A 1,119,702-nucleotide genomic window follows, 5' to 3' on the forward strand; every position below is an offset into this window, starting at 1 on the left:
TGTAGTCTGAAAAAGCTACATACTGTATGATTCCAATTACAGAACATTCTGGAATTAGGAGATAATAAACAGATCAGCGCTTGCCAAGGGTTTGGGAGTTGGGTAAATAGGGGAAACACAGGAGAATTTTTAGGGCAGTAAAACTATTCTGTATGATACTGTAAGGTGGATGTATGATATTATGCATTGGTCAAAACCTGTAGACTTTACAGCACAAAAAATGAAAGTTAATGCATGCCAATTTTTTTAAAAACCTCATTTAAGACATTGAGGGATCCCAAGATGGAAAGCAAGATGGTGACAAAGTAATTTGCTATTTCAAATGTATGAAACCACCTCATTGAGGGGGTGGGAGGAAAAGGTGCTGACCTAAGTAACTCCGGAAATGAGTGGAATTATAAGACCAAAGTCAAGAGAACTGTGCATAAACCATATATTTGTGTTAATAAAGTAGTTTCCCATGGAGGAAGGGCTCACAATCTGATACTATTATACATGTATACTGCAATTGAACAATTAAGAAACTGGATGGCAGATACTGGGAGCTAGGCTTCTCACTATTGGGAGTGGGAATTTCCAGATAACTAGGAGGAAAAGTTTCAAATGACCCATACATTAATGAATTAGAGTTGGAAATATAAGTATGAACTCATGTTTAGCTTAATACAGATGCAGACAGTGACATAGAGAAATATTTATATGCATGTGTAATACCCTAGTTAGTATAAACATGCACTTACTTGCTTCATCAGCTGACAGGGCCTAGAAACAATGACATCCTGGTAGAAATGAGCATACCTGGTAGCCATACCTTGGTTTCTCATACCATTCTCCAATTACAAAAAAAGAAAAGTTTCCATGGAGAATTCCTGCCTCTAGGACTCATGCAGGAGATATACAAGATGAACCTGGAGGTCTGGAGCATCTAGGAGTGCCAAAATATAAGGAAATCTTCAGAAAATACAAAAACATAAAACCTAGATTGATAGGGATATGTCAAAGAATCCATTGAAAGAGCTCCCAATGGCCGAAGCTCAAATACTTTCAGCAATAAAATAAAGCAATATTGGATTATAATCCAAAGTATAAAAGAAATATCCATGTGCTCATAATATAAATAAATGATTGAATAAATAAATAAATGAATATGGGAGGTGAATCAAATCTCCCATACAGAAGAATTAGAAATATTTTATGTAAATATTCTGCCCCCAAGGAAAGGGAGCATAACTCCTCATTCTTTATGTGTGGGGTGTACAAACTAAAAATAAGAAGAGAAAATATAGTGGAGAATCCCGACAAACCCCTCTTTTGCAAGGTGATCAAGGTCAACATCAACAGTGATAAATCATTTTGACAGCATGTACCCTTGACATGATACAATGAAAATGGCACTTTGTCTCTGAAGTCTTTTTCTTAAAAATCTATAATCTCAGTCTAACCACAAAATAGACAGACAAATCCCAAGAAAGGCACAGTCTGCAAAATACCCAATTAGTACTGCTTAAAATTGGCCAGTTCCTCAAAAACAAGGAAGATCTGAGAAACTGTCACAGCCAAGAGGAACCTTAGGAGATGTGACAACTATAGGTAATGTGGCATGCTAAATGGGACGCTAGAACAGAAGGAGGACTTTAGGCAAAAACTAATATGAATAAAGTATGAACTTTAACGATAACGCATCATTCATTAATTATTCATTAATTATAACAAATGTATCATACTAACGTAAGGTATTAATATAAGGGAAACTCTTATCTTTTCAATTTTTCTGTAAATCTAAAACTGTTCCAACAATAAAGTATATTATAAAACAAGATTTATAGTTTTATATGTAATGCACTAAGAATTCATTAAAAAAAGTGAAACAAAATTTTTAAAAATCTATGCATATGTATATCTAAATATATATGTATCCACATAAGAATATATTTATATATATGTTATTTCCAAAATATGAATCACAATGAGCTTTATGAATAAATTTCAGCAAAATTAAGTCATCAAAAAATGTTAATTAAAACAAAAGTAAGACTATTCATTGATTATCAAATCAAACAAAAACAGAGAGCTCACAATTCTCCTCTAACAGGAAAATAAACTGAAACAATTTTTTTGGAGAACAGTCTCCAATATATCCAGAGCTCATCATTCAGTCTTGTGCCATTGGACCCAGAGAGTCGGATTCTAGTAATTCAGTTTAAGGATCCATATGAATTTATTTCGGTCTAAAGACTTGGCACTAAATTCGCTCATTGGTTGCTTTAAAATGGCAAAAAATAAAATGACCTAAATGTTCCAATAATGAGAAATGGTTAAAAAGCTATAGCTACACAACTGAACATAGCTACACAATGAAATATTATTCCAGAATTAAATATAACATTTAGAAGCATGTTAATGACTTCAAAAGTTGGCTAAATTAAAATGTTTTTAAATATTAAAAAACATATTTATAGTATGATCTCAATTTTATAAATTCAAATAAACATATGTAGTTGACAGCCTCCAAGACAGCTCTTGGAGAGATCCCGCCTCCTAGTTTTCAAGGAGTGCCCTCCCACATTGATCGTACAACCATTTGCATATGACAGAATTATGGTGCCTGACTTCCAAGGCGAGGTCATAAAGACATCCTGTCTTGGTCTCTTATATTGCTTGCTCAGGGAGAAGCTCAGCAAGAAACACATAATGTGTATAGATAGATGATGATGATGATGATGGATAGCAGATGAAAATATAATTTCTCTTTATTTCTAAGAAAAATAGATCTGTATTCTAAAGTTTCCTTTAACTTCTGAAGGAGGTAATGGTGTACGCATGTGTGTCCTGAGATAGAACTCTGCTCCATATAGGAAACAGTAAACTCTCATAAAGAGTCCTACTAGATTCAGTAGGGCAGCCTGGGTCAAAACTGAGACAGCTACCATAGGCACAACTGAACAGGAACTGGAGTGGGAACTTGGTCCATCCAGAGTCATTCTCATGGGCAGTGATTGTTTATGTCCAGTTCTTCTTTGTATGTTTGGGGCTCCACTGGAAGTGAAAATATGCCCATCTTACAGATGGAAAAATCTGAGCCAAGCAACTAATAATTACAACTGTTTACTGTTATTTTATTTAGATGTATGTGTGTGTGTGTTTGAGCTCTGTGAAAATCTGATCTTCGTCTTATTTCAAGAGCCTTGTAGAATGTTTAGGCACATTACATGTTGAATATTTAACTGTTGATCTTTGGATTTTTTCAACAAATATTTCTTGAGCCTCTACTTATATCATAATATAAGATATTATGATAGACTGGGGATATAACAGTAAGTAAGACAGAGACCTAATGGAGCACGGACTCTTAGTGACTGAATTGTGCCCTGCCCCCTGATGCCTAATGTGACTGTGTTTGGAGATAGGAGCTTTAAAGAGGTAATTACAGTTAAATGAGATTATAAGAGTGATGACCTACTGCAATCTGACTGGTGTCATTATAGGAAGAGGAAGAGACAGCAAGGATGCACGTGCACAGAGGCAAAGGCCACCAGAGGACAAAATAAGAAGGTGGCCACCTGCAAGTCAAGCAGAGAGCTAGCCATAGAGAGAAGCCTTGGGAAAAACTAACCTTACCAGCACCTTAATCTTGGATTTCCAGCCTTCAGAATTGTGAGAAAATAGGTTTCTTTTGTTTAAGCCACCCAGTCAGTGGTATCTTGTTTTGATAGCCAACTAATACATAGACCATGATGGAGAGGTTGGTAAGGAGGAGAGAGAGCAGGCTGTGTGAAAGATTTGGTTATTTTTCCCAGCATCATGAGAAATGGTAGAAGACTCTAAGAAGAAAGGTGGCATGACACTTTTTGTATTTTAGAAAAATTACTGTGAAAGATGAGCTTGTAGGTGAGCAAAAAGGAATGGGGGAGACCAGTTAAGTCATTTAGGCATAGAGAATCATCATTTTATGGGAAGCAGAGATGAAGAATTTGGGGTTACTTTTTGCTGATAAATGGTGAACAACAGACAAAACATTATTAAGTATTTATTCTTCTAAAAAAATAGGGCATAATGCAGGCTCAGTACAAATAATTTTGAATAATCTTTAGATTTAGAATATTAATTTTGAGATAGAGTAAGGATTTTAATGATGAAAACTCCAATAATGACATATTTATTATACCTAACTAAAGAGAAAAGAATAATAGGTTTCGGAAGGATGTTGAAACAAAAACATCTTCTTGATTAAATTGCTTTATAACTTAACGGTTTATATTACAGCTACAATTAACAAATAGTTTTAAGTAAATGTAAGTTACTTATGTTTTTAATATACAGTTTTTTTCCAAAGTTAAATATACATAACATACAAATATATGAAATAATAATATATAAAATGAGTTAATAAAAAAAAAACTTACCACAATTGGCCCATAGTAAGTTCTCAGTGAATGTTTGTGGTTGGTTTTATATATATTTTTTATATATCTGTTTTACCTTAAATATTCTTTATTTGGTACCTGGATTTCTTCTTAAACTTGACAGCTGTAATGGTGTTCCAGGTCAGAAGATAATTTGGAGAAATCACTAATGATCTAGAAGAAAAATGTTTTTGAAATAAATACATTTGTGAGGTAGAATCATGATAAATATAAATAGCAATTATTTGAGAAATATAATAAATATTAATCCAGCATCACTTCCATGCTGCTGCCCCCATCTGCGGTGAAAATTGTGTGTAACATTAGAAAATCAGTCATAATGAAATAAAGTTGGTTTCAGTCTCCAAAAGCCATGTAATCCTGCACCAAAAAATAACACACTCATTATATATGAGTAATCCAGATAAATGAGTCATTTGGGAATGCCAAAATTTGATTCTGAACAGTGATATGGCCAACAGAAAAAGCATTTGGAAAAAATGAGCTAATCAGACTATGAGAAATTTTGCTATTGTCTGGACATAATCCTTCTCTCCTTTCTCAGAGGAGTCAGGACTAAATATCATTAAGAGTTCCTGAAAGCATCTGGATTTGCTTTTTGGGTAATGGAAAATTAGATCATCCATAAATGATCATCGATAAATCTTACCTTATAAATTCAATTAAAACTGACAGATAAGTGGAAGTGTAGCCCCAAGATTATAATTACAGAAATAGAGCATAATTTTATTTGTGCTAACACCTGATCATTTACACGCCTTATGCAGAAATTGTGGGGAGTGGGCAAACATCTTTTAAACTGCGGACTTTTCTCAATTACGAAACTATTTGTATGAGTTTCATTAAAATGTTCTTTAACGCCAGTCTCTTAAATACCTTCCATTACTAATAAAATGTATGCATGCACATGCATTCTCATGTGCATGCCAGGAAAGACTATGGGCCAGGATAAAAGGAAAGCATTTACTTCCCTATCAAAATTACATATCTAGAGAAATTCAAATTATTTTAATCTTATAAATCCAATTTTGACTCTTTGTCCATTACTCATAATCTATCAATGTGTACAAATGCCCATCTCATAATCCAAATAAATTTCTCCCTTAAACTTCAAGAAAAAAAATAATTGAGCTTACATGTCACCTATGTTGAATGATGTATTCTTCTTAACAGTAACATTAGAATAATAATAATAAAACAGAAATGAATTGTCTGGAGAGTTCACATCCGGTCATCCCATCCAGAGGAAGTGAGAGATGGAGAGTAAGCATTGAGCCCACAAGAAGGAGTGAGATAACCTGTGACCAGTTAGCATCAATCAACACTATTCAATCAGTAAACACACATAGTCCATCAGATTACTCTGGAGATTTGTTTGTTGTCTTTCACCACTTAATGCTAAAACTTGATAGAAAATGAAGTCTCCTGTCCTCTATTTCAGTTTTCACTCCAGTTATAACAATCATTTAAATTAAAAATACTGATTTAAGAGGCCAGCCGGGTGGCACAGCGGTTAAGTGGGCACATTCCACTTCGGTGGCCCGGTGTTCAGATCCTGGGTGAGGACATGGCACTACTTGGCAAGCCATGCTATGGTAGGCATCCCACATATAGGGTAGAGGAGGATGGGCACGGATGTTAGCTCAGGGCCAGTCTTAGTCAGCAAAAAGAGGAGGATTGCTGGCAGATGTTAGCTCAGGGCTAATCTTCCTCAGGAAAAAAAAAAAATTGATTAAAAATTAGCTACAAACATAACAAATTTGACTTTTCCTTCACTTCTAACCATGAGGTCTTCCCACTATACATAGCCATCTTCACATTTACTTATATTGCCACAAAGCTTTTCTGATTGACACAGATAATCAGCAATAGTGACAGAAACACAAAAGTATAGAATAGAAACATACTCCTTTCAGTGGAATCCTATAAACACAGCCTGGGTGTCTTGAAATATTTACTGGCTCAAAGAAGTTCTCGAATTAAGAAGTTCATTATATGCTAAAGTTTTCTTCCTTAAATGTTTCTGTTTCCCTTGTAGACATCACTTACATTATATTCTACAGCAGTAATGAACAAGTCCAGTTCAAGCAAGATTCTGAGATAGAAGAGATGAAAACCTATGTTGAGCTTACTAGAAAAATAAATTTATAATAAAAAAATTAATGGAGTTGTCCATTAGAAAAGATGGATTAGATGTACTTTTTCCCATTCTCTCCACTAAGTACACTAAAAACACTGATATTATATATGAAACAAACATAAGATGACTCTGAAAGGTGAGGAAAAGAAAGCAGACTGGCTAGGAACCTGAGGACCTGAGGAATGACGTGGCTGTGTGTTCCCAGGGCTTTTGTTTTGCCTCATGTATTATGCCAGACGTGGTGCTAGAGAAGCTGGCAACTCAGCCTAGCAAGAAAGAAAGCTTTTAGACCTTATTTGCTCTAGTCCTGCCATATTCCACTAAACAAACTGCAGCCCCATCCTACCTTCACCAGCAAAGGCCCATGGAGGAGACTAGACTTCTACGCTCATCAGGCAGCAACAAAACCTCCTAAATCTCCTTCCCTGCTGGGAGTGGGATTAAAAAGGTTAAGATGAGCAGCCAGGATTTTCATCCTCATCAGGCAGTAATGAAACGTCCCTCTCTATCCCTGCTGTGGTGGTACCAGAGGCGGCCTAGTAGAGAGTCAGAAATTTCCTTACCACTCATAAGCTAGGAGGCCAGCCCTCCCACTATGCTGTCAGTGGAGGCCATGTGAGGAGCAGTAACAAGGTATTGCTCCCCTCCCAGCCAGCACAGTATCAGTGGAAGCCTAGTGAGGAAGCTTAATTTCCACACAAGCCCACCAAGAACATGAAGCCCTTCCTCCCTGGATGGGAACCTAGACTTCTACTCTGATCTGGCACTGAAGAGGCGGTACCCTCTTTCCCCAGGGTAAAGGTATCAGAGGAAGACTACTAAAACAGATGATTTAAGTAATTTCCAGAGTCTTATAATACCCAAATATTCAATTTCCAGTCAAATCAGCCTCATAATACCCAAGTATTCAATTTTCAGTCAAAAATCATTCATCATGCCATGAACCAGAAAAGTTTCAACTTGAATGAGAAAAATAAATCATCAGATGTCAACTCTAAGATGACACTGATGTTAGAATTATCTGACAAGGATTTTAAAACAGCTATCATAAAAATATTCCAACGAACAATGAAGAACATGTTGGAAACAAATGAAAAAATAAAAATGTCTCAACAAAGAAACAGAGTCTCAGCAAAGTAAAAGAGTCCCAGCAAATAAAGAGAAGATATAAAGAATAACTAAAATAAAATCTTAGAACAGGAAAATAATCAAAACTAAAAACTCAATGAATGAGCTCAACAGAAGAATAGAGAAGATAAAATAATCAGTAAACTTAAAGATAAAACAGAAATTATCTAGTTCGAACAACAGAGACAAAAGAGACTGGGGGGAAGAAACAGATGCTCAGGGACTTGTGGGACTATAACAAAAGATCTAACATTTATGCCATTGGAGTCTCAGAAATAAAGAATAAAAAGGGTAGGACTGAAGAAATGTTTAGAGATATTATTACTGAACCAACCCCGGTGGCCTGGTGGTTAAGTTTGGCAAGCCCTGCTTTGGTGGCCCGGGTTTGGTTCCCAGGTATGGACCTACACCACTGGTCTGCCAAAGGCCATGCTGTGGTGGTGGCTCACACACAAAAAGAGGAAGATTGGCAACAGATGTTAGCTCAAGGCCAATCTTCCTCACCAAAAAACAAAGAGAGAAAGAAAGAATTACTGAAAATGTCCCAATTTTGGCATAAGACATAAACCTACAAATTCAAGAGGCTGAGCAAACCCCAAACAGGTTGAACCTAAAGAAATTAATAGCAAACAAATCACAATAAAACTTTTGAAAAATAAAAATAGAAAAAATATATATGTTTTTTAAAATGGCACATGAGAAATAACACTTTACCTATAGGAGAAATGCAACTTGAATGAAAGCAGATGTCTCATGAGAAACCATGGAGTGCAGAAAAACGTGGCACATTTTTCAAGTGCTAAAGGTAAAGAACTGTCAACCGAGAATTTCATACTCAGCAAAAATATACTTCAGAAATACACAGAAAGTCAAGGCATTCTCAAATGAAGGAAAACTAAAAGGATTTACTGCCATCAGGAAAGAACAAAAAACAAGTGAAAGAGCAAATATATGGGTAAATACAATAAATTTTCCTTCTCATCTTGAATTTTCTAAATTATTTTGATGGTTGAAGCAAAACTTATAGTCTGATGTTTTTTTCAAGGTGGGTAGAAGAAGTAATTAAGGCAATTATACTATAAATGAGGATGTTAATAGATTTAAAAGGAGGTAAGATTTCTACACTTAGCTGGTAATAGTAAGATGTCAACACTAGTAGACTGTGACAATCTGGTATATAAATAGTGCAATACCTAGAAAAACCACTAAAAATTCTATACAAAGAAACACACTGAAAAATACTATAATAAATCAAAATGCAATTCTAAAAAGTGTCAACCCACTGGAAGGCATAAAAAAGAAAATAGAAACAAAAAACAAAAGGAACAAAAGGAAAACAAAATGATAAAACAGCAGAATTTATCCTCATGTATAAATAAGTAAATTACAGTCATGTCGCTTAATGATGGGGATACTTTCTGAAAATGTGTTGTTAGGTGATTTTTTCATTGTGTGAACATCATAGAGTGTACTTACACAAACCTAGATGGTACAGCCTACTACACACCTAAGCTGTACGGTACTAATCTTACGGGACCACCATTGTATATGCGGTCTGTTGTTTTCTGAATGTTGTTATGTGGCACATGATTGTAAATGGAAATAGTCTAAATACATCAAATAAACAATGTAGACTGATAAAGTGGAATAAAAAAATGACCCAGTTATATACTGTCTATGAGAAACTTACTTCTAGTGTAATAATACAGTAGGTTGAAAGTAAAAGAATAGAGAAAGATATACAATGCAAACATGAATCAAAAACAGATGGAGTTCCATTTACATCAAATAAAGTAGATTTCAAAGAAAAGAAATTTACCAGAGCCAGAGAGGCAGAAGGAAAAGAAATTACATGACATAAATTCATGCAAAAAAGCATTCAACAAATTCAATACCTATTTGTGATCCAACCTTTCAGAAAATGAGGAACACAAGAAAACTTCCTCAACTTTATAAAGAATATTTACAAAAAAAAATCCTACAGAAAATATCATGGTAAATGGTGAAAGAATAAATGTTTTCATCCAAAGATTGGGAACAAGGCAAGGATATCCACACTCATCACTGCTATTCAACATAGTACCGAAGTCCTAGCCATCAAAATAAGGCTAAAAAATAAACAAAAAAAAAGAAAAGAAGAGATATACAGATTGGATAGGAAGAAACAAAACTGAAAATTCTCCCTATTTGTAGATGAAATAATGGTCTATGTAGAAAATCTCAAGAAATAGGAAAAATAAAATTCTTAGAATAAATGAGTTCACTCACAGATTACAAGGTCAAAATACAAAAATCAACTGAATTTCTACATATTCGCGATAAATATGTGGAAACAAATGAAATACACGATGCCATAGTTGTTCAAAATAAAACCGAAATGCTTAAGTATAAATCTAACAAAACTATACAATGTCATAAGAAATTAAAGAAGTTCTAAGGAAATGGAGAGAAATGCCATGTTCATGTACTGGAAGTCTTAATATAGTAAAGAAGTTAATTCTCCCTAAATTGTTATATTGTTTTAACAAAATTCCTATCAAAATCCTAGAAATATTTATTGTAGATATATACTCAACTATTCCAAAATGTATATAAAAAGGCAAAAGAACCAGAATAGCTAAAACAATTTTGATAAAGAAGAATAAAGTAGGAGGAACCACTCTGCCTCCTTTGAAGACTTACACAACAATAATAATCAAGAGAGGTGGAGGAGTAGACACACAGGTCAACTAAACAGAATACAAAACCCAGAAACAGCACCACACAATTTCTGACAAAAGTGCAAAAGGAATTCAATGCAGGAAGCATATAGCCCCTTAACAAACAGTGTTGGAATAACTGAATATCCATAAGTAAAATTTAAAAAAATATACAATAACTTTGATCTAAACCTCACACTTTGTATAAAAATTGACCCAAAATGAATCATAGATTTAGATGGAAAACTAAAACTTTTAGAACAAACCATAGTAGAACATCTTCAGGATCTAGTGTTTGGTGAGAGTTCTTAGATATGACACCAAAAGCAGGATCCATAAAATAAAAGAAAAATGATAAACTAAACTTCAATAAAATTAAAAACTTTTGGTTGATGAAAAACTTCATTAAGAGGATGAAAAGAAAAGTATAGCCTGGAAAAAATATTTGCAAACTACATATCTGAAAAAGGACTCATATCTAGAATATATTAAAAAGTCTTTCAAACTCAAGAGTAAGAAAACAAACAATTCAATTAGAAAACGGGCAGAAGACATGAACTGACATTCACTGAAGGGTATATATGGGCGGCAAATAAACACATGAAAAGATATCCATCATTAGTCATTAAGAAAATGCAAGTTAAAATCACAATGAATGAAATATGAAAAGAAAATCACAATGAATAAAATACTTGCATGAAATATCACTACAAACTATTCAAAGAGCCAAAATAACCAGCAACTATCCGAAACGCTGTTGAGGATGTGGAGAAACTGGGTCTCACAGACACTGCTGTTGCAATGTAAATTGGTACAGCCACTCTGCAGTAAATTTGGAAGTTTCTATTTAGAAAATTAAACAGACATTTACCACATAACTCCACAATCACATTTCTGGGTAATTATTCCAGAGAAATGAAAGTAAATCTGCACAAAAACCTGGACGTGATTGGGGCTCGTCTGGTGGTTCAGCAGTTAAGTTTGCGCACTCCACTTCGGCGGCCTGGGGTTCGCTGGTTCGGATCCTGGGCACAGACCTACATACCACTCATCAAGCCATACTGTGGCAGGCATCCCACATATGAAATAGAGGAAGATGGGCACAGATGTTAGTTCAGAGCTAATTTTCCTCAGCAAAAAGAGGAGGATTGGCACCAGATATTAGGTCAGGGCTAATCTTCCTCAAAAAAAAACACAAAACCTAGACATGACTGCCCATGGCAGCTTTATTTGTAAAGCCTCACAGTGGCAACAACTGAAATGTCCTAACAAAGGTGAATGGTTAAACTGTGGTACATCCATTCCATGGATTATGCATCAATAAAAGGAAGAAACTATTGATACGAGAAGCAACGTGGATCCAACTCAAGGGCATTATGCTGAGTGAATAAAAGATGTCTTTAAAAGGTCATATGCTCTATGATTCCATTTATAGAACATTCTCAAAATAACAAGATAGTAACAATGCAGAACAAATTAGTGGTGGTTCAAATCCTAGAGGTGAGCAAGAAAGTGATGTCAATAAGATAATGAGGCCAACTGAAAGATATGGCTGATCTTAGTAAACTTGATGGGCAAGAGGATCCTATTTTTGAAAACACAGTCTTTCTGCACAGTGCTTGAGGACTGCACTCAGTTCACAGGATTTGGTTGGCTATTTGTTCAAAGTATGGATTCTTCCAAACTATGATCTGGCCCAGTCCAAAGTTAGTTTATCTGGTATTATAGTTTTGATACAGTTTCAAACAGTAAAGATTTTAAAGATTTGCAATTAAAACAAATACAAACGTTATCCACAACAACAAAACAAAATAAAGTTTCTCTCCTACATCCTTGATCTAATATGATTTAAGGGGAAAAAAAGCCTTCTCAATTTCATGTATTTGATTCTAAGCACAAAGAGAATTTATAGTTTAACACTAACCTGAAATTTTGTCAGTTTCAAAGTGTTGGGGTGAGAAGAAATGGAGTATGGGACAGGTAAGGGTTGGTATCTTAATCAACCTTCTTACTTTAAGCTGAGACTCATCTCAGGAAGGAAGGACGACCCACCAGCACACCAGTGAACTGAAAGTAAACCAGTGTGATGATTACTTTTGTGCATCAACTTAACTGAGCCACAGGACCCAGATATTTGGTCAAACACCACTATGGATGTTTCTGTGAAGGTATTCTTTAGATAAGATTAACATTTAAATCAGTGGACTTTGAGTAAAGCACAATACCCTCCATAATATGGGTGGTCCCATTTATCAGTTGAAAGACCTTAAGAGAAAACAGACTGAAGTCCCCTGAGGAAGAGGGAATTACACCTCCAGACTGTCTTCAGACACAAGCTGTAACATCAGATCTCCTGGGGCCTCCAGCCTGCCTACCTACCCTGCAGATTTTACACTGGCCAGTTTCACAAAGCCTAAGCCAATTCCTTCAAATAAATCTCTCTCTCTCTGGTCCCCACAAACTTGCAGCCCAGCTTTTTAGAATCCGGGGGAAGTTTCCAGCACTGATGTCCAAGAATGTTCAGACCATCATTGTCTGTAATAGACAAGTAATGTAAAACATAAATGTCTGTCAACAGTATAATGGATAAATATATGTGTACATTTATACAATTTATACAATTCTTATGGAATGTTACCTAGATACAAAAACGGACAACTGCAGAACAGCACAGAGGAAACTTAAAATATGATATTCAGCAACATGATCTAGATACAAAAAAGTATATACCATATAATTACATATTGTCTGATTGATATGGCTTTGAAAGAATACATAGAGAAAAGCAAGTCATTGTTTCAGAGAGATGCAATACTAAGTGGTAAAATGTAAAAAATTAATAAACAATAAAAAATTTCTAAATAAAGGATATGATGACCATGAAATAACTTTATTGGTTGGTTTTACTTTCACCATTTTTATGTTTTTCTCTGCAAAACGCAGTGGTAAAAATATAAGGAAAATGAGGAAATGACCATGAAATAATTACAGTGGCCACTTTTAGGGAAGAAAATTGGAGTTGTGATTAAGAAAGGGCTATGACGGGTACCTGGGGTGCCGGCAATTTTCTACATTTTAATCTAGGTATACTCAAATGGTTGTCAACTTTGAAAGAATGCAAAACTATAAAACTCCTAGAAGGTAACATAGGAGAAAACCTAGATGACCTTGGGCATGATGAGGCCTTTTTAGAAACAACGCAAAAGACATAATCCATGAGAGAAATAACTGACAAGGGGGACTTCATCAAAATTAAAAACTTCTTCTCTGTGAAAGACAATGTCAAGAGAATGAGAAGACAAACCACAGACTTGGAGAAAATATCTGTAAAAGACGCATCTGATAAATGACTGTTACCCAAAATATACAAAGACTTCTTAAAACTCAACAATCAGAAAAACAACCTGATTAAAAAATGAGCCAAAGACCTTAACGGACATCTCATCAAAGAAGATGTACAGATGGCAAGCAAGCATAAGAAAAGCTGCTCCATCATATGTCATCAGGAAAACACAAATTAAAGCAACAATGAGATACCACTACATTCCTATTAGAATGGCCAAAACTTGGAAACAACCAAGAAGTCCCCTAGTAAGTGAATACATGAATGCACTGTGGCACATCCAGACAATGGAATATAATTCAGAGCTAAAAAGAAATGAGCTATCAGGCCATAAAAAGACATGGAGAAACCTTAAATGCGTATTACTAAGTGAAAGAAATCAGTCTGAAAAGGTTACATACTGTGTCGGTCCAACTATATGACATTCTGGAAAAGGCAAAACTATGGAGACAAGAAAAAGATTAGGGGTTGCCAGGGGAGAAACGAATAGGCAGATAGGCAGAGAACAGAGGATTTTTAGGGCATTGACAATGCTCTGTGTGATATTATAATGATGGTTATGTGTCAATACACATTTGTATAAACCCATAAAACATACAACATCAGCAGTGAACCCTAAGGTAAACTATGGACTTTTGATGATTACAATGTGTCAGTGTAGGTTCATCCTTGTGAAAAAACAAAACGCCATTCTGGCGAGTGATGTTGATAATGGGGCATGCTATGCATGTGTTGGAGCAGAATGTACAAGGCAGCCTTTATACCTTTCTCTCAATTTTGTTGTAAACCTAAAACTACTCTAAAAAAAATAAAGCCTTTAAAAATATGTATACAAGATAAAGATCTCTGCAATCAGAATCAGAAATTTTTAGGAAATAAAATGAAATAAAATACTAATTTGAGTGTGTAACATTTTACATTCTTGATAGTCCAATAGAAAATATTAAATTTGACATTTGTAAATGTATGCACTTGAGGTTCCTAAAGTCCTTTTAGAAGTAGGTGACGAAAAATCTTAAATGAGTAATGATAGAGGTGTTTATTAGTTTTGCCAGAAACCATCGAATAAATAATGATATGTATTCATTATCTTACAAATGAAAAGAATAAAAATTTCAATACTTTAAACATAATTTCCACCCACATCTATCCTGAGACTTCTCTTTCTGGTTTAAGTACTTAAGGGAAATGTTCAGGGCCATTCTGTGGGGATGGTTTGAACAGCTTTGCAAGTAGCACAGGCATCATTACCCCACCCCCACTGCCCTTCTTACCTCTTTGCTTACCATCAAAGCTGGTATTTATTAGATAAGGTAATAAAATGGTAAATGACTGAATATATGATTTTTACATAGAGTGATTCAACAGGAAAATTACTTTGTTTTTCCTCTCCTTTCTTCAACAGCCACATCCTGAGCACAGCCTCTGCAGCTGTCACTATATAAAGAACACAAAGATTTAAGTTAGTTCTTGCCCAAAAGAAGCACACCATCTACTTACACTTTTTTAAAAAAAAAAAACACACAAAATGACAATTTCTTTTAAAAATGGGAACTATCCATTCAACTCTGACTTAAGTAAAAGAGCTCCCACAGAGAAATCACAGAAAGACATTTATGGTCAGCCATTAAATTACTTACATCCTTGCTAACCTGGACCACTCACTCACCTGGCTGGGAAATGGAGATGGAATTATGACAAGGAGGAGCTACTTTTGCAGGTACAGAATTCAAACAAAATATTTTTGTTTTGACTACAAATCTGCTTTATTATTTTATTTGAAAAGCAAAAGATGGTATATATTCTCAGAAATGTAACCTATTATGGAATGGTTCTCAACCTGGGGTGTTCCCCCTCCTTCCATCCACTCAGCATTTAGCAATGTCTGGAGAAAGTTTGGTTATCATAACTACTGGCATCTACTGGTGCTACTGGCATCTAGTGAATTTAGGCCTGGGATGGATGACTCAACATTTTCCAAAGCACAGGGCAGCCTCCACAACAAAGAATTACCTGGCCCAAAATGTTGAAAGTGCCTAGGTTGAGAAACCTTTCTATAAAGGAAGATTTTCCTGTCCTCATCAAATTTGCTGAGTTTTGTAGTTCTCACCCTAACCTGCAAACCATCACTATAGGTCAGGTTAAGTTGGCAAGGTGCTCCAAGCTTAAGCCAGCTTAATTCATATAGAGAATCAATTATGGCCGAAGTTAGAGAGCATTTACCCATAAGTTCTATTTGTAAGGGCTCCATGACCAACTCCTTCAGGAATTACAAAGTACTCTCATTAGCTCTTTCCATTATGCCCCGGGAGTGGTCTTGCCTAAAATTTCTCATGCTTAGACAATAATAGCATGAAAGCAGTATTCGTGTTTACGCACTATCAGAAAAAAATGTGAATTCATATTCTAATTTTTTCCATAATAACAATCTCATTTCCACTGCCAAATAAAAAATCAAGCTTATAAAACTAAGGAAGCTTAAGAATCTTCCTTATAACTTTACCCTTCCAACACCCCTTAGGTCACAGGGCATGAAAAACACGTGTGTGAGCCAATCTAGAGTGTGGCATACTCAGTTATCATAATCAGGATCCAACTTTCTCCTTCCAAACTACCTCCATACTGGTTATCCCATTTATTCAACCATTAGAAGTTGAGCTTTGAAAACAAAGGTCCTTGATTCAAAAGGAAGCAGTAATTCATTCCAATGTCAGTTCCTAAAAACTCGGACCAAAGGAGCATCCTGCAACACCCACTCCAACCCTCAACATGTGAAAAAAGTTCAAATAATGCTGCTACCTATTCTGGATACTCAAAAAAAAAAAAAAAAATCCACTAAGGAATTACGTGCAGTCTGAGCTGGGATGCTTTTCTTTCTTTCATTTTGTTGTTTTTGTTTTCCCTCAGAAGGAGCCAAGACTGCCAGAATTTAAGTCTCTGCTTGGAAGAAATCTAGGACCTCAAAGGCAAATCCCGGAAACCCTATAAAATCCTCTCAGATACATGCCCTTAGAAAGGTTGAGGGGGAAAAAAGTCATAAAAGCTTTTAAAATCATTTTCCTCCCTAGTCAGAAACAGCAAAAGTACCCATAGTTATAGAAGCTGCCCCACTCAGTATTCTCACACTCGCTTTAAATGATAGTGATGTACATACAAATAATCTCATAGTGCATGCATCGGTTTAGTTATATGCTTCCTTCCGATGAGTTTCGTGAGTTAAGTGCTTTGTGATCAGTGAACGGAAGTTAAGATAAAAACTGGAAATAAGGAAAATAAACTCTTTGCCTTTAAACAGCAATGGTTCCAGTTTCCTTTTACAAGCCTGAAGGGTTGATGCACATATTAAAACTGCTGCATAGCTCCATCCCAGGTCACAGAAATTCCCCCTACTTCTTCTCCCCTCCTCACTGAAGATGTCAGATCTCTGGGAAACAGCAGTTACAAAAGAATGCTTTCCATAGCTTGTCCTAGAAAACCCGGACACCCCATCTCTGCATAAAACAGCACTAAACGGAGTTCCAATGCCAGAAGCTGTGCCTTCTCCTTCTCTTCAATGGGATCTAGATCATTTCTAGAGAAAATAATAAAGACCGCATAGTTTTGCCCATGTGTACGACATGTCGATTCTTCTAATCCCCCGTTTGCCCTAGATAATTTTAAGCTTTATCCATCCGTGTACCACGCGAGAAAGAAAAAACGCAGTTAACTAGACGACAGTGTTATCTAGGTATCTGGCATCAATATTAGCAAAAGTCTGTCATTTGACAATTATTTCCCTAGCATACCAGACGGTAAAGAAAATGTTTTCATTCATCCGCAAATGACTAACATTTTATTGATGTTTCCAAATGCGGTTGAATACGATCACACTCTCAATTTCCTAGCCCGGTTTGAGAGTTAAGCTTGAATACTAACAACATCAGTCACTCCTGCTGCAAACGTTTCGGTTAATTGGCGAACCTTGGAGGGTCCGTTCAGCAGGGAGGTGACGCTGGTTAGGGGCTTTTCGATCAGTCAGTCTGGGTGGTCACAGGTGATGGGAACCCTTCCCTTTCGCCATATATCCTCCTGCACGGCGATAAAAATCACTCTGAGCACCGCTACCGCCAAGCAAAACGACTCCCTGCCTGCCTCGTAAAGAGCTTAGTCTGGGGAGGCAGCCGGATGCTGACCCCTGCAGAGATTATTGCTTCTGTGCGCTTTGCCAAAGGATCCTGCTGGCATTATGGAAAACCAGTTAGGGTTGTGCGAGGTTTTGCTTTATTTCCTCCAAGGGAAGAAGGACTGGGGTCAGGCGAGGAAAATCTTCAAAAGACTGCTTAAGGAGGATAGGGGTGGAGGGCTGGAAGAACGGGGTGGGGGGGGGGGGTGCGTTGTGAGCGTATTTTTTTAATTACTTGTTTCTTTCCTTCACTTCCCCGCTCTGCTTCCCAAACTCCTCGCTGAAGGAGATTGATTGGCGTAACTGTTATTGACTCCAGCTTTGGTTCTCGCATTGATCTGCAAATGGCCCGGAAAAGCTAAAGGATGTTGAATCTGGAAATGAGTTCAAGAAGGGAAGAAGCGGAAAAGAGGAGCGGGCGGGCCGCCCCTGGCCCCGCACCCTATTCTGCCGTGGGCCAGGACAGCGGCGCGCAGCTGCGGGGCGGGCGGCTCAGGGGCTGCGGCGTGGGAAGGGGCGGGGGGAGCCGCTTTCACCGCCGAGGAGGAAGCCTGTCCAACCTGGTTTGGAGGCTGTTAAAAAAAAAAAATAGAACCCCGTGACTCGTTAAACCTGATAACTTTGCCCTGCCTAGATTCGGATGTGCTGATCATTCTGCCTGATAGGCTCAAACGGGTTAAACTGCCTCTTACATAACAGGACTGCCCGGCTCTACACAATTAAAACCCTTGATTGCAGTATCTTTCCGACTCTGCATCCCGGCACGACCCAGCCCGTCCCTCCCAGGGCGCCTGCGTGCCGCGCGCGCACAGCCCCGCGCGCACCACTCGCACGTGCGCGCGCATACTACACACCCTCAAAACACACGTCCGCACACACTCCACTTTGACCATACCTCACACATACACGATTTAGTGTCAACACACACGGGGGCGTGGGGGCTCCAATCCATACTGGCTGACCCAATAGACACGCCAGCTGCTGTACCGCCAGGCCTTGCATGCACCATCACGTCCCCTCCAGAAGCAGTCCCCCGCCACCGTCCCTACCTATTTCCGAAAAGAGGTAAAGAGTGAACTAGTTGGCCGCTTGTCAACTGTAGCGCGGCCGCCCAGGCGAGATTGGAAAAAAATATAAACAACAAAACCTCACAGTCCCCGCGTCATGATGGCGCCGACCACAACTTGGGGGACTTTAAAGTTACGGTGCCTCAAGAGGTAAAAGGCACCGGAGAGGGAAGGCAAAACGTCCCTCTGCTCTCTTTTCCTCACCCCGACACAGAGACTTTTCTAGCAAAGCATCACTCTAGTGCATATGACAGGAAGGGAAGCTTTCTGTCTACGCTGCATCTCTGTTCCCCTCAGTTTGCATAATTGTGATATACCTCCTCCGGTTTTTGTGGGGTTTTTTTTCCGTTTTCTTTCTTTTTTTTCCCCCTTCATTCTCCCCCTCCCCCCCGCTGCATCCCCAGTCCCCGGGAGGGGTTGCTAAGGAAACGGCCGCTTGGCAACGCGCGCGAGCTCGGGGGCCGCCGGCCGCCACTGCGCCCCGCGCCGCCGCTGCGATTGCAGCCGCCGCCGCCGCCCGCCTCCTCCCGCACTCGCCGGCGCGCTCGCCGCCTCGCTAGATGGTGTGCGAGCCGCCGAGAATTAGACACACTCCGGACTCGGCCAAAAGCAGCCGAGAGGAGGTGTAGTGTGGTGCCAGGGGGTGGGAGGGGAGGGAGGGAGGGAAAGCGAAGAGGAGGAGGAGGGGAGGCAAAAAAGAGAGAAACAACACCAACAACTACAGGGGGAAAAACAGAAAGAAAAGAAACCCACCCACCCACCAAAAAAAAAAAAAAAAAAAAAAAGAGAGAGAGAGAGAGAAAGAAAAAAAAATTCTGTGGCGCGCCGCCTGGTTCCCGGGAAGATTCGCCAGCACCAGGGGGTGGGGGAGTGCGAGCTGAAAGCTGCTGGAGAGTGAGCAGCCCTAGCAGGGATGGACATGATGCTGTTGGTGCAGGGTGCTTGTTGCTCGAACCAGTGGCTGGCGGCGGTGCTCCTCAGCCTGTGCTGCCTGCTACCCTCCTGCCTCCCGGCTGGACAGAGTGTGGACTTCCCCTGGGCGGCCGTGGACAACATGATGGTCAGAAAAGGGGACACGGCGGTGCTTAGGTAGGAAGAACGGCGTGCTTTTCGTACTTGTCTCAGTCTATCTTTCTGTCTCTTTCCACCCTTCTTGACTCTTTTTAAACCCAGTAATAATGCTGGTGGTGATCACCATCAAAACATCTCAAGAAATGCAGGTACTGGTTGTGCCCGGAGCCCTGGCCCCTGCACGCTGGGGCAGGTAGCAAGCTGGACTCGTGATGCTAAAGCACTTTGCTGGAACGCCAGGAGCCCGGGAATGAGTGAAGCGTGAGGTTTAGGAGGGGCAGGTGCCACTTTGAAACTCAGTTCACTGGGTCTCTGTTTTACTGTCATGGGATACTCTTGGAGAGTCTGACAAGTTTATCAGGTTTGTTTCTATTTTACGCGAGCCTCAGCCACTTTTTCAAACTGCTGGCTGCCTGCTCCCATTTGTTTTCCCTCTCACTTGGACACATAGCTCAGTTTCTCCCTCCTCAGCTTTCTTTCCTCTTACCGCCTTCTCCCTTCTCTCTTTTCTCCCTCCTCTTTATCTTTTCCCATTTCCCCACTTCCTTCTTATGCTCCTTTCCCTCTATTGCCTTTTTTCATCCTTTTTCTGTTTGCTCTCGCTTCTTGTCTCTTTTCTCCTTTTTTATCTCCACCACTCTAATTACTGATCCTCTGATTAAACCCCATTGCCTCCACTCTCCACCTTTTCCCGTTCTGTTCCTCATTAATGCCCCTGTTCTGCGATGTTGTCTTCCCTTGTTTGACTCACGTTTCCCATCCCTCTCTCCAAATCCTTTCCATCGCTGTCACTCACACATGCCTGTTCCCTCTAACCCCTTCCAGTACCATATTCTCACTCTCACAAATCTCTTCTTAAACACATTCCCTCACATACTCTCAATTTCACATGCTCACACACACTGACACTTCCGTGCTCTAACAACCACTTTCGTATTCAGGATCTCTTTGCTGTTTAAAAGGCACATACTCCTTCACTGTTCCACACTGTGTCACTCACATATGTGTACACACCATCTCTCTCTCCGCTTTCTCTATCCCCTCTTCCTTCCCTCCTTCCACTTCAGTTTTACTTCTTTTTTCTCACTCTCCCTTCTTCCCTTCTTTTCCCTAAGCTTGAGCATTGAAATGTTTTGGAGATCCATAGTCTGATTTTTCCCCTAAGCCACACTGCAGAGTGAGCTCTTGGAAACGTTTTCTCTCCTGTGAAAATGTAAATTGATGATCAGCAGTGTTTACTTCTAAACAAGGCTAAATGCCCTTATTCCTTCATTTCCCATCGCCCTCCCTTCTCCCCCTAACACCCCACCTGACATACACCTCAAATCTCCTTAAAGATCTTCTTTCTTTCTTTCTCTCCACTGGGTGGTAGTTGCCTTATATGTGTTTGAATTGCACAAAATCAGTATACATGGTATGTGTAAGGTGAAAGAGAGTGGGATATGTTTCTGTTTGAATCATGCAACATATTTTAAATTTAATGATCTGCGATCTGGGTGTGGTACCTGATTTACACCTTCTGAGACAAGCTTATGAGTCCAAGTTGGCATGGAATACTGTTGTAGCTTCTAATATACACTAATAGCATGCTTTTATAATATATGTTGTTATCTTTGCCATAAACACAGAATGCCACTGGATGTATACAAAAGTAACAATTTGTTGTAACTTAGTAAAATAGCTTTTCATTGCTGGTAAAAGCAATGAACTCTGGGTCACACAGAGGATATAAACTCATATGTATGTTCTTTAGATTAAGTTTGTTTTGGGAGTTTGAGCAATGGTGAGGAGGAAACATTATTTTCAGGAGCTGCAAACACACATCAGGGGAGCTGCAATCTATACGTTTATAGCAGCATATTGCTTATTTGTAATGAGCATTAACATTTGTCTTTTGATGATGTATCTTGGCATTTTGTTTCCAATGAGCAATCTAATAAATACTGTGGCTAATTTAAAGAGCTGGACCCACATTTTGCTTCTAGGAGAGCTGTGTTTGGTTAACTCATTGCTTGCAATAGTGAAGCTCCTCTCACTAGAGAGGACAGTATCTTTCCAGTGTTGTTGGTTTGGCGCAGTTCTTGTTTACTTGTGTGCACTGTACCTCATCCATTTATATGCTATATCCTGAGTTGTGTAATATTTTAGAGAACTTTTGACTTTTAAACTTCTTAAAAAGAATAGAATCTCTGTCTCTTCCGAATGATGTTTCTAACGAATTGCAGTGGTTTTTTCTTCTTTTGTTAACAGAATCATTTTGGTCAAATGAAACAGAAATCTGATGTGCATTACTTTTTACCCAAAGTAATTTGCTTATGGTACTTCTAGAATTCTCTAGGGAGTATCCCATTTTTTACCTTTTTGCATTGTCCATAGGTTTTAAACTATTTTAACATAGGCATTTTCAAGAAATGCTCTCTGTGTTAAGAAAACAAAAATAAAAAAAAAAAAAAAACCATTAAATGGTGACAGTGATTTTTCTTGACTGTTTTTCTGCACCTGGTATTTGCACTGCTCATAGACCAATAGAAACTAAGGACTGACTGAGTGTTAGTCAAGTGACATGTTTTCCATCAAAAGTAATGTCACAGAGTTATATTTTATGTTTTTCCCTTGGATACTTAGAATCATATTTCATGTTATTCTCTAATTCATTAGAAAACAAAACAAAACAAAACCTACTCTCAAACATACACCCCCCCCCGTCAGAGTACAGAAACCTAGTGCTCAAGAAAGTGCTTTACTGAATTACATGATATCATTTATTAAGCTTTACACAGTATACTATGTTTTTAATGTAACCCATCCCTCAAAGTGGCTCTAATAGAAAGCAAATAGTGGCATAACAGTTATCAAATAACTTTAAGTGCTAAAGGCCTGAAAGTGCGAACATGTCAGTCAGTGACTCTGTTGCTGCTGGTTACATTAATGAAACAGAAGTGTAAAGGTCAAATGATACATTTCTATCTCCTAAATGCTAGAATGTCTGTTTTAGAGAAATGAATCAAGAAAAACAAAACTTTCCCTATGTGGTGTTATAATTACAAAAGGGAAATTCGTTCGGTAATCTGCTAACTATATCTATTATTTTGTAAATCATCTTCTCTGTTTAGCTTAGAGGACTTACAGTGAAATTCTATTTAATAATTTTAACATTCTTATCATTTTAACTTTGCCTTTTAAAGTGAGTGAAGCAATATATTAAACGTCAAAATGTCCCTCACTTCTAATAATGTTATTCACTGATAAATCTCTGAAGGATTTACTTAAGCTATTTGGACCTTCTGAATAAGTAATTAGTGATGCGTCTATATGAAATAGTGATGTTTGGTACCTCCTTTACTTAAACTTTGGATTTACATAAATGCATGGATGTCTAGAGTACATGGTAAGTTGCTATAAACACAAGTTAACTTTTTCATTAGCTTATTAAAGATCGACTTTGATTGGTACAATGTTTAATACGTATTAGTTTCATACATAAAATTTTTATGTTTGATACATAGAATACCTATGTCTAACAAAACTTGCTAATTTGTATATGGAGAAATCAACTTTTTCTCTAGTCTTCAAATTTCATTTTGTAGGACATGGAAGATAGGAGTTAATGTTTCATGAGGTGACACAGCGAAGAACAGGAGATGCTAGAACCACGTGGGTCACGCTTCAGAACCCAGTGTTTCTAGACCTGGAGAATCAAGCAGAGCATAACTCTGCTCTGGATCCATACATAAGTTTTAGATGACTTTTATTAACGTAGTTTTGAAGTTACTTTAATGTGAATCTATTGCTTTATTTTCACCTTATTATCGAAACAGTTATGTTAACGTCCAGTATGTTTAGTATTCTTCATAAACAATACAAGGAGCATCCTCACTTATATCCTCCCAAAGCCTGAACATCTTTTAAAACACGTCATTTTCAAGCTAATTCTTTCAATCTGTTTCTACTTTAACTCTTCTGTGTGAATTTTGTACATTTTAAACTGTCTTCCTGATACGAATCCAAAATATCCTATTCTCTGCTTGTCCTGCTTTAATCAAAGAAAGGAAGAAAGATTCTTTTCTTAAATGTGATATCTTCTTTTACCTTAGAAAAGATGAACACAACTCTGTCGTTTTAATGCAATAAATTTGAATGAAAGTTATATGAAATCTTAATATGATATTGTAATAAAGAGGAGAACTTTTGCTTAAAGTGGAGAACATAGGGTACATTTCCACAGAAGATACTTCCACGGGAAGCCACAAAACTTCTACAAGTAGATTTATAAATGGCTATGACAAGTATTTATTACTTCTCAGCATTTTTGTCCAGTACATTTGCCTTTTGATTAGACTACCTTAATTAGCTTTGGTTGGAAATGCATGCTATTGGAAACAAAAAAGGAAATGATTTATGTATGGGAATGAAGAATTACCAATAGCAGTAGAAATCAATCACACTGTACTTTTGGAATTTCAGTGGAGAGTCTCACATTGTCTGTTGAGTCATTCCTACACACTGATACATCACATATTCCAAATATACTGTTTAATTAAATAAGGCATTTTCAATTTAGAACATTAAGGCATTATTTAAAAACCTATATGCTTATTAAATACTTTTAACATTCCGAGTTTTTTTCCTTCTTGAAAAGAGAAGGGACACTAGATTGTCATACTGAGTCAATTTGGAAAAACGTGTTCCAGAATATGGAATAAAATGCTACACTGTGAGCTGTAATGATTGGCAGAGCTGTTCTATTAGCCTTCATCCTTCTGCTGCAGGATGCTACTGGAGATAGAGAGTGGAGCCGGTCCCGCAGGCTGCATTTCCCATTCAGCCATGTCAGCTGTCATCAGGCTATGGTTGCTCAATGGAAGGTTTGGGGAGAATGGAGGACATGATGAGTAAGAGTGTTTCTCCCTTCCTTCATGGATTTGGGCAATATCCAGAGTGTTTCCATCTCCCACTGGAACCTCTTTCTTCCATCTTCCACGTAACTGGCTCTCGGGCTTCTGTTTACTGCTTCATCCATTTGTTCTTCCATCCCAGGAGCAATAGCGAGCTTCCTGCTGTTCTAACTTCTGGGTTTTCTTACCATCACCTATTCAGCTTCTCAACTTTTCTATACCCTTTGTAATCAATTCCCTGCATTAAATTCCATCTGTCTTAAATATCCAGAATGGTTTAAGTTTTGCTGGTAGAACCCTGATTGATACATAGTGAAAAGCAGTAGTTTCAGTAAGTTTAATTACATTTGATTGAATGACTACATTGCCCATGGCACTATAAATGTTGCTTACTAGCATTGGAGACAATAGTTGTTAAGATGACTCGCATAAAAGTTCAACCATTAATAACATTGGGGCACATTATAAGAAGAAAGATGGACATTTGGGCTTTTTTTTAATACCTGGATTATGGTGAGAATAATAAGGCAAATGTATCAATATTTAATTAAGTATACAATTCAACAAATAATTTCAGTAGAAAAATATATAATAAACTATATTGCTGTGGATAGGAAAATTGATGGATGTGTATTGGGAAGATTCAATCAATAATACTGTATCATTTTTTTTTTTTGGCTGCACAGAAGAGAAGTCGGGCTAAACTCTGCCTGTGGATATGTGATCAAAATGCTGAGGTCATTCCTAAAGAGTTGCCTATTGAAATCGATAGGAATTAAGCGCCTTTCTTTTATGAAGCTTAATACCTGAGGAGCTAATCAAAGTTTTCAGTTTCTTGTGAAGTATTTGAAGTACATGACCATAACAGTGCCCATGGTTCAAGAATTTGTCCACTGTAGAAATTAGTCTTTCAAGCCATTTGAATCTTTTGATTAGAAATCAGATCACTTTTCTACCATATCCTGTTCAAAATGGCATACATTAAGACATTGTAGACATCACAGAACTTATGTAGGAGAGCTAAGGGAAGCTTCATTAGTGGGTATTGCTTCTTTATTACTCTCCTTCTTAGCTGAGTGTTAGGCAGTGTGGTGACCTTTCCCCTTCAAAGTACTTTCTGAAAGTCGCTTATGAAGGTATGTGGCTCCAGTGTAAACAGCAGGCACCATAATTTAGTCTTACTTTTGGTACATTTCGCCACACTTTTGAAGATGTTAATTTAAAATCATCATTAATGAATTGACTCTCTCTCAAGGATGCTTAAGAGAGGATTTCTGAATGGGGAGGGAAGTTGGACTTATTGATCTCCCATTCCATCCTTTTCAAGGTTTTGCTGATCCATTATAGATTGTCATTGACACTTTCTATGTAAAAGAGACAATAAAATTTATTGTTCCGTTTTTCCCCAGGAGCATCATATTACCTATCTTTGGCTTTTGCAAAGGAAATTTTAAATTGGATCACGTGCTCTTTTATAAGGTATTTTGTGTGTTTCAAATTCATCGTGGAAACAGGAACTTCCCATACTACTAGAGAGTAAAAGCTAGGATTTTTCTACATGGTCATAACCATTATCAAATTGTATTTTAATTAGTCTACTACATCTCCAAATATGGTATAATTTACAAGATACTGAAGAAATTAATAAGTTTTTTGATGTTTTCTTAAAACGCACTTTCTGTTCTTGGCTGTATAAATTTTGATTGGCAAAACATCTGGGTACCTGTTGTTCATCTCTCCCTAGGGCCTTAACACAGAACCTGGCATATATCAGGCTAAGATGCACTTTTTTTTCCTTCATTTTTTTTGGTGAGGAAGATTGGTCCTTAGCTAAAATCTGCTGCCAATCTTTCTCTTTTTGCTTGAGGAAGATTGTTGCTGAGCTAACATCTGTGCCAGTCTTCCTCTATTTTGTATGTGGGACACTGCCACAGTGTGGTTTGATGAGCGGTGTGTAGGTCTACACTCAGGATCCAATCCTGTGAACCCTGGGCCACGAAAGCGGAGCCTGCAAACTTAACCACTGCGCCACTGGGCTGGCCACCTCACTATTTTTCAAATTAATGAACCTGTGGAAAGACAAGTGAAGGAATAAATGTATTTGTTCTTTAGTTTATTAATTGTTTCACATTTCAGTAATTGTGATATATTTAATACTGTGTTGGATCTGCATACTTATAGTGATTAAGTACTTTTAATTGAATCCTTCTCTCAATAGTCTCTGCCTTAAGTAATTCATGCAGAAGTCCTAGTGGGTTAAGACACATACATTGGAATCATTCAGTGTCTTTAAACTGCAGGACACAACCCACTAGTGGTTCTTGAAGAAAATGTACCAGATACAAAAGATATTTTTTAAATAAAATGTACTAAAATAGAGTAGAAGGCAGTATACATAGTATCATTTGGTTCAACTTTTATTTCCTGTGTGTGTTTGTGTGTGCCAAGATGTTAGATGTATTTATTACTATGGGTTTCAGCAGAAAATGTTTGAAATGCAATGGTACAGTTGTAAGATTTTGAGATGTAGTTATAATTTTAGGAAGATCTAGGATTTTAAATTATATAGGAAGGCTTTTGCTCTTTGCAATTATAATCAGCAGATAATAGGAACAGTACGAAATAGCAAAATGTCTATTGTGACCTCCTAACATTTTTTTTGTTTCTACCTCAGTTCATGGAGCCTCCTCTTCCTTTCTCCTAAGGTTTAAATTAAATAAAATCAATAAAGATACAGAGGTAGAGAGAATTGGCTATTTGCTTTGGAAGAATAACTCTCAATTGTGAAAAGTAGCTGCATACCCCAAACCAGAGTAGAACTTTTGTATCATTCCAACCATCTCCCAGAGGTAGGTCAACAGTGCTGTATAAACCACAGGGTATTGATACTAGCTGATAGAATTTTAATGTGGCCATGTGGCTTTGATTTATAATGTTGAGAAGGTTATCTATTAGCATAGTGGTTTCTAAGCCATATCAAGTTCTGAATCTTGACAGAGGACCTTTCATGCTCTTAAGCATCCAGCTGGCATGGGAATTGGTCTTTTAATCACTTTCTCTAGGAAAAGGGGGATATAAGAAAGGAGGAATTTGGCAGTGTTGCCAACTTTAAGTGTTGCTCTTTTGAACAGAAGCCAATGCATTATACTTTCCAGATAGCTGGTAATTTGTTCAATTTAAGAAAGATGTTATAACCCTTTTCAGTCCAGAACTAAATTGTTCTTTACTGAATTTCATTAAGTCATTTGGACACAGGTCCAGTGCCCATGCTCATGCTACGAAATAGGGTTTCTTTAAAGCTATAGCTACTGTCGTAAAGTATTGAAAGGTTTTGGATGATCTAAAGGGCCGTGGGAAAAATGTGTTCTGTTGTCTTCAGAAACACCTTTCCTCTCATGCAACTGAATTAAATTTAGAGATATTAAATGAATTTAAGAGATACTGCAAATCTAAGAGCTGTAATCAGACAGCAAGAGAGTATTGTTTGTAGATTTCCTCCAATAACATTACATACTGTTGTATGGGGATATTAAGTGAATAAATCAAAGGGATCATGAAGTTTTCCTAATCTTATAGATACAATATTTCTTATAGGAGAACATATGTAAATATATTTGATTTGTAAGTAACCTGTTTTCAAATTAATATCTTGTAATTCATCAGCTGAATAGAAAATGGCATCTCTACTGCTTGACATATTGCTTGGCATGTTATTTGTGCTCAAAACCTGAATGTTGAGTAGAGGAATTGAAGAAGAGAGAAAGGAAGGGAGGGAGGAAAGTATGTTATGCTGTATGAGTGACTTCTGATCAAACTACCTAAGATTTTACATCACTGGGATGACAAAATTAAACCCACAAATTGCACTGTATCGCAGAATTACAGTAAGAAGGAATAAATTTAACTTCAATTCATTCATTCATTTTAATAATCCTGAACCTACATCCTTCCCATGATGAAGTGATGTACATTGTACAAAATGAAGTGCTAAAATCATGTTTTACCCTGACGGACATATTTCTCTTCCAAGTTGCTAGTGCATTTATGTTTATTTTAAAATATAGATAGCAGCTCTGTACCTTGGTCTATGATAGGGTCAGGGGCTAATGTTTTGGAAAAGGAAATTATATATAAATCTTTGAATAATTGCTTGCTTGTCTTCTTGACCATATATCATTGATCATTTCTTTTGCTCGTACATCATTAATATGAAATAATACATATGAAGAGTTACTTTTGTTTACCCACGGAGTTTATCTTCTATTGTAATTGTTTAGTTGCATTGAAACCCATTGTGCTTTGAAGTGTCCAGGGTGGGAGTGATGAGAGTTTGAGTTCTTGCTTCTCTATTTACTGGCTTTGTGACCTTGAACAAATGTGCTATCCTCCCTTAGTACCTCCCTAACAGAGCTGCATGGATTATGTGAGATAATGCATGTAAAATGCTAACACAGTACCTACCACATAGTAAACACTAAATTTGTATTAGCTAATAATATATGCTGCTTTTCTTCTCCTAATCTCAATCTGAAATTTGTTGGCACTATTTACTTACTAACATAGGTATGTTTTTCTCTGTTTAAATTACTATTCAGTTATTTGTGAACCCACAGTACAGTATTCATTGAACATATATTTTTGTTGTGAGTTTGTTAAAATACCATTTGTTAAGTAGAGCCCTGGGGTGTCAGATGGTGAGCTGCGGTTCAACAAAAGACCACAAGGGAAGTTGAAATAGAGAAGTTTATTGCTCAGGTCCTGGAGGAAGTACATGGCATGCCTCCAGGAGCCACCCAGGGAGGTCAAGGCAGGATGCAGGCAGAGAGAGTGTCAGGACCTGGGGCACATACCTTTATTAGGATCCGTAGGTGGAGTGCTTTGGGGTTCCCTGGGTAAGACCGACTGGTCGATTCAAACCAAAAAGAGTGGGGTTTTGATAAACTCCATGGCCATCTTATCTAAGGAATGCACAAGGGGCATTGTTGTTTTTGTTGAGCCCAATTTGTTGTTGTTGTTGGGCCCAGGAAGCAAGTGAAATGACTGCAAATCTAGAAGATGAAATACATCAAAAGAAGTTTTAGCTATGAGAGTGCAGACCCAGGGCTCTCAATAGCAGTGGAATCACGAATTTTGTGCTCAACAGACTGATGGTGACTTGATTCACATACTAGAAATAAGAGATCACTGTATCTGGGTGGTCACGTGAAACATCGAGGACAGAAGAAGAAATAAAAAGAGACAGAAGAGAAGAAATAAGAGGGATTAGAAAGTACAATGTGATGGCAGTGGAGGAGTTAGAGGGGGAAGATTAACATTTGTGACAGAATTTAGAAGGGAAGAAGTGATAACTGGTGACAACATTGGAATAGTCAATAAGAGGGCTAGAATTAAAAAAAAGTAGCCAACTGTGTGTTCTAGGTGGGGTAGCAAATAGTTGTTCAGGATTTGATATGCGCTTGTGGTTCCTTAGGGCATCTGTATGTCATGCTGCAGGCAGTACAGTTGAGAAGCAGTCTGTAGAGGCAGGAACTACCCTCTACTTTGCCATTTTATGCATTGACAGTATACTCCGTAGAAGCTCAGAAAATATGAATGCTTGCTGTGATTCTGTATATTTACCAAAGGCACAGCAGAATGATTTAAGTTTATAATCATGACAGAGCCATCAATATATATCATGATTCAACTAACACTCACCGAGTACCTACTCTATATGACATACTTTCACAACAATATGCAATCAGGTATTGCTTTCCCAGTTTTACAGCCAAGTATATTGAGGCTTGGAAAGGTAGGATAACCTGCCCCAGGTAGGACAGGTAGTGGCTGAGCCAGAGTTCAAATCTAGGTCCTTTTATCCAAGCCCAGTGACTTTTCTACTATCTTGTGTCTCTCACTAAGGAAAGATCATAGCAATTGATAAGCTTATAGCTTATTCAGTTATTAAACATTTATTAAGCACCAGCTGCATTTTAGCTACTGCTAAGTTGACAATGATAAAAAAGTCAAAAAGGTGTGTTATATATTTGAGGAAAAATATGAAATTAGAAAATAGTGAATTCTTAAAACTATAAATATTCCGAAAAGAAAAAACTCTCATCCAAAAATGGTTTCATCCCTAATGATTACAAGCTACTGATAACACAAGAGAAAAAAAAAGGGAACAGTGTTTGAACATCATTTATAGTTAGGCGTTATACATCGGCTACCTCATTGAATCCTCATAGCAACCTACAATTTTTCTACTTTCTAAGTGGAGAAACAAACTCATAGAAGATGAATAACTTTCCAAACTTTAATACGGCTAGTAAATGGCATAACTAGGACTTGATCCTGGGCCTGTGTGTCTCCAAAGCCAATGCTCATATTTTTAAAGCCACGATATTTCCTGGAGCTTTTGTGTACTGTGGTCCTTAACGGAAAGGAAAAGCAGTGGATGCTTGCTGTAGTACTCCAAGTCCTCAACTTAATCATTTGAATGCTACTTCAAGGATAACTCTAAACAGCTGAATTAAATCGATTTACAGCCTTCCTTTGAAAAGGGTGAGGCAGCCTAGAGGGTTGAGCACCATTATTTCCCAAGATAGACGGGAAGATCAAAAAAAATTCAGGGACCTAAAAAAAATACTTTTTTTTCCAATTTTGTTAAATATATCAGTAATATGTTATAGAGTCTTATGTTTAATTACAATCAAAGAATAAAATGGAACGTGTTTGAGTTAGACCAGTTGCCTTTCTTTGCTAGGTGGTAGAAGGCGTATATATAGTTCATAGCCTAATTGAATGAACATTTGTTTTTATCCCATGGTATGCAATTTAAGAATCTTCTTTAAAATATTTTACATATGCACTTTCTACAGATTTTATGTGTGCATCCAAGAGGAGAGTAAATTCCCTGATGACTTGTTCTTTGGCTATCCAAAGCTTTCCCAATATAAATTCTTATTTTTGTCTCATATCGTTCAAAAACGTTTTCAACCTTCTCTAGCCCAGTTCTAACTCTTCCTTCTCTGAATTCTGAATTGCTGCACCTTTCCTTTTCATAATGTTTACTCTAGAAATTTTACCTTACGGTATGTTGTTACCTATTTTGACTCTGCAAAGGAACGTAACAGCCAGTGTCCTATGTAACATTCACTTCTGTTATTGCAAATCCTTCACGGGACTTTGCATGAAGCTTGCACATGGCTATTTGTATAGACTATATTTACTAAATTCTAGGATACTTGAATTGATTTTTCTTTTTTTTTTCTTCTTTCAGCAATTTGTTTTGTATTTTGTCTACTCATCGTGTAGTGTTTCCACGGGGCATATGGACTTTCAGACATTTATTCACCATTTTTCAGCATATAGTATTGAGTGCCTGCCATATGCTAGATGCTTTCTATGAGTTTCAGGTACAGTGGTGATAAGGGATAAGGTCTCTTCTGTTGAATTTGCATTCTAGTTCAACCTGCATCCTTAATAGTGTCGTGTAGTGTAAAGAACGTATGTTTGACTTTTTAATTCACCCATTATTAGCTTTCTGGTCACAGGCAAGTTATTTGGCTCCTCTGAGACTCAGTTTTCTTGCCTGTAAAATAGAAATACTGATGGCTATTCCTATACTTATTGTGAATCCTAGTAATAAAGTATGTGAGTGTGCCCAAAGCAGTGTTCAGCACATGGTTGGTGCTCTGTGTCAGTGTCTTTTCTCTCTCCCTTCCTTTAATATAGCTGTAACTTATGGTCAGGACTAGCTAGTGAAAGGAATTGTCACATGTTATATTGTGCTTCCTGTATTCTGTTTGTTCCCTGATAACTTCTGAGGCTCACCTATTTTTAATTTAAGGCAGCTTTCTGATACTTTGAAAAGTAGAGGTAATCTGAACATGTGATGCCTGTCTCATTCATCTTGTGTCTACTTCTTGGACTCATTTTTCCTTCATACGAGATGCTTTGCTTTCATACTGTCCTCTCTTTAATACTTTTGTACGTGGGTTTTCCCCTAAATTTATTGTCAGTTTTTGACATATTCCGAATGTCCATGAAGAGTATATTTATTACTCACACTTTCTTCTGTTGACATCAAAACCTTCTGATCATTATGTGTTTCTTCTAAAATGCTACACTTTTCTCAGTATATTGCATTATTGTTTTCCTTGGTTGGAATGGTAATGTATGTAAGGAACACTTCATAATTACCATCTGATCCTCTGTTTGACCAGCAAAGCAAACAATATTTGAAATTCTTCTGCAAATAATTCTTCATTGAAATAGTGCTTCCATGCTTTTGCCTCTTAATTTTCTGAACTATTCTGAGTCTCCTTCCTCCAACAGAATAGATGACACTTCTCTCTAATCTCAAAAATTGATGAGCTTATTTTCTGACTTCAGGGACTTATTTCATTAATTATTCTTTATTTCAAGTAGGATTTCTTACAGTCGCCCCCTCTTTTGTGGGACTTTCTTCTCCACATCAATTGATTTTCCAAAATGGCTTTTCAGTAAATACCAACTTCTATTCTTTTTCTAGACTTAGCCTCAATGCAAATTTTTTAATAGAACTTTCATTATTTTGCTCAGAATTGAAAAATTGAAAGCAAAATTTAAACACATGGAGATATATATATATCTCCTCAAATTTATATATCCAAATATATACATAGCTGTATGTTTTTGAATTTACTTGCTTCATGACTTTGTGAGCCTGAACAATTACCTTGCATTAATGCTGGATTTAACAAAATGTATTTGGTGAACATAAGCAATTCCTTCCTTGTATTTTAGTTATTTATATACATGTTTTATAAAATACCTCTACCCCACTACTGTAAAGGACTTGTGGAGACAGAATTGTTACCATAATTGCCTCTGTATCCCTTGAAGCCTTGAACAGGCTTGGTGAGTAGAAAAATATTTGGGGACACGAGTAAATGAATCTACAAAAACTAGTTTCTCTCAATAGAGTCCTTTCTATGCTCAGTTTGAGAGTGTATCTACATATGAGACACATGCATTTTTAATTTGTTTATTATAATTTGCAATTATTAACATTTTTACACAAATCCCATTGGAGTACATTTTCAGGTGAATCAGTATCCATATCTCCATTTCTTCGTATTTATTTTAGTGTTCTATGAACCACTCACCAGACATTTTGTGAGGCAGGAGGACATGGCTGCCCTGCCATACTCCCAGAAAATGTTAATATTAATAACATTGTGAAGATCCGATCATGTGGATGGGAAATGTTCTCACCAAACATCATCTGAGGAATTAAGCAATGTGGTTGATTTTTTTTAATGTAACAATACATAAAAATACGATATTGGAGATATTTGATTAAATAAAATTATTTGAATTCTAGACTGAATGGTGCTGTAGTGTTTTTTTCTCCATAATTTTTTGGAGTAGAAGATCATAAAATAGGATATCACAAGTGGGGAGGAAGAATTAAGTTCCAGTCGGATAGGACCAGTCAGATACATTTCAGAGTGGGAGAATTGTGATGAATATTGTGTTATGACAATGATGATAATACCTATGATTTCTGTTGCCTAGTAAGAAAATAATTTTTAAATTCATAAATTTAGGAAGGCAGCTCATTGAAGTTTTTCCAAATATCTTAGAAGTTCCTAACAGGTATCCTTAATATTACACACCTTAGGGTTTTAAGAAACAGAGTCTTTAGTTTGATTTTAATAGTAAAGAACTTTTAGTTTCCAATACCTGCAGTATATATTCCAGACATTCAACGGGATGTTCAATAAATAGTTTATGGATTGATTGTTTTGCATTTCCTTGTACTACTCTTAACCACTGAGTTGTTATTCCTTAGTAAATTTGAAACACACTTTAGGATCAAAATTCATTCTTAATTGTTAAATGAAATCATGGGATTTGCATCTTGGTCATTTTGAAAATACTTAGAGAAAACTCAAAAAAGGAGATTTGATATACTGGAGAATTAAACCAAAATATTTAAGCTGATTGACTTTATTACCACAAAACTAATTAAAAATAAGGCTAACAAAAACTATCTTCTTAAAGAAAGAGTCAACTTATTATCTATTTTCAATGATTTTCATTTCTGTTAGTAGATAGGTTGGTGGTCAAATAGCCATCATCAGTCATGCATAATTATAACAAAAAGATTTTCCAAGAGTTTAGAGTTAGTATAGCTTCCAGAAAAATTCTGACATAGAAAGTATAAATTGGTACTAATTGTGTAGTTTTACAACTTTTGATTAAGAAGAAAATGTTAAATTATGTACAGTTATTGAACTATTTTATGAATAAATGGCAACTAAATAAATACATAAAATTCACTTGGCACAGTAATTTGCATAATGATTATAAATTTATTAGATTAACATAAATAATCTTAAAGCAGGCATATATAAAATGTCTTGATAATAGCTTTCCATCTATATAAAAATTAGACCAGTACATTTTTCCAAATTTTTCTTTATGTTCAAGAAGGGAATTTTTTAAGAAGAAATAAAATATCGGCATTTTAAATGAAAATTACTTCATTACCCATAAAGTCTATACATTATTAAACCTTTTATGCATGTCAGTAGGGGCTATATTTTCTGTCATTAAAAATAATTGATCCATTTAAATATTATTTAAAAAACTAAACTAGGTTGAAAAAATGTAAATATTACTATAAAACTATTTGATCTCCATATTTATTATTTTACTTTGAATAATAAACAATGAAAACGTTACAGAAATAATGCGTTTCAAAGAACAAAAATGATATAATAGTTAAAAATGTATTTTGTAATTTTTAATTTTTTTGTATATTTAAAAGCCTCCAATATGAAGTCTCTAGCTATTTAATAATAGCTTTAAATAATACTATTAAAGTGGAAATCAAGATATCATTGTAAATGTCTTACAAATTTTGAATTAAAATTTAAACATTTCCTTCATACTTGTAAAATAATAATTGGATCTTGAAGTGTTTTATTGTTTATATGTTATCTTAGTTAAATATCACAACACCTTAAGAGAGAAGTGTTGAAATTTCAGTTTTACAAATGAATAAATATAAACTTAGATGTTTAAAGACTTCTTGGTTATGAATAAGAAGTATATCTTGTAATTATTAAAGCTTGGGAAGGAACTCAGTCTGAGTTCTTGTTCAGCGTACTTTTCTTCATATTACTGATAACATAAACAAAGTGCTCAAGCTTACAGATTTTATTTTATTTTCACAGGGCTCTAGAACGTTTGATTTCATTCTGGCCTCCATATTGGACTATTTGTCAAAGCCTCTGATTTCTAGGGGCCACTGTTTCCTATTGTGTGCTCCATTCCCCATCACACTCTCCCCATTTCCACTGAATAAATGTGTGTTGAGTAAATAATGTAAATATCTAAGAAGGAATGAAATTGCATGAGGAGAAAAATTAAGGAAAGAATAATGAAGTGAAAATTACTTAATCCTTTCCTTATTACACTATTGCCATTCTCTTTTGTCATTGTCATTTGTTTTTTCTCTTTTGCTTGGATGCCTTCTTTCCTTCACTCTCAACCTTAAAAGAAGAAAGTAGCAGGAGAGGCTGAACATCTATTAATGCTTAGTTCTTTAGCCAGTTGCACAATGGAGAAACTATGTTACCATCTCACTTAACCTGAGGGATAGGAGGTCAGAGGGAGATAATTCTTTGCAGAAAGAAGTGCCTACATAGCAGCAGTTCAAGGGAGGAAGAACGAAGTTGTAAAGGAAAGACAACTTTAAATTCTACAGACTCTGTTTTGCTTTGACTAGATAGATACATGACTTTTTAAAAATTTTTCATTAGGGTTTTTTTTTAATAAGCATATATTTAACTTTGACAACAGATTTTCCTTTCCTTTTTGGTTAAAAAAAAAACTGTTTAAACATAAAAAACATGGAGCATTCCTTTTGGAGAAATAAACATCCAATTAGGAGAGTAATTTCCAACAATAAAAGAATAGCCACTTTAATCACTCTTGGTCAACATTTCCCCAAATGGTGTTATGGGGAAAGTTAATTTATACAATGTTAATACAAAAGAAGCTCTTCTATAGCAGACGTATATTTGATCAGTACTCTTTATCTCCTCTAAAAAATTCTAACTGGTGCCCACATTGTGCAATAAACTTCTCTTTAATATGTACATGAACATTTTCTCCTGTCAGTTGAATTCTGAGATTAGCAGAGTCAGTTAAAATTCAAGTGTGATGGAAAGGAATTTTGTTTCTACAAAAACAAGGTTGAATGCTTTGAAAATACTCGATAAAGGCAATCATTAAAAATAATTGCTATGCAGTCGTCCCCCCTTATCCACAGTTCACTCTCCATGGTTTCAGTTACCCGCGGTCAACTGCTGTTTGAACATATTCAATGGAAAGTCCAGAAACAAACAATTCATGAGTTTTAAATTGCATGCCATTCTGAGTAGCATGATGAAATTTCCCGCCGTCCAGCTCCGTCCCGCTAGGGATGTGAATCATCCCTTGTCTGGCGGATCCACGCTGTATACACTACCTGCCCGTTAGTCACTCAGTAGCCATCCTAGTGATCACACCATGTCCCTTATCGCAGTGCATGTGTTCAAGGAACACTTGTTTTACTTAATAATGGCCCCAAGGCACAGGAGTGGTGATGCTAGCAATTCAGGTATGCCAAAGAGAAGCCATAAAATGCTTCCTTTAAGTGAAAAGGTGAAGTTCTCAACTTAATAAGGAGAGAAAAAACAATCCTATGCCAAGTTTGCTAAGATCTATGGTAACTTTTACTACAGTATATTATTATAATTGTCCTATTTTATTATTGGTTATTGTTGCCAATCTCTTACTGTGCCTAATTTATACATTAAACTTTATCATAGATTGGTATGTATATGAAAAAACAGTATATATAGGGTTCAGTAGTATCCATAGTTTCAAGCATCCACTGGGGGTCTTGGAACATTGCCCCTGAGGATAAAGAGGGACTACTGTATTGTTTGTCTAGATGTAGGTGGAGTAACTGTAAAATATTTTCAGGAAAACAATTAAAATCTGGATGCATTCCATACTCAGAATGCTTCACAAATTTGTTTAAATTCTCATTCCACTTCCAAGAAGCAGACTCGGAATATCTGATAATCTTAAATGGAGTATTATGTGGTAAAAGAAAGGCAGCGAAGAACTTTAGTCAGTAGTCATATTTGCTAACAAAAGAATTGGCTTAGTCTTTTAAGACTGGTATATGAATATACATTTTTTAAGTGAAAAGATAGTTAGGCTATGCACATAAATTACTTTTTGATTAACTGACCAATATGATCTTCATCTTATTTTATTAGGCATTCCTGAAGAATATGCTGTGGGGAAAAAGTTTAGAAAGCTAATGTCTTCAAATAAAGTACCCCTAACTATTTAATAAGCATATACCTTTACTCCACATTCATGGAGAGGAATCAAAATGAAATTTTTAAATTGATAGTTATAAAGGATAGAAGAAACTATATATTTCTCGCTCTTTGAAGGGAGGTGATAATCTTGGTTTACACATTAATATAACTACTGTTCCTTAAGCACTTAGTATATGAGGGCTTTATTTAGGTTCTTGGGATCTATTAGGACAAAAAAACAATCCTCTGTCCTCAAGGAGTTTATAATTTGTCAGGTAAACCAGTCAAGATAGGAAAACAAAACAATTAGAGAATTCTCCTGGAATGTTCCACCTGGATGTCACTTTGAGGCTACAAAAAAAAGTAAATGTTATTTGAGCTTTCACTTCAGAAGAGCTTTCCATTCTCCCAGGACTTAGAGGTCCATGGCCTCATCTCCTAATCGACCTTCACCACCTTGCCTTTCTACACCCCTATTGTTTTCACGTATAGTATTACACTTGATTTTCTAACTTTCTGGGAGGAAGTGAAATGGTATTCTAACGTCTTTCTTGTCATTCATGTCTCAGCTTAAAAGGCACCTCCTCAAGAGCTGGCTCTGCTACCCAATCCAGGGCAGAGCCCCATTCAACCATGGCTGGCTTGGGATGTGACATTCCCATTTTCCGCCTTGTGTTCTTTCAAATTGCTGTGTTGACTGTCTTTCTCTCACTACGCTGGTGTAGGAGTGGGGACCTTGCATGCTTTCTGCCAAGCTGCATCTGCAGGGCCAAAGTGGCGCCTGACTCACTGTTGGTCCTCAATAAGGTTTTGTTGACACAAAAAGTCAGTTTTAGAAATGAGATTTTTTTTAAATTGCAGGGGTTCTCAACATTTAACAGGACAATGTTAAATATTCATTTTACCAAATTTGTAGTTTTACCAAAAATATTTTTTCTTGGGATTTTTTTCTGACAAATTTGTCTTCCAATTAGTATTCTGCAGAACATAGTTTGAGAAACATATATATATATATTAGAAAGTTTGCATGTTAAACTTTATTTTAAAAAGTGATCGAATTGAGAATACTTTTAACGCATCATACTAGGTGCCAAAATCACAATACTTCTCTCCAGTTTGCCTATGAACTTAAATGACAATAAATATAAATATGTAAAATGGTAGTGAAGAAAGCTGTGTGTTTCTATAGCCGTCTATTTAGGCTCATATTAGTTGAGAATACTCCTTGTTTACTTTTGACGTTACTGTAAAACATGATTTTCCTCCCTTGAATAAAAATGTTTAAATGATATTTTCATAACATACTTATTTGTGATCCTTCCAAAATACATTTCACTGTATCAAACAGACAAAAGCCATAATCTTATAGCTATATCAGTTATTCTGTAACTGTAAGTTGTAGCATAACTTACACTCGTTCTGAATCTTTCAGAAAGATTACGTCTACATGGTCCAATATTTTATGTTTAAGCTGGTGCTTAAAAGTTATTATTTTTAAATACACAAGAATTGTTTTAATTATATTTTGCTTCTAGACTGTTTCTAGAATTCTTTCACTTATCAGAAAGGAGTGTAGTTATCCAATCTGCATACAAATGTCAGCTTTTAAGATTGCTGGCTCCCTTATTGTATGTTGAAATACTGAATCAAATGTGAAGTTGCATTGAATTCCAACTGGAATTCATCTAAAATATTATTTTCTGGTTTGAGCAACTATTTAGGAAAAGTACATTTCATGCACAGTGCATTTCACTGGGGCATGTTAGTTTGAGGACCTCTCAAAGGCATGGTTTTGTTATTTATAAATTGGGAATGAATCTGTACTTCACAGAGTTGCTGTGCGGGTCAAAAGAGGAAATTTACATAAAGCCCGTAGTGCAGTGCAGGTTACGGAGTAACCGATTGACAGGTTTTTGTTATTGTTACTGTTATTATTATTGTTTCAACTTTATGTTATAGCTAATTATTTCAGAAAATCATTTTAAAGTGAAAAAAAAGAAATCTATAAACACAAATCTCATATGGTAAAAAATCAGAAGAATTTCTACTGAGAAATGAGGAATGAGAACAATAAAAGAGATGAGCAGTCACCAAAGATAAACTTTGCCTGAATTGCAATTTTGCTGAAGACAGAACTACACCTTAGAAAAATAGTTTTATTTGTACCTCATTATTGTCAAAGAACATTTATTAGACTTGCGTATGTTCATGCTCTTGTAAGGGTCCATTAAATAGACACAATACTTACCCTTTAGAAGGATATAATGAGATATGTTCCCTCTCTGTATAAACTGTCTTTCTTTAATAGGTTTGATATGTTAGAAACCTGCACTGCATTGCTGTGGAATATAATAAAACAGTAGAAAAATTCTCCTCTCATTACAGATAAGATAAAACTCTCCTTCTACTTTGGCTTGATTTGGCATAGTTATAAAACCATTTATTTGGTCTTGTCGTAGTTCAGATTACATGATGCAAAACAGGAACACAAAAACACTTTTAAAATCTATGACAATAAAGGGCTTGGAAGTCAGCAGAAAAATATCATATTTTACTTTGAGGTATACTTTTTAAACAATTTCCATAATTTACTCTTCCTTATGATCCTCAAAAAGGCTCAATGTGGGGAGACTTGTAAAAGAGGTAAAATAACCAAGGTCATGTAGCTATTTAGTAAACAATTTAAAAGATATCCTGGCTCCTAATCTATTGTCCTCATGAAACTAAAACAGCAGTAGGTGAATTTTAGTGCACAAAAATACGTTATTGCTTTTAATTTTAAAATATTAGATTACTTTCCAATTATAAGCTATTTTCTCAGTACTTATTATCCTTTTTAATATTTTTTCCTAAGGAAGATTAGCTCTGAGCTAACATCTGTTGCCAATCTTCCTCTTTTTTTGCTTGAGGAAGACTGGCCCTGAGCTAACATCTATGCCAGTCTGCCTCTATTTTATATGTGGGTCGCTGCCACAGCATGGCTGATGAATGGTGTAGGTCTGCGCCCAGAATCTGAACCCATGAACCTGGGTTGCCAAAAGGTAGCATGCCAAACTTAACAACTAAGCCACCGGACTGGCCTTTCTTTTTTAATTTTTTAAGGTGGAGTTCCCAAATAACTAAGAGTCTACTTTCTTTATATTTGTATCATGTTTGTTACAAATTTATATCACATATAATCATTTAGTCATAATACTCTATAGGCTTCAGAGTAATAGCTAATTTTATTTCATAAATGTCTATACTTTATTTATGTATAATTAATCTTCTTTCTTTTAGGGCCATACTTTCTCTTAATAATTTTAATGAAACCAAAGGCCCTGAGAGTAGGGTGTTCGTGAATTTTCAAACACACACATGTGGCCATCGTATAGCTCTGAAAGCCCATTCCAGATTTTCTGTGACTTGGCACTATTGATATTTTGGCTGGGCTAATTCTTTGTTGTGGGTGATGTCCTGTGTGTTGACAATGTTAAGCAATATCCTTGGGCTCTGTCCGCTTGATACTAGTAGCACCCAATCCCCTGAATTATGATAATAAAAATGCTGTCCACGTATTGTCAAATGTCCCCTGGTAGGCAAAATCACCCTTGGTTGAGAACCACTGAATCATAGACCAATGACCCTTGATTCATGGCCCCCAGGTTAAGAAAACCTGCATTAATGGAAATTTGGGAGGGGTTGGGAATATCAGGGAATATCTGTTTGTGGCCCATTGCCATCCTTAACTCAGGATTCTTCAAGCTTATTATCTCATCTTTACCATAAAACAATGACAAAAAAAGAAACTCACTCTAAATTAGAGAATTTTAAGTGTGTTTTGTCTGCAAAAGGAGTTTGGTGATTATATCTGGGGAAATGATTCTTAAATATTTAACTTTTGGATTTTCGTTCTTTATCAATTTAAGATATCTAGTCTACACAAGCTTTGATTCCAAGGGAAGAATGATCAGGCAACTGCAGTAGCCTCAGATTACAGTTAACATCTCTGGACTGGGAATGTAAAATAGCGCCCAAGCAGGTGTGCACCTCCAAACCAGTGGGTAAGAAAGATACTTCAGTAGAGCAAGAAAGAGATACTTCTTCAGCGGAGTAAGAAAGAAATACTTCGATAGAGTAAGAAAGAGATAGATACTTCAGTAGAGCAAGAAAGAGATACTTCTTCAGCGGAGTAAGAAAGAAATACTTCGATAGAGTAAGAAAGAGATACTTCTTCAGTAGAGCAAGAAAGAGATACTTCTTCAGCGGAGTAAGAAAGAAATACTTCGATAGAGTAAGAAAGAGATACTTCAGTAGATATTTTGTAGAGGTGGATATTAAGTTGCCTTCCCCTTTTCACTCCTCAACTCGTGCCTGTTAGAAAAATTACTACTTAAAAAAAAATCTGAGGGGCCAGCCTGGTGGCATAGGCATTAAGTTTGAGCACTCCACTTAGGAGGCCCGGGGTTCAGCAGTTGGGATCCCGGATGTGGACCAACACACTGCTTATCAAGCCATGCTGTGGCAGGCGTCCCACATATAAAATAGAGGAATATGGGCATGGATGTTAGCTCAGGGCTAATCTTCCTCAAAAGTAAGTAAATAAATAAAAATTTGTGAAAGTTTGAGGATATAAATAAATCTCAAAATTTATGGAGGAGGGACACATGAGGCATAGGCGACGTAGATCAATGTGGTGTTACGTATGCATGTTCAGATCAACTTTTCTATAAAAACAATAATAGGAATAGCAGTTACCCTTCATTAAGTGCTTACTATTTGTCAGGAACTGTGTGAATCAATTTACACATATATATATGTTTCAATTCCATACTTAACCCAACCTTGTAAGGTAGGAAACGTTATTGTGAGCTATTCTTGTCTGTTTGGCTAAAGAAAATAGCAGATGAAGGAGTTAAACCAAAGATCTCACTTTGGGTTTAAATCAGGGTTCGACTTACTCTAGAACATCTTTGGTTCACTACTCCATTATACGGATTTTATATGCACGTTCCATTTTTGATTTATCTTTTAATATAGATTCAAATTTTGTAGTTAAGCTGTATTATTTCTCTAATTAGGTAAACAAAATTTGATTAAAAACAGTAAATAAAACTAAAAACATGGTTTATGTACAAAATATATATTCTAGTTTTTACATAATTTTTAGCTCATTAATTTTTCTCCTTCTGTGAACTGTAATAATGAAATAAATTTTAGGAAACAAGTTATATTTGGTATATATAAAGTAATGAAGTTACATGGTTAGAGTAATTATAATTCATAATTCAATTTTAATTTCAAATGTGTATTTTCTACCTCCTCATCAATTTAAACTAGATAAACTAGATAAACAAGCAAAAAGCACATTCTTATTCTCTTTTGTTGAGAGTTGGGTAGAGGGAAAGGATCTGGCCAGCTGGTGCAGAGTTAAAATTTACAGTAAATGGCAGTGAAAACAGACTTGTTTGGAATCTCCAGCTGGATGAGCATTGTGTCAACACTTTTGTGATATTTCTTGATAATATCATGTTAGTCTGAAGAGCACTTAGCAGATACTAATTATCATCTGGTGCACACTCTTCAGTTGAAAAGGTGAAAATCTATTCAGTATGTGCAATGCATGTTCAATTGTTAATCTAAACTGCAAGCTACTAAGACTTAATATTTTGGTGATAGTTTAGGTGTAAACAAAACAGATGTTGTGCATTGTCCTGTAAAATATATGTTTCCCAGTGACTGTATTCCAATTCCTCTTATTTTTTGTTAATGTGTGGGTCATAGTTTAGCTCTGTTTAAGGAAGTTCATGTTATTTTATGATTACCATATAAAACCCAACATACAAACTTCTAGATTGCTCTACAGCATAACTTTAAGCTATTATTTATTTTGGAGAAAAATAGTAAATATTCACTACATTTTCATGAAAGTTTAATGTTTTGAAATTAATGTGTATTTTTGATAAAGAACAGGAGACATTCTTAAATGAGCAAATTTGAAGTACCAAACATGAGACAGAGTACATTAACACCCAGAGTAAATTAAGGTGGTATCCTGATTTTTTTATTGTATTCAGGACATCTATTCATTCATTCATTCATTCATTCATTCATTCATTCAATAAGTATCTATTCAGCACCTAATATGTGCCGGTTGTTTATTGTTTCATTTTTCTGAAAACAAAATAATTGCTTTTCATGAATTTGACATGAATTACCATTCATGCTATCTATTATTTTATTCAAATCATTTGTAAGTAAAATCAATTACTTCAACAGTAAATGAAATTCTATTAATAATTTTGTGCATGTTAGATTAGTACACAAGGGGAGCGTTTAATTTACCTGTACTTTCTAGTCAAAAATGGATCCAGTCACAGGTTTATTTTTCATAAGCCCTCAACTTCATTTCAGGGCATACTAATTGTGACGACCTGTAAGTAGAATTGCCAGACTGACATAGTGAAAGATTGCCTGAGCATTTGAGAAAATAGAAAATCTAATGTAGATGATGAGACAAAAAACACAAAAATATATAAATGTGTAGATAGAAATATATGCATTTTAACTACATCTATAGATGTAGAGTTGGACATATAAATAGAGTTGGATATATATATGTCTTCTAAGAGGATATCTGAAGAAATAGGAATGGCAGTAAAGTTTCTGGGAATATTCACTAGAAATAAAATGAAAGAGAGACATTTTTAAAGAAAGAATGAATATAGTTTAATGGGAAGAAAAAGACAAAGCACTTTAAGTAAAATCTATCAACATTTTACTGGCTATCAAAATATGTTGAACCATGTGTTGAATAAAACGCATTTTCTTGATGTATATGTGAAGTGGGAGCCAAGGTATCATTTTTGAAAACACAAAAGCTTCAAAACTTTAACCTGATGGCTTGAAAGGCAGCAGTGTTACTCTTCATTCATTCCATCCAAGCTGCAAGCATGCTTTGAGCGCTTCCTAAATGCATCCAGTTCTACTAGGTGTTGAGGGAAAGTTATAAAGATGTTGTTCACTAGATGAATATTTGATTGTAGCAGTAAGAAACACACCCAAGAGTTACCAGTGTACTACACATGCATTATAAGGGCGGCACGTGATCCTTAAATCCGGAAAAGCGGGAGTGCGCGTGATATAGAAACAAAGGAGTGAAGAGAGATTTGAGTTGGACCTTGGGGTATGCATAGAATTTGGGCTAGGAGAGATTATAGGATAGTCTTGGTTCTGTTGGAAAATATCATCCAGCTCTGCCTTGGGAGATTCATTCCTTTGGCCTTGGGAAAATCATTTGTAACCATTTCAGGTTTCAATTTTAATCTGTAAAATGGTGGAGTTTAAAAAATTGTCGTTCAAGGCTTTCGTGTTGAATTAATCTTGCATTTCAGCTTCAGCTACTGTCTCTTGGCTGATTACTTTTTCTTCCAACAGCATATCTCAAACAAGTCCCGATCTCCTGAAATTTCCATTTTAACATCGTGGATTCAGTACACATTCATTATGCTTGGTATTTAGTCTATTGACGGTATCCTGATATCCAAATAATATTTCCATTGATTCCAATTAAAGACATATATATTGGATTACTTTTTTTCCTGTACCGTATTTCTTTTATCTACTCAATTAGGAATGACTTTGAAATCTGTTACAGATACCTCCTTTTGCTTTCTAGTGGTAACACAATGTTCTAGTATTTATCTCTTTTGTATGAACGCTTACTTATTCCTGTATGAACACTTCCTATATAACGCTTATTCCTAACTTATTTTTCTGTGTCTTTATGCTCTCTTCTGCAATTTAATGGAAAATACTCATAAGTGGCTATGTCCCAAGATATGGCAGAAAGAATGAAGTGAAGATGAGTGTTGATTTATTATTTAATCCTTCTTCAGGCTTATTGTCACTCTATAAAAGTATTCTAATTCTGTGACTTGATCTGAAATTCACCGTTAGACTTCTCTGCCTAAACTTCTGGGCATCTGGCCTGATGAGATGAAAGGATTTCCTAGAGAGTGCCCAAAGCATGCTAGCGTGAACTTTTCAATTCTTCAAGTATTTTCAAAAGAGATAGAATGAAAATGGAACTATTAGATTCTTTGTTGACAATGAGAAAGAGATGATGGATCAGGCAGTGGAGAATTATAGCCCAATAACTTCAACAAAAATCACTATCCAACAAATTCAGTGTAAATTCTGAATCCACATTATCAGATAATTTGAAAATCTCCACGTTTTGGGGCCTATAAGAGCCAATGCACCAAACTCTGTGAAACCTCTCCAGTGTTTATCCTTGTCAAACTATTGCTTCAGGTGAAAAAGGTGCTTTAATTAAGACAACAAACAAGCACAGCAGCAACAACAGAACAACCTGCAAATGTATACCTGACTTAGGTAGACATCACCAAGTCATTGTTCCTTAGCAATTTAATTACATTCTAAACTTAGAAAATTTCACTTTGCCTTAAATGTGACCATTTATTATCAGAGGTCTGAACTGGGTGGGGTGAGGTTATATCATATAGTATTAGATCTATAAATCTATATAGTGTATAGTATACATCATGTACTCCTTTCAGGGAGCTATATCTATAGATCCCCAAATGAGCATTCATGCTGATTAATTTGGACTGTCCAAAGAAACACTGTATTAAAACTGCCATCTGTCTCTCTCTCTCTCACGCACACACACATGCACACACACGTGAATACACAGGCTCACACTCCTCACCCTCTCTGCAAACATCTTTAAAGTTAAACTAATATATAAACTTTAGAGTCCACTCTGTATAGAAATTGTAAAGTAACAGAACTTAATTATGGAAGAAGAAAAGTCAACAAGTGTGTTGCACACATGGACTAGAACAGCTAAGTGAGACTTGAGTTGATCAAATCCACGTTATGGTGCCAGGGCTTGAGACAGTCATGTTTGAAATGTTCTTTAAATCCCTAAGAAGAAATTGACATAAGACCACAGTGATGGTAGGATTCCTGAATAAATTTACCGACTTCCCTAGACAAACCCCTAAGAGGTTAGATTGCACACATTTTTATGTAAAAATTCACAATAGTCCTCCAGGAAGATTCAAATGAGATGTGATTAATGAGAAAATGTTCTTTTATACTTTGTCACTTATTTGTAGCCAAAATACCGTGATATCCACAAAATAGGAAACAATGTGCTGAATTTTTTCTAAATAAAACTCTCTTCTCTGATCAATCATCTTTTTGAGGAAGTAATTTACTAATTTTGGCTAGACTGTCTCCTTTTTGTCTCCTAAAATTGTTTTGAAGAAATACTGAAAGAAAAATGTTTCATTATAAAGATATAATTAAATCATTTAAACAAAATACTGTGTATTTTTGTTTGTCCTTTATTTTTGTGTTGTTTTTGAATATATATATTTTTCTGAAGTAAATATTTTGTGATTATTAATAAATTGCTAATATAATCTTTATGACAAATATAATTCATAGAATAAGATTTACATAATGCATAAAGCTTCTTTTGTTTAAAATGATCCTATGCTTCAAAAATCAATGTAAAACTGATTAAAAAAAGATGTAGTGGTTAGCAATACATAATACGCCTCTTTTAAGATATAGTATAACCTAGCAAGATATAATATCATCCTAGGCTGCTCTTTCTTATACCCATTCACAAGAGAATTTCTAGTAAATAGGAGTCGATTTTAATGTCCCTTCACTCTTTCCACACATTTTGTATTTTGCCAAAGGATCCTCACATAGGCATAAGAAGTCCTCTGGTGAATTCAGCTGGGGTTCCTTGCAAGAAACGAATTCATGAGCTCATAAATCTTTCAGTCCCTTCAATTTCTCTGGAGAGTTGTGGATAGCATGCTGGGTAGCAGTACATGGAGCAGATCGTCTTGAAAAATAATGCCATCCCCATAATGGGGAGGTTGCTCTTTCCCAGTGGGGGTGAACTGTTTAGGCTATTAGATGTGGCCCTATCACAAATTGCTGCTGGTGGGGAAAATCGCATTCTTCTTGGTTTCCATATTGCTTTGAATGTATTTCCGTGGCTGAGACTTTAATTATGTCAAAAAGAGCACATGTAATCACTATAAAGGTTCTGATAAAAATGGACAAAAGAAAGGAATTTCACAGTTAAATGTATCATTCTCTTATTAAAGCTGTCTAACGTATGAAGATACTACAAGATTCCAAGATTATTAAAGAATATTTTATGCTAGGTATGCTGTGTCTTTAGACACAATGGCAAACAAGAAAGTAGAGAGTCTTCATTGTCTTGTTTTGCATGTTTCTTTTAGATTTTATGATTTATTATATGAAAGTAGGGATTTGTATTTCATTGTCCCTCATTAAACAAAATAGCAGCTTCATTTCCCAACAGTCATTTTTTTCTAACAAGTTGTTATTTCTGTTTTGTGTGAATGTCACAACATGCATGTATATGTTCAGGCTTAAAAATAATTTTCTTCTTACTAATTAGAGATAAAAGTAATTAGTTACAATTTAAGGTTAGTATATTATTCAGAGTTCTCCAGAGAATTAGAATCAATAGGATGTATGTGTATATCCTATGTGTGTGTATCTATATATCTATCTGTCTATCTATCTGTCTGTCTGTCATCTATCTATCTATCCATCTATACATCTATCTCTCTGTACAGATAGAGAATGAGAGAGAGAGAGGCATTGACAGATTGATTTACCTTAAAGAATTGTCATATGGGACTGTGAGGGTGACAAGTCAGAAATTTGTAGTGCAGGCCAGGAGGTTGGAGACTCAGGCAGGGTTTCTATGTTGCAGTCTTGAGGAAAATTCTTTCTTCTTTGGGAAAGCTCAGTCTTTTTCTTAATGCCTTCAACTGATTGAATGAGGCCCACCCACATCATGGAGGGTAATCTGCTTTACTCAAAGTCTACTGATTTAAATGTTAACTGTACCTGAAAAGTGCCTTCATATCAACATCTAGACTGATGTTTGATCGAACAACTGAGTACCATAGCCTAGCCAAATTGACACATAAAATTAACCAATACAGGTAGTAAAAGGCAAGTTTATGTTATCTGTGATATCAATAGATATCACTCAAATATTGAATGGAAGATTTGGGGGTATTTGCAACAAAAAGCAATCAGATATCAGAGTAAATCTGACTTCTTTCTAGGCAACGTGGAGTATTCCTTTTTCTTCACCTATTCTCCTTTGCCTGGAACTACATTTCTTCTCCTTTCACTTTCTCCCTATTTAAACTCAATCCATTTTAAACTTCAGTATGAATGTTAAGGTTAATTTAATATTCCATGCCCACACTCATCTCTCTTTACCTGAAACCCTGTGAGACCTATACTCTCTGCTACCCAGTTTGGGCCTTAATTGTTCTCCAATTGTTTCATGTATCTATCTTGTATTTCATATGATATTAAGAAAAATCCTTTGGGTCAGGCGCTCGCCTTCGTATTTCCCGTATAGGCCCCAAAACCACTCGCTCATAGTAGGTTTATAATTAGCTATTAGCAAATATGTGTGAAGTTAGTGAGTCCATGTCATATTTTTACCTAGCTATTAAGGATAGTGGGACCAATCATGAGAATATATATCACATTGAATTTGAACATGTAAAAATAAATCATAGGCTAGCAATCAAGGCTAACTTTCTACAAAATATGGTAACAAAGTATAGAATAAAATAATGTATTTTTCATCTTCTCTACCCCTGTAGAATTGGGTTTACATAATACCAAATAAAATTTCCTTGTGTTTTCTCCATTCTAACTGGTAGGGTATAGTTGTTTCCAGATAAAAATGACAACTCTCTTCTAGCCTCTAGAACTGTCAGAAAATAAATTTCACCCAATCTGTGGTGCTTTGTTATGGCGACCCCAGCACAGTAACATAAGGGTCAACAATATACAGATTATTGTAGTATAGGCTAATGTAAAAAGTTCACTGAAATTTCCAATTTTTAAAACTTTTTATTATACGTATTTTCAAATATACAAAGACACGAACAATAATATGGTGAATCTCCATATGCTTATTACTCAGCTTCAATAATTATCAGCATTTTGCCAATCTCATGTGCCTTAATCACATAGATTTTTCCCTTTGTGAAGTATCTTGAAGTAAATCCTAGACATCATATTAGGTCACTCCTAAATAGCTTTAGGAAAATACCACTATCACACCAAGAAATGTTAACAATAATTCTTTAATATCTTCCAGTAACCATTGAAAATACTGAGCTATCTTAAAATCACCAAAAAGTATGACAACCACCTATCACGGGATTCCTGATGTGGGAAAAACAAGCAGTATTCAGCCTCAAATGTGAAAAATCTTGCCAAAAATCTTGAGCCTAAACATTTTCACACCTCTATAATTGCAATTTTATGGAAAACATAGGGGATAAAGAAAAAAATTTCAACAAAACCGTTATGATGCAATCAGCCAAAGCAGGAAATTCCACAGGACAAATGGTCTGTTTCTTCAGTGATGGAATGTCATGGAAAGGGGCGAACAGAGGTAACTTGGATACGTTAAAAGAAAATTAATAGACATTACCAAACAATGCAATCTGTAAGCTTGCATGGATCTTGATTCAAACAAAACACGTGTATACATGTATTTTAAGGTAATTGAGGAAATTTGAATATGGACTATTATTTGACTTTTAAAAAGTCTAATTTTTTCTTATTATTTTTATTTGTCATTAAGATTTAGTATTACATTCTACAGAAAGTTTTTACATTTTACATATTTCTAAAAATTGGTACATTTGGATATTAATCTTAATTAATCAAGACTGAACACCAACAACATTCTAATCAGAAGTTTCAGTTTTTAGTGTTCCAATATTTTTATTGGAACACAGTATATAAAAGTATGACTTCTTATCAAAATAATTATCTGTTATATATAGTCAATATAGTATGGCATATTATTCAAAAATGTTAAAAGGTCTCTGTTTAACAATCTATAAAAGTAATATGTTAACAGAAAAATCCATGTGAATATATATTACATAGAAATTGGTTTGTGGCTCTTTTTCCCCTATATGTTTATTTTTATGACAAAAATTTAGCTTAATTCTTCTAAGCAGAAAATTAAGAACAACTTCCTGTGAGATGATTTTCCATGTTTATCTTTTGAATATATAACCAAAAGTAATATTACAACACATTAAGGGAATGATTATATATTTGATAAGTATGTGTGTTTAAAATATAATTCTAGTTCTTCTACTATCAAAGTCACTATCTACTCTATGAATTTTTCATTACCCTGTGCGTTTAAATCCTAAACCAACCACTCATTCATTCATTCAACAGATACTTATATATTATCCATAGAAATTTTAACAATAAGTTATCAGGAATATTTTTAGAAAAGTCCATTAAATGTTTTACAAATGCGTAGATACCTTAAAATAACAATTGCTTAAAGTTGCTAAAATTTCTTATTGCTGTAGAAACATCCTCATGTCCTTTCCTTAGGAAGATGAAAATTCCTGAGCTACTTATCAGGAATTTATATTTATTCAGTTTTTTTTTTAGTATAGCTTCAGGAATTATATAAGCTCTCCAGTTATAGCAAGCTCTTCGATGGTTGTTTACAATACTTGGTTCCATTCAAGAAGCATTTAAGTTGTAGACCAACACTCTATATAGCCTTCAATGTGCATTATTAAGATTACATTAATTATATTGCTTAGTTTTCTTCTCACAAAACATTCTGTGTATTTTTTTATGTATTTGTCACATTTTAAATTGTACGTTTGTTTGTGTAAATATTTACTTAATGCCAGTCTCACTCATTAGACTTCAGTAGGGCAAGGACTATGTTGGTTTGGTGAAAATATAGACTCAACACCTAGTTTTGGAAGAATTAACATAGTTAAAATGTCCATACTTCCTAAAGCAATCTATAGATTCAACACAATCCCTATCAAAGTTCTAACAACATTTTTCACAGAAATAGAATGAAGAATCCTAAAATTTATATGGAACAACAAGAGACCCTGAATAGCCAAAGGATTCCTGAGAAAAAAAGAACAAAGCTGGAGGTATTACACTCCCTGATTTCAAAATATAGTACAAAGCCATAGTAACCAAAACAGCATGGTAAAGGCACAAAAACAGACATACAGATCAATGGAATAGAATTGAGACCCCAGAAATAAACCCACACATTTAGGGACAGCTAATATTCGACAAGGGAGCCAAGAGCATAAGATGGAGAAAGGAGAGTCTCTTCAATAAATGATGCTGGGAAAACTGGACAGCCACATGCAAAAGAATGAAAGTAGACCATTGCCTTACACCATGCACAAAAATCAACTCAAGATGGATTAAAGACTTGAGTGTAAGACCCGAAACCATGAAACTTCTAGAAGAAAACATAGGCAGTGCACTCTTTGACATCAGTCTTAGCAGCATATTTTCAGGTACCATGTCTGACCAGGCAAGGGAAACAAAAGAAAAAAATGAACAAATTGGATTACATTAAACTAAAATCTTCTGCATAGCAAAGGAAACCATCAACAAAATGAAAAGACAACCTAATAATTGGGAGAAGATATTTGCAAACCATAAATCAGATAAGGGGTTAATATCCAAAATATACAACCAACTCATACATCTCAACAACAAAAAAAAAACCAACAACCCAATTAAAAAATGGGCAAAAGATCTGAACAGACATTTCTCTAAAAAAGTTATCTGGATGGCCAACAGGCATATGAAAGGATGCTCAACATCATTAGCTATCAGGGAAATGCAAATCAAAACTACGATGAGATATCACCTCACTCCGGTCAGAATGGCTATCATTAACAAGACAGGAAACAAGTGTTGGAGAAGATGTGGAGAGAAGGGAACCCTTATACACTGCCTGTGGAAGTGCAAACTGGTGCAGCCACTGTGGAAAGCAGTATGGAGTATCCTTAGAAAATTAAGAATAGATCTACCATATGATCCAGCTATCCCACTGCTGGGTATTTACCCAAAGAACTTGAAAACACAAATGCATAAAGATACATTCACTCCTATGTTCATTGCAGCATTATTCACAATAGCCAAGACTTGGAAGCAACCCAGGTACCCATCAAGGGACGCATGGATAAAGAAGACGTGGTATATATACACAATGGAATACTACTCAGCCATAAGAAATGATGAAATCCAGCCATTTGTGACAACATGGATGGACCTTGAGAGTTTTATGCTAAGTGAAATAAGTCAGAGGGAGAAAGTCAAATACTGTATGATCTCACTCATATGTAGAAGATAAAAAGGACAAACAAACACATAGCAATGGAGATTGGATTGGTGGTTACCATAGAGGAAGGGAGGAAGGGGGAGGGCAAAAGGGGGAATTAGGCTCACATGTGAGGGGATGGACTATAATTAGTTGTGGGGTGGTGAACATGATGTAATCTACACAGAATTCAAAATATATTACAATGTATATCTGAAAGCTATATGATGTTATAATCCAATGTTACTGCAATAAAAAAAGAAAACAAAAAAGAAAATTCCTGAGCTACTTGTCAGGAATTTATATTTATTCAGTTTTTGTTTTTTTTAGTACAGATTCAGGAATTATATAAGCTCTCCAGTTATAGCAAGCTCTTGGATCGTTATGTACAATACTTGGTTCCATTCATGAAGCACTGAAGTTGTAGACCAGTACTCTATAAAGCCTTCAATGTTCATTATTAATATTATCATGGGGCTGGCCCTGTGGCCGAGTGGTTAAGTTCGCGCGCTCCGCTGCAAGCGGCCCAGTGTTTCGTTGGTTCGAATCCTGGGCGTGGACATGGCACTGCTCGTCAGACCACGCTGAGGCAGCGTCCCACATGCCACAACTAGAAGGACCCACAATGAAGAATATACAACTATGTACTGGGGGGCTTTGGGGAGAAAAAGGAAAAAATAAAATCTTTAAAAAAAATTATCATTAATTATATTGCTTAGTTTTCTTCTCACAAGACCTTCTATGTATTTTTTTTACATATTTATCACATTTTAAATTGTGCATTTGTTTGTGTGAATATTTACATAATGCCAGTGTCACTCATTAGACTTCTGTAGGGCAAGGACTATGTTGGTTTGGTTCCAAATATACACTCAACACCAAGCCCGGGTCTAGCACATTGTAAGCTTTCAATTAAATCTATTTCATTAAATTTATGAATGGATTATGCACGTTTTCTAGATTTGGAGAGCACAGACACGAGGAATAAATTAATTTAATGACATTCACAGAACTAGAAAGTGGAAGAGATTGGATTTCTCTATGTTTGGCTTGAAGCTTGTCATCTTTTATACCATATCTTCCTGACTTTTTTCAATCCTTAGCCAAAGATTTTACTAAAAAATAAATACATGGGATAATAAACTTTACCGTTCATCATAGGGCAAATGATTCTGAAGATAGGTCTTATTTTAGAGGAGCTGTAAATGACCTATGCTTGTTAGTTAAATAGAATAGCAAAGAAAAGCATTTACTGCTATTTTTGTATAGACTGTATGCTGTATGCTTTCAGCAAGTGTCTACATTTGCTTAAGATCTCTGTTATCTGCTTCCTAACTGCTCTTCTTGCCGCTGCTCCCCTCCCCTGGCCTTCCAACAATCTTTTGTCAACACAGCAGCAAAATATTGAACAACCCCTTTAAATGGTGAAGTCGGAAAATGTCAAACCTCTGCTCAAAATCTCCTACTTACTTTCCATCTCATCAGATGTAAAATCTAAAGACTTTAAAATGGCTGACAAGACCCTGTATAATCTGAAGGCCCACATCTCCTGCTGCGCTGCATCTTTTTTTTTTTTTTGCCATCCCAGGTGATCGTGCTCCTGCTTCAGGATCTTTGCACATGTTGCTTGAGTCTTGAAAGAAACATTGTTCCCCTAGTCATCCACATGGCTTGCTTTCTTACTTCTTTCTGATTTCTAATCAAGAGTCACCTTACCAATTAGGCTTTTATGACCAGTGCTTATCGCCACAAGACATACTTTGTTTTTCTACATTTACTTGTTTACTTTGGATGTAGGATATAAGCTCATGAGGGGAGGATTTTCTTTGATTTGTTTGCTGCTGTATCCCTGGCAGTTAAAAAAAGCATCTGATACAAGGTGTACAGTAAATGTTTGTTGAACGAATGAATGGATATTTGAGAGAAAGTTTAATAGGTGTGCTCTCTATTCATTCCTCTAGGTACTGCAAACTGTATTCCGCATAGTAAATTAGCACATCAGAACACAGAGCATTTGGGGCATTTAAGCTTAATTACCTATAGACATAGTTACATTCACTAAAACTCAGTTTGATGCATAACTTTTACACCAAATAAGGTGTTATTATTTAAATTAAGGAAATTTAAATTAATAAATATGTTATAATTTATAAATTTAAATTATATATTCACATATAATTTTTATATTCATATAATTTTTATATAATTAAATCATATTTATTTAAAATATAAATATCTATTATAAAATGTAGAATTTATAAGTATACTTATATTATAAATAAATACCTATATAAATTAAATAAGGAAATTTAGAAACATCTAAATTTCCACCCTGGCACAGTTGCTTACTGTTTGAAAATGAGCATGTTACCTAAATATGCTAACTCTCATTTCTCAAAAATAAAATGATAAAACTATTCTCAATACCCTCTCTTATTCAGTTATTCAACAAATCGTATTTATTAAGATACTACTACATGGCCAGGTACTAAAGTACTATCTTACAGAATTGTTTTGTAGAATGGTATGTAAAGTACTTGGTCCAGAATAGGATCTCAATAATGAAAAATTATTTGCATTTGCAATGAATCAAAGAAAACATAGGCTGTAATGTAACGCTCAAGTCTGGCTGTCTTTTTCATAGCAAGGGTTTAGTGACATCCACTGCGTCTTTCTCACCTGAGGCAGAGGGGATGTCGAGTGGTGATTAAGGGGATGTCTGGAGGGGGAATATTCAATTTGGTGCTGCCTCTTGCACCCACTGGCTGAGGAATTTGGGGCAAGTGCTTTATTTTATTTATTGTTTTTAACTCCTCTGTCTTCATTTTATTTGTTTGTAGAGGGAATGGAGAAAACAGCACCTGTGTCATTTCATGCCATGAGGATTGAGTGAATCAATATAGCTAAAGCACTTAGAATAGAGCCCAACTGATAAAGGAATTCTTTGCTAGCTGTTATCTGCCCTATATTTTATTGAATTTAATTTCTACTCTTACACAATCTTTCAAGTCTTTTGAAAGTAGATGGTATATAAATAAGATAAAAAATAAAGTTTGAAATAGTTCAGTTAGTGATATTTGGTGAACTTCTCATCAAATGCTTAATCCTTTTGATCCCTTCAATGTGAGTTTTGCTAATATGTGCAATGAAAATATTTCCCTTTTTTCTCTTATTACTAATGAATCTTTATTGAGTGGAGAATTGTCATACCACTGTTGTGTTCTGTATTAATCCAAATTGACAGCGAATGTAGAGTGGACAGCGGGCCCTTTTAATTTCATTTTTTTGTTCAACACATATTTATTGATCATTTACTTTTTTAATTTGGGTTACAAAATAAGTAATACAAAATAAATAACGTTAATAATAATGACACAGAGTCTTTTGGAAACCTACTCCTATATGATAAAGGCAAATACAAATGGATGTGAAAAATTCTAAACTGCAAAACGATCAACATATTTCTCAAGGAAGTCAGGCAAAGCTTCATGGAGAAGCTCAACACTTGAGCTAATCTGTAAATAAGTAAGACTTCTTCAGGCAGGTTAAAGGAAAAGGAATTTTAAGATAGGAATGCAAAGCATGGAGACATAAAACAATGCATGATTTGGGGTGAATTAAAATTACTACATTATTGCTAGGGTATAATGTGTGGAGGAGGCATGGCAAGAGGCAAGGCTCTAGAACTAGACAAGGACATGATCATAATGGGATTTTTTAAGACTCAAAATAGTTTGGATTTTAGTTTGTTGGCTGTAAAGTGTTTCAAGCAGCAGAATTATCTAATCAGGATTATATTTTAGAAAAGTAATAGATGGAAAGAGAGAGCAAAAGACTGGAAGTAAAATTACCAGTTTAGGTTATTGCAAACAGACAATGGACAGATAAAATGAGTTTGATTTTATTGAATGGAATAAAGCACTTTCTATGATAAGATAACTGTAATTCATCTCATTGTAAAAATGGAATTTAAATATTTCAAGGGAGCAAGCACTTATGACAAATACTGTAAGAATACTAGTAGAGTAGTAACTAATTAATATTTTGCTTTCTTGTTTTAAAACATTAATTTCCATAACCTATTAATTTACCCCCATTTAGGAGTTAGTTTTCTTAATAACATACAGGTTTTAGTGAATAATTTTTTGAAACTTAAGTTGAGAGTGTCAGGTTACAAAACTTGAGTTTTGGAAACATATATTAGAAGTCTAGAGTTTAGAATTGCTTTTAGATTAATGGAATATTTACTTAGCAATATTGTTAAGATGAAATGTTAATATTCTATTTCATCACTGTATAATCAGAGAATTTTATGCCACGTTAAAATCTTTCTGTCATCCAAATGTATTTCTCCTATATTTAAAATTAATGTTTGAATCTTCTAAATGAACCGGAAAGAACATGTTTTTTCTTATAGCCAATAATATACTTCTAAATTGTTTTGAAATAATATAATTTCATACTTGATGCTTATTTTAGTATTTACAAAATCTGTCTGAATTATTAAAATATAAATTGATGCCATATTACATTAAAATACGCTGCCGTCTTTTAGGAATTATTAAAGGTGCCACGACTGTGCCATTGACTCGGAAACTGAGTAGAACTTGTGATGTGGAAGAATCTCCTTTCCTGATGGAGCTCAGACTGCTCCAATAGAAATAGCATTGTAAGCCTTTCGACCTGTACATTTCTGTAATAAATTTTAGGGTTTTTACTGAATAAATTATTTAAAATCTGTTCTAATCACCTTTCAACCAACTAGGAAGCTTTATTGGGCTAGATGACCCAGCATGGAAATTCTGACAGCATACAGTTGATCCTTGTTATTTGTGAATTCTTGATTTGTGAATTCACTATAATTTATTTGTAACCCCAAAATCAACACTCAGGGCACTTCACGGTCATTTGTTGACAAGCACAGGGCAGGAAAAAATTTGAGTTGACCAATACACATCTTCCCATGTGAAGTCAAACTAGGTGATGCTCTTTCTTCTTGCTTCAGCTCTCATACTGTAAACAGGTGTCCTTTTTGCAGTCTATTTAGGGCCATGTTTTGCACATTTTTTGCCTTTCGTTCATGATTTCACTGTTTAAAATGGCCCCCAGCCATGGTGCTGAAGTGCTTTCTAGTGTTTCTCAGTACAAAGGGCTGTGCTGTGTCTTGTGGAGAAATGTACATGTGTTTGGTAAGTTTTATTCAGGCATGAGTTATAGTCCTGTTGGCTATGAGTTCAATGAGTTAATGAGCCTTAACTCATGTTAAGGCTGTGAGTTTCAGTGCCTTAAAATGTTAAACGATCTTTAAACAGAAGCACACAATTAGGTTATATATTGATCTGGTCATGAAAAGATTGTGACCAGAGGCTCCCAGGAACCTAAGCTTATATTTTCCCTAGGAGCAACAGTTCAGTATTTGCTGATTCAGTGATTCCAGCAGTTTAATAGAACATAACTACCGGACATTATGAGAATTGACTGTATGTACAATTTCTAGCTGGTAACATTGGCAACGTGAGATAGAAGATGCATAAACAGTATTTTGCTTTCTTTCATATATATTAAGCAATGTTGAAAAGTGTGTATGAATTCATGCTTTGGGGTAGAAAATTCCTGAATCATGTCATGCTATGTAAAATAGATAGAACAGGTTTACAAAATCTAACAGATCTAAAATTTCTTAATCTCCTGGATAGTCAAAACAAGATAGGTTGTGTCAGAGAGAGAAAGTTCTAAAAGTTGTACATTTCAAACTTAATAACAGAAAAGCTAAGGCATTTGTAGCAGCCTAGACACAGTAATCTACCCTTACATCCTGGATATATGTTTTGAATATGAACAGATAAGGAATTGACATATATATGGAAAAAAATTCTCTACCACATATTGTTACCAAAACAAAGCAAGGAAAAACAAAGCAAAACAAGAATACTGAATAAAATAAATTATTAGTGAGACATAGAATTAACTTGGGATCAGGGCCTAAATATGGTGTACTGGAAAATCAGATTAAGGTGCTATATTTAGATAAATCTGAAAGGATAAATCTAGCTCTCTCTATAAATCTCCTATTAACCTAAAACAAAGAGAATTTAATTTCCAATTCAAATTTAAATTAAAAACCTTGATCAAGTATATCCTAATAGCACAATGGTATTTATCCAGAATTCACATCATACAGAAATTGATATAGTTATTTTTAGAAATATTTTCAAGTGGCATAAAACAGCACTATTAGTAACGTAATATTTGAGATTCTTAATGCATATAATTAGGTAATGAGAGTTAATCATTATAGTAGATATAAATCAGTAAAAGTTACGTACATGACAGATTTTATTTTTCTACACTGTTATAAGTGTAGTCAAATTGTGTTTTTTGTTTTTGTATTATTTATAGGAAAAGTAATTTTGTTTACTTTAGAAATGTACCTAGTATCAAGAGTACTTGAACAGTAACACAGAAATGTAACTATGACAGACTCTGCCCCAAAGTCCAGTATGAAAACAGATAAATAAACCATTCTTAAAATTCTAGATTATTTACTCTTCAATCCCCAGAACACCCATAAAGATAAATTTTATTTTTCCTCCACTAAATTAAAGCTTATTCATTTGCCTATCTCAGAAACTTATCTCTCTACAGAATCAAAGTGACTCTTTTTTTTTTTTAATTTTTGAAGAAGATTAGCCCTGAGCTAACATCCATGCCCATCCTCCTCTACTTTATATGTGAGACACCTACCACAGCATGGCATGCCAACCGATGCCATGTCCGCATCCGGGATCCGAACCGGCGAACCCCAGGCCACCAAAGCCCAACATGCGAACTTAACCACTGCGCCACCAGGCCGGCCCCCTGAAGTGACTCTTTTAACTTTAGGGTTTGTAAGGACATATGCAGTGATTTTAATTGAGGCAAGAAGTGTACCTTTATGGTGTACAAATAATTTCATATGACTTGGATGACCTATCTTGATTAATATAACTGAATCATTCAGTATCATTCTAAATATTATGAGAGTCATACTTAAAGAAATATAGAACATGTTATTGAGAACTATTTTAAGATATATAAGTAATGAAAAAGTAAGGGCAAATTTTATTTAATTATTATTCGTGTTTACTCTATCCTTAATTTATAGCTCAATCCATTTATCTGTTATAATTGCCTGATTAATATAATTTACTTTTAGTAATCATATTACATGATGGCTTTCAAATACAATATTAATATAAAGCAATCTTTTGTCTTTCTAGAAATATATTATCTTACTTTATGGAAGCATAACATTGTACCCTGGGAACTTAATAACACTGTGCTATAAGAATATTTACATATCAGTTCTTTAATTGCCTCCAGGCAGAGTCAGTGCCCTTTCTCTGTGGCTATAACTCCTTGCAGTTGTGTAGGGCAGACGCAGGAGTGAGACAGTGTGAATCTCAGCTTTATCAGCTACTAATTTAGTAACCTGGGGCAATACAGTTAACCTATCTATGCTTTGACTTCTCTCATCGCACAAATGGAAATAAAGTATTTCATAGCTTTGTAGTGGGGATTAAATTAAAGAATACGTTGAATCTATTAAGACAGTCTGTCATATAAGTGCCTCATAGGTGTTAGCAATTATTGTTACTGTAAGTATATTTTGTATATAATATCGTGAGTAAATTATTAGCTCACAGTAGCAGAGATTAGTAAACCTATCAGAGGTTTGATAAAGAGCTGTTGAATAAATAAATGAAGGCTCTTACTTATTATAAGAACCTAAAATCAGTCAAGAGATACTTTTTGAGTGACTGTGTGTCACTGAGCCCTGGAGGTATTGCAGAGAACAGGACAGATATGATCTCTGCTATCATGGTACTTCAAATCTAATAGTGAAAATAAAATACACACATATATGTATATGTTTACATATAAAATCTATTATAATTGCGGTATATAACTATTATTCAATGCATTGTAGTTTAAATTCTTCTTGTCACAGATCAAATTTTTAGTATCTCAACTCATTATACTGCAACTAGAAACATGTAGAAACTGCTTGTTTTAAAGGAATAATATTCAAGACGATAATTAATTTGTAATTCACTTTGAATGATAAATATGACATATCAAGAATAATAATTTATCTGGTATCAAGTATATTCTATGATGATGACACCGTGATAAGTTCACCATTATTTTATTTATCATCACCTTGATACTAGTGGTTTACACTATAAACCACGTCATTGCCCCTCCCATCCTTCTTCAACTTTTGGAAGAAATAAAAATAATAATAATAAAAATAAGAACAAGTCCTAATGTTAGGAGTTCCCTGCAGATACAAATGTTTCCTTCTTTACATAATAACTAATGTGTGTTGAATGCTTAAAATATGTCAAGTACTGTTCTAAGGGTTTTCCAGTTGTCATATCATCTTATTAAAGCCTCGCAATGTCTCTCTCAAGTAGGTATTATTATTAAACACATTAACAGAGAGAGAAATTGAGATAAAATGAAGCTAAGTACTGTGTCCTCATTCATGATCTGGTGACAGAGATAGAACTCAAGTCTAGCTCCAGAATTTGCATTCTTACCAACCCCCTGGTGTGTTGTCTCTATTATGAAGTTTTATTTTGGATAATCTGGAAAGAGAGCAATGTTAGGATCCACTAAGTTTGGAGTTAACTCCCCTTTGATGTCTTTTTCATTATTTTATTTAAAGACCTAAAAAAAGTGGAAAAGTAAAATATGAAAATACATGTTTCTAACTGTAAAATATGGTAAAAAGCTATTTCACAGATTTTTGAAGAATATGCATTAGATAGATTTATCATGTAGGTTTAGGGTTTATTATACTGGTTAGTCTTTAGTTTATTCAGTAGCTCTATACAAGTATTAATTAATGTAAAATCTGAAGTCATATTAGATCTGTGCTGTCATTTTCTTTTTATTTTATGATAGGAGTGATTTTTAATTTGGGTGATTTCTGGGTAAAGTAACAGCTCAAGAAAGAAGTAGTTCAAGGATTTAAAGTATCTGCAACATATAACATCCCTCTTCCTCATGTGGTCGTGCAGTGTTACACAGCTTCAGAATCTTAACACCTGTAGACAGTCTATCTATGGTCGGAGTTAGTGTGTAAGGACAGTATTTGTGGGCTCTGTTCCACACATTTTTAGAACATGAGCAATTGTTCCACATTCTCAGAGTACAAGAGAAAAAAAAATATATATCTCTTCTAAAGTTCTCATGTAGAATTAATTAATTAACTCTGATTAGCCTCCTTATAACTCTGGTAGAGAGGGAAAATCAGGTATCTGGAGCATTCTGGGTTCTGGCCCTATCTGAATATTTGTTATTTGAATTTAAGTAATTCACTTAATCTCTGGGACTCAGTTTTTTTCCCTCTGTTAAAACAAACAAACAAGGGAAGTCCTCATTTTTAAGGTTATATTTGCCGGAGTGCAGCTCCAGCTGGTAGGGTTCCTGAGGGATGAAAGGCCTCGGCGAAAAGAGAAGTTACGGTGAGACTGGAAGTGAGGTTTCCAAGTCTGATTTATTCAAAGCATTCAAGCACTTATATAGGGTCCAGGTCATGTGTTTATGATTTCATGGAATTGTCTCAGTATATAATTTTGGCAAACAAAATGGGTATATAAGCATATCTTGTTATAATATTAGCACAGTATGTCTGTGAGAAGTAAGCAACCTTTATTAAATATAGATATTGACCTTTTTTATATGTCTATTAGGCGTCTAGATGTTTAAGACTGATTGCAAAACGGGGTGTAACGTCTAGATTCAGTTCCTCATGGGTCGAATGGCCCTAAGCCTCTATCTTTATTCCTGTAATAATGAAAGCAGTATTGTAAAGTGTAAGGGGATTGAAAGCCACACAGGCACAGTGCTTGGGGTTTCTCTTTTACCATTAACTATATTGTAGGGTTCCCAATCCTCATCATAATCCCAGTTCCCCTGTGTTAATATATTATGATATTTTTCTGCAACTTTATCAGGATCGTGAGTTGCCTTAGGAAGGGGTAGTTTTTGCATGCCTCTGCCCCTGGGTGGGTGCCACCATTTACCTCCTGTCCTAACAGGCCTAGGATAATATCTACCTCCTAGAAGGACCTGAGGAGGGAATGTTCTCTTTTGAGGCTGATTATTAGAAGGCTTCTTCTTTGAGGGTTGTCTAAATGTCTTTACTGCCTCTCCACGAGGGGGTCAGAACGTTTTTTCCCTTCAGGCTGTTGTTCCCCGAACCCTCCCTAGAAGGCCAGGTTACACCAGCTTCTTTCCCCTGCATAGAGAGATTTTCCCCAAGATATCCCCATGTACAGAAAAAGAACAGCAAGAGCAATACTGCTAAGATTAGTAGCATGAGTAGGATCAGGAGCGGCCGACCGCCATCTTCCGAGGGTCCACCGTGCGTTCCCTCATCTCTCTCCCGGACCGTGTCTTTGGGTAGAGGCTTAGAGGACTGGTGGGCGGCTCTGGGCATATATTCATGGTGATTCTGTAAGTATAGCAAGAAATATGATCTAAGTTTCTAATCAAAATGCCATGTTATGGAAATTTTCTTGTATTAAGAAAGCAAATGTTTTTGTAAAACTATCGTGGTTCCATTTCCATTTCAATTCTTTCGATGCAGCATTTATGTGGACTATAAGGGAAGGAGTCAGACAGTTCTCATTAGATTATTTTTTAAGTTTCACTGAACACAAAAGTCTCTTCTAATCTCTTTTTGGTATCTCTTCTATACAAAATGATGGAAGGCTCTAGGGCAATTTTTAGGTAAATTTTATTCCAAACTTTGATATTTCCTCCTTTAAATATACTTTTGTTATTGTATCTGAGAAAGTTTACAATTTTTATTTAGTGAAAATTATATAGCTTCATTTTAGATTGCCTTTTCCGATTTTATTTTCAGAATTGTCTTTAGCTACTCAAAACAATGGAAATTTATGTGAACAACAAAATTGAGTAGCATAAAAAGAAAGTGATCAATAAATCACTTTGTTGAAATACTTAAAAGGTTGTTTATCTCTAAATTTTTTTGTAAATTCAAACAGAACGAATAAATAAATTACAAATAAAATAAGAACAACAGTTAATTGTTTCCAGGATGAATTTTAGGAAAGAATTTTGGCTGAAAATAAATTATTTGATGATTGAGTATTGACTATTGTGTCCTATTTTCCTGAGTGCAGAGAGTTGACTGCTTTCATTTGCAGTTTGGATACTAGGGTACTTAGTTGGGTACTTAGGAATAAAACATTGTTGATGTTGGAAAAGGAACAAAGATTAGGAGCATATTCTCCTCATATCAGATTTAAGTTTCCTGCCAGAGAGTGATTGGTTGATATTGCCCTCTTTCAGGTTGTTATTTCCCTTCTTTCTTAGTTGAGATATGGGTTGAGATTCTCTATTTCAAATTGAGATTCCTCAATTTCAATATGGGGTAATTCTTGTTGGAAAGGCCATTTCCTAGATCTAAAAGTCCACATAAAGTGAGGTTTCTGTCAACGGTTTGGAAGACTTCCTAACATGGGAAGTGAGGCTGATGAACCTGAAGGAGAATGGAGTGTAGAGCTTTTCAGAAAAGTATCTTACTACAAAGTATCTTTGTTTTTGTAACTGAATCTCATCTCTAGGCTCCATGATATGAGGTACACTGAATAGTTCTGTCCCACAGGTTTTCTCTCATCCAATTTCGGTACTTTAAATTTCTCTCTAGTCAGTCTTCGCATTTTCTAACTTTTCGGAAGACAAGTACCTTGCATGACTGTGCCTGCATGTGCCTCTTTATGATTAAGTATGTGATTATTCGAAATGAAATCCAATAGGATTGCATCATCAAAGGAATGAGGACTGGGGGATACAAGGGTCTCTACATGAGTCCATCTCCAGTGCCAGATGGAAGGTGACATCAATGCCTCAGGAGGGCCGTACTGACATTCCTGAGTCAAATACTACTCAACTTTTGTTATGGTTCCTGAAGCCTTGTGTTCCTCTAGAGACTGTTTTATATATATATATATATAATTCAATCAGCCAAACACATAACAGATAATAAACAAATATTTACCAAATCTCTTTGTTATGAATATTTAGCATGGTTTGTAGAGTACACAGTAAAATTTAAGGAGGGGGAGGCCTATGAAACTCTGTATGTATTTAAATGATCATTTATTCAATTATATTTTAATTATTTGCTTGCAGTTTGTCGTTCCTACAGGAGGCTGAGTTTCTTAAGGACAGGGACCATAGCTATTCATCTTAGTGTTAACATTTACCGCAGTGCCATGGAAATGGCTGTTCTTTGAAGAAAGAGGGAAGAGGAAGATGCGAGGCATTCCTCATAGTGTCCTTACTGAATGAGTCACATGCGAAAGGTACGGATTTGATGTTTGTCAGAGAAATTCATGGAAATTAACCAGTTACAGATTACAAAACATTTAAATTGCAAATAAAAAATAATTTTAGATAGTAATAGAAGAAATGAAATGTGGTCTTCAAGGTGGAAGAGAGAGAAGGAAGGAAGGAAAACAATTTTTGAGCATCTTCTGTGCTCCAGTACAGGTTCTGTACTGGAACTTTACTAAATTATCTCATTTCATGCTCACAGCAGCCCCACATAAGGAAGTTAGTAACTCCTTTGCATGTAAATATTATTTGTAGGTAACTTACCCAAGGCCATGTGACTAGTGCATGTCAAAACCAAAATGAGAACGCAGGTCGTTAGGCCTTCCAAATTTCTCTACACCACCCAGCCTCTCTAATCAAGACAGATTAGAACTCTGGAAAGAATGGGTCTAACGTAAGAAAATTACAGACATTTCATTTTCACGCTTTTAATAATTGGAAACTGAGTACCAATGCCTTTCATTGTATAATATTCTGGAATGTGTGCAAATGCAATGTTTTTAGTCTGATATTTAATTGGTATTGATTTTAGATGTATTATTCTCTGGTTTTAAAATCCCCATCAGTTCCACGTAGAGATCAGGGTAATCTATATACACACCTTCCCATGTAATAGAGTAGTTTCACTACTTAGAGAAAGCATGAATCCCTTAGTAATCTATGAAATCACATTTGCTTTAAATGATTTGTAATTCTGGAATTTAACTTTATTTTCCATATGCTGTATCTTAAACTTGCAACTGTCCTTCATTCCTCTCAATCCTCTTTTACAGCATAGAGAGCACCTATTCAGAGAAATAGCCCATAATCAATAATTAATATTGAAATGAGAAAATCATAATTTACATGTATGATTGAACACACAAAAGAGACCCAATTATTGATTATTTCCAATGATGGATTAGATATTAGTATAGATATTCTAAAATTGTATTTAATTCAAAGTCTTCACTTTTGATTTTCTAATCTCCATGATCTCACTTTAAGAGATTGACCTTCATAAATATATTTTGTTTAAGATTATTCCCAGTTCTTGACTGTTTCAAATGTCATGTCTCATAATCTTAATCATGTTACTTGGTGCTCCAGACCTAGAGTGGCTTCCTATTATCAATGAAATTAGTATTAGACTCCTCAAAACTCACTTTGTTCACCTCTCCCATTATTTATTAAGTCTGTTCTATTCTCATTAAGTAATTCTCTTTACTATACAAAACACTGTACTTTGTGCCTCCACGTCTCACTGGCTTTTTGCTCCTTCTTCCCTAAAATAATAGTACTATTTTGCACATGCTTTGTATTTCATGTTTTACAAAATGCTTTTACAAGTATGAGTGTATTTCATACTTCTTTGCTACCCTCCAATTCATCCTTCAGACACCAACCTTCACAGAAAGCACCATGTGTTGATATACCCAAGTACATCTGACGCTGTCCCATTGCAGCACCTTGGCTCACAATATTCTGCTGAAATATACAGTGATACCTTTCTCACTCCATCCTTTCATCATGCTCTTCATGTTCAACATTCTTCTAGGCCAAGAGGAAACATGACCTCCTGTGCAAAAGTTTTCCTATAAGGGCAGCTGTAATGGATTGCTACTGCCTCCTCAAGACTATCTTAGCTTTTACACTTTGCTTTTAACAGGAACTGCACCTTGATGGAGATATATTCACATATATGTAACATCTCTTTGTATATTTTGAATTCCTTGAGGATAGAAGCTGTATTAACATTTCTCTGTATTTCGGTATATCTACATCCTTCGGTATACAGTCAGATTATAAATCTTTGTTAAAATTTGGTGAAAACAAACTCATAACAGAGATATCTTTATCCTGTAATTATCTGGATTGAGAAATGAAAACTTAGCTACATAGCCAGCTGGCTGTTTTTCAAGCCTTTACTGTGTTCACCTTTTAATTCACTTTGTTATCCTGCCTTTTCAATGTCTCATGTCCGTCTGTTGTTTTCTTTAGAGGGAAGAAAAAGAGACTCTGAGGAGGTTAGATAGTTTCACACTTGTGTGGTAACAGGATGAAATTCGTGGAAATATAAGGATGGGTAACGACCTCTATTGTTTTATGCGTCTGTTTTCCTTCGCTTCTCTCCTGCCCAGCTCCACAGAATGGAGTGTGTTTTCCTCATCCTTCCAGAGATACAAAAAACACTTGATAAAAGTAAAAAAATAGGGCCCTATAATACAATTGAAACTATTTTCTATTACTTTAAGAGAAAAAGTATTACTTAAAAATCTATCAGAGCACACAGTGTTATAGGCTTGTTTTTCAAGGCCGGACTATAACACCGTTATGGCCATGGTAATGGTTGGTAACACAGCTCATTTAACTACCTAAGGAGATTTTTTGGTCTCACCTTCTCTCTAAGGAAGCCAAATGTCCTTACCTGAATGGATTAAAATGTAGCATAAACATGGTTTATGTGCTTGGCTGTGCATTAGAATTACCTTGAAAGCTTGTTAAAATATAGACTCTAAGGCTGCTCTACTAGAGCCTGATTCAGTAGCTGTGAATATGTCCTGTTTGTAGTTTTAAAAATACCCATCCCCCAGGCCAGCCCTCATGGTCTAGTGGTTCAGTTTGGCGTGCTCCCCTATGGCAGCCTGGGTGCGGTTCCCAGGCATGGACCTACACCACTTGTCTGTCAGTGGTCAAGCTGTGGTGGTAGCTCACATACGAAAAAGAAGATTGGCAGCAAATATTAGTTTAGGGTGAATCTTCCTCAGGAAAAAAAAAAAAAACAATCATCACTCATGTGATCCAGACGCAAGCAGCTCATGAGCCAGTATTTAGTAGATTCCCTCTGCATCTGTGTCAGTGAGATTGTGTATTGGTGGATTATCTGAGGACCTCACTAAATTGATGCCGTAAATCAAGACCAAAATTTTACTTCCTTTACAGAGCTCTACCCTATTTATTCCTTCATTCCTTCTATTTCCCATTCTTCCTAAAAATAAAATTAATTAATAAGGACCACTTATGTTCAGAAGATTATCTGATTAGTGCAACATGGCTCCTGCTCTCTAGTTGTTCACAGTATAGATAGAGAACCACATAAATTAACAAGCAGAATTATTACAATGTCATATGTTCTGGAATAGGTATGTACACAGTTATTTGGGAAGAAGCATGATAAAGCAATAAATTCTGTCAAGGTGGACAAGATCTCACATAGCATCAATAATTATAATAAGAATAACAGTAATAGGGGCTGGCCCTGTGCCATAGTGATTAAGTTCGGCGAGTTCCACTTCATTGGCTCAAGTTCAGATGCCAGGTGTGGAACTGGGGCACCACTCATCGATGTCCATGCTGTGGTGGTGACCCACATACAAAATAGAGGAAGATTGGCACAGATGTTAGCTCAGGGCAATCTTCCTCAAGCAAAAAGAGGAAAATTGGCAACAGACATTAGTTCAGAGTGAATCTTCCTCAGCAAAAAAAAAAAAAAAAGAAGAAGAAACACTCACATAGTACTTACTATAGTTATAAATCCTTTTTATACATTACCTCATCTAATCTTTAGAACAATCCTGAGATAGATACTACCATTATCCCCATGTTAAATGTCAGGAAAGTGATGCAAAATGAGGTCATGTACTTGTCCCAGATCTCAGTTTTGAATGATGGAGCAAGGACTCATATCCAGACATTCTTGATTTAGAACTTGTGTTCTTACTCAAAAGAATTTATGAAGGAGGCAACATTTTGGCAGATAGTAAAGGATAGCAAAAATCATTTCACCAAAAGAAAGAAAAGAAAGATGGAAAGGCAAATGTGAAGAGAAGCTTATGGAAGTTGTTAGCAGGGCAGTCTTCCAGAGGTCGTCTGAAGGAGTGGATATGAAATGGGTTAACTATAGTGAGAAGCTATCACTTTCTTCTCTCTCCCTGTTCTCCTTGCTTGCTCCTCAGCCAACAAGCTTCATGCGTTCATTCATCATGAACTTGCTGTGGTCTTCTGGGCAGGGCATGAATCACTGATATGGACCTTCCTGGACACTTTTGGAATTCTTCCATGACCTTTAGAGATCGCAATGAAAACTTTTAGAAATACTAATGATTGTTGGCAAAATGCACATCTTTTGGGAATAGCTTAATAAGGTATATTTGTGAATGACTCAATGTTGACTTAAAAGGCTATAATGAATCTTAGATGCAGGTCATAGTTCCAGGATCAGGATTATTTCACATAATTCACTATTTGGGAGGCTAAATCAAGAGTATGCTTATTGAGTTATGAATGAGAGGAAGTTGAACATGGTTGATAGGATCTTGGATACTATAGGTTAGAATTCAAATTAACTTTGACAAATTAGAGAGATATTCTGCTTTATAGGAGATGAAGAGGACCAATTCAGAGTGTACTTTGGGCACAAGATAGATAAAAAGATGGCAAGTGACTAGCTAAGAGTAATATTTTAGAAAGAAAACGGAGATTCAAGGACTAGCTAAAGCCCATTATTGCTTTGTTTGTATTAATTCAGGAGAAGTCTAGATTTTTCTTTGTAATGAAGAACCACATAATTTCATTTACTTATTTGATAACTTGTGAAATGCATTTGAAAACTATCTGGGATTACCTCATATCAGCAAATCAGTTTCCAGCAATAAAACTATAAAAATAACTTCATAGGTGCCATTCATAAAAATCAGCACTACGTTTTTTTAAAAAGTTGGCATTTGATAAAAATAATTTTTAAATCAATTATCATATCATTACTCCAAAGAGAATTATGAGGGAGATAGTTAACTCCTTTCTTAAAAGGCAGATTTTAACTTTTAGTGTGAACTGTGGACTGCTTGCTTTGCCAGAATTAGTTTGGCAAATGATTCATGTGATATTTCCAGCAGTGAAATCTGAAAAGTACCCTACCCAATGTGGTTGCTTAAACAGCTAAATCCTCTGCAATCAGAGAACTCCTACTGGCCTAGTGATTATCTGTGTGAGATATTCTAGTGCACTGAGCAACTGTGTAAAGATCATGTGGATGGATTGTTCATTTTACTAACTTCTTAAAGGGATTGAGTGGAAAAATTACACAGTGCACTGTTCTTTGTACAAAATCTGCTTTTTGATAAAGGCAGAATGTCTTAGAAAGATGTGGAATTTAGAAATGTAATTTTCATTACATGTTGGAACAGATTTTCTTATTTGGGAAAACGTATTTGAAGTCTGAGGGTGAATCTAATTCTCTAAACAAATTTTAATTTACAGACATTTTAGAATACATTAGAAAGTGTGATCATTAGGTTTCTTTAAAAATCAACTTTAAAAAAATGAGTAAAAGGATATATTGATTAGCATGAATATAATGCTAAAGGATTTAACAATTAGTTGAAGTATATCTTCTAGATTGTAATTTTGCTTTTTCCAGACTTGAACACTGCTTTTGCAATAAAGACTAAAATTTCTCAATTGATAAATGTTATCTTTGTGGAAATATAAATCATTTACTTTAGAAAAATATGAAATTTAATATGTACTTCTGGCCCTTTAAACAAATTAGATGGTAGAATTCACTCTTGAGAACTAAAATGTCATTTACAATAAAATATTGTTTTATATATGTACATATCTCTCTGTGTGCGTGTGTAATTACCTGACTATAAACTAAAAATATCAATAAGACCTAATACTCTAGATTCTCAGATCAACTTGTTTAAGCATTACAGCAGCAAAACGGAATGATGCTGTTTATGTGAAGACTTTATGGGCTTTTCTACAAGTGGAGTGGGCAAAATAAGCGTTTTCAAAAATAGAAAATTGATGATTTAATCACCCACACGTATAGAAATGCAAACCCCCATTTTTTTATTCCGTTAGGAATTTAATTTAATGCCTGCCTTGTGCTTGGGAAGAGGGAGAGGTGGAGCAGGGTAGATTAAAGTGGAATACTACTCAGGCTCTTCTTTGAATTTTTTTTTTCCTTTTGAATTCTGGTAGTGGGGACATATTAACAATATGGTGACAACAGTGTAGTCAGCAAAGTGTATCTTTGTGATAATTCCCTTTCTCTGTTTTTCCATCACCCTATTTATGACATCCATTTTAAGATGCTACATTGTAAGGAAGAAAATTTTATTAAAATGCCACAAGATTAGACTATTTGAGTTTCATTTTCTCAAAGAAATACAGCTGAATGAAGACATGAGCACTTTACCATTCGAAAGGCTCCGATCGCTGTTTGGTGCACAGGTGTCTCCAGACTTCTTCTTTGGGAACTTCAAGATGTCTGTGCTGCTCAGCATACTCTACATCATACGAATAGTTACTGATGGAAGGTCAGCTGGGGCTTTCCTAATAATATCAGCCTGTATTTAAAGCTCTTTGTATGTGCCAGGCATTATTCTAAGAGCATTGCATCTATTAATTCATTTAATGCCTACAACTTTATTAGTCAGGTACTTTATAATCGCTATCATTACAATGAGGAAAGTGAGGCGCAGAGAGGTTAAGTAACTTGGCCAAGGACGCAAAATAGTAGGAGAAGCAAATATTCTAACTTAGGCCTTCTGGCTCCATTGTCTGGAATCTTATTCACTTGTGCTCTGGATAACACTGGGTAAAATTACAGGTCCACATCCTATGAAATTCAAACCTTTCTCCAATACTTTGTGAATTCGTTGTAATTTTTTTTTTTTTGTAATACTTACTTCTGCTTATTTGCAAATATGCAATCACTTATTGTTCTATACCAACCAGTGTCTCTTACTTGATTTTCACCAGGGAAAACCCCCTGTTCATAACAAAGGCTTTGTTACGGTAAAGAAATGGTCTAAACTTAGCTTACTTAGCAAAGCCGAACAGGTCAAATGTAACGTAAACATTGACGTTCTCAGAATTTTCTTTTTTCAGTTCCTTCACTCCAAGACAATGTCCAGCACCTGTTCACCTGCACAGTCTGCAGCTTGGTAATATCATCCTGGTTTTCTCGGTCCTTCCCTCTTGGGAACAAAATGATTCTTACTGTCTCATGCAAAGCAGTCTCTTCCCAACCTTTTCCTTCGTGGCCTCTGTTGGTGCCTTACCTCAGAGTGCACCTGTTACCTCAGTCCATCAAACTTTAAGGTATTTCCTCAGGCAAACACTTCACACCCTTAGAGGTCGCTGGGAATAGCAGTCAGGATTAATGGCAGTTTTAAACAACTTTCTCTACCACTTATTAGGTGCTCATTATCTAGGAGGCACAGTGTTTTATAACATTGCTTCTCATTCCTCTATCTTTCCCATAAGGTAGGCTTTTATCATTCTCATTTTAGAGATGAGGAAACGAAGTTCTAAGGAAATAATTCACTTTCCAAGGTTTCAAAACCATTGTGTGCAATGCCGCACGTGCTAAAGTTCAGATTCCAAAGTCCAGACTCATCTCAATGGTGTCTTCTCATTTAGGTCATGAATATTCTTAAATGCATAATTTAACTGTAGTGTTTTGTGATTAAATGCTTGCATGCATAGAAGTTCCATTTTCCTCTGGAGGAGATCAGTCTCGTAGCTATTCTGTGAAAATGGAATGGATGGCCATTTTGCCTACTCTAATATACCAATCATTGAGTCCTCGTAGCTCTTAGTACCATTTTTAAAGTTACATAAGTCTGACAGAAAGGATGCATTGTTTTGTTTTCTTTCTTCAGAGCCCTGAAATACAAAAGTAATATACATGAAAAAGATAATTTAGTTTATGAATCACTTTCTTTTCTGAATTTCAAAGGATGTTATGACTGAGAATACCATCATTTTATCAAGAAGTAAATAACTTTTGAAGAATATATTGTGAACATACTGCTAAATATTTATTTTTAAGCTATATGTAAGTGATGGAGTTGCTTATGACCAAAGGTCAAATCAGTCTCCTGATGTAACTTTAGAATTTCTGAACGTACGAATTTATGTCTGGAGTCAAATGTAAACCCTCCCTAGATCATTAGGACTTGAAGGTTATAACATTTGCCATTGGGAAGATAATTATTCTCTAGATATTCAGTAAAGTCTATGCCCTGTGACACTGATGATTCAGAAAGCAGGTATGCTGTCTATGAAGTATTGGCTTTGAACACAAACAGGGCACATGTGTCATTTGTAAAATGTAACTTTTTGATGCTTAGGTTTCAGATTGATCTCTCATTTTTATAGGTATTTATTCCAGATATTCTTATTTTTTGAATATTTATGATAGTAAAATAATATTTTGTAATATATCTATAACTTTCTCTTTCCAACAATAAAGTTCCTGTTGAATAATTTAAAAATCCATAGTTTGTAATTATATTTTAGTGGTATATAACATAAATACTGATTTCCATGGAAGTTTACCTCCTGCTTAAGCCAGTAGATATTTTGAAGATTTGTTATTCTTTCACTTCCAGTCAAATTATGGCTATTTAGATTACAATGCATTTAATCCATAAAATGATTTCTTTCTGAACTTCACGTTCTTAGGTCTTTTATTCTACAATATACTTTTGCTTGCTAATTTACTTTCTCAAAATATATGTTTATGTCATAATGTAACTCATAAATCCTTAAAAACATGTTCTTTTTCAAAATAATCAAACACCAGTCATCTTTAATCAAAAGCAGGAGTGATCTGGATTAAATTTCTACTAATTATTGTGAAGAGTATTTGTCCTGCCTGAGAATTGATTTCTTCTGTCTGTCATATGATAACTAACTATATGAGGCTATTTTAGGAATGAAGTTTGGAAAAAGAAATAAAAAATACTAGTCAAGATAGACTATCCAGAGCTAGCCCTGATGGCTTAGTGGTTAAAGTTCAGCGCACCCCACCTTGGTGGCCTGGGTTCATTTCCTGGTCATGGAACCACACCAATAGTCTGTCAGTAGCCATGGTGTGGCAGTGGCTCACATAGAAGGACTCGAAGGACTTACCACTGGAATATACAACTATGTACTGGGGCTTGGGGAGGAGGAAAAAAAATAAAAAGAGAAGATTGGCAACACATGTTAGCTCAGGGCAAATATTTCCCAACAACAAAAAAAAAAAAACAAGACTACCCATTAAAATTTATATAAAGCCCCTTAGAGAAAAAATAATTGCTAGATGCCCATTAATGATGTTGAATATATGCCTAATACATAAATTTATAAATGACAAACATTTAGAAATAGTTCTAGTTTCTTAATTATATAGTTTCCTTATTTTTTAGCCCTCTGCTAACTACTTCTGTTCAAAGAAGTAATCTGCATGACACAGGGTGTGAATGCTAGGAGAATTTTGGTAAAGAAGTTTTTCTGTGAAGTCAATATCTTGTAGAATAAGAAGTAATTGTAAATATATTAGAAGTCAATTTTTGTTTTTAAGAAATATAAATTCTAACAAGATACTTTTCAAATGTAGTAGTAGTGCAAATCATATATTTAAATAAAATAATTTGCTTTACATTTTAGATGTGACAATCATAAACTAACTTTATTATAAAAGATACACCATAAACTTATGAGAAATGAGGGACAGTGTGATATGGGTAATAGTTTACAGTCACTTCAATCAGATAGTCCTGCCTTCAAATAAAGTTCTGTTGTTTACACATGAGGGGATGTTTCAGCAAGTTACTTCTCTGGTCCTCAGTTCATTCATCTGTAAATAATAATAGGCACTTCTGTAAGCTTACTGTGAGAATTATATGAGGAAGTATATATCATATAGTCCAGAAAACTACTGCTTGGCAGTTATAATAATATCGAATCAATAATTCTAACATTCATAATTTTTCAAGATATTTTAAGATTGTTTTGATAAAAGTCCAATTATTTTAAAAATTACTCTTATGAACACTTTCTAAAATATATTACCAACATGTTTTCTTAGTAAGCAGAATATGTTGAAATGTTTAAAAATTTTCTTGACATAGAATTATTACCAAGAATATTATTGATTCTTCTTCTTTTTGCTTACAAGCAAGAGCATAATAAGAGAATTCTTAAAAAGAATAAATAATGCCCTTATTGTTTAAACTATAAGCAGTAGCTTTCTTGACTATATGATAGAGAGTCTGGTCTTAAGGCTTCAGCTAACATCACCAGTGCGTATGTAAAAGCATGGACATTCACTTATTCGATACACATCTGTTAGATTTCTGCTGTCTGATGGAGAAACAAAGGGCAGTAAGCTTTGTAATCAGGTCTTCCCTTGATGTTCAGATATGTTCTTTCACTCTCTTATTCAAGACTATTAGGAAAACCCAAAATAAATTCAAATGCATAGCTTTTAAAGCCATTGGAAAAATTATAGCCTATAACATAAATCATGTGTTAACTAAATGAATAATTATAATAACCATTCATGTTTTTACATATTGCTGTTTACTTAACTAATCTTAGATATATTATCTTAAACCTAGAAACAAACTGTCTTTAGACCAGACCAGATGAAAATAAATTATCAAGTATATTTGGAATGTGCTTTTGAGTTATTGTTTCTATGTCTCTCTCTGTCTCTTTGTCTCTCTCTGTTTTAAGTATTAGAGGTAGCATCATTTTGTGGTTAAAAGTATGGGCACTGTGAAAAGAAACATCTTTTAATTCAGATTGTAATATACTACCTATATAGCCTTGGACGAGTTGCAAGTTATTTAATTGTGTAAGCTTGGGTATATTCATACCTTGAATAATAATAGTAATAATAGGACCTACTTCATGGGGAGGTTATAAGAATTACATAAAATATTACATGTAAAGAGCACATAATTCAGTATATTTGCATTTCTGTATCACCTGCATGGAACTCTTGTAGATACTCAAGTCACTTCCCCACAGAGAATGTTCCTAACCCCATTTTAAATAGCATCCTCCAGTCTTCCACTTCCCTTCATTACATCTCAAATAAACTGACCACACATTAGGAGAAAAGGTCAATGAATCTGACAGTTTTCCTAACCAATTTTCCTTACAACATTGTTCCTACTGACATAGTTCTCAAGATAAATGTTATTAAACAGGAACCTCCTTTTCAAAACTTAGAAAATGTTGAATGTATATGTTAATGAAAGCCTGAATTCTTGGGAGACAGAAACTTCAGTAGTTAATTTGGTATAGTTAAGCATGCAGTAGTCTTCTAATCTTTGTCAAAAATATTTTTAATTAAAGCAATTGTCATGCAGCCGTAATGTTGTCATTTATCAGCATAATGGATTTAAACTGAAGGCCACTCTTACTGTGAGAATGAACTGATTAACCGGAGGGTCTGCATTGTAATAATTAGGCAGAAAAGTGCAGTGGTGCAAATCAGTATCTTGGTGCTGAGACTCTCCTTGGGGAATCTAAACCGTAACAAAGCTGTCAAGCTGCTGGGAGGTGGGGCTGTCCCTGATGTGTGTTGCTAATTTATTCTCTGATACTTTTAACTTATATCTTGAGTACATCAGAAATGAAGAAAAGACATTTCACTTAATAAACTGTTTTGAGCTTTAATTGGTAAACTCATCACGACATTTTTTTGAGGGATGGGAGGAGTATCAGAATTATTGTAATGTTATCTTTTTTTGACAGTTGTTAGCAAATAGGCATCACTTGCTATTTAGTTTTATAATTTGTATGCAAGTAATTCTATTTCAAAGTTTTGCATTTTTTTTTAAAGATTTTATTTTTTCCTTTTTCTCCCCAAAGCCCCCCAGTACATAGTTGTGTATTCTTCGTTGTGGGTTCTTCTAGTTGTGGCATGTGGGACGCTGCCTCAGCGTGGTCTGATGAGCAGTGCCATGTTCGCGCCCAGGATTCGAACTGACGAAACACTGGGCCGCCTGCAGTGGAGCGCGTGAACTTAACCACTCGGCCACGGGGCCAGCCCCTCAAAGTTTTGCATTTTTAAGGGAAGACAATATAAAGAATACATGACCTTTATTTGACTAATGGAATTACAGTTATTCTTATGGCCACCTATACTGCATGTTTTAGAAATACATTATATAGAAGATAAATAGCTGTCACTCATAGGTTTTTAGGTTGTCAAGTTTAATGACTTATTAAGATTTTCAAAACTCTCTTTCCAACATTATATTTTAAGTTTTAAGAAAAAACAGGATGACTTGTCTTTGTTCCATGAACTCTGGAAAGCCAGCAGAGGGTGATGCAAATGACTGGGGGCTGGAATTATCTGTCCACTGTCCAGTACAGTAGCCACTATTTATATTTAAATTTACATCAATTAAAATTAAATCTAATTAATAATTCAGTTCTTCAGTCACACTAGCCATACTTTAAATGCTCAATAGCCACATGTAGCTAGTGCCTACTCCATCGGACAATGCGTATATCGAACAATTTCCATCATCACAGAATGTTCTCTAGGACAGTACTAATCCACAGGTATCTTCACTCATATGTCTAATACTTGGCCTGAGATGACTCAAAGGTCGGGAACAGCTGAGATTGTTGACTAAAGTGCGAGATGCAGCATTTCCATTTGGGGTTCTCAGAGCATGGCAGCGGAGTTCTGAGAGAGAGGGCTTCTCAAATGAATGCAGTTGAACTAGGCTGAAGCTCCATAGCCATTTAGGACTTAACTTTAAAAGTCACATGGGTCATCACATCTTAACTGGGCAAATAACAAGCCCAACCAGACTCAGGTTTAGGGATATAGACCCTACCTCTAAATGAGAGGAATGTTGAAGATTCTGAGGCCATGATATAGAACCACTGAGACTAAAACTTTGTTTCACAAATGGTGCTTTGGAAAACCAGGTATTCATAGACATGATGGAAAAGGGCTTAGTGACCTAATAAAGAAGACTTCATTTAAACAAAAGTTAAGGATTTTTATGGTTGTTAGTGTGCTAATGTTGAAGGTCAATTTCCAAGGTGGCATTGTATGCCATATTTACCAAGTGTATTTTATCAAGGCAGATTTTTAAAAATTTATTATTATTTTTTTAATTGCAGTAACATTGGATTATAACAATATATAGCTTTCAGATGTACATCATAATATATTTTGAATTCTGTGTAGATTACATCATGTTCACCACCCAAAAGCTAATTATAGTCCATCCCCTCACATGTGAGCCCAATCACCTCTTTTGCCCTCCCACCTTCCCCCTTCCCCTATGGTAACTACCGATCCAATCTCCATTGCTATGTGTTTGGTTGTTGTCATTTTTAGAGATCATATGGTATTTGACTTTCTCCCTCTGACTTATTTCACTCAGCATAATACCCTTAAGGACCATCCATGTTGTCACAAATGACTGGATTTCATCATTTCTTATGGCTGAGCAGTATTCCATTATGTATAAATACCACATCTTCTTTATCCATGCGTCCCTTGATGGGCACCTAGGTTGCTTCCAAGTCAACAACAAGAAAACTAACAACCCAAATAAAAAATGGGCAAACGATCTGAACAGACATTTCTTCAAAGAAGATATACGGATGGCCAAGAGGCATATGAAAAGATGCTCAACATCATTAGCTATCAGGGAAATGCAAATCAAAACTGCAGTGAGGTATCACCTCACTCTGGTCAGAATGGCTATAATTAACAGGACAGGAAACAACAAGCGTTGGAGAAGGTGTGGAGAGAAGGGAACCTTCCTACACTGCTGGTGGGAGTGCAAACTGGTGCAGCCACTATGGAAACGAGTATGGAGTATCCTCAGAAAATTAATAGATCTACCATACGATCCATCTATCCCACTGCTGGGTATTTATCCAGACAACTTGAAAATGCAAAGGCATAAAGATACCTGCACCCTTATGTTAACTGCAGCATTATATACAATAGCCAAGACTTGGAAGCAACCTAGGTGCCCATCAAATGATGAATGGATCAAGGCATATTTTATTAAATTGATACCTATTCACATCTGGTGATGTTAAAGTTCCACAGAAGGAAAATTTGGAAAGTGCTGGACTGAGTTTTCTTCAATTTTTAAAATCCTGTGATTCAATTATATTGCCCTTGTTTCCTGAAAAAGCCTGTCTTTCCATAAACTTTTCTGTTATTTGAATTCTACTTGATTTAACTGGGTAGAGGAGTGAATTTCTTCTTCTCTTAAAAACGTTATTTTTGCCAAAAGTAAGATTTATTTTATTCATTTTTCTGAGATTTAATATGGAATTAGAGGTAACTGTAGAGAGTTGTTACATGTTTTAAAATAATGTGTTTATTAGCAAAATCAAACTGTAGGCAGTTAAAATGACTATTAATAGTAATATGGGAATAGTACTCAATATAAAGTAAATAACTCAGTGTATATAACATTATTGTTGTATATGAAGAATTAATGTAAAACCTTGTATAATATGGCAACTATAATAAATATCAATTTTAACTAACACTTTAAGAACATAGAAAAATGTTAAAACCATGCCCATACTTGTTAAGTGTCTATGGCAAGAAGTCCAAGCTGGGCCTCCTCTATTTGTCTGGAGATGATTTTTTGTAAGGATTTCATGGCCTTGGCAACAGCTGTTGTTCATTCAATTAAAAAGTTGTCAAATACCTACTGAAAAACACAGTTCTGAGTGCCATCCTCAAAGACATCACGATGTAAGCAAACAGGTACTTGGGCAATTTCAATCCAGCATGATGAATGCTGTGTTAGAGGTAAGCTGGGGCGCTATGGGAGCCTGAGGAAGGAGGGCCTCATGGGTGGAGAAGATGAGGTTTCACTGAAGAGAGTGTGCCATGCCCAGTCCTGATGTTTGTTCTTACGTGCATTTGGGAATTTAGATGATCGTTATAATTGGATTCTCTCTCTGTGATGACAGGGACAGTTTCTTGATGTGGTAGATTTGTGGAAGTTTATGGAACTCCAAGTTACTTTGTAATTATGTTTTATAAAGAAATAATTGTCTCTTTGAAAATAAACATTAATAATATAAGATAAAAACATATTTTAAAGAATTTTTCCCTAAACAAAGTATGCCATTATATGAGCAATATTTTCTTCTGAATTGACCACATTTATTGGTGTTTAGCATATTTCATTTTCAGTATTCCCTTTCCCCCTGTAATATAATAGAGCTGGATGCTTCCTCATAGGAAGGTGATTTAATAGTTGATACTAACCAGAGATGTGATTATAAGTAGAAGTATTTCTTTTGTGAATTATGTGCATTAGTGTCTTCCAAATACCTAGTATGAAACAGTCTGTTAAGCCTTTTTATAAACTACATAATTTATCACTGTGTCAGATCCATGTGTATTTTTTGGTTGGAAAGAACAAAAACAAAAACAACAACAAAAATGATTTTCTACGCATATGGAAAGACTGAGTCAGTTTTGCAAACATTTTACAAAAATCAACAGGACTAAAATATATCTGGCTCCATAAATACTGAATTTATCTTCATTCCTTCTTGTGAATTACACCTTGCTTCCACAGTATGCCCACCCTGTCTTCTGCTCCCCCATGAAATTACCAGAAAATAATATGAACATTTGACTGCAATTAATAGCTTTAGAATTTTTATATGTCATTGACTTCTTCAACAGTGTAATCAGAAAGATGCAAGATTATTCCTCCTCATCAGATTTCTTCTTGTTCCCATGCCTTTGCTTATGCCTGTTCACTTCAAATGCCCTCCCACCCTTCCATCTAGCCAGCACTTCATTACCTTCTGATTGCTTACCTCCTTACCTCAGTTGGCTTGTTTTACACAGTCTTCTCTGAGTGTTAGGGTACTTAGTCCCTGCCATCTACCTGACACATAGTTTCTCTTTTAAAGATTCTTTCTTTTGTGCTTTTTATGGCAACTTTGTAAGTCTTATTCACGTTAAAATGTTGTAAGTTTCAGGAAGTGGAGGTCTTTTATATTTCTTTTTATCTAGCTCATGGCCAGTTCTGTTTGTTCATCTTATATTCATTAAGTTTTGTTGTATGAATGGAAGGATTTTAAAATTCTTATTTGATCTTTCCTAATTTCATATTTGTCACCTTCCACACAGTGTCCACGTGGATACTGACTATTTTGATTATCACCTCCTTATTTTTTTTTCCCACCTCCTTAGATAGAAAAGTTTATAAACAATTAATTGCTCAGGATGTAAGTGATAATTAAGGGTGAATGTTAAGTAGTGATCTGGATTATAAGAATTTCTTTGGAAAGAGAACATTTGTGCTTTTAGAGACTAATCTTGGCTTCGATTGCTGTTGGGTTTTTCATAAATTTGGTGTCCAGCTGCCCACCACCAAGCTTGGCTTCTTGAGATAATTTCCAGCCAAATTTTTTAATTTGGTCCTGTCCATTTCAGGCACCTAACCTATGAGCCATCTGCCACCATGGATATAAGAATTACTGAGAAAAATTATTTCAAAGCACAACATGATAGAAAGGCGAATATGCCTTTTGCAGAATTGTTTGGGCAAAAAATGATTATTAATAAAATTAAAAAATAGTTTTTGCAAAAAAAAAGGACTCTCTTTATAGCCATGCTGCAAAAGTCCAACATGAGCTTATTGTTTGTAGTATACAATTTTTTCAGAAAATTGTCTATTCTAAACGTTAGCTTGAAGTTTCATTATACTCTGAATTTCATTACATACAAGATAAAATAAAATCACTTTCATTAAAAAAAATACTTAGGACACTAAAGAAATTCTGTTTGTGTGGGCTATGTCTATCTGTATTTACCATATTAGAAATTAAAATTGATAAATTTAAAAATACTTATCAATTTATTTATAAATAAAAAACAAACCCATTACGTGTTAATATAAATAACATTATAAAATACACATATGTGTATCTTTAAGTGAGTTAAGTGACTTTGTCTTATATTTTTCCTATGCCTCTTTAATGTTTTCCTTAATAGAAGACAGCTAGGTTATCATTCTGATTCTGCACTCAGTCTGTGACAATATGATATTTGGTTGAGAACAGAAAGAAAATCTAGCTTACCAAATGTAAAGTTGAAAGAGGATGAGTGTGTTAATAGCCTTTTCAGAAAATTGTAATGTTCTTCTTTTATATTACACCAAAACTTGACAAGTGGTGTTTTTAAAATAGTTAATTGTAATGTGGAATCTCAAACCATATCAGTGAACATTTTGTGCTCTGTTACATTAAAATCCATTGGTTTATCCTGCACTTTGAATACATCTTTAACTGTACTTGAATTTGTAAGCTCAGGCATTGGTCAACTAGAAAAATATTTGTTCACTGAGTTATGTACTTATTCCACAATTACAATAAACAATATTAGAAAAAGAATCACATTTGTTAATGTCACCACCAATATCATCTAAAAAGTGCTATGTGAATTGGAAAGCTCTCAAGCTCATGATGGCAGAATCAAGACGTTAGAAATTGTAATTTTTGCTGGTTTGCAACGTTGCAGCAAAAACTGTCGTGAAGGACAGCGCGTTATTTCCAAGTGAATATGTGCCAAAAACCTGACTCTGTATAACTGATTTTGTCCATCAGTTATTCCTTTAAGTAGAAATGGTGTGACATGAAAAATATGACTAATTCAGCTTGTATCTCAAATAATCACCCAAGTGCTTTTTTTGAGACAACCACTGTGATTTGAAATGCAGCACAAGCACGTTATGGGCATATTCCATTTCATCCTCTAGAATATTAAAAATGTGTTTACTCAAGGTTTTCGTTTCTTTTCAGCCCAGTGGCACACACTGTGTCACTGAGCTGATTATTGCTAAAGTTCCAGGTGTTTTACCCACTGCTACTTTTGCTACATCGTTGCAAATGTCAAGATAATAAAAAAAAGCAAACAATGTCTCATAATTTTTATGAAAATTGTTTCTACTTACGGAATAAATGAGACTTAGGGACTCCCAGGTGTCTGTGGACCACAATTTGAGAGCTGCTACACTAAAGAATAAAAAGGAAAGTTTCCTGTTACTGTAAGTTTAGGAATGTTTTCTAAAGTCTAGTTCATTTCTCCATGTTCTTTCTAAACTTGATTATATAAGAGTGAATAATGGACCTAAAAGATCAAATGCACTTTAGTAAGTATTATGTTTCTGGGGTTTGACAGTACAAGGAAATGTCCTGAAATTATAATTGTAATAATTATAGCTACCATTTACTGAATACTTAGTGTGTGTCTGACACATAGATCTAGGTGCTATAAACTACATTGATTCCTTACAATTATCTATGAAGTTAGTACTACCATTATCCTTTTTTTACAGATAAGAGAACTAAGGCAGAGAGATTAAGAAATTTGCCTTTAACTCCAGAGTCCATGATTTCAATATTTACTTAGAAAATTAATAGAAACAAGAAGAGGAGCTAAATAAGAAGAAAAAGATTTCTAAATCTCCCTTAGTATTGAAGAAGTCTATCTCCACAAACATGCCTGTGAATAGAAGTGCCCAGTTACTCCAAAGTGACTACATCTATTTTTCACTGGATTGTGTCTTCGCAAGATAAATGCAAAGATAAACTGTTCAAAACCTTTAGAGATGACTGTGAATAATTGTGTTGTAGGGAGGAGGAGACAAGCAACTTACACTGTTTTTTGATTTTTGCTGGTGGATATTTTTAACTTATGAATCACTCATTGTTTTTAAAATTCTGGCGATGTACTTATCAAAGTAAGACAGAACTTGACTGCTTAATTTTGCATTTTGTTATCATACATATCAAATTATTTTCCAGTGGCATTGAATATAAAATAGCCAGCGCTTTGTTAGAATCTGTAAACAATTAAAATAGCCTAACTAAAGAAACCCTTTAAATCATTGCATGATTATCAAAAGAAAATAGTGATGCATTTCTATTTGAAATAAAGTTGCCTCAGGAGGCTGGTATAGACTATAATTAAAATGTTTTCTCCTTACTGAATTAAGCCATGTTTTTATAGGTGATGCTCTTTAACTAATTATAGTTTCCTTTATTGAAATATACTTATCATTTACAAAAAACCAATTCTTTTCTTTCTAAAGAAGCCTTATTAGAAATTCTATTCTAGATATTCAAGTCCTTCTACACAACAATTATATGGGAAGAAAAAATATCTGCAGATTTCTGTGGAGAGCTGAAAATACATAACTATAGTTCATTTTTTTTTAATATTGGCGCCTGAGCTAACAACTGTTGCCAATCTTCTTTATTTGTTTTAGTTCATTATTTTGAGTGAATAAATGTAATATAAAATGAAACAAAATCTCATTTCTATTCAGAGAGTTGATAACAAAATCTTCTCACTGTGTAACAAACATGTTGACATAAAACTAGCGGTATACTTGCTCTGGTTTATCTGTACTTAGACAGTTAAAATTACATAAACTAATATTTGAAATTTATGTCAGTGTTTCATAGTTTAAAAAATATCTAGCTAGCTAGGTAGCTATCTCCTTTCCATTCTATTACTGCTAGAAACTACGTTATTTAATGTAGTATATATGCCCAGGTAACACATAAGGTCTCTATTTTACAGATGAAGAACACAGGTGTCCACTTTTTCCCATATCATGCAGAATTATTCTTAGAATCACGTGGAATGATCTCCAGTTACTGATACTTCCCTGTCGTTTGGCTGTATTACTGAATCTTCACATTGGATTCAACAGTATCATTAACAGAATGATCGAAATGTATTTTTATAAGGAGGACTGTTTGCTCAGTTTGCTCTCTTAAATACATTAAATCAGTAGAATAAAGATTTGTCTAAAACAGATGCACAGTCAAATTATTGATTAAAAACTATGTAGCTGTATTTTCCAATGAATGAGATGTTATTTAATCCCAGGGATTTTAATTGATAATCGTTCAATAAATATTTTTCAAGAAATAACTAAAACCGGACACTGAGCAGGATGGAATATCAAACCTATTATATCTCAACATTTTCCTAACAACCAACTTTCCTGAACAAAGTATAAGATTAATATTTTGTTGAACTTGGACTCTACATATTTGTAATATTTGTAAAATGCTTGTAAAATTACTGTACACACTATCGATTTAATATAAATTAATTCTTAATAGGAATAATTTATCAATAATTTGGTTTTATGAAAATGTGTTTACTATTTCTGATTGTTTTATCCACAAAGGCTCTTCTAAATCTTACCTCACTGGCTTCCCTAATTTTTTTCATTTTTTCTGTCTCAAAAAATGACTTCAATTTTTATTTTAATTCGATGATCAAAGATCTCCCTGTGAGAGCATATCCAGTGCCCCAACCTCTTTCCTGTGTGTTCTAGCTCTGTCCTAGCCACTTTCTTCTGTTTTCTGGGATTGTGCTCTGTGAGTCTATACTTCATTCCATTTCTTTTCTTATCTAGTATTTGCTGCTTGAAACCATCAGTTTCCTTATTTACTTTACTACAAACATGCTCAAGGAGTCCATATGTTGGCTTTTAGTTTCATTGAACTCAGTTTTGCCTTTCCCTCTTCTCAAACTTACAGTCTCCTCTCTGTCACAGCTAGTTATCTCAGGAGATTATTTTCCATCCATTGCCTTCTTCATATTTTGGTTCTAAACATCTTCTAATAGCAAATGTCCATGGACCAGACACTAGGAACAACTAATTCTTCCTACCCTAATATATGTCTCTAATATCTACACTTTTGAAAACTAACTCTTCTTTTTAAAAAATATCTCCATATGTCCTTTGTTAGTCTTTATGGTACATTTTTCAGGGTCTCCTATTTTTCATCTCATACCAATCTTCTTTGTTTTTTTAGTTATCATTGTCATTTATTTTTTGGTTTTGGTGGATATTGTTCTGTTCCCTCCCTATTATAAAGCTAGATATGTCCCCAGGTCCTATCCTTAGCCTTCTTTTGGCCTCTCAGCAATTTTAGCCACTTAAAGTTCACTTTTATAAAGAAGTTCAGCAAATCTCCATTTCTAGCCATAATTTTTCTGGGATACAAATGCTCAATTCCAAGTCGGTGGTGTCCTATCATCTTAAATGTGAGTGCCCAAAGCAGCCATTGCTACATCCTTGTTCAATCCCACATTATTTTCTCCTATATGTTATATGACATATCTTCCCTTTCTGGCTTATAGGCACAGTATAAGAGTTATTTAAAGAAATGGATAAAGTTATAAGAAGCATCATGTGTATAAGGAAAGATGATATTTGGGGCTTTAATCATGCTGGCAATGCTATCAGGTTAGATGTCCACAGATGATTAAAAATAATGTTTAACATTTGCTATTAGTCAGAAAGAGGTCTTGAATTCTTTATGAAAATATTTAATTGCTTACTAATGACAAGGATTTATACTAAAGCTAATATAAAACATTCTTAAAATTTCTTGTGAGAAAATGAATGCTGGTGCAAATTTTGTATAACCCCTAGTAGTGGTATGTACAGCCTTAACACTGGCATAACATTTAAATACTTTCTCTAATGAATTTCATAGACACATTCATTCAGAAAGATATACAGTTATATACTTTTTGAATTCTTTATCTTGGTTTATACCTCCTGGTTAAAATAAAAAGGGAACTATTTGTATGTTATTTTTGTTAATAGTTGCTATTATTGTTATTTATATGTTGTTTTTAAAAGCATTTAGTGTCTTAAAAATCTTTTTGTTATTTTTCCCATATAGTTTCCATTTTTGGAATAATGAACATAAATACAGTGTACATTAGTGTAAATATATTGTGGGTTTTATGGTTTTACTTTTTAGCTATTAATTTTCAACTTTACATTACATTTACATTATAGCTCATTACATTATTATAACTCTTTACATTATAACTTCCATGTCCATTTTCACACCTGATCCAAGATATACCTCCTTAAGTACTTTGAAATGGGTGAAGATACTGCACATAATCAGGAAAGAGGGCTGAGATGACATAGCCTGAGCTCTTCAAGCAATTAAAAGAGAGAGAAACTCAAAAGCAATTTCTTTTAAGTTCTTTACACTGACAACAAAATAAAGATGTCACTTTAAAACATTAACTGTAGTATTATTCCTTCATGAGTGAAAATGAAAATGATGTTTGATGTCATAAAATGTAACAGGACTGGTTTCCCCTCTTCTCTTTTAATGATTGTCTCCACTACGAGCACCCAGCCTCTTTGGTCTCTAATTCATTCCTCATCCGCATCTACTAAAAAAATCAACCTGTAGAGTGAGAACAAGGGAAAATGTCAAGGTTGGTTCATTGGAAGATTTTGTCATTAAAAATGGTCAAGATTATAAATGTAGAAAGATAACAAGTCATGTAAGTAGCAGCATCAAATTGTGAGGCACTTTCAAACCCCATACAACTAGTATCACTGGGACCTGTGCACAGTGAACTGTAGGAAACTGGGATTTCTTGAGCATTTAGTGTTGTGATTGGTTCAGGTAGTTTCATAAATGTTGCGGTTATTCGTGTTTTCTTCTTATAGTATGCCACATTTTTCAGAAATAGGTTTGTGCCAAGACTCAAATATAATCATCTGGTAATAATGTGTATTTGATGCTTTTTAAAAATAGCATTTCCCATACTCACTCACAAACTTGCCTGACCTTCCTCCTCCACAAAATTACTCATGCCATCTGTGCTCACATTGTGTTTAATCATACTTCTAGTATAACATTTATCACATCACATTATATTAGAGTTAGTTGTATATCTCTTTGTCTTTTCCATCAAACCATGTGCCCATGAGAGTAGAGATATTTTATTCATTGCTGTATCCCCGGCATCTGGCATCATGTCTAAAACACACTAAATATTCAATAGGAAGTATCTGCATTGTTTTGAAAAACAATCAAGTAAATTAATGGAAGTATGTTTTAATTAACAAAAATCCCCTGTTACGTTTCAATCCTGACTATGAAGAAGCTTAAATAGTTAAAAATGCAGCAAAGGATTGTAAATGTAAAAAATATTAGAACACTAACAAGGTTCAAATTCTAATTCCAGTTTAATAGAAATATAGCTAGGCTTGAATATGCAGTTTTAGCATTTGCCTGGTTCAGTGTTATCTTCAAGGTGATCTCTAAATAGATGAAGGCCAGGGAGGCAGTCCCTCACTCTTCTAGCTCTTTGAGTCTTGCTATGAGTGTCAACCCAGTGTGGTTTTCCCAAACCTGGAAATTCAAGTAGGTAGTGACCCTAGAGTGAGGAGACATTCTGATGTCAGTGTGTGGCTTGAATGAGAATGGAGAAGCAATAGAAAGTCAAAGAATCGGGTCACTGCAAGTTGAGCTTTGCTAATTTAATTCAAAATCACTTTAAAATTACATATTAGCAATGCAATTTGGGGAGTTTTTTCCCAAAGAAAATTATGTTTTTGTTTTCTTCTTAATTGTGACCTTGTGACGGGAAAATCCTACATTCTCAGTATAATAGAGTTTTCATACTCCAAGTACTTAGCTTTGACTATCAACAATGCAGTTTCATATTTATTCTTTGTTTTATATTGTATTCCACGAGGGCATATAATTTTATTTTTAAGCATTGTTAAATGTCCCTACAGATCTGACAACGTGATTTAAATTTGCCATGACAAGTTGTAGAAGGGAGGCTGGAAATATTTTTAGTGTTTCTCACAAATCAGAATTAGGGGCTATAACCTATTAACATATTTAATTACATAGCATTTTATTCTAATTTTGAAATTAAACATGAGTCTTAATTATTCTGTATAATGACTTTGAAGTAGAAGTGAGAATCAGTGTGTGTATATATATATATATATTTATATATATAAATCATATAGCTCCTTGACACTGCATTGATTATTTTTATACAGAGCTTTTGTTTTTGTCCTTGTAACCCAAACTAGAACAATACTGGAAAGAAGTCAGCATGTAATTAGTTTGGATATATGAAAAACAGATTGCATTGTTTCCCATGCTGTGAACTGTGAGTGATCCACAGTGCTGAAAAAGATAGCAAGCATCAGCAGTTTTTCTCCGTTAAATCTCAACATTCTTGACTTTTCACACATCACTGCTGGGGGAAGTGAAAAACGCAGAGGTTCTACAGATAGGATGACTATTGACTCAAATGGCTGGATCGGTTGGCATTTATTGGCTTATGGCTTGCCTCTCTAAAGATTATTTTATTCTTAAAATCAGTTTTGGCTTTGTTTGGAGCTTGCATGCTGGAGAGAAAAAAGGGAAACTGGTGAGGAATGGTGGAAATGATGAATTTTTTTTCTCGTTAAATGGGGAGTTTAGAAGACCTAAAGACCTTTATAAGGAAGCTAGTGGATGGTATTTGTGATTATAGTCAAGAAAAACATTATGTACTCATTTACAAAATTCAAGTTATCATTGTCTAGCTTTAATTTATGCAGTTTTAGCTTTCTAGCATTTTCTCTGAGCTAACATCTGTGACAATCTTCCTTTATTTTGTAAGTGGGATGCCACCACTGCATGGCTTCACAAGCAGTGATAGGTCCATGCCCAGGATCTGAACCTGTGAACCCTAGCCCCCGAGTGGAGTGTGCAAACTTAACTACTATGCCACCAGCTGGCCACTTTAGTTCTTATCTTGACGTTTCACTGAATGGATCTTTGGTAGGATCTGGCCAGAGTCATATAAAGGTTGGAGGATTTGGTGATTATACCATTCCAATTTTAATCTACCGTACTTTTCTATTAAAATTAGATATTTCATGGGCCGGCCTAGTGGCGCAGTAGTTATGTCCGCACATTCTACTTCGGTGGCCCGGGGTTTGCTGGTTCAGATCCTGGCTGCAGACATGGCACCACTTGGCAAGCTGAGGTGTGGTAGGCATCCTACACATAAAGTAGAGGAAGATGGGCAGGAATGTTAGCTCAGGGCCACTGTTCCTCAGCAAAAAAAGAGGAGGATTGGCAGCAGATGTTAGCTCAGGGCTAATCTTCCTCAAAAAAAAATTAGATATTTCATTGAGATGAATCTAATCAACATTTAAGCATAAAATAACTATTTAATACATACATATGCCCTGCATTTCATTGATTCTAAGACGCTTCTTCCACCTCTCCCACATTTTAACATCTTTGAAATCATGACACATCTTAAAATCCATGGAACTTACACTTGTGGTCAGTCAGGCAGTAGTTATGACACAGTTGTCCTTGCACATGCAGGTACAAACTTCGAGCTATTTGTATTTTTCTCACTTTTCTTGAGTTATGTGCATTGTTAAGAGTACAAGGGTAGAGTTTAGTTGCCATTTGAAATATCCTCAACTATTGTGCTAAAATGTGATATTTAAGTGAAATTTTTGAGGATTACATTCTCAGAAGACATAAAAAAAGAAAAAAGTCATAAATTTCATACTAGTGGAACAAATTTTCAATATCAGAGGAATTAATATACTTTCTTTCAAACCTATAAGCAAGTACTTTATAAGACACAACAAAGGAAGATACAATTAATTGGAGATCTATTGTTTGTTACTGAAATATCTATAATGTAATTGTCTGTCATTTCCACACAATGTGAATGAAGGCAGTAGACATTGGCAACCCTTTGGACTAAATTACAAAGTATGTAGAGCTGGTATTAACCATTTATATGTCAAATATAACTATCATCAAGTCATTTTCTAATAGTACATAGGGAGAAATTTTACCACTGGTAGTATATAAAGGAATAATGCATCTGACAATTAAAGGCAACTTAGAATTGATAGAATATGTAAGTACTCAAATAAGATGTACTCTTTCTGAATTGATTATTGAAAAGTTAGGTTGAAAGATTATTGTAACTTCAAGTAGTACTCACTGAATCTTACCATGGAGTCAAAATACTTAGCTACCTTTAACTTTCAAATGTTCGGGGTGATTTTTAATTTTGTACTTTATATTACATTCCTGATTAAGTATAAGGCAGCAATGTCGTTCATCAGCAATTTCTCTAAATTTGTCAAATATATTTTCCCCACTGGTGTGATCTAATTAACCTTTTCTAGTTGTTCTTCTAGACAAAGATAGCATAAAGTAAAAAAGATAAAAGAAAAAAACAGAAAACAATAAACCAGAAAACACAGTATCTTTAAGGACAATCAAATTGAGTATTCACTTCTGTATCAGGAGCAGGTTTGGCTACACAAGTAATAGGAAACACTAAATAACAGTTGTTAAACAGGACAGAAGATGATTTGTGTCACACATTAATTTCCGGAGGTGGGGAGCCCAGGCCTTGTGTGATACTCCTGACGATCACAGAACCAGCTTCTTGCCTCTATGGGCAGAGTGTGTATCTTCTCTGCCCCAGGAGTCACCTCATGGCTTAAGGTCTCTCCAGTTCCCATATCACATGTCATTCGAGCCGACAGTAAAGAGGACAAGAAAGGAGAAATTCAACACTCTTCTGATTTGCCAGACACGTCACACTTTCTTTTTCCTCTACTTCTAATCCTTAGGCCAGAACTTAGTCATATGTGTGCCCCTAGCTATGAAGGAGACTGAGAAATGTGGTCTTTACTGGGGGCAGCTATCTAAAAAGTGAAGGTACTTCTTCAACTAAAGAAGGACAGAACTGGTTGGGGAAATGCCAGCGGCCCCTGCCTCATCCTCCCAGCTATCATAGGACATCTTTTGGCAACCAGGAGAGCAATAGCACATTGTACTCTCCAAAGAGAGAAGACTTTTTGTCTTATTTTTCTTAAAATGTTTGAGATAAGTATAATACTAATTTGCCCCCAGGGCTTAGTTATTCCTTACATGTCTTAATGTTCATTTCATCTAATAAATATTTACTGGTTATGAACTTTGTGCCTGGTACTTAAGGTACCACTTTTTTTAACACTTCCAGGATTATCATCCAAATTGAATATAATCTGAATGATCCTTATGGCATTGTGCAATGCAGTGGCCCTGGCACTTTAAAACACAAAAAATAAATCTAAATACTGAACTGAATTTTACCTGGTTTCATCAAAATCTGCTTTTGATGTGAGTAATCTAAACTGACTCTTAATCTGTAGCTATGGAAAAGTCTTATTTTGTTTTTAGATCATAGACTCTTACCAAATTTAGATGTGTCTTAATCTACTTTGGAGCAATATATTTTAATTGACACCTTTGCTGTAGTCTTTTATTCTTAGATCTATAGGTTGGAAATCCAAATGCTTTTCCATGTTGGAATACTGTGTAGAAGACAATTTTTCTTACAGGTGAAAGTAGAGAAAGTTTCAGCATTTAGAAGTTTGCATTGCCAATTGTTGGACTGTGGGCTGAGTCTGTGCTAGTGAATGAAGTGGTGGGTTTATAACTATATATTGTTTTTTGTTTTTTTCTTTTCAAGTGTGCTTTTTTTTTGGTGAGGAAGATTGGCCCTGAGCTAAAACCTGTTGTCAATCTACCTCTTTTTTTTTTTTTTTAGCCCCCAGAGCCCCAGTATATAGTTGTATACCCTAGTTGTAGGTCATTCTAGTTCTTCTATGTGGGACTCCTGTCACAGCATGGCTTGATGAGCTGTGCTAGATCCACACCCAGGATCAGAACCGGTGAACCCTGGCCACTGAAGCAGAGTGCATAGGCTTAACCACCTGGCCACAGGGTTGGCCCCTATAACTATATGCTGTTAATCAGTGTATGAATAATTGCTTTTAAAAAGCTCATTTTAAAATATTTAATCTTCAGTCTACAAAAATCTGCTTCTCTCTAAGATATGGCTGAGTTAACTAATTGATTAAAACAGTTATTATTGCAAAGTTCAGGATGTAAAATATACTATTTTGAAGTCTAAATGCAAAATGGTGAAAGCAGTACTTCTGCTGATTATGTTTTATTTCAACCATGTCACTTTGCAAAATAAGACTGAGTAAATTGTGTTATATGCAATTTTCTAGTATTGTTTGTGAAATACTGAAGAATAAGGTTTTCTAATCTTTGGTTGGTATATTATCACTATAATGACTACAATTAATTCAAGCATTTATTTCCTTTAGCTTGCAATCGTATCATTTTGAGAGAAGGAACAATAAAATATTGACTGTTGATGGAATCTAAATGACCTATCTAATATGGCTCTTTGTGCTTTCCTCAATTTCCTATGAGACGGGTGACATTACTAAAATTTTCAGGTAATTTTAACTACATAGTCTAAGCAATGTCTTGTAATATTCTACTGAGACGTAAATTTGATGCTAAGTTCTCTGATTGTCTCAAATATATGTTAAGTTGTCTCAAATCTACTTTCAGCTGTTACATGGAACACAGGAAAATGAGAAAAATGTTATTAAAATTTAATTTTAATCTCAATTATTAAAATGACTTCTTGTGTGACTATGTCTTATTATCTCAATTTTCCAGAAATCCTTTTATTCTGGTTATGTGTATGTCATTTTCTTTCCCTCAGTGATTATATTTCTAAGTACAAAATTGCATTTTCCCTGTAATTTTCACAGAAGTGCATATTTTAGTCTGTATCTCAGCATGTATTAAGACAAAAAATAAATAACTGTTAAAGTTCAAACGTAGAACAAATATAGCATTATTAAAATTTCCTGTGGGGGTCAGCCCCATGGCATAGTGGTTAAGTTTAGCCTGCTGTCCTCCAGCAGCCTGACTTCGCAGGTTTGGATCCCGGGCATGGACCTACACCACTTGTCAGACATGCTGTGGTAGCAACTCATATATAAAGTGGAGGAAGATTGGCACAGATGTTAGCTCAGGGCTAATCTTCCTCAGCAAAAAAAAAAAAAGAAGAAGATGAAAAGAATTTTCTGTGGTTCTCTTAACCCCTCTTCAGAATGCTTCCTTCATTGGTGTAACACAAGTTTTTTAGATTGCCTATTGCTCCTGGTAATACCCAACTTAAATCATTTGGTGTAAGGGAAAAGCAGGGAGTGGATAAACCTGAGGGAGGGGAAAGCAATGGTTTACTGAAACCTAGTGTTGGAAATACCTTTGGGCGATGCCTACATAACTGCTCTCAGTTTTCCACAAACTTAAATTACTGCCATCACAACAACAACACTAAGAAAAATTGCACTTGATGTTGATTTTTAGGATGCAGTATATAACCTTGTAATTTAATGCTCACATGAGATATTCAATACTTTCAATGTGTAGAGTTGAAAAATGCCAGTCATTGCTAATTCTATTTGTATTTCCTGGAATTTCACATTGAGATATGGTCCCTGGATATTATGATACAGAGTAATAGAGCTGGGTAGACATTAAGCTTCCCTCACCCCACCAAAAAAAACTCCTCTGAGTCTATCTTGTATAGGGTTTTTCAGAAACATAACAATCAAATATTTTGGGTGTTTTTCATGTGTCTGTAAAAATCTGTTTTTATCTCCAAGATTTAAATCTTGGTTTCCCTTTGTCAGGATGCTACTTTTTAAACTAACATATTATATTACATAATAAGAGAAAAAAATCTGACTTACTACATCTTAAAGGAATAATTTTAACTAAAATTAATGTGGATTTTTAAAAGAAATTTATCTTTAGCAACTAAAAATGTAGAAACAGTTTAGGCCTATCACCTTCTATAAGAAAGTAATTTATTGGAACTGGATACTAGAAATTAGAAATGAGTCGCTAGCGTCACAATTGGTAAAATTTGATATTCCTAGGAAATAATATTGAATAAACAACACTAACAGCAGTAACTCTTCATCTTTAAAGTGCTATACTGACGTACTAAAGTATTTTGGGGTGGTTGTCTAACGTCATAATAATGAGCCTTCTTCAATTGGGCCATTAGTCTGTTATTTCAATGGTTAAGCTTGGATATTGAATGCAGTGTTATCTGACTATCTTTGATAAATCTCTGTGCTTTATTGTCATGATGGGCCGTGATATGATTGACAGATGCCAACAGGTAGATTTATGAGAGAAATCCCTTCAAGATCCAACAGACCGTGCAGGCGTCACTGTGCCTATGTTCTATGCCTGTAGATGACGCAGCAGGCGTTTTCCCATTTGGGACCCATCTGCATGGCCTTCCAGGACATGGAAAGGAGCAGGGGCCATTGAAAACATCTGCTAAAACATGAAAATGAAATTAGGAACTTTAAGTAGCTTATTTTGCCATTCACAGGACATGTAGTCATGAAACTAGAATCTTCAGAAAAACAGAAGCAAGAGAAGTTTAAAAACTCCTGTGTGAAAGGCAAAATGAGCTTCCCCAAATCCTGACCAGATCTTCACTTCATCAGATGCTGTCATGATTCCAGCATCCTCTCCTGTGCGGAAGAAAACGGTCCTTCCCATGAGGTTGAGGAGACTCATGGTCAACTTCCCTGTTTATTATCTCCTGAAGGCCAAAGGCGTCAGCTGCTTGCAGGCTAGTTCTGAGTCGGATAATTGCTTTTCATGTTTCCGAGAGAAGCCACTAGGGAATCTTGGCATCTTCGCTGAACATGTGTGCTCGGAACTCGACTCTAACAGGGTTACGTCCTCATAGTATCCCTACATTGGAGACTCTAAGTTAGAGCCTCAATCTTTATTTAGAACAGCATGCTACCACTAAGAACAAAACTTCTCATTTGGTTTGTCCTGTGGCTTAGTACTTTATACAAAATAAGCTTACAAAAATATTAGCTTCCTTCCCTTTATTATTCTGAAGAGATACATAGAAAGGGCAAGGCTTGTACCTGTGCACCATTTATCTATGTCTAATAAAGAAACAGGTCCCTGTTTTCATGTATACAAAGAAGTCGTAAGAGAGGAAAACTTTTGGACAAATATTAATGCCATTTATTTTGTTCAAATAATTCCTTCTGTGAATCGAAGAGATGAATTGAATTTCCTGGTGATTTTAATGGATCTACCAGTTCTGCCCTCTTTTCAAATTTTCATAATAATATTAAAATGTTTGCTTTATGTGTTATTTTCTTTATCTTGTATAGGAATGACGCTCATTGAGCTAAATAATGAAATAATACCTTAAACCAGTATCATTAATGCATTTGATATCATGACTAGATTTTGTGTTCCCTAAGTATGCTTTTATAGTATGATGGTAAACCATTGGGGCTGATGTATGTGACTAAGTCCCAAAGAATTAAAATGATGTATGCTAGATACGTTTTCTGGGTTATAATTTGACCTGGGATATTTCTGTACATGGTCAAAAATGAACTATTTTAGCACACTATACATATAATTTCCTATAATAAAAGAATACCACATAATCTAAGAATAAAGGAATATGCCGCATGAAAAAAATTCATATCCCTGATACGGAGTTAGAAAGAGAAGTAAATGATATTTCTGGCCTTAAAATGTATTTTTACTTTTTAAGGATCCTGAGTGTACCATTCTTTGCTGCCAATAATCTCAGCAATATGAGTGCTTGGAAGGAGGATGGAATAATGTAGTTCCTAAATTTTCCATTTTGAGTCACCAAGATAGCAATACTAAAGAGCTATTACGGCTTGTATGCCTGTTTTACTGACACCTTATGTTGCATTATGTTTGTATTGATTATCAGATTTTTTTAGGTACTGAAACTTTCTTGATTATACTGTATGAAAGTATTGCAAAGGTAGACAAAGAAAAGCTGGTTTGGTTTAGATTTTCAATTATAAAGCATCTTAATATCCATGTTACCCTGGTGACACAGACAAAATAAAAGCTATACGCATTCAGTTATCAGAGAAATCAGACAAAAACTAATGTTTCGGTTGTCTTACAAAGGTACCTGCTCCTTTTTTCTGAGACAGAGGAAGGTTAAGTATATACTTAAAGCTCAAAGTTAGAGAATGATTCTGTTACCAGTGCTATAACTTTAGAAAAGGCATTTGTCTCCGTCCTCATAGAGTTCAAAGCCATAGCCTAGAAATGAATGTTCTTTTCCATAAAAAGACGTGTTAAATGTTAGTGGTGTACTGAATAGGAAATAGACAAGAGAGACATAATCAGGTCATCAATAACCTTTTACATGGGAAAAAAAAATTATAAAAAGCAGGATCTCAAGCTGAGGGGAAACTATCCTACCATCCAAAGCTAGAGTCCCCGGACATTTATAAAAGAATCTGGACAGGATAAACCCTATAATCCATAAACTAGAACTTCGTAAGTCAAAGTAACATCCCCTAAAACTCCACCATTCTAATCTGGAAATACCCAATTTGATTTAATAGTGGTAATAGGTGGAATATTTGAAGCTTAATTAGTATTTTAGCTACATAAGTGAAATATTATTCTTCTTACTGAATCATTGCTAAGAATATGTCTCATAAAGACATATGCACATGCCTTCCTAGACTGTAATTTACATTTTTAATATTTGTAATTTGCAATTAACACTATCATTTGCCTTCTATTTGGGAAAGTATACTGAATCAGTACTCTTAAAGTTTTAACAAAAAAATGCCATATTTTGCAATGTTCTTCCTAGAGTATATTATACTGTGATGTATTTTACTTTCTGCCAAAACTGCTCTCTTTCACAGCAGAAGATAAATTGTTCTTTATCTCTGAGCAGTGCCTTTTCGCTCTAGCCAGTGGGATTCAATACCACTGATTCTTTTTACAATCTTGGTTTAGGAAATTAAAGAAACTCGAGTAGTGCTGCTGCAATCCATTCACGGCTAATACATCTTGTCTCGCATGACTGAGGACAAGTGCCCTCCAGATTAAATTCTGCTGCTCAGCACCCTGCATTTTCATAAAATATAGTCCTTACGTAGCTCCATGAATATCCCAAGCATGTGGTTTAATTTAAAACAACATGCTTGAATCACCCATTTAAATAAAATGTTTGTAATGGTCCACAACTATTTTATAAATGCACCTTCTTGAAAGACAACAAGCAAATGCTATAATTTCAAGTGAGGTAAAACACTATCTATGCTCAATGATAAGCAGAAAGATCTTCAGGGAGGCTTACCTGAGTTCCCTTAGGGATGAGGCATTTGTTTCTGAATGTTGATCTCTGAGAGAGGAAAGTGGCACTGCCAGCTGGTGCTGCGAGTCATTGTAAGGGCTGGAGCAGCCCCCCAGCTTCCTGGTTCCCCATGGCCAAAGCAGACGAGGTAGAGTCGATATGAATGGCCTGGAAAAAGTTGCCCTTTCCTGAAATTCTGCATGCTGCCCCATTTTCAATCACAGTTTAAAGGTGGTCTATGGTATGCATTTTGATAAAACTTATTCATAAAATGATAATATTTGTGTGAGTTCAGTAAGGGTAAATAATGGAAAAATGGATTTGAGAATGTATAAAAACAGTCCCCAGTAGGGAGTTATTTATTGTGATTTTTGCACTTACTATATGGATGGTTTTTATTCTAAGAAGCGTATCCTAAAGTCTAAGGAAGCATTTTGAACTTTTATGTGCTTATTAAAACAAACCAATTGAAATAAGCATCTGATTCTACAAGTTTCTCTTCTGTGTGTTGTTTTCTGATCCCAACCTACTCCATCAGATGATGCTTCATAATGATAAAAAATTAACTTTACTTAAGGAACTGTTCTTGGAATTTTTGACCACATAAAAACAATGACAGGATCAAAATGAACCTAAAATTTTAAGGAGAAAGAATCAGTCCACAGTCTGGTGATATGTGTGCATGTGTCCTAATATTCACTAAATCATTGGAGGGACACTGTGATCTCTATTAGGAGAATGTTAGTGGAATATTATGCACACAGGAGCCTGTCTGTGTTTCGGGGTTTTCAGGGAATCACATCAAATGATCTGTAGGCACTGGGATTCATAGTTCCTGAGTTGTCATGTAAACCTTTACTCCAACCAGAGAAACCCTTTACTAGCATGGAAACAAATTATAAAATTAATTGAGCCACTGTTTACACATAGTTGAGAGTATCAAAAGCCAGCAAAATGACAAAAAATCAGTAGCAGGATCTATGTAACATAAAAACTAAATAGTAAATGCAGAATAATTTAATGGGTTGAAGTGCTTTAATAATTGTCTATCATATGTGTTGTCATATATCAGTATTTTAAATGAATTTTTATAAAAATATCAAAAATTATAAAATAGGTATAGTCCACCTAATGGGAGTGGCAGGTAATTTGTTTCCAAAGAATATTTTAGTGACTCTGCCTGTTTTCATCATTCATCAGTATTAACTATTCAGTTACATTGGCAGACACATACTTTCTGGCTTCTATAAAAGGTTTAACCAAAATGTCAATTTTCTAGACATAGCATTTGATTGATATGTTAGAGTAACATGATAGAAAACAAGGTTAAATTGAAATGCATGTTTAGAACACAATTTTTTGTTGACAAGAAGTAAAAATGTGTGATTATCGATCTGCATTGTGGATTAACAAAATGATTATTCCAATTTCGAGGGAATAAAAAAATAAATATATGAATAAATATTCAGATATCTGAAACCATGTTTCTATTTAAGTTGCTCAGATGAAGGTAATTTGTTAGTAATTATCAGTAAGTTTTTTCATGTGTTTAGCATTTATCAAGTCATTTCATGTAAATTATATTCTAGACTCTCACAAAACCTTTATATAGTTATTACATTAATTGTTTTCTATGTAAGTAAACACAGAGACACTCACACATACACATAGCTGAGGATTACAGGGGTTATATTAATTTTCTCAAGAAAATATACAAGATATTTGGTATAATTGCAACATATATCCATTTATTGTTACTCTACCTTTCAGTGATTTAGACTTAATATAGCTATATTTGACCAATGGAATTCAAATTTCCCATTTATGTGTAATTTACATTGGCTAATGTGCCAAAATTTTTCTTTACTAATAACATATTTAAATATTTTTTATTATATTGAGGTAAAAATTTTGAGGCAATGACTTCCTAATGCTATGAATTAAAGATGTAAATGATGATTGGGAAAAGAAAAGAGAAAAAGGAGAGAAGAAATGAAAAGACGTGCATTGTACATTTCATCACCTGACACCAAAGACCAAGGAGCAGTCTTGAGATAAGACAGACCTGCCTTGGAGTCCTCTGTCTATCTCTTAACAACTATGTGTTCTTCAGTGAATGACTTGAGAAATACAGCCTTATATCATGAACAACATAATGCCAGTTTTTTTTATTATATGCCTCTCATTATTATATTTATCTGTTCTGTAAGAAGAAAATGTGTAAAACATGGAAATAAATATCAAGTGATATAACCTCTAACTCCTTATGCAGGTTATAACTTATGGTTTCACTAATCCAATCATTGAATAAACACCATTTCTCTAGCACCTGCTTTGGACCTCCATAAACCCAGTCACTCAGGATGTAGAGATGAATAAAATGCGTCCAAGCATTTATGTGCTCATTTTCAAGAGTGAAAGGCATATATACAGTGAAAGAAGTACAAGATGATACTATTTTGGGAGTTCAGAACAGAGGTACATATCACAGCATGAGGAAGTCAAGAAGACATCTTTAAAAATGTGATCCCTAGTGGGGCCAGCCCAGTGTCATACTGGTTAAGTTTGTGGACTCTGCTTTGGTGGTGTGGGGTTCACAGGTTCGTATCCTGGGCACAGACCTACACACTGATCATCAGGCCATGCTGTGGTGGCATCCCACATACAAAATAGAGGAAGATTGGCACAGATATTAGTTCAGGGACGATCTTCCTCAAGCAAAAATGGGGAAGATTAGCAACAGATGTTAGCTCAGGGCCAATCTTCCTCGTCAAATAAAATTTTAAAAAATTAAAATAAATAAATAAATAATTTTTAAAAAGACATTTAAAAATTCTGATCCCTGAGGCTAGCCTGGTAGTGTAGTGGTTAAGTTTGCATGCTCTGCTTCGGCAGCCTGAGGTTCGTCGGTTCGGATACTCGGGTGTGGACCTACACACTGCTCATGGAGCCATGCTGTGGTGTCATCTCACATATAAAATAGAGGGAGATTGGCATAGATGTTAGCTCAGTGACAATCTTCCTCAAACATAAAGGGGATGATTGGCCACAGATATTAGCTCAGGGCCAATTTTCCTCACCAAAAAAAAAAAAAAAAAAAAATCTGATCCCTGAGCCAGACCTGATGATCTGATGATGGTTAAAAAGTTCAGCAGTGTCACCAATTCTGCAGCTCGGGTTCTCTTCTCAGTTGCAGAAGCACACCACTGGTCTGTCAGTTGCCATGCTGTGGCAGTGGCTCACATAGAAGAACTAGAAAGACCTACAACTAGATATGCCACCATGCACTGGGGCTTTGGGGATGGAAAAAGAAAAAAGAGGAACATTGCCAACAGATGTTAGCTCAGGGCGAATCTTTCCCACCAAAAAAAGTATGAACATTAAAAAAAAAAACAACAAAAAATCTCTGATCCCTGAGCTTAGCTTTAAAAGATAAATTGGGATTTTCCAGACGCTGGAGGAAAAAATATGAGATTAGTATGAGTAAACATAAGGAGGTGAGAAATAGTCTGAAATTTCAAGCACTTCAGTTGTATTTTAAAGTAAATGAAGTGTAAAAGAAAAGTAAGGGAAGAATTGCTATACTGTACTGCACTTGGGAGAGAACACTCCAAGAATGAGTACAGCTCAAAAACATATATTTAAAGGGAAGATACAATAATAGATTTTTATAATATAACAAAATGTACAATTTATCATTTGAATAGAGATGCTGTTTTCCTGGAGCTAAGAAATAAGATAGTGGGCATCAAGCTGGCTCTTGGAAAACTATTCAAAGTGAATTTGCAAGTGTGTTACATTTATAAAGTGTCACATTTTCATGTTAGACCATGATGGAAAGACTCAGTGCCTAGTGAACTTGTGTCTGTGGAGCTAAGAGCAGATATTGAAGAAAGAGTGCGTTAATAATTAATTCCTTTCTTGTGTTGTTTTTAACTACTGTCCAGAGCTGGCACTAAACTATTCAAAATTGAAGTGGCAATTGTGACTTAAAGATCTGACTATTGTTTAAATAAAGTCAAAATAATCATTTAATTCTGATCAGAATAGTAGAAATGTAGAGCTCAGAAAATTGTTTGTAAATCCAAATTTAGTCTCACTATGAAGCAGAATGGTGATAGCTAAGTTTAATAAGCCAACAGTTGTTTCTTGAGATTTTTGTGTATCATGTGCAAATAATGTACAAATTGCAAGCATTTCCTAGGATGAGTAATAATAATTGTATAGGGCTCTTGTTTAAGCAGGAGACTACAAACACTTTCTCAGATATTCAAAAGAAATCAATTCCATTGACTGTAAATAAAAATCACTGAAAAAACTAATTTTTAGAAGGATAGGTACCAAAAGGAAGAATATGATTCATTTTACACCAATTAACAAGCTATTGCCAAGAATTAAACAATGCCAATTTCAAAAGGGAAGAACCTGGAGGGAACTAAAGTATTAAATATAATGAATGTGAAGATTGAAAAGGAGATGTGTCATCTGTGGTCACATTGAAAGAGAAATTTATGTCCATAGTAACTGAGAAAAATCCCAACCTTCTTGATCTCTGTAAGATCATAATTTACTGATAAACTAAAACTTTTGAAAGGTTCATCTTTCTAAAACAGTTTGGCTTTGAAACTTAATTTTGCCATTTTCAAGCACAGAGTTAGAGAATGGCTGGTGTGAGTTCCTTCATATTCATCTTGTGAGAGTAAAGAGATCAGCATTTAACATTAATCCAACATTCCTTTGGCTTAAGGAACCAAAACTATTCTAAGACTTAGAATGATGTGAGATTCTTGATAGCGTTAAACTCTTCCTTATGCATTGATTAAATTTCCCAGAGTGGAGTGGTCAGAAGAAGCATTCCATGAAGCATGTATGTAAGTAAGAAAGTGTATCCCAGTAATTAAAACCTAGTGTTGCAGCCAGACATGCCTGAATTTGAACAGTGGCCCTACCACCATTCAATTTCTCTAAGTCTCCATTATCTATTCTTCAGAATAAGAGTTAAAAATCGTACCTAACCTCACAGGTAGTGAAGATTGAATAAGATTATGCATGGAAAGCTCTTAGCACTCTACCTCGCCTATGGTTCAGTAAATGTTAGTTGCTATATTATTATTCCTTCAAAATATACTAACTTTCGATTGTGTTAAATGGCATGTTTAAAAAAATAATATTTGTAAAAGTTTTTGTTTTGTTTTTCCTGTTTCAATAAAGAATAAAAAGTAGAAGCAGCTCAAAATCTTACAGCTTGAACCCAGGAAAATATAGCAAAACCTATACCAGTTTGTATTCTCAGTTGTAGGCTCTTGTGTGTAGCATTCAAGAAGGTCCTGAGGCCACATCTTTGGTTTAATTGATCAAATCAAGTAAGCTGAGAATTAAGATTCAATAAATAAACATTGAATACTTGACATTTTGAATAAGGTGCTAAGAAAGCTCCTGCATTATTTTGATAAGTATTTTCTAGAAAAAGTCTAATACGAATGAAACATAAATAAGTGTCCCTTTGGTGACAAAAACTACAGAGCTTGCTGGTAAGCTTTTGAAGGTTAAGAAACTTTAGTATTAAAGGCTTAACTCTATAGAGGGGAGAAATCTCAACTAGTAAATTGCTAAAGGTGAGAATAAATCCCAAATAAAGAGAGCCCTCCTCCAGCTACAGAGCAAAGCCCTGGGAACCAGAACCCCGCCTCTCTGCTGAAAGGAGAAATTATTTTCAGTGCATTGAGATTGGCCGTCTGACATGACAGCATCCTAAGTCCAGAGTATTAGGCCACAATAGTGGTTGCCTTTGAAGCAGCAGAAGAAAAGAAAATTGACCCAGATTTTTTTTTTTCCCCTCTATTGAAGAGGAAAGTTGGCAAGCACTTGACTTGCAAGAAAGAAGGAAAAAGAAAACAATATGGGTATCACTTCCCTCTAGTGGTGAGTGAAGGTCCCACAAAGCTCACCAAGGAGTAGGCTGTCAGAAGACTGATGACAGTCTTTTGCAGAACATTTTATGGTTTCAGAGTTCTTCTAAATGTTTTATCCCATTGAATTCTCAAAGAACCCTGTAAAGTTTCATCATTCCTGCTTTAAAGATGAGGAGGCACATTCTTAAGACAGAATAGGATGCAGTTCCAAGCGTAATACATGGAGAGGTGGAAAGCCTCACACTAAGAACAGATTTTATCACTCATTAGCTTTTTGAGTTTCCTCAGCTTATGTAAATGCAGTGAAATAGTCTTGGCAGTGTCTAAGGCCCATTACAATGAAAAAATCACCTCAGCTTGTCTCAGTTCTGTGTCTAGTTACAGGAGCTAAACTGAGACTTTGGCATTACAGGGTGTCATCTGGCCCTGTCCTCTTTTTCCCTGAATGGCTTAGGATATACGTTACCTTAGTCAGGACTTAAGGCAGTACCCAAGATGCAAGACTCTTAAGGATACCAGCTCTCCAGTGAATGCCATTTAGATTGAGTAGGGAGGAGAACAGAATGGGTGGAGAGCAGACCATGGATATCAGGAATGACCTGTTCTCTTGAGAAGCACTTAATAAATAAATTTCTATGAATAGAGAAAAACTTGTAGTAGAATTTGATTATAGTTCACTCTCTGAAAATCATGTAGGAAGTTACAAAAAATGGCGTGTTAAACTTTAGCTAGTTTGGGACACCTCAGGAGATGGCAGAATGATCTAAAGTTTGTTAAACGAAATGTTCTAAGTCAGATGTGGAGAAGAGCGGCTTCGACACAGAGATGTTTTCTCACTGAGTGGAGACAGATCTCTCCTCTTTACTAAGATAGATTGCTGGGTTGACAAATTACAGAATGAGTAATAACCATTTCTGATAATGTTGAAGGCTGCAACGAGCACCTAGTAAATAAATAAATTTCTAAATTTAAAACCTCATTATATATGATCTTCTGTAATTCACGTTAAATCAGATCTAAAGAATGAAAATATATACTACAACAATAGAGCATTTATTTTGCTCCTATTTGGGTGAATACAGTGTGTGTGTAGCTAAGTTGAGCAGTGATACAAAGGTTTTAGGAATTATCTCAGTTACTTTAGATGCCGGAGGACTTGTCATAAATGTAGGTCTTCAACAATTCTACATTTATTATACAGCTGACAATAAAAATTAAGAAACATCCAAATAGTAATTTAAGAATAATTCTCACCAGACACTGCTTTTCATCTAGATTTTGACCTAATAAAATATTAGGTTGGGTTTTAATTTTCCTTTTTCATCTGGTCTAGCCCCTCATGTTGGTGACCTCAAGTCAGAAATACAATGTTAATGGTATCAAGCCCTATTTAATGCATGGAAACATCTCGATGAATTCCATTTCCGTTTGTGCAGTTTTTCTCCGACTTATCACCATTCTACAGCTCTCCTGGGAACAGGCAGCGCTTATTGTTTCTCAGTTCTCGGCCCTGCGTGAGTAATTGCTAAGTTTATGAAGTCAGTCACAAGAGGTAAATTCATATTTGACTGATTGCTTTGGAGAGTTCAGCTCTTGAATTTTACTATATATTGTTGAACCTTTATGCAGTCTTCTCTGTACTCATAGTTCTTTAAGGCAAAGGGAAATATAACTGGAAGACTTCAGAATGTAATTGCGCTTATCTGAACACTATTCAAATTATGGTCTTTTCCTTTAACAATTAGGTAGGTATTAAGATTTATTTAATCAGTGAAAAACTAATAATAACAATATTCGTAATAATTAAAGGATAGAAGAGAAGAGTGAGAGAGAAGAAAAATAAAGGAAGAGAAGCTTCCATTAAAAGCCACCATGTGCCAGGCAGCATGCCAGTTGCTTTATACTCAGTGTCTCTAATCCTTACATTAACAACATGAAAAAGTGGTCTTGTTATCCTCACTTTAAAAATAAGATATCTGAGGTTCAGAGAGGTTAAACCGACTTGCCAAAAACATAATAATAGCTTCTGTTCAGAATATCCCATATGGTATAACTGAGCTAAGCAGGTTTTCCTGTTATTTCATTTAATTCTCAGATTAACTCTATGAGGTAGGCATTGTTTTTATCCACCTGTACAAGTGAAGAAACCACCACATAGAGAAGTTAAATAATTGCTCGAATTGACAAAGTAGAACTACTGAGTAGGAGTTCAGAGCTGAGACTTGAACTCAGTAACCAGTAGTAGGACCAGGTGGTTCGTAAAGATCAACCGAACATTTTAATGTACTTGCTGAAGTTTGCTTGGTAAAACTTTATAATATTATGATCTAAATAATGAGTGAATTTTGTACAATTAACACGTGGCTTTAGCTATGCTTAAATCACAAGAGAACATCAGAAACTCTAGCCAGGAAAGCCAATGCTCCTAATTCAGTTCTCTTGTCTAGTTCATCTTCTGTCTAATTCTGTCCTCTCCTTCTATCATTTCTAGTGCATTGCATGGGGCTCGCTCACTCTCTCTTTGCTTACTCGGGTCCCAACAATTGTTCTTTTTCTCACCTGTGGTTTCCTTTCTACAGCTATAATTCCTCATACTCTTTCAGTTCATAGAGCTTATTCTTTCTTGAGCTCTTTTTTTCCTGTGCTTTTTCCTCACTTTTCTTGCACACTGTCTCTTTGATTTTACCAGCTTTCTCCCTAGCTCTCTTATTTGGTATCTCTTTTGCTAAATGTCTTTCCACTGCCTCCTTGCAGATACCTTCTGTGTGCTGTGGTCTAATCACTCTCTATGTTGCCTGTGGTGTTACTGTTGCTGTTTCTGACCACCTAAGCACAGAGATGAATCTCTGTACTGAACTCACTCTCTTACAGCTTCTTTCATTCTTCCTTATGGGTGTGAAACTCTAACTTTCCCTCAGAGCTCCTTCCAACAGCAGCACAAATCCTCCCTCTCCACGAAGCCTGGGGTTCTCTTCTCAACCAGCTCTGCAGAGCAAAGGAATTCTTATCTGTTAAGACAACTAAGATGAAAGTTTAAAAAAGTAAATCAATAAAAGTTTGCCACTGCAAATGGCTTATATGTGGCTTTTCATTACAGTTCAATGAAAAGTTAAAGTTGTTGGGTAGCCCTTTAACATGTCATGTACGTTCACACAGCTCTGTCCATGTTCCTGCCAATCCTTCTCTTTGGAATGCTCTCTTCCAGTCTCCTTCCCCAGCACTATATTCCATTTAGGAAGATACTATTCCTACTTGAAGGCCAATCTCAAATGTCAGCTCATTTGTGAACCTTTGTAGATTATCCACTGGCAGAAGAAAGAACATTTCCTCAATTCTTATGCACCTTGTAGCCCTTGGATTATAGGACTTAGAAAACGTAGAAAATGTACTGAAGGTAATACAGGTCACTGACAACAATACTAAATTTTGAGCTCCATAAGTTAAGGCACTTCTTCCTACTCATACACATATTCTCAGCACCTGGTATTAGACGGACACAGTCGGTGATCAACAGATGTTTGAATTATTCATTTATAGTGTCTCAGTTTTGGTTCTCTGAGAAGGAGCCCCCAACCCAGGAGTGGATGTGCAATACCATAGAGGAAACACTTGAGAAGGATAAAGGGCTTGGGAAGAAGTAGATAGACAGAGCCTGCAGATACTGACACAGGCCTGACACCTGCAGAAGGGGAGATGGAAGGAAGAAAGATGGAGGCAGAGCCTCAGAATGTAGCACAGTTCTGAGACAGTCTTGGCCTGATGGGTGTGCAGTTCCTGAGCCAAGGTCAGAGATCCCCAACAGTAAGAAATGGCCTAGCTCTGATACCCCTGTGCTTGGTCGTTGACTAGAAGAAGCTTGAGAAAGCTTGGCTTTGGCCTAAATGCCATGGTGGATCTGAAGGTGCACAGTTGGGAATTGTCAATCAACTATGTTTCCTGACGTAGAATCTCTTACAGGGAGGTATGATGGGCCCACCCTCTCCACCCTTGCAGTGCTTTAGTAAGAATATTTCCCTTTTCAATCTCATTGACACTAAATTAGGGGGCAGGAGACCTAGATTTTGGTCTTGCTGTTAGTATTTAGTTGCATGACTCCTGCAGGTCACTATACCCTTGTATGCCTAAGTTTTCTTCTGTATAATATTATATGAAAATGTTTTGTTTCCATTTTAAGGGAAATATAAAGTATCACAGACTGTACTATTCTTCCAGGCCACAAAGCAAGCCTCCTATTGTTTCTTTTTCTTTTATTAACTATATGTATGTTAACTATATATTATTAACTCTCTCTATAAAATTTAGATATATATATTTATAAAATAACTGCATAATTGTTATTCTCAAAGTCTTTCCAATTCAAACCTCACAGAGCCAGATAGGAATTTTAAGGAGTATGTGGTACATTTGGACATTTGGGTATAGATTCTTTCTTGAAAATTGCTTCATTAGGAGTGTGTTCTTCACTGGAACACTCAAAATGGATATGGAAATTATAATCTTATCTTTTGATTGAAAAGTAGAATGAAATACCTAGCCCTTTATACTAAATTAATTTACAAGATTTCATCAATTTGCCCATAAAAGTTATTGAACTTTCCTTGTAAACACTATTCTTAGTATTCTGGAAGGACAAGTGCAAATAGGTAAATAATGTATTATTATTTATTGAGCACGTACTATGTACTAGACCCTGTTGTGAGCATTTCCCATGTGCTCATGGACTTCTCTTAACTATCCTGTAATGGCTAGTTTTTGCCACAAAAATGCAGTGGAAAAAATAACTGCAGAATCTGAGTGGCATTCAAGAATAAGTGTATAATTAGGCCACAAATCTCCAGAACAGTGTTTAATTTGTGACTGAGGAGTCAGTTGATGTGTGCTGAACTGTCATTCTGGTTTCAGTTGGCTGGTTCACAGAACTGTGGCTGTCTAGAGGATGCCTCTGATTCACGTGTCTTTCATCCTACCTCTGGGATGAGTGGAGTGGCCTGGGCATGATCTTTTCTCAGTTATGTCAGAAGTGCAAATGGGTAAATAAAAACACTGAAGGCATTTTAAGTCTAGGGCTCAAAAGTAGCACACTGTCAACCTCATTTTATTGGTCAATACAAGCCCAAAGTGGTCAAGACACAGGGAAGTAAGCGGTGTCCACAGTGGGAGTGTGCTGCAAAGTTACACAGCAGAGTGTGTGACTAGAAAGGGGATGAATTATTGAGACCAATATAAGACTTATGCTAAGAGGCAAGGAATTTTCTCATTCCCATTTTATAGATGAGGAAATTGAGGCACAAAAAAAGTTAAAAACCTTCCCCAACTTTCAGGAAACTTAAATCTGGTTGAAGAGTAAGACAAAGGCATAACTTTAACATAAACAGAACATGCCAGTAGTATAGTATTTAAGAAAAAATAGAATTTGCAGTAACTGTTATTGCAGCATAGAAAAATAGTATTGTGGAATGTGACACTGAAGCAGACTGTGAAACGTGGCTAGAATTTGAATAATCAGAGAACAGGAAAGATAACATTTGAGATAAGTAGAAAATGGGAGACAGGCAGGCGTTATACCCATAGGTTTGTGGGCCAGTGAGTACGTCAGAGCCAACGTAATGTTCAAAATAAGAGAGAGGATATTTAGTTATAGAAACCAGGATCAGTGCTTAATCTGGCCTCTTGGGAAGAATTGTGACTGTGCCTACTGTTGAGAAACCAGCTTGATGATGATTATTTTACATAAGCATAATATTAAGAAGCCCAAACTTAGATGCTGTGAGAATTGAAAGAACTATTGTGGGACATATTGGGAATGAAGAGTAAATAGACTTGCTAACTTATTCCATCCTGGGGAAAATGCCTGGAAATAACTGAATTTAACCGCAAGGTTTTGAGCCTGAGCATAATGAAAAAAATGCACCAAAACAGGAATATTAAACAGGGGGTCTGGTCTGTGGAGAGAATGATGCTGACTTTGGTTATGGATATGTTGAGTTTTTGATAATGATAGGGTAATGTAAAAATAGAATTTTCTGGCAGAGAATTAGAAATTGGGAGCTGGAGTTCATAAAGAGAGAAGGGTGGGAAATTTGGGCCTCATTTACCATGAGGCAAAAGTTAAAGCTATAGATAAATATTGGAGTGTTGGTGTCTGGGGAAGTGCTTCGAGGCTCAGGAACTAAGCCTTGAGGGAAACCTGCATTTGGAAGAATGAGAAAGATGCAAAGAATGACACTAAAGGGAGCAAGAGTATGGCCACCAAGCCCCCAGGAGCGGGATGGTAGAGGGAACAGAAACTAAGAGCAGATAAAATTTTTAAATATGTAATTGCTTCAAATATTACAAACGCATCTATGGGAAATTTATTAGGTTTGACTTTGTGAGGATATTGTTGACCTAAAAGGGTGCTGTTTCCCATAAATTCTAGATGTTTGATTTGAAAGAAAAGAATGAGTGGCTGGAGAGGATATAAAGGAAAGTAAAATAGACCATTCAAAAGTCTAGAAATGAAGAAGGACAGCACAGTGGCTAGCAATCTGGAGAGTAGGGTCAGTAGTTTGTCCCAAGAGGAGGAAAAGACGTGAATCTTTGAGGATAGTTTTACAAGCAGTATTTGAGCTTTTGCCCTGCTTTTATACCTCCTTGAAATAACTTTTATAGTCAAGAGAAAATCAACAGTCGCGTATGTCAAAAATATCCAATCTTGTTCATTATTAGCTTCTGCAAAAGAAAAGTTACTTTCAAACAATATATATCATCCTAGTGCTAACAGAGAATAGATTTTTTTTTTTCCTGAGGGAGATTTATCCTTAGCTAACATCCATGCCAATCTTCATCTGTTTTTTACCATGTGGTCCACCAGTGCAACATGACCAATAACAGAGCGGTCTAGGTCCGCGCCCAGGGAAGAGACCCAGGCCACTGACGCAGAGTGCTGAACTTAACCACTAGGCCACGGCCCAGCCCAAGAATGGATTTTTAATTTTAGTTAGATTATATTTTACGTCATGTATTGGTTATCCTGTCAAAAACTTTAAATATACTACAGAGAGTAGTAGGTCACAATGTAAATATTATGAAAATGTAGTAAGTCAGGACTATTTAAACTATATGTAAAATGACCAGAAAAAAATTCATGTAAACATCCTGCAATCCCTATTAGTTTCCCTTTCTATTGTTCTTTACATAATTAAATCAATAAATATTGTCAAGTCCTGTGATGGGTGCTGGAAATAAAACTGTGTAAGAACTGTCACTTTCCCATAATTATTATATATGTAAAATACATGTTTTATATGCACATGAACACATATACAAATAGATATACAAATGATATATTACTTTGTTTAATCAATGGTGCCCATAATTTGTCACTTAACTATTTCATTGAAAACACACTTAAAATGAATATTTTGGAAGTAGATCCGTACTTGCAGAAGATGTGCCCTTTCAGTCCGCTTCATGTGCACTTTTTCATTTCATTCTTGATATATTTTAAGCAGTGAGGCAGTCATTTCAAATACTAAATGCTCTCAACTCTGATCACGGATCATCCTTAATGTGCAGACTTTATGTTTTTTAACTTTTGAGCTAATGCAGTTGAGGGGATAATAATAACAATAATAATAATAAAATACAATGCTAGAACCTTTCAGAAATTCTATATCCGATGCATTTTGCCACCATTCTTTCATCTGCTTCATCAGGTGGCTGAGTAAATCCTATGCAGAGTCTCCATATATCATGTACCTGACAGGATAATAAAAAAGGTAACCAATGCATCTAATAAGCAGATAATTTTTAGAGCAAGGGATTCTCCTAATACAGGAGAAAAAGAAGTGTTACAACGTTGCTAGATACAATCTAAGCAAGAAGAGCTGTAGACGTCTCGAGCCCCTGTGAGTCCTTGGTGTCCTGACTCAAGCCTGCTTGTTCATGCGAGCTGTCAAGCAGAATGGGTAGAGGGCAGGGGAAGTGCTGTGACAGGGTGCCCCTGAGACGAGAACTAATTCGGATTCTGCAAGCCAACGCATGTGTGAGGTTCAGAGAAGCGGACCAGCCAAAGGAATACCCTATCTCTAGGGACTGACTGTAAAAGTCACAAAACACAATTGGCTATTTATTGATCAGAAATTCAATATCTCTGATTTTTTTAATAAAATTAACTGTTGAGGATAAAAGAATAGAGAAAAGAGTGGTCATTATTTTAAATTACCTTGACGAAAAGTTCCTTTGAATTTAAATCCCCTCCCACTAAAAAAATGAACCCAAATGAAATAGAAAATAGAAAATATTTGTCACTATCCATATTATTTTCATCTATCTTTTTTATTGAATAGAACAACAGTCAAAAAGATGTAATGAGATATATATCCAAGATTTGACTGGAGATGAGACCATTAGAAATTAGGTCTAATTTCTAAAAAATGAGGAAGAAGAAAAAAAGATGAATTGATTACTGTAGAAATTTCTTCTGAAAAAATTAACCTTTCACAGGGGCTAGCCTGGTGGCGCAGTGGTTAAGTTCGCATGTTCCGCTTTGGCGGCCTGGGGTTCACTGGTTCAGATCCCGGGTGTGGACATGGCACCGCTTGTCAAGCCATGCTGTGGGAGGCATCCCACATATAAAGAAGAGGAAGATGGGCACGGATGTTAGCTCAGGGCCAGTCTTCCTCAGCAGAAACAGGAGGATTGGCAGCAGATGTTAGCTCAGGGCTAATCTTCCTCAAAAAAAAAAAAAAAAAATTAACCTCTCACAATCATATTTTAAGAAATGCATGTATGATAGTTCCATGGAAGCTACTAATACTATATTAAATTACACTGAAATGAGTTAGTCCTCAGAATGTGTGAATATGTTGGTTTATGTGGCAAAAAGGAGTTACAATATCAGGTGGAGTTAAGATTGCTAAACAGTTAATTTTGCAAAGTGGAGATTATCCTGGATTATCCCGGTGAACCCAATAAATCCCAAGGATCCTTAAAGGTGGAAGAGGGAGGTGGAAGAGTGAAGTGGGAGAGAGAAACTGAAAGACGGCACCATGGAAGGACTCAGCCCAAAATTGCTGGCTTTGAAGATGGAGGAAGCAGTCATGATCCAAGGACTATGGGGGCCTCTAGAAGCTGGAAAAGATCCCCCCTGGAGCCTCCAGAAGGGATGCATTCCTGCTGACACCCTGATTTTAGCCCAGGGAGACCGTTTCAGACCCTGGACCTCCAGAACTGGAATAACAATTTGTGCTGTTTTAAGCCACTAATTTTGCGGTAAATTTTTATAGCATCAGTAGGAAAGGAATATATGCTTAGCATGACAAGGAAAGAATATAACATGTTTTCTGAAAATTGAATTTTTATGATAATTTTATTTTCTTATTTTGATTTTTATGATGACAAACTGATTTTCAAGTCCCGTGTGTAGAGTGGAAGCCTATTGGAGAAGATTGTGTTTGATGCTGGGGCTTTTATTTATGGAGAAGGCAGTCGTATCTTCATTATGATTAATACAATATTTATCTTTGGAGATGAAATTAAAGTTGTATATAATTGGATATGAAGTTGTTTAAAGTGTCCTTAAAAGTTCCACGTTGGGGGGCTGGCCCCATGGCCGAGTGGTTAAGTTCGCGCGCTCCGCTGCAGGCGGCCCAGTGTTTCGTTGGTTCGAATCCTGGGCGCGGACATGGCACTGCTCATCAGACCACGCTGAGGCAGCGTCCCACATACCACAACTAGAAGAACCCACAACAAAGAATATACAACTATGTACCAGGCGGCTTTGGGGAGAAAAAGGAAATAATAAAATCTTAAAAAAAAAAAAAAAAGTTCCACGTTGGTGGGCTAGTGCTGTTCCTTGTTTCCTTAAAAAATAGTGCATTTTGGCAAATGGAAGTAGATACAATAAGGGTATTTGGTTATAATAACAAAACTTTTGCAATGCTTGGTAGAAAAAGAACTAGCATAGGTATTTCATGTACCTTCCTAATGTGGATCTAATGTGGGAGAAATCCTATTATAATTACTTTATTGAAAAAAGAATCATATTGGTTCAATAGAAAAAAGCAAAGGACCAAATCATAACGTTCTATAATCCTGGTTACTCCTCCACTCTGCCACCCACTGCTGCTGATCATTTAACAATATCAAAATGCTTTGTTTCAACCCGCCAGTTTTTCCCTTTAGTTTCCTGCTAAGAAGACAACTTTACTTTAAAATTATTGGCCTAATGAATATGGTCTCCAGTCACCTTTTTAGGAAAGTCATTTGACATTATGAGAGTTTAACTATAGGAAATAGTGGATTCACAAACAGATCCACTCTTTAGTGACCTGATAGAACATATTCAGTTGTTGAAAGAACTGTTTGATGTTTTAATACACATGTATCATAATTTTGATATTTTCACATAAAACTTCACGAAAACAATATTCCTCTAACAGTTCTTGGACATATATTGATTTTTCTCTTTATTAGTTGAGTGCTGAAGTCAATGCCAGAAAGAGCAAAAGGATACTTTTGTGTGTTCTTATACCCGGGAACCACTGTAGATTTTTGATTTCAATATATACACCCAGATTTAGAGAAATATGGCATTCTAATATCTTTGGTCTGAGATTCTTGTAACTGAAGTAATATTTGTAGCAACTATTAGATTCTGTTTCTTGAATGGGCACTTATTCTTTTAATTTTTGATTCTTCCATGTGAAATTAGCTTGGCAAAAACTCTCCACGTGTCTCTGGCAGGAAGAGGGGAAAGCAGTAGTTTTGAAATACATCCAGGGCATCTGTTCTTCTTAACACGGCCTTCCCTCGGTGGAAACTATTTTACCAGAGTCTAACTTGTGGGGTTTTCCCAGAGCCTGACTCAATTCCAGTCCCCTATAGCCTTCCTGTCTCATCTAAGGGGGGTGGGGCTGGGGAGTGGGAAGTACTGGTTAAGGTGACAGCCCAGGGGACAGGCTCACTAGAAGACTGAGACGTAATCATAGGAACATGGAGTGCGTCCTCTTTACCACACTTGACCACCACATCGCTAGGGCCCCTGTATAAGAACAGGTGAGTAGAACTGAAAGAACTGCTTATCTCGGATCTTGTTCAAGAAGAAGTCTCTAGGGAAACCCAAAGACAACAGGGACTACAGACACAAGGACACCAGAGGAAATGTTAGCCTCCTGGACCAACAGGTGCAGCAGACAGGAAATATGGCAAATTAGCAAACTTGGGTGTGTAAGTGTAAAATAATTGTAAACAAGTGTAAAATTTTTCCATTGCTCACTGAAATAAAACATATAGCTTGCGAGGACTCACATTTAAAAGATTAAGTAGTTTTTTAGGCTTAACTACAGCCTGAAAGATTCTGAGTTTCAAGAATGATAAAATATACATTTATCTGCTCATTGCACTTTCATTTTGAACACCTACCAGGGTCCAGACACTGGCATGACTGTGGAGACCACAGAGCCCAATCCCCTGTCTTTGAGGGGCTTGCATTCTAGCTGGAGGAGACAGACAACAGATAAATAAATGAGTAAAACATATAGTGTGTTAGATGGTGATAATAGATAAATCGGGAAAAAAATAAGAGTGAGTTTGCAATTTCAAATAAGATGGCCAACAAAGGTAAAGGTGATATTTAAGGACAGGAATATAGATTCATGTCAAGTAAAATGTAACAAACATGTAGATGAAACATTCATTCCTTAATTCAAAACTATTTGAATTCGTAGGACGTGTGAGACTGAGTAATTAGGAGGAGCACAGAACTACCTAAGGCAGGGGAAAGATTTCTAAACCCTGGAGGGCTTATAATTTATCCAGACACATACTTAGAATTTTGCAGTAGAGGTTTTAAAAGAGGTACAATTAAAGGAATTTTGTATGTGTCTAAATAAAATAATTTATATTATATAGAGTATTGGGAAATGTAGATTTGAATTCTCTGGTTAACTATAAACTCCTAAAACCAGTATTAATGGTCCCACACTTTTATTATTTTTCAATATGGTGGTCTTGAGAAATACCTCATATTCATCTTCTACGGAAGAGGAATGTCAAGTCTTTCGTTTGTCTTTCTACTCACCTCTAATTTGTCAGTGAACCTTTAACTGACATTTATTAAAGTTCACTAAATTTGGAAAAGATTCTCAAGGATTAGGAAGTGACAGACATAATTCTGTGTTAAAAACAATGGGTTAGAAGAAAAGCCTCATTAGTATAGATCCACTTAATGGAGAGTTTGGCATAAATTCTGGATCTCATAAAACCCCTTGCAGAACAAAAAAGTGCTATTTGTATATGGATAACCATTGGAGAGTTTATATTTCATTAACCTGTTGAGTCCTGTAAAAGGTCAGAAGCAGAAATAATATTAAAAACCATAAAGAAGAATTCAGTAGAGACAATATACTTAATTCCTAAGTTATAAGATTACATGTGAAGTCCAGGCCCGAGGCAAAATATCTTAGAATAAATAATTAACTTAAAATTTGGATTTAAAATGCTATATAGCAGTATAGCCATTCTAAAATTAATATATAAAATAACAAATTTTTATTAAGGACATTTGAAGCTTTTTTAAAGTCCAGTAGGGCAATATTTAATACAATGCCCTGAAAGTTGTACCTTGCTGGTTTTCAGAAAAAAAATTGTCTAAAGGTGATTCAAAAATATGAATATGATTTTTTAAAGGTCTGGTTTACACTTTACACTTTCCTGATATAGACGTTATAAGGATTTTGTTCAACCACACCTAATATATTTTCTTCATAACTGTTGAATATGTATGGATATCTTACTCTTTGCAACTTCCTACTAATTATTCTGATTTTTTATTCTGGGGACTCAGTTTAATATATTTTTCTTATGATAGATTTCTTTCTTAATTCAAAAACCATTGTCTTGTCCTCTTCTCTCGTATTTGCATCTCCTGTTAGTCTCAGTTTTGCCCTAATTATTTCAGCTTCTACGCACTTGGTAGTTTCCAAACCTTCACCGAATTTGTACTTACTTTCCCTCCCTCCCAGCTGCTGTAGACTGAGGTCACTCCCACGGCGGCGGCCTAGGAGAACAGAGTGCTTTCCTCCTTTGGCCTGAAAAGATAACCCCACTAATTCTACCTAAGTCAATGTTAATTGTTTTTTGGCAGCCACACTGTTCAGGTCCAAAAAAAGAGAAAATATCTTCATTTTCTACCCTTCAAAACTGATTTTGTATGTATACTTTATGTGTGTTTAGATAGAGAAGAGGGAAAGAGAAAGAAGGCAAGGAAGAAAACAAGAGGTTGACTTTTCTTTCACTTCAGGAGTTTCTCTCCAAGACTTAGTGTAAACACCTTCTAAATAATGGGCTTGAGTTTCTATTACTGGTAAAAAGTTATTACAAAATTTGTAAAAACTTCATTTGTAAACTTGGAACAATTAATATAATAAATATGAATTTATATAAACCAATCAATATACAGTGACATTAGTTGAAGGAAAGCAATTGATTCAAAAGTGAAAATAAAACTAATCCTTAATATTTCATAAAAGGATATTAAGTGGAACTCTTTCAAGGTTTATTTAAATTTCATTTTATAGAGAAAGCTCAATTTAAAGAAACTGTCTTTGGCAAAAGAAAGTTTTTGTTGCACATATGCAAGAAACCTCAAATTAGAGGGCAGTTTTACAGTGACAAGAAGAAGCACTAGAAAGAAAAATATCATTTAACTTCTCCCCTTTTGCTTTTGATAAATTAATTTAGTCATTTTAATTTGTAAAAATTCTCATATATTGTACACCACTATGTATGTTGCATTTAACAATTCATTTTACGTGGTTCACTAAAAAAATTGTTTACTTTACAAAATACAGTAATATTGTGTGAAATTATTCAATTCTCATTTATTTACTCACAACTCAATAATTTTTAAATTATGTTTCCTGAATTCTTGTTTTTTGTTTTGAGTTCTCTGTGTTATAAATAGCAAAGAGTAATTTTTTAAAAATTGCACTTCATTCTGGGAGGTTTTCATCACCCTTTCTACTCTTGAGAGTGAAGCCGAAGGAAATCATAGTCAAAGATTAGAAGGAGCTAGCGCTTTTGTGAATTACCTGAAAGGTAATTCAGGTGTTGTTTGTGATACAGGTAATGTGGTGGAACATTGTAGTTTAGCCAGACAGAGTTCCTTTCTTATTTTAGGAATAGCATCTTCTTATTTTAAAGAATTTCTTCCCACCTCAACCTGACAATTTGTCTGAGGGTTCGGGCTCTGATTTTATAAAAGCTCATCTCTGCGCCCCCAGAGATTGGGCAAGATGTTAGCTTCTCACTCAGGGTAGGTCAGTTATAGCTCTTGAGCATTTCTGGGCATAAAGATTAATTCAGAAGACTGTCATTTGGATCTGGGATTTTATCTTTTTAACCTGACGCTTGGCAGTAAAAGTCCTTTTCCTTTTTAGGGATAAAATTAAAGATGTAAGCCCAAAGCTCTCCTGGCTTCAGATTTGGGGAGAAATCTCTATTTTGAGATTTCTTGTTTAAGAGAAGAAGGCACACAGAGAAAAGGAGAGAAACTAGAGGAAATAGTGCCTGGTCTCTAATTCAGTCAACTCTACCTACACCATTGCCCTTCCTAATTATATAAACTCTTTTTGTCTAAAGTAGTTTGACACGAATTTCTGACACTGGAAATCAAAAAAGTACTTAATAAGGCAGTTAACCAAACAAAGATATCACTTATTCATTCATACCTGATCAAAAGCCAATGTGACAGCTGGAAGGGGAGATAGACGTTTGAAAATTACCATAGTCCTCCTTTCCATCTTGCTACGTGTCTCCCCAACTAGCAGCACCTAAAGCTGGAGAACAGTGGAGAAGACACTTCCCAAATGGAGGGAGATATTTTATTCAACAGCCACAGTGTCATCGCCAGCTTTATAAATATTTAGATACTGAGGATGGACGTCATGCCTTGCTACAAAATCTGTTTCAAGCTTTCAAGAAGCCAAACTTGGTAAAGAAGAAACGTTGCTTAAGAGAATGAAAGGGTAGAAGAAAGAAGAGTTGACTAGAGGAGAGTATGGAATGAAAGAAAACAGAATAGGAAAAGCTTCTTGTCCTGATGCAGGTGCAGAGAGAGAGCACCTAAAGGGAATGTGCACTGCTTCTTCCTCTGCAGAAGTCCCTGGGTGTGATATTGGGTTAATGACCAGGAAACCTGCTGTCATAGCTTCAGTAGAATCATTGGGAATCATTGGTTCTAAAACTGCTGATGGCAGTCTGTGTACTTCCTCGCTTTCTCACTTGCCTTTATGAACTTATATTTTATTAATTAGTATTAACATATTTATTTAATATGTTGTTTTGACCCACTGCTGGCCTCTACCTAAACAATATATCTTCTGTATATCAAAATGTGTTTCACTCCAAAACTATTTTCTGAACATGAGTGACCTTTCTAATTAAAATTTCTAACACTGTGTTCCATATAACAGTTGGCAACAATTGTTGATGCTTTGCTCTTCCCCTTTCGGTGTTTTCATTTGTTAATGGTAATTTTTCAGCACTGTTCTGATAAATCATAATTGTTTAATATAATACCAATAATGGTAAATCTAATATCATGAACTATGTCAAAGCTTGTACCATGTGCTCCAACAAACCTACGGATGAGGAAATGATCATGTTAGTTAACTTAAAAGAAAATTAGTGACTTAGATTTTAAAGGATGTTTGTAAGAGCAGAGAGAAAACATTTGATTTACTTTTAATTGGGAAGTTATTCACTCTGATACTTAGCATATACGAATGACATTTTCAAACTTTGCTTTTCCCTATCGGAATTTCCAGTGTTATACTCATTAGTTTAACCACTGCATTAAAAACTCCAAGAGCTGCCCAGTGGTATAGTGGCTAAGTTTGCATACTCCGTTTCAGTGGCCCGGATTCACGGGTTGGGATCCCAGGCACAGACCTACACACCAACCTCATATAAAGTAGAGGAAGGTTGTCACAGATGTTCACTCAGGGCCAATCTTCCTCACCAAAAAAAAAAAAAATCCCAAATAGATGTCCTTCTTTTGGTAACCCCTACTTTGATTTTCTTTCTATAATGATAAAAGAAGTAGGGAAACAAAGGGAGGATATAGCAAAACAAAAGCAGAGGGCTGTGAATGTAAATGTTCCACACATTGGTGGTGTAGAAAATTATAAGCCTTAGGTGCTCTACAGACAAAATGTAAATTCTAAAAGCAATGAAAATATTTAAGTAGCACAAATTTCATGAGATTTTCTGTTGGACCTTGAAGTATTTGCATGAGTAAAATGATAGATACTTGGAAGCTGAAAAAGGATGGGATCTCATTTGACCTGGGAACACAAAGTACAAAGTGAAATACTGGGGACATATCAGAGCTGGTCTCAGATGCTTGTGAGACAGCGCTTGAGACAGGTGGATCCTAAGAGTGAAGACAGCAGGTGGAGACAATAAGTAGGGATGATAAACAGGTAGCAATACCTGGCCTTACACCACTCAAGGATATTCCTGCTTCTGTTACTGAAAAACCAGTTTTCGAGTCAACGAATTATATTCTGAATGTAAGCTACATTCTTTTAGAGATACATTAAGTCCTTTAAATGGTCATTGAGGATCTCAGGATAGCCGTTCAACACAAGGTAATCTGTAGCTTGAAGGAAATAACGAGCTCCATGCAAGGCTCAAGAGACGCTTATTTCAGTGGCCTGCACACTTGCAGACCCTGGTGGAAGCCTGCCATCACATCCACCCTTGTGGTTCTGATTTTCACGTAATGGCTTTATTTTCACGTAAAATGAAAAACACTTGTCTGAAGATTCATGTAAGTTAGAATTACTTTATTCTCCTTGTATGCTGGGGGTGTCTACTCCTGTGATATCTCTGGATGTCAAGCATAAACCTGTACTTACAAGAAAATGTTCACTGTCTGTGGTGCTATTTTGTTTTTGCAATCGTTTATTTTTCGTTTCCTAGTAGAAAATATGACCTATGATGCAATAATCGAATAACACACTATATTTCCACTTCCTTAAGAATTGAAAAAAATATATGTGCATATTTAACTCAGGCAATATAGTGTATCATTTGCCTTGACATTGTTTAAGAGAAGGACAAAATTTGTGTTTAGAAGTTTTGACTTGGCGTTTATAAAGTGGCTCCTTCTGATAATTTAATAAATCAGATAAAGTGATCTAAGTCTGCTTCGAGTCTAGCTTAGCAACTAAATTGTTCTAAAACAACATTCTCATGTCTCCCTTTGGTTTACATGGTCTTCAAACTTCTAGCTTGACTATTTTCAGTAGCTAATCCTTTCCAATCATATTTATGGGTTTATGGAGTAGGGCATTGTAGAAAGAAAGTAAGTAAAACAATAATAAGCATACAATAGTAGCAGGGTGCTTTTAAAGTATATAGTTATTAACAAAGGCTTTAGCGCTACTGCTTAACTTCATGTCACAGGTTAGCAGTATAGGCTCTGAGGGCGAACGTAGAATCTGGGCTTCCTCACTTACCAAAAAGATGACTTGAGGCAGGTTTTATGTGCTGAGTTTACTTATATGCAAAGCAGGAACAATAATAGTGTCTGTTACAAGGTTTAAGTGACAATGTAATGATTACTCAATATGTGTAATCATCCTCATATACTTATTGTAAAAGAAATATAATCCAGAAAACTAAATAGTGTGCTTAAATTCAGGATGGCATTGTGATAGAATACTGATGAATAAAGAGCATTGCAACGTTTTCAGTGAATCTCACAATATTGTTCTAATCCTTTTCCCAAGAAAAACTGGTTTTATAAAATTTTATTATGTGATTTTATTTCATGAATGCAAACTAGACAAGAGATTATACAAATCTGTATTTTCTAAACACTGGCATTCCTGGAAAATTGTCTAAGACATAGATAGCATTCCTATCTTACCAGAAACCTATATATCTCTCAAGAAATACAGAATTTTCACTAATGATATTCTAATTAAGTGTGATATACTTAGTTGTACATTATCGCAATTGCTTTTTAATGTTACCTTCAGGAGAGCAGTAACATTTCTGTCTTAAACTGCTGTATTCCCAAGGCTCAGCCCTTGCTTATTACGTTATGGATACAGATTTATAAGTATTTGTTATTGAATGAAGTATCACTTAAATTCTTCTAGCCTTTACAGCCTGTATGAGGTCACAAAGGAGGTCATGATGGCTCTTAGTGCCCAAATGATTACTATTCAGGGCTCCATTGGTCTGACTGCTTCAACTTGTCCCCTCGTGATTTCTGTAGTGTCTCAGGCTTTATTTCATGTGTTTCTAAGAACACATTTCTCATGTTGTTCTACTCTGGCCTCTCATTTTCTTAGCCAAACTGCTGTGTTTGCTGTCTACGTCACAAAAGCTGCCATTGCTTTGCTGGGCACAGCAGTTTTCATTGATGACTGTCACTCCAGACTTGGGGCAGTGGGGCAATGCCTTTCCTTTGTTTCTGTGTTATTTCCTTGTGCACTCAATTAATATATGGTTTAAGTGAATTAAATTATGTGAAGCTCGTTGTGGTTATCATCTTTTCCATAATTTCTGACAGCACACCTAAGCCTAAACTATAGCTTCTAACAGTAGTTGAATGAATACCTAAGGAGAAAGCAGGAAAAGTAGAGAACACAGAGAGGGGTAAGGCCCAGCTGGAATCAAGGCCTGGGTTTCACAACAGCTATAGTGTTGACATTTTAGATGGGATATTCTCTTAATACGTGGCTGCCCTGTGAATTGTAGGATCTTTAGCAGCATCCCTGGACTAGATGTCAGCAGCACCCTTCCAGATCATGGCAATCAAAAATGTCTCCAGACATGGCCAAATGCCCCCTGGGGGCAACCCCCCCGCCCCCCCCCCCATGAGATCTCCTAGTCTAGGGGAAGTTTACTTCCAATCCTAGAAATACTCCAAGCCGTCACATACCTGAGAATCCAGACGCAAACGTCCACAAGCCAGTCTAAGGGCCACCTGATACCTTCTTTTCTGCCCCAGGAGCAGTCTCTTTCCAAAGTATGAATCCTTGTGCTCTCCAAGCCATTCAAAATCCGACCCGGATTATGGAGAAGAAACTCTCAGGGCAGCAGGTCCCATTGGCAGCAATTCTTTCCACTTAAGCTCTGCAGTTCCTGAAACAACTGCTCAAAGTAACAACTTACAGCTCAGTAAACATGTCAGAAAAGTAGCCACCGAATTGACGTTGCTAAACGCAGCCATTCTCTGTTCCTTTCACAGAATTCAATCTGCCATGAAACATGCATAGATTCTTGCTACGAAGCTACTTAAATAATAGTTTCAACTTGCTGTTTTTGCTTGTTTGTTTTTCCCTAAGAACCAAAGGACTGATAACAAAAGTAAAGATCCGAGTCATAGCCTTAGTAGGCAGAACTGCTTGCACATTTTTATATGGTATTCTCCTACTTTCATAGTCTTAGGTTCTGGCCTCAAAAGGAATGCTTTGTTACATAAAATGACTTTTTACCATTACAAGAAAGCACCATTTATATGTCTTTCTAATGATCTTTCTAGAAAAACAACACAAATACAATCTCCTTTGTTAGTATTTTCAGTGACATTAGAGTGTCATGATAAAATCTATGTATATATTGTTGGAAATTGGGCTTAAGTTCCAAATTTGGATTTTAATGCTTGGACTATTTGATGTATTTCTGCTATTTCTCTAATATTTCTGCTATTGAAAGACTTTTTTATTTAAAAGTATTTTCATAGAGAGTCATATAAACAATAAAATCCCTGAAATGTAATATCCTCTTTAAAGTTGTAATTCTTATAATTGCATATTGGATTTGTAGGAGGAAGAAAAACTAATGAAACCATTGAGATATTTCCTGAGTTTTAAAGTTTAATTTGTTTTCCCACCTGGGCACTTTAGGGAATTTAAAAGTATTTTGATATAATATTCCACTGAGGAAAGTCATCGCCAAAAGGTCTGTTCTTTTTAGCGCTAATATTGTTCATGCATCAACACCTGCTTCTTCCGAGATGGTAGCAGCTGTTTGAGTTGGAAAAAGGAATGAAACCTTGATGGTTTCACACTCAGTACTACTGTGTAATGAGCTAAGCCAGTTTCTGAAAATCCAACTTATCTTTTGGAGGAAAGTGAGACATTGCTTGTGGAAACTTCGGTTATTCATTCAAAAATGAATAGTTATGAAAAATATGAAGACAAGTTTTCAAAAATATATATTTGATGAACAAATTGTATAAAATCTACTTAATTTAATTATGGTTACACATTCTTTTAGTGTCAGAGAGGCAGAAAATACTTTTGGAAGTTATAATGCACCTTAATTTTAGGTTGGTTGATAATATGGATAGTTCCTGAGTTCATTTTTATTCAAAAGCTAAATTAATTCAAATATATAAAATGTAAAGCCTAAAATGTTCTTCCATTCATAAGATTTGTGCATTTGCCTGTGTCTATCTTACAGTATCTCGTTTAAATATGAATAATCTTGTCCTACCCTAAATATTTAAAAGTTCTTAGAAAAATAACCACAGCATCTAATATCAAACTATATTCAAATAAAATGTATGGCATCAGACACAAAGAAAACTGAAATACATAATGCTTAGGCAAAGCTCTACATTCTTCCATGTACTTTAAATTCCTTGAGATCAAATCATTTGCTTTGTGGAGAATAGGTTTGTGACACTCCTTGCAGTATTTAATGTCTGAAGTCAGCCAGCAAGTGTCTTTTTTCCTGAAGTCCTGCAATACTTTATACTTGGAGCTGTCCTTGAAGCCCACGGGGAGGTTTTGTGTCGTGCAGAATTCAGTGACCCGTTTGCTTTACCATGTGAACCCAATATTGCACCTGTGCTCTGCAGCACCGTTTTACCTCTGAGCGATATTCAAGGTGTTGTGTTTAATCAACCAAGACCTATATGGTTTGGCCTATCGTTTTCTTAGAGATAAGAGTTTCTTCTCTCTTATGAAGGATAGAAGTTACAGAAAAGTAATGAGACTATTGAAGACTCTTCCTAATCTTAAATACTCTGGTCCTCTGCCAGAAATAGAAATTTACAGCTGAGAATATAACCTAAGTGGATTTTTAAACCAAAGTATCAAATTGGGGTAGCAGTAGACGTTGACAAGCACAGAAGAAAATGCTCATGTTTAACCTTTAGTAGACATTTAGGATCGATTATACTAATTTCACATTATCTGGGTGAAGTAGTCACCACCTGCAGCCTTAGCACTTGTATCATTCAGCCTCATAAGCACCTTACACCTCTGTTTGATTTCATTTCAGGTTCAGTTTAATATGTTAAATTAGATCCTCTTAGGTCTCATCTTTATCAACTCAATTCTTAGACAATTCATGCCACAGAGTATATACAATAAAAAAAAAAAAGTAGCAATATCTTCATTTCAATTCTGGTCATCATATTTTTAGACTCAACCAAAGAAATGACCTTGGGAAACTTGATCATCTCATATATACTGTACATCATAAGTTTTTATTATTCATTTTCACGATATGTCAGTTTATTGCACAAATGGTCTTCCAATCTGGAATGTGGTGACCTAGAAAAAGGGCTTCATTTTCATTTCTATAGAGACAGCTCTCTTCCAATTCTATCCAATTTAAAATAGCATCCAAAATTTTAGAAGAAAATGCATCAGGCAGGGGCAGAGAAGAAGGAAAGGGGGAACAGAAGATGGCAGGGATCACTGAGTGTGTTGTACATAAGCTGGTGGGGCTAGCTGGGCCACTGGGCCACATAAAGAGGACAAAACTATCCCCAGGAACCAACCCCTTTGACTGCATAAGTAGCAGAGTGGGCCCTGCTGCCTGGGCCTGCCCAGAGGGTAGCTGGGCAAGAACTGCACCAGGACCTGAGACCTACACTAAAAGAAGAGTTCGTGCAGAACATCCTGTTTCCTGTCCTACATCTCTAATAGACTTTACATCATTCCACTATTACAGAATATTATATTCATAGAATGTTTATTCAGGATGTCTTTTGACCCTGAGCCAACCGTTCAAAGACTTTAAGTGTCCATCTTTCACAGATGACAGCATACACATTCTCTCACGTGGCAAAGACAGCCTGGCCCTAGTATAGAGCTTTACAAATGTACTATGGGAGGAACATTCCAGAATTCCTAATTCCTTCAATGGCTAATCTCCACATGCTTTTTCCTGGATGTATCTGCACTTTAGCTTTGGGGAGCCCTCTATCTTCCAGGACTTCCATGGATCATATGGTGAAAATGCTCAAGCAAACAACGCCAGATGTTTGTTCTGGCAATGGCTACTTTCTGTCCTTTTAGACAGGGTGTCATGTGTGTGGCTTTGTTCTTTAGTAGGTATGTGGCAGTGAGAACTTTGTCTATGAAGTTGGCTTCTGTTCTTGGCCTGCACAACGAATGGAAAAGTCTTGAAAGGGAATCAAATAGCACGTATGTCAGTGTTGACGAATGCGGTCCTCACAGTTAGTCTCCCACAGGGAGGTGGTGCTGCCTTGGAGCCATAGCAAGCAGTGGCTGCGATTATGACCCCGCTATGTCTCTGTTCTCCATGTCTTCATTATGGTAGCCCAGCTGACAGGCTCACATCAGATGGAATGTTTAACCTAACCTTGCTCAAATGTAACGCAGACCGACTTTGCATTAAGAACAGTGCTTTTATAATTATACCCCAGCTGGGAGCGTAAAGAGCACCGTGTTTAAAACTTGCCTACGTATCTGTCTGTATGTATACACGAGACTGGCAACACGCAGAGTCTGGACCTCGCTGTCATAAAGCTTAAGTGATCAAAATGCTGGAATTAGAGAATGAGTTAATATGTACATTAAATATCTTTATCCTGATCTTTATCACTGATGTAAATAAAAATATCTTTATATTTTGGAAGTTTGAGGCATTTCTATTAATCTCAAATACAACATAAACAAAAGAAAATGTGAGCTCTGCTTTATCTGGAGTAGAACAAGTAATCTGAAAGGGTAGAAATTTTACATCAAATACGATGCAGATGATCTCTTTGTTATAAAATTTTACAAAAGCAGACAGCAATACAAAACAAAATTTTTATGTTCAGAATAAAAAACATTTGTCATTGTGCTTATTCATTTGTGTGAAGCTTTATCCTCTTCCGTTTATTCTAGTCTATTAATGCTGCTGACTGGTTTATATTGGATAGAATTTATGAAATGAAAGCAGGACGATCCCAGAAAGACTGTATTACCTTGGTTAAAAAAATAAAACTACAGCACTTATGGCAGTGACAAAAAAAGGCTATAGAAATATAACTTTTGTATTTATTGAATAAATAGTTCATATGTATAGAATCTGCCATAGACACAGTACAATTCTATCAAGAAAAGTCAATCTCTCACTGTGGAAAAAGATTTTGCCTAATAGCAAAGCCATTTGAAAGGTAAAACAATTTATTTGCAAGAAATGAGATGATGGTTTTTCCCACTGCTTGCAAAAATGTGGTTTTTGTTCTTGTTCAAGACCTATGTTGAGTAATTCTTTTGAAACCTTGAGAAAAGGTGCTAGATAGTCCCATTGACTTCCAAACCCCAAAATAGTGCTAAGTGCTGAAGAACGATTTTTATATTAATTGGAGATTTACAATAGGATCTGAATATTGTTCAGAATATAACATATAAAGCATAAAAAATGATTGAAACACGTAGAATTAGAATACATAACATCTGTGAACATTTCTAAAATCTTTTAGTCCTATATTAATACATACATGTATACTATAGTACCTTTCTCCCAGAAGATTCATGTTAACTTCTTACAGGAGTAGCAGATCTTTTCAAAGTGTTATCATTCAGATAATTTTCTTCTATGTGAAACTCCTCTCTAAACAGGACCACCCTTCTGCCTAGAATTAGGGAGCACCCTGCAAAGGCTTTTTGTTTCTTTTGCTTTACTTTGATTTGCTTGATTTCTCTTGGCTTGATTTGGCTGTCTTGCTTTGGTTTAGGGAGGGGGTAAAAATGAGCACTAATAAAATAATCATCATTATAAGATCCATCGAGGCAAAGACTGTGTATGTGTTGATGACAGCTGGCACTGCAGGTTGTCACAGAGCAGGTATTTGAAATATATTTATAAATGGTGTTAGTTTCTGGGTTTCTATTAGAAGTTTTTTGTGGGGGTCGGGGTGCTATGAACTTTTATAGTGTCCAAGGGGTATTAACATGACTGAGAATAGATGGAAGACCTAAAATGTGAAACGGACAAGTGTCAAGTGTCTACCTCCTAATTTTGCTGCAGCCTCCCTGTTTTTTGCATAAATCAAATGTGACGCTTAACTTAGACCTGCTTCCTCACTTTTTCTCCATCTTTCCTGTCAATTTGATGTTTGATGTTTCGTGTTAATAGCTAACTACTATTGAATATTTCCTATGTGTCAGGCAGCAGTGTTACATTACCTTCATTATCTCCACAGTGTCTGTGAAGTACATATTATCCTCATTTTGCAGATAAATAAACTGAGACTTAGATTAGATAAAGAATTTGTCCAAGTGCCATGCTCTCAATTCTACACATCATTCTGCCTGTAAAGAGCTTGAAAGCCTAAACCGGCTCTACAGATATTGGAATAGATTATTCCTGGCTTAGCGAATATATTTAAAAATATTTTATATAGTAGGACAATGAAGATAAATGTTTTATTTTCAATTATCTTAGTAGGTGAAAATAGCCAAATCCCTTCTGAATCACAATGTAGTTAATATATCATTTTCGAAGAATTTGAAGTATGATAAAACGACTAGCTATAAAGAGATACCATCCTTGCTAAAATGTTAATTATTTCAAAATGGAAATCTGATTGTTCTTAGGATAATTGACTAGGCCACTAGGTTACGTGATTTGGCTGCTCATGACATTTCTTCCCTTAAATTGTGATTTGGAAATATTATGAAGGATGGGCTTCTTTCACTGAAGTTGATAGTTAATTTTTCAGTGTCCTTTAACTGCTAACATTTGAAGTGAGCGTTTTTATTACTAAAGAGAGATGCTCTTGGAACCACTACTGGGATAAGAGTCAAAGTGGTTTTAGCGATGATGAAAAGGTTAGAACAATTAGAAAGTGCTCATGGCATAATTGAGATGCATGAATTCCTGGTACAGTGTGGAACTTTTAAATGATTGAAGAAAAGTAGAATTAAAGTAGTAAAAGAACAACTAATTTTAAATCACAAAGGTCACTTAGGGATTGTTATTTTCTACTAGATGCTTTCTTTTCTAGGGGACAAATTGCAGAATTATTCCTTCATATTTATCACTGTGGATATTATGTTTTGTGTTTATTATTATATTAAAACAATATAGTTATTCATAGCCATTCCTCTAATAATAGTCTCATCTTTCATCTTTCTGACATGCATTCTAAAGGATAATTTATTAATGTATTAATGTGCCCAGTGACCTGTGGACTCTAATAACCGCCAAAACAGCAGGACTCAGATTTGCCCTGTGAGTCATGTGTAAAATATAGTAACCTAAAGTTATGAACGATCTTAGGATGTGACTCTGAGTTGTCATTATATAGTTCTATAGAAACAGTCATATTTTGAGTGAAGTAAAGTTTTTCATGGAGTTTACAATCTCTAACATTCTGTCCATGTTTGAACCAGCTCAAAAATATTTCAGATTTGGTGAGTTTCTACTTGAGTTGCGCGTTCCCTGAATCTTTCCCAGTAGGAGGATTTTTGTTATGCTTCTACTCTGGAAAAGTAGCCCCATTGTGACCTAAAGGAAACAGAGCTTTCTGAGTTACCTTGATGACAGAAATGAATTCTGTAAGAGGCTCTGGGAAGACTGGCTTCAACAACGAGTCAATCATGGACTGGAGGTCAGAAAAACTTATTTGGGTCCTGATTTGGGTGTCAGTGAATTTGGGTGAAACGCATTCCTGCTTTCTCAGGGACTTGACCTCATCCCTGAAAATGTTCCCTTCTGTCTTAAATCTTTCCCTCTTTATTGCTTCATACTCATTAGCATAAATATATGGTCACTTTTTGCCAAAAATCATAAACAAGAAAATTTCTCCCCCCAATCTTCTCTCAGCCCAGATCTATGTCAACTACTAGATTACTTCTGTCCCCACATCTGGAAAGCTACTTAACTTTTCCAGATCACCTATTGGCATCATTGATCTGCTTTATTGCGTCTTTGTTGCCAGCTTCATTAATTTTTTTCTTCATAGCTTCACTTTTCCCATCCTTCTAGGTTCGTCAGGCAGCTACTACTATTTTTTTTCTCACTTTTTCAGTTGGATAGTGTCTTATTTTTGTCTGCCTTTATTATTTACTAATATTTTTATTTAAATCTATGGATGCCCCATTAAGTACTGTTTTCACTGCATCCTCAACATTTGATGTGTAGTATTTTTATCATTCAATTCTAAGTATTTCAAAAATCCCATTATGATCTATTCTTTGATTATATGTTGTTTATATGTATTTTAACTTCCAAATGTATAGCTTTAAATTCTTTTGTGATTTATTTTTTAAAAATTTAATTGAATCAGTATTGCAAAACATAATTCTTTGCCATTTCTTTAGGTCAGTTCTGTGCTTAAGTCCTAATATATGGACATTTTTGTAATTGTCTTGTATACCCTTGAGAAGGCATGAGATTCTCCATATGTTCCATATGTGTCCATCAAACCTATGTTATTAATTGTATTCTTTAAATGTTCTGTATCTTTACTTTTTTTTTTCAATATGACCTATCCATATTGAGAGAAACACATTGATGTCTCCTACTTTGGTAATTAATATATAAATTTTCTTCTGTTTCTATCAATTTTTGTGTATAAAATTTTGGCTATTTCTTTAGCTGTGTGCATCTTTGGGATTATATCTTCTGAATGAATTGATCCTTTTATCATTATATAATGACATTCTTGTGATGTAGTAACATTCATAAAATTTTTATGATTTGCCTGATTTTTGTCTTTTTAAAGAAATCAACTCTTTTTTGGTGGTCATAGAAATATTTTCTCTGTTTTCTGAGATGGTGGCAATATTGTTTATTTTTCTTTTATGATTGTTATACCTCCCATTTGTTTCTCTTGTCTTATTGCATTGAGTGAAACTTCAAGTACACTTTGGATGGTAATAACGATATTAAGTGTCCTTACTCTTTTAAAGTGTTTATCATTAACTACAAAGTGGTTTTAATATTCTACCAAAGAATATCATGAATATGTGGGTATGTAAGTGCATGTGTGTGTATATACAGTTTTATGTATTATTCTCATTTCCTATTTATCTGTCCAACAATTTACTGAGCTATAAATTCCTTCAGGAGAAGTCTTTTTTTTTAACCTTTATATCTCCATTGGCTAGCATAATGCCTAATATATGGTACATATTAAATAAGTATTTATTAAGTAAAAAAAATGAGTAAATCGATAAATATATCCTGTTGGAAGCAAGTGTTTATGTACTAAAACAACAAATAATGAGAGAAGAACCATGGTGCAAACCTTTGATCATTATTTTTGGGGTTTTTTGGTTTGTTTTTATTTTAGCAAATTATTTTTCTAGATTTGTTAAAATTAATATTTTACAAGAGAGATGTTTGTCTGATAGTTAGCTGGTGTTTATTGTTTTCTTTTTTTAATTTCTTTTTTAAAAATAATACTTGCTAAAGAGTCAGAGGAGGTATTGATAGACCAAGAAATAAACCAAGCAACAAAAAGGCAAGTGAGTCAGGAAGATGCTGATTATGTAAGTTTTGTGTTGTTATGTGTTTATTATTCAGGTTGTAGAGTGGCAGTGCAAAAATTATGTGAATAATTAAAATTACCATTTGGCTTTATACACTTTTTAGAATCTCATTTTATAGTATAGATATTAACATGAATGTGCATATTTTAAAAACCTGAAAATCCTCTTCAAATCTTAACTTCTTGCAACTTTCTGATCAATTATGGCTGCAGTAGTCCAGGCTTTTAGACAGACTCTAATCAACTATATTAGAAGCATTCATTTTACAATGTGACTACTACAAATACCACCAGAAACATCTCTATTCTAAAATATAAGATTTGAAATAGTCATAGTGAAATTTGATATATTGTCTTTGACATTTGCTAAGGTGCCAGGTAAATCCATTTAGTTTTGTTTTGTTTGGAAATCAAATAATTATTAGAAATATTATCCTCTTCAAATTTTTTTCACCTCACTTTTGCATTGGTTGTATTTACTCATTGTAGGAGCAAAAATTCCTATCACAGTCCGTTAAACTTCAAACCCTTAAAAAGAAATCTCATCCAGGTTTCTTCCTTTATTATAAGTTCTCTTTTAAAAGAAGCAATGAGTTGCTTTTCTTCTCAAGTCAATGCGTGTCATTTACAAATTCATAGTACCTTTGTAGCTTGAAAGGCTTGTGCTTCGTGACAGGTGTCAAGACTTTTGGTGTTTCAAATTAATGTTAAAGATAAGTGAATGGTAGAGGAAATGTGCAAAAACTTCTCTGAGACACTCAGCTTTGCAAGTTTAATATCCATGAAAATGAATTGCCACTAGGCAAATTATGAGGGATTCAGAGAAATGATAATGTGAAGAGAACAACACAAAGATAAGTGTGACAGGCTTTTCAAGTGTAAATCTGAAGTTCAGGTTATAAACTGATCTTACAGTTATTTTATAAAGATATTAGTACTTGGTAGATTTAAAATACCAACCTTGTAGGTAGGGTTAATTGATTTGTGTTTCACTTTTTCTGAACCAAATTATATCTAAAAATGTATTATTTCTCAATGTCAATTTTAAATTAAGTATATAAATAGCATATGATATAGAACTCGTGAAGATTTAAGATCTTCCTTTATTTGCTTTAGAAAATTTCATAAATCCTTTAGGAAATATTGTATCAGTGAAGATTCTTTTTTGTGAACTCATATGTGTCTAAATGTGCACTTTTGAAACAAAGTTTTTATTTCCTAGATATGAGTTATGCATTATACATACAAACACAAAACACACACCCACACACACACATTTCTGTTTCTAATAGTAAGAGAGATTAGCTAAGTCACCCATAACCAAAATGCATTAATTAGAAGTACAGGTCAACCATGAGAGTGTAATAAGTCCCTGTGGATTTGAAAGAAATTGCGCACCATCATATAGTAGGAAACTTCAAAATTTCACCATAGATTCTACTTATAAGTGTAGTCTGAATTGTGGGAATGCACACAATTCACATGTGCCATGTGTACTTATACTACCTACCCACTAGTGTTAAAATGGCAAATTAAAATTACAGCTTTACAGATGTAGTATTTCTGTTGACACAGCAAAAGAACTTGGTCTGTCACAAATTAAAATATAGTTTTGTGAAGACATATCACCCCACTCCGCACCACCGCAACCAACAGAAAAAAGAAACGATGGAATCACACAGCATCTAAAAAAGAATAGAAACTCTGAGACTTCTAAACAATAGTGTCCTTCAACTTTAAACAAAAGATGAAAGTAATTTAATTCCAGAATGATAAGACAAGTCATAGCAGATGAATTTCTTTATATTTGAGTAGAAAATAAAATTAAGTATGAAAAGTGGGTGGAATGAGTAAAAAGGCGGCCTAATTGGAGTGACAATCACCCAGCAAAAAAAATTCTTTAAAAGAAGAAATAGAGTGATATTTTAACAGTGTTGTTTTAGGATAATTTTGAGTAAGGAAGATAATGAAGGTGGAAAAGAAAGATTAGAGTGGGATCGCACAGAAAAACACAAAGTCAAGGCAAAATTATCCTAGGATTTTGACGTCTTGTGAGATGTGTCTTTTACCACCAAAGGCCCACTTACCTATGGAGAGGCAAAAAAAGCAATTTTCATTACCCTAGCCCATCAAAACCTAACACCAAAACAACCCACTTCCTAGAGCAGGCAAAAACTACATATATTTTAGAAAAGTGCAATGCATGCATGCTCACCTGTCGACTTAAAATTTGCACATGGCTGCTTCAGTGCCCCGAACAAAACTCTGTTTCACATCGCCTTGCGAACTATTTTCTGCTCTCACGTTTAGTGATCATACCTAATAAAAATGCCATTCAACAACTTAATTCTCTTGAAAGAGCTCTCAAAGATTAATGTACCTGCAATAAAAATAAAACTACATGGGCATACCTTAACGAAGTGAGAGGAACACACACAATATAAAGTTTAAGTAGTGGACTCTGAAGATGCCTTTTTTTGAGTGTGCCTTTCTACTTACTATTGAGAATACTTGAGATGTATTAGTATTATCTTATCTCAGATATTTAAAGAGGTTCTTAGGATAAGTTATTTCTCAGGAATTTTTTTCCTTCCTTTGAGGACCATGTAGTCAATTTTTTACTCACTCTTTAGAAAACCCCACATTCACTATTGTGAATTCCAACGTCTTCCATATAGTTCTTTGTTAAAGCTGACAACTGCATGACTCTGATGTGCTTTTATCAAGAGTTCGTTTTGTAGGTGCATAGGTAATATATACAGATTATAGAAGCACAACACAAACCTGGGGGTGGAGCTTCATATCTAGATTTGAATGAAGGACCAAGATGAAGTCTTCCTTTGTAATTTTCTAAGAGAAATTATAAGCAAATCAGTAAAAAATGACATCAGTTCTGAGGAGTGTGTGGGAGCAGTCAGACAAGCAAGAAGATATTTCAAAAGACAGATTCCTTCCTTCTGAAGTGTAGAAATCAACAGGCGCCTGTTCAACGATCTTCCCATCTCTGAAATTTGGATATTCTTGTTAGAGGGATGAGAAGTTGTCTGGGGAAAAGTGTTCAAATCCATGCAGTTTTGTTATGAATGGTGGACTATTGAGGAGTACCAGCTGTGGTAGACTCTAAAATATTTTTACTTTGTTTGTTTCACATGTGAAATATGTGGATGTCTGATTATAAAAGTGTCTGCTCCATGCGCATATACATTCTGTGTCCAGAATTTCCAATTCATATCCTGTAGCAATTACAGTTTATGTGCCTAAATATGGTTCATTGCTTATCCGTTTTTAGCAGTTTCTCCTGGCTTTGTGATTATATTCGTAAGAAATACCTCAAGTGCAAATAGTATTGAAAAATATAAGATAATATTAAATGATTGTCTTTTCACTCGCCATTGTGACCCCAGATGTATCTTCATAGCCTAATACATGCTTGACTATTCAATAATGTATGTTTAAGAAAAATGAATGAATGCTTGAATGAGATATAATTTGGAGTGCATACAAGTCATATAAGGTTTACGTAACTTAGAGTGAGCAGAAAGATCCTGTTTGTTTGGAATATTCACCTCAGAATTCGTTATGCACTTCTTTTTCAGAATCCTGTTCACTTAAAGAGATATTTTCCTTTTAAAGAAAAATGCTACTCCAAAACCTCCAATCCTTTTCCCTCAAAAGTGGAGCTGATGCAACAGGGAAAATGGCATTGAGAAAGACCCAAGTCATTCTGACAAGTACTTCCCCAAGAGAAAACACTGAATTGATGAATATGTGCATTTAAAACCATTTCCTTTGTTGTCAGTACATTTTCTTGGAATAAAACCAGAGTGGCCTCAATTTACAATATAATGAGATACTAAACAATGGTTTAGTATCTGAAGTCTTGTGTACCATTGTAAACAATGATTTAGTACCAATGTCTAGTGTACCTAGAACAAGATTTTTCTATTGCTTTTCATAATTATTGAAAATTTACTCACTATTGGGTATAAAATGGCTGATTTAAAGGACATTCTTTTGTGAATCAGAAAAAGTGAATATTTAATCATGAGATGCAAATGCTACAAAAAGAAGTTAATCAGAAAAACAATAAACGAATATGTTTTTTGCAAATTATAGACATTTAGAAATCCAAAATTATTTGAATATTCCATGAATCTGTGGTCTTGTCAAGTTTAGCCACATTGACTTCTTGTTTCCACTCCTGATGTTTTCTCCAGTGTGAAGGCACGTGTATCAATTTATGTATCTCTGTCTTCTCCTCACCCTCTCACTCACTCTCCCTTAGGGGGAGCATGACTGCCTTGATTGGTGCCATGTAAAAGGAGTAGGTGGGAGTAAATGGCCCAGACTTTCCGGGGAAAATATTTGAAAATATGTTGCAAAGCTAAAGTAATCAAAACAGTATTGTACTGGCATAAATAAATAGGTTGTATACATCTGCCATGTTCTGGGGTTCAGATTTAGTAAGCATAATTGCTGGCATATGCAAGCCAGGTTCTCCATTATCAGATTAAAAATATTTTTATGTACACCTGCATGGTTCTTTGCCTTGTTTTTCAAGTTGTTTAGAACTGAAACAGTAAAGAGAGAATAATTATTGGGCCCTTCACCTGCAACAAAATTTTTTCTGCCAAAACTTAAAAATCATTTTTTTTATTGGGTAAGAACACTTAACATGAGTTTTACCCTCTAACAAATGTTTTAATGTACAAGACAGTATTATTAACTATAGGCATTATGTTGTACAGCAGACCTTGTAGAACTTACTAGTTTTGCATAATTGACACATTATTCCCAATGAACAACAACTTCCCATTTTCCCTTTCCCTCAGCCCCTGGCAACCACCATTCTACTCTCTGCTTCTGTGAATTCGATTATTTTAGGTATCTCATATAAGTGAAATCATGCAGTATTTGTTCTTCTGTGATTGGCTTATTTCACTTAGCATAATGTCCTCCAAATTCATCCATGTTGTCACATATGGCAGATTTTCCTTCTTTCCTAAGTCTGAATAGTATTCCATTTCTTTATCCATACTTCCATTGAAGGACGCTTTTGTTGTTTCCATGTCTAAGCTATTGTGAATAACGCTGTAGTGAACATGGGAGTGCGGATATCGCTTCAAGATCTTGATTTCATTTCTTTTGGATATATACCCAGAAGCGGAATCGCTGGATCCTATGGTAGCTATAATTTTAATTTTTGAGGAACCTCCACACTATTTTTTTCATAGTATCTGCACCATTTAACATTCCCAACAGCAGTGTACAAAGGTTTTAATTTTCTCTACCAGTCCATGTTACTTTAGTTTTTTTGATAAGCCTTTTGACCATTTGTATGTCTTTTAGAGAAATGTCTATTCAGTCCTTTACCCATTTTTTAACTGGATTTTCTTTTGTGGGGGATGGGAATTGAATTGAAGAAGTTTCTTATTTATTTTGGATATTAACCCCTTATCAGATAGAGGGTTTTCAAATATTTTCTGTCATTCTACAGGTTGCCTTTTCATTGTGTTTACAGTTTCCTTTGCTTTGCAGAAGATTTTTAGTTTGGTATAGGTCCACTTGCCTATTTTTCTTTTGTTTCCTGTGCTTTTGGTGTCATATCCAAGAAACCATTGCCAAGACCAATGCTAATACAGAATTTTGCCTTTGTTTTAGTAGTTTTACAGTTTCAGATCAGTTACATTTATATCTTTAATCCATTTTGAGTTGATATTTGTATATGGTATAAAATAAGGGTCCAATTTCATTGTTTTGCCTGTGGATATCCAGTTTTCCCAGCACCATTTGTTGAACAGACTGTCTAATCATTGTGTGTTCTTGGCTCCCTTATTGAAGATCAGTTAACTGTATATTCATGGGTTTATTGCTGGACTTTCTTCCGTCCCATTAGTCTATATGTCTGTCTTTATGCCAGTACAATACTGTTGTGATTACTTTAGCTTTGTAATGTATTTTCAAATCAGGAACTGTGATGCCTCCAGCTTTGCTTTGCTTTCTCAAGATTGCTGTGGCTATTTTGTGTCTTTTGTGGTTACATATGGATTTGGGGATTGGTTTTTATATTTCTGTGAAAAATGCCATTGGGATTTTGATAGGGATCGCAGTGAGTTTGTAGATCCCTTTGGGTGTTATAGACATTTTAACAACATTAAGTCTTCTGATCCATGAACACAAATGTCTTTCTATACATTCTTGTCTTTGTTAATTTCTGTCATCAATATTTTGCAGTTTTCATTGTACAAGTCTTTCACCTCAAGTTTATTCCTAATATTTTATTGTTTTTGATGCTATTGTAGATAGGATCGTGTTCTTAATTTTCTTTTGGATATTTTGTTGTAGTGTATAGAAATGCAATTGATTTTTGTATGTTGATTTTGTGTCCTGCAACTTTACTGAATTCACTTATTAGCTCTAAGTTTTGTGTGTGTGTGTGTGTGTGTGGTTCTTACCTGTTTTCTACATACATGATCATTTCATCTGCAAAAAAAGATAACTTTATTTTTTCCTTTCCAATTTGGATGTTTTTAATTTTTTTCTTCTTTTGCTTAATTGCTCTTAGGACTTCCTTTACTATGATGAATATTAGTGGAGAGAATAGGCATCCTTGTCTTTTTCCTGATCTTAGAGGAAAAGCTTTCAGTTTTACACTAAGTATGATGTTGTGTGTGGCCTTTATTATGTTGAAGTACACTCCTTCCATACATAGTTTGTTGAGAGTTTTTAATCATGAAGGATGTTGAGTTTTGATTTTGTCAAATGCTTTTTCTACATCTATTGAAATGATCATGTTATTTTTGTTCTTCATTGTGTTAACGTGGTGTATCATATTAATTGATTTTTGTATGTTGAACCATACTTGCATCCCAGTGATAAATTTCACTTGATCATGATGTAGTGCTTCTTTAATATGCTGTTGAATTTGTTTTGCTAGTATTTTATTGAGGATTTTTACATGTCTTCATCAGGGATTTGGGCCTATGTTTTTTTCATTTCTTGTGCTGTCTTTATCTGTCTTTGGTATCAGGGTAATGCTAGCCTCATCAAATGAATTACGTTCTCTCCTGTCCAGTTTTTTGGAAGAGTTTGAGGATTAGCATTCATTCTTCTTTAGATATTTACTAGAGTTCACCAGTGAAACCATCTGATGCTAGCCTTCCTTATTGGGAGGTAAGAGTGATTTTTTAAAAAGAGGAAGAAGAAAACTGTTTTTACAAAATTTTAATCATAACACTATTGCCCACAAATTTTAGCAAATTGCCTTTGATGGGATTTGTACAGATTTTCATCAAACTTTTACAAAACTTCCTTCTTGGTTTTCAAGGAAAAATGCACACAACTATGAATATCTAGCTACACAACTAGATGAATGCTCATCACTGGATTGATATAGTTAAATGAAGTTTACCTTTATATGACTTCCTGGTTTTACATATCACCAAGCCACCACTAGCCCTTTATCATAAAGAATATCTACATAACAACCTATATTCTCATTGTGTGGTTGTCTGGCAGAGCTGATGAAAAGTCTTGCGAAGCATATTCTTTAAATGCTGATGAATGTCTTCTGTGTTCCAGGCACTTGATAAGCTTTCTATACTCATCTACTGAATTAGTGAATGAATAAACTGAACACACTTGTAAAACTATGAGGTTTTTATGGACACTTAGATGTGAGATGAAAATAAATGCATCTCATTAACAGTTTGAAAAACCTCAAAGTGGTGACAACAGAAGTTGCTGTAGTTGTTTGTTTTGTGTTTTCACTTTTGTTTCAGAGTTATCAAATACTGTTATCTTCTATCTCGATGTTTATGTATTCCTAAATTTAAGTGTGAGGGAAGTTTAGTTAGGCTAAAATCTACATGTCACTAAAAAGTTTCAAAAAGTCAAAAGAGTGTATTAAAGTTTACAGTAATGTTGATCCATAATTAGCTTTATATTTTTCTGTTAATTGTTTTCAACTATATGAAGTTTATCGCTTGCCAATTAAAGATAATAGCTCCATAAGTGGTACTCTATATTTTAGCCATTTTGGATATAATTTATCTTATTTTGTGTGTAGTGGGATTAAGTATTTATTCATTTGGCTAGACATAAATCCTGCATAATAATAATTTAATCCTTACTATAATGTTATAAGATAGACACTATTATAATCCCCATTGTACACAAGAGAAATGGAAGCACATAAAAGATTAATAAGTTGCCACACATTACACAACAATAACTTTTGTACCTGGGCTATGAATCCATGCAATGTGGCTCTGGAGTTTGTGATCATAACAGATTGGTATACTCCCTCTCTGAAAAGCTTTTTGTAAATAAATGGTCATGGTCATGGTCATTGGTGAGTGATAATTCCCATCATTTTACTTCCTAACCAATTTGTGGTCCTTTTTGCCATTCTTCAATAGATAATGAAGTATTTGTTTCCAAGAAATGAGAAGCATTTTAATGTTTCATCACTCATGTTCTACAGATTGTTATTTGTGTTTTTACTACTTTATACTATCTCATTCACGAGTGCCCCGTGTGTTTGTCTCTGTGCTATGCATCGAGCAGAACCAGAAGGTTGCCTGAGTTTGATTACCTGAAGAGTAAGGAAGGGCTAAGAGTAAGGGCTAGCTTATTAAAGGCTAAACAAAGTTAAAACAAAACAAAGTGTCATATGTGGAGTCTGATTCCCTGTGGTGCAGGAATAGCAAAATTCGTGAAATTTGTCTTAACGTGGTGGCCTTCATTCTGCTTCTCTATCAATCATTAAACAAATATTTATGGAGCACCCACTCTTCAGTCACTCTACTAAGTGTGGAAATAAAATAGCACAACAAAAGATAGGTGTATCTCCAACCTTCATTGAATCTAACCCACCAGCCATCTCCATGACCTGTCACCCATTCATTCTGGGTTCACTGGTGCTCTGTCTGACATCCCCTGGATACTATTCCTGCTTGCTCTCCACGCAAACACAGTTGCCACACAAACACACACACACACACACACACAAATACACAGGCACATTCAGAGATTATGAACCACTCTACATATCCCATCATGATAGGGCAAAATTTACCTTCTTCAGGAAAAATATAAACTTATCAGATAACATAATTAATTTAAATGTGCTAGTGAAAAGTATTCTAATAGGAGATCTTGGATACTCTCCTTTTTCTAGGTACCAAACGTTTTAATTAAAGGAATGTGGTTTCACATAAAGATGATTGGACCAGGAACCAAAAAAGGAAGTTTAAGCCTGACTTAGTATTTGAGTCACTAATACTGTTAGGATTAAATGAGTCTGTGTATGTAAGGATGGCAGCTTCTCTGGAAGGTAATAGGTATTCAACAAATTGGTTCTTTTATTTAAATGAGACAAAATATATGAAAGTATTTGTAAACCATAAAGTGGTATGTATTCTTTCTTTCTCTCTCTCATATTTGTCTCTCTCTCTCTCTCTCTCTATCAGATTACTGTGATTAGTAATTGGCTTGTCTTGTTGCCTAACTAAAGTGGCTCTGGTAGTGGTAAAATCTGTCACTTATGATGAATTGTCAACATTATAGCAGATTGTGGACCAAACATTTTGGTAGCATGAACTTCATTGGGTCCTAACATTATATTCAATAGAAGAAAATTGGGTTACTTATGTTGAAGATCAATCTTACATTTTTTGTATCTATGTATCTCTATTTCCATGTGTCTCTGATAATCATTCAGAATTACCTTTTGCTTAGTAGGAAATAAAAAAAAATCACTCTCTGACAGAGTGGAACTTCCCTAACGAAGCATTAAATTATAAAATCTAAGTACCAATTTCCTCCTTGGTCGGGAGCATGAAGTTGGAGTCTGGTGAAGTAGAATGAATGATGAACTATGGGTTCCCTCCAGTTTCTGCTATTTGATTCTCTGATACAGTTCCTCTGTTAAAGGGATAGTTACACTCTATCAGTTTATTTATGATGATTGCATGGGTACAGTGTTCATGCCGTTACTTCATTCCTTTTCTTTATTAGCTTCTGACTTTTTTATTATCATGCTTTCCCTTTTTGCTATAAATTAATTATTACCTTGATAGAACTGGGTAAAACTTCTATTAACTGTCATTATTTGACTAGCAGTTATGGAGATTTACTTTTGCTAAAACCCTACCATACTAGACAGCCATAAACTAAGGGACATAGTGCATTAAAGAAAAACCCTTCTCCTTTGTGGCAATTCAGCCCAGAGAAATGTGTATGTTTACAGGTTTATAAAGAAACTTTAGACTGTTTATAAAGGGCCTGTAGATTTTTGTCAATGAGATGTAGCTACCAGGATTTAAACAGAGTTCCACCAATCCACTCCTAGAGAAATGCGTTGCTTTAATTATGCTGTCATCCTTTGACCCATATTATTGTTATGGATTGGCTAAAATACAGTTTAACAAAAGGTCCCAAAAAATTTAGTGATGATCCTATGGATCACAGAGTATTTCCACAAGAGAGTAATTTATTCAAATTTTAGAAACTAGTGTCCAAATTAGTTCAGGTTAACACATACCATAAGGGTGAATAGATAATTCTATAATTTGTGATTTTTAAATAATTTTACTCTAATTCCCTGATGTAAATCATATCATGTCAATACCAGAAAATCTGGATAAAGTGTATCATTTATTTTTCATAATTCCTTGGAAATGGCATACACAGAAATTTGGTTATTTCACAAAGTGTTTTTACATCTCTGTGGCTTGGTCTATGTGTTTCCAATTGCATCTTTGGTTTGATGGTCTGTGTTTCTATAATACTGACTACTAGGTGGCACCCTGAATCTATCATAGGCATTATCTATGGATTACACCATGAGTCTCTTTCTCTGGCATGCCTTCTCCTTACTCTTTTCTAACATACCATTCTTAGTATAATATGCTCCCAAGTGCTTTGTGCATTGTTCTGGTTAGGACTTACTACATTACATGCTGTACATATAATGCTGGTGTATGTAATGGTAGAGTCTACAACTTTACTCTTTATATCCATATTACCTGCAAATGATCTGGCATATACTAGGCCTTCAATATAACTTTGTTGAAAAAAATGAACAACTTTAACTGCCTTTCAAATCTAAGTCCCCCTTAGAAAGTCACACTGAAAGAATGAATAAGTGAAAAATTTCTTCCTTATCTAACGATATTAGTTATTAACAATATGTCATGTCCAGGGGCCAGCCCTGTAGCATGGTGGTTAAGTCTGGCATGCTCCACTTCAGCTGCCAGGGTTCGTGGGTTCAGATCCTGGGCATGGACCTATACCACTCCTCAAGCCATGCTGTGTATGTGGCAACCCACATACAGAGTAGAGGAAGATTGGCACAGATGTTAGCTCAGGGAGAATCTTCTTCACCAAGAAAAAATACTATATCATATCCAATGTATGATGCCAAAAAATTAGTTGATTGTTATTCTGTATCACATTGCATTCATAGAATTGTTTAACTATATTATTTCTTTACTAAAATTTAACAGAATATATTTTAGTTTACACAAAAGGAAAATTTTTAGTTTAAGTTGAAAACTGTCTAAGGAAAAGCAGTTTTTATATTGCTCATATTATAAAACTAAATTTCCCATATTAAATGTATATGTATTATAGACTCTCTTTAAAAATGTGTTATTGAAAATATAAGTGTGTCTTTGGAATCAAGGGTAGGTTTCTGCCCCAAAACTTAGTTTTGCCCAAGTCCAATTCATTTCTAGTATTATCTTCCTTTTGAACGCATTCCCTTTACTACTGATCACAGGTGAATTTCCTGAAAGAAAAAGTAACATTTCCAATCAGCTAAGACTTAAACAAGAAAAAACATTATTTTTAAGCAAAAATGTACCTTTTGTAATTAAAATATAGGAAATCTTCCAGCAGATGGAAGAGTTCTAGTTTCTCAGTAAAGACAATAAAGGGATTGCTCAATGACTCCCTCTTCTGTTTTTGTTCTTTCTCAATGCACAGCCATCGTAAGTCATTTGAAGCTCAGAATACAGCCCAGAAAAGAAGTCAAGGGGCCGGCCTGGTGGCGCAGCAGTTAAGTGTGCACATTCCCTTTCAGCATCCTGGGGTTCACCGGTTCGGATCCCAGGTGCAGACATGGCACCGCTTGGCAAGCCATGCTGTGGCAGGCATCCCATATATAAAGTAGAGGAAGATGGGCATGGGTGTTAGCTCAGGGCCAGTCTTCCTCAGCAAAAAGAGGAGGATTGGCAGAAGTTAGCTCAGAGCTAATCTTCCTCAAAACAAACAAACAAAAAACAAAACAAACAAACAAAAAAAGAAATCAAGGCTGGGAAATTGATAGGGTGACACGTGGATTCAAAAATTAAATCCTGCCTCCACAACCAGTTTCTCTACATGGAACAGTTATTCAGAACTACAGTCTCTCTCTCAGAATGATCTGACCATTTTATCTTGGATGATGGTATATAATTTAATAATGTGATTCTTCTAGAGACTAACAAGCAACAGTGAAGTGGTAGACTTAGCTCTTGGCTGGACTCCAAGTGTCAGGGAAGTAGAAGATCAACTCTTGCTGCCAGCACCAAACGTCCAAAACAGGTTAGTGATAATTTTAGGTCCAAACCTAACTGTATGGAAAACAGAGAAGAAATAATATAATTAGATTGCTTGTATATAATAAACATAGGGTCTAAGGAAATAGATACACCTGTTTTATAACTTGTGCTAGGACCACTTTTGCACCTTTTGTAATGTTTAAGCTCTACTGCCTCAGATTAAAACATTTTTATGATAATAAAATAAATGAAAAATGAAGAAACGCATAAAGAATAACTTAACACTCTACCCACCAAATAGATTTCACAACTGCTAACACTTTGCAATATTTACCCAAATCCTTTGCTTTTAATGGAATAAAATAATACAGCAAGAAAATTATAAAGAATAAAATATTATAGATAAAACTAGGAACCTACAGTCCATCTAATGTCTTTTTCTCCTAAACTAATTTCATAAGCAGCCTGAAGTTGAAGTGTATCTGTGCCTTCTAAGTTTTTATGTTGTATATAATAACTATTTAAATGTATGTAAAAATACGTAAATTATGCCATACAGTATCTGTATTTTGGCCATTTGCTTTTTTTTCACTTACCTGCCATTTTGGCAAATCATGCTCTAATTCATTCATGTTATCTGCTTCATAGTGTTGTATGAGTATATCTTCCAGGCTCTTTTTTGTTTTTTAAAGAAATCTTTTATGCTCTTTCTGTTGTTATGCACTCAGTCTAATGAATTGTTATCCTTCTTCCTTCTCCCACAATATCATTTTTAAATTGTGCATATTCTGGCATCACACTGGCTATTCTTGGATTTTTAGCAAGTATTCTTGACTTGACAATACACAAAAGTGGTCAGTAGCTCTATCCTTCACCCAAAACATTCCAGAGATATCAGAATGCTTGAACACCCATCAGCCCCACATGAAATCCCTGCCCTTATTCTGCATCGTTTTATTTTTTATTTTTTGCAGGGAAACATTCACCCTGAGCTAACATCTGTTGCCTATCTTCCTCTTTTGATTTTCCTTCCCAATGCCGCAATACCATAGTTGTATATCCTAGTTGTAATTCATTCTAAATCTTCCATGAGAGCTGCCGACACAGCATGGCAACTGACAGACCGGTGGTGCGGTTCCACAACCAAGAAGCAAACCCAGGCCACGGAAGTGGTGAGAGTGCTGAACTTTTTAACCCCTAGGCCATCAGGGCTGGCTCTTCCACATTGCTTTAATTCTTCCTTCTTTTAACCCACCATTGGAAATTATTGCTGTGGTAATTTTTATAGGTAATGCATATTGAGATTTACCAAAATGTATCGATTTCTTTGCTTAGTTGGTTTTTCCATCCCACTCTCTCCTCCTGAAGTACGTTTATTCCTTCCTTTTTCCATCCTTTACGGTACATTCAACAAAAATAGATGAAGAACACTCTATTTTGTCAGAAAAATCTCCTCATTTTGCCCGGATTCTTGAATGATATTTCAGCTGGATCTAAAATTCAAGAGTCACAGGTGCATTTTTAAGTACTTTGCAAATGTTATTGTATTACATTATCTATTAATGTTGTTGATTAAAAGTCACCTATTAATCATATTGCTGTTCCTCTGTATGTATTCTAACTTTTCTCTCTCTATGTTTTTGATGTTCTGCTACTTTTAGGCTAGGTATTTTCTAAGCATAAGTTTTTCCAATCTAGATTTTGATTGGCTATCCTTCTTCAATCTGAAGATTTAAACTTTAACTCTAGAAGATTCTCCTCCATTAGCGTTTCAATCCTGCCTTCTCTTATTTTAACCATTCTCACATTCTGGAATATATAATATACATGAATTGAAACCTCTCATCCTGTCCTTTATACTTCTTAACCCTCCCTTCTTTTGTTGCTCTTTCTTTACATCTATTTGCTGTAACATGAGTGATCTCAGATAATTTCCAGTTTGCTAATCTTCTAGATTACTAATATTGATGTGCTGGTCAGTCTTTTCATTCAGTGTTATTAGAGTGAATATATTTTTCATTTCTATCTTTTTTCTTTTTCAGTGCTTCCTGATCTTTTGGTGTATTTTTTTATTTTGTTTATTAACATGTTGATGTCTTCTTTATCTTATTTGATCATTTTAAACATGACTCCCATCAGATCGCTCTGTTGTTTTAGATTCAAGGTGCAAATTCAAATTCTTTTATTTGCCGTGTCTATTATCTCTTCCTCATGCTAATTTATTTCCTCATCTGACTGCTAATTTTAGATTGTAAGTGCATTTGACCAGACTGTTTTGTTTCCGTTTGATTATTTGTGCCTTTGTGAGGACCACACACCATGGATTTTTGAAATATATTTCAGAGACATTTACAGTGTAATTTTCCTCCCATAGAGCCTAAATTGAAGAAAACTTCATAGACCCTTCCCTGGACAAATGGGAGGGGCTTTCCTTGTTGCTTTTCTTCATGAATGGAATATGCTCTAACCCTGCCACCTTAAGGCAAATGTTTCTGTTCTAGCTCCACATCTTCTGCCAACTGAAGTCCTTCTCTCCCATGCCCATGTGCTAATTACCACCCCAGTGGTCCATTCTGAGAGTCTACATACAGATGCAGTAGTCCCTCAGCCTCTGCAAGTTAAGCACAATTTGAAAAATTGGTCTCTAAATTCTGTTTCTTGCATCAGGTGATTCTCTTTTTTATGTCTAATTTTTGGAATTTCTAAAACATGCGTATTTCTAAGTTGTTTTATAAAATGTGTAATTCAACATTTCTCTATTTTCGTAGCATGAAAGGCCTCCCTATCAGCTAAGGCTGCGTTGTTGTCAGATGTGCTTCATTACATACTTACGTCTTAGAATCATGTCCATGTCACTGACTAAAATTCTCGTTACTGTGGCAAGGGACATGGTGCAGGTGTCATCTTGAGCCTTAAGAATTGTTTCTGTCACACTTTATGTGTGCATAAGTATTTGTGTTTGTGTGTAGGTTTAGGATGGTAAGTTTTGAGTATTCTTTTTTCCAATATATACAATACATATTTAAACAAATTTTAAATTTAGGTCACTTGTTTGATCAATTATTAATGTAAAACTCTATGACCAGAAATAAGCTCTTAGAAAAATTCCCCAAATACTCATACTAAAATAATGACTTAGAAAATAAGGGTAAGGGTGGAATCATACTTCTATTTTCTCTTCTTTCATGTTATGTTTTATTACATATTGGGAATAATCCGAATGGCTTTGTGTAATACTTACGTATTGGAAATAATCCAAATGGCTTTGTGTAATACTTACAATAAAGAGGTTTTAGAGATTGAATAAATGTTTCAGCTTTGCTTTCAGCTATTAACCAAACTTGGCAATCATTTATTCTTTTTTTTTTCGTTTTGAGAATTTTGTTTTATTGAAGCATACTCACTTACAAAAACTACTCATTTTGAATATATACAATTTGACATATTTGGGTAATACATACAAATGAAACCATCACCACAATCAAGATAGTAAGCATATCCATCACCCCCAAAAGGGTCCTCATGCCCCCTGTTAATCTCTGCCTCTCCGTCCTCCCTACCCCTCCCACCTGGACCCTAACCAAACACTGATCCGCTTTCTGTTTATAGAATAGTTTGCATCTTCTGGAATATTACATAAATGATATCTTACAGAATGTGCTTTAATATGTATAGGGATATTCAGTTTCTCTGTTTGCAAGTGAATGTTGGTAGTTTGTATCTTTAAAAATATTTGTTATTAAATTTGTTGAATTTGTCGGCATAAAGCTGTTCTTAATATTCTCTTCTTATACATTGAATATGTGTAGAATCTGTAGTAGTGTTACCATGTTCATTCCTGATAATGATAAATTATTTATTTAATTTTTTCCTGCTCTATGTGACTAGAGGTTTATCAATGTGATTATTTTTCTTACATAACCAGCTTTTGGTTTATATGTTGTTTTTCTCTTTTCTAGTTCATCAATTTCCAGTCTGATCTGTATCATTTCCTTTCTTCTGACTACTTTGGGTTTAATGTTCTCCTCCTCTCCTTTTTTCAGGTTCTTTAGTTTAGGGGAAGACTGAAGTCACTGGATTGAGGCCTCTTTTTATTTCTGATATAGGCCTGTAGTGCTATAAAATTCCCCTAAATCTGCTTGCCAACATTCCACAAATTTCTAATTTCCTCTTGATTTCTTTTTTGACTCATGAGTTATTTAGAAGTATTACCTAGGTTGCAACATTTGGGAAATTTCCAGATAACTTTCTCCTACTGAATTATAGTTTGATTTCATCATGGAAAGAGAACATACTTTATATGACTTGAATTTTAAAAATCTATTGAGATATTTTTGTGACCCCTAATATGGCCTATCTTGATCAATGTTTCATGTGCACTTGAAAAGAATGTGTATTATGCTTCTGTTTGCTAGAGTATTCTATAATTGTAAAATTATGTCAACCTGATTGAGAATGTTGTTAAAGTGTTTCATATCCTTAATGATATTTTGTCTACTTATTCTATTATTATTGAGAGATAGCTATTCAAATTCTCCAACTATAATTGTGCATTTGTCTGTTTATCCTTGCAGTTTAGCAGGTTTAGCTTCATGTATTTTGAACCTCTGTTATTAGGTGAAAATAGTTTAGGATTGTTATGTCCTCCTATTAATTGACTGCTTTCTCATTAAGAAATCACCTTCTTTATCTAGGTACATTCTCTGCTCTGAAGTAAGCGTTTTTCTGTTATTAATATAATCACTCCAACTTTCTTTTGATTAGTGTTGTCTAGAATACGTTGCCCATCCTTCTAGTTTTAACCTATGTCTTTATAGTTTGAGTGTATTCTTTCTCACAACATAGAATTGGGCCTTGGTTTCTTATCCAATTTGACTATCTCTGCTTTTTAACAGGGTTTTTAGAACACTTGCTATTGTTGTGATAATTGACATATAGGCACACCTCAGAGATATTGTATTTGGTTCCAGACCACCACAATAAAACAAATATCACAATAAAGCAAGCCACACACACTGTTTGGTTTCCTAGTGCATATAAAAATTCTGTTTCCACTATACTGTAGTCTATTAAGTATGCAATAGCACTACGTCTAAAAACATGGACATACCTATCTGAAAAATACTTTATTGCTGAAAAATACTAACCGTCATCTGAGCATTCGGTGGGTTGTAGTCTTTCTGCTGGTGGAGGGTCTTGTAAAAAAATACCAGTAGCTGTGAGCACAATAAAACATGATCTTGCTTTGCATTTTTCATTTTTCCTATTTGTTCTTTATTCCCCTTTTACTGTTTTTTTTTTTTTTGGCTTTCTTTGGATTAATGGATTCTTTTTTATTGTTCCATTTTGTTTCTTTCATTGACTTATTGGTTATAGCTCATCTTTCCGTTGTTTTAGGATTTGTGATATACAATTTTAACCTGTCACAACTTTAAAGAGGTGTTATATCTCTTAATGTATACTATAAGAACCTTATGATAGTATGCTTCCATTTGTCTTCCCTGGCTCATGTGCTATTTTTGTCTTACATTTTGCTTATACATATGTTATAAATGTCATGATACATTTATTATTTTTGTTTAAGGAAACAATTATTTTAAAGGACAAATAATAAAAGAATCATATATTTTCCCACCATGTTACCCTTTCTTGTCCTCTTCATTACTTTGTATAGATCCATATTTTCATCTGATATCGTATTCTTCATGCTTGAAGTGCTATTTTTTCCCAACATATCTTGGAGTTTAATTCTGCTGTTAGTGAATTCTTTCAGCTCCTCTGTATCTGAAAAACTCTTATTTTTTTCTTTATTTTTTAAAGATATTTTGAATGCGTATAGAATTCTTGGTTGATTTTTTTCCCCATTGCTGTGAAGATCTTGCTTCACTGTCTTCTGTCTTGCATAGTTTTGGTAAGAACTGTGCTGTCATGTACAACACATCTTTTCCTCTGTATGCAATGTGTCATTTTTCTCAGGCTTCTTTTAAAATTTTTCTTTATCACTAGTTTCAAGCAATTTGTTGGTGATGTGCCTTAGTGAAGTTTTCTTCATGTTTCTTGTGCTTGCGTTTCATTGATTTTCTTGGATCTATGGGTTTATAGTTTTATAATATTTGGAAATTTTTCTTCCATCATTTCTTCAAATAGTTTTTTCTTCCTCCCATTCCTCTGTTTTGAAGATTCCACTTACAGTTATATTAGGGAACTTGAAGTTCTTCCCAAGCTCCCTTATCCTTTTTTATTACTGTAAATTCTTTCTTTGTGTGTTTCATTTCAGATAATTTCTATTGCCATGTCTTTAAATATTGATCTTTTCTTCTGCAAAGCCTAGTCTACTGATAATCCCATTTAGAGTATTTTTCACGTCAGATATTATAGTATAATACTTTTCTATCCTTTACTTAACTTACTGAACATGTGAAATATAGTTATAATAACTCAGTGAGCTTGTCTGGTAATTCTAAACTGTGTTATTCTGGGTAAGTTTCGATTGATATAATTTTTCTTCATTATGGTTCTTATTTCCCATTTTTGCATGACAGGTGTTCTTTGATTGGATGCCAACACTGTGAATTTTATGTTATTGTTTGCTTGATATTTTTAATCTTATAAATATCCTTGTGCTTTGTTCTTGGAGGCACTTTTATTACTTGGAAAGGATTTTATCATTAGGGTCTTACTTTTAAAGTCTGTTAGGCAAACAAGAGCAATGTTCAATTGCACGCAAATTATTCCCCACCACTAAGTCACAACTCTTCTGGGTGTTCAACCAAATGCCTGTGAATTATGAGATTTCACGTCTGGCTAGTGAAAACAGTCATTCTTCCGTGTGAGTTATATGCATGCCAAGTACTGCTCCCTTTAATTTTTTCAGATGGCTCTTTCCTCTGCTTTGGGTGGTTTCCTCAAATGTCTATACTGATCAGTATATTGCTGAATACTTAAGGAGGACCCTCTAAAAATATGCGGGTGTCTTTCTCTGTGAAATTCTCTCCTCTCTGGTACTGTCTTGCAAACTCTAACTGCCTTAGAAACCCCAGTCTCATAGCTGTGTCTCCTCAACTCAGGGAATTTGCAGAGCTCTGCCTCGGTTTACCCTCCCTGAGCCACAGCTGGAAACTCTGTAAGGCAGGAAGCTGATGCAATGGAGTCCACTCCTTTGTTTGCCAGGGGCCTACATCTCATCTTAAAGACAGTTCTTTATTATATCCTGTCTGGTTATTTGCTTGTTGCATAAATCCAATCTCTTTTACTCCATCTTGATCAAAAATGTAAATCCTCATTTATTGCTTTGAAATATAATAAAAACTAGGATAAATGTTGCCTTAGTCCTAAAATCTCCTTGCATATAAAGTGTTAACATTGTAATGTATAGATTCTGACGATATCCTTCAGCCATTTCCTCCAAAAAGAATCGTAATTGTTATGGTTTTCAGTAACACTTAAATAAAACTTCAATGAAGAAAAATAGGTGATGAATTAAAAAAGAATTTAAAAACAATTTGTAAATTTTCATGGTAATAATCATTTAGTACATATAGTGCTATAATACTATTTTAGTTTTTCTAGATGACAGTTGATGAATTTCTTTTAACAAAGAAAGCAGTTTTACAAAATATATGGTCTTTTTATCAAGGCAAAAGATTACAATATTATTTCTACAAAATTTGGAAATATGTAAACATTAATTTAAAAAAAAGAATTATTGCAATATTGATAAGAAATTTATTTTCATAACTTATTTTTCTCTAATGGGTTAAATATACTATGAGTGAAGTATAATATATAGTTAATGCCCTTTTTTAATATTAACTATGAAGGTCAAAGCAGAAAACATTCTTTGTTCTGCTACTTATGTGCTAATGAATCTCTCTTAAATATTTTAAGCTTTTGCCTAAAAATCTTTGTATCATATTTCTTTGCCTTTTAAAAAATTTACTTTTTAAAAAAAATTTTTCTTTTTGGGCTGGCCCCGTGGCTGAGTGGTTAAGTTCACGTCCTCTGCTTCTGTGGCCCAAGGTTTCGCTGGTTCGGATCCTGGGTGCAGACTAAACTGCTGAGCCATGCTGCGACGGCATCTCACATAACAGACCTAGACGGACCTGCAATTAGAATATACAACTATTTACTGGGAGTCTTTGGGGAGAAGAAGAACAAAAATATTGGCAACAGAAGTTAGCTCAGGGCCAAAGTAATTTGTTTTTTTCTTGGGTAATATTGGTTTATAATATTACATAAATTTCAGGTATACATCAATGTATTTTGATTTCCATGTAGACTACGTCACGTTCACCACCCAAAGACTAATTACCATCCATCACCACACACATGTGCCTTGTCACCCCTTAACACTGAGTTTGGTTACAAGCATGAGTGAAATTTTAATCATAATGTTATTTTTCTTAGGAACAAAGTACTCCTGAGTATCGAAATATACATAATTTATCTGGAGCAACTTTGAGAACATAGATCTCAGTGGAAGAGAAGCCCAGCAGCTGATACACACTAAAATGTTTTTTTTTACATGTAAATCATTTTATATCTGTAGTCTGTTTCTGGTAGGATACCTACATAGCAAACTGATAGCTGGTTTCATTTGGGAGGGGGGATTTTACCTTGTAAATGTGTTATTTTGACAATAACTTTTTAAAAAGTAAATTTTAAGGGAACAAGGAATGTATTGATCCACAGGATGAAGTTAGTAACTGCTAGCGTCTAGGTGGTCATTTTAAAAAACATTGAGGTCACATTGGTTTATAATACTATGTAGATTTTTGTGTGCATTGTTATAATTCAAGTTCTGTATATACTACATCATGTTCACCACCAAAAATCTTGTTTCCATCGGTCACTGTACAAAACCCATTTTACTTGCTTTGCCCTTCTGCCACCACCTCCTCCCTGTGGTAGCCACCAATCTGTTCTCCATATCTATGTGTCTGTTTTATCTTCAACATATGAGTGAGATCATATGATATTTATCTTTCTCTATTGACTTATTTCACTTAGCATAATACTCTCAAGGTACACTCATGTTGTTGCAAATAGCAGGATTTCATCTTTTTTATGGCTGAATACTATTCCACTGTGTATGTCTATCACATCTTTTTTATCCATTCATCCATCCATGGGCACTTAGGTTGTTTCCATGTCTTGGCTATTGTGAATAATGCTGAAATGCACGTGGGGTGCATATATCTTTTTAAATTAGCGTGCTCATGCTCTTTGAATAAATATGCAGAAGTGGAATAGCTGGATCATATAGTTGTTCTATTCTTAATTTTTTGAGGAGACTCCATACCATTTTGCATCATGGCTGCATCAATTTACATTCCCAACAGCAGTGTACAAGAGTTCCCTTTTCTCCACATCCTCTTGAAACTTATTTCTTGTCTTTTTAATTACAGCCATTCTGACAGGAATGAGGTGACATTTCACTGTGATTTTGATTTCCTTTTCCCTAAAAATTAGTGATGTTGAACACCTTTTCATATGCCTGTTGGCCATCTGTATATCTTCTTTGTAAAAATGTCTGTTCAGATCTTTTGCCCATTTTTATTTTTTTGGTAGGAAGATTGGCCCTGAGCTAATATCTGTTGTCAACCTTCCTCTTTTTGCTTGAGGAAGATTAGCCCTGAGCTAACATCTATGCCAGTCTGCCTCTATTTTATGTGGGATACCACCACAGTGTGGCTCCACAAGCAATGCTAGGTCGGCACCTGGGATCGAAACCTGTGAACCCCAGGCTACCAAAGCAGAGTGCAGGAACTGAACCGCTATGCCACTGAGCTGGCTCACCTTTGCCCATTTTTTAATCAGTTTAGTTTTTTTTTGTTGTTGAGTTATATGAGTTCTTTATATATTTTGTATATTAACCTTTATTGGTTGTATTGTGAATATCTTCTCACCTTCAGTAGGTTATCTTTTCATTTTGTTGATGGTTTCCTTTCCCATGCAGAAGGTTTTTAGTTTGATGGAGTCCCATTTGTTTATTTTTGCTTTTGTTTCTCATGCCTGAGGAGACATATTCCAAAAAGATACTGCTAAGACTGATGTCAAAGAACATACTGCCTATATTTTCTTCTAGGAGTTTTATGGTTTCAGGTCTTACATGTAAGTCTTTAATCTATTTTGAGTTAATTTTTGTGTATGGTGTATGATAGTGGTCAAGTTTTATTCTTTTGCATTGTCTTCTTTAGATGAATGGTAGAATTTATCAGAGAAGCTGTCTGGTCCTGGACGTTTGCTTTTGGGAGCTTGTTAATTACTGGTTCAATCTCCTTATTAGTGATTGTTTATTCAGATTCTCTATTTCTTCTTGATTCAGTTTTGGAAGGTTGTGTGGTTCTAAGAATTTATCCATTTCTTCTAGATTATCCAGTTTGTTGCTGTATAGCTTTTCATAGTAGTTTCTTATAATCCTTTATATTTCTGTGGTATGTGTTGTAACTTTATGATTTTATTTGAGCCTTCTCTCTTTTTTTCTTAGCTGGTCTAATTAAGATTTGGAAATTTTGTTTATCTTTTCAAAGAACCAGCTCTGAGTTTCACTGATTGTTTCTATTGTCTTTTTAGTCTCTGTTCCATTTATTTCTGCTCTGATTCTTATTATTTCCTTTCTTCTACTGACTTTAGGCCTTGTTTGTTCTTATTTTTCTGGTTCATTGAGGTGTAATGTTTTATTGTTTATTTGATATTTTTCTTGTTTGTGGATGAAAGTCTGTATTGCTATAAACTTCCCTCTTAGTACCACTGTTGTTGCATCCGTATATTTTGGTATGTTTTATTTTCATTGTCTTTTGTTTCCAGGTATTTTTTAATGTCTCTTTTGATTTATTCATTGATCCAGTAGTTGTTCAGTAGGATGTTGTTTAGTCTCCACATATTTGTGACTTTTCCAGCTTTTTTATTGTAGTAGATTTCTAGTTTTATACTGTTGTAGCTGGAAAAGATGCTTGATATGATTTCAATCTCCTTCGAGATGTTGAGACTTGTTTTGTTTCACAACATATAATCTATCCTTGAGAATGTCCCATGTGCACTTGAGAAGAAAGAGTATTCTCTTGCTTTGGGGTAGAATGTTCTATATATATCGATTAATCTATCTGGTCTAATGTTTCATTTAAGGTCTATGTTTTCCTGTTGACTTTCTGTCTAGATGATCTATTCATTGTTGTAAGTGGAGTATTAAAGTCCCCTACTGTTATTCTGTTGCTGTCAATTTTTCCCTTTAGGTCTACTAATAATTGCTTTATATATTTTGTTGGTCCTATATTAGGTGTGTAAATATTTATGTTTTATGTCTTGATGGATTCTCCCTTTTATCATTATATAATGTCCATCTTTTTCTTTTGTCTTTTTTGACTTGAAGACTATTTTGTCTGACTTATGTATGTCTACGCTCACTTTCTTTTGGATGCCATTTTCTTGGAGTATTATCTTCCTTCCCTTCACTTTGAGCCTATGTTTGTCTTTAGAATTGAAATGCATCTCCTGTAGGCAGCATATTGTTGGGTCTTGTTTTTTAATCTATCCTAGCATGCTGTATTTTTTGATTTGTGAATTCTATCCATTTATACTTAGGGTGATTATTGATATGTAAGGACTCACTACTGCCATTTTATCTTTTGTTCTCTGGTTGCTCTATATTTCCATTTTTTTCTGTTTTTTTTTTTTGTGTTTCTGACTGCCATTTCAGTTTGCTGGTATTCTATGATGTTTTATTCAGTTTCCTTTTTTTTATTGTTGCATATCTCTCCTCTGAATTTAGGTTTGTGGTTACTATGAGGTTTTGATAAAAGGTCTCATAGATGAGATAGTCCTTTTTCTACTGATAGCATCTTATCTTTATTTGCCTGTATGGGTTCTGTTTTTTTCTCTTCTCCTTTTATGTTTTTGTTGTCACAAATGACCGTTTTTATATTGTGAGTTTGCTACCAAATTTTATTGGTTATAGTTATTTTTAATACTTCCTCTCCCTTTATTTTATACTTAAGTGTTTACCCACCTATTTTGATATAGAGCTGCAATTTTCTGATTCTGTCTATCTATCACCTTTCTCAAAACTTTGTGTACCTTTGCCTTTTCATTTCTGGTAGATGAGCTCCTATCAACATATCTTGTAAGGCAAATCGAGTGGCAATGAACTGCTATTGCTTTTGTTTGTCTGTGAAAACCTTTATTTCTCCTCCATATATGAAAGATATCTTTGCTGGATATAGTATTCCTAGCTAACAGTTTTTATCTTTCAGTATTTTGAATATATCATTGTGTTTTCTTCTAGCCTGTAGAGTTTCCATGGAGAAATCTGCTGATACCTTAATGGGGGTTCCCTTGTAGGTTATTGTTTTTCCCTCCTGGCTATCTTTAATATTCTTTCTTTGTCTTTGACTTTTGACAGTGTTAGGATCATGAGTCTTGGAGGTCTCTTTGTGTTGAGATAATTGGATGTTCTAGTAACTTAATGGATTTGTATATCCAGTTCTTTTCCCAAGTTTGGGAAATTCTCAGCTATTATTTCTTTAAATAAGCTCTGTGCTCCTTTCTCTCTCTCTTCTCCTTCTGAGATACCCATTATGCTTATGTCTCCCTTTCTAATGGAGCTGGATATTTCTCATAGAATTTATACATTTTAAAAAAATCTTTGAACAGAAGTATTGCTTCTCTACATTAATTTTATTCTTGAGCTTGTTAAACTGCCTTTTTGAGTTTTCTTGTAGCTCATTGAATTTTTTCATGACAGCTACTTTGATTTTTTTATCAGTTAAATCACAGTCGTCCATGACTTTATGTTTGGATTCTGGAGAACTGTTATTTTCTTTTTGTGATGCCATCTTACCATACCTTTCTGTGGTGCTTGATGAGTTATTCCTCTACTGGTGCATTTGTTATAGCCAATGCTTTTCTTATTTGGGTATAGCTTTATTTGCTTTCATTCTAGCCATTCAGCTAATTGGTGATTTGAATCCTTTCTTTTGTTTTTCATTAGGCATAGCACCAGATTTTGGTTTCTCTCACCTGAGCTGCCTCTGGCTATATTTGAGGCTTGGCACTTTCCAAGTTTCACCACCTCTATTAAGGGTGTCAAAAGTATCCTTGTTGTCATTGCTTCTGCTTCCAGGGGTCACTGATGTCTTACTGTTACCAGTGCCACTGTGGTCACTGGCTTTGCTACCAGGGGCACAGGATGGGAGTGTCCCCACCACATCCAGGATCATATGGCTAAGGACCTCTGCCATTGTGGTGGCAGGGAGAGGAAGTTGTGGAGGGAGCAGATTCATGAGACACCACTTTTACTATTGCTTGATTCCTTGTGGCCACAGGCCCAACTGTGGTTAGGAGGCCTGAGTCATGGGCGTGCCTCCACTACCAGGCTCTTCAGGGCTGAGGGAAGCTGACTTGGCCACGGTTGCTGGGGGCCAGGATCATGGACACTGCCTTCACTGTTACATTGTTTTACCTCCTCTGTGTGCTCTATTCCACCCGCCTTTGTATTTACTGATGTGTAGATCTCCCTGGCATCTTGATGTGTTGGGAAAAGTAGCCTTTGTGTAGTTGTGAATGTTTTACTCCTTGTAGATTGAATGGGAGAGGCAAAGGGGGCATCTCACACTACAATGATGATGACGTCCTAAAATGGTTATTTTTTAAGGAACCTCTATACTGTTTTCTATAGTAGCTGTAGTAATTTACATTCCCACCAACAATGCACAAGGGTTCTCTTTTCTCTGCATCCTCACCAACGCTTGTTAGCTCTTGGCTTTTGATGATAGTCATTCTAACAGATGTGAGGTGATATCTCATTGTGGTTTTGATTAGCATTTCCCTGATGACTAGTGATGTCAAGTACCTTTTAATGTACCTGTTGGCCATTTGTATGTCTTCCGGGTATGTAGCCAAAGAAATGAAAACAAGATCTCAAAGAGATAGCTGCACTCCCCTGTTCATGTAGCTTTATTCACAATTGCCAAGGTATGGAAACTGAGTGTCCTTCAGCAGATGAATGGGTAAAGTTGTGGGATATAGATATAGATATTAGTATAGTAATAGAGACAGAGATAGAGATAGAAGTATGTGGGAATTTTATTCATCCATGAAAAAAAAGAAGGATATCCTGTCATTTGTGATAACGTGGATCGACATTGAGGGCATTATGCTAAGTGAAATAAGTCAGACCAAGAAAGATAAATACTGCGTGATCTCACTTACACGTGGAATCCAAAAACATTGAACTCATAGAAAACTAACAGAGGAATGGTGATTACCAGGTCCTGAGAGGTGGGGAAAATGGGGAGATGTTGGTCAAAGGTTACAAACTTCCATTATAAATAATATGAATACATTCTGGGAATCTAATGTGCAGCATGATGATTATAGTTAATGATAGTGTATTAGAAACTTGAAATTTGCTAAGATAGTACATCTTAAATGTTCTCACTACAAAAATGAAAATGAATCAGTAATTATGTGACATGATAGTGATAGAGGTGTTAGCTAACACTATGGTAGTAATCATTTTGCAATTAAGTATATCAAATCAACACTTTGTACACGTTAAACTTAAACAATGTTATATGTCAATTATAGCTCAGTAATGCTGGACAAAAATGGTATTGCACAATACAGTACAAAAATGCCTACATTGTTTCCTTCTTTTTGCTTACCTCCGTAAAAGAAGAATTTTTATAGAAAACAAACATTTCTCATCGCATTATTATCTTCCCTATTAAATGGACAATTTAACATCAAAAAGTACATTTTTCACATATGAAATAAATTTCATATTTTCAATGCATACCAAAAGATTTTGCTTCTAAGCAGTAATTTAGACTGTAGGAGCTCTGTATTTAAACCGAATAAAATTTATGGAGAATTTTTTCCTACTCATCCACAAGAGTCCCAAACCAGGTAATTTAAAGGTAGGGATTGGTTAGTAACTCTGATTATGAGTCTTTTTTCATAAATACATACAGTTATGATGAAATAATCATTGGCATTTAAACGAATGGTAATTCTGTATTGTTAAGGCCTTATTAAAAAAAGAATGCTTGTAATTTTTCAGGAAAAATGTCTAAGAGAAAATTAGCTGGACAGATCTCTTTTATTTTAATAAATTATCAAAAACAGCTTGAAGAGTACTTCATGACTATTTAATGAGAAAAAAATTAGCTCAGGTCCAGTCTTGACTACTTTGTACTTCATTAGGAGGCCTTCATAATTCTCTGGACCTTGCACTATGCACTATAGATTCTGTTTTCGACTGTAAGGTAATCATCCTTTAATTTTATATTCACTGTAATTACTTGTATAGAAGGTAATAGTTGTCTTTTGGAGCATAATATCTTATTTTTGTTCTTGATTATTATAAAATCAGTTGAGAGTAGGAGATTCCTCCTGTGCTCACTGATTGCAGTTAGAAGTTGCGCTATGTTAGGGGCCGGCCCGGTGGCACAGCGATTAAGTTCGCACGTTCCGCTTCTCAGCGGCCCAGGGTTCTCCAGTTCGGATCCCGGGTGCGGACATGGCACCGCTTGGCGCGCCATGCTGTGGTAGGCGTCCCATATATAAAAAGTAGAGGAAGATGGGCACAGATGTTAGCTCAGGGCCAGGCTTCCTCAGCGAAAAAGAGGAGGACTGGCAGTAGTTAGCTCAGGCATAATCTTCCTCAAAAAATAAATAAATAAATAAATAAGAGAAAAAAAAGAGAAGTTGTGCTACGATAACAGTACAGTGTATGGATAGTGGTATCATATCAATAAAAGAAGTGGCATTCCAAAAAATTACAACATCTTCACCTTCAAATTCTCTGTCCAAACCACAGTTATTCTCTGAATGGTTTGCAGCCTTAGTTGCAGCAATTCCATATAGATTCTACTCTTAACGTTCTTACTTCAAGGGATTTTTTCCCAAGGCTCAGGCTCCTATCTTGTTATAAGACATTCTTGTCTCCTCCTTTTTTATGGCCTCAAGTTTCCTCTCTTCTAAACAGGGCCACTTTTTGACATTCCAGGCAAAATGAACTATGAAATGAAATTCAGCTCTCTATAAAAAGAGTAAATAAATATGAATTTCTAACCCATAATTACTTTATCAAGGTATTGAAGAGATCTCATTAGTGCATTATTCCACTTATGTCCAATTCCTATTCATGGATACTGGGATAAAATAAATCTAAATTTCACTCAATCTATTATACAGTGGTTTTGCTAATATAGATATAAGCAGCGTAAAAAGTATATGTGATATCTTCCTATGTTTATCACCTAAATCCATTAATATTGTAAGATTGTCTTAAAAACAACCAAGTTATTAGATGTGATTTTCTGTTTTATTTAAACAGTTTTCTCCAGGAAAGATAGACCACTAAAAAATTCTCATGGTCTCTCTTCCTGACTTTATAAAAATAAGTTGTACTATTTCTACAATTCCTCTTAGTTTTCAGGTTACCCCAAAATGTGTAAGTACTTTGTTTAAGAATAAAATATTCATTAGAATATTATGCCTTGAGCCATCTTTGTTTTGAAACCCATAAACTCATCCAGTTGGAATTTATTTCTTTTTTATCTTAATTTTTACATATTTATTTTGTATTTTACCTTAATATACGTCTGCGTGTCTTGCTCCTCAATTATACTATAAGATCCCAAGGAGAGGCTTTTCTTTGTCTCCTTGATTTATTTCTATAACATCAGAGTACCTGGAACAACATAAGTATATATTTGTTGGATGTGAATTATCAGATATATTAAAAGGTAAGTGTATGCAATAGATGATTCCTATATGTTAAAGTATACAAAGTTAATCTTATCAAGAAGCTTGATCAAAATTAGGGGAAAAAGATTTTAATAAGTTAATCAGGAGACTACGGAGACAGAATGTGTAATGTAAAAGTGTTTGCTAGTTAGATGGAGGTAAACGTTGCTTAGCAAATAGAGCAATAGAAATTTTGTCTTTTAAGAATTAGATCCTCGGGCCGGCCCCTTGGCCGAGTGGTTAAGTTCGCTCGCTCTGCTGCGGTGGCCCAGGGTTTCACTGGTTTGGATCCTGGGCGCAGATATGGCACCACTCATCAGGCCATGTTGAGGCGGCATCCCACATGCCACAACTAGAATGACCTGCAACTAAGATATACAACTATGTTCCGGGGGGATTTGGGGCAATAAAGCAGAAAAACGAAAAAAAGATTGGCAACAGTTGTTACCTCAGGTGCCAATCTTAAAAATTAGATCCTCATAGACAGATGTTTCACTATTAAACAATTTCCATATCTGTTTCTTTGTCTTTCTTTCCTTTCTTCTAATCCACATCCATCCATCCATTCATCCAGTCAGTCAGCCAGCAAATATTTATTAAGAATGTACTCGTTGTTAGGAACTATTTTATGTGCTAGAGACGGAGCTCAGATAAATATTCCTGCCCATATGGAGCTTATATTCTATTGAGGATATAAGGCAGGGATTTAGGGGTAGTTAGCCATCACTGAGAAGGTCAGAATGGCTGGAATAAGCAAAAGGTTAATAGGAGATGAGGTCTCAGAGGGAATGGGGATGAGGGAGCACAATCTTTCCACCATTGTAAAGAGGTGGCTTTGACTCAAAATGAGATGGGAAGTATCGGAGAGTTTGAGCAGAGGGCTTACAACATCTGAGTTACTTTTGAACAGGATCATCCTGGTGGCTGGACTGAGAAGAGGCTCTCGGGGTACAACTATCAAAGCAGGTACCAAATTTTAGGAAACCCTTGTCGTAATCCAGTGTAGAGGTAACAGTGAATTGGTCCAGGGTATTAGCAGTTCAGTCAGTGAAAGGGATCATATTCTGAATATATTTTGAAGGCAGAGGTAGCAATATTTTCTGATAAATTGCTTATGGAGTGTGAGAGCAAAAGGAGAAGTGAAGAATGACTCTAAGCTTTTTCTAGCAACTTTCGGTGGAATAGAAATGTCCTTAACTGAGAGACTGGTCAATACTATTTACTTCCATTCCTTTTCATTCATTCTCTTAGACCTTGCAGTTCGATTCTATGCCAAACACTAAAAATAAATTGGACCTCCAAACGTCTTTCTGCTTGCCTACCCTGCAGCATTTTATTACTTTGATCTGTTAGGAAACCCTTTTTTACCCTTAACTTCCAGATCACTTGTTATTATCCTTGTTTGGCCTAAAGGCTTTGCTGTACATTTCTTTCTCACTCCCTGTTTGTGATTCTGCTTCCGCTGAGTTTGGTATACAAAAAGTAATTGACAAAGCTATGTAACTATTAACAAATAAGGATATTGTAACTTAAATATTAACTGGATGTGGTTTATTTTATTTTTCCCTAGGAAGTATATTGTCATTAGTATGATTAAATATATAAAAGTAAATATATTTTGGTCAAGTGATGAAATTATATATTAGTCAAGCAATATAAATGTGCCTTCAGAAATTCTTAGCCTTATTCAAGAAATTTCACAATAGCATTTAAGAGGATTGAGCATACTGCAATAGAATAGAGCAGATTAATAGAAAATGTTTATCACTTTTTGTAAAATAATTTTATTTAAACATATAGAATTTCTGAAATGATTTCAGATTTATCATGAATAGTCACCTTTATATGACTGCCATATGTATTCATATCTCTGAAAATCTTATTTCACACAACTTATAAATATTGTCTATTATTGTTTCAAATTCAAATTATTACTTTAGTTATGTCTATCTTGTGGCACCTCTGTTTATTATACTTCACACTCAGGGGGCAGCAACTCATTTTTAAGATGTACAAGTTTCATGATTTATTGCTACACTTTGATACTTTCTCAATTGTTCAAACGTTCCACACTTATTCTTTGTGAATATGTGTTGCTCTTAAGGGGGTTGAACGCCTTTGCAAACCCTTAATGTAATGCTTTATCATGATCCGATGTGATTATATTGTGTAATGCAATCTTAGCTTATATTTTTACACTCCTTGAGCTTTTAACAACCTATATCCTATAGCAAATGAGAAATATTTCATGCTTTACGCAGTGTGATTATGAAAAGGAAGATAAGATTTTTATCCAGAAAATTTTAAGGTCAGATTAAATACTTCTTTAAGATTCTGCTGTGTGTGTGTAAGATGGCTATTTTTTAAAGGGAATTATTTATACTCATTTGACTGAGAGAAATGTATATTCTCATACCATTTGCTTTCTACCTAAAATACCTTTCTAATGAATGTTTATTATCTATTTTTGTTTTTGTCCTTCAACCAGAGATAACAATAATTCCTTTGACTTTCTCTTTTAAACTTTGGAAAGGATGATATAGAATTATAAATATATTTATATATAAAGATAGTTCCTTTATTTTTACTTTTGGAAGTAGAAACATTGGGAGTCAATTATTCCCTGATTGTGTTGAACTATATGTCTTTCAGAGGCTGTTTTATCAAAGACCTGGGTACACTAATGACAATCAAATGCTACTTGTTAATCGGTTTATTTTACATATGAAATACATGCATGCAAGGTGTCAAGATTTATTGAGAATTACTTAAGAAATTAGACTATTATACCACCTTCAGAATCTTTTAATTTTCAGTACTTCATTATACAAAATATATTTTTTAAGAAAATTTCTAGTGGTGGTAATATTATAAAACAAATTGCAATTTTTACATTTTTTAAGTGACATTCTTCATAGATTATGGCTGTCAATAGTCACAAAGATGGTGTTATTACCTGTTGGGGCCAATTCTCCATGGGGTTTCTACATGTCTTGTGACAGCTTTTGTCCTTGACTCTCTTTTAAGGATGTTTCTGAAGCAAACAGACTTACAGGAGAGAAATAGTGTCTCCCTCCAGGGCAAAAGACAAATTTGTTTGAGTTCAGTAAACCAAGATAAACTCTCCCTCTGGGGAAAATGTTGGGCAGGTTTGCTGGAAGCTGTTTTATAAGATTAGGCATTCAAGGATCCTCCACTGTGAAATAAACCCACTTCCCAGCATCCCCCTGGACCATTCAGCATCACCCCCGTGGTTCTTGGGGTGGAAGGGAACTGAGGAGAATATGAAGCTCATGAAGTGAGTAATAAAGTTCTTTGTCTCTGACCTAAGAGTCTGGTGTCTGTTGCCAGCCTTTATGAAAGTGTGGCATGCTGAAATATTAGTTTTCCAGTAGGATAAAATCTAGACGCTTGACTGTTCTTGACATGACCATCATTGCACAGAAGAAATAACATTCTCAGGGAGAGTAAAAAACTAGCCCAAGGCCCTAGAAACCATTACTGACAGAGATAGAACTTGAACTCTGGTTCTAGGCTTGTGTCATAATATGATGCTTCTTCTCGAGAGTGGGCTTTCAGCCCACGATGTTAAGTTTGTGATCTCCTAGGAAGTGACTGAAGCTGAACATAGCCAGGCCTCTTTCTAGCAGCTCATTTTAGTAGTGAAGACTTAATCAGGCGCAAATAAAATAATCTGTATTTATTAAGATTCAGTTACATCTTCAATAGAGCTAACATAATAGGAATATCTTTTAAAAAAATTATTGTAATTATTGTTTCAGATTTTTGTAGCTTTAGTTTTAAAATCATATTTTGATTTTAAAAAGCCTGTTCCCGGAATTTGCAAAGATCAAGGAATAATATTGAAATAGTAATAAAAAACTCATTTCACCACTGCTTTTTTCTCACAAAATGCTTCCCCTCTCTCTTTCTGTGGTACACACAGATGCACACACATACATACACTCACACTCACACACACGGTTGCATTTTCTGAAGGCTTTTAGGAGAGAATCATGTCACATAGTAGACTATCCCTAGTACTTCTACTAGTTTTTGTTAAGGATTTAGTATTCTTACCATCAAAAACTAGAATTATTTCATTGTTGGGAAAGCTGTTTTTGAGAAGCACCAGTATGCAATATAAATTATAGATCAAGAGTCTGGAAACTGAGCTCTCTTCTCACCTGTGTCACTAGCTGTATGACCATTATCATATCCCTTAACTTTGTTGCTTCTTACTTTGTTGTGCTGGGGAAAAATCGATGATTACTTTCAATAATTTTAAAGGACCTGTCCAATTCTAACAGTTGAAGCTTCCTTATTCTGTGTGAGAACTATAAAAACTTTCAAAAGTAACATAGATCTAATTATCATAATACATTACTTCATACATACTTTGAATACAAGAAACATTAGCTGTTATATTTTGTCTGTTTAATGCATTGTCTGTGCTCTACATATATTCATAATAGTAATAATATTTCATTGCTATTTTCATAAAATATAATGAAACTCCATTATATTTTAATACTGAAATTTCATAGTAATCTGATTTATAAATAACCTAATAGATAATAGGCATATGTAATTCAGTGTATAGTTTATGGGCTGAATTTAAATGTTTCAATTTGGCTACATTTTATATCATCCTGTGTAGCTCAGTACATCTCTTGGCATACTATAGTGATGATAGTACTATGAAAATTGTGTTTTTCTTGCTATTATTGCTATTCTAGAGGCTGTGAATAAATTTTAACATGAAAATTTATTTAATCTTAAAAACGTGAAGGTAAGTGAAATACTCGTGCCCCTGCTTATGTGTCCATGTAGCCTTTATTTGGGGCATTCAGTTGTTCATTGTAAGGATGAAGAGTTTTTATATTTCTTGCACAAGAATATTTCTCTTTTTTTTGGTAGATAGATATGATGTGAAATTTGAGATGTGATCACAGGAGTTCGTTTAGCAATACCATTTTTATACAGGTGTCGCTCCTTTCAGCCTATTGGTTTATGTACTGAGGTTGTTACTGAGTGGCATGTTATTGAGTGACAAGTAAGAATTAAGTTAGAGTAACTTCTGACTTTCATACAAACCTTAAGTATTTTATCAGCATTAGTGAATATTTTTGTTAAGGAAAAAATTAGTACTCATTCTAAAATTTAATTTGTATGTTATCCAGTGAAGAAATTATAGTCCCTTAACCATTTAGGTGACTTTGTATTTTTGAATTAAATTATTTATACCAATATTTTTATCAGTGAAAATACTAGCTCAAAATTAATTCCATGTCAAACCTCATACATTTATTAGTAATTCTTTTGTAAAATCCAATCTAATTCTACTAATGAAAAGTATTCAGTGCCAAGAATGAACCAACCCCTATAATTTCTATCATTAGCATACATAAGTGCTGTTATTAATATAACATAATAGGGACAGTAGAATGAGCTTTCTGGTAAACTTGTATATCTGTTCAGGCAACCAGATTCATTTTAGTTACATTAATGCTAAATCTGTGAGCCATTTGGTATTTACTTTCCCCTTAAAAGTACCTATGGATCTGAGTTTCCAGGTAATTTTTGTTTATCTGCCGTCTTGCTCAAGTTTTATTGTTTTGCTGTTTTGTTTTATTTTGCTTTTTGTATGTTTTTCTACCCCAATCTTCATGCTTAGGTTTTGCTCTGGGCCACTCTTTTTTTCAGTTCTCTTTAACTGTACTCCAGGGATTTTCCCAGAATTCTTTGGGGTCAAGCAGGGAAGTTAGGATGGCCATAATGGCAAGAGGAGGCAACCTAGAGAACTTATCTTAAACTTGCAGTTTGCAGAGAAGGCACACTGTCTTTACCTAATATAAGTTTATTTAGGACTGGGAAGGGTCATGGAGATTATGGGGGAGCTAAAATCTCCTTGGTGATGCCTCAGAAATACTCTTATTTTCTTACTTTCTTGCTGCTAATCATCAATAAACCTCAAGGCAAGAGATTTGTGAGCCAGCAGCTTCAGAGGTTGAAGGGAGAAATATGTTTGCGTTCTCTTTCCAATTCCTGAAACATTACATCTCAGATTATATAAATTATATAAATGACAAATTTCTAGTTTCAACAAAGATGATTTATACATAGCTTTAAAAGAACATCTATTTCTTAAAGTAGCTGAAGCAGTACCAGTCCTCCCAAGGCCGAATCATCCCCCTGGGCCAATGTTTGTCTTTCACTGCTGTGATTTTACATGTACCCGTAATACCAGATAAATCCATCTTCCCCTTCTGCTTTAATAGGTGTTCAAATGCTCACAACCTTAAATCCACTCATTATAATAAAGAATCTTTTGAATTCCATCTTTTAAATCCATAACATAAAAGAAGATATTGGCTCCTCCATTTGGATAATGATTTGTTCATATTTAAGACTAATTTATTAGGCTGAGAATACAAATGGATATTGTTTCTCTGCCCACATCATGTTCCTCTGCAGGACTTTTTCTATTGCTTGACAGCTGTGGGAAGCTCTTTGTATTTCCTAAGTTTTACTTTTCTTCATAAACTCTTAGGAACTTAATGTATTGTCTAGTGTCAAACTCTTCATCCATGCCCAAAACTTTTGCCTTTATCTCCACGTGAGTAACCATCTATAGTTAGAATTCATCATCATTATGATCCCAGAGCATTTTTAAAGCACTTTATATTATGAGATATTAAGCAAAAAGTATTTCTGGGCCTGCTCACATGCTTCTGGGGGAATTGTGCCATCCTACTTGTTATATGCATGTACGTGAATTATACTAACATAATGTCAGCATTACATAATATAAATTTAAAATATTGTAGGGATGATTTTATTCGTGAATATATTTTTGGCTTATATGGCCAAAATCAGCTTATAAAATAAATCATTTTTTCACTATAGCTGGAGATGCATAGAAATGAATAGTCAAAGAGAGAAGCGATTAAAACAGAAGATCTTAGGGTCTAAGATTCCAATTAAAGAGATTGTATTTTTCTTTGGTAATATTTAACAGAACTTTATTTTAGGCTTGGAGATAACAAAAGTTCAACATAGATTATTTTATAATAAGGACAGACCCAGATTCTGTGAGGGAGTGAAAATTATATTATTTCGAGGCTCTCTTTGAAAAATCGTACACAAATATTTTACTTAGCAACTTAAAAAACATACCAACATCTATACAAATTGCTACGTCTCCCTCTGGGACCTCTGAAGGGGCCTGGCAAAGTGAGGAACCTTGACGATTAAGCTTCATTAGTTTCATGTTGAATCTGATACTGAACCTCTTAATCTCAAATTCATGCACTCAATGTGCAGTAGGATAAACACTGAGACATTGGTGCTTGGAGATGGAGAAAGGTTTATTTGATTTGGGCCAAACAGGAAGGTGGGAACGTGGGTTTGCTCAAATCCGCCTTAATAAGGGCAGAAAACAGGGGGTTTTATAGAGCTAAGGGGCTTGGCAGGAGGAGCTTTGGAGAAACAAAGGGGTCATTCCAGATAAGCCCCTGGGCAATCTGACTTCTGGGCAGCAACAGCAGCTGGGAGCCTGCCATTAGGTGATCACAACCTCCCCAGAGGCATTCTCTTTCTTCTGCAAAACAAACTCACAAATCCTGGAAACCCCTGAGTTACCCCTCAAGTTAAACAAGAAAACAGCAACTTGACAAGATTCATCTATGTCTGTGTCAACAAGGTGGAAAGGCAATCATGTTCTTATTGAATGTCTACAGTAACCCTCAGGTACTCAGCTTCAGATCCACCCCTGCTTCTAACTGCTTCCTGAAGTTTCCAGACCCGAACTTTGATTACTCGCATGGCTCCATGGAGAGCTTCTTATCAATTTAAGGACCTTTGAATGGAGATTGAGTAGTGCTCCCAAATAAACTTCTGACATGAAGCTTATTTCGTGTTATGTACAACAGCTAAGAAATCTTTTAAAAGCATATTCTAGAAGGTATTACATGTTTGCAAAGTATGTCTCACATTCTTTAGATGTATTCAGAATATGTTGTAGAACTACAAGTTGCCGAGTTGTTTTATTTTGTATTTTGAAAATAACGTGCTTCAGTGTAGTCACAGTTCAACACTATGACGGGACCTCACTGAGTTCTGGTAAGGTGCTTGGAATTGCAGAAAAGAACTGCACTCCAACAGTTAAGGGCTGGTGACATCTGCTACTGTAAATATTTTCTGATATTTATAACAATATTTTAAATTATAATGTCCTCCAAAAATTGCTTCAATGGCAGTGAACCACTCTACCCAGCATAGTTTCACTGCGTTTCGTGCCATGCTAATATTTTCTCTAATTAAAGAGCTCATTGCGTAAGCTCTAAGAACTGCCGTTAAATCATAGATAAATATGATCCATATATATAATATATATGATTTGTAAATATGTGCATACATAGTGATATATATCCACATATATGGGTATATACTTTTATACATATCTGTGTGTGTATATATATATATTTTCTTCATAAATATGCTGAAGGTCATAAATTTGTGTATGTTTGTGTATGTGAAAAATAATACAGTTACTAAATGGATCGGGAATAAAGTTCATAAGTTTTCTGTCAAGTATGAAACTGCACGTTTGTACATGTTCTTGCAAAGGCCATTTCTTTATAAATAGTGTCCTGGGGGATTATTAACACTAGATGAAGCTTCCTGTTTATTCACTTGCTCTGGGATTTCCCATTTGCCAACATTACAAATGCACTGTATTATAAATGAGAACAGCTTGTTGAGAGCTGTGGTTTAATGTTTTCTGGAAATAGATGAAGACAACATGTTCTGATATATTTGTAGCAAAATCTAGTTTGGAGCTTATTGAGTATAGGGAGTTTTTTTGTTTTTTGGGTTTTTTTGAACAAGTGTAGGAAATATGTTCTTGTGGTCGTATTATTGATAATTACAAACTGTTCATAAAGAAAGTACTTATGCATGCTTTAAAGTAAGCCTTTTAGGAAAATAATTGGTATTCAATCTGGTATGCAGGTAAACAATATTCACATAAAAATATCAGAAGCTTGTTTGCATACGAACCTTAAAAATCCTCTGCATTGACCCACAGAAGGAAGCTAAAGTAGTAATAAGTTTTGAAGGATCATGGATCAGTTGGTAAACTCTCCTTATTCCTATTTATCTATCTTAATGGATTTTGAACAAATATCTAGATGGTAATAATTTTCTGGAAAAAAGGGGAGGAGAAAATAAAATCCACCCTACTTTACCTGCCAAGGTATTGTGCTTTCTGTACCCTTACATTTTTGCCTTTCACAATTCTAATCTAGACTTTTACTTCTTAAGAGAGATTTACTAGCATCTTTAAGGAAAACTTGAGGTATAACTTTAGTCTCTGTTGACCAAGGGAAAATCGCTACAAATTAAACAGCAGATATTTTGGGGGCAATTAGAATTGCAGTTCAGAAGACACAGATTTGGGTAGAAATCCAAAATGTGTTCCAATTACAGAAGAGGGGCTGAGTATTTTTATGGGAAACAGGGAGGATGAAGTGAGTTGTTTTAAAGAAGAGGCCATTGGTGCCAGATGAGGTAAGGCTAGTTGTGTACTTATAGATTGGCTTGAGATTCAGTCATTAGGCAAAAGGCTAGACTCGTACTTCATTGATTGGTTAACGATTTGGTCATCAGTTAAGTCCAGTTTTATCAGTCCTTACAAATAGGGTATTCTTGTCCTTACTGACTTCTTAGCATGTTGGCGGTTTGGTCCAGTTTGGAAGCTAAAGAGAAGACATGCAAGGCAATTCCTCTGAAATGACTGCTTGAACTCTACTTTAATATGGCTCCACTCATGTCTTCTTTCACAATCTCCATCTTCTTGTAGATAGATAATCCAGATGCTTAGACATGATATATTTATTATAGTTTTTGTGCATATCTCAAGTAGAAGCTTGAATATGCTGCAGCATGCTTACTTGTAGTATTGCCTTCTTAAAATTTGGGCTCAGAGTTCTATGCAATCTTTTTTTTTTTTTTTTTAGTTTTCAGCAATTAAAAAAATAGCAGGGTAAACTTTGGCATTTGATGTTTAATAAAATTGACTTTTACTTTTTGGTGTGTGGGGGTGTAGGTGTGGGTGTGGTGTGAGTGAGTGTGTGTGTGTGTCTGTGTGTTTGTGTAGGGAAGGAAGACATTTCCTCTACCTACTGTGGGTTCTTCTGGCCGGAGAACGAATTAAATTCACATGAGACAGAATAGCAGGAGAAAATTAAACAAAGCTTTATAACATGTATACACGGGAGAAGCTAAGGCAAGCTGAGCAACTCACCAAAATGGCTGAAGCCCCCACCTAAAATACCATATTCAGCTAAAGACAAAGGAGGATGTTGGGGTTGGGGGGAGTCAGTTACAGGAGGTTACCAGACAAGCAAAGTAAACAAATGCAGATTTAAGTCGTTGCCTTTGGCATTGATTAAGAGTTTCTCGAGATAAGGTCATCCCCCCTTCTTCCTGGTACAGAGAAGGAGACATCTTTACAGATGGAGATTTCCCTTACAATGTAAATATCTCCTAACAAAGGGCAAGCAAGTTCCACTCCTCAGAGCCTCCTTGCTGTCTGCAGTTTATTAAAAATAACCAGCCCCAAATAATTCTCATGCCAAAGAGACGTATCTTGGGGTGGCCAATGCCAGTCCCCCATATTTGCAAATGTCAATGTGAGAGATGTATCACAATGCAATAGTAAAATTTTGGATAAGTCAGCACAAGCCTAAATTTATGAAGTTTTAAATGGAACAAAGAGTTGATTTATCATAAATTATAGCAGCATATAATGAAAGTTGTTTATATAAAAAGTACATAACAGAAATGTAAGAAAATGACTAGCTGCACTGTGAAAGACAAATTACTGCTGTGTACACTCCAAAATTTAAAGTTAAAATGCAATCTTGGTATGTATAAGTTGTGGAAAAATTTGTTCTATCCTTCTCCAGTGAATTATGTTTCATCAAGTGTAGTTACCTCTATGACTGCTCATTTTTTAAAACAAAATTTTATGACAACATTGTGTGTTAAAGTGAACTATAAAAATGTTTTAAATCATATGGCTTCAGATTGATGCATGGTTCACTGCAAATTGCAAAGGATAAGGAAAAATGGAATGAATTCTTAATAGGCCTTAATTTCATCCTTTAAACATAGGGCTTGTTAAATGAGCATCTTAAGAAATGTTAAATTATGCACAGATATATAAAACATTAATAGGGTATTTGTATTGGGTGACTAATTTCATCCTTAATTTTTTGAGTTTATTTACAGGATACCTGGTACTACTCCTGTTTCTTATCTTTTCAGTGATATGCTTGAATGACTTACACGTTTTTTCCTAAAAGATTCAGCTTCATTAGCAAATCATTCTTTTTATCCATAAAATATATTTTATGGACTGACTTCTTTTTTTTGCAGTGCAGTAAAAATACTTTTTAGATACAAATAAAACATGTTTAACCCTCCTTTTCAAATACTCTTCTTACCATAATATATGCACAATATTTTCTCTTTTTTTTTTTGAAGTTAGCATCTTTTAAATTGTGTCTAAAATAGATATAATGAGATAGGAAAGTATATAAATCTGAAGTTTACAGCTCACTGGCTTTTTACGCATAAATACCTCTAAGGAACCACCATCTAGATCAAGATATGAAACATTTCCATCTCAGAAAGTTCTCTTTTGCCTCTTCACCACTCACCCAGGGGTGATCACTCTTGTGACTTCTATCAACATCAATTCATTTTGCCTGTTCTTGAATTTAGTATCAATGAAATCAAACAGTTTTATGTCTTCCTTTGCTCAACATAGTATCTGTGGGATTCATCCATGTTGTTGTGTGTATCAGTATTTTATTCTTTCTTAATTATTTTTTGTATTCCATTATAAGAACAAACAATAGATTAGTACTCCATTCTCCTAAAGATGGACATTGTAGTTGTTTGTAGTTTTTGACTATAATGAATAAAGCTACTGTGAACATTCTTGTAATGTCCTTCATTAGGCATGTATATTCATTTGTCTTGGCCACTTACTTAAAGTAGAATTGCTGAGTCATGGAGTAGGTGTTTGTGGAGCTTTCATAGATACTGCCTAATAGTTTTCCAAAGTTATACTTCCACCAGCAAGTGTATGAGAATTCCAGTTGCTCCCCATACTTCCCAATATAGATATTTTCAGTCTTTTCAATTCAAGACTTCTGGTGGAGGTTTAATAGTATCTTGTGATTTCTATTTGAATTTCCCTGATAAAATGCTGACCATATTTTCATGTGCTTTTTCCCCATTTGGATAGTCTCTTTTGTGTGATACTTGGGCAAGCCTTTTGACAATTCTTTAATTTTGTTTTTGTTTTATTTGATTTGTATGAATTCTTTATACATTCTAGATATGACCTGTTAGCTAGCTAGCCAGCGAGCTAGCTAACTAATGAAAATATTATCCTAGTCTGTGACTTGCTTCTTCACTCTCCTGTTGATATTTTTAACAAACAAAAGTTCTTAATTTCAATGAAGTCCAGTTATGCTTTTATTCTTTTATGGTTATTGTCTTTTTTACCCTGTTTAAGAAATATTTGCCTACTCCAAGGTCATGAAGATATTCTCTTATGTTTTATTCTAGAAGTTTTTTTAAAGTTGATTTAAACTTTTGTGATGGTCACAATATTTTCAAAGTCTCATATTTCTCTAAGGGTCACCAAGCTAGAATCTGTGTGTTTGTTCTCTATACTACTCTGGAAGTACATTAGCTGTGAGATAGCCTAGAAGCCTATTTGATTAAAAATATGTATAACCCAATAGGTTCTCATCTTGTTAGGTTATGCCTAAGATTTCATATTCATTTGAATCATTCTTATTAATTACTCTTTTATTAATTTATTAGTCATTCTTATTAATTACTCATGATTTACTTTAAACTCACCATAGGATCCCGTTGAGTGAAGCTGTTCTCCTCCAGGATGTCCAACCATTTTAGAAGATGACCAAACTGAGACATTTGTCTGCAAATTCACAATGAAAAACCTTCTTTGAAGATATTCCAGGGTTTCTCAACTTAAGCTCTAATGACATTTTGGGCTGGATACCCAAAATGTCGATGTTGTTGACGGGGGCTGTGCTGGACATCGTAGGCTATTTAGCAGTGTACAAGTCCTCTACCCATTACATCACAAAGACCAGTTCCCTGCCTGTTGTGACAAGCGAAATGCCTCTAGACATTGTCAAATGCCCCCTATGCGGGGTCAGGGAGGGTAAAATCATCCCCCATTGAGAATCACCAAGATATTTTGATATTCACAATCCAAATACTGCCTCTTGACCTATTTATCCCAATATGATAACCTGAGCAGTTTTTTGATTCACACAAACAACATGGTTTTCTTCTACCGCAGGATGTTTTTTTTTATCCTCATTGTCCCCCCAACACACACTTTTTTAAAATACTAAGGCATTCAAGTCTTACAGTCTTTCCAAATATTTTACATTGCAGGAGAAGGGGTGGCTTCATCACTTTTTAAAGGACAATCTTAGAAGATATCCATAAATTTTAATCCAAATAATTTTACCAATATCTTTGTCATTTTTGCCTATTTAACAAATAATGAATATTATATTTATGATTTTCATTTCACAGTGCCTAGGATTTACAGAGCATTACATTTAGTTGTTATTTTCCTATTTCCCTTTGTTCTGCGTTCATTCCACTGTGAAGATCCCAAGATATAACCTCTGAGCTAAAACTTTTCACTATGATCTAGAAAAATTTAAGATCCTTTTTGTACATTTTGTAGGCTCGAATTTTGTGAATTTTGCTTAAGAAATAAAATGTGCTATAATATATACTAATATACTATAAATATACTAATAATATACTAAATACGAAATATATGGTAAAATATACTAATAAATATATGTTTTTCTGTCAAAGTTCAACTAAGATAACAGAAGCCACTGCAGTCATTTTTAAACAGAAAGGGATTCAGTTTAGGAAACTGGGAGCTTAGAGTTGCTGGAAGGACTGGAGAATCAGGCTCGAGGCTGGGCCTCCATTGGTTACTGCCAGGCAGCACTACAGAACTGCTGCTTTACCACAATTAGAAAGTAAGGAAATCAGGATACAGCTTTCCTGACTGCCTGCCCTAGGAACACATCACTCTAGCCACTGCCAGAATTACTGTCACCTGAGCCACAAAGTACCTACTCTATCCTCACCATCAGATGGTTACAGTGTGGCCCACCGCCTCTCTTTCCACTTCCTAATTCAGATTGGCAGGACCTAAGTCACTCCTGGAGTCTTAGCTACAAGGGAGTATGGGGAAGATTGTTTTCAACTCTACATCCTCTCCGGTACAAAATGGTGCAAAAAGGAGATTAGCAGAAAGACTGAGGAAACTGATCTGGATCCGCTACAGTTTGTAAGTGACGGAGTCAGGGTTTGACCACAGATAACGTGATTCCAGGGCAAGTGTTTTATAGCTCAACTTATGAAGGAGATTTAAAAGCTTATGTTCTATTCTCCTTAATTAATTCCATATACTCTTAAGCACAAGCCTCTGAGTTTAGTGTTGTAGGGACACAAGTCTTGGCCACACATAGGAATAAGTCTGTGCCCTCAAAATTGTATGTAGCATTGAGAATTAGGAGGGAAGTGTTTGTTGCCTGAAGAGAGCCCTCAGCAGTGTTCCATGGCTGCCTTCCGTCCCATCTTCAGCGAAGCCATGCAGGTGACTTTCCAGAATGCGTGGCTGCAGTGTTTGGATAGTTCTCTGTAGTCACAGAATTTCTTTGCCATACTTTATGCCGCTTCTGTTACATAACATTTGGCTGCAGTTTCTAGAGCAGGTGGCACTTGAGAATCAAAAATACCTTGAGGCAAGTGAACATCCCTCTGCTTACAGTCTGGCCTATATAAAGAATGTTAAACTAGCAGGTGTCCACCCCCAGACGCATTCTGCCCACAGACCAAAAAGAGATATTTGTTTTCCATTGGGGAATATATTTCAGGCTTTGAGTGTTGGGTAAGAGAGGAAAGTTCCTGAAATATTAGCGCTGTAAGGAACATAACGTGTGCAAGTGGACAGGTTGTCCCACATTCCACTCTCGTGCTACGGAGGCGGCATCTGTCCACGCACCATGGGATTTTCTTTTTTTCCTGCTTCCAGGGAGCATGGTTAGAAATCTCTTCATAGATGTTTTCTTTGTACCTAGAATGCTGGCAGATTAAAGCACAGAAATCAGTGTGAGTGTTGCTAAATTCTGGTTTATGTAAAGCCATATTCTCTAACTGGTAATTTGCTGCTGTTTTCAGAGTGTTTCTAATATGAATAATAGAATAACAAAAGTACCCTCTAAGTCTTTTTTTCTTTTTTTAAAGATCACCAAGGACAAAAACTAGCCATGCATAAACATTTCTAGGTCTAATAAAAGTAACCAATTAGACACAACTTTAAAAACCATACACAGAATCTTCCAGGAATGTGCATTATAGCATGTGAAAGGAATGGGACTTCATTTTACCACTGTATTTTAGTATTTGTTAGTAAAACTCATCAAGTAGAGATAAAGCTAAGAAGATAAAGGGAAGAAATAGATTAAACTCAACATGGTTTGCAATACGATCACTTGTTTTGGAGTCAGAGTTCACACAAAACTACATAAGCTTCCACTTGAGCTTCTGACCAGCAGTAATAAGATCAGATAAAACCCATTCTCAGTGGTATTCCCCACTAAGCTGTGAGTGAACTATTGTAGTGTGTCACTTACTAAAACATTTCAATTAATATTCTTATCAAGATCAGTGAAAAAGTTTTATTAAAAATTCCTATGGATGTGGACATTAGAGGATATTTTAGTGTTAGCAAATTGTCTTTAAAGAAAATAGTGGAAGTAAGTCACTATTATAAACAGTTTTACAGACTAACCGTTTGAAGATTTAAATGTTAATCTCTATATAATTTAAGTGTTTTTAAGTGTTAAGCTGTTATTTGAAAGTCAGTGTAAATATTCTAGTTAGAGCAAATTAATTAAAATACTTTTTATGGTTAATACACATCATTAGCAAATAAGTGTATGTGTGTATGCATATGCAAGCATGTGTGTGCATGTGTGGCAGAAGGGTACCAGTCATGTTGGTATATATTATTTTCATGAGGCAAGGATTAAATTAACTGTAATTAAAACCACTTCTGGCTATTTTCATGCAACAAATATTTATTGATTATCTTCTGTATGTATAACAATGTACTACTGATTATCTAGCTAAATCATTAAGGTTGCCTATGACTTTAAGGAAATCCAAATTGCTAAATCTGAGGTTGTAAATTGGATGTTATTATCCACAATTCAAAGGGATCTATGCTTTGCAGAGCAATTCTTTTAAAATGCCATCTCTAATGCATTTGCTGCTTTACGGATCGTAGTTACTTTTCAAAGAGATTTGATGGATAGATAGATAAATCTTAATAAAATTTATGGCTTTACTTTCTTCTAAATATCTTTTAATATGTATGGAGTTAAAAAATCAGAAAGTACAGAATGTTATTGTATAAAAAAATAACAGTCTTATACCAACACCCCTCTCCATTGCACTCCCCAGGGTGGGCCTTTTACTGTATCTGTTTTGAAAATGGAAATCTCTGTTACCCTTCTACTGAGGCTCCAACCTGAGAACCATATTATCATGCTGTCCAGGATTGTTTTCATGCTGGCTTCGTATGTTCCTTCTGTTTCAAAAAGGCCGATCAACTTTTGCTTCAGTTTAAAATTAGGCTACACATAAAAGAACGTCTAAAATTTAAATGTAACCTAGATATTCTTAAGTGAAGTCCTACTACTAATTGAACCCTAATTGCTGTCTTGATTTCATGGTCTATATCTGTGTTATCAGAACTCCTTTGCCACCCATCCCACCATCAGGGTGGCACCACAGAAGAGGCAATAGGTAGTACCTACACCCTCAACACTCATACTCCAAATTGGAAGTTTCCTTGCCTTTAGTGGGTTCCCCGTACTTGATTTTATGTAGTCAGTGTGTTGTCACCTGGAGTACTTCCTGCATATGGCAGCAGTGTTACCATCCCTGGCTCACTCATTAAATGCCTCGAGCCTTCTCCAGCTAAGTTAGTCAAAACCACCACCCTTCCCTACTTCCCAAAAACATACTTTCCAGGTGTTGCTCCCATTTGAGACCCCTCTGGTTAGCCTCCTTTGTCAGCTGCAATCTGCTCGTGTCTGCTCTGTACAGAAGCCACTGCTGGTACCAGAGTTTCTGGCACAAGTAATATCCCTTGAGTCCCAAGTGCTAGGGTCCCTCTGTTTTTGACAAGGTTACAGCCCCACAACGTGGAGGCCAGGCTGAAACTGAGCAAAACTTTCTGTATAGTTGGAGGAATAGAAGAGAGCTATGACATGAATAAACTTAAAACTAGCTATTAGAGATCAGTATGAAACCTAATACCAGCCACATTTTCTTGGGTCTATTCAGGATAGCTCCCTGCCTAACTTCTGATCCATGATCTACGGTGGGAATTACCATTCTTTTCAGGGAAATGTTCATCCCACCCCAGAACAGGGTGACATTATTCTACATGCTCAATAGAAAAATCCCATAAAAATATAAAAGGCCAAAATCAGTGCATTGTTTACAGTTTCTCAAGAACTTCCATTCCTGAGCATGTTCTTTGCCTTTTGCTGACGTGACAAAAAGGGTCACTCCAGGAAGTTTAACAAAGCGAAAATCTGAACCAAAGATGTGCTCAAGTTCCTATCTTTTACAAAACAAAAAACAGCTCCCAGAGTTGGAAAGCCAGCTTTCTCAGGATTCAACTGATCTCATTTTGATAACACAAACAATAGTGACATATATGACACTACATCTTCTTACAAGACTCAACTTGGTCAAAAACTCAAACTTTTCACGAGTACATTAACTTCTTTTTACTAATAAACTGCAAGTTCAGTGAGCTAAAAATGTGACTCTCCTTTGATCAGTTTGCTGCAATGGAATGTGTGCTTCTGTACCTGGGATGATGGGAACTAGAATAAATAGCATAAAGGATGTTTTCAAAACTTTCTTGTTTTCTCTCTTTAGAAACAAAAAACAGGATCTTCTAGAATGTTTTCTCATAACTTAAAATATTACAAGGAAGTGAAAAGCTTCCTTCCAAAGAAGAATCTATTTTTGTTTATGTAACTATTTCAAGTTCTGATTTTGATGTTGAGTGTATTAGGGTTGTCCAGAGAAACAGAATAAATAGGGGATATATAGATACCGATAGAGATATAAATGTCTCCTGTATCTATATCTTCTGGCCTGATTGGGGGTGGGGAGAGAAGGAGGATGCAGTTTGGAAGCTTGAAGCGCTGTTGGGAAGGGTGAAACTTTCTGAGGCCTGGGGTCAGCTTCATTCCGTGCTTGCCTATTTGTGTGTTCAGTTTGGCTCTGGGCGTGGGTCTCCGAGGGAGATAGACTTGCTGTCTTGGGAGGCATGGAGCTCTATCTTGCTTGGACTAAATTACTCTTTTCTATTCCTATACTGTATTGAAGTGATGCAGACTGGGCTGTGTTGCAAATAAATCATATTTGTTGTTTAAAAAAAAGAGAGAGATTTATTTTAAGGAATTGGCTCACATGATTGTGAAGGCTTGGCAAGTCACAAATCTGCAGAGAAGAGTTGCAGCCTGAGTCCAAAGGCAGTTTGCTGCCAGAGTTCCTTCTTGTCTTTGTTCTATTAAGGCCTTCAACTGATTGGATGAAGCCTACCCACATGATGGAGGGTGATCTGCTTTATTCAAAGTCTGCTGATTTAAATATTAATCTCATCTAAAAAAAAAAACCGTCACAGAAAATTCTAGAATAATGTTTAACCAACTATCTCAATACTGTAGACCAGCCAAATTGACACATTAAAATTAACCATCACATTTGGTAAATTGATGAATTCTGAAACCTTCAAGTATATAATTGCAACTCACATTGTTTTATGATTAGTAGATGATAACGTGACGTTACACAAATGTTTTTACATAGAAAAATAGAGGATATGGCTCAATGGGCTATATAGTAAAAGAATAAGCATAATACAACAGCAGTAGTCCCCTGATGGATAAAGCAGTCTGTGTGGTTCTGTCACAAACAGGAATTAAATTCAGTTTTAAGTAGTATTGTGCCAGGTCATACTGACTGAGAAACTGGCAGCCTGATGGTATTTGAGGAAAATTAAAGCCATCTAACTTTGAGAGGACAAATTCTATAGAAAATCTGGGATTAAAGAAAGAAAGCTCACAGTCTGAATCTGCTTAGAAAGAGTAATTTGAAATACTGCACTAAAGTAGGTACAGTTACTCAGCTTTACTCATCCTTCACCACACTTTCCCCTGCTTTTACCTAATTTTCTATTTATTCTCTATTTTCCTTTTCTATGATATTACTTCTTATAGTCTTTCTTTTCTAAACGCACATGCACACACACACAGACACACATTTTTCCTATAAAAGTCTATTTCCACTCGCAACTCCACTCAACAAGGACAACAGCTATAAATCTAACTTGACCAACTCAGACGTGCAACAAATAAGCTTTGTTTTCCTTCTCCCCTTTTTCGAATTTCTGATTTTGAGTTGCTGTTCGCTTGGGTTGGCTGTAAGCCCAGTTTTCCTTCTGGCTTTCCCAAACTCCAAAGCTGAGTCACAGTTTCGGAGTCTCAGGTAGCACCACGACTTAGGACATTGGTCCACACAGTAGCCAAACATTTGCTAGTAATGATAAGTCCATAATCCTGGTCAGTGTGAAACCCTTGAGTCTTATGGCTCTCTTTGCCACTCTGTGCCAAGTTGGCTCTCCTGACTCTGTGCCTCCCAGGGGTCCAGTCTTCCTAGATGTGTCATATAGCAAGGCTGAGTAGGCAATACTGACTTCCCAGGTTACTGAAGAAAAAATACATTAAAGTCACTAAGTGATGTAGATCAGAGACTCAGAGTCATCGCATCAGATGGCTTCTTGCAAAAAGAAGGAAATATTAAAGAAAATGTTCATGGGTGGCTATGGAGGTGATGCTAAAAAAAGGAACTTGAGGAGAAGGAAAAGTTAAAAAGCAGCACGAGGAAAAGTAGAGAGAGAGAGAACATATGGAGAAACCCCAAATTTTATGCCAAAAACCTGTTTAAGAGGGGAGCCAAGAGGATTACACTTTGCCAAGGGTGGTAGTAACTGAGGGAGGTGGGAAAAAATGGTGATTTTCTATGGAGACATCATTGAAGTCTTAAAAAAAGAAACTAGGGGTACAGCTATATCATGCATACTGACTTGAAGTATTCCCAAAAGCTGAGATCCAAAACTTTTACATCTTTCCAGTAAACTACCCCTAGTTGGAGGACTTTTTTGGCCCGAGAACAGAAGCAGCAGGAGAGTGTAGGAGAAAAGGCAGAGGTCCCAGGTGGTGTAATCAGTAGCAAATTGAGAATGAGATATTTTTTCACAGTTGGGACTTTGCATGTGCCATTTCTTGCTCCTGGAAAGATGGAGTAGATCCGTTTTCTTTGGTAACTGACAGACTGCTCTCTATCTTCTCTTCCCTGGCCCTCCAGCATAGGAAAATTCTTTTCTTTTTTTTTTCCATGTTTTTCATCACTCAACATGTCACTTCATCTATGTATGTCAGTTCATGTATATGAATCATTCCTATTGAATTACTAACTAAGCAGATCTCAAAGCTTTTACTAATCACCTCTACCCAGATATAGATCAGATCTTACAAAACCAATGTTTTCTGGATGCAATTCTGTCTACAGCTACACTTTGCTCATTTAAATGACAAAATTAGACATTGCTCAAAAAAAGGGCCAAATTGGATTCCCACCAGTATAACTGAGGTGGCGCAGCCCTTGTTATTCCATATTCATGTATAGATGGTGCTGTTGCTACTGTCTTTTATATTTACACCTTTTTTCCATTCCTTTTACTACCACCTTAGTTCAGGTTTTAAATTATTGAATGAATAGTCTTTTTTTTTTAAATAGATTACAATAGTTTCTTTTTCCCCAGCTTTATTGAGATATTATTGGCATATAATATATGTAAGTTTAATTGTACAATGTAATGATTTGATACATGTATATATTGCTAAATGATTACCACAGTAAGGTAAGTTAACATCTCCATCCCCTCACATAATTACTGGGTTTTTGTGAATGTGTGTGATGATCACGTTTAAGATCCTTCTTGACAACTTTAAAGTATATAATATGTTAGTGTTAATTACAGTCACCATGCTGTACATTAATTATGAATGTATAGAACTTATTAATCTTGTAGCTAGATATTTGGGGGAAATTATTTTCTAGTCTGGAAAAATTGTCTCCCTTAATATTTGTGACCAAGACCCATGTCCCTTTGAATCAATGGGCATAGACTTGGCTGTTTGCTTCAATACAGGAAGGAAGAAACCAAATAATTATTAATGCATCGTAATATTAGCCAAGCCACACAAATAATATGTCAACTCAGAATCAAGTGATGATTAGAAAACTTAGGGGGACTTTAGAAGAAAAAACTAGGATATTAGAAAATAAAACATGAACACAGTGAATATATTATGGAAAAATGGTGAATTATGGAAAAGATAATGATGGTATAAGCTATAATGAAGATATACTCAAGATAGGACTTTGATTATCACTTTGCATTTTCAGATCATTATATGAGAAAAAATAAGCCAAAGAGGTAGATAAAAAGAAGAAAATAATAAGACTCAGGGCCATCGTATTCTAAACATAAATAAAAATTGTGAAAAGTTATGTCTATTTTGCTTATGCTCGAGTTGGAGAATGAAAATGGAGAAATGAAATAGACTGCCTTGTGTTATGGATAGACCATGGAATGTGGAACAGACAGAAATGAATTTAAAATTTCATTGTGTTTTTGCTTAGCCACTCTGTGGTCCTCTTCATCTTAACAACTCTGAATTCCATTTTCTTGTCTGTAAAATAATCCCTCTTCACAGAGTTACTGTGCAGATTTAATGATCATCACCAAAGTGAAAACAACCTAGCACATGGTAGTTGCTCAGGGAAAATCAGTTATCTTCTTGTTACTTATCTCTTGTAAGAAGTACAAGGATGTATGTATGTGCATATTCCTGCCGCCAACATTTCAAGAAATTGGACAATAGTCCTTACCATTGTATGCAATTCTTCTTTGCATGACTCTCAGAAGCTCCTTTGCAAAATCAGTAATTATCTTGCTCATATCAATAAGGGGTTTTTATGGAACAAAAGGTTTCCATGACTGCAAACTATGAGAACTTCCATAAATTTGATTACAAAAGAAAATGAGTTTTTTATATTTATCATTACTCATTTGTCATGAGTGTTCTTTATCTCAGTCGCCATTAAACTCTAATATCTTTGCCCACCCATGTTGTATCTTACTTACTTTTTCGTACTATACTATGTCTAATGCTGGGCCTAATACTTATTAAGATTTGAAACAAATTCACTTAATAACAGTATTTTATGCATGTTGATGTAATTATATTAATGAATCATTTTGTCTCATGATATTAAGTTCATATTCTGCTATGCTTTGAGAAGGGAGGAAAGAAATTAAGCCAAATGGTTAATTTCTATAAAACCTAGTATGAGAAGCTGAAATAAATCTAATAATTATAGTTATAATAGCTAATATTCTTTAGCTCCAGCTACATACCAGACAATGTGCTACCTGCTTTTCCATGAGTTACCCAACTTAATCCTCACAATAACTCAATGAGACAGACGCTAATGTTACCCACATTGTACAGATGAGAAAAGTAAAGCTTAGAAAAGGCAAGTAACCAGCCCAAGGTCATGCAACTCATGTTCAGTATCCCTGGAGCCTGGGAAGTCTGCATGTTGCTCTAGACAGTTATTGAATTTGTGTAACTACCGTTGACTTCTACTCGATAAGTCAAAACTAAATCCAGAAAACCAAATAATGGATGCAATCAGATAGAGTAACTAATTCAAACATTGCGTTTCTATTAGTTTCGTATACCCAAATATAATGCCTATATTTTTACTGGCTATATCTTCATTATGAAAATAGATTTCTATCTCTAAATAATAAATTATTGGAATTATATGTATTAAAAAATCGTGGATCTAATATGTGCACTATAAAAATGCTCAGAAACAAAATTGCTCAGGAAAAGTGCAAAAAGGGTGGAAAGCTGTGAAAACCAGGTATGCAGTGTTCTTTACATTTGGCAAGGTTGTCCTATTTCTAAGCATGTTTATTCATAGAGTAAACAGTACTCTTAAGTTTCTAAATTAATAGAAATCTTCTTTAAAGTAATTAAGAGTTGATTATATAGCTTTTGATTGGAGAAAAAAGCTATTTCTGGTTTACAGTATTTTTAAATTGTGCATAAACTGATTCTGAAAAAATAATTCAGCATCAAAATGTGGCTAATGATGGAAAATGATTTCCTCCCATAGAGAGCAGTTAATTACCATGGCTACCATAATAAATAAAAAGTTAAATCCAAGAAAGATTTTTTCTTACTTTTTCATCCCCCTAGTATTTTGTTTGTACTTTGGATCTATCAGTTTATCAAGTGCGTTCGCTTTAGTGACTGCACATCTGTAATTAAAAGAATTGTTCCCAAATGTCACAAGGAGGCATGTAGACCCTCTCACCACAGAAAGCAGGTTCTTGTGAGTTGTATGTAATTTTTAGACACATGGATCTTAAAATTGCTGGTGGAAATTACGTGTGTAAAATACTTGCTTTTTATCCTCATACCAAACTGAAAATTAATCTAGTGTTTTCAAGTTGCATTCTCATGTTTCCCCAGTCAGGGAATGGACAAGTTTTAAAAGCATTCATTTTCTTGGTTTCTCTCCAAAGCCCCCTGGTGCATGGTTGTATATCCTGGTTGTAGGTTTTTCTAGTTTTTCTGTGTGAGCCTCCACCACAGACAGGAACTGACAGATGGGTGGTGTGGTTCCACGATAGGGAAATAAACCTGGGTGGCCCTAATGGTGAGAGCACTGAACTTTAATTGCTAGACCATCAGGGTTGGCTCCAGAAGTATTCATTAAAATCTTTGAATTCCTATCAGTATAAGTAATGGAAATTCCTATTATGGATCACTAAACAATAACATTAATGTTTTCATCCTGTTATCCATAAGCTTAATGGGACAAAAAGGGATTTTCTAATTATATTTTAAGGATTTCTAATGATATAAGCAGACTTTTACATACAGGTGTAAATAGTCCAAATTTTCCCCATTGTCCTATTGTCTCATTTTCTTGTTTTAAAAATGTGACAATAAATATGTTCTTTCTCAACACAAATTTGGGGTGGATTGTTTAAGCTAGTTAGGAGCTGACTGCTGAAGACAGTGAGTTTTAATTTTCTCCTAGTGGGCCCTGACCTTAGGAAGAAATTAAGGACAATTCTCAAGTTTCTGCCTTCATACTAAGAACAATGAAATTTCGGAAGCAAATAGAGAGATGAAGAAATAATACACATTTATAGTTTTGGAAGATAAAAAGGATCTACAAGAGAAGCAGTGATGATAATATTTCTCAGAAAGATGCTATAGAATCAACTGAAGGTTAATAAGTTTCTGTCACCACCTTTCAAAAAAATTTTTCATTAACAATGCTCGTCTCTGTAGGTGTTAAAAGAAAAAGAATAGGGTATGAATCCATTGTACTTATCATGTGTTGAAAATTAGAAGTATTTTTATTTAGGACTATTCCTTTTTTTCCTCTGAACCATTAACCTCAATCTTCCTTGGAATAAAAGGAAAGATTCAGATAAAATGGAGTGAAATAATAACATAGATTGCAAATGTTTTTCTTTATCTTCTTGGAATTGTTTTTTAATATTTAACACAATTTTAAATATTTAATATCATTACTGCTTTTCTGTAAGCTTGTTTTTCTAGGCTTACTGCTGTGATATTAAGGAATTTGTCAAGACAATCAGGTATTAAATTATTTTGTACTTAGTTTAGTTGAAAAGGTGCTTATGTGAAAAGGAGATTAAAGTAATAGAATGCCACCTGTTTTCTAGACATGATAATCTTGTCTGATGATGTCACTTGCTTACCTGCAAAGTTACTGGAGAACCAGTAACCAGGAGAAGACGACTTTAATCTTAGAATCTGTTAAGTATAATTGTGTTTTAAGTGGGAGGGAAAAAAAGAATGAGAAAAAAGCTGGAACGGCTGCTTAACTATGGCATGCTTTGGATTAACATTATTGCCCAGCAAAGCAGGCCAGATAATGTTATAGAAAAGAACAACTCGCTGAGAATTTGGAAGCTTGGTTCATGGTCTCAGTTTTACCACTGTCCACCTCTGGGGCCCGGACTTTGCTCAGAGTTCCTAAGGAGGTTGCAATATTCTAAAGTCTATTCTAGCTCCTATCCTCTGTAGTAGTTCTTTCCCTGGCAAACAACTCTTGATATATTCTTGAATTGTATAAAGCATTTTCCTAAATTATCATCTATTTCTTCTTATAAACAAGCCTTATATCATTTCAATGATATGGAATACTTCCTTTAATAAAATTTTAGATGTAGAAATGAATCATATTGAGTTGTTTTGATATGTCCTCATACTCTAGTCTTAGGTGATAAACTATAAATAGTGTATTAGTTATCTAGTTCCGGAATGGTTCATCCTGTTGCATATATGTCATATTTCCCACTAATAATATAGTTTTTAAAGTACGCAAATGACTGTGAGACAAAATATGAAAAATAACCACTAGAAGGAAAGTCTCACTGAAGATGCCTCTAATGAACTTAGGAGAGAATGTTAACAGGTCATGATATTTAAAGAATCGTATAAATAAAGAATGCACACAAAGATTAGTTGCAAACTGAGAAAATCTTTCTGAAGCTCCTTGTCTCACGTATCTGATCTTATGAGTGTATGAGCGCTTGAGAGGGAAATACATGATAACTCTTAAAATATTGCTTGTAATTACCCATTCAGTTGTTTCACCTACCCTCTAAGATGTCCTAGCAATTGGTTGGCTGTAAATTTCATGTTTTTCCTCAAAATCTTGGTCTTTCCTGAAAATTGTTCTCTTTTTTATAAATTCCTGCTGCACTTAAAAAAAAAAATTTACACTTATGGTATTAGTCATATTTAGCAGACTGAACCACAGATTTCAGGAAAGAGATGAAATAAGGTAAGGGCTCATCCCAATATGGTCTTCTAGCTTTGAAGAAAAATGATGTGTGTAGAATGACACAGACTTATTAGATGCTCCAAATATATATTTATATGTGTGTATGTGATGAAGAGTCTATTGATATAATTATGTATTTAAATAAAGAAAGGAAAATAGCCTTAGAGAAGAATGACAAGCTTTAGAAATCCTATGAATAGGAAAACATTTTTTAAGTCCAAAGTACAATGGATATGACTTCTTTTTGCCTAAATAATGCTAAATTTAGCTTTTCTTTGAAATGAGCCTAGAAACCCAGCCAAAGGAAACGTATCAAACTTGGGTTTAAGTAGGTAAAAGTGTTTAGCATATTTTAAAATTTAATGTAAAAAGTTTCTGAAAAAAATACATTTATGCATCTATCATACTTTTCCCAAGCTATTTTTTTCATATTATTCAATACATTTTTTTTTTTCCAAAGTAAGACCTTGTTCTCTAGCAGTTAGATATGCTGAAATATAAGTAGGACTTGTGAAATTTCTGGAATAGATCATTCTATTTATAAGTATGGTTTCACAAATCTTTAGTGTGGTAATTTTGTGTAATGAAACTTATAATATTCTTAATATAAATTAATTTCCTTCCTATGTTATTATTGCAAAGCTGTTCTGCAATAAGTTGACTCATTGTAACCTACTTTTTAAAGATATATGATTATTTCCCACCTTAATGATATTTCATTCAAATCCTTGTATATAGATTTAATAAGAAATTTTATCTGAAAAAATGGTTTCTTGAAGAAGCTGTATAAATCAAGCTTGAGCCTTTTATAATTCAATTTTTCTTGGTTATTACAAAGCAGTTGATTATCTCTTACTGATACCATGACAGGAAACAGGAAAATTCCATATATCTAAATCTGTACTTATATCTGTATTTTAATGACACTTTTGATTTTGATAGAGAGGGAACACTGAAAATACTGAATCCTAATGATACTTTATTCACAATTGTGTCTAAAGATTTATCCAAAATTTAGAATCTCAAAGTAGTAAATTAATCTCTAAACTACCGTTACTGTGGGTCATTCAATTCCTCTTTGTCAAAAAGTTTGATGAGTTTCTTATTCTAAATGCATTGCTGTCTCCCTTAGTCATATTTTTATTTTAGTTTTCCATTCAAGGCAATGGGAAGAAATTTATAACCTGTCATTTTAGAGGTTATATCCAATCATCCTAGAAATCAAAACCTTATTATTCAAGTCCACTTTTTTCTCTCCTGGCTTCCCCATTTCATAGTTGAGATTGAGAACTGATAAGTGAAATTTTATATGAGTGCCTTAAACTAACATAGTTAGCAATATCTGCTGACCTTTTCCTACACAATGAGGCATGCCTATGAACAGAGCACTCTGGGGAAGCGGGCAGTGAAATTTTCACATTGCCTGTTCCTGTGTCACTGCGTCTTCAGCTTGACTGTAAGCGCTCCAGTGCATCTCGGCTTTTCGTGCTACAGAATAGGGTAGCAGGAAAAGTTAACTGTGAAATTTCAAATCTACCACCGAGACCAAAACCCCATTCCTTTTGTCTAGTAACTTTTTGATGTTGTTTACAACTAATGATCTTTTTGACTCTATGCTCATGTTACCTTTCCTAAATGTTCTTTAACTTTGCCAATATTATGTTTTTACAGCTTAAACTCAATGTATTGGTTAGTATTTATCTTTACATTTCTTTACATTTTCTTCAACTGAATGTGGTAACTTTAGAAAAGTTATCTAATTTTATCTTCCTCCTCAAAAGAAATTAAGTTTAGAACCTACTTTTTTGAGGGTAAAATCATATTTATCCTAGTTATATGCAGGTTTTCACTGTCATCTGGTATCTCTTATGAATCTTCCATTTTGTTTTCCATTAAACGTTTCCAAAAATATTCTTCTCTCAGAAAACAGAACACTGCCCTTTATTCCCAGGTGTGAAAGCAACTTTCTCTACTAGCATAGACCTGTATATTCTCCCTGGAAGAAACCAAATCCAAAAGAGAGGCATACAGATGTGGTTTATAGAAAGAAGGAGGAAGGGAAAAAGAAAGGAAGGGAAGAAGGGAGGGAGGGAGGAAGGAAAGGACCCAAATGCCAATTCTTGGAGTATAGTCACAAGTGTCAAAGTCCTTAGTACTCTACTAAAACACAAATATGCTGTAACTTAAAATCAAATGTATTACTCTTTTTTGAAGATTGCTGATCTTTTTTTTTTTTTTAATTAACTCACAATTTCATTCTTATAGCACCATTCCCTATTGACTTATAATCATCTGCTAGATCTGGAAAGGGTAAACTACTTAAAAAGTATTGTCCTAAGAGTTTCTATTTCATTATCACTTCTCTCCACACCCAGCTTCCCTGCTAAGGTCAGATAAAGGTTCTCAAGGGGTGGCAGAGAGAGTGGGAGAAAGAGGAAGAATATAAACCTGCAAAAGAGAAAGAGACTGACCACTCTCTCGTGTCCCGCTGCAGAAGTTGCAGCCTGAAGCAGTTCTGAGTCAAGGGAGGGGGTGACCTAACACTCAATCAAGTCTAGAGCCTTGATTAACATTTTGGACTTGACGCCATGAATTGCCATGGTGACCCAGTGACTGCCTTTTATTTACGAATGAGCAGAAAAGTCAGGAAGCATGCTGGATATTTCATCCACAAGTTGGGGAAGATTTTCCTCATAAATAAAGCATAAAGGAATTGGTGGAAAACCAAACATAAGAGTTGTATTTTGGGGCTGGCCCAGTGGTGCAGCAGTTAAGTTTGCACGTTCCTCTTTGGTGGCCTGGGGTTTGCTGGTTCCCATCCCAGGTGCTGTCGTGGCACCATTTGGCAAGCCATGCTGTGTTGGGTATCCCACATATAAAGTAGAGGAAGATGGGCACGGAGTTAGCTCAGGGCCAGTCTTCCTCAGCAAAAAAAGGAGGATTGGCAGGGAATGTTAGCTCAGGGGTAATCTTCATCAAAAAAAAAAAAAAGAGTTGTATTTTGATTACATAGTGAATTGTTTTATAATTGTCATTAAAGGTGCTCTGTCAGCATACCATATTAGGAAAGGAGGGCTGGGCCCAAGGAGAAATGAAGGCTGTACATTTTAAAATTTTCTTGCTTCACTATCTTTACTCAAATCGACTTAATGGGGTATAGTGAAAAATGAGAAACAAGCTTATGGAGTTTTAATGCCTTAGTGGCCAAGTGTCCATGATCAGTGGAGCTGTTTGAACAACCTCATTTCACTTTGTAGCAAATACAGAAGATATGCTATGATGTTTACATTTAAAGAAAAGTCCTTTAATAGGAAAACAAAATACAGATAAAAATCAAAACAAAATTGCCAGCAATGGTGAGCATGACACAAGAGGAACAAGAAAGGGTTAAGGGGTTGCTTAGTTATGTACCCTTTTTTCACTATTTATTCACTTTGTTTTGATTGAAAGCAATTGCCATTCAGCAAATATAGCAAAATTTTCTTTCAAAAATTATTTCATAGAGTAGATCTGCTGCTAAAGTGGCACGCCTCTTAAATATTTCCGTTATTTATTGAAATGTGGATTCATTTAACTTTGTGTATTATTGCTTTGGCAATAAAATGAGCAATAATTAGGTAAAATTACTGTGTAAGTAAATATAAATATATTCATAATATTAGAATATAGATGCAAAAATATATGTGTGTGCGTACATATGGATATATATTAGGACATAATATTTTATTTCTTTGTTACATAATGAGATGTGACACTTCAGTTTGCTTTGGTAAGGATTCAGCTAGCAAAAACCACGCTTTAAAAGCTTTTCAGTTACAGCCTCATTAGCAGAAAGTCATATAGCTACCATGTTTACAGACCTAGCTGTTTTTAGTATCTTCCAAATGTGAGTAGTTCATTGAACTTAAATGCTATTTTCTCCCAGTTTATAGGTGCAAGGTCAACGTTATAGCATAGGATATTGCCTACAGCTGAGTTTCTTGTAAAATAGCAAGACTGCAATATTTATGCAAATTGGTACTTTTTCCAATTTAGCATTTTAATTTTGAAGGTCACACTCATAAAGACCATGGAAGCTTCTTAACATAAGGCTTCTGAATTTTTTAGAGCTTAATTGAATCATCTAGACAGGGGGGAGATTGAAATACCATCTATGTCATCTAACTCATCATATTACTTACACAAAATTTTTTCATCCTACTAATAAAACTTTTTATAAGTATGTTCTTTTCCTGAATTAGCTGTATGGTTCTTTGTAAGGTGCATTTCATTCAAAGTTGTTGAGTAACCTGTGTGTCTTCGTTTTCTCTGGAGTAACTCATTTCTCCTGACTGTTGTCCTCCAGTTATCAAGTGCTGCCTATTAGAGTTGCAGAATCAACACAGCAATTTAGGTGTGAGCCTTAGGATTAGAAAAGAGGTGGAAGAATGGATGGACGGATGGATAGATGGCTACTGAAACATACGTAAATATCTAACCTGTATTTGTATTTAAAATAGCAATATAATGTTGTTAAACCTCAACAAATCAATTATGCAAAAACAATGAAAAACAACTGTAAAAATTGTGGCCATTTGTATTTTGACGTCGAGCATTTATTTTAATGGCTCCCTATATCAGAAGTGCCTTTGACTTCCTTACGTACTATGGCCACAGTCAGCAGTGCCATTTCTTTGCTGTGTTTGAAGCGAGCATTTTGCTGTTTCCAGAACAATTTGAAACGAAGCTTTCAATGATGTAGTTCATCATTCTGGATTAAGCATATTTCTTTCTCTTTGAGCCTTGTTTAATAGTCTATGTTTCCCACTCTTATTAGTTGCTGAAAATGAAAAATTGTGCTCAAAATTGTCCTGAAATCCTGGTGAATTCGGTCTGCCTAAGCTTCTTTTATTTCATTAAAATCTTCACCCTAAAGTAGGAGTAGGGATTTGTTAACTTGGATTTTTAGAGGGCCAGACTTGTTTGGATACATTTATTACGTTCAAAATTTATCACCTAGCAATTATTTAAAAAGAATTTCTTTACTTTCTTCATGTTAAGTATTTTATGGTAAATGTTGAGAGAACTTTTGCATCTGGGTAGCTCTTTTCCTGCTGGAGAATTCTTGAGTATATATGTTTATTATGCAACAAGTTTTCATTTTGATGAATCTTAGATTTTTGTTTTGTTTATTGTTGTTTTGTTGAAACTCAACTACAAAGATGCCTTCTACTGATTTTTGTTCTTTAGGATGTTTTATAGGAGAGGAGAGAGAAAGTCAGGGTCAAGTGCATAAATCATGCTTAAGCATTGTGATGGAATGAGTTGTATCCAAAGCAAATTCCTATGTTGAAACCCGGACCCCCATGTGATGGTGTTTGGAGATGCGACCTTTGGGAGACAATTAGGGCAGGATGAGGTCATGAAAGTGGGGCCCTGGTCAGATGACGTTAGTGGTCTTATAAAAGAGGCAGGGACAATGGAGCCCTCTCTACAGGCACACAGAGGAAAGGCCATATAAGGGCACACTGAGGAAGTGGCCGTGTGCAAGCCAGAAAGAGAGCCCTCACCAGAAATAAATTTTCTGGCACCTTGATCATGCACATCTAGTCTCTAGAACTGTGAGCAAATAAAATTCTGATGTTTGAGCCACCAAATCTGTAGTATTTTGTTGTGGCAGCCCAAGCAGTCTAATAAACATGTACAGTATTAATATAACTGCAAAAACTTGGTGTTTAAGTCTTAGCTCATTTTGTCCTCGGTAGACGTAGTTCCATATCATATGAAACACAAACCAAATCATTCTCAATAATAAACAGGTAATTTAGAACTGCTTATATGTGTAAATGATAGAAGCCAGGCCATAACTACTTCCACAACTAGAGCTTCTCAATAAATTGTACTTACAATTAATGTGGTTTCAGTAAATCAAGTTAACTATATACTAAAATGACGGGATTCTAGAAGAGCACCAAAACTTTGAACTCTGCAAAACACTGAATAAATATGTGGTTAACCAGATCTTATGCTGGCTCTTTTTTATGAGTGGAGATATAATGAGGTAATGGTTTGGGGTGATTGCAATAATAAAAATAGAGGGAGTAGTGAAATCAGATAAAATCAATTTTGAGTAAAAACAAGGGCATCCATGAATGTAATTTTCTCTGCAGGGACTAGTATAGAAAGTTTATGTTATATTTCTAAAACTTTCCTTGTGGATGTTTTAAAATGAAGTATTGATTTGGTTTCTAGTTACACTCTTGGGCTGTTGGTAATAACTACAGTTCCAAGTTTGTCTTTTTATTCCTCAGACATACAGAATCAATCAAACAGAACATATAATTGTATTTTAAAGAGTTATTTTAGTTCTTAGAAGAAAATCAAATTATTTATTTTTGGTGCTATAGTATTTAAAGTCAGTCTTCTGTGTTGGCTATGCCAAGATCACCATTTCTGCCTTATTTATATTTTCCTGGTCATGCAGCATTAAATATAGCGACATTTGCTGCTTAAGATCCAATTCAATTGAATGTTATACCTACGGAAAGATATTTGAATTTTTATTTACTTAAAGTTATGTCAACTAAAAGTATTTTATATACTGTTTGCAGAAGACAAAATCAATTTGTATATATCATATTTTAAAGCAACATGTAAGTTTTAGTTTATCACCTGTAAAACAGTTTACATGCTAGTTACTACATCAGCAAGAATTCAATCGGTGAGAAAATCAAACTGAATGAAAGATCAAATCACTGTGCAAAATGAGTAAAGTCTTAGACCTGTAAGAAGTTTTCACAGGGTTCACTTATCAGGCCCAGTGTGAAAGGTGAGTCATTTGTTATATACCGCTAAGGAAGAAAATTCATGAGTGTAAAAGAGTTTTATTCATTTGACAATGTTTGTATAAGTCAAGCTAGGAAATCAACAGGCCAAAGGCTACAGATATGTTAATTTCTTTCCTTGAAACAATTTCCCTTTTTCCATTATACAAAAAAATCACCATCTCAGAATTTTTATGATTCCTATGTAGTGAACATGACAGGCTCTTTTTAGCATCTCACTAATATTTAAGAAATAAAATACAATAGAATCTACAATGAATTTATGCTAGATTAGTAAAGCAATTATTATTTGAAATAAAGTCATCTTCACTTTTAGGCATAACCAAGGAATTTTAATATTTGTCAGAGTGAGAAATAACAAGGAACAGAAAAATGTTATGAAAGTTCATTGTTCAAAATAGCCCTAAATGCCTGAAAATTATCCTATGAAACTTTAAAACATAAAATTTAAAATAAAGTTAGACATCCTCTAACAATTGTGACTTTTCTAGTTCAGAATAAACTCTAATAAAAATAACATATAAATAAAGATAACATTATTGAAATAAATTTTAAGAATTCAAAAAACTTGTAAGATTTGAAATTCCAAATCTTACGTTACAGCTAATTTCAAAATGAAGTTCTTTAGTAAGTTTAATTAAAGTCAGAGATTTTTTGTTTTACTTAGTTTTATTTTTTATTTTGTTTTGTTGTGTGCTTTTAAGAAAAAAGGCCATTTCACCTACAGGAGCTGAATTTTAACACAGATGTAAACATTGGAGTATATTCTACAGCCCTAAAGAAAGTTTACGTGTTTGGTTGCCAGAGAAAAAATAACTGAGTTGTCTTATGACTTGAAATTTTTTTGTTATAGTGAGCCACAATCAGAATAAAACTTCTGATATAACTCTGTTTACTTGTAATTTACAAATTATTATTAGATATTATTTATCATAGATTTCCCAAAAGCTACTGGAAAAACTCGCTGATCAAGCAAAGCTAATGCAATTAGATTTAGTTTAGTAAGGGAGAATGGCACTTTCATAGAGTCTTAGTAAATACTTCAAATAGGAAAATCAGAAAGACTATTTAGAAGTTTTAGTGTCTGGACTGTATGATTGTAAGGTAGGTTTTGCAAAGTGAATAATTGGTTGGGATTGAGCAGCATTATGACATTAACAGCTTTGCAGAAATAGTAAGGATCTTGAAGTAATTCTTGAGGAGCAGTCTGTTTTATCTCTAAGCAATAAGTATTTCTAGAGCCAGCACCTAAACTGGCTTCAGTATTTAGCAGAGGGACAGAACAGTAGGCATGTTGTTTAATTGTGGGGCCAGGATAGTATGACCGTTTCTAGTAGGATTTCCCTACAGGCGCAGGGAATTGTGTTGTTTCAGTTCTCCCTCCCTCTTTCTGGTCATTCTTCAGCCTAAATTGGACAATAAGCCATTATGGTCTGGGGACATGATGAGTCTGGTCTACATAGTTTGATTTGTCATGGTCATAGATAGATTTTCTGAGGGTAGATGTTCCACATTCTTGTTCTTGTCAAAAAATCAATGATTCAACCATTTTTAAGGACAGTGGCCGTGCATCAGAATTTAAAATCTAGAGGTCACATTTGACTCTACAACAAAGACGAATACTGAGAGAAGAATTATAATCAGAGTTTTTAAGCCAGGAGCCAAAATTACCCCAAATTAAACCATGAAAACAGACAGATCCTGTTTCCAATGCAAAGAGCACAGAGAAGGAGGTATGAGGCCACTGGCCAAACTACCTACACTCTTCATTCCTTTGATCATGTTCAAGACCATCTTAACTATGTTAGAGTTTTCTCTGTAAGCATCTCAGTATGTCTTTCATCCCGTAAGAACAAGTCAACTCATGAGGTCAATATTACACGTAACATAGCTTGTTCAATTTCAGGAACCTCTCAGGCAAGTCATTCTTTGGTCTTCGTGAAATTGTCTGATTTCCCCTCTATTCTCTGAGGTAAACTTATAAAATTCTTCCCACTTTCTAGGTTTTTTATAAAGCATGAAATGGGAAGGCTTGGGGTCAGAAGAAAACAGTCCAAAATTCTCCTTCAGTGGTTAAAAATTTGAACTCAAATCAAAGCCCGGTGACCTCCTTTTTCTATTAAACCATTTAAAATCTCTTTGTCTAAAAACAAAATTGATGAGTTAAACTGGACCCTGGGTGATGCTATTGAAGCATCAGAGGCCTGTGCCATCGAGAAAAATAATGAGGCAAGGCAGAGAAGCCTGGTGGTCTTCCTTTGACAATCTACAATATCAAATAATCTAGATAGCTTGGTAATGATAGTTAACACACATACTTTTTGTGAGTGTCAGATGTGTAGCTGTTTTTCATATATTATTCAGTTGATCCTCAGAACAACCCTAAAAGATAAGTGCTGTTACAACCCCCATCTTATGAGACAGAGTAAAGTTAAATAATTCCAAATACCTGTTAGCTCATAGGTAGTGGTTGTGGTGATGGCTTTCAAACCTGGCCTCAGGAGGCTTTCCTTTTAACCATTACAGAATATTACCTCTTGGGTAATGGATGTGTTAATTAAATCAATTATGGGAATCCTTTCACAATGTATATATGTATCGAATCATCATATTGTACACTTTAAATTTACTATAATTTTATTTGTCAATTATACCTCAATAAAGCTGAAAAGTAAAATAAAATACCCCCTCTCAAAAGTCAGTAGGACTTTAAGCGACAAGAAAACTTAAAACTAAACAGCATGTGCAAGACTTTATAAAATTTTATTTTGCCTGAAAATTTAAAATAAAAAGTCTTAGGGGCTGGCCCCGTGGCTGAGTGGTTAAGTTTGCATGCTCTGCTTCTGTGACCTGGGATTTCGACATTCAGATCCTGGGCATGGACATGGTACCACTCATCAGGCCATGCTGAGGGAGTGTCCCACATAGCACAACAGAAGGACCTACAGCTAGAATGTACAACTATGTACTGGGGGGCTTTGGGGAGAAGAAGAAGAAGAAGAAGGTGAAGGAGAAGAAGAAGATTGGCGAACAGATGTTAGCTCAGGTGCCAATCTTAAAAAAAAATCTAGGGCCGGCTCCGTGGCCGAGTGGTTAAGTTCGTGCACTCTGCTGTGGCGGCCCAGGGTTCGCATCCTGGGCCCGGACATGGCACTGCTTGTCAGGCCACACTGAGGCAGCGTCCCACATCCCACAGCTACAAGGACCTGCAACTAAGATATACAACTGTGTACAGGGGGGTATGGGGAGATAAAAGCAGAAAAAAAAATCTTAAATATTTACCTAGTATTAAGGACTTCTGGGGGTTAGGTTCATGCACTCCACTTTGGTGGCCAGGAGTTTGCCAGTTTGGATCTAGTCCATATAAAAAACTATATCTTGATATGGAATTTTATATTAGGTTACATTTGTTTCGACTTCATTTAATGTGAAAGTAAAACAAAGTTGCACAAAACTTGACAACTAACTTTTAAATGAGTCAAACCAAATTTCACTGAATTGTCAGATTAATTCAAATAACTTATTCATATAGATAGATTCTATATTTGATGGCTTTTTTTGGTGAAATAATCCTTTCCTTTATTATTTTATCTGCTTACGTTTTTGGTTACTCAAGCTCTGGGGTCTCCATAAACCAAAGAATGGAACAAATGAAGCGTTTTCTTTTTTTTTTTTCTTTTTTTTTTTATTGAGTTAATGATAGGTTACAATCTTGTGAAATTTCAGTTGTACATTAATGTTTGTCAGTCATGTTGTAGGTGCACCACTTCACCCTTTGTGCCCACCCCCCACCCCACCTTTCCCCTGGTATCCACTAAACTGTTCTTAGTCCATAATTTTAAATTCCTCATATGAGTGGAGTTATACACAGGTTATCCTTCTCTCGCTGGCTTATTTCACTTAACATAATTCCCTCAAGGTCCATCCATGTTATTGCAAATGGAATGATTTTGTTCTGTTTTACAGCTGAGTAGTATTCCATTGTATATATGTACCACATCTTCTTTATCCATTCGTCTGTTGCTGGGCACTTAGGTTGCTTCCATGTCTTGGCTATTGTAAATAATGCTGCAATGAACATTGGGGTGCATAGGACTTTTGGAATTGCTGACTTCAAGCTCTTTGGATAAATACCCAGTAGTGGGATGGCTGGATCATATGGTAGTTCCATTTTTAATTTTTTGAGGAATCTCCATACTGTTTTCCATAGTGGCTGCACCAGTTTGCATTCCCACCAGCAGTGTATGAGGGTTCCTTTTTCTCCACAACCTCTCCAACATTTGTTACTATTAGTTTTAGATATTTTTGTCATTCTAATGGGTGTAAGGTGACATCTTAGTGTAGTTTTGATTTGCATTTCCCTGATGATCAGCGATGATGAGCATCTTTTCATGTGCCTATTGGCCATCAGTATATCTTCTTTGGAGAAATGTCTGTTCATGTCTCCAGCCCATTTTTTGATTGGGTTGTTTGATGTTTTGTTGTTGAGTTGTGAGAGTTCTTTATATATTGTGGATATTAAGCCTTTGTCAGATATATGACTTGCAAGTATTTTTTCCCAGTTAGTGGGTTGCTTTTTGTTTCAATCCTGTTTTATTTGAAGCATTTGCTTTTTTAAGAGTATTTAAAATAAAATGAAGTTCAGGTTCACCTTGAAACATCAAACATCATTTCTAATTATTTAGTGTTTTTTTCAACCTTAATTGGAAAATTGATCATATAAGACTTACATCTGAAGTGATCCACAGAGAAAAGAAAGGTCCTGCAATCCGGGTTTGAGGCCTTGCACAAGTCTTAGCAAGATGCTTAGTCAGACTTTAAGAATCCTGTACTTTGGATCAGAGCTTACAGAAAAGGAAATTTCTAATCCATTCTTTTGGTTATGAAAAATAAACAAGGGAGTAGGGGAAGCGGAGATAAGAGTGGAAGGGAGAATTGAGAAGAAAATTCTTTCATGGCTAGCTTGGAGAGAAAGGACAGCGGTGGTGTTTTCATGACAAATGAACCCTAATAGGCATTCCTAACCTGAGATTGGCCTGGGGGAAGGCTTCCTATCAAAATGGCAGAGCTTTTGGAGTTTGTAGATTCCAAAATTTTACAACCTGTTAAATACTTGTATGAGAAAGAATTGAAATAATAATTACATAAAATATCTACCAGTTTCTTTTCAATTTCTAATTAAAAAAAAAAGCAACATAGTATAAGATCCTGGGAAGGAGAGGCCTTGACTTTGCGAAGCGTAATCAGTATGCTGAACTTGGCATTCACTAAAGAACAGAACTTGGTCTAAACAGGGATTTTTATTACAAGGGGTAAGTAGGTGGTACAGGATTCATTAAGTAATATAAAGCATTCAAGGGACATTGACCATGCCAGTCAATCAGCAGAAGTTCCCACGTCTTCACTTGATTCCTGCAGTAAAAGATTTACACTCTTACAAGTAGTATAATTTTGCCTGAAAAAATGCCAAACAGGAAATTGTTGATAAGGTAAGGAAAATAGGACTGTATTCTTTTAGGCAGCAGAGAATAGATTTTCTTTTAAGTTTTCAGAGTAATATTCAAGTTTGAGTGCAAAATAAGCATATGAATTATTATTGAACTATTTGAAATGTAGCATTTTAATCCAATGTCACCATTAATCTATGTATGCATCCTAACATATGAATTGTAATGGAGATTTATATAGATAATGTAAAAAGCCAAGCTTAAAAAATTTCATCTTCATGTTTAGGTAATACAATTTCATTACTTTTAAGGTGTATGTTTTAGCGTTCAGGCATCTCCACAGGTAAATAATTTCTTTTGTATATTGTTGTGGTTGGGGGAATATTGTAATTTGCTACATTAAAAAGGAAACTCAACAGATGAAGTTATATGACATTCATACATAACCTTTAGGGAGCTGTGATGTCCTAGCTATTACCTTTGTGAATTATGATATTTTAAGGCATATAAATCCAATGTTTTGCTTATTTCATCAATCTACTTATTACTTTTGGTCCACTCTGTATGATTATAAATGTTTATATTTCCTGCTGACATTGATATCTTTCCTAACATTAGCTTTCTTTAAACGTTGGTATCTTTCAAAGTTGCTATTGATGAGACAGTGATTCCTATGTAGATGTCACTATTGAATAATTGGACTGTATGGTTTGTTCAGTTCCCTTAATTTTTAAATGTGTAGGCATTCTCAGAAGAAAAAAAATAACTCCAAATTCTTTTTAGAAGAAGCCCATTGTGATTTTTAACAATATAAAAATACTGAGAACATTAACTTGGATAAAGTGAATTTGAATATTTATTAAGCCATTCATGGAAACAAAATTGTGGTGGAAAAAACCTAGATGAGAGATATAGAATTCCGTGAGTATTAGGAAGACTAGTTCCTGGGGTTAATTATTCAGGGCAATAGCTTGAACTCAACTAGTAAGTATGTGTGTTATTGTGTGAAGGCTGAAGGGGAACCTTCTTCAGTTTTCATAGGACAAGAAGAAAAAGAAGGAAAGAGAAGCCCAGATAGTCATCCGTGACACAGATGCTAAAATAAGCAGGTGATGAAGTCCGTGGAGTGGGTGTGAGGCGCTTAACTAACACTGGATGGTTAAATGCTCACAGGGCAAGTATTCTGGAAGGCAGGGGAGGATCCAGCTAGGAGGAAGCATTGAGTGGGTTCCAGAGGGTCTCGTTTCCTTTCCTAGACTGCTGAGTTATCTGTGTCACACAGAGTAGCTCCAAGATTGGGTGCTAATACTAAATTAATATATTTGTGTTTTTAGGGATCCGTGGGTTACTAAAAGTTATTTTCAGAAGCAATTGTTTTAATGGGGAAAATGGCATTAGAAAACAGCCAATGCCTCTCAGAGTCTCAGCGGCAAACTATATTTTTCTGGAGGAATTTCAGAAATGAAGGTATTCTGTAGCTATAAATACAGAACAGGACAATTTAAATATTACTGAGAAAAATCCAGCCTTTGATTAGATTTGGCTTTTGCTCAAGTGTAGTGGCCTTTCCTAACTTCTCAGCACTGCAGCAGCATTATATTAGCCCATCTTTTCTTAAAATTCATGTCACCAATAAACAAAGAACTAACTACCCGACAACATAATTGTGATACCAGTCTAATAAATTTTGCCTGGGCTTTCACTTGTTGTGATGAGGGTCACAACATATTTTCATAATGAAAATGGAGCTCCAGAATTAATCAGTCCAGTTACTGCCAATTCCCATTATGAAAACTTACAGTGTGTGTAAAGCGTCTGTGCTCATTACATGTTTCATTGAGATAGAATGAGCAGGGACCTCAGTTCTGACTTAGCTCAGGGCCTTTGCACAAGTTATTTCCTCACCTGGCATACTCATTCCACTCTTTTCCTGGCTAATACCTATTAATCCCTGAAATCTTAGACTTTTTCTTCACAATTTCCACCAAACATAAAATAGTTCTCTCCCGTTACTTTCTCTTATAATGCTACTCTTTGATATTTGCCTTCATAACTTTTTCCATAGTTTGTAACTATGGATTTGTTTGTAAGCTTATTTTCTAAGTCAGCTTCCCCTAGTTTTAAGCACCAATAGAGTATCAGACTGACACATACCATTTTAAATTATATGAGGCCATGTCTGATCTTTTAAAGTGAGAAGTGACACTGTTACTTATTAAATAGTAAGAAAAAGGGAAGGTATAAGTCAAAATTTTTACCTAGATGCCTTATTATTACTGACTTTTTTTTTGAGTAAGAATAGCCCTGAGCTAACATCTGCCACCAATCCTCCTCTTTTTGCTGAAGAGGACTGGCCCTGAGCTAACATCTCTGCCCATCTTCCTCTACTTTATATGTAGGACACCTGCCACAGCATGGCTTGACGAGCAATGTGCAGGTCCGCACCCGGGATCCAAACTGCTGAACCCCAAGCCACAGAAGGGAAATGTGCAAACTTAACCACTGTGCCAAAGGGCTGGCACCTATTACTGGCTTTTTAAGCACCAAAATTCTACAAAATTTTTGATATTGTTCAATTCCTTAAAAAAGACATATTACTTGCCTCTCTGGTTTCCTTTCTGTTTTGAAGCTAGATGTTCATCTTCCCAGAAATGCTAGAATGTGTGCTGGTTGAGCAACAGCATGCTAATTATCTAACCTTTTCTATTGCAAAGAGCTCATTAAGAAATCAGAACATTAAATTGAGAATATTTACTGACAAGATTTATAAATTTGATCTAACCAAGCTATGGTTTAGTAAAATGCTTATTTATAAGTAATGGCCTAAATGAGCCTCACTATTTTATAAATACCTTTCTAGGTAGAAAAGCACATTACCAATACAAGGCAGTGTTAGAACGTTCTCATATCTCATTAGGCTTTGATATGTAAATATAGCTTGCATTTGGAATAATAAATCCCTGACATCACAAATACATAATGGCAACAGAATAATCTTGCCTTTACACATTTGTAAACTACTGATGAGTGTTAATATGACTTGCAAATATTTCCTTCCCCAAATCTGTGAAGAGTCAGAAGCCAATTACAAAAGTTTACTAAGAGAAGAACATATATAATGTGAAATTGTTACACTTAAATCCCCAAAATGTTTTACTTTCTGCTTTAACATTTGAGTCTTTCCATTTTTAAGGAATTTTTGTAGTAGGTACAAGGCTTTGAAAATACCCAAAGTAAAATTAAAGGCTCACTAGAAATGATAAGAATTTGAGGAAATTGTACATTGTAGTACAACACAGAGGAAGAGCTCAACTCTAATGTGCTCATTATGGACTGGAAATGAGAAAAAAGCATAATTGCATTTCACTTGTCGATTATGTCCTCTTTGCTGGATAAATTAAAATTATATGGCAACATAGTTTTTTATGCATGTTTCTTTCAGAAAAAACCTTAACATATAATACATGGATATATTTCTGGTTCAGCTAGAAATCTACCCCAAGTGCACCTCTGCCTCACAGTGTGTTGTTAACAGGAAGTGGAACACGTTGATTCAGAAAGCCTTTTCATTGGTTGGAAAAGAGAGAACATGCGCTAGACTGAAATTTGCTGGTAGTCTCTGCCAAGGATCCTAAAATAGTTCTTTTTTGTGCCACGCTATGTGCAGGATGCTCTCCAACCGCCTGAGGAGGGTATTTCAAGCTAGTCTCTATCTTTCCTCTCTTTTTCCTAACACTTGCAGACATACTACCTGTATCCTAGTTGTACTGAACTTGTATCACCCAAAACATAGAACCCTCCCCACATCCGCCACTCACTTGGACTGATTCAAAGTTCACCTTCTTCTTCCTCGGTGCTATGGACTGAATGTTTGTGTCCTCCGCACATTCCTATATGGAAGCCCTAATCCCCAGTGTGACTGTATTTGAAGAAGGGGCTTAAAAGGATGTAATTAAGGTTAAATGAGGTCGTGAGGGTGTGGCCCTGATCTGATAAGATTACTGTCCTTATAAGGAGAGACACAGGACAGGTCTCTCTACCCTCTGGCACACAAAGAAGAGGTCCTGGGAGCACACGGCCAGATGGCAGCCACCTGCAAGCCAAGAGAAGAGGCCTCAAAATGAAACCTATCTTTCTGGCACAGTGATCTTGGACTTCCCAGCCTCTAGAACTGGGAGAAAATAAATTCCTGTTGTATAGGCCACACGGTCTATGGTATTTTCTTATGGCAGCCCCTGCAGACTAATATAATCGGTCTGTTATTCTTTAGGACTAAAATAGTTAAACTTCCTCAGTAAACCTCTGGAGTTCTTCCACCCAAGCAAAGTCAGTGCCTCTCCGCTCTGTACTCCCATGAGACTTGCGTACAGCTGTAATGTGAAAATACATTGTCTATTATTGTAGTTATTTATTCATTCCATATTTCCTATGGGATTGTTATGTCCTTGAATATATCAAGCTCAGAGTCTTGCACAAATGAAGGATGGAAAAAAGGAAGGAAAGAAGGAGGGAGGGAATGAGCAAGGGAGGAAAAGAAGGAAGGAAAGAAAAGGAAAAAGAAGAGAGGGAAGGAGGAAAGGAGGGATGGAGAAAGGAAAAAGGAAGGCAGAGTCTGGTAAATAGGAAGTCTATAATATCATCATCATCATCACTATAATCATAGATGTATAATGTGCATGGTGTTGGATGTCTTAATACATCTGAGAGAATATAATTTTAAACCTGTAAGGGTAGCATATTCTCTTACTGATGCAGCCAGTAGCTTTGTTCTCATTCCCAGTGAAATTATTCTGTATTTCTAAAAGAATGGCAAAAAACAATTGAAACCATCTTATGTAATTTGGGGGGAGGAGGATTGTCCAGTAAATTTTAAATATTTTAATGTGTCAGAAGCAGGTGGTGATACACGTTTTTCCAGTAAGCTCCACAGTTGGGAATTACATCTTCGTGGATGCTGAAAGCTATTAATTATCTCCAGAGAATCTTTAAAGTTTTTTCAGGGATCCTATGGCATTTCACGGAATCTCAGCTTGACAGCATCTTGGAGATTAGCTGAGTCCCTTATTTTTCAGATGTGAAAGCTGGGGTTGAGGGGTTACACGATTTACCCCAAACCCCACAGCTCTCTGGTTTACCCAGGGAGCCAGCAAGCAGGCAAGTGTTCTGATTCCCTGTGAGTCGGCCTATTGCCCGCTGAAAATGGGCTCATTTTAATTTTCGTGAATCTAAAGTTATCATTAGGCAAGCTTAGCAAACGTGTTCAGTGAGCAAACTTGCTTCCTGTTAAAAAAAAATTATCCAAATTATCAGGTAGATGATCCTGGAGTTATTTTAATTAAAGGCAATGGAGAAAAAAATTAGGCACTTAGATAGGTTTCTTGGACTCATAAAATTAAAGAGCCTCTTCTGTCAATATGTAGGTTAGAGGTAATTCCTGTAAATGTGAATGTAAATTAACTGTGTAAATTCCCATGCATATTAATTACAAAATAAACCCTCACTACATTATCCTTTATCTTCATGGTAGAAGCTCTTATTTTATAAGGAAAAAAAAAGAATTCTTCTATGAACCGAAGTTGGAATATTTTAGATCTCTTTCTCTTTTGATCCTCTCTGGCTGCAGACACCCAGATATGTAATTACTCTTTGATAAACTTTCTGCCTTAGATTATTCCATTAATATAATGATTATAGCCTAGAGGATTCTAAGTGGCAAAACCTGGGGGAGTGACTAAATCCTTAGGGACTCCTGCTTCTGCACACATTTAAAGAAAGAAATACACAACTGTCTTCTTAATAGGAAAATGCGGGTCAGTTATTTGGAGCAGTCAGGAATGATTTTACATTTTTATCCAATTTTTGATAGAGGTTAAAATCTAATGGTAAACTGTTGGTCATCTGGAAAATCCCTAACTTCCGACTTTAATTTCCAATTTGACCACTTACATGATTAAAAGGCTCATAAAATATAATAGTAATCATTTTTCTATTTAAGAAGTTAGGAGAATCTCCAACCACAAATCCCTGAAGTTAGATATGATTCAGGATTTCTTATCTCAACTAAATTGTAAGTTAATCACTAGACTAATTAGTTACATATATTTAATAGTCCATAATTTAATCTTCTGTCTTCAGGGCAACGAATTATTTAAAGTTCCCCAAGTGGACATAGGCTATAACTAATGAGATGGAATTAAAGAAAAGAGAAAAGACTATCAGAAAAAAAAAGGTTCATGTAGAAGTTATTGGTATTAGCATTGATGAGGACAGGTATAAGCACTGAGAGTATGTAATTTGAGCTAGGACTCAAAATAGTGTTTCATAAGGAAAAATCTTTATTATTCTAATTTAAAAGTCATTTTTTTCTGTAGGATTTGCTACTTCAAATGCAGTATTTATGTTCCTTTATATGAATTAATTTCTTGAAAGCATGCTTGAAAATGACACCCATTTTGTAGTGATAGGTAACTTCTTGGTCTAAATACCAAAAGCTATCAGTTAGTATTTGCTTATAACGTGTCAGACTGTTCTAAGTATTTTGAATATATTAACTCATTTAATCTACCAACCGTTAAAAGATAGGCACTACTCCTATCCCCGTTTTACAGATGGGGCCCAGAAAGATTTACTAACGTGCTCAAACTTGCGTTGTTATAAGTGGGGGCTGGTGGTTCCAGTCTGACTCCAGAGTCGGCCGTCTTCACTTCCATACCCTGTCTAGACAAAGGGTCATGGAACAGCAGCAGGGGCATCTTTGAGGGGCTTGTTAGAAATGCAGAATCTAGGCCCCACTCCAGGTCCAATGATTCAATGTTTGCATTTTAAAAGTTTCTGGGCGATTTGATAAAGTTTGATGAGAGCCATGCCTCTTTAAAACACTTTTAGAACTGTATTGTGTATTGTTTTATATTCTTAACTGATAATTGTATATTTCAGTTTTTTAAAAGAACTCAAAAGCTCCTTGAGCTCAGCATGTTCAAAACTGGATATAAATTCAAAGCTAAGATTTAGGGTGTTGAACCAAGAATTTATTATTCTAGTATATTTAATGTTACTTTTTTAATGAGTGTAATGGTGCTAACACATTTGACCACCTGTTTAGGGCAGATCTGGGTCCACCTAGGTCACTTCTTGCTTGCTGATGGACCACAGATTACCTAAACTTTGTTAACTAGCCTATAAAGTTTTAGATGAAGCAGGCCAAATATATCTGAAATATACCGTGTAAGCATCTACCTTCTTCATCGTTCATAATGCCAGCTCACTGATAGCCTGTCAATAATTCTTCTTTTCTTTTTTTTTGAGGAAGATTAGCCCTGAGCTAACATCTGTGCCCATCTTCCTCTACTTTATATGTGGGACGCCTACCACAGCATGGCTTGCCAAGCGGTGCCATGTCCGCACCCGGGATCCGAACCAGCGAACCCCCAGCTACGGAAGGGGAATGTGTGCACTTAACCGCTGCGCCACCGCCAGCCCCTAAGTCAACAATTCTTTAAATTTAGTATTTATTAGAATCACATGGAGGTCTTGTTGAACCACAGGTTGTTGCTTTTCTCCCCCCAGGTTTCTGATTTCAGTAGTTCCGGGGAGAGACCTGGTAGTTTGCATTTCTAACAATTTCACAGGTGATGCTTTTACTACTGGTCTAGTCAACACAGGAAAAAGTCACTTTCCTGTTCTCCGATTTCATCTATGTTGATTACCAACGGTATTTCCCAAATTAATTTAATTAGCCATTAAGGAACGCTCCAGGCTACACTAATCTCATTCTACACCAAACAACTCTAAGTGTAGAAAGTCAATGAAATGATTCTTCCAAACTGGATGGACTCATAACCTGCCTGGTGAAAACTTCTCAGGAACTTGAGGAACACCTAGTATTTTGGACATACATATTTACTCTTTTTCTTCAGTCAGTTATTCTGTTTAGTCTGCCATCGAGGGCATCTCTTCCATGTTAAGTAAAAATGTTCTACTGGGGTTGTATTGGTTGTTTCTGCCAATGTGGTTCTGATGGGTAATTGCCATTCTATTATTAAATGTTTTGAGTACAACCCCTGCATCATGCATCTGACTTTTGTTATACTGAGTTTAAGCCAAAATATTCTAAATATTTGTAGAGTCATAGAATTTTAAGACCCTTAGAATTTGTCTATCCTGACTGTTCATTTTAAAGGTGAATAAAGTTTAGGGATTCTTACCAACAACCACACAGCTTGTCGTATTATTGAAATATAGGGAAATAACTACAACCCAGATTTCCTAGACCCTAACCATGTGTTTTTTATCACACTATAATTTACTATGCTGAATGACAACTTGTTTGTACTGCCATAAAAAAGTTTTTTTAACTATCCTTAGTTTAAAAGTTATTAAATATGCAGAGAAATAAGTTGCAATGTTATTATAGAGGGATGATTGATAAAAATTAGAAGAAAAAGTAAATATAGCAAATAAAAATATTTTCATAATAAATCTAACATCATCTTACGCAAAAAATAGCTCACATCACTTTAAATAGGCCTGTCAGCAAATTCAAGATTCAAGAAATTATCATATTGCTCTGAACAACCCTAATTATATAGGAAACCAAGCAGTCTAAAATTATAGTGCTACTTGCTCAGGAAAAAATTTTCGGAGCTCAAGTAGTGATGGCAATAAGTCTGACAGGTTATCTGAATTTGTGTGATAAACAAAATGTCTGTTCATGTTATCTCTCTCATTTTAATCTTTTAAAGTACCTTAGGATACTTAGCAAAAATTTCTGGAAAACAAAGTGATAGTAAACAACAAACATTGTAAGAATCAAACGCGATGCCACTTATGCCCTTACAAATCCAGGAGAGGTTAGTGTAATACAGTCTGTTTTGTGTTCATGCTGAGAAATCTTATCATCAGCCTCTGGAGAGAGCACCTTAATTAATAGTTTTGGCAATAATTGCTCATGATTCAGTGACATAACTTGTAACAGGTCATTCAAATATTTTCATTTCAATATCAAAATGACAATAAATGGCATAAAGATGAGAATTGCACACTATTTTTGTAGGTGACTTATAAGAAATGTCTCCTGTTTCTCTTGTAAGTGTTCAGTGTTGGAAGTACAGGCCTTGATCTAAATTCTTATCTGTGGGAATATAATTTGTTGGGAAATATAAAATTTTAAGGAGAAATATTAATATTTGTAATTTCTTTTAGTTCCTGACTATATTATTTGTAAAATGTTCAGTGGCGTTACACAATAGGGAATATGGAAAAGCAACGAATGATATAGCTCAGAGGGGTAATTGGTTAAGAAAACAAAGAAATATGCAGTACATTTCTGATCAGACAACAGCCAGTCAGGATAATACAAGAAAATTGTTTAAAACTTTTTCAGAACAAACTACAAGGTAAGCAGTCTTTTAATAATTGGTTATGATAACAAGTATTCTAGCATACACCTAAACCAAAGTTAATACTCGAGAAAATTGTTTAAAACATTTTCAAGGCTGAAACTACAAAAAATGCAGACTTTTTCTGCAAGACTAAACCTTCCGTGATGCATTATAACAAATTCTAATCTTTTTATCCATCTTTGTATGCGTAAACCTACATATGTCTATATGTGTGTATACTCATAATTATGCGTTGCATTTATTTCATCTGGTGAAATGTATCATCTTTATTAAAGCAATGCAGCTGATACAAAACAATCCAATGTAATTTCTGGTTCTTTTTACTTCTTCGATCAACCATCTGCAAGCTGCCTAAAACCAGCTTTATCTATGAAAACTTGAACTCTGAAAATCTGTTAAAGCCACAAGTATCTCACTTTTTCATTTTGTCTGTGAATCTGTCTGACGATTCCACAAAAGTTCTTGAGCTAAAAGCATTTGTATTGCTTTCACTAAATTTGATGCCCACTTTATATTTGTTTCCTGTCATTCTAAATGTAGCTACATTTTCACTTTATAATCTTAGTAATATGTGAATTTTTAACATATTTTAGCTCAAACATGATTTTTTTTCTTTTTCTGTTCAAATGATCCAATATGAGTTTCTTTCAAGATGTGCTTAATTAATTGGTCATTAATTTAGAGAGTGTTGTTAAATCCTATTATTCTTTCAAAAGTATTATTAGACCCACATTAAACATTTTTATAAACATTTCATTCGTTTACTCAACACATCATTATTAAGCAAATATTATGTTCCAGGCAGTAATATAGACACTGGGATATAGTTATGAATAAACTGGTCAAATATCCTGGCCCTCATAGAACTCCTTTTCCAGTATATGAATACAGACAAAAAAATATAAGTAAAATGTGGTATTTTGGTTAATGATAATTACAATTGGAAATGATGAAGAAAAGAGCACTGGGGGTTATGAGGAACAGTTTACAATTTTAGACTGAATGTCCAGAGAAAGGCTCAACACTAAGATAGGATTTAAGTAAAGCCCTGAGGAGGGAGCCACCTTGGTCTGTAGAAGTGTGAATAGCATGTGAAGCTGTGACGAGGGCAGGTGATGGACTCATCGGCTTAAGTCATCAAGAGCCATCCTTAGAGCTGGATGCAGAAGTCAGTTCTTTCTACACTCCATGGCTGAAAACGAGAATGGGTGAACTTCTCAAAAGGAAGTAAAAGTAACGCTGAAAAGTCTACATACTGTATGATTCCAAGTGTGTTACTTTCCGGAAAAGGCAAAACGATGGAGATGTTAAAAAGATCTGTATTTGCCTGGGATTAGAGGGAAGGAGAGATGAATAGGCAGAACACAGAGGATTTTTAAGACAGTGAATCTATTCTGTATGATACTAAATGGTAGATACATGTCACTATACACTTGTCAAAAGCCTTAGAATGCACAACACCAGCAGTGAACCCCAATGTAAACTATGGACGTTTGGTGATCATGATGTGTCAATGTAGGTTCATCAGTTATCACTAGTGGGGGGTATTTTATTGGGGAAGCTATGCAGATGTGAGGGCAAAGGATATGTGGAGAAACTGTACTTTTCACTCAGTTTTGCTGTAAACCTAAAATTGCTCTAAAAAATGAAGTCCATTTTTTTAAAATATCAAATTATGGAAAGAACCTCTCTTCCCCCAAATTTATGCTAGTGAGAAGGGAGGGGGCATTTGCTGAGAGAAAATTGACGTGTCCCCTATTACTAAAATAAAATCAGATAATATATTTTTTTATCCAATATGATTCTAATAGTTCCTTTTGTATATCTAATATTTGAATTTATGTTTAAAGACAAATATAGACTCTATCACTTTCTAAAGCTTTCTTCTTTGATTAGAAACTCATACGAAGTATTTTAACTATAAATAGATATCTTTGGGAGAGTTAACATAGTTAATTTGTTTCTGTAAAACAGAAATATTGATTCAAGATTTTAAAATCATGGGAAAGAGATATTTTAATTAATTTTAATTCACTAGTTAAACAGAAATTCAGAGCATACTTTGTGTTTTAGATAAATTGATTGCTGTAGTGAAGCCACTTATACCAATAGTAAGACATACAGTCCATGATCCCATATTCCAATATTGAGGTATATATTTAAATCTTTAGATTGTAGTTTGATTTTAGGTGCCATTTCTATTGGCTTTGAGTGAAGGAAATTAAGCTTGAAATAGGTGCAAAAATTGATTATGAAATACTTAATTAGGCAATATTTTATATGGCAATGTAGCAACATAGCGCTCAATAAGATTAAAGTCTTCCTTGGTATGATCCATTAGTTTTTAGTTTTGTTTTTGTTGTTATTTTGTAAGCATAAGATTTTGTCAATTACAATATCAGTGTAGTCTTTCAGTGAATAACTCAGGGTGGGAGTATTGCTGAGAAAACAAAATACCCGCCTCTGTGTTGTGGTAGAAATACCAGCATAACAGATTGAAAGTTTCCTTTTTAACAGTTTTTCCTTTTGTGTGTCCTCAGATAATACAATGTTTCCTATCTCTAGGATGGAATTGTGGTTGAAGAGAATAACTGATATCTTTAGATAGAATGTGGATTCTTATATGGACACAAGAAATAATAGGTAACTTCTTGTACATGAGTTAATATATTCATAAAAATGACAGTTGAATTACAATAGCATTATTATCCCTTCTCATTTTAATGTCATTCTTTATTGTCATCTTCTTAAGCGTCATCAACTAGTTACCGAACAGTGTGCTTGATAATAGCTGTCAATTTCCAAGGGGAAGCCTGTTAAGGATCTCTTTCCTTTCCTCTTCTCTGCTCCCTCTCTCTCCATTCCTATTCTGGCCCTTGCTGCTTAAAAGAACTCTTGTCCTGGAAGAATTGAGAAGGCATGTGGAATCTCATTCTCTAACTTTTAGTTGGAAAATGGGGCTCACATATTTTATTTCCATGATCACAGGATGGAGAGCCTGGATATAGATCTAGGCAAAATTGTGAAATAAACCAAACTGGTGTTTAATACTGTCTTTCACCATTTACACTACTGTACCTCTTGCTAAAATCTCCCAATTCTAAACTTCTCTGAGTCTGTTTTAAGCTAGAGAAAATAAGTTGATACACACATTCACACTAAGGTTCAGAGACATGTGATAAAGTCTCTTGAAGAAGTGCTTGTCATTGCTAGTGCCATGTCAGGGAGAGCAGATGATTAACATGTGGTAATGAACTGAAGCAGAAGGCAGTAGACCAGAATCAGGAGAACTGCTTCTAGGTCCAGATTCTGTCTAACTCTGTTAACTAAGGCAAAGCACTGAGACTCCTTGGCCTCAGTTTCCTCACCTGTAACACACTCGTTCATTTACTCAATCATTCAATTAATATTCACCTCCATGTGCCTGGCAACACACTGTACTTGGGATACAATGGTGAGCAAAAATACCTACATTACTTACTCTCATGATGCTCATAGTCAAGTAGAGAGAAGCAGAGATTAATCAGGTAACTTTGCAGATATATAAATTTAAAATGTGGTAAGTGCAATGAAGAGAAATTACAGGGAGCTGTAACTAAAAGTTTGGTGCAGTTGGGATTATACAACTTCTGAGGAGTATTTCAGATTTAAAATTTTATAGGTGAATAATTGTAGAATCCTGGATTCAGGGGAGAGAGATTTGAATGGTGGATGGAGGTGCGGAAACTTTATTGAGCACCTTATTCCATTTTAAAGGCAACCTTATTTTCTGCCTTCAGGTGGGGCGAAGGCTTGAGGAAGGCATGTTGTAGCAATTCTTCTATAGTGGTATTTGATTTCTCCAGAATGTTCTGAGCTCAGGACTTATGATTAACTGCCTTCCTTTTAAGATTTCCAGATCTCTCCTAAATTGAGCCGAAGTCCTGCCTATGTTTTTTTAAACAATACACCTCCAAGTATCTGAATAGCTAGAACCTATGTACAGTGTATTTTTTCATCTATACTATGTTACAACCTCTTGAAACTACTAATTGTTTCTTCGAATCTGCTCTTTCATGGCTCTGTCCTTTTTGGTTTAGGGAGTCCCTTAGTCTGAAAAACTACCAGTCCCAATCACAGATCCATTTATCCATTCATTCATTTCAGGCATAGTGCTGCGTGCTAGAGCCCAGATCATCTCCTAAAACTTCCAGGAAGCTTTCCTTGATTCCTCCAGGGAAATTTGATTACAAATACCATGTATTGAGTGTTTTCTATCTAGGAGCCTCCATGTTAAGCATTCTTCATTCTTTGATTTCATTGAAACCTTGCGACAACCCTATCAGGTGGTTCCTCTTATTATCAGGCTTATTTCACAAATGAGGAAATGCAGCCTATAGTTGGCACATGGCCAGACTAGAATACAACTCCAGGTGTATAATTCCAGAATCTCAACTCTTGTCACACTGTCCTTCTTCATTTTCATAACACTTGATTCATTATCTCAATGTAGTGCTTACTGCTTAACTTATTATACTTTTTAAAAATTTAAATATCCAGCCTCCATATTTAAATATGAAATCCTTGTCAGCAGGCTACATATTAAATGTGTTTTTTATTATCCACAGTACCTAAGAGAATGTGTTTTATGAATGCATAAATTAATGAATCTTGTGTGTTAACCAAGAATCTGAAAAAAGTGTTTTAACAATGCAATAATTTTTGAAAACATAATTCTAGAATGAGTCTTTATCTCAATAAGAAACTATTTGGATGTTTGTACATAAATGATTAATACGTTCAAAATGGTGAAAGTTTATAAAGCTAAAAGCTTCCTTTCAAAGTGTCATGATATTAAGTACTTTATTTAAATTTCACAAACACCTGATGTTAATCCCCAGAAGAGGGGCCAGCCCCGTGGCCGAGTGGTTAAGTCCGCACCCTCAGCTGCGCTGGCCCAGGGTTTCGCTGGTTTGGATCCTGGGCGTGGACATGGCACGACTGATCAGGCCGCGTTGAGGTGACGTCCCATATGCCACAACTAGAAGGACCTGCAACTAAGGTATACAACTATGTACCAGGGGAGATTGGGGGAGATAAGCAAAAAAAAAAAAACGATTGGCCACAGTTGTTAGCTCAGGTGCCCATCTTTAAAAAAAAAAAAGGCTTAAAAAAAAAAAAACCCTAGAAGAATATCAGTGGGATGTTTTAATAACATGAAATCTCAGTTGTAAAGACCAACAGTAATAGCACCAACACATGAATAATATAGAGTTTACACACTTGTCAAAAACGATCTCTTAATGATAGACTGCTAAATAAACTAGAGGAAGGGTTATTGACTCGAAAAAGCTAACCAATGGTTCTTCATCTGGTGAAAGGAACCATAGTAGTTTTTGGGAGATATTTCTTCAAATAGACAAATATAGTGTTGTATCCTTTTAAGACGTCTAAGAGGTGAAATGGAATTCAAAACCTAAGTTTCTCTTTCAGTGATCTCCAGTTTTTTTAATAGATCAAAGTTACAGATAGATAGAGATAAATGTATAAATATAGAGCTAATTAAAATGAATAAAACAATTACATTTTGAAACTATCAAAGATCTCTGTTTTAATACATGGATATGTACTTTAATATTCAAAAGCAGTGTTTGTAATTCCCTTTTATGTAGATGGAAGATTGTAGAGGTATATTTAGGTCTTTATTTTGTTCGTTAATTGCTCTGAATTCAAAAGTAAGTTGATAGGCCCAAATTTTGATTATTTTGAAATAATTCACACATGGCTCATCTTACCTATATTTATATTAACTTAATACTGAATATGAAATACATGTAAACATATATTTATTACAATAACTAGCATTATTTTAGTTATCAGGTTCTTAGGAAAAAATGTGGACTTCTCTGTAGTGAATTCTTTCTTTGCTGTTGTACTAAGGTTGTTAAATAGGACTGATTTATTCTTAAATCTGATACTACTTTTTATTTTAAAAGTTTGGGAGCAAAATTACTACCAGCTAGCTTAATATTTTCCTATGGGCTTTCAATAACTGGGACAATGACTTAATTGGCATATTTCTGTTTCCACTGGTGTACTAATTAGGTGAGATTTACTGTAAATTAGAACTGATGTGATGTTATAGAGTTGTTTATGAAAGTAAAAAAAGTAAAATCTGATGATCAAGCAGCTATATGTCACTCAAAAATCACTTATGAGGTATATTCTTAAATGGAGTAAGGAGTATTAGGAATACTGAAATTACTAGGACAGTTTAACTTGAATTTATCTTAGTCATATACATGTGAATATTACATAGGACAGTTATTTTGGGGATTTATATATATGTCTTGTTAAAGGTTTATGGTGATATGTATGACACATATCTTAAATATGCTCATATATTTGTGATCTAAATAATTAACATCATGAACTCATTCCAATTTTATATGCATTGCCATAATCTTATTTGTAATTTGAACTAATGTTATATTCAGAAATGAGTTGTATTTTAAAAGGGAAATAAAAGTAAAATTAATATTATTGTATAAATATATTTGACAATAAAATAACGTATACATAGAAATATATCCTTTTTAATTTATAGTGTCAGATGGGGAATATTAACATTTAAATAAGTACAGATTCTTTCTACTGATATCAGTGGAATTTGTGAACACATATTCAAAGGCAAAACTAGATCCGTAGACTCTCCAGGCTTTGAGGTTATGGTTTTTCTGTGTGTGTGTATGTTGGTGTGCATGTCCTTTCCAAAGAAGCATGTATGAGCTTTAATGAGATTTGTAGTTCAACGGTAAAAGGTTGAAAGGTATCAGTGGTGTTCAGATTCCTTTCAGTCATTTTTATGGCCTTATAGTAAAGTGAACTCACCGACATGTTACAATGCTATGGCTACTTTTTCTGGTTTTGATGCTTGCATACCAATAAACTACAATTGACATCTCTGCTGTGTCTGCTTTGGCTGTGACTGGATAACTCTTTGGGTTAAATTAGGGAGTAATAAATTAGTACTCATAGTTCATCATGGATGAAAAGACAGGCTGTCAATGGAGGAGGATGTCAGAATATACTCTTCTGAACCAAAACATTGTTAGTTCCAAGCTAATAAACAAGGAATGTGCATCTTTTCAGCGGGGCAGTTATTAGTTGTTCCATATTTCCACTGTGTTCTGATTATTTGTAGTTATTTACTACACTGTAATAAAGTCTGTAGAAAATGTCTTAAATCAATAGATGATATATACTAACTTCTAGGGACTGTCTACTGTTCACTTCTAACAATTTTACTTTCAATTCTTTGAGCTTGTTTTGAAAAAGAACAGTTCTAAAAATAGTTATTCAATAAGTGAGATTTACCCTGAGGTGACAAGAGTTTGAGTTTGTTTAAACTTTTTTAGTAGAAGTTTTATGTGGGGAAAAAGAGAGTTTCAGTGACGTGGTTCAGTTAACGTTAGATCTGGCTGCAAGTGATAAAACTCCCCCCAAAACAGTGACTCATTCTATCTTGTTTCACCGTCCTCAACACAGGGCTGGCATCTCAGTGTCCAATGCGGCTGCTCCAGTTGCAGACATCACATTCACGTCACGTTAACAGAGAGGAGAAAAAAGATAGGAGGGAAGCACACACTTCCTTTTATTCATAATTTCTGGAAGTTGAATACTAGTTCTGTTTACCTCTCGTTGGCCAGACTTTGTTGTATGATTTCATTTAATTGTAAGGGATCCTGGGAAATGTGGATTATATTTCAAAGATAAAAATCAGAAGTTCTTTTACTATAGAAAAGGGAGAGGGGGCCAGCCTGGTGTTGCAGTGGTTAACTTCACATGTTCCGCTCCAGCAGCCCAGGGTTCACCAGTTCAGATCCCAGGTGAGGACCTACACACTGCTTGTCAAGCTATGCTGTGGCAGGTGTCCCACATATAAGGTAGGGGAAGATGGACATGGACGTTAACTCAGGGCCAGTCTTCCTCAGCAAAAAGAGGAGGATTGGCAGCATATGTTAGCTGAGGGCTATTCTTCCTTAAAAAAAAAAAAGAAAAGGGGAAGAATGAATACTGGAGGGAAACCATCATTTTCTTCCTCAGGGTATCATCACTAGTGTCCAATGAAAAACAAATTGGGACTTAGTTAAGAAGAGACTTTATTCAAACACTATTGCAAGAAGGGTGAAAGGGACTATTGCAAAGTGGGGTGGGGACTGTTGCAAAATGCTTCAACCATGAGATCGACAAGCATCTCAGGTTAGTAGAAAAGGGCTTTTCTTTAATGGCAAGGAGTCAACAAAGCTGGAAAGGACCAGGCATGGGGAAGAAAGATGGGTGAGAATGAGGGGATAGGACAGTAGATCAGAGAATGTTTTACCCTGAGGTCAGCCTGTTCTCTGTAGTTTTTCGTTGGCTTGTTTGAGGCCAAAGTCCAGGCCAAAGTCCAACAGTCTGGAGGAATGTTTGGTTGGTAAACATTTTGTTCTGATTGATCAGTGGGCACAAAACAGTTCAGCTAATCATTTAACAGTCAAAGAATGAGAATTTGAAGCCTATCTGGCCTTGCCATAGGTAAACAAGGGGAGCATCCTTAAGGCTTATCTAAGTCATATGGGGAAGGATGTTTCTTTGCAGTCAGCCTTTTTATGGAACACAAAAGGGTGGGGGGATTTCTTTAACCTTCCTTGTTTACCAAGATCAGAAGGCATGGGTAAACATCAACATTGTCACTGGAATAAGAGTAAAGATAGCTCTAATTTCTAAGTTTACTGAGTTAGAATAGGATGGACTTTACAGCGACAATGCAGAGCCAATGATGATACTAGTTAAGCACATCCTACTGAAGCCATTGGTTCAGTCAGTGCTTGTGGGGCGCATGTTGTGGATCATCGCCTGAAGGGGGAAGAGTTGTTACTCACAAGGCAAGAGGCTGATCCTCAGACAAGGAAACTAAATCTTCAAAGGCAGAACTTGGGCATGAGTGGGAACTGTTTTCTCGCTTTTTGACTCATTCTTTTGAGTCTGGACATTCAGTTTAGAATTTAACCTTCAGCAGAGTTTAAAGATGGTCTCTGACTACGAAGGCAGGTGGAAGTTGAGGCCAAGCACGCTTGAATGAGCTTATTTTGAAACTAAATTACCCAGTGGCATATTGCTTTCTCTGTGTATTCCTTTTTTATTAGTTATAAACCTAGTAAAGCTGTTGAAGTGTATAAACCATTTCTGAAATTTAAGCTTTCACTGGTATAATAAAGAGGCTACCATGGTGGCAATGGCAGTAATTTGGAAAGAATTTGGGCCATGACGTGCAGCTGCTCTTCCAAACCGAAAGATACTTCTGCTTTGTCATTATTGTCGATGTGATGGGTTATGGGTGAAGAGTTAGCGGCCTCTCTTAAGAATGATATTTTATTCATGGTGCCTTAGCCAAAACATACTGATAGAGTATATGAAAGGGCCCATTAGATATTTTTTTTAATGAATTGAAAAGTGAAGCAAAAACCTAAGGTGAATGGAGTTCAAAATTACTGACATGGTCTAGGTTGAAAGACATGATTTAGTGTGAGTCAAAGTAGGCTTAATAACTCCTTACCTCCTTGGAACATTTTTCAGGGATTTAGACGGAGGGGGAAAGACTAAGAGATGAAATCATCCATTCTCAGAAGCTTTAATAAACAAGATATACTTAATCAAAAAATGTGTACCAATGGCTGTTGGCCAGCAACTAACTTCCTCTGTCTTCATAATCCAAAGGGGCAGGGGCCTGCCTTCCAAGCGTGTAATCCCACTCCTCTTGCATAGCTACCTTCTTTTCTCATACAGCGTGACCTGGTAGGATAACCTTGTGCATTTTTTAACCCAGATCCTGGAATAAGCCATTTATCCAAGGAACCCTAGTTCATTTTAGTAGGGAATTGAGTTTAGAGACTACAACTGGATACTAGGAGTAGCTTTCATCTTATTACTTATTTTATCCTAGTTCATTTTACGTATTCACAAATGAATGATTCGTATATTTTCCTTATACAAATTGCTTTTCTTTTGAATTATGTCACCATTTCAACAAACAAAAGGGTAGCCATAATATGGCAGACATGTAACTCAAGATTTAACAGATGTTAATATTTGTCTTATTTGCTTTATATCCTATAGATAAATATATGTACAAAAATAATTATTCTGGAAGTTGATGTGAATCGTATATAATAAACTATGTGTGGGTGTGTTTTATATTTAAAATGTAGACAAATGGCATAATGAGGTGTGCATATTTTCTCAACTTGCTTTTTTAGTCACATACTATTTTTTCTCTTTTTTTTGGTGAGAAAGATTGGCCCCAAGCTAACATCTGTTGCCACTCTTCCATTTTTTGCTTCAGGAAGATTGTCGCTAAGCTAACATCTGTGCCAATCTTCCTCCATTTTATGTGGGATGTCACCACAGCGTGGCTTGTGGCTTGACAAGAGGTGCCAGGTCCATGCCCAGGATCTGAACCCATGAACCCCAGGCTGCCCAAGTGGAGCATGTGAACATAACCATTATGCCACTGGGCCAGCCCCTAAAAATACTATTTTTGAGATTTGCTCATGTTAATATGAAGATGTGGTTTGATTGCTGTATAGTAGTACATTGAGTGAATAAAAAGCAGATTTTCTATTCTCCTATTGAAGACTGTTAGGGTTGTACATTTTTGCCCTTATTTATTTACAATACTGCAATGAAACATTTTATCCTTTGTCATTTTGTACTCTTGTACAATATTTTCTCCAAGGAAGATATCTACAGGTGGAATTGCTTCCTTGGTAGATGTGTACATGTTTAATGTTACTGAGTAATAATGAATTTCCTCTCCAAACTGGGTGTACAAACCTACACTCTTATCAGTATCAGTATTTCCATTACTTTGTGTCCTTATTTTTATTTGGAATTATAAGATATCAATATCCGTGGAGTAATAACCTTTTTATTTATATTTTCCTGATTACCAGTAAAATTTTGCAGTTTTTCAGGAGTCTGTCTGGGTTTCTTCATCATGTTCATATTATTTGACAGTTGTAGGGCTATTCAGGTTTTCTTTTGCATCATGTCTATTTTGATAACTTATTTTTCCTAGAATATTGTCTAATTCATCTATATTTTCAGATTTATTTGCATAAATTAGTTATAACTGTTGTTTATGATTTTAAATATGGGTATTGTTTTATGTATTTATGTTCTGCCTTTCAGTGCACAGTATTTGGCCTTCTCTATTTTCTTTTTTTCCAGCTTTATTGAGATATAATTGATATATGACATTGTGCAAGTTTAAGATGTACAATGTGATGATTTGATACACATTTATATTGTGAAATCATTACCACAATAAGATGATTTAACACCTCCATCGCTTCAAATAATTACTTTTTTCCTGTGGTAAGAACATAAGATCTACTCTCTTAGCAGCTTTCAAGTATAATACATTATTGTTAACCATAGTCACCATGCTGGATATTAGATGCTCAGAACATATTCATCTTCTAACCGGAAGTTTGTACTCTTGGACAAACATCTCCCCATTTTCCTCATCCCAGCCACTGGGAACCACCATTCTACTCTGTTTCTCTGAGTTTGGCTTATTTTAGGTTCCACATACAAGTAGGATCATCTAGTATTTGTCTTTCTCTATCTGACTTATTTTGCTTAGCAGAATGCCCTCAAGGTCCATACATGTTCTCACAAATGACAGAATTTCCTCCTTATTATGGCTGAATAATATTCCATTGTGTATATACACCACTTTTTCTTTATTTATTCATCCATCAGTGGACATTGAAGTTGTTTGCATGTCTTGGCAATTGTAAATAATGCTGCAGTGAACATGGGGGTAAAGATATCTCTTTGAGATAGTGATTTTATTTCCTTCAGCTATATACCCAGAAATGGAATTGCTGGACTGTATGGTAATTCTATTTTTAACTGCTTGAGGAACCTCTGTATTGTTTTCCATAGTAGCTGGAAAACATCCTCACTCACAGTGCATAAGGGTTTCCTTTGCTCCATGTCCCTGTCAACAATTATCTCTTGTCTTTTTGGTAATAGTCATTCTAACAAGTGTGAGGCAATATCTCATTCTGGTTTGGATTTGCATTTCCCTGATGGTTGGTGATGTTGAGCATCTTTTCGTGGCTCTGTTGACTATCTGTAAGTCCTCTTTGTAAAAATATCTATTCAAGTCCTCTTCCTACTTTATTACTTTCGAGTGGTATGAGTTCTCTATATATTTTGGATATTTACCCCATGTGTGATATGTGGTTTGCAAATATTTTCTCCCATTCCATAGGTTGCCACTTCATTTTGTTGATCCGTTTTTGGATGTGCAGTGGCTTTTTCTTTGATGTAGTCTCACTTGTTGATTTTTGCTTTGTTGCTTGAGCTTTTGGAATTGTGTCCAACAAAATTATTGGCAAGACTGATGTCAAGGAGCTTTTCCCCTATGTTTTCTTCTAGGAGTTTTATGGTTTCAAGTTGGCCTTCTCTATTTTCTTGATCAGTCTTACAAAAATTTATCAATGTTATCAGTCTTTATAAACAAACAGTTTCTGATTTTCTTTTACTTACATTGTTTATTTCCATTTTTAAACTATGTATTATTATCTCCATTAAAAGATGCAGACCTTGGAGTTCAGAGAGTTTGAGATTTGCCACACACACACAAAAACTAACCAATCAACAAACAAAACCCCAGGAAAAATGTTAAATCCTAACTGAAACCTAAGTACTCTGACTCCAATGTTAGCTCTGTAACCTCTTTACCACTAATCAGGAACTGAAAGCCTTGTTCATAGAGTTTACAGAAACATACTTTACACATAGAAGAGAAATTCTATACAGAACATACCCAGGCACATTTCCACTTTTCAGTGTGTTGACAAATGGACTTCCTAAGGATCAACCAAAATATATTTTTCCATAGCAGCAGGCATAACTTTAGCTTCTGTTGAAAGGACCTGGGTAGTCATCTGTAGCATTCATTCATCCAGATGGTCAGCACCATAAAAATTTGGATGAAAATTAGGATATGCAGATGAGCTGGAGATGCTTCACAGCTTGACACTGCTGAAAGGATTTCTTCTTTAATGTGCCTGAAAGCTCAGTTTTTATTTTGAAACAGAGAAGCTACTGTTTACATATTAATTGTTTTAATTCCAGCATATAATCTTTTTTTCCCCAGTATGTAATCTTAATAATCACATTGTGTAATGTTTAGAGGACAATCTTTTTAAGCTTTTTTGTAACTCAGAATTTAGAATACAAGTAGTGTGCCTCACCAGACAGACTTGCCTATTTTCTTAACACTATAGGAAGCTTGCTTTTCAACATAATAGAGGAATATTAGAGAGGAAAATAGCGAAGAAGCAAATTTTGAAGAATTCGTGAAAACTGTGCTACTTATTTGCTACCTAGATAATGTTTCAAGTTTAAGTACAATATGATGGGTTTCTCATTTGTAAAAATAAAATATTTGCTAAGCTTCTCTATATCTATTTGGTAGTTTGAGATATTGTAATGTTTCCAAAAATATCTGAAATTGTTTAAAAGTAATTTATAGAAAAAATGTTAACTTATTTTGTTCCATGGTTCAAATGTCATATCTATTTGGGATAAAATTAATTAAAGTTGCAATATTGTCTATATTTATGTCCTTAAAGTTGAATTTAGACATGTCAGGTAAGATATATTCTATATATACTAAGTCTGAAAACAATTCCCACCTATTTAAATTAGAAACAGAAGAAAAAAAAACTTGTTTTAAAGCATAAGAGCATGAATTCCGAACAAAATATATATAGTAAGGCCAAGAAATGGAGAATGCATTATTTCTTGATTTTTACAATGTGAGAATGATTTTATTTTTGGAAAATGCCATCCTGTGACAAAGGCTTATTTGAAAATATAGAATGAAGTAAAAATAAATGAAATCTATGCTTATTCACAATATCAAATTGGTGTTATAGGAGTTCACCAAACCATACTAAATAGCAAAAGTCAATCGTAGACTTCCCTTTTATGACAAAAAGCTGGTGCTCTTTCAATGCCATAATGGAGAGAGACAAGAGAAGTTTCCTTTTCACTGTCAAGACCCACTGGTAAGAAGGGTAGAGAATGCCTTCCAGAACCTGGAACAGCAGTGGATAGAAAGATATTTTTTTTTTCCCTTCCCAACAACATATGGGATACATTTGCACTTAAAAATGATGGTAAAGAATAATATTAATAGTAACATAGTTAAACTATATAAATTTATCTAGATCACCTGGAAATCTAGCAAGTATTTTATAGCAATTCTTATATGGAAAACTATACCTTGAGTCACAATCAAATGACCAACAAACTTTAGAGGTATAAGCTTAGTCATTCATAAATTTGTCAGAACCATTCAATCTATTATTTTCGCTCTTATGACTTTTGGAGCTAATCTCATATTTCATCAAGTCTAAGATGTCCTCTATTGTAAGACATATTATTTTATGTATCCTATGAAAGAAAAAAATGTAATTAAATGACCTTTTATTAATTCTAAGTTCAATCCTAATTTTGGAGGTGATAAAATGTAAAAAGCACATCTTAGAATTGAAGAAATAGGATATCATCTTAATAAGCTACCTGCTGGGTTTAATCTTCTGTATTTCAGCCTCAAAACTTTTATACTTGTACATTCCATCATCAAATATTTTTGACATTCTGTGATATTACTCGGTCTCTTTTGTGGTTCAGTATCGGCTAAAATCCTACAGATATTACATGGTTTTCCATTATGCTTTTTCATGTTACTTCTTATTTTGTAAAATGAAAAAATGTTTGTGTTTCATTTTATTGCAGCAGCTCTTTAATGAATCTTAAGGATATCTCTTTGGGAATTGTAACTTAAGAAAGCTTAAGTTTTTCCATCCATTTTTCAAAAAACTTTACCCACGAACCAGTTTATTTTATAGTAGTTTAAGAATGTATGTATGTCACGTTGAACAGGAAGTAATTATACTTTTTGGTTAAAGACTTTGTAGGGGTGGAAAAAATTTTCCTTTACCCTTGTAGGTTTTTCTGGCTAGTCTAAGAATTAAATTGCATGAGACAGAATAACAGGAGAAAATCAACCAAAGTTTAAAGCATGTATACATGGGAGAAATGTAGGAAAACTGAGTAACTCACTAAAATGGCTGAAGCTGCTGCCATAAATACCATCTTCAGCTAAAGACAAAAGATGATGTTGGGTGTAGTGGTGTGAGACTTTGAAGGGTAGGAAGGCAAGTCACATGGAGATGGAAAAGCAAGTGTTTGGTAAACAAATGTTTTTCATGCCATGCAGAGACAATGGGACATGGAGAGGACTTGGGTCAAATAGGCCTTGCAGAGTTCCTCCCTGTCTATCACACCTTGTTCATATTATAGTTATATAGTTATAACTATATTATAGTTATCTATGGTGATAGCTCCTTCCTGGAACAGGCTTTCTATCTTAAATTCTTTTAGGCAGTTAGAGAGAAGGTCAAAGTTTCTTCCTCAGTCTTTTCTTCTTAAAAATAATTAAGCCAGGGGCTGGCCCTGTGGCCAAGTGGTTAAGTTCCCGCACTCTGCTTTGGTGGCCCAGGGTTTCACTGGTTCGGATCCTGGGCGTGGACATGGCACTGGTCATCAAGCCATGCTGAGGCGGCATCCCACATGCCACAACTAGAAGGACCCACAACTAAAAATGCACAACTATGTACCAGGGGACTTGGGGGAGAAAAAAGAAATAAAATCTTAAAAATAAATAAATAAAAAGAATCAAGCCACAGAGACACATTTTGAGGTGGCAAATTCTGCTCCCCTACAACTTAAATGTCACTTTAAATTGGTGTATCAAATTGTGTACTGCTTGTAGTAATTATAATTATAAAATTCTTATAATATTGCTAAGCTTTTTAGCTATAGACTTCTCCTTGTCTCACTTTAATACTTTAAGATAGATAGATAGATACATAGATAGTGGGAGAAACAGGCACAGCATGAGAGCAAATCAAAATTTAGTTACTGTGGTTGATGTACCACCCAGATCATTTTTAGGGATGGAAGTTACTCCCCTAATTCCTGAGAATGCTGTTCAATGGTGACCCATTGAATAAAACTGCCTTGTTCAACGTCAGACATCCTTCTGTGGAAGTCTGCACCCAATGATTGATCATCACAGGGCATATAAATGCCTGGTACCCTGGACCGAAATGGGAATAACTATGAAAGCCTATCACATCTCCAGAGCTCTGGATGGGGTTGGCTGAGGTCTTCCTTGGACTCTGTCACTACGCAGTGCTCCCTCTGCCCAGTCCTGCCTCCCACCCTTAGGTATTTAATCCCAGGAGCATTTCCAAATAAATGTCTTGCTTTCAAATTCCCTCTTAGAAGGTTGCTCCTTGGGAAACCTAGGCTGAACAGCAAGATGATCTAAAATTTATGAATGAAGTATGTAAACATTTCTCTTCATCCAAGGGTACAAAACTCAAGGTCGGCATATTTTGTGATTATTGTCTGTATGTGGAGGAAGAATCCAAGCATATTTCTATACCAATTATTTAGCAATATTTGAATGAGACTGCGTGGCAGGTGGTGCTATTGGCAATGTAGAGGGAATTCTCTTTCTATGAAGTAGGGGACAGGGAGTGCTGAGAATTGAGCTCAGATCCGTGCGTGTGAGAACTATATGGATAAAGGACTCTGAAGTGAAAAACACCAAGACTGTCAGCCTTTGTTTCAGCCAGAGAGTCCAAACCCAGTGCCTTCAGAGGCTAGATCAAACCCATATTTCTTCCTCGGTTTTTATTCTGAGGGAAGGATTACAGGCAAAGGAATTTGGTTTTATTTCTCTTGCACTTTGTTTGTGAAATTTTTCTTCTCTCAAAGGATTGATGCAAGTCTGTGTGCAAATAAACTTTATTTTAAGGACTGTATCCTGGCATGAGAAACTGTTTCCTACGTAATCTTCTATGTTTCACTCACTATTCTAGGTATTGGAAATTCAGTGATGATTAAGACAGTTCCTGTCTTCAAAGCCTTCAAACATCTGGGGGTGGAGACAATTTATTCTACTTACAATACCATGTGTTAAAGGTATATTTGAGGGATGTATGAGAAACAAAACACAGTGTGATTACAAAAGATATGATAAACAGACTGGCATGCTGGGGTTTTCTGTAACTAAGGGGATTATATTAGAGTTGGAATTTAGGGAAGAAATAGGAATATGCTGTGTATGGAAGGAAGAAAGTCTATTTCAATGCTAAGTAACTTCTAGTAACTGAGGTTACTAGAAGCCGAATACATTCATATGAATGAGTTTGCTCTAAATGTGCTTGGAAGGGACTGACAAGAATATAAGACAAGCTGAGGAGTTTGGACTTTATTCTAAAAGCCACAGGAGCCATCAAAAGTTTTGCAAGCAGGAGAGCATGATGTTCAAATTTGTTTTTTTTTTTTTAATTTTTTTAATTTATTTTTTACTTTTTAATTTTTTTTAATTTTTATTTTTTTCGAATGTACATCATATTTCAAATTCTGGATACATTACATCATGCTCACCACCCGAACACTAATTATAGTGCATCCCCTCACATGTGACCCTAATCACCCCTTTTGTCCTCCCCCTCCCCCTTGACCCAATGGTAACCACCAGTCCAATCTCCAATGCTATGTATTTTTTTTTTTGTCGTTTTATCTTCTACTTATGAGTGAGATCATATGGTATTTGACTTTCTCCCTCTGACTTATTTCACTCAGCATAATACCCTCAAGGTCCATCCATGTTGTCACAGATGGCTGGATTTCGTCCTTTCTTATGGCTGAGTAGTAGTCCATCATGTATAAATACCACATCTTCGTTATCCATTTGTCCCTTGATGGGCACCTAGGTTGCTTCCAAGTCTTGGCTATTGTGTATAATGCCACAATGAACATAGCGGTGCAAGTATCTTTATGCCGTTATGTTTTCAAGTGCTTTGGATAAATACCCAGTAGTGGAATGGCTGGATCATATGGTAGATCTATCCTTAATTTTCTGAGGATACTCCAAACTGCTTTCCATAGTGGCTGCACCAGTTTGCACTGCCACCAGCAGTGAACAAGGGTTCCCTTCTCTCCACACCCTCTCCAACATTTGTTGTTTCCTGTCTTGTTAATTATAGCAATTCTGACCCAAATGAGGTGATGCCTCATTGTAGTTTTGATTTCATTTCCCTGATAGCTAATGATGTTGAGCATCCTTCCATATGCCTGTCGGCCATCCAGATAACTTCTTTAGAGAAATGTCTGTTCAGATCTTTTGCCCATTTTTTAATTGGGTTGTTGGTTTTTTGTTGTTGAGATGTATGAGTTCGTTGTATATTTTGGATATTAACCCCTTATCTGATATATGGTTTGCAAATATCTTCTCCCAATTATTAGGTTGTCTTTTCATTTTGTTGATGGTTTCCTTTGCTATGCAGAAGATTTTAGTTTAATGTAATCCAATTTGTTCATTTTTTCTTTTGTTTCCCTTGCCTGGTCAGACATGGTACCTGAAAATATGCTGCTAAGACTGATGTCAAAGAGTGTACTGCCTATGTTTTCTTCTAGAAGTCTCATGGTTTCGGGTCTTACATTGAAGTCTCTAACCCATTTTGAGTTAATTTTTGTGCATGGTGTAAGGGAATGGTCTACTTTCATTCTTTTACATGTGGCTGTCCAGTTTTCCCAACACCATTTATTGAAGAGACTCTCCTTTCTCCATCGTATGGTCTTGGCTCCCTTGTCGAATATTAGCTGTCCATAAACATGTGGGTTTACTTCTGGGCTCTCAATTTTGTTCCATTGATCTGTGTTTCTGTTTTTGTGCCAGTACCATGCTGTTTTGGTTACTATGGCTTTGTAGTATAATTTGAAATTGGGGAGTGTGATACCTCCAGCTTTGTTCTTTTTTCTCAGGAATCCTTTGGCTATTCAGGCTCTTTGGTGATCCATATAAATTTTAGGATTCTTTGTTCTATTTCTGTAAAAAATGTTCTTGGAACTTTGACAGGGATTGCATTGAATCTGTAGATTGCTTTAGGAAGTATGGACATTTTAACAATGTTAATTCTTCCAATCCAAGAGCATGGAATATCTTTCCATTTCTTTGTGTCTTCTTCGATTTCTTTCAACAATGTTTTATAGTTTTTGGTGTACAGATCTTTCACCTCTTTCGTTAAGGTTATTCCTAGGTATTTTATTCTTTTTGTTGCAATGTAAATGGGATTGTATTCTTAATTTCTCTTTCTGCTACTTCGTTGTTAGTGTATAGAAATGCAACGGATTTTTGTACATTGATTTTGTATGCCGCAACTTGACTGTATTCCTTTATTATTTCTAAAAGTTTTTTAGTGGACTCTTTAGGGTTTTCTAGATATAAAATCATGTCGTCTGCAAAGAGTGACAGTTTCACTTCTTCTTTTCCAATGTGGATCCCTTTTATTTCTTTTTCTTGCCTGATTGCTCTGGCTAGGACTTCCAATACTATGTTAAATAAGAGTGGTGACAGTGGGCATCCTTGTCTGGTTCCTGTTCTTAGAGGGATAGTTTTCAGTTTTTCTCCATTGAGAATGATATTTGCTGTGGGTTTGTCATATATGGCCTTTATTATGTTGAGGTGTTTTCCTTCTATACCCATTTTATTTAGAGTTTTTATCATAAATGGATGCTGTATCTTGTCAAATGCTTTCTCTGCATCTATTGAGATGATCATGTGATTTTTATTCTTCATCAAATTTGTTTAAGAAAGCTCATAGCACAGTGGAAGATTGAGAGGCTAAGACTCGAGAGCGAAGACATTGATGTCAGGGAGTCTGTTTAAAACACTGGTTGTAGGACCAGCCCCAGTAGCCTAGTGGTTAAGTCCAGCATGCTCCACTTCAGTGGGCTGGGTTTGGCTCCCAGGTGCACACCTGCACCACTGGTCTGTCAATGGCTGGCTGTGACAGTGGCTCACATACAAAAAGAGGAAGATTGGCCACAGGTGTTAGCTCAAGGTGAATCTTCCTCAGCAAAAAAACAAAAAACGAAAGCACTGCTTGTAGAGAGAAGATTAGGGTTTCTAACTAGGTAAACGATTGTGGACATAGGAAAAGACCATTTTGAAATATATTTCAGTTATAGATTGAAAAGGAATAGGAGACTAATTGGACATAGTGCAAAAGTGGGAGGAGAGAGAGAAGGATCAAGAATGGCACTAAGGTTTTGTCTTGAGTTGATGAGGAAGAAGAATGCTTTATCAGGGATCATCACAGCAGCAGGTGCACACCAGCTTCAACACAGATGATGAGAAGGAGACCAAAAAGAACAGCTAATGCAGGTTTTTTTGCCTGGCCTACATTGATTTACAGCCTTAGATTATTGACATCTAAAATGTGATTGTTGAAAAAAATGGACATATGTACTGAGTTCATTTGGATCAGTTGTTTGCAGTAGTATTGCCGTAAATTAGTATGTTTTGGGGTGGAACACATATACAATGTCGTGTGCATTTATTTTTGGCTGAGAAATTTTGGAAGAAAAGTTTTAGCGTCACAAGAGAGTATCATTTCTCTTTTATTTGAAGAACTTTGAAATTCTGGGTTCTCTTCTTCTAGTTGTTAACAAAAACAACGTTCTACTTACTCTTGTGGGCTACATGAATGAAATGGAAAACAGTGGTTGGGTTTTGAGGTTATGGTTCTTAGAAATTTCAGTGATGGACAAGTTTATGTAAAATGAAAAGACGCATTTTACAAGGCAGAGATGGCATAAACTTTTACATTGAATATGTCTGTTATAAACAAATATAACTTACTTTTTGACAGATCTTCATTTTTAAATATGCTGCTGTCTTTAATATGAAATTAACTAGACTTTTCTTTAATGTCCTTACTAGATCGCAAATAACAAGGTTAAGCAATCAAAGTCCAGTTGCATGGGTTTGCATGATGTGTTCTGGCTTGTCCTTGCCTTTATGGTGGGGTCAGGGACTCCCAGTCTTCACATCTGTGGCATTAGTCTAGGCTTTCATGTCATACTACCATAGAACTTAATATAAAATACCTCATTTTAGGATTTTAATCTAAATATTTAGATGTTGATTTTAGAATCCAATACACTTTTATTACTTCATAAATACAGTTCTTTATTTTTTATCATATCCCAAACTTCTGCTACATGAAGCAATAAAATTGAAACATGGGAAATTGCAGTATTAAACAGGAAAACTTTCTTGGCTAAGTCTCTACTGATATCTAATATTGACACAACTTCAAATGAGAATCCTGTGACTCTTTTGGGAGAAGAGAACCAGGACAAGAAACATAGCCATTAGGAGAGAAATTTCAATTTTGCAAGTGCAAGAAAGAAGCATTAAGCTATAATTGAAAAAAAAGCTATTGGAGACCTCTAGAAAGCTTGAAGCCAATTTAATTAATGCACCTAATCTACTTTCTTTTGTATACTATAAAAATAAAATCAGTAATCTGAAAGTCAGCTTTCCAAAGTTTATGGAATTTTGCAATATATATATATTTAAAAGCTAAATAAATTTCTATTTTCATGGAATTAAATTAATCTTAAAATTACACCTCTAAGATGAGGCCCACTGTTAATTATCCTGGGTTATAGATTATGATATAAATAATCACATCACTAACAAGAGTCATACATGGCCATATGAAGAATTACTATAACCAATTTCGAGAGAACCAAAAAATAAAGACAAATATTTGAAATTATCTTTTGGTTTTGGAATCCCTTAAATAAAGAAAATTGCAGTGTTAAAACTGCCAAGTAACATATCACGCAAATCTGAAAAGACTAGATTATTGGCATGCCGCAAGTATTCTTTCGTGTATGATCAGTGGAGAATTCAAAAGTCCTTTCTAGAGCAGTTTCAGTGTTAACACAACACGATATAGAGTATTAAACAATAATCAGTGAACCTCTAATTATATTTTGTGAAGTTACTAAAAAGAGATGATCTTCCCTTAGAGTGCTAGTTTTCCTGCGCAGTATGGTGCCAGAGAAAAACATCAATAAGCATCTCACAGCTTAATGCCAAGCTTATGCATAAGATGCAAAGGAACAATACTTTGGTACATTCCAATTGGAAATTGTCCATCAAATATTTTATATTGAATACAACCTTCAATAACAATAGGTATTATACCCTGTTGAACTAAATTTAAAAATAGATACCAGCTTTTTATTCCCATGTCTTTAGTAGGATAAATCTGTTCAACATCTGTTAATTCAAATGATGTATTTTAAGAACAGGGTTTTTTTCTGAGAATGTCATATCTATTCAAATCCACAAACCTGATATTATTATGCATCGCTGACTAAGTTTCTTGTTAGAGTGGACAACAAAACTGACAAGCTAGAGCACAGATTAGGAAAGTCACTCAGTGTAAAACTACAGTTCAAGCAGAATTTGGAGGAAGTAAATTGTCTGCAAATTATAGTACCTTATCTTCAAAGTTTTAGAAATTGAATAAGTTGTACTTCCTAAAATTGGAGTAGACATCTAGTCAATGTTTTTCTACAGTAAGAAATAGTGATAGTGTTAAAATATGCATTTTATCTTCTGTTTGGTGCTTGAGGTATGACAAGATGAATCTCATCTTTACATAAAATCAAGATGCATTTCGCACTGTGAACTTTTTGCAAACCAGTTTGAGCAGAACCCTCATTAAGAGTAATGGAAATTGAACATATACAGACACTGTTACACCACAACAAAATTTAAATCTCTAATGTACAGGATATTACCAAGCATGAAAGATTCATGAGTTGAGTTGGGATCTTAAAATTAAAAGGTATATAATTTGGTTTACAAATCAAATCTGTCTTTCCCATGTTTGCAGAACTTGCTATTTTGTCACCAAATGTTGCTTCAACTAGAAAGATAGTTCTTTACTGCTTTACCCAGGTGCAATACATCTAGCCTGAAATAAATCAAAGGTAAATGAATGCGTGTGTGATCTTAGCGGGAATGTATGGCACAAATTGGAATGGGTGCTAGGAGGGCTTAAAATGTATCCTCTCCTTCTCTGGAAATGTTTCACTAGCATTCTGTCTAACTTTTAAAGTCCTTTCCCAGACCTTCTCTGCTGCACCTAACTGTTCTTTAGCTACTAAATTTATGCTAGGGGTTGGTCAACATCTTAGCTAGGGCTGTCATAACAAAATACCACAGGCTGCGTGGCTTAACAGAAATTTATTTTCTCATAGTTCTGGCAGCTAGAAGTCCAAGATCAAAGAGCCAACAGGGTTGGTTTCTCCTGAGGCCTCTCCTCAGTTTGCAGACAATGTCTTCTCACTGTGTCCTCACACAGCCTTTCTTTTGTGCATGTGTGTCCCTGGTGTCTCTCTCTCTTCTTATACGGCCACCAGTCCTGTTGGATTAGGGCCCCACATTTTTAAGTCTTCATATGTGTAAAATTGGTATAAATAATGCTTTAAAAGCAATTCACAAAGTATTACAAAAAATTTCTGGCAAATAGTAAATGCCGTATAAGTATTAGCTATTTTTATTATGGAGGATATTTTCCTATATATTCTGATATTTAAAGGAATGCTTTGATTGTTATTGAAAGTGAAGAAGATTTAAAAATATTGTTTTTAATTGCAAGTAAGCACAGTGTATGGACTCTGGCATCAGGCTGCCTCGGTTTGTATCCTGGCTTTATCACTTCCTAGCATGATGTCCTCTGTGAAGTCACTTAACCTCTCTAAGCCTAATTTTGCTTATGGGAAAAATGACAATTAAAAATAGCACTTCATGAGGGTGTTGTGAGCATTAAATGCAGTAAAGTAGATAAACGCTTAGAGCATTGCTTGGCACAAAATAAGTATTATTACTTATAATTTTTCATGTACATAAATATTAATATAAAGATAAACACTCCTTAATTTAGTTGTTTACTAAATGTGTGCCTCATACTTTGTTTTGTTTCTTAATTCAGTCAAACCTGAGCAATAGCCAAATTCTTCCCAACTGCCATTACTGCAATTCAAGTTTTTCCTTCCACTTTTGGGGGCAGTTCTGAGCAGGCAGATAGAGAAGATGCTCAGCTCCCAATGCTGTCTCTCAGATCGGTTTTGTTTGTCTCTTTGATAATGAGCAATGCCAGTGTTTCATGTCTAAATCTGTGGGAAAGAACTCGTTAAGTAGCTACTGTCTTCTAATCAAACCAACCCAAGTCACTCCACTTAGAGCCATTCACTAAGTGATGGGTGCAGTACAGGAAGGATCTCCAACAAAATATACAATTTTAAGGAGCAACTGGCTGATGTAATGGCTGGCTTATTAGAATCTTTACAACTGGGTCCCTTCTTTGATCCAGGAGTTAGACATCTTGTAACTTATTCTTAGAAAGTAATGGGACAAGTGTGCAAAATGAAAGCATGAAGCTATCCTGAAAAAAAGTGAAAAAGTAGTTTACAGCCTTGTATGATTACGCTTATTTGTATGCTTGCTTTCACTGTGTATGTGTATGAAAAATATACATGTGTGTGTGTATATATATATATATATATAATCACACCTATATATACCAAAGTAACAATGGTTGTCTCGGGATGTTTGGAATTTGTTTTCTTCAGGATGTTTGATATTTGATCTACAGTTATGTATTCAATCTTAATAATAAGAATAATAATATAAAACAGGACTTGGAGTTAGTGGTAATTTACAGTTCAGACACTACCAGTAAATGTCATGACCCTAGACCAAGTGATATACACTTTATGTTTCTTAGTTCCCTCATTCATTGATAGGAGACAAGAGAACAGGCCTTCTCTAGCTCATACAGTTGCAGTGGGAATAATACAAGATGAAAAATACAAAAATGCTTTGCAAAGTTGAAAGAACAATTTGAATGTCAGGGATTAGGGTTCATGGCAATAATGAAAATAATAATGATGATTCTCATCCCAGATGATTAAGGGATGCAGTGTACATTTTGCTTTTTCTGTAGAACATATTCTTTGGGAACACAGATCCCATTAAAAGCCCATTCTGGGCAGAAATTTAAACTAAATGCATCATAAATTGACACGAATGACTGTATTTGGACACCACTGATAGAAGAATGGGGCCAGCGTAATGGAATCCGTGGTGCTCAGGGCCGCTGTGCTCTGGTTTGATCCCAGCTGGCTGAACCACGGGAGCTTTTGCACAGACACTATCAACATATTGCTTGTTCAGTCGGAGTTTATCTTGCTTCAGTTATTGGGGCACGGACAAAGCCATGGAGGGAGAGGAGCCTCAGCCCCTCTACATGCCTGGAGAGAGGATTAGAGGGTTTCTTTTCTTTCGAAAACTGTGTCTGCTTTCGGTGTTTGGAAAGCTTATTTTTAATAACTGAAGAGAAAAAGGCGAAGTGAAAATGTTCTTTCTGAGAGACTGGAAATGCAATACGATTTGTGATGAAGGCTTCTTCTGCAAAATAAATGACACAGACTTAATTACCCATCACTTCTCTGCATCCGACTTAAAGCCTTGTTCTCTTGGCTAACACGATTTTGAGGAAAATACATGGAAGAAGGAAGCAATTTCTTCTTTTTTTACCATATATATATATATATATATATATATATATATATATATATAGTACAGACCTTATATATAGTACAGACCTGAAATTGGCGACCCCAAGATATGTCTCTTTGGCATCAGGATTATTTGAGGCTGATTGCTTTTGATAAACTGGGACAGGGAAGGAGGCTCTGAGGAATGGAACTTGCCCTTCCTTAGGACACATTTACATTTGTAAGGTAAATCTCTATCTGTAAAAGCTGCCTCCCTCTCTGTACCAGGAAGAAGAAAGGAGATGACCTTCTCTCTAGAAACTCTTAATCAATACCAAAGGCAAGGACTTAAAATCTGCATTTTATTGTGCCTGTTTCTGGTAACCTCCTGTAGCTGACTTCCCTCCCCCTCCCAACTTTGGCATTTCTTTAAGGATTAAGCATCTTTCCTTAGGCTAGGAACTGATTGCTGAGCTCACCTGTGACCACCCGGCTCGAGACAATAGACTTGCCTCCTGCTACGCCCTCTGAGACAGCAGACCACTACCTGCTGTGCCAACAGGGCAATCTTGTGACTATTGCGGGAGGGACATTTCAATCATATGTGAAACACCCTGTCTGGGGGTATATAACCACTCTGTGCACCCCACTTCTTCAGTGCCCTTTCTTCCTTCGGGAAGAAAGGCCCCAGGCCATGGTTCCTCATAGAGCTTTATTTAATTTTCTCTTGCTATTCTGTCTCATGTGAATTTAATTCGTTCTCTGGCCAAATGAACCCCCATTTGGGAAGAGGGAATGTCTTCCTCCCCTACAATATATATATATATATTGCTCTAATATAGGAAAATTTGTGAAATGCACCTCTCAAATTGTTCTTTAAACTGAAATTGAGTTTGTAAAGCCATCCTATCATTGGACATTATTTTACAGGATGGTAGTTGTTAAAAACTACATTAAACCTAACACATGTCAGACTGCATCTTAGAGTGAGATTGTGTGAGTATAAGTCTTAGGAGGAGCATGTAGCTAGTGTAGTCAATGCTGAAATCTTGGCTTTGTAGCTGGTTACTGCATTGAGGGCTAAAAGGCATGATTCAGATTGTGCGCATATGTACAAGGTGGGTTACTCTCTGGATGCTGCTTTTAGGATGGCATGTGAGATGGTTGTATGAGCTGCTGAAGTATTTAATCTACATATTTAAGTCTACATAGTTAGACTTACAATAGAAAACACACCCTAGATTCATAGTGTACTGGAAATAAAAGTGATTTTAGAGGATTTAAGACTCAGGTTCAGATTCTGCTTCTGTCATTTACCAGATATGGCCTAGGACAAGTCAATTAAATTATGTGAATCCCTGAGTCCCTGTCTTACCCTGTAGGGAATTTTAGAGGATTTGACAATATATGTATATATATATATATATATATATATATATATATATATATGTGAAAGACAGTACTTATTAGCTCATGGGATAATAGATTATCAGATTACCGAAGGAGAATTTTTAGTTTCAAAACTTATAAATTTATCATATACAATGATTTTTGCTGATCTAGGGTCATGAATGATTTGGAACTGAACAGAGCTTATTTGTTTCAAAATAAATATTGTATCCTGCTCTGTTACAGATTTCAAAAATAAATGCATCTTTAAAAGTACAGTATATAGAAAGAACTTCCTTCTTTGCCTTTCTTCCCACTTTTTAGTACCATTGATTAATAGTGTTCTACTTAGTTTGTATACTAATGTATATCCTTCTGAATAGAAAAAGAAGGATGGAGTTGGAGATAGATTCTCTCTGCAAGTGGCTACCCATTTTTTAATGAGTTAATAAGACTTTGTGGGCAGGCCCTGGTTTCCTGTTCCATGCAAGCTATCTTGGGAAAACACACTTGCTTGACATTAGACAGGCAGAGACCATCAGGGTCAGCTCACTTGACCAGTTAGCTCCTGCCCCAGGTGTTGGAGAAGCAGTTAGTCTGCATTTACTTTAGATCAGAAAACTGCTTGCCAGCAAGAGGCTTCTGAGACACCTGCAGAGCCCTCCTCTGGCCTGGGAGCGACAGACAACAAGAAGCTACATATGTCTGTCGGGAGTTCATCAGGCTAGTCAGCAGGCAAAATATGTGTATCCCCAAAGTCCTTTATAACCACTTTATTTCATGCTCTATTTATATTTATTGCACTCATTCTTCATCTTCATACTATTTTAGAAGCTAGGCATTTAAAGATGAATAAGGAGAGTCTTTTTCCTCTCAGAAGAGAGAGAGACATAAATGCAGGTAGTACAAGATATAGCACCTAATAAATACTACCAGTATTGAATGTGGTCAGTGCTGTCATAGAAATACACAGTAAATATCACAGAATGCGGAGTGATTAATTCTGTTGTGAAGGTTCTGGAAGGCTTCAAAGAATGGGCGATACCAGAGCTGGGCTTGACAATTGAATAAAGAGGATTGGAAAATGGGAAATATTCTGTAGAGAGAGGAAACAAAATAAGCAAAGGCTGAGGGAAAGCTAAATTTGTAGTCCTTGGGAATACCCTTATATGCAGACAGTGAGTAAGTTTTATTTAGAGTTGTAGGTCAAGAAGATAAAGTTGGGACCCATTTGGGAAGGATGGTGAATGATGTACTAAGTAGCTTGGACTTTATTTCTGAAGCAATGATTTGCTAGCTATTTGGAAACTGTCATTAGGGGAAAGCAAGGATAAAACCACATCACAAAAAATTCTCTCCTAGAGAAATGTGGGAATAGCCTAGAGTTAGGGATTAGGCTGGAAGGAGACTTTGGTTTTAGGTCTCATGTGGGGACTATATAGGAGTCAAGGTTTAGATCTTCGTAATCTGTATATTCATAGCTTCAGATATTTGATAATTATGAAATAAATCATAGTTTAATGAGTCAAAATCATTTGTTTTAATTTAAGCTAATTAGCAGGCAGGGAGTCCATTATAAGACTCATGAAATGATCTGAGATAGGAACATAATAGGATAGGCATTGCTCTCAATTCAGTGGCAAAGGGTGCGGCTCCTGCTTCATAGAATGTGATTTTATTGACTGAAGAACATTAATTTAAGACTTTCCATGTGGCAAGAAAAGTTACATCAATAATAGAATTAATTTTAGATAAGTTACTTCAATGAGGCTGAAATTTCTGTACTAACCTTTTACGAAAATCGTTTTTAAAAGTTATTCTCCTTTCCTTCTTTTTAGGTGTATATTGGTGAGTGGGTGAAACCCTGCTCATTCAACCATGTGTTCAGTCTTCATCTAATAAGTCTTTATGGATTATCTTTGTGTGTTAGATACCAGGCTAAGTGTGGGATATTGAATTAGACACAAGCTTTGTCTATGGGCATCTCACTGTTAAGTCGCTGAAAAGAAATGTTGCTATTCATCAGAAGATATTATAATGGTTCTATGTTTCTAAATGCTATGTGTGGTATTTCTGGACAACTCCCCATTAAATGTCTAACGTAAATCCATTTTAAATGTGATTTGGGGACACAGTTTCTCCATTACATTTTGAAGAAATACTTGCACACTCCTGATAATGAAACAAGTGACACTGTACTAGGTCATCAGTACAATGAGAGGTTAATCAGATTATCATGTTGCTATATTTAGATAATTCTGGACCATAGAAAACAATTTGTACCTCTGTAGTTCAATGTGGAAATGGAGGACGTTGATTTTCTTTTTCTTTTATTTCTTTATTCTTTTTTTTTTTTACATAAATCCTTCCTACAAGATAGAACTAGAGTTTCTAATCTCTATCATTATCAAACATTCATTAGGGGTAAGGAAGTAGCTTTGTCATAGATTCTAGCCCAAAGTGAGGAAATCCACAAGTGACCATTTATTTCCCATTTTGAGACAGAGTATATTTACTCCATGAAAACCTTTGCTCTGCAGAAAATATAGTTTGGGAGTAGGTGAGCATTTGAGAATGTGTTATGGAAAACGTTAAAAAGTTGCAACGGTTCTGTTGCTGAAAAAAAAAATCATTCTACCTTTAGAGAACTATTTATCCATAAAGTGAATCAATTTTTTAAATCCAGTGTTGTCAGAATGGCCCTGCTTAATTGACAGGAGTCTGGAGTTTGCACAATGGAACATAATGGATGACACTAATGTATCCATCTTAGTTAATGACGTGGAAACTTTTGGAATTTGAATAATGTTTATTGTTGATGTCCATCTTCTGCCAAGTGCTGCTCCAATTGAATGTCACAGAATTTTATTTATCCTCTATTTTAAAAGAGTGTTCTGTAATCCAGGAGCTTATCGTATTAACTCCTCCTCTAAACAAGGGCAGAGATGCAAATAAAGAGGTTATTAAAATCGGCTGTAAAAGACATAGATCTTTCATTAAAAGTTTCTAGACAAGCAGAAACACATAAGCTTAACTCAAGGAGATTAACATGGTTAGGTTAGAGGCTAATTGTGCTTTGCATCTGAAATGTAATAAAAGTTTGTCCCCTTCGGGGGGAAATACAGCTAAGGTTCATCAATTTTTACCATCTTTAATTCAGCAAACCCTGGAAAACTAATTCAGAGCAATAGTATGGCTAGTTAAGATGATAAATCTCTAATTAAACAAAGAGCTATCTTCTTAAATGGATAATCTGTATCTAGATCTCAATGTGTCTCAGCATATTTAACTGTCTATGTATGGGTGAAAAATCAAAGTAGGTTCGTAACTTTCAAGGTAGAGAGCCTGAGTTATTTTGGAAATGCTATTGACATGATTGTAAATTATTAATATCGTAATTTCCTAAAAGCAATTTTTGTCACTTCATGAATATGAACTTTATGAAAATTTTATTATAATTTTTCCAGCCAATTACTTTGTCAGAGGACTGCAAGATGGATTCTTTAAAGCCAGAATTTCCGTCTAAATCATGTTGAAATCTGAAATGCTTTGGGCAATGTCATGGAAGGGACACTGGTCTCATGTGGGAAACAAAGATTACAGGTTAAGCAAGAATATTTTCTTTGTTTCCCAAATGTGATTTTTGCTGTTTGTTTTATGTTTTTAAAATAGCCGTTGGTAAAACTGTGATTTAAGATTTAATATGCGTGCATATAAATATGTTAGAAGTACTTGATTTCTTAATTGTTAAAACATGTTTGTTGAATGAATATTCATGGATAGTTCAATCTGCCATAGACTAAAGCTGAAAAGTCAGCCTAATATATGAGCAAACCAACCAAAAGGAAGGAAATTACTCTGTTTCACATGACTTGTACATATTATCATTCAAACTACCTGTTAAAATCTGTGTATTATTGCAAACAAAAAACTATTGGCAAGGTTGTCCATGTGCTTATAATTGTATGTTGGATAACTAAAGTCAATATTGCTAAAAAAATAAACAAATTTAAACTGTGAACAATTATTACTTATAAGCTGGAAAGAGTAAATCAGATTTCATTTGAAAGAATGTCTGGATCTGATAAGTAACAACTTGACCTGTTGTGGCGAAGAACCTTTTACTCCCTTCCCCCCCCTCAAAGAATGAACGGTCCTTGATTCCACAGAGAAGGGGTCTAAAAATAGACGGAGGGTCTGCAATGTCAGTAGTGATTAGACCATTTATAGTGGACTTGCGGTGTAGACAGAATTTAGTGACTTTACATGCACATAATGCTTCCCCCAGGCTTAAAACTGGAAAATTAAGAAGCCTAATAAGGCCCTGATTGTAACTAGATACTGGCCTTCATGCAGCTGGTTTGTTGACACCTTGTCACCTTAAATTCATTAGAAGTTTGAAGTAAGAGAAAGGCAACAAGAAAAATGGAGAAAAAAAAAGATCAATGTGTTGCAGTAGGTCTGGGGACCGATCTGAAAGACAAGCTTCTTGTATTTCCAATGTGCCTTTTTCATTTTGTGATGTTGTGAAAGCAAGGTCTTCATTAGATACCTCTGGTGTTTACAATACCCACAATAGAAATAAAAAGGAAATGAGATGTTCCATCTTTAATATTACACAAACAATCATTTTAGAGTGTGGAGGTTAATTCCTCCCACAAAAGTGCATGAAAGGAATTAAAGGAAACAATTTGAACATTTTAATTCTTTTCATGCATTTCAAGGAGGAGAATTAGGCACCAAAACACAGAACAATTATATGTGTAATTTAAAATACATATTGATTTTTTCCAAAGCAATAGATAGGCAGTGGCACTAAAGTGCAGAGCTTACCTTGCATAAATGAGACATTTGCCTGCCTAATAACACAAAACTAAAAGGACAGCTGTAGCTGACGCCTAGCTCACCAAGACAACACTGGTGTGATAAGATGAATCCTAGCCATTGTTATTTAAAAGGAACACATGAAACAAACTAGACATAGGCAAAACTCCTGAATAAATGTTCCTTCTAACTCCCTACTATATTACAAAATTTACTGCTGTGTTTATTTAGAGACCACTTAGAAATTTGGGAATTTAGAGAATTCCCAGAAACCTTTGACAGAATCAACAGCCCTGAACTCTTCAACTTGCTGTTAACCAGATAGCTTGCCAGATATCATAGAATCTAATCAGAACATGCTTTGAGTTCTAATGTTAGAGATTATAAAGGAAGTCTTTCTCTTGGTACTCTTTGCCAAGTTTCTCTACTTTTGGCACTTTCCAATGCAAAAAGTTTGTGAGCTCCATTTGTGATGTTCCCTTCATTTCTTTCCAAATTACCAGACTGAGTCATATTATAAGCAAGGATTCATCTTGTATCTGGCATAGTGAAGTTGCGTCTGAAGGGAATGCCCAGATCCTGAACCCCAAAGGCATATGTACTGTGTGAAACTTCAGTGTGTGTCCTCTTAGGTTAATTGTGTTCAGATGTGTCCAATTAAGTCAAGAAATGTCAGGAAAAGAAATGTAGGAGAAAATCAGTGTGTGTACAGGCTATGGAGTGAATTATGTCTCCGAGAAGTCATATATTAAAGCTCCAAACCCCAGATACCCAATGTGACTGTATTGGGAGAGAGGACCTTTAGGAAGTAGTTGAAGTTAAATTAGGTCATAAGGGCCGGGCCCTAATCCCATAGAGTGCGTGGGCCTTTATAAGAAGAGGAAGAGATACCAGAGTGTTCTCTCTGCCCCATGAGATCACAGGAAGAAGGCAGCCAGCCATCTGTGACCCAAGGAGAGAGCCCTCACTGGACACTGATCCTGCTGGCACCTTGATCTTAGATTTCCAGTCTCTAGAACAGTGAGAAAATAAATTTTTGTTATTTAAGCCACCAAGTCTATTTTTTCGTATTTTCTTGGGAAGACCAAGCTGACTAATACAGTGTATGTTGGGCAGGGGGTAGTTCCTACTCCAGAGTCGTGCAAAACTGATGAAGATCCCTCATACTCTTGAGGTCTAGCAGGCTTTCAACCATACCTAGTGGCTAGGGAGGGAAGAGTGGAAAATCTGTCTTTTATCTTCTGCAAAATTATAAGCTAAGTGAATTGTGAAACTGTTCCTTACTTGAAACCATGACCTAAGAAAACTGTGAAGCTGTGATAGATAAAAGCATTTGAATGTTTCTGGAGAACCCAGCTACATGGACTAGTACAGAGAGTGTTATCCATTACAATCTAAGGTGTAGAAAACTAAGTAAATGCTTTAAAAAATTGAACTTGAATTTAATTTTATCCCAATAATGCACAATATGAATTTTGTAGCCAAGAATTGAACAAGGAATTCCTTCTTGCTAATGTTTAGACTGTAGTAAGGGGGCTGGCCCGGTGGCGCAGTGGTTAAGTGCACATATTCCGCTTCAGCAGCCCGGGGTTCGCTGGTTCGGATCCCAGGTGCAGACATGGCACAGTTTGGCAAGCCATGCTGTGGTAGGCATCCCACATATAAAGTGGAAGAAGATGGGCACGGATGTTAGCTCATGGCCAGGCTTCCTCAGCAAATAGAGGTGCATTGGCAGATGTTAGCTCAGGGCTAATCTTCCTCAGAAAAAAGAAGAGTGTAGTAAGAAACTTTTGTAATTTATTATTTTATCCATCTATTCATCCTTCATCCAATAAATAATAGCATTATAGAATAGTACCAGGCATTTAGAGAACTAATAATGGACTGCTAGCACTTTCAGGAACTCTCAGGAGTGGAGGTGGGGGTGAGGGTGGTAGAGGGGAGGGTGATGGCTTTAAAAAAGAGTGAAAACTGCTGAGGTAGAAACTATGTATCAATGGCTCTGGGAGCACAAAGCAGAGAGGACCTGGGTCAGCCTCAGTGCAGGCAGCCTTGACAAAGAATGTAACTGCATGACCAATAGTTAACATCATGGAAGGAACCATGTGTAATTTACTGTGTAATTTACCTGTGTGGAATCAGAAAAACAAAAGCAGAGTAAATAGAAATTTGTGACTAGTTGGACATATTATTGGAAAGTGAGAAAATACGCTTGAAAAACTCTTCAAAACAAAAGTTAACTTTTGCGTCCTTTTAGTTCTTACTCGATACCCTGTTATGTGTAATGAAAAGGAACTAATTCAATAAAAATGAATTACTGGCTACTGTTCTACATTTTAAATGTAATCAAAGGACATAGATCAGTGAAAATAATATTATTAATCGGCATAAGGAGACATTTATTTCTTAAAATAGTAACTTAGTGAGAATATAATGATATTCTTATCACTTTGATGAGCTTCTAAAATAAATTGCTATAATTCCAGCAAGAACTTCACTTACTAGATAGATTATTCTAATTTCAATTTCCACCACAGAATCTGGAAGGACTCTGACAGTGTTAACTCTGGGAGGTTTTGAAGAAGAAGCTGTTCTCTTATATTCTTATCCAGGCCCAGCCAAGAATCTGCCTTTGATCCTCTCTGTAGTCATTAACAAAGTAACCCTCCTTGAACTGCCAGAAAAGAAAATTCAATAAATGAATAAATGAATAGTAAATAAATTTCTCATTCTATTTTGGGCATGTGCAAAATTAAGGTCTCTCTCTTCATTCAACCTCTCCCCTGAACCAAGTAAGACCCACACAAAGAGAAAAAGAAAGATTTGATTAACTCCTTAAGAGTAGTAGATTATTAACTAAAATCAGAACATCAAAAAGTATTATTGACTCATTATACATAATTACTCTTTTGGGAACTGAGAGGGATTCAAACACACATAATACATACTCAGATCTCTCAAAGAGCTTACTGACTTACCAATGTGGTAAGAATAATAAATAAGAAATAAATAAATAAATTGAGAAGAAAAAGTACACATTCAAATCATAAAATCATAGAATTAATGCCAGAATTTTAGTAATGATGAAAGTGGAAGCCAGAAAGATTGAGCAGCTTACTTAAGATAACACAGCTAATCAGTTTCAGAATTAGTATTAGAAGCCAAATTTCTAGGTACGTATTCTCCATTTTTTGTTTTCTTATGCTTTATATTTCCAAAGGGATAAATAAGTGGGTTGTACAGATAACATGTATAATATTAATTTTATTTTACAAAAATTTTTTGACCAAATTATATTCTATTTTCCCAAAACATAACTGAATGATATTCATTTTTCCAAATTGTTGTATTTTTGCTATAAGGATTTAATATATTCAGGAATAGCGTAACACCCTCTTTTCAAATAAAATTGTCAATAGTGTTTGGTGTCTCTGAATGTTGAAATCAAGGCTAATATATGTATCTGCATATTCAGGCATATTTCATTTTCCACCATTTTGTTAGTGAAGTTAAAAAAATTACACGTTTATCTCCAGAAAATCAAGGAAAAGAGCACATTTAAACAGCAGAGAATTTTTGAACTGGTCAGATCAATAAGCCTTGAGAATCACAGTGGAGAAGATAGAGACAACAGTGAAAGAAGGTAGTTATTTGCTTGTACAGGGTAAAGACTTTCATTCTATTGCGTTAATTGAAACTAACTATAAATGCCTTATTCCAAAGGCCTGGTCTATGTCACTGAGACAAAGATAATGTAAACTTCATCCTTAATGTAAACCTTTAACCTTTGTTAAATATTCTTATAATATTAGTGAACTTGAACTGATATTCATAATGAATAGTAGAGATAAAAATTTGCAGTATTTGGTATCAGCAATGAAAAAATATGTACACAGTTTACCATACACAAATTACATTTTTTTAAAGAAGAAAAACATGTGGTCCACATGTCACCTATGGAATGTGTAATCTTGCTAATTACTTAATATTTGGAAAAATGCTTTGAAGATGAGAAGTGCCGTATGTGTTAATATTATTATTTGAGTACTATAAGCTCCATAAATTGAATGCATTTGCAAATGAAATACCATTTCTTTGATCTTTAGGGATAATTAGTGGTTTCTGCCCTCTTCTAAACCTGTAAATCATAACTTCTCAAAATTTATATTAGAATTCTAACCTACTAATATAGAGTGAGATCTCTTTTTTAAAAAATATGGATATTAGGGAGAAAATTTTCATTTTATGTACAGGTAAGGAAAAAATGACGTATTCAAAGGTGGTGTTTTAATTGTATTGATAGCATAGATGGAAAGTCAAATATTGGGTGAAATCCCACAGAAATTAGTAGAGAGATACCATGTGCTTATGGTGAATACTAGTTTGACACGGCAAAGATTGGAAGACTAACTTTGCAAAATGAATCTATCAGCAAAACAATTAAATAGATATTTATTGCTAAATAGGGTACCGAGATATTTGTAGATATAATTCTATGTGTTTGGGGACAATTTTGAAAAATACAATTTATTTTCAAAAATCAGTTGTTTGAAATGATACACCTTAGCTTGTAGAACTGAGCCAGGCAGGTTGAATAATAAACTATGCCAAAGAATCTGTGGTCTGAGACTGAAAGTTCAGAAAAGGGTTCCAAAAAGACAGAAAAAAAAAAAAAAAAAAAAAAAGAGAGAAAGAAAGAGAGAGAAAGAACACAAACGGTTGGAAAGCCCTGTGTTGTAGCTGTAGATGGGAATATTCAGATTCAAGTGCTTCAGTCATTTGCTCAGCGACAGAGAACTTCCTAAGGGGCTTCCTTGCACCCTGAAGGGCTTCCGGTTTAATATGCAAAAGCTCTGATGATTTACTTTGCACTAGGTTAGCAAAGACATTTTCTTCACAATTTTATTTTTGCCACATGCTCTATTTTCTATGTAGGAGATATTTTGCTGTAATTTTCTCTAGCTAATGTACCTATTATTTTAAAATTATTCCCCAGAGCTAATTAACTTCAGCAAGATTAGATCTTATCATCTTACCTTATGGCTTTATACACTTCTGGCTGCTGAAACAATGCTTTCTGTCAGAAGAGATGGTTTTATTCTGAATATTTAGAGTATTAAATTAAGTTCAACAAATATTTAGTTGAGGTTCTAATATGCATAAGGTATCAACAATCTTAAACAAAATTAAAATTAAAAAAGTTCATGTAATTTGAGCAATAATTGAAATCTTCTGATACTGAAATTCTGTTGTAATACAAAACATGAAACTAGTGTATGATTAGATAGATAAGTCTCTAAAGGGCAAAAGGGGATTGAAAACAAGTGCAGTGTCTAAATAATTCAACATTTCTCATTTTTCCTTAAGTTATATGAGTAATTTAGCTAATTACAGATAGAATTTGGCTGGAGATATGTGGCCTTTGAGTTTAATGTTAATTACTGTAGTTCTTGGCTATTAATTTTAAAGGATGGATCAAGTGAATTGTATCTAGAACCAAGTGCAACTTATGTGATGTGAAAAATTAAAAGGTGGTTTAAAAAAATTTTCATGCTATGTAGACTTTTTATTTAATTGGCAAGAGTTTAATTACTATTTTTCCTATGTATAGGCTTCTGTTTCTAGTTTAGATATTGTTAAAGTATATTTTTTGTAAATTAAAGATGACGGTTTACTTCGTGTTATGTAAAAAAAACGATAACCTATCACATAGAACTTCTTCAGTATGACTGGCCTTACCCAGTTACCAGGTCAATTTCCTTTACTAACAATGAAGAAGTTGGAAATATCTTCCCACATAAAATCATTTGTCCTGCAAACATAGGCTCCCAGAAAAAAAAAAAAAAAATCAGAACAAAAGAAAGAATGTTGCATTTATTCACTCATGAAACATTTTGTGAGCACCTATCATTTGCAAGGCCATGTTAATTAATATGTGTACTGAATACAAACATGAGTATATACTTCCTGTCCTGAATAGCATCACAATCTAGTGACGTGGAAAAAGAAAACCACAATAAAATCTGATCAGCACAAAATAAGAACGGAATGTAGTGGGACTAGAGAGGGTGCCAATGCTGACTCGACTTAGGAAAGTCAAAGCAAGCTCTGCCTAAGAGGTGAGATTCGGGGGTCTTAATTCCTGTGGTCACCAAATCCATTGAGAATTGGATGAAATTGATGGAGGGCCCTCGCTGGAAAAATGCAGATATAACATAAATGCAAAATTGTTCATAAAATTTATGCAGGACATTAGGATGTATCTTATTCATCTACCAAGTTAAACTGTTCACAAAATGTCTGTTTTTATGCAAAAGTTAATGGCCCAATTCTATAAACAGGAAAAAGAGCAAGAAATCAAGCTCATGCAAATAAAAAATAAACTTTACCTCTGTTCAAAATGACTTTCCTTGATAAGGCAGCTACTTGAATAGGAGTTTGAATTTGTGTTTTGTTTTTTTTTTCATGAAACATGGTTACGGGCACATCATCTTTGACATCAATTGAAGTTGTCCTCCTTTTGACTGGAAATGCTGCAAACCCTGCCAGTGATGCCAAAAAGAATCAGGGTTCGTATAGTTAGCTCTGTCCATGAGGGGTTAGCTATTTTCTATAATACCAGAGTTCCCCAAGATTCTTCATTTGAGTCCATGTGAACAAGCTGTTGGGGTCAGAGTTGACCAGACTGCTTCTCTAATATTTTTTAAGTCAATATCATAATTATTCAGTCTGTGCTTCATTTTAAAGCCATTTCAGCAGAACCAGTAATCAAGAGTTCTGTTCTGATTCCAGACGCCTGAAGATATTTTCTGGAAGAATTTGGTAAGGTTTTGTCACTGTCAACTCAACCCCGAAGAAGCGCTTTTTATAACATTTGGAAGTTCATGTAGTTGTCCACCTCCAAATTTCTGTCCCCAGTGAGGAAGTTGAACATAATAACTTATACTTTATTGTTACTATCAAGAACAGTGTCACAGGGCCCTACATGAAAATGTTTATTCACTCTTATGGCCAGAAATATCCCCTAAGTGAGTCAAGACACCAGAAAGCTCTGTAAAATTGTTCTGATGATGGACTTTCTTTCTCTCGAAATTTTTACTCGAAGTTCAAGCAAGGCTCTGGAACATGTTCTCTGGAAAGTTGGCAAACTTCTATGTAGTAGAGATGAACTTCGTATTCTCTTTCCATCTTCTTGACATGTTTCTTCAAAAAGCGGTGATTCAAGACCTTGGCTCTGATGAAGTTGACAACTTTTAGGACAGTAGACAAAAATTCTCTCAGGATTGCTGGCAGTGTTTTTCTTGCCAGCATATGCCAACTTACAAAGCCGTGAGTCACAGTCTTGCATGGTGCTCCCTTCTTCACCAAGGCAGCAAAGCCAGGATGTTGCCAAGCCTCACAGGTGCTCCGTCTGTGCTCCCAGTTACCAAGCCTTTTCTTCCAAGTTAAGTTTTCTTTGGCAAAGGAACTTGTCACGCTTCTGAGAATGTCAGTGACCCTTGTAATTCTCAAGGGGGGCCTAGCATAGGGAATCTTCTCAATACTATAAAAATAATACATCATAATAAAGATGCCAACAATTTTGTGGATACAGTCACTGGCAATATTCTATTTTTCTTCAAACCACAAATGAGCTAGATTCTTTCCAGGGTTCATAGCATCATCATGGTCAGTCCAAAAGAAGTGTTTCTTATTTTGCTTGGGAATATAATGCTTAAAACAGAGATTTTTATTTTGAAAAAATTCAGATTAAGTACAAATGCATCCCTTTCATATGAAGTTGCCTTCTCCCGACAGGAATTTTGGTTGTACTGTGTATTTTCATGATGGACAAATGCTTCATCAAAATTTTTGGCCTCAGACTTCCTTTCATTATAATCTTGCTGTACATTAACCTCTAATTATGTTCTATGAAATTTGATAATGAATGAGTAGGTATTAGCCATTCAGAGAGAGGTTGGGCTTAAAATGCATCGGGAATGTCACATGCAAAGGCAAAAAGTAGAAAGTGCCTGTGAGATTTTAAGGATAGTGGGTAGTTTAATGGGGTGGAAGCTTAGCTTATTTGGGGAACAAAGAGAGACGAATTCCAGAATATGAGCCTTAAGGGTCAATGGACAAGCTCCTAAAGTCCATGAACCAAAAAAAAAAAAAAAAAGATTTCTTCTATTTCCTTCTTTGAACTAGGAAAAGTAGTTTTATGTCAAATGAAGATGAGCTATGGTTTCACTCTGAACAAATTTAGAATACCATATACTGTTATTATTTAAGATCATATCTGAAGGCTTAATTAAACTGAAGGGTCTAATTCCATGATGCTCACTCAGATGGCTGGCAAGTTGGTGCTGGCTCTTGGAAGGAGACTTCAGTTCTCTGTGAGCCTCTTCATGCTGCTCCTGCAGTGTCCTCTTGACACTAGCTTCCCCCAGGGTAAGCAATTCGAGAGATCACAAGATAGAAGCTGGAATGTCTTTTATGAGTTAGCCTCAGAAGTTACATGGAGTCCTTTTCCCAATAGCTGTTGGTAACACAGTCAACTTTATTCATTGAGGGAAGGACCCATACAAGGGCCTGAATCCCAGGAGGCAGATTGTTGAGAGCTCTTTTGGAGGCTGACTGCTACATCCAATAATAAACAATCGCTGTCATCATACAAGTGAAACGTCTGCACTAGTCATCCATGGATAAGAATAGAAAGTCATTCCTTTTTCCACATCAGCTAGAATTGAAGTGGTCAAAACATTTGTGAGAGTAATCCAGTTCTTTAAGGGATTGGAGTAAGTCAATCTACAGAGCCAGCAACTTATTTTCAGTGAAATTTGCACAGTCAGGCCAAAAATAATTATTCATCCCTTTATTTGAAATTGTATGGACAACACAATTTTATGACAATTGTTCCCAACTTGAGATTTAAAATCAATTTAATAAAGCTTATTATTTATTTTTATTGTAGAAACACCTTTCAATATCAGTAAGTGCATTATATATATCAAGTAATTCATTTATAAAGCATTTATTTTATTAAAGATTTTAATTTATTTTCACAGAATAATTTTAATGCTAATCAGTATAATTTAATTTTATATACTATATATTAGATTTAAAAACTTTATGATTTTCTTAAGTTTTTTGACCTTTCCCTTTTCAGGATAGAAAAATACTACTTTGTCCAGAAAAGCAGTGCACTTTAACAGAATCAAATATTGTAATGTAACTGAAATTTGTTTTTATCCCATATTAGCAGCCATTTTTTTCCACAACAATGCAACAATACTCAACTATCTATAAATCAACAAAAAGTCTTCCTACCAGATGTAGTAGCAAAAAATATAAGTACTTTTGTCTACATTAGCCAGAGGCTGATGTATATATTGCCTTAGCCATTTAAACTTACTGTTGTAAAAGGTTCAACCATTCTGTGGTTATCTTAATTTATGGAGTGCAGTAAAATGTAATGCAACAACAATTCAGTTTTTATTAATGACCTGCAACATGCTAAGAATTGGAATACGAAGATGACGAAGAAATGGTTCTTACCCGCACAAAGTTCACCTTTTAATCAGAGAAATTGACATATTCTGCCTACTCCCAGGTTAAGGCTGTGTGTATTAGCCACCTGCACAGTGAGGGTGGGAACACACAGGAATGAGCTTAAGGATAAATGCTCTGTGCTGTGGTGCTCTGCATCCAAATAAAATGTGTTTGCAAACAACTTTCTGTTCTACAATTTACATGGTTAATTTGTTTTGTTATAAACCGTGGAAAAATTCAGTTTCTGATCAGTAAGCCATGCCCCCACCTGTGGTCATGTAAATATACTTTTTCACTTACTGTTTCCTCAGCCTTGAATAAACTGACTCAGATGATTCCTAAGGCTGGTTCACTTTCATCTCTCATTCACAGTTTAAATATCACTTTCTTAGGCTAAATCTTAATGATCACGCTATCTAAAGTGGACCCCCAAATTATTTTCTATTTCGTTATCCTATATACTTCCTTAATGAAATTGCATAATCTATAATTCTCTTGCTTCTTTGTGATGACTTTACTGGTTCGATCATTAGAGTGGAAAATCAGCCTATGTGATTTTAGGCGGGTGTTATAGGGATGATGGTGGGAGAATCCCTACTCTAGGATGTTCTGTTTTGTTTCTTTAAAGTTGTTCAATTGTTTGATTTACTTTTTCAGAATATCTCAAATATATGGTAAAGGCAGAACAGAACTAGCCTTCTGAATAGCTTGCACTTTGAAAGTGTCTGAGGATTAACCACTGCAGTTTGGGGGAAAAGACTAAAAAGAGGATCTTAATTTAAGTAATATTATTCCTTATTAGGTCCCTAGAGAATTTTTTACTCCCTAGTGGAATCAAGACTTGATCCTCCTTGAGCCCCTTTCCACCCCATTCATCAATCGTTTGATGGTTGCCCTCTCCACAAAAGTTGCTGTGTAAATATGTATTAAGAAAGATGGAACTTGAAGGAGCTTATTCATTTAAAGGGGTTGACAAACCACATGCAGATCCACTCAAAATACAAGTTAAAAAGTGAGTCAAGCAAGCAGAAGGGATAGAGGCCTTTTTCTGCCTCTAATGACATGCTCTTAAGCAATTCATTTAATAGAGACATTAGTTTTCTGATGTGCACAAAAAAAAAAAAAAAAGAGAGAGACAGTCGTAGGTGAAATGGCCTCCAAGGTTGCTTCAGCTCTAACCCTCTGTGTTATAATGTGAGTAATAACAAAGAAAAGACCTATCGGAATTCAGTGCTGTTCATATCACTTCTGGCTGTATAATAAGAGGATAATAAGAAAAACTGCTACAAGAAAAAAATTTTGTGTCTGAGTGGAGTTCTCAAGGATGAATAGGATGGCTGGATTTTGAACACTTTGAGAAGGAAGTGGAAGATGAGAGATAGGGAAAGACATTGCAGGTAGATGGAAGTGCCCAGATAGGAAAAGCAGAAGAGAGTCAAAGGAATAATAAGTAGTTGGTCCATTTTTGCTGCCTCATATATTACATATAAGTTTAGATTCTGGAGAGCCTTGAGTGCCTGGCTGAACAGATTTTATTTTCTGTGCAAATGAAGAGTGTTTATATATTTGGTGCTATATTCTTCTATACAGAATATTTCATCTGCCCGAAGGGAGAAATAAAGTCTTAATGACCACCAATGCATAATAAAGATTAAAAGTATCTAGTGTCACTTGATAAATCAAATGCTTATTAGGGTGTTAATGGTAACCCTTGTTAATAAACATAAATTTCTCAAGTTGAAAAATTTTACTTCTGTGTGTTCCGTGTCTTTAATAAATAAGAACGGAATGATTGCTTATAATAAGAATACTCCTTGTGAATTTAAAATAAGTGCTGATCAAACTCAGCCTTTCAAAAAGAATTCTAAAATCTATTTTGCATCATATATTATTGTGAAAGACTGGAAAGCTTTTTTTTGGAGTTCTAGAAGATTACTGATAATTTATGAAATTCATATTTACTGGTATCTGAATGATACAAGATATCAGGCTATCATATTAATAGTTTTATATTAAAATGTGCATATTCCTTTAATTATTTCTCAATATATGTTATTTAAAAATCATGGATTGGGTACAATTTTAGGAAGTAGGATCATCTAGCATAATTACTCATTAGAAGCTAATGACCTTTCTTTAGATTTTAACTCTATTTCTGCTCCACGTTCTTATTTACTTACATACGAGGTTACAAGAGATAATCAGAAATAAATATTGAAATTGTGCTCTAGGGATTTGACTTTGGATAGCTTATTAATATTAAATCTCTTCCTTCTTCTGTATGTTTGAAATGTTTGCTGAAATGGTTGAGTAGATATTTAAAAGGCTAAGAACAGATTGCTGATATGGAAAAAAAAGAGAAAACAGCAAAAACTAATCTTTAAAACGAACTTGGGCAGAGGCCAGGAATACGAGAATGCTCAATTTAAAGTAATCTGAGCTTTTTTGATGGTAAATGTTGGAGGTGGTTAATCTTTTCTTACAATCTGTGTACCATTCTGCCTGTTTGAAAATGAAGCTATGAGAAGGAGACGGATGCATCCCAAGTAGTCTGTAATATAGCTTTCCAATATTTTTGCCTGCAAAATTTTTCTTTGTTTCTTATTGCACACCTTCTGACCATTTTATTAGGATTCATTTATTATACATTGAGTTTCTTTCTGGAGAATGTCCTTATTTTGAATGAATATTTCCTTTCTCTAATGTCTAGCATATTTGAACTGTTTTTATTCTGGTAAAATAAAGAATACTACATATAGAACTCTGTAAAAGTCCTATGAAAGTACTTTTCTTCACCATTGCAAACAGGTTTATATCTTATCCTCCTTTGACTTTTTTTTGTTTAATGGTCAAAAATTTTAAACAACTAAAGATGATTTCATTTGCTGCTGATGAAATTGAATCGTTGACCTGCTTTAATCTATTCTAAAATAGATGCCCATTGCTGCAGGCCATTTATCTAGCTATAATCTAGAAGCTATAATTTCTTTATCATTTTGAAGAATTGCAGTGACCTACGCTCAGTGTTATTGAATTGAATAGAATAATCATCTCTTTCTGATTTTATTTATTTATTTATTTTTTGAGGAAGACTGGCCCTGAGCTAACAACTGTGCTCATCTTCCTCTATTTTATATATGGAATGCCTGTCACAATGTGGCTTCACAAGCGTTTGTAGAGCCACGCCTGGGATCCAAACCAGTGAACCCCGGGCCACTAAAGGGGAGCACATGAACTTAATTGCTCTGCCACCAGACCAGCCCCCTTTCTGAAGTCAATTTATTGTTCCTTATATATTTTTCCTCAAGAAAAACATCTCAAAATTATAAACTTATGCACTCACTTTTCTCAATTCTTTCTTTGTTCTCTTGGCTTTATTCCTCTTGATGCATCTTCACAATATTTAATTTTCATCATTTCCTCCTTTGTCAAATTCACTTTCCTAGAGTTTCCATATTTAGTGTCTCTTAAACTCGACACTTAATTCAGTTATAGCACATTTATTTTCCTTAAGGCTAAGGCTAGTAGTTATTTGTGTAGGAATGAACTTTGTGGTTGAATGACTTGTTTGACAATCAGAAATACAGGTTTTTTTCATTATCTTCCTCTTTTAAGACACTTTGAATCTTTCTGTCTCCATTTGCCTTTTAGATCATTATATTTTCCATTGATACTTTTCTTTCTTCTCAAGTATCTTAGTTAAGATTTGAGCAGGTTTTATTTATTTACCAAAGGAATTCATGACACCTGATGAAGTCATATTTCCTCCCAGTCCTGGAAAATATACCTGGACTCATGTTGTCATTTTAAGATATTCTTTCAGAACCTTTGTAGATCAGTCCATACAAAATTATATAAATTTTCTTATAATCTCTCCTACACTATTCTCTTCAAGATCTTCCATTTTTTATATTGAATTGGATCTGTTGCTGATAATCGAGAACCATGAAATGTGAACTATTTGGATGTCCTACAGGCAGACACAAGGATAGATGCTGACCTATCTAACTTGTTTGTTTCTAGTGTTCAATAGATTATCTGATGTAAACCTAAAGATTTTCTCATTTAATACTCTATCTTTCTGCTACTAGGATGCACTTTCAAATGGTTGTTAATATATTTTGCTTTCAAACCACTAGAGAGATTTTGAAGAACATTCCTGCGCCAATTATGAAAAGAATAAGAGATTCCAATCTAGCAGAATTCTAATGCAGTTATTTTATGCTGAACAAGGTCAGAATTGTGTTGAGAAGGTAAAAAAAACCTCAAATAGCCTGTAATTGCAAACACGTAACAGTATGGTTCTTAGCAATGCCTACACAATTTTGCTGGCTTTTTGCTACAGAATATAGTTTGTTTTAGGGAATTCTGCATTCAATTTAACTTTTACTTTTTTTACTTGAGTTAAACTGATCTTTGATTTTAAAATTATTTGTGAAAAATGTATAAGGGGGAACCAGCCCCATGGCAGAGTGGTTAAGTCTGCGCATTCCACTTCGGCAGCCCAGGGTTTTGCGGGTTCGGATCTTGGGTGCGGACCTAGCACAGCTCATCAAGCCGTGGTGAGGTGGCATCCCACATAGCACAACTAGAAGGACCCACAACTAGAATATGCAACTATCACTGGGGGGATTTGGGGAGAAGAAAGAAGAAAAAACAAGATTTTCAACAGATGTTAGCTCTGGTGCCAATCTTTAAAAAAAAAAAAGAAAAAATGTATAAGAGAACTTTGTACTTTTACTTCAGTTTTATCCTCCAACATTTATATTTATATTCATATGTGGGATGTAACCCAGAGTTAGTTTATGTATCAGTCAGGGCCCAGTCGCGAAGACAAAAAGCCATGCTAGTTATTTCAAACAGAGAAAACGTGATAAAAGAAATGATTTACGTAAGTATTGGAAAGGCTGGAAGAGGAAAAGGGAGAGTGTGAGATAATCCAGAGATTAGTAATTCCAGGAAGAAAACGTTGTGAAGAGAGCTCAAGAGTGAATTCAGGGCAGCTGTGCTCACCTGCGGACCAGAGGAGGAGGCTTCATGACCTCAACCGGATGAGGGAAGGTCGTGGACCAGAGAGCTGCGGCCCGTCCTTAGGGCTATGTGCCCTGCTAGGTCCCCCCACAAAGAGCAGTGAACGCAGATTCATGTGTGTGTGACTAGGTACGCTTTGAAAAAGTGAAACTACCGAGTGCAGCACAAAACAGTTTGACCCCCATCCCTGTCCCTCCCACTTGTTTGAAACTGCTGCAGGGAGTGGGGGCTGGGTGACACTGGGATGGATCTTTTGAAGTTTCAGAAGGGTCTAATGTAGTGAAAATGTCCTGGTCACATGTAGTCATATCATGTGTACTTTAGGAGCTAATGTGTCTACTACTTCTAGGAAAGTGTAATAGGCAAAATTCCAAATTTTCTTCCCAGTGTTTTGAACTTGTAGTCTGTTGTGGGAAGGAGGATGTAAGGGTTGGCAGGTGACTTTAATTTCTCCATTTTCTGGTCTAGTGCTTATGTGATTTTGGAACTTTCCAGGTTTGATTGGGAGAGGATGGATTGAGAGAGATAAGAAGCAAATAAGTTAGTCTTTGACTTGTGCTATTCTGATCTGATATCAGTTTTTACTGCGTTTGGCTGATCTTCAAAACTAATACTTTCTTGAACGTTTTCCTTGGACATATCTGCACTGGGACCGTCCAACTACGCTTCCTTTTATGCAGGAGATGCAGTCTCTGGCCAAGTTCTTTGGAATTTGCCCCTCATGCTGTAGTTTCTGTAGGTTCACCATGACCCAAGAAGCAGCTTCCTAAAATGGAATGCCTCCAAGTCATCCCAGACTGGCTTGGCTTTCTCTCCATCCTCGGGTCTACAAATGGCCTAAGGGAAATACTCATCCTCCTTTGCTCTGACAGCCCCAGGAAGTGTCAGAAATTCCTTACATCACTGCCTCCCCTCCTCACTCCCCACCCCGCCCCTCACTGTTTGAGGAACCTGGTAGGCCTAATATCTTCCCATTGTGTCTGAGGCTCAAAGACCAGCACATTAGGAGTGTTGGAGATCCCTTTACCTGACATGAGGGAAAGAGATGTACCCCACAAACCTGCAAGCATTTCACCAAAAAAAATTTCCTCTGTCAGTCTCTTCAATGTCAATTATGTTATGCCCTCAAGTGGGAATTGGCCTGGGGTCACAAAACCAGTATTTGACTACTCCCTTGGGAGCAATGACCTGTAGCTGACTTAGCATCTCACTTGGGAACATTGCAGTGCCTTCCTATCCATTGTTTAGTCCTCAGTCTTTGAACATACAAATAATTCAAGAAGGAACACACCTCATTTCAATGGAATATGCAACTTCAGGAGACAAAGAAAGAACAAAAGAAGAAAAGAGAAGATATGTGTTAGAAATAATGTACAAAAAAGAAAGTATAAAATGCTGAATATTTGTAATCAAGACAACAAAGTACTACAGGTATATATTAACTAGTCATTAAACTCATGAAGGGGAAATCTAAATCCTTTAAAACATGCTGGAAGAATACCTCTGGGGACGGAAAAGGGAAATAGAGGACCAATGATTGGGACAATAAGATTGGGATTCAATCTATTACAAACAAGTGTAAAAAAGAATTGATGGCCAAAGCTAAACTGATATGCATAGAGTATATTTTTAATTATTTCATGAATAATTTAACTTTTTAGGTTAAATAAGTACTACTTTGTCCGTAGGGAAATTGATATTCTCAGGCAAATGCCTCTTTTGTAACAAATTTTACTTAGAACTCTAAAGTGGCGTTGGCTATTTGAAACATACTGACGTATGGATGAACCTAAACAGAAACCAGATTATTAGATTGACGGCCAGGGAGGGATAGGCTGCTTTGATTGGGGCTACCTTAACTCGTGTTTTTAGTGAAGAAAGGAATGTTGAAGATTATGAAAATGATGTCTTGGAAAGAGTTGCAAGATGTCATTTGAGTTGGATTTAATATTTAACCAAATTTAAAGTGCTGTTTTTCACGACTTCAATTTGAGTTTTCTTTTATATTCCTCATAATCTGCATGGACTTAGTCACATATTTCATTACAAGAATCTTGTAATAGTCATTAGATCTTCCTTCTTTCTTGCATGCATATGCAAACACACACACGCACACACACACTCTCAATTTCTTTCCTTTCAATAAGGTTCAGAGTTGATGGACTCGTTCTCTGAATTTTTGTCAGTGCTCTTACTGCACTTGCCAATTCGACTGCTGAAGGGTAGCAGGCTGACAAGTTCATCATAATCAGCGTCTGTTCCATTTCCATTTTGTACTCAAGGTCTATTGTTGCCAATTCATTCGAGAAGGTGTTTTTATTGAAGTGGTGCTTAAGCGCTGGCTTCTGTGCTCTGTGAACGCAGGGTGCGTAGGGGATGATTCTGTAGAATGGTTCATTCTGTGCGATTCCAGGTCACTGGGATGCTCTTGTCTGTCACAGACTCATCTGAGGATTTTCTTCCTTCTAATGTAACAAGTGTTTATCTGGCTTTTAGTATCCTCTAGCACTTTGTGAGCCACTATGTGGGCTTCAGGGAAAGACTTTGACAAAGGCTTTGCCATCAAGGAGTTCCAAATATATTTTGGGCTTGACGTTATAGTTTGTAATAGAGAATCTATAGATAACAAATAGTTAAGTGTAAAAATATGTGGTATAACTAGTTAATTTTTTGGGAAATGAAATTATTGAAGGTTTTGTATATGTCTTAGTATCTTATTTCTTTTCAGTGGCATATGTGTCTAGCAGTTATATTTCACAGCAGTGTATATTGAATACTACTTTCTTCCTTTACCTTGGGATATATAGGAAATACATTTCTGAGTTAAATGCCTGCAATAGGACTTTTATCTTATTGGAAACTCTTCTTAAATATATTGCCAGAATTACCAGTGATTATCAGTGTAAGTAAAAACTGAGTCAGTCTTTAGTCTCCTCTGATCATAAAAGAATTCCATATTTCTGTGAATCTCAAGATCTCCTCTCTACATTCTTGACATGCTGTTGGTGTTTGCATTTAATACAAGAAGATAGTCCTTGAGTATTTATTCCTTAATATCATATTCATTCCTCTTATCAAGTTGCTGAGAGTTTCTCTATTATGCTTTATATCCTTCAGGGATTCTGCATCGTAGAAAATCCAAAATCTTCTTTGTCCTCTTGATCACAATATTGAGCTGATATTCAAGAACACAAAGGATTTCGTTGTTTTTTTTTTTTTTTTCTCTTCACCACTCAGAGGGTTCTTACTGTTAAGTGCAAAATAGATTAATGTTGGAAAATTAGAAGCCTGAGGAAATGTAATTCTTTATTTTACAGGTTTAACAAGAGCTTACCTCTGAAATATCTCATATTTCCTCTTGCTTACTTTTTCATTGTTGCTAGCATGATCTCATGTCTGGACATCAATAATAGCCACTCCACATCTGTTAATCCATCCTTTGTTTTACTTATTTAGTGTTCTCTTTGAAAGGAAGAAATGTCCTTGTTACTTCCTTGATCTGAAACCTCAGTAGCACCTCCATATCTAAAGGAAAGAAATTATCCTCTTTAGCATCCTTCAACATCAGACAATCACTGTTATCATCTACTGTTGTCTTAACATGTCCTTGACTATAGTCATCTTGCATAATTTACTGTTTTCTGAACTTTTCACAATCTATTTCACTTCCATGCCTTGACTCATTCTGCTCTGTTTGTCTGGAACGGTCATTTCCTATATTGTTACCTGAGAAGGTCTTAATAATTTTTAAAGTCTAGGTCAGATTCTACTGCATTCATTCTTTGGAAAATTTAACTTTAATGTACCCACAATTTATTTTGTTCGTACTTATATTACAGAATTTGTCATAATCTGACTCATGTGACTGTTCGTTGTGAGTGTTCTCCTTTTCCTCTACTCTGCAGTGGAATCCTCAGTGACCTGTATGTCCTATTCTTCAAGAGCCTGGCAGTGTCTTGTATTCAGTGTTACATTGGAATCTCTTTATGTTATTACATTTTGACTAATGGATCATCCATAAAAACATTTTTCCTGTATTTTTCTAATGTTGTTTCTTGGAACACAAAGATCTTTGCATATTTTAGTTCAGTTATCATCAGTGCTCACTGATGAAGTGACTAAAAAGATTACAAGCTTTTTGAAGACAGAGATGATCTCTGATGTTTGTACCCCAATGTTTTTGAGGAAAAATTATTTGTAGATGGAGGTATTATATGAGATATTTTTTAAAAATATGCCTGAGCTTGTACATTTAGTGGCAGAACACAATATCTTGGCTGTCTCCTGACTTAATGAATAGTTCCCTTGACCTTGAACACTACTTTTTATTGAAGCATCATGGTTTAGTGGAAGGAATATAAACTTCCCATGAGAATAGACCAGGCTCCAATGTCAGCTTGAGCATGTTAATCTATAATTTATTATTTAAGTACATGTTATCATATTATAATATATATAATGTTTTGCAACCTGTTTTTTAATCTTGACACTACATCATGGATATGTATCCTGCCCGTGTGTGTAGAACTAGTTCATCCTTATTTACCACTGCAGAGCATTCAATAGTATGGATGTAACAGGCTTAGAGATTTTTCGCAGGAAGAAGCCACTGTAGCATAGTGGTTAACAGCTTTGGTTAGATTCATACTTTAGACTTCTTAAACCTTCCTACAGTACTTACTACTCATATCACACCTTTGCTAAGAGGTCTGACGTGTGAGGACATAGTATTTAGAAAATGGCTAAGAATCACTAAGTGCTAGGAAATACACTTAGCAAAAGAAACCTTAGGTCTTTAATAATAAGGGAATACCACCAGTAGGTGGCAGCAACTTTGAGTGGTAATCATAAACACCAAAAATGGTGCTTTGTTAATTATAGATGGTTCAGGGAGCAAATAAAAATAAATGACCTGGCAAATATTCCATCCTGGAAGTATACTTATTAATAGATTTGTGTTACATTGTTATATATTGCATAGTATTACATAAAAATAAAATCATATCTGTGCTGCATGTGATGAAAATACGTTCAGGTGTTTGCAATGGTCCAAATTGAATCGGTCTTGTAGAAAGATGTTCTTGAAATAGTTTATGGCTTGATTCTAAATATAAAGTTATTTAATTCCATTGTTTCCTCTCTGAATGTTTATAATAAAGGAAGCAAAAAATGATGAAGAATGATAACCTAGACAGCTGTAGTTTAAGTTTGAAAAGCTGAATGCCCTCCAAAGAATTGCTACAACATGGTTGGCTAACAAAGGGTGAAAGGAACTCTGGTTCTGAGGTCTAACTGTCTAGGTTTACATTCTGGCTCTATCAGTCATTAGATGTGACTTGAGTGAATGCATGTTTTCTCATTTGTGAAGTGGGAACAACAATAATATCAACCTCGCCTTGGAAGGATTCAAAGAGATCATTATAAAAGAAATTGTTAGTAGTGCCAGGAATACAGTAAGTGCTTAATAAAATGTAGCAGTTATCTTTTCTAATATAGTCTCAAACTATATTTTCCCTCTATTAAATATCTATCTCTATATCCCTCTATCTTGTTAAAATCTGTTGTACTGGAGTCAGTCTTACTATTTGTTTCCTGGATTTTATGTTTAGAACATCAGAGGTGATAGAAAAAAACCCCAACTATATATTTAAAGTAAAGATTTAGATACAAATTCATTTGCAACAGATATAAATGCTGAAGTGGAGCACCCTGTCACAGGCAAGAGCACAAAGTCCCAGCCCCACCGTCACTCTTGTTCCATCAAACAGTTCTAAGGTGTGTCTGAGAAAGTAGTGATTTTCCTGGTAAGTAAAAAACATGAGGTTTACATAGTCCATTTTAAAAAGCTCTTATTTTACTGTGTAGGGGAGGAAGACATTTCCTCTACCCTCTCTGGGTTCTTCTGGTCAGAGAACAAATTAAATTCACATGAGACAGAATAACAGGAGAAAATTAAACACAGCTTTATAACATGTATACATGGGAGAGGCTCAGGCAAACTGAGCAACTCGCCAAAATGCCTGAAGTCACCACCTTAAATATCATCCGCAGCTAAATACAAAGGAGGATGTTGGGGGTGGAGGGGGAGTTGATCATGGGAGATTACCACACAAGTACAGTAAACAAGATGCAGATTTATGATAAAGAGTTTCTAGAGATAAGGTCATCCCCCCTTCTTCCTGGTACAGAGAGGGAGACACCTGTACAGACAGAGATTTCCCTTACAATGTAAATGTTTCATAACAAAGGGTAAGTAAACTCGGCTTTTCAGAGTTGCTTTCCTGTCTGCAGTTTATTAAAAGTAACCAGCCCCAAACAATCCTCACGCCAAAGAGACATATCTTGGGGTGGCCAATTCCAGGCCCCCACAAATGTGTTTGCTGCTACTTTGGTGCTACACACTTTAAATTAATATACAGTTACTTATGCCCTGCCTTTTTAAAAAACAAGAAAGGAATTAACTGTGTTAGTTGTTTGTGGTTATTTGGCCTATTTACAGTATCCTTAGTTTTCATCTTCCTATAACCAGCTTTAAAGCTGAGAGAAACAGTTTAGAAATATATTTCTTTCGTTTTGAACATCCTAATATAATAGTGTAATGAAACATAATTTTAAATAAATATAAATATTTCATATTCCTTCTGTGTAACTTAATATTGCTTTTTGTTATGACTCCGTAGATCTGCATATTTTTTGCTGCCATAGCCTAGGAGGATGCAGATCTGTATAAACATGTGTGACATTCAGAAATGTTAAATGCTTATTGGGAATGCTTCACATTTTTCTGTAGAGGTTTTACATTTCAAGACTAAATTCGTTTCTATATAAATCAATAATTTATATAGAATATCCAAGTCATCAGTCTAGAGAGATTGGTGTAAACAGTTCTCTTCTAAGAGCTTTACAGCAGGGCTCACTAAAATGTACTTATACTAAATCCAAGTGCTGTTTTAGAAATTGTGAATTTTTGACACGGTATTTGAAAGAATCAAACAGTTATTGTCTCTGGGAGAACAACTTTTGAATCACGTACCTTAAAAACTTCCAAGTATGATGCAATTCCTTACATTTAAAGTTCTTCCTAAATCTGTATCTGCGATTTGTGCAGTTACGTGGGAAAACAGTGAGTGGGGCTGTGGGAGGAACTCTTCTGAGAGATGAGAGAAATCAGAAAATGTGCTAGTTCTATGGCTCACGAGCCACGCGAGCTTTCACAAATTATTTTCACTTTCTGGTCTCTCTTTTCTCATACGGAAAACAGAGGTTCTAAAGGACCTCAGCACATATAGTTTTGTGGAGATTTAATGAAATAACGAAGTGCTGTCACAGGATCTGGCTCAGAGCCCTTATCGATTCATGATTCATGCTAGTGGTTTTTGTTTTTGTAGGCTGCTTCAACCCTTTAAATATTTTCTTTCTGAGCACCCTTTCCCAACGGTGCCACTCATTCCGCTGGCCCTCCTCATCCATGCTCACTTCCAAGTCATGGTGTGTAGACATAAAGTCTAAAAAAGAGGCTTTTGAGTCTGAACTCTGTGACTTATTAGCTAATTAAAAAAAAAAAAAAAAACCTTCAAGCTTCCTGAGCCCTACCTATATCTCTAGACAAGGGGAAATGACACTAAATCCAGCGAGATCCTGAGGGAGATGCAAGTCTCAATCCTGGTAATGTTGTGAAAGTCATTTGTAAACTATAGTCCACTGTTGTACGATTTCGTACTGCTGTTCCACCGTCAGGTTCAGAAGAGGCAAATGCCTGTCCAGATCTATTAATATCTGCTTGAGTCAAGGCGGGAGTGAGTCGTGATTGTCCACTGAATTCCAGTTCCTTATGAACAAGAAGTATTTCTTACCTGCTCTGTCTTTTTGACATTCTATTTAATATAGTGTCACAAAATAAGGTTTCGTGGGTGAGAAGGAAGTGGAATACATTTACCAAAAGAGAAAAACTGAGTTATGTAGAGGTGGTGATTTTCCTAAAGCGGACCACCGAGTTAATTAGCTAGTGGCAAGCTGGGAAGTAAATACTCAAAACACTCTTCCCTTTCCTTTCCTGCTCATCTAAAAGGAGATACAATTTACACTCCACAGTAGGTGAGCACACCTGCATGCACAATAGAACCCCTTCTGGTGTTTTCTAAGGGCTAAAGAAAAAAATACCACAAGGAAGTAACACACCTGTGTGCTTTTGGCTAGGACTGCTAAATATCGTAACTGGCCAAATGTTTTCAAATAAGAGTATTCCGAAGCTAATTTTACATAAAAAACAAAAAGAAATGTCATTTCATTCTGCATGTGTTCAAGGGTGCCTCTGCTCCATGGCTGCTGTGTTATTTTCATTAGAAGAAAGGATACAAGAAAGTAATATTGCTCTGTCGATGAAAATAATCCATAACCAATCTATAAATGAAAATTTGGGAGAGTTTATTCTGAGCTGAAATGTGAGGACCGAGGCCAGGGGCCTTTCTTCCCAAAGGAAGAAAGGGCACCAAAGAAGTGAGGTATACAGAGTGGTTATATACCTCCAAAGAGGATGCTTTACATATGATTGAAATGTCCCTCCCACAATAGTCGCAAGATTGCCCTGTCGGCACAGCGCTTGATGGACACAGCAGGTAGTGGGTCTGCTATCTCGGCAGGTGCAACAGGAAGCAAGTCTGTGGAAAGATGCTTAATCCTTAAGGAAATGCCATCATTGGGAGGGGGAGGGAAGTTGCACCTTTATCTCAAGGGCCTTTGTTCTTGACATAGGGAATGTCTAAAGCAGATATACAATGCATGTTCAACGGCCATGGTCAGGCCCTTTTGGAAAGACAAGATCAGGCCGAATTAGGTTTACACCAAATGGCTTCCTCATATACTCAAATATATCATATTGCTTGCCATTTCTATTTGTCAGCTCAGGTTTGTCTGCCTCCCTGAAATCATGCAATAATTGAGATTTTCATTCTTTAACAAAAGGAGAGAATTTTGTTGCTTTTTCTGTTTAAAGTAAAAGTATGGAAATTAAGCAATAAATCACGGCAGGCCAATGTTTCTGGGTGATTATAGCACACCTCAGGAGGTACTTTGAAGCATGAGACCGAGTGGCTTTGTCCTCTTCAGGGACGTGTAATAATCCCCCAGAAAAGCACTGCCTGGAGTGTTGTATTCATATTATGAAATAGAATTTATACATAAAAAGGAAATCATGTCGATCTCTGCTTTTACTACACATTATACACATGGCAAAACATGAACAGAGTGTAAAAATGCAGGTTTTGAAAAGCTGTTTTGTTCATAAACCCAGTGAGATGTCTCCTACTGTTGATGTCTCAAAAATTTGGTGTGTTTCTTAAAATTGATTAAATGATTAAAACTAGACAATTGATCATAAGATAATTGCCTATGGTAATGTGGTTAAAATTTGATGTGTATGAATTTACTTGAAAGTGAAATAGTGTGAAAGGTGATGATTAATGTCTCATACTTTAAGAAACAACATCATTTATGGAAATACATGGTATGAGAATAAAATCCTAACCTGTAAAAGCCTCTCTTTTTGACAGTGCTTTAAAAGATCTTTCCATTATTGCAGGGTAATAGCTTGACTGTAATGTCTGCTGTTAAAGGAGCAAGTGCCTGTACAAATATTAATCTTACATTATTACTGCTAAATATTCCACTGATTTGAATATTAAAATGGCCCAAAGGCTCTTCAATAAAACATGTGATTGCTGAAATAGTGCAGTCCCTTTTATCATGCCAGGCATATTCCATACATATATTAACAGATTTCATAGTTGCTTAAGTTAAGTAAATATATTAATTTATAATAGTGGAAAAGCCTGAAGTTTAATTTTGTGCCTTTAGAAATGCTCTTCCCATTATATTTGAACTTATCGAGTACATTGCAATAAAATTTTGATTCCAGGAGTAAAGGTTTAACTCTCGAAACTTTGTAGTATATTTTTATTTCTAGAAATGCTGATATAGTATTTAAGAATACCTTTTTGAATAATAATAGCTAACACTCATATAGGAATTATTAGATGCTGGGCTCTGTTCTAAATACTAAAGAGTTATTAGAACTTCTAATCCTTATAACAAAACTGTAAGGCAGAATCAGTCATTATTCCATTTTATAAATGAGGGAATTGAGTCTGAGAGTGTTTAAGTAAACCGCCCAAACTACACAGCTAGGAAGGGATTAAGCCAAGATTCTCATCAATGTGGTCAGATTTCATAGTCTGTCCTCTTATTTGCTAAAAATGTGTTTAATGAAGATGAATGCTAAATAAGCAAGATGATTTTTAAAAACAAAATATACAAATGTGGAATATTACTGTATGAATAATAACATTTTGTGAAAGCATTTTGTGTCTGTGAAATGCCTCTCCATTTTGAGTGTGAATAAACTGAAGGAAGTGGTGAAAGTCATCTGTGAACTTTAATCCTGGAGTCCTATTTTAGAACATGTTCCTTGTAGTCTAGAAATGACTCATTAATGCTGAGTGGAGTGTGGAAAAGCTGAAGAAGTTACGTGAAATCGTTTATGCCTAGCTTTCCCTCTGCCAGTGCAAGATTAGAGAGACTTAAGCAAAGACAGATCAAGCATAATTTCAAAGCTGGCAAATGTTCCTCCCAGCTTCCCACTCCAGTCCTTGTTCTGTGCACTGAATTCTCCTAGGTTCCTGCTCCCTCTGTTCCCAAGCTTCTAGACTTCTCCATTTGCATCTCAGCTATTTAAAATTCTTATGACAGCTCACTCAAAATTAGCCTAACCCACAGAATCTAGATGTTAGGGGTTTTGGAGTTATTAAACCCAGCCATCTTAAAATACGTGAATCAGTTATAAGAACAACTACGAGAAATAAGTAGTCTTCAGCGTGCAGGATGCTTCTTGTTACTGTAGACAAACAAGTGTTTTGAAGTCAGACAAACCTGAGTTTATTTTCCAGCTCTGCTACTTTGGGGTAAGTTATTTCATCAGTCCAAGTCTGTTATCTTATCTGTAAAATTGGAGAAAATAATATTTACCTCATTGGGCGATGGGGATTGATTTTTTTTTTTTTTAATGCACATAAAGGGCTCACCACCTGGTAGATACTCCATAAACCATGCTCCCCTTCCTCTTTTTGAATAGTCCCAGTGGTGGAGAACATATGACGTTATGAGGCAGCTCATTCTGCAGAATGCCCTCGTATAAGGCTCAGCTCTCCTCCCTTCAGACCGTGTCTGCCGTTTCCTGGTTCACTTCTGGATCCTGCAGGACCTCTGACTCTTGTAACCTGGTTAATTCCCAGAACCTGTCAGGACCTCAGTGTTCTCTGAAAATGGAAGGATTTCATGTGCTGTTTTTCAGCATGAACCCATCTATAAAATTTGGCAGTCCTTTGTTATGCTCTCAGATTTAAGTCTTTCCCGTTTTGCTACTCAGTAACTTTGAAGCTGATGACAATGTGAAAATGTTTTCCTTCCCCATAAACTTGACATTTTGGGGGGTTTATTTTAAGGAAGTAATTCTGATGATAATGTTTAAGCCAGGGAATGCATTTCATTTTCAAGCAAAGTCTTAAGCCGAATTTCAATAGCCAGTACAATTACAAGGGGGCATAGTTCCTGAAAAAATAGGGTTGAATATAGAGGACATCCTTGCCCTCCTGGAGTCAGATTTATCCTACTGCCACCTCTTCCCCATCACCAGTGTCTCTTGAAGTAGCTCCTTGGAGACTGAATGTCATGAAACATAATTTTAAAGCCACTCCTTTTAGTCAAGTGTCGGTTCTGGTGGGTCTTTCCATCACTGTGGCGAGCTGATGTAATCTTCCTGTGCTGCTGGGGCTTAAAAGGAGGAAAGGTCTAATTTCCAAGCAGCCTTAGGCTGCTGCTTTTTCCTCACTCTTACTCCTCAAAAGACCAGTTATCCCAGTAGTTAATAGGAAAGCCTTTTATGAAAGTCCAACTTCATATAAATAGAGAAAATGCAACATGTAATAGAAAAATTTAAGACTCCATTTTTAAGACACAGGGCACAAAATGTGATTAGGAGTGCTCCGTGAAGAGGATTTTCCCTTCAGTTGGTTTTCTTCCCATGTCTATGTTCAATGTCTTCTTTCCCAGGAAAGTGTAGAACATTCAGCCAATATTTTTGTATGATTCTTGTGAACGTTAAAATATCTCTGTCATCCTTTCCAAGGGTGGGGGACATTAACCCCAATGACTTGGAAATTTTAATGACTCTAAGTACATTTGCTTTAGTTAATGTTCCCATGTGGTTTCGATTGTATGTGGTATACTTTTTTCGTTTTCTGCTTTCATAAAATGCTTTTTAGTGTTTATCAATATGATGATTATATTTGAGAAGAGACCTGTTGCTTTATCTTGCTTATATATTTCATAGGATTGCTGTGTTACTCCATGAGTAAATATAACCACATATCATCTACTAGTATCATTTTAAAATGATAAAATCATATATCTTCTAATGAGACTCTTATACACCAGGTATTAGTGTGCAGTATTCTGTCTTAAATATGCCTTGCCGTCGACTATTGTCTATATGTGTTAAACATTAAATAGATGACAGCACCTCAGTAATGTCTCTAGCTGTGACCTTCCATGTCAGAATTTTACAATCCAGATTTTTACTTGTGCCAAGTGAACACTAGGGAAAGCTGATTTGAAGTATTTTGCAGCTGTACAAGGACTGGCTTTATGTTTTTTACTACCTGTTTGCAAAGCTGTAAGCATTTCTCCACATTTTAGCTCCTTTTTAGCATTTCTGAACTCAGAATTCTCAGAAGGGAGAAAGAAATCAGTAACAATTTTTACAGCAGGTTTATATTTTTCAGTATGACTATAATTATATTTTGTTTACATACTTTTTAACCATAAACCTACTTCAATTTCCAAATTAGGGAATAAAGACTGAATAGTGTTACTATATTTTGACTTTCTGACTTATTTATCTTTTAGATATTATTATTCCCTTGATTAGATCATACATAAACATAATTTTCTGCATCTTATTGAGGATATCTTGAAATACACTTTCATCCTTAGAAGTATTCCATACTATTCAAATATTTCTTTCTTTCCATTTTGTTGCATATAACTTTTGAAATGCAGAATATAAAGTTTGATTTTTTTTTTAAGTTGGCCATTGTTTTCTATTTAAAAGCCCATAGTTTTCAATGAAATATGCTTACATTCTATAGGAGACACCATTACTTGTCAATAAACACATCACAATGACTCTGTTACAGGCACGCAATACTTGATAGACTGTTAATGATCCATTCTGTGAGTGCCACAGACTTAATGATCCAGAGCTGCCCACTCCACAGCCATTCCAGCTACTAACTAGTCAGCCCCCTTGCTTGCTTTTTCTCATATCTTGATCAGCATACAAAACAATACTGAAGTTGCCTCTGCCCCTTCCCTTTTCTTCTTTCTATATTTAAATAAATGTCTTTCTCATTTTATTCTTTCCCCTTTACACTAGTGTATTTTTTATATGTTCAAATTATATTTGTAGACTCTAAGAATCAATCTTTGCATATCAATCTGAATAATTGGTTGACCTGATATCTTCTTTAACCAGTTATTTAATTCAATTTTATTTGTCGTTGAATATTTTAGAGATATTCATACTATTTAATATTCTTAAATTTTCATATTTTTGGTTTGCTCAATTCTTTTGCACCTTTCATCTTATTTCATTCATTTATTAAATATTTTATTGAGCATCAGGCCCTAATCTAGGAATATAAGAGGTCATTCTTGCCTTCCAATAGCTCATGGTTTAATAAAGGAAATAAACATTTAAACTCTTGCAATTTTAGAACTGGTGTAATATATGTGTAGGATACACTGGGAATATAAAGCAGAAAGCGATAGTTTATCTGGAGAAGGTCAGAATAATTGACAAAGGCAGAACTATTTGAGCAGGCTCTTGAAGGTTGAGTAGGCATATTTCTGATTTAAAGGGATGGGAGAAGGCATTCTAGGTAAACATATCAGTGTTTACAAAGACAGTGACATGAAATAACTTAATGAATCAACCTAGTGTCATGTGCTCCTGAAACTGCAATTTGTGGGTGACGTGGTCAGAGAGGTGGTAGGTACCAGGAGATAGGGGGTTGTTTGATCTTTATCCTATAGGCAGAGATGAATAATTGCCATATGTTTCATTCATTTATCAGATTTCTTATCAATAACATATATTTTCATGTGGATTCTATTTATGCCTATGTAAAAATAGATATTTTTCTGTGAAAGCCGTTGACTAAGGGATTATAAATAACATTCATGCTTTTTAAAAACAATTCCAATATAATGTGAAAGACATTAGGACAAGGATGACACAGAGTTAGGAGATGAAGGCTTGGATTACTGCTATACTATAACAAGGAAGAAAGAGTTTGAGGGCTATTTAGCTGTGGATTAAATAGGATTCAGTGACTGGATATGTAAGGAGAGGAAGCCTCCAAGATAACTGGTTTGGATAGTTGAGTGGATCTGTGGAGCCAATTATTAGGATAGAAATTTCAGGAGGAAGAATCAACTGGAGATAGAGCAGGGAAGGAAATGTTGAATATATTGGAGGGAGAGTCTTATGAGTGTGAAGTGTTGATCGAAAACCCAGGTGGAAAAATCTAGAACAATGCTTCTCAAAGTTTAATATACATACAGATCACCAAGGGATCTTCTTCATGCACAGCTTCTGATTCAGTAAGTCTGGGGTGGGGCCTGAGATTCTGCAATTCTGACAAGCTCCTGGGAGATTGCCATGCTGTCTGTCCATGGACCACACTTTGCAGAGCAAGGATCTAAGAGATAGTTGGGTTTTATACTCAACAAAGAAGTATGAGCTGGAGATATAAATTCACAAGTTCTCAGTTCCAGGTGGCATCTGAAGCCAGACTAGTGATTATTTATAAAGCTTACCCATAAAAACTTCTTTCCTATAAAACCAAAATTTGAGAGGTTAATAAAAAGCTGCAAATTATGCTATTCCTGACAGATTTAAGATTTTTTTTATAAAGTATAGTTTTTTCATCAAATTCTGCCTTTTACTCCTTTATCCTGTTAACCAGAGAAGCTCCAATTTGCAATTTTTTTAGGAGAAAACTTGGGTGTATTTTATGTGAAATCTCTTGAACTAATCGATTGACCATTGGAATCAGTAAAGGCCAACCCCTTTTTAAGTGAGAGAGATCTCATTCTTTTACCAATCAGATGAAACCTTTCTTAAAATATGATAAGAACAAATTGGCATGTGAGGAAACCCAAACATTCAGACTAACAGTACTTGAATCGAGGAAGTACGTATATAAATTGAAAAGAAAAGTAAGGCTGGTCCCTGTGGAGCAAGAACATTTGAGAAGTGAGCAGAGAAAGAGAAGCCAGCTAAGGAATTGGAGGATTGCTGAACAAGAAATAAAGCCAGGAATTCATCGTTATTGCAGTAAAAAGAAAACAGGGCTTCAGGGAGGAATTGGTCAACAATATTATGAGCCACAGTCAATAAAAGTAAGATGGGTTCCAGACAATATTCATTGTGCTTAGAATTTTTGCAATTATGCCATTGGTGGCCATTTCCAGGCAATTTCAGTGGAGGGAGAGGGTCAGAAGAAGCCAGATAGCTGTGGCTTGAAGATTGGATTGGGAGGTAAGAATTAGAAAGAATGAAAGGAAGTAGTTTTTTGTTTGTTTAAGGAATTTCAATGTAAACAGTCCAAAAGAGAGAGGAATAGTTCATAAAATCTCATTTTTAAAGTTATATTTTAATTTCATTATTCAGTTTTACTGACAACTAGTTTTTACTCCTTTTGGTATGAGAGACTCCAATACCTTAGGAAAAGGAATAGATTGGATGTAGAGACAAAGGTTTTAGTTTCAGTCTGTCATTAATAATCTGTTTAATAGAACTGAAAAATGACTGTTGAAGTCGACTAGTCCAAATGGTATATTCCCATCTCTTCCTCATCTTTCAGGTTTTCATAGTAAGTCAGTTGAAATGAGAACTGCTTCATGGGTGGAACAGAGATAGTAATTTACTTTATCCAGTGAACTGTCTGCTTTAATTATGTCACTTCCAGAAAATGGGGCTCCCATCTCCAGAACTGCAGCTTAGTTTTTGGCAGAAAGTAGAATGAAAGACAAAAATTACATTGCCTCTGATTAGCGATGTATTTAAATGCTGCTAAATGAAAATCAGAATTCAATACATGATTCCAGGTGGATCACATAAATTAAAAGTATTGTTCATTCTCTCACTTTAACCTGGAGCTTGTTTGTCTTCTTCAGTTACTTTTTGTATCTTGGTGTTACTGACTGGTTGTGATCGACTGTGAATTTGAAGAGTTTGGATGGTATTTTGTTAATTTTGGATTCCCAGGGATTAACACAGTGCCTGGAAACTTGAAAGATGTTTTCTAGATACTTATTGAATCAATCAATCGATTATTTTATTACTTAATAAGGGCTTAAAAACCATGATAGAGTAGTAAGTTAGTTAAAATAGCCATTTTTGTGAATAAGTTTTGTGGGGCCAACAGGCAGTTTGGAAACACCTAGTCAAAGTTATGAGATAATTTTAGTTCTATAAAATAAAGTTCTGTATCTGTATAGGCCTTCTTATTTTTAAAATGTTATAAATACATAGAATTTGAGAAATTTTTAGCCTGTTTTATGTGGGGTCAATGTGAAGGTTATACTATATGAGGTATAAAAAGTTAGCAATATCTTTTTTGAGTTATATTTTTGTGTCTAGACTGAAAAGTGTTCCTTAAAAGTTTAGTATAGTTTCTTGATTTTGGACCATAATTCATTTGTAGAAAAATGAAATTGGATTGTTTCAGTATAACTCCCAAGTGGCAAATCATTTCAAGAGCTCTATGAATAGGTGCATTTGCACAATCTGATTGGCTACCCTAAAGGCAGAAGCAATTATATTATGCTAATGTGCATATTATGCTCAGAAATCTGAATTTACCATTCTAATACATCAGGGTATGTTGTCTTTTTAAAGAGGTAAGCTCATAGCTGTCAAGTTTTGTGTAAAGAGAGGTTTTAAAGATTAGAAATTGTCAGGTTTAGGAAGCTTGAAGCATTCTTACATTTCATGATAATGATTGAATCTTTCCTTTGACAGTCAATACAGAGCTGAAAATAGTGATAGCCTTGATTAAGCATAACATGGCTGTAGAAACATTCTGGAAAAGGCTTTTTGCATCTTTATGTGAAGTTCACAACAACCTGAGGGAAATTATTTGGGAATTTGCTCATTAAGAGCTTGGCAGAAAAGCATTTTGTTTGCATTGCCTAATAAAATGGACCAGTGGGTACATATTTTTTCCGAGTTTATGGTCTAAAATTTTGTGGTGCTTTTGTGACACCATTCACCAAGGATTTTTATTTATTTTATTTTATAGCTCATCAGAAGGTTTAACAGGAAGAATTTCCTTTAAAACTGAGTAAACAAAAGTAATGCTGCATCTCTTGCTTCAACCGAGAAACATGAAAAGATATATACTATGTATGTACTACAGACTTTTCAGTTTTTATTTTTGATGGAGAGAAAAAATAAGTGATTCAGTGGTAAAAAAGACTTCAGTACATTTTTCTCAAATACTTTCTGGTATGTTCTTCAGTAATAAGTCCTGTAGCCAGATGGCTGTATATGAGAAATGACCTGTGTAAGTCAAACATTTTAATCTAAATTTTACCAAATGTGATTCTGTGGATTAAAGAGGATTAGTAACTTTTATGTTAGAGCTGGGTTATAAATGGCGATTTTCTTTGGAAATTGATAGTTTATATAGTGCTTTTTAAGGTTATTGTTATATGATGAAGGTAAGAGATTTGCCCCCTAGTTCTAAGCAACCCGTTGAGTTCACTGTCTTTGTCTATGACTATGATTATTCTTTTGTGTAAATAATATAATGTATCAAGAAAGGAGAGCATGGTATAATTTGATAGGAGAATATAATAAAATATAATGACATTTGCTAGTCCCTAATACTCCTACTTTGTTATTTTGTTAGTTCATTAAACGGTTTTCTCTTTCACTTTAATGTTTATTGATCCCCAGTGAATATGGAAGGCTTTACATAGCTCAACTCTTTAATTTGTTATTTCAGTAATTATTGTTCTTGTGTTATTTGTTAAGATTTTTTTATTAAAATGTTTTAAACATGGAATGTAAACTAGCAGGGAAGCATTATATTAACTTTAAAAATCCCTTGCTTTAATTTACAAGATATTTTCTAATCTCATTATGGGGGATTTAGCAGAATAACTCTCATTTACACAAAAACAGGCCAATTGGCCTCTCTATGTAGAGGAATTTGCATCTGCATTTTAAAGCACTAAGCCTTTTTAATATCCTCTTGATAAGGCAGCTTTTAGATTCATCCAGTAAATAGGTGTAGGGAGACAATGTAAACACTTATTTAGGTGGTTAGAGACACATAAGTAATTAAAATGAGGTAATTTTATTTGTGTAAAGGGTTTGGGCTTAGTTTGAATCAGGCAAGTGTCAAGGGCTCTGCTCAGGGTTCCAACACCACCGCAATAACAATAACCGCTCGATAACCTTTGCTTGGGCAAAGATGTGCAAAGGAGTTAGGAGTCATGTCAGCCTTTTCAAAATCTTCTGCCACAAAAATGACAATAATGATGATGCTGAAATGCAATGAATTGAGGAAATGAAATACTCCTTGATGAAAGGAGGTGGATATTTACAGATTTTAGTCTTACTTCTTCAGGTGTTTTTAGTACTGCAGGGCATGTCATTGTGCTGAAATGCAATGATTTGTGGAAATAAAATAATATTTAATGAAAGGAGTAGGATATGTAGAGATTCTATTCTTACTGCTTTGAGTGTTTGCATTGTTTTATATTGTGAGGCTTTGGCAACTTTCCAAAAAATACAGTAAAACTAAAAGACCTTAAAAATTGTCATTGCTTCTTAGGAACTTTTCAAATTCAATGGATTTGCTATCTTTGCTTTATTCAAGATATTTTGAAACATTAATTTTTAAATGTTATCTTGTCAAATTTGTTCTTAGATAGCTTATATTGTTACTGTTGTTGTATAAGGTATCTTATTAAAATTAAATGTTCTAAATATTTGCTACTACTACATAAAAATGCAGTTGTTTTCTGTTATGTTGATTTTATATGCAGCAACCTTGTCAAGCAATTATTGAATTTAATTATGAATTTGTCTATTCTTTTGGTACATCCTTGCAGATAACTGTATCATGTGAATAATGACAATTGGGCTGCTTCTTTAACAAGCCATACCTCTTATTTGTTTTTCTTGTCATATTGTACTGGCTAAAATATTTGTTAGATTTTAGAAAGAAATGATAGTTGCAAGCATTGCGTCAAGTTCCAAAGGAAATTCGTCTTGTTTTTCACTATTGACAATATTTATTGTAGTCTTTACTATATGTCCTTTACAAATTTGTTTTTTTGTATATATTCTTTTTCAGTTTTCTAAGCTTTTTTATAAATAGATATGAATTTTGTTGAATGTATATTTGGCATCCATCGAGATAATCATACACTTTTTCTTCTTTAATCCATTATTGAAGTAATCAAATCCTTAAATAAACAAAACATAATGTGGTCAAGTAGCATGATTCTTTTTATAAACTGCTAGATTCAGTTTGCTTTAGAATGTTTAGATTTGTATTTCTTAATGAGATTTGTTTATAATTCTATTCATAATTTCTTTGTCTGATTTTGGTATCCAAGTTATAATTATCTCGACAAATGAGTACAGAGCCTTCCCTTCATTTCTATTTTTTTCCTCATTTCTATTCTCTTCTATAACAGATAACATTGGATTATCAGTTCTTTAAATAACTGGTAGAATTTTCCTCCATAGAGCCTGATGGTCTTTAGGACATGATTTTTTACTAATGATTCCATTTCTTTAATATCTAGGTGAATATTATCAAAGTTCCACTATTTCTGAGAAAATGTTTTGAGTAAATTTTTGTGGAATTTTTAGCATTTTGCTTAGGTTCTTAAATGTACTGGAATATTGTCATTTCAATCTATCACATCTATAATTATGTTCGCTGTTTCATTTGCCACATGGTTTTTATGACTTCTCCCTTTTCTTTATTAACTTTGCTAAATATTTGTTAATTTTATTAATTTTCTTGAATTAACATTTAATTCTTTCCAATATTATGATCCTGGTATATTAAACTTTCTAATACAGTAATTTCTGCTCTTCTTAAAATTAGTTTTTTTAATTTCCTTTGAATTTGTTCTCTTATTCTTTTTCAGGCTGACAAATTTAGATGCTTAGCGCATTTATTTTCAGGCTTCTGTTAAAATATAATAATTTAAATCTCTATCTATTTTCCTCTAAGCGCTGTGTGTATGTATTCCTCAAGCTTGGTAACACAGGAGATACAGTTGTTGGTATTGTACAGTTTTCGTTTTTTTAATATGATTTTTTCTTTCACCCCAGAATCTCTTGGAAGTGTATAAATTTCCAAGCAAATGAGGTTTGTAAAAATGATTTTTTTCTCTTTGATTTCAAACTTTATTATAGTCAGAGTGTAGACTTTGTGAAATTGGTTGAGGTTTTTTAGTATGTGTTTAATTTTTGTAAATGTTTCAGTGGTTCTTGGAAAAACATGTTTCTTCAACTGCTGGGAGCACAGTTCATTCATGACCATTATGTCAGTCTCATTAATTAACTTGTTCACATCTTCTGTACTGTCCTAATTTTTTCTTTAAGTCTGCATGATCTAACAAATAGTAAAAGAACTGTGTTAACAACTGCCACTATGATTTGTCATTTTATTCTAGTAACTGTGTCAGTTTTTGTTTAAATATTTTGAAGCTGTCTTATAAGTCCGTCTAAAATTAAGCATTTTGTGTCTTTTTGCTGAATTGAACCTTGTATCAATTTGTAGTGACTCTCATTATTTCTGCTGATTTTTTTCTTGTTGGTTCGTTTTACTACTTTATTTCATGATTTACTTGGACATTAGCATATCATGTTTCTTTTGTTTAGAATTTGCCTGACGTATCCTTTTTGTCCTTTGACTTTTAACTTCTAATGTACTCATGTTTTAGGCATTTTTCTTGTTAATAGCATAAAATTGGGCTGTTGTTTTCTTTTATGTCCTCTAACACGTCGGTCTATATTATACGGCACAAACTCGCAAGTGTCGCTACTGTACCTTAGTATACTCTGGCAGGAGAGTTTTTCCTGGTTTACTTACCAAGAGTGTTGCTTTTCAGGAGTCTGGTCTTCTGGGAACTAATTCTTGCAACCTCCTGCCTTTTCTGGGCCCTACGTTTTGGCTATGGCCTTCAAGAGTGGCTTGAATATCCCAAGTGGTCTACTTAAGATGAAGAGAGTTTTTAGGATTTACTTGTCTTTCTTTAGGCATTCTTGTAATTTTGGCCCCTGAGGGTTTCCTTCTCTGAATTTTCTGCCAACGAAACCATGCATCTAATATTTTTAGGTGATCAGTACTGGGACTATTTTCCTCAAAATCTATTATCCTTTATTGCCAGAAACAAAAGGGGAATTTTTAAAAAATAATTAAACTATGTAGACTCAAAAACTTAGACTCCAAAGGAATCTTTAGAAGTGACCTAGCCAACTTTTTATTTATTCAGTCCCTCAGTTTCCTCATCTGAAATCCAAGAATTCTAATGCTTGCTTTGCAGCGTTAGTTCTTTTATTATGACTGGAATATGTGAACCCTCTGGCTAATCAAGAGTCACGAATTCAATAAGCGGTAATTAATATTACTAGTCATGAAGATTTATGTTAAAAACAGTATTTAAGTGAGGAATGCCTTGGAAAGGAACTGGAGGTGATGAAACACAAACTGCTAATGACACTAGGAATGAATTTAGGTTAAAATGTATGGCTTCGGGGCTGGCCCGGTGGTGCAGCGGTGAAGTGCGCCCATTCTGCTTTGGTGGCCCTGGGTTTGCCGGTTTGGATCCTGGGTGCAGACACGGCACCGCTTGGCAAGCCACGCTGTGGTAGGCATCCCACATATAAAGTAGAGGAAGATGGGCATGGGTGTTAGCTCTGGGCCAGTCTTCCTCAGCAAAACAGGAAGATTGGTGGCAGATGTTAGCTCAGGGCTAATCTTCCTCAAAAAAAAAAAAGTACGGCTTCAAATTTACGGTGATGCATGGGACAAAACGAGGAAATGTGATATTGTATGGCAAATTAGGCACAGTAATAAAGCTCAATTATTATTCAGCTTTTATCAAAAAAGAAGTGGCAACTTGAAAATTGAGACAAAACCAATTTAAAAATGCCTTTACCATCTCAAAGCTTCTACTCAGTTGAAATTTATTCACTGATCTGATGAAGATTTCATGTGTGTTTTTGATGGTACTTTCATTTTGCTAGCTCTTCATAGCTTTTATTACTCTTAAAGAGTTTTCAGGCTCATACTGAGGGAACCAGGATAATGAACATGTGCATTATAATACAATATTGTCTTCTATTTTCTTTTTTCTGTCACTATTTTCTAGTGTGCAAGAAGAAAAAGCTCTTTAGACTTGAGCGTTTTATACCTGTTGTGGGTGCTTATGCAAATATGCTTGTGTACTGTGTCCATATGACTGTATAAACATGTGAAAGAGAAAGAGAACTCTCAAGAGCTTACTTTACCAAGATTTGTCTTCTTTATCTTTTCAGTTAGATGGAAATACATAAGAAAGAAACTCCAAGAGTTATGAGCACAGCACTGCTGTTCACCTCATCGCTTGAGCTAGAAACTCTGGAATCATCCTTGACTTCTCCCCCTTTCCCTCACATCATGTCCAATCCATGAAGAAATATTCTCTTTTCTGACATCAGAATACATATTGACTCATTTTTCATGATGTTCAGGGCCACCGTACCCCGCAAGGCCACCATCATCTCTTCCATTTCCTGGCCGTGTCTTGCTGCTTCCGTTCTTAAACTTCTCCAGCATATTCTCTCTCTGCAGAGCGGCCTGAAGGATGTCTTTGAAACTTTTGCCAGATTATGTTATTCTTTACTAAGATTCCTCCAGTGTCCTCGCATCACACTTAAACGAAAGCACAAAACCCTTGCAGTGGCCCCTAAATATTCTCTCAAAAAAATTTACCATGCTTTTCTTTGCTTTATTCCAGCCAGGCTGGCCTTCTTGCAGTTCCTGAAATGTACCCCTCTAGATACGCACACGGCTCTGTAGCTGCCTCTGCCAGCTTCTTTTCCGTTGGCCTGTATTAGTTTGCTTCATAGCACTTATCATTACCTGACATTATATTTTGTGTCTTTTTTTTTTTTAATTGTCAATGTTCTTTAGCCTAGCTGCATATCTGAATCATATCATATATGAATCTCCTGGTTGGATGGGTGAGAGGAGATATCCTAGGCATTAGTAACTTATAAAAACTCTACAGCCAGGGTTGAGAACCACTGTATATTTGTTTTGTTTTCTTCTCCTCTTCATAGACTATAAGCTCAGCAGAGGCAAGGGCATTATCTATTTTGATCACTGCTCTATTCCTAGTCCTCAGAATAGTACCTGGCACATAGTAAACTTTCAGTAAATATTTATTCATAATTTAAAAAATTCCTTAGTTAGTCTTTTGCATCTAGAACATGCAGATAAAAATGCACTATTGGCTCTATGGAATTCAGTAATACCCTCATCCCTTCATCAGTTCATTCACTCCTTTAAGAAATGCTTATTTGGTGCATTTAATGAACCAGATAATATTCTAGTCTCTCAGAAATCAAGAGTGAAATTAATAAATATCTCTGCCCATGTGGAGCTTCAGTTCTCATCTGTGGTACATTCTGTAGATAATTGTAGTTTTAGCAATAAGAAAAATCTAAGACTTTTATTTATTTATTGATTTACTTACTTACTTTTTGAGGAAGATTAGCCCTGAGCTAACATCTGCCACCAATCCTCCTGTTTTTGCTGAGGAAGCCTGGCCCTGGGCTAACATCCATGCCCATCTTCCTCTACTTTGTATGTAGAATGCCTACCACAGCATGGCTTGCCAAGCGGTGCCATGCCAACACTGGGGGTCCGAACCGGCGAACCCCGGCCTGCTGAGGTGGAACGTGCACACTTAACCTCTGCGCCACCCGGCCAGCCCCAAATCTAAGCCTTTTAAAAGAATTTTTTATTATTCAGTGTTCTATCTTGAAAAAAGCCACTTAACCTCTTTAGGACTAGTCATAAAATTATTTTAAAGAATCCTTCTCCTTTAATTCAATGTAATTGGAACTGCTATTTTTGTGCTACTGTTTAAAACAACTTCCCAAAGTAATTTCAGAAGATTCTTTCTTTCTTAAACTATGACTAATTAAAAGAAAACCAATTTTCTGCAAAAGAAAATAATTGGATTGTAACAGATTTACAAGGCCCACTACATCTGTCTTAAGATAAGCTCATAGTCTACAGAATAAAGCCAGCCGGAGTGATAACTCTGGGATATCCTGAATGGCAAAAGTGTTGGAATCATTTAAAAGTTCATTTGAGTTTGCACAATCTAATAATTAATTTATTTTTTCATCCATCTATTCAATAAACATCCTCATGTGCTGAGAAGCACTAGGTGTTATTCCACGTCGTAAGGTTATAATACATTTCTTAAGAAGCTCATTCTATCATACTAATTTTTTCAAGAAATAATAGCAAATATCATGTCAAAGGCAACATAAACAAGTAATGCACATTGTAAGGAAGCACATAGTATTGAACTTTGCCCCTGCCCTTAATAAGCTCACAAAATCTCTCCCTGTTTTGATGTCCTATAGCAGTCAGTTTATTATGTCAACTAACAGTCTGCTTTTATTCTGTTTATCTGCTCATGTTACCCATTCCTTTCACCCCGTTGGCTTATACAGATGTGTATTTTATATATATTACACTTACTTATGTATGTATTCACATTGCATGGCATACCACATTCACTTGATACATACATTTTATCAAATTACATAGAATAAATTAAAATGACCATAAGAGTTATAGTCATAAAAATCAACAATAAAGTCTGATAAATCCAGATGTATATCACGCTCAAAGTCTTCCACAAAAGCTAAACAATTTCAAATAAATAACTGTGCTCAGGTATAAGACAAAAAGAGCCAGAGGTTGGAATTAACAGGATACAAAACCAGAATCTCTAGAAAGATCAAAATGTTTGTAAGCATTGTAGTGACAGCATATTAAACACAATTTGGTGAACCATGTGCCTTGCCTCTGAGATAAGGGCAGAGCAGTGGTTTTTAGAGTGAACCTAAACACCTGAGCTCTTGGAATGCGGGCTTTTATAAATTGCTGTACATCTTCTTGAGGCTTACAGGTTAGTATTTTCCCTGTGCATGAAAGCAAGATCTCAACATTTAACAGGAAAGCATCTTGGGTTCAATCCTGTTACCTTCGTCACGGAAGGATTTGGGAGAAATTCCAGGAACGTTAAAAATTTGCAGCTTATTGCCTATCCTTTCAAATCTTGGATGGCTTTCTGTTCCTTTTTATTTCGGGAGGCAGATGAGTGTAGGAGACAGAGTGTGGGCTCCAGAGGCATAGAAACCGGAATTTCAAAACTGGTTCTGTCACTCACACTTGTACCACTTTGGAAGAATTAACTGGTCTACTCTTCAGTTTCTCTCTCTGTAAAGTAGGAACACCATTTATATCTCACAGGTCTTTTTGAATGAATACATTGGACATTCTTTGTCCAATGGTAGAAAATGTTAAGGATGGTAGACAAATGTTAATTTCTTCTTCCATCTCTCTTTCTTGGACATTATATCAATTACTCAGAGTTTAACTTCCTGTTCTTCTCATTTGGGTCAGCCTAGGTTATTGTTCCTTTAAGATTATATTCAAACCTATGGGTGATACAACAAGCAATTTATTTAATAAATAAGGGCATTGAAACACAAGAAAAGTAACATGATTTCAGAGTGAAGGGCAATTTCTTAAACTGAGAAAATTTAGCTTTATATAAAAGTCACTGCACTATTCTTGCTCTTCTCATTTCTCTTTGGACCAAACAAAAAGTCAGCCTAGATTTGTATTCATCTTTAGAACTGACTAGATAACTTGCAGCTCTGTTTTTACTCTGATATTCTTTGAGATTATTTTGGTCATGGACACCAGAGTAACTAGCAAATTATGTAAAAGATATTAAAGGTCATTTTATCCATGGTAAAAATCTACAGGGGAAGCTTGTAAATGACTTAGGTTAACTGCTTATCTTCGCAACAACTTTAGCTTGTAGGCGGATAATCAAGCCCATAGGACAATATAATGTGCATTTTTTGTGACTGCAAAATGTTAATACATTAATGTTTGTTTTAGAGGAAGAACTGCCTCAATAAATACTTTAAATTAAAAAAAATACAAAGCAAAACTGAATACCAATTTGATTTATGCTCATAAAAGCATACAGCACTGATAAGGCCTTTCATTCGGTGTATTTCTTCTGTGTTTATATGAGGAATTCTGGGAGCTTTTTTCTTCTAAAATATTGAATTTTATTTTCTTAAAATTCTGTTTTATAGTTTAACTCATATTAGCGTACTTCTCTAACATATGTTTCCTGGGTGTTAACAATAATTCAAACAAATAGGGTGTTAGCTCTAGCATGATGTGGAACACAGTCTTATGTACTTGAATTTCTGGAAATAGATCCTTAGAAAACAACAATGTGGAGAATATCCTGCAATGTAATTTTGATGACAAATGCCTGAACTTTTGTTGTATTACTTTACAAAAGAATACCTTCATTTAACATATTTCAGAGACCTCTTAACTGTCACATTTCTGCTCACACTAAAAGCTATGAATAATTGTTACGAAGAAGCCTGTTTTTGTTGTAATGGATAAATAAGTAGTATGTATTTATGGCTTGAAAGAAACATCATAGTTAAATGAAGAACTACCTTTAAAAACCCAATATCCACGTTGGTTTAATGAGAATATATTATGTTAATATTGTATTTATAAGCTGGAAATAATTATTTGAACACATTATTTAACTTAATCTTGGTATATAGATATAAGATTATTAATATATCTAGTGAAAATTCGCTATTTTAAAGGTTTTGTAAATATTTAAATAACCTTACATATTATGCTATGTACAGGAATATATATGTTAACTAATTTAACTTAGAAAAGCATTAAATAACCTGAATTTTAAAGTGAGGTTAGTAGTAACAATAATAATGATGTAATGGGAGATGTTACATTGAGTATCTCAGAAAACATTTTTTAAGAGAGTTGAGAGACAGAAATTCTCTGTAAGGAAAGTGGTGTTACATAATACCTAAGTGTATAGCTTGTGGAATTCAACAGTCTTAGGCTCAATCCTTGTTCTGTCACTTACCACTTGGGACTTCAAGCCAGTTCCTCATATAAGCCTTGGGTTCCTTGTATCAGAAGAGGTATCATAACCCATAAATAGTAGGATTAGTAACCAAGATAATGTTTGTACTGCAAAATTCTTGGCAAAGAGCAAGCAGTCAATAAATAATAGTATTATGATAATAATGTTAATAAGTATCACTTTAAAATAAAGGAAGTTATATGGTTAAAGAAATTTTGGAAATGCTGCATACAAAAAAGATGAACAGCCTTTTTTTTCAGCATTCCTCAGAGCTTTCAGGATGCTAACGTGCCTTGTGGCTCTCTTAAAATTCTACAGTTCCCAAGTTTAATTAACTATGGAGCTGCTTTTTTTTTTTTTTTACAGAGCATCTCCTGGGACTAGTGTTCTTCTCACACACTTTCTTAAATGATTTTGTAAGTAAATATCTACCTATTAATTGTAATTCATGTAAAATTAATATAGCGTAGGTTTTCAACTGCTTGAGTTAAAAAAAGGTAAAATAATAAATGTCACACGTCAGAATAGTGAATGTTTAAAAAACTGTTTTCATGAGCATGACAGTCTCATTACCAGAATTTTAGGAATAAAATTTTCAACTGCACCAAAATTAGTCTTTCCATTCTAGACGTGCCTAAATCACCAGAATATAATATTCAATTAATACCGTCTATAATTAATAAATGTTATATATCAACAAAGGTGATCTATTTATTTATACTTAATTTATGTTACCAAAAGTATAGCATTATAGTACTTGAGATTATTTACTGTCACAATTCTCTTTAGATCTCAAGAGTTTCCATTTTTGTAGAAAAAGAATTATAAAAACTAAGAAGCAGTGATATGACTATTATCTTGCCCTCCAAAAAACGTCATAGATAACTTATATAGTTGATTATAAAACCAGGCTGTTCAAAAGGATCATTAATTATGTATAAACTTGAAATTTAAGCCTTAGAATCTCAAATAATGTCTTTACCTTGTGTTGTATTTGTTCTAATTGGTCTGCCTGTCGTCTACAGTTTGGAAAATACACCTTCCACCTTGCACCAGAGGGATACACTTTATCAAAAAGCTGATTTCCCGTTGCTTTCAGGATAACTCCCAGCTCCTGGACACAGCACAAGACTCTGCCCTGCCTTGCACCTGCCTGGCTCTCCATCCCCATCACTGAAACTCTTGCCGTCCACTTCATCACTTTATGGTCACCCGTCGCTTAGATTTTATAGGTCCCTGCACACTTTACGTTATTTTCTTTCTTTGCCTCTGGGCCTTTGTGTATATTGTTCTTATTGGCAGCTAACTACAGCTCGTTGTTTAAGATTCCACATAGACGCTGCCAGTTCTAGAAGCCTTCTCTAACCCCTGAGTCAAAAACTGGATTTAATACCTTTCAACTCTGTTCCCATTTCACACTATTACTTCTATTATTTGCAGTGACCATGCTGTATTTTAATAAACTGTTTGCGTGCCTTTTTGTTCCTAAGAGTGTCAGCTTTTTGAGAGAAATATTGTGGCTTATTAATTCTTAGTATCTCATTGGGATCTCGCTCAGCCTATGGTTGTTATTTGTTATTGACCTCACTGAGTATTAGGAAATATTTCCATTAGGTGGATTAACCTTACAAATTTGTGAACCCTCCAAGTTTTCCATGTCGTATCTGAGAGTGTTTCATCTACTAAACCAGTATTCCTATGTGAAGGCTGTCTTATAGCGTTGAAAGATCGTCCTTTCAAACCCTGAACTTCCTTTTCCCAAAGATATCGGCTCACCCACTGATTTTTCTGAATTATTCTAATACCAACTGCATCTTATTCAGGCACTTGCTGGTAATGAACTTCTCAGACATGCTGAGCCCAGTAATATCCTTTGAATTCCTATGTTCTCTCTCAGCCCCCTTTCTGGGAGAGTCTCAGAGTGTTCATCAGCCCCCACGGTGCCCAAATTGATCTTCATTGACATGACCAAAATCATGCAGAGGGTACTATATTAGATAATTAAAAAAACCAAGAACTTCAAAGCAATGTTAGTTTTAAATACGTACTTCATTTTTCTCCTGCTACTTTTTTCTTTAGCCTAAATCAATCACTCTCATGGCATCACCATTCCATTTTGCACTGTCGATTGCAGGGAAATGCTATTTCTAGGGACTCTTGGAGAATAAGAGGCCTCGGGAGGAAGATGAAGGCTGGGGCACATAGTGTCCTAAGTTGCCATGTGTATCTATTTTAAATTACCTTTAACAGTCTACCTCTGGTCATAATGATCTCCTGCGCTCCAACAAACCACTCCTATCTACCCAGTCCTCTCCCAGGCTCCTGTCAGTAAATAAATGCTCACATTCTCCTACGCTTGTGCCAACGTGACCCCTCAGAGTTGTAGCCACAGTCAAGTTTCCTTTGAGTTCCACATAATTCTGCTTCTAGAAAATAAATTCTTCCTTTCACTGTCCTGATGTGGGTGGGAGGGTGGGGAAATGAGAAAAAAAAAGAAAAAGGAATATAAATAGCCAGGGGAGAATATTGCAATGCTTTAGTTGAGCCTGGCAGGTATGTAGAGTTGTACACTGCACATAAGGCGAAAATTTCATTTTTATCCACTTTCATCACATTTTCTTTAGTGAACAGAAGGAGGAAAAAGAGAGTATGACTTTGTACTAATTAGAAAAACAAAGATAAAAATGGACGTTTTGAGATTGGATGTTTTATGGGCACCATTTGTTCTTCCGTTTTCTTCTGTTTTTATCCAGCACTGACTGACTTCTTTTGACTTCTTCCCCTACCTGGATCCTCACCTCATTTTATCAGCTGTCTTTAGCTGCTTCTGACCTATCTCACAAGCATGGGACGTGGCAAGCACAGGTGTCAGCAGCTCTTCACAGCTGGCAGAGCTGTGCTTTCACTTGATTTTCCCCCATTAAAAAGAGAAAAAAAACAAACACCTGTTTTGACTCATCTCCCTTCCTTTGCTCCAATTGCAAATTAAACTGACAAGCTGGCTGGACAGTGGCAGAGGGGGCTTAGTTTTCAGTCAAATTATTTTTGTCTCTTTTTTGCCAGTGCATTCTCTTCCTGTCACTTCCTCCATCTATGTTTTTGACAGCTGGAATTATTTTTATTGCACATTTCAGGCTCTGCTTTTAATAGCTAGAATTTTTTTTTTCACTTCCCAGATTTAACTACCCTAGAATGACTGATCCTTGGATGGAGCTATGTTCCCAAAGTTACAAATATTTACCCTGGATTTCATTAATTCTCTGAGAACATAAATGTCTATGCTATGGCAATACTACCAGGTGTTGAGACCAAAGATAATGACTAACCCATAGCACCTGTTATTGAATAGCTCAGCTTGTAACTGCTGGTTAGATACAAAACAAACGGATATGTAGAGATGGAGGGAGACCAACCTGGAAGTCCTGAACGGATGTCCCCTTCGGTTGCATGTGAACCGTCGTAGACTAGTCCCTGCCCTAAGCGTTAGGATGCCACTTGTATGTTTGTAGATGGTAGGAAGATCTTTGACGACTACTTTGTCCAAAGAATATTTTTATCTTGAGATTGTGCTTTTTATAAACAAAAGAAACCTTCTGCATTTAAAAGTAGAATGATTAAAAAAAGACGGAAGAAAAACTTAAGTTGGGGTGAACTATGCTAATTTTGGATCTAAATGAAATCCAATTTAGGGTATTATATAAGGATCCATATGCTAACCTTTACAAAGATGGGGAGAACTTAGAAGAGGAACTGGCTCTGAAATGTAGAGGGAAATGGGATGGCTTTGGGAATCTCCAGGCCAGTTTCTGTAGTTGACAAGAAAGGAACCTCCTTATGTTTGAACTCTGATTGTTTCTGTTATGGAAGATAAAGAGAAGGATTCAGGTACGAATGTCTGCTACATAATGATATCATCACATAAAAATTTTGACAAAAATATCAGTACTTCATATTACAGTTCCGTGAAGTTGTTATTATTAACACTACTCTCTTTTTTTCTTTCTTTCTTTTTTTTTTTATATGAGAAATGGTTCAGATCGGTTTTGTAGGGGAGGAAGACATTTCCTCTTCCCAAATGGGGGTTCGTCTGGCCGGAGAACGAATTAAATTCACATGAGACAGAATAGCAAGAGAAAATTAAACAAAGCTTTATGAGGAACCATGGCCCGGGGCCTTTCTTCCCGAAGGAAGAAAGGGCACTGAAGAAGTGGGGTGCACAGAGTGGTTATATACCCCCAAACAGGGTGTTTCACATATGATTGAAATGTCCCTCCCACAATAGTCACAAGATTGCCCTGTTGGCACATTGCTTGATGGACACAGCAGGCAGTGGTCTGCTATCTCAGAGGGCGTAGCAGGAGATAAGTCGATTGTCTGAAGCTGGTCGGTCACAGGTGAGCGCAGCAATCAGTTCCTAGCCTAAGGAAAGATGCTTAATCCTTAAAGAAATGCCAAAGTTGGGAGGGGGAGGGAAGTCAGTTACAGGAGGTTACCAGACTAGCACAATAAAATGCAGATTTAAGTCCTTGCCTTTGGTATTGATTAAGAGTTTTTAGAGAGAAGGTCATCTCCTTTCTTCTTCCTGGTACAGAGAGGGAGGCAGCTTTTACAGATATTTACCTTACAAATGTAAATGTGTCCTAACAAAGGGCAAGTTCCATTCCTCAGAGCCTCCTTGCCTGTCCCAGTTTATCAAAAGCAATCAGCCTCAAATAATCCTGATGCCAAACAGACATATCTTGGGGTGGCCAATTCCAGGTCCCCACAGTTTCATAGTTCCAGGCACTGGTGTTTGCTAGGGCCAGGTTTTAATGTAGATATGTTTGACTTTTACTCTTTTCACTAAAGTAATTTCTGAAGAGGTTTTCCAAAATATCAATGGTATAACCCAGGAGTGTGCGCTTAACAGACATTATAGGCAAATCTGATGAAGGTGGCGTAAAGATGAAATGCTACACTTACGAGTTCTGACTTATCTTTTGTATCCTCACCACTTATCATTCTGGACAAGGCATATTAAGCACTGCCTTAATCACGGGACTGTGTGAAGTGCTGTACAAAGAGAATTATGTAGGCCAAGGCTCAGCTTTCAGTGCGTTTACTATGAGATGGGTATGGAAATTGAGAATAATATTTGAAACTTATTAGCATTTACTGTGTGTCAGGCCCTATAGTAAGTGCGTTACGTAGACTCTCTCTCAAATCCTAAAACAATGCAATGAGGTAGGTACCATTTCTATTCCCATTTACAGATGAGAAGTTTGAGCTTGGTACAGCAAACCAACTTGCCCTGTACCCTAGATTTGTGTATAACTCCAAATGTAGACTAGGAAAATGTAATGATGCATACTAATAGACGACAAATAGACAAAATGCGTGCATTTCATTAGAGTAAAGAAATGTTTCTTTGTAACAATGGAAAGAGAGGCTCCACAGGAGTAGATGTCTAGATTGGGGCTCCTGGAAGGACATTTCTAACCTTTCTTTGATGATCTATTTATTAACTATGTGGCATTGGGCACATGATGTCGACTAAACTCAATTTCTTATTCTGTAAAAACGTGGATAATAATCACTGGCACCAATAAAAAGCATCAATGAACTTGTATATCCACACCATCATTTCCTCATCTTTCCAAAAGTAATGTTTGCATTTTTTAAGAAAAATTGCAGAGAAAAAAAATCCCCAAATAGCTATTCAAGCAATAAGTAAAATTAAGACACACAGACTTACTTTTTAAAACTTCAGAATTTCATTATATCTCTTCTAATTCTTCATCATTGTCCAGAACCAGTCCCTCTGTCCTCATATTCCTCATTATTACTAAGCCATAAGATGGTTCATTTGACATATTTTCTTTGAGAAACAATGAAAATAAAAGAGTCAGGCCTTGGGCAAAGTATTAATGTACTTAATGAAGAAATAGCTAAAATTATTAATTAATGATATAAAATGATCTTTATCCTCAGAGTATAGTTTGTAGAATTAAATTAGGTTTTCTTTAAGCTTCCACACTTAGAACATGTAGGTTTTGAACTGAAGAAAATGATAGTAAATGTTGTTTTTTAACTAGTTCACTTTCATATAGGAAGCTGTAGTTTTGGCTCTCTACTCTTCTTTTATCTACTGGCTGCAAGACTTGATTTCTTATATGCATTTTTTCAGCTGGTGATGATAAGATGATCAGTAACTTAGCATAGCAGTCTCAGGAAAAGGTCACAGCTGGTGGAGAGAAGTGACCTTCTTTGGGAGCACCCTGGCTTCCTCTTCTGCCAATCAACTGAGCTCACAGTGAGCTTGACCCAGAAAATTGGTCAGGTTAAATAGGAAAGGAGAACATTTCTTCTTTTTTCTTTTTAATTTTGTTTTTCCTTTTGACTTAGAAGTAGAAAAAGAGTTTTAAAAGGATTTAATGCCTGAATTCGCTCTGGGACACTAATTTCAAAAAAAGAACTCCAAACTGGGAGAAACATATGAGAAGTTATGAAAGAAATGATCAGTCTTATAAATGAGCCCAAAGACATTCACCATCACCAGTGAATTCTGACCAGCATTTGTTTTTCTAGGGTAAACTCAAGTAGCTAAATGACACCTCTCCTTTTTCTTTCAGTTGCTGGTGTTAATGTTTAGTCTCCTTTCTCATGAAAGGAAGCAATTATTTATTTTTAAATGGAGATTTTTGACCCTTAGAAGGAAAAGCATTAGACCTCACTAACAGTAAAGAGATATATGGAGAAATATAGGCTTATTAAAACATGCAAAAACAAACAAAATAATTTGCACCATTAACTTTGACCTTGATCTCTCACTTTAGACTCTCATCAAAAAGCGGTTAACAACGTACTTGTCCCCACTGTGCTCTGTAAGGAAGGTAAGGATGCTTCAGAGACTGTTGGGCACTGAGTCAAAGGCCTTGTGAAAGGCAGTCTAACCTTGTCTTTGCAAGCCACCTTATTTTTACATGGTTTTTACCGCAGTAAGTCATGACAGTACTTTAGAAACGGAGATTCACCTCCACCTTATTTGAGTTGCTAGTACTATTTTTAGTGGGACTTTTTTGAAACATTTTTCTTGTGATTTAATTGTCATGTTCTCCCTCATCACATTATGCAGTTAGGTACTTTGCTAATTACTGGGTGCTTAATGTCAAAACGCATAATGTGCCTGAATGGAGCCCTCTCTTTTCTCTCCAGCACCCTCAGCAGCATTACGTGGTATGCGGACCAGGAGACGGTGTGAGCAGGACAGTTAGCTTGGTGGCTGTGGTACTTATAGAGAAAAATAATTATTCTGATAGAACATATATTACATTTTGTGGTGGAGAATTATGATTATAGGCGTTTAAAATGCATGGAATGTTTCTACTATACCTACGTGGTCTGGAAGGCCTTTTCTACACAAGGCTTGTTTCCTCTCAGAACTCCAAATGTACCATGTCCTTTTAACACATTCTTGGGGGCTGACAGAGCTGGAGATGCTTTCATAGGCTAATGTCAGTGGACACACAGAAGTGCCAAAGTGCATTAGGAAAATGGAAATCTATTCTGCTTCACGGTTGAATTTACCCTTCTCTAGAGACTGAATTTATTTGCATATTTTATTTCAAATATATGTGAGTTACACTGAAGAAGGTTTGAAATTAAATAAATGCCATGATTAAATGACAGACATGCAATGGCCAACTTGATAGCCTATCATAAATTTTCCTGTTCATAGGAATTTAAGCCTCTGTTGTTTTTTGGTAAAAAAGGTATCTGTCCTGTAAAAGCGAGTGAAATTTTATTGAAAAATGTTGGCCACTGAAAGCTATATTTGAAAACTACTATTTGTATTACTAATACATGAAGAGAATTAAAAGACATGTTGAATCAAAATATAGGTAATTGCATAGCTGATTTTGCTAAGTCGTTTCTTTTTCTAAATATTCTTTCCTGAATCTGTGTGTGATTGTCTGCTGCTGAATATTTTGAAATACTGAAGTCACTGGAAACATTTTACAGATGATCAGCTTACTGTTTAAACAAAAGAAATATGGAAGCTGGATTTATTAAAAACAAACACGTATTTATTATGACCATATATTTATTATAACTCAACTAAAACTCTTTAAAGCAATTCAGATCCAAGTTTTTAAAACAATATTTTATAAATTTCAAATAAATATAAATCTAGATATGTTTAATTATAAAATGTGGAATGCTGAATTAAAAGAATCAGAGTATGTCATCAGTTAGGATTTGTATTTATGGCTTAGAGTCATGCATATATTGTGATGATTCACTTCTTGATCTTGTTTATATACATTTTATATGTAAGTATATATATATAGAATGACTTGGGCAAAGGGAAAAGAAAAGGGAAGAATAAAATGTGGCTTAAAGCAGTTATTGGTTATGGGGTGTTCAATTACCCCTATTGCTACGGACTGAATGTTTGTGTCCCCCCTACAATTTATACATTGAAACCCTAATCCATAATGTGATGGTATTTGAAGATGGGACCTTTGGAAGATAATTAGGTCATGAGAGTGGAGCCCTTGTGATGAGATTAGTGCCCTTATGAGTTGAGAAAGGAGAGCTTGCCGCCTCTTTTTCTCCACCATGTGAGAACATAGCAAGATATCCATTTTGTGTGCAAACCAGGAAGCGAGCTCTCACCAGAACCGGACTGTGCTGGTCCCCTAATCTCAGACTTCCCAATCTCCAGAACTGTGCGAAGTGCACTTCTGTTGGGTAAGCCACCCAGTCTATGGTATTTGTTATAACAACTGACTAAGACACTTATTTTCTCTGCACTTCTTTCCTTCTCACGTAATGAGACGTGCTGATTACATAAACTAGAAGAAATGGAGGAAAGTGTACCTTTATTTTTCTACCCATTAATCTCTCAGTCATTTATCTATTCATTAATCTCTCCCTTACTCCGTGAAAAATGGCTCATGTAAATGAGCTATAAATCTGTGGTACTACCTTGACTATACAATGCTATAACAAAAATAAGTAAATTATATGCTTCGCAACAATTCTGAATTGGAATAAAACATTATAGTTCTGTTCATTCCAATCTTTCAGGTTTTGCCTGCATTGAATTGGTTCTGGAAAAAAGAATACAGTGTATATTCCTTCAACCTGATGTTTCTATGTAAAATTTTATATCATTTTTCATACCATGCTTATTTACGTAAGCCCAACAAAATAAGGATGTCTATCAGTATAACCAAGTTCAGTTAATATGACCTAAAAACAGTATTTAATCCTATATTTCAGTAGCTTCATGACTTTTCCATGGCCTTTTTCTTTTCCAAGTTCCCCATTTTTCTACCTGAGTCATGTTATCCAAATATTAGCTTTTTATTTTTTTAATGTCTTTACTTGTGCAATGCCGTCCTTCTCCTCTTTCTTATGTTTTTCTTTTCCACCAATATTTCCTCTTTGTTTATTTAACTTTCTAATTAAATTCTGCCAAGATCCCTTTCGAGTGACATTGCGTGTTTGCTGGCAGCTGCATTTTGCAGTGCTGCTTCAGCTTGAGTTTAGGTACAAAAATGTTGATATTTACAAAGCATCCAGCAAAAGTCAGTATTGTACCAGGCAGAGCAGAACAGCAGCTAAATTGTAAAACCTAACCTGCAGACCCAAAACTCGGGTAGGCTTTAAAGCCTTCAAGGCCAAAAGGAAACCTTAAGCATTTGAATAAGTCTTTTAGGTTATTCCTGAATCAGAGAAATTTCTAAGGAAGCAAATATCTGAACATAGAATTGAATTTCTTTCTAGCTTTTTAGAAAATCTCTGTTTTTAGTTGTAATTTGCGAACCTTGAAAGTGTCCATTTGAATGTTGTCTAGTTTTAAGTGCTACTTTCAATCCACTTTATAGGTTAATAACAGGTATAACCTCTCAAAATGTTTTTATTCTTGCACTATTTAAATTGTAGCCCATTAGCAGCAATTATTTTTAGTAAGCTTAGCAACATGGAGCATTTTACATTTGATGTGTCCTTTGCATTGATTTAAGGAAACCAGGAGAGCTCTATGGTCAACTCTTTGGTGCAATTTGTAAAGAATAATTAATGAATTGCTGAACTGCATTTTTTAAAGTATTGATTTACATTTAAGAGTAGACAATCCATATGACGTTATTGATTAGCAATATGAATACTAAATTTTTTATCTCATTTCCTCATGTTATATGGTTGCATTATTCCAACACTCTTCCACCCGTTTCTTTAAACTCCTGTTGAACATTTAGTCTATAGACTATACAATGAAATTCTACCAAACAATTATGTGCTCTCTTTATTGTTCTCTAAATGATTATACCTATCACTTTGCTGGACCGTAGGCTCCTGGAAGCTGCAGATTCTATCACATTGCTGATGCAGACAAGGCATTGAGTAGCTCCTGTTAGTTAGTTAATATTAGAGTCGTCATTTTATTTTCCCAGGTAACACTGTTGAATTGTGCTTTACTCGTTCTCTGTAGTCTGAGAACTATTAGGAATTCAATGAAGGGAACTAAACAAAAATATGTAATTGGAAGAAGAGCAATAGTTACACATTGCTATACTTTAAAAATTTTTATTTTACATTTTTCTAATTTTATAACAAATTTTCTACACCCTTATGTGAAACTTTATTTAAAATAATAACAGTAATAGTAAAATAATAGTGACTCCATTACCAGGCTCCCAATTTGTTTTCTCTTCCTATTGTGTCATAGTACAATTTAAAGGCAGGAAAGAAATGAGTTTAAGTCCAGGCCCAAATTAATTTTCCTCCTTAGTAGTTTAAGAATTTTCACATCTGATCAAAGAACTGCTTGTATTAAACTTTGAAAAGCAGTGGCAAAGATAAAAACACCAGAAGACCAGAATTTGATTCATACCCCAAATTTAAAAAAGAATAAAAAGAAAAATTTGATTTAAGAAAAGTACAAATTTAGGTCGCCCCCTAGGAAGACTCTAGAATGAATTATCAAGTCAATTTTTTGGAGGGAGGGGCACGCAGGAAAAAATCTATGTCCATAGATTGTGTACCACAAGAGGATAGTTTCCTTGGAATGAGAATGTAAGTGAATCAAGAGTGTACACATTGTAGAATGGCCCCTGTGGAGATGCATTCCTGGTATATTTTGTTGGCAATTACTCTTCTGTTCTCTTCAACCGTCTGAAGTTCTGACCCACTACTAGGGTAGTTTGTTCTAGCTACTCTCCATAGGATTGCATGCAATATTTATAATCTCTGTCTTAGTTTCAAAGACTTGATTAATGCCTAGTTGCCTATCTATCATTAATTTGGTTTCCTTCCATCTTTCTTGGATAGTGTCCAATGTTATTGCTTATATTTTAATATTCTACATTTTTTTCTTTGTGCCAAGTCCAGAACATTTACTTGCCACGATCTTGTGATTATAGATCAAATTTGATGCTGAAATGAGTGCTTCTCAATATTAATGTGCACACAAATCACCTGGTGAACTTGCTGAAATTCAGATTCTGATTCAATGGATATGGTGTAAAGCTTGAGATTCTGCATTTAAAATAAGGTCCCAGATGATAAACATTTTGAGGAGTTAGACCTAAAAATATAAAATAAATGGCAAAAATGATGCAATAAAATAAACAACGAGTGCTGCAAAGCACCCTCACCGTGGGATAACTTTGTAAATTGCTCATTGGTTCATCATTAAACACTATTTAAAAAGAAGGAGGATTTTGTGACATAAGAGTCTAGAAAAAATTTAATAAGCTTCATTTAAGAACATGGCACATGATGAAAATAAATGTATTTATTTTGATATAAGAAGGTAAACATTGAAACAAAAAATTTTTAAAAGGTATTAAATTCACAAAACATATTTAAAATTAATGTAAGTAAATCTTCAGATTAGATTTTTTTGTCAAGAGTGTAGCATTTATACTTCTGAAGTTATTAAAACTTAAACTGCATCAAGATTTTCTTTTGGACATTTTCCTCCAACTCTATTTCCTCATCTGTAAAATGCAGACAGTATTATTATGAGTATAAAAGGTGATTATATGAGTAATATGCTCAGCACATATTAAAAGTGTTTAATAAATAGTATTCATTTTAATTATACCCATAATTATTACCTGTATCCAAAGTTCAGAATTAAGAAGAAATTAAAGAAAGCTTATAAAAAATGATCATACATGATAACTTTTCTAGAACAGTCATCAGCATGATATTCCAGTTTTCAGAATAACCTAGAGATTTTAACGTGTATACTTTGAAGTGATGTTTGAGTATATACTTAGAACCTTGATCATGTTGTCTAGCCTTCCTGAGCCTTGGTTTTAGCATCAGTCTCCTAGTGCTATTATGAGAACTAAACAAGATAATGTATGTTTAGCTCACAATAAGGTGACCGACACAAAATAGAGACTCCATTATGAATGCTAGTTTTGTATCCCAAGTCTCTTCAGAGAAAACAGGCCAGCTAGAACAAGGGAAATATAAAAGCAAGTTAATTGGTGACAAAGTAAGCAAACTAAACCTAGCTAAGGCTCGGTTTTAAGGCTGTTGCCTTAAAAGCTCAAGAGGAGTCATTAATAGCCTGTAAACAAAATGAAAGGTATGTATTTTCAGTGACTAAAAGTGACTGCAGGGAATGCCAAGTCTCAGAGATGCAAGGGAAAAACAAAGTTGTCTTGATCAAAATGCAAATATACTGGAATCTTGGGAATGGGAGAGTTTATCTTAGAACTTTTCAGAAGACAGAATCAACAAACCCAAATGAAAACAGATGCTTGTAAATAGATGAGAAACTTCAGTTCTGAAGTCAAGACCCATCTGTCATACTCCTTCCTTATTCTGGTATATTTAACTTTCTTAAAATATTCTGGTGTTATGTCATCTTCCTAGACAGGAAAAAAAATAATGGGGGGAAAAAACCAGTAATGTTTCCATTAGCTTGAAAAATAATCTCAAGGCTGACTGCGGGAACTAATAGTGGACATTATTAAACATGAAAAGGTTGAGTGAAAGAGGTGGGTTATGAAATCCTATTTAAAATTGAGCTTTTTTAAAATAGAATATTTTCCTAAGTAATGATACCTCATTGGAGCCTGGAGTGAGCCTTCTTATATTCCTTTTCAGTCCTGTAATTTTGTGATGTCAAAATAATTGGGACTCAGAAAGTCCATTTTAGAAATTTATATCTGGCAGTGAAGCAATACTGCAAACCAGTGTAAAGCTGGGCATTTGTGTGTTTTGTAGATGATGAAATAGAAGGCAACTCATTCAATCACATATTCTACCATTTAGGAAAACCATTTTATCATTTAATATGTGCCAGATGGTGTGGTAAGATACATGTTTCACAGAGCTTTTGACCTAATAGAAGAGAAAGTCGTGTACCTGAATAACTATAATTCCGAGTTGTATGTGTGTTATACATAAATTATCTATAATATATATACACGCAAACTTGGAGTTATAATAGATACATAAACATGTATGTTTTTACATTAGTTTGTATATTTATATTTTAAATATATAGTATATTTTTAAATATGTATTTATACATTTTGTATATATATACACACACACAAGTCTATGGAAGTGTAGTAAGTGAAAATGTTGTAGAGGATGTGATCTTCCTTTAAGCGCTATCTTGAGGTATGAGTAGGAATCTGTATAGAGATTCAGAGAAGAAGTGAGGGGCAGAAAGGTCACTGTAGAGAGAAGAAAAAAACATGAGTCTTAAAAGTGCGTAAAATATCTTTTATTTGGCTTTAGTGTACTGTGTGTGAAATAAACAATAGCATTATAAGTCTGGAATGGTAGATTAGACTTCTACTATAAAAGGTTCTGAAATCTATTCCAGTGATTTTTGGATTTTACTTTGGGAGCAGGAAGAAGCTCTGTGAATTTTCTAAGCAGTAGAGAGCTGTGATCATGTCTGTGTGTTAGAAAAGTGACTATGAAAATAATGGGAAGAGGTAGGATTGAAGTATTTAGACAGTTATTTCAATAGGCCAGGTTAGGAATGTAGGAGCCTGTACTGGGATAGTAACAGTAGGAATGGGAAATTGAGAACTCAGCCACTGAAGAGCTCATGAATTTTCATGGCGATCCTTTCCCTTTTTAAAAACTGACACTTGTTGCTCACAAGAATTTGCAAATTGACACAGGAAACCATGAAGTTACTATGCTGGCTCCAGCTTGTTTTGCCCCTTATATGCTGTAATGACACACTATATAAGTGGGGGCTTTACTTAAATGATACAATGAGAATAAATTGTAAAGAAATAATTTCAGAATGTTCTTTGAAATTGAATTTTTATGAACGGCCTACTATACAGGTATAAGATAAAATCATTTGCATGGAAACAGCCTCCTACCTAGAAGATGGGGAGTAAGATAAAATTAATGAATAAAAGTACACCTCAGTTATTGAATTGTATGCCAAGAATCATGGAAATTACTTTATATGCATTATTTAGTTTAATCTTCGAAAACCATTTATGGGAAAGGTATTAAGATTAGCCCCATTTAAAAGATAAATTCACAGGAATTTAAAGAATTTAAGTAAATTGCAAGCAAAGGTTGTTGATTTAAAAGACCTAGTATTCATCCCTTATTTAGAGACCCTTAGCCTTCTTATTCACAGCTGCAACTCCTGGAAATTTTCTTCTTGGTTAGGGAAAATTAAGAACTCATTTCAAAATTGTTAATTTTCACTGGCAAAAGATAAATCTGTTAAGAAATGTTAATGCAAAACCTAAAAAGGTTAATTATACCTGGTATGACTATAGGTAGGAGGTGTACAGTGTCAAACCTCATGTAAAATTTTGAAATTTCTTACTGGCAAAATGTTGGAGATTATTTAGATAAAATACCTAATTTAATAGATGAGAAACATACTTAGCTCGTTGAATATTACCAATTAAATAGAGAAATAAGTAGCTTATGCAAGTAGAAGGAAAATGTAAGAGACATAAATATAAATTATTAATATATAGGTTCTGGTGCCATGTTATTTTTAAGAAATACATTCAATGAACATTTATTGGATTCTTAATGTATGTGAGGTACTATAATGAATTCTTAGAGAGAAACAAGAATTATGTGGTTTTTGTCTTCAAGAAGTTCGCAGGAGAGAACATGGGACCTAAACCAAAGATCTATACTGTAAGATAGAAAATGATAAGCACTATTTAAGAAGTAAAAACAGTGTTTTAGAGGTAGTAGATGGGGAAAGGACATTTGAATTTAAATGTTGGATAAGATTTGTCCTTGGACACTTGAGGGAAAGGATATTGCCCTTGAATAATGTTTAAATGACCTTAAACAAATGTTTACAGTTTGGAATGCAGAAAGTGCTTGATTGTGCCAATAATTTAGGAAGAACAATGGGGAGGTAGTAGTGGGATTTAGAGTTGGAAAGGCAAATTGAAGTGAGATCATGCAGAGCTTGGAATAACATCTGAAGGAGTTTGGATTCTTTTCATAAATATTTTGGCTGCATGGATCCATAGGTCTTTGAACTTGGAGTCAACCTGATTGATGGTTCAGAATGATTAATCTGTCAGTAGGTAGAAGATTCATAATATGGGAGAAGATTTTAGAGATAAAAAAAGATCATTGGAAGAATTTTACTTTAGGCGTGAAGTGATGAGATCCTGAAATACAAGAGACAATGGAAAAATAAAACAATAAAATTTGTTATCTGATTGGTTTGTGGAATGGAAATCAGGATGACTTCAAAGTTTTGAGACTGGGTGACTAGGATAATTTTTTTGGTATTTAGAGACCTAGAGAGAACCAAAGAATGTTAGTGGTAAAATGAGAACATCAATTTTAGCCATGTCAAATTTTAGATAACGGCAGTTTATTCAACAGGTAGTTTGAAGTGTAAAACTGAAGCTGAAAATAGCAATGAGGGCTGGATATTTAGTTTTTAGAGACATCAAATAGAGGTGATATTAAGGCTATACAATCGTATTGTCTAGAAACAGATTGAAAAAAAGAAATGGCACACACTTTCCTTTGGTGCGTTATAGTAAGGAGGTGGATGAAGGGAGCAAAGAGGAGGAAGTTTTGAAAATAATAGTATTACAGAAATAAAAAAGAGTCATGTTTAAAAGAGGATCAGGGGAAACAAACCTTGGGAAGTCAATTCGGAAATCATTAGTAACTTTAGAAAGCATTTTACTCAGAATGTAAGGGTCAAAGGTCAGAAGTGAGAGGTGCGTATGACAATGAAAGTGAGGTCTTTGAAAGCAAAGATCATCTTATTTATTGTTATGTCTCCTGATTAGTGTTATGTCTCTGATTAGCCTCCATAGTGCCTGGCACTTGGTAGGAATGAAAGATGAAAGATTTCCCAGAGGCGGGAATTGATGGAAGAAGGCAAGAAGAAATGGGATCAAGGTCATATGTTGAGAAAGTATCCTTGGAGGTGAGGATAGTTCCCCTGAAAGGAAAGTTGAGTAAAAAAATCAGAAATATTTTTGAGATGGTTAGAAAGACAAATTGTGAGAGTATCACCTTAATGAGTTTGATCTTTTCTATGGCATAGAAAGAGAAGCCGTTTATTAAGAAATGGTGGAATTGATTAAGTTCTTGGGAGTTTTAGAAAAGGTTTGAAACATGACTATTAGTAAACAATAGGCACAAATGTATAAGCAGAAGAAGTAGTGAGGGTCTCTTTGTGGTAAGATAGCATAATTCTAACTTGTCTCAATACAAATAATTATGTGACTTCTTACGGCTGTATTTGGCTGCAAGTAGGTGAAAGTACATATATGTAATTATTACATAAAGAGATATAAAGTATATTTTGTTTTATAAGATGTGAACAAATTGACTTGATTTTTAAATACACCTATATTTTTATAATGTTGTCATTGTTACTGCATATTTATTATATGCCCAAAGGTAGAGAATATTTGCAAGGGACTATAAAGAAAATAGTTCTTTCTCCAGGAAATTTATGATATGGTATATATTATTATTTTTTCTATCATGTTAATTGTTATCCCTAACTCTTTTTGTAATTGTAGAGTTAACAGATGTAAATACATAGATATTCCAATTCTGAAGGAAATTCATTATCTAGAATAGTGCCGAATTATTCAACACCTTCAACAAAGCTAGCTCTAGGAAGGACAAAGGAGATCTTTTTAGAATTTCATGAATAGCATTAAAAACAGAAGTTCCATTAATTTCATTTGGAAAATTGTTCTAGAATATCATATTTGAGTTGTAATTGGTGACTGATGAAGTGATCAAAGAAAGAAAATGTTGATTGCCTGTGGCATTAAAAAATGAGTTTAAGTTTCTTGACATAATTATGCACACATAGAAAGCACTGGTTATATCTTTTCAGCATTTCCTTGAGAATGTTTGAGGCCTGAGTGATTAAGTAGGACAGAGGAAAGGAATCAAGATACATTTGGCTTGATAGTGATGCACTCTAAATAGACTAGTCCCAGTTGGTCCTTAAGTCTGGTAAAGATGACAATGGGCAAAAATTAAAAATATAAGAATGTCCACCATTTTTCAGATTCATGTTTGTTTAGCTTGTTAATATTTCTCTGATATATTTCCCTATCTCCTGATTTTTTCCAAATTTCTTTCTCTGACATGTGTAGAACAGCAGTGTTATTCATGGTATAATCAAAAGGCATAGGATTGTGTCTCCACATATCCTCCTTCTTAGGCTATTCCTTAGGGGTACTGTACTAAGGGTTTAAACCATCAGTTTCCCCACTAATGGAGTTGAACTGGAGGACACAAAAGAGGTTATCCAATTCAAGCTTCTATTATCTATGCTGGCTCACCCTTTCCAACCAAGGATGGATGCCAGCTCTTAAATCTGATCTGGTCATGACTCAGCTCCTTCTGTTGAAGGTTTTCTCTGCAAAAAGGTATTCCTGGGATTTGTTGCTTATACATTGAGCTCATGAATTAGGTTTGACCTTAGGTAGTCTTGTTTTAGAACATGATAACTATTTTCGAAGGATTCCTTAAGCAGGAAAGCTGTTTCTTCTTGTAATTTGGGGGATTTAAGGACTCCCCCATGCTTATACTCCTGGCATACTAATGCCTGGCAGAAAGGGTTAGATTAAGGGTCAGCTACCAGTGCTACTATGGAATTCAAGGTAAGCGTGAAAGAATTCAGGCATGAGGCCTCTGTCTCTGGAGGACTTTGACACTGTCATAACAGGAAATTCGCAGAGCAATATCATGATTCTAAGTACTGAGCATTGAAATAAGCACTTAGTCTAAGTTTGTATGATGTGGGGACTTTATTCATTAACTCCTTTTTCTTCCCTCCAAGTGTTCTAGGTGGAAGTCATGTGGGAAACAGTGGCCCCCAAACTTTTATAATAATAGCAATAATAATAATAATCTTTTACTCCTTGACTCCTGGGCTCTGAACAAGTGAGAGAATAGTGAATTTTAATGAATAAGATATGAAGGCATTTAGGTTTTTGTTATGAATTTTATATATCATATTTAATGTCTTATGGCTATTAGGCCCATGATTCTGAAGAAATGGATGCTGTCTCATATATTTGATCTTTCTACATTAGCAAATTGAAAGTTGCAATATTGGGAGGTAACTGACAATACTCTAAATGGTGGGCTCATTCATTCATATGTTCAACGTTCCTCTTACAGCAGAATTGTGCTGGATGTTCTCTCAGCTTTTGGGGATATAAAGGCATGCTCCCTACTACTTTATAGACTTTTTCATATTGTAGGTTGTAGGAAGAAGGGAGAAGTTATGGATAGCCCTAGAGACCAGATTGGACATGCTCGGATAGAAAAGAAGGACTTCCTAAGAGATGTTTGGATTTAGAAAATTCTTCAAGTATCTTTGGGCAGCTCTCTCCCATAATTAATGGTAGTTAAGATCATGGCATTGGTGTTAGCGAGTTTAAATCCCAGATCTGCACTTGTTAACTGTACGACATGGAGGAGACTCCTTATTCGCTCTTATCTCAGTTTATTTATCTGTATAATGGATATAATAACAATGCCTGCTTCATGTAGCACAGCTACGAAGATAAGTGAAATAATACATTTAACACATTTTGTGGCACAGGGTAAGCACTGAACATATGGCTGTTATCATTATCGTTATTTCTTAAATGGTCTCAACTTCCATTTTCTTATAAGCAGAGATAATATCCATACTTATCTTAATAAAACAGTCCATTTTTATATAACACTTGGCTTTTCAGAGATTTGAGCCTTACAAGTTACATTATTTTTAGAAGTAAATTCTGTCAGGTAAATAGATGAGGCATTATTTTCTCGAGGTTAGTCATGTGTAGCGTGAGGCACAGAGAGGATTAATGGCCTACCTGCATTGCCAGTCAGTGTCTGAGTCCAGCCAGAATTTGGCCTTTTTAACTTCCCTCTCTGTTCTTTGCTCATTACATTATGCTCACTTGCTTAAAAGAATTATTTTGCTGCCTGAGAAGTTCTCTTAGACATTCTATGACAGTTGTTAGGGGCTATATCATATTCTGATAATTTAGAACTTGACTTAGGCCCATGGCTAGGGCATGGGGACTGTGACTCCTCAGTTGAGAAGAGGAAGAACTGCCAAGGTCAGCCACACCACATCCGGCCGTGAAGTAACCTGCTGAGCAATTTTCCTCCAAGAATACAGCAGGTAAGAAAACTGCTCTAGGAAAGCTTTAGCAGTGGAAGCTGGCCCTCCTTAATTTGCTTTCAAATCTGCAGTCAGTATGTTTTGCTCATTTGGTCTAACTTATGGTAATGTGACAGGAAAACCCCATTTACCACTTCCCGAATCATTCTTATTTTATGTGGAACATATCTCTACAGGTTAATTATTTCAAAGTAATTTGAACTTTACTTTGGTTGTAGTTATTACTCAAAAAACAAACAAACATAAAAACTAAGTTTCCTAGTTGTAATTCAGATTTCATTCCCAGCTGCAGTTTAACTGATGTGTCGTGGAGTAAATTTTAACCCAATCATCCTTGTGAACTTCCCTATACAGAGGTCACTACCCACATGTGACCACTGTTCTGCTATTCCAAATTGAAATGTGATATAACTAGAAAATTCACACCACACTTTGAAGACTTAGTATGAAAAAGTTTGTATAATATCTCATTAATGATTTTAGGTTGATTACATGATAAAATAATATTTTTGATATATTGAGCTAAATACAATTTATTATTAAAATTAATTTCGCTTGTCTCTTTTTACTCACTTTTAAAGCTAGCTACTAGAAAATTTTAAATTGCATATGTGGCTCACATTTTATTCCTATTGGACAGTGCTGTTCCAGGCGTCTAATTATAGATACCTTAAAGAATACCATCCATGCATTAGTGATTCCTTCATATATTTAAGAAGTTTTTAGTGGTACAAGATTTGGAGTCTTGTAGTAGTTTGTATTTAAAGCCTAATTTTTTTCCTTTTTATATTTATTTTTATATATTCCTGGAAATCACCAGGAATTCAATTTCTATAGTAAAAAGAAATAAATATATATACATATATAAATTCTAAGTAATAATACTCATGATATTAGTACCATTCTTCAAAAATGACAGTGTTATCTACATTATAATAGATTGACTATAATGTTATATATTTAATAATGCCATACACTCATTTGTCTATTCACAGACATTCCCTGAAGACCTATAATATGTTATATTTGGGAAATAAGGTTAGGTGATACTTGGTTCTTGCTCTCAAATAACTGACAGTCTAGTAGAATAAATAGGCAAATAGCAGTGAGAGTGTAAAGCCATGCGTTTTGACAGAAGTAAACATAAGTTGTTGTGAGAATGCAGAGAGTGGGAAAGTCTTCCCGGAGGAGTTTGAGCTGAGTGTTAGAAGCTCTGTGGACCAATTAATCTTCATCAGATGAAGAAGAAGTAAGAGCATTCCAGCAGCAGCATTAGCACAGGTACACAGGTGTGAAAGGTGGTCTATTTAGGAAATAAATGTGTTCTCTATGGCTTAAACAAAGGATGTGCTTGTTGTTGGAGGGAGAGAGTGCAGCTGAAAGGGAAGAAAGTAGTGGTAAGAGCTGAGAATGGGACAGATGATGCCAAAATATGTGATCCTAAAAATAGGAGATCTATTATATAATATTAAGGAGTATTAGAGAAGGGAAATTTGCAACTTCTGAGCTGACTGTGACAGAAGACTAGAAGATATATTTCAAGGAGAGAAGAATGGAGGTGAGGAAGTCAATTAGGGGGTCATTGCAGTAGTCTAGGCAAGAATTTATGACCACCTCAGCTAGGGAATTTCTATTCTGTAAGAGGTAAGGCAGGGAATAAGTAAAATATAGACATCTAGGATAGCACTCAGGTTTCTGTCTTAGATTTAGGATATCATTTTCAAAGACAGGGAATACAAGGAAAAAGCAGAATTAGCACAGGGGAAAATTGTTCACTTTTGAACTTGTTGAATTTGAGGTATTTGTGAACATATAGTCATTAATTTTAGATGGATAGATAGGTAGGTAGATAGATAGTTAGATAGATAGATAGATAAACAGACCTGGAGATATAGATTGAGGAGTTATTATTTAAGAAATGGTTTCATTAATTTGTGCGTTGAACTGTCTCAGAAACAAAATGCAGAATGGCAGGAACAGACTAGTTAAGTCTTTTGATGAAAATTGGGGGATATTAGAGATGTATCCAGAGAAATTTTATATTATACATTTTTCAAAATTATTAATACAATCTATGTCTTTGGTAGGCCAGGACTGTTCTAAAAGACAGCTGTTTTATAATTTCGCTAAATTATCATCATTTTACCAGTGATAAATGATGGGAACCCACACTATTACTCAAAATTATGTAAATAAAATACAGAAGACATATTTTTCTTGACATACCTTTTGTGACTATGACCCACAGTTTTCCCAGAATACCATAATTGATATGAATATCAGATATTAAGATGTCCTTTAAAGCTGACAGGAAAGAGAGGGTGGAATCGTGGAAAGATATCAAAATATATAACCCTCAATTATAATTATCACTTACAAAACTCTGAATAAAAATAGTGTAAAAGAGCAGTGTTTTTGTTTACCAAACTATTGAGATGTTTCTAGAAACTTGAAGTGTCCTGGGGAATCAGGTAGCTGTGGCAGATGGAATTCAACTTCTCGATGGAAACTCAACAACTTCTGTAAATCTGACCTGCTCTTTGTAGATACAACTATTAAAACTATGATGTTGCAACCATTTGGATTCTGTGGGGAAAGTAGCCCTGGAGATGCTGAAGACAATTTTCTACTGCCCTTCAATAGTTAATAACGGAAGTGCTTTGTGCACAAAGAAAAGGAAAACCTTTCATAGTAAAATGACATAATGACTCCATATCAAATGATGCATCCTTGTCGTGCATAGTCCTAGTTAGCTTATTTCATTTTAAGGCATATATCAGAGATCAAAAAGGTTCGAGAAAACTGCCAGGATAGTTAGAAGTACATTAGGATTTACATATGATGAGTGACTGGAAAACAACAATTGCAATGGTATATAAATGAGAAAATCTAGACAGGGAGTTTTGGTTGAGAGAGTCACAAATGGAAAAGCTATGATAGAAAATGATTCCAATCTCTTCCTTATTCTTCTTTATATTTTATAAAAGAAAAAAAGAGGCTTTGGGTTGTTAAATTTGTTAGAAATATACTGACCAATGCAATTTAATAGAAATAATTAGTAGTGGTTTGAGTAATGTCCTTACTGGTACAATTTATTGTCAGCTATAGGCTTTATCTTCCCCAAATTTACGGAACAAGCATGCTGTGAGGATTTTACTTTTAATGGACTTGGGTCATTTTTAAAGATGGATTAAAATCATTAATAACATTTGCAGTTATGTAAGCTCATGCCATAAAATGCCATTACTCATTTGTTCTACTTAGGCAACGCAAATGCAGTTGCTGGATTGATCAGTTCTGCAGCTGGATCACTTCCTGGCTCATTAATTTTTATCATATATTGAGTATTCTGACCTGGTACATCAGCTTTTGAAATAGCCACTTGTCTTTTTTCCCTGGGCAAATAGCTACTGGATGCATTTTTAAAATGTTGATCTAATTTATTTTGTTCTCATTGAACATCTGTGGGAGAGGAAAGCTAGTAAACATGTGTTTAGGTTTACATCTACTTTGGGACTCATATCACCTCTGTGTACTCTCCTGCAGGAGCAGCTTAGGCAAATTGGTTTAGATGGCAGAAGAGGTCTTCAGCATTTCCCATCTTTTCATTCTACTTTCCTTTCTCTTTTGGCACCCTCACCAGGCATTTAGTTTTTGCTCTTCCTGCCTCTTGGTACTCCCAGAGAAACAAAGTAATTTGGATGCTTGAGATGAAAAAACTTGGTAATAATATTCTTTTGCCTTCTTGGTCGTATGTATCTCCTCAAATCTTCCCCAGGGCACAGAAAGCCTTTTTCCACTCAGCATCATAAAGCCCAATGCCTTGACATTATGAATCCACATCCCACGTGTTGAATCCCTCCTCCATGAGAGTCACAGGACAAAGGATAACAATTCTGTGTATTCTGGGAACTTCAACTCCCTTACCATTTTCTTCTGCTATTCCAGTCACTTCTATCCCATTTCCCTTCCCAACTCCAATATTCTATTTCTGTCTCTGAAATTAATTCACAGCAGACTATCATTAATTCCTTGATATATGTTACAAGACTCTGAAATAGTCAAAAGAGGACCTCTAAAGAGGGCAGTGCTTAACACAACTGTGATTTCAGGAATCATTGATAATCTGGGAGCAAGACATGGATTTGTGGATTTTCCTTGCTTTCAGCTTTTTATCCTCTGTGATTTCTCTAGCCATGTGATTCTTTATAATAGACTTTCTCTGTGTGTGTACTATTTTGAAATCCATACATATATTCAACTCAATACTCTGTTCCCCCCTTCGATTTAACATCCTCACCTTTTTACCTCCTTTCGTTGTATATTTTCCTAACCTGAAAATTTATAATTCTGTTTCTCCTCTTATTTTCTTTCCTCTTACTCTTCTTACCATCCCCATGACACCTTATTTTTCCTGCCTCCTTTATTCTATGTCTCTGACTTCTGTCCTTTGTGTGTTTGGAGGGAGTACTCATCTCCCTTAGGGTTTTTAGTGACCAAAAAGACACTGATGAGTGGCACGTCTGGCATGATGTGTCAGTCGTATCCATATGATCAGGGCAGTGGCCACCAGAGTCAGAGGCCCCTTCTCTACATGCTCATCCGTAGCCCTCGGTGGCCTTAGGGAACAAGAAACAATATCTTCCTTCATTAGAGACTTTCAGGTACAGAAGCATTTCAAATGATGTTTAAAACAGCCCCAAAGCATCCTTTATGAAGGGCCACTCTTTCAAATTCCATATGGCAAAACTGATTATTTTATATACATCCATGTCCTTTCAGTGAGTTAATTGTATAGGAAAGTAACTAAGAAGAGACTCAGAAAATAAATGGCTTTGATAAAGCAAATTTTATTAAAAAATCCCCTGATTTCTTCAATTCATCATAATATCCCAGAGTTTTTCCCCAGGCAATGAATGGATGTAATTTTCCCATTTGTGACTCAAATGGGGGTGTTTATTTTCCTACAGCTCAATGGTAGCTGAATGCTGCGGGGAAGGTGCTTCTGTGGTATCTGCTCCAATGTGCTCTATCCCCGTGCAGTCAAATAAATTGGATCATTGAACACCACTAGGTAACAATCGTGTTCCAGCAATAGTGAGTGAGAGGGTCAATGCTCTGCATTCTCTTTCTGCCCCTTTCTTTCTTTGCTCAGCAGTGTACTATTTGGTCGACGTTATTTAGTCTTATTTCTGCACTGTCTCCCCCTTCGCCTACCCTTTCCATAGAGCATTACCATGTGAGTGGTTTGTATTTCTCCCTAGTAGCTGTTGCTTCCCACTCTCTCTCCTGCTTGTCTCTTTATCTCTTTTTTGTATGCCAGACATGAAGCTGACACCAGGCCTTGATTGAAACCCTCGAGTAGCTCTTTCACCACTTGCTATTCCTACATCTTGTTTCTTTTATCCAGCTTCAGTAAATGAAGGTTATAGAACATGCAAGATTAAGCAGGTCTGGGAGAGAACTGGACATTAACTCTTTAGGTATTGTAGTGTGGCTGATGAGGCCAGCCTGTTGAAAATAGCTAGTTACTTTCTAAACATCTTGATTCCAGAGGCAGTAAAGAAATGCCGCTTCCTGGATGCCTTCTGCTCACAAGACACTCAAATTATGCTTTTAAAGCACTCAACCCTTGAGTTAAATGTTTCTGCCTCAAAATGTAAATATCAAGGCAGACATTGCAATTCTTGACTTTTGTAGATCATTGTAATGATCTCTAGTTTCTGCAATTCCCTGCTGCAAAGTTATTATTCCTTTTCTGCTCTCAAGAACTTTGCACTGGGGAAAAGTCAATGGACAGAAGAACTCTGAGTAATCTCTGACAGGGGAATTACTAGAAAGCAGCACTTCAAAGACACTGGTGAAAGTAGGCTTTGAAAATCTGCAAATCTGACACAGTCCAATGAAGCCATTTATAGCAGGTCAGGGTGTCAAGGGAGAGTCTGTCACGTAAGTGGCCCACGGAGATCAGACTATTAGAAATGATTTTGAAACCTCAGTCTTCCTCCTGGACTATCTTTAGTCCATTGATTTACATCATGGAGCCTCAATGCCTGTATCTGGAATTTGGAATCCCTTCATGGAATATGTTCTTGGAGGAGAGCATAAAAGAGGGTGAGAGGTGTGACGACTGAGTGGGAAAAGCTGGAAAGATGCAAAAGGGGATAGAGAAGAAGCACAGGAAGAAGTCTAGTCCATAGGGCCAGGCCAGATGTGGCAGGACATCTTAGTGTTGCCAAGTTGTGGGAAAGAAAACTTTTAAACATTCAGTCAGCTAAGACAAATGTTTCTTTTAAAGTCTCATAATGCACTATTGTGTGGAACATATCTGGTAGATTAATGACCAGCTGTGGTGAAGGCCTGGAGCCCAATTTTAAGCTAGTGATAAATATCTTGGATTTAGAAGTTTAAATGTTTTTAGTAGCCATGTTTTATGAAATGATAAAAACAATTATTCTATCATGTATAGAATTCTCACACACTGAAACCAAATTTAATTAGCTCTGTCTTTCCAGATGAGATTAGAGAACAAATAAATATAAATATATATGAACATTGTCAGTTTTATGTGTGCTAAAGATTTTGCCTTCCTTTCCCTTTTATAGTATTTTCTTATGCATTTTCTCAGCTAATGTATTTCAAGTGCTCTCTTTTCCAATTTCCTTCTCATGAGCAAAGTTATCCTCGTTTCAAACATGAGAAATCCTGATGGTTGGAGAAAATTATTTCATCGAATATAACACACTTCCAAGTATGATGAAGCAATGCAAGTTGTCTACCAATTAGAGAGTGAAAAAACAAGTCTATCAAATACTCTAATTTTCTACATAGTCTGGGATTCACTGATGTAAAATAAATGGAAGTCCTAATGGATTCAAAGAGATAAAGTACTTTTGCTTTTTTTCTATGTTTTACTCTATGGTTTCCGTTTCTAGAAACAATAAAACTGTATATAGGTGTTATTTGATATATTTGTCCATACATTTTCAAAGCAATTACATGAAAACTCTAGGACATGAATATGCTCTTCCCATTTCCTCTAGAAACTGCGTAAAGTACATCTTACAGCCATGTGGACTCGAGTATCAGGCTGCCCACCTTCAAATCTCAATTCCAAGATTTATCTGTGCTATAACCCTGGGCAAGCAACTTAACCTCTCTCTACCCGCCAGTTTCCTCAGGTACAACAATGCTATGAAGATTAAATGAGCTATTGCGCATGAGTGCTCACCACAGTGCTTTGAATATCTTTATTATACAGAATTGCAGGGGATTATTTTCATGACTTGAAAGGTACAATGAAGAGAGAGGGTTCGAGGGAAATCCAGCCCATCTTCTCGTTGTCACATGTTTACAGTATTCTGGACATTTTAATATTTGTGATACTTCCCGAATCATTATGATTCATGCTGCTTTTTATTTATGATTATGATTTTGCCTGTGGCGGATAAATTCTTTTTTATATAATATAAAAGAGGAATCTGAAACTCACAGAGATTAATACAGTATGATGCAGAGGTTCGGAACCCAGATCCTGGAGACAGACTCCTGGTTCAAATTCTGGCATTACATTGCCACTTACAAGCTGGATGATCTTGGGTGATTAACCTCTTTGTGCCTCCAGTTCCTCATCTGTAAAATGGGGATAATAATAGTTCTTATCACTTGTGGTTGCTGTAATGATTAATTTAGTTATATGTAAAAGGCTTATAAAAATTCTTGGTTCATAGTAAGTACTCTATATGACTTAGCTATTATTTTTATATCATTTTTGTTATTATTAAAAGGATGCTCATGTTTACACAGCTAGAAAGCAGTAAAGACAAACCTAACATCCTGGCCTTGTGATTGAAAATATTTATGTTGCTATTAGAATATCAGAATTTCTCTGAAAAATAGTAATAGGACATTTACCAGGCTCTTGCTAAATTCCAGAAATTCTTATATGCACTTTACATGGATTCTTTCAATTATTCCACACCACAACTATTGAGGTAAGACTTATTCTTATGCGAGTTTTATAGATGATCCAACTGAGTCTAAGAGAGGTTAAATTATTTGCCCAAGGCTACCAGAATTCCTACAAAAATGGTCTAACTCCAGAGGCTGCATAACATTATGCAAATTTTAATTTTATAATTTCTCTATGCAGTTTCCAAATTTCCCATAATGGAAATATGTTCATTTTACAAGTGGATAAAAGCAGATGTTAAAAGTTACTTCAGCAGAATAACTGTTGAGGAGTACAATCCTGTCAAGCAGTAGAACCCTGAGGGAATTGTACACAATAGGTGATGGCTAAGTCCCAGAATCAGCAGAAATGAGGATCGTGTGGCCGTGGGTGGGCAGGAGGCAGTGAAGAGGAAAGAAGAGGAGAGGAGGAAGAGAACCACAAGTGGTCAGGAGATAACTGGAATGCAAACATTAACTTCTCAAAGTTTTGCTCAGGGCTGGGTTTCTATCACAGAATGCTTCAGAGACATATTTGGTCATAGTTGGATTAGTGAAAGCATTAGCACTCCTTGGACACTGTGGTTCCATGACTCACAGACAAATTTCATGAATCTTTTAAGTAACCATCATTTTAACAAGAAGAGTGATTATTTTCAGTCAAAAAATATGTTGAGCATAGTTTAAAGTTGTGGATAGAAAAGTCAGAATAGTCAATTATGAAAACTGGTGAGAGCACAGTTTACTGCAATATGCCTCATCGGTAGAAATGCTTCCTATCGGGATCAACTGGCTCCATACTTGTGAACATATTGGCACCACTTGCACGTGTTTGTATCCCTTTGTCCAGCTCCATTTGTGAGACTCCCAGTCATTTGTTCTTTATAGGCCTTTCTGTCTGAGGCTCTGCTTGTCCACAACGCTGTCTGAACTTCTGAAAGTTTAGCAAGAGCAGCTGGATCGGAGTAGAGTGTATTTAATTTGAGCCTATTTGCTGCAAGTAAAACTGACTCAAGTCAAGCCCCTGTGGAGGGTGCAGAAATTTTTGGAAGGTGATGAATTATGCTCTGTTCTTCTAATACAAGAAGTACCCCTCCATTACATGGTCCAAAAGAGTAAACTCTGTCAGTTAAAAAAAATCCCATTTTATTTGTCTTTGTCAGTAGACTAAAAAGTAACTCGTTAATCTGATTTTTTTTTTCCCTTGGGAAAAGAAATGTGTTTTCCATTATTTCATTTTCCAGATATCATTGTGTAGAATTATTTATATTTTCATCAATGTGTACAAGTGAAATTGCTATGTTTGACTTATTCATTAAGTTTTATAATCATTAAAAGTTTTAATAATTGGAAGTTTAACTTTGAATCAATATTTTTTCCAACCTTTTGCAGATATTGCCTACAATAGGCAAAATACTGTCAATTGCAAAGTGATTTAAAGATTAACAAATGATTGTGATTCATGCTGTTTTCTCTATGACTAAACTATTAAATATAGTTTTAAAAGACTAGGTGTTATTTTCAACTTATCAAATCTAGCTTGAATGTTGCAGGGGTTTTGCTTTATGTAAAGGATTCGTAAGAACTACAATGATGCAAAGTCACGCGGACACCAAAGAGAGTCCTGGAGGAAAAATGTTCCCAGTGAACTGTGCATGTGTGAAGTAGAATGCACTTATCTTTCCATCTATGCCAATATAAGAAAGCTCACCATTTTCTTGATCTTGAGTGTTTAGCCCTTCAAGGATTTTTCCCCTTAAAATTACACTTTTGTGAATTATACTTCATTTGTACTTGTTGATATCCTTCTTAATTAATCTTTGTAGCAGTCACTCTCTAATTGAACTCAGTTCAATTAGATAATTTTGCTTTGTTTGCTCCTCTATGTGAGTATCTGAATCCACTTGGAGTATTAAATGTATCCAAACACTGAGCAGCCTGCTTCAAGTTAATTAGTCAACATTTATTGATCCCCTGCTGCATGCACTGCAATGAAATAAGCACTGTGGAATTATTTGAAGGAGATAGATGCAATTGCTAACTTTACAAAACTGGGAAAGCAACTAGAAAGCGAGACTCAGACATTTTGACATCAATCTTTCTTTTGTGAAGAGAGAGTGGAACTAAAATTAAAGGAGCTGGGACTCTGGGTGGGCTGTGCTGAGCCATTAAGATGCCGAGTTTCTGTGCTATGCCAAGTAACAGTTAGGGTAAAGGAATCTTACCCCTTTGAGCCAGGAGTAGGTGAGCATTAATGAGAGATGTTTTTGTGATATGATGACAGTTGTTTGGAAGAAAAAAGAGTCATGCAAAATGTACATGGATTTAACATTGAACTTGGATGTTTAAAGTTTCAAAATAAGCCCATAATTTGTAGGTGGGCTTTACTTTGAGTTAGTAAAGCCTGAAGAAAGAGAGATTTCATCTTTGAAAATTAGGTTTTTTTCACTATTATATATTTTTTTACTCACAAATCTTGAAACTCTCATTTCTTGAATAAATTGAAAGAACTAGATAGCAGCGATGTTAACAAATTACTTGTTTACAGGACATTGCTCATTAGCTGCAAAAAACCCAGAAGGCGTTAAATGTTATTGTTAGCTCCACAGTGTATCCAATGCTAATGTATGTGATTTATTATTTCCAATGAGACTGAATGGTTCTAATGTAGGTATGTATTTAAAATCCTTAACCAGTTCACATTGTGAACCCAAACTGCAGAGCAAGTTTCGGCTTTTTCACCGTGATGTATGAAGCCTCTAACCTCTCTAACCCTCCCATATCTCAGTAGACGATCTCACTTTCTGCCAAGTGGGAATGCTGGAGTCATCACACGTAAACCATATTCTTGCTATAGTGCTGAATTCTTTAGACACTAAGATTCAAAACCTTGGATCCATAGTGACATTTCCCTCTTACTTATATTACACCTCCCACTAAACCTTATGGAGCCTATCACGTAATGTCTTCCATAATCTTTCTTTGTTGTTCTTCCCTGGTCTGTCATGATACTTTCATAAGTACCTTTTCAACAGTCTCATTTCCACCACCTACTCGCTTTCCATCAGCTGTACGCATGTCAAATGCTTCTTCACGTACCAAGCTCTGTTCCTGATGTTCAAGTTCTTCAAGCTCTGGAACTAAACCTTCTATTCTGCACGTTTCGTACAAATGAACTAATCTTCCTCGGAAGAAGACTTAGGCTTTCTGCTAGCATTGCTTAAGACCTTCTTGCATCCTCCACTGGGCATTTCATCCTCTGCTTTAATTAAGTAATGAGCCTAACCAAAGCTTTCCTCATGCAACAAACCCTCTGTATTATCTTCTTTCTCTAGATTCTCAAAAATGTTACCCGTTTCTTAGAGTAACTTTCAATGTCTGCCTAGAATTATAGCTTCCCATGTAATTTTTCTAGCTCTACTATTAGGTTCTAAATTCTTTATGGTAGGGGATGATGGCAATTGTTTTGCCCAGTAGCTCTTGGGGTGCAATGGTGAATATGACAAAATCTCTCACAGACAAAATACTAGGCATTTGCTGTGTAAATGGTGAGAGAGGTGAGCATACTGTTGTTATGGAAGCACAGAAGAGGGACATATAACTCAACCCAGTCTGAGAAAGCTTCTAGGAATGGATCACTCATAGATAGACTGGAGTATAAAGAATGAAAAAGAGAAAGCCAGATCGAGGAGGATGGGAAGAGCATTTTAGACAGAGGGATAACATGGGAACACAGGAGCTTCGAGGCATGATGTTTGGGTAGAGACTGGTTTTAACAGAGCTAAGTATATAGGATGGGAAGTGGCAAACAAGCCAGAAAGTTTGAGCCTTGGGTTTATAATATGTGATCATAATATTGCATATTTGTGATATTGTGTTTGAGCCTTGGATGATATCGTTTGATATGCTAAGGAGCTTGGACCTCAATTTGTAGATGAAAAGAAGCTACTGAAAGGTTTAAGGTGCGAATTGGTTATGATAAAGGGGCTTTTAAAGCAGATGCATGTTTATATCCCATCTTTGGCACATGCTGTGTGCTAGTGGGGGTGGAGTTAGGGGCTGTTCCTCATATAAAAGGTGTAGAATAATATTTGACATTGTTAAAAGAGTTAAATGAGGTAATATAGATATAACATCCTGCAGAATATCACTTAAATATTGTTTTTTCCTTCTATTGCTTAGAATAAATTGTAGCACATGGAAAATTTTTAATCTTTGTTGCATGAACCACAATGCTGTGCATAAGAGAAAGGGTCCTCTGTTGACACTGTGTTGCCAATTAATAATGGCTTATATTTGAATTTTTCTCAGTTGTGTTTTTAGATTGAAGCTTCATTTTTGTCAAAGTAATGCATATTTGTAGTTTAAAAACCAAAAGGTAATACAGGCCTTCCTACTACTATGTTGGCTTCTCAGAAGCAATCGCTTGTAACTCTTGTACTGTTCCTTCCTGCACATATTTCCATTTTCTAAATAATATGTCTGTCCATGATTTCAGGATTTTTAAGCGTGAGGCACTTCTAATGAGTTACAAATAGGGATGGTGAAATTTTAGCTCTCTTTCCCCCTCTCCACTTGTATGTATTTCCCATTTCTTTCCCCATCTCCTTCTTGTTGTTGTATCACATTTTGAGGTTCAATGAATAATCATTGACCACGCAATAGCATAACTATAAAGATTGTTTACACCTGAACTATATAGTGTACCATGATTACTTTTTCTTTCATTTATAGCTTTTTCAAAACACTGTTTAATAAATGTCCTTTTTATCTACTTGCATGTTTTTTATATACCTTTATTAAAATTGTCTGAAGATTTCTACCAACATTTTAGCTGTTCTGTTTATTTTTATTATGAACTTATATTGTCTTTATTCAGTAACTCTTTGTTATCCTTTGTTCTCCCTGGCTGCAGTATCCTCTTTCACTTCTCTGAAGCCATTAACAATGTGATTTTTTTTTTTCTTTTTTCTTTCCTAAATGTTTTTCTGCTTCTTGCATCTACTTCTTTTCTTGGTTGTTCCTTTCTTTTAAGTTTATTTGTTTTTCTCAAATGCTTGATGATCCTTTCTGTTTAATCATGTTAAGAAAGAGACTTTAGAGAACTGAGAGGTGGAGCTGTGTGCAGGACTAGCTGGCTTCACTGTAGAAGGGTTAAGTGTATATAATCCAATCATTTTTGGGAACCCCCAAATGTCAGTATCTCTTGGTCATGTCTATGGGACATGAGCCAAAGTTTTCTCCAGAGAAGAAGAAGAAAGCTTCCTCTCTCTTTCCTGGGGAAGGATGAGAGCCTGTCTGCCAGCTGTTTTAGTTTGATGCCCAGTGTAAGGAGCTGTGTATTTCTTTGTTTAAAGGTAAACTTCCATCCAGTTTTTCTCTCTGTTTTCACTATGATATCTTAATCGCTGTTGGGCATGATGTCTCTGACTGAGTGTCTGGTCTAATTCCCCTGGTGGCATGAAGTGGAGCGGAAAAATGTCTAAGTTACACCAAATTTGAACCAATTATCTTTTTCTCAGCTCTACCCCTCACTCGCACTTTTTAAATGAGCTGGTGCTTCCAATATTTCTAACCCTTGTAAGGTTCTGTGGCTCAGATTGGCTTGCTTCTTTCTTGTCAGAACCTCAGAAGAAACTCAGTTTTCAGCCTTCTCTATTTTACTAAGTACTTAACCAGTCATCCATCAGCTTTCCATCATCTAAAGGTTTCTTCTCGTCTACTGTCATGTCTATTCCTATTTTCATTGTCCTTGTGGGTTATTTTTTATCGTTATTTGAATGTGATTGTGAGAGTAGTTGAGGATGTCGGCACATTCAATCCAGAACTTTAACCCCACATTTGAAAACTTCAGAATGTTTTTATGTTGATCATCTGATTTGATTCTCACAACATCTGGAATGTTTCACAGTTGGAGTAGGTATTATCTCTGTTTTATAAGTTGGGGAAACAGCTTCTTAAGTTGGGTTTGGTAGTTGTTATGTGGCAATTTTAGGACCATAGTTTGGTTTTATCTTTATAGTACCTCACAAAGTCCAGGGTGGGAAACAAGGGCACATTCTTGGAACCTCAGAAATACATTTAGGAAGCGGAGAAATAAACTTTAGCATCATGGCACGAAGAAAAGTTCTCTTAAATATCGAGAGCAGTCCACGTTATTTAATTTTTACGTTTAACTCTTGCATATTTACAGAGCACAAAACACTCCAGTTTTAGACCAAGTGGCTGTTGTTGCTAAATCTCATTTATTTTTCAGGCAGCACGTAGTTGATGGGGTTTTAGTGCGACCTGCATCTCTCTCACCATTATGAAGAAGCCCTTGATTATGAAACAAAAGGCTCCTATCTTCTTAAGTGATAGAGTTCATATAAAAGGCTCTAAGGAGATCTTATCCTCTCTTAAGCACACCTTTGAAAATGTAGGGTTGGCAATTTGTGAGATGCTAATCACCAGTAAGTTTAGTATAGGCAGCTGACCTGGACTGTGTCATCAGTCAGTCATTCCTCAAACCTGCCCCATCTTACTAGAAACAACAGCAATAGCAGGCGCTGCCTGCAAAGAAATTTATTCTGTTACATAGAGAAATTAGATATTGAACTGTACCTTTTAAGGATGCTACTGTCTTTTTTCTTCCACTTTTTTTTTTGCTTTTCTCTTTGTTCTCTTCCTTGGGATTCCTTTTTTTGACTTCTATCTTGCCATTATTTTCCCTAATTTTTTGTCCATTATGATTTTTAGAAAGGATAATATTCTTGTAAAATTTTTAATAATGGTAAGACAGTAGAAGTATGCAATGTGATGTGTGCCCTGAATTTTTTATATATTACATAAAATAGAGGTAGCTAAAAAAATTTAAGGTTTTCTAGATTCAGGTCTTATGGAGTTTTTAAAGTGGTCAGCTAGAAAATCAGTTTTGAGGTACTCTCTTTGATCATTTTGAAGGTGCTTAGATTCCCTTCGGGCAGGAATGCATCTCAACAATAGCAAATGACATCTTTAATATTTCACAATCTTTAGAATCTAGGAACAAACAGGCACTTTCTAGTTTTGTCCTTTATACTGCATAGTACCTACCATTCTATAATCATTATATAAATTTTCAAATTTAACTTGCCTCTAAAATTATCTCCAAATAGATGAAATAAATAGACAATAAGGCACAAAGCTGTCTGAATTAAATGTCTCACTATTTTTAAATGATTTATGTGAGTTCTGCAAGTAAATCTACTGAAGAATATACTGAAAATATTTTGGGTTTTTTCCCTGTTGACATTTCACTCAAGACATATCTGTTGCTTTTAAAGGCAGTAAGATAAAAGTGTTCGGAAAGAAAGATTTCTGCTCAAAAAGCCCTGGTGGAAAGACAAAAGCAAGTTGTAAACATAAATTTGCACAATAAAATTTTTTTTTGTTTTACTTACAAATTCAGAAAGCATTTTATTTTAAAATTAACTTTTTAAAAAACTGTACTAAATCCCAAATACTGAGAGAGAATTGTCTACAGTTGAGATCCCTCAAAATAATTCCACCTGCTCTTATAGCCACCAGCCAGTCTCCCTCAATCAGATTCACTTATCAGGTGTTAAAAATAAATGGAATGGAAACTCTGGCTGGATTCAATGTATTCCAAGTATGCATATTCACAGAAAATCTTCCAGTAAATCATAAAATAAAACAGTAGCACTGAAATTTCAGAGTACTGTCAAAGACACACATGCCTCATTACTCTTTTATCTCTTGGTTCATGTACATATTACATAAGCTGGCGGGATCCACATTGCATCAATGATTTACATTTGGATGGAATCTCATAACTGGGTTTCAAGGTTATGAGGTGATGATGTGAGTTCTGAAAGTGAATAAAAAACAAAACCAACACATGAAAATATAAACTTCCCTTTTGGGAGTTTTAGATTAATTTCATTTTTGTGCTTATGCATGAGTCTTATATGTAAGCTGTTCTATTTTCATTATGAGTAAATGTGATTATGTAGGCCAATACTGGAATGCCAATGGGGACTCAGTTTGTTAAGAAGATATTTATTGAGAACCTGTTGTATGCCAAGCATTATGCTGGAGGATGACCACACAACATAGTCAAAGGCTTTGCAGTTGGGAGAAGTTGGAAATAAGTAGGTTTCTCTTTCTAAATATTAGGTGATTAAAGTAATTGATATTCTCTTCCCAAAATGATCGGTGAATTTAGCTACATGGTAAAATAAATCTAATAATTAAAAGTTTTGAACTGGAGGGGATCGTGGAGATTATCTATTCCAACTAAAGCCTTTATTTTATAGAGAAGAAACTGAGACACACAAAAGTTAGGGGACTTGCCTGCAGTAACCCGACTAATAGGGGTCTGCAGTTAGGACTCAGGCCAGTGCAATGAAGAAGATAGTGGGTTCAGGGTCAGACATATTTTCTTCTGCACAGAATATGTTTTGAGGAAGATTACGGACACTTATTTAAGATTAGTGTTTGATTCCATTGTATAGATCTAGGAGCTCCAAAGAAAGTAGTGTCAGACGTCACTTTAAAATACTACCAATTTCCAAATTTTGCATGAAAAATGGGACAAAAGAGCAACTGATAGAAGTCACAGAGATTCAGGTCAATTCCATAATGCTGCTCCTATTCCACAGTATCACATCCTTCTTATTGTAGTTATCTGTACATCTTTAAGTTGCAATATTTTAGTATTCAATTTTTAAGGTCCTAAGACATAGCCTCAGTATATTGGATGGACTTTCAGAGGACTGTGAAGAATGGGAGCGTAAATATAAGAAAGCAAAATAAATGAGAAGAAATGTACCAGAAAGAAATGACCACTATCAATGCCCCCACAGCTCCCGAAGAATAAGCTTACATTGCTTTTCTACTTTTGAAATTATGATGACTACATTCTCCCTTGCTGTGGGAATACATTTGAAATCGTTTTTCTTAGGAAAAGTCTGAATTCCTCTTTGACATTTGTAATGCTTGTTCAATAAGTGATTCAGGATGGATATAGTAAAAAATAACTTTCTGGAATTGAGTTTTTCCACTAGACTCCTATTAGCATGAAGTTGTTTCCGTGAGTGCCAAACTGAACATTTATGTACATGAATGAAAGAAACCTTGGCACAAAGGAGAAGCATTTATTCTCAGTCTTGTGTTATTCTTGGTCTAGTTAAAACTTCCAATAATTTCAGTGGGAACCTGAATAAAAGATGGTAGAACATCCAGATGAAGGTATACACCTTTTAATAGATTGCCCGTGTTATTCTGTCACATTTATGGAATAAGCAGAAGATGCTAATCTCTAATGTTGGTTAAATGAATTCAGATGTAGACATTTGCAGAATAATTGTTACATCATCAAATATAAAAGAGGCATTTTAAAATGACACAAATTGTTAATTATAGAAGGTTCAGAAATACTTTGCTCTTAAATAATTCTTAAATATTCCTAGCAGATCAGAACATATGACTATTATTTTAATTATTTTAATGATTATTTCATTACTGCTTAATTTACAACTAATATGTTGTATGTTTATTTATAATTTTATATATCATAAATTTTTGAAATATTTTATATTGAATAATTCTACTATTAAAACAGTTTAATTTAATTATCCATAAAAAATTCAAAGAAAGAAACCCCAAAATTAATAATATTGTTTAAAACCTGTAAAGAAATTCATTTATTATCTTCAAAGTGTAGAAGCATGATTATTATTTCATTCATTTTATTTACCCAGATAAGAATATGAGTTATTAACCAGGGTCTAATCTAATTTGGCTAAAATATTCAAATAGGACAATATCAAGTTGCCTTTAATGTCAAAACATATAGAGAACGATTTTCTAGAGAGAATCAGCATGTCGGAATCAACAGCTGTGAATATCCTGAGATGATGTGGTTAACGTCTATGGGACATATTCTTTAGACTGAATTACTGTGACAGTGGTATGGGTATCTGCAGTGACAAGATAAAGAGATCCAGGTGAGTAGAGATGATGGTTTTGCTAAGTAATCTGCTTCCTGACCGTGTAAAAAACTAAATTTCTCTGGTAAATTTCCTTTGTACAATGAATGAATCAAATGGAAATATAGCATGAATATGAGAATGGTCTCCCAGGGTGCTCAAAAAAAGAAGGAAAGAAATAAATGAAGAAGCAAAGAAATGAGGGAAGGGAGGAAAGAAGAAGGGAAGGAGGGAATGAAGGAGAAAAAAGGAAAAGAGAAAAGAAAAGGAAAAGAAGAAAAGAGAGAAGAAGAAATCAACCTGTTGACAGTGCACGCCCATGAAGCCGTAGGCCCAGCATCACCACTGCAGCCAGGCAGGCTCTTCACGGCACCCTTGAGTTTCTAATATCCTGTTCTTATGCTGTGTGCATATTCTTGCAAATAAAGGTGAAAAATTTTCATTCATATTTTAGCATAAATTTGGCATCTGTGTTTATCATCTGCTGTGATGTTTATTTTGCTGAGTAATGGGGAAAAAAGATAATGATCAATCATTCGTTTGTTTTTCCCAAGTAATTTTCAAACATTGCTTAAAGATAAATGCTTTAAATGAGATCCTTTGTCCTTCCCGTTGTGCATGGTAGATTAAAAATCTCAATATTTCTGGATTAAAATTAAAATATGTTTTAGTTTCCAAATGTGGTAGCTTAAAACAACAGAAATTTATTTTCTTGCAGCTTGGACGCCAAAGGTCCAAAATCAAGGTGCAGTGGGGCTGTTTCTTTCCAAGGCTGTAAGGGATATTCTGTCACTTGCCTCTCCCAGCTGTTAGTGGCTCCAGATATTCCTTGGCTTGTAGAAGCATCACTCCAATCTCTGCCTCCATTGTTACTTGCCTCTTCCTCTTCTGTCTGTCAAATCTCCCCTGTGTGTCTCTTATACTGATGCTCATCATTGGATTCACAGCCCATCTGGATAATACAGGATGATCTCTTTATCACAAAGTCTCTAACTTAATTATATCTGCAAAGAACTTTTTCTGAATAAGGTAACATTACCAGGTTCCAGGAATTATAATACAAACACGTTTTGGCGGAGCCAGATTTTGTTTGGAATATTTAAAAATGTTTCCTTTTGTGTGCAGTCCAATGAGATGTAATCAGCATCACCCTAGGAGGCAGTAGAGCAAAGGTGCTAAAAAGAGCAATTTCAGAGCCAGATGGACCTGGGTTTGAATTACGGCATTCATCACTTAGTGGCTACGTGGCATTAGGTAAATAATTTCAACAGTGGAAAAAAGATACAAAGTATGCTATTCCAGGCACCAAGACAGTAGTCTGAAGGCTTCAAATATGGTGAAAACACCCATAGGGTACATGATGATGTTCTAAGGGCCATGCAGGCACATATACTTTCAAGCAATTTTTTCGTCTTAAAGTTTCATAAGTATGCTTTCCTAAAAGTGACCTGCCTGAGGGTGGGCTTGTATTTGAGCTAGTTCCAGTTCCTATTTCATGGAATTATAGTGAAAATTAAATAAGATAATATCAAGTTCTTGGTAGCATGTCTACACACTGAAAGAGATCAGTAAAATATGCTTATAGCAATATTATAGTGCTTAAAACATGTTGTTATTAGTATTTCTATTGACCCATTCAAAGTAGCTTAGTACGTAATTTTGAGTATATGCTGCTGGTACGACATAAATACTTGTATTCTCTCACATTTATTTTTGTAATTAGAAAATTATCAGTGTTTGTTAATCAGACATTTAAAACTCTGGGATCATCAACCCAATCAATTGGGAAGTGCAGGTAGAATACAGATTTCTACCTCTTGAAATGCTGGATGTTGTCAAAGCTCTATTTGTTAGGTGTTAAATAAATATTAAATGATTTGTTTTATAGATTTTATAAATTTATGGAGTACCTACTATTGAAGATACTGTTAAAACTGGAAGATACAAAGATCGGTGAGACATAGTCCCTGCTCTCAAAGAGCTCATAAAAGATAAGATGCGTTAATATAGAAAATAAAGCAAGATGTGGTTAGTGCCACGGAAGTATTACAGACAAAATCACAAAGAAAACTCTTTTTAACTAGTTTATAGAAATGAAAATCTTTAAAAATCAATTGAAGTACTATAGCATTTTTTGGCTTTTACAAGTTATTTTTATTATTTTAAGATTTTATTTTCTTTGAGCAGGTATAAATTCACAGCAAAACAGAATATGGTACAGAGATGTCCCATATGCTCCTTGCCCCAGACATGCACGGCCCTCCTATTATCAACATCTCTCACCAGAGTGATAATATTTGTTACAACTGATGAATTGGCCCATCATTATCACCCAAAGTCCATAGTTTACGTTAGGGTTCACTCTTGGTGTTGTACATTCCATGGGTTTGTACAAATATATAATGTCATACATCTATCATTATGGTATCATACAGAGTATTTTCAGTGCCCTAAAAATGCTCTGTGCTCCACCTATTTGTCATCTGTATATCTTCTTTGATGAGGTATCTGTTAAGGTCTCTGGCCCATTTTTTAATGAGGTGGTTTGTTTTCTTATTGTTGAATTTTAAGAGTTCTTTGTATATTTTGCATAACAATCATTTATCTGATGTATCTTTTGCAAATATTCTCTCCCAGTCTGTGGATTGTGTTCTCATTCTCTTGACATTGTCTTTTCACGGAGCAGAAGTTTTTAATTTTAATGAAGACCAGCTTATCAATTATTTCTTTTATAAATCATGCCTTTGGTATTGTATCTAAGAAGTCGTTGCTATACCCAAGGTCATCTAGGTTTTCTTCTGTGTTATCTTCTAAGAGTTTTGTAGTTTTGCATTTTACATTTAGGCCTATAATCCATTTTGAGTTAATTTTTGTGAAAAGTGTAAGGTCTGTGTTTAGACTTTTTTTTCTTTTTTGCCTGTGAATGTCCAGTTTTTCCAGCACAATTTGTTGAACAGACTATCTTTTCTCCATTGTATTACCTTTGCTCCTTTGTCAAAGATCAATTAACTATATTTATGTGGGTGTATTTCTATCTATTCTTTCACCAATACCATACTGTCTTGATTCCTGTAGCTTTCTAGGAAGTCCTGAAGTCAGGTAGCGTCAGTGCTCCAATTTTGTTCTTCAATATTGCATTAGCTACTCTGAGTCTTTTGCCTCTCCATATAAAATTTATAATCAATTTGTTGATACATACAAAATAACTTGAGATTTTGATTGAGATTGCATTGAATCTGTAGATCAAATTGGGAAGAACTGACATTTTGAAAATATTGAGTCTCTCTATGCATGAATATAGAACATCTCTCCCATTTATTTGAGTTTAATTATTTAATTTCTCTCCTCAGAGTTTTGTTTACTTTTCCTGATATAGAATGTAGAGATATATTTTTAGATTTACGCACATGTATTTCACTTTTTGCCCTGTTTATATCAATGGTATTGTTTTTTTAACTTCAAATTTCACTTGTTCTACTTAGACAATCATGACGTCTATGAACAAAGACAGCTTTATTTCTTTTTTTCCAGTCTATATATCTTCAATTTCTTTTTCTTGCCTTATTGCGTTAGCTAGGACTTACAGTACAATGTTGAAAAGCAGTGGTGAAAGAGGACAGCCTGCCTTGTTCCTGGTTGTAATGGGAAACCTTTAAGTTTCTCACTATTAAGTATGATGTTAGCTATAGGTGTTTATAGTTTTTCTTTAGTTGAGGAAGTTCCTTTCTATTCCTATTTTAAGAGTTTTTATCATGAATGTGTGTTGGATTTTGTCAAATGCTTTTTCTGTATTTATTGATATGATCATATGATTTTTCTTTTCTTAGCTTGTTGCTGTGATGGATTACATTAATTGATTTTTGAATGTTGGACCATCCTTGCATACCTGGGATAAATCCCACTTGGTCATAGTGTGTTAATTCTTTTTATACATTGTTATATTTAATTTACTGACATTTTGTTGAGGATTTTTCATCTATGTTCATGAGTGATACTGTTGTATAGCTTTCTTTTCTTGTAATGTCTTTGTCTGATTTTGGTATTAGGTTAATGCTGGCTTCAGTATGAGTTAGGAAGTATTCCCTCTACTTCTATAATTTGAAAGAGATTGTAGAGAATGGGTGTAATTTCTTCCTTAAGTGTTTGGTAAAATTCGCCAGTAAATCCATCTAGGTCTGATGATTTCTGTTTTGGAAAATTATTAATTATTGATTCATTTACTTTAATAGATATGGGCCTCTTGTGATTGTATATTTCTTCTTTTGTACATTTGACAGATTAGGTCTTTCAAGCAATTGGTTCATTTCATCTAGGTTATCAAGTGTATGGACATAGAATTGTTCATAGAGTTCTTTTAATTGGTATCTTTAGTGATGGAACTTCTTTCGTATCTGATGTTAGTAATTTGTTTCCTTTCTCTTTTTTCTAGTCAGACTGGCTAGATGCTTATGAATTTTATTAGTCTTTCCAAAGAACCAGCTTTTGGTTTTATTGATTTTTCCCTGTTGATTTCCTGTTTTCAATTTCATTGATTTCTGCTCTAATTCTTACTATTTTGTTTCTTCTGCTTACTTTGTATTTAATTTATCCTTCTTTTTCTAGTTTCATAAGGTGGAAACTTACATTACTGATTTTGGATCTTTCTTCTTTTCTGATACATTTCTTTTTTTCCAATTCAATGCTATATGTCTCTCTAAGCACTGCTTTCACGGCATCCCACAGATTTTGATAAGTTGTGTTTTCATTTTCATTTAGATCAAAATATTTTAAAATTTCTCTTGAGATTTCTTTAACTCATATATTATTTAGAAATGTGTTATTTAATCTCCAGGTATTTTGGGATTTTCCAGTTTTTTTTATTTCTATTGATTATTGACACCATTGTGCTCAGTATGATTTCTATTCTTTTAAATTTGTTGTGGTGTATTTTATGGCCCAGATCATGGTCATTTTGGTGAATGTTCCACATGAGGTTGTGAAGAATGTGCATTCTACTTTTGTTGGATGAAGTAGTCTATAGATGTCAGTTATATCCAGTCGATTGATGGTGCTATTGAGTTCAACTATGTCCTTAATGATTTTCTGCCTGTAAGAGTCTCTTCATTTCTGAGAGAGGAGCGTTGAAGTCTCCAACTATGATAGTGGATTCATCTATTTTTCGTTTCAGTTCTATCGGTTTTTGGCTTCATGTAGTTTGTTGCTCTGTTTTTAGGTGCATATACATTGAGTCATTATGTCTTCTTGGAGAACTGACCCCTTTATCGTTATGTAATGCCCCTCTTTATCCCTGATAATGTTTCTTACTTTGAAGTCTGCTCGGTTTTTTTTCCCCCTCTGGCGTCTTTTGGGATTTTTTCTTTATCTTTGATTTTCTATAGTTTGAAAATGATATCCCAAGGTGTATTTATTTTTGGCATTATCTTACCCAGTGTTCTCTGAACTTCTTGAATCTATGGATTAGTGTCTGACATTGATTTGGGGAAATTTTCAGTCATTATTGTTTCAAATATTTCTTCTGTTTCTCTCTCTTTTTCTTCTCCTTTTGGTATTTTTATTATGAATGCGTTGCACCTTTGTTGTTGTCTCACAGTTACTTAGATATTCTGTTCTGTTTTTATAATTTTTTGTTCTCTTTGCTTTTTAGTTTGGAGACTTCTATTGATATATCTTCAAGCTCAGACATTCTTTCCTCAGCCATGTCCAGTCTACTAATAAGCCCATCAAAGACATTCTTCCTTTCTGTCACAGTGTTTTTTGTTGATTTTTTAATCTTGGGCATTTCTTTTTGATTCTTTCTTAGGATTTCAGTCTCTCTGCTTACATTGCCCATGTGTTCTTGCATGTTGTCTATTTTATCCATTAGTGCTCTGAGCATATTAACTATTGTTGTTATAGTCCCTGTCTGATAATTCGAACATCTCTACCATATCTGGATCTGATGCTTGCCCTGTCTCTTTAAATTGTATTTTTTGCCTTTTGATATTCCTCATAATTTTTTCTTGGTAGCCAGACATGATGTACTGGATAAAAGGAACTGCTCCAAATAGACATTAGTAATATGTTGCTGCAGTATGGGAGGGGGAGGTGAGGAAGTGTTCTATAGTCCTATGATTAGGTTTCAGTATTTTATTGAGCCTGTGTCTCTGGACTGTGAACTTCACAAGTGCTTTTCAGTGCCTCCCTGCCCCAGCTCCCCACCTCCAGTTGGGTGGGACAGAATATCTAGAACGGCCAGGGTTTGAGTATCTATCTTCTCTCACATAGAAGGTGAGAGTGGTCTGGAATTGAGTATTTCCCTTCTCCTTTGTTGAAACCTAGCACTAGTGGAGTTTGCTGTTTCCCTTCCCCTAGGTCAGTTAGGCTCTAATGAAACTCGCAGGTTAGACTCTGGTTAAATAATTTCTCCTGAGGGCAGACCTTGTTAAGAAGAGCAAACTGCTCTGGTATATTTTAAAATGATTCCTTTTTCTCTCCCCCTACTGGAAACACAAAGCTTTTTTCCTCCAGTATTGACTGTGAGAATTTTCTTGGGCTCCTGAAGATAAAGCTCACAAAAGTGTGGGAGCTTCCCTACGACTGGATACTCCTGAAATTTTTAACTCTCAGACTTGTCCACGTTGAGCCTCTGGCAAGTTGTTCATTACAGTTCAGGTCTTCCCACCTTGGCAGTGGTTTCTGTTTGTGGGTTTCTGCTGGTCAGCTGTGACTCCCGGGATTTGCCTGTCTGTCTCTCTAATCTTTGGGGCAGTGCTTTGCCCTGTATCCTCCTCTCTCTTCCAAATCGATGAAGTGTTAATTTTTCAGTCTGTCCAGCTTTCTACTGATTGTTATGATGAAGTGGCGACTTCTAAGTTCCTTACATGCAGAATAGGAGACCAGAAGTTCCACTATAACACTTTTTATATTTTTGAACAAGAGAGTATAAAATTAACCCAAAGAAAATATGCTTTAATTTTATTTTAATTAAAAGTAAGGATTGCAAAAAGTACTTTGGAAAATATATTAAAAATGTGATAGCTTTTGTACCAACAGTTGATTTCTTGAAAAGAAGTTTTAAAGTTAAATTTAAGAAATAAAAGATTTCTCAGCATAAGCTATTTTTTGCTTTGGCACATACCTAGTTATTTTTGTCGAAATAATAACCAAACTTATTCAGAGAAATATAGTAGAGAGGGAGTATAAGAAACAACATAAGGACTATAGGGCAAAAGTAGGCAAATAAGACTAACTAAAATGGTAACTTTGTGCATTTCCTCATTTTTTTTAATTTGAGAGAAAATGATATGATGTATATTTTAAAAACTTACACTCTCCTATATTTTTAATATGCATTTATTTATTTACTCACCTCTACAAGAGAATCTTATAATAACTCTTAAGAAGAGACTTTAAGGGAAACAACATTATTTAGTCTGAAAATTTAAAAATGCGTTTGTCATATTTCCATTTTCCAATCAAAAGGCAACAATAAAATAAAGTATACAATGTATCTTAACGTGAAAAATCAAATTTTGGAAGAAATATTACTACTGAAATCATCTATACTCAATTCTACCTCAAATTATCTTTGAGTTCTTCTGTATCAAAATATATAGAAATTTCATAGTGTCCCAAGCATAAATATGGACTAGTTGAATATGTAGTATCTATGGGGCAGGGAATAAAATTGTAGCTGTTTTGAAGAATTTTGAAATTTCCCCTAGAGAGACAAATACTAATACTACCAGCCAGTGGAGAGTGACTTTTTTCACACATCAGAAAAGCAGGTCAATAAAATTTAAGATGTAAAAGGAGAGAAAAAATATAGCTGAAGTTAGGTATATCCAAGTTCTTCCTAAAGTGATTTAAAATGAATTTAATCTGACACAAGTGTTTTCGAAGAAAGGCCTTGTAAGCAGAAAGTTTTATTTTGTTCTGCTTCTGCTGTTCACTCACCTTCCTCTCTCTCTCTCTCTCTCTCTAACCTCTCTCTCTATATATGGGGCGGATGGTGAAGAATCTGTCTTTAGATATGTTACCTTGTAGATATAGGTGTTCCAGCATGGTATCTATTTATATACCTGCCATTTCTAATTTGAAAAGCTTTGTAATACACCAGTAATAAATGCATTCATAGCCACATCTTCTCTAATCATTCCAGTGCCTGCATTGCTATTTGGCACTCATTAGCTGAAACTGCCATTCACCTATAATTTATGACTAGCATACAATTATGTGTTATCACTACTCCAAGTGATTACTACACTGCATTTTTTTCAGATAATGGTATGCAACACTTGATGATAAATTGTACTGCAGTGGATAGTTCTCTTCTGTCATTTACTCTATTATTTTCCTTAAAATAATCTCAAGAGAATTATATTGAAATGTGAGTACCTTCTTAAAGTAAGAATATTGGGTCAATGCTGTTCCTACACGAAGAGAGGAAAACTGTATTCAGGGAAGGAAGCAGACAATGTTAACAAATGCGTTTGGAAATATTCTTATAAAGATGAAATAAGCAACTTTAAGGACAGAGTTAGAATTTTTCCTTACAAATACATGCCCATATTTTGATTAAAGACTGACAAATTCCTTCAGTAATTTGACAATAAAAGTAAATATTTTAATATTAAAAATCATGGAGTGTGGCATGCATAATTGAAAAAAAATTACAAAGTAATTAGCAGTTTGGATGTGATGCTTTACAAATCAAAATATTGAGTCTTTTAAATGTTTTCATTTTATTATCTACCTAGTATTTTCACAATCCTTATGAGAACTACATTAATTATTTACACTGCATCAAGAAAATTACTGCTTTACGTATTTCCTAGGAATAATCTCATATAATTCACATAGCAACCCTATAAATTAGATATTAGTATCTCAATTTTAGAAAGAAGGGAGTAAGACACAGAAAAGTTGTGTGTCTCGGTTGCATTTGTCTCCTAAGCTGCTATGACAAAGTCCCACAAACTGAGTTTCTTGAAAAAGCCAGAAATTTATTATTCTATCAGAATTATGGAGGCTAGAAGTCTGAAATCTAATTGGCCAAGCTACGCGTGAAGGCTCTAGGAGAGAATCCTTTCCTGACTCTTCCAGCCTCTGGTGGCCCCAGGCATTCCTGAGCGTGTGGCAGCATCACTCCAATCTGGTCTTCCTCCTGTACCAGTGTGTCTTTCTTCTGTGTTCTTTCCACTTCTTATAAGGAGACCAGTTATTGGATTTAGGGGCCTACCCCCCAAGTCCAGGAGGATTTCTTCTCAAGATCCATAACTCATTACATCTGCAAAGACTCTATTTTGAGATAAGGCCATTCTGAGGTTCTCAGTGGAATTGAATTTGGGGAGACTATTCACCCCGCTATAGCGGTGAAGCTGGAGGCTCTATCCTAACACAGACATACTCCAGAGTCTGTTCCTTTAAATGTGTGTGATTGTACCAGGAGCTGTGCTCAGTACATGTTTCATTTAATAACCATTCCAATCCTCTGGATAGATGTTCTCTATCTTTTACACATAAGAATGACCAAGGTCATGTGTCACAGAGCAGCATCATTTAAATTTAGAGTGATTTTTCTAAAACAGAAAATTACCCTGCTTAAAAATGTGTTTATGCATTCCTATTGTCTTTAGAATAAAAACCAAATTCCTTGAAGTAATTTTTAGGGTCCACCAGGATCTGGTCCCTGCCTTCTTCCACAGATCATGTCTACCTCTCCCCTCCAGATACTCATTATGCCTCACCCATCCTGGCCTCGGAGCTTTCTCCCCCATTGTTCCTTCTGCCTACAACATTTCTGCCACCCTTTTGCTTCTGCCTACTCTTCTGGTCTCACTTTGCCACTTCTGTTGCTCTCCCTTCTAACAACCTAAAGTGGCTTTGGTAAATCTGCTATGGACTCCCATAACAATCTAAGCAGTATCTACCCAGCCCATTGTACCTTGCTCTGATGGCTTGTTTAATGGTCTATGAGTTTGTGTGAGCAAGCCCCACAGCTGTATATTCTCAGCTGTGTCTTCAATCCTAAGTATAGTGGCTGACACTCAAATGTACGTTGAAAGAATAAATGAATGCAATTTATGAAAAATTTATGGCAGAATATCTTTATGCATGGGATAAAGCAGAGGCAGAAAACTGCCTAGCAATTCATGACTCAGTGTCTTCATCTTGTTCCAAAAAGGCTTATTCTGACTTTTCAGTGCACTATTCCTGAAGAAGGAAAGACATCTGGGCTTCCAGCGAGCAGTTGACTATCAAACAATGTATGTGTAGTCTCATTTACTCCTGCTCTTTCTTCGTGAGTTTAAAACTTCCTAATCATCCTCTAAGAATTCAGATGGAATACATACATTTCTTATTCTACGTGCACCCACTTCAGTGGCAAGTGTTGAAATACAGAGAGAAAAACATGGAGGCAAATATGAGATTTTCATGGTAGGGCAATCATGACTGAAAAGGTGATTGAGTTAGTTGCTTGTTCACAGCCCTACCTACTTTCCAGAGTTGCACAGAACCTAAACCCAAGCATATGCTTCCTCCAGAGCTCACCGAAGTCACATGATGAGAAAGGCAGGGCAATATAATCTAATGGGGTTTCAGTTGAAGAATCTCAGCTGTTAGGACATGAAGGTGTACATATAACACCTGCAGTATTAGACGCATGATGTGTCTGCTACAGTCACTCAGCATGGTAGCTCTCATTTAGAATTCATGCAAGACATTTTACCAGGAAGCCACCTTCCCCTATGGCAGAGTGCATCATTTTGAAACATCATGATATATGCAGTTCAGAAAGTGGTTTTCCATGAGAAAAACTTTACCATCCACAAACAGTGCCCCTGATCAGTTTATTTCTTGCCCCCCCAAAAAAATACCATTGTGTAGAGTAGTTATAGATCTACTGTGCAACTGTATGCATAATGCAACATAGATAGATTAGGTTAGGAAATAACAGATCAGATTTATAGAGGGGCCCACTACTTTTGTGAAAGAATACCTTTAGAATATTGTCTCCATTTAGCAGTTTACATTGTAAAACATTTTCTACACAGAATTTGGCAAATCTTTCTTCCTAATAGCATCCTTAAGCATAGTAAGGATTGTTCTCCCTCTAATGAAAATTGGGAATTCATGAACTGAATGTCAGTTCCATAAGATTTTTATGTGTTCTGCTTACTCATGTATCCCTAGTATCTAAAACCAGTCCATAATGAGGACTCAATAGATATTTAAATAAAGGCACATATAGAAGAGAAATGTAGTATGGGTTTAACTCTTTCACTGACCAGAACAAACCTAATACCCCAAGGTCCTTTTTTTAATTCTTCATTTTTCATATCAACTTCAGAATCTATTGTTCACCATCTAAACCCATCATTATGTGTATCATTGAGGTATCATGTCTCAACATTGGTTGAGGATTGAGTCCGTTCAGAAGTTTTTGCTGCGGTGTAGGACTGAAATGGAAAGTCTAAGTGACTCTTACCTGTTCTACCCTTTCCAGTGCAACTTGTACATTTTCTTATAATTATACAAATTTAATTTCTAAAGGGAAAGTTGATGAAATTTCAGAGTTTTTAGAGAGAGCAGATAGTTGAAGTGATTTGTTAACAGGCTGAAGAGTGAAAGTGATATCCTTTAAAGCATATTTGTTTGAAACATGACAGCCTGAGAAATTCGCTTGGCTTCCTCAATGCTGTTCTCGATAGTTAGAGCGAGGTGTAGTCTGGCTATTTTTCAAGTCTTCTCTGCGACTAATCACCATACATTACTAAAAATGGTTTCCCACTTCAACACATGAATCTATGAGTAAAAAACAAAATTACAGTGTAATATGGAGAAGATTGCATATAAGCATTGGGCATAAGCCTATGCAACTACTTCTCTTCCAGTTGTGTGGCTTTTAGGAAAATAATATAATGTACCATGAAATATTTGCTTCATCCCCTAAGAAGAAATGTCATACCTGTGGATTATTTGCATTTAAATTAAAAGATGTAAATGAAGGAGAAATAATAGCTAGTACTATCCCCTGGATGCATTCATTTATTTTTATTTTATTTTTTGTCTCTTTTGGAATTTACCAAGTCAGAGTTGTAGATTATGTGGAGATACTCTTCATTTATTATATGTGTAATGATTATGGCAGATGAATTTGAGCTTTGAGCTAAAACTCTAAATATAAAAATTATAATAAAGGATGTTCTCCAGTTATTCAAATTGTCCATGTTCTTAAAAGATTTCCAACTAAAGTAGGATCATATTTCTTTAAAATCCAGGCTTAAAATTTCTCCTTCCCCACAAAGGCCTTTAGTGATACAAAATTTATATTCACCATTGTCTGGGAGTACCTAGGAAGAAAAATGATTGGTGCCTTTGGATGATGGTTGGATTGAATTGCCCTATTTTCTTTCCCTGCCTGCTTACTATGAGTAGGAACACCCAGCACGGACTTTTCCCACCGTCATAATCCATTTATTACAGAGTTGTGGCATTTATTTGAATTTTGCAAGTATAATATCAGTTCTCCATTCATTATTTTTTCATAAGTGCATCTTAGTGTAATAATCCTCTGCTCTCTGCTCTCATGTTTTTGTCAGAACCTATTACATCAGTGAAGAAATCTTTGTTTCCTTCTTAGCCTTGAACATACTCAGATCTCATTCTGGTTCTCTAAGACTGAAACAAATGCAGCTAATTATTCTTTGACCTGTATTAACAACCCAGCTGGTGGAGCCCAGATTTAGCCTACTGAATATAAAATTATAAGAGAATTGACTTGGACCCTTCTTCCAAGTTGGAGCATGTTAAATATTATGGAGAATTTTTAAAGCTGCTTATTTTCTTGTCCTTTTGGCATGATCACCCACTTTTCTATGGTCTCAAACCGTATGTTGTGTTTTAACTCCTTTAGTATCTGTTTATCTGCCACAGAGCAGAAAATCAGAGGGGAGAAGTTACCATCTGCATTGGCTGTCATCACCTGCAGGAGTTTTTGACTTGCCTGCTGATGTGACCGAGGTGTGGTTGATTTTCAGCATACTACAAGGGATGCCTTTGTGTAACTGAAAGCTCGTGCGTGAGTTCTCGAATGCACTTTAACTCTTTAAGAGGCCATTTGATTCTTTTATATAACAATTAGAAGTTTATTATTTGCAAAAACCCTTGGAAAATCAAGTATAAGACATACTTTAAAACCTGCTTTTGAGAAACTTTGCAGAGAGTGACCATCAGTAGGTATAGGAAAAGGAGAACATAGCTCAAAAATGTATGGGCAACATAGGCAACCGTCAGCTGGGTTTGGTTGAAGAAATTCCAAACCAAAGGGCTTATGCCACATTTTTGCCATGGCATATGAGATTTCAATAGTTCAGACATTTTTTGATCCATGCACACATGAAAAGAAAATTGTTGCTTTGGACAAAGGACGTGTGTTAATTAGTTAATATTTAAATCTTAATGTGAAGGACTTTGTCAGATAATGTGTCTTTTGACGAGGGAGCTGTGCTGTAATGAAATGAGAGGTATCTGCATTTGATGAAGTGCTAAGAATCATGAAGTGCACTTATTTTTAAACTAAGAAAAAACAGAGGTATATTTTAAAATATTGTCTGTTATATTATTCCTGGAATCTACTAATAGCAAATATTAGCTGCATGAATGAGTAGAATTATTGATCTTTTAATGGCACAGTTATTAGTAATCTACATTAATGTTCTGCACATGGTTATTGAATTAATGAATGAATCAACAGATGCAATAATGTAATTGTTCCTAGATTGGCCATTTTTATTAAGTGGCATACTACACAAGCCCAGAAAAACATTGGTGCCTTATAACCTCTTACTCTCTAAATGTCCTAAATGAATACTAGGATTTCTTTCCTTTTTCTTTTTTGTTACCATGATCAAATGAAGCTGATGTCTAAAGGGGAAGAGAAAGATTAACCTCCTAAAATATTTTCCAGGTGATTTAGATCTGAGTTCAATGTTCATTCCTAAATGTAGCTTTCTAAGTGCTAATTCATTATATTGGATCCTATTAGGAAGGTCAATATTTTCTTAATCAAAAATGAACCATTCTGCTCTAACACAGGAAATGATGTGTAGAGTCCCAAATTACAAGAGAGAATGAGTAGATGGGCAACCTAGGTTTTCTGTAGACTTTTTCCCTGAATAAATAAAGCATATCACCCTGATCCTCACCAAACTTCCATTCAAAGCAGAGATCCTAGTTCTAGGATATATAATTAGTCAGAAAGAGCCTAAGGGAAATCAGACAACCCTTTAGAAGTTAAGAAAGAGACTCTCAAGCATGTTTCCAAAGAATATTTTTCACACCAAAATGTCTCTCCAAAAGGCAAATATTAGGGGTTGGGCAGTTCTGCAATTAAATTAGTTTTGGAAACCCTGCAATACTTTAGCCCCTATGGAAGATTTAGAATGTGTATTAACAGGGGCACTACCTTACACAAATCCAGCAATATCATTCATGTCATAGATTCTGAAGAATTGTGTAAGTGGACACATGTGGAGGGTAACTTTGTCTAAATCTAAGGTAGTATTTATAATGCGTTCAGCTGCAAGAAACAGAAAACCTCAGTAAGGTTGGTTAAATTATACAGGCATGCACTGTCTTACTTACACTGGCAGACACGTGGATCAATGATGTCATACCTATGCTTTGGTTCAGAATTTCTGTAATTCCTTTGGTCCTAGCTTTCTGTTTTCAAGGAAGCCACCACTGCTTCCAGCACCAAATCTCATGTCTTCGTATGGAAAATTTTAAAAGCGCAAAGGCAGTGATGACACAGTGGTCATAGTGGCACAATAACAAGGATATTGGGGAATCACTCTCTGTGTGACCCTTGACCATTTTATCAGGGAAGGAAAATATTTCCCAGAACTCCTCCACTGGGTCCCAGTCTGGTTTCACTGGCCAGAACTTGGGTAGTAACCCACTGCTAAACTAGTACCCAGCAGAAGGGATAGAACTACTATGTTTGATTTGGACCAATTATTGTTCACCATTTAGGACTATTGGATAAACAACTAACAGCATCCACTGCATCCAGTGTTTCCTCAAGTTGAACATGGAACCCTCTTTCAAAAACCCCTAACCACTAAACACTATTTTGGAGAATATTTTCTTGTGATTATATGTAAATACAATAGGTAAATATTCTTTCTTCCTTTGTACAAATACAAAACAGTCTTTCAGTGATGTAGCTATCTATTACTGTGTAACAAACCACCCCAAACATGGTGACATAAAATAGCCACCATTTCATGTTGCCCACAGATTCTGTGGATCGTGAGTTCAGGCAGGCACAGTGGGGTTGGCTTACGTCTGCTCAGATGTGTCTGTGGCTTCAGCTGGGAAGAACTGAATGTCTACGGGTTGGCTTGAATGACTAGAATCTGGAATTATCTGGAAGCCTCTTTACTCCTATGTCTGGTGCCTCTTTCGGTAGGAATCAAGGGCTGCACACAGCTAGGACTATTGACCGGGTCATCTATACATGGCCTTTCCCTGGTAACTGGGTTCCAAGAATAAAAAGTCCCAACAGGAATAATCTGCAAATTAAACATTACAAAAGAACAAAGTAGAATCCATACAGCTTTCCTTGATCTAGTCTCAGATTTCTTGTCTCATTATTTTCACCACATTCTGTTGGTTAGAAGCTGGTCACTCAGTGTAGCCAGGATTTAAGAGAAGGGAACTTAGACTCCACTGTTTGATCAAGGAGTGTCAAGGTCTCAATGCAGAAGAGTACATGGGGTGCAAGATATTATTGTTGCCATCTTCGGAAAATACGACCTGCCATATTTACTAAGATGAAAGTGAAGAGAATCGAGGTGGAATTGGTAATGGCACTATGTTTGTTCTTATTTAAATTTTTCAGGTGTAACTTTTGTACAACTTGAACTTTCAATTTGAGTTATATTTTGAGCAGGAAGGAAGGGAATACCACCCCTCATCATGTTGATGCTCAGAATCTGGATGTCGAATAGAGTCTCACGTATGTAAACCCGTAGTTCCTGAACGTCATGGCTGCATAAATCACCAGAGATTTATGATAGATTGTATTGTGGATCTCAATTCATATTTAATGCATCACAAATTCTGGTGATAAATTTCTACAGGAAATGTTTGTGTAACAAATCTAGTATGGTCCAAAAAAAGATGAAGTGATTGCTAAATATGCCTAATCAATAGTATTGTCTTTGGGAACTTTTAAGAAAAAAAATGTATATAGAAATCTTTTGACCCAGTCACAGAACTCTAATTATGTTGGTTTGCAGTGCAGCCTCTCTGTCTCGTTCTCTCTCTCTGTCTCTCTCTCTATATATTCAATATAAATATTCAGAAAACTATATAAAATATTTCACCAACAAAGGGATGATGGGAGTGTTAACTAACATAACGTTTGAAAAGACAATTTGGCAAAATTGAAGATGAACATAGTCTTTGACCCAGCAATTCCACTTCTATGAATTTGTACTTTAGCTTTACCTACATTGTTAACATTCAAAGTCTATTCACTGCAGCACTGAATTGGCAGAACATATACTGGAAGATAACTAACCAATCTCCACCTGAAAGACAGGAAGTTACCAGTGCTCTGCTTCTCTGTGTAAAAGAGAATGACTCCTGATGGCCTCTCAGAGCTGGTAGGCTGCTTTCTCTTTAGCACACCTTCAGTGGGATTAATGAATCCATCCAGGGCCTCTCCCATATATAGTTTGCAGATGAATCTTCAAGCACTTAAGAGAAGGAGAAGTATCTACATGTATGCATTATAGAAAGATATCTTAGACATAACATAAAGGCAAGCAAGCTATTTTTAGTATATTAGCTATAAGTTGTTATTTATGTTAACAAAAAAATTTAAACAGATATAGATATAGAAAAATATTCTTGATTATATAATTTCTGGAAAGACATGCGAGAAATAGTTAGCCATTCCTTAGGGGAGTGATAATGGGGTTTTAGAGTAAGAAATGACTATTTCTCTATGATTTTTTTTTAAAAATAATGGGCATTCATTGTTTTGAAAACAAATGGATAGTATGTTTTTATTGGTGTTGCTTAAAGTGTTGCAAAGGTGATTTTGATGTTCATCCGAGGTTGAGAATAACTGTCATTAACGTGACTCATTTTTTTAGGTGAGTATAAGAAGACAAGGTATACTTACAGAAAAATACTTGGAAAATTTAGAAGGAATAGGGTAGAAGTCCAAGATTTTTTAACAGTGTATTCTTTGAGGGAAATCAATGGGAGACATTTTTTATTCTCCTAAATTAGCATTTGTAAATGCAATAATGAGATATGCTTTAACATATCATTATCTAAGAGATAGGTGCATCTTAATTTCTAAAGGATTTTTAAGTGTATTGAATAGAGCCAACCAGGGCAGATTTTCATTATAAAGTGATATCATTATACCAATGATTGCAGGCTAATTCCCCACTTATGTAATCTGACCACTGACCACGCTAGATCAGGAGGATTTAATTTCCTTTGTAAATGTTCACTCCTGCTCATTTTACTTGAGAGCAAATAAAATGGTAGTTTAATAAGGGAAGAAATCATTTTTAAAGGGAGAATATGTAAAAACAAATGCTGTGGATTTTTGTCACAATAATTATACACTTTCCTTTACCAGCATCCTCTGACATATCTGTGTAAAACCAAAAAGAAATCGTGTTTTCTGATTTGTTTCAATAACCTTTTAAATGATACTCACGATTGTATCGACCTTAATGTTGACAAGAGCACTTCGGACTGTTTTCTTCAGGAAATAGGTTGTAATAATAGATCCTTTTCCTTCTGTCTTAGCTGACATTTTAGCATTCATCACTTTTTAAGACTGTATTGGATTCTTTTTTTTCATGAAAGCATTGCTTTATGCTTGCCAACAGTTGAGTCTGTCTGTCATTTTTCCTCATTCCCAAGAATTTCTTAAGAAAAATAGGAATATGAATATTAATAAAAAGAGCATATTTAGATATTGCTCCCAAACTTAAGAATATCTCATTAATTCTTATGAAAACTGATGTCAGAGTTATTATCCTAATTTTACAAGTGAAAAAAATAGGAGCTCAGATAAGTTATGTTACTTTCCCAACTCATATAACTGGTAAGTGGCAAAATGGGATTCCAACTTAGGTCTGTTTGACTCCAAATCTCTGCTCTTATCCACGTTTTACTTATAAGGATAATATTTTTGCAAAATTCTTTACAGTTCGCCAAGTATTTTCATACACATAATCTCATTTAGTTATAAAACAGCTCCAAAGTTTGTTATTCACACTGCAATTTTCAGAGGTATGAAATGAAGGATTGAGAAATGAAGTGAGCTGTCCAAGATGACAAAATTAATAAGTGACAGACCTTTAATTTGAACTCCGGCTTCTTGATTCCCATGACTCTTTCCATTGTGTTTCACAGGTCTTAACGATTTTTACACTCATTACATCACCTAATTTAATCCTTACAGTCAACTGTGTGGTTGGTGATTCGTAATCTTGATTTTACAGCTGAGAAAAGCTGATGTTCTGGGAGGTTAAGTGACCATAAATGGTAAATGGCAGCGCCAGGGGCTGGATCTCATATCTACTGACTCCAAATTCACTTCTCAGAAGAATGGCTCTTATTTAAGCCTTATCATCTTGGCATTTTACACAGCGAACAAAATTAGTGTCATCTATAAATGTAGAATTTCACTTTGTAGCTCTGCTTTCAAGCCAGGGACAAATAATTTTCAATAGACCGTGTATCAGAGGTGACTCAGCATTCCACCTCAAAAGACAGGAAGAGGAAATGCTTGACTTGTAATCAGACACAAACTTTAGGGATGAAAGTACTAAATAATGAGCACTTACTGGATTTGAGTATAGCCTTCTGCTCACCCATAGTTGAAGTTCAGTTTAAATTGGTTGACTTCACAAGAATCTTAGACCATTTCGGCTGCTATAACAAAAATAGCCTAACGGGGTTACTTATAAAAAACAGAAATATGTTTCTATTACACAATACTGGAGGCTGAGAAGTCCAAGACGAAGGCACTGGCAGATTTGGGGTCTGATGAGGAACCACTTTGTGGTTCATAGACAACTGTCTTTTTGCTGTATCCTCACTTGGCAGAAGGGGTGAAGGAGCTTTCTGGGGCCTCTTTTATAAGGGCACTAATCCCACCTCCCAAATCCCCCAGCATCTAATACCATCACATTGGGGATTAGGTTTCAACATAGGAATTTTGGGGAGATGTGAACATTCAGTCTATAGCAATAAGTGAGTGATGCTTCTCAGTGAGCCAGGGAAAACCTTAAGTAATATGAGAGTATGGTAAAATCCAGTCCCATGTGTGTTTGACAAAAGTCTGCTATATGGGCATTATCGTAATTTGTATATGGAAAAGTTAGGAGTTATCAAATTGTACAGCCTTGGAGTTACTATTATACTAAATTATACTTGAGGAAAATAAGCATAATTTTATTTTGTATTCTGGCATTTAAGGAATTTTATCTCAGTGGGAATACTTTTGCATTTCTACAAAACATATAGTTCATTTTAATAAATGATAATTTTATAAGAGCTATTTCCAGACTGAGCTAAATTTACAGCTATGACCTAGGCAATAAAATTAACCAAAATTAGATTTCTGCTTATTTCTAAGTTTGGGAAAAGCAGGCCTTAATGATGGAACAAATGTTTAGCCCTGCGGATTAACGCTGAGCCTCCTAATGAGCCACTGTGTTCGTGGGGATGCTGGACAGAGTGTAGGGAGAATACGAGAAATGAAAGCCTAATGGCAGTACAATAACGAATTTGAGAGGCTGCTCTGGCCGTTAAAAATTCAACTATAATAAGAAATAGGGAAACTTACATTTTCATTTTATGCTATAGTAATTGTCTAGACGGTATAAAGCCCTTATAAAATTATAAGTAGTTGCTTTTTATCAGATTGAAATTTTTGTGGCAATAAACCTTTTTTTAAAGGACCTACTTTAACAAATGCCTTCTTGTAACTTTGGTTATAGAAAATAAAACAAAGTACAAAGAAACAAGCAACATTATTTATGATAAGGCAATTAGATGAACAGTTTTATTCAAAACCGTATTCAAAAAAAGCTTCATAGGGCAAGCCCAATGTCTTTTACATAGGAGGGGTCAGTAACTGTCACTGAGTTAATTTATTTAAAAGAGATTTCTTCAACATTTATGTAAACACAAAAGATATTCTATAGATTATGTTTGAAAATGTTTTAAGATTGGTTTTGTTCATCTAAGTTGGTACCACACACAAATGCTAATACCATCTGTGGACACCTTTCAGAGTGAATACGTACTTGCCTTAGTGCCTACTCATGAAAGTTCTCAATTTGAGAGTTGGGGGGTAGAGAAATGTCTATGTCGATTTACATTGTTATCATTTCTATGAAGTACAATTTTTGGCACAGCTGGTATAAAAAATATATAATGTAGTATAACCTGGACGGAATTTTCATCTCTTGATGACGCCCTGTTTGGGAGTTCTTCTTATTTATTTACCAAAATTTCTTGTGGAAAAAGATATTTGCGTAAGTTTAAAGGTTTTCAATTCATAAGTGTCAGTCAAAAATAATAAGTGTTAGATTCCTTAATAGACTTTTACCCTGAAAATAATTAAAATAAGGATCAGATATGAAGGAATAGATACGTGCTTTAGAAACACTGCGGCAACTTGAAAGATATTATTGGCAATTAAACTACTAGGAAACATATATCTTAAGAAGAGGATGACAAAATTAAATATTCACTTAAGTTTACTAAGACCCAAAATAGATCAGACACCAGAGACACAGAAAACTATATCTAGTATGCCCATATATGAATATTTTATTTAAAATACTTTACTGCGCATGTTTATAAAAGAACTTACCTAGCAGATTTCTCCAACCAGTAGGGAACATTGTCAAAGAATGAGATATGTTTGGAAGGGGAGATATTTAAAAAGTTTAGATTGGTAGAAGTTTGTAATTTATTTTGGTGTGTACCAGGAAAAAAAAGAAAGTATTGTTTCACTGGGTGGAGAGAGCTACCAGTTTGCAAAAGAGTGAAAATGGGAAGAGCTATAGAATATGGAAGAATGATTAGTTCAGACTTAAACAAATTTAGTATGAGATGTGTATGCTTGGCTCCAAAGTCTGGAATTCAGGGGAGAGATCTTGGCTAGTTATGTAGATTGGAGAATCATTGTGTTATAAAAGTGGTAATGGAAGCATAAAAGTGAATTAGATTACCCAAAGGCGGGAGTACCAGTTGTCATTTGTTTTTTGCATGGACATAATGAGGTTTTAATGGTACAAACAAAAAATATTTAGATAATATTAATAAAGGATTAATTTAATCTGTCTGGGATGAGTTAAGGAAGAATTCATATAGATGACAACATTAAGACCGAGAGGCTTGATCTTAAAACATCAATTACATTTTGTAGCTGCAGAGTGGGTCTAAAGGGAGAGAGAGATTACATGAGTTGGCACCCCTGAAATTTTTGAAACTGAGTAAATACTCTATTCATCAAAATTTTGAAAATTAGGAGTCAGTATTACTCAGGGTCAGTCTTGGAAGTAGTATGGTTTTCTGGACTATGAGAAAGTGTCTTCTTAGTCCTTTCTTTATTTCCTTCATTTCATAGCTCTTATCTGGATTCTTTTATGGAAAGACAAAAGTTTCATTTTCCAGTTACAAGTTAGGCTTAAACATGCAAATGTCTGATTAAGTTAATATACTGATGTGGATAAATACACATTTTGAAATCTATTCCTTCCTACTTTGGAAAGGGGTTAGAAAATGGGAAGACGTGGGTGCTAAGGGAAAGGATGTCCCTAAGAAGGGAAATGTGGAAGAAAGGGATAGCTAGAGGCATTAATTTCATCTCAAATTTTGTCGTGAAAACGCTAGAGCTATGCTCAGGAGATGTGGGCAAATAGAACATTTTTAAAAATGTCCTTCATGACCTACACTAATTGCACAAACTGTAGTGAGAACTCTATTCATATGGGATGATAAGAAAGGAGAGCTTCAAAGAGGAAATTTATAATGGACATTAAAGGATGGATGAGGTCCTACAATGTGGTAAATACAATGAGGACATTGCAGACAAATTTATCATTAATGGCTCAGTGTAATAAAATTATCTGTGAAAGAGAAAAGGAACCAATGCTCATTACACACTGGTTATATTTGAAGGTTGTAGGAGAAATGTCTGGAAAGTAGATCGAAGTCATTTTATAAAATATCTTTTATTCCAGGATAATGACTTTGGACTTGATTCTGTGGGTTATAAAGAATTATTTGATAGTGTTGCATAGTCAAACCAGAAAATTGCGTAATCCAAGTAGAACTTGAGAACAATTAATCAAATAGAAGTGAGTAGAGTGGTGGTAAGGTCATTCTATACGTTCTCTGATGGTGGGGAGCTTTGTCTCGTCCACTGAGTCTCCCCTTGCACTTGGTGGAGTCAGTTACAATATATTTTTCACATTTATTGATTTGCCAGCAATAAGTTTTCATTCATATGGACATTTGGCCTGTGTTGAACAATTTTACAATACCAGTGAAATGGATACATATGTTGAATTGGTTCCTAAACCCAATTGATGCTTTAGTGTGATTATTATTTAGGAGTGATTATTGAGAAATATTTTGGTCACATGCAAAGATAATATTTTACAAAGAACTTAATTAGTATATACTTTATTCCTCTCAATTGCAGAAGCATAAGCATTCCCTTGTTATACATCTTCAACAATTTTATACTTACTGATCATGAGTCACTATATTGGTTTGTATTTATCCATAAAAATACCAATAATATATCTATTTGGTTCACTTCATTTTTATAGAGAGTGAACTAATTCTCTGCCTGGAATTGGTTTGATGTAACTTCAGTGGTTATGAAACTGGATTTTGGAGCTTCAGAGTATCCCGGCGGAGCAAATACTTGATGATATCATGCTTACCCTTGAATTTAATCATAGCGCCATGGCTATTGGCATTTAGTTTTCTGCTCTAGAGACTAAATCTCAAAATGAGCCAGAGTGGACAAAGGGAAGCTTGTTGAAGAATGCACTAGGATGGAGGTACGGTTATCATCCTTTTTCTCTCTGTAGACCACTAATTCTGCAAGATTAATCCTGGACACCATGTTCAGAAACAAATCAGTTTGGGAATACCTATGTATTCTCTCTCTTTCTTGGAAAGTCTTCTTGGACATTAATACACTAAATGCTCTGAGAAGTCCTGGACTAACCTGATTATTTGAATTCATTTATTTGCACATGGAACTACATTTGGGAGAGATGCCCATTAACATCCCAAGGAAGTAGTTGCATGGAACCCACTTTGGAAAATACTGGTCTTCCTTCAGAGATAAAGCAACCTAGATCCACAGAGACTAAATCCTGATTAACAGTTGGTAGCACAACAAAAACTAGAGTCCAGGTCTCCAGATTCTGTCTTCAAGCCCTTTATACTAGGTTGTGTTTCTAAGAACCCCGCATGCTCCACACTTAGAATTTAGACCAAATGTGCTTACAAGACCATTAAAATTCAGAGAAGGTATAATGGGAATATTTCCTGCTGATATGACGGACATATGTTGACAGAAAATCTCAGAAATGTTGTATGGCTTTTAAAATATCAGTGTTGAAAACATTGATTTTCATTTCTCACTTTGACTTTAATAATAAATTTTTACTAATCAAATCTCAGGTTACTTATTTCTTGTTATCTTTATCCTGCTTGGAAAGAGTTCTCCCTCCCCCAGACTACATGCAGCTTTAGCAATAAATATACTTAAAAGAGCAAATTGAGAGGTGAGAATTTAGTTTTGTAAGGTGATGCTACTTCACCATTATTTCTTTGGGTTGATGTTTTTTTTTAATCCCCTTTAATAAACTCAGATATGATAGATTTGTAATTTATGTTATTAATTATGCTGAAAGATGATTTATTCTATTAATAATTTATTCAACCTATAATTTTTGAGCACTTGGGAGACGTGAGACGCTGTGCTGGGCTTCGTGACTATATTGGCAGCAAGAAAATCCTTGTACTCGAGGAGTTGGTAATCAAGTTTTCATATTGAAGCTGTGTTTAATGTTGAAATAAATCAGAAAAAATATATCAATTTGTTGGAGTATCATTTGGTGGCCCAAACTACTCAATATTAGCTCTGCTATCTTAAAATATTTACTTATGTTCTTGAGATATACATAGTTTACTGGTAAACTCAAATGAAAAGAAATTGAATTCATCCATTTTAATGCTGCCTTCAGCACATCTTCGTTTTCAAAACAGAGCAAATGTTCTGTGTAGACAATGTGTGAACATAAGCCTCCACACAAAGCATGATTTGTTTCTAAGCCCTTTCTTTCCTTGGCAACAGCGTAATTAACTGAACCAGCCTGAAGGTTCTGTGGAGACTAAATTTCATGGTCTCAGCCACAAAAGTACAGAAATGACTGACATCAAAGATTGTAGATCATGATCCATACCACTGCTAACCTACAGCTGAGGTTTGGATATTTTGACCAACACTACTCCAATAGTTCCCAATGTTAAACTCTTTTGGGAAAAGTGAATGCAAAAGTACAAACAATGAAACTGATAAAAGTTCTTCATTTAGTATTAAAGCAAAGACTGATCTGAAACAAGTCACAAAAGGATGATACTGGTTCACTGGGGAGATTGAAGACCTGAACTCCATTCATGGTCCCTGGAGACCAATAAGTGAGCAAACAATTTGAAGCTTACATGGGCCATCGATGTTTAAGTGAAGAGACGCATTCCACTATTTCTTCCTGTGTTCTGCATACAGGCCTGCTTGAGCTTTAGTGGTCAAGCCTGCCTTCGAGGAATTTGCACTCTGTCGTGTCAGGGGATCCCAGAGCCCTTAGTTCACTGCCATCTATATCTGTAGGCTAGGAAGGGAACAATATTAATATTCAAGATTATCCAAAAATAATAGAATTACTTTCTGTACAATATTATTTGCCTTCTTGTTCTTTTACTAACTGTGTCATTTGGCCCACACAAGATGTGACTGTGACCTACCAAAAAATATTGTTTATTTCCTGGACTCAGTTAGACAATTCTCTGTAACATACTAAGACAAAAATGGTTACTCAGTGGCATGTGGGTAAAGGGAAGGGTACCTTAGAAAATTGGAGTTTTGTAATAGTCTAGAAAGTATGATACAAAGGGCCAGGAATTTGTATTCAGTGGGACCTTGAGTTCAAATCTGAGCTCTAACTATTTCTAGTTTTTAGCTTTAGACTATTCATTTCCTTGAGACTCATCTTCTTCTTCTGTAAACTATAGCAACAGCAGCAACTTTATAAAGTGCTTTTGCATATTTGATTGTTGTTTAGCATGTCATTAGTGATGAAATGATGGTAATCATTATTTGATCATTTACTGTGTGTGGTTGACAGCTTCAAGACTGCAATACTTTTTATTAGGGTTGATTGTATTGTTGCACTTTGTATTTTCATCAATGAGCTTATATATATTTTTGGTTTTAGTATCTTGATTCTTCCAATTTCCTTTTTGGAAGTCAGAAAAGCATAGGTCGTTGAAAATGATAATGATTATTCCAACACTTCCCTTGTCCTTAATTTTGTGTTTACTAGTTCTTAAGTTACTCTCTCTGTGAATTATCCCCGTAATTGTTTAGGTCAGCAAGATTTTTTTAAGAGTCTTCCATTTTCTTTAGGCTTATATCCAACCAACTCTAAAATATCCTCATTCAATTTTTCAAAGTCTGAATTTATGAACTGTGGTACATGGACACTCAGGAAGATAGAGAAGTTGGATTCATGATAATCAGTGTATAGTAAATCAATTTATGTGAAAGCCCTTTTCTTTAGAGAAAGTAATTTCTCCCTTCCTTGGTTTGTCTTTGCTCTCCAAATATACTCAGGATGGTTGGCTATAAAGTAGCCATTTTTTTTTCTGCTTTATCTCCCCAAACCCCCACTGTACACAGTTGTATATCTTAGTTGCAGCTCCTTCTAGTTGTGGGATGTGGGACGCCACCTCAATGTGGCCTCACGAGCGGTGCCATGTCCGCGCCCAGGATCCGAACCCTGGCGGCCGCAGCAGAGCACCTGAACTTAACCACTCGGCCATGGAGCCAGCCCCAAAAGTAGCCATTTTTGATATCAACAAGAAACAGGAACATACATGTTTGAGAAGTAAAAATACCCCTCCACTCACACTCATTAAAAATATAATGATGAGAATGAAATAAGCGACCTAAGTTTTATTCTTTTCTAAGGTCCTAAGTGAGTAATAAATGGTGTCAGATACTGGTCCTGTATCCATACATTTAAAATTATCCAAATAAGTTAAATGAGATGGAAATAAAGGATCTGGTAATTATATTGAGGACAGAGATATTGATTAGATGCTGAAGAAACTTTAGTATGAAAATGTTAGTTGGCTGAAGACAGACTTTGAATAAAATTTTTAAAATAAAATAGTTGGCAATTAAATGATGCTTGCCAACTCAACAATGACCAAATAGGGAGTTCATGATTTATAGTTTCAAAGGCTGCAGGCCAGGGTGCTCAAGATTATCTAACTGATCAGTTTTATCTCTAATTAAAGCCTGCTGTATATAAGTAGTAAGCTAAAGGAAGAATGCTTAGAGACATTAAAATGCAGTGAGATTGAAAAGGTGGAAGAATGGGAAAGCTAATAAAAGTTTCAATTTTACATGAATCTATCCTTATAATAAGAGTACGATTGATCCACTGATGAAAGTAGTTTTCTTTTGATCCTCTTTCTCCCCAATAAAGCCTCTTAAAAGGCTTACATCCTTACATCATCACAACTCTACTGAAACTGCTCTCAGTAATGTCACTGAGAAATAATCTTCTAGTCAATGACATGTTTTCAGGCCCTCTTTGACTTCTCTACAGTGTTAAACACTTAAGAACACCCCTTCTTTTAAAGCTTTTTCTTGACTTTCGTGTTCAAATATGTTTTTTCCTACTATTTTCAATACCAAAATATGTAGGATCTCCAGGTTTCTGTCCTTGAAACTCCTCTGTATTCATACTTTCCCATAGCATGACCATTCTTATGTCTATCATGAATAATTTCCAAATATGTCTCATTCCTAATGACTGTATTTATAATGACTTTTTGCCCCTCTCCTCTCACTGATGCCACCAGTGCCTCACATGCAATAGGTTAAAAGAGAGTAATTATTATCTCTGCCCTCAAACCAAGTCCTCTTTCTAATTTCTGTAGATTTATGTAGTTCTGGTATTTTTCCAGATAGCTCAGTTCAAACAACTAGAAGGAATGCCTTCTGGTCACTCTTGTTTTGTAGTAGACCCCTCATCTCTTTCAAGACTAACAATTCCACCTTGACAATGACCCTCCCATCTATCTTCTCCTTTGAATATTCACTGTTGACAAGCCAGTCTAGTCTGTCATGACTTCTGGTTAAGACAGTAGCTGCTAACTGAATATTCTGCTTGTTTTAAGAATCCTCACTTCAACTCAGACTACACAGGAGGACTTATGCTTTCCCCTTTTCATCCTCTCTTTGGACTTCTTATCTACCTACATTATAGTACCTATCATAGTATATCTTTATGATCTTTATACCCCATGTCTCCTTACTCTTTTGGGAATTCCTGGAATTTCTGGGACTGCATATTTCCAACTCAGTATCCCTAGCCAATAGGACAGTGATGAAAATAAATAGGGAGCTTGATAACTTCTTGATGAAAATAATAATTGAATGAATGAATGAAAGAATGAAGTGAATATTTAAAGTACTACTGCTTTCTGATTCTCCTATCTTGGGAAAATTATTAATAGCTCTGGACCCTCTATTTTTTCAATCTATGAAAGGGATAATATATATTTCAGTGGGTTATCATGAAAATTACATCACATAGTATATATGAAATCACTTAGCTTACCATCCAGTTCATAAAGTATGCTCAAAAAAGCCCACCTCCCAAATTTTTTAAGAATATCCTTTATCTATTCTAAAATATATTTACGGCCTACTGAGACTGCTCCAGAGTCCACAGGTTGGCATCTGAAATCATCCGTCATTCACTTCCAGATGAGTTTTACAACGTTACTCCCAACTTCTGTCATACACTCCTCTTCAATCCAATCAGATTGCATTCTACCCTACAATCTCACCCCCTGTTTTGTTCCTCTTTACCTGAGCCTCTCTTGTTCTCTCCTGCTGGGAACTGTTCTGTTGACAGCTCTTATTCAACTCCCTTTCACACTCTCTAAATGCTTCCTGTCAATAAGAGCCATCTCCCATCCCTATTTCTCTAGGTAATTTTCCTAGTTCTTCTAATGCAGTGGGATATCATCTCTACCTTGAAGTTCTGTGAATCATTGTATCTCTTATGGCCCTTCTATCTTGTCTGTCATGGTGTAAATATTTTGCATATCCTCCATTCTTGATTGTGAGCTTATTGAAAGCAAGGATATATTTTTTATTTGTGTTTTAATTTTCTAGTATACTTGCATAGTTAGAACTCAAACCAAAATTGGTTGAGGGAATTGAAATGGGAATTGATTCAGATTGTATCTCAAAATAACAGTCTTGAATTCATTTTGAAGTATGGTTATTTCTCAATAAGATTAGACAGGTACATCTCAATTTCACCGTATTTTCTGGGTTTAGATACAAAGAGGAGTTTAATTAGTGGTACTACTGGTGACTTGCCTGCTATAATTGCCTGCCCATTAATACGTGATTGGGATGTCCAACTCATTTCACAAGGATCACTGAGCATCTGTTAGGTAATGATGACTTTCAGCCATTACTAAAGATGAAAGACAAATGTTTCTCATTATTTGTAAGACAATTTGGGGTTTGGCAAAATCAAAAGTATACTTTGCCAAAAATGGTTTCCTTTAATTATTGGACCAGTGTGTATTCCAAGGAAATTTAATTCATTCACTTACTTATAACTCAATAGCATGCCACTTTAAAATCTATTAGTTCTTCGTAAAATCCCATATTTATTTTATAACCCATCTTTTTCTTTTGTATTAAGTACACGAAAAATAAGATAAGCCTTTAAAGAATTGTACAGTGTTGATATGAAATCCTGAAAACATACATATGATAAATGCTTTAGAGAAAACAAAGCTTCTTTGAAGGGCTCATAATTAGAGAGCCCAGTTAGAGAGAAAGAAAAAGATGCGTGCGTGTATATAGTGTGACATCCATGAAGTCCTTTTGAATCAGAAGTGAATCATGAATTAAAGAGCTCAGGAGACAAGCAAGCCAGGAAACAACAGCCCTGTGTGTTTAGTATTGATTGCAAAGACAATGGTGAAATATTGGTAACAGAATAAAAGCTGAGGAAAGTGTGGCTGTATTTCTAACACGGTTTTCACAAGGCAATTTGTGCTTAACTAACTCGGTGGGCTGGTTGAAAATAATGCATTGTGAAAGATAAGAAAAGTGGATATAGAACACTTCGATTTTCATAAAAGATTTTGACAGCTTCACGTGAGAGATTAATGGCTAAGGTAGAGAATTGTAAATGGTAAGGAGTTCCTTACATAAGAAACTAGTTCAAGAATGGAACAACATCTTTGAGGATGAAAATATTTCAAGTAAAAAAAAATTTCAAATGTAATAACCCTTAAAACTTTAAGAGGCACTATATTTTATATTTCTAATTTCAAAAAGCACTCAATTTCCATTCTTCCTATTTTACTTCTCTAATTTATTATTACCATACATCTATTATGTTTAATTATGTTTTCCAAATATGTATTATTTTGACTACATATTATGCTAAAAGCAATTGGTAGTGTGTTCAGCAAGAAAATGAGATAGATTTAAGGACAGTGAATGACAAATTTATGTTTTGCTGAGAAATGAAAGATTGATTGTCTCAAAGTAGGAACTCTGAACTAAATGACATAAATAGTAATAATATTTAACCAAGAACGTGTATGTAGATCACCAAAAAAAATTTTAAAAGTCTATCCTTGTATTTGTAAAGATAGCAATTAAAAATATCATTTTGTTCCAATCAAATTAAAACCAGATGAATAAGGTTTTCCCATGTTTAAATATTTGTTCATTTATCAAGTAAGTTTTCTTCGACTCCTCCTCACCCACTCTTTATCTAGGCCCTGAGTTTTTCCAGAAATTTAGGAAAGGAAATACCACCATATGAGTGGCTTCCATTTGTCTTTCTGGGACAAATATTTTCAGTGTATCAAAGCTAGAATTTTGCATCACTAAGTTATTTGTAATGTGAACAATTAGGTACAAGTGGTCACACCCATTGTTCCAAATGATGTATTCCATCTTGAACCATAGAGCAAATCCAGGGATTTGTGTGCGCTTCAGTTTAGGATAACCAGGAGCAGACGATTAAAGTACAGTGGGAGTGAGGTGAATGTCACTGCTACCTCTTGTACCAACCCTGCCCTGACCTGTTCCCACCCCAGCCTTGTTTCCAGAAGCTTGTGATTTCTTCACTTTCATGCATCATTCACACAGTATTTTATTTAGAGTTCACATGGTATTCAAAATACACACATGCACACATACATATAATTTGCATGTGTTTCTGGGCATTACAATGAATAAGTGAACCAGGGCCCTTTATAGTTTAGATGTGTTGATAGATTATTAAATGAGTGATTTTACAGTGCAGAGTAATAAAGCAAGATAGTTAATGTGCTGGGGGCAATGCAAGCTTTAGGAGAGGTTTGTTAAAGCCGTCTGGGGCATGGAATAGAGATGCTGGGGAGAGCATCTCAAAGAAACGACATCTAAGGTTAGCTGCTTAGGTATTGTCACCTCGGACATTTCAGTTAATGCTCACAAAATAGCCCTTTCAAGTACGTATTACAGTTCCCATTTTAAAGAATCAAATGGAAAGATGAGAAAAATGAAGTAGTTTCCAAATTCCGAAGGCTAGTTAAGTGTCAGGAAGAATCGTGATTCAACCCCCTGTTGTTCGGGATTCAGGGTAAAATTATCCTTGGAGAAGCCATATCATTTCCCAGATTCCAGTTCTCTTATTTCTAGAGAACATTATGGTGATGATTTTCTTCTTTGCTCTTCAAGTTTACTTGTTAAAGTGATTTAAGGAAGTAATGACTAATATCACAGAATCCTGACCTTGAGAGATGATTCAGTCATAGTGATAGAAAATATGCAGCAATCTAGTCAAGAGAGGTCCAGCCAGAAATCCATGGCAGAAATTTCAGCTTTTCGTAAGTCACAGTGGAATTTTACATCCCTTGGAGGCATTTACTTTCTTGCGCCAACCAGGTGCTGAGATATGACAGGTCCAGCTGTCCACTAGACATTACTGCTGGATGGATCCTCTAGCAAGAGAAGCATTGATATTTGGGGATGTTCTGGCACATTCTGTAGGAAAGAGTTAGAGAAAATTAATATAAAACATGTTGGTTACATATTCAAATTTTATCATCCTTTACTATTCTTATAATATAAATGTTCATTTTTCACTTGTCCATTTTTGCATCAAATATCTTTTCTCTGTCTCTGTCTCAAGCACACATCTATCTCTTGAAGCAGCAAAGATTTAACAATAACAAAAGAGTTGATCGTAGAGAAAAGATAAGTATATTTCACGTCTCAAGAGGAAAAGAAACCCAAAAGACTACCAACACATATATTTAAAAATAGTTATTTAAAATATATGCGTATTGGCTTAAAATTTTCAAGTGTATTTAAATATTGAGTAAACAAAAAAAGAATAGTCAAGCTCATGGGATTTAGCAAAATTAAGACATTATTATTTTAAGAGACAGGATAAATATTTTTAATTTCCTCATACATGGAGAATTATAATACAGCCTGCCTCACTCAAGTTTTGTTTTGTTTTTAACAGATTTCCATTACTTTTAAACATAGGCCTAACACAGAAGGAAGTGAAAAGGCTTTTTAAAGCAACTATATTCAAAAAGTCCATTTCTTTATCAAGAATGTCTTTGAGGACTACAGTCAATCCATAAACCAATACTCCAATAATTCTCACACAAATTCAGATTTCTGTTTTCCCTACCCTTAGGTAGATAGAAGCTGAAGGTTAAAAGGGAGAAAAATTAGAGGCACAGATGCTGATAGCTTTAAATAAAGAGTTAACTAAACAGTAGAAAAAGATAAAAATGTGGCATTCTAGGTATCGAAAAGTTTTAAAGCACAGTTAAAATACCCTTTGGGTATATAATGATTTTCTGATGCCGGAGCAGGACCAGATAGTTTTCTAAAACTTTCTTGTCCTTAAGTTTTTGTGTGTGTTCTTTCCTAAAAGTGACCTGCCTGAGAGTAGGTCTGTGGGGGGATTGGTTCCAGATCCTGCCTCCCGCTTTCACAGTCATCTTTCACCAAATCTCTTGAACATCCTATCATGGAGCACAGCCAAAGTGTAAAACCTTCAGGTAACAAAACAAAGAGACCATTTAAAATATTGAGGTCGGTGTGGAGACAATGACTAATTCTAGAGTCCGGTAAATCCTTTTGCAATTTAGGCAGTTTCCAATTTGCTTTCAACAGATGTACAGGAAGATAGAATAGAGTTACAACCTGATAGAGCATTAGGAATGATTTTTGATGATAACTCACTGTAATTATATCACTCTGATGGAGTTAAAGATTTGAATGCATTGCTGTAACAGGACTCCTTCCATTCCCATAGTCTTATTAAGAAAACAAATTTTCACAGAATTGATTCTAGACCTTGTTTCAGGAAAGCAAATAGTATGCTCATTTGAGCAAGAAAGTTTGTCCAAGAATCTAGGTACAACCACCTCATTGTTAACTACATAAAGTAAAAATAATATATATTTAATAAATATTTATCAAAATGTGTGATGGATATAATTTGATCCATTGTACACTATTAATAGTTGTAAAAATAACTTTATCCAGAATAATTTTTATGCTTAGATTCTTATCATCACAAGATTTTTTATAGCTAATTTATATATTTAATTATAGTGCAATGAAGATAGAATATCAATAAAAGACTTCAAAAACTAAAAACAATTAGATTAGGATCAAATCGTATGGTAGAAGTAAAGTGAAAGTATGAGTTTGAGGAGAAAAAGAAACAATGTAGCATTTCTTTTAAAGTAGAGCCCATTCATTTTTTTAAATGGATGGTAGTGAATATCAAATTGCTGTATTATTTAGATGTCCTGGGACACATTTAAAAGTGAGAATTAACAGGTTTATTTTAAAATAACCATATTTATGGTAATCAGAAATCATAATTTTTGCAAAGTCCATAGTTTATGAAAAAAATTTTAGGTGGCAGTTTTTAAAAGTATGAGTTTACATCGTGTAGAAAATCATTTTATGGACCATAACAGCAAAAAGAAGACAATTGGTAGCCTTTTACTTCATCTTGCCGAGCTTGGGAAGATCATTGTGTTCATGCAATCTCCAAGTAGAGATTCATAACCATGTCCCAGAGTTATGAGGACAGTTATGAAACCTTATAATAATGATAAAATATTGGCATTTATATTTTGCTTTATAGCTTGATAAATTTGTCTCCCATGTACAGCCTCACATGATCCTATGCCAAAATAGGAGTTACTTAGTACAGGTGATGCCATCTTCAGTTTGTGAAGAAATAAATAAAGCTTTAATGGAGATTGAGTTACTTGTCCATAGCAATTAGTAGTAAACCATGGAGTTAGTTTCTAAACAAAAGTTTTGAGTCTCAATGTAACTTTTTAAAAAATATAACACTGAAACTCTCTTTCTCTACATATTCTGCTTATAAGATGGAGAAATACAAGAAAAAAAGTGCTTTTCTAGAAGTTCAAGGAGGATAAAATAAAAGTTCTTTAAGGTATAATATTCATTTTTCTGCAAAATTATATCTTGTGAACCAACCCTGTGCTATGACAATAAAGATAAATCAAATTTTGCTGTATAAGCCAGACTCTAAAAATGCCTCTTTTTCCCTCTTTCAATTACATTTTATTAGTACAGGGTTTTTTGTTGGTGGTGGTGATGATAGTTTGTTTTGTTTAAAACACAAAGTTAACCATAGGTAGGTGGGTTAATAATAGTTACCCTTAATTACATACCTATTGTGTACCTGGTTCCATGCTGAGCATGTTAAACAAACTAATTCTCATAATAATATTATCAGATCAGTAATTTTACTAATCCCATTTTACAGGTAAGAAAACTAAGGTAAATTAACTTGCCCCAGCTTTCACAGCTAGTATATCAGAAAACTGACATTGGAACTCCGATATCAACTGTAATGAATCACAACATCATGCTGCCTCTCAAGGGCAAATAATTTGTCCATGAGATCTAGCAGAGACTTAAATTTGAGATTATTCTTAGCTTTTAACATTTTTTGGGAAAATATACTCAGTTTAAATTTGTTTGCAGGAGTAGATGGAAAAAAGCTACATTAATTTTTTTCTCCTCTGTGGTACATTCCCTAATCTATATTTTAAGGTATAGCTCATACTGAAAGACGGTTTAGTCAATTTTCTCAAGAGAGGACAGATAAATATGGATTAATGACTACTTCAGTTAATGATTGTAAGGCTGGCTGTAATTAATTGTGCTATGTAGTCATTGTTTACTCATACAGTAAAATTTGTGCTCAGAATACTCTATATTAGAAAAAAATGCAAGATGAAAAATCCATCAGTGACCCGCAGAAAGTTTAAAGATCAGCATGAGCAGAGAGAGAGTAAGAGAGTGCGAGAAAGTAATTCTTTTTGGTTTTTAAGTGTCTGTATTCACGGAGGCTGTAAAGAAACACATACTTAATTAGTTTGACAAAACAGATGAGTTTAGAACTTTTCTGTATATCTATTTGTTATGTTTCTTACTTTATCATCTGTATTTATATGCAAATAGAATACTTTCTAAATGGCTTAAATATGAAGATGCTTGCTGGAAGGGCGTAGAGATATGATATTGTGTTTGGTACAGAATTCCATGTTGCTTTTTCCCTTCTTTTGAGAATGTGTCTGTAACTGGCTCTATTCCAAAGACGATACAAGAGTGAGGCTTGCCTGGAGCTTAGAGCTTTATCTCAGCCACTTCTCTGGGCCTGCTTGCGTTCTCCCTCTCTGATACTGCTATTTTAAACATCTCCTGCATGCATTTTGAATGTAGTGTTCATTCCCTTTATAGCTCCTAAGGTGAAAGTTCAACTTTTCTAGGAAGCAGCTGCCAGGGAGACAGCATTGCAGAGAGAATTCTCCCCACAGCGGTTCAGAGCACCTGCCAGTTAACAGGAATCTTGAAGCCCTTCCAGATCCGAATATCTCACATTCAAGTCCACTTGGGAGAAAGCAAGCTGGTTTAGTTGAATTCAAAAACTAAAAAGTAGAAATGACAAAGACATTTCCAATTTGATTCCTGATTAAAGCCATTTGAGAAAAGCGAATCCTAAACTAGCTTCTCAAATATGTGACACCTCTTTCTTTTTACATTCTCTGCCTCAGTCATAAATCCTGCATTCAGGCAGGTACCATTCTTAATGTGGGCATACTAAGACCTACCTACCTCTTGAAATGGTTTTGTGAGTATTAAATGAGATCATATTTTAAAGTATTTTCTATTCCTCTTAATTCATAGTTACCATTCAGCAAATGGAACTTATTGTTATCAGGACAAGACAATGATAATTAGACTTTAGTAATGGTCGAAAATGGAGTTATTTTGCTTTAAGACTTTTCTTTAGTCATAATGTACAGGCTCTCTTTCACTCTATCCATGCCTATTTAAATTAATAAATATTAATTTATATGTTGAGCGATTTATAAATAATGTATTGAAGAACGCTAAATGTAAAAATTCCTCGGTATTGCCCCTTCTAAACACAGATGTATATGCTTACATGGAAGCTTGCCTTAAATGAGTCAATGGAAAGAATAAGGTAAAGCAATTTGTGGTATTATAGAAAAGCATGGTTTAATTATAAGTTGAAATAAACGATTTTAATGTTTGGGAATTAGTGATTAATCCTGTTAAAAAACAAAATTCAGCTGAGTAAATTTGAAGATCTAATTGACTTTATTTAATGATTCATGAGTTGGGCAGCATCCCATCTTAGAAGGGAGAAAGGAGCTCCAAGGAGCTCTACAAAATGGAAGACTTTTATAGGCAGAAAGTGGGCAAGAAAGTTATTCTAGCAAAGAGTGGATTGTCCAAGGCAAGGTCACCTTCCTTTGGGGGAAGGTGGGGCTCTGTCAGCCAAATTACTTCAGTAGTACTGATGGGTGATTACCGATTGAGTGGAAAGGGTCACATTCTGGGAGAGGCTGAAATTACAATTAGGTTTAGTCTTGGTTTGTTGGTATGGGGCTTAGCACAAGTGACTCCATTATGGGCCTATTGTTTCCTTTTTCAAAAATCTAAAACAAAATTTTAATGATTTCCTGGGCATTGACAAAGTGTTGTATTATAAATATAGTTTTTGAATACAAACTTAAAGAGTTTAAATTCTGCATTAAAGTAAGACTAAAAAGTATGAATTTATGCTGTCACTTGATCATGTTAGTGTTTCCATCTTTCAGGAATTAGTATAGTTTGTATAAAAAACCAGGAAAAACTGAAAAAGCTTTCTTGTTTTTTCTCTGATTTACAATGTTAAAAATATTTAAGTTGTTTGAGAATTTGGTCTTATAATTAGATAGTGGCTGATAACTTTCAGTCTCTTATCCAAGATATTTTTAATATAGTTTTATTATTGCAAAGAAGTGCTAGAATAAAATATGTAGGAAATAGATTTCTTTTTTTCACAAAATAAGAAATAAGGGTTTTTTGGAATTTTTTTTTTTTTTTTTTACTACTACATAAGAAGTAACTACATTTTGCCCAATATGGCATAATTGCCATTCTAAAAATAAACGTTTGTGTGTCATTAATATTACTTAGTTATGCCTGAAGGTTTAATACAATTATATTATAATAAAGTTATTTCCATACGTTACAAATTTCAATAAGCAAGTAATCTATAAGTTACTTAACATGTCTGTACCTCCATTTCTTCTCTATAAAATGGGCGTAACAACAGTTCTTGACAGTATCTGTCTCAAAGGGCTGTTGTGAGGACTGAATGAGAAATATGTCGTAATGTGCTTAGAACAGTATCTGGCAGATAATAATCTTAGATTATTATTATTATCTATGCAACAGTATTGAACTATTAACTGCAGAAGAGCATTTTCACTTAGATATCTCTTTAAAAATGTAATTTTCCTCATCTATAAGGGTGAATACGTCACTGAATAGCTGATGCTCTTTGGACAAATTGCTGACTTTGAGGATGTCCCTGGACAAAGTCTTGCACCCTTGACACTTGCCAAAATTGAAATGTAATAAGAATCATTTATGCCCTACAGTAGTTTCCACCATAGTAGCAGTCAAAGATAACTTAAAATATTAAATCAATCATAATATTATATATATACTGATATTATTATCTAGGGAATATTATATGTATTATATAATCATATCTATATATACATATACATATATGCATGCATATCTGTCTATAGCTTTGCACCGCTTAACGACATTCTGGTCAATGACAGACCACATATACAACAGTGGTCTCATAAGATTAGTACCACATAGCCTAGGTGTGTAGTAGGCTATAACATCTGGATGAGTGTAAGTACACTCTATGATGTTTGCACAACGAAAAATTCACCTACATCACATTTCTCATAATGTATCTCCATTGTCAAGGGACGCATGACCGTGTTTCTCTATCAATCTCCGTATCTATATCTATAATATTGTCTTGGGAGTAACTGCCATTAGGAAGAGCATGCCTTAAAAAAAAAGGTGAGTGCCTGGGGGGATAGAATTTGTTCTGTTCCATTTAATCTCTGTTTTATTTCCCTTACCTCATTTTAGCCTGGAATCCAGGATATCAAAGCTCTCTTTGTATGCAGAATTAGCATGGAGATTGTATGGGGTTCTGAATTTTTTATTTTTTTCTGTCTGCTTTTGAAAGTTCTCCTGTCAAATTTAGAACTTTGTGATACAATGAAAAGACAGCTATAAAAGTAGCTGGCCAGTTCCTTCATAGGAATATCATTTTCACATGGCTTAGCTTTGAATCCAAGGGAAATTGTACTTTTCTTCTTTTATTAATTAGTACCTTTAATAGGAGCTTTCATTAATCAACATGTCTTGAGAAAAGCTGGTCTCTTTCCACAAAGCTGAATAAATCCTGCTGTGTGGGGTATTGGTAATGGTGCTAAGGCTTATGTTTTTGGAGCGTGTTACAGGGAATTAGAGATATAAAAGGAAAAAGAAATCATTCCTCGGCAGCCACAGGCTTTTTTCTTAAATAGAGCTTTAAAAAAATAATAAATAAACTAAAAATGCTAATTTCCACTAAACTCTCTGATGTCCACCCTTCAGATTTAATCACCACAGGAGAGAGTATCACAGACAGAGTCTGTTAGAATTATTCCAACATCAGTTTGATCAACTAGCAGCTCACCAAGTGGGACTTTATACCCTCAAATAAGGACCTGCCTAATGTGGAGTACGTCATTTATAAAGGAGCTTCTTCAAAGAGTTCAGAAGCGGCAAGGCCATTCTTATTAGAAAAGCATTAACTTTCTTAAGCCTGGGTTTATATAATTAACAACAGTGAAACCAAATGAAATATTCAAGCTATTTTCTATACGTTTTCCAACAACCAGATGTTTAGAACTATGTATACAAAACATCCAGATGATTGACTGAAAATTTAAGTATTTGTCGTCGTATTTGGTACCGTGTTAGCACAGCTTATGCTGAGGAGTATATTTTCGGAACTGCTTCACTCATCTCCCTATAAAGTAGGTAGCCTAGCAGATTTTTTAAGCAGGAAAAAAAAAAAAAAAACCAAAAAGCAAAAAAAACACCTTTCATACTCAGTTAAAGGATATATTCGTTATTGAACATTTTTATTCAGATTATTTCATTGTCTGTAGTTCAAAGGGATCCTGTTAAAATGTTCCATTTTGAATTCCAGAGAGGAACAAAGATCTGAGTTTGTGGTCCAAGAACTGTCGTTTCATCCAGCCCTCACTGATGATCTGACCACCCTCACTTTGCCAGCCTCTCCTCACGCACTAGCTCTCCATCTTAAACGGGAGACCACCCAGTGCTGCTGCCGTCTGACTCTAAGAATGCATGGCAGACGCTATCACTGTGGTCAATGGCGCAGGCAGACTAGCTTTGCTCAAGATACAATCTCCCAGTACCTTTGTTTCTTCCTCAATAAAATGAAGATAATACTATCTGGCTCATAAGGTTATGTGAGGATTAAATAGGATAATGAATGTAAAGTGACCTGCACATACTAAGCAGAATATTTAATGGATTAAATTGGTTCCTGCAGTATAGAGTCAAATGCTGTAGTTCGTTCTTTTTTTTTCTTTTTTTTTTTTTGAGGAAGATTATCCCCGAGCTAACTGCTGCCAATCCTCCTCTTTTTTTCTGAGGAAGACTGGCCCTAAGCTAACATCCGTACCCATCTTCCTCTACTTTATATGCGGGACACCTACCAAGCATGGCTTGCCAAGCAGTGCCATGTCTGTACCCAGGATCCGAACTGGTGAACCCTGGGCCGCCGAAGCAGAACGTTCGCACTTAACCGCTGTGCCACCGGCCGGCCCTCCTGTAGTTCTTTCTTATTTCAAGTAGTTGTGAGCCCAGCTCACCTCTGCCCCACATCTCCCACTTGATTCTGCTCACTGAGCTCCGTTCCCCATCTGCAGACTCGAGTTCCTTAGCTCATCCTCTGTAGCAGACATCAGTTGTTGTTTGTGCCTCAGATATTTGCATTTCATTATGTGTTACCATAAGTCAATGTGGGCGTGACTTTGCTTTCCCAACTAGGTTGCACTGTGGGAATTTTGATATACTTTACCATATTGTTCCATCTTCTAAAATTGTATTAATTTTTGCCTTCATTCATCCACTCAACAAATATTTATATTTATTGTCCATTATGTGTAGGCCCTTGGAATATACAGAAGGGACCAAATAGACAAAGTCCATGGATCTTGCCTTTAGCAGAGATAGACTGAAAATAATGAGTCAAGTAAACAGATAGTATGTCCATTGGGAGTGTTGGGAACATTGGTGTTCTTTTCCGTGAAGACCCTCAGGAAGATAGGGAACAAGTTATGCAGAACTCTACAGGAAGAGAGTTCAAGGTGGAAGAACCAGCAAATGCAGACTTCCTGGGGCAAGAGCATGCATGACTTGCAAGCACATCTAGGGGACCACAGGCTCACCAGAGTAAACTGGGCAAGACTGGTAGCTGGTTAGGTCAGAAAAGCATCAAGGGACCAGATTACATAGGACTTTGGTCACTATTAGGATTAGAGTTTTTCTTATGAGTGAAATAGGGAGGTTTGGAGTTGTGATGATATGCTTTAAACTGTAAAAATGTCATTCTGTTTATTGTGGGGAGAATGGACCTGGCTACAGGGGTCAAGGGCAGAAGCCGGAGACTCTCGGGCAATTTCAGTAATCCAATTATAATAACAATTTAATTACTAGTTTTTCACCTCCTGTTCTGCATGATGGCTATTCATGAATATACTTTATCATCCTTGCTAAATTATAAATTCTGTATGGGGCCGGATTCCAACAGATTTATATTTTGGAGTTCTTAAACCAAGAAAAAAGTTTTTAGTGCCCAAAGAGTGCAAAACTGAATTGTCACTGCTTTCCACCCTTCTTCCACTCCTCTTCCCACTCTGCCATACTATGGATACCTTCCTTCCTTCCAGAATTCCTTCCTAATGCAACATACCCATGTCAGGCAGTATCTGTTCGTCTTGTAAAGGAAAAAAGTAGGGAGGATGTGAAGAACAAAGGGGAGGGAGCGAGGAGGAAGACACAGCCCTTATTCTTAAGGAATCATATGTGTGTGTTTGGCCCGTTTCATGTATTTTATATCATCATCTCATGGTTGACCTTAAAACTACATATACTCTATGTAAGTATCTTGCAATTTTATAAAATAGGAAGCCATGCCTGGGCCTTGCTATTCTCAATTTGTAAAATTTCAGATAAGGCAATTTGAATTAAGTTCTAACTCAGTAGTATAATTTGAGAATAATTCTACAGAAATCGAAGAAAGTAATATAAAATTCTTTTTTTTTTCCCTGATTCTCATTCAAGGGTCTTCCTGATGTATGTCTTGAAAAGCTTTGGCTTGGGACCAACAACAACTATGAAATATAGTTGTATGAGCCAAGGAGACATAAAGGGCCCCTTTTTTCATTTTTCACAATGAAGAAGTTAAATTCTGTTCTTCTATGATGGCCCCTGACATCCCAGAACAGAGGGATAGTGCTTATGCTAAGACTAGGGGTTATAACTTAGATCAGGTATGAAAGCTCTAGTATCTAAGGGCTGGTTAATCTCCGTGCTCTTCCTGATATTTCCCCCTTGTCCCCCACCCCCCGGAATACAGGTAGAGCTGTTGCTGCCTCTAGGGAAAAGGAAATGCCAGGCAGAGTGTTCTAAATCAGACTTTCATGGTAAAATATCCATTAATAATTAATTTTCTGCTTCCTTTAGAATAGGACGGGTTAAGCGGTTGGTCACATTCAGTAAATAAGAAATTACTTGCAGTAATTTCTGCAACATTCTAATCATCTTCCCATTTCTGAAACTTATTTTAAAAGTCTTTGATCTGCATTATGGTGGAAAGGACATTGAATGTAGAAATATAGGACTTGATTATGAATTCAACTTTCCCACCCACTAATAATGTGGCTTGGGCAAGTCATTTAACCTAAACATTCCGTTTATTTTCTAGTGATGAACTGGGCAGAGCAATCCATACCCCACAGGGTTGTTATGAGCACCAGATAGGATAACATGTGAAGGCTACGAATGCAGAGGTCACACAATAAACACTTGATGAATCCAGATACTAAATGCAAACATTGGAATTATCACAGTCCTAGTAGGGGTAGTTCAGTGTTCTACCCTATACCAGTGCAAATGTGATCCTGTGAAATGGGAAATATGTCCCCTCTATCTTCTTTCTGCATATTATTAAGAATGACAATGTACTCTAATTGTTTAATTATGTCATTAAATTGGGTTTATTTTCTTCATTAAATACATAAAGAAAAGCTTTTCAATTAACAATGACCTTTATGACTTCTACTAGTTTGAATTCTGTAGATGGTGAAGCTGACTGCAAATTAGATTCTACAATGTACCTTCTTCCTTATTTTTTCACCCACTTAGTTTCATACAGTTGGCAGCAGCCTACCCTGTTGCATTCAACTTGCAATTTTGTAGCAATCTCAAACCCTGTGTTCAATCCCCCAAGGTGTTCTGCAGAAGTGCTGTCAAACGATTTCGATGTGTGTGTATTTTTATTCTGTAGCTGTGCTTTGTACTCATTTAAGAGAACCAGTCTTTAATTTGTATCGGAACGTTTTCAAGATGAAACAGCGAATTCCAGGCCTCAGCAAAATCACTGACGTATGACCACAGTTTGCTTCTGTTCTAAATTTTGAGGTGCCTGACTTCTATTAGATACAAAGCTGTATTTTTGAATCTTGTTACACGACTTTGAATAACTGGCTTCAAATTTGGCCTCAAAATCTACTAATTGTCATCATGCTTGCTTTCATCCTCTGGCTCTAGTTCACCTTCCGGTTTTCACCTCTCATCTGTCCTCCCCTATAGCTCAGGCTTCTTTCACTTTCTTGAACTGGCAGGCTCTCTCACCTCTCCCTGGTGTGGCCCACATCTAACACCTCTGTCTAGAATGCCCCGTGTCTTCCACTCTTCACCTCTTTATCTCAGGCATTTCTTATTCCAGAAAGCCTTTCTTCCTTTCCTGAGTCAAGTAACCATCTTTTGTCTCTCATGTACCTTGTGTCTGATTGAAGAAAAATATTCTTCTTTCTGTATAGTGTTAATTGGTTTGCTTGACTGTCTTCCTTACTAAACTAAAAGTTTTGGAGAGCAAGGACAGTACCTTTTTGAATCCATGAATAGTAGATGCTCCGTAAGTGTTTTTGGATAAATGAACGCTTCCTGGAAAAACTATTAGTCAGTTTATTGAAAAGACAGCAAGAATTCGCTACTAAAAGTATTATATTAGCCTTGCTACATTTAATTGCAATAGCAATATTATCAGTAAAATGTGTTTATAGTTTCAGTGTACAAGCTTACCACTCTGCAAATGCAGGTAATTTAAAAAATAACATGTATATGGTACTATTTTATGCTTTCTTCATCTGCTCCATTGTATTCAGAATTGGACTGAGTTAAACCAGGATAACTCATAGACTTTTTTTATTTCTTATAATCTCAAAGAAAGAAATGTGTTTTAATGTTGAAAACCGTTATTTGAACTAATTTAACCTCATTTAAATTTACTTGTCATCCAGATAAAATGAAAAAGAGTTTTGACTGGCTTCGAATTAAAGCGCACACACACACACACACACACACACACACACACACAACAAAACAAAATTGTGTGAAGGTGTAGTTTCACATTTGCATTGGGAATGGAAGATGTCCCAGTGTGTTTGTGTCTCCTGCATTTGCGTCTGATGTTTGCATTTGATGCGGTGCTATAATTCAGCATACGGAAATACACTCAGAACCAAGATCACGTTGTCTCCCATTTTCACTTTTATTAATAGTGTTCTGTCTCTGGTAATTTGTAGGTGTTATTTGGAAGATGGAGCTTCAAAGGGTGCCTGGCTGAACCGGTCAAGTATTATTTTTGCGGGAGGTGATAAGTGGTCAGTGGATCCTCGAGTTTCAATTTCAACATTGAATAAAAGGGACTACAGCCTCCAGATACAGAATGTAGACGTGACAGATGATGGCCCATACACGTGTTCTGTTCAGACTCAACATACACCAAGAACAATGCAGGTGCATCTAACTGTGCAAGGTATGCATTTCCATCACCGCTATATCGTGAAGGACTATGCTTAGAAATGTTCGATATTCAGATATCAGAATGACTCAGAATTAACTGCCAATGCTGAGAGACATACTGTCATTTTCTTCAGGGATTTACGTTCCTAGATTCCATTAAGTGTAATGGCTATTATAGGCATACAAATTCCCACTTACCAAGATCAAAAATTATCCATTAACAGCACATTATGATTTTTTGTATATGATTCACTTTCTATCTTCCTTTGAGTCACCGCTTCAATAAATCTTTGAGAACCCATGATTGATACATTAAAATAAATCTTTAATAACCCATGATGGATATATTAAAATATTAGAACTTTTTGGAGTATGGATAGTAACTAAAAGTAATCCTCCAGCCTTCTAACACTCTGCCTCAATCCAACTTCTGTTTACTTTGATGCAAGTCACTATGAAAAAAAAGCAGTTTTCTGGAATTACTTGATTTAAATATAGAGTAATTGAAAAAATATGGTACACGATGCTTTATGCTTTGATTTATTTTCATTAGATCATAAATCATGCTAGCCAATTTATAATCTCCAAATGCAAAAAGCATCATCAAATTATTTTATTTGTATTGCACACTAAACTGTGAGAGCATATTTATCCCCAATACAAATGCTTTTCAAGAAAAATGCAATTATAAGGCTGGTAGAATGGAAAATGTGTATTTTTGCCCTTTTATTCACATTATTTTCTTGTGCTTTATAGATTGATCATGTGTTGGTTGCATAGAAATATTATGCTGCGTAACTCGAAATGACATTGCAGTGTTTTGAAGTAAAATTAATAACGAATTATATGATAACGTAGTGCCAGTGAATGCATGTTTTATTCCTAACAGGAAAGCGGAGAGAGCAAGTTAATTGTATTATCTCTGAGTTTACCCTTCAAAAAATCAACATTAAGCATTAATTTAGGCACATTGTTGCATCTGGAAAAGATTGTTAATCTATAACTTTATTAAGTGAGTTTCATTTCCTTACATAAAGGTAAACCTGAATTCAAACACAGCTTCAATTACTAGTAAATATTCTAACTTTGTGATAAAGATTAAACTTATCAACTAAACAACTTTAAGGAGGAAAGTGTGAATTGAAGAATAGGTCAGTGAATTTCCTCAATGGTTTTTATTGTAGATCATTGCAGACTGTGGTGATGTTCCTTATTTAAAAGCATAAGAGAATATAATAAAGTTTTCACTGAAGTCCATCTTTATTAAGAGATTATCCAGAGATTCCAGAGGGCAGGATTTTGTACAGCTTCGAAAACTAACGTGAGATTACCAAGTAAAAAACACATTTCTTCTGTTATCCAAGCCTAATTCTGCTGTCTTGTTTAGTTTTGTGGACCTTGACTTGAGTTTCTAGCTCAAAGACGACAAAAGATTTTTATCACGTGAGAAGACGTATACTTAGATAATAATATATTTGTCACTTGCTATGTAGACACTTTGCTTCTTGTAGGTTTATATGATATATTTCTGAACACTAAATATATCCCTCTTTCTTTTGCTCTGTTCTCTCTTGTTCCACGGTAGGAACAAGATTTTTAAACCAGATTATGGCTATATAAGCCTTGCCCAAGCATATGTTTAATTTCCATAGGATTTCTTTATAACTTTATGTTACATAGATTGTTTAATACTGCACAAACTTTAAAAACTGTTATGTGCTATACTGTGGCACTCTCTTTGCTGACCATTTGATGATGGTGAATTTTTGAACATCATTTTAGGAATGCACTTATTGAATGTTTTATCACTATAATATTTAGTTTCTCTAGAAAAATAAAATTCTTGTCACTGTTTTGAAAGTATGTCATTGGGTCAAATTAAAAGCTAGTAATTTTATAATATTTATGAACATAATTACTTATTGAAGTTGATTGACATGTGGGCAGTTTTCCAATTACATTAATAAAGTTCGGGTAATACATTAATAGGCTTGTCAGTCAACTCAAGAACTAAATAAATGTCATAAAAAGTCAACCCCACTTAAGTTACATTTCCTCTCAGTGAAAGAAAATAAACTGATGCACACATCTCTTCAGTCTTCATATTTATTGGGTTGTCCGATGCTCAGGTCTGTCTAGATAGTTTTGAACTGTATGTTCCTTGCCTAAAAATTTGTCAAGCCTTAATTCACCAGGATAAAGAAACTGAGCAACTGAGAGAAGACTATTAATCACTGATGTCAAACACACATTGGCTGGTAAAAATAAAGATCATCTTTAATTTTTACAACTGTGTACTCAAGGGAACTATTAACAACCGTCATTTTAGAAAGGGTAAAATAAAAGGGATATCTTGCCAACACAGATAATTTGCCTGGGGAATTTGTTGGTGCTACTGATTTCTTAGAGCTATTAATATCAATGGACGGAACAATGGGGGAGAAAAAAAACCACTGGAGTAGGACTTGGAAAACCTGGATTCCAATCCTGAATTTTCCCATGTGAATTGAGTAATTAGCAATCCTCTCTAAACTCTAGTTTTCTCATTTGAAAGAGGAGCACTCACACCAGAAGATCTTAAGATCCATATCAGTTAAAAACAAAAAGACGGGGGCTGGCCTGGTGGTGTAGTGGTTACATTTGTATGCTCTGCTTTGGCAACCTGGGGTTCATGGGTTAGGATCCTGGGTGTGGACCTACACACTGCTTGTCAAGCCAGGCTGTGGTGGCATCCCTCATAAAAAAATAGAGGAAGATTGGCATGTATATTAGCTCAGGGCCACTTCCTCACAAAAAAAAACAAACAAACTGTGATTATTTGCTTTTTATTTGAAAGGGAAAAATGTTATTTAAGTTAAAAGTGAAAAATATTCTATTATACTTGTAGAACACTTGTATTGAGCACCATGCAAACTAACTTTCACACACCAGTACCTTCTAATGTTTACTCTGTAAGTGTATTTTATGTATCTGTGTGTTTTTGTCTCACCACCTGAGCTGAATAATGGATGTACTCATGGAATTTGAAGAATGTGGTGAATTGGAGTTTGCTTCAAGGGCATAGAAATTGGCTAGTAGACTCAATAAGAAAACAATTTCATTACCTGTATATAATATAGCACTGACAAATCAAGTACCTAATTAATTGTTCGGTATTTCAAGTCACACTGTGCAGCGTTTACGAAGAGCAATCTTCCTTGTTCGAGAGTATATAAATCTACAGGGCTAGAGGACTTGTCATGGAGACAGAGACCCCTATTACAATGCTTTGATGATAGGAATTACAAAATGTAAATGCTGTCCGAATATATGACAGGGATGTCTTCTACTTTGAGCCCATGTCTAAAATCCAGGTTGTGTACAGAACAAAATAGGCGTTCTTAGATATTGTATACTAAGTACAGATGCATTCAACAGCCCCAGCCAATACCTTGACTGCAGCCTTGTGAGACTGTGAACAGAGGACCCGGCTAAGATGTGTCTGGACAGAAACTGAAGTAATAAATGTATGTTGTTTTAAGCCACACACACACACTCAGTATATGAAGTGTTTATCGCTCAACTTGTGTCCTTTTCAGGGAGATTTATTCTGGGTTTTCTCTAGGCAGAGTAGAAGGAACTTATACATAACTCTGTGACCAGAATAACTTTCCCGGGGTATTCTGATTCCCTCAGGGTATCTGGCTTACCTAGAATATTTGTGATAGATGGAGTGGCACACTTCCCTTTTCAGGGATGGGCTTATTTTTCTAGCTGCTGGGAGTGTTGTCAGCAGATAGCGTTTAATGACCAGCCTTTTCAGGGATGGCCTCAGCTGTGGACAGCCACCTTGCCCAAGTCAAACTTTGCCTCCAGCAACCAACAGCTAATGGCTGACTGAGGCAGCGATGAGTGAAGCCCCTCCCTGTCAGCCCAAAGCAGGAGAATTCCGATGGGCCATTCTGGCTCCAGAGCAGCCAAGGCTGTTGACCAGCATGCACTCTCTCTCAATTCCTGCTCTGTTCAATCCTATCTCCTTTCTCTTCTTTCTCCAAGGATTTATCACAAGGGCATTCCCTAATAGATATCCTGCACTGTAAACTCTATTTTGTTTCAGTGTCTGCTTCTCAAAGATCCTAAACAACAACAATGTTAAACTTTTGCCTCTGGCTTAGTCATTGTTTTGAGAAAGCCTTTGCAAAGTGGAAAGACAGCACATTCAAACACTATTTATTATTAACATTCTGAATTATACTGGAAGAGATTTAAATACTTATAAAGAAGTGTTAGTACACCATGATAAATTGGAGAAATTGGTGGCAAAAGATAAGGATAGTAGAGTAAGATGCAGTCAGAGATGAGGTTAGATGGCAAAATTTGTCATGATTTCTATATACTTTTAGAGTTTGGTAAAAACAATTTAGTTCTAAGATTTCTAGCAGCCAATACCCAGAGGGAAACAGGATCAGTTATTCATTTCATGGTCCATAAGGTTAAAAGTTATGTTTCTTAGTACCCTGGTCCTGTTATTCAGAATGGAGAAGCATTTCTACTGTGAGTCATCTCAGAGCATCACTGCGAGCTTTCAGGAACATCTCAGTGGTAACTGTATGGTACTCACAGCACTCATTCATAGGCTTGTTCCATATAACACCTCTCAATATAACCTAAAGTGCAGGAAAGTAAAAAAATTAAAAATCTAGAAATAAATTCAACAAGATGTCAGTTCAATAACAGAGAGATAACTTTTGATTATTGCCGTAATCTATAAGCAAATTTTAGGACCTATCCTTTCTGAGTCAAACCTCCACAAATATTATTTCTCTCAGTGGGTCTTTGAATAGGAATTCAGGGACAGATATTTCAAATTTATACTTACCAATTAGTATCTGGAGAGCAATTATTGCATGTGTGTACAAGTATAGAGCTGTATATTTTAAAGACCAGCTCATCTTAATCTAATGATAACATCCTTTTTATGAATATTATATCCTTGACAAGATACATATTGGAAGAAAAAGATACCACGCTTCTGCCCAAGTTGAGGTGATGGGTAGTAACACAGCTTCACAGGATATGGGCCTGCCTTCCACAAAAGACCCAAAGGGGGAAAAAGCTATAATGGTTAAAAAAGCATGTGAAAATACCACACACGTTAGAAAATTTAAGTCATTGTTCTCCAACAGTAAATATTTCAAAATTTTCAACAAGCTACAAAATGAAACCAAAGAAAAGTCATCAGCATTAGGAAAAGTTTTACAGAGCCCATAGACGTCAAAATAGTCATTGCCTAAACACTGTGATGGCTCAGGACAAGGCTCTAAGACTGGCTGTCACTCTGTTTTATTCAAGCTCTATTTATACCTGTGGGGGAGATTAAGATATACATGAGAATCCAATTTGGGACGGGCTCTCAAACACAAAGGAATGATAAAGACCTAAAACATTCACCCTTAATATTTTTAGCACGGAAACAAAAAATAAACCACCTGAAATAAAAATTGTTCCTTAACATAGTGATGTTTCATATCCACCCAAAGAAACTTTAGCTTGAAGGAATGTAACTTCATTGTATACTTAAAAGATAAAATTGTTATAAAATGTATTCTTTTAAAAATTTTCATGATTTTTTATTGAGATATAATTGACATATCACATATTCGTTTCGGGTGTACAAAGTCATTTGATATTTGTATATGTTGTAAAATGATCACCACAGTCTAGTTCATACCCATCACCATACATAGTCACAAATTTCTTTTCTTGTGAGGAGAATTTTTAAGATCTGCTCTCTTAGCAACTTCCAAATATGCACTGCAGTATTATTAACTGTAGTCACCGTGCTGTACATGACATCCTCAGGACTTGTAACTGTACATTTGTACTTTTTAACTCCCTTCACCCATTTCACCCACCTCCCATCCCCCTGCCTCTGGCAGCTACCAATCCATTCTCTGTATCCATGAGCTCATTGTTCATTTGGGTTTTTTTAGGGAAAAATTAGGGAGACTGTCTCTCAAAACTGGCCTTTTGAGAGGCATGATCCGTATCTTTGTTGCATTAACTAGATAACAGATAAATTTCAAAGATCACCTTATATGTGATGATAAATATATATTATCTGTTTTAAGAAAACATTCATTTATTCTCTAAAATTTAGGTTATAAATGATGTCAAATAATTAAGGTAAAAGTTACATGGATAGGGGTGTAGATACTCATTCTCATTCCTTCTGCAGGATATTCCTACTTATTTTATCATAGATCATTCTTTGCTTACCCCAATTCAGATTATGATGAGGGCCAGTAGGAGCGAAAATATACTGAGCTCACACATACTAATCAATACCTGAATACTGATACTGATCACTGGGCTGAAAACCAATTACATTGAATAAGTGATGTAAATAAGGTTGTATTAGTCCTTACAGATTTTCCCTACCGTAAAGTAGTGGTAACAACGGAACTATACATAAAAACATCCTATTTTTGTATTCCATTGGTGTGAAATGTCCAGATTTGGAATTTTTGAAGAAAAGAATTTATGGGCATTTTGGAGTATATGTCCCATTAGTTAATAGGGCAGTCATTGTAATTCCCAGGTGCTTTATTCAATGCAAAACATTTAATCTGTTGAAATAGATGAGATAGCATTATTATTTTTATTTCTTTTTAAGATTTTATTTTTCCTTTTTCTCCCCAAAGCCCCCTGGTACATAGTTGTGTATTTTTAGTTGTGGGTCCTTCTAGTTGTGGCATGTGGGACGCTGCCTCAGCGTGGCTTGATGAGTGGTGCCCTGTCCATGCCCAGGATTCGAACCGTCGAAACCTTGGGCCACCGAAGCAGAGCTCACGAACTTAACCACTTGGCCACCGGACTGGCCCCGAGGTAGCATTATCGAGGTCCGGAAAGATAATGATCTGGTATCTGAACAGTTTAGAACAATTATGCCTGATTTTTGAAACTTGGAAAAAATAAGTCCTTCCAGTGTCATTTGTGATCTAGACTTCAGCAAAATTATGTCTCAAATGTGCCTTCACGGACAAGTTCACTCATGTGGACTTATATGGGATAGGCTTTTTTAGGCAGTGAAATATTGCATAATAGTTTTTAAAATGAATGCATTTTTCAGGTGGACATTTTCAGTTTTCCTTCCAGACATTCCAGTCTGGCTAGAATTGCTGTGGTTATGTGGTGGTGTGTAGCAGGCCAGCTTCTAGGAATCTGGTACCTCACTTTCCCCTGTGAATGTATTGACATTGATTAGGCTATTGGTTTGGTTACTAGGGTCCATAAGAAATAGGTTTAATTGAAATAATTTTTAGTGAAATTCCCCTTTGAATATTGGCACTTCTTCCAGAATAGACATTTTTCTTCTTTCTAAATATTTTTTCTTTCTTTTTTTTCTTTTATAGTCTTTAGAAAAGGTTATTGGCCATTATTTTTCTGTGATAGGAACAAAAGAAGTAGCAGAAAGAGAAGGTAGATTTCAGTGAATAGTGTTTTTCTTCGAAAAAGATTCTCTAGATAAGTGTAGTCATCATATTTTCCTAACCAAAAATCAGTACATGAAGTGTTATATATTGTCTAATACAAATCTTATATTAGAACAGTACTGTACATCAAAACTGTGCAAAAATCCACAGTGTACTGCTTACTATACACAGAAGGAATGAATAAATTGATGGCATTTTCTTACAAACTTTCAATATGCTGTCATCTTGAGCAAGAAAGAGATGAGAAAGAGAAAAGAAATAATATTGATAGATATTGCACACTGATAGCCTCCATCTGAGTCACCTCTTTTCCTATAGAAAGAAGTTTCATGAAAACTGCTGAGCATTGTGAGTTTGTATCAGCAAGAGTAACAATATTGGAATTTAAATAAGCATCTTTGCTAACTGGTGAATTGTGCCAGCAAGGAAGATTCTACTTAAGTACCTCTGATCTACTCATGAGTTGGATAATTTTTTGAAGGGCAGCAGAGGGGGGCAATGAAATCACAGTGGTATAGTTTGTGGTCAGTGTTGTTGAGGAGAGCAGTTCTGACCTACTTTGTCCTTCTTTTCTAATTTTAAATTTTGAATCTTGTTGGCAAGTATTAAATAAAAGGGTATTTGAGAATGGGATGTATAAGAAGTGGAACAATATTTATTCTTCATTTGAGACTGAATAAAACAGTATTTCTGGTTTTGGTAACACAGTTGAAAATGCACTTTGAAAATATTTTAAACTAATCAAATCTTTAAGCAAGATTTGCTGCCCTTTAAAAGTCCCTTCAGGGGCTGATCCCTTGGCTGAGTGGTAAAGTTCACATGCTTTGATTTGGCAGCCTGGAGTCACAGGTTCAGATCCCAGGCATGGACCTATATGTCACTCATCAAGCCATGCTGTGGCAGTGTCCCATATACAAAATACAGGAAGACTGGTACAGATGTTAGCTCAGAGACAGTCTCCCTTAAGCAAAAAGAGGAAAATTGGCAATGGTTGTTAGTTCAGGGCGAATCTTCCTCACCAAAAAAAAAAGTCCTTTCAATGATTAATGGTTATTTATTCTAGTTTTTGAAACACAGTTTGATAAGTATCTCAAGGCTCAGACTAACCACATTTTTTATTTTCTTGATAGTAATTCTGAGTTTTGTTTTATGTGTTGCATTTCAGAATAGTTATATTTTTGCCTATCTTGGAGTATCTTTATATTTCCTAAAAAACAAAGAAAATAACTATGTAAGTAATATGTGTCAAATCCCAATGCAATGTACACTATCAGTATGAAAATCTCTCTATAAATAAAAGATTACCAAGCTTTAGCTGGTCCACTTATTTTGAGAAATCCTGCAAATAAATCTAAGTCTGGTGAAATAATTTATCTTCTCCTTGAAAGTCATTGCAATAAGATTTGATCTATGAAACAATTTTACTGTTTTCTTCCCCAAATTATGTGTACAGTTAAGAAATTACGACCAAGGCAATTAGGATTTTGCTGTTTTCATTAACTAAATTCTAGATGGCATACCCTATTTAACCTTTATGTAGGACAAAGATAAAATTTAGCAGAGGAGAAAATTTGAAGCTACTAATGATATTGTTCATCTTATGATTTGTAACAGAACAATAAGAATTAATTACGCCAAGAGAAAAATGGGCACAATTAAGGCTGGTGACAAAGTTGAATTTGCAGAATCAGAGAGTGATTCTGTGTCTTGCCATCTCTCTGCTCCATACCACTTCACTGCCCATCCCTCCAGCATCTTCTGGTTAGTGATCTAGAGAGAGCAGTAGAGGAAAGGTGGATCATGTACCTGCACTAAGCTGTCAGAGTTTGTAACCCACATTAGTAGGTTTGTGTCTAGACCAGTGGTTCTTAAATATTTTATGGTAATGAACCCATTTGAAAATCTGATGAAACCTGTAGACCTGGTCTCTAGAAAAATATACTCTTAACATTTTACAAACTTCTTTATGTCACCAGAATGCTAAACTGTGTGTGGACTCCAAATAAGAACCTCAGTGAGCTCCTTGAAGGTGAGGACTGAGTCTTAATCCTTTTTGACTCCCAAACAGTGCCTGCAAACATTGGGGACTCAATAGAGATTTGTTGGTTGTGTATATGTGACTACTTCTTTCTCCCTGGCTTCATGCCAATCACTTTGCTTAAGCTGTGACTGAATGTATTGATGCTATCTTTAGGGCATAACACCAGGAATTCTGACATAACAGGAAAAATTTTAAATTAAAAGGATTAGTTAGGCATTCATGACTTAGGTTGCTTATTTTCATTCCAGGTCATAGTATTTTTATCCTCTGCTAATCCCCATGTTTTCACAAATGCAGAATAGTGATTGCATGTTGTAGTGAAAAAATAATAAATGGGATACCAGCATTTTACAAAATATATATATATTTTCCTCCTAGCAATGTTATTTTGAAGAAAAAAAAATATACTTTATATGGGGCAGAGTTAGCTACAAAGATTATAGCCAAGGGTTCCTAATGTCAAACCCAAGTAAGAGGTTAACATTTTAAAAGGACTAAGAGTGACACAATGAGAATTTCCTCTCAGGTATTTCACGTGTTCTTTCAGGTTTTTATTTGAACAAGTTGGTGGATGGACATGTTTTAAAATGACAGGTTGACGACTTGAGAAGAAACAGATTTCAGAGCTATTCATCAATGCAGAGTTAGGCAAGACATGTTTTCCCTCTGCTTATGACCTTTTCATTTAAGGGTAGTCCATTTTGAAAGGATATGTAGGATTAATTCAGTTTAATTCAAAAAATACTTGTGTAGTCCCACTTTAATTCAATACCTGCTCAGTGCAAATAACTTGGCTAAAAGTTGCATGTGCATTCCTACCTGTGGTAAGCAGAATAATGGTCCCCAAAGATGACCACATCCTAGTCTCCAGAACCTGTGAATATATGAGGCTACATGGCAAAGGGGAATTAAGATTGCAAATCACTTGACCTTAAAATAGGGGCAGTATCTTGGATTATCCAGGTAGACCCAATGAAATCACAAGGATCCTTACAGGTGGAAGAGGAAGGCAGAAGAAGAGAATCAGAAGGAGATATGACTGTGGAAGTAGGTCATGGTGATATGGTGAAAGAATGATGCAACCTGCCATTGCTGGCTTGAAAGATAGAGGAAGGGCTGGGGCTGGCCCAGTGGCGTAGTGGTTAAGTTTGCATGTTTGGATTCCAGGCATGGACCTACACACCGCTCATCAAGCCACACTGTGGCTGCATCCCATATACAAAGTAGAGGAAGAGTGGTACAGATGTTAGCTCAGGGGCCATCTTCCTCACAAAAAAAAAAAAAAAAAGAGGAAGAGGATCAAGAGCCAATGAATATGGGTAGCCTCTAGAAGCTGGAAAAGGTAATAAAATGGATTCTCTACTACAAACTCCAGAAGGGAACACAGCCTTGGCAACACTTCAGTTTTCACTGAGAGACTATCTTGGACATCTAACTTCCAGAACTCTAAGATACATTTGTGTTGTTTTAAGCCACTAAGTTTGTAGTAGTTTATGGTAGCAAATAGAAAACTAACACAACATACACACACACATGTGCACACACGCACGTGCACTCAAAAATAAAGATACCTTCATATAAACCTAGAACAGGGTTTCTCAACCTTGGCACTATTGACATTTTGGATCATATAATTATTGTGTATCTGTATGCAGGGGGAGAGAGGATAAGGGAAGAAATATCCTATATATTGTAGGACGTTTAGAAGCATCTCAGGCTGCTATTGATTGAATGTTTGTGTCCCCTCAAATACATATCTTGAAACCTAATGCCCAATGTGATGGTATTAAGAGGTGGGCCCTTTGGGAGTTTCTTGGAGTGGAGCCCTCAGGATTGGGATTAGTGCTCTTAGAAAAGAGACCCACAGAGATCCCTCCCCCTTCCACCATATGGGATTGTAACAGTGACAAAATGGCCACCTAGGAAGTGAGTTTTCACCAGACACCCGATCTGCCCGTGCCATCATCTCGGCCTTCACACCCTCCAGAACCATGAGAAATAAACATTTGTTGTTTACAAATCACCCCATTTGTGATATTTTATGATAGCAGCCCAAATGGACTTAAAACTCTGCACTCCGCACAGTTGACACCAGGAGCGTTTGCTGGTTGTGACACCCCAAAATACCTCTGGATATTGCCAAATGTCTGCTGGGGTAAAAATCACCCCAGGTTGAAAACCACTGAACTAGTAGAAAAAGATGGACATGTGCTGTAATTTTCCTGTGAATGGCAGATTGTGACAAGCTCCATGAAAGTGTGGATCTCGTCTATCTTACTGCCCTATCCTTAGTGAATAGAAAAGGGTCTAGCATGTAATTGGGGCTAAAATAAATATTTAATAAATGATGGAATGAATTAGTGAAGTCCCTTAGGAGTACATGCTAGCCAATGACCAGATAAAATTCTTCTGAATTTTCTTTTCTCATTCAATAATGATTTGGGCTATTCCTCCCTTTGAAACTGGTTAAGACCAGTGTTCTCCTAAGTAGTTTCATGTGGCATAGGCATTGGGTTGTCCTCAGGTGACATCCAGCTCTGATGTTTATAAAGCATATGAACTTCGTTAAGTGTCTCCATATCTTTAAGACTCATTTTCATTCTCTGAGAAGTAGAAAATGATACCCAACTCTTTGGATTGCTGTGAAAATTTAAAAACCAATTAAGTGTATGAGAAATGTCTCCAGGTGTCTGATTCACAGCAGATATTCAATAGGTTTTACCATCCTTCTTTTTCCAGTGAACTAATAATGCACAGATAAATCCTTTCCTCTTCCTCTCTTTGAATTAGGATATAATTGAGAATGCTCTCATCAATTCCAAGTGATTTTTATTTAAGAATATAAATAACAAAGTTAATCTGTAAAATATTAACAAAATTAATTACTCTTCCTTCTTGTGGAGAAATTCCATTTGAAAAGATGTAATAAATCTAAACCAATGTTAAGGTTTTCAGCTACAATAATTGGAAAGAATTCTACATTTTTGGAAACTAATGACTAACCAAAATTAAGGAAAAGATACGGCGGCAGTCGTTTTTGCCTATTTGATCTCAGAGCCGTTCTCTGTACCTCTTTTGTTATGCTATGTGTCATGGAGTTGGCTGACTCCCACGAATGTGTTCCCAGACTGCCATGTTTTCTGGTTGGTGACAGGATTCACCCAGTGGGAGAAACTGGCAAGAGATGAGGGACCGGAGGAAGAGAGAAGTCAGGCTGTTTTCCCCTCTTGCATGGCCACACGCAGTGTCTCCTGCAAGGCTTTTCTCCTCCTTGGCTCCAGCTTCTGCTGGACGCCCATTCTCGCATTGGCACAGTGCACACTGGGTTGTCCCATGCTGTGTGTCTAGGTCCTCATCAACAGTGCTGACCTCTGGTAATGACACCTGCTTGTAGGGCTATTAGTGTCTGCTTGTTATGGATCTCTGAATTCCCTTACTTGCACATGCTTTGGCTTCTTAGCCCTTCATCGACTGTGTGAACAATCCCCTGTATTAAACCCCATTCTTTTGAGATACTTAGATTGGTTTCTATTTTCCTGACTGGATCCTGGCTGATAAAGATCTTTTTCTTAAAATTTCTAATGTTTTCTACTTGTAAATACTCTCAGGGGTATGTTTTAAGCTTTATATCTTCTATATAGGTAACCATTTTGTATAATGATAGTGACCTCTTTACATTCTGGGAAAATAATATATCTCATTCATGACTATAAACAGTAAATTTAAAAACAAATTTCAAAATTAATTACACATATATTGGCATCTCAGATTTACTAGACTAATTATCAGAAAGTAAGATAAATTAGAGAGAAAAGATAAAAGTATGCATAATTATTAAATGCTGGCATTTATGTGAGCCTTGGGCTTCTCTTTATTAGCTTTTTGGGTGCAATTATCATTAACATTTCAGTTGCATCTTTAATGAATATTAGAGCTACGAATACACACTGGCATGAGTGGAAACGGCAGTCTTTCATTATCCACACAGACTGCAACTTTAAGAAAAATAACTTAAAGAGAAGCTGTAGAGCTGCAGGGGTATATTTACCCTGGGAGCTTGGAGCTGTCCAGCAGTATTCTGGGCCTTGATTTTTACAGCTGCACCTGTGCCTTGTGGGGAAAGTAATGAAAAGCAATTTGGGACTTTTCTCCAGTAAACCAGTTACTGACATTGGACAGTAACTCTAGTGCAACCTAGGCATTTTCTTTAAGCAGTTGCTTTGTGTTCGGCTTTGTTCTAGGTGTTAGGAAAACGAAGGTCTACAAATAAGATTTAGCTTTTCCCTTCGAGGAACTTACAAACCAGTGGAGCAGTACTGACAGGAGGCAAATGAGTGCGCTAAAGTTAGATAGGGGCTAGGACAGATGTCCACACAGGGTACCTATGAAGGAAGCAGTCCTCTTTTTATGGAGGCTCGTAGCCAACTTTGAAGTAGTTGGTAGCTTGGAGAGGGGCCTAAGGTTTGACTACAAGGCAGGGAGTGATGGTTAGCTGTAGGAAAGTGCTTGGAAGGAACTGTTAGTGTGCATGATAAAGCATTCAGAGCTGAATGAGAAGCTACTTAAGACCCAGCAAGAGCTGAAGAAGCAGGTAGAAGTATGATCCCACATTGTCTTGTTCCATAAAGTGGAATGAGAGTTGGGGGAGCGGCGGTTTGGGAACAGGACCAGCTCTTCAGATGGGAGGAATGGCTCCTTTAGAACATCACTGTAAGACATCCTTTAGAAGTGGTGCTGACAAAGAAACGCTCAAACATGTCACTCCTGAGAGATCAAGATGCTTTTGGAGGTTGTTTGAGCGTGTGAGAAGCAATGGGACTCTTGGAGAGCAGATGTAGGAGGCTGTAATTGCTGGGTTCGACTGCTGACTGGAGTCACTCACTGCTGAAAGGAGCAGCTGCCGAGAGTTTAAGCAGGGAGTCCTGGGGAGCCACGGCTGGGAGCTTCCTCAGATTAAGAAGCTGCTACGGGAAGCGGCAGTTATGTGTGTCATTGTATGGAAACTTTAGAGTTATCCATCCAGTGCCACCATCTTCGCAGCTGGCACTTAAGTACCTCTGATCTACTCGTGAGTTGGAGAATTTTTTGAAGAGTGCAAGAGAGGGACAATAAAATCCAGGAGTTGTGTAGTTTGTGGTCAGTATTGTTGAGGAGCAGTTCTGTCCTACTTTGTCCTTGTCCTCAAGTTTTAAACATGTTGGCAAGTATTAAACAAAGGACATCTGAGAATGGGATGTATTAGGAACAGAACAATATCTATCATTCATTTTGAGCCTGAGTCAAACAGCATTTCTTTTTTTTGGTAAAACCCAGTTCAGTTGGAAGTGGTTGAAACACAGTCTTACATATATGAAGAAATGCTGAAAGATTGACAAAATTGACTTGAGATTTTTAAATAACAAGTTGCTTCAAACTTTGACCCAGGCTTCTTTGGCTGATGTGGAGCAACTTTTTGTTGTTTATTGAGGAACATTTTTACCCTAAAGAATATCTCTTATACTGGTCCAAACAAGGTGACGTGACTTTAAATTGAGGAATGCTTTAACCATAAAACCCATGAGTATAGGTAAAATTTATACCTTTTAATATTTTTCCCCTGGGAAGAGTGACAATCATTTTTACCCTGTTCTCAAAGTTCCTGACACTAATATAGGTTAAGACATTTGCATTAAGACACCAGAAAAGAAGTTCAACCTATGGAGAACTTGGTAACCTCTGGAAAAATTTTATCCACAAAAGGCACTTTTGTTTAACTGATGAATTTATATGATCATCCTCTTGGACGCTATCTAGCATTACTCTGAAGCTGTCCTCTTGAAATGTGTGGAATGATATACCTTGGTGCGTTAGTGACTGAATTTATATCCTTTTGGACCAGCATAGGCTCAGTTAAAAGGGAGAAATAGAAGCAGAATAACAGACTTTTTATTTTTGATTTGGGTGGAACAAAATTACAGTGTAAGAATGTGAGAAAGAAAATCCAGTTGGAAAACTATTGTGATGGTCCATACTTTGATGAGGCTCTGAAGACCAGTGTGGATATCGTGGAAATGGAAGGAAGACTGCGGAGGTAGAGATATTTAACTTGTGAATGTGAACACTTGAATTTTTAAATTATAATATATCTAGTAATACTTCTGTTTTGTTTAAACCTTATAATGTTGCTGATTTCTTCAAAATCACTTCTCTGAGAAAAATTCCATGTGGATTAAGCCACAAGGGAGTCCGTTAACCTGGCTTAATAGATACTTCATTGCCATGGGTTTTAATCGACAAACTTGACCTTCAGTCTTCGCCTGTTATGCAATCTGTTCTGAGCAAACAATGAAATGAAGTGAATCAGGCTTTGAGTATATTAGTGAATTGGGGTTTGAGTGACCAAGAATGAAATGTCAGAATAACAACACAAAAGAGAAGATTCAATTTTTAAGATTCGGCATACTCAAATTTTTTCTTTCTAGGTGCAGCATGCCATATTCTCTTTTAAAAGGAGCTTTTTTAATAGAAAAGCTATGTGTGTTTTTTCAAAGGAACATAAATTTACCCTTGAAGTTCCTGACCTTCTAAAGACTCCTGGAAATAGTCACTTTAAGTCTGCTCTGGACAAATAAAAATTGCTCTCAAAGGTATTTATTTAGCTAATGAAGATGCCTTGCAGAGCATTTGAACAATTATTTGAAGGCAGAAAACAGTCCATAGCTCATCCATCTCTTGTGGAGAGTTGTCGGCTTGCATACCTTGGAGTGTTTTTTCCCGTCTCCAAAGGAGACGCTGCCCCACTTTCTGAGACTTGGCATGTGGCTGAGATTACTGCGAGGCTTTTGAGCTTGCAGTTCACACGGCCCACTTGTCTTTGACAGTATGATATGTTCCTCTTTTAACTTCGCAGTACACAGCAGTGAGGTCTCCCTTTAAAGGCAGCCTAACTCAATCTGTGCTTTCTGAAGTGTGGTTTGTTATCCACTTTGGCTGCTGCCAAAATATGATATGACTTACTTTTTGTATTTGCATGTAGTTAGAAAATTGGTGTGGCCTTATCAAGATCGAAAGGAGGAAATGTATGAATCCTCGGACCCTTTGAATTCACAGGAACTTCTTGGAACATACTTAAGGCTTAAAATATGGAGTTAATCAAACAGGAGGAGCTATATACTTCAGAAGCAAAATTATCTCCTGTTTAGTTCCTTCGAGATGGGTGAAGGCGTCAGACTTCCGTTTCGTCACCACTGGAAAGAATAGGAGTTATTCGTTATACTTACTATTAAAATGTGATATTACTGTTCAAAGGTAACTAAATATCCCAGTTTGATTTAATGTGCTCCATAACTTTTCAGTTCTCTCCTTGTCCAACTGCGGTCCTTAACATTCCATATGATGATCATAAAGTGACAGTTATGAGTAGCCATAGGCTCCAAGCGCTGTGAAGTGCCCTCTGCCAAACGTGGCCTCTATCCTCTCTGACTACTACATAAAACCAAGAACACTGACACGGCGAGAGGTATAGAGGGCATATGCATACACATGAAATACCAAGAAGAAAATGTGACACCAGCCTCTACCTTTCTCTGTTTCCCGGACTCCTGTGGTCAATCAAATAATCAAAAATTGCCTGTCACAGACAGCTCCATGGAACCCATTAGCTTGAGCTCAGAGTGAAAACATTGCATATGGCTGAATAAAACACTAGGCTTGTCATTTGGCTTACGGCCCTGCGTCACTTAACGATGGAGATCTGTTCTGAGAAATGCGTTGTTGGGCGATTTCATCATTGTGCAAACATCATAGAGTGTCGCCACACAAACCTAGGTGGTATAGCCTACTACGCACCTAGGCTGTGTGGTACCAATCTTACGGGACCACCATCATATATGTGGTCCGTCGTTGACCTAAATTTCATTATGCAGTGCATGACTGTAGTCTAATGACTAGAATACTGTATCTTTGGGATTGGAAAGTCTCTGGGTTTTGGTATTTTGGCCTGATGATTCTACGTGTATTCTTTACATTTTCAGTGTTTCATGATGAATGGGTACTTTTTAAGGATCTCAATGCCACCTGGCACTTCACCACCCAATTGGCTGTTGCTTACCATCCTGACAGTTAGCAAGGAAGAATGTAAGGCACTTTGTTTCTAATCAGACTCATTATCTTTTCACTTTGTACTTCATTTGATTTTTAAAATTACAAAATTAATAGAGACGGGCACATCAAATGAATAGACTTTTATGTGGGTGGTTAGTGTTTGAAGCACTCTCTCTAAGGCAGCAGTGCAGGTGGAATGGCAAGCAGTCCCCTCACAGCCTGCTCCCGCAAGGCAGCAGTCCTTCCGCCTCCCTCTTCTGTCTTTGCCCGCCCCTACCCTACGGGAACACTGAACATTCTGCTGCCCCCTTAAAGAATCCTCGTGTTTCACACCTTGGCATTTTCTTCTTTCTTGAACCCTCTTCCTTCCCTCCAAGTGGAATTAATCAGCTCTTCTTTCAGTCCTTTTTGACCTTTTTCTGTCTTCAATCATAGTCCATCATTGGTTAATATATCTGTGTTTCTGGCTAAAATGTAAACCACATGAGGACAGGCATATGTTTTATTTATAATTCTCAATAAATATTTCTATATTGAATTAATCATGCTGCCATAACTGATATGAATCAACTACTAGAACCATGCTTTGTGGAGAAAATGACTTCTCTAGAATTTTGATGCCATTACAGGGGCTTATGCAGTGGAAAGAGGTAAAATGTTGCACTAAGAATGCCCTGAATGTGGGTCTTGGCTCTGCCACTTAGTAGCTGTGTGAACTCAGCATTGAGATACTGAACTCCTAGAATTACTTTAAGAATTAAAATACGAAATGTGTTAGGGCCAGTCCAGTGGCATAGTGATTAAGTTTGCATGCTCTGCTTCAGTGGCCCGGGGTTCACAGGCCTGGATTCCTGGCATAGATCTATGCACACTGCTCATCAAGCCATGCTGTGGTGGCATCAAGCATATCAAATGAAAGAAGATTGTCACAGATGTTAGCTTACTGACAATCTCCCTCAAGCAAAAAGAGGAAGATTGGTGACAAATGTCAGCTCAGAGCCAATCTTCATCACCCCCCCCCCAAAAAAAATGACATGTTAAGTACTGGACACAAAGTCAGTACTCAGTAAAGCACACTATTACTATTTGTAATGAAAGGCTTTTAAGAGATTTTTATATGTGTTTATAGTCAGTTGAAAAGGTCAGTGGTTTACTTCAACTCCTCAATTTCTCCTCTTCTTTGTCCCTCTACCTACTTATTTGATAGGTGTGTCAAATAGCATTATTATAAATATTAGCTGCCTGTTTCTGTAAGTTTCTACTTCTCTATTTCTTTCTTTTGGAGGGGGGATGACAGCACAACATAGAAAAATACATATGCCAAGGCATTTTTCAACTTTGTCATGACAAAAAGGCTTCTTGTCAAAGCTAAATGTGTTAAAATGCCACCCAGCCACTTTGTTTATTAGAAATAATGAGATTTTTGGCAACCTTTTTATTTTAGACCAATCATCTCCCAGCCTGACAAACAAAGCAATTTAAAAAAACTAGATTTCATTGTGTGGCCTCTAAATTTCATCACGACAGACTAATTACAGACCACATTGTTGGGAAAACTTTTGGTGTCAACTAAAGGAAGAAAAAAAGACTTAATAGCAACCGAAAAGACTTTTATATACAAAATGGTAGTCATTACCAATAGTTAAAATAAGAACACAAGAGCAAATAAATCCACCAGTTAAAATAGGTAATAATAGGCACTGATTTCATAGTAAAATGATGGCAGCATGGGTCTTTATGTGGAACTACTCAAAAAGGAAAGCAAAATTGTTTCCTTACTTTTTGATATTATGACATAAATAAGAAATAAAGAGAAAGACAGTGATAGTAAAAGAGGGGGTGGGGGGCTACATTGACTGAGGTCATTCCCAGCTCCTACCTCCCATCAGGAGGCCATGCAAAGAAAGAACTGTATCTTTCCACAGGACCGAACACTGTAGTGCTGTAGGGCTTGGATGCTTGTGTAAAGCCATGGGAAGAATAAGCTAACACCCATATATTTCTATAGGAAAGCCTGAGGGGGCCTACGTGTCATTGTAAACTGGAGTGGCGGCACCAAGTGATAGCACCAAACTTAAAATCATATGAGAGGTGGAATGAGCAGCTGAATGGTAATTGAGCATGTGGTTTGCATTGCCTGGACCTGGACCATATCAACAGCAGTTGTCCCACTGTCCCGACAAGTTAATAGTGGAGAAAGGGGCACAAAACCGCAGTACGGTGTTGTACGAGCACATGTTTACTTAGTAGATAAAGATTCTGCACCTCTATAGTTCATTTTTCATGAATTTCCAAAAGTTCTGACTCAAGGGGAAAATCTGTGTGCCTGTTTCTATTTGCTTGGTTTAGTTTCTTTTTTTGGTTAAGCTGTCAGATTTTCTTATAAATATTATTTTTCAGTTCTCATGTCTTCTGAGAGGTAGCCTAAAGAGATGTTATGACTTTGTTGGCATACTCTGGAAATCCACGAGCAAGTGGTATTTCCGGTTAATTTATCCGTTCATAGCAACAAGGTTGTGCCTCATTTACCTCTTCTATGAAATACAGGTGGAAGAAAATATGAAGAGAAGAAAAAACAAAAAGGATAAGGTTGATCGTGCATTAATGTAACAAATCACCTAAATGTTGATTGTTGAAGTAAAGGATGCATGAAGTCTGTCTATTGCAAGACTAGCCCCGGGGTCCTGTGTTCATGCGTGCCCTGCCAGTGTCTTCTTAGAGACACAGATATGGTGTGGGTTGGTGCAGAAAGAGTTAATTCTCACTCAAGTTTGGTGTCTCAGAATCATATCCTAGGTTGACCATGAGCTCTGGCCTCAAGGGCCAGAAATATCTCACAATCTTCTCATATTGTCGAAATTAGAATGTCTTTGTTTTAAATCTAGCATTTGTTATGCTAATGGGAAAGGATGTTGGTATTGTGATCAACTCTTCACAGAGAAGCTTATCCCACTGAGTGATTAGAGACATGCTGGGAAAAATATTGTTTGTCTTATATACACCAAGGGGTATACTTAGTTATCAGTGTTTTGTGGGGTTTTTCTTTTCTTCAGAAGAAACACTTTGTGTTAGTAGAGTTTGCAACCATGTGTTAATGACTAAAATAATGAAATTCAGGAATGGCAGCTCTATTATTTTTTCCTTTGTGTGTGTATGCCATCCATTTCTTTGTTACAGAAGATTAGAAAGTGCTGAACAACTAGAAAGAAAATAATTAGAAATAAAATCAGGGTAAAATGAATAGAAAAAAATTCTAATCAGTTGATAGAGCCATGTCATTTGGCATTGGGTCTTCTTTCAGTTTTCACATATTGTCTCATCCTTCAAAATCTAATCTCTAAGACTGAAGAAATCCAAAAATAAAAACAACATGGAAATATCACACAAAAAATATATGAGTTTAGAAGTGAAATCATGCAGGCTTCTTTTCTTGTCTATTCTAAACAAGAGTGGAAAATGTAATGTAGAAAAGGAGTGCTTCTAAATTTTAGTAAATATATACAGCTAGAAGTAGATGAATTTAGGGTCTAGCATTTTCCTTTAAACCCATTGAGACTGAGAAAGATTTCCTGCAGAGAATTGCACTGAAGCACATGTAGCAGACAATTATAATTAGTGCTAAACCTATAGCAGAGAAAAGAGAAAATTTTTTTAAAGAGTGAAATTGGGAATTATTACAAAGTATATGAAAATATTCAATCTAGTAGTAAATTTATATATGTGTATATGTGTAAATATACACACACGCACACATCCTCATATATAAAAATCACAGTCTGTTTATTAATAAAGACATTGGAGGGTGTATTGGAGAAGTATGGTAGAATACAGCATTTCTTAAAGTTTGTTCTTTGGAATAATAGTTGCAAAAAATGATCTACAATAAAAGGTCTCATATAAGTTTAAAAACTGTGAATGCTATACTCCCCTCTAAAACATACACATAGTAAAGTTACATAGGATTCTCTAAGAGCAGTTTTTTATCATAGAATCTGTGATAGTCAGAATAGTGGCTGCCGGAGATGACCAGTTCTTAATCCGTGGAACCTGTGAATATATTATCTTAGGTGGCAAAAGGGAATTAAGGTTGCTTATCAGCTGAGTTTAAAATATAGAGATTATCCTGGATTGTGTAGGTAGGCCCAATGTGATCACTAGGCTCTATAAGTGGAAGAGAAAGACAGAAAGACAGAAAAAGAGGCCAGAATGATGTGATGTGAGAAGGACATTGAAATCTGCCTGTTTATTTGGGGAAACATTAATATAGTAGAAAGGGACTAAAGAGACAAAGATCCTAATTCCAAATTTGCTACTAAATGCCCATATAACCTTGGCTACCTAATCTTGCATTTCTTGGCCTTAATTTCTTCAGGTAGCCATGTCCCAGGATCAGCCCCTGCTGTCTTGAGGCTTAGAGCCCATTCCTTAGCTTTCTTCGCGCCTAGGGCTAAAAGTATTTTGCATCCATCATCTTATTTGCATCATTTGGAACAATGCCCTGAGGACCAATGACTGGGTACCATTATTCTCATTTTACAAATATGAAATTTGACGTGCAGGGAAGTTGAGTTTCTGGCTGCAGATCAAAGAGATAGTGAGTAGCAGAGCTAGGTCTTAGACAGGTGTCACCTGCCTCCTGACCAGAGCTCTTTGCGCTGTCCTCCATTTAGTCAGAGGTTAATAAACATGGCAATACAGAATTCTTACAGAATGCTTTATTTTCTGTACCAATCTAGTCACTGATAAGATTAATATATTCCCAGTCAATATATTCTTTAATCAAATACATTGAAGAAATGTCAAGATTAATATATTCCCAGTCAATATATTCTTTAATCAAATACATTGAAGAAATGTCATTGGCTAGCATGATATTGTCTTTGTAAAATGTTTGATATATTTACATCAGGAGAACGATTTCAATAAAAGAAACACAGTACAACCATATTTCTCTTACTTGGGTGGTGCTAATGCTTGGATATATTTTTCCAAGCACTACTGGAAACTTTGGATAAAAGCCAAGAGTCTAGACTAGCCTTAGACATGGTCACTTAACCTATTCTAGAAGCTGAGGATTTTGCCAGAAAAACTGAATGTAACTTGGAATGTAATTTTACTTATTAGTTGACTGGAATAGTAGGCAGAGCTGTAAAACGGAAATAGAATGGATTTTCGAGTCAAATTACCTGGACTTCAATTCCTGCTTTACCACGATTAGCATCGTTACCTTCAGTGAACAATTTCAAGTTAAATAATCAGTGTCACTTTAATCATCTGGAAAATGAGGATAATCAGGCCTGTCTTAGAGGGTTCTCGCCACCTAATAGGTATCCAAGTATTTCCTGTCATTACCCACACACCTCTAACACTGTTTTGGACTAAGAGCCTTTCCAAAGTATTTTGGGACTTAAATGTTCACACTTCGTTTGTGGGTGTTCCTTCGCCTCTTGTCCACTGGATTCTAAGTGTCTTAAAGCTTGGGATGATGTCTTATTTAAAGTTTATCATCAGCATCAAGCATGTGGTCTGGCCTCCAATAGACGCTTGTTAAATATTTGTTGAATGATTGAGAATCTTCACTGAATATTACTTGACTGACATAATGCCTGACTTTGTAGAGTTACTTTCAAAAATCAGTCATATGGGAAAAAACTTTTTTAAAAAAACAAGATGCACTGTCCTCATCAATCTGTCGATTTTAGTTTTAATTTCTTCCTTTCTTTCTGTAAGCGTCTAGTCAGATGATAGATGTGATTGAAACTGTAGCATGTTTAAGTAAATCTCTATACTATTTATGGAGTCTATGCATAACTACAATTGGTGACTTTGATTAAACATGTTTAATATATCTGATGTAATATTTGCTGTCTTTTTGTAGTTAATAAATCTTTCAAACACCTCCTCAATATTAATATATTGATTCAGTATTCATAATGTTTGTGAAGCCTAATTTATTTTCCAAATCTGGTCAAGAAAGACTTACGTTTGGAACCAACAAGATAAATCTTACACAGATTTGTGTAAAGTGGAACAAAATAAATATTCAGAAGACTTCTAAAATCACATGAAAAGCCCTTTCCAGTTAAAACTGACAATTCATTACTCTTTTAAATTGTGGGTACTTGAGTGGGATGTCAGTTTTGCTTATAAAATTAACTCACCAGTGCCAGCCACTGTTATCATCTTGTCCTAGCTCAGAACAAAAAGAGGCAGACAGAGGAATTTCTCTTGAATTTAGAAGTGGTTTGGTGAGATTAATCAAACAATAACAAAGCAATCATGCTCAACAAAGACAAAGAACATAAAAAGGGTATGTTTTATTTCGGGATATATCCTCAAAGAAGTATAAAATTGAATTTTCAGAATTGTGTCCAGTTTCTCTACACTCTTTTATTCCAGTCCTATTTTGCCTGATTTGTGGAATACTTTATGAGAGGAAAACCTCCAGCCATTTCAACGGACTCCTGCCCGTATGCCTAGCTCCACGGCAGCATGAAGCAATGCCATCTCAAAGATGTGCTCTCCGTAAATTGACCATTGCTACTTTCATCTTTAGGATTGTGCCCACGAGCACTGCAGCAAAGACTTAATTGTTTTGAAAGCCTCACAAGCAATCCAAAGGACATTCTCCACGTATCTCAGCAGCAAGAGTCCATAAACTTCAATTAATACTATTGGGAGTTCCATGGCTAAAACTTGAGTGTTTTCAAATGATTTTCCCTTTGCCAAAGTGTTAAACTGTACACTATTTTAAAAATATGTATGTATTTAAGAGATAAAGGAAGATAAGTTAGCTCATTTTCTTAGAATTGAGAAAAGAAAGGAAATAGTCACAAAATTTTTTAGTGTCTACTTTGGTAGCAAAAAATAGCACATGAATTACTTTGCAATAAGAGAGGTAATGATTTAGATGCTGCTCTGAGGGATTAATAACTGTGAGAATTGATTATATAGATTTAAAATGACAGATGTTATATATGGAAGAGGTTTTAGAAATCAACTATCTCAATTTATAGATAAGGCACTAAGCCCACTGGAGTTGAATGATTTTGGTAGCTCAGAGACAGTAAAAGAATAGGTCAAATAGACCTAAGTTTAAAATCTGTTTCTTGGGCCGGCCCCATGGCCAAGTGGTTAAGTTTGCACGCTCTGCTTCGGTGGCCCAGGGTTTCACCGGTTCAGATCCTGGGTGTGGACATGGCACCACTCATCAGGCCATATTGAGGTGGCGTCCCATATGCCACAACTAGAAGGACCCACAACTAAAAATGCAACTCTCTACTGGAGGAATTTGGAGAGAAAAAAAAAAAAAAAAGAAAAGAAAAAAGACAAACAATGAAATCTGTTTCTTTCCCTTTTTTTGGAGGACCCCTCAGAACCTCCTTTCTTTAACCTTTGTAGGTAAGTTATCTACCTTCTAAGGATGTTCTATGGGTATTGAAGTCTTTAAGACACTTAAGCATATGGCTGGGTTCCTGTGACACATAAGTGTTCAACTCATGTTGGTTCCTCTGCCTTTCTGCTCTTCTCTTTGTCTGGAGTTCTTTCAACTATAGCACATTTGCTAGAATTGGTTCAGTGTTTGGATTAAACATTGTCATAATTCAGACTTGTAATTGTGGCTAAATTGGAAATGTTTGCATCAAACTAGGATGAAAGCTGTGCTGGAGAAGATTCAAAGGCATGTTGTATAGAAGAGACCCAGTGACTATCTCATATGGACTTAACTGGTGTCTTTTTCAAATTCTTCTTCTGATAATTTTCCATTTGTTCCAAAGCAATTATTTGATATTTCTAACAATGGTTAATTCAATGTTTTGGCCAATTGTATTACCACATTAAATTGGAGTCAATAAATGCCATATAGTTTCTAGATAACTACAATGGAGATATAGTAATGTAAACGGACACCAGACCTGGAAATTACTTTTAAATCTTTATGAAAGTGCTCTTTTTGGGCCATATGTTTAATCTGCATTAAATTTGAAGTGGTCTATTCTCTTATAAATGTTGATCATCACTTTTAGTTTAAACTTTTTCGAATAAAGTCAAGTACAGATAGAGAGTAAAAGGAATGACTATGACAGAGCCAAAACAAAATGATTGATCTATAATGTCTTTCCCTAGAGCCAACTGGAGTTAACCAGTAGGCTGGTGCCAGTAGCAATTAAAGCAAGAAAATTCCAGAGGTGAAAATAAAGAGTCAGTTTGCTTGCAGAAACAGGCAATTGTGTCAGGATTGGCTTATAGAAACTCTAGTTTAAACGTCTTCCCAGCCACCTTTAAAAGACAGACATGCCTTCTCTTCTTAAGAAGAGACTGCTAGTCTTACCAAGTCCTATATTGGACGAGATATAGAGATAGATTTGAATGGCAGTGTTCAAAAGTTTAAGGAACATTGCTTCTACATTAAGTTTATATTACTTTATCAGACTTTGTGTCTCTACCATGGCGATGGTATTATCTTTCATTTAAGTATGATATTGTTGTGTAGTATCATAAAGCAAACTTGATTATTTTTTGGAGATCATACCATGAATATCAAACGATTCTGTCCAGTTATGTAGAATTGGCACATAACAGTTATTAATCATGCTGTTTTATAATTTATAATAAAGCTTCTCATTAATAATATAAATTAATTTTAGTAAGTAGGATCTATTTGAAGTCCTGCCCAAGACCCCTCTTTTTCCCTTACTGTGATGCTGATAGATGCAGTTGCTCTCCTTAGCAATGGCAGCACAACTGCTTTTGTTCCCTGAGGCACTACTTCATACTGGATTTCATTTTGGCTAGATAAAAGATAGACTAAAGGATTTTAGTGTGACACATAGCAGAGTGATGACATGGAGTCATCACAAGCTCTTCTACCATGGAAATAGGGAAGCAAAGTAATGAAGCAATTGTCATTAATTGAACTACTAAGACTGATACAAAGTATGAGACCAGAAGTCTGTTTCTGCACACTAACATTAAGGTCAGTAAACAATAGCATGCGTACTGTATATCTTCCTGATTAATGGAAAGTAAAATAATTATAATTGTATATATATATATATAATATCCCTGAAAGAAAGAAAGAAACTATATAATGGAAATGTATTTGGACACATACCAAAATCCATAGATGATCACTTTTGTCACATGATTAAATACATCACCTTAGTCATGGAACTTCCAGGACATCTCTAGATGAAAGATTGAGGTCACAATGGTGCTCTTTGACTGATTTAAAGCTAACAATATCTGACATATTAAATATCTTAGTTGAAATGCTATCATTATATAAAAATCTTTTGTCAAGTTTGGTTAATATTTTATAGAGTGAAGTGCATAGAAATAGCATTGAAAATAAAATTCCTGCTTTAATTTTGCTGGAGAGCAGAAGAATATTAAGCTGAATAAAATATATTTCTTATCCAGTAAACATACTAAAGATATGAGCTGACATGAAAAACGTGGCTGGATATCATCACAGTGGTATCAAAAGTCAGCAGCGCTTGTACTTGTGTCCAGAGGTGAATGTGGGCTTGCGAATAGTACCGTGAAGGCTTGACTTAGTTTTCTGATCTTTCAACTATGGTGTCTGGAGGCTTACACATTTTGGATCACATTTCTTCATTTTTATTTGATCTAAAAATCCCTATGCTTAACAGAACTAAATTTCATAGATAGATACAAACTAAAAATGGGAAATTAATAAAAGAGGATTCATCATAGCGTTTTAATAATTTGTTAGTATATCCTAGCCTCAAATAATTTTCCCTGTTCCAATAACATAGCTAATAAGTTATTATCACAAGAACACATGAAAATATAATCTACAAATGAAGCTCACCCAGAAAAAGTAATAACTTTCTATAATTTTATATATGTTTGAAAGTATATTTTAGAATTAGCAATAACATCTTATGGCCATATTGTCTTATATACCGAAGAAATTTATTTCTTAAAATAATTTACAAATTGTGTATTCTCTAGTAGAGCAGTTAGTGAATATTTTAAAAATTATCACAACGTGATGATGACCTTACCAATGTTGGGTTAGAGCATGAAAAGGAAAAATGTGTTCAGTTCTGAAGTGACAGATTTATCTTTGAGGCAAAAATAACAGGTTGTAACGTGTTTAGGTCAAATGTGAATTGAAAAATTGGGTAGATCCTGGATGGCACTAAATTTCTGAGCATAAATTCAACAGGATGTGACCAAGCAAATCATCCCATAGAGCATAGCTGCTTCAAATGCAGTAGCTATAATAGGTTTTAATTCTTCATAAGAATGAATGATTTTGAGTATCTTGTGAATTAGAATCAACCAAAATATATTAAGGAGTAATCCATACGAGGAAGTTCTTCAACTGCTGTTAATTTCTAGCTTTTTTTGGGGGGGGGGCATTAAAAATGCATAAACTGACAAATGTCCTTGTATTAAACAGCCTTAATGAATGCATATCTTTGAATTCTTCAGAAAGCGTCAAATTTAAAAGCACACCAATCACACACTGCACTCGTATTTTATCATCTAGTAAATAAGTCCTGGGACAACGGGCTCTGGGGCTATGATATCCAGTCTCGTCATTACCCTCGGATCCTTAAACTTCTGCGAACCTCTAGGCCTGCCTCTTTCAATTTCTAAGTCTGTGAAATAGGAGTAAGGCCTTTCCCTCCTTACTTTCCCTGGACATGCAATTAATAATATAAATATTTATGATTTTTGAAGAAAAATAAACATTGTGTTCATTATATTTTGTGATATTATGGTTAAAAATCAAATATAAGATGTTTATATCTCATTTCCAGTAAGAGGGTCTTTGAAAAGACACTTGTCCAGTACTACAATGTCCCAGAGTGGTTAGGAGGCCACTCCAGCCCCAGGGTCCCATCTTGATGGATCTTTCATCTTCTGTAAGCCAGTTGCCGACACTATAAACCAATGAAATTGATTGTTTATTCAACAGTAGTGAATTAGTTTGTACCATATGTAGTGTAGGGATTCAGCAGTGTACAAGATAGCCCCCAGAGGCTGCTCTCAGGGAGCTTACATTCTAGTGAAGGGAGATGCATAGTAAATAAGAAATGTGTCAAGTAGTAATAATAGTATCAAAATATCAGAAGTAGTTAATAATGGTACCCACTCTTATTATCAGTAGCAGTAGCAGTAGAAGCAGTAGTAGTAGCAATGATAGGCTGTTAAGGAAATAAATAAGAAGGTTATTCCTTATTTTTGGGTCATTTTGTTTCTACTCACTATGTCTCAAATTTGAACCTCATTTTCAAACTTCATTGTGCATTGATAAAATGCTTTGGATAATTCCGTATTGCTCCTCCCTTGATACCTCAGTAAATGCAGATCACAAAACCAAGATCACTGTCATCATCGGATGATTTTAGTCTGGAAATAATGAGCTTTAAAGTCATATAGATCCATGTTCAAATCATTACTTACATATTATATGAAGATTAAATAGGAACAATTTTAAACACGTTAACACTGCTTAGCTATGATGATGGTGATGGTGATTATTTTCTCTCTCTATTCTCTATTTTCTGCCTAACCACGATGATAGCCTAGTAGCAAATCTTGTTTCTCTGTTTCAGAGTCTCTTCCCTTCAGTCTATCTTTCCCAGTACAATCAAATCAATATGAATTAAAACGTTTACATTTTGTGTGGAAAAATTCTGTACCTTTTGAGAGGTGAGTTGAGCAAATCAATGTGCTTTCCTTCTCTAGCTTCTGTAATTGTGGTTACAGCTTAAATCTTATGTTTCCTCTTAAAAGTTATTAAAACATGCAAACATTCTTTTCCCACGTTAATTGGAGCCCTGCCCTCATTTTCCAGTACATACTTGGCTACCCTGCAAGTTAAATAACTCTAATTATTAAGATTCCAAACATTACATGTATCAGTGAAGGCAATTAAGATGATTTGAATAGTATTAAATGAAAACGAACTATTTCTGTTTCAAAAACTAAATAAATATGCTCAGGGATTTTTACATTGTTAAATTGCCTCAGAAATAATTGGACAATTCAATATAATAAAGGGAATGCAATAAATAATTTTAATTCATAGCAATAAGTAATGTGCTTATTTGCATGACTGGGATAAAGAATGCATTGTGCAAATACTAAACAGAGACTAATAGGGGAAAGCATACATTATTGTACTTCTAAACCTCTAATTCGTAAGTTATGACACTTTGCTGTGATTCAGTTTGGCCTAACTCTACTGTAGCATCCCTTATAAGAGTTCTCAATCCCCTCCCATTTACCATGTGAGGGAATCCCCATATATCAGATCAAGGAAACTGCATAGGACTTTCCTTAAGCAGGATTTCACACTCAATGGCATACTGTATTGTTTGATTGGAAGTAGAGAAATGGAAAACTACATAAGCAGTCATTGCCTCGACGAGGGTATTTTGGTTGTATATAACTCCCACGTTTTCCTTCACTAAGCATGTTTTCTCTGTAGCCCTTTGGGAAGACCTCAAGTACTCCAAGAGCTATGCTATCAGAAAGACATAAGGAGAGCTGCAGGGCCGGGGGAGAATTAGCACCCATGAGAGGGGCCCCTGACCCATGGCACTGATAGTTTGGACACTTCCTGAAGGAAAACAGTAGTTCTTATTTAATGAGGTTTGGATGAGACTAAAAAGCAAATACGGAAAATTTCAGACAAACCTGCTATGAGAAGAAATGAAATGGTTTCCAGTCAGAATAGAGCAGTTCCTAACTATGAATAATATGACCTTGGATTAAAGACAGCCCAACACTAATCAAAAATTTTTCTACAGAAGAAGTGATTTCACATTTAATTAGAATAATAAATATTGGTTTTAATTTGGGTAAATGAGGCTATGTGCAGATCCTGTAATGGTGAAATGCAATTGTGTAACTTTTTAACCATTTCAAAGACGGAGATCTTAGTTAATTTTTGCCCTCAGCAGTTTCTTCCTTTCCATTGTGACAATACTCCAGCTCAAGGAATCTCTCAGCCTCAAATTTCTACCTTCTTTTTCCAACCTTCTTGCCCTGGTCTAGCACCCAAGAATCACTGTCTACTATTTGTCGATCTTGTCTGCAAGCCAGCCCCTGTAAATGGCCTTATTTGCGCTATCTTCCTATTCAGTCTGTCTTGGATCATCCTCCATAAGCTGAAATTCCGAGGTCAGTACTGATTCAGCATCGAACCCTCCCCCTTCCCAGGGTCTCAGTCTAAGGTCTACAGTCTGAACTCTTACATGGCTATGTAGTCAGTTCAGAAAGCAGTGACAAATAGCTTGGTTCAACTGGTCAGCAGACATCAATGCAGGAGACAAAGTTTCGATTTCTCAGTTTTCTGAAGGAGGTTACAAAAATGACTTCTTCCACCTGGAATTTTACCTTTCAGACATCATTTCCATGGTAGTGTTAGGCATATGTATGTAAAAGATTGATTTTTTTTTCACCCAAGCAGAACTTTTGGATCTCATATAGCAAGAAATCTGTTAAACTTTCAAAAGTTTATTTAAACGTTAAATGAAACAAACTGCAAAGCAGTTTTCTCATTTAAAAAAAATGTTGATTTTGATGTCTGTAAACATTTTATAAGATAAATCCTTCTTAAATGGAGAGGGTAAAAATACATTAAGGAGAGAAAGTGAAAATACACAGCCATACCACTGAGAAAGAACACGTTAGTGTCCCTGATGACTGATATTATAAACACCAGCCAGACTCACTTCAGAATGCCATTGAGTGCCTTTAGCCCGATTTGAGAAGAAAGATAAATTATGTACTGTTTACAGACTCTCAGTCATTCCTAGTTAATGAGCCTTCTTCCAGTATTAGCCATGGCGCACTAGTAACTGTGACATTTGAGGACTTAAAATTTATCAGTTCCTGCCACGCGATGTACCCCTAAGTCAGAACCTTATGTTGACCGTCTAGAGGAGCCAAAACTATTATCTTAAATTTTCCAAATTGTAAGTGATTTTCTTCCTCTGGGTTCACGAACATGCTGTGTTTCATCCTTCTTTAAAATTCAGTATAGAGCAAAATTGTTAGATGAATATACATTTAAACCTATAATTCTAGATTAGAATTCCTCAAATTTTTTGCAGGGATCTAATATTGTAGAGATTGACCAAATTTGGGGTAAAAAATTTAAAATCCCTAAAGTTTTTATGAACTTTTTAAGACTTTTATTGTAGAATTACTTTGGTTTTTATACCATTATCAAGTTTTCGCACTAAGCAGTAAATCTCTGTTTTAAAGTATGAGTTAATACCTTTAAGATTGTGGGGCTCATGCTCTTCTCTTCCTTTTGTATATATATCAAGTGTAAACTTACAAGCTTTGTTTGTTTCCAGCCCTGACGAACACCTCTCAAACTAGGGTTATAAATATGGAAAGGATTTTAGATATTTCAGTCTAGTATTTCAGACTTCTCGTTTTGGAGGTGAAAAAGGTTACAACAAACAACTGAGGGATCTATCAAGGACAAGTAACTGGCTAGTTACGCAGCTGGGATCTGAGAGCTATCCTTTTTATTTTAACCCATGTCAAACATTGCCTTCTTGTCCTGGTTTATCTGATTTTTGTGTTATATTGAGTTTAGTCCTTAGTAGCACTCAGGTTGGGATGTGGGGGGAATCTGATGTTCTTGTGTTTACGCTTGTTTTCTTAAATGGAAAATAGGGGCAATACTTGGAGTTATAGAATGTATGTAGTGACATCTATACTTTAAATCTGAACAGAGAATACTCAGCAATTCTTTTATCAACTGAGAGATTAAAAAAGTGAATCAGTCCAGTATGGATCAGTGCAAATTACACTTGTAACATGGCATCAGAACACAGTTCTTAAAGACAAAGCATTTGGAGTCAGTTTGACCAACTCTGAATCCCAGTTTACTAGACTATGATCTTTGGCTAGTTACTTAATCTCTCCATGTTTCAATTTTCTTGTTTCTGAAATGGAGGTAATAATCCAAATTGATGATACAGAAATAAACCCTTATATTTATGATCAATTAATTTTTGACAAGAATGGCAAGATAATTCAGTAGAGAAACAATAGCCTTTCCAACAAACGGTCCTGGAACAAATGGATATCCACATGTAAAAGAAAGAAGTTGGATCCCTACCTCGGGTTATATAGAAAAAAAATTAACTCAAAATGGATTAAAAACTTGAAAGTAAGAGCTACAACTATGAAACTCCTACAAGAAAACAAAGGAGTAAGTCTTTAGGACCTTAGGTTAGGGAATGGTTTCTTAGATATGGCAACAAAAAAGCATCAAAGGAAAAAAATAGATAAATGGGACTTAATCAAAACTTAAAATATTTATGTTTCAGAGTCCCATCAAGAAAGTGAAACAATCACAGAATGAGAGAAAATATTTGCAAATTATGTATCAGATAAAACACTAGTATCTAAAACATATAAAGAAATCTTACAACTCAACAATAAAATGACAACCTAATTAGAAAATGGTGAAAGAATTTGAATAGATTTTTCTCCAAAGAAAATATGCAAATAGTCAATAAACACATAAAAATGTATTTAACATCATTCATCAATAGGAAAATGCAAATCAAAACCACAATATGATAGCACTTCGCACACACTAGGATGGCTATAACAAAAATGATGAACAATAACAAATATTGGCAAGGGTATGGAGAAATTGGAACCCTCATCCATTGCTGGTGGGAATGTAAAATGGTGTTGTGAAATGCTGTCATAAAAAACAGTGTGGTGGCCATACCTCAAAAATTAAACGGAGTTACCATATGACCCAGCAATTCTACTCCTAGAAATATATCCAATAGAACCGAAAACTTGTCCACATAAAAACTTGTACGTCAATGTTCTTAACAACATTATTGATAATGGCCAAAAGGTGAAAACAACCCAAATTTCCATTAGCTGATAAAATAGATAAATATGATAGATGCATACAATGGAATATTATTTGGCCACAAAAAGGAATAATCTAGTGACATGCTACAATATGGTTGAATCTTGAAATGTTATACCAAGTGAAAGAAGCCAGATACCAAAGACCACATAATTTATGATTTTGTGTATAGGAAATGTTTAGAATAGGCTGATCCATTAATTTGGAAAATAAATTAGTGGTTGCCAGGGGCTGGAAGAATTAGGGACTGGGAAGTAAATGCTAATGAGTATGTCATTTCTTTCTGGGGTGATGAAAATATGTTAAGAGTTGCAAAATTTTGTGAATATACAAAAACATCACTGAATTGTACACACAAAACAATGACTTTTGTGGTATTTAGATATATCTCAATAAAAAGGAAAAATAATAATCTACCTAAAAGAGTTGTTGAGGGAGTAAAATGAGATAATATATGAAAAGAGAAGTGTAGCTGCCCCTGAAACAGGAAGGGTTAATAATCACTGGAAAAAGCTTGCCAACAAACTGTGACCCAGAGGTGAGAAGGCCAGTTAGCCAATGACGGGTAAGACCCCCTGGGGGGGCAACCTAAGCCAGGCGGCGGCCGCCCGGGGGCACAGATGGAGAAACGATATCGATATCGGGAGCAAGAGGGACCGTTGCCTAAGAGACCTTGCCTGCTCTGAGATAAAAATATGGGAGCACAGCAACAACATGATAATATCAAAACAGAGGCCAAGGGAGGGCTCCTTGAGAAATCACTAAGAATTCTTGGCATTCGCTAATTACTTCATCCAGAACACCTGTGTATGTTTAACATCTGTAAGCTATGTATATATTGAAACACTGGTTATAATAAACTCAGAGTGGCCATCAGCCATCTCCGCATCTATCCTGATGTGTACATTGGATTGCGACACCGACAAGAAGCACCATACTTAGTAAATACTAAGCACTCATTAAGGTTAGATGATAGCGATGATGGCAGTAAAGACAAAAACTTGGACCAATTGAGGCACATAAGAAGGAAATGCATTAGGACCTAAACTAAAACTTATATCTATTACCCTCATCACTCCTACCCAAGGGCTTCCAAGATGTCCTACTGTGGGGACAATGGTAGTTAACACTAGAATCATGCTGTGGGTATGCCTGAAGACTATTTATAGACATTTCTTAATATATTTTAGTAAATCGTGTATGATCTCTTTCCTAATGTTTGTTATTTCTTTTTCTTTCTTTCTCTTCCTTCCTTCTTTTCTTTCTTTCTTTCTTGCTTGCTTGCTTGCTTTTCCTTTCTTTCTTTTTAAATAAAACTCATTAAAGGACTTCAGGTTTTATTAAGGAAAGATATTTGTCTTTGATAATTTAGCTAACTTTAGTAATCAGGATCCTCTAGTCCTGATTGAATGTTAAGCAGTATCCCAATAGTTACTTAATCCATTTGGTCTTATTTTCCTTATCTGGAAACTGGAGATAGTAACCCATACATCTAAGTGTTCTTTTAAGGGAAGTGAAATCATGCATTGAAAGCATTTAGTGTGGTGCTTGCTGCTTGGTAACTGCTCAATAAATGGAAATATTGTGCTTATTAATGGTTATCAATTCTAGAAGCATGTTTCAGAGAGTCTCTATTCTTGTTTGAATGTAGCTCCTCTTATTCATGAACTATTAAGGATGTGTTGTTTTGAAACTAATTGTAGGACTCAAGAAAATATCAAAAGATCTTGTGTTCTGAACTTCCTCTATTCCAAATTAGTTTCTTTTTCTTTTCAGAGATAGGTCAGAATTAAAAACAATGGAGTACTTTGGCTAACTTCTACTCTGGGAGAGTGGTAAAATGTAGAATAAATTATGGGACCATCAGGCTGTTGAGACCTGTGCTTGTTATTCTAAAGGCATGTAGGCAAACGTATGCCCTTTCAAAAGTTAGAGCGCCCTGGCTTTTTTTGGTACTGCCTAGAGTGGCCAGATTGCAGCAACAAAGGACATGTGAACAGGATTCCAGGTCAGTGAGCAGTTTGTAGAAATTCCACATGGAGAAGTTTTGTTTCCACCTGACTTTCCAAGAGAATGTATATTTCCTATCCTTAGGTAACAAAGAAAACGTGTAGAATGCAATATTGGGAAGCAAGAACCACAGGAGTAAGACAAACAAATGAACAAAAAAACTGTAATTAGGAAAAGAAAACCTGCTACAAGGGAAAGGACTAGATATTTGCTCCTTACGTTATGAGTGGGATGAAGAGTAAGGAAAAAGATTTGAACTGTAAAACGTTGTTAAGCTTTTAGACAAATAAGTCAATAATTTGCACCCCAAATGGCATCTTGTTCTTATCCCTGGTCAACATGGAATAACTTAGTGACAAGAGTAGTTGACACAGGCCCTCCTCTCTGCTCCTGTCCTCACCTGTTAGCACCTCTCTCTTCCCTGTTTCAGAAAACTAGTCAATGCAATAAATGTAGAAATAGAAATGTAATAAATACCTCTCAAATAATTTTCTATGTGATTTATGTTCACTGAAGGTATTTCTCTCTGTTTAAGGCAAGTTGGGGGATGGGTGAGTAATATAGCATGTGTAGTGTGCCTCCTACCACCTAGATTACCATTTCAGAAGCTAACTAATGCTTAAAAGGGAGGGTGAGTCTTCCACCCAACATGTCACTTACCTGATTAGATGTGAAGAGCTAAGGATTAACTTGTCTGTCCTGCCCTCAGTTCCAGCTTCCATCTCTCCCTTCCTTCCTTCGTTTGTTCCATAAGCCTTGAGGAAGCGCATACTCTGCAGAGGCCATTGTTGTATTATCTGAGGCCACAAAGACAAATAATCTAATACTCCAGGAGTGACCGGTCTCATGGAGTACCTGGTTTATTAACAAGAAAGAAAAATGCAATGTAAACTTTAGGTCTTACTGTTGTTAGATTATTGCTGCTAAAGTAAACAGTAAGATTTTCGTTTACTGTTCTTACTAGGGCATAACTCATAATCGCAATTCTCAAGGGAGAACATGTTTAGCAGGTTTTGAGTTCAGGAAACTTCCCTGACTAGTCTAAACCCTTTTGTTACAGTTTTCAACACCTTTTGTTCCTTTGTGTATAATTAGCAACTCCTTTGAAAGCTTGCAAACATTGGAGTTCAGGCTTGTCATAAGGACTATTAATGGCTGATAGTCTTTTCCCAGAAGTGCATAAGTGAAAAAGCTGTCGTCTTTTGATATAGAAACTTCACTGCAAGATTTAATTAACATTTTAAGTATAAATCTTTTCAACTAAGTCTTCTGCCTTCTTATTAAAAGCATTTCTATATCTTACTCATTTTACAGTATAAAGGGTATTTTTATGAAAAATATACCATAAATTTTCATGCTGAATGTAAAACTCATTTATTTTGTTATGAAAAATATCCAGGTAAACCCAGAACAGATAAAAATTTAAAAAGAAACATGCAGGATTTTACCAGATATTTGGATAAATCATAATAATGCTAATGTGTATAATCAAGGAAAAATAATTCCCTACAATACTGAGTACTTGCCTATTCTCTAGTGTTTCTGTGAATATTAAAAAATCATGTTCAGCATGATTAATTAATGGCTTGTGAACCATTTTCTAGGAAGTTTGGGATTTTATTGCCTATTTCAGCTTTTATATGTAAACTTCGTGTGTTTTTTATTCATCCAGATCCTCTTAACTATAGTCGCCTTGCTAGTTTTGAGTTTTACTACAGAAGTTTGAAAAAAAGAGCTAATGTGAAAAATTTTCCTTGTAATACAAAATCTAAGAAAAATCTAAACCAGTAGAAATCCTGCAAGAAACATTGATATGTGAGTCAGGTCTTCTGGGAGCATTGCAAGCTGGCATTCTGCCCACTTATGCAGGGTTTCTTAATTTGTTCTACTATAAAATAATGTGAGTGTTCTCCCCAGCCATAAGTACCTCACTGGTTTGAAATGCAGGAAATGTAATTAGACTTGAAGCTGAAAAGGAAGGTACCTTGGAGAGTCCTGGCTCTTATTAGCTTTAGAGCCAGGGACAAACAGATGCCACAGACTATTTGAGGACTGTTTCCTGGATGATGCTAATTGTTTACTGTGCTCATTATTCTGTGACATCCTTAGAATCACCCAGGTGGGGAGTTGTTAGATGAAAATTGCCAGTATCTGTGCTAAGACAAACTCACCCTTCCACAGTTTAACTCCATTTTCGCCAAGGCAGAGGGATTCAAAAGCCATTCTGAGGTTTATGAACAGAATAAAGAAAGCACTTGACACTGGTCTTAGCTTATAAAAGTGGGACCCTCGGTAAATTGTTTCACATTCTTTCACATTCCTGTTCAAATATATAGAGAAAAATGTTTACAGGAAGAAATAAGATCAAGGACAAACCCAGCCTTTTCCACACAAATTTATACCAACAACCAGGCAACTGCTTTGATTTATTGGATATAATTGCCTATTGACAGGTCTTCCAGTCTCATTCTGAACAAGCGTGAAATACACTTTTAAATTTAACTTTTCTTTGGTGTCCTTGCTTCATGGAAGTGGTGAGTGTCATCCGGTTTTCAATTTGCCACATGCCAAGTAAAGGTTTTTGCATATCATGGATGTAGAACAAGAAATTCAGTTTTCAAATTCTGTGATTTTAATCATTTGTTGATTTTTGTTGATTCATTTATCAAATCATCAAAGACAAAAGAAATGTTTTGTAAACTAAAGGATCAATGCACCGATATTTGAATGAGTCGTACATGCAGTGATCAGTTACAGTGTGAATTTAGACTGTGGGTGAGTTTGTATGTGGGATGTGGTCCAGTTACAATGAATAACAGATGACTTGCCGAAGAATGGAAATTCTTCGAACAATTTTTATACCCCTCTCCCAAGAAATGAGGCAAAATGTCACTTCTGAGCAAAAAGAAAGAGCTAACATCATAACAGCAAGATATAAGCTACTCACAACCCAAGGTGGAGGAAACAATAGGCAATTAAAGACAGTGTTAGGAAATATATTGAGTAAGGAGGGAAGGAATAGAGTTACTTTCAGTAGACTTTAAGAAGCACATGGAGAATTGGAGCCCCTTGATTTCATTGATTTGAGTAAAGCACAAAGACAGAATGGCATTATGGTTAAGGATACAAAAGAGTCATAACATCAAAGAGAGTAAAGAAAATAATTTTAATTAGGCTGTGGTTAACTCTTTTGTTTACTCTTTTCAGAAACTTTATCTTATTTAAGTCTGTTGTTTCTAAGAATAATAGCAATCAATTTGTGTTGTGTGTAATTGTCAAGTTGAGTCAATTTTAACTTTAGGAAAAATATCTTCTTTGTTTCACTGAAAACTATATTTCCGTGTAATTACCTGTAATTATCACTATGCTAGACAAACTGTATCTCTTCTGGGGAGTTTATCAACTGGTCAATTTCCTGTGTTGAATTATCTGTTTGTGATACAACTTCTAGCCGAACAAAAAGCTCAGTCCTTTGATTCTTCTATTTATTTTAACAAAAATTCCAAAATCAGCCAACATGACAGCACATCAACCAACAGTAGAAGTTTAATGTATGTAAAGATTATATAGTAAATCAGGTATTTCAATCTAGGGGAAGTCATCGAAGTCCTTTTATTATTGCATATAATGTATATCATCATAAAATCAAAGTGGCAGTTTTATGTTCTGAATGGAATATAATTGAGGAAATCTACTTCTGTAATGAATAAATCCTACAGTAGTGGTTGATGAGGTGAGTTAAGATGTGTGATTTACATTTGTTGAAGTAATGCTTTTTACACAGAAGAAACCAAGGCCCAGAAAGACTGACATTCCGAGCCCAAACAGCAATATGTTGAAATTATACTTTTTGAGTTCACGTCTATTGAGTTGAGTTAAACAGAAGTAAATATTGTGGCATTTAACAAATGGTTACAAAACATCCATTCAAGTACATGCCACATGCTAAATATTTTACATAAATTCTCTGAATCTTTACAACCCTGCAAAATGGGTGATATGGCTCTCGAATAGGATAACAGAGCTTCAGAAGGCAAAGGAAATTATCCGTAATCATATAGTTAGTAAATAGTAGCAAAAAGCAGTCATGTAACCTCCTCCACATCTAGATTGAGAACCACTGAAACTGAATCCTTGGGAAGAGCTCAACATACTTTTTTTTTGAGAAAGATGATTTTTTAGTATGTGGAGCTGATAACCTGTTTTCACGAGTACTGGGGGGTGAGAAAATGGGTACTAAAGATAGGTCCCTTGTAAGCCTTATTAAATTTCAGTGTCTGTTTAATTTTTAAGGAACTAAAAATTTTACACATTGTGTTTGCAGGAAAGTCGGCCATGAAAGATTCAGTGTTCTTATGGGAAACATTCTCTTCCTTAAATGAAAAAATAAATTCTCTGTTAACTGTCTTGAAAGGGCTTCTAATTGAGGAAGTCCGTTCTTCCCACAAAGCACGTGAGCAGTTCCCATTAATAATAAAGCCCTTAGGAGAAAACCAATTCCCTCGGATGCTATAAAATGCCCAAATAGGATGAAATCTTCTGCCAGGGTTTATACTGACTCTGAGTTTTGATATAAGCAACTCACTGTGCCTTCCACAGGACTTACGAAAATTTTATCAGCAGTTATATGACTTAGTGAACTAAACGGAAAGAAGCAAATGGGAAAGTCAACAGATTTAAATTGCACCCTCTAACTACAAAGCAGAGTTTGCCTCTGTTTATTTAGATGACGGTCCATCTTGGTGGCGTGCTTTAGGATCCAAGATCCTACGAAAGTGAGATAACAGCTCTCTTGAGTTCCACAGGAAGGCAACATGTTTGGAAGAGAATCTTCCCAAGCTGTGTGAATATGAAAACATCTGTCAGTTACAGATTAATTTTCTGCACAGATTTTCTACCTTTGGAAACATCTGCAGCTGAAATGTATTTCTCTAAAATGTAGATTACAGAGGTCAACTAGTTTATCAGCCATTCTAAGAACTGGCTGCGTTCTCTAGTACACAGATATAGCTGAAATAGCAAGATTAAGTACATACCCTTAAAACCACAGGCAAAAAGCAGTTGGGAGAAGGGGCAAGACTTTCAGAAAGAACATATACATTAGTACTAAAATAATTCAGTTGGGAACTCACCTGCGGTCTGCCACATTGTTTCAATAGAGGAAAGTCACAACGTTTATACCAATCTTCTTTCCCGCATACACTTTTATAGCAAAAATTTACTCTTCAAATTTAATAGTTGATAATCAAATGAAAATAAATTAAACAAACAAATGCACCTTGCAGAGTCTTTGTTTAAAATGATTTATTTTTTAAATGCACACGCACAATAACAAGTTAGGAAAATGTAAATCTCGAAATCTGTGTAAAGGCCTAATTGAAGTGAACCTTGCCAAACAATTAACACTTACGATTTACTTTAGACTAAGATTTAAGAGCCTTTAGAGAACTTGCCTGCGTGCACCAGAAGGGTTGGTGACATCAAGGCCCGTAAGGAAGAAATTATCAATAATGTTCTTATTAAAAGTTGATTTTGCTGTGGAACCGATAGTCCCTCTACTAATCATCCACCTTCTTATCTCCTCATTTTTTTTATTCCTGTCTACATCAGATCCTTTTGTCCCAAACAAAAGCCTCTCATAAAACATCTGCATAATTGGGGATCCTGTTATCTATATAATTTTTAATAGAGAAATTTCTTTGAAGCTTGAAACATGCTAAACTGTAGGAAGGATGCTAATTGAACAGATCTCTCTTGATAATCCTTTATAGGTAAAATGTTTGAGTGAAATACCAAGGAAAGGTGAGAGCATAAAATAAATTTCTTATATAGAAGGACGCCACCCATCTTTCCCTATTCTGAATATTTGCCATTGTTGTTATATTTACTGGATATGTTGGCTGTCATTCTCACAGAACTCCAAGAAGTTTAATTTCAAGCTGGAAATCTAATCTAAATATTCATCAATATTAATAATTAAATAAATATTAATCCCCTCCACTATTTATTCTTTATTGTGGCAAGAAAAAGTGAGGTCTTAAGGAAAATGCTAGCAGCCATAAGCATAGAGCCTTTGTCCAAAGCTCTTAACCTTTTGTGAGGTGATGGCTTTTATGGGTAGGAAGAAGAAAAATATTTATCACACAGCCAGAATTGAAGGCAGTAGGTTATCTTGGTAGGAAGCTGCAAAATAATATTTTGCCAGCGGGTAAAAGAGTACTTTGAAAAGCTTCATTGAAACTATAAGGTTTTCTGTGTGTATCAAAGTGCCTGGAGCTTGTTTCAAAGGAGTTAAAAAAATGTTTGCAAGAAGAAAATTCATCTAGAACCAAAGGTTGTCTTAAATTTGAAGAGAGAACAACAGATGAAAAAAATCAACAAAGAATCTTTGTTCTGCCAACACTAGTTTGCATATATTCTTAAAGGATTAATTTGGGTAAGTAATTGGGACCATCATCATTTTTATCTCTAGAAATATACTTTTGAATGAATTAAAGTGATAATTTTATTAACCCTAGGAAGGTGATACAAAATGCACTTCAAAATGCAGCTGTTCTTTGAAATATGAAGAGGAAGTATATTTTATTAGGAAAGAAGATATCAATAAATAGATGAAAGATTGAGATAATCTGTATATAAAGTTGTTATTTTTTTTTTTATTGTGAAAACATATCCTAAAGTTTTCCACTTTGATACCTGGGGGTGTTTTGAAATATAAGACCTTAAATTTCTCTCCATTATGAAATCCTAATGTTTAACGTTTAAATGATATACTTCTAAAAATATTACTGGAAAGGAAATGGATTTTATATTATTAGTTCTCTTGGTAATCTTGAAATATTTCAAGACAAGGGATACTAGAGTTAACATATTTGGCTGCTAGAAAAGTTATATCTTCCTAAAGAACTTGTATGAAATCTTCAATTTCTGAAGCAAGTGCTGGAAACAACTTCACACTGAGGTGTACATTAGTCTATTTAATGTTTCTAAATTGGACCATCAGGAAAGAAAAGAGAATTTTATTCCTTTTATACTTGGTCTCTAAATAAAAGATTTTCAATTAGAAAAAATTCTGGTTTTATTCAATATTCCATCTGAAGATAGTGGGGAAATTATATAGCCCCAAGAAATGTTGGGAATGCCATGTTAAAAACTTGGCATTTCCAAGATTTTTGTGAAATCCTTTAGTAAAGACTGAGAAGTTATGTTAAGATATTTTCGTAGAGAAAAAAGTTCTTTATAACTTTTGATAAACTAGAACTCTTTTCGTGTTTAGAGATATTAATAAACTCTCGAGCAAGGGGGTTTGCTGTGTAATTATCATGGTGCAGTTGATAATAGTGTCAGCATAAGGGTCATCCATGTTTCCTTAAATGTCCCCTCTGGTTGATTGGCCTCACTAAAAATAGCTGGGCTGAGCTTACTTGGTGCTAAGCCTTGTCTTCTTGAAGGCACCTTTAGTCGAAAAATTTTCTTTTCTTAGATACTCAACTCCCTAAAGGCTGCCAACCTATTTCCTTTCAGTCGTCTTTTTATCCTGATGAATGTGGGTGGAGAGGGGTGTCTTTCATCCTCAATTTGGTCAACAGCCTCAATTTCAAAGCAATAAGAAAAAATAGATACCTCTCACCACTCATCATCCTTTACACATTTTTGTAACTTATTTGATGGCTAATAGATAGGATGTGCATATGTTATACTTGTTGGTGTTTTGAAGCTTTCAGTATTGTGTTCTAAATCTCATACATTGCTATCTGGTAACAGAGATAATTATTTCATTACCCAGATATATCTCTTATTAGAGGAATTCACTGATAGATATGATGATCTATTTTCCTTTTATTGTCCTCACACTAATATGTTTAAGAACAAGGTGACATATGGTCAAGCAACAAATATTTTAAATACTCATTGACTTCTTCAAGTTATTAACCCCTTGAATTGGTTCTTGGTGGTGATAACTGCAGTTAATTTTGTATCCTCTAAGATACTGTGCATTTCATGATTATTATCAGTAATATCTCATCATTTATAATGGTGACTAAGTGAATTCATTTACTTAAAACTGTATATTTTCATAATGGAAAATACTTTACTAAAGTAAAATGGTATAACTTGATTTTATAGTTACAAACATTGCTGTAGAGCAGAAACTTTCATAGTTGTCCCTGGACCAGCAGTATCAACATTACTGAGGACTTGTTAAACATGTAAATTTTCGGGCTCCACCCTAGACTATGAGTAAGAAGCTCAGGGTGGCCCCAGAAATTTGTTTTAACAAGCCCTCCAGGTGATACTAATTTATGCCAATGCCTAAGAACCACTGCTGAGAAGGATAATGAAAGCACTTTATCCAGAGATGGATAATCTTCACTAAACAACTTTATAAGAGAAGCAAATTTAAATTTATATGTTCCAATAATTTTTTAAAAGTTAAAGAATATATTGATTACTGCAGTTGGCCATAAGTGAATTGAGATTATTTATTGATTTAAAAATCACTCAGCTATTTCTTTACCCTCCACCCACCAAACAAGAATAAATAGTAAGAGGAGGCTTTTTCTAGTGTTTGAAATTAGTATCAGGAGAGGATGATTTTGGAGTCGTTCCTAATATGAGTTGGGTAGACCAAAACACAGTGAACAGTGAATTATTATCCTGACATCACTACATGAAGTCTAAATGAAGTTCAGGCCGTGACAGGCCATAGTATAATTGTGTTAGTCCTAAAGTTACGATATAAAACTTCAAAGACCACCTCCATCCAGGACTAAGGAGTCAGTCCTTGAGAGAGGGCAGCTCAACAGAATGTTCCCATTGGATATGGACTATCTGCAGTGGCAAAAAATCCCCCAAATAATTTTTTTCTTCGTATGTAACTAATGTGTATTATTGTAAAAAGTGTAAATATGAAACTAAAACCACAGACAATTCCACTCTTTTGTCTAGTCTACTTTCTGCATCATTAACAGTGAATTGTGTGCCCCCCAAAAAATAGGTTGTAGCCCTAATCCCCAGGAACTTCAGAATGTGACTATAGCTGGAGATAGGGTCTTTAAAGAGGTAATTAAGGTTACATGAGGTCTTGAGGATGGACCCTACTCCCATATGATTGGTGTCCTTAGAAGAGGAGATAATTAGGACAGAGGACAGAGGAGAGATCATGTGCGGGCAGAGACAGAAGATGACTGTCTATAAGCCAAGAAGAGAGGCCTCAAAAGAAACCAAACCTGCCCACACCTCCATCTCCAAATTCTCCCTCCAGAAGTGTGAGGAAGTTAATTTCTATTGTGTAAGCCACCTAGCTTATGGTCCTTGATTGTGGCAGCCCTATCAAACGAATACACTCACTACTGATTATTGTAGTTACTCCTTCTAAGCCCGTATTTGGCTATTTCTGGTCCCCTGCTGGATTTTTCTCCAGCTGGAGCTGCCTCTCTTGCTTACTCTCAGACCTTTTTTGTGTTTGTTTGTCTTTTCTGTCATGCTCCCATTGTTTTGAAAGCTTTCTGATTCTTTTATCACTTGCCACCCTCACACTCTACCCCTTAACCTGCACAGTCATTGTTGCTAGAGTTTCATATGATATTTCCCTCTGTACTATTATTGCTGTAGTTCATCATCTCTTCTCTGAACTATTCCAAGAATCTTCGTATAGGGTGCACTTTCTCTAAGTCTCTTCTCATTCCAGCCTGGCCTCCAAAATGCAGTAGCATGTCTGTTCCAAAGCAAAAGTCTGATTTATCTCATCCAATCACTCATCCTTCCTATTTTAGACTTTGTTTACTTAGGTTTAAAAGCAGTGCTTTGTCCTCTATTGATTACATGATAAGCTCCAAATGACCTAATATGGAACTACCACCTATAAACAGCTTCATTTTTTTCCATTTCCTTTGCATACTACTTATGCTCAGGCAATTCAAATCTGTGAGCTTTCCCCTCCAACTGGAATACACACCTCATTCCTATTGTCTTTCCAGGTAATTTTCAGACACATTAGGATCCTCAGTTGCTAGCTGTGAATGAATGAATTATTATCTCTACAAAGTATCAATACAAAACTATACAGAAATGCCCCTAAGGTCTAATTCAAGCCCCACTTCCTTCTAAGATCTTCCTTAACCAGTGTTGCCTCTGTTCCATCTTCTGAAATACTTTAATCTTTATCATTCACTTAACAGTGGATAGTGAACTGATCTATGTTCCTCATATTGTTTGTTTAGACCCATAGAATTATTGTAGCATAGAACTGTACTGGACTTGTACAAAGAAAAACTCGTATTATATATAAGAACTGCTTGTTTTGTTAGGGTCAGTATGTTAAAGAAAATGCTTAAGAATGTCCCCCAAAAGAAGCCAGAGCTTCTTGATATCTTCATTAACTTAAAAAATTGAGAGCCATAGATAGTACCACCTTCAGGGGAGAAGTAGAGTATGGAAGCCAAGTTGAGGAGAGATGAAGACTAAATAAGAAAAATACCTGCTTTGACAGTATAACTATCTTTACTTGGTGGGCAACTTTTGGGTCAAGACAAGTTTGTGAAGATAATAGAGACCAGTTTAATTCCATTGAATCTTTCTGTCTTTTTGTTGTGCTTTTGAAGAGGAAGAGATCTAGGGATAAGATATAAGGTTGTTTTCCAGGGAAGGGTCCTAATTAGCCAGGGTTTGGGTAGGTCCTTCATTAAAGTCTTGGTTCTTAGTGTTTCCACTAATTTAACTGTATTCTCTGAAATACAGATGCTTCCAAGTCTCTAGGGTCTAAAACTAGGACTGAAACGTGCAACTGTTCGGATTGTTTACTGCACGGGGATGCCTGGCTGAAAGAGCAAGACAGGGGCTTAAATGCAGCCCACATCTGCTCACCAAGCTGTAATCTCTAGCACTGGGCTGTGCCTTTTCTACTTCATATGAAGACTTTTTACTGATCTGCAGGAGCACTATTGAAATCAGTTAACGTTATCAACTGCCACTGCTATTATCGACAGCATGAATTGGTTAAGTTCCAAAGACTCAGAATAACCACAAATATGCTTTTACAGAGAGATGCAGGATTATTCTGTAACCAAGTTATGAGTTTTACTTTAAGAAGATTTTTTGTTAGACAGAGACCTGCTTTCCAGCACAATTAAAACAAATAAACAGTAGAGAGGAGGATGACAAATCAGGTTTAGGATTTATTTTTCTCAAAACTCATTATAAAATGGTATCTACTCAATTGCAATTTTTAAGGCATACCAATATATTCATATTTGTCTTTGTGACTTAATAAAGTCATATTTTATATAGAAAAGAAAAATTTCCGGTGGAAACCAAAACATTTCCTTGGCAATCAATATCTACAGAATGTTTACTTGCGATGTTATGATACCGAATGAAAACCTGAGTTTTCTGGTGTCAGCCATCTTTTAATTGAAGACACTTGGACCTCTAGGAAGCAAACACACTTAAGAAGTGAGTCTGGCAGCTTCTACCCATTTCAGTGAAAGTGAATTCACTTCCTTTCAATATTTTTCAGAGCAGGCTAATTGTAATATTAAGTTGGTATATTTAAAAGGCAGGGAGTAACAATGAAGAAGAGACACCATAAGGTAGAAGAATCAGACAATGTTGGCTTGAAAGTATGAGAAGGGCCACCAGGGATGTGGTTAACAAAGATGGAGACTCACAAACCTGGCTACACAAGTGGAGAAAATGAGACACTGGCGGTTGTAGAGCATAAAAATAATAAGCTCCATAACCACTGTGCACTGAAACATAAGGATAAATTGTCATTTTCTTTCCTACCTTGTACATCATTCCTAAATACAATGTTCAATTCCTCTGGTTTCCTCCATTAGAATAATGTATTTTCATAGAGTGCTTTGAGATCCTTAGATGAAAAGTACTAAGTGAAAATTAATGTCATCTAAAAGCTATCTTAATGACTTCATAAGGAATAGTGGAATGGCTTCCAATTTAGTACTAAATAGGTGTAAATCATTTCACGTGAAGAACAGAGTGAATTAATTCCAGAAGAATAGTTCAGCGTGCACCAAATCTATTAGGATACTTGAACACAGCTGCAACTCAGAGGATAAACTAGATCAGAATACTGTTTGCAGAAAATAGCAAATCGAAGCACTCTTTGAGGCAATTAACAAAATCAGAGCATCCTTTGAAGCAAATAAGCATGAAAAATGCCTTTCCTACTCTGATTTTTGCAATTGCCTAATTTTGCTACTGTCTTGAGTATCTTGGATTATGTTCAAAGCCCAACACAACAGAGTTTCTGTCATACAGATGAGATTTTGTTTTGATGTGAACTATTCAACCACAACTAAATGCACATTTTCAACCATAGCAGTGATGAATATGAACTATTACAGGAACACCCTCTATAGCTTGGCTCACTGGTGGCATTACCCACCATATTCTACTTATGTGTTTCCATTGATTGGGGGCGAGGTCCTGAGAAGACTGATAGGAAAACTAGAAAAGCTATTAACAAAAACAGCAATAAAGTATGATAATATTTGCATATGTATATGTGGATTATTTGGAGTATACACAGTGTCTTTGTATACGTTATCTTAATTGTATATAACCACCTGATGAATTAGCAAAGTGGAGGTCATATTTCTGTATTTTAAAGAGAAGGGAACAATAATTCATATGCATTTATTAAATGGTGCAGAGTCATGTAGTGAGACAGTTGTTCATCAGAGACTTAATCCAATGTTTTTATTCCAAAACCTTTCTACCATCCTATGCCACAATAAAATTTCTCCTTTTGAAAATTTTATAGTTATTTTTTCATGTAAGCAGATATTTTAGGTATTCTACACTACAAAACATACCTTAAAGATAATCTTTTGTCATGGTCTTTATGTATTTAATATCTTTATTTCTGTATTTATTTTTTTTCAAATCTGAAACTCAAATTACTTTGCAAACATAAGTGTTATTCTGTAGAAGTAGGTAATGAATTCTTGCTTTAAAACCAAACATACAAAAACCTCAAAACACCTGATTTCTATAGTGATTTCTCATCTATATCTTTAGGAATGCTTAAGAACTGAGAGGCATAGGAAGATAAAGTATGTCTGAATCAGAAAATGCAGGTCATTTTGTCTTTGAGTGAGAAACATTGGTGAAGCCTAAGGGGAGCACAGCTTCCATTAATCTCATAAAGCATTTTCAGGAGGACAAATGAAGAAATGAAGTAGAAAAAGAGAGAGAACAGTGTCACCATGTGGACAAATAAGAGTGAGTGCTTGTCATAGTGCTGCTTTATTATACCATCAAAATCTTAGACGCCATTAATTTTTGCCTAAATTTGTTCCAGGTTAAACACAAACTGCTCTTCTCAGCAGTGTGGCCAGGAGTGTGTTACTGACATTTGAACTGGATACAGCCTATATAAATCTGTCAGAATGGGCTAAATAAATTGCACTGCAATATTAAACCGCCTCTAATTTTCAGTGCCTTAACATAACCAAGTTTTATTTTTATTCGCGTTCTATGTCTGTCATGGTAAATAGAGGAGCTTTGCTTATCATGGTCATTGAGAGATACAGGAAAGCAGAGCAGCTGCCATTTTGAATGTTACACTGTGCTGGGGGGAAAAGAGAAAATGCTTGAGAGGGTCTCCAAGCAAACAGCAAGTGACATACATCATTTCTGCCCATAACGCTTCCCTCTGTTCATTATACTTCCTGGGCCCCTTGTACTGGCTTGTCACAAAAATATTTGGTGAACAGCACTAATGTCTATAACACAACAATACTAGTTTACTTGTTAGAATCATCCATAGAAATGTGTCTTGGAGAACCATAGAGCATGAAAAGACAAGTAATCAATTCAGCAGAATGTATCAAAACCATCTCACTAAATTACAGTCTACCACTTAAATGTACTTAGAAGGGAAAATCATTGTCTTTCTACTTGTCACACCTCTTCAAGGCAAGTTTTAAGTAATATTTAAATAGAATTATCAGAAGATTAATTCAGAAACTCTTTAACAGTTGAATATACTATACTTTTTCACTAGTCTTATGACATCTCCTCTGTTTGCCTTCATTTATTTTTATTTCCACTGTATTATTTGATTGGCCAGAGTAGTAAACCTTATAGATTGTATAGAGTAAAAGTCCAAGGTTGGTGCTGCAGAAACTGTTTGATCCCAGGCAAGCAATATTAAGAGAGTCTGCTGTGACTAACACTTCACACGATTCTTCTCGGAAAGGATAAATTGATATTTCTCTTATTCTCAAGTAGAAATAGATCATTTGAGCTCAAGTTATTGGAAATCTCAACTCATGAAAATGAAACCTAATAGAAAAAAGAACCCTCTGTAGGTAGTATATAAAATATTTCTTGTAAAATGAATAAAAGAAACATACATCTGAATCTGAAAAATGTTATTTTGTTGGGAGTAAAGAAGGTAATGTAATCGAAAGCCTTCATTACTGATTTCAAGGTTTCAAAGTCTGCTAGGTTCTTATTTGTCTAGTACAAATCAGCTAACTTGTCATGCTTTGGCATGCAAGTGTAAAGCATGCTGTTTCATGACTGACAATACCTGTGCAGGTGTGTAGGGTGTGTGCAAGTGACAGGGCTGCTTAACAGGCATTTTGGGCTTGGAATGAACACCAAGCAACCATAACAGGAAAGACACCACGTGAAAAGTTGTGTGTTCCTAAGTCAATCATTTTTATTTTGACTTTTCTCATGATAGTTAAAATGGTGCCAGTGGAGGTGCCCTGACAAGGAAAAATCATCTCAAAACGTTGTAGTCCACACACAAAGTCTACCAGAAATACTGTTCTACCAATTTAGAGTCTACAGAACTACTAGAAGTTTAGAGATCTAAGATTTAGGTAAGACCTTCCAAAATGACTGGGTCACTCACTTCTGAGACCCTTCCTAGGGCTATGTCTTTTCATGTCTCAGCATAATATGTCACCTACATTCGTAAGCCTACATAAGTGGCGCTTTACAAGATATACGCCGCACTCCCAAGCCACTGGAACATTGATGATAAATAGTAGAGTACTTGATATTCTTGACACACGATAGAGAAAAATCTCTAAGAGAACTTCTGTGCAACTCTTCCACTTAATGCAGTCCTGCAATAGAGTTTAACTTCTGTTAGACTTGCTTCTCATTGCTCTCTTATCCCCAGGTGTTCATATGAAAGCTGAGATTCTTACAAACAAAATATTCTGGCTTCAGGGTGAATTTTCAAAACCCTGCTTGGGTGAGACACACACAAAATCTGTTAGTTTATTGCATTTTGGGTTCACGTTGCCTCTGCAGTGTTTTGAACATTCACTCCTTCAGGTTAGCACATTCATTAAAAAACGTCTCATGAGTGTGATATGAACTCACATTTGAGCACACAGATTTGAATGAATAAAAAGGCACTTACAGAGCCAGATAATAGTCACATTCATAGGTCTGTGATTTTTCAACCTAGCTCTAGGCCAACATAATTTCACACAATGTAACACAATGCATAGTAAAATTATTACCTAATCTTTAAGACAGTAAAATACCAAATTGTGGAATTGAAAATATGAAGCAGCTATAATTAATTGCTCCTCCTCCCCCCCACAAAGTTTTAATCATAATGAAAATAAGGTATGAATTTAATTTAGGCCAGTTTTTGTTTTTTAATATCTTCAACCAATTTCTGAATTTTAAGATTTTTCTTTGACCACTGGTAGCTTTTTCAAGCTAATGTCTGCTCTTTCACCAAAGTCCAGGGAAGAAACTGTTGAACGTTCCTTTAACTATTAATTACATGCCACTCTAATATAATTATGCATGAACTATAATCTTTAAAAATTGTAACCTTTTGCAGCAGATCTTTGCCAATATTACATTCCTATAGTCTGAAGATGTTTAAAGCAAGTGTGTGTTTGCAGCACTAATACATTGAGAATGCTCAATTTATGACAAATGAGTCACAAAACTATCCAAACAGGTTTGGGGAACCCATTAATATATGTTAAGGTTACTGGTTACGTATCACAGATTGTTGGAAAAATGCTAATATTTCCTACATTGTTAAAAGGAAGAGAGGAAAAAGTGATCAAAATAATTATTCTTTAGAGCAATTATATTCTTATGACCTGAATATATATTCCATACGTTTTTTTATCATGTTTTAATCTTTATATACACAAATATTGTCTGGAAAATTTCTAACCTATACTCTGTTTAGCCAACATTTTAGCTACCATACTACTCTATTAGCTGAAAATAACAATCCTTATATAGCGTTTCAAGATTGTCTAGCAATCAGTATCCATCACATTAAATAAATGTGAGACTAATTGCATTTCCCTTATGGGAAATTCCCTTATCTATCTGTCTTCTAGAATTTTGGTAAAGTAATCACTTTTACCTGCTACATTTTTCAGTAAGATTTATTTTAAACCATGGAGTTATGTTTTAGAATTTTTTTCTCTGTTTCACAATTATTCATTTCTTTTCCTCATAATAGTATAGATTTAATTTATGGACTCACTAGATTTGTCTATACTCCTCAGTTTCTCTCTATATAATCAGGTTTTTGAGGACTTGTATCAATTGACTGAAGTAACTAGTTTACTTAATTTTATCTAGAATTGCTTCCTCTCACCTATTCACTCATTCAGCAAATATTTACTTAACTATTTTAATCCAGGAGCTCTACTTGGAACTGAATATTCATCTATAAATAACATGTAGAAGGATCCTGCCTTCGTAGAAAGTAAAAACTGGTGAAGGATGCAGAGAAGCAAGTAAGCGTTCTGGTGAGGTGTAGGGAAAGAGGGGTGATCAGAGTGCTCTGCAGGGCTCCCGACTAGGGCTCTGGAAGTGAGGCAATACTCCTGTGAGCAACTGACGTCTGTGCTAAAACATGAAGGCTGAAGAGGAGTGAGCCAGACAAAAGGGCTGCCTTCCAGTGTGTGTGTGTGTGTATGTGTGTGTGAGAGAGAGAGAGAGAGGAGAGCAGGTGTATGTATGTTAGAGTAGGGGGAGAGAGAAAGAAGAGAACAAAGTGAAGGCAGGAGTGGGAGGAAGGAGGAGAAGTGTGTTTCAGAAATAGGGCGTAGCTTTCAAAGAACTAGAAGGGGTTTGCTATGGCTAAGATAATATTGGAAAGTACCTAGAACATTGCTTGGCAACAAAAGTGGATTTTCCATGAAGCTCATGACCGTTAAGCTTCAGGGACCCTTTTTTATACAGCAGCTTCTGAGGCCCTGAGAGGGAGTGTAGCAATGTGTTTATATATATAAAGCTTAACTGGCCAAGATAAGGTATTTTACTTCAATTCATTAAGACCACTGTGTCTTTCTACACTTCTCCTTGTGTCAGGAGACAGTGGAGTGGCCACCACAAAGGAAACTGAGTTGTGGAGTCATTTGGTTGAGATATAGTGGAATATTTTTATGATTCACAATTGCTTCTGTGTTTATTAGTTATTTTTAGTTATTCCCATGAAAATATCTTCCAGGAATACACTTAGTAAGTAATGAGGAGGAGTAGATCAAAAAAATACATTGGAAAAAGATTTAAATTTCTTGCTGATTAAAGGTGAAATAATGACATTGACAAAGATAATATGAAACTTATATGTACCACTAATAAGAGGACATTAATCACAGATTGTGTAATGATGTCCTCAATTCAAAGAGCAAAGACCTGATATTAAACAGATTGTATCTGATAGGAAATGGATAGAGCTTTTTCCAAATTTGATAGCTATCCTAAAATATTTTCATTGGAAAACCAATAATGAATTTGTTTGCTGAAATGTATTTTTCTAGTAATAATAAATAAAATGTATTTTTCTAATAATAATAAAATAAAATCTGAACAGTTTCTTGGGAAAAATTAGAAATAATCTTTCTCTTCTCTCTGTGGAAAATGATATTACAAAGAAATTGTCATGTAAAAGGCAAAAAGTATCTAGTTACTTTGTAGAAAAATGTATTATGGGGGTAAGTCAGACTGTTTTAACTAATAAAAATATTATGATTTTTCTGGATTTTGGATGTTTTGGATATTTGTGAAATTTTAAAAATTTGTAATTCATTTTTGTCTGAATTTTGTTCTTCTGATTTTGTATTTTTTTTCTTACAGAGGGGCCCTAAACCTATATAAAGCCCCTCAAAATCCTGGCTCTTTCTTGCCTGGTGAACAATTGTACTCAAAAAAGGGTAACTCCTGCTATTAAAGAACAGGTGAATTCACCACATCCATCAGTTTTTATCCTCAGTGACTTAGCCTCAATGTTCCCTCTTCACTGAATTTCTGTGATATTTGTCTTTGGTGTCACTAATTTTGGCACTTACCTCTACCAATTTCTCATGTACAACTATTGTGGCCCACATGCACTTTGCACTTGGTAAATTATTTATTGACAATGATAAAATCGTAAACGTAAATCTGGATTCTTCAGATCAAGCAAAATTCTTCTTATAACTCAAAAATTTGCTTTCGTCACCACAGCTTCCTAATCATATGTTTCTCTTTGCTTAAAATTCTATTTCAGATTGAACTTCACCATCATTTCCTTTCCAAGGAAATCTAAGCACTTTAATTATTTCCAAATTCTCTTCTCATCCCTGCTCCATATTTCTGGTTATTTGGTTCTTATTAATCTTTTTCAGTACTGCTATAATTGTATCTTTGTCCTTGACCCCAAGTATCGTATGGTATTATAGAAACCAGTGTTGTCATTCCATTTTAGTGTCTATACAGAACTCTGACAATTGAATTATTTACTTTAATTTGACTTTATGATAATATTTCATTACTAGGGCCTAGTCTTTGTTTCAGAACTTCATGCTCCTTGTCATTATCCAATAGACCAGCTCTAATTAATTTAGAATTTTACAACTTAAAGTTGACCCTTATTTGGATTTTTGAAACCATATCTTCTCAGTAAAGGGTAAATTTTTTTATTTTTTTAATTTTTAAAGAGAGATGGAGCCTCCAACTGCAATGTTTCTTCAAATCAATCTGTGTTCTTTCCTTTATTTGCTTGGTTGTAAAATAATGAATTGACACTAAAATGTGGAGACTTGCAAAAAAATTAACAAATGTTGCTTTTTTTTTTTTTTTTGAGGAAGGTTAGCCCTGAGCTAACTACTGCCAATCCTCCTCTTTTTGCTGAGGAAGACTGGCCCTGAGCTAACATCCATGCCCATCTTCCTCTACTTTATTCGTGGGACGCCTACCACAGCATGGCTTTTTGTCAACCAGTGCCATGTCCACACCAGGGATCCAAACCAGGGAACCCTGGGCCACCAAGAAGCAGAACATGAGAACTTAACCACTGTGCCACCAGGCTTGCCTCCAAATGTTGCTCTTTTGATATTACTTGGTGTATATATGTGAAGGGACTGTACACTTTTAAAGTTGGGAGAAGACTTCAATGTCCACACTCAATAAAATAATCCTTTCTGTTTTTAGCTCTTGTGGCAGTTTTCCATTCATGGCTAGTCTGTTTCCATGGATAGAAAGTTACAGTATCCATTTCCTACTATATGCTGTTCTGATCATGAGAGTCTTAATTAGTATATCTCTCCTCTGAAACACCAAGGGAGAAGGCTTACCCCTCATTTTATTTCACCAAATTTCAAATACTTTAAGTAGCTATGAAGTACCTCTTTAGTATCTCTTTCTCTAATTTAAACAACTGCTATTCCTTCATCATTTTTTATATGATATAATAGGTAAACAATTTAGGTTAATTCCATCCAGTCCAGTAGATTTAAATCCCCTTGAGGATGGGGATAATGTACCTCTCTTTTCAGTTTCTTCCCTTTCCAAAGCACAATCATACTGATATTTATCATTTGCATGACCTCATGCATCACAAATAACTTTCATTCACATGGTCTCGCTTAAACATAACAATAAAAAGGAAGTAGGTATATTCCCATTTTTCAGAGATGGAAACTGCAGTTCAGAAAGGTTGAGTGGTTTACCAAATCCGTAATTCTAGGGCTAGAACCTTGACTTAGCTTCTGATACTGCATCCAGAAAGCAACCCATATACTATCTCTCCTCACCACACTTATTTATAAAATATGCAATAGTTGTTAAAATATGCTAGATTTTCTCTCATAAATATTGTTTGCTGACCATAAAATTAGCCAGAAGCTAAACATAAGCAGCCCTGTTCTATCAGAATGCATCTATAAACTTCCAGTAGTGTTGAGGAGAGTTACTAGACAATGCAGAATATTTAAAGAGTCAAAATACTGGAGGAAAATTTTGATGAAACAGTTTAATATCCCAATCATTTTAATTAAAATGTGCAAAACTTGGTAGGGTCAGATATTTGTGTCATTACTTAAAGTACAGCTGACATTATTCACAATGGCTTTGGCCTTTTATTACTTTTTGAAGATTGAAATATTAAAAGAATTAGATGGTTGGGAAAGTGTCTGCTCTTCGTTATTATTTGATTAGCTTATTCTTACTGACATTATAATGGATGAATATGATATGTTGTGGAACATCATGTCAAAAACAGTTCCAACACTGCCTCTGAAGCCAAAACTCCTTTTTCTAGTAATTGCTAATAGTCTAGTTAGGAGATGTTTTACTATTCTTCTTGTGTTTTTTTTAATTATTCAGAGATTTTTAAATTATTCAATAGACTCTTTTGGGCCCAAGAGAGACTACCATTGGCATTTAACTTGCTGCTTTTCTCTCCTCATCATCTTTCCTTTAAGTAAGGGGAAAGGCTCCTGTTTGCAGCCGGTTTTGTGTGTGCTCATATGACAGAAAATGCAGGTATTTCAAACCTGGGTTAAGAAAATTGTGGTATATTTTCAATGTTGGCAATTTAAAAATAACAGTTTCAACACAAAAGAAGAAACAATAGACTCTAATAGTACTACTCATAAGACCTATTTGAGAAATTGTGTCTGTCTTTATTCAGCAGGGTAAACAGAAACCACTCAAGATATTTTTAACCCTAAGAGATTTTTGAACAGAGGATTAGGCACTTATACAGTTGTTGGAGACACTCTTTATCAAGGGTCCAGTTATGACTCCAGATCTCATCTCCCAGGGGACTATCTTTAAAAATAAGGAAGATGGGAATCAGAAAGCTACTGGAAAGTTCTGACCATTGTATCCCTTCTAATGCTTCCCATTTTTTTTTATTCACCATGTTATTGGTTGTTAAAGTAATGCAAACATCCAAATCAGATCAGACCTTGAACTTCTCTCATTGAAAAACCTACCAGAAGCTAGCTTCTCAAAAAAGTGGTCCACTGAACTATTCTCAGTATATTGCTTTTCTTATATGAAATGGCCTATGCAGTCCTCCTGGTCTCAATGTGTCCCTAAATCAGAAGCCCTACAGGACGCTGTTTTTTGTTTCTCATATGATATTTAACCTGGTATATAAAGCCATGTGCACCTAGAGCACTATATAAATAATAAATAATAATATTTATGTCCTTCAGGGGAAGACTGAAAACTTTTCTACTTTAATTGAGTCCTTCTGTTTGTGCTTTTGATGTTTTATTTATTGTGCGCCTTGTTGGAGAGATTTCTCTGTTTATTGTTGTGGTTCCTGTTCTATTTTAGCCCTGGAAATAGCTCCTATCTTCTGTTGCCCTTTTCTTTGAAATTTTGTTTAATTTCTGTCAGATGAAGGTGTTTGGAGACTGGAGGGCACTTGTGTCAATAAATTAAGGATATAAAGAATGCCATCTGCCACTTTTGCACCTACTATACAACATTCATCAATGTATCAGGAAAAATTACTTTAGTCACAATTGCCTCACAGAGAAATTTATTTTCTTGTTTTTCTCTGATGACCTTCTAATTTTTAGGTGTAATTAAATTGCAGTGAAAACCAGTAAATTTATCCACATGTTATTCTTAAGTTTAGAGTCTAGCCTCTGCTACAGCATTCAGGCCATAGTACCACAGCCCTGGGGAGAAGGTGGGGAACGGGACAAAACCTCCCTTTCAGGGTGCACCCATGACCAAGGACGACATGCTTGTGTCCTCCAATGGGGATAAGCTGCAGTCTCAATAATTGCAAATCGCTGAGCATGAATAATGCCAAGAGGTGATACCATGGAACCTGTGGACCCAGGTGGCCTTTTGCTACCCTAGCCTCCTGGCCACCATGTGAGTGATCCATCAGTGCCTGTGCCAACCATAAATGAGGGGGAAACCAGGGAGAGAATATAATTGAGTGTCATACGAACACACTTCCTTAGCAGAGACTTGTAAGTTAGTATCTGAGCTCTATTGTGTGACTGTGGGCATTTTACTTACTTTGCCGAGGTTCGGTTTTCTCATCTATAAAAACATGAAAAAAAAATAGCACCTTAAAATGTTTTGGGGGAGGTTGACTAAGATGACATATATAAAGTGATTAGCACATGGTAAATGTTAAGAAATGGTATTTTAATGTCCTGTTAATAACGGACAATCTTCCTGTTCATTATGTGTAATCATCACTTGGGTGGGTGCCAGACCAGTCAAAGTTATACTCCCTGAGGGGACTCTGGAAGACTTGTACTTTCTGTTCCTGATTGAGGAGGAACCGTCTGCTTTGGGAACTTAATAACCATGTGTAGAAACTCTAATTGGGTGGGAAAAAAAGTATAGCCAGTATTCTCGCGTTCAATCAGCTATATATTCAAATACAGTTTTTGAGGCCATATTATGTGCTCAGCATTGTGCTGGCTACTGAGTCTCTAAAGAAGAATAAAGCATGCCCCTCCTTTGAGAAGCAGACAGATATGTCAATAGATTGGTTTCAGTGCAATGTAATCTAAAATGTAAGGCCAAGTACACAGAATAGAATGGAAAGCCACCGACCCTTTAATAGAAGTACAGAGCCGAGGAACCCACAGGCAATGCCAAGATTTACCTCAGGAAGCAGGGTGAGATATGTTTGTAAAATCACTTGGCCAGAATAGTTTTGGGTAGGAGACATCTAGAAAAAGAGTTGGGGGAGGAGAAGAACTTACCTCAGGCTAATTTTTTTAAATGGGTAAATAATGGCATACTAGAAATGAGAATAGAAGGGGCACTTAAGCTTTGTAATATAGAATTAGGAGTGTGAGGTATAAAGTCAGCACAACTAGGTTTAAATCCCTCTTTTGCCCTTTCTTAACTGTGTCCTTAATCTCTTTCTGTTCAAATTTCCTTATCTAATAAATTTGGCAGGGGCATTATGAAGATTAAAAAAAATTGTTTTTTTTAATGATTAGCAGAAGACCTGCATATAATAGGCATTCAAAAAAAGCTGATTGTTTTTCATATTGAAAAAAATTAAGCCAATAATATGAACAACACATAATTTAGGAAAAAAACCCATAGAAATGGAAAAAAAACCTTTCTCTAAAAGATTAAGGTACGTTCTGCCTTCCGTCTTAAATAACTAAATTATTTCTTCAGATTGTCACCTGTGTGTGTAAAACCAACCTAATGTCCTAAAAGAGCTGGTATGATTTTTATAAATGACATATTGGCAGAGTCTGTTTTGTCTAAATACATCGTTTCTCTTTTTGGGGAGTGAAATCGGGTTCATTCAGTTCAACTCTATTGAGTCAGACCTCTTAAATAGTTAAAAAGAAAAATGGAAACAGTGATAATTACTTACTAACTTGAATTAATGTGACTGCATTATGCCCCTAATAACTGCAGTTTACTCATGTCTCCTCTGTAATAATCCAAAATTAATTTCATTTTCTGCTTGCAAATAATCAGTTTATTTATAAAGGTTAGCCATCTTTCTTAGCAAAGTTATTCCTTTCTCATTACTTAGTTGATTGTGCTAATGAAGCCAGGCTGGAGATACAGACAGATCTATTTCCCCTGCTCCTGTTGGTGTTGAATTAGCAGCATCAGAAGGGACTAGGTCTGCAGACGACAGGACAGGACTTGGGGCCTGGAAATCTGATTCCAGTCTCAGCCTTTTGCAATGAGTGTAGACATGTCAGTGTCTCTCGACACCTCCAGTGGAGGGGACCAGAGCTGCCCCTAGGGAAAAAGTACAAAAGCATCCAAACTCTCCCAGGGAGCTGTATTGTCCATCCCCTCAGACAGTAATCATAGTGTATAGTGCTTATTGTATGCCAGGCACTCTTATAAGTGTTCTACACTTAATCCTCACAATGACTCTAGGAAGTAGGTACTATCATTATCCTCATTTTATAGGTGGAGAAACTGAGTCACAAAGAGATTAAGGAACTTGACCAAGATCATGGCTATTAGGTACTGAAGCTGTGATTCAAAGCCAGGCTGCTGGCTCCAGAGTCTGTGATCTGAAACACTGACTTACATGGCTTCTCAAAATACAGATCTCACAGGGGCTGGCCTTGTGGCCGAATGGTTAAGTTCATGCGCTCCGCTGCAGGCGGCCTAGTGTTTTGTTGGTTCGAATCCTGGGCGCGGACATGGCACTGCTCATCAAACCACGCTGAGGCAGCATCCCACATGCCACAACTAGAAGGACCCACAACGAAGAATATACAACTGTGTACTGGGGGGCTTTGGGGAGAAAAAAGGAAAAATTAAAATCCTTAAAAAAAAAAAATACAGATCTCACACAACATTCTACAGTTTACAGGAAATCCTCTGTTTCCCTATTGTAAAAGGAAAAGAATCCATCGGTGAAAGAGAGTAACTTCTTAGCTTTTAGCAGTTAACACACTAGTAATTTTCCTCTCTATGGTCTCTTTTCACTTTTGGTTTCATTGGATGCCCAATTATATTATTTTAATTTGATTATGCAGATAAACTATTCTATAAATGTAATCTCCAAGTTTTTCATGCCCATATGTTTCTCATTCCCAATCACGGAAATGCTTTATGACTTGGGAGATTGTTTATCCTTTCTGGGGCTTGGTTTCTTCATCTGTACATGAAAGATAGAGGTTTAATTTAAATATCTAAAGACTTTTCAACTCTAAAATGTTATCCTTCTGTAGTTTCCTAAGCACAGGATTGAAGCTTCATATTGTTCTGCTTTTGGTACTTATCTATCCCAGCAAATCAAGTTGTTTTGCACATAGTAAATTCTAAAAAAGTCTTACTGTCTCTCATTATATTTCATGATAATTTAAATTCTAATAGTGATTTTTAAAAACTATTTTAATTAGACATGGGTTAAAGTTACTGTAATATAGCTGCACGGTGAATTTGAATTATAATTTCTTGAGACATAAAGTGGTCTAAAAATGACCTGCCACTGTGCTTGGACAATATCAGCTGACCCACGAGGTCTACTGGGCAAAGATTGTGAATAGGCTGCTGAGGAAAGCACTGTAAAGAGACAGTAATAAGAAGAATGGTTGTGCTGTGCAATGATCCCTTGTGCCTCCTAAGAGACTCGTGAAGTCATGTTCTCAGAAGTCAGTGCTAGAAGGAAAGAAAGCAAGAGTATACCACCCTCCACAAACTCCCCTTTCCTGGATAGTTCATGAGTGCATAGAATTTCTATCACTCTCCCCCAGCAACACATGAACACCGTCAGGCATCACTTAATGATCGGACATACATATACCATAGGGCCATGAACTTCTTGGTGCACCCATAAGGACAACAGGGTCATGTATGACCTGGATTGGCAGATTTTGGAAGGAAATGTTCAGGCATATTGCAAGAATTTGCAGAGCAGTAGGGATCTGGAAACAGACTGTTGGCAGCTCTTCCTCGTTTATTAATCATTGTGAGTATGGCAGATGGTCGTGGGGTTATTTTCCAAGAGAAGTGGGAGCCGGGGTATGGAGAGGGAGATCCTCCTCTTCCACTGTCCTCATTTAAGAAAGTGAACTATTGCCTTGATATTTAAGTGGATAAATGAAAAGCTTTTATTGAATAATTAATTTATTGTCACTTATGTTCCAGGGACTATTCTAGGCAGTGGTGATATGGCAGTGAACTAAACCCCAGCCCTCATGGAGTTTACATCCAAAGTGTGGCAAGAAAAAGAAGATAGATAAAATAAGTGAAATATATAATAAGTTAGATGAAGAATCAGCAAATTAGGGCCTGTGAGCTAAATCTGCCCTAACTCCTGTTTTTGTAAATAAAGTTTTATTAGAATACAGTCATGATCTTTCATTTACCTTTTGTCAATGCCTGCATTTGTGCTACAATATCATGTAGAGTCATTGCAATGAAGACTATATGGCCTGCATCTGTCCTTTTACAGAAAATGTCTACTGACCCCTAAATTAGATGCTAGTAAGCAGTATTGGTAGAAATAACTGGAAATGAATCCAGGAGGAGGAAGAACAGGGTAGTTTTTAGCTAGCATGGTCAGAGGACAAGTCACTGAGAAGGTAACATTCGTGTAAAGCACTGCAGAGATGAGTGAGCAAGGCATGCAGCTTTTAAGGAAAGAGCATAGGCAGAGAGAACAGCAAGTGCACAGGCTCTGAGACAGGAGAGTGCTTGGAAGTTCTAGAAACAGCAGAGAGGCCAATGTTGCTGGAGCAGGATGAGTAAGGGAGAGAGGGCTGGGAGATGGGTAATGGGACAGAAGGTGTCAACTAATTATATAGGGCCTTGTAGGCCATCGTAAGTCCTTTCGCCTGTATTCTGAATGAGTTGGGAAGCCTCTGGAGGGTTTTGACCAAGTGGCATGTGACTTACAGTTTCACAAGATTTTCTCTGGCTGCTGAGTTGAGAGCACAATGATGGAAAACGAGGCCAGAGCAGGGAGAACTTCTGATAGGAAGGAACTAAGCATGAGAAGGAGGTGGCTTGGAAAAGAGGAGTGGAGGCGGTAAAAAAATACAATGATAGCGGTAGAGACCTGATGCCCAATTAAATTCCACTTTTATTTAGTTTAAGTCAATAAAATGATGCCATTTTGAAGTGGAATAAAATATTATTTCTTACTTTCATGCAAGTATATTTGCGTTATATAACTTTTGCTCCATATTTTCTGCTGGGCTCGTCATAAGGTGTTTACTAATTAGGACTTTAAAGTGTTTTTGTTTATTTGTTTTCCATAAGGAGGCTGTGACTTGAATATCCCATTGTGAACATGCAGGCAGTCTGAAAAAGGGGAGAATTATAAGCTTAGTTCTTTTATGTTCTCTTTCCTTTCCTTTTCTTCAATTATCACTGAGAAATTCGGCAATTTAAAATAGGACTCTCCATCGCTAACATGAATTAGTGAGGTTCCACTATAATAATTTCCCATTAAAATCCATGAAGTTCAGGTTTGACATGATGAGTTCAGAGAAGGCTACACAAATGCACTGCTCTGCAGGCAGTCTGTTTCATGTAATGTAAAAGCCATCGTGGCTTTTAAAACTTACCTGCAAGAAGAGCTGGAAGCTGCAGTCTGAGCAATAGAGGCCTGAGTTTTAGAAAGGAATATTAAAAAAGAAGAATAAAAATCAGAAGATCATATTCCATTGTGAGCTCTGGATAAGTGTGTGAGAAGGACGTCTCAATAGTGGCTCTCTAGGCTGTTGACCTGAAGGATCAACTAGTCAAAAATGTGTTTGTGCTGCTGCAGAGTGACCACTGATGATCTCCACTTCAGCAGAACACTGGGGAAAAGATGTTTAGCAGAATGGAAATTAGGAGAGAAGAAAGGGAAAGGCAAATTATAGCACTTGGTGTTACAGAGTTGAAGGGAAAAGTGAAGCCTGCCAAATTCAATGCCCTAGAGAATATTCTGGGGGAAAAGAAGTCCTGCAAGATTCTTTAGCTTCTCAAAGAAGGAAAGAAGAAAGACTTTCTGCAGCAAACCTTTAAAAAAAATCGTCCCATCAATTAGATTCTCTAGAAATTACAGGGCAGCATAGAATTTATAGAATATTTGAAATGGAGGGAAAATATATATTTTGTTGAAACCATGCTTGATAGAGTTAATTTATCATAGGCAAGAGAGAAATAAGAGCACCGTACATTTCTACAGAGCTTTATAATTCAGAAAGCATTTTCATATACATTCTCTCACAAAAACATGGAGAATTGTGGTTCAGAATATGGTTCAGGTGAGAAAACTATGGCTCAGGAAAATTAAATGACAAAGAGTCCTGGAACCAGGATCACAACCCAGTTCTTTTGAGTTCTGACATGGGACATTTTTCAAGACCCATGTTCTCTTTCACATAAATAGACTCTATATTGTATTCAAATACAATATTGGGCTCTCACAGAGACCCAGAAATTGGAGGCAATCACTAACCACCACCACTTGGACTACACTTTCCTCTTGAAACCTTTCTTTCCCTTCCCTTGTCTAAGCCAAGAACTGTTAAGTGCACTTCCTTTCTGTTTCCATAATGTGAGGTGTGTTAGACTGAGTTCCTCAAAACAAGGAACTAAATCTGGCTAATCACTGTATCTGGCACACTGTAGAGGATGCACGTTTGTTAAATGTGTGAATAAATGGATAAATAAACTGATGGTACCACAGTTCTATCTGGGATCATGTGCTTCCTCATGGGAGAACCTCCTTTCATGAAGTTTTCCCTCATGATCCCTCAATACTGTATGGCTGGCTCTTTATGAACTTGTGTATCTTCATGTATATTTCACCTGGTGGGACACTTAATTGGGTAGGTAACTGTCTTCACTAGACCAAGTGCTCCTTGAAAATAGGCACTATTTCTCACTCATTATTTTGACTTCAGTATTTTGAAGTATATCTGCCTTTTGTGCCCCATCCATACTCAGCCCGAGGGCTTGTAGCGGTGGGACTAAGAAGTAGAGTGTGTGTAGCAAATGTAGCATCCAAGACACAGAACTGTAAAAAGCCGTCTTTGGGGGCAGGTAGAGGGTCATGTGGTATGGCTGGAGACTAGAGTGAAATGATATTTGCTTACTGGAATCATGGTCCATAATTATATCTTTAAGAATGAAATTTCTGACATGAGGCACTTGGAATATGTTTCTGTAAATTCAGCCATTTCCTAATAGAATTAATTTCACCTTATTACCAACCCAATCATCTTTTAAAACAATGATCTTTTTTTCTGGATAGCATAGATATTGCCTGTGTCCTCTAAAATGCTTTGCATACCTTAAAGGAAAGTATAATGAAAATTTAAGAGAGCATTATTAATTTTAAGACTCTGTTAAAAATGTATAATTCAAAGCTGTGGTTACTATGCCATAGGATGACTAAGCATAATCAAAATAATAAGCTAATTGTTCTTAATTTATCTGCCTCAATATTAAACATTCTTTTCAATTAATTTTCAAGATCTTCCAAATGTCAATACACGTATCTTCTAAAGGACTTTTTATATTTCTTTTGGAGGTTAAATGGCTATGGCAGCTTCCTCCTGAGTTGGGTAGGCTATTTCCACTTCATAAATCAACTGCTTTTCTCCTAGGACCCAAGGAAACTCCAGATTCATTTATTCCATTTTGAAAGAAAGAATATATATTATTAAGGGTCTTCCAAGTAACCTCACTAGTGGGAAAACAAAAAAATGAAGTTTTTTTCAAGCTCCATCAGGGAAAACTAGAGATTATACAAACATTATTTGTCAGCAAATACATATCGATTGACTAAAAGTTGTTTTGCCTTCTAATTGCCACATTTCCTTACAAGGAACTTGGCAGGTCAGGGATTTGGGTTTATTGGAAGAAAATGAAACGGGTTGCAGAATGACCTGACAGACTGCATATGGAGAAATATACAACAGAGTTACATTTTTAGAAAGGGACTTTGGGCAATGAAAGTGATTTATAGAACCTCTACATGCCTAAACTTGATATTCACTGGGGAGTATTTAATGATAAGAAGTGTGGAAGAGCTTAAATTCAAGCATCAAAACTCGTAGGTCAAGAAAAGGGTAAACCTAAAGACATATATATCTGACCTTGTGCGGTTGTAATACCCCACAATTGCTTGGCTCTTGGTTTCAAGGGACATTGGCTGCTACAACTCTTGTTTTGACACCTGAGATTATAATTCTCATTACCTCCTCACTGACCAATTGATTTATAGTATTGAGATGAATCTATTTCCATTGAGATGAGTCTATGTCAATCTCTTCTAAATATCAGGTGCTGGTATTAAATGTTGGGAGGGGTACAGAAAATATACTTTTATTCATTCATTCATTTCTTCAACATGCATTTATTGAGAACCTACCATGTTCTAGGCACTGTACTAGATTCTGGGAATACAGAGGTTAAATAATTTGGACCTGACCTATGAGAGCTCAAAGTTAGAGGAAGTGATTCTAGAGCTCACAAGGGAAGTAGTTTCTAGTTAGTATACTAAATGTAGAAATAAAAGTATATAAAAGTACCCAATAAATGTTGAAAGAAGGGATTGAGGAAAGTTTCAAAGAGGATGTATGGTCTGAGATAGGTTTTAATGGTTGAATAGGAGTTTTTCAGGTTGACAGGAATAGGGCAAAGCAGAATGAACAAAATATGTAAAGGTGAAGAGATAAAATATTAAATTAAGTTTCCAGAGCAAGCATTCTCAGTAAAAATCAAATCCTTAGCAGACCAGAATATGGAATCAACATCGGCTGGAAATCATTCTGCCCCTTGCACTGAGGGCTGAAAAGCACGAGTCTCGTCTTAAGGTTAGTAGTTCATTTTGCATATTTTATAACTGCTCCATTTTGCTGAGAACTAAAGTATTGGTATTAAAATAGATATTCAGCAATGCTAACAACCAAAATGGCTACTGCTTCATAAGTGTAATCCTTTCCCAAAGACAGCACAGACGACTTTTGCTACTTTTTATAAAAAGATTTTAGTTTGTGATAATAGAAAACTCCTTTCTTCCTCCTTCTGCTTTCTTCCTTTGTCTCCTTTCGTTCTTTGTCTCTTGACCCTTTTCTGGATCTGGCTGTTGTGAACAGAAAGCCTGTAAATTCACAGGCACAGGGGAACGAACCAAAGAAAATCAAGATTTGTCCAGTTAGCCCTCAATTTCCTCTAGTGGGAGCTCTTCATTTCTGCCTCATGTCAGCTACTCTGAATGAATCAAATCCCTAGTGTGTTACATAGCTCATGGAATTCTCAAGACAAAGCTACAGTTTGGTGGAATTTAACTTCATTATACACGATCCCATTGTCTCTATGAAAATTTTAACACAAACGTGTATCTTTTAATGAACTTCTAAACATAGCTTGGAATTCTTATAATTATCATTCAGCAAAGTCACATTAAATTCCTATGTATCATCACTTCACATGGAATAATTAAGAAGAGCACAATTGTTTCTGAGAATTCATTGTTCTATAGATTTGAAAATAGCAAATTATCTTTTAATTCTACAAAAATTATGAGTAAGATCTGTGAAAATATCCCAGCATTCTGAAGATTGATGAAAACTTATACATTTTTCCTATAATTTAATTCAATAAACATTTACTGAGGCCATACACTTTGCCAAACTCTGAGATTGCACAAGTACATGTAATTCCATCCTTGCCCTGAAAGTTCCCAGACTATTGTCATTGATTACGATCTGCAGATATTTCTGAAGGTCAGCATTGATTTTTACCATGACTTGTTGTAAGTGGAAATTTCCTTAAATTTAAATATCCAAATTCAGCAGTATGCCCTAAATTGAAATCTCTGTTATTTCTAATCATATTCTGGTTCACCCCATTTCTATCAAGTGCACCAGCCATCCTTTAGGAATATTCATCATTTTTTTCCTCCTTTTTTCCCAATCAGTTATCAAACTTCTCTTTGTTATATGATTGGAATAACTTTCTCACCAACTCTTTTCTGGTCATTTCTGCATTAACTTTACACCTTTTCGCCTCTCATCTAGACTCTGAAAATCTTCTGTTTACACCGATCTTATCCTTCCCATAAACAAACTGCAGAGATATAATACTGCTGAAAATACCTGTACAAACAACCCTCTGTTAAAATACAATCAGTAGTGGCCCATTGTCAATAAAAGTCACAAACTCAAATGTCTAAAAGGGCCAGGTAGGTAACAAAATGGGTGAAGTGAGTAGAATGAGTACAGTAGGGAGTGGTAGAGACTCTGGCATGCATGGGCTCCAGTTAAGAGACAGAAAGAGCTTAGTTCTAGTTGATTGTTTTTCTATTGGAAAGCAAGGTTATTTCTGAAAGTGTTTCCAAGAAAAAAATGTATAAAATTTCCTAAATTTTTAAGACACTGTGTGTCTCACAGAAACTATATCTATATGTGTATCTGTGGTTCTGGTACACACCTCTTACCGGATAGGGAAGGCAGGCTGCTGGCCTGTGAACTCTGGTGTATAGCGTTAGATCAGTTCATGTCTCCCAGACTGCAAGGCCCTGCCAAGCCTAGCCCAGTGTCTCTTTCTAATGTCATCTCTTGTTATTTTCTGATCTTGATATTCTATGTTTTATGGGTACTAAGGCTGGTATTCACTCCCTACGACAACTTAATGAAGTAGGGATTATTATACTCATTTAAAAGATGAAAAAGTTATGTTACAGAGAGGTTGAAAAGTTCAGCGGTAGCTACAGAGTTAGTAATTGGTAGTTTTATGGTTCAAATACAGCCTTATCTGATTCCAAAACCTATGCCTTTTACACTGGGCTCCACTGTTCCCCAGACACATGCATAATAAGGATCCTTACGCGTCCTGCGAGGAACCTCTGAGGAAGAAACTAATTTTACCCTCATTTTACAAGTGAGGGAAGTGAGTTACGTGACTCGTCTAACGTCACAAAACTGTGAATAGGTAGAGCCAGAATGTGAACCCACACGATTCAAATCCAGAGTCTCCTTTCATATTCAACGTTATACTATGTTAAATAAATAGAAAAATGAATGAGCAGCTAAGTAAAGAAAGCTTATTTTAAAAGCCAACTCAAATGCACCTTTTCCTATAATGATTTCCTTGTTCCTCTTCACCAGAAGTAATCTTTTCCTCCACTGAGCTCCCATATTACTTACCTGTATTTCTCTCATCTGCCTTGTGTTAAAATGTGCATACAGATCTCACCTCTTTTCCTAAACAAGGTCAACAAGTTGTGACCATTCACTGCCCCTTGCTCACAGCTGGAGCTTTATAAAATTGTGTTGAATGAAATTAGAAATGCACAAACTAAGGGGTTTTATCCATATTCCAAAATAAAAAGCCTGCTATGTCTAAATGTAGTAAAATTAATAATTAAAAATAAAATGCTGTTTAAAAACAAAATTTATCTATATTTCTCAGCATACCTCTTGCTGGCGATGCTTAAAAATCTCAGTTCAGTAAAAGGCATCAAAACTGTTTATTAAGTTATTTAGAAAATATAGAATGTATTTGTAAAATATTAAGAGAAAAAAATTCATTTGGTCAGGAAATAAATCAGGGCTTAAGTGTGGGCGGTAGTGTCAACAAGCAAACCAATTCCCCTGGTAACACATTGCATAAAAACATTTTGTTCAAACCAGGGTGTCCTGCTGTGTCGTGTAGTTTCCTGCCAAAATGTTCCTTTGCTGTCATGTAGATAGCCAAAGCTATCTGTTAGGAAAACTCCCTTCTCTACTCAAATAGACCAGTCAGCACTTTCAAAGGCCCACAGGAAACAGACGCTCATCTTGAAACCATCAGGGACGGTCAGGATAAATACAGGTGGCCTGATATCATGTAGTCTGAAAGACTACCCTCACCTGAACTCTGAATCAGAAGTGACTTTATCCTTAGCACTGGAGAAAATAGCCCCCAGTGCTCTAGGACAGGGCTTATTTTCAAGTGTACTTTGCTGAGGAAATTTCCTAAGAGCAGGGTTGGGATCTTTATAGATAACTACGGCACTCTGAGATAGTAAACTAGATTACATTCTCCAGATGCCCTATAGTTTAATTAGAGCATCCAAACATGTGACATGATGCCAAATTTTTCCCACTTTACTGCTCTCTTTGCCATGTTAGCATGAAAAGAAAAATGCACTGTAAAATCAAAAGCATAAGTATTTAGAAATAATTCCCCATCATTCTGCTCCAAAATAAATATGATAAATAAATAACACGTAAATACTAATATACACAGATTCACTTAGCAGGACTTCTGGCAGAGAACATTCCTAATGGGGTTATGTATGAATTTAGTTTGCACTGCAGTCAAGAAATTCTTAGTAACAGTCCAGTCAATCTCAACACCCCAGAGGGGACATAATGAGGGCTTCTTCCCCACTATAGTAAAATGTCCTGAACTTTGGTGTTGCTGATTTGGAATCTAAGCAGACTGGGGTCAAAGAGTCCGGCCTGAGGGGTGAGGAGTTTTGCCTGGCAGTACTGGTGAAGAGAAGTAGCAATATGGAAGAAGCAAGGGGAATTCATTTTTGAGAGTAGGGTCAGTTGAAGGAGAAAACTTCAAATGAGGTGTTTGAAGGTATGTGGTGAAGAAAAGAGTGGACAGCTAGGAAGTGATGTGTGGAGAATTGTTCCTCAGGATTGTGGAATGCAATGACCCTCAAAGGTGAGAGGCAGGAAAGAAGGTAGAAAGCAGCCAGTGACTAACTTTAGCCTATGCTCACTTTCCTTGTCCCGGAAAATGTCAGCAATCTTTTAACTTCCATAGCTTGTGTGTGTGTGTGTGTGTGTGTGTGTGTGTGTTTGAAGCTCTGAAGAGGAAGGGAGATAACCATGTACAAATTGTTAAGACCTCTAATTATTTTAGGGAGATGTGACTGATAGTCACTCCTTGGTACTCGCTGTTAGAAAAGCAATCTGATTTAAGCACTTCACTATGAGGAGAATTTTGATTAGCTGAGAGGGAACACCTGCCTTTCATTCACCCAACTTCCAAGGGCAGCCCTAGAGCAGAGAAGAGGGAAACAATGTTTCTGGCCTCAGATCCAGAGCAGAGAGCATAAGAGCACAGGCCCAGGGATCAGACCACGTGATTTGAATCTGGCTCTGCTGTCCCTTTGCTGTGTGAATTGTGTCAACTTTATCTCTTTCTGCCCCAGTGTCCTCATTGGTTTAAAAATTGGGATCATAATATTACCTATTTACAGGATTGTTGTGAAAATTGAGTTGAATATTAAATGTTTAGAGCATGACACAGAGGAAGTGCTCAATAGATATCGTTATTCATTCTTAGTTAGTTTTGGGATTATTACTTAGTTTTAGTGGTACCCGTGAAGAAAGTGAGCGGTCTTGTTTGCCCTGGGTTAGAGAACAAAGTCTCCATGGAGTCCATTAGGTGGGCTTTTTTTCATCTTTTACTTTCTCCTACTCTTCGTTCCGGTTTTCTAAGTATAATAATTTTCATTTTAACTACTTACTAAGCTGATTATTATTTCTGCCTGTTTATTTGTGCACAGTGTGATTTTTCTATACCATGAAATCTGTTTTGTGCAGACATAAAAACCCGTAATTCATTAGCCAAACATTAAGACAAAAAGTCAGCTACTTTCTCCAACCGTACTGTTATGTAGACATTAACATAGGAAATGTGCTTTAACTGCATCCTCTGCAATTAATGATGCAAGTCATGATGTAAGTCATTATTTATTAAGAATAATTTTCACAAAATTTACTGATTTCACTGATTGATTTAAAAAAGAATAAAGAGCCACTGTGTGTTATTCCTAACTTTAATAGAAACCTCTATTTAGCTTGTCCTCAGATTGACATGAGTCAACATTAGTTTAAAACTAGTAAAAGTTTAAGTAAACTTTTTAATAGACATTTCCAAAACCTCAAAAACTGAAAAATCATTTCTGCCTGCAAATGTGAACTCCTGAGGAAAAGCACTTTCTTGGGTATCTTAGAGATCTCCATCTCTGGCAGGCCTGCCTCTTCAAAGGTGTCCATCAGGATGTCCACTTGTTCAAGGCAGTCTCTGTCCATGGCTTGGCCAAGGCCAGACGCTATCTGTTAGTGTTCTGACCTTCCTCATTGCTTTCATCTTCCAAGTCTTTGCTGCTTTCTCCTGAGGCTCACCATGAGCTGTCGGAAAGATCTGATGAGGACCTTTTTATTTCTTCTCAGGCCTGAAGCATAAGCTCCTGATTTGCACGCATTCCTGCTAGTCTAAACTTAATGTTAAGGCAGAATAACTCAGAGTGGCTTAGAGATGTGCGACAGGATCAAGGACAGCCCCCAGGGTTAACACTGATTACAAGATCATATTTTCCTAAAAATAATTCCTCTCTTTTTAGCTGCTTCTTCAAAACCTGCAAGATTATCCATAAGGATTGGATAATTAAGAACGATTTTGAAATGCCTTATTGTTGCAAAATAAGTGTGTCCTTTTCTTTTTATTAACCGTAAGTAACGCTGACTTTAATTCAGTAATACAATCCTCTCCTTTGGGAAACATTAACTGTGGAAGGATCAGGAGGCCCTTATTTGCACACTGTGGTGTGACTCAATCCCAATTGTTCATGAGCAGAGGCCCACTTCATAAAATTCTTCCTTTCGCTCCTTTCCCCATTGAGGCTTCATGTCTTCATTAAGCGATGGTTTTACCATAGCTCTCATTAGTTTGATTAATGGTATACCTCTAATAGAGGCCACCACCTGACATTTGGGAAAAAAATACATGGCAGGTAATTTTTAAAAATACAGAACCTGTCCCCTTAACCTAGTTTCATTCCCTCCGGTAAAGGTGGCAATTGGATGTGACACTTATCAATGGGAGCGGTCTGACATCCTCTCTTTCCCTCCTTCCCCAGTTCAATTAAAAGAGTGATAGCTTGGTTTTCTAGAGAAACTGAACAAATGTAGGGAGTGAGCTGTTGAATATCTGCAGCACAGTAAGTGCAAGCTATGACTCTACAACTTTTAAACTTTACATTTCCTGTCAATTAGATGCATTAAGGTTTCACTACAATATTGAATTAATGGAGTGATTCTGTTCCTAATAGATAACGCATCTCAGTGCCTTGCTTGTCTTTCCAATTAGAAAAACAATGAGGTGTAAAAATAGGCCAATTTCAAACTTTTCAAATGCTGAACTAAACTTCACATTCGAAAGTCTTTGCTCAGAGTTGGCTTTGGGTCTCACTAATGAGCCCACTTTCTTCTCTTTTGATCTTTAGAATTATTTCAGTTGTTTCTCTGGTCCTGGTGGTTCTCCACTGTCTCTTGTAGTAAAAGGATTTGACTTTAGTTTCAGAATCTATTTGTTCTGAGAAAAAGAGGTTTTAACACTAGGAACAGATAGGGTGTACAAAACTGGCCTTTGACAAACTCTCACCTAGTAGGCTTGTCTCAGTCTGTGTGTGACTACTAAAATCACCCCTTTGCTTCCAGTTCAGTGCACAGGAGTCAATGCCCGCAATTTCTATTCTCGTATGGCCTAATGGACAAGGAACTGATTTTAAATTTCCCCAAACAAATGGCAAGTTCTTTTGTTGTTTTTATTGGTTTGTTCTTCCATTTAATGCTCTATTCCCATATCTAAGTCTATTTCTCTCCAAAGAATAGAGAGCCCATATTTCTCAGCCATTGTACAAGCCCTTCCCCGCCCACATACCACAAACATGATGTCGCTTCAGCCTGGAATCGGATGACAGCAGCTGTCCTTGGGCATAGATGTCCTCTTTAATCAAAGTGAGTTCCCTAATGGGCACTATAATGACATTCATTTGCCATTTGAATGTACCTGATGTGACACCTGAGGCAATGCCATGATTACTTTCTCTTAAAAATGTAAAATAATTTTTACAAAATCAAAAACGCAGAAATATTGCCTAAAGAATAAGTTCACTTTAAAAAATAGCAATATTATCATGAACTGGGAAAAGTGCTATAATCTTCTACCTCACAAATGATAATAGGTCATTTCATATTCAACTTGGTAACAAAATTCTGTATTTGAGAATAAGAGATCTATTGGTTACAAAAAATTAGTTTACAGGTTCTATAGAGTTTCCTGAGTTAAGATATAGGATAATGACGGTAATTTAATGATAACATTGCTAGGTGCATTATAGAAATCAGATGTTTTACTCTCTTGAATTTTAAAGGTATTTAATAACGGCAGCAATTGTTCTACACTAGTAGTAATATTTAAAACTAGATTAATATTTTCAAGGTTTCTTTTTACATGAAATCTCTAATACTACTGTAACTAAAATGAATGCTGGAAAGTATTTCATAAGAAGTTGAAAGGCACATTTAACAGTGTGTATGGGAATGTCCCTCCACTGTATATTAGTAGAGTATTTATTAGTTATAATGGAAAATATTTTCTTAAATTTTAGAGGAATTTCTTAATAGTTTCTTATTTTGTCAAGATCACAGACCTGAGGGTGGAAGAATCTTCAGAACATACACAATTTATCTTCGGCCTCGTGGAAAGAGACATTGAAAGATAGATGCTGTTCATGATGAGGTTGTGTCTTGTCCAAGCATGATGAATCTACAAATTAAGCTCAATAGATAGTGTCTTTTCCCTTCAAAAGAATCACCAGGGAAGACACTCTCATAACCTTCCCTTTTACTCTGTTCCACTGTCTAACAAGCCATAACAGCCAGACTTCTAGCTCCCAAAGTGTGACAGAGCCAGATCATCAAGCAGCATAAAAAGAAAATAAAAGGACGGAATATTGTGATCAATGGCAACTTCCCAGGCGATTTTGGAACTAACAAATGCCTATTACCAATCATCTAATAGGCAGTGACAGCGAGTTGCAAAGCAAAGTGAGCACAGTTTTGATTTAGACCTGAAATGAAATGCTGACTCTGCTGTTAAGTGGCTGTGTGTGATCTCCAAAGCTACTGCTCTCAGAGCTTCGGCTTCCTCATCCCAAAATGGGGAGAATAGCACCTGCTTTGAAGGAATTTGTGAGAGTTCTAAACAAAATCGTTCTGGTATATCATAACACACAATGATTAGTAGCTGTTATCTCTAGTTTTTGACTAATTGACCAGACGGAAAGCACTGAAGCAGGTGATCTGTGGAGTGGATGGGAATGTGTATAAGACACCATTCTTGCCCCGTAAGGAGGATAAAAGCAAGAATTGGACCCTACAGTGTTCTGTGTGAGCAGCATTGCATACATTCTTCTCATATTGGCCCTGAGGTGGAGGTATGGCTATTCCTATTCTGCAGATGAGGAACCTGAGGATTTGCGAGGTTACCTAACCTGCCAGCATCGTGACCCCAGAAAGGGTACTCATAACCACCACATTATACTGGGTCACATGATAGTGTATTGTCTCCAGTGGCATAGATATGTACAAACATGTCTGTAAAAGAGAGTAAATGAGGGGATCATTGTTGCTAGACACAGAGAAGTGCTTCTCTGGTTCAGTCTTTCAAATATGGAATTTTCACACCATGGTGTGCAGTGAGCTAGTAAACGAAATCTAATTTTTGGTCATACCCTTTAAAGAGCTAATCCTTGAATACTGGGATTATAGAAAGTAACCATACCCCTCTTCCCATAGGGGATCCCGTTTCTTCTGAAAATAGAGTTTAAATTAGTATTTGCAGTTTGCATTTTCGTACAGAAACTGAAGAGACATTTATATTTTATGTAATCTTTTTTACCAAGGATTTCTCATGTCACCCTTGTTTCCTCTACTGAGTAGGTCAGGGTTCTCCAGAGAAACAGAACTAACAGGATGTGTATACATAGAAAGAGATTTCTTTTAAGGAATTGGCTCATGCGATTATGGAGGCTGGAAAATCCCAAATCTGCTGGAGACTCAGGGAAAAATTTTTGCTGCAGTTCAAGTCAAAGGCCATCTACCAGCAGAATTCCCTCTTGCTGAGGGAGGTCAGTCATTTGTTCTATTCAGGCCTTCAACTGATTGGATGTGGCCCATCCATATTATGGGGCACAGAGGGCAATCTGCTTTACTCAAAGTCCATCATTTAAATGCTAATCTAATCCCAAAACACCCCCATAAAAACATCCAAAACAATGTTTGACCAAAGATCTGGGCACCATGGTCCAATCAAGCTGACACATAAAATTAACATTCACAGAGGTTTTGTTGTGACGCAGACCTATCGCTAGCATTCCAAATGTCCCAATGTGGTCATTCAACCACTGGAGTTTTGTAAGTAATGATTACTGTGAGAATCATAACCTTTATGTAGTAGAGTGAGGTCTACATTTTTAAAGTAAATATTAAACTAGACATGCCAGATCATTTATTTTTCAGTCTAATAGTGGAGAAAAAGAATACTTAAAGCTTTTGTTTTCATATCTGAAATACCACAGAAACATACTAATATCATTGAAAAGGGACTCAGTCTCTTGACTGGATCCCAATAGCAGAGTGAATCTACTTATTAGAACTCTTTTTACTATTTTTCTTTAAATCTGGAGATCAAATAAAGAATTACTTTGGAACACAGAAAAATACTGATTTTTAGCATAATGTAATGATGTGGTAATTCTGAACATTTTAGAGTATTTGTGGTAGCAAAATTCTAAACGTGTTTGCAGCAGTTGAACTATATTTTACTCACTGTGCATCACTCTAGAGTTGTTGATGTATGCTAGTTCTTGATTCACTGAAATCAGGTGTGAGAGAGAAACTTAGACTGAGCCCACTTCTCTAGTCCTTCATAATGCAAGGCTTCCAGGAATTATATTACAGAAAAAGAGAAATCTGCTCTGGAGATAATGCGTATAATCACATTTGCTAAAAATGGAAAAGCCTTATTACATTCTTGTTTGGTATCTATTTTACATCATCACCTGCAGCTATGCTCTGTCACCATTATTCTCATACTAGTAAGAAGAAATCGCCACTAAGAACCTCAAAATCGAGGACTTATTTTGTAAAGCTGTAATTATGTAACTCGAGTTTCAGCATCTCCTTCAAAGAATAACAATGCGAAGGCTCTAAGACTATTACAAAAGAAGCACTTTGAAGAATCCTTTATGAAGATATTTTCTCCAAAAACATACTTGAATCTTTGCAGAAACTAGGGTAAAGGTTTTGTTATGGAGACTAGTTTAAATGTCCTGGTTAAAATCAAATCCTCTGGAGTGTTTGCAAATGATGTACCCGGTTCTACTAATGAAGAAGCAGCCTATTTTATCACAATCAAAATTATATCTGTCTATCTAAGCTTTATCTCTATGTCTGTCTTGATTTTGTCTTCCATGGTTTCAATTTTTATTCCTTCTTTAGAAAAATTTCGTTCCTGTGAAGAGTTTGTAGAAAATTGTCATAACAAATCTGATGTTTTCTTCATCCAGCTGTACTTCTATTTCAAATCTTCCTCTCCAAGGATTCTTCCTGGGACCCTTTGCTCCTGCTGTTGGATAGATGTCTGAGGGTCATAAAGGTTCCATTCCAGCACAAATTAGCCATAACATTTCAACTTTCCCAGTGTGGTCAGCCAGCCACTGGAAGTTTTTAGGTGATGTTACTGTGAGGATTTCATATTCATTTCTATTTTAAAAACAGCTTGCATTTTAATCTCAAAGCCCATTACAGAATACCGAATCAACTTTGTATTAACTATTGGAAATATCTCTTTATTGAAACCAATTTTTAATTTTACTTCAACTTTTATTGGATCTATTTTTTAATCAAATACTGGCGTTTGCATTTCAAGATTAAATCTCATTTGATTAATTTCAGGCCACTTTTTTCTAGACTTTTTGTACTATTATACCGTCTCTCATTGCTTGATATCCTTTCGCATCTGAGAATTTAATTAATGTCATTAACAACCAACTGCAGATCATTTATGAAGATGTTTAACAGAATAAAGTTCAAGCCTACTCTGAATGATAACAAAACACTTCACACTCACTGCTGAAAACTCAAAACGTGCCTTTCTATTTCCCATTTTGCTCATCAGTAAGCTAGATACAACCTTCTTTTGTGACCTCAATACTTCCCAATGGGATTCTCAGTATCCAAACATATCAGCGATTTTTGCTTTCATCAAAAGTAGGAGTTCTTCACTTGCCGTGAATAATGATTTTCCCCTACTGGTTTTGTATATATGCATAGTTGTATTTTTCTTTAGCAAAGCTTTGTTCATAGAGTTATAACTAATTCCTGAAAGAGAACATAGCTCCCAAAGTATATAAAACCATGTGCTTTCTTACATAGCTATATTTAAAACATAATTTATGCTGTGTTTTACCTGTGTGGTAGAACACAACTATTTACCCCTTGGTGTCTAACCTCTGGGTTATTTGTATCATCTAAATTCATTTTCTTATAAAGTGAAAGCATATATTTATGATTTCCCAGATAACTTATTCGAAATATTGTTTTAAATACATACTATTTTGAGTGAAAAAAGAAAAACTAGATTGCAGAAACTGGAAAAATAAGATCATATGTTTTCATAAATATATTCCAGATAATGTGTACGAATGGGATATTATCTAGGCATTATAAAACTTTTAGAAAAATAAATCCTGTCAGTCTTATCGAGTGGTCTTTTCTAACACTAATGTATTTAGAACATCAAGGAGAATCCAAACTCATCTTACTTTTAAAATGTGCTTCCTATTGATTTATCCAGAAGAGAAATGAGGGACCTGGATTATATATTTTAGCGTATTTCTAATTAGATGAGTGCCCAATCGTGAGTGATTAACCATAACTCTATATCTATTTCATGGAGCTTGCTTTACTGTTTTAAATGGATGTTAATTAAGGCTGTGACAATGCGGGGGAGAGGGGGACGGGAATTGCAGTTGTATATTCAGGAATATTAAAAGAACATTCATCTAGAAAGCAATAAGTTATCTTCTCTTTATTTAATATAGGGTAAGCAGAGTGCTGTGTTCAATAGGGGCTCATTATTAAAAGAGAGATACAGAGACTGTGGAGAGTGTTAACAAAGAGGACAACAGACATGAATGAATGTTCTACAAAAGATAAAGAATGAATGTATTTCAAGTGAAAAAAAAAACCTGACGGGAAATGTAATGTCAAGCTTCAAGTATTTTTACAATAAGAGCATAAGGTCTGGAATGAGAGAAACCTGTATTTGAATTCAGGTTCAACTCTTAAGGGCTGGCAAACTTGGAATCTCTCCTATATGTAAAAGTGGGATAATACCTACTTTGCTAGACTATTGTCGGGAGCAAGTTGGTATTATTTCTATTTTTATCAGATACTCCTCATAAGCAATTCCAAAGCAGTGTCACAGAGGCCTTTTGGAACTACTAGTCAGAGAGTTGCTTGTGCGTAGGTTAGTATTGGTGGAGAATGGAAAACTAGGGGAAAAGGCTGCCAGGTCACAGAAGACACTAAATTAGTCAGCTCCTTATTTAACACACATACACGGATGAGTTTGGCAGAATTCAAGTTTTGCTGACTACATTGAAATACAACTTTTGTTCTTCCTCTCCTTTCTTTCTTAGAAATGTCGCTAAACACAGCTATGGGCCTCCGCGGGGGGTTGAATCGTCAGATCCTATTTCGCCACATTTCTTTTCTCAGATGTGTGGTGGAGGATCATAATGTATGACAGAGAAAGAATCAGGCGTTGCTTGTATTTTTTTTCTTGGTTTTGGTTTAACTACAGCACAGAGTACTATATATTAAAATGTTTATTAACGTATATTTAAAAAGTTGACAAAATATAAGTGCAATATTTTCTTAGATTAGAGTAAGCTTTTACAAATAAAAATTTTCTTTTCTTTCTTTTTCAAAAATTTGATATCTGTAGTTCTAATTTTTTCTTAGATAGTCTTGATATACACCAGAAGAAATATGTTTCATCAGCTTGCATTTTTTTTCCAAACACGCCTGTGTGAAGAGTATTGACTCTAAATAATTTTGGTTACTGTTGTATTTCACTATTCTTGAGGAAGATCAATTTCACAAAGTTCCTTATGTTATCAGTGCAGATAAATATAACTGCTATGTAATTGTGTATAGTTAATCCTTTCTATGGCTTCACAGGGTAGAATTTTATAAGAAAATTGAAATAGAAAATGGAACTTTGTGAACAATAAGACCTAACAAAATAACTTATGGTACAAGATGAAGAAAAATAAGCTTTCATTACATGCCCAGAGTTTCCTTCAAAATAGCATATGTAGATTTAACATTCCCAGATTTTTCTATTTGGGTTTGACTCAAGTCAATAATGTGTGATAAATAGGCAGATATTAGGAGGCAGGGGCATTTTGAGAAAATGAGTCAGCCTAGTCAGCCATTCAACACTAGCTTTGCCTTCTTGTTTGTTAATTATCTGAAACACCAGACTCATGATTTTACACCTCATTGAAATAAATACATTAATTAAATGTAATACACACACACACAACACACACACACCAGGCTCACTATATACCAGGCATTGACATATAGTTATATAAAATCGTACTTAAACTTCTCAGTAACTCACTATCTCCATTTTAGAGATAAGAAAACTGAAGCATAAAGAGATTAAGTAGCACAAGGTCACATAGTTATAAATTGGCAGTCGTGATACAAAACAAAGTTGTCTAACTCTGGAATCTGTTGTTTTACCATTAGGCCATTATGCCTCTCTGGGCTTCAGAGTGAATTGGAACATTCAGAAACTGGAGGATTAGAGAAAATTACAGAGCCATCCCTTCTGGGCGTAGGTTTTCCTATGATTAATTCTTGAGGTGGTTAGGATGGGGGACTGACAGAGGGGATAACCAGAGTGGATTCCTTAATCCACCATCCTCTTTTGTTAGAATCATGAAATTGCACACATAAAAGGAATGAGGGGAGAGTGAAAGAAAACAGCTGACTGGGAAGCGTAGGTTGCAGGTTAATAATAACAATAATTGCCACTTCTTAAATGCATGTGTGCAGGTACCGTGGTAACAATATTTTAGGTTTTGGTAGATTGCAGATGTGGCAGCAGTTCTCTACTGATCCTAATGTCTTTGCTCCTTGGCAATGTGATTTTGCGGTTCTTCCCAGTAAGAGATAGAGTCTGTTCTCACAACACTTGAATCTTGGCTGCCCTTGTGACTTTGACCAATAGAATGTGGCAGAGGCAACATTTTGCCAGTTCTGAATTTTGGTTGTAGGAGGACTGAGGGTACTTATTTGTTCTCTGTCTTGAACCTCTGCCATACCGTGAGGAAAGGTTGGTGGACATGCGTGGCTCACTTAGCCTGCTGGCCCTTGCTGGCAGCTAGCCAACTACCAGCCAAAGACCACGAGAAAGCCTCGCTGAACCCAGCCAAGCCTGACCCAGATCAACAGATCCGATTTCTCTCTCCTTGTTTCCAATCCAAATCTTTAAACCATGAATCAAGACAAGTTTTATGAAGCAAATTCCAATATCTGTGGAGGTGGTTTCACATTCCAACACAAGCCAGTTTATTTGGTTAACATTATAAGAAGATAGGCCAAAATCCAAGACTGAAGCAAAACATTTATTTATTCAACAAGCATTTATTAAGTGCCTGCCATATGCTGGGCCCTGTGCTTGGCCCTATTCGACAGTTAATTTAAAAAGAATCTATGATTTCAGAAACAACTCTAAGCTGAATAATTCAGGCAGAACAAGGCAAGTTATTCCTCAGGATGCAGCCTAATTGGGAAGGTCCTAGTTTAAATGCTGTCCTTATACTGCTGTGAGCTTGCTATGGATCTGAAGGGAGACGCGCATAGAGTTCTAAAACAATTTGTCAAAATAATTAAGCATGTTAAGAATAGGACTTGGAACCAAATTTCTTTAACCCACTCTATAGAGAACACAGTATAAATTTGGTGCAACTGATTTATAAGACCAGGTAGAGTACAGCCATATATATGCCCCAGTCAAATACTGAAAGATGGACCCAGCTTTATATATTGCCAGGGATGGAATTGGGAGTCACACCGAGTACCAGCCTGCTAGAGCCATCAGCTCAAAATGGCATTGCCCACTTGTTTTGTATGCAGCTCTGCTTTCTTCTTTATTGCCCCTAGCTCATGAAAACACTGATTTCTTCCAGAGAGCTTCTCTCAGTAGAGAATTCTAGGCTTCACCAACCATGGGGAAATAAATTTCCTCTTCTCTCACGGTGTATAATTTTCTCTTTCTGACTCTTGAGAAGGAACCGTTGATAGGAGTTCATGGAATTTGCCTTTAGAAAACAATAGGTCCTGACTCAGAATTTTACAAGGACTATTTTATTTTCCTATTACATAGGAAAGTCCCAACACCTTGTCACAGCCAGATACAAGGAGTACTTTTCTCAAGTTAAAAAAATCTTTCTGGGGCCGGCTCATTGGCGCAGTGATTAAGTTCGCACATTCCGCTTCGGTGGCCCGGGATTCGCCGGTTGGGATCCCGGGTGGGGACATGGCACTGCTTGGCAAGCCATGCTGTGGCAGGAGTCCCACATATAAGGTAGAGGAAGATGAGCATGGATGTTAGCTCAGGGCCAGTCTTCCTCAGCAAAAAGAGGAGGATTGGCAGCAGTTAGCACAGGGCTAATCTTCCTCAAAAAAAAAAAATGTTTCTATGAGATTTGACTTACATTTATATTATTGTAAATAAATACATAATAAACAATGAGAATTCTATTTTCTAGTGATCTCAAAAATAATAGCATATGTGAGTAAAAAAGATAATTTCTCCTTTTGATGAAAGTAATGAAAATGCGTTCCCACTGTATCATGTCTCTGGATCTGTTTTTCATGAGCCTCAGAGCCTAAGGAATGGCTGTTTTTTTTCCACTTTGAGTTCATAAATATATAAATCATAAATATATAGATGCTTAGTTATTTAATAACTCTGTATATTCTTAATGTGCTGTTTGTAGTGAAGACCACTCAGTCAAAGCCAACCGTTTAAGTAGAGCAGAGAAGGAAACAAATTCCAGATACCGTGGGCTTCCCTGATTGAAATTCTCCATGTATCGTTGCAATGTGCTTCACACCTGGGTTTCAGAAGAGGCCATCCCGTTTTGCCTAAGTGGACATTGGCTTTCTGACTTAGTAAAGCTCTTCTTTCTCCACTCTGCTCACATGGTGCGTAGTGTTAAAGAGTTAGACCTAATCCCCACTGACTTGTTGTTAACCCCTTTATCCTCAGTCCAGTTCAACAAATCTTTATTGAAAGCCTACCAAGTATTGTTATTTGATGTTTTATTATGGTTTATAGGTGACCTGGATGAAACTTCACAAGGAGAATGTGATGTCTATTTGCAGTTCTAAATTGTATAGACATCAGAGCTGACCCTCACACTGTGGGCCTTTAATTTGGTTTGACACATGAGGTCACATCAGCCAGTGCCTTAGAGGACTTCTTTTTGTAAAGTTGATCATTTACCCCTATACTCTCAAGCAAGAAAAATCTAGAGCAACTTTCCTTTCAGCTTTGTATCTCTGATGAAGAGCTTTCAGATACATGGCACAAGTGGTATGTCACTTTGATCGTCTGGTTGTCAGTTCGTAGTGCTACGTTGATTCTGTCACTAGTATCACCATTCTTCCAGCCTATATTTTACTCTTTCCTCTCATTCAAACCTAGTACTCAATCTGTCATTGCATCTTGTCATTTCCTCCTTTGAACTGTCTTTTAGCTTCTGCCCTCCTCTCTTTTCCCATTGCCACCACACTAATCTAGGCTTGTGATTATTGCAAAGGTGCTCAGTTGATTTTTCTCACTTTAGTCTCTACCATCTCTGATCCACCTTGCATATTTATACCAATCCAATGTTCCTAAAGCCTTTCTTTCCTTCTGTTAGTCCCGGTTCAGTAACCTAGAGTTATTCCCTCTTACCATTTTATAAAACACACTTGAACTGGTGCATCTTACTCCCTTCAAACCAGGGCTCCGACTTGTCCCAGCACATCCCACGGACACCACACTTATAAACATGCTCATTCCTGCCTCATTGCTTTTTTAATGTTTTCTTCCAATCCAGAATTTCCTTGGGATACCCTCTCTTACAGAAATCCTATTAATGTCCTCAGGGACCAACACAAGTCTGTTTCTCCCAGCATCTTCTCCAACAGCTTCAGCCCACACTCACATCCTCTGTGCTTCCTTAGCACCCATTAATCCTCTATTATAGCACATATCACAATATGCACACTCACACGATTATGTCTCACACTAAATAATGAGCCCTCTGATGACAGAAAACAATCTTTCTTGTTCAATCTTGTAATGCCATGTGCTCAGAAGTGTTTAGCTCATAGTAGGTTCTCAATGAAAATTTGTCAAAGCATTTAGTAATTTCTCCTTCTCTAAATCCTTAACTCTAAGCAGAATAAAAGTTTAGCGATACATCTGGTAGCTAAAGATGAGGAATGCAGTGACTAACATGCATGGACCACAGGATGAAGGAGCTTTCACGAACCCACACAATCTGTTTTATTTGTAACTGTTTTCTTCCCAAAAGCAGAAACCATATCTTGTTAGCCCTTTGATCCTTTGATAATATCTAGTACAGTACCCATAACTAAGAACCTGGTGTTTTGAATATTTAGGCTTCTAGAGCACAGGATTCCCAGGGTCTGTCACAGCAAAGACTGAGTGAGCTAAAGCACTGTCCTAAAATCCCTACTGATTTTCTGTTTACATCTTTATGTAGTACCTGTGAAATCAAAGACGGCTACTGTATGCTTTATTTTCATTAGTCCATGTAATAGATTCATGCTTAAGGCTACTTTGAAAAATGCGCAGTCAGTCTTTGGAAATGCTTCCTAACTTAACAGGTTAAAATATCTCCAGAAGTCCTAGATCCAGGTAATGTTGATGGTATATATTTTTTCCCTGCAACTATGGTGTCATCTTCTTAAAGGCAGAAAATTTACTTATGTAATTGTTTCCCATGGCATGTGGTATTCTGCACAGAGTAAATACTAAGTGAATATTTGCTGAGTGAATGACTGAATTATAACAACCAAGGACTAAACTTTGTAGTGGCTCAGAGAGAGAAATACCAATACGGAATAAAGTAAAGAAGTATCCCAATGGAATGGAATTTCAAACCTTCCCATATGATGTTCCCTGTCCCCCTTTGTATTTTGTTGAACACAGCCACTCCCATTAGTTTACATGTTGTCTGTGGCTGTTTTATTGCCACAACAAGTAGAATGGAATAGTTGCAACAGAAACTTTATGGCCTAAAAAGCCAAACATATTTGTTATTAGGCCATTTACAGAAAAAGTTTTTCAACTCTTGGCCCAGAGCAATGCCTGACACCCAATAGATATTCAGTAAATGTCTGTTATAGGAATGAATGAAATAAGAAATACATGAATCAGGAATAAAACTCAGATAACACTTCACCATGTTTTCAAAGGTCCTTTGTATGTCTTGAAATGCTTAGAGATCCTGAAATAGCTGCCCAGTCATATTCCTTGATCTATAGGTACCCATAGTCTTGTGGAGAGCATTTGAATTGAGCCCACAGTTAAGGTTGATTTGTATAAACCTTTTTTGACTGGCTGATGTACTTAAAGAAGGCTAGACAGAGGAAAAGAGAAATGAGGTTTCTGAAAGAAAATCACCGTTGAGTAAAGAATTCTGGTAATGCTGGGCTACAAGTGGAAGTACTTGGGGAAAGTAGTTATGCTGGGCGATAAAAGGCTGTGCCTGACATTTCCCTGGCCCCACTATCTTGGGAAGGATTGTGTTACAATATCGAGAATAGAACTAGACATTTCACTGTGGACTCCAAAACTAAACTGTGAGATCCCTTTTCTTAGAAAGACCATGTTAAATGGAGCAGAGGTTTTCCCTGCTAGGTAGAGAGGGAGGAAATCTTTGTGTCTTAGTTCAGTCTGCTATAACAGAAATTTATAGACTAGGTGGCTTGTAAACAAAAGAAATTTATTTCTCACAGTTCTGGAGGCTGGAAGTTTGAGATCAGGATGCCAGCATGGTCAGATTCTGGTGAGAGCTCTCTTCCTGGTTTGTAGATGACCATCTTTCTTGTTGTATTCTCACATGGCAAGACCAGAGGGGGAGAGAGAGGAAGAAATCTCTCTCCTGCCTCTTTCAATAAAGGCACTAATCCCATTCATGAGTGCTGCACTCTCATGACTTAATTATCTCCCAAAGGCCCCATCACATAATCCACCACATTGGGGGTTAGGATTTCAACATATGAATTTTGGGGGAACACAAAGATTTGGGCCATAACACTTTGGTTGTTACTATTTTGGTGGAGATGAGCACCTAATTATGGGTCGGACCACAGAGGTCAAGAGAACAAAAGGGTATTTGGAACCTTAGAATCCAGAGCTGAGGTATTGCAGAGCTGTAGGTGGCAGCTCTGATTACATATCAGAACCCCCTGCCAGAAATAATTGGAGTGTGGTATCTCTGAAAAAGACTAGCTGTCTGCCTCATCAAGTTGATAGGAGCTTATTGCATTGAGATTTGGAGTATTGCTGGAAATGTAACAGTCTTACTTACTGGTTGGTGATGCCAGAGATATGCTGGATCCAATATCTGTTCAACCTCCGAAGAAATGAAGATTTCAGTTTAATTTTTCATAGAAAAGAAACTGAAGGGAACTTATGATATGACAAAAAACATTTAGGGACTTAATTCTAATTGATTTCAGTTTAATTCAACATAATAGCCAAATCCAGACAAACTCCTATATCCTGCAAACTCAGAAATCATTTCTTTCTTTTTAAATCATGAACTGCATTGAAGCCTTGTTTCCAACTTAATTTGGATTCAGTTTTCAGATAATAGCAATAGACCGTGAGATGAGAAAGGAGGGCTGAACTTTCCTTATATTATACAATTTCCACATGTGATTGTGTTTCTCTCCTCCCTCTCTCTGAATGGAACATGCTCTGAAACACATACACAGGTTCTGGACTCTCGGGCCTCAGCCTCCTCTCATCGCTTAACCATCAGTAGTATTCATCGTGCGCTGATTGGGAGGAAAACATAAGCCAAACCTTTTTTCCTTGAAGGAGCGTAGCTCACACTGCAGGCAATAAATAATGACACCGAATCTGAACAAACAGCAGCTCCTGTGGAGTTCAGGACAGCAGGTGTACTTTGCTAGAAAGTTAGAAACTCAAGAATTGGGTCTCTGATGGCGATAGGCATAGGTTACTGGGAAATACGAAGCAATGTGGACTTGTATCCCACAGACATGACCAACATACTCATTAGAAGAGTGAAAAGGCAGAATGGAATTGTGGGCAGCTGTGTGGATTGTATAGGCGAACATTTGAAAAAAAAATGAAAGAAGGAAAAGGAAAGAAAACCAATCTTTTGTACTGGGAGAAAAAGAAAAGGTCAAAATCCCATGTAACAGCAATAGGATGTGTTTCTGAGCTGTTCCCTTGGGGGCCCAAAATACAACTGCTCTTTTCTCTTTATTATTTCCCTTGTCTTTGGTTTCTATTCCTACCCCTGCTTTCCATATGAAGGGGTGAAAAACAGAACTAATTCAGGACTGAACGTCTTTAAAAATATTTATTGAATACTAGCAATAAGTCGAGAATTGAATTAAACCCATTGGAGATATGCACACAAAAACAATCTTGCTCTGAAGTTCACAATCTTTTTGGAGAGGAAGAGAGGTAAAGAATTATACAGAATACTAACTGGTTAGTGATTCCATTGCAATTAGCACAAAATATTTGATCCCTATCTTTATTTTAGTACTTATTACACGGTATTATAATGGTATAATTCCATAATTTGAAAACCTCTCTGGGTTTCAAAGCAATTACTGCCCTTTTTCTGATTCTGAGATTTTAGATATGTTAGAAAGGGATTATGGAATTCTTATAGAAACAGAAGCTGTCAGAATTGGAGTATTTATTTGCTGAACTTTTGACTTGACCTTACATTTGGTTCCACAGTTTTCTTTTCTATTTTACTTATAGTTGCCATGGAATTTGGTTTTTTGTCTGGGTCAATTTAGATAAAGAGAAAATCTTGAAGATGTTATACCGTTGTTTTTTTTTTAAGGAGGTTTATGTCTTAGTATAGTTGCCTGACAATTCTGATCCAAGAAGGGAGCATAGTTTTGGGAAAACAAAAATGTAAGAGTTCCGTGTTGCTCTTTTTTGTCTTCAGGTAGTTAATTCTGGAAACAAATGTTGTAGAGAATAGTTCTATGTTGTCATTTGTTTGTTTTTAATTCCTGTATTTTCTGGATGATACATTGAGAATAGTAATAAAATATATATATATGAGACTGACAAAAAGGATTCAGCGAGTCCTGGTGCTGGTCATCTTCTGTCTCCATTGGCATTTACCATGAAAACACTGAGTCACAAACTGCAGGGAAAGGTCTATGGCTTCAAACACTGAAGAAGGATTATCTATAGTCTTTTAGCCTCTTTGGTGATTGAATAGATTGCATGACAAAATAACGGCTGGTAAGAGATGTAGACCCTTCACTTTACTTGGAAAATGGAAGGCTAGTCATTCTTGTGAGAAATTCTAGCAGCCTATCAGACTTTACCCATCAAAGATAAAGTTGAGATTGTTTCTCCTCTCAGTAGTAAAAAGCTTTATGTATTTCTCTAGGAAAAAATTTTACTTTTCCTCTCTGCTCCATTTTTTGATAATTAGGAAACAAAAATAAAGTTTTCTTTATTTTTCTATATAATTATTGGATATTTCCAGAGCAGTCATACCAAGCTGGATTTCATCGTTAGTCTCATGTTTTCAGAAACCACTGTGAAAGGAGAAAAGCCAAGAGTGGAAACTGCGCTGAGCAAAAGCGTAAGCTCACCCTCTTAGTAGAAGTTATCTGTTTTTACCTTTTTTCACTACAGGATTGTTGACTATCATTATTAATAAAATGTTATTTATAGACAAATCTCCATTTAATTTAAAGGATGTTCTTTTTACCTTTGTCCTCATCCTTAGGTCTCACTAATGTGTTAAAAAATATTCTATAAAGTGAGTCATTTTAGTTTGTTATGGTAGAAGTTTAGTTATATGGGTAACTAGCTAACCTTGCCCTCGTCAACAAGCAGAACATTTTATAACCCAAAAATAATTTTCCTTTTTGGGCTGCATACTTTTAATACAAATGAATAACAGACAACTCTCTTGTGAAGTTGAAACTAAGACATTACAAACACACTCCTTTTCACAGAATAAAGGGGAAAAGTCTTTCCTCCTTACTTCCATAGGCTCACATAGAATCTTAAAGGAATGAAAGTCTATTTATACCTTTTTAAAAAAATGAACCTTCTATTGATTGCGAATTATTCAGATAAAGGAAGGAAGATCCATTTAAATAGGAAACTACAGCTGACTTGAAAAACAAAACAAAACAAAGCAAAATAAACAAACAAAAAGCCAGAAGCAGAAGAATCTCAAATGTGTGAAACAGACGTTTTCAATAAAAAGGAGAGAGTAGATTTAGTGAATAGAGTGGTTAGTAAGTAGAATCATGGTTGTTGCAGTGGAAGAGGAAACTTTATGCTGATTATTAAAAATATCATCATGGGAGTCTGGAATGGAGATATACAGATACATAGATGAAAAAATAGAGAAAGAAAGAGTATGCTTGATTGCATATTTTCATTTAATGTGTGAAGGGAAGGGAAAAGAGAGGTGAGAATCCAGAAACAGGACCAAACAGCTTTAGATCGGAACTTCAGATGGAAACAGACACCTATATTGCCTTTTTATGATTTAATAAACAGATTAGCAGTATTAAAAGACCTGTCAGATACCTGGAGCATAATCCAGTGGCTCATTTGTGAATCAGAATAGTATTTCTAGACGTTATGCCAGATCGTCTGAATTAAAATGTACATAAGTGAGATTAAAGCATGTGTTGATTTTACAAGCTACAAAAGTGAGTTATAAAATACCAAGGGAAAACAAAGAAAGAAACCATAAATTAGACTGTTTTCTGAAGGGGATTTAAACCATGTCTAAGTTTTATGTGGTTTACATATGAAAAGAGGCTCAGTCTCATTAGTCATCTAGGAAATGCAAATTAAAACAATAATGAGATACTATTTTTTACCCACTAGAATGACTGGAATAAAAAAGATTGATAATACCAAGTGTTGACGAAAATGTGGAGCAATTAGAACTTCTGGTGAAAGTATAAAATGGTCCCACCATTTTGGAAAAATATTTGGCAGTTTCTTATAAAATTAAACCCACGTCTATCCTATGACGTGGAAATTCCACACCTAGATATGGAGCCAAGAGAAATGAAAACATATGTCCACAAAAGACTTGTACAAGAAAGGCCACAGAAACCTAACTCATAAAAGTCAAAAGTTGAAAGTAAGTGAAATATTTGTAAACAGGAGAATGGATAAACAAATTGTTGTATATTCACGTATTGAAGTACTGCTCAGCAATAATAAAGAACAAATGAACGATACATGCAGCATGGACAAATCTTACAGACATTATAGTGAGTAAAAGAAGCTGGATAATTCTATTTATATGAACGACAAAAATAGACAAAACTAATCTATGGTAACAGAAGCCAGAAAGTGATTGCTTCTTCTGTGTGTGGCCAGGTCCAGGGATAGACTGGAAAGGGGCGTGATAGAATTTGCTCTGGCGATGGAAATATTCTATATCTTGTTTAGGATGATGGTTACACAGAAGTATACAGATGTCAAAATGCATTGCTTCGAACACTTAAGATCTTTACATATAAATCATACTTCAGTTAAAAAACATTTATGACAACCAAAAGGACCTACAACTGGAATATACAACTGTGTCCTGGGGGGTTTTGGGAAGAAGAGGAAGAAAAAAAAATGAAGAATGAACATTGGCAACAGATGTTAGCTCAGGTGCCAATCTTAAAAAAAAAAAATTACGTAGTTTCTATTATTATCCTCTTCCTCCATTTACAGAAAAAAACCCTGAGGCTCAGGGGCGATAGGTAAGATTATGTGGCTCCTGAGTTCAGGACTTACATCAGAATCCAAGTCTCCTTATTTCGAGTCTCATGCTTTATCAATTCTCTGATAGCTCACATAGAATCATAAGTTTCTCCTTCACAATATATCTATGTAAGTACAAAAAAATTAAAAACACCAAACAGACTGCAGCATCTTTTTTAATAATAAAAATGTTAAGATGAGAAAATTGCGAAGGCCAAAGCATCAAAATAAACTAGTTTTGGTGCTTGCCTGAACAGATCCCCGCCACTAACTCTGAAACTCACTTTGTACAGATGATACTAGCCTCAATGTCCAAGAGAAGCCAATTGTTTTTATCTGAGTAACACAATCTATGCTTCTGGAAACCACCAGGAAAGATGACTTGTCACCTTTCTCCGGATTACATTTTATGTTAAAGGAGTTCCTCCCACACTGGTGAATGTAATGAATAGAGTGCATTCCATTTCATCAAATCACTTCTGTAGGCATTCACAAAAGATCAGCTTCTGTGCACTTCAGTCAGATGCGCAGTTATGAAAGTGCCATAAAACCTGTGTGATCACCACCTGCATGTAAAAAATGCCAGCAATAACTTACCAAAATATTTCCAGTGAAAATATGACTTTGACCCAGATGGCAAAATAGGCTGCGTTGGCCGTAAATCTGCAGGCAGTAAATGGGCAGGTGGTAAATCTGCTATCATTGCTAGTGTTTTCTCAACACTTTATCTGTACAGCCTTTTCCTAAGGAAATAAAAATTCTGGAAATATGGAAGAAGAAGCAAAATACTGACTGGCAACCCTGGTGTGAGGCTTAAGTTTCTTGAAATTTAGGAAACCTGTCCTTAGATTATAGACTCAGGTCTGAGATACTGGGAAGTTGAAAAAACTGTGCAGAGAATGGAAGGTAAAATATATAAAAGGTCTCAAGTTCATTTCCTCTAAGTTTGGGCAGCAAGTCTCACCCTGGAAATGCAAAGGTTGTTTTCTTCTTTACGTAGAAAAGGAAATAACCCCCAAACATTTAAATTTTATTGACCTCCCAACTTCTATTTCCTATCACAATGACTTCTACCCAGAATGATAGAAAGGATACAAGCAGGTTACCATGGATATGGTGGAATAAACCATAATCAATTTAGGAATAATTCGTCATCATCTTGTTTAGATTTGGGGGCAAGATTGTACCCTATTGAATGGGAATTTGGTTTTCTTCAGAAAAGAATGGCTGTACTCACTATCCATCATCATGTAAAGAAGTATTTAATCCTGGAGTAAGAATGACGCAAAAATCTGGACTCTGGAGGGAAGTATCTCCATTACTATTTAGAGCTGGGATATTTGAGCCTGAATCTGAGGCACCTGTTCCAGTGGTCAGGGGGAGCTGTTGTGTCTACATGATGATGATCTTTGATTCAGTGCATATTCTGGGTCCTGGAAGATGGAACTCTCTCCTTTCAGAACAGTGCCTGCAACTTGGCACTTCAGCAGGCTATTCTAACACATGATAAGGTCAGCAGTCTGGGCGAAGTCTGTGATACATCCAGTGGATCCAGTGGTCATGGATCCACTCATGCGCCTTCTTTACTGTAAAGAGGGGAACCCTGGTCATTGGGATTACATGCCAGTTGCTCAAACATACTGTGAATCTTTGATATTGGGGCTGGCTAAGGTCCTAATGTCAGGAAAAGTAAACCTATATGGGGAATGGATGCCTATTCCTATGAGAACAAACCACTGATCTTTCCAGGATGCACAGGAAACAACATACTCAACTTGCCATTACATGGCCAGTATCCTCAAAAATGGTGCCGTATCTAGGGCTTAGCATTGGTCTCTGTTGTGGACAGTTGGATACTTGTTAGCAATAGCAGCTGGATCAGCCTTGATAAGTGGGAGCTGATGCTATTGGACCCATGTGTAATAGTTCATATTTGCCATCATGACCACTTTGTTTATGTGTCCATTGTGCCAGCATTTATGTGGCCAATGACATGTGAGTCATTTTATCTTCTTGGTTGGTTAGTGCCTCTTCCATTGTGGATGTTCTCTAGCGATATATGTCTTCTCACTTTGTGCCTGCTTCCATAGGTCCATCTATGTGCCTCTGCCTCATTATTCCTTGTCTATAATATTCCAATCATGGCCCATCTCTTAACCACTTTTCAGGACACTTCTGTTTCTATACAAAGTAGATGACCAGTTGCACCACCTGAAGCCTTCACTTGGTGAGAGAAGTTTTCCTCACTACTGTCTGTAAGGGTACCCTAAGTACCCTAAGTCTGTAGTGCAGCCAGTGTATATTTTTGACTCACATACAAAGACAACTCTATTGTAAACTGAACTGGGACTATTTCCCCCTTTACCAATTGGTCATACCTCATCTCTGTGTTGCCTAGATGTGGGCTGAGGATGGGGTGCTGTTAAAATAGTGCTGGGCACCAAGAGGTTCTGACTATCTCCTCATGCATCTTGCTTGTGTCTTCTTGTCCTGTGCATGCTCCATCCCAAATGAACCACCTTTATCTTATGATGATCACAGGGAGGGGTCCAGCCACAATCCCTAGGATTTGGTAGAGCTGAAAGGACCAAGCTCATGATCAGGTAATTTCTGACAATGATCACATGGTATCCCATGATCAAGTGCTCTGTATCTACCAAAACCAGTAGCACACCAAGAGATGTTTCTTAAAAGGCATATAGTTATCCCACTGCAAATGGAATTCCTTCAGAACTCTAGGGGCTGTGCATTATAATTCTCCCCTTGGAGATTGCCACAATTTCCATGTAATATCCTTTCTCACCACGGATAGCTCCAATACCATAGGGTGTACCAGATTGTAGGACCCAAGTTGTGGGGCTGTTGCACCTTAACCTGGACCTGCTGCAAAGCCCTTTTCTGCTCTGGGCTTCACTCAAATTTGTGTTAACCAATACATTTCTAGATAGGGAATGTTATGGATATGTTCCACTTTAGAACCAGAAAAGACCCACTAACTAGGACATTGTGCTTCCTTCTTGGTGTTGCACAGTGCAAGATACAATAATTTGCCTTTGACTTAGAAAGCTTCAAATTGTTTTGGACCCTTCATCTTCACAGGTTTTATCTCTCATCCTCTGGAATGTATGTGTTCTACCAAGGCTTCCAGAATGCCCCCTACCTCTTGCTCATTCGGCATGATCAATATAACATCATCAATGTAATGGATGGATGTGAAGTACTATGGGTTGTCCAGATGGTCCAGATCTCTTCAGATGATATTATGACAGAGGGTGGAAGAATTAACATAGCTCCGGGGCAAAACTGTAAATTAATATTGTTGTTAAATCCATGTGAATGTGAATTCTTTCTGATTGTCTTTTTTGATTGAGATAGAAAAGAATATGTGTTCCAGAATAATGGCTTCATACCAAGTTCCTGAGGCCATATTAATCTGCTCTAGTGAATATACCACATCTGGCATGGCAGCTGCAAAGGGACTGTTACTGGGTTAAGCTTGCAGTTATCTTCCAAGGATCATCTTGTTTCTAGGGTTCAGACTAGTGAATTAAATAGTGATGTTATGAGAACAAATACTCCTGCATCCTGTAGACCCATAAAGGCAGCACTAATCTCCACTGCTCTCACTCTCAGGATTCAACAATGTTTTTTATTTCCTATTGACTAGTGGGTGGAGGGGACAGGTTCAGGGGCTTTCACTTGGCCTTACCCAGTTTTATAGCTATGATTCAAGTGGTCAAAGATCCAATCGAAGTGTTTTACCAATATCTAAGTGTTTTTCTTGATTATACATTCAAGGACAATAGAAATTAGTGGATATACTATTAGCGAATATATATATGACTCCATTTATTCACTTATTGTATGACCCTTTTATGACCTCAGTCTACTAGGAAATCATGGTGATGGTCTCTGGATCTCAATGTCAACTCAGACTCTGTGTCCAACAGTCATCAAAATATCTGGATATTTGCTTTCCCCAAATAAATGGTCATGGTATTTTTGAGGAACCACAGGAGGAATCATTACCATGTATACTTAGCATACAATTGTGAGGTCCTTCCACCTGGAGATCCTTCAGTGAATGGGACTTCTGTCTGGAAACTGGCTCAGGTCTGGAAACTCAGCAAGGGATCATGAATTTTTATTGATATGGCTGCCATCATTCTCCTGTCCATCTAACCTTGAGCTCTTTTGCTGATACAAGCTGAGTAGCATGCCTATTGGCAGCCTGTCTATTTTGCCCCTAAGGATGCCATGTTGCATTAACATGTCCATAACCATCTGTGGTTCAGGCTTCCTTGGCTGTCACTCTGATGTTTCATTCATTACAGAAAAATTGCAACCCCCGTGGATTCTGGTAGTTAAGCACTACCACTTAGTCTCTGTTTTTGGGGTCCTACTATCTGCACTGATATCAGTGGGCAAAGATTTGTAACACTCTCCTCCTTCCAGTCCTGTCTAGAGAACTACCACTGAACTTTTACTGATGCTGGTGCCATCCCTTTAGCACATTCCTCATGGCCTTAGTAAATGGTATGTCCTCTGGCCTTCAAATGTAGCATTATCATCTACTGGGTCTTCCAACTGTACACTGAATATCCATTCCAGCATTTCCCTGAACCTTCTCTCCCCTTCCACCACAGCCTGCCGTAGCAATTGTGGCATTTCAACTTTGCTCAGTGTGCGCCATCACTCTTTCCGTGTTTCTAGGAGTTGTCCTAGTAGGGAGTTCACAACATTTTCTGGGGAATATTCTTGCTTGTTAAATCCTGTACCTTGGGAGGACACACCCAGGTCAATAAACCCTTCCCTATCCAATATCATATTGCAGCCCCATTGAATAACTACCCTCGGAATCCAATCTCACATGCAATTACCCAATCCCAGTTACTACGTCTTGGCTGGGTCTGGCAGCACCTTTGGGGTATAGACCACCTCATTCCACCTGGGTTATGCTGTGACTTTATCATAGTTTTAGGCCTCATGCCGGGAGAAGAGAGGTTAGGAGGGCAGGGCCTGAGGTGGGTACACATTGTCTTGGATGGGAGAGGACTTTGCAGTCTTCCAACAGGGCCGGCAGCAGGTGCAGCCCTCAGTAGGGTGGGTAGGCCATATATCAGGCTCATAAAACTCAGAGAGTCTAGGGAGGTGCAATATTTATGGACATGTACCCAGATGTCTCTATCCTCACTTTAGCCTTAGTGTTTAAACTTCCTTTGTGTTTGTACAATCTGACTATTAAATCCAGAACTGGGCCCTCAGCTTTCTCCAACCTCTCACTAAGAGCTAGCTTCTTTGTATAGAACCAAAGAGGCCCACTGGCTTTTATATCCAGCTTTTAACTGACTGTTACTCAATCTCAGCTGTTTTTTTTTTCCTATAGGGCAGTACTGTACAATAGAAATGTAATGCGAGCCCCATATATACTTTCAAATATTTCAAGTAGTCACATTTTAAAAAGTAAAACCAAAATAAACATGAAATTATGATATATTTTATGTAATATAATATATCCAAAATATTATCATTTCAACAAGTAACGAGCATAAAAATTAATGAGATGTTTTTCATTTAGTTTGATAGTGACTTTTTATAATCTGATGTGGTTTTTATACATACAGTTTCGAGTATCCAGATTACAAGGGCACAATGACCACACTGGCTAGTACTGGCTAGTGTCTACTGTATGGGGCAGTCTGGCTATAGAGCACCTTTGGTGTTTAGCAATAGCCGGCTAATCTTATTCTTCTTATATTGATTATTTTCTCCACACATTGCAATAACATCAGTGACATCAGCTGCTAATATATGCCCTTCTATCAATATCCTCATGTTCTACCAAATTACCAAGGGTGAAAGTTTCAGTTGGATAGCCACTTTGTCCCAGGTGCCATCTGTGTCCCCCCAACTAGTGATGGATTGTCATTGCCTGCAAGGTGACATGTGATCCAGCTCCCGAGACCAAACCCCATCTGACAGCCTGTCTTCTCAGATCACTCCTGGTACTGACTGTCACAGGTTGGATTCTCTGGAAGCAGATCCTGAGTTGGGGCATAAGATGTTTGTTAGGGAGCAATATCTATGAAAGGAAGGAGGAAGGAAGCAGGACTTGGCAGAGGAAGATGTCAGACTGCTATGAATGCCAAACAAAGCATTGGCCAACTTGGTGTGGAAGTTCTAGAGCTAAAATGGCCACCAGAATCGTCCCATGTTGGCAGAATGGCTGGGACTTTATATTCCTACCTTGCTCTGTCATTGAATGTCAGCTGCTTGGAACAGGCATGTCTCTGCAGCTGATGCCAACCATGAAGAAGTTGACAGCTGGAGGCAGTCAGTCTGCTCACCACCTACCCCCGCATCTACTGCCTCGTGGCAGCTGCACAGCAAGTCCTTTCTCTAAGAAGAATGGGACAGCACACTCCCTGTCTACACAGAGGCCATTCATTGGTAACTTTCAGATGTAGAGTCTCTGCTAGAGTGGTGGAGGAAAAAACCTAATTGGAGTGAGTTAAGGAGAGAATGGAACTATAGGAAACCTGGAAAGTTGTGTTACTATGAAGGCAAATAAAGGAATGAAAGATAGATGGAGAGAGTCAAGACAGTATTTGTCATTTTTTAATAGGAAAGGATGACTGTGTAGAAAATAAGAAAGGATACTGTTTGAGGCAAGCTTTTGAGAAGACATAATAGATGTAATATAGGCACAATTGGAAGGGCTGGCCTTTGATGGAGTCAGGAATATTTTATTCATGGTAATAGTCAAGAAGGCAGATTGTGAGGATCCAGATGCAGATTAATTGATAGATTTGGGGGTGAGAAGGGGAGAGATTTCCTATTTAAGTATAGAAAAAGTTTTCCACTAAGGGAGTGAAATTGGGGGAGGGGGAGCGGCAAATGGAAAGGGAAGGGACTCATGCAGGAGATCTGAGGCAAGAGAAGGTGAAACGGCTGAGTGTGGGAGGCCCAGCACACTAAGGAAGTATTTGGATTTCAACATTATTAAATTCCCGTGTGAGTTTTGTGGTCATGAATTTGTATTTAGATGAGACAGCAAGTAGCTAGGCAAATACCTAGATTTTATTGGGTTTTCTGAGTTTCCTACATAAGTGTGATAAAGGATAATTGGTGTGAGGGAATTAAGAGTGTCTGAAAGGAATTGATCTTATTGATGCACTTTGAAATTCAATTTGAGTAAAAAGCAAATTAAGGACATAAGAAGGGTGTTCACTCGTAGTGGAAGAGCAGCAAAATTCCAAGAAAGAGTAATAGGTTAAGCCTTTTACCACCTCCAACTGTGGTCCAGTTCATCAGCGATCCTGGCTGCCCTAGATGGAAAGAGAAACTGACAGGTAGGAAAGAGGAGGGGCAGAGTATTGATAACAGATTTCGCTAACAGTACATTGGCTGGAGAACTGTTTCCTTTGTTTGTGTGAGGAACAGAGACACTGATTGGAATCCTCAGATTTACATATCTGCGGGCAATGTGGTGTAGCAAAAAAGAACATTGGATATTGAAGCAAAAGGCCCGGACTTGAACCCTGGCTCCATTATTTTCACTCATTCATTCATTCATACGTTTATTCAACAAATATTAATTCAGCAACTACGAAGTGCCAGGCATTTTCCAAAGGCTGAGAAACAACAATAAACACATTGAAAAGTTCTCCTTCACAGGCTTACATTCTAGTGGCAAAGTAGAGAAGGGAGAAAGACTATACTCATTGTAAGTACTATAAAGAAAATAAAATGAAGTAGTGAGATGGTCACTGACTTGGGCTGAGGTGGGTAGCTACTATGGAATGAGGTGGTCAGGGAAGGCCTTTCCAAGAAGGTGACATTAGTGCTCAGATCTGAATGACAAGAAGGAACCACTTAGACAAAAGAAGTATTCCAGTCAGAGGGAAAGCAGCAGCCTCTGTCATCTGAGATAAGGAACTTGAATTTTCTGAACTTTAATTCCTTCATTAATAAATAGTGATAATATTCCCTCAGAAGTTGCTATAAAAATAAATAATGTATGGCAGTGTGCCTAGAAGAATGTAAGTAATCACTAAAATGGGATTTGCCTTCAGTATTTTTTCAGAGATGGTACAGTTCTCTGGAGGATTTAAGGGGTAAATACGATCTACCTTCTGTGCTGACTCCTTCACAGGAACTTTCCTATGTAAGTGTTTCACAGGCCTACAGACCAATGTCTCGCTGTTGTACCTGTTGTTACAAACTACCACAAGGTCATGGAAGTTTTTCCTGATATTTAGGCAGAGGAATGTCCCTTTTCTAGAAAAGCAAATTTGAGAAGTACATACCTTAATAGACAAGGGTTAACAAATTTAGCAGTTTTGTACAGTATTGCTATTTTGGTAAACTCATTAAAAAGCTTTTAATGCATTTCAATACTGTATTTTTTGATATGGTTTTAATTCTGTTCCAGTTCCATCCATGGTAGTGATTAGATTACCTGACTGGAAAATTGCAAAATTAACTATAAGGTGAGTGGTTCAAATGTGTACTAGAGATCGTGGAGGGGAAGCACACCATGCTGTTAATTCCATTCTCTGTGTGGAAGAAAACTATGATTTAAAAAATATCATTACAGTATCATTGGACGTGATTTTTTTTAATTTAAAATAACTAAGAGAATCGCCATTAGATCCTAGAACACAGAGGAAAGCCCGGCCTCAGTGTGGGAGCCTTCTTCCTTCCCCAAAAGCTTCTCCCCTGCCTGCCATTGCCAGTTATGTCAGAGTTTTATAATTATTAATAGTGTAGATTCCTAGCTTGAATAAAAGAAAATGTATTATTTCCTCTAATGTAAAGTGGCTCATGGCTCATAATCAACTTCATTTGGATCAACCATCACAGTTCACTGACAATAAAATCCTTTGGAAAATCTTTCCATAGACAATACCATTTGTCTGAGATGCTTTTAGTTTCCTTCCCTACAAAACCATGCTTTGCTTTCTTTTTTATTTTTCCTTTTCTTGTTCAAAGCAATTTTTCCTAAACTATAAATGTTTTAGGATCATAAGGGCGTAAAACACTTTGAGAAGTCACACGTTATAATTTTTGTAACCCAAGCCACACTGGAGTCCCTTTAGTGTGTTGAGCATCTATACACACATACACACACACACACACTCTCATGCACACACAACTGTTCAGTATCAAATTGGACATATTGGCTTCCTGTTTGTAGAAAGTCATATGCCATATATAACAATGATGATACTATAAACTCAGAGAATAATTGATAGAGAAATTTTTATTTATTTGTTCATTATTGCTAAGAATATCTTTCATAAAGAGAATAATTTTTAGATTTTGATGTTTAATTAGTAATTTTTGATCATCTGGATTCATTACATTGCAAGGGCTTGGAGGGACTACTTCATTTATCTTCATGACCCCGATGCCTAGGACAGAGCCTGAGAAATAGATGATGCACCAGAAATATTTTTTGAATGAATGAATGAATGATTATGGCAACTTACTTTACTATAGTTGCACCATGTGGGTGGCACTTAAATAATTCTTTGAAAAGTGAGATAAATGAGATAGCTAGCTGAATTTCCAGGGCAGTAAATTTCTAGAGAGGAGGCCAAGGCCTATTATATCTGTTTACTTAATTGCCTTGTGTAATGATGATGGGAGAAGTGTGATGGTACAGGTTAATCAAAATTTCTGAAAAGTCTGACTTTCCACAAGGGCCCACAGGCTTCTGCAACACCAATAAGATGGAAGCAAACAATGAATGGAAGCATAGCCATTTTTCTTTCCCGAGTAGCCATCACTTATCTTGTCAGCCCCCCTGCTGCTGTTGCTTTCGCACACATGGAGATGTATGTTTAATAAGCAATAGGTGGAGATCTTTAAAGGGATGCTCTTCAATCACAATGCTGTTAAGAATCTAATCATGTAAATAGCAAAAACCACATACACGTACTCTTATTGGGTTTTGCTAGCCAGTGACGAATTGCCAGGTATAGAAAACAAGCTACAGATAGATGGGTATTGTTCCTGTCATTTTTATTTGCTTTGAGCCAGTTTGGTGTGCATTGATTTAAAAGCTTTAGATAATTTATTCCCCAGGGGGAAAAATCACACATCCTTTTTGGGTGTCTACCACTCTGAGAAATCTCTCATTTTCCTATATTCTTCTCTTTTTCTGAAATAACAGTATGTAAAAAGGAGTTGGGGGAAGTAATTATGCAAAAGAGCCTATTCATTTCCACTTTAATGCTTTTAGAAAGTAAGGACTGGTATTACCTGGGATTCAGAGCAGATGAAGTGCATTCTCTTGTTTATACAAAAATCGTGCAGCTACAATAAAAAGCATTATAAAAGTCTTCATGCAAATGTGTGGAGTGTGCCTGCAGGCCCCAACCAGTTGTGACTGACAGGCTCCCTAACCTCTCTTCTCCAGCTTCATTTTCTCACCTGTGAAGTGGGGAAAATATTTACCTGGCGTGATGATTATGGGAAGTAAATAATATATTTAAATCCCCTAATTGGCGCCCTATAGTAGGCACTAAAAAATACGTGTTTTCGTCTCCACCTTCTGTAGCTGATGATACTGATGACTGGAGGACTAGAGCAGTCTTCAAAACAGAACCTGAAAAGTCTGTAGTAACTAATGAAGAATTTAACATAGGTAATGAATTTCAAAAAGTTTGAAAAATCTTGGCACATGTATTTCTTCTTCTCTGGTTGGATTCAAGTCCTCATTTTAGATAATTTCAGAGTGCTTCTCCCTCTTCTGAGTTTTAACCTTATGGGGTGGTCTTCATGGGGGCGGTGCTATATTTACTTTTCCTGGTAAAAAGTTGTATGTTGTCATTTTCAGTTTTGCACATTACGGACCAAGAGCTTTTGTTATGGTCATCTACCTCAGATATTTTCTGTTTGGTATAGACAGATGATGTTTTAAAAATCTTTTAAAGAATAACATATATGTGTAAGATATTTTCGGGTCGAGTGTAACACATTATGGTATATGGCCAATCTCATCTCATTATATTTTTATGTTTATGAAAATGGAAAGAAAAAAAGAACCTCCTCTGAAATCTCAGGGCTCCCTGGTAGCACCCACTGTTTTCCTCTTAGAGCTTCTATAGTGTGAAGGTTACTCGGGTGGGAAGTAGGAGTACATCTTATCAAGAGAAAGTGCTTACCTGATTTATCCCCTCTAAATTTCAGAATTGTATTTCCAATAATCAGTTGGATCTCCTTGGTTGAAATGTTGATTTAGGAAATTTTGAAATGGTCTGTTACCTTAGACTTTGTAAGAAAAAGCATAAACTGAGCCTAAATCTGTATCATAGAATAAGAATCACACAAAGAATTGCATGCAGTTAAGCATGGAAGATTTCTATTAACTTCAGTTCCTCTTCACAATGAATTGATTAAATTATTATATTTTTGGAGTAGTTTAACTGTCTTTTTTCTGTTTTTCTACATTGTTACTTCTGTTTATATCCACTACTGGTCAGTCTATTTTCAGGATGTTTTCTTGTTATTCTTATTTATTTGTTTGACATATTTTATTAACTATTACAGAAAATCTTTCAATCCCTCTGTCCACAAATATTCAAAGTTTGCATTTTTAAATCGAAGGTCTTCATTAGCCGTATTTTGGTGCCAAATTACACAAAATTCAATGTTATATGCTTTTATGCTTCTAGTAACTCTTCAAAATGTCCCATAGAGTATTTATTTCAAAAATAGATGGATCTATCTTAAATTTGTGTGGTACACTAGCATTATAGAATGATGATTAAGAGCAAGGATTTTAGTGCCAAAAGATCTCACTCTGAGCCCAGGTCTGACACCTGCTTGTCTCATAACTTTTTGGGTTGCTTAACTACCCAATAGTTAATCTATTAAATAGAGATAGTAAGAATATCACTTATAGGGCCATTGTGAGGATTAAGTGAGATAATGTATATAAATTGTTTACCACAGTTCTGGGAAAATAATAAATTCTCCATAAATCTGAACTATTATTTATATTATACAATTCCCAAAGCCAGTTTATGGCTCTAACACAAGGAAGCCATAGCTGATTGGAGAAAAATGCCTGCTGGACTTATTTTTTTATGGGAGGGGAAAGGAGGATATATCCAAAAGGATTTTGGGTTATGATTATTTCTTACATTGCATACATCTACACCCTCATCTGACCCTTCCTATGTTACAGTATTAACAATCTTTATTACCATAAGGCTTTACTGTTTGACCATCTTAAGGCCCAAATCATGGAGATTCCAACCTTGGTATGAAAGAGAGAACTTTAAGATAATTTTTTAATTCAAATGGTGCCTAACTTCAGAAATCAGATTTGTGAACATTTTATAAGGTGTTTTCTTAAAAATCTCAATATTGTCTTTACTGTACCTTTTCGGCAAGGCTGAAACAACAACCGATTGAAAGGATGAGGCCAGGGAACTAACACTGTCTAAATGGGGACAGCGAAGATGTCGTTTATTGTGACATGGTTTTCCTTAACATATCTTATAATTATCTATTATCCATCCCCAAGTTGAGATTCTTGAATTAGCTCTTCTTTAATTTTAGAAATTGTAATGGAAATTTCTTGGTAAATGGGTGGCAGACACTTTGCACACAAAGTTACTGAAACAAAAAGGTAATAGGCGAATTCTGATATCATTTTGAGATTGTTTTCAATCATTTTTATTTTGATAATGAGAGCTTGAGAGGTTTGCAAAAGCAAATTTTTTATAGTCATTATTTTTTCATTAACCACTTAATTTCTGTTTGCCTTTCCAGTGTCGATTACTGAGAACATGAATAAAAATTTGTCATTTAAATAAACCAGGTGCACAAGGATTTCAATTCTCCTCCTATTATACATTACAGCAGGCAAGTAGTTAAGAGTTTTACAAAAAAAAAACCATGAGAAATTGTAAATATTGTTTGCAAACTATAATGAGCTTGCAATGAAATCCCTAGTTAAACACAACATTCCAATTATCTCTAAAATTGTGCTGCTGTGTTATTATCATTGAAGGTGATATTCAAAAAGTATAAAGCCATCTCTGTGATTCCACACATGAACGTAAATTGGATGGTGTCTACATGTGAATATGTACTTTATTTACACTGTTGTGTGAGGCCAGCCACTGGACAATGGCCAGCAGATGTCTTCAAAATGCGTTACATCTGTTCTTACTAATTAATTCACCTTGCAACATGCACAGTGGTTGGGAAGATTGGCAGCAAGGCATGTGATTGCTGTTTATTATCAAGTTTATAACATATGAATAAACAAACATAATCTAAAATAAGTGTCATAATCTTAGTAATCATTTCTAAATATTACATAGAAATGTTCACATAACTATCAGAGATGATGGAAATGGTAGGGTTGTGATTTTATGTTCCCGATTCCTCTCCCTGATATCATCAAGCGTTTACTCTTTCAACTTAAGACTGATGTTTGATTTATTGTTTTATTTTAATTCTCTTTCATACTTAAAAGAAATTCTTTTATCATAAAATTTAATATTTTATATTTATAGGCACTAGGAATTCAAAGACAAAGGTAGTTCCTCTCTGACTATCAGAGAAGGAAATCTAAAGACATTTCAATTAATTTAATAGAGGTTTATTAAACATCTACTATGTGACAGAATCTGTTCTAGGTACTGAGGATTCAACAGAGACAATGACTAATAAAAATCTCTGCTACCATGGAACTTTGGTTTTAGTAGAAGGTGACAACAAGCAAAGTGCATCAGTAATTCATATAGTATGTGAGAAGGTACAAGTTCTATAGAGGAAGTTTTATCAGGGACCGTGGAAAGGAAAGACTTGTAAATAGAGTGATCAGGGAAAAAAGATTTGACAAAGTGACATTTGACCAGACTTAAAAGAGGTACAGGAGAAAATTATGCATATATCTGAAGGAAATGTCCAGATATATGAAGTTGCAAGTTATAGTCTCTGAGGCAAAGGAATGCAAGGAGCTAGTGGGGCTGGAGCAGAGTGGAAAAGAGTAACATATGATATTGGAAGTGTCATAGGATGAGGAGAAGTCCACTGTAAGCCATTGGAAGGTCTTTTCCTTTTTCACTGAGTGCGATGGTCTTCCAGGGCTACCGTAACTAAATACTACTGATTGATGACTTAAACAGCACACATTTGTTTTCTCACAGTCTTGGAGGCTAGAAATCCAAGGTCAAGGTGTCCTTAGGGTTGGTTTCTGGTGAGACCTCTCTTTCTGACTTGCCCACAGCCGCTGTCTTGCTGTGTCCTCACACGGCCTTTCTTCTGTGTCCACAAAGAGAAGGAGAGAGAGAGACCTCTGGTGTCTCTTCCTCTTCTTATAAGGACACCAGTCCTATCAGTTTACAGCCCTGCCCTTATGACCCTATTTAACCTTAATTACCTCCTTAAAGGCCCTGTCTCCAAATATAGTCACATTGGGGGTTAGGGCTTCAACGTATGAATTTTGTGGGGACACAGTTCAGTCCATAACATTCTACCCTCTGTCTTTCCCCCAAATTCATGTCCTTCTCACATGCAGAATACATTTACCCCATCCCAACAGCTCAAAAGCATCAATTCCAGGTCCCAAATCTCATCTAAATATCACCTAAATCAGGTTTGGGTGAGACTCTAATATGGTTCATCCTGAGGCAAAATTAGTCTCCAGCTATGGATTTGTAAAACCAGACAAATATTCTGTTTGCAAAATACAGTGGTGAAACAGGCATAGGCATTTCCATTCCAAACGGAAGAAATTGGAAAGAAGAAAAGGGTGACAGGTCCCAAGCAAGTCCAAAAGTTAGCAAGGCAAATTCCATTAGGTCTGAAGGCTTGAGAATAATGCTTTCTGGCTGTATGCTTTGCCCCTGGGCCCCCAGGGGTTGCATTTTCACCCCCATAGACCTAGGCTTCCGCCCTGGCCCCTTGTCACTTTGAGATGGCCCCACTCATGTGGACCTTTGCAGAGTCAGCCTGACCCACTAAAACCCAGGAGGTGGCCGGCTGATTAAATCCATGGGTAATCTCCTTATGGAGTGATTATCCAGCCACATCCTTCTTGTTCTTTCCAAAACAGACTTTCTCATTTTTTGCAATATAGTAGGCTGAGAATTTTCCAAATCTTTAAGTTCTTTAAGTTTTGCTTAACAATTCTTTCTTCAGTTCCCCTCTCTCATCTTGATTTTACTGTAAGTAGTAAGGAAAACCTAGCTGTACCTTCAACACTGGCTTAGAAACTTCCTTAGCTAAATATCTAAGTTCATAGCTTGTAAGTTCTACTTTCCACAAAACAATAAATCACAATTCAGCCATATTCTTTGCCACTTTATAACAAGGCTAGCCTTTCCTCCAGTTTCCAATAACATGTTCCTCATTTCCATCTGAGATCTTACCAGAAGCACTTTTAATGTTGATATTTCTACTACCATCTGTTCATGATGACATATGCATCCTCTGAAGTGATAGGGCCTTTCGGTATAGCTCTCCTTTTTTCTGTCTGAGCTCTTAGCAGAATCACCTTTAGCATCTATATTTTGACCAACAACACAATTTGGTCCACAACAGATGGAAAACTATTGGAATGCTTTGAGCAGAATAGTAATGTGATCTGACTTATTATATTAGGATTACTGTGGCTTGAATGTTGAGAATTGATCGCAGGGGACAGGAATGGCAACAGGAAGAGCAGTGAGGAGGCTCTGAACACAAAGTCAAAAAGAGTTGCTGTTATTGGATGTAGAATGTTAAAAAAGGAGAATCTAAGGGGAGCTTAAAGGATTTGGGTTTGAGCAAATTGGAAGCAACAGTTATCGTTAATTGAGATAAGGAGGGCTGACAGCTTAGAACATTTGAGTGGGAGTAACAAGAGTTCTTGTTTGAGGTATATGTTAGGCACCTAGGTGGAGATGCTAAGCAGGCAATTGTATATTTGTGCCTACAATTCAGCAGAAAGACCTGGGAGAGATCTGTGTCTGTAATTCAGGGGAGAGTTGTCTGCTTTTGACATGGTATTTAAAATCATGAAATTTGATGGGATTACTAAAGGAATAATGTAGGGAAAGAAGAGGCCCTAAGATCCATCCTGAGATGCTCTAACATCAGGAGGCCAGGGAGATAAGAAGGGCCAGCAGAGCTGTCTGGGATGAAAGGCCAATGAGGGAAAAACCAGGAGAGTGTGATATCCTGGAAGCAAAGTGAGGAAGTATTTCATGCAGAATAAAATGAGCAACTATGTCAAATGTTGGCAAATAGATCAAGTAAAAGGAGGACTGAGAGCTGGCCACAGGATTAAGCAACACATGTTATCGTGAAGTAATGAGAGAGAAGGTAATGCAGAGGAGCATTGGTGCCGGAAGTGTAATTAAAGCGAAAGCAAGAGACAGGATGTTAAGACAATTGGGACCACAAGTATAGACACTATTTTGAGTTTTATTGTAAAAATGATGCACTATTTGGAGAAGGAAGAGGGCTCAAGACATTTTGTATTGTCATTTTCCTATTTCATTTTTTTAAAGATTGCAGAAATTACAACACATGTTATAGAAATGACCTAATAAAGGGGAAACACTGGACTATGTAGGAGACAGCAGGAGAGTTAATGTAATGAATCCCTTGAGTCGTTGAAGGCAACGGGCTTAGTGAGGGCTGGGCCTGCACAGGAACAGAGGGACATCTCTGTTAACAAGGAAGAAGGCAGAGCAGATGGGCACAGAGGATTGCATGTGGAAAGAAAGCAAATGATTTGGATTGAAAGTGGAATATGAGGATGTGAGTGGTTTGTTATGGGCATAAAGAACGGGGATGGGGAGAGAAGCAAAGTAGGATTTTTGAGCACCTACAATATATCAGACTTTCTGCCAATGATTAAGAACGCAGATCAATACAAGATCTTTTTCCCCACCATCAGGAGACCCACAGTCTAATAAGGCAGACAATTGAGGATATAGGTTCACTAACGCAGAGTACTAAGTGTCTTAATATAGTAGCTGCAGCTTCTTACATAAAGTGTGCCTACATCCCTGCTGTGAATGCACTCATGGGCACAGTCACAAGTCAAAAGGGACTTTAAGGGCAGGGTACCAACTCTCTTCCCCACCTCTATGAGCTGCGAGAGTTTCTCTATACAGTGTGCATCTCTTCTCTTCAGGGTTTGTCTTATAAATCTCTAATGTTTCTCTTTTCTGGCTTTATAGCCTTGGAGACAAAAACTAGGCTTAAGTCAGATCAGCTCAGTTTGAATCCTAGATTCCCAGTTAACAGCAAAGTGATCTGAGCAAGTGAATGAACTTGCCTCAGTCTCCCCAACAGCAAAATGGAAATCATAATGTCTCACATAAATGTTGTGGAGATGGAATTCTTTAATATGTAGAAGTGCTGAGAAGAGTGCCTGGCACACAATGAACGCGCAATCAATATTAGTTGTTATATATCCTCTTCTTTTATTGCATGTTATTTTATTTCATATTTTCCATACAGTGTCTTAGCTTTATTGTTGCCTTTCTTTTTCATGATCTTTTTCTTACTCTTTAGTAGGAGTTTATTTCTTTATATTTTCCCTGTGCATCTTTCCTTTCTCATTTACGATGATTCCTCACCATGAGCTTTCTCTGTAAGACCATGTCTGGGTTTTTTCCGGTTGCTGTGTATCTTTGGGCTAAATGTGGGCACTCTGCTTCACTGAGTCTGGTTCTACCCTCTGAATGGGCTGCAGTCAGTGGCAATATCAAAAAGTCAGTCCTAGCTTCAGGGGGCCGGCTTCTCCGCAGCTCTGGCTCCCACCAGCTGTGCTCTGTTGGCTTTATCTGAAGAGAGAGCACCCAGGTGTGGAAGGGTGTGACTGTTTGGCACTTTGTGTCCTTTAACGTTGACCATCGATTGGCCGATGTTAAAGACACATATCCCTTTTTTTAGGATGAGCAATGATACCTAATGAAAAAAGCATAGAGATTTTATACTTGAGCATGTTATACAACTAGATACTACAGCAATTCAGGTTAAGCAAAAACAATCCTATTTATTCATTCTAAAGATGTTTCATAAAGACAATCAGCACAAATAGAAAATGTTTGGCAAAGTTTCTCCTGAAGGCTGCCTAATCATAGAAGACGAGGAGCCAGTGCCCAGAGAGTGTTATTAGAAGGAAATAAAGATAACAAAGTAAATTAAGAGAAACGTATACATTATTCAGAATCATTTGAAATTTCAAAAACAAAAACCAACAGAATAACCAGAACATGATTGCTGAAGCTATTCAATGCAAGAGTATTTAACGCTAATTCTATAACGCTAACATTTATCAAGTATATAATTCATGCCAGGAGTGTTCTATTTCTGTATATCTATTATCTCATATATTCTTACCAAAAAAAAAGTTCCCACTATTGTGTAGATTCTATACTTATCCCAATTTTACCAGAAGATACCAAGGATCATAAAATTTAAGTCATTTGTTCAATGTCAAATACACAGTAATCAACAGAGTTTCAAGGCAGCCTACCTCCAGAGTAGATGGCCTTAAACTGTATGTGGGACATTTTTAACATGAGTCTTAGTACCGTGTTCACTGGCTTAGATCTTTATGTAGCAGGCAGCATGTTTTATTGTACCAAACACTGGATGTGACCCAGTCTTGCCACTTACTGTCTATGTGTTCTCAGATTTTAATAATTAATAATTATTCTCAAATGTTGATAATTAGGTTAGTAATTCCTAATTCATAACATGACTGTAAGAAATAAAGGAAGTAATGGATGTGAAGTGCCTAGCACAGTGTTTCCTGCATACTAAGTACTCAAGAAATATTTTCTTCTCTGCTTTAATATTTCCATCTGTCTTTCTGCAAATAATGCTAGCTTGTCTGAGGTCCCTTCTTCTCTTTAATGATACAAAACCTTTCTTCCACCAACTGACAAATATTTAATGAACCCCAATTATATAAGTGCCTTTTGTAAAGATTACTAACCCATGGTCCCTATACTTCGGACCCCAATAGTCTATCTCAGGCTCCTATATAAAACCTATGGCTTTTAGAAAGTTCCCTAGCATTCCAGGCAAAGAGCTCCTCATCTCTTCCAGAACTTAATTGATATCCCATTATTGGGTGCTGAGCAATTTGCTTCCTCTCTTTGTGGTATCTTTTTGTACTTGCATGGCCCCTGGCTCGCAAGGAGATGGTAGGGGGTGACGTCTGCCTTGTGTAAATGAGCACAAGGCCTTGTATACGATGATATTTACCAACTTTCTGACGGATAAAATTAGCGAAGTATTTTTCTACTCTGAAATTCATTTTCTTCCAACTAATGTGCCATTCTTCATTGTATTAAAACAAGCAACTTGGTGACTGTGTTGAAACAAGCAACATCCACATTGTTTGAACCTCTCTTCTGGCTTTTAATCTCACTTCATTTTCTAGATTATTTAAACATGACGAAAAGTCACAATATCAACATTGTTTTTGGATGGATTGAAAAAGAGCAATAACTATAGCTATCATTCCAACCAAAATCAAGGAGAAAAAAATGTAGTTGGTGATAATGCTGTACGTTGACAGAGCATCTTCTTCTCAATAGCACCTTGCACACTTCCCGAGGAGATGTGGAAATATAGGACTCCTGCAGCCTTGACTGAAACGTGGCCTAGGCTCTCAATGCCTCCTGAGACGGGGGGTGGAGAGCACATACAGAGGGCATCCACACACTTGGAAGGAAAATTGTGAATGTGTGTGGTGGCCAGGGCAGCAGATTTGGTGGGAATTCAGGCCAGCCGAACGTTTAGCAGTTAGAGTTTAGAGCCATGTTAATATGCAGTCAGGAGAGAGCAAGGTTAGTATCAAGGTTGCTGCAAAAGCGAGATTTTTGTGACCAAAAATTGGTTTATCTGACACCTATGTGTGCACACAGAAATGCACCATTTCTCCAGGGCTGACTGAAGCTTTTGAAATGATCCCCAAAGGCTATTGTGGTCTAAATTACGGCTGCTCTTTCTTTCACAGTACCTGTATACCATCGAACAGGACGCTGCTCCCCTCCTGATGGATGTGAACTTCCAGTTTCCAAATAGTTTTGTGAAAGTGTATCTTTTTCATGCCCCCTTTGCCTCAATCCATTGACCTGATGCTTGGTGACAGACACCGTAGAATGTACTGGAAATGAAGCCAATAAAATATTAATGTTTTTTCCTTGATTTTGTATGAAATTTTTTTCTTATATTTCTTTTGTTTAATTATTTGTTTTTAGGAAGATTAATTTGAAGATATCCTGAAAGATAGGAAATGCATGAAGGAGAAAGGAATTATTAGAGAGAAGATTGTGTTTATAAGGCTGGAAAATGATGAATGCTTTTGGTTCAGTTTAATGGATTTCATTATTATTAGTAATAACAGTTAATATTTGAGATTTTTGTCTCACTTTCTCTTAAAGCGATTTGTATTAGTGACAGCCAATATCTATGTGGCATTCACTTTATAAAGCTCTTCCTTCATTCAAGCATCACGTCTCATTTACAGGTTCGCAACAACCTCAAGAAATAGGGACTCTTTTAACCTAGATTTTGTTTAAATTTTTAATTTTTTTTGAAATTTGAAAAATACAGATAACTTAAAATAATATCGACATCAATGTACCAATGCAGGATTTTAACCATTTATAATATTGATTTACTTCACCTACAAAAATGGAAATAATATATTAAAAAAAGCTAAATATTTACTCCTTCTGTTCCCTCCAATGATTCCTAGCTGTAACTACTCTAAGTCAGTGCATATCCTTCCTATACATGTTTTTTTGTTTTATTATGTATGTGTAAGCATAATAATTTGAAGAATATTTTAATATATTTTCAGGATTTTCATAAATGGTATCACACTTTCATAGTGCACAATTTTCCCAATTGATGGTTTTTTTCATAAAACGTGTTATTTTTGGAATTTTATAAAATCGATAAATATAATTTTTATATTAAGACTATTTTTAAGAGCAGTTTTAGGTCACAGCAAAATTGAAGGGAATGTACAGATTTTCCATATGCTCCCTGCCCCCACACGTGCACAGCCTGCTCCATTATCAACATCCCCCATCAAGGTGACACATTTGTTACAATGAATGAACCTACATTCACATATCATAATCACCCAAAGTCCATAGTTTACATTACAGTACACTCTTAGTGTTGTACATTCTGTTGGTTTGGAAAAATGTATAATGACACATATCCATCATAATTTACAGAGTATTTTCACTGCCGTAAAAATCCTCTGTGCTCTGTTCATCCCTCTTCCCACTCACTTAACCGCTGGCAACCATTTGTCCTTTTATTGTCTCCATATTTTTGCCTTTTCCAGAATGTCACGTAGGTGGAATCATACTATATGTAGCCTTTTCAGATTGCCTTCTTTCACTCAATAATATGCATTTAAGGTTTTAAGGTTCCTCCATGTCTTTTCATGGCTTAATAGCTCATTCCTTTTTAGCACTGAAGAATATTCCATCATCTGTAAGTACCACAGTTTATTGATCCATTCACCTACCAAAGAATAGCTTGGTTACTTCCACGTTTTGGCAATTATGAATAAAGATCTATAAACATTTGGGTGCAGGTTTTTGTGTGGACGTAAGTTTTTACTCCTTTCCGTAAATACCAGCGAGCACAATTCCTGGACCATGTGGTAAGTAAGAGTATGTTTAGCTTTGTAAAAAAGCACCAAACTGCCTTCCAGAGTGGCTGTACCATTTTGTGTTTCCACCAGCAATGGTTGAGTGTTCCTGTTGCTCCACATCCTCAGCAGCATTTGATGTTGTCAGGATTCCAGATTTTGGCCATTCTAATAGGTGTGTAGTGGTATTTCATTGTTGTTTTAATTTGCATTTCCTGGATGACATATGATGTGGAACAGCTTTTCATATGCTTATTTGCCATCTGTATACTTCTTTCGTGAGGTGTCTATAAGGTCTTTGGCCTATTTTTCATTGTTTTCTTTTCTTATTGTTGAGTTTTGAGTTGTTTATCAAATGTGTCTTTTGCAAATATTTCCTACCAGTCTGTGGCTTGTATTCTGATTCTTGACATTGTCTTTCACAGAGCAGTAGTTTTTAATTTGAATGAACTCCAGCTTATCAATCATTTCTTTCATGGATCATGCCTTTGGTGTTGTGTCTAAAAAGTCATTGCCATGCCCAAGGTCATCTAGATTTTCTCCTATGTTATCTTCTAGGAGTTTTATAGTTTTGTATTTTGCATTTAAGTCTGTGATGCATTTTGAGTTAATTTTTGTGAAGGGTGCAAGGCCTGTGTCTAGATTCACATTTTTCCACATGAATGTCCAGTTGTTCCAGCACCGTTTGTGGAAAGACTGTCTTTGCTCCACTTTATTGCTTTTGCTCCTTTGTCAAAGTTCAGTTGACTATATTTATGTGGATGTATTTCTGGGCTCTCTATTCTGTTCCATTGACCTATTTGCCTATTTTTTTTTTTACCACTGATCATCTTTTTGCACTCATCATTTTATTTTTTGGAATAGTCAATATTGATAAACCCAAATAAAGCATTTTGTCTGCAGTTCAGGATTTTATTGTATAACCTAACAGTTTATAAATGCATGGACATTTAGGATTTGTCCAGATTTTGCTTTTTCAAACGATATAATCTTTGATAAACTTCTTGTGCATATGTGAAATTTTCTCTAGCACAGAGGTTCTCAATTACAGATGCATGATGAAATCATCTGGGAAGGTTTTGAATATTCTACAGAGATGGCAATTCAGTTTGTCTGGAGTAGGACCCATGCATTGGAATATTTTAAGAACATCCCAGGTGATCCTAATGTGCATCCAATTTTGAGGACCACTAATCTTGTCTAGGGCAGTGCTTCTCAAACTTTGATGTGCATATAAATTACCTAGAGATCTTGTTAAATTGCACATTTTTCTATGGTAGATCTGGGTGCACCTGATATTCTGCATTTGTAACAAGCTCCCAGGTGATGGAGGACCACACTTTAAAGTAACAAGGCTTGAGGATATGTAAATACTTGGGAATGAACTGGTGGAGCTATATGTGCAACTTCAGTTGTATTAGCTGTTTTCAAATTGTTTGCAGATTTATATTGCCTTCATCATTGTATGATATTTCATTTTCTGAAATCCTCCTTACCTTGGTATTATCTACTTTTTAAAGTTTTGCCAGTATTATGGATTTGAAATAGTGTTCTTTTAATTTAAATTTTCCTATTAATGACATTTTACTTTTTGTCAAACAATTGGCCATAAAAGTTTTCTCTTTTATGAATTTCTTATTCATAGCCCCTATCCATTTTTACTAGCCTGTTCTTTTGTTTTGAACTTATTGACTTGTGGAAATTCTTTACATATTAAGGATACTAATCTTTGTTTACATTCATTATAAATATCTCCTACAAATCTGCAGCTTCACTTAAATTTGCTTATGGTGTGTCACCCATGCACAAGTATACATGTTTTTATGTTTTAATACAGTCATGCTTATTGATCTTTTTCATTATGGCATGTGTTTTCTGTCTTACCCCTGTCCAACATCAATATCATAAAGTTATCTTATATTTTTTAAACACTTAAATATTTCACTCAATATTTAGTCTTTTAATGTATGTCTAGCTTATTTCTGTACATCATTGTGAGGTCAGAATCCACTTTTATATTTTTCTAAGGTAGCCCTTTGTCCTAGCACAACTGATTGAATTGTATGTTCTTCCCTGATTTGTAAGATTCCACCTTCAAAACCTCTGTGTGTGTATTCTGTGTATTTTGTGTGATTTGTGTGTATCACTTTTATTCTGGTCTGTGTTTTTAACCACCAGAGTTTTATAATTTGTCTTGACAGTCTGCTAGGAAAATTTCCTCTCTTTATTTTTCTTAATCAAAGTTGTCTTGACTGCTATTTGTCTTTTACCCTTAAACATTAATACTAGGTTAATCTTGTTGAACTCTGTGAATAAAAATGGAAGTTTTAATGTAATTTTATCAAATGTGTAGATTTATTCTCAGCAGAATTAACATCTTTTTGTGATCTTGCTTAATTCTCATCAATTTCAATAGTATTTAATTTCTCTTGAATATTCCACAAAGATAATTCTGTAATGTATGACCAATGACTTGTTTGGACCTTTTTTCTAATACTTATGCTTCTAACTTGTTTCCTAATCTTGTTGAACTGGTTAGGAACTCCAGTACAAAGTAAAATAGAAGAAATAAAAGTGAGCTTTCTTATCTTGTTTCAGTTTTAATGGACAAGCGTCTAACACTTCACAATTAAAAATAATGATCATTGTGAAGTTTTGGTAGATTCTTTTAGCCACATTGTGAAAGAAATTTTCTATCCCAGGTTTGTAAGATTTTCCTTATTAATTATAGTATTTTTTTCTTATGTAATGCTTTGTCCATTGACGTGATCATATATAGGTACATATATTTCTTTTTCAGTCTGTTTCAGGGTAGTATTAAGTTAATAAATGTTTGAATAATATCTTCAGTCGTGGAATAAGGAATGATTTTCTTATATATATTTCTAGATTCACTTGATGCGTTCAATATTATGATTAAACATTTTCTGTGTTCATAAGTGAAATTATTTTTCTTGTACAGGCCTTGTCCATATTTAATATCATATTATAGCTTTTTCATAAAATGAATTGGTGATGTTTTCTTTTTATTTTCAGGATAGATTTATAGGTAACAATTATTTCTTTACATTTTGTTTCTTTAATCTTCTTTCGAGTGGGTTATAAAACAGAGATTAGTTTCTTAAATATTGGTAGGCCTTGTCTATAAAACTGTTTGGATATATTATTTATTTTTTGTTAACAAGACATCCAAATCAGCTGTTCATTATAGACAGGCTACATTCTCTAGGAAAGCGTTCTCTATCTTATATTTCTGTCATCTTAAATATGTGATTTCTGATTTCTAAGCCCATGGGCATAGCTGTATGGGTAGAAGTAACTTGTAGGATCATCCATGGGAAGTTTTTGTGAGCCAAGCCTGGAACTAGCATACATCACTTCTGCTCACATTCCATTGTTGAAAATTCAATCATGTGTAACTGCAAGGGATTCTGAGCAACAGAATCTAGTCATGTGCCAAGAGGAGGAAATGAGTTTGGTGAATGATTAGCAGCCCTGTTACATTCAGAAAGGAACAGATTATGTTTCTCTACTACAAAAGTTTACTTTTTCTCTTAAAATTCTTTTTAGTTCTTTTTTGTTAAAAGGAACTATTCAGTAGGAAGCACACAACTCAGTTTCTTAGGGTACCATTTGAGTGTTACAGCTCTCAGCCTGACAGAAAGTTTGATATTACAGTCATAGCATATTTCTGTTGACTCCTTACCAAAAGCACAATGTTATATACATAATAAATCTTCTCATCAGCTGATGACTCTCCTGTCATTTGGTACATGTTTTCTTCAATAAAATAACTGACTAGCAAAAATTAACCATAGTCACTGCTGTTTTTGCAATATGTTCGAAAGGCGTGGTCATCCCATCTCTGGAGATTTAAAGCAACTCAGAGATAAATGTGGATAAAAAGAGAAACTGGGGCAGAAAGTGTGTGGGTTTAGTTGTTTTGTGAAAGAGGAGGAGAAGGGTTCTTATGATCCTCATCAACTGAGAAACGTTTCCATCTGTTTATACTAACACATTGATCTGGATGCATACACTGTGACTACTATAATGCACACAAACTCACAAAAATTTGCTTGGGTATATAAACAACTTTATATAATATTCATATTATGTTGGGGAAGACAAATATAAAATTACCAGTCGAGTTTTCAGATAGCAGAGTAACGTCTCTTTTTTCTCCGCAAAGATATTAATCAAATATTGTTTCCATTTCAAGAATTCAACAAGAACTTATTTGGGTCTATTATGTTTTAAGCACTCAGAGGGAAAATAGTCAACAACCATTTATGCAGGCCTTTAATGTGTTCATATGTTTTACTCGAATTTGCTTCCTCATATATACGTAAATGGTACAGTAAAGAGTCAAAGAACACAACAGTTGAAAAATCCTAAGAGTATATTTGACCTGAGCACCCATTAAGTGTAGTCATCCCTTCTCTAATCCTACTGCTCTTCCATATTCTCTGAGAATCTTTGATAATAAGGAGCTTATAGTCTCATAAAATAGTCTCTTGCACTGTGAAGACACTTCTCACTTAGGATACTTCATTATAATGACCTGAAATCCACCATTATTCTGTCTACTAGAACAACCTAGAATCAATCCACAAGTCAATCCAAAAATTTTCTTTCTTTACATTGCTTATCTTTATTTCTTATCTTTTTTTTTGAGTTTATTTTTCCTTTTTCTCCTGAAAGCCCCCTGGTACATAGTTGTGTATTTTTAGTTGTGGGTCCTTCTAGTTGTGGCATGTGCGATGCTGCATCAGCATGGCTTGATGAGCAGTGCCATGTCCGCGCACAGGATTCGAACCAGTGAAAACCCTGGCCGTTAAAGCAGAGCGCACGAGCTTAACCACTCGGCCACGGGGCAGCCCATATTTCTTATCTTTATCTAGACATCTGTAGCTCCTTCAGCTGTGTCTCCACATAGTATTGTGTCCAGGCAGTTTACTATTCTGACTGACTTCTAATTGTAAAATAACATATCAGTGTTTTACTCTTAAATTGTAGTGACAATAACTGAACACATGACCCCCGATGTGGTTTTATCAATAAACGTGTCTCCAAGACCTTTATCCAAATTGTTTAAAATTGAGGAAAAGAAAGGGCCAAACACAGACTTCTATGGCATTCTTCCAACATTCACCCTTCATGCTGACTGGAATCCACCACCAACACTGGCTGTAGTGGCTTCACCAGACGGGATTCTTCCTGGTTGCGTGAACTCTTGTCCACACTTCTCCATTTTACTGCTTAAAATATCATTAACAACTGTCAAATGACTCCTGAAATCTATATACACTCAATACGTTCAGAGAATTTTCTTTATCTACTAAGCTGGTTAACCTACCCAAAAGGTAAATTTGGTTATTTTGTCGTGGCTAAGGCTTACCCTTCATTTCTCTCAACCTTCAAACTAAAAATTCAGATATACTTCCTACCCTTCTAATATAGCAGTTGCTGAGAAAAAAGAATAAAGAATTATGATAGTTAGGTATAGGCAAAAATATAGAATAAAAGAGTTAACGTTTTTGCATAGATTATTTGAGTTTTCCAACTCAAAGTTTTCAAACTTTGAGAAAGAGGAGATGATTTGACTTATTTTTGGAGGATTTGCCAAGTGATGAGACTGGAGCATTCGAAACATGAAAGTTCAGCAGGTAGGAGAGGTGGTTACAGAACACGTGTGCCCAAGGGAATGTACTTTTTAGTTTAACCTGTATTTTTAAGTTCTTAAAAATATGGCATGATATTATCTGGAAAACCAAAATAAAAGTACATGAAACTTTTCAACAGGGATATGAAAATATGCCACACTCCTAGTACATTGGAGAAACTAAAATAAACCAATGTTTCTTACTTAATAGCCCAGGGAGTGGTTTATTCATAATGTGTTTTAATTCAAAAAGGAGAAGTGGTAAAATATTTTCACTCCTCAGAAGGTAGTAATCAATTTGAGGGAGAATGATTTTTTAATGAATGTGTTAAAAGCTAACTCTCCAAATAAGGAACATTTAGAACTGATGAAAAGACTCTAGTTCAACACTTTCTGAGTACTTACTATGTACTAAATATGATCCTGTAACGTAAGCAGGGATCAATATAAAATAGTTCCTGCATTCATATGAGTTCTCTGGAAATATGTATGGGAAAAAAAAAGAAATTTGTTCATGGCTTGAAAGTGAATAGAGGGAATAATTTTAGCTGTGACCAGCCAAATAGTTAAATCAGCTATTGCAACCACAATGATAAATATGGGGTCTACAAATAGCTGCTGATGTTTCCCAACTCTGTGCCTCCATACGTGTCTCACTCTACTTGGAATGCACTTCTCTTTTGAGATAGTTACAGCATATTATTCCACAAATTATCTTGGTATCTCCATCACCATCCTTCCATCTCCATCTGGATTGGGTGATTTCCCTTTAGATTTACATAATATTTTATATATATATGTCTCTCATATAAATTTATATAATTATATTTTAAACTTACTTCAATGTTTGTTTCCTCCCATAATGTATAAGCTACTGGAAAGCAGCAATTCTATTTTATTGAATTTTAAATCACTGGTAGCTAACATAGTCCCTGGTGCATAGCAAGCGATAAATAAATATCTTCTAACAAAATGAATAATATATAAATCTGTATAGAGAGACCTTTTGAGGTTATCCTTCCCCTAATTACACTTGTCCCTTTACTATCATTTTCTGGCATTAAGAAAGGCACATAATGATGTTACAAGATACAAATACACACATCTCCAAAATAATATACATAACTATATAACAAATATACATATATGTATATTTCACACTTATATGCATATATATTATGTATGTACATGTGTATATGTAATATATATAGTTAAATGGTTATATAGTTTCTATATTGTACTCAAAAATAATAAATGATTGTGTCACCAAATTTCAGTATTTTTATATAGATGTTCTATATCATTTTAGAATGAGTTATAAGGAATTAGCTATGAATACTTTCCCTACTAATGAAAATGCTCATTAGAATAAACCGCACTACAAGACAATTTATAATATTTAATTTGCTTGATGGAAATCGATGAGTTAAAGAGATAAACCTCTTATTCAAAGCCACGAGAATTATGAATATCTGAATTTCCAGAGGTTTGTGATTCATATTTAAATGTATGTCCCAGAAGCTAGCCCCAGTATAAAACAGTTTCTGGCAAGAGACTGACTTTTTTTCCAATGAATAATTTAAAATGCAACTTTTTCCATGTGAATTGTCTTATGTCTTGGCAGTGGCATAGTATTTCAATAATTTATACAATTTTGAATATAATATAGTTAATGCCATGAAAGCAATTTCTTTGATATTGAATTATAAAAGAATGCACTTAGGCCACTGTGACTAATGATCTAGGGGCCAGCAACATGGCAAATTACCTTTTAACTGAATTTTAGAGAGATTTGTGCATGTAACCGTAGGACTGTACTGAGAGCTCCTGGGATACAGTTGCATGAAAACACTGGGTTGTTACATTTAAAAAATGTAAATAAAGCATTCTCTGTGAGAAAAATAGATAAAGAAACATGATGATAAAAAATATGTAAATGATGAGTATTTTAGGGAGAGCAAAATATTAATGTGAATCATGTTTTATTATTTAAATTCCTGAATAAAATCTGTTCTTCGTCTATTTCTTAAGGCAGAACTCTAGTCACTGGCGACCTAATCATGGTCATTCCATGACAGGTGAGCAACCACACAATGTGCAGCTTTTATAAGAAACCGAGCAATATAATGTGAAAATGGATTCCTTGAGTCTTCCAAGGCTATTGAACAGGCTGAGGGCTTCCCAGGATGTAGGGCAGAGATGGCGAGATTATGGCTCCATTACACAATCCAGAGTACACAGGGTTATAGCTTATGGTGAGGATTTTGTACACACATAAATCTATGGGAACTCTTTGCTTTCATAGACCATGTAGATTTCTACATAATGACAATCTTCCAGCACAGGATGATCACGTGTCTTCTTCAGTAAGTGGCAAATTTTTCTAATTCCCTTAATGGCGTCATTTCTGTTGGTGCCAGGATAAGTCCACAAATATTTTTATGCATTTTTATGGTACCAAAAAATGGAAAAAGTCATGGCAAACATCTGGCAAATCTGGACTTCCGTTTTCTAAATGGAAATTATCAGTGATAGCCGCCCTCTTTTTTTTTTAATTTTTTTTTTTTTGAGGAAGATTGGCTCTGAGCTAACTGCTGCCAGTCCTCCTCTTTTTGCTGAGGAAGACTGGCTCTGAGCTAACAACCATGCCCATCTTCCTCCTCTTTATACGTGGGACACATGCCACAGCATGGCTTGCCAAGCAGTGCCATGTCCCCACCCGCGATCTGAAGCGGTGACCCCCGGGGCTGTTGAAGCAGAACATGCGCACTTAACCACTGCCCACCGGGCCAGCCCCACCGTCCCTCTTTAGACTGGTCCTCTCCACCAGGCCCGATCACTCCCCATGTATACATACCTGCATTACTCATATGTTACTTATGCATTGTTTTAGGTATCTTAGTTTTTCACACAAGTAATCAGGTCTTTGATCCTCATGGGATGTTTTCTCATATACCTTTGGAGTCTCTCTTTTGTTCCATTGTCTGTCTTGATACCAATGCCACACTGTCTGGATGCCAAAGCTACACTTGTAGCTTTATAACTGTAAGTGTTGCAGTCAGTTAGTGTAAGTCCTCCACATTTCATGATTCTTTTCCAAACCCCGCTCAAACCTGGTGATTTTAAACAACTGCAATTATGTATTTTACTTAAAATACTATAATTTGAACATAACACTTGGAGTCTGACTGGGGTGGCTAGAACAGTTAGGGCCTAGAAGTGTTGGGGTGCTTGCTAGGCTCTCTTGTGCTCCTGTTATCTCAGAACTTCTCCATGTGGGGTCCCCATGTGATGTCTCCAGGTGTACTCTCCAGCATGGGGCCTCCAGGGGGGTCAGACTAATGACACAGCAACTCAGACCTCCAAGACTGAGTGTTCCAGGGATCAGGGCAGAAGACAAATGGCATTTCATGATCCAGTCTTGGAAGCCATATGGCATTACTTCTTTCCCAGCTCTACGATTTGAAACAGCTAGGTGCCTGCTCAAATTCAACTGAGGTGAGGGGAGTATGAGGACCTCTTTGTGATGGAAGAAGTGTTAAAGAATTTGGGGCCATGTTATAAAACTGCCACATAAGCCAACTAACAAAAAAGTAGGTGAGTAGGTGAAAGAAGAAATTGGGGACCAGATATGGAGAACTCTGCCTCATGACAGCCCCCACCCCTGCCAACCAAAAAACGTCATTAAGCTCACAGTCCATTACACATAACAAATGTCCAAAAAATACCAACCTTGCTTTAAGTATCCTTTTGTTAGACGTGTTTCCAAAGTGAAAAACAAGAGAACCACAATGCTCTATTTTGAATCCTTCTCCAAATACCTTCTAGCTCAGAGGACATATGTCTCAAAGAAGGAGACCCTCTTTGTGTTCAGCCAAGGCTTAAGCACAGTTCCCTGATGAGCTTGTTGGACCGCATGGAAGTCTCTGGAATCTATGTAAAAATACATGCATAAAAAGACTGCCATGACACGCATGAAACTATTAATAGTGATTCTCTTTGAATGGTAGTATTATATTAAGTTGAATCACATGAAATTGCCGATAGCCATTTGTTTTTAACCTAACAAAGGGCAATTTTAGATGTTTCAACCTAATAGATGACTTTGAGTTTTTCTTCCTCATTCTTTATCTATTTCTCCACATTCTTTTCAATATGTGTGTAGTGCCTTCACAATTAGGAAAATAAATGCTATATACAAAGAACAAAGAAACCCGAGTACTTCAGAGAAGGCATTATTTTTCTGACTGCCCCAAAATGACACATCTTCTCTGCAAGTACAAAAAACAGCATAGCAGCCTTTGATAAAAAAATCTGCTAAAATACATTTATAGAAAGCTGAGCCTAACAAGGAAAATTCATATTGAACCAGAACAGGCTTACCTCATGAAATCAGGAGCCAGGTGTTACATTACAACTCTATGAGTCCAAGGGTAGACATTGGGCTCTCTCGTGTTTTAAAAAACACTAAAGCAAGCTTTTAGCTATGGGAAATGTTTGCAAAGAAGGCAGCTGGGTTCTAGCATGTCACAGCTGGGCTATTTCCTCTTGTTTATGTGGAGAATAGTTCACTGCCAAGGGTGAGGCAAGACAAGTGCAGCCGGGCCATTCCCGAGGGCATTTGCTGGCACGTTTTCAAACAGAACAGTGGAGCTGGCCGCCAGGTTTATGGGAAACATGACTATACTGAAAGAAGGTACCTGCTTTCCTTAAGACAAATTCCTGGAAGGGGAATCATTGGCACACTGGGCTGGAATTTTTTGAAGTTCTTAAAGTATACTGCCAAATGGTTTCCAGGAGAAAGCTCATTGTTAATTCTTAATAAAATGTTACCATGACTGCAGGTTTTGAAGGTAGAGAGTTTGCTCCTAAGACTTCTGCCTCGCTGGGTATGGACACTTACGTTTCTGTGCTCTAAGGTATTTCAGTTGTGGTGTGCTTCCTGTGTGTTTTGTAACTATTTTCTGCTAGGCAGAAGGGTGAATTCAGCAGGCATCGTCGATTCCCTGTGATACACAACGCTGCTCTAAGTGCGCTCCAGCTTCCTGCTGTTGCTGCTGCTGCCTAAGGGGGTAGCTGCTATTATGGTCCTGATTTTAAGCAGTGTTTTATATCTTTGAACCATCCAAGTAAGTGAAGCTGCAGCTCGCCTGAGTTACAGCAGGGATTTGCACTCTGGGGTGTAAACACTCATGTGTAGAGGCCAGCTATTGATCCTGTAGCCAAAAGGAAGCAAAAATGAAAATCCTTGTAGTCCAAAATATTGAAACTCTTGTGTAACAATGTTGTATTTTTGCCTTCAAAATGTTTATATAGCAGGTGAGAAAGTTGCCTTCAATCACAAATTTTTAAATCATTAAATAAACGTTAAGCTACCAAAACCTATCATCTCTAAATCAGTAGCTTTTATTCTTTTATCTCATTTAATCCTCATGTATACTAAGCCTTGTTAATATAACCTCTATACATATGGTTTTGTATGTGTATTTATATGTATTTCTTTCACCATGGAAAACCTGTGTAGCAAAAACCAGTGCCTTCCTTCAATGGGAAAACCTGTCGTAAAATTTAGAGATTACTTGCTTTCTCTCATCCCACTGATGCATAATACATGTATTAGGTAGTTCAGGTAAGATGGAGAGAAGGGGAAGAGAGAGGGAAGCTATTTCCACTTTGGTTTTTTCCATAACTCCATCCTGTAACGTTTGTCCCTCTCAGATGGTCACTTTCTTCTCTCCATTGCTGATTGTGTTGCTCATAGCCATGCAGAACCAATTCTGGGCTTTCCCCAGGGAAAATAACACGGAGGGAAAAAGCTGCCCCTGACACCTTCCTCCCTCCAGTGTGGAGCCCTCTCCATGGAGCCCTCTCGACCCAGCACGCTGCTCTCAGGAAGGATGGAAGTGAATGCAAGCTCTGAAGGCACCATCTCTTGTAGGGATAGCAGCATTTAATGTTACGCTCTTGAAGGCAAATCAGGGCTCTGAGGATCTGAAGGAGGGTCTAATTACAGTGGAGATCTTAAGGAAATAGGAGAGAGAGGTTTATGAAGAGGTTTAGGAGAGAGAGGTTTATGAAGAGGTTTTTTTCTGGTGTCCTGTAAGTTAGTGTCTCCCAAATCTGTAGATTTTGGAGCTCACTCTGTACCTATTGGTGTAGGATCTGTTAAGTCAGCTTTCCCCCAACCCCAGGATTGTGAAAACTCCTCGGATTATGTTGAGGATTAGTTGGGTGAAGGGAACTGCTGTTTTTAGCCATCAAATTCCACTCAAATCCTGTCTGTTTCATAAAGCCTTATCGAACATCAGTATCCTCTCTGATTCTGACTCCATAGGCAGAGTTAGATTTACTACTCTGCGTTCCCAAGACAGCTTGTAGCACACTATCCTCTTTGTAGGATTTATGACTCCATATTACAATTAATAGTGTTAGGTCTTTCAAGTCTTTAGACATGGACTCCTTAAGATTAGTCTCCCTAATCAAGTTGGTACTCAATAAATGTTTGTTGAATGAATAGATGGATAGGTGGATGGATGGATTAAAACAGATCAATGCCTGTTTTTCCCTTTTATATAGCTGACCTGGGAAGGACACGGTAGATTAAGAAAAACTTGGACATAGGTTTTCCAAGAAAAGAAACACACTAAGTTAAGCAACATGATTCAAACTGTGAACTGAAGTCTGAAAGATACATTTTTTTCTCAAACATATTCTTTGCACCCAAAAGTAATTCTGGAATATTCCATGAGTAGGTAATTCGTCAATTTGGCAAGTTTGCATTTATAAGTCACACGAGTATCTTTTCCTGCTATCGCCATCTGAGTGATGTGATGAGGGGAGAAGCCAGAGAAAGCTCTGAAATGTCATAAACTACAAACTCATTTACAGTCTATGAGCTGGAGAAAACAACATTGCTAGTAGGTGCAGGCCAGGAAAACTTCAAGCACCCACAAGCAAACCAATTTAGGAAAAAAAAAAAAAAAAGAAAGAATTTTTTCTCTCCATTTGAGCACAGCACCTTTTCCAGGAGGTTTGTTATATAACGGAGATCTGCTTTCCCTTTCTGCGGGCTGGCCAAGGCTGAGAAGAGAGCTGCCAGCCCAGGGAAAGGAAGGCTGTTCTGATACTGCCAGCCATTACCAGAAATGGGAGTGCAGAAAAAGCCAGTTCTCCCAAGATTTATAGTTATGTCTAGCTTGTTGACTCAAGCAGTTTGGAAAATCTTCAGAGACATAGTTTATTCGACCTAACTCAGACTCCAGGTCTGTGGAAAGAAAAGAAAAAGCAGAAATGATATGTACATGCTCTTAGAGTCAAATCCTTTTGACCCTCAATTTACATACTTCTCAAGTAAGATGCTCTAACCAGCACATCAAGTACTGCCTAAGATAGGACAGCCCATTCTATTAAAAATAAATTTTTATGATTATTGTCCAATTATTTCTCTGGGTTAACATGGCTAAAACTATAGTAGGCAATGCAGTAGGAAAATAACCATGCTTTTAAATGAGTTAAAAGGAATATCGAATGCCCAAACTCAGAGAATTCTTGAAAAAAGTCACTGGGACCCTTGGCACCAAAATTACATTTTCACCATTATATCATTCTTGCAGTGGTATGAAATTCTATGGGAAATATTCATTAAGAAGTCAAAGAAATATTAGCTCAGCACATAAAAGAACAATAAACAAATAATTGTTGAATATCCCGAATGTGTCAGCCTTCTTCTAGGTGCTGATGACAAGCTGTGGAACAAAGTAAACAAGGTCCCCACTCGAGGCCTTTACTTGTGTTCTGTGAAGAGGAGACAGACAGTAAACAAGTAAAGAAATAAATACCAATGACAACAGCAGACTGTAAGGAATACCATGACCAAGAAACCACAAGAAGAGGAAGAATGATGGGGACACACGGTTGTGGGTGCAAATGCTTATTTCAACGACACGTGTGTAGAAAAAATCTGTCTTGCTTTAAGATGATCAGTCATCAGTAACACAACGCTTTAAGATGAAATTTTAAGCTTTTAACGTTAACTGAGAAATTCGATGTCCGTGTTTCTTCTTTGTGATAGGTTTTTGGGGTGGAGGAAGTCACTTTGGAGAGGTGAGTCAAGCAGTACACCAAAGAGATGGAATCACTTTTGTTTTTATTTCTTGTTTGGCCTAGTGAACATGCTTGGGGAACAAGTCTAGTGATTGTGTGGGTAATTCAAATAGATATATTAAAACCTTTAAGCATTTTTAGTAATGAGCGTATAGCTTCAGAGAATTAATAGGAAGACACACAGTGTACTTGCCTAGAAAACACTGCTGTGATTTTTACACCCTGACTAAGGAAGCAGGTGGTCTTTGTACCCAGAATATTGCGGGTCCTAGCAGCCTAAAAAATGCCTCCAAATGGATTTGTATGTGCTGTGGTCTTTCAGGTACACTTACAACTTAAGAACTTGATGGGGCATTTAATTGATTCCAATGAGCCAATGCACTTTCCAGATTCAAATCGTCCATGTCTTGTTTTTACAGTTAAGATAACCGTCAAATACATCCTCTAAAGATTTTCAGTATTATGTGTGACCCGACCTCACATCTCATACAACTTAATATAGGTGTGAACTCCATTCCATTTATTGTTTCTGAAAATCATCTGCACAGACTTTTAATAGGATAAAACGCTGTGCTCATATGATTCCTGTGACATACAGATTAGTCACCCTTAGGTTGACTTCTCAAATTTTTAATGGTTGTGTTCCAGACTACCAGATGAATTCTTGGAAGAAATTTAAGTTAACTCTGTGAAGGTTGCTCATTAAACAAACAAAAACTTATTTATACAGATCAGAAAATACGTACAAGTGAAAAAAAAAAAACAAAATACAAGGCCACACACAAACTTAATTGTACAACATAATGCTAATGGTGAGGAATAATCCAAAATGGTTAGCTGTGTGGAAATCATTAGTATTTGGTTTGAATATGTATTCTAAGATTTTCCTTACTGATGCTGCTCCACACCCTACCTGAGGACACTGATAGACAATGCAAATGAGGGAAGGCAGTTGGGGCAGGTCAGATGGCATAATTTTTGATGAAGATGAAATCAACAAGTGATTTAAATTACCTTTAGGGAATCTAAATCTATAGATACATCTAAATGTGCATCATCCCTCACCATGACATCAACTGATTAGGAGTTGAGGACAAGGTACTAAGTAGTAATTAAATTTGAGGCTCATGAATAATAAGAGGTAAAGCAGGTTATTAATTTGAGGGTCCAAGAGTGATTTCTTTAAATGTATACGAGAATTTTTGAAAACATTTGACTCCAACACAACCTTTAAATCCACTTTCAATCTCTGTTGTTTGGAAAGCTACCAGAGTTCTTCAGCCTTTTTAATTGGTGATACACAGCAGTAAATTAGGCACACAGTTGAAAAGTCTCATATATCCCCAATTAGGGTCCCAATAGGAGAGAGAGATTCTGTGATTTAATATGAAGTCTAGAACTTCTACCTTTCATTGTTTTTATTTATGGTGTCATGATGATGATAGTGATAATAATGTTATAATAATTATTTCCTATGAATTAAACAAATTTACACTTAGAGGAATGACTTATTTCTGTATTACTCTGCTCTAGGTCATAAAAACTTAAAAAATGTGCACAAGAATTCAACATACTCGTTAAAATCCATAGTTTTAATGACTTAAAAATTATTGAATTGATTGAACACATTTGCTCTTTTTTAAACAAATTATTTTTAAGTTAAATTTCTAAATGAAAAGGGTTTGAGGGAGTTTGAAATAAGGTATGTAGAAAAGGAACACACATCTAGGATAGTAAGTTAAGTTATTCAAACTCTCCTCATTTTTCTGTTTTTCTCTGCAAGTGCATAGATATTGGGCATACCATAAGACATGCTGCTGTGTCATTCAGAAAGCTCAATAGAGTCCTTCCCACCTGTGTGCGTGCGTCATTATACACAAACTGTAACCCAAGGACAGCCAACAGAACTGGATGGTCTTAAGGTTCTTGAGACATCACCATTCTTTCCTGCTCCTGGCAACTCAAGTGGAAGCCTCCTTTCTCTCTTCCTTTTTCCCTTAGCTTGATGCTTCCTGGAATCATTCCAAACCCTTTCCCAGTACCATACCTTATTCTGGAGGCAGAGCTGACTATACCTCCATTTCCATGGCCCTACATTGAGGTTATTAATGGTTTTTTTTTTCTCTTACAAATGGTACCACGTTGAATAACTTTGCGCAGAAACTATCCTACGTTGTTCACTTTAAAAGAAAACAAAATTAATATCTGCTGATTTGAACCCAGAAGGCATACCTATTAGACATGTGTTACTCATGTAAAATGGGAATGGAAAATATTTGTCTTCTCTTAGTTACTTACCTATCTGCCTCTCTCTTTTTTTTTTAAAGATTTTATTTGATTTGATTTTATTATTTTTTTTCCTTTTTCTCCCCAAAGCCCTCCAGTACATAGTTGTATATTCTTCATTGTGGGTCCTTCTAGTTATGGCATGTGAGACGCTGCCTCAGCATGGTCTGATGAGCAGTGCCATGTCCGCGCCCAGGATTCGAACCAACGAAACACTGGGCCACCTGCAGCAGAGTGAGCGAACTTAACCACTCAGCCACAGGGCCAGCCCCTCTGCCTCTCTCTTTTAATTTTAACTTCCTTGAGGGCAAGGATTGTGCTTTGAAATTTTTGCATTTCCTATGAGTCCAGAATTATTCCTTCCATAATCCTCAGTAAAGTTTGAAGTCTTAAACTGAATATGCAATGCCTTTGAATATTCACCAAAGCAACACCTGTTTTTGCCTCCACAAGCTACAGTGCATGTGGCAGATTTCGTTGGCCCTCTCCACACACAGCATCTGCTGCCAACAGGTGATGCATTCTGGGGAGAAGAGCCTTGCCATAGGGATTTTCTCTTACTAACATCCTTTTTCCAGATGTTTCTTCCCTGTAGCATATCCTGAATTATGAGGCCCCAGGAGGCGATTGCAATCACTGAGATGACATGTCACACCAGGAATTCAACACTCATTCCCCACCATACAATTTCCCATGGTTAAATGTCAAATCTAAGTTTATTGCTAAGGGACTTGGTTGATTCTCTGTGAATTCAAATATTGTGCTTAATATTATTTTACCACTCATGTTTACCACTTTAAATATATATAGATGCATAAAGATGAAACTAAACTATATTAAGATCAGATGGAATTGACAAAATAATTTAATTTAGAGGATAGAATGCATGGTCTTATGGCACTCCATCATTTCTCTTAGATATACACACCCAGTCCAATGTTGAATCAGTTATATATTTGAAATATATTAATAAACCAGCCAGACTAGACTGATCTCTGTGCACTGTCTTCTATATAAAAGAAGAGAGCACTATATAAGTTTTTTTTAATAGTAAGCTTTGGTTTAAACATATCTGTGTATGTGTATATGTATATACATGCATACACGTGTATATATATATATATATTTCATCGTTTCCTATGTCAAACCTACGCCTACATCCACAGACCCAAATGCTATTTTTATTTAATGTTGTGAGTTTATTTTTATTAACTCTCCTATTCACCAGTAAGTCATGCATATTTTTCTCTACTTTCCTCCTAGGGTATTTTAATGTCTTTATTTCTGTTCTGTTTCAGTTAAGCTAAAAAAAGAATCTTCTGTTTGGAATGGTTTATTTTTTCTTATTTGCCTGAGAAGAGCTCGCTGAAGAGTTTAATGATAATATGTTTTAAATGCCAATTAAAGTATGTCATTTAGAAACAGTTACAATGGTATATCACTTAGGAATAAGCCTTTTCCTCAGTCATAGCAACAGTTACATATAATTGAATACTTTATATTTGTAATCAAATCATCCTAGATTTTCTTGTAGCAGAGTTTTGGTTCCATTAAAAAATCAAAGATGATATTCGAAGTATGGATAATTTAATTTATCCTTATGACAGATTTTAGTTACTGTTCTTTTAAATAACTGTGAAAACATATCTCTTGCATAAAGAAACCCTAAGAATGGAACAATTAAAAGAATTCCAGTCAAAACGCATATTTTTCTAATAATTATCAAGGTGTCTAATTGCCATTTATTTAGTTTTGACCAGGAACTTCAACATACTATAATTTTTATATAGTAAACCAAAACTTGTGGCACAGGCCAGTCATATACCATACGGAAATGATGCTCCCAGAGCTATTTTAAGGCATGGTAAAGAGCAGTACTGAAATTAGATTCAGACACTATACACGTGTTTTAAAACATCTAATAAGAATAGCTAACAATAATGCCAGGTGCTTTTCTAAGTCCTTTGACAAATAATCAGTTATGTAATCCTCACAGCAGCTCTATGGGGTTTGTGCTATTCCTGTCTCCAGCTTTCGGGTGAAGACACTGAGGCTGAGAGAGAGAAAGTAACTTGCCCCAGACAACACAGCTAACCAGTGGAGAACACAGGGTTCATATCCATGCTGTTAAGGATTGAATGAGACCATTTGGTCTTTGAGAGAATATGGACATTTTCATCCTCGAAGTTAATTTACGGATTTTCCTATCCAGCATTCCCAAAGTGTATTCCATGATCACTAATTTTATCAAATGCTCTGTGACAAAAGCTCCTACAGTCTAATACACCAGAAAAAAACCACAATACAATTATTTTCCTTTTCATTCTTGGAGATTTATAGTCTAAAAAGCCATAAAAAACGTTCTAAGAAATCCCAAAGTGAAGAGATCTCTTTCAACCAGTGGTTTCCAGTCATCATTAACAGGAAAACTCATATTGAACACACCTTTCACAGCCCTTAGAATTTGTGGTCCTTAGAACATAAATATTGAGAAAGTCCAGCCCTGCTATTTGGCAGGAAGAAAATTGAGGCCCCGAATGTCTTTGTGACCCTGAAATCTTACATCCCAATTCTGTGTATGTTTTACCTCACTCAGCGATTAGATCAGCATGTAGGCATGGCTCCTCTGCTATTTTAAGTTTCTTCAGATTTCCATTTTTATTTAATCATTTCAACAGGAGAACCATCATTATAGTGAGGATACATGGGTGAAACAGACAGATGGCTATATCCTAGTTTACTTAAGGCAAAGTAGTCACAATAAAAATCCAAGCAATATTCAAACTATTTGTTATCAAATAGTCCATTTATCCTGAAATAGTTAATGGCTGAAAATTATAGAAAATAAAAACAATCAACAAAGAGAAAACTCCAGGAGAGTCCTGAGGATCTGGAGAATCTATTTTTTAGATGATGACCATAGGCCATAATTACATTTCACCACCACGGCTTTATTGCATGGTATCATGGAGTTTAACAGAATTTTATATATTTCTTTCTGACCACTGCACGTTTTGCCATTTCAGTTCCTCCGAAGATATATGACATCTCAAGTGATATGACCATCAATGAAGGAACCAATGTCACCCTCACTTGTTTGGCCACTGGGAAACCAGAGCCTTCCATTTCTTGGCGGCACATCTCCCCATCAGGTAAAGCAGAAATACATCTGTGTTGTTTGTGCTGTTCAATATTCTCCTGTAACCTCATCTGTTCAGAACTGAAGACTCAACTTATGTTTGTACATCTTTTTCATGAGGTAGGCAGGATGCATATTGTTACACTTATTCTTTACGTCTAAAGGCATTGTGCTTCACAAAAGTTAAATGAACATTTTCTGTCAGAGCCCAGAATAGAACCTATGTCTCTTGATTCCTAGTCAAGGTTATTTTCACTTTAGTATCCTGGATAATCACAAATCAACAGACAAAAGGCTCCAGTGGAAATATCGCAAGAGAAATATCTTCATTTAAATGTGTAAGGCTGTTCTTCAATTGGCATTCACATGTTAATAGGCCAGCATGAGCTGCTAAGGTAATCAGGGAGAATGAAATTATACAAATTATGAGGTTGCTGGGTCTAATTTCAAAGTGCAGTTCAGAATCAAGGGTTTGGCAGTGAGAATTAAATTTTAACTGATGAAGGATCTAAAAACCCAAGAGTTCCAGTAACTTGTACAAGATCACATAGGTGAAATTAAGGAATATGACATGTTTATGGATTTCTGGTGCTTTTGCTACAGTGCACATCCTCCTAAAGAGATTAAGTCACCTTTAGGAAGTTGGGGATAATCATTATCAAAACAGATTTTCACAGGCACATTTTTAACAGAATCATCAATTTGTGTAAATTTTAAATATTTGAACTACATAGTTTTGGGTATACCATGGAAGTAAGAGAGGTGCTTTTAATGACTAGAACCCCCCCAACCACTTCAGATGAATTAAATTTGATGTGATTTGTTTTGTATTTTTGGTGGAAATGGCACCAAGAAGGCTAGAGGGATGAAATTGCTTTTAAAGAAATCAGAAGGCACATTTTATGTAGGCGTAGAAAGAGTACAACTGGAACATCTATTTTATCCGCTAATGCTTTCTTTCATATCCCTTATCCTTAAATGTCTTTCAGTTTCCTCATTTATGCAGTGAGTCTAATGAGACTTACTCACATTATATGCTTAGTATTACTATTAATGTGAGAAAAAATCAATATAACAGCAGTATACACTTATATAATATGCATTATGGCCCCTATAATATTTCTGAAGCATGAGGGTGCTCTTGACTGCCAGCACTTCACTCTCTGGAGCAGCTACGGAATCATAAAACTGGTGTGTGAGCACTGAATCCATGGAAGGCTCTGCATGGGGTGTAGGAGAGGCAAAGTGGACTAGGAGTTAGTACACACATGGTCCTCTCAACTTCCCTCTTCAGCAGCCCAGCCAATGCTCGTGCAAATCTCTTAGCCTCAGTCACCTTCAGCTAGTTTCCTACTTTCCGAAAATCGAATGATTGAAAAACCCCTGGCTATTGTGAGTCTCAAAAAAGTTAATAGACATAAATATGCTTTAATAAGTATAGGTGATATGCAAATATAAGCTGAGTCTTAATCATCTTTCCAGGGATTTAAATCTGATATGGCAATATAATTTTTGTAAGAATGAAGCACATAATCTCCATCTTCTTATAATTTAAGATTAATATTTTGGACTTACCTCTCCTGCTTTGCAATGCTTGTTATTATGCATATTCTTCTTTTTTAAGTGCTTGGGTACATTTCAGTTTAATTAAATAGCACGAATGTTGGTTAGTGAAGTTATTAGGATAAGGATAATGGATAACATCATGAAGCTGAAAGAAGACAGATTGAGTTTATAAGTTAAACTGTGCATAGATTTGTTTTTCTGATCCTACCATACAGAGCAAATGAATAAAATTAGCATAAATATTAACTATTATCCAGTGAATAGCTAGACATGGCTGATATTTTTATAAATGCTTCCAATAATTTCAAATTATAATTTGTTAATGATCTATATTCAAATGCACAGCACTGTGGAGTTTCTGCTTTGTGTCACATGTCTGGTAATTCTATTACCGTCCTTCAGCTTATATATTTATGCTTTTAAACATATGTTTAAAAGCAAAATTATAAACTTCATTGATCCGTCTATATTTTACCTAAGAAATATCAATATTGTGCATATTCTTCTCTTTTCTTTTGCTATATCAGGAAAGAAAATGTGTCTCAAAACAGCAATCATTGTGTGAACAATGTTTAATGTTACAAACAGATATAGATATACTTCCTGTCAGTATTAGAAGCAATGGCTAGTTTTTGTACATATGTGATTTGTTTAGAATTTTTTACCGGTACCTTTGGTAATCTTGCTGACTCATTCATGATCTATTCAAGTTTTAAACATCGATAAAAAATGGCTGGTCATAGGATGATAGCTCCACAGAGCTTCTCCCTAATCTACAGAAAAATTAGGTTGAATTCAACCACATCGCAAACATCACCTGAGTCTGTTGGAGTTGACTTTCCACTTGTGTACTCAGTGTACTTTCCCTGAAAACATCTTTCTTGAGAAATTTCTGGGTATATGAGTTTCCTTAAAGTTCACTCGTACTAATGATTTCTTTCTGTATTTTTCATTCTGTATTTGGGAATTATTTTCAAACTGATGTTAAAAACTGTTACAGGAATAATACAAAGAACATCCCATATCCTTTACTCAGTTTCATTCATCATTTTTCATGTTAGTTTCAACATTTGCTGTGTATAGAGCATATAAAAATATATATATATATGTTTTTTTCACTGAATCATTTGAGGACAACTTGCATACATCATGCCCTTTTCTCCCTAGTTATTTCAGTGGACATTTCTAAAGAAAAAGGACATTCTCTTATATAAGCACAGTGCAGTTTTCAACTTTTGTACATTTAACATTATATCATACTTTTATCACATTACTGTACATATTCCAATTGTGTGAACTGGTCTGATAGTGTTTTTTTTAGAATTCTTTTCCCTCTAGTAGAGAAGCCAAGCATTGTATTTGGTTGTCATATCACTTTAGTCCTCTTTAGTCTGGAGACTAATTCCGTAGTCTTCCTTTGTCATTATTGAACATTGACATTTTTCAACAATGAACATACCTCTTTTTTTAAAGTAGAGTATTTTTTCATTAGGGGTTTAACTCATGTTTTCTTAGAATTAGATTCCAGTGATGCCCATGTGGGACTAAACAAGTGAAGTTGTAGCTTTCCCAGGAAATGATACCCAGAGGCACAGGGTATCCATCTGTCCCTCATTTGATGTTAATTTTAATTACCCAATCCAGTTATCTGATTTCTGCCTTGTATAGTTCATTTTCCTTCCTTATGCACCAATAAGCAGTAGGAAGAGATTTCAAGACCGTAATATGCAAATACCTGCTACTCAAACTTACCCTTAGATTTGGCATGATCACTGATACTATTGTGAACCAATCTTTACTCTGATTACAAAATGCTGATTTTTCTATCTTCAGCAATCCTTCTCCTTTTACCAGTTAGCACTTGGCATTCTACCATAAACAAGAACTTCACTTTCCCCTATTTGTTATTTATTTATTTGTTTGTTTATCTGTATATTTATTATGGCAGAAAGACTCATGGGTTTCCAACTTTTTATAATTGTTTATAATTCATTACTGTCTTTAATTATTTTGATGCTCACATTGTTCCTGATTTGGTGAGTGGGGGTTACTTCATTCTGACTCCTGTGTTCTTATGATATGCCCCTACCATTTTTTTTTTTTTAGCACTTTCATACTTTCTGGCCTGACAAAATATGCAAGACTTATCTTGTGTCATTCCTGTCCCATCTCTGGAGTCAACCATTTTACTTTACTTCAAATGATTAGATGTTGTACACTTGGAGTTAAAACCATTACTGGCTTAAAATATATAACTCTGTTGATCTGCCTTATAGTAAAATTGTCAGAGACTCAGAGATCTAGGGTGCTTCCTATGATATTTTCTCAAGCACTGCACCTTAAATAACTTCAGTGCAAGGGATGGATCATATTTCGTTTGGTTTTGTCTAACAAGCCTAGAACAGGGCCTGGAGCCTGGTGCGTCTACAAATGGGGCTTATAGAATTAATAGTAAAATATATTTATATCAAGGAAAATATAAAGAGGCAATTGTTTTATCACTAGAGATTTAAATAGGTTTATACATCTTAATTTACAGGAGATCTTACTGCTTTAACTAGACTGGTTCCTTATCTACTTAGAAAATTTTCAAGATTTTCTCAAAGTTCCTGATATAAGGTGTATGATTCCCTTCTTTCCTACCAGTAATTTCTTAGGCATCAGACTGTGCCAGTATAGCACAGTGATCAAGATCGTGAACTTTGATGTCAGTCAGAACTGGGTTTGAGACCCAGCTCTTTCTCGTACAAACTATAAGATCTTAGACAAAATTAACTCCTTTAAACTTCAAATACAAATGGCAATAATAATTGTACCCAATTCACAGAACTGCTATAAGGATTAAACGGAATAGTATAGAGCATTGATCAGAGTTCATTACTTGTGGTAAATACTCTATATTATTAGTCATTAATTTACTACTGAAATTGTGTTTGAATTTTTGACCGAGTAAAATCTTCAACCCTGTTTCTGAAGTTGAAGGGTTTATTTCCAGCTCTTGAATGCAGTTCACATAGCTGCTCTCAAATAAGGATCTCACAAAGCTAAAACTCGCTTAAAACTTCTAGAGAACATTAAGTTTACGCAAGGCATCTGATTTTGAATATAAAGATGAAATTCTTAATCACACATCATTGTATTGATAAATCTAGATCCAGTCAGAAAAAAAACACAGGAAAAGTTAAAAGGTAAATTTTAAAACGATAGATTACAGATAACAAATATGGAGACATTTTGAACACTTCTGTCAAATTTCCACTTATTATTCATTGCTGTTTATCTGAAGCTCTGTTGCCTAGTTCATTCCTATTCTTTGATATCTGGAATCTCCGGGGAATTCTACTCTGCTGGTGTTTATTAGCTGACAGATTTTTTTTTGACTCTGAAGCTAAAATATGAGCATAAACACAAGGTTGTATGTCTCAGATTCTTTTTTGGTCTAATTTCCATATGCTTAGTGCCTTTTGACAGGGTATTCTCACCCCAATTATCCATAGGAGTCAAGACCATATTGCCTAACACAAGATAAAGACTGTTCAGTTAAGTAGCCTTTGTCCTGTTATGTTCTTGGATTGCCTCCATCCCTTCCCATTTGTCAGGTCCTCATTCCATTAAATGTCTTCTTTCTCCCTACATCTTTAATCTCTTCCTCTCTGTTGAATCCATCCAGCCCACATTTAGACAGTCTCAGGTCGCTCTTTTCTGAAATCAGTCCCTTGGCGCTGATCACTTTTGTTTAATCAACAACATTGAGCACTTATAACGGAGACCACAAGCAAGTGGCCTGAGATATAGGAATAGAACCAGAAAGCCAGATTTCAAGAAACCAAAAGATGAAAAATTTTCCTGGAGCAGTGAGTGGTGGACAATGTCAATCAGGTCAGATAAGTTAAGACCCGAATAATTACCTTTGGGTTAGGTAGTTTGGTGATCACTGTGGCAGTTCAGCGGCATAATGGACCAGAAACCCAATTGTGGAGGATTAAAGAGCAAATAAGAAGTAAAGAACTTACATGTGGAGGCAAAATGCAACTTCCAGTTAGTCATGGTGGACATTTGGTTTCTCTACTTTTATATGTGTTATTTCTTCTATTGAGTATCCTTTGTCCCTTTATACGATTGGGAAACTCCTACTCATCCTTCAACTTTTTATGAAGCTATTGCTGAGCATCCTAGGAAAAATTGGGTGCTTCTTCTTCCACAGTCGCATAGTATCTTCTTTCATGCTACGATGGTAAAGTTAGGTAGTTGTAATAGAAACCATATGGCCCACAAAACCAAAACTATATACTATCTGATCTTTGCAGAAAAAGTTTGCTGACCGCTACATTAGATATTTTAAAAGTGATTTGAGTTCTAAATTTTATTTCCCAGTTTTAAGACATACAGATGTAGCACATTAAAGTTAATTTTTTTTTTTTTTTTACAGATTGGCACCTGAGCTAACAACTTGCCAATCTTTTGTTTTTCCCTCCCCAAATCCCCCCCAGTAGGCAGTTGTATACTTTTAGTTGAGGGTCCTTCTCATTGTGGCATGTGGGACACTGCCTCAACATGGCCTGATGAGCAGTGCCATGTCCGCGCCCAGGATCCGAACCAGCAAAACCCTGGGCCGCCAAAGCGGAGTGCGCGAACTTAACCACTCGGCCACGGGGCGAGCCCTGACATTAAAGTTTTTATAATCTTTCAAGAGAATTAAATACAGTCTTAAGACAGAAAATGATAATTACTAATTATCATAAAAAATAGAAGGCTGTAAAAAATGAAAATTAGTATCTAAAAACCATGTACACTGCTGAGTACTGTTTAAAATAATTCTGAGAAGAGTTCAAGTCATCACAGGAACAAACTAGAAAGTAGGAACAAACTACTAGAAACTTTCTGTTAGTGCTCTTGATTTCATTGTCATTCCCCTTTTGTGAAACAAAGTCTTCTTTGAAATGTTTGAGTGCTGGGCCAACACATGGGGTGATGTGATGAAGAGGCTCTGTGTGTACTTCTTGCAAGCTGGCAGCCTGTCGCCCAAACACTATAAATCTTTAAGTCTTTTTTCAGGTTCGTAATCCTGACACTGTGCTTTGCTTCTTAATGCCAGGAAGAAAAATTCAGTAAAACCAGCAATTTATGCTGATGACGCTTCAACAATAACAGATTTTCAGATTACAAACTATGGTTCTAGTTCCACTGTAGAGCTGTATTCTATGTGGAGCTTTTATGAATTTCCATAAGGGCTTTACATAATGGATAATTATATAAAGAATGAATCTACATAATGATGGCAAGTTAAACTTCTACCATAAGATTGCACACCAATAATTTATAGATGTAGTTAAAATTGCCTTTTTGTTCTCAGTGTTTTCCTTATAATTTTAACTTTCATTTGTCTGTTTCTGAAGTCTCTCTACTTCTATCCAGTTGGTGGTGGAGTATGCAGAATTGTGTCTATTCCGAACTCTTAATGCCTATTATTTGAAAATAAAAAACAAGACAGTTTTCACTATTTTAAGGCACATATAAGGCTAAGCAGTGGGCCTGATGATATGATGAATCAATATAAAAAATAATTCACTATTCTCAGAGGAAAGTCCTTACCCATATAGAACAGAAAACAGGAATCCATCAAGCATTTCAAAGCATTTCATATAAGATTGCTTTTTTATTTTTTTTCCCCCTATGGAACTTCATTTTCCCAGAGAACTGGGCATTAGAAAAAAAAAAAAAAACACACACACACAACACTCTAGGTTATGTCTCCCCTTAGTGGACTGAATTTGGGGATAACGGTTGGCATTATACTGTTTATACTTTAGGAATTAGATTTTTCTAGAGCCTTTTGCCTGAGCAATTTCAATGTCACAATACGTGTATTAGGGAAAGGTATTACATAAATGGTTATGTCTAAACAAGTTAGGGGCTTATTTAAAGGTTAGCATCTTAGAAAATGCAGCTTTTACTTTGGTTGTAAATTCCATGCTAATTCAAGCTGAAATGGGACTCCGTTAGTAAAATTTGTATTCATAATATTGAAATGGATCCTATAAGGATCCAGAAAGAGCACCAGTAGGTACTGTGAAAGTTTAAATGAGCCCAATAATGCTTACATTAAGTATTATTTATTGGGCATTTAGTATGTCCCAGGCACTGTTCTAACATGTGTTAGGTGAGCGTATGTTAACTACTTTACATGTGAAGTATTATGACTTCTTGTACCACATTCCTGAAGAAAAGACCATACTTTTCATGTGAACCCAGGCTGTACTGATTATTTGAACCCTGGCAGTCAATGAGGATACAATTTTCCTGTAAACGTAAGATCATATCCATCAAGGCTACATTTTTGCAGAAACAAGGCCTACTAGAATTTTAGTGCTGTTCCTAGATTATTACTAATATATATAAGTAAGAAAAAGAAAATATGTTAATAATGATTTCTTTTGAAATGAAGACTCAAAGTGTTCTTGACAGTTATAGACAAGAGCATATGGTTGGCTTGCGCTAAATTATTTTTAGAGAAGTTATGACCTCTAGTATAAAAGAACACTATATCTATTTTTCCTTACTCAAAATGAGTATATTGTTACTGAATTTTAATTATACTCCAGCTTGTTTTAAAGTTATACTTTTCTTGATTAACTTGACTATAATTAGGAATAATCATCACTAATGAAAAATTGGAATGATTTTGATGCTCTTGGATTACAGATCAGTAAAACTATGGTAAATACTTTTAATTTCTCTCACTTTTTGTGTGCTGTTTCTTTAAGATCCATGATTCAGGCAAATATAGCTACATAGTAAGTACTCAATAAATATTTGTTAAATGACACAATATTTTAGAATACTATAAAGTCTTTACGTGATTAACAAATTTATATTAACTGATTAGTGTTTTAAAAATTAATATGCCTAATCATAATTACTTTCATTTATAACCTTTGTAAATAGATCATTCCCCAAAGAGAAAAGCTAATAACATTTTTATATGTAGTTATCAAACTCCTATTAACCAAGGCAATATAGCATAGTGCTTAAAAGGACATGGGCAGTACTGGTACCACTTGGTTTCAAATTCATACTCTGCCATTCACCACATGCGTTAACTTGGGCAAATTTCTTAAGCTCTCTGTGCCTCAGTTTCTTCATATGCAAAATGAGCTGATAATAGTAATTTCACAAGGCTGCAGTATGAAGGAGATATTACAAGTTAAAAGTTTAAAGAATACCCAGGCAAAACTGAGTTCCAGATTCTTAGCTGTTATTATTAAAATTGTTCTTATGGTTTATCTTTACATGAAAGTTGCTTGAAGGCAGATAATAAAAGATGGTGATGATAAGTACCTTGTTCTTATGTGGTAAAAAATCAGATAAATGCAATGTAGTGATTACATCACTAAACTAGTGAGATATTATTTCGTATTTAGTCGTTTCTACATAGAAAACAGAAGAGGGATTGTTTAGTGATTATTTATGGATTGTTACTACCAGAAAGACTCCTAGAAACAAAAGTTTGAATTATTTATTGGGATTCTAGTAAATGGTGGATGATGAGGGGAAGACAAAAAGCAATGTTTTGGAGGAGGGACACATTTGTTTTCTTTAGTTCCCTTCTGTGCTGTAGGAAAAAAAAGTCTGTAAAAATAAGGAACAAAAGAAAAGAGTCTTCACATAGCTACATATTCCTGAGGGGCTGCCCTCTCTGAGATTTCTGTGTGATTCCCAACCTGAGCAGCGCCAGGTAAGGGGTACAAAGGATACTGTGACCAGGAGACCATGAATAATGGTGCCCTGTTTTTCTCTTTATTATGGCTATTATTATCATCATCTATAAATTCTCTAATCCTAGTTTACTGTGCAACTCAATTTCAGCCTGTTAAAGATTCCAAAAATTTTATGGATATCTTCTGTCAGAAGGCAGTACTGACACCCTCTATGAAAACATTACAAAGGGGATTCTGTCTTCAGAGAAGAGGATCAACACTCATGAAAGTTCTCCTAGTATAATGCATAAGGAAAATGTCTTATGAAATGTCAAGAAACTAATTTTTCCAGGCTGACAAAAGAGGCAAAATGCAACATTTACTGCATGTAAACTTTGTATGTAAACTTTGCTTGAGAGATTGAAACTTAAAAAAACTACATTTATTGTGTATTTTTTGTCTAGCTAAGGTTATGTTTAATTGTAATCTTCAGAAGTTTATAGAGTATATTCTTGCATAAATTTACAAATTAATAATAAGCCATATTAAAGTCTTGAAAACTTGTCTTCAGAGTGTACAGATTATGGAGTTCATTAAAATAGCTTTTTTTATTTAGGAGTTTTTTTTCACCGTCCTTGTTAGCCAGATTTTTTTTAATGTTTCCTTTTGCATTAGGTTTGAATTTGATCCAGTAGCAGCTGCATTGTTTCTGGCCAGTGCTGAAGCTCTGAAGATGTATTATACTCATGCATCATCATAGCATTGTCATTCTGACGATATATTAGTGTAATACATCTTCAGAGCCCTCAAATGAGAAGCTGTCTGGAAGGAATGGGGCGAGGAGCAAATTCAATTCAATTACAGGACAAAAGAACCAGCTGAAGAGAAGGAGAGCACTCTCAGAGCAAGACTCTCGGTGGAGTTGATTACCACCGGGGATTTCATGGGAGTGTATTCCATTTTTCCTTTTGTGACATGACAAGGAATAATTATGGATTTTCAACACACATCTGTAAAGATAAAATGGCTTCTCAACCCTGTGTTTGAATTAGTAGAGGCCTGATGGTTTTTGGGGAGGCATTTAATTGATTTTTGGAAAAAGCATATAAGCATTGCTATTCATTTAATATATAAACCTAAAGTTTACAGTTAGCTTGCAGATTGGTTTATTAAAATGTGATAAGTGTAAAGGAATGTTTATCTTTCAAATAAAGTCTTAGTTGGCAAGCTTTAAATTTCACACGTAAGTAAAGACAGACAGTAGCAGACTGAAAATGATCAGCAGGCAACAAATGGGAAACTAACAACTCTTTCAGGCCATCTCCTGATCATTTCCACTAGATTGGACTGTCTGGAGTGATCAATAAATCTTATTGCTAGGGTAAATTTTTCTTGGATGTCTCTCATGTGTTAAAAAAGCAGGAAGAATCTTAATTTCATCATAGTAGAAATGCATTTTAAAGCATTTGGGTTTAAAGCATTCAATCTGTCTTACATGTTTGCAAAAATAGTTTGCTTAAGTAAAAACTCCCTAACTCATTAGGTAATGGTTATATTGTGAATATTTCTTTTATATCTATTTCCTTCAAAAATCATCTATCAAACACTTTTGTGTCAAATGGTTTGCTAAACATTGAGTATACAGATGTAAGAGGAAAAAATACAACTACTACCTTCAAGGAGTTTACAGTCTTGTTGGGAGAGGTGTGGGTGAAGAGGGAAACAATGACACAAAGACTATGAATACAGCAATAGGGCATCTCTGAGAGGTTACCTTCTAGAATGAGCCTTGGAGTCGAAGGAAGTGAGGCTGCTGTGTGAAGCAGTGCTGTCCCTTCTAAGTGGAGAGCACAGCACTTGTAAATGCTCGAAGGCAGGAAAGAAGATGGTGTGTTCTAAAGCTGAAGTCAGTGGGCCTGGAACAAGCTGAGAAAAGAGCAAGAGTGGCTTAAGGTGAGGTTGGAGAAGATTAGCTAAGGGTGGTCAAATCAATTTGGGATTGTAGGCCATGGTGAGAGTAGACATTTTTTTCCTTAATGCAAAAGGAAGCCTTGGGGAGTCTTTGAACACAGGGGCGACATAATTTAATTTTAACATATAGAAGTTTGTGGTGCTATGTAAAGAATGAATAGCAGGAAGCCTGAAGCAAAAGCAGGGAAGCAGTTTAGGAAACCACTGTAGTAGATGAGGTGAGAGATGATGTTGACTTCAACAAGGGTGATGGCAGTGGGTATGAAGAGAAGTGAGTGAATCCCATATTACACAGGTAAAACCAAAGACTGAGAGATGGGAGATGGGGAATTCCTCGTAGCTTTCTGGCTTCATTAATTTGGAGGATTGGCATGTCATTAACTGAGATGAGGCAACCCAGGAGAGAAGTATATTTTGAAGAAAAGTCAAGATTTCTACTTTGGCCATGTTAAGTTATGAGGAATATTAGACATCCAAATGGAAAAATGTCGGTGAATAACTGGATATAGGAGGCTTGATCTCAAGGAAGAGGCCAGGACAAGAAATAAGACTTAGAGTCATGAGTTTAAGTCTGTCCTAAAAAGGCAAAACAGACAGACAGAAGAAGTTTCCATGACCACTGGCTGAAGATTTGGAAGACAAGAGAGAAAAAGAGACTTAGAAAGAGTTGCTAGTGTGACAGATGAAGACTTAGGAGAGGAGAGCTCAGAGCGGTTGTTTAACGAGAAAGAGATCTAATGAATTGAAATGCAGTAAGAGGTAGAATAAGATACATACAGAAAAGTACCTATTGGGTTTGGTAATATGGAAGTCATTTTTGACCTTGATAAAAGCCATTTCAGTGACTGCGGGAGCCGAAGCCAGACTGGGTGGGTTAAATAGGGAATGCAAGTCGGGAGTGGTGAACAAGTGGAGAAAACTTGTCTCTTTCAAGAAATTTTGTGGTGACAGGAGAAAAGAAATGGGATGTTTGCTGGACCATTGTGTCAGTTTCAAGAGAGGGATGCTTCTTTAAGAGAAGGAGAATAATATAACAAACCCAATGTACTATCACCTAGCTTCAACAATTATCAATCCATGGCTAATTTTGTTTGTCTATGCTGCCTCCTCCAACTCAAAGGAGGAATTTTTTTTAATTTCACAAATATGTTTATGTTAAAAGGACCAGGAGCAACAGTAATTTCAGAACATTTAAACTCCAATCAATCATAAAACAAAACAGAACTAGTAGCAATTGTAAAAATGATCTCCTCTTCTTTTTTAGGTTTTGTTCTTAAACTCACGATGTAGAGGCTTCTGTTTGGCCAATACAGAGTGCATAAGGAGCTGAAAACTCTCAGCAGTACACTATGTGCTGCTCACAGCTCCCTTTCCTCAGCTCTGTCATTGTAACATTCCTGTCACTTATGAGGAACGCAGAGTTCCTCAGTTCCAGCTTTTTCAGGAAAGCTTCCGTTCTCCTCTTTTTGATAACATACTCTGTCTCTTAGTTCTGTTCCATTGCTTAGCCCTGAAATTCTGTGTGCTTTATGCCCAATTCATCACCCCAGGCATCTGCTGCCCTGACTGGCACCAGCCTGGAAATGTCACCTGGCAATTTATTACTCAGAGGAATCACCATCCTTTTCCTTTCCTTGTGGTCTGTAACAGGAGGCGCCGTCTTCAAAAAAGTCAGCCTTTCTCTTTCCAGGTGTTCTCTTGCTCTGCAGCCATCACGTATTGCCAGCTGCTCCTAGCACCATTCTGAAATATTACAAAGCATATGTTGGATCCACAGAGTTAAATCAGGAGGAGGGAAGAAAGCGATTTGATGTAGTTTCCAGATAGTCTGGGAAAAAAATGCTTCTATCTACACACTTGTTGAATCTGATTTCTACTATGTATGCTAGCTCACTCTGAATAAGAAAAATAATCAAATACAACTTGAGCCTATAATCCAAAAAAGAAACTTTTTTATATGGTATGCTTGATGCATTTGTGAGATTCTTAAATTTGTGTTGGATCTCTCAAATGTTGCTTCTGTGCTACGCTGAGTTCATGCACACTCTAAGACTGTAACCAAAAAGGGTTAAGGTGGAATTAAAATTCTGACTTAGGTGTTTGGTAATGGAATTGGATCTCCACCTTTGCTTGGCTTCAGTATGTAAATTTAGCCTCTCTTGGATTTCTTCCTACAGATGGGGGGGTAATCAGATGTAAGGGGGTTGAATAGGATATGATTTCTCCAAACCCCACTTAAGCAAAGAGGGACACATGTTGAGCTTGTTAAGGCCTTGACATAATCATCTTTAATCATGATGTCTAGACTAAACATCAAACATGCTTAGATTAAGATATGCAATTCAGATTGTCTTTCAACATCAGTTTTCTTATACACTACCTTTCAATTTCATTATTTTTAAATTATTATTTCATTTATATTTCTAAGACATTCACAAATTTGAAATCTACCCATGAAAGGTGATATGGACATACTAAATATTTAGCTTCAACCCATCCTCAGAATACAAAGAAGGATGTGTGTATAGGTAGATAGATAGATAGATAGATAGATAGATAGATAGATAGATAGATGGATAGATAGATAGATAGATAGATAGATATTCACTAGAAAGTCAGAGGAGAAATCTTGTATTTGTATCAGTGATTTCGTGTCGTCAATGATGGAAAGGGCAGCATGTAGCTCTGTCATTGCTAATAGAGGTGTGTATTATCATTCTAGAAGTAATCAGACATGAGCAAAAGACTTCTGAGATTTAGCAAGCCCACTGACCATGACGCACTTTTGAGGATTTGTGTGGGAGTAGACAGCACCATCTTTTATCTCTACTTGGGTATAACATGCACAAGAGCTGAATCGGCTTTTGTCCTGATCTTCCTTGTGCTTGCATTATGGTAGGTACCTAAAAATATTTTTGAATGAGTATCTTCCTCATGACTTTGGGTAATGATTTGATCTCTTCTTCCATTACTGCTGGCAACAATAATGATATCAACAATATCTTTTCGTGAGCACTTATTACCTGCCAGGCAATTTATATTTATTTTCTTAATTAAATCTCAAAAAAGTCCCTATATTTTTGGTGGTGGTGTTTGCATTTTTGATCTAAAGAACTAGGATTCAGCATTTATTAATTTTTGCAAGGACTTGTACGTTTTAGTCAGAATTCACATTCAATTTTGATAGGACCCCAAAGCCCAAGCTAGTAATCAGCACTAAAAGGAGGATATAGGATGTGAAGTACTAGCTAATTCAGGTGCTAGTAGTAGAATGAGAATTTCTGGCTTATGGTCTTACTATTATGGAATGATGTTCATCTGAAAATGGCCAAGATTTGCTGCAACAATTTTCAACAATTAGAGCTATTGTAAAATAAAATAGAGACCCTATTAGGTAGCAAACTCTCTATTACTGGAATAGTAATAAAGACTGCATAATATCTTATCAGGAAGGCTCCCTAAGTGAACTCTGCACTTATGAAAGTGAGAGAGAATGCACCAATGATGGATATCATAGTATTTTATTTATAGACCAGTGTGTTAGAGTTCTCCAGAGAAACAAAACCAATAGGAAACATATATATATATATGTATATATATAAATTATATGTATAATCAACTGTCCATTTTTACATAGCACTGTATTTTATTCTAAATGTAGGTCCTGTTTTTTTTTCATATTAACATATCTTTTTTATGAAATGAAACTGAGACCAAGTGGCAGAATTTGGTTTAATATACTATATATCACATATACATTAAATTATAAAATTTTGATTAATGTGTATATGGATACATCTTTAATGAAACAATGATAATACCAAATGGCAAAATTTTATCTAGTGTGTATATATATGATATGTAGTATATATACATCATATATATACATTAAAATTATAAAATTTTGTTCAGTGTATATATGTATGTATTATATATGTATATGTTATGTATATTATGTATGTAATATGTATATCATGTGCATATATATGTACATGTATATTCTGTATATATGTATATAAGTATGTATATATTATATATGTATATATTATACATATACGCATACACTTTAAACAAAATTTTACCACTGGCATCACCATTATTTCATTAAAAAATACATTAATGCTAATGCATTACATTAAAATAATGCATAATGCATATACATTAAAATTACAAATTTTTAGTGTATATATGTGTATATTATATATATTATGTATATATTATGTATATTATGTGTGTATATTATGTATATATTATCTATGTATAATATGTATATTATGTATATATATGTGCATACATATGTGTATATATGTATGTATAGATTATATATGTATATATTATATATATACATATACACATGCACATTAAACAAAATTTTGCCATTGGTATCACCATTATTTCATTAAGAAAAGATACAGTAATGCAAAAAACGAAGATAGGACATACATTTTGAATAGAAGACAGTCCTAAGTAAAGATAGATAGTTGATTATCTTAACATTAAATAGCTTTCTTTGTCTGTGTGCCTATCATCTAGTCAGTAAAACCAAAAGTGTGTATTTCCTGTAGATGAGGAGTGAATGGACTGCAAGCTGTGGGACAAGTTCCTTCTGTCGCCTGTTTTCATAAGTTGTATTGGAACCCAGCCACACGCATTTACTTACGTGTTGTCTATGGGTGCTTTCGTGCTGCAGCAGCAGGGTTAAGCAGCTGCAACAGAGAACCTTTGGTCTGTACATTTGAACATATTTACTCTCTGGCCCTTTACAGAAAAAGTTTCCTGACTCCTGCTGTAGCTCATCAAAGGGTCCCCTCTCCTGCTTTTAGTACATGCCTCCCTCTCAGTATTACACTGAATATGGACTGCACCTGCATCTTTAGAAGACCACTATTTCATTTCGTGGTTAGTAATTCCTAAGTATTACATAATTCCAATAGAGGACTTTTTTCTCCATTTTTTCTTCAACTAATTCTTCAAATGTATCCATTTTGTCTTTATTTTGCCAAGTTTCAGTTAACCAATGAACTAGATGACCACTAAATTGCCTTCAAATTCTTAGAGTTTAAAATTTCACATTCTGCTGTTGACATTTTCACACGACTTCCTTCGTATCTATGCCAAGAATTCTTTTTATTACAGAATTCGGAAGGGATACATCCTTGACTGCATTGTTCTGTTGATAGAGAAAATGTGTCTCTCAACTTCTCTCCAGGAAGAATGCTGTTCTGAGCCAATTTATGTGGCCACTGTTGAGCGAGGGAGGTTTTCTTTCTTGGAAAAGGAGCTGGGAGCTGGCACAATTGCCCAGGAGGCCTGTGGGCCGTCATTGAGTGACAGCCATAGAAGCAGCTGTAGGCTGAATCGCTCCCGCATGGTAAGATAAAAGTCACTGTTTGATCAACATCCAATGGGTAGAGGAAGCACAGAAACAAACAGTGGGGGAAAAAAGTTGTCAAGTAAAATCAATAAGGGCTCTGTCTGGGATTTGGGAAGTCAAACAACGGGAAGATGTGTGATTTAATAGGATTGATCTTCAGAGACATCCTCAGCAGAGCCTCTTAGGCCCTTAACGGGGATTCGTTGTGTTAAATGTTGATCATTCTCTCTGTTCCAGGAGTCAAATACATTTCTTGATATGTTCAAATTATACTGCAATCTAAACTGTAATAAGCACCATCTCTACACTTTAGAGGTGACATAAGTGAATTGTGTAAGTAAATTTGAAATGGCAGATTAAAATAACAGATCTTGGGATGCTCATTACTGACCTTAGCTAAGGGTTCATCTCTTACTGAAGAGGAGATAAAACCTGAAATGGCTGAATCTCTTGATCACATTGGACATTAGTCTGTGTTGGAGGATGCAGGCTAAACGAGAAAACAAAACCAACAAAACAAAAGATGACAGATCTACACCAAACATTTTACTATATTCTCATTGGATAGAATATATTTTTTAAAGCAAAATAGCATGGTTAATGAAAAGAGAAAAAGTCATTAGTTTAATTAAGCCTGCCTCCTTACTATGGAATCTTGGGCAAGCCCCTTGACTTCTTATGAATGCAACTTTCTCATCCCTAAAATGAAGATATAAGAGAATTTCTAAGGTATTTCCTGCTCCAAAGTCCTTTAATTCTGTGAATCTAGTTAGAAGCAAAGTGCCATAGATGGGGTGTACAACATTCTGTCTCGTTACATTGTCCTAAAGTGCACCTACATGAAATTCACCTACATGTGCACACACATACAGAGTCATGATCTGACTATTTAAAAAAAAACTTTGAGGGACAATCAAACCAAAGCTTCTTAACAAAATATGAAAGACAAAACAATTAAGTAATAGACATATTGCCTAGGAAAAGAAAAGCAGCTCAGTAAAAAACTGAACTGAGCTTATTAACACACAGGGCAAAAAGATAACTAAATGGCTTATGGAAAGCAGAGCATTTCTTCAGAAGAGATTGATTTCTTTGTGAGCTTTGAGAGGAGTTTTTATATCTGTAGTATCTATAAATATGGGACACTAAGCAGTCAATAGGACTCTGATGACTATTTCTATATTAATCCTTGGTGACCATTAAAGGCAAGCAACTCTTTGGGAAGGAGAAAGCGCTTTAGTCCAAGTGTGTTACTTTACAGTGGTTAACTTAATAAAGAGATACAGCATTGAAATGCTGGAGGGGAAAATGGTCAACCCAACCAGTTGTCTGTCTAAGTTTTGACCGGAAACTTAAAAGTGAGGTTGGAGCTACCTGATCAGAGTCTATGAAATGGAACTAGAGCTGAGGCAGAAAGTTTCTTCCCAAGAAGAGACAGAGTTAACTCAGCAGGATGGAGAGGTCAACCCAGTCCAGTGACAGGAAATAAGAATTCAAATTTGAGGCCCCAGGTAGCAGTCAAAGGTAGAGTGTCAGAGACAAGAGATTGAAAATATGAATAGCCATCCTTTCCTTAGTATTTACATCGTGGCAGATGCTATGCTAAGTGCTTTAGGTATGCTACATTGTATATTCTTGTAACCAAGAAGATGTGCTATTATTATCATGTCTATTTTACTCACAAAGAAACTGAGGTTTAGATAGGTTAAATGAAAAATACTAAATTGAGACACTGTTGCTACATAGCCTGCCTGTCTAAATTACGAGTATTTTACACTGAGATAATACTGCATTTAATGTTTTGTTCAAGATAAAATTAGCCAAATGGTGATTCAGTGAATAATTGTGCTATCTCAATAAAGCAGTGAGGGAGAAGTTTCCTTAATTAAATATCCCCCTCCAGATCGCATCAGAATGTTTTATTTCAGATGCTATTATTATAAATAAGTTTTTTGTTACTTTCAGATCATATAAGTGCCCTATTTTGATAGCATATAGTGAAAGCATCCTTCTTATTTTAAATTAACAAACTCTCGTTAGTTTCCAGAAGGACAATACTATTATGACCTTGTCATTATATTTATGGTGAGCCCTTTTACTAGTTTGCCTCCGTTATGCTTGTGCAATCTTTTGATTCTCTTTTCTTCACATAATTTTCTTTGATCAGTCTCTAAATGTTTTTTTCACCTCTTGTGTGAATCATAAGAAGCATATTAGAGTCCTTTATAGAACTCAGTCCCTCCATGTATCAGAGCTTCAGAGACACTCTCCATTTTTCATACCGAAGTTAAATTGTATTTGTTTCCTTTGTTTTAAATTATGCCATCATGTAAGAACCAAATAGTGCCTGGGTATTTTTGTCTGAAAATGATAATAATAAAATTTTATGAAGGCAGAAAATGCATTTCATTGGGATTAGGCAACTAAAAACTAATAAACCAACTCAAATAAATAAACATGCAAAATCAAAGGGCATAGCTTTTGAACTTTTCATCTATTTTCTTCAGGTTACAGTTATCATAAGTCATTGACAGGGTCTCAATATATCATCATAGTTCTTTTATCTGGAGACTGACATTTGTTTAAAACATACCAAAAGATAGCCGTCTATCTTTTAATTAAAAGAACGAGAGTGAAGATATGTACATTTCCTCAATGAGTTAATGCTGGCCTACTTGTATTTTTCATGAGGAATGAGCCTTACATTTACCCATAGGGAACTACATTGTAAACCAACATAATCAGTTATCAAGAAACTTGTAACACTGACATTGGAGAAAAGGACTCTCCTTAAAAGGCTAATTATTCACCGTCATGTGTTCTGTGACGTGAGGTAGGGAAAATGGAACGAGCACTGGACTGGGAGTCACAAGAATTGTTTTGCCTCAGCCCTCTGCTATTGTGCCTGTGCCGTTGAGCAAGATGTTTAACCTCTTTGGAATTTCATCTTTTTGTATCAGAGCGGGGAAAGTTACATTCGTCCAACTGGATTATTTTGATGAAAAGATGAAATAATCAACATGAGAACATTTCCAAAATCAGAAGTCTTGGATGAACATAAGTAAGATATTGGCAGACCTGCTGTGTCCTATAAAATTAGATTCTCAAGGAACTGAATGCTAGGAAGTAGTTTTAATTTCTCCCAACTCTATTTTTCCCCTCAAACTTTGTAATCTAGGTTTCTCTAATAAAACTTAAATGTAAAAATCCAGAATGATGGGTGGGTATGGGTAGGATAGAATTAAAGGTAATATTGTAAAAATAAAAAAATCAACCCATCCCACATCTTCTGTTAAATGGTTTCTATTATTATATAAAATGATGGAAGAAATTTTCCCCAGGCCACTGTTTTTACTCAGAAGTGACAGTAAATGATTTGACCATTTATTTTTTATGTTTTAATATTGATTCTATGCACTATGCTGAGCTGGATTTAATGGAAGAAGGTTGACTGACTGATCTGCCTATCTAAGATATCTGATCCCTTCTGGTAAATATCTAGAGAGGATATACTTCACCTTTTTTTTTTTTAATGAGATTTATATGCCCAACTTCAGAATAGCTCGCGTCAAGTGTGTCTATTTGTCACTAAGTCAATTGCTCTTTTATGTGATAAAAAGCTGATGCATTTTACTACTCACTAGAGGAAATAGTCTTAAGGAAGATAGCCTCCCCACTACACTCAATTTAATTGTCATTTGAAAGCCAGCAATGCAATGGAATCATTTACACGAGCTATATCCTTTATTTTCGGAAGAGGGTTGGAAACTTCAGTGACCCATAGAATCAGATAAGCTTTTCACGTAATTGAGACAACCAATATTCCATTTTTAATGGCTAAGACTCAGGCAGACTGAAAATCCTTTTAGAGAAGGAATCTACCATGCAATTCAAAAAGGAATGGAACTGCAGAAAACATCCAGGAAGTTGGTTCTGGAGAATTTAGAAACGTTTAAATATATAAGTATATGTAAACATGTATTTCAGGTACGGTGATGTTGTGTGCGTACTGTGACAGAAGCGGCGGAACAGAGATCATACACTGAGGAAAACTGACTTAACTGTGAACGTGGAAGTTAACTTCCACAGAGTTAAAAGGAAAAGCTTTTTCTCCTGTGGTAGTCACTTCAGGATTTAGATAATGAGCAGTTGAAGATAACTGATACTTCTTTGCAAAAAAAGAAGAATTATAGCATATTTAACAGCTTTCAGGTCTAACCAGAGAATCTGAGAGAAGAGTACTTCAGATCTACTGAAACAGCCTGTCCAAGTGTGTGAGCCTCTGTCAGAAATCCCACTACTTCCTCCGGGTAACCTTTAACTCTTTGCTCTTGCAGTCCTAAATGGGGTTAGTCACTTTATGTCTTTATTAACTAAATATTTACATAGATCCTGCCTCAAGGTACTAGGCTAAATTATGGGCAAAAATGTGACAAACAGCAGATTATGTGCAGGCAGCAGTGTGCTTGCTGTGTTTCCATTTCCCTTCCTTCAAATTTCAACCTCTGTAAACCAAGGTAATATTATTTTAACTGAACTCTTGTCTTTCCTCATAGACATCATTTTCTCTTTATTACAAGTTTTGAGTCCTAGAAGCTAGCCTTCTTGTTCATTTTTTGACCCTTTTATTCAGCTTAAATTTTTTCATATCGTCCCATCCCTAGCTTCTTCATTAATTCTCTCCTCCATCCCTACCTTGTCTCTAAAATCATTCAACCCTTGAAATTAAGGACCCTGTATCTTCTTTATAATTGGGGTTTGAATAGATCACAATATCTTGCAAGTAATCTGTCAGCAATATTTACTTTCAAATGGCTGGAGTGGGGCTCACAGATCAATTAGAAAACCAAAATATCTTGAAAGTAGTTTTATTTCTTTCTAAAGCTGCTCTTGATATTAAGTTTTTAATGGAATACGTTGGCCCTATAAAATGTCTTCCTAGAATTCTAAATAAATCTATTTCTTACTCTTAGGAAGTAATTTAGACTTTTTTTCTGGCAAATTGCTGGTACATACTTTCTTTTTTTAAGAAGCTAATTTCACATGCATTATCTAATTGAATATTCTCTTGATTATTTAAAGTTTGGAATATTTAAAATTTAATTCACATTTACTTCAATTCCATTTTGACTGTTTTTAATTTTATTATTTAATTTTGAGATCTCCAGTGTACAGCATGAAGATAATACCGTTCTTCAGTGGCCCGCACACTATCCTGGGTCCACACACAGCTGCTTTTCTTTTACTTTTGTTTTTCATCCTTTCCTTCTCCTGCCTTGCCCCACCCACTCTAATGTGTTTACTGTAGATTCACAAATGTGAATGTATTTTTATAATGCGTATAGAATTATTTGAGGGGTTTAAATTTATATAAATGCCAGGACTTAAAGGTTTCCGTTCCCCAATGTCTTTGCCAAAACTTAGTGTTATACAACTTTGCGATTTTTGTCAATGTTATAGGTACAAGGTGGTATCTCATTTTTTAAAAATTTGAATTTGTCTGGTTACCCGTGAATTTAAGCACCTATTCATACATAGTATTAATTATTCAGATTTCCCATTTTGAAAATTTTCTTTTAATACATTGACTATGTCTCTGCTTTTAATTTTAGTCATTTTAATTGATGATTTAATGATATTCTTTGTTTATTATCATTAATTTCTTGTTTGTCTTAGACATTTTAAATAATTTCTCCCAATCTGTTAATTTTGTTTAAACTTTCTTTTGTTGAAAATCTCTTGTTTGTCTTAAACATTTAAAATAATCCTCATAGTCTGTCCTTACAATTTTGCTTAAATTTTCTGTGGTTGAGCAAAAGTTCTTAATTTTGATGTGTCTGAACCATTAAATTCTTACTTTACCGCTTTTCTTTTTTTATTATTCTTAAATCACAATATCTTCTGCTAATTTTCTTCTATTACCTTCATATTTTTGTATGTCATATTTAAGTATTTAACTCATCAAGATCCTTGCATATAGCATGAGGTGAGGAATCCAAGGATAATTTTCTCCATATGGTGACCCAGCTTTCCCGATATCATATAACAAACAAGCTATTCTTTCTCTACTCATCTCTGAGGTGCTATCTTCTTCCAAGTGAATGGTTCTCTTCCTTTAGTATAATTGTCTGCCCCTGCACTTTTGCTACACTTTTTATTAAAATGGCTTTATAGCATAGCTTAACTGTGGTAGGACAATTACTCCCTATGCTTTTTTCCAAATTGACTTAGCTTCTTTTGTACTTTTTATCTTTCATGTAAATATATGTAAAAGTTTTTATAAGTTCCTCATTGAAACAACAAAAAGCTCACAGGAATTTATGGATTAAATAGGGAACATTGGCATGTTTTCAATATCAAGTCTTCTATCTGCTAACATGATATATTTCTTCTTTTATAACAATCTTAATTTATCATCTCTAATGAAATGTTAAAATTTTTAAGGTAGTTATTATAGAAATACAAATACTGATAAGCATATATATTTGATAATGGGAGCGTGTGATATTTCTCGTGTGATTCCTTATATTTTATCAATGAAATTACACAGCAAAATCATCAGCTAAGCGTAAGGATAAGAAATAGATATTGAAGATGGAACGAAAAAATGAAGGAACTAGAAAAAATTTTATCTTGGTTGTAGAGGAGAGGTTTTTGGCTTTGTTCTGTTTTATTTTGTGAATGAGAGCTGTTTTCAAATATCAAAACGGTGTTATATGGGTAAGACTTTCAGTTGTTTACGTGTGATCCTGGAGGGTAGACCAAGGGCCATCTATCTTCTGGAAGTTACAGGAAGATACATTTTTACTTCTATGTGAAAAAGAACATTATCTGTTAGAGCTATAAAAATAAAACAAGTTTTCATTGAGATAGTGAGATCAGAAATGTTCCAAGAGGGCCTCTCACTTGTTTGGAATATCGAGATATACTAGCGTGGCAATTCTTGCACAGGTTAGAGGTTGGACTAAAAGTCCTTAAAACTCCTAGTCAACTTAGAAATATGGTTCTAATCTAGTAATGAAGTATTTTCTTTCAGAAATCAGAATAATAATTTTGCACTATCTCTGTTTGCCATGCAATTTCTGTTGTTTTGCCAACAGTGGTGATATGGTAGATAAAGCCAGCTGTTTGTGTGTGTGTGTGTGTGTGTGTGTGTGTGAGGAAGATTGGCCCTGACCTAACATCTGTTGCCAGTCTTCCTCTATTTTGTATGTGGGATGCTGCCACAGCATGACTTGATGAGTATAGGTCCACACCTGGGATCCCAAACCATGAACCCTGAGCTGCCTAAGTGGAGTGCACAAAATTAACCACTATGCCACCAGGCCAGCCCCTAGCATCAGCTTTTTGTATGATCAAATAAAATCATTTAAAAATAACTTGCATCATCTGTCAGCATTAATTCCTCAATTAAATGTTTTAATGAAAAAGAGAAGAAAGGACAGATTGAATAAAGGAAATTTCTTTAACTTAATCCTTACTTCTTTTTGAAAAAAGTCAAATATGCCCTCATTTTCTAGTAAAACTTTGTCATGGACAGGCAACAGGCATTTTGTTGGTTGGATCTAGAACATCCTGTTGGAGATGTGTGGATTGGGGTTTTTTATGAATATCTTCCAGTGAAGTGATTTAGAACAGGCTCATTGTCTTAGTTCACTCAAATTGCTACAGCAAAAATACCGCAGACTGGGTTGCTTAAACAACAAACATTTATTTCTCACAGTGTAGAAGTCCAAGATCAAGGTGCTGGCATGTTCTGTATTTGGTGAGAGCCAGCTTCTTGGTTCATAAACTTCTTGCTATGTCCTCACGTGGCAGGAAGAGAGTAAAACAGCTCTCTGGGGTCACTTTTTTTTTCTTTCTTTAAAGAATTTATTTTTTCAGAGTAGTATTACTTTCACAACAAAATTGAGAGGATGATACAGAGATTTCCCACATCCTGCCTGCCCCTATATGTGCATAGCCTCCCCCATTATCAATATCACTCACCAGAGTGGTACATTTGTTACCAAGGATGAACCTACGTTGACACATCATAATCCCCCAAACCCCATAGTTTGCCTTAGGGTTCACTCTTGGTGGTGTACATTCTACGGGTTTGGACAAATGTATGATGACGTATAGGTGTCATTCTAACACCATACAGAGTATTTTAAATGTCATAAAAGTCCTCTGTATTCTGCCAATTCATTCCTCCACCTTCCTTGCAACCTGGCAATCACTGATTTATTTTTTTTTCTTGTCTATAGTTTTTCCTTTAGCTGCATTTCTTGCAGTTAAAATCACATATAAAGTATGTAGCCTTTTCAGACTGGCTTCTTTTACTTAGTAATATGTATTTAAGGTTTCTCCATGTCCTCTTAAGGCTTGATAGCTCATTTCTTTTTAGCACTGAATAACATTCCATTGTGTGGGCGTAGCACAGTTTATTTATCCCTACTGAAAGACATCTTGGTTGCTTGCAAGTTTTGGCAATTATGAATGAAGGCGCTAAACATCTTTGTGCAGGTTTTTGTGTGGACATAAATTTTCAACTCCTTTGGGTAAATACCAAGGGGCACAATTGCTGAATCATATGTAAGAGTATATTTAGTTTTGTAAAAAAACACCAAACCGTCTTCCAAAGTGGCTGTACCATTTTGCATTCCTACTGGCAATGTATGACAGTTCCTGTTGCTCCACACCCTGGCTAGCATTTGGTGTTGTCAGTGTTCCAGATTTTGGCCATTCTGTTAGGTGTGTAGAGGTATTGCATGGTTGCTGTAATTTGTATTTCCTTGCTGACTTAGAATGTGAAGCAGCTTTTCCTATGCTTGTTTGCCTTCTGTATATCTTCTTTGGTGAGGCATCTGTTTAGGTGTTTGGCCCATTTTTTTAAATCAGATTGTTTTCTTATTGTTGAATTCTTGTATATTTGCATAATAATATATTTTGGATATAATTGTATATTTTGGACAACAGTCCTTTATCAGATGTGTCTTTTGCAAATATTTTCTGCCAGTCTGAGGCTTGTCTTCTGTTTCTCCTGACATTGTCTTTCAGAGAGCAGAAGTTTTTAATTTTGATGAAGTCCAGTTTATCAATTATTTGTTTCATAGTTCATGTTTTTGATGTTGTATGGGGTTCCTTTTATAAGGGCACAAACCCCATTTACGAGAGCTCCACCCTTATCACCTAATCACCTTCCAAAGGCCCCACTTCCAAACACCATCACATTGGGGATTCAGCTTCAACATGTGAATTCGTAAGGGACACAAACATTCAGTCCACAGCAGTCAGCAAACCCCATCCAGCTCACTGGCCAAATCCAACCTGCTGACTCCTTTTGTAAATAAAGTTCCATTGGAACGTAGCCACACCCATCATTTACATATTGGTTATGCTGCTTTCATGCTACAACAACACAGTTGAGTGGTTGCAACAGAGACAGTATGTCCCATGAAACTAAAAATAATTACTATCTGTCTCTTTATAGAAAAAGTTTTCTGATCTCTGTTTTAAAGAAAAGGAGATGAAAGATGAGCACTAATTAAAACTGCATGGCATGGCTATGGTTATATGGTGTTTGAGGTTGAGATGCGTTTTAAACCTATTATCATTATTGCTAATATTTATGGAGCACTTACTATGTACTACATTTACCAAACACTTTATATCCTATCTCAATTATCATAAACATTCTGTTATCATCCTTCCTTTACAGAGGGAAAGTGAAGGCTGAAGAGCAGAGTTAGACTTGGAACCTGAGCTTTATAATTATAAAGTCCATGCTTTTATTCTTTAGATTACAATCTAAGGCTTAAAATAATAACAATCAGGTCCAAATGTCATCTGCCCAGGCTTGGTTGACCGCTTTGGCCCCGCAGCTATGAAACTGCATCAGCACCGCTTTTTTGATAATTAATCCTAAGGTCATCTAAGCCATCAGTGGAAGAGGACTGCAGAATTAACCAGCGAGGAGGCCTAAAGGATTGCAAGACAGATCATATTTCTGACCCTTGGCAGCAAAGAGAGTTATTTTTTATGCAATTTTCAGTGTAGAGGTGGTGCTTGAATGAAGAGGAGCTGGGAGTAGAGTCTACTGCTTCAATTATCTGACTAAGGGAGGACAATTAAGTTCACAAGACCTAAGTGGCAATTAGCTAAAGAAACGCAAGCACTGAGTCTCAGCTTCAGGGCAGAAAGATGCTCAGAGAGGCAGCAGAGGTCTGCAGCTGCAGGCTCCTCTTCAACCACACCAGCACTGAGACCCTGAGAAAGATCTCAGCCATTGAAGATGATGTTGCAGGTGATTAGGGCCTGAGGAGGGAGCCTGAGAGAGCAATGCCATTTAAAGGGAATCTATAAATAAGGCTCCATTTTGAACATGGATTCGGTTATTTTTAATAATACCGCACTGAAAGACATTTTTCATATTCAACATACTAAGCATTTGTTAAAATTAAAATTCTTTATTATCACAGAGGCTGATCTGGTTATAAAAATTTTAGTTGAAATTGTTCTTAGGCTGAAGAAGTCAGTGACAGCTGAATTCAAAACTACCCAAATCAAAATCTTACTGACAAAACCAGGTAACTGCAATTGCCCCAATTACATGTACTGTCTGAACCTCTGTCGAAGTTCTTTTACGTGTATGTTCAACTATATCTTACTCTCCTCGAGAAAGATAGTTCTGCATTACATTTTATTTTATGAGAAAGATTAGCACTGAACTAACATCCGTGCTCATCTTCCTCTACTTTATATGGGGGATGCCTGCTACAGCATGATTTGATTAGTGGTGCATAGGTCCATGCCCGGGATCCGAACCCATGAACCCTGGGCCACCAAAGCAGAACGTGCAAACTTAATCGCTACACCACCAGGCTGATGCCTATTCTGCATTACATATTTCTGATCCTCTGTAGTTCCTACCTTAAGAAGTAATGCATATGGTGGGTACTTGGCAAATATTTACAGGACAGTGAAATGGACATTTGGGAAAATGAGTGAAATTTCCCAGGAAGAAGAACCTGGAAGAACTAGGGCATCAGTTATCTACTTTTGAAATAGAAAGGAAGGGGAGGTAGGGTTGTATGAGGAAGCAGCTATCTTATGACTTCAAAATGGATTGATCAATACTGGCAAAAACTGATGAACACAAATGTGATATTCTCTGTCGTCGCTATTATTTTTACAATGCTCATAGAGGCACAGAGCACTAGAGTATTAGAAAGATTTTAAGATGTTTTCTGAGCCCTCACTTCAGTGCAACTTTATACCGTGTTCTGCACCTTCAGTTGTTGAACCTCCAGCCCAAAAGGGACCCACATGGACAATTAACAGTTCAACCCAAGATCCTTGGTGTCCTCTCCTTAGAGCAGGAATGAATGTGCTGAAATTTAGTATAAAATGAAATCAAGTGGTTGAGTGCCTAGCTGGAACACAGTAAATGGAAGAAGTCATTAGGCCAGATTCTCTTTGTGAGTAATTTAGTTTCCATTTTCTGAAGGTAATTCAGGTACTTGTGGAAACCTTTACAGAATGTCTCTTTCAGTAGACTGAGTCATGCAGAAGTAAAGCTGTAGCCTTACAAAATAATTCCTGAAATAAATTTTCCCTTATCAATTCTGAAATGCCCAATGGCCTAGCCTGACTATACTATTATTATTTAAAACATCCCCATCCCTTGATTATGAAGGCAATGCAAGAAAATGCCCCATCTTCCACAAGGAACCAAAAATGTGGTCTCCTGAGATTTGCCAGGGATAATGTGAAATGATATATCTTATAAATTAAATTTTCACTAAATCTAAGTCACAGTTGCTCAAGCATTTATTTTATTTTCCTGTGTACAGTAGACAAGTCCTCCATTATTGCCTTAGAAAGCATCTTTGTGGCACAAATAAGCTCGTTTTGTTTCCTTAGGTCTCAACCTTGTTCCTAGGATGGGTTACTCATGAGTGAAATTAAGCCTCATATTTTTTAGGTGGACTAGGTATTTAATTTTATTACTTTTATATATTCCTGTCTTAAATCATACTTACATTAATCTCTGAATCTGAAATTCATATATATGGCACAGAGCAGCAAACCTAAAGAATAATACAAATATTTCTATAGCAATAATGAAGTAATTCATTCACAATTTATTGAGAATTATCTGTATTTCATGCTCTACTAGAGGCTCAAATAGTGAAGAATGGTGGAAAAATTGAACAAACCATGTTGACTGCCTTCAAAAGTTTACAATGTATTAGGAAGATAAGGATCTAAATAGCTATATTATAGAAGTGAATGATGTAAATTCCTTAAGAGCAATAATGAATAAAATTCTAGGGAAGGCACAGATGAAATAGACCGTATCTAGATGGGACAGATTTAATTCTGACATCATATAGTATTTGAACTTGTTAATAATCTTGCAATAGTAGAGATCATGGGAGAGGAGAGAACATCTGGAGTGGAGTGTCATGACGTGGTAATATACAAGGAGTGTTTGGGGAACAGCATGAGAGTGGTTAGGAGAAATAATAGGGATCTTAGATGTTTTATTTGATAAAAATTGAAAGCTATTAAATATTTTCGAGCAACAAAATAACATAAGTTGAGCCACCTTTATAAAGAAGTAATCTATAGGGATATGGGAGCAGGAAGATGAAAATCTATTGACTCCATGAAGACAGCGATTTTTATCCTTTTGGTTCACTCCTGTACTCCTATGACCTAGATCTTAATATGTGCTCAATAAAACCTTTATTGAATGAATAAATCAATTTCCTGATTTTGTGAAGGTCATGAAAGAAAAGTAAACTTTTATGTGATACACTCCTAGAATTCATTGGAACAAAGGTGTAATTACACAGAGGTAGAATATGAGGGAAATGTCCAGTTTTTTTAAAGGAGTAAGAATAGGTTAAGAGGGATTTTGGGTTTTTTTGTTTTGATCTGTTTGTTTTTTGTTAAGTTTTCCTTGAGCTTTCTTTAGTCTCTAATAATAAGTAGAGAGGTAATAATTTGAATTAAATAAGGAAAGTAGGGACGTCATATCATATAATTCTGTGTATTACCAGTAACTGAAAAAAGACCCTGAGTTTCATAAAAGGCTTTTCATAGAGGACAAATGAAGTCCGCAGTTTTATAGCATTCCACTTCAGGGGAAATAGATGAGATCATTGTAACCCAGAAAGGAGAAGGGAGAGAGATGATAAAACTTCACTACTCAGCCTAGCCTGCTTCCTCCATAGCTGTGCAGATGGGTGGGAAAGTCGTCTGATGTCAGCAGCAAGCATTGACTCTGGGCAGAGGCACAGTTGCCTGAAAGGATGGCAACCTCTGCCAGCCTTGTGGGCTGCAAATTTGAGCTGAGAGATCCCAAAAATGGGTTAAGAAGGAGGAGGAGATATTACCTATGGAGGAAGACTCAGTTGTTGGATCTGAATTTTACCTTCTTGGAAAACAGCACTGTTAGAAAATTAGCTGGGGCCTGCCCGGTGGCATAGTGGTTATGTTCCCATGCTCCGCTTTGGTGACCCAGGGTTCACAGGTTTGGATCCCGGGTGGATCCATGCTGTGGCGCCATCCTATATACAAAGTAGAGGAAGATTGACACAGATGTTAGCTCAGGGACCATCTCCCTCAAAAAAAAGAAAAAAAATTAGCTATCTCTTTTTTTTGGTCTTTCTTTGCCTGAAGGAAGAAAAAGTAAAAAAGGATAAAATGTGTTGTACTCTCCATTTTGTTTGTCATGTTTCTGCTCAAAAATTCTTAAAACTAATGGCAAGATAAGTGACCAACTTGCACAGCAAGAGGGTTCTCCTATCCACTTTATTACCTTCTGCTTTTCTTTCTTTGTTGCTGTAACAATAACATTTCTACACTTTTCATCTCCATTTTGAGGGATAGAACAAACTGGGCCTTTAGCCAACATTAACATTCCTCTGCAAGGCAAAAGGTTATTTTCTTACCTCCACCCCAGATGTGATTAAATGTGAAATATGTAGAAAAATCAAGACCAGAATTCTCAATACTAGAACTATTGAAAGGCTAGTGGAATTAAAGGTCAAGTTTTAACAGACATTTTGGGATATAATATGATTGAGCCTGTTTCAGTTCCCTTCTCATAGGTTGAAAAATCAAAAGGATTTACTTTAAAATTCAGGTTACATCTCTACTTTTGCTTGGAGTTTATTATAGCTGAAAGACTATTTTTTTTCTTTTTCACATAAAAGATTTTTGCTTAAAACATGCATGAATGGTTTCTGATTTCTTCTCATCCAGATATTAGAGAACAGTTTTAGGAAGCACCCAACTTTACTGCGCTGCATTCTCAAGCGTTCCTTCCTGTCTCCTCCCACGGAGCCCATCCACAATGTGCCTTCATGGTGGTAAATATCACTTGGCATTTTTAGTTTGGTTGGAATAGAATTGCAGAATTTTGCTTTTCCTAATTGTGAAAGAAGCAGATAGTTATCCACATTTTTTCTCCTTTTGCATATCTAAAAATGCATTTGATTCTTCAGCAAATATTTAGCTCTCCTATTATTCTACCTTCCAGAAGGCATTAACCCAAAGGACTGGGGACAGTGAAGGCTCTTGGTTGTACGGTAATCTCTTTGGAAACTTTGGTCTGGAAGGACTTTCCTGATTCCATTCAAACTATGTCCTAGAGCCTTTCTGACCTGAGCAACTCCGAGAGACTTAGACAGGAAATGTACCTTCTCTAGGTACTGTGCTCTGTGCCAATAACAAAGCCATTTACCAGTTACTAATTATTGCAAGCCGTTGTGTTTTCTCCATGTGGCTGCTCATCCTTAGAAAGAAAAAGTGCATTTTGAGTGGTATTTAATAGAAAACTGTAAAATAGATACTTAAAACCAAATGCATTGCTTACATTTTCATAATCTCAGAATGCATGCATATAAAAGAAGAGAAAATGGTTTTGTAAAGAGATGTGTGTGTATATATTTGACAAGGTCTTTAAATGGCAAAACCCTCATCTTGCTTTTGACATTAAGTTCTTCAAAAATATTTTCAACAAATGTATAAGAAACGGAAAGAATCTAATTGTAATACATAATATTACATATCATAACAGAAAATAACTAATGAGAATTTTTTAAATATAATTTGAAAAGTTAGGAGGTAGTATTTTGTTTTTTAAAAATAAGACAGACATTTTATCTAATTAGTTAATCAAGCTTTGGTCAACGTATCTGATAATTTGAGCTTTTTGCATTGAGAATGATGAAAATATTGAAACAATAACAATCTGGGAGATCATGAAGCATGTTGTCAGGAAGTCTATGGATATTCTCTTTCTTTGAATATTAATTGATCATTTCAATAGAAAGTAAAAACTTTAAACCTCGAGGCAGGAGTATAAAGTAGATAACTTTCTCAGCCCTTCCTAGCCCTTTGATTCATATGTAACAATTTAAAAATAATTTTTCTCAAATGCCCTGGAGCACACAATATTATTATAGTATGAATCATCTTCAGTTGTTGCCCTCTAGTACCTGTCATCATAAAAATAGCACAGGTAAAAATTAATGAAACCAAGAGCTGGTTCTTAGAAAAGATAAACAAAATTGACAAACCCTTAGCTAGACTCATCAAGAAAACAAAGAGAGAAGGCTCAAATAAATAAAATCAGAAATGAAAGAGGAGAGATTACAATGGACACCTCAGAAATACAAAAGATAATAAGAGAATACTATGAAAAGCTATATGCCAACAAATTGGATAATCTAGAAGAAATGGATAAATCTTAGAAGCATACAACCTTCCAAAACTGGACCAAGAAGATGTAGAAAATTTGAATAGACCGATCACCAGTAAGGAGATCGAAACAGCAATTAAAAACCTCCCAAAAAATAAAAGTCCAGGACCAGATGGCTTCCCTGGTGAATTCTACCAAACATTCAAAGAAGACCTAATACCTATCCTTCTCAAACTCTTCCAAAAAATTGAAGAGGAGGGGAGGCTTCCTAACTCATTCTACGAAGCAAACATTATCCTGATACCAAAACCAGACAAGGACAACACAAAAAAAGAAAATTACAGGCCAATATCACTGATGAGCATCGATGCAAAAATCCTCAACAAAATACTAGCAAATCGAATACAACAATACATTAAAAAGATCATACGTCATGATCGAGTGGGTTTCATTCCGGGGATGCAGGGATGGTTCAACATCCGCAAATCTATCAACATGATACACCACATTAACAAAATGAAGAATAAAAATCACATGATCATCTCAATAGATGCAGAGAAAGCATTTGACAAGATACAGGATCGATTTATGATAAAAATTCTAAATAAAATGGGTATAGAAGGAAAATACCTCAACATAATAAAGGCCATATATGACATACCCATAGCAAATAGCATTCTCAATGGAGAAAAACTGAAAGCTATCCCTCTAAGAACAGGAACCAGACAAGGATGCCCACTGTCACCACTCTTATTTAACATAGTATTGGAGGTCCTAGCCAGAGCAATCAGGCAATAAAAATAAATAAAAGGGATCCGCATTGGAAAAGAAGAAGTGAAACTGTCACTCTTTGCAGACGACATGATTTCATGTCTAGAAAACCCTAAAGAGTCCACTAAAAACTTTTAGAAATAATAAAGGAATACAGTCTAGTTGCGGGATACAAAATCAATGTACAAAAATCAGTTGCATTTCTATGCACTAACAACAAAGTAGCAGAAAGAGAAATTAAGAATACAATCCCATTTACAATTGCAACAAAAAGAATAAAATACCTAGGAATAAACTTAACAAAAGAGGTGAAAGATCTGTACACCGAAAACTATAAAACATTGTTGAAAGAAATCGAAGAAGACAAAGAAATGGAAAGATATTCCGTGCTCTTGGATTGGAAGAATTAGCATTGTTAAAATGTCCATACTTCCTAAAGCAATCTATAGATTCAACGCAATCCCTATCAAAGTTCCAACAACATTTTTTACAGAAATAGAACAAAGAATCCTAAAATTTATATGGAACAACAGAAGACCCCAAATAGCCAAAGGATTCCTGAGAAGAAAGAACAAAGCTGGAGGTATCACACTCCCCGATTTCAAATTATACTACAAAGCCATAGTAACCAAAACAACATGGTACTGGCACAAAAACAGACACACAGATCAATGGAACAAAATTGAGAGCCCAGAAGTAAACCCACATGTTTATGGACAGCTAATATTCGACAAGGGAGCCAAGAGCATATGATGGAGAAAGGAGAGTCTCTTCAATAAATGGTGTTGGAAAAACTGGACAGCCAAATGCAAAAGAATGAAAGTAGACCATTCCCTTACACCATGCACAAAAATTAACTCAAAATGGGTTAGAGACTTGAATGTAAGACCTGAAACCATGAGACTTCTAGAAGAAAACATAGGCAGTACGCTCTATGACATTGGTCTGAGCAGCATATTTTCAAGTCCCATGTCTAACCAGGCAAGGGAAACTAAAGAAAAAATGAATAAATGGGACTACATCAAACTAAAAAGTTTCTGCACAGCAAAGGAAACCATCAACAAAATGAAAAGACAACCTAACAATTGGGAGAAGATATTTGCAAACCACATATCAGATAAGGGGTTAATATCCAAAATATACAAAGAACTCATACAGCTCAACAACAAAAAAACCAACAATCCAATTAGAAAATGGGCAAAAGATCTGAACAGAGATTTCTCCAAAGAAGATATACAGATGGCCAACAGGCATATGAAAAGATGCTCAACATCATTAGCTATCAGGGAAATGCAAATCAAAACTACAATGAAGTATCACCTCACTCTGGTCAGAATGGCTATAATTAAGAAGACAGGAAACAACAAATGTTGGAGAGGGTGTGGAGAGAAGGGAACCCTTGTTCACTGCTGGTGGCAGTGCAAACTGGTGCAGCCACTATGGAAAGCAGTTTGGAGTATCCTCAGAAAATTAGGGATAGATCTACCATATGATCCAGCTATTCCACTGCTGGGTATTTATCCAAAGAACCTGAAAACACAAAGGCATAAAGACACTTGCACCCCTATGTTCATTGCAGCATTATACACAATAGCCAAGACTTGGAAGCAACCTAGGTGCCCATCAAGGGACGAATGGATAAAGAAGATGTGGTATTTATACACGATGGACTACTACTCAGCCATAAGAAATGACAAAATCCGGCCATTTGTGACAACATGGATGGACCTTGAGGGTATTATGCTGAGTGAAATAAGTCAGAGGGAGAAAGTCAAATACCATGTGATCTCACTCAGAAGATAAAAACGAACAAAAAAAAGAAACAACAAAACACATAGCATTGGAAATTGGACTGGTGGTTACCATTGGGGAAGGGGGGAGCGGGGAGGGCAAAAGGGGTGATTAGGGTCACATGTGCGGGGATGCACTATAATTAGTGTTCGGGTGGTGAACATGATGTAATGTATCCAGAATTTGAAATATGATGTACATCTGAAAAAAATAAAAATTAAAAGAAAATAGCACAGGTAACAGCATATCTGAAATACTGTACAAAAATATATTTCATGTATTGCACATATGTAATTATGTATATGTATAATTAATTTTATATTTTAACATTATATATATTGAATTATATATATACCAGTTTTGTATAAAATATATATAAATATTCATTTTGGCTCTTCTTATCATGGTTGTTAGAACCTTGTTTATTATTTCATTCCAGCATCTGTGATGCTACTCTGCTCCTACATGTTTGTGTACAAATCATGTAATCACTCCACCTCATTTACCATTTTAAGAGGTAACATCTTCCTTTACATTCAGCAATCCAATTCAGCAACTGTTCATTAAATATCAGATTTCTTGGTTCACCCTGTCATTTTGGAAGTACTTTGGAAATTATAGTGATGTTTTGGGCTCTCAACAGCTTACAGTTAGTGATGGGTTAAAAATTGATATATAGCTAAGAATAGCCATAAATAAGAAAGAGATTCAAACAAAGTGTGGAGTACTGATAAAATGTAACTTGGAGCTCTTAGAAGCCTCTTTAAAGGAGGTTGCATCTGAAGTGTGTGTTGAAAGATGAATACTAAATCTGGCAGCATTATAATGGATGAATCAGAGAATCAAGAAATGGGAAAACTCCCGCTGGGTTAGAGGTGCTGATGGAGCATCCACGGGAAAATGTCAAGGTAACTGGTAACTGAACATCAAGAAATAGGGCACATCTGGTGAAGAAAATTTCGAAGTTAGCAAGATACAACTGAAGGAGGAAAAAAAAGATTCCCAGATAGAAAGTATGTAGGTGGAACTTAAAGATGCTCAGGGTAGAGGCTTATGGGAATGACTGTAATGAAGTGACAAGCAGAGGGAAGAACCCCTTAAGGGACCGAAGAGGAGCAGGCTTCCTGGAAGAGGAGAAGAAGGCACTTAAGTTTCTCAAAGAGAGTGAAGGCAAGACTATGCATGGGCTCAATGCATTTAAAACTAAGAGGTCACTGGTGAATCTCGTGAAAGCTGTTTCAGTGGTGCACCAGTGCGAAGAGTCAGATGACAGAGGTTTAAGGACAGACGTTCAAGGAGGACTGAGGGAGACTAGGCTTCAATGAAATGTGGCAGAAAGAGAAGGACAAAGATGGGATGGTAGATTAAGTTAGAAGCATAATTCAGGGAACGTTTATTCTTCCTTTGGGGAAATCAAACTAAAACGAAGGACCCAGGCAGAGGAGAGATTGACATAGAAGAGAGGGAATAATTAATGGAGAAAAGTGGCTTGTAATAATCAAAATAATTATTAATATTTATTGAGCTATTCCTATATGCGGGCAGTATTCAAAGCACTTTATGAAAAATAAGTCAGTACATCTTTCCAATAAATCTGTGAGGTAGGTACTGTATACATTTTACACATAGGGACACTGAAGCTTGTTAAGAGTGGTTAAATAAGTTGCCCAAAGTCACCCTGCTAGGAAAACATAGAGATATAACTTGAACTGAGGCCATCTGGATTCAGAGCCCTGGCTCCATAAATAAGCCATTCTGCCTCTCTTACTTCTTCAGCTAGTAATTGCCCGTCCTGTCCTTTTTGTGAAGTACAAAGTTTTGAACCTGAGAGGAAAGTCAAATGCTTCTTTCTCCCTGTTTATTCTGCGCTCTCTCCCGTCCTTAGGGCTCTAGGTAATGTCTGGAATGTGTTAGTCCCACTTTTCCCGTACTGCAATAAGTGAATCAGTGGCTCTGCATACTATGAGAAAGCCTAGGATCTTTTATGAAATTCTCACAAAAGTATAAAAATTAACCAGATTGTCTGCACATTAATAGTGTTGAAAGATTTCATGCTTTCTAATTTAGAAAGTTTCTACATAGTAATTGGAAATGAATGAATAAATCGTCCATGGTAGGGAGAGGAAGCAAATGACACATCAAGTTTCTGGTTTGTAAGAGACTGACGTGGACATGTTCTATCCTTTGGAACTGACACTATACATACAGTTAGAGAAGACATCTAATTCTTGCCATTTTACTTTCCTATATTATTATATTACTACTGTTTTGTACTCTGCTATTTTAATAAATGAGCTCTGAATAATTTGTCAGTATTTACCCTAGCTTTTCCTAGGTCCTGCAGTCACACTCTCCTTACCCTAGCTTCTCCACTCTCCTACTAACTTCTCTTCTTTTTGCTTTATTGAAAAGTTCTTAGAGCCTTGATCTCTTCAACCAAAAGTGTGATATGAAGCTGAAATATAAGAAATGCATCAGATCTACTTTACTAACTTCCGCTCAATCTGGGCAAGTGATGTTTACAATTTTAACAAACTGGAAGCATGGTGATGACTAAGAGAATATTTGGAACAGGGTAGACTGCAGTTAGAAAATCGACTAAAATTTCTAAGAAAGTCTTCTTTTTCATTTGGCTAAAATCTATAATTCAAGTTCACTGGAGGAACGTGGCCTCCCAGACACTAAAAGGCACTTCTGCCCATTGTTCCCACAAACGCAATCTGAGCAATGTCCCCCGTCAGAACCCTCACTGATTCTTATCATTTTCTACAAAGACAATATTTTTTCTTCCAAAGAGCACCAGATATATCAGATATTTGAGCATTAAAATGTAGATACACTTGGCTTTTAAATCTCAGTTTAATCTCTGAAGCTAATCAGCATACTGTGCAGCTTTCCCAAAGTATTTTCTGTGGAAAAATAATCCCAGAAGATTATCTGTAGGAAAGAAAAACACGAATTGTCTTGTCACCAAAGTGACTTGAGAATAGCTGAACATACCTGTCTTGGAGATTCATAAAGCATGTTAGTGTAGTAAAGGCTCGAGGAAGTCCAGGAATATGGAAATATATTTCTTCTGTTTAATCTGGTATTTGCCAAGCTTATTTGAAAATGGGAAAACATTTTCTCCATAATCTTATCAAAAGAACTTCCTAGAAAATGGGTTTTTATTGATGGTGGTTGTTTTGTGGTCTCCTGCGCAGCCCCAAAAACACATTTCATGCATTGCTACCATCTCTGATTGTCTCTGGTGTTTCTGTTACAATAAGGATAGAGAGACAATTCAGCATTCTTCAGTATTATATATTAATCATATAAATTCATATTTTTAGTAATATAAAATTGACAAATCTTTGGAAAGTGTCAGAAAAGTAAACTTGCCTTCTTCTAACGGCACTGTGTCCTCAAAGAGTTTTGAGGCTAACTAGCAGGAGATGCTGCATTTTACCAATGCCTGTGCAAATGCCTTTAAAAAGGGCTGCGAAATGCGATATTGTGGATCGATACCCAAATTTTTACATTTTGATGGAAGAATATTGTGTTACATTTTCCCCTGCATGCCCTTCCAAAATTACCAAGTATTAGGCTCAAGACAAAACAATATCTGTAATATAGAAGAACAACATATTAATTAAGGAAGCACTTTTATCATGCTTTATATTTCCAGTGTATGATGTGGAAGATGGCAAAAAACAAAAAAGGCACTCAATAATATATGTCAAATGTGTCACTAATGAATTAAAGGTCGTAATTGATAAGTATAAAATTTAACTCATTGACTGAGCCTAGGTCCCTGCTATAAAATCAAGATATCTTCAATTCATGCCTGCTTGTGAAATGTAAATGCTTTATCATTCATTGCTGATAAGTGCCAATGTCTCATAAACACTGGAGGCTTCAATTTAAATCAGTTGGTTTCTTCGCAAAAAAAGTGTAAATAGAAGCCTAATGAGTGATCATGCCTGTTGATTCTCCTCTTTTTCTTCCCTTTGTTCATTTGTGAATGGGAGTAGATATCAAGTTTTCATAGATGCACTACTCCAAAACACCAAACCGTCTTAATGAAATCCTGACAGCTTTATACCAGTTTCATGTACTGGTTATGTGCTAGGAAAGCACTGGCCTTCAGGAGATGCTGTATATGAAAACAATATGTCAGTCTCATCTCTTCTCGTGCAGAAGAATTGAACAGTAACATCATTTTAGGCAAGTCCAGTTTTGCCTGCTGCATTGGTGGGGAGCCGAGAAAGAAGGAATGTGCTTTTTAAATGAAATGTGTACAAAGGAAAAAGGAGTTCTTACCTCTGTAGTCTATACAGAAGAAATTGTCCTTTTCCACTTGTGTTATTGCCTTTATCAAAGGAATTACCTCTAACTAGCAATACTTCTGCTAACTTTTTAAAAATATATACCTCAGTGCATTCTCTCTGCTTTTTAAAAAAGAATCGCCCATGTTTCTTGGAAAGTACGATCTGAGATATCAGAGTGAGTACTCCTCACCCAAGCCATGCTCACAGAGATGAATTCCGCCATCGCGTAATCATGCAGGGATGGCACTGGGCGTAGTGCTACTCTGAGCAGAGGGGGCTCCTCGAAGGGCAGTGCTCAGAAGTGAGTTCTCTGTATTGTACAGAATATGGAGTATCTTGGTTTAAAAAATGAGGAGAGGGGCTGTGGAATATATACCACATAAAATACATCATATACAATTTACCTTCCTGACTTACATTGTCCTGTTAGTAAGAAGGATCTCCTTGATTCTGTCTTCATGAAATTGCTGAGATCACTAAGCCGTGTAAGAACAAAATCCCACAGCTTTCTTTTCTGGCTTTCTGAGCCTCAATGCTTATTAGGAGAAAAAAAAATAAAAACCCTAATAATGATAAAATTAAACCATTTTTTCCTTGCTATTGATCTTTCATTTTCTTTTCCATGATCATTTCTTTATAAAGGCAAATACACAGAGAGAAAGAGAGAGAGGGATGGGTATTTCTCTACTCCAGCAGCAGGTTTGCCTGTGAGATCTGTTGGTAGCGACGGATCAGGAAGACTCTTAGGTTTAAATACCAAACAATTCGGCTATTAAAGCTAAATTAAAACAGATGTTTGTGAATATTGGAAAGAACTTTTTATTTACATTTTGTGACTTTTCGTGATAATTATAGGTGTTAATGGTCTATTTGATAAAATTTTGGAAAATGTGGCAGTGAATTTAAAATGCTTTTCAAAATGTGTTTGCAGAGTTTGGAAAGTCAGATCAACTTTCCAGACAAGATTTATATATATGCAAGGAAATGATAGAATAGTGGGATGTGGCATCACATTCGACTTGAAAACTGCCTTTCTCAAACATTGGTTCAAGCAAGAAGGACTATAAGTTTTACCAAAACAATTGTTTGTTTGTTTGTTTATCATGGTCATCATTACTATCATCTCAGCATGAATTGCACGTTAGACCTGTAGACCTATTTCTACACCGTCCGAATCTTATCTCTTTTTCCAAATCATTTCCTGGTTCCTCACTGTTGCTGTTATCAACTCTCTGTGTGATGGGAGTGAAAAATAAGCCCTTCGGCAGCTCCCTCTGATGCTCTGATTGTCATCATCTTCTCTCTGGACTAAATAATATTTATTCCTAGAAACCTGTACATGTACTAGTTATTTTTCCAATCAATTACTCTGGGTTGTCTGTATCTCCTTATTGTAAAAACTATTTTTTAGGCTGCCTCGTATACCCATTGGCATTAGAGTTTGTATCTGTCACCAAATTCATCTTCCTGATCCCCATTCCAATTACCAGATTTAACAGAGATTTTCCCATTTTGAAATTACTTTGGTTGACTTTTATTCGATTTTATTTCAAAGTTAGTTTTGGCTCTTTCTCATAAGGATTGTCTCCCAATCAAAGAAAAAACGTTTAATTAATTCTTTTCTCATTAAAACTATTCAGCCATATCTCTTAACGAGTTTTGTTAAGTTACTAATGTAAATCTCTCAGACTTATCGTGTAAAATACAACCATAATTAATTGAACCTGTATTTATTAGGAGCCTGCCAAGTGCCAGAACTTAGGACAGAGGAGTGAACAACACTGACAAAAGCTTCTGTCTTTGTAGAGTTTTCATTTCAGTAAGGAAGACGGAAAGTAAATACTGAAAAATGAATCACCTGGTGTGTACTAGAAGTTGAATTAGATTAGACAGAAAAAAATAAAGCCTAGTAAAGTGGATAGGGAATGCCAGAGCAGGAAGGAAGATGTTGCAATTTAAATACGGTTGTCAGGGTAGCCTCACTGAGAAGGTGACATTTGAACAAAGATGTGAAGGCAGAAAGGGAGTCATCCCCACAGCCATTGGTGGAAAAAGCATGTTCGGCAGAGGCAGCAGCCAGTGCAAAGTCCCTGGGGCAGGAGAGTCTCATGTATGGAGAGAGGTGAGGAGGCCGGTGTGGCTGGAGCAGAGGGAACAAAGGAGAGAGATGAGGAAATGGAATCTGAGAGAGTACAGAGCAGGCCTGGTCACAAAATTCTTTGAGGCCATTGTGAAGATTTCACATTTTTTCTTTTATCAGGTTCTTCTGTCAGATTTGGGCAGTGGTTCTCCACTGACTATCACACCAAAACCGCAGAAAATGCCTGGCTCCCAGCAACTCAGTCCTTCTTCTCCTGTCGGATTTCTCTCGGGGTAGAACATCATTGTGAGAAGAATAACTTGATTTTGCTGCTCATTGCTTTTCTTAGCTCCCACATCTTTCAATGCATGGAAGTGAGAAAGAGAAGAAGGGAAGTAGTGAAGAAATGAAGGAAACTTACATGAAGGAGCATGCACTTGGTATAGCTCTGGCTGTTTACTCAGGTGTATTTTATATAATTTAATCTTCAAAACTCTAAGGGGCAATCATTATGGTTTTCATTTTTACAGAGAAATAGAATGGAGTTCAGAGAGGTTAAGTAAGTTGCTTAAAATCACACAGCCAGTAAAGCCTACTCTAAAATCCAGGGGAGAAAGCAGCAGTGTAATTTCTGGTGAAAGAGATTTTTACGAGAATATCAATAAAAGATATGTTAAGAACCTGTAAGAAAAGCTAGAAAGTCAGAGTATAGAACGGCTCTGATGAGTTAGGTCTGTGGTCTCCATCTTGCTCACATCCAAGTTTCAGTTCTATCCTGAGAGGGGAGTCAATAAGAAACAGAAACCTCACCAGTAGTTTTCTCAGGAGCAAGGTCAATCCTGCTTCCCGCCTCCTGGTTTTTCTCACTCAGTCTGCCAGGGCCCTGATCTGTGTTTTATCCCTCCATGTCCCCAGATTTCTACGTGAGTCTCTTAATTCCAAAATCTGGTGGTATATTTGTTGAATTGAATTGAAATGAACCAACATTCCACCCTCCCCTGGCTCCTTCGCTCCTTGGCTCCTTGCCTATATTGCAAATCACTTCAGTCAGTGCCCTCCTTTCTCACTAGACACTTATGGTCATCGTCTTCCTGCTCAGATTAGGAGCGGTTCCTACGCTCTTTGGGAATCAAACCACGAACCTGCATGCTGACTTGGCTGCATGGTTTCATCCACCTCTCCTCGTATGGAATAGCTCCGGGTTATGACGTCCTCCTTAGCTACGGTGTACTCTTTCTGTCGTCTACTTCCAGGCTGTGCAATTGCTTCCTGACAGGGCCTCACACCCCACCAGCTGTTCTCAGGACATTTCTCACTCTTCTTTAGCATAAACACAGCAACCTTCTGTTCAAGCAGACATAGGACTGTTTCTTACCACGTGTGGAATAAGATCATTCTGGCCTCTGAACCTTCTTCCTTTGCCATTAACTGGAAATGCCTTCCATGAGTGGAACTCATTTTCTTAGACTGTGCAAGTCTTTGTTTTCCCTCACAGCCTTCACTGAGGGCTCCACTCAGAGAGTTTTCTCTATTTTATGAATTTCTATTACTTGTGATGCTTCCATCACAGCACAAAAAAATGAATCTTCTCTCATATATTAATGCTTTTTTTCTATGCTTTTGCGTCTTCTGAATCAGATTGCAACTTCCTTGAGAACTAGATGAGTGATATCTACTTCTCTGGAATGTTTTTCTACATTGCCTAATGATATATTAGGGCCCTGGTAAACTTTCGAGTGTGACTACTAGGAAAATTCTTTATCAAAGTGCTAGCCATCCCCCTCACCATTTTCATGGATATTTTGGCATATCTTGAATTTATTTTATTGATACTTTTTCAAAATGCTTATTATTTATTTACCTCCCTGTATGGCATATTAAACTTACACACACTTAGAAGTTACCTTAAAATTTTAACAGCAAAACAAAGATAAGTCATGAGAAATGGAAGAACATCTAGATAAGAAACTGGAAAGAAGTGGGTAGGAATATTGAGGAACAAATGACAAAGTTTCACCATAGTGAACGGAAAATAAAATCTAGCTTCAGCTCACAAATGGTGCCTAGTTGGAGCTATTGATGATTGTGGGACAGAAGTGAATAAGACGGCAGAAAGTTCAGCATCGTGCTGATGGCGTAGCCCTCAGTCAGGTGCTGACCACAGTAAAGGTATTACATTTTCTGAACCTAAGATGACAGGCTATGCACTAGAAGCTTGGGTGACATGCAGTAAGACATGTCACAGAAGTCTATCTAAGCCATGAATAGTAGATATTCGTCACACTTTGGGGCCCAGCATTTCTTCTTTCTCCTCTGGTAACAGAAGTCAGCGTTTCTAGAGAGGAACCGTTGTGGGTGGTTGTGATCTGCTGGCTTCGCAGCGCCTTGTCCAGAATAAGCATGGAATGGAAGCTTCCACAGTCCTATTCCTCGTTCCCTTCACTACACTGATGCTCCAGAGATGGATATGCGACCTCATCATGGCTTATTAGAGCTTTTGAGAACAAATTGATTGGATGCTGGAAAGAAAGTTCTCGATCTTTCTGAGACTAAGGGAATTAAGGACACTATAAACCTGAACACATGGAGGCTATCTTTACTATCACATAGAGAAACCTGCCTGAGAGTAAAAACAACATAAAAGAAAGCATTGCCAATAAATGGAGAACTTGTGAATTCTAGTGACAAATGTCTGGGTTCCTGCTGCTAGTCTTTGACTTTGGCCTCTTCAATTACCTAAAACGGTAAATTTTCTTTTCTGTTTAACTAGTTTAAACTGAATTTCTGTCACTTTGAGAGAAAAGAATCATGGCTGATGTGGTTATCATGTGATACCCTGCAGAGCAAAATAGCATTGTATTTGTGGGATGAGCAGAGCAAAATCAGAAACAATCGCTCGTAATTTCTCCTTCTCCTACTCACTCCAAAACTAGTTGGCGATAAAAATCCATTTTTATTTACTTGCAAAAAGTATAAAGAACCACACAGAGGCTGGGTTTCACAGACAAAGAAGATTCCAGCTAATACTTGACAGTAACAACTGTACTTCAATAAGGATCATGTAAGTGCCCTCCAAGTTTTCTCATTACTGACTCCCACGACTCAACAATGGCAGTGATTTGTCATTCAACAACCTTTCCAAGCATCAGGACTGAGAAGCTATCTGATCAGTTCTTCAGCACATGTCCACTTGCTGAAGATAGCATATTTGATAATGGGGTTTTTTTTTTCAACCGGACTGGTGACAGACTCAGGAGCAAATGCCACTTATATAGAAGTAGAGAGATGCCAAGCAGATAAAGTCAATTCTTCCATCACTGAAGAGCAGCGGTGATCCTGACCTCATTTGGCATAGGATATTATCCTATTCAAGCTTCAAAATAAATACTAGAAACTGTGCCGTAATCCAAGATGGAATAAGAAGTATATCAAAGAAGAAAAAGGGAGAAAAGAATGGCAAGTTTAGACCATTCACATTATCTCAAAGAGCATAATAACAGTAGTAACAAAAGTCCAGCCTACAGAGATTTCCTGAGTGGACTCTGGAAATAAATTCTCTAGAGATACTGAGAAAGCTAACATTGTGTTTTGAACAATCTGCTTGTTCTTTTAACTTGAAGATACAGATACTGAAAATAGAAAATGATTCACCTTAAGGTTCAGCATATTCCCTTCACTTGTGGTACAACTGCAAGCTCATAACGGAAGATTGAGTAGAATACTAAAAGGGCACGGAATTAACTGATGATAATGTAGTTATCCCATTTCCTTCACCTTCATCAACATGGAAGAAATTTAAATCCCAAGGTTATACTCAAAGAATTATCAAGGTGAGAAGTCTATAACAATAAAACTTCCCATAAAATAGAAATGGGTGGAATGACTGATGGGGAGAGGGTCATGGAGAGAAAATACCATGTGCATAAAGGACCTAGTATAGGTCCTTACATGCCTAGAAGATCAAGTACGAGTCGGACACATATTAAATTTTGGTTTTTACTATTTATTGAGATCTTTCTGTGGGCTAGATCGTTTGAAAACATCTTGACTTCCATTTCCAGCCAAGGAGTAATAGAGACCAGGTTTCCTCTCCTGATGACACACCAACAAATGGACAAAATATATGAAACAACAATTTGGAAAATACTGGACATTAAGCAGTGAAGAATGATGATTCCTCAGAGACAGAAAATAAAGAAGGAAAGCCCTCCATGCGCCCCAGCTTACTGCTTTGAAAGAGTCCCCAGGCTGTGTTATAGGGAGGTGAAACCCAAGCAGAGCCTGGTCAACTCACTGAGGTGAGAAGATGAAGCTGAGCATCTGAGGAGAGTGAGATGGTTAGACTCCATAGGACAGAGTACCAGCAAGTAGAAAGCTGGAAATGGAGGGAGCGAGGAAAGGAGGAGAGGGAGAGGGGGAGAGAGAGAGAAACAGTGGACTCTGGAGATCGGCAGAGTCTTCCCTTGAGGATTAGATGCACACTTAACACATGCATGTGAAGAAAGGGCAGCCTGTGGTAGAATTACCTGGAAGAATTAAGGGTCACAGTGCCTGGAGTAGTGAGGAATAATTAGCCCTAAACTGAGCACTGTCCTCATCTCACCTAAAAAAAGCTTAAAAACAAGACTAGAAAATATCAAACTGTTTACGAGTAACTTAAATGCATCCAAGAAGAAGGCTCAAGATATTTATAGGAATACAAAAGTATTCAACAATCAATCAGGTAAAATTAACAGTGTATGCTATCCAATGAAAAATTACCAGACATGCAAATAAGTAGGAAAATATGGCCCATAATGAGGAGATAAATCAATTAACCAAAACTGATCCAGAACTGACACAGATGTTAGAATTAACAGATACGGCATTAAAACAATTTTCATACCTGTATTCCATATGTATGAAAAGTTGAGTAGAGACACAGAATATCTATCTATCTATCTATGTATCTTTCTATGTATCTATCTATCTATCTAACTGACTATATTTTCAGAAGACCCTAAATGAAACTTCTAAATATGAAAACTACAATGTATGATGTGAAAAATTCGCTGGATGCAATTAAAGGTAAATTCGATTTCACAAGAAAATATCAATAAACTTTAGTATAGAGCCATAGAAATTATCCAAAATGAAACAGAGAAAGGAGAATTTTTTAAATGAATATAGGGTCAGTGAGCTGGGGACTTCAATCAGCCTAATCTTTCTGTACCTGAAGTCCCCAAAGGAGGGAAGAGAAGGGGAAGTTTTAAAAGACTGAGCATCTAATGATGGAAAATTTTCCAAATTTGGTAAAAACTATAAACCCTGTGAGAAGTTTTCTTTTTCCACCTGACACAAGTAAGTGATGTCTTGTCCAACACCACTTCTCCAAGTCTCTGACCGGATTCCAACACTTCAGTTCAATTCTGACACTATCTATCTGAAGTTAGTATCAGAACCCACAAGTTAGGGGGGCCCTGTCCCACAAGACTGCCCCCTCCACTCCAGAAGCCAATCACAACTCTGAGACCACTAATACTTCTGTATGACGGGCTCTAAATTGGGGCTTCCTATGACCTCCTCTTCAGATTCAATAATTTTCTAAAATATCTTACAAAACTCAGGAAGGAAATTTACTTATGTTTACTGGTTTATTATAGAGGATACAAATGAACAGCCAGATGAAGAGGTGCATAGGGCAAGGTCTAGCAGGGTCCTGAGCACAGGAGCTTCTGTCCCCATGGATTTGGAGGTGCACTACTTCCCCTGGCACGTGAATGCATTCACTAACCCAGAAGCTCTCTAAAGCCATCATTTAGGAGTTTTTATGGAAGTTTTGTTACATAGGCATGATTTGATTAAATTGTTGGCCTTTGGTGATTAACTCGATCTCCAGCCCCGCTTCCCTCTCCAGAGGTTGGGAGATGGTGCTGAAAGTTTCAAGCTTCTAATCAATTTTTGGACTTTCTGATCACCAGCTCCCATCTTGAAGAAATCTAGGGGCCCACCAAGAGTCACTTCATTAGAACAAAAGATGCTCCTATCACCCATATCACTGAGGAAATTCCAAGGGTTTTTGGAGCTCCATGCCCAGAACTGGGAACAAAGATCAAGTATCTTTCTATGATGCTACACCTGGAGACCAAAGATGTTTAATGCAATCCAAGCCCAGCAAAGATGAAAAAAACCACTACATGAAAGCAGATCGTATACAAATTGCTAAAAGCCAGTGAAAACAGAAAAGTCTTAATAGCAGTCAGAGAAAAAAATACAGTATAAGAACAAAAATAAGGACATTAGATTTTTTGTCAGAAACTATGCGAGCAATAGTATGATTCTATTTAGTTAAAATACTAGGAAACACAAGCTAATATATGATGATGGGAGAAGCAGTGGTTTCCTGGATGTGGGAGTTGGGGGGTGTGGGGAGCAGGAGGGAAGGACTACAAAGGTAGATGAGGCAACTGTTGAGGGTGATGGATATGTTCATTATCTTGATTGCCCTGATGGTTTAGTGGGAGTATTCATATGTTAAAACTTATAAGATTGTATTTAAATATGTGCAGTTTATTGCATGACAGTTATATCTGAATAAAGCTGTTAAAAATAAAAACAAGAGACTGGCCCTGTGGTGTAGTGGCTAAGTCTACCACACTCCACTTTGGTGGCCAGGGTTCATGGGTTCAGATCCTGGGCGTGGACCTATACAACTCATTGAGCCATGCTGTGGTGGCAACCCACATACAAAATAGAGGAAGATTGGCACAGATATTAGCTCAGAGCTAATCTTCCTCAAGCAAAAAGAGGAAGATTGGCAATAGATGTTAGCTCAGAGCAAATCTTGGTCACCAAAAAAATAAAAATAAAACCAAAATATGCATTAAATGACCAAAATTTCTTTGTGTATTCCATACAACACCATGCAAAATATATGGTTCTTGTATTTTATAGATAATTAAATAAGCCAGCTATGTTAAAAATGTTTTCCCAAGGCTACTTAAATTTAAAAAGAATACACATCTATCAAACTTTAATGTTCATGTATTCTCATTGTTCCTTGTTATACAGACAAGCTGAGCAAATTCTAAAAGATCATTTTGACTGTAGGAAACAAAAATTATGGACATCATATTGTCATATGAAACATTATACTCAGTGAAAAGTTGGCTCCTAATGATAAAGATCATATTTTATTTCTTAAATCCCTTAATGCAGCTTAATTTTATTCAGCAAACAAATGAATTAATAAAATAAATGTATAAATAAATTAGTTAATGACATTTATGGTTTATTATATTTATGAAAATAGGACAGTTTATTGTATGTCTGAGGATGAAAGAGAGGAGGTGGCCTGTGCACAAGGAAAGAGTACGGGAAGAAATCAGACATGTCAAATGCATGCATGCCACTCATGCATCCTGAGGGGGAGCTTGCGTTTGCAGCGTCATCTCACTGTATTTACAGTTATCGCCTTCTAACTGGTCTTCCATCTTCTGTTTATGCCTTGTCAACTCATTCTCCAGAGATAAGCCAGAGTGATTGTTTTAAAACATAAGCCAGGTAATATCATTTCATTGATAAAAACCCTCCAAGGGCATCTCCTTATACTTAGAATAAAATAAAAACTTACCTGGCAGAAAACCATGTGTGAACTGACTTCTAGTCTCCACTCTTATCTCACTTCCTCTCCCCTTCTTGGCCTTTCTGTTTCTCAAACCTTCCGTACTTGTTCCTGCCTTGGAGTTGTTTCCTTTGCTTGCATCATTCTCTACCAATTCTTTACATGGATGGCTCCTCCATCACGTTAAGGTCTCAGCTTAAATGGCCTTTTGTGCCTATCAAACCCCACTCATCCAGTGACAAAGCAGTGACTCTTTATCATATCACTTTACTTCAGTGGTTCTCAACTGGGGACAATGTGACCCCCCCCAAGGGACAGTTGGAAATGTGTGGGAAAGATTTTGAGATGGAGATGACCGCTGCTGGTGTCTAGTGGGTAGAGAGGCCAAGGGGGCTCTAAACATCCCACAGTGGACAGGGCAGCCCCCTCCCACACAAAGAATGATATGGGCCACAATATTAGCAGGGCCAAATTTCAGAAAACTTCCTCGATTTTAACTCCCTGCCCATCTTATATAATTATCTGATATTGTTTCCTGTGTTTACCTTTTTCTTTCATCTTCTCTACCTTGATAGACTGGAAGTCCAGTGGGAACAGAGACCTAAGGTGTGTTGATCACCCTTATATTTCCAATTCTTAAAGTAATGACTGGCACAGGATGTTTCGTCAATAAGTATTTACTGAATAACTGAATGCCACCACATTTTCCTTTAAAAGCATTATATAGGACTTGAGTATTTCTACAATGACCTCCATCATCAGCTGGAGACATGTTTTCCCCAGAGTATAACTTGAGACCAAAGGACAGGGAAATCAACTTTCTACACGTTTTGAAAAAGAAAAGTGGCATAAATAGCAGAAATCTTCAGGGAAGGAAAGCTGCCAAGCACACAAGATTTACTCAAGATTTTTGAGTAAAATTTTCGTAGCTTGTGAAATAAATCTACTTCCCTAAATCTCTGGCAGGGTCAATGATTTGTGTTTAAACGTGCAAACTCTTTGCATCTCTGATTTTTCCTCTGTCGTGCTATAAATAAATTAACACTTTTATCTAATCTCACTTGCTTCCACCTGTTATATTTGAAAAGATATTGCTCTGCCAGCTGATGTTTACTCTGAGAAATGACTATTGACCTCATTGGTCCAAGGAAAGGTAATAGTTTTAACAGTTGATTTCCTGCAGGGAAAGAATCCAGAGGAAGCAAAGATTGTGAATAATGGTGCTCACTTTTAGGCAGATTCTGAGAAAACGAGGAGTTTTGAAGTCATGAAAGCATCTATCTCTAATAGCCCTCATAAAAATAGCTGATTATACCTGACTCTACTTTATTTTGTCCCATAACTCCTTCTCTCCCTGGTAGCTACTTTGTTCTGACAGATTAATCAAAGGCAAAAATCATGGCTGTGGAAATGAGGTCAGGAAATTTGCTCAGGCTCACAGAGTGTCAGAACCAGGACTTGACTTTAGGCCTTTTACGGGAAGTAGAGACCAATAGGTTTGTATGTTTTACTGCTTTGTTAAGTGTTTACATTTTAAGCAAGAGTTTCTAGGAAAAAAAATGCCTTCAACTAAAAGAATACTTAATAATGATGGAATTTTAGGCATAAGGCAAAAGCCGGAAGTGGATGTAGTTTACAGCTGGCAAAGCTTTTGTACCCATTTTATCGCGTCACCCATGCATGTGAACAGACCATTTGTACCCTGCTCTCTGATTTAGCTGCACAGACAAAAGCACTTAGGGCTTCAAAGGAGTTTCTTTTCCCTCCGGTTGCATAGAGATAGTCTTGACAAAGTCAATGGGTTTTACCACTTTTATTGAACCAATGTATTCCTATCACCAACTAATATATTCCTCTATACACTGTGATTATATTGTACAATAGAAATACTTCCTTTATTTGTCTAAAAAAATTTAATTGCCCTTGGATATCTATCATCTCTGCATTCGTTTTTTTTCTTCAATATAGTTGTCATTTCCTTCTTATTTCCTCTTATAATCATATAGTAATATCTAATAATCAAAAGGAGAATGTAATCCATTGTCCACCTTTATCACAACTACCTTGTCAGTTTAGCTTTCTTTTCTTAGTGAATAGGCAGTATAGAGATATAGCCATCAGGTTGAGCACATGCCCCTTTATGGGTTCGTGAAATTATATGTTGTAAAACTAGAAATTTTTGAATCCTAAGTACTCTAAAGTTTCTGCCTTTCTCACTTTGGTCTTGACATTTAGAAGACAGTAAGGTCTATGTAGTCTGTCCAGAAACTTTAGAAAGATCCAGTAATGCAACGGTGATAGAAGGTTTCCCCATCACTGCAAGCATGAGGTCCCCAGAAGATGATGATAACAATTGCTTTGCATCCATTGTTAGATAGTAGTTCCAGATCCACCAAGAAGAGGGCACAGTCTATTGAGGAGGTAGCAGATGCAGTGATGGTCAAGGTGCAAAGGCCAGGTGATTCATTACTTTGTATATTCATTCCTGTTTCATTCTCTGGTTCTTTTATTCAATTACCTTCCATTCTTTAACTTAGCAAATGTAGCAAACATTTTCTATGTATTAATAAGCCAGAACTTTTGAGTTCCCTGTTTCTAAGTTACTGGCTGTAGGAAGAGTAGGGAGTTAAGAACAGAACCTCCTCATTAAGCCTCATATATCATCACATTGGTTCATGTTCAAGAAGGGCTAACTAACCAAAATGGTCCTTTTGCAGAAACCAAAGGCTTAAGGTTTTTGGGGCAAAACCATGATGGATTTTAGAACTCTTTCCCCAGAGAGTGGCATAATTTTATTTCCTCAAACTCTTTTCCATGACACTTTGTAACTCAAATTCTTAGTTTATCCATTTCCCCAGGACAAGCTTCAAATATGAAGTAAGCAGTACTTTTTTGCTTATAACAGAAAATCTTATGGATTTTTTCCTTTAGATTTGGGCGAAGTTCTGTAAGAGGGATCAAGGGATTGGTACAAACAAGGAGACTTCTAAGCATACAAAAGGGATGCCTGGTTTACTGGGAAGAGGATGGAGTGTAAGAATAGAGACAGAGGAGAATATAAAGGGGGCAGAGATGGAATAGTGACATGACAACTGCTTTGATTTCTTTTAAACATGTTGCAAGAGTTTTTTCAAGAAGTCTGAATGCATAAAAAAATGACAGGCTCTCATATACATCCTGTGATACTTTACATGCTATTTGAGGATAAATAATAGAAACAAATATTTGGAATTTGTAAAAAGTAAAACAGAACAAGTCAACTGATAATAAAAGGCAGTATATCAAATTTTGAGCATTTTAAATATAAGTAATGCATCCTCACAGACAAGATTTGCCTTTACTGCCTTCTATGGCATCTGTATTAGTTTGCTAGTGCTGCCATAACAAAGTACCTCAGGCCAGTGGCTTAGACAACAGTAATGTATATCCTCACAGTTCAAGAAGCTAAAAGTCCAAGATCAAGATGTTGACAAAGTTGGTTTCTTCTAAGGGCCCTGAGGGAAGAATTTGTTCCAAGCCTCTCTGTTTGGCTTGTAGATGGCCATCTTTTCCTTGTGTCTTCACATCGTCTTCCCTCTGTGCATATGTGTGTCTAAATTTCCTCTTTTTATCCGGACACCAGTCCTTGGATGAGGGCCCACTCTAATGACCTCGTTTTAACTTAATTATCTCTTTAAAGACCCTATCTGCAGATGTGATCACATTCTGAAGCACTGGGGGTTAGGATGTCAATATATGACTTTTTGGGTTTATGCAATTCAGCCCATAATAATCAGCATTGTTAGTCAAAAGCATTTATTGAAGCATTATATTTCTTTCTGGAACAAAGTTCTATTAGACGTTAAGTGTAGCTTAAAAAAATAACTGTAGATTAAGTCCTTGACCTTGATGAAAATTATGAAAAATGTACAGACACACAGGAGAGTTCTGGCACATGAGTAGCGTTAGCTTACAGAGCTACATAAGCACTGGGCTGTTTTATATGACAGAGAATAAGAGAGTGTCCATGACTGGAGTTTACTCAACAAAAGTAATACTAGGAACAAAATAATTCCTATTTTCAGCTGCGGAAATGAGGAACGAATAAGCTGAGAGATATAAAGCCGTACAGTGAGTTACAGGCATAGTGGAAGCATGAACAGTATTTCCTGATACCCAGTTGAACCTTCTGTAACTGCAACTATTGTCACTTGGAGAAGATGGTTTTATTAGACTACAGCATATGTAGACTAGTGCATTCAGATAAGTTACAGTACTTGCAAATGGAACGTTAACAGAGGTTTCACATGGTGCAGACCAAGAACATATGGCTCCATTCAGAGAGACAGTAAATACATTGCTGGTAATGGACTCAACCTGGTCAGATCAGAACCTAGCTGCAAACAACCATATAAACAGTGACAGCCGGTTCCTTTGCAGGCATTTATTTTCATAATCTATCCCTCTGGACGAAGGTCTGCATGTTAGGGGTGGGGGTGGGAGGAGGTGGAGAGGGAATTCTTCCCCAGCATACTGTACGATATATCATCTCGCTTTTCTCTTGTTTTGCAATTTAAATTTTGAAAGGAAAAACAATGACTTACCTCCCCATTGAAAATTGAATCAGTTATTCTCCGGGGAAAATGAGTCTCAAACCATCAAATGTAGAGAGGCCAGAAAAACGGTCACAAAATCCAAAATGTGTGAAGGCAGTTAGAAAGGATCTGTTAGCAGCACTGAGTGACTGAGATCGCCACCTGATAGGACTAGGCATAGGTGTTGTTTCCTCCCCTTTAAACCATCAGACAGCTTCTCTGGCTCTGTCGGCTTTGCTTAGCAAAACCAAATTACGTTGTGAGATCTGACAACACAATTCTTACCTCTTAAATACAGATACTGTCGGCACTGAACAGCACATCTTAATTTCAATTTTATTTTTATTAATGCATTTTTATCAATAAAAATTTGTTTTAATTTTATTGGGATTTTGCACAGGGCTTTATACATGTTCTTGCATTTGATTCTCCTAGTAGCCCTATGAAGTACATATTATTTTCTTTCTTCATATGAGAAAACTGATCCCAAGAGAGGTTAAAAGTGTTGCCCCACGTCACATGAAACCCAGCGTGTCTGCTCTGAGGCCCACATTCTTTATTATTTCTTTCTTTATAATTGTTGTAAAATCTCTCCTTTTTTTTGGCAAGGGCATCCATCTGAACACATTTTGAGTTAACTGTTGATATCTGTGTACTTTCTGAAGATGCTAAATGACCTTTAGAAGCGTCTCTGTGATTAGTCACTTGAATGTTACTTGATGATCTCAAGGCAATGTCATCACTATCATAGCATTCTTACTAGGCACCATGCTTCTTTGCTTTCTATCTGCTCTGCAAATATTTCTGTTTGTAAACAAAGTAAAATTCCAAGATCCAATGGTAATATCCAATACGAAGTCATCTAATCTATTTATTTTAACATAGTTCTCCATTATATGTAATATCGCTATTTTCCAAATATCTTTGGCTTTATATTCTTATTTATGATGTCTTGATATATCCACACATTACTTAATGAACCGCAAAACACCACTAGGTGTAGAGACGTCAAAAGTATATTTTCCTTTATCTTGGCTTTACATTTCCTAATTTCCTAATGGCCTAGGAAAAAAAGGAAAACAACCAGTTTATAAGAGTGTGGATCATAATATGAAAGCAAATTAGAATGCCAGAAGTAGAGCTTTTCCAAGTACTAAAGTGCATAAAGAATTCCTTCCATGGGTCTTCAGTAAGTGGCTGTTGTTAGTGCTGTTGAGTTGATTCTGACTCCTAGCTGCCCCGTTTATAGCAGAGGGGAACATGCCTGGTCTTTTAGTGCCATCCTCTCACCTTCCAGTGCTCTATCAGGCAATGTTCCACTGCTGTTCCTAGAGTTTTTGTGGCCAGTATTTTGAGAAGTGCGTGGCCAGGTCCTTCTTCCTAGTCTGTCTTAGTCTGGAAGCTCCACTGAAACCTGTGAACCATGGGTGACCCTGGTGGTATTTGAAATACTGGTGGAATGGCTTTCAGCATCACAGCAATGCACAGCCCCCACAATATGACAATTGATGGGTGGGGTGACTCCCTGACTGTGGTGGTGAGAGTGCTGAATCCTAACCAGCAGACCACCAGGGCTTGCTGAGTAAGTGGACACATTGATTACAGCAGTAGGGCGTCAATCATTTTTCTGATAAAAATATAATAGGAAGTTTTGTATGGCCTTTCTTAGAATGTCCCTCATTGAAGACTGGTATGATAACACCAAAGCAAAATTCGGTAAAGGAAATTTTAATAAGAACCAAAATAAAGTAGTGAAGAGGTACAGTTTTCTAATATACTGGCATATCTGAAAGGAGAAATTTAAAATGACTTACAAAATGAATAAATTTCCTTCATGTAATCCTTTATGAGTACTATTTCTTTACGTGAACTTATGATAATAATTAAATATCAGAGAAGTCAAAGTCTGATCACTGGCCAGACTCTGGAGTACAGAGTATATTATTCACAGAGGGCTCTGGGTCACAAAGCTAATATAATAGGGTGCTGAAATGGAACATTCAGCTGAAATCCTAAGGCAATAGATAACAAAGTGAGTTGTAATTCATATCACCTCTATGGAACTTCTAAAACATGATTAACTAAGAACCAATTAGAATACTCCTAAAACTCTCTCTTTGGATTGAAACTATAAAGAAGAATCAATCAGAAATACTAGAGATTAAAGACACAATGGAAGAGATAAAACAAAATACAGATTCCCTGAATGCTCATGTGGACACCATAGAGGAGCGAATCAACATAATCGAAGATAGACATGTTGAAATGCTCCAGACAGAGGAGAGAGAACTGAGACTAAAAAGAAATGAAGAAAGTCTCTGAGAAATATCTGACTCAATGAGGAAATGCAACATAAGAATTATAGGTATTTCAGAAGGTGAAGAGAAGGAGAATGGAGCAGAAAGCAACGCTCAAAGAAATAAGAGCAGAGAACTTCCCAAATTTAGGGAATGAGAGGGAAACGTGTGGAGGAAGCTTTCAGATCTCCTAGATTTGTCAATGTAAAAAGACCTACTGCAAGGCATATAGTAGTAAAACTGGTAAAAAATGAATGACAAAGAAAGAATACTCAGGGCAGCAAGGCAGAAGAAAATAACCTACAAAGGAACCCCTATCAGACTTTCAGCAGATTTCTCTGCAGAAACCTTACAAGCTGGAAGAGAATGGAAAGACATATTCAAAACTTTAAAAGATAAAAATCTTCAGCCAAGAATACTCTATCCAGCAAAAATATCCTTCAGATATGAGGGAGAAATTAAATCTTTTCCAAACAAAAGCTAAGGGACTTCATTACCATGAGACCCCCCCCCCACAAGAAATCCTCAAGAAGGCGCTCATACCTGGACAAAGAAGAAAAGGGAGAAAGGGGTCACAAAACACAGAGTAAGGAGATAAATAGGTAGACAGAATCAGAATAGGATAGCAAATATTCAATTATAGCATTAGGCTAAAGGGAAGGAAAACAGCAAAAACAAAGACAATCTTGTCACTTTAACCACAAACTCACAACACAAGTTAGAGTAAGATATGAGAATAATAACTTAGGAGGGGAGGAGGAAAGGGATTGAATCAGTTTAGACTAAGGAAATAAGAGGCCAGCAGAAAATCAACTATGTTATGCACGAGATTCTAAAACTCTCTTTCGTTGTATGACTAAGAAGGTTGGGAAAGAGGAATTTTGGTGTGAGTTCTTGGGAGAGTGCTGTGCTACACACTGCCCCTCGTCACCAATGTTTGGTATTGTAAGTCTTTTTGAATTTGGCCATTTTAGTGCATATATAATAGTATATCAATATAGTTTTGTCTTTAAATTTACATAAAGTGAAAAAATCACTCTTTGTAGTGTACAATTCTATGGGTATTGACAAATGCATCATTGTGTATCCACCACCACAGTCAGGATACAGGACAGTTTCACCTCTCTAAGAAATTCCCTCATGCTGCCTTTCTGTAGTTAGTTAATGTCCCCTCCCCCAACACCTGGCAAAAACTGATCTATTCTTCACCTCTATAGTTTTGCTACTTTGACAATGTCATATAAATGAAATACAATATGTAGCCTTTTGAGTCTAGTTTCTTTTATTTAGTGAAATGTAGTTGAGATTCATCAGTATTGTATATAAAATGAATAATTTTAATGGCAAGTGGTATTGCGTTATATGGATGAACCACAATTTGCTTACTCATTCGCTAGTTAAAGGACATTTAGGTTGTTTCCAGTTTTTAGCAATTGTCAGTAAAGCTAATATAAACATTTGTATTAAACATAAGTTTCTATTTCTCAAGGAGTGAGAATGCTAGGTAGCATGGTAAATGCATGTCTAATTTTATAAGAAACTAATAAGCTGTTTTCCAAAGTGACTGAATAATTTCACATTCCCACCAGAATCAGAGAAGAACTCTAGTTGCTCTGCTTCCTACCAGCACTAATCAGTGATTTTGTTTTTGTTTATAATTTTAACCATTCTAATGCATATACAGTGGAATCTTGTTTTGGTTTTGCTTTTCCTAACTCTTAATTACTAATTGTGTTCATTGTGCTTTGATGTGCCTATTTACCATCTGAGTATTTTCTTTAATAAACTATCTATTTAGATTTTTTGCCCATTTCTTTATTGAGTTGTGTTTTTACTGAGTTTTGAGACTTCCTTATATATTCTAGACACAAGTCCTTTGTCCAATATGTGATTTACAAAAGTTTTCTCCTATTGTGTGGCTTGCCTTTTATTTAATTAATGGTGTCTTGCAAAGCCAAAGCTTTGTTTGATTTTGATGAAATCAAATTTATCAGCATCTTCTTGTATGGTTTGTACTTCTGGTGTCATATCTAAGAATTCTTAGCCAAAGTCAAGGTCACAAAGATTTTCTCTTTTGTTTTCTTCTAGAATATTTATAATTTTATGATTCACCTTAGGTCAATGATCACTGTTCAATTAATTTATGTATAAGATGTGATATATGAGGCAGAGTGGATAACCTTGCCTTTAGCCTCATCTTAGGGGGAAAGCATTTAGCTTTACATCATTAAATATGAGGTCAGATGGAGGGTTTTCATCAAAGCTTTTTCAGGTTGAGAAAGTTTCCTTCAATTCTGTTTTCTGAAACTTTAAAAAAAAATCTTGAATGAATGTTTGATTTTTTTCAGTTGTATAACCAGACTTTCAATCTTGGAATAAACCACACTTGGTCATAGTGTATTATCACTTTTAAATATTGCTGGGTTTATTTACTAAAAATTTGTTAAAAGATTTTTGAGTCTATCTTCACAGGGGGTATGTTTTTTCTTTTGATGTCTTTAGTTTTGATATTAAGGTAATATTATCTTCATAAAGTGAATTGGGGAGTTTTCCTCCTCCATCTTCAGAAAGAATTTGTGCAGGTTTGATATTATTTCTTCCTTAAAAGTGTAATAAATATGATCCTGGAGATTTCTGTGTGGGTAATTTTTTAATTATAAATTCAATTTCTTATAATTGAATATATATTAAATATTCAGGTTTTCTATTTCTTCTAAATAAGTTTGTAGATTTGTGTCTTTTAAGGAATTCATGCATTTAATCTAAATTCTTGAGTTAAATGTTAGCTGGTTTTACTTATTATTTGCTGATTAGCCATTCAGTTTTTCTTATGACTTTAGTAATTTCTTCTCTTTCACTTCCGACATTAGTAATTTGTGTTACCATTCTTTTTACTCTTTATCAGTCTGGCTAAGTTCTAGCCATCTTTTAAAAGACTAGCTTTTGGTTTCATTGATTCTCTCCATTGATTGTCCACTTTTAATTTTACTAATTTCCACACATTATGATTTCCATAATTTTATTTGCCTTAGGTTTTATTTGTTTCTCTTTTCTATCTTCTTAAGATGAAGTCTAAAGCATTGATTTAGACCTTTATTCTTTTTCTGGTGGTGTTCCATCATTTTCTGGCTTGTATAGTTTCAGACAAGAAGTCTAAGGAATTCTTATTTCTGTTTCTTTGTATGTAATCTGTATTTTGCCTCTGGCTACTTTTTAGATTTTCTCTTTCTCACTGGTTTTCAGCATTTTGATTACAATGTGCTTTTGAGTGATTTTATTTGTGGTTATCCTGCTCGGAGATTCTAACTTCTTGGATTTGCCATTTTATTGTATGCATCAAATTTGGAAAATAATTAGCCTTAATTTCTTCAAATATTTTTTGCTATACCCTTTATGGGACCCTAGTATCCATATATCAGAAAATTTTATATTGTTCTATATATCACCAAGACTCTGTTTAATTGTTTGTTTGTTATTTGTATTTCTCCCTCTGCTTTAGTTTGCATAGATGTTAAATGAGCTTGCTATGCCTTCAAGCTTCATCTTATTTTTTGTTTTAGTATCTAACCTGCTGTTAATTTCATCCAATTAATATTTCATTTGAGATATTTTGTATTCCTATGTCAAGAATTTTTGTTGGACTAGGGCTATTTTTTTCTATTTTGTATACTTCTCTTCATTGTATTCATGTTTTTGGTTAAATATTTAAGCGTAATTATAATAGGTTGCTATTTTAAAATCTTTGCCTGAGAATTCCATTATCTCTATCATTTCTAGGTCTCTTTCTGATGACTGACTTTTCTCTTAGTTATTCTTTACAATTTTCCTGCTTCTTTAAATATACAGTAATTTTTTTATTGGATACTGGAAATTGTGTTATATTGCTGAAAATCTGGATTTTGTTTTGTTGCTTTAGAAAGTGTGGAGCTTTTTTCTTACAGCAGATGTGTTACTTACAGATCATTTTGTCCAATTGAACCCTGTTTTTAAGCATTAAAGAACAGGTCTCAGAGTGTTTACTCCAGCTCTTTTTCAGCCTATGACTAAGATGTAAGCCTGCTAGAGTCTTTGCTGAATGCTCTGATGATTACGAAGGACTCCCCATTCTTGATAGTTGGAGATCAAATGTCTCCTCACCTTGTTTGAGGTCTAGGAATTGTTCAGCCTGCAAACTCTCCAGTGGTTCTTCCGCCAACTTTTGAGATTTCTCCCTGTGCATGCACAGCCTAGTCTTCAGTTAAGATAAGGAAACACATGCTGATTTCTGTAGCTCTTTGTCTGTGTGGGTTCCTTCTCTTTAGAGCTCTGCACCACTACTCCTAGCCCCCTTGACCTGCCAGAATTCCAATCTCTCTATGCTTAATTCAGTAATGACACTGGGCTCTGGTTTACACCTCCCTGATCATGGGATTTGAAAACTGCCTCCAGATAGAAAGTCATGGAGATCAATGGTGGGGATCACCTGGTTTGCTCCAGGGATCCTGGTTATGTGTTGCCTATTGTCCAATAGCTGAAAAGAGCTGTTTCATATATTTTGTTCTTTTCCATAGCAGTTTATGACAAGAAGGTATGTATGGTCTTTGTTCCTAAATATAACTGGGAGCAGAATTCCAAAGTTATCTTTTTAAAAATATAATATTTTAAAATATTCAAATTTGTCATACTCTTATTTACAACACTCCAATCATTCCTTAAGTTAAAATCCAAATTCCTTGGAAAGCTAACAGACTTTCTAGGCTCTGACTTCTGCTGAAAACTCCAGCCTCACCTCTACCCATTCTCGCTAAATTAATGCTCTCACCTAACCAAACTTTTAGGAATTTTCCTTGAAATGATGGTAGCACAATTATGACAGCATAGCATCCTATATTTACCCCAAATATAGTACTTATCACATTTTATTGAAATTGTTGATTGTACTTTTTTTCCCAGGTAAATTGTAAGTTCTTTGAAAGAACAGTCTTGTTCACTAGTCAGTGATCTTGCATAATATCCATTGAATGCATGAATGGAAAGAAAGAAGGCAGACAGGAAGGAAAGAAACGGTTGGTTGTGAGCTGATTTAAGAACTTTCCTTCAGTGTTGTCTGGTGGACTATGATAAATACGTAACAAAATAATTAAAACCTGGAGCTTTTTATTTACTGGGTTGCTTTTGTTTGCTTCTGAAATCTGCCACAATCATTTCAGTAGATGACTTCCATAATTTCATCTGCCCAAACACCCTCTTCTTCACTGTTCCTTCAAACCTCACTATTTCTGGCTCTCACTCCTTCTGTGCTCTAACGAAACTTCCCAGTATCACATTACCTATTAGATTTGTGGTACATTCTCATGAAAATATTTTGCTTCCAAAGTAATGTTGTAATTAAATTTGTCTTTCTGACCTTCACTCATATTTTTCAGAGGTATTAATGAACTCAGCAACTTTATAAATTAGACCACACATTTTTCTTTTTCTGCTGTCTCTGAAAGTTATAGACAAATTACAATTTGTATGTCAAAGTAGAGCTGCAAAGACTAATGAAGAGCTGTGGTATACAGAAAAATGGCCCCCAAAGCTATCCGTGCCCCAAATCCTGGAATCTATGACTATGTTCCCTTACGTGGTAAAGATACTTTGCAGATGTGACCAAGGTTAAGGACTAGAGATGAGGAGATTATCTCAGATTAGGTAAGTCAACTCAATTTAATCAGACAAGTCCATAAAACTAGAAGAGGAGGACAAAAGAGTGGTTCAGAGAGATGAGACTGGAGAAGAGGGAGTAGAGACTCAAAGTAGGAGAGAGACTTGACTCACCATTTGCTGCCTTGCAAGATGGAGGAAGAGGTCCAGGAGCCGAGGAATGAGGGTGGTCTCTCGAAGCTGGGAATGGCCGTCCACCAAAGAAGTAAGGATGTTAGTATTATAATAGCAGGAAATTTAATTCTCCCAACAGCCTGATTGAGCGAATAATCAAGTCTCTGGAAAGGAATCTCACATTGCCAACATGTCGATTTTAGTCCAGTGAGACCCTATATTAGTTTTATATTGTTTCCGTAACAAATTACCACAAAGTTAGTGGCTTAAAGCAGCACAAATTTATTATCTTACACTTCTGTAGGTCAGAAATCTGGTACTGGTCTCACCAGATTCAAAGCAAAGTTTTGATCTACTGAGTTTCTTTTTTTATGCTCTAGAGGAGACTCAACTTCTTGTTGTCAGCCGAGGACCATTTCTAGTTTCTAGAGGCCACAGTTTTCCTTGGGTGGTGCCTCCACCATCTCCATAGTCAGCAGTGATGATTTATCACATCTCTCTGGCGTTCTCTTCTAACTTTTCTCTTCTACTTTTAGGGACTCAGCAGATTACATTGGGCCCTCCAATAGAATCTCCTTATCTCAAGGTACTTAACATTAATCCCATCTGCAAAGTCCCTTTTGCCATGTAAGCTAAGAGAGGCACAGACTCCTGTGACTAGGACATGGATATCTTTGAGGGACCCATTATTCCAGTTACCATAGACCAGTGCTGGACTTCTGACCTCCAGAACTGAAAGGTAATAAATTTGTATGGTTATAACCAATAAGTTTGTAGTAATCTGTTATGGCAACCATAAAAATCTAACACAAAAACAAATAACATTTTGATTAACATCTATAGAGGACTTTATAGTTCTAAGAGCAAGGATTACATACATATGACCTAATTTAGTTCTTACAGTGAAGAAGCATTTTTATTATCACCATTTATAAATGAGTGAACTAATGCAGCATTTCAATGGTATGTAGATCAGGCATGTAGGTTTTGGAATTAGTTCTGAGTTTCATATCTGTCACTGTGTCCATTGGCAAGATATTTAACCTCTTTAACCATTAGAGTCTTATTCTATATAATGGAATCTACCTCATACATTTACCTAAGTTAACTGAGGAATTCATAATAAAAGTAGTTAGCATGGTACTTTACACATAATAAGGAATCAACAAAAAATAAATATTATGTTTATGTGTGGTGACATGGTGAATAATGAATAAGATTAATCTTCCTTCTCTAATGAAATGGAAAATTTTCTGGACTTTCTATTATGTTATCTTTCTTTAATTGTATAGTCAAAGAATATGTATAGAGGCCATACTAAACACAGAATAAAATGTATCCTTTTATATCACAGAAATTAAAGTATAAAAGGAAAGATAAATATTTTAAAAATTACTGATAATTAAATAAGTAATATCAAGCTTGTATATGCCACATAACATTAGTGCAGGATTTTCTTGTTAGTTTTGTTTTTTGGAAGTATGTAACATGAAGTTACTGTGCAGAGCAGTGAAAACTCAGTAAGTGTTTCTCTGAGGGGATATTGTTTAGGCAGAGATCTGAAGGATGAAAAGAAGTTCCCTGGGTGAATTGAAGGATAGTGTTTTGGGCAGCAGTAAGATCAGCTATATGAGGAGAAAGAGGCGTAAGGACCTTCTGTCAGCCTACAATTCCCATCAGAAACTCAAAGCTGAAAACCATCTTTGAATGCCATTTTTAGACCAGTGACTTTTCAAGGATAGTTTATATATATATATATATATATATATATATATATATATATATATATGTATATATTTAAGCAAGGATAGAAATTAATCAAGAAGGTTGAATTGTCCTTGGGAATTCAGGCAGAGAGGAAGCGACTCCAACATGAGATCGACCTTCAGTTTCCTCTGCAGATCTACAAGGCAGATGCATTTACTGATCTCCTACAGGGACATGAGAACTGAACTGGTCATTGCTGTTAATGCCTCATGAGTGACTTCCTTATTTTCATTTCTGGTTCCAATTGAATATCATGTTAAGACAAAGGCACCGATTCTTGAATATAGTAACCTCTCACCATGAAAACAGTATTTATCTACACCAACCTCCCTGGCAAGCCTAAACCTGTGCATCATAATACCGACTAATAAGGTTTTCTTTTTTTCTAATCCTGTGATGTATCGCACAGTGTTCTAAGCACTTTACTTGCATTAACCTGCATAATCCTCACAACACTCATAGGAGTCAGGTTCTGTTATTATCCTCATACATCACAGATGAGTAAACTGAAGGTTAGATACCTTGTATAAGATCACATAGCTGGTGAATGGGAGAGCTAGGATTTGAAGCCAGGCAGGCAAGTTTTAGACCCCACGTGCCTAATCACTCCCTATGGTGTAGTGCACAGAAGAGATACTTGCATGATACCAAATATGCTGGTGGATAGCAAGCTGACAGGAAATAATTACAATCATAAAATGTAAATGAAGCATTCCAAGGATATTTTAAAAGTTCAGTTGCAAAGTACCATTTAGTAGTAAACGGCTATGAGACTCTAACAAAATATATTCCCTCGGAGCAGCCTTGAAAAGTGAGATGACTGTTTTTGGGCAAGTGTTCGGGAATTAAAATTATCCTGCAAAGCAGTATGAAATCATTGGCATATCATCTGAGTACGTGCATTCCAAGATCAGTAACTGAGACAGGAGTCCCCTAGAAGAGCTTTGAGAATTACTTAGGAGGTAAAATTGACAGGAAACAGTGACTGATGGATGTATAGACTGAGATAAAATGTACTGTCAAAGTTGATACCAAGGTTTCTGACTTGAGCAACTGGGTGATGATTGAAGTGCTCACTGAGACTTAGAACACAGGAGGAGTTCCAGATATGGTTGGAAAGGTAAGTTTGCTTTTAGTGTGTTGACTTTGAGATGTCTGTGAGGCATACAAGTGGAGATGGCCAGTTGAATACGTGTGTCTAAGACTCAAGATATAGATATGGGCTAAATAGATCCATCAGGGACTTGTCAATATAAAGATAGTAATGAATTGCAAATGAATGAACGAGATCCCCTGAAGGAGTGTGCTCAACGAAAGAAACAGGAGTAATAGGACAGAAACAATATTTGAGGAATGTGAAGATGTGAAAAGTTTTGAAAAAGTGAAAAAAAAATGGCCAGAGAGGTGAGAGGAAAACTAGTGAAGTATAACGGCCTAGAAATCAGGGGAAGAGAGATTTATTTTGTCAGATATATTTCGGAAACATAGTACTTTGTAGAAATCTAATGCTGTGGCTAACAATTTCTCTATGGAATATAAAGTATGTTCATGGCCTTACCAAACCATAAAGCCAAATCTAGATATTGTTTAGTGGCCAATATAGAGCTCTTTCTGTCCAGTTCTTATCAGAAATCAATATGAGAGAGAGATTATAAAGCATAGCTGCACACTGTTTTCCAGATTTCTCTTTGAAGATGTGATAATAGTGTTATCATTGAAAACTTGTGGAATTTCTTCAGCTCTCTATTTTTTGAGAAGTCCATCTATACCTGGAAGAGATTATGCACAAAGGAAAAACTATTGTATAGATTATAGATAGTACTTACCTTTTTTTCTTCAAAATTGTATTTAAAGTTTTTGTTAGTCTTTATAATCTTGAAAAGAATCTTTGATAACTGTACAGAGGCTGTTCTCACCAGTGCCATCACCTGTCACTTCAGGATGTCAGCAGGATGACACCTCTTTTTAAAGTTCTTTCTCTTCCTCACAACTCTGAAAGAGAAGTGGCAACTTCTTCGAATATAAGTGTTTACTTTAGTTTAGATTCTCTGTGCTCTATCCTTACAGGGCTTTATTAATACATTAATCAATGTATGTATTTATTTGTTCAGTTAACATTTACCAAGTGTATGATGTTTCAGGAATTGTGCTTGAGCTAAAGACACAGAGAAGAACAAAACAGGAACCGTCGCTGCACTCATGGAGAATGGCAAAATCTGTGACAAGAAAAGAGCTGCCATATCACAATGTGTTTCTGTCTCACCAACACTTATAATTGATACCCTGAGAGATAAAAGCATTGCACAATGTTTTTATAACTTATCTAGATTTAGAATGAGTACCTTAGGATAGTACATATCCCCCATAAATATTGTAGTCTTGGCTTTGGTAATAGTCCCCATCCACGCCTTAGCTCCCGACATCCCTTCAGCCTTGGTCTTTCTCCTCTACTTTTGGGACTAAGTTGAGTTACATTGCATGAACTGAATTGTCCTCTGCATTTTAATGTACTATATCCACATTCTCTCTCCTTGTTAGAAGAGTAATGGGAATAGAGGGAAAGCCAGACAAGTGTCTAAAGACAGGATTGGTTTCTTTGGGTTCAAAACTAAAGTAAAGAATTACTATATAAAGCGCAAAAAAGTCCAAAGAGGCAACTGAGCAAATTACAGACAACTAGTGAACTCCAGGGTTTAAATCCTTGGCAAAGCAACCAGAAGTTTCAAATCTGGAATTCAAGTCTAGTAAGATCAGTCTGAGAACAGAGCAAGGATTAGTTCAGGATGGAAACCGAACTATTTGTGTAAGAACAAGAGAATACTCAGAGCTCGCCTTTTGCACTAGCTGATGTATGGTGAATGGAATATATAACAGGCTGACTTAAAGTACCAGGAATCCGGTAGGGAAATTAAGATGTTGACCATGCATTTATGCTTTGTTTTTCCTCAGTGTCTTTATGTTAGTGTTATATTACTGATAGCTAGTGTTGGCAATGTCATCCATTCACTGCCTCTGTAGCTACTGATTTATGCAATGCATACATATTTACCAGTAATTCTGATAGTTGTAAATAAGGACATTGTTCTGTGGTGGGGTTGAAGAGGAATCCCTCAATACGGTTATGTAGGTTGTGCAGTGAAACATTCAATAGATGTGAATGATGCTCTCTCTAGTTGAGTGATGTCCTGGTCCTGATGTTGGTGACATTTTGTCATACGGCTTCTTGTAGTTGCTCTGAATTTTTCAGAGTCTTCCATTTAGCTATTTAGGAGAGAAAAAAAAATACTAGCTTCTTCTTTAAGAAACCTATTGCTTCCCTCTTTTCATTATTCACTTTGTTTCCTGGTATGCATACAAATTAATGTGTTTCTTTCTATCCTCCGTACTTTAAAAGACTGTTCATAGTTTTGTAATGTTTAAATAGCAAAAACGATAACACTTATACTCATACACACTATATTTAATGGTTTATTTAAGAAGTAGACAATAGTTGATTATTCAAACAGGTTATAATGTATGCTTGTTATCAAAAGAAAGCATTTTGGGGGATATAATTTCTTAAAATTATGTCAGAACACAAAAATAGGAATAGTCAAAAATATTTTAATATAGTTAGATCCTAACAAATTTGTTTTTACAAAGTTGTACAATAGTATACCTTTTCACTTGTAATTGGCTTCACTTTGTACAGCCCAACTAGGATATTTAATTCTGATATGATGTATCAATTCTCCTCATATTTAATTTCCATTTAATATTGCCTTTAATTTATAATTCAAGTTTTACTTTAAAAATTCTTGGATGTGAATAAAGATTTTGTCTTCCCTATCTTTTTTTTTTTTCAGGGAGAGATTTGCCCTGAGCTAACATCTGTTGCCAATCTCAATCTTTTTTTTTTTCCCCTCCCTGAAGCCCCGTTACATGGTTGTATTTCCTACTTGTAAGTTATTCTAGTTCTTCTATGTGGGATGCCACCACAGCATGGCTACTGACAGATGGGTGGTGTGATTCTGCGACCAGGAAGTGAACCGTGGCCACCTAAGCAGTGAGCGCTGAACTTTAACCTCCAGGCCATGAGGGCTGGCTCCTCTGTATTTTTCAATAGTTTTCACAGACACGTTTACCTGGATTATCTTTATTGTAAGGGTGAAATTAAGAGCAAAAGAAGGGAACAATGGAAAATCAGTATTATATTTGTGTATTAGAATCAAAGCAGGCCACAAGTTTGAGCTAAGAAAATGATTGTAAAATCAGATTTTAAGAATATGGACTTTGAAGACAACTGTTGCTTTTGTCAGCTTATCTCTGTATACCTGAAATAGCATATCAGCCAACCACCATGTTGGAAGTATAGCTCTCTCCTGTCTACGATGTGTGATCAGCCAAATAAATGGAGAGGTGACTTAATCATATTCTAAACATTCCAGGTTTCCATTAACAAAGTTACAGTTACCTGGAGGGCAGATAGTGTGGCAATTGATATAGACTCAGAGAATCTACAGAAAAAAAAATTGTTTTAATTGAGATGGATTTAGATTTGGAGCACCACAACTAAATTTCATTTTGTTTTATTCAGATAAAATTGAATCTTCTTACTAGATTTCTAACATCTGCATTACAATAGTTTTGGCAACACAGTAAGATGAAAGCAGCAAATAAGACTGGTTTTTGAAAACACATCATTTAATGGAATTGTTTCATTTTCCAATTCTCTTTGGTATGCATTGAAATGTGATTTTTCAAGGCCTGTGCAATGAAGGAGAAGGGTCCCCCTCTTGAAATTCTCATAGGTCCATTCTTCCTTTGCCATATCTCTGATAGTCAATATCCTTCCTGCCCAATGATTCTCTGCTTTCAAATAAATAAAAATTCTATTATTTCAGAAAGTAGTCCCTTTTCCCAAATCTCATTCATTTAGAGACATTCTTTCATCTGTGATTTTCCTTACATTTTTAATCTACTGTTATTTTTAGTCAAATAGAATGTTTTCCTTGGAATATTAACAATTAAAGATAATTTAGTTTGTTTTTATGACCACTTAACTCTTAGTTTGAGTCATAAAGTTTTTTTCTGAGGTTTATTGGGTAGGTTATATATTGTGTATAATGTATCTCTCTTGGAAACATTAATAACTTTGGAAACTGAAATACAGCAATGGTTTAATATATCTTTACGCTCTTCTCAAGCCATCTGACTTGAAACCTTGAGAACAAGTATGAGATTTCCCCAAAAGAAAAGTAACATTTAGTTAGGTTAAGTGTCAAATTGCTAGCTTACGCTGTATAAAAGTCAATATGTACCAAGTCATAATAGTGAATTTCATCTACAGTGCTAGGAGGTTGTTGAACTCAATTACAGAAATGTGCAGAGCTCTATTTGATGTGTGACGAGGTTAGGAGACCACAATCAATTAAAAAGAACACATGTATATCCTGTTCTGGGGAAACTGTTGTTATAGTATCCTTGTTCAGTTTCTGCTTTTTTCTCTGACTTTTCCTCTGAACAGAAGAGAACAAAGGGTTTAATAATTCCCCAGTTTCATGTGGAATTGTTTTGTCTGCAATATCTAATAGGAAGACGTGAGATTGTTGTTTTACTTGAATGAAGCCTCAGGCAGCTACAATTAAACATGCTATAACTTTTATTCTTGTAGCAAAACCGTTTGAAAATGGACAATATTTGGACATTTATGGAATTACAAGGGACCAGGCTGGAGAATATGAATGCAGTGCGGAAAATGATGTGTCATTCCCAGACGTGAAAAAAGTCAAAATTGTCGTAAACTGTAAGTCCCGTCACCTTTTATCAACGTAACTTCAGAGAAAAGAGAAAACATCTGAAAAATTCTGTCTGAAATTTGTGTGGCTGTTTTTTAAGCGGTGGTTTATTGATAAAGACCACCTACTGACAACGAAAATGTGTATATGTTAGAATAGTGTTCAACTGTTTTATGTAACATCAGTTGTCCCAAGTAATCCCACGGAAATTCAGTATGATGTACAGATGGAAATGTTTCCAATAGCATCCTACTCCCTGGCATTCTAAGCTATGGTATCCTTATCTCAAAAGCACTGTAGACACATGATGTTTTCTTCATTCTCATGGGTTTCACCTGGAGTGTATTCCCACTAAATTTAAGTGTGAAGTTCCCAGTCAAACCTGATGGAAATGAAGTGTGCTATTCTGCACTCATAGATGAGATCAGTTGCTGTGATGCTCCTTTTACTTGGTCATTTAACCATATTTAATTTGGAAAATATTGAGAAAATGAAGAAATAATTTTCCCTGAGCGTCGTTATTAAAAAGTTAGTATATTAAGAGAACTGCAGAACCATTAATGACATTATGTTACACCCTTTCTCTAAATGCATCCCAAACACTGATGTAAGATATGTTTTCATTAACATCCTATTTTACATCTTGTGATCTCAATAGCAATGACTGCAGTAGTCTGTACTTTTCAAAAATATCCCTTAGTCTTTCAAAAATTTTCACATTGTTTATCTTATCCAAATAAAATACTTTTGGGATAATAATATTTTACCAAAAGTGTTTATAAGCTACAGCTTCTAATTTTTTTGGTTCCATTTATACATCTTTGTATATATGGCCATTGTTAATAATGCATATGTAGTATTATCCCATAGATCAGAAGAAATTGTTCCAAACAGATCCCCAAATGCTAAAACTAAGCAGTTTTCTCACATTACTATGAATCTTTCAGTTTCACGGCCAAAAAAAAAATAACTATCAGAACACTCCTGGCAGTTGAGGGTCTGCCAGGGCAAGTCGCTGCCGTCCACTAACATTTATCAGTGACTAATTTATACATCTGGGGTTGAACTATCTATGAGACTGAGCAGATGTGCAGAGTACCAGATCAGGAGGCAGTTTCTGGAGCAGAGTTTCTCATATAGTGTTTTGGATATAAACTTCAGCAGATTCACCCACGAAGCTTATTGAAAATGGGAGATTTCTGTGCTGCACGTCAGCCCTATTGAATCAAAATCCTTGAGGTATATGGCCTAGAAATATGCATTTTTGGTAAGTTTTCATTGATTCTCAGGACTCCTGATGCAGATGGTTCTGCTCATCCTTTGGAACTCTCTGAAATAAGCAAGTAAAAATTCCTGCTCATTTCATCATGAACCATCCGTATCTCAACATGAGTCTCCTGATTTTATTGTTGAGGGGCTTGGTAAGGGAGATGAAAAATCGGACAACTAAACAAGTGATTTTTTTAGCAGTGAGCACTAAGAAATGAAAAGGCAGTCAAACTGTCAATGAGCAAGGTGCCCAGCCTGGCAATGCTGCCCACTCTCAAACCCCAGACCCAGCAGCCCTAAGATGATGTCTCTGATGGGGTAGGCTTGAAAACTCAGCTGCTGTATGGATTCTCAGGAGCTCATACTCCACGTATAATCCACCCTTCCCTTTGTATTCACACACTCTTTTTTATCCTTTTTATCCCTCTGCCTTTAGTTCATTGTCATATTATTCAATCAGGTTCTATTTTTTCCTGGACAAGTGGGAGGGACCTTAGACTGAGAAAGGCCAAATAGGGAGGAAGCAACTTGGAGAGAAACTGAATTGGAAGAAAATTTAGATGACCAACCAAATGAGTCATCATCCGCAGGATCTGGATGGAGAAGAGAATCCATATATAAAGCAGAAAGACAGAAACTAGAGAAACAAGACGTCAAGAACTGTGAAGGATCTGCCACTTTCATGGATGCTGGCAGAAGACAGAGACAAAGGGCAGTATATTAGTCATAGCAAGAGCAGTAGCCAGAGTATTGTCATTTTCCTGCATCAGTTCCCCAAGCCCCAATTACTGCAGGGTGATACGAGGAGGGCTAAGTGACATCTACACACACAGTGCATTTATGTCATAACTGAGGCTCCCTGAGCTTAAGAAACTCAATTTTTTTAATAATGGCAGCAAGCAAACTTGCCCTTGGCTGCAAGGGGAGAAATTATCTTTATTATTCTGGACTGTAAACAAACTTGCCCTTTGCTCCATAGGGAGAACCACTTCTTCTGTCTTCCAAGACTGTTCGCTATACAAACATTTTTCAAAAAGATGGTGAGAAACAAAAGCTGTCAGTGCCTCTGCTCGCAAAGATATGCAGAAACACAACAGACCCATGGAGAACTGTCTTCCAACACAGGATGGGAGCAGGGAAGTTTGAAGCACAGCTTAGAGACATCCCATCAGCTGAGAAGGGGGCTTCAGGGCCTTTTGTAGGGTGTCAGACATCTAAGAATAAGTAGGAAGGAAGACTTTGTTACTAACTTTAACTTAAGAAGGGAAATAGGAAGGAAAAAGGGGAAAGTAAAAAAAAAAAATGGAGGTACTTTTAAAATCATAACACAGACTATCTTTTTTGAGAACTAATTTCAAAGTACAGTCATAAGTGAAAATATTGGTTTCAACACAATATTAACATAGCTCACATTTAAAAGATGGACCTAGGAGGATTTTTGCAGTTATTTTAAAAAATGATTTTGTTTTCTACTCCTCCCCAAATTATACCTTTGATATTTTCTATTTTCTTAAATGTTCTGTGAAGAATTACGTTTAATACTGATTGAAGAATCACATTCACGTCTTTTGAATCAGTATTTTATGTAAAAGATGAGTTTTGCTCAGACTTCTGGTCAAGACGTAAATTCTGCCTTAGGCCGGAATAGTTATGTCACACATATACCAGTGAAATCTAAGCTGTTTAGATATGTGAGTGTGAGTATGTGTGTATATGTTCCTGGTTATGAGGAAGTGTGGAAAGTGTTAATTTTGTGAATTTGGCCCTTTAAAACTCAAAAATTGAGCACTCTCTATAGATTTTACTGGGCTGATTTCCCAAAGGAAATTAGCCAAAGCTTACTGAACAAACTTTAGTTTGTCAAATCCCCAAATTGAGTACAATGGTCCATGTCATTGGCATGGAACCGCACATCCCCTGAGGACCAGAAGATTCCCTGAAGATAGAATCGTGCCAGGTTCAAGGCGGCCTTTCTTTTCATTGTTATTAATCAATAGTGATGGTGCATATAGAATTGCAGTAACTTTATGAGTTATAATTTCAAGAGAAACTGTCCCATTTCCCAAATGGGGTTCAAGATGAAATGTGATAAATTTTCATAAGCTCTGGTAGATTCAGTTATACAGTAAGTCAACTTGAGGAGACTTAGGTTCCCCATCAGTTAGAAATGTTTAATGTTTTAATATTCATCTACCACATCACCATATTCACTATATAAATATATATATATGTATAAAATACATACCATACATAACATCATATTTGACACATGCTTTGTACTTACAGCACTTTGTTGTGGATTTCTATTCAATTTTATTCATCAGCAGTTTAGTGAAATGATTGGTATAATTGACTTATTTTATATAGTTTGGGCTAGTTGGTTGAATAAATCAGTTTATTTGAGTTATTTACAGGAAGTTTTGCTACAGGTAGGAAGAAATTTGTAGGCTAGTTAGATTCTATGCGAGGGCTTCTTTCTTAGTAGGGAGATTTTGTAGGTGATTATTCTTGTCTTTATCTGTACTTACTTTTATTATTTTATATATATATATAAATTTCTTTATATAAGTATACACACATACCTACCCTCATATATAAATATATATATATTTCTTGTCAAATTGAAAAACAAACTAAAATAATTAAAAGGAATCATGACAGTTATCATAACCAAAACTTGAGAAATTAATACACATACATAAACGTAACAAGAGAGAAAAAAATTTGAGGCCAGTTGATTAGGTAAGCCAGAGGGAGCCAGTGGATTAGAGTTGGACAGATTCTCTGTTTTTTTTGCATTTGTATTCCATCCATAGAAGTGGCCTAGAGGATACCAGTCTCATAATTTTTATAGTTAATTAGAAAATGGAAGAATGAATGAGTTCCAGACAGCCCATGGGTTCAACTGAATTGAGAAAAACAGGAACCCATGAAGGTCTCATTAGGAAAGGAGAAACCAGAGTCTAGAAAATCAGCAAAGTTGACTCACTGAAAGAAAAATCTAGAATTTGGAAAATTTAGAAAGTATCATAGGCTAAGCAAGTAATGTAGATGTCTATAGGGAGGTAGAACCCAGAATCAGCTGAGCCTGCAAGACCTAGCCCTTCAAAATGAACCCTGCCAGTAAAAGGCAGGGGGTTCTCAGAGCTGATGACAGAGGCTGTCTGCTCTCCACCGATTTATATGTATTCTTCCAGTGAGGAGTAACTGTTTTGGAAACGTAGGCCTTATAGTCAGATATAACTTATTTGAACTGCTGTTGTGTAATTTACTGGGCTTTGAGACCTTGGGGAACCACTTTACCTCTCTGAGTCCAATTCTGTAAATTTAGGGCAATAATGCATAATTTTCAGGATTTCGGTAAGGATTAAATGAGATGATACATATAGCATCTATGATAGTGCCTGGCTCACTGTAGGTAACTGAAAAAAATCTCTCTCTCCCAGGACAATAAGTAAATGGTATGTTGACTAATGTACTTCCAATACCATATTTTTAACCAATTATTTCAGGTGGATTCAATACAGATAACCTGACATTTATATAGTGCTTCAAGCCAGAGATTGGAAGCACTAATTCTATTTATTTTAAAGATAAGAAAATTGAGGTTCAAAGAGATTAAAACAATTAATAGTGTTCTTGATTTTCAAGAACAAAACAGACGTGAATAAAGGAAGTTATGAATTAACCAGATAAAATATAGAGTCAACTAGATTAAGGTAAAAAAATGTGTAGACATTATTTCCATTTTCAGTCATGACAGTCAGATTGATTGATTTATATATTTTGCACACAAAATTTCCAGTAAAATAGAATTGAGTAATTCTTCCTGTAGTCAAACAGTAAAGATGTTTTTGGATGCACCATGAACTAAGTTTTTATCCAATAAATCATAAGCATATATTTGTGCGTTATTTTGCATCTGATACATATTCATTTATGCAAATATGTACTTTATCTTCCAAAATAACTAGCTCCAAACGTGCGGAATAGAATGTACCAATTAGTATAACTTAGTACAATTGTATCAAAGCCTGGAATGAGGAGCCACTGGGGAGAGGGAGGAGGGGAAGGATTCCAGGGAAATGACCAGTTTTCTTAGGTTATTCATAAAGTTTTCTCCAAAACCTTGAGCGAGGTAGGCAGACATTTCAGACTTAATACAAGAAGAAATTGCAGATGACATGTATGTAGCACCTTAAATAAGGAGAAAATCCTAGTATTCAGAGGTGGAATGGAGCAAAGATACTATCATGGAACCAGAAGATAAATGAGTGTTAATGTGAATTCATAATTATCACCTTAGCTTTTATTTCTGGCTCCATTTTATGCCTCTACCTTTCTTTTCCATTTACCTCATCTTTCACAACTGCTTATAATTTAGGCTACTCTCCTTTATTTTGTATTTCCTTATAAGATAATTAACACTTATTTGGAACAAGGCATAAACAACACATATTGTCTTCTAAATAAAGTACTTTTTTGTATGCCATGTCTAGAGTAATAATGAAGCACTTCAGTAAATCTACAGTGATATGTATTTACCTCTTTACTTACTGCTTACCATGAGACTATCAAGGTCTTGGGGCCTGGAATACTGTCTTCAAGAATTTCACCATCTAGGAAACGAAAAAGACAAAGAAACACACAGTTATAGTACAGTGTGGCAAGTGCTTTGATAAACCAATCATAAGGTGCTATGAGGCACCAAACACAGCCTTGGGGTATTATGGAAGGCTTCTAAGAGACCTTGACCCTGAGGATATCTGAAGGACAAAAGTGAATTTGACAGATTTTTTTTTGAAAAAAGGAAAGAGCGGTCTCTCAAACAGAAGCATCAGCCTTTGCTTAGTCCCATAGGAGTCGGGGGACAAGGCACTGCTTGATCTGTCCAGCTGCAGTCAGCTGGAGGAGACCAGAAAGGGAAACAGGAAGGAGGGTGGGTAAACGGAGGAAGGTGGGGCCAGAGTCTAAGGGAGATCATGAATTTTCATAGGCAGACATGAATCTAGCATTTCACAATCAAAGAAGAATAACTTTGAGATGATAGAACTATTCAGAGATACGTCTGAATATTAAAGAAATGTATTTAAATATTTTTATTTCCTATATCCATGGAGTACACGTTGGAGATTTCTGTTTTGTCAAGGCAAGGGCAAAGGAAAGGATTAAAATGATCATATTGGGAACAACAACTCCAGCTAAAAGAGTTATGAGGAACTAAGAAATTTGAAGGAAAATCCCAACAGCTATTGAACATTGAATATTAGAAACATATAGATAATCACCCAGAAAACATTTCTAAGTAAAACATTTCCCTTCAATACAACAGCAAAGAATCTAAGAATTAAATGTTTTCATTTCACCTTGGGACTTTCATAGTATAAAAAGTTCAGATTTAATTCTATGGTTTATGTAATACCTCAGTTGAAGTAGAACTGTGTTATTAAACAAGCAGTTAAGGAATACATGATTTCTTCTATTGAGGGAGTCATACTCGGTCCTTTGTTTTAAAGCTTAGCATACACTTCAATTAATAACTAGTGTGCCAAGACTATTTCTACTCAACGTCTGCTGCCCAATTTAACTTAAATGTATTCTCCCACACTTTTATCTAGGTTTTGGGAGGAGTTTTGGTGTTAACGGTCTACGAGTGGTCCTTTATCCTTTTGTTCATGGAAAATCAGAATGCATCTGTAGTCACCAAATGTACATATATTTATTCCTCTTTTTTTCTGAAAGTGAAAGATGAAAAAATTTCCTTGCTTTCATACATGAGCAATCCTTTTTGCTAGATGAGAGTCTGTTTATTTTGTTGTGTTTATAGTTCTTTCTAGGTTGACATTTATCATTTCAGAAAAAAAGATAGAAAGTAATAGGTATAATAGAGTTTGACCATCAGCTAGCAGTAAGAAAGCAATTTCTAACAGGGTGGAAATGCTCTAGGTTGAAAATGATTCCATGCCAAACGGAAGAAAAGTGGCGGTCAGGAAACAAAGAACAAATAAATCTGTCCCCCACTTGTCTGTGTGCTTCTCTGCTGGTGTTCTCTGGATTCATGCTCGTAAGAGGCTGAAGGATCAAATGCTGAAAACTGCAGGCTGACTTCCTCTGAACATATTCCTCAAACTGATCTTGAAAGTTCAAACCTTTCGCAAACATGCATATTCAATGTCCAACTTTATCAGCATATTCACAGTAAGCAGGTATACCAAGAAAAATAATTTGTGGATTTGAATTATTTTTAACTGAACACTTAAGAGCCATTCATAGAATGGGAGCAACACTGAATTAACCTTCTTGGGTCTTTTCCATATCATCATGATTAAACTTCAAAGGAATTGTCAGTATTTTTATCTATGCTATTGCACATATATGTGTGTTTTGTATACATGCATGTGTGGGTGTGTGTGTGAAAGAAGTGAATGTGGAGCAATTAGGGGAAAACTGCAATAGAAATACTATAAATAAAGGCAGGATGTAGAAGAGTTGTGGGAGATAAGTTTGGAACAAAAGGGACCCAATGTGGGGAAGCTTCTTTTGTACTTTCGAACTTACTTCGCCTGTCCTCGCTCGCGCCTTCCTTTATCTTTGTATTCATTCTTTCATTCTCTCTTTCTTGCTCATCATCATTAGTACATTACTACTCTTTTCTCATCATCTTTTTTGTTGTTTCCTCCCTTCCCCTTCCTCTTATTTCTACACACATGTGTAAATACTAAACCAATTTTTGAAAGACATATAATGAGAGTTAACAATGAATTTTATTGTTAACTTGGAAAATTTTTGAATAGACAGATTCCTTGTTAACTGTAACCACTCCCCATATATAGAGTTATTAAGTCTATATTATGTTTACTAATAAATGGTAAATTTTTTTGAAAATTTACTAGGTGATTATAGTAAACATGCATATTTGGAGATTACAAGATAATGAGTGTGATAGAGAAAAGCAGAAGATGTGTATTCTATTTTTAATTCAGCTACTGAACTAATTAGACAACTTTGGACAAAGAACTTAAACTTCTAGGTATTAATTCCTCCATTCATAAAATAAGGGAATCATCTCCGTGGACCGCCTAATTCTGAGATTCTGATGTGTTTCTCTGATCCATGTATCTAAGATTTTTAGGGACTGCAAGGATTCAACTCCCAGCAGGCAGGAAGCAAAGGTTTAAAGCAACTGTCTGGTTTCAGTGTCAAATGATTCTAGATAATCTCACTCTTTTGCCTTGTGAATTCTTTGAGAAGTTTTTAAGGATGATAATTTTGTTCTCTCATGGATTGTTGACAAATTTGAGTAAAGTTTTTTGTTTTTTCTTTAAAAGTATAACTTCATGGAAAGAATAAGTACAACAATGGAGCAATAAGTTTCAGAGAATTTGAAAGTAGGGATGCTGTCTATGCAGTGGAGTGTGACAGAGGGTAACAAAACAGGATTTGGAATCAGATAAACATGATGTCTAACCCAAACTCAGTCACTTATTAACTATGGAGTATTGGGGAAGAAAGCCTCTCAGGGGCTCGGTTTCCTTACTTAAAAAACTGGAGCTAACTATACCCACCATGAAGATTTCTTCTGAGGATTAAGTGTCACATTATACGTACAACGGAGTGACTAGCACAAGGCAAACGACTGTCCATACCATATGTATGCGCACACAGCATTCACCACGTGACCCTGTTTGTTTATATGCCATCTTCCTCTGTAGTCTGTGAGCTCTTTGAAGAGGGAGGCCCCTCTGCCTCCCCTTCGTGCTTCAGGCCATGTGCACCATGGTCATGAGGACAGGCTGTGGAGCTGGTCACCCTGGCTTTGTATCTGGCTTTGCTGTTTACCACTATGTGAACTTGGTCAAATTATTGAGCTTTGTGTGTGTCAGTTTCTTCAACTACTCAGTGCGGGGTATGAGAATTAACTCAGTTAACACATAAAAAGGCTTAGTGTGCATTATTATTACTCCAAATACCTAGCACAGTGTATGGTAATAAATGTCTACTGGTTGAATAAATAAATAAATGTAAAATAAGTGCTCTTGGAATTTGACAGTTGGTGATGATTGTAAAATCACCCAAATTCCTTCTTCTTATGAAAGTTTGCATTCAGGTTCAGATAGCTTTGGAAATTAGATCATAGAGTTCACAGAAGTACTCGGAATGGAATCCTGAAATCTTGATTCTAGGTCTGAGGCTATTTCATTATACCAGCCTGCCTCTGTGTAAATCAAAAATAGAATTTAATTATTTTCCGTAAACTGTGTAAACTCCAGAGACTTTTAGGAAGATAGTGTGGTCTGAAGGGTAAGGAGACAGGATCACTGTGTGTAATGAGGGGAAGATTTGAGTAACCAGAATATGCACAGGTGCTAGCTGTCAGAATGGCTGACACTGAAATTAAGTGAAGAATCAAGAAAATTAGAATTCGCAGTGAATAGATAAAACAACCACGATAAATAATCCTTGGGAATGATGCTCACTCAAAATAGGTTTGTTCACATGTTGTCTGAAATAAGAGCTTTTGTTTAAGAGGGAACATATGAAGTCTCAGCATCATGTGGCCGCTGCTACTCAGTAAACTTAACAGCAGTGCAAAAAACCAAACAAATAAAAACAAAACCAAAGACCAAAAAATGCCTGCTGGGCTGGGGGCATTGAACAGTTATGGTTTTCATAGATACAATGAATGATGGTAAGATACTATTTAGAATGCTCTGTGTGTGTTCTGTGTTTAAGATTTACTACTCTGCTCTTATTGCCATGAGGTCATAGTTCATTCAGTTTGTCATATCTTATGGCCACTCCCCAGTTGTTTCAGAGTTCGAGTTAGGAATTTGGATAAAATTTCCAAGATTTAAATAATATAATGAGATGCATTAGCTTACTGCATATTAAATTTTTTTCTGCAATAAATCATACTTTGACCTAGTCTAAGCAAATCAGTGTTCTGTAGCCTAGCACAGATGTTGAGAGTGTTCCCGCATTTAGTGCCACCAGCTAGAGTACATTTACATGACAGGATGGAGGAGGTGTGTCAGTAATTTGCTGAAGTTCACACATGCTACATTTGCTAATGCTGTCTCACACTTGTGAGCGTATTCATTTGGCAGACCCTTCTGTTTTTCTCTGGGGACGTCAAAAGGACTTTGAAGCTCAGTGCAATTCACGTGCAGATCCAGTCTTTGCTAAAGCCTCTTGTGAGCTGTCCCGCACAGCCCAACAGGCAATAGATGAATCTGATAATGTGTGAATTCTTTAGGAGTCAAGTTGTATAACTCCGACGGAGTCCAGAATCCTGATAGAATTTTCTAGATAATTCAATGTGGTAGAGATTCAAGTTGTTTCTCAAAATCTATCTTTATCTCTTTCTTGCCCCCACTGCTGGGACTACAGTTTCTAGCCCGTTTAGGGGTTAGTTTTGGCCCTGTGACTGAGTTCCAGTGAATGAAAGGTGAGCAGAAATGACGTCGGCCACTTCCAGGCTTGGCCTATAAAAACTTCCCATGCACACTTCTAGTTTGTTTCCCTTCTGGCTAACTGGGTTAGTAATCTCCAGGGTGACCTTGAAAGCTAAATGTTGAAGAGAACAAAGCTACCATTATCTGGAGCCCTGAGTGATTGTACCGTGAATAATCCTACCCCCCAACCTAATCTCACTCCTAACCTTTCACTGATCTGGAACATAATAGACTAGTAGGTTAGCGAGAACTAACCTTGTTTTTCATTGACTCATTGCATGTTCATATCTGTTTGCTACCATCGCTTAGCCTCTCCTGACTAATACAATATGGCTCAAATCCTCTGTGTAGAGTAAAAATTTTTATCTCGTATCTTTCTTTAAAAATCTAGTCCAGAAGCAATGATGAAAATTTCCTGAGAAGAATAAGGAGATAATGGATCTCTCTTTCCTCCAAGGTGAAGAATAGCCTACTGGATTTATATTTGCAAATTTTGTCAACCATGGTGAAAAAAACTAATCTATGAATATCATGCCTTTGAGGTTCCATATGATTTTGCTCAAAAATCAAATTGGATTCAAAATTGCATCTGGTCATCAACCTCTGACATAAACTTTCCTGACAAAATATGACTTGAAGACAGAAAAAGGAACAGTGATTGCAAAACCTCCAAAACCTACAACTGACCCAAAGCCAGTATTCGGAAGAAATTTCCACAAAGTGAAAGGCTAAGGGAGTTAGAATACAACAAAAACACAATGTTATACCTACCTTAGCCTCATGGAAGAAACAGCCTTGCCTTCCTGAAAGAAAATGGAGAACTTTATTTCTCTCTCTGAGCTTCTGTTTATTGGCTCAGAAACTTCCAGACTGTACCAAAGACAAAGCTGCACAATCTCCCCTCTGTTTGCAGCTTTTGAAGGCAGTCAAAGAATTATTCCCTTCCTTTCACTCTGCCCTCCTTTATCCACTGGTCCATTGTGTTTCATGGGGTATTTTTTCACAATTTAAAACTTCATATATGGGAAGAAAAATATCAGAAGAGTACTGGAACAAGACCGTGTTGGGGATTGTAGCTTTCCATTGGTTCCAAGCATTAGAGAGTCAGGGCCGAGCAGTAGGAGAGCAACTCAAGTGGAGCCTGTCAATTGTATGAATACATTCTGCTAGACACGGGAAAGGGGAGATGACTGCGACCATGAACATGCTCTGCCCTTTGGCCTCAGAAATGCATCCAGGCAGCAATCAGGAGACAGTGAGTGGGGTATTTACAAACTACATACCTATGTGCTGAGAAGCATCAGGTCAAATCAGAACTCCACACAGTAAGAGATAAAGGAGTAGAGGGATCTAAGCAAACATGAAAAATATACACTAGAACAAGAAAAAAAGAGCACCTTTAAAGAAAACTTGAAGATGAATATATTATTTAAAGATTAGCTATGACAAAAGGGAGGAAATGTTAGAAAACTTTTTAAATATACTTAATATGAAACAAAAAGACATTTCCTCCACCAAAGTGATATTGCAAAACCATGAAGAGAGAATAGGCTGAGATAAAGGGACAGAAGGAAAAACAATGAGGTGCATTATAAAGATGAGCAGTTGTGACTCAAAGAAAGCTGGTGACCTGTTACTTCCTTCCATCAACCATACTGGATGTGTAGAAAAGCCTCTCCCAGTATAAAAACTCCTAAAATTGCTAGAAGCTACATAGAACATGAAAGTATGTCTGTTACAGCATGGCTAAGCTTGTGGCAATATAAGAAAAACAAATTGGAAGCTTAAAACTACCAAAAACTGCTATTCCTTTGGGCAAGGGGCCCTGATCAGCTATTCCCTGGAAGTGTGGAATCTGGTTTTAACTTGACAGTCTTGGGAGGCTGTAGACAAAAGCTGGGCCCCTTTTGGTATGGGATTTCACATTATTGACACTCCCTTGTCATAAAGATGGGGCAAGGAAAGGGTGACACACTCAGGGGTGAAACACAACACAAACAAAAGCTCATCCTGCTATGCCTATCCCCATCTTGCTGCAGGGTGATGGGGCAAGGGAGGAGGTTAAAGGAAAGAAAACTATTCTCTGAGATTCTCGATCACAAGTTCACTTATATAGATTCGGGGCTGGATTAACACTCCCTGTAGAGAAACACCAGGGAGAAAATTTAAAGTGGTTCCAGGGTGACTGGCTGCTTGGATGCCTGGCAGAAGTAAAAACAGTATTCTCTGTAGAAAACATTTTCAACACAGGCCTCAAGAATTTTCCATAAGTGGTGTTCAAGAAACACGTGTTCTGAATCAAAAATATAGTGCACAAAAGAGAAGGCAAGCCACCAGCGGAAAAACAAACAAACTGCAAAATAGTATAGAAATATTGGAAATAGCCTGAATGAATATGAACAACATGTTAATCTGTTTAAAGAAATAAAAAAGGAGCTACAGTATGATGAAAGAATATGATACTATCCTAATTGATCAAATAATTTGTGTGTGTGTGTGTGTGTGTGTGAGGAAGACGGTCCCTGAGCTAACATCTGTGCCAGTCTTCCTCTACTTCGTGTATGGGATGCCATCACAGCATGGCTTGATGAGCAATGTATAGGTCCATGCCTGGGATCCGAACCTGTGAACCGCCAAAGTGGAGCATGCAAACTTAACCACTAGGCCACCAGGCTGGCCCTGATGATCAAACAAGTTTTTTAGAAATCTCTTACCAAGCTAGAAATACAGTTGGTCCTCCTTATCTGCAAGCTCTGCATCTGCAGATTCCACCAACCATGGATCAAAAGGCCTATGATGGTTGTGTCTGTACTGAACATGTACAGACTTTTCTTCCTGTCATTATTCCCTAATCAAGGCAGTATGTCAACTACTAACATAGGATTTACATATTAAGTATTAGAAATAGTCTAGAGATTATTTAAAGTATACAGGAGAATGTGTGTAGGTTGTATGCAAGCACTATGTTGCTTTATATAAGGGACTTGAACATCCACAGATTTTAGCCTCTGCATGGGTCTTGGAACCGATCCCCTGTGGAAACCAAGGGACGACTGTATATTTAGCTGACAAAGGGGATCTATAAAAAGATACAGCAAATGCCATACACGTGGATGAAAAGTAAATACATTTCCTTTAAAATCAGCTAAGACAAAGATGATCTCTTTCATTACTTTTCCTAACCAGGCCAGGACAATAAAACCAGGAAAAATTAGAGATAAATGTATTTGAAAAGCACAATTAAAACTGCCATTATTCCAAGATGATGTGATTGCCTATATATGAAATCCAGAAGGATTGACAGATAAATTAATAGAATAAATAAGATTTTATTATGATTAACAGCTATAAAACCAATATATCAAATTAAATTATATTACTATAAACCACCAGAAAGAGCAAGTCCAATCAAGAAAAATAATATTACTTAGACTATCAACAAAACATAAACATATTGAGGATAAATCTAACAAAATGTGCATATAAAGTTATTTAAATACAGTAAAGAAGATCTAATTAAATGGAGACATATAACATACTCAGTGATATTTTAGAAATGTTTTTACCCTCAAAACAAAATATAGATTCATTAGAATTCAAATTCAAATTCAGTTTTTTGTGAAACATAACAAACTAATTCTAAAATTTATATTGATAATATAAGAAATTTCTAACAAAAAAAATCAGATGGGCAATATACCCTACCAGATATAAAAGTGTGTTATCACTCTACGGCAATTAAAAATGTGATATCAGTGCAATAGACAACTATATGACTAGAGCACAACAGAGAGCTCCCAAATAGATCCATGCATATGCAGAATTCTAATATATGAAAAGAAGATATTGCAGATCAGTAGGGAAAAAATAAACCATTAAAACAAATGGTTTGGGAGCAATTAGTTTTCATAAATAGAAAACAAAAGGAAATGAAACTCTACCTCACAACATAAGCAAAATCATTTACAGATAAACTGAGAATGTAATTGTGAAAGGCAAGTATTAAAAACTTCTAAAAGACAACATAGGAGACCATCTTTCTGACCCTTTGGAAGGGAAACTTTCCTTAAATTAACTAAATAAGAAAATTAGAACTATGAAAACAGTGACATATATTATACCACATTAAAATTAACAACTTCTTTTATGAAAGAGAGCAAAAAGAAAAGCCACAAATTGGGAAAGGTATTGAAATACATAAAGCCAACAAAGATTAAATATACAGAAAATATAAAGAACATCAATTGAAAGGGATCATGAAATCTCATAATATATGAAAAAAATACATGTTAGAAATTTCACAGCAGAGAAAGTCTAATAGATCATGAACACAGGAAAAGATGTCTAATCCCATTTGTTATTAAGGAAATAGAAATTAAAACATAATCACTGTCTTTCACATGAACAGATTAACAACTTAAATGTCTTAAAATATCATATTTTTATGGGAATGTAGTACAAAAAGAACCCTCACATACTGTTGAGGACAATGCAAATTGAAACAATTACTTAGAAAAGCAATTTTATATCACCTAATAAAGTTGAACATGTGCATACCCTACACCCTGGCAATTTCTCTCTGATATATTCCCTGTGTATGTATGCACAGGCACCAGGGACATGCACAAGAATATTCACGAAGACATTCCAAATGTTCGTCAACACTAAATTGGGTATATGATAGACTTTTCTAGAGAAACTGAAATTAATATATAATATCTACATGAATCAGTCTGGATGAATCTCAAAAACATAATATAAGCTAAAGAAAAAGTATACAGAAAAATAAATGTAACATGAGATTGTTGATATAAGTTCAAAAATAAGCCAAACAAAACAATATATTATTTAGTGATGACTGAATAAGGGATAAAACTAAGAAGGAATGCTTCCAAAATATAGATGAAAATGACAAAGAAATGGAAACTCTGCAAGAGAAGATGAATGATTTGGAGAATCATGAACTCATATTTAACTTAACAGTTATGAGTGTTTCTAGAAAGAAACAAGAACAGCTAAAGAAGCAATATTCAAAGAAATAATTGAAGAAAACTTTTAAGAACTTAAAAAAGTCCTGGGGCCAGCCCCCTGGCCGAGCAGTTAAGTTCAAGCATTCTGCTTTGGCGGTCCAGGTTTTCACCAGTCTGGATCCTGGGCATGGACATGGCACCACTCATCAGGCCATGCTGAGGCGGCATCCCACATGTCACAACTAGAAGGACCCACAGCTAGAATATACAACTATGTAGTGGGGGGCTTTGGGGAGAAGAAGAAAAAAAAAAAAGATTGGCAACAGATGTTAGCTCAGGTGCCAATCTTTAAAAAGAAAAAAGAACTTAAAAAAGTCCTGAGTATACATGTCAGTATAGCTCACATACCTAGATATATCCTGTTAAATTTTTTTCAATCATATATATAACTGAAATATAAAATAGTTCAGTCTTTAAAAAAATTGTTCCTATAAAGAAGGTAAAGGAAAATCACACTTTCCTCAGATTTCTCCTCTACTGTACAAAATAACAACTGGTAATAGAAACATGCTCATAGAATTTAGAGAAACATATATTGTGATGTAAGAACCAACCATTAATGTGTGATAACAACAGGAAAGTATTATTGCTATGCAATATCTCAGCAAATATACTTTTCACAGGCCTGCCTAGCCTACAACTGATAGATTAACATTAGCAGCTTAATAATGGAATTACAATAAGATCAAAGTACTGACAATAGTCCTTAGACACCAGCTAAGTTCAGATGTAATTCCAAATAACTGATGTAAACAAGACTTCATAAAATCCTTCAAAAACATTTTACATTCAAGTCTACATATTACAAAATATAGGAATTGAATACAAAAAGCCTAAGTCAGAATATGTTCTTTAAACAAGAATTGACAGAGACATTGAGGAGAATGGAGAGTGGAGAGCAGAGTGGTTAGAGAGGCAGGAGGAAACACACAGGGAGGCAATGAAAACATGCTAAATGTTATCTTTCATTTGTTAGAGAAAATGGCATCATTTAATTGTTGAATAGTAATAATCCAAGAAACATGTTAAGTAATATTGTTAAGTGCTAAAAGTAAACACCAGTAAAATTACATTCAGGAAACATGAATGCAAATCTTTTCAGCATGGAGCAAAATGGGAAGGGAACTCCATGAAGCATAAAAATTTGAACTTACACACAAAAAGGAGAAAAGCAAATGAAAGCATTAGTTATAATAACTACTGTGGTTAATTGTCCTATTGAAAGAAAAATAACATTGGGTTTGTATTTTAAAGCAGAAGTGTTTATTGTATGTTAATATAGTAAACATGATATATTGCTTACATAAGGCAAATCTAAAGCAAAATAATGTAAAAAAAATTTAATTTAAAGAATAGATAAAGATTTGTTAAAGCAATTCAATGAAAAGAGGAGTAAAGATAATTTTAAAATATTAATTTTGAAGGAGCACAGTATGTAGCTTTCCTCATGAGTTTGGAACCAACTATGAGACTGATTCAAGAGGTTGACAAATGGAAAGCCTAGCCCTATCACCTACAGCACAGACAAGAATCCATGCATGAGTCCTTTAGACCATGGCTAATTCCTTCTTGCAACTGGACATTCAGATAACTCGCTCTTCTTCCATGAGAATGGAAAGACAAGCCAAGAGTATTATTGGAGCAAAAAACCCTCCACATAGAATTATGAAGCCAGAGAAATGGAAGTTCCTCCTTTAACAATCCATACTAGTAAAGAATATTTATAGGTCAAGTAATATGTAATACACACATTAGCATATTTATGTATGTGCGTATACAAATATGTATGTGTGTGTATGTGAGCATATGTATATATGTATGTATATACATATCTATATCAAGTGTTCTTAGAAAAAAGACATAGGAAATATTTACAACTTTACAAATACTTGGAGAAAGTTTTATTTAAAAGCACTCATTCTTTGCCAGATCAAGTAGAAATAAATAAGAAAATAAAGAATTTTAAAAGTAATGTTAGTGACATTGAATTGATACATATATTCAATTTTGCACCCTCAAAGAACAAACTATATTTTGGGACAGTCACAGAGTTTTTATAAATAATGTTTATCTAGCAGGCCACAAAAAAGTCTCAATAAATCCCCCAAAGCAGAAATTGTATGAGTCATATTTTCTGATCCAACTTTAATAACAAATGTTTCAAATCTTCAAAACCTAAGTGATTATCAATTATCAATGCTTTAGAGTGTGGCCATTCTGGAAATTGGTGGGGAAAGAGAGGTACTGAATTAAATTTTCCAAAAAATTTAAAAAAGAAAACAACAAATGTTTAAATCCCCAGACTACAATGACAAGATCCCAAACCTCTGAAAATTAAAAAAAAAAAAAAAAAAAAAACGAATCTTAACTTTTTTGGTGCCTATAGAAGAAATAGCAGGAGCAAGTATACTACATAGCAAAACAGTCCAGATTCAAAGGAAACTATACTCAGCAGAAACTTTGTAAGTTTAATAGCTTTTTATTTGGAAAAAAGGGAAGAGTGCTGGCAAATTAAGTAAATATTCATCCTGAGAAGTTAAAAAACAAACCCTGAGGGAGATTTTCCCTGTTAGAAGTATGACTGGTTCTACCTCTCAGCAACCCTCTGGACTGAAACAACTAGAATGCTGGATAAAAATTCCAAAGTATGTTTTAAAATGCATCACTGTAACTGAAGGAAAACAAAAATAAATGGTGAGCCCTAAAATTAATTTAGATGAGGACCACTAGGAAATAAGAAAGTATAAAGCTGTCTTTTTCCCTCAGAGTGTCTGCTAAACTGCTGAGACTTTGAATATCCCTTTTGATGACTATACAAGATTCACAGAGCAGAAGATAAAGGCCAGGGCCCATTAAAACTGTAGGAGACCCCTCCTGCATAAAGCTAAGATGCCCACAGGGCTAGCTCTGTGATATAAGCATGAGTGAGAAATACACTTCATCTCTCAAAAGGAGACACAAAGTTTCTTTCCTGTCACAAACCTAGGCCTAATCTCAGGGAGGAAAATTCCCTGAGAATCTTGTTTAAAATTTAAAAACTTCCTTAAAATATGAAAATTCTTGTTTATATCAGTTGTTTGGAATTATAGCTGAACTTAGCTGATGTCAAAGGACTATTGTCAGTACTTTAACTCACCCACAAATAATTTTGCAGCCATGTGTCAATTTTATTTAAAGGAATGTGGTTCATTGAATTTACTCTGGTCTAAAACAGGTGAAATCCACAGGAAACTGGCAAAAAACAAAAGCAAAACACAGAAACAAAAATCTTCTTTGGAGAAGTGCAACTTCATTCTAGGCCTCAAAAAATCTCTATATGTAAAGTGCCAAGTAAAATGAAAATCTCAGAGGCAAAAATCAAATAAGGGTTTACAATGAAACAATGAGACTTGAATAAGAATCAGCAAAAACAACAGACAAGAATAATAAACTTGCAAAAGCTTCAGATACAGGATTTCAGAAATATAATTTTAAAGAAATAAGAGTCAAGCTTGAATATGAGTAAAGAATAAGCAATTCTTAATAATAATCTCATAGAACGTCCAGATATGAAAATTAGAATAATTATGATTAAAAACTCTACAACCAGAAAAATGGATTGGATATAGCTGAAGAGAGAATTAGTGAATTGGAATAAAGATTTGAAAAAATTATATAGAAAGCTATTCAGAGAAACCAAGAGATAGAATTTAAGGTGATATGAAGAATAAAGTGTAAATGTCTAAAATATATAAAATATAACTCCATAAGGACAAGTTACAGAGAATGGGGAGATGGGCAATAGCAATATTCAAAGAACAAAACAAAACAAAACCAAGGCTCAGAATTCTTTCAGAAGTATTGAAAATCATAAGGTAATTTTAATAAATTTAAGAAAAATTCAACATATATTTGTCATATAAACTTTATGAAGAGAAGGGGACTCAGTTAACCTGATGAGAGGCATGTACAAAATGTCTACGTCAAACATCTTACTTAATACTGAAAAATTATATGCTTTCTCTTTTAGATCAGGAAAAAGACTTGACCATCAGCACTGATATTCAACATTTCAGTAGAGATTCTTACCATTGCAGTACCAAAAGACAAAGAAATAAAAATGTGAGAACATAAGAGGAACAAAAAAAACTCTACCAAATTCCTTTTATTTGTCGATGATAGCATGTTCCATATCATAAAGCCAAAAGAATCTATATGAAAATTATTAAAATTAATAAGAGAATTTAGCAGTGATGCCAAATAATCCATCAGCAATCAGAAACTGTAATTGTTTTAAAAAGTTCACTCATAATTGCAAATATTTGTAAAATTATATCTAAGAGAAAATTTGTAAGCCTATTATGGAAAAAATTGCAAAACTTATTGAAAGGAATTTAAGAGACTTTAAATGAATAGAGAAGTATGTTGTATTTTTTGGATCTGAAGTCTCAAAATTATAAATGTAGTGAACATGTTAATTATCCCCAAGTTGATATATAAATTAATACAAATCCAATTGAGTTCCCAACAGATATTTTTATCAAAGTTGACAAACTAATTCTGAAACTGACATGGAGGAACAAGAAGCCAAGAAGACTCAAGACAGTCCTAAAAAAAATTGGAGTGCAACATCATTATAATTTAGACAGCATGATGTTGATGGAAGGAAAGATAAATAGAGTGCTAAGTGGAATAAAGAGATCAGAAACAAAGTAATGGGCAAAAGTTACAGCTGAAATTCAAATCCAGGTCCATTTGATTTTCGAGGCTCCTCCATGTAACTTCCATAGTAATCTTTACAAAATACTTCTACTGTCACTGTCCTGCTTAAAAATTTTCTGTGACTTCCCATTCCTTCAGGACTACGTGTCAATCCCTTGACATAGCTCACTAGCCTTTTCTTGATCTGACCTCTGCTCGATATCCTTCCAGACTCCCCTTTCTTATTCTTCTTAATATGGTATCCAACCAGACACAGATACCCACAGTTTCCTGAATTCGCCATGATTTCTTAACTCTTGGAGACTTTCCTTTTCTGGTCTCCCCGTAATGGGCTAATTTCTACTCTTCCCTCAACATTGTGCCTGGCCCCAACAAATAACTGTTGAATAACTAAGACAAAAATAGCACATCCTTGGCAACCTGTTCGCAGTGGAAAGAAATTTGCACACATGGATGTTATATACAAATGTGATTGAATTCTTTGATGTGATCATTACTAGACTTGCTCTGGGAGGACCTGACGAGTAGTTTGTAAGGGGATACTGTTAAATTTATTGATGGTCAGTCACTCAGAATGTGTACAGAGTTAAGCATTTAAGATAAATTTTGAATAAACACTTCATTAATTTCTGCATTATACCCATTTTGTTGTAGAATAAATCAAATTCTTACCATGCCATGTAATTGACTGATGAAATAGATGCCAAGCTTCAATGTAATATAGTAAAGAGAAGGCTTTTAATATGAATATTCATTTTACCATATATCATAGCTGCTACATGTTTCAAATACACATACAAAAAGTATCTGATTTAAACTACTTTTATTTCCTTTGACTGCTTCCAACTAGACATAACCAACCAGTTCCCTACCTTTCCTTGTAGTATAAATACAACAACAGATACATCTTTCATTACTACTTGTTTACATAAATTGCTTTGGGGGTGTGTGCATTCTTTGCCTTTTATTACTGTGATTCACAGATCTATCACTGTGTATCTGCAGGTGTTCTGTGAGAAAGAGAATAGAATCTGAGGCTCTGTTCATATCAGGACACAAGTTTTGAGGCCAATTTTCAAGTTGACTTAAAATAGATAAGTTATAATCTAATTTCCTGTTACCAGTAAATCTTATTAGCATTTTTCCATTACATTTCATAAGGCAAAGGCTGATTTATGCTTGATAATCTTGATTCTTCCTTCACATCTTGAGTCTCAGATTAACAAGATTTTAACGTTGTAGGAAGACTCCAGCCCCACGAACTTCCCTATTTGTAAATTACGTTTAAGGACATGACTGAGGACCAGAATCAGTGTGGTCATGCTGAGACAGTGAAGAATGAGACACATGCTCCGTGAAACAGGCTTTTATTTTAATTTATGTTAAATTGTCAAATCCAAAATTAATGAATAGCAAACATGCAAATGTTTCTATTTGTGCTTATCTTTTTAAATTCTATTAAGGGTTTGCTCTTTTGTGGCTATAAAATAAATATGATAACTTCACACCAGAACCCAACGTTCACTCAATGAGAGTACAGCAGACATCATATAAAATCAGCCATGCAACTAAAATTAAAGTTCAATATCATTAATTTAATTATAGTACATAATCATTTGACAGTGCTACGGATTAGATTTAAAGGATGATATTGTAATTGATTGTTAATCATTAAAAAGCATGCAATAAAGATAATGTTGCCTGGGTGGTGGTGAGTTACAATTTTATCCTATCCGGAGACCAGATTGTGGGAACAAATGGCTCCTGTCACCATCAATGAATCACTGAGGTTGGAAATTGAAACAGAGGGCTGCCCTGAGAACATGGGGGCCAAATAATGACCACTGTTATAGAGAGTTAACAATGTACCAGCCCATAGCTGAACACTCTACATACGTTATCTCATTTAATCTTTACAACCAACTAAGGGAGTAAATATCATTGCTTCCATTTTGCAGGTAAAGGAAATGAAGTTCAGTGAGTTTAAGTAGCCCACACATGGCCATACACTGCGTAATGGTCGGCCTGATCTGTCTGATCGGAAAGTGCAAGCTGTGAACTGCTCCTTGCACTCTCTCCAGTGGAAATCTGCGAAGTCAGCTACCTGCAATCTTAATGTGCTTTGTGCTTGCCAGTCATGATGTTCATAATTTAGAGTCTAACAGCTGTTTCCTCCTTCCCCCAGAATTCTTTCAAGTCTCTTCTCCCTTCCTTTCCTCCATGATTTATAAGGGGGACTTAGTAAAATTGTTTTACTTTATCATCTATTTTATTGGATAGCTATGTCTTACACAAAAAGAACAGTAAGAATGGTCCTGTAATGCACCTTTGGCTTACATTGAACAGACAGAGTGGTTAGCAGGGCTGTGGGGACCACTGGCTGCGAGATTTCTACCCAGCAAAGCACCCAACAAGGATTGAAGAAAGTGCTGGTAGAGAAGGAAGTCACTCATATGATGCTCCGTGAGGTCAGTCATAGTTCTGTTATTGTTTTCGCTTGTCGTGCAGCTATCATTTCGTTTGTGTGGCTGCTGTATTTGCATTGATCGTAGCTCCTTGGAGCTTGGGGCCTAGAGAAGATATGATTTGGGAACACAAGAGAATTTTTTTCTTACCAGCAGCTAATAGTCTTTAGTTGAGAGACAAAATTTAGAAGACATTGACCTCCCTTCCTTTCATCACGAAAGCACAAAAATTTTGAGGCATAGTGGAAGAAAGTCATTCTTAACAGTAACTTCCAGGATAATCATGGTCCTCAATTTACAGCATGTTCCCCCAAAAATGTCTTTAGTGGCTTGGAACACTTTTCTAATAAAATAAGAAAACAATGGGGCTGGCCTGGTGGCGCAGTGGTTAAGTCCGCACGTTCTGCTTCTTGGCAACCCGGAGTTCACCGGTTCGGATCCCGGGTGTGGACATGGCACTGCTTGTCAAGCCATGCTGTGGTAGGCATCCCACATATAAAGTAGAGGAAGATGGGCACGGATGTTAGCTCGGGGCCAGTCTTCCTCAGCAAAAAGAAGAGGATTGGCAGTCGTTAGCTCAGGGCTAATATTCCTAAAAATAAAAAAAGAAAACAAAACAAAACAAGATTAATTAAAATTTAGACCTGACAAAACATTTTCGTATACATTTTCTCATTTTAACTCTCAGGACCATTCTATGTTGGAAGTAAAATTTTTCCTCTTTTACAGATAGAATATCTGACTTCTGTAAAGTTTAGTAACATGCTGAAAGTGAAGCCACTGTTTAGTGTCAGTACTGAGACTGAAATGTTATCTTTTTGTACAGGAACCTGTGCTCCTTGTACTGCATACCGTCTGCACGTTTGGTTCCCAGCTAGACCACAGAACCTGATTTATTGCATCTGAACTAAATGCCTGGCAGTAAACCTTAGTTCTCACTATTCCTTTGGAAACTACAATCCACATTCAAACTCATAACCCTAGATGCCAAGAACAGTTCTTTCTGCACCCTCTAAAACAAAATGCCTTCCTCTCTCTCCTTGCTGGCCCAGTAGTGAATGGGAAATTCTTCTCTCTATTCTGCTCCCATGGAATGGCTCAGGATGCCATGGATGTTTCTGTGCAAGGACTCCTGGTACTTGTCCATTCCAGGAGTCTCATATGCAGAGCAGGTGGTAGGTCTAGAGTCAGACCAGACGTGGGTTAAAAGACACCTAACTCTGTACCTAAAGAGGTATTTAGCTGAGCTCAATTTTCCTGTTTGTTAACTTGGAGTACTAATATCTACCTTGAATATTTCCTCTGAGAATTCTATTTTATATATTAAAAATATCTGGTATATATTCAGTTTTTCAACTGATACTTAGAATGTTTTAAGCACTGCCCATGTCACTAAGGATACAAAAAAAACAGGTCTCAAGGTACTTACGTTTTCTTGGGTGAAAACACACAATGAACAAATACATAGTATGTCGGGTGGTGATTAGTGCTATGAAGAAAAAAAGTAAAGGTTAAAAAGAAAGTGACATAGAGAAATTCTATGTAACATGGTCAGAGAAGGCCTTCTGGTAAGGTTACATTTGAGTTTCATTGAAGAATGTAATTGAAAGAACCGTGTGTATGTCTGCTTCAGTCAAGGCAATCTTATCCATACAATGTTAGTCTTCAATAGGTAGTTATTATAATAACATGTACCCTCAAACTCCTTGATAAGGCTAGCCTGAACATCACACATTTTAAATTACAGTACTAAGTAGAGTATACGAGTGTGTGCGTGCCTTCCTTGTAAAAGCCTCCAGAATCTATTGATCAATTGGGTCAATGGGATTATGGAAAGATTTCACTGCATAGAAGCATTAGATATATAATACAAGGTAAAATATAAACAGTTTAGGAAGTAAAATACTTGCTATCTTTATAAGTAAGGAGGAGTTGAGTAGAGTAGCTGAAAAAGTGCCTTCAATTAAATGCAATAAATGCATGAGGAGGGCCCACATATCCTGGTTTGAGATTCACCACATATCCAGTTTGTTGATCTGATGTTCGTTTTGCACTTTTCAAGATCTTTCAGCAGGTGAAAAATTCAATGATGTGTTTAGTTAATTATTTTGACCTATTTAAAACGGTAGTTAGTGTTGATTTTTTGTGGATGCTTCCATTTAGGTGGAAAGAAGTTAGACTTCTAGATAATTCCTGGAAATGTTTTTTATTAACAACATGGGAAGGTTGAGTATGTCTAGATTTCCCATTTGTCTTTAAAATAGTAGAAACGAATGATGCTATACCTTACAAACATGTGCTTTTTGAGAAATAAATACATTTTCCAAAGCTTCTTTTTTTAGTGTTAAGAGAAAAAATATTGAGAGATTATTTTTTCACATTAACTACCACCAATGGCATTCTTATAATAAAATAATACTAATACTAATACTTTATTGTATAAATTCAAAATGGAAATGCATAAAAGTGGGTTCCTGACACTTAGCAGCCTCCTTAAATTTCTCTATTAAAGGTTTGCATGTCTGTGCGTTCCATAAAGACTGAATTCCATAAAACTGTGCCTAGAGAGGGCCGGCCCGTGGCCAAGTGATTAAGTTCACGCTCCGCTTCGGCAGCCCAGGGTTTCACTGGTTTGGATCCTGGGCATGGACATGGCACCGCTCGTCAGGCCATGCTGAGGTGGCATCCCACATGCCACAACTAGAAGTTCCCACAGCCAAAATATACAACTATGCACTGGTGGGGTTTGGGGAGAAAAAGCAGGGGGGAAAAAAAGATTGGCAACAGTTGTTAGCTTAGGCGCCAAACTTTAAAAAAAAAAAAAAAAAAAAACTGCGCCAAGAGCATAGGAGGTGCTTGACAAATCTATATTGAATGGACAAAGAGAACATTTTTAATGGCAATAAATGCATGTGGACATCAGCTTTGTACAGTTGCTATAAGCGTTGATTTGGTTATTCCACGTATTGTCAGAAGTCAAGAGAAACATACCCATTAGCATCCTAAACAGACCAGTTGGGGCTAAAAACGCAATGAGGCTTTCTACATTTTCATATACTTCATCTGTAATATTTAAAGGAAATAATGTTCCCTCTTAAGAAAAACAATGTTTCCAATTTTTAGGGGACTGATATTCATGAATATACCATGCTAGACGCTATAACACTCTATTAGAGCAATGTGTTTTTATAGCTGTCTTTCATATTAGATTGTAAGCTCCATAAAAGCAGGAACCATGTTGTATTTGTCGCAGTATCTTCAGTACCTGACACAACAAAGGCTCTAAGCACATTTCTGCTGAATGTTAAAGTGTAGACAAAGGATAATACTTTTGGGCTCTCTTGTCTACACCTCAATGCCTGGTTAACTTTTTACAAGGATGTTTATCAATATGATGATAGGCTGACATCCTGGACCTAGTATATGGATACATTTACTACGTGCCATTTGTTGGCTTCAATTCCCATAGTATCCTCCCATGCAGCTAATTGTGGTGTGATGAGTTCTAAAAAATTCCAATTTAGCGTTATCTCATGCTAGTTCATTAATGATCTTTAGTTTTATTATTTTATAATTTATTGATACCAACTATTTTTTTCTGGAGTGACCAACAACTAAGATATACAACTATGCACTGGGGCTTTGGGGAGAAAAAAATAAAGAGGGAGATTGACAACAGATGTTAGCTCAGGCCAATGTTCCTCACCAAAAATGCATAAGTAATAATAATAATAATAAGCGTCTGTGAAAGCACTTGCCACTGCATGCTATTTTGGAAGCTGCTTTTTGGAAACACTGAACACTCTATCCCTCTCTTGGGTAATCACAGAGCACCATCCTAATGAAAGGTGGTGAGAGATTATGAAGGACAGAACACTGGTTGACTCTACTGACATCAATATTTTCCTTTCATTTATTTATTGATTTAACAAACATTTATTAAGCACCTACAATATACCATTATGCAAGGATCTGGATACATAGTGGTGAACAATATTAATATGCTCTCTTTCTTAATAGAATTTACAATCTAGCAAGGAATAGATATCCTTTGGAATACATTTTTTAAAATGTTACCTGAGGGTATCTTTTATCTTTCTCTAGAAGTTACAAAGATGTCGCTTGCTTTAGTTTTTAATGAATATAATAATTTTCTCTAATTTCATTTTGTCTCCACCTGAAGCATTCTTAATTTAATCAAGCAAATAATAATATTATGACTATGGTTTATTACCTTAAATGTTCCCAGCAGCAAGATATTAACTTTAGAAATCAGTATTTTTTAATGCTTAGATGTACTTAGCCATTCATAGCAGATACTTGGCATGCTGCATATCATTAATATAACTTTTAGTAAAAGAATTCATGGAATGGTGCAAATAAATAGAGAACCGAAACAAAATGTGCCTTAGAAATGAGTAAGAAGAATAACAACAAATCTAGTGAGAGTAGTTAGATAAAGTGGAGTTTGGAAAGTATGGTTAATAGAGTAGTATCAGGAACCTGTGTTCTCCAAACTAAGAATGCAGTCAAAGAAGAATTGGATGGAATAGAGAACAATGAGAAAGACCCCGGCCATGGTAATTATCAGACCATAACTAATGAGACACTGTAATGGAAGCTGAGACTGGGTGAAGGATAAAGGATGGAAGACCAAGATAGAGTTGAGTTTGTATTGAACTTGGCAAGATGGCAGCTTATAAACAATACCCTAGAAATCATTGCTTGAGAACAATATCCTACAATGTTTTTTTCCCCTTCTAAAGTAATTTTCTCTTATTAGTTTTCTCTCTTCCTTGTTTAAATCTTTGTCTTTCAAACTCTATCATTTACAATCCCTTTCTGTCAAATTTCCCCTTCTTTCAAAGCATTATTATACCTGTAACCCAAGTTTGCCCTGTTCCTCCATTTTTGCCTCTCAGAGATGACCTTTATTTACTATGGGGCAATTTGTAGGTTGCTCTTTACACTATTCCCCTCATAGGTCTTCTCCAGGGTCTCCAGGTGTGTAGGCCTCTCTGCTATTGCCAGGATTCATATAAACTACACTAAAGACACGTCTGGAACCACCTCAAAAGCTCTGGAACTACCTCAAAAATGAAGTGAAATTGTTCTCATCTTGCTCCATCATACTGTCCAATCAACCTCAATCAGACCAAGAAACCTAATAATGATGAATATATAAAGTTATTTCACTGCAAAGTTAAAGGAACAAAATGTAAAGAGAATAAGGATTGATATTTAGCATATTAAAAGTTCAGCTTGTTGGAGTTCTGCTTCCAACTAAGATGAAATACTTTGAGGTAGATTCGTGCTTAAAATGAAACAGAAGAAAAATTAGAAAAATACCAAACAATTATTTAAAGGCATCAAAGAGCTGCTGAGGCAAACATTTGTGAAGCAGGAAATTTGTGAGTTAACACTCTGCAGCCTTTTTTATTCTGGGAATTTGCTGATTTAAAGTTCAGGGCAGGAGACTGAGAACCTAGGGTTTTTTTCTTGAGCAGAAGGATAATGCTGTTAACCAGAAAAACCAGAAGAATTTGTGGAAATCTCACAGAGCTCAGAAGGCAAAATGGAGACTTAAGGGCTCAAGATCCAGATGATAAAACACAGGTAAAGAATTAAGCCTGATACACAGCCAGTTTCCCTCAAATATACTCCACATCTTAAGATAAACAAGACAGGAATTTAAGAACTAAATGGTAACCCTCAAAAAAACAAAGTAGAGTTTCCACCAATCTTTCTATCTGAGGAGAAAAGATTTACTATTCCAGAACTACCAAGGGAAGGGATCTGGTAAACAATCAGACTCTCATTTGGAACTCAGAGAAGTCTATTCCCTTGAGTGAAGGCCAACAAGAGATAGATGAGATTTTGAAAATCTCAACCTAGGCCTAGTTGAGATCAGTTACATTTGATTAAACCAATCAGTTCCCCACTCTGTTTCTCTAGAAGAAAGGTGAAGTTTTTCTGGAGGAATGTAGCATGAACTAGAACCTCTATAATTTTTAACACATAATGTAAGGCATTCAGTTAAAAAGATAGCATGCCAGAGACAGGGACAAATGACAAAACCCAAGAGGTTAAAAAGAGATAAGAGATACACACACACAGACATAACCCAGAAACTGGAGTAATAGACAATGACTTTAAGGTAATTATGGTAAATAGTTTCAAGGAAACAGGTGAAATGACAGAGAATCTCATCAGTTCATTGAACTCTATAGAAAACAATTAAGTGTAAATTCTAAAACTAAAAAATATGATAACTGAAATTAAGAAATCAACAGATGTGTTTAGCAGCATGCCAAACACAGCAGAAGAGAGAATTAGTGAAGTGGAAGACAAGTCAACAGCAAATATCCAAAGTAAAGCCCAAAGAGAAAAACAAGGCAGAAAGTACAGAGAAGAATATGAGTCATAGTAGACACTGTACCAGATGTATATGGATAATTGGAGTTTCAAGAGAAGAAGAGAGAGATAATGGACTAGAAGAAATATTCAAAGAAATATTTTCTCTAATGGCTAATATTTTTCCAAAATTGATGGAAGACATGAAGTGAAAATTTTTAAAATGTATGAGCCCCAAGAAAGAAAATACAAAGAAGTCTATGGTAAGCCATCATAGGCAAACTTTTGAAAACCAAAGACAATGAGAAATGTCTTGAAAGTAGCCAGAAAAAAAGACAATATCTTCAAAAGAGCATCAGTAAGGCTAACAGTTAATTTTTTGATTAAAAACAAAGAAAGCAAAGAGATCATGGACAAATAACTTTGCTGAAAGCAAATAACACCAAGCTATAATTGTATACCCCCAAAAAAGGTTATTTAAAAATAAAGGCCAATAATAACCTTTTCAGATAAACCAAAGATGAGATAATTCATCTCTGGCAAATGAGCACTAAAAGAAAACCTAAAAAACATTCTTCAGACAGAAAAAAATAATCACAGATGGTAATACAGAAATATAGAAAGGAAGGAACAGCAACTGAAAAAGTAAAGATACAGTACGTACAAACGAATATTGACTGTACAAAACATTAATAATGTCTTAGAATATTAAAAAACATATGTACAATTAAAATGTATGATGGCAACAACACAAAAGATGAGAGGGGAGTAATTAAGCTAGTTTTCTCAAGTCCTAGGATTATAGGTAAAATGGTAAAAGTAATAATTTAAATTAGACTGCAATAACTCAAGCCTGCATGATTTAATATCTTGAAAAACCACCAAAAGGATAGTAAAATATTCTAAACTAAAAACCTGAGAGAGGAAGAGTAAAATTTTAAGATGGTAGATATGTATATTTCATTAATCACATTAAAAGTAAATGGAATATACACTCATTAAAAGGCTAGAGTTGTTCAGGCACAACTTAAATATAAAGATGCAACACTGAATAGAAAAAGCTAGAAAGAGATATACCATGAAATATGAACCAACAGAAAGTTGGTGTAATTTTACTGATATCAGACAAATTAGATTTTAATGTGCTTTATTAGAGGAAAAGAGGGACATTTCATGATGTTAAAGAAGTGTACTACTAGGGATATTTCAAAATTCTAAATCTGTGTGCACTCAATAACAGCATCAAAATATACAGAGAAATATTGATATAATTAAGAAGAAATACAGGCAAATTCACAATCATATGAGAGACTTTAACAAACCTCTCTCAATAAATAAGTGGCAGAACAACAAACCCCCAGTCGGTAATGATGTAGTAGATGAGAACAACACAGTCAACATATATGACCTAAAGTGTCTCACACAACGCAGTCTGCTCTCAGGAACATTCCTTCCATTCCTAGCCTGGTTCTTCATCCTTGTATTCTCACTTATAATCATGGGGATCCCTCTCTGCAAGACTCTGACCCTTCCTTAAGAAAACACCAACTCTTCTAAACAAAGCATTCTCATTTTCTTTTTCCTGAGGAAGATTCATGATGAACTAACATCTGTTGCTAATCTTCCTCTTTTTGCTTGAGGAAGATTTACCCTGAGTTAACATCTATTCCAGTCTTCCTCTATTTTGTATGTTGGTTGCTGCCACAGCATGGCCACTGATGAGTGCTCTAGGTCCATGCCTGGGAACGGAACCCTGACTGCCGAAGTGGAGCATGCTGAGCTGAACAACTAGGCCAAGGGGCTGGCCCCAAGGGATTCTAATTTTTGTTCCTTCCTAAGTCTCCAGAAAATACCAGGTGTCATCCAGTTGACTCTGTTGTTTTCAGGCCCTACATAAAGGATGGATGCTAAGCCCCCAAAAAAGTGAATGTAAGTCCTGTCAGTCAAGTTCTATCTTCCCATGAGTGAGAACCATGGAACTGCTATTTCTAGTACTAATGACATCATTAATGATATTTATCTCTCAAAGACAAGTATTCTGTCAGTTAAAAAAAGATAGTTATCCAGGAATGAGCCCTAGCTCTAACTTTTAGTAATCCTGCAGCCTCACTATTGTGCTAAAAATCACTAGACTCTTTCCTCCTCTATCAACCTTGCAGTTACAAAAAATGACATGCTAGTTCTCAATGACCTCATCCACTGCTACCCTGGGAATGGCACAGCCTTTAATTACCCAGGTCTTCCTCTAATGAAAGAGAGTAAAAGGAGATTCAGTTTCCTCTGGTCAAATAAGGATGAATTCTTCTCCCTCGAGAAAGAGGAGTAAGGGTAACGGGTAATTTACTGGCTGAATGGACCTCTATGTGATGCTCTGAGAGCTGTTCAAACATGTCCAGATGACACTCAGAAAAGATATTCCTATCAAGAAGAAATATCGGGCTAAGCCCAACTAAAATAATGATTTTAACTTTTAGTGCCTATCATGTATTTAAAAAAAAGAAGAAGGAAAAAAGTAAAAAAGTTTGAATATTTCAGAAGAAAAAGGGGGATAAACCAACGGATTAAATATAATTCGTTGCAACTTTCATATAGATTAATGAAATCTATAATAATAATGGCAAAAATTTATATAGTGCCTAAACTATGCCAAGCATTGTTTTAGCACTGAACAATTAATTCTTTGCAACCTATTATGATGTTTATTTTACAGGTACGAAAACTGTCACCAGGAGAGGTTAAATAGCATGGCTAGAGTCATGAAGTAGTGGGTATAAAGAGGAATTTGAACCCAAACAGGCTTGTGGGAGGCTGTACCCTTAATCATTTTGCTACACTAAATTCAAAAGTAAAGGCTGAGTTTTACGAAAATCTTCATCAAAAAATGCACTGTTGAGACACCTTATTCTAGCTTCCTCTTTGCTTGCAACAAAATTATGAAGTAAAACAAGATTTTCTTTAAGATCTTCCCAGTAATTCTTCTGTGCTGTATTTCTTCTCATTTGGAGAGCCCTGTCCACCAGACACCAAGGCATAGAATTGGAAACAGAACCCAGATCTCTTGACCTTATCCAGGCCTCTGTCCACAGTGTCACCAGATCACAACACTGCTTTTTCCATCTGGCACCATATTTCTGGAATTATTATTCACAGTCTCACTTGTGTGTATTCACAGACTTTGGTTTTATTGCACGGTTACACAGAAGAGCTTAATTCTTTACCGGGTTGTTAGACGCTCGCTTTGACTGTCACTGTGGCAGTTTGTATTGAATTATTTAAAACATTCTGAATTTGCTTTTCAGTTGACTTACAACAGTCGCATTGAAAACTAAACCTCTGTAATTCTAACCTTAAACTTACCAAGAAATAAATTATTTGGTTTTGGCATTTGATAAGATTCTATATACTCAATATATGGTTCCCACCTTTTCTGTTAGGGAACACAGTCTTGGTGAAGTGTATTGCCTTCTCCATACAGCCTGCTCTGGTTTCTTTCACCTTGTGGACTTGGATTTATGACTAGACATAATTATTAATATTCTCCTATAGAAAGGTACACTATGATAATATTAGAAATGTTAATACTTGACAAAATATTTGTTAATGGCTACAGACAGATACCTTCAGAATACTGGGAATTGGTTTGTTAAATATGAGGTCATGAGACATTTTTCTGTAGGCTCTTATAGTTGGGAAATAATAGAAGGGCATCAGGAGCAAAATAAATCTTGGATTGGAGTATGGTTTACAATGCTTAAATGCTTCAATACTTAAAAAAATGGTCCAGAATTACACTTTAAAGAAAGATGAAATGCAGAAGTTATTCAGCCTTGTCTGCAGAACTTTTTCTCATATGTTAAATCTTTGAAGTAATAACAAGAACTATACTTTGGCATAAATTTACAGAACAAAAGGAGAGGGAGCTTTTACTGAGTAGGTATATTGCTAGATGGAGGATTTGTAGTAAATCCCAACATAATTGCAGTTTGGGCTTGAAATGTTTCACCATGGATGTGATACTTATGCCTGTGAAAGGCTTGAATGGCATTTCCAAAGATAAAGACTGCCTATTCTATGCCCCAATCGAAATAAAGGGTCTGCAGTAACAGATCCAGAGTGGATGTAGGTATGTTTCATTTTTAATGCTGATTGAGTGCCTACGCTTTGACTTCTAAAAGAACTGACTATATTCTATTTGCATGGTGGGTCTTTTTTTCACACTTTGAAATCAAAGGTAGACAAATAAAACCTCCTCAAAGGCTTTCTTAGCATGTGGTTTTCATAAAGGAATTATTTATGGTTTGAGGCTTATGCTTTTAATGCAAAAGAGTATTGTCAGGAGTGGGCTTGAAAATCCTAAACAAGTTTTCAAAACAGGAAAATGGTATAAAAGATAAGACCATTCATTGTTTGGAGGAAGCTTGTGAATAATGTACTTGAGTGATTGAGATTTAGACAGTCCAGTTCTCTGAAGCGTTTAGGTTTATTTGTGCCTTCACAGTGAGGAGCAGCGTTAGTGGTCGGGGTGCATGGAGAGTAAGATGAAATGAGACTGATGACAAACTGTTAACTTCTTGAAGGCAGGGGCTTTCTCTAGTCTACCGTTGTAGCCCAAAGGCCCAGCACAGAATTGGCCAAACAAACATATTTACTATTTAAAAGAATGAATGAGCCCTGTGTTAGAGGTGGGACTCTGTCTTGTAAGCACGAGAGAACCCATAGAGGTTCAAAAAACAAAAAATGAAATGCATACTTTACAAGAGGAAAGCGAGGGTGTTAAGATGTCTGGAACACATATTCTATAAGGTACAAGTGAAATAACTGGGAATATTTTGCTCAGAAAAACAAAGATTTAGGAAACTATTATAGTCAATCTCCGATACATGAAGTTCTGCTCCATGAGAAAAAGGAAGAAATATCTGTGCAGTTTCAAAGAAAAGAATCAGAACCAATGGAGCAGAGTTTAGTGAACAACGGAGTTTAAGGGAAAATATGTTTTTAAATTAGAGCTGTCAAACGTTGGGACAGACTGTGTCCTGCCGATGGGTGGAACCTCACTGCAAGTATTCAGGCAAAGTCACAGTTCCTGAAAGGCAAGAGCCATGTTGTATCTCTTGCATCTATGACCACAGCCCTGACATGGTAAGATTCAACATACGGTTGTAGAATGAATATAGCAAGGGCTGAATAGAAATCTCTCAGGGGTATCGTAGCCTGGCTCAGTTCCTCCTGCTTAACCTACACATCTGTTTGTTTGCAGAAGTCCCTCTAGCTCCCTATGATTTAAAGCCAACAGGAAGTACATTGAACTTAAGAAGTGAACTAAAATAATATGTATTTTTGTTGCAGACAGCCGAGATGGATGACAATTGTGTGTAAAGGAAACTATAGTTTTAGAAAAGTTAGTTTTATTATTACAGAATATTGTACTTTTGCTTCCTAAGTATCCCTCATTTGTCACATGAAAGTTAGCCTATTTTAAAGTGTTTAATATATTTCCATGAATGATTTAACTTTGCAAATAGCTTTGGTAAATATTTGATATGCTGTTATTAAATTTTTCTTTTGCTGACCTAACCTTTGACAGTTACTTTACTTTGGCCTGATCTTTTTGGATTTATGTCATTTCCACATTTGGATAGTCATTCCAAAGAAAGATTTGAGAGAAAATGTATGTTTATACCTTCTTATTAAAGGTTATCTATCCTAGAAACTTACATTTTTCTAGATAAAGTAAGTCCAAATGGCAGGTTACTATTCTGCTGCAATAATAGGATCAACTTAAACAGATCAAGCGAAAGAGAGTGTCAGAAACACAAAGAGATGTTTTGTACAATATACCTCACCTTGTCAGGGAGATATGATCTTTTTCTTCCCCCTAAGAGGCCAAATAACACAAGGCAAGGTTTTGATTGATAGTGAGAAAAAGAAAATTGACGAACTCTCACAAGGTTTCATTTTAGATTACGTTCAAAAGCAAATTTAGTTGATTTAATATTATTTATTTTAGTACAAAATAACAGACTTAATACATACATCTACCTCCCTTCTAAAAAAAATCATGATAGTCTTGGTGGGGAAAGGAGGCAGCGGCAAACTGAAAATTATGAAATAATCTTAGAAGATAAAATATTAGACAAAATGAGATTGAAGGAGAAAACAACAAAATAGCAAATACAAGTATGGGGGCCATCTTTTCCAAGTGCAGAAACAGCAAGTGCCAATTTCAGAATTTGAGTCTGAGATCACAGACCACTGGCAGTCACCGAGGTAATTAACGCGAGAACTGCTTCCACGGCAGCTGCGATAGTGGGACTCCGTTCTTTCAATCCTACTTGCTTTCACTCGGCATTTAAACAAAACCCAAGTATTGTAGTCTAAGAAGAGAATTTGCTGCATAGAGTGAACTTACGATGTAGGTGTGGGAGTCTAAGAAAGATGAGGCGTAGTTTTTGAAAATGTTAGATGTTAACAGAAGACATGGAGAGACCAAGTTAGAAAAAAAGAGGTCAATGTACTAAGAGGGAACTGTCCTAGAATTCTCTATTGCTGAACTAAAATGGACTCCTATTTTGACATTCAAGGGTCTCAGCATGTGTGACAGCTTCACCCTCATGCATCCTTCAATGGAAGTGGCCAGTCAGTGTACCCACTTGTGTCAACCTCATAATTATTTCTCAAGAGAGGTAGTTACCTTTTCAACACAGAAGTCTGAGAGAGAAACAGACACACTTTCAGTGAAAACCTGACTGCTACCCAGGCAAATAAACCTAGTCCTTTAATAATACGCATATACAACTAAGAAGCAATACTTTTGATCCTAGAATTCCATACAAGACAAAGTACCAATCATGTGTGAAAGTAAAATAGAGACATTTGTAAATAGCAAAGACACAGAGTTCAACTCAATTTCTCAATGATGTACTGCAGTGAAATTTGAAAAGGCTACAAGAAAGAAGATGACATGAGATAAATTTAAAAGTAACAACTGAGTGAACCGGCAGAAGCAAGGAAAATGCAAAAATAACTAAATGGGATTCTGGTACACTTTGACATTTTGGAATTTCTTCTAGGAGTGAGGATTTAATGACATAGCAAAACACAATCTCTTTTTTTGGTGAGAAAGATTGACACTGAGCTAACATCTGTTGCCAGTCCTCTTTCTGCTTGAGGAAGATTGTAGCTGAGCTAACATCTGTGCCAATCTTCCTTTATGTTCTATGTGGGACGCTGCCACAGTATGGCTTGATGAATGGTGTATAGGTCCATGCCCAGGATCCGAAGCTACAATCCATGGGCTGTAGAAGTGGAGCATGTGAACTGGGATGACCCCTACAGTCTATGTTTGTAATTAAGACTATGTATTCATAAAATTGCAATGATTAATTTTTTAGAGTTTAAATTACTAAGCTCAGCATATAGGCAAAGAAAACAATTATAGATACAAACCTTGACCATATGAAATGATAACATAAGAATTAAGATGTAGACAAATGAGAAGAAAGAAGGGTTAATTCCTAATCTGTTCATCTTTTATGCCCAGTATTGAATATATGTAATTTAAATATAATCAATGAAATAATGTACTATTTTAAATTATACAAGTAAAAACTACAAAACTATAGTTACTTTAAAGTAAAAACTCTAAAAACGGGAAATCAAAACTGCTACAAGTAATTAATTCCAGATAGTAGGTAGATACTACTGGATAACAATACTTTGATTTTTTTTTAGATATTTCTATATAGATGAAAATTTTGGCATGTGCAATTACTACCTTAATAAAATGAGCTAGTTTTAATTATATTTTTATAAAGCAAACTGTGAGAACTTGAGGAATTTCAGCTGAATATAATTTTTATAGAAGTTTTTAGATGTATATTTCCTTTTATACTTTATAATATAGTAGGTATATATTCTTATGCATATTTTCTGGGGTTATAAAGATATTCATATTTGTGTTGTAATTTATTGTATGCAAAGTACTGATGCACGTAGTAACTTTACAATATATCTGTTATTCATACTCTAATTTTCAGATGAAAAAACTGAGACTCAAACTTAAATATCTTGTTAGTGAGTGGTATAAACAAGATTTAGCCTAGAAATCTAGGGCATGGTAATACCTAAACATCTCTCAATTTTGCTGCTTTACAATAAAAGGAAGGAGCTATACTTGATAGTTGCTTTTCAATTCCATGACCCACACCGGATCAGCTCAAAATTCCATTAGATGCTATTGGATTTGAGAATGATAATGAAAACATCTAGGCTATATCAGTACCTTAGAATGACACTGACACTGTGTTAATTACATTTGATTATTTAATTCTTTCCCAATCACTATGAGAAAAGGTACTTGTATTAGTCCCATTTACTGATGAGGAAAACTGAGGCTTAGAGTGGATAAATAACTTGTTTGGGGTCTCATACTTCATCAATGGCAGAACTTATATTTAAACCACACATTCTTTCAGACTCCGAAATCTGTTCACTTACGCACTAGACTATACTGCTTCCCATATAAAATTTATTGACCATTTATTATGTGCCAGGCATGCTGCTAACAGCTCTATGTATATTGTTTTATTCAATCTTTAAAACAACTCTAAGAAGTAGGTAGCACCATTATCCCTGTTCTACAAAGAAAGGTTAATAATTGTCCCAATGTCACGCAGTTGGTTAGTGGCAGAGTTCGATTTTAAACCCACTCTTTGATTCCTGAGCCTAAAATTTTAATCTCCATGCTACATTTCTTTTAAGACATTAGCCTAAAGCCATAGAGCTAGTAAGAAGCAGGATAGAGAGAGAGATATTTTTAGTTCTGTTAATATAAGCAAGATGGTGGGATGGAAAGGAAGGACATAGCACTTATCAGATAGATTAGTTTTCTAATTCTCATTTTTTCACATACTGGCTGTCTGACTTTGAACATTTACTTCTTTTTTCTGAATTCAGTTCTCTTCTGAAATGGGCATCATAATAATTATATGGCAGAACTGTCATGAGGATTAGAGACTATATACATAATATATGTGACATATGGTAGATGGCCAATAAATGGTAACAATTCCTATTATATTTTCACTTATCCATCCTTTGGATAAATATCTCTGCAGGAATTAATTCGGTGTTTTAAACTTTGCACTAGCCATAGAATACTCATCATTTACATTATATGATAGAAATTTAAAGCAGAATTAATTGGTCCATAGTTTGGTGATCCAGCTCCTATAACGTGCATTATAAAAGACCACATCAAAAAGCCAAAGATGTTTAAAATTAATAATCTTTTCTATATGTGTAGAATTCTGTAGCTATGGTTTCTGATTTGTTTTTCACAATCCGGGCCGCTGCTAGCCTATATGGCAACTTTGAACTAGAAGAAAGCACCTTCTCTGAGCTGTTGCAGCCCTGAGGGTATAAGGTTGGTAAGCAGAGGGAAACTTTGGAAAGAAAAACACCCTCTCTCCTCCTGATAGAGGGAGCCCAACTCAAGGACTTGCAATTTGGCTGTTGAAGAACAGATTGGGTTTTAAGCCCATGTGTTCTCTTGTGTGGTGCCTTCGTGCAACACACAAACCACCCAACTCTTTGTGGTTGCAAATAACACTCAATAATACTCAAATAACACTGAGGCGTAAAAGTCTTCTTTGGTTGTTTATAAACTGAACTCAGAGAGGTTAAGTACTTGAATAGGGTCAAATGGCTAGTAAGTAAGAAAGCTGAACATCAGTAAAAGTGCAAGTCCAGTGATCTTTCCATGATGTCACTACCTTCAATTCATCAGATTGTGTCAAACCTGCAACAGAAAATCGAAGATTTAATAGCCTGCATAGTTGTAATACAAAAATAATCATTTAACCCTTTAAATCGCTCCTTATTAAGTGAGACTTCTTACTTCACATTTTGGTTTTGCTGAACAATGAGTTTGAGTAATAATTTTGTAGCCTACAATAATATTTTCACATTAACTATCAAGTGTCAAACCTCTCAAAGTCGAATATGTACAGAATCCTGTAGTTATTCTCTAAAGATTTTAGCTTTTAAAATTCTTTTAAAATGGCTAAAACAAATGTAAATGTATATTTTTGTAGGAACTTTGATTAATTTTATATTTTCTAATTGTTTATTACTTTATTATTATTTACTATTTGAAATTATTAAATAGACCTACATATGATTAGAATGCTCATCTTAAAAATGTTCTGCCCAGAAAAAAGAGATCATATGTAGGAAATGGAGGGGCAGTAACCCCCATTTTCCATAGTAGACAGTTTAGTGGCTCTTGAACATATGGCCCATATTAAGAGGTTGAGAAGTCTGGAACATTTACAGAGGCATTGGCACAGTCTTGAAAATGCAGGTTTCTGAATTCTTTGATGCAGGAAAAAAAAAGAAACAAACTTATTTCTTCCCCCATCAGATGATAATTATTGCCAAATTAATGAATAAATTATAAAGCAAGTAGGCATCAGAAAGTAGTTCATTTAATTAAGAATTTATTTATATATTCATTTTTTTCCCTAAAACTCAAAACCCTTAAGGTGTGTGAATCTCTATGCATCAAGCACTGTGCTAAATATTGTGGATCCAATGATAAATGAACAACTCCTGCCCCCAAAGAGCTCACTCTCTAATATAAAGTAAAACACATGAAAAGAACTTTCAGTACAATAGGAGTGTGCATATGATATTATAGATGCCTTGAGCAAGAAGCGATTCTGCTTTGGATGGGGCTGTGCAGGGACCATGGAAGGAAATGACATTTGAATTGTCACTGAATAGGTTAGACATTTGGTAGAGAAAGGAAGAACGTCTAGCCACGGGACTTTGGACCATTCACTGAACCCGTTTCAGTTACACGAGTACAAGCATCTATGGTTTTCAGCTACGCTTTTGTAGTTATTAATTTAGTTCTAAATCTAACTTCAGATTTTGAAAACAGCATTTCTTTTATCTATTGTGAAAGCACTTGTTAAGCATTCCAAATAGTTGCTTGTAACAAACTTCCTCTTCATTATCTATTACCAAACGAGGCAAGCCACCAGTGACATCAAACCATCAAAGTTGGCGTATGTAAAGTCCACACACAGTGTCTCCAGCCTGCTCTTTGTAAGCTTATTTTCTTACTTGTTGGCATCTGCTCCCTTCTCCTGCCAGACCCTAATGTTGCCTCCTTTTTCGTCTTTTCCATTATTAAAATCCTCTTTCCTGAAAGATCTTGTTTTAAAATTAGTTTCTTCATGTTGGACCTTTCTCGTGAGAACAAAATTGAGTGCTTCTTTCTAAATATAGTAACAAAACTTTGGGCATCTTTTATGACTTGTGATTTGGTTTTATAGTAACATAAAGCAATAGGTAAATCAATGTACATATTAATATTACTTATCAGTGTGACGTTTACAGCTAATATAGTATTTGATTCACCAAAGAACAGAGGTTCGGCAGAGAATTTTATTTTATTCTTGATCTTAGATTTTTTTCCAACATTTAATGCAGTTTTTGTAAAGGTCGAGGTGGAATCCCTTTGAACCATTGTTAGAGCCCTTTTCCAGAGATGGTTCCTGTGAAGAAACATGAGGTTTTGTTTGCCTTTTAAAGAATTCACTAGTTCTTTATACTATTGTGGTTCACTGTCTGAGTGTAAAGCTATTTCAAGACATTCTTTGTGGACTGCTGTTCAGATCTCCTTTATCAAACTGCAATGGCCCATGGGGTTTCTTGCTCAATACACTTGCATCTTTCTATATTCCATGTGACAAATCCTAGCTATTACTTTTGAAGTGAACAGTATTATTAGATGTCTATGTTGCAATATTATGATCTTGGGGCCAATTTGGGGACCCCCATTTCATGTGTTAATAAATGAATTAGAGACACGTTGCAATTATTTGAAAAGTGCAGGTCAAAATCTTCCCCAAGAACCTAACCAGGTATATCTAGATGATTAAGACTTAAATTATTAATAGAGATAAACCTCCAAATTCTCTCCTTTATGAGGAGAGATTGCCTTATGTCAGGGCTATAGAAGCTAATTAATAAAAGCTTTCATAATTTCAGTGATAGGCAAAGCCTAAGAGATATCTAGGCCGACCTCTCCTTTTATAGATAAACCAACGCTCAGAGAGATTAAGAGTTTCTCTCCCGTGGCAGAAGGGGCCGAGGCGCCAACAGAACTGTGTTGCCTTCTAATGGGAAATTTTGCCTTTTCACTACATCATGGGAGCTTGATGATAATGACTTCATTTTTATGTCAATGCATTACATGTCTAAAACAGGCAATGCAGCTGATTGTGGAAGCGGGTCATGGGGATCGACTTTGGGGTCAATCGGGCCTGAGTAAGAAGTCACTTCTGGTTCTTAAATACCCTTGATTCACCTTCTTCACTTATAAATTGAGGTAAATTCCATGGGGTTGTGTGCAGGGTTAAGTGAGATATTATATATAGTGCTTCCAGCTTAAAATTTGGCATAGAATATGTACTTCAAAAAGATAATAATGTTAATATGCCTAATAATAACAGTACTTAATGATACTAAGCCAAAGCTTACTAGGGTAGCTACTCGGAAGACCTTGGCATAAGATTTAAGTCACAGTGCTTTGTAATAGACTATTATGGTTGCTTTTACTTTTCCTTTGTGATACTTTTCACAACTCTAATTAAACAAGCATTTGTGCAATAATTTTATCAGTGTCTTCTATATCTATAGAAGGACAAGGACACGTCTGTCTTGTTTACCATTCTCCTCCTCAAGTAATTAGCACAGAAGCCTGACAAACAGACATTACACATGGGTATCACTATCCTGTTTTTTCAAATTCTGAATTGGCAGAGGAAGAATGGCATGGGGCAGGATGACGGAGGGAAGTGAGTCTTCAGAAGTCCATGCTCTGGATGATAACTGCAAAGCTGTGCCCAAGGCATGTAGAGGAGAGGAATTTGAATCGGTTTTTGTAGAACTTTCCCAAGGACCTGAAAAAGCAAGAATCAATACTTCATCAGATACCCCATCCTTTTGGGCTGCAATACTGCTTTGTGATACAGCTATTCTGCTTATGTGTGCAAGATGTATCTTCTATGTTGGCACAAATTAACGCTGGGAGACTCCCAACACTGAAGAATCATTCACTATAGAAGAAAGGTAGTCCACATATTCAATAAAGGTGGATGTAAATATATTTGTGCAAATGTTTCTATGCAACTTTCATTCAAGGAATCTATTCTTTTTAAGTCTATCCTAAGGCTTTAGGCTACAGATGGTGTCCTTTCCATAGGCATCCGTGCCTATCTAGTACATTTGGTCTGATCACTTCTTTACTTCTGCTACACAGGGCCCTAAAATGCACCTTCCCAGTATATGCTATCATTTCTTTAGCTTGAGATAGTTCTTATAAGGACAAACTCCTTAATGGTTCAGAACATCACTACAATTTCTTTCAAACCTCCCACCTCAGCAATTAGTTCTGGACTCTGCCAAAATGAAGATACTTAATAAATGCTTCTTGAACAAATGAAGACAAGAACACACAATAAATTATCCTCTGAATGGAATTAAAAGTGTGCAGTTTTGACTCTATAAGCTGGCTTTTAATTTGACATAGCCCAAAACAGGACTGAATATTCAATTGACACACGTGCAAATTCAAGTGTATATAGATTATCTGTGATGAGTGATTTTACCGCAACTTCAATGCTGAAACTCACATTATAAAATGTGCTGCATTTCTCTATCATCATTTATCTAGGGATTTTTTTTTGTTGTTAGCAGGAAAATACTTAGTATGCCATCATTGAACTCATGTGTTAGAAAAATCTCCTTCCAAATTTATGTATTCATTGAAAACCAGCACCCTATAATGTCAAACTTTATTTATGCTTAAATATATCCACTTGCAGTAAAAGTATCACTTGTCATTTCTGTCAAAATGAGTTCAGAAATTATCTATCACTTGACCTATTTGATAGTAACCTGCAATCAATCTTGCATCCTGTATCATAGCTGGCACTGCCTTTCCACACCCCACTGAATATGTTTGGAGTGTAAAATCACTTTCAAAAACAGAAAATGGACAAAGGAATGGAGTTAATTATAAATGAAGTCAAAATCATATTTATTATTTATTTATTCTATTTTTCAGTAAACTTTTTTTAGGGACTTTATTTTTAGAGCTGTTTTAGGTTACAACATAATTGAAAGGAAGGTACAAAAGATTTCTCATATATCCCCTGCCCCAACACATGCATAGCATCACCTATTATCAACATCACTCAACAAAATAGTACATTTTTTACCAAGGATGAATTTACATTGACACATCATAATCACCCAAACTCCATAGTGTACCTTAGGGCTCTCTCTTGGTGTTGTTGGGTTTGGACAAAAGTATAAGGGCAGATAACCATCATTATAATATCATACAAAATATTTTCACTTCCCTAAAAATCCTCTGTGCTCTGCCTATTCATCTCTATCCCCACATTCCCATCCTTGGAAACCACTGACCATTTTATTGTATATAGTTTTGCCTTTTCCAGAATGACACAGTTGGAATCATACTGTATGTAGCTTTTTCGTTGACATCTTTCACTTAGTAATACACATTTAAGTTTCCTCCATGTCTTTTTATAGCTTGATAGTTCATTTGTTTTTAGCACTGGATAATATTCCATTGTCTGGATGAGCACAGTTTATGTATCCATTCACCTCTTGAAGGACATCTTGGTTGCCTCCAAGTATTGGCAATTATGAATAAAGCTGCCATAAACATCCATGTGCAGGTTTTTGTATGGACATAAGTTTTCAGTTCCTTGGGGTAAATACCAAGGAAGATGATTACTGGATTTTGTGGTAAGAATATCTTTAGTTTTGTGAGAAACCACCAAACTGTCTTCCAAAGCGGCTCTATGATTATGCATTCCCACCAGTAATGTATGAGAGAGTTCCTGTTGCTCCATATTCTCACCAGCATTTGATGTTGTCAGTATTCTGGATTTTGGCCATTCTAATAGGAGTGTAGTGCTATGCATTTCTCTCATGACATGTGATGTGGAGCATCTTTTCCTATGCTTATTTGCTATCTGTGTATCTTTTTTGATGAGGTGTCTGTTAAGGTCTTTGGCTCATTTTTTAATCTTATTTGTTTCATTATTGTCGAACTTTAAGAGTTCATTGTGTTTGGAGAACAGTCCTGTACCAGATACATCTTTTGCAGATATTTTCTCCCAGTTTGTGGCTTGTCTTCTCACTCTCTTGACATTGTCTTTCACAGGGTTGAAATGTTTGCTTTTAGTGAAGTCCAGCTTATCAATTTTTTCCTGCATGGATTGTGTCTTTGGCATTATATCTAAAAGTACATCACCATATTCAAGGTTGTCTAGGTTTTCTCCTATGTTATCTTCTAAGAGTTTTATGGTTTTGCATTTTACGTTTAGGTCTATGATCCATTCTGAATTAGTTCTTGTGAAGGGTGTAAGATCTGTGTCTTTTTTTGGCATGCGGATGTCCAGTTGTTCCAATACCATTTGTTGAAAAGACATTTCCATTTGTTCCATTGTATTGCCTTTGCTCCTTTGTCAAAGATCTGTTGACTATATTTATGGGGTCTATTTCTGGGCTATCTTATCTGTTCCATTGATCCATTTGTTCATTCTTTCACCAATGACACGCTGTCTTCATTACTCATTTTATACTAAGGCCTGAAGTCAGGTAGGGTTAGTCCTCCAACTTTGCTCTTTTCCTTTAATATTGTCTTGGACTATTCTGAGTCTTTTGCCTTGCTACATAAACTTTAGAATCATTTTGTCAATATCCATAAAATAATTTGCTGGGATTTTGATTGGGATTGCGTTGACTCCATAAGCTGAGTTGGGAAGAACTGCCATCTTGACAATATTCTTTCTTCCTGTCTATGAATATGGAATCTTTCTCCATATATTTAGTTCTTTGGTTTTGTTTATCAGAGTTTTGTAGTTTTTCTCACGTAAATATTATATATATTACATTAGATTTATACCTAAGTATTTCATTTTGGGAGGTGCTAATGTAAATAGTGTTGTGTTTTTAATTTCAAATTCCATTTGTTTATTGCTGGTATATAGGAAAGCAATTCACTTTTCTGTATTAACTTTGTATCTGACAACCTTGCTGTAATCACTTATTAGTTCCTAGTTATTAGTTATTAGGAGGTTTTTTAATGGATTCTTTTGGATTTTCTATGTATATAATCAGTATCTGTGAATAAAGACAGTTTTATGTCCTTCTTTCCAATATATATCCTTTTTATTTCCTTTTCTTGCCTTATTGCATTAGCAAAGACTTCCAGTATGATGTGGGAAGGAATGTTGTGAGAGAACATCCTTGCCTTGTACCAGATCTTACTGGGAAAGCTTTGTGTTTCTCACCATTAAGTATGATGTTAGTTATAGGATTCTTATAGCTAACCTTTATCAAGTTAAGAAAGTTCTCCTCTATTCCTAATTTATGGAGAGCTTTTATCATGAATGCATGTCAGATATTGTTAAAAACTTTTTTATTCATCTCTTGATATGATCATATTTTTTTTTCTTTTTTAGTCTGTTGATGTCATGAGTTACATTGATTGGTTTTTGAATATTGAACCAGCCTTGCATACCTGGGAAAAATCCCACTTGGTCATGGTGTATAATTCTTTTTACACATTTTTAGACTCAATTTGCTAATATTTTGCTGAGGATTTTTGCATCAATGTGCATGATAGATATTAGTCTATTATGTTTTTTTCTTATAGTATCTTAGTTTGGGTTTTGGTATTACGGCTATGTAGAATGAGTTAGGAAGTATCCCCTCTGCTTCTCTTCTCTGAAAGAGATTAGAGAGAGTTGGTAGAATTTTTTCCTTAAATGTTTGGTGGAATTCACCAATGAACCCATCTGGACCTCTGCTTTCTGTTTTAGAAGGTGATTAAGTATTATTTCAATTGATTTAATAAATATAGGTATACTCAGATTATCTAATTCTGTTTGTGTGAGTTTTGTCAAATATTATCTTTCAAGGAATTGGTCCATTTCATCTAGGTTATCAAATTTATAGGCATAGAGTTGCTCATAGTATTCCTTTATTATTCTTTTAATTTCCTTGGAATCTGTAGTGATATCCCTCCTTCATTTGTGATATTAGTAATTTATATCTTCTCTCTTTTGTCTTAGTTAGCCTGGCTAGAGGCTTATTGATCTTTTCAAAGAACCAGTTTTTGGTTTCATTGATTTTCTCTATTGATTTCCTGTTTTTAATGTCATTGAGTTCTGCTCTAATTCTTATTATTTATTTTCTTCTGCTTACTTTGGATTCAAATTGCTCTTCTTTGTGTAGTTTCCTAAGGCAGAAACTTAGATTTTTGATTTTAGATCTGTATTCTTTTCTAATATATGCATTCAATGGTGTCCATTTTCTAAGCACTGCTTTTGTTGCCTCCCACAGATTTTGACAAGTTGTGTTTTCGTTTTCATATAGTTTAAAATATTTTAACATTTCTCTTAAGATTTCTGCTTTGACCAATGTGTTATTTAGCAGTATGCTGCTTAATCTCCATGTATTTGGGGATTTTTCAGTTATCTTTCTGTTATTAATTTCTAGTTTAATTCTATTGTGACATGAGAGCAGACATTGTATTTCTACTCTTTTATATTTGTTAAGGTGTATTTTATGGCCCACATGTGGTCTATCTTGCTGAATGTTCCATGTGGAGTTTTTAACTCTCAGAGTTGTCCAAACTAAGCCTCCAGTAATTCATCAATTACAGTTCAGGTTTTCCTACCTAGGCACTGGTTGCCTGAGTGGCTTCTGCTCATGAGTCTCTGTTCCTGTCAGCTGATTCTATGTATTTGCCTGTCTCTCTCTCCACTCTTGGGGGCAGTGGTTTGCCCTGTGTCCTTCTCTCTCTTAGGATCCAAGAAGAGTATTTTATTTTTCATCTTGTTCAGCTTTTTACTAACTTTTAGGACTGAGTGACAACTTCCAAGCTGCTATACACATGGGACTGGAAACACGAAGTCCTAGACTTTATTTTTAGAGCCAGTGTTAAGTTTAGAGAAAAATTGTGCAGAAAATATAGAAAGCCCTATATATCTCCTCTACCTTTCCCACCACTAGTTTCCTCTATTATTAGCATCTGGCACTAGTGTGGTATATTTGTCATAGTTGATGAACCAATATTGTTGATACATTAATATTAACTACATCTATAGTTTGCACTGGGGTTACTCTTGATGTTGTACATTCTATGGGTTTTGACAAATGCATAATGTCATCTATCTACCACTACAGTATAAGACAGAATAGTTTCCCTGCCCTGTGCTCCGCCTGTTTATCCTTCCCTCCTCCCCAAATCCCTGGCAACTTCTGATCTTTTTATTGTTCCGTAGTTTTGCCTTGTCCACAATGTCTTATAGTTGAAATTATACCATATGTAGTCTTTTCAGACTGACTTCTGTCACCTAGCAATGTGCTCTTAAGTTTCCTTCACGTCACGATGTCTTGATGCAGGATCTCATTTAAGTGCTAAATAGTACACATCCATATTTACATAATGATTGCTATTCAGTAATAAAGGGAGTTATCTGAGGTGTCATGCAGTAGAAAGAGTAAGACTTTGGAGCCTTACAGCCATGGGTTTTTAAAAGTGGCTTTACCATGTTCTTTTTTTAAAGATTTTATTTTTCCTTTTTCTCCCAAAACCCCCTGGTACATAGTTGTGTATTTTCAGTTGTGGATCCTCCTAATTGTGGCATGTGGGATGCCGCCTCAGCATGGCTTGATGAGCGGTGCCATGTCTGTGCCCAGGATTCGAATTGGTGAAACCCTGGGCCGCAAAGCGCAAAGCAGAGTACACGAACTTAACCACTCGGCCACAGGACTGGCCCCTGGCTTTGCCATGTTTTAGCTCTGAGCTGAGGCAATTTACTAAAGATCTCAGAGCTGCAGTTTGCCATCTCTCAAATGAAAATATTAATATCTACCTTGAAATGGTCGTAAGAAATAACATGTAAAGCCATAGCATAACATCCGGTCATGCTGGCAGCAACAGAGGCAGCAGCTGTGATGGTCATGGAATTAGTTGTAACATGCTTGGCATACAAGGAGATTGTCTTTCTAGCGATTCATGTTTAGCTTTAATAAATATCCCTTATTTCATAAATACAGATAGACTAGTACATTAATGACTAGCAATCAGATAAGGCTATATAGTCAACTGACAAAAATACAATAAATGAAAAATAAAAGGCTTCGACCTAATATAAAGAAATAGGCAAGCAAATAAAGAGTGAATGAGGTGGGAAGAGAGGCCCCATTTGATACATCTACTTGATAGGAATTTCTGAAATGGAAAGCTTTTCAAGTTAGAATGTAATTTTTCAGTCTTAGGAAAGGAAATTTGTTTTACATGAATATTAGGCTCCTCTGAGATATTTTAAAGTTACTTCATATTTACTAAGTGTATGACTATAGTATGTCTTCATAAACACTCCAAAGAATGTTTTAGTTAAATCAAAGACTATAGATTAGAAGGAGAATCAAGAATCACACAGTCATAGACTGTGTTTGCAGTCACCATTGCTACTGCTTATTCCTTCAGCCTTTTATTAAGATTATAATAAATTATGAGCCTGAAAATATTTGAGATTTTTAAAACAGAAAAATGGAAGAAAGCACATTATTTTTAACACTGATATTGGTTATACTTTGCATTGGAAGTACCTAAAACAGAGCCTTGAATTCCAAGACCTGACATCAATGAATCTACTTTGGGGTGGTGGGATCAATGAATCAATAAATTCCTACTTCTTCCAAGATCGTTTAAAATATTGAGTTCAAAGAGAAGAAGATGATTTACCAAAGATAAGACCATGAGATAGAACCCATGATGAGTTAGAACAGGAGCTAGCACGCTTTCTGCAAAAGGCCAAATACTAAATATGTTCAGCTTTGTGGGTCCTAAAGTCTCTACTGCAGCTACTCAACCCTGATATTATAATGTGTAAGCAGCCACAGACAACATGCTAACAGATGGGTATGCCATGTTTCAATGAAATTAGTCAGATGGCTGGATTTGACCGTAGTTTGCTGACTTCTGAGTTAGAAAATGAGAAAAAGAGTTGAATTAACCTGAAAACATTTTATTCAGATTACAAACTAAAATGACTATTCAAACTATTTTTTTACAAGGACTGACAGATTGTGTAGAGGATGATCCGGTTTCATATTATGACGCAGTGCAAATAGTGAATGATTATATGTGTGAGGAGAAATACAGTTTTTTAAAGAAGTATTTTTTGAGCATTTGGTAGAAATAAGACGCTGCTTTTTGTGGGGCAATAGAAGAATGCAGGTTTTGGAACTGGCATTGGGCATATCTTGATATTTAACCTTAACTGTCCTTTATGGGTTACATGATCTTGAGTATGTAACTTAACTATTGGGAGCTTTAGTTTCCATATTCGTTTATAGATAAATCCTACATCATAAAATTATTATGTACTATAAGCAAAAGAGCTTGTATAAAGTACTTAATATACTTCCTGGAATGCAGTACATGCACAAAAGGAATTTATAGGTAATTATTTATTGTTGAGTAACTTCAACATAGAAAGTTGAAAAAAGGTAATAGTATCTTATATAAGATTGTGAGGATTAAATAAGATATATGAAAAACAAATATTTAGCCCAGTGCTTGCACCTAGTAAGTGTTCAATTGATATTAGCTGCTGTTATTATTATTATTAAATACAGTAATGTATAAGATATGTACATTCATAAGTGAGTTCCAAATGTGCAAGGTAGAATGTGATACATGCTATGACAAAGATACAGAAGTCACATCTGACTGGGGGAATCAGAAAAGGATTCAAAGAGAAATGACATTTGAACCGTCTGGGTAGAATGAATTCCATTTCAATTAGAGGAGCTGAAAGATATTAAAGACAAATCAAAGGATGAGAGCAAAGAAGAGAAGCAGGAATTTGATCGGCATGTGCAGTGAGCAGTAACTTAATATGATACTGTTTATAGAATCTGCACATTTCTTATTCAGACCTCAAAGCAATCCTGTGTGCTGGACATTATTACACGTACTTTGTAGAAAAGCAATCTAGATTCAAAAGGTTTAATAACTTTCCTAAGGTTATACAAGGATACACTCATCCTGGAATTGAACTGAGATCATTTTTTCCCCCTGAAGTCAGTGTTATTACCATTCTGCTACACAAACTCTCTAACAGCAAGTGGAGCGAAGTGGACGCTTAATCCCCCGTATGTAGGTCAATCGTCACTCTTTGATACTGTAAATATTTTTATTCTCCCATTTCATTCATTAATGAAAGATAGTTATATCCTTGTTTTTCACTTTCTTATTCATTCAAAAAATATTTTGGAATGCCTACCATGTGCCAGGCACTATTCTAAGAGATGGCATACATCAGTAAAGAAAATAGATAAAGGTATTTACCACATAGTTGTGGGCTTTTGTTTGTTTACTTTTTGCAAATTATTTTTAAGATTGAGGTGAGAATATATTACATAACACAGTTAACATTTCCCTCAGAGAAAAGCATAGAGAGTCGTTTGTTATCTAATTGTCATTTTATTCTCCTAAATAAAGGGATTAAAAAGCTGATGCCTCCAAGTCATTGGAGATCAAAATGAGATCTCCATATGGTTGATATTAACTGATATTTACTTTAAAATTTACTTTATCTTTTCACACTAAAAGTCACGACTCTGTTTTAATGAACATGGTGATGACATTGTATTCATTTTAACCAAAATTTAGAAAAATAAAACTAAAAGAATAAATCTCTATTGGTAGAAAGTTTTCTTGAAATATTCCAGGCCACAAAGAAAAGAAAAGAAAAGAAGTACTCTCATAAGCAAGCAGCAGAGGGAAAGCTTATAGGACCTTTTTTCAGTAAAAGCAATAAAAATACGGGATTTGTTTATAAGAAGACAGACACAAGTCTACATTTCAAAATTTGTTATTTCTGCACTTATATTTGCACAGGTTCAAAATGCTCTTTAACATGTGAAACTTGTGCTTACTAGTTTTAAGGCGGAGAGAGAAAGAGGCAGCTTGCATGGAACAGCTGGATCTAATTAGAACCCAAAGTTCTGACTCCACTTGATCTGATTTCCCCGTCAGGATGGAGTCATTACACCATAAATAGTGTAAGCTCGAACTTCCAGTTCAAACCAGAAGGAACCGGCAATCACAGCTCCTCTTATGCAGGGGTCACTGACGTTTCTGTTTAACATCACAGCATTTCCATATGGACTGACTCAGTCACTTAGAACTTTTCCACTAATAAATGAATAAGGGAGTCATGAGGTTTTTTCTGCCATACATCTATTCATTTATTTCTACTTGGAGGCACTTAAAAATCTGAAGTGTCAGCTTAGTAATAAAATACTCTCTATTATCACCAACTCCTCATTGTAAACTATCATGCGTACATATTTTTTTCATGTTTCTTATACGAGAATATAACACCCCTTATGTTTTCTCTCTTTATTTGTAAATTGAGTACTTAATGGACTTATAGACTAAACAAGTATTTGTAATATAAAAGAGATCATCCTTTCCCAATCACATCATTTTAGAAATGTGGAGACTGAAAGTCAAAAAAAAAAGTTGAGTGACTGACTTCTCACATATAGGAGACGTAAAGTAAAGCCACAGGCTTCTGAGTTCCCAACAAGCATTCATCTCAGAATTTGAACTGACAAGAAACCCTTCCAGGGAAAATATAACTTGTCTCCACGTTTATAGTCTGGCTGCTTCTTCTTATGTAATACAAGTTTATCATAGGTTTTACAAATCAGAGAATAAAGAGAAAAAAGAATATTCATCCCAAAACAATCCCTGGTAAAATTTTGGATTTTATGTTTCTATACATTTTGTGCATACAAGTTTGCATCCTTTCCATTTTAATACATTTTATCCTGTTCCAAGGCAAGTAATAAATCTTTACGAACATGCTTTTTAATGGCCAAGTGGTATTTTACATAGGTGTGCCACATTTAAAACAGCATTTTATTTGACAGATTGTTCCAATTTGCTTATGTGATAATACTTTGGTGAGAATCGCCGTGCATTGCTCTTTTGTAGATCTCTGTTTCTGTCCTCAGGATAAAATTCTTGAATTGGAATTCTTGGGTCATAAGATATGCGTTTTGAGCCTTCTGATATGAGTTGCCAAATTATCCTTCTGTAAAGCTTTACTAGTCTATAGTTATACTCTCAGAATAGAAAAGTTTCTGTTTTCTGCGCACACAGCTAACACTGACTTCATCATTTCCTAATGATTTCATGTTTGATAGGTAAAACATAACACCTGATTTTAATTTACACTGATGAAAAGTGAAAGTGGACACTTTTCACACGCTTCTTGCACATTTCTACATGTGTCTAAATAACTACAGAGACTGGTAAAATTCAGAAACTGTGGACAGGGAAAGGAATAATCCATTTCAGCTGAGAGGATGAGAGAACGCATTTACCTCGAGTCTAGAGTCATTGGAAAACCATTTGAGTTGTGGAATTGAATGGAAAAAATACAATGAAAAAGTGAAAAGACGATTTAGGTATCACTGAGGAAAAGTAAAGGTGAAAAGTGAACATGACAGAGATACCTAATGAACAAGTCAGAGAAAGACAAGTCAAAATTTCTGTATCCAGTCTCTGTGAGTAATCGACAGGAAGAGTTGTGGTCAGGGCATCATTAAAGGCTCACGGAAAAACAAACTGAAGGAAAGAGAAATAGTCTAGCAATCTCTGTGATGGAGTCATGGCTCTTCAGAGTTGGAAGGGACCTCTGGACATGTTCTAGCTCAACCATGTAGTTTCCAGATGAGGAAGGTGAGCAGTTAAGTGCTTTGCTTAGGGTCTCATCTTCTTAGAAGAGCCAGAAATAGAATTCAGGCCTCATAATTCCCAGCTGAATGCTCTCTGCACAATTTTATAGAACTAAAACATCTTCAAGCAAACAGATGTGATGTTATGTTTGTCCTTTGAATGAATCATTTAGCTTCTCTCATCTTTAGTTTTCTCATCTTTAAAATGAGAAGACAGGGCCAAATAAACATGAACATTCTTTGGTTTTATCAGAATTATTGGATTTCATCTGCTTATAGCTGACACTCAAGTTCTTTGCTTCCTGGGCCATGTTAATCTTAAAAAAAGAAAATTTGTGTTTCCCTGCATATACACTTTTAGAGAGCTGAACTGCTTTCTTCTTCCCTGTGGTCAGGTAATTCAGAGCCTGCTTTGGTTTTTCTTTTAAACTGAATTTTTCGAACAAAATTGTTTCTTGGCCAAGATGATTTATAAGGTATTTTAGCCCCAAAAGCATTGTTTTAAGAAAGTTATAAACAACTGTGCATGGGGACAGTGCCAGTCAACTACCTAGTTTTATGACTCGAGAAAAACTAGTAGGATATATTAAGTATTATTTTTCATTGGAATTGAAGGAGTCCTCCATTGCTTTCCCTCATATATTTTTACCTTCTTTCCTTACTGCCTATGCTTTTATGGGTAACATTTGAAGTAGCCATGATGTAACAATTTGATTTTTGTGGAAACATATCTGTGGCCCAGCCACATGCACAGTGTGCTAAGTGTAGACACTGTCACAAGCCTGGTTGTTGGACATTTGTAGGTGTGAAGCGACTGCTGTCGATCAATGCATGGTGCTAATAAGGCTGAGATCATACAATCAATTCCTGTCCTCCGGTTCTCTTTCACCCCAAGCTGCAAGTAGTAATATTAGTTGTAAAGGTGAATAAAAGAGAAAGCATAGAGGACTCAGTGTAAATCTATCACTACCACAGGGGAACTAAAAAATGAACAGACGCTCACACATGGCTCATTGAGTGGTCATTGGAGCTTGTCAGGAGCCAAGGGGAAGAAAAAAGGAAAATAGCCTACAGGTGGTTCATGTTCTAGCACAGAACCAAAGTAATTATTTGTGATTTCAAATATTTATTGTGAACAAATGACTATTTCTTCACCAATAATGATATGAATAAGAATGTGGGAAGGGCTTATGGCTTTCCTTCCATAGCAGGGCGAGGCCAGTGCAAATTCTGTGAATTCAGTGGAATTTTGGCTGATCAAATTTCCGAAAGTAGTTTGTAAGGCTAGGTTAATAAATGGACCCCTAGATTAGAAAAGAATGGTTACTGCACACAAGCATTTAGAAACCCTACTAAGTGAATCAGGGAACTGTGTTGGTTTCCAAAGACAGAAAATGATGGGAAAAGAACCTTTCCTATGGCTTAGACTGGGACTCGATAGAACATGTAAAGAATGACTGGGCTTGAATCCAAGAGTCCTGAACAAATTTGGTACAATATAGAGAATTCTGTTGGGTTTACTTTTATAGGACAAAGAAGCTTATTCCTTTGGTGCATCTTCTTAAATAAAGCTAATATTACGTAGCTATAGCCAACACATTCTAAATATGAAGATTATTTTTCCTTAAAGCAGAATACCATATCCATAGGTAACTACTTCCTTCCTATATTCACTCATAATATGAATTTGTAATAATTAGTGAAATGTTAACGTATGGAGGGAAAATATTTTAAGTATTCAATAGTATACTATGGAATACTATTTCAGTCATATACAGGTTGATCTCTTTTGGTCTCATTCGCAACCTTTCAATATTTCTGTCAGAAAGTCCCTGAAGATCCTTCTCAGTAATTCAGCAGAACAACAGATCAGTTTTCTCTCTGAAACTTAGATATTACCTCTGGTCAAGGGTAAACAGACTCAGTTAAGCCTTACTTTGAAATAATATATGCATTTCTAAGCGTAAAGAGAGAAGCCATTTTTCAATTGCATAGTACTGGTTAATTATACTCTCATTCCACAGATTGCCTTGCTTTCTGGTACACATTCTAACTTTAGAAAGCCAGGATGAACTGTGTGTTAGGTCTGACCTGCGATCAATCTTTCTATTAATTGTCATGTTCTATGCTCTCAGGAAGAAAGAAATCAGTTAATTTGCAGATATTTCTGACAGATTTTCCTAAGTATGAGGGTTCAGGTCAGTTATATTACAGTTAAATTCCTAGGATGTGCTCCTTTTCCAAAAGAGAGATGCCAATTCGAGGTGACCTACCAATTCAGATCCACTACCCCTTAGGAGAACACAGAAAAGAAAATGAAATGCTGATTAAAAGATTAGTTTACATCATTTATTTATTAGTTATATATATAAATATTTATATATATGAAGATATATATGTAAGTACACACACACACACACACACACACACACACATTGTTGGAAATGACAAAGAATCTATCATAGTTTGCAAAGACCAAAATATCATAATGGTAAACTTTCACATTTGGGGGCAAAGTGCCAATACTATTTCCACTTCTGTAAGGTGAGAGGAGCAGCGGAGGAAGAGGATAACATTCTGAGAAGTCACTTTTCTTTCCTCAGAATGTTACAATCCAAAAATACCTGCCTAGAGTCCATGACCTATGCAGGGCAAGGCGGCCAACTAGTGATTAAATATGGAACTCCCCAATCATTACTCAACTTCTCACCAACCCACTGTGTGTCTGCTGATTAACCCTGATTGAAATTTAATACCCATTTTTCCTATTCTACCTAATCTGTCAAAGAACTGCAGACAACGTGGAGATAAATGTTAGCCTCTTACTTCTGGTATATTCTTCAAACGTCCAGAATCTTCAGGCTTAGTCATTTCCTTTAAAAGAGATTAAATCTTACCATGGGCTTCAAAAATGGTTCTACTGAATATTTAAAAAGCATAAAAAGTCCTAAGGTAATGATTTATTTCACTCATTTGTTACTTCATTATAAAAATAATTATTGAGAGACTACTACTGCTTGCTGCATGGGAATGAGAAAAACCACCTAATTCAGGAATATGTGGTATTCCTAAAACTGTGTTATATAAATAAAACTTATATGTGCTAAATAGTGCTGTTATTAAGTGCTCATATTTCTTTCCTCATTCAAGGATTAAACTTTTTGAGGAGACGCTGCTGTCCTGAATATTTAGTATACTGAGTTGTTATGCTCAAAATATATCACAAAGTTTGATTTACCTAATGTTCAACAAATGTGTATTCCATGCATACTATGTGCAAAGCACTCTAAAAGTGCTTGCATTTTTCAAAAGTCAGAAAATGCGTGGTTGCTCTAAAAATAACTCCAAACTGGAACATAATCTAAGATTTCTGCTAGAATTGAAAAACAAGAAACTGAAAGGGCCTGATGCAAACCTGACTTATTACATGGGTTGGTTCCTGATTTGGGATTGGGGGGGGGGGTGCATAAGAAAATGGCTTAATATAGCTTGTCAAGGTAGCAAAACTACGTAAAATGTAGAGTTGTATAAATGGTATGAGACCAGCTGGTAGGAAAAGCCAGTAGGAAAATGACTAAAGAGGGAAATTGTGTGAGGGGGAAAATAGTTCTTCCTAGCAGACTTCAGAGTCCTTCATTTATAATATATGAGCAGATGCTGGTCTGGGGAAGTTATAAGAATAAGTCCCTGAGTAAGGATCACTCTGGGCCTGGAAGTAACGCAGGAGACATCTGGTCCCATTGAAGATCCTTTTAATGTCAAGAATAGTGATGGTTACCTTTCAGAGATGTTGTACTAGGTTTGATGGTAAGCACTTTGATACCTCTCCTGCTTAATCCTCACCACAATGGATATCACTTTCATTTAAAAGATGTAGAAATTGAAGTATGTGTTTTAAGTACCTTTCCCAAGATCTCGCACCTGTTATATTCATTCAACAAGCATTTATTGCGTACTTGTCACATGCCAGACACTGTTTTAGAGTCTTGCGATGCATGAGTAGATAAAACAGAACTTGGCTTCGTGGAGCTTTCACTTTTAAAAAGAGACAGATGATAAACAAGTGGCATTAAAAACAAAACAACAAAAAAAGTGAATTGTATATTAGAATGTGATAGCACTATGGGAAACAGAAAAAAAGTAGAGAAAGCAAAGAGAGATTGGGGTTGGGAGTTGTATTTTTAATGGAGTTCTCCATGTAGGCCTTATTGAGAAAGTGACATTTGAGCAGGGACATGAAGGAAAAGAGGAAGGTGGCCATGTGGCTCTCTAGGGAAGAGCATTCAGCCCCAGGGAGAAGCTGAGCCTGAAGGTGAGACCAATGTGGCTGGAGAGGAATGAAATCAGACAACGAACAGAAGAGGCAGAGAGTTACAACGGTCAGACTATCAGACCAACAGGCTTTTGGCTTTTGCTCCCAGTGGAAAGTGGGGCTCCCTCAGGCTGTTAGGGTCTCTGCCACTGTCTGCCCTACGGAAGGAGCCCTAAACTGGGCAAGAAAAGAATGTTCCATTCCTTTGTGTTCCTTCCCTGTGGCAGTTTAATGTTTTTCCACAGGAAACATGTCGTATTTTCTGTAAGTAATAAAACCTGCCATCAATTGTTTATTGTTCATTTAAACTTGATTTAGTTTTTGCAAAATCCATGAGGAAAGCTAATTAATGACTTCTATTGACTGTTTATGATTCCAAATCATATCACTTACCAGTCTTGAAGGCATTCTGCTTACCACTAAATGAGTCTGGATTGTTTCTGAGGTCCTATTGGATTTAAGAAAGTTACAATATTTCTGAGCCAGAATTTGAAGAAGCCTGGAGTTTACAAATTGTAGCAGACCCCCCACATGCATATACATTTGTGTTTGGATCACGATTGGAGTAGAGACAATTTTAAGAATAACAATGTCTTCCTCTCTCTTCCCTAGAGGCTGATTCTCTATCTACCCTTCTTCCTAAGAGTGGGTCTTAGGAACTTACAGAGGCAACCTAACACACTGATGTATTGCTTTCAGATAAGCTTGGCCCAGCACAAGTGAAAAGTCAATGAAATATGTATTCAATGCAACCTTTGCTGCTTGACTTTGCAATATATTTCCAAATTTAACCACCATTTTTTCCAATGGTCCACTTTTTTTGTGGCCTAAGATACTTCTACAATCACTATATCATCACCATTCTCACTAAAAAGACATGTTGCCTGAAACATAAGGTCTCTTCCACCCAAAAGGTTGCATTAATGTACTTTGGCAATTGTATTCTGCAGACTTGTTGACAATCCTAACATCATGGGAAGAACTGGGGAAACTTCCGGTCAATCAGGGGAGGGCAGGCAAAAATATCTGGGAGTCCATGTGGTTTCATATCACCTTATGTCACACAAAGAAGAGGTTGCCTTCTTCATCAGCTGACCTGTTTGCCCAAAACAGGATAGCAATTTTCTCCATTTGAAGGAGTTGGCAACACCACATTCGTGATTTTGCTCCTTTATCTGGTCTCTTTTACTTCCCTTCTTTATTTTTAACTTTCCTTATTTATTCCTGAATATATTTAGTCCTGCCTGAAAGTCCCAGTGATACACGCAAGCCCAGCCCTAGATAAAACAGTGACTATCTTCCTGGGACTCGTGCAGCTACGGGTTCTCAGAAAAAGTAGCAAAAGAGATGAGGGTGAGACACATTCAACTTTTATAGAACAGATATTTATAAATTGCCTCCTGTAAGCTATAATAAACATTTATAGATTTCCTACTGCATACTAAATACTGAAGCAAGAACAGTGCACTTTATTAATTCCAATGAATCTAGTGAATGAATGAATGAATGAACAAATAAACAAAACAACAAACCCTGCTACCTTATTTGACTTGTGATCTCATTACCATGGTAAAAATATTTCACTTTTACACAACTGACTCTTTCTTATTCTTTCTCTTTCCCTCCCTCCTCCTGTTTTTTTCTCCATCCCTCTTTTTTTCTCTCTCCCTTCTTTCTTTCTCCACATATACCAAATTACACTTCGCTGACCCTCTTTTTTTTTCATCATGATAAGCTTTATAATTTATCTTTATTCTGTGGTTTAAGCATTTCAACATTAGTTCAAACACTTTTATTTTCTGGCCATGTTGCCCCTCATTATTAGCAGCATCTGCACCATGAACAGCTGGGCTCGCCAGTGGTGAAGGGCACAGCCCTGCCAGCCCACCCCAATCAATGTCCGAGTGTAGCTGCGGCTGCCCTTGGACCTGCAGGCATGCTGGTTTTTCTGATCCTGTCTCTCATTCATATAGAGGCCAGAAACTCTGCCAAATTGTGTGATGATGACAAATGGGAGCTTGGATAAAGCTCTCAGGTAAATGCATTAACTCACCATACTTCCTAAGGCCCCAAGAATTTGGGTCATTCTAAGAAAGAGCATAGGGAACACAAATGAGTGAACCTCACAGAGAAATCCAAATGAGTGAATCTGGTGCTTCCGGTACCAGCAAGATGTCATCCTTTCACTTTTCAAGTACCCCTAGAATGTCTGAACTATTCTTATCCCCACATGTCTACTCAGGCAGAGGCCCCGCGCTGCTGAAACAGAAGCTTTTCAGCATTGCAGTACCTTGTCAAGTCTGTGCTAGGGAGCATACCCCAAACCTGCCTGCATTATACATGACTGGTTCTGCTCACTGATGTCATCCCCATTCTGCTCACGGTACTTCTATCACAAATTCAAATCTGAGATGGGATTTGCTCCCATCCCTGACAGTCATCCTGCGACAGTCCCAAGATTTAAGAAGTAGACTGAGGGTGCTTCTCCCAAAGGTTCTGTTTTCACATTGGCCTCATTTGGTTACAAGTGAAATTCCTATGACAGAAAGACTAATTTAAACAATGCACCGAAAACCTACCCCTCCATCACCATCATGCTTCCACGTGCACTTTTGTTAGCATGTGTTTTTCTGTAAGCAAAATGTTTTTATACACTAATAGACCTGCTTTATAAGAACTTCATTCTTTTTTAATGTAGTTCATAGAGCTGTAGCTTCTCAACCTTTCATGAGTATTCAGCAACCATCTCATTTTTCATGAGATACATATGTATATCAGCTATAACACACTGTCACTGAACACTGGTTTTCAATCAAGTAGGCTGTCAGTAAAGCTGATTCACTAACAAGAAAGCTGTCAAGCTATGACAGCTGCTGTCTTTGCTACCCAAACAATCTGTTCTGTGCTAATGGTGACTCGTACCCTCCCATTTATTATACAGCTGTAATGAGCAGTGTCCTCAGAAACACAATCTGGGTTAGTGGATTTACATACTTTGTTGTGTGGGTTCTGCAAAATCAACACCAGCAGAATTAGCAGCTGGTTTGCTACAAAGATTCTGGAAGAGTTGCTTTGTTTCAGAAGTTTTGGTTAATTGTCCAATGGTGAGGAGTCGTCCACTATCCATCCCCGAAGCATCTGTCGAGTTTATACTATGTGTTTGGCACTCGTAAGTATTGGGAACACAAAAGGAAATAGGAATAATGTCCTTCTTCACCCATTCATTTTAATCTGTTAGAGTGCATAGGCATTGTGTTCCAGACAGAAGCTCTCAATTTTTAGTAAATAATAAATGACTTCTTAATTTTCCAATCTGAGGTTGAATATTTAAGCTCCTATATATTCAGCCCTTGAAATAATTTCCTTTAGTCCAATACTAAATTATTAATGAAGAACTTTATTTTTCAAGTAATTGTCACCTTGGGAGATTTAGGTTGGTGGGAATATTTCATTCCAAAAACTTAAAATTTGCTACCTGCTTATCATGCTCTATCACTTTTGTTAAGAGAGGAACTTGCTGTCATAAGAGGAGCCAGGCTATTCCATTCGTATTTCCCTGCCGGAATCACTAGGGGCGCTAGAGAAGGGTGTGAAGGGGAATAATTCACTTTGACACTGAGACATTGCCTCTGCAAAGTATCTTTGGAAGCCAAGAGCACCATTTCAGTTTCAAGGGAGCTCCATGTTCCAGGCAGATTAGAGACCTGCACTCCATGAGTCTCTACACAGCCAAGTTTTGCATATCACACAGCTTTCTCCACAGCAAGCTTTCCTCTCTCCTTGTGCTAGCAATGTGGCCACTAATCAACCAAGAGAGAATCCCAAGTTGAATTGTGTTTAACATAATCTGTTCTTGTCCAAGGTAACACATACTGGAAACTGGACTGGACAGCACTTCATTCATTTTATAAACATTATTTACTCTTAGAGAATAATAATAGAGGCCATATAGCAGGCCCATAATTATGGTAATAAAAATATGACTTTTGAGGACAGGTAACACACAAGCCTGGAGCTGACTATTCCAGAAAAGAAACAGAGTAGTTCTGCCTCGATGCATGGATGTTTGTTTGCAGAAAGAGTAGCAGTCGTCCTTAGGGCTGAGATGAGAAAATGTGTGCTAAGAAGAGTGACCTGATTTTTCTCCCTGGATAGTCCTGATTGGTTTCGTGTTCTCCCCTCCCTTCCTCCACCCCTCTCCTAATACATCATGAAGACATTGTAGACAAAATGTGCATCTCCATTCATGATGCCTCTGGTACTCAGGTGCGTTAATGACACCTTGTTGGGCCCACCTCACATTGCTTGGCAGGTCACAAATGCCTGGAGCTCAAACACAAGTGAGTAATGTTTACTGACTCTGATTTCTCCCTCACCAGAAGTGCAGTATTTATTCTGAGAAAAGGTTGTAACATAATAGTGTTCAAGGACTATGCCTCACCTTCCAACTCCCTATACACACACACACACACACACATTTTTCCACCATCCTGCCAGACCATCATACACACGAACCCACATACCACCCGAAACACAGAGACTGAGAAAATATTGACAAAATGTCTTCAGCAAGAGTAGCAACAAAATAAATAGGAGCACGAAACTTTGTGATGAAACGGGGCTTTGTTGAGCCAGTCTTTGTAGTGGCACATTGCAGAATCGTGAAAATGCTCAGTAATTGCAACTCTTTTTTTTTCTGCTGATGAAAATCGTAAAGCATAAACTCACCTAGTTGACAAAACCTGTGATTGGGCCTGAGGAACTTGCTTTGTGCCCTGCTTTTTCCCCTGCACATATATTCATCCTCAAATATGCAGAAGCATTCTATGCAAAGATGGTCTATTTTTCTGTTTACTCACACAGTACTCTGAGCACCAGCACCTGTGGCAGAGGAAAAGAATGTGCAATCCCTTTGACACAGTGGTGCCTGAACATGAGAGGCTTCAGCTCTCATGTGAGGGTGTGAATTTGGGGTATAAACATATTCTCACTCATTGTATCTTTGTTTTATTCCTTCCCCTTGTAGCAAGTGAAATGAATATGAGTATAGCGATTAAAAGCTACAAGTCATTTTTTCCCTCAGTATTTAGACACTATGGTATTATCCACTGAAAGATTCTGAATATGGGAACAAAGGAATTCTTAAAGGATCCAGAAAGTACTAACAGCTAGCATTATGCCACATATGGATACATCATGGGAAATGCCACAACATATTAATAATGGCCCTCTCTGAGTATACAACGGGTTATTCCATGAGAAGGGTTACCATCCATAACATAGTAGTGGGTCAGTGTGATCTCAGACACCTGACCTCTCTTCACCTCAGTTGTGAAATGGAAATCATCATAGTACTTAGAGAATTGTGATGAGAGTTAAATGAGTTGGCACATTCAAGTGCTTAGAATAGTTCTGGCATAGAATAAGTGCTCAATCCATGCTAGCTTTTCTCATGTACTTTGTCTTTCATTGGGATGGTATATAATTGGCTAAATTTTAATTTTCTGTAGTGATAGGTGCTGGGTCCTCTGTTTAATTTTGAAGATGAGAAAATGGCTATGTTCCTGTCACTGTGTACCTCACATCCTACTTGGAGAATCAAACATCAAACAGAAATTATTATTTTTGAGTTCCTTTCTTGAGCCAGATACTTGCTAAATGCTTTATTTTCATAATATAATTTTTACAACAACTCTACAATGAAGGTGCTATTCCCATTTTACCAGTGAGTAAACGGACCTATAGAGGTCAGAGAACTTGCTCAAAGACTCACACAGAATTTAAATCTCTTCCGAAGCCACGCCGTGCTGCCATGCTAACAGGTGTCAACTGATCTGCAAGATGAGAACACAGTGGAGGGAGGGATTATGTCTTTCTGGAAGGATTTACCTGGGCTTCAAAGGAGAGGTGGTATCCTAGTTGAGATGAAAAGAATATTCTCTCATGATGAAATTAACTGAGCAGAGATCGCCATGTCCACACTGCTTATGGAATTATCTGTGTCTATCTGCAAAATGAGAATATCTGAGTGAGGTGGGACTGGATTTGAATCTAATTTGTCTGCTAAGTAAATTTAGGCAGGTTGCTTAATAGCTCTAACTTCAGCATCTTCATCTGTAAGATAAAAATAAAATAGCACCAGACGCATATGGTTCTTAAATAAGATAATACATTTAAGGAACTTTGCTGTTCCTGATGCAGGGTATGTGCTTAATTTAGATTAATTATCATTCTTGGCATTTGTCTAGGGACTTGATGAGCGAGAAGAAATTGGATTCATGATGCCCGGGGACAGGAGCACGGTTAGGTGACCTCTGTAAAGTCTCTACCAACTCATAGTACTCAGATGATGATTCTTTGTCTTTCTCTTCCCCCTTCATCCTCTTCCTCTTCTTTCTTTTCTTCTTCTCTTAATCCCCTTCTCCTCCTAGAGAAACATATACTTAGTAAACACTAATTAACCGCAGTGACATCACTAAGAGTGCTTCCCTATTCTACCTTCATTATGATTATAATTACGAAGCATATAAAAAGTTTTATATAGATTTTTATATAATTTGTAGGGGCAGGAATGTTTAGACTTTTCTTCTATTATTGCCTCCTTGCTATCTATGAATATCAGATTTCATAATATCAAATTACATACCTAGGGATAAGTATCACCTAAAACTCATCTTAATTAAACTAAGGACTCCTTTAATTTTATATCAGGATATTTTACTTTTGTGTGATCATATATAATTGAACATATAATCAAAAAAATAATATGGAAAAAGCCTAACTCTTTGAAAAGAGGGGAATTTCTTTCATTCATCTGTAAATGCCATAAGGTTTTGAATCATATAAGTTACTTAATGAATATTTGTTTCTTAAAACCTGGAGCTTGACACTATGTAATGTCCTGGTATATATTTGGTTTTTTGGACATATGTATATGAAAGGAAGGCATATCAGAGCAGTTCAAATCAATGGTATGTGTTGAGATTCATATACCATATTACTAGAATCCCATAATTCTGGGAAATGTTGTTAAACCTGATTTTTTCCTGTCTGTCATAAAAAGGGAGACAGAACAAATTTCTGTTGCTACTCTTCATACCATACATCCCATATGATAAATGTCTCCTTCTTCACCCTACTCCTATGCCCCACATAAATACTTGTGGGGATCTGCATTCACATTTCCCGCAGCCCTTTCCCTGGGCAGCTATAGAAACAGGACGCTGGGTCTATGGTAAAGATTCCTCGAAAGAGCTCCAAGTACATCTATAAATACTATCTAGCTTGTCGCTGAATGCAACACATATGTTTTATGGTTGTTACTAAAGTCTCTATTAAATAACATCCAGTTCGGAAAATGGGCATTTTTATAAATTTTTTAAAAATAGCAAATATGATATCCAGCTCAAAATAGTACAGGCATTCTATAAAATCAAATACAAATATACCATGAATGTCTAGAAAATATTATTTAATGATGTCTCCTAGAAAACATTAGAATCTGATAGAATCTTATGGAATCTTCTCTCAAAATGGAGAAGCTTGCTTTTTGATGGCAATCATTCAAGGCTATTTCCTGTCAATTCATCATTCTATGATAAACCTTGCCCTGGTAGAAATTCTAATCTTTCGTAGTTTTACTCATCACATGGAAGTCTATTTACCTTTGGCTTTCAAAAAAAATATTTCCACTATTTTGATAATAAAAATAAGAACTAAAAGACATAAAAATTAAATGGTTTAATAAAGACTAGGAAGGTATGAAATATACATAGAAGAACTTCCAGATTGTTAATTTCCCTCAAACCAATTAGAAATAGAAATTATTTTTTTCACGTCTCTTGAATTTTTTTATTCCTTTATTATTTACATTCTCTTTTGAAAAGACTAACAAAATTCTTTCTCAGAACTTATGGTAATATATTTCTAAACAAAATATTTAGTTATTTCTGGGTCTACCACAACACTACCACTCTAAGCATTTCTATTCAGAAAATACTTGAGGTATGAAAAATTCATCTATAGTTGTATAATATAGATCATTATATGTACATGATGAAGATTAGGAGCACTTTTAAGATACTGATTAGTTCTATCTTTGATTTAGTTTGTCTTTGAGTTTTTACTTTTTTCTTTTTTTTTAAACATTCTCTGCTTTTATACGATGTTATTTCTCCCAGGACAGGAACCTAAAATATTATTAGTAATCAAGATACCACAGGAGTAGCGTGACTTAGACGATATGAAGGATTTTTAAAGTGCATAGTAACAAACTAGAGACACCAGTTTTTTAAAAGCTCTCTCTCAATCTCGCATGCCTACCTATGACATCAGTTAACACCTTTGCACAGGTGGCTCAAGCATTTGTAACCCATGCCAGCATTTTCTTCTGGGCCCTAGACCTTTCTACTCTTCTTTTTATCTGATATTGATTCTTGGATGTCTCAAGAGCATCTCAAATTCAGTATGCTCCCAAACTGAACTTAGGATTCCCGACGCCCTTCTATCATCAACTGCTTAATTTTTCTTCACTGTCCGTGATAATCCATCCAATTGCACTAGCCAAAAACCCAGGAATAATTTTTCACATTCCCATCTTCCAATCTCCTCATATGCAATCTATAACCAACCCTACGCATTTTGCCTCTTAACTAAGTCTCCCAAATCCTTTCTCATCTTGCATCTCCATCACTGTAACTCTACCTCTGTACCTCGACCTTGATGGCTGCGATATGTTCCTGACTGTTCCTCCCTGTGCTCTCTGGCCCTCCTCCAATATTAAACCCACCCTGCAGCCACAGTGATAGCTTGTTTTATTTGGGGTTTTTTTGGGGGGAGGGAACGGGGATTATTTGTTTCGTTTGGAGCCAGTAATTACTCATGCATAGCTCCTCCTGTTGATACCCTGTTTAAGAGCAGTGGAAACCACATATCTTTTTCTCCTCTGTATCACTGTCTTCAGGTTTTTAATATGCCATGTTCCCCTTAATATCTATCTGGACTGGCTAGTAAGATTTCCACTGTTTTGCTGAGACTCTCTCCCTCTTCCACCATGTAATTAGTCTGAATTCCTTTTTTCTGTTTTCATGCATTCCTTCCTCCTCAATTATGACAGAAACAAGTGTTTTGTATCCCTCCATTTCTTCCTTAACTTCCTGAGCAGACCTGATTCCTTGCTTCTGCCCAGGCCTTTCATAGACTGCCTTTCTATTGTTTGAATCTGCGGGAATATTATTGAGTTGTTTGTCTACCTCCATCCAAGGAGATGCACTATTCTCCTTATAAAAAAGGCTCTCATTTCTTTCTATTTATTAATAAAACCTAAGACTCTTCTATGAATAAAGCCACAATTTGGATCTCAGCAATCAAAAGCCACTTCCAGAACCTATGTAATTAAGAAGCCTGGATCCAACTTGAGACCACAATAGTGGGGAACGACTCTTAAGAGCCCATAGACAAGGCTTGTGTTTCCAAGGTTAGCCCCTTAAGAGTGTCCTATTTCAGTCTTGAGATAAATTCAAAACATAAAAGAGGAACAGAATTTGTGGCAGCCAAACTAGCAGTTTCTACCAGTTTGAGAATTCAGGATCTTTGCAGTTAAAACGATCTGGCCTTCCTTCCTGCAGACCTGGCTGAAAAATACAATAGAAGTATGGAAGATTCCCGTCTCATCTACATTACCAGGCTACATGTGCCAGCAGAGTTCAAAGTTAAGCTCCAGCAGCCTACACCTTAAAGCTTAGCTGGTGCCTGCCAAGGCCCCCCAGTGCCTCCTGTGTTTGCCGTAGTTGGCTTGGCTTATTGTTCTAGCATTTTGCTGAGGCCACCCACTGGGCCCACCTGCTCTTTGTTTAAGGTCAGTCATGGCTCGCCTGCTTGTTCAGGCCACTTCTGTTAATATTGATTCTGTTTCTATATATTATTTCTGCTCACCTGTATCATAAAAATCATTCTCCCAGGACAAAGATCCTGGAAAAAGACCCACAAGCTAGTGTGAAAAGCCCGTATGGCCCACACTGAAGACCTACAGCTGCGTTCCTGGTCAGAGCAGTTGGAAGACAGCCACGCAACTATAAAAATTACCCAGAGAGTACCTGTAACTCCAAGTCCAAAACAACCTGGCCCCTCCAAAAACCTCCATCTCTGAATGCTTGTTTTACCCCTTAAATCTCTCTCCTTGTCTATTCCTCAAGGTTTCTGTCCCAGTGCACCAGATTGTACCACTCACGAAAAGTGAACTTATCTTCCAGTTAAAGACACAACTGGAAAACCACAGGCCTCCCCACATGGGCTGTCTGCTTTTGCAAAACTCCTCTAAGGAGTCAGTAAGCAGAATGCTTGTGTCCTGCTGAGAGCTAGCGACCCCAGAGTAAAGGGAGGGAAGTGGTCAATCTATAAATGACCATTCCTCTTCTACACTTACAAATATCCGCCATTCTTTCTTTTTGGGTGAGAGTGAGCAAGTGGGTAGAGAGAAGCCAAATATATTAAAGTAAAATCCCTCCTATGTCCTTGACTTTCCATGAGAACGAACATTTCTCCCAGCTCCTACATTCAGTTAATCCTCTCCCCCAGGACTTTCCATTCCTGTTGAAATTTCCTTAGTTCAGCTCTTGACCTCTGAACTGAACTGAGCCAATTTTCACACTTTTAGACTCAAACTCCTCCAGTCCACCCTACCCACAATATAATTACACAAGATTCAACTTTGTACCACAGAAAAATTACCAACAGTACAAATCATGGGCCTTTGAAATCTCTCAGTGTTAAGTTAAGAAGTATAAACATTAGATCTACGACTGCCAGAAGACTATAATTATGGAAGAGATGACAAAGAATTCCTGTGGCGTCCACTGATGGCCTGGAGCTCCAGGTGCAGCAAAGGGACAGACTGTTTAGTTATGAAAGTGGTAAAATTGAGCATCTTAGATCAAATTTATGGATGACAAAGAAATAGGTAAAAACACAGGAAACATGTTTATTTACTCTAGTATGGCTGTGCATTAAATTACCACAATAATATACAATTTGATAGAAACTCAACTTCAAAGTAATTTAAGTTTTTTGAATTAAATCTTGTTCGAGATACTTTAAAGACTTATGCAGTTATGTTTATTTCTTAATAAAATACCTTATTAATGAATTCATGAAATTAAATAAATATTCAGAGAATCTTCCCATGACAACACTTAATGGATTGATAGGCAGTTTCACTTATCACTTCATTATTTTCCCCTCATGCATAGACACAGTCTATGAAACAAAAAATAATCTTAAAAAAGCTTTCCCATAAGTCAGCCAACTGTACAGTAGGAAAACTATAATTCATTCATCTATTCACTCATATGACAAAGATTTATTATGTGCAAGGCTTAGTTCTAGCTGCTAAGGCCATAACACAGTAACTGACATGCAGTAAATACTCAGTAAATGTTTGTTATTTACAGAAAAAAGATGATAACTAAGGAATAAACTCTACCTTAGAGACTAAAATGTACAAAGTAGCTAACAACATTATTACTAATAGTGATGCTATAGTAATAATATGTTATATTACTATACAGCTGTATATGTTTTATATATAAATGTTTAATATAATTTGCATAAAATAATAAAATGGTTACACATAATGGCTTTATTATTAATAATACTGCTATCATAGAAATTCAACAATATTAATATCATATATAAATAAGTATCATACTAGTGTATAGATAATTCTTTTCATAAGAGTAAGGCAAAAGGTGAGCTAGGAATTCAAGTACATAGTAAACAAATGCAGTGGTATGGGAGATTATTATATCTATATCCACAGTGGTCAAGTGATGGCAAGTTAGTAGCTTTTAACAAAAAGTGTATGCAAATATCTACATAATGTTTATGTATATATACACACATATATGGGTATATAATACAGATATGCATACACAGTTATGCATGTACACATACACACACCACATTCATCAATGGATGAATTACACTGGAAGATTTGGGGAGGATGAATGTTAGCTATTTACATTGCTCTGCCAAATAACCAATCACTTTGAATCAGGGTGGCTGTAGTATTTTGTGATAGCACCTCACCCATTTTCAAACGTTCATTATATGCCAGGCCTTCCTTGTACTCATTCATTATATACAACCTCTCATTGAATTGCTAAAATAAGTCTTTGAGGTCGATTATATCATCCTTGTATCATAGAGATGGGAATTAAAGTCTTAAAATGTCACCATCCTTGCCCAGCATTCCACAACTAGTAACTGCTCATGAACTAAGATCTTAATTGAATCCTTAATGCAAAACTCTTAACTGCTACACTATATAGATGTCTATATTTAGGAATTTTTCAGATAAAAACTTCCTTTCAAATTTTTGTTTGATCTTTATCTTTCATATCATCCTTTTTTCACCGAAGGTAAATATTACCTGGGTCAGGGATAAGATTATGTGGAGTCCAAAAATGTAGATCTCAAATAAAGTTATGGTTTCATTCATATTCAAATTCTGGTTATTTTTATTCCTCTCTAAGTGAATGTGAATTTTTACAAGAAAATCTTATTACCATCCTAATTATCAATTAACCTGTAATGATTGCCCACTTGATACAGAGCCCTGTACTAAATTTCAAAGATGGAAAATGAATCTGGAGCTATTTGTATTTTTTTAATATGAACCATTTGGCAAAGAAGTAGCATCTAATACTTGTAGAATTGCATTATGCCAAATGGGAAGAGGAATTCTTGTTGATAGAAGCCAATTACTCTTAATGTTTATAAAATGTGAGAATTAGTTTTTAAAAATTGCACAGTTTTGTGTTTAGGATGTGAAAAGCTGAGATCTCAGAAAACCACTTAGCTTTACCTACCCTAGCAGAGAGCTTCTAATCGTCTGACATTGGACTCCCTGTTGAAATGTATAACAAGCCTATAGTCTTTTAAATAAGAGAAGTTAATAATATTTACTTTAATATTTTGAAGTGAGCTTATCTAGTAAATAATAAGCTAAAGAAAGTAAAAATAAAATTTGATGAAAATTGGCGAAAAGTGAAAAAGTGGGCACTGCTTCTTGACATTTACAATTAATTCCACACAAATATTTGTTTAATCAGACAATGTGGTTAATCACCAAGGTGAAAGTGAAAGTTACCACAGTGAATGCTGGTGTAAAAGTTAATAAATTCAGTTCATAATCATTATGCACATGCTAGTTATAATAATTTACTGTCCATACCAAATCTTTATAAGCATTGTAATTAAATATAAAATGCACATTAGAATTATAATGAGTAATTAGGGCAACATAACTAATATGCATGAAAGTCCCAAAGCTCATTAAAATGTTAAAAGACAAAACCTGTTCTACCTAGTGTTTTTGCATATTTTCTATAGCTAAATGAGTGCCAGTAGAGTCTGTGCCTTGTTTTGCCATTTTTGGTTTTTATGAATTATGCATTTAAAATGCCCTGAAAACATTTGGTTCAGTTACCAAATACAGGCTTCTTTCCACTTTGGAAGAAACAGAGCTGATCCACAGAGACACAATCACACACACACTCACGTTAAAACAGTTTATTTGATGCTATCAGTAGGCCGCCTCGTAGGATTACTTCAGTAAGAAGAACATAAAAGCAAAATGGACCATTATTTCATGGGGCACACAGTGGAATACACTGGGAAGAGCTTGAAGATAATAGACCCAATGAGGAGCATTATCTTGACCCGTCTACACTTTTTTTTACTATAGTCATACTTATGTCCTACTATGAATTTCCATTTTAAAAAACAATGAACTCAAATTCTGGCAGAAAACCTATAGTGAGCACTTAACCAAAATGCTAACAGAAGCAGAACATATTGCTTCTAACATTGTTCTGGAACTGTTAATCCTGCATCTTTTATAAACAAACACATAAACTGCTCCTAATATGCCCAGTATACACAGATCAACTTTCTAGTTATAATCATATCTTGCAATTTATACACAAAGTGAATAAATTATTTGGACTCAAAAATGTTTCAGATTCAACTAAATACAAAGATTTCTAGTCAAAATAAATACTCATTTTCTTAACAAGCATATCCATTTATTGGATCAAAATGCAGCCCTATATGTCTAGAATGTATAACTTTTTCAGAGAAATTTTTAGCTTTAGATTAAATTTTAGGTGAAATATGCCCACAAATTATGCTATTTCCATATTCTTAGCAAAATTTCTTTATTAAAAAAATTCTTTAAGAAATGTACATTATTAGGAAATGGCATTGATATCAATATTTGCCCATATAATACAAATGTATTTAAATGTCATTTATGTATTACATGAATGTAATAAACCCATCAACAATGAATCAAACTCACTGGAATTTAACTATATTAAATTGAAAAAGCCTGGGTAAATTATAGCAAGATCATAGAATTATAGTATTCTATAGAGATCATTCATTCATTCACCACATTCATTTATTCAACAAACATGTTTAAAGTGTTTACTATGTTCTTCATACTGGACTAGGCCTTAGAGAAACACAGAAGATTATGACACATCATTGGCCTGTTCCCAATTTCACTAGAGCCCTAGGCTTCTCTAAGTCAAGAATCATTTTAATCTATCCTTGACCACTAGTACTGAGTAAATAAATGAATAAGGGAACAGACAATATCTCAGAATCAATATTGAGTCAGTAGATGGCACATGAACATGGAAAAATATCTCCCAGTTTTCAAATGCATCTTAATCGTGGTAGCTGAAGAAGTGGGGAGGCTTGCTATGATGAGTCCTCATTGGTCTTTCCTGGGTGCTCTAATAACACCTTCCCGACATGCCAGCTTTCCACTGTGCTTGGTTTACATAGCACTTGCTATCCTTTTGGATTTTATGGCAGCTCTCTTCTCTATGGTATATCTTCAGTCAGATATTTCTTGCAGTAGATTACCCTGAAATCCACAGTTCATTTCAGACACTCCATTTCTTTGGAAAGAAGATAAAACAAACTTTCCTTTTCAAGGTTGACCCATAGAGCTCTCTTCGGCTTTGGTATAGAAGAGACTTTGAGCCTGAATGACTTTGGAAAATTCTACCCATAAGTGATGGGCTGGATAACGCCTTGGCAATATGGACTCCCATCTCCCTCCAAATGTAGGTGGAATATTTCCCAGCCCCACTGATGACAGGCTTGACCATGTGACTGCTTTGACTAACAGGCATGGCAGATATGACAGAAAGTAGACAATGAGTAGATATAGATGTTGACTGTCATATGTCACTAAGATCTGGTCGTTATTTGTTATACACTGCTTGAATTTTTTCTAGAACTCTGCTGCCTGAGTATATAGCATTTTAATGCCAAGTTATTTACATACACATTGTATATATGTATAAAAATGTAATGCTAAAGTTAACCATTTAGAGGTTACCAGAGGGGAAGTGGGTAGGGGTGGGCGAAAGGGGTGAAGGGGCACATGTGTATGGTGACGGATAAAAACTAGACTATTGGGGGTGAGCACAATGCCATCTATACAGAAACATATATAATATTGTACACCTGAAATTATACAATCTTATAAACCAATATGATCTCCATAAAATAATTTTTAAAAAAACAGAAACAGAATAAAGTTTACAAATGAGAAGGAAGCATTGTGACATGGTTTAATTCATAGTGGTTGTATTAGTTTCCATAACAAAGTACCACAAACGGGGAGGCTTAACCCCACAGAAGTTTATTCTCTCACGGGTCTGGAGGCCAGAAGTCAGAAATCAAGGTGTGGGCAGGGCCACGCTCCCTCTGAAATCTCTGGGAGTGGGTCTTTCCTTGCCTCTCCCGGCTTCTTGTACACCCAGGCGTTCCCTGGCTCGTATGAGCATAACTCCCATCTCTGCCTCTTCCCTCTTCACGTGGCTCCACTCTGTGTGTCTGTGCGTCTTTCTTTGGTGTTCTCTTTGTGTGTCTCTCTGTCTTCATAGGAGGACTCCAGCCATATTGGATTAGGGGTCCACTCTACTCTAGTATGCCCTTATCTTAACTAATTACGTCTGCAGTGACCCTGTTGGCACAAGTAACCAATAATCATTCTATAGTAGAGAGTTTTATTCAAGTCACACTGAAGACTATGGCCCAGGAGTGCAAAGTGTTCTGAAGGAGAGTGGTTTTCAGCACAGCTATAAAATAAATAAATAAATAAATAAATAAATAAAATAAAGTTAACCATTTAATTTCAAATAGTTTGTTCCAAATCATATTTAAGTACTCTAAAGAATATGTTAAACTTATTTACATATACAAATAAGTATATTTATATGGTATATAATAAAAGTATAAAAATTTATTTTTATTGTATATCAATTATTTATTATATATATACATCTATATTCATTTACGTAGAAAAGGATGAAAAAACGTAAGGTATTATTATATAACAAAACTTACCAAAAACACAAAGGTGCTATATTTGCAGACATTACATTATTCATTTTACAGGCACACAGTATCAGGGATTTTAATCATACAGGTTATAATGCTACAGAAATTTTCTACTCAGCAATCGAGAATGACACTATGACATCTTCCTTGGCCTACATCAAAATGTGTCACATTTCTGCAACACACAGAATTGAATGGTTGTCTAGTCTTTATTCATTCCACAACAATAATACAGCCTTCTATTCCTTACTGACTGCCCGCTGTGTTCCAAGCCCTGGTCTAGAGACTTGGGATACATCACTGAACAAAGCAAGACTGTTTCCTCATGGATTGTACTTTGCAATGGAGGAAAAGAGACAACCAGGAAATAAAGAAGTAAACATACACTATGTCAGATGGAGATCAGTGGTACAGAGATCAATGGGAAGGTTTAGAAGGAAGAGGTTGCAGGGTAAGGGCGTAGGATTATTATCTCATATAGGGGTCAGGGAAGACCTCTTCAATTAGGTGGAATTGGAGCAGGGATTGGAAGGAAAGGAGGATGCATGCAAGACATGAAGATATCTGGGGGATGAGTGTTCCAGACTGAGGAAGTACCAAGTAAAAAGGACCTGAAGTAAGGAGACTCTTGTATATGTTCCATGAATATCAAGGAGTCCAGTGTGGCCAGAGCAGATTGGACAAGAGAGAGTGGACAGCAATGTGGTCAGAGAGAGAAAGAGCAGAAGAGTCAGATCATTTCGGGGCTCTGGACCCCGGTAATGAATGTGATTTGTATTCTGAATGAAGGGAAAGCCAGGGCGTGGCTGTGTGTAGTGGGGATGGAGGATTTGACTTGTTTGATCAGAAACACCATGGCTGCTATACCGGGAATGGCCTATAGAGGGAGCAGAACCAGGGGGACCAGTTAGGAGATGTAACATTCCAAGAAGGAGTTAGTGGCTTGCAGGAGTATAGTTATGGGATGGTGAGGAGCGACAAGATGCATTTTAAAGGCAGAGCCTGCAAGATTGTAGGGTCTCTCAAGACTCGGAAATGTTTTGTAATGACATTGATGATCTGGTAACAGGAACTTCATCAAATGCACAGATAAGCTTTGCAGGATGAGAGCAGTCAGTAGAGAAGAATCTAGTAATTTTGACTTACAGGGCACTAAATAAGATTGAGATTGTAAGGAGGGTATCAGATGCATTTTGGGCATGTATATATTTTTATTTCTGAGCAGAGAGGAAAGAGCCTAAACATTTTTTTTTCCTAATAACTTATTCATGTGCTGCTGTTGCTGACACAGAATTTCTTATTTGTCAGTCAGACTTTTCCTTTCTTGACACACCCTTCAGTTGTCAAATTACTTTTGCTGTTAGGCAGAGTTTTCTCATACTACATTTTATTTAATCATTTTAGGAAGGATGACATTTTTTTTCCTTGTCAAACATTCTTAGTCTCACATAAACCCATACTACTGTTTCTTTAAATTATAGTTTTTCTACCACCCCTCCTCCCACATCTTCTGACTTAAGATACATTATTTGTAGATAAACCATCTCTTCTACTTTATGTCTTGTTCTTCTGCTCTTAGTTACTACTTACTGTGTTTGCTCTGTTTTAGCTTTCTTTCTTCATAAATAGAAGTGTCCAAAACAATGTTTTTCAAATGGGAAGAATTATCTCTCAATTCTACAACTAGTATCACTCCCTATTGTGTTGTTTTTCTCCTTGTTCATGAGTTCATGGCAAGTCTACAGATAAAGCACATCTGTTTCACAGTCATGACCTCTGTTGCTTTACTCTTTGAAACATGCAGAAACACTAAAATAGTACAACCTCTAGGATGCAGATCTGGACAGACAGCTAATTGCCACCTTAAAATAAATGGAGAGGTAGAAGTGATTTAGTTTAAAGTTCATTTTCTTACTGAGGAATCTGTGCCTATAGTTTTGGAAAACGTCATTCACTTAATATATTTCCTATAGTCTTGCTAGACTTCTAACATTCTCCCTCATGCATTTGAGGGTAGTGGACAGGGAGAAATTAGTAGTTTACAATTGTATTTCTATAATATAAATCTTATTTTTTCTACAATTTCCCTTTATTTCTAGCTATTCAGAGGCTCTTTCTTTTCTCTTCCTCCAAGACAATGTGTTTGGAAAGTAATTCTTCAGAATATATTAGCAATATGAATTATTCATTTTTCAGAATTAAACAATTTTAATAACTGAATTTTAATCAACTTTTTAAATGTGCTATTTTAAGATTATTGAAGGCCAGGGAAACAAGAAGAAAAAATAAACCATTCAGTCAACTAAGAAAACTGATCCCGTGATTATTCTGCAGAGGGCAGAAGTCACCCCAGCCAAGGCTCTCCAGTGCCTTCAGATTGAGCAGTAGGTCCTTGGAGGAAGCTGGCCCTGAGGCCAGAGAGAAACATGATCTGGTGAGAAATTGGCCTAAGGAAAGATTCCACCAATGCTATCCCCATCTATTACCAAGTACATCTTTATTGCTATCATTTTCTACATTGACTGACTGCAAAAATCTTAAATATATATAAATGTCTAGTTTATTTACATTCTGAGAGATCCATATTAATCTTTGAAAACGTACCTTGACTTAAAACATAACGATAAACTTAATAGAAGCTTAAACAACATCTGACAACTAGAAAACTTTCCCCATGAGAAAAAATTCCCAAGAATATTTTCATATTTTATAGGTAATCTAAAGAAAGCATCTGAACTCTTCTAATCTTTACTTTTTAGGGGTTCACTAAAAGTTAATTTTTATATCAGAAAATTTATGATAGCTTTAATATAAAAAGAATGCATTCAAATGTTTAAGGATTCAGAAGGTTTGTGCTGATGAGCAACTTTTGCTACAAGATCGTACGTGCTGAGAATAGAGATGCCTTTGGAGAATCTCAACTTCACAGTCTTGGAAACTTGTCCAATGTATCCAAATCAATCACATACAGCTATAATTTCAGCATGACTGACAACAGAGAAGAGATCAAATCATGAATAAAATCTAAAGAAAGAAAGTTTGGTGAACAGCGAGGAAAACAGTGAACCATTTAATTCCTATTGATACAGCTGGTGGCCCAATAAATCTCAGACATATTTTACAGGGGATGCATCACTGGAGTGAGCATTGCTGACTATAAGGGGACAGCTACTTCAAGATGTAATTTCACTAGTGCTGACCTTTGCCAGAAGCACGATATGAATGAATTCTGCCTAAGCACCAGCAAACTCCTCCTTATGTTACCCTTTCTCTCCTTACTGGTCTTTTATGTACTTCTCTATGAGTCACAGCTAACCCAATTGCTCATCCTTTAACAGTCTCTAACCGATACACACTCATAATCAACACAGTATCAGATAATTCACACCACAATATAAATGACTAATGGAAGCTTGAGCATATTTAACTCCCTTGAAAGGGTTAAATGCTGTAATAGCACTAAAGTAGAGTTTAGGAAAAGAATCTCTCATGTTGTAGTTTTAAACAATGCACAGATTTTTATTTACAGGTTAGGCGGCCAATGCAAGAGTCTTCACCAGTCCCTCTAAAATCAGACTTAATATGCAGTTGTATATCTTAGCTCTGAACTTTTTTACAAAATATTTTGCTTTTTGTGCACCTGTACAAACACGAGGAAATCACAGATTAATACACTGCTGTTTTGGATATTGAATGTTTAATAAAACAATTAATGCAAAGTTGACATGTGAAATTCTACTTATCATTATTTCTTGTGAAAGAGAAAATGATCTCATCATATCATCATATGCTTAACTGAATCAATACATTGATCTTGTGTATGCCCTAATATGTAACGCACCTCCACAATTGCATCTTTCTAAGAAGGACACCTTTGTGTTCCCTACACTTTTGATGTTCTATCACACTGTTGAACCCAATCCTTTTACTTCTTGGTCAACAATAAACAAGATGAGGTCTACCACAAGTGCCTTTCAGAGAAAATTTCCTTGGTTAACTACACTAAAAAGAGCAGGATATGGCTAGAATTCAGGGAGAGTAAAAAGTGATATGCTAGTCCAGCTTTTAACTAAAGCAATCACATGCTTACAGTACCAAGACAATGACTTTAAAAAAACCAGTTTCCTTTTCTATCAATATCTTATCATGATTTCCTGCTCTTAAAGAGAACATAGCTGTGATGCCCTATTCACTTGTAATAATTCCTGTTTAATAGTAGCTAATGTTTTTATTGACTGCTAACTCAGTGCAAAGCACCAGGGTAAGCACTCTCCACGAAGTGTTTTATGTTGTCTCTGCAGCGATCCCGTGAAGTAGCCATTATTCATTTTACAGATGAGAAAACTGGGATTTAGAAGGGTTGAGTAACTCAGTGAATGTTAGAACTACTTTTTTTTTTACTGTAAAACAGAGGCTTTTTACTACAATATTTCACCACTGTGCAAATGTTCAAGGTTTTGGGGAAGCTGGAGGTACAGTACAAACTAGATTATTTTCATCCCCTGTGAACACTGACCAAAGGCATAATACAATGTGAAAGTCCTTTATGTCATGCAGATTATGCTTCAACTATATTTTGGTAGTCTAATTTTTTTAGAAGTCTGACTAGTTAAATTCTTTTTAAAAAAATTTTCTCTTAGCAATAATATGGAGTTCTTAGCTTTCTTTAAGATCAAATTAGTCCATAAGGCAAGGGCATATTTGCTTCATGGAAAGGGTTTATTGACCATGAGATCCATTTCTGTGAGATCTATGACAACCTTAGAAAGATTGTCATTATTTCCCACCCTGAGTTGCAACCCATCTTCAAGGAAGAAATTTTTCAACTATCATCATCCTCATCCGTAACAATAGTGTATTGAGCACATGCTATAAGATGTGTTCTCTGGTAGGTACTGGAGACCTTAAGATCTTTTCAAAGACTATCCATTTGGCCAAGGCTATGCTAGCGTATCTCACAAGTTCTAAACTCAAGACCAAGGTCAACATGCTTATTTATCACAGTGTTTTCCTATATAGCTTCTGTAGGGTGGATTTCTTCATGATTTATTTCTCTTTACTATTCCTCACTCTTCTTTATGGTGGTAATTATTTAACATGCCACCTTTATCATTGGCCATCATTTTGAGGGGACGGGCTGGTGGTCAAATTCCTTTTCCATTGGAGTTCTAAAGTTTTATTTCGACTATCTCAATTCACTAAGGCTATTAAAGTAATTCTTGGATTCAATCATTTTTTTGAGAAGACTTTGTGCAAAACCACAGCTCCCACTGAGGATGGCAAAAGAGCAAGAAGGTCTTTGTGGCTATTGTCATGTAACTAAGAAAACTTGAATTTTGATCAGGTTTGTTGGGTGCCAAGTGCAGAGGTTCTGTTGCTTGCACCTGCAGAGCCTGGAGTTTTGGATGAAGAACCTTTAATTATCTTCATCCTGAAATGACTGGCTAAACAATGAAAGGAAATAATCCCACAGAGTAAATGAAGAGGGAGGACTCCTCTTTCATGAACATCTAATCACACAGGTGTTAAATACCCCTTTTTGACCCTTTCTCTGCTGGCTTTTCCCAACATCTGTGCTTTGCTGTCACCCACATCTGTCTAATAACACTCCTTTGAAATTGAGGTTTTTCTCTGTGCAATTGCTTTAGCTTCCAGCCATATACAATCTTACACAAGGGCAGTATGGCCAAATTTCACTAGGGCACACAAATCAGTCTATTCCAAAGGCTGTCATATGCATGGATCTGAGGAGCCCAGGTAATCACCTTCTCTGCTACTTTGGTGTAACTGAGTAAAGTTACATCTGAGCAGAACAAAAAACTATCTCCATGGACAGAAAAACAGTTCCAGAAACACAAACACATGTAGATGCACACATTTATACTCCGACTTCCTTTAAAAACAGCTTACACTGCTGGGCCAAGGCCAAAATGCACAGAGCAATGGAGTGTGATGTTAAAAGAAATAAATAGGCTCTGGGAGCAATCACACAGGTTCTGCCATATGATCATCTTTTCAAGGAAGGGCCCAATATGGTTTCTTAAAACGTGGAACATGTTAGTGGAAAATGAGTGTTTTGTATAACTTAGCCAAGTACACTTACAATTCACTGTTATAGCTCCAGTTGGAGATTTAATTAGTCATAATTATTGTGAGGTATATATTTCTAGCAAATAAGTGACCATATCCTTATGATGCAAACAATTAAAGCGTTCTCTTCACATAAAATTCATGAGTACATCATAGCTCATGAGCACATACAAGCCTGTTGAACCAGAGATGACTGTTGACCTGGAAAGTCATGGATCACATAACATAAGATGTAGACTAGACCGTAGACATCTGCTAGTCCAACTGCCCAACATAACCAGAATATGTCCCAAGAAATATTAGGCACACGAGAACTCCAATATAAAACCTTCTGCACTTCTGTGGTCTCATAAGTTTGGAAAACCTCAGTACTACGAGCGATTCATAAGGCATACATTGACAGCACAGTCTGAGATGTGCTCTAGAAAAGAAACCTGCTGGGTATGATCAGACATTTCTGTAACTATAGAATTCTTCTATTTATACAAAGTAATAGGCTTCAGAATTACGTAAACTTGGAATTTCACTAAAAATGTCCTGTCACTGCCAGTTAACTAAAATGAGTTGACTCAGGTCCAATGTGACCACTGATCTATTTAATTAAATTTTCTCTCAATTCCTGCCTTTTCTATGGATTGGCCAATGACTTTCTCATCATCTAAAGATTACTGCAACAGCCTCCTAGCTGTTCTGCCTGTTTCCTCTCCTGCCTCTCTGCAGACCATGTTCCACATAGCAGCCAAAGAATCTTCATAAAATGTTAATCAAGCCATGTTGCTCCACTGCTCAAAATCTCCAAAATGTCATCTCCTTAGGTTAAAACCAAAGGGTTACCAGAACCTCCGGAATCTGAGCCCCAGCTGCCCATGCAGGCTTCTCTTCTGGATTCTTCCTCTCACTTATCTGCTCACACCATGATGGCCATTCTGCTGCTCCTTAAACTTATTAAGCATGTTTCCACCTCGAGCACACTCTCAATTCAGGGCCTGTGCCTTTTCTGTGTCCTCTTATTTTCATAATTTCCTACAGATAATCACATGATTCCTTTTCTCACATCATTCAATTCTCTGCTCAAATATTGCCTTACCCATAAGGAGCTCTGTGACTGCAACATATAAAAGAACACACTTTGCTATTCCTTTTTCTTTTACTCTGCTCAATTTCCATCTTAGTTTGCATCACTCCTTGGCTATTTATTTATTTACTTTTTGCACACGCATGTACATGCACACACGCGTGTGCAAACTCAAGAATATTAGCCAGGGGGCCGGCTCCGTGGCCGAGTGGTTAAGTTTGCGAGCTCCTCTGTGGAGGCCCAGGGTTCGGATCCTGGGTGCGGACATAGCACCGCTCGTCAGGCTACGTTGAGGCGGCGTCCCACATCCCACAACTAGAAGGACGTGCGACTACGATATACAACTGTGTACGGGGAGGGGGGGGGTTGGGGAGATAAAGCAGAAAAAAAAAAAAGATTGGCAACAGTTGCTAGCCCAGGTGCCAATCTTTGGGAAAAAAACCCCCGAATATTAGCCATAAGAGCCCTAGTTTTTCATTAATGAGGTCCCTAATAAAAAATATTTGTTGATTGATGAAGGAATGAAGAATAGATAAGTCAATGAATCCCCTTCCTCTTGAGTAGTTATTTTTAAAAGAGGCAGAATAATATTAATAAGGGTTCATTCATGTCCCCACAAAAAATCAAGAGCTTCAAGTTCAAGTTTATAATTTTAGCCTCAAAATGAAATCTACATGAGACTCCTACCTCCATAGTGATCACCCAAATCCCACAGCCCTTTAATTCTCTCACACACAGATGCTCTTTGGACTTTTTCTTGTGCACACTGTTAATTCTCAATTCATTCTCTATCTGTGCTTCCGTATGACATTTAAGGTATCTTGCCACTTTCAGTGTCTATCACAGCAGCCCATGAACCCCTGGAAAACAGGATCATGTCCCTTTAACTCGTGTGGTAAAGCACTTTGTGCTGAGCCATATGCACACTGTACTGCATAAAAGCCTTTTAATGACAAATTAGATTTTTATTCGGTTCATTACGCCTGGGTTTTCAGGCAATGTTTCAGATTTCATGGTTTTGTTTGTAATGAGTCATGGCCCCCTTGACAAACAAGAGAGTAATTAAACTAACCAGGTTATCAATAGAAGCTTGTGATGGATCTCCTGTTGCATATGGTTATTTCATCTTCAATAACAGTTGGATATAATAAAAGAATATGGTTTCTTAGGGAGGGGGGATGAAAGCCTGTGAGAACAAGGGTGAAAATACAATCTTACCTAAACCTCTAACAAGCAAAACAGTGCCATAATAATTGACCAATAAGTAGATTTTTATTTATAGATGTCTTTTGTATATTTTATTGCCTTTTATGGGGGGAACATGAATCTTTGCTTAATAAAAAAAGTTAAAATTTATTAAATGATTTCTTATATTGTATGAGAGAGTGTGTTTGTATTTGTGTGTGTATATATGTATTTAGTATGTATTTACATGTATATTACATATATACATATATGTGAATATGTATATGTGTATTACCTCATAACATTTTCTTATTCAAACATTTTTGGTAAACATTTTTCACCAAGCTATTAGCAGGCACTTTAATATAACTATTTCTTTTCAAGTTTTTTTCCAGAACTATAAATTGAACCTTTACTAGTAAGAATAAAAGTACCACAGAGAAATAGAGGTGCTATAATTTCAAAGTGAAGTATCATGCTTAACAGAAAATGATGAATTTGCTAGGATATTTTTAAGAGGAAAGGCAATGTTCTATTGTAAGAGTGTTTACAGTTTTCATATTCACTGCATATTGAAAAATCATTAGACTCTGTACTTTTTTATTGCTTTTTAAAGAAACCTAAAATATCTCCAAAGTGCACACTTACTCAGGTCGTTTGTCTGAATGAATTAGTATTTGCATCTTCAATGTTCCCATTGTATTGAATTCTTTCCCATAGTGTTACTTAAAATATAGACTATGTTAAAAAGATTCGTAGAAAAGATAATATTTATGAAAAAAATATGCATACAAAACACTTAGAAGATAACATAGGAGAAAATCTAGATGACCTTGGGATTGGTGAAGACTTTTTTAGTTACAACACCCAAAGGCATGATCCATGGAAGAAATGATTGATGAGCTGGACTTCATTAAAAATAGAAATTTTGGCTCTGTGAAACACCCTATCAAGAGAATGAAAAGACAAGCTACAGAATGGGAGAACATATCTGCAAAAGACAATTCTGATAAAGAACTGTTATCCAAAATATACCAAGAACTCTTAAAACTCAAAATAAAAATATAAACAATTAAAAGATGAGCCAAAGACCTTAACAGACACCTCACCAACGAAGATATACAGATGGTGAATAAACATATGAAAAGATGCTTCACATCATATGTCATTAGTGAAACGCAAATTGAAACAATGAGATATCACTACACACCTATTAGAAGGACCAGAATCTGGAATACTGACACCTCCAAATGCTGCTGAGGATCTAGAGCAACAGGAACTCTCATACATTGCTGGTGGGAATGCAAAATGGTGCAACCACTTTGGAAGAGAGTTTTGTGATTTCTTGCAAGACTAAACATACTCTTAATATTTGACCCAGCAATTGTACTCCTTGTTATTTATCCAAAGGAGGTGAAAACTTACGTCCTCATAAAAATCTCCACATAGATGTTTATAGTAGCCTTTTTTTCTTTTTTGAGGAAGATTAGCCCTGAGCTAACATCTGCTGCCAATCCTTGTCTTTTTGCTGAGGAAGACTGGCCCTGAGCTAACATCTGTGCCCATCTTCCTCTACTTTGTATGTGGGATGCCTGCCACAGCGTGGCGTGACAAGTGGTGCGTAGGTCTGCACCCGGGATCCAAACAGGCAAACCCTGGGCCGCTGAAGTGGGACATGCAAACTTAACCACTGAGCCACCAGGCCAGCCCCTATAGCAACTTTATTTATAATTGCCATATTTGGAAGTGACCAAGAAGTTCTTCAGTAGGTGAATGGATAAGCAAACTGTGGTAAGCCCAGACAATGGAATATTATTCTGTGCTAAAAAGAAATGGGCTATCAAGCCATGAAAAGACATGGAGGAAACTTAAATGAATATACTAATTGAAAGAAGCCAATCTGAAAAGGCTACATACTGTATAATTCCAACTATATGACATTCTGGAAGAGGGAAAACTATAGAGACAATAAAAAGATCAGTGGTTGCCAGGGATGGAGGTATGGTAGAGATGAGTAGGCAGAGCATGGAGAATTTTTAGGGCAGTAAAAATAATTTATGTGATACTTTGATGGATATATGTCTTTACACTTTTGTTCAGACCCACAGAATATACAACACCAAGAGTGAACGCTAACATAACCTATGGATTTTAGGTGATAATGATGTGTCAATGTAGGTTCATCAATTGTAACAAACGTACCCCTCTGGTAGGGGATGTTGATAATTGAGAGGCTCTGCATGTGTTGGGGCAAGGGGTATATAGGAAATCTCTGTCCCTTTACTCAATTTTGTGTAAACTTAAAACTGATCTAAAAGAGAGTCTATCAAAAAAGATGTCACATACATACAACTCCTAACATTTCCCTCCAAAGCTCACCCACTTACAGCCTTCCCCGTCTCAGTAGTGGCTTCCAGTTAAGCCACGTGAAGTCACCCTGGACTCCTCTCTTTTTTTTACAGCTGTCAATAAATCCTCTTGGCTCCAACATCACAGCAGACCCCAAAGCCCATCACTCTCCACCACCTGCAGTGCTACCGTCTTAGTCTGAGCTGCCAACATCACTTGCCTAGCTTACTGCAGCAGCTTTCATCCCTGCCTCACTGTGGTCTTTTCTCAACACAGCAGCCAGAGTGATACCTTTAAGACAAAAGTCAGATTATTTCCCTCCTCTCTAGGTAGTGGGTCACCATTTCACTCAGAGTAAAAGTCAAATCCTTAAAATGGTCCTCAGGGTCCTGTCTGATCTTCCATCCTTTGGCTCCACGTATTAGTCAGGGTTCTCCGGAGAAACAACCAATCATATGCATATGTGCATATATGGCTATGCCTATGCATAACACACAGACACACACATATATACATATATATATGTAAAGAGATTATCTTGTGAGGAATGGGCTCACATGATTACTCAGGCTGAGAAGTCCCACAGATATGCTGTCTGCAAGCTGCAGGCTGGAGACTCAGGAAAGCCGGTGGTGTAGTTCATTCCGAGTCTGAAGGTCTGAGAACAAGGGAAGCAAATGGTGCAAATCTCAGTCTGAGGGCAGCAGTCAGGCAGAGAAGCGGTGAAGCCTCCCCTTTTGTTCTATCCAGGCCAATGGATTGTACGATGCCCACCACATTGCAGAGGGCAGTATGCTTTCCTGAGTCCACTGATTCAAACGCTTGTTTCATACAGACCCACCCTCACAGCCACACTCAGAAATTACTGCTATAAGTTACTGCTTATAGTTTGTCTCCCCATCTAGAAATAAGTTTCATCATGTCAGGGAGTTGAACTGCGTTGTGCCTTGAGAAATGCCGGGCGTGTATTGATGGCTTAATAACTATTCTGTGAATAACGCAATGGCTGTGCTACAAAGGAGCTTTTTAAGATCGTTGTGCCAGGCACTGTGCCTTGATCTCTGAGTATGCAAAGATGAATCCGATATTTACCCTGCCTTTGGGCAGCTTATAAGGGAGCCTGGCACACCCACAAATAATTATAATACACCATAGAAAGTGTATGGGATGAGAGATTTAGATAAACTGCTCAGAGAAGGGAAAGCTATTTCCCGTCAGAACAACAGGGAAGAGTATGGAGATGGTGACGCCTACACTGGGCCTTGAATCTGTGGAAATGGGAAGAATAGCATTCTAGGCAGGAGAAACCACGTAAAATAAATCACTGAAGTGCTAAAGCATAGGGAGTAGGCAGGGAAAAACACAGAATACTGAAAGAGCCCAGTCTTTGAGTCAACATGCCTGACATCAAATCTAAGTTCTTCAGCTAAGTAGCTGTGTGACCTTAGACAATTTTTTTAACCTCTCTGAGCTTCGGTTTTCACATTTGGGATAATACCATCTAGCTTAGTGTATGACTGTGAGGAACTCATGAACATAAAGCCCCTAGTCTGGTGACTGGCTCTGGTGATCACTCAGTACCCGAGAGCTATTATGGAAGTGTATTTTCACTGGAGTACAGATGAAGTGTTCCCCTCAACAATGCCATTTTTCCAAGAGGAAGCAAGGCCAAAATGTATTACATTTACTCTGCACTCCCTGGGAACATTCATCTATTGTCCAACTTGAAAAATGAAGCCAAAAATGACTAGTCTTGTATTAGAAGCATAAACGACTAAAAATGTGATGCATTGGCCCATCAGGCATAAGATTGCTTTGAATATAGAAGGAATAAAAATATATGTGTGTGATATTTCTGCCGAAGATTATTTTTACTTACCCACCAGTTTTTTTGTCTGTTTCCTTTTCAGTTGCTCCTACGATTCAAGAAATTAAATCTGGCACCGTGGCCCCTGGACGCAGCGGATTGATAAGATGCGAAGGCGCAGGTGTGCCGCCTCCGGCCTTCGAATGGTACAAAGGAGAGAAGAAGTAAGGACTTTGTGATTATTACTGTTTTTCAAGCACTTTGAGCTAATGTGTTTGTGTTTCAGATACTTACTTTAAGCAATATACTTTCTTTAACTGGCTTGAACGATTCTCAGCAGCCTCCTCGTGAGCAGGCATATTGAAGAGGCCCACGTGGGCTGGATGAGTAGCTAATAGGATCCAGCAGAAACGTCCGCTTTGGTTTCTATGCTCTCCGAAATGCCCGCGAAGCCCCCGTCACTGATGCCTTTCATTTCTGCCCCTGCCTTCTGAACCAGCACACTATCGCTCGTGCTGGCGACCATGTTTACTTGGGAAGTAAACCAGCTCTTAAAGGGCTTGGGCACGGCTTCCACAAGAGCACTCCAAAAGCAATGGGAGCTGCCGTCTCTGCCTGGCTTCCTTGATAAGCCTGCATCCTGTCACCTGCCTTACTCTCCCACAAGACATTTTAACATTTTATTTTATAGGACACTGTGTTTTAGATATTCTGTCACTAAAGGGGCTGTAGAGGAGATAAAATACATGGTTAAAGGACTAAGCAAGGGGATTTTAGGGCCACTCCATCTTTAGCTCTGTGTAATTGTCCCCTGGAGAAGCCCCAGAAAGCCTTGGCAAGAGCTGTTGAACAAGAGACGACAGGACTTGACTGCTGTCTCCTTACTTCAACCAGTAAGCTCACTCAGACCTCTTCAGCAGCTCCTGTCAAGTCATCAAAGGAGGGTGGCCCCAGTGGTTAACTGGAAGGGGTAATGCAGAGGGAGCATATTATCTACCCTGTATATATTTTGCTTCAAAACTAGGAAGAGATGTATTCAAGAAAATGCTACATTGAACTATGTAAAATGGCAACATTTTTTTGGTCAAAAAAGCTAAATATTGACAATTCCATATTGTTCCACATATATGAGTGGGGTTTCCTTGCTTGTGCCGTGGCTCGTTACTGAATGTCCGAACAGAAAACTGGTAAAATCACACAAGAACTTAGGTATTGCCACAACGGAGGAGAATGGATGTGACATAAGCAAGTACTTTGTTTCTTAAACTGTAACCAGAAGAGGATTTGTGGAAGATATTCTCCTTTTTCAACATCAGCCTTTCCATAAAGGATATTCCCGTAACTACCTCATTCGTTCTGAATAACTGACTGTGGTTTTTACCTAAAATCTTTGCAGCTATTTCAGATGCAACGTCTTCCATAATTTGGGGTGTTCGAGTTTTAATTGTTTTTACAAATTAATTCATGTTTTTACTAATTCTAAATCTACTTCCTTGTGGCTTCATGGAAACCCCTACATTTTTATATGCTTAGAATTAAAGAAACTGGTCTGTGGTCACCTTCACCCCACCCTGCAAGATTGTATATCAGCCAATGTAACTTTTTGCAGATTCTGATAATCCAGGTTGAGAAGTTTCAGTTTGTGATTATCCATATGGACAAAAATCTAGAAGAGCGATTTTCACTCCTTCAAAGTTATGAAACCTTTTGTGCAAGTGCAATCTTACCTGGAAGCCCAATTAGAAATAACTGTGAAAGCAGCACTTCTCTGGTAGATGTGGGGTGAATGAAGCCTCAATTGCATCTGCTTAGAAGCCTGTTTTCCATTAGGACGTCCTTGCTGGGCCGCCCAAATCCTTGGTTCTCCACAAAGCACAGTTTAAATAATGACGTAATCTATTTTATCTATCTTTAAAGTCACTTTTGAATCTGTATCACACCTTTCTTAAAAGTTAACAAACAGAATTATTCCTAGTAATACAAGTGAGAGCTCCTTTGCTAAAGTTCATTTTCTTTCCAATATTTTGTGATGTCCTGAATTTTTTTTTTACTCTCTCTCTGTTTCCCTTTCCTAAATTCAACAACCATTGCCAGACAGGCTACCATAATCTGCAGTCTGCTTTCTTGGCCTCTAGCAAATATAGCAAAGGGCCAAGTGGTGTCCATAAGTCAGAGCTTCAGTGATTTTTTTTTCCTCCTGGCGAGATGGACTCTAGCTTTTATTAGACTTCAAAGGAGTTTAGAACTACTGCCAAAGAAGATGGATTGATTTTCTCGAATCAATGCCCCTCCCAATACACTCACACACCTAGAGAAAATCTAGGAGCTGTGAAAATCAAATGCACTTGCCAAAGACAAACATATTTTCATGTCGGAGTGAAGCATACCTTTGTCATTTGTTAGGGCTATATTTGAGGAAATATCCAAATTCTCAAATACCACTAGAATATGTCAATTCCTCTCAAAATTATAGCAAAGCAAATTTGAGTATCTACATTGAGTAGGAGAAAGCAGGATTCTGGCTGCTGAATGGTTGTTGGGGTGCTCACTCAGTGGACCTGCCATGCTCCATCACGGCCCAGGCCATTCAGATATTTATCTCATCCAAATGAAAGACTAGTCATGTAACGAGCACCTGCTACTTGACAGGCAGTGTTCTAAGCTGTTAACAAATACTAACCCATTTTATTTTCCCAGCAAACCTGTAAGAGAGATACTATTATTATTCTCACCTTTTGCTTGGGGGGAACCAAAGCACAGAGTGTTTTTAAGTAATTTTCAGAAGTTCGTACAGTTAGTGGCAGAGCTGGGATTTGAACCCAGGAATATTTGCAAATCTTCATGCGGAGTCCATGGATTTAACCCCTAAACTATGGCACCTAGTGTAGGTCATGGCACTCAGAATCTATCAAAAAGAATTTGAAACGTCGACGTTAAATGCCAAGGGTAAAGGCATTGCAGGTCATTTATGAATTAGCATAATAAAAGACTGTGAATACAAACAATTGTAATTTCCCAAGTTATTTAGTCAAAGACACAGAAATAATGCAGTTAAGGGAGACACACAGAGAAGAAACAGATACAGCACATTCCTAAGTTTTCTTGACCTCAAGGCTGCTAAGGGAGCATGAAGCTGTCAGAGACCCTGTCAGAGTAGAACAGAGTTTTTACAAGACCTGGAGAAGTTTTACTTCCTAGAGATCTTTTATACTTGAGGCTTACAAAAATATTCAGAAATAACTTACTTTCTCCACTTCTACTTAAGGGAATGTTTGTAAAAACTCATCTCTCTTAAATCAAGATCTTCAAAGCCATATCTTCATTCAAATAAACTAATAAACACAAACAAATTAAAAAAGAGAGAGTGTCTGAACATCCTAGTATTATCTGCCTACAGTTCTTCTGTATCTTATAAAATCTATTTCTGTGTACTGGGAATTATCTGCTTGAAAATCTTCTAAAAAAGAAACCCTGCAAAATTAAGCACAATTTAAAGAAAAGAAAGGAAGAAATACTGAGGACAAATCACTTTCCAGGTCCTTTATATTCTTCTATCTCATTTATTCTTCACACCTCTGTGAGGAACAATTTATTATCCTCAATTTACTGATGACAAAAGTGAGACACAAGAGACTTGACCTGTTCAAGAGCACTCGACTTAAAAGATGCCATCAAGACACATTTTAGATTTGTCAACCTTTCAGCCCGGGTTCTTTCCCTTGCATACCTGCCAGTATTAGTTATCTATTGCTAAGTAACAAATTAACCCAAAACGTAGAAGCTTAAACCAGCAAACATTTATAATCTCAAACAGTGTCTGGGGTCAGGAATCCAGGAGCAGCTTAACTGGATGGTTCCGGCACAGAGTCTCTCATCAGGTTGAAGTGAAGATGTCACCTGGTGCTAGTCATCTGAAGGCTTAACTAGGGCTGGACGATCTGCTTCCAAGACATCTCCCTCATATGCCCATCGCGTTAGTGCCAGTTATTGGCAGAAGGCCTCAGTTAACCACCGTATGGATCTCTTTATCGGGCTACTTGACTATCTTCATGACGTGGCAGTTGACATCCCCCAGAACGAGTGATCCAAGAGAAAGCAAGGTAGCAGCCATTTATGACCTAGCCTCAGAAGGCATATTCTGTCCTTTCTGCAACATCTCATTGGTTACACAGGGTGACCCTGTTCAATGTGAGAGGGACAACACAGGGACATGAATATCAAGAGGTGAGAATCAGCAGATGCCATTTTCAAAGATGGCTCCCGCTCTGTCTCCCCCAAGGATGAGGTAATTATTTTTTAGACTAGAAATACTAGCTATTTGACCTTTAGTTTATTGCACTGTTTAGATAAGCATCATGAGAATGCCTGAGGATACATGCTTATTATTAAAATATTATTCCTTGGTATAAAATGATCATTTTTTTTGACGATATAGTCTCTTTCAGCACACCTGGCAGGGTCAGTCCTGCTAGACTTAATTTTACTCCATATACATTTAAATATGGGGAAAATCAGAGTTCAAAATTCAATTATATAGAGAGCCAAAAATTTAAACTGTTTTCTTGGTAATGGAGAAGATTGATAAGAGCAAATCTACTCCTTACATGCAGTGAAAGGCCACTTTCAGAACAGACAAATTACTATTAAGCAAGTTGTGTATTTGATGACATCAAATTAATATGGCTTGAGAACAGTACATTCACTTAGGATGAAGACTAAAAACAAATTAAGTTGTAATGGACTAACATTTAAATAGGTATTGCAAAATTATGGGATTTTTATCACTTTGTGAATGTGGCATTACCATCTTGTCTTAGATCAGAATTTTGCTATTTGCTTGGTTGGTTGAATTCCCTCCTCTTATTTTACATTTTCTTAAATCCAAGCCTGCAGCCTAGAAAGACATGTCCTCTGATCTCTCATGATAACTTTAACTGCTCTAGGCTTTTTAAATAGTATTTTATTCACTTTGTCTATTTTTAGGCAAATGGCCGACAGCAACAATACTTTTTGAAATTCTTTAATTGCAACGGAATTTCTTTTTTAATCCTCTATCATAATTTAAGATAGGAATTCAAAAGTTACAAATGAGATAAATACAAAAAACCTCCATGAATGAAAAACAAATATATTGTAAAACATTAAAAATTATCAATCTGTCAGTTAAAATATGTCTGTGTACCTAAAAAAATTGAATTTTTTATATTTGACAATGAGAACCTATAATATTTTGACTTTAAGCAACACATTTCAAATTTAGCTTATGCATTTTTAAGTTATTCAATTCAACAAATATCATGCCAGCACATCTCTCATTTCAGAATTCTGGTTATTGTTCAGTGTACGCCGCGGCTTCAAAGGAAATGTGATGAGTATTAGCGTTTTACTTTGCTGTAAAGCATTAGTTATCTACGTGCATAAAAATGCATGCACAGATCCGTACACAGTGTGTACAGGTACCATTCGATGGATAGGAACATGTCTAAAATCAGCTGTGTAGGGTGCACCGTGTCACTTCACTCAGAGGTGGGATGACCTTTTTCAGTCTGGTTAGGTTTTTACTCTAAGAAATGGTGATTTTTCATTCTTGGCTTTACAGAGGTGAGATGAACTTGAGAAACCATATGAAGTGGAGTGACCTTTCCTCTCCTTTTCCCTATTCTAGATATTTACTACCCGATCATCTAGATAGGCCATAAATTTCATCTGAGTTATTCACTTTGATGAAGGAATATGAGAGGAGGGGTCTTCCGTTCTTTTATTTTCAAGGAAACTAGAAAAATGAGTTAAAATATTTCTCTGTATCTTCAGTGATCCTCTTTCTTTGCTGTTTTATGTGTAATTTATTTATGTCAAAGTTATGCAAACATTACATATGCATAACACATTATGATTTTCAAAGCATGGTCACGTATGGTAGTTTTGCAAAAAGTGAACACTTTTACATTTCACTTACGTAGAGTCAACTCTTCAAGCTTGGGGTGCTACGTGAGAGAGAGATAAAAACACAATGAAAGATAAATATATAATAGTAACAATTTAAATGGCATGGACTTGTTACTCTAATCAATATATAAGTTTCAGAAAAGCATACAGTGGGAGATATATACCTTGAGAATCCTTCAATTAGTCTTTATCCCCATATGCCACTGACAGTGTAAATACCCCTCTATCTTAAGTGAGATTCTCATGTTGAAGATGTGTATTTAGTATAACACGGTTCTAAAACAAAAGCTAACTAGTTCATTAGGGTCTCAGCCATGGACAGTGATGTAAAGAAGTGGTCTACAACATTCTTGGAACGTATATCCCTACAAGTCAAATTTAAAACTTAGCAAGAACTACCAATATATGTGTACTTACCTGTAAATTATGTATATGCAATTCTGAACTAATATATTGCATACATTAAATGACCCACAACAGGTACAATTTAAAAGATGAGATATACATACAGCATAAATGGGCATTCTATTATTTTCTTCTCACACTCCCGCTGATCACTTTGAAGCCACCTTGGGTACTTGCCCTCCATTTTGGAAACTCTTATAAAGTATGCTAGTTTAAAATAAGGAAGTTTTGGGAATTTTCAAGAACAGTTTTAATGACGTGCTACTTTTACCCTACATGCTTACTTTGCAATCTTATAACACATACTATATAACTCACTGTATACTATCTTACCCATTCCTTGCATAATTCTAACTAGGTTATGCCTGAAAGAAAAACCTCTATCTCATAAAAGTGAAATAACTTGTCAAGGGGAAGTACAAGATAGGAAGTAAAATCTAATTTCAAAGAAACCTTGGGAGGTGATGAATATGTTTCTGGCCTTGGTGGTGATGGCTTCATAGGTATATACTTATCATCTAACTCACTGAGTTGCATATATTAAATATGTACAGGTTTATATATGTCAATCATACCTCAGTAAAGTGATTTAAGAAACAAAAACAAAACAAACCCCTAATTTCCTGACTCTTGTGTCAAGATATCCTTTTTCTAGATTTTACCCACCACTTTGATTATTCAGAAGAGAATAGAAATAAGTTAATTCTCTCTCTCGTTCATTCTCTCATTTGCAAGGCCATTCTGACCTGAGTAATCAGTTACATATTTTCAATTAGAAGGGGACTGAAATAACCTCATTAACACCCCATGTTAAAAATGATCTTCCCTGCTGACCTGAGATTTTACTTCTTCATTCAACAAATATGCATTGGGCACTTAACGGTGAGATAATTTGAAAAATTTGAAAAGGAAATAAGTTCCTGCATTGAAGAAACTTGCATTGCTGATATTATCTTATTATTATTTATTTATTTATCTTGTTAATTTCATTCTGATGATATTTCATTCCTTTTTATAACCAAAGTCTTGTCAGTACAACTTTATCACCCCTGTGATGACTTTGTCACTCAAGGCCAGGGAGGTAACAGGTAAATATGTGAAACAAGTGGGAGCATTTTATCTACTGGAAACTGGAGAGAACATGTCCGTGTGAGACGTAAATACATATTATTATATTTAAAGCTTTGGGCCAGTCAAACAAAGTTGAAAGTGGACCAACTCCAGTTTGCATCCTCTGATTTAGAGTTTATGATATGTCATAAAAATCACCAAATGAAATAAGTACTATGCAAGAAGATCCTAAGGGGACCCTAGGGAGAGTCCTTGAAAGTGCACAGCAGGAGTCCCTTCAATTCGAATCAGAGCATAAAAAATGCTTCAAGGAAAAAGTAGCTTTTGCACTGGACACCAAATGATGAACAGTATTTCCAAGCATTGCGAGGGGTCAAGAATAATCGTGGACCAGGAAAGAACATGATCAATGTCATAAAAGTATTGTATGGAGAGCTTTATATGCCTTGGGGTACAGGATGTGAAATCAAGTGTAATGGGAGGTAAGGTTAGGAAGGCACCTTGGGACCAGACTTGGAGTGGATGAAATGTCGTGATAAGACGTTTGGACTTGATTTCATAGGCACTGGGAAACTGTTAAGGGCTTTTCAAGAGTAGTAAATGATCCACTCTTTGTCTTCACAAAATGTTTCTCAGAGCAATTGGGAAGAATAGATGGGGAAGATATAAAATACGGCTTAAACTAGGGTATTGGTTGCGCAGTTAAAAAGCAAGAGAGAGAAAAGGTAGTATTTGTATATTTCAGTAACTGATTAGATACAAGGAAAGGGCAATTTGAGGGCAATTCCAAATTTTCTATCTCAATGACAAGGTGAATGGTGAAGTCATTAGCTGAGGCTTGGAACACAGGAAAAGAGATTTGGGCTAGATCATGCTGAGTTTGGCTTGGGGCCTACTGAAATTGAGGTGTTAATACTGCAGATACAACCCACCAGTAAAAAGTTGGATTTAGATTGTGTTCTTAAAATTCATAGCGATATTTCCAAAGTGAATATCAGATCTATCACTTTATACTTGAATCCCTTCAGTGGTTTTTGATTGTTTCTAGAATAAAGTCCTAACACCACAGTATGGCATGGGAGGCCTCCATATCCTGCCTCTGTGGCTATGAATTTTGCCATTCTACTGTCTCACTGTAAGGGCAATAGCTATGCTGAAATATTTTAGATCCCAAACTGTGATATGACCCCTGTCGTTCAAGCCACTTTGTATGTTGGCCACTTTGCTTGGAAGCCCCTCCCACACACATCCCATCCCCGACTACCTTTGGCTGGCTGTCTTCCACTAGTCCTTTAGTCTCAATTCAGATGTCACCTTCTCTCAGAAAATTGCCCTGAACCTTTTCTGCTAGGAGAAGAAGCTCTCTGGATGTACTCCCACATACTCACCTCTATCAAACTATTTCTTAAACTATACTCAACTTTTTTACGTGTCCATCTCTCCTCCTAACCTTTAATCTACCTGGAAGTGAGAGTTCTGCCCTGTTCACCATTGTGTTCCCACCATCTTACATGGTGTTTGGAACATAGTCTGTTGCAAGAATAAGTTCTGGCCTTTTAATAATGATAAAGTAGAGCCATTTATATTTTAATACATTTTCAAATTGATAAAAGAATTTAACACAAATGTGTCCTGTCACCTTAGATTGTGGGGCACTCTAAACCCAATATATGATTACAAAAAGGAAGTTGGTTTCTGCTGCTCAATTCTGACTTCCCAGGATTTTTTCTTTGTTGTGAATGTTGTTTCCGCAAAATGGTTGTGTTGGTATATTGTGGGATGAAATTTGACATTAAAATCATGGGCACATTGGTATTAGAAAAGCAGTTCAAGCAGAGGGGAGAAATCTAGTCATAGGCCAGGTTGTCAGGGATACAAGACTTGCTGCAGTCAGGAGAGGATTGGCACCCGCACTGTGGCCTTTGTTTATTTGATGTAGGGTTAAAAGGCAATATCATCCCTGTGCAAATCAAACCATCACGCATAAGGCAGCCCAAAGGTCCCTAATCAAAAATCATTAATTTCATTAAAATTGATAAAGTAAACAAGACATACATTTTAAATAGCCTAATAAAGTCTAAAATCTTTAAATGTCCTAATATATTATAATAACATTAATTTATTCAAATGTGCAACTAAAGATAGATACCCCTTAGGGCTAAGACAGTGATGCATGGTGTTCTTCAGTCTGTTCCTAGGAATAAATGGTCTCATATTGTTTTCAAGACTCAAGTACCAAGCAACACAGTAAACCAATAGTTGCTATAGCAGCATGTTCACATAAATTTTCATTTCTCTCTGGTTTTTAGCAGTTCTTACTCCTCTTCCCTTTTACTTTTATTTTTTTTATCTGCCCTGCACATCTCTGAAAAGCCTAGATGAGGTTGATAATGCGCATGTAATTGATACTGAGTTGGGCACATCTTGAAATCACCATGCCATGATCTTTTCAGTCACTCTCCTACATCTTTCTTTTAAAGCTAATTTCCTGTATGCTCAATATTTAATATTTTTCTGCCATCTGAGAGGAAATATATCTGTTCTGTCTAAGAAACAGACCCTATCATTGAACAATAATAATACCTGTCATATATCTAGTGCCTACTTCGTTTGGTATATATATGTGCATAAATATTACACTTTGCATAGCTTAAAAAACATTCTTACATCTACACGTTGAGATTGGCTTCATTTTTCCCACTTCACAGATGAAAAGACTAAGAATTACAGAAATGTGAAAGCGTAATTCATTCAGTCAAGCATGCAATAAATACTGTGTGCCTGTTAAGTGCCCAGCACTATCCTACGTGCTTGGCATACGATGAATAACAAAATCAGCAGGAAACTTGCCTAATAGAGTTATACTCTAAGGGGGAAGAAGGACAGTAAATCAAAAGCTATAGAAATATATGAAAACTTGCAACCAAAATGGTGTTACAAAGAGAAATACAGTCATGCGCCCATTATGGCATTTCATTCAATGACAGGCCACATGTAGGAAGGTCCCATAAGATTAGTACCGTATAGCCTAGGTGTGTAGTAGGCTACACCATCTAGGTTTATGTAAGTACACTCTATGATGTTCGCACCATGGAATTGCCTAGTGATGCATCTCTCTAATGTATCCTCGTCATTAAGTGAAATGTGAATGTATTTGATGTTATGAGGATGATTTGGCCAAGTTAGAGACATAACCCCATAGCATCACTAGAACTTGAACTGTAGAAACTATTTTGGACTTGCTTAAAAATATTTAATTCTTGCCACTTGTCTAGGTTGTATTTTTTTCCATTCTTCACTATATTCTGCATATACACCATGGGGAGAGATTTACTACCACCCAAATATTTAGTGAACCTAGGGGAAGAAAAACAAACCTTAGTTGATGCTGAAGGTGTATGTGTTAGGGGAGACAGTTTGAGGAAGGAGGGAGATGAGAGCACATTTCATACGTCTCATCTTGGGAGTGTAAGCAGCCTAAAAGGCTGACTCCATTGGAGGCTAAAGACAGCTGCTGTGAGAGGCTGCACTGATGGGAATAACCAACCCCCAAATGGATAGTTAAGTGGCCTCTGGTCCAGGGAAATCTCCAGATAGCTAACTGAGCTGAACCTTCCATTTTTGTTTGGCTTTCTACCCCTTTAGAGTTCCCCCAGTGAATTGGACCTGGATTTCCTGGCTTGGGTGCCACATGCCACTTGGTTATTCAGCTCCATTGGTTTTATTCCCTCACTTGCCTGGATTCCCTTGCACCACCCATGATTTCTGTCTTGTCCCTCCAAACTCAAATACAATATCCTGGATTCTACTTGGTGATTTGAATACCAGTTCTTACTTTGGGAGGGTACCAAGAGTCAGAAGACCTGGATTTGAATTTTGGCTTTATCACTTATCAGATGGTAGAATACAAAATAACTTAATCTTTCTAAACTTCGTTTTTGCTCATCTGTAAAATGGAACTAATCGCGCTTACCTCCTACAGTTACTCTGAAGATTAGTTGATATACTTTTGAAAATGTTTAAATGTTTGCTGAATGACAGTTTCTCACACTCTTAATACCAAACTTTTCTCGTACAATGTTGAAATTTTTAATGTTAGATTACTTCAGTCATAAATGTGTTGAGAACAGCTAACATTTTTCACACGCATAAAGCATGCCTGCTTGCATTGAAAAGACTAGAAACACAGCCATGATTCAGAACCAAAATATATTTAAGCTGGAACTCTTTATCATTGAGTGAGGCATTATGAGATGTATTGTGCAAGAACCTATATGTCATCTCCAGATTTTCAGGTGTAGCTAAGGTGTGTTAGATAGTAACTGTGTCATATTTGTCTTTTTTTCTTTGATCGCCAAATCAATGCCTCAATCTTAGGAGGCATTTAATCATCATTTGATGACCAAATAAAACTTCATTTCCTTTAAGACTGCGTCAGCGTTCTAACATCACCCATGACTTTTTCTAAAGCTCTTTTCTTGAGTTCTGTCTTTAGCTCAAGCTATCTCTTGAAACTCCACAAGCCTGCAATTTATTGTCAGAGGTAATGTTACTTTTCTTTGTAAATAAAACTCTTATGACTCAAGAACTCCCTTCCTTCCCCTACTGTCTTCCATCTCTGCTATACTAACACCCAAAGACCATATTAATCTTATCTAGTTATATAACATGATATATTATCATATTCTTTTGTAATTCTAGTCTGATAAAAGATCTACCATCATTTGAGGATGCCTTTCTCAACCCCTATTCCAAATTATTTTAATATTAAATGTTTTTGTCTGATACACTCTTATGTGTCTCCTATATTAGCAATGAAGTCTTTCTATGACTATTTTCACCTGAAAGTTTTGTTTCTCTGGAAGTATTTACTGTTACTTCTGACTTGGAAAGGCAGATAGTAAACAATAGGTCCAAAATATGTAGTGAGGCTGAAACGCACTCGTACATGAAATGAATGACGTCTGGTGTAGCTGCTCCATTTATTTTTGCAATCTCAACAATAAGTGCCAATGGCTGTGTGGTCAGTTTTACTGTTGTGATGTTGCTATGGAATCTTCTGGCCATCCTAGATAGCTACTGTCTGAGAGAGATTATGGTTGTTAAGTTTGTGAACATTTCATGAATCAGAAATATAAGTATTCCTGGTTACTATTAGCATGCTTTCCATGTGCTACTTCTAACTGAAACTTGAAAATATAAAGAGCTATTCTAACTCATAACTAGTTAGTTGGTCAGACTTTGTCACTTATGAGCTGGCAGCATCTGCTGGCAAAGCAACTAGCCTGCAGTTCACAGATTTATGAGGCATTAGCAAACAGGAGGAGAAAGAAGAGTGAGGACAATAGCCCTGGGCACATGTCTTCGTCCTTTTGGGCTGCTATAACAAAATACCACTGACTAGGTAGCTTATAAACAACAGAAATGTATCTCACAGGCTGGAAGTCCAAGATCTGGAAGCTGGAAGTCCACTCAGGGTGCCAGCATGAGGGTGAGGGCCCTCTTCTAGTTCACATACTTATTATACCCTCCTATGGTAGAAGGGGCTAAGAATCTCTCTGGAACTTCTTTTTATAAGACCTTAATCCTATTCATGAGAGTTCCACCTTCATGAATTTTAAGTACTTCCCAAAGATGCCACCTATTAATACAATCATCTTTGGGAGTTAGGATTTCAACATATGGATTTTGGGAGGGCACAAACATTCAGATCATAGAAGTATGGAACAAACTCTTATTGGTGGCAGAGAGTAGAGAACAGTAGGGTTCATAGTAATAGAAGGATCTTATAGCCATGGGGTCTGCTGAATGGTAAAAATGCAAAAAATAGAAGTGGCCAGGCATTTCTAGGCAAGCACCATATGCTACTGATCTACTACTGAGGAAAAGAATGCCATATTTAACCCCTAGTTCAACAAGATTAGTTTCTCTCTTTTTGAATGGAGGGACTATAGGAAAACATCTCTCATTCTATAGTCTAAGTCAATACAAGAATGAACTCTTTCAAGTTCTAAAAGAACTTGTCTAAGGATTTAGGTAAAGGAGAGAACTTTGCCTAAGTATTTAGGCAAAAGAGAGAAAGAACTCTAAATAAGGCAATATTCTGGATTTAGTTCTCTGGTTTTATTGCAAGGTGTGCTGTGAACTATTGCTTGAGTTGTCTCTTTCAAATTTCACAGCACTGATGCAAGGAAGTCTGATTTTAAACAAGTCTGAGATGGATATGAAAAATCCAGTAGGACCAAGGCCATTCTTTGAACTGGCAATATGTACATGCTTGAAGCCTATCAAGGATTTTCTTTAACACAGAATAACAATTTAATTTGTCAAATATATGTTTTTTATTGATTAGGAAAAACAATGAGTCTCTTTACAGAAAATATAATTATGCTCAACCATTTTGGAATAAATCTGTTTCATAGATTAAAAAAAGTGCCATCAATTACCAATTAAAGAGCTCTTTTAGCATTTGTTTTTAGTCAAGGAGTGAAATTACATTAGGACTGTACATGATGGGACTTCTAAGTGTGGCTCAAATTTCTCTATCCAGTAACTAAAATGTATTCATCATAACAGGGTCCCCATGGTGACTAAAATAGCCTTTGTTGTAAACACCTGCTCATATGTCTGATTCTGTTCTTTGGCCTCTTCAAAGGCCTTCAAAGATCTTCACAGATCATGTGTTGCCCAGCCTAGTCTCTAATCACCTAGCATAGAGCTCATCTTTGTAGCAATTTAATGACTATTTTCAGAATTGATTTGAATAGCTGAGAAAGCACCCACTTGCGAGGATCCTTGCAGGAAATTTGCAGAAGTATACCCTCCCGAGATATATACCATCTCAGAAGTCACTGTCCCTTAAGCTTTGGAAAGGCTACCCCAGGCATCCACCAGGTGGAGACAGATTTTAAATGGTGTTTGAGGAGTCAGCAGTTCTAAAACTCCCAACTATAGAGGAAAGTAAGCTTTAGAGTTCTCAGTAATCTAAGAGAGGTAGCTTTCTCTAGAGGGTAGAAAATCCCCCCCAGGGAAGATACTTTTCTTTTTTACTGGCCATAATCACCTACCAGGCTGATCAGAGCAGCAGGGCTTGCTGCTGCTAATGTGCCACTTTGGGAAGGATGCACATAGCACTGTTGGCCAGAGGCCAAAAATGGGCCTACGCATACAGAGCATGGATACGCTGCATGATTTAGCAACATCTGGGGCTTTGCCTTCAGATACATTAAAGAACAGAGAATTGGAAGCAAACTTAGAAAGACAACCATAAGAAACATAAGCAAACAGTGCTGTGAAGTAACTAAATATACTTCCTTAACGTTTTCTCCCCAAATGAAGACCCTGGCTAATTTTTTCTCAAACCTTCAGCAGCAAAATGTATCTTTGTTTTGGTAGATGGGACACAACGGGGATTTATAGTCTAGAGAGTTTCTCCGTCCTCTGGAGAATGTGTCTGTGGCATAGACATGGGTGAATTGATTTGAGTCATAATGCTCAAGCTCTCAGAATAATGAAACTGAATTTTTATATATAACATATAGTAATTGCTTAAAAATAAAGTTAGTAATGTGATGCATAAAAATATGCAATAATCACTATGGGATTTTAGCATCAACATTGACAAATTTGCAATATGAGACAGAGGAGTAAAAACTACCATATCTTTGATATTTTATGCCATGCTTTCTTGTGTCAGAGTGGGAGATCATTAGGTTTATTGCTCAAGTTAAAGTTTTCCAATGTTTATTCAACTCAAAGTTTTATTAATCTGATTAAAGTTTGAGTTTTGGATCAGCCAAATTCAGCTATTACATGAAACATAAGTAATTCCCAGAGTAATCAAGCAGGGCTGCTTATTTTAATCTGCATTTAACTGCAGTATTTTTTATCTCAATTCGGATGCAAGTCACATAACCTAATGCAAAGGAGTTCAGCCTAAACTCTCAGGGGAATGCCATTTATTAGCATCTTCATGATTAAAGAAATATTTAGTACTAAACTTGAACACATTAAAGAGGAAAAACTAACATGCCATTTGGGCTATGAGCTTACATAGCCCATATTGTAATCAGCACACCTTTTTCCCAATAAATTTCGGGGTTAGTTAGAAAGGAGTTGTTGTCTGGTTGGCATCCTCACTATAGGAGAATTCATACTCAGAGAAAGAATTTCTTTAAGGGGCCACTGAATGGAGCTTACCAATCTCTGTGTTGCAGGGCTGTCACCTGGACTCCATTGACCTATAAACTATTTATTATATAGGTAGGATGCCACTATTAAGTGCTACGTAGGACTCAAATATAAAGCAAAGTATGTCCATATGGCTCTGCCTTTGGAGGAATTTAAAACAATTCAATTTGTTTGGGTGAAAGAGACTTATATGCATGGAAACTGCTAGAGGGAACAATGCAAAAATGTGGTTTTTGTTTTGTAAATCCCACAAAAATTTGGAGAGAAAATTGCAGAGAGAGAGAAACCAGAGTGATTTAAGAAGCGTTAGAGAAAGAGAGAGAGGACTTAGGTCAGACCTAAGTGAGGAGGGAAGGATCTGGCTGGCAAAGATAAAATGGGATAATGAGCACTGAATGCGGATTCAGGAAAAGAGTGAAGCAGGAGTGGGCATGTCAAGGTCTGAAAATGGTAAAACTTTGCCAGCCTGTTTAAGAGTGAGGACTTCTGCTGGTAAGTCTGGAGAGAGAATGTTGGGTAGTCAGAGTGGAATCAGGAAAAATTGAATCCTATATTGAGGCCCAGAAAGGTTAAAGGACTTTCCCAGATACATTCCTAAAATGTGACAAAGACAAGACTCTACATTAAATGCGAGCCTCAATACTATAATTTTGCCTTTTCCTAGATTTAACAGCAAGTCATCTGTCTGGATTGTACATAGCAGCAGTAAAGTGGTGTTGAACCTGGACTCAGAATTACCCCATCACAGTCATAGGGTTAACTTTCATGGGAGTCATACAATAATATCATGTGAAACGGCCTAGCCCTATCCTAGCCAGCTTCTTAGAAACCATCAGTTTGTATTTTTTTAAAGATTGGCCCTGAGCTATCTCAGCCAGTCTTCCTCTTTTTCTTCTCCCCAAAGCCCCCCAGTGCATAGTTGTATATTCTAGTTGTAGGTCCTTCTAGTTCTTCTATGTGGGAGGCCACCTCAGCATGGCTTGATGAGCCATGCTAGGTCCACGCCCAGGATCCACACTGGTGAAACCCTGGGCTGCCCAAGCAGAGTGCGTGACCTTAACCACTTGGCCACAGGGCCAGTACCATCAGTTTGTATTTTTAATGGAATCATTATATTTAATTCCTTTTACTCTTTCTTGACTAACAGATGAGATGCTTTTGCTGTAGTGTGTTCAGTTTTCTAAAATACAAATCAATATATGCATAGGACGTGTGGATATCTAAGCTCAGTTTGTTATATAGTGCAAATAATCCCATAGGAATACTCTGTGGCTGTCATGCAACCTCTCCTCCCCAATATCTACTAATGTAAGGGAAGTATAATTACATCATTGTCACATTATACGCTAACACCAGTGTAGTCAAAACTGTCTATGGGTTGCCATAACAACCCCATCTAAGATAAAAATGAAAATGATATTCATGATACATACTTACCTAGAGTTTATTTTGTTTTCTAGGCTCTTCAATGGCCAACAAGGAATTATAATTCAAAATTTTAGCACAAGATCCATTCTCACAGTTACCAATGTGACCCAGGAGCACTTCGGCAACTATACTTGTGTGGCTGCCAACAAGCTCGGCACGACCAATGCGAGCCTGCCTCTCAACCGTAAGTAACACAGTGTTGCCAAAATGTTTCCAGGAGCTTCTCGGCTCCTATCCAGCAGAAGAGAGAAAACCTAGGAATGGACTATGTTCATTTTAAAACTCAGCCTGATGTGACATGTTCTTTACACAGAGGACAATTGGCCCCAAAATAATATGGATTTTTGAGAATTTTATAATCCCTAAGAAATCTACATGTGTTCAGAAAAATGTCTTAGAACTGAGAAGAGGGGAAAAAATTACATAAATAATAAGACCCACTGAAAAATGTCTTCTGACTGAAGACAGTGGGTTTGGTGGGTTTTGTTTGTTTTTATTTTGTTTTGTTTTTAAAAATGTGTTATACTATCTTTAAGTATAGATTAATTTGGATCGAATTTACTCTTGGTTGGTTTACTTTAGATATTCATCTTGGAATAGTGAGAATCTCACATGCCACAAACAAAATGAAATAGTAAGTAAATGATCATGGACAAAATATTTTATCCATATAGATCACGTTTTTACTACAAACTGTATTTTTAAATACAACAAGGTTTTACTGAAGTAAATACAATATTTTTAATGTATCTTAGTTCCTAGAAACTAGAAATTAAAAAAGAAGAGCAACACAAGGATTAGTGGAAGAGAGAGAAAGCTAGGCTAATGTCTTCTCCTACGGTTAGTTTTAGTGCTTTTTGAGAAGCTGAGTAACCAACGAATTGTTATAACCATAAAATATCCCTGATTTGACATGGAGTGTTTCTCAAAATGTTCAAAGAAGACTATAGAGAATACGTTGTCTTTTCATTTCCACAAAGTTATCTGAATCATCCTTATCTTTTATAGTTACTGTTTGTATAATAACCTGACATATGTATATTCGTGTTATCATCCCGTGATAGGAAGCTGTCTCTGAAAAATGCAAATATTATGTAGTTCATTGCAGACATGATCATTTCCATTTTGAAGAAATGGCGATGGGATATATAATACTCTTACTGCTTAAAACTATACTATAATAAGTTTCATGATTTATGAACTCTGAGTTACCATGATTTAAGATCCTCTGATGTTAAATAAAATATATCAGTTTGTTGTTAATAGAAAATAATCATTTAAAAATGATTTGTTCTCTATATACTTTTAAAACATCACATCATTTATTATTCCAGCTTAATATTACCTAATATTTCTTAGCATCTCCACTTTGAAAAAAAACATTCCTGCCATGCAATAGCCATAGTATAGTATACTTGCTTAAGTTTCTTCCATGAGGATGATTTGTGTAGTGTAATTATGAATAATATAAACCATTGAAAATATTATAGAGCAGCATGAATTCCAATTTAATGTAAATATTGATACTTCTTTGATATGTTATTAATATTTTAAATGGTTTAAATATTCAAGAACCTGAAAGAATAAATGGATTAAAAAGGCAAAGTAAAGAAAAATGTAAGGCTTAATAACACACTAACTCTTTGCTATTTAAATTTCTAAATCACATTCTGACTTTCAAAACTGAAGCATTAATGAATGCAACAAATTAGGAACAAATGTCACTTATTTAAGTGTTTGTTTTACTCTGGCAACCTTAACACAATCATCTGGAAATAGTGCAGTGCCGAAAAGGTTTCTAAATGTGGTATCTTCAGAATGGCCTCTAATGATCTCCCTTTGCCAGTGGCTTCTTGTACGTAGAGGTGTTAGGAAATACAAGTGCAATCTGATTAATTTGTTAATAAAGACATAATATGCAAATCTTGTCTGTAATCATGAATATAGCCCTAGAAGTTTGAAGAAATGTCTGGATATTCAGAACTCTTGTATATGACCTCATCTGAAGCTCTTATTGCACCACACATTTCTATTTTGTACCATAATTATTTTTATACATATTTTTATCTCTTGATAAAATTGTTTCTTGAGAATACAGGATCAATATCTGATTATTTTATTTCCCATATAACCAAGCACAGTGCGTGCTATTTAGTAGGCAATCAGTAAATCTTTAGTGAATAAATGAATTAGTTAAACATCAAATAAGTGATTGAATGGATAATGAATAAATGAGTCAATGAACTGAGTTTTTGCTATAGAATGTGTATTTGTAATCTCTAGATATACAAGACAATATCACAGTGATTAAAAATAACATTTTTTGTGGGCTTGCTATAGACCAGACCCTATTCTAATCTCTTTATATAAATCTACTCATTTAATTCTCACACAATCCAAAAAGGTAAATTCTATAATTCCCTTCTTACAGGTGAAGAAACTAAGACAAAAAGAGATTAAAAGATTGCCCATGCCACAACTAGAAGGACCTGCAACTATGTACTGGGGGGATTTGGGGAGATAAAAAATCAGGGGGAAAAAAAAAAGATTGCCCAAAGTCAAATGGTTAATAAGTGACAAAGCAAAAATCTGACAGTCCAGCTTCAGAGCCCAAGCTTTTAATTCCTGCCTTTCACTATCTCTCACCATGAACATAAAACCATCGAAGGAGCAGGAAATAAATTGTATCAGTTGAAAGATAAACCTCTACATATAACATATTTGTCATTCTTGTGGTTTTATCAACTTTTCTTTAAGAATTTTGAACACTATTTTTTTAATATATAAAAATTCTTTTTTTAAATAAATATTTAGATACAAGCCACATGTACCAGATATCAAATTTAAGTGTATGAAAGATGAATGGGGTCAGTGTTTGACTGGAAGCTTATACAAAAATGAGACTCAAGGACATTTAAACACATATTTATATGGAATTTTAAATCTCCTTTGAATGATACAGTCATCCAACACAGCCATTGTGAATCTGCAAACTATTTATGGGAAAAGGCAGCTTTCTTAAAGTTTATATAATGCTAGCTGGAGAGAGAATGATATGTCCCTTGATAAGAATGCCTGTCACATATTCACAAGGTTTATGAATGAGAGGGTCCTCAACCTCTAAACTGATCCAGACTAGAAGCCAATTCTAAGCCAATCTAATATCGGCCTGTGACCTGCTAAAGAATTTTTAAAAATCTGTTATTAAAGCTCAGCCTTCATACAGCTAAGGGAGTATGTAAAGGTAACTTGCCCATCTTCTCATCCAGGAGAAAGGAAGTAAACTCCAAAGAATCTGCCACCTGTGCACGTGGCGATATTGGGAACACGCCATGGATAAGAAAAGGTTCATGCTTTCGTGATGTGTAGGCCTCAAGAGTTACTACCCTCAAAGACAGGGTAACTGGAAATGTGAGTTACTTAGCATAGTGCTTATATAATAGCCAACACTCAAACTGGTTGATAATAGCATTCTAACAAAGCTTTAGCCACTGGGAATCAGCTCCCCATCTCCATAATTATTTAGGATAAATCCTGAGACTATTACAATCTTTTTCTGGTTTGTAGTAACCTACTCTTTCCGTATCAGCAGAAAAAAGGCAAGAAGCTGTGGTTTAGAGCTTTGCCATAACTAAGACAATCCAAAACAGAATGCCACACTTTTTGGTGTGTAAATGTGTGTGTCTGTGTGTGTTTCACAGAAAGAGAGTCAAGCAGGCCTTGGTGTGAACCCCAGTTTTACCACATATCAATTATGAGTGACTTTGAGTAAGTTACTTAGATGCCTCAGTCAATTCATTTACAAGATGAGGGCAATAATAGCTTCCATCGACAAGATAAAAATTACATGGGATTGTGCATGTAAAGCACTTATCACTCAGCCTGGATCAAAGTAAGCATTCAATAAATGTTGGCCATTGTGATTGTATCATATCCCCTAAGAACACTCACTTCAATTCGTTTCAAAAAACTATACATAGATGGCTGACCAAATTTGATGACTGACTGCCCAGTACCTTTCTGAGGATGTAGATGGTAAACTGTCATTGGCAAGCCAAGGAGAAGGTGTGCAAATTTCAAATAATGTCCCAACTCTAGCTCACAAGTTCAGCTCATCCCTTCTCAGTGCATGAACCAGAATTTGTGGCACTAATTCCAGATTAAATCTGATGTTTTCAGAGTAGAAGTTCAGACATCTAGGAGATGCAAAGTAAAGGCAGAACTAAAAAGATTGTTCTATTTTGAGGTTCAGATAATTTATTCAACAGCAACATTCATTCTTCAAATATATATGTTGACTGCCTACAGTGTACAAAGCACTGTGCTAGATGTTGGAAAGAAAAGGATTAATAGAACTGGAACCTCATCCTCAAAATGTTCTCAGGTGAATGAGAGGAGAGGGACAGGAAATTGACAACTGTAATGCAGTATAGTCAATGGTAGCATGCTAGGGCAGAGAACAGGCTGTTAATCCAGTCTCAAGGGCAATGGAAGCCTGTCATCTAGAATAGGTAATATCACTACATGAATTACAACTAAGATATAACTCAAAATACCATTTTAGCCCTCACTGTCTCATTTTCAGAGGCAGAACTTTTCAGGGTTCATTCAACAACAATCATGAGCACAATGTACAATGGCACAATGAGAGAATGATCAACTCAGTCTCAATGACTCAGCGCAGGCTAGAGCAGAGGTGACCCTTGAACGAAGGATGTGATTGGGTTTAGCCTGTGTGTGGGAATGGTGATGAGAGAGAGAGAGAGACTGTAGTATGGAACAGCTTACATAAAGATATGACAGAATGAAACAATCTGATATATTTGAAGACATGATAGTATTTTAATATGGTTAGAGTGAAAGGTGGGAGAAGAGATTGTTGAGAGATGAGGATGGACAAATTGGTGCAATTAGGACAGGAAGAGCTGCGAATGAGTTTGGACTTTTTCTGGTTTGGGAGAGCCATTGAAGAATGTTAATAAAGACAAGGTATAAACAGATTTTGTTTCTGAAAGATGTTCTTAGGCAATGTGGAGGGCTAAACCCAGGTATTAGACTTGAGAGAAGATAATTGCACAAAAAGTGTAGCAGAGACCAGAGAGTTGAGAGATAATTAGGAGATAAGAGTTAATGACCAAATATGGAGAGAATGAGAAGGGAATTGTAGGAATCTGATGAGCTCTCAACGTTTAGTTTGGGTGACTTTAACCAAGATAAGAACATGAGAGGAGGATGAGCACTTTTAGATTTGGGGAGAAGGTGGAGATTGAAAGACGAGAAATGAGTTTGATTTTAGACATGAGTTCAATTTCACTTGGAAGCAATGCCCAGTAGCTAGCTGAATATAAAGTCCAGAATGGAGATATGATTTGGAAGTTGTCAGAATGGAGTCAGTAGTTTCAGCCATGAGAGTAAATAAGATTTCTTATGAAGGCCACATAGAGTGAAAAGATGAGTAAGGACTGAAATCCAAGTAAAATTAGCATGGAGGAGTGCTCAGAGGAAGAGAAGCATCCTGTAGAAGCATGCACATTCAGTGTGGACGGAGATGCCAAAGGAGGATCAGTGCCATGGAGGCCCCAGGAGGAGACCCATTCAAGAAGAGGGAAGGTCAGCAGTGTCCGATGCTACATCAGGTCAGAGAAGGTCTGAAAATCAACCACTGTCTCTGACAATTGGCAGTTATCGGGGATCTTTGCCAAAGCAGTTTCTGTAAGAAACTGGGGTTGGAAGCCATGTTGCTGTGGATTAAGGTTAAACAGGTAAATGAGGAAGCAGAGACTTGGGTAGTAAACCACTCTTTGCATAGGCTGGGCTATGAAAGGAAGAACACAGGCTGATCTGCCTGATGCCTTGGCAGCTGGTCTGATTTGGGCCTCTTTTCTGAATAATAGGCCCAATGGCCGTATGTGTATCAACAGCTCACTAACCAGCAAAGATGCAGCACCCCAGGCTCTGGTGAGGTACACTCCCCACGCCTCCTGCTTTTCTGCAAACACCTCTCACCCTCAGTTTGTTTGCGTCTTTGCTCACATCTGTCTTAGGTCCCAGAGAGACAAGAAAGGGCCTTGATTGAATATGAAGTCACATTAAACCCTTTTGCCTTCCATGGCCTGTGGGCTTTAGACTGCAGTTGTGAGAGTTACTGTAATTCTACGTACAGATGTTAGTAATTTCACCAATAGAATTACTTCAGGTGAAGAGAACGTACTTTCTCAAGTAAGCGTGGAAAAACTACAGGAATGCTAGTATTCAATGAATCCCTCATCCCCTAGATTATCTGCCAGGAAATTTCTGCAATATGCCTACGTTAAAGTCGTCTCTTTGTGAAAGAGACAGAGAGAGAATATTCTGCAGATCACTGTAGATCAGCCTCGGGAAGAAGTGCTTTAACAAAATTAATAATGGATGACAGGGTGCCAACTATTCATAGCAAAATTCCTTATTAAGTAAAAAGTTGGAGATTCAGAATTATTTGGAATTTTATTATTATTTTTCGACTGTATTTTTTACTTCCTGAACATGAGCAACTGAAAAAGATGATTCCTCTAAGTCTTCTCTTTAAAGAATGTGAACTGAATGATCCCATCCTGCCATCTATGGGTCCAATTCATCAAATGTACACCATCATTTGATCAGTAATTTAATAACCAATAGAAGGCGTTTCATTTCTGTAAGTAAAACATGTTGCCTATGCTTCGTTTCCCACTTTCACAATAGAACAGATATTTATTATAGAACGTGTGTTGAAAGACTCACAGTCTAAAGGGAAATAAGGAAAGAGAATCAGTTAAGAAGGAAGAAATCTTCGATACATAAACAAAGTGCTTAAAATTCACATAGCTTCAGTTTAACACAGCCTTCTCTAGAGACCTAATATATGAAAATACTTGGGACAATTCAAGCTTTCATATTAACTATATTCGCTTGCAGTCCTCAATGGATAACAATAATATTGCTATAGTGTGTGGATGTCAAACTCCCCTTAATGTATTCCCAAAAGTGTGGTATCAAATCTTTTGCTAGAATAGAAGTCCTAATGAAGGTATAGGGACTTCTCTCTTTGTTTTCTTGTGTGTGTGTGTGCACACATGTGCTTGCGTGCACATACATACACACAAATGCATGCATTTATTCAAATAAAGCATTTGTCTCAGAAATATTACACATAAAATATTCAAAGGACCCACCAAAATTTTGTCTTTTCTCTGCCGTAGCAAGCCTGTGGAGACAATAATGAAGTTCCAATTGTAAATGCTTTATACAATCAGTGCTATTTAACTTTCTGTAATATCTCCTCTCATGTTAGAGAACATTTCCTCTCAGTCTCTTTAATTTGATGGACACCTCCTCTTTGAGATAAAAAAAAAGAGTAGCTGGTATCCAAAAGGAGAATGGAAGAGGCTATTGGAGATAGTAAGAATGTGGGTAACATAACATTTTTTTCCCTGTTTAGATCTGACTGATGCAGGCAAACATTATTTTTTGACTGATTTGTTGAATATGGAACCAGCTGTGCCCTTGCAAGTAATATTTCAGCCCTCTGCTTGCTTCAAATGTTCCCACATGCCAGTAAGCAACTGTATGGGCTCTCTGTTACTTTTGCCTATTATAATAAACCCTGATTCCATGAGAAAGATGATACCACAAATTTGAATGATTTATATTTTAGATTGAAATTGATCTCCCCTCCTGCAACTTAAAAGGGAGAGGGTTTTCATTTTGGTTGAAAGAGGCAGTAATAAATTTAGACTTGGTGATTATTGCAGACAGCGTGCTGTGTGAGCCAACTTGCTTTATCCTCACAGCTTTAAGATGTTAATGGGAGCCTTTCCTGGATGCTCTAGTCATAAATATTTGACAAAAATGATGTTTGCAGTTGTAGGTAGATTTTGATGTGGCTAAATTGGCCTACGACGTGGCACTATAGTAAACAGAAATACACAGACATAATCATCACACAAATATTGGATGCATACAAACTTGCTGAAATGGGGTATGAGAAGCAAGAGGGCTTTTTCCTCCACGACCTTATACCTAGAACCTGTGTATCCTCGAGAAGTTAGACACAGAATGCTCATTCAGTGCCATTCATGAGAGACGATCCCCAGCAGGTTGAAGCAGTCAGAATAACTGTTGGGACCTGTGGTGCTCCGGCTCACCTAGTTCCCACTAATGAGAACCAAATACAAATGCTAACAGAGCTCTAGTTACCCATGTCAACTGACGGGCTTTAGAGCCGGAGTAGGTCTCAGATATTACTGAGTCCATTTTTTTCCATACTCTTTTAAGCAATAGATTCCATTATTTCCCCCAAATAAAACATTATGCAAACTCTTAATAGATAACAAAGATAAAATTGGAGTTAGTTTGGTTGATTTGGAGGTAAACCTGGAAAATCCTGTCTTTTGCCTCTGTATCACATAGCATAGTGACCCCAAGGGCTGTCAAAAAGTCATAGAGTTTCAGAGAATTAACTGAATTTCTAAGAACAGCACTGGTTCTTTGATTCATTTACTAATGCACTTACGTATATCACTATGATATTGTCTTTTTATTAGATTATTAATTAAATCAGCCATGCACATAAGCATTCACTTGTAATGATGGAAAAAAAAGTGGTCAGGTTGATAGAGAGGGTTGTACAAGATTAATTATTTTACTGATGTGTTTCTCTCAGGTTAAGAGGCAATTTGACAGTTGCATCCTCAAGTTACTGAGACTGCACATACATCCTGATAGCAGATTAAGGGTCAGTAAATGCCAAAGGGAGAAGGGAGCTTTCATATTTGCTCTTGTAATTGATCAGCCTTGAAATCCAGCAGGCTTGTAGGAATCAGGTACCAAAAAGATGTAGAACTATCAAAAGGAGCTTCAAATTTAACCATAAAATTTTATTAAAAGCCCTAGCCTAAGAATATTTAAGTTCTGGCCTTTACTTGGAAAGGTCCTTAGGTCTAACACTTAACTCTCTGGCCTCAGTTTCCTCATCTATAAAATGAGGAGAACAGAATAATTAACCTCCTGGGCCAGCACCAGTAGCCTAGTGGTTAAGTTCAGCACGCTCCACTTCTGCGGCACAGATTTGGTTCCCAGCCACAGAACTACACCACTCATCTGCCAGTGGCCATGCTGTGGCAGCAACTCTCATACAAAAAGAGGAAGATGGGCAACAGATGTTAGCTCAGGGTGAAACTGCCTCAGGAAAAAAAAAAAAAAAGAATAATTAATCTCCAAGTTCTTTTTCAGCTGTAATGCTTTAAGATTCTAAGAAATCTGTATATGTTTTTAAGGTTGTATTTTTATGTTGTTATTAAAAAACAGTACTTACTCAACAAAGTAGAAATGCTGCCAATATTTTTCCCCTCTGTTCATTTTTGTCATGGAACTCAAAATTATTTTTTATTGACAGAAAAAATTGTATTTTAATGTGTTTTGCTCTGTGGTGAGTTTCCATAAAGTTTAGCTCTAGAGCACTCCTGGCCTAATCATTTTGTCATCTCCACAAAGAATTTTACTCTCCAGGGAAATTTCCTTTATGTTCACAGTTTCAATTCTGTTGGCCAATAACCTATGAAAAGGCACTAAAATAGACCTTCTTGCTTGCTATTTTATTTCACAAAGCTCTAACCCTGTAACAAATTAGGCCAAAATGTGACCCTGTATATATGGGAGTTGTGGCTATTAAGACTTTGTAAAAATGAAAACATGCCAACGTTTCCAGCTAAAGAAAACGCATTACCAGCCTTTATCTTCAATAGCACCTTTCATAGTCTTTCCCCAACAGGGCATATTGGAGATTCTGTGAGAGATTTCCCTCCCGTTATTTCTAAGTCTCTTAGGCAATATTTACCCAGCATGCACTGTTTTCTCTGTAACTCTAAGTAGCTTTGAAGGTTCTAATGGTTTGAGCACGTGATAGGATAGCAGTCTGAGCTACTCTTCCACCTCCACTTCTGTGCTGTGGTTTCTTTTTCTGAAAAATTTAAATGTGACCGCCAGTATAAGATCCAGGGATATGGTATGAAGAAAAGGATTATTATGAAGTGCTGCATTCCGTATTACTAGACTTCCCACTTTTCCTCAGGCAATGTGAAGCATAATTAATAGAATACACCACCAAAAGAAAATCTAAGGTGAAGCTGGCTACTATTTTGTTTTGATGTTTCAGATAAAGGAAAAAGGATGAAGAATTAATTGTGAAAGCAATGATATTTCAATGGGCCACACTTCTTGAAAGCGCTATAAATTCTGTTTTAGTAGCCATAAAACTGCTGGGGAAGGGACTGAAAAGGCCTGTTCTCATTAAGTGTATCTATTCAGCATGGACTGAGTTTCCTTACTTATAAATATAATTCAATTGGGATTTCTCTCCAGGGACAAACAATAGGTATCTCCCCAGTATATACTTAAGTAAGATTTGAATAAATTAAGCAAGACTTGCTTGCATGGAAATATTATTTCACCTGTGGCATGGCCAGAAACTTTTAGTAGGTTGGATTTTTCCGATTTTATCCTTTTCCAAGCTTTCTGTTTCAACAGGCAAAGAAGTAACAAGTTATGCAGCTCTAAAATGTGATATTGGTTAGTCGCATGCTCTTCGGTTTCCTTTCTTTGATTTTTCAAATCAATCCAATTAGTGCATCTGTGGAGCAGCCTAATTAGTGAAGCAGATCATAATTCTTGTCAAAGATCCATTAGAGTCACCACTCAATCCACTTAGAAGGAATCACGAGTTTTCTAAAACACTTCATAAGACAAGATGTAGCAACGTATTATCCTAAAACTGGCAGGATAGTAGCCTACATTTTAAGAATTAGTGGTCATACCTGTAAGGAAATTTGTATTTTCTCAAAAAAATCATAACTTCTTGGGAGCACTGTAGTTTGTGATATAATAATATGCTTACCCATCTGTAGATCATATCTATAGTCAAACTATTTCATGATGTGAACACATTTTCAGGAAGACCTGCATAAGCTGTGGATGCACAACAACTCTGCAGGCTTAACTCTGCTGGAAAAAGATAAATTGAAAGGTTTATTTCTCTCAAGCTAGTATATTGCCTGTTGGAATCCATATTTGACATCATTTCTTACACCCATTTTGTTTCATGCTTCCGAACCACCTGTATTTCCTCAACATCCCTCCTGCCAGCAGCACCTGAAAGAACGCGTCTCATATGCCAAGATAGTCTTAGACTGCCACACATCACCATCATAACAATCTTCCCTCTGTTATTTCCTTATTTTCCCCTTGTTAGCATACTCCCCGATTTTTTCTCCTTCTTATTCTTATCATCATAAACTTTTTAAAAAGATAACGTTACTTATTCACATTTTATTAGTGATAGACTGTCATCTGCTACTTATTTTCTACTTTCTGGATCATTTCCTCTTTTTTTCTCTTTCTTTCTCCCATTTTTCCTCAACTCCTGGACCTAATGATCACCAAAACAGAGACGAAGATAGGTGCTTCTCTAACCAGGGGGATAGATTAGGGAGAGAACCAAACAGCCTCTGAAAAGGAAGCTCAAAATTGCTTTTGAAAGCTTCATCACTGAAAATGTAATCAAACTTAGCTTACCCAAAATTGATTTAAGTTGCAGCCTAAGGGCCAACCTTTGACCAGGGCAGTGTTCGCACTTACATCGATTCTGCCTGCAATTGAATTACTCAGATGATTCTGTGCACTTTCAGCATTAGCCTGGAGTGCAAATGGCCAATTTGGGAAGCAACTTGGTTGTGCTTGAAATTTGAGGGAAGATTTTCTCATACATTCCTGGGGAAAAGCAGGCTTACTTTTCAGAAATATTCTTAGTCACAGAATTGCCTGCCCACAGGGTATTTTGTTTGTTTGTTTTTATGATTGTTTTGAGAAAAATTTGCTTCTCCTAAAGACTCTCTTTTGACTTTGAAGAGATAAATTCTAATCTTTCAATGTGTGTACTAAAATTTAAGGGAAATGAAAATTTATGAGGAAAAGATAAGGCAATATAATATTCTGCTATTAGATAAAAAGAAAGGCCAGAAATACACTGTCTTATAGTTCTAGAAACAGAAGTTAAAAATACAAAACCACGTTCACTGTGATGGAAGCAAAAGAACCTTCTATAGATCTCGATAGAATTGTGTTTATGACAACACATCTTCCCCTTTCTCTCCAAAATATTTTATAAGTTTGGCACATAGAAACACTACACATACTCTTTTAGGACATAACAGGCTTTTGTTATTTTCTATTTCTATTTTTCACATTTACCATCTTGTACTGTATATTAATTGTATATCATCTACCCTTCTCACAAAACTCTCCTTTCATCTACACATTAACCTTACTTTCTTTATGTATTTATTTTACATATTTATAAGATCAATTCAATTTTATGCTTTGCAAACACTTCCCCATATTTCTCGGCGGTCTTACTAAATAATATTTAATGTCTTCAGTATTATATATTCAGTGGTGCATTGGTAAATATTTAACTGAAAAGAAGAATGTATATCACAAAATTTACAAATAATAATGAGATATACAATACACTTTATTGTAAATTCCATGCAGCCAATTGCTTCTCATAGAATGCTTTTATTGATTTTTGTCAAAATCGCATGTCGATAGCCCATCTGTGGTTACAATTCAACCACGATTTGACAAATGGAGTTGTATCCCAGCTCTGAGCATTATTCTGACATGAATATGGGTTGATATTTTTGTTTATGATAATGAGTAAGATGAAAGTAACTTCTTTGCTGAAACAGATAATAGTTTTGGAATCCTGAAAGAAAATTCTCTCAATGTTTTGTGCTATTCACAATGTGATGGCTACAGACACAATATACTCTTATGTTTAATCTCTGTTAACATTTGCACCATCATTTTCTCAAGTCTAGACAATCAACAAAAAAATAAGTCAACCCCTAACTTGGAGCATTTGCCAATTTCTATGGTGGAAATATTCCCATTATGGCAGATTTCAAGCTATCAAGTGATGCTACTGAATGCACAATTGGGAAAAGATGTGCAGTATTACACCATTATGCAATATTTCCACAATACAGATAAAAAACCCTGAAGATCATAAATAATAGTAAAAATGTAGTAAAATAATTTTGAAATAATGAATTTTACGTAGTTATTACATCAGCGTTTAATATAATTTATTTAATTGTAAGTTTATATAATTTAATTTTAACAATGGCCATGTTTTATAAACTGCTCACAAAATTACCCCAAATTTAACAATTGGCTTTCCTGACCTGGTACAAGCCAGTTTCAGCACACCACTATCTACTTGGGTGGGTATAAAGGAAAACTTAGCTTCTCCATATACAAACTGCATGGTTTTAAGTCAACTACATGAACTCTCTTATCTTCAGTTTACCCGTGTAAAATGGAGTCAGGAACACTTTGCTCACATGGAGGTGGAATATCTTATATCAAACAAGATATATGTAAGGTACTTGGTGCATGGTAGGGACTCCAAGGTTAGTCGTCTTTCCTTTTCCTTCTATATAACTTCAATCCCCCTCATGATGTCTGTAATTTCCTTAACTTTGCTGTGAGGAAGGGATGATTTTGTTCAGTATCTCCAAATCCATATACAATTGGGATTTTGTTCTGTCTCCTTGATAAGCTCGTGCATACCCAAGTGTCCACACCTGCATGCAGCATTCTTGTCCACATTTGCTGCAACACGAAACATTTCCCTCTTAAAATGAACTCTATCACTACGCCTCATTGCTGCTCCACACTAGTTTTTAAGCAACATTTTAGACTAAATTTCCGAGGCTTCAGAGGATGCTTTTCTTGCAATGTTTAAATTCTATGAAGCCAGAGAGAAAAATATATTATCTGGTTATAAAAAGTTTTCAGACTTTTTATAATTTTCAAATAATTAATGTCACAATAGTTTCCAGATCCAGTGTTCTCTCTTCTCTAACCTGGCCAGAGTCAGAGGAGGAGGAATACAGACTTTAAGTTGCTTTGAGGTAGGTAGAATCAGTTCCCTTCATATTACCCCCCAAAAAGATTCTTAAAATGTTTTGTTTTCTCATTCTTCTTACCTGTTTAAAGTAATAAAACTGTAGTTTGTAGGCTGCATACATGAGATTAACCAGTAATGCCATAATTTTAAAACTTTAGTATTTATTCACTTATTCACTTTATTGACCATCTAAATGCCTAGTCCCACGCTATGTTGGGAATACAAAGGTGAGCTGATAAGACTTGATTCCTAACCTTTGGAAGATTGCTATTTTTGAAGGGGAGTTTGGGAACACAAGCAGTTAGCACAAAATGTAGTTGAAACCTAGAGTGAGAAAGAGAATGACAAACATGAATGAATAAAAGAAATGCCATGTGGCTGGAGAACGGGGGACGATTAAAGTGGACAGACATGAGGATGGAAAGAAAGGCAGATGCTAGCTTGTGAATGGCCTTATAAGCAAATGCTACCTTCTTTCACATGTTATGGAAATGTCATCAGCCAAAAACAACTTTTTCCTTATACTATTAACAGCTTTTACAAGGTGAGTGACAAAAGAACCAATTACTTATGACTGGAATATTGTGATACTCTGGTTCTTAAGATGTCTCATTATGCATCTGGAACAACCCCAGTGGCTAAGATAAAGACTACCTTTCATCTGAGCACTAATTCCTCTGCCACTTTGGGTACTCCTCAGACACATATCCTTATTTATCACCTCCTCATATTTTCTAGAAAATCATATATACTTGTGCCAATTTTTACTTAAAGGAAGAGCAGTTACTTCACTCTGTTGTTCTATTATGCTGATCAAACAGTAAAGTAATTAGTACTGAACTATTTAATGAGAGGCTTAACCTTTTTCTAATATCCTTCCCCAACTTTTTCTAGTGCACTGTTAATCTAATTGCTAATGCACACTATACTTGTTTGGTCTAATCTCTTTTTCCTTCAAATTATACGGAATGTTGCAAGAAACTCTCCAAGGATACTTTGGAGCAAAAATCTTTCATCTCTGAGTACTGTAATGAAGTTAAACTCCTTTGCCCTTGAATTAACCCATAGAGAACTTCCCTATATAGATTTATAACACATTGTCTTCTGATTAGAGAATTGCCTGATTAGTAATGTCACAATAACAGCTGATAGGTAAACAGTAAAAATGATTTCCATGTCCTGGAAAACAGCTCATAAAGATAATCTTACCAATTTAGTTACCGTCTGTTCTATCCAATGAAATATCCGGCATAGTATGTACTTTCCCCAGTCCCAGATCAAGGAGAAGTTAAGCTCTCTAGGAGAACTTGCCTTTGTTATGTGTTTTGTTTGGTTTTGCTTTATTTTTTCATAATATCTGTCTCTAGTCCCAGTCCACTATCTTGAAATTGGTTATGACAGGAACCAGGTGAGACAGCTGAGATGGTTTAGCACAAATCCAGCCTTGTTATTACTCGTAAGTAAATATAATGACTATGTATACCACTCTCTACCAATGGCTGGAGGGTAAAGATGTGGGGAAAGAGAAATATTAGGAGAGAAGTATAGCGGTCTCTGTTCAGTGTGGCTGGTGTATGATCACACTTAGTATCTAGGCTCAGATAGAGACCGAGGAAAGGCAAAATGTAATGCAGCGCTACATCCAGATAAGATCCTCATGGTGGAACTCAGAGATAGTGAGTATCAAGATTCTGGAAACAAATAGCTCCAAGCAAGTATTCTGTGGATGGTGATTCAAGATCATTATCTTCAAATACAAAGGACAGCGCTATTACCCTTTCTGATTTGCAATAGTTGAATTCAACATGAGATAGGTCTAACTTTTAACAGTTTTGAAAAACACTATGTTATATTATTGTTATTGTCATTGTAGAGGAAAGTACGGCAAAGTGACAAGCTTAGAGGAAAATTTCAGACTGAAAATGGGGCTAATTACTGCATAGATGGAAAACAGAAACAATGTGGAACCTAATATAGTGTTTGGAAATGGTTCTTTTAACAGTGCATGTGTGTGTGTGTGTATAAAGCTAGGTTAAAAATCACCTAATAATGATTTCAGTTCTTCATGAGCATCATTCTGTGCATTGTTATAACCTATCCGTTCTAAGACTAGCAGACCCACAGTCTTACGTACTTGTTCACGTTTTCACCTCCTGGGAGCTTGGTTGTTTCCCCAACACTGTCAACAGCTTGTTGGTGGTTGCAGTCATGTCACAGGTGATCCTTTAAAGCTGTAAAATTCTAACGTGTTATTTAAAATGACATTTGAAAACTAAATGTCTAAAGCAAAGGTCTAGATACAAAAGCAAATTATTTTATCTACTTTCTACTTTACTATTAAAATTCTACTGAACCAAAGTTCTTAGAGAGCCTCCACCAGAAAGGCAGTATTTCAAACCCTAATTTGTCATTTTTATTCATTAATATTAAAATCCCATGAGATTTGTAGAGGACTGACACAAAATTTTAAAATCTGTGAATAACTTTCTAGATAATTTTTCTAAAGCATCTGTGCCAGTTAGGTTTAGAAACAGTTGTTAGCAGAGTTAGCAAAACAGAGTTAGCAAAACCCAAAATAAGAACTTAAACAAAATACAACTTCATTTCTCTCTCCCATGGAAGCCTGCAATAGACAGACCAGGGCTAGAATAGCCTGATAATGTCAAAGACATGGCCTCCTTGTATGATTTTGTTCCACTTTGTAGCATCCATTCACCAGTTATTTTGTGGTCCAAGATATCCCCTCCAGTTCAGAGCATCATTGTATCTATACTTCAGGCTGCAGGAAGAAGAAAGTCTCACCTCTTTTTTTCTATACACTTCCCCAAATCTGTATGCACTACTGACAAACTATTTTGCATGTAAAACAGTATTTATTTTTTTACTTTTTAAATTCAAAATCATATATATAAGGTGTACAACATGATGATTTGATATATATATATAGTGAAATGATTGCTGCAGTCAAGCATCTTAATAACTGCAACTTTGCACCCTTTGACCAACGTCTCCCTATTCCACCCCCTCTCTGCCCCTGGAAACCACTCTCCTACTCTCTGCTTCTCTGTGTTCAACTTTTTAAAATTTCACATATAAGTGAGATCATGCCGTTATTTTTCTTTCTGTCTGGCTTATTTCACTTAGCATAATATTCTTTGTTAGTGACAGCTGAATTCTCTGCCATAAATTGTGGTTCTTTGATTATAGGAAAAGGATATAATGGATATTGAGGGACAACTAGCAGTTTTTACTACAATCTATCCTTTTCTGACCCGAATATTCAGGCATGCCCTTCTTCCTACTTACAGAACACACCCATTCCTATCAAAGGTAGAAGACCATAGTGCTCCACTGATGCTGGGTCCGGTTGAGGTCCAGGTTCTCTGGGTGATGCTCAGTCTTCTCTGTGAGCATAAATGTGGCACATAGTGCTCTGCTAACCTTGGGATTAAAACAAATGTTTTCTGTCACACATGAGCCCAATATACTATGGTGGAATGTAAACCAGAACACTGTACTAACACTCCCATTCTGAGAAGGGGAGAAAGGGAAACCCACAGCAGCCACTTACCCATAGCAATGATTATATCCTGCCAGTATGAGAAATCAAGACTTCGTTTTCTGGAAGTATTGTATGTTCCTTAGATGGATCACCAGGCAGCTACTCATCCTGTGCTCGGGGAAGAACTCTCAAGTTCATTGTCCTCTGTGGCCCCTTGTCTTTTTCCTCTTGGAAATTCTTTCTTGGACACTAGGCCCCATGACTACATCTGAGGAAAGCATTAGGGACTGAACTGCCTGTGTGGCTCATTTTGTACTGATGCAGTGTGGGGACTCAGAGCTCTCTTTAAGAGTTATCAATTACAACTGTAGACTGTGCTTGTGGTTTCTTTGACAAAACAATTTGCTCAAAAATTTAATAGGCTAGTCAATTTTATTTGTTAGTAACCTTAGGAAGATATTTTTGGTGAAAGTTTTGAATACTGATGGTTTCAATCTTTTATTGACTGTCCTCTTTGTTCTCTCTCAATCAAACAGCAGCTGCGTTAAGGAGATCTGAAATGGTGGGCTTGGTTGGAAAGGCAATACCCTTAGTCTTTTCTGTGCCCCCAAAGTTCACAGACTTTCCATGACATGGCATTAGTCTTCTTTCACATTGAGCTTGGTGTTTGTAGCTACTTCTTTACTGTTCTAATTGGAGAAAGAAGCAATTGGCTTTTTCAATGTTGCAAGATATGTTATCAGACTCTCCATCAATTTAGATTGTAGGTTGCAGGCAGCTCCTCCATCGGCAGAGATGTATTCCCTCCCATCTCTGTAGGCCAGCTAGCACTATTCTGAGTTCATGACTCTGAAAGCGGCATAACGCAGGCAACAAAAAATTAGCCTTCTGAATTCTCCTATTGTTCTTTTTCCCTTGAAAATCACCACCTTTGCAGGTTTAGGCTCAAAAGACTTTTGTATTATATATTGAACAAATAGTTGTTCTTCCAAAGATGTCCATATTCCGAAATACCCCAAATGAGTAGAGACCCGAAAATTATCAAAATTAATCAAAAACAACTTGCGTATTTTGAGTTTAATGAAAGATTAATTATCTCCACCCGATAAGGCTCCATGTATCCATAGAACGTATGCACATCCCTTAATGTAGAATTAGGGTGGGTAAGGAAAATAATAGGGTTTTCTAAGAGATTCTCAAGTTCCTAGGGCTAAAATAGAACATATATTTATGGATATCACTGACATTCAAAGAAATTTGCTGATTTTTAGAAGGGAGAACAACAAAGAATTCTTACAAAATTGACCCTGTCCCTCAGGAACTAACCATCTATAAACTCTCATCAACCACTTCCTCCCCTTCCCCCGTCCTTATTTTGTACATGAAGAAATCATTCCAGAGAGAAGAGGTAGCAACTATTCTTTGGCATAACTAGTTAATTATGGAACCCAGATAAGAACTCAGTTCTCCTAACACATTGCTTTTTGCAACACTGCTAAAAAAGGCTGAAGAAATCTGTGTCAATAACTATGAAGTGTCTGAGATTTTACCCTACTTATAAGCTAATGTTAGCTTGCCACAGTCTCACGGATGCTGGCAGAAAACACAAGACTCCTGGGTCAGAGATGTAAGGCTTTATTACTCACAGCAAAAACAATAGCCAGAGAGTCAGCATGTTTACTCCTGTTCCCTGAGCCCCAGATTCCCACAGGGGCAACATGAATGGGCGAGATGGATGCTTGTACCTTTGTGAATTTTATTAAAGGAGAAGAACACTGAGCTTTGGGAACCCAGTGTTTTATAGCAGCCAGTAAGCAAGCCTGCTTAGAGGGAGATATTACTTCATCCCACAAGAAGTGACCTGAATAAAGAGCAAACGCTCTTTACTGAGGCCTTGCATTCTTGGCATTCCCGACAAAACATGTAGCAGTGTAAAATGCCCGCGAAGGAGTGTCTTCCAGGAACCTGTACAGATAGAGGGAGAAAATGATGGCTGTATCCCCTAAAGCAACACTTCTCAAATTGTATTATGCACAACATATGCTGAGGACTTTGGTGAAATGCAGACTGATTCAGTGATTCTGCATCAGAGGCTGTGGTTCTGAATTTCTTCAAGTTCCGAGGGAGTCCGAGGACCACACTTCATTAACCACTAAGGCTCTAAGGAAAGTCTGCTTGGGTCCTAGAATGGCTTATCAGGTCACCATATTCTAGGTTCTAGATGTCTATTTTCAAGGTGCAGAGCATCTTTCTAGTCCACTGTGTAGGCCTTAGCAGACTATGAGAGACTGACACTGACTAAAAAAATATATGAAACCACAACATGTGTTCTGAGTAGAACCCAGAATACTGATTTATTAATTTATAATAAGACATTGACTTGGATTATAATGTTCGTATTGGCATGATCAGCTCATTCTGTTCCTAAAATGAAGCTGCATGAGAAGCCACATCATAATCAGAAGTCATTTTATTAATTCTTGATGAGAAATTACTGTCTGAGGACAGAAAATGCTTGAAGTCTGTGGGATCAGCCATTCTCTCCCCATAGCCAGACCTCCATAAGACACCAAATCACAATCAGCAGGCTGCTTGGTGAGCATGGAATCAGAACAAGGAGAGATAAATAAATCAAACGTTAAGTGGCATTAGTCTAAAATCAACATTGCTTCATTCATGTCATAAAAAGTGACAATTTTACCACTGGGACAAAATATGCATAAAGTTTGGTAATTCTGGCTCCCTTTAATCTGAATGATATGTACATTGCATCCATCCCTAAATGACTCCTCCACCCTGATTTAGCTCTGTGACTTCCTTTGTCCATGCAGCAGCTGACCAAATTCTGGATCTCTGCTTCCTTCCCCTTAGGAGTAACATATTCTTTGTTTACATGCGTTAATATATTCAATCAGGTTTCTGTTAAGTTCTGTTTGTTGTATAATCTTTTTTGTCTTTAAAAGCTAATTTCCCATATATCTGTTCTTATCTTTTGCTTTCATGATTCAACTCTCTGAAGGCAAGCTAATTTCCCTCATTTTCAATTCTGCAGGTGAAGTGGGGGCATAGCCCTTCCAAAAAGCAATTCAATCAAAGTCCAGCCAATTATCTCATTGTTTATTTCTTCAACTGATTATTTGAGTACCCTGTAAAAATAAAAAAATACTCTCAGATAAAAATTTTCAAATGAGCTTTTCCTTCTCCTTGAAATACTTTTAAGAAAGTTGCCATTGAAGGCCACATGTGTGACTTATCCTACCGCTGTTCAAATCACATCAAATATTCTTCAATATTCCTATTAATTTCTATGATGAATCCAGTGAGAGCCTGTATGTACTTAGCAAATTTATCTAAAACCTAATATTACGAAATATATATATTGAATATATATATTGAAGGCTTATACCTACATAGAGAAATACATATATAAAAACTATAGCCAAACTACCTTTACACACAAATAAGCCACGTTCCATTGGAAATTATTGCTTTATTAGCCCACTATATGAAAATTGGTATATCTTTTCTCTACAAAAACAACATTCCCTCCTGTATTCATTCATCTTTTCGCTACTGAATATGGACTCTGTGCCAAGATCTACATCGGTTGCTGGAATACAATCACAATAAGGCAAATGTATCCCCAGTCTTCAAGGAATGTAACATCTGTGGTGGATATAAACATGTTGTCACACAAATATGATACTCAAGGGTCAGGCACGACTTTCTAAAGAAATTGACGTCTAGTCTGAGACCTGAAGAAAGAGTGAATGTTAGCCAGGCAAAAAGGCTAGAAGACTTCGGATGCAACATTGTGTATAAATTCTCAAGGCAAGAGAGAGTGTTTCTCAGACAGGTTCACAAAAGTCTGTTTAGCCTATATTATACTTAAAGTGGAATCACAGATTGATTGAGATAAAGAGAAGGGAAAAGATCTAGTTGTTGAATCTTAGGTCTAAAGACTGTGGAGTCCTAAAAAAGTCATTTTGTCTAACCTCTAACATTTTGGGTGGGGAAATTGAGGCCCAATAACTAGTCCAACATTTCCCAGAGAGTTAGTGGTAGAGCCCAGACCAGAAGCCACATCATCTGATCCTCCCTACAAATAGTACCTCAAGAACAGAATTAACTATGCGATGGAATATGCCTATTCTGTTAGGCAGAGTGTGTACAGAATTCTCATTTACGGTAACATGCATTCATATTATGCGTTAGACTCGGAGACTTTAATTAGCATGTTCTTATGTGAGCACATGTATGTTTATATACCTTTATGTATATCAGTTATAGATTAGGTTCTGTTGCAAGTAAAAGATGTCTGATAAACGGTGTATTAAACAAATTAGTGGTTTTCTTTTCCTTGTGTGACTAAAAGTCTAGAGATAGGTAAACTGCTCCATCATGTCGGCACCACGGTGTTAACAGGGACCAATCTATCCCTTCAGCATTCCTTAGTATATTCTTGTTGTCTCATTTGCACAAGAGGGCAGGTAGCACTCCAACATCACAACTGTTTTCCAAGTAAGAAGAAGGGAAGGGCATAGGATGGCTGAATGTGCTCTCTTTTGGGGAACTTTCCCAGAAGCTCCACCCAGTGGCTTCTACTTGCACTTTGCTGCCTGACATGTGTCACATAACCACTCTATTTGTAAGAAAGGCTAGAAAATATAGTTCATTTTTTATTTGGGCCCATTGTTGCCCCAACAGAATCAGCTCTTAAATTTTCAATCAGAAATCTGGCCTGGGACTCAGAAGAGGTTTCTTCTTTTCCTGGTTTAGCCATGTCCTTGATCTGTAACTTTGAGTAAGTCACTTCATGTCTGTGAAATTCATTCTCCTCATTCATAAAATGGAGTGGGATTAAATAAATATATTTAGTTTTGAAAATTCAAGTAAACTAAGTAGATTCCTCTGATCTTGTATTGTAGCTGACCATTTTACCAAGAGGTTGGTCGGGAAGAAATGAAAAGTACGAAGGAGGCTCAGGCCCCTACCTGGATGTTGCTCTCTCCTGTAACTCATATACCTGTACCCAGGAGAGACAGTGAGGCATAGGGACACACAGACACAGAGACAGGTGAAAACAGATTGGTCTGGCAAGCTTGCTGGTATACACAGTACATCTCACAGCTCTGGATATCATTGACTGGTGAACAGATAGCTGCAGAGGCCTCGATTAAATATTTTAACCTTTCAAATTGCCATCAGGAAGATGCAGACCATGAATATCCTGGTGTCCGAGCTCCATTCCCTCTATGCGGCAGTTCTGTTCATGTAATCATGATCTATTTGGGTCTCAGTTTATTAGAGACAGTTGTTTATTTCTAGATAGAGACATCTTTAGTCCTCTTAGGTAGCATACACAGATAAACTCATGTTTTATTTCTTATACCTCTTTCTAGCTCAACAAACTTCCTAATTTCGTTCTCAAACTGTTTATATTCTTGACACACAATAATCTATACTCGTATTAAACAAACCCACAATGTTCCTAAACCAGAGACAGTGTCACCACAGGAATTCATATGTGGGCGGGGGAGGCCTCCAGCAAATGATTCTCTGCAAAACCCTTATCCACTACAAGAACTCCGCCTCGGGAGCTTTCCTTCAGCCCTCAGCTCCTGCGGGGCCACTTTCTTTGCCAGTCATCTCAGGAACTGAAAATTGCTTTTAAGATGATATTAGCAAACCAATCTAAATGGCCATCCTTTTTCAAGTGTTCATTGATTACTCCTCTAGGGGTCCCTTTGAGGATGTAACAAACCAGAAGCCAAGGTGCCATGTCTCTTCATTTATTAGTGTCTAGCTCAATGATATGTGCAGTCAGGCATTTATTAACTAGTGTTGTTTCCATAGCAATGACTCCAACCTCGAGTCGGTTAATACACTTACACATTTGCGAAATAAACTTGAACACATAGAGATATATTTAAATGAACCTATACTCCTAAATCTGCTATTTAAAGCCTCTGGACCTCAAGTATGCATGTCTGGCCCCTATGTTGGAAATCAATGCTTGAGCAAGAGTCTGCAGTGGTATAAAATGCCTGTCAATTAGCAGCCCAGAAGCTTTGCTTTTCTCAATAGTGAGAAAGCAGTTAATGTGCTGGGTACTGGTATTGAGCATATTATCTCCTGTTTGGAATACTGAAAGTAAGTATGTGTTATGAGCTCGTGCTCATCTGGGATAAAGACGACCTTTGAAACAGCAGTGATGAGGAAGTGGTCTTGGTCTGAACAGAGCCTTCATTTCAGCTGTTTGCTTGCCTTCTTCCCTAGGAGCAATTAGAATTTCCCAGAATCTCAACAGCTTTCTTTCTGCCTTTGTTTAGACTTGCTACGCGTTGCAAGCCTAATGGGAACTTTCAGTAGTTGCGATTAAGAATAAGGAATGGAGATCAGAGAGGTCACAAATGCTTAGACGGCTTGTTAGAGCTTCCAACTCTGATGAACAACTTGCCACAGAGCTGAATAAATCCTATTTAAACCCAGAAATCATCAGTGTTCTAATATGAGAGACAAAGGCTGATGCCCAGAGTTAATTTGAAAAATTAAAGCTGTAAAATATGGCCCAAACAGGTATAAATTTACAGAACAAAGAATTGTCTGTCACCTCTGCCCCACTCCAAGCTCATTTTGGATATTATATGAAAATTACTATCATGTAGGCAAGGCACATTAATTTATGCCAGTTTTACATCCTTGACTTTTGAAAAATGTAGGTTTCCAAAAGTCTACTTTGAAGATATCAGCTTTGCTGTATAATTGTCTCACATTTCAGATTTTATAATATTTTTATTGTTTTTGTTACTATTAGTTTTGCGTGTTTCCACCAATTATTTTGTTTGACCTGGATCATGGCAAAATCGATTTGGTCAATCATGCAGAAAACTACTGTTTATTTTTAAAAATGGTAAATTCATGCTGCTGACCCAGACTGTGATTAATATTGCTGTATTTGTTCTTCATGGAATTGTAAGAATAGTCCTGTGTTGATGAAATAATGTGATGGCATCTTTCCTAAATAGGCTTTGTGAGTCAACTAAACACATATATCTCCTCCATCTTGACTTTCAGAAAACTTTAGCTAAGTCTGCCTCCAAATATATTCATGGCTAAGAAGAAAATAATAAGGAAATGCTATTCTTGGCTAAAATATGTGCCACTTTCTAAGATGAATTTTCACATAGTATATGAGCTCTTCACCCATTAAAGTATTCATTTGTTTAATTCAAGGTTCAAAATGAAAACTTCTCTTATTTCTTGACACATCATCAGTTTAATTTGGCAATTAGCTAACATCCTAGAATCAAAGACAGACATCAGTAAATTGTCTTTTTCCATGAATGTAAACCAAACCAACAAAAATCACGCAAACGTAACAACAAACAATTACAAAAGCCTTGGTCTAAGTCATCAGCTACAAACAAAATATTTTATTAGCTCTCTAGCCTTTCCATTTGGTTAATACTTATAAACACTTGAGCTAGTTCTCCTCTGGGGACTATGATGATTTGTTCTATAAAATTTGATTGTTATGCCTGCATGTATTAAACAAAAAGAGGTGGCTAGAGTCATACAGTAATATTTCAGAACATTTCCCTTTAAAAAGTAATCATAATAATAATAATAAGTACCCAGGATAAACAAAGTTTATAAGTACTATTAAGGAAAAATTTTACTGTGCAGCATAAAATAATTTGACCACTGGAAGTATGCATTTACAAGTAAGAGAAGTATTTATAATACAAAGATTTCATAACGTATTTTTTACCTGAAAGGTACATTTAACTACTGGGTAGTAGTTATATGTCACTTTCCAATTTTTAAATGTAGGTAATTTTATTACTTGTAAAGCCATAGAGACCCAGCATTCTATGCAGGTTAACGTACCAGAGCTGGTGAGAAAAAAGGTACATTCAGACCCCCAGTAAGCTCTTAGGCAGGGAGGACAAATATAAAAGTCCCATGAGAGTGTCTGTGGCATTGGGGTACAAATGTAACTGTGTGTCACTTGTCAAAGAAAAGATCATGTATTAAAACATCCAAGCTTGTAATAACAACAAATTAGAAACAGCTGCTTGTTTTAAAAGACATCAAAATTGCTAAGCTATTCCTTCCCAGAATCCTTTTAAAACATGGGCTCCACTTGGAAAACTCTTCTGTGTGTCAACGGGTTATGGAAGACAACAATAGACAACATTGTCCAAATTACACTAAGTCCTCAAAAACGCTATCTGGTCCTCAAAATATCTTGCAAAGGAACTTCTTTTTTTCTGGTTTTTCAAGAAACTGAGACATCAAGAGATAAGTAGTCTAAGTTATAGAAACAGTGGCACTTAGAAAGCTGGAACCTTGTTTTGTAAAACTTTGTGCTTGTTACACTATAACCACTACCACTGGAAAAGAAACAGACAGTGCTTAAGCAAGAAAGGGGAAAATGGAATGACCCCATGGGTGAGCCTGAACTCACCGATGTTTTGAAGGTCACCTGAAGCACGGTTCAAGTCACCAGTTTATAGCTCAAATGGGAAGAGAACCACTCAATGGCTTCACATAGAATGATCCTTTCTGTCTCCTTTTGCCAAGGGGACACACTGCAGCTCTCTCTCAAAGGCACCCAAATAAAATCCAAGGACCAGGTGTTTATTATCTCAACTCTACACTTAGTGAGGGTAAGAACCATGTGTAACTCCAGTAAAACTGGGTTATCTTGTTTTAAAAATAAATAAACGTGACTTAAAAAACAGTACTCTAGATCATTACTAAAACTTTTCTTAAGGATGTGGGAGACTTACTCAACTATTCCAACAACAATAATAACAAATCTCTTTGTTTCGCTCTGAAATGCACTAAACCTCATGTTAACTGCTCAGATACAGTTTTTTCTGTCTCTTTTCCGAGTTCAGGCTATCCTGGCTCACTTTCTTTAAATATATTTATATAAATATAATATATATATATAATGTTTCTCGGGCACAAGGATCCTTTGTTATCTGTTGTTAGGAGTAATGTATGAATTTTAGAATCTTAGCTAAATAAGTAAATTACTTCACATAAGAAAGGAACTAGGAAACAAAATTAATAATCTGGTAGTGGAAGGAGGGGTTGAGAGGAAGGGAAGGAGGGAGAAAGAAGCACGACTTGATCTTGGAAGAGAAACAGAAAGGAGCTATGTGTGAGCTGTGAACACGAGACAGTTCACTTCAGAGAGAAATAGATTTATATTTTTTATTTTATATATATTTGTATATTTTTGTTATATATTTATATTATATGCACATACATATACACATATATATGTATACACATGTGAAATGTATATAATTCTTATAATTTTATTTTATATGCTACATATGTATACACGTATAGACAAATGCACATATAACACATACAATATATACATACTATATATAAATATATGTATGTATGTATATCAACAGATTCTTATACTTTTATTTTTGAGTGTTTATTTACATCCCCATTGTATGTTTTTTATTTACCATCGAAAAACCAACTCCCAGCACAGTACTCATCACATAGTAACTTCAACAAATATTTAACTGACTAATAATGAACAAATTACTTATTTTCTGAGTTTGCTCATCTGGAGTATATGGGAGACCTCTAAGCTCCATGGGGACTCCTAGAAGTCAAGCCCTGGTCCTTCTCTCCCAGGTTTTCTCCAAGGGTCTCTAGATAATCTCTCAGGGATAAAAGACCAGAATCAGTGCTGTGAGGGCTGAGCTTTCAGCAGAAATGATTCCTCACTAGAGCTTGTCATACTCTGAGGTCTTGGGGCTCTCGAGTGTAGAATGCATATTCCCCATGAAGGAGGCTTGAAGAGTCCTCTAATCTGCCTATTTCATGAACAGGTTAATAAAATGACTTCCCTACTGCAATCGAGGACATCAGTAATCTAACTGACTATAAACAACAGTGCCTTTTCTCTTGATACACGGTGTGATTGAATGGGCAGATGGAAATGCTATCATTTTATGAATCTTTGAGCTTATACATTGCATATGCTGATATTGTGATATTATTGTGAGCTGAACAATGACAGAAATCCACTACAATATGAAATCTAGAATGAATAACACAGAAAACTGAATTCCTATGTGTCTCCATTATGTGGAAATCAAGCAACAGTATAGCAATTGCACAGTTTACCTGAATTTTATTCTAAGTGTCAAGGCAGCAGGAAAGCAGTTGCATATAAACAATCATTACTAGAAAACATAAGTAACTGTTCAAAAAAGCACAAACAATTAGATTAAAGTATGAGTAATAGCAAATGCTTGCCAATTCCTATATCATTTCTATCTACCTTTGCTAGAAATATTACTTTTCGAACAATCTTCCTTCAAGTCATTTTTCTAATACTTAGCTACTACATTCATAGCAGAATCTATATAAAAAATACACTTTGAAACTGCACCAAACTCCATAATACTTAGATTTTATCTCAAGTAGATAGCTTGGGAATATGATGCAAAGGGGGATGAAGGGGGGAAAAAGCACAAGAAAAAGCAAAGAAAATAATGTTTGTGCATCTGCATTTTTCTGAATAAAATTGAGACATCTCTTTCTTTTCTTCACTTTGGTCTCAAATTGTCCTCAAGGAATCAGACAGCTTTTTCTAACTCCTAATATTTAATCCTTTGATTCTCTACTATATTCTCTACTTCTGTGTCAGTGTCAGTTAAAAAGGTTTTAAGTGATAATAGATTATTTTACATTTAAAATTTAAAATGTGATTAAAAAGAGAGAGAGAGAGATGAGGGCTAAATCACAGATTTAGGATATTAACAAGGGGCATCACTAAACATTTCCTTGGCTCAAGGTTGTCATGTTTGTGCATTTCACCTTCCATAACATCAGATATAGGAGGCTGAGGCAATAGCTTGCTCTGATCTTACCAGATGGCCTGTCACTATGGTTATGTGTTATCTCCATGGGGTGAGAGGAGTCAAGAAGAGACATAGACATCTCTTGCTCCATCTAGGATCAGTTGTGTTCTGTGTCAACTGATGAGTCTTAGGAAAGACGATGAGGACGTCCCTTCTGCAGGCAGAACTGGGGATCCACTGGCTTATGTCTGGGTTGCAGGTATTTTGAAGGCAGAGCTCTCCTCTGGCAAGAATACAGCTTTAGGTTGGCTCCTAGTCCCTCTAATGTTGTCCTTTGCTGTTATCTCTCCAGGGTCTACTCACCTGACATTTCCTACACCATCTTCTGTCTCCATCCCACACAGCGTTCTTTGACGACTCCCTCTGGATTAGGGCCCAGGTAAAATAGGCCTTAGCTGTAATGGTCTCTCTTGTTTCTCCTCAATATGAGCAAATCTTTCCCCATTCTGGCCTCTACCCATACCTGTTTTATCCTTCTACACAGAAACCTTGTTCATTTTTCCTTCACAGAAGACTTTATTGGCCAATTAAACCTGACTCTAACTTTAGTATGAAGAAAAGGGGACACCTTTGCATTCTGTGCTGTAAGAGAGATGCCCTACTTAAAATTTTTAAAATTCTTGAAATGCAGCAAAGAAAGAAAACTGAAACCAAATATTTGCCTCCAAATTCAAATAAGTAAAATCAGTGTATCCTACTAAAGTATATATTTAGTTTTAACTTCCAGGACTTTTTCATGGTTGGCCCCTTCTGTCTTGTTAGGGTTAAAGCAGGGGTCTGCAAACTGCTGCCCACAGACCAAATCCAGCCGTGACCCATTTTTATATGGCCCTGCACTAAGAATGATGTTCACCTTTACAAATGATTGGAGAAGTCAACAGAATAATATTTCATGACACGTGAAAAGTATGTGAAATTCAAATGTCAATGTCAATAATAAAGTTTTGTTGGCACACAGATTTGCTCATTTACTTATGTATTGTCTGTGGCTACTTACAGCCATAGTTGAGAAGTTTCTAAGGCGGTCATTTGGTGCACATAGCCCACAGTATTTCCTCTCCGGCCCTTTACAGACAAAGTTTGCTGACCCCTGTTTAAAAGCATGGACTTAGTTAGACTAGAGAAACCAGGGTTCAAATTCAACTCTGTGACGTCCTGGCATGTTACTTGATCTGGAGGATATAATACCCACCTCACAGAAAGTACTGTTTTTAGGAATAAATGAGAGGATGCACAAAGACCACCACAGCAAATTACCAGATAGAGAATAACGTTACATAAATGCCTTTATTAAAAGTTGGCTAAGGAATTTACTACTAATTGCTGCCTTCTCTGTGCCTCAGTTTCTTTATCTATAAAATACAGAAAAGATTGCAAAATACTTTGTCCTACCTTGTTGATACATTTTTCTAATGACAAAATAGCATATTAAAAATTCAAATACCTCAAAACGTTAAAGGTATCATTAGAAATCCCTTCATCTAAATGTCTATATTAGTTTCCTAGGCCAGTCATAACAAATTATCATACACTGGGTGGCTTAGAATGACAGAAATGTATTTCCTCACATTCTGGAGCCCAGAAGTCCAAAATCAAGGTGTTGGTAGGGTTAGTTCCTTCCGGAGGCCCTGAGAGAGTCTGGTCTCTGCTTTTCTCCTAGCTTCTTGTGATTGCCTGCAATCCTTGGTGTCCCATGGCTGATGGCAGCATAACTCCAATCTCTGCCTACATTTTCAATGGCCCTCTTCTCTGTGTGCTAGACATTGTGTTAAATTATGGCATGTATTTTTATGATTTGACTTATTTGTAGACAAAGATCAGCAGGTAGGTAGTATCAAAACATGCATAATAAAAAAATATAGAAAAGTTTGAAGAATTATATAAGTCTGTTAAAGAGGACACTCCTACCCGAAGTGTTCCTAAGACCACTATTTTCTCCTGCCTAATCTGCTCCCTCATTGCCCCCAGTAGTATTCTCTCGGTTTCAACATCTCTGACTTCCACTTCATCCATCATATTTATTTCACGTTACTTTCCTTCCCTCAAGCTTATGTGTTGTTTCTTTTTTCTGTCTCTCTATGTACCTGGTGAAGAAAGTGAAGAGTCAGCTGGAACACTGCATGTTCCTGTCTGCATGCCAGTACTTGTTGCTCTGCCCTATTTAGAGGGCCTGAGTTCTCGATAAGGAAATATGCTCTGCACAGAGACCAGGACAATGTTGGCAATCATAGGGAGAGACATTTATTTTCCCTGCTAAGCAAATAGCTTATTACCGAAAATCACTAAGAACTGAGTTGAAGTCTGTATACAAGAAATGACATGAATCGTAAAAGCCTTAGTCAGGCTTAAGCTATTGTGTATATATACATAGAAGCATGCACAAGCACACAAACCCCAGCTGTTTATTTTTTCCCTTTCTTTTCTTTTGAATATGCCTTAATTCTCTAGTAACCCCAAACCAAAGATTAAGTCAAGGAGAATCTTAATGAGAATCTGATCAACCCTGTTTCTGGCTAGAATTCATAGAAAGCTTGAAGCAGTGGAAGCACGCCTTCCTCCCAGGAAGTGTCAGGGACTGTTTTCTTTACCAGCATTGTATTCTACCTGGTTACCTTTCAAAAATGGGCCACTGGCTGGTGTGAGGAGAGGATCTCAATATTGATTCTTCACCTGAAAATACCATGCAAAGTTTGCATGCTTCTCTAATGATGTCTAGTTGACAGGTACTCTTAGCTTCCCTGTAGAGATATTGTGACATGTAGTAGAAATAGAGGAACCCAAACTGGGAATCAGGAAATCTGGGTTTTAGCCACAGCTCTGCAATAAGATAGCTGGAAAGTCACCTAAGGTCTCAGGGCGTGGGAAAAGATTATCTCTAAATGCTTTTCTAGCTCTAAGTCAATGATTATATGATCTGTGAGTTCCAGTTTTATCCTTGTGGGACTTAGTTATAAATAGTCTATCATATCCACGTATTATTTGTTGTCTTGGCAATTTTATGAAAACTATTGGTATCCAGGGTAGATAAGACATAGTTGTTCATAAAATTTTTCCTTATTTCTTTGAACAAAAGAAAACAGTGATCAAATTTTCAAGGTTTTTTTTGTGCCTACAGCACCTCTTTGTACTTGTGAACGCTAAGGGAGGAGAGGGAGATAAGAGAGAAAATATGAGTAGAGGGGGCTCTGGGTTTTGAATTATAGAAAACTGAGGTGCTGAAGAAACACAGCTTTCATTTTTCTCTGTTTCTAGAGTAAAAAAATAAAAGTAAGAGACGATGACACAGTGGGGCAAATAAAAACTGGTGGATTCACTAGTTACCACGTATATGATCTTGAGGAATTTATGAGACCTAATACCAAGTTCCCTAATTCTTAAACTTTGGAAACAGAAGTTATGACTGTGTGGTGATGATCACATAAGAAGATACATTCCCTAGCAAGGAGCTGGTCATCCTACAACAGTGCTTCTCAAACTTTAGAGTTTGCGCAAATCATGGGGAATCTTGTTAAAACGCAGATTCTGATTCAATAGGTCTGAGCTGAGGCCTAAAGTTCTGCATTTCTAACAAGCTCAGGGCTAATACCAAAGCTCTGAGTAGCAAGGGTCCAGATCTTGAATAAACATAGAGGGACTTTTTGCCCTTCCTCTTTCCCCCTCTGAGCATAAGTACATATTTACTTTGAAATGATAGATTGGAAGCTTGGTTTTGTTTTTTTGTTTTCTTTGTTTTTTTCTGACCAGCATGCCTGTTCTTTATAATAGTCATCTATCACCTATAGTCAAGACAAAGGACACCAAGAGTGTATCATTTTCAAGTCGTTTTATGTCAACCTGTTGAGACAACTCCCCCAGACTTTCACTCAGCACTGTGATTCTTTCTTTCTTTAAGCCACCACAGCCAGTTCTCAAATGCTAAAAATGATTGATTAAAGTCATCAACCTCCTTTACACTAGAAAGACAGTGTTTCCAGCCAGATTCTATTCCTTTGATTGTTTCAGATTTCCCTCTGTTAATAAAATGTAACAAAAAAATAAATAAATCTCTCTCCTATATTCCTCCAGGCTTATGGTGTTACTATTTTTGATGTTCTTCTATTTCTCCAAGTGATAGCAAAAGGCCTAGCAACCATTTACTTGTCTTTCTAGTTCTTTCAGTAAATAGTGGAAGATAGTTTACTCTCCTTCTGTACAATTAGAGCATGTTTAAATTATCCATTTAAGCTTGGTCTGTAATTAAAATTATGTAGGCATTTAGGACATTATTCTGCAAAAATGCTCTGTGGGCTTTCTCTGATCTAGCTTATAGAGTCCAGGTGCAAAGCCAAATAAAAACATTGAGAGAAAAATCAACCATATCTTGAGTTCATGAACTGGCCATTTATCTACCAGCTCCCAGGCAAAAGCTGTAGATATGTCTTTCCAGGAGACTATCTCCCAGAGCCAGCAGGAAACCTGAAATCTTCCCTTACTGTACTTAAATAGAAGGTTGTCCTATATCTTTCTATCCCAAGATGTTGCATGGAGCAATAGTGCTCTAAAAAACAAACAACAAAGAAAGCAATATCTGCCTGTGGGAGAGTCTATTATTCTTCCTCACACATATTCACGTCCCTCTCTGTAAGAGGGTTACACATCTCTATCAGTTTCTAAATTGTGTACAAGGCCTCCCTCCTACTGACATCAGTAGCTATTTGACCTGCTTTGGCCAATGAAATAGCAGAAGCGGTGTACACTACATCTGAACAGGAGCCCCAAGAACTATTAATAACTCTGTCTCAGCCTTTCCCTCTGCCATGAGAAGGGCATGAGCCAGATGGGAGATATGCCTTGAACCTGGCCCTAGAACAAAGAAGACATATGAGGAAGGAGCAGAATTACAGTTGACCTATAGTCAACAAGGTCAAGAAATAAATTGTGTTGTTGGAATCACTGAGATTTTAAGACTGTTACCACAGCATAACCTAGCAAAAGATGAACAAATAAGTGTCATTACACCTATACAAATGATTTAAAGGAAAGGAGAATGAAGCCCTCAACTATAGAGTAAGAAATGAGCTAAATAGCCAAGTAATTTTCTACAGCAGTTTTTAAAGGTAAGTGAAAACTCAAAAGTCACACTCTGCCTCGTGCCTTAGCAAATCTCTACTGTAGAGGTATACAGATTCATCTGGATTCTAGCGCTGCTTACTTGGAAGTGCCTGCTTTGAATTCTGAGAAGGGACTGTCGAGAAAGAAAACCCAGATTATTAATATTTGCAGATGTGTGACGGGAGTAATGGTAAGCACTGCAATATGTTTGAAATCTTTTTTCTAAAACCAGGAAAAATACCAAGATAAACCTGAAGATTTATGCGCAGTATTTTAAAGAAGGAAATAAGATTTTTCTAGATTCTAGGGAAAATTCATGCTTCCAAATGGGCGTCAAGATAAGAGAAAAGATAACATAGCAGAGTAAGTTCTAATGAGAAAGTTTCCTCTTGTCACTCTCTCATTTTCATCATCCTCATTATCATCATCATTATTATTTTATTATTTTGCCAAATAAGCTATATGATTTATTCATGATAATCTGAATCAAACCTTTGGCACCTACCTTGTAACTAGAAAGCTTTTCAACCACAAGGGAATGAAAAGAACTTTAATAATTCATCATTAGTATATCTTTATGCCTCCATTTCACTTCAGTCCACAAGCCAGCAGTAGAACAGATTCAAAAAATGACCTCTAAAGAAGGAAGTGTAATTACTCAGAGTCAAAAGTATGGTTAATCATATGTTTTTTTAAACTCTAGCTAAAATGCAATTTAACAGTCTCCTACATCTCAGTGATTCATGAATGCTATGTTTATGCATATTCATGAAAGAAAGACTTAAAAAGAATATTTTGTCACTTTTTTCTCTATTTGATATAGGCAGAACAGATACTAAAATGACACCTTAGCCATCTGTTCAACTCTGAAAACTCTAGAACACAACGTGATTGGCCACACAGGACTAAGAGTCTGTGCTTTTAGGGTTCATGGTCACCTTTAGCTATCTGGACACCAAAGTGTATGGAGAAACGATATAGAAAATTTGGGGCCCTAAACATTTCTATTTCAAATGACTATTTGTCTTAATAGCTACTTTATTTTCGTTATACAAAATGTTTAGCATTATCTATTCAAATTTGGCTTGAGGTTGGTATTTATATATTCAAGTGAGCATATAATTTTATCTAGTTTGGTAAGTCTCTTCTGTTTATCTTTATGGAGTAAAAGATAATGGAACCAGTGAGTGCAGAAGAAGAAAAGCCCTTTTAAATAGTGTGATCACATAGTTTATCATCCAAATTGGGTAACTTTTGAGAGTAAAAAGGGGCCCTATTAAAAATTAGATAACGATTGTCTTAGGCAAATCAGGACATATAATCACTCTGGCTATGGGAACATTCGGAATATAAATGCTGAATCAAAATTAATAAGACCATTGATCTTTGTCAGAGGCCTGCTTTACTCATGTTCACGATAAACTTCTTGAACTCACTCAGTCATTACATTGGCTAACAGGAAGGTGGGCTGTTGAAATGGCTCTGTGAGATGTAAGAGCTGCTTGCCCAAAGGTGTGCTCTCATGATCATGGACAAGATGCGCTAAGGACTTTGTGTACAGCATATTATTTTGTCCGTACTGCAACATTATGGCATAGTTTCCCATTTTATAGAACATAAAATTGAGAGTCAGAGGCATTAAATAACTTGTCCAAGTCCATGTAGCTAGTGCAAAGTGGAGCCTGATTCAAACCCAGCTCTATCTAGCTGGCAAAAGCTACACTCTTTTTTAGAGCTCTTGAGATTTGTCCAGCCTTCAAGAGCCTAGGAGGCAAAAGTCAGGAGAATCTTTCCTGCTCCAGAAAATAGAATGAATATGAAGCTCACCCTTTCACATAGCATCAAATCTGTTCTCATTTAGTGGCTATTAGAATCTCGGCTGATCCTTCATCAGAACCAAAATGTTCACCTTCACGAGACACAAAATGTTGAGTTTGAGAGCTAAAGGTAAATCTGATCACTTTAACAGAAATCCAGTGTGATCTAGTAAAAAGAAGGTGGACTCTGTGCTCAAACAATTTCGGATTGAAATCTGGTAGGTGACTTTAAGAAAGTTGTTCTGCCTCTCAGAGACTGAGTGCCCTCATCTGGTAGTATTTACTATACAGAATTGAAAGTGACAATAAATTACATAAAATATATGATGGAAATTTATACAATATCTATCACATATTAAGATCATACATAATGAATGTTGATTTTGTTACTTTTCCCTGTGATAGCACTGAAAGAATTCAACATAGATAATGGGAAAGGTAAGAAATTTGAAAAGGAAGACCTTGGGTTAACTCCTAGCTCTGCTATTTATTAGCTTTTTAGCCTGAAGATAATCTTTGAAACTCAATTTCCTCATCTTTAAGTGGATAGTGTAATAATAGGCACCCTTAATATCTCTCAGAATAATTATAAATTGTATATGAATATTCTTTATAAAAGTGCCTGGGAAAGTCATAAGTGTGTATAAAAGTTTTTTCTAAATAATGGCTTCCAAATATAGTTATCATCATCATCATCATCATCATCATCACCACGGCCTCTTTGTGACCAGGACAATATCTGTGTAGGTGGTAACCATGAACACCGGACTTCAAGTAGAGGTGATGCAGCTGGTCTTTGGACAACACTTTGGGAGTCATTGGGCAGATTATAACAGGCAAAAGGGGAATGCTAGAATCTAAGGTTGAAAATGTGGGTTCAGGCTGAGATCTTGGGAGTCTTTTGAAAACCAAGAAATGTGCACAGCTTTGGAATCCCTGAAGATTTTTGCCAGAATGGTAATCTGAACTATATTGTGACTGAAAGGATATTAGTGTAGAAAAGTGTGTACACTTGTTGGCTTTTTGCTGAGTGTTAGGTTCCCCGCAAATAGCAGGATCCATTCAGAGCCAATCGCAGTCCAAACTGGCAGGCACTTCACAGGCATGTTTTAGGAATTTGATTAAAAGCTTAAAGTGTTGCTATTGTTTTTGTTTATTTGTTTGTTCCAAAATACTTTGCTGGGAACTTTGGGGATGATGGAACTATTCTGCATGGTACGTGGTAGTGGGTGCATGACTCTATGCCTTTGTCAAAACCCATAGACATGTACACCATAAAAAGTGAACTTTATTGTACGCAAATTTTAAAAAATCGAATAAAATGTCAGGGACACCCAAGATGGAATGCAGACTGTGACAAATGAATCTAACTGTGTAACAAATTAATCATATAACCACACCAAAAAGAGTTAAGAAGAAAGGAGCTGATCTAAGGAACTTTATAAAATTGTCTTTTGATTTGATACTGTAAGGCTAAAGATAAAAATGAACTGTACTTTAGTTAAGTTAGTTTCTCATAAAATTATGGTTGGCAATTCTGAAACTAATGTTACATATATACTAGGATTGAACAAATAAGTAAATATAGATAATGAGATAAAGTTTTCCCATGGTCTAAGAAAGAAACTACAAATAAGCAAAGGCAAAATGCTAGAATTAACTGTGAGGTGTTTGATTAGAGTTGGAAATATCAATATGAATTCATGTTGATTTTCATCTATATACAGATATATAGGGAAATAAAATTAGACAAGTGTGTATACATGGGTTAATATACATGCATACCTTCCCTAACACTGTCTGCTGAGAAGCCCAGAAACACTGACAGCCCGGTAGCAATGAGCACATCCAGCACCCAGATCTTGGTTTCTAATACCATTCTCCAATAAGAGCAGCCAGGTGTTCTTGAAGAAGTGACTGATTCTAGGACTGGGCAAGGGCAAGGTGAGTCTGAATATCTTGTGGTGCCAAGATGCAAAGAAGTGCTGAAAAAAAAATGCATGAGGGACATGTCAAAAGGATTCAGAAACTACCCCAAAGAGCTCCCAGTGACTAAAATTGGAACAATTTGAGCTGCAAAATAAATATTGATAGTACTGAATTGTAACGCAAAGAATAAAGTAAATATCCATGAGTCAATATTGATATAAATAAATGATTTGGTACATATATAAAGGGGGAGGAGCAATCCTTCCTTACAGAAGAATTCAAAGTAATAAATATAGGAATGAGGGAAATAGAAAACTACCGTCAAAACACCATAGTAATGATTGCTGTAGGATTGATTTATATTAAAATAAGTGGGACAATTTTGAAATAGAAACAGGATATTTGCATATCCTCAAAATATCTCCTCCCAAATATGTATTTATTGTTGTGGTGATTTTAACATATGTTCACAAATTCTTTGCTATTCCACCCACTAGAGATAGAGTTTAATTTCTCTCCCCTTTAGTATGGACTGGACCTAGCAACTCACTGCTAATGAATAGAGCGTGAAAAAGGAAAAGTAGTAACTTGACAGTAGAGAAACATGACAGAAACTATCATAAGCAAGAAATTAAGGTTGATATCACCAGTGAGAAGACATATTGATATAATGTACTGCTGATATGATAGGAAGAGAAGGGCATATCAGCTCTGTATTATTCATTCCCCCAATCCATAAATTCAATCTAATCCTGAGAAAACATCAGAGTAACCAAACTGAGGGACATTCTGCAAAATGCCAACCAGTACTCTTCAGAGTGTCAAGATAATGAAAGACACCAAATATTTATCACAGTTGGGAGGAGACTAAAGAGACGTGAGAACTAAATGCAACATGGTATCCTATATTGAATTCTGGAATAGATAAAGAACATTAGTGTAAAAACTGGGTAAATCTGAATAAAAACTGTAGTTTAATTAATGATATTGCACCAATGTTAATTTCTTAGTATTGACAATGTATTGATTATTGATAATTGATATTTGGTAATTTTCTCATGATTACCTGAAATTTTACCCTTAGAAGAAGCTGAGTGAGGGGTGTATGTGGACTCTGTTCTATCATTGCAACTTCTCTAGAAGTCCAAAATTATTTTAAAGTAAAAAGTTAAAGAAAAATTGTCAACATAAAAACTTTGCCTTGTTAAAGTGATGAGCAACTTAATTTAGTCCAATGGAATTAAACAAGTAGAAATATGTTATAAATATTTGCTTTCTCCCTAATTTTGATTTACTTTTTCCGAATGTTTGATGTAATTTTCAAAGCATTCTGAGCTTGACATTTCCTTTCTCCCATACTACCTGCGGCTAACATTTGTCTGGAACCGAGCAAATCTCTCAGACTTCACTCTACTCAGATATCAGCAGCTCCAAGTCCTCACATGCCGACTCAAGATTTAGGACTCTACTACCTTCCTATCCCCCGACGATCTCTCTCAGTTTTTTTGTGCAGTCCTCAAGGTGGTTGTTTCTCAAATGTGCCTTCCTAAAGGCATTTATGCTTTCCAAAAAGAAATGTGAGAGATGAACTATATCTACCTTAAAGAACTAATTCTTCAACTACAAAGTATCAGGCTTCACAGTGTTTGAGTGTGTGCAGTGGGGAAAGTCTGTCCTGAATTCCTTAAATCAATCTATAGAATGTTTCTAAAACCATTCTAACTCATAGATTTCCTAATTCAAGGGCTTTTCATGCTGTTCAAAATGTGCTTTCCACATTCCCATTCATTTCATGCAAATTAAAAATTATACACCTGTTGAGGTGTTTTCATTTTGCTATTTTACATATCTGTTGTTCTGTGACCCTTCTTAATAGGAAGATTTGTCACTATATGTAGTTGTAAAAAAAGACATGAGAAGGCCTGCCCCGGTGGCCTAGTGATTAAGTCCAGCGTGCTCTGCTTTGGAGGCCCAGGTTCAGTTCCTGGGTATGAATCTACACCACTAATCTGTCAGTGGCCATGCTGAGGTGGTGGCTCACATACACAAAAGGAAGATCGGCAGCAGATGTTAGCTAGGGCGAATCTTCCTCAGGAAAAAAAAAAGACATGAGAAATAGGTTAATCGAGCATTTATGTCTACCTTCAAAATAGAATATATGCCCCTCCCCTCCATGTCTGCACTTTGAGAATATAACTCTCCCCCTCTCTCTTTCTTTATATTTCATTTTCCCTGAGTGTGGTTGTGTGAGTGTGAGTTTGTGTGTGTCTATTCACTTGTGTGGGTAATTAAGGAATGGGTAAAAATTCATTTTGAAGCATTGTCTCTGGGAGGATAGAATGATAAATTGTTGCCTATTGATGATTTTTCTTAGAATTTTATGTATTTCCAAGATAATGTGTGTACCAGGATTCATATTGTAGTAAATGCTTCTGGAATTGCTAAGTATAGCATAACATTCAATTTGACATAATGGCCACATTGTGTTAACTCTTCCGACAGTCAAAAAGTTCTCTCCCATTAACTGATAGATAGCTGTGTGCACCTCTTTCTTCAGCAAACGCTTTCCACTTCCTGTCTGACCAATCTCTTGACAAGGTAATGAGCAGATTCTCTCAGACACATAAGGCAGAAAGATGTTCAGATGCATTATATGGAAATATGAGTTCTATGCTTCAAATGCTAAAATCCAGCAGGGAAACCCCAGGTTTCAATGCAATATGGAGACTGCTATTGTGCATTAAAGTTTGATGAAGCTGGGCTCTCAAATTCATCTAAAAACTATTTTATTTTCATTTCAAGAGAAGAGGTCTAGGAAATACCTTATAGCACACTAACTCATATTCTTTAACTAGATATGTCAAGTTCAGAACTTTGTACCATCTTTTGTGATCTAGTCATATCAAGTATCAGGTGATATATATTCATATTTTCTTCAATTATAAAACATCATAGAAAATATCTTTTATTAAGTATATAGTCTGATATGTAAGAACATTATCAGATAGAGACAACAAAAATCTGAAAGAATTTCTCAAGGATGTCTTCTTCAAACTGTAGGGGAGGAAGACCTTTCCTCTATCCAAAGTGGGTTCGTCTGGCCAGAGAACGAATTAAATTCACATGAGACAGAATAGCAAGAGAAAATTAAACAAAGCTTTATGAGGACCTATGGCCCAGGGCCTTTCTTCCCAAAGGAAGAAAGGGCACCAAAGAAGTGGGGTGCACAGAGTGGTTATATACACCCAAACAGGACACTTCACATATGATTGAAATGTCCCTCCCACAGTAGTCACAAGATTTCCCTGTTGGCACAGCGCTTGATGGACACAGCACATAGTGGGTCTGCTATCTTGGAGGGGCGTAGCAGGAGGCAATTCTATTGTCTGGAGCTGGGTGGTCACAGGTGAACACAGCAATCAGTTCCTAGCCTAAGGAAAGATGCTTAATCCTGAAGGAAATGCCAACATTGGGAGGGGGAGGGAAGTCAGTTACAGGAGGTTGCCTGACAAGCACAATAAACAAATGCAGATTTAAGTCCTTGCCTTACCCATTGATTAAGAGTTTCTAGAGATATCTTTACAGATGGAGAGTTCCTTTACAATGTAAATGTCTCTTACGAAGGGTAAGTAAATTCTACTTTTCAGAGCCTCCTTCCCTGTCCCAGTTTATCAAAAGCAGTCAGCCTCAAATAATCCTCATGCCAAAGAGGCATATCTTGGGGTGGCCAATTCCAGACCCCTACTAATACCCCACTGAGGGTGAAGGAAATTTGGAGATGTTCTCAACTCCTAGGGTTACAGAGAGGAACAAAGAAGCAGATGTGATTTCCATCCATTCAAAGATAGAGTGCATACAGCCTTACTAGAGAGCATTTATCTTCCTTTAATGGATCTTTATTGGCTTCATTTTCTTAAGTTACCTATGAAAGGAATAGAATTTGGCAAATATTAAACTTTGAACATTGAGACTGGCTAGTCCTATGCTCTGTGCATACTGAGCAGTTCTCTTATCAAACTCTCACTCCTGGTCACTCTTTAGAGTAACAGGTTGATTTTCTCTCTGCTTGGGGACCAAAAATACGTATATGTTATCTTTACCCATATATCCTTTGCAAGTAGTAAAAATGTCTATTTTCATGTAGCACGTAATATCATGAACCAAGATTCCGAAAGGAAATTCTCTCTCTCTAAGGCGGGAAGGGTGATACAGCGTGTGGGCATCTTCTTCCGTCTCCTCTCCCCTGGCAGACCTTGCTAATTGGCCTTGGCTCTCTGTGCTGGTTAGATCAGCCTCCAAACATCCACAACCGAACAATCAGCGGTGGCACGCAAGAAATACCTATTTGCTTAGAGATATTTGAGAATGGCTAATTGTTTAAACTAGGCCATGATGTAAAATATATGTAATTTGTAATCTGAGAGTCAGGAGGGTGCAGGGCAGCAATATTCAACTAGGGCCTCTCAGTTCGTTGCTCATGCTCAAAAAGCTCGTAACTCTGTCTCCAAATTGAATTCCAAGCAGCTGCTCCTCATCTATTGGAGGAAAAAATGATTTATTTGAAAGAGTGCACTTTCTGAAGGGAAGGAGAGAAGCAAAACTGTTGAATACATTTTGGGTAACTTCTTGATATTTTTCACCTGAGACACTAAGATCTTGAGCTTAAGGTTCCTAGTTTTCTGGGACTTTGGTGCTCCAAAGCATCCCCTTTAAATGCTTGAAGTGCTTTCATGCTAGTCTTCCAGCAGGCCCTACATGCAGGACAGTCTTTGATTCTGGCCCCCTAATTGGTGAAATCTAGAGGAAAAAAGATCCAGAAGCTCAATGCTGAAAATGTATTCTCTAATTAAGAGAAATAACAAATTAAGCCTCGAGTTTTTCTTCTAGATTGTCCAAATCCTTTTACCAGGAAAAGGAGACTAATAGGGGTTTGTGAAGAAGTCCTATCCCAAAACAGAGATTTAATGACCTGTGTTGTATTTCTTGGAACTTGAGGGCAATAATAGGATGCAGGAGGGTGAGAAACCTCAATGTAACAGATGATTTTCGGGCTTTAAACTCTTCACCTCTTGAACAATTGAGAGTCTTATTCTTCCTTAATACAGAAATTCTCTATCTTGAAAACTAAAGAACACCCCCAGGCTGACCAGGTCACTGCCTCATGGCTAATTAAGTGGCCTTTGCTAACTGAAGTACTAAGAGAATAATACAATTGTTTGAATTTTATATGAGTATTCCATTCTTTAAAAGTGTTATCTCTATGGGGCCAGCCCGGTGGCCAACTGGTTAAGTTCTCAAGCTCTGCTTTGGTGGCCCAGGGTCTCGCCATTCAAATCCTGGGCATGGATATGGACGTGGACATGGCACCGCTCATCAAGCCATGCTGAGGCGGCATCCCACATGCTACGACTAGAAGGACCCACAACTAAAAATACACAACTATGTACCGGAGGACTTTGGGAGAAAAGGGAAAATAAAATCTTAAAAAAAACAATATTGTCTCTAATTAGCAACATAAGATTGTCTAAGTAGCAAAATAATATGATCTACAATGAACACTTGATTGACATCTGTCTCATTTATGGTTGATTAATGCCCAATTTTTCAATAATAGGAAAAAATATTATAAAAAAAGAAAACTTTTTAGGGCTAAAAAGTTAAGTAAAGTTATTTATATAATGACAACCATTTTTATTTGCCTACTCTAGCATCTAGTATGTCTGAAAGGCATAAAGATGAAAGCTAAACAGCAAAATTATTTTTATTAATTCTCGAAAGTATTAATTAAAGCAATGAATCTTCTTTTAGGATGCTGACTTAGTTATTGCAATAAAAAGTCCCTTTCTTCAAGCTCAATTTACTATTAAATCTTACTTAAAAATATTCTAGGATGAAGATATCCGATACTTACAAAAGGAAATATATTAAATAAGGAAAGGAATTTTGTACCTAATTAAAGGTAATTATTAGGAGTGTGCTAAGAGTAAAAGACACCTGGGCTGTATCTACACAAATCTGAGTTCAGTCAAATAGGTTATTTTGAAAGATGTCAGCTCTTAAATGGTTTTTTCCAGATTGGCTTGTGTGTACGACCACAGTCTCAGGCAAAATTTTTAAAAACCATGCACAAGCAGATGTGAATCTGTGTTCGATTCCTAGAAAAGGATGAATCCTGGTGCAGCAATATATTTCAGGTGACTTATGTCTCAGCTATGACTTAAAAATATCTCCATTGTAGAGGCTGGCCCCATGGCCGAGTGGTTAAGTTCGCGCGCTCCGCTGCAGGCGGCCCAGTGTTTCGTTAGTTCGAATCCTGGGCGCGGACATGGCACTGCTCATCAGACCACGCTGAGGCAGCGTCCCACATGCCACAACTAGAAGAACCCACAACGAAGAATACACAACTATGTACCGGGGGGGCTTTGGGGAGAAAAAGGAAAAAATAAAATCTTTAAAAAAAAAAAAATATCTCCATTGTATCATTTCTTTTAAACCTTTTCGTCTGAAAGATTTATCTTTGAGTCAAATTTCTCCACTTATGACGCATTCTGATAGCGTCTGGCCTACTTCTACAGCTTAAAGAGTCTTCATTAAAATGAAATACATTAACACATAAGCCACAGACGGGGAAGATGAAATTGCCTTAAATAACTACCAAGGAAGTAGGTGTAAATGAAAACAGTTATAAGTTGAAAATTAATTCAGCCACTAATACTTTTATACCAGACGGATTCCAAGCTAGGCAATTAATTACTCATTCTGAAATACTTGAAATAGCCTCATTATTTAAAGACGTAGGAAAATATGAGATGAGACTGGTCATTCAAAAAGAGAGAAAGTATAAAATATAAGATACTGTGGTATATGCTGCTAAGAAACATATGCTATGAGATAGAATGTAGTTCAAAATGTAATCTTGTTTCTAGATAGTAGATACACGGAACAATTTTTAATAGTAGGGGAAAAAAGAAAAAAGAAGGAAATTGCATCATAAGTATATGTAATTTTTACAAGCCTACTCAATTCTTTTGTGGAAGGATATAGAATGTAAATAAATAAAGCCTGTGTTGCAAAAAGTTAAGAATAGAAATATTAATGTATGTCCCTGTATTTAGGTCAAATATAAAGAGATATCTTTTCCTGACAATGTCAGTTTTCTGTGTTGTTGCGGAATTGGGGAGTTTCAATTGCTGAATTCGCCCAAGAATATGCTGTAAAGTAAAATGCATTTTTGCCTATTTATACACAATATATTCTAAAAGAGGAAGGAGAAGAAGGAGAAAGAAGATCTGTGATTAAAGATATAGAAGTTTTCCTACTTTCCGCCCTTGTTCTGCTGTTATGCACATGAATGTGAATTAGTTCTTTTCAGCCTCCAAATACTTTCAGTATGAAAGAAGGTATATATTTTTAAAATGAACTCACAGAAGGAACATTTAAGGTCATCTGCCTAGGATGACCAATAGACTTCATATTGGGTGTAAAATCAAGTCAGTTAGAGGAGTTGCCTGGAGCCTGATACTGAAGGGTGTTGAGCCTGCCATCCTGGTTCACAGAAATGAATGCCCTGATCAATTAGAAATGTCAGCCCTGATCAATTAGAAATGTCAGCCCTGTGTTGGAGAGGGGAAACTAACATACACGTTCTTTGCCTTGATTTAAATTTTTTGTTCTAGAGCTGGCTTAAGAAAGTTATTTGCCTAAGATCTTAAACATAAATAAGGCCAGGAGAGGACAAGACCTCAGGTCTCTTGATTCTCTTTCTTTTGTATATTACATTGGATATAACCAAATACATTCTTTGTATACATATTCATATGCTATAAACACCTATGTGTGTGTACATATATATGGCAGTCTGAATATGCCTTGGAACACTAAACTGAACAAGTGGTCCATCAGGCAATGTATTTCTCATTTCTCTGTTTCATTATTTTTTTGAAAATAGGCCAAAGAATAGTTGAAATTCCCTTAGTTAAATTAAATTATGATTGATTTACACATTGTCATAATTGAATCTGATCTATTTTCAGAAACTTTCTCTGTTTACATTTTTGAAGAAGTAAAGATCACCGTGAAAGACTAATGTTGCATACTGTAGAAGAGTGATGCTTGCACTTTTCTGTTAAGGTGGGAGAAATTCCATGGGCAGTCCTGATGGAGTATGCAATATCATTTAATTAAGTACTTATAAACAATATCTATAAAAATTCTTCTTAAGGTCCTAAAATGTAGAGTACCACGCTATGGTATAGTAAATTCCTTTTACAATGCTGGTCTTTGCAACAACATAATGTCCATGATGTAGGTGTTCTAAGTTATACTCAGAGAGATGTATTATCCACTTAAACCAGTGAAGACGTAGATAGGGCTGATTTCATAGCTTGCCTAGATGGTATATTTCAGGATCCTAGAAATGGAGCAAATACTCCAAGTGCCCTAAATAGCACAAGTAGACTTTCCCATACCATAGAAAAGTATGCTCCAAGTTCTCCTGCCAAGTAATTTGGATTAGGAGCAAAAAGTGGACGGTATGGAGCATCCCTTGGACACTAGTCTAGGCTGTGGTTTCAGGAGCTAGAGCAGAGGTTGACCATGGGTACAGAGTGTTATACAGAAGGGAGCAAGAATGTGTGAGGCAAGTGTCTCAGGCTTAGATGAGTGTGCGGATGTTCCATATCTGTGGTCACTATGTTCCTGCCAGAAGAGCTGGATTTAAGAAAAGTCATGTCCACAACAGTAGACAGAGAAATTAGATCTGTAGCAAAAAGTCAACTTCAGGGTCCTGACAGGAGCCAGCGTGAGTTGAAGCCTGGAAAGGTCTCTTGAAGCAATGATACTTCTAGGAATGGCAACTCCAGGACCCAGGAGAAGGAGCTCTTAAGGACATAGCATGGCAAGGTCTAGATAGTTTCAACTTTAAAGTATTATGCCATTTATAGATTAACATTAGTAAAAAAAAAAAAAAAAATCTGTGAAGGGCTGGGAAGGTAATATAGCAATGAGAAGGAGAATGAAACTGGTTATATATGGAGAAATTAATATGTGCTGAAGCTTGGGAGTTCCAGACAACACATATGGGTGGCAAAGGATGGAGAGGCCAAAAAAATTCAAAGACTAACTGATTATTCAACCTTTTGGCTTTGGATAGTAGAAATGATTGTCCCACAATGCTGCTACACTCATGGGCAATTTATAATATAGTTGAATTTTACCATTTTACTACGTAAAATGAAGAAGAAAGAGTAGATCATTGGGAACATCCTTATGATTCTGAAAGCAACACCAAGTGTGCCTTCTGGATCCCAGCATATACAGGACTACACAACCTGTGTCATCAATTAGGCATCCATTTGATAGATCTCAACCAAGATTTACTAAACACTTGCTATGTGCCTGGCACTATACTAGAGCTTTCAATGGTGGTCAAATGCTGGCATGGTCCCTACCATCATTCACTTAGGGCACATGGAATAAATATTTGAAAGAATCCATGAAAGAATGCTACGCAGGCAGAAGAAATACCACATGACCCTCCACCTCCCTCTAATCTGTGCTACCGGAGGCCAGGAATTCCCTCTTCCATATGTAGAGCTTGAGAGCATGAGCTTTGAGTTTTAACAGACCTGGGTTTAAATTTCCCCCGTTTAACCACGTCAGATAAATGGTCTTGAAAAATCGCTTTCCCTCTCTGTGTCGTGGTCTGTGCCCGTATAAAGTAGGTCTGCTTAAAGAAAGTATTTTAGAGACTTCTAGTAAGAGAACCTACATCTGGTTCTCCTCTCCTTCCAGCTGCAGGGGAAGATTTTAGATAAGATCATATGGCTCATTCCGACCAATGAGATTTGGAGCAATCATGATATGAGAGGCTTCCATACCAACGTGTAGAAAAGCTGGTACCTGACACTCTCTCTCTCTCTTTCCCTCCCAACAGCAAGATGATTAACCTGATCTCTGAGGGACATCTAGATATGCACGTAGCAAGGCAATAAATAAATATTCGTTACACTAATTCCTTGAGTTTTTAAGGTTGCTTTTCACTGAAGTGTTGTCCAATTTATTCTGGCCTGGGTAAAGCATTTGACGTGCTTGGATGAGATAAAGCATTTGAAGTGCTTAGCACAATTCCTGGGATATAGTAAGCACTCACTAAACGCTAGCCTTTGCTCTAGACACAGATGGTCTCTCTGAAAAGGTTAAATTTATTTTCCCAGTGTCCAGGAGGAAGAAGTTTTAGACTCTCTCTTAGTTTCAGAACTCTCCTGTTCTCAGCACAGGGAAGCTATCAACCTCCTTCCATACAGATTGAAATGACTAGCTCCTTCTTTTATTTAAATCACTGTACGTTGACAATATTTGCTGTACCAAAGGGGCTCATGTTATTCAGCTCTACAAAGTCGCAAATAATATATATTTGAAAACAAGTGGTAGCTGATGTAAGCACCAGATGGCTCAAACATAAAATCAAGGGAGCTGCTTTTAGCTCTACCCCAGGGCTCTTAAAGCCGCCTTCTCAGTGCTCCTTTATGTGTTGTAGTTTATTTCTGAAGTGACAATAAAATTGGGAACAGCAGAATGGAAAGGAGCACCACAGCCTCGGCATGTTTTAACAATCTGCTATGCATATGAGATGAAATGTTGCCATCACTAGAATCAACAACATCTTGACACATGATTCAAACGTCAAGAATATCCAAGAATGTAAGATGTCTTTGAAACAGTGACAAGAAGCTGAAGTCAAATCCAGACTGGAGCCCAGTGCCTGAAAGGATCTTGTCTCCTCTTTTCTGAAAGTTGAGAAATCCAGAGGGCACAGTTTTGGGGTTGGGGGCTGAAGCCTGGTGAAATCCATTATTACAATCCCTTGCAGATGATGGCAGCATGGAGTGTGCCTCATTTAGTGTGAAGGTATCTCAGAGCAGTGTTTGTCCAAAGCAGCAGGATTGTTGCTGCTTAGAAAAGCCACCAACTACGGAAAGGTTCGCCATGACTGCAGAACCAGCCCTATCTCAAGAAGACAGGTGATGGGACTGTTTTGGTTACAGTTTGATGCATAATAAGTTACCCCAAACTTATTAGCTTAAAACAACAAACGTTTGTTGTCTTAATGTCAGTGGGTCAGAATTCTGGGAGTGGTTTAGCTATGTGGTTCTCACTCAAGGTCTCTCATGAGGCTACAATCAAAGTGACAGCTGAGGCTGTAGTCATCTCATCATCTGAGGTTTGATGAGTCTGGAGGATTTGCTTCCAACATCACTCAGAGTGCTTCCTGGCAGGAGACCTCCATCACTTCCATGTGGGCATTTCCATAGAGCTGCTCATAGCAAGCCCTTTCCCAAGATACTCATTAGAGGGGATGGGCAGTGGGTGAGCACTCAAGACAGAAGCTGCATTGACTCTTTTAATTTAGAGCCAAGTGACATATCATCACTTCTGCCACATGCATTCGTCAAACACACCCACTCTGGTCCCATGCTGTGAATACCAGAAGGCCAGGATCATTGGAAGCCATCTTGAATGCTGCCTACCACAGGGGCCATGGCAGGGGAGCAGAACTGGCAAGGCAGTGCTCGTCCCTGCTCCTCTCTTTCCTGCGACTGGGTCAGTTTTCTAAGATGTGCACCCAGTCCTCACTTCTGTTTGGGATCACACCGATATGGAAGAATATCCTATCTATTAATCTCTCATGTTTATTTTTTAAAGTTTTGTACATCTCTAAGTATATTTTACTTTATGTTCTCTTTCCGTGGTGAGCCATTCTTGTTTTGATTCTTCTCCAAGAGATATTAAAGCTGCAGAGCTATGAGTCCAGTGTTTAGAAGACCTCTTCCCAAATAAGAAAGACACAAGAATAGGCTGTGAGTCGCAGAAACAGTCTATCCTCTTTCCACTCCAGTGACTTTGCTAAATTGCAAAATACATGTGCTCTCATTTCCAATTAATTATCCCCAAACAAATACTTCCCAGTCTATAGTCTCTGTCTCTTGACAAATGAACAAATTAGATGGGCAGTATCAGACAACAAGGGAAGGGACTGGTGCTTTGAATTGGCAGTGAAATGAGGAGTCAAACAAAGAAACTTAGATGAGAAGACGAGGAGAGCCATTCATAAAGGATTTTCCCACTTCTTACTTTCTCTATCTGAAAACATCAAAACGTCCTGGAAGAAAAGGAAGTTGGTAGATACTGTTATTGGCCATAATAGTGAAAAAATTTGTCTTAAAAGTAAAAGCAACTGTAACAGTGATTAGAAGGTCAAACCAAATTGCCAGCCTCCCTCTAGTTTTTCATTTCATTGTGATCCATCTAAATGTGTGACCTGATTAGCTAGTAGCTAGTAATGATTTACAGAGGCACCAACCAATAGGGCATTTCTCTATATGGAAAACTGATAAGTGGTAATGCAGATCTTACCTCATATTGCCCTTGCTCCTTAAGTCCTGTCGGCTATTTTTTCTACTCAGCTGTCTAAGGAGCACTCAGTACCTTCTAAGAATTGTAATACCTTCTAAGACTTAAGTGTTAAATGCGTAGGTAAGTTCAGACACTCTGGATATGAATTCTGGCTAAGCCACTTACTTTCTGTGTCACATTGAACGGGTGACTCAATTGATCTCTGCGTAGTTTTCTCCTCTTTAATAATAGGGATAATAATAGTATCCACTTCCCTGGATTGTTGTGATGAATAAAAGGATTAATGTGTTTAAAGCATTTAGACTATTTCCCAGAATGTACTCAATACATAAATGCTACTAAAATCACCATCTTTAAAAACATATTTACCTTCCTTTTTGTTTGGTAGCAATTTACATTTTGTTATATCAATTTTTATTTTAATTATTTTGCCCTGTTTGAAAGCGAGTGTTGCCTTCTTAATCTTTGTTCCCTCAGTGCATAGTATAATACTTGGCATATAGTAGGTACTGAGTCAACTTTTGAATAGATTGATTAATTAACATATAAATCAAGTGATTTTATTCTTCACTGTCAAACTTTCATTTTATCCTCTATTTAAAGAATGAGCATTTTTGAAAATTGTGTTTGCCCTGGGTATTCCTTATTTATCTAGATTAAAGGAAAGTGTGGTCAGTTAATCTTTACACTAAATATAATTAAACAATGCTTAAAAAGCTTCATAGAGACACTAGTGACTGCAGAGGAGTTGTGTTAATTTTTTAAAAAATCTTAAATAAAAGATGACTTTTCCTTTTGGTAGTGTACATCTTATACGCTTATCAGACCCAGATTCCCCTTCACAGATATAACCATTCAATCCATAGAATAATTGTATTTTCAAGTTGGATTACATCATGGATATCATATCTTCAGATTGTTAATTTTATAGGGAGGAAAGAAGCAAACTATGCCAAAATCACATGGCTGATTAGGATCCAAAATATAGAAATATATACGTGGGAAGTTGGAGAGAGAGATGGCATCCTTGTCAATCCTAAAGTTATCTCTTCTGGGCCACTTCTCCACACGCAGCCCAAGTTCCCTCCCACAAGTCTAATTCTTCCTGTAGAGGCAGCTGCCAGAGCTGCTTGCTCCATATTGCTCATCAAATCCAGAGGAAATGGACATTTTGGGAGATGTGTCACAAAATACATCATCTCTACAAAAGTGCCACTGCCCACATACAGTTAAAAGACAAAGGAAAAAAGTCAAGGCAAGAATATGGCGAGACTGTGAGAGACAGAGAGAAAGACTGAAAGAAGGAAAGAAGACAGAGAAAGCAGTGAACTATCCACAAAATTGGGATTTAGAAGGGATATTTCAAACAGTGTAAACAGCAAGGGGAGTTGGCTTCCAAGGGAGTCTAGTCATTTCCAAGCTGGGATAGATCAAGAGAGACTTTCTTTTCCAGAAAACCTGTTGGCAGTTGCTGTGGAAGTCAGCAAAGCCCAAATCCTCTTAAGTGAGGAGCATGTGTCGTGTGTCTCTGCCTGAGAAGTATAAAGCACCCCTTGTTCCTTCTGGGAACAGGTCAAGGGCAGACAGACAGATCCTGATCTGTGGTTTTGAGCTCAGGTGAGGTTCGCTAAATCCAACACGGGACCCCGCAGCCCAAACCTCTCCTCCCTTCTAGACTAGGCTTCTTAGGGCAGCAGTACTGTCTCTTCTTGCACACTGTTATCTCTGGCATCCAACATAGCGCTTGGCATATAATAATTAATAATCCTTGTAGCATGAACTAATTATGAAGTGCTTTGGATGGAGCCAGCAGCCAATCAGCTGCTGAGGCAGGAGTCCTGATCTGACAGGCAGAAAACCTGAATCCTGATCCTCAGTTCTGATCCCGAGTAGCATCACGGCGCTTGACAGGTCGTTTCCTCTCTCTTGGTTCTCTGCTTCACGTTTTGATTGAGGAAACAGCCTCAGGGACGTTAGACAAGTTGCCCAGGGCTGCAGAGATCATCACAGAGCCAGGATAGATTCCCAAGGCTGCTTTCTTTCCACTGTATCTCACGGTGTCCCTATGAAGTACATTGAATCTCAATGGAATTATAAACTATACTCACTGATACCAACCATTGCTACTCAGAATGGCTCCCATACGCTTCCCTCACAAGTTTCTATCCCGGGCTGTCATTAGATAGAAGAAAATAATTGTAACACTTAATATGTAACATGTATGTAATCTATTTAAGTTATATTAGTAATAATTACCAACGTTTTTAGTGTCTATTATGTACAGGCACTATGGTAAAATCTTACAAAATTGTTTAATTTTCACAATCACCTTATGAGGCAAGTTATTATTTTACCCATTTTACAGCTAGGTAAACTGAAGCCTAGAAAAGGTATTTAATGTGCCCAGTGTTACCACTGTGAGATAAAAAAATGCATATATTAATTTTCTCATTTTTCTAGGTGACAAAGTGGGGCTCAGAGCCCCAAATTACCAAACTAGTAAGTGACACAACCTGAAGTCAATTTTCTGGCTTATAGCAGGGATTTTTTTCCCTATCGTCCATTGCCTCTAGGCACTTTTAATGCAAAGCTGAGGTTAATTTGGCAAAAATACACTATCTAAATAATTTAGAGAAATGAACTTTAAACAAAGAAGTCACTTAAAACATATACTATTTCAGCAGATGATAGGAACATTTAGTGAGCAGGAAGGGAAGGGAGAGCCTACACATTCGAGGAAAGTTGAGGAGTTACTGAATTGGGCAAGGCAATATAGAGACACGATTAGTTTCTGACAGTTGCCTCTATGAGCCCATCTTCTTCAAATACAGCTGTGGTGAACCAAGGAAGTGAAACAAGCAAATAATGCCCAAAAGACTGCTTTGACTTCATTTAAGGCCTGAAACCTAATACGATTACAGTGGCTCAGCATTTTATCCAACTTAACCAACTGATGCCACACCCTGGATTCGTTCCCCAGGAGTTTAATTTTGAGTACCTAAGAAGAGCTTGCTTCACGGAAATATGTAATTTGGGGTAAAAATCAGTCGTAACTGATATGCTCAAATTTTTAAACTTCAATTGTTTCTAAATCTGTTAAGGGTCTCGGTATTATTAACATTTCCTGGAAGATACTCAAAACTTGGATGCGCAGAGCTTGAAACCAGTTTGTTCTCTAAAACCAAACGACGGAAATCATGTCTCTCTTTTACATATGTACAGGAGATCATGCACTTAGCACACATTCATATCTAAGCCATTGTGCCCTCCTGCATTATCTGTCTTTTCTTTCTTTGTGATAATGAAGCATTTTGTAATTAAATGGCAGGAGAATAAAATGTAGAAAAATTATCATATGGTCGGGCAGCAAGTACTTCGCCTGTCTTTGCTATTCAATTTGCATAGTAGTAATTGCTTCAATCCTACCTAATTAAAAAGAAATTTTTTTTAAAAAAAGAGATTTTACATGTACGGAAAGCTGAAACCTCCATTTGGGCTCAATAATAGAACTCTTCACATCTTGGGAAACTATTTAAACTCTAACCCTAAGATGTTTGGTTGGAGTCTCTGAGTCACTAATCTCCACAAATCCTCCTGTTCCAGCAAATTTCGTGGGGTTGTCATGTGTGCATGACATGTATGTATGTACGAATGTCCATATCAAAGCATTCACGCATGAGCAAATGCACCCACATACGTATTTGCAATTGTATGAGTTCTTTCATTCACCTAGGAAATATTTATTATCTACTATGTGCCAGGCAGTGTTCCAGGCATTGAGAATAGGATAGCAAAACAGGCAAAGGCCCTGCCTTTGTGAGGCTTATATTCTAGTGAGAAAGGCAGGAAATAAATAAAAACGTTCATCATGTCATGTACATTCATATCATAAAACACATATATGCAGTCATGCGCTGCATAACCATGTTCTGTCGACTACGGACCTCATAGACAATTGTGGTCCCATAGCATTAGTACCATATAGCCTAGGTGTGTAGTAGGCTATACCATCTGGCTTTGTGTAAGTACACTCTATGATGTTCGCACAATGTAATGTCCTAATGACGCATTTCTCAGACCATATCCCTGTCAGTAAGCAATGCATGACTGTGCCTACATATCTACATGTGTGTAGATGTGTAGATGTGTATATATATATATTCACCTTACACTCTGTTATATATACATATACATATTTTCACTTTTTCAGGTCAATTTAAGACAAAGTGGAAAATTTTTCCTATGTTAAATGTGATCCAAAATTAGTTAGGTCAGATTTTGACACCAAGTAAAATTGCTTGTGGGGTCCTTGATCTTCAGTTTCCTGCTCTCCTTGCCTCATGGAGTTATGAGGACCAAATGTTATGACAGGAGCGAAATCATGATCCCACCTACCCTGTCACATTACTAAGGAGACTTGGCTGTCTTTGATTTGCCATTGTTAGGCTAATGTCATTGGGGAGAGCATTACAAAGTTTTCTCTCTTCTTCATTGTCACTGGATTGGGAGTGAAAAAACTGGACTTCTAATTTCATCTCTGTAATTTACTGGCTGTATGATTTGGGCTCATCACATGTCTGTCTGGGCTTCATTTTCCTCATCTGTTAGATGAATTGGTGGCATCAGGATAGCCTCTAAAATTTCTTCAGGCTATAGCATCTTCTGTTTCTAACTGGGATTATTTACTTGGTACCTTGCTATTCAGACAGTGCATCATGTCATGCCCTCTCAATATCTTATATTCTCAAGAGCATTGCCTAGTGCAGACTATGCTGTAGCTAAACTTGTTGTTAGCAAGCTCGCAGCAGAAATGAAGCTATCTGACATCCCCTTCTGTTGCTGTCTGTCACCAGCCTGGACAAAGCACATAATTCAAATATGAAAACTAAAGTTTAGTGTGTCAGATCTCAGAGAGATTTTCTCTAACTATGTATCATAGTTACATGATAGATTCCTCTGCTGCACGCTCCTACAGTACCCTATATTTATTTTCCATAGTTCTCACCACAGGGTAAATTGTGTAATTATTTTGTTTTTATTTATTGCCAATATCTCTTACAATATACTTTACGGAGAAAGGAATTTGTCTTATTCACCACTGTATCAACACACCTAGTAAAATGTCAGGAAAATAGAACATACTCAAAAGGTGTATTGAAAAAGGAATTAACTCCAAAATAATCTGATTTATCGGTGTGGCAATGATCATGCAGCTTTTCTCTAGGAAAGCCCAGTGGTCAAAGACTTTTCCTTTGGCCTTGGTATTTTTCCTTAGCTGAGCCAATGGTATAGCTGCTCTTTGGCACCCCTGGTTTTCTGCTAGCGCTGGCATCCCAGAAAGCTGTATTGTTGTCACCTGGCTTCAAACAGAGCCCTGGGATGACTGTAGTTACACATGTTCTGCCAGCTTATTCTGTCCCATGTGGAACCTGACCTTTCTCACCTGGCACTGGTCAACAGGTGGGCTCATTCAACACAGCTTCAGTGAAGCCAATACTCCAGGGACATTTGTCATCATCCTCAAGTTGCCTTTTTATTATTATTTTTCAGTTTGTTTCTTTATTTCTCAATTGTTTACAAATATATTGCTGAAATAGGACCTAGGAATAGCGAGACATTAAGAGCTTTCTTCCACAATATCAGACATTTTGGATCTCGATCACAGAGGAAGAATATAAAATTGATGTCTTCCTACTATATGCCAGTCACTATATTAGGTGTCTCATCTTGGTTATTCATCTTGAAAAACCCATCGTACCTATGATTGTTAACTTGAAAAGATTTCACAGTTAGTATATGGCAGAGATTTGAATCCATTTCTATATGACTCTAACCATATTAAAGACACACCTCACATGGCTAAATCTTAGTAATGGTGTTGATTTGAATTCACCAAACTACCTCTTAGGTCCAAGGTGTCAAACTGATGAGTAATGTGCTAACGCAGTTAAATGGGTGCCACAAAGCAGCTAGTCAAAAAGCCAACTCCTTGGGGATCCCTATGCCAACAAAAAGCCAGAGGCAGTCACTAAAAGCTATTCCTCTGTAGAGCCCTATGTGGGAAAGAATTTGAAAGGGCTCACAAGTTGCAGTTCAGTCCTTGGAAATAATTAGGATTTTGTAAGTTCAAGACAATAAATAGTCCAGGTATAAATTACCGGGAGTCTAGGCTCTGCATTTCCTTGAGTGACACCAATACAATGTACTTTTGTAAAGATATCAGTGGTTTATAAAGATATCAGTGGTTTATAAATATATCAGTGGTTAGTACTCCTCTTTTGGATCCCTGTTGTATCCTTACCTACATTCCTTTTACTTTGATTTTCATTCTAATTTGTATTATAGACAAAACCCAGTGTGTTTGCTGAAGGCTGAGACATTTATTCTTCAGTGATTTGGGGAGGCGTGTTTCAGGAACAACATCACATTCTCATCAGATCCTTTCCAGAGATTCTCTGTATAACGATGAAAGTCACACAGTCTTCGGCATCAGAGTCCCGTATGAAATAGTCCATAAAACTCAAAGTTCCTCCATAGCCTTTTGAGTCAGTGTTATATTTACTGAAAGCTGGTAGTTTGCTTAGAAGTCTGGCACACACATTTCAATCCATAGTAATCCATAGCATGGATCAAAATTGCTCTCTCAAAATCTCATCTGGTAGAGAAATATACTTTAGTAACTGTGAATGTAAGTCTCGAAAGTGATTTTATTAATATCATTAAACATGTGAATGCACCGTTTGTCATTAATGCCCTTTTGTTACTACAGAAACTTTTCTTCGCTCATAACAGAACTGGCTTTGGGTCTACTGAGAGAATATTTTTGTATTCAAAGAAGTAGTTTTGACCAGGATTAAGTATAGTAACATTTATACTGCCTCGAGATATTTACTAGGATAGTAACAGACATGCATCTTTTCTAGTTTTGACATAGGGCTTTGTCTTCCAATAGATCCTGGAGGAACACACGTATAGAGATACCTACTGCAACCTTCTCATTTTTGCACCTCTGTGAATCGTCCTTTACCCCATCACATGCACATATACACTCAAACATCTGCAAACAGTAGCATATTCCTTCCACTAGGCACAAAAGCTTCTCCTCCAAAATAAATGCAGAATAATCTTGTGCATTTGAAAAGTTACAGTGAATTTTTGGTGGTTGAGTGCAACGAATGTTAACATATAAGCTTTCCCTTGTAACCACTTGGAAATATTTTTGCAATTCTTTCATTAATAGAATTATTTTCTTGAGGGGAAAAAAATCGCTTTTAAGGTTGAATTATATGATAGTCACTTATAATAACATAAAGTGTTGATAGTGCTGTAGTAGTTTTAAAAGTCATTTATCATGACTTCAATTAAAAAATAAATGAAGTTTTAGGAGCGGTGATTATTTATTTGCCAGGCAGTCGATGGGTGAAGTGATTTGTATGCATTATCTTGGTTATCCTCACTACAATGTGACTGGTAGAAATTCTCATTATCTCATTTTATTAAATGCACAAACTTAGAGAGGGTGAGTAGCTTTTAAGTATGGCACCCAGGATTTGGTCTTAGGTAGTTTTCCTCCAGAACCTATATTGTTAACCACTGTGCTAAACCATCTTTTAAACAACCACAATGTGATGGAAACAAAAATAACCCAGTGAAGTATGTGGCCAACTATTATAACTTCTTAATTATATATCAGAAAGGTGAAATCCAGAGCTCAGGGTAGAGTCCCAAGGTCGACAGATGGGATAGATCCTAAATGTTCTGACTGCTCTGACAGCGCTGTCTCTGTTGAACAGTAATACCGCGTGGTCACTGGTGTCAGCTAAATCCCACAATGGTCACAGATCATGCATTTCTTCTCTGGAGGCAAAGTGTGATGCCTAAATTGTCCTCTCTGTACAGTGTCTGCTATTGCAGTGCCCTAAGAAGCCTGACGTACACTTTATGGGTCTCCCCATAAAGGGAAACAGGAAGAATCACCTTTTCTGCCTTCTGTGCCCAACTTAGCTCACAGTCTACCTTCGGCGGCTTCCATCAGCCCTAACCGTGGTCATTCCAGGGCAACATCCTCTTCATTCTACTGTGACAATGACGTTGCTTCCACTCCACAGTGATTGGAAGTCAGAGCTTTCAGATGAAACCATGGCAACCAAAAGGATTAATTTCTGCCGTCTCTCAACACACAATCATGTTATCTCGCAACAGTCTAAAAGATAACTCACACACATCATGGCTGTGTAATAACATAAAGACAAAATAACTACCTGGAAACCAAATATGACCTTCCAGAATACATAGAAATGAAGGGGTTTGATTCTGGACAGTTCTAACAGTATATTGTGTGTGCAGAGTTGCAAAACAATAATTAACAAGGTCTGTAGAAAGGGTCATTACAAATGACTCCTTTTCATAACACACTCTGTTTCCTCAATACCTCGTTTTAATAGTGTTTCCTCCTGTCATGGCCAACATCACATTCTCTAATGAAGTAAAATCTTGTTTTACATGACCCCCCATTTTCCCATAGAACGGTTGAAATGTCTGTCTTAGTGAACTTCTCTTCACCTCTGTTTTATGTACAATTAAAATGCTCTCTTGGCTGCGTCCATTCCCTACAGTAAACGCATTGCCCACAATGATATATTCTGCTGTTAACCCTGGAGCTCTCACTCTGACTCTCCACGGAACGAGACACATAAGAATGTCTCACTGAGAACTTTCACTGTTGTTCATCAGGAGAGCGCACCGGGCCCCTCCTGAAGAATATTTCACCGCTTACAGGTTGATTTCTAATATTGCAGAAGCACAGCTCAAATCTGATCCGTAGAAAAACAACCAAAGTTCTTGAAAACCAAGCAATCTCTGGTCGAACTTCTGTGTTAACAGATTGGGAGTTTACAAGTTCAAGATTCTTATTTGATTGTGTAATCCAGTTATGATAACGTCTGCTGAGCTATTTGGAGAATTGTCCCTCCATGGCATCAAGCCTTATACAGAAGCAGACAACTATATTTGGTTTTGGCTTGGAATGTGAGAACAAGATTGGAAGATCACGTGTTGTAAACCCTTTTCTCCATGCAGAGTCCTCTATTATAGAAACCTCCAGGAATTAACACTAAATTTGCCTCTCTTCCATTTTTTATGACAGATGCCCCTCACTTATTAGCAACCTCTAATAGACTCTATTATTGAGAAAGCTAGACTTGGTAAAGTATTGTAAGAGCCCTTGCATAACAACGCCCTATGTAAGTAATTAGAGAGAGAAGAAAAGTGAGCAGGTATTTCTTTTGGAAGGTGAGAAAATGGAATGCTAAGAGATCCTAGCACAGCATCTCTCCCATCTCTACTTCTCATTAGCTGTGTGACTATGAGCAAGATAGTTAACCTCTCTGTGCTCCACTATCTCATCTGTAAAAGAATTAATAGTGGTATGTACCTCACAGAGTTGTTAGGAGAAGGAAATGAGTTAGTATATGTAACTGTGCATGGCACATAGTAAGAATTCAGTAAATGTCAGCAAGGGTAATTAATATAATAATAATAATTACTGTTATAACAGCAGTTGAAAAGTAGTTTCTGAAAAATTGAATTGATATCTGAAGAGTATAAGAAATCTATAGCAGATTTATTGGATCTAGTCAGCTTCAACTATTACCCAGACTGTAATTATAAGATCTTAGTCTACAAATTTCTACTCTTACCTAAATCAGAACTGTTAAAAATACAGTGGATTCTATAGTTATCTTCTAAGACCATATATGACTCCTGGATGATTACCCCAAAGCATAATATATTAACCTTTTTAATTGGAAAAAGTTAATGTTCACATTCTAGGTGGAATTTTCTTATCTGCTTCTACTTGATAAAGTTAAACTCTCCCCCAATCCCAACACTCTACTCAATTTTTTCTTTATTGATTCAAATATTAATTTTTCCACTTACTTCTATAGGTAATAACAAAAACTACTACTGCTACTCACTCTCATTTGGTTTTTTATATAAAGTATCTTTAATCCTACCAATAACATTACAAAGTAGGAGCTATTATCTAAATTCGATAAGTAAGGACACTGGGGTTGGAGAGATTCATTCACTGGCCCGCCATCATGCAGCTGAATAATAGCAAATTTGAGATTTGATCCCAGTTTTATCTGAGTCCTTTGAAACTCACCAAGCACTCTCACGTCAAGAAATCTCCTGACTCTCAGCATCTACAGCCCTCAGCACCAGTTTTTCCCAATCTTGTTACCTTGACCTCGCTCACTCTGGTTTCTCTTTGCTCTGTGGCCATCCAGCCCAATGTATGACCCCTAGCTTTTTATAATCTGAACCTCCAACTCAACCAACTTCTCTGGTCCCAATTCTTATTTTACGTGAAATTACCTTACTAAAGATTCTACTGTATCTTGGCCCATGTGGGAAAAAATATTTTGTATTGACTGTGAAACTAAAATTATGGAGTGGATCATGTGTGCAACATAATTTTTCGTGCATTACATTTCTGTATTCTTTTAAAGCCCTTTTTATGAGACAACATGGCTTTTATAAGCAATCTAGCTCTACATAAGCAATGATAACTAAGAGCTTAGTTCAATGGGATAGTATTTGTTTCTACTATCCTTGCATTGAGATGAAGTTGTGGTTGTATGCCAGACCATCTTTTTCTTTTTTTTAATTTATTTTTTAATTGCAGTAACATTGGATCATAACATTACATAGCTTTCAGATGTACATCATAATATATTTCAAATTCTTTGTAGATTACATCATGTTCACCACCCAAAAACTAATTATAGTCCATCCCCTCACATGTGAGCCTAATCACCCTTTTTGCCCTCCCCCGCTTCCCCTATGGTAACCACCAATCCAATCTCCAATGCTATGTGTTTTTTTGTCATTGTTTTTATCTTCTACTTATGAGTGAGATCATATGGTATTTGACTTTCTCCCTCTGACTTATTTCACTCAGCATAATACCCAAGGTCCATCCATGTTGTCACAAAAGGCCATCTTTTTCAATGATCTCTCAAATCTGCATTAGAAATTCAAAACTATGAAGGCCAAACAGTTGAGGAAATTGAAGTTCAAATGTCCAAATTACGGAACATAGAAAACTCTGTTTACTGTCCTACTGAATTTAGTTTTCCCATGAATAAATATTCTGAGTAAGCTTCTAGCAAGCCATTTTGTGCTTTCCTTTCTCCTTTGAATTGTAAAATCCCATAATTTGCATACACACTCTCAATGTATATTAATGAGGTTTAATATATAGCATTAAACTAAGTTTAACATAAATTTTCGTTATTTTTGAAGAAGCTTTCTTTAAATTTAAAAGCATAATACCATAAAAATATTTGAGAGTTTATGCAAGTTTAACAGAAAAGTTTCTAAATTAAAGCAGCATTCCTCTATGATTTTTATTGCAAATTTTAATTTTTTATAAATAATGGAATTTTGATATAAGAATTAGACACTCTAATATTTTAAAGCCCTACATTATACAGTCTATAAGCTCCATGACACCAGGCATTTTTAACTGTTTTATTAGCTGCTATAATCCCAGCACTTATAATATTCCTTAACACATAGAAGGAGTTCAAATATTAATTGTTGTCCTTGGAAAAAGAAAATAGAGAAATTCCCACATTTTTACATAATCTAATTCAGAGTTGTCTTACGAAGTTTCACTTCTCAGCAACACCAAACCACTTTGCCAGATGGATGGCTGGACTTTTGAATTTTGAGTTGTAGCTTGTTATCTAATTATCTGGCCATTTGAGAATGTCCCTCTTCAAAAATTATATCCCTCCATCCCAAATCTGTTGTAACCTGGGCCAGGATCCTTGTCAGCTGTCCTGAATAGCTTGCAAGGTCACTGGCACAGAACAGTCTGAAAATCACCCAGGCAATCTGCCCTGCAGCTGGAATGCATACAGGTGTTAGTCCCCCAAATAACTGACACCCCCAAAATGCTTTTTGGAACCTTCATTTTATAGGGTTTTATTATACAAACCAGTAGCTGAACTAGACTATTAGGGAAGGAAGTTGAGTTCACTATTGAATGGAATTGGGAAATGCCACAGCTTTCTCAGTGGAAGAATCAGTAAAAGACAGCAAAAGCCCCCAAAACGTTGACAAATAAAAAAACAAAACAATTTTTTTTGGCTCTGCAACATCTCTTGTAGGTCATGCTCAGAGACAAAATTTTGGGTGAACATCTCTGTTTTTACCTTTTACAGCCACACTCACTGTATCTGTTTAGACTGGGTTTTTACTATTACAGAACTTGTTTATTAATTAGGTTAAAGAGGAGTAGGTTACCTGTGGGAATTAGTCTCTCAGACCACTGCATTCTTAGAGTTCCTCAAAAATCCCATGTTTTCCTGATATTTGCATTCTCCTTCATTAAAAATTGTTTATATCCTTTAGAATTATCAATGATGACATTTAACTATATTACTATTATTTTTATGTTTGCCATTATTTAACACTTGAAAAGAAATAATCCTATTGAAAGATAAGTTGAAATGAAAATCTTAAATAAAAGTACATACACTATTTAAAATGCCATAGAGTTTATTATTTGTTAGATACTTGCTGGAAAATTATATCAATACGCCAATGACAAAATTACCCTTTAATTATGCCTAGCGTATAGCCAGCGGTGCCTTGTGGACGTGCAAATATATTTCAGGTCATTCAAAATGTTTACATGTTTGTGTATATGTGTGTGTACGTTTACCTTTCACACGGATGCATAAAAGCAGCCATCACTGGTCCTCTAAGTGGCCAAATTCTTTAGATATGCTTGTAAAGTTTGAGATTAATTTTCAAAAAGACCTTCTGAGATCATTTGAATTTTACCCATGATTTTAATTTTTAGTACATATTAAGAAGCAACAGTTGATTGAATGATTTTATAGGAACTGATATCAGCTCTCTCAGATGAAGGCATTCTCCATGTGGATTTGAGTATTTTTCTAGAAGGAAGCTTTGAAAACTGTTGCTTGAGAACTCTAAGGACGGGCCTTTAACGTTAGCACGGCATAACTTGAAGCTGTAGACTAGAACGCGGAAGCAACTCCTAAACGTTGGCTCAGAGTGAAAGATGACTTAATGTCAAAGACAGTGATGGGGCGTTGTGTCAACCTCAGAGGCTGTATCTTGTTCAAAGGTTTCCATGGTCAAGGAAGCCTTGAAATAAAAGAACACGTGTGTATATGTTGCATGACTGTTGATTGTCTCATGAGTGTTTGTCTTTTATGTGTGATTAATACACAAAATGTTTTTCTTTTCTTTCCTTTTCCCTTTTTGTAGAAATTATTGAGCCTACTACCTCTAGTCCTGTCACAAGTCCAGGTCAGTATCCACATACATTCACAAAGTATGTCTGGGTACTTTCTCCATTACACAAGATCTCTGCATCATCACAGAAATAAACCCAGTTGAACATGGGCCGCATGCTGGCGGCACTACTCTGATGTCTGTTACTTGTCCTCGTCTATCTGTGATTTGTCCTCTCTTTGGATTTTGTGATCTGACCCTGATTGGAGACTAATATCTTTTACTTGATTCTTTAGGGCTTATGCAATAAATCTGTGTCACGTTGTGGAATAGTTGCAAGGTGATTAGCTTCTGCAATATTTTTGCAAAAAGAGCTGTAGAGATTTTACAAGGTTTTGTGAGCAGCTATTAAAAAACTATTTCCTTTGGTGTGGTATTTCATTATTATAAAATCATTATGAAACAGAACAGCATTTAGTGCTTCTAAGGGGAACAATAGCTGGGAGAAAACCTATATTTCCACTCTTGCAATATTATAGTGGGAGATTTTGGTCTCTTGAAACTGTCAAGTCAAAGGACTTATTTCAGTTGTGTTTTATTTTCAGATTGTTCCTAATTCTACCACAAACACTCAGTCTAAAAAGATAGGCCATTGCTATAAGTGTGTTTTTAAGCGTTGTTTTCAACTGTGAACATTTCTGGGTGACATGAAATTGAGATAAAAACTATTGATATTAGAAACAACCTTTATCTTGTTATATAGGAATTTAGCAGTTCATTTTGAATGTTGGCTGCTGGCTATTTAAAGAAGAAAGTGAAACTGCTAAAGTTATTTAGCTTTGAAAAGTTCACAGGGATTTCTTATAACTGCTGAGTTAAAGGATTTGTTGATGCTGCCGACCCATAAAGAGGTATAAGTTGGTTAAATAGATGTTTTTCCTCTCATTCCAGAAATGGCACTAAATTTTAGTCTAAAACAGGATTTGCTGATCTGAGAAACTGAGTGTTTTAGAAATGAAAAAAAAATTCTATCTCAAATTGTAATCAATCAAAAATGCTTAAAATTACTTTAGATGATTATGAATTACCCCCACCCCCAAAATGAAACAAGTTTGAGCAAGTCTATGATTATGTATTTAAAGAATCTCATAATATAACACTTTCTGGTCATTATAGAATACATTTTCATAACCTCTCAAACTGAAGCGTATCTGAATAGTCTATTTTAGATTATTTTCTAGTTGAAGCATACAAGGTTTAAGTTATATGACTAATAACAGTTTCCCATCTTACACACAGGGTTAATAGCTTCCAAAGTTTCAGCGCCATGTTAATAAAATTAGAACTATTAGTCATCTGAATTTTATTTTCTCTCAACTTATAAAAAGACTCACTAAGTCCTATTGCTATGAATGCCTATGGCCTCCACAGAGTCATATAATCTCCGGTTCATAGGAGATCTCAGAGTTATTAATCTTGTTAGTAAACTTTTTGATCTCTCTTTCTCCATCAACGTTAAAGAGGATATTAAGTAATTTCCACATTGCTATGTTACCTAGCAGACTGAAATGAAAATCAGATAAGTATTTACTCTCCTTCTTAAGCCATTGCCCTAATTAATGGATAAAATCCTCATAAATTAAGCGGATAGGTTATCTTCCTTATGTATTCAAATAAAGAAGAGTGGAATGCAAAGTATTTTAAGAGGTGGTGTCCAGCAGTGTTCAGTAACATAGTATATGCCGACTTTGTATTTTTGGAGAAAGTTTTATTGAAGATAAGTACAAAAAGACTCTTTTTCAGTAGGGCGTCTGTATGAAAAGCTCTTTCAATGATAGGGATTCTTACAAAACAATTCACATGTCATTAAGCAAACAAAGAAATTGCTCTTGCCTCTGCAAAGATCCCCATTTCTTCAAAAATTGTGTGGTGTGAGGATTAAGAGCATGGACTTTGGAGCCAGCTGCCTGGGTTTGAAGCCTGGCTCTGCTCCCTTTTAGCTTTGTAAAGGGAATCAAGTTATTTAACCTCTCTCTCCCCTAGATTCTTCATTTGTAAAATGGGATGTTGGTGGGGTAAGAATAGGATCTGCTCCATAGAGAGATTGTGAAAGTTGACCTACTCAATATTGGTAAAGCATCTATAAATGTGCCTAGTGTATAGTAAGGATGATAAAAGCTCAGGTTAAATTTTCAGAAAAATATACATATATAACATATATGTATACTATAAAATACACATATATAATACACATATGTAGATATATTGGACTATATGTAAATTGTACTATATAGTCTGTCAAGTACTCGGAGACCTTATAATTATTTCCACTGCCTATAGAATGCCTAAAGCAACAGCTATTCAAATAGTCAAACAGCCACTGACCTCAAAATAGTCAATTCATTGCTAGGATTCAATGTTTTGAAACTATGGACACATGAAAAATAGTTTAAAATTGAATTCCTTAGCACTAGAACCATTAAAAAAGATAATATAAGCTTTTTAAAAAAGAGATTATTGTAGAAAATGAATAAACATATGTTGAATTGAGTTGAAGGATGGAAAAACAAACAGCTTTCAGTGAAATTCCTCCTTCATTAACTACGAATTTATTCAAGGTCTTCAGAGAGCAGTTTGGTTAGTGAGGGATTTGAAGACTGTGTGGTTACGGCAGGATTTAAAGAATGGGATAAACGATAAATAAAACCTTTAAAAGTATGTGCATTCTGCTGTGCAAGATACAAACGAGAAAAATTGGGTAATATACAACTGTAAGCAAAAGATCATAAAGGTAGATGGAAAATAATTTACCCTGTGAATAAAGCCAAACTGTTAAAAATCTCAGGCATTTAAAACAAAGCTTTAACAACACATTATTCAAATAAAAGTAGTAAGTGAGAATTCTCACGAAAGTATTCAAGGGATAAGAAATATTAGATTTTCAAACTAGTCCATTTACTGGTTCTACATAAGTGGAAAAAGAGAATGCAAAATAACTCAAGACAGATCTCATATTTTGTAATATTACTGCCAGAGAGAGTTAAAGCAGAGATAAAGTGGATATAGTTATGAAAATATTGAACACATTGAAAATATATTGAAGAAAGTAGATTTATATCATTTATATCCATAAGTTCCAAAGAAATGAAGGTCCTGAAGTCATAATTTATATTTTTTATATATTCTTGACAAGTCAGAATCTGTTTCAATTGAAGGGAATGAAAATTGAATTATTAACATTATTCAAGAAAAGGCCATGAAATATAGTAAGTAATAAGAACAAAAGAAAACGCTTCTTTGATCAGTCTCAGAGTCTCAAAATGTGAAAGGCAAGGGACATTTTTCACAATGAATGAGATATGCAGTGAATTTGAAAATTTAGACTACTTTTATTGTAATGGCCACACTAAACCCTACGCTATTCTGGGTAGAGGTCATCATTGCCTAAAATTAGGCCAATAACAACAGCATCCTATTTTCATTCAATTAAAAATAATTACATTTTTGTGATCACTTTGGAAGTATATTTTAATATTAATATTTGACTTTTATTTGTTAAAGTATGGAAAGGAGTTTAAGGCTGAAGTCTGTGTACTTTGAATAAGACAAATTAGTATTTCTAGAACTATCTATTGGTTTGCTAGTGCAGCCTGTTTGTCTGAGTACACAATGCACAAATACTCTCTACTATGACCAATGAGTCAAGGCTGAAATTCATAGTCTAGAATCAAATTCACAATGATGCCTAATTCTGGTTTTATATTCCTAGGTTATAACAATTTACATAGCATCCAGGTGATTATTCAAAAAGTCAAAAGGTCAGCCAAACAGCCATTTGCTTGATGCCACATACACTCAAAAAAATTTAATGAACATTAATTCAGACAACTTTTTTCAGTCTATAGGTGGAGGATTAAAATTTGGTGTCTGTTAGTGCATGACAGATGCCTCACTTAACATTTGTCCTTACTTTGTCCCTAAAAATAATCTCTAGCATTAATCAATTAAAAATTGTTATTTTGTGGGGCTGGCCCCATGGTGTAGTGGTTAAGTTTAGTGCACTCTGCTTTGGTGGCCTGGGTGCACAGGTTCAGGTCCTGGGCATGGACCTACACCACTCGTCAGCCATACATGTAAAGTGGAGGAAGACTGGCACACACGTCAGCTCAGGGCTAATCTTCCTCAGCAAAAAAAAAAAAAAAAAAGTTATTTTGTAAATAATTTTTAACCTCACACCATTGTTATTCTCAGTAAAAATGTCTTTATTTATAAATGGTTAGACAAATGAAAATGTGCTTTAAAAATATGATTTTTCCATATCTGGAAACAGGCAAGAAAGTCAATGCAGACTCTTCAGGTAGACTTAGAAAATGTCACTATTTAAAAACAGCTATTGTTAAGCACTTTGTATTTATCGGTGTTTCAAGATCATTTTTAAGTCAATGCAACAAGGCTAGTTCCATTTTACAGCAGAGGAAAGTGAAAAAACAATTGTTTTACCCAAGGTCACTCAGCAAGTATGCTGAAAAACCAAAATTAAAATGCCCAATACTTGATCATCAACTATATGTGCCTCACTTTAAAAAACAAATCATTTTTGAGAAAACAGAATGTGGTATTTGTAAACTGAATCATTCAAATTCACCAGACGACACCACATTATGTAAAGAAAGCCCACTTTAAATTGAATAATTCCTGACTCATCTCCTTTGCAAATAATTTTCGACTTTGCTGACTTCTGGGTTTTTTTAAAAAGGAAAATGCCTTTTATTCAACTTACCCCGGAAGCACTGTTTCCTATCTTCCTCTGAAGGGTATTGTTCATCATTTAGCAAATATTTATTGAGTAACAACTGTATCAGACACTGAGTACTGGAAGCATAAGGTTATTATCTTAAAGGGGATTATAATCTGTGAAGGAGACAGGCATATGTGTGACTCATCGTTATTCAAGATAATATGCTCTATAATTTCTGTCCAGAGAAGGAAGCAGACAATTTTGCCTAGAGGAAATCTTCATGTATATGAACAAGATCTTCATAGATTAGGCCTAGTTGGCAAGGCATGGGGGTACCATCCCAAGCAAAAGAAATGCTTAAAAAGTCGAAGAGGTAGAAAGGGTAGGAAACTGAAGGGGAAGTCTAGTTTGATTTCTGTATCTGTGTTGTCTACTGCCGTGCCTGGCACTTAGCATGATCTGCCATGTATGCCAGGTGGTTTCAGTGAAAATACTAAACCACCTGATAAAGCGTTTGAACCAAAAATTAAACGCAAAAGTCAGAAGATTTCCTGACAGCTAATTACATAACACATTTTATGTTACATTAGCTCATATCTAACATTTGTCATTTTTTAAACTCATCTAAAAAGAAGATAAAAAAATAAAAATGCAAATTTACTACCAATTGAACCAAAACTCACTCTCTTGCATTAGTCTATAGATACTAAATGTTCCTAAAACTACTTTTTATGCTAGCATTTCTTATAGTAATGGACAAGGGATATTAAACCAGTTTTTTAATTGCACCACCAAGTTCTATACTAGAAAATAAAAATGTCCACTTGTCAAGGGGTTATTTTTCTTCAAGAAGTGAGTGAATGAATGAATGGTTTAGAAACCCATGTGTAGTCCACAGGGTTAGAACGTAAGAAGAATTTCATAAGTAGAAATAGTATGCTTCAGTAAAACTCATTCAGGAATAGAGAGGGGGGAAAATACTCGATCCAAAATCAAGTAATTACCATGATGGCAAGAAAAGGCTGGGTAATTTATCCATTTGTTTACTGAACACAAAATTCAAAAATCTCAATACCTCGATCAAAGGCATATACTTAATTACCCGTGGATGGATGGATGGATGGATGGACAGATGGATGCATGAATGAGTGGGTGGATGGATGAGTGGGTGGATGGATGGATGGATGAATGAATGAAAAACTTATATGTGGTTCATAAGGCTACAGCATAAAAAAAGTGAGGAAACTGGCGAAAGTTGACAAGGTAGTCAGCTTGTGAATTTTCAATCAGTTCCCAAGAACTGCTGAGTGTTTACTGAGTAGCTGAATGTGTCAGATGCTGCATTATGTATTAGAGATACAAAAATGATTGGCTGTGTGTCTTTCAAAAATCTTGCATTCCAAAAGATGAGAGACATGGAAACAGAAGAAATTAATTTAATGCAGTATGTGCTCTAATAGAGATGACTGCAGTGCACTCTGGGAACTCTCATCGCACCTGAGGAATTTCAGAGATTTCTGGAGGCTTTCTAGAGGAGGTGATTTCTGCATATTGTAGTTTAAATATAGAGTTAAAGGGGGAAAACCATTCTAGACAGAGAGCTCAACTTGGGCAAAGAAAGGAACAGAGGCATAAAACAGCACAACGTGTTTGAGAGAAATTCCAAATAATTTCTGGAGTGTAAGTTGAGCCAAGAATGCAGTGGGAGTAGGGAAGTGGGCAGGTCAAGATCATGAAGGGTGTTGCGTATATCACTCGGAAGCTTAGTCTATTTCACCTGAGACATAGGCTGATTATGAGGCTCCTGTGTGACTCTGAGAGTCAGGGTAAAGGATTAATTCATATGAGCAAGACTAGCATCAGGAAAGCTTACTGTATAATATCAGGGAAGAGAAGATGAAAGCCTGGTAAAAGACAGTGTTAGTAACAAGGAGAGGATGGGACCAAATCAAAAATTATTTAGAAGGAATATTATGAGGACTTGGTTGTTGATTAGATCTGGAGGACCAAGAGAGGATCAAACAAGGATGACTCCCACCTCTCTCTGTAGATAGCCAGGACACCAACCGAGGTGGGGCAAATGCCCCAAATGTTATGCTGAATGGTTTGAACTTTATCATGTTGTTTGAGAAAGGATTCAATGCTTTGTTGTCTTGTTTTGTTTTGTTTTAAACAGGGGAATAATATTTCTGTGTTTTGCAAATATAATTCTATAAAAGTAGAAAAGTGAGAATGGAGGTGAGGAGGCATCAGAGCAAGTCTATGACAGCACAGTCCCTAGCTCCAAGTTTGCTGCCATCTCTTGAGAAAATGGCTACCAGAGTACAAACATCTCTTTACAAGATGATGAGTTCTTGCAAAATGAGTATCAAAGTTATGGTATTATTTCACAATTTATTTTAAGGTTTGTAGGTTTTTTTCTAATTTGAAACAATCAAGCTTCCATTATTCTCTGATTGTTAGACTGTAGGAAATTCAAGACAGCTCAGAACATATTTCAAATTCTAATTAATATGCCTGAATATAATGAATTCAGATATTAATTATAATTATCCATAATTAGTTGATTAATTTCTAGATAAAAGTATAGCAGAAAATCTATGATGCAATTTAGAATATGATGCTCTTTTTTTCAAAGGTGAAAAAAGTGGGATGCCCTCCACTCTCTGCTCTCACTGTTTATTCCATCCTTTCTTCCTTGGCATAGCTTCAGTTCTGTCTCCAAATATCATTTTAGGCCATTGGTCTTTTGATTTACTCTAGGCCCAGAGTGAAGCACCACCAAGCATATGGATCAATGCCTCAAAGTCAAACACCACACATACTAATAATGAGCCTTGAATATGTTAAATCAATTGATTGATCCATAGCAGAAGTATTAAGATTACTAATGATTACCACTACTCTACTTTATATACATAAAATAACATAGAGTTGAGAATGTGAGTTCCTTATGAATATTTACCAGGAACATACTAGTACATTGTACTATGTAAGAAATTATGGAGTTATGTCACAATCATCAAAGCGCCTAATGCCTTGCATTATATTGGGAGTCTGCATCTGTTATACGTCTCGATTGCAAGATCCTTTACAGAAGGAGGCCAGTTTTTTGTTCATTCTTTTTTTTTTTTTAATCTTTCTATCTATAGTGTCTTAAAGAGTGACTGGAACATTCAAACTCCTTACATGAATGCATAAATGAATGAGTAAATTAATGTGAAGAGTATTTCAGAAGGATGAAAAATTGGAAGAATTGAAATTCATACCTTTATATTTTATATTTTAAAACAAATAAACATGCATTATTCCAAGTCCAACATAGAGCCCAGATTTACATTAGGAAATAGTTCCCGTAATACATATACTCAAAAAAGGAGAGAACCAAAGGCTGATAGAAAGTAGAATTTCCTCCCAAAATCCCCATAAAAAAGGGAAAGTTTATTACTCATCTAATCATTCCTGGTTTACCACTGGAAAGAAAGACAATAGAAATCAATATAAAGCAGCTCACTGACTGAATCCTGTTTCGATGAATGTGGCAGTGTCCTGCATTTAGGAGACGGGCAAGATTAGAGTGAACGACTGGATGGATGAATGAATGATTTCCTAGGCACATTAACTTTCTATTGCTGCTGTAACAAATCATCACAGAGTGGCTTAACACAATGCAAATTTATTCATTTATGGTTCTGGAGGTCAGAAGTCCAAAATGAATCTCGCTGCCTAAAATCAAGGTGTCAGCAAGACTCCATTCTTTCCTGGAGGCTCCAGGGGAAAATCTGTTTTCTTGCCTTTTTCAGTTTCTGGAGGCTCCCACATTCCATCACGTACACTCTTCTTCCGTCTTCAAAGCCAGCAGTGGGCATTCAAGTCTTTCTCATATCACATCACTGGGACACTGACTCTTCGGCCTCACTCTTCCACATTTGAAAACCTTTGTGATTACATGGGACCCACCCAGACAATCCAGGATAATCTCCCTATTGTAAGGTCAATTGATTAGCAGCCATAATTCCATCTGCTACCTTAATTCCCCTTTGCCATGTAACATCATAAATTCACAGGTTCCAGGAACTAGGATGTGGACATTGTTGGGAGGCCATTATTCTTCCTACCACATCGCGTGATCAAATAATTCCTTTTCTCTCCATCTAATGCTTTCCCTCAACACCTACCAAGCCTCCCTGGATTTTTCCAATATTCAGGTAGTAAATTTTTTAGAATGCAGGCTATTTGAACTTGAATTTTATATTAAACATTCATAATCACCTACTTCATTGTAGAAGAGGTATAACGATTTGTTTAAAAGATCATATTTGTCAGACCGCATTATTGCCAACAATATTATAATATTTTATAAAACAAACGAGTTGATATTATTCGCAGTCACAAAGAATACTAAAAAGATCTTAATGTAAGAGAGAAATCCCAACTGGCCCACTGGTCAATTAGAGAAAGAATCTATACAGGAAAGAATCAGAAATGCTAGTAAATCTTAAAACAATTGGAGTTAATGACTTTTGGTGTAATAAGTGATTAATCTTTCAATAATACATGTAGGAAACAGTTCCTTTGTTCTTGGACACAGGATTCTGTAAAAGCCAACAAACAAAAGCTTGTTTATAGTTCTTCTAATTAGGGATGCATATATTTTAAATTGTCTTTAATTCTAAAAACAAGCTGAAAAGGAGCAAATGTGTTTTCATGGAGATTTTGCATTTAGGAGCATAGAGTCAAATTGCTGGGAAGGTAAGTCCTTAGATTTTGCTTTTCTCGACCAGCTTTGGAGAACACAATTTCCCCTTCGCCGCCCCTTGCCTCCTGTAGAACACCCACGTCGTCAGTCAGTCCTCCCAGCCCAGAGCTTCTCCCTGCACTAGGAACTCAGGACGACGCGAAATGTATGAGGAATCCAGGACCCACCGAAATGCACAAATTTCAGCCAGTTGCTCATAGTAGATCAGTTGTTAAACCAGTGCATGCTGGTGTGATAGTCTTAAAGAAAAATAACCTCAAATATGCACCTTCCTAAGGGTATTTGTATTTTAAAAGCAGCTGCCTATTTAACCCCAAATAATTTATTTCCAGCCAACTCTGAGATTCTAGTGATTAAGATGTAGCACTCTCACCTCCACGCGCCTGGGTTCCGGGTTCACTTCACCATCAGGGAACCACACCAGCCGTCTGTGAGTTGTCATACTGTGGTGGCTGCATGTTGCTGTGATGCTGAAAGCTATGCCACCATTATCCATTGTTATTGCAAATACTAGCAGAGTTGCCCCTAGGGGACAGTTTTCAGCAAAACTTCCAGACTAGACAGACTAGGAAGAAGGACCTGGCCATCCACTTCCAAAAAATTTGACCATGAAAACCCTATGAACAGCAGCGGAGCATTGTCTGATACAGCAGCGGAAGGTGAGAGGGTGGCGCAAAAGAAGGGCAGGGTCCCTCTCTGTTGTACACAGGGTCACGAGGAGTCATAATTGACTCGACAGCACTAATAACAAATTTATTTCTAATGGTGCAAATTTCAAAGTTAATCATGCACACGGAGAGAATACTTTTAGGCAGAAGAGCCTTTCTGTTGCCATATAAATCATTAAATCCAGGGATCCAGATCCTTGGCCTCTGCCTGACCATCTGGTCAGCTGTAGCAGCCGGCTTTCATCTTTCTCCCATTGCTCACCTTAAGTAGATCAAACAGAGACTTTGCAAGTGCAAATAGACAAGGCTGTTTTGTGCTTTGTTTGAGGATGGTGATATACACAACTCATATTTCAAAGTGAATTACCATTTTTAAAAATATTTTCAACAAACGTCTACTTCTCAAAATAATCTTGTGATATATGAAGTGTTTGTTTGTATCAACATTTTACGGGAAAGGAATTTGAAGTTCAGAGAGGTGAAACAACTTACTCAGGGACCCACAAACTCAGCTAATTTTTTTTGTAGGACATTTTCCTGAATTATGTTAGGGGTTTTACTTTTATTCTCATCCTATTGTCACAACAATCTAACAATCCAAACTCATCTGCTCATTGGTTCCTAGATCATGATCACAAATCTTAGCCAATTATAGATTGGAAGGCTGCTGTTTGGGCATTTTTTTTCCCAATAATATGCCAACTAGTTTTCTTCCTGAAGTGAACCAATTATCTTTTGCTCATCTAAACAAACAAAATGGCATCCTTTAATGTCACATCTTGTGTCGTAGAGATTTTGAGGAGAGATGATGTTTGTGGTTTTCAAAAAACCGTTGATTGGCTCACGGGCATATGAACTTGCCTCTGATCATGCAGCCAGGCAACCAAAATCTTTCCAATTCATGAACTGCCTGTCACATTTACTCATTGCTTCTTATTGTATCAGAGTAACATTAGTCAAGTCCGCAGGGCATTATAATTGTTAGGCAACCACACCTGTGAGCATATGAGCCTGTGCCTTTACTGTTAGGCTTGATTTTAAAACAGCATTGTGTGTGTGTGTGTGAGAGAGAGAGAAGAGAGAGAAAGAAAGAGGGACAGGGGCATCTTGTATACCATTTTACAATTGATAATGGCAATTTGACTAGGTCCACACCACAAATAAATATATTCTATCCGAAGTGATTTCTGCTGCCAAATAGAAAAGGTGGCATAACTCACCAATCCTCATATTCCATTCAGAGAATTTTTTTAACCATATTCTTGTTTTACCTCTTCTTCCATCACTCTCTTCGACTTGAATCACCTAAGTCCCTTGATTTCAGGATTTCTGTCAGATTTCAAAATGAGATTATACCCAGATTCCCCGATGGTTGTCTTACTACTGGTCATTAGGTAGTGAGGATAAGTCGAGACTGTCCACTTTCCAAGGTAATATCATCCCTCTGGAAATTCCTTAGGTTTAAGGATTCATATAGTTATCCATTCATTAAGGCGTTCACTCATTCAACATCCTTTATCAGGTATCTATTGTGTGGTACACACTGTGCTAAATAAAAATATAATCTTAGGAGATAACCCTAAAATACAATAGTGGAGACAGGAATGCATTCTATCCTTTTCGCCATATCATATATTAGAAATTCTGCTTAGTGGATTTATTTAGAAGTGAGGATATGTGCACCCATAAGGAGCAAAGCACTTTGATAAACATCTTACACTGTTTTGCCTTTGTGGCTTTTAAAGGCTTGCAGAGCGTTACTCAGTTTATCTTCTGAATTTGGCAGAACAAATTATGACTAGACGTTTTGTGTTGTAGTGTATTTAAAGATGACCTGAAATATATACAAACTCATTCTCTGTGCTAACAAATCTATGCTTTTCACAGCCAGAAAATGTAGTCACTAGGTGGCACCTCTGTGCTATATTCTCCACTGAAGACTCTCAAGTGTCCTTGCCATGTACTGATTTGTGATGGAATTTTGTAACATCTTCTTCCCTCCTACAGTAATATTCATCTGCGTGTGATTTGCACTAACCCCTCAAACAAAGGTTGCTCCTGTAGACTTAATAGTAACATCTTGAAATTGTTCGTACCCAATGCCAATTGAAAAGTGAAAAGTTCAGTCTTGTTACCTGGTTATTGAAGCACACTATGCCACGATTTCTATTTGCATTTAATATTTCATTGGTTTGGGATTGGGTGAAATAGGATGATCTACTTAAGCAATATAGTATAGTGATTAGGATACTGTTAGTTATCCAAAATGTGTGAAATCAAGTCAATTACTAGTTTAGGGTTTTAGGCATGTCTCAACTCATTCAAGAACATTGATGAATAAGTGGTTCCTGTCCTTGAGGAACTCTCATTCCCCTGGGAAGATAGACTCTAAAATGGAGTGATTGGGCCAGATGACCTTAAAGTTTGCCTCCAACTCTTAAACTCTATGACTTTCCTATAAAAAGGGTGTAATAGGTCTGTGAGTCTAAATCAGCTGTGAAATTGCTTTGGTGTTCCTTATGAGCTTAGTTCAATTGACTGTTTCCCAGTCAGATGGGTACATCACACTTTTGTGAATATAGTTTATTCTGAAATATCTGCATTGACTCTAGGAATTTAGAACAAAGAAGATTCAACTCAGATGTAAATCTCTGCCCAGGTCAAAGGCCCCGGCACTAAGCTCAAGTGAGAGAAAACAATTCTATAAGTTCCCGTATCATTAGGCTACTAATTAAAATTCCCAAGGGAAGCAAATCATAGCTAACTTGTCCCTCACTCTGGCTAATTGCAGAAATTATGGGTCTCTTGCAAATGCAGAAGTTTTCAGTGGGCTCATCTAACCACAGATCAATGAATCCTTCAAAGCTTATTAGAATGGGAGAGAGTGACAGCAAGCACTTGGTGGCAAATAAAAGCAGAGTACCCTGTACCTTCTTAAGGCAAATTTGAAATCATCTTCCCATTTTCTCTGTCTGCTCTCCCTGTTGTCTTTCCCTGTCCCAGCCATGTCTGTGACACTAGCGAGCAGCCATGGATTAGTTGATTTTATACTTTTCTTGGTAAGTAGTGCACAGGAGCCAAAGTGAAGTGCTATTTCAGGAACTTGGAAATATGTCCGCCTTCCAAGAGTAAAGAGCTAAAGCTTAAACATTACCTTGAATAAACACAAAAAGGGGTTCTAGGCCTTTGACTGCCTTGTGAACAGTTTATAGATCTTAATATATCTAATTAGAAAATGGGAAGTGTGGATTGGTAGCCTGCCAAGGGAATCACTGAGACAAAACCATTTATTGTCCCTCTAAGTCCTGTGCAGGAGAGATTTCCCTGGCAGACAGATGTGACTGGGTCTGCCTAGCAGGGAGCGATGATGCTTGGAGCTGAATCTGATTCCAGACCTAATGAGCAACATGATGGTGACTGGGAGAGAGGTCAGCAGGTCTTAGTGGACAGCTTTGGGGTGCGAATCCAAATCATAGTCGTTACCATTTATTAAGCAATTACTGTATAGTGGACACTGCGTTAAATTATTTTAAATACATTATCTCAGCTAACCTTCATGACAACCCTAACAGTGGATGTTGTCATCCCAATTTACAGAAGAAACTGAAGCCGGGAGAGCTAATCAGTGAGTGAGTCACTGTGGTCAAGGCTTATCTGATTCCAAATCCCGTGATCTTAAAAATTAAGCCCATTTCTCAGCTGAGATTCTCGTCCATACTCTTAAGGGCCCACAAATTCTATGAGAATTTTGAAATTTTGTCTTTTAATTTTTATGATAACTAAAGAATCATTTTACCGAATATATATTTTAAAAAAGACATTCGCCTTTTCAGTAAATAATGAGCAAGTTTTAAAAATCCCAGGTCCGTGCACATAGCCTAAAGGCTACAAGATCGTATTATCTCTTTTAAAAGGAATTCATACATATGTCAGTTTGGAAACACCGTATCGAAATAATGTGCCTAAGACTCCAGTTGGAATCTGACTTAGTGATTTGCTAGCTGTGTGATCTTAAACAGGCTACTTAACTTCCCTGAGCCTCAGTTTCTTCTGTAAAATGAAGGTAAAAACACATACCTGTTAGAGCTTTGGGATATTTTAAGAAAATATCTATAAACTCTAATGTTCTTAATAAAGGTTGACATCAGTGTTGATCTTGGCTTGCCTTCAGGAGAAAGATGCTGATCAACCAGAGTTTTTTTATACATTTAGAAGATGGCGTATCTTCTTTAGCTTCTTCTGAATTTATGCAGCAAGAGTCCTTCGCCCAACTTTATCAATTAAAGAGCATAGAAAAAAATAAGTTTCTGACCTCACAAAACTGAGTCAGGCCCTAAATAATGGTGGTTTTGCCAAGATAAAAACCATTCTCTGTGCTTTTCCTAGTTGCTCATTTTATTGGGAGGTGCGGGTGGGTTTGGTAAGACGGAAAATATGTAGGAACATCCATTCAGCAAACTAGTGAACTAAACATGCCTAGTTAATATAAAAATGTCCCAGACTTTAACGCCTTACTGTATAAAGTCTACTTATAAGGTAATAAAACTGATTTCTACAAAATTCATCTGAATTCGGCCTTTCTATATAATGTGTGTAATAGTATCTATAACTCCTCTCTTGGAGAAATTATTTAATCTGTCATGTTTATTAGTATACTGTATATTTGTAATAGGTCTTGTCCATATTATATATATAGAAAAGCTGTAGCTTCTTGATAGTCATAGTTTCTCTTGCATCTTATTCCTATAGTTTGTTTACTTACATAATCTTCAAAATTTCTTAATATTTGTTTCCTTCTAAGTACTACTTAGTTTGGTATTATCATACATAGTTTTTCTGTGAACAGATATTATACAAATTTTGTGTGTCACTGATGTTTACTCCTTGCATATATTGTACTCAAACTAAATACCACGACATTAAAAACATAAGAAAAATAGAAGATTAAAGAGTATAGATTATTTTTCCTTAAATACAATCCAGTTATTTCAAATAATGTGTTTTCATTTTTGCTTTTGTTTAATAAAGCATTATGTTACATATTTTCTAGTAGAATACTTCATAAGTATAGGGTTAGTTTGTAGAACTATTTTATACTTAATATTCTCAACAGAAAACATTTCATATCAGAAAAAGAATTTATTTTAATGTATTTGACAGTTATTTTAAAAATATAATACTTGAGTCTACAAAAAGGAAGAAATATTTCTGTATTAAGAGGAAAATATCAGTTTGGGTTTGAGAATAAAGAGCAATAATGGTACTTTAATTAAGCAGCTAGTAGGGACACAAGTTCCTCGTGCATCATATTTTATCATTTACTTGCATCTAAAATTCCAGTAATTCCAACTTTTAACACATTTCTAATGAATCTACCCATGTGTGGTGCACAATATAATTATCCTGTCGTTGTTATAATATGAACCCTAAATTGGATGCATTCTTTCAGGGTTTTTTTTCCCTGAAATCCTGATGTAGAATTTGACCAATTTAAGTTTGGATGTAAAGGAAGAAAGATGCGCCTTATTATGTATTTACACTACAAGGTTATTTGCATCAGTTCTATTTAGTATCAGCTCTGCGTCTCTTTGACTAATCATTGCAGTGCAAATACAGATGCTGATATTTTGCAACCATAAGAATATTAATAAAAGACATATCTCTCTTTGGTTCAGTTAACACAACCAGAAAGGCATTCCATATCAGATGATTTATTTTACAACATAGTGGCATTGATCTCCATAGAATCAATGAGTAAAAATCATGCTTCAACTCAGTGAAACTTCTGTGGAAGTCTCTGGGCTTTTAGAAGCAAAACTCTTTCCACTTTGTTTAGTTGAGCCTCTGATGAACAATTAAATATAATACATGTGATGTGTAATAGTGAAATAAAGGCTTTTGAAGACAAAGGGGAATTTATATACTCGACTGCAAATACTAGTTTTGGGGTATATTTTGAGACAAAATGGTTCTGCTGATCAAATAAGTTTGAGGACTCTGCTTACTATGTTCTTGGCTTAAAGATTCAAGTTATACATTAAACATGCTAGAGATTCTGAGAAGCCCTACAATAAAGAAATGCGGTAATAAACTGTTTAATTCAGGATCTCCTAAACTTACTTAAGTGTAGACTGCTACTCTTCCTTTTTCATTAAGCAGCCCCTAGCTTTGCAGAGTGTATTGTGCTGAGCTGTCAGTCGCAACTAATGGATCTGAAAAGCAGACAGAATGCCTGTCTTCGTTTTGCTCCCTCTTCTCAAGGCACACTCTAGAAGTTCTCTGTAGCCCAGATCTGCAGAGGCATCAAGTCAGTCCCAGAAGCTGCCCCGGCCTGGGGAACATTTTAACATTGTTTTGGGCGGCGAGAGTTTCACTAACTAAATTTTGCCTTAGGAGACATTTCATAGCCTGAAAGAATTATGTGTACACTCAGGTGTTACAACCTTCAGGTCTGAGTGTATCTTTCTTTTTCAAACCATTTGGCCTCTGATCAAATAACCATAGGGCATATCTAATTATACATTCAAATTTAGAATAAATCTGAAGTTTAATAGAATCACTTTTGCTTCATTGTTGGTTATTTCAATGTATTTTGCCTTCTGAAAGTAGAACGATGGGGCAAATAAAACTCTACACATGGCAAGATGCTGATCAAGGTTTAACTTTTTTTTTTAAAGGTCTTTATTAATTTTGGCTCCAGAGCCCATGCTTTTTTGGTGAGGAAGATTGGCCCTGAGCTAACATCTATTGCCAATCTTCCTCTTTTTTTTTCTCCCTAAAGCCCCAGTACCTACTTGTAAATCCTAGCTGTAAGTCATTCTAGTTCTTCTATGTTGGATGATGCCATAGCATGGCTTGATGAGCAATGTGTAGGTCTGCTCCTGGGATCCGAACCAGCGAACCCCTGACCACTGAAGCAGAGCACAAGAACTTAACTGCTCAGCCATGGGGCCAGCCAAGGTTTAACTTTTGAATATATAAATAAGTAATTAGGATGCTTTATTTTAACGAAGGGTTTTTTGTATGATTTATAATAGGTGTAATAAACTCTATGAGGGCAGATTCGTAAATGGTCTTTATATATTTTTTCTCTTTCTCATCTGCACTTATGCTACAGGAAATTACTTACTACTTATATTTCTATGCACATTGTCTTTTCACACTCATATTGTACATTTTGGCATTCTTTGGCATGTTATCAGGGGCAGTCATATTTGTATCAACATAGAAGCATTGGCTTTTTATTTGTAAATGGCCATGGAGATCACATAGTCTTCATTTTATAGATAAATAAACTAAGGTTTCTCAAGGTTAAATGACTTTTCTAGAGTCACACAGCCATTAGAAGCAGTGTCAGGTGATAAAATCTAGGTTTAATGTTTCTCAATTCGGAGCAAATCTATTTCACAACTCAAAAAACTGATAGTTGAGATTTTCAACAATCTTCCAGACTGTAAGAGCATTTAGACTCCAAATTACCTTAAAAATCACTGAAATATTGAAATATTTACTTCATAGTAAGGTTAAAGTTCATTTTATTCATTGAATCATCATTAATGTGTCACAAACATTATATTAATTTTAAAGAAAATATGCCATCGTTGTTTTAGCAATATAAATCAATTTTGTATATATGCCAAGTGATTAAAAAGTTATGGCTTTATCAGATAACAACTTGTGATTACGTCTCACATAGAAATGTGTGTATAAAGTAAATGTGTGTATAAAGTAAATAGATAATAATAAATATGTGGGCCAATAACAAATGCATGCAAAATCTGATATTCATTCTACGTTTTGCATACTAGTGCCAATCCTATTGTGGAGTAAGACAAAATCTGTAACAATATTAATATACCACATAAGAAAGTTATAATGTTTCAAATCAATATATTGAAATGTACTATTATTGTTGTAAACATTAAGTGTTGATATATCTTAGAGAAAAGTCTACTGCCGACGAAAGAGAACTGTGAGGATAGGTGGTGCTTCGTCTGATTTTTGGAAGTTCAAAACATTTGCAGAGGCAAAGAAGATGGGATCTCTGTCTGTAACAGATGTGAAGAAATTGACCAATTCCAAAAACAAGCCACTACCTTTGTCAAAAACTGAGTTTTCACCTGAGAAATCTGATTAAAAACATAAAACTAGGATCCTGGTGGAGAGTTCAGGCTAGGATAAATTGAAGATAGTGATTATCATCATTTCCTCATTTGGATTATTCCTATAAGTCATCAATTTGTCCATACATGGCTTTATTCATTCTCAGTCTGACCTGACCCTAATAGTTGGGGCTAGAACTTACTCAAACTAAGAGACCATTGACAATAATATATCCAACACAATTATAGCCATATTAACCTATGACATGGTGAGTTAAATAAAATTTAACCACAGATCATTTTCCTGAAATATATTTATATATGCAGAAGAAACTACACAACTGATTTCTTGGAATTTGTTTGGCTTTTTGGTTCATAAAAATTCCTGTTAGTAATCTGTTAACAAACAAGCCTTTTAAGATGCATTTCTAAAATAGAAGTTTAATTCAATGAACAGAATCACATTATTTGGCAGTTCAATAAGACTCAGTGTTGAGAAAAGGTGTAAGTTAAATTGTTAATGGCCTATACATTGATCTGACATTTATTGTGACTTAAATATTTTGATTCAGGTGTTTCAGTACAATGTGGTGTATACTTTGTTATGTGGCTAAGCTATTTCTCCATCACTGATAGACTGTGCTAGACAAGAGATGACCGATAAGTGTCATTCTACATACCTACTCTTATAAAATGGTAGTGACTATCCGGAGCAAAGGTTGAGAAGGCTGCTATAGCTATTCCAAGGCTCAGAAAGAAATGATGCTGTGATAAGGGTACTAATACTTCTCTTCCCACTAGAATGTAAGTACCATCAGGGCAGGAACATTGTCTCCTTTGTTCTCTGTTGCATCCTGAGTGCCTATAATAACGTCCAGCATATAAAAGACACTATATATATATATATATATATATAACATGTGAAGGAGACTAGCAGCACTCATGCTGTTTCTTTGCCTTCTCTGCCTTAGGCAGTTGTATAATTCCATGGTCTATAAGTTGCCATCCCTGTGTATATGTTGAAAGATGATGATTTAGTCCATTTTTGAGAGGTATCACAAGCCAAATAAATCCCAAAAAGAGGTCTAATTTTTAGAAGACCATTCTGTTAGACACCTCAGGACATTTTATTTTGCTGGATAAAAAGAATAAATTCTTGCCAAAAACTAACATTACTATTTTTTGTTAAAGAAAAAACAATAGAAACCCAAATCCTGAAGTGTCCTCAAGGTCTTTGTATTTATCCTGCTGTCTCAGAAGTCAGTAGTCCACAGAGGGTTCCTCACTGATAGGGAATGGATTTGCCTTTGAAGTGACTTTGGATAGAATTGGCTGCATGTGAGAGATGAAAATAATGGAAGCCAAGAGACCTGGCGGGCAGCTGGGTAGTGGGCACCCCCACAACTACCTCTACTGAATATATTCCCTATGGTGGAGTAATGACCTAGAGGTCTCCCATGATTAAGGCAAATAATCTTATGAGTGGTCATGAGTATGCACATTGATTGAGTTTGGCAGATTGCATAATCAACTGCAAATTAGCTTTTGGAAAAGACTGGCTATACCCAGTAGGCAGAAGAAATGAAAGCAAGGGGATCTGGCAGACAGCAGATACCCATAGCAGCTGTACGAGTTACATTCCCATAATTTACTGATGGAGAGAGCCAAAGCTGGACCTTTCATAGCTGTACTTTTTCTGATATTAGGAGGGACTGCAGGAGATTGCTGCACGCTGGAGCAATTTACCTTCAGGGTCGCAGTGAGGCAAAGTGAGAACGTCCTACTTATATAGGTACACCTCTTGAAGCACGATATGCACATTCCTTTTCTTTATACCCAGCAGAAAAGCACAACATCTGCTCTAGTGATAATTGGATACCAGCCTCGTCTGATGAAAGGATATTAATTTTCACTTCATAGATTAATAGACCTTGGGAAGTCAATTGGTCCATCACACTATCTTACTGCACGAAACTTTCTAACTCAGAAGGAAGTGTTTGAGAGAGATAAAGGCATGTTTTACAATGTTATGATTTTGAATGAGACAAACTCCATCATAATACATACAGAGAATTACTAAACCATTCCAAGAAAGGGAGGTACTGGATGACTACTACTCCTCACTAGTTAGAGCAGTCCATGTTTTTCTGTTCGTATATTTTGTTATATAGGCCCAGGCCCAGACTTACAGAAACAATGTCCATTTCAATAATTATTAATGTACTCATGTTAAGATTTTTGCACTGTGTTGGGGACCACAGGGACTATTAGCTCTTAAGTTTTAATTCAGCAATGTTTGTTTCTGTCTGTAATAGGAAAAGGTGTGAGATGACTTCTTATCTCATAAAGCATCCTACCCTGACTGAAACAGAAACTGTATAATTTAACATCCTATCCTGAATTAAATAGATATTAACAAGTGGAAAAGATGGTTCTAATCATAGAAAACATTAGTGTATGGTTTGATTTTACCTACGATATTTTTCTTGATCTGTATGTCCTCAATTTTCTCTATGCTGCATGTATTTACATCTGTATATTTTGCAATTACATACTTTTTTATCCTTTCTATCTAGCTTCTTAAAGAAGTACTGATTATATATTAAAAATAAAACAAAACAAAACATGAGTTCTTAAACCACCACAATTTAGAGAAACAACAAACCAATTCTACCCTGGGGAATCAGCTACTTGAAAGCAATTTATGTATCTGATCTCATAAAAGAGATTGAAAACCCTCAGTTTCAAAAAGGTTCTCAAATTGTCTGGAGAAAAGCATATTTGGAAAAATATTCTAAATTATGGAATAAGAGTAAGTGTTTCTGTTTAAAAGAGAAATAAGTATCTCAAACAATTCACAGGGTGAACTCTCATATTTCTGTATATATTCATAATACACATACACACATGGCATTGTTTCAGAAGACCATGTGAACACGGAAAATGATAAGGATAAACTGTTTTTTTCCTGAATAAATGCATCTCTTTCAATCGGAAAGAGTAGTTCATCTTTACTTAAGAACAGCATCATCTGTCAGTTGGTCATCACTTACTAGCCCAGTATGTAAAGTACTAGCTAACATCACTTCAACTAAACATGCATTTCTTATTGGAAATTTCAATATTAATAAGCTCTTCTCCTAATTCTTTCTAGTATATTGGAGTCAGATAGTGATGTGAAAATTGGTCACACTACACTTGCTTATCTGATTAATAAAAGCTAATGTTTCAAACAAACACCAGATTAAGTACATCAAAACGTAATGCATTCTTTTGATTGATCAATTTTCCAGTATTAAGGGTGGATGTTAGCAAAGTTACAGATGGTTTAACTATCTACGAAGGGCTCTAGCGGAATGTGGAGACTGCTTATAAAATAGGGATTTACACATTTATTGCGCTGATGGGCGATCATAGGACTCTAGGAGGTAAGGAATGAATTCTGGCCTTGCTACTGATCTATTGCACATCTCCCTAGCTCAGCCAGGATCTGCAGTATTATTTGAACAGAACAAGCAGATAATTAAACATTCTGTTCTTACAGAATTGTCCCAATTTAGAGTCCTCCAGGATGCCTATTTGAGGTGTTTTTCTTTCTGAAAAGCATTGTCTTGGGGAAAAAAAAGAATATAGTCTGTCATAATCACAGCCCAAAGAAATGTGAATCCTGGTCCCCTTACACTCCTCGGAGAAGTGATGATAAAAACAGGATATATTATACAAGGAAAAGATATCAAACTTCTGGCCAATGGGTATCTTCACTGTTCCCACCCCTCTTCCACCACCTCCTTCTATACTCAAACCAAGAATCAATCCATTTCCGGTTTCAGTACTTTTCTAAGCTTCCATGGATATCTTTCCCAAACTCACTGCAGATGCCAATATAAGCCCACTTCTGGTCCCTTAATTCCTGTGTTCCTTCTGTTTTTTTATGCCATGTTTCCACATTTCTCTACTTAGGTGCTGCTCGTGACTACTTTTTTTGTCTGTTTTGGAGTATCTTACCTTATTTTGAATTATCTCTTTCTATTAAACTGGGCAGGAGCCCCACACTGACCATTAGCATCTTTTATATGAAAAGGAAATAGGAAGAAAGTTATAATTAAGAGGCAAACTACAGTTCTAGGCAATAAGCACCTAGACAGTCTTACTCTGCTGAAATTTTAAGATGTTGGAAAGGCAGAGATTGATTCCCAAAGCCTGAAGCCGCTGGAATAATTTTCTGTCAAAATAAATAAACAATAAATAAAGTTGTAACAGTTATCAGATACCTTCATCAAGTATTCATCCCTGGAGAGTTGGTGGCACATTTCAATGCCTAGCATGTGCTCAATAAATGTTGATGGAATTGTTGAGCTATTTCTCTAATGCAATGGTTCCTTAGGAGAATGCTGAATGTCTTCTTGCCAGCGTCACTACCATCTCCTCTTTCTTCCACTTTTTTACAGCATTATATAGGTATAATTTCTCCCCTAATTTTACTGCTTCCTGATCTCAGAAGTTATCAGATTACTAAATTTTCATGGTTACAAAAATCCAAACCTTTGCAGTACTTATCAAAATGTCTGCTTAATGACCTACCTCAAATGATATATGTTAGGGACAGATTTGTGACATTCAATATAAACACCATAGATATTTAGGGGAAGAGGATATCAGTGAGGGAGACAGTTTTTAGAGGACGCTTCAAGAAAGAAGTAGCTCCATGCAATGAGTTTAACCAATTGTACAGCTTGAGGGAACAGTCCATACAAGACTGCCCTCACTTCGAACAAAAGCCATAAATAAGCCCATGGGTCCCCAGAACCACCTTCACTTCAAACTAGCTGGCTGTGAATTCAGGGATCCACAATCATCCTTGGGTTTGATAATTCACTAGAAGGACTCAAGGACTCATTAAAGGCTATTATATTAGTGGTTTATTATAGAGAAAGAATGCAGAAAATCAGCCAAAGGAAGACTAGGGCAGAGTATGGGAGGGGTCCAAATGCATAGCTTCTAGACAGTCTTTCCCTGGGAGAAGATGCCAATCAGGAAAGCTCACTCGAGACTTTGGTGTCCAGAGTTTTTATTAGGGCTCAATCACATACTGCCTGTGTGGCTGCCTTTTAGTCTCTAACCCCTTATAAAGGTCAGGCCACCTTTAATCAGCAGTTCTTCCAGAGGTCAGAACAGATACAATGTGGCCTAAAAGCTCCTGACACGCATCGCATTGTTAGGCTGTCTGATGGTGGCCAAAGCCCCCAGGCTAACAAAGATACTCCTGTCAAGCAGGACATTCCAGGGGCCTAGATATCTCCTCCCAGGAGCGCGGGGCAAAGTCCAGACTTCTCTTTGGTTGAGTCCAGATTGCGTACTATACAGTCTGGAATGGAGTTTTAAAGGAAAGAGAAGATTAAGCTAGGTATAGAGGAGATAAGTCATTTCGGGCAAAAGGATAATCATAAGGAAAGGGTTGGAAGCATAAGTGAATGAATACCCAGGAATGCTAATGTGAGAAGCTGAGTCCAGCTAAAGCAGGAGATGCTTTTGGAAGCTGAGATCAATAAATTGGGCTAGAACAGAGGACAGATTCCGGATGGCCTTAAAAGTCAAGTAGAGCTCAGAAGTTATGCTTTGGAGCAAAAGAAATTGGGAATTTTAAGATTACTGAACTTGTGGGATGAGTAAAATGATGAAAATTCTATATAGAGAAATTCCAAAATATGCTCTTTATTTCTGGACACCACATTTTAAATAATGCTGACAATTGTAAAGTCCCGTAGGAGAGCAATCAAAATCACGAGGCCTAAAATTTATATCAGATCCAATTATGAGAACAATGTATGTCTAGCCAGTTTTTTAAAAATACAGCTTAAAGAGACAAACTAGCTTTCTTCAAAGACTTGATGGAATTTCTTATTTAAGGTTAGCAAAACTAGGATTCAAGGGAGAAAAATAGAGTCAAACACATATAGACTTAGTCATGTAAGAAACTTTTTTCTGTCAATTAAAACAATCTATAAATTAAATGAGAAATAATTTGAAGAATTGGATTTCCATCAATAAGTATTCAGGTAGTAGATGGCTATGCACCTACCTTTCCAACTTAATTTATAGAGATTTTTGCATTGGAGGGCAATGTCTCTTCCTATTTTAGAATTCTGTGGTTCTTTGAAGTACACTGGATGATTTAGACGAGGGAAGGCCTGGGTCCATAGACATCTGCTAGCAAATTACAGGCATATAGGTATAAAGTGATCCAATTGTGGAGCAGGGAGGTGGTAATGACCATAGAACAGAAGGATAAAAGAGACATTTCGAAAGGAAAATGAACAGAACTTGGTGAATGGCTAGATGGGGAGCATGAAGCTGACAAAAATAAAAAGAATACCCATCTTTTAAGCATGAGTGGCTAGGCTAACTGTGAAACTGGTAGCAGAAACAGTAATCACAATGGAGAATGTTTTTGGAGGAAAGATGGTGAATTCTTTCTTAAACATGGTGAGTTTGAAATGAGGAGAGAAACCCAGTCGGCAGTAAGCAAGACAGAGCTTGCATTTAGATTCCAGTGAGAAGCCAGCTACATCTATTTTCATTGCTTAAAGATTTTTATTATGGCATTTATCACAGTATGTCTAATGTTAGGACTATTTAAGTGTCTGTCTCCAAAACCTGACTCTGAGATTCTTGAGAGCAGGGTCAAATTTTTATGCATCCTTTTATTTTCCAAACTAATTTTATGTCTTCCACATTTCCAGTAAATATATTTGTATTCAATTACTTGGAGATGAAAATCTGAGGGAAATCCATAAATATAAAAACTCTAAGTGAACATAGAGGAAAAAATAGCAAGAGGGTATTGACTGCTTGGAGAAGGGAGGGGAAAATGTCTGAACTAGGAGCCAGGTGGTCATTGTTGGAGATGTAAGAGAAAGATCAGGATTGTGCATTGTTATGGAGACTTGCAGGTGAGAATTTCAGGATCACAGGTCTGGCTCACTGTGAGATCTTGATAATGAGGATGGAGAAAAGGCCTTTATGTTTTTTCAGTAGAGGTTTAATTGATAACTTTCAAGAGTCACTGACACTATCATGAATGTTTAGATCTTCTCAGTAGAAGGAAAATTTATCCTTTGTCCAAGAGACACTTACAGAGGTAGACAGGCTCTCTGCCTGGGAGTGATGTTCTCTTCCATGTTGTCTGTCCCTTCCTCCCTCATCTGAAACTCTCCCTTGCATCTTAGTTTGTATTTTCTCCTTGCCCAATTGAATGGGCCTTCAAAAGACAGGTTTCTCTCTCCTAGAATGCTGATAGAAGGAAAAACCAATAAGCACATTTTCTGTTTTGTTTTATATTTTCTACTTTTGATGACTGTCTTATTTTTCCATTTTAAAAATATAGCCCTTTGGGAATGAGAGTGTCTGCCAGTGTGGTGCCTATAGGCTAGAAATGTGGCGGGCCAGCCTTTGCCATGACAGGGTGGAATGACATTCACACTAGGATGGAGGGTGAGAAAAAGCACTCCTGTCAGTTCGTGTTTTCACTTCATGAAAAAAGGGTCAAAACCTGAGGTGGTCACTAGAGGTTCTAAAATGTGGATTTTCCTGCCTTTTTCCTCATTGTACCACTTACAATATATCCATTATTTCCTTGTAGTCACCCTCCATTTTTATCATCCTTAGTTGAAGTAAATATGGATTCCTTAATGTTTCCTCAAGTCTTTAAGTCCCAGATCATGTAAACCTGCTTGCATTCATTATTTATTTAATAAATGCTATCTGAACACTCACTATGGGCCAGTCCTTGTGCTAAGAGCTTCTGTGAAATACTTGCTTTATGCATCAATTAAATGCTTTGGGCTGCACGTAACAGAAAATCCAGAGGAAAAATTGCTTAAGCAATAAGGAAAGGTTATGTTTCCACATAAGAAGAAAGCAGGTCCAGAGTTAGTGAATTCAGTGACTCAGGGAGTCAACTCTTTCCATTAATTCACGTCTGTGTTCTGCCTGCAGCCCTTAAAATCACAAGGTCGCCGCTGCAGTTCCAGGATTTCCACGCAGACACATCAATGTCCAAAGGAAGAAAAGGAGCCATTTCTTCTGTGTTTCTTTTCATCAGTGAGGAAACATTCCCCAGAATCCTTCAGCAGTATTCCTTTTATATGTCATTGCTAAGATGTGACTCAGTCATTGCCAAGACTGAGTCACATGTCCCTTCTTGAAGCAATCACAGGTTAGGGGAGTGGCATTACCTAGACTGGTTTAGATCACTGGGAATTTACCCCTGAGTCACTGGGCTCTGCCAGCAAGGAAGAATATATCTGCTCCATTATAGATCCATAAATGTTGTGTTAGAAGACAAAACAGATCAATGAAAAGTTGGAGAAACAATGCTCATTTAGGTCACGCTGTATGTCTTACATACTTTTTGAAGAATGTCATTGGCCATGCACATTGTATCCTATTATCATAAGAACTATTTGGATAAGAATAATGCAATTTCATATTGAGTGAAGTGAGTAACAAATGCATATTAGCTATAAATTTGTATTTCAAAATCGTCACCTTTGGCTGGATTTCATATGATCTTGGTTTAAACCAAAAGAATATAGTCCTACAAAAGAATAACTTAGAAAATAATACTTTCTTATTTAACAACAAGAAATTTGTAAGTGTCTGCTATAGGCATTGAATTGACAGTCCCAAGATTATTTTGTAATGTAAAGAATAATATATAGCATGCATCTATTCAAACTATGAGTCATCCATTTAAATTGTAAGTGGGTTATATGGATTAGTACCTAAGTGATAATGTGATTCAATTTAACTCATGGATTAAACATAAGATTATTGCTTTATTTGGGGGGGGAGGAGCTATTTTTTCTCTTCAGCAAGTGCAGTCATTTCAGTTTTATCCTGTTTTAGTTCCAAGATGTGATGAATTGAAAGCAATGTAGCAAATCCTCCTCCTTTACAACTGTATGGGCTTTTGTTTTCTGCCCTTCCTATTTCAAAGTAACTCAGATTGGTTTGAATGGAAGCTTCCTGGGTATGCCCCAGGGAAATAAGACCAGTTAGACAAATTTGGGCTTAGTGAGACAGCTCTGTTTAAGCAGAAAAACAGCTTTTACTGGGGTTTTGCAGTCTGAAAGACCTGCTTTAAATCATGGCTTTACTACTTACTAGCTATGTGACCTTGGATTAGTAACACAACCTTTCTGTGGCTGAGTTTCATCTTTTATGGAGTAGAAAAATTAATACTCTATCAATTAGAGTTCTTTATAGGAAACAACAGAAACCAACTATGGAGAGTTGAAATAAAAAGTAATGTTTTGGAAAGATATCTTAGAAACTAACATCAAGAGACTGGGCATGCAGGCCTGAGAATGGACCAGGAACAAGGAAATGCTTGGGAGCCAAGAATCAGAAAACTGGAAACTCAGCGTGAAAGTGTCTGGGCTGGACGCCACTGCTACTGCCTTGGTCTCTTTAATGAATAACCTCCAATCTGCAGGGAAGATTTCTAATTTCAGGAGAGACATCCCAGTCCACTGAATTTAGGTCATTGTTCCTGTTTCCTATGTGTACTGAGACAGACAACGGAAATATTTGCCTCCTTTGGCTTATACTGTAGAACTTGTTTATCTTTATTATTTATTTATTTATCTTTTTTTGGTAAGGAAGATTGTCTCTGAGCTAACATCTGTTGCCAATCTTCCTCTTTTTACTTGAGGAAGATTGTCCCTGAGCTAACATCCTTGCCAATCTTCCTCTACTTTATATGTAGTATGCCACCACAGCATGGCTTGATGAGCAGTGTGTAGATCAACACCCAGGATCCAAACGGCAAACCCCAGGCTACTGAAGCAGAGTGCTCGAACTTAACCACTGTGCCACTGGTCTAGCCCCATAGAACATGTTTATCTTTAATACTTCCACATACAATGGGAAAGAAGTAATTCTCAAATATGAAAACCATGGGCTACATTCTTGTGCATAGATTATCTCGTTTAATCTTCACAAGAACTCTGCAAGATATTTGAATCTCAGGAAACAGACTCAAAAAGTTTAAATAATTGTTTCAAAGTCACACCAATAATAAGTAAAATGGCAGAACCAGTTTTCAAGTCTAGATCCATTTGTTTCCAAATTTTACCATCTTTTACTTATACCACACCATCTTTGTGGGGAGAACAAACACTCTCATTTTATTGGAACTTGGGTGATGTAATCTTTCTGATTGCGTTAGTGTTGCAGGCAACAGACACTCAAAGATAGGAATCTAGGAGAGCTGATCTGAATAACTGAGTTTAAAGTCTGAGGAAATCTGTTCATAATCGAACGAGGGATGCAAGTAGTTCATGATACACAGTGGCAAAGATATTTGGTTAATTTAACCAAAAATTGGATGAAGAATCTGCTTCTGTGAGTTGTTGAATGACAATATAGGTAGAAAGTTATGGCACTGTTTGGGAAGAGCGGACTCTGAGGAATGGAATGGTAACTTGGAGAAGATTTAAAAACATTTAGTACCACAAACCCTAATTTCAGGACCTCAAACTTGAATCAATGACAGTTCAGTTGCAAAAATCGCTTTTCTAGACCCACAAGCAGAAAGTGACTTTTTACAGGAGGTTAAGGCTGACAAAATTTTTTGACAGGGCTGCAATAAGACGCTCTAGGCTGACCTCTGGGATGGCTCCCAGAACAACACTGTGTACCTTAGCACCAAGGAATCTGCTGCATTCGCCAACGTCAGGAAGCTGGAGAATTCATGAAGTCTGTCCCAAAACTATTGCCTCTGACAAACCCTGCCTTCATTAGAATCTTGAGATCAACAGGGAGCAGCCTGGCACTGTGAACTCCAGAGCCACACCGTCGCTACAAGTTTCACAGGAGCGAAAGGGACCCCACACCCCTGCTTCCCCATCTGTCAAACTACGTTTTGAACATTTGAATTTGTCTTGAGCATATACATCTGATTTTTGGAATATAAATCACATCTAGAAACCTTACTCCAAGGGAGTCAGAGAATGTCATTTTTAGCTTTCCAGCTTCTGCAGTGCAAGAAGACACATAAGAAGGATGTTGGAAAAAATGCTATTTAAGCTAACCTGTTCTATCTACCACATCATTAACGTGTTTTGGAAAATATGTGTTTCAAATAGAAAGACTATAGGATTGGTTGCTGCAAATTTATTACATTGTAAAGAAAATTAATAAGGAAATATGACTTCTTAAATTTCAAGGAAAAGCACATTTGCTTACAAAAGGAAGCTTTTGCTCATTTTTGCCAAAATGTTGTGCTTTTTTTTTAATGCATGCTAGGGTATATAGACAGCGTAACAAACTACTTATACCATAAGCAAAGTTTCTGAGCAAAACTTTGTCATTCATAAATCAGTATTATTTACTCCTCAGCTAGCTCGTTATTTTCATTTTGAACCATCTCGGGTAGCTTTCATATTAGTCTCTTTGGCTAATGTTACAAAAATGGGGGCAAATAGTGTGGAACAGAGTGTGCAAACTCAAAGGGCTTTGAAAGATCTGGATTATGAGAAAATAAGCGACTCATGGAATTTAGAATAACAATGTGTAAAAGGCATGAAACTCTAGGACCAAAATAATCAGAGGGCCTATGACTTAAAAGGGTTCAGAGAACAAAGTACACATCAGGAGAGCCTCTTGAGTAGTTACAGAGATTTTACTGAAATCATCTGCCTGGGAGACAGCAGTGAGGAAAAGAGGAAACAAAGTATTCCCTCAGTAGATGGAGAGGAGTGCGAATCTTCAGATGTTATGGCTGCATTAGATAAAGCATTAGTATTAAGACTATTTCATCGAGAACATTCTGATTCTGCTCTGCTGGGTTCTCGCAATGATTACTAGAGATTACTTCCTGAAAATGTGGTGTGGTCTCATAAAGCAGAGACTGCATGATTTTAGGATAGATCTATTTTCATTTCAAACAACTTCACAGATGCAAAAAACTTCTAGGTATTCTTTTTGTTCCTTAGTTTTTCTGTCTCTATATGAAGAAAAAGTGGTCAAGACCCTTCCAACTGAGAAAAAATAACTGAAGATGATAGAGACTCTATGATTTTACATAATTAAAGGAGCAATAGCATTGTTAATTATAATTTAAAGTATTGTTGCTATTGTTATTAACGGCATTTATTGACTTGTTAGGTTGCTAGGAACTGCGCTAAATGCTTTACATAAATTAGCATACATGTTTCTTTTTTCTGTGGCTCTTCCTTGGTTTGCATTTAGGGAAAAAAAAGACACTGAAATGTCTCAGTGGGACTCATATAACATACCCTCAGAAAAATATTCCATTAAAAACTAGCTTTCTACCAGCAGAAGCTGAACTAGCAGTAGAAGGGTTCCAGAGACTAACAGGGCAAGACCTGCTTTGTGCCTCGGAGGTTATGCTTCAGTCTGAAAGGCACCTTGGCTGAGGATGTGCTAAAGATAATTGGAGCATCAGGTGGGTTATTAGGAAAAAATAATAACCTATCCCAATCTTTTCATAGTCTTTTCAAGCCTAAAGAGGTACGTTGAATTTTGCCTTCTTTTCTTCTACCATGAAAATAATATGGTAAAGGATATGGCCAAAAGGGAGGAGGATAAGAGATGGAGAGAATTTGCCTTTTCTCCTTTCTCCATCTCCTCCTACACGTACCTCCTGCTCTGCCTTTTCTCCTTTCTCCACTCCATCTACTCCCCTCATTATCTACTAACTAAACAAAGACTAAAATTCTCAAGGTCAGAATCCCAACCCTCATCTCACTGAAATAACTTCAATCTTGGGGATGGTTATTTAATTAGTAAATTTTGTGTCTGCTGTTAGAAAACACTGTGTAGAATATTTCCATTAGCCAAAAATATCCTAGCTGAGTTACCCCCTCCAAATATTCAAAGTTCATTATGATCTATTAGATTTCTCATGGAGGTTGGAGATAGAATTTCATATAAGGAGAATTTGGATCAAAACAGTGTAGTATCATGACAGGCATTCTTAGTGAGTTAGGAGAAGTATTTCTTGACTCTGTGTTTGCTAGCTGTATGATTTTGGGAGCATCCATCATCCTCTCTGGGCCTCAGTTTCTCCAACTCTGTAAAAAGAAAATTGGACTGAAGACTTCAATTTGTATGATCCTATGCTGATCTTGTTGGCTATGAAAAGATAGGAGATTATTAATACTGTTGGATAGAAGCTGATAATTTTAAAAGGAAAAGCAACATTGAGAATTCAGCAATAAATTGTTGTCCTAGAACATTTGAGTTGCACACACTTTCTGGTAATATCCAATATATTAAAGGCCATTTGTAAGGTTTCCATATTTTGATTTATTTTAGTCTGGGATTGCTTTCTGAAGGGATAATCTCATTTATGATATTGCCTTTTTAAGATGTAGCAGCATTATACAGAAAGATAAATTTGTACTGCCTGCTAAATGCAAATGATTGCTATTTTGAAGAAATAATTTCAAAGCTTTATTTTACACAAATGTGTATGAAAATTCTTATATATTTAAGGGTTACAGGCAGTAGCAATAAATAAAATTAGTTGACCCTGGGGATGAAAAATATAACATTATGTGAAGGGGAATAGTATCCCAATTGTACCAGAGGGTCACATCTAGCTGGTATTTTATCCATGTGCCCAAATTGAGTCTCTTTAAAAATGTTCAAATTGCCATGAAAATTGGTGTACATAAAACTTATTTGAAAAGCTGAAATGGAATGGAAGGCTGATATCAGCAAAGCTAGTTCTCAGTCAAGGCTCAAAGTCCATAGTCATGCTAAGGAGAATATGGTAATAGTTGATCATTTTACCTAAAAAAAACCCATATGATTCTCAAGTTTCTACTTCACAAGAGCACACCGGTTATTTTCCAGAGTATAGAAAATGGCCCACACATTTTTGCTCTTTGGTCCTAAGGAATAGAATTGTAGGTGAAGGAAATTCTTAGTGAAAGTACCATTTTAAAAACCTTTTTAGATACCAATATTGTAGAAATTACTGTTAAATGCTAGGCACTTTCATTTATCTTATATGTTTTAAGCCAAAAGAAAGTCTTAGCTATTCAGAATCCACTACTGAGAGCTGCCTTTGAACAGAGATGGAACATACTTGTCATCATGCTGCCATGCCACCTCTCACGTTATCAGAGTCTTTCCCTCTGACCCCAAATGTGGCCTTAGACTCTCTCATCACAGCACACTTGGCAGCCACTACCAATGGAAAAGAGGTGGCACTGAAGATAAAACCTATGGGCCATGCCCACCTTAAAGGTGTGATATATTTCTACATATATGTCTACATATATATAAAAGCACACACACAATTGCCTCATTGGAATCCAATCATATCTGGAGGTTATGATATAATGCTGATACCATCATCTCTCACGGATTATTGCAAAACTTCCTAAATGGGCCCCCTGCTACTGTTCTTGCCCCCCTACAGTCTAATCCCAACTTTTCAAACATGAATCACGTCATCCTATTCCTTTCCTCAAAACTCACCATACGTTCCCCTTTCACTTGGAGTAGAAGCCCAAGACCTTGTAACAGTCTATATAACCCTACATGATCTGGTACGTTGCCATTACTCTGACTTCGTGTCCTAACTCTCTCTCCTTTGGCCAGTCTGTTTCAATCAGACTGACCTCTGGGCTAGTCCCAGAACATGTCATGCAAGATGGACTCTATCTGCCTTTATACTGACTGTTCTCTACCTAGAACACTCTTTCAGATACCCACATGGCCTCTCATTGACTTCTTCAAGTCTTTGCTCAGATGTCCCCTCATGATGTGCCCTGCACTGACCACCCATTTATAATGACACCTCATGCCACCATTCTCAGTTTTCTTTCCCTGATTAATTTATATCTTTATCTCATGTATATTAAATAATTTTTGTATTTTTGTATTATCTTTTCCCTCCTCAGCTAGACTGTAAATTTCATCAGTGCAGTGCTTTGTTCACGACTTTCTCTCCAGCACCCGGTGCAGATGGTATACTGTTAGCTGTCAATTATTTGTTGAATGCCTGCGTGACTCAGTGAGTTAATAATAGGTATGCCCACAAGGACTCAGGGCAGTACAGATGTGAAGCAGGTATTGAGATAATCGTAATAAACACAACTTCTGTTTGCCGTGTCTACTTTGGCAACTTGTTATTTGTGGCTTAAAAATGATAGATATTAAAACATTTTTATTTTCTAACCGGTAGCCTCAAAATCCTCTAATGGCACAAATTCCTATGGAAATCTAAATAAATGAGAATTAAAAACGGAAGGCAGAACATAAAAATATCTTAGTCATATCATTTGGTACAGGAGTTTGTTTAAAATAGTGATGGCTTTCTTGACAAGTATAATCATTTTTTAATCAGAAGAGATTTTGTAAATTAGGAAAATCTATTTCTTTACTGTTGCCCACCGCCTAGCAGTTTGTTCTATTTTGTTTAGAAAGATGAGCTGTGGCAGGTGTTTTTCTCCTCCCATGTTAAAAAAAAATTCTATATATGCAAGATGTTTCTCCGCGACTCAGCCCAAAATAACTTTTTGCTACTGTTTCCAAAACTAGTTATATAATATTAATGTGTTTCTGTTTTGGCAACAATGAAGAGGAACAGCTATTTGTGGTGTGGGTTTCTTTTCCATCTTTTGGCTATTTAGTGTATAGAGGTGTCAGTATGAAGAGTTAATGGCGCTTTAAAAAATAAGCAGGGGTTTAATCTTCATTGCTCCGGATTCAGTGTTTCATCACTATCAAAGACCTAGCGCTGGGAATGAAACAGTACATTAGTCATGAGGCTCAATGGTTTACAATTCGCTACAGAAATTGGGCTTCTGGTCTTTAAGATTAGGCTAGTGTCCAGAAAATAAAATACGGAGAGAGCAGGAAAATAAAGCTAAGAGAAAAACAGGAGAGGAACAAAAGGCAAATTCAGAAAAGTTAAATCAAGGGCATGAATATAACTTTTGCCTACAAAGTGGCTAAAGAGCTTTTCTGCACCAAATAAGTATACTTAAAAGAAAAGAAAAATGGGGAGAGGAAGATCAAGAAAATCTAAGATTCTATATCAGCTCTTACCAATAAAGTTTACAGTGTTTTTTTTTTTTCAAATAAAGAACGTACAGTGAATAATTGCAATAGTTACTAAAGTCTTCATTGGTAGAAATATCTCAAGGCTGTTCATATAAAAATATGTTCCAAGGAACACCAATCAACTCAGAAGTTTTGTTTTATTTTGATGTTTAATAGATACAGTTCATTTTTACCATTTTTGCCATTTGGGAAAGGGAAACACGAGGAAGTAACGTGGCTCACCTACATATACACAATATATGTGGACCAAACCAAGAAAAGAGTTGCAGTTAGCCAAATGATTTAGTTCTCAAAAAGTCATTGCCTGAAGAAGGATGATTATAGTAAGAGAAAGGATTACAGTTCACAAACGTATTTGTCTATAGAAGCTGAATTTATCAGCTATTTTTTCTGATTGCCAGTGGGTGAGCACTGAGCGCTCGCTGTGCTGGCTCGGAGGGGACTCCTGGAGGAAGCGACGCCAGAAGGTATGGGAAGGCCTACAATTGCACTTTGTGAAGTGCTTTTCCCACTGACAGCCATGTGACCTGAAGCAAGTGCTACATCCATTTCCTTACCTGGTAAAGGCTTAATAATGATGCCTAGCTCATGGAGTTCTGAAATGAAATTTATTACATGAAATAAGCATGCAAAACAGTGATATTGATGCTTATCTTTTAATGAGCATTTGTTATTGTTATTATATAAAATAAAGGAATTAGAGTTTAACAGAACAAGCCTAAGATTTGGAAGTGAAAAGAGCAAAGCAGACTCAGACTCCAATCTTTATTAGTCAGATGAATTTTAGGTAAGTTATTTGACCTCTCTGAAGCCCTGTGTCATTAATTCTAAACTAGGAATAAATATCTCTACCTTTTAGGGTTCTTTGAAAGAATTCGAGATTAGGAAGGTAGGATGCTCGGCGGAGTTCCTGGTGTGGCCAGGATTCAGAAGTTATTATCTAAAATATCTCTTCTTGTTTTTCTGTAGGGCACAGTTCTACTTGCTGCCAGTTGGCTCTGAGGCAACAGTGTTGAGGGTATAAGCAAGGAGTCTGATGGTAGACACCCTGTATTTTAATGCTGGTGCTACAATTTCATTCATTCATTCAGCACATCTGCATTGCCTACCCACTGTGTGCCATCACTCTTCCAGCCTGCGGTGCAGCAGGAGACAGATTCATGCCCTCAGGCAGCAACCCTTCTAGCAGGGGAGACACACAGTCAACACAATGAGTGAATTAGACAGTCTATTGGAAGGTGATAAATGCTATCTAAGAAAGAAGGAGAAAGAGAAGGAGGGAGAGAGAGAGAAGGAGAGAGAGACAGAGAGAAGGGAAAAAGGGCAATGGATAGAACAAAGTAAAGGGTGCGGGGCTTTGCAATTTACTTACTAGTTACTTTTTATACTAAAACCTTAAGCAGTTACTTAACCCCTCTGGCCTCAATTTCTTCATCTGTAAAATGTGGGAAATAATATGCCAATAATAGGATTGCTCTGATGCTTAAATTATTCCCTGTAAAGAACTTACCACAATGCCTGTCACATAGTAAACACTCAGTAGGCGTTGGCTATTATTATTATCGTTATTACTATTAATAGGAGTCAGGAAATATGGCCACTGCAATTAGCTGGGTTGACTGACATATAGTCTATCAGCTTCATTGTTTTCAGACCATTCTAATTATCCAATTTTCACTGCTTCAAAAGCCTGAAAATGTTAAGTGAGCCGTCCTTGAAAATTTCATAACTAAGTAAAATTTAGACAAACAATTGTAAAAGAAGTCCAGATTTTCAAAGCATGCAAAACAATTGTGTAGTTGTAATTTATTTATATGCCAGGAATCACAGAGCTTCTGGGAAACTTTAATAAGCAACACCACAACTGTAGGTAACAAAATCAATGACAGTATTAATTGCATATTGGCAGGGAAAAACGATTCCCTACCAATCCGAGTCTCTGACTTTCTCATGAATGAGAATACAAATAGTCCAAAGTATATCTCCTACCTCCATATAAAGGTTTTAAGCAATAGATATTTAAACCATAACTCAAGTGGACTGGGATTGGTGTGAAAATAGTTTCCCAGAAGCAAAATTTCTTCCCTTTTAAGTGTGTATTTACTTTAATTGCCTATCACAGTGTAGGATTGGGTGTCAGAAGGACCTAATAAAAATGAATAAATAACACCTGGATTCTTTTTAAATATTTAGCCTGTCTGCAAGAGCAAACAAGCAAGTGAGGCACACTTTTATAATGACTTTTTTCTACTGATTGATTCTACTGAATAGTGAATTTATCTGGATTACATCCAACCAGCTAAAATGGGATGCTGGTTTTCTGATTGGTTTTTCCAGCCCATGTCAGGGTATTGCTGTAGTGCATAAGTGAGTCAGAGAGATGCAGCAGGTGAAGAGAGGAGCAAGCGGGAACAAGACAGTGGCAAGCTAATCCAAGCCAACTAAAGAATCACAGTGAAAATCATTACAGCAGATTCCACTGACCCGGCACAGCTAATCCATTTAACCCTAGGATAAGTGGTTAAGATTTGGAAACTCATAAAGCTGGGTCAGGTTCCTCTATCTATATTTTTATAATAGTAGAGTGAAATGATCATTTCTACCTAGTTCATAGGGAAAAACATTTTGCTAATAAACTTTTATACTTGGATTACGCATTTTGTATGTTTTGAGAAGCAGTTTGTAGAACTGTATTGTCTATATTTTAAAATGTCAGATAAAAACTTAAAATGGCTTAATAAAAGGAATATATTGGTTCATGTAACTGAAAAGGTAAGAGGGACTGGCTTCAGATAAGGTTTGATCTATAGTGGTTATCATTTTGCAACATACAAGTATGTCAGATCAACATGCACACCTTAAACTTACACAGTGTTATATGTCAATTATATCTCAATAGAGCTGGAAAAAAATAAGAATGTAGGCTTCAGGTAATGTTTAATCTAGCTGCTCATAGAGTGTCACTGAGAAATTATTTTTCCCCTTTGTCTATTTATCATCCATATCAGCTTCATCCTCCCCTAACACCCAATAATTCTAAGTCTCTGTCTATAGTTGTAAAATGATACACAAGTTACAGACCTCTCATTCTCACATAACACCATCCAGGTGAGTAAAAAAGTGACTTATTCTGGTTGCTCCTACTTATATTGAAACTTGCTTTCACTCTGTGGCCCAAATTGCTTCATTAACTGTTTGCTATGTCCAGGAGAATAGGATATGCTGATGTGTTAAGTGGGGGATTAATCCTACCCAACCTGAGACTAGAACAAGAGTGCACTTTCCAAATACATATCAAGTCACTGTGGGCAAAGGAGAAAGAAATAAGCACTGGGAAGGCCATAAAAGAAATATCCTTTCAAAGGTTCAAAGTATTTACTACTAAAAATGTTTTACATGAGAGTAAGGTGTGTCACTGTATTCACAAGTAATCTTTGTAACTCTGAACTATTTCTCATGAGGCTGGAAAAGGGGGCCATGAGCCACATCATGAAATTCCTTAACTTCCATGCCAAGGAATTTGCCATTTTCTTCCCTTGCTATTGGAGATTTTGAAGGGTTTTAATCAGGGAGCTAACACGTTCAGCCTTTACCTTCCTTAGCACAGTCAGAGTATTTTTATAGCATACACATATGTGCACATGCACACACATCTTGAGTTTGCCACAGTGATTGTGTCTTTTAATAGCAAAAGAAATCAATAGTATGAGAGGGGGTCAGTTCCTAGAGAACAAAGTAGAGAGGCACAAAGGATAAAGGCATGCATTCATCTTGCGAGGAATCTGTGAAAAAACACTCCGATTCAACAGAGACAGTCCTCGGCTTATTTGAAATCTGATAAAATGATACCAAAAAAGCACAAGATCATTGTGACTTTTTTTTTTTTTATTTTCATGCCCTCGGGCTCCATACACGTTTTGATCTTTAACCTTGCATATCAAAATAAAACATTTCCCAGAGTGAAATATCACTGTCTGACTACTGGGGTCTCTCCTCAGTCTCTCTGTGAGATATCTAAGATCAAAATTCAAAATGTCTACTGAAAACAAGTATAACGAAGCACCATGCTCTACTGAGGGAACCGAATGCCTCAAGCGGAAGGGTCATGGAGTTTCAAGCAGGGGCTTCACCTTCTACTAACCCTGCTTCTCCTTGAAACCAGCCCCTGCTCATCCAGCATCAACTGCAGCTGACTAGGCTGTGGTAACTGGACACTTTCTCCTATACACTCAGTAGACAGGCTAAGTAGGTGAAAGAGGAAGTCCCAGCCAAGCGGGGAGGCGGCAGCCGGCCATGCTGCAGGCGTAAACAGTGCTGTTAGAAAGCAAGAAGCGTGGGCTCAGAGGAAGCAAGAGTCAGGAGATGCTAACTCGCCTACAGCCTACAGCGCCCCGCAGCCTCGAGGGAGACAATTAACGCCATGTCACCAAAAGCAAGCCTCAGCCTTTGACCAGTCCTTGTGAAAAGCAAAGCAGAGCTTTTCATACACGGTTGTCAGGAAACCTGCTGAATAAAAGCATCTGCCAAATTTTCTGCCCTAAAGATGGATTTCCAGTGAAAGTCATCAAAATTTGCTGTTAAAACACACACAAAAGCAGTCATTGGGATATCTACCAGTTACTTTGGATTATCAATAATAAGCAAGGCTGCCTGTTTGGGTTTTTTAACACTTTAAAACTGCACAGGTTAAGCAATTTTAAATAGAAGGAATGTTCATGGGTAGCCTTGATTAGAACTAAAATTGATTCACAATATTCTTCTACATGTATGTATCAAGCTGATACTCACCAATACTTGCTCATTATTGATAAGCCATAGTGAAGGAAATAAACTTATAATTGCATGTAAGAGCATGCTTTAAGTGTGTTTATTTTACCTAGTATTAGTTTAGTGGGTTCCCAAAACTACTCTCAGCCTTAATAATATGCTAGAAGAACTCACAAAACTCACTGAAAAACTGTTGTATTACTATTCATTACAGCTAAAGGATACACGTTAAAATCAGCCTAGAGTGAAACATAGGGGAGAGTCCAGGAAAAGTTCCAAACATGGCGCTTCCATTGTCCTCTCCCCAGGGAGGCAAGACCGAGTTACTTTCTTAGTATTGATATGTGACATGCACTGAGTGTTGCCAACTAGGGAAGCTCACAGGAACCTTGCTGTCCAAAGCCTTTAATGGGGCTCCATCAGGTAGACACAATTGACCACCCACATGGTGGTTCTCAGTTTCCAGTCCTTCCACAGATAGAGCTGGTATCCTGTGGCCCAAGCCCCCGTCCTAAATCACATATCAATGTGGCTCAAAGCCTCTAACCTCAGTGTTACCATCTGGCTGGCCCAAGACCCCCAGGTAAACAAAGACCCTCCCATCAAGCATGGCATTCCAGGGGCTTAGAGGTTACTGCCCCAGAAGCCAGCAGCAAAGGACAGACCTCTCTTTGGGTGAGATTAAATTCCTTACTACACACCTGACAAACTATGAGTGGCCACATACTGTTTTTTTAAACTTTATTTTATTTTGCCTTGTGTTGTCAAAAATGACAACTGAATGGTAAAAAAGACAGATGTGAGTCAAGAATTGACTCCACAATCTATTAAAGACCAGTGTGGTCTTCCCTTTTTTGTCATTCCTGTCTTCCAATTATAAACCAATCAAGTAACTCATATTTTCTCTAGATAGATCAGGTTGCTATGAGGAAAAATTTATAAGAGATTATATAAAACATGATGCATATCAAGGGTGTTTAAGTATTCTTTAAAGAAAAATGTAGAGAGGACTGAAGAAAATGGAAAAACCATTTCACTACCACCTCCAGGCAGAACTCTCAAAGGAGAAATCAAGTTTCATAAACACCAAAGGCCTATTACAAGGAGCTGATTCTAAATGAGATCTTAGAAATTAAAGCCTAAATACTTGAACGAGTGAACATGAATGAAATAAAGAATAATTGAAGCTATTATAGTCCTTAGAGAAAAGCAGTGTGAGAATAAAATGTAACACTAAATTACAAATTGAATAAAGTTTTTATCAAAGAAGAAGGCAGGGATTTAAATGGTTTATTGAGCTTTGTGATAACACTTTTTATTTTAAATTTTAAGCCAGGATTTACTTCCCTAACCCAATTAAGAATGATAATTTTTTTTTGAAAAAGGTGTTGTTAGGGGCGTTCTATTCCTGCTTGAAAAATAAATGTGAAATCTCGTATGCTACTTCTAAAGTTTTTAAACGAACTTGTACTCAGACATGCCAGAGTTATGCTATAGATTTTGTTGTCATTGTTTTAACTTCTATAATTTTGAGCAATAGTGTACATGGCAAAATATCATTCAGAACATTTATTACATACCAAGAAAAAATTGCACAAAGTTATATGTTGTTAGCATACAAGTATATCAAGTATATTCCTCTCTTCTCACAAAAGTCTCAGATTAATATAACCAATTCTCTGTATTTTCTTTTTATTTGTAAAAAGTTTGTTTGACAACACAAACAGCATATTTTTAAAATTTCCTTTTAATTTCCTTTTTATTAATTTTTATTAATTTCCTTTTAATTTAATTTTGACGAAGAGCCTATCCCTCAATGGGTTCTAAATCACATTTATGAAATACTTAGTAGTCATCTTTAAGAAGTAACATACTTTCCTTTTTTTTAAATCACAAATTATTCAATTATCCAGAAAAGTACAGCGATTTTATGAAATCCACATACACACCAATCAGGCTTAACAAAAGCTAATGTTTACTGTTATTTTCGTCAGATCTCTCTTTTTTTGTGATAGAGTTGAAGTCTCCTTTGACCTAGTCTCCTGTTCTCCTCCCATCCTGAGTTTTGGATGTGTCTTTGCCAACCTTGTTTATAGGCATCTATAAACAATTTCTATTTGGGGGTATTGTGTTTTTAAGTTTTACATATTCTTTTTTCTCCTTACCTGACCTCTGTTTCTCATTCACATTTTTTTCTATGTTGATTTGGAAGTTATGTGCTTATGTTTCATATTTCCATTATTTTAGTGGTATCTCTTAAATTTTAACTTGCAGAGTTTAACTACAAATTTTTCCAATTTGTTTAAATTTATTCAGTAATCTCTTCCCAAGCAAGACAAAAAGCAGTATGGTTTACTTGTTCACTGAACAGCTTCCTCTCTCATCCCCCGCCACACGCAGTCTTCCTTCTACTCTTTTGAATTTTTATTTTGCTGTTTAACCATACAAACACATACACACACACACACACACACACTGGTTTCGTTGTTTTCTTTCTTTCTTCAACAGTTAATTAACTTACCGAAATAAACCACTTTCTGTGTTCATCATTGTTCCTTTTGTATCGTTCTTCCCTCTAGGTTAACCTTTCCTTTCATTAAGCACATTTTTCAGTTCTTTCTGTGCAAGTCTGAGCAGCAAGGTTTCTTACCCTAGGTATGCTTGAAACTTTGTTCAGAATTTTTGAATGATAGCTGTGTTAACCCAAAGGGTTGAATTGGCAATTGCACATTATAGATCTTACTCAGTCTCAAAGTTTATCAGAGTCGAAGGATATGGGTAGGTAGTCAGCTCAGGCAGAACATTTCTTTCCTTCAGGAAATCAAAACCAATATGTGCATCTTCCAAAAATGCTCCTTTCTCTACTTTAGGATGTGTTTTCGTTTCAGATAAACAGTATAGTGTTGAGCAATATATGTTGAATTGTTCACAAAAGAAGCCATTAGGGATTTGGAGCTCTTTGGTTTTATACTGTGATAATTACAGAGATAGGGGAATGTTTAGATGACTACCCCCCATTCTCCAGCAAGCCATGCCCCATAAAGCCATAAAGTACAGGTTCATTCACAATAAGCAATCTAGTTACTCCAAGTATATCCTACGAAAAACGTTTCTAGGTAAAGACTCCCTATCTGTAGCAAATACCACTGTCATACTGCAAAGAGGTATGTTCAAGGTCACTGGCATATTTATAAGAAGTAAGCTGAAGGTCATTCACTCCCCAGAGACTCCCCACCCACAAGCTCCCCAGTAAAAAATGAGTGACCTCAGGTTGCAGGCCTGCTGTCAACCCTTTTCCTCCCAATCGTTTTATAGGATATCTAATTCTGTGTTGAGAGATTTTTGGTTTTGATTTTGTTTTTTCCCTCAGTACTTTGAAGCTGTTGTTCATTATCTCCTGACATCTACTAGTTGCTAATGAGAAATTTGCTGTCAGTCTAATTGTTGTTCCTTTGTAGGTACTCTATTCTCTATTTCTGTTAGCTTTTAAGATTTCTCCTTATTATTGTCCTTTGCAGATTCATTGTAATGTCATAATGTGTCTGAGTATGTCTTTAATTTCATTTATCTTGACTGGTTTTCAATGAGCATTTTCAATCTTACTACTTATATATTTACTTAATTCTGGAAAAGTCTCAACTGTTTTCCTATCAAGTATTGCTTCCCTATTGTTCTTTGTTTTCTTCTTCAGAAATTCTTTTCAGACAATTCTTGGAGCCCTTCAATCTACCTTCTCTTTTTCTTATCTATGCAGATATTCATATACACACATTTTTAAATCACTTTATCACTCTGGCTCTGAATTTCTCTTATGATTCACTTTTTCTCTGTTCCATTTTCCCAAAGTAGAGTTTACCATATCTCTAGTCTTTTAATTCTTCACTTTTGGAATATTAATATATTTTTTCCATATTTATACTTTTTGTTTTATTTCTATCTGTTCTGGACTTATAATTTCTTCTTCTTTATTTATTTATTTTTTGAATGAATGCCTAAGTGATATCTGGGTCTGAATTCTCACTTGGAGGATGTAAATGTACTCTCTTTTCATGAATCAGAGTGAACCAAAAATAGCTTTTTTTCACCACCAACTCCCATACAGTCTAAGGCAAGGTTTCCAGTGTGCCATTCTTTCTAAACAAATGGAGACCACTCAACTAAAGATTAGTTGGCTTGGTTCTACTGCCCAGGAGGATAATGGAGCTGCAGACAAATTAAGTTGCTTCCAATTTTCAAGTCCCTAAAAGATCTTGGAGTACTAAGAAAGCATCAGTATGTCTTCACGAGGCACGCACCTCACTAGGCCAATTGAATCTCATCATTCACACCACAATCATCATCCTGGAGGGAGAAGAATCCAAATGTTCGTATATTGAGATTTTCCAAAGACTTTATTTAGGCAGACTTATCAACAAGCAGTGAGAGAAAGGTAAAGTGAAAGCTCAAGTTTGTAAAAATCTCTAAATTAGGGAAAAATAAGAGCCAGTCAGATGATTTTGTGGTAGATAAACTTCCATCATTCCTCAACGCCATTCCATTCTTTCACTCCCTCTCTCACTGCCAGTGCAGACTCAAGGATAAATCTTAAAGCAAAAAGAGTCAGAGGGTCCCTAGAGATCATCTAATCCCAATTGTTTATTTGTATTGTAAATTTCCAACAAATGTCCGTTCTAGTGTAAAATAACAGAAGGAGGATTTCGGTCTGAGGGAACAGCATATAATAGGAAGGGTTATGATGTCTGCAGAGAGTAGAAGTTTGCCCAGACCATCTGGAACATGGGGTAGGTAAAAGAGAACAGTAGGAGATAACGTTAGAAACATAGCTGGGTTCAGCTTCTGGAAGCTCTGGAATGCCAGGCTGAGAAGGAATGCTGGAACACTGTTCTGTTGGAATTGAAGAACCGTGGAATACTGGCTTCCCAAAGGGCACTAACAAACGTGTTGATAAGACAGGGCTGAATTTGCTGCTCATCTGGGTAACCGAGACGACTTCCTCAGGGGATTCAGCAGTGTCTCAGAGAGGGAAGACAAGGTCAGATTTTGCTGAGAACTTGATGTTTGGTTTGAGGTAGGTGTTTCAGTGCAGGACTTGGTTAGGATTGCGTAAGGATTTACAGTATAACACTCTATGATTGGTGGACACAGCAAGAAGAGGATTTTGAGCTGAGGTGTCCAAAAAGTCTTAGGGTGTAAACTATTGATGCTTTTTATTGAAGAGTTAAAAGTTTTCTCAGAAAGTCCCTATACAGAACAATAAATTTCATTTATTTATTGGGCAAGAATCTCCTTTGCTAATAAAGACAATGGGATAGCAATGTCACATTAATGTAACTAGTAAACTGTATGAGGATTGATACTTTCAGTGCTCAGAGCCGTTGGAGGTTGTTGAATGGAGACATAACTTTATGAGAGTTATATTTTACAAAGATTTTTCCAGCATTTGTAAATGGAATTAAAAGATATGTGAGAGACAGAAAACAGCATTATGGGAAATTTTTTTGCAATAGCCATTCGTAAATGTGCCTGAATATATGAAAGAAAACGAGGAGAGAGAAGAAAGGAAATCAAAGAAGAATAACAGTTGGGTAATGAGTAGTAATGGGATAAGGGAAGATTAAAGGATGTTAAGAAGAGAGAAAAATTCAAGATAATGCTAAATTTTAAATCTGAATAACTATGGGATTTCTAATTCTACTAACAGAAACAAACCTTTCTCACATCTTGTATGAGGATCGTCCCATTTGTTACACATTATTTGAGCACTGCCAATATCAGCCCAGTGCTTCTTAGCCCTGGCTGCAAATTAGAAAATAAAAATACCAATGTCTCTGACCTTACTCCAGAACACTTGAACTATATATATGGAAATAGGGTCTAGGCCTCAGAAGTTTTTAGAAGTTTGCCCATGATTTTGATACACTGCAAGTGTATAGACCCTGAAGAGGTCTGTTAACATCTAATGTTTGGTCTTTGACTTCAAGAGATGTAGACTTTACTTGGAGAAAGATATTTCAGAAAGATTCAATTCCCATTATTTCACACAAGCTTGTGATATTGCCAAGACCTCCAGGACCTCCTGAGAGCAATAAGACTAAAAACACTTTACTTTTCAGTTTGAAAATAAATTTACGTATGAACATATTTTGCAGTTTTGGGTAACATATCTGCTCCTTGTTGAGTAATATTAACACAGTACGGTCACCACTGTATCAATGCAGAAAAGGACCAACTGCACTGTACTATGTACAGTGGGATGGACTTTAGCCTACTCATCTTGAGCAATCAAACATACGCATGCTAACTTTTTAATAATTTGTGGGCACTAAAATTAATCTATTTTAATACCTTCCTTTCTACCAGATACACACTTCTTTAGAGAAAGTTTTCATGATCTCTGCTCTTCCTCAATAACTTGTCAGTTGTCCCTTTTGCTCTGTCCCAGGCTAGCTCTGATCTTATTAACCATGCTGCAGACAAGGTCTCAGCTGGGTCTACGGTGATGTAAGTGCATCCTGTGAAAGGATTTTTTTTTTCTCCAGATAATTCTAATTCAGCCTATTACTTTTCGTTTGCAGCCCCATATTTTCCTGTAGATACTAAATTCAACTTGAGAATTTTCTCTTCTCAGAAAGTTTAATATCTGCTAATGAAAAAAGACCAGAAGTAAAGTGCTTATTAGAATTTAATTATAGAGCAAATTATGTTTTTTAATAGTTTACAATGCGCTCCTGCTTACTAAAAGTGGGGCACTCTGTTTTACAGATCTTAAACTTTATCCCTATGCAGCAACCAAATTATCTTAATGGGTGTCCAAGTGACAGATCAGATGAATGCCTTCCCCCTGAGTCATTTTCTGATAAAGACACATCGTTTAGTTGCAAGATGACAAACTATGTGTTCAAAGTGACAAATCATTTAATTAAAATTTACAAGCGGTTAAATACTGTTTGACCCAAATGGAGGCTGTTATCATGAATCAATTTCAGAGGAGGAACAGGCTTTTCCGAAAAATCAATCCCAAATAACTATAGCCCTTTGAACATATTGTACAATCTCTTTGCGGTGTTTTTGAACATCTCTACAGGTTAGTGGCAGTTTTTACCTGATTCAAAAAGAATTTCAATCTAGTTGAAAAGAATTTGAGTTTTACTTAGTGCTTAAACTCTTTTCAGTTTCATGAATATTTAATATCACGTTCCATGTTCAAGCAAAATGCTCTTCTATCTTAAGAGAAAATAGCTAAAATTTTGATGAGTTATGGTTTTTTATTGCACATACAGGCCAATGGAAATTGCAATCATCTTTCATGAAAAGGCTGGGTAGTTTTTATTGTTTGAGAATAAGGGTAGCCATTGCATTTACTTACTAATACAGTAAATGTAAAATTGCTTAAGTAACATGCTTATTATTTATGCTGCCAACCACATAATGTGAGGGTAGTTTCATAAAAAATATAAATTTGAGAAATTTCACATGCCAGCAGGCTGTAGATCTGTTTTATGGCTCTGACTTAGCAGGTGCCCTTCTATTTTGGTTGTGCCCTGTAATGAAGTACATATTTAAGCAGTATTGAAATGCAGATAAAAATATGATGCATAGAAGGCAAGTCAGTTCCTTTCTCCAGAGATGCTGTACTTTGCAAGCTCCGTCATTAGTAGTTAATGACTGGGGAATTCATTTCATCAATTCAACTCGGATTTTGGCTCATCTGTTCCAATGCCAAGGTTGACAAGGTCTTAGGAAATGTGTTTGCTCAATCTTGATAGTAAGACTTTTATCATTGATGGATTTGTCAGATGTGGAAGACTCCTCTATGAATAAGAAAATTCGTTAACAGTCATGGTTAGACAAAGGCCGTAGCACCACTGTCTGAGGTAATATAATAAATAGAAATGATCAATGAAACATCAAAATGTTCATCTAAAGTATATATATGATTTCTTTCCTCCAAATCATTCAATTTGATAAGGCAAATAATATTGCTCAATATTTTCAGTTCTTAATTATTGAATTTGTATACATAGAATTTATATTGTTTTCTTGTATGTGGAACAAGAAACATAAGTTTTTCACCCTTAGGTATTTTAAGAGGAATGATAATTAAACATGCTGAAAAGCACAATATTTTCACAACGAGGTAATAACAATTTATTATTTACAATATGCTGTGTGACTCTCTTTAAAATATACGAAACCAATGAAGTTTGATTTATGAGGGCAATTATCAATGGTTACCACCAAATGCTTAGATTTAAATGTGCTATATGTTAAGTCAAGAGCTTGTTTACAATGCCAGATATCAATAGGACAGATAGCTATAATTTTGACAAACAATTTTTTTCAAACAGGAGAAAATTTTGTAAAAGGTTAAAGGTATAAAGTGTTTCATACTCTATTGAAATTAATGATTCAGCTAATGTTTATAATGCTGTTTACAGTATTCTGAAAAACACACAACCCCTAATTATCTATAGTAGTCATAAATAATTGTCAAAAATGCAAATGAGAAAAATTCTATCAAATTAAAATAATTAGTTCACTAGTTAAAATTTCCTCTCACGTTAAAAACCTTTTACTTTCTAAAACATGACAGTGAAAAATGAAGCAGTCCTTTAGCATACTGTTACTGAAACATTATTGAAATTTGACTCTGAATTACTAGCAGAAATGACAGATAACAAGTGGCAATGCACATTATATAGTTCTCTGGGCATTCATTTATTACCTTGTTTCCCATTTTTACACCATGACACCTACTTTAGCAAACTAAGCGACCTCAGGCATGCTTCTTTCATACCTTAAACACCAACACAGCCTCAGGATTCATTCATATAATACCAGTTCTAAATTTAACATACTGACTAACCTAATGAAATAATCCAGCCTCGAGCTTTGTGCCAAAATGCATAACTTCTGAGAAGACATAGGCCAATTTTATCTTATTTTCCTTTCATTTATTAATTTTACAAGGTATTATTTATGAATACACGTTTTTAGTATTACTGCATGAATGTTGACAGTGGACAAAGAATAAATCTTCTGGTCATGACATGCAAAACAAAAATCCATTAAAGTTATGAAAAAGAGCTTTCCAAATTTGTTTAAGAGCCAGCTCAAGGGCAATTTGTGCTGCAGGTTGGGCAATCTTGTGTGTCAGGTGCTCTCAATCTTTGTGCCACTCCGCAGAACTGGATTTAGACTCTCCTCTCGTCCAGCCTTATTAAGCTAGATCAGCAGTTGTCAAAGTGTGGTCCGTGGACTCCTCTGGGTCCCCACCCATGCCATTATCTCCGTAACTTATCTCCCACCTCTTTTTCCCTTTTCCAGCCCTCTCCACGTGAACTGGCCTCCTTGCTGTCCTTGCTGTACACCAGACATGCTCCCCTCAGGGCTTTATATTCCCTCTGCTTCAACATTCTTACCTCGGACTTCACAACTCTCTCCTCCTTTCCTTTCAAATCTCTCTTCAATGATCACCTTCTCAATGGGGTCAATTCTGACCACACATGTGTGTTGGCTGTACTTCCCTCCATCTCCCTTAACATGCTCTACTTTTTCATACTACATATCCCATTCTATTTATAATTTAACTATTTATTATCTTTTATTTTATAATCTGTCTTCTCCAACTGGAACGGAAGCTCCAAGAGGGCAGGAATTTGGGAGTGTTTTGTTAAGTAAATGCCTCCGTAGGGCCCAGAGCAGTAAAGCCCTGTCAGAAAGTAAGTGGTAGTTAATATTTGTTGAATGAATGGATTGAAAATAGTGAAACTTATATTTCCAGTCTAGAGCATTGATTATATGTGGAGACTTAACATTTTAGTAGTCTTCCACTGTAACTACAGCTATTACTTCTCCTACTAAAGGCTGTCTTTCAGTGCCTTCATACTCTGTGCCAGGCGCCACTAACTGTTTCACACAAATCATCATATTTCTGTTCAATGCCCCTGTTACTTGCATATTATTATCACTACTTTACACATGAAGAGGCTGAGAATCAAAGAGTTTAAGTTGTCACCCAGCTAGGAAATGGAGGAGTTAGGGGTAGAACGTGGGTCTGTCACTCTCCAGAGATTTTACTATTAACCATCAGACAACACATAAAATGCTTGTCTCTAATATCTATTTGGTAAAACTTGGTAAAAATTATCTTTTTGTTTCTTAATATCCTTTATATACACACTGTAATTCAAGGACCCATTATGTGTCACATCCACTAAGATAATAATTTCCTAGTTAATATTCCTCTTTTCCTACTTCAATGCCTATGCTAATCTGTAAAGTGCATCTATAATCATGCCAATAATCTGATCAGAGGCCTCCAGTGTGTCTCCAGTAAATACATATTCTCTTTATCATATGACTCCAGTTTACGTGTCCACTGATGCAGCTTGCTCTCCCCAACACCCACCCCAGTAAGAAAGCTAAACTTGAAGACCCAAGTAATGAAATGAGTACAAAAGGTCTATAAAGTTGAGTCCTGTATATAGCCTAATGGGTTGATGAATATACAAGTTTTAAATAGGATGTGACCCGAGTACCACCACTGTCTTCAAAAAGATTAGCACTCTTTTTCCGTAAATCAGCATGTGTGTGTGTCATTGTTAAAAGGAGTTACCACAGACTAGGGGTAGATACAGTACCGGGATCATGACCGCCTCAATACTGACCACAGAGACAGGGGACCAGTTGAAAGGAGGTTGCAGCATCACTCAGCTCCTGAAATAAATAAGTAGATAACTCAGGGATTGTACTGGTAACCACTCAGGAAGAATTATAAGCTCCACAAGGGCAGAGACTGTCCTAATCATTGCTATATCTTCAGCGTCTATTTCAGTAGCTGGCACAGAGTAAAACTCAATAAGTACTCGACTTTACGGTTTTTATGGCTATTGTTATCAAAGCTCTAATTTTTAATTATTTTTTCCATTATGTGTACTATAATTGCAGTAACATTGCAGGAGATTCGGGAATTTGAGATCTTTAATGAAATAAATGGTACAAATTCTAAGATCTGAAATGACATGCAAGCATTCCTAGAGTGGTCCTCCTAGTGAAAGAAGGACCTGATGTGGCTTTCTCCATCTTGAATCTCCAATTGTCTTTGAAGATAACTGCCTTGGATTTTCTTAAGAGTGAATCAACAGCTGAGCTCCGTTCTCTCCTGCAGAACTGTATACCAATGCCTTTGTTGGTGTTCAACCATCAGAGACCAGATTTCAGTTTGTTATTATAATAGGCTCCACAGTGTAGACTTCCCTCAACACCAAGACCCTGTAGTTCACAGTGTGCATTGCTCTGTCTAGTTAACAATATACACAAGATTGAGGCAGCATGTTTTTATTTAATTATGGAAAGCTTATTATCCCAGAAGAATTGGCTCACAGGTGCTCTTCATTTTCTATGCTCCACAGTGGAGAAAGCTCTTTGATTTATATACATCTAGGTTTTGAAGGACTTGAGTCTGCAACACAACTGCATCCTTGGGAGGATATGGTACTCTGAAATAAAAACTCAATCTTTCATTTTCCATTCCTAACAGATTTTATTTAAATATTGGTTTAGTTAATTTGGCGAAGTTAAATCAAAATGGGGATGGCACTAATGAAGATAAAGCAGTAATTTGATTAGGTGTCGTTCACTGCTTTTTCTTTATCTTTTCCTTAACCCTTTCCTTTGGTGAACGCTTTTTACTTATCTTTATTTTTAGTTCATTTTGCTTTCCCTTTTAACTTTACCATGTTGCTAGTGATGACTAAAAACCATTGCAATCTTTTCAAATCCAACCTAGTTGCTGTATTCCTTGGTCATCGTGGGGCATACTTAAACACAGAGTAATATGTGGTACTAGTAATAGGATAGTTTTGCAACGCTACCTAATGATTCAATACTGGGTCAACTTTGACCTGAGATTCTGTTTTGTTTTGTTTTGCTTCTTTGATGAAGAGACTCGATAAGCAAGCTGTTGACGGAGGATGAAAATTTGACCCTAATCTACTTTGATTCAGTACATGGAGCCTTTGCAGATGTCTTGAAATCTAACTGGGGTTAGAAGCAACAGCAGCAGCCCAGGAAAGAGATTAGTCTAACCCTGACCTTCACCGTGAAGACATGCCCCACCACTGAGTGATCAGTTCTCCCTTGGATTCCTGGCTAACGCTTCATCTAGAATAAGCTCCAACTATTTATTTTTAGCATTCTTTTGGGCCTTTTCTCTCAGATTAGATGATAAATTCCTTGAGAGTTAAGGCAAGAGTCTAGCACAGAGCCTTGTACAACATATCGAGTTGCATCCTTTGTCCCAATGTAGAATTGCTTTTGATGAACTATGAGTTTACTTTCAATAGGCCACAATAAGAAATGCAGAGAAGAACCTGTCCTAGTGAACTTGTTCTCTACATTTCCCAGGTTCTTCTCTTAGAGGATCTTTGGAAAAACTTCCATATATAAGAGGTCTCATGCCCAGGAATAGTTACTATCAGTTTCTGAGCAATGATATGAGCCATGTGGCTGCTATAAAACAGGGTTCAGCAAAGCTTTTCTGTAAAGGGCCTAATGATATTTTAGGCTGTGCAGTCTCAACTCAACTACTCAACTCTATCACTATTCACCTCTACTTGTCTCTGTAGTAGGAAAGCAGCCATAGACAATCCATTATGAATGGGTGTGGCTGTGTTCCAATAAAATTTTATTTATAGGCACTGAAATTTGAATTCTATAGAATTTTCATGGGTCACAAAATAGGATTTTTCTTTTGATTTTTTTAACCACTTAAAAATGTAAAAATTATTCTTAACTCGAAGACCATACAAAACAGGTGGTGGATAGGATTTGGCGTATCTCTGCAATGAAGAATCTCATTGTTTCACATTGTCTGCTGGTAGACTAAGAAACAAATTGGCAGCCTGGTTTTAGCAACTATTTAAAATTGTCTCTAACCATCTATGCCTCTTGGGATGGGCAGTAGTAGTACAGTAACAACCATCAAGTCTGTTTGCTTCTCGCTCACACTGCATGACCATTAGAGTCGGCAGAAGGCACTGCTTCCTGTGTCCTTACCCCTGGACTCAGGTACCTCTACCATCCAATCAGTGATTGCCACAGTAGGGGAAAGAAAACTTGGAGAATCGTGAATTTTTCTTAAAAATTTCTGTTCAAATGTGACACATATAATTTCTGCGCACATTCCATTGGGCAAAGTGAGTGATCTAACTATGCCAAAATTCAACAGCGCAGGGAAATGCACTCTTACCATGTGCCTGGAAGGAGATGAACAAGAATATGGTGACTCTCCCTAATGACTAAAACACCACCCTGTTTAAGATAATATGCCTCTTTCCCAGCATTCCCCCACACTCCTTTTTACTGCTTGAGTTTTTTCCATAACTTTTGTCACTTTTTATGTGCAATGTATGCAATTTACTGAGGTATTGTGTAAATACCCCACCCCCATCCAACTTGCACTATAATGTACACGAGGGCAGACATTTTTCTCTCTTTTGTTCACTGCAAACTCCCCAGTGTCTAGAGTAGGGTCAGGTCCATAAGAGGCACTCAATGAATATTTGTTAAGTAAATAAATGATCCAGTAAAAGAACGAATGAAACACATGCTTCCTTACAGCCTGCACACACTCAGCTTCATCTTATTTTCTTGCCATGACTTTCTCTTCGAATCTCCTTATATATTTACATATTATCTATGTGGCTATAAACACACACACATACGTGCACGCACACATACACAGAAGCACGCATCTTTGTAAGTCTTCTCATTCTGCCATCGTGAATGAATTATTCCTTCTGAGAATCACAGTGATAAATGAAATTTTGTCACCAAAACTTGTGTATCAATTAATTGATTGATTAACTGTTTTTAAATAAGCTCTTCCCAAAAGATGAAAATAAATTACTCTTTATATTCTCTTCTAAAAGAACTGTTGGGGTTATTGTTTTCATCACGGCTGAATGTCTCCTCTAACTGCACTTCTAGTGTAATCTCTGGCTTTTAATACAAAAGCCTCTCGCTACGCTTCCGTGGTGAAATCATTTGAAGGATCTTCTGTGATTGGCCTGGTGCTAACAGTCACCACTCAGGTCGGGGGCTGTCCTGCTGGGCAAGGCCCTGCTTTTTGAGGCCTGCTTTGCACTACAAAAGAGAATTACCTTGAGAGCGCCTATCAGTGCCTGATTTTCCTCTTTGCGTCTCCATTGCTCTCTAACTGGCACACATCATGAAAGGTCTCTTCCTCTAAAAGGGTCTGTTGAATTTCCCAAATACCAGCTATTAAATCTTTGCTTGATCATCAAAGAGCTCTCCTATCCTGAAAGGAGGATAAAAAGCATCCCTAACAAACTTAGGCCATTCCTACTTAAGGAACAATTATGGGCTTCAGGCTCATGCTGCTGAGTATTTTTCCCCCAGTGCATTAGATTACATCATTGATTTTACCTATAAGTTGATTTTCCTCCAAAGTTTTATATGTAATTATCTACTCCGATAATGCTAGCTATTCTATGACACCCAGTTTTAAAAGGAGGCAGGTTAATAGGTTAATGTAGCCAAGCCCATGTATGATTTGGTGGTTAAAATCATAAACTCAAGAATGAGACAGACCAGGGTTCAAACTCCGTTCTGTCATTTGTTCTGCCACTGTGGCAATCTTCCTATTTCCTCACAGGCTAAGGAGCCTATGAAGATGAAATAAGAAAAGTTGCATAAAGCCTTTATAACAATACCTAGTACATGGCCTGCAGAGGTAATGACATTGGCTCTATTTTCTCAACAATCTCTTCACTTGATGTATTTCTAAATGCACCTCCTCCTCCAAAGCTTGCACTGCCCCTCACATCCCAATAATCAGTCTCTTTTAAGCTAAAAGTTCATCTTTTCTCATCAGTACTAAAAGTTGGCTGCCTTTTCCCAGGGCCATCTAATGGATATTTGACATTGGACATGTGTCTGAGATTCATCTGCCACGTTTCTGTAAGTCAGATGGGCAGATTAGACGTAAGTAAACAGTGTGTCCCTCTATCAACATTTGTTCAGCCTTCTATGGGAAATACCAAAGAACTTATTAGAGTAATTTGCAAAATTTTCTGGGCCAGTTTGCTTAGTCAAATTAGAAACTGATTATGCATTCAAGTTTTATAAGAGAATAAATTAATTCAAACTTCTTCAATAAAAATGGAAGTAAGACCTTCAAATTTGGCAATCATGACCAAGTTCAGGATGTTAATTTAGTTTAGCTAATTATGCACATCTTAAAGACAATCATTTAGAAGTTATCTGTCTTATTTTAAAAAGTATGCATTAGGATAATGTATGATTTTTGGAGAAAAAAACTTTGTGACGTGATAGATTAGCAAAAAAGTTTTATGATACTTTTAGTAATTTAGCCAAAGACTTGGAACATCTCTCGTTTTTTGAGAACCGCAATGGGCAATTATGTTTTTATACATTAAGGAGTTTTACATTTGATATTATAAGTAGGTAATATTGGATGAACACCCAACGTGTTTTGAAAATAAAGCAGCAGTTTTTCCATCATAAAGAAGACAAGTTTGCCCTGAGTGTCAAGTTCACCACCCATGAGGAAGACAGGTTTACTTTAGGTTCAGATATCAGTCAGCCTCCAAACAAATTTATTTGGCAATGACGTTTGATAAGTTTTTTTTTAAAGTTTACAACTGGAATGAAGCCAAAACCAAAAGCCCCAATACTTGTTTTTACTGTTAGTGTAAAAATTGCTCAGGCCAAGGCAAACTGTGAAATAAGCAAGAGTTTTTCCTGGTGTCGTTCTGTCCCTCTTTCCGTTCTGGTGTCTGTATTTCTTGCAACTCTCTGGAGAGCTTTCTGACTTCTTTCTCTGTATAACTTCAGAATTTTCCCTGCTTTGTCATGCCGTCAAACCTACCCTGAGCCCATTGCCTCAAGATCCTACTCTAGACTTGGTGACAATAGGTGATAAAGCTAATTTCTATTGAGAAGTCCTCTACACTAGGTTAACTATCATATTATCTCATAAAATATTCAAAACAATCTTACATGGTAGATGTAATTTTTTTAATCCTCATTTTATAGTTGAGAAAACCAGGGCTGGCAGAGGTTAAGGAAGTTGCCCATCAGGGCTTGGAGACTGGAGGGATGGAAGTGAGGTGCTTGGGATGCAAAATTTAGGGTGGTATTCATTCTTTGAGCTGGGAGTAAGAACCTAGGTAAATTCTGTACCCTAGGCCTGGGTGCCTTGCTTGTCTCACCTTAGCCTAGGTTCTGTTGCCCATGGTCACACATTAGTATCTGGAAGAACTGAAACAGCCTAACTCCAAAGCTTGTGTTTGGACCATTCAACAATACTGTCCAACTCAGAAATACTGCTGGTATTGATCAATTGGCTATCTTTTCTAGGAAACATCATCCCCAGCCTGAAATAAAAGATACATGTCACTCCTTCATTTATTCAACTAATATTAATTAAGTACCTGCTACCCTCAAAATACCATGCCTAGTTAAGAAAGTGTACACTGACGAGGCAGAAGAGACATGGTGAATTGCTTCTAAGGCACTGAAAGGTCTGGAGGGAGAGGCAGATATGAATGAAATAATCATACACCTGAAAGTAGACTAGCAAATGTGACAAGAGCCATGAATAGGTATAATGCAGTATGAATGACAATAATACTGATATTTGACCTGTTCAGGTTATTCTTATAAGGATTCTGAGGAACTGAGGATTGAGCTGATATCCAAAGGATGAGGAAATTACAGCGTGAAGAGGAGAGTAAGGAAATTCTAGGCATGGGAGCAAATGGGGAAAGACACATGCATAAGTAATTCATATACCATGCAGAATGGGATAAATTGTGCAAAGAAATCATTATGAGTGCTTGGGTGAGAGTTCTGGCTGGACATAGTTGGGGAAACCCCATGGAAGAGTTGGCACTTAGCCTGAGTACTGGTGGATTGGCAGGATTTGGAAATGTAGACAAGGGACAAATTGGAGCATTCTAGGCAGAAGGATTTATTGAAAGCTAAGGAATAGAGGTAAGAAAGCTTAGGCTTGGTTCAAAAAAAATTTGCCGAGAGAGTGGCATAGTAGGTAGAGTAAATTAGGACTAGATCATCAGGGGCTCTAAATGCCAGGCCATTTGGTGGGCAGCAGAAAGTCTTTGAAGGGTATTGAGTGGAAAAGTGACATAATTAGAGCTATAAAATTTAGTCATGCAGCTTCATATTAGAGAAGAAAGAAAATCAAGTATGAGATCATTCTAATCTCAGATTAGTGAATCATTGGGGAGATTAACTTGGTGTCTATAGAGAGACTTCGTCTTTTTCTTTTTTCTTAGATGACGGTCAGAAAAGATCTCAGAACTGATCTTTTAAGAATGGCTGTAATTGGAAGAAAATATATCCTAAGTGGGAACAGTATTTTTCAAAATATTGACTAAAAGATGGATGGGGAAGAATTTAATTTTTACTTAAAGAAAGAAGATGCTTAAAGCAATGAAGAGATCAACGAGACAAGAAAAACTAATAGCCAGGACTGATAAAGAACTTGAAACTTGCAGTCTGTAACTTGGTTTGGTTTTGTGTGTCAGGGGAGGGTTTTGAGAAATGGGATGACGTCATCAAAGAGGCAGAGGGGAGATAACTCTGTCAGAGACATATGAGATCGATGGAAACTGGGAGATACTGAGGCATGAGAGCTGTTAAAGAAAAAGTTAAAGTGATTTAGGTAACAAATGAGGGAGTTCTGGATCCAATATAGTTCCATGTCAAAGATGTATTTGATTAACATTGGGAGAAGAACCTGGGAAATATGTCACTTGTTACTAAGAGGAAGTCAGATCCCCCAATTCAGTCACTTGTCCATTTAAGGAATATGCATTGTAGTCACGTGCATCAGACCCTGTGGTAGGATCTGGGCTCACAAAAGTTAATATAGTCCCAACTTTCAAGGTACTTATGGCTTACTGGTATGGTTAAAGCCATATCAAAATTGAGCAGCAAAAAGACAATCTGAGTGAAATTATGTAGAAGATGGCAATGTGATTTGACAATTAAAAATAAATATTTAGGGGCCGGCCCAGTGGCTCAGCAGTTAAGTGAGCCTGTTCCGCTTCAGCAGCTGGGGGTTCACGGTTCGAATCCTGAGTGTGGACATGGCACCGCTTGGCAAGCCATGCTGTGGTAGGCATCCCACATATAAAGTAGAGGAAGATGGGCATGGATGTTAGCTCAGGGCCAGTCTTCCTCAGCAAAAAGAGGAGGATTGGCGGTAGTTAGCTCAGGGCTAATCTTGCTCAAAAATAAATAAATAAATAAATAAATATTTAATGAGAACATGCCTTGTGTAAAGCACTACGATGGTGGGCATTAAAAAGCCTCTTGTAAAATATACAACTCAGTCCCAGTCATCAAAGAGCCCACAATCTAGCTGAGTCTGCAAGACACAAATACACAAGGTTAAAGCGAGACAATGTTTAATCTAATGACAAAGGACTGGTACAGATAATGAGTTTGTGGGAGTTTAGAGACTATGGTGACAGTAAGGGAAGACTTTACAGAGCACTCAGGTCTTAAGCCACACCTTGATGGATCAATAGGCTTTGCATTCAGCCCAGCCAAAAATCTCATGTGATCTTGGAATGAGTAAATGAGCTCCTCAGAGTAGCAATGTGGTACAAGGAAAAGCACATGAACTTTACAGCTGTAGATCCAGGAACACCCTTGAATCTGTGTGATGTGTATTGTTGAGTAGAGATGTCGCTTCTCTGAGCCTTAGTTCCCTTTCTCATAAAATAGGAAACGAAAAGAGGTCCTATTTCACTTAGATGTTGTGAGAACTAAAAGAAATAATATATGTGAAGTCATGTCTGAGTATGCGAGTATAAAATGTTAGTTTCCTCACTAGGTCTGCAATAAGAAAAACTTGCTAGACAACAATCTATATAAGGATGGAGATCCTGGCACTCTTGTTTCCTCTTTTTTTCTAGGATTTAGCACACCCCTTGGGTCATACAAGGACTATAAAACATGTGATGAATGACTGAAAAAATTAAAAGTGGACTTTCGTGTCATGAGTAGACCTATTTGTGTGGCAGAGTTCACTTCAGAATGAGTAGAGAGAAAATACTGGAAATTGAAGTACGAGGCTGATCCTATTCTTTGGATCTTAGCTTTATCTTTTAGGCAGTGAAGCATCATTGAAAGCCCTTAAGCTGAGGCGTGATGTGATGAGCTGGTACCTTACAAATATTATCGTGGCATCCAGGTAGTAGGGAGAAGTGAGGAGGACTTAGACTGAGAGAGTGGATGGAGGGGAGGGGTAGGTGTGAGGCCTTGAGAATGAGGAATCCCAGGACCTAGTGGCTGAACGATGAGAGAGAAAAGGAAGGAAGAGATGTGAGGACTCTTAGAAACCAGAGGAAGGTAACAGTGCTTCCAGTAGAACACAGGGGGCAAGATAGAGTGGCCAACCGTGCTGGTTTGCCTAGATCTGAGAAGCTCCGCAGAACAGACAACTTTTGGTAAAATCTCAGGCAAATTTGGATGAGCTAGTGATCCATTCTGTTTCACCCAGGTAGACTCAAATTTATGGACTGCCAAAATAAAACATTTTAAAAATTGGGAAAAGTTGGCATGTAAAAAGGGAAAGATGTAGGAAAAGAAGAAAGGAATGAGACTTATCTGTACAGAGGAATATGGTAAAAATTATCATGACATATTTGTTCATTGATGCTGGCTGGTGATATTTCTGTATCTTATAAGAAATCTTTGGGATTTTCAGAATTTCCTTTGCTTCTCATCTTTCCACAAAGTTTTGTGTAATAGCAGCCTAGGAACTAACCCACAAATATGTGAGGAAGATTTGCCATGAGCCTGCCATGGTGGGGAAGTAAAAATGATGAAGGCACATTTACTGCCTTCCAAAACAGTTGTAACAGTTGAGCAGATCTGTGCGTGCCTCACTATGCTGCACAACATGCAATCTACCTGCTCTGTGAACAAAGAAGGACCCAGAAGTCAAATGCTCCACTCTACTAAAAGTACCCTTACTGAAACCTAGCAATGATTCCCTTCTGGGGTCAGATTTTTCAGTGACTGAAATATAAGATAAAACATCCAATGTCCACTGCGATAGTTTTCAAAACCTCTTTGCATTCGTCATCACGTTTGATCCCCCAATACACTCTGTGCTGTAGGTAAGGCAGATGTTATAAGTATCTTCATTTTCTAGAGAAGGCAATAGAAAGGAGTGAGCTGCCCAAGCTTACACGGTGAGTGGCAGAGCCAAAACATGAAGCTGGGTCTTCTGGCAACAAGTGTTATGCTCTTTCTGTTTTCCTATGCTCCTCTTAAGAATTTTCTACCTACCTCAGGCTTTGAGCATCCACAGTGTAGGAGTGAAAGGTAAATAGAAGAAATTCCACAAGGAAAGCTGGATATTTGGATAAATTGTAAAGGACCCATGTCCCCAAACAAATTACAAAGTGTTTCGAAGAAGTGATGTGATTAGATGTCAGAAGATAAGAAAATGTCAGAGAGTAGAGGTGATGGCATTGAAAAGTATCTATGTGGAAGATATTATAGATATCTAAGACTCTTCCCATCAGGTAAGGGGACAAGGAGCTGAATCAAATAGGAAAAAAGTTGAATCCAGAATTAATGACAACAGCTTATTATCATAAGCTCTAAAGAAAAGGAAAGCAGGAAATCCACTCGAGTAAGAATTTCTTAAACTCTGAAATGCACAAGAAATGCTTAACGGTAGTGAAAAATATGAGTGATTTAAATTGTCATTTGATGCTGATGCACAGAGAAATGCTGCTGAGGAAGATGAAGAATAAATAAGACTAATGGATATTCTTGAGAAATGGAGAAACAAAGTCTGTAGAATAAAATTTAAGTTCAAAAACAAGAAAGCCAGCTCATGAATTAAAGCTGAAGAGAAGAAAAAAACGGACAACAGTGGAGCAGTCAGCCACCAGTTTTTGTGGATAAATGTGATCTAACATTTGCAGCATAATTGCGGATTAGTGTAGAGTAAAGGAAAAGGGCAGAGGTTATTTCTTTTGTTATAATTCTGATTTCTAACCTTTCCACTGCTGAGTGTGGGGCTTTCTCCATTTAGTCCTGTTCCCCCTTGGTGAACAGTCTGTTCAGAACATTCCAGATTTCCTGCTGGTCCTTATTAGCTTTTCCTTTCCCTGGGAGTTTCTCTCTGATATGAACAATACTTTCCAGTTACAAATAGTTCCCCCGCATAAAATATCATGAAGGGCAATAGCGCGTGTTTGTACTTCTTTTCCCCATGTCTTCTTAACAAAGCTGTTGGTGTTACTTCAGATCTTTTTCCAGCCTGGTAAAAGTTGTCGCTCCACCACAGGATAAGCTGATTAATCTCCAGTTTTTCCATTTCTTGCCCATCTTGGCATAAAACTTGGTTCAGTCACTGTTGCCTTCCCATGAAATTAAATGCAAGGTTATTTATATCCTAGGCATTGAGTGGCATTTTTCCCTGAGGGTGCTATGACAAGTATGAAGTCTCACTCATCACAGGGCCAGAGAGTTGAAGATTTCAAATTCTATAACCAAAGCTTATCTAATATGCAACCTTGTCCCTGCAACCTGGGGAGAGGTTCCTATATGATTAAGGAGCTACTGCCCTAAGGCCCCACTGCATGCCCTTGGTTGCAGCCTGGGTAGAATATAAAGATGACACAGAATGTGTAAAGGATGAGTGGGAAAATATCCTGTTCCCTGAATCCATAAAACACGTCTCTGAATCCTAGTCTATATCCTCGGCCCTTAAATGCCTAATAGCTTCTTCAGATTCCAATTGTCACTGCATTTCTGTACTTTCCAAAAGCTCTTGAGATACTTGGGGTATAAAAGATGCTGTATAAAACCAAATTTAATTCTGTACTATTCCAGTAATTTGCCTCATAAATACTTCTTGAAGTGGTGAAGTACTTTCAGTTATTGAAATAAAACTTATATATACATGACCTATGCATTATTTCATTTTCTTGGAAGTCAAAGGACTCCTCCAATGTTTATGCTACTGAAATAAATCTGCTACAGGTATTTTTAGAAAAGTTGTCAGTTCAAGTGACGTTGTTGGAGCTAGCACTATTATCTGTTATATATTCCTTGCAATTACTTTTTATGCACTTTTCCTAGTTCTTTTAAGTGAATAGGCTCCAATTTTTCCTCCCTAATAACTACTTTCAGTTCTCTGAAACTTTGTAATTTGATCGAAGGTAGAGAGTGTTAATGTGATCCGATGGCCAGGAACAGGGCTTAGGGGATGTCCGTCAAGATCGGCTTCAGAAGGACCACTGAAGAGACAGTGTGACAGGGGCATGGATTTAATGACCACTCCAGTCCATGTTCTCCCCAATGAAGCATGTCTTCACGATGTGTTTTCTCCTACTCTGAGCATGTTTAGAAACAATCCTTTTTTCTTGCCCCCATGGAAACCCTGCTGTATATGGAACATTAAATGAGAAACTTTAACCCTTTAATTATAAAAGGCAGAAATTATTTTCAAACCTGTAGCAATGTAGATTGCTGCTTTAACAAGCAAGCTTGTTAAAGTAAAAACAAAAATTGAGACCTTTTGTGGGGTTTTATGTGTTGTGATCTCATTGGGGATTATCTTTGCATCTCTGCACTAGGAAAATTTAATGGTATGAGAGTTAGCCATCCAAATAGATACTTAAAAGAATAAAACAAAATAAAAAGAAGATCATGCTAATCATGAGTGTGAGTGTGTATATGTGTATTGGGAGTGGTTTATAAATTGGCGCAAAAAGTTGGGTATCAGGAACTATGGTTTTGCTCATAGTAAAATTACAACTATTTAGAGCCAGCCTTGGTGGCCTAGTGGTTAAGTTCAGCGTCTTCTGCTTAGGTGGCCCAAGCAGTGGGGGCGGACCTACACCACTCATCTGTCAGTGGCCATGCTGTGGTGGCAGTTCACATCCAAAAAAAAAGGAAGATTGGCATCAGATCTTAGCTCAGGGCGAATCTTCCTCAGCAAAAATAAATAAATAAAATAAAATTACAACTATTTGCAGTGTAACGTAGAAGATTGCCTCATGATGTTTGAGTGGAATTTATCCATCCAATTCAGCTGGTAATTTTTGAGCCCCTACTGATCCTGAAGAATAAGGTGTGGAGTAAAGGCATGTGAGATATGGACTCTGCCTGAAAGAATTCACAGTCTAGTGAAGATTACATGTTCAAAAATAAAATCACACTTGAGACTCATTTTCTTTCAGGATATGTACTAGAATATAGAATAGGATCAATGAATATTTTTAATGGGCATAATCAGATTTCAAATATCTTTTTTCAAAGGAACTTGAAATACTTGCTTTCATGAACCTGGTAAAGCAGTTTTCACAAAGGACAAAGACAGAGCTCTGGCCATTTCTGTACGTGTAGTACTGGCCTCAAGATCAACAGTCAGGCTGTACAATGAGTGGTGATAGCCCCACTATGAAATCTGTAGCAGCTACTGGGCGCTTCTTGGTTCCACTGGTTCTTTCCTGCGATCATTTTTTTCACTGTAGAATTAGCTAAAGAAAAGAAACTCAGACTTTTGTTAGAACAGTTCTCGAACAATTTAAGAACTTCTGCTATGAAAGCTCCCCTCTTGAACAAGCAGATCTGACCTACCTGAGGGAGCTCTGAAGTACTCTGGGTTGGAAGGGTCATCTTCCAACTGCCGAAGGGGTATATTAATTAACAGATGAAAGGTAATTCCTGGTCTAGAAAAGAGGACATAAGACTTGGAGTTTTCTCTGAATTCCAATACATCAGAGGTTAGACGGGATCAAACATTTAAAAGTATGACATAGTCATTAAAGATTATCTGGAAAGTATAGAAACATACGAGAAAAAAGTCACCCATATTTTCAACATTCAAAGATAACCGCTATTGACACGAACTCCACTTTTAGTATTATATATTAATAATCCCTCTTGAGAAAATGTTTCTAATATTTTGGTTATATACAGTATTTACAATTTAAATGATACATCACATCCCGCCTTGATATGCCACAGATTTTGCTGTGCACTGAATTAATGACAGAAAGATGTCTTCTGGTAAAAAATAATATCATATATGAAAGTCGAATAAGTTCCTAAAAATTTTTAAAGTAAATAGCAAATATGAAAATAAACACTTATTTTTCAAAAAGCTTATATTCCAGGCTTGTATTAATTGACAGGAATACTAAGAAAAAGAAAGAGGCCAGGCTGAGATGACTATTCAACAATGTGGCTCAAGATTTGGGGTTCTGAGACGTGGGTTTGAGTCCTGAGTCCATTTAATGACTATAATCCTGAGCACAGTAATGAATCTCCCTGAGCCTTGGTTTCACCATCTTTAACGTGGGGGAAATACTAACGTTTGCCTAAAAACTTATTGTGAGAATTAAGTGATACGATGTACACGAAATTGTGTTATAGACTTGAAGTTGCTACTCAAATGGGACTAGCACATAATTTAGTAAGTTGCATTTCAAATTTAACTCAACTTCAATTCCTAAAATTGAATCATAGTTCTCTTTATCTGTCACTGTCTAATGGTTCACAGAACCTAACTTAAAACTACCACCAAGTCCTGTCTTCCAAGTTAAAAAGTTCAGAGGTGATTTTGGTGCTCAGATTTGGTCCATAAGGTGACCTTCATATCTAAATAACAGCCTCGAATGCAGTTTTGTTTTATTTTTCTCATACTAGTGATTGTTCCCCAAATTTGCAAAACTTTAAATGTACGTACCACTGAATATGGTTTTAGTCAGTGTAAGTCGTGTCAAACTAATTGATGCTAGCAGTTTCTAACCAGGCTAGCTGATATCGTCAAACGGTAAAATTTTTATGTGGATGATTGAATTTTTGCATTAACTCTTCCTCATACCTCTCCTGCCTTGATATTGCAATTGGACATGAATTCTGCTGTCATCAGACTAGAGTTTGTAGAGTTGAGGGGAGCCACTGACTCTATGAAGTATCTGACATCTACGTCTCATGGGTAGTGTGGATTATGGCATGACACCTCTGTGTGAATAGTACACGGACTAGGTATGAGATCGTTATGCTTTCAGACTCTCTGTGGCAGTCTCATGTTGCTCTTTGACAACTCAAATAAATTTGACAAAGACACAGTATCAAAACGCATTACAAACCTCTTGAAAGGGGAAAAAAATGAAAAGTAATGAGATTTTTATCCTATGCCCTTTTCTTGTGTAATTCTCTCTCTAATCAAAGATTCCAGAAAGCTCTTCGTGATATAACTTAGAATGTTTACTACGGTACAGTTGGAAGCAATTGTGTAAATTACATCTGAGTTGGGGAGCACCTTAACCTTCTTTGTGTTTGTGTCAGACTGTGTTTATTGTAAGCCTCTCCCGCCTCCATTGGGAGACCTTGCCCTACTACCTGCTTTCAGAGTTTTCTGCTTCTGGAATGTTACATCATCGTCTCTAATCCCTCTCAGCCTCTTCTTACCAAGGACTTCTCTTATCTGACAGGGCAGAAGGAATAATGGCTTTTTTTTCCCTCTGCAAGCACTGCAAGCTGTCTCTTTATTCTAAGCTCTGTTAAACCTCACTTCTATCTTTTCAACACATCTATCTTTCAACACTGACCAAAGGAACCGAATACTAAAATTTCTAAATAACCTTTCAATGACGGGTAACCAGGGCTTCTCTTGGCACAGTGGACAAAAGGAAAAAGTTTACAGTGTCTTTCTCTTGGGTCATTTTGTTCTTTCCCACAGGATTATCAGTTAGCCCTGTGAAAATAACAAAAATGCAAGTTTATTGAAGAGTTTCCTTTTCCGGTACCCAGAGCAAGTAGATGCATTTATTCTTGATCTTTTAATTATTCCTTAATGTAGGAGACAGACACATAATGTCTGTGATCAAATTTTATTGATATCTTTGAAGTATTTTGGAAAGGAAAAGGACTTACAGAAAAGAATAGTTGGTTCATTTACTCACTCAATAAACTTATACTGGACACTCCATTTGGCCCATTCTAGGCACTGTGAACACAAAAATGAGTAAGATGTTAGTCTCTGCCTGAGGCTTCATGGTCTCTTAGGGAGAAAAATGTATCAGCAGGGAGATAAGCATGAGTTATGTTCAAACATTTGAGGAGCACAGATGGTGGAATTAGCTGTGTTTAGGAAGGTCAGGAAAGGCTTTCCAAAGATGTACGAACACAGATTTAAAGGAGGAGTCAGAGTTCAACAGGCAGAAAAAACAGGGACAGTTGTTCTAAATGCAGAAGAGCATTGCCCTGGCTGTGCGAGTAAAGCCAGGTGATTGGAGGAGAGGCAGCAACCGTATTATTCATGGCCTCGAATGCTGGACCAAGAGGCTGGAATTTTATCCTAAGGCATTAGAATGTTCTGATCCTGGAAGGGATGTATGTCAATGTACCTTTGTAAAGATATTTCTGGTAACAGGGAAGTGGGTAGATTACATGGAAATGAAGCAGATACTGCAAGGATGTTAGTCAGGAGGATAACGCAAAATGTAACAGGCTCCAAGGAGTCACATATAGTGAATGAAGAGATTGTGGCATAGAAATACTGAGTATGAGACACACATACTCATAAGCCCAGTAAAATGTCATTATTTCTATTTTCAATGATCTTCAAGTCTCCTGAGCATTTATTTATATATAAAATAGAAAACTGTATTTTAAATAATTAATTAAAATTAAAACAGTAGGACCAAATTAATATGATGATTAAAAAGGTGGAACACATATTATATAGCCTGATTTTTAAACTTATGACTTTGGGGCAAATTTTGGAATATGGGCCAAGCTTGAGAATGCTGATTAAACAGATCTTCCTATTTGGGAGCTTCATAAGACTCAGAAATACAACGTATTTTACTATGATGGGTGAGTGAAAGAAAAATAATAACTGAAGATAATATTAAAAGGTGATAATGTTTCTATTCAATAATACACATAAAACATCATAAAAAGTAAAAAAGCAAACTGCAGTTTTGCAGAAGATATTTGTAACACGTATTTCCAAAAAAGGACTTGTGTCTTGAATATATAAAAATTCTATAAACAATAATATTAAGGTAGACCATGCAATAGGAAAATGGGTAAAGAAATGTGAATAGACACTTTACAAAAGAGCATATCCAAATAGTCAATAAAGCTTTGAAAAGACACTCGATGACATTAGTCATCAGGCACATACAAATTAAAACCACAATTTGAAACCTCTCCATACCCGTCAGAATGGCTAAAATGAAAAAGACGAAGAGTACCATAGTTGGCTAGGATCAAACAGCATTCTCAGACACTTGGGTGAGAGTATAAATTGGCACAGCCATTTGAGAAAACTCTTAGACGATATCAACTTAAGCTGAACATCCTCCTACCCTATGACCTAGCAATTCCACTTCTAGGTATACCTACAAAATGAGGGCATATGTTCACCAAAAGGTATGTACAAGAATGGCAGAGTAGTGTTGTTCGTAGTAGCCCAAATCTAGAAACAACCCAAATGTCCATTAGCAGAATAGATAAACAAGTTGTGATGTATTTATACAATAGAATTTTATACAGCAATGAGAATGAACGAACTACAGTTACATACACTATCATGAGTGAATTTCACAACATAATATTGAATGACACTAAGCCAGGCATAAAAGAATATGTTGTTTGGGGCCGGCCTGGTGGCACAGTTCTACTCCGGCAGCCCTGGGTTTGCCAGTTCGGATCTCGGGTGTGGACCTACACACCTCTTGGCAAGCCATGCTGTGGCAGGCATCCCACATATAAAGTAGAGGAAGATGGGCATGAATGTTAGCTCAGGGCCAGTCTTCCTCAGCAAAAGAGGAGGATTGGTGGCAGATGTTAGCTCAGGGCTAATCTTCCTCAAGAAAAAAAGTGTGTATTGTTTGATTCCATTTATTTAAAGTTAAAATATTGCCACAATTAGAAATCAACATAATGATTATTTTTAGGAGTTTGGATACTTACTAAAAAAGGGGGACACAGTGGCTTCAGAGGCTCTTGTTGATCTGGATGCCAGTTGCATCATAGATATATTTCCTTTGTGAAAATTCATTAAGCTGTTCAGTTACAATTTATGTGCATTTCTGTTCTATTTCAAACTAAAAATTTATTTTAAAAAGGAAAACAGAATAAAGGAATACGAGTAACCAGCTTCTATTATGAAGATACAACAGCCTAATATTGTCATCTTTAATTAAAATCTAAACATACCAACTAAATTTGTAGCCACTTAAATTGGTCATAGGGACATAATCCATGTAAAACATGTCAGTTTTGAATTATTTCCCCTTCTCAATAGTATTGTGTACAATTCTTAAATGTCAATCTTGTCAAACATAATTCATCTTACGTTCTCAAAATAATGAGCACGTTGTAGAGGCTTGCCTCCTGATTTTTTGAAACAATTCACTATTAGATGACTTTCAAGAAAATATAGCTTTTTTCCCCTTCTAAAACAACGTGAAACGTCCCCAGCTTTGTTTTCTGAGATGATTGTCTCAGAACAAACTAAACAGAAATCTATTTGCTGCACAACTGATTTGAAATGCTTCCTATTTCCTCTTCCTCACGGTTTTCTGTGAAGTGATTTCCAATGAGTTCATTTCAAATGAGGCAGCTTGGTTTCTAGTAACGGGAAAAATATCTTCTCATGTGGTCATAAAAGCTCTAAAGGTCACGTAAAGTTCTCTGACATAACTCTTTAAAGAAATGTAATTCAAATTTTATATTCTGAGTTGTCTTGACTATTTTGAAAACAATGGTAGTGTTCATGTTAGTGCTATTTTGACAATTCCTTGCAAAAGGATAATCTAATAAGTAATGTAAAATATGATGGAGAAATTGAAAATAATATGTTCTCTTTTCCTTTCTTTTCTTTCTTTTTTTTCCTCCTTTTTAATTCTTAGAAAGCTATGAAATTCGGTGCACCACAGAATCATAGTGGATAGTACATTTACGAAATGCCCTTGGGAATGTCCAGTAGGTCACATAACCATGGCTGCCACATTGGACTTGACCATAGGACTTCTCCCGTGAAGGTCCCCATCAGGAAGCCAGCTACTTGCTGAAACATAGGAATAAGCCTATTGAGACTTTCTATTTTTATTTAAAGCCATATGCATTTCCTAGGCCTTAATCTCTGTATTATAAACCAAATTCCTCTCTGGTGTCCGCAATTTAGATTGATGTTTCTTGCTTTGAGAACTTTGCCCGGTTCAGAACACTCGAGAGTCGGTGTATGAGACCCAAGGCAGACCACTTACCTATGTTCAGTCATCAGTTCTAATTCCATTTTTTATAGTCCATCAACCTCCTCCTCTAAAGCCATAAATCCTCAGCTAACTTCAAATGCAACAATATTTAGAGATTTTTATCTCTAGGGCCCCATAGAGAATTTCACATTTCTCTAATTGTATTGTCTCGTTATCTACAATCTTTGCTTTAAGACAGTTTTGATAGCCTAAACTAGTTTTAAAAAAAAGTGCATTAAGGCTATGTCTTAACCTTGAGCTTGTATTTTCTCCTTGATCTATTGCAGTTTCTGAAAAGACAAGGTTTAAGCTTTTCCTCATGATAAGTCATTAACCCCAACCAGAGTTTAAATGGGCAGGCAGGTAGCATGGAGCTTGGACCAGCCTAAAAGAGAATTGTTGGTACTGCTGCTGTCATTTCCAGTCTTGCCTGAAAGCCGGAAGTATTTGTGGGAGTCATTTTGATGTACATTGCATTTATGTACTGTGCATGTACATGTTTGTGTGTTATTATGTGGTTCTCATTCAAAAATGTGAACTCCATGAGGGCAGAGGTCATGCCCATTCCTGTGCTGGGACTGTGGTATCTCTGACACCTAGAATAGTGCTCAACACACAGTAGCTACTCAAAACATCTTCTTTGAATTCATGAATATTATCACATGAGGATGTTTGTTGCCTTTTGGGCAAAAACTATTGTACTTTGTATAGCATGTCATTTAAATACTTCTTCCTTTTTTGATGGAAATATGTTACTGTCTAAACCAGGGGTTGTCAAATGTTTTGTTTTTTTTTCCCGAAGGGCCAGAGGGTAGTTTGGGCATTGTGGGCCTTCTGGTCTCTCTTATAAGTGCTCAGCTCTGCTGCAAGGACTGCACTCTGTAGTGGTAGCACAAGTTGCCACTGACAACATGTAAGTGAATAAACAGGCAGCCAGCCCACCCGCCTCCTGTTTTTGTATGGACCTTGAGGTGAAAATGGTTTTTAGATTTTTTTAATGATTTTTAAAAATCAAGTCCCATGGAACTTGAAAATTACGTGAAATTAAAATTTCAGTGTTCAGAAATAAGGTTTTATTGGAAGACAACCATGCCCTTTGATTTATGTATTGTCTATAAATGCCTTTGTGTTCTAATGGCAGAGTTGAGGAGCTGTAACTATTAAATAGACTATACAGCAGAACCTTTAAGAAAAAAAGCCTCAAAATGATGGGGAATTTGTCCTTACGTTTTCTGATTATAACAATCTCCATATCTGCAAGACATGTAAAAAGTTCAAAACTTTAGTTTTGGGGAGCCAGGTTCCTATAATTAAAACTTAGTAATGATACAAGAGAAAGAGTAAGATGTTATTTCACACTCGCTGGTGAGAATCTGTAAATGTGGAACACAATTCTCAGTTACTAATAACTATTGATTCAAGAATCAGATGCATAGAGGATGCCCACAGGTGATGGTAAAGAGTCACATAAATCAATAGGGCTAGGCTTCTCATCTCTCTATCAGCTTTACAACAAAAATTCTTTACAACAACAGTGGAAATTAACTTCTCATCTTTATTCTGACACAGTTGAAGGTGCTAATGAAAAATCTGGAAAATCTGTGCATCAGTTAATCAAGAGTTAGCTATAGATTAGCATCTTCTATAAACTGTAGAAATTACATAAGCATTGCATAAGTCCACTAGAGAAAAGTAAGCTGGTGTACGTTATTCACAAATTATAAAAAACTTAGCATTAGGCTATAATGAAGGATAAAAATTCTTTTTTTATTTCAATTTATCGACCTGGTAAAAATACAAGATGTGAGCCTCTTCCCATTAAAATATGAGCTTCACAAAGACAGACACAATAAAATTTAATGAAAAAATTAATTAAAAAAGCTCACAAAACCATTCATTCATTCATGCATGCATTTGACCAACAAATATGCATTGATGGCTATTCTGTACTAAGTCCTATGGGGACACAAAGCTATATAAGAAACTGGCTCTGTCCTTCAGCAACACTTTAACTGGGGAGATAACATATAACTAAAAATATGGACCTAATGAAAGGTTTTAATATAAATTTAAAGTAAAAGGCATTCAAAGACAATGTCTTTTTAAGCATCAATTACAGGAAATGAAGACCAGAACAGTTGTGGGGAAGAATGGACCCTTGAGATCCATTGTGGTCAGCGATGGCTTCCTGTTGGAGGAGAGACTTACAAAGGAATAAACACCCAGTAAATTTTCATTGCATAAGTAAGTCTAAGATTTCCATAGTTGAAGAGAAGGAAGGACACAAGGAGGAAAAATTGTCAGCTTTCTGGACCCTGCTCCTAGGTCCACCAGGAGGTTCAAGGGGAACAAGTATCCACCCTGTGAAGGAGTCATCATCCGCCCTCTGTCTACCATCTCCCACTGCTGGCCAAGCCTTAGAGGGTACAGATCAAGGATGAAGTGCACACAGTAGAGTCATGAACAGAGGGGAAAAGGAACACAGGATTTTCTCTGAAAACTCAGACCCTTTAACATCTAGGAAGATGATTGTCCGCGATAACCCTCAACCATTTCTGCTAAAAGATCGGAGTCAGCCATAACCTTCTATCAAAACAAGGCCCAACAGAGGGACTCCTATCATTGTCTCAGAACTGTCCCACCTTTTTGTCTTAAGCTTTTCCAACCAGGACTAAGTCCCATTACCCTGGCCTACTGCCACTGCAATTTTAAAAGTTTGCCAGGATTGTGCCATGTGAGGTTAAAATGTCTATTTGATAATGGCAGATTTTTCCTGTGTTGTTTATTGAAGATAAAGAAGAGGCATATACTATTCAGGTTTTAAGAAACAGTGATTTTAAACCATTTAAAGTATTTTCAAACGCTTTATATTTGAATGTTCATGTAACGTGAAGTTACTATTTGCTGATGTATTTATATAGAGGTGATTTTTGAAAATCATGAAAATGTGTTTCCTAGCGTGGTAAATGCGCATCTATACATTTTATCATTCACTTTATTTTATAGGATGTAATCATCAGCAATTTTTTAAAAAATATTGACTTACAAATTACATGAAACCATTTCAGTTACCACTTGACATATTTACCAAATATCAACCTTCTGCTAATCATGGAGAGTATTCAGTGTTGGATAATTTAGATTCTCATCTTCAAGGAGCAAAATGTACAAAATAAATGGGTAGGGTAAAATAATCTTTTTTCACAATTTTTCAGGGTTTTCTCTCATCTGGTTGTCTTTTTTGTAAATGCTGCCCATACTATGTTTTTGGTAACATATTAACACATATAACCATTTCAGTTACCACGACATATTTACCAAACCCCCACCTTGTGCTTACATGGAAGTATTCAGTGATAGATAATATAGATTCCCATCTTTAAGGAGCTAAAGATCTACTAAAGGTGATAACACATATTCACCAGATAGCAGATAACCATTCATTCAGATAGCTATGCTACAGAGCAGAATGGGATTCCTTAAAAGCCCATAATCACGAAAAACAAAATCTGATTCTGTTACTGTTGTTGACAGAATTCTGAATGCTCTTACCTCGCAGCTCATCTTCCCAGCTTCATTTCATGTTCATCATGATTCATCAAGTTCTTTTGATGCTGAGGGTTGGAACTGACACATTGTCATTTTTATCCCATGCCATTAGCTAAAGCAAGTCTCATGGCTGAACTAAAGTCATGAGGTAGGGAAGGAAGTATTACCCACAGTGGGAGGCCCTGAAAAGAACCTGACAGAGGACACGGATACCGGGAGGGCTAAAGGATTGGAACCATGACATGACTTACCACACCAGGTTATATGCAGTTTTATGTCACTTTGCCTTCTGATCGCTGACTCTTTTCTGCACCCAGCCACACTGATTTCAAACTAGTTGATATCCTCACTTCTGAGTGATTGTTGAACACACAGCACATCAGTCATGTAGTTGACCACGTTCTCAGACATGGCCATGCATTTTTCCCGGGAGAAGAATATTCTAGCCTCACTTGTATGATAATGATTTTGGACATGTGTCTCCTAAATTTAGCAAAGGTATCTTGAAACATGTCTTCCAAGAAATATCTTCATTTGTAAAAAATGGCCCAGAAAGCCTAAATTTGTGCACACAGCACCCTATAAATGCTACCTTTTAACTGACTGCTTTATCCCATTTCAAAATACAGGTCACCAGTATGCTTCATGACTCTGATCATCCGAAAGCATTAATATTCAAAACCTTACTAAGCTGCTTGCCTGCGTCAACTAAGCTGATTGAGGTTGTAGGTCCCATCAAAAACAGACACAACAAGACCGTATTCTTTCAATTTTATAAATATGACATTTCTAATTCCAATGAGGGAAATAAAGGCCTAAGGTGCTGCCTCTCAAACATTAATGTGCATTTGAATCACCTAGGGATCTTGTTAAGATGCACATTATGATTCACTAGTCTGGGGCGAGGCCTGGTGGTGTACATTTCTAGCAAACTCCGGCCGATGTTGATGCTGTTGGAGCCCAAACCACACTGAGATGACAAGGATCTGTAGGATTCAGTAGTATCCTTTTCCGAATAAAATCCTTACCCATGAGTCTTACAAAAATTGCATTTTAAAAAAGTAATGAGAAGTGACCTCGACATGTAGGTTGCTGTAAGATCTTTTTTCATATATCAGAGGCCAGCTATACTTCTGTGTGAAATGAACAGAAATTATATTTTGGAAACAGATTTCTAATCAAAATAAAATCATATTTATCATATAGCAACTACTTTATTGCTCTCTCACCGGCTCTGGTTGTTGGCAATAAATGCAGAATTACACCTGGACAAGTAAATTGGATCAATGCTCATGAGAATTTACTGATAATTCAGTATTGCTCACTTCGTAGTAAATCATCAGCTGTTGTGTTCCTCAGCTAACAAAATATATTGATTTACTTGTAGAATAAGTGCACTATATTTTGGATAAAGATACTTATCTTATTCAATCAAAAATATTTAGTACCTATCAGGACATGACATGGCGGTAGGTACTGCGGGTGAAACAGTGATGGATGACACATGACACCTATTCTCAATAGGCTTACAAACCAGGGAACAGAAATAGATAATCAGATAGCAACAAAATAATGCCAGAAGCACTAATTTCCTTAAGAAATGAACAGGGGCCGGCTCCGTGGCCGAGTGGTTAAGTTCGCGTGCTCCGCTGCGGTGGCCCAGGGTTCGGATCCTGGGCGTGGACATGGCACCACTCGTCAGGCCACGTTGAGGTGGCGTCCCACATCCCACAACTAGAAGGACCTGCAACTAAGATATGCAACTACGTACCGGGTGGCGGGGGGGGGGGGGTGGGGGGGGTGGGGGGGGTTGGGAAATAAAGCAGAAAAAAAAAAAAAAAAGAAATGAACAGAAGTGCTAAGGAAGCTTATAAAAGGAAAACTAAGAATCTCTCAGCCAGAGTCCTGTTTAGGACCTGTACTGAAGCATGGTAAGGTAAGAATGTGGCATCAGGCTTGGGTGGAAGTATTCAGTATACTTTAAAGTTTGTTGAAGGAAAAGTTAATATGGTGAAATTCCATTTGAGCCCTAGAAACCCAGCCAATGCATTGCAGTCACACTGAATACTTTTTTGCTTTTAACTGAACGTTTACTTTTCCCAGTCACCTTTCTCAGTTTTTACTGATGTAAAACGAGTTGAGCTTCTAATACACTGATCCCGGCTCGGAACTGGTGACAGCCTTGTATGGTGCTTGAAAGACATGATCGATTGGAGTAGTTTGGAGAAGAACAAAAACAGTGGTAGAAAATGGAATCAGGAATAAAGATCAAAGCAAGTGAGAGCTGAGGATTGGATCGCTTGGAAAAGTCCGTAGGGGAACTTTGATTTTAGTGTAAACTTTACACGAGGAATAGCCAACAGCTGTTTGCTGGTCTGGACAGGACAAAAGGAAATATACTCCAGCCAGACACATAAAAGCACCTGTCCACATGTGTTTCTAGTGCCCACAGGCTGCTCTTCCTGTGAGCCTACCAAAAACAGGCCAGGTTTCCACGGCTCCGTCACTGGCCAGGGACACTTGCCAATCTTCCTGATCAGCATATCCAGGTTCTGGCCAGAATAGCATCAAATGGGGCCAGACGCTCTTTAGAGAACATTTCGGTTGTGATGGTCTGCATGAGATGTCTAGGCTCCTCTGACAACCAGAATTATGAGCTTGGATTGAGACCAGTTCATCACAGCACCCTAATCCAGGGCCATCTTTTATCTGGGGCTCCAAGCCAGTACAAAGCATTATTGTGCCCAGGTACTTTTTCAACCTAAGAAAACAAAACAACAACAAAAACCCTTTTCTTTATTGCCTTGAAAGTAGTTCTTCATTCTCTTTTCAGTGGGATGAAAAGGCAATTATGTTTGTTTAGAGAGATGATTGTTGTGCAAGGTAGTTTTTCAGCACCACAAAAAAAAAAAAAAAGAAGAAGAAGGTGCTAGGATTCATCACATTTGAAGAATCATTATAATCTGATAGAAAAGCTTCACAACAGGGAAGTATTTTAGGAGTTTGGATATAAGTACAGATATATTTTTCACAAGAAGCAGTTCTAAGCACCTCTGCATAGGATCCATTAATTCTTGGGGCAAAATTTAGGCATTATCCCAGATGTCAGAACGCCTGTTTATTTTGTCATTTGTATACCACAACCTCAGCATTCTTTTTTTTTTTTTCTGGTGAGGAAGATTGGCCCTGAGCTAACATCTGTTGCCAATCTTCCTCTTTTTGCTTAAGGAAGACTGTCACTGAGCTAACATGTGTGCCAGTCCTCCTCTGCTTTGTATGTGCGATGCTGCCACAGCATGACTTGTTGAGCAGTGTGTAGGTCCACACCTGGGATCTGAACCCACGAACCCCAGGCCACACATACTTAACTACTGCGCCTCCAGGCTGGCTCCAACCTCAGCAGTCTTTGACTAAGGTTTCATGAAGAATATTTATGCATACTCAAATCTTGTCTGTTTTTGTTTTTTACAAACCAATGTATCTTTTATTTGCAGTTTTAAATTTTCATTGTCTTTATTTTTCTTTGTCAATGGTGTGATAAAATGAAGAAATAAAAGAGAACCATGCATGGACCAATGGTGACAGTGTGTCACTAAACAAGGATATTGGATAGGCAATTAGCAGTGTCTGCTCCAACAGAGTATCAACTGATTAATTTTCAATGGGAAATTATTATCAGAAATCTGGAGTTCTTATGATCAGGGCCAAAGTCCATGAGCTGGCCTCCAGTTGGGGTGACTGCCTGGCTGACAGTGCTCCCTTGGCCGTAACTGATTGTCCCAGGGAATGAGATATGGACACAAGATGGGCCAATCAAATGTGCCCCTCCTGGGATTTAGAGACTGGATTGAGAGGCACAGAATTCACTGGAGCAGAGCTGCGTTCATGGCTGTACCACCTAGAGCAAGGGGTTGTGAATTCCTGGGAGGCCCCCAGGGCTCCCTGGTTCCTACCCTCCTTGAGAATTTCTTGCTCATCTCTCCCAATAACTTTCTGTGAGCCGTTCCAGCATTCTTCTTCAGGCACTGGCCTTCACTTCTTTTTTCTGCTTAAACTAGCCAGAATCTGCTGCTAGTCTTTACAGCCAAATACGTGGAGCCAAGTCACACTCTTACCCTCTTTAACAACTTAGAAGCACTGGACCCTGAAGAAACCCTTTCCTTCTGAAAATCTTTTTCTATATGTCTTTGCTGCCTTTGCATTCTTGTGGCTTCCTCCCCTCCAGCATCTTCTTGGTCTCCACTGTTACTCTTTTCTTTCTCCTACCCCTTAACGGCAAGCTTCCTAAAATCTTACTCTTGGGAATCATTTTTTTTTTCAGGTGTACATCATAATATATTTCAAATTCTCTGTAGATTGCATCATGTTCACCACTCAAAGACTAATTACAATCCACGCGTTCTCAAATCTGTTCAGTTTACATGGATGGATCCTATTGCTATTGAAACTCTCAATGAGCATTGTAATTCGGTAGGTAGCTGGTTTGAACTGGCAGCTATTGCTAATAGCAATCTATGTAAGAACCCTGTCCATCAGGGCCTGCAGCCCCTGTGAGAAAGTCACTCCACTTAAAAAATATTACTAATAATGAGACTTCTTCAGAAGCCTTTAAAAGGCAATGCTTCTTCCAGAAGTGCTTGTTCAATATGGATCTCTTTCCTTTGACTTAAAGCAAATCATACTTCTCTTTCTCGATGCCTGACTTAGAGAGCTCTCCTTGCCTCAAATTTACCGTAAGCACTAAGGATACTTCAAACAAATCTTCTAGACATATCTTAGACAAACACAAATTTAGGCTCTTAATTTCCTTGGAGCAGTTAATTAATGATAAATGATAGTCAATTAATAATTGATGATACTTTTTTCTTTCCAAAGAGATCATGCTCAATTTGACCTGCCCCCTCACAGATTTTCCCAAATAGAGAATATAAAATACAAAGATGAACAGAACCATTCATCAGCGCAAAGTGGGTAAGAAATTTGTAAACATTCTCCTAAGAAATTTAGCACAGAAGCACTTTCCATTTCTTGACTCACTGATATGTTTGCTCCTTTTTTATTAACATGAATTTATGTGACCATTGTTTTATATGAGTAAGACTTGATCCATGAGTTTTATCGTCATTTTGGGGGTAACAGCTTTATTGAGAACTAATTCACATACCATACAGTTCTTCCATTGAAAGTGTGCAATTCAATGGTTTTTATCGTATTCACAGAATCGTGCAACCATCACCACAAACGATTTTAGAACAGTTTTATCACCTGTAAAGAAACCCTGTACCCTCTAGCTATCACCTCTCAAACCTCCCATCCTTCTCAGTTCCACGCAACCACTAATCTGCCTCTATATATTTGCCTATTCTGGACATTTCATATAAATGGAATCATAAGGTTTTATAATGATTTTTACTAATTAACTTTATGCAGGTTAGTATATTTCATATTCTTAAAAAATAATTTTGTTTTTCTGAGCTATACATTTACAATGTCATGTGCCTACAACGTTTGTAGGACTACTCTTACAGCTTGTGTTTAAAACTCTATGAATGAACAAATAGTTAATAATATTTAGAAACACACTTTGACCAGCCGTTGAAACAGGACTTATTTCTAACTTACTGACTCATTACTGATTCAACCACTTCAATATGACTTCAGTTTTCAAAACTATATTTTCTGTTGTTTCTGTTCGTGTATAAAGTTGTTTGGGAATATGGAGACCCATCATGTTTATTACCAGTTTTAACAAACCTTCAAGCTTGCAGAGAAAGGCAGTCTGTCTGTCTCACAGGAACACTGGGCTTCAATACTTCTTTACTCCCAGGGAAGCTTTTGGGCAGTATGGAGCACAGCGATTGGTGTCCACTTCAAAGATTCCTTTAAAACAACCTCTAACCCATGTGTCTTGCTTGGACTATTGCTACGGCCTCCTAATCTGTCTCCCCAGCTGCCCACATTGCCTCATCTTAATCTACCCTCCACCACAAGTAGCCTGAGTGATGTATTTAAAACTTGTCACTCCTCTGCTCAAAGCCATCCAATAACTCCCTGTGTCAATAAAAATAAAGTCCAAAGACTTCACCATGACCAGTATGATATTGTTCCCAGTTCCAAAACCTCGTCTCTTACAACCTCTGGCTCACTGGACTCTCCTACTCTGCGCTAACCATTCTGATTTTATTGCTGTTTTTAAACACACCGAGCATGCTCCTGCCTTGGGCCTTAGTGCTAACTGGTCCCTCTGCTTAATATAATTTTTATTAATAATATAATTAATATTCATAGGGCTCATGTTGTTACTTTATTCAAATCTCTAGTCAAAAGTCTCCAAATTCCTGACCACACATAAAAGAGCACCCTACCCTTCCATTCCCTTTCTGCTCCTGTGTGCTATTTTATCTTCTTAACATTTATCACCACCTGACGATTGACTGGTTGATTTTTCTCCCTTTCAATGCCCAAATGTAAGTTCTCTGATAGCAAGAAACTTGTTTGTTCACTGCTGTATACCCCGAGCCTAAGTAGTACCTGGATAATAGTAGGTATTTAATACGTATCTGTTGAATGAATGGATGGATAGATGGATAATTGGACAAATGGGTGAATGATTGAAAGAAAAGAAATACAGATGCTTCAGATAAAATATCTCCAAAAGAGAAGCATGGAATTTCTATAGACTGTTTTGTTTTTTCTGAGTACAATTCAAAATGACTAACTCTGTCTTTAGGGCTATAAGTTAGCCCTTAGCCCTACAATTATTTTTGATATTGTATAACATGAGTGGAATGCTAGATGAATTCAATTAGGTAAAAAGAATGCTGATCTGATTTTGACCTGAAGGAGACTTGGAAATATTCAAAAGATAAGGGAGTTTTCTAATCAGACAAGATAACTATAACCTGGTTTTAGAGCTGACATTTTATAGTCACTGGATGAAATATTAGAAGCAATGAGAACGCTTGATGACCAACGTTCTGCAGCAGGGTCCTGCATAGATATCTTTCATCTCTTCTTCCGTTAGTGCATGTTTTACTAGAAAAATTGCAAGTTGATAACCATTATTTACTTTATCAAAACTGTACTTTTGTGTATTTTAATATATATAACTGAACTGATATATATATAAGTTCATATATATTATATATAGTATATATATAATACATAAAATGAATTTATGATTTATAGCTGCATCATATTTTCAGATACATTTTTTCTCCTATCAAATCAGTATTTGGAGGTTTTAAATAATTCTAAACAATGCCAGGGAATATGTATTTATTGCCTGATCACAAAAAATAATTGCTCCTATGTTTATTCTTATACGGAGAGTTGCAGCTTAAAAAAAGCTATAAGCAACATCGCTTCTGAAAATTTAGTAAAATATGTGAATTATACACTTTATGTATTACCAAGCTAAAATTTGGATATTTTATAAGTAACTCTGTGCTATAAGGACTTTGAAACATCTGGATAATCTAAGAGTTTTAGAGTGAAAATACAGCATAACTGCTTTAACTACAAAAAGTTCAATTCCATTTTAGAAAATCTAAAACATAAAATTTAACTTTAAATAAAAACAAGAAAAAAGGGACATTACGTCTCCCAGTCAACTAGCTGAGCCCCAAGACAAAAGAGCAGAGAACCCTAGAGGAAGGGTCTATCAGGGCAAAACCCAGGAAAAGGAGCCAGGTCAGGAAAGGAGCTGAGGTCAAAGGAGACCACAGAGCCAAAAGCAGAGAGGAAACATATCTTCAAACCAGGAGTCAGGAGCTATGATGGACAAAGTTTTCCGGAAGTGCCAAGAAGACAAAAGTTCAGAGATGAGTTGTCCGAGTGATTTAGAAGGACATTGTCTCCTTTTGATGCTGCAGGACCAGGCCATGATGAGTGGCCCAGCAGTGGGAGGAAAGCTGGGACCCGGGCCGTGTGTAACATTTACTTGCACACTTACTTTATCTGCCCTACCAGGCAATTGGCATTCCGAGAAGAGAGACTGGGGCTGGCAAAGGGCTTTGAACATACAGCAGGCACTCAACACACTTTGTTGCATAATAAGTATAAATTATCCTTCTCTACCTCCTACCCAGTGAATCCCTGATAAATATGCATGGGTAACCTTCAAGGTGTATTTTCACTTTAAAATAAAATACATTTCTTAAATATTTCTCTTACAGAATCACTTTGAACTGAAAGCAAACAAAAAGTTTCCATTGAAGAATATTTTGAGAAAGTTGTAAGCATCACAAAGCAGTGGTTTTTAAAATGGAAGGGCCTTCCCAACCGTACCGTAGTATGTCATCCCTACCACAATGTTATAATTGCTGCCATTTGTCTGGCTGTAGAATAATGAGGTATGGCTGGGTCTCGGGCTGGCTGGAGATCTCCCAGGGCAAGAACAAAATGATATGCACAGTACGGTGGGCTGAACAGATGGAGAAGGCCTCCTCTCCGATGGATGGCTCTCTGTTCAGACTGCCTCAGGGGCCACTGGCTCCGGGTGATTTGGCTCAGGCTATTAAGAAAAACAAGTTTTATTCAGCCAGTCTTTCATGGATAAGGATTTTATTGTGCAATCCACTGAGCATTTGAATTAAAAATAAAATGCAATTTAGACTTTGCTTAATCTTTTAGATTTTTTTATTTTAATTTTACATTAAAAATGATAAATCAGCTATGGTACATAGCGATGTATATTCCTGACTTGAAAAATAATTCATTGAAATACTGGGTTGTAGCTTGTTCCTTGTTTAGCAGTAGATGGTTCACTGAATCTAAGTTTATTGAAAATAACATGGCTATGCTTTGCCATTATCAGCAGTTCTAGTCAATGTGGTTTATGAAAAAAAAATCCTAAAATTACCCAGATGTTACCTCTCAATCATAGACCCAAAAAGTTTTGTGTTGATCATACCAAGGTTTCTCCTTCATACTCGTTCGTTTGTGGAAGAGAAGTCTTAAAAAAGCTTTATCACTTACAGGTGATAAAGATTTTTACAGTACCCTTTTCTTTGCCTTTATTAGAGAAACTTTGAAGGTAATTTTGTTTATTTGTATGTTTTTAATGGCAGATCTTCTTCTAAATTTTTTTAACATTTATACTTATTGCTCATCTCTGAGGTCCAGCATAGAAAAGTGGTTAAGAGCAAAGATATTAAAACTCCATAGACTGGGTTAAAGCAGATCTCTAATGCTTAGATGTATCAGTTTTTCCCATTTATAAAGTGGGTAAAATAATATAAACTGTGAGGGGTAAGTAAATTTACACATGCAAAGTTTTTAGAACAATACTTAAACATAGTAGGTCTATTGTAAGAATTAGCTGTCCTTATTTTGTTCTAGGTCCCAGAGGTCCCGAAATGTGCAAATTACTCCTTCTGCTTTAGCTGTGTATTTCTCTGATAGCATGTGGACAGCCTCTCTCCAGCATTTGGAATTATTAGGACTTATTCTCAGTGTCTTAACATCATAGCAGTCTTATAGATAAATAAAGACAAGTCGTTTTATTTTTGTGAAGCTTTGGTTGGAACACTGTGACTACACGTGTGCTGGACCCTAACGCAGATTGCCTTACAACGGTGTGAAAGCTTCAGCCCACAGGCTAAAAGGCACCTCGGCACAATGTCCTCTAGCTAGAAGGGCAAGCATCAAGAGCTGGCGTTGCCATCCGAGCCTTCAGCTGTGAAGATACAAGCGGGCCTTCCAGCCTCCCGGAGCATTATCCTATAAACATTTATGCTGGGGCCGTCCCCCCACCCCTTGAGTATAGTTCTCTGTCTCCCTTCGCCCTTTCAACAAGTGTCTGTGTGTCTCTGAATCACTGGTACATGTGAGGAGTTTGTGCACGTGTGCGTGTTGTCAGTCTCTCTTTGTGTTCTCACGTACGACTGTGTGGTTCCTTTCGAGCACCTCTCTCATTATTGCTTGTCCTACTGTCTTTTCTGGCCATTCTTTTTGTGTGGCTCATACCATATCTCAAACCCTAAATGCAAAATATCTCCTTTTACCCTCTTCCTGTCATCTCAGTCTATCACTCAAAATTCTAGAATGTTGGATTTAGAATGGAGTATTGACTTATTTTATAGTCAAAACAATTCCTTAATGTAGAACCAAAATTTATATTTTATCACGTACTGAATTTACTGAATACAGCTCATTTAGTCAGCAATCATTTACCTACTATATGCTAGGAACTGGAAATAGAGTTTGTTTTTATTATTCTCATTTTTAAAAGGTGCGTGAAATACTATACATTCCTATTAACTAAAACATAGCTAGTACTTTAAATATCCTCTCACCTATTGATTTATTGCCCTTGGTTAACTCTTCATAGAAAAAGGATTTCCTCTCTTTCTCTAAACACAAAATAAGAAATTATTGGTGAAAGAAAATGTAAAATTAGACATACATATCTACAAAAATATTAAGCTATATTGATACATAGAAATGCAAATCCATGATAGGACTGAACTTAGCTAATTAACCTTAACATTAAAGGATTTTCTTCTTCACAACAAAGGAAGAATGGACAGTCCATCCCATTGGCACGATTATTGACTCAAAGTGTGCACGCTGGCTCGCAGGGTTCGTCTCCTCCTACACGGGCAAAGCAGATTGCAGTCTGGGCTGTGCAAGGGGCTTTTGTGTCTGTAAGGAGACAATCTCTGGGTTTGGGCTTAAATAAATACCCAACTACTTGCATGTGCCTCTCTGCCTTTGAAGTCTCAAAGCTTGGTGTACAGCTGCAGACATTTTTAGGTGAGCTGACAAAGGAAACACCAGTCAGTCAAGCAATGAACTAGAGGCCTAAATGAGGGGCGAAAGCAGCGCAAACTGAAGAAGAGATGGAGACTTCAACGTTCAACGCGGCTGCTGCGTGGGCCCCCCCCCCCCCCACCCCCCCCCCCCCCCCCCCCCCCCCCCCCCCGCCCGCTCCTCACGGGCACTTCTTTGATATGTGATTTTTCAAAGCAGGTGCTATTCTTATTGCAATCACATTGTCACACCGTTATGAGGAAGCAATTAAGGCCATAATAGGTTAAGAGGTGATGTTTTGTATTTTTTTTTTTAATCTCCCACAACCGTTGATTTGTTAGCTTTTGAAAACACATAGGAATTTTTCAATTACACCCTGCAAAAGACCTTTTTCATTCTGGGTGTTTGAAAAGCAAATGTATCTTGGATCCAATGCTTTTGTGTTTATGAATCTGGATATGATTTAGTAAGCTTTAAAGAGATAGCAAACGCATGGTAAGGAAATCAGATTTACATAATTTTCTGCTTGCTTACAGAACACAGCAGTTGAGATTATCTTTTACATTTGGGAAGACTGTTTTAATATGATAAGATGAAATGCCACCTACAGTACACTTGATCTTGCTAGTTTGACTTCTTAAAATAAATTATGGGCTGATTTGTCATAGTGACTTTTTACATAAATTGTTGTTATAATCTAAAGAAGCAATTCTAAAGGAGGCTGCCTTTTCACCTCGTCTACATAAAAAGATTTAGGTTATTTCTACGCTATTCTTTCCTCTGTGCCATTTATTTGCTGTAACTTTACATGGCAGGAGCAACAAAAATCTATGCTTTGTTCATTCCATCCATTCTTCTATTCATGCATGATAAGTAGCAAATAGCAGCTTACATGGAGATACGGCACAAGTAAGAAAGTATTTTGGTTTTACTTTTTGTATATAAGAAAGTGTTTTTTAGGGGAGTGTGTGTGTGCCTTTTTCCCAATTGGAAACACAATGAGATCGCAACTTTGGGGAAATAAGATGAGACCAGGGCTTTACTCTTTATCTTCTACACATTTGATTTATTCACTTATTCATTCATTCATTTCTTTAGGCATTCTTGCCGCTTCAATAGCTGCTGTAAATAATGAGCATTATAGTTCAAACATCTTTTAGCTGTAGGAGTGTGATTGCTGGAAAAAGAAGAGTTGGTGCTAAACGGAAGGCTCTAGAGGCCGACCCTCTTCTGCAATCTTGAGCCTCTGGGGAATGTGTGATGTTTTTTTGTCCTGATTTTTGCTTTATGTTTTGTGAGTGTTGTGCTTGATTAAGCTTTCTGTCACTGTCTCTAAATTGCGTTTGTCCAAGTTTGCCATGGTGCCTATGTTCTGTGTCATCTGTGTTCATTATTTGACCACAAAGGAGTTAAGAAAATTAGCGTAGTTATATGCTTACTAGGATTGGTTATTCATTGATAAATGTTCAGATTTAGCTATTTTACATTTAAAAAGTGTGGGGGCAGTCCTCACAGGGCTTCTGGTCAAGCTTTCTTGCTGTATTCTGGAGAGAGATTACATATACGTATGTATTATCTCATTCGGGCTCAGCGTGGAATTGGAGTAATCTTGGATTTATAAGTGGTTCATGATTATTTCCTTTCAACTCAATGGAACAATAGCACTGACCCCCTGGAGTCTCTGATTGGAACCTTTGTTTTTATTGTTTGCAAAGGTGAGGAAAGATTTGTAAAAAGCACGGAGAACAGACACAGCATAGGATTTTAGAATGCCATCTAAACAAAAACTTGAATTAAAGATTGACAAGTGGGTTCAAAGGGAGATTTATTTGAAGTTATAAGAGAAAGTCTGTCTTGTCAATCCTCTCTGTGCTTTATGCCCCCTGCTCCAAGAAGAGTTCAAAACAATCCAGCCCACTGTGAAACACCCTTCTGGGAACTAAGAGCACTTGTATGTGCTGCTCATTGATGCTCAATCATTTCACCTTGACATGTCTTTTGGTTTTCCATTTCTAACTCTTGTCTCTTTAACCCTTCCATTTCTTTCAACTGTTTAGGTGATGTGTCCCACTATGAAAGGCTCGTCTATTGTGTTTGTTTTCTATTGCTAGGAAACAATTACAGTGAACGTAGTGATTTAAAGCAACATGAATGTATTGGATCACACTTCTTTGCATCTGAAGTGCAGTATGGCTCAACTGGGTTCTCTATGTAGGATCTCATAAGGCTGAAATCAAGGTGTCTATAGGCTCTAGGGAAGAATTACTTTTGGGTTCCTTCAGGTTGTTGTCGGTTCCCTGTGGTTGTAGGACTGAGGGCCTCGTTTCCTTGCTAGCCATCAGACAGAGGCCACCCTCTGCTTCTAAAGATCACTTACATTTCTTAACATCGTTCCTTCCCATCTTTCCTCAAGCCAGCAATAGCAAGTCAAGTCCTCCTCTGGCTTTTAGTGTCTGACTTCCTCTTCTGCCACCAGTGGAGAAAACAGCCTCTTTTTAAAGGGGCTCATGAGACCAGGTTAGGCCCAGACAGATGATCTCCAAATTTATGGTCAACTGACTCGGAACTTTAGATATCTCTGCAAAATCCTTTCACAGCGGTACCTAGATTAGTGTTCGATTGATCAATCAGGGGATGGGAATCTTGGGTGACATCCAGGAAATTCTGTGTGGAGTAGATACTAAATAAATATTTCTTAACTGAATCCACAAATGCATGAACGAATGAAGTCAGATATCTCACCACACTGATTACTAATAGATAAAACTGAGCCTCCAGGTGAATAGAAATTTATTTTACCTGCATAAGTCAGTTTTTGGTCATTACACTTCATATTATGGCCATGATTGAGTTGATTGATCACCTGAAAATAATCCATTCTTCATTTAACAGATGACAACAAATTTAAGAGGGACCTTCTTTTTTCTTTAGAGATCCAATTATCAGCACCTGAGAATTATGCCCCGGAACCAAATTGCTTTTATAAACTGATTTAGACCTTATAAGGGACAGTGACAAACATCTCCTTTAACACTCACAATAACCCACGGGTATTAATAACCCCATCCTACAGATAGAAAATTGAGGCTTATAGTACTTCACTATTTTGTTGAAGGTCTTAATTCTTTATACTAAAAGTTTTCCAATTTTTAGTTAAAAGCAATTAACTTTGCAAATAAAGGGGGGTGGTTATAATGTTGTAAGCAAAGAATTAAATGAAAGAAGAAGTTTTTTAAAAAAACAAGACTCTGGGCAGTCCTTTACATGCTTTGCCCAAATTTTTGATAATTATAATTTGATTGCTATTCTACTCTGTATTTAACACTGGAAATACATCTCTCAGGAACTAAAATAGTAAGTTATCCTTGTCAAGTCGAAGAATCTAGTTTTTGCAGTATTGTGTCTAACCAGCTGGAAAAGGGCCTCTGATCTCTACCTACCAGTGAAGAGATGAAAAGGTAATATCTTCAAATGAACAACAGGCAATTAAATATGTCTCTAATTGGCACGTAGGAAATGGTGACATTCAATTCTTTCTTCCAGGATTTTGTCCTTTTCCCTTACTTTAAAATAGCTTTTTGAATCTATCCTTTTCATGATTCAGTGATCTGGAGATCAAGCCATATTTACTGACTCAAGATTTCATTCCTATAACTTAAAAACAAACCCAAATGCAACTGAGTGATGTAAAATGCATTTTAGGATGGATATTCCAAGGGTAATTGCAATTACTAGATTCATGTAATTTAGTAAACATACCTAAGAATAGAAAAGGACTCAAAATGTCCAATATGAAGAGATGTATTTGCAGAGCTCCAAAGTGAGTCATTTGTGTTTCTGCTGATGCTTTCAATCGTGGGGTCTCCCTAGACCACTTCTTCCCCAACGTTGTTGAAGTTTCAGTATCTTTCCCGGCACTCACTTGGCTTCTTCTCAGCCACTCCCTTTCACTTACAAAATCCTTTTCATAATATGTCCACATCAGATTTCATTTCATTGAAAGTAAACAATAAAATAAGGCTTTCCATAGTTTATTTTCCTGTAACTGCTAAGCCCAGATTTAGCCTGAGTTGGTTTTCATAGTCCTATAAGTGATTTTGAGCTTGACCTCGGACCCTACCGTTAGCGCTGGACTGTGAGATTTCACAGGAAGTGTCCCCTTGTTCCTTGTGAAATAAAATGGCATTATGGCTATCTTAAACAAGAAAAACACTCACACAAAAACCGTTATGACAAATTGAGGAATATTGAACTACTCAATTTGTGCATTTCATTGAACATTCTGAACCATACAAATTTGAACGAAGCTTTTAATACACAAATAAGCCAGTTCTATAACAATAGACACTTGCCATTGTATATCAGACATTATGCACAGTGCAGCCAGCTGCATCAAAGAGATGGGGGAATTGGGATTTGTTTTCAATGTTAAATTGAAATCCAAAAAAATTATTATTGTTGCTCTGTAATAAAAAGGAATGCTGCTTAATGAAAAACTCTATTTGCATTATTGGTGAGTTTCTTGTTTCTAATTCAGACATGTGGATAAAGCTTCTCTATTACTCTTTATAAGCTGGTAGCTGCCGTAATGCTTAAACTTAGCAGAGAATCATCCTGTTCAATGTGAAGAATATCAAAAGAAGAGTTTAAATAGGATAGACGAGAAATCGTTTAATATAGGAGGAGATTCTGGTAAGATCAGTAAGAACATGCACAGTGTTTATTGCATCCTTTTTATATCCCTTCATCTTCAGAAGAAAAAAACCATGTAACAATGAGACAATAACATATAATATCTTTTAGTTTTTTGGTGAAGGGAGAAAATAATCTTTTCCAATTTTAAGATTAAAAAAGTACACCAAAGTACAATTATGTAGCCGAAACTTTTTTATAATAAGACATGTTTCTAAGACTACATGAGAAAGGAAATGACCTTATGGCCGCTTTCTTTAAATCTTGCACATAAACTTACAGGGAATTTTAGAAATTCTTTTTGTCTGTTAGAGTTATGCTAAATTTCCTTATTAATCATGATTATAAATAAATTTAGGGTGGAATGGAAAATGTACCATTAGAACACATGTATGTAAATGTGGCTCTCTGATTTCATCAGCAATTACTCTTAGATATTGGTGTAGTAGGAAAGCAGAGAAAGGTTGCTGCAACAAAACCAAATTGACACATTTATTGTTTATAAACTAGGATTTGCTGTCTAGGAATCTATGGCTCCCTTAATCCCTTTTCCATTTTTCAAGTTTTCAAGTCCTGACCTCAAGCATGAATAATAAACTGAAGTGGGCCCTTCACTTGGAAAAAAAACAACTGCATTTTATGGAGAGATGTTCTGAGTGCTAGTTTTCTGATTTCCTGTGTACCTTTGAGAAACTGATAAATCAACACATAGTCTAGACATATATGCAGAATTTTATAGATATCTATTCTTTTGATTCTAAGCAACATTCTCATTTATACAAATAAATTAACCACTCATAACAGATTTCTAATATGAAAATTATTTAGATATTACTAATATTTGATCAAGAATTATTATGTGTTTCATATGCTTGATGCATTAAAAAAGTCCAAGTTGAACACATTACGAGAGATGCAAATAAAGCATACGTTGACTGTAGATCTTGGAAATTATTTCAAAAATTTGGTATTTCAAAAAATAATTGTGTCAATTCTAGCATGTACATAGAACAAATTCATTTTGTATTTTATTGGTTGAGATGACTAATTAAAGTGGTGCGTAACTGTTGGATAATTTACTAGACTGTGAAATTATTTTGATCATATTACATTTAGAAACATTTTAAGATTGTATTTGCTACATTCAATATTAATAACCAGTGAAGAATTAAAAAACCTGGAACAAGATGGTAAATAAATTAATGTGGGCTGTGCAGTGTGCTGGAAAGAACTCGAAACTTCAAGTCGAGAGGCTTGCGTGAATTTTCTGTGAACCTCTTCCTTCTCTAGGCATCAGTCCCTTCTGGCTTTAAAATGGTGTACGTAACCCTGAAAAGTCTTTCCCTAACTAAGTTTCTGATTTGATGATACTTTGACAAAGGGGAAATACAGTCTTGCAAAGTTTCTTTTGACCCTGAACTACAAGTTCCTCACAGGCAAAGATTACGTCTCGTCCATCTCTGTGTATTCAGCCCTGAGCACAACGCCCAACACAGAGTGTGTGCTTGGTGGGCGTTTGTTAAATAAATAATGTGATTACTGTGATAAAAATCAGTTACTCCTAAGCTATTCATTTGACTTACCTAAATCTGAGGCTATTTTCCAGTTTGAGATTTTAATATATATTAAAGTTAAGGATCATTGAAAATACTGCTAAAGTAGAGGCATCTCTTAATGAACTAATGCTTTGTCTCATGAAATGACAAGGCTTCTCCTAGTGTTTTGTGATCAAAGGAACTGTGGATATAAACTTATCAACCGAAAACCTGAGAAACTTACCAATGCAGTCCCAGGAAGCCTTTGTTACTGCCAAAAACTCTTTCAAAGAGTAATGTAAGTGGCCAAATTTGCAATATATATAAAAACGAGGCAGAGTAATGTGTTCCAATGTAATAGTTTAAAAAATTCCCACCCTTCTTTTTAAAATATTTTGATTAGAGTCCAGAGAAATTATGAGCAGTATATCATCATTATTTTTCAGGAAGAAAATTACTAAACATCCTTAAAAATCATTATGAATCCAGATTGTAGAATGTGTTCAGTGCTAGAATCACTATGCAAATGTATTCATCATTTTTCTTTTCATCCTTTGCTGGACCATCCTTTGGGCTAGAATTCTCTAACATCTGATTTTTGCACCCATGTCCTCAAAGTCCTTTTATAGCTGTTGCATTTCCCATTTTCCCATTTTACAAGTTGGATCACCTTAGGAAGAGAATGTAAGGCAGGCTGGAGCCTTGAGAAAAGAGCATTTCAAGGTTGTAGGGAGAGAAGCATTTTATAGTTGGAGTCATAATAAAAATATAAGAACCATGAGTGCTTTTAAATATTTAAGAAATACAACAGGAGACAGAGCTTTCATTAGGCAATGTTGCTGGTGTAGCAGAAACCAAAATGATGACAGGGTAAAACAGTGGGTGATATTCCTGGGATAATATCTATGAGGAAACAAATATATCAGGTTTAATTAAGTTTTTAAGACCCCTTTTTCATTATTGAGGGTATGTGCGTGCTAGCAATATAGTTACTGCAGACCTCATAAAAGTGATGCAACTGAATTATCATGAGCCAAGAAAAGCAGAGGCAGAAAGATAATTGTTGACTTTCAGTGGATTTATTTATCCAAAATTAATTTATTGCACACCTACTATGTGCAAAGCACTATGCACTGTGGAGGGATATGAAGTTGACTAGACACAGCATTTATAACCTATTGTTCGTCTCTTCTTCATACAAGAATGTCTTCTTTGTCTGGGTCCTCCTAAAATGAGCAGCTCCCTTGTAGGTGGTTATCTTGGGAAGGAATTTCAAGGAACACTGGTGGGAGATTGGAACAAGTTAAGCAGAGAAGGAGGGAAAGCCAGTCCAAGAATGTGTTTTTGAGCTGGTCCCTGCTGTGGGTCAGTGGGCTCCATCCTACTGGGGACACTCTGAGGAGCCATGTGGACTGTATCTCAGAATTGTTTACCCTGCACACAGCTGGTTGTCATAGCAGCAGCTAAAGTGAAAAAGTAATGAGGGGACGTAAGGTGAGATACAAAAGGTATGTGAAACAAATAAATTTTGCAAATTCATCTCATGTGGAGATAAAAAGAGCAGGTACTTATTAAACCTTTATTATATGAAGTCACTGTGCTGGCCACTGAGGAAGAGAAAAAGATGAGTCAAGAAAGATGAAAACACCAAGGTCTCTGCCCTGTAGGACCTCACAGTCTAGGCAGGAGGCAAGCCAGCGAGCAAGGCCCTAAGGGAGGAGTTAGAATTGCAGTGGGGCCTCAAGGGAGGGAGCAAGTGATGGATAAAGGGCCAAGTAAGTTATCATAGAGGTAACCCTTGTCCTAGGTCCTCAAGGAGGAGTGAAAGTGTGTCATATGGAGGCTGGAAATTTGGGAAGAAGTGGGAGAAGGTGATTCCAGGTAGAAGAAACATGGATTGCAAGGGTGGGGGGGGGGGGGACTAGGGAGGGAGGAGGTTAAAGGGCGTGGTTTGTGCAGAGCACTGTGATCTACTTAGAGGAATTTCATGTGAAGACTGCATCCCAGCACACAAAACAGTATATAGAGTTTGCACATGCTCTGTAAGTATTTGTAGGTACTCAAGCACTATTTGTTTAATGAATGAATTTTCTGATCTGCATTTTTAGAGCTGTGCTTTACAAGGAGCCTATTGTTGGCATGGTTGTTACTGTTTCAAATTTACAGCATTTTGAGGTACACAAGATCTCATTCAACAACTAGATATTTCTTCTTGGACCAAGGTAGGGGCTTATATTGGTCCTTCTTGTGCAAACACACTAATCATCTTAAAAGCTACCATTTAAGGAACGCTTAAATGAGCCCTGGGCTAAGCACCTTACTTAGTCAGCTCATTTACTTATCACAACACTATGAGGAAGATACTTTTATCCCTTTTGTTCAGGTGAGAAAACTGAGGCATACAGGTGCTAAGCTAGTACATGGCGTGCTTGCTTGTTACAAATACGATCTTCACCATAACTAGCATATTCAAATAGAAGTCACAGGCAAAAGCGATTCTTGAACAGTTCTCTTGGAGTGTGTGCGTGTGTGCGTGTGTGTGTGTAGCTCTGTATGTTTATGGTATGATGTCTTCAGAGACATTTAAGAATACAAGATTCTTCTTTTCAACAAAATAGAACCACTCTTCCTCTACCATAGGAGTCAATGTTTCCAAATCCTAGATTCCTGATTGATATTACCTTCCCTCCAGTGCTCCTTTCTTTCTCTTGAGCTTTATAGTGAAACCTCATTAAACTGCAGAAATTAAAACAATTTATCTATAGTTCTCTGAAATAAATATTTTGACAGTGCCAATCACTTGATCAAATGCAGTGAGTGATGCAAAAGGAAATTAAATATGATCCTTGTTTTCAAGAGACTTCAACTCTATTGAAGGAAATGAACATGAGGGTGAGGAAGTATAGGTGAAAACAAATGGCTCTGGGAGAAAAGAACAAGGAGAGGAGTAAGTGCAACTAGAGCTCGGGTGTAATTCCGGGAGGCTACCCAGAAATGGAAGCACAGAGAGTCAGCACACCTGAGTTCCAGGCTTATTTTTGCCTCTAACTTAAGTACATCATTCGGTCTCCACCAGCCTCATCTCCTCAGCTGTAAAACCAAAGGGTTGCACTAGATGATCCTGAATTCCTTGTAGAGTTCTGACTGGTTCTAACTCCCTGAGCAGGTTGCACTTGAGATGGGCATTGAAAGATGGGGATCACTCCAACATGATGCAGAAAGTTGGGGACCATTCCAACATGATATGGAGGTGCAGAAGCCCATCTCAGATGAAGGCAGAGTGTGAGCAAATACACAAATGCAGCAAAGGCCTGGGCATGTCCTGAGAATGAAGAGCCTTCCTGCCCAGTGGGACTAGAGATGGGCTGGAAAGGTCACTTTGGGGAAGTTTACAGAGGGTCTTGAATTCCATACAAAGTCATTTAGATTTTATTAAGGTTTTTTAAATAGCCAAAATATAATGGCAATGATTAGAGAATCGTTGAGAATAACTGAAAATCAATCTGGAGCATAACAAGTGGAACAATTTAAGTAAATCAGAACTACAGGGCCAGATAATCACTGGCCTTTATTGTATTTGAAAGCTAAGAAAAGAAATAGAATATTCCAAAAAATGGAAAATATAATCAAGCTTTATGAAATTCTTGATCCTTAATGCTGAAAGAACAATGTTGCAGAATAACAGAAAAGAAGCTGGTTTAGGATAACCTTGCTAACACAAAAGATGTAAAGAATAAAATTTAATAAACAAGACAATTTGATCATTAAAGCTCCAAGTTTAGACACTTATATAAAAACTTAAATAATTTCACACCCGCATAGCCACATATACAAAATCTTAAAAACTCCCTCAACTGGCAAAAATGTTGACTGGTTTTCACTTTCTCCCATTTCTTACCACACCATGTTTACCGCAGTGTCCCACTGATGATACCACTGATAGCAGTGACTATTAGTGACCTTAACAACACAGCTGGGTTTCTGTTTTTATTTCTGTAAAATCCTCTTTTCTTCAGCTAGATGGAGCCTTAAAGACTCAGACTAAAACTCTGTATTCAAGGCAATTTGTATTGTATGTTTGTGTATACATTTCACACAACAAAGCCAGCTTTTAAAACGCTTATACACAACTTATACACACTCCCACACACATACACACATACTCCAAAATATGTAGTGACACTTTTATAGAAACCCATTCGCAAACCAACCTGGATTGAATAACTGGCCTTTGCCCAAATTCAAAGAACCATTTCGGGTGATACAAAATTACCCCTATTAGCAACACACTTCAAAACAGAGCTACTGTAGATTCATGTAAATCACTTCTGATTTGCTAAAAATAGAGTGAACAAAAAAATCCAACACATTTAGAAGATATTGATGAACAATTCAGGCTTTGAAACTTTTTCCAATGACTATGAAGGACAGAAAAATGGCAACGGAATTCATTTCTATTTGGCTGATTGCTTACTTATTCTCCTTAGCTTGAATTAGAGGTAACAGTCACAGAGAGTTTCATCTGGCTGTTTGCAGATAAAAGTATTCATCTACAAAAACACAGATTTCTGAATATGGGTAATAACAGAAACAAACATATGTTTAAAATTCCTAATGTAGTTGATGCTGAGTAAATAGGATTGTATACCATGAACTTTGGCAAAATGGCTATTCAGCAAACAGAGAAGGATTCAAGGATGGTGGTCTGCCAGAGAAATAGCTTAGTAGTTGCTGAGAACAAGCTGGCAGGGAAATTCCGAGAGTCAGAAAGAGAAAAGAATGGTATGGTTTCTCTAGCCATTTTCCTTCTTTATAATACAAAATAGGGAAATTCTTTGAAAATAATTATTTTACATTTTTATGCTTGTGAAGTCTTGGTCTGTAAAAGATGTTGGAACTTTCTGAAGATAGGCATTCGATTTTTGACCAAAACAAAAAGTAAAAATCTAAAATGTTAGAATAAGTATATAAACATAGATTTTTCTATAACCTTAGGCTTCTAATTTGAGAAAATTGCACCAATGTGCACTTGTTAGCCTGATTCCTTTTAAAGAAGACAAAAGGCAAGGCTGACTGGCAGGAATTTGAAGCCATTAATCCACTTCTTTCTTTCTCTCTCGAAATGCCAGTGAAGCTGACTCTGGTGGGGGCTTGTAAATTAAGCCTTACTCTACCAGACTGAGAGCTGTTTAAAAGAGGACCATGCCATGTTTACCTCTCTGTATTCCAGGAAACAGTGTATGGCACGGTAAAGGTGTGTTGAGTAAGAAAAAATCTGAAAATCTATACACTGGTAGCCCCACCACATGACAACTATGCTACTCAGGCATTCCTCAAGCCCAGAGCCCAGGGGGAGAAGATCTTGGAAGGGCTGCAGTACAGGAGCATGTCGTATCCATCCAAACGAAGTGCTCCCTCGGGAGAGATGGTGCTGTAGGTGTGAGATGGTAGAAGAGAGGACATGGTTTGTCTGTGCTGTGTCTCTAACGCAGTACATCCCATTTTAGGGCCTAGGTCATTCGATTGCGCAAGAATAGCACGGAAAGGAATAATGAGAGGATGTCACCCGTGCCAAGACTTGTCTGATTCTTCCAGACACCGTAACCAAAAGTTGGACATCCAGCTGTAAAGCATCTTCCGTCCCAGTGCTCCTCTCCTCCCCTAATTGCCACCCAGTGTTTAGGCAGAATTAAGTGATACAAAAAATCTGGGTGTGGGGGGCCAGCCCGGTGGCACAGCAGTTAAGTTCACACGTTCCGCTTCAGCGGCCCGGCGTTCGCTGGTTCAGATCCCGGGTTCGGACATGGCACTGCTTGGCAAGCCATGCTGTGGCAGGCATCCCACATATAACATAGAGGAAGATGGGCACAGATGTTAGCACAGGACCAGGCTTCCTCAGCAAAAAGAGGAGGATTGGCAGCAGATGTTAGCTCAGGGCTAATCTTCCTCAAAAAAAAAAAAATCTGGGTGTGATCTGAGCCTCCAGTGTGTTATTCCCTCCACCTGCTGATGGTGTGAAGGGGTGGATATTGCTGAAGAGAGGATTAAAATATCTTTTGAACAGACTCCTCCCACAGTATGTTATGAAGCAGAGTTGCACTGCCTTTGGGATCATATCAATGGTATACAATTCTTCTGTAAACTAATGTGCACTCTATTTTGAATCCACACTAATCACTCTTTTTTATATGAAACCTAATTGAGGTGTAAATCATTCACTTCCCATTAAGGTATAAGCTTCCATAGTAAAATGTAAGTTGAGGCCAGCTTTTTCTTGTGGAAGCGGAGTTAATGTAGCTAAAGTAACTTTACCTAAGGTTGCAATGAGAATCTTAAAAATATGACTCAAAGGTAGTTTACTTAAAGCTTGAGTAATTTAAGGAAACTGCCTAGGCAAGTAATTGGTATTATACCAAAACTAAATATTTCACAGTTACATTCGCTTTCACCTAAAAATAAAAACTGGAGCAATACAAGGGAAAACTGCCAAGACTGAAAATAATATGCAGCAGCTGTAAGTAATTGGGAGTGATAATCATAATTAGACAAGATGTAAGATATGTGTTAAAGCCAGATTGGATCTTCCTGTTGACAACTGGGAGAAATCCCAAAGGCCTGTGCTCCACACCTAGCCAGGCACTTCTGCTCCATGCCTGAGAGCCCCGCCAAAGCCAGACACGGCCCTGGACCAGCCATGAAACCTCTCTGAAGGCCATGCACTACCCTACTCTTCTCCTGGAGAAAAAAGAAAAAAGGAAGAGGTCATACTCCTGCCTTCAAGGAGCCTACAAACCAGAGGAGATGGGCCAATTGCCAGGGTCCAGCCTCGGCAGAGTCCAGCTTCCCGTGGGAGAAACGGCGTCGGCGAAAGTGTAAGTGCTAGACGTGAGACTCGACACAGTTGCAAGCAAGTCCAATTTATTTCAGGGACAGGGTACACTTACACAGGAAACAATCCCACGAGGTGGTCTAACTATTGTCGTCATGGGAACAATAGTTGAGGGGCAGTGTGTGACTAAAGGTAATAATCAAAGGTGGTTATCTACATAGCAGATGTGCAGCAGACATAGCGATTGTTTAGGAAGAGGTTACATAGTTTCAGGGTCTTCAAAGAAGTTAGGAGGGCAACGAGGATATAATTAACGGAATATAGACCCCCGCATCCTTGGGGGGCTGCTGTTTGTTCTTTGAGATATGTTTATTGCTAGTTCTGCCTGTTTTTACAAGGCTTCCAGGACAGAGGGAAGACATTAATCAGTAATAGGCTTTAGAAAGGAGGACAAAAGGACTCTGCTTAAAGAATTATGTTCCCTGGAGAAGTGCCTTGCACGATTCTCCTTCCATTGCCAGACCTTGTCACAATACAATGGCAGCTAGATTGGGGGAATGCTTCCCACAGCCAATGATCTAGCAATACATGGCATTAAATGAAAGCTCTCCAAAAGAAGCCAAGATAATGAAGAGAATAAATATTTTTGTAAGATAAAATGGAAGGCAGCTTTGTAAGACCAGAGAAACATTGATATAACCAATTGTCGATCAAGAATGAAGTCAAATATGCTTGTTCTATGGAAAACATCCCAAAGAGAAAGCTCTCTGAGGACAGGGGCCATTTCTGTTTTGCTTAGTGACTCAGAGAATGCCTAGCACACTGCACGCACTGAACTTGCTCAATGAATGAGCCAATGAGGAGTGTTTGGATAATTCTTGAGGAAATGTTTCTCCCGTGTTAGATGCTGTACTGGGCGCTTCAAATATATCGACACATTTAATCTTCACGATAACTTTTGAGATGCTACCAGTCCTCCTTTGCAGGTGAAGATGTGAACTAAGCACAGTGATGAAAGGCGCCAGGGTCGGTCCAGCCAGAAAGAGGTGCGGCTGGACTTTGAACCAAAGTCATCTGGATCTACAGTCCGTAGATTATGCACATTATCTTTAAAAGCTAGAATGCCTGTAGCTTCACTAAGAAAGTAGGAAGACTAACAACCAGCATTTTCTGTTGTTTGTTGTAATTTCCGATCTACAGAGCACACCAAAGCAGCCTCCCTGACGAACCCCACTTCATTCCTGCTTTCTCTTCTTTTCTCTCAAATAAAATGGGGGGAGGGGGGCGGCATGCAGGCATCCAACACATTGCTGAAGGGTTGCGTAAAAAGGAACTATTTCTGAAATCAGGTATCAGCAGGAGACTAACAATTCTTATTAGAGAGATTAGGGGGGCTTCATGGAGGAGGTGGCATTGTAGGTCTTTAAGGATGAAAAGACTTTGATAGGTGAAGAGAAAAAGGAAGGAGGGCCATTTAAGCTCAAGGATATAGCATGTGCAAATGACAGGAGTAATGAAGATGCTCTGTGTGTCCAGAAAATGGCTTGTGTGAGTGGAGCTAAGAGAGTGTGTGAGTCTGGATAAGTTGACTAGAGTCAGATAACAGGGGTGTCTGAATGCTGAGCTCCAGAGCTGTGGCTTCCCCCGGTAGGCACTGGATACCCGTGAAGGTCTGGGGCCAGCATAGGCTTCTACGCTTGCCTCCACTAGTGCACTCTACTGTCCACAGAATAGCCAAGCAATCATTTGAAAATGTCAGCTGGCCTCCTCTGCTCAAAACTCACCTATGGCTTCTCATGTCACTCAGGATGAAACCCTCACTATGGCCCAACTACACTTCTGATCACTTGCCCTATGATGCTTTATTTAGGCAGAGAACATACAACAGATTTGACCCTTGCAGAGGCACAGCTGGATGTCTCCTAGGAAATTCAGGACTGTATCTGGAGGCCAAGGGTTCATCTACCCTTCCTCTCTTTCCTGCAAGAGGATGATGCTACAAAGTTTGATGCATGCTCTTCCCCTATATAATCTGCCTCATGGTCTATCTTCTTGCTCAAATACTGAGGGGAGGTATTCTGACTCTGTACAGGTCTTAAAAGGTAATAATGAATCTCAAAGTAGGGAGAGAAGAAAGACAGCAAAATTTGAGTGGTGAAAGACTCTATTCTTCTGAAAAAAGAAGTCAATTTATTGTGTTCCCTTATGTGTTTATAGTGACAGTGTGGGAAATGGATATGAACCCTATCATCATTCAACAAATATTTATTGGACACTTACTAAGTACCAGACTCCGTGTTCCATCCAATGATAAAAGATACATATAATAAATCTTGGCTTGAAGATGTTTTTGGTCTAATGGAAATAGATAGATATGTAAAGATGATGTGATATATACGTAAATGTGGTAACAAATATGATGCCAAATTAATTTGGCATGTGGGATTTTATAGAGACTTTTCTCTTTTTAAAGGAGATGATATTTGAACTGGGTCTTGAAGCTCATGTCTAATAGCTAACAGTTATTTTCTTAACGTTTTCTATAATTTCTCGAGTAGCTGATTGGGATTTAACATGCTAAGCAAATCTAATTGGCCCAGATAGTACTGAGAGTCCTAACTTTAGTACCATTAACTTCATGCTCTAAGTCACTCAGGTAACAAGTTACCAAAAAAACACATAATAAATATCAGTCAGGGGCTGGCCCAGTGGCCGAGTGGCTAAGTTCACGCACTCCGCTGCAGCGGCCCAGGGTTTCACCAGTTCAGATCCTGGGCAGAGACATGGTACCACTTGTCAAGCCACAGTGAGGCAGCGTCCCACATGCCACAGCTAGAAGGACCTGCAGCTAGGATATACAACTATGCACGGGGCAGTTTGGAGAGATAAAGCAGAAAAAAAAAAAAAGAAGAAGATTGGCAACAGTTGTTAGCTCAGGTGCCAATCTCTAAAAAAAACAATCAGTCAAATGGACTACGGTTATATAATAAAGGACACTCCAAGTCAATGGACTGCTATGCTGCCATCTTAAAAAGTGACATATATGTACTAACATGAGTATATCATTGCATTTTGTAAAAAATAATTGTATCTGTATCTGCTGCCTGGACTCCTTCTTACCAAGGCTCCTTGGGGAGCCCTCCCATGTTTGTTCATTATCCTTATAATTGCATATATCCTAATGTTCTATAATTGCCTTTTTATTTATATTACCAACTAGAATGAAACTTTCCTAAGACAGGAGATTTAGTTTTATTCATCTTTGCCTGTGTTCACTCCCCAGTACATAAAAGATGCTCAATATATGCTCAGAGTATAGATCACGATATATGACTTGGAATTAGATAGCTGACCTCACCTTCCTTTGACTAACTTTGCTGTCTAGGTTTTTTGCCCTACTAATTGTCCATAGTTATTCTGCAGTCTGTTTCTCCTAATAATTGCAGGCTAACAATGCAGCAACAGGCTCATGCTTTATTTTAGGGCTAACAGAAGTATTGCATTCACGAACAAGTAGAAAAAATACATCAATTTGAGACATCAGTGGAAAAAATATATACTCTGTTAATTTAAATATATTATGTCTATGATAGTAGGAGGCTGAGTAGACAAGAAAGGCACATTGAGGGGAAAGGTGGCATTGAAGGTACATGATAACAAGGAGTAGGTATGGGAGTATATGGAATTAAGTAACAAAAGGATCACACCTATCTTATTAGCTATTGTATTCCCAGTACTTAGTACAGTGCCTGGTACCTAGTTCAGTAAATATTTGCTGAATGAAAGAGGGTATATTGTAGGTTCTCTAGCCTATAGGCAAGTGACTTGCTTAAGAAGAGATTCCATTTTGTAGGAGAGAAATACCTCTTCTAACTCTGACCTATTCATTTATTTGAGTCCTTCATTCAACAGCCATTTCTTGAGCATCTACTGTGTACCAGACTTTGCTAGACTTTGTATCTAGAAACACTAAGATAAATAAAACATGATCTAGGAGAGTTTACAGCCTGGTGAGAGAAACAGATATATATGTACAGATAATTGCAATGTAGTTTTATAGTTGTATAAAAAAGAATATATACGGTGGCTTAATGACACAATAGAGTAGTTTGCTCAGTTTGTTGGAGAAGAGAGGGGATTCAGGAAAGATTGCTCCAAAAATGCATTTTGGTTTTTTTAAAGATTGGCACCTGAGCTAACATCTGTTGCCAATCTTTGTTTTTTCTTCTTCTTCTCCCCAAAGTCCCCCAGAACACGGTTGTATATTCTAGTTGTAAGTGCCTCTGGTTGTGTTACCTGGGACGCTGCCTCAGCATGGCTTGATGAGCAGTGCCATGTCCATGCCCAGGATCTGAACTGGCAAAACCCTGGGCTGCTGAAGTGGAACGCGCAAACTTAATCACTCAGCCACAGGGCCAGCTCCCTAAAAATGCATTTTAAAAGATGGATAAATGGAACCAGCCTGGTGGTGTAGGGGTTATGTTCGCACATTCCACTTTGGTTTCCCAGGGTTCAGATCCTGGGTGCAGACCTACACACCACTCATCAGCCATGCTGTGGTGGCATTCTGCATACAAAATAGAGGAAGATTGGCACAGATGTTAGCTCAGGGCCAATCTTCCTCACCAAAAAGAAAAAAAGATAAATAAGGAGTTTTGAGGGTCCTTTATACTCTACCCACTTAATTTACTATTTAATTGGTCATGATAATAAAAATTTTATCTTTGCTTTGTATGCTCGGCTTTTAAGATCTATTCTTTATTTATGAAATCATTTTATATTCTTTGCTTATTATTATTAGTCCTTTACTATTATACTGGTTTTATTGCACTCAAGATTCTCAAAAAACAACAGCAGAAGTAACTCTGAAATAGCTGTCATTGAGAAAGTAACAGACTAATTAAATATTTATTTATATTTTTAAAAAGAAAACATCTTCCTAGGTCTTGAAGAAAAGAAAATAATTTAAGGAGTTTCATGGTTTTAGACTTCTTATACATCAAAATTTGAAAAGCCATCTGTTCAATAATAGATATATTTTCTTTGTCATCTTCTCATTTTTTAAAACTCATTTGTAATTCAAATCAAAGCATTACAGAGTTGATTTTGCTCTGTGTTTACCAGTGAGGGGTCATCTCTGCCCTTGAATCTCACTCACCTGGAATCAACAACTGGACCATCAATGGCCTTTCCATTGGCCAAGGCCAGTGCATCTTTCATTGTCTTTAATTCCTGAGAGGTATAAACAACACAATTTATTCTTCTTGTAATGTGGAAATATAGTCATTGGTGAAAGTTCCAGTAAACTACCTGCTGGTAATTCAAACTCAGTGTGACTAAAGCTGCTCCTGGATTTGAGTTATGGATTTGGGGGTGAAATAGTGTATTTTTTATTACATTATTTATTTTCTAGTAGGAAACAGGGCTTGAAATCCAGGTTTCATTTTAAAAATGCAGCTAAACATATGTTGGTGCGTTTTTTATCATTACTATTATTTTTATTATGGTAAATGAGAATTGGCCTCAAGCAAAGCCGAGCATGCCCGCGACATCCAATTTCTGGAACACAATGTAATTCACACTCAAAGCAGCAACTGTCCTCTGTGAAATAAAGCGGGATCCATTCGGTAGACTCTCACAATATCCCCAGCTTGGTGAATCTCTAGGTAAAGTCTCTCAGTCAAAATTCAACGTGACTGTTAGCCCAGTACCACGTGATCTTCTCTATATAGAAAACTGTGATCTTTCTAATGTATAAATGTAGTCTTATAATTCAACAGCTCCAAATTCTTCAAAATCTCCCTCTGTATGAAAAACGAAACTCTTTTTCATTACAATAAAGGCCATTTTATCTGCCTAGGGTTCCACTTTCAATTCCCTCCACTCCAGGCCTCTAACTCCATAGTCCAGCAAGACTAATCTACTTTTAGCTCCTGGAATAGAATGCTGTGCTCTCTCCTTTCCTCGTGCCTTTGAAAACATTGTTTCCTCTACCCAAATGATGGTCTGCTTCAGTAACACTCTCGGTTAAATTATCCTTCCCTTACCCAGGCAGATTTAAACTCAAAATTTTCTGCATCTCTGCAGTTTGCACATGCAACTCTAACATTCCTAAGATTGTATTATAAATGTTTCACTATCTTTCCTCACTTCAAAACAAAAAAAAAAAAGACATTGGAAGAGAGGTCTTCTTTGTTTTTCCAGCATTTAGTGCAGTATTTGAGCAATAAAAATGATTGCCAAATATATGCATATATACATGTATGATGTCACTTATATGTAGAATCGAAAAAAGCTGAATTTGTAAAAACAGAGTAGAGTGGTGGTTACCAGATGCTGGGGGGATGCGGGGGGATTGAGGAGCTGTTGTTGAAGGATACAAACTTGGAACTAGTAAACAAGTAAGTCCTGGAGAGCTAACTCACAGCATAGGGATTATTGACAACAATACTGTATTATAACCTTCAAAGATGCTAAGAGACTAGATCTTAATTGTTCTCACTACAGAAAAGAAATGATAATTATGTGACATGATAAGGGTCTTAGCCAACACTAAGGTGGTAGACATATTGCAATATGTAAATGTATCCAATCAACATGCTGTACACCTTAAACTCACACAGTGTTAGATGTCAATTATATCTCAATAAAAATAAACTTTAAAAAATATATGCATGAATAAATATTGTCCACGAATACAAATATTTGCATTGCATATAAGAGGAATAATAATGTTAGCTGTTGTTTATTAAGTTCTTAGCTTGTGTCCAGCGCAGTGCAGTGTGTTATATGTGCTTCATCTCCAATTCACACGGCATTCCTGCCACATGGATTATATTATTTCTATTTTGCCCTTGAGAAAATTGAAGCTCAGAGAGGTTAGTTGAATAGGCCGCACATTGTCCTACAGCAGAAAGTCTGCCCTCACTCCAATGCCCGTGCTCTCCGCAATACACCTGGCTGCCTTGTGATTATTGTTAGGAACTTGAAAGACACAAATTAGATTTTGATTTAATCTTTTCCATTTCTTTCCAGCTCCAAGTACAGCCCAGTATGGAATTACCGGGAGCGCTGATGTTCTTTTCTCCTGCTGGTACCTTGTGTTGACACTGTCCTCTTTCACCAGCATATTCTACCTGAAGAATGCCATTCTACAATAAATTTAAAGACCCATAAAAGGCTTTCAAGGATTCTCTGAAAGTGCTGATGGCTGGATCCAATCTGGTACAGTTTGTTAAAAGCAGCGTGGGATATAATCAGCAGTGCTTACATGGGGATGATCGCCTTCTGTAGAATTGCTCATTATGTAAATACTTTAATTCTACTCTTTTTTTGATTAGCTACATTACCTTGTGAAGCAGTACACATTGTCCTTTTTTTAAGACGTGAAAGCTCTGAAATTACTTTTAGAGGATATTAATTGTGATTTCATGTTTGTAATCTACAACTTTTCAAAAGCATTCAGTCATGGTCTGCTGGGTTGCAGGCTGTAGTTTACAAATACGAATATTGCAGTGAACATGTGATTCTTTAAGGCTGCAATACAAGCATTCATTTCCCTGTTTCCATGAGAGTCAATCCACATTTACAAAGATGCATTTTTTTTCTTTTTTGATAAAAAGCAAATAATATTGCCTTCAGATCATTTCTTCAAAATATAACACATATCTAGATTTTTCTGCTCGCATGATATTCAGGTTTCAGGAATGAGCCTTGTAATATAACTGGCTGTGCAGCTCTGCTTCTCTTTCCTGTAAGTTCAGCATGGGTGTGCCTTCATAAAATAATAGTTTTCTCTTCATCTCCAACTAAAAGATGTTTTGCAAAATTCTGCAATTGGAAAGCAAAAATAAACCACGATGATAAAGTTAAACCATATCCAATTTCTAAAGAATGAAGGAGCTCTCTGACTGTAAAAATCTCTTCCCTCATTACCAGCTGGGTTTGAGAATTTTGACCCCAAGAACTCAGTTTTGTGATGAAAAACAATTTAACATAGTACAGATAAATTTACCATATGATTTCTTTAGTTGTGGCTAAATGTTAGATCCACTTTGGGAAATACTTTCCCTTAAAATGACAGCACAGTCCATCCAAAGCATTGTCTAGCAAGACAGCATCTTTTCCTTTCAGTATTCCAAGTCAAAACTTTTGAGATGGTTTGTCAGAAAGGACGCAACATCCGATTACCTAATATTACATGAGTTGGTAAGCACTCAAAATTAGTGTGGTTCTATGGCAGGTAAGTTGATAGGATAGATAGAGTGCTCCTGTGGATAGGAGCATTTTGCTTATTTTCCATCTGAAAACATCACCCAGTTGATATTTTGGAATGCATGTTATATAAAAAATTGTTCCAAAATACATTAGAACAAATATTCCACGCTGGTATGCAGTAGATCAATCCCTGAAATAACTAATTCTGCAATAAAATCTTTCTCTGTAACCATTTCAGCTCAAACAAGTAAGGCAAAACAAAATCACCATGCTATATTTCTTCTTATGTGATATATGTAAGATACGATCAAATGGAGAGAAGACACAGTGATGAGAATATCTTGATATGTTAATTATTCAGTTATCATGAATATTAAATTATTTCTATTAAAAGAATGAAAACTACGTCTTTGAAGGAAAATGCTGTTTCTCTAAGAAGTATTATACTACATATATTTGAATAATTTGATGGTTTTGCCCTTTATGAAAGAAAGAACATAGCCTTGAAATATGAAAGCCATTTTACAAGTTTGACAATGTTACCAATTTCATTACACCTAAAGAGATTTTTGCAGATATTCACTTTTGCAAGTCACAATAACAAAAAGCCTACTAATAGAGTTAGATATAAGAAATTTCACAAAGATTGTTCATATTCAAGGTATCTAATATTTTTCCCTGAGAGAGATGGGCTTGAAAATGGTGATTTTTGAGTAAAATTTAGTCCCAAAGTATACCATGAGTCTATTTAATTAGACAAATTAATCCTAAATGAAGAGGCATAAACATACAATATTTCCACAAAATGTCATTAATATGGCATAATGCTGTTAAATTTACTCACTGTAATAATTTATTACATTATTTTGTCTGATATATTAAAAGTGGGTTTTTAAAACACATGTGGCATTTTCACTTTAGTTATTATTGATTTGCTTCTTTACAATATTCTTTGTGGAATTGGTAAGTAAACCACACAATATTTTTTTGTATTGCAGCTTTAAAGTGGCACACTCCATAATAATCTACTTACTAGAAATAGTGGTGCTACCACAAAAGTGTTAACCATCAGTACCATTGTTTGGGAGAAAGAAACAGATCAAGAATGCATATTATACAGTGATCGCTTTCCTAGAGTTAAAAATACCTCCTCTTTGTAAGGTTTGTAGGGTAAATGTGAGGTAAATCGAGGTATAAACTATGGATGAACCAAATAATTAGTTCAAAGTGTTGTCATGATTCCGAATTTGTGGAGTCTGGTGTTTTTCCCATAGAATGTGACCGAAGTACAGTCATAGCTCGGTAGCTGTATGTATTTGCCTTTATGTTAGAAGAGACTTTCTTGAGTGACATTTTTAAATAGAGGAGGTATTCGCTATGTTTTTCTGTATCACAGCAGCATTCCTAGTCCTTAGGCCCCTGGGAAGAGTGAAATCATGAGTATTTATGAGTTCAATATTGTTCAAATAAGGCTACAGTATTTGCTTTTTTGTGTGAATGTATTGCATATAATGTTCAAGTAGATGATTTTACATTTATGGACATATGAAACGTCTGATTACTCCATTTTATCAGTCCTGACTGTACAAGATTGTTGCAATTTCAGAATAGCAGTTTTATAAAATTGATTTATCTTTTGATCTATAACAATTTTTTCTAGCTATTTATTTCAGTACTATATTTCCGCAAGTTCCATTTGTGGGACTCTTTTTCTTGCCCCTGAATTTTTGTTCAAAGAAAGAAGAAAGCAAAATAAAAAGCAGTTGAGAAAGCAGAGTGGAAAGAAAAGAAAAAGACAGAAAAGGGAAGGGGGTAAAGAGAGAGGAAAAAGAGAAGAAAGGAAGGATGGCGGGAGGGAGGGAGGGTGGAAGGAAGGAAGGAAGGGGAAAGGGAAGATCTGGAATGTTAGGGTAGCTGACTTAATTCAGTAGCATTCTTAGTATAGCTGTAAGTGGTGTAATTATGTTTTACAATGATCCTATTTGAAACATAACTCCTGTTACACCACTAAGTTTCTGTTATACAGCAATTATACAATAAAAAGTACTACCCATATTATAGTATTGTGTTTTGGGGGGGACACTAAAAGATTTGAGAGAGAGATTGTCAAACGTAAAGTCACTTTTGGGGGGTTTAAAACTTAACTGAAAAATTAATGCTTCATCATAACATTTAAGCTATATCTAGAAAGTAGACTGGAGAACTGAGAAAATTACCCAGATAATTCAATGCAAAATATATACATAAATACCCCTATGTGTGAACTCAGAAAATTCTGAGAAACTTATCAAAGCCAACCGTCTATACTGATCAAATTTACTGAATAATTGTTAATTTATCCATTGTGCTTAGCTTTGTGACACAGCCAAAAGTTACCTATTTAATCTTTTCAATAAAAATTGTTTTTTGAAATTCAGAAATGATTTAAAAAGAGGTCAGGTTTTTAACTATTTATTGAAGTATGTGGATGTACAGTATTTCAATAGATATGAATATGAATAAATGGTATGCCTTAAGATCCTTTGAATATGTATTTACTTTAAAGACTGGAAAAAGCTCTTCCTGTCTTTTAGTAAAACATCCATATTTCATAATCTTATGTAAAATATGTTGTACTGTTTCCAATAGGTGAATATAAAGTCAGTTTATCAATTAAAATATGTATTTGACTCATTTTAAAACTCTATTAGTTTAAGAGAAAAAGGAAGAAATAATAATTTAAACATATTTCTGCTATTCCCTACTTAATTTTCTGCTGCATCCACGATACCACATTCACACCTTTTAGGTATGCCAAAGTAATACAGGTTGAAAATTTAAGATGCCTCAATTTCAAAGAGCTCGACATTGTAGCCTTTCTCTCTGTTGCTGATTCCCAAAAGGTTTGACAAGCTGAACTACATCTAGCCCAAAGAAGTTTCCAGGAGAGATTTTATTATCAATTATTTAGAAGTTTTACCTGCTGAAAAGCAGCAGAGTTAGCAAGAAAGGCTGATGATAAAATCCTGATGGTTTTACAGGATATGCATCTGAAAACTCAAATGCCTATCAGACTCAGGCAAATAGTATGCTTTCATAAGACAGCTGGGTATAAAACAGGGTGTATATACTCCACCTCTAGGCATTCCAGTACAATTTCCTTAAAAATACCTTGCTTTCCAAACAAAGTAATTTGGCTGAGAGCCCTTAGTTTGTGACTGCTATAATATGCAAAAGTGAGCCACCCCAAATGAATGATTTCAGCCCTCTTCTTCAGATCTGTCCATTGATGATGGCCGACCACGTAAAAAGGAACAATGTGGTAAGTAAACAAAACAACAAACCATGAACATGGTCAATGCCTGGTGTAATAATATATTTTGAAATATGAGTGTCATTGCTATTCTGAGAAAACCATATCTACCAAACCCCTCCCCTCTAAAAGATGAAAACACACTAATAAGCATCTGATTTTCCCATTGGCTCATCAATGTTCCCTTTGTAACTTCTATCATGCACTCAATCACATGGAAACAGAAGCATCAAGTCTCAGACTCTGAAAGCTAGAATGTGACCATAATAGGTCAAAACGCAGATACTTCAAAATGACATCCAGGCGTTCAGAAAGTAATTACTCACTGTAGCCCATTAGGCAGAAATATAATAAGTATAAGAGAAAAATTTCTAAGAATAATTCATTTGAGATAGTGAATTTGATCCAAACACCAGAGAGTCAGTGTACTCCCTGAACTTCCCAAGAAGGATTTGCCTTCGCATTTGCACGCACTTTCTCCTAATAACCCCAAACATACTGAAAATAGTTAGGAATTGACATCTCTAGTGGCAGGAGAAAAAATTGGCAAGTGAATCAAATAAATACTTTCCAATCTTCCTGAAGAGGAAGAAAGGAGGAACAGTTTTCATTATTCTCCCTAAAAGCTCCATCCACAGTCATCCTAAGGAAGGCTCAACTCTCCCCAGGCCTTCAATCTAAGAACCATACTCCACCTCAGAGGCAGACGCGGTAGCTAGAGTTACTCCCGAAGGGTCATGACTAGCCCTACCTTACATTTTACAATGGCAGGGTACTTTGGCAGAATTGTCACTTTGATTTTCTCAGTACCTCAAAACATTATTATTATCACATATTGATGATGAAAATGAGATTCAGAAATTTAAGTCACTTGCTGAAGATTACACTTTTACCAAGTGACAGATTTAAGCTAAATGTGAAATGCAAAATACTCTCAATTTGTTTCTATTTCCATTAGCCTTCTTAGGAATTGAAAAAAATGTGATCACATTACTACCTTCACAAACAACTATATGTATATTTATATATAAGTAACTTTGTTCATATATATTCCTTTATTTTCCAGCACCTCCAGAGGGTTATGTTTAAAGGCAAATCACATCATACATCTCTTCTAAAACCTTTGGGATATGGGACATACAAATGCAATTGCCTTTGGACACACAGCCCTTGGTAATATAAGACCCATCACACCAAATGGAGGATCTTGTCATAATCATATGTATTTTTTTTCGATAGCATTCTGCAAAGGACCTGCCAAATTTTGGATAATCCACCAAGACTATTTCCCAGGCATCTGCAATCAACAAAATTCTTAGGGAAATGTAAATCAGAATACATACACAAATTTTTTTAAAATACACAATAGAATACTGATTTTAATCTTGAGTGATGTTGTTTGAGCCAATTTATATCAAAATACTAATTATATGCACATCTGTTTGTGCTGGGGCAGTAGAAGAAGAGGGAGATTCTAATTCTAGCAATTAAACTATATACAACCTAAGGAATACATTTGTACTTTGTTGTCAAAATATAATGCAAATCCTGTGGACGTGACTTTTTAATTTGAAAAAAAAGAAAACCATAACTTTGATATATATATAAATGAACACATTAATTCATTAATGAAGGACCAAGGAAGAGGTTACAACCAGATAAAAGAACAATCCAAAGAAGAGACATATTTATGGGTGAAGAATATTGAAATTAATGTATTACTGGAGGCAAAATTGACTTCTTCCAAAGTAAGAAATTCAACTGAATCTCTAACCAACAGATTTATTTACACATCTATAGACAAGAAATATTCTGCCTCGGTATCACTTATCTACAACTTGTAAAATAATTCAAATGCAATGAAAGGTATGGGGCTCCCATAGAATCAAAATCAGATAACTTGGAGGGTATGCTCCAACCAATGTGTGGGTTTTTCATTGCAGGACAAAGTTTTGCCTGAAATGATGAGATGTAAAAATCTTAAAAGATGTTTCATTAAATGAATTACTAATATTTTGAGGTTCAATAATATAATCTCTATTGTAATGACTCATAAAAATCCCCAAGTTTATCTACATATCTAATATTCTACATTCTCTGTATTTTAATTATTTCATTTTCTTCCTTATCCCACAAACCATTGCCCATAGTTTGGGACATATAGGAAGAGAAGTAAAAAATTAAAACATAACAAGAACCACCTTGCTTCAAGAATCTACTTTGGGCCAGCCCCAGTGTCCTAGTGGGTCAGTTCAGTGCACTCTTCAGCAGCCAAGGCCTGGTTCCTGGGTGTGAACTTACACCACTCGTCTGTCAGTGGCCATGCTGTGGCAGTGGCTCACATACAAAAACAGGAGGATTGGCAGCAGATGTTATCTCAGGGCAACTCTTCCTCAGCAAAAAAAATTTTTAAAAAAATCTACTTTGTTGAAAAATTAATGTATTTTGAACGTTTGTTAACAGAAAAAAATCTTTTTGTCCCTTAGGAGGAGGGCTATTTAATTCATGGGATAATAGGAATTTTTCATCAACAATGAGAAAAATGAAGTAACAGTTGAGATAGCAATATTTTGTCAACCAAATGCAATGGTAATGGTGAAAACATTGCAAGAAGCTGTAGCATAAGCTGAATGGTCTGCTTCCACTTAGTGCTAATGAGCCCAGTCCTTGCACAAATTTTGGTTTGGTAAAAACTACAGGAGGTAGCATGGTTCATTAGGCTTTCAAAGCTTTAAAATGTTAAAGGGGGTGGTTTTCTTCCTTCATTTCAAGTGAATTGCTGAAAGCATTGGGATATTCCTAAGTGGAACTTTGAATTTGCTAGTTTCTTCATTAATTTTGACCTTTTTATGTTTAAAAAAGTTAACTCTACACTATACCGCAGCAGACTTCTACCTCTTGCAGTTTTGGATTGTGCTTAAATGAGTACTCCAAGCACGTGAAATTTCCTGAGAATACTGGGGGACCATATTTTAGAAAAAGAACTCGTGAAATATTCTTTGGAGAACATAATATGCAAATAATGAAGAGCAAAGCTTTCTTGACCGTTCTCAAGCACCTAATAGGATCCACAGAACTCTTACATGGTTTTCTAAGTAGTTTCATAAATATAGACTGTGGCTGCAGGAAACTTCCCACCTCCCTACCGTGCATTTGACAAATGACCTGACAAACGCATGGTCAATAGCTCATTTTTGACGTGCTCCTTAAGAAATTGTTGCCAGAGATTTGAAACTGCTTCAAGCTGATATCTTTTGAAACAAAACACACACACACACACACACACACACACACAAAATTGCTCTGCTATCAGTGATCTGGAAAATAAGCTTGCAAGCCAGCCATGTGGTGTTCTGGATAACTCAAAAAAAAAGAGAAGAAGAAGAAATGACAACAGTGCAGCCAAGTTTCTGTTTAAGTTTCATTTGCTAAGATTTCAGCATAAGTAACATCTTGTGATATAATTAATCAGAAGATGGCACCTGCTTTAAATGCTGACGTGGAGAAAAGCAGATTTTTTAAAAATTTGGAACAAAATTATTTCTGGAAATATATCTTTCCTGTTGATAGATAACTAGTTTATGCTTTTGATAATCTTACTGTCTAGTAATTTTAAATGATGATGAAGAGAAAGACCCTTTTTTTTTATTTTGGAATAATTTTTCCTGGAAATATATATATCTAATTTATAGACAGACGATTAGTGTGTATGTTCAGACATTCCTATTCTCTCATATTTCAGTTTTAACAATATATTAACAAAGCATTTATGGTTAATATGTGACAAATATACATCTTTTATCAAGTAACACAGGAATTCATATAATGATCTCCATTTTTATGTTGAGATACATCCTCAGGCTAGTATCATTTCAAGAAGAATCTGTCATCTGTTGATTTTGGATATTTTAAAAATCAATATCTTGTCTTTGCACCCTGACTTCAGTTTCCACACTTATAATTAGTAAATACAGTGCTATAAATAAAGCTTGCTATTCTATATTTTCCCAGTTGTCATTCCTCTTGTTTCTATAAAAGTTTAATTATTGTTCATCTAAAATTAGATTTGACAGTAGTATATTATACCTTTTTCTCAAGAAAATATGATGATATTCCATTTCTTCACATAACATAATGAAAGAGATAAAGCTTCCATTGCTCTGTGACTCTGATAGTTGACAATGAATTCTCCCAGGCAACTGCTGAAATTGCTCCGTAAGAAAATAAACTCTGAATTTGAATAGATCATCGCTTTATAAATATGCACAGTAAAATCGTCAGAGCTTCTGTAATTGTCAGGTATAAGCTTTTGGTGATGTTTGCAAAAAAACAAATCCCCAAAGCCTTGCGAATTTAACTCTCTTGATTTCAGGGTTCCAGAAAAATTGAAAAATGTTTTTCAAAAGCAAATAAAAATAAAACTTTATTTTAAGGAGTCTCAGTGTTTCATAAATCCATGATGTCAGTACAATCACACGTCATACTTTTTCAGTCTTGGTTGCAAACAACGAAAACAGACTGACTAACTTGAGCAGAAAAGGAAGTCATTGGAAGAATTTTGGGTAGCGCTCAGAATGATGGAAAACCTGGGGAATAGGATGACATCAAGACAGGAAACGCAACCAAAAAGGTAGCCAGTAGGCAGCCAAATGCAGCTAAGGTCATGCGCCTGGTAAGGACATCACCTCCCTGGATATCTGTCACCTCCAATGGAATCTCAGCTCTACTCCTGCCACCCTGAGTTATAGCTAACCATTCCCGTGTCTGCTTCTCTTCCCCAAGAGCCAAAGTCCTGAGCAGCTGGCCAAACCTAAGTTTACACATTTAGGAACTAAGCTGCCAGATACAGAAAATATCTTCCCTACCTGAGTTTCAGAAGCAGGAGATGGGACCCTTTCTTGCACCAAGATCCATTCATAAGAGAGGTAGGCTGTTCAGATACTACTTAGCCAAAATATGAAAATTATCCATCACACATTCGTGCAAGCAGGTGAGTTTGTAAAAAATTGTGCTTGGGAAGCCATTTTACATTTGCTGTCATGCTAATTTAGTAAAGATTCTCTATTTTATCTATGACCTGACAAAAAGATCCAATTAGGCCTCTCTATATTAGGGTCTTCTACACAAAAATGCTTCAGCTGCTCATTAAAATGAATATATTGAACAATTCATCAGAACCTTATACTTGATGTAGTTTTGAAAAGTATAGTGGAGTTGATAAAAATTCTAAAGTTAACATTTCATAAGGACTGAAAATTCAATGAGGAGATAGATTTAGATAGCCGATAGATAGATAGACAGACAGATATGGACAGACATAACTTTTCTTTCCTCAAGATGAACATTTTTTAGTTGAGGAAAATATGCAAGCAATTTCTTTGCTTAAACTTTCCTTTTTAAAAACAACAATCAAAACAAAGACAAAACGTCTCCCTCATTCAAAATATTAGTCTAATATTATTTAGATTAGAATCAGCATATTTTCTTGAACCTATACACTTCTTTCAGTGCATAGTTCAACTAAGGGGTTTCTTAGGAGTAGTTTGGCTTCCATAACAATTATTTTTTGAAGTGCAGAGAAGCATAAAAGATTTTATATTCATAGTTAATATTTTAGTTTTAATAGGCATTTTTCTTGTACTCTAATCCAATGCCTCAAAGAGGATCGCGTGTGTGAGAAAGCTATAAAAGAGTCATAGTAAAAATTAATATAAACACTAATCACCTTTGGGAAAGCAGCCTCACAGAACAGCCCACTGTTCCAAATCAAGTCAACTGTCTCGCTTTCAACTTGAAATTATAGTAATGTTAGTTTGAGCACTGATCGGCTCTGATGAAATTGAAATTTTCAAAAAGTCTATGAACCAAATTCTAGATTTCTGGCCCCCCAAAAAAACTTTACCTAGATTCTCTTATCTTTGAAGGTACTGAATTAATAATTTGAGTAATGTTATAATGAGAAAAATAGAGTTAAAAAATTGGTAATTTTAAAAAACAAAAAATACAAAAGTATAACAGTTAGATGGCACATGCATAATTTATTTCATAAGTCCTTTATTTCACATGGCTACATTCAGAGAAATAAGTGTCGTTATTTCCTTAAGGTACCAGGCTTAGATCTTGGAAAAAATGAATGAGGACCCTGCATTTACCTATGATCTTTAACACTCAATAAATTTCCTTTTTACATTGCCCTACATCATTCAGACTGATTTAAAATGTGATGTTCTTTCATTCACTCATCACACATTTACTGAGTGCATATTTTTACCAAAACACTGTGTTGTTATATAAAGATGAGGAACTCACAGTGCAATGAGAGAGACAGACACATAAATAAATGATTTTGACACAAATATTGCAAATGTATTTATGAAGCGCTTGGGGAGCACAGAAAATACAGCAATTAACTATGAGGGAGGCAGAAAAGACTGCACAGAAGAGGTGACGCTGAAGCTTGATCTTGCAATATGACAGTTTCATACCGATTGTAAATTGCAATAAATATTTGATAAATATGAGCTCGAGTCCTCATTTGGAGCAATGTATGTCAAAATAGTGAAATTCACTTTAATTGATGGTCAAAACATCATCACTTGTATCCATCAAATGCAAAATTGATACTCACCACCTCCCACAATTTCTTTCTTTCCACTCTTGTTGAATCCACTCCAATAGGGTTTCTGTCCCTACATGTCAGTAAAACTCTGTCATCAATGATCTCCGCGTTGCTAAATCCAAAATGCAATTTCTCACTCCTCGTCTCTCTTGACCTGGTTAATGGATCACTCGCTCCTCTTTGAGACACTTCCAATACTTGGCTTCCATGAAATCCTGTTTGCTTCATTTTTCTCCTATCTTCTGGCTACTTGATTCTTTTGATGACTCCTCCTTTTCTTCCAAATACCTAAATGTAAGCGTGCAGTCCTCAGACTGCTTCTCTTTTCCTGCTACATTCAATCCCTAGGTGCTATCATTGAATCCCTAGGTGCTATCATTCAATCTCTCAGCTGTAAGCAGCAGCTATATCCTCCTCCGTATCTATATCTCCAGCCCAAAATTCTGCACAGAACTCAAGACTGGTACACCCAACTACCCATTCAGTAGCTCCATTTGGAATGTCTAGGAAACATCCCACACTTGAAGATGTTAAATCTGATCTCCTCATATTTCCTCCTAAACTAGCTCCTCCTGCTGCCATCCCCACCTCAGGAAATGATAATCAATTCTTTCAGTTGTTCAGGCCCCAAAATTTGGAATCATCTGTGACTCCTCTTTCTCTCAGACTCCACATCTGGTCCATCATTAAGCCCTGTCAATTCTACCTTCAAAATACATGTAGAATGTAATGACTCCTCATCACCGTCACTGCCCTGGTCTGAGCCACATCATCTCTTGCCTGGATTTAGGTCACCCTGAATCTAGCCTAGGCTTCTTCACTCTATTTTCAACACTGGAGCCATAGCAATTCAGTCAGATCTGCTAAAAACTCTCTCATATTTCTCCATGTCACTCTGAACATAACCAAAATTTTTGCTATGAATCCCAAAATCCCATGTGATCCAATATCTCATTAGCTCTACGTCATCATTCCCTACACCTCTTCCCCTATATTCATTTGACTGCAGTCTCACTAACTTCTTTGCTATTCCTTACACACGCCAGACATGCTCCCACATCAGGTCTTCACACTTGCTCCTCCTTCTGTTTGGCGTCAACTTCCCTGCATTGTCAGTGTGGATAAGACCAGGCCTTCCGTTAGGTCTTCCCTCAAATTTCACCTTTTCAGTGGAATCTTACTCTTTCTAAAACTGTAATTTCCATCCCAGTTATTTGTATTCCTCTTCTTTGTTTCATTTTTCTCTTTAGACCTTGTAACTAACACTATGGAATTTACTCATTTATCTTTTTTATTTTCTGTCTTTCTCATCAGAATATACTCCATGATGGCAGAGATTTTTGTAGGTTTTGTTCACTACTGTAGCTCTAATGTTTAGAAGCAGTGCCTGACACATAATAGATGCTCAATAAATATTTTTTAGTTGGTAAATAATATACAACATAGGGATTCAGGATTACAGAAATCAGTACTGGTACTGAGGACTTACCTATGTTCTGAGGAAGTTACTAAAAAGGAAGTGCGAATGTGCATATTTCTTGCCAAATCAGTGGCCTTTTCAACTGGGAGGAGGAACGGAGCAATGCACCAAGGGACGGATGCCTGTCCCAAAGTCTCCCGTGACTTCTCCCCAGGCCAGAATTCCCACTAGAAAGTTGAGGTGGTGGCAGTTCTGAAGCTGAACCTTAACAGATGCTGGCATTCTTGCCATGAAGGAATGTGTTTCCCAATTTCTCTTCCATTTTCCCTAAAAACATACCCTGTTTTAACCCTAGGCAAAGACTCATTTTATTTGTCATGATGTTTCTAATTGGGATTATTCATTCCACTGAGGAATCTTCTAATATGCAAATGATTGATCTCGTGTGTAATATTGTTATTTTTTCAACCTCATGTTCTATTTTTCCAGAAATTCATATAAAATATTTCTATTGGAATATAAGAAATTAACTCTCTTGGCTTTCCATGCCAATAACAGCAATGTTATTGAAAACAGAATAGTTGTATAGTTGTTTAGTTGTTGAGATGATATAATCCAAAATTTTATAATTTTAGACACAATCTCAATTAAAAACATCAATAAACTATGCTGGATTTCTTAATCTTAAAAAATATTTTCAGTGGGGCTTTTAAAATCTATCTTTTTTGACTAGTATAATTTTAAGTGCTCTGCCTTATATAACAGATAAATAGTGAAACTTCTGCGGTTTATCTTAATCGAAGTTTATTTTTCATTTGTGCAAAAGTCAAGTAGCAGCATGGCGGAGGTGAGGGGTGCTCTCCTCCATGCCGGTCGTCAAGGACCCAGGCTGACGAAGCCTCTTCCATCTTCAAAACATGGCTCCTACAGTCAGCCCAGGCATTCAGTATCTAACTGTAGGGCAAACGAAGACAAAGAGTAGAGGAACATCTGGGAAGTTTTTATGAGTTAGGCTTAGACGTGGCGCGTATCATATCTGCCTTCCATCAGCCAGCACTTAGACTTCTGGCCCCAATCTACATCAAGGAAGGCTGGAAAAAGTGTGCCAAAGAGAAAAGGGAATGGATTTTGTTAAATTTAGCCAGTCTCTGCCACAGTCTTCTCTTTTAGTCTCTACATATCCATTTTCCTCTTGCTCTCACATGCAGAACTCATTCTTCTACTCCCCCAAAGTCCTGTCCAGTCATTACACCCAGCTGGAAGTCCAGTATCTTCTGGTGATGCAAAAACTCCACTGAGTCCAAATGCGGCAACTTATGAATTAGTAACCCTTGTGACTATAAAACAACATATTTCCATCTCCTCTTCCCAAACCATACACATAACCAATTTTCAAAAGCAGTGGAAAAAATAATATAACCACAATGAAAGCTTCCATTCAGAAAATAAAAATAGTGACCGTTGTAAGAATGTACAAAATCTTGCAGAATAGATATTTTGAAGGGCCCCTACACATAAGCAGGAGGATATTTCTTGATTGGACTCGAGTTTAATTTCTGGGAACATCTCCCTTATCTATTTTTCTCCCTGGCCCCTTCTTCCACCCTATGGAAACTTCTTTCTTGATCACTGTCACCACGTCTGAAGTTGGCGCAGGAGATCAAGCCCCTCCTTGGGGCTGTAGAGGCTTTGGAAGTCTGATTCCTGCTTCAGTAAGAGGCCACGTCCTTAATATAATCTTAATCATAGGCCACTGGACCCTCCAAAACTATTTCAATTTTATTTCCTATTTTTAGAAATGTAACGAAGGCCACTTTTCCATCCTTTTGATCTCCTAAATTCCTGTACTTCCTTCATTCTCTTTGATTTCTTGAGCCAAACCTGGAAGTAGAATACCTCATTTCTACTCGCAATCTCTGGGCCAGTGAGCCAAACATCAGTCATGTGGCCCTACCCAACTTCAAGAAAAGCTTAGAAATGAAGTCGAGCTGTAGACTCAGCAGAAAGAAAACCAATTTGATTAGCAGCCAGGCAATTTCTGCTATAACTATTAGGTTTGAAGGATTGTTGCGATTTGGAGAGTGGACTTTTGTTTTGTTTTGTTTTGTTTTAAGGTTTCATGATAGAGAGGACGATGACAAGAAAGTCTCAGATTGTGAAATACATAATGTTTATGAGAATTCCATTTTCTGAACACTCTTGCTCTGATATTTAGTTTGATTTCCAAAAGTGAAAAATAAGAAACAAGTAGTATAATTTTGAAGAAATAAAAAATTCATTCTGCCCTGTCTTCCTTTGGCATAGGTTTAGAACCACGCACTCTGAGCTGCTTTTGTGTCTTCCTGACTACACTCTTAGCTCGTGAAAGGCAGCTTTCACGGTTAGGTACCCATACCAATCTTGGTAAATGTTCAAGACTCAGGGAGGTAGAAGAGGATATAAATAGATTGTTATGAATTTTTTAAAAATTAACTGGTACCTTACAATATCACTGAAATCAACTGTGTGCCCTTGATAAGAAGTTTAAGCATTAGAAGAAGCATGTTTCCTATGACAATTGGAGTTTTTCTTTGGTGCAAGTACAAAAATCATTGAGTTAAATTATCTTTCTAATTTATATATGAATGCCTAGTGTGTGGAGCTTTTCTCATGCAGAAGTCCCAGGGGCAGTGTTAGGATGAGGGCAGGGGCTACAGGGTGTTGGCGTCCATTGCATCAAGTTCCAAGATAGGTTTGCCCATTAAAGCACTACAGATGCCAGCTCTAGGTAGTACTTTAGCCGAAAGGAAGATTCAGGACAGGGATAAAAATGTGAACTTCCCAGGAGACTTCACATACAGATAGTTTATTCCTTATGGCTAAAGATAAACTAGGAGCAGGAACTAAAATATTACTAGCCTAAATATCTCTAAAATTCCTTAGTGGAGGTTTCCCAGGACAAATCAACAAGTAGGAAGATTTTAAAGGAATAACTTAGACCATTAACTCTAGATTTAACCTCTAATTATTATTTCAACCTCTTCACTATTAGTTTTAATCTCTAATAGATGGCCTGTGCAAAGCTAGGCAATGGCTTTATTGTGAATCACCTTCACACATTATCACCGTTATGAACTGACAGTTTGTGTCCCCATCCAAAATTCTTATGTTGAAATCCTAACTCCCCATGGGGTGGTATTAGGAGGTGAGGCCTTTGGGAGGTGATTAGGTCATAAGAGCGGAGCACTGATGAATGAGATTAGTGCCCCACAAATGACACCACAGAGAGCTCTCTCATTACTTCCAACACATGAGACGTAGCAAGAAGACTGACATCTGTGAACCCAGAATCCGCTCTCACCGGACACTGAAACTGTCAGCACCTTGATATTAGACTTCTCGGCCTCCAGAACTGTGAGAAACAAATATTTTTTGTTTAAGCCACAAGTCTATGGTAATTTGCCTGAATGGACTAAGACACATGCACAGGAGTCAGGCTTTAGTCTGTGATGTCCTCTCAAAGTTTTCTTCTGGAATGCAAGGAAAGCCACTTTGGTACTGACGTGAAGACAAAGTACCTCTCACACTTCTGCCCTCATGGAAGGCATATATTTTCTTTCTCAATTACTCAGTCAATTGTATTTCCTTTTGCTTTTCTCTGAATAACAAAAGACTCAATATTCTTTACCATATAATATTTATAATGTCTACTAGGACCACTTCTTCAACAAATTTCCATCACCACGCTACAAATTGGATAAAATTTTAAAGCATCTAATTCAGTAATTTTCCTTGCAAAAATGTAAAAAGATGAGTTTTATTTCCTTTTGACTAGCATGGACTTAGGAACTGGAGTTAGGATCTTTTTTTCTTCGAGTCATTAAAGCTTGAATTCTATCACCCATTTAATTTTATCCTCATTATACATTTTATTTTCACTAGTTACCAGACTTAACGATTCTAAATATATAGTGCTGTCAGCTCAGGACATTTGCAATGAGCATTTTTTCTTCACCTTGATTATGGCATAGAAAACCTTCAGAGAATTACACAAAGCCTATACTATTCATTCCATTTTTAATTCATCCCTCCAAATTAATGGTTTCTATTAATTAGACAACAAAAACTGAAAAGGGAAAAAATGGAGGGTGCACTGTTTTTCATCTAAAGGTGCGCTGCTGTAAGAGATGTTAAACAGTTGAGCCAGATTTTAATGAATTCTGAGATAGGTTTTAATTAGAGTTGACATAAGAACTGAATAGTTCTACAGTACCCTATACAAGAAGGATTCTTTTTAAAACTAAAACCTAGAATTACTATATGTAATTAGTGTTATAAATGAAAAGATATGAATGGCACAATTTTGGTGCCAGGAGAATACTAATTCAGATCTCATCCTAACAAGCTTCCAGCTCACACTGGCTGCCATTCACTAACTGTGCTATACTTCACAAAAGTCAACATTTGGACATCTAATCAGTAAACAAAAGGCACAAGGACAATATATCTATTGTTGTTTTACTAGCGATTTAACTTCCAATTCACCTAATTTCTAGATCTACATAATTTTTGTATTTCGTGTAGTCCTTAAAAATATTTCACATGTGCCTATTGACAGATCCAACCTAATCTGAAAGACGGTGAAGCGTCTCAAGAACCACACAGTTCAGGTAAACTTAAAAGACAGTGGTGTTGCAAATGGACCAGTTGTGCCAACTTTTATGACAGCACATGGCATGTTAATTAGCCAACAAATAAATGACTCACCTTAAAGGAGAATCTTATCTGGCCTATTGGACAATGAGGTAGAATTCCTGTAACTCAAAGAGACCAAATGAGGTTACTTTAAAATATTGCTCTACCCCACACTTTTTTTTTTTAAAGCATTCAGATAAAAACCCAAAATTACTTTCAAGGTCACTTAATAATTTTTTTTCAGAGAAAATGGAAGCAGTCTGGTTCATGAAGTAAAACCTATTTTCAATTTATATCAATATTTACAACTTATTAATTACATGCAAAGCTATATTGTTGAAAGACTAAAGAATCTTCTAGCAGACTTTATGATGTAGCCAAAAGTGCAACCTAGAAGAGTTTCTGGTTAATAGAAGACTCCAGAATGGATAAATATATCACCAGAAATGTCATCATTAACATGAGCATTATAAAACATACAATAACACATATAAGTATTATTTGTAAATATGCCATGTCATGGGCACTATGAGAAAAAAAGGATCCTGTCCTATTGGAACAAACAGTCTAAATTAGGCCATGGTTAGGATTACTCTACATCAGGGGTCAGTACATTTTTTCTCTAAAGTTTCAAACAGTAAATATTCTAGGCAATATGGTGTGTTGCAACTATTCAACTCTGCCATTGCAGCATGAAAGCAGTCATAGACCATATATAAAAGATTTAATGTGACTAGGTTCCCATAAAACTTTATTTATGGACACAAATTATTTTGTATAATTTTTCCATCATGAAAAAATTATTCTTCTTTTGATTTTTTCCAACCATTAAAAATTAGTCTTTGGTGGCCGGCCCAGTGGTGTAGTCATTGAGTTCGAGCACTCCACTTTGGCAACCCAGGGTTCACAGGTTTGGATTCCACGTGCAGACCTAGCACTGCTCATCAAGCCATGCTGTGGCAGCATCCCACATGAAATAGAGGAAGACTGAAACAGATGTTAATTCAGTGACCATCTTCCTCAAGCAAAAAGAGGAAGATTGGCAACAGATGTTAGCTCAGGGCCAATCTTCCTCACGCACACACAGACAAAATTAGTCTTTGGGTAGTGAACATGATGTAATCTACACAGGAATCGAAAGATGATGTACACCTGAAATTTACATTATGTTACAAACCAATGTTACTGCAATAAAATAAAAGTAAAAATCATTCTTAGTTTATGGGATATTCAAAAACAGATGGTGGCCTGGATTTGGTCCATGGGACACAGTTTTCCCAGGACAGGTCCAGTTTACATTTGTTGACCTGGTATTAATAGCTCCCCCTTTCAAGTATTCTTTTTGTGGGCAATAAATTATATGGTCATCCTACCTATGGTGAAAATATATCAAAACACGAAACCAACAAAGCATGCAACATACCCAGCTTTACAGCAGAAGTACATTATAAAATCATTTTATCTATAAATGTCAATAAATTAGCATTATTGAATGTAAGTGATATTTGCTATCTGACTTACATAGTGTACATCAGAAGGCATATTTGAGTAAAGGAAGAAAAGTATTCAGCAGCTAAAGAAAGGACCCACAGTTCAAGAAAACCGCATACAACAGAAAATAATTAGGTTTGTCTGAGATGAGCTGAAAGGGTATTCAGAAGAACAAGGAGACAGGAAACATAAATTGAGCCAGCTTTCTATTTTTATGCTGATAGAATATTATCCACGAAATACCATGTTCTGACATGGGTCAAGCAGTCCTGTTTAATATCTGAAAACATCACTGCAGATAAGGTGAAATTTGACATGGTAAGCTAAGGAAAACAGAAATTTGGCCTAAAATTTTTTTCATGAGATAAATGAGCTAAAAGCTGGAGTACTCAATACATAACAGATAAATAACAGAAAACAAGCCTTTTTGGAAGTCTCACACATCAGGAGTATTTTCATCCCCAAACTGCATAATTAATTCAACTCTGATTATACAATATCAGCAAAATATATAGGATAGCTCTTCCAGTTTCAGTATTCTGCAATCACATTTGCTGGTTAGACCCAAAGCACTATGGAATTTTCCATAGAAAGATTTCATTTATCACTAAAAATGACCAATAATGACAACATAGTTTGACAGCCACAATTTCATCAGGAGGATGCACAATTCAAAGAATATATTTTCTTCTTCCAGCTCAAAGGTTAAGATGCACCATGGCAGATAAAAGCAGCACTTTGTACCCCATGAAGACAAGGAATGATAGCCACGCTTTAAGGAAAAGCATGCATGTGGTCTTGCAACCTACGCTACAGACTCGTAGGCAGCTCCATGCAGTATCATGATAACTCCGTGATTTACCCTTTCTCTTGGCATTTAGACCAATACAACTCTGTAAGTGGTTTACTAATAGTAAGGAAAAAGAATTTCTGTCCTAGCTTCTCTCCCACATCCTTTTATTTCATTTATCTTTTTTCTTTATCCAAACATCAGGCTCCACGGCTACAAACAGGGAGCAGAGTGTGAGGAGCCCAGCATAATTCAAGGTCATCGATACCTGCCAACAGGGCCAAAAACCAGAGCTCCCTGGACAAACCATGTTCCATTAGTTCTATGACTCTTTCCTTCCCTGACTGCACATTTACCCTATGTTTTTTTTTTTTTTAAAGATTTTTTTTTTTCCCCTTTTTCTCCCCAAAGCCCTCTGGTACATAGTTGTATATTCTTCGTTGTAGGTTCTTCTAGTTGTGGTATGTGGGACACTGCCTCAGCGTGGTCTGATGAGCAGTGCCATGTCCGCGCCCAGGATTCGAACCAACGAAACACTGGGCAGCCTGCAGCGGAGCGCGCGAACTTAACCACTCGGCCACGGGGCCAGCCCCCTCATTTACCCTATATTTTAAGGAAATCATTCTGTAACAACAATGGAATTAATCATATTTGCATTCATAGAATTGTCATATTATAAAGAAAATACAGATAAAAATACAAACTGACAAAACAATAAAGGAAAATCAGTCTTCATGGTAGATGAGAGAGAAAGACTTACAGACTACTCAAAAAGACATGGAAAGGATGTGTAGGGCACAAAGATAGTATCCAACTGACTCATTCCATACGTGAGAATAATTCACACTAAAATGACCATTTCCTCCACTTCAAATCTTTCAGTACGTTCTGCTGAAGCGCCTGACATTAGCGTCTAATCCTTACCAATAAATGAATTGGCAGAGGACATGCACTTGGAACAGTGTTCACGCTAGAAGCTAGTCCCAGTGAATCTTATTCCTACTTGGATGCTGTGTTAGGTGTTAAAAATATTTATGCCTGGCATCAGAAGGGATACTAAAGTCAATTTATGTAAACAAATAGCTGTTAAAATTTTCATTCCATAAAAATGAAATTTAAATTGAACATAAAAGTCAAAATTTAATAAAGTGAAATTTGCAAAGTCTGTAATGCATATATTTGGTTAATAAAATTTTAGAACATCTTAAGTCTCTTTGCTGCCTATTTTTACATGAGATTTCCGATTAACAAAATCATTACTGTTTTTTTAATTGAAGCTTGAAGGCTAAAAGTTGATACCGGCTTAGAACAAGGACATATAAAATATACTTCTTTTTGAGAGGACTTCTTTAATTGCAAGAAAAATTTATGCCTTCTTTTCTTGAGCATGAATTTGAGTATAACATAACTCTAGATTAAAATGTACAATATGGTCAAGTTATATAGAGTAATAGTAGTTAATATTTTTGGATGTTTATCAAGTTCAAGCTATTTGCTGCATACTTCACAATTCTCGTATATTCCTCACAGTAACCCTGTGACATAAGGACTGTTACTTTGCCCATTTTGCACAGGCAGGTGAAATAACCTATTCACGTGTGATGGTGGAACTAGATTTAAAACAAGGTGATCCGCTTCCAGAGACAATTCTTTTAACCATCACTCTACTACCTCTCTGCATTTTATTTTCAAAATGACATGACTGCAAATCTTAAAAATTCTAGGATATTAGAGTGACTGATATGCTTCACTAAAATATACCAGAGCATGAACTGTCTGTGTCAATCTATGGATGAATTGTCACTTACACACAATTCACTATTTTACTATATTTGACAGACAGACAACAATTAATTTCATTTAGGTATCGAATCCACGTAACTTCCCTTTCTTGAGAGTTGTCAGACAAATTGTAAATATCTGCTGTTTCTACCGCATCATCTCTCTTGAGGAACGCATTCATTACTTTCACACTCTATTGAGGTCATAGGATTTCAGGAAAGTCACTTATTCTTCTATCTATTGCTGATATCCGGAAACTATTGGCTGAAACTTTATAAAAATGACAGGGTTACTACTTCAGCAAAGCTCCCATTATGTGTGACTTTTCAGGTCAACATCTACAGAGAATACAAGCAACAAGGAACTTTCACTTACAAGATTTCAGGTTGTAGGAAGAATATGGTTCAGTAGGGTCATTGAGTTTCTATTTTAGTATCAATAACTTCAGATGGGAGAACTTATATTTTAAGCCTTATTAAGGGACAAATCTAAAAAGATTCTAAATTTGAAACCATAGTACAAATGTCCAACCTCAGAATCTCACTGACTCTTGTCTAATCACCACCCTTGGTAAAAGTATTATTTTAAGGCAAGATATTACATAAAAATATCATTCAAACAGTTCATTCCTTTTTGTAGTCTCGTTTTAATTCTATTTTAAAAAGTCAAGAAAATGGCTTTTCCTCTAGAGCCTCCAGAAAGGAAGGCAGTCCTGTCAACACCTTGATTTTAGCCCAGTGGCACCCATTTTTGACTAGTACATCCAGAACTCTAAAAAAATAAATTTGCGTTTTAAGCCATTACCCTTGCGGTCATTTGATACAGCCACAATAGGAAATTAATACAACATTCAATTTCACTCCCTTCTACTGTCCTCTCCCTTATATCTCTATATATAAACAGAAAGGGAGAGAAAGAGAAGAGGAGAGAGAGAGAATGAGAGAAACTATGGGTTTTCATAGTTGGGAATATGTTAATACATGCCATTATTAAGCATATTTTATGCTCCTACATCAGTTTCTTTTTCCTTTGTCTCTAAATAATATGCTATCTTAGGAGGAGACTTTAAAAAAATTAAAGTTAAATCGACTTTGAAAACTCAAGTTAATAAACACTTCTTTTGGATTAATTAACTATACAAATAGAGAGCAGAGAGCAAATCAGTGTGGGCCTCCTGTAGGATGCTATTAGAGAAAAAAATGTTGCTGTCATTTTCACTAGAATGAGATATAATTCTGTTTCAGCCTGCTCACTCAGTTTGTAATACAGAAGAATTCAGATACCATTGTGTTTGAGTAATAACTTAATGCCTTACCTAAAAACACAATAATGGGAAATTCTGATAAATTAAACCAATATCTATTGAAATTAGAGTTGAGGAGAAATGTCCCCATGTGATAATTACAAAATAAGCTGTTGCTAGCAGTAAACTTTACCTGTTACATCATGAGGGCACTTAATGGTCGTGTTGAAATAAATTTATAGCTATAAAATGTAATTACATTTTGTTAATCCAATGCGAACCTCAAATGAAAAAATAAGTCCAGAATGCAGGTTTCCTCATTTTGCTTCTAGCCAAAGGACTAGAAAATTTATATTATGTGTTGCCTGATTAAGAAGCTATCTGATTTTTTTATTCTTGTACTAAATTTCACTTTGTATCAGGTACCTTAAAACAGTCATGATATTTTGATTCCACATGGCAAGTTTGCTTAATAAGAATATGAGGAATAAAATGACAATAATATTAGTACACTTTGCATAGTTTAGTCTTCATGTACAGTACTTTTGAAATAGGACCTATAGAAATTTTATGGTAACTTTCATGCATGCCATATTCATAAATAGTCCACTTAGCTCATTAGAATTTTTGAAGTTCCATTGCTAAATTATCATTTCAGTAAGGTTGCAATTATCTTAAATAGCACACAACTCAATATAGACTAGAAGTATTGCTATAAAGTTTAGCCTTAAACTTCTAGGTGTTTACTTTCTGCATAGTCATTGCCTACGGTGCCCTTCTTGGCAAACACATTTAGGTAACCAATGGCCACAACCAGACAAATGAAAGCTAAAACTGCCTCTTTCTCCAGGACTAAGCATTTGAAAAGGAGTTAGGTTGATAATAATAAGTCTTCAGGATTTTAAGCCTCCTTTTCTCACAGTAATTTTTCCAACCACTCTATGGTTAGAGTAATCCTTTAAAACAGTTAAATCTTACTGTAATAAAAGACTTTCTTTTCTAGACATGAGAATCTTTTGGCAGATGCTCATTCTCTTACAGGAGTCCTAACTTTTCAGAAGATTATTAACTTTTAAAAGTGCCTTAAGCATTGAAACAATAAGATACCACTACATGCCTATTAGACTGGCCAAAATCCAAAACATTGACGACATGAAATCCTAGCGAGAATGTGGAGCAACAGGAACTCTCATTCATTGCTGATGGAAAGGCAAATGGTAAGCCACTTTGGAAGACGGTTTGGCAGTTTCATACAAAATTAAACATACTTTTAACATATGATCCAGCAATCGAGCTCCTTAGTATTTATTCAAATACATTGAAAAGTTTGTCCACACAAAAACCTGCACATGGATATTTACAGCAGCTTTCTTCATAATTGCCAAAACTTGGAAGTAACCAAGGTGTCCTTCAGTAGGTGAATGGATGAATAAACCGTAGCGCATGCAGACAATGGAATATTATTCAGCGCTAAAAAGAAATAAGCTATTGAGCCATGAAAAGACATGGAGGAAACTTAAATGCATATTACTAAGTGAAAGAAGTTAATCTGAAAGGCTACATACTATATGATTCCAACTATATGACATTCTGGAAAAGGCAAAACTTTGGAGACAGTGAAAGGATCAGTGGTCGCCGAGGGTTAGTGCGGAGGGAAGAATGAATAGGCAGAGCACAGAGGATTTTTAGGGCAGTGAAACTATTCTGTATGATGCTACAATGCTGGATACATATGATTATACGTTTATCCAAATCCATAAAATGTACACCACCATGTGTAAGCCATGGACATTGGGTGATAGTGATGTGTCAATGTAGGCTCATCAATTGTAATAAATGTACCATTGTGGCACAGGATATTGATAATGGGAGAGGTTATGGGGGGTTGGGGCGGGCGATGTATCTCCAGATACAGTTATTGAGAGATAACTGTATAGAAACAGCTATCTGTATCTATAACTACAGATAGTTATAGGACCTATCTGTACTTCCTGCTCAATCTTGCTGTAAATCTAAATGTACTCTAAAAAATAAAGTTTGCTAATTAAAAAAAAAAAAAAGCCTTAAGCAGCACTGTGGCTGTCCAGGTAGAAAATGGCAGCAGTGGGCCTGGGTTTCTAGGCTGCTAGCTTGGTCTCAGACACATGGGCCGGCCTCTGTTGACTGAGTGCATGGTGCGGAGGGTTCAGCTTTCAGGTGGAAGGTTCTCACTACTTGGTCACCCGCCCCCTGGTGGGAGTGAGCAAGCAGAACACCTTCCTGAAGTCGCATCAAGGAGAGCACCAGAGACAGTTCACTGACTACCACCATCTCCACATCAGGCCCAAGCCCTTTCCCTGGGGAGATGGTAACCATACTCTATTCCATAACCTCCTGCAAATCAGCTTCTGACTGTCTGTGAAGATGACTAACGAGAACCTGGACTACTCCCAAGGCACGAAAGGCCACAGCACTGGTTTCGACCATTATTCTGCACATGGACCAGAAAACTATACAGGACCTTAAGAGTCCTTGATATGTATCAAATAATGACCATTCCTTTGCTTGTTGTGGGATATATATTAAATAAAAAGATTATCAAAAAATGCCTTACAAAGTTTAAGTAATTTGTTCATTTCTTTAATAATGGATGCAGATTAGTGACATTGTCCCTTATTAAACATGCTTTTTTTTGGGAGATCCTAGATAAACTTTGAGGGCATTGGAGATCATTTATTTGATATATTAAACATTCCCACAACACAAAATTATTAGATGTATTCTAATTTAAAGAATGGTAATTTTGTCATTATTTAGCTGGTATTGTTAATACCATAATGCCCCACTAAGGCATTTTTCTTTTCTGCTTAGAGGGTACTAGCTTCAATGATGTGTCCTTTTATAACGAAGTTGGTTGCAATTCCCTAAAGTCAACTTGTACAGAAGCCAAAGCAACACAATGTATTACTATGAGGAGTAATTTGTTAACATGCTACGAACGTAGGACACCAATGAATAGTTTGATTCATTTTCAGTCTGCCACAATGTTCTTGGAAGAAATATTTATCCAGTGTATTCCCACATCATTCAAACACTGTATGGTTAATTGTTTTTCATCGAAGCCAAATAATTTGATAGGATATCAAATAACTATAAACAAAGGCAAATTAGAAAAAAGTAAAATCAATTCTCTAAATCTCAAAGTAACTGTCATTAAACTACTGTTAATAGTATGCAACCTAACGGTATAACACACACACGCACACACACACACACACGCGCGCGCGCGCAATGGATTAAAGGAAAACTAGTACCTGTTACAATGCTCAAACAAAGGGAAATGCAAGGAAAAGAAATTGAAAATACAGCTACCTAGATTTCCAATGAGTCGTTGAGGAAGTGAGGTACATTGCTAAGGGTATTAACACTTTTGTGGTCATTATCTACCATAATGATAATTTCAGAAATAGTGTCTTAGCAGCAGACAAGAAATATTCTCCTCAAATGAGCCTAATTTATTCCTTGACTGGATCTAACAATGCAATCATGTTACTAATGGCACCAGCTATAAAAACTTCTCTACATGCAAGTAGGAAATGAAAGTAAATACTGTATTTAATCTCGGAACCAAACACAAACTAGTTCAAATCATAGAGACTTAGGCACTTGGTTGCAGAGAGAGACATAACAGAATAAGCTAAAAGCATTTTTACAGATTTTTTTTTTCCCCATCAGCTTAGCTCAGTTACTGTTCAATCTCAGAAGAACCCCCTTAACAATAACACCAGATAATCGAGTTATAAATAGATGCAAAACAGTAGGAAGTGGTATAGCACCATATGTGGCTTTTACAAATTATATGGAATGACTTCATTATTAGCACACAGCTTGCCTCATGCTCATTATAAATCATTTCATTGATAGAGATAATAATAATGGCTTATGATATTATCCCCTTGTCCATTGTCACAGCTTTCCTGGAGGGCTCAGCAGGTAGAGAAAAAATCTAGTAGATTTATATCTTTGGTTATATATTCATAGCAATCTACACTCATAGAGTTTTATAAAAGCAAGAAAATATAGGACTTTCCCCAAAAGATGTTATTAAGAGAGCTATATACATTTGTAAAAACTATTGATCAGGATAATTTAACCAGTTTTAGTTGTGTTTAAAAAGCTTTGAGCTTTATGTGCTGTGTCTAGAGGAGAAATGAAGGTCAAAGGCCAACCTTTCTCTCCTTGTGGTGCACCCACTATGTGCCAGGTACTCTGCAGAACCCACCTCCCTCGGTCCTCACAGCAACCCTGGGAGGGAGACCACTGACAGCACAGAGAGAGCTGGGTCTCAGCCGTGAGTAATGGAGACAGGAGTCAATCTGCATCAATTTTGTTTCAGATTCCTCTTAGCATTTTCTATCATCATTCCTAAAATAATCTACCTTAATTAAATTGGGAAGAAATGGTGAATTTAAAAGTTAATAACTAGCATTTTTACATAGTGCTGACATTTGTGAAGCCAGGCATCCATAGTTCAGTGTAGGACACCCCTGACCCTTCCATGGTGGATTCTGAATAGAGGGTAATAGACGGATCAGGACCCACGTGGTCACCATTCAGATCAGTGCTTCTCCAACTGCGGAGAACAATCCTTTGTTTTGTTTTGTTTTGTTTTGTTTTCAAATTTAAAATTATTTTTCTTAATTGAGGTAACATTGGTTTGTAACATTATATAAAGTTCAGAAGTACATCATTATATTGCAATTTGTGTGTATGTTTGGTTTTAATTTCTGATCCATTGCACGCCGTTATTTTGTGAAATGCAATAAAAATAAATTACAAAAATGAAGTGAAAATATGAAGCCAGTTTACAGAAAATAAGCTCAATTATTTTATGATTAGATTTAACAAACAATCCCACGGATCACATGCTTAGAAACAGCAGCAATGTCAAAGTGCTGTAAAGATTTCCAAACGCCCACACTCAGCTTCGGTTCTTACCTCATTGTGGACTGGTCTGTGGACCACACAGTGAGCAGCGTGAACTAGAGAACTTGGGAGAGGCCCCATCATTTGTTTCTCCTCTCTCTAGAGTCACACTCAGCTAGTGCCCAGATCTCAGAGTTGCCCAAGTTTTGGATTATTATGCTTGGAAACTTACGGACATTTAACAATTTGCACAAATGCTGCTAGTTGAAAGTAAACGGAAACATTCTGAGCCTTTTAGTCACTTTGTAATAACACAGCCCAAAGTCTTGGAAAGGCCAACATACTCTGGGTTTTCACCCCCACCCCCAAGAAGTCATTAAACTGTTCAGAAAAGATTTTTTGGACTGATTTGAGAAGTGGATAATCTACTTCCTAAGTTTTTAATTTTAAATGAAACCACTGAATGATTCTTTGTCTTAAAATAAACTGTTAGAAATCAAGATTTTTAAATGTGTCCTATATTCTGTTACTTTCGAGTTGGCATTTGGCCTCATAAGCCTTTAGCAGTTTTCACTTCTAATCATCAAGAAAGTACTTTAACATATTTGGGCGAAAACATTGACAGTAAATGTTGTGTAGGAAGGTAATATGCGCTTCACGTCAATGCACACACGCAGACCCATTCAGGTCATACGCTAGCAAAGTCCATTCTTGTGAACACTTTTCTATTAGCACTTAAAAGAAACCTAATATAATGAATAGGTGACATGAATAAATACCACATCAATTATAACATTATATACATAATTTTAGGACCCAAGGTCTTCTTTTATAAACCTGAAGGCTAATTGACATAAAATTTAGATTTGCGTAAAAATGCCTTCTTAATCACAGTATTATTTTCATGAAAAGTGTAGAACACTTAGAAAGACAAAAGTAAAATAGCAGGCAACTTTTATGTGACTTTTTCTTTTTCGAGTGAACATTATTAGAGACAATGATTATGCTACTTTGAGAGTAATGGGCTTTCTCTTTTGGTTATATTTCTACATGCGTGGGAGAATATATCAACAAATAGGAGTAAAATCTAAATTTCAGGACTTGAATAGAATTTCAATTGCCCAATGTCATTATCGCACATTTCATTATTCCAGATAATCAGATTTTCATCCTCCAAAGTGCCAATATACATCAGTGAATTCTAAGAGAGGAAAGGGCAAGAGAAAAAATATGAAATAATGTTACCATTTTACTTTGCAATAATATATAAGACCAAATACGTAACAATAAAAATTAGAAATAAAATTGAACTTTGCGACATGAAATAAGAATGTAGGACTCCAGCTTCTTTTTTTCTTTTTTGAATGTAGTTGTTACTAAAGAGTAACCATTACTGAAAAATCTAGACATTGGCGGTGGTGTCAATCATGTTTTGATATTTAAATGTATAATGTTATTTTTCATTAATTCCATCTGAAAAATCAAATTTGTATTGAAGACCTTAAACAAACTGATTAATTGTAACCATATGAAAAAATAAAACCACTCATTTTTCAGAATTTCTACTGGCATCCAGGGGAGAGTGATCCTAAATTAGAAACAGTTTTTTTAAAACACAAAACAAAAACTGCCTGGTATCTTAGCTAATGAAATAATAATAGCTATAATAGCAGTATGTCATCATTTGTAAAAGAAGTAACATTTGCACTTTTGTTGCCATTAGCAGAATGACTTTTCAATGGATGTTGCAATAGCTTATATCAGATAATCAGACTGAAATGCAGTCTATCCTGCTAAATACAAAATGAAACGTTTCCATCATACAGAAATTTTTACTCTACTTCCTTAAAGAGCTGAAAAAGAAAAGCATTGCTTCTGCCCAATGAAATGTTGATGTAACAAACATCTTTATCATATTACTCTGATCCACCCAACCTTTTTTCCTTAAGTTACACACAGAAAAATTAAATAGTCTAGATTCTACCCAATACAAACTCTTACTTCTTCAAAGGTAAACGTATTTACTTAAAGAAAAACATGCAACTGCCCATGCAAATTTTAAAAATAATAAAGAACAGATAAATTTTAAAAACAGATATAGTGTTGGACTAATGGGAAGAAAATCAATTGCAGAGGCACTATATGGCTTAACAGCGGGTTACGTGAAAAAGATCCGGATATTCTAGCAGACCACACTGAGAAGTAACGAGAAAATGAAGCAGCAGAAAGAGAGTAAAATCTGGGCAGAAATGAACGCAAGTGACAGTCTTAGAATCTTAGCACAGCAACGTGAGTGGTTTCAACTCCATGAATCATATTTTAAGAAAATGATGAGTACACTACAGTACCTCCAAAGGAGCAAGCCCAGGAGTCTGGATAGCTGTCAACTTTAGAACGATTAAGACAGAATGCACAACTGGCAGTCGACAAGCAGAATCTTACCGTTGGAATGCATTTTATTGGGCTTGCACAAAGCTGAAGTACACAGTACTTTGAAGTCTAGAATGTATACTAATAAGTAGAAATCAGGAGATTTCTCATACAAACCAGACTTCTAGCTTTTCTGGGAAATTAAAAGATCTGGCAGCACAAGTCCCACATTTTCCCCTTGGTGCCAATCGACTGAAGCTGGGGAGATGCTGCCTACCCTCTTTAGATAAGGTATGGATTCTCCATCTTCACCTGGTCAACTTCACACATTCAGGCCACCAGCCTGCCCTCTATCGGTGTGTTAGTTTGTGACCTGACAGATCTCTGAGTGAGGCTCTGGTTCTGTGTGGTGTAAAAAGACAGGAGGAGCTATGGCTGCTTTTCAATCAATTACAGATTGTCACACAGATGAGAAAATGAACTTTAAGTTTTCACAGAAAGCATAAGTAGGGCCTAAAGATGGAGTTATAGGGGGAGGGGTTTTAAGAGAACATAAAAAATTGTATCCTTTGAGATAGAACTACTTAACAATAGACATGTCTTTTTTCGGAAAGGAGTGTGCACCCTTTTATTGGAGATATTCAGGCAAAAGCTGGGTGGCCAACAGCACTGTCTCCTTTGTTCTGAAATTAAAAACCCATTGCATTATATCTATATATATGAAAATAGTACAATTTTAGTTGCTACATAGCTGCTCAACTGGAAAATTCCTCTTGCCCTGCTCTTTGAGTCCTCTCCATCTTTCAGGTTCCATGCAGGAGAAACACAACTTTTACGGCCAAAGGTAGTTGTTGCTCAGAATTTCCCACCTTTAATCTTAAACTCACATACATAGGTATATTTTCTCTTAATCTCCACTTCATTTTGTGGTCGTAAGCTATGGTACGACGCTTACGAGCAAGAAAATGCCGATTTGAAGACTTGTCCCATTACTCAGAGAGTGAATTAACCCTGAAAGTGATGGCATTTTCTAAACAATCAGTAAATCCATAGTTACTGGATGGAATTGCGTTGGTTTTGGTCAGACCATTGCAAAATAAAATCACTTAAATAATTCCTTTAAGAGACATATAGAAAATTCTCAGCCCCAGTTGTGAAGTGTGTACCTTTAAAAATCTGAAATGGAATTTACTCAAGTCTCTAGACCTCAATACCAGCTTACATTTACCAGTTTATGTGGGAAACAGAAGACCAAGTTGAATACAACACAAGGAAATGATCGCACCACAAGGCAATTGACCCAATTTCTCTAACAAAGCAATGAAGGACATGGAAAGAGAGACAGAATGAGGAAAGTAGAAAGGGAGACTGTGAGAGAATAAGAGAAATTTAAGAGACATAAAAATGAAACGAAATGTGGAAATCTTGACTGGATCATGATTCAAGCAAAACAACTCATGATATTTATGAGGCAAATGGGAAGTTTTGAATAAAGATTGGGTATAAGATAATATAATAAAGGATAGCTTCTATTGAGTGAAAATTTGTTGGGGAACAGGATATTCACATGTTCTTGATGTTTCATTCCACATATTACTTATTAACTACATTGGGGAAAATCATAATGGAGAAGTCTGGGGAACACAACCTTAACCAAATGAGCAAACGCAACATCACCAATAATGAAACAAATTTATATCCTGTGTCTCTTGATGTGTTGCAACCATGTAATATTCTTGCTGAAAAAAAACCAAAACATTAACCGAAATCTAATTATGAGGCAACACTCAGACAAATGCAAATTGAAAGCCATTTTGCCAAACAGTTGGTCTGGACTATTTTAAAACTTTAATATCATAAAAAAACCAAAAGAAAAAAATGGTTTGGGAAATGTTCTAGATTAAGGGAGGCTAAGTGCGAAGTATGATCCTTGATTGGCTCCTAGATTGAGAAGAAAATAGCTATAAAGGATAGTCTTCAGATAATTGAGAGACACTGAATATGGACTGTGTATTTGCCAATTTATGATATTAATGTTAAATTTGCTGTGTGGTCATTGTATCGTGGTTATGTGGAAGAATGTCTGGTTCGTAGGAGACACAGGCTGATGTAATATCATAATGTCTGCAATTAATTCTCAAATACTTTCAAAAGATACAGTGAGCAAGAGAGATACAGTGTCCACAAGCACTCCTGGGCAAGAGAGAAAAAGAGAAAGCAAATATGGCCAAATTTTAACAGTTGCTAAATCTAAGTGAAGTCAGGATATGCAAGTGCTCATTGCACCATGCTTACAACTGTTCAGAAGACTTGATATTTTTCAATGTCCAAACATTGGAAAAATAATTATTTTTTAATTGTGTAAAGTATGAAAATTGGATGGTAGCTATGTTAAAAATAAAAGTTCTTATCAATTGAAGATGCATACTGAAAGGTTAACGGGTAAAACAACATAATGTCTTTTGAGATTTTTCTTTGAAATATTTCAGTTTAAAAAAGAAATTTGGGGAATAAATAAAACAAAATTGGCAAAATTGTTGAAGCTAGGTGGTGAGCGTGTTTGCCTTTATTCTACGTAAAGGCTAATTTTCTGAATGGCTCATTAAAATATTATTTCACCTGTTTTTTAAAATTTTAAACCATAGCTTCCAAAGCAGTTTTGGCTACAATTTTTGATATGTAAATAAAAATTTAGAGTCAAATATTGGCAAGTACATAAAGTAACGTATTTTCTAGCATTATTCAGAAATTTGTTTAAAAGTAACCTCCAAGCAACTTCTGGCCATCTTCGAGATTCACAGGAAGAGTAAAAGATGCTGAAAATCTTTAAGCTTAAGGAAGGGCATGCACTTTGAAAATGAGAAAACCCACACTTTTGTGATTGTGAATGATACCGTCTTCTCAAATAGGAAGCATTCTAGCTCTAGGGTAGCATTCTGTCAATGTTAGACGGTTGGAATCAAGATTATTATCAGAAGACAGACTTCATCATACTCACTATTTTTATATCTCTTTAAATGCACCCTTTCTGAAGTCAAATCTGGCATGTCCAATTATGCTGCATTATCATGACAATTTATCAAAGTAATTTTTCTTTCTATAAAAATTAGTGTTCGTAATATAACAAAGTTCTTTGTACTTAGCCAGATACAGAATGAAAATATCTGTTCCACAAAATTCCATAAAAATATAATACAAAGGGAAAGATTTTGTCTGTCCCACAGAAATATTTAATATATTTCCATAGTGCAGAAACTGGATACAATTTCTCCTAATATGATGCTAAATTATAAAAGTTTGCATAAAGAATTTTGAAATAATTATATCTATGTGCAGGTCTTGACGTAAATTTTATAGAAAATATAGCTCTTATAAGACAAGATTTTCTGTCAACTCTGCACACATCCCATATACTCTTCAGTTGATATTTTCATCTTTTCCTTCCTGTTCCTGCCATGTAGTTAGAATGATGACCCAGAGTGGAAGAGACATTCTTGTCTTCTCTGTACTCCTGGCTCAGATACAAGAGACATTTTAAATATTTATCTATAAAAAGAAAACAAAAATCAATAACAAAAGCAAAGACATCTAATGAAAAAGACATACAATGTCACAAAATACAAATCAGGTTTTTTGCAGATTATGTCTCTACACTTCCAACATTTATGTAAAATCTTTTTTAATTTAATTATCTGTAAGTTTTGCTCATATATTGGTGATTATTCAGATATTTCCAAGATACAGTCTAAAGTAATTCCTTTTTTTAAAGGTCATGACTAGATATTGGTATTCAAGTGTAAGTATTATGTCTATTCTAAGAACAAACAGGTTAAATTTTTATAACTGCTCTTTTGTAACTTGTCTACCAAAATTTCCATCTGTTATTGCACACACATCAAGGTCTTGCTGATATTAAATTATTAGTGGGTTAACGCTAAAACACCTCCTTTTATAACTTATCACCCACAAATAATCTTATAAATAAAATATCATTTTAAATAATTTTAGATAAAGTGTTTTGAAGAATATTCTTAGTCATTAAATGTTAAAATGATGTGGTTTGGATTTTGACGTAAACAATGCTACACTGAAAATAAACCTTAGTTTCAAGCCATGTGCTTCACAGTTCACAAATACATTTCCATTAGTAATTCTAACTGGGGGAACTTATGTACAAGAAGGTACATCACAACAAGAATAATACTAGTTTCACATTTCTTAGAATGACAAGAACAATGAGTGCATATACTATGCGAATATTGGTTTCATATTGTTAATACAATTTTAAAATAGTATAGGCTGTGCTCGCTTCAGCAGCACATATACTACAATAACATAGGCTTGAATTTTCTGAACAATGTTTAACATTTGTCTGCACCCTCCTTGCTTTATGCATTAAACAAGCTATCAAATTTACAATTGTAGCTCAAAAGTAGATTGTGTAGAGGAAATGAGCGTGTTGAACAAGGTTCCAAATACCTCCCATCAAATCATGACCTCAGTCTTCTAGGAGGGGGACGCTGGGCTCCAGGGAAGGGCTTCACATTCTCCTCCTGAAGAGTTTCCACTCACACGAGCAAAAATCTTTGCTGTCACTTTTCTTTTCCGTCTTTGCTTTCCCATCCCCACCCCTCTATGGATCAAGGTTGTGAAAGGTAGTATTTTTCCAGCTTTGAATACTTTAGAGGAATCAGAAATGTGGTGAGAACCCTTGTACATCCTCATGTCTCTGCAAAATGGTTGAACTTACGGCAGCTGCATCAAGCCTTCTCAGGATCCAAAAAACACAAAATTAGTCTGTCTCACATTCTCTCAGATTCTCCAGAAGAACCAAAATTTGGCAGTCCTTCAAGAATCAGAAGACAAGGTTTTAAGGATAGTCTTATTTTACTTAGAACTTCCACATTTAATCTGCCCATTCAGCAAATATTTTATTGAAATTTACTATGAGCCACACATTCCACTAGGTGCTGAAATACGCACTGGTGCGCGACACAGCCGTGGTCTCGGTCCTTGGGAAGTTTAAAGTCTAGGAAGAGAGTTCACACTGAACAAGAAAGTCCCAGTGAGAAGCACACTATAGAGTGAAGGTGAAGGTTGCTGGGGAGTGTACTCACAGGGGTATGAATGTAACCCGTACCACAGAGGTGGGGGCCACCTGCAGAAGTGAGATTTCAAGGAAAAGGCTGGAGGATAAGTAGAATTTTGCTGGGTGAAGGAGTGGAGAGCACAAATAAAATCTGGAGACTATAATTAATATTTGAGAATACATGTCAGGAAACAAAGCTAAAGTTAAAATGATCTTTTGTCATTTATAAAGCAAACAAAACTTTTATTAGACTTTGAGCATAAAATGGCCCATTAAATCATATTTTCAATGAAACGTGACAACTAGAAAGATCAAGTTCCCCAGGTATTTCTAAGCCCTAACTCTAACTAATAGAGGAAAAGTGCAGTGTACCAATGACAATGTGGTATTGGTATATTTCTGCAACTAACAATCTCTTTTTTACTAATATTCTGAATAATGCCAGAACAATTACAGTTACTACAATTCCGAGGATGCTTAATTATGAATTTTTGCTTTGCTTAAATACATTAAGCTTAATTATTTGGCTTTCTGGTATTTCTCAATCTGGAAATGAAACAAATGACATCACTCTAAATGGAAAATTTGACATATCCTTTGAATGAAAAAATAATTAAACTACATGCATAAGCATCAAAGTAAAGTTGATCTTTTCAATTGGATATTTATTGAAATTGGAGAACTTTAATTTTTTATCTTACTTAATACTTAAAGAGTATTGAATTTAACTCTTTAAGATTGAATATGTATATGGCAGTTCCTTCTGCAATGAAAACTACTATTTTCAAAATGTACTTTAAATTCTTATCACTATCACAGTTTTATTTATGGTAATTATTTTATTTTTAACATTTAAGAAACTTTTGTTTGACTAATGCAGAGACTTTTTAAAATATAGGCAAATCATAAGCACACGGCTCAATAAATTGCTACAAAGTGTATACACCCATAGAATCACATCTGGTCAAGAAATAAAACATTACCACTATTCCAGGAGCACCTCACAAACCACTCCCCATCACACCACCTTTCCCAAAGGTAAGGAATCATCCTGACTTCTATAGCAGATTTCTCATACCTGTTTTTGAACTTCATATATACTGGAGCATACAGCATGATAACTGATAATAATGAAAATATGACCTGTCAAAGCTTGTAGCATGCAGCTAAAACTATGCTTAAAGGATAATTTGTAGCCTTAAAACGCATTTTTAAGAGGGGCTGAAAATCAAAGATCTAAGTCTCTAGCTCAAAAAGCTTAAAAACTGAGTAAATTAAACACAAAGAAAATAGAAAAATAAAATAATAAAGATAACAGAAATTAATAGAACATAAAATTAATATACAGGGGCCAGCTCCGTGGCCGAGTGGTTAAATTCGCATGCTCTGCTGCGGAGGCCCAGGGTTCAGATCCTGGACGTGGACATGGCACCACTCGTCAGGCCACGTTGAGGTGGCATCCCACATCCCACAACTAGAAGGACCTGCAAATAAGATATACAACTGTGTACGGGGGGGGGGGGGGGGGTGCGGGATTTAGGGAGATAAAGCAGAAAAAAAAAAAAAAAAAGATTGGCAACAGTTGTTAGCCCAGGTGCCAAAAAAAGAGAACAGGACCTTGAGGCTCAGAGCAGTTCAGTGACTTGTCAGGGTCACACGTCCTTGCAGAAGCGGATCTGGGACCTCAAACCCAGACCTTCCAATTCCCTTGTTTAAAAGAAAAAAAAAATTAATATACAATAGAAAAGATCAATAAAGCCAAATGGTGATTTGTTGAAAAGTCTAATAAAATTGATAAACCTTGATGAGAATGATCAAGAGAAATAGAAGTCAGAGGTAAACAACATCAGGAACAAAAACACAAAAGGACATCACTACAAACCCTACAGAGGTTATAAACATAAAGGGATGGTATGAACAACTATGCCACTCTGTTTCCATCATTTATAAATTATGAAAAATAAAATTTTCTAAGAAGCACAAATGAGAACAGTCAAAATAGATATTTTCAATTATCTGAACAACTGGAATATTATAATTTGATTTTTTTCATTGACACTGATGGATAGAACTAGGAATAGTGAAAGGAAACAATATGGAAATACATTTAGACTCACTCTAAGAATTTAAAGAAATCACATATTCTTCACCAAAGACAGTACTCACATCCTGCTTGGAAAGCCTGAGATGGATAAATAAGTTCATAACATTTTTGCATTTGTTCTGAATGTCTGAGCATCTGATGAAAGCTTTGGACATTCTTCCTGATGAATATACATACAGATATATACATAGAACTTACCATCAGGAAGCCTCTTCAGGGACTCATTAGTTAGGAAGACTTATGGTAGAAGATATCAATTATCGGGTGAAGAAATAAAGCTCTAAGATATATACCTACTCTAAAGTAATTCTCACATTCTAAATAAATGAATAAATAACCCCTAAATGCTATTCTATATTGTTGAAAGGTAATGTGGTAGGAATGATATGATTATTTTATCATATTAGCACATGGCTCATTTTAATTTAATTCAGAATGTTCTCAAAGAACAATGAGTTTTTTTTTACTAAGAACCATTTATATTAATATCCTGGTAGTCTATCTAATAACAGTACTGCACAAGATTGACTAAGCCTTGATTTCTCTGGAATCTCCGTGTACAAGGGTAAGATGGAATAAATATAGTTAGTCTATGCAAATATGTTCCTCTGAACTTTAAAGAAACACTTTTAGAAATAGTTTGAAATTACTGTGTTCACTTAAAAAAACTAAAATACAAAGAATTGGTTAGGCACAATCTTCCAAATTTCTTGTCATCAGAAAGAAAGGCATAGTATATTTCTACTGCCAAAGCAAGCATAGAGCAAAAATCAAGGCATATTTACAGGAGCAATTGTTAAGAAGAAAAAAAGCAGCCATCAACTAGAATGATCAGTCTTATTCATGACTAGGTTGAAAATATCTAACAGAAATGTGTTTCCTCCATGCGTATGCCAAGAAACTGGAGGTATATTTTAAGAGAATTTCTGTAAGATTTCTTTACAATAACAGGATGCTGCAAAACCTTGTTCCAAACACTAGAAATTTCAGTTGTAAAATATGTGATTTTTTCATTCCTTATGCTGATTTCAATGTGCAAAGAGTAGAACCCTAAATACACATAGCATTTGTTTTTGTATATTCAGTGTCCGACCTTTACACCACATGAGTTTACAATTTAATTATATGATGGTACTAGCAAGACTACAAAATAAAATCACTCAATAGTAAAACACACATGAGATATAATGTTGCCCACTGTGAAGTACAGCCAATCTTACACAGTATGACTCCTCAAGCATTTGAGAAACCATTCAACAGAATCATAGCTTTTGAGAGCTGAGATTTTAAGAGCAAATAGGGTCAAAATTTTATTAAGGGGCATGAAACACAGCCTGATATTATTAATCAGTATGGAATATAAATCCTTTAGTGACAGCTCTTAGCAGTTAAAGCAAACATTTGCAGAACATTTCACCTAAAGCAGATCAAAATAATAATAGAATTATTTGAGTTCTGGCAAATGATTTCATTACAAATAAGAGATCTTGCTGAAAGAGAGATGGTGTGAAAAAGGACTCAAATTTGTACTTTAATAAAGATTTCAAAGGACTTCGGAAATGAAAAACATACTATAGAATGAAGCGAATGCAGATTTATTTTGGCCTTTAGTGTAATACTTTCATGTGAGAAAGCAAAATTTCCCAGTCCCCAGGTCTGAATTAAACATTTTACATGATGTTTCCTATCTATTGCTATACAACAAACCATTCCAAACTTTACTGGCTTAAAAAACAGGAATGTATTATTGTTCATGATTCCTGTTCATTTTTCTGCTTCATATAGCGTCCACCTGGTCCCTCTGAGGCTGCATTTATCCAGATAGGCTGAGCTAGGAGCTCCAAGAAGGCCTCTCTCACTTCTCTGTGCCTTGGAGCTGACTGCTGCCTGGAGACCTCAGTTATGCTCACTATTGCCAGCTCTTCACGTGAGGGCCTCTCCACTTGACCTCCCTCCAGCAGGAGAGCTAGGGCTAACTGATAATATGGTTCCTGAGTTCCAAGAGGGAGAATTCTGCGAAGGTAAGCCTCAGTGTGCAAGTACATGTCAAGTCTCTGTCTGCATCACTTTTACTCACGTCTCATTGACCAAAGCTTTGATATGACCAAGCCCAGCATAGAGTGAGGGCACTGCAAAAGAGGTAAACTTGGGAAGGAGGGGGCATACTCATTGCCCTTCTCAATATAAGAGCCTACCATACATGAGATATCTTTTTACATGCACATGGAGTCTATGAGAGTGAATTTCTATTTTTCTACATCACTCTCTGATAAAAAGAAAAAATTCCACTATCCATTTATATTTCAAATAAAAAGATTCCCATAAATAGGAAATATAACAGGCGAGGAGTACTTCATTTTTAAAGAAACGATTGCTACCTTTTAATAAATCCAGGAGAGTAGGTGTAAAATCAACTGGCAAAGTAGACCTTAAAAAATAACAAGACCAATGACCGTATGTTCAATACGTAAGAATCATTTTTCTAGACACTTAGAATTATATCTTTACTTTTATGAGAAATAGTTCGCAAACAAATGGAAGACCCAATTTACATAACTTGGGTTTTAAAAACCTTTTTTGCTCAAATAGGCTTCTTGTTGTTGCTTATGACAACAACGACTAATAATAATAATGCATATAAAAATCAAAAGTAAACTAAGCACAGTGACTGATGATTCCCCTGATGCAGCCAAATGTTTGCATCAAACATAAATCTGCTTAAGTGTATTGATAAACTTAAAAGTACATTAAGCACAATCAGACCAAAAGTTAAGTGAAGGAAAGATCCGAGATAAGTTGTTGAGCACTGTATCTGGCTTTTGTCTTGAGGTCATTTGATGAACCACGTAAACTTGAACTTTGATTTTTAAGGCCACAAGGGGCATTGGAGGCAGTATACAAAGCCTGTGGTTCACAACCTCACTATAGGAGTGAATTAAAAGTAAACCAATGCCTCCTCAAGAATACTACAGGGAAAGTCACTTGTCTTGAATTTTGATCCTGAATAGAGACAGGAAAACGTCTTCCTCAAGAATTCCTAACCCCAAAACGTTTCCTCAAAGTGGCTTTGGAATGACAACGCATAATACATGAGTGGGCCAATAAACTTCATGTGAAGAGTTTAATTTAGTAAGCCTAGGTTGGTGCCCCAGGTTCCTATAAGGACCAAATCTAATACACTCTAGAGGGATCCATCTTCCTCCTAGAACTCAAAGGATTTTCACAGATAAACTAAAAAATATAACTTCTCTGTCAAAAGTGAAAGGAAAAGAAGCACTATGCGTGAGAGGCAGATGGCAAGCCACACCGCAGAACACCCAGAAAAAGTTCTGACACTGCCATCATCAAACTCTGAATAAATGAAAGGAATTAAAATACAAAGATTGACAACAGAACTTTAAAATATGACTAATTCGATTAAAATTAATAACTAAAACTTCTACAGATGGAAACTATGTTTGTCAAAATTAAAAAATCAGTGAGCTCACAGGAAAGCAGATATAACTGAAGAATAGATTACTGAGTTTGAATAGTGATCATAAGACAGTACAAGGAATGCATGGGTAATACGACTAAAAATGTAACAGAGACATTAGAAGACGTGAAGAGTCTAATGCATGACAAATTCGAGTTTCAGAACGAGAGGAAAGAGAAAAAGAGGTAGCGGCAATTTTTGAAGAGATAACGACTGAGAATGTTCCTGAACTGATGAAATGTCAAATATACAGAGCCAAGAAGCTCTATGAATCTCAAGCAAGAGAAATTAAAACAAACTTAAATGTGGAGAGAAAAAGGCTAGAGAGGAAAAGATTATTCCAAAAAAGTGATAATTAGATAGTTAAAGTATCTGTAATAAAGAGTCTGCCTCCATTTTTGATGTTTGACTGCTGACAGCTTTCAAGTCCCACATCTAATAAGCTGCCCAGAAAGCCTGGCTGTTCTCCCCTTTGGCATCTGCAAGAAGTTCTAACCACGCAAGCTCTGGCCTCACAGAGACCCCCACCCCCATTCAACATATGAACTTTGGGAAGACACAAACAAACTGTCAGTTCATAACACCAAGATGAGTTGGAAGATTTTGATAATTAGCGTTTAGGAACAGGACTATGGGATTGGGGCCCTCCTTAGAATGGCCTGGGTAGGGACCAGCCCATGGTGCAGCAGTTAAGTGTGCACCTTCAGCTTCGGTGGCCCAGGATCCCGGGTGCAGACATGGCACTGCTTGAGAAGCCATGCTGTGGTAGGCTTCTCACATATAGAGTAGAGGAAGATGGGCACGGATGTTAGTTCAGGGCCAGTCTTCCTCAGCAAAAAAGAGGAGGATTGGTAGCAGTTAGCTCAGGGCTAACCTTCCTCAAAAAAAAAAAAAAAAAAAGGCCTGGGTATTACACCTCAGCCTGGACTTGTGTGTCTCAGATTGAAGTATACGTCTTGATTCCAGCATAAGCCATGACCAACACCAGGATCAGGGGAACTAGACTTCCCTGTGACCATTGAGTGTGTGTCTCAACAGGCATTGGTCCCACTCTAGAGAATGTTCGGGGAAAAGACTGACACCCTGTGTAATATGTGAGCCCACTGGGTGACGGCTCAGGCAGAAGAGGAGCAGTTACGACGTAGCGTGCTGTCATACTACTAAAAGCAAATGGCTCACTAGGATGCTACAAAACATCATTGTTGCTGCTGCTAACTATGCTTCTGTCACAACAGAGATCCTGGTAGCAGGAAACGCACCCATGCCATCCCTGTGGAACAGCCGTAGGCTTAACACTGGGGAAGCCCCTAACCCTAACAATACTGATTTGAGGCTCTCTGGAAGGAGACACTTTTATAAACCTTATAAGAGCAGAGTAGAGGACACCCTGCCCTGCCAAAATATATCTAGTAACCACCAAAAAAGACCAAAAACATAAACCTGACTATAGGGGAAAGAGATAAAAAGAAAAAATGGAAACAAAGGTCCAAATTCAACTCAATTGAAAACCCAAAATTCACTAAAAGGATTTATGCCACAAAAAGATAAAAGGGTGATGATTGGCGGTTTGCCTCTGCAACATAGATTCTGAATTAACTTTAACATCTGCCGAAACGCACCAGTTGGCAAACCTTCGTGGCCTTAATCATTATGGGAGCTGCAATTACAGTTATTCCTGGAGATCCCACTAAATTTAAACAAAGTTTCCTCGTAACATTAGGAGAGCTGCAGACAATAAAATGAGGATAAACAGGTATGCCTTCCCTTAGCCTCTGGAACTATTGCCTTGCCTAAATTCCCTCAGGACATAGTGCCTGGTTTTCTAAAATACCCCATGGCAGTCATGGTTGCTCTGACCCAATGAGCCATAAATTAAAATGAAATTAAGTCTTTGGCACTCACAATTGGCTTGATAAAATAAGACCCTATGGATTTTCCCCTCAGATAAAATAGTTGATAGAGCCCAATATAAATTAAAATGGCACCTCTAAGAATCGAAACCCATTATATAAGACCTATGTAGAGAAGTAGTGATTATTTCTACTGCTTCTCTAATTAACAGCCCAATTTGGCCTGCTTTTAAACCTGGAAAGAATGAGTGGCACCTCATAGTACATTGCTGTAATGTTAATGCTATAGTCACACCAATTAAGGTCCCCACACGGAATATTATTAAAATTACTGACTCCATCCAACCAGCAACTGGTAAACACTTCGCAGTCATAGATTTGGCTAATATATTCAGCGTCTATTTCAACAGCCTTTCAGATGCAGCTTGCCTTCATCCTGTAAGGGACACAATAATGCATGCTGCCTGGCCACCCACAGGTTACCTCAACATCCCTGTGATCATACATAATGTCTACGCACACTTAACTGCATCTGACTTTCTCCAGGAGCACAAATATGCTATCACACCGATGACCTCCTTCTCCGAGGAGATTCATTTGACACACTTATTCAGGATATACGTAAACTCACAAAAGGGTTCATGAAAAGGAAACTGGCCATTGCCCCACACATAATACAAGGCCCCACCACTTGAGTTAAATTCCTGAAAAGTATCTGATAAGCTGAGAGCTGCTGCATCCCTGACACTGTCAAGAAACAGCATTGACCCTCTCAGCACCCATGATGATACAACAAACCCCAGGTGTGTGTGTGCTTTGTCGCTGTTGTTGTTTGCTGACACTAGGCACTTTATTAGTGAGGAGTCTGGGTCCGGGAGAGGAGAGGCTGGGAGGGACGGGACCAGCCTCCATCTCAGGGGATTTTCCTGCATATCAGGCGTTCCTTCATGCAGATTTAGAGGACACACCGTCAAGGGTGACACCCTGCTCTGCACACACCCCTACACACGCACCCAGGGCAGTGCTCCGCCGGCCAAGCCACAGGGTCCGAGGGGCGCCCTGGACAGCAGGGCTTCCATATTGGCTAGATGTCGCTGGTGGGAAAGCAGCGGCTGCACCTGCGCACAGGCACACCATCCGGGCTCACCAGGAACTTCTCGAAGTTTCAGGCGACACCTTTGCAGCACACTGGAGACCAGGTGATGAACTTGGGGTCGGTCAGCAGTGCAGAGTCGTTGTCACTGGGTGCAGGCAGGTGCGCCTGCGCGCCACTCCCCTTGCAGTTCTCAAAGAGCTTGTTGTTGGGCAAGAACCCGCCGCCTACTGGGACGAGCTTGAGGAAATTCAGGATCTCTTCGTTCTTGGCGTTCTGCGGATGCCCGAACGGGGTGCGCTAGAAGCCAAGCACCACCAGGCCCCGGGGGCCGAGGCACTGCAGCAGCCCGTTCACTTGGGTGGAGTTCCAGACGGTTGCTCCTCAGAGCTAGGCTAGTTCTCAGTGAGCAGCACCTCATCTCGCAGGGAGCCCAAGCTCGCAGGCTCCCCGCCGCCATGTAGGGAGCATCCCCTCCATATACAAGGAGCATCTTTGCCACATCCAGGGAGCATCCCCGCCACGTCCAGGGAGCATCCTTGCCACATACAAGGAGCGCGGGCAGCTGCGAGGACTAGCTGAGCGGGCACGTGGTGTGGGTGTGGGAGTAGCGGAGGGAGAGCTTCCCACTAGGGCAGCCGAAAGAAGCCCAAGATTTTTTAGGCTTTGGGTTCTGGAGACAATATGTTCCTCACTTACAAATCTTACTTAAGCCCACTTATGCTGTTACACACAAATCAGTCCATTATGAATGAAACATCCTACAACAAAGGCTCCAGAATCTGTCCAAATTGCAATACAACAGGAACTTCATTAGTGTTCCCTAAAGACTTCTTCACTGTAGGGGCTTTAGTAACCTTGTGGCATTCCTCCTAGAGTCCCTTTCTCACCCATGATGCCCGTAAGTTGCCCATGGGCTTCCCTTGCAAGAAATTGCACTCCTTAGCCCCACTGTATCCATTAAAGAGGCAATTGCTGGCTACACACTGAGCTTCCCTGAAAACAGAAGCTTTACAGGACCTGAGCCCATGACCCTCCATACCCAGTTGCCCATTATGCCTTGAGTGCTGGAAACACCCCATGAGCTCAGCAAGACCACCGAAGTCTCTTTGCTACAAGATGAACAGAACCTTGGCTTTCCGGCTTATCCGCCCTGCAGGAGTGGGGTGGAGGGGGGAGGAGAGGGGTATTGTCCCATCCTCATTCCCTTGCCAAATGCCACAGTGATGGAGAAGGTCACTCCTCTTCTGTGCCCTTAGCTTCCTGAGGAGCTCCTTGGTATCAGCTGAGTGAGCATCAAAGGGAGTTCGTATAAGAAGGATGGCAAAGCCATTACACGAGATGGCAAAGCCATTACACGAGATGAAGAGTTACGTCTTTTCATCCTTTAACTGCATGTTCCAGATCAAGAAAGGGACCCAAGAGTCAGAAAAATTGGCTAAACTTCAGTCAGCCATCTTAACACTAGATACTCTGGCCAACAGTCAGCATCATCTGTACTTTTTTAACCAAATCTTTGGTCCAGTCTAATGGCAGCGACAATTCCTTAGCCAAGATCTTCCCTTTGGAACAAAGAACTCGAGGTCTCTCTTCCCTCACAGACACCCAAAATATAAACTAAGGTCACACATGTTGCTGCACATGCTAAAGCCACAGTACAAGCCCTCACTAAGACACCCCATATCCTCTCCGGAGTTGCAGACCAAGGCACTCATTTCACTTCTCAGAATATACAGAGCTGGGCTCTTGAACAAGGTATTCAATAGAACTTTCAACACCCTTACTAGTTTCAGGCTACAGGCCTCATAAAGCACTGTAATGTCTTACTTAAACGAGAACAAATTCAATTAAATGAAACATGGCACATTTTAGTCATCAGTCAAATATTAGGGATAAATTGTAACCAGAGTCTGGCTCCATTTTTGATGCTTGACTGCTGACAGCTTTCAAGCCCCAGCACTCTCCTTTCTCCTTCGGCCCCGTATCAGGGCAAGCTGATGAGAAAGCTGATTTGTTCCCTCCTTGGGCACTCACAGGAAGTGCCAGCACACAGGAACCCTTATCCCAGCCCCACACCCAAAATAAAAGCCTACCGGGTTTCCTTTCCCTGCTCTCTCAAAATATTTTGAACCAGCTGGGGACATCACCCTGCTCTGGCCACAAAGCCTCATTAAATGAATAATAGACTTTTTCACACCCTCTTGGTGTGTGTGCAGTGTCGTCAGTCTTGATATTCAAAACAAATTATAGGTGGGAGCATCTGTCCCACCTCCGATAGGTGACTACAACATCATCTAATTTTTTAAAAGTTCAAATAAAAATTAATTTGAAAATAAGTTACATTGATTAAAAATAAAAGCGTTTCATGGAACTTGCACTATTTGAAACTAGAATGAAAATTCTGAGTATATTACAATTTGGATAAGTTAATTCTATGTGTTAAAAATTTCTAAACTACCCACTGGAAAATATGAGTGTATAACTTAAAATCTTGTACAGTATACAAAAGAAATTGATAGGAGAAAAAAATCCATCCACTATAAGGCAAGAATGGAGAAAAATTACCTAGAAAAGGAACAATGAAAAGCATTAAAGCCAATCACAAGTAAGGAAATAGAAACGGTAATCAAAAACCTCCCCAAAAATAAGAGTCCAGGACCGGACGGCTTCTCTGGAGAATTCTACCAAACATTCAAAGAAGACTTAATACCTATTCTTCTCAAACTGTTCCAGAAAATTGAGAAAGATGGAGTACTCCCTAACACATTCTATGAAGCCAACATCACTCTGATCCCCAAACCTGACAAGGACAACACAAAGAAGGAGAACTACAGGCCGATATCACTGATGAACATAGATGCAAAAATCCTCAACAAAATTTTGGCAAACCGAATACAGCAATACATCAAAAAGATTATACACCATGATCAAGTGGGATTATACCAGGGACACAGGGATGGTTCAACATCCGCAAGTCAATCAACGTGATACACTACATCAACAAAATGAAAAACAAAAATCACATGATCATCTCAATAGATGCAGAGAAAGCATTCGACAAGATCCAACACCCATTTATGATAAAAACCCTCAATAAAATGGGTATAGAAGGAAAGTACCTCAACATAATAAAGGCCATATATGATAGACCCACAGCCAACATCATACTCAATGGACAAAAACTGAAAGCCATCCCTCTGAGGACGGGAACAAGACAAGGGTGCCCACTTTCACCACTCCTATTCAACATAGTACTGGAGGTGCTGGCCAGAGCAATTCGGCAGGAAAAAGAAATAAAAGGAATCCAAATAGGTAACGAAGAAGTAAAACTCTCACTGTTTGCAGACGACATGATCTTATATATAGAAAACCCCAAAGAATCCATAGGAAAACTATTAGAAATAATCCACAACTACAGCAAAGTAGCAGGGTATAAAATTAACGTGCATAAATCAGTAGCATTTCTATACACTAACAATGAACTAACAGAAAAAGAACTCAAGAACTCAATCCCATTCACAATCACAACGAAAAGAATAAAATACCTTGGGATAAACTTAACCAAGGAAATGAAGGATCTATACAATGAAAACTACAAGACTTTCTTGAAAGAAATAGGCGATGACATAAAGAGATGGAAAAACATTCCTTGCACATGGATCGGAAGAATAAACATAGTTAAAATGTCCATACTACCTAAAGCAATCTACAGATTCAATGCTATCCCAATCAGAATCCCAAGAACATTCTTCACAGAAATTGAACAAACAATCCTAAAATTCATATGGGGCAACAAAAGACTGCGAATTGCTAAAGCAATCCTGAGCAAGAAAAACAAAGCCGGCGGAATCACAATCCCCGATTTCAAAACATACTACAAAGCTACAGTGATCAAAACAGCATGGTACTGGTACAAAAACAGGTCCACAGATCAATGCAACAGAATTGAAAGCCCAGAGATAAAACCACACATCTGTGGACAGCTAATCTTCGACAAAGGAGCAGAGGGCCTACAATGGAGAAAAGAAAGTCTCTTCAACAAATGGCGCTGGGAAAACTGGACAGCCACATGTAAAAGATTGAAAATTCACCATTCTTTTTCACCACACACCAAAATAAACTCAAAATGGATCAAAGACCTAAAGATTAGGCCTGAGACAATAAGTCTTTTGGAAGAGAATATAGGCAGTACACTCTTTGACATCAGTTTCAAAAGAATCTTTTCGGACACTATAACTCCTCAGTTGAGGGAAACAATAGAAAGAATAAACAAATGGGACTTCATCAGACTAAAGAGCTTCTTCAAGGCAAGGGAAAACAGGATTGAAACAAAAATCAGCTCACTAATTGGGAAAAAATATTTACAAGCCACTTATCTGACAAAGAGTTAATCTCCATAATATACAAAGAACTCACACTGCTTAACAACAAAACAAACAACCCGATCAAAAAATGGGCAGAGGACATGAACAGACATTTCTCAAAAGAAGATATGAATATGGCCAATAGACACATGAAAAGATGTTCATCATCGCTAATCATCAGGGAAATGCAAATCAAAACTACACTAAGATATCACCTTACCCCCGTTAGACTGGCAAAAACATCCAAAACCAAGAGCGACAAATGTTGGAGAGGTTGTGGAGAAAAAGGAACCCTCATACACTGTTGGTGGGAATGCAAACTGGTACAGCCACTATGGAAAACAGTATGGAGATTTCTCAAAAAGTTAAAAATAGAAATACCCTATGACCCAGCCATCCCATTACTGGCTATCTATCCTAAGAACCTGAAATCAGAAATCTCAAGAGTCCGTTGCACCCCTATGTTCATCGCAGCATTATTTACAATAGCCAAGACGTGGAACCAACCTACATGCCCAGAAACTGATGATTGGATAAAGAAGATGTGGTATATATACACAATGGAATACTACTCAGCCATAAAAAGGACAAAATTGGCCCATTCACAGCAACGTGGATGGACCTCGAGGGTATTATGTTAAGCGAAATAAGCCAGTCAGAGAAAGATGAACTCTATATGACTCCACTCATAGGTGGAAGTTAGTATATTGATAAGGAGATCTGATCGGTGGTTACCAGGGAAAAGGGGGGGTGGGGGGGAGGGCACAAAGGGGGAAGTGGTGTACCCACAACATGACTAACAAAAATGTACAATGAAATCTCACAAGGTTTTAATCTATCATAACATTAATAAAAAAAAAAAGCATTAAATAAGATGCTAGAGGTTAAAATTTGGTTAATTACCAAAAATGCAAATTGACTATGTTCCCATAAAAAATGAGAATTTTTAAGCCATATTTTAAAATTCTTCTCTATGCTGTCTACAAGAAATACCTCCCAAATATAATACATACATGCTCAAAGTAAAAGAATAAAAAAAATACAAGGCAAGTACTATTTAAAAAGCTGATGTAGCAAATAATATCAGATAAAATAGACCTCAAGACAATAATCATCAGTAAAGCAAAAGAGAGCATTACATGATAACAAGTATAAATGTGAATGTACCTGATAAGGTAAAATAGCAATATATAAAGCAAAAAAAGACAAGAAAAAATCTTTAATTACAATGGGAGATATTAACAGATCTTTTTAGTAACTGGTCATTCAAGCAGCAAAGGATGAATGTCCCAGAAGTTCTAGAATTGGCATGCGTCTTGACAAGAATTGGCATGATCAATCATTTTTTTAATCCTAACGTTTATTTGGGGGGTTTTTTTGGTGAGAAAGCTTCACCCTGAGCTAACATCCATGGCCAATCTTCCTCTTTTTTTAGTAGAGGAAGATGAGCTCTGAGCTAACATCTATGCCAGTCTTCCTCCATTTTCTCTGTGCCGGATGCCTCCATAGCATGGCTGAGTGGAGTAGGTCTGCTCCCAGGATCCAAACCTGTGAACCCGGGCCACCCAAGCAGAGCATACTCAACTCCAACCCCTCGGCCACGGGGCTGGCCCCATGATCAGTCTTTTTAACTTTAACTCGTCTAAAACATACGTAGTGATATAACATCTCATCGTGGTATTCCCTTGAACTTCTCATCTGTATATGTTCTTTGGTGAATTGTCTGTTCCCATGTTTTGACCATATTTTTGGAGTTATTTGTTGTCTTAGTAAGAAGTTTTGAGAGATTCTCATATATTCCATACACAGTCCTTTATGAACTATATGATTTGCAAATATTTTTTCCCAGTCTATGGACTTTCTTTTCATTCTTAGCAGTGTCTTTCAAAGATTAGATTTTTTTTTGGACAAAGCTCAATTTATTCATTTGTTATTTTATAGATTATGCTTCACACTTTTGATGTGGTATCTAAGAAATCTTTGCCTATGCCAAGGACACAAATGTTTTCTCCATGTTTTCTTCTAGAAGTTTTATAACTTTAGTTTTAGTGCTATAAATTTTCCCTTAGGTTCTGTCTAGTGACGTATCACCAATTAAGATAAATTGTCTTCATTTTTATTTAGCTCAAAATAATTTCCAATTTCTATTTTGATTTCTTCTTTGACCCACTGGTTATTTAGATGTGTGTTGTTCAATTTTCAAATATTTGGGAATTTTCCAGATATTTTTCTATTATTTATTTTTAGCTTAATTTCACTATCGTCAGAGAACATACTTTGGAAGACTTGAATATTTAGAAAAACTTTTTAACACTTGTTTTGTGGCCCAAAATATGATCTAACTTGGTAAATGTTCTTTGTGCATTTGAAAAGAGTCTGTAGTCTGCTCATTTTGGATATAATAGTCTAAACATGAAAATTGGGTCAAATTAGTTGATAATTTTGTTCAAACCTTGTCTAGTCTTACTTGTTTTCTGTCAACTTGCTATATCAATTATTGAGAGAGAGGTATTGATATCTTTAATATAACTGTGGACTTGCCTATTTCTCCATTCAGTTTTACCAATTTCTGCTTCATGTATTTTTAAAGTGGGCTTCCAAACATTTAGGACTGTTATGCCTATATTAAAAAATATGAAATAAGACACCTAAGTGGTAAATACGCCATGTTCATAAATGGGGAAACTCAATATCACACAGATATAATTTTCTCCTTATTGACCAAAGTATCAATGCTATTCTAATAAGAATCATAATGTGTTTTTTAATGGAACTTAACTATTTTATAATGTATATGAAGAATAAATAGCCAAGAATAGTCCAGACGCTCTGAAAGTAAAGATAAAGGAGATGTTTGTCTTTCAATTTGGTAAGACTCATTATGAATATATTGCAATTAAAACATTGTAGTACTGCTCAGAAATAGAAAATTGCCAATACAACAAAATAAAGAAGCAAGAAAGCAATTCATCATTATATAAACTTGAGTATGACAAAGTTGTCCCTGCAGATCAGTGGGAAAGAATGGATTATTCATTTCATAGTGCTGTAACAAATCTGCATACATGAAAAAAGTTAGGTTGGTCTCCTGTCTCATGTGATAAACTAAAATCAATTTCCGATAATTGAAGTCCTAAATATAAAAAGTAAAAGTAAAATTTGGGGAAAAAACTTTTGACTTTTGGGTGGAGATGGACTTCATAAACAAGACATGAAGCTCAATTTGGCAAAGAATTGATCAATTTAACTAAATTAAAATAAAAACTTCTGTGTGAGAAAGTTACTATAAAGAGGATGAAAATTCAAACCATAAATAGATAATAATTAAAAACCTATAACTGATAAAAAAATTTTGTACATAATATATCATTTTTAAATAATTGAGGAAAAGAAAAAGACAAGCATAAAGAGAAAGAACTTGAAGAGGTACGACGCAGAAGAAACCTGAACAGTCAATAAACGTATGACACACTCAACCTTATTAATAATCAGGGAAACAGAAATTAAATCTCCAGTGAATTAACATTCCACACCTGACAAATTGGCAAAAGTTTGAGGTCAACTGCAGGCGGCCCAGTGGCGCAGCGGTTAAGTGCGCACGCTTTGCTTCGGCAGCCCAGGGTTCACTGGTTCAGATCCCGGGTGCGGACATGGCACCACTTGGCAAGCCATGCTGTGTTAGGCATCCCACATATAAAGTGGAGGAAGATGGGCATGGATGTTAGCTCAGGGCCAGTCTTCCTAAGCAAAAAGAGGAGGATTGGAGGCAGATGTTAGCTCAGGGCTAATCATCCTCAAAAAAAAAAGACAACCTCTTTGGAAAATAATTTAGCATTATTTTGTAAAGTTGATATTCCTGTGTTCTGTGATGCAGCAATTTCACTTAGATTTGTATCCTAAACAAACTATTGCACATATGCTCCAGGGAAACTATGCAAGAATATACATAGCAACATTATTTGTAGTAGCAGAAAATTGTAAACAAACACAATGTCCATTGAAGTAAAATAAGTAAATAAATTTTGGTATATTCAGGGGCCAGCCTAGTCACGTACTGGTCGGGTTCACATGCTCTGCTTAAGTGGCCTAGGGTCACAGGTTTGAATCCCGGGTGTGAACCTACACACCACTTATCAAGCCACACTGTGGTTGTGTCCCACATACAAAATAGAAGAAGATTGGCATAGATGTTAGCTAAGGGACAATCTCCCTCAAGCAAAAAGAGGAAGATTGGCAACAAATGTTAGCTCAGGGCCAATCTTCCTGACACACACACACACAAATTGATATATTCATATGCTAGAAGACTATGCAACAGTGAAAATAATAAAAATAATAAATTATTGATACATGCAAAAACATGGATAAATCTAAGAAACATAAGGTTGAGGGGAAAAAAGCCAGTTGCAAACAAATTTACAAAATATAATTGTTATAATATAAAAGACATACGAAAGTAAACATTGTATTTTGTATAGGGATACAAATATATGGTAAAACTAAAGGAAAGGAAGGGAATTACACATGCAAAATTCAGAATCGCGGCGGAGGAAAAGAATTAGGATTTGAGAGGACATACAGGAGATTCCCAAGCAAACGTCAATATTCTTTTCTGAAAACTATGTCATGGGGACATGGATTGTCTTTTATACATATATTTTATAGGGTCAAAGTTTAATTTAAATAATTAAAAACTCGAAGTTCTTGAAGTAAAAATTATCAGAAAAAGTTTTTTGGTTTGAGGCTTTTAAAAAGAGTATGAGAGTAGAGGAAAGAAAAGGGTAAACAGCCAGCACTTTCCTCTGTGATGCCCTGGAATACTGATGCCCTACATAGCCGAATAATTATGGAGGGCAGTGTCATTTCAATCACTAGGAGCTCTTCTTATGTCATATATGTGTGTCTTTGGACAAAACTGTTTTAATCGGCAGTCATCACTGTTTGAATCAATTGCTTTGTTCTTTTAGCATTTGCTGGGACTTCTTAGGCATAAATGTTTGCAATGAATGCATATATATCAGATATTTTCTTTTGTATTTATACTTCCAACCTTCAAACAGCTCCAATACAGCACATATTATATTTTGTGTATGTGTGTGCGTGGCCTGTACATTCCCAAGTAAATTAGGCTAAGAACTTATATTCATAGTTAATTATTCTTAATTTTGATAGAAGAAAACAAAACATAATGCACTGATATTTGTTTTACATCTGTGTGTGAAATTGCGTAACAGGATTTTTGCAAGAAATGGTTTCTTATTTATTGGTACAACTAAAAATGAGAATAATTACAGAAGGAAAGGTCTCCAAAAGTTTTAACGATGGAATATCGCTAGACAGATCATCTCTGAGGTGAGTGAATAATGCCTATTGTAGGAAAATAGAAAATTCATCATTCGTTATGAATATACAAACAGAAATATTAAAGGCACTAGGGGAACCAAACTCAATAAAAAAGTGAATGGATGACCTATGCGCTATGGAAAAAAATCAACTTAATTATGGTTTGTTACAATAGTTCCTCTTTTTGAACAAAGTCCAGCTTTAATTAAAATCTTCTCATTCGATCAGATGGAGTTGCAGATGAGATGAGTTGAAACCATCTATTGTTCTTATTCAATTTAATGTACTGCATTTCAGCAGTAAGGAGATATACAAAAGAAAAGCATTTCACCAGCTCTTCAAAGGGGTTTGTTATGATTCTAAATTTAATTAAATTAGATTAGTTGCACATCATTTATATTATTAAAAATTTCAAGCCATTTCTAAGAGAGTTCCTCCTCCTCCTGTCCCATCCTTAGCCTCATCCATCAGTCCCAAATTCAAACTTACAAAAGCTACGTTGAACTCTTGGTATTCCTTTTAGTAAACAACAGAATATTTCTTATAAAATACTCTTACTGTCCTTTCAGTTGGCCAGCAAATATCAATATAAATAGGACTCAATCAACACATCACTCAATATCCATATTAATACAATAGACAACTCACCATTTTAAAAGTATATTTGCAGTTAGGAATTGCAGTCTTGAATAATCCCTCACTCTGTACAGCTTCTGTGTTTAAAAACTCACACATTAAACTTTGCACATTTCTCTAACTTCCTTCCTCTGAGTACAGTCGGACAAAATAGATTTAGAAATAATCCATTGTACATATATTTCTATGATGAAAGTTAATCCAGCTGCCTCAGAGACTATTTAAATATTATCTTTCAGCTATAGGATAACACTATCTCAGAAAGCCAATGTGGATCTCTATGTTGGCTGAAAAATGCAGCAATGTCAGTATATTTTCTGTTGTTTTTTAATTGCTAAATTATGGAGCAACTTGTTATGCAACATTAGATAACAAATGCTCATTTTGGTACTTGGGCAGAGAGAGGAAGCTGGAAGACTTTGAGGAGAGTTTTAGAAAAAATGTAAAGTGGCTCGAAGAAATTGTGGAAGAGTGATGGCTTTGAGGAAGTTGTAGTGAGAACCTACAAAACAGTTTAAAAACCTTTTTGTTGGAAATCAGAGGATAGGGGTTCCCTCTATGTAGTGGTAGAAACTTTAGCAATGCTGTTGCCTATGCTAATGTAGAAAGGAGCAAATGTATCTAATTTGCTAGGTGATCTAGCTAAAAAAGATTTCAAGGTTGAATGTTGAATGTGCTACCTTGACTCTTCAAGTTTCTTGTAGTAAAATGTGAGAGCAAAGAGAGAATAATTGTTAAACAAAAAGGATTCAGGACTTAGTATTGAAATTTGACAGTGTCTTCAGACAGCAAACAATACTGAAATTAAGAAAATGGTTTCTGAGCAAAGATCAAATACTGGGCACTCTCAGGAAGGAACAATTTAAAGAATAAGCAGAAGCTATTACTCTTTTGGCAATTAGGGATAAAGCTACTATAGACATCTGTGTGCATGTTTTTGTGTGGTCATAAGTCTTCAACTCCTTTGGATAAATCTTATATCCTCATCAGCATTTGGTGTTATCAGTGTTCCAGACATTGGCCATTCTAGTACACATGTAGTGGTACCTCATTGTTATTTTAATTTGCATTGCCCTTATGACATGATGTGGGGTATATTTTCATATGTTTATTTGTCATTGTGTATCTTCTTTGCTCAGGTCTTTTGCCCATTTTTAATCGGGTTGTTCATTTTCTTATTGTTGGGTTTTAAGAGTTCTTTGTATATTTTGGATAAGTTTTGGAACTTTATCAGATATGTTTTTGCAAATATTTTCTCCCAGTCTATGGCTTGTCTTCTCATTCTCTTGACAGTGTCTTTTGCAAAGCACAAGTTTTTAATATTAATGAAGTCCAGATTATCAACTATTTCTTTCATGGATCATGCCTTTGGTGTTGTCTTTAAAAAGTCATCACCATGCCTGAGGTTATCGAGATTTTCTCCTGTATTATCTTCTAGGAGTTTTATAGTTTTGTGTTTTACATTTAGGTCTATGATCCGTTTTGAGTTAATTTTTGTGAAAAGTATCTAGGTTCGTTTTTTGTATGTCATGTCCAGTTGTTCTGGCACCATTTGTTAAAAAAGAATATCTTTTCTCCAATGTTTTATCTTTGTTCCTTTGTCAAAAATCACTTGGCTATGTTTATGTGGGTCCAGTTCTTGGCTCTATTCTGTTCCATTAATTTGTCTATTCTTTCACCAATACAACACTGTCTTAATTACTATAGTTTTATAGTAAATCTTGGTGATATTGTGATTTATAATAAGAAATGTATATTTGGTCTCCATCCCATTCCTGGCCCATAGCTCCAGAAATCCTTGGGATTTCCTAAATGATAAGAGCAGTGAAGGTGAAAGGAGTGTCTTGTTATTCAACGATACCTGAGTTTATGTTAATGAGATGACTTTTGGAAAGTCCCTAAAGATGGGGTCTGATTTTCTAGGGGAACAAACCATGTGATTAGAAAGTTGGAACTTTCAGCCCCAACTGCCTACCTCCAGGGACGGGAGAGAGGCTGGAGGTTGAATTAATCACCAATGGGCAATGATTTAAGCAATAGTGTCTATGTAATGAAGGCTCCATAAAGATCTCTAAACTGCAGGGTCCAGAGAGCTTCCGGGTTGGTGGACATGTGGAGGTGCTGGGAGGGTAGCATGCATGAAGAGGGCTTGGAAGCTCCAAGCCCCTTCCCTCATACCTTGCCTTATGCATCTCCTCCATCTGGCTTGTAATAAACCAGTAATCTAATGAGTAAACTGTTTTCCTGAGTTCTATGAGCCATTTTAACAACTTATCAAACCTGAGGAGGAGGTCATGGGAACCTCTGATTTATAGCTGATCAGTCAGAAGCACAGGTGATAACCTGAACTTGTGAGTGGCATCTGAAGTTGGGGTGACAGGAGGGGGACAATATTGTGGGCTTGAGCTCTTATACTGTGGGATATGATGCTTATTTCAAGTAGATAGTGTCAGAACTGAATTGAATTGTAGGACACCCTGTTGGTGTCTGCAAAGAATGGGAGAATTGCTTGGTGGGTCAGACCCCCACACATGTGGTGTAGGAGGTGTTAATGAATAGTGAATAGGGAGAAACTGTGTTTTTTCCTTACAGTCTTAGGGTTGGGTAGTGTCAGTTCTCTAATTTTGTTCTTCTCCTTCAATACTGTCTTGGCTTTTGGGTCTTTTGCCTCTCCATATAAAGTTTCAAATCAGTTTATAGATATCCGCAAAATGACCTGCTGGGGTTTTGATTGAGATTGCATGACTTTCTAGATCAAGTCAGGAAAAAGTGACATCTTGACAATACTGAGACTTCCTATCCATGAACGTGGACAATATCTCCATTTATTTAGTTCTTGTTTGATTTCTTTTCTCAGAGTTTTGTAGTTTTCTGCATATAAATCTTATATATATTTTGTTAGATTTGTACCTGTTTCAATTTTTTTGTCATATATGGCTTTAATTATGTTGAGGTGCTTTCTTCTATACCCATTTTATTCAGGTTTTTAAAATCATAAATGGATATTGAATTGTGTTAAATGCTTTCTCTGCATCTATTGAGGTGATCACATGATGTTTTCTCAATTATTTTATTGAGGTCTTGATGGTTTATAACATTGTGTAATTTCAGGGGTACATTATTATTTATCAGTTTCTGTATAGACTGCATCGTGCTCACTACCAATAGTCTAATTTTTATCCATCACTATACATATGTGCCCTTTTACCCCTTTCACCCATCCCCCAACCCACTTCCCCTCTGGTAACCACTAATCTGTTCTCTTTATCTATGTGTTTGTTTATCTTCCAAAAATGAGTGAAATCATTCAGTGGTTGTCTTTTTCTGGCTTATTTCTCTTAACATCATATCCTCAAGGCCCACCCATGTTGTTGCAAATAGGATGCTTTTGTCTTTATTTTTGGCTGAGTAGTATTCCATTGTATATATACACCACATCTTTTTTATCCATTCATCAGTTGATGGGGACTTGGTTGCTTCCACATCTTGGCTATTGTGAATAATGCTGCAGTGAACATAGGGCTGCAAAAATCTCTTTGGATTGTTGATTTCCAGTTCCTTGGATAAATACCCAGCAGTAGGATAGCTGGATTGTATGATATTTCTCTTTAAAATTTTTTGAGGAATCTCTGTACTGTTTTCCATAGTGGTTGCACCAGTTTGCATTCCCACCAGCAGTGTATGAGGGTTCCTTTTGCTCCACACCTTCTCTAATATTTGTTAGTTTTTGTCTTGGTAATTATAGCCATTCTGACAGGTATAAGGTGATATCTCATTGTAGTTTTGATTTGCATTTCCCTAATAACTAGTGATGTCGAGCATCTCTTCATGTGCCTGTTGGCCATCTGTATATCTTCTTTGGAAAACTATCTGTTCATATCCTCTGCCCATTTTTTGATCAGGTTGTTTGATTTTTTGTTCTTGAGTTGTATGTTCTTTCTTTATTTTGGAAATTAACCCCTTGTTGGATATACAATGTCCAAATATTTTCTCCCCGTTGGTGGATTGTCTCTTCCTTTTGTTCCTGGTTTCCTTTGCCTTGCAGAAGCTCTTTAGTCTGATGTATTCCCATTTGCTTCTTTTGTTTCCCTTGCCTGAGTAGACATTGTATTTGAAAAAATGCTGCTAAGGCCTATGTCAAAGAGTATAGTGCCTATATTTTCTCCTAGGAGTTTTAGGGTTTTATGTTTTAAATTCAAGTCTCTAATCCATTTTCAGTTAGTTTTTGTGCATAGTGTAGGACAATGTTCTCCTTTCATTCTTTTGCATGTAGCTGTCCAGTTTTCCCAACACTTATTGAAGAGACTTTCCTTTCTCCATTGTACATTTTTGGCTTTTTTGTCAAAGATTAGCTGTCCATAGATGTGTGGTTTTATTTCTGGGCTTTCAGGTCTGTTCCATTATCTGTGTCTCTTTTTATACCAGTACCATGCTGTTTTGATTGCTGTAGCTTATAATATATTTTGAAGTCAGGGATTGTTATGCTATCAGCTTTGTTATTTTTTCTTTGGATTGCTTTGGCTAGTCTTTTGTTTTTCCATATAAATTTTATGATTCATTGTACTATTTCCACGAAGAATGTCTTTGGGATTCTGATTGGGATTGCATTGAAGCTGTAGGTTGCTTTCAGTAATATACACATTTCAACTATGTTTATTATTGCAATCCATGAGCATGGAATACCTTTCCATTTCTTTATGCCATCACCGATTTCTTTCAGTGATGTCTTGTAGTTTTCATTGTATAGATCTTTCACCTCCTTGCTTAAATTTATTCCTAGATATTTTATTATTTTTGTTGTAATTGTAAGTGGGATGGTATTCTTGACTTCTCTTTCTGCTAGTTTGTTATTAGTGCATAGAAATGCAATCGATTTTTGTACATTGATTTTGTACCCTGCAACTTTGCTGTAGTTGCTGATTATTTCTAATAGCTTTCTGGTGGATTCTTTAGGGTTTTCTATATAGAGAGAATCATGTTGTCTGCAAACAGCAAGACTTTCACTTCTTCCTTTCCAATTGGGATCCCTCTTATTTTTTTTCTTGCCTAATGTCTCTGGCCAAAACCTCCAGTAATTTGTTGAATAGGAGAGGTGAGAGTGGGTACCATTGTCTTGTTCCTGTTCTCAGAGGTATGGATTTCAGGTTTTCATCACTGAGCATGATGTTGGCTGTGACTTAGTCATATATGGCCTTTATTATGTTGAGGTACTTTCCCTCTATACACATTTTATTGAGTTTTTGTCATAAATGGATGTTGGATCTTTTCAAATGCTTTCTCTGCATCTGTTGAGATAGTTATGTGATTTTTATTCCTCGTTTGTTAATGTGGTGTATTGTGTTGATTGATTTGCAGATGTTGAACCAGCCTTGCAGCCCTGGTATAAATCTCACTTGATCATGTTGTAAGACCCTTTTAACGTATTGCCATATTGGGTTTGCCAATATTTTGTTGAGGATTTTTCATCTATGGTCATCAGCCATATTGGCCTGTAATTTTCCTTCTTTTTGTTGTCCTTGTCTGGTTTTGGGATCAGGGTAATGTTGTCCTCATAGAATGAGTTAGGAAGCATTCCATCTTCAATTTTTTGGAATAGTTTGAGAAGGATAGGTATTAACTCTTCTTTGAATGTTTGGTAGACTTCTCCAGAGAAGCTATCTGGTCCTGGACCTTTGCTTTGGGAGGTTTTTGATTACTCTTTCAATCTCTTTGCTTGTTATTGAGCTATTCAGATTCTCTATTTCTTTTTGATTCAGTTTTGGGAGGTCGTCTGGTTTTAAGAATTTATCCATTTATTCTAGGTTATCTAAATTGCTGCCATATAGTTTTTCACAGTATTCTCTTATAATCCTTTATATTTCTGTGGCATCCACTTTAATTTCTACTCTTTCATTTCTAATTTTATTTATTGGAGCCTTCTCTCTTTTTTTCTTAGTGAGTCTGGCTAAAGTTTTGTCTGCTTTGTTTATCTTCTCAAAGAAACATCTCTTAGTTTCATTGATCCTTTCTACTGTTTTCTTAGTCTCTATAAATAAATAAATTTCTATAAATAAATTTCATTTATTTATGCTCTGATTTTTATTATTTCCCTCCTTCTGACTTTGGGCTTTGTTTGTTCTTCTTTTTCTAGTTCTGCTGGGTGTAGTTTAAGATTAGTTATTTGAGTTTTTTTTGTTGTTGTTGAGGTGGGCTATGAATTTCACTCTTAACTGCTTTTGCTGTATTCCATAAGAGTTGGTGTGTTGTATTTTCATTTTCATTTGTCTCCAGGTATTTTTTTATTTCTCCTTTGATTTTTTTCATTGATCCAGTGGTTCTTCAGTAGCATGTTATTTAGTCTCCACAGATCTGTGACTTTTCCAGCTTTTTTCCTGTAGTTCATTTCTAGTTTCATACCATTGTGGTTGGAAAAGATGCTTGATATGATTTCAATCTTCTTAGATTTATGGAGGCTTGCCTTTTTTCCCAATATATGGTCTATCTTTGAGAATGTTCTATGTGCACTTGAGAAGAATGTGTATCTTGCTGTTTTGGGATAGAAAGCTCTGTACATATACTATCTGGTCTAGTGTTTAATTTAAGGCCAATGTTTCCTTGTTGACTTTCTGTCTGGATGATCTATCTATTGATGTAAGTGGGGTGTTAAAGTCCCCTACTACTATTGTGTGCTGTTGATCTCTCCCTTTAGGTCTGTTAACAGTTGCTTTATGTACATTGGTGCTCCTGTGTTGGGTACATCTACATATATTTGTAAGTGTTATGTCCTCTTGGTGGAGTGTCCCTTTTATCATTATATACTGCCCCTCTTTGTTTCTCATTGCCTTTTTTATCTTGAAGTCTGCTTTATCTGCTATAAGTATGGCCACCTCTGCTTTCTTTTGTTTTCCATTTGCTTGGAGCATCATCTTCCATCCCTTCACTCTGAGCCTGTGTTTGTCTTTAGAGCTGAGATGTGTTTCCTGGAGGCAGCATATTGTTGAGTCTTGTTTATTAATCCAAGCAGCTGCTCTGTGTCTTTTGATTGGTGAATTAGATTCATTTACATTTAGAATTATTATTGATATATGAAGGTTTAATATTGCCTTTTCATCTTTTGTTTTCTGGTTGTTCTACATTTCCATTGTTTCTTTCTCCCTGTATTTCTGTTTGCCATTTTGGTTTGGTAGTTTTCTGTGATGTTTTTCTCAGTTTCATCTTTATTTATGTTTTGTGACTCTGATGTTTTGTTTTGTCAGTACCATGAGATTTATTCAAAACATCTTGTGGATGAAATAGTCCTTTTTCTGCTGATAGCATCTTATCTCCATTAGCCAATGCAAGTTCTGTCCTTTTCCTCTTCCTCTTCTGTTTTGTTCTCGCAAATTATCCTTTTTTATTTTGTGAGTTTGTTGCCAAACTGAAGTGGTTATAGGTATTTTTGATACTTCCTTTCCCTATAGCATTCAAGTTATATTTAAGTGTTTACTTGCCAATTCTGATATAGAGTTGCAATTTTCTGATTCTGTGTGTCTATTTATCACCTTGCTCAAGATTTCATAATCTTTTGCCTTTTTGTTTCAGGTAGGAGGGCCCCTTTCAACATTTCTTGTAAGGAAAGTCTAGTGACAATGAACTTCCTCAACTTTCATTTTTCTGGGAAAGCCTTTATTTCTCCTTCATATGTGAAGGATAACTTTGCTAGCTAGAGTATTCCTGGCTTATGGTTTTTGTCTTCACTATTTTGAATGTATCATTCCACTCTGTCCAAGCCTGTAGATTTTCTGCTGAGAAATCCACTGATAGCCTGATGGGGGTTAATTTGTAAGTTATGGTCTTCTTTCTCCCCATCCTTAATACTCTTTCTTCATCATTTACTTTTGACAGTTTTAATACAATATGTCTTGGCGAAGGTCTTTTTGCATTGAGATAAGTAGGAGTTCTGTTAGCTCATTTACTTATATATCCAGTTCCTTCCCCAGGTTTGGCACATCCTCAGCTATTATTTCTTTCAAAAAGCTCTCTGCTCCTTTCTTCCTCTCTTCTCCTTCTGAGATACCTGTTATCCTTGTTGCTTTTCCTAATTGAGTCAGATATTTCTCATATTTAAAAAATCTTAGTTCTCTTCTCTCTTCCATCTGAATAATTTCTAGATTTCTGTCTGGGAGCTCTCCCTTCCATACGTTCTGCTCTATTTCCAATGCTTTCCACTTTATTTTTCATCTCAATTAATTGTGTTCTTCATCTCCAGAATTTCTCAGGTTTTTTTTTTTTTTTAATTTTTAGAGTTTCAATCTTTTTGGTGAAGTACTCCTTCTGTTCATTAATTTTATTCCTGAGTTCATTGAACTTTTTTTCTGAGTTTTCTTGTAATTCACTGAGTTTCTTTATGACAGTTATTTTGAATTCTCTACCAGTTAAATCACAATCTTCTGTAGCTTCAAGTTTGGTTTCTGGGTACTTGTCATTTTCTTTCTGTTCTACTGTGTTACTATAGTTCTTCATGGTGCTTGATGAATTGACCCTCTGCCAGTGCATTTGTGGTAGTAAGCACCTCTTATTTGGGTAAAGTTTGGGTTAGTTGGATTTTGAGCTGTTTCTGGTTGTATTTGAGAACCTGCACATTTCACCCTCCACTGCCTCTGCCAGAGGCATCATCAGGGCCCTCCTTATGCTGCTTGTGCCTCTGAGGTTGCTAGTGTCTTGCTGCTTACAGTGTTGCTGCAGTCTCAGGTGTCGTCACTGGGGTCACCAGGCTGCAAGCACCTCTGCTGCTTCTGGGGTTACCTGGGTCTCAGGTTCCCCCACTACCTCTCCACAGGCTCTCCATGGGCTCAGATGCTGTTGCCCCATGCACTATCTGTTCTGGTGATCCCAGGTTACCTAGAGGCGCTGGCAACACTGTTGCCAGGGGTGCTGGGTTCATGGGTGTCACTGCCACTACCAGTGACCTAGAGTCTTGTATGCAGCCCCCACTGCTGGTAGGGCCAGTGTCAAGGGTACCATCACTCAGGGCTGGGTCATGGGTACTGCTGTAGCTTCTGAAACCTCAGGTTGCAGGTGCCACCTGCCACTGATAGAGGAGGGGAGTGGCTAAGTCATGAGTGCTGTTGCTAATCCTGGAGCCTTTGGTCACCAGTGACCACTGGAGTGTTTTTTAAAACCTCAGCTTGGGGCACCACCACCACTGCTGCAGAAATCCACAATTTAGATCACTGCTGCTCAGGGAGAGGGAGGGGTTGCTCCCCTAGTTCCACTGCCTTCTGGAGGTCCAGTCTATCCACCTTTGGATGTATAGATGGATGGATCTCTCAGGTGCTCTGGTGTGCTGTGCAGGGAGTTCTTTGTTGATCAACAGACGCTCTATTACTTGTAACTTAGAGCAGAGAGACAAAGGGAACAACTCACTCTGCCAGGGAGCTGACATCACTCACATTTTATTTTTTGGGGTGCTAATGTAAATCGTCTTGTGTTTTGAATTTCAAATTCCACTTCTTTATTACCAGTATATAGGAAAGGGGTTGACTTTTGTATATTAACTTTGTATCCTTCAATCTTCCTATAACCACTTATTAGTTCCAGGAATACTGTGAAACCCAAAGTTAATAAACACAGAGATACACACCTAGACACATCATAGTCAAACTGCTCAAAGATGAAGACAAAGAAAAAGTCTTGAAAGCAGAAAGAGAAAACAACTGATATACAGGGGACCAAAAACATAATTACAGGCTTATTCTGCCACAGAAACAATGGAGACTGGAAGGCAATGGAATGCTATATTTAAAGTACTGGGGGGAAAAAAACAATCAATCAAGAATTCTAGATCTAGCAAAACTATTGTTGCAAAATGAAACTAAAATAATGGCCATTCCCACATAAACAAAACTGAAAGAATTTGTTACTGGCAAACCTGACCTAAAAGAAAATCTAAAGGAAGTCCTTTGGGCTGAAAGGAAATTCAGGAGACAATAACTCAAATAGAAAAGAAGAAATAAAAATCAGGGGAAATCATAAGTATGTGAGTAAATACAAAAGACAGAAAGGAAGGAGGGAGGCAGAAAGAGAGAGACAGAGAGATTGAATTTCTCTTTGATTCTCTAAATTTCTTAAAGAAAGTAATTTTTTTCTATCCTCTGTCTAGAATTTTAATCTTGTTCAAAGTGACTTGAAAACTAAAAATGTTTGATTCATTTTGACAACAGTGCCTTTTGGAGACTGTCCATTGTTTTCCACATCCTAGACCTAAACCTGCTCTGATTGTTGCTTCAGTATTTCTTTGAATGCCATGAGCTGCCCAATATCCATCCAAGAAATTCGTCTGTACCTATGTTAGTCCAAAAATTTGTGTTGTTGCAATTAAAGGCAGTTATGTAATGTTTATTTCTCAAGAAATAAGTGGTTATTTTTTCATCATTTATTCACTAATTCGTTATATTTATTAAGTAACCACTGTGCTAGTGTGTGGGATTACATTAGTGAAAAAGATAGACATGTTTCTGCTCTCAGAGAGCTAACAATTTTACAGATGATCAGAAATTGAACAAAAAAATCATAACTCTTTTCTATTACAAACAGTAAAGTCTACAAAAGAAATTATGAGAATTAAAAAATAGAGCACTTAATACAGATAGTCTGAGAAGACTTCTCTGACTTTTAAGTTGTGACCAGAGGATGTTTAAAATCAGAATCTTTTCCAGGGTTACAAATTATGGGGTCCTTAACTAAAGTAACTTGTCTTTTAATTGATTATATCTGTAAATCCTTTCCAAATGCCAGAGACACTCTGAAAGAACCGTAGGACATTTTTTTTCATCTATTGTTTACTCATCCAATAAAAAATCTGTTTATACGAAGTTGATCTCTCCCCAATCCCTAGAGATTGGCTTAGAGCATATTTGTGTGATGGAAACACTCGATGTTATTGATCTGTGGGTAGAAGCCTAGTTGGAATCTCTCTTCATAAAAGTTTTCTCCTTCTGTATCTTACTAATTGTCAGGGAAAAAAATGACATGACTGCAGATCTTTACCATGCCATCCATTTAAAAACAAACTGCATGCCTGCAAGCCACAAAAGAAGGTCAAATGAATAGCCTCAGTGTCGTATTGCCAGCATTCTCTACTACTTGAATATTTAGGCCATTATTTTTAATTACATCTCTAGATACAAAGAGGGTCAGCATGCCATATTTTCAGTGATGCTTAAAACTTGAAGTGCCATGTGAACTGAGAACAGTTTAACAAGCCCAAACTTAAAGCAACATATGGTTTGTTATAAAACATGTAGTATTTTATTAGCATGTAACATTTGCAAACTAGCAAGATGTTACTGATTTCCACACCTATGAATACTTTCAGTAGGTGTAGGAGAGATGGACTCTACTGTGCTTTGTTTGTAAAATGTTTCTTATCTCAGAGACATATTATGATATAAAATACATCAAAGAAAAATTATATTTATTGTGAGAGAAAATATAATGTAAATGTAAAGATTTATAGCTGCAGAAAATGGCAACTATTCAATGTATAAATATCTATGATTTAAAAAAAATTCTTTCACACAAAAAGTAATGTAGCTGTATTGGTTTAAAATATCACCCTTTAAAAAACATTAAGCAATTGTGCAAATAGATTACAGGTCCTGCTTCAATCATGACCCCAGGTGAGTTTGGTATAAATGCAAAACCACTTCTTGTCAAACTTTGATGTAAATATCAAAACTTCTGTTTAACATTACATTGGAGGTCTGGGGTATGTAAAAAGATAAGAATAATATTTATTTTTATGTACTTTCATATATTGTATATAATAAATATTATATAACATATATATGTTATTTATTAAAATTTATTTTTATGGTGAGAATCATAATTTAAAGAAGAACCATGAGAGCCTTTATTTGAAGATGTGTTAGTTGTACATATAGAAAACCCCAGAAATCTATAGGCAGATTATTAGAATTAATAAAAATCTTAGAAAAGTTTCTAGATATGAGATCAATATGCAAAAAACTTTGGATTTCTATACAGCGTGAGCAAAAATTTAGAAAATGTTACTTTAAAAGATATCATTTCTATAAAAACAGCATTAAAAAGTATCTAGAAATAAACATATGCCTGACCTTAAAGAAGAAAATTACAAACTTTATTGAAAGCATTAAAGAAAAACTAAATTTTTGTAGAGCTACATCATGTTTATATATAGAATGGCTCAAAATCATGAAGATGTTAAATTAATATATAAACTTAAAGCAATTGCAATGAAAATCCCAAAGTGATTCTAAAATGTATATGTAAGAGCAAAGTGTTGAACTAAGCAAAATACTCCCAATGAAAATGAATAAGATGGTGGGACTGATTTTACTATAGATATTAAAACATCATAAAACCACAGGAGTTAAAACAGTGAGGTAGGAAAACAGAAACCAACAAATAGTAATAGAACAAAATAAATATTCCAGAAAAAATATATAATGAAATTTAATGTGTTACAAAAGTGGCATTGCAAATCAGTGGAGGATAGAATGGATAAATGGGATTGAGGTTACCCCTACAGAAAAAAATAGATTTTATTTACCATTCCATAGAATAGACACAAAAATTTTTGTGTATGGCTTTGTAAAGAGTCAACTTGGCTAAAGTGAACCGTTTCCTAGAATTCTTTCCTTTGTCGGTTTTTGGTGGTTAGGTTTGGCCACCAGAGAGACTTATCTGAGATTTGAAAGGAGGAAGAGAATAGTAGCCATGTTTACTCTCTGAAGGTCAATGGAGGTCAGGCTCTCTTGCAAGTCACACACATTTTTGCAATCTGCTGGTTGACCTTATTGGCATAGGCGGTAGTTGAGTTCCATAGCTCCAATGAGATATCTTCCTTTACCTTTTCCACAACCTGGGCCAGGTGCCATTGTAGCTCTGTGACAAGAGTGGCAGCTGGCATCTCCTGCAGGTCATCCTCAGCTACAAGCTTGGAGGCTTGGAAATGGAGAGAGGCCAACGCTGCCCAATGAGAGAGAAAGGCAGGTTCCAGCTTCTTCCTCACAGTTCCGGTTTTGCCAGCTCTCTGCATTTTGCATCTGTCATTTCTTCTCTGCTGCCTGACCTCTAACTTCAGGCTCAGGACCAGACGCAGAAGAAACAGCAGAAACAAGATTGTTTCACCAGACCCCACAGTGAGAGAAGGTCGAGTTTCTAAATAAATTCCTTATTCTATGTCATTCCTAGTGGTTCCGCTTCCCTGACTGTACTAATTGATACACCACTGCAATTTGATAGGCAAAATTACAAAACTTTTTACAGGGTAATATGGGGGATATTTTTGTGGCTTCCATAGAGAAACTTTTTTTAAATGAGATACAAAACCGTTAAAAAAGATATTGACAAATTCAATGATGCTATCATTTAAACTTTTGTTAGTCAAAAAAGATCATTTAAAAAGGAAAGGGCAAGTGCCAGACTTGGGAAAAGATATAATCCAGAACACGAAATAATTTTCCTACACAACCACCTAACAAAAAAATGGGACAAGGATATAAATGCACAATTTACCAGGAGCTTATCTCAAATGGCCAATAAACCTATTAAAAGATTATTTATCTCAGTGATAGGAAAATGCCAATTAAAAGTACAATAAAATACCTTTCACAATTACCATTTTGGCAAAAGTTAAGAACTCTGACAATATCAACTGTTGACAAAGCTGTGGATAAAAACCAGCACTTATACACTGTTGGTAGGAATGCAAATCCATACAACCATCTTGAAGAAATACTTGGCAGTTACTAATAAAGTTGAAGATGTAAATACCCTAACCCAGCAAATCTATCCCTAGGTATACACTCCAAATAAACTATTGCCTGTGTACACAAGTGGATGGTAATTAAAAGAAAAAAAAAGGTGAGTTCTCAGCAGGATTATTTATAATAGCAAAAACTAATTTTCCATTAACAGGAGATGGATAAATGTATTGTATTAAATTTAGATAATGCTATGCAATAGTGAAAGTGAATGAACCAAAGGTACATGAATCAATATGGATGAATCTCATGGCATAATGTGAGGTGGATAAAGCTCCAGGAGAATACTTGAAGAATGATGTCATTCATATGTAAGTAAATCCATGTAAAACAATATTATATATGTACCAAATATTTAAGGAGATATACACAGGTTAAAAAACGTAAATGCATGGAAATAATAAACACCAAATACAGGATAGTGATTATCTTGAGGGAGGAAGTGAGTCAGAAAGAAGGTAGAGGAGATTCTGATCAGGGAGCTTTCAACTCTACAGGAATGTGTAATTTCTTAAACTGAAAGAATCTCTGCAGAGCTGACGATGGATTCCCAGGCTGAGGATCCATAAACGACTCCCAGACACACACCACAGGGCTGGCCAACCAATGGAGCGGCTGCCTCTGCCACAGTCAAGGAGCTGCTGAACCCAAAAGCTGCCCCCATGGCTGCCAGCTCCAGAACCACTGCCAGAACCACACGGAAAAGACATGTATGTGTACTTGCAGTGCCATAGTCAGGGAGCACTGACCCAGGAAGCTGCCCCCATGCCATAGACTCCAGAACAGTGGAGGCTCTGCCAGAACCGGCTCCAGCATATGGGGTCCAGAAGCCTCCCTCTCTCTCCACATGACTTGATGGTAAATCAAAGCTGAACACAGATGCTTTCAATTGGTGGAGCCTAAACCATAGATCTGGACCCTAGCCAAAGGAAAAACTGCAACATTTGGGCTTGTTCTTTTCTTCTTTAGGGAAATGAAGACAATAGTGAGGAAGACTTATGAAGAGAGGGTATCCAAAAAAGTGTAAGCAGACTGCAATGACAGATGCCATTAAAGTGAGCAACGGAAATGTCAACTTTGTACCTGGATCCTTCTACACTGTGTGTTTGTGATTTTGCTGCTTGGTTTTTGTTGGTTTTTTTTTTTTTTATCATGGGCACACATTTTTTTTTTTAATCATGTCACGGAACTGCTGGCTGCCTTTCAATATGTAGCTGAGCCTCCTCCTCATTACCAAAAGGAGAACCCAGCCTTTGAGATCCATATAGAACTTCTCGTGTGCAAATTCCAAGAGGTCTCCTTACAGGAAAAGAATGGGCCCTTCGTGGTTTTTTTCTTCCTACTTGCTGGAATGTAAATACAATGACTAATTTGATCACCCACTTTAAATTATAATCAATATGCTAAAGATGGTAAAATAGCCAGAGAGAAAGAACCAAGATCTCTTTTGAAAGTAGAGCTAAGCTTTGGACTAACTAACTGCAACCATGTTTACGAGAGAGAAAAATAAATGTCTATCTTATTCACACCACTTTTGGGGCTGGGGTGGGTGGTGAGAGGTTGCATCTTTGTTACTGGCAGCCTAACCTAATCCTGATACAGGAAGTAGTATTGTTATTTAAAAATCTACTTAAAAATTAGCCTTAAGGACAACTAAGTAGGTAAATATTTGAAACCCTGGGATTAAGAGTCTTGCCCTTTTATAAATCCCTATGGCAAAATTCCGTGGGAATTTGCCCAATCTTTTGGAGGAGTTGATCAGATACAAGCTTCACATCTCTCCCAACAGTTACACTGTCCGCTTTCCAACCTATCAAGTTTCTCAAGATTATTCTTATAAATTGTACTCTAAGACTGAATCTATAATTTAAAAGGTCCTGTTAAATGTTCACTACGGTGAACAGATTATTTTTTAGCTCTTAAATTTACTTCCTTCTTAATATAGCTGCAAATTAATTTTTATTATATTATAGTTAATTAAATTATTAATATGTAATTGTTTATTTAAAACAATGTGTGCTGGGCACAGGGTCAGGCGCTGCACATATACCAGTGGATGTTATCGCCAATCCACAGGATAAGTACACAGTTTAACGGGGGGAAGATGGGCACACAAGCCTTTTCCATCCATTGTGATAGTGCCACAACACACTATCAGTAAGGCACTGAAATGCTTATTGGAGGATCACATCCTCCTAATAGCTGATTAACTTTCAGTGCTCTCACTCCCCGGCTTTCAGCTTTTTATTTTTTTTTTAAAGATTTTAGTTTTCCTTTTTCTTCCCAATGCCCCCGGGTACATAGTTGTATATCCTAGTTGCAGGTCCTTCTAGTTGTGAGCTCTTTTTAAAAATTTCTTAAAGTTATGCCTATCTATTTCTCCCTATTATAACTGTAAAGCTTGGTACCGATCCCTAAATGTGCCACCATTTAGATAAACAATTTAGAGTCAATATTTTTAAAATATCAAAGTTATGAATTCTATTCCTACTATTCCTAGATTTTTGATCATCTGAAAACTTGTCTCTGATTCCCAGGTAAAATGACATTTGAAAATATACATTGATAAGTATGAAACAGTAAACATTTTTATTCATTGACTACACTTAAAACAAATCCTCTAGATTAGCTAAAAATAATTGCCTTCTTCTCTGTATCTGTAACAGCCTTGTAAATAGTGAACTCACATTTTAGAAGAATGCTTTCTAAGCCATTAATCTTTAGTTTGGAGATGAAAATAGGATATAAGGCAGGATCAAATCTTCCTGAAAACTAGATATTTTACATGTATTGTTTCTTCTTTGTTTATAAGAATGATCACTTCCTTATTATACAAAATAACTTTGCATCTGAAAATTGATGGTCTGAGTAGTCTATTATAGCATTTCGGGGGTATACAAAGTCTTCAGTCTTAGAACCAGTATCAAGCATAACATTTCTTTAATGCAGTATAAAATTAATAATCACATAACAACTAGGAAATTTGGTAGGCTATTGTGAAAATCAACGCAGTATTGAGGAGGCTGAAGTACTCCAATAAGACTTAGTTGTCAACACAGTCATGCCTGACTGCAAGCACAGCCGTACATCTCTTATTCAATAAGCCAGCAAGACGTATTATATTTTTAAAGGCCAGATGCTTCGGGGCAAAATAAATGGCTAGCACGAAAGGGCTAAGCCAGCAGATACAATCACATAATGAAAAAAGTTTAGGGAAAGAAGCGGAACGTGAATTGTGTGGCTATTGATAAAAGCATAATATTGACATACTGCTTCTTTGGGAGGCAGTGGGCAGATTTCAGGACAAGGGGCAGGCTGAGAGAGCCCGAGTCTCGGGAGACACAAAGCAGATGCATGCTAACTGCATCAGAGCTGATGAAGCACACCCTCAGGTAACCTAGCAAATAATGAATTACAATCACCTAACAGAGGCTAAAAGTAAAGAATCAACCCAATTTCCCCTTCTTTCCCATTGAGACTAACGCTGGCAGCACTCTGCAAAAAAGAAAGAACTGTACTGCATAGAATACCTTTCAGTTCTCAAAAAGTTCTGGTATAATAGGTCTTATATATTTATATGACTTTAAATATCATTAAAACTGTCACCACGTGCTAAGAGTTTAAAAACCAAGTGGAAGGCCGGACTGGTGGTGTAGTGGTTAAGTTCATGCACTCTACTTCAGCAGCCTGGGTTTGGAGGGTTTGGATGCCGGGTGTGGACCTACACACTGCCCATCATGCCATGCTGAGGCGGCATCCCACACACAAAATAGAGAGGAAGTCTGGTGCAGATGTTAGCTCAGGGACAATCTTCCTCACCAAAAGAAAACAAAAGACAAACACAAGTAGTGTTATCCCATAATGTTGAAAGAAAAATATAGGGGCCGGCTCCGTGGCCGAGTGGTTAAGTTCGCGCACTCTGCTGCGGCGGCCCAGGGTTCGGATCCTGGGCGCGGACATGGCACCGCTCGTCAGGCCATGTTGAGGCAGCGCCCCACATCCCACAACTAGAAGGATGTGCAACTAAGATATACAACTGTGTACAGGGGGCATTTGGGGAGATAAAGCAGGAAAAAAAACAAAAAGGAAGATTGGCAACAGTTGTTAGCTCAGGTGCCAATCTTTAAAAAAAAGAAAAAAGAAAAGTATAAGATATTATCAATAATTCTCCTTCCATTAAATTCCTTTGGAAGATTTGGAATGGAGTATTTTTATCACTAGTCAACACTGTCTATGAAAATAACATGACGGGCATTCATTATATATACTTTTTATGTAGTTAGGTTTACTTACAACATGCATTCATTCAACCTAGATTCACTGAGCTCCTATGTCAGGTATGTGCTATGTTCTGGGGAGGAACAAAGGAGAGACATGAGTCCCGTGTTAAAGGAGCTTACTGTATAATGCAGGACATTATATGACTAACAAGATGACAATATAGAATATGACAAATGATATCAGAAAGGTGCAATCAAAGTGCTGAGGTGGTTCAGATGATGATGAAAGGAAGAACAAGGTTTATTCATTCACTCGACAAATATTTCCAGGACTCTTCTAGGCAGTGGGGGTAGACTGGTAAACAAGATAGACAAGGACCAAGACCTTCTGTGCTTTTACACACATTAACACACTTTATCTTTGTGAGAACTTGGTAAGGCAAGTATTATTCTAAGAGGGTGACTATTTTACTGTTTGGAGTGTAAATAACGGCCTCCCAGTAGTGCTGAAAGCACACGGCTTAGAGTAGCAGGAAATTCAGTCTCCCTGCTCCGGCCTCCCTGGAACACAGTCCCAAGTGCTAACATATATCAAAGGACCAATCCTATTTGTTCTCACTTTTTGGCTGGGGAGAGAATTTTAAATCTCCCAATTGAGAAGGGAGTTCTCAAGAGCTGATACCAGATGTTACTGCACGGGAGGATTCCACAACATCCATCCTCAGATGACTGCAGAAACCAGGAATGGATTTAATGATGGTTTATATTAAAAACAAAGCATCCGACAAAAAGCAGTGAAACAATCTCACAGATGGATCCTGAGGGTCTGAATACTCCCTCCTAATCTTCTTCAATAAGCAATGCTTATATTGCTATCTAGTGAACATTTTTCGGTTCTGAATCATAACACTGTGGTATTGAAATTATCAAAATTGACTCAATTATGTGCATTATACTAGACTTTTTTAAGGCAGAAAAGACTATTATATTTTAGGAATATTTTCAGCAATGAGAATTAAACCAAAATTTATTTTCTGGTTAGCTCAGGGAAGTAAGTTAATTAGAATATCTAACCCCATGATAATTCTGGGTAAACGAGTAGCATTTTGTAAGTTTAAAAGATTGTAAATATTGAAAATAATATATATTTCCAAATCCCTTAAGTCCCTTCAGATTTAGAACAAGATCTTCCTTACAACATCTCTTTAGGGGCACAAATATTAAAGATTAATATTTGGTCTTATCTCTGATTATCATAGTAACTTTAAAATGTTATTCTCATTTTAAAGATGAGGAGACTACGGATCCATAAATAAGAATATCTGAAACCATAATCCAAATGAAGTTAATAAAAAGCATTTCATGGGGGCCCAGCCCCGTGGCCAAATGGTTAAAGTTCCACTCGCTTTGCTTCTGTGGCTGGAGTTCATGGGTTCAGATCCTGGTCCTGGACCTACTCCACTCATCAGCCATGCTGTACATCATGGAGGCATCCTAAGTACAAAGTAGAGGAAGATTGGCACAGATATTAGCTCAGGGCTAATCTTCCTTCAAGCAAAAAAAAAAAAAAGAAAAAGAGGAAGCTTGACAATGGATGTTAGCTCAGGATGAATCTTTTTCACCATGAAAAAAAAGACAAAAACAAAAACAAAAAAGTATTTCATATATTAATAGTTCCTAACTAAAGCTATGCCTCAGAATCACCTGTGGACTTTCCAAAATTACAAATACCTGGTGCCATGCCGAGAACTGTCAATCAGAGTCTCTATGATGGAGTCGCCATCATTATTTTTTTAAAATCTCTGCTGGTAAATCTGACCTAGCTTAATGGAGTAAACCGCTCAAATAGCAAATTGAATGCGAGATGCTCTAGTATGTGAATGAAATGGGAGCTAAAAAACAATGGGAAAAGTTAACATGGAAGGAACATCTGTTTCTCTGAGACTAAAAGAAGTAATAAGAGAGAAGTTGTGCTCATGGCTTGCATAATTGGGCTTTAGATTGTGACCAAGACAACTTTCTCTGATGCCAATCCTTCTGAGATGAATGTGATAAGATGACTTGTCTCTTCCAATTAAGAGCAAGAAAACATAGAAGGAAACACCATCTCCTTAATTCCAGCTTCTGGGTTCTTCTCTTTGCTATAGATTAAGGGCTAAGGCCTGGGTCAATGCATCAGAATCACTTGTGCTCCTGCTGCTGTGCCTGTGGCCTAGTTTGACAGACATGCAGGATTGATTCTTGAAGCCAATAATTCTTATGTATAAAATATACATATATGTATAAAATATACATAATAACTATTATAACCCTAATAATTATTCATGAACCCTACTAATTAATCAGATGGCACAGAGGATGAAATTTACTTGGCCTTCTAGATCATGATTCATTCATTTACTCGTTAGTTGAGCAAATACTGAATGCCCACTATTGTTTTGGAAATAGTGTTCGATACTGGGAATACCACGGTGAATAAGTCGTGCCCCTCACGAATGGTAAATGGCAGAAGAACCCCTTCTACATGTGCCTGGCCTCTGTTTTTTAAGCACCCATGTGCCATGTGTCATAGCTTTTCATTCAAAGATGTTTGAAACACATTTATCTAAGTCTGATAACATGTTCACTGCTACTTTTTGTCATTCAATTCTTAGAACAAACCTATAAGGTAACTACTATTGCTATCTGCATTCAACACAGGAAGCAACTGAGACTTAGGACAAGAAATTGCTAAAGGTCACACAGACAGCAAGTAAGAGAACAGAGACCTGAACCTAGGTCCATCTGATTTCAAAACTCATGCTTTTAATCACTAAACTCACCTCTTTGGCATCTTTGATGATAAGTTTATTAAAATCTGTCTAAGACCAGGAGAGAGCCCAACAAAGAGTTTTTCACCATCATAAAGTAGAAATAATATTGTCTTATCAGTAAATGAGAAGACGGAAGGAAGGAAGAGAGGGAGGGAGGGAGAAAAATGGATATAAGGAAGTTGAGGTCAGGAGTTCACTACAAAGACCACTGGAAATGAACACCTCCATTTGTATGAAATTTCAGCCTCACTCAGCTGCAAACATATTAAGGAATTATCGACACTTTCTCACTACTGCTTTGCAAAATCTGATTACAAGAAAGGATTTGTTATCCTCTCCAACCCACTCCCGCTTCAAGCCTCCCACTCATCAGCTCTGAGGTCATCTCCGCTTGGGTCTCCAGACTCTCTGAAATTGGTTGGCTGTTGGTTTGGTTGGTTGATTTGCCTTCTAAATGTGATTAGTCACATTTAGTTTTTCTTTCAGTTAAACAACAATTAAGCTTAAACAAGCATTTGGTGGCCTCCAGTGGCCTAAGGAGGCCATGGTTAAGGTAATCTCTGCTATGGCTATGGTCACTTTCTAATAAGTAAACTTGAGAAATTAACATATTTAACTAGACCCTGGGTCTATGTTTGCCAGTAAGTTTGTTTGCTTGTGTTTAGCTAGATAGGAGTTCTCAGCAAAGGTGCTAGGAAGGAGAGCAGTAGGAATAGCATAAATGAGAGCGAGAAGAAAGGAAGACAAGTATATCCCCCTTTAGTGCTGAGCACCCTCCAAGGCAAAGCAAATGATAATCAAACAAAAACTTAAAAAGCTGCCTTTAGATTTGTTGTCAGTGGTGAGAATTAAACTTATTTTCTTTTGTCAAAGTGAAAATGTGTTTATGCCAAAAAAATTTCAGCATGAAAAGAGATAAAAGGAAGTTGTATCCTTGCATGATTATGAGAGGAAAAATGTTTTCACTCTCAACTCTTTGCATAAAGCAACATTAAAATGTGAGGGGTTTTCCTTAGAGTTCTGAACACAGAACCTAGAACGTTGTGCAGGCTCAGTAAATATTTGTAGAACAAGTGAATGAATTGAAAGAAACATCAGGAACGTAAATACAGTGTTCTGCCTTACAATATCATAAGAAATTATATCAGAGAATTTCTAAGAATTTATTTCGTTGTGCCTCCAATTGATGAGTTGAAAACACATGTGATGTTCGGAAAATAAAACACTTATCTGAAACATGAAATCTTTGCAAATAATGAATTTAGTTCAGTTTTTTAATGAAACTAATTTGTAACGTGAGTGGCTGAAAGGATGAGATTTTTCCCTGCCTGGACATAAATGAGAAAATGTCTTTACCTAATTCCATTTATCCCAGAAGGTCTTCTCCTTTACCTACTAAATAGCCACTTTTTTCAAAACACTATAGAGAAGCTCATTGAACCTTAATCAACTATTTAAAGAGTAGCTATTCTCTTCTATTCTGGCTTTGTAATTACCAATTACATTAGTTTTTCTAAAGAAGAAGAAATGCTTCTGGACTTATTTTGATTGATTTTCATCAGGCAGTTCTCTTGCATCTTTAAGTAGCATCTTCTATAAAAGAGTTTCAGTTTTGCTTAGTTTATGCTAATAACAACATTTACATTTTTAGTTATTAATAGATTCAAACGTCTCATTGGTGTTTGAAAACAAAGCCATAATAAAAAAAGAGAGGAAAATATTAATTAATTCTGCTTTTGCACAGTTTGAAAACCAGATTTCAGTTAAACATTTGCAAGAAAAATGAATGTTATCCAGAGGCTACAAGAGCCTAAATAGCCTCGCTGGTTTAACTTAGTTTTCCACATTATAAACAACAAATATTTGCACATTCTTCTTTAGTAAATCCTGATTTCCTCCTTATTATGTGCATGATAAAACAATAAAAATATGGCACTGGTTTATTTCCTTAATTCTGAGAAAAATGAAAAATCTACCCTTCTTTGGAGAAAGGCAGAATATGATTCTTCAGAGCTATACCCAGCTGCAGCATTTTTTGTAGAGTGACTGGAGTTCCTGGAACATCCCCAGCAAAGGAGGACTGGGGTGGGGTAGGGAGTGTGGAGAGAGCACAAGAAGGAGGTGAAACTTCCAAGTAGTCCCCTACAGCATGGCACATACAGGGCAAGGTTTGGAAAGGGTGACAAAGGAGAAGGACCTGATTCTTCTCTTCAACTAGAAATACACTGAATCAAGGAATAATCTTGGAAGAGCAGCATGGCCAACGGTTGTACAGCCCTTCCCAGCCAGTGCTGGGTAGTTGGAAAACTGCTGATCACGTCAAGGTAGTTCTGCCAAGGCAAGAATCTTCACTAGGGGACCACTTGGGTTCCCAACTGTTATACAATTTCTTAACCCTGGTACTTTAGAATTGGTTAAATTGCAGATCTATAGCAGGAGTTCATCAACCATGGGGATCCATGATAAAATCTCCTGTGAAGTGTTTTGTCAAATTACCCATACCTGCCCAGGGCTGTGTTTACTGCCTCGAGATTCTGAGGCAGCTTGCTTGGGCGTGGTCAAGAGCCACATACAGAGAATGGACAGCGGCAGAGAACGGGGTAGGGAAATTAGTTGCACTAATTTCACTTTTTCCCTTTGTTAATAATTGCATTTGCTTCTTGGGGTTGGGCTTTCTCTTTGGTACATGTCCCTGAGAACAGGCCCTTAGCATCTTTTCTCTGTACTACATTAGGTCTCATGGCTACAAGGTCAGTATCCTCACATGTGATGCTACTGGTGCTCTGAGGGACCATCCTCAGCTGTCTGGCCACAGGTCAACGGTTTACCAGGCTGCTGCTGCTTTTGTTCTCACTGAACCCCTCCTGATCTCATGGCGGTGACTTCCCCTTACTGTGTCCTCTTTCCAGTGTGCTATCACTCCAGTATAGCAGTAATCTCCAAAACTGCCATAAAATACTCCTCCCTGCTCTCCCCTTTTCTCCTCTATATTTTTTGCCATGTGTTCCTGCATCTTCTTCATCCCACTGCCTCTGATTGTCCCTTAAATATGGTATTTTCCAGGCTTCTATCCTTAACCATCTCCAACATTAATTCTTCATCTGCCACCTCTCTTAAGAGTTCTTAATCCAGGTTATCCAACTGCCTGGTGTTTTTCCCACCCAAAAACTATACCAGACAATCAAGCAACATGCTCCAATATGTGAAAATGTTCCCCGAATCAAACTCCTCTTTCTCTCATTTTGCTTCATTCCGGTCCTTTTAGCTGCATCCCTCACTAAATTGTCATATCACTGTCTACCACCATAGTCACAGAGGCACTGTTGGATGCCCTGCCTCACTCACTCCTCACATTTAATGCCACAGTATCCTATTAATGTCATCATCTACATTTCCCTCACTTCTCACTGCCAAGTCTCTATCGTAGCTAGAATCTTATCTTCTCTTTGATGACACTAGTGACTTCCTTCACGCACTGCCTCCCAGTCTCCGAATGACACTTGTCTCTCTGGCTGGGATTGATAGCTACCCCTTCTCTAGTCCAGATCTTTCTGATGAGGTTTTATGGCAGGATTACTTGTGCAATAATCCTATCAATCTTATCCCCTGGCCCTCTCCCTCGCAGGGAGCACACGTTGCTCTAGGAGGCAGTGTTGCGAGGAGAGTTTCGAGTACAACTCCTTGCTGTACCAGAATGACTGCTCCTTTGCCACATTTAGCTCTGCTGCTGAGTCTACCCCTCAGCTTACACTTACGAGTCGTCTCTGCCAAGGATCCTGGTGATTCTCCTGCACTCAGTCTTCCGAGAGTCTCCTCCTCGCCCAGTCCGTGAGCCATCCCCTCCCCCTCCACCGTCCTGAGCTCCCGCCCCCTCACTGGGTCTATCAGCTGTACTGTAATGAACTCTAATTGTGGACGAGTTTATGGACTTTCCTATCGGGCTCCTGAGACCCAGACAAATCAGGGAATATGGCTGGACATCTGTTTGTATCCCTAAGCATCCTATCACAGTTAAGGAGACAGCCGGCCCAGAGCAGCTGGCAGACTTCGGGTCGGGTGTTTCCTAATCCCACTTGCCGGCACACGAGGGAGACACCTCCAGTCCAGCCCAGACACACACTGTTGCCCGCAGTTTCCTCAAAGCTCTGGGATAACAAAAAGGCAGTGAATGAAGAAATCTGCTTCACAGGTCATTTTTTACCACCTTTAGTTTGTAGTTCCCTCTCCTGTTTCCTGGCCTGCTTCTGCATGTCAGAGGCCCTCTCCCTGCCCTGCCACACCCCCGGACTCTGCAGCAGCTTCAGGTCCGTTATTGAGTACCATTAAAATTCAGGTCCAAGACTAAGAGAGCCCAGAGGGAAACAGGACTTCCTTCTCAGATTGTTTTGAGGAGTGCCTCTCCTAAACAAGGAATCCCTGAAATATTCACCCTCTTTAGGGAATAAAGAGCCACAGAGGTGTAAACCAATCCAAAGGACAACAGCATCAGCTTCCAGAATGGCACAGGAGAAGCCTAACATCTGTCCAAGACATTAACACACACATAACAGAATCACAGTTTCCCTTCCGCAAGTGCCCATTGGCTGCTGGATAAAGTCCAAACTCCTGAGCGAGGCGAAAAAGACCTTCCCCAACCGGCAATAACCAGATGTTCTAGTCTCATATTCTGCCTCCCCACCTGAGCCCCTCTCCAAGCTTCGCTCACCTTACACTTCTTCATGCTAAACCACCTGCCATTCCCCAAGCACACCACACTTCCTGACTCGCTTGTGTCTATGTTCCACCTTGGGTACCCGAGGAGCCCTGCCACGTTCTTTCTGTGTCGTTTCTTTTTCCCAACTTCTCTCAGCAAAGTTTTCTCTTTTTTTTCTTGGCTTCCACAGCCCCTTTAAGGAGTTCCAGGTAGTATCTATTAGATTAATTTTTAATTGTTTCTATGCAGTACTAGATTCTACCGGATATGGAGCTAATATCAATCAATGCTTTATGAATCAATGATTGAGTCTTTCTGCTGTTTTCCCCACAAGATTCCAATATTGGAATCACTTTGATGTTAACTCTCAGGACCAGAAAATTACGGATTTTTCTTCCCTGATGGTCTGAGGCTTGGAGGAACAGCTTCCTTCCTTAATAAAGGAAGCGTGTTTATCCTTGCCCATGGCAGACATCACAAATCAATGCAACATTCATGTCCCTGAACCTAATGTTTCAGGCTGGGTTCTCTGGAAGCAGACACCAAGATAGATGGAGTGTGGGTACAGGATATTGATTAGGGATCAACACTCACTGTGGAAGGTCCAGGGAGGAAACAGGACCAGGCAGAAGGAGAAATGGAACTCCGACGCAGGCCTGATGAAGCCTGAGACAATGCCCCGACAAGCTCTGCAGCAGAAGCCCATCAGAGTTGTTCTGCTCTAGGCCAGAAATGGCTGGACCTTCACATCCTCACCACGATTAATCACTGGATATAGGCTGCCTTGGGGAGGGCATGACCTAGGTTGAAATGATTCTCTGCAGCTGAGGCAGACCTGAAGCAGGTGAATGCTGGAGGCTGGCTGCTGATGGCTCTCCCAGCAGCTGGGGCAACAAATTCTCCCTTGAAGGGTGACCTGGACGGTACATCTCATGTCCACCACAGCCACAAGTCGGAATGGACTTTGCCTTAGTTAACTGGTGAGAGTTGGCAGGTAAGATGAACTCATGATGTTACCCCTGCCCTCAAAATTTTAGACCCCAATCTCTAAGGTATTTTCCTGTTTGAATTTTCAAAAATGTGTCCCTTTTCTAGAGTTTCTGAACTGGGGACAAACAGCTGTGTTTAAAATTCAAAAGTGCTGTTAACACTGAAACAGCTACTATGCCACAAAACAGCCCTTTCAGCAGTTTTCCATTTTCTAATGAAGTCTTTTCTACCAGGCAGGAATGGAGACATCTCTTTCCTCTGCATCTACGAGCTTTCTGGAGAAATCACCCCTTGCTCTCTAATGTAAGTTCTCTGCTCCCTCCTCTCGCTGCCCAATTCTCCCTCCTTGCAGCTTCCTCCTCCTCTTCCTTTCCCTCTGGCCCTATCTTGCCCGCTTTCTGGCCCTATCTCCTCTCTCCCCTCTCCTTCTCTTTTTCCTTTCTTCTCTCTTCTCCTGAAGTTTTGGTCAAAATTAATCAAACTTGACCATGTGGGGTTGATGTCCTGATTCATATGTTTGTCCTGGAAAATATTCTGCAAACAATTTTAAGATTAAAATATTATGAGGGAAGTCAGGAGGAAAAGAAAATAGTGAAGGGAAAGCTTGACTCTATCCTTCTTCATTTTATTTGGATTTTACACTAGAAAATATATTCCCCTATCTGAAATACCACAAGCGCGTCAAATGGCTCTCGGTACCAAGGGATATGTTATAAACTGTCCTTGACAAACGATAACCAGTTCCATCTTGGTCAGTGATGAGATCCAGTTAATGGGCTTCCTTATTCCCCTAAAGGGAATGAGGGAGTTTGGTGGGTGCGTTTATCTGAACAAGTGCAGACGTGTGTAACCTGAAGAGCTTTGCTATAGTTGTCACAGCGAACTCCCGGTTTAGATGTCAGTATCTGTTGAAATGGAGTTGAAAGTACCTGCAGTGCTGAATCACGCTTTAAAAATTCCTGGGAGTATGGTTGCATTTACCCCGATACCTCAGGTAGCGGGCCGTTTCTTCTTGCCGCCATGACAGGAGGGACTCAGTCCAGTCTTTTGTTTATTCTCACCTGTGTGAAATACTACTTTCTTAAAAAGTTTAATTTGATTATACAATATTGCTTTTAAGAATTTTCTTACACCATCAAATGATAATATTACTGGCATCAGGAAATTATGTGTTCCTGGGTAAATGATAAATATGTGTATTTCCCCACGTGCCTGACCTTTTAAGAGGGCAGGTGCCAAGGAAAGCATTTGGTTTCTGCTTCTCAGAGATGAAGGATAAAAGGAAAATGGAAGAACAAATGGTAGCGGAAGATGTACTTTTACATAAATAACTTAGAGGTACATCAATGGGAATAAAAGGGTCAGGATCTGGCAGAGAGAGAGAAAGAGTAGAAACGGAAGATGAAGTTTGAACAGCTACCATAGCAGTGGAACTTCGGCAAGAGGGCGTTGTCTATAAAGGACTTTCAGAATTTTTCCTGTAATGGGCTGTAGAGTATCTGCTGGCGTAGTGAAGAAAATTTCAAACAAGACCACAAAACTCAGAACCTGAAAGCAGGGGTCGGCAAACTGTTTTTGGCCAGGAGCCAAATCCAACCAGCTACTTTTTTTTTTTTTACAGCCAGTGAGTGAAGAATGGTTTTTATATTTTTAAATAGTTGAAAAACAGCAAAATAAGAATCATATCTGTGCATGTGAAAATTATATGAGTTTCAAATTTTGGGGTCCTGAAATAGTTTTATTGGAACACGATCACGCTCATTTGTTTGTGAATTATCTATGGTCGCTTTGCACTATAGACAACCAGATCACGTGGCCCACAAAGCCTAAAATATTTCCTGCTTATTCTTATGGATCTGTAGACTGAGGCAGCTCTGCTGATGTAGCACGGGCTCCGCTGGGCAGCTCTGCATCCTTCATGAAGGCCTGTTGGGTGGCTGGAGTGGCTCTGCTGCACATGTGTTCATTCCAGGGCTCAGGCGGAAGAGGGAGAAGCCACCTGGAGGAAGTTCTCCTGGTGAAAGAGCAATGCAAGAGGTCAAATGGAAATGTCACATGGCCAAGCACAAACTCAGAGTAAGGAAATGCGCGCCACCCCTGATGAGGCATGGCAAGGTTGTGGATGCTACAAGAAATGAAGAATTGAGGCCAATTATTCAAACTACCACAAACACTCTTATCCTAGGGTTCCAAAAAGTCTAATCCAATGAGAGCATCAGGCTCACAGTTGACGATCTTATGATCTATATTGGGGCTAAATGCAGGTTCTCTTAATCCAGAGACTTCTGAATTTAAAAAACTGGTTATCCCTCCTCCGTCCCCCTACTCCCCACCCAATGCACCCAGTAGACAAATGGTGGAACAAGGACAGGCTAATCTCATGGCAGCCGTTGCTCCAACAGCAATTCTGAAAATCTGACTGATCAAATGCTGCCAGTCACCCTACTTTGGGATAGGGAATATTTGTTGGTTAGGTCCTTGTCCTGATCCTTGGGAGTGCATCCCCAGCCTGCTGTTGTCCACAGACTCTGCTTCCATCCTCGGTGAGGATGTCCACTTCTGAAGAAAGCATTGGAAAACATGCTCTTTTTTGATTGCTGAGCAGTTTTCTCAGCCTGCTTCCTGCTTATAGAAATTTGAGGGTCAAAGACCTTTTCAAATCTCCAACAGTCTCAGTTTCTTTTAGCTCAGGCTGGTTCTTTCTTCAAAACTTTATAGATTATCTATATATTTGATACAAGTCAACTCATTTGTCAAAAGCCACCTTTGTAATTCCTTGTGAGACATGCTTCTCTCTCTATTTAATCAGGTACTTTGGGCCTGGCAGGCCTCCATGGGACTACAGGTTTATGCTTCGTAGAAACCATTTCTGAGGCCTCAACAAGGGTTTTGGCTCCATCTCCTTAGTTTGCCCTCTGTCCCCAGGTTATACATAATGCTCACGCATTTGATTTAATCTTTGTCTCAACTTGATCTTCATTTGAGGATCTTTCCTTGACTCCAGAAACTGGAGATAAGGAACAGTTTTACTTCTCCAACTCTGCCAGCTACATTCCCTCTAAATTCTCTTGCAAACTATCAAGTTCTTATCTGAGCTTTTCTCTTCCACGTAGGGAAACTATCCAACGCAGTTAAAAACAACCAGCCTTCACTCAGAACCTTCTGCTTGGATACCATCTTGCCAGGTTTATAAGGTCGTCAGGTACTGTCTCTATCTTCTAAGTCACAGGAGGTGTCAGATTTACCCAACACTGCACCACATTAAAACAACATTTAAAAAAAATAAGCTCAGTCCCTTAAAATAACAATCATTGATTCTCATGGACCGGCCTACACCAACTCTTCTGAATCACTTTTTGACTCAGAGTCATTTGAAGTCCATTTTTTCCCACACTATAACATCTTGTGTGCTGTCATAATTATTGTCGGTGCAGCAGTTCAAGGAAAGAAATGTTAAGAAAACTAAAGCCTGTAGTGCTGGGCTTTTAAGCAGGTTTTGTATTTATGCAGGACTTTCTTACTTTTGAAACTCACTTCAGGAATGTTGTGAAATATTTCTGATACTCCCCTGCTCAACCTTTTCCTCACAACCATTTAGAGTTAAAAGAGTGCTCTGCTATTATCTCTGGAATTTTCTTCTAAGCTGCTGACACTCACGGTGTAAATTCTGATGCTGATTCTTTTGATGTTTACAAATGCGCAAGCAACAACTGTCATAACTGCTGTCTGGCTGACAGTAGCATTTCCATGTGGAAATTCTTTAGGAAATTTATATGTACATCTCTGAATCAAAATCTTGTGAAAAATCAATAGAGAAAAAAGGGAAAGTATTATAATTCTGTGAAAATTAAAGCTTTACAATCAATGGGGAGACATTACTAATCAATCATTCTTGTTTGTAGTTGCTGCCATGTTATATGTGAGTTGTGGCCCTTTCTGCAGCTAACAGTGAGATATTCTTGCAAATAAAGTAATTATTAAGAAGTTTATAAGTATAGTATAGTCATACAAATCCTGTGAGTGGTGTTTCAAGAATTAACAAATTTTGAATCCTTAAATCAGCAATTTTGATGAGTGAATCTGCGTAGTACTATTGACCTTGCTGGGAGATCCCACGTTATACTCTCCCAATACTACCCAGAAATACTCACTGGCATTTTGTAGTGTTTGGATATTTGCTTTAGGTCCACTTCCTTGTAAATACTTTAACAAAAGAAATGCAACAAAAAGAATCAGCAAATATTGTTGTGGAACACTATGGCATGAAATTGGAAACTGACCTAAAATATGAGATGGCAAAGCAATATTGATTTCAACATCAAAATCAAAGCAAGCTGAAAAAATACTTTCACCTTCTTTTTTTTAAAAGAGTTTGTCTGAAGCAACATATACCTTAACAAACTTGACAAAGTTGAAATTGCTTTGGGCATACTCAATCAAATCAATATCAATGCAAAATGAAGGAATTTTTAACATCTGGAATATTTGTTACAAAACAAAGATCAAGACTATCAGATGGGGGCAATTAATGCTTTGTGCTTTAAAATTTCATTTGAAGAATAATAACTTAGATATTAAATATTTAGTATAATCTCTCTGTTTTAAATGATTGTTATCCATCTTCATAAGGTGTCCCATTTGAAATCTCTATATCAGGTAGAGATTTATGGGTTACTACAATATATAGACTCATGATGTCAATAAACCATGCACTTTCCTGTTGTTTTTAATAGTAAATCTCTGAACTTCTCAGTATAATCCTACCACAAAAAAAATGATTCACTTTATTATTATGGTCACTCATTATTATTTAAAACACAAAAATAGTGTATTATGAAGAATGCAGAATAACATAATTAAAAGAATTCCTGAAAATTTCCAGAAATTTGACTTTTCACTCATGAATCCCAAAGATGAATATCTATTGGAAATTTGGAAACAATAGCCAACAGCAAAAATAAGATACTTTTGATTATAAGGTGAATCTCAATTTAAGTGATATCAGAATGTGAAAAGTTGTGGGCCTTGGAATCAAGAAAATGCGGTACTAAATGAAGACATATTAAAACATAATCTTTCTCACTCTCCTTCTAGGTCTAAAATATTCAATGAGCTTATGGTTTCGAATTTTCTAGGAAGTAGAGCATATTAATAACTGCCCAGAATGTTAGTCATGTCTCTCTTTTGTCTTCTTTCTTCCTGCATTCTTATCCAAATACATAGATTTTTGGTGTTTTTTTAAAATATTTCTGTCTTCTCCTCCACTTTAAGTAAACTGTAACCAAACCTTAATTCTCAGGTTTTTATGGTATTCAATGATATTAGTTTTAACTATTTCATAAGTATATACTGCATTCATAATAAAAATATATTGATCTAATTTTAATAAACATTTTAATATAGAATATAAATATATTCTGTAGAATGTAAATTGAAAAAATATACTTTTCTCATTTTAATTTTTACTCAAAGAGCAGATGGTATAAAACCAACCAGCCGAAAGTACTTTTTTGTCTGTTTACCTTTTGAAATACAATGGTAACATTAAAGCTAAAACAGAGTGAGGGATGACAGAGATAATACTTAATTTATTTGATAACCACAGAATTTCTATTGCCCTTTCCTGGGATGTCCTCAAGAGTGATATTCTCAGAGAAGAGATTCTTTTCAAATATTTTCTGAGGGTTGAGTAGTAGTGAGATTTGGGGTCACTCCAGGTTGTAATAATTAAAAAAAAATCTTCTCATTACTTTAGAGTTTTTGTTAGTCCCATTACTTTTTATTGTAATCTCACTCTTATGAATTAGGGACACAGAAACCTACGTGGCGGAAGCAAAGTACAAATACACTTAACTAAATAGTCTTAAATATCTTCATGTCTCTATATTCCACTCCTCACTAGGGAGTTAAAATCCAAAAATGGCTTTGCTCATACCAGATTGTTGACCTTAGTAGTTGCAGGTCCCAGAATTTTACCAGTCCTGTCTCTCCCTCTCCTTTGCAGTTAGAGGACAAGTCACTCGGGCTCAGTGTCCCTTCTCTAAGAGAGATTACTACATCTCAGAGGAGTTATGCGAGATTTCCTTGTTTAATATTTGCAAAGTCTTTGATGGTTAAAGCGATTGGCAAATTGACAGTTATGTTGTAGAGATCAGCACAGGGAAGGAGTCTAACTGGGAGATTGGCAGCCTGAAATATTTTGGGTTGGTTGCAAGAATTCTTCTTATTATAAAATGGCCACTTTCAGCCATTTTAATGTATTTAAATATTAACAACATTTGAAAAGCAAATACTCCCAGAGATAAACATATGCTTTGAATCCACAATTACTTATACATCTTCCCTGTGCCTCTTCTATGTCTGTATTTTTAAAATTCTGTAGGTGAAGGACTGAGGTTCACTCTCAAGGTCATTGAAGCGGCTATGATTTTATTAATATGCTCATTGAATGTGCTATAGAAATATAATTTAAAGCATTAATATGTACACACTAAATAAAACCACACCAGCTGCAGGAAAAGTTATTTATGATGCTGGAATTTTACCAGTTATGGAAATAAATAATATAATGTGTGTATCTCTGGAAACAATGTAAACTCAGCTACTCAACAGAAGCCGTAAAAGAAATCTAAACAATTCTGTAATTCTATGAGGAGGGTAATTTCACTGATGACAGCTTTCCATAATTCTACTCTTCTAGATAGAAAATAATTTTTCTTATTCTTTATTTTATTACTATTTTGAATTGCACTCCTTGTTGGAGTTTCACCTTTTACTAATAATTCTTCGGGAAATGTATTTTCACTGTTTTTCATATGGCAGTTACTGCTGGCAGTACCTAGTTGAAACCAACAGAATTACAACTCTCTTCAATATCCCTACATGACACGGGTAATATTTCAGTATAATCCAGGAGCATGAATTGAGCCAGGAGCAACCATTTCAATTTCTACTGCAGTTTGTTTAGGCTTAACATGGACTAGCTACCATACCCTCTCTCGGTGAACCATATTAAATTGCTGACAGAGACCTGCTCAGAAAGCAAAAGACGTGGCTTTACTATTCTCATGACATGTCTTTGCCTAATAATCATGAAAGCTATAAAAAGAAATCCACCACAAATGCCCCCAAAAAGCTCCTTACTATCACCCAACGACCAAGTTCCAGCAAGAGAGTTAAATAGCTATTAAGATTACTTCCCTTTTCTGTAACATTATATTTAGTGCAATATTCCTCAAAAACCAGAGGATCTCATCTGTAATAATAGACCAGTCCTGTTTCCCCGTAGCCCTGTTCATAATAACATGACTCTGCTACTTACGTACCATAGAAAAGACTGAATATGCAATGATTCACCCACGTTCTTAACAGTACTGAAATTAAGGGCAGTGGTTTACCAACGGCTGACCGAAGTTAAAGAAATTATTTATTGCCATAGAAGAAAACTGGTTGGGTGCCAAATGAAAGGATCTTAAGTAAAACAAGACCATGTGCTTTATAAAGCCTGTTTCCCCTTCAACTATATGAACATAATTGTTTTTATCAAAAACCCATCATTGTTAAGGATACCGTCAACGAACTGAAACAGTAGATTTTGTGAAGACTAACACATAGTAGGAATGTAGTAAATGTTGGCCAAGTGAATGAATGAAGGCATACGGTCATTGCTCATTCCTTCTAGCTGGAGATAAATACACACTATTATGCATAAAGATAATTGATGAATTATACAGATTGTCCTGATTTAAAAAAATTAAGGCTTCAAAGTGCTTTTTTGGTAAATTACCAGAATAGTTGCATCTATTGCTCAATAACCATGGTTTGTTTTTGGCAGTATGGTAAGTGATAATAGTACGATGTGAACCAACAAAGAGGAGGCTGGAATGCTAGTCCTCGCTTTTCCACTAATTAGCTTTGGGCACTGGAGAAAATGCTTCAACCATCCATGTCCTGGGCTCCCCTGTGCACAATGAGGAACTATCAGTTATTGGATGTTATAACCTGTTCTAACACGCTGTGGGTCAATGCAGGGAGCATGATTTGCCAACTTCCACAATATTGAAAAAGATATTTTGATTAGTTCTTGTTACTTCTTTCATATCAGCTTATAACTATCAATTAATACATTATCATCATTGGCCAGATTTGAGGCATTACCCTATTACTCATTTATTGAGCAGATATTTATTACTACCTATAATATGACAAAGTCCTGGCCTGTTAGCTACTCCTTTTGCTTAATTTTTTAAAATGCATATTCCTGTGTCCTCCTCTATTTTCGTTCCCCTTGTGACATGCCACTGCTTGGTCATGTGTACAGTACTCAGAAAAAAAATTGCTTTCTTTTTGTCCCTGATGAGATAAGCATGGAACAAACAAGATGCAGAAATCGTTGGTTATCACTTGGTAACGCTGTGTGATATTGAAAAATTATACTATCTGTTATATTGAAATGTGTGTTGGTTTCAAGGAAGTCAATCCCTTCTGAAATTACCGAGGCCAACCTATCTTCAGTCCTCGAAATATCCTATGCTGGGGCGCAGATCAATGCACTGAATCGTCATGATTCCCTGAAGGGCTTTTAGTACACTGGCAGTGCCTCTTCTTTGTACTCAAACCCTCTTGGGGAATAACTGCCAGATGTATCATCTGCTGAGTTCTGCTCTCTTCCCTTCTTAAACCACTGATCTCTGCTCCCAGTTCTGCTTCTGCAGGAATATCTCTTAAACAGATGTCTTCTTCATTTTCTGTGATGCAAATAATAACCAGAAAACACGCCCTGGGTCTTTTGCACTTAATAGACTAACAAGTCTTTAAGCCTATGGGAAATTTATTCTAAAACCTTTCCTTATGAGTCTATGTAATCAGTTTTCAAGACGCTGCTCTAATTTTAAAAAAAGCAAAAAACGCAAATAAAACAAATCCCCAAATTACCTATGTAATATAAAAATTAAGTGTGATTTTGGACTTACAATGCTTTGGTTTGGGTTTTAATTTGGCAGAGGGATGCATAATAGTATTAACAACACATCTCGCTTTCTAATTGTTTTGTAGAGATGTTTATCAACTAAAATACTTTTATACTTTAAAAGTTACTGTGACTTGGGAATTCAATTCAAATTCACAGATTTTACTGAGCTCTTACTAAATGCAAAGTAGTACCATAGGCAGTCATAAAGAATTGACTAGAACTTTCTCTGTTTTCTAGACGCTTATAATAAGAAAGATCAACCAGGTTTACTCACAACTTGACTAGAGTCAGGGAAGGGCCAGAAGACAAGCACAGACATGAAGTTCAAAAGGAGAGACAGAACATCGAGTGAGGGGCCTCAGGAATGGTGGCTTTGGGGTGGGCTCTGAAAAATGGAAAGGATTTTAACAAGTAAGAGTGAATCACTCCAAAAGGAGGAGATACCCTAAACAAAAGCACAAAGGCTCAAATGTGCAGCCTGTGTTTGGAGAACAATAGCTGATAATTTGGTTGGACTGCATAAGAGTTTGTCTAAGCAAGTAATGAGAACCGGAACTGAAAGCTACATTGAGCCAAATATCTTTTTTAATGATCTAAATATTACGTGATGTGATATTATTTTGTTATATATTGACTCAGGTTTATACATAGCAATTTCACCAGATCCACAGTAACTAGAGCCAAAGTTAGATAGAATATATGTAATTTCCTAGATAATCTCCCTTCTTATGTAGTTAATTCTATAAAAATAGATGTATTGATCATTAAGAATAGAACTGTTGCACAATTAGTAGTAAAGAACTCTTCAGGATTTAGAAACCAGGGTGTGGGACCTTAAAGTCATATTGAACAATGCTAAAAGTAACATAACAGAGTTTAAATTAAAGTAAACGTGAAACATTGAATCTGCAGATAGATCTCCACACCATCATGAAACCCTACTAATATGATTGTAAAGGAAGAAAAAAATGTATAAAATCAGAACGTTAAAGTGAATTAACAGAAAAGACAACACCCAGTAAGATACGACAACAATATTTCAGAAGACAAGAAGCGGCTAGACGGCTAGTCACTGAATATGGTTTGAGTTTTCTATGGTTTAAGTGGCTGCTAAAGGAAAGAAGTAAAGATGGGGTACAGGAAATCAAAAGAAGCAAGTTGATTCATGCCGCCATCCCCGTAAGGCTTAGGAATTAGAGATGCTAGGTATCTCTGAAGGCGGGAGTGTGGCTTGGGGCAAGGAGAGCCCCAGACGTCTTCCCTTAGGCCCACAACCAGACCAGTGTCTCTCCTCAGCAAAATAAACTAGTGAGATTCTATCCATCCACATATCTATCTATCTACCTATCTCCCTCCCTACCTACCTACCTATCTCCCTACCTACCTATCTGCTACCTACCTATCTATCTATCTACCTATCTATCTATTTATCTGTCAATCTATCTGTTATGGGCTGAATTGTATACCTTCAAACTGCATATGTTGAAGTCCTAACCTACAGTACCTCAGAATGGGACTGTATTTGTAGGCCTTTAAAGAAGTAATTAAGGCAAAATGAGTTTGTATGGCTGGGCCAATCTGACTAATCCAATATGACTCATGTCCTTATAAGAAGAGGAAATTAGGAAACAGACATCCACGCCAATCTTAGTGCGTTTGAAACTTTAGTGAAGCTGGAGGATGTTGTGCTTTGGGTCTATACCCTGGCAGTGACCACAGTTCTGTCCCCTCTGAGGTTTTGCCCTGCTGATGTCACTTTCATGAGCACTGAGCAAGTCCCTACCATCAAGTCCCACAAAGGCTGTCCTCTCACCCTATTCAGAGAGGAAAAAAACTCTTGTTCTTGCTCTCGCTCTTGCCCTTGCCATCTCCTTTCTAAATTCTCTTAAAGGCATTCTTTTCTCTCTCCTCCCTTATGTAATCTCTTCAGGAGTTAAACTTTCACGAAAGATAGAAAGAGATGTTGCTTTCAAGCAGCTTCTAATTTAGGTCTTGCAAACAACCCTGAAGTTGTGAAATACAAAAAGGCTGGCTATCCAGCAATATTCACAATAGACATGGAAACAACCTAAGTGTCCATCAATGAGTGAATGAATAAAGAAGTTGTAGTATATATACACACAATGGAACATTATTCATCCATAAACAATAGGAAATTCTTTTATTTGTGATAACGTGGATGGACTTTGAGGGCATCATGCTAAGTGAAATAAGTCAAATGGAGAAAGACACACACTGTATGATCTCACTTATATGTAAAATTTAAAAAAAAATTAAAACTCAGAAAAAGAGAGCAGACTTGTGGTTACCAAAGGTGGGGGGTGTTGGGAGGGGGAACTGGAGGAAGCTGGTCAAGAGGTACAAATTAATTCCAGTTACAAGATAAATAAGTACTAGGGAAGTAATGTACACCATGATGACTGTAGCTAACATTGCTGTATGATATACAGGAAAGTTGTTCAGAGAGTAAATCCTGAGAGTTTTCATCACAAGGAGAAATTTTTTTCTTTTTTTCTTCCATTTCTTTTTATTGTATCTATGAGATGATAGTGATGGCTGTTAACTAAACTTATTATGGCAATCATTTCAAAATGTATGTAAGTCAAACCTTTATGCTGTACACCTGAAACTTTCACAATGATGTATGTGAAATACATATCAAATAAAACCGGAAAAAAATAAGTGAAAAAGAGAGGACAACTGGATTTTTGGTGATGAAAATGATGTAGTCTATACAGAAGTTGAAATATAATGATGTACACCTGAAATTTATATAATGTTATAAACCAATGTCACCTCAGTAAAAAAATCAATTAAAAAAAGAGAATAGAAAAGAACTACCAAAAAAAAAAAAAAAAGAGCCTGGCTACCTATTTGAAACGAGGACAGAAAGAAGTTAGAGAACAATCAAAAATAAAAAATAATGTGTTAATAACTTATTTTGTCTCACTAGCTTGAGTGAATTTTTGTTACTTGCTAACAACAATAATAACATTTATCTAATGGAAATATCAGGTGTCCTCCTGAATGCTTATAGTGTTTATAAAATTTACTGCTTTGGCTTAGAACCTATAATCCCCTTTTTCTCACCATTCCCTCTATTCCTTCAAGTGCTGGTTTTCTGGGTAATACATCATATGCCCGTCTAGATGTTTTAGTACAGGACTCAGCTGATTTATTTACCTATCTTTTTCTCTCGGGAATCAGTGGCTGTTGGAGCTGACTAAATCAAACCATTACTGACTCTCCTTCCCAAATATTTTAGACTTGGGCTAAGCATCTTTTCAAAAAGTAGAAGGCATGAGTCATACGAAATCAAGAAATTCACACCACTGAAGAGTTAAAGAGATGCCACACTGTAAAGAAAAGCTATTCTAATTTGGAAGCGTACCCCCTATGAAATACACTGCCTTCTTCTTTCAGTAATCTTAAATCAGTCTTCATGCAGAGTTTACAGAACACATATTCTCCAGATAGTCCTTGATGTGGGAAGAGCTTTTCTAAGGCTAAAAAGGATGGATTTTCTAAATTGTCATAGGCTGTGATTTTGCTGTCACATTCTGCATGGTCCCTATGCAACTTACTCTTCTAATTATGCTGCTGCCAGTTTCCCCCATGGATTACAATCCACACTCAGTGTTCTCTCATCTTTAACCTTTCATCCCCGTGACTCCCTACTCCACAGACGCCTTCCTAATGCCTAGTTCTAAGTCGGGGGACTTCTTAGACGGGAAGTTGCACAACAAAAGAAAAAGGCGATTGTAGTCTGTCTCTGATCTTCAATGTCTAATTTCTACGCATATATTAAACACAGAAAAATGAAAAAGTAATCTATTTTATAATACAAATGTTATCTAGCCCTTCATTCAGCTTTTAGAAAGTGATAAACCTTTGATGATTCTATGTGGGGGAACTTATTTGAAAGAAAAAGAAAAAGCAGGCTTTGCTCTACAGTAACAGCTCGTTTGAATGGTATAATAGAGGCCAAAGTAGCCCAGAGTAGATAATTATTCACATAACTGAGGCTTACTTCTTAATAAGTCAAATCTTTAACCATTCTTTTGGTTCAAAATCTTTTAGGAGGTATATGACCAGAAGATGCTGAAAGTAATTAAATATTCCTTTATTCAAAATATTCATTCACGGCATCCAGACCAGTAAAGGAATATGCTTTGGTTCACTTTGGTTTTCCATCTTCCTCCCTTGACGTTCAGCATCAAATCCAGGCTTATCTGTAAGGGTATGTGTAATTTTATTCTTCTCCTCACCCCTCACAATGCTCTCAGTTTTGATGACCTGCTGAGGGAAATCAGATACACAAGACTGTTAAGAACTGTGTTATAAATGTAGCCAGGGGTCAACAGTAAAGTTTCTTGATCTTTCAGCAGCTATTCAAGAATTGGTATTCCTTTAATCAGGCATGGTTATTGTTCTGAAGAGTTACATTCATCGAAGTCAGACATGGTAGGGTTTTCTAGCACCTAGCATAACTAAATAATATGAATGTGTGCTTTTAAAGTAAATCAGGTTCCCTGGATTTAGGAAGATGAATTGGGAATCTGGAAGGTCCCCCTGAGGGAAGGGCAGTGAGAGGTCTTAAGAAAATCCTCACTCTCTGGATTCATCTAAAAGATAAATTATTTTCTCTCAGAAAAATGGAGGGAAAGAGATGGATTCCTAGGAGGTCAATAGTGTAGGAAGGCAGAAGCATTAGAAAGAATACAGGTCCTATGCAGAGGCTGAAGTTTCCTCTCTGACGTCTCCCAGGCTCCAGAGACCTTTGTAAGGTCAAGCTAGGGAAGTGAGGGAGGAGAAAGAGAGCTGCAAGACTTGTGGACCCAATGGAAGGAAAATACGTGGATCCCTTGACACCTCAATTAAGTACTAATCATGTATCACATGCCATGGGTACCAGGCCTTGGGCTATTACTGTCTGAAACATTCTTTGCCTTTCTCCTCTTCCCTCTGTATCTCAGGGGAGCTGTGTCCAGCAGGCCACGGCATTTCTCAGGCTGGCTTCCACGTCTGGTGGCTTCTGACTGGGTTCAGTGGATGGGAAGCAAGGGATGGAGACTGGAAGGTGGGACAAGGGAGAAGGAGGATGTTTCGCTTGCTCTCTCTCTATTTCTGAGAGCATCACTGTCACTCTATCCTCCAGGGAGACATATGCGCAGCGGTTCTAGCTTGCCAAGACCAACATAATCCCTGAGGCCTAGTAACACTGTCCCCTCTCCCATCGTCTCAGCACAGGAGTGGGACCTGCTTCCTGCTGCTTCTAAGCACCAACTTGCCTAGCTGTTCCCCGTTTGGCGTTTCGGCTATTCCATAATGTTTGTAACACATTCTCTGTACTCAATTCCCTGAACAACACACTTGTGGTGTTTATAAACTGGGAGGTAGTTTCGTTTTTCCAGTTAGAACTTAATGATACAAAAGGCATTTTACGTCTTATTTAATCCTCACGAGTTCCCCGTGAGGTACTAATCATTACCTCTTGTTTACAGATGAGAAAAAGCAAAAGTCAGTGAATTTAAGGTCTTTGCTCAAAGTCACAGCACTAGCAACTGGTAGAGCTACGATTCAAATCCAGTTCAAAGTCACCCTTAAATTACTCTGCCTACCAAGGGAAGTGGCAACAGCTGACAAAAATCTAGGCCTGAAAGCAGCCATTTAAGCTGCAGCATAGGTGTCCTAGGCCAGCACAGTGTGGCCATGGGGGCTCCACCCACACTGAGCACTGAGAGTCTGGTGGGAGAGGTGTCCTGGCTCCAGAGCAGAGTGCCCTACTCCAGAGAAGCAAGCCTGTCTCCACCCTAGACCGAAGGAGCCTGTTCATTGCAAGGACAGCAGAATCAGAGCTGGTGGACACAAGGTAAGAGTTATCTATGCCTGAGGTTAAGTCTTCTGACCTACTTTTCATCTTTGTCATTTTTAACATTTTCTACCTTTGTCATGCTGTCTCTGGCTTGTAGACATATTTATGAAAGGGATGTTATGTTATTCTAATGGTAATCATTAACTCCAGGTATTCACTCCTTCAATTGCTTTATGTTACCTATAACATTACATCAAAGATAGACCTCTTTAGTTACTGAAACCTGAATGCTGATTTTAACAGAGTGACAAGTTAGAACAGTAAAAGAGAGTTAAAAGGTCCTTTGTAAGATATCTTGGTAATATCCCTCACACCACTAGAGATGTTCTAAGAACTCATTATACTCCTATGCAGCCTGAATAAGAGAAAGTTTGGTCATTCAAAACTGTTGCTCATAACAATTCAGACTGGTTGGCCTTCATTCTATCATTAATCCTGGCCTTTCTAAATGCTGATAAACTTTCTATCTAATAAATATACCATGCAGATTGTTAAACTAAGAGAGTGTCATTGATAAACTCAATTACAAGGACATATGTGTATGTACACCCAACATTGAAATTCTTTGTGAATATAGAGACTAGAAAGGACACAAGTTCTTTAAAAACAAATAAAACAAAACACCAGCACATATCCTTGGTCCAGTTTTCTACCCAATGCAGTAGGAAAAAACTAGTGAAAAATATAAGAAACACCATTTTATGGATTTTAAAGCCCCGGGGGGTTTTTGTGTGTGTGTTTTCCATCAGCTCTCCTTATTTCTCTGAACAAAACCAGCCTCTGTTGCTCTGCCATTCCACGCTTTCATGTGCTTCAGAACACCTGGTGGCCAATTGCTGATGGAGACTAATTAGCCCCTCAATTATCACTTGTTCACCAGCATTTCCCTAGAACGTGAAGCTTGCCTAATTAGTCTTTTCTGACCCATTCCCCACCATCAGACTCAAGAAATAGCCCTTCCACTAAGTAATTAACCCGTGGTAGGCCATTCCTCCAGCTTTTGTTTCAACTCCTGTTGGCATCATTAGAATCAAATGAACAAAGAAACATCATGGACAGGGTAACAAGAAACTGAAAAGTTCTGTCTTCCTTCTCCCTTTGCCAGCTTCCAAATCCAAATTACAGAAACCTGAGGCAGAGTGACATTTAGTCCAACACATACATGCTTACTGTTGAATGTCTTGAAGGAGCAAAATAGCACTGCCAGAACGATCAAGTTCAGTTCTCTGAAATGCCATAAGAAATATGGTGTTTATTTTATACTCAAAAGGTGACAGAGATCAAAAAGAATCCAAATTTTAAAATGCAGGCCAAAATCTCAAGTTGTAAAACCTTTTCAGGAGGTTGTAATTGAATCGAACAATTTCTGTTCTGTGTTTACTTTGGTAGTCTATGAATAGACTTTCCAATCTATTTATACACATGCATAGAAATTCTAATTCGGTTTATCAACACAAGTCAATAGAGAAGTCCAGCAAAGATTTCTGTAAGGTTAAGGGATGTCTCTTGTTTACTTATTCATTTAATAGGTATTATTGAGTACCTACTTTATATCAGGCATATCTTTCAGCCCCACAGACATGGAAATAGTGAATGGTCCTTGCGTTCTTGATGCTAAAAGTCTAATGTATCTCCAAATATAATCTATTTTTTTTAATGTATTGAAGCCACACACATGTGCTTAAAAATAGACAGAAAATATTCCTTTATATACTGGACATTTGTTATATTTCTGCCTGCTCTTTTCTATTCCTTCTTTCCAATAGTACCCCAAGTTCTTTTGAGGAACCACTTCTCTTCTGCTGCAGAAATTGGTTTAGGGCTGGGCCCATGATCCAAATTGAGCCAATGAGAGCCAAGCTCAAGACATTTGTTCCACTGTTGGAGCTCTCCCTGAGCTTGTCACTGAAAATCAGAGGATGTGAGGTTTTGAGTTGATGCTGCCATCACAAGATGAGATTCTATTTGAGGTGAAAGCTAAAGAAACAGTAAAGGACAAAGCTGTGAAACAAGGAAAAGGAAGCCCTGGTAATATCTTTTAAACTCTAGTTAAGCCATTTCCCAAGCTAGGCTTTATCCTGGGTTTTCCTATTGCATGAGCCAGTAAGTGTTCTCTCTACCTAAACTACTTGGGTTTGGGCTTAGGTCAATTGGATCCAAAAGTGTTATAATTGATAGAGATGCCTCTCTAATATCACTAATAATAGCTCTAGATTTAAGGTAGTTATATTTTCTTTTCTTCAATTAAGGAAGGACCTGCATCTTATCTATTTTTGAACTTTATGCATTCAGATAGGAAGATATCTATGATCCGTACAAAAGTGTGTTTTATATTCGTTCTTCACCTGCAAACATTCCAGTCTCTTTCTGGGATAGAAGTTTGCTTTTGTAAATCTGATGAATCACATCATTCTATAAAATGTGTTGCCAAGAAGTTGCATCCTTTGTTCTTACACCACAGCACATGCCCTCTATGTGGATTTTAAAACAGCAGTTATTCTGTCAAGTCAAATAATGTTAGGTTTACCCTCATGTCCTCCATTCATTCCACAAATGCTGAACAAAAATTAAGTAATGGTATTGATGATCTAAAGGGAAATAAGGGTTACTATTTTCAAGGAGCTACCAGGCTCTTCAGGAAAGCATAAAGTGACGTAAAGGGATGACTACGTGCTGCAGGACAATTGCTGTGTAGGTTTCAATCTCTCAAGTGCTAAATTCAACAAGGTGCCACTTTTTCCATCACTTCTCACATCCAATCTATCGGCAAGTGCTATGGGTACAGCTCCCCAAATCTTTCTCAGATCTGACCACGTCTCATAGCTCCATTCTTTAAAACTCTAGTTCAAGCCACTATTATTTCTCACTTCCATTACTGCAGTAGTCTCCTAACTAGTCTCCTGCCTCAACTCTTACAACCATACCATCCCCAGTCTATTCCCCATACGACAGCATAAATCAGATCAACCCACGCTGCCACTTACAACCCTCCAATGTCTTTTCATTGCCTTTAGGAAAAAAAATCTAAACACCTTACCGCACCCGACCAGGCCCTACATGACCTGACTCTCACCTACCTCTTCAACATCAATTCCTACCATGCTCCCCCTTATCCACCTCACCCAGCCACACTAACCTTCATTTCATGCCTCAGAGATGCCAAACCCATTCCCATCTCAGGGCCTTTCGACTTGCTGCTCTCCTGCCTATCATATTCTTCCTTTCTCATCATCAGGTCCCGCATCTTCTGGTCAGCCTCCCCTGACCATCTTTGCTGAAATAACTGCCCTTGGACCACCACTCCACCAAGTCCCTATCCTATTGCCGTATTTTATTTTCTCCACAGCACTCATCGCTATCTCAAATCAGATTGTTTATTTATTTGCTTACGCAATGATCATTGGCCTTTATCCACTCTCCACTAAAATGTAACTTCTAAGAAGTCACGGACTATATTTTATTCATCGCTTTCTCCTCGGTGCTAGGAATGCCTGGCACACAGTAGGCATTCAGTGCAAATTTATTGACTGAGTGAATAAAGACTACAGATGAGATACATCTAGTTCAAACTTGAGAAACAAGGAAGACAGGCAGGGAAGATAAAATTTTGGATAAACAGGAGTACTACTAAACAAATAGAATATAAAATATATATGCTAACAGGAAATTTGAAGAAAGTACAACAACTTGAGAAATTAGTTCAAATGTGCTTTCTGCAGTATCATTCTATAAAGCAAACCTATCACGAGACCACAGAGAAGAACAATGATGAACAGGAGGAAATTAAATTGTAGGGATGTTCTAAGTACTATCTCTAGGGATGTCACTGTGAGGTTTGTGCTTATTTAACATTGTTATTAATAAGCTGGAAAAGAAAACATGTGTTGTATTAATGGAACTGTAGATAATCCTAAAGTGAGTTTTGTTGCAAATCTCAATAAGGACCCAATTCTCAAGTAATACCAATTATCTCAAAAACCTAAGTTGACTAAAACTTGAGAACTGTGAACTCTTTTGAAATACAAATAGCGCACAAGATTCAGCTGAATCTAATCACTCATCAAATAGGAGAAAGCTGAGGCGCTGAAGGGACCAGTGGTAAATGGTGGGCAGAACATTAGATACCACTTGACAATTCAAAAGAATAGCTTTTTTTTGACATTTTATGAATAAATGAGACATTTATTGAATGTCTACTGTATGCAAGGAACTCTGTGTATGTTTCCTTTTATCTTCAGTTTAATTCCTGACGGGTTTATCATTTCCATTTGACATAAAAGGAAACGGGTGGAAGTGAGATTCAAACCTTGATCTCCCTGTTCCCAAAGTTCTTTTTCATCATTAACATTTTCCTGTTGCAAGCTCTGAGATACACAGCATCGCACAGGGCTAATCAGAAAACACTGTGCCACTTAAGGCTTGGCAACACATTCAGTGCAAGCTATTAGGAAATAAACAAAAGTAAGGAAACCGAAAAGCAGTCCTGAATGAAAAATAAAACAAAACCAAAAAAAAAACGTAAACGCGTTTTTCTAGGCCATAGCTAAGAAAGCAATAGTATGGAAAAAAATCCACAAATATTGACCTACAAGAAGAAGAGAATGTTTATAAACTGAAATTAAGTAAAGATTAATTTATACCAAATAGCAAAGAAAAAGACTACCAGCCAACAAACTTGTAAGGTGGCTTCCATCCACTGTGGCAGTTAGAGGCAGGCTGATGAATGATTGAATGAATGAACGAACAAATGAACAAGGATACTTTATATTGTTGAGAACAATCTTGAGCTGGCAGACTAAAGTGAGAAGGAGAAACTCAGAGATGAACTTAGGATCATCATTTTTTCTTCCTGTGCCAAGAATTTTGTGTTTCTCAAGCGATTGTGTGTTACCTTTTCAACAAAGTAAATGAGGTTTTAATTGGTCCTTTGCTCGAACTGAAAGACAGGCCCAGATATCACTACCAGGGGAAACCTCTTCACCAGTATTTTATGTGAACCTGGGCATCACATCTGTAGTATTTTCAGCCTTCACATTTTTAGTTTCTATCAGGCAGTACTGCAACAGGATCCCCTAAGTCAGTGTGCTACCAGAGGAAAAAAACAAAAACAAAATAAAAGAAGAATCCATATAGAGTAAACAAATGAGAGAGGCTCATTTTTCATTTGTTAAGTAGCCTCCACAAGGCTGTTGGCTGTGACAACAAATGATTTAATGAGTCCAATTTAAGATGGTCTTGTCTGTGTAAGATAGATGTCTTGGAAAATACTTTTTAAAACCTCACAGTTATAGCAAAGGCTGCTTCAGTATACCCCAAGAAAAATCTGCACTGCACTTCCACTTTTTTTCTGAATTTCTAATAGGCCACATATCAAGCTGGTAACAGCAAGAAGCATAATATTCCCATCGTACCTGTGTACATTTCCTAATAGAAACTGTTAATAAGATGTTTGAGGAATACCGGCTCCAAAAACCATAAAGATTTATCAACTGTGTGGAAAAGTTATTAGTCAACAAGAGCCTTTTTGAACTCTGTGTTCATTTTCTCTGTCATCACCTAAATGGCCCATTAGAGTGATGCTTTGTCAGAAAAGGGTGGTGGTAAGGAGGGTGACATGTATATTGGGCAATGACAAGGAAGGCGCCTCATCTCCAGGGGTGGGCACAACCTAGGTGTGGCATTTGATTTTAAGCGTGTAAATTTATTAGATTGAAGAGATGAAATCTTCCAAATTCCATTTCCTGAGTTCACAAATACATGTCTCCTTCCTCGTGTACATTTGTTAGGTAGGTTTTAAGAGTGATGAGCAGGTAAGAAGAGTTCTCTCTGAATTCGCATGATGCTTCCCTTCAAATAAGGAAAAATTGCATCTTTTTTGATCATCCTTTGGCAACAGGTAAAACACATTATATAGCTTCTGAGAGAGTCAGCTAGATTCAATTTTGTTGAATGACCTGCCTCAGCTCAAAACTAAGAACGTATCTTGTTTTGTTCTTGGAACAAGAATAAGTCTAAATTTGATTCATCTAAATGTGTATCGTTACTTTTTGGAATATCCAGATGGGGTATTATCCAGAACAAACAATCAGGAATGAGACTGACTAAAGTCTCATCTATAATAATTTTCCAATTTGCTAAAAATGTTTTAAAATTCCAGAAACGAGAGACTCAAGCACCAATACTGAAGGATGTATACACTAAATAAAAGGCTAGAAGCCCAGAGAGCAGATGTGATTCAGAGCTCAGCTCAGGAGAAAATTATTCAAGAAGTCAAAGAAATGAGAAAAAGCAATGTCAAAATATTTTCACATTAAGAAAAGTAATTAACATATACTGCATAAATTATAGAAAGTAGACAAACAGACCTAGCCATAATACAAACACCTTGTCAAGCCAAGTTTTAGTTTAGATAAATATAGTTCATGCAAGTAGAAAAATTTAAGCCAACCATTTCCCAAAGCTACACATGTGTGTCTTCTCTGACTTTTGTAGCAATCTCAAGGAAACGAACAAGGAGGAGAGTGGGTGGAACAAATGCCACCAAGAAGACTGAGTAAATTGCCAGCTGTCTAGTCTACACAGGGCATTAACCTCTCCACGCTGAGATTTTGTCTGTGGTCCAAATCTCAGCCCAGCATTGTGGCAGTCATTCTTTGTACAGAACTGGTAGAAAACAAATTTCAAAATGTCAAATGCTGCATAGCATTTTCACACTCCATACTTGTTTCTTCAGTCTTGGATGATTTTTTAAAAAAAATGAATTTAATCTACTGAAAAAAATAAACGTTTTTGTTTGGATAGCTACAACAATCTTCTCAATCAAATGACATATATGATGCACAAGCCCCAAAACTTTTTGTCATGTTTTCAATGCAAATACAATCAGAGGTCGAAACCTGAATTATTTGCATCCATTCATTGTAATACAAATACATCATTAATAACTGAGACTTTCTAAGTTTTAGTCCAGCATCTTTGGTAGCTTCAAATGATATTATTTTGATCCTTACATTGTTTCCTTCAGCATGCAACCTCCATTCCAATCTCATTCTGCTGTTCCATCATCTTCTCTTTGATTTCTTGTTTTGTTTAATTATATTCTTATTAAGTTGTTTCATGGCATGAATCTCTTGTGGAAAATTTCCTGCTATTCCTTGGGTTTTTGTTTCTTCAAAGTTGGATTTTGTCTTTTGCATTGTAAATTTAAAAAACAATTTTTTTAAGTTCCTTAGAGAGCTGGGCCGAGCCATTTCTTTCATTTGTTTATCCTTGAGCGGTTTTAGCCTAATTTTCTAATTTTATCTATTTCCTCTTCGATAGTGTAAATGACTTTCTGATTCCTTCCTTTAATATCAGAGGCCAGGCTGTCTTCTCTTCCAAACTGTCTACAGTTCGAGGTGTGACAGTCCTGGACGTTCTGCGCACATTTGCTGTGACCTGAGGGCAGGGCAGAAAGGGTGAGGTGAAGAGATCAAAGTCGGCTTAATGAACTAATGCGCAGTCTCTTCTCTGATCCCGGGGTTTTGCTCTTCCAGAATTTGTTAAATGCTGTGGACTGGAGCTAAATTCCTCTAATTATGGAAATTTGCCATTTCTCGAGGGGAAGTCTCAGACTTCCTGTTAGTCCGTAAAATCAGTATTGGGATTGCCTCTCTCCAATATCTGTTCTCCTTTTCCAGAGCAATAGAACTCTTGGTATAAACCGTGCTCACTGCTGATCCAAATAAAAGCCGCATTTGTACGCCTCCCTTGCAGTGGAGTGTAGGCACGAATTTCTGGCTAATGCGATGGAAGGAAAGTGTGTGAAGCTTCCAGGAACCTTCCTTAAGAGACAGCATGCTTGTTCGTTCCTCCTTCCCACTGCCTGGAGTGGGAATATCATCTTCTTTTACCAAGAAATAGTGGGGCACCGAGGGAGAAGAAGCCTCAACTCACTCAGAGCACACAGCATCCTAATCCAGCCCAGGGCCATACCAGGACATTTATATCACAAAGAAATACATGAAGATCTTATTTAGCTACTATTTTCAGTTCTCTGTCCTTTGTAGCCTAATTTTGACCTAAAAACTACAACTTCGTTCCAAGAAAATCAGCACGTGTTCATTTCTATGGTTTCCTGCTGTCAACCAACCAGTCTGAGAAAGGAAAACATAAGTATATGCTCCTAACTGTATTCTCTATAGATTTAAAGAATTAATGAGGATTCTCAGGATTTTGTTAACATTCCCAAATGGTTTCCCAGTGATGAGGAAAGTGCTGCTGCACTCCAGAATCTGCTCTTTCCTCCCGTAGCTGCCATCTTTCTGAAGTGTTTGATATTGTGCTGCTCTCCTTTTCTTGTTGGTTGTTTGCGGTGACTGTATTTTTCGGCTGAGTTTTATTTGTTTTTTTTTCTATTTTTGGTTTCTTATATCACAGAGTCTATGATATAGCTCCATTATACATTTTTAATCTAAAGCCCAAGATTCTATGTTTTTGTAGCTTTTGGGGGCCTTGTTTACCATCTATCCAGGCCCAGAGCTATTTAGTAGGTAAATCCATCTTCTGAAGGTGGGAATCAGGGCATGTGATTCCTGTGAGGGCTCACTTTATCTGTTAACTTGACTGGGCCTTCGGATGCCCAGATACTTGGTCAAACGTTACTCTGGGTGTGTCTGTGTGGGTGTTTCTGGATGAGATAAACGTTTGAATTGGTAGACCGGGTAAAGCAGACTACTCTCCCTAATGTGAGTCGGCCTCGTCCAGTCAGTGGAAGGCCTGAATAGAACAAAAAGGCTGACCCGCCTTAGAGTAGAAGGAACTCCTCCTGCCTGACTGCCTTCAAGCTGGGACATCAGCTTTTTCCCACCTTCAGACTTGAACTGAAACTTTGGCTCTTCCTGGGTCTTGAGTCTGCTGGCATTTGGACTGAAACTACACCATCAGCTCTCCTGGAGTTCCAGCTTGCCAACTGCAGATCTTGGGAATTCTCAACCTCCATAATTCCATGAGCCAATTCCTTATAGGAAATTTATATATATATATATATATATATATATATAAACTGAGGACTCAAATATTTCTACCCACTTCCAAAGAGTAGGAAGATTCCAATGAATAAGTGAGTATAATCTCCAGGGAACCCTGGTTATTGATAGACATATCTTGGGACTTAGGAATCAATCAGTTATAGTATGTCACTTGATCTGGTCACAACTGGGCCAAGGCCTAGAGTGAGACATGACTGTCATATGGAGTTAGATGTCACCTTCCACATTATTTCTATTTACTGGTAGACGGGGGGTTAATTCACAACATGGTAAAAGGAATTCAGATTTATATATTGATATATTTTTTTTAACTGGATTGGGAGAGAGAGAAAGTAAGATTGCCAGATGGCACAAAAAGATGGCAAAGGCCCTGGGAAAGAATTCATACCAAAGAAAGAAGGAATCTGGAATGGCAATTTCACAACAGGGTTTGAAGATTAGATGACAGCAAAGATCTGGTGAGGTGACAGATATTGTAATCCGATCCCAATCTGGCTACCCCCCTGCCAGGATACACTCCAAGGAGACAAAGGATCATGGGTGTGAATAGAAAGTGATCCCTCCCCAAATAGCATAATAGTTCAGGGCCCAAACAACCCCCACACCATCCAACTGAGCATTATTTGTGAGTTTTTTGCCCTCAAAGGAGACTGCCAAATTTTACAGAACCATGAGGATTAACAGCACCAGAACCGGGGCAAATCAGCAGGGGCCTGAGTGACAGTAGCAGAAATGCAAATGAAATGATGTGATAGAAGTTTATTTTAATTTATGAACTTATGTAAAAACTCATCAGGATTTCCAAAAATATCTGTGGGATGGTGGGACTTTGAAAGATAGTGAAACTCCTCCATGAGCTTAGAAATGAAAAGCTTGGGTATTAATATAATCGGCCTCATTTGTACCCATGGATTAGTGAGATTTGGGAATGTTTGGGTGACATGTGCTCCTTCTGGAGCTCCCAGAGTGGTGTCCTAGACACAGAGCCTGTATGTAAGGTAGGCTTGTTGTTCTAACATGGTTCATACAAATTTTCCTTTAGAAGAGGACAAAAGGGACTAAGATCCGAGAGGAATTTGTACTTTATCTAGTTGATTATATTCATAAATAAAATTATGATTAAAATGGAACACATTTTTAGGATTCAGGGAGCCTTTCCTCAAATTTAACTTGCGCCACGCATAGCTATATCCCGAGTTTTTGTGAAACTGACAGGCATATAGTAAAAGCCTTTGAGAAAACTTTTCTCTCTTTTTTCTCATCAGGGTCCCCCACCTTCTGCCTGCCGTTGGCAATGTCCTTATTGATCTGGCTTTCTGAAGTTATGGTGCACAGCAGGAGAAAAATGAAGGTATTTGAGTTTTTCAAAGGGAAGATACCTACTTGTATTTTACTCCTTTCCTCCTTCAGTATTTAAGTCCATAAATGCCTAATTTAGTTGACACTGGTCACTCAATAAATATTTTTTGGACACCTATATGCCTAGCACTGGGCTAGGTTTGGGGAACTCAGTGGTAAACTAGACAAATTCAGTCCCTATTTTTATGGAGCCTGGCAAACTGGTGAAAGACACGCACATAAGAACAGGTCCACAGACAACTACTACACTGTGCAGGAGAGGCAATATTATATTACTTAGATAGTATAGAAGAGTATAGTACAGCACAGCATAACATAGAATAGTACAATATAGCGTATCATAGCATAGCACAGTAGAGTATAGCATAGCATAGTGTAGCATAGTATGGTGTAGTATGACATAATGTAGTAGTTAAGAGCATGGGCCCCGGAGCCAGACTGCTTTTGTTTCAAACTTTAACTCTGCTATTTGCTTATTATCTTTTTAGTTTGTTGTATGAATAAATAAAATAATGAACATAAAAACATTCATTAGGTGCTAAATAATTCTTAGCTACCATCATTAGCTCTTCACTTTCTCTGATATTGTATGTGTTTATGTTGCCACTACATGTATGTTGTCTGCCCCATATACTGATGTAATTGTTATTATTATAATAGTTTATTATAACAATTACCACTACCACCATGAAATCTCTTCTTCTAGCAGCACACACTCATTTTTGTGGGACTTTCATTCTTTTTTTTTTTTTTTTTTTGGTGAGGAAGATTAGCCCTGAGCTACCATCTATGCCCATCTTCACATATTCTGTATGTGGGATGCCACCATAGCATGGCTTGATAGGTGGTGTGTAGGTCTGCACCTGGGATCTGAACCCTCAAAACCCAGGCCACTCAAGTGTAGCATGTGAATTTAACCACTGCACCACTGGGTGGCCCCTGTGCGATTTTCTTTTAAGCTTCTGTTTAAAGTTCTAAGGCAAAGAAATTCTCTGAAAATGTTGCCCACAGGAAATCTATTGCCTGATAATCTGAAGAGGCAAAATGTTGTTGTTGATCCTGTTCCTTCTAAAAGTTTGTCGATTGTAATCATTATCCATTGACCCAGACGCACTCCTACCAGAGGCTGGTTTGCCCTCCAAGAGATTCAGTGGCGGATTCTTTGTTACTCTTAACAAGTTCAGAGAGAGTGTTGCCAAAAGGGTAACTGTCACTAGAGTCTCATCAAACTCAACAGGCATTATTTGATCTTTGAACTTGTTGGTCTATAAAATCAACAAACTGAAAGTACTTAGAGATGACTCACCAGAACCATCCCTAACAGTAATATATTTTCTACATAACAGTAACATCTTGCTTTATGTATTTTCTTATTTTAAAATAAAATTATTGCCGTTATTTCAACCCCTGCCACTGTGTGTCCTTGATGCAGGAAATCAACCAACAAGGAAAAAATGATCATGTTGCCTCTTTCTTACTTTTTGGCAGTTTTAGCGTGGTAGGAAAAGAAACTGCCTTGCTCTATCTATAATTTATCAACATGGAAACATTATGATTCTAATCATAAAATTTGAGAAGTCAGTCTTATCTCCACAACTGTGCTCTGAAGATTTTCTAATAGGAGGGAACATATTTCCTAAGAATAAAACTATGGTTAGTAAAAGTTGGTGAGGGGAGACAGGATGCAGACATAGAAGATCCTGTGAAGATACATGTATAATCTATGGAAATGGGGAGTGATCACAAGGCCCAGGCAAAGAAAAGAGTGAAGAGGGAGGTGGCTGCCCCAAAATGCCTCCACAGGAGAGAATTAGGAGCGGCAAATAGGTTGGAAGGGGGCGGCTGGAGGACTGGTCTTGGAGCTACAACTGTATAGTAGGGGCATGGCTTCAGTTAGAATGGATTTAACTTGGGGCGGTATTGGAGAGGCCTGGGGAGATTGTGGGAGGGATAAACCTCATAAATCCCTGTTTGAAGCCAGCACTAGGAGGGAGGGAAAAAGATTGTGAAAATATAAACATGATCTACACCAGGATATTTAAACGTCCAGTATCTATGACGGAGCAGATGATAAAGTCAACAAATATATAACACAGCCCTTGCCTACGCTGGATTACTCTGCCTTGGCTAGGAGACCATTACCTCTAAAGGCAACGAACTGTTGAATCTATTTAGAAGGATTGGCATGGGCTCCACCCTCCACTCTCATGCTTTTCTTGTTCCTAGGCAGTACTCTTCAAGAGCATTCAAGTAAAAATGACACTTCAGCAAATACTTCCTGAGCATGTCTACGTGCTCCCATATCACAAAAGCCCCATTCATGCACCACCTACTATTATTATAATTGGTTTGTTACACAAATTGCAAACTTTATGAAAACATGGACAGTTTCTATCTTATAATCATTAGTAATAACAATAATAATAACAAACATTAATTCATCACATATTTTCTGCCACGCACTATGCATTTAATCTTCTCAACAACATATGAACTATTTATTCTCTCACTTATGCATACAATTCTATTTCTGGAGCATCTAATTGGGTTGAGCACTGTGCCAGACAGTGGAACTAGATTAGCAAACACACACACTGGGCCAGCCTGGATGAAGCTCACGTTTGAGTAAAGGAAATAGGCTATAAACAAGCAAAAATCAGACCAAAAAAATAAATCTCTAGATGGATAATTATAACAAATAATGTATCTGTTATGATGAATAAGTCAGAGGGAATAACTGGATGATGAGGGAGCTGGGGAGCAGAGGGCTACTTTAGTTAAGGTGGTCAGTCACGCCTTCCATGAAGAGATGACATTTGAGTAAACATAGAAATGAATCTGTCTTGTGACAGTGCAAAGGACCACACTGGAAAGGTACTTGGCTTGTCTGAAGAACGGAAAACAGACCATTCTGAAGCAAGCACGCAAATGAGAGGATGGAATGAGTTTGGATGGACAAGGAGAAGTAAGGTGATGGAAGGTCTTGGCTTTAGGCCATCGTAAGTATTGAATTTTATTCTATGAGCAATAGAAAGCACTGGTAGGTTTATCTCCATTCAATCAATTAACAGTTGAAGAAACTGAGGCTTCATGACGCCAACTAACTTATTTAGGGTCACCCGACTAGTAGACAATGGAGCTGGGTTGTGAACTCTGGTCAATCTGATTCCAAAGACATTAGTTCTTGATGCTAATTCTTGATAGAGTGCCCAGTACACAGCATATTAGCCATCATCATCATCATCACCATCATCATAATCACCGTTGTCATCATTATTTTACAGGCAAGGAAGTCAAGACCTTTAGATTCTAAGAATTTGCCCAATGTCACAGCCAGTAGGTGGAAGGGGTAGCATTTGAACCCAGGTTCTCTAATCCCATAGCCAAGGTGCCCTAGCACCTATGCACTTCTAGGAGATAGCAGACATTCAACAAGTATTTCCTGAAGGAAAAATAAACCAATAATTATACAATGCTGTACTCAGCTCTGAGGGAAATTGAAAAGTGAGTAAGATAGAGACTATACCATTAAAGTGCTTAAAACTTTGGATAAGTAGGGACTACAAGTTAGTCGAATGCACAGATAACCATACTATAAGGCAGAATTTTTTCTTTTTCTCTTTTTTTTTTTAGCAGACATTTATTGGCTTCCTGATACAACTCTGTCCCTATGCCAAGGCAAGAGAACAGAATATCTTAAAAGTGGTAACTTAAAATATAGTAACTTAAAAGTAGGATATATCACACATCACCTCAATTTGGTGAATCAAAAAGGCTTCACGGAAGGGCCTTGAAAGAGGAATAGAATTTTGACAGATGAAAATGTGGGGATAGTGAAAAGGAGCATCCTAGACAATGATAATAGTGTAAAGGGAAGCACAGAGTGGAAGAGTTTAAGAGCGGTTCACAGAATAGTCGAGTCTAATTTGATTGGAAAAAAAATTCATGTGGGAAAAGACAGGAAAAAGTCTTGGAAAGGAAGTTTTGGCTATATTTTGGAGAAATATATTGTGCAGTAGGCATATTGTTCTGCATAGAACATTGCCTGATGAACTTTGATTGAACTTTGAACAAAGAGCTAAAGAATCAGAGGGTTCAGGTAACTGATAAGTTCCACATTTTAAGATGTTATTCTTTGAAACAAAGAAGAGTTAAGTGATCAATAACTATTCTTAAGATCCCATCTGTGGTTTTGTATTAACCCCAGGAGAGAAGGGGAGATAATGTCCCATTCACTGCATGAATGAGACAGCACCTAGAACAGTGCCCTCCACGAGGAGGTACTCAATAAGAATTTATTGAATGAGTGAATGGGTGAATGAATGGTACAATGGTTTTATTAATTTGTGACACAAAATTCTTATTTGTTTGTTAGAAATGATCATTTAAACCCCTCATTCAGTGACTTGCAAGAGGGCAGTATCACTCACAAAGGGTGGGGGTGTTTCTGGTTATTATAACAAAAACAAGGCACTAATGGTATACAATGTGTGGAGACCAAAAATGCACACGATAAGCTTGTATACACAGAATTGACCCACATCCCGCAGGACTTCTGAAAGTCACATCGAATGTTTATGTAGACAAAGCACCTGCTTATAATTATCTGAGTTTTACACCTAACCTCACTTTACAAATAAATACAAATAAGTCATACACAGTTTTATTATATATTATATAATTATTATTATAACCTGAGGGATAACAGAAATGGGTTCTTCCCCAGTTGATCACCTGGTAAGAGCTCAGTCCTAGGTGAAACCTAGATTCCAGCCTTATGAGATACCTAAGCAGAGGATCTAACTAAGCCACACCCAGACTCCTGACTCATAGGAGCTAAGTGATAACAAATGTGTGTTGTTCAAAGCCACTAAGTTTGTGGTAATTTGTTATGCAGCAAGAGAGAACTAGTACAAGTAGGTTAAGTAATTTGCCCTGGGTCATAGAACTAGTAAGTGATGGATGCGAAAAATCAAACACAATTCTGTGTCCAATGGCAATGCTTTTTCAATTATCAGAAACCTTAAGACTGAGAGAAGGGAGGTTAGATAGTTCGTGTTGAATAGCTTTGATGTACCAATTAAATTAAAAGAGGAGGCAATATGCCAAGAGGGATGGGGCACATCGTTCTGGTGCCCAAGAAAGTGGTCTAGACTGAAGATACGGATTTGGGAGTCATCATATAAATGGTAGTAAAGCCAAGAGCATGAGTGAAACCAGAGAGTACTCAAATTATGAAAAAGACGGAGGATGAATATTTAAGGGGTAAACAAGAGTGAAATCAGAGAAGGGGGAAGAATATTCACAGAATTAAGAGGGAAGCTAGAAGGGTAGCTTGAAAGTCAGAGGAAGATCAATTTTCGGAAAACAAGTAGAAGTCAGTGTTACATGCCACAGAGGCAGCAGATGGGATAAGGTTGAAAAAGTCTTGTTCGATTTAACTATTAGGAAGCACTTGGTAAAACAATTTGACTGAAGGCATGTGGGTCGACAAGTTGGTCCTGGAAATCTTCACACAACTTTGAACAGCATACTGAACAGAATAGGGTTTGGAATGATGCAATATACACTACTGTGACACTCCATGCAGATTAACATAGATCAATTCATTTCAATTTAGTTCCACAAACATTTACTGAACATCTATAAGCCAAATAGACTGAGTATGGTTGTGCAGATTCACTTAACTACACCTTATTCCACTCACATTTTTCCAGCTTAGTGACAACAATATGGAGGCATTTTATCAAATCCTTTGCTGAATTCAAGACAAGATGTGTGTACATATTTCCCCAATCTATAGCTCTACAGCTGGTCTCCCATGTGGATTCCAAGTCTGCGGAAGTTTTCACATATGAAATACTAATTAAATCTCATACTTGAGTACAGCCACAGTACAAGGAACTTAGCTGGATTATCTCAGTTGCAAAATTATGTTCATTTTGTTAATTTCGTAGTCCCTGTTTTTCCCTTCTCTCAGCTATATGTCCTAGTTCCCAAAAATCAAAAGAAAACTATTTTTTAACAGCAATATGAGTTTTATAGTTAACCACAGCCATATTATTTCTGATTATATATTTTTTCAACCTGATTAAGAAAATTGCAGTTTTCCAGATTTCTCTTGTATGAGCCTGGAGCAATGTAAAACCCAACAGTTTTTTTAAAAATTTGGCTGGAGGCTGATAGTCCATTAACCTGAAAGTAATGGTCACTGATAAGGAACAGAGCATTAGACGAAGTATAACATGCAGAATTATTGCACACTTCCAAGTAGCATTAGCCAATGCTTAAGTAGAACAAGTTTCCAGTGGTTCTGGAATGTGACATGTCTATGTAACATGGTTCTGAAATCTAAGAAAAATTTAAAGCATATCCATACCTGAAAACTGATCTCTTATATCCAGAAGTTACTGTTGATTGTAAAAGATTAGAAATGTTTCCGTTAAAAGGCAAAATGAGAATTAACACGAATGCATGTTTTAATACGAAGGAAGTAAGAATGTGAATGTGGGGAGTAACAAATTTGGCAAAGATTAAAAAAAAACACTTAGAAAGCATCTACCAAATGTACACCAATTCAAAATTTACAATATTTTTTTCATTCCATTTACAATACTTTGTTGTTTACTGATGTGCCTTGATCACCTAGAACAGTATCTGGCACGTAGGATGCAAAAAGTTTAACAACAAAAATGGTGCCAGTAGCTCCTGAGCAGTGAGGGTAATGGAGAGGGGCGCACACTGCTGAGGAGAGTCTTCTGAGTGAACAACTCAGGAAGGCATCAAAATCTTCCGCTTTCTCACTCTGTGCCAGAGGGGGCTGCCTCAAGAAAAGGAGGGCACAGCATGGGTGGAATCAGATGATGCATCTAAAACATTGAACTCCTGGATTGGCACATCACCATGGCTCCATCATATTGATTGTCATTTTTGTTATTATTATGGGTGGGAGTGGCTTGAGGACAAGTCATTCCTTGTGAGGGGCTGCTCTCCTAGCAAAGGGGCTGCAGAAAGCCTCATGCAGGCCCTGGCCAAGAAGAACAAGTTTGGGCTGCTATAGCAAGTTGCCATACACTGGGTGGCTTGAACAACAGAAATTTATTTCTTCCAGTTCTGGAGCCTAAGAAGTCCTAGACCAGGGTGCCAGCAGATCAGGTGTCTGGTGAGAGCCACTTCCTGGTTTGCTGATGGCTTGCCTTCTCATTGTATCCTCACATGGAGAAGAGCAGAGGATGCAAGCTCTCTCCTACCCCTTCCAATAAAAGCACTAATCCCATCATGAGGGCTTGACCCTCATTACTTAATTACTCCCAATGGTCCCATTCCCAAATACCATCACAGTGAAGATTAGGGTTTTACCACATGAATTTTGGGAGGGCAAAAACATTCAGTCCATAGCAGGACTAGTCAAATGCCCTCCTTAACATGCTCCCAGTGCAGTCTGTTTTGGAACAAATATCCTATTTCCAAAAGGTCTCTGGTACCCTCTGGACTGCTCGTTGATGGCCACTGCTGTCTCCCATGCCTGAGGGAATGTAGATAAAGAACTTTCTTTCCTCTGAGAATGTAGGAGGTTTATCACTGTGTAGTCGTTCTGGCACCCAAAGGAAACAATTCACATGGAGTACAGCTATGTTGTGAAAAAGTCAGGAATCAACAAACTTAGAGATTTATAAATTACAGTACTCACCACCATCCCAATCTTAGAGGCTTTGTCAGACAAGGAGAGGTCAATGTCCTTAGGCTGAGTTTGAAATGAGGGCTTCCATGAATATGGGCTGCACTGTAAGGACAATTCTTCCTCTAAGTCTTTTCTCCCTGACTTCTTAGGACATTCTGTTTGGCTCCTGTTCCTCCTATTGTTCCACCTTCCTGAATTTTTACTCTACACCCTGGAGTTAGTATTATTTATCTTTCATTTGTTAAATAATATATAGTGAGCTCCTCAGCATATTTGACCCTCACAACAACTAAAAGAGGTAAATATATTGCCACCTTCATTTGCAGAAGAAGATAAAGCTGAGTGTTGCTCAAGTTTGCATAGCCATTAAGTGGTGGAGCCACAAATCCAGGTGGTCGGGTTCCAGATGCCAAGCTCTTAGCACAGGGGACTGCTGCAAATCATTACAAGGAATAGCTGGACCGGTGGCCTAGGTAGGACAAAAAAAAAAAAAATTTCATTTTTTAATGAAAATCTAAATTGCATGTGTGTTTAAAATACTCCATTGTTTAAAATACCCTGTGAGATGAATCTGGAAAGAAAACATAACTGTTGCAGAATACTAAAGTAGTCAACAGTTTCAGCAACTGTCACAGCAGCTTTTTCTCTGACAAGATTAAGGAAATGAGCTGGCAGGGCACATATTCTGCTTACTTATTAAAGTTTTTAAAGTGTTTGCAGCCCTTTGTCCTCACCTTTCATAACAGCTGCATTGTCATACAATTTATTGCTAACGTTTTTCAGCAGTTACCATTTTCCAAATGTTTCATTTTTTCATTTTTTTTAAATTTAAAGTCACAATATCTTGGATGTTTAGTGGCAAAAAGTTTAAAATTACTCATCAGGTTTTTTTGTTAAAACAGTAAATCACAATAATTGCTACTAATCAATGTTTTGCATCCAGTTTAGAAACTAGAAAAATGAATTAATATTTAGTGTCTTTTCTTGTTCAGTTTTGTTTACCATCTTTTGTGCGCATTTTCCCATTATTACAGTTAATTCTTCTTAAACTGTTTTGGATAGATCACATTTACTTTTTTCATTTTGACATTTTACCAACTGTTCATGTAAAAATGGATCGAATTTGCAGAAAGCCAGGCTTTATTGTGAACTCCGAAGGGCAAATGTCTTCCACTTAAAAATTTAATAATCCTATTTACTTTTGTTAAGCTCTTCAAAATAATACTGAATGTTCTTTCTTTCTTATCTGTTATTCAAGACATTAGTATAGAGGCATTTGTAATTGATTTACTCTTTGTGATCCAAGTAAATATAGATTTCTTGTGCTTGTGGAGTCTTCGTGTCTTTCAAGGGTTCTCATTATACACATCTGGTCTGGAAACCCGTCTGTTGTAAGTAATGACTGTCTTGTTAAAAACAGCTTAAACAAAACAATAGATACAACCTTTTACTCTTGGAAAAGAGAAGCCGGGATCTCGTAACAGTTTGTCATTTTATTTTCAGAATATCTGCTTGAGTCACATTTTCCCCTATTTTATGCTCTGTTTGATTCTCTAAAATTATTGGAAACAATTTCAAAAAAACAATTTTTTATTAAACAATGTTGAATGAAATTATTTCTCAGTGAAGCAGATCATAATGAAAGATGGCAATACTTACTGAACTCAATGGATCCATCAATAAACAGCTGCTGCTGACCTTTGTGATCGCAAAACTCTCAGTTCCTATTCTCTTTCCCTACCTCAGATTTAGGCCTGTCTCCCCTCTTCCTTTTCTCAGTAATCTGTCTCAGTCTCCACCCATTTTTACCATTTTTCACAGATGTAAGGAGGAACCAAGAAGGAGGCTTTGGCCTACAGGTCTCACAAGACCCTCCAGGGCACATGCAAATTCTCCAAGAATAAGATCTTTGCAGTCATACTGCTAAAGGCAGGAGGAATGCCTGCTGGAACCAAACTACATGTATCCCAAGGAAAAATAATCATTCTCAGTGGCAGTACAGCCTGAATCTTAAAGCCTGCCTATCTTCCCTTGAATTATGCAAATTACATCATTATGTGGAGCTGAGCATACTCCTCTTAATGGCTTTCTCTCTTAGTTAAAAAAAAAAAAAATGTTTTGTGATCACAATTCTAATAGGGACCTTGTGAAATTTTTAGCCATGGGCAGAGGGGGAACTATCATCTTATTTAATCCTCACAACAACTATTTGAAACAGATGATTTTTACCTTTACTTTTCATTTGAGAAAACTAAGGCTTAAAGAGGAAATATAAACTTTGCATGGCCACACAAGTTGTCAATGGCAGAGCAAGGAGTCAAATTCAGAACTGTCTAATTTCAAACCTCATGCTCTTCTTCAGTGATGTATGGGAGTCACCTTGTGCTAGCTCACAAAAGCCAATTATTAAATCTTTAGGAGTTTTTTGAGCTGGTTGTTAAACATAGCCTTTAGTAAGAATCAAATTATATAAACTTACAATTAAATAAATCATTTAAAAACAAAAGTAAAATTTTTTTCTCATTACTTAACTATATTATCATCAATGTTCTTGAGTCTTTTTATATCTACATGGTGGAAACTTTATATAATGGTGGGCCACTGCACTTCTCCCAACTCCATGTTCAATGATGTCATGTGCAGAACTTGAAAGTGACCATGATGGGAGTATTTACACCACAGAAAATAGCAGCACTCCCATCCCCCATCAGGATGGTTAAATATTGTTAATATTTACCATTACATTATTTCTTTTAATGATTACACCATCCTACCCTTCAACAGTGATCATTTCTCTCCCTACAAAACCTGTGTCAGAGAATTGGTCTTATCACTGCCATGTGATCCTGTCCTCCTTTGGTCTAAAGATTTCACATAGCCTTAGATATTTCACATATTGTGGACTAGGGTAGGCAGATAATGTTCTACTTCCTACAGTAATGGAAAAAGAACAAAATCCATCCTCCTCAGACTTCCAGATGCCCAATACATTAAATGGAGTACTTACTTAACAAGTATCAGTGAAGGGATAGATTGTTGTCCCTCTGAAATGACCTTTCTGAGCAACAGAGAAATTTGATATTTAGAAAACAAAATGAAAAATACAAAAGTTAGAACTTCTTGTTTAGACTACAGACAGCAAAAGAGACACATTGAAGGATTTTAAATCAACTCTCTGCCTGCAGAAAATTCAGATCTTAAGTGAGAAGTAGCTAACACAATTGGGGCCAAAAGAGTCTCTGAGTGCCCTGCCCTGCCCTTGCTGGAGTGCCTTAGTTTGACTCTAGTCACAAAAGTCAGAAGAGCCCAAATCTCTTTTTTTTTTTTTTTTTTAAAGATTTTATTTTTTCCTTTTTCTCCCCAAAGCCCCCCGGTACATAGTTGTGTATTCTTCGTTGTGGGTTCCTCTAGTTGTGGCATGTGGGACGCTTCCTCAGCGTGGTCTGACGAGCAGTGCCATGTCCGCGCCCAGGATTCAAACTAACGAAACACTGGGCCGCCTGCAGCGGAGCGCGTGAACTTAACCACTCGGCCACGCGGCCAGCCCCAGAAGAGCCCAAATCTTTAGCCTCAATTCCCACTTGACCTTAACACAATTTATTTTGCATAGTTAAGTCAAGCGCTGATACATACCCAGTGAAATCAAAAGAATTATCCTCCTCTATTAATTCTACACAGCACTGTTGTTCAGAGATATTTATGAAATTATTATAAATTTTCGGAACTTGACATATACAAAGTACTGCAACAGCTAGCTATTTAATAATACATCCCAAGTTTCCTCTAAATCACAACTTCCCAACAAGCCACAGGTAAATATGAAAAGCAAAAGACAATAGAAAATTAGAAAATTGCTTCATTAAGACTGAAGCTTTGACACAGTTTCTTACTCTCCAATAAAGAGCAGCTACAAAGCATAGAATAACAACTCTGAAAGTGAAAGTTTAGCTAAGGCTGCTTTGTAAATTGGCCTTATTGGATGACAGCCCCAACTCTGAAAATTTTAGAGAACCATAAAATTAAGAATACTGTCAGGAGGAATCATTTAGTTTACCTCATTAGGCAGGAATACATCTATACCAGCATTTCCCAAAGTTCACAAGATGGTAATAGATACTACATGAAGAAAAGGATTAGTCAAATAAGCTTGAGAAAGGCTGGGTTAAAAACAAAAAATTTTTTCATAATCCCTCTTCATACAAGAACCCTCTCTAAATTCTAGAAGTTACTCTCTCTCCTTGACCCTTCAGATCTTAGGAAGGTAAAGCCCAGCTGTGGCCAGCAATCGGGTCTTGTACTAACTTTATTCATTCTCCTAAACCTGTTCAAACTTTTGTGAATGTAGTTAAACTCTTCCAAAGTTACCCAGTTAAGCGTATCAACTATTTTCTGCCAGGCTCCTGACTGATGGACACATCTCCACCATTTCTTCACTAGGTGTACAGAGCCACATCCTTTCCTTTTTTTACTTAAAAATATCCTAGGCCATGAAAGTGAGGCAATTCACATTGGCTGGATCATTTAAAGGCTAAACAAAATCTCAAGGCTTCAACCCTTCTGGAAGATCAACAGGCATCCTGATGATGGCTGTCAATGAGTGATCCTCACCAATGGGAACAAAAAGAATTCTTAACAGCTGCTCCATCAAAGCAATGTATGCCATTCATTGGAATGGAGACTGGATGATGTTCAGAAATAGCCCCAGTTCCCAGCATCTCCCAGGAAATAGTGACAGTGAGTTCTGGCTTGTAAAGAGCTTGGTGATCTCTTCATGCTGACTTCACTCTGGTCCCCATAGTCCCTCTTTTCTTCTCATTCCCATTGCATAGACTCCTATGTAGTCTAGGGTCAGGAAAATAATATATCTGTCCAAATGTTTTATGTTTTACACCGTGGATTTTTTAACTTAAAATCAAGGATTTCTTCACAGATTCTTTTATTTTCATGATTCCAGGACTGATGGGAAAGCTCCCAAAATATAGGAGAAGAAATGTAATAAAGCATGAAGTGGAGGGAGAGCTATCAGTATATCCCCAAAAGCATTTTCTTGCCACATAAATTTTGATAGCTTCTAGTTGAGAATGATGGAGCCAGTACATATGTTTACTTCTCCTCTCCTCCCAAAAGTCCTCTTGAAATAATGCTATAAAACTATGAGAGGAATAAATTTGTAAAGGCACTGGGAGTATAATGGCAAGCTAAAGATTTTAACAGATATCTGCAAAACCAAAGGCAAATCAAATCAATAAAGAAATTGTAATTGAGGGATCCAGAACTCAGGATTTGCACAAGAGAAAATTGCAATAGAGACAGGAACTCTTCTCATGACAGACCAAAACCTCTCCCTGAACTGATAGGTAGAGAGACAAAGAATAAGAGAAGAAAAGCTATCAGAAAGAACAGAAACCTGGCTATTGTAGGGATATTCAGGCAAGCCTGAAGCATAAACCGACCAATCAAGTGGCAAGCTTAGATTTTATCTTCAATCTCTCCTGTGTTTCAAAAGCACTGAGGAATGCTTTGGGAGTGTTACCAATTACAATGACTTCAAATGTTGAGCAAACAGGTACATAGTACAAATCTCTGGAGAGAGCAGTCATAAGTGACCAACAAGGAATAAACCATTGTGCAGATGTCAAGGCTAGTGCCCTGAAAAGTCATCACTCAGATCAAGTAGTATTATTAGTGGTTAGGCAACTTCATAGGGATTTGAGAGCAAGAGGGTCTTACTCATCCAACTGATAGTGTTGCTATGTTTTCTGCACCGTATGGCCGGTTTATGTGCAGTAGTTATGCCCTTTACATGCTTAAAAGAACTCATGTACTTTGCCTTGTGTGTGAATAATGTTCTGCCACTCACATCATCATCCTATTTTGACTAATTGCATGTTGGTGTCAGGAGTGGGATTCACACATGCACCAAAATAAATAAACAAAAAATGTCAGATTACATTCAGAGGCAGTATAGTATAGTGGTTGTGAGTACAAACTCTAGTCCCTAACTGCCTTAGTATAAATCTTCTCTCAGACACTTATAAGGTATATGATATTAACCTTACACATCTTGGTTTTCTTATCTCCAAAATGAGGACAATACTTCAACTTTCAATACACTTAAGGTTCCTATGAGATTTCAATGAGTTAATACATAGGAAATCCTATGTACCTGTCATATAGAAAATACTTTAAATTATTTTATAACAGCCATTTTGAAACAGGGCTCTGTAAACTTTTTCTGTAAAAGGTCAGATAGTAAATATTTTAGGTTTTGCAGGACAAATATGATCCCTGTTACATATCCTCTGTGTGTGTGTGTGTGTGTTTACAATTCCTTAAAAATGTAAAAACCACGTTTAGCTTATGGGCCATACAAAAACAGACTACAGGCCAAATTTGGCCCCCTGTCTATAATTTGCCAGCTTCTGTTTTAAAACATTCTTTCACTTTCTATTCTAATGAACATCCACCCTTTTCTATTAAGAATGTGACAATGTGACAACCTCACATCGAGATTCCAAATCACTGATTTAAAAAAATGAATGAAAAGATAAAGGAGAATTATTTCCCCAAGGTTTGTAGACTTAGAGAAAATAAGAGCTTTGCCAGTCTCCTCCTTATCTCAGTTGGCCCCAGTCCAAGGGAGTCATCTCTTCTAAACAAAATTATGTGCGTGAGAATAAATTATTTATCCTCTTTAGATGAATTATGTTGACAACATTACAGTTCAGTATTGTTAGGAACGTTTCATCCTGAAAATGAACTTACAGATGTCAATTTCTCAGACACGTCTATCTAAACATTTTCCTTCTAAGACTGGATGGAGGGGTTATCAAATGGATAATATTGAGCCAAGGGAAAATATATTTTACATGGGAGTTAAAAATGGATTAAAGTTAATAAAATATCAAGGATTCTAGCATCACAAATGTGGGAGAGGAATGAGCAGGGGGAACAGCCACGTGCTGAGAACCCGTGCAACACAACGCAGCAAGTTGTCCCAGAAGACTGAAAGTAAGGCCAGCAGGCTTTTGCGGAAGTGGCATTTGAATGAGCTAAGGTGTAGGACCACATAAGGCCCTCAAATGGCAGCATCTCCCCTAAATGTGTTCTGATGCTAATTGGACATGCAAAATAAGAGATTATAGTTTTACAGGGTCAACCTGAAAGCATTTAATTTCCTGGGAATCTCTTTGGTGCTAAAGCATTTAAAATAAACCACAGAATCTTAAGAACAAATTTCTGATCATAGCCAAAAGCAGGAAGCCCAATGCCTGGTCAGCCTGTCAAGATTTTGGCAAAACCATATTATACATTTGTGGATCTTTTTTGGTTAAATTTACCAAGTTACAAGAATAAGATAATTGGGGTTTTATCTTGAGAGAATCATTTAATTAATACAAATTACCAATCTGGGAGTGCAGGCATACTACTCATTGATCTATCAAAAAATATATATAATATTCATATATCCCATATATATATTCCATCTATATGTGCCACTATGGCAAATAGATAGATAGATAGATAGATAGATAGATTGGAAAGAATATTTCAACTGAAGCTGCCTATTGCTAAAACTTAATTCTGTTTTTATCTTACGTGAAAATGAAAAGTATTAGGATAGGCCAAAAATTTCTGAAATTATTAGTAAAGGAATTACAGAACATTTAAATGTAACTTAAACATAATATTGAATATGAAATATGTTGTAATGCAATGTGCTGTTGTCTATTTCGAGTTGAGTCTTGTGGAACCAGGCTATGTTACCTGCAGAAGCTATTCCACCTAAACTTTTGATGTTTGAAAACGTTCTGGTAATTCTCAGCCTTTATTCAGATGTACCATCTGACATTCTCTAATTGAAAAATTAGACTGATACAATAACATTGACCTAATAAATATTTGTATATATAAATTGTAGTTTAACACCACAGGTATCTGGGATAAAAGATATGTATTGACTAAAGTGCCCACGGAAATAAAAAGTCAAAGGTTATTTTTAGGCAAAATCTCAAAAGGCTTATTTTTTTTACTTTTGATGTTTTCTAATTGTATAGACTTCTCCTTGAAATACTAGATGCCACCTACCTGTATATTCTTTATAACTTCTTAGGAAAGAGGGTAGAATTTCTTTTACTTCTCAGTTTGTCCTCTGAAATGCTGATAAGGGTAGTTGTTTGAGTATCAAGTCTAGGGTACTTGAGGCAGAGGATAAAAATAGAATAAAGAAAGAAAAGATTCCTAATTACAGGAGACAAAATTTTGCTTGGTGTGACAGCCAGTTACGTCAAACCTACTGGATAAAACAGAAATTAGATTAAAAAGTCTCATATGAAAACTAAAATAGAAACTTGGTTAAATTGAAAATATCATCACAAAATCATCTTTTCTTTAAAAAGAAAAATGATATATTCTGCTCAGTAACTCAAATGGCTTCATTAGCATGTTGCATCCCAAATTCTCATGTAAACTACTAAAATCTCTACTTCTAGCCCCTGTATTTGATCTTTATCCCTATTTTTTAACAAAAGGAACTAGAGCCACCTGAGGAGTGTAGCTGACTGCATTTTACAAGTGGCAGAACCCAAGAGGAGGCTGAAAAACCTTTTTGAAGCTAGAAAGCAAGGACTTTGTCTTGTTTTTTCACCTTCTTGTACCATTTAGATGTTTAGTACTGTGTCTGCATATGTATAAGTGTATGGCTGTAAAATAGTAAACAAAATGAAATGTAAGTATTACTTATTATATGTCAGGTCCACATTATACAATAATACCTCTGATAATAAAAGTTTAAGTCTTACGCACATCTGCTACTGTTATGTACCGTGCCTTCTCACAGACTTGTAGTAAGAAACTTGTTTAACAGAAAACACCATGGCAAATATAATCAGTGGCTGACATACGGAATGAAATTCTCTTTCCCCAAACGATTGCTATCCACTCATCTAATTGTCCTTTGGCTGACTCCTGATGATCAAACAGTGGAGAGTGGGCTATCTGCACAGCAGCAGCATGCCCTCCTTCTCTGTTCTTTTCAGCTCCAGAAGCTTCCTGTTTCTCTGGGATCCACAGACTCTTTTGCAATCTCTACTGTACCCTCCACTATGTTATTATTCCCTTAGATGCTCTTAAAGCTCACACACAGAACACCCATAACTTTTTCCATTAGGAAGGTGAAAAGCTCCAATTATTTCCATCTTGGGCTGGTAAAGCAGCATTCTGTTCATTATTTTTTTTTAAGTTATGATTTGTAACATTTACCTCTTTCTGTGATGTAAATATTTCCACTATGGCTGATTTCAAGCTACCAACAATTTAACATCTGGCTCACAAAAATTCCTAGATAATTGACAAGCAACTGCCATGGATATGAGCTAGCTCCAACACACTGCTGGCCCTACTGTCTTCATTCTGCCTTATCTCAGCCTTTCTCTGTAGCTCTTGACTACAAAAAAAGTCGCTTCTGGTTGCCTTGGGAAACAATTTTCCCCAGCTCAATGCCTAGTCCACAATGAAACTTCAATAATTATTTGGTGGAAAAAAATGGAATGAATGAGTAAAAGAATTCACAAGAAAAATGATTAAATAAAAGAGCTTGTTCCAATATCAAGCAACATAAATAAGTAGTCAACATTCTTATTTCCAAATTTCACTTTGCCATCAATTCTCTACCAATGTCGAGTTGGTATTGCAGGCCCCTTATCAACGTGCTCTTATGACAGACCTATTGCCTTTGCATATTCCTCCTTTCCTGGGGAACACGTATCTGACTGCCTTACTCTGTTTAAGGTGATACTTTTATGCTTCACTGAGATAATCACTCTTTACTGATAATAGATCAACTCTTTGCTGGAAGATGGGTGTTTAGCATTACTTTTTTTCCTTCAGATAAAGAGGACAGCCCCCACAGACATGTTCAGCACGATGCGACTATCAGAATGGCTTAGAATTGGGTGTTATTTATTACTCTTATCGTCAAAGTAATGTTAAGAGCTGTCTAATGATGATGAAATCAGCTAGCTCAGTTCCGAGCTCTTTAAAACACTTCGCACATTTAACTCAACGTACAAATTTAAAAATTGTTAAATAAAAATGAACTATGCCCCCGGGGCTGGCCCCGTGGCTGAGTGGTTAAGTTCGCGCGCTTTGCTGCAGGCGGCCCAGTGTTTCGTTGGTTCGAATCCTGGGCGCGGACATGGCACAGCTCATCAAACCACGCTGAGGCAGCGTCCCACATGCCACAACTAGAAGGACCCACAATGAAGAATATACAACTATGTACCAGAGGGGCTTTGGGGAGAAAAAGGAAAAAATAAAATCTTAAAAAAAAAAAAAACAAAAACAAAAAAATGAACTATGCCCTCAAAATAGGAAGACTAGTATACCTTGTTTTTGGTTGTTGTTCATGCTCACTTGCTTAATGTAACAGGTATGAATCTTAATCAGACAAACAAGCAAAATTACATGTCATTATTTTCTGTAAATCATCCAATTTCTATTTTGAGTACCCAGTCCCATTGAGTTATAAGAAATTCAACTTCAGTTATTTCTAGGCTTCCTCATACACCCAGGTTTGTGCTGAGGTTCTAAGGTCTCCAGGCCCAGCCATATAGAACACTGATTACTAGGCGTCTGCCCACATTGGTAACAGCTGGTTTCTGCTTCAGCCACATGACCCCATCAGGTCCACCAATGTGCCATTTCCATGCCACACCTAGGGCAGGGCTCTTTAACAAGACCAGGACCCTCAGCTTGGCCTCTAACCTACCCGGTTCATCACCTGGAACTAGGTGAAGTCCTACTGCAGCCTTGAGTGCATCCAGGGAGGAAGTAAGCATCCCCTCTGCTCAAGAACTGGCAGACCTATCTCTTCCCCCAGACCTTGAGAAAGCTCTTTTCCTTTGGGAAACCTTCTGTCTCTCCTGTTTTCACACAGGGATCCCGGTTTCCTCTCTCTTCAAATTCTACTATCCTCGCTGGGGAAACTGAAGCCAAAAAACACTGCCAAAAGCACTTCACGTGGCAAGAAAGTATGGAATCTATCTGCTCAAATGGAGGGCAGAAAAGGGGGAAAATTGAAGGAGAAAAATTATCTCAGAATTTCAGTTAATATATCAAAAAAGGAATCCATGTTAGCAAAATATCCATCGTACATCTTCCTTCTGCTTAGGAATATCTGTATTTAGGGATTTCATTGCTTCAGCTTTCCTACCCTCCACTCTCCACCTTCTATCCACTTGCTCTTTACCCAACAAAGACAACGTTCCGCTTAAGTGAAGTAGGCAGCTGCCTAAGCGATGTAATTTAAGGAATTCTAGAAAGGTCTGTCCCCATTCAATGTTTCTGATGGTTCAGGTGCTACCACTAAAGAAAATAATGTTTTGTATTAAAGCATAGCTACAAGGTACTTAAAAATAATTCCTGGATTCAATTATTCATTCAACAATATTCATTGATAACTTACATTCGCCAGACTCTGTGCTGGCACAAGATATACCATTATAAAAAGGCAAGCACTGTCTCCCTCTCATGAAGTTTACAATCTGCTTGGGAAAAGAGACATGAGAAAACTTATTTCTCAAATGACTATTTAGTTACAATCATGAGGGCTAGGAAAGGAAAATGGAGGTACCTGTGAAAGTAGGTAATAGGGAAACTTTCCTGATTAAGCAGCATTTAGGCTAAAACTTAAAAAATAAGTGAAGAGAAGAGGATTCTAAAGTACAGGACACCGCATGTCTGGAGGCCTTGAAATAGGCAGAATGTTGTTTAGAATCTTTTAAAAGCTGAAAACATTGGTGGTTGAACCCTAGGGGTGACAGAGAGCACCTCAAAGCGAGGCCAGAAGGTGAGCAGAGGCTAGAGAAGGCAAGGCTGTGTAAACCATAACAAAGATTTCAGTCTTTATCCAACAAGACCGTGACTTGTCTTCAGCAGAGCAATGAATGATCAGTTTCTATTTCAGAATTCTGGCTGCTGTGCAGAGAATGAATTGGGGAGAGGCAAAGATTGCATATGTAAAACATTATGCCATTATCAGCTATTAGCATCCTTGTCTCTCAACTTCTTACCGAGGAGCTGTTGATACAAGACTGTGACAATTAAAACCCTCAGACTGAGTTCCCTCACTGAACTCTAACTTTCTCTGTACATCTCGCCTCTTCTTTTTCTCATGCCCTTTTTCTTATAATAAAGACCACCTGTCAGTGGGTTCACTCAAGAATGCCTTCTCTAACGCCTCCAGCTACCAAGCTTCACATATCAAGACACTCCCTAAACTCCACTTCTCGCCATCCTTCCTGACACTCTACTAGATCAAGCTACTACCATTTCTTACCTCAATTATTCCAACATTCTACTGACACATCTTCCTTTGTTAAATCTTGCTTCCCTCCAATGCCTTGGCTCACACGGCAGCAAGAAAGATCTTTCTAAACCAAAATTTTTGCCGTATCGTTTCCTTGCTTAAAGCTCTTCAATGATGTCAAATTTTTTATAGACAAACTCTAAACTCCTCATATGTCTTGCAAGGCCCTTCATAATTGGACCACACTTACCTTTCCAGTCTTGTCTCACACACTCTCTCCTCTGCAATTGATGTTATGCTCCCTCCACTTATTTAAGTTATGTTAGTCACCCTTAACTTACTTAGGAGCTCGATTAGGGGCTGGACCAGCTGGATGCTCACTGCACTAGAGCTCATTAGAAATACTGGACTTGCTAACTTGGGTCTCCAATTGCGTGTTTAACTGGAAAAATTTACACTGGTTTTGCTCCCCAAAAGGAAGTCAGCACCTTCAAATGTAAATAAAAATATTATCCTTCTCCCCCAGACATACTGGCTTAATAAATATTTCTACAAAACATATTTAGAGTACCAGCTGAAAGTTGGCAATAAGTTGAATTTCTAAAACCAAGTAATGTGAGGCATAGTGCTATTTATCAGGGATAAGTAGTTTATTTCGTTATTTACATTTTGCACTTTTAATACACCTCCCAGGAGATTCTTTGGTTCAAAACACACACAAACTGAAGAAAGAGAAAAAATGGGGAACATTTTACTGAATAATTCCACAATATTGACTCTGCTTTGACCTAGCTGAAATAAATTACTAAGTGAAAGTGTTTTGCATATAATTTTTTGTAATAGAAAAATCAATTTCTTCCTGGCCCCAAGAAATAAATATTGAACAAATAGTTTTTAAAATATCCATTTTAAGGGGTCACAAATGTTAGCCTAACAGGTCCTGGGTCTCAGCATGCTCCTGAATGCCCTGTGGTTTTTATATGCGATTTTCTCTCCTGGAAACAAGCTTCGTTCCCTCATGCTATCGCCTACTTAGCTTAAACAACACTCCTTTGAGGGGGCCTTCCATGACCCATAGACTAAGGTAGGTCCCTCTTTATGCTCTTCTATCTTCCTATACTTTTATTATCATTTTATTGTGTATCCTTTCTATTTTATTGTGTATCTGTTCTTCTAGATCTTAAGCTTCTGATGCAGGACATTCCGTCTTTGTTTTGTTAACATCTGTATCTGAAGCACCTAGACCAGTGCCTAGAACCCAAAAAGTCCTCAATAAATATTGGATGAATAAATGAATACATGAATGTATAAATACATGAGTAAAAGAGTACTCATGTTAGAACTCCACAGTTCTTTGCCTGAACCACCCCTGTCATTTATCACCATGGTCTCAAGTTACCATGTTCTGCTTGAAGCTGTGTCCATGAACTGAATTAATGACAGATGTAGAATTCACTACAGCTGCTGCCACACATACCCAGACACACCACAGTCTTTAACAATGGGTATAGAAAAAGAAAATGCTAAGATACTAAACACCGGGAATTGTCTCCTTCATAATTTTGTTTCTGGTTAAACCTCCTAACACTCCTCCCCAGTTTTCATAGGGAACCCTCCAGTTATGGGCAAAACAGTTTAATTAATGAAGTCCCGGCTCTGCAATCCCAAAGGACCACAGCTAGGGTGGCTCCAGTGACTTCAAAGCTGTAGAGAATGTCAGGTCAAGGCAGCTGCCTAGGAAATTATGATGGACTATGAAATAAGCAAAATTTTCTCCTGGTTGACAAGTCGCTCCAGAGTTGCAACATGAGCTTACCATATGGGCATTGGGTTATCTTTTACAAACATTACTTAATTTAAAAAACGTGAAAGCCTTACAAGGTATGTGCAACTATATTATACCCATTCTGTGTATGAGAAAACTGAAGCCCAGGGAAGTTAAATAAATTGTCTGAGATCATCCATTTAGGGAACAGCAGAGCCAGAATTCCAGATGGATCTAATTAATTTCAGTATACAGACACCCTTAATAAGGCTTACGTCCTTCCACCCCGTCCCTCAATCAACTTTTAGAAGAAATGCAAGCTAGTTCCAAAGACCGGAACAAGTTAATAAGAAAGAAAATGAATCTTTCTACTTAGGATGTTATAATTCTTCATTGTGTGTTCTTTTCAACCAGCTGTTGCATGCTCTACTTTTGTGGTAAATAACATTTCTTTAAACAGAAAAGATGTCTCATTCTGTTTACATCTAAAATTAATTAAGAATGATTAGGAAGCATTCAGGAAAAAAAGTCTAAGCAATTGACTTTGAATGCATTCTATAAAGTGTATGAGACAGAATTACCGAAAGTTCCTGCTCTATTTTCGAAAGAAATACACAAAAATTGCACAAATTATTATCGTTCATAATGGTTTTATTAATGAATTTGTCATACTATGGTTAGGCATAAACAGCCCATTAATTATGGAAGATTCCATGAGGAAAAAGGTCAACATATTGGTTAAATAGGAAAATAAATTTAGAAGATACTGGAAATAATACCGACTAGCAGAGAAAAGTATTACAGTGGTGGAGGGGAGAGTAAAAAGATAGTGAACCCCCCAGAAAAGAATTAGGGTTAATCTTCCTCCTTGAGAACTTGGAGAAGGATGTGGGGGCATGTGTGTTTAGGGAGGACTAAGCGTGAAACATATTCTATGTTGATACAACAACCTGAGCGATGAGGAAAAAAGCCAGTGACGGTGACGTTGATAAAGCTAACATTAACTCCACATTTAGTATATGCTGGCATCTATGCCAGGCTCTCTACATGGCTCATTAAAGATTTAAAAAGAAGAAAGTTCAAAACAAATGAAACATTCAGTATTGGGGATCAAAGATGCTTTCATTTGAATTAGAGAAAAAAACAATTGTTAAAAATCAACTAGGCCTTTGCAACTAATAAATAAGAAATTAGTGTGAACTTCCTATATTCCCAACATTTCACTAAGTATAATGAGGCATTTAGAAAAAATGTGTCCTCTGACATCTGAGAGCCATATAATCTATGAAGGAGTTAAGTCTGACAAGTGAACATGAAATATGGTAACAATTTGGGGAAAGGATAAATTTATATGGCTTGTGTGGTCAAATAAGGTGGGCAGGACTTGATCTGTATCTACAGAGAAGTATAGGAATTGGATGCATGGTGAAAAGGAGAGAGACCTCCAGGCCGAAGTCACTGCATGAGCAGAGCAACACTGATGAACTTCCATTTGACTTAGTAAAGGCTGTAAGATTTCCCTGATTGGAACTAGGGACAGGTGCTGGGGAAACATGGGAAGGCGTTAGACCTACAAATTGGAATGAGATTACGGCAAGCCTTAAGACATTTTAATTAACTAAAATATAAGCTACTTGAACTCAAGTTGGTCTTTGCAGTCTCTCTGTGACTCCACATTTCTCGCTGAAATCCAGGTGTGTAACTACCCACCCAGATGCTGATTTAGTTGCTGTCTATCTACACTCACTCCTAGTTCCCAACAGCCTCTAGTCCAATAGCTGTTTACCAGCCCCAACTAGGGTTTGAGACAGGTACAAAGGCAATTCCATATCCGCTATGTGGACATAAAGGTCGAGGCCCTAAAGGAGGTTTCTTTTCCCAATAGCAGCATCTCTCTGCACATTCTCCCACCCCCAGTGCAATGCAGCAGCTTCCCAGGCCCTCAGGGCCTGCCTCCTAGGGGAAGGCATGGGCTCCCCAGGTAGAGAGCCCAGATGCATTCATGCGAACCGTGGGTTTCATCAGCCTAAAATGTAAGATGTAAGCTGGTAAGCACACTTCACCCATGAGTCCAGCCCGTGGCTGTCATGATCTCCTCAGAGAGTCAGCTGCAGTATTCTATACAGGCAAAGTAGTTTTCTCTCCCACATTTAGTGGGGGGTAGAGGACACATTTTCCAAAGACAGAATAATGTGAACATGAAAGCTGGACTCCAGTCTAACTTGGCACCCTTCCTGCCATCACAGCAAGCCACCTCTGTCAAATGTGCTGAGTCTCACGTCAACAGTAATAATTATGTGGGAAAAGGTACTCCTTGTAGCCCCTGTAGGGCTGTCGTAGTAAAAGATATTGAAAACTTGAGCACTGTTAGATGGTGAATTTGTCACTCTAAGTAGGACAATGCCTAATAGTGATAAAGAAAATGCAGCAAACATCTGACATTAAATCTCTTTTATGGTATTTTCATAGAAATTGGAGGAAGACCTACATCACCCTAACCTCGGGAAGGAACGTGTAAAGAAAAATATAGTCCTAAGTGACATGGACTTTCATAGCTGGAAGGGATGTTCAGGATCATTAATAACAACTCCCTTTCCAGGTGAAGAAATTGAGACCTAGGAAAGTTAGCAGAATTGACCCAAGCTCATCTAGCTTTTACAGGCAGAGCACAACTATTTGGATGATGTCCCAAACGTCTCGCTTTTTCTGGGGAAGCCACACTAAGAACAACAAAGCTTTGCAGTCCACAAAACAATATGGCGTACGTCATTATGCTTGATCTTTACTTCAACCCTGTGAGGGTGGTATTATTATCCTCGTCGCACAGACCCAAAACCCAAGGCTCAGAAAGATCAACTGACATGTCTGAAGAGCTCATGGAAATGGAGGGCTCACTCCTCACTCCCGCATCTTCCGCCAAGAGACCAAGTCAGTCAGTGCCTGTGTCACAGCTAGAACTACAGATACCCCCTCTCCATTTCCCATTGCACGGATACAGGAGAGTATAGCTATTAAAGGAGGCAATTGTTCATCAACCGCTTCACTCAGCAAATAGGTATTGAGCACCTACTGCATACCAGGCAATGATCTACGTCATAGAGATATAACAGCAAGAACAATAGACAAAGTCACTGTCCTCACAGATAGACAATAAACAAAAACATAACATGTAGGTGCAAGTGGAAATAAGTGCTATAAAGGAAAAATAAAGTCAAGTAAGAGGATAGAGTATTGAGGTAGCAATTACTAGTCACTCAGTGGCTCTGTCCCAACCTGAGCAAATTGGCACACATAGATCTTATATACAATAACCTGTAAGCCATAGCAACAAGCCCCAGTTCATAGATCCCAGGGGTCCGCAAACTAAATTCAGTGTTTCCAATCAATCAATCAATAAACAATAAAAGCATAAGTTGAAAATTTACTAAGAGAAAATCTAGAGGCTATTTTTAAAAAATTTTTAAAACAGATTATATCAACTCTGTGGAAGCACAACCCCTCTAGACTTAATCATAAATCCTGATTGACAGATGGACGTATCATAAAAATGGAAACGTCAATCGTTACTTAATAAATGCAATTTGCCTGGTATGAAAAAATGACTCCTTCCAAAAATTAGGGACTATACAAAGCAGTCCTTGGCCTGATAAGGTTACAATCGCCACCCTTCCTAGGACAAAGCCCACAGGATTTCTGTCCAGTGTCAATGGAGATAAGCTTTGCCCTTTCAGCCTCAGGACCCACCACTCTGGAAGGAGCCAGGCATGTCCTTATTGCAGCTGGCTATGCAGGCCCCAGGTAAAACTGAGTAATCAGCAAAACAGATATCCTTTATCACCTTCTAGGGCCTTCCTCATTCACATGAGCACTTCCTGTTCCCATCCCAATATTGCCTCAGGAGCCACAGTACCTCAATGTGGCTGCCCATAGCTTACAGCTCTGGTACTTTCTTAAGGCTGCTCTCCCCATTCTCAAGACCTTGCTCAGAGAAACAGCACTTAGTAAGCACCACAATAGGTGCTTTATACATGTTATATGTCATATTATTTGCTTTTCCAAACAACCTGATGAAGTAATCACTGCTATTTTCATTTTGCAGATGAAACAATTAATACTTATGCAGATTGAGTATCATGTCTGTGGTCACACTCATGGTCTCTTTCTCCTTCCACTGTGACATGCTAGGTGACCAGCTAGTTGATCTACCAAAGAAATGGGTAAGATTTCTATTTTTACATAATATTTCAATATCTTTAAGACAGTAATAGTCAGAATGTGTGCGTAAGCATTGCAAAAAATTTCATTGTTTACAAATTTCTTGCACATTCAATATCACAGTGAGGAGTCAACAAGGGAAAGAAAATATGAGTCTTCACCATTCTCAGGAAAGAAATTTAGGTTCCTGAGTAGTTGTATAATCTGTAAAAATTTAGAGTTTATAGTTTTTTAACTTTGGTTAGGATGAAGAATAAAGGAAGTGTCAGCTTGTGCATTTGGAATTCTTTTCGTGAGAATATTGTAATGTTTATCCTTCCCCTAAAATTAGAAGCACCGGCTATGACAAGCATCTTTATGGTTAAATAAGGAACAAGTAAAGTTTGTGCTAAAAATATACAAGAGGTTAGAGATAATTAGAAGCTAGTCAACATGATCTGGCTAGAGAAATGTTTTGATTTCTAGTATTGTCAAATTTTATCTCTCTAAATAGGTTAATAATAGTTCAGCTAGTGCAATGTTAGACCTCATTTAATCCTCACAACAATTACAAGATGAGAATTATGTTCCTCATCTTACAAACAGGGAAATGGGCTCAGAGAAGTAAAATAAATTCCCAAGTGACAGCGTCATCATGTGGACTTAGGTGTCTCTCTCTCCTAAGGTTTGTGCTGTTAAACACCCCAAGGCTTCCTATGGGCCTCATTCCTATTACCAAAGCCCAAGACTCATGCAGGATCTGACTTTACACATCTCCAAGCAGTGCCAGGGGGTGTCCAAGACGAGATACAGGCCAGTTTCTGTTACAGAGAAACAGTAGTACTGGAAATTCAACAAAAGGCACTCTCAGAAGAGATAAATACTTAGACCATCATTTTGACAATCCGAAAACATTTTAAGTGTTAAGTGCATTCTGCCAATCACAAAAATGAAGATGAATCATATTCTTGAATTCATATTAAAGTTAAATATCCTATTTGCATGATTTGTTCCAAAATTAATATGCTGATGATTCACAACCCCGTGTAATATCACCTTTGGCCTACCACTTTTCATCACTGTATTATGATAGAAATTGTCTCTTTGGGTTTAAGCATGTTCATCTGGAGGAAAGTTATTATGGTCCGCATAAATAGCACTAGTTACTTTTGAAGAATTATTTTGCCTGTCTGTTCAAATCTATTCTACATTTCTTATCCTCAAAAAGGTAATACCTACCAGAATTCCTGGCTTTAAAGGACTGATTGAGCCCCCTTGCCAACCCTTTATTAAATGATCTGGATCTGTTTTACTTCTTTAACAAGTTTGCCTGACTGTTGCTTTAGTCACGCAAAAAATTATAACCCAAGATTTTTAAAAATACTGTACAGATTGCACAAGGGGAGGCTGGCAGTCTTTCACACAGTGTTCATTCTCTGCAGCACAAATCGTCACCAAAATAGAGAGACTAAAACAAAAGCCAAATGCTGCATAAGGAGTACTTTTCCTCCTGAAAAAATTCCAACATTGGGGAGCATCCTTTCCTCTGGATGCACACGCATAATTTCCATTATTGTTAATGGGAGCTATACACGCATAACACCCATTACTGCTAATGGGAGCTAAGTGCACACACAAGGGTAGAATACAGTGAAATCTGTCTTAGAAAATCACCCAAGAGACCAGCAAAAGTCAGTTGCCTGGTAGAGAATGGTTTTAAATTAAAAGCAGAACAGAACTGAACTTGAAACCACAGGGGAACTATTTAAACTTCAGGGAGCAGTGAGAATTGGCTTCTCTCTTTTTTGCACTATTCCAGCATCTTGTTTTCTTCATCCACGTTCTTGATGAGAGATAATGACCTTGTGATCTCCTAAAGAGATGATCTGGAAATGAATTTCACACCTCCATTGATTCCACTGGTAGACTTGGGGATCCTTTGATGGGGGAGGAATACAGCTTCTGGCTGATTACATCACAGCACATGTAAAATTTAAGTCACATGGTATCTTTCATGACCGTTAATGAACCAGGATGAAAATAGTAAAGCAATGCTATTATGGTAATTTATATTAATCATTCATTAAACATCAAAACATCTGTTCTATTATAATGTTATTGTAAAAGTCAATGAAAGATAAACCAGAAAGTGATTTCCATCTACCCAAGTGGCCCACTGCATTTCCTTTGGCATTTCAGCACTCTGGAAACACAGCCTCTTCCTACAATATCTTAAAATTACAGGATTTTGTCCTAGTCCAGTCTCTTCACTTTACAAATAAAGAAATTGCAGAGAAATCATGCGTTTTTTTCCCAAGGTCACAGAGTACCTTGGGAAAAATCTTAGACCCAGATTCCAGAATTTTCCTAATTCCAGATCCATTGGTTGTAATGTTCAAAAGCCTGAAGACTCCCAAAGACTTTCATCTCCTCTGCCTTTGCATTGGTCTCTGGAGACCAAGCCAGCCCTATGGTCTCGTGGTTAAGATTTGGCGCTCTCACCAATGCAGCTCGGGTTCTTTTCCCAGTCAAGGAACCACACCACTCATCTGTCAGTTGTCACACTGTGGTGGCTGCATGTTGCTGTGATGCCGAAAGCTATGCCACTGATATTTCACATACCAGCAGGGTCACTCATGGTGGACAGGTTTCAGCAAAGCTTCCAGACTAGACAGACTAGGAAGAAAGACCTGGCCACCCATCTCTGAAAAAACTGGCTAGGAAAATCATGTGAACAGCAGCAGAGCATTGTCGCATATAGCACCGGAAGGTAAGAGGATGGTGCTCCCCTTTGCCGTCCACAGGGTTACTGGGAGTCAGAATCCGACTCAACAGCACTAACAACTGGGAACCAAATGCACAGATGGCTGGAGGAGTCGCAAAGTCCAAAGGGGATCATTCTCGACCTCTGAAGAGATGGGGACTAAATGTTCTGTATGTTACTCAAGTGATTGCATGCTCCAGTTATTTCTAGAAAGAGTTGCAAACACATCAACGAGTGCTTTATTTTAAAGAGACAGAGACAAAAAAGGCAGAGGAAATGGAAGGTTCATTACTTCATGTTTAGAAAAAAAAAAATGGAAACATTGTGCCTATGATAACTTTGAGGTTCAACCTCCCGTTTCCTAGCTACTCTTCGAAGACTGATTGCAGGGCACCATCAATGGTCTCATTCTCGTATCATCTGCATATGTGACACGTGTAATTTTTGTTATGCTTCATACACAGATGTTCCTAGTTGGCCTTGTTTTGATCTGACTCTCCCCAAAATGGGGAGGAGCAGACAGAAAACAACATTGGGAACTGTTTGCAAGAGCTGTCAGTTTACAAAAGCCCAAATTACTTCTCTCCTGCTTTTTTCACATGGAAGGTGTCTTTGCTGCCTGGGTTGCCAGCCCACTGCCCCTCAGTGGCTTGACTATCAGGTCTAAGGGAGATCAACTCCCCAGTGAAGAACTGGAAATGACTGAAGTTCCGTTCCAACCCAGATAGTCTACATATCCCAGTTTATGATTTCATAATAAATATAATCCTTCCTATGTGCTTCTTAGAAATCTACAACCCTGCTGATACAAACCACTAAAACGGGGCAGTTTGATCAGAGAGGTCTTCCCTCAGTTGTCCAACGTCGGTCTAGTCATAAGTTCCAGCATAAGAATAAAAAAGAGAGCAGGAGAGGGAAGGAGAGGCATGAAAGTAAAGGAAAGGAAATGAAGGCAAAGAATGAGGAATAGAGAATGGAGTGAAGAAGGAAAAGAAGGGCAGGAAGAGAAGGAATAAAGAGAGAAGAAGGGTAGAAGAGAAAAAGGAGTGCAAAGAACAAGCCACCACAATATTCAGGATGGCACAGCAGGGAGCTGGTGTGCGGGCGTGGACAGAGCAGAGATTTCGGAGCCTGAATACCTGGTTTGTTCTACTTTCAGCTCAACCTTCATTCTCTATGTGATGTTGAACAGACTAAATAAACTTGCTGTCTCTCACTTTCCCCATCTGTCAGAGAAGGGTAAAAGGCTGCCCATCTTATTTTTCAGGGCTGCTGTTTGAAGAGGTAATGCATGAACATGCTTTATAAAACATAAAGAGCTGTAATATAATACTCCTATGATTCTGACTGCTTAACAAAGCAGACGGTCAGAGAAAAAAGGCCATACTGAAGGGATCACTTTTTCCAGGTATCAGAACACATCTTCATGGCCTCTGAACGTCAGCCTAACTTGCTAGGTGCACCTTCACCCCACTCCATCTTTATTCTGTAAGAAAAGCAACCCAATGGAGACTAAAAATTTGGTGCCAAAAAAAATCAGTCCACCTTCCTATGCCCAAGCCATGTAATTTGACAGAACTCCTTCAAAAGTCATATCAAAGGACAAGTCCGTGGATAAACAAACGCAAGGTCCTTGGATTGGAGTCGAAGTCATTTCTGCTGACTCTACAGGAAGCCAACTCCAACTCCACAGAGACATGACTCAGGGCAGGGGAGGCCCCAAGGGCCGCGGCTCAGCCCAGGGGTTGATCCAGAGAGATGGAAAGCTGTTCTGAAGGTGTGCAAATCTCACTGACTCCCTTCAGATCTTTGAAGAAAAGGAAGCAGAGCCCTCATTTATTCTCTGGAATCCTGAAAAGACGTGTTTTTGTTTTGTGAACTGTATCACAAACCAGCTTTCATGGAACTTCTTGTCCGTACGTTGCATGATATATTTTCATTGTCCATCCACTTTTTTTTTCCTCCAACAAACTATAATCACGTTGAGAGCAATGACTGTGTCTTTTTTTGCTGTTCATACAGGGCCTGGCACAGTACAAGGCACATAGTGGGAGCTCAATGAATGTTTATTTGATTTATTGACATATGTGTTTATTTACCTATCTTTCAATAGATTAAAAGATTACGTAGCTATAAGCCATTTTAAATAGGCTCAGGCCAGCACATAGTTTACATATGAAAATAGTTATATAATTGATCATTTGAATAATTAATTAACTCATCCAAGTATAAACAATCGCCCACAAAACCAACTAGAAAGAATAATTTATTCTATAACAAGCGTGACTTCCTGCCAAACAGTGCTAGAATATCTTCTATGAGGAAATGATGAGATAATTGTTTTATTTCCAAGAAACATTGTTTCTTGCAATTCTGTTTAATGGTTTATTTTCTTAGATTTGGAGTTGACATTTTTCTTGTCGTTAATATTAGCATTGTATAAACTATGCAACAACTATTTATCCTTCTACTTTAGAGACATTAAAAATAAGTATTTTCTTCGTGTGAGAAGATGACACTATTGCTTCACTCTTAGTTGAACGCTGTATAGTGAAAGGCATGCTAGTTAAAAATCAGAAGACTTGGGTTTGGGTTCCAGCTTTAATGTTTTGTCAACATGTGACTTTGCAAGTTGCTAGCTTTGCTAATCTTGCTGACCCTCCACTTCTTATCTGTAAAGTGGTTTTTTGCAAGTGAGAGAACGTCTCATGTGAATGTTGTCTGTACACTGCAAAGCACCATAAAAAGGTTCTTTAGTGAAAGTTCTAACAGCAGATACCATTTGTTTAACTCCTAGTGGAAGTTAGGAATTGAGCATCCAATATTTCTAATTGTTATAAAAATTATGCAATATAGGTGTTATCACCACTTAATAGATGAGGAAAATGAGGCTTAGGGCATTTAATTAAGTAACTTGTTCAAGATCAAATAGTGATAAAAGGGAGGAGCCAGAATTTTAACCCAAACTAGCTGATTCAAGTGTTAAAAGAGAACTATTCCACTGGAATTGGGCTGAGCTATTGACAGAAAGTTGCAGTCAATTTGCTTACATTTGTGCCCCCTCTTTTTGTTTTCTTTCCCTTGATCAGTATGACCAAGAATAACCTCCATTTTTCTAACTTTGGAGAGGGCGTGTGGTGAGCATCCGCATTCCATTGCGTCGTCTTTTACAGTTCATCTTCACTCCCCCCCCTTTGATAAACAGGATTGCTGTCGTGTTGATGTTCATGTGCCCCACTTTCGTCTTCCTGGAGATTAAGGAGGACACATACAGATACAAGCAATATCTTGGGTGATGAGACGTTAGCAATGCTCGTATCCCTGAGGGAACTTTCCCAAGTATTTTTGGGGAAACACTGCAGGTCATAAAATGACAAAGGGCCACAATAAGAAGATAAGATGACTGGGTGGCACTTCTAAGAAAAAACATTTCTGAGTTGAGAATGAATGTCATATTTACAAGTTCACATTCCCCAGATCTTTTGATGAAGTCCCCATCGTTCGTCATGGGATGTGAGTTAGTATGGTTTCGGAAATAAACTGAAGTGTAAAAGTTAAACAAATTGTTTAGATGGGAAAGGAGTTTTAGTCTATACAAATCTTTATTAAAATTTGCTTCTTCAAAAAGCGCCTTTATGGTGGAGAAATCTGGTGGATATTGACATCATCAATGGGATAAATCGACATAATATAGCTCCTTACATAAAATACCTTGGAGGAATACATTATCTAGGTATTATTAACTAATTATGAAAAAACAGTCAAGCAAATCCAAATTAAAGGTCATTCTACAGAACAACTGGCCTGGAATCTTCAAAAATGGTAATGCCATAAAAGATAAAAAAAAAAAAAAAAAAAAACTCCAGGGAACATAATTAAAGAATAGTAAAGAGACATGCAACTAAATTCAGAATACGATTTCTAATTGGAACTTCAATTTAAAAAGAAAAAAGACTTTTTGAGACAATTGGGGAAACTTGCAAATAGATCATATATTAGAAATTCTATAACCATATTAAATATTTGGGGTATGATAATTATATTGTGTTTTGTTGTAATTAAGTGAAAATTCTTGTACTTAGAAAATACATCCTGAAGTATCTACGGGTGAACTGTCTTTGAGGTCTACAGCTAGCTTTCATATAACTGAGTTAAAAATACATGTACACACCCACACACATGGAAAAGGAAAGAAAATGTGGCAAACTATTTATAATTGATTAATCCAGTTAAAGAGAATTCTCACAACTTTTCTGAAGGGTTGTACTTTTTCAAATTAAAAAGTTTGGGGTGAAAAATTGAAACTACCTACGTATTACGAAACTATCTTTGTACTAACATGGAAAAAAGACTGTGTATATACACACATATATATATATATATAATGATCCAATTTTATAAAAATTATACACACATGCATTTGTACACTAAAAAAACAAATAATAGAAATCCTTGGCAATGGTGATGGGTCAATGGATCAGGCTGTAAATTTAGGTGTTAGTTTACATAAAGATAGCTCATTCTTTTGCTTTTGATCATGCTTTATAATGACCCTAAACCGGTGAGTCATATGAAACTGGATCACACCCTACTACAGGTTAGCTTCTTCAGGAAGCAGATTCTGAGTTGGGGTATAGTGTACAGGATGTTTATTAGGGTGTGTCATGGGATTGACACCCACAGAATGGAAAAGAAGCAAGCAGGGCTATGGGCCCCATGGCAGCTTCCTCCAACCCCATGGGGAACTCTGGAGCTAAAATGGTCCATGAGAGCTGTCATTGCTGTGTTGAAATAGCAACCTCTCCATACCCCTACCTCGATCAGTCTTTGAATATTGGCTGCCCTGGGAAAGGTGGAATCTTGAGCAAGGGGCTGTCTACAGCTGAAGCGGTACCTACAGGGGCTGACCACTGAAGTCTGTGAAAACAGCACTCGCAGCAGCTCAGCAACAAGTCCCTGAAGGAGGAACAAATGGCGCTCTCCACGTTCACCACACAATTTAACTTCTTTTGTTTCAATGGATATATATTACTTCTTTAAAAATGTGGTTTACTTGAATTCGGGATTCTAATTTCAACTGCTCAGTAACAAAATCAATGGGTTTATATAAGCTCCATCTTCTTCATTCACAGCCCTGTCACTGCGTATGGGCTGTACATTTGTTCTCAGATTCTAATCATCTCTCTTAGTCTTTCTCAGGGCCTGCTGTGGACTGAATTGTGTCCCCCCCAAATTTGTGTGTTGAGGCCTTGACACCCAATGTTACTGTATTTGGACATAGTGCCTTTAGGAGGTAATTAAGGTTAAATGAGGTCATAAGGGCAAGACCCTAATCCAACAGGCCTGGTGGCCTTATGAGAAGAGGGAGAGAGAAAAATCTCTCTCTCTTTCTCTGGGAACATTCAAAGGAAAGTCCAGGTGAGGACAAAAGCGATTATCTGTAAGCCAGGAAAATTTATTTTCTCATAATTCTGAAGGCTGAAGAAGAGTTCAAGATCAAGATTCCTAAACAGTTTGGTTTCTGGTGTGAAAATAAATTTTTGTTGTTTAAGCCGTGTGGTCTGTGGGGGTTTTTTTATGGTGGCCCACCACAGGACCAAAATTGAGGGTCAGATCTAAAACCTGTGAAATAATTAGACTATGTAATTTATAGTTCTTAGACTGACGTGATCCCATGCATGGCATAACTGCATTCCAATAATAAGAATCTGTGCTACGTAGAAGACATGTCGTGTTCAGCTTCCACTCTCTCTTTCTCTGTATCCCTAAATACACCCATGACTGCTCTGTCTGTACTTTTGCATTTAGTTATCATTGCTTAATTTTGCATTTTTTTCCATTTAAATAAATCATTGAAATATGTTATGGGAAAGTTTTTTTTTGCCATACAAGTGATCTTAATTTATTATGTTGCTTGTTTGTATGATCCTGTTGTCATCGTGAAGACAATAAAATTCTCTAGGATTCTATGAGCCAGACTGGTTCATTTTTCTTTAGCTGACCCTGGGATTCTAAGGAAACCATAGTTACTAAGAAAAGGTTCCAGTAATAGTTCCCTCTTGACCAGGCTGCTTTGATTTATTTTTTCAGAAGGAAAATATGCCCCTGAAAAAAAAACCACCCAATCTCACTTTTGCTTTTTTTGACCACAATTGAAAAAGCACTAGCCAAAGTATGGACGTGGGCAAGGCATATCTCTCATGTTCTGTTCAGTGAATACCAACTGTCTTTTATGGGATCAAATCCATGGTTTGGAGTTTATTATCATTGGGCCTTGAGGAAAGCTCACCAGCCCAAGAGAATAAATTGGGAGATGTCATTAATTGAAGGGTATAAAGCAGAAGTCTGTCCAAATGTAAGTTAACGTATGACATCCCTAGGCAGAAATCGGAATATGTGCTTTTTCAGATGTAACATTTTAATTGGCTTACCTGGTAGAAGGTTAAATAAAATGTAGGCTAAACCTCATTACTACTCAATTGTCAAATATTCTCCCTGAAGTATGACTAAAACTAGCAATGAGTGGGCGCAACCCAGAATTATGAGAAACCTAAAAGTTCTCTTTAGCAACACTATTTGCAACACAGAATTTTAAGTGGTCCCATTAGACCAACTACGCTCTTGCTATTTTATCCAAGAGTTTTAAGTACAGAGCTGGGTATTTGAAAATTCTGTTTCCATATAATAATCCATTTCAAATGTCCTCCTGGAAATTATCTGTGATAGTACCTTTCTAATAAAATACTACCGTTGAATGAAGCCTAACCACCTGGCATGAAAACAAAATACCACATCTTAGCATGATGTTTGAAGATTTTTCTGGCATGAAATGGTTCCAAAAATAAGAGATTGTCTTCTCCACTCTTTCCCCAGCCCCTCCCCAAAACAACTCTGTAAAGTATCATCCCATTTATAACAAAGATAGACGTATGAAGATGAATGTCATGGAATATCAGAAGCCATTGAAACTCCCCAAAAATAAAAATGATATTCAAATAAAGATGAATTCCAAATTTGCCGTGATTACATTTCTTGATTCTCTTCCATGCTATGGTGAATGAGCTGCCCACATTTCCTCTTTATTTCTGCAAGTTGACTAGCTGGCTATGGGTGGTTCCAACCATCTATTCCTCTCTATAACCAGTAAAGAGAAATACCATAGCATACGTTACTATGCTACTGGAATTCCTTCTGTCAACAAATGTTTATTGAGCCTCTACTTTGTGCCAAGTCCTCTGGGGATAACCTAGTGAAAAAGACAGCCCTGCCCTTCAGAAACTTGTTGTCTGGTATGGAAGGGCACAGAAACACAAACAATTGCAATACAGGGTGATAGGAACTAAAATGGTGAAAATACAAGGTGCAGTGGAAAAACATAAGAGGGATGTCTAACTCAGTCTTGAAGGGAGGGTCAGGTTAAAAGCCCACAGAAGAGGTACTAAGTTGAAAGTTAAAGTGGAGTAAGGAACAGGCATAAAGAAAGTTAAAAGCTACGGCGAATGCAATGACCACGAGGTGAGACATGGTGTGTCAAATATGCGGAAATTCAGTTGAGTCTCAGCTTAGTTTTCAGATTGAAGTGGGAGCTATTGGTAAGAAATGAAAGCAAGAGAGGTAAGTTTACAAGGTAATTGAAGACTTGCAAGCTGCCTTACAGACTTTGAACTTTGTTTTAAAGGCAATGTGGAGCATTGAAAGATTTTAAGCTGAGAAGTCACAGGATTATGTTGGCATTTGGAAAAATCACTCTGGCAGAAATACAAAGAACAGATTGGATTGAGGTACAACTGGAGGCCAAATGGATGGTTATAAAAGGAAATGAAAACAAGAATTCAACAAGATATATTTACCCCCATGTTTATCACAGCACTATTCACTTATTCACAATAGCCAAGATATGGAAACAACACAAATGCCCCCCAACAGATGAATGGACAAAAATGATGTGGTATATATACAAAACGGAATATTATTTAGCCATGAGAAGAGAGGATTTCCTGCCATTTAGAACAACCTGGCTGGACCTGGAATATGTTATGCTAAGCGAGATAAGTCAGACAGAGAAAGATAGGTACTGTATGATATCGCTTATATGTGGAATCTCAAAATATGAGATGTAAACAAGAAAAAAACCAGAGAGTAAACCAGTGGTCACCTGGCATGTGGGGTGGGGGAATAAAATTCGTGGTGTTTAAGGGGACAAAATTGTAACAAGTACTAAAATAGCCATAGAGATTCAATGGACAGTTTATTGAACATAGGCAATAATATTGTACCACAAGTATGTGTGTGGCAAATTTTGTTACAACAGCAACCATATTACAATATATAAATGTATCAAAGTAACATGGTGCATACCTAAATTTGTACAATGTTACATGTCAAATTTATCCTCCCCCCAAAACAGATGGTTATAAAAAGACTATTGCAGCAACCCATTGGGGTAGGGTGAAGTTAAAGAGATGAATTTGAGAAATATTTAGGAGGTAGTTTTGACAGGTCTTAGTGATAGTCTGATGTGGAAAATGAGGAAGAATGGATAGTCAAAGATGAGAATCAAGTTTCTGGCATAAGAAATTGGATATAGTGGATAAGCTAACAATGATGGCAGGGACAAGGTGTGAATCACAGACGACTAGCTTTACAACAGGATTTGCAGTTCCACTGTCACTGAGAGATGTGAAACCAAGGGAGAACTTGTTGAATGCAGTAAGTTTGAGGTGGCAGAACTCTGAAGTAGTTTTAATCTGGTGCGTCCTCTTGCCTCTATGAAGTCAGAGGCAAAGTCATCTGCCAAGAGGAAGAGAGTTGGGAAGTAGGGATATTTGAAGAAAGTGGAGAAATTTTGAAAAGCTGATGTTTAGAGTGGGAGAAGAAGTGATGAGGGATCCATAGAAGGAATTTTAGGGGATACTGATCCATTTGAGATTGAAGATCATAAAACTAGTTGACATTAATAACAAATGGTGTTAATTTTCAGAGTTGTATTATTATTTTTCTTAGTTATGCTCAGCATCCTGGATCAAGAGAAGAGATGAGAAAAAAAAAAATCAGACTGATCTAAACCTGAGGATTTTCCAGATGGCTGAGGCATAAGGAAATAGGTCAAGAGATTTGAGGATAATAGAAAAACAAATGTTTGAGGGGATAGACAGTAGGGGTTTAGGCTGGGTAAGGAAGTGACAAGGAGAGGGAGCTGATGGAGGAAAAGTAACAGGATCAAGGGATTAAGGGACCTAAGAACTTGAGGGACAAATCTAGTGACAATAATAGAGGAAAAGGCGAAGATAGAAAAAGAAAAGATAAGAAGGTAGGGTCAGAGATTAGAATGTTTAACATTAATATTTCAGAATTGACACAGTTCTAGATGATGACAAGCAGGTGATGACATGTTTTAGGAAGTGTGTTAATAAAGGTGAAGGTCCCTAAAGTTGAGGAGGTGAAAGCACAGAGACTGGAATGGCTGTACCATCCTTGTGTGTATTGAAGCTATTCAGCAAGGTGGAGAGGAATGGGGTGAGGAGAAAGATGATAAAGCCAGTGCCAATTTCTTCAAAGAATGAGGGGAAGTAACGGGTTAGTGAGGTGATGACACTGACAATTTGAGGTGGAGGCTGGAGTGAGCCTTAATGAACAAAGATGTTGTATGAAAGTGAAAGAGTAATGATCCGGAATAAAAACTGAAGAGCGAAAACAACGGACCCACCACTAACCTTGAGGCACGTGGGGAAGAGGAAGTAGAGGGCAGTGGCCTTTTCTTCTATGATACATCTTAATCCCCTTCTCAGCACTTCTCAAGAGGACCGCCCTCCGTGGGTTTATTCAAATTTAATCACTATTTTGAACTGGGCTTATTGTGTTTATATTCATAGATTGTAAATCCTATTCTCTCTCTCTTTTTTCAAAACTAGCTGGATTTTCAAGGCATGAATATTTGGGGCCCTACACTATAGCTCTGCACATCAATCTTGCATGAACCTTAACAAAAAAAGTGCATGTGCCAGCAGAAGCTGAGGACCACACTGGGTTTTCCCATCCAGGGATGGTCACCCTGATGGGTAATCAATCAACAAGAAAGGTGTGCCTTTTGCAAAGAACCTCCAAGAGGTCACTTTCCTAGGTGTGATCAATCTCCTCCCATGCTGATCGTGTTACAGCGATTACCGCTCTGACTCTAACAGCTTCTTCTCCAGGGAGAAACAAAACTGTGTCTGTGAATGTTTAGTATGGTGTGTCTTGTCAGGTTAAATTACCTTGTAACATAACTCACTGTAAATTCACCTCATAAGTAAAAAGCAACTGGAGATTTTAAAACACCATCAAAAAGCATTCTATTTGGGGATGGAATTATGTTTTGCAATTACAAATGAACCGAGCCAGTGACCCTCGTCATCAGCAAGAGTCAGCATTTCTTTAGTTCAGCACGTAAGAAAAAAAATCTCCCATGCTTTATGGGCTGAAAAGTGTTTGCTGGGCCAAGAAAGTACTATTCATTCTTCTAACCTTTGAAGGAGATAGAAAGAAAACTAGCATTTAATGAGCATCTAATATATATTAGGCTAATATTTTATTATGTATTTTATTTTATTTTTTATCAATATTTACAAATAAGAAAATAAGTACCACCCTCTCTAGGAAGCCTTTTGAACACCTCCCAAATTGGGCTATGATGGTTAATTTTATGCGTCAATTTGACTGGGCCAAGGAGTGCTCAGATATTTGGTTAAACATTATTCTGGGGGTGTCTGTGAGGGTGTTTCTGGATGAGATTAACTTTGAGTTGGTACACTGACTAAAGCTGATGGCCCTTGCCAATGTGGGTGGGCCTGATTCAACCAGTTTAAGGCATGAATAGAACAAAAAGGCTGAGTTAGGGAAAATTCGCTCTCTGTGCCTTTCTTTGAGCTGGGGCATTGGTCTTCTTCTCCTGCCTTCAGACTCACGCTGGAACTTGCAGTGTTGGCTCCCCTCCTCTTCAGGCCCTCAGACTCGTGTTGGAACCATGCCAGCAGCTCTTCTGAGTCTCCAGCTTCCTGTCTATGGGTATTGGACTTCTCAGCCTCCATAATCAATCACGTGAGCCAATTCCTTATGGTAAATCTCATAATAGATAGGATAACGTATATCCTATTGGTCTGTTTCTCTGGAGAACCCTAACACACAAGCTTAGGACCAAGTGACTGTGCTCTTTATCTGCCCTGTAACACAGTTGTCATCTCCTTTATCTTGCTGTGTACTGTCTATTTTCACTTCCAGACCGTAGCTGTTTGAGTGAGTCTTATTCATTTCAGTATTGTGAGTGCCTAGAGCAGTGTCTAGCACGTGAAAAGGTGCTCAATGAGTGGGATAAATTAAGTAATGAATGCTCGTATTACAGTCAACACTGTTATCATTTTTCTCAAGAAACTAAAATTCAGAGTCATCAGATAATTTACACAAAATCACATAGGTGGGAAGTGAAAGGGTTGAGATTTGAACCTGAGATTGTCTGACTCCAAAATCCTTGCAGATTTTTCTATACCACACTGCTTCCCTTTTCAAAACAAAATTTCTGAATACTTAAATTTACTTTGAGAATTAATTCCATTAGAATATCAGAGAGGCAGTGTATGAGATTAAAGAACTTTGGCTGTGGAGAAAGACTGCCTGAGTTTGAATCCTAGATCCTCTACTTACTGAGCAACTCTAAGCACCTAGCCTCTCTGTGCCTCAACTTCCTTATCCATAAAACAGGAATAAAAATAATATTACCTATGTATATCAGTAAGCCATTGCCACAATAATGCTGCCTAATAAATTATTCTTCAACTTAGTGGCTTAAAGAATAATTATTCTCACAGACCTGCAAATAGGCTAGGATCCAGCTGATCTATACTGGGCTTCACTTGGGGGTGAGAATGGTTCTCTGCTTCTGGTTACAGCAGCTGGGTCAGTTCTGTTTCTTACTACAGGGCCGTGGGTCCCCTGAGGCTGTTCTGCCTTCAGGCTCCTTCCTCCTTGCTGAGCATGTTTCTCTTGTGGCAATGGCAGAGGTGCAGGAGGGAGAGTGGAAATACATCAAGCCTCTTAAGGCCTCTGCTTGGGGCTGCCATGTTGGTCCACATGCAATTGAGCTAAGTAGGCCAACGGCCAAGTCAAGAGTTGGAGAAATGCTTCTCTCATACTGAGTCCATGGCAAGGATATGGTGAAGAACCCAATAGGGAGGAGTTAAGAACTGGGACAAAATTTCAGCCTACCGTTCTACCTCTGAGGGTTCTTGGGAAAATGTAATAAATTAATACATGCATCACACACAGAACAGAGCCTGACACATGTTAAGAGCTGAAGAAATGTTCTGCCTACATATTAAAAATGAGGTGGCCTCATGGAATGGCCCTGGCTCTGTCACTAACTGTAAGACTGTGATAAGTCACAGGGCTTCCCCATGTCTTCTTTTCTTTTACCTAGCACTTGAGTTTATAATAGCTGCCTCACTTTCTTCATTGTGTCACTAAAGGGGTTAAATAACATACGGTCGGTGATCACATTTCAAAAAAATAAAACATCCTAGGAATGTAAAGCATGATAATACATGGCTATGTCCAGATAACCATTGGGTTAAGGTCAATAAATCTCTCTAATTTTAAGTGATAGGAAGCCATAGTTCTTATTTTATAGATGAGGTAAATGCTTCAAGGAAATAAAGTACTTCTTTTCTGGCCATAAATCCAAATATTGGCTGAGAAGGGATAGAATTAATGTTTCCTATCTTCTAGATGTTAGCTGGGTCAGAACCTGAAGACTGACACTAAGGCTTATCATCCTTCAGCATGAGGTAGTTCACATTCAAATTCTAGAGGTTCAGGTAGTAAGGAAACCTCCAAGCAACTGCGTAGTCTCATCCACTCTTTCAGCTAACGATCCCTAGGAGCTGGGGATACAAAAGTGAAACACCCCAGGGTCTGTCCTCAGGGACATACAGCTGTGCAGTTACAGACTGTGAGAGCCACCATATATGTCTAAGAACCAACTAATTATTCCAGCTTCTTGAGATTCCAGATGCTCATGTGCCATATTCTATCCACTGCCTAGCCCCACTGATGAGACAGAAGAAGAGGGAAAAAGATAATTATCATGAAAATCATGTCCAGAGAGAATGGGGTGGGTTTAAGGTGGCAAGAGCAGTGGTTTGTGAGCAGGGAATAAAGGCAAGTTCTGAGATCGCATGTACACCCAACTCCCTAAACCCAGGGCCCAGGCTCTAGAGTTCTAGAAGCACTCTCTCCTTCTCTCATACTATTGTAAGACATGTGCAACTGATTGTTTCAGCACTTTCTAGGCAATCCTTTTTGAGTAAGCCTTGGAGCCATGGCAGAATCTGCAAGAATGATGGAGACCACTGAGATGGGGCTGACTCGGCTCCTGCAATGGCCTAGTAGACAAACAGGCACCAGGCAAAGTGCTACCATACATTGCAGTAAGTGCTATACAGTGTGAACATAGGGAGAGAGTCTCCTCGTCGGAGGCTTCACAGAGGACACAGTGTGTCTGCTGAGATTTAAAGATGAGTAGGAGCAGGCCAAGCAGACTAACAGATCTAAGGCATCTCAATCTGAAGTAACAGGTGCAAAGGCAGAGAACGTGAGAAAACAGAATCTGCTTGGGAAAAGATTGCCATAGTCTGTTCACGGGTAGTGTTAATGTACAATCTAGAAAGCAGTTGAAGCCTCCCTTACCTCTCTCCCTGGAGCCCAGGATCTGGAGCAGTTATCTTTGAACCTAAGAATAGAGAGTTAGGCCTACAAAAAATAATAATACAATGTGACACATGTGAAAATGGAAATATATACAAAAGGTGGAAGCATAGAGAATGGAAATACACAGCAAAGAGGTCTTGAAGTATGCCTCGGAAATCTGGAGCACCTTCAAGTATTGTGTCATCCTCCCCCAGAAGCACTGCTCCTTCCCTCACCCAGCGCTGTTGCTGACCTTGGCCCATCACACCACATTCCTCTTCACTAGTGGAAACTTTTCTCTCCGCGAGCCTGCATCTACCTTCCATTAGACTTTCCCTCTCGCTGTTATTCTACCCTCTTAACTATCCCTGGACACGATTTCCTATGGATAGGTTTCAAGGTCTTTCCCATGAGGCTCCTAAAACTTGGAAATCAGGGAATTTGGCTAGGAACTAGGAAGGAAATGACCTTAATACACCCACCATTTATTCTTCCAATAGTTATTTATTGATCCCATGCTGTGTGCCAGGCATCACGCTGGGGATCGGGGATACAGCAGTGAGCATAATGAACTTCTCAGCCTCTGTGGAGTACACATTCCAGCCTCTCAGAGCCTCAGCTCGATTCCTCCAATTCAACTGGGAGCTCAGACAAAAGAGCTGTAACAGAAATCCAGAGTTAGGAACGTGGGGCTTATTAGGAGGTTAGGGGGGATAGTGTACCTCCTGGAGAACCAGCATTTAAAACTTACTTTTGAATAACAGTGCCAATGAGGTGTAATCAGGTGGATCAGTATATTTGCATTATCTTTCTCTCATTTTCTCTGTGCCTACCTTTCCACTCTTGATTTGTTTTTCTCTAATCCCTGTTCAATGAAGGGAGAATTGGATTAAGATCTGTGATTTCGTCCACATTTTACTGTAAAATAGCATTGTTTGCTTTTGTAATCCTACTGTTTTATCTTGAACAGCAGAGTCTGCAGTCTACCTTTTGGTAGCTAATTCTTTATATCTGTTTAGTTCCTGAACTTATCGTGTCAGTCATTAAAAGAGCTTTAATTGATTGCTAGGAAATGTGGTTGTAATCCATTCCATTTCCCAAGCATACCGCACTTCCCAATTATACCCAAAGAATGGACCCATTTATGATTCCATTAAGTTTGGTCTTTATATATAAATGGAGTCACATCATATGCATATTTAAGTTGTACTTAATTAACTTCAGTCCCATGGAGAAAAAGAGAGAGAGAAGTTAAACAGTGCAGGTAATTCCACTCATCATTCCACTCAAGGAGCACATGCCCTAAATTAATTGTGAAAACAAGAGTTACGTTATTTCCTCAGTCTCAGGTCCCATGTGCCTCTCAAAGAATGAATATGATTCCAATGCTTAAAGATAGGTTTTTTTCATACAACATTGTCCCCAAATGCAAGCCAACCACTTCATCTGCTCAGCTGCAGAAACAGTGCTCTGTTCCAAAGCTTAACATAGACCTGGAAGTTGGATCTTTTGAGAAACTGCATGCCAGTGTCCAGAATGACGTCTTTCTAATGGATTTCCAAAGGTAATTTTGCTTTTTATAACATTTGCCTTATAATGTATCTTAACCTCAGTCTAAAATATTACTTACTTCGTTCTGCTGCCAAAGTGAGATTGATCCAAGATCTTTGAACCTTGTATCTCTGACCTAGTGTAGCAGATGCTGTCAATGTCCTCCCATATGCTCTCTGCATTCACCATTTCTGTATACACCTTCCAAACACCAACTACCAGGACCAGCAACTACCTGAGGGTTTTCTCTGGCTACCAAGGCCTGCTCTGCACATGCATGGGGCATGTCAGAAGCATAAGGAAGGCCAGCCCTGGTGGCCTAGTGGTTACGTTCAGCAGGTTCTGCTTTGCTGGCCCAGGTTCAGTTCCCAGGTGCAGACCTATACCACTCATCTGTTAGTGGCCATGCTCTGGTGGCTGCTCACGTACAAAAAGAGGAAGATTGTCAGTGAATGTTAACTCAAGGTGAATCTTCCTCAGCAAAGACAAAAAAAAAGAAAAGAAAAGAAGTGTAAGGAAATGAATGAACCCTAGAAGCAGCCCATAAGAAATGACCCATAAGAAATGGCAAGAGAGAACTAACCCTGATGTGCATATTTCACAGGGTCGCCCAGAGATCTCCAACTGGATTAAGGTAGAGTTGCTCAGAGTGGTAACTGGCTTAATAAAGCCATTCATTGGCTTTCTCTCATTCCCTGTCCCTCTTGCCCACTGTGCTACAAGTGTTTCCTGAAATCCCTCTCAAGAAGTTAACTGCCCTTGAATCCTTGTCTCAGGGTCGGCTTCTGGAGGAACCCGAACCATAACACCCGGAATCCTTTGCCCTAGGCATCAGAGTCTCCAAAATCATCAAAAGGAACACTGAGCAAAGTGTATCCAATCCCTGAAGACATGCCTCATGCCATCTCATGCATGCAGCTTGAGCTGGGCTCTGTTCCACTAAATGCAGCTGGAAGTATATTTCCTGTGTGTGGATCTAACCCCTAAACATCCCTAACCATCAACTCTTTGAGAACAAGATCCTTATTTTATGTAACCTTTGTAGCCTTTCCCAACCCCTATGCCTAGAAAAATACCAAACTTGTAGTAGTGGCACAAAATTTCATCAGAACCAAATGAAACAAATTCCAGTTTGATACCTAATGCCATCTACGCAGAAGAGAAAAGTCTGGAGCTTACTTGGCTATGTTTTCTGTGCTTAGGGAGACACTCGGATCTTTCAGCAAGAGCATGGCTATCTACTCTGTCTTCTGTATCCAAACATTTAAAAATTCACATTTCAAGTGTATTGATCCATGCATATTGAATTTGAATAACTGTTAATAGAATTCACTTGCATAAATTAAATTATTTTAGTCTATATACTTAGGACTTTCCTTGGGTTAGGAACCTTTAAATTTGGTGCATATACTCCCATAACCAAAATAGATAAATTAGTAAAATTCCATATTAAGTGAGGGAAATAACTTATGTTATATTCTGTTATATAATAATATTTTGGTATATTTCCTGGATAGGAAAAATCCAGGATTCCATAAAATTTCACTCTCAAAAAGATAGGTATGTTCAGAGCTACCTTCCTGGAATAAAGCTTGAGGCTGAAAGGTTGAGGCAGAAATACACAGGAAATACATTACATTTTTAGGACAAACAGAAATTTAATACTCTCCTATTATGTCATCATGTGTTGTCTGAGAGACTATGGATTTTTATTGTAAAAGAAATAGATTCGAGAAGTGTATTTCTCAACAATGCTTTTGGCCATGTTTCCTCTCAAGTATTCTGAGGTAAATTTTCCTGTGGAAGTTGAAGATTTTACGATGTTGTGGAGATGTTCACTTTAAAGGGTTATGGTGTTTGATGTGAAGTAGTATTAGTTGCCTCTTGTGGTTCTTAATCTCATTAACTGAACACCCAAGTCTAAAATCTGTGTATTATATTTTAGTAAGAGCCATCTTTTTTTGTTCCTGGTGAGTTGGGAGCTCTCTTCTTTACCCCTCCTCCGTACTGAAATGTTCTCTATGCCAACTGATGCGGAATGTTCTTGGCAGCCTCAGGACCCCAAATGACTGACTCTGGAATATATTGTATTTTTCCAGCAGTGACATTTGGGCCTCTAGCTTGTTCCCTGGCTGGGGTTTGAGAGCAAGCACACACAGAGCTGCCTCAGGCTTGAAACAGAGTCAGCCTGTTGAGTTTGTACTTCTAAATATTATTTATCACTGATGCTCTTTGGATGAATAGCAATTTTAATTTTCAATTTAAAAAATAAAATAAAATCATCTGCTCTGTGTATTTCAGGAAAATAATAAAAACAAAGTCTGGCCACATTGATTTTATGTAGACTCTAAATCTCTTTTTTTAGGGAATAATTATCTTATGCTCAGATTAATATAATGCAAAAAATAATCTGCAATATTTATACTCAGTGCAGACATGAACTGTCTCATTCAAATTACAGGAAATAATTTCTAAATCACTATAAATCGTCAGAGTTTACGCATAGACGACACTAAAAAGGCCTTTTTATTTTTTCTAATGTTTCACACATGCAGGATCTCATTTCATTGAGAACAACCCTCTGGTGCTTATTACTGTGCTGTCTTTGAGAGCTAGATCTCCTGACTTCTGTTATAATGAGCCCTAAAGAGAGAGAGAGCGAGCAAGCAAGAGAGAGGGAGACACAAAGGATTTTAATGGAAAGATATCTTGTTGTTACAACCCATAAAGCTAAAGAAGCTCTAGAATGATAAATTATTTTAAGTTTCATTTTCAGAACAACATTTGAAGAATATGCCAACATCTCCTTAACACGCTATTCTTTCTTTCTGCTTATAATCCCACGCAGAAGTCTGCAGATATTATGAAAGCACATTCACGTTTCCTTACCACAGCTGCCCAGGCAGCTGTATAGAAATCCATCAGTTGTTGATGTTGGGAAGCACTGACAGGCAGTCTGCAGGGAAAATCAAGTAAAAAAGCTAACCCTGAATTAAAAGGTATGCAGATCACTCTCATTTCTATGATGAATAAAATTCAAATAAAACTACCTATAAAACACACACACATGCACACACGTTTCTCAGTTAATGCAAGCAAAAGCCTGCCAAAACCCTCCAAAATTTATTTGATACATTGGCAAAAATAAACAGACTGGCCCTAGAGATGATAAAACAGCAGCATGGCGCCAGGATGTTTGTTTCTCTGAATGGCAACGTTAACTGAACCCTAAATATTCATTCTCCTCATGGGATTATGGTCCATTAGAGCCAATCATTTTAATCAACTTCATAATCAATATCCATCAGTGAGATGGTATTTGGGACAGTGATCAGTCTAGCCATTTAAACCAAACTTTGTGGCCTCAGGTAAGAAAGATTAGATTTCTAGGATACTCATGGGAAAGAAACAAATATTCCTTCTCCAGTATCCCACCTCATTTCTTGGGTCTCCAACCCCAAAGAAAATTCCTTACTCAGATGGCAGAATGGAGGGTGCACAAATGGCAACTGGTTGATCAAACAAGTTAAAGTATGAGTAAACACAATGAGAGTAATGAAACAAGATGGATGAACATGCTAAAATAATTCATCTTGAAAACAGATAAATGAAGATCTTGGTAAAGAAAACCTGTGCTCTCAATGTTTAAAATTTGCTAATTAAATCTGAAAAAAATTAAATCTACGTAAGACGAGAGAATTTGGATGCAAATTTGACTTTTATTTCTAAAAACCATTATACAAACAAAGAGTAACAATTGCTATGTCCAATCTGACAAACTGCACCCTCATAACAGTCTCCCCATCCCCTACCCCGAGCCCCTTTCCTCCTCTGCATACAGAAACAGAGAGTGTTGAATATATACCAAAGGGATTATTTAGAATGTTTATTACTTAATCCAAATGAAAAGCTACGCGAGTATTAAAGCACATTTTCTTCCCACTGGTGTAACTGATTCCAGCACACAGCAATCCAGGGGAATGCACAATAATTTTTGTCACTGACCATGACACCAAAAAGTCTATGAATTGAGAAACTGGGTAATTGTGTTCCCTAGAATCTGTCCATATTCCTAGTGCTGCACTTCTTACCTGAAGAGGAATATCTCTCCAATGATTTGGATGAAGTATATGGTAGGGTTTTGTGTCCTGGTACACAGAACTGAAATACGATCTTCAATCTCACACACAGTGATTGCATATGGCAGATTAATGTCAAAAAGGCTTTGAACAAGCTAGGTTCATCATCAGAATTTTCCTCCAGCACTGAGTTATGACCTAATGTGTTTCCCTGCAGAGTCCCAGAGAGATGAGAAAAGATGGTTGGAAATATTATATAATACTCATAAAAGAGGTGTTTTTTTCTATCATTCAGAAAAAAGCAGGGAAAGATTTGCTAAACCATCATTTCCAGATAGCAGTCTACTGTGTGACCATTGAAACTCACCTAAATTATTTTGGAGCAGGTCATACTTTGCATGTCATTTTAACATATAACCAAAACCTCAAACCACTCACTCGCATTGGATGTAGTCATCACACACAGTGACCTAAGAGTTTTGTGAGGACAGTGTCAATGAGGTTACAGTTATGGTTTTGATTTCCGTGTGAACCATCTAACTTGGTTCTCTTATAGGATGAGACTATATCCCTTATAGTGACAAATTTTATGCTGTTGGTCTCAAGATCAAACAATGCGGGTGGCTCAGTGTAGGCTAAATCAGTGGTTCCTTCATTCAACTCTACCTCAAAATTGCTGTTATTTTTATTTTTGTTTTCTGTTTTTTAGGCCACCTAATCTTCTGAATCCTAATTTCTGAGGTGATTCTGAGACAGGCATTTATGAGCACTTGGTAAATATTGGACTAGCCTGATCCACAACGTAAGGGAAAAAAAACCCTCAAACATCAAAATATAATGGATCAGTGAAGCCATCTGAGTGTGCTGTCCTATCAACTAATGATGCTCTCTGTTCCTAGTTGGTGACACAGCTCCTGGAAGAGTTTTCAAGCAAGAAAAAGCTTACTGTCTAGAAATCATGAAGACCCTCCCTAACTGAGTGATGTGGTCCTTTATCAGCACGCCGAGCAGATCTCTACCATTAAAGTTGCTAAAACGTATTTTGATATTCTATTAATGTTTCTGATTCCTCAATTAACTTATTCCAAAGTCCTTGAGAGTAAGGACAATTTTTAATTTCTCATGGGTTCTACTATAGAATTTTGCACGTTATCAATAGATCTTGTTTGTTCTGAAATGAGCTAGAATACTGAAAGAAGACTCATGCTCACATACTAGCTCTTACATCTCCAGCAACAACTTTTTGGTCTTCAATTTCCTCATGAAGATGCTGTAATAAATTATTCCTCTGGCTTTCTCCAGCATTCATCTCTCTGCTACCATATATTTACATATAACGAATTGACAAAGGCTGGACAAATAAGACTTCACTCTTAAGGAAACAAGGACGTCTTGACTTCTTAATCAATTTCTGTTTGACACAAGACCTGATCTACTTATTTCAGCCAGAGAAATGAGCAATTTCCTAGGAAACTTGTGATCCACATGCCAAGAATCTAAAATACTTGTGTCAACTTTAGAATCTGGTGGAGGCATGAATTATACATATTATCTTCCACTTAATGTTGATCAACCATCCATTTGGCTTCATTGGGGTGCACAATACCAGAAATGGTTTTAATGTGCTCCAAAGGAGATGGAATCTTAATATTGAGGAGAGGAGAGAGTAACTCAAAAACACTTTGCCAAAAACTTTATGGTTGAAATTATATCCTAATGAGATTTTTTAAAACCCTTCAGTGTCCTCTTCTAATTTTAAGCAGATGCAACCTAAAATTACTCAAATATTTACATTTATGTCAATGACTTTAATCCATTTTGTCGCTTAATTGTATAAAGCTATCTTCTACAAAACAGTATACTGGCATTTTGAAATAAATTGATTTTTAAAAATGGACACGGATAAAAAAGCTACAGATGGGGTTTTTATATACAGTTGTTTGCTCGGTAGATGGAATATTGAATCCTTCGTCCATTAAATGTATCCTCACCACAGATTTGCTGCACCTGCTATTTTACATCTCAGTATATTTCATACTGAATATTTATGGTCCTTTCAAAATAATATGGAGACAGACTAAATGGTCAGAAACAGCCCAATGCTGACATCTACTGGATACACAAATGGATGCACTTGACTATCAAAAGAATCCCCATATTCTACTTTAAAGTGTAAAGTGAAGGTATAAGAAACACAGAGCGAAACTTACTTTGTTTTACTTAATAATCATATCTACTGGTTTTCCGTAAATTCATGTTTGTATTTAAACAAAGAATATCACTGAACAAAGAATATCCTTAAAAATGGCTGGCGTTGGAAAGTTAGCTACTATTGGACTCAGAGACCTAAGAGGATGGGGAAAGGAACTATGATATTCTGAATGGGGACAAGCTCAGGAATAACGCACTTTGGCCACTGATAACATTCTTCAGCCACTAAACCATCTCTTCAGTAAATAGTACTTTCCCTGTGTAAATAGGAAAGGTAGTTCCAACTCCCTCCTCTTCTGGTCTGGAGAAACTGTGTGAATCCTCTCTAACTGTTCTTTCCCACACCAGTGTGGTTTCTTTGGCAGATTTTTCTTGGCTTCCACGAGCCTATTATGAATTATATCTTTCTTTTGCCAAAGTATATTCAATTGCTAGATAAATTGTTACAATGGAAAATCAGACAAGCTTGGGTTCAATTTCTGGCTCAACCTCTTATATATGTATCTGAATGAATTAGGGAAGTTATTTAATTAAAATGTAAGTAAATTCCATTTTTACACTATTATTGAAAGAATTGATGGCAATGTATGTAAAACACACTGCATTGTCTAAAAAGTAGGTATGAACTAAACAGTAGTTATCATTATCATCAGCATCACCATCATCACCATTTTTAACTAAACCTATAGAACGCCCCAAACTCAGATTCCACTATTACGTGAGGTCCTCAAAGGCGGGGGCCATGGCTTGTTTATGTTTGTATCTACCGCACTCAATACAGCACCATTCAAAGAATGACTGTTAATCTGAGCTCTGTCTCTAAAATGGGTGGTATCAGGACTTCGCCCTGCATTCTATAGAGATTGCATGATGCTAAAACTATGGCTATACTCTTGGTTAAAAATATGACAAACAGAGAACAGTAATAAATGAGGAAAGAGGATGACCAGCTTTCTACTAACAATTTTCAGAGCCAATACCATGGTAACATGCTATATTTATCCTACCACAGGAGGGCTTGAACTCACGGTATTCTGATGTATCATTAGCCTGGTCATTGGTTGGGAAGAAAGAAGTTTCTACTGAACTGGAGCAGAGAACCTGGACCAGATACAGAACCGTCCCTTAGTTCACCTGGTACATTTACAGTTCTATGATCTTTGTTCCGCATGGGTTCCTATTCAAGGTTGTTCCTGCCACTAATCACAGACCTTCTCCCAGTTTAGCCCTGATATGTGTTCCAGCCAGTAACATTTATAGATTTCACACCTGAAAAAAATGTAAAACTGAGCCTTACTAATAAAATTGAGAACCACAGAACTAGGGCTATTTCCCAAAATCACGCAATTAAATCATGTGTATCAAGACCCAGGGATGTTCTGTGGGATTCAATGGAGGTGGGGTCTTCAAGGAGAGGCACTCTGTCACATGTCATATATTACATTCCTGCTGATTAATGGCATTGTAGGAGTTAATAATTCACATATTACAAACTCAGTTGCATGAAAAACATGGGTTCTTTATTTTCTATGACTGATCTTATCTTGCTCTCAAGTCTCCCATTTTATTGGGCAGTGGGAAAATTTAAGCTTACCAAGTCAAGTCACTCAGTCATGTTTACTTTGATTGATTGGATACGCGTAATCTCTTTCGGTACTTGCAGCATCTTTCAAGGTTTCTCTCATCTCCCCTTCTCCAAGCCAACATAGACTCTGGATATAAATAATATCTTAAGCATCCTAATGGCAGAGGGAAGGAGAATCCCTAAATCAGAGAGTTGTTTTGCGTTCTTTCCTCTAGAACCTGGCTGGCTTCCTTAAAAATGTTCCTTGTGCCTTACGATTATTTGCATCCCTCTGGTATATGCTACTGAAATTCATGATTGGTGAAACTTGGCTATTTTCTTAGCATGTTGGTAATCTCTGTGCCCACTCTGATGACATGGCCCATGCTGACTTCCACTTCTACTACAAGTTATCTAAAAATCTCAGCTACATTCTCCACATGCCCCCCTCACCCCGCCCCAAGCAGGCCTTCTGGCTCTCTACACTTAGCTATCTCTGTATCATCTCCTATGATTATAAAAGGACATCCTGCATCTTTTCTAAACCACAGGGCAACCAAGGGAGACATCTGGTATACAGCCTTCTCTCTACATAAACATATCACACCATCATTCTCTTCAGCTCAGCACCCACAGGCATACCAATACTGATGTAGGTGATTCTGTTAGGTAGTATCTCCCCAGAAACCCAAAGAAGAAGTGGGGCAAAAGTGCTTATTATTTCAACTTCCTCCACAAAGTCTACATTTTGTGTTTATATGCTTTGCTCCTACCTTTCATGGATGCCCTGGGTAGGTCAAGTGGGGCACCTGGGTAGAAATGGTTAAATCTGATCTGTTCTTTCTTATTTTCCATTTATCTCTCTCCTTCTCTGAAAACTGAAGGGTCTTTAATTTTTCTCCTATTCCTGTCTGGCAGACTCCCTCTACATCATAGTGTCCTTTTCTATTCTCTTTCCCAAGGGTCTTAAAACTGCAAATCTATAGCCAAAGAAGCCATTGCATTGAGGAGGAAGAACACAAAGGGAAGTGTTTACAAATAATGTGCCCAATACCAGAGGAAAATCTTTTCTCTCAGAGGCGATTGAGACGAAAATTTTGATTTTAGTCATTACATGAAACTTTTGTATACATAGTTCTAGAAAGAGTGGTATAACTTAAACTTAAATAGGACATAAGGATTCAGACTCAATTCCTTGAAAGTCCCACCCAGCTTGTACCTCTATTCAGAAAGAAAGGGCTAAGGAATGAATCCAGTAATTCTCCAGGAAACGGATCTCTTAATAAGATTCCTTCTTTGAATCAAGACTGATCCCTTCTTTGAGTCAAGAGCTTAAATTGGCCACACCCATATTCAGACTTCACTTTCCCAATACTCTTATTTGAAGGTGTCAGAGGCCCTAGAGTTCAAAGTTCTGTACCTTCTCAAATCCCACCTCTCAGGAAGAGTAAGGTTGTTAACATTTGACTACCCAGTCAGAATTGGATTGAAAATTCAGTGGGGGTGATCTATAAGTGAAGGGCAGACGAAGTGAATGACAGTAAGTAAGGAAGGCAGGAGCTTACATTCCTGTGAATACAACCACAGTGGATGAGCCAAAGGAAAAAGGAGAGGCCTTCTTCAGAACTGTCAGCCTTTTCTGATTTGCTCCTCATTCTCATGGTCAGAACATGTCCATTGCTTGGGGACAGCATAGTCAACACTGAGCCAAGAGAATAAGGCTGACTTCCGCATGTCACAGTCAAAGGATGGGTCTGATTAATGTAACATTAACCTATTATTTAGCACTAGAGACTCTCAGATAGAGAATACAATCAAGCCATGAAAGTATTGCCCAGTGTGAATGCACATCATGCACTACATGTTAGCATTCGCTCCAACCCCTTTCAAGAGATTTGAGAAATCCTTTTTAGCTGACAAAGAGAAAATGTCTTCACCAGCTTTTCTTTCTGCTGAGGAAGATTAGCCCTGAGCTAACATGTTGCCAATCTTCTTCCTATTTTTTCTCTTGAGGAAGATTAGCTCTGAGCTAAGATCTGTGCCAGTCTTTTTCTACTTTGTATGTGGGTCACCACCACAGCATGGCTGATGAATGGTGTAGGTCCACACCCAGGATCCAAACTCCCAAACCTGGGCCGCTGAAGCAGAGCACGCTGAACTTAACCACTATGCCACAGAGCCCCTTTACCAGCTTTTAAATAGGCAACTATGGGCTAAAATATAAAGCAGGAAACTTTTTCCTAGAATATCATCTACATCCAACTATTATTCTGCCATTAGAGTTTTATTCTTTTGAGACTGAAAAGTTTTTCCAGAAATTTAAATATTATTGTTAAAAGAGCACCAGAAGAGAGTGATATCAGCAAGATGGTGGTATAGGAGTTTCCAGTGCTTGTCCCCTTACAGAAACAATTTGCACAACTATCCATGACTGAAAATACCTTCAAAAGAGCTAAGGATTCCAGGTGAGGGATTACAGCAGGTGGGTGGAACACAGAAATAATAAAAGATGTGGTGAAGGAGGTACAAAAGACAGTTTTACATTACCCTCGTCACCCCTCCCCCATTTCCAGGCAGCCCAGTGCTGAGACACCCTCCCTGTGGGGAAAGGAGACTGAAGTGAGCACCCCACTTCACTGTGGACCCCAGTACGGGGCTCACCCCAGCACCAGGCTGGCCCCCTCAAGCCCAGTCACCAGTGCTACCCCAGTGGTCCCCAGCACCTGATCAGCCCCCACACACCCAGGATCAGGGCCCAAACACACAAACCTATGTCTCAGGCCCACCACTACAGACTCAGGTACCAGGCTCATCCTGTGGACCCAAGTGCCAGATCTGACCCAGTAGACCCAGGCATCAGGCCTGCCCACTTGCTAACACAGGTATGAGGTCTGCCCACCCAAAGACTCCAGCAGCGAGCCCACCTAGAGACACCACAAAATGACTCATCCAGAATCTCTCTGAATGGGCTGACTGGTGAAGGGCTTTCCTTGCCAAAGCCAGTTGGTAAAGACTATAAGAGGTGCCTATTCCTTCAAATGCAGACACCAACACAAGGCCACAAGTATCATGAACAATCAAGGAAACATGAACCACCAAAGAAAACCAATAAAGCTCCAATAACTGACCATAAAGAAATGGAGATCTATGAACCATCTGACAAAGAATTCAGAATGATCCTCTTAAAGAAATTCAGTAAACTACATGAAAACACACGTAGACAACTAAACAAAATTAGGAAATTAATTCATGAACAAAATGAAAAGTTTAACAAAGAAATAGAAATCATTAAAAAAACAAACAAAATTTCTAAAGTTGAAGAATACAATGACTGAACTGAAGAATTCAATAGAAAGCTTCCAAAGACTTGACCAAGAAGTAGAAAGGTTCAATGGACTTGAATACAGGTCATTTGAAATTATCCAGTCAGGGGAGAAGAAAGAAAAAAGAATGAAAAAAGTGAAGAAAGCCTATGTGAATTATGGGATACCATTAAGAGAAACAATCTATGCATCAGTGGGCTCCCAGAGGAGAAGAGAGGGATAAAGGGGCAAAAAGCTTATTTAAAGAAATAATGGTTGAGAACTTCCCAAATAAGGAAGATTAAACAATCAAGTTCATGAAGCTCATAGTGTCAAAAAGTTTCAACCCAAAAAGATCTTCTTCAACACATTCTAATAAAACTGTCTAAAATCAAAGACAAAAAGAGAAGTTTAAAAGTAGCAAGAAAAAAATATTCCTCACATACGTGGGAACCCCAATAAAGCTATCAGCAGACTTCTCAGCAGAAACCTTGCAGGCTAGGAAAGAGTGAGATAATATATTCAAAGTGGTGAAAGGAAAAAACTGTCAACCAAGAATGCTTTGCCTAGCAAAGTTGTCCTTCAGAAATGAAGGAGAGATAAAGACTTTCCCAGGTAAACAAAAGCTGTGTGAGTTAATCACCACTAGATAGACCTGCCTTACTAGAAATGCTAAAGGAAGATGTTCAAGTTGAAATGAAAAGGCATTAACAACATGAAAATATATGAAAGTATAAAGCTAAGAATAAGGGTAAGAATATAGTGAAATTCAGTATACTCTAATACTGTAATTGTGGTATGAAAATCACTTTTACCTCTAGCATAAAAGTCAAGAGGCAAAAGTATTAAAAATAACTATAGTTACAAAAGTGTATTAATGGATGCATCATATATAAAAGATGTAAATTGTGACATCAATAACATAAAAGTGAGGGGGGAGGCTAATATATAGAGTTTAGGTATGTCATAAAAGTTAAGTTGTTAATCAGTTTAAAATAGACCATTATACCTCTAAGAAGTTTTACATTATCCTCATAGTAACCAAAAATTAATAATCTGTAGTAGATACACAAAAAATAAAGAGAAAGAGATCAGAGTGAGATAATATATTCAATATACCACTACAAAAAAATCATCAAATCACAAAAGAATACAGAAAGACAGGAAGAAAGGAACAATGAAACTACAAAACAGTCAGTAAACAATTAAGAAAATGGAAATGTAAATCTTGACCTATCAGTAAAATTATTTTAAATATGAATGGATTAAATTCTCCAATCAAAAGACATAGAATGGCTGAATAGATAAAAAAGCAAGATCCAAGAATATGCTGCCTAAAGAGACTCACTTTAGCTTTAAGGACACACATAGACTAGAAGTGAAGATATGGAAAAAGATATTCCATGCAAATAGTAACCAAAAGAGCAGGAGCGCTGTCCCATATCAGACAAAATAGACTTTAAGTCAAAAACTGTCAAAAGAGACAAAGAAGGTCACTATATAAGGGTAAAGGGTCAATTCAAGAAGAGGAAATAACAATTCTAAATATTTATGCACCCAACATCAGAGCACCTAAATATATAAAACAACCATAAACAGAACTGAAAAGTGAAATTGATGACAATACAATAATAGTAGAATATTTCAATACCCTACTTTTAGCAATGGATAGATGATCCAGATGGAAAATCAGTAAGGAAAGAGCAGATTTGAACAACCCCATAGACCAAATGGACATAACATATACAGAACATTCCATCCAACAGCAACAGAGTACCATTCTTTTCAAGTGCACATGGAACATTCTCCAGGATCACATCTTAGGCCACAAAACAAGTCTCATGAAATTCAGGAAGATATAAATTATGTAAAATATCTATTTTGAAAACAATGGTATAAAACCAGAAATCAATAACTGGAGAAAAATTGAAAAATTCACAAATATGTGGAAATTAAATAACACACTCCTGAACAACCAATGGACCAAAGAAGAAATCAAAAAAGAAATAAAAAAAATCTTAAGACAAATAAAAATGGAAACACAATATACCAAAACTTATGGGATGCAGAAAAAGCCATTCTAAAACGAACGTTTATAGAAATAAATGCCTACATTAAGAAAAAAGAAAGATCACAAATAAACAATCTAACTTCACGCTTCAAGGAACCAGAAAAATAACAAACTGAATAAACCTAAACTTAGCAGAAGGAAGGAAAGAATAAAGATCAGAGCAGAAAGAAATGAAATAGAGACTAGAAAAACAATAGAAAAGATCAATAAAGCTATTAGTTGATTTTTTGAAAAGATAAACTAAATTGAAAAACTAAGCTAAACTAAGAAAAAAAGAGAGAAGACTCAAATAAATAAAATTTAATGGAAGAGGAAACATTACAACTGATATCACAGAAGTACCAAGGATCATAAGGAAATACTATGAACAACTATATGACAAAACATTGTAGCACCTAGAAGAAAAGGATAAATTTCTAGAAACATACTACTTACCAAGACTGAATCATGATGATACAGAAAATCTGAACAGACCAATTACTAGTAAGGAGATTGAATCAGTAATCAAAAACTTTCCAACAAAGACAACGCAGGCCCTGATGGCTTCACTGATGAGTTCTACCACACATTTAAAAAAGAATTAATACCAATCCTTCTCAAACTCTTCCAAAAACTTGAAGAAGAAAGAAAACATTTAAGCACAGTTTATGAGGCCAGTGTTACCCTGACACCAAAACCAAAGAAACTACAAGATAATTACACACCAATATCCTTGATGAACATAGGTGCAAAAATCCTCAACAAGATACTAGCAAACAGAATTCAACAGCACATTAAAAGGATCATACACCATGATCAAGTGAGATTTACCCCTGGGATGCAAGAATGGTTCAACATATGCAAATCAATAAATATACTACAACACATTAACAGACTGAATGATAAAAATCATGTGATCATCTCAACAGATGTAGAAAAAGCATTTGACAAAATCCACCACCATTTTACGATAAAAGCTCTGAGCAAATTAGATGCAGAATAACTGTATCACAATATGATAAACTCCATATATGAGAAGCCCACAGCTAACATCACATCCAATGCTGAAAACTTTTCTTCTAAAATCCAGAATAAGACAAGGATACCCACTCCCATGACTTCTTTTCAATATACTACTGGAAGTCCTAGCCAGAGCAATTAGGCAAGAAAACAAAATAAAAGGCATCCAAATCAGAAAGTAACAAGTAAAATTGTCTCTGTTTGCAGATGATATGATCTCATATAGAGAAAACCCTGAAGACCCCACCAAAGAAAATCTCTTAGAACTAATAAATGAATTCAGTAAAGTTTCAAGACACAAAATTAAGATACAAAATCAGTTCCATTTCCACACATTAACAAAGCAATCTTGAGCAAAAAGAACAAAATTGGAGGCATCACATTACCTGATTTCAAAATATACCACAGAGTTATAGTAATCAAAACAGCATGGTAACGGCACAAAAACAGGCATATGGACCAACAAAACAGAATAGAGTGCCCAGAAATAAGTTCAGGCATTTACAGTCAATTGATTTTTGACAAAGTTGCCAGGAACACACAATAAGGAAATGACAGTCTCTTCAATAAATTGGTTGGAAACACTGGTTTTCCACATGCAGAAGAATGAAATTGGACCCTTACCTCACTGCGTACACAAAAACCAACTCAAGTGAATTAAAAACTTAATGATTCTTTTTAATCAGCCTATAAATAACCAATGTTGTAGCTGGACCAGCCCTTGTGGTTCTTATTATGATTGTAAGACATCCTTCAGCAGTAACCATCAGGAAATTTTGAAAAAATTAATGTTTATTACTTAAAGGACCTGGAAATTACACAGCACACTGGGGGCTACACAGTGAAATCACGGTTAGAGAGGGAGAAAGTGCATGGGCCTGGCCTTCTGCTTTTATTGGGGTCAAGGGTGAGGGTCCAGCATTCTGTGGACCAGAAAGAGAAAGACAAATACTGTATGATCTCATTTATATGTAGAATCTAAAAGGAAAGGTCAAACTCATAAAAGCAAAGAGTAGAACAGTGCTTCCCAGGAGCCAGGGCAGGTGTGGGGTGGAATGGAGAGATGTTGTTCAAAGGATACCAAGTTATAGCTGTATAGGATGAATAAAACTAGAGATCTAATATCCAGGCATGATGACTATACTTAATAATGCTGTATGAATGCTGGAAATATGCTAAGAGAGTAGATTTCAGAAGTACTCATCACACCAAAAAAAAAAAAGGTAACTATGTGAGAGACGATATGTTAATGAGCTTGACTGCAATCATCTTTTCACTGTGTGTATATCAAACGATCATATTGTACAGCTTAAATATAATATGTTTTTATCAAAATATATATATTTTATCAAAATTTTTATATATATTTTTTATCAAAATATATATTCTTTTATATATAATTTTTATCAAAAGATACATAAATTTTGAAAAATATTTTTTAAAAAGAGTATGAGGTGCAATGGATAAAGGAAGTATGACATATTCATTCAAGGGAACACTATAGAACAATAAAAATAACCAAGTTAAAATGACACGAAATAATATGGAAGAAACTCACAAACAAAATATTGAACAAGAGAAGCTAGACCCCAAATAACATATAATCTGTGATTCAATTTAGAGAAAAACAAAAGCAGACAAGGTTTTTGTATTAGGAGTTAGTGGTTATTTTTGGTGGAGAGAGGGATAGTCAATAGAAAGGAGCCAAGGCAGACTTCTGAGGTACTGATAATTAGTGTTTTGTGTTTGAGGTGGGTCTCATTACGTAATGTATTCAGTTTGTGAAAATGTATCAAGCTGTGCATTTATGTGCACTTTTTTGTATATATTACATTTCAGTAAAAAGTTTAAAATACTTCTGCTACTCCTAGAAGGGTCTCTTTAAGCAAGTTGTATTCTTTTCTGTTTTTTAATTTCCTCAGTGCAAAAATAGGTATAATACTATCTACACTCAAAATTTCTTGTGAGAATAAAATTAAATTTTACAAATTGCCAGAGACATAGTGAGCCTTTAACAGAACTCTTCCTCTCACTGTCTGCTTTTGAAAGGTAAATATCCCTAAGAATGGTAATTCTTAAAGCTATTATCAGTGACCTAGGACATTAGTTAACATCTTACTCCAAATAAATTGACAGACAGACAGCAGTTCATTCAACACACTTATTAAGCACTGGTGAAAAACAAAAGCTATGAACAGATATGGCTGAATTACAGCCCCTACCTTCAAGACATGTTCAGCATACTCATCAGCTTAAGTCTCCTGCAGGGGGGAGGGACATGCAAATAAGGAAACAGGGCAGCAGAAGAGAGGAAAGAAGTGTCATTTGGAAAGCTTTCAGTTGCAAACTCAAAATAATAATAAATTATGTAATAAATCCCAAAGTGCTCCTGGGATAATTCAGCAGTTTAATGACATCTTTGAGGACCCACTGGTCTTTTATATCTTTTAGTGTGTGATTCTCAGTGTGTCTGCTTTGTCTTCAAGCCAGTTCCCCTAATGGTAACAAGAGAGTTGCTATGGTTCCAGGCATTGCATCCAGCTGTGGTGATGTCCAAAGGCTCTTCCAATAAGGAAGAAGGAGGAAATGTGACTATTGGGTAGGAACCAATAGTCTCAGCTACAGAGTTCCATACGCTGAGGGCAAGGAGGAGAGCCATAATTCTGATTTAGCCTTTTTGGTAGCTGGAATTATTAGCAGTATTGTTCATGTGGGGTTCCTCTAGTTGTAGGTCATAGCAAACAGGGTATAAATTATCATGAGTAAAATCCTCTTAACTTCCACTTGTTGCTGCCACCATTACCTATTGCTGTAGGATAGGTGGGAGGGGGCCTAACTCAAGCTTTACCTACTTGTCAGTTTTGCTTTTGTAGCCCTGGTCTATGAAAGTAGATATGATGGAGTGTTGGTCACTTCTCTCAACCTGAGTCCATACACATTGTAAGAAATAGCAAGGAACCGTCTCTGAATACAATCAATCACAATGACGAAATTTCAGCCAAATACAAGTCTGCTGAATGTGTCTGTACTTCCTCAGAGTAAAGATAAGCAATGGCCTTTCCTTATTGACATTAGGCCTACAAAGTAATTTACAAAAATTGCTCAATCAAGTTAAGAACTAAAAGGCAGAAACAGCATAAACAGGATACCAAGTAGATCTCAAATACTCATGCCAGTCAGTAATTTCAACTTCCTGCCTCCTTCATCTCGTCCCAGCTGCCAACAATATCTCCAACAGACGTATGTGTACACGCCCAGTTAAACTGAATACCACAAAAGGATTCCTTTTTCTTACTAGTATTTTTTTTCTTGTGATCCCTGTCCCCCCTCACTTAAACTTAGGAAAAAGACCTAGAATCACCTGGTCTGAATTTCTGGATTCCCTCGCTTCCACAACTATGTTAACCATAAGAATGTGAATTTCTTTTACTTTCTTTTACCCAATCCACCTTCAGAGGGAGAAGAGAATGGGTGAGAAGCCAAAATTCAGTCAAGAAAATAAAAAATTAATACATAATAGTGTATAAATTCTGTACTTAGTTGAAAATCTTACTCAAAATCAAGAGAATGTTTTTAATGAATCACATAGGCAAATGATATAGGTTTCTTTTCCTCTTTTGGAGAGGGTGAGAATGGGGCAGAGAAAATGGCAAATGAGGAAAAGAAGGCACTATATCCTATATGTATGAGGAGTGGGATACCTGATCTAAAGCCATGTTTCGATGTTGGTCACTCTGACCTATGCATCAGTGTTTCCACCTATTTTAAGCAGCCCATCTGCTAACTTATTCAATATTCTCTACCAAACTCTAATGTGGCTGCAACAAATGTGGGTAGGACAGTTTTTCATTGTACATATTCGGCTATTGTACAGGAGGAATATTCTAGACAGAACAGTCATTGCCTGCCAAATCCATATCTCCTTCTAAATAAAAAGTAATTCCACAATTAAATCGTACTACTCAGACATCCATGTTTTGAACTACAGAAGCTCCTCCCAGCTATGAATGATTGACCTATTGGTGGACACATGATCCAAAGATAGCCAGGTTGTCATCTGACCAGGGAGGTTTATGGCCTAACCGGAAAAGAGGGATAAATATGCCAAATTCTTTTTTCAGTAACCTGTACAGAGCAGTAAAGAGAATTTGCGAGTTGAAATAGAAAAGAGCTAGTCACGTTAATGTAAAAGCACTGAAGTCAAACTACATGAGCTGTTCCCGCTGAGGTCCTTAAAACCACTCAAACAGGGAATCCCCCCCCCACTCCATTCTCTATGTGGCACGACCCTCTCACCAGGTTCATTCATTCATGCAAAATGCATATTTTGATAACTGCTATGTACCAGGCATAATGGTTAGCAAGCTCCAAAAATATAATGCAGACCACGACAAACACGATCACTGCCCTTACAGTTTGTAGTATGGTGGTAAAAACACCCACCAAACAGGGAGAGGCACAGGACCTGTGAGAGTGTTAACAGAGACATCTAACCTGGTTTTGCTCAGCGTGGGGGATCATCTATCTCCATGTTTCAAAATTCTCCTCATCTTTCAAGCCTTCACTGATAACTCCAGCTGGAAAAAATCACACTCCCTTCCGAAGCCATTGGTTGCACTTCTATCATAGCACTTGCTTCATTCCATCCTAGTTTTTAGCGTATTGTTCCCAGGTCTCATCCTTTACTCATTGCTAAGCTCTTGAGGAAACTAACAGTGTCTCCTTCATCTCTGCATTCCTTCAGTACCCAGAACAGTTCTTTATATGTAGCAGGTTCTCAGAAATCGAGTTCAGAAACCTCTCCAATGCAATGGTCTCAAAAGAGGTCGTGGAAAGAGGAAAATTTTCCTAATGAGGACAATTTTTTCTCATTTTTATAGTTTATCTTTCTGAGGGAGTCATTTCCAAATCCAAAGGCATTCAAGTTAAATGCAAATGGTTTGCCTTGAGTCCTAAGAGATAAACGGTGATGCTTTGTTTAAATAACTGCTAATTAAAACAGTAAGAGAAGGGTTACATTTCTAAAAATGGGAAGTTCTGAAGGAAAAGCTGATCCACAAAAGAAGTCCCTCTGGAAGAGAAATGTATTGATTAGGATTATTGTGGTTGCAGGTAACAAAAACCAACTAAAACTGATTTGGAAATTTATTATAAGCCAACTTGGGAATTTTGTTGGGGCTCAAGGAAAACTGGAACCAGAAACTCATATGCCATCAGGGCTCACTCTTGGGCTCCTCTCATTTTTCTATCTTGTGCAGTTTCCTTTGCTCCTCAGACCTCATTATAACTCAGCTACATCTGCAAAGACCTTATTTCCAAATAAGGTCACATTTCCAAGGTTACCAGGGGTTAGGATTTGAACATATGTTTTGGGACACAATTCAACACACTACACGTGCTCGTGAAGATGCTGGCTCACATCTCTTAGTCCCAAGTCCAAATTCTATCAGAAGAAACTCACAGATTATGATGTAGATGCTCGCTGCTTGCTCAACCACATTTTAAGGGGATATGGTCACACTTCACTGACATAGTTAGACTATAGTCGAAACTGATTTTGGAAACTACTCAGGGAGTGATGTTTTAGGCATGTTAGATTTGAGATACCTATCTGATATTCAGGTAAAGATGTTGCATAGGCAGTTAGGCACAGCTGATCCGGGTTAGAGAGAGAGGGCAGGTGAGAGATATTACTCTGAGAGTCACCAGTTTAGAGGCTATTTCAAACCACAAGACCAGACGAGATCACAGTGATTGAACATAAGAGGACCAAGAAGTGAGCCCTGGAGCACTAACAGCCCTATGAACTGATTATTATCTCCATTTTACTGAGGATGGAACAGAGGCTCAGACATGGTAAATAACCTAACAAGGTTAGACAGTTAGTAAGCTGCAGAGCCAACTAGCAAACAAGGACTGACTGCCCAAAGCCATCATACCACACGGCACATGGTGGCAAAACAGATCTGAGATCCGGCAATGAAAGTGGCAACCCCAGCAATACATTCCCAAATGAATCTCTAGGTCACTGCACCCACAAGCCTTCCCACACACCACGTGCTTCCTGGGGAGTTTGTAAAAATAAGAGTTTGAGGCTCCTACTCCCTAAGCCTCTGATTTGATAGATCTAGAGAGGAGTCCATGGAAGAATTTTTTAAGATTACCTAGAATGATTTCATAGTCGGGTTTGGGACAACTCATCTGAAAGACATCAGACAAAAAAGTGTGAACCAGAGGGAAAAATGAAATCTGCACACTTCCTGAAGCCTTCCTGAGATCGTAGAGACAACAGCAACTCTCGGCTGAGCAAGAGGACAGAGCCAATGGGAAGGTAGGGCTGGCTCTAGACACCACACCTGTCCAAGAAGAGAAGGGGTGTAGTTTCTCAAGAAACACTTAACTTATGGCTCATTCACGCAGAAGAACATCCTTCTGATAAGGCTACCTAAAATCGAGTTACCTTTTTCATTTCACAGGTGGCCTCTTCTGAGCCTATTGCCAGTAGTTCCCAGCCTGGGATGCACCTAGGAATGATCTGAGTTCTTTTACAAAATATAGATTCCTAAGCCCACCCAGACCTAATGATTCAGAATCTCAGAGATCCAGGAGTCTGTCTTTTTACAAGCTTCCTAGAGGATTCTTAGGCACCCAGTCCAACAACAGTTTGTGAACCCGTATATTAGAACCATTGTTGCAGAGAATGATAGTTCCTAGGCCTTTTTCACATGTACCTGTGTTAAGCTAAGAATCTCTCATTAAATAGTGTGTGCATGCTTTAAGTCTTTTTGGACATAAATGCAGACTCAACATTACATTGTTCGAGATGTTAGCCACTAGCTTTGTGTGGCCACTAAACACTTGAAATGTGGCTAGTCCAAATTGATATGTGCCAAAGGTGTAAAATACACTGAATTTCAAAGACAGTAAAAAACAAAAAAATGTAAACTATCTCGTTAATAACTTTATATCTATTACATATTAAAATAATATTTTGGATATATTCAGTTAAATAAAATATTATTAAAGTGAATTTCACCTGTTTCTTTTTACTATTTTCAATTCACTTCCCAGAATGCTAAAATTATATATTTTAATTATTACTTGCATTATTGATATTAAATAGCACTGACTAGTATGTATCTATTGATTTTCTCATTGTTTGTTAATCACACTATGTTCTGACCTCCCGCTGTCCGTTGCTCATAACTCTATAAGAGACTTGCCCTAAGATGCTCCAGTTATCTCTTTACGTGTCAGCCTCCACCACCAGACTGTGAATGGCTTGAGGATTCGGCCCCAGCCTTTTTCACCTGTCTCCTCTGCACCTAGCACCGTGTATGGCACCTGACAGATGTTGGTGAACAGCTAATTTCTTCGCCTTCCCTGCCCAGGGCCACGCAGATTGTTAATTGCAGAGCACAGACTCTCACCCAGGTCACGTGACTTCTGCTCTAATGTGCTATCCATGACATCCCACTGCCTTACACCCTTTCTCTAAAGATTAGCACAAGAAGCAAATTGAAGTAAAACTCAAATCAGTCCAATTTAGTACTCATTAGCAGTTTTTATGAAGACTGGTTATAGAAGAGATTGAAACTCGAAGCTAATGTGACATTTTGAATCATCTCAAGTTGTCACATTTCCATGCTGCGCTTCACTCTCATTAGGAACAGTAATCAGGAGCTGGGCCTGTTATTATACTGTGTCCCTCCCTCTTATTAAGGCTTAGCGCTCAGGTATCTAATACTCATGTTGATTTTCTCACTGGCACAAAAAGTTGTCTATTCCTTTTTTCCCTGATTAATGTTTTGGGGAGTTTCTCCTTTTTCAGACTACTTCCTCAACATGCTCGTTAGATCCACATATGAATTTTCTCCAAAAGCATTTGCTCATAACTTGATGGATGTATTCAGGGTCTTTGTACAGGAGACATCCAGTGATGCCTTTAGTTTCCTCTGCTAACACCACGGAATCCCTGGGTTATGCAGGACCCTGGGAAACAACTTTTCATATACAATATAAACAATTTGACTTTAAAATGTGTTAAAAAATTCACAAGCCCATGATAAGTATAGTCAGTTACGTGAATAAAGATTCAGAATAGTGGGTAGAGAAGAAATACTTGTATATTTTATTGAAAAATGAGTGCATGGAAAGACTCTTTATAGCGTCCAGCTAACATCTCTTTCTGTTCAGGCCCATCTCTTGGTGTTCTTTATTATCAAATGCTCTATTCTTGGCTAGTTTCATACCTCTTGCTAAGAGAAAAATGTAGCAATGCTGCTGTTACTCACGTGCCATGGCTCTTTGAAAACTGTTGTATTGAAACAAGATAGATGTTCCTGCCTGTGTAGCTCCCTAATGCCATTAACTTAATGCCGGTTACCTCATTATTTATATAATAATATAATTGTTCATTGTGCCACCCGTGACTATTGGCTTCCAAGGACTGTTTCAAAGGTCTTTGCTGTGTTTCATTGATGATGACCCCAAATGCAGGTCTTCTCTAAAATATTAAGGAAAATGTGAATGACAATTCATTTCCCAATTGTTAAATTTGCCATTTAGAATTTTATAACACAAAACATAGGAAAATACTTCTTCCAACCATATCTTCTCTTGAACACCATCTCAGTCCATTCAGGCTGCTATAGCAGAGTACTATGGTCAGTTTATAAACAATGGAAATTTATTTCCCACATTTCTGGAGGCTGGGAAGTTCAAGACCAGGGTGCCAGTAGGTTTGGCATCTGGTGAGAGCCCACTTCCTGGTTCATAGACAATCTTCTTCTCACGCTTTCCTCTCGTGGTGGAAGGGGCTAGAGAGTTCTCTGGTGTCTCTCTTATAAGGGTGCTAATCCGGTTCATGAGGGCTCTACCCTCATGACCTAATCACTTCCCAAAGGTCCCACCTCCAAATACTACCACTTTGGGGAGTTAGGACTTCAACATATGAATTTGAGGGGGTGGACACAAACATTTAGCCTATAGCAAACTCTTTCAGTCATTTTCATTTCATTCCTAAAATGTGATCTCTCTCAATTTTGACCATGTCTACCTTCACATACCACCACCGCTAGAAGAATACGTGAAGGACCCATGGGCATAGTGAACAAAACAGTTTCATTCGTTGAAGGAATTGCCATCCTTCTGCAGGCACAACTTAAGATCATCCAGGGAGAGCATGGCGTTACTACATCCATCAGAAACAGGAGAAGACATTGACTAGAAGGGCCCATTGGTGTTATAGAACAACAGTCTCAAAAGCCCTCAGAGGAGACAGGTGAGGCCATCCCAGGAAGACTTCCTGCTGTCTGGTACAGAGCCCGCAGAGGGGTTGGGATGGCACCATGGTTGTCAGTGGTGAGGTATGTACAGAATTAAAGATACCTGCTGCCACCACCACAGCCCTCTAGAGATGGCACAGCAATTGGAACACAGTTTGGCAAGAGCTGACATATGAACCACATACATAGCACAAAGCTGAGGGTTGGAGTTGGACTGTCTATAGCCAGTACCCCCAAATCATCCTCTGTCCCATATAAGTGAGAATCATCCAAAATCTTATGTGATTGTGTGAAAGAAATACCTTGTTAGCCAGCAGAAACAATCTTCTCACCACGCCACCCTCCTGCCTCTGAATCCTGGTCCAGATCCTGGGTTGTTCTCATAGGCATAAGTCCCAGAGCTCCTCAAGGCACCTGGTTGACCACATGAGGGAGTCAGAGAAGAGGGTATGAGAGCACGGCAAAGGGGCTAAAATGGAACCAGGTACAGTGCAGGTCCTGATCCCCGGTCTTGGGGCACTCCTCCCTCATGGCACTGCCAACCCTGACCAGTCCAATCAGGGGAGAGAAAATGAAAAGTTTCAAAGGAGGCACGCCAAAGTGTGAGGATGTCCCTGAGGGACGACATATTGAATTTAGGGATAAAGGACTTTGAAATGCCCTCGAGAGTAGACTAGAAAGGAAACGATCTTCTCCTGGGAAATCATACCACATTAGAGGGAAAGGGAAATCCACAGGCCATTCCATTTGTGGCTCTGTCCCACTCACCACCTTGTGGGTACATTTTAGGTCAGATTTCTCTTAATATTCAGATGAATATATCTGTGAACCTCCAACTCCCCACCACAAGGATGTCCTAATACTCTTCCTGGGTCACTCCACCAGGGTTTACTCGTGTATTTCAGGTTTAGTCCCTCTTGTTTTTTCAGTGTAATAAACACACTTGCACATCCACTTGAGTCTGGTGCTGGAAGCTGCTTTGGGGATTTGCAATGTTTTCTTTCCCCAAAAGCCCTTTAGGCTCTCTTGAAAATTTGCACTCTCCTACACCAGTGACCTCCAGAGTTCTGAAAGTGGGGCTGTCCTCATCAAATCAAAAATACATTTTATTTTACACTACATTCCACTATTACTCCTATACTCAGCCTAATAAAGGTGTGTAGTGTTGGGGGCAAGTGTTGATGACACAAAATAGTGATGATGTCAAGGTTTCTCTGTATCACCTTTTCCTTGTCTAGGCAATATGTCGTAGCAGTGAAAGCATGGATTTTGAACCTTTTAGAACAGGGTTCAAATCCTGTCTTCATGACTTGTTAACTGTGAAACATTAGCAAGTTATTTCTTCTCTCTGAGATTTGACTCTCTTTCCTGTAAAATAGGGTTAGTAACATCTGCCTAGTAGGGTAATTGTGAAGATTAAATAGGATAATGCATGTAAAGTCCTCGGCAAATAAGGGGCAAACAGTACGCACTAGTTAATTTCCCTCCTGTTTCACTCCACCAGTGGCCTCTGACCCCCAGATCCAAGCGCAGAGTGCAGGTGGTTACTTGGCACCATTGATGTAGCAGCTCAGCTCTAGACAAGCCCCTGCTCACACTTCTGACTGCATGCTCTTCCCTTCCAAAGGAATGGACTACATTTCTCTTGGGAATGCTCTGTTCACAACAGTGGCAGAAATAAAGGGTTAATTCAGCAGTCAGCCAGATTCTAACCTAGGCTGAGAGCAAGGTCTGGCTTCACCATTGGTAGGTGGAAAAGCAGGCACATAGAAAAGCTCCACTCTGCGTTAATCACATCCTACTTTCACACAGCTCCCTCTAATACCTTCATGGTAGAGCTCTAAGTAAAAAGTCATCATTTTATCTTTAAAATATTGTCAAGCTTTTCCTGAACATTTACGGGGCAAAACTCATCCCATGGAAAAATCTTTGTTATTCTATTAACATGTAGACTTCTGTCCACCTACGTTGGCTAAATTTTGTTATAGATTGACGCTGTGTGTATGTAATCAAATATTTTGACCAAAAGTCAGGCTTTGAACATATAGCTTACTTAGTTCCATTATAACATTTTGGAGGTAAATGGACATTTTGCATTGGTAAAAAAAAGAAAAATCAATAAGATGAGAACTGCAATGTTTGCATATAGAAATAACAAAAAAAAAGTGCTAAGTTTTTGCAAGGTAACTGCTTCCTCTTAACTGGCTAAAATTTTAATATTAATTTGTTTGTCAGTGGTTAAACACCTGTGTACACGTGTGTGTATGTGTGTGCACACATACAGATGACCTTTAATTAAAAGCAGGTTTTAGTCCACGTAAGAGTTCGAAAACAAAATTAATCATTACGGAGGATGATGAAACAAAGAATTTTAGGTTGCTTTCCAAAGATATCAATTCTCCTTAACACTTCACATTTCTCATTTTATAACACATATTCATTCACTCACTCAATAAATATCGTGCACTTACTACATATCAGGCACTTAAACAGCTCTTGTGGTGTTTACATATTATGGGGAGGTGGAGATTAAATAATGTATCTAATAGAATGTCAAGTAATAAGTTCTACGAAGAAAAACAAAGCAGGGTAAATGTACAAAGAGAAGTGGGGAAGGTCTTTCTTAGATAGGATAATAAAGGAAAGTTTTCCTTCCTGAGAATGTGGCATTTGAGCCGAATTGAAAGAAGCGAGGAAGTTAGCCAAGTGGTTTTTTGGAGGAAGCCATCATAGTCAGAGGTAATCCAAGGCTTGAAGGGGGAGCAAAGAGTTTGAGGAACATTCAGGAGCTGTCATTGCTGAAGCAGAACCAACAAGGGAGAGGGTGGTCAGAGAGTAGGTCAAAGAGATCGCCAGGGCCTACTTCCTATGAGCAGTTGTTCTCAACTAGGGGGAAGAAGGGACTCTGCTGCCCTGGAGGTTATTTGGTAGCGTGTGGAGACACTTTTGGTTGTTAAAACTTGCAGGAAGTGCTATTGGCATCTAGTGAGTAGAGGCCGAGGATGCTGCCAAGGACAGCCCCCCTACAACAAATTATCCCACCCAAAACATCAGCAGCACTGAGACTGAGAAATCCTGATAAAGGACAGTGATTCTCAATCCTGTATGCACAATAGAATCATCTGGAGAGTGTTTAGGAATACTATGCCTCTGTGGCCTTACCCAGAGATTCTAGTTGGCTTTAGGGCCTAGGCATCAGTAATTTTTCAAAAGTAGAGAAAGATTTAGAATAACTGATGTTGAGCATATAAGCACTCATCCTACTCACAATCAATGAAGTGCCTAATTGCTCTTTCCTTCTAGGCTGCAAGTTCCACGAGGCCTGGGACCCTGACTATTTTGTTGTTAGCAGTAGCTCAGTCTAGCACAGTAACTGACACACAGTAAGAACTAAAAAAAGGAAATTCAAATTGAAATGTGAAATTGAAGCATCATAAACAATAGTTTCATGATCCTGGGCAGTCTTCTTAGTAACTAATCAGAATGGTCAGCGGGGAAATTATTTAGAACTTCTACCTTAAGCCACAAGATTTTGGCATCCAAGTTGCTCTTCTTATTGCCCGTTTTCTTCCAGGACTAAGCAATGTTACAACTCTCTATCAGCTCCGAGTTTTTATGTCTATTAAACATAGACACCTGGCCATCCTCAGTAGTCTCTCTATCTTAAAATGTGTTGTCTTCATGGTTCCTTTAATTGATATAAGGGATATGAAATTTTGGTATTTGTTGAATCTTTGATGCTGGGAACCAAGCAATATCTTTGAGTAAAACTTCAGCAGTCATAAGAGGATACAAAAAGTCAAAAGATGCTAAGAACTCATAAGAAGAGGAGGAAAAGGGAGACTTCCAAAGGAAAGCATCTGCTAATTAGCTAATCTTCCTCTGTCTTCCTCTTGTTAGTTTTTAGCATCATTTGACCTTCCATAGAACAGCCAATGTAATCAGTTTAAAATAGCATTACTCTGCATAAAAGTTCAAATGACTTCCCATAGATTTACAATAAAATCCACCCTCCTTAACATTCCCTACAAGGCCTTAGATGGTGTGACCTCTGCCTACCTCTCTCATATCATCTCCTACCATTCCTCCCCTTGCCTAGAACTCGTCAGCCAACCTGGCTATTTCAGGTCCTCTAGTGTAGCAAGACATACTCATTCTGGCCTTAGGGCCTTTGCCCTGCCAGGAATCTTGTCCCTCTAAAGCACACATTGCTCACTGCTGTTTGTTATTCAGCTAATAGTTAAATATTACCTCCTCAAAGAAGCCTTCCTGAAAACCCAACATAGCTCCAATCACTCTCTATCACACCACTGTGTTATAAAACCGTGCATAACACTTAACCTGATATTTTTCTTCTTTACTTATAAAGTTTTTTGTTTGTCTCCCCACCCACCATAACACCACCAAGAACATAAGCTTCATGAGAGTTTGGACTTTGTCTTCCTTGTTCATCATCGTCTCCTCAGTCCCTCTTACAATTCCTATCACATAGTAGGCACGCAGTTAAATTTATTGGATGAATGAATCAAGATTGGTCTCTGAATCTGGTTCTCAAAACCATTTCCCAAGCAACAAAGAGAATAGCCTGCAAGAGTTAAAGTGGAGTTTATGTAGAGCCACCAAGCTAGAAAAAAACCATTGGTCTTCAGGCCAATTACGGGTATCCATTGGTGTTTTTTAGAGGGTTTACCACTAGCCCGACATCCTCCTGAGTGAGAAGGCTGAGCTAGAGCTGGAGGACCCTGAGATATCCTTGCTGTCAGCCCTTCCTGGACCCCAGCAGGAAGGCGTCCTCAGCCCTGGCAGAAGAAGGAGTCATCGTGACTTCGGTGATGCAGAAGAGATCATACTTCTGGAGGCACAGAAGACGTATGCAAAAGAGGCAAGGGAAAAGGCCATCCTGAGGACAGTGGACACTAGAGGAAGGGAACACTCACAGTAGGAAGCTTTAGCTGAGGGCAAATTTCATTACGGTTGAAATTTTATTTGGGGGCAGTCTTGAATGTATCAATTATTATTTACCTTTTATGTACTTCCAAATATAGGCATCTCTTTATTCCCAATATAACTCTAGGAATAAAAAAAGGAGTCCCAAAATTGCTCCTCAGATTTTAAATGAAAAGATTAAAATACCATAAATGTGCAAGCTGGAGAGAGTACTATGCCAATTTTTGCTTGGAATTTATTTGCACAAAGTAAATGTCAACTTTAAGATCCCAAAATGGAATATAAGATGATACTACTGTGTTTAATTCATAATGGCATTCAAAAACGCTACAATGAGACACATTACCAAATTGCAAATGATTTCAGGTTCTGTACATACAGAAGGATCTTGCCTAAGGTGTTTAAGTGCTAGGAGTCAATAGGTTAAAACAAATATACTCTACATGACATTAATTCAAGTTAAAGTTTTAAAACGAAAAGTGCTCTTCCGCTAAATGGTAATGTTTCTCCCTAACAAACTGCCAAATCATGCCCTTGTCAGGAGAAATAAGCAGAATAACAAAAGATGTGCCCCAAGTGCCTGAGAGGCAGAGTGCAGCATATTAACCAAACCACGTCTCTCACACTGCTCTGTTCTTCCCTCCTACTGCTTCGCTCCACGAAGCTCCTGACTCACAGAGCTCAGCCAGGTAGGATGCTACAAGAGGAGGGCCCAGAGGCCTTCACACGTGCAAAGGAACAAGAAGTCATGCCACCTCTGCTCTTCTGAAGATATCAGAGATGCCTTTGTTCTTTTATGATACATGGTAAAGGGACTTCATTGATCACACCAGTGCAAAGAGCTAGGCGTGCAGGCACTCACCACTTATTATTCATGAATATATGAATCAATGAATGAATGAGAGAGCGCCTGAGATAAAGTTACACATTTTCCCCATATCCTAAATAGAAACTGAATATCGCCTCCTTAGACATTATGTTAATCTGGCCCTGATGATCTTTTCTCTTTCCTTACAAATACCTCTATTGTAACTCAATGCTTTCCAAGGTGTTCCAAATTGTGCTAACACCACCTATCTTATTTTGCCAGATTCAGTCCTTAGTTAGTAAATACTTCTGCTCGAAGGTCAAAAGTCTCTGGGCAGCATAGGAATCATCCTTTGCATTTTTGTTATTCCCTACCTTCAGTAAGTTGGCAGAGAGATGAATTTCAAGGTAACAAAAGGGACATTGTGGGTTCACTTGGTAAACCTCTGAAGTTACCCTAAAAGAATCTGAAGCGATAGAGCCAACTGTTTGTATGGTAACATGTGCAGATAACACGGCTGAAATCCAGAAATAAACCAACACATCCCAGGGGAAATCCTGTGCAGAGGTTCTACTGAACACAGTTGAAAAGGTCAGCTAGTGCAGATAATAGCAAATGCATATTTGAGTAAAGTATGCAGAGCCCATATGTCTACCACAGCACAGAGTTATCCAACCGTAAGGGGGTGTTTGGTCAACACATGCCAGTTTTGTTTGGGGGGTGGTCGTGGTGTCAGATTTTTTTTTTTAAGATTTTATTTTTCCTTTTTCTCCCCAAAGCCCCCTGGCACATAGTTGTATATATTTAGTTGTGGGTCCTTCTAGTCGTGTCATGTGGGATGCTGCTTCAGGATGGCTTGATGAGTGGTGCCATGTCCACGTTCAGGGTTTGAACTGCCAAAACCCTGGGCCACCGAAGCAGAGCGAGCAAACTTAACCACTCGGCCACGGGGCTAGCCCGCCGTGGTGTCAGATTTAACTCTGCAGAAATGGGAAGTGCACAAAAGCAATATGTGAAAGCTAGTGAAGGAGAATGTTAAGTTTTGCCCAAACTTGTCCAAGTAGTGTGCGGTCGTGATAGAGCTCACTGAGCTGATGAAAAGAGGGTTTTTTAAACCATAATTTTAATTTTTTAATTAAATTTATTTAAACTAAAAAGACTCCCCAGAAACCCTTTCACCCAATTCTCCCACCCCTACTCCCCACCTCTGGCAATCAGCATTCTGTTCTCTGTATCTATGAACTTTGTTTTTGTGGGTTTGTGTGCATGTGTGTGTTTTATAGATTCCATATATAAGTATTTCTCTTTCTCTGCCTGACATTTTACTTAGCATGACGGCCTCAACGTCCATCTATGTTGTCACAAATGGCAAAATTTCATTCTTTTTCATGGCTGAATAACATCCCATTGTATACATATACCACAATTTTTTATCCTTTCATCCTTTGATGGACACTTAGGTTGTTTCCCTATCTTGGCTGTTGTAAATAATGCTGCAATAAACATGGGGGTGCGTGTATCTTTTCGAGTTAGTGTTTTTGTTTTCTTTGGATAAATATTCAGATGTGGAATTGCTGAATCATACGGTAGTTCTATTTTTAATTTTTTGAGAAACTTCCATACTATTTTCCATAGTGGCTGCACCACTTTATACCCACCAATAGTGCGCAAGGATTCCCTTTTCTCCACATCCTTGCTAACTCTTGTTATTTCTTGCCTTTTTGATAATAGCCACTGTAACAGATGTGAGGTGATATCTCATTGTGGATTTGATTTTCATTTCCAGATGATTAGTGATATTGAACATCTTTTCATGTACCTGTTGGTCATCCATATGTCTTCTTTGGAAAAACGGCTGTTCAGATCTTCTACCCATTTGCTTAATCAGATCATTTGGTTTTTGCTATTTAGTTGTATGAGTTTTTATATATTTTACATATTAGCCCCTTACCATACCTAATTTGAAAATATCTTCTCCCATTCTGTAGGTTGCCTTTTCATTTTGTTGATAATTTCTTTTGCTGTGCAGAAGCTTTTTAGTTTGGTGTAGTCCCACTTGTCTATTTTTGCTTTTGTTGCTTTTGGTGTAAGATTCAAAAAAATCATCACCAAAACCTATGTCAAGGAGCTTACCACTTATATTTTCTCCTAGTAGTTTTATGGTTTCAGGTCTTACACTCAAGTCTTTAGTCCATTTTGAGTTATTTTTTGTGTATGTTGTAAGATACTCGTCCATTTTTATTCTTTTCATGTGGCTATTCAATTTTCCAACACCATTTATTGAAGAGACTAACCTTTCTCTATTGTATGTTCTTGGCTTCTTTGTTGTAAATTAATTGACCATATGCGCATAGGTTTATTTCTGGGCTCTCTATCCTGTTCCATTGATCTATGTGTCTGTTTTTATGCCAATACCATACTGTTTTAATTACTATAGCCTTGTAATATAGTTTGAAATCAGTGAGCATGATGCCTCCAGCTTTGTTCTTCTTTCTCAAGATCACTTTGGCTATTTGAGGTTTTTTGTGGTTTCATAAAAATTTTAGGATTGTTTGTTCTATTTCTGTTAAAAAAGTCACTGGAATTTTGCTAGGGATTGCATTGAATCTGTATATTGCTTTGGGTAGTATGGACATTTTAATAATATTAATTCTTCCAGTCCATGAGCATGAGATATCTTTACATTTATTAGCATCTTTTTCAATGTCTTTCATTAATATCTTATAGGTTTCAATATACAGGTCTTTCACCTCTTTGATTAAATTTATTCCTAGGAATTTTATTCTTTTTGATGCAATCATAAATGGGGTTCTTTTCTTAATTTCTCTTTCTGGTAGTTTGTTATTACTGTATGGAAATGCCACAGATTTTGGCATATTGATTTTGTATTCTGCAGCTTTACTGAATTTGTTAATACTATCAGTTTTTTGATGGAGTCTTTAGGGTTTTCTATATATAAGATCACGTCATCTGCAAATAGTGATAGTTTTACTTCTTCTCTCCCAGTTTGGAAGCCTTTTATTTCTTTTTCTTGCCTAATTGCTCTGGCTAGGACTTCCAATACGATGTTGAATAAAAGTGAACAGAGTGGGCATCCTTGTCTTGTTCTTCACCCTACAGGCAAAGGTTTCAGCTTTTCACCATTGAGTGTGATGTTAGCTGTAGGTTTGTCATATATGGCCTTTACTATGTTGAGGTATATTTCCTCTATACCCACTTTGCTGAGAGTTTTTATCATAAATCAATGTTGAATTTTGTCAAATGTTTTTTCTGCACCTATTGAGATGATCACCTGATTTTTATCCTTCACTTTGTTAATGTGGCGTATCACGTTGACTGATTTGTGGATATCGAATCATCCTTGCATCCCTGGAATAAATTTCATTCAATCATGGTGTATGCCTTTTTAATGCTTTGTTGAATTTGATTTGCTAATATTTTGTTGAGGGTTTTTTCCTCTGTGCTCATCAGAGATAACTGAGTGTAATTTTCTTTTCTTGTGACATCCTTGTCTGGTTTTGGCAACAGGGCAATTCTGGCCTCAAAAAATTAATTTGGAAGAGTTCCATTCTCTTCCATTTTTTGGAAGAGTTTGAGCTTGTTGTTAATTCTTTTTTGAATATTTGGTAGAATTCACCAAAGTGAAGCCAACTGGTCCTGGATGTTTGTTTCCTGAGAGGTTTTTCATCACTGATTCAATCTCCTTACTAGTAATGGGTCTGTTCAGATTTTCTGTTTCATGATAACTCAGTCTTGGTAGGTAGTATGTTCCTAGGAATCTATCCTTTTATTCTAGGCTGTCCAATTTATTGGCATATAATTGTTCATTGTAGAGTCTTATGATCCTTAGTATTTCTATGGTATCAGTTGTAACATCTCCTCTTTAATTTCTGATTTTATTTATTTGGATTCTGTCTTTCTATCTTGGTGAGTCTAGGCAAAATTTTGTTTATCTTTTTAAAGAACCAGCTTTCAGTTTCGTTCACCTTTTCTATTGTCTTTTTAGTCTCTATTTCATTATTTCTGCTCTAATCTTCATTATTTCCTTCCCTGTACAAACTTTGGGCATCGTTTGCTCTTCTTTTTCTAGTTCCTTGAGGTGCAAATCTAGGTTGTTTACCTGAGACTTTTCTTGTTTCTTGAGGTAGGATTTTATCATTATGAACTTCCCTCTTATAACTGATTTAGGTGCAGCCCATAAATTTTGGTATGTTACATTTCCATTTTTGTTTGTCTCAAGGTATTTTTTAATTTCTGTTTTGATTTCTTCTTTGACCCATTGGTTGTTCAGTAGCATGGTTTTTAATATCCACGTTTGTGAATTTTCCAGTTTTCTTCATGTAATTAATTTCTAGTTTCATACCATTGTGGTCATAAAAGATGCTTGATATGATTTCAATCCTCTTAAGTTTATTAAGACTTGTTTTGTGGCCTAACATATGATCTATCTTAGAAAATGTTCCATGTGCACTTGAGAATAATATATATTCTGTTGCTTTTGGATGGAATATTCTGTAAATATCTATTAAGTCTATCAGTTCTAACATATCTTTTAAGGCCAATATTTCCTAATTGATTTTCTGTCTGGATGATCTATCCATGGATGTAAGTGGGGTATTAAAGTCCCCTACTATTACTATATTGCTGTCTTTTTCTCCCTTCAAGTCTGTTAATATTTGTTTTATATATTTAGGTGCTCTTACTTTGGGTGCATAAATATTTATAAATGTTGCATCTTCTTATTGGATTGACCCCTTTATCATTATGTAATGTCCTTCTTTGTCTCTCATTACAGTCTTTGTTTTAAAGTCTATTTTGTCTGATATAAGTAGAGCTACTCCAGCTTTCTTTTGGTTTCCATTTCCATGGAATATCTTTTGCAATCCCACGAGATACAACCTGATTTAAGGCCTTGAATTCCTAAAGTGAGAATTAATGGGATTAAAAAAGAGTGCAATGCTGAGACTTCTGGCTCACTATAATATCAATCATTTAAGAATAATGTCCTTAGATCAAACATTCCTAGACTACATTTCTTCCACTGCCATCATGAGATATTTCTATTATTACATGGCCTTGTTTTGGATTCAAGCTACAAACACACACTTTCCCTAAAGGCCCAATACTTCCCCTCTAGCATGGCAGGACCTCTCCCCCTCCCCATACATGGCTTACCAAACAGATAAAAATGATATCAGAACTGATGCTGGTCTTATTCCAGCTGGGTTGCCAATGACAGCTTTGAGATTTGAAGAGTCTCTCTAAGGAGGCAAGAAAGGTGTTATAATTAATGCTCGTATTCAAGTAGGAAGCCCAGTCAGGAAGATCCTGGTTTTCCTTTCCAGTGGTAACAAAGGCTTTAGAATGACTCCTCCCTTGCCTAACAGGCCTACAGGAAGATGTTTGTGACTTGCTTTTCTGGTGGCTGAGATCAGGAGCAGCACCTTCCCTTGAGCACCAGGCATAAAAACATAGCCATGAGATCTTGGCAAGGCGGAAGGCAAGGATGGGCAGTGTGGAAAAGTTTATATCAAGTCAGAGACCTGCATTCAGGTTCTGCTATTAATCAATTACCTTCCTTGCCTCAATTATTTACTATGAGCCTCATTTACATCATCTATAAAGCTTGGATGATAACACCTAGCTTACATAGGTGTTGTATTGTTAGCTCTTTCACTCAATATTTGGCGTCGCTGTACTAAGTGTTGGGAATTTTTAAAAAAGATAAAAACCTAGGCATTGTAAAGCCTTAACCATAGTATGAGAACAAACATGGAAACAGATAATTGGGTGGCAAGATAATATGTCACTAGGACAGATTCTGACAACTGAGTCCAGATGGACACGATCCCTCATGATGCCTAAAAACATTGCCACCACCATGACTGTTCTACCAGAACTTGTGGAGAAGAAAGAAGATGTTTGATGGCAAAAATTCTGAATTGATTGAGATTAAATCTGAAGTGACTAAGTTTAATCAGAATTCACTTAATTTTTCTATAATCAAACAAAATGGACTTGAAATGGAGATTTAGTAGTGTCTTAGATCAAGATTCTCCAGAAGTAGATCCTGAGGCAAGGAGTCCTACGCAAGTGAATTATTGGGGAATTATTCCTGAGAGGAACCAACAAGAGAGAAGAGGAGGCAGAGCATTGAGGAGAGAGAAGTCAAGTAAAGATTCAGGCAAAATCTCACAGAAATGACTTCAGCCTACATGTCAGGGTGGAGAGTGATCCTGTCCTTAGGTGATCCTCCCTCACCAGTCATTGGCTAAAAGCCGCCTTGGAGGGATGTAATTCCTAGGTACCTCCAGCTCTCTGGGCTTCTGGGAGAAGCAGCCCCAGTAGTCTGAGGCAGTGCTCTGAAGACGAATCGCAGATGCAGGCTGATGGAAATGAAGGCACAGAGACCTCAGGGGGAGGGTACACAGAAGTGGTAAAAGGGATATGAGGGGCTCTGGGAGCAACGCTGACAGTGTCCAATAAAAGTGGAGTTACAGAAATACCAAGTTACACTGTTCACACCTGAGAATTGGTCAGAAGTATTACAGGAACTGTAACTACAGTATGGAAATATAATAATAGAGGTGTGAATAGAGGACATCTGTGGAAGCTCTGAGGAGGCAGTGATCAATTCTGTCTGAGAAAATGGGAAGATTTTTTTAACAGACTATGATCCCTCCTTTGAGGGACCATCAGATTTATCGAGTGTCCTGAAAGCTCACTGAGTCTGGGATCAAGGCTTCATCCTGTGGGGTGGTTGCCTCACATGCCTGGGGACAAAGTCAGAGGTGAAACCTTATCGAAAATAAGTGATAAGAATCAAGTTATAGAATCCAAGTCGATTTTTAAAACAAAAGGTTGAGAGTTAGACAACTAGACAACAATAAAAAAAAGTGTGGGAGGCCAGGAGCCAGATGAAAATTAAGCATGAGAGACCTGGCCTTTAATCTTGGGCAGGGCAGAGTTGTTCTCGATAACAAGGCGGGCAGGTGGTTAGAGACCCTCAGTAAGAGTGGCCAGAAGTCATGTCAGAGTCAGCTCTTGATGGCATGTGTGAATTTTTAAACGCAGAAGGAGCAAATGGCATCAGAGAAAGAGAGAAAAGCTTGTGCAAAGGCATGAAGGCCAGAAAGTGCTGTGACTTGAATTTAGAGGACGCAGTGAGGACAAGGAGATGAGGCTGGAGAGGTCATTTTCAGCTAACGTGTCAAAGACTCTGCAAGCCTTTCTGAAAGAATTTTCATTTAATCCTGTGGCTAATATATCTTTTTTCCATTTTTAGAGATATTATATAGAGGATAAATTAGAGTGGCAAGATAGAGAGACAAGTTTGAAGGTTGTTGCAAAAGTCAAGGTGGGACATAATACACAATGTAATTAATATCCTCGCCAAAGAGATTTTGTAGATTAGGGAACTAGCCCAGAGAAAAATATACCAGGTTTTCCTTAAAAGATCTTTATCTCTTTGCATTCTATTTGTGCTTTGGTAACTGCTAAGGGAGAAGACAAAAAACTCATCTATTTTTTAAAACTCTGAGAAAGGCTTGATCCTGAAAGTATCTTGTTTCTGCAGAACATTACCAAGATGAAATAGGAACTGGATTCTTTCCAAGCAAATAGACGGCAGGAAGCTAGCTCAAGAAATAAAATCCTGGCTCAAGCCTGGGATATTGGGGAAATAACAGTAACGAAATGATTAAAATATCTCAAACTGCAGAGAATGCTAGTCTGAGCTAGCTGCACAATGTTCAAACAATAGCTTTTAGCAAGTAAAAACCATTACTGGATGATAAGACAATAGAAAATTAACACCTACAGATGCTAAACTAAAGCAATGATGTGAGATTAGACGTGAGGGGCAAGATTAGAAAGCTATGTGGGGCTAGAATCAGTAGAACTTGGTGCCAAATTGTACATGTGAAATGAGGGGAACTGTAGAGTCCATTACTAGGCTTAGGGATTGAAGCTGAAGGAGAAGGAGCCATCTGGGGAAAGCGAGGCCAGCGGAGAGCTCAGTGTTGTGTATGCTCAGCATCGCAGTTGGAAGTACCTGATGGCTCGTTGGAAATATGATTCAACTCAGGGAAAAGGTGGCTCTGGAGCTACAGATGTAAGATCCATTTCTATTTAGATTGTAGATGAGCCCCAGAAATGAGTGACAGAGAGTTTAAAGGGAGAAAACAAGCATGCCAAGAATAGCAGCCTGGGAAACTCCAATATTCAAGAACCATCTCCTCTAAAAAGGAAGAGCTAACAAAGCATCTTAAGGATATTACCATCCCAGGAAGACGGGAAGTGAATAAGATGTTCTAAGCCAAAATAGGAAAGAGTGCCAGGAACGAAAATCCAACTGTGACTACCTAGGTCTGATTGACAGCTCCACTCCTTACTCACTGTATGAAGGGTGAGTAACTTAATCTCTTTGTACCTCAGTTTTCTCATCTGTAAAATGGGGATAATAGCATCTATTTTATAAAGCCATTGTAAGGACTAAATGGTTTAATATAAGGAAAGTGCTTGGAGCAGGGCCAGGCAGAGAGCAAAAGCTGTGTTAAGTATTCACAAAAACAACAAAATGCTGCAGAGACATCACTTTGGCTAAGTCAGCTGATGCCTGAAAACAGCTCATTGGAGTTAACCACTAGAAGGTCACCGTTATTAGTGAAAGGTGCTGTCTATGAAAGCACAACACGTAATCATTATCAGTTTAAAAAAAGTTTTTTCTACTTGCTTATTGCTTAGAGTTTGTGAGGATGAGAGAGAAAATGATGGTAATTTCTTTATAAAGGACAGATAAAAGGACTACCACATGCATCAGAAATATACTAAAGACTAGATTAAGGGTGAATTTAGCACAGTAAACTAAAGGATGGAGTTATTAGCCACACAAGTGTAAAAGATAAGTGGAGTTTTTATTATTGACAGTATTAGGTGTCTGAAATCTCACTGGAATTATTTTAGAAAGGCAAATGATCAGATGTATGCTGTATGTGAATATGTGAATAGTAAGTGACACAAATTATAGCTGGGATAGTCACCTTAAACTTACACATCTTTCTTTCTGATTATGACATTTGATGAAAAATGGGATACAGCTCCACAGAATACAAATCTTTATTTATGAGCACTAGTATGTGTAAGTATCATATGGTACAATTTGATGCCTAGAAATTATTATTATCCTTTACACTTAACACTCATTGGGTGTTTATCATGTGTTGGGCACTACTAAGTATGTTATCTGTATTCATCCATTTAACTTCACACCAACCCAAAAGGTAGTTATTAACATCTCCATTTCACATGCAAGGAGGCTGAGATACAGAGAAATCAAGCAACTGACCTTCAGTCACACATCCAGTAATTGGCACAGCAAAGACCGAATTCAAAACCCATGCTCTTAGTTGTTATGCTACATTGCTTCTCAATTAAGAAGAAGACAATAAAAATAAATAAGATGGAAAGGAAGAGTCTATGCTGCCTTTCAGAGATCTGTAATGTTTTGTTATAGATTAAATAGTGTTCCTCCAAAATTCATATATTCATATCCTAACCCTCAGAACCTCAGAATGTGACTGTATTTGATGATAGGGTCTTCAAGGGAGTAATTAAGGTTAAATGAGATCAAATGGGTGACCCTAATCTAATCTGACTAATGTTCTTATAAGAAGAAGAGATTTAGACACACCGGGAGACACCAGGGCTGGGAGTGCACCAAAGAAAGACCACATGAGGACATGGCAGAAGGTGGCCAACTGAAAGTCAAGGAGAAAAGTCTCAGAAGAAAACCAAACCTGCCAGACACCTTGATCTGGACTTCTAGGCTCCAGAACTGTGAGAAAATATATTTCTCTTATTTAAGCCACCCAGTCTGTGATATTTCGTTATGACAGAACTAGACAAATAATATCCGTTTGCAATATCAGAGATGAGTCACTAAAAAATGTGCTTAGATATTATTTCCTCTGGGAAGTCCTCCTTAGCTTGAGAGAATCCTGTTTCCACCCTTAGCTGTTCTTATGGCAGCCTGTGTATATAAATGTCTTCCGCATTGAGCTAGAGCCAGGCAGGAACTGTTTCTTTATCATCTTTTTATCCTACAAGGCACGTAGGTGCCCAGCTCAACACAGACACTTTATTTACTTTTTCTTACTTGGTGCCTAATATTGCTATCCTTCCTGTGGCTTTACTTTCAAGATCAATTCTTTCCTATCCCCTATTCCTATGGCTGCCACCCAAATCCCTTCGTCCAGAGATTCTCTCTGACTCACAAATACACAGCTCAAGAATTTTATCTCTCTTCCCTAAAGAAGCAGCAAAAACTTTTCAAAAAAAGTTTTATGCAATGCCAAACCAAGAGACTGGGGAAAAATTGCTGTTCCCTTTAAAATACTAGGAGTTAAGATTTTGAAATTCCAGAAATTCTGTAACACATCATATGATGATGTCCTGTTCAAGTTCCAGGTAAAGAGCCCACCATGCGTTTGTTTTAGCTGTGAGCTGTTACTCAAGATTCATAGGAGCATCTCTCTTTGGTGAGCAACCTCACTTCTGGCACCCTGAAAGCTCTTTCTAATCGCCCCTCACGAAGCTTCAGAAACGTCTTTAAAATGAGATTTATTACCCCCTTATGCTTTCTAAATGAGTGGGAATGATCAAGCCCTCAGTTGACCTTAATAATGGTGAATTTGATCAGGTTTGGAGCACAAAGAAACAAGTCATGAAGGCAGCTTTATAGTAAATATGATTCTTATGAATGCAGAAAGGAGATATAAAACAAAAAAAAAGTGGAATCCATTGAAAGACAAAGCATTTCAATTCATGACATTTTTGTAGATGCATTGCCAAGATAGAAATGGAAAGAAAGTTATAATTCAGAGATATCCTGCCTAAATCAAGCGAATTTACATAAAGGACACTGTATTTATAGCATAACTTATGATTTGTTAGCTATTCTAGGTGATACAAAGCAATATTAGTTTACCAATTCTCCTTTTGAAGGGTACAATGTGTGGTTGGCTTCACAGATCTCAGCTATACAAAAAGCTCAATTTTGAAATCTATTTGTATTTTTTCTGTTATTACAAAGCAATACATTGTAAGACTCAGTGTACTTTAAGAATTCTCCTACCTCCATATCCTATGTCATTTTTTCAAAAGATTATTTTACAGTATGTTTGCCATACACTGAAAATATCGCAACACTGCAAAGTTGACCAGGTTAAAAAGTAATTCAGGTGTGAACTACAGAAATGACATTAGTCCACAGGGTAGACTTCTGCCAACTAAGAAGGAAATGAGGTCAGTAGCTTATTGATGGCAGAGCAGAATGATGGCAGAATGATGGCAGAGCACATCTGGTACACAGAGCATGGGCCTGAGAGTCAGGAGACTTGGGCTGTATCTCAGCCAGGCTATTTGCTCATGTAGTGACCTTGAGCAAGTCAATTAGCCTCTGTCCCAAGTTCTCCACCTGTAGAGTTGAGATAAGAATATTCTTAATTTATAGGAATGTGTGAGAATTAATGGTTGGTTACGATGGGCATTAGTGGAATAAGGATCTGGCCAGGTAGAAGCAGGCAATAAAACCCAAAGAAAAATCTTGCCTGTCTTTTCTATATGATTTAATTTTTCAGGAGAATCCAGTTTTAAGGATTACAGTGGAGTCTAATCAATATACTTGCCTCAGAAATTGTAATACTACAAGGAGTCCAAGACCATCAGAATAACTTGCAAATCAAGGAAAAGTTAAGTTGATTAAACCTACTGCCACAAGAGACAAAATGACCTTACAGTCTTAGTAGTTCTCAGAAGGCAGAGGTCAGAAGAGAATATATATATATGATTTTCAGGTCTAGGTTCAAAGACATAAGTCTTTCAAGGTGAAGAATTGATTAGAATTGGGCAAATTAATTAATAATAATTTATGATTGATAGGCATAGTGAGATAAGAGTTCTGAAGTAAGTCTTCATACGTAAGCTCTTATTGCGTAAGCAAGCTCTTTGCCCAGGTGAGACAATTTTCATGGACAAGTTAGGAATTTTCTGAAGCAAACAGTGAAGTTACTTAATAGTTTACAAGCCATATCTTCCTAGATAAGAATTTCCTGGAAGGAATAGGTAAGTCATACAAGGAGACTTAACAAGGAGACATACAAGGAGACATACAAGGAGAGACATTCTCAAATCTTGGTGCTGATAGTTAAGCTATATGGCCACGGAGCTTAATTGTCACTGTGGGGACCTGAGGTTGGCCACCCCAAGATATGTCTCTTTGGCATCAGGATTATTTGAGGCTGATTACTTTTGATAAACTGGGACAGGGAAGGAGGATCTGAGGAATGGAACTTGCCCTTCCTTAGGACACCTTTACATTTGTAAGGTAAATCTCTATCTGTAAAAGCTGCCTCCTTCTCTGTACCAGGAAGAAGAAAGGAGATGACCTTCTCTCTAAAAACTCTTAACCAATACCAAAGGCAAGGACTTAAATCTGCATTTTATTGTGCTAGTCTGGTAACCTCCTGTAACTGACTTCCCTCCCCCTCCCAATTTTGGTATTTCTTTAAAGATTAAGCATCTTTCCTTAGGCTAGGAACTGATTGCTGAGCTCACCTGTGCTCAGCTCCAGACAATCCACTAGCCTCCTGCTACGCCCACCGAGATAGCCGACCATTACCTGCTGTGTCCATCAAGCACTGTGCCGACAGGGCAATCTTGTGACTATTGTGGGAGGAACATTTCAGTCACATGTGAAACACCCTGTTTGGGGGTATATAACCACTCTGTGCACCCCACTTCTTCAGTGCCCTTTCTTCCTTCGGGAAGAAAAGCCCCGGGCCATGGTTCCTCATAAAGCTTTGTTTAATTTTCTCTTGCTATTCTGTCTCATGTGAATTTAATTTGTTCTCCAGCCAGACGAACCCCCATTTGGGGAGAGGAAATGTCTTTCTCCCCTACATCACAGAATTGTTACAGAAAGTGGTATCAAGAAGTGGGGGTGCTGCTGTAACAAATACTCAAAAATGTAGAAGTGGGCTTTGGAACCCGGTAATGGGCAGAGGCTGGAAGAGTTTTCAGCTACATGCTAGAAAAAGCCTACATTGACATTGTTGGTGCAAATAATCCATAACCAACCTAGAAATCAAAATTGAGGAGAGTTTACTATGAGCCAGAGTGAGGATTATAACCTGGGAAGGCCTTAGAAGGTGTTCCAGAGAAGCATGGGTTTCAGTACAGTCTTATATCTTTTTAGAACAAAGAACATACATTAAACACACCCAGGATACATTTTCATCAAAATTTCAGAGGTATTCAGTTGCAAATTATCAAGTCAACATGACCCTGATGTTTGGAAAGGGACTAATCTGGGCGGTATCAATAGGGCGTTACCATTAGGGGTAGGAGGAGAAGTATGCATTCTTATCCTAAGAGAGTGCATTCTTTACCTTAACGGTTAAGCAGATGTACAATCTATGTTTCACAGGCAATAAGTCAGGCTTTTTAGTTCAAGTTGAATCAGTTTTGAACATATACCTCAATATGTGAAAATCTCTTGTCATTACATGAGTGGATCGTTATTGGTGATTATGCTGCAGGCTCTGAAATAAAAGAGAGCTGTAGAGAAAGCCTTAATCTTCTTAGAAAATACCCAAGTTGCCATAAACAGAAGATTGGTAGAAATATAAACAGTAAAGGCCATTCTGAGGTCTCAGACGGAAATGAGGAACATGTTATTGGACAATGAGCCTTGTTATAAAGTGGCAAAGAATTTGGCTGAATTGTGTCCATGTTCTAGTCTTTTGTGAAAGGTACAACTTATGAGTGATGAAATTGGATATTTAGCTGAGGAAATTTTTAAGAAAAGTGTTGAAGTTGTGACTTAGCTCCTTCTGACTGCTTATAGTAAAATGTGAGAAGAAAGAAATGATTTGAAGATGGAATTATTAACCAAAAAGGAACTAAAAATTAAAGATTTGGAAAATTCTCAGCCTAACCATATTGCAAAAAGTGAGAAGGTGTGTTTGGAAGAGAAATGAAGGGTGTGGCCAAGCAACCATGACCATCGAATAAGGAGATTAGCATGGGTGTGAACCACAAACTTAATCAGCCACTCCAGAAGAAAACTGCCAGTTTGAACTGAAGGGGAAGGAGACAGGAAGGAATAAAGAAAGGCTGTTGGACTTGGATTTTGCAGAACAGGACCACAGAGCTATTGTGCTGTGAACATGCACTATTCTTAAAGACAAGGGAAGAATGATCCCGAAGGTGATTCAATTCAGAGATCATCAGGGCTGCCTCCTAGGTTTCAAAAAGGAGGACCATCAGCTTGTTTTTATCAGGATGGATAAAAGCTCTTGTGGGGACAGGGCCACACAAAGCCTTGGGGGGCCAACTCCTGCCTGGCAAAGCTGGGGTGTCCAGAAGGTGGGACCCCTGCTTCAGTGGGTCCAGAAAGTGGACCCCTGGAGGACAGAGCATTGAGCCAAAGAAGATTATCTCGAGCCCTAAGATATAGAATTTTCCTACTTGAGACCTGTTACCCGTCTTCTTTCATTTTTCTCTCCTTTGGAATGAAAATGTCTACCCTACGCTTGTCCCACCATGGTAATTTGGAAGCAGATAACTTGTTTGATTTTACAGTTCACAGCTAAAGAGGAATTTCCCTCAGGATGAATTGTATCTTGAGTCTCATCCATGTCTGACTTAGAAGATATTGAGAAGACACTTTGGATTTTAGACTTTAGAGATGTGCTGGAATGAGTTAAGTCTTTTGGGGCTGTTAGGATACAATAAATGTATTTTGCATATAAGAAGGACTGAATTTGGGAGGCCAGAGGCAGAATGCTATAAACTGTGACAAATAAAAATGGCAAGTAATAGGATATATTGGAGAATATGAGGAAGCCATTTGGTGTAAACCTAATTCGGCCTGACCTTGTCTTTCCAAAAAGGCCTGACAGAGGCCATTGAGCACGCATTGTATATCTGCTTTAGAGATTCCCTATGGCAAGAGCAAAGGCCCTTGAGATAAAGGTGCAACTTCCCTCCCCTCCCAACGTTGGCATTCCTTTAAGGATTAAGCATCTTTCCTTAGGCTAGGAACTGATTGCTGCGCTCACCTGTGACCAACCAGCTCAAGACAATAGACTTGTCTCCTGCTTATGCCCTCTGAGATAGCAGACCCACTACCTGCTGTGTCCATCAAGCACTATGCTGACAGGGCAATCTTGTGACTATTGTGGGAGAGACATTTCAATCATATGTAAAGTATCCTCTTTGGAGGTATATAACCACTCTGTACACCTCACTTCTTTGGTGCCCTTTCTTCCTTTGGGAAGAAAGGCCTTGGCCATGGTCCTCAGATTTTAGTTCAGAATAAACTCACCCAAATTTTTCATTTATAGATTGGTTATGGATTATTTTCATCGACAACTGGACACTTGCATCCCCACAAAATTCATGTGTTGAAATCTGATCGCCAGTGTGATGGTATTTGGAGGTGGGGCCTTTGGGAGATGATTAGTTCCTGAACGCAGAGCTTTCATGAAAAGGATTAGTGGCCTCATAAAAGAGACTCCAGAGTGCTCCCTTGGCCCTTCCGCAATGCCAGGACACAGTGAGAAGACAGTCTGTGAACAAGGAAGTGGGCCCTCACCAGACACTGAATCTGCCAGCACCTTGATCTTGGACTTCACAGCCTCCAGAAATGTGAGAAATAAATTTTTGTTATTTATAAATCACCCAGACTATGGTATTCTGTTATAGCAGCCCAAACAGACTAAGACAGTCATGTTAAGATGGGTGTTCTCAAATCTTGGTCCTGATAGTTAAGCTGTGTGGTCACAGAGGATCTTAATTGTCACAGTAGAACATCTTCTAGTTACCTCAACAGGAGTCTCTGTGAAAACAACAGAAGTGAACACAAATGCTGGAAGAGGAGAGATGCTAGGGAAGGAAAGAGAGGAAAAAGTAGTGTATGGTTTTCTAGTAACAAACTGGATGGACACAAGAGCTAAATACAACTACTTTTGTCAGAAAAGTCTTTAATTATTCCCAAGGGTGTTATAGCAAGGGTAACTATATAATTTACATCCAAGGTGAGAAACACTTAAGATTGAAAAGGGATGCTAAAATAAGTCACAGGCTTTAACTTATTTACAAGTAGTATAATCTGGATCCCAGGCAAACCTATGGTCATCCACATTAGAGCCTAAACAAGCAATCTCTAGCATAAAATTTAGAAGAAACAATAGATGTAATTACTGTGTGTGGGTTTCAGTTTCAGCTCTGATATGCAAAGACCTTGAAAGTCACTCCCATCATTACAAGAAGAAAAAAGCTGAAGAAATTAAAAACCCACAACTTTTCTTGGATTTTCTTATCAAAGAATTGAGGTCTCAGGGCAAACCACCTCCGTAAAATCTGGAGAGAGAGCTGCGTGTCCTATAATTCAATTCAATTCTAACACCGTCTAAGTTAGGGCTCAGTCCCACAAGACTGCCTCCACTTCAGATGCCAATCACAAGTCCAGGCCTCCCATACTTCTGACCAACTGGGTATAAATCAAGGGTTCCCATGACCCCCTCCTCAGGTTCGATAATTTGCTAAAATGGCTCACAGAACTCAGGGTAACACTTACCTACAATTACCAATTTATTATATAATAACAGATATGATAAAGGATATGGATGAACAGTCAGAAGAAGTACATAGGATGAGGTCTGGAAGGGTCCCCAGTACAGGAACTTCTGTCCCTGTGTGAAATGGGCCATCCTCCCAGCACATGATGTGTTCACCAACCTGGAAGTTCTCCAAACCCTTTAGTTAGGGAGTTTTATGGGGGCTTCATCACATAGGCATGATGGATTATTAACTCAATCTCCTCTCTCTGGATGATGAGCAGTGGGGCTGAAAGTTCCAACCCTCTAATTACGCCTTGATCTTTCTGGCAACAAGCCCCCATCCTGAAGCTGTCTAGGGGTCTCCTGCTACCAGTCATTTCATTAGTATTCAAAAAGACATTCTTATCACTCCAGAGAGTCTAAGGGTCTTACAAGCTCTGTGTCAAGAATGGAGGATAGAGACCAAACATAGATTTCTTATTATGTCATGCTCCACCCCCTGGTCTCTGGTCATGAACCTTTTATAGCAAAAGGATCATAAAATATAATGGTACATTACTAGAATTCCACTCAGTCATTAGTAATTAGTCCAGTCCATCATCATATCATATAAAAATGTCCCCCAGGGCAAGGCCACTCAGGTTTTCAGGCTTCTATTCAGTTTTGTCAGGTTTCAAAAGCAGGAGCATTCTCAGCAATATATGACTTCACCCTTTTAGGCATCTGGTATAATTGAGCTGAGAGACAATATCATGTCTGGACCTCTTTTGAAGTGTTAATGTGATATTGTATTTCCCTCATTAAATAATCATTTATTAATTTCTTTACTCTCAGCTACTATTCCTCCTTCTCATCATTTATACTCAAACTTTTCCACCTTCGGAAGGAACGTTAGGCTTGGCCACTGTGCAGCTCTAGATTATAGGCAGCAACACTAGACAGACAAGTACCTCCCCCTCAATCCCTTCCCATTCAGATAGGGTATGGTTGCCCAGGTGCAGAACTAGTGGGCTATTTTTACCACCAGGCAATATAGCTGCATTCACTGTTGGCCCCAATTTTGCCAGATGGGGTGAAGGCACAACCCACTCCATCAGGCCCTTAAGAATTCTGACGTAAAGGTTTAAAAATATTCTTGCAGTTTCTTGCTTAGGAATCATCCCAAATTCGTGCATTTGCAGTTGTGTCCCTGGTTCTCTGACCACTGCATTGTTTACTTGTAGTGAGTGCCATCGAGTGGATTCCGGCTCCTAGAGACCCTGTGTGTAGCTGAGCAGAACCCCTGCCTGGATCTTTTGTGCCATCCTCTCACCTTCCGGCGCTGTATCAGGCGATACTCTGCTGCTATTCATAGGATTTTCACAGCTAATTTTTTCAGAATTGGGTAGCCAGACTCTTCTTCCTAGTCTGTCTAGTCTGGAAGCTCTGCTGAATCCTATCTACCATGGGTGACCCTGCAGGTATTTGAAATACCGGTGGCATCAGCTTTCAGCATCACAGCAACACGCAGCCACCACAATATGAAAACTGACAAACAGGTGGTGTGGTTTCCTGACAGGGAAATGAACCCAGGGCACTGAGTCTTAACCACTAGACCACCAGGACTGGCTGACTACTGCATTACGTAGGGAAAAAACAAAACTGACATGATGTGAGAAAGAAAGAAAAACGTAGAGTCATTATACCAGCATCCTCCCAGCTTGGCAAGAATTGCATAGTCATACACCCCCTCTTCCCAAGATCCAGCAGGAAAGCAGAGGACTCTGTCTAATGGGGACACTTCTTTAGCTCTACTCCTCTTGAATATGAGCACACACTCGTGAAAGTGTGTAAGCCATTGCTTCATGCCTATATCTCCCCTCTGTTTTAGACAATCAATGTTTTAATTGCCCATTCCAATTCTCTAACAAACTATTTCTCTGAGGAGGCTATCTCTGTACCCATTGTTGCATACTTTAAGCTGTAAAATGTGTTCCATGGTCTGAAGAAATATGACTCAGAGGTCCAAATTGGGGCACTATCTTCAGTTCCGGTTCTTTTATATCACTGAGCATTTGCATCTGCCACCTGGTAAGCAAAACCCAGTCCAGAGCCAGTGCCTATTCCTGTCAAGACCCATTTGTAGCTCCAGGGCTACCAGCATCGGTCCCACTTGCCAGCTCTGCTCAGGGCCATCCCAACAGGGAATCTGCCACGCGGTCATCTGCAGTCTCTGTCTCTTTTGCCGGCAGACAGAACAGTTCTTACTGGCATTTTCTTCCTTAGCAGGTGCAAGAGGAATATATCTAGATTCAGCCCATCTTTGCAGTACCCCCTCATTCACTCATTTCATGGACCCAGACAGCCACCTTAAGCCAGCACATGGGAATATCCAATCACCGTCTGAACCTGAAAGGGAGTTCTGATGGGCGCTGGCATGCTCGACTTTAATGGACTCCTCAAATTCCCACAGTGATTTCCACAGGGATGTGATCCACGTGGGCGTCAGTTTAATGGGCCAGGTTTCCATTGCCCTCCTGTCTGATCATTTGACCAGACCATTGGCCACTGCGTGTGAGTCAGTAAAACCCAAACATAGGGACTTTTACCACTGCTCAATCTTTCCATCTCTGCTAGGAAAACAGCATGCCATTCAGCCCACCAAGCTAATCTGTTTTTACCATCTTCAATCACTGTGGCAGTCTTCCACGTGGGATGTTGTCCATCGACCCTGGAACTGCCATCCACAAACCAAGCAGCTCTTTGTTGATCAGTCAAGAGCTGTTTATAGGACACTGACCAAGTGCCTATAGAATCCAACAGCTCTTCACATAGCTGCAGACTCAGTCCTAGGGGAAAAAAGCCTCCATGTTGTGAGTATCTCTTCTTTGCATTCCCTGGGTAACATGATCCTGTATAAACATTTTGTTATGGAAATTTTCTGGGCACTGCAACCCCCATTAGAGTGTTTCTCTGACATCACCCAAGACAACATGGGTGTTTCAGATCTCAGAATTACTTTATGTCCTTTAGTCATAATGGCAGTTTCAATTACCGTCCCATGGGAAGCTAGTAATTGCTCCTCAAATAGAAATTCTCTAGTTCAAAATCCCGGGAGTTATCATGAGGAAGCACTCACAGGCTTTTGCCATAAGCCTCGTCTGTGCTCTGCATAGGGCTATCACACAGAGAATTTGTCCCTTCCTGCATTCCAGGCTCTCTTCTGCACTGTGTGGGCTCATGCTATTTTACTGGTTTGCATTTAGAATGTCCAATTAACATTACTTGAAGGGTGAATTTACGTGCCTTCTGTTTTACAATACTAGGGAGAGGAAACATTCCCCAGTCAGAAACAATGACCTTCTCCATAATACAACCGGCTAAAATAGATGCAAACACTTCACATAAAGCCTGTTCAAACATACCAATCCTGCCACAAACTTTTACCTTGATGCCACCAACCCTTACACTGCTGACTGTAGCCTTCCTTAAGACTTCCTCAACAGATTTGGTTTTACAATACCAGGTAGGGGAAGTGTCCCCCATCCAGACATAATATCCATTTCCATAAAACATTCAGGTAAAGGAGACACAACTTCTGTACATAAAGCCTGTTTAAACACTCCGGCTTTCATAATCCTGTCAACCCTTACAATTTTATGTTCTCTCAGTCTAATTACAGCCTGAGTCATGGCTTCACCAATGGGTTTTGGTATCACAGTGTGCGGGGCTCTTTTATCAAGGAGTCCTAGAACTTCTCCTCTCCACCCCTCGCCATTTTCTCCACTATGGGCAAAAGGCTTTGGATCCCCAGCAGGAGGTAGAGCCAAGGAACCCTGGTCCTTTTGTCAATCTTTATCTTAAATTGTCAGCCTATTGCCCCACAGGATTGCAGGTCAGTTTTCTCACTGTCATCTTTGCCTCCTGGCTTTTTAAATTTCTCCAAACTTTGATAAATAGAGGGACTTGTTTGGGGCCCATTAATGTTATGGGGCCAGCTGGCTGTCTCTTTGGCTCACTCAACTTTAAGAGTGTGGTATTAAGACCTTTGTTTTAACCCCATTGTAAATTAATTAAACAAGGAGGACATTAGACTGAGGTGGCTCTAATGCCGTGGTAGTTTATGTAAGCAAATCAAAACCTAAGCCTGTAAATTCCTCAAGGTTGAAAAATCAAAACTGAAGGACAACCAATCACAAGAGCCAACTAGGCTTTCCAAAATAAGACAACCCCTTAAGCTACAGCCAATCAAATAATGTTCTTGCTTTACTTCTGCTTCTTCTCTTTCCCCTAGCTCCTGCTGATAGAGTGCTCCTAACCATCTCTAGTTTAGTGCTGCCCAATTTATTTATTTTTATTTATTTATTTATTCTGAGGAAGATTAGCCCTGAGCTAACTACTGCCAGTCCTCCTCTTTTTTGCTGAGGAAGCCTGGCCCTGAGCTAACATCGTTCCCATCTTCCTCTACTTTATACGTGGGACGCCTACCACAGCATGGCGTGCCAAGCTGTGCCATGTCCGCACCCAGGATCCGAACCGGCAAATCCTGGGCTGCTGAGAAGCGGAAGGTGCGAATTTAACCGCTGCGCCACCGGGCCTGCCCGGTGCTGCCCAATTTATATTCATTTTTGCACATAGAAACTCTTGAAATATGCCTCAGTTTATCTTTTAACACCATCAATGTTCATTTTATTCAACCCATTCTTAATAACTATGTAAAGATTTCCTCCGGGCTGGTATGAGTCCTGTGACTCTTCCTTTTTTTCTTCTTTGTTTCACTCCTATCAATATTTGCTTTATCCACCCCATTTCTTAACAAAGGTCTAAAAATTTCTACCTTCCTGGCGTCCTTGACTCTCACCTCTGCCTCCCTGAATTCTCTTGGTTAATTAACCCAACATTTTCATTAGTATCTGTAAGACCCATAAGGGGAAGCTGAGACAGCAAATTCTATAACTCTTCTCAGACTGTTGCTTGATTTTGCAGCTGTAAAGTTATATGGGGTGCCCATGCAAAGGGGCCCCCTTAATCACAGCATTAACCATAAGCTGGGTAACAGGCATATTCAGTGGATGAATATCCCAATTATGAGAAAGCCAGTCCCACATTGTTTGCATAGGAAGCATATCAATTGCTTCATCTGGGGCATTACACTTGGCATTTAAAGGGGGAATTGGGCAGTCACTCATCTCAGTGTAAACAGTCCTCGCCGTGACTTTTATCCAATTCACCAGGCTAGCTCTTCTCTTGGGAATGACCTGCTGTGTGTCTGGATCACGTACAGCCATCTGTGACTGTTCAATGGTGAGCTGTGTGTCCTGTATCAACCCAAAGACAGCCTTCTACCCTTCAGCATTCAAAATCAAAGATGCGACCCCCACATTAGCTACTCTCACAATCCATTTTAGGAAAATTTCTTCAGAGAGCTGATGATAACAATTATTCTACGAACTGAAACAACTCCTTTACACTATAACCCCTGGTTTCAGTAGTTTCTTAGTTTTGCCCCTCTCCCCAACGTTAACTACCTTCTTGGTGACCAGAGCTCTTAGAGGTATTTTCTCTTGTCCTGGCCTAATGTTTTCCCTTGTGGGCAGCTTTGAAGCTAGTGGCAGAAGCTCAGATTGACTCAGATCTGAGCTTGGTACAACATCAAGATCCAATCCAGCATTGTTTTTTCATTTTAGCTATTACAGACAGTAATAACCAAGGAATTACATATTTCGCTTTTTCCTTGGTAGTTTGCATTTCCTTATGTATCCACTGAACCAACTCCCCAGGAATTGGATCCATCTCTAATACACTGGTATCTTCTGCCTTTAATAACTGACCACAGCACAGCTGCTACTCCATACCATGGGTGCCCACATAGCCACCCAGAAATCAAAAGTTCCTCAGCACCCACCCTCATTCTTTCTTTTCCCACACCACATGTTTTTGTGGAAAAAAAGACACATAGAAAAAGTTCAGTAAATAGAAAATAGTTTAAAAAACAGAGTAGATATTAATTCAACTATATCCATAATCACTTTAAATATGAATGAGGTAAATATATCATTCAAAAACAGACTTCCAAAGTGGATAAAAAAACAAGATCCAACTCTATGTTGTCTACAAGAAATCCACTTTAAGTATAAAGATTCAGCTACGTTAAAAGTAAAGGGATAGAGAAGATACCCTGTGCCAACACTAAATAAAAGAAAGCCGGAATAGCTATATTAAAATAGACTTCAGACAAGGAAAATTATCATCAATAAAAAGGAACATTACATAATGATTAAGGGGTCAGTTCTCCAAGAAGACATAATAATCCTTAACTTGCATGCATCTAGCAAGAGAGCACCAAAATACGAGGCAAAAAGTGATAGAACCATAAGGATAAGTAGACAAACCCACTATTATAGTTGGAGCTCTCAACATTCCCTCTTTCACCAATTGATAGATCAAACAGACAGAAAATCAGTAAGGATATACCTGACCTGAACAGCACCATTAATATATGTGATCTAATTGACTTATAAATCCTTCATACAACAACAATAGAATGCACATTCTTTTCAAGCTCACATGGAACATTCACCAAGATAGACAACATTCTTGGCCATAAAGTACACATTAACAAATTTGAAAGAGTAAAAGTCATGCAAAGTGTCTTGTCAGACCATAATGGAATTAACACAAATTAAATAAATTAATAACAAAATATTTAATCTCAAAATATTTGAAGATTAAACAACACACTACAAAATAGCACATGGATCAAAGAATAAATCTCAAGAGAAACTTAAAAATATGCCTAACTAAATGAAAATGGAAAAACTAACAAAAATTTGTGGGATGCAGCAAAAGCAGTGCTTAAAGGGAAATTTATATCATTAAATTCATATGTTAGAAAAAATATCTAAATAAATAATCTAAGCTTGCATTTAGGAAACTAGAGAAAGGAGGAAAATTTAATACTAAAGCAAGTAGAAGAAAAGAAAAAATAAAAATAAGCAGAAAGCAATAAAATTTAAAAGAGGAAAACAATAGTGGAAATCAAGAAAACCAAGAGTTGATTCTTGGAAAAGATCAATAAAATTGACAAAACTCCAGCCATATTAAGCAAGATAAAAAGAAAGAACAAAAATTACTAATATCAGAAATGAAAGAGGGGCATCACGACAGATCCCATGGGCATTAAAAGGACAATAATGGAATACCATGAACAACTCTATGCCCATAAATTTGATAAGTTAGATGAACTGGACTAATTCCTTGAAGGACACAAACTATCAAAAGTCAAATGAAGGAAAATAGATAATCTGAATAGGCCTATCTACACTTATTGAAGAAACTGAATCAATAATTAATCCTTCTAAAAATGAAAACACCAGGACCAGATGGTTTCACTGGTAAATCTACCAAACATTTAATGAAGGAATGATATCAACTCTCTAAAGTCTCTTCCAAAAGACAAAAGAAGATGGACACTTCCTAGCTCATTCTACGAAGTCAGTATTTACCTAATACCAAAACTAAATAAAAATGTTACAAGAAAGGAATATTACAGACCAATATCTCTCACAAATGCAAAAAGTCTTCAATAAAATATTAGCAAATCTAATCCAACAATGAATAAAAAGAATTATAAACCATAATCAGTGAAATTTCTTCCAAGTATGCAAAGGTTGGTTCAACATTTGAAAATCATTTAATGTAATCTATCACATCAACAGGGTACAGAAGAAAAATTACACGATCATATCAATTGATGCAGAAGAAGCGTTAGACATAAACCAACACCAATTCATTTGATAAACTCTGCACGCTCGGAACAAGGGGGAATTTCCTCAACTTGGTGAAGAACATCTGCAAAACTTCTACAGCTGGCCTCGCACTTAATAGTGAGAAACCGGATGTTTCCTCCACTGAGATCGGAACAAAGGCAAGCGTGTCACCTCTCCCCATTCCTATCAACATTATGCTTGAAGACTCAGCTGGTACAAAAGACAAGACAAGCAAATAAAAGGTGTACAAGATTGGGAAAGAAGAAATAAAATTGTCTTTGTTCACAGATGATTTAATATATAAAAATCAATTGCCTTACTACATACCAGCGATGAACAATTGGAATTTGAAATTAAAAACACAATACATTTATAATAACACCCCCCAAGATGCTATACTTCAGTATAAATCTAACAAAAAATGCACAGTATATACACATAAAACCATAAAACTCTACTGAAAGAAATTTTAAAAGATCTACTGACTTATTCTCCTCCACTAGAGAAGATGAATGTAGTACTGGAAGGGGGAAGGAACTAATTAGTTGAACATCTGCTATATGCCGGATATTATGTAAAGGACTACTTAGATCATTACTTTTCACAATTACAAAAACCCTACAACATGGATACGACTATCACTGTTGCATAGTCAAGGAAACTGAAGCTCAGACAATAGCTTCAGGAGATGGTAAAAACCAAAAAACCCTATGGTAAGATACTATGAAGCCATTAACAATTATCCTTCTAAAAAATATTTAATGACATGGTCATATTATAATATTAAGTAAAAAGAAATTCAAAGAATAGTATTCAAATCTCTGTATACCATATGAGACCAATTTTATTAAAAGTTGTAAAAATTTTAAAAGTAAACTTGGAGAAATTGCTCTATAATTTTGTGAAAAATATATCAAAATATTAATATGTGGATCAACTGGGATGCTCATATACTGCTGATGAGAGTAAACATATTGGTGAACTATTTAAAAGTATCTACTAAATTTGCACATATGGATATTCTAAAGTTCAGCAATCCCATTCCTAGGTATATACCTAACAGGTATACATTGTATTCATCAAAAGACATACACAAGAATGTTACTGGGATGCTATTCTCAATAAGCCAAAGCTGGAAAGAACTCAATAATCATAACACTAGAAGGGATAAGTGAATTTGAGCATATTCATAAAACGAAAACTATAAAATAACAATAATTGAACTACAACTGCATGCGACATGGATGAGTATTGCAAAGGTATTTTTGAGCCAGAGGAACTAGACATAAAGTAAATAATTTTATATCTATAAATTTCAAAAATAGAGAAAACTAAGCTTTGATGTCACTAACTAGAAGAGTTACTGCTTAGAAGGGGGCAGGAGACTGGCTTCTGGAGTGCTGAATAATGTTCTATTTCATTAGCTCGTTCATGGTTTTATGAGTGTACTCACTTTGTGAAAATCCATTGGGTTGTACAACTTTGATTTTGCATTTTTCATAGTATTCAATTCTTCAGGTAAAAGTTTACTAAAAATATTAATAGCAGTTATATTACATGATTTGAAATGAATTTTTCACTTTTTTTTACAGCTCTCTATATTTTCCAAATTATTTATAAGTAAATATTCCTTATTTTAGTAGCCTTACTGAAGAATGACTTACATAGAGAAAATTAACTCATTTTAAGAGTGCAGTTCAGTCAAGTTTGGCAAATATATAAAGCTGTGTAACCACGACAATACGCACGATATAGAACATTTCCATCTCCCCAAAAGTTCCCTACAACCTTTTGCAACAAATCCCCTTGCCCACCCCAGTCTGATCTCTGATCTGCTTTCTGTTGCTATAGTTTTGCCTTTTCTAAAAATTGCATATAAATGAGATCATACAGTATAAATTTTTTTGTGTCTGGCTTCTTTTACCTGGCTTGGTGTTTTTAAGATGGATCCATGTTATGGTGTGTATCAGTAGTTCTTTCTTTTCTATTATTGAGTAGGATTCTGTTATATGTATTCAGCACAATTTATTATTCAGCAGCTAATGGATATTTGGGTTGTTTTCTTTTCTTTTTTGATGTTATGAATAAAGTGGCTAAGAGCCTTTGAATAGCTTTCTTTCTCTTGAGTAAATAACTAGAAATGGAATTTCTCAGTTTTATGGCAAATATATATTTAATTTTATAAGAAATTGCAAAACTGTTTTCCAAAACAACTGTGCCATTTTGTGTTTCCAGCAGCAATGTGTAAGAGTTCCAGTGGCTCCACCTCCTCACCAACACTTAGTATTATTGGTCATTTTCATTTTATGTAGTAGTATCTCATTGTGATTTTAATTTGTATTATCCTGATGACTAGTGATGCTGTTTGTTTATCTTTTTGTCAAAGTATCTAATCAAAGATTTTGCCCATTTTTTTTTTATTTGGTTGTCTTCTCATTCTTGAGATGTAAGAACCCTTTACATATTCTGGATACAAGTCTTTTATCAGATATGTGTGACTTGTCTTTTCATCTTCTTAATGATGTCTTTCAATGGCAAAAGTTTTTCATTTGAAGTTCAATTTATCAATTTTTTAAGGGTCTGTGCTGTTTGTGCAACATTCCCTTTATAGAAAAAGCATGTTACATAAAAAGGAGCTGACAATGATTAAAAAGTTAAAGATATAGAATTGATCAGTCTATCTGAGAGCAATTCAAACCCAGAGACTTAAACCAACTATTTCCATGGCTGAAATGGACTGTTTGGAGAAAGAGTAGAGTGAATACAAAGAAGGTTGCACAACCTTGCTCATAATGCATGACTAAAAAGGTATTTGGTATAGGGTAGAGGGGAAAAGGAAAAGATCAATTCTACAATAAAAGTTGCCATTTTAAAACAATTTAGTCTCAGTTTAGAGAAGTGAAGCCAAACATATTTATCTTTGTTCAAAACCTCCTTCAAATAAAGTCCAAAGCAAGAGGGAATCAGCTCTTAATGAATCAAGAATAGTAAAAAGAGTTCTAGTCTTAATTTTTTGAAGAATCTCCATACTGTTTCCCATAATGGCTGCACCAGTTTACATTCCCACCAGCAGTGTATGAGAGTTCCCTTCTCTCCATAGACTCTCCCACATTTGTTATTTCTTGTCTCCTTAATTATCGCCAGTCTGACAGGTGTGAGATATCTCATTGCAGTTTTGATTTGCACTTCCCTGATAATTAGTGATGTTGAACATCTTTTCACATGCCTGTTGGCCATCTGCACATCTTCTTTGGAAAAGTGTTTTTTCAGACCTTTTGCCCATTTTTTAATAGGGTTGTTTGTTTTTTTGTTGTTGAGATGTATGAGTTCTTTATAGATTTTGGATATTAAGTCCTATCACGTATATGGTTTGCAAATATCTTCTCCCATGGTCCAGTTATTCTACTTCTGGGTATTTATCCAAAGAACATGAAAACATGAATGTGCAAAGATACATGCATCCTTATGTTCATTGCAGCATTGTTCACAATAGCCAAGACTTGGAAATAACCTAAGGGCCCATCAATAGACGAATGGGTAAAGATGTGGTATATACACATGATGGAATACTACTCAGCTATAAAAATGCTGAAATCTTGCCATTTGTGATAGTATGGATGGACCTTGAGGGTATTATGCTATGCAAAATAAGTCAAACAGAGAAAGTCAAATACCATAGGATTTCACTCGTAAGTAGAAGATAAAAACAATAACAACAAATAAACACATAGACACAGAAATTAGATTTGTGCTTACCAGAGGGGAAGTGGGGAGGGAGGAGGGTGAAAGGGATGACTGGGCACATGTGTATGGTGATGGATGGTAATTATTCTTTGGGTGGTGAACATGATGTAGTCTACAGAGAAATCGAAATTATAAGGATGTACCACTGAAATTTATATAATGTTATAAACCAATATGACCTCAATTTAAAAAATAAACAATTTTAAAAAAGAATAGTAAAGGGACAGAAATTCTTTTTTGTAAAGAAAAACGTAGGAAAAATAATAGAAAGGGGAATTTGGAGAATGGTTTAGCTGAAATAGCAAGCCATATTCTGAATAGGAAAGACAGAAAAGGATATGTTTTTAAAATGAAAATACAAATTTAATTCCAGTGTACATTCAAGTATGGACTATATGAGAAATAAGCAAAATTATCTAACCACTGTTAGAGGGAGACACCTTTTGAGAATGAGTCTTTCTAAGTTGTATTTTTTTAACACCCCATATCAGTCAATATGTCAACATTCCGTGTCCTCCCAAACATGTGTAGACAAAGTAACTATGCCCTCCATCGCTTTTAATTTATGTTGTAAAACCCAAGGAAATATAATTTTTAAAGCCTTAGAACATTAGTAGGCTTTACAGCTGAATTAAAAGTAAAATGAGAGGCTGATCTGCTTTCCTAATATTCTTAGTGTTTTCAGAAACACACTGTTTAATCACAAGCAGAAAACCAATTGCAAAAGTTTAAGGATAGACAAGATTTAAAATGAGCTCTCCCTTGAAATTGTAACTTCAGTAAGAAAATTGAGGGTTTTTCCCCCCAGCCAGGCAACTACATAGGGATATTTACTCATCTCTAGGAGAAAAACAGATTAATAGGCTTAAGGCATATTATAAAGTTATTTCTACAGGAAGAGTAGACAGTAAAAGAAAATGCATAGAAACTCAATATTTGATATTTTCAATATAATTGTGATTCAGATAGGGAATGCATTTTTAATGTTCCCTTTTCAACATATTGAGTTTTTTTTAAGACAGAAAAGCTTTCCTAAATTAGATTTTCTTTTAATTCTCCAGGATACTAAAGAAACAAGAGAACAGCTTGCCTTCGATAAGAATCTTTCTTTTAAATGTGACAGAGAGAGATACAATTTTCCTAGCTAACTGGATTAGAGTAATCCTAAATAATTTAGCTTCCATTAATGGTTTGGGCAAGTTCATCATATGTGAACTCCCAGCATCTCTTCTCCTTAAACTCTTTTTGATCAATTAATGCACATTTTTAAGTAGCAAATGTACAAAATCTCCATAGACTATTGCTCCAAGAATTTTTCTCATTATTTTATTTATATCTTTATGCTAAGAAAGGGAACTAAAATTTGTTGAGGCCTAGATATAAGTTCCTCACTAGAACAGAAGCTTCTTGAGACTAGGAATTTTGTCAATTTTGTCTTATTCATCACTATAACCCTAGTTCCTAGGACAGAATTTGGGACACAGTAGGCATGTTCGATAAAAATGTATCTCTGTCTGCCTACTACATGCCAGAAGAGTATTAAGCACTTCAACACATAATTTAATATACGGATAACCATAAAACCATTAAAAAATAGGTATTATTTCCTTTCTTAGATGAAAAACTGATTTTCAAAGAAATAGGTAACTGTCCCCAAATCTCTCAACTGTTAAGTAATGTTAATTATCCAAACCCAGGCCTTATGAGGTACCAAGCATGTTGCTGACATCTGGGTTATATAAACCAAACGTGAATGCAGCTGGATCTCAAAGACACATTTTGTTGATCCTTCTCTCCATGCCCACTGTATTTTTGGCTCCATACTCTGCCCCTACATATGACAACAATTTTCCAATATCATTTTATAGAGAGAGAATAGGATGGTAGTTCAGCCTTGCCTTTAGCAAGCTGACAAGTTTTTATTATTGATATTTTAGTGTTTTCTTTCATACTCACAACTTAGTATTGTTATGTAAATGTTTAAGACTTTTGTCAAATTAGGAAATCCTACAGAGTACAAAAAGTGACCGTAAATTCTTTGCAGCAACTCCCACCACAAGGTCGTATCTACTTCCCCACTCCTTGAATCTGGGTTAGCCAGTTGGGTCGCAACCTTGGGAGCTTCCTGGGTGGAATCTGTAACTGGCTCTGGTACAAGGAGGGGATGGGGGGTAGGGGGTACGGGGGACATGACCAAGGAAAGAGGCAGACCACTCCAGACTGGTAGGTGGCAGGTTTAATAAGTGAGGGAAATTACTTATGAGGCTTGTCTTGGGAGGCCGCAAGACGAGTAGATCATCTCCACACGTGCCCACCAAATCTTGATAATTTATACACAGGCCTTCGCTGAATTCACTCACGTATTCAGTCCAGGTGGTCTCATCACCTTACTCTCTCAAGGCTGCATCCTTGAAACAGCTCCTAGAGGGGAATGGTGAGCAGAATGCATATTCCAAGGACAGGGCAGGAGGAGAGCCTCCAATTGCCCAGGTCCAGCTCAAGGGTCAAGTGGCAGTTAAGTCCTCTTGAAGACCTGCTCCAGCACAGCCTTGTGACTTGCTTTGATTAATAGAATGCAGCAGAAGTGACACTGTATGAGTTATGAGCCTAGGCCTCAAGAGACCTTGCTTATGCTTTGATTCTGTGAAAGTGAACAAACTTCGGCTGCTTTGTAGAGGATGCCATACCTTGTGGGAGAACAAGAAGCACCAGCCACCCCAGCCGAGATCCCCGAATTAGTGCACGCCCAGCAAACACTGGGTAGAGTGAGATGAGCTGTCTTAGAAGAACCCAGACCAGACTTCCAACCACAGAAATGTTTTAAGCCAGTAAGTTTTGGGAAGGTTTGCTACCAGAGTAAATAACTGATATATTCTTTCTGAAGTTCCATTTATAGATGGCTATTTTAGATATAATCACTATTTATAGAAATACTACAGATTTGCCCTACAAATCCAGGAGTTCTGGCAAATTCTCTTTCACACAATTTCACCAATAACAAGCAAAAACATATGATTAATTTGCACACTATATTATTAAGTATATTCCTACAGGTGAGAACATTGATAGGAACCAAATCCTTCAATTACAGCTTTACATATCCAATTATTAGAAAAATTTTCCATAGACAAGCTGCTGGCTCCATATATCACAAACCTTGTTTTTGTTCCACTACACACACACTCTAGATGCTGAGCACATTCAGACATATTCATATCACTTTGGCCACATACCTGTGAGCCATAATATCAGTCAGATTGGCAGAATGGGCAATAGGAGTATTCCTAGAAGCTGTTCCTTTGCCAGAATAAGGAAGTAGTAGCTTAAATCTATGGGAAGTGATGGTGTGAATAGCATAAATACATTCCACTAAATAAAAATATATTCTCCACTCAAATTTCTTTAGCTAGACCTCAATGTCTGAGGTCTCTCCAAAACTACCCCAAAGAAGGAGAAATGCAACGGAAGAGAAGTCACAGCAGAAAAAGACAGGAGACTTAATTGATGCAGTTAAATATCTTACACAAATTTTATAAAAGTATATGGCCATGTGAACACATGGCTAGCGTCACTATCAAGGCCTTGGAATAACCTCCATCACGGAAGGGACCCTGGATCTGAGGCTTCATCCATTATCTTCAAGGCCTATCTGCCTCGGATCTGCCCACTCTTCTGAGCTTCCTTCCCTCTCTCACTCTCAGAAGTAGAAGCAAATTCTCCTCCTATATTCAAGCCCTTTTAGAATCTCACTTTTCTAACTTAAGCATTTTTCCAATTTATAGTCACATCCATATTGTTTTTTCTTTCTCTTTGCTTTCACACTTCAGAACTTGAATTTCATGGCAGTGCAAGCCACCAGAAAAGATAATTGCTGGAGTGTGATAACGGTGACTGACAATTTCATCTCCAAACTATTTATCAGTTCACACTCCGTATATCAGGAATCAAGAGAACATGACACCTCTTATCATTAAAACAAAAGGATCTTGTGACAGCATTTCAATTGAATTTTTCACCTGGTACCCACCGCATTAGCACTCAGTTAAAATAACTCCATTCATTATTCCAAAACAAAAAAAACCCCAGAAAAACTGATGTTCTAGACAAGGTAAATGAAATTATGTACACATATAAAAAAGCTAACACTGCACCTGATCCCAGGTTTTGACCACCTTCAAGATAACCTGTCTTGATTTATTATAAGTTTTTTTTATTTGTTTCTGACAATAAGCCAATCACAGGTCATTCTCTTATACCAGTAAATCATTCTCTTCAACAGAGAATGACTATCACGCAGAACAGTAAGCAAAACATGTCAATCTCAAATTTCAGCTTAGAGCATTTCTCAGTTACTTCTAAACATCCGTAAAGGTGTCAGACCAAAACTCTAAGTAAACCCTCAACTGGCCTGATTGCCACTTTCATAAAACGTAAAGCTCAGATTTCTGATGATTTAGGAAACTTCCCAAAAGTTTTCTGAAAGTAGGCCATCCCTCTTCTCCAAGGTTCCCTCCTTTTTTGTTCCAGGGACGCTTCTTATCTTTGAGAAGACAGCGGAGTGCCATGGTCAAGGTCACAGAACAGACTAGAGTGTGCTTGCCTCACGGCTCTGCCATGACTGGTGATGGGACTTAGGCAAATTGCTCAAATCCTCTGAGCCTCAGTTTTCTAGTTTATAAATTGCAGATAATAACACCATGTTCTTTATAGAATAGTTGTATGGATTGAATGAGCTGATATACTTAACTTAGCACATTTACTGGCAAGAAAGTATAATCGCTTCCCATTATTTTTTCCCATTTATATTTTCTTATTATAATCCTCATTTTGCTCTGAGAAAGAGCATTGGAGGGGGGCATAATGAGAATGGAGAAACAGTTCAACCTGTTCTCCCAGGATTTATCATTGCTTCCTATTTCAACCACCTGGGCTGAGTCACTCCAACGCAGGAAGTTTCTATGGCTTTCCCCTTAGGTACTACTTTGGTTCAAAAGACATGGCCTCTGTCTCCACAGTTCTTCACATATATCTTCTTTCAAATATATGTTCTTCTAAAAGAAGAAGTGCAAAGGCAAAAAAATAAATTTAGCCCATCAAACTGTATTGAAAATATTAAATCAATTTTTTTGTGGGTTTTTTTTTTTTTTGAGGAAGATTAGCCCTGTGCTAACATCTGCTACCAATCCTCCTCTTTTTGTTGCTAAGGAAGAGTAGCCCTGAGCTGACATCCGTGCCCATCCTCCTCTACTTTATATGTGGGACGTCTGCCACAGCATGGTGTGCCAAGCGGTGCCATGTCCGCACCCGGAATCTGAAACGGCGAACCCCAGGCCACCAGAGCAGAACGTGCGAACTTAACGCTTGCACCACTGGGCCGGTCCCTAAATCAATTTTTTAAGAAAGGGAAATACTGAGAAAAACTTTCAAAATAGAGATCGGAAGATAGCTTCCATTTGAAAAAAAAAAAAAAGTGTGCTGGTAGAGCCCTAATGAACCTAAATAATGTCCTTCATACACTAAGTGACTTCATCCTCATCAAACACTTATTGAGTGCCTACTCAATGCCAAGCACTGTGTTGGATCCTGGAAATACACAGAGGTAAATGATAAGGCACCTGCCCCAAAGGAGCACATTGTCCAGTTGAGGATGCAGGACCAAACACAAAAAGACATTATAAAGTCTGGAAAGTACAAAATCAACAAGACAGACAAGAAGTACCTTGGCAGATGAGAAAATAAAGCAATTCCAGAGCCATCAGTAAAATTTTTACACGGTGTGTAAAATTTTGTGTGATCTTGTCTTCCATTTCTCCTTCTGAGATGTTTTCATAGTAGTAAGGGAAGAAAAAGGCTAGCTAACTCTCCCCTCCGTCTTTGCCTTTCTGGACTCTGACTTCCAGGAGTGTGGTGAAGTAAGGCTAAGCTTAGGGCTTGTTTTCCCCAAGAGAAAAGCTTGGTCCTCTCTCTTCTCTCCCTTCTCTTTCTTTCTCTCTTCGCCTGCTCTCTGTCTCTTCCACAAGGTGGCTGAATGAGGAGGCTTATTGACAGCCCAAGAGGGTTTGGGGAGGGCACATTAAGGGGTTAGGACAGATTCTCTGTCTCCACTTGTCCTTATGTCTTACACCTTGGCACTGGTGAGTGCAGTTTTCACCACATGAGAATGGTAAGGTCCAAATGTAGATCGGATATTGGGGTAGAAATGATCAGAACAAGTCTTGTGTCCTTCTTTGCTTGCAGGCCATTTAAGCCATTCCAGTATATGCAGATCGCAGATCGGGGAGTTTTCCATGGAGTCCTGGTTAGTTCCCTCTTGTTCTGCTGTCTGAGAGTGAAGTCCCTGATGTTGTTACAGTGTGATGTCACTGTGCTCTGTTCATCAGTGTATCCTGCACCTACACTTTCTTTGAAAATTTCTCAGGGAAGGATGGCCAAAGCAGGGCAGAATTTGGACACTCATGAATCCTCTGGCCAAATGCCATCCAAGTATCATACTGACATCAACTCTTATTGATGTCATTCTTTTATTTTTTTTTCTTCTTCTCCCCAAAGTCCCTCAGTACATAGTTGTATATTCTAGTGGTATGTCCGTCTGGGTCTGCTATGTGGGACACCACCTCAGCATGGCTTCATGAGTGGTACTAGGTCTGCCCCCAGGATCCGAACCGGCGAAGCCCTGGGCCACCAAAGCAGAGCACACGAACTTAACCACTCAACCATGGGGCCGGCCCGATTCCTTTATTTTGAATAGCTCTGCCTGGAAGACATAAGAACAAGTCAATAGGAATATTATATTCTGTCGTGACTATGTCCTCCTTTTGACTTTTCAAAACACGAGAAAATAGTTGGGGAGCAGAGTTGAACTAGTCTCTCCAACTGGAGAGCACAGGAATCTAAAAGACAGACACCTTTTCATTTTCTATGATTACATGTTGGCCAGTCAAAGAGGAGTTCCTTCATCTTTAATTTTAGCAACAAAATAGTCAGATTCACCTGAAAGATGACACTGACTAGCTAAAAAAGGAAATAAAATGGCCCAGTTGTTCATTCTAGTCAGACGTATTCAGGGCAGGGAAAAGGAAAGTGGGAGGAAGGAGCAGGTTGGTGGCAATAGGTCTAGTCCTGCTGTCTCTTAGCTGGCCCTGGCAGTAGTTTCAGAAACTAATTTTGGCTGCCTTCACAGCAATCGTTACAATGTGAGGAATTTAGCATCTCCTGCTCAGTTTTTGGCCTTAACTGAAAATCTGAGACAATGGGGAAAATCTTACTTAACAACCTCTTAAATTTGTATACTCACTCCAAATTCTGTAAAATGTCAGCAAAAACAGTGCCATATAAGATAAACTCTGAAAATGTCAAAATAATCAATGAAATATCATAATCATTGCAGTTTTCTACACAGTTGGAAAATTATCAAACCTCTTTGCCATGAGCAGTTCTGGTTTTATTCTCAAAGGCCTCTATTAAAAATATGTATATACAATAAATTTATACTTGTGTATTACACTCAGAGGATGTGCCAGATAGATATGCCTAGCCCCAAAAATGATAATATTCACAAGTCAGTTACTGACTTTCTCTTGTAACCCTCCGGGCTCGCTATTTGTCATGTGGCTCTCAGCGTTATTCCCAGGCTTCTGGGATCTCCCTTGTATCACAGAGTGGCTGGGAGCCTGTAAACTACATCTCACAGACTTTGCCAGCTGCTTTCTAGTGAGGTTCTGCCAATGGGAGGCACTATTGGGAGATTGAAAGATAGGAGGGAGGGAGAAGTCTTTTGAGTTTCTTTCTACTTCTGCTGGTGCATCTAAGCATGAGTGGGAGGGGCAGGGAGGCGCAGGCTGCAGCGTCCTGCTCAGTGCAATTCCACAGCAATGGCAGACGTGGAGCTCCATCAGCCTGAGAAGCACAATGTTTATGGGCTCTGGCTCCAGCAGAAGCAACTGAAGCCTCTGCAGCAGGAGACTGTGGGCTCTTGGGTTCCTGCAGCATCAGTAGGGATATGGGCTCCTAGCTGCCTGCAAAGGGTGGCGATAGTTGCAGCAGCCTCAGAGCAACAGTAGAGCCTCAATAGGCTTCTCAGCACAGCAGTCCTGGACTCGGGGTAACCCCATTGCCTCTGCTCCTCCTCCACCAAAGAGGTGGTAGGAACAGGTCACCTCAACTTGCCCTCTTGACTTTTTCAGTCTTTCCAATTTCATAACCAGTTCTCTATATGTTTTCCTGAATGATCACTTAATAATACACCTTCTCTATCTTTCTTAACACTAATGACTCAAGAGAAAACAATAGAGACATATATTCTGTTAATTTTCCATATAAATATTTGATGAATGCTGCAAAATTTTGCAATTTAAAAATAACTTACAGAGAGCAAAATTAGTAAGTCTCTGAAGTGAAAAACATTAAAAAGTTACAGAATTTGGGTTAAACATGATGGGTTAAACACATGTATTCAATCCTGAAATACCACTAAAATAAGAGTAAAGGAATAAAAAATGTACACAACCACAAAGACAAAGAAAACAGAAGAGGAAATGAGATAGCAGAAACAGTAGACAAGAGATAACAGCACAATTTTGCAAGATGGAAAAGACATGGACTGGTGGAATCTGATTAGCAGAGCTCAGGAAGCTGAAGCCAGAGATTCAAGTAGCAAATCATCAAAAAGTCTCAGGAACATACAAAAAAACAGAAATCCAAGTAGCTTCAGACTTAAAAATTGTAACAACAAAGCAATATTTTCTAAATTCTAAGGGTAAGTTATTTCTAACCTAAAGCTCTTTTCTCAGCTATACTTGAATCAAATGCAAAGACAGAATTAAAATATTCTCAGTATGTAAAAGCTTCAAAAATTTAACCTTGTATGCAGCATTTGTAAAAAGAAAATTCTAGAAGATGTGCTCCATCAAGACAAAAAAATAGACCAACAAGGAAGAAGACATCAAACCCAAGAAATAAGGAATTCAATACAGAGGCAAAGAAAATAAAGAGAGAGAGAAAATGTCCAGCAATGACAGCCTAGAACGTCAGCTAGGGTCTTTGGCCTAGAGAGCAATGAACCCATATTGGCACAGAAGGATCATGGACTCCAGAAAAGATAAAAGAAAGAAAGAGAGAAAGAGGGAGAAGGAAAGAAGGTAGGGAGGGAGAGACAGGAGAGAGAGAGAGAGAGACATAATGAGAGAGAGAAAAAGGAAGGATGGAAGAAAGAAAAAGAAATTGTATGTTGAAAGGCACGAAGTTTATTGAAAGCCATTTTCTAGTTCCGTGAGAAAGTTTGGGGTTAAAATTGTCATAGGGATCTAGATAACAAAGCAAATGACATAATAAAAACTTGTGAAAAGGAGGAGAGAGGAATGTAATCATAGTACAGTACAGACAAACTATCAGTATTGATAGATCAGAAAAGTATGATAAAACTATAACGGGAGAATAGGAGGAAAAATAGGTGTATGCATTGAAATTAAGGTTGAGCAGGCAGTGTAAAAGAGAGACTCCTAATCTTCCATAGAAGGAAGCTAATAAATAATGTCTAAAATTAGAACAAAAATGCACAGAAGTAGCAATAAGATATGGTGTTAGAAATTAGGAGGTAAATACCAGATTAAACAGCTAGAAGAGATTGAAAATAAATGTTTGCTTGAAGAGAATGAGAAAGGGACAGCAGTTTGCTTCTATTTATTTGTTTGTTTTTAGGCTTGCAGTACTGTTTGGCTTTTAAATTTAAGCGCAAGTATTACTTTGAGAATAATCATAAATTTTTTAAAGTAAATAAAATAAAATATAAGGCGTTTGAGTAATTTCATATATACAGGCAGTGCTCTAATCAATAATAAATTGGAACATATGAAAATCAAGCTATATTTTCTTTAATGAAATTAAACATTAACTGTTTAATATATTCCCTGCAATCTTTATCACTACTAAAGTACTTCACAATTTTCATAATATGCAAAGATAGCTTTCAGCTCAAATCAGGTAAAACTTTTATAAACTTTGAATTGAGTAGATGTCAAATTATTTTGGTTACTAAGGTATTCTTTTAGGTCCTGTTCTGATTATTTTTACTACATAATGAATGGTCCTAAAACGTAGTGGCAAAAGCAATGGTAACAATTTTATCATTCTCTCTCTCAGTTCTGGGGTTCTTGCCCGAGGTCTCTCATGCAGTCATATTCAGATGACTAGGGGGGCTGAAGCCAGAGTAAGCTCAAAGTCTTCCTCCCCTAAACGTGTAGCAGTTGGTGTTGGCTCTTGTCTGGGACCTCAAAGGAGGCTGTCAGCTCCTGATAACCTTCTCACAGCCTTCCCATGGGCTTCGGCTTCCTCACAGCCTGGCTGTTGGGTTTTAAGAGTGAGCATACCAAGTGGACAGGCGGAAAGAAGATTTATCACCTTTTATGACCTAGCCTCCGAAATCAGATAGTTACTTCCTCCATAGTCACAATCCCCCGAAAATCCAAAGGAAGGGAAAATAGATCTCCACTTCTCAATGGGAAGAGTGCCAGTGTCACATTTTAAGAAGAGCATTTGGGACAGGGGATCTTTTCTCAACTATTTTGGTAGATGCAATCTACCATAGGTCTCTTTGTTCCAGTATAGAAAAATCTACATTCACATAATCTTGAATAACCAGTACCTATCTTCAAAAGGAGACGTGATTAGACCAGCAGATTTCAAACTGGCACATGTGTGCTTTGGGGACATGAATAATTTTAGGGAAAGAATTTCCGAATCCTAAGCTTCACAAGTACTATTTCCAAAATTAGACTGCCTGAGAAGATTCATGCCAGTTGCTCATTTTACAAAGGAGAGGTGTGCCCATCATCCATTTTAGCATCTTACATGGTGCATTGATCCTGAGTGTAAAAATCTCCAGAGTTCCAAACAATAGGACAATTCAAAACATTGGTGTTGGTGTTGAGAAAGTAAAAGACTAATAACTCAGTCATAAAATCTGGAATTGGTTTCGATTCTTTGCCTTTAACAAAACTGAAAGAAGACCTAATTAGGATGACAGCTGGTAGATCATTAAAAATAATTTTTGATGATAGATAACTATGTGACTTTGGCATGTAACTTGGAAGGAATTCAAATATTTGAGTGACATTGCTAAAACAAAACTCTTTCCATTCTCTTCCACTTTTTTATGGGAATATGTTTTCTCAGATCTTACATACATAAAAACAAAAATAGAAGAGATCAATGCTGATCTTTGTCCCATTCTAGCAATAAATAATATGCATCCACAGATACATACATTTATTGAACAAAAAATAGCTCAACCATCTGAATAATGGGTGCATTTCTAATGTTTTATCTTTATATTTATTATCTAAATGTACAATTATTTATGTTGTTTAGGTTAACTTTGTATTAATAAGTGTAATGAAAATTTAATTCATAAGAAATTTTAACACTTGAAGTCTCACGGTCAAAAATACTTTCAGGCAGAAAGAATATATTAAACTATGATAAAATCCTACTGGAAAAGTGGTATGGAAGTAGGAGTTGAGAGAAGAAAAAGATACATGAAGAATTACTGACTGTTAAAATGAGTTTATTCCTGTATTTTTATATGGATTATGGTGGGAACCAAAATGGATACATTTCAAAGACTGATGAAATTTTTTTGTCAATGTTCACGATTTTCTATAAACTATATATTTTACAACTATTTAAGCTTATGATGAGAAATTTTAGAGGTCAACAAAAATTTGTAAGAAGGGATAACATTTTCAAAATTTACTTAAGACCATTGATTTAGAATCTTAAAATACCCTCCAAAATGATATGAAATCTGAGCCTAATTACCAGCAACTATTTTATGTGGGTTATTTTTTGTTGTTAGCTGGAAGAACGAGTCTCTCAACATTTTCATATCCTCTTCAACTATACAGTTGTTTTTATTATATATTATGTATGTAACTGTGAGGAATTCATTGGCACAATAAAAAAAGAAAATCTTGTTTTATTAAATCTGGCAGAAAATTGGTATGGTTGAATTTTATTATTATGTCTAAGAGTAATTAGTTAGAGCTGAGATTTCTGATTTTACCCAGAAATATTTTATGTACCTGAAGGAACATACCTAGAATTAAAAATCTACATTGTGACATTTTTGAGGAGTATGGGGCATATAGAACACAGATATAAATGCTTGTCCACATCTTTTGAAGATTATTGATAATATGTACTGAACATAGGATCTGAAAATCCAGATACATGCTTCTTGCTTTCTCTTCAGTGCCTCAGTTCCCAGCAAGAGCAAGTCTCAAATAATGTTATTGATATTATGTATCCCAAGGCTCGTCATGGTGCCTGGCACAGTATAGAAGCTCAAGATCTACTTGTTGAATTGCTGAATGAATGAAAGACCTGGGATTTATTCACTTAGTGAGTTGGTCAGTAAGCCTTTTCTACGTTCAGAAATTTTCTGTTAAAGCGCAAATTTACATTTGAGTTATATCATCTGAACAGTGGTTCCCCAAAGTCTGCCCGTAGTCTGACTGCATCAGTGTCACCCAGAGTATGTGTTATAAATTTAATTTCCTGTACCCACACCCCATATTATTAAATTACATATTTGAGGGGGCAAGGTCTGAGAATCATCATTTTTAATAGGCTCCACAGTTGATTGTCACACACAAAATTGACAGGAAGCTGGAGCATCAGTTTTGGAAACAAGAAAAACCAGAGTGGATTTATTCAGAGAATGAGAAAGCAGAAAATACAGGCAGTCTCAGGGGAAAAAATAGTCTGGTCAGGGCTGGAAATGAAAGAATGCCAAACATTTGTCACTGTACTCAAGACTCAAATTCAAGGGAGAGATTGACCACAGGTCTACCTTGGATCACCTCGGTATTCCATTAGGGTGAGGTCAGGGCCATGATTAATAGTTCTGCTAGACTGTGTCTGATGGAGAAGGGGGTTTTTCATAAACATAAATCAAAATTCTTCCAGAAATCAGGCAAGTTGTCAAGGAACCAAAAAATGTTTACAAATATAAGGCTGTCCACAATGGAATGGAGCACCTCGTAGAGTAGCAGGTACCTGTCAATAGACAACCAAACACTAGACTGTTGCTCAACCTGAACACTATAGAAAGTATTCTTGTATCAAGAGCAATTGGATAACCTTGAGATTGCTCTTCCATCCTGAGTCTGTGGTTCTTTACTATTAATTGAATTTCAAAATCATGTGATCCAAGTTTTAAAAATCAGTCAAACATTGTTTAGAATCCTTTAGAAAAAGTAAATAATTAACTACATTGGTAATTTTTTGCTATTATATATTGTCAATTATGTGTAATGACAGAATACTAGGTAAAGTCTACTGTAGGGATGAATAATCAATAATCATCTGCTCAGCTCTCAGCCCTTTGAGCCAGCCTGACCCCTTCCACTCATCATGTGCCCACTGTTCCATAAAGAAAAACTTCAGTCCTTTCCCCTCACATTGTCAAATGGGGAAATTGTCAAGAAGCCACCTGTTCATTTCCAAATGGCTTTTGGTTTGTCCTACTTTATTTTTTGGCTAAAAACTTTTTGGCCTCATTTTTGGCTCTGCAAATCTAATGTCCTTTCTCTCCTCTGGCCTATACAGATTTAAAGTTCATCTCTGCCAATCCGTTTGACTCACAGCATCCTCAGAGTTTTGAGTAAGAACTGTCTACTCCTCATCATCATGGAACCTAATTAATAAATCCCTTTCTCCAACTTGGTTCATGTTGGCTGGATCATTCTCTAATCCCACAGAAGCAGGGAAGTTTAACTATGTTCATAAATCTGTGACATGATTGAATATGGAGATGTTCACTGGTTAGCTAGGAAGTAAACATTGACAAAACATCCAAATAATGAAATAACTGTGCACCCACATCATTTTTCAGGAATTTAAATGTATATGTCTTCAGCCTTTCTGAGTCATGTCATTATGTTTTCAATGATAGAATGGACATGGTACACTGCTCTGTGAAGAATACCTCATTACCTTTCACAGTTCTCTGAATTTCATAGTGTTGCCTAAAAATATCTTTTCACTAGACGAGCCTAGAAGAACAGCACTCAAGAGAGTTGTGTTTTCCATTGCATTGATCTTAGTCAGTGGACTCCAATGCATGATTGAGTTGCCTGCTGCTAATAAATCAACAAACATTACATCTGTTCTCACCTGCATTTCGGTCTTTCATCTGTGTGCTGAGTGATATTTAATGTTAAGCTAATACGAGAGTTGCCTTTTCTCTCTGGTTTGTTTTGGATTATTTTCTTTCATACATTTACCAATGCCCAATCTCTTCAAAAATTCACACATACTGACGATCTGTGTAACATATCCAGGAAAATAATTTTATTTCTCTCAAGAAAAACATTACATATGTATTGACTCAATTCTTAGACTATGAAAACCAACTTTTAGACAATATAATCAGGCTGTAGTTGACACCTGTTATCGGTGCCACAAAGAAGTCAAATGCAAAATAAGTGTATCATAAAAGTTCACTGGCTATCCACCGGAACCGTATCCACACAAGGGGATGATATTGGTTAAAAAAAAATGAAAAAAAGATAAAAGGTACATCTTATGCCATAAGATTAACTCCTGAATGTAGGCTGGTTCCAGGTACTAAGTTAACCTTATAATTTTGAGAATTGCTGATGTGGTCTGAGCTAAAGTATATGTACTCAATAAACGGATAATCCTCACCTGGTAAGAATACAGTTCCTGTTCAACAGTTGAGGGATAACAGGAAAATCCATAGCTAGATGCAAAAGGTAATCAGACAGAGGCACTGCAAAAGGGAACTGTGTTAGAGTTCTCCAGAGAAGCGAACCAACAGGAGAATGAGAGGTATTATAATGAATAGGCTCACAAGATTATGGAGGCTGAGAAGTCCCACCATCTGCAGTCTGCAAACTGGAGCCCAGGGAATCCTGGTGGTATAAATCCAGTCTGAGTCTAACTGCCTGAGAACCAGAAGCACTGATGGTTTAAGTCCTAGTCCAAGGGCAGGAAAAGACCAATGCCTCAGCTCTAACAGTCAGGCAGAGAGAGAGAATTTGTCCTTCCTCCATCATTTTCTTCTACTCAGGACCTCAATGGTCTGGATGACGCCCACCCACATTCAGGGAGGGCAATCTGCTTTACTCAGTCCACAAATTCAGATGCTAATCTCTGCCAGAAACACCCTCACAGTCGCAGACACAGAAATAGTGTTTAACCAGATATCTGGGCATCCTGTGGCCCAGTCAAGTTGACACATAAAACGAGGCTTCACAGGCACCAAACCTAGCACTAGAAAATCTGATTTGAAGTCCTGGCTGTGGCACTATGTCTGTCCTTGAGCCTATGTTTCTTCATCTGAAAAATGAAAGTAATAACACCTCACTTACAGTGTGATGGAGAGAGTAAAGGGATATAAAACAGATGTAAATGTGCCTTGTAAATTTTAAAGTGGTCTAGAAATATAATGTACTATTATTTCTGTTTCCTGTTAGTGCCACACTGTTAGCTGTCTAGATACAGTAAGAGGGCTGGACAGAACAAATTTCAGACAAAACTTTCATCAAAGTGATTTCATTGTAATGAGTAGTCTCATGCTTTTGGATACAATGGTAGATAAAAGACTACCAAAGATATTAAACGAAAGCCTCAACTAAAGAGGCTGTGCTAAGACAAACATAGAGCCCATGAGATCCGTTCAATAGGAATTCAGATAGATGGGCGAGCCCAGCAATGCCTGGACTGGTGTCCGAGCAAACTATCTCAAAAATTAAAGTAATCAATTGGGGTTATTATCTCAACACCAGTACAGGTGAATGTAGACAAGTGCTGTTTCTGGAGTGTCTACATAGTTGCCATATCCCTGTGAATACCAGTTAAAAAAAATTTTATTGCGCAAAGAAATATTTTTATTACACACACACAATAAGAAGCCATTGCTTACGTCAGTGATGGAAAAAAATATCTAGAGAAAAAGAAAGAATTAGTGATAGAAGTGAGCACAGAGAATAGCTCCTACTTTAAAAGCGATGTGGACTTAGGCTTGCCAGAAGTCCCAGACCTGTCATTCCCCCAGCTACTATCACGCCTTACACCAAAGCTGTCAGGTGTGAATCATAGAAAATCTGCTGCTTTCTCTGGGTGCTGAGTTCACTGAGAAGGAGGCAACTGAACTATTCCACCATAGTCCTGGGTCTTTCTTCCCTGACAGATTCAACTTCTGCTAAGAATCATGTTTCACAGCAATGATGAGAAATGAGAACTGGAGAAAAAAATGGTCACAAATTCGAACTAAGGGTCTGGCAAAGTAGTTAAATAAAGTAAATGATATCATTTAAATAAAAACAATTTCCCCAAAACCAGAATTTTCCCCCAAGTCTTCTTAATTGGTTAAGACCCTACCTTCTGTCAGTCACTTAAGCTCAAGCATGTGCTCATCTTTGAGCACCCTCCCTGCCTTTATCTCTACGGTTTATGAATTACCAAATCTTTTTTTATTTATAGGAACATACCACGGGAGTGATATCTCTTGTCTCTTCCTTTTTAGCCCCTCTGTTAATACTTGTTTCCACATTATTTTCGTGAAATCATTACAATAGCATCCCAACTGACCTCCCTGCTTAAATTTTCCTCTCACTCTGTGACCTATGCAACACTACCAGATGTACCTCCCTGTTCACACCACTTTCCAACTCAAAGTTCCAACTCAGTGGTTCACCACTGCATACAAAATGAAGTCCAAATTTCCTAGGCTAAAAATTGAATGTCTAAAAATACCAAGTGTTGGAGAGATTGTGAAGCAATAAGAACTCTCCTGTGCTGCTGGTGGAAGTGTATGGATAGGAGGATTTTGGAAAGCCAATGCTCAGAATCTGCTAAAGCTGAACATGTGCATATCATATGACCCCAAATTCCACACAAACAGTCACTTTGATCAGTAAATTTTGGTCTATTCATACATTGAAACATTCATAAAACAATGAAAATAAATAACTATAGATACATTAAACAGCATACATAAATCTCCTCAACAATACTGAATGAAAGAAATTAGGCACAAAATAATATATACGATCTAATGACATTTACATAGAATTCAAAAATAGGCAGCATTAATCTTTGGTGTTAGAAGTCAGTGTAGTTTCCTTCAGGGAAAAAGAAAAGTGTGGTGTTTGAAGGCGCACAAGTGTGGCTTCTGATGTGCTGGTAATGTTCTATTTTGCAATCTGGATAGTGATTTCATGAGTGTGCTAACTTTGTAATAATCCATTGACCTGTACACTTATGTTTTGTGCACATTTCTGTAAAGTTTTTTAAAAATGTAAGTTCTTAGCTTGGCTCTTAAGGCTGACCACAATCTTTCCCTACCTGTTTCTCTAAACTCACCCTCCTTCAACCTGCCTCCGTGAACATTGTGTTCCAACTATGTCTTAGTCAGTTCAGGTCGCTGTACAAATAACCACAGAATGCACAGCTTAAACACAAACATTTTTTTTTACAGTTATGAAGCCTGGGAAGCCCAAGATCAAAGTGCCGTCAGATCCAGTGTCTGGTGAGGAGCTGCTTTGTGGTTTGCAGATGGCCATCTTCTTGCTGCGTCTTCACATGGTGGAGAGTAGAGAGGCATGAATCAAGCTCTTTCATTTATCTTCTTAAAAGGCACTAATCCCATCATGAGGGCGCCACTACCATGACCTAGTCACCTCCCAAAGGCCCCACCTCCTCATACCATCCCACTGGGGGATAGGGTTTCAACATATGAAGTTGAGAGGGATACAAACATTTAGTCCGTAACAAACTACATTGGTTTATTCACTCATCCCAGAACAGGCTCTATTATTTTTTAACCCTGTTCTTTGGTTCAAGCCGTTTCTCACTGGCAATCATCTCTTCATATCAAAATCCTATCTATTTTTCAAAGCTCAAATCTATCATTGTATGAAGCCTTTCCTGACGTCAGCAGACGTCTTTCGCTCTCTAAGTTGCAACAATAATATGAACCTCTTTTAAGGACTTGATCCTATAAATCGCTGTATTTCAGATATTTTTTTAATTTGTCTTATCCTTTAACAAGTGTATAAATCATTGGAGAACCAGGAACTTTGTCTTACATATCTTGGAATTCCTTGTATTACTTCACATGTTGCCAGCATGTGTTGAAAAGTTGATAATTGGATGACTGTGTGACTAAATGACAAGCAAATCAACCATTGAGTCAGTTCCTTATAAAACATCTACAATCATTATACACCTCCAAGAGGACCTTATGAGTTAAGTTTTATCCCAGCCTAGGAGTACAGGTTAGTCTCCCAGTGTCCTCTTAGTTCTTGCCAACATCCGGATGAGTGATGGAGAGTTATATTGTTTTGTATCTTACAGAGCCCCAAAGATGAAAGATGAACAGACTGAAAGCCTAGAATTGGTGAACATACTACCAGCCCAAGACGAAATTGTGAAACAGGAAGTTGTTTCTTTCCCAACTCTCCTCCAATCCTCATGTCTTCATCCCCTGCCCACCAATCCTGTCTCCTTCACTTCTCTTCCTTCTCAGAGATCAGTACTGACAGAACCAACAGGATGTGCGTGTGTCTGTGTGTGTGTGTGTGTGTGTGTTTGTGTGTGGAGAGACAGAGAAAGAGAGAGAGAAAAAATTATTATAAGAAATTGGCTCATGTGATTACAGAGGTTAACAAGCCCAAGATATATAATCAGCAAGCTGGAGACCCAGGACAGCTGATGGTGTAGTTGCAGGCAAAAGCTGTTCAGACTCAAGACCCCATAAGAGCCAATGTTTCAGTTCAGCTCCAGAGGCAGGAAAAGATTGATATCCCAGCTCACCAGTCAGGCAGAAGTTGTTCCCTCTTACTCATGACAGAGTCATCCCTTTTTTTTCTATTCAGGCCTTCAACTGATTGGATGAGACTCACCCACATTAGGGAGAGCAATCTGCTTTGCTCAGTCTACCAATTCAAGTGTTAATCTCACCCCAAAACACCCTCACAGACACATCCAGAATAACGTTTGGCCAAATATTATCCTCTGGACCTTGAGGCCAAGAGAAGTTGACACATAGAATGAGCCATCACAATTGCCCTCCTAGCTTTTCCCTCTTATTTCTGGCAAAAAGTAGTCTATTGTTCCTTTAGAGCATTTACTCATCTTCATTCTCAAATGTGTGGTTTGTATGGGATTGCAAACCTTCCCTTCCAACTCTAAAAGAGGGCCCCAAAATGATCCAGGTATTCTGTCTTCTTGACCACAGTGCTTAATACACAGATGGATAAGAGTTAATGGATAGAGTTAACGGGATAATGATATCAATAGCTAACATAACAAATATTACCACAATTAACCATCACAACAACCCGCTGGGACATATGCTCCCAAAGAAAAGAGAAAGATTTGAGAGAAATAGAAGCTTTGACTCTTCAACTGGATTTAGTAACATACAGATGTGATGACTGGAACTGCCCTATCCATTAAGTTCAGCTTTGAGCATAGAAAAGTCAGCCTGAGAGCAAAAGCAACCCAGAGGGGGGCTCTTGATGATATAATTTGAGTGCTGAATGAAGGTGCACATGAAACCAGGCTCACTGTAGACTTTTCAGCTCCCTGAGTCAGTAAATTCCCTATTTTGATTTAAGACATTTGAGTTGGGTTTATGTCACTTGCAATAGCAAAATTCGTAGTTGATGTAGAAATTAATACCAGAAGTAGGGGGTTGTAAGTGACAAACCCTAGAATGTAGAAGTGACTTAGTCCAGGTAAGTAGATAGTGGAAACTGAGAATCCTTAGCTGACACAGTAACACGATCAGGGATGTGCAAGTAACCCAAGACAAGCTATTGACGCGTGAGGGGATGTAGCTGAGGCTTCTGGAAAAAAGAAGCTTCGATCCTTCCAACAAATTTAGTGGTAAAAAAATATAATATGTGAAGCCACAAAAAGGGATCCTGGCTGAAACAGAGACAACCTAAAGGAAGCACAACCAAGAGTCCGATCCTGATAATAATTTTTGTACCCTGTGCCAGTCGGTCCATTCAGGAGATAGAGAGATAAACAGTGGAAGTTTAATGTAAAGAATTATTAATTTATGTTAAGAGTAACCATAAGATATAAGGAAATTTTATGTGGTACCCAGGGCTAAGGAAGAATATCCACAAAAAGACAAAATTGGAAGGGGACCTTCTCCCCAAGGCTGGGGTTCAGACCTCCTTGGAAAAGGAGTAGTTCCACCCCACCCCTGCATAGCCCTGAAATTACCTAGATTTCCTGGACCAGAGCTGTTCTGCCTTTTCTGGGCAGTCAGGAAGCAGCTCTGCGGAGTGCAGGTGGGGAGCAAGCAGTCAGCAATAGCTAGAGGGTAGACACCTTCTGGTCCACAGGTAAAGCATGCAGGGCTTACAGAGGGAGCAGATGCTAGCTTGGTGGGAACCCTCTGGAGCACTGACTGGTTGCACAGGGACCTGTAAAAGGACCTGTCTTGCACAGATAAGAAGCCTTGGGAGTGCTAATTTCACATCAGGTGTGCAGCAGGAAGGTTATTACCAGGCTGCAGGGTTGCCCAAGGACAACGTTCTGGGCACATGGCTAGGGCTGAGCTTCACCAAATGTCCTTAGACCCACACTGCTGGCTCACGGAGCGGCAGCCAGACATAGCAGAGGAGCCCCTTCCTCCTGCAAGGTTTCTCCAGCACCTTCTACTGAGAATGCTTAACATCAATCTCTCTTTATTAGTTTTTTTAATTTTTTAAATTATTTTGTTGAGGTCATATTGGTTTACAAGATTGTGTAATTTCAGATGGACATTATTATATTTCAGTTTCTGTATAGACTGCATCGTGCTCACCACCAATAGTCTAATTTTTACCCATCACCATACACATGTGCTCCTTTACCCTATTCGCCCATCCTCCCACTCCCTTCCCTTCTGGTAACCACTAATTTGTTCTCTTTATCCACGTATTTGTTTATGTTCCACACATGAGTGAAATCATACAGTGTTTGTCTTTCTCTGTCAGGCTTATTTTGCTTAACATAATATCCTCAAGGTCCATACACGTTGTTGCAAATGGGACAATTTTGTCATTTTTTATGGCTGAGTGGTAGCCCATTGTATATATATATACCACATCTTCTTTATCCGTTATCCATAGAAGGGCACGTGGGTTGCTTCCACATCTTGGCTATTGTAAATAATGCTGCAATGAACATGGTGGGGAGGGGGGCATACATCTCTTTGTATTGTTGATTTCACGTTCTTTGGATAAATGCCCAGCAGTGGGATAATTGGATCTATGGTATTTCTACTTTTAATTTTTTGAAAAATCTCCATACTGCTTTCCATAGTGGCTGCACCAGTTTGCATTCCCATCAGCAGTGTATGAGGATTCCCTTTTCTCCACATCCTCTCTAACACTCATTATTTCTCGTCTTGTTAATTATAGCCACTCGTTGTAGTTTTGATTTGCATTTCCCTAATAATTAGTGATGTTGAACATCTTTTCATGTGCCTGTTGGCCATCTGTATATCTTCTTTGAAAAAATGTCCGTTCATATCCTCTGCCCATTTTTTGATCGGGTTGTTTGGTTTTTTGTTGTTGAGTTGTATGAATTCTTTACGTACTTTGGAGATTAACCCCTTGTTGAATATATGATTTGCAAATATTTTCTTCCAGTTGGTGGGTTGTCTTTTTGTATTGTTCACGGTTTCCTTTGCCTTGCAGAAGCTTTTTAGTCTTATGTAGTCTCATTTGTCTATTTTTTCTTTTGTTTCCCTTGCCTGAGTAGACACGGGATTCAAAAAGATGCTGCTAAGACCAATGTCAAAGAGTGTCTTTAAAAGAGATACACCAAAATTGATTGTCTATTATCATAGAACATATATTGAAGAGTGAATTCAGAACCAAGAGGCAACAAACTGAAGAGTGGTGCACAGGCTACGAGTATTGGTCATGAGAGCCAATGAATTCTCTTCTCATTTTAGGCATTTTCTGCTGGATTTTCTGTATATTGCAATTGAAAGATTGCTGATACAGGGCCCAGGCCTCATATCCTCTATAGCTAAGCAGACTTTTTCATTGAGCATTATATGCTTTCCTGACAGCCTTTCTGCCTCCATTTCCCAACCAAAATCTTTCAGCCCAGGTCTCATTTTTTTTCGGTGGAATCCTACTTAATACTTATTGATATATATGTTAACAGCCTATCAATAACATCTTTTTATTCTAATAAGAGCATTCAAGAAAATGAGATCTTAAAAGAGAAGGATGATGGAGTTTTTAGGTATTTTGACAAGTTGATAGAAAGATATTTTAGGGACTGTGGCAATTTGGGTTCTCCTCAAATATTTATGCTATTATCTATAATAATATACTATAGTCAGAATTTTCCAGGCTCTCAAATCTGCATGGTTGTTCTAGAATTCTACAGTGCCAACAAAACATGGCTCAACAAGGAGTAGTTTATTTCACCATGAAGAAAAGAAATCTAAGTAAGCAACCGTAACAGTCATGGACTATTTAGGTAAAAAGACATTTGCTTTATGTGCTTTTTAAAAAGAAACAGAAATACCAGGGAATGGAATGAAGGAACTAAAAATTTACTCACTACCCTTGGTGATTAAAATAATCATTCTATGGAGTAGACCCCAAGGAATTTATAAAAGTCCTTAATTAGACTTCAAAAAGTTTGATTTTAAGATTTTGTCTGATATATCTTTTTTTTTTAAGCATCAGTGATTTCTCCTAAACTCCTCAGTAGTCTTATCTATGTAATGGTAACTGGTCATTTTTATTTGTTTATAAATGTTTCTTAGTTCTAGGGGTTTATAACCAAAAAGTTTATTATTAAAAAGTTTTAGTTCACCTCAAATACTTTCTGTGCTATTTGGGAAAAGTATCTAGGGGAATATTCACGTAAGAAGAGTAACCCAATTTAACAGAAAACATGAAAAATTGTTGATGAAGTGCTTTGTATGTACGTGTGTTTGGCCCAAAGGAAGCATCGGACAAGCTCTGGGAGTGGGAGGCAGAGTGGAAAGATGCAGCATCTCCTCCTTTGCCTGCTTGTGTCGGATAAATGGATCATTTTATTGTCAGGTTGGTCAAGACTGAATGTCAACATTATACAGGAAGGTCCCAAAGGCATGCAGTACAGAGCATGCTATTCCAGCTTCCTTCGCTTGATGCTATTAAATGAGCTCACAGTCTGTAAGAAAAAAGTTAGAGAAATTGAAGCCTAATAAGTACCTAGTTTTATAGCAGTAGTTTCAGTTCAAACTCCTCATGAGTTTATGTGTGTTTTTATGGAAAGACTATGCGTAAAACAACACTCAAACAGATGAAATTTACCAGAGAAAATAAACAAAACTTACCTTTGAATTGCTATACTGATTGGTGGAGGTTTTTTCCTTTCAATAACAATAGCTCAACAGTCACCTAGAATGTGTGAAAACTCTAAGCCCCAACAGTGGATGGCATATTTAATTTGAAACATCAGAAATACATTCTATGTTCATTTAGAAAATTTTGGCTGGGTTACATATAAGGAACATTCATCCATTCATTTCACAAAAATTTACTGAATATCTATTACATATTAGGAAACCATAGTTCCTGCCTTTGTAAATCTGTCTAGCATATGAGAAAGTTTTGTTGCTCTAAACATCTTTGATTATTATGTGTTAAATGGACACCACACTTCAAGAAGGACATAATAAAAATAATAATCATTTTTATAAAGTGATACAACTTCCAAATGTTCATATATATATATATATATATATATATAGTCAGTAGTAATATTCAATATATTTACCGATTGGTACAGTACAGGCTTAAACAAACCAAAATGCAAATAGCATAAGATTGATTTTGGAATAAATCTGTGGAGTATAGAATCTCAGCCATTATATCCACTTATACGTATGGTTTGCAAGTTTCCACTGAGCCAGGGGCAGGACCTTAAATGGAACTTGTTCCCTGTCCTCCACCATAAGTAGGATGAGCACTAACAAGAAATCATAATATTGGCAATTAGAAATTGATCATTAATATATATTTATTACCTGTCTACCATGTCTCAGAAACTGCACTTCGTGTTTGATCAAGACAAGTTAAGTTGCAGGCTGCTAAGAAGTAAATATGAAATAAGGAGGAAATAGCCAGGGTACAGTGAGAGAATATTGATAGTGGTGGAAGCAAGGCTGAGGAAAATGTTTACAGGATAGAAAACATTTTTCATATTTTAGGCTGAGGAGAAAGTTGTGGAAAGAGATAGATTGAAAGAGCAAATTAGAAAGGGCATAATTATTAGAGCAAGAACTTGCAAGAGGTAGAAAGCTTGGCTGGGGTCATGAGCACAGGTGAAGGAAAGGAGGAAGAAGGACTCTGTGGAAAGTGGGGAGATGAGAATGGATGAGAACTGTAAGTCAATTCAGTGATGTAAAAGAAGTAAAATAAGTCCCAGGATGTTGACAGGAATTTGAAAGGAAAGGACGAGGATGGTGCAGAATGAGAAAGAATAAATGAACTTCAAGGAGACAGTGTGAAGGAAGTTTTTCACAGCTATAATAGCTATTTACTCTGTGAAGTAGTCAAAGTAATCTGCTAAGGGAAAACCACACAGCATTAAGTGCAAAGCTTGAAAAGAGTGGTAAAAAATGACCAGCATAGGAAATGGACAGGGCTATGTAAAGATTGCTAGATGATATTGAGAGTCCAACAGCAGTTGGAAATCATAAATGTATTAGTCAAGCAATCAACACTGTTATGTGATTTGCTGCAGTATTATCCAAGGCCTGCTTCCAGGATCAGAACAAATGGATGGCTAGGTTATTCTAGAATTGCAAATTAGGACAACAGAATGAGAAGGCCAGGAGAATGTTGAGAATTAAGAGTGCTGGTGAGAGAGAAGTTTAACTGAATCACCATGGGTTGTCAGTTGGATTGAATAAGGAAAGGAAGTCAAAGTCTTATTGATCAAGAACATACAAAGCTGACAAACTAGAAGAATCAATGAGAGTGATGATTGGCTGCTCCCCTCCATAAAACCTCTTTAAGGGCATTCTACAGCCTGGGACATGATGTTCAGTTTACCTCCTATAACCAGGCTTTCCATGACCTTGCCTGCCAGCAAGTTCATTTCCTATTCCTTCCCCCAGATGTCCCCAGGCATGCCACCTGTCCAGGGCACAGACTATGCTGCTTCCTGCCTTCATGTCACTGTTGTTCTTCCCAAAGATATCCTCCTCTTCTCCCATCCACCTGACAAACTTCCCAGCCTTCAAGACTCATCTTTTTAAAGTTTATTATGGGGAATTTGTCTGCAAAAAATGGCTGCCAAATTTTCATTTCATCCCTGTACACTCAAGCTATTACTCCCACAAAAAGCCCTTGATTCTGGCAAAACCAATAGAATGCGATAGCATGGGCACTGTGTCAGTTCCAGCCTGACCCAAGTTCCATGATGTAAAACATTTCAGGCTATCCCGCCTGGAGTATAAGCTGTCACGGGAGACAAAGGCCATAGGAGGAGGGCTGGCATATAGTACCTATACCCAGACATGACAGAAGACCTTCCTGGCCCTTCCTGTCTGTCTCAGCCACCAGGTGGAGCCCAGTCAAACCACAGAATTGTGGGAAATAATAAATCATTGCCATATTAAGTCACTAAGTTTGGAGGTTTAGTTATACAATTATAGAAAATGATATATCTCCTATTTTCATCTCAAGCACAACTGTTCAAACTTGTCTCACTATATCACACTACTATACCTATAATATACCTCTACTATTTTATTTATTATACTCGGATTGTAAAAAAACTTTCGCATATCTGCTCCCTTTCTATCCTGTGAAATTCTTGAGGTCAGGGACAATGTCTCAGTGCCAGGATATATAGATATAGATATAAATATGGATATGGATGACATAGATATAGATTTCCAAGTCCTAGCACACAATATATGATAGATACTCAATAAATTATGAGAACTAAATTGAGTCTGAATTGAATTAGTGGGAAGGAGGAAGAGAGAAAGACACTATGTTCAGTCATTGGAATTTCATGGTTAAATATTTCACAAGTGGAGCAGTTCCTGGAACAACATTGAACTATCTTGGAGGTGAAGTTGGCTGGAGTACAGTCTAGGAAGTGAGGTGAGAGTGGGTGCATCATTGAGGATGAGGACTTATGGCCTAGTATGATGATGGGAATTTTTGTGCAGTGGAAGATGGCTATCCTTAATGGGAAGAGATTGTGAGCTTCAGAAAAGGAGAGGCTGTGAGTGATAGTCTTTCACAGTTATAACGGTGCTCTTAAAGCAACACTGGACAATTAAGATGATGGTCCAACCTTCTGCCCAACGTATCCTCAGTGGAGAAAAAGTCCCCATTTCACAGACAGATGTGGAGGTTGTATTGTGCTGGTTTCCCTTTAAACCATTCGAATGCTCCTTCTCAGTCTCCTCCCCTTTCATTCTACTGCCACTGAAAGCTTTCTGCTCAATCCTCTTTCCTACACCTATTCTCTGGGCCATCTGAGTCACTCTTACAGCTTCAACCATCACTTATTCACTGATGTCTCCTAAATCTGAGCTTTCTGACTCCACATCTTTCATGAGCTTCAGAACTGTTATTTCCAATTCTCTTCCGAATATCTTCATTCTCTGGCATTTCAGATACAGCAAACTCAAGATGTTAAAGGACAAACTGATTATCTTCCACTCAAACCATGATTTTCTTCCTCTGTTTCCCAGCCCAGTAAGTGGCATCACTGCCAGCTCAGTCAGTATAGAAAGAAAGTCAGCATAATGGTTAAGACCTTGGGTTCTGGAATTAGTCAAACAGAATGTGCTCGAATCTGGCCTCCATAAATTACTACCTATACGAATACCTTGGCAAATTACTCCACTTTTCAAAACTTCAATTTTTCTTGTCTGTTATAATCCTCAAAGGTTTATAAAGAGGATTTAATAATGCCTATCGAAACCCTCAAAACTAATCATGCAGACTTGACCTCTTGAAGCCATCCTTAACTTCTCCCGTTCCCTTAGCACCTGACTCTCCCAAACAACTGACCACCAAGTTCGTCAATTCAGTTTCCAAAATATATCTTAATATATGCCTTTGTCTGTTGTCACTGCCACTAGCCTAGTATCACACCAAAACATACTTCAACACGCCTATTACTAATCTACTCTATACCATCTTTCACACGATTGCCAGAGATAGCTTTTCAAAAATATAAATCAGATCAAATCTATCTTCACTTTTGAATTTTTTCAATTGTCCTCTATTCTCTACACAAGTACTGCCAAACTCTTAAAAATCTGATATTTGCAGTCTTTCCTTGAATTACATCTCCAGTCCTACTCTACATCATTCCCACCATTCCCTATATTTTACACTCACCCTCCAGACACACTCTTCTGCCCTCGTGTCTATTTCCTTTCCTACATCCTCAGCACCCCTCTTCTCCTCTGAGAATTCCTGCCCCAGCTCAAATGTGATTTCCTCTCTGTTGTCTTCGCAGAACCCCCAGGCAACATAGATTGCTCCCTGGTCTGTTTTCCCACAGGACTGTATACAAACTTGTCACAGCCTTTACCATACACAGCATAGTTATTAATTGATTTGTCTACCTTCCCAGCTATACTCTGAGCTCCTCCTCAGAGGCAGGGATAGTGAAATATTTATTCTTGCATTACTAGTCCCTAACACAGTTCCTGGGATACCTAGGACACGTGAGATGCTCAATCCAAATCTTTCAGATATATAAAAAAAGAAAATCCTTAAAAGTAGGCATTAAATTGAGAGAGATAATCCCCAAGTATCTTTCCCAACTCTGAAATTCTAGGCTCTTCTTGTGAACTGAGCCAAAGTTTTTCTGCAGGCATGTGGGATTAGACTCTTGTCTGGGACAAATTTGTAGGATAGGATCTAGTGGGTGGTTTAGGGTGTACATCCAATTAATTCTATCACATTAACTTCAATAAATTATATTTTGTGAAGTTTATGCTTTTCAATTAAGCAAATTGAATTATGTGCAATAGTTGATTTTTAAAAATGGTGTCATGGTGAAGAAAGTGTTTTTTTGTAAAACCTTGTCAGCTTGAGTGACATGTGAGTACCCAACACTAAGCATCTGTTAGGGAAATCTTATTACTCTGTTTCTGTCACTAGAAAATTGGAACAAACGTTGCAAGACCTACACACTTAAAATGTTATGATGTGTTTTTAAAACTGCCTTCCACAGAAGGCCCTTTATTTTATTAGAAAATTATAAGCAAACAAGTCTTGTTTAATGGCTTTCAAAGTAGAAGCACGTTTCATGTCAAAATTGTATCACTCCTGTGTGTGAGAAATCTGTCAAGCCCCGGTGCCCAAGAAAATAGGGTACCAAGGCAAAGGATTTCTTGCTGAAGGATATACTGTATGCTCAATTAAACCAACACAGCGTGTGTAATGGTCTGATTCCATCTTAGGAAGAACTGTCAGCTTTCTGTTCCGGGATCAGAATTTTCGTAATGCCTGGACTTTTTGGTGAATCCCATGTAACAAGAGGCGCAATCTTGGGTTTGTTTCTCAGGGAAGGTTGGGATCTTATTTTTTCTCCTTTTAATGTTCAAAAACTGTTGGAAATTTTACCTTCTCTTCCTGATATCCTCTCTGTCCCTGGTCCCTTTCCATACCTCTCATAGCTTGTTAAATACTTTAATAATTACAGAAAACATACATGATATGCTAAAATTACAGTCAGTTTTTCAGAGGAATCCAGGGATGGTTGTGGTATTATTTAACTTGAGAGTCATTCCCAAGTGCTTTGTCGCTGCAAATATTAAAAAATATCTACATGTGCTTCAAAATGAACGGAATGTGAATAAAATATGGTGGAAAATTTTAGAGCACTTCAATGTCCCTTTTATAGTCTCTGCTATTTGACAAGTTTATAACAATTCTATTTCTCTAAACCAGCAGAGATCACACACAGAACTTTTCCCCCAAAAAAGATGAAAATAAATATATAACACTTAAGATAGATATTTTCCTATATATTCTTTAAAAAGATGACTTCTGCACATGACAAAATGATATTGTATGTTACTAAACTGCCATCTACTGTGCTTGTTCACCCAGTGCACAGTATCACCTTTTATAGGCTTGCCTTTTTCAGTGAATACATGATTTTTTTTTCCCCAGCTGTTTCTTGACATTTTTTTCTTTCCCTTCTTCTAGCCATGAGTGCTCCTAAAGACCAGAAAAAAAAAATTGTTTCAATTAATTATAGGCCCACCAAAGCCTTTCACATCATGTAAGTCTCAGATTGATTATTCACCGTGCCATGAAGACGCATCAGTTTGAGACAAGAAGAGGTTTAGAGAGGTTTACACTTTGCAGAGTGCCACCTGCCTCCAAAGGGCACATTCATTAGAAAGCTCCAGGTGCGAGTTGTGGGAGCAAAACAGCATAATGAAGTCCTTTGCCTCCTTGCACACCTTTTGATTAATAACATCCTTCTTCGGCTCTAGTAGATTGTGCGCCAACGTTCACTGCGAGAAACCTGGAATACCAGCCTACTTTTCTATCCTTGCCGGAATAGAGTTAATTGCCATTTATCTGTGAGCCATATCAAAAGAATTACAAAAATGGGATATTTCTGGCACAATCTACTTTTATAACAACAGCTAATAACCCAACTGAATGATATTTATTCGATAAACAACATTTAATAGGTGTCACTGATCAAATTCTACCTAATCCTCTCTGTCCTATATCCCCACACATAGAAATCCAATGGATATTTATACTGATAACCTGAAGGCGCTACAAAATTCCGAGCTGTCTCCTGAATAATAAAAATGGGAAAGGAAACTGGCATTTATTAAATACCTACTATTTACTAGATGTTTTCACTGGCACTATCACATTTTATCCACAGAACAGCCTGGTCAGGTGGATACTGTTATCCCTTGAATAACCACTGAATGTTATTGAGGCTCAGAGCAGTAATAAGAGCTAACGGTTATCGACTGCTTACTATTTATCTGCTCTTGTACTTATTACCTTAGACGGATTGCCTCAATTAACCCTCAGAACCACATTATGGAGTAGATACTATGATTATTCTCATTTTATTAGGGGCGACTCAGAGAAGTTAAATAACTTGCCCAAGATCACACAACGTTTAGTAGAGCTAAGACCGGAACCCAGGCAAAGTGGTTTCACTGCCTGCACCCTTAGCCCCAACATTATACTACTTACGAGTATGTGTGTGTGTGTGTGTGTGTGTGTGTGTGTGTGTGCGCTTTAATGTTAAGTGAGTTATATTATTGTTTTGTTTTTGAAAATTGGTAATACATGTTTGGTACACATGTATTAACTTTCAATTATTCTAGATATCCTAATAACAGCTATTAATACTTGTTCTTTATTGCACATTTACTGTCAACCATTTTACATGCTTTATCTTATTTGAAATTCACACACATATGTAATATTGTCCCCCTTTCACTGGTTTGGAGAACAATAATAATAATAGCAAACATGTGGCACTTACTATGTGTTAGATACTCTTCTTTCAAAGAGTTTTAATTATAGTACTTATCTAATACTGGCAACAACAATGTGATGCATTATTATTCTTATTATACAGATGAGGAAACTGAGAGGTAGCACTTTGACCAATGTCACTTGGCTAGCAGGCAACAGAGCAGGAATTCTAATTCCAAAAGCCCATATTTTTAACCACTACTCTAAACTGTGCAATTTGAAGTAGTCATTCCTTGTTTATTGCAAATTTAGCAGTGTGCCTTAACTATAATAGCATTCATTACAATCAAACATTTTGTTGCATACCAAGTAATGTGATTATGCACATTGGTCAGGCCTGTGCATAGTTTCAGTGATGGCAAAAATAAAATTCCTCTCTTTACTTCTTCTACAAATATTGAGCACTAACTATGTTCTAGGTGCTGAGGTTAAGGAAGTAAATAACATTTACCCCTCACCTATGAGGAAGTGGAGATATATAAAGCAAATAGGTAATTACAACAGAAAGGGATAATTTCTAAAAATGGAGTTTTGCTAAGACAAAGCCAAATCTACAAAACACTACGTGTTACCTTGTCACACAGCCCCAAAGGAGGTCACACACAGGGTATAGCTGGCAAAAGAAAAGGAAAACAGAAGAGCTCACCTCCATACTGCATAGGGTAAAATGGTTAAAAATATTATTATAATAGTTGCAATCTTATTTAATATTCCAACGATGTTTATGTGTAAACCAGAGGTGGAGGTTCAAAATAGCTTTATGATATGTATTTTCTTTGTTTCTCAGCTGATCTTTATCTCTGAGAACTAATCTTTCCTGGAGGCTTCTTTGTTCCTGAGTTCCCAGATCCTCCTCTCAGTCTGGCCCACAGCAAATTCTAGCTATAATAGTCAGAATTCTTGGTTGCAAGTGACGAAAACCCAATGGAATCTAGCTTAAGCAAAAAGAGAATGTGTTGACTTGGCTTATGTAACTGGGAAGTCCAGGAGATAGACACGGCTTCAGACAGAATGAAATTCAGAAATTCAAATGCTATATGTATTCGGAATTCACTTTCTCTCCCTATCTCTCAACCCCGCTTCCTTCTCTCTCTCTTTCTTTAATTCTCTCCATCTATCACCTCTCATTGTCTCTGCTTGACTTTTTCTTGTGGGTGGGCTCTCTCTGTATGGTGGGTTTCACATTCACATTTACCAGTTTTAGGATCTCCATTGGAGAGAGAACTTCTGTCTGCCAACATTCTTAATGAGTCCTAGGGAACATTCTGATTTGTTTTTCCTGGTTTATATATTCATTTTTCAACCAATCATCATGACCAGGAGAACTAACACACAGGATTGAATTATCAAATCAGATTCACATAAATCAGATATATTTTACCTAGCATCAAGCTTTACCAAAAGTTTCAAGAGTACAGGCAATCAAGAGGCAAAGACAAAGCAGAGAAATGTCTGGGACATTCTTGCTGGATCCTTCCTATCCACTGGTCCAGAGTAAAAGATGAGGTCTTTGTGTGAGATTTGCAGATTATTATCTCATAGAGTGGGAGCATGTAATTTATGAAACATCTTCATTTTATACCTTAGAGAGTTGTGTGGCTTACGTGACATTCTCCTGGGAGGCCATGTCCCATAAATCAATAGATACCAAGGTTATTTATTGTAAGCAATCCTTACCAAGGGAGATACTGCTAAGGGCATTCTGCAGATAAGGCCTCCTCCTGTCTAACATCGTTATTCTATTCACCTGAAAGCCCAACTGGTGACCTTAGACTTGATCACCTCCTTTCTTTTCTTTCCCCTCATGGTGTCCCCCTGGTAAAGGCAATGAATGGATCACAGGCTAGCTGCTTTACTCCTTCCTCCTTTTCAGGAGACTGGGCATTCTGATGGGAGAGCCTGGGCCAAGAATCCCAAACCAGGTTTGGGGTTAAGGGCAGCACCATGATTGACCTTCCCCCCAGAAGTACCTGGAGTGTGATATGGCCATAGGAAAGCACATTACGCAGATTTCAACAATGACTAATTGGGTCAACTACACTATTTCTGTCCAGATAAGAGACTTTTTAGGGTTCAAGTGATGCTATAACTTTCCTGTTCCTAAACTTTATCTATTTCTCTCTAGTTTTTAGCTGTGAAAAACTCTCCAGTCATGTCCTGTGGCTCACAAAACACAGGCAAATTAACAAGTAGGGCAGGCAAAGAAGGAGAACAACTGGCCAAATCTTGGAGTCTGTGGGAAAGAAAGTCAAAGAAATGCTTCACAAGGCCTCACAAGGAAACTTCAGTGGAGAAAGAATATCCCAAATAGGTGTTTTCCATCCAATTCTCTTTATGTCCTCACACAATTTCTTTAACCTTAGGCAGGAGCATAAACAGCTACCTTACTGACCTAATAATCTAGCGGGCACTTTATGTTTGGCCAAAACAGTATTTATTTTCAGGCTGAATTTGAATGTCTTTGACTAGCTTGTCACAATCTCTGTCATTGCCTAGTGTCTTACACAGGTCTGCTTCATTCATTTATGCTTCACCTGGTCCCTGTAAACATCTGAGTTTTTGAGCCATGGTTTAAGGACTTGATTTCTGCTAAACTGAAAATTCCTTGGAAAGAATGTATACTTTAACTTGTTTTTAGTTATTTATGTCAGTATGAATGAATTTCGCAACTGTTTTTCATTGGAAAGAAAGCTAGGGGGAAAAAAAGATGTTTTTGGCTAAGGGTAAGACTGAAGGAATAAACAGGGCCAGGACTAGGGTAAGCCAGATGCCTAGTGCCCAGAATTGAAGGAGGCATTCACTTTCAGGTGACGCCTGCAGACTTAGCCAGAGAGAGAGAGCGCGCCTCCTTATATTTCACTCCCCGTGTGACCTGCTTGCCTCACTCTGGTCTCAACCCTGAAAGACAAAGTTTAACCAGATTTGGTCTCTGGTACTTGTAATAAAATACCTCGGATGCTTTTCCTTTTCCCACCCATGAACTGGGAGAGTTGTTCCACCTGGGAACACCCATAATATCCTCTAATTACACCTATATGACATTGCTTTCTATCTCTTTACACATCCATATTTACCAGCACTCTGTGAGATCCTTAAAGAACAAGCTTGTGATATCATCCTCTTTGTAGCCACAACATCTAGCCCTGTGGAGTGAGTGAGTGAGTGAGCGAATGAATGAATGTGCTGTTAGCATCAAGCACCCCATTCTTCCTGCGGCATGGACCACCTGCGAATTCCTATGTCAGCTAAAATATTTTATCTTTGCCATAGATCGATGGCAAATTTCAATAAATTTTCATTCTAATTACAATATGATTTTTCCCATAAATTTGCATGTGATCTTAGTATTTTTCACTTTTTTTTTTAAACATATGTGTGCAAGAAAGCACCACATTAGATTTGCAGCTGACACCTTATTCATGCCTTGCCTTTCAGTCTCCAGCAGGGCCAGCCTCCTTGACCCAATTAGACTTCTCCACTCCCACATGACTAGTAAATACTATAATTAATTTATAAAGGACTCAAAAACACCAGCTGGCAAAAATTTCCTACTAACAGTTTGCACAGAACCAAAAGAGCATGTAAGCTGTAGGAGATTTACGAAGTGTGTATGTATGTATACTCACATCTTTTAACCCACTGAATTTCCAAGAATGCCAAATTGTAAAGTGCACAAGTTAAATGATGTTCAATAATTTCTTGTCATTTCTTTCAGCACATTTATTTTGAATTGTAGAAAGAAATCTGTGTACAAAATATTCTCAGAGATTACATTTGGGGTATGTGAGATTTGAATGTCTATCCGTATTCATACACATCCCAAGCACTATAATAAACTATGTTGTTCTTAAAAGAACGTGAAAGAGAAAAAGGCGGACAGTCAGCTTAAGGATTTCTCCGTGCCTTAAGATAGTCACAGCTGTAGTGGCCATCTTCCAGAGTATCTGCTTATTCAAGAGCTGTGCTTTAGGCAGGATTTTAAGATGGCTCCCAAGATTCCTGCCCCCAGTTTACATGCCCTGTATTATACCCTGCCTTTGAGTGTAGGCAGGACCTGTGAATACCAGGATGTCATTCCTTTAACTGGGCTGCATTATAAAGCAAAGGTGATGGGATAATTTTTCCCATGATTGTTATAGAAGAGGACAGTTGTGGTGGTAGGAAGTAATAGTAATGAGAGTAGCAGAAGCAGCAGAAGCAGGAACAGATTGTAGAGAAATTCCACAGGCTTTTGAGAACTAAATTCCATGTTGCAAGAGGGCCATGTGACTAGGACCTGAAGGCAGTCTCGAGGAACTGAGAGAAAGCCCTGGCTGACATTTGGCAAGAAAATGGGGGATCTTAGTCCTCTAGTTGCAAGGAACTGAATTCTGTCAACAACCTGTACAAACTTGGAAGATGACCCTGAGCCTCCGAAGAAATTGCACCCCCAGTCAATACCTTGATTGCTGTCTGGTGACACCCTAAGCAGAGAATAAGCCATGCTAGGCTTCTGACCCACAGACACTGAGAGATGATAAAACATGTTGCTTTGAGTTGCTAAAATTGTGGTAGTTTGTTACACAGCACTAGAAAACTAATACAAGAACCAATTGCCTTTTCTTCTTTCTGGGCGCTACCCCTTTCCCCCGGGGGGACCTCCTAGCAGTCAAGGTTGTAAATTATACCATGCTCCTGACCACCTGACAGGGCTGATTGGATAGCTAGCACAACTAGAGCCTTTGTCTGGAAATTTGAAGTTGGGGCTAAGAGATTCCAGTTGGGAATCTCTTGAATGGAAGAGAGAGAGAAACATGGATGCTTGAGTAACATTATCTTCTGTGCAGGGCTGGCTCTAAGGTATACAAGGCCCTGGGGAAACATGCGGGAGTGGGCAGGGCAGAAGCTATCTATAGAAACAATTTGATTATGAAACTAATTACAAAAGTCATGGGCCCATGTGAGGTGTAGTGATTTACTGACAATGATTCAGGGCAAGAAAAAGGTACTAACACAGATGTTTACTGTCCAATCAGTACACTGAAAAATTTTCCTATTTTCCAAGATCCATTTCTTTGTGTTATTTATTGTCATAGATACCATTTCTGGCTAATTTCATATATCCCACTACAAGGAAAAGGTAGCAACACTATTATTATTCACAATGCTGTGGCTCTTTGGAAACTTTTTTAATTGAAACAGTATAAATCGTCTTGCCTCTGCAGTTCTCTGATGCCATTTATTTAAAGCTGACTACATCATTACTTATCTCATGGCAACATCCATTGTGCTGTCCATGAGTACCGGCTTCCAATGGCTTTCAAATGTTGTTAATGCAATTTGTGGATGATGACCACAAATGCAAGTCTTACCCAGAGAATGTGGGAAAATGTAAACAATTATTCTGTTTTATGGTCATGTTAAATTTCTCATTTAGAATTTTACAGCATTTATTTGTAGAATTTAACGCATTAGCGTAGAACAGCACATCTTCCAATCACGTCTTCTCTCAAACTAAGTCTTAATCACTGCATTGCTAGAATGTGACCCTTTTAATGTTGACCACAGCCCTGCCTTCCACACACCAGTTACCAGTAAGGAGAGGCGAGGGGCCCTGAGGGGAGCAAGAAGAGCAGTACCTTTCAGGCAAGCCATATCCATCACTTGTCCCACATGGCTTAAGATCAAGCCAGGAGAGCAGGATGTCACCACACTGACTAAAGGCAAGACAGGACATTGATCGGAAGGGCCCATTGGCTTTGTGGTGCTACAGTGTGGAGAACCCTGGGAGGGGACAAGCACAGCCATGACCAAGACTATCTGACACAGAGCAGATAGCTTGCAAAAGGGTGGTGTGACTGCCTTGGGCATCAGCGGGCAGACTAGGGGGTGGAGATACATACGACACCAGGATAAAGGGTGCCTGCCTCAGTTGCTTTCCACTAGGCAGCTCCCGGGTCTGAACACCGACAGGGGAGAGCCCACACACCAGCTGACACAGGTGGCTCCAGCCCAAGGAGGACAGTAGTCATAGCCCTGAAATTGTCCTGTGTCTGACGTTAGTGAAAATCACCCCCACATCAGTGAATCAGCAACATTCTGGTGACCCATACTTGGTGTGACCCCCTGAGAGGAATACTGCCCTGGCCAGGGGGAGCTTTGGCTGGCCAGGAACCAGCACGGCCATGCAGCCCAAGGCCACCCCACAGGTGCAAGTCCCAGAGCTCCTCAAGCACCTGGTGGACCCCATACACAGCGAGGGGGCCTAACATAGAGAGGGCCCTGAAAGGGGGAAGCAGGCTGATAAGGCCTCCGACCAGGCTTAGGGTGTCCCACCAAGAAGGTCCTGCTGACCTTGCTGGACCCCACCACCAGGGGCCACAGAACATTTCAGGGTTTCCTTTACCAGGACCCACACAGAACTAGGTATTGCCTCCTGGGCTGTGCCAGATGGTCCAGGCACCAGAAGGGACTTAGAACATTTCACGGAAGGTTCTCCAAAGCGCAAGGCTCTCCTGAGGTGCAGGGTTTGGTTAAGAGCCCCTCTTGCTCAGGTCTAAGGGCCATCACTGTTTCTGTCTGTCCTGTAAACTAAGTAGCAGGGAAACTGGTCTGCAGAAAGAAAACGATGTGTAAGCAGAGTCAGCCGCAAGACACGGAGAAAGCGGGCTGCTTGGACGCAGGACAGCTTCTTTCAGTCTCCTGAATCTGCGCAGCCCTCTTGCCCTCCTGTTCCCTCAAACACCTCCTCTTTCTAATATTAACTCCCCCTGCCTTTTGTCTTTTAAGTCATTTTATTTTTATTTTTGTTACTTGCAAGGAGATGGAGTTCTAATACAATATCCGAAGCCAGATTCTTAGCTTTGAAGGTTCAGAAATGCAACTTTATCATTTCCAACAGAGCTATTTAACCTCTTGGGAATCAGTATGTTAAAAAGGACCCATAAGAAACTAATACGCACCTCAGAATGCCAAGTTATCAATCTACGAAGGAGCTAAATCTAGAAAGAATAACTTGTACAGAGAATTCACTTTGTGTATTTCACCGTGGTAGGTTAAATGGACTCGGAGGAGAAAATTATCAGATGGTTGTTTGGTGAGCTTATAATTAGAGAAAAGGGAATAGGTAGTTGAGAGATTTTTCTTTCAAGTTAGGATAGTTGAATTTCTTCTCTAATTTTGGGATATTTCTTTTCGAAAAGTTAGTCGTAGTCCTTGAACTTAAACAGCCTTCTCCTCTGGTCACTGACAGATATATTCTTATATTTTGTGCACTGTTATCCTAGACATATTGTAAATCAACTTTCTGTTGACGTATGATTCTCCCAGAAAAGTTTTACTAACTACAGTTGGTTAACTTCTGGTGCGTTAACTGTATGTTATTCACCAGTTCTGGCATCTATTACCTGTGAGCCTAATAACTGAGTTCTGTTTGTCAAGTACCTTAAGCGAGTTATCTCCCTTAATCCTTTTAGCAATTCTAAAAGACAGATACGATTATCATCATCTCTGTTTCCTAGATGAAAAAGACAACCAGTTTATGTAATCTGTCTAAGGTCACGTGGTCAACAAGTAGTAGAGATGGGATTTGAACCCAAGAAATCTGATTCCAGAGTCACCAGATGTGTTATACTTTACAGCCTTTCACAAGATACTTACACTTTCCAAACCTTGATGTCCTCGTCTGTAAACAAAGCTAATAATATCTTTCCTAAAGACTGTTGAAAATCTAAATGTGATACTGGCTGTAAAGCTCCTGGCACACTACCACATATATAGTGATTAATAAATAGTAGCTATTATTTAAAAAAGTCCCTCAGGAATATGGTTTGGATTTTGGAGATTCCTGTTCACCTTAATATCACAAACAGAAACCACGTTAGAGAAAGTTAATTCTATTTTCAGATGGTTGATCTACTCAGCTGCATGCTGGTCCTTCCAAGCTCAATTCCGAATGACGATCTTTTATTCCATTTCCAGATTCTGAGTGCCTTTGGCAAGGCTGAAGCCACCCTCCCCTCCATCCTGCAGTGACTGCACATATTTGCACTAAAACGCAGCCACATACGCCACACACTCCACAACTTTGCCTAGGATCACTGCTGTCCCGGTGACCTGAGAAGTGAACTTCACTTTCCACAAATTCCCAGGTTAAAATTAGGGAGTTACTTAGATGTGAGTATTAAGTTCACTGACTATTTTATTTATTTATTCATTCAAATTCCTTGTTTTTCTGTTTGAGTAAGACATACTTATTTCAAGAGCAAACACTTTGTGGTTGCTTGTTAAGTTATAATTCCAGGTATCTTATAACACAAGGATTTATGTATCATAAAATTAAGAAAAAAATTCTGGTCGACTACAAAAAGTTATTTTAATATATCTCAATTATGACTCGTGCAGTGAATTTAAGATTTAGAACTTTATAAAAAACTGTTTTTCATTGTTTTGGAATAGCAGAATTTTTTCCTGCATGTGTCTGAACATGCAAAAACAAAATCTGCTTGATTTATCCATACTTTAAAAACATTCTGCTTGAGTCTAGAAATGTAAACCTCAGAGATTGGATCATTGCCACCTTAAACTCTCACTTAATTGTAGAACCAAGAATGGATCTTTTCCTTATATCCTTGTAATAGGACTTAACATGAGTTATGGCAGAGTCAACATCCCAACTGTAAGAAACCTCAGTCACCATTAGGGGCAGAAGGTACCCATGTACCAATCATACTCAGCTCACAAGGGGGTCTGTGATCACTCCTTTTGCCCCTGAAGTTGGTATAATATTTAGCAAGCATCTACTGAATGAGGGGATAGCTGGGATATGGTGAGGTGGGTAAGTTTAAGTATTTTTTCTTTTTTCTTTTTTTTTTTGGTGAGGAAGATTGGCCCTGAGCTAACCTCCATTGCCAATCTTTCTCTTTTTGCTTGAGGAAGATTGTCCCCTGAGCTAACATTTGTGCCAATCTTCCTCTCTTTTTGTATGTGGGATGCCTGCCACAGCATGGCTTGATGAGCAGTGAGTAGGTCCGTGCCTGGGATCCAAATCGGCCGAACCCTGGGCTGCCTAAGTGAAGCACAAAAGCTTAGCCACTAGCCCACTGGGTTGGCCCCAAGTGCTTTTTAAACTTCTTATTGAAGTTAAAAAAATGCCCAATCATTAATGCGCAGCTCAATGGATTTTTATGAAGGGAAGATATGTGTGTAACCAGAACCCAGATCATGATAAAGAACATTATCCTGGCCCCTTCCAGTCACTATCTCCTCCCCACTCCCTAGGGTAACCATTAGCCTGGCTTAGTTTTGCCTGCTTTTGAACTTCATGTAGACGGAATTATAAAGCATGTGCTAGCTTGTGTCTGGCTTTTTCAAGTCAAGGTTGTATTTGTGAGTGACGTCCGTACAGTTCAGTGTAGCTGCAATCTGTTTATTGTCATTGCCATATAGCGTTCCACTGTGTGAACATATGACGATTTGTTTACCCAGGCTACCATTCATAAGCAATTAGGAACTTCTAGTTTGGAGCCATGATAAATAGTGCAGTGATGAACATTATTATACAACTCTTTGGTAAATATATGTGCATTTCTGTTGGGAACATACTTAGGAGCAGAATTTCAGGGTCATAGGGTATGCATATGTTCAGAAATAATAGATTCTGACATTTTCCAAAGTAAATGTATCAAGTAACACTTCTACCAGCAGCCTGTAAGAATTCTAGTCGCTCCGTACCCTCTCCAATACTTGGTTTGTCTGAATTTTTCATTTTAATCATTCTGATGGATGTGTAGTGGCAGTTTGCATTTCCTCGACTTGCAGTGCTAGCCAAGATGGAGAAAGATGACTACAGCCTATCTTTCCTATTGATTACAACTAGTAGCTCATGACAAAATACAAAAAGCAACTACCTGAGGACTCTAAAGAGTAAACAAAAAATCAGGCAGATTGGGGAGGAGAATCCCAGCTTGGAGAAATGCCCCGTGTGTTTGTTTTTCCTATTTTCTCTCACAGCTTTGACCTGAGGCCTGGCACCTGGTGAAACAGTGGTAGCAGCACAGGCAGCAAAAACTGAGAAAAACTCCATAATTCTAGCCAGATGAACGGGTGATGGGGCTTCTGTGAGCTCAAGCTTGCAGGGGAATATCTGCCTTCTTTTCTCCTTTTTTCCCCTCTTGGCTTTGACCTGAGAGTCAGGGCCTAGCTTGGACAGCTACACCACCAAAAGAAACCCTGTCTTTCTAGACAAGAAACTGGGAAAGGAGGCCTCTGTGGTTTGAAGAGTATGGAGGGAATCCACTTTTATCTTCTCTCACCTGTTTGCTCCAGTGTGGGCTTTGATCAGCTGCTGTAACTACGGCAGGCAGCTAAAACTCCAAGAAAAACCTTATCTTTCTGGCAAGACTGCCAGCAAAAGAGGATCCAGCAAAACAGGGAGTATGAGAGGAATATCAAAAAGAGGAGAGCTGGAGAAGGGGAACCCCTAATTCTATGCATGAACTCATATAAGTTCTGTGCTCACATCTGAACGGAGCATCTACAGGAGAGCCACAAAGCTGTAGAGCAAAAGATATGTGAACTGAACTACGATTTAAACCACTGCCCAAGTTCCAAAATAATCCCCAAGTGTGTTATGTTTAGGACAGACTCAAAGCTGCATGATAAAGCCTTTGAAGTTGGAACTGACACGGAACAAGTACCCACAGAAAGTGAGGCTGAACTTGTGATCTGAACCAAACTGAACTGATTGCTTCCTAAAACAAAACAAAACAAAACTCAACGTTCCCCAAAGGCTTTTAACAGGACCCAGCATCTATGCAACATAATATCCAAAATGTTCAGGATAAAAACCACAATCATTCACTATGCAAAGAACTGGAAAAATACGACCAGCTCTCAAGGAAAAATAACGTCAACAGCTGCCAAACCCTAGATGACCAATGTTTCAATTATCAAAGACTTTAAAGCAGTTATTATAACTAGAAAGTAGTTGAAAATATTCTCTCTAGGTATATGCTTTACTCTAGAAAAATTATTGCATTTTTGTATCCGAATCCACGCATAAGAATGTTCATACCAGCGTTGTTTGTAATGACAAAACCCGGGAAATAGAAGGAATAAACTGTTACACAAAGTAGTATTACCAGTACATAGCAGTAAAATTAAGGAACTACGGTTATATGCAAATATACGCAACAATCTAGGATGAATTTAGAAGCATACTGTTGAGCGGGGAAAAAAGTTGCAGACGATTATGTAATAACAAACTATGCTTGTAAAGCTCAAGTTTACCATATTAAACATACATGTACCTACGCTAAACTTTTAAAAGCAAAGGAATAAATCCAAAATACAAGAGAGCGTTACCTCTGGAGAAAAGCAAGGGGATTGGATCGGAAAAGACACACGTAATTTTAACAATACCGGCAACATCCTAGTTCTAAAATTACTGGTCGGTTCCCGTGAGTAAAGTGCTTGTCTGTTACATCTATTTATGTACCAAAAAAGAGTTTAAGTTTCTAAACGACATCCCGCGTGCATAACGAAAGAACAGAAGTCTCGGGCCTTTATTAAAATAACTTCTCCAAACACTTGACTAGACGCCGGTACCGCATCCCCTCAGCCTAGACCGGGCAAGCCGCCCTTCCAAGCTCCAAACTGACCACAGTCACTTCCGCCTCTGCCTCCTTAGCTCCGCCCACCTGAGCGGAAGTACTTTCCTCTCGGGTCCTCCGGCCTGTAGGGGGCTCTCCGAGGCTTTTAATGCCACGAAGGCCTCCCGCCTGGGCTGTCCCTGCGGTGCCTGTTCGCTTAGCTTTAAAAACACTTTTGCGTTATCACTTTTTCGGCCAGATAAAAATCGCACAGGCATCTTAGTGTGGGCATTCACGTTCAAACTCAGTCCAGTCCGAGGGGCTGCATCGTCAAACCTTGACGCAGTGGTGGGTAGGAGTCAGGCGGAGTGGGGACAGCCCCGGAGTGCCGAAAGGCCCCGGCCCGCTTCCTCCGGTGAAGACGTAGCTGCGGGTGGCTGTGGTGGCGGCGTCCAAGATGTCGACCAAGAATTTCCGAGTCAGTGACGGTGACTGGATTTGCCCTGACAAAAAGTGAGTTCAGGAGGGATCCCGAGTGGGGCGAGGTTTGCCGGTGGCGGCTTTCTCGGGTCGATTGGGCATTTTCCGTTTCGACGCTCTCGGGTGCCTTGAGTCGGAGCAGGCGGCGAACCGCCGGCTCCTGGGCGGGAAGGAGGCTCGGGGGCTCCCCACGATGAGGATTTTCGGGAGCCTTTGTTGTGCCTGTGTCTCCAGCGTTTCTTCGACGGTCCTTCCAGACAGCCGTTCTTTTGGGGGAGCGAAAGGGCCTGCCCTTTGCCCCGCGCCCCGCCCGCCCGCCGGCCGCGGGCGCGTTTCGCGATCGGCGAGTCGGCCGGGCGGAGGCCGCTCGGGGTTGCTCCCCCCACGTGACTTTTCCCTGCAGGATTTCACTCTTGTTCGCGGAGTGCGTCGCTTTCTCCAACTAGTCCTTTTGCTTCTCCTAGTTCACGTTGGTGTTGCTGTATTTTTGTTTTTCTCATTCAAACTTTCCTCGGTACTGTTTATACTCTTGGCCGAACGCTACCCTTGTTTGGTTTGGGAAATTCGGACTTCTTTTCTTGATTGCTCTTTAATTTGCCCAGAAGAGTTGAACCTTTCGCCTCGTTAGAGCCCCAAGCAGGAGGCCTGTGTTTTTGCCTGCCCAGCCCCGGAGCTGCCTGCGGCAGAGGAGCACGTGTCTTCCTGGCTCTGCTTTTTGACATTGTTGCTGAAGCCAAGTGCTCTGTTAAATTGTTAGATTTTATTGAACGGTGCTCACATAGGGGTACGTATTTGGAAATACATAGTAATTTCTGTAGAACATAGTTGTCAAGAAAATGGAATGCGCTCCTCATGTTCCAATAAAAACCTTTGATTTCTTGTCCTTAAGGTAGCCGCGGATATCTTACAGAGTTCGTGGTCGTAAAGAGGAAAAACTTTGAGGGATACAAACCTAGGTTGAATTCTAGTCCTATTGCTTATAGACCATGTAACTATGTAACTGTAAAGTAGGTATTTAATTTTGCTCGAAAACTGGGATAGAATAGCTCCCTTAAAATGAGTACGTGAAATAGAGACAATGTTATTTCCTCAGCATTTGCCTTCTATCTACATTTTAAGCAGTCTAAATGAAACATTGTTATGATTTTTAAATACTAAGTTGGTGGCTGTCAATTAATTGCATAAAGATTAAGATGACCTGAGCCTTCTCAAGGTAGACAATAGTGAATAGAAACAGAGTCAGATGCTTTGGCTAGCATTGCTCTGAGTGGTAAGAGACTATTGAATATATTCGAAAGGTTAGAACAACAACTCTGACTTTTTTGTGGTTGGTCACTTGTAGAGTAAGTGCTTTTGATGGTGTCATTTATGACAACACACCCAAATATTTGAGGTAGGTTTTTTAAGAGTGCATTTCAACTCAGTTACAAATATATGAATAGCATATTATTTCTACAATGTGTATAAATCAGAAAACATTTTTGTGATATATTTTTAATGTTTATCAGGGTCGTAAAGGATATTCTTTAGGAGGAAAAACAACCTAAAAATTATTTGGAGTGCTTCGGTTTAGTGTCCATTCCATACTTCGCATCTTTATTTCATTCTAGTGTAACAGCTAAGAAAGAAAGAAATCAGCTTTTTAACATTTAAGCTTTACATGTCATTCAGAGCATTTAACCATTAAGACCATGTTAGTGAATCTGATAATTGTTTGTTTTTAATTAAGTTTACTGAATATAAGCGTAAAATGATAGTGTTATTCTATGTATTGAGATTATTGGTTTTAATTTTTTTCAGCTAGGTTTCAGAGGTTTGGTAAATACCCCCTAAAACTGAAGATCCTTATAATTATTGAAACTGTTTATATTTTTGGTCAGTACATCCCATCTTCCTTCTTTCCTTTACCGTTCCACTTCCCACTTGCGAAGAGTGTTTTATCAAGATCCATGAAGGCCTCTCTGATTTATCTGTGTTATTGGTCCACTCTTGGGATTTTGTGTTATAATACTTAACACATTCTTGTATATATCTTATTTTTCATACTGGGAGTTTCTTTGAAGTTTTCTGAACTCCCCAGTATCTCATCAGTGATTTTTTGAAGTGGAGTTTCATTATAATTAATGATTTTTGCAAATATGAGGACAGTGAGGCACAGAGATCTTAAGTGACTTACCAAGATCACATAACTAGTAAGTGGAAGATTGGAGTTTCTTATCCTAGACTTGTGGCTTCAGATCTTCTATTTTTTTCACCTAAATTGTGAGGATTCATTTTATAGTTAACATTGGCATTAACATGACTGAGATGGTATTATAAGTTCTGGATCCAGGTATATAGTGAAGACACGTTAAAAAATTGTGTGTATAGAATTTTAAAAATTATGTGATTTAAAAGATATCTCTATAATTTTTTTTTTTTACTTTATTTTCAGATGTGGAAATGTAAATTTTGCTAGAAGAACCAGCTGTAATAGATGTGGTCGGGGTAAGCATTTAAGAAAGCTTCTCTTAAGACTGTTTAAACAGATCATTTATTTCCCCAGCTTCATATTGCATTGTTTTATATTTTCAGAGAAAACAACTGAGGCTAAGATGATGAAAGCTGGTGGCACTGAAATAGGAAAGACACTTGCAGAAAAGAGCCGAGGCCTATTTAGTGCTAATGATTGGCAGTGTAAAACGTATGTGTTTCAAATTATCGTGCACTCTTTCTTCCATATTAACGTATCTAGCCACTACTTGTTAATATTACCATCTCTTATTAGTCACAGTGACAAGCCAAGGGCTAAAGGTTTAAATCAAAGGTCTTTTGATTGTTATTCAGTCTGTATCTGATATATAAGTATTAAGAACTTTTAAATTCTATTTTTTAATGGTAATAGTAGTTGTTACTATGATGGGTTATATATACCAGTAACCAAATGCTTAAGGTGAGCTAATGTCCCCAAAAAGTGAGAAAAGAGTATTTAAAAGCACTAAAGCCTACTTCTTTCTATTGTAGAAGAATCTAAAAAACTTTTAGCCTCCTACATCACAAAATTTGTTTTGCCTATTTACAAAGTAATTTTAAATTCATAAGTCACATGCAATAAGTAATTATTCCTAATTAGGTAAGTTTCTTAATATTTTTGATTTTCAAATTATCTGTTGATTTTTTTCAACTTCCATGTTTTCTGTACACAGATGAATCAAACATATATGGAGGAGGATTGATTCACAAGAGGGTCTTACATAAATTTCTGATTCTATAGATACTAAGTTTGTATTGGAGAATTTTCCAGCAATAGATTGTCACTGGATTTGGTATGCTATGGAATTCAGTGCTTGAACTGATTCCTCAAAAAACAGAAAAACTTGACATTATTTAGAGGATATAGCCTTATTCTTCTTTGTGGTGGATGCAGAGACTGAGACATTAATAGAACCTTTAATTTAAAATGTTATTTTTTTCACCTTGAGGCATCAGAATCTATAGATTAATTTGTCATATAGTTCTAATAAGATGACAGAGACATTCTTCATACTGTATAGCTTCTGCTTCTCTGCTTAAGTAGTTCAGTCTGTTGTCGGAACCTACATTCTCTCTTTAGAAAATGTATACTGGTAAGTTTTTTTTGTTGCGATATCCTTAGTAAATGTTTCTTTGTGGTAGTAATTTCGCCCTAGTTTTTATTTTAAAATTTTAGAATGTCTAAAAATTTACTCTCTTTCTTGATTTGTATTAGTCTATTAATTTGATATTTTTCACTTCTAAAGCTGCAGTAACGTGAATTGGGCCAGAAGGTCAGAGTGTAACATGTGTAATACCCCAAAGTATGCTAAGTTAGAAGAAAGGACAGGTAAGATGCTGTCACAGTCTAACCAAATGATTTTAAAAGAACTAAAAATCGAATCGATAATTGTATCACCTTCTTGTGGGAGCACAGTAATTGACGATTCCGTCTTTTCCACTCTTGTTTTTTGCCTTGATTTTTTTCCTTCATACCCTCAAAAGTCATCTTTTTTTTCATAATTTCAGTTTACAAAGTATAGCATTAGAGAGCCCTATCCTAACAGATAGTGACATTAGGATATTTTCAGAATTGCTTTATTCCCTCTCCTGTCCCCCTACTGGTCTAAATGTTGGTCATTAGTAATAAATAGAGTAATAGCATTTTTTCATTCGATAGCATAGTATGACCAAAAAAAGAGCAGAGAGAGGCACCATTTAAAGATTCATCTGAACTTAGGCTATAATTCTGAAACTTCGTTATGCATTACAGTCATTTGAGAAACTTTAAAAATACAGATTTCCAAAAACAGAGCTCTGTTGAAGCTCTTAGAGGGTAGATTCCAAAAATCTGCAGGTGATTCAGTGGTGTTTGGTAACCATTGGCCCAAATAATAGCTTACCGTTGGCTCTGTGTATGGTCGGTGGTGAGTTGAAAATATTTACCTAATAAAATATAGTTTTCTCGTTATCAGCAGTTAGCCAAACCACATTATGAGTAAACTTCAAATCTGATTTTATTATTCAGTGACTCATGCACCATATAATCAAAGGCTTCGTTCCAGAAAGTCATCTTCTCAGACGTAGACTTAGTAAACTCCGTCTCTGTTTCTTTTTCTCCCTGACTTGACCACTACCACTGTCTGTCTGGTTTTTGGGCGTAAGAGACCCACTGAAGTCTTCTGGACCTAGCCTTTCCAGATTGCAACAGAAATTCTAGTTTTATCCCCCCCACTTTTTTTAAATTATATTCCCATTTGTGAGAACATTATAGCCTAATGTCCTAGATGTTTTTTCTTTTTCAATCCTCAAATCCGGGGCTGGCCTGGTTCGTGCACTCCGCTTCGGTAGCTTGGGGTTCTCCAGTTTGGATCTGCGGCACAGACCTACACACCGCTTATCAAGCTATGCTGTGGCAGGTGTCCCATGTATAAAGTAGAGGAAAATGGGCACAGATGTCTGCTTAGGGCTAATCTTCCTCAAAAAAAATAATAATAATCTTCAAATCCTACACCACTCTTCTCATTCTCAGGAAGTGATCTTGCCTTTGTACTGCCTGGGTAGATTAAGGTCTAATAAGGATCTCCTGTTTTTCCTTCCTTCATCTCTTTAAGGTATACATTTTTTTCCTGTTTTTTTGATCTTCTTCTCACCTACTCCTCTGGTTGTTTATTCTGTCTCCTTTTCAGTTTCATCCTCTTCTGTCCAGCCACAGAATGTTAGGGTTCTTCAAAGTCTAATCCCTAGACATTTTCTTCCAAGGCCTAAGTTTAAGTAAACGTTGGCACACCATATTACCGACGTTCACGTCTTTAGCTCAGACTTCTTTGACCCATATATCCAGCTGCCTATTCAACATTGCCATATAAATGTCAAACTCATTATATTCAAACTAAATTCATGCTTTTCCCCTAGGACCTGACCCTCTTCTGGTAATCTCTTATGATTAGTACCACCCGCCATATGCTTGTTACATAAGCCAGAAACCTAGATGTCTTTAATAACCCCTTCATCTCTCCCCCTCCAAAAAGTCTTTTCCATCAACCTTAGGCGAAGATAGCACTATCTCTTGTCTTGGAAAAACTGCCACTTGGTTGGCTGTCTGCACATATTCCCCTCCTGTCTAGTTGGCAGCCAGAAATTTTTTGTTTTGTTTTTTCAAAATTGAAAACTCCATTTGTTTAAAACCATTTGGATTGCTTTTAGGATAAAATCTAAAATCTTAACCATTTTAAAAATTGTAATCCCAAAAGCCTTTTATCTGTTTGCATTCTGTTTGACCTATTTTGTGACTCCTCCTTTAACCAAAGTTTCACTATCACAAGAGCTGTAGTCTTTAACAACTGAAGTCATTAAAGTTTGATATGTTCTCACTTTCCTTTATGCATTGTCTTTTTTCTATCATTCTGGTGTCTTGACCCTTTCCCACTTCCCTGGCTATAGGGTAGTTGTCTTTGCCGGTCACACTTGAAGGTGTGAACTAATGTACACTCTTAACTCGCCAGTTGCTCGTTACTATTTGTAATCAGGAAGTTCTAAGCTTCAGGGGAGAATTGCCTAAGCATGGGACAGGCTGTGGGTAAAAGAAAAATTGATGGACTTTTGAAAGATTGCTGACTTCTGCATAATCCCATTAAATGATTGTACAATAATTTACTTAGCCATTCTCCTGTTTTTGGATTTTGGGGTTACTTCTGTTTTTTTCAACCGTTAAGGATAACTGCAGTAGAAACAGTCTTAATACATTGTGATTTTTATTTTGAATTATTTATTTAGAATAGATTCTCAGAAGTTGGATTAATTAATTGTTCGAAATAGAGAATCACAGAATTTTCTCTTTGAAAATTCTTTCCTTTGAAAATGCTCTTCCTTTGAAGTACATATTATATTCATCCACTTTTCTGTCTTCATTTCCATTGTTACAACCCTAATTCATGCCTGTTTTAACCCTGTCTTTGATGCTTTACTGGCCCTTGCTCACCTTTTTACATTTTACTATGAGACAAATTTGAAAATTTTTTTTTTAACACTTGCTAAAAACCTATAGAGGTTCTTGGTCACTTGCTTGATAAAAACTGTATTTTAAAGCCTTCTTAAAAATACTCAAATTCTTTAAATGGTACCAGAATTGTGGTTTCTCTCTTCATTCATTGAAGCAATATTTATTGGCCATTGTGCAAGATGTTGGCGTACTTGGGGGAGCAAAACAGACGCAATGAGTCAAAGATTGACGATGTCTTTGAGAAAGGCATGTTTAAGCTAAGAAGTGAAAGATGTTACCCAGGTAACAAATTGAAAGGTCATTCCAGGCAGTGTCACATAGCTTGTGTGAAGGCCCTGAGGCTTGAAAAATTTAGCATATCAGATAAACTGATTAGCTCCAGAAAACACTTCAGAAATAGGCAAAGGCCATGTAATTCTTATTTTGTTCTATATATGGGAAGTATCTGAAAGATTTTTAACAAAGGACTGACACATCTAATTTTCTTTAAACATTGCTGGTTGGTAGAAAAAGAATTGTGGGAAAGAGTGGCAAGAGTGGAAGTAAGAAAACCTTCAAACCAACAGAATGGAGGAAACACACATAGACCATGCCAGTGATTCCTCCGACTAACCTGTTATTAAGTGGAAATGATATGCTCAAGTTTTTTTGTAAGAAAGAGCTATTATACTTTCCCATATATAAGGAGAAAGTTCATGAGGTGGATTTGTTGTATGGGTTTACACAACATACCTTAATAATCTCTTTGCTGTCAACAGATTACTTAGGTTCTTTCTCTGTGGCCTGTATGAGAGAACACGGAAATGGCTTTGCATTTGCTATGATGCTCATTTTAAAGTAATTTTATTTACATATCTATGAAAATTGCCTGTGTGAATTATAGTTCACTTTCTAAATCTTGCTATAATTTATTCTTTAGCTCTCCATATTTGCCATGTCATTTTTCAGCTGTGGCTTACTAAATGTGAATAAAGAACTCTATTGAATTATTTTCCATCTAGATCCCATGGACTTTTTTAACTTTTTACCTACTTCTAAGTATTTTGAAGTTTAGATCTTTACTCTTAGTCATCTCTTAAAATTTGTTGTTGTTTATCAAACTCTTCATACCTTAATCTCAGGGCTTCCTGATATAATATTAAATATATCAAGATAACTATATTGTTGAATTACAACTTTCCACAGTGTTTGTAATCAAAATTAACATTGAGTATGAACCGTTTTCTTGAGGTGAACATATGCCCAGTTGTACTTGTTTCTATCTCTTTCTATCTGATACTCTGAAAAACTAGAGCCACAATTTTACTAAGCAGAAGTTATTTGTTGTTAGTGTTGTCGAGTCAATTCCAACTCCTAGCGACCCTGTGTCCAGCAGAGTGGGACCTCCCTGATCTTTTGCACCTTCCAGACAATGCTCTGCTGCTATTCATAGAGGTTTTTTTCATGCCAATATTTTAGGAAGTGGGTGTCCAGGTCCTTCTTCCTAGTCTTTCTTAGTCTGGAGGCTCTGCTGAAACCTGTTCATCATGAGTGAGCTTGCTGGTATTTGAAATATCAATGGAATAGCTTTCAGCATCACAGCAACAGGCAGCCACCGCACTATGACACCTGACAGATGGTGGTGTGGTTACCTGACCAGGAAACGAATCCAGGCTGTAGCTGTGAGAGCACTGAATCTTAACCACTAGACCACCAGGGCTGGCTAAGGAAAAGTTGGTATTGATATTTAATACACTTTTCACTGTATGTCATGTGCACAGAAACAAAAGGAAATTCTCGTATATTACAATTGGAGTCCATATTGTCTCTGAAACAAGATAGGAGGAGGAGGAAAAGGATGATAATGGAAATATTTCAAGGATAAACAGTGGTAACATTGCAGTTTTCACTGTACAAAGTGTAATGAAGAAAAGAAAGGATATTATGTTAATGTGATTTTTTTTAAGAAAGCTAAATTTACTACATGATTTTATTGGGACAGTTAGGCTTTTTACCATTTGTTTGTGGTTCTATTATGAAATGATGGTAGGGTAAGGGATCATTTTTATAATAACTTTGATTGACAAATTTAAAGTCACAAATCCTAAATTTTTAAAGAATACTTTTTATAGCTTTATTTAACCTTTTGCTGGCTCAGGAAAGGCTTACATCTGGGAATCCTTGCCCTTGCGTGCTAGTGCTGCTCTAGAATTTGTGAGGTAGGTAGAGTGTGTTATTGTTGGCCACATACCTGTTATTTTTTCAATGGGAGATATTTTCAAAATCTCTCATCTTTCTTTAAAACATACTTTTTTATTCCAGTCTTTGCTAAGCCTCTGTCAAAGACCTGTCAGTCTAATTGTAGATGTTAGTTGTGACATCAAAGAATAATGGTTTGCTGGTCTTGATTACTTTCTAATAGAATGTTTTCAGTTTGTAAGTTTACTGGCCACTTTAGAGAACCTGAATGACTTTTAACTATTTATTAAAAACAGTTGCATTAAAACTAATTTAGAAGTCGTTTATTATGTCATTATATTTGCCTATAAGGAATTTTCCAAGCTCTAGCTACATGTTAACCTAGCAAAATTTCAATATATCAAAGATTGCATATTATCTGCAACTGGTAAACAGTGAGATTTGATTCTCACTGAGCCCATTCCCAGAAGAATTATGATAAACTATAGAGGAAAGGCCTTTGAAAACTGGTTTATAGCAGAGGTTTGAGGAGACATTTTCCATTCATATATTCCATGTATTGCCTAAGTCACACAGGACATTTTGAAATTGAGAAGAGCTAGAAGTGTAGCCACAGAACTTCTCTAGCTGAGCTATCTAACTTTGAGACCATTCTCTGTAGTGATTTTTATTTTTAATATGCTTAAAAGACTAGTAATTTATTAGATGGATAGGCAGGTGTTGTTGATAAGATTTTCTTTCTATTGCTTGGAGATGATTTTGACATGTTTTTGTTACTTTAATGAGTCGTCATAAGATAACAATTTATGCCCCTCTTTTTTTTAGGGTATGGTGGTGGTTTTAATGAAAGAGAAAATGTTGAGTATATAGAAAGAGAAGAATCGGATGGTGAATATGATGAGGTAGGCTATACATTAGTATGCAGCTTGAATACAAATTAGGAAATTAGGAAAACGTATTTGAAAATACCTTAGATGAAAAGGAAAAATATTAAATGTAGCTTGTTTTTATAAGTATACTTCGAGTCTTTTACAGCAGCTTATCATTTTGTAGGAAATCCTAATTGACTCAAATATATAATTGACTTAACATACATTGACTTCAATATATAAAAGTAACTTCTTATAAAAATTACTAATTTTAGTATGTTTTCACCTGACAATATTATGAAACTTTTTCTGTAGTTTGGACGTAAAAAGAAAAAATACAGAGGGAAGGCAGTTGGTCCTGCATCTATTTTAAAGGAAGTTGAAGATAAAGAATCTGAGGGAGAAGATGAGGATGAGGATGAAGATCTTTCTAAATATAAATTAGATGAGGTAAACAATTTCCTTGTCCTATTTCTCCTTTGTCTTATTTGAGCTGTGACATACGTGTGAACGTTTTTGACAACCTTTGGCCTGTGATGAAGCTAATGTTCTCCTATGTATTAATTTGTTCTCGCAAAAGCGTTGAGCTTCCAGTCTGCCAAGGACTGTTCTGGCTCTGGAGATACAATAATGACTGAGACAGAACCACCCTTGTCTTAATGGAACTTAAATTCTAGATGGGAAAAGACATATGTGAACAAGATAATTTAGGTAGCCATAATGTTAGGAAGACACATGCTGTGACAACAGATATTGAAACTACTTTGGTTTTAATGGATGTGAGATTTCTGAGGAGGTGAAATTTGAGCTGGGATTTGAATAATAGGATGATATGAAGGAACTGGCTCTAAGAACTGGGGTCAGAGCACTTTCAGGCAGGCAGACAGCAAATAAAGGTTCCCTAAGTAGGAAACAAGCCAGCAACGTTCAAAAAGTCGTAGGTAGGGCTAATGTGGTTAGAGCAGAGGGGAGAATGTGATGAAGGGGACAGCAACCACATCAGGTCTGGTGATCATTGTTCTCTGGTGCCCAAGTGTAAAGTTTATGGTCGGATGTATAGATCCAGATTAAGGGTACTTTGGGGTCTGATCATAAGAGGCCCTTGAATGCAACTAAACAAATAAATGTGGAACAAATTTTTAAAGTTTTTAGGAAACAAATGAGGTATATTTATCTGACCCATGTTTCAGAGTGATTGTCAATATATTCAGATAGTGAGAAGACAGAATGGATTTCCAGAGTTAGGCATACCACCTAAAAGGTTACTGTGATAAACTAGAGTAAAGAATGAAGTTCTGAACTAAGACTAAGGGAGATGAATTCAAGGACTTGTAAGGGAGTAAAATTGAAGAGTCTTATCAGCTTATTTGGTAAAGCATTGTAACAGAAAAAGAGGAAATGAGTATGACTTCTAGATTTTCTTTGAAATATCTGAGATAGGGACCGGCCCGGTGGTGTAGTGGTTAAGTTTGCACGCTCTGCTCTGGTGGCCTGGGATTTACGGGTTCGGATCTTGTGTGCAGACCTAGCACTGCTTGTCAAGCCATGCTGAGGCGGCATTCCACATAGAAGAATTAGAAGGACCTACAACTAGGATATACAACTGTGTGCTCGGGCTTTGGGGAGAAAAATTTTAAAAAAAGAGGAAGATTGGCAACAAATGTTAGTTAGCTCAGGGCCAGTCTTCCTCACCAAAAAAAGAAAAATGTCTGAGATAATTGTCAGGTCTGTTTAGTTGAGATGAGGAAAGTAGTAGGCAGATTTCAGGATTGGGAATGAATTTGCTGAGATAGTAGTGATAACATAATCATATAGAGATGTCTAGTGCACAGAACTATTCATCCTTCCTCATAGATTGCATTAATATCTAAATGTCTAAATATAAAATATTAACTCTGAGATTTTGTTAGGATGAGGATGAAGATGATGCTGATCTCTCAAAATATAATCTTGATGCCAGCGAGGAAGAAGATAGTAATAAAAAGAAATCTAATAGACGAAGTCGCTCAAAGTCTCGATCTTCACACTCACGATCTTCATCACGCTCATCCTCCCCCTCAAGTTCAAGGTCTAGGTCCAGGTAAACGGGTACAGGTCAAGGGTAACACCAGTCAAAATGTCAGTATCTAACTTCTTTATTTATAAATTTTGTTTTTCTTGACTGAATAAGCTTTCCTTTTTGTTGTAGAAATTTCATTCAAGTCACCTTTTAAAAGACAATTTTTTCTATCTCCGTGCGATGAAGTTATTCTCCAGTATTTTCAGAAATGCAAAATTGCAATGTGAAACTTCAGTCCATTTTAGCACCTTGCCTTTTGTTAAAAGAGACTTTAAAAATTCAATTAAATCATTTCATATAGTGATATTTATCTAAATACATAGTTTACATTTAGAAATTTTTAAGCAAATAAAGATTTTATATTTTCACTGATGATGTTAAAGGCCAGCACTGAAATTTTCTAGGCATTAATTGAATCATTGACTTGTTAGACAATGTTTTAATAATTTACTTTGGTATGGGGATTCTGAATAAAGGAGCAAATTCAGCCGTATTAGTTCTGTTAGCTTAATGCTCATAATTTTGAGATGTCCAGGAATAAATTAGAGGGTTCAGTTGGTCTTAGACTTGATTATTTTGTTAGTAACGTAAAATTTTAATATTCCCTATTTTTGTAGTCAACAATAAAAGTAAAATTTTAGGTGAGGAAAAGCAGTACCTTATTTAAATATTGTTCACTCAAAATATTTCTATTCACGGTTGAGTGAAACCATGGGAAATGAATTTTAATGGTAATTAGGAATAAAGTATTAGCTAATCGAGTACTTAATTAGATAAGTGTTAATGAATACTATAAAGCCTGAAAGCTTAAAAGGCTGATTATAAAGATAATAATTTTAAGATGAACATGTAATAATCTTTTTCTGCAGGTTATTATTTTAAGGGACAAATTAAAAATGTAAATTGGACCATAAATGAATTTTATTTCTTTTGCGATTTTAAAATTCATGTGGACCATATCTCCCATTGTGTCATTTTTTAATAGTATAGTTGCCTAAAATGATAGGATTTTTGGTGTATTTTCCCTTTAATTCTCTAACTTTTGAGTAGACTGAAAAACAGAGATTAAACAGACATACGCATGTCAGTATTTAAAGCTTCAGACTAGCCTAGTGATCAAGGAAATAGAAGGGATCTCACAAGGGAAATTGATAGAGATATTTCAGAGAAGTTAAATAGAAATTACAACATTCAGTATTTCTGAATGTGTAAGTCTTGGGTTTTAAATGTTATTCGTGAACATAAAGTATTCATTGTTAATAAAGTGATAATGCTGAGTGTTTTTATTGAGTGATTTTTAGAATAATTTTGTCACACTTTGAAAGTGATAGTTGATTATTATCAAAAATTATTAAGTTTCAGCATAAATATTAAAACAGGATGAAAAGTTGTTACCTTAAAATAAATTGTTTTGAAAATATTTATCTCAAATAGTTTCTTTTTATATGAAAATGAATTCTAACGCATTATCTTTCTTTCAGTGTTCATATGACAAAGCTCAATTAAGTGGTTCTGGAAAAAAAAATCCTTCCATGTTGTTCCAGGTCCCGTTCAAGAAGTTCTTCCAGTTCGCAGTCAAGATCTCGTTCCAGTTCCAGAGAACGTTCGAGATCTCGTGGGTCGAAATCAAGGTGAATGAGGTAGCATCTCTCTGTAAAGCAGAGAGAAAACATATTTAAAGGCTGCAGAAGGTGTTGCTGCTTTTTTCCTCTTGTTTTGCTTCTACTTGTCGATTTTATTTTCGCATTAGAAAACTAATGCACTTGCCTCAGCTTAATTTTCTCACCATGAGATGTTTCCATTGCCAGCAGTGTGCCAAGACATTCCCATGATTGAATTAAGGTGGTTATTTTGCATTATGCAAGGTTTGTCGTTTTGTGCTAAAATGTGATGAAGTAGGAAGATGGAGCCAAGTCTTATCACCAAATCTCTTAACTAGTACATTAAAGTTACATTTGCAGTAGTAGTTCAGATAAGATCAGAGATATGCAAATAAAAAGAAACAGTTCACTCCATTTTTGAAAGGAAGAAAAATAACCCTGCTTCAAAACAGATTTTGTTTTGCAGGGCAGTTGTTTCAATATTTACAGAAACAGTTTTGTCATTTACCTCAGGTAAAGTTTCTGGAAAGTTTTATACATTTGTCCGTTTCTCTGTAGTATTACACAGAATGTTATAATCAGTATGTGTAGAATAGACACTCCTTTTAAATTCTACAAACTAAATCAAGAAATGTGGTTGGTTAGTCTAGGTGGGATGTGATCTTAAGCATTATTGTTAACTTCAGGTTGCATTTAGTCAGACCTAGAGGGACAAATAGTTTTATAAAGAAGCGAATGAGATGGTAGTTTTTATTCTCTTGAAGTTTTTTTCTAAACTTAGTCAAAATGTATTGCCTTTTTCTTGAGGAAGATTAGCCCTGAGCTAACTACTGCCAATCCTCCTCTTTTTTGTTGAGGAAGCCTGGCCCTGAGCTAACATCCATGCCCATCTTCCTCTACTTTATATGTGGGACGCCTACCACAGCATGGCTTGCCAAGTGGTGCTATGTCCGCACCTGGGATCCGAACTGACAAACCCCAAGCTGCCGAAGCAGAACGTGCGAACTTAACCACTGCGCCACCAGGCTGGCCCCTGTTGCCTTTCTTTTTGTGTTAATTTATTGATCTATTAAAGGCATCTAATGTGAATAGGAAAATCACTGTAATTCCGCTCATGTGGAACTTGACACTGAAGATTAGTGGTAGCGTTTTTGGTAAAAATAATTGCTTAATAGCTTATTAGAGCCAAATCTGTAGGATTAGAGGGCAGCTGCCATTTAACAACATTGAGGAGAGAAGAGTGTATGCACACTTGTTATTAGGCCAATACAAGATAGAGAGGAATGAGTTTAAGTAGTTGCTATGTACTATCAATGTTTTAGTCTTTTTGAGTGCTTCTTGGTGAAGGTCTTTAAGTCCTAGTTCCCTTTGGGAAGCACTATAATTAAGGTTTATAGAACGGCCTTCATATTCTTTTCAAACCTTTTTTCATTGCTTATAACTTTCCAAAGAATTCTCCTTTTGGGCTTTCTGATTTTATTTTAAGCCCAAAGGTGAATTTTTTGGGAAGTTTGAGCTAAATTACTTCAACTAAAATATGTAAATGAAGAAAAAAATTTTGTATTTGTACATTTACCTTTACCTGAAACATGTGAATGTCAACACTTCATACTTCATGAATAGTGGTCCTTCATAAAAATAAATACTGTTAATATAAGCCAAGTTTTAAAGTTACTCATTTTGTTTTTCTTTGAATACTTAGCAATTTAAAAGTTATTGTTCTTTCTCATTGCTGTCCCTTATCCCTGCTTTTTATATAGCAACTTAACTAATAAGTTGGATAATTTCCACAAGGAATTATGTATATTTTCCTTAGGAAGTTGTCTGTAAGATACACATTTTTTTCCCCAAACGAAAGAATATATTTTCTAGACAGGAAGTTGTGCAAATGCAGTTAAACCTGTTCATTTTGCTATTTATGTATACTTTAAAATGAAAGCCTTCAATTTTAAAACAAGAATTTAAAATTTTACTTTAACATATTAAAGCTGGTTTTTAATTATAAGTGGTGAGCTCTTATTTTAGAAAATTAAAAAGATGAAATTAAAGTAAGTGTATTTAAATAGAATTGTTTTTATGGTTGAACCAGAAGTCTTCTGTTGAGTAAGCAGTAAGTATTCCTTCTTATAAAATTTTCGTAGTTATAAAGCCTATTGTTTACTTTTGGAGCTGTTAACTAAACAGTTTGCCTCATTTCTTCTTTTAATGAAATGTTTGATTTGTTTCTCAATCAATGAAGATCCAGCTCCAGGTCCCACAGGGGCTCTTCTTCCCCACGAAAAAGATCTTATTCAAGTTCATCATCTTCTCCTGAGAGGAACAGAAAGAGAAGTCGTTCTAGATCCTCTTCATCTGGTGATCGCAAAAAAAGACGCACAAGATCACGGTCACCCGAAAGGTTTGGGTTTCTGTAGAAATAAGAATGGGTGTTCTTAACTGTGTTTTAATAGATTAACTGAACTTCCTAGCCAAGGATTAGATTTTCATTATCTCCTTTGTTCCAACTTTAAATTATACTTTTCAACTTTGAACTTCAAAAACTAGATGAATTACTTTGCTTATCCTGTGTGCTTTGATCGGGTTGTTTAGAGAAGTTGTATATCAAACCACTTTCTTCCATTATCTGATCATTTTGTTGTTAAATTTTTATTTTCATATATAATTATTATAGCCAACTCTCGGTTATTTCTGTCTTTAAATATTTTAATTCAGAAGCTGTATGTTGAAGTAATTTAATGGTTGTTTTTTTATATGTATATGTGCTATTAATTTTACATTAAATATTAGAAATCATAGAATTCCAGGGCATCTAATAAAAAATTATTCTAGATCATTGGAAATCTATCCTCATTTAATTATGTGTATATGCATTTCCACAGCAAATTATTGTTTCATGCCCCTTATCTATAAGGAAATTGTTCTTGTAGCTAATACATTTTTCACCTTACAGTCAGAATCCATTTTTTTTAGAGAAAGACTTTTACTAGATAACTTTATCTGTATTGCCATTTTTAAAATTTGGAGAGTGTAAGTGTTATCTGTCAGCCTTTTCTGCAACAGACTATTTACTCAGTTTCATTAACTTTCTCTTGGTTCTCAATGTTTAATTATATAGTCATTTTAATGGCTTCCTTTGTAATCTTTGCAAATTTTCCATATCCTTTCAGCTTGTGAAAGTAAGGATTAGGTAAAGTCTGCTTATTGCTGGGTTCACTGGTAGGATTACCTCATGATTCCTACTTGTACAGAATGACTAGATTTGCCTCTTCATATTTTGAAGATTCAATATTAAGATTACACACACCTAGTCTTGTTGCTGTGCATTTTATTCCTTTGTAAGAAAATTACTCCGTACTTGAGTGAAACTCATTCTGTTGTTTTTTTACCACTTCTGCAGATTTTTATCTTAGCCACATATAATCCCCCTAGTTTGTTGTCATCTAAACTTAATGAACATGTTCTCTATTCCATAAGCCAGGTGATTGGTGAAAACACTAAACAACCCTGAGCCCAGGGCCAACCCCTCGGAACACCACTACTTTACCCAGGTTGATATATTGACTTATTCATATTAGCTGCATGAATATAACCCTCTAACTAATTGTGCAATCATCTTGTGTGACCTAGATTTCCAAAACGTAATTATTTATGAATATATATTCTCATACACAGAAGCCTTGCTGTATCTGTTTTACATAAAGACATATCACACTATCTACAGTGTATCAGAGACTGATTTAGTCACACTTGCATTGGAAAGTTTATATGCCTTTATTGTCTACTATCTGTAATTTTATACGTTTTTGCAAGGCTTCCCTTCATTGCCTTAAATAATTGAGAGGTGGCTATATCTTGAAATGAGATTTATTTTTAAGGTATAGAGAATTTTAAACTATGGTTATACTATTACTGGGCTCACATCCAAGGTCTAAACACTAGTTAATTTTATGCATATAAGTTTGTATCTTAGATTTTAATTATTCCTTTTGTCAGCATAATGAGGTTTAATTTTGTATTCTCAGTCTTACGAATGAATGCTAATATCTAGCTCCAGCTTACTAGATTACCTGCTTTCTTCATTGTATCTTACAGGCACCACAGGTCATCTTCTGGATCATCCCATTCTGGTTCCCGTTCAAGTTCAAAAAAGAAATAATGTATTAAAATTTACATCTTAAAAAAAAATCCAGTACAGTGCATGAAGCATATTTTTTAAGAAGTTGGTGTCTTACTTGGTCAGAAGTGCTAAATCTGCTAGTAGAGGTGCATGCCTTCATTGCTTTTCAGAACAATACAGCTGTGTTTATTTGTGAACTTAAAAGTAAATAGTATTTTAAGCCATAATGTCCCTAAATAGATGCTCTGTTTATCATTTATTATTTACAACCATTTGCTTCATTTAAAACCATCTCAGCTATAAGAAAGTACTTTGTTCCTAATTTGAACTCTTGTTTTCTCATTTCCAAATATGCACTGTCTGTTGACTTAAGACAGGATTACCTAGTCTTGCCTGACGTTTGGGCATGGAGGCAAGACTGCGGTAAAGTAATTGGAAACAGTCTGTATGTTAATATTGGAAAAGAAGTCATCCTATTTATGTTAACCTACGTCAAAGTGATTCTTAATCAGATAAACTAGTTGTAAGACAGCCATATGGAGACCTCTTTATTTTGAAATTCCCTATGCTAAGGGTGCCTTAGAATCATTGTCTCACTTTTATCCAGTTTTACTTTTTGCACCACCACATTTAATGTAGAAAAATCTTGTGAATTGCAGAAGGAGAAATGTGTTGTTCATTTCTCCCCTTCTGATGTGATTTTGAGCAAGAATGTGTTTCTAACAGTTCACCTCTTCTCTACTGATATGGTTGTCTAATGAGAAAAACATCTTATTTCAAAATGTTTATCTTAATATTTTAAGAAGCTTTGTGCGGTATCCTTTAAAAAGACAGTGAATCTCATAGGGTAGACAAAGCTAAATCATAGTTAATGAAGAACAAATTGAAGAAAGCTTCTGAAGTATATTTCTCTTTGGGTGAAAGATGAACAGAGACAATTGTGAATTTAAATGAATATTTGCCTTGAGATGTTTAGCTTTAAACAGACTGCATCAAATTTTCTTCTGAGTAACAAATGGATGCCTGTTTTTCTGCATGACGTAAGCAGAAATAATTGTTGTTCCTATTCACTTAAAATTACTTATGGCTTAAAATACTTTCAGAGTTTGTTTTATTTTTCAAAATTAAAATCTGGTCACTTGAGCTCCATTTTGTCTTCTGGTTTTAAAAAGAAAAAGGCTTCTCTTAACAGTATCTTCAGTGACAATACAAGGTAAGTATATTAAGGGAAATCAACACTTGTGCTTGGGGACCTTTTGTCATGGGGATAAATACCCACTTTTTCTTGTTTTTTCCCCTTTAACAGTAGTGTCTGCTACAATTAAAATGTTTTGAGGTATTTAGTAGACAGACCAAACAGAAGTATATTTGTTTTTTATTTTAAAATGAGTGATTTTTCTCTCAACTGATCTAAAGATAAAAGCAAATATCTTATGTAGAAGTATTTTGATAATATTTTTACAGTGAACTTCCCCTTGTTTTTTATGTCTTAATTTTCTTTGCTACGTTTACTGTAGGTTGCACAAGAACTTTTACTCTCTTGTAATTGTGCCTCAGACTTTTTGAAAGTCTACCTTCTAAATTGCCCAGATGATCTTCTAGATTCTATATGTTACCGTTGGTTTATTCTTGTGCTTTCTGTATTTAAAACTTCGGCTGTGCTAAGCAAATGCAAGGTTATAAATTTAGCTTAATAGTAGTTTACGGACAATTCAGATGATTATGATTTCATTTGGTTTAAACTGTACTAGTTCATTTCATAAGGAAATGATGCTGTAGATGAATGTAAATAAAGCTTGTGAGTCAAGCATAAAGTGGTGTTTGTTAGAAATAAACTAGAATTTTTAAGCTCTGACTTAATGTTCATTTTTAAGCTATTCACAGTCTTGTTTGTTGCTTTTGATTGTGCATTTTAAACTTTTTATCACTTACCCTTTATATAACGTTACCTTATTTTTATATATGAGTGCTTGGTTTAAAACAGTCCAAAGTCATTATCACTGTAACCTTGGGTGCTCAAAATTTTTGTGACTTTCTTTAAATGGAGAGTACCCAAATTAGTTGAATACTTCCTACCAGAACATTATATACCTTGTTTCCTGTGGTAAAATAGCCTACCCTAGTATGCTTCCTGAATTACTCTTAAAACTGTCACTTGATACCACTCAACGGCTGTCCCTTTTAACCTCTAAGTTTTCTTAAATTTCCATTTGGAATCCTTTTGTCTAAACAATATTGAATAGTATCTGGTAACCAATGTCCAAGTTCAGAGCAAGCTCTGAATGCAAGACCATTTCTAGGCACAATTATGAAGGTAAAACAAGTCTTTGTTTCCTGTCTCATCTCCTCTTCTTGCTATATCGAATGTCCACAGCCACTGTTGTAGGTATTCGTAAGCAGGTAGGGAATTTCTCCGCTCTGCCCCCAGTTTTTGACATAATTGTTAGATGTTTTTTAAAATAAGAATAATCTTGTAGCTTTCCTGAACTGGAAATTGTATTATTTCTGGAAAACAGTGGACAGTTATAATTAAAAGACAGTTTAAGGTATATAATAGTGATTAACAGGCAGTATCTTAATTAATTCTCCCTGTCACCTTTACGTACTATTGTATATCCCCTGTTTTACAAAAAGGTTGTAGCATAAGGAAATTAAAAACTTGCCCAAGGGAGCCGCAGCAGTGGCTAAATGGGGATTCACCCCCAAGTCTGATGGCAAGTTTCAGTGTTAGCTCTAATAACAACCCGTTATTAGCTCTAATAATAACCTGTTTGAGAAGATAAATGTTAAGTCAAAATGGTCAGATGTTTTTTATTCTAGTGATTTGGTAAGGAATTGTTAATTTCAGTCATTTATGGGTAGATACATAGGTAGACATACTATTTTGGAATAATTTTAGATTTACAGAAAAGATTTAGATTTCAAGGATTGTACAGAGTTTCCATATACCCCCACCCAGTTTTCACCATTGTTTACATACTACCATGTACTTTTGTTAAAACTGAGAAACCAACATTGATATATTATTATTGCTTACAATCCAGGTTTTACTTGAATTTCACCTTTTTTCCATTGATGGTCCACGGTCCAATCCAGGGTACCACACTGCACTTAGTTGTCATATCCCTCCTAACTCCTCTGACAGTTTTTTCATTCTTTCCTTGCTTTTTATGACTGACAGTCTTGAGGCGTACTGGCTGTGTATCCTGTAGAATGTCCCCCATTCTGAGTGTGTGGTTTTTCTTGTGACTTAGGCTGGGGTTACAGGTTTTTGGAAAGAATACAATAGAGGAAAAGTACCCTTCTCATTACATCATATCCAGGGGTACATGAAATCCATGTGGCATCACTGGGGATATTAATCTTTGTCATGTTGAGATAACAATTCTTCGCATTCACCATTGTAGTTAGTTCTTTTTCCCTTAACCTACTACATTCTTTGGAAACAAATTACGAAGAATAGCCCATCTTCAGAGTAGGGATGGGAGCAATTAAACTCCACCTCCTCGGGGGGAGGGCTATCTGCTCATATTTGGAATTCTATGAGAAAGATTTGTCTACTATTTACATCTGTATGGGCTCATGCATTTTTATTTTATACTTAAGGTCATAGTCCAATGCTATGTGATTTATTTTATTGCTCAAATTGTTCCAACTTTGGCCATTGGGAGTTCTTTCAGGTTGGCTCCTATGTCGTTTGACATGCCTCCATTCTCCAATGGAACAGAAAATAGACGATAGAGAGGGAGGGAAGAATCGTTGAAGTATCATCAAGTAGATGAGGCAGTGGGATCTAGAACCGTGGTGGTGGTGATGGGAGCTTCGATGTTAAATAGGAGCCTTGACAGTTCATTATAGTACCAGAAAGGATGAATCCAGGTAGTGTTAGAGCCAAGTTTGTAGTCACTAAGAGTGACCATAAACACATTACCATTTTTTTTCCAGCCACAGTGAACCACATGGGTCCTTACAGAAGGGTAGAGAGTGTTATAGATTACACACAGTTTTTAAAAGATGTACTAAGTAATGGTCCCTAAATGTTTGTATTTAGCAAAATAAAAGGTAGTAGCATAAGAAAAATATTTACAATAACGAGGTAAATTCCCAAATATTTTTAATGAATGATTAAAATATATCTAAGAAGATTATGAGTAAGGCTATACTGCATTACTGTTGAAGGAAGTAAAAACGACCTGAATTTGAAGCTGAACGTGTAGGACAACCCGTTTCCTATATCCTCAGTCTCGTAGGAGAGTGCTCTTAGAAAATACTTCATAGTAGAAATAAAGTCTGTTAAAATGGGAAGAATCAGTCTTACCTGAATGAAAAGGCAAAACTTAAGGAGTTGACTTGAGGAGTCTTACAGGACACGTTTGTAGATAAATAAGCTGAGCTAATTTCCGAAGTCTCAAGGTTTGATCATATTTTTAGGGGACCACAAAATACTGTGACTCTGGGAAATCTTAAAAAGGAACCCTCATAATAATGCTGTCAGAATTAAACTGGACCACGTTGGACAACTTGAAAACAATGAGTCTAAGACTGTAGTGTTGCACTCTGAACAGTCTTGTACCTACCCCCAGAAGGAAACATCTGTATCCTGTTATCAGTAGGGCCATCACAAAAGCTGAGTACTTCCAACCTGAATGTGATGTGAAGTACAGTTTGCTGTGATGGCTGTGATCCAGTGGTAGAATTGGCAGTGACAATTGATTGCTATTTTTTTTCCCTTGGAGTCCTAAGTGCCTGATTGGAGTTTTTGCTTCATGGTAACAGTATGGCAGCCCTGGGGATGATGTTCTTTATGCCTGGCACATAAGTTTACAGCAAATATTGGCTATATTTTTACCTCGAGCTGGTGTTATTTCATACATACTAATAATCAAATGTTAATTTTCTACTTACTTCTTTCTATAGCACCAGATCCATATCTCTAACTGCCTGCTATTTATCTCCCTTTAAATGTCAGTCAGTTTCAATAGCTCAATTCTCAAACTATCTGTCCACCAAAACCAGTAATATATTTCACATTGATAAACAACATTATCGGGAACTTGGGTATCCTCTTAGATTTCTTTTGCCTCCGCACTCCAAACCAAATCTGATTTACCTGGAATTGATCTCTCTCTTAAGCCTCAAACCCACACTGCTCCGTTACTGCTGCCACTTCTTTAGTGTATAAACTAAGATACTGCAGTTGTCTCCTAAATGGTCATCTGGCCTCAAGTCCTGTATAGCATATAGTAGGTTTTCCATAATTAGCTTTTCCATAATATTTGCTAAAAATTTGTTTCAGCAAGCAGTGATCCTTTCATCACTCTGATAGGAGAATGGTCTTGTTAATAAGCAATTCTTTTCATGTCATTTCTTTGCTTAAAACCTTTCAGTACCTTCCCATGGCTTCCAGAATTAAACTAAAATCCTTTTATATACCATGAAAATGTCATGATTTTTATTAAGTATTCTTTCTTTCTTTCCCCTCCTCCCCGCAAGTCCAGCATTGTTGTGCACACAGCCTATATACACTAGCCACATGAGCCATGCTGGACTACTTGTGATAGATTTTCATCGTTGTACAAGTTTGCTATGCCTAGAATGCCCTGCACACGCCCCACAGCCATCCCTGGTTCCTCTGAGTTTCTGTAGGAATTAGGCGAATTTCTTGAAAGGCCTTGTCTTTCCCCAATATTCCTAGCCTATAGAACAGTCTCTGTCATAGCAAGCATTCAGTGTTTGACAAGGAAGTCAGTTAACGTCTGTTCGGTTTTTTAAGAGGTTTTGATCCATTGTATTTTTCCCAATACTAAAAAGAATAAATGCTTATTCTTGACTGGAAAACATTTTATGGTTGCTGGCGGAGTTTTTATTCTTAAGTTACATATTTCAAGATACAACAGAATGGAAACCAGTTATCAAACTCGAGTCTCAAGGAACATCTTTTTTCCATTAAAATAATTCCATTTCTCCATGAGCTGAAAGAGGTTTGGAGTTATCAGCCCAGCTATGCTTCAGTGTAGTATTGAATCTCTAGAAATTGCATGTAAATAAACAGTTATTTTATATAAAAATAAAAAGTTCACTGTCTTCACTGTTCTTTTTTAAAGTTTACCCACCTGTGCTTATTGCAAACAACTGAGATAGGTCAGCCTCACCAGCATACATTTTGAAATCTCTTTAGATTCTTTTGATATTACCAGGGACAGAAGCACTAAAAGTTATTATGCTGAAAGTAAGACTTTTGGTCAACTTTTAATTTATTCATAACATGCCTCTGCAACAATATTAACCGAAGCAATTTCACTATGAATTGGTAAATTGAGTTCCTTGATTGTGTATGACTCTTGAACTAAGTGCAATAGGGTGCAAAATAAGTAATGAATTAAAAAATAGTTTACATCACTATTCTGATTGTAGGATCAGATAATAGAGTCCAAAATGGCTCAGTATATATTAAGATACTGTCTTATAAATTTACTTAGGTCTTTAGAACAATAGGCATATTATGCATATTTGGTCTAGTTATAACCAAATTAAGTAATAGTTGTATTAAGGCTTAAAAGCGTTTATAGAAGAAAATAGCATTGAATATGTTAGTGTTTGATAACTACACCAGTGAAGTACATTTTATTGGCAAAAATGATTTGGATGTTTACTTGGACTTACGTACATAGCACTAGCTGTTAGGAGGGACATGCATATTATATTAATCCTTAGTGACATTATTACCGCTAATCAAGGTGTTGACCTCAAAACTGAAAATGTTGCCTTTTCAGTGATTAATACTTGACATCAAAATTTGGAGCAGAGAAAATAAATCATCTGTACTGTTGTAATTTGAAAACTGGCTATTAGAGCTCAAGAATTTTAATGTCATATTAGTGACTGTAATCAGAGACTAGTAAATATTTGCACCTTTGATAATGGTGTGATTGCAATTACAAGATTGTATTGCCCTCCGTCACACTTAGAATTGTCATTGTTACTGCTGCATTAGAATTACCAAGAAGGAATGGTCAAAAAGTGGTTAGTTCATACTCTACCAGAAGTGAAGACCACAATACTACTCAGGCTACGTACCCAGTGCTGCAGAACCTGCAGGACTAAAACCCTAGGATGGAAAGTGCTGAGCGAAGATTGGGACATTTCATCTGTAATAGTTATGTTTTTATATTTTTCCAGAGTTGATGATGGAAATGAGGTTGAAGTAAGGCTTTTCATAAAGCATTCCTTTTCGAGGTCTAAAGCAAGTACCTGACCATGATCAACTACATTTTGAAGCAAATGATGACTGACATGAGACATATAACATGTTTGAGCTGTGAGCTTGGTAAACCAATTGGAAAGTCGCAAACCTCTGATGCCTCTGCATTTGAAGGATGATATGTCTGGAAAGTGGGGAAGAAAAGGAAATGTCAATTTATTATAGTTCAGACATAAAAGTCGTCTTTCAAGAATTACAGAGACGTGTTTAACACATTGAACATTCATTTTAGGCAAATCATTGGATTCTGTGTCAGTGCCATTTTGATTGTATTTGCTCGGGCTTTTTGATTCAAAATCTCTCTTCATTGTTGTAAAATTTTTTTTTCATCATTGAATGAGTTACCTTTTAGAGGGTAATTTGGCAGCATCAATATTTAGAACATACTAAAGAATTATGTTTATTCAGTTAAATGTTGATTGAGTCTACTGCATGCTAGACAGTGCACTAGTTAATGATTAGATGGTGAAATAGCAAGGTATTCTAGTGTACCTTACATTGAAGCAAGTATTTGTAAAATAATTACAAGTTTTTCCTATGAAGGAAATAAAAAGTAGGGGTGGGTGTATACTCCATTAGATAGGATGATGAGTAGGAGACCTACAAGTCAGGAAAATTATCCATAATGCTTAAAAGATCTGTGCCCGAGTTGCTTGAGTCTGAAGCTGGTATGTGGCTTAATGAGAAAATGGCCTAAGGTAAGTGGTAGAGACAGAGGCCCTATCACGCACGCAAGGCTTGGAGGCCATGGAAAGGAATTTGAGTTGTGTTCTAAGAACAGCTGGAGAACAATGAAAGGTGTGAAGTAGTGTTAGTTTTAATGTAAACAAGTTTGGCTGCTGCTTGGAGAATAGAAAGGCGTACTTGATGGGAGCAGAAAATTTGTGAGAGAAGGCTTGCTTAAGCAGACTAAAGTTACATTTGTCTAATCACAACAATATAGTACTAAATTTGGGGGTAAATATATGACTAAAACCAAAGAAGTTTTGTGGGGTTTAAAACATGGAAGTAAAATTACAAAAGTAACATGAGAAAAGAGGTAAGTGATTTAAATCATTGTACAAGATCTATACCTCAAGAAATGGTAAAAGTAATTTAAGATAGACTTTAATAAGTCAAAGAAGCATATTTAATCTCTACAATAATCACTAAAAGAAGAATAAATGCAGAAAGTTAATAGAGAAAAATAGGATAATGAAAATTTGATTATTACAAACAAGGTTTTCTTAAAGAGAAATTTAAAACATGAAATACATCAGGCCTTTATATAAGTAATTAAATGCTGATTACACACCAATTAAATTAGAGATTATCAAAATGGATTAAGATAAAAATCACAAAACCTCATTGTATGTTTATAAGCTATACTTTCAGAATAAGACCATAGGTTGGAAATAAGGTGGAAAAAGTTACTATGCAATATTAACCAATATGTCATGTGGCAATATTAATATAAAGCACAACTAAGCCAGTAAGTATTTAAAGAGAAAGAGGAACGGTTCATAATGATAAAGGGGTCAATTTAACAGTATGGTAATAATCATAAACTTGTGTATACTCAATAACTTAAAAATGTAGATGGAACAGAAAGGACAAGTAGATCCACATAGTTAGAAATCATGTACATTTCTCAGAAAAAAAAAATATAGAATATGTGAACACCACAACCATTTTGACCTAATTGATAATTACAAAACTCTGCAGCCAACTGCATGTGCACCATTCACACACAAACTGTTGATATATACAATTCGCAAAAGATTTCTATCACAGAAAATCAATTCTGACCAAAGTGGAATTAAACTAGGAATCAAAACTAGAAAGTAAAAATTTGGCATTAAATGTGGGTCAGAGAAGAAATGACAAAATTTTAAAAATTCTGAGTGAATGATAATGAAAATACAATTATCAGTAGTGTGGTGGTCAGCTAAAGCAGTGCTTAGAAGGAAATGTGTAACTTTGAAGTTGTATTGGAAATAAAGTTTACCCAATTATCTAAGTTTCCATTTCAAGAATATAGGAAATAGATCAAAGTAGAAAGTGAGGAATACTAAAAATAAGAGTGGAGAACTTCTGCTTCAGGCCAAGATTTACCTTTCCACCTGCAACAAACTAGACATATTAAACAGCGTTTTTCAGTACATTTGGACATAAGGCCGGAGAACAGGGAAACATCGAACGCTATTGAATGCTGCCAACTTACTCCCTTGAGAGTTTGTAAGACACATCTCAGGGAATCTCCTGGGTGGAAACTTGCAATCTCCCTGAGTCAAGATGGAAGGGACAAGGCCTCTAAGGTTCATGTGGACAGTACCAGAGGAGAGGTGCATACATCTGAAGATCCCTAGTATGTCCTACAAGTCTTCAGATGAGTTTAACGAAACCACCACAAATGCAAGAAGCTCTTAAGAACCCCCAAGCATAGAAAATGAAGAAAGTTACAGTAAAACTATTCATAATCAAATTGCTTAAGTCTGTGATCAAGAGGGAAAAAAAGTGGAGAAAATGACATTCATACAGAACAGTGGTAAGAATGATGGCCGACACTGTCAGAAGCAATGCAAACCAGAAGAAGCTGGAATATCTTTAAAAGTACAGTCATGTGCTGTATAATGACGTTCCAGTCAACCATGGACCACGTGGATGACAGCCCTGTAAGTAGCATTAGTATTAGTAGCATATAGCCTAGGTGTGTAGTAGGCTATACCATTTAGGTTTGTGTAAGTACACTCTATGATGTTCAAACAATGACAAAATTGCCTCACACCACATTTCTCAGAACATCCCTGTCAAGTGATGTGTCTACTGAAAGACACTATCAGCCTAGTATTCTATATTCTATATGGAATCTTTCTATATAGAATTCTATATCCATCATCTTTGGAGAATATAGATGAGGGGCCACCTGGTGGCACAGTGGTAGGTTAAGTTCGTGTGCTCTGTTTCAGCAGCCTCAGGTGCACAGGTTCAGATCCTGGGTGTAGACCTACCCACCACTCATCAAGCCATGCTGTGGTAGCATCCCACATTCAAAAAAAAAAAAATAGAGGAAGATCAGCCCCGGTGTTAGCTCAGGGATAATCTTCCTCTCAAGATATTTTTAAAAGTAAAGAATATAAATGAGACACAAAGTTTTTGAGCTACTCAAAAGCTGAAAGAATTCACCAACAGAGCTCTAATACAAAGAATATTAAAGAATGTTCTTTTGGCAGAAGAAAACAGATACCAGATGGAAATCTGGGTCTACATAAAATGATAGCACAAAAAATGCTATGTGGGTAAATATAAAATAGTTTTTTTCTTACTATTTAGCTCTCTCAAAGGTAATTGTTTAAAGCAAATATATTGAGAGACTTATATATACAGGTAAAATACACAGCAACAATAACACAGGTCAAGAGGGGAGAAAGGGAAGTGTACTATTCTAACGTAGTCATACACAAAGTGCACGTATCTTGAAGGTAGTCTGATAATTTGAGAGATACTATAAACCCCAAAGCAACCAAATATAAGCAAAGGTTATATATAACCATAATAAGCTTATAAATAAGGAAAAAGTTAGAATCATACTCAATCCAAAAGAAAGCAGAGAAAGGAAACAGCAAATGGGACAAAAAGAAAAATAGGGTTGTCAGTTTAAACCCAACCATATTCATGATCACATTAAGTGTAAATGATCGAATGCCCCCAGCTATAAAGCAATGATTGTCACATTGGATAAATGAAGCAAGATCTATATGCTCTTAGAAGAAACCCACTATAAACATAAAGATACAGATAGGTTAAAAGTGAAAGGATAGGAAAAGACACTGATGATGCTAATCAAAAGAACATTGGACTGGTTATATTAGTTTCAGAAGAGTAGATTTGAGAGCAAAGACTACTAGGGATAAAGAAGGTTATTGCATAATGATAAAGGATCAATTGCTCACAAAAGCATAACAATATTAAACGTTTATGCATGTGTTAGGCTTCAAAATATATGAAGCAAAAATTGATAGAAATGCATGGCAAAAGTAGGGAAATCCACAGAGATTTCCACAGCTCTCAATAATCGATACAACAGTTAGAAAACTAAGGATATGGAAGACTTGAAAAACACTATCAACCAACTTGACCTATTTGACATTTGTAGAACACTCTACCTAAAAAAATACACATTCTTTTCAAGGACACACGGAACATTTATGGAGATAGACTATCCAGGGCACAACAAGTATATGCTATGTGATTGTATTTCTATGACGTTCAAGAACAGACATTTAGCTATTGTGATAGAAGTCAAAATAGTGATTACCTCTTGGGACATGGAGTTGGTTATTAATGGGTTGGGGCACAAGAAACGTAGGTTGCTAATACTCTATGTAGCAATCTGGATGGTGGTTACAATTATGTGTGTATATATGTTTAGAAAACTCACTGATCTGTATACACAATTAAGATTTTTGCATTCCCTGAATGTTACCTCAAAACAATACCTACCTAGAAATACAAATAATTTAATGAAATAGAATAAGAAAATATAGGAACGAATACACACCGATATAAGAATTTTAAAGAACTTTACTTTGGGAATAGTTTTAGATATACAGAAAAGTTGCAAAGGTAATACAGTGTTCCCACTACCTCCCCCCCCTCCAGTTGTTCACATTGTTAATATCTTACATTATCCTAATACATTTGTAAAAACCAAGAAACTAATATTTGCATGTTACTATTAACTGAACTCCAGATTTTATCAGAATTTCACCAGTTTTTCCACTAATGTCCTCTCCATTCCAGGATCCAATACAGGGTACCCCATTGCATATAGTTATGTCTCCCCATTCGTTTCTGGTTTATGACAATTTCTCATCCTTGTTTTTCACAACCTTGACAGTCTTGAGGAGTACTGGCCAGGAATCCTGTAGAATGATCCTCACTTTGGGTTTATCTATTTTTTTGTGTGTGTGTGATTAGACAGGGGTTATCGGCTTTGGAAAGATAACTACAAGAGTGAAGTGCCCTTATCACACCATGTCAGGAGATGCATAATATCTGCATGACATTATGGTGCTATTAACTATCACTTGGTTAAGATAGTGTTTGCCATATTTCTCCATTGTGAAGTTACTATTTTTCTCTTTTCATAGTATATTCATTGGAAGTAAATCACGAAGTCTAGCCTACCCTCAAGTGAGGAAGGGGTACTATGCTCCACTTCTTGGAAGAGGGAGAATTTAATATATTATGTGTATTTGTCTTTCTTTCCTATTTATTTACTCAATTGTATCAGTTTGGTCTTGTGTATATGTATTTTATATTTGGGTTATAATTCAATATTACATTATGTATTCATTTTGTTGCTCAAATTGTCCCAGTTTTGGCCATTGGGAATTCTTTCAAGTTGGCTTCTGTGTCCCTTTGACATGTCCCTATCCTTTTGTCTTTTGAGTACTTTAATTTCTGGTACTACAAGATGCTCTAGGCTCATCTTATATTATCCCTGCCACAGCTATAATTCAGTCATTTCTCCAAGGAGCACCAGTTGTTCTTATTGGAGAATGGCATATGGAAACCAAGATCTGCGTGCTAGGCTATATAGAAATTTACTATATGACGGAATGAGAGTTCAAGTAGAAGAATTATGATTTACTTAATAAACGATGCTAGCTATCCATATAACTCATCACAAAAGAAGTTAAACTTCCACCTCATTACCATTTGCTAAAGAGTAAAAATTTAAATTTATTTGATTAAAGATATGGCTATTAAAGCAAAAATTTCCAAAATGTAACTTGGGTGAAGGAATTAAGAAAGAGAGACCTTCTTAACTTTCTTGAGCGGGAATCCTCAAAACCATAAAGGAAAATTTTCATTTTTCTGAATAAATTTTTTATGTATGGTAATAGGCATGATAGAAAAATTTGCCTTTTTTGAGGCAAATGACAAGGTAGGAAAATGAGAAACAGGCAATATCTCTAACTATACAAAGAGCTCCTACAAATTAGTAGCATAATGATAATCCAATAGAAAATGTACCAAGATCAATTAACAGGAGAGGAAGTTAATCAATAGACATTTGAAAATGGATTTAACTTCACTAGTAGTTAAGGAAATCCAGATTAACAAGAAAATATCTTTCACCCATCACATAGTAAATATTTTAAATGCAATAATATTCAGGGCTGGCAAACAGAAAAGCAGAAACATTTATTTTGAGTGGAAATATCTTTGTATGAGCAAAGGGAAAAATCTGAAAGAATACATTTCAACCTAATATTGGTTAATTTGGGAGTGAAAATAAGGACAGGTGAAGAGAACATTACTAACATTAAAAAATATAAATGCCTTTTAAACTTTTTTGTTTAGCTTAATTTGGTACAATAAACATAATTTAAAATGATAAAATCAAGGCAATTAAAAAATGATTGCCAGTAGCTTAGGTAAAATGTGGCAGTGACATGAACCAGGGTGACAGCTGTGGAGATGGAGACAAGTGAAGGTACATGGGGTATATTTTGGAATTAGAATGAATATTACTGGATGATGCATTGGAAGACAGAGATGACGGAAAAGGGAGAGGCAAGGACGGTCACTGGGTGTCTGGCTTGAGTAAGTGGACGGTAGTATTATGTACTGAGATGGGAAAGACTCAGGTAGAACCAGGAGTGGGGAAGAAAATCTGAAGTTCCATTTGAACATACGGAGGTGTCTATGAGCTATCCAAGTGCAGTGACAAATAGTCAATTGGATATATGAGATTGGAGTCAAGGAAAAGTGTAGTCTTCAGATATAAAGGTGGGAGTCATCAGCGTATAGCAGTCCACTGTTAAGGATTTACCATGTGAAATTTAGTCCCACAAATATACCCACCAGTGTATACAAGAATGTCGTTGCACCATTGCTTCCTATAGCAAAAATTATGAATAATCTGAACATTCAGAAAGAATTTGTTGGATTATTCTTGGTATTTAAGAAGAATGAAGAATTTCTATGCATACTGATGAAAAGAGATAATGACATGTTAAATGTTAAAAATAAAAGACAAAAAACAAGTTGCACGAGTAGTTCCGGTAGTGATGGGAGGGTGGAGAAGCCACGAGGATTTTTCTCCTACTGTAATCTAGAAGATTTATAGTTTTAAGTTGAATGTAATTACATTTAATCTATGATCCATTTTGTGTGTGGTGTGAGATAAGGTTTGTGTCCATTTTTATTCGCATACAGGTATCCAGTTTTTCTAGCCATTTGTTGAAAAGCCTTTTCTCTATTAAATTACCTTAATACCCTTGCCAAAAATTAATTGAATTTGTATGTATGGATGGATGTGTATGTATACATATCTTTGTATCTATATATCTCTTTGTCTACCTACATATATATCTATAGATAGATATAGATAGGTAGGTAAATATAGCATACTGTTGCGTTAAACTGTATGTCTATCTTTATGCCAATATCACACTGCCCTGCAGATAACAATTATAAAATCTAGTTGAAATTTTTTTTTTTTTTTTTAAGATTTTATTTTTTCCTTTTTCTCCCCAAAGCCCCCCGGTACATAGTTGTGTATTCTTCGTTGTGGGTTCCTCTAGTTGTGGTATGTGGGACGCTGCCTCAGCGTGGTCTGACGAGCAGTGCCATGTCCGCGCCCAGGATTCGAACCGACGAAACACTGGGCCGCCTGCAGCGGAGCGCGCGAACTTAACCACTCGGCCACGGGGCCAGCCCCCTCTAGTTGGAAATTTTTTTAAAAACAGCTATTTAAATTCACAGAAAGCATTCAAAAACATACAGTAATCAGAAAAGAGATTAATCTTAAAAAAAACTGCAACTAAAAGAGGGAGGTAAGAAGATTTACTGACCTTTTTGGACTAAGGTGATGCTCAACCCTCATGACTATGTTCGTGGGAAATAGTGGTGAAAACATCTCAGCCTTATTGGCAAAAAATGCCAGGGATTAGAGTTCAAGGCTGGAAAAGACACTGCAAATTTAAATAGGAAATCCAGGCAATGAAAACCACAGAAATATGTGGTAGAACTTCTGCCCAAATCTGTGTTTGACAGCTAAACTACGCATTAGTGAGAGAATCCCCCTGGAGACTGGTGAAAACACAGAAAGAGACTAGAGAAGAATCTAGTCTTAAAAGGTAGACCTATTCAAGGCTATCTCTATGAGTTTAAGGCTTTTCTTAAATGAGTGCATTCCTCACTGTAAATCTCCAGTGGCAGAAAGCTGAGGCTTTACAAGCTTGAAATATCAGGTCACAACCCAAAATTGGTAGAGCCACTGGCAATTAGAAAAGAGTCCCTATAATTGAGGAAACCACAAAAAGGATGATTCCCATCACTGGCAGATCAGCAAACTTCATAGGTGTAGGGCAGATCAGTCTACAGGGAACCAAGCTAAAACAGCCATGAGAAAACAGGAGAACAGAGCAGAGAGAGCAACAGCTGCGTGCCACAGGCAAGGAAACGTGGGCAGTTTGAATCCAGGCAAATTAACTGCCAAACAGAACCCCCAAATCAGTAATCCCTAGAAGAAAACAATGGAATCCACAGTCACTACAGTATATTGACTATCCAGTTTTCAATTAAAAATTACTAGGCATGTAAAGACATAGGAAGGAAAGTTTGGAGAAAAGGCAGTCAATAGAAAGGAACTAGTGTACCCAGATGCTTGATTTAGCAAAGACTTCAAAGCATCTCCCTTATTTTGTTGAAATGGTAATTATATTGACTGACGTGGAGTGTTAAATCTACCTTGGGTTCCAGAGATAAATCTCATTTGATCATGAAAACTGTACATATTTTTTCCAGTTTTCCATGAAAACTGTACGTAGTTTTTACAAGCAGTTTTCATATAAGATCATACCTCCATGGCACATTACAAAAGCCACTGAGATTAGCATTCTTTCTTCTGTTATTTCAGATTAAAACAAAAAGTTTTGCACTAAAATATAAAGTCCATAAATGTAGAGACTTTTGTGTGTTTCTTTTGTCTCCCTAACAACTAGTACAGCGTCTGACATAGACTAAGTGCTCAATAAATATTTATGGAGTGAAGGAATGACTAAAATATATGCTAAAATTAGCATTTGGCTCCATGGCGTAAGAATTGCAAATATTTTGAGGTAAACAAGGTCCTGATTATATCACACTCGTTATTAATCTTGTTTTTGTATCTGTGTCTATTTTAAGATTTCTTAATAGAAGTTCAGTAGAAGTAAATAGAATAAAAATTGATCAATACTAGCTAAATTTTGATATATGTTGTCAATTTAAAAATTTAAGATACCGGAGGGGTACAATTTATGGGTTAAAATAATTTCTAGGGCAGAGTTTCTGTTAAAAATATGTAATGAGCGGATGTATACTTTAAAATTTTAAAAAGCATTTGAATATGTAACCTTTCAATTATCTGACTCTATAGCTTTAACCCTTCACTGGTCTATTGATCAAGCAGACATGCCAGTTTGTGTACTCAAAAGGAAACAAAGTGACCATAGTTATGTATTAATGAGCAGATCCCTAGGAAACATAAATGAGGTTCCCTAAGCAAAGCGTCTATTTGTCATTTAGAAATTCTGTTTAATATGGTGTACAGCATGTTATTAGCCTTTTGGTCACTAGAGGGTGGTGGTGTTTCAGACCAGCACAATTCAGACTATTTCTGTTCTAACACCCAAAAGTGCCAACCGGAATCCAGCTGCTAGCATCCTGTTGTGTGACTCCTCAAACCCCCCAAATCACTTGTTTACAAGGTGAACAGCTACAAAACAGACAACTTAGAATAGGACAAAGCAAAACGCTGAAAGGAGGAAAGTGTTACATGAAAGATCTGAAATGCAACACATTTAGTGCCTTGGTGTAGAGGTGAGTTAAGAGGCTAACATTAATTCTTTGATACTTCTGTAGTGTCCTGATGTTTGTTACTCCTGTAAAATCCAATTGGCTACAGCGTGTGCTGCAATGGGGAAGGTAAAAATGTCAAAGAGGTCAAATATTCGTAAATAAAAAGAAAAATTATTTTTTTTAAAGATTGGCACCTGAGCTTACAACTGTTGCCAATCTTCTCTCTTTCTTTTTTCTGCTCTATCTCCCCAAATCCCCCCATACATAGTTGTATATCTTAGTTGCAGGTCCTTCTAGTTGTGGCATGTGGGACGCCATCTCAACGTGGCCTCACGAGTGGTGCCATGTCCCTGCTCAGGATCTGAACCAGCGAAACCCTGGGCCGCTGCAGCGGAGTGTGTGAACTTAACCACTCGGCCACAGGGCCAGCCCCAGAAGAATAATTTTTGATGTAACTGGAGAGAGATCAGCTTTGCTTTCTTTGATGTATGAATCATGAAAAGGTCTTAAATTTTTAAATAAAATATATAATTACACTAGAATTTTATTGCTTAAAAACTAAATTTGATATATATGTTCATCCAAAAGCTCTGGATAAAGCTTATATCTCACATTATTTTACTTTTCAAATGACATTTAAAAAAAACACTTTCCTGATTATGGACTTGAGGTTAATTAAAACTAATAAGACAAAATGGGGGGGGGGAGATTTAAAAAGTAAACCACTTTTCTATTCCTTCCCAGCTATTGTTCTCATTAGAAACGTGGTATTTTAAAAGAGAAATAAAACTCAAAAGTGCAAAACATTTTTAAATGACAGCAAAACACAAATTGAAATTAGTGATATGACCAATGTATGTTGTTAAAATGAGTTTAAATTACGCTTTTGCTTTTTCTCCTTTAAAAACTATATAACCTTGTAATGATATTTTTTCAAACTCATACAGAGTGAAAACAACCGCAGGCAAGGAAAGAATGCAGGGGAACTATTCCAGTCTCATCTCCTACCACTCATTTACACCCAAAAGGATATTGGCTAAGCCAGGACAGGCACAGAACCTGATGGGGCTTGCTCTGAAAGTCAATCCATAGCCTGAGTAACGGTCTTCATAGCGCAATATGATTAGGTCTGATTTCTTACATATGAGGAAAAATGAAATTTGTAAATAACTTTTTAAATCTTTTCATTTTCTGGACAATGTGAAGAAGCAGAAGAACCAGGCCCTCCCCAGATTTGGGAACAGCTGGTCTTACCGTTTGTTTTCACCTGCTGAGAGTGGCTATGGTACCCGTATAAGGAACACTGTGCTTCAAATAAGACAGAGGCTGGAGAATTGCGGAGACCTTGGGCACATCCTTTAACTTCATGGAGCCTCAGCTACCTCATCATAAGAGGGGAGGAATAATAATAGCAACACGACCTTGGAGGGTCTCTGAAAAAATAGGAAAATGCTTGTGAAAACACAAAATATTGGCTTAATAAAAGATGTTACTAGGCAATTATGCCCATTTTCACTAAATGTGAAGGCCTTGGTAACATCTAAATGCAGTTTCTAGTCCTAATCTCATGAGAACCGGCGAGGGTGCCGCCCCTCTCTCTCCAGCTCTCTAGGCTGGCCACAGCATCTGTCACTGTCTCAGACGTACAAGTGACTGCCACCTGCCTCCAGACACTTTTGCCCTGGCTGACATTTTTTTTTTTTTTTTTTTTTTTTTAAGGAGGAGGAAGAATTTAGGGGGTGGGGGTGGTAGTTAAGATCTCTTCACCTTTGAATTTGATCATCTGATTT

The 1,119,702-nt window shown here is 36.6% G+C and overlaps 2 protein-coding genes, 2 long non-coding RNA genes, 1 other non-coding gene and 1 pseudogene across 8 annotated transcripts; 3 read left to right on the forward strand and 3 right to left on the reverse strand.

Annotated features, from left to right (window-relative positions):
* Positions 1-19,472: 19,472 nt before the first annotated feature.
* Positions 19,473-837,065, forward strand: NEGR1 (neuronal growth regulator 1). 2 transcript variants are annotated; one of them, XM_070266222.1, is made up of 8 exons: positions 19,473-20,052; positions 364,536-364,768; positions 495,666-495,791; positions 564,732-564,863; positions 651,356-651,476; positions 668,325-668,476; positions 731,260-731,301; positions 834,090-837,065. In XM_070266222.1, the coding sequence occupies exons 1-8, from the start codon at positions 19,877-19,879 to the stop codon at positions 834,212-834,214; spliced, it is 1,107 nt and encodes a 368-aa protein (XP_070122323.1). In that variant the 5' UTR covers positions 19,473-19,876; the 3' UTR covers positions 834,215-837,065.
* Positions 73,457-97,643, reverse strand: LOC138924340 (uncharacterized). Its single transcript, XR_011439362.1, has 3 exons — positions 97,527-97,643; positions 83,690-83,750; positions 73,457-73,595 (listed from the first exon to the last, which is right to left on the reverse strand). It is a non-coding gene; the product is annotated as an uncharacterized lncRNA (long non-coding RNA).
* On the reverse strand, positions 472,354-486,776 carry LOC111773665 (uncharacterized). The gene is made up of 4 exons (XR_011439361.1): positions 486,634-486,776; positions 485,983-486,183; positions 474,933-475,079; positions 472,354-472,864 (listed from the first exon to the last, which is right to left on the reverse strand). It is a non-coding gene; the product is annotated as an uncharacterized lncRNA (long non-coding RNA).
* Positions 837,066-877,459: 40,394 nt separating the features above from the next.
* LOC100068119 (glutathione peroxidase 1 pseudogene) lies at positions 877,460-877,983 on the reverse strand (annotated as a pseudogene).
* A 204,814-nt stretch (positions 877,984-1,082,797) lies between these two features.
* ZRANB2 (zinc finger RANBP2-type containing 2) lies at positions 1,082,798-1,102,669 on the forward strand. Of its 3 annotated transcripts, none has more exons than XM_005610493.4 (11): positions 1,082,798-1,083,530; positions 1,085,932-1,085,984; positions 1,086,072-1,086,180; positions 1,087,256-1,087,338; positions 1,092,994-1,093,070; positions 1,093,353-1,093,487; positions 1,094,948-1,095,117; positions 1,096,641-1,096,727; positions 1,098,937-1,099,095; positions 1,100,172-1,100,245; positions 1,100,790-1,102,669. In XM_005610493.4, the coding sequence occupies exons 1-10, from the start codon at positions 1,083,475-1,083,477 to the stop codon at positions 1,100,203-1,100,205; spliced, it is 963 nt and encodes a 320-aa protein (XP_005610550.1). In that variant the 5' UTR covers positions 1,082,798-1,083,474; the 3' UTR covers positions 1,100,206-1,100,245; positions 1,100,790-1,102,669. The 3 variants fall into 3 exon arrangements, 2 of the variants coding, with proteins under 2 accessions (XP_005610550.1, XP_001499224.1); XR_001380860.3 differs by having other exon boundaries at positions 1,083,138-1,083,530; positions 1,100,176-1,100,245; XM_001499174.5 differs by lacking the exon at positions 1,100,172-1,100,245 and having other exon boundaries at positions 1,083,114-1,083,530.
* On the forward strand, positions 1,098,138-1,098,208 carry MIR186 (microRNA mir-186). The gene has a single exon (NR_032838.1). It is a non-coding gene; the product is annotated as a microRNA mir-186 (primary transcript).
* Positions 1,102,670-1,119,702: the final 17,033 nt, after the last annotated feature.

This window comes from Equus caballus, chromosome 5 (assembly GCF_041296265.1).
Source record: "Equus caballus isolate H_3958 breed thoroughbred chromosome 5, TB-T2T, whole genome shotgun sequence".
Taxonomy (NCBI): Eukaryota; Metazoa; Chordata; class Mammalia; order Perissodactyla; family Equidae; genus Equus; species Equus caballus.

Excerpts from the sequence above, each read along its gene's own strand:
- ZRANB2 (XM_001499174.5), top strand. The coding sequence starts at position 1,083,475 with ATGTCGACCAAGAATTTCCGAGTCAGTGACGGTGACTGGATTTGCCCT. Across the intron at positions 1,083,531-1,085,931 it reads TGGATTTGCCCTGACAAAAA|ATGTGGAAATGTAAATTTTG; the intron begins GTGAGTTCAGGA and ends CTTTATTTTCAG. Across the intron at positions 1,099,096-1,100,789 it reads AGATCACGGTCACCCGAAAG|GCACCACAGGTCATCTTCTG; the intron begins GTTTGGGTTTCT and ends TGTATCTTACAG.
- NEGR1 (XM_070266222.1), top strand. The coding sequence starts at position 19,877 with ATGGACATGATGCTGTTGGTGCAGGGTGCTTGTTGCTCGAACCAGTGG. Across the intron at positions 651,477-668,324 it reads TGGTACAAAGGAGAGAAGAA|GCTCTTCAATGGCCAACAAG; the intron begins GTAAGGACTTTG and ends TTTGTTTTCTAG. Across the intron at positions 668,477-731,259 it reads TGCGAGCCTGCCTCTCAACC|AAATTATTGAGCCTACTACC; the intron begins GTAAGTAACACA and ends CCCTTTTTGTAG.